This window comes from Alligator mississippiensis, chromosome 2 (assembly GCF_030867095.1).
Source record: "Alligator mississippiensis isolate rAllMis1 chromosome 2, rAllMis1, whole genome shotgun sequence".
Taxonomy (NCBI): domain Eukaryota; kingdom Metazoa; phylum Chordata; order Crocodylia; family Alligatoridae; genus Alligator; species Alligator mississippiensis.
Window position 1 is genome coordinate 157022127 of NC_081825.1, and position 1153433 is coordinate 158175559.

At 43.1% G+C, this 1153433-nt stretch overlaps 2 protein-coding genes, 3 long non-coding RNA genes and 1 other non-coding gene across 11 annotated transcripts; 3 read left to right on the top strand and 3 right to left on the bottom strand.

Annotated features, from left to right (window-relative positions):
* The first annotated feature begins 497 nt into the window (after positions 1–497).
* BMPR1B (bone morphogenetic protein receptor type 1B) lies at positions 498–518391 on the top strand. Of its 6 annotated transcripts, XM_019488076.2 has the most exons (15): positions 968–1328; positions 95109–95178; positions 111912–111941; positions 279678–279761; positions 363152–363346; positions 459195–459354; positions 477587–477689; positions 479472–479574; positions 486051–486147; positions 491203–491341; positions 498013–498205; positions 499229–499526; positions 501994–502169; positions 510657–510787; positions 513184–518391. In XM_019488076.2, exons 5-15 carry the CDS (start codon positions 363274–363276, stop codon positions 513307–513309), a joined length of 1599 nt encoding a protein of 532 aa, XP_019343621.2. In that variant the 5' UTR covers positions 968–1328; positions 95109–95178; positions 111912–111941; positions 279678–279761; positions 363152–363273; the 3' UTR covers positions 513310–518391. The 6 variants fall into 6 exon arrangements, with proteins under 6 accessions (XP_059578318.1, XP_014455765.2, XP_019343621.2 ...); XM_059722335.1 differs by lacking the exons at positions 968–1328; positions 111912–111941 and adding an exon at positions 498–641; XM_014600279.3 differs by lacking the exons at positions 968–1328; positions 111912–111941 and adding an exon at positions 652–742.
* Positions 325430–334897, bottom strand: LOC132248628 (uncharacterized). Its single transcript, XR_009459935.1, has 4 exons — positions 334837–334897; positions 332967–333094; positions 329521–329599; positions 325430–326914 (listed from the first exon to the last, which is right to left on the bottom strand). It is a non-coding gene; the product is annotated as an uncharacterized LOC132248628 (long non-coding RNA).
* Positions 404283–404443, top strand: LOC132248961 (U1 spliceosomal RNA). Its single transcript, XR_009460430.1, has one exon. It is a non-coding gene; the product is annotated as a U1 spliceosomal RNA (small nuclear RNA).
* Positions 518392–526268: 7877 nt separating the features above from the next.
* On the bottom strand, positions 526269–952469 carry UNC5C (unc-5 netrin receptor C). The gene is made up of 17 exons (XM_019488075.2): positions 952066–952469; positions 696470–696691; positions 658063–658206; positions 637946–638049; positions 620408–620588; positions 617739–617906; positions 615248–615412; positions 586929–586985; positions 585203–585394; positions 584070–584414; positions 581375–581462; positions 566194–566362; positions 562067–562300; positions 547090–547239; positions 545096–545260; positions 533685–533863; positions 526269–533199 (listed from the first exon to the last, which is right to left on the bottom strand). The coding sequence occupies exons 1-17, from the start codon at positions 952187–952189 to the stop codon at positions 533034–533036; spliced, it is 2853 nt and encodes a 950-aa protein (XP_019343620.1). The 5' UTR covers positions 952190–952469; the 3' UTR covers positions 526269–533033.
* On the top strand, positions 951608–965205 carry LOC132248629 (uncharacterized). The gene is made up of 2 exons (XR_009459937.1): positions 951608–951897; positions 964770–965205. It is a non-coding gene; the product is annotated as an uncharacterized LOC132248629 (long non-coding RNA).
* Positions 965206–1066754: 101549 nt separating this feature from the next.
* Positions 1066755–1069299, bottom strand: LOC132248370 (uncharacterized). The gene is made up of 3 exons (XR_009459549.1): positions 1068986–1069299; positions 1067019–1067147; positions 1066755–1066900 (listed from the first exon to the last, which is right to left on the bottom strand). It is a non-coding gene; the product is annotated as an uncharacterized LOC132248370 (long non-coding RNA).
* Positions 1069300–1153433: the final 84134 nt, after the last annotated feature.

Below are 1153433 nucleotides of genomic sequence, written 5' to 3' on the forward strand. Positions count from 1 at the left end.
ACAGCATTAGTCATTTTCCTAAATGGGTAATAGAAAAAAATGGGATAGTAAAAAAAAAACTTAGAAGGCTTTGTCATGTTATACAGTCGCACTGTGGGTTCTTGGCCTCTAGGTGTTATTTCAGTCCAAATAACAGTAAGGCATTACAGCAGAGAGGAGGCAGTATATACTCTGACAGTGGGTGCACCTTACATACTATGCATTTAATTTAGTACTTCCTTAATAAAGTACTGACTAAATGCGCAGTACCTGAAGTTATGCACAGTAGCACCTGTGTGCTGTTATTTACTGATGCTTGCTGTGCATTAGTCTAATACGGCACAATAGGCTATGAGCATGGTTTTTTGCTGACATGCTAGCATGCAGTGTTTATTAGGCTAATGCACAGTAAGCATCTTGTAGAGGCAGTGCTGTGGTGCCAAACTTGGTTGCTCAGGGCAAAGCCCGCAGCAGCAGCAGCTCTTCCTGCGCGCAGATCCAGCGGGCACATGCCTGCCCCACCCCCAAGAGCCACTCTGCCTCCATCCCAGCCCGACTGGGCAGCGCCTGCTGGTGCCCCTTCGCTTTGGTCGCCCTGCTCATCGCCCCTCTTGCTGCGGCACTGTGCGGCTGCACCCAGGGGTTCTCAACCTTTGTAGACGGTAGGCACCCCCCAGCCCTAAGCTTGCACTCCTTTTTTGAACTGCAGGAAAGTAACAGAGCAGTTCCTCGGTTGCAAATCGCTCAGGAAGCCCGTAACAAGGTAGGCGGCTTTTTCACACCTTGGATTTAACTTGTGAATCACGTTTGCGCGCCTAACCGCACTCACCCCGGCAAGGACCCGAGTGCCGGAGCCCTGCTGCCCTGCACTTTGCAGCCCAGGCAGGCGGCTGACCTCCCGGGTTAGCGGGCTGGTGTTTGCAGCCCCCCCCCGTGCCGCTGCCGGGGGGTCTCGGCTCTTCCCCGGCGCAGGCGGCCCCTTTTGCTCCACCTCTCCTCGAGGCTCTCGGGCTGGGGGACCTGGGCTGAGGCTTTGCTGCGGCAGCTTGGGAATGGGTTGGCGGCGGCGCTGGCGGCTCGCTTGCTGAGCGGCAGCGGGGGCGAAGCGGGGGTTTGTTTTTCAGCATCCCCCTCTCTCCCCCACAGCGGACACGGGGCCGGGGAAGCTCATGGATGCGCGGCGAGTCGCCTGCGCGCAGGAGGCGGCGCTGGGCCCTGGCATGGCTTAGCGGCAGCAGCACTCAACTGGTGGAGCTGCTGGGCTGCGCTGGGAGGAGGTGAAGCCCGGGACTTTCTGGCTCCGGCTCAGTCGGCGGCAGGAGAAGAGAGGCGGCGCGGCCGGGCCGGGGGTGAGCGCGGGGCCGGGCCCGGGGCGCGCGTGCTGCGGCGGAAGCCGGGACGTTTCTCCGCACTGAGTGGGGGGGCGACGCGGCGGGTCCTGGCGGGGCTCTGCAGGGAGCGGGGCCGGGGCCCGTGCGGGGCACAGAGGAGCCGAGGGCTGGGATGGAGAGAGGGAGGGAGCCCCGGCGCGTCCCCACCCCGGGCACCGCCCCTGCCCGAACCCCCTCGCACCTGTCCTGGCCCCTGCGCGCGGGGTCGGCGGGGCCGGGGGCATGCGGCGCCTTGCAGCGAGCAACTCCCCTCATCTGCGATCAGGCCGGCACTTAGGGGTGAATTTGAGCCGCTTCCTGGACCCTCCCGCAGCCACCCTAAACTGCCCTTCTTCAAATCAAGCCCCGATGCATAGTGTATGCCTTAATTTTGCTCCCGACACAGGTGGACTCTAAGAGCCTACTTGCCCTTCATTATTTAGAAAGAAAGGGACCGTCTGGAATAACATCCCGTGCCCTTTGAGCCTCCACAGGCTTGCTCCCGTGCTGTTCCTGCTGCATTTTGCACCATTCAGTGTTTTCGGGGGTCACACTGTTGTCTGTTAATTTTGCTTTTAAAAAGTATCCTTCTCCTTCTTTAGAAACATTTGCTATAGAGATGTTGAGCGAGGGCACTGGATTGTAGCTGCTAGTGCTTTTCTTCAGGTTGATTGTAAAATTATTCAAAGCAACTGCTTGCTTTTTTTTTAGTCTGTCCATATAGTGGGGTTGTTTTGACAGGTAAAGTGCACTTAATTTTCTGAAAAGTAACTTTTCCACGACTTTAGACATGCTCTAGTACAAATAGTTCTTATAACTTTTTTTTAAGTGTAACTTAATCCTAGAAAATTTGATACAGTGTGTTATTTGTCTAATTTGATAAGCTGTTTAGACCTTTCTTTGTGGTCACCTGTTACATGATGATATCATCTCATTACTCATGTGTCAAAAGCTGTTGATGAATTCTTAATGACATTAAAATGTGCGTTTAAATCAAAATGTCATTTTGCCCATATCAGCCAGGAGAATTGTGACTTTATGGAAAAAGTAGTTTTTCTCTGTCTTTTTAGGCAGTGCTCTCCTGTTTGTTTACCAGTACACTTTCTCTTTCTCCTCCCTTCCTCCCTGCCTCTCACCTCATACACCCTCAGCCAGTCTACCAGTGGATTCATAGTTTACAATAGTAGATTTTGTTGAATTCCTGGTGGGGAAAAAGGCCTATTCATAGGTTGCAGCTAATCAACTTAAAAGCCTGATGAAATGGATCATAAATTAGTATAATCTTTTTGTCATTAGTATTGTATAATGCAGTTAGTGTTATGTGGTTTACTATAATTGTATTTAGAATTTATTATTAAAACCTTTGTAGTTGTTTTAAAACAAGGAATCCTGCTTTCTCCATTCTTTTAACTCCATTGACCTCAGTCAGTCATGCTCCTCCTGATTCTCATCTGTGGAAGCCATGGGCATATCAGGAATTTACGGTTTGACTTCTGGGTTGCTCCTTCCAACACTTGTAGTTCCCCGCTAGATGTGCTTGGAGTTCCTTGCGTGGGACAGTAAGTACATCATACAATGGACTGAGTGTTTTGGCTCGAAGCCAGGGAAGTGTATGCCCAACTTTAAGAACAGGAACAGATAAAGTTCAGTGTAATTGGTTTATTTGTATAATTAGTTAAGCATCTGCTTAGGTGTTGTACTGGGTTGGGGCCAGAATGCTCCTATTCCATATTCACTCAGCTGAGAGAAATTTAGGCCTTGGCTTGCAAGTTGCTACATTTCTACATGTGAGTAGTTACTTTGAGTTCAGAGGGGGCTATTTACAAGCAACTTGCTATAAAGTATGCATGCGATGTTTGCATAAGTTGCATGCAAAGTAGTCACCAGATTTGAGCATGTTTCATACCTGGCTGCGAGTGTGAGAATCTTGTTTTACCACATGTCCATAAAATACGCCTCCTATATTTGTGACTGTGGAAAGAGCATCTGAAATGTAGTTTTCTTTGGCTATAATATGGACTGCTGACAGAAATGAATGATAGTGATCTAATAGTAACACATTTAGAGCTGAGTCTGAAACACATTGACCTCCTAATACAGTAGCTCCTTTTTATATAGATAAGCTACTATGTTTGTATTGTCTGAAATAACTTAAATATTTTGGCCCTGATAAGCAAAACTCTGACACAACTGTCTGGAAGCCATTGCGTAGTTAAGCCAGTCTAGATTTCACATGTGCAACCTTATTTCTCTCCTAGCGTGAGTTCCAAAGCACTCTTGGCCCTGACGAGAAGCACTGTACTCTTTCTACTAGATAGCTCTCTGGTTGTATGAGGAGAAATATACCAAAAGATGAAAGAGTTTAAGATTTTTACAAAGGAATTAGGTGCCCCGCTCTCAATATCCTCTCATATCTCCCTTATACATACAAGTCTTGTATCCACTGTCTTAGTTCTCCTGAACTCAGGTGAGATGCAATAGGTTTACGTACTGGAGCTGTTGTAAACTATGTTCTATTTTTTTTTAAATAAGAAAACGCTGTTAATGGAAACAAGACTTTTTGAAAAATAATAAACACTGGGGCATGTTTACTTCTGATCTTTCATGCATTTCTGTTTGAAATTACATTAGTTCATTAAGTTATTTAGAAATGTCTATGGGATAATCAATTACTCTTCGTAATCTATTTAAGGCCCCCCCCCCTTTTTTTTATGAGTGATTTCTGCTTTTCCTTTCTTTTGGTAACTGTAGTGTTTAGTCCACTGCCTAAACACTACAGTTTAGGCTTCCCTGGGCATGTCTACAAGAGACATTTACTTTGTAGAAGACTAATTAGCTGCACAGTAAATGTCTTGATGTCTACATGTGTGCCCCTATTTGGCTGGAGTAAACTAATTTATAATTTATACTTGTAAATAAATACAAGTACTATTCTGCTGTGGAGTAAATAACTCAGCAGCAGCACATGTGTAGGCGCTGGCCTGGCTGGCTGGGGTATGAGGGCATAGGTGCTGATTCTGTGGATGCTCTGGGGCTCTAGCACCCATGGAAAAAAACAGTGGCTGCTCAGCACCCATGAGCTGTCAGGTGAGCCAGGCTGAAGTAAGTCATTGCCTCTTCTGGGTATGTCTGGGGCTCAGCACAGGAATGCAAAGGGGAAAAAAAAAAGTACCCACTGGCAAAAAAATGAAGTCACTGCCTATGCATGAGGGTGCTTCAGTGTGGGGGCTGCCTGCTGGGTAGCCCTGTGCTGAAGCACCCTTGTGCCCCAGTCAGACCCTCTGCAGCACATTGAGCCAGGGGGAGCAGTCCTGGACTGGCAGCCAAGGCTACTTTGCCCTGGCTCAACGTACTGTGATCCTGGGTGCATGTGCAGCAATAAACTCTGGAGTGATGAGCTCTGAAACTTGCTGCTGCGCTTTAATAGGCATGTGTAGAAGTGCCCCTTGAGAAATTATTGGACTCATGGAATAATTCAAGAAAATACTTAAATTGAATACTGCTTTGTGTTCAGAATATAGAAACCATGACTTCTCTTCTTAATTCTAAAATCTGTAAGTGCGTATATTCATCATGATTTTTTTTTCCAGTTTACATTTGACTCCAACTATAAATATTTAATCTTGTTGCTTCTTGAAAAGGAACAATTAGAATAATACCTTTTGTAGTTCAACACTCTGAATTCACACTTTCTTCAGAAGACACAAGCTCTCCCTGGTGTGCTAAACTTTTCTGGGATTCATAAACTACTTGAGATTTGTGCTAGTGCTAACTCAATACCATTAAAATCCCTTGATGTATAGTGCCAGGTGGTCTGAATTTGATCTTGTATCCATGTAACTCCATTAAATTAATGTAGCTATATAACCATTTAAAAAAATGTGAGATTTAGTTCTTACGAAATAGGTACTTGTGTCTCTATGGGATGCCTCCTTTGAGACTTTTTTTTCTTATTATAACCTTGCTTTAGTATTTTAAATAAAAATTAGCCTTTCTTGTTCTTGTCCTGTTGAGTTTCCACCCTGGTAATATGAAATAGCAACTCCAAGAGAAGTTAAGTGATGTATTCAAATTATTAGAGTTAATACATTAAACTTAAATGCATTCCATAGTTAAAAAGGTTCAAATTCTGTTCCCTTTTCACATTATTAGTCCTGCTGAAGTCAAGGGAACTATTCACATGTGTAAAGAGACCAAGACATGGGTGAAATTGTGGTTATAGTCAGGAAAGGGCTTATAAAAATGGCACCTCGGGTTTCCACAATTATTCTTTCTTTGAACAAATCTGATTTGTAGTCAATGTAGAAGTCAAAAGCCTGAAAATCCATTAGTTTTCTTTGCTCTTAGATTCTGCAACCACAGCCCACTAATTTTGTTGATGCCAGAAGTTATGAGGTACTGTAGTGCTGGGTACTTCTTAAATACAAAGGCTATAGAGAATCAGAACAGACCCTTGTTAACTGTTTGTTGGCTATTGCATCTAAAGCACTAACCGGAGAAAACTTTGTCCATTAAATACATATGATATAGTGACTTGCAAGGCATAGCCATGATATGCTGCAAATGAATTGAGTAATGGATATATATATATATCAGCAACATTTTCTTTTGAAAGTGTAGCCAAGCATCATATGTAAATTCCAATTCAGTTAACTTTTTCACTGTCAATTAATGACCTGCCAGCCCCAAAACCTGAACATAAGGTAATTTTCCACCCCCACCCCAATTTTTTGGCATGTCCTAAAATAAATTATTTAATTGTTAATATTTTCAACAAGGAGAACTTCATTTTCTTGCATTTCTAGCCTTGGGATTGTCATATGTTGATGCATATGTTCCTTCTGAAGGAGTAACAGAATGTACGGTTATCTTTGTTCTTTTTCTTAAATGTCTTTTTGCTTCTGATTAACTTGTAGTAGCAATTATTTATTTTATTAGTCTATGCAACAAAGGGAGTGTTTCATCATAAGGTTAGTGTTCGGCAGTTTTGTATAAGGCCTAATGATTGCAATGATTTTCTCTCACTGAGAAAATAATTCAAAAGGTGCCCTGTTTATGGAAAATATTTATTTTCCCCTCAATTGCTCAAGACAATGCACAGTAAGAGTATATTTTATTAATAAAAGACTTGTAGTATGACCTGGGGATGAGTTGGGGCATTTTGTTTGGGTAGTTTTTGTTGTTGTTGGTTTTTATTGCATTCATTTCAATTTTCTTTTTTTTTTTTTTTTTTTTTAATTAAGTTTGTAATTGCCACTGTTTTCCCTAATCCTTTGGTGGGCATATGGCATAAAAGAATACCTCTAAACTTGCATAATATAAAATCAAAAGCAGTATACTGAAGTGACTTGTTTGTAGCTAGTATTGAAAAGATAGTGATAACTCTTAAATTTTGTTAGCTTTTTCCAGAACTCAAAAGATAAACTAATCAATTATTTCCACTTCCCTAAAGAAACAAACAAAAAAAGTAGGTGATCTAAAAATTTCTAGGTGTGTACTGACACATTTTTGGGGGCTGATACCGATAGCCGATTTTTAAGGAGGCATATCTGCTGATACTGATCCGATTTCCTATCCAGCTGGTAAGTCTGTGGTGGAAGAGAGGGGGCGTGGGCTCCAGCCCACAGCTGCAGCCAAGTTGCCCTGCGCAGATCCAGGGGGCACACCCCCCCCCCCCCAAACCCTGTGTCCTATGCCTTACTCCGCCCCAGCTGGGCAGAGTCTACCCCAGCCCCTGCCCCACTCCCTCCCTCACCGTGGGGGGGTGTTGATCTGCCCCTCCCACACCCGTTCCCTCCCCCATCTCCTTCCACCACAACAGACTTACCAGCTGCACACAGCTCTCCAAGCTGTCAGGCTGTGCTCTTCACTGCCTGTGTTTTGCGTTGCAGCTGTGTGCACGCACAGGCATTTATCGGCCAAATTACTGGCCACGTCGGGCTGATTTCCGATTACAGCCAATTTTCTTTATATCGGTACTGATCCTATATCGGACTGATGTATCAGTGCACGTCTAAAAATTTCACGTAATACAATCCAAGTGACAGAAAAAGTCAGCCTCTGCCACTTAAGATATGTTTGTAAAAAAGCCATGTGACGAGCTCTTAAGATGGTTAGTCAAAGCTTATTCCTTGAAGCTACAAGCACATTGATTATTTACAACTTCAGTGGAGACTGCTTGTGAATAAAATTATCTATATACATGTTTGCAGGTTTGGGACTTAAATTAGTTCCATTTTGATTTTTACCCATTCTGCTCAATGAAGGTTCATAAAGAGAGACGGCGTGGTTTGTAATGCTGTGATTAACTTGCTTACTGAAAATAGCTGTTTTAATAGTTCTGGTTTTAGTAGATCTTTTAATTTTTTTTGCGTCTTTCTTTTGCTCTTGCAAAAATTTGATTGAAGCCCAGATTAGAGATTTAATATATATTTTTTCCAAATAGAAATAGATGTACATATTTTTTGTCACAGCTGCTATAGTCTTAACTACAACAGTTTTTTAAATTTTAATCTCAAGTGCCTTAATTGGACATGGACACACAGTTTAGCCCACATTCTATTATTCATGTGCATATTGGAGTAGGATTGTTTGTATAGAGTGAACAGGATTAGTTTATTTGTATTTATGGAACTTAAGCATACAAATAAAGTTTTGTTTGTAACCAGATATTTAAAAATCATTTCCTTTTTTATATGTTTGCTACGTGTTGGATTGGGGACTCTTCTTTCCCCTCCAAGAGCTGATGAGTTACGTGGCTTACAATCTTTCTTAGCTAAATTAGTTCAAAATCTATTGCTTGTAGGCTTTGTCTGTGTACATGAAGGAAGATTTGCATAAAGCAAATAAAGTCTGCTTTTGTCAAATGTATTGAAAAGTTGGAACAATATACAGTAATTGAGTTTAAGTTAATTAGCTATCTGTTTTGTCTACTGAAGTTGAGGTGCAAGTTTTTCTAGAAAGACTTTTATGAGTGAAGAAAAATATCTTTGGTAGTCTGTTGAAATGCATGAATTATTAATTTTCAGCCAACACAAATATCATTAAGTATATATTCACTTCCTGTGTTCACTTTGTCCCTAGACAAGCCTGCTGGGGCATAATTTTACAAGGAGGATTCATGCAGGAAACCCTTAAGCACATGTGGAGTCCACTCGCTGCTTTATTCAGACAATGCAGATTTGAGTCGTATGGTTCTTTGAACTTTGAACTTTCTGTATAATAGGATATACCTTTTAACTATTTGTGTAGCCTTTTTAGGTCCTTGGATCAAGAGTGTTGTCCAAGTGCAAAATATTGCTGATAACAGACTATATAAATCATAGTGTGAAAACTTACTGTTGTTCTTAATATGGGCAATATTTTCAAGCTGTTAGATAATGATTTAATTGCCATATTGGGATGTCCTTCAGTATGAAATAATACCTTATTGATGAACAAATTCCACTGAGTTCATTGCAGTATGACTGTTATAGAAATACAATTTTACCTTGTGTTGTAAGTTTGGATTTTAATATATCATTGTGGCTTTATTTCTGCTTAGGAGAAGGAAACAAGCAAATGAACATCCCTATCATAGAACCGAATGTCATTGCTACTATGCTATGCTGTGAGGTTGTGCGCTCACTTGGTATAAATCTGTGTTTTTTATAGGATACCCATCATTATAGTATAACTGTTGGTTGTACTAAGTAAGTTCTTTATGGCAGGAAGCCTTTCTGCCATAGATTTTAATCTCCTGTTCCAAGTTTGCTTTGGCTTATTTGCAAACGGGGTTACTTTAGCTATTTTTTAGCATTTTTAGTGAGGATTTTGGCATCAGTAGTACGTATATGAATTCTAGTTGGGTTTCTGGGTAAATTTATCTTAGCTATCCATTAACAGTGCACAAGATGTAATAGTATATAATATATTCTATAGCACGGTTGGATTTTATTTAAACAGCAGCCAAAGAAGCGGGCAGATCTATGTTTGTATGTTAGAAAATCATAGAGAATGAGTACCTTTAAAGTTATGTGCTAATTTCTTGAGTCCTTCCATACTATGACATGTGGGATTTGTCTCTCAACACCCCTCACTGTTCCCTGCAAGAAATCAAGAGACTGGAAATTCCAGATTTTGGCAGAATTAATGCCATGACAAGTTTCCTATTTGTTTTCTCTGCCTCCAGCAAAATAAACCAACATGAAACTCTGAGCTCTATCTTACAAATCCTAAAATAGGAGATGATCAAACAAAGTAACCTGATTTGACTTAAGGGGGTTCTCAAACCTCAATTCAGACTCATTGGCAATGGGAAGTATACTGCTTTGTTATTCTAATGAGAAATTGGCATTATTGGTACGAGTCAATAACAAAATCAACAGACTGACAAGTCAGAATTGGAAAAGAATAAAGTTTGCTCAACATATTATTAAAGAACAGTCGGTCCTTTCTGAGAGGTAGACAACGGTGTTACCAGGGCCTTCACATTTAGGGTGAAATTTAGCTGTATACGAGAAAATTAACATAAGTTCTAAGCAAAGCTTAAGAAATGTTGCCAACGCTAAAGATTTTGTTCAGGCTTGTGTTTTTTGTTAAGGCTTCATAGAGGCATATGTTTGCATAAGAAATTGATCTGTCATTAAAACAAAACACAACAAATCTGGCTTGTATTATTATACAAGGTATGTGGAACATCTTGAACAGAATACCTGGTATACCGTACAGGCTTACCCCTTGGTTGAGGGGGAGCCCTCCACCACTTCTGCTCCACCCCCCTTGAAATGATGAAAAATTAAACTGAAATGTATTTAAACCAATTATGCCTTCTTGAGGCCTGAAAATCATCATGATTTTTGGTTACTTAGCTTTCTAAGTACTGTTTAAATTATTTCTTTATTTGGCTTAATTGTTGGTGTATAAGGTGTTTTTGCTGCCTATCTACAGAGGGTGGGTTTCATGCTTTGCAGACAATTGAAATGTCGTTTGCACCTTGTCAGTTCATGTAACATGACTTTGGATGGTAGATAAAAATGGTAAGTGCCTGACCTTTTTTCCACACTGCTCTTGTTCTTTCAAATATTCTACATGTATTTGAAGTATTTACCTTGATGTCATTCCTGTCCTTGGTAGCATGTAAATGTATTTATATAAACACTTTTGGGCATGTAATTCCTATTATTGCTGAACAACTTTAAAAGACAGTATGGTACAACTTCAGATCTTGCCTCTTTAAGTGCATTCCTCCAAAGTTATTGGGATGTACAAGTCTGTAGTGGTCTACCCATGCATTTGAGATTGCAAGACTTTTATAACCGCTTAAGCACCAAACACCTTAAATTGTAAGGCACTAAGAACAAGAGGGAGACTATAGCGAGGCTGATTTTTTTGAAAATAGAGACCTAGCTAGCCATGTTAGTTTGAAGTCAAGTAGAAGGTAAGGTAAAGATGTGATATCCATGGTAGCTATTATGATGTTAGGTGGAAGCTTGTCAATGGAAGCCAGTTTCTATATGAAATCTGTGGTGTCTTTCAAACAGCTGGCAGCTCCAGCAGCATATGGTGTTAAGATAGAGTCCATATAACCAGAAACGCCCTCTGTGATGCTGCCAGTGCCAGAGACAATGGGGCATCCTGGGTTGCCAGGTTTGTGGATCTTGGGTAATAAGTAAAAGTTGCCTGACCTGGCCTCCTAGGAGGTAGAAGCCAGCAATCCTCTCATGTGTTTCCGGAGGTAGATCCTGTAAGAGTTTACCCAGTTCCTTCTGGTATTGTGCCATGTGGGTCCTTTGAAAGGAGTTTGTGAAACTGTTGGAAAGTTGTCTCTCAGCTTCCTGTGTGTATGCTGTTTTCTCCGTGACAACAGTGGCCACAGTCTTATCAGCCTGCTATGCATAGGTGACTGGTAGGGGTTGCACGGGGGTGCACATGCCCCCCCTGACGGGGCCAGTTCCTCCCCGACAGCTGACACTGATGCTGTCGGTAGGGCTGGTGCCTCCCCCCACCCCCGACAGGGTTGGCGGCTTCTGCGGGTATCTCCCCCCCCCCCCCCGATTCAGGAAACACCAGTCACTCATGCTGCTGTGTGATAATACCTGGACCCAAATGCCTTTTGTGCCCCAACATCAATACAGGCCACATCACCACTGAACCTAATAAAATAGATTATAACATCTGAGGTTCATTCGCTTGCAACTCCATCAGTGTCATATATGCAATCACCTGCTTTCAGTGCCTCTGCTGTCTACATTGGACAGCCTGGGAGAACCCTACATGACAGAATGAATGAACACTGCTTGGACGTTGGCTGCAGAAAGTATGATTTTAAATAGGGAGTACTGATTCTTATCCCATTACCTGGGTTGGCTTTGGTGAGTCTTTTGTTCCTGTGGGTGTATTGCTTATTTGCTCATCTCTCCCAGCACTCCCCCTTTGTTTTTTGTATTCTGATGCCTCTGTTTTTTATACTCTGCATGTTCTTTTACAGAAAGCATCTGATGAAGCAGGCCCCACGCAACCTGTTATGCCCCTGGGCCATGGGGGCTTGGCAGCGCAGGCTGCTTTGCCCCAGTTCGTGGGGGCTCGGAGAAACCAGAAGTGCCACGGTGAGCACTTCCGGTTTCACTTTACCTTACAAGCTGGCATGCCAGTTAATAGAGCACGCCGGCTTGTAAGGTGCTGGTTAACAGAACTTTTACTGTACTAATATAGTACTAATTATGGAATAAACAAATTAAAGTGTAGTTTAATATGACATAAGAAGAAAACTGTAAATAAGTTAATGTATACAAAATGTTAAGAAGGCCCTTTTTACCTGCAGCTCTAGTGTTCTGTGGGAAAGAAAAAACCCCTTTATTCTGAGAGAGTCTGAAGAAGGTTTTTTTTTAAGTAAAGCAGGAAGGTCTAAAGAAGATTTTACAAATAAGGGTCTGGTCATGTGAAGACTTCGCCACGTATTTGACTTTGCTGCTATGAGTAGTGTCACTCACTGAAATAACAGCTAGTAAAGCAAGCACATGTGAGAGTAGTTTCATTGATTTCAAAGGGGCTATTCATGGTAACAGAGTTGAAACACATGCGTAACTCTTTGTGTGACTGGCCAAAGGGGTTAGTTTCTATACCCAACATGAATCCTTGGAGTGTTTTGAATGTAGTCTAGCTGTTTAGTATGCGAGAGGTGTTGGATGAGTTGCAGATGCTGAAGTCTAGAATGTAAGAGATATGGAGAGTTTTGAACAAAGTGTTACCTACTGCTACCACCTCTTTGTTGCACATTCTGTGAGGATTCCACTAGTGGTCAGGTCAAGACAATAGCAGTGCATAATGTTCTAACGATGGTAAAATATGAATGGATTACAATAAAATCTATAGGCATGGCACGCAGCATCCTTTTTTCCTTTCTTGGCTCCCCCCATTGACTTTAGCCTAACCTCCATTTAAAGACTTGCTGACGTAGTCATAATGGCAAAATATGTTTAGTGTAAAGGCAGTTATACTAGAAGTTCTTTTGCCTATACAGGTTTCCCTTGCTTTGTGGTACATGTGTTCCTGGAAAACTGCACATAAATCTAATTTGCATAAAGGGACCCCAGTTTATAAGGTAACAAATAGGGATACATTCCCATGGCATTGAGGTAGGGAAGGAGTGAGGCTGGGGCTAGGTAAGGGGTGGGAGGAGGAGTGCAGTGCAGCCCAAGGGATGCAGGGACGTGGTGTCGGCTGTTCCCGGGGCTCCAGCAGGGAGTAAAATGGGGGGAACTGTCAGTGAGTGTGGGGTGGGGGGGCATGGCTCTTGCTGCTGTGCGCCCCCCCCCAGGAAAAGTCTGGCATATTCCCTTCCCCCTACAGGGTGCACGTAGCAGCAAGAGCTGCATGGCCCCCCCCCTCCCCCCCTGCACCCACTGACAACTGGTTCCCTCTGCAGCTGGTGTTGGCTGTTCCTGGGGCTGCTGCATTAGGGGCTGGGGTGAGTGGGAACAAGTGGAGGCCTGGGGGGCATGGGGCGCAGTGCAACTTGCCCCTGCTGCAGTGGCCCTGGGAATGGCTGATGCTAGCTGCCTGCAGCTGCTGGGCTGTGCTGTGCTATGGTGCAGGCAGGTGGTGTCAGCTGCTCCCAGGGCTGCTTCAGCAGGGGTTGGGATGAGTGGGGACAAGCGAAGCCCTGAGGGGTTTGGGGCACAGTACAGCCCAGCAGCTGCAGGCAGCTGGCGTCGGATGTTCCCGGGGCCACTTTAGCAAGGGCTGAGGTGAGCGGGGGCACTGTGCCCCATGCCCCCTGGACCTCCGCTTGTCTCCACTCACCCCAGCTCCATCTGCTGCAGCATCCCTGGGAGCAGCAGACGCCAGCTGTCTGCACTACAGCATGGCATAGCCCAAGGGCTGGGGTGAGTGGGGACAAGTGGAGCCCCAGGGGGTGCAGGAAGCTTGCATCAGCCACTCCTGGGGCCACTGCAGCAGGGGCTGGGGTAAGTGGGGCTGCTGTCCCATGGCCCTTTCCCCTCCCCCCACAGGCTTACCTGCTTGGGGGAGGGGGGAGCGCACCTATGCAAAAGAGTAAATTTACCTCTCATAACCAGTTCTGGGTATAAAAAGGGTCCTTGCATAAGGGCAAATTTGCACGTGCAGAACCTGCATAAAGCGAGGGAAACCTATATAGATGTGTAATCCTGCTTGCATATGTGATGGGTAGGGACCTACCAATTTTTGCCAAAACTGCAAATTTGGGTGGCCTCCATGAAGAAGCATGGAGATTGTGAAAAGGCACAACATTAGCAAGCAGGAGTGGGGGTTGAGGTGGAGAAAGAGCTGCAAAAACAGAAAAGGGCAGGAAGCCCTGCCCTCCTGAAGAACAGGAGGAGGGAAAGGATGGGAGAGGGAGCAAATCAAAGCCTGATTCCCTGTCATAGGCTTAATCCAGGAGCCAGTCCGGGGCCAGCCAAGGAAATTAGGAGGTTTTTAGTTCCAGCTTTTAAAACACCCATATGCGTGCTCACTCCTGCCTGAGAGAGCATAAATGAACTGTAAGAAGTCTTCCAAGACCACCAAATGCGTTTCAGCGGCGGACTGTGCAAGACAGTATCCTGCAGGGACCTGGCATGTAGATGGAGGCATGCTCTTCTGTATTGCTTGCAGTGTAACTCTGGAAGTGTCCAGGAAAAGCAATATTGATCATCATTTGGAATCTGAGGCACACATGAAGAGGAAGTCTACTGCAGAGGCTGAAGGTCAGAGTGAGAAGCAAGCGACTGTTTCCCGCCTGTCGTAAAAGGGCCACAGAAAGCAGCTTGGCAAGGTGAGGGGTGGCACTTTTCCTCATGCAGGTTTTCACAGTGGCTAACATCCTGCTGGCGAAATTTGATCACCTGAAGTTAAGGGACTACCTGAAAAAAAGCATGGCAAATGCTGGCAGTTCTCCATGTACAAACAAGCTTCATCAGGAATATCCCCCTGTAGTGATTGCTTCACACGTACAGTGCAAGAAGGCTGCCTTGGAGTATTGCAGGGGTAGGCAACGTTTTTTGGCCAGAGCGCTGAAAAACACAATGCCTACCTCGGAAGGTGCTGGAGTGCCAGCGTGGCAGAAAAACAAAATGAGGGCAAGGGGTACATGGCAGGATGCCCTGCTTTCTGCAGGGCTGCCCCTTGCCTGGGCTCTGTGGCTGTCAACAGCTACCCCGGCTCTGGGTAGCTGCTGAAGCCTGGGCTGCTCCCAGTAGGGCTTGCAGCATCCCAGCTGCCTGCTGGGAGCAGCCTGGGCTCCCAGCTGGCAGCAGCTCCCCAGAGCCAGGGCTGGCTGCAGCTGGGAGGCTCCAAACACCTGTGCCAGGCTCCAGCCTCCAGCGTCAGCTCCACACCAGCGCGTGCACCCACGCATCAGAGTGGGTGGTGAGGGAGGGGCCTGAAGCAACATGGCCCTGGTCTCTCCCCTGCTCCTGGCATAGAGGTGATGGCAGGCTTTCGGAGCCCGGTGCAGCTGTTTGTAGCCAGTCAGGGCTCTGGGCAGCTGCAGCAAGCAAGCAGGGGGCAGGCTGCAAACAGCTGCCCCGCTGTCTGCCCTGAGGTGTGCACACAGTCGCTGCCAGCACGGAGCTGATGCTGGAGCTGTGGAGCCCAGCGCAGCTGTTTGCGGCTTGCCCCCTGCTTGCTTGCTTGCTGCAGCTGCCCAGAGCCCGGGCTGGCTACAAACCACTGAGCCAGGCTCCGGAAGCCTGCCATCACCTCTGTGCTGGGAGCAGGGGAGAGACTGGGGCTGTGCTGCCTCAGGCCCTTCCCTCACTGACCACTCCAATGCGCAAGTGCATGTGCCGGTGCGGAGCTGGCAGAACTCTGTTGCTGGCAGCAGCTCCCCAGAGTTGGGGCTGGCTGTGGCATTCCAAGCAAAATGGTCTCATGTGCCATGCTTGGCACATGTGCCGTGGGTTGCCGACCCCTGGAGTATTGTTTCTTTTCTGTTGTGGCTGGTGAAGCCATCGACCCTCAGGACAACTACGTGATGCACATTTTTTTTTTTTTGTACTGGGGAGCTAGACCAAACAGCTCCTGCCTATGTTTCAAATGTAGCCAGTCCACCTTGCATCTGTCAGTTTTTCTAGCCTTTCCAAACACTGTCTAAGTTCTGGAACAGGGAGTCCATCGCCATTAAAAGCAGGGACTTACAGGGCACTGTACTGCTGCCACCAGAGCCTGTGCTTGGATTCCTGGATCTGCAAAGTCTGGTACCATGCTGAGCACATGCAGCACTACTAGCAGTTTGTGAGTGAGGAAATCATATGCAACACGCAGTGTATGCTCAAGCTTCACGATCTCTTAGGGAGAGGTGACTGTCAAAAACAACTGATGTTTGTAGCTGACCATGCTACCTGGTTTGTGGAACATCTGATGTGGTTTGAAGGCCAGTAGGCTGTGATCCACCACACACACAACAAAGCGATGGATTTGATAGCTGGGTAAAGGACAGGACATCACAAGAACTGTTAAGATGCCCCTTGTGAAAACCAGTGCAGAAGGGACCTTGTGACAAGTGCCCGTTCTGTGCCGCCCTCAATGTGGCCCCCCCACACCTGTCTCTGGGGCAACCGCCCGCCTACTCTCCTGCCATGCCTTGTTCTTAACTAATTAATTAGTATTAATTAGTGTGAGGCAGCCCTTATACTGCCCTGCCACTAGGGGGCGCTATCTGTGGCTCAGTTTCCTTCCCTACACCGCAGTCCACACCTTGCCGATGGAAATCGCTGTTGTCCCAGTTCTCTCGCTATTCGGCCCCTTTCTGTTCTCCCTGGGCCTTCCTTCCTTTAATGCATGCTCCCTCTGGTGCTAGGGCTCTCTCCGGCCCTATCTCGCTCTGTGCCCTCTTCTCTGGGGCCTTATCTACAATGCTGTCCCCTCCTGGAGCTTTCCGTGCCCACCCTTGGGCCTCCCAGTAAGGCTGCCCCCTATTTTTGGGCTCCTCGATAATGCTGCCCCTACCTGAGGCTCACCATGCCCAACTTGGGCTTCCCAATAATGCTGCCCCCTTTCTGGGGCTCTCCGTGCCCAACTTAGGCTTCTTAAAAATGCTGCCCCCCTTCTCTGGGGCTCGCCGTGCCCAACTTGGGCTTTTCAATAATGTTGCCCCCCCTTTATGGGGCTCTCCGTGCCCACACTTGGGCATCTCAATAATGCGGCCCCCTTTCTGGGGCTCGCTGTGCCCACACTTGAGCTTCTTAAAATGTTGCCCCTTTTCTGGGGCTCCCAGTGCCCACACTTGGGCTTCCTAATAATGTTGCCCCCTTTCTGGGTCTTGCCATGCCTGCACTGGGGCTTCTCAATAGCGCTCCCCTCTCTGGGGCTCACCACGCCCACACTAGGACTTCTCAAACGCCCCTCTCTGGGGCTGGGGTCTATGCACCCTGTGTGCTGCGCCCGCTGGTGCTGGGGTCCTCACATTCCTCTGTGAGTCCCCTATGAGGCCTCCTCCATCCCCTTGTAGCCTTACCCAAACCACCGGTTTAACCAACAACAAAACACAAGCCCCTGGGCTATAACGTAAATTGAGGCCGCCTGGCTAAAACAGCATTGCTCAAGCATCTTAGAGCTGCCATACTCTGTACCTACAGTCAGGCTTCTTTCTGCACCCTGGCTTAGAAAGCTTCTGGCTGCTGGCAGGGAACTGCCTTAAGCCTCTGCTCCTGGGCTTTATAAGGGCCAGGCCCTGCCCCTTCTGGTCAGCTGACCTGCTTTGGTTGCCCTGGCAACCCACAGCTGTGCTCCTTAGTCACTGCTAGGGCTCCTTCCCTAGTAGTTTTCCCCTCTTCAGGCACAGGGCACCTCAGTGCTCTGCGACAGACCTATTCCAAGTAATAGCGGTGAAGCTGCACCATTACTACCTGCATGACTCATCACTGCCACCATGGTTTAGCCAGTTGGATGCCTCCTTCCTGTCTGTGTTCTGGGACTCTGTCTGTGATTGGTTTCCACATCTCTACACCCTGGCAAGATGCTGCCTTGCCATTGCAATGAACTCGGTGGATGCTGAGTGTGCCATCTCAATGTATGGACAAGTGTTCACCCACAGACAGAGAATGTCTTCAGCCACTTTGGCTGGGTGTCACATGTTTGCATTTAATACATAGCATAAAGTGCCTGCCTTAAGGTTAGCATTCAGTTTATCAAAACTCCTGTTTATAACGTCCTTTAATGAAGTGTACGTAGTTGGTATTAATTACGATTCATGTTGTGCATAGTATAGCTTTATTTTGATAAGATATTTCAATTTGTAGTTTAAGTGCTTAGATGGTTTCATAGTAGTTAGGGGTCAGAAGGGACCTGAATAGATCTAGTCTAACCCCCCTGCCACTGGTTGGAGCACATGCTGGAATCACATGACCCCTGACAGGTGTTCATCCAACTAATCGTATTAGTTAATAAAGCGTATATAGTTAATAAAGTGCATGTAGTTGGTATTTGTTACAATTCATAGTATCTGTTGCTTTATTTTAATAAGTTATTTCATTTTAGAGCTTAATTAGGTGCTTAGATTGCTTAATAACATATCAATTAATGGCTTCCATGGATTTAATCAGGGGGTGGGGGTGGGGATTAAACCCAGGGAAGCCATTAATTGATACACTAGCAAGCCCTGGATTGGGGCCATCTGCCAATTTGTAGGGAGGGGGTGGGACTTCCGGGGCCCTTTGGTCAGTCGGAGGTGTGGGGGGGCCCACTGCACTCAGACTGTGAAAATGATGCCAGGCCCCACGTTTGTACTGAGAAATTGGTGGGTGGCTGCCTCGAATTCAGCAGGTCCCTAACAATGGGTTATGGCAGCCTGCTGTGGGTGTTCAGGAATGTTCATGCTCACATCGGGTACATGGGGTCAGAAGGGTCTGTGGCAGTTAAGACAACTTTGGGAAGGGATGGCAGGGGAGGGGGTGGGACACTGAGGGGCCGAGGAAGGAAAGATTTGTGGCTGTGGCTGGAGAGTGCAGGGACCTCAGGGAGCCTCCTAAATGGAGTCGCTCATTAAGAATGGTCTCACTGAGGTTGGTTAATCCTCACTAGTAAGACAGATGAAGTTGTCTCACTCATGAGCCTCAGAGCTGAAGCCCTAGATGGAGCACAATTGGTGCTGATCCTTGGCAGCAGAGACCACACCTGCAGTGCTTCCAGAAGCACTGTGAGATGGCAGAGACGCCATTTGATAATCCCTCCAAGGCAGCAGAGCAGCTCTGCCTAAAGCAGTGGCACCGTCTCTGTATGGTAGTGATTCCCAATGGTGAGAGGCCCCCAAGAGGCAGGGGAGACCTCAGCAGCACACCTTGACAGTGACTGAGCTGCAGTTACAGAGCAGCAGCAGCAGGTCCAAGCAGCGGGAGGTTGGTGATCCTGAGAGCCGGCAGGTGGTGACAGTCTTCCTTTGTGACCCAAAAAGAAACCCCTTGTTCTCCTTAGGGTGGGTAAGATGGCAACTTCTAGGGTGAGTGGGGTTTGCAGTTAAACATGTGACCAAAAAATTAAAGGGAGCTTAATGTGTTGTGTTAAGGCATTTGGTATTTGGGTGTTAATACTTTAAAGTTTTTCATATTTTAACAAGTTTAACATTTTAGGGGATGTGTTACTTTGGGGAGTTTAATATTTGAGGTATTTCATATTTTGAATGTTGCTCTTATTTGGCATGTTTATCTGGGGTGTTGTTTAATAATTGGGGCATTTTGTAGTTATGTTTCATAAGGTTTAGTTGTTTTCTTTTTTTCCATTTAATAAACTGTTTTATTCATTTTTGGTATCTTAATTACTGTGATTTTAGGAAGTTGTTCTTTCAGGACTCCCAGAAAGGTAGATTTTCCCCAGGTTTCTGGGTGGGGGCTCAAGCCAAACCCCTTACCATTCAAACCTGGCTCTTGTACTCGCACTGGGGTCTGACAGAAGGGTAACAGGTGATTTTGGCATAGGACTGTCCAAGGATAGCTTGGGCATTGCCTCATTGACGCTGTGTTTTTAGCAAAAGTTTACAGGATAGTTCTGGGCTTTGTGATCAGGGGCAAGTCATGGGAAGGGGTGTGTGCGTGTGCGTGTGTGTGTGTGTGTGTGTGTGTGTTTTCCAAAGACGATGAATATCCTTAAGTCCCAGGACTTCGAGCAACTGGAGTGTTGAGCACTTCTACAAATGTTTCAATTAACATCAAGCTTTGGTCGAGTAGTGAAAAGCATTGTTCGAGTAGTGAAAAGTGTTAATAAAGCTTTGTGAAGTACTTCAAGTATCTAACATGAAAGGTAAGAGCTGCAATATGTCCAAAGTTGCTTGATATTGGTGCAGAGAAAATTTACTGTGTAGGTATGCCAAAAAAAACTTGGCAAAGGAGATTTAGCATCCTTTTGATAGATATGAATTGAATGCCTTGCAGCATCTTCTGGATAATTCAAAAAATGGCATTGGTAACTAATCATGTTGAAGGCAAGAGAATACAAAGGCTCGTTGAAGGCTCATGCTTGAAAGAAGTACTTCGGGCTATAGCCTGGCACAGTGCTGAGCATAGTTCCAGCAAAATCAGTGGAACGCTATTTTTTTTTTTAATCAACTGAGGATCTGACCCTTTGGTTTCTGGGGTTCTTTTGTCAGGTAGAGGGGTGGCAAATTAAATGTAGGCATATCCAGTTATGTAATCATACTGGATACAAAGATATGATGATGTAATCAATATAACTAGTGGCATCTTTTCTATGGCTATTGGAACGCCTAGGCAGGCAGTTGGACTCTGATCTGTTGAGGTCCCTTCCGACCCTAGCATCTATGAATGTCACATAGCAACTACTTAAAAATTAACCAAGGAAGAACAAGAGGTTACAAGATTGTCATAATGTCAAATAAATTTCTAGAAGCAAGATATTACTGTTAAGAGATCTCCTTGACCAGATCAATATTGTCTAAGCAGCATGGCTCAACAATACAACTCTAAAATCATTGTATTATCTGTAGAAATGTTTAGATGTGGGAGGAATCGGATCCATGGAGCCTTGTGCCATATGCTTGTACCTACCTATGTTTGAGCATGAGAGGGTAACTTTTTTCTCACAAATTATGCTACTGAGGGTTGGTTTATTGTGCTATATATGATGTATAGAAGACATCAGATAAGTAAATCCATGTATTCCTTAGCAGTGGGCTGCATAGTAGTAGGCTGAATATAGTTCTGGGCAGGGCCACAAGAAATGCATATGGGAAGTTATCAGTCTCTAGGATTTTGATGCATTTTTTTCAATACAGCTTTTCAGCCTACACACCAGCTTCCTGTCCATGGATAATTTCCTTTCCTAGAAGATGACTTAGTGCAGAGATTGAAGAGTATGAGGTAGGACAATTTCTGAACATATTGGCATAGGAAACCTTTTTATATGGGAGCCTGCCTTCAGTTGTGTTTATCAAGGGGAAGGCAACATATGTCTCCTGGTTTGTTAGGTTCTCATCTCTGCTTCTCCTTTCTTTCTTTCTGCTAAGAACTAACATAAAGATGTTATGTTACAAAGTCAGGGAAAAATCTTCAAGGAGGAAGCCTTATATCTTCAAAAGCATTGAAGACATAATACTGAATGAAATAGAAATACTTTGTTTCTTGCCTTTTCTTTAATTTTAAGGTGTTGGTTCTGCATTTGTTTTCACCCTTTGCTTAAGGAAGATAAGTTAACCTTAGCTCTAGTGGAAGCAGAAGATATATTAATATTAACAACAAGTGTTTAGTTGCATGACACTATCAGTTTACACTCTTGCAGAAATATAATTAAAATTTTATTGAAATTGGGTAAACCAGAGTTCAGTTTGGATTTGTAATGGGGTAAGCATCTGTTCGAAATAGTGCTGGAGTTAAAACTTCTTTTATGAAGAAAATGGTACCAAGGTTGTTCTGAGTGTCTGATTCAGTATTTTTTTTCTTTTTGTTTTTTTGGTACTTCAGATGATTCAGCTGTGGGTTTTTATTCTGATGCAGCTAAATTCTTTGGTGAATACAAAGCAATGTTTATGTTGGATCCAAATACAATTATAAACCATCATGTGTGATAATTTATAAAATGTACTCCATTAACATTGAGAGCACTGGTGCTTGATAATATCAGAAAACTCAAAAGATTTCAGTTTCTTTTTCTGAAGATTCTACTATAACACACACAGATAGCTTTACCATAATATTTTTAATGAAATATTATTTGTATAATCGGATTATTTGGAATTTCTATAATTGTAATATGTAATTTCAGTTTTTCCTTAAGGTGGAACTAGTCTTAATTTTATCTGTGTTTTCAAAACTTGGTTATTAAGTGACAGTGAGAACCTGCAAATGTAGCCTGCTTTGTGTATTGATAGTTCAGGTAATCTCATACCAATCTGAAATCCTCAAGCGAAAAAACAGGGGCAACTGCATGATAATTTAGGACCAATACACAGGTGCAGATCAAAGCACTGAAGAATTTTCAATATAAAATTTGGTACATAGGATGACACAGTATAAAAAGTTGAGTTAAACAGAGAGTCAAATCTGAGTGCGTTTCTTATATCATTTGACTTATAAGATGCAAGTGATGCAGCATTTGGAACGTAGGACTGGAACCTCCTAAGTTCTCTTCATTCTAGGGGCATCACAGGTGCTGTTAATACGATTGAGTAAATTCCAGCATGGTTCACACAGGAGTTCATGTCTCTTTGGTGCTGTGGTTACATGTGTGCTTGGGACTCAGCACATTGAGCCAGGTCAGAGAAGCTGTGGCTGGCAGGATGCCCAGGGAGGTCAGCCTGTCACCCTGGGGCTGTTCTGACCTAGTTCAACATGTTGTGGAAGGACTGGCTGGGGCAGTGTGTTTCAGTGTGGGGCTAGCTGGCAGCTCTTAGATAAAAGTGCCAAATTAATCAGCTATTAAATGAATCAACTATTAGATAAAAACTCCAAAAAGCCCGGCTGAAGCGCCCCATCTATACAGAGGCTGCAGAGTTGGGTTGAACTAACTCATTGCTTCTTCCGTTATAGCGTGTTTTGTTTTTTTCCCATGTTTGTCAGTGCCCTATATGTTGTCATCAGCCTAGAAGAGTTAAACTGCTAATCTGCTCAGGGTTCCCCCCTCCCTTTCTTCAGTTTCCTTCTCTAATGAATAGAAATAACAATGCTTCCGTTGTATAGCATTTGGGATTAAGAGTCTATATAAAAGGTGTAGGCATGGAATAACAGAAATGTTGTTAGAATGCGGTGTACTGGCAGATTTTTGCATGCGAGAGGGCACTGTCTAACACCGCTAGCATGTCTGGAATTGATAAATACAGATGATAACTTAAGTTTTTCAGAAAGCAGATTTCTTAAGAGTTAATGAAAATACTTCTATTACTCTTATTGAAAAGAAATGCACAATAAAATAATCATTTAAAATATCTTGGTGGTTCATCTTTGTCTCTTCCTAGAGATAAACAGTTTTTTTTAACAACCAGGACCTAGAAAGAACTCTACTTAAACTTTTCCTCTCCTGTGTACTAGTTATACAAGGAAACTGAAGCATGTGACATTTATTACCATATAAACATAGAAATATTACAATAAATGTGATAACACATCACAGACCAAACAAAAATTTACCAACCTGATGAATCACATGACAATTTTAGAAGAGTTCTGGTAATGTAAATGTATTTGTTCAGATTTAGGACCTGTTCCCTCAGAAGTCAATTCTAAGATTTCCTTTGCCTTCAGTAGGAGAGAAGGGCTTGGTGCTTAACTCAAGTTACAAGTGCTGTGTTGGAGAGTTGAGGGGAGGCTTCTGAATGGAAATGTAGCTGATATTTTTCAGTTCAAAGTGACCCTGCCAAAGAAGTGATGATATCACAACCTGCAAGGTTACTGTGTCTTGCTGTAATTCTGTAGATATGATGTCTTGAAAATATGCTGATAACCTGAGATGATGAAAACACAAATTCACATATTTCCTGAGAAGCAATATCCAGTCTATTGAATAATCATCAAAACTTTATGGTGTATTGTACAATCTTACATGGGCGTATGTCACCCAATTCCCTTCTCTGCCACTGCTCAAATGCTCTGATGCTATATTTCCTTAATGCCTTTTTTCAATATGGCTGAAACAGGGATTACGTAATTTCTCTGGGCAGTGATTTCCAGAGCCTGATAGAGTACACTAAAATTTGACTTTTTTATGTTGGGTACATCTATGCATACAACTAATTTGACTGAATAAACTCCCATGCAGTTCACATCAGAGTTTATTGCTCCCAGGTTCTGTGTTTACATGCGCGCCTGGGACCACAGCATGTTGAGCTGGGTTTGAGCAGCCCCAACTGGCAGGAGGCCGGGGGATCATCCTGTCAGCCGGGGCTGCTCTGACCTGCTCGGCATGCTTTGGCGGGGCTGGCTGGGACATAAGAGTGCTCAAGTATGGGGCTAGCCAGAAAGCAGCCACTGCATTGAAGCACCCTCTTGCCCCAGCCAAGCCAGTCAGAGTCTACACGTGCATTGCGGTGCGCTAAATAATGCCGTTGCAGTATAGTACTTGTGCTGACAAGTACTAACCTATAGAGTTAGTTTGTTTACTGCTGCCTAATAGGGCCGCACGTGTAGATGCTGAATCTTTACTGTGGAGCGAATTACGCAGCTCAACATGAAACATCTCCTGTAGATGCGCCCAACTACACTTCAATAACTCTTAGACATGCTCATTTTTCCATCAGACACACCAAAGTCAGGCTGCATAGAAGTGGAAGGTAGACAGATATGGGATAAAAAATTGCCATAACAACAGAAGTGCTTTGTTACTTAGAGGCTAGTCCTGCACAGAAATGTAGTGATAAAAAGGCAAATGTTTTCAAAGGGTTTTGTCTTAAAAAAAAAAAATGTGATAGGAAACTTTTACCTATATACTTCTTTAGTATTCTGGAATATTTGGATAGAATATCCTTCCTTTTACACTGATTTAAGAACCAGAAGAGTTATCTAGAGCCCTAGATTTCCTCAATTTCTTCTGTGCTCAGAAACCTTGCCAAATGGCAGTTAGTCATGCTCTTACCTTCTCTTTCATGCTTTATCTTGAATTTACATTTGAGATATAGATGGACCTATGAAGATCTTCACTACTCAAGAGATGCATACAAGAAAGGCAGAGAGGAACCCTGATATTTCCCTCCACATTCAGGGCCGTCTCTGGGGTAGGCAAATCGGGGGGACCTCCCCAGGCCTGCACTTTGGGGGGCCCTGCAGAGCTGGGCAGAGTGGCGTGGTGACTCTGTGCTGCCGCTGGCTTCACATCCGGCCGCTCTCCCCCTCCACCCCTGCTGGCTTCCTTGCATCCAGGGGCAGGGCACCACACAGGCTGATTTGCCCCGGGCCCTGCACCCTGCCCGGGTCGTTTCTGCCCCCATTACTCCTCTCTCAGGAAACTTACTGGGGTCCTGTTAAAAAGCTGGGGAGAATAAGTCCAGTTTTATATAGTACCTAGATTTTTCCTCTTCTAGGTTTCTTCCTGTTCACTTTGACATTTAACTCTGTCATGCATCTTCTTTCTCGCTTGTATTTTTCAAATACTTAAAGACAGGTGTTATAATATCTTGTTACCTTACTCAAGTTGTATGCATTTAACTTTAAATCTTTCCTTATAAAATATTTCTGTCAGCCCTTGAAGCATTTTTGATATTTTGAATTCCCTTCAGTTTTTTCTGTGCCTTTGTGGTAACAATAAATTCAGGTGGTTCCACTTGGTTATTTGTCAAGTCCCTTTTTCAGGTTTGGTGAGATGCAGTCTTAAAGATCATTGGTCTTTACCAGATTTTATCATCTCCTGGCATATGAAACCAGACATATTGGAGTGTTATGAAGCTGTAGAAAAAGTTACAAATGCTTTGTGACTATATTCTTATCCCCCAAAACTGTAATCTATATACAGAGGTAGCCACACCTCCCACAAAAGTTAATAGTGGCTAAGGCCGGAGACAGACATTACATTAACAGCACTGCAAACATTGTCTTAGTGTCATGGAAACTGAGGCACCAATGTGCAAGCCTTCTGTTAAGTCAAGTCAAGCCAGTCCTGAAGCCACACTGTCCATTGGGGCACCTGTGATGTAGGTGCCCAAACTTTTCCATTTGTCCTGGTCTTTTGAAATCCTTGTACAATCAGCCATTTTTAACTCCATCCTGTCTTTGATGTTGGGGGTCCAACGTGTCCTAGGTCTTCCACTTCTTCGTTTGTCCACAGCCTGCTGCAGGATGGTTTTGGTAAGGTTGCCAGACCTTCTTGTTACATGTCCAAAGCACTGCATCTTTCTTCCTATGATTTCGTATAAGGGTTTGTATTTGCCAACTTCTTGTCCGATTTGATCTTTCACAGATTCATTTTTCCTTTTTTGCAGTGTAGGCTATGCATAGAAGTCTTCTTGACTATGGAGAAGCATTAAAAAAGCCGGAGCCTGAATTGATTCAACCTTTGCAGGTTAGTCTAACCTGCCTAGGCTGAACCAGTTTGTAACAGGACAAAACATTTGCTCTGGACTGAGGCAATGTAGGCACATGCCTGCAGTTGCTCAGGCCAGGCATCAGGGGGTGCTAGAGTAGGCCCTTGGCTGCAGGAAAGATGTGGGGGGAGGCGTGGCCAGTCTGGGCTGAACTGGCCAGGGCGGGGCTTAGTTCCCCATCTCCATCCCACTGGCAGAAGGAGGCTTATTTGGACGCTGGCTGTAGCTGTGCTGGGCAGACCCCACTGCGATGCTGGCGGCCACTCTCTGCTTGGGGCAAGCCCCCTCCGGGCAGGCTTATTCAGCTTCTGGCTGCTGGCATTGCATCTGGGGTCTGCCTGGCATGGCTGCAACTGCTGCTTGGCCTATGCTTGGGACCAGTGGCTGAATAAGCCCCCTCCTGCCAGGAGGGGGCTGGCCCAGAGCACAGAGCAGTGGTTGTGGCTGGGCTAGGAAGACCCTGCTGGGATGCCAGCAGCCAGCATCTGGCATCTGAATAAGTTGCCTCCTGCCTGGAGGGGGCTTGCAGCTGGCATCCCAGTGGGGCCTGCTTGGTACGGCTGCAGCTGCCACTCTGTGCTCCGGACCAGTGTCTGAATAAGCCTCCTCTTGCTGGGAGGGGGCCGGCCTGAGCACATATCAGTGGCGGCCAGCTGGGCAGACCCCGCTGCAGTGCTGGCAGCTGCTCTGTGCTTGGGGCAAGCCCCCTCTGGGCAGGAGGAGGCTTATTTGGACGCTGGCCACAGGCACTGCATCAAGGTCTGCCTGGCCCGGCTGCAGCCGCCGCTGGGCCTGTGGTCAGGGCCAGTGGCTGAATAAGCCTCCTCCTGACCAGAGGGGGCTTATCCCAAGCACAGACTGAGCAGCAGGGGCTGGACCCCACTCCTGCCCAGTACCTGGAGTGGTGAGCGACTGATGATGACAGGCAGCAGCCTGTCACTGCTTCCCAGAGAGCAAGCCCCTTCCCGGTGGGGGCCACTTTGTGGGGCCGGCAGAGCTGCTGGGAGTGCAGCAGCACTGTGGGAGGCTTGCAGGGCTCTGGCCCACTCTGGACCCTGGTGCTGCCGCAGCTCTGTCAGCCCTGCCGTGCAGCGCCCCCACTGGGAAGGTGTTCACTCCCCTGCTGCCCCTAGCAAGGGCCCTACCCCCTCCTGTTGCAATGGCGGAGTCGGGACATGGCCATGCAGGGCCCCTGGGAGGGGGAAGGGAGCATGGCAGTGAGGGTGGGCAGACATGGCTTGGTAGAGGGAAGCCTAACTTTCCTCCCCACCCCACTCTGCCTCTGGGGCCATGGTGCCCACTGCTGTAGCAGCAAGCAGGGAGCTCCCAGCAGACCCGGCTTGGGTTCCGCTGGTGTGATGGAGTGGGAATTAAACCCCTCCCTGGCCAGACCTCTGCCCCTGCCTGTCCCTGCTCTGCTTGGGGAGCAGAGGGGAGGGGCCAGCCTGGCTTGGCTGGAGCAGATAGCCCAGCCCAGAGAGCATGCCAGGATGCTGGGGGTCTCTGGCATATTTTAAACGAGCAAGGGTTCTGGGACAGACATTTTATAAACCAGTTTGAGCCTAGTCTGTTAAGTCTGATACCATATTGAAACCGGTTTGAAATAAACCAGTTTGAAAATGGCTCAACTAGGTTTATGTGCATTGAACGTCTGTTTTATTACAGGGTTTTAAACCAGTTTCTGATCACTTAAACCTGTTTACATGTAACGTCTGTCCCTAGCCCTAAAGGACAACATTTCAAAGGTCTCTATTTGCTTCTCCACTGCTCTAGTGAGTGTCTAGGTCTTGCAGTCATAGAGTTATTGAAATGACAACAGCATATAGTAGAGGGAGTTTTGTTTTCATTTTCATGTTGCTGCCAGTCCAGATTTTTTTTCAACTTTGCTAGTTGTCCAATGGCCGTGGCTGGTATTTCTGTTTGTTTGTTGGGGTTTTTTTTACTTTTTCTGATATAGGATCCTCTGTGATGGTTGCTCCAAGGTATTTAAAGTGTGTTTACTTTTTCTAGTTTCTCAATACCGATTTTTACTGATGCATCATCATTGCTACTGGATGATATTATCATTATCATTCTACGCGACACTGGTCAGGCCACAACTGGAGTACTGTGTCCAGTTCTGGGCACCCCACTTCAAGAGGGATGTGGACAACATTGAGAGGGTCCAGAGGAGGGCCACCCACATGATCCGGGGACAGCAGGACAGACCCTACAATGAGAGGCTATGGGACCTGAACCTGTTCAGCCTTCACAAGAGAAGGCTGAGGGGGGACCTTGTGACCATCTATAAACTCACTAGGGGGGACCTTGTTTCCCCTAGCATCCCCTGGGATAACAAGGAATAATGGCCACAAGTTGTTGGAGAGTAGGTTTAGATTAGACATCCGTAGGAACTACTTCACAGTTAGGGCGGCTAGGATCTGGAACCAACTTCCAAGGGAAGTGGTGCTGGCTCCTACCCTGGGGGTCTTTAAGAACTGGCTCGATGCCTACCTGGCTGGGGTCACTTGAGCCCAGTTTCCCTCCTGCCCAGGCAGGGGGTCGGACTTGAAGATCTACAAGGTCCCTTCCAACCCTACTTCTGTGATTACATTGTTCTTCTCCACACTAATTTCCTTTCCAAATTTCTTTCTATCCTTATGCAGCCTTTCTGTTATTTCCTTAAGCTCTTCTGCAGTTCCAGCTATTAGATCAATGTCATCAGCAAAATGAAGGTTGTTAATTTCTCATCCACCAACTGACACTATTCCAGTGAAATTCTCTAAGGCATCTGACATGCCTCCAGGTATAAATTTAAACAAGCATGGTGAGAAAAGACAGCTTTGGTGCACTCCTGCTGATACTGCAAAAACACTCCACAAGGTTGTCAAGCAGGACTCCACTACTTGTACTGTTGTACAGCTCTTTTATAAGTCTACATGGGTCTGATGTTATGTTTCTTCATGATCAGCCGAAGTGCTTTTTGACGCACCTTGTCAAAAGCTTTTTTAGAATCTATGAAATTGTGATTGAGTTCTTCTTGGTGGTCACCATACTTTTCACCATAGAACAGATTTTCAATCTCAGAATTGTGTATGAAATGTTCAGTGATCATCAAACAAAAGAACTCCATGCTCCCTGTAGTGCTAGAAAAATGGCAGCTTTGTTTTCCCCTGCTTCCCCATGTAATGGTGCTACATTTTTGTAGAATTTCAGAGTGCTGTGGCACTTACAGAGCTACAAATATACATCTGTCCACAGCCTATGGGAACTTAAACTTCTGTTCTTGGGGGAGGTGGGCCAATTTGTTGGCCAGTCTGTCAGTGGCATAAATGAGTTTATAAGAACTTTCTCTCAAGAATCAGAGGCATGAATTTTGGAGTTTTATTGAAGCAGAGTTAATAAAGTGTCCAGTTTCCACTCATCAACACTAAAGTGATTTTTATATTGGCTGATTTTATTGCAAATGTGTAGCTTTGTTTGCTATTAAAATGGCAAGATTTATAGTGCCTCCGTTCTTATAGCACACATGCATAACTCTACGTACATACTCACTCTCCCCTCCACAGCGTTATGGAAGACAATTCAGTGTGGGTGTTTAACAACTTATTTAAAGTGCAAAGAAACATTTAGATATAAGAAACAGGACTCATACTCCATTTTTTCTTTTTAAATTTATTTTTCTTTCATAGCACCCACAAAATATAGTTAGATTAGCTAGAAGGAAAGAATTGTTTTTAATGTACCCCTTTCAGTGGTGTACAAAAATGCATATGTAATGTACTTCCTTCTGAACTTATAATCATATAAAATGCATATTTAATAGTTTCATAGTTGTTAGGGATGGAAGGGACCTTACAGCTCATTGGGTCCAGCCCCCCTGCACTTGGGCAGGAGAGATCTCTGGGATCAGATGACCCCAGCAAGATGGGCGTCAAGATGCGTTTTGAAGATCGCCAGGGTGGATACTTCTTTTTACCTTGTTTTTATGTTCATGCTTTTAGATCTATTCGGTTTTTCTTTACTGTTTACAAGAGTCAAAACTAACTGGTGCGATAAACCAGTTAAAGGCTACAGAGAGCAGCTAGGTTGGATGCTGTCTGATTTTCTTCAACTCTTCCACATGCAAAATATTTCTTTGAGGAGAAAATTTTGCTGGCCATTTTCTCTGAAGTTGTTTACCAAATATGCAGCACCCATACTTGAGCTTTGTGCAGAGTACAGGATTTGACCCTTTTTTGCAGAGGGAGACTTGATAACAAGCCTTATACAAAAGTATTTGCTGTCCAGAATGAGTGCAGCCATTGACAGATATTTGATTCAAGCGGTAGTAACTGCGGATGGATGCTTTGCGCTAGCTGGCTAAAAGACAGTGGAATCAGCACGCATGAACCTTCTGTGAGGAATACTATGTGTAACAGGGTCCCTGTTAGGAGTCCTGTTACTTGGGAAAATCCTGGACAGCTGGGGGAAGACTCCCCACACCCCGCAAGGTTGGCCAATGGGACGCTGCTTCCGGGAATAAAAGAAAGGGGAAGTCCTGAAGAAAATTTGGGAGACAGTGATCACCTTATAATAGAATTCAACATAAGACGGCGAGTGGGTAAGGTAACTAGTAGGGTGAAAGTGCTAGACTTTAGGAAAGCTGATCTCAATGCACTCAGGCGATTAGTCAAGGAAGCACTGCAGAGTAGGAGTTTTGATGGGATGGGAGCCCAAGAAGGGTGGCTGTGCATAAAGGAAACGATCCTTCGGGCACAAAGCAAGACGATCCCCGAGCGAGGCAAAAAAGGGAAAGGGGCCAAGAGGCTTCCATGGCTGACCAGAGAAATCCAGGGCAGCCTAAGGGCCAAAAGGGGAGCACATAAAAAGTGGAAACAGTGTGAGATCACTAAAGATGAATATACCTCCTCTGCTCGTGCTTGTAGGGAGGCAGTTAGGCGGGCCAAAGCTACCATGGAGCTGAGGATGGCAACCCAAGTAAAGGACAACAAGAAATTGTTTTTTAGATATATTGGGAGTAAAAGGAAGGCCCAGGGAGGAATAGGACCGCTGCTAAATGGGCAGAAACAATTGGTGACAGATAGGGGGGACAAGGCTGAACTCCTCAAAGAGTTCTTTGCCTCAGTGTTCCTAAGCGAGGGGCACGACAAGTCTCTCACTGGGGTTGTAGAGAGGCAGCAGCAAGGCGCCAGACTTCCACGCGTAGATCCTGAGGTGGTGCAGAGTCACTTGGAAGAACTGGATGCCTTTAAGTCGGCAGGCCCGGATGGGCTCCATCCGAGGGTGCTGAAGGCACTGGCCGACATCATTGCAGAGCCACTGGCGGGAATATTCGAACGCTCGTGGCGCACGGGCCAAGTCCCGGAGGACTGGAAAAGGGCTAACGTGGTCCCCATTTTCAAAAAGGGGAGGAAGGAGGACCCGGGCAACTATAGGCCGGTCAGTCTCACCTCCATCCTTGGTAAAGTCTTTGAAAAAATTATCAAGGCTCACATTTGTGAGAGCCCGGCAGGGCAAATTATGCTGAGGGGAAACCAGCATGGGTTTGTGGCAGGCAGATCGTGCCTGACCAACCTAGTCTCTTTCTATGACAAGGTTACGAAACGCCTGGACACAGGAGGAGGGGTGGATGTCGTATACTTAGACTTCAGGAAGGCCTTCGATACGGTATCCCACCCCATACTGGTGAACAAGTTAAGAGGCTGTGACTTAGATGACTGCACAGTCCGGTGGGTGGCGAATTGGCTAGAGGGTCGCACCCAAAGAGTTGTGGTAGATGGGTCGGTCTCGACCTGGAAGGGTGTGGGCAGTGGGGTCCCGCAGGTTCGGTCCTTGGACCGATACTCTTTAATGTCTTCATCAGCAACTTGGACGAGGGAGTCAAATGTACTCTGTCCAAGTTTGCAGATGACACAAAGCTATGGGGAGATGTGGACACGCAGGAGGGCAGGGAACAGCTGCAGGCAGACCTGGATAGGCTGGACAAGTGGGCAGAAAACAACAGGATGCAGTTCAACAAGGAGAAATGCAAAGTGCTGCACCTAGGGAGGAAAAATGTCCAGCACACCTACAGCCTAGGGGATGACCTGCTGGGTGGCACAGAGGTGGAAAGGGATCTTGGAGTCCTAGTGGACTCCAAGATGAACATGAGCCGGCAGTGTGATGAAGCCATCAGAAAAGCCAATGGCACTTTATCGTGCATCAGCAGATGCATGACAAATAGGTCCAGGGAGGTGATACTTCCCCTCTATAGGGCCTTGGTCAGACTGCATTTGGAGTACTGCGTGCAATTCTGGGCGCCACACTTCAAGAAGGATGCGGATAACCTGGAGAGGGTCCAGAGAAGGGCAACTCGTAGGTCAAGGGCCTGCAGACCAAGTCCTACGAGGAGAGACTAGAGAAACTGGACCTTTTCAGCCTCCGCAAGAGAAGGTTGAGAGGTGACCTTGTGGCTGCCTATAAGTTCATCACGGGGGCACAGAAGGGAATTGGTGAGGATTTATTCACCAAGGCGCCCCCGGGGGTTACAAGAAACAATGGCCACAAGCTAGCAGAGAGCAGATTTCGATTGGACATTAGGAAGAACTTCTTCACAGTTCAAGTGGCCAAGGTCTGGAACGGGCTCCCAAGGGAGGTGGTGCTCTCCTCTATCCTGGGGGTCTTCAAGAGGAGGTTAGACGAGTATCTAGCTGGGGTCATCTAGACCCAGCACTCTTTCCTGCTTATGCAGGGGGTCGGATTGATGATCTATTGAGGTCCCTTCCGACCCTAACATCTATGAATCTATGAAAATGGCTTTGGGCACCATGGATGGAAAAAGGGGCTGCTTGAAACCCCAAAGGCAGAGGATCTGGTGGAGGGATCCTGAGAGAAGCACCAAGACAGAGGGATCGCAGAGACGGCTGGTTGGCAACATCGTCAACTATTTACGGTGGAAATCCAGAGGCTGCGGTGAGTCCAGGGAAAAGCAGAGGCTCCACGCTGGGAAAAGGCGAGGCATCCCTGATTTGAAAGGGGGTCGCAGGGCAAGACCCGGGAAGGGATGCTGGCAACAACCCTGGAGCTTGGGGGGAAGATGATTCCAGGTCCTGCAGCACCGGCTTTGACGGCAAGAGAACTCCTTGAGCCTACCAGCACAGATCGCAGGGAGAGACTGGGAAGCGCCCGTAACAAGCTGCTAATGAGGTAATTAGCATTGGTAAGCTGAGACATGAGCGGGAGGAATTCCTTATCCCCCTCTGACTCAGTGACTGAGACAGGATTGTGAATTGTTACCCTGTACTGAGGGGAAGCAGCTGGGGACATTCCCCACGCGAGTAGTCATCGCGGAACAGAAGCTGCCAGATGTGCGGACTACTAATAAGGCAATTAACCCTGCAAGACACCAGCCGGCACTTACCTTGAGGATTTCGCAGCCGGAGATCCCCTCTTGAGTCCAGGGGTGATCCGGGGGCAATTTGAACGAGCTGCTGCCTCCAATCCGGGCCACTGTAAAAGAAAAGATAAGAAAAAGAAAGAAAATACTTAGAATAACGTGACAGGTCGGGAGTAGTCATTCCATGGGTCCCATGAATCTCTTTCCTCCCCTCATAAGATCCAAGTCATGGCAGGAGAGAACCAGAGGAATGAGTGGTATTCCGCTAACCTGCTAACGCTGTCAAACAAATATCATATTTATTCATATACAAGATGACCCTGAATATGAAACGACCTCCCAATAATTAGAGTCTGTATATGGAAACTTGATAAACTTGCTATAGTTTTCAAGGTATAGAATATAATTATTGAAGATTTGCCTTGAATGTGTCCCCTTCTCACTGCTACATCAGAGAAAATTGCATCCTGAGGGGGTCAGGTGGCCCCCTTGCCATCTGCCCCCCTGCTGCCCTAAAACTGTTACACCATGCTCTCCCTGAGCCCCTAGAAGTAAAGGGCAAACTTGAAAACACTGACTTTGCAAACTAAAGGTACATTTATTTCATATAGACAAATTACTATGTGTATCCATAGACTTAGTTCACCCAGAATTGATGCATTTTACCTTTTTTCAAACTGCTGCAAGTTTTAAGACAGGCACTCTATAAACACACTTTTTTAAATAGCATTTATTTGTACCTATCTGTATAGTACACACTAAGCACAATATTAATCCAAAGCCAAAAGACTCACGTTTTATTGCATAGTTCATTAGGCTGGGCCCTAGCAGAGTCAACAGCATTTCAACCTATGGTGATCTCACAGTTCAGCACTGCTTAATATGTATGTGTACTCCAGATCTCTTCCCTGCCACCCCCTGGCCAAAAGATCCATGTGCTAATTAGCCCTCGACTCAGGACTGGTATGGGTGCTCTTGTCACAAGTCCTGGGATCCTCTAAAAATGTATATGCAGATGAGGTACAGAGCAGCCTGGTTTGGCTCTACATTACGGAGGGTGGGGCCATGCTAATCATATCTAACAAGCTGAGAGAGGAGGCGATAGAGGTATTCTGGGTGAACTGTTTGGGGCCCATTTGATGATGTTTGCTAGACATTTAAGGCAGGAAATGGGTGTAATTGGAAATGGGGAAGAAAGGTACAGCTCTGCTGTAGGAGTGAAGAGGAAATAAAAATATATTCAGTGTAGTCGTTTACTATGACTTTAAAGAGTCAGCGCTGATGAGGACTGAGCTCAATGATCACTACCATATATCTTATTCAGATAGGCTGCACTAGCCTATCCTTGTGGTAGGTTCCTATAAATATGTTTGCCCATGTGTTTTATAGTTGTGCTCATTGTTGGCTGCATTTAATCAAGTTCATAGCTGGTTTCCATTACTGAGCATATGCTACTTTTGGCAGCAGTTTAATGATAGACAGTGTATTTGATGCGGCTTCCTTGTATACGAATGTAAGATGAGGAGCCTTTTCTGCCATGCTTACTGGGGGGAAAAAAACTTGTTTTATGTTCAAGTAAATATGGTGGATTTAAGTTTTTTGCATCATCAGCCAAGAATTTTGTTCCTTTTACTTTAGGGATTTTGAATTTCAAGATGATTTTTTCCCTCCCTATATATGCTTTTCTTTGACAGAAAATACAATCTTGATAAACATACTATTGGTATGACATTCAAAAGTTCTTCTTGACCCAGGAAGATTTAGTAGCATTTCCCTGCAGAGAGAGTTAAAATGGCAGCTTTCTGCTGTGCTTACACTTGGTTAAAATGCAATTGTTGAAAAAAAATTAACAGATGCCTACCTACAGTAAATGCATTTTTTAAATTTAATTCTGGATTAGCAGTTTCAGAGAAGTAAGAGCTGCACAAGATGCATTACTGGTTCTAAAATCAAAATTTATTTTCCTGGTGTATTCTTAGAAAATGGACTAAAATCTACTGTTGGAACTCACCAAATATCCTGCCAATTATGAATAATAGTACAGACTCTCTGGTATTCAATAGCATGGGTTTATTCTAGTTTCATTGTCAGTTTTCACTTGTTTGCATTCTCATCAATTTTATTTTGAGTTTTGGTTTTGTCTGAACAGATATGCTACTGCCAACTCTCAAGTGTATTTATTATAAATTTAATTTAGTTCAGTTGTCTGGGTTTTGGGGGCTTCCTGAGACCTAGATTACGTACTACGGAATAGTTATCACAAAAGCTTTGTCCTGAAAGGAAAATTACATGACTCTCTCATGAAATTTTTCTGAGAAACAAATTGTATTCAGAGTTTGTTCCTCAGATATTATTAAGTTGAACTTTACTATATGTAAACTGCAAATGGCTCCACAACTCTGCTTTTATTACTGGTATTCTGTTTGGCTCTACAGTCCTCATTTAACTGACTATTTTTTTATCTACTGTAAACTCTCAAGAAGTTTCAGTGTTTGAAAGGTCATGCCATTCACTGACATTTTTGGATGCTTCCCATATAATCTAGGGGGAAATTTCTAGTCATCAAACCCTATTTAGTAGCTGCTTAGAATAGATTATTTTCTCCCAAGAACCAGCACAGGGGAGGAATGTATAAGTATCAAAGGGAAAATGAACTCTTTATACAGTGTAAATGATGTTAAATTTTGGTGCTGGTTTGAGTGGTCCTATACTGCTGTGCATAGTACTTAATTACTACTTTAGAATGCTATTTATGTTATCCCACTTATGGTCTTTCTATAGATGATTTATGATTTGCTCCGAGAAAGAAAAAAAATCAATAAAAGTGACTTCTAAAATGCTTTAGAAGATGTATGTTTCTACTTTGTTGTTTTAGGAGTTCACGTAAGAACGTCCTTTAATCTACTACAGAAGACATATATTGTTGCTGGCTTCTTTTTATATGTATTAATATGATTTTTAAAAGCAGCTAATAATTCAGTTGGGCAGTCAAACTATGACGGTCCATCTGCAGCCTCACATACTGCTCCTTCTCTTCAGCCTGATTCCTTTCCAAAGGCCACTTAACTCTTTGGAGTACTGTGTATAGTCTATATCTTGACCACTTTTGCTTTTCTAAGTATATGCATTAAAGCCACACTTACTCTTTATGTTGGAAAAATAAAGAAATGAAAAGGATTAACAACTGTAGGTGTAAAATGCTTGCTCCCTAAGTTGGGAATTATTTATGTTGTTGGCTTTCCCCCACCAGTAGTCAGTTGAAGAGCAGTTTTGTTTAAATCAAATAAGCTTGCTTTCCATCTTGGTTTGAGAGACTACCTTTTTCAAGAGTCAGTCAGCAAAATTAAAAATTGGTACATTGGAAAAACTGCTGTTTATATCACTCAAAGTGCAGTGCAGTGGTGGTGCTGGTTCCAGTGGTATTGAATTAAAGTGAGTCACAGAGCTGCCACATCTTGGATGGTGTCCTGAGAAATAGTAATGGCAAATATTTGTATAAGAGTAAGGCTCCAACTTGTTCAATTAAAGGCTGCAAAAATTCATAATATGCATTTTGAGACCTTTGCTTCCTGTGTCAAAACCAAGGGAGACCAGACTTGACATGCCAGACACTAAAGAACAGGGAACAAACTCCTTTTTTAATGTTTTCTAGTAGTCCTATACTATATTGCTTAAACATCATTAATTTAAAAAAAAAAAGAAAAAAGCAGCTTTACTTGTGTGTTTCAGGTCATCTGTGAAGAGTATGTGTAAGGTTCATGACTTTATTACTGACAGGGAGAATGGAAGTGTAGGAGGTTGGGGATTTGTTTAGCTCAAATCATTTTTGTTTGCTTGTGGTCCTGGTTTATTGTCACTGTTTCCCTGGTCATGCTTCCTCCTGGCAAGAATTAACACAGACCATTAACAACACAAACAAACAAGTAGCATGTGGTCTTTTCCCAGACCAATGTGAGTGCCCAGGCTTGGGTCTGCCAGTGCTAGCTAGCGCTACACTCTTACTTGTGAAAGTTTCAGTCCAGCAAGTCCCAGTCTCTTTAAACTCAATCTCTCGGCGTCTTTCCGGGTTTCTTCAGAGTCTCTCAGACCCATGGAAAGTGCCCGGGATCAGACTTCTGTCTTCAGACCCGTGGCCTTCAGCCCCAGTCTCTCCGCTAGGCCCTTTCTTGGAGTCCTAATTCCCACAGAGACAGCTAATTATCTTCATCAGCTGACTCAGTCCTCCCGAACAGTCTCAGTCCTCCTGAGTTGCAGCCTGCTACAGGAAGGTTTATTATCTAAGATATGTTTTTCCATTCCGATCTACTCTTTGGGAACAATTTGCCTATCAAAGCTAGTGCACATACTTTATTTTTAATTTCTGAGTTTCTTCTGCATGGAGTCAATATTGCAATGTGACATAATTTCTTGGGTAACAAAGTGAATTAAAATTAATTTAGTGGAATTAACCATTTTTAATTGTAATCTGCAAACTCTGTAAATATCCTTTGGCATTATTTATGGTTATCTTTAAATGAAATGGAATTTGGAACTCATTGTTTGGTAAAACAGCTTGGAGGTAACGACCTTTTTTGTACCACAGAAAAAACCTTAATGCATGAGCTTTAAAAATTGTTGTAATTTCTTATTTTGTCAGTTTTTTGCTTATCCTTGTAAAACTTTCCAAGCTTTCCTGGATAGGGTGGGATATAAATCTAAAACAACATGATGATGATAATGTATCTTATTTTTTGTCACTGCCAGCATGTGGTTCCTGTAGGTGAAATGCTTAGTTGGCTGGCTTATACAAAATAGTTTCCCGCCCCCTGTACTGCAGCTGTGCAGTTTACAGAACACAAATGCTTCTATCAGGTTTAAACGTCAGTAAAGTCCACAAAGCAGTCATCGTGTCCCAAAGCTCATTTAAAGAGCTATCCAGCTTACATAAAGTATTTGGAAGCCCATAATCTACATTTCAAAGCAGTCTCCAGGCCTGGGCACTAATAGTGTGACGTTGATGTGCAACAAAAGAAAACAAGCAAACAAACTTAAATAAGCCTTTTTCCATAGCCTGCTTTTATATTCCCATGAACATTCCTAGATTCCTAAAGACTTTGGAATTTTGCAAAATCTTTTTTTATAGCTGCATACAAGATGACTTCTGACTTGGAGAAGCCAAAATAGTTTTGTGATTTTGACTAACTCTGAAATGGACTGTTTTAGGAACAAATAGATTTGAAGAATTTTTTATTTGGAGAAACACAGTAGAGAAACATGATCCCAAAACAATTTTTTACTAAGAAATACCATTCAGGGTGTACAGAAGCATCATTTTTAATTGTGACTTACTCTATGCTTTTACACCAGTATAAAGCCAATACAAGTGAAATCCTGACCCCAGTGAAGGCGATGCCAAAGCTCCCACTGACTTCAGCAAAGCCTAGCATTTCAGTCCCGACAGCAGAAAGTGGGGGCCCGCTATGTGCAGAAGTATTAACACTTCATGACTTCTTTTTAGAAGCTGTGAATATTGAAATTTGGTTTGAAAAAGGAGAGATCTAAAGTTATTTAACTTTCAATTCCCTGGATTACCATAACCAACTTAGGCAAGTGTCTGAGTATGCAACTCTTAGACTGTCAGGAATCTGGCCCTCTCTGTCTCTCAAATATATATATGAAGGTTTGGCATGGGAAAGTAGCTCTGGACTAGACATTTGGCTATGATTTGGTTTCCCTATCCTCAAAATAAGAGCTAGGATAAATATTTTCCCTTTTGCACCAATTATACCATCTGGTATTCAGTTTCCTTTCCTATGGTGAACTTGACTGGAAACCTACTGGGTTAAAGCCAGTAATATTGAAAGAAGGAAATATCAATCTGGTTGCTCTTCTCTTTTTGTCACAGCCCTCAATTGCCATTATTGTGTTCCCTATGTATTGTACTGTTGCTTTAGTCTTTTCTTGACAGATGAGGCCAGCATCACTCTTCACATATGTTTTTACTTACTGATTGGCTCTTGGCAGCTTTTGCTGCTGCAGTCCACTAAAGTGAGAACTTTTTTAGCAACATTTGTTTGTCATTGTCAGTAGTGTTGTGAGGAATGCAAGTGAGGCAACTGGTAGAGCATAGTGTTGACAAGATGTAGAGACACTGCAAGTCAAAGATTTGATTTATTTTGTAAGGCTATTATCCTCAATTCACAGCCAAATCACAGAATTTGTATGTTCCCTCCTGCCCCCCTCGAAGGTTAATTGGTCTCTCTGGTTGTGTCCCATCATCAGCATTCCAGCGGCAGCAACAGAGGCTGTTATGGAGTACTCCAGTAATTCTCAAACAAGGTGATAGGTGATTTTCAACTGTGCTCCATAGATTCCTGGGGTTCCATGATAGGTTATCAGTGGTTCCACAAAGAGACTGGGGATAATGGCGGAGTGAGCCAGGTTGCTTAACTTCATGTCAACTCACTTGGTCCACGGAGCTAGAGGTAGGAGTTCCACAGCAGAAGAAGCAATATGATCTAGTGTCCCACAATGTCCTTGCAAGAAAATTGGAGAATTGTGGGCGTAACTCTGAGACAGTCAGGTGCGTGAGAAATGGGTTGCAAGATAGAATCCAGAGAGTCATAGTGAATGGATCTGTGTCACCCTTGCAAGAAGTGGGCAGTGATGTCCCCGAGGGGGGATGGTGCTTGGTCCAGTACTTTTTAACATCTTCATTAACAATTTGAATGTGGGGGTGAAGAGCTCACTGGCCAAGTTCGTGGATGACACCAAGTTATGGGGGAGCGTGGTCACGCTTGAAGATGGGTAACAGATACAGGTGGACCTAGACGGGTTAGCAAATCGGGCGGATTGGAATCTGATGAAGTTCAACGTCAAGAAATGTAAAGTGCTCCAGCTCAGGACAAGCAGCCCCCAACACACCTACAGGCTAGGTGGCACCAAACTGACTAGCACCACGAATGAAAGGGACCTGGGGGTAATAATAGACCACAGTATGAATGTGAGCTGACAGTGCAATGCTGTTGCCAGTAGGGCAAATAATTCTCTAGCGTGCATCAATTGATGCATCTCCGGCAAAACTAAGGAAGTGATTCTTCCGCTGTACTTGGCACTGGTGAGACTGCAGGTGGAGTACTGCATCCAGTTCTGGGCACCACACTTTAACAAGGATGCGGACAAGCTTGAGAGAGTCCAAAGAAGAGCCGCTTGTATGATCAATCTTAAAAGGCAAGCCATACGAGGAAAGGCTGAGGGATTTGGGACTCGTCAGCCTGAGGAAAAGGCTGAGAGATGACCTGGTAGTAGGTTACCACTACAGTAAGGGAGTACATCAAGGGCTTGGTGAGCAACTGTTCACCAGAGTCCCCAGTGGGAAAACCAGGAGTAATGGCCACAAACTCCTGAAAGATTGATTCAGGCTCAACATTAGGAAAAATATCTTCACAATCAGGGTGTCCAGACTGGAATAAGCTCCCTTCAGAGGTGCTGCAATCATCTACCCTGGAAATCTTCAAGAGGAGACTGGACAGTCACCTTGCTGGGGTCACCTGACTCCCAGTTCTTTCCTGCTTGGTGCAGGGGCCTGGACCCGATGATCTTCTGAGGTCTGTTCTGGCCTTACAATCTATGAATCTCTAAAAGGGTTCTGTGACTTTAGGAAGATGGAAAACCACTGGTGTAGAGAGTCATGGAGGTATTCATGTCAAGCTTTCCAGGAATTGTGTGTGTGTACTACCTATTTCTCAAACTGTCATTGTAATAATGTCTTATTCTCCTCACTGAAGTCAGACTTTTCAGGTTGTGTAGTGCATGACCGTTTTAAATCAAACACTATTTTAGAAAAATATGGCCATGCTAAACCTAACTGTTATAATGCAACAATCATTTCCTTTTTTCCCCTTTAAAATGAGAGTTGCTATTACAGGCTCCAGTTGTTTCCAGTTTTTCAAGGCTTTTCTCTGGGACAAAGACATTTAAAGATTTTGCTTGTGATTCAGTCAACCACACTTGTTTCCCATTAGAGCTTAGTGCCATGAGAAAGCCTAGCCTCCAAAACACATAGGGTCTCATTTTCAGTTGTCATCTGCTTTGACGTGTAGCTGACAAGGCAGTGTGACATAGTAATGAGAAAAGTCCTAATGGCTAAAACCCCAGGAACTCTCTGTTAAAGTAGCTGGAGTACAGTACAGGTTCCCCTTGCTTTATGCTGTACATGTGTTCCTGGAAAAAGGTGCATAACTCAAAATTGCTAACCCCCACACCCATTCCTACCAGTTTTACAAGGCAATTTTGGTACTGCCGACAGCAGACAGTAGACACAAGCACAGGGTACTATCATAATGGGGATGGCAACTAAAGAAAAACATGTCACAGACAACAAACAAGGAGCACAGATCCACACAGGATACTATATTTTGGTGCATGTCACTCTCACAATGCACCACTATGGGCTTCCACCACACCAATCTTATAAGAGTGAATTTACCTTGCATATAATGAATTATTGGTATAAAAAGTATTATCACATAAGAGTGAATCCGCACATACATGACTTGCATAAAGCGAGGGAAACCTGTATACATTAACCTGGTTCCAAAGCAGCCCCCTATGGCATGGTCAGTGCAAGTAATGGTAAAAAGCCAGCTGCTTCTATGGCTGCTGGCAACTCAGTTTAACTTGGGGAATCTTTGGCAAGGAATACTCAGCAGTTTTCTCCTGTCTTTAAGTTGTAGAAGCAGTGCAGAGAGAATGGAGAAGGCTACATAATCAGATCTATAATTTAGAACCCCATAACATTAACCATAAGTACATCTGATTTCTAGGCAGGCTTTTGACTATTTACCTGGGTCCTTGCTGGCTGTTGCTTTCTGAAATCACTTCTATTTATATGCCACAGAAGGTTTTTAAAAGCTCATTTAAAAATACTTTTTAAAAACTGTATTAAATGCTCTTGAAGGTGTGCGCATGCGTATGTGTGTACGTTCATGCACATACAGCCTACTAAGAGGATCTTAAACTAAAACCTGGGACACATTTTAAAGGTTTGGTGGGCAAGGGCAGGGGTAGATTATTGGGGGGCGGGTGGGGGGAGAGGGAGGCAATCATCCCACCCTTTTGATTTCTGTTCCACCCAAACTTCCAAACCACCTATCCTTTGTTCAGTCCTTGGACAAGGGAGATGATGTGGACATCATTTTTCTGGACTCAAGAATGCCTTTGACCTAGTTCCCCATGATGTCCTCATGTTTAAGCTGGGGAACTGTGACCTTCATCATCATACAGTCCAATGGCTAGGGAACTGGCTACAGGGTTGGACCCAAAGAGTACCAGTTGAAGGGAGCAAATCAATGTGGTACAGGGTTACCACTATAGTTCCTCAGGGCTTGGTACTTGGGCTAGTACTTTTTAACATTTTTATCAATGATCTAGATTTGGGAGTCAGATGTGAACTGGCCAAGTTCGTGGATGATAGCAAATTATGGGGGAGGGCTGTCACACTGCTGAACAGGCTAGGAATACAGGCCAACTTGGACACAGTCTCCAGGTGGGCCAACCAAAACTGGATGGCCTTCAATGTAGAGAAGTGCAAGGTGTTGCACCTTGGTAGGAAGAACCCTCAGCATACTTACAGACTCAGCAGTGTTGCATTCACTAGCACCACAACTGAAAGGGACTTGAGGGTCTTAATTGAACACAAGATGAATATGAGCCACCAGTGTAATGCGGTGGCGGGCAAAGCTAACCAAACTCTGGCGTGCATCCACCACTCCATCTCAAGCAAAACCAGGCAAGTCATCCTCCCACTTTACTTGGCCCAGGTGAGACTGCAGCTGGAGTACTGCATCCAGTATTGGGGCCCCCTACTTCAGGAAGGATGTGGAGAAGCTTGAGAGAGTCCAAAGGAGAGCCACTTGTATGATCCAGGGCCTGGAGGAAAGGCCGTATGAGGAGAGGCTGAGGGACTTGGAGAAGAGAAGGCTTGGGGGGACTTGGTGGCAAGCTTACAACTTCATAAGAGGGATACATCAGGACCTGGGAGAACATCTGTTCACCATAGCTCCCCAAGGAATAACAAGGTCTAACGGTCCGAAACTCCAGGAAGGCTGATTTAGACTGGATATAAGGAAAAAGTTCTTTACGGTGCTTGTGTCCAGGGTCTGGAACAAACTCCCTCCAGAGGTGGTGCAAGCACCTACTCTGGACTCCTTCAAAAAAACAGCTGGATTTATTTCTTGCTGGGGTCACTTGATCCCAGCTGACTTCCCACCTATGGGGGGTGGGGGTGGGCTGGATCCAATGATCTCATGAGGTCCCTTCCAGCCCCTAATATCTATGAAATCTATGAACCTACCTAGGAGCAAGGTTCCTTCTAGGGTGTGCGTGTGTGTGGCCATGCACAACTAAAAGTGTGGTCACGCACAGCCTTTTCAAGGCTGTGCACCAGGAGGGGCTGGAACCAGAGCCAGAGCCTGGCGTGGGCTCTGCCGTCTCTGGGGAAGTGCTCTGTTCCCCCACATCAGGGCCAGGGAGTGGAGCACTTCCCCGGAGCCGGCAGAGCCCGCACCAGCCGCCTGCCCCAGCCTCCGTCTATGCCTTGCCTCACCTCGGGGAGGAGCCACTGCCTGCCCCGAGTGAGGCTCCGGGACACTGTGGGACATGCCCCCGGAGGCCATGCCGGGGAGTGGAGCACTTCCCCGGAGCCAGTGGAGCCTGTGCCAGGCTTCGGCTCCAGCCTCTGGCCCCTGGCCTCCAGCCACCGGCCCCCCGATTCCCATCTCGTCTCTGGCCCCCAGCTCCTGGCCCCAACCTCCAGGCACCGGCCCCTGGCTTCAGCCCTTGGCCTCCAGCTCCAGTCCCTGGCCTCTGGCGCCCAGCTCCAGCTTCTGGCCCCTGGCTGCAGACCCTGGCCTCTGGCCCCCAGCCCCCTTCGGTAAGTGTCCAATGCCGGACTGAGGTGGTGTGCTCACGGACCGCTGCTCCTTAGAGGGAATATTGCCTGGGAGGGGCAGTGGTATTTCTACTTGGGCAGTGCTGAGAGAGTCAGTTGACTTTGTGGCTCATTATCATCTCCCTGATTCTCTTCATTCCACAGATGTTAATGAGCCTCTTTCCTTTTTGATGGTCTTGATGTTCTACTATTCAAACTTTTCCTATGCAGTTTTGTTGTCTGTTAGCTACTCCTGGTAATGCCTTCCTTGTATGTCATAGCCCTGAAGGCTTTTTAGCTCTAGCTAAAAAGCTTAATTTGGCTGTGATAATATTAACCCAGGTGTAGAAATGACTGATAGTGAAGGCACTGTCAAGATGTTCAAGAAGGCTAGATTTTGATTTATTAATCAGAATAAGAAATGTACTTTTAACTATAATGAATTCAGGCCTAATGACACAATATCTTTTGACTATATTGACTTTTTGTTTGTTTGTTGTGTTTTTTAAAACTATATATAATTTAGCAAATTAGTTTACATTCCAATAGTTATATTTGTGTTTCCTCTGATCTTAAGCTGAACAATATATTTCTAGCTCCCTAGCCTATTAGTAAAGCTTCTAGTTTCTATTTAACTGGAGAAAAATGTGTTTTGTTATAGCTGATGATATGCCACACTATTTGCAACCCCCTTTTCAAAATCCTAGATCTGGTCATGGGCAAGGACACAAAACATGTTTTTTGTGATGGAAATGAAGGATATATTTCTGTTCCTGTATTTTCCCCTTCATGTCTCCTCTATTTCTTACCACCCTTATATGTACTTCCTTAGTTCTCCCTTTCCAGCTGTTTTTTATGAAACAAATACTTTTAAGATTCAGATTCTGTGACCCTTACTTGTGTCTGTAACATCTTATTTTATGAAGTAGCCCCGTGATAAGTAAAGCATTAATATGAGTAAAAGGGTCAGAATCTGGCCTTAAACTTGCAGCAAACATAACAATTTCTTTGTAAGTGAATTGTTTACTGCATTTTAACTGTATTTTCTTGAAGGCAGCATATTTGTAAGCAATATATATTTTGTCCTGTATCATTACTCCATAGCTCTGAAAATGTGTTTCTTTGTTAACGCTTCTTAGCAATGTATTTTATGTGATGTGGAAACTATTTTCTCACACGTGCTTAAGTAGTGAGTCTTTTGTTAGATCCAATTAGAATATTCTCCCTTGATAGAATAGAGACTCTAAAATGTTGTTATACTTGGCTACAGACAGAATTAATCCTGTCACTTGGGACTCCCAACATCAGCTTGAAGGTATAGTGCCACTGATATTTGTGTGTTATGTTTACATACTGCAAACCTGGAATTCATTACAAGCAGAAATAGCCAAGACATTTGTCTGGCATAATATGTTAAGTATTGATGCATTTAAGAATACTGTGCATTAGCTACTGTACAACAGTACTTTTTCCCACAAAATAATTTAGTCACTGTCTTTGTACTAAAGAAGCAATGAGGTTAAAGATTCAGATTCTTTTTATTTGATGTACAGGCTTATTAAAAGAATTGCTTACTTAAGTCCTTAAAGTTTAAGTAATCTGTGTGTGTATAATGTTTTGTGCCAATCTTTCAAGAAAAAGGGTTCTTTCATTTCTTGCTATTCTGTATTCAGTTTATTAGGAATTTAGTATGATATTTAAGGGAAAAAAGGGATCTTAGTTAAAGTTTACTTGAAGTGGTGTTCCTAAGTCCTCTTATAAAAACATGTACTGTATTTTCCAGTTTTAAGAGTTAAAGTACTTTCAAGTCTCACTGTTTGTGGTTTTCTTTAAAATGCAATTACCATATTAAATAAATCAAAGTGAGAGTTAAATTGGTGTGCTTATTTGGATGCTTGTTTGGCACCAGATTGTCCCAGGTATCTAGGTATGTTAGCTGGATTTTGAGTAGGTCTGTTTGTATTTATGTATCTAAATAAACATTTAAAACTCTGCCCCCGAGTGCTTATTATTAAACTTTTCATAAAACCATTTGATTCTTTTCACTTGGAGTTGGGAAAATTTATCTTTATCTTAAGTCATGATATAAAAAATTCTAAGTTGCTGTTACCTAAAGGAATGCTGCTAACTTCACACCCCATCACATTTTAAAAAGTGAGTTAAAAGTACAAACATTACCTATTCGATGCTTGCCTGTTGAATATCTATTCCATGTTTGTTTGGTTTACAATCTATTTCTTTATTTTAAAAAGAAAGTAAAATCAAACAGAAACCTCTCCCTTTTTATGGAAGACTCACTAACATGGGAAACTTCCTGATTTTAGTAGTTCATGCAACATCTATCATTACAGAGGTAAAACATCGGATACAAATGTTTTGTTTAAAACATTTGGTTATAGTGTGTTCTTAACAGTTCTTGCTCTCTTGTTTAACCTACTCAAGGACTGACACTAGATTGCTAATACACTTTTTTATATCTGAAATAAAAGAAAAGTTGACGGTTGAAAATAACTTGCTTTTTGAGTCATGGGAAATGGTTAATCATGTTTGTATTAGTTGAAGCCGAATTGTTGCAATGCAAGGATAGGAAAAATTGAAAAGTATATGCAACTTCCCAAAAAGACTTCAGTTTCTTTTATGGGTTGGTTGGAACAATTCTGCAGTGGCTTATGCCAACGTTTCCCAAGCTTTTCCATCCCATGGCACACTTGCATGGCCTCTCCCATCCCATGGCACACCAGTCAAACGTGGAGCGCAGGTGGCATGCACCCGGATGTGGGGTGTGGGCATGTAGCATAAGACTTGTGCAGAGTAGGAAGAGAAATGACAAGCTGTGCTGTACTCCAGCTGATCTCCACAGGAACAAAGCTAATGTGTTTTGTGGCTGTGACCATATACCAAAGGAGACCCTTGTCCAGCCTTTTTTTTCCTGCACTGAGTGCAGGTTGGCCATACCAGAGAATCCTATTTCCTGTCTCCAGCCTAAATTACTATGCCGTCCCTCTGTGGTTCACTATCAGGTGTGTTCCCATCATAGGACCATTATCAAAACCCTGGTGCTTAAAGGTGCTGTCAGAGACAGCAAGTGCAGCCTGTCATCCCCAAAAATGAGGCTCTTCCTTGTTTACCACAGAGGTCAACTAGAGTTTTGTGGAGGTGTCAGTACCCCGCTTTCTTCTCCCTTTCTGGCAGATTAGAAGTTGTGTTGTGGAAATTATCATGCTTCTCCAAAGGAGTTATATCCTCATGATTCTTATTAGCATTTGACAGGAAAGCATGTGTGTATTATTTTACTCTCTTAAGTTTTGCAAGCACTTTCCTGCTCCAGAGGTGTTCAGTTGCACAAGATCTTCCTAAGCAGAAACCAAAACCAGTTTGCCCAACAGTGCAGACTCTACACCTATTTGTCAGTAGCATCTAGATTCCATAAAAAGGTTCAGAATAATACTTACTATGATTATCAGAGGAGGCAGTCATAAAAGTCTAGTAAAACAGTGAGTTGATACACTTATCTGTCTCATGACTTAGTTGTGCAAATATGTATTAGGGCACCTGACTTTGAACATGTACATTTGGAAGGTTTCTTTGTTACTAATATTGCTTTGATTTTGTGGTTTTCAGCCAAGGATTAACCTCAAGCTGCTCTGCAAATAGGCATCAGCAAAAAGTGTAAGTTTACCTGCTTGTATGTGCTTAGCTACATATATGCACAACAGATTTTTTCAACATAGGCAACACAATTCTGACATAAGGAATAAGGTTGCAATGAAGTTCCTTTGAAGCATATTCCCGCAGTTACACTGGGTACGAACTACAGTGTGTTATTTTGCCAATTTATTATATTTCCATATTTTTTTTGTCATTTATAAAGCGGTAACTTGCTCTCTTAAAAACTTTTTGTATATTGTTCATAATCACATTTCAGTGTCCTCACCATAGACTTTTTTGGGGGGGAGTGGTCAAGTGAGGAGATAAATCCCATGTCCAACAGTTGGCTTGCTGCAGGCTTTTTGTGCGCTTTTTCTTTTTCTCATAAGAAATGACATTGTCATTTCCATGTTGTTTCACTGGTGGGTTTTTAAAATATGTTTGTTTACTATACATTAAACTGTTTTAGTTTTATTATGTAGTTCCATGTAATATAGCATTTAACTTGCAGGTAAACTTGTGCTTTCAGAGGTAGATCACTTCTCATATTGCCATGATCTTGCACCCTGTACTTTTGACTTGAAGTGTATACCTTGTGAAGCATAAAATACTATATTTGTGGGTTTGTAAGATGCCATGTAAACAGTAGATACCTAATGGTGAGTAGGTAACAAAAGAATAACCCCCATCACATTAAGAAAGTTAACTTTCTTGTGGCTCCTTATTTCTATCTTATGTTGTTTGCTAAAAAAAGCTTTTTCCAGGAAAAAAGGATGGAAGGAAAGCTGGTTCTGGAAAGCAGCCTTTGGTTTCAGAAGTGGGCTACAAAATAGGAGGACTGCTTCACTGCTCTGCTATTATATACTGTACAGTGGCTTTTGTCTTTTGGGCATCGGGGTGAGAAGTTGAAGGTTTTTGTACGTGTACTATGGGACAGGGAAGGGTGGAATTGTTTGTTTCTCGAGGGCTATATATATAAATAGCATGTTAGACATGATGTGTATTACTGTGAAGGTGTTTGTCACGGTGTGATGTTCTGTGTGTCCTGGAATGGTTTCTCTTTGGTGTGGTTTGATGGTTTTTTGCTTTCTGTACCTGATCTTTTGTGAAATAAAGTTGTTAAAAGTCCTTCCTTCAGGTTGGGAGAAGAGACGGCTTTAAAAGTTCCGCCCGTGTAGATGCCCTAGGCTCGTGACCCTTTAATCAGTGTGGTTCTGAGGCTGAGTGGCGGTCGCCGTCCGTTAGTTGGCGCTTATATATAGCATGTTAGACATGATGTGTATTACTGCCAAGGTGTTTGTCACGGTGTGATGTTCTGAATGTCCTGGAATGGTTTTTCTCTGGTGTGGTTTGATGGTTTTTTGCTTTCTGTACCTGATTTTTTGTGAAATAAAGTTGTTAAAAAAGTCTTTTGGGCAAGGAGTAAAAGTGTTTTTGGGCGTTCTTAAATTGCTGAGGTCTTGATTTGTGGTAGACCACCATACTAGTGTGGCTGAGTAAAATACACATTAGACACTTTGGTGTGTGAACAAAATATCATTTTTTATTTTCACTAGTTTATATTACAGCATCAGTAAGTACAGGGAGGTGATGCATAGTTTAAGTTTGCTATGATTTTTGGCTGTATTTTCTTAAGGCAAATAGAACGCAGATTTTGTTTATCCTTCCACGCGATTCCTTCTGTGTGGTTTTTGTGTTCTTTGTGTTTTTTTTTAAATCATACTTGCAAGCCCCAGAGCTAGAAGGTTTAGTGGAAAAGAACTCTGGGCTTCCCTATATGGGAGGAAAGGGAAAATTAGCTCTTCCAGGCTTAGTTTACATATTTATAATTTAATCATGGTACAGTTTTATACAATAGTATATTGTCTGGCCTTTGGTAGCCATCTATTTTGATGAACTGTATTAAATAAAGCATGAAAATATCAGCTTTAGGACAAAGAGGGGAAGGACATAAATTGACCTGAAAGTCTTGGTGAAAACCATTCTTCAGAAACCATTCTTGCAGCTGCTTTGTTGCCTGCTGTGTTGACAAAACTTCTGAGCAGGCATTAATAAAGCCTGTGTAAAACCCCTTCCAAAGATCTCTGTCCTAGGTTTTTGGTAGATGAATGACACTGCTTGGAGAAAGCAACACCTGGTGTACGCATATTGCTGAGGTGATGTGCAAGTGTCAGGTGTCTGCAAGGTACTGAGTGAAAAGTCTCTGGAGTCCTGCATCAGATATTCTTCAAACCTCAAGGTTCAGCATGTATAGCTCCTGTTGCTCTGGATAATACATTTTGATTGTCTGATGGGTGCTGGAAATCTCTACCACAGATCTTCCCACAGAAGAGGAAGATCTCTCCATATGACTGGAAAAGCTGTTAGAAAAGAAAGTTTTGAAAACAGTACTGATTCATGAACTTGCAGATACAGTGTCCTAATTATTAGGAGGGATGCCTTTAGGATTAATTGAGTCTTCGTAGATGTCATCTGAGACAACAAGTGAGGAGAAGGAAATTAGGATTCTTATGATAAATGAGAGGTCAGTTTAAAGGAGGAAAAGCAGGCAATCGAAGATGTTTGTCAATCAAAATAATTTAAGTCAGTGCAGTTTCCTATGCAAGGGCCTTGGGCACTGGAATAAGCACCATAAAGAAATGAACATAGCTAGTATAGAAACTGACTGGTCTGTTGCTACACTACCACATAGTACCTACCCCTTCAAGGTAAAAGCAACCATCACCTGTGAGAACTAGGAAGAAGCTGTCTGGAGACTTTGTTCCTTAAAAACAAAACAGGAGAGGATGGGCGTTCTGTAGTTAGGAATGTAGCCAAGGTGGTTGTAAGTCTTCAAGATTTAAAACCAAACCCTTTGGAATATATGGAGTAGGCTCTGCTCTGGATATGAAATCAGGGTCACAACAGATTTAAAATCTGTATGGAAAACTGAACACACCAGGCCTCTTCCATAGAACCCCTCAGCTCTCAAATCAGTGTTCTCAATTCCATTCACTGATTGAAATTGAATTTTCCTACCCAACTAATTACCATTATCTCAGGCAGATCCATTTTTCTAAGGCAACATACCTTTTGCAATTTCCCCTGCATCCCACCTAGAAATTTACATGTATCATTTAATGCAATTCCAAAAACTCAGTACTGTAAACCTTTTAAATGATAAAGCTCAGAAAAAAAAAAAGTAATAGAAGTCTGTCAGATTTTTCCCTTTCTTGTAGTGGGAAGCAGTGGTTTCCCTCTGAGCCCTCTAAGTCTGGGACTAACACTCCTTATACTACTGCTTGTTTCTTGACTTAATGAGAAGGATTCAGGAAGTCAGGAAGGCCAAAGCACAGGTGGAGTTGCAGGTAGCAAGGGATGTGAAGGGTAACAAGAAGGGCTTCTAAAAGTATGTCGGCAACAAGAGGAAGATCAGGGAAACTGTGGGTTCCTGACTGAAAGGGGGAGGCAACCTAGTGACAGATGATGAGAAAAAGACTCAAGTATTCAGTGCCTTTTTTACCTTGGTCTTCACAAGCAAGGTCAGCTCCAGAGTACTGCACCAGGCAGCACAGTTTTGGGGAGAAGGTGAGCAGCCCTCTAGTGGTGAAAGAACAGGTTAGGAACTGTTTAGAAAAGCTGGATGTGTACAAGTTGCTGATGTGATTGCTGGCCATTATCTTTGAAAACTTGTGGCGATTGGGGGAGGTCCTGGACGATTTGGAAAGGGTAAATATAGTTCTTTAAGAAAGGGAAGAAAGAGGATCCAGAGAACTACAGACCAGCCAGCCTCACCTCAATCACTGGAAAAATCATGGAGCAGGTACTCAAAGAATCCATTTCTAAATAATTGGAGGAGATGAAAGTGATTAGGAACAGTCAGTATGTATTCACCAAAGGCAAGTCATGCTTGAACAACCTGATTGCTTTCTATGATGAGATAACTAGCTCTGTGAAAGCGAGTAAAGTAGTGGACGTAATATACCTTGACTTTAGCAAGGCTTTTGATACCATCTCCCACAGCAATGGATGAATGGGTTGTAAGGTGGATAGAAAGCTGGCTGGTTTGTCACGCTCAACAGGTAGTTATCAATGGCTCAGTGTCTAGTTGGCAGCTGATATCAAGTCAAGTGTCCCGGGGTCACTCGTGGGGTCGGTTTTATTCAATATCTTTATTAATGTTCTGGAAGATGGGATGGATTGCACCCTTAGCAAGTTTGCGGATGACATCAAGTTGAAGCATGTAGTAGATACGCTGGAGAGTAGGGCTGGGATTCAAAGTGGCCTCCACAAATGGGAGGATTGGGCCAAAAGAAGTCTCATGAGGTTCAGTAAGAACAAGTGCAAAGTCCTACACTTAGGATGGAAGAATCCCATGCACTGCTACAGCCTGGGGACTGACTGGGTAAGAAGTAGCTCTGCAGAAAAGGACCTGGGGGTTACAGTGGATAATAAGCTGAATATGAGTCAGCAGTGTGCCATTGTTGCCAATAAGGCTAACAGCATACTGGGCTACATTGGTAGGAGCGTTGCCAGCAGATTGAGGGAAGTAAATATTTTGCTCTGTTCTGCACTGGTGAGGCCACATCTGGAGTACTGTGTCCAGTTTTGGGTCACACACTATAGGAAGGATGTGGACAAGTTGGAGAGAGTCTAACAGTCTAACTTGGCTAGACTGAACCGGTTTTTAACCACACAGGCATCCCTTCTGAATTGAAGATATGGAGGCACATGCCTGCAGTGACTCAGGTTAGAATCCAGGGGGCACTAGGACAGCCCTCCCTTCCCTTCTATAGCACTGAGCTGAGGGGAGGGGGGAGGGGTTTGGCCAGGCCCTGGCAGGATACTATAATTAGGGAAGGGTTCCTGCCCCCCCCTTCCCACTCCTGACCAGGAAGGGAGCCAGCAGGGAGTTGATAGCAGAGCATTTAGTTACACGGCAGGGAGTTGTTAGCATTTATCAACCCATCAAACAAAAAAAAAGCCGCACTCATTAGTTCAAGCTCTTCTTAAACAACTTTTTCCAAGGAAGGAACACAGGGACATTACCAGCTATCTGTTGATTAGTTTGAAAAAGCCCTAAGCCGACTCTGTCCTGTCTGCCTTAGTCCTGTCTCCCACAGCATGGATTGTAGCCAGTATGTGGTATGCTTGCTAATACTGAAAGGTGTCTGTGTAAGGTGCTGGTGGTGGGGAAATCCCTGCTTGAGCAGGGAGTGTGGGGGCGGGGGTGGAGGAGGAGGAAGCCAGGCAGATGCTGCTGTACCTGCAGTCTCTGCTGGAGCTTCAGGGAGCAGAGGGGCAGGGCCAGCCCTGCAGGGCTGGAGCACAGAGCAGAGCCCTACCCAGGGTTGCAAAGCATCTGGGATGCTGGGGGACTCTGGTTTAAGTTGAACCAGGAAGGGGTCTGGGACAGACATTGCATAAACCGGATTGACCCAAATCAGTTAAGTCTGATGCTACATTCAACCACATTTATCTCAAATTGGTTTAAGCCATTTTCAAAATGGGTTATGTGCACTGAATGTCTGTTCTGTTACAGGTATAAACCAGTTTCTGATCACTTAAACCAGTTTATGTGCAATGTCTGTCCCTAGCCTGGAGGTTTTTAAGTCCAAGCTAGACAAAGCTTTGGCTGGGATGGTGTAGTTGGGTCTGGTCCTGCTTTAAGCAGGGGGTTGGATTAGATAACCTTCTGAGGTCCCTTCCAACCCTAAGTTTCTATGATTCAGTTATAAAATTCAGGATTATTATTCTGTAGTTGATTTTAAAAAAAAGGAGTCAGTTTAATTAGCCACTCTGTATTGGTAGGTAAGTGTTCTGTTCTGTTCTATCCTATCTTATCTCACTCACAAGTTTTTCATCCATTTATCTTATTATGCTATTTTAAGTTTGGTTTTTAAAGAAGCTACTACCAGAGTTTCAAAGTCAGAGAAATGATTAGCTGTCTTAATGCCTGTCTGCTTTTAGACATTTTCCCCCAGTTAACCTTCTCTAACAAGATGTCAGCCTAAATTTCAGCAGCTAAATGGTTCACTCCAGCTCTGTTCATGCAAGCCGTCCTGGTGCCAGCATTATTTAGGATCAGGACTAACTTGTTACCAATGCAGCAACCAATCGACATTATTTCTCTATAGATTATCTATGAATTAATACATCATAATGTGGAAAGTAAGATATATGAACAAATGCATTTCAACTAACCTATATTCTGGGCATGACAGAGCAGAACTTGGCTCTTTCTACTGTCATGTTTTTTGAGGTTTTTTTTTTTTTTTCTATTTAACTATTTTCTCTTCTTTCTCCTTTTCATCTACTCAGTGTCTTTTTTTTCCCTTTCCTTGAACATTTCTATTTGAAAAACAGGCTAGAATTTGTCTACATTCTTTTTTTATGTTTACTACCCTTTTTCGCACTATCTTGTTTTCTTTGCTGTCCTTTTATCCTTCATCAATTGATCCTTCTTTTTTCCCTTGTGGTTCACTCTCTTCACTTTCTGTCCTCACATTTTTCTGGTATTTTGTCTTTGGAGATATGGCTGTTAGAAATTTAAAGCACAGTATCAATACCTCTGTGAGCATTCACATTCAGTATAAAAAATATATTTTTTTTCATCATGGGGAACAAAGAGAAGTAAAGTAGACAGTGGCTTTTAAGATATAGTTTCAAAATACAGATCGTATAAATGCAGTCATTATGATCTAATGCACATTTTTTCTTTCGGGACAACTGCAGAAGTATTTGATGGCTTAGCCTTGAACAAGAGCTGAAAGGAAGAAAAAGCATCACAACTCTTAAAAAAACAAAACAAAAAAAACTGATTAAGAGTAGACCAAATAAATTCTTAGCTGTTCTGCCAGATCTGCTTCAATTTCTGTTCAGTCCAAATTGGAAACCCCAAAATTCATTGTTGAAAGGCCAAAATTTGCATGTAAGAAGTTTTATAATTAATCCTAGAATTGTATATATGTTTGCAATATTTGTGGAAGTGGCTTGAGTAGCATTTACATCACTGCCAACATCCAAAAATTATACATGGGCGTACTGAGGAGGAAAGAATAGGGGGGCACTTTTCAGTGTTACTGAAATAAATTGGTCTAGTGCTTTTCTTTTATTGGAACAGAATAGAAAGTTGGTGCATAAAGAAAAGGAGGGCAAAATTGACATCCAATTGAATGTCAACTTCTTCTGAAAGCCAGCCTTCAGTTATTCATGGTTAAGGGCATGGTACTTTCTGCTTATAAACAACTTCCATTCCGTTAATTTAAGGGGAATGGAGGTTCCTAACAGTGTGGAGTAATAGAGTCTTTTGAGGCTGTGCATACTGCCAGTCCAGTGTTCAGATATTGGCAACTAACTTGGAATATTCTCTTTAACAATGGGGCTCAGATTAGCACTGAGATCGGGACAGACAGTTATTTTGGGTGGAGGGCTGCTTACCAAGTTTGGGCGAGCTGTTGAGGGCCGCATGGGTAGCCCTGCCCCTTGACAGGTGCCCTGTCCCCTGGTTGCTATCTTCTGACCAGAAGTCCTGCCCTCTAACCCCTGACCTTTGCCACTAGAAGTCCCTCCCCTTGCCCCAGAAGTACTTCTTCCAGCAAGGGGTTTTGCCATCTTGGAACCAGAAAAATACCAAATTATGTTCTAAAAGAAAACATCTACAACATTCATTCATTTGGTTTTAAAAAAACATTTTTATCTTCATTGTAACAGTGGGTCTTCCTGGGGTCAGTTTGATGATGGCTTGCCTACCTGTCTCTGGGCTAACCACCCACCTCTCTCTCCTGCCACAGTTTGATGATGCATGATTACAATGTTTATTAGGCAGGAGGCTGCCCATTATGAACCCCAATGTTTAGGGGAATCTGTTCAGCTCCGTCCCACCCCTACACTGCGTCCCAAGCTTTGCAGATGGCATTTCAGCTAGCTAAACTCAGCCATTCCTTTCACTCCATTAGCTGTGGTCCCCTCTCTTGGACCTTTGGCTCCCCCTTAGATCCTGCCCCTGTCTCAGGCAACTTGGGATCTTGAGCATCTTGCTCTTTGGGCATTCATTCCTTGTGGTAGGAACTTGGCCCTACGACCCCTCTCTGGGTCCTGGTCCCAGCGTGGACCAGTCAAGGTCCCTTGGGACAAGCCTAAATGGCTTGCCTGGTTTTACCCTCACACTCTGCTGGCAACTGAGCTGCAGGCCTTTCTAAGCTTTCATAGGTCTGGGCATTACCCAGCTAGTACTGTGTGGGGGCTGGAGGTTATTAGGTGCCTCCGACCCACCTTTCACCAGGGAGGTTCGTGGTCCTGGCATTTCCTGGGTCTGCCACACCACTGGCAGTCCCACCAGGTCTCCCTACCCATGCAGGGGTGCAGTTTTAGGTCATGCCCAGGACCTGGAGCCTCCTTCATCCCCATAGCCCCAGCCCGTACCTCCAAGAAGATGTTCCTGAGCTTTAACTCAGTTGGCTGATATCTATGTCATGGCTACCAGCAGCAAACTGCTGCTTCCTCTGTTTATACCCTGATCTCAAAATGGCCACTGCAAGCAAGCAAGTGGCAGGCACCACTAGTGCCCTACCACACTAATTTACATGTGTTTGTGTAGTGTACGTAGAGGTGATTGCACAATAGCTTAAAATTAAGTATTACTCTTGTTTGTTGTGGAGGGTTGAGTATTGGCTTGTGTGGGGGCTGTGGGTATGTGGGGTGTGGGAGCGGGTGTGGGTGTGCGTGTGGATATGTGGGTATAGATGCTTATGGGGCTTGTGAGGGGCTGTGTGTAGGGGAGGGTGGCTGGAGTGTGTGAGAGGGTTTGGGGGTCTGTGTGTATGGCAGTATGGGGGGGTACGGGTGTATGGTGGGGGGTGTGTGTGTGTGGGACTCAGTCTACAAACACACACACCCCCTCTGCCCCTGCCTACACCCCCCCCCCCCACACCCCTGTGCTTCTGGCCCCAGGGTACTGGCATGGCCCATGTCCCCAGTCATGGCCCAGGGCCATGTGGTGCCGGAGCAGTGCAGGGGCAGGAAGGCAGGGAAATGGCTGGTGGTGGGGTGGGGCTGCATTGCTCGGTCCTGTTGGCTTCCTCCATGAACCTCATCTTTGACAGGGAACCAGGAGCAAATAAATATTAATTTACTCAAATTATTATGGGCCCCATGGGCCAGATATGATGGCCTGGTGGGCTGTATTTTGTTCGTCCCTGACTTAGATCCTTATATGGGTGCTGATTTGGAAATAGGAGTCTGTAGATGGGAAGCTGGGCTACTTAGCTCTTCTGAAAATCAGGTAATTTTTATTTAGGTGTGTAAAGATAGATTTAAGAGCCTAATTTTACGTATCCACATTTGAAAATTTGGCTGAAGTACGGTAGATGCACTGTAAAATTCCATGTTTGCCCAAACCCTTTACAGCTGGTTTTCTTTTTGAACAGCTTATTTATTTTTTTTACCTGTTGTGAATTGTATCAGCTACACTTTGTGTTTCTTGAAATTAAATTTATCGTGTCAGAGAAGCTCAGAAAAAATGAAGAAAAATGATATTTTAACTACTAAATAAAAAACATGCCTTTGACTCTTAGCATTCCTCAAATCTTGGAACTATTTCTGTAAACATTCTTAACAAATCTATGTTGCCTGTTCAATTCACTTGATTATTACTTAAGAAGCTATAAAACACACAAGCCAATTGACAATAGAAGTAATGTATGGTTCCCAGATATTTTAAAATCATATGTTGAGTACGCATTTGGCAGAAGGGCTGGCATTTTTTTCTTTCAGTCTTCTGTTACTTTTTGATTATTTCTTTAATATTGAGCTATGATATTTGAAGCTTGCAATTAAGAGCTGGCCTGTGAATTTCTGTGTCTCAGCTTTCTTTACTCTAGTCCATCCAAAGTCTGATTGCCAAAATCATCCTCCCTTTCCACTGTCTTTTTTCTCCTACAGTTTCTTCTCAGTCTCTTTTCTTTTTTAATGGAGGTTGTTTTAAAGCAGCTTTAACTTTGTTCTTCTCTGTATTTTGTTGTCATTATCTGTCTTTTATAAACTACTCAACTTTCTGAATGTATCGTGTACTTCAGTGGTGCTCAACCTTTTTCCTGTGTTGGCTGGATGGACAGTGGACTTGGATTGAGCTTGTGGTTCCTGTCTGGTGCTTAGGGCAGGCATGGTGGGCAACATTCTGCCATACAGAGGTGGTGGGGGACAGCCCAGCACAAGCCAGCATAATTTGGTATATATAGGGAGTAATAGGCATAATATGGTATATATAGGGAGTATATTGTTGTCTCTAATATGGAAGGAGGAAGGGCCCTGATCAGTGACACTTCAGTCAAGGTGGGCAAGGCCATTATCTTGCCCAGAAACATTCTTTTTGAGGCTGCTGGTGGTCTTGTACAATGCTGGTTAGCATCCTTTCCATTTTCCAGAGCTGAGTCATTTTATGGCTGGCTTGCTATGTAGGTAAGTCAGAGGTGTGATTTAATGTTTTGTTGAAGGACCACCCAAACTGCAGCAATCTCTGAGAGAAAAAAAAAAGTAACTCAAGGTCACTCCTATATATACCTTGTGTACATGAGTGCAGTTTGTGTGAGCATGTGGTTATATATTCCAATATTCCTTGCTGTTGGTTGATTATTCCCCTTTTGCTAGTGGTTTCTCAATGTGTGATCTTGCCTGTTATGCTGAGGTCATGCATTATTACTCTGGTTGGAAGCCAGTGAGAAAATGTGCTACTACAATTTTAAATGAGCAGCTGCTATACATTTGGTCATTTCTCCCTGCTGCTGGGGGAATATAGTAAGGTTTGCGAAATCACAGTGGGCTAGTGTGTTGACCTAAACATTTACTTGCCATGTTACAGAGCAGGTGAAAAAGACACTGGCCTCTAGCCATTTTAATAAATCTTGTTGTGATCTCAAGGCCCCTTTAGACATGCAGGTAAAAGCACAAAAGGATCTGATGCATACTCCACACAATCGCACTTCCGGTCATGGCCACAAGTGCATGACAGGAAGCATGATTGTGGGATTGTGATTAGATCCCATTATGCCTTATTGTGAGGGTGATCATATGGGACCATGGGAAGTCTGGGACGCTGGCCCCGTGCCCACCTCTCCTAAGTCAGTGACACTGCTGCAAGCAGAGGCAGTGATATGGTGCACTAGGCAGTTGGGAAGCAGTGGCACCTGCTTGCCTGCCTGGTATGCCATGCTGCTCTGCCTCCCTGCTAGACAGTGCCTCATGCCCCTATGATTCTCCCTGCTGCCCCCTCAGCCTAATGCATGCACCCTCTCACCTGGCATGGGGCTGTCCAGCACCCCCTTGGCTCATGGCTGCAGCACCTGGAAGGACTGGTGTGCAGGGGGCACCACCAGGCTCCACACACAACTAGGCACACAGCACTCCCATGGTCAGCATGGCCAGGCATATGGCTCCACCACCCCCATACCCATCCTGCATGGGAAGCATATGCAAGCAGCTGGTACAGCAGTGGCTGTAGCTGGGCAGCCTCTTGCTGCTACTGCAGCTGTCAATTCGGCCCGGACTACCTGGGACCACAGTCCTAGGGTGGAGCTCAGAGCTGCCCCCCAACATGGGTCTCTGTTGGTATTCAGATGTGTGGGAACGGAGGCTAGGGGGGAGAGAGACCCCTGCTTCCTTCAGGGCAGGGGTCTGAGCACCCCACCCTGTCCCTCCCTGGGATGCAACACACACACATGCGCACACGTGTGAGCAGCCCATACTTACAGCAGCGCTCTCCCTTCACCCAGCCCTGACCCTGCCAATCCAGGATTTTTTAAATTAAATTTTTACCAACTAGCTAGGATGCCAGGACAGATTATGAAATCCAGGACTGTGTGAGTGTCCCGGCCAAACCAGAAACTGTGATCACCCTACTTATTGTTAGTACAAAGGGAGCCTGGGATCATGATTCCCTGCACCAACATATAGGCACTCTGTGGCTAGAAACTTCAGCTGATGAGAGTTCTGGCCATGGGGGTGCACCAGGTATCCCCATGGCTGGGAGACTGAAGCTGATGCAGCCTCATGCACCCCCACAGCTGAAAGACTGTAACTGATATGATCTTCCAGCAATGGGGGTGCGTGGAGTGCATCCACAGTTGCGATACCACCTCAGCTGTGGTCTCCCATCTGCTGGTGTGCATGGGGTGCCCTGGTGGCTAGGAACCCTGTCAGCGCCTAGGCTCAGGAGTACACATGGGCCCCTGTAGCTGGGAGCTCTGAGTAGGGGATGGGACCCCTGGCCACGTGTTCGATTAATGGTATGATAGGAAGCAGCTACAAAGTTATTACACCTATTTTGTGGAATAACTTTGTAGTTTATTCCTCTTTTTATCATGCCATTAAGTTTGTGTGTGTGACCACTGGCTGGGTGACCACTTAACCTTAAGGCATGACTACCTGGTTAATCATGCCTTAAGTGTAATGTCTAGCTGGGGCCTGAAAGTATGATAAAAGTCTTTTAATTGCCTTTTAAACTAAATTGCTTTTTCTAATAAGATATCTATTTTATGTCATGGTGAAATGCTTTATAGAGTGTGGAATGGAGTTGAAACAGCATTATTTTCAAACGACCTCAAGTGCCGTCTTGTATAGTAGCAGACATTACCTCCTACGCTCTGGTTTTATGGAGGTCATTCTTGAAGCCAGAAACCTTTCACTCTGTGCACTCAAACTGATACTGCAGGCCAAATCCTTAGTTGGTGTGAATTGACGTAGCAGACTTACTTCTGCTGGGGATCAGGCCCTAAAACTGCAAGTGTCTGCTGCTTAGCTGGCATAAAGTCAGCATTTGACTACGCAAGCTGAGAGTCGAGCCAGAAGTCTGTATTGTTTCAGCAAGCTAGAAAAAGCATGCTGTGATGGAAGTGGAGTTGCTCTGTAATGTATTGGGAATACTGTTTGTTAATTTGGGTTTGGGGATGTTTATTGCAATAATAGAGTGGTTTGGCTTAATAGGAGACATGAATAAAAAAGGCAAACAAATAAAATTACCAGTACTTTGTTTTTGAAGAACCTGATTGGTCTTTATTATACACTGTTGGTCCCAGACTCTCAAGGGAAGAACCATGAATGAGGTTCTCAAGTCAGACCTGTAGTGTAAGCCTGGTCATGTCAAGGGCCCTGGTCCAAGGTTTGGTCTGACAGTAGAAGAAAGGAGAGGTGCACCTCAAGGCAGAAAAAGACATAGGACTGAATTTGAGAAACGAGAAAGAGGCGGGTCTCTAATTATTATCACAGGCCAGCTGGGCACTGTGAGTGTATCAGTTTTATCACAGGCCAACTGGGCTGTTTAATTCAGTTTCAGATTGAGGAGGCAAAGTTAGGAGTGAAGTAAAGGCAAATTTATTATAGCTTATACACACACAACAGTTAACAGAAAGATAAATGTGATAAAAAGGTAATGCAGTATTAAAGAGCTAATAGTAAATAATAACAGATAATAACAACAGATAGATCAGTTCTGTTGCAGGCCAACTGGGCACTGCGAGGGTATTAGCCACTGGGCTCTTCAAAACAACAGATAGACAGACATGGGTTGGCAACTTACCGATAGTCCCTCAATGCAAGGTACATGTCAAGTGATTCCAGCGAAGTCAGGCGTCCCCAATTGACGCTGTCAGAGGGTTACCGGGGAAGATCCCTTGATCAGGATCCGATCCTCACTCACACCAGGAATCCGGGGTCTGGGCGTGGAACAGCAGTGACCGTTCTGTTCCCTCCTTCCTGCTGGTTACCTGCTGCATGCGCTTTTTACACCTAGTCTTATGTTAATCTGTTGGCTCACAATGTTACCCTATAGCAGCTACCCTGTGGGATTGAAAGGTGTTAAAAATTATCATAAAAGATTACTACCCAAACTTGGGTTTATCCAATAAGCAAATTATGATGCAGCACCTTTAGGTTTGAAATTGACATTGCTTCGCCTAAGCCCCAACCCCTTTTAGGTTTCATTTGAATATGTTTTCTTGGGACGTGCTTTCCCAGAATGTGTTGGGTGTGCCAGGCAATTTAATCCTTGGCGATAAAAGCTTTTTGTTGAGTTTGGCCTTGGATAGTCTCTCTAAACATTTTGTGTTAAAGAAGCACTTGCAGGTCATGGGGTTAATATGAAATTTCATTCTCTGAGTAATATTTTTTGTGTTATTTCTCATTCTAAGGTTTAAATGAACTTTTCAGTACTGGATCATTTCCCTTTGGATCACTGTGAACATCAGCTTTTATCAATTGCAAGAGCTTTGTGAGCCCAAATGGATTTCATTTTTCAGCTGTCTTTTTTTTTTTGATTAGAAATTCAGGTGTGTTTGCTCCATAATAATCCAAATATAACAGAGTCGCTAAAAAAAACCAGTTACATTTGCAGATTATACAATTAAAAAAAAATTTTTGTTTACAAAGTTACTCTTTTTGCACCAGAAAAAATAATGATTTCTGGCCTTTGGAAATGGGGGTCTTAGGAGATTTTTACAGAAAATAAATAATAAAACATTATGATAATATTGTTTTATATGTTTGAAGGAACTAAAGAATAGTTACAACTGGAAAATGGACTTTCAAGGACCTATGTACAGAAGAAGACAAAGCAGTATATTGGAGATTAAAAAAACCCCCAAACTTGTAAATTTCCAGCTTTAAAAAATAAATTTACCATAAAGTATGCTGCAGGGTCACAAACATCCATTCTGTTTTCCAATACATGAGGCCAGTACAGCTAAGAAGAAATCATATCTGTAGAGAGATACACACAGTGTAGAGACCAGTGAAATGCAGGCATGGAAAGCATATACAACATCAGTCCCTCTCTGGCTTTTTCAAATGGAAAGAACCTTATACCTTTAGAAACTTATTTTCTGAGCAGCCTATTTTATGGTCATACAGTTAGTCACTATACTGAGAATTCTCTCTTTAGCATTTATGGGCTCAGCAGGAGCTAGCTAGCATGGTTCTCTTCCTCATTTCATCCAGCATTAGGTTAGAGCAGCTTTGGGGCTTCAGTAATCTAAAATGCTGAGGTGAAGCAGAGGTTGAAGGAGTACTGCAGATTTTTTTTGTGTTTCATTTTAAATTTGTTAGCACACCTGCATGTCTGGAAATTATTCTTGTCTCTTCTGCCTTCAGTACACATAAGCACCTGCTGAAACCAGAACTAACTTTGAATTGATTTTTTTTTGCTAACTTCACCTCTTGTTGTCCCCTTCCCACACATCTCCTGAAAATATACTCTTCTCTCCCACTCCAATTTTCTTGTTTATTAGTGGCTTGCATAGGGGATTTGGAGCATAATGGTTTGGAATTCTTTACCCATTTAAAAAAAAAGAATTTACCACATTTCTCATTAAAATAATTTTAAGTAGTTAAATGTGATGATAGATATAAATGTGGAGAGCATACTGTGTAATTCCATGGGGCAAAAAGCTAAGGAATGCAATATCTGGAAAACTTGCTAGGATAAATAAAAACAAGTGGAAAGTGATGAGTAATACAGCTCATCTCCTAATAGAAGCCTCTCTGTTTTAGGAAAATCCTTGCTGTTTTGGGACATGTCTGTAGCAGATAATGTACACTCAGATTCCTTCACTAGCTGCAGAGTGAGGCTTTGCTCAATGTGAGTAGAAGAACTGGGTACAATATTAATTATTAAATAATTTAAAATCAGTTTTCAGATGCATTGATGGTTGGTCATAACTTTGAGAGAGACAGAAAAAGTGGAAAATATATAATGTGCATAATAAAGGGAAGAAATAGCTTAGGGTGGGGAGGGGTGCTATAATATTAATGATCTATTGTTAAGGGTTGAATGGACCAGTACTTTTTAGTATGCTGTGTTGTAATTTCCCTGGTGTTATCAGCAGTTGTTGCAGAAATTTGGCTCGTGGCTTATGAAAATGTTTAATCATTCTGGTTGCAAAGAAAACATTCTAAAAATAAGCCATGGTGATATAGCTTAAACAGGTAGAAACTATCTCTGTTCGTTGAGGTGGGGAGCTTAATATTCAAGTCTATTGATGCCAATCTAAACATCATAATTTTTAATTATAATGTTGTTGATTATTTTATGTAGCATGGTTCAGCTGTCTGGAAACTGTGAGCAGAGTGTGAGTTGAAAGCGTCCATCAATTTATCTTTATTCTCAGTTCTATGTTGTTTGTCTCGTATGCCAAATACTCATATCAGTTAGATTTTAAACTTGGAATACTTGATCTTTTTAAAATGTAAAATATTTTACCTGTAATGTGTATGCAGTGTTTGTTTATGGTAGTGTTTGTTGTAGCCTTGACAGTTCAGGAAATATGCAAGAGGCAAGGATTCTTGTGAGTGATATGTTCTATTGAATCATCTGGATGGTTGAGATGGTATTAGACAATCCCTGTATATCTTGATATTTTAAATTTCTTACCATAAAATTTACAGGCAGTTTCTTCCATCACAGATGGCCAATTTTCTAAAAGAACAAAATAAACAGATCTTTGTTTTTATTGTATCATAAAATTAACTTCTCAAATCTCTTTTATTGGAAAATTGTAGAAAAAAAAAATGAAGAGTTACTGGTACCACATATCATTTTTTAAAAGATCTTTTTATAAGAAATTAGATATGCTGTCACTGATCCTTTACTTGTGACAGGGGATTTAAAATAAAAATGAGAGTGAACAGATTGAACAGGTTTCTATTTTCCTTGCTTAACACATGCATTTTCATTACCTAATCTCCACGGCCCAAATGCATCAGAAGACTTGTTACAGTAACTAGGCTCACGACATTGGACGGTAGAGTTCTAGAATAGAGAGGTAGGTTCATGACAGATAACCTTTTGGTTCATATGGAGGTTCACTGCAGTTTAGGCTGTGCAAAACCCAACCTAAATAAGGTTGGATTTTGCCTTTAAGTCAGAGCTGGAGCTAGAATTAAGAACTGGGTTTTCCTGTAGAGTCGCAAAGTACCTTGACATGTTAAAGACCTAGAAAAGTTCAGGCGGCCAAAGCATAATTTATGTGCAAGTATTGAACAGGTTTTCTTTTTTTCTAATTACAGTAGTTAAACTTAGAGTAATGTTTGTATGTTTCATTTGCAGATATTTGATTTCTCATTCTCTTATGTATATTTTGCCCAAAACTAAACAGCAAATTATCCTGAATTTGTTCTCATCTCTTTGAGTGCTGGATCTGTATGAAGAGTACAATATAGTGGAGGTTAATTATTAGAAATGGTGGATGCATAGTAAGAAGTTGGTGACATTCCTGTCCCTGTGGTAATTTCAAAATTCAGTAATGCGCTATTGGCATTTGTAGTTCTTGATAATTACATACATTTTGATATGCTTCTTCTAGATGTGTAATGTCAAAAAGAAAGGCTAAGTGAGTGGCATCAAGGAACTTTATTCTGCTTAAACTCCAGTTGAAAGCCTACATTATATCAGTAACCACATATAAGATACATTTTTAGGAAATGTTTTGGCCTCAACTCTGCAGATACTCAAGCAGATTCATAAACTTTTTGTCATTCATGTGCATGTGAATAGATGCTCTTAAGGACTGAAGCCTTTAATTTGCTGTCACATAATGTCATTAAGAGTTCACATATTGTCTTTTAGGTATTTGACTTTTAATTAAAATGGATTAAAATTGAAAATGCTTGATTTATTTTTTCTCCCTTCTGTTTGTTGTTTATTTTATTTTGGACCAAATGAACATATTTATCCAAGTCTGGACGGGAATATGGTAATTTGATTTCAGAGTTTGCTTCTTGTGTTTTGAATAAACTAAATTGTCAGTCTTGATATGCTGTCTGTCTTTCACCCCATCACCTTTTTCAAATAAATCCAATAAACAACAAATTAATTTACAGTTTATAAAAAGGAAAAATATAACCCTTGTTGTCTCCCTCTTCTTTTTTTTAACATAAGGCCATTATATAGAAAGTAAAAATAAATTGCCTGCCATACAAGATCAGATGCAGGAAATTAGTAGGTCCAGCCCTGATTGTGTGCACACATCTTTTGCTTTGTGTGCATCATGTCCTCAGAAAAAGAGATGTCTTAATTGCATGGTGTTCTGGCAAGAAGAACATTTAAAAATACTTGAGTGGTTGACAACAGCAAGGTGGACTTTGGCTGACCCTCTGTAGGTTCCAGTGTGGCCAGAGAGTTGCTCTCTTTTGACCTAAAAGGAGAAAACTAAGCCTTCTAATGCTGCCTGTGGACTGTCACAGTTTTGGCTAAACAATGAGTTGTCTCTGTGGCAGAAAGGCCACCGTCTGTGCCCCTCTTCAGAGATCTGTTTCTGCCAGCGTGAGAGGCTGGTGTTGAATCCCTCAAGGCGGGGGATCTTCCTCCCTGCTCACATGACAGGGGCCTGGTGCCTCGGGTGTGGATTCTCTGGTCACCTGGGGAGGGAGAGGGAAAAGCCCAGCCCACCGGCCCAGGTAGCCAGTGATGGTTTTTTAGATTGGTTGGCTAGTGGCCAGCACTGGCAGCTTTGATTGGACCGGGCTGCTGAGGTCAGAGAGGTTATTTAAAGGCCCGGGCCAGGAAGAAGGCAGCCATTAGCCATGCGGTCATCCAGGTGAATCTGAAACTGGCTCTCTCCTCATAACCACTTGCTCCAAGAGTGACCTGCCTCCAGAGGAAAACTCCAACCACCTCTGGATGATGCGTGTGAGTAAGCTACTCGAGATCAGACTAGATATTTAGCTTACAGTAACTCAGATGCGTGTTTAAATGGCTGCCTCAGCCATTCTAGTTTGCTCTATGGGATTCCTCTGATAGTCCTCTGATATTGCTCTACCTTTTACCCTGTTTTCACTCTACCCCCTGTAATCAATAAAGTTCTCCTTTGTGACCGGTGTGGGAGACTTATTGAGGGGTGGGTCTAAATTATGCCTAGGAGGCCCCTTAGGTCTGTGAACTAAGGGAGACTTTTTCTAATAAGTCCCTGGCTTGGGGAAGTGCCCCAAGTGCCTGTATTGGGTCTAGTACCCATTGGACGATCAGGCCTGCGTTTTCCAAGGTGTGCAGAGCCAGAATTGGGTCCAGAGCCTTGGATGGTGGCAGCGGGGACCCCAGGCTAGCGGGTGTGCTCCAGGGAAGGGGTCAGCCAGACATGAGGCACCCCAGGCTGGCACTCGGAGCCTGGAAGGTGGTTGGGCGCAGGGAGGTGGGCGGCTCAACGCAGGAGCGCCCCCTGCTGGGCCGCCACAGTCTCTATGCGCACAAAAATTCACTGGTGTTAAAAGTGGAGTAAAGAAAGGAGATGTCTTTCACTGTCTTTGCAAGTGTCTAAACAGTTTTTTGCTTGTACTTTTATTTTGTTGCTGGTGGCACTCATATGGTCAGTTATATCAGTAAGTAGGGCCTTCCCCTGCACTTTCACATATTACAAAACAGGAGGATTCGTTTTATTAAAACAAAAGAGATTACTTGTGCAGAAAGCCAGTATACGTTAGCAGTCCCCATGACAGTAAATTCTTGAAGAGGGAATCCAAAAAACTGGACTTTGGAACAGGATTCTGTACTGTATCATCATGCTGGGATTCTGTCCATAAAAAACAGTTTATTCAGTAAAAAAAGTAGAATATGAAGACCTGCATGCCAAATGTTGACAAAGAGATCAGTACCTTGTACATTGGAGGAATTTTTAAAGAACAGTTTGTCCTTGTGTAAAGATTGTCCCATAGTGCTGCAGAGGTCAGAGAGACCTTGAAGATATTGGCTGCTTTATGAGCTGATGGACAACATTTCCTGACATAAAGAATTCTAAAAGCAATCATTTTCTGTGCCTGGTTTTTCCCAAATGCTATCAATGTAAATGAAGATCAGTGAGGTCATCCTAAAACTGATTTTATGCCACAAGGGTTTATTTCCTTATCCACACGAGGAATCCTTTTAAGATACTGACTGAAGTCACTGTTGCTCTGGATTTTGGAAGATCTAGATATTTAGCAGTAATGTTTGAAACAGGAAACCTCTTGGATTGTCATGTGATATAGGTTAGTGCTTGCCTGTCTTGGCAAAGGCCTTCATGGGTCCATTAGCTATCCATGGTGATGAGTGAGTTGTTAGTGCAACTTTTAAGAAAAACTGCAAAGGAAACAGCTAACTGGGGCAACTGTTTAAAACTGGTCAAAATCAATTAGACAAAGTGTTCTTCTAAATCAAAACTGAAATGATTTAAAAGTAAGTACGTAGGAATCTGAAATGAACCAAATTTCTTGATCCATGCCCAAGATCATTCAGATTTGGATCCAAATTCAGAGTTGGATGAAGATCTTGTGCATCTAATCCTCATACATATGTTATGATACAGTGTTTAGAGAATAAGATCACCTGATCTGCAAGTTGGACAACGAATAAAGCAAAGGATTGCAAGAAAACAAGGGGAACTTTTATTTAAAGCATTGCATTGGGACATAAGAGAACTAGGCTCTGTTCCATTATTTTTCTTGATATTGCTGAAGGTTTTGCATCTAATGTTGTGTAAAACTATCAAACTGCTCATAAAAAGAGAGTCTGTATTCCTCTTTGCTTTTTCTATTTAGTAATGAAGAGGTTATTTTTTTTTCCAATGTGCACACTTTTTTAATTTATACCTGCACATCTTACTTATAAAACAAAACAAAAGATCTCCTAGTGATTCTTTATGTCCAATTCAGTGAGTTCTCCAAGTCTTAATTGAACAAAATCAAAACCCTACTAATCTAAACACTGATTGTCAAGCAGGGTTCTGTGGCTCTCTGGGGTGCTTTGTGATCCTTTCAAGAGTGCCTGCAGGGTGCCATGTAATGTTAGCATTGTTAGATGTGGAAATGTGATTCACAAGATAAACCCAGAGATGACAAATAGGAACCTAAAGCGGTAAAGCTGTTCTGACTTGCTGTGATCTTTCTGAGTTCATTGCAACATAAAAATTGCTTTGTTATTTATCTGTAGTTAAAAAAGAGTGAAAGGGAATATCTGGTATTTTCCAAGGGATGTCTAGAGCCAAATGAAGGGTTCCTTGAGTCAAAAAAGGTTGTGAGAACCACTGTGTAAAACAGGGGTGTTGACCCCCCAGGCCATGGGAGAGAGATCCAGCTTGCAATGCTGTCTTCCAGTCTGCGGGGCTGTCTTTGGATCTGGAAATTTGGCAGTGGGAGATCAGTGGCACTACTCCTTCATCACCAAATTTTTGGACCCATTGGGAGCCCAGGCCCTGCACACTGGATCAGGCACCTAGTCCTAGTGCACAAGGTCAGGCAGTGGTGGAGGCATGCCCAGTTCCAACACATGGGGAGTGCGGGAGCAGGTGGTCCTGGGCCCTTGGGACCCAAGCCCAGTGTGCTGAGGCAATAGGGGGTGGTGCCAGGCCCCTGAGGACCAGTCCTGTTGCACTGAGGTGGAAGGGGATTGTACCAGGTCCTTTGGGACCAATCCTGATGGGAGTGTGTGGTTCCAGGCCCCTGGGGATCAATCCTGGCATGTGGGGCTAAGAGGAGGTATGTGGGGCCCCTGGAATCCAATACCAAAGTGCTAGGGCAGGAGGGGATGGGGCCTGGCCTTTGAGCCCACTTCTAGGCCTGGGGATAGGGAGAGGGGGTGAAGCTGGGCCCCAGGGCCTGATCCTGGTGTGTGGGGATCGATTCAGCATGGAGACTGGCCCTGCCCCACTCATCTGGCCCACAAAGCCAAAAGGTTCAGCCCCACTGGTCAAAAGAATAGTCAGCACGCATTCATGTAATCACATCCCTTGTATGTTGGCTTGTAAATTAATTTGATTCAGAGTAGAAATTTAACATAACAAAAGAAAGAGAAGGGATAAAAAATTTGTGTGGGGGGGGCAGGAGGGAAGCATCGTGTCAGTTCATGCAGGCACTATTAATTAGAGGCAGAGTTTTGTTCCGCTGTGCCCGCGGCCACCGCCGCCCCCCCCCCCCCCGGTAAAAATTTGAAGCTTGGCTTCTTATCAGATTTGAATGTTATGTCCAGTTGTTAAGTTCAGTCTTGTGGGCGCTTACTTGATTTCAGTTTTTCCTAATTGGCAATTCCACTCCACAGAAATGCATAATTCCTAAGTACATAATTTAACTTAATGCACGTCTTTTTGTGAAGTATAGCTGGTGGAATTTTTTCCACTGTATATGGTCTACAGGTGAGTTCATAATAGCCATTCTCTGAGGGGCACGTGTGTTTGTGTTTTTTATCTGTGGTTGATAATTGATAAAGAATGATTAGTTATTCAAGCTGTAACTATAAATCAAGCCTTATTTCAAATTATTGATAATCCTTTTAAATGCATGGTGCCTAGATATACCTGTGCTGGCATGCATAAATAAAATTCACTGTGGTCTTTCAGTTCTTTGGTTTGGGGATTTTAAAATTAAATTTGATACTGGGAAACTGAAAATTCTAGTGGATTTTGGAGGCAAGGAGGAGGAGCAAAAACCACAAGCTTGTTACTCGGTAATTTACCTGAAATCCAAGCTTCTTTTGGAGTAAATGTGATACTATTTTAACCATTTAAGACATAAATAATATTACTATACCAGCTTTTAGAATATAGGCTTCCCTTTCATGGTAAAACATATCTTTTGTTTAAAGTTGTCACTGGTTCTTGAATATTATTAATAGTCAAAATATGCATTGATACACCAGGCTTCATTGAATGTTTAAAAAGAGTAAGTGCTATGCATGTTAGATTATGAAGTTTTGTCCTTAAGGGTAAATCTTGTAGATATAATTGCACTTTAGGATACTTCAAGTGCTAGTTGAACCCTTAACCTGAGTTTCCTTTGGAATAATTACAGGATGTGAAAATGCCAAATGAAAAGCTTATTCATACACATAAACTGAATTATTTTTATTTTTACCTACCTTTTACCTTGTTTTTTTGATTCCCCAATATGTTCAAGCATGGACACAGGATTTAATAGCATAATTTTTTTGGTATGTAATTTTCACTGTGTAAAGTTTTCCTTTCAGAAATCCCGCCCCCCGCCCCCCCAATGTTAATAACCCAGAAATTAACCACAGTAAGGCCACAATGTGATCTGTTAAACAGGGACCTATTTGAGAGAGAGCATTTGCCAGGTATTTATTTGCAAGACCTAGTTCTGTTTAAAACCAAAACAAAACGGTGGCAGTTGGTTTGCCTTTTCCTTTCCTTTTTTTGTTTTGTGTTTTGTTTATTTTCAGAAACTAACAATTATAAACCTGTCTTCATTATTTTCTAGGAAAAGAGTTTGTTTCTTTAAAAAAAAAAATCTTTCAGTGTTCTTACCTCAGATATTTGAGCATTGTGCTAATGCATGAAATGAGAAACCCAAATGTACTACATTATAAACAAAGTAAAATTCATAAGTCTGTTTCATTATCTTTGTTGCATGAATGCAAAAATTAACTCCTTCCCTACTCCCCAACCACCATTAATGCAGTTGACAGAGGGAAATTGGCCACGTGAATGGTAAAAAGCATAGTCTTAAAAGAGAAAGTTCAATGAGGTATAATGCTTAATGGGCACAACAGGAGTTTTTAAAAATTTTGTTCTGGAAGTGTTCCTCCTACTTGCACTTACTACATTATCTTCAAGGGAGGAATACTTAATTTTTCTGCTAAAGCTAACAATAAATGGGTCTGGTCTGAGAAAAACAAATATTGAACAATTGTCTTGATTGTCAGAAACATAATAATCATGCTTTTAAATTGAATCTTAGAACTGAAAGAAAACTTCATAATTAACATACAGGCGAATTGGTGGGATCTCATTTTAGATAGTGGGACACTGCTGTTTATAAGTAATTTCTGCTATGCTGTGTAACACTCAAAGGAACCTTTAATAGTCCTCTTCATGAAACTTATATCAAAAGCAGCATTCTTTCTTCAGCTGCTGAAAATGTAAGGTGATTTTTTTTGCAGAGGGATGGACCTTCTTGGAGCTTTGTTATAATCTTAGTACATGCCAGATAAATATACTTGTTACTTATTCTTACAGTACTTTACCTTTTGGGTTTTTGTTGTTGTTGTTGTTTTTTTTAACTATTCAATTTCTACCCCACATATGTATGTTTGCAGAGGCATACAGTTTATAGTCCACCTTATGTCCAAGAGCACAAAAAGCTTTATAAATATTAACTATTTGATTTCAGTAACCCTAGAGGCAAGTGTGCGAACTATTTCCATTTTACAGCTTGCAAAACTGTACACAGTGAGTTGAGATGGGCCTTGCAATTTCTAGTTTTGTGCTTTTAATGTTCTACAGAAATGGAAACAACAATGATACTGTGGATCAGATAGGGAATCAGGAAACTCAATTTCTGTTTTTTCTCTCTCTCAGACTGCCTGTATATTATATGGCAGGGCTGTCCAACTGTGGTTAATTTGTGGCCTCTGGGTTCCCACCAATTGTGCCCTTTCCCTACCATATCTCTGGCTGCAGCTCTGAACCACCCTCTTCTTCCTCAGGCTTCTAATTCCTGTCCCTGCCCAAGGGGGCAGTGTGGCATGGTGTTTCCCCAGTCTGCAGTGCTGGGGGAGCCCACAGTCCAGGGGGACTATGCCGTGTGCTACAGTGGAGAAGTTAAAGGTGGGTCCAGGATGCCTGTGTTGCACATTGCAGCTGGGGAAGGAAGATGGCACCTGTATGGCCTGTGGGGATGTGGTTCCTGGCCATTTAGAAATTGGACAGCTCTGATATATGGTGACCTTTAGAGGCCTAACTGATAGAAACTCCCTCATTTAGGCTCTAAATTCAAAGTATATAAATCTGTTGTAGTGGGTGGAGGGGGGAGGGAAGGGGCGTGAGGGGGAGCAGATCAATGCCCCCACAGCGAGGGAGGGATTGGGGCTGGGACAAGCTGCTCAGCCAGGGTGGGGGGTACAGGACTCAGGGAGAGGGGCTCCCACCACTGCGTACTGCTGCTCCAGGAGCTGCTGTTCTGGTGGCTCCTCTGGCGGCTCTCACTGCTGGTCCGGAAGGACATGGAAGTGAGCATGTGCCCCTGAATCTGTGTGGGGTGGGCTGGGCTGCATTCTGGGAGGCTAGCCCCAGCCGCCTACCGCTGGGCTGTGCTCCACGGGGTGTGTCCAGCGTTGTTGAGGACTGCCTGTATAGTCTATGGCTGAATCTCCAAATTGGTGCTGCAATCTCTGAATCCACAGTGACTGAATCAAATTCGGACAGTGATTCGAATCACCAAATCAAATCACTGCCCCTCTGAATCAGCTGAATCTGAAGCAAATACTTGCTGCTTCACACAGGTCTACTGCTTAGGTTCCTCCATTCTAATTAGACTGCTTGTGGTGCAGTAAAGGTGGCCAAACTGCTTCTGGTTTAGGAGGCAGCCAATTTGAAGAAGTGGAATTTGCTGGACAGTGTTGCTCTGCAGCATGTCAAGTTTGCTCTGTAGAGATGGCTTTAGACCAGTGGTCTTCAACCTGTGGCCTGTGGAGCTGGATCCATCCTGTGGAGCCATGTCTTTCAGCCTATGAGTCTCCTCGTGGGTCTGGAACTTTGGTTGTGGGGGAGTGGTGGCAGTGTTTATTGCTTCCAGAGCCACAGCAATTAATGCTGTCATCACTCCCCTGCCTCATGGTCTGATTGACACCGTTCCACAGGCTGAATCTGGGTCATGCTGTTGCTGGGGGTCATCTTGCGGGTGGATCCAGTGCATGGAGTTGAATTGGTCACTGAATTGCATGCACAGACCAACCCTGTGCACCAATCCCATGTTGGATTAGGCTCACAGACTGATCCTATACAAGGATCTGTCCTGCGTACTGGTACCATGCCACTTATCTGGCCCACAGGGCTGGAGAGGTTGAGCACCTCTGCTTTAGAAACTTAAAGATACAAAGAAGAGTCTAGTAGGACTTCTCAAATCAGTTAAGCTGGGCAGGCACCTAACCCTATTACTATCAGTGGTGGTTTGGCATATGATCTGCTTTTAGGCAGTTTGGAAAATCTGATTCATGGTGATTAAAAGCAATCTCTTTTCACTAACTAATAATTGATTTCTTAAACAAAGAAAAGAATTTTAAATGTAAAACATACTTTGATAAATGTAATGTTTAATATCCAGTGCATATAAGGTAATCTTATTTAATCTAAATTATTTTTTTAAAAGATATTTTTATTTAATTTTAATTATCCAAATTCATCTCAACAAATCCAGAATAACTCCAAAAATGAAGCATATGAATCAAGGTGTCTTGAACTACATAATTGTTTAAGTAAATACATATTTGAATCTGCATCATTGGAGGCTTTTAAGACCCGGCTAGACAAAGCCTTGACTGGTATGATCTAGTTGGGAATGGTCCTGTTTTGAGCAGGGGTTTGGAATAGATGACCTCCTGAGGTCCCTTCCAAACCTAATTTTTTATGATTCTATGGTGTCTGTTTCCCCCTGTTTAGTAAACTTAGTATTTAGTACCAAATTTAATTGAAGGCTAAATATATTTGGTTGTAAGTCAACGTGTTTTAATCGTTATATCAAGTAAAAATAACATTTCCTTTAGGAAAAACAAGTAAAATAACTTTTTTTTAGGAAAATAACTGAAGTACAATTGGAAAAAAGCAATTATTAAGTCAAGGCTCCCTGTTTGCTAATTAAAATGGTGATTTAAATAACTTTGACTTAAATCAGCCTACCTTGACTTCCACTTACCTCTTTTGACAAATATCCCTAAAAATGTTTTCTCTGTTTCTAGTTTGAATAGGGCAAATTTTAAATTGTAACTTTTTTTCTTTTTATTTTCATTTTTGCTTGCATGCTTTTGCAGAACAGAATAGCTTTCTGTTGATGTCCATGTTTGGTTAACACTCATCAGAATTAAGATGAATTATGGCTGTGCAATGAGGGGATTATTTTTTCTTTTTAAAGTTCTTCTAATTTTAATGTTTTGAAGCTTTAAGAAAAAAATATGCTTCTTCCATTTGTAAATAAAGCAGTCTCTAGTTATACAGACAAAACATGGGTGATAGAATTTGAAAAGTAGGACAAGTATAATGCTAAACAGAGACCAGTAAAAATACAACTTGAATAAAATTAAACCACAGTTTTGAAATGGACTGGTATTACTTTGCCAAATAAAGTATTTCACTTGCATGGATCTTCATGTGGTATTGCTGCTCTAGGAAGATAGATATTAGGGCTGTGCAAAGCTTCAGGTGCTAATTTGATTGAGAGGAGATTTGTCCTGATTCGGTGGCTGAATCTCTGAATCTTAATCAAATCAGGAGACCAGTAAAAAGGTCCACATTGATTTGAAGCTATCTGAATCGATTCGGAATGCTGCTGAGATTCGGGCAGTCCCTGCTTACCGCTGCAGGGAGCTGGACCTGGACTCTGTGCTGGTAAGTAGGGGGCAGGGGCTGAAGGAGGGGGGGGAGGGAACCCCACTCTCTCTTCCAGCTCTCCCCCCCCCCGCTGCCCCGCCCAGCCCCAGCTCCCAGTTCTTAAAAAAAAAAAAAAAAAAAAAAAAAGACCCCACTCACCAGTTCCTGCCAGGCAGGGGGACGATCCCTGCTACCCCCCCCCCCTGCCCCACACTGGGGGGGGTCTCTGCCTAGAGCCCCCTGAAGCCCTGAGGCCACTGCAGCAGCTGGTGAATGCTGGGCTCTTTTTTTTTAAAGAGCTGGGAGGCTGGGGCTGGACAGGACAGCCATTGATGGGTGTGGGAGAGTGGGCAGGGAATGGGGCCTGTTTGATTTGGAGATTCAGTCATTTCAGCGGTGGCTGAATCTCTGAATCAGATTCAGCCGAATCGATTTGGGTGATTCGAATCACTGTCTCCTGAATTGGCTGAATCCAAAGCGAATAATAGCCACTTTGCACACGTCTAATAGATATGAGGTTTTGGGCATGGTTGCGTATGCTGAGGTGTGACCCTTCAATTGGTAAATTATCTTTCCTTTCATCTTTGTGTCAAAATGCATTTTGTAGGCTAATGCCTGAGGTTAGGTAAGTGCTCCTTTTAAAGAACTTGGAGAAACAAATAGCCTATATTTGAAAGGGAATAAAACTAGCAAATCGTTAACATCACCACATATAATAAAACAGCAACAAAAGGGCCTCCTTTATTATCTGACCATTCTGGGCATTTATTATGGGACATTAGAAAGTCAAGTTAAAAAAAAATCCTCAAAAAGGTTGTAAATTAGCATAAATTTTATTTAAATATATAAAATCTACACAAAGACAAAATATTAAAGCAAAATGAGACAACAAATACAAAGCCCTTTTAATTGCAAATATTAAATGTTGATCATGCAGGATCCACACATCTTTGTTTTAGGATCACAGCCTACTCAAATTGTTTTTAAACAGCCACCAGATTTTTGTCAGATTATAGAGTTATTATGTATTCTATATTATCCAGTTGATTTAACCTCAGAGATAATCTATTTTGAGAAATAGTCTTTTGATTACTTAAAAATATTGTCCTGTTCTGGGAAACTCATTTGGAAAGAGTATTTTTTTGGGGATATGGAGACCATGTGTGGAGTTGCAGCTATATGGAAAACCTCTGGAGTAGGCATAGAGGGATAAAAAACATCAAGAGGCAGGAAGTTTAGAATAGGTAATTTCTATAACCATTCTCTGAAGAGCAGTGACATGCATGTAATTGACCAAGGTTATTCAGTAGAATTGCTATATACCGTACTGCTCATGCCCATCCAGAATTTTAGTGAGAGAATAGTTCTGATCCTTGCCAACCTTAAAATAAACTCTGTATGTATTCTCACTGTGATTTCTAATGCCTGCTGTTTCGTTTGGGGCCTTTAAAATTCAAGAACCTTCAAGTGTAAAAATAAACCAGAAATGGTTGGATAGGAACATTTGTCTATCAGTAGAACTCAATCTACAAATACTTTCTACTACAATGGATGATGAACTTTCTTCATGTAATTAAATTTTATAAAGCGCACCACAAATGTGAAGTCAGCAATTGTTGACTTAAACAAAAGCATTTTAAAAAGAACAAAGAAATCATTATTTGTTCTGACTAGCTAATTTCCAGGTTTGTTCTACATTGAATTTTCTGAAATTGATTACGTTTTGTTTTATGCTCTTTGTTCAGGCTAATGAAGTCTGGGTATATGTGCTGTTGGCATGCCTCCTTTTTCTCATGTAGAGGCTGCCTGATCCGTGCAGCAGTTTGGATGCATAATGTAGAATAATTCTATGTGTTTTTTTTCAACTATCAAACAAGACGTGGCAGATTTTGTGCCATAGTTAGTCAGTTTGTTAGTTCTAAAGTACTATTAAAAGGATTTACTATGAAGGGAACAAAGAAATAGTCTCTGCCCTTGTTTAAAGTGGTAGTTGAAGTTTAAGGTGTTGTAATTAAATAAAGGAGGTAAGGTAATATAATCAGATTACTCTAATTTTATGGTGATCTTCCTAACTTCCATATTTTTTTCAATGTATCAAAATGAAAGTACTTGTAATTCTCCCTCTTGAAATGTTTTTCCCTCCCCTAATCTATTAAAATTTTTCTAATTATTCACAAACAGGCCAAAGCCCAAGTGAGCTCTCAACACTTTTGTTACAGTTTTGTTTTGCTTTTCTTTATGGTATGATTTGAATTCATGGATATTTTAGCATATTTGACTATTGGCATGATACTTGTTTAATGTAAGAGAGATTTAGGAGTTGCTTTATTGAATAGCTATATATGTTTTTATAATAGATACACTGTGCTCTTTGCTCTCTATATCAAGAACCAGGTGAAAAAGATATTAAGCTAAGAAGGTGCTCCTGTTAAGAGACTTTTTCAATGCAGCGTAATTGATATTGCAAGCAGACGTCACTAGACAAGAGAGAGGCTGAATTTTATGAAGGGAGTAATAAGATTTATGGTTCTTTTTGAAATGTTTCTCTCTGAGGCTCCTACTTGTGCACATGTATCTTGTGAGACACATTTCTGATCAATAGGCTGCACTGGTGCTGTGGTCTACTTTTGCATTTTGTCTTGGCCTCACTTCCTTTTTCCCGCTTCCCCAACAGAAGGCATATAGGGCCAAGCAGTTCTCATTAGCTTTCAGTTCCCTCTTATCATTAATGGAAATGAGACAGAGCTTGGTGGTGTCAGCCTGCTGTTCCTTGGGACCTGCTCCTCTTTGCTAAAATTAGTATGCTTGGCTTTTGCTGTCCAGTAGCTGAACCCACCATCAACAAACATGCCTGGAGCACTACACAGAAGGGTTTGGCTATTAGTGCATTCAATTCTTTAACTTGCTGTTAGTAGTGAAGCCCAAAGAAATCGAGGTGTCTTTCTCATACCATTGGGTGCGTCTAGACAAGTGTGCACATGTGGTTTGTGGTACCTCAAAGCACCTATTTGCCGTGCTGCAAATTTGCATCAGAGATCCTGGTGTCAAAAAAATCTGCTGCTATAAAAAGCAGTGTATACCACCAGAAACATACTCTGGCTGCTGGCCAGCAGGGCTGTGCAAAATTTCTGCAGCCGTTTTGTTTTGGAGGTGTTTTGGCCTGTTTCAGCACCCGAAACACCAAATCCGAAACGGAAGGTTCTGAAACATCTCCGAAACGAAGTCAAACCATCAGAAATGTTTTGGAGCCAGGCTTTCAGGGAAATGGAAACTAAGAAGATGGAGGGGGAAGAGGGGCGTAAGGACTGCTCTAATATTGACATCTGTAGCTGGCCAGTGATAGCTGGCCAGTGACTGTGATCCTTCCCTGAGGTCCCTTCCAATCCCAGTGCTCTGGGGGAGGGATGGCAGCCTGCTGTCATCCTACATGCAGATCCCGGGGCCCATGCTCACCAGGAAGAGTCCGGCACAGCGCTGCAGCCCTCCTGTGCATCACAGCACCTGGATCTGCCTGCAGGATGACAGCATGCTGCCGCTGCTGGCTAGTGCCAACGCCAGCACCCGAATCTGTTTGGCTCAACCTGTGCCGAGCACAGCTGGAGGAGCTGTGGGAGAGGCCCCTGTGGCTGCCCTGCCTGGCCCCATCCTTTGCCTGGCCCAACCTCCTGGGACTTAAAAAACAAAACAAAATAAAAAAATAAAAGCCCCGTGCTCACTGGCTATAACAGTGGCGATCAGGGTCTCTGGGGGCTCATGGCAGAGCCCCCCTCCATGCAGCGCAGGGCAGTGGGGAGCAGCATGGATTACTTCCCCCTCTTGGCACCCACGCAGCAGCTGTCACATTGTGTGGGTGCAGTGCAGCTTGGCAGGGCAGTGCACACTGGCTGGGAGTTGGGGTGGCTCTAGCAGTTGGCTGGAGCCCAACATCACTCAGCCCCAGTGGCCCCAGCTCCCAGACAGTGCACAGTGCCCTGCTGAGCTGCAGTGCACCTGCGCCATGGGGCAGCTGCCACACTGGTGCCAAGCCGGGGAGGTGGGTTGATTCTTGCTGCTCTATGCTGTATGGGCGGGCTCTGCCATGAGCCCTCAGAGGCCATGATTGCTGCTGCTACAGCTGCCGAGTGTGGGGCTTTTTTTTTTTTTTTTTAAGTGCCTGGATGCTGGGACTGGTTGGGGGATGGGGCTGGGCTGGGCAGCCATGGGGGTTTCTTCTGTGGCTCTTCCCACCAGGGCAGAGGCAGGCACAGCTGGAGGAGCCACGAAAGAAGCCCTCCCCCAAGCCTGGCACCCATGTGGCGGCTGCCACATCGCATGGGTGCAGCATGGCTCAGCAGGGTGCCGTGCACTGTTTGGGAGTTGGGGTGGCTCCACCTGTCAGCTGGAGTCTGGCAGCACTCAGCCCCAGCGGCCCCAGCTCCCAGACAGCGCGCAACACCCTGCTGAGCTGTGCTGCACCCATGCCCTGGGGCAGCTGCTGCGTGGGTGCAGGCAGAGGGGTGGGGTGATCTCTGCTGCTCCCCACGGCCCCATGAATGCTCAGAGAACCCAATTAGTGCTGCTACAGCTGGTGAGTGAGGGGCTTTTTTTTTCTTTCTGCAAAGTGCTAGGAGGCTGGGGCTAGGCAGGGCAGCCATGGGAGCTTCTCCAGCGGTTCTCCCTGTGTGATCTGAATCGGCATTGAAACTCCAAAACAGATTTGGCCGAATTGAAACAGAACAGTGATCTGAAACACCAAAACAAATCACTCTCTCTCCGAAGCGGCCGAATCTGAAATTGAAACGAAACATAGCTGTTTTGCACAGCCCTGCTGGCTAGGCTCCAAGAGGCTGGCTTGGTGCTGCTGCTGCCCTGGTGGACCCCGTGTAAGGTCCAGGACCTGTCTCCAGCCTCCCCTACCCCACCCGGGTCGTTTTGCTTTATGCTGGTACATACATGAAGGGGCATGCCCTGGTACAAAGAGCTGCGGCACAACTATGTGCCGCTGCTCTTTGTCCCATGGGAAATGTGTGCCCCTGCATGTGTGTGCTTGTCTTGATGTGTCCATTATGTTCTCCTGGTCTTGGAATTTATTGGTTCCTCCTTATGAAGGTGCCTCCTTATGAAGGCATTGCTGCTTCCTTATGAAAGAGACATAGTTGTAGTAGTTGCTTGGATTGTTGAATTTCACCATCATTTTAGGGAGGATTCTTTCTTCAGAAATGAGTAAGGGACATAACTGCCAGGTTTGGTTTTGTTTTTTTGCTGCATCAGGATGTCGTGTCCCACCACTGAATCATGGAATATTTTTCCTGAGGGTTTGATAACATTTGGGACGTGATGGACCAACAGGAGTGTCTGACTATTCACTCTAATATTACCCTTTTCCCTTAAACTTAGAGGTGACCCAGGCCCATTAATCAGATAGCTTGTGGCTAAATGAAGTAGTCATTGCTGTTTTAGGACCTAATTAAGCTCCTGGGGGGGTTGACTTTCTTTTATTGTCTGTTAAGGTTTCTTTCCATTCTGCAGTCGCATCTTTCCACATCACTTATGGAATGTATCCTTTTTCACTTTGTGCTAAATCCTGGCATTCTAAAACAACAGCAAATACTCAGTCTCACTAGTGCTGGGGACTATACTTAAAATACCAGACTTTGCTGAGGACAGTAACAAGATTTATTTTCCCCTGTGGATTCCTGGGTCACAGAATGTTAAGAATTTTTTTTTATCAGTATTTATTAATGTAGTTGTCTCTCTTTTTTTGGTGGGTACTCCATCAGTGAAATATTCCACTTGGATTCATACTTAACTCCTATGCCTATGTGTTCTTGTTTGGTCACCAGCCCTTTAAAACTGATAGTATCAAACAGCCCTTTTGTAGCTCATAGTTGAAAGCTGTATTCTTCTGCCCCCTTTCTTTCTGATATATTTTAGCATATGTTTTGTTTTCTCTTGACTTTCCATTTTTCTCATCCCTGAACTTGACAGGCAGTGTACTATTCAGAGGTGGGAGTATTACATTCATAGATGCTCTTTTTTCAAGGTTGGTCTGTGTGTGTGTTCCAGGATCATATATGGTCAGTGAAATGTAAATATTTTACTAATAGTATAACTCCGTCAGCACTTCAGGGCCAACACAGCCAAGAGAATGTTCCGTTCTGACTCATGCATCATTAACAGACTTATTAACTACTTAAGATTCAACTTGAAACTCTAGATTTTTGGAGGTTTACATCTAATTTGCAAGTTCATTGGATTATTAATTAATATATCTAAATTGACTCAGGTCTACTGATTATGGATGACGCAGAAGACACTGCTTGACCTCTCATATCCTGGGCTAAATAGTCATGACAACCAGAGGGGAAAAACATTCTGATCTTTTTATTTGCAGAATTGATCTGGAATTGAGATAAAATAAATATGGTACTTTACACTGCTTATTAAAATTATCCTCTGGCAGTAGTTTAGGGATATGGCTGGGCGTCTAGGGCATGGGGATGGTTGTGACACTACTGTTCTGCAGCAGAGAAGCACACCTTAAGACCTACCCAAGCTGATTTTAAACATGAAAATAGTAGTTGGTATTAAAAACAAGTTCACTTATCACTCCTGAAATTTAAGAGGCCTCTTTGCAAGTATAGGGAAATAGTAAAAACTTTTGTAACATCACTTTGATAATTGTGGACAAAATACAATAGTAGCTACACTGGTTAATCACAGCCAAACTTTATGAATTTAAGTGATTTTGTATTATCTGTAACTCCAATGCATTTAAAATTTGACTTTCCTTTGAGCAGTTAGTCTCTTATCTATGTTTGACCTTTTTCTGGAAGTAAATATATCTGGTAATGTACAGTGGGATCACATATCAACTGACAGTGTTCATCAATATTTGTGTGAAGGGCCATGTAAGTCATTTTATACCAAATGGATTATTAGTACCAGGTGGTAGGTGTTGCTTACAAGTTTCATCAAACAGGAGATTATCTCTACATTACAAATATATGTACACACAATTTAATACAATTGTATGTAATTGTGTACAATTTTATTAAACAAAAAATTAATTGAGAATAAGAAAAAAGGTGCAAGCCCAAACAATTGGAATTAATGATTGGGTCCATCTCCTATTTATAACCTGCTCAGCTGGCCTGCTCAGATTAATTGAACTTTGCTTGTTGACAGTTGTTCCTTTCTTGAGGTCTGATGTGTAAAGTCCATTAAAGTTAATGGAAAAAATCCTGTTGTCTCCTGTGGGCTTTGGATCAAACTTGATTACTGATTGAACAAGAGCTGCTGTTGTATGAAAATGGGTGGTTACGCAAAGTTTCTAAGACAACATGCCAGATTCTGTGCTGAATATCTTAGGAAGTCCAGCACAGGCCAAATGAGTACAGGTGGTTTGATATCTTTTTGGGCTGCCTTAATTCTAGACTGGTCTAGAACATGTTGGAGTAGCATAGTGTAAGTTCATTCCTCCTCCCCTCTCTTCTTATTGTTATGTCTAATATGTTGTTTCAAATTATATTCCAGGCTATTCAGGGGGAGCACCATGTCTTCCAAATCATTTGTGAGGCAGCTACCCTGAAAGCCCTCTCACTCAGTGTCCCTGGGGTATTCACAAAAAATATTAAAAATAAAGTGTCAAATATTCTTTTGAACATTTGGAATATAATTCTGTTGTTTTTTTCCCCTGATAAACTCTTTTCAGAATGCACTGGTAGGGGGAGCTTTGTGTTTTTCTTTCATATTGAAGAGGAATTTGAATTTGTTGATCTGAAAGAGAGTCTTTTAGGCAATTTTCAGTTGAAGACAGAATATTCACTTTTCACTCTGCGTATTTCAAACAGGTACTTGTCAGTCTAACCAAGTGAAGAAAAAAATTAACTTGGCTGTGATCAGGAAAGTTTCAGTGTCTGAGAGCCTGAATGAAGTAAAATAGCATGTGCAGGGAAAACAGAGTATGTGTGTGCAAGAATGAGTGGGTAAGGGCAAGGGACTGATGTTTCCATAGACAATCATCTGCGAGTCAGACGATGCTGCTGTGCAAACCCATACTAAATGAACCTCAGGGTATACACTACAGCTGTAAGCACCTTAGAAATGCACATATAAGATCTGCCAGAATTATATAGCACAACAGGAACAGTAAGTGTCAGTTAATGTAAATCTATAAGGATTTTCATAATCTCGGAAAGGGCAGCTGGATTTGTGGTGATAATCAAAGTGTTGACAGCTGCAGAGAAGCTAGGAAGAGAGATGAAAGAGAATTACCTACATTTCTCAGGCACCCTTTTCTTTACTGCTCTACAGACTTTTACTCATATTGGGCTGTGGCTTCTCTCAGCCTGTTTGGTTGTTGGCCTGAAAGTTGAAGGGTTTTGTGCTTCGTTTATTCTAGGATAGCTAACTCCTCACAGGATTCATTTCTTTTCACTGGCTAAATTCTTACCATCCCAAATAACCAGGCAGCTATGCCTCTTATCATTTTCTTTCAGGACCCAGTGAACCTTTTGCCGGTCCCACTGGAACTTAGGTCCGAAGTTGTATGTCAGTGTTGTGAAATCATTTTGTCTTTTCTTTGAGAGCAGCTAATCTCATGGAAATTAAGGTATTACTTCACTTCTCATTGCAGTTCCCCTTTAACTGAACTGGTCTTTCCAATCTCAGTGAGACTCACTTGTCTGCTTCTGTTCCTTTCCCTATGATATGATTTATTTTCTCTCTAGGAGAACACAAACACATGCTGACCATTAGAAAAAAAATTTAATTCATTTTTCATAGGTTTCATAGGTTTCATAGGCATTAGGGCTGGAAGGGACCTCGGAAGATCATCGAGTCCAGCCCCCCGCCCAAAGGGCAGGACGTCAGCTGGGGTCATAGGATCCCAGCAAGATAAGCATCCAGTTTCATCTTGAAGGTGTTCAATGAAGGCGCTTGAACAACCTCCGGCGGCAGGCTGTTCCAGACCTTGGGGGCTCGGACAGTAAAGAAATTCTTCCTTATGTCCAGCCTGAAACGATCTTGTAGTAGTTTGTGACCATTCGTCCTCGTCATTCCTTGGGGCGCTCTGGTGAACAAACGTTCCCCTAGATACTGGTGGTCACCCCTGATAAACTTATAGGTGGCCATCAGATCACCCCTGAGCCTGTGCTTTTCCAGGCTAAAGAGCCCCAGGGCTCTCAGCCTGTCATCGTAGGGTCTGCTTCCCTGACCTCTGATCATGCGCGTGGCTCTTCTCTGGACTCTCTCAAGCTTCTCCACATCCTTTTTGAATTGTGGAGCCCAAAACTGTATGCAGTACTCCAGCTGCGGCCTCACTAAGGCCGAGTACAGGGGGAGAATGACGTCCCGGGATTTGCTCGAGAAGCATCTATGGATGCAAGCCAGCTTTTTGGTCGCTTTACTAGCCGCAGCATCGCATTGCAGGCTCATGTTCATCTTGTGGTCAATGATGACCCCCAAGTCTCTTTCTTCCGTAGTGCTAACCAACATAGCACTGCCGAGCCTATAAGGATGCTGCGGGTTTTTTTTCCCAAGGTGGAGAACCTTGCATTTATCGGCGTTGAACACCATCAGATTCTCATCCGCCCACTTGCTGAGCCTGTCCAGGTCAGCCTGGATCATCCTCCTGTCTTCTGGTGTGGATGCTTTGCCCCAAAGTTTGGTGTCATCGGCGAACTTGGCCAGTCCGCTTCTGACTCCAGTGTCCACTTCATTAATGAAGATGTTGAACAGTATGGGTCCAAGGACAGAGCCCTGGGGGACCCCACTGGTCACAGGACACCACGATGAGTGACTTCCATCAATTACTACCCTCTGGGTCCGACCCTGGAGCCAATTTTCCAGCCAGTGGATCGTGGGGGACCCAAGGCGACAATTGGTTAGTTTCTCCAAGAGACGATCATGGGACACCAGATCGAAGGCTTTTTTGAAGTCAAGATATATGACATCAATCTCATCTCCCTTGTCCAGGTGATAGGTCACCTGGTCGTAGAAGGAAATGAGATTGGTCAAGCAAGACCTACCCGCAACAAACCCGTGCTGGCTATCCCTTAAGATGTTGGCGTCGGCCAGTCCATTAAGGATGGCCTCCTTAATAAACTTTTCTAAGATCTTCCCCAGGATAGAAGTCAGGCTGATGGGCCTATAGTTAGCCGGATCCACTTTCCTCCCTTTCTTGAAGATAGGCACCACGTTGGCCTTCTTCCAGTCTTCGGGCACTACACCAGAGCGCCAAGAGTTTTCAAAGAACCGCGCTAGAGGCTGGGCTATGATGCTCGCCAGCTCCTTGAGTACCCTGGGGTGAAGATTGTCAGGGCCGGCTGACTTGAAGGTATCCAGCTTCTCAAGATGTTCCTTCACAAAGTCAGCATTAATGGAGGGCAGGGGATCACCCTCACCCGGACTTCCCGGCCCTGTAGCGGGCACGGGCGTCCCATGGGGCTGATGAAAGACCGACGCAAAGTACCTATTTAATAGGTTGGCTTTTTCCTGGGCGTCAGTTGTCAGTTGCCCCATCTGGTTCAGCAGGGGTCCAACGTTGCCCCTGCTTTTCCTCCGGCTCCCCACATATCTGAAAAAGGACTTTTTATTGTCCTTGATGCTCAAAGCTAGCTGGAGTTCAGTTGCAGCCTTGGCTTTCCTGGTCTGCTCCCTACAGGACCGGACCAGTGCAGAATAATCCTCCTTGGAGGTGACTCCCATCCTTCATCCTTTGTAGGCCTTTCTTTTTAGCCTCAGGAGGTCTGCTAGGTCCCTGGAGAGCCAGGGGGGCTGCTGTGCCCTCTTGCTGCCTTTCCTCCGAGATGGAATAGACTTAGTTTGTGCATTGAGGATCGCTCCCTTGAGGAGCAACCACTCTTTTTGAACTCCCCTCTCCCTGTGGTCACAGTCCCTTAGGGCCTCACTGACAAGCCTCCTGAGCTTGTCAAAGTCGACTTTCCTGAAGTCAAGGACTTGCGTGTTGCTGACTGACTTGCCAGCTTTTCGGCGGATGGTGAAGGTGAACAGCTCGTGGTCGCTGTCACCCAGCTTCCCATCGATCACTAGGTCGCCGACTAGGTCCTCCCCAGTAGCCAGCACCAGGTCGAGCAGCGCTTTGCCTCTCGTTGGCCCATAGACTTCTTGAGTCAGGTAGAGGTCATCCACGCACGAGAGGAAGCTCTGCGACCGCTCAGATTTTGCTGAGCGATCCTCCCACGAGATGTCTGGGTAATTGAAGTCACCCATGACAACCATGGTCCTGGAGCAAGCTGCCTCAGCCAGTTCCTGGGCAAACTCCTGGTCTAGCTCAGGACTTTGGGTGGGAGGTCTGTAATAGACTCCCACCATTGTGTCCCCTGTGCCGTGTTCCCCACGGATTTTAACCCAGAGGGTCTCCAGCCATCCACCCTGGTCGCTAATATCGGCTTGCAGGGACGCGTAGCTTTCCTTAACATAGAGAGCTACCAAACCCAGAACTGTTGAAGTTACTGTTGAAAACTAGGCTTTCTTTCTTCAAAAGACTGCAGCTGGGTTTTTGTGAAGTCATGTTATGTATTTGTATACATATATAGCATTTTTAAAATGGCTAATATTTTTTTACAAACCCCCTCATCGAGGGCAAAGTGTTTTTGCATCACAAAGACATCAAATGAAATTTCATCTTCCTCATGTTGTAGCACTTTTCTGTAATTTGCCTTACTCTCAGAAGTTTTCTGATGGATTCTGTTCATTTTCTCAATAGATTTTAAGCACCATTGATTCCAAGTAATTTGTTTAATTATCTTAAAGCTATCTCTGTAATTATTCCAAGCTGTGCCCCTTTTCAGTATTTGCCTGGAAGGCTATTTTGTGGCATAAGGGGGGAAAGGGTAACTTCCTGTTATGGGCTGACATGTCTTTGGTCCTACAGTCTGGCGCACAATGCGTGCTTTTTTGAATAACTGGAATCCTTTTGAAAGAGGTGTTGTGAAGTACAGCGTAAGAAAATTATGAAAATATTATTCAACTGCATTGAGAAATTAAATACACAATGAATATTAACTGAGGCAGAATGTAGCTTCCTTATCTTTTGAAATGGAACATTTTTAACAGTTCAGGTAGTGTTTTCCCAACTTTTTGATGCAGCTGTATTAGTTTAGCCACATTAAGTTGTTGATTGTATCAACTAGTGTTTAAACTTGTCTCTTTTTGTGGCACTTAGAGGAATGATAAATTAGGTCAAGGCAGCGAGTGTTCTATATGCAATTTACAATAAATGCTAGTGAAATCTACTTGAAGTCCTTATAGTCAATAGACTCTTTGGCTTCTCTGTCTGTTATGCAGTCATTGTATTTTGCCAGACACATAGATATCAAAGCCCAGCAACCCTGCCCTTTTTTGTGCACATAAATATCATTACTTTTCTGAGTTTTACAGCTTTAAGGGTAAAGGGAACAAGGGATCCTTATGACCAAATACAGACAGTCAAAAAGCCCAAGGCTGAATCAATTCAGGCTCTGCAGGTTAGCTTAAGCTGTGTAGATTGAACTGATAAGCAAGTGAATGGGCATGCACTTTTGATTCTGGAAATGCAGCAACGTATCTGCAGTGGCATAGTCCAGAAGCCAGGGGGTGCTGGAGTACATCTGCCTGCTCAGCTGGAGCAGACAGCTTGAATCTGGAGGGAGTCTGGGACATAAGTGCAATAAATTGATTTAACCTAATTCATAGATGCTAGGGTCAGAAGGGACCTCAACAGATTGAGTCTGACCCCCTGCCTAGGCAGGAAAGAGTGCTGGGGTCAGATGACCCCAGGCAGATGCCTATCCAGCCTTCTCTTAAAGACCCCCAAGGTAGGGGAGAGCACCACCTTGGAAGCCCATTCCAACTTGTGACCACCCTTACCGTGAAGAAGCTTTTCCTTATATCTAGCCTTAATCTGCTCTCTGTCAGTTTGTGACCATTGTTCCTTGTTACCCCAAGAGGTGCCCTGGTGAACAGAGCATCTCCGATCCTTTCTGCATCCTCCTAATGAATTTGTCAGTGGCCACAAGATCACCTCTCAGCCTTCTCTTGCGGAGGCTAAAGAGATCCAGGTCCCTCAGTCTCTCCTCATAGGGCTTGTTCTGTAAGTCCCTGACCATATGAGTGGACCTCCTCTGGACCCTCTTGACTCTATCATAGTCTTTCTTGAACTACAGCGCCCAAAACTGGATGCAGTACTCCAACTGTGGTCTGACAAATGCTTGATGATTTCATCACGCTGACGACTCATGCTCATCTTGGAGTCCGCTATGACTCCGAGATCCCTTTCTGCTTCCGTGCTGCTGAGAGGGTCACTTCCCAGCCAGTAAGTGTGCTAGATATTTTTGCACCCTAGGTGCAGCACTCTGAACTTGTCCTTCTTGTACTGCATCCTGTTGTGTACTGCCCACTTTTTTAACCTGTCCAGGTCTGCCTGTAATCGTTCCCTACCCTCCGGAGTGTGCACTTCACCCCACAATTTAGTATCGTCCACAAACTTGGACAGAGTACACTTCACACCCACATAAGAGTCACTGATGAAGACATTGAAGAGTACAGGTCCAAGGACTGAACCCTGTGGGACCACACTACCCACATCCTACCAGGTTGATACTGACCCATCTACTACCATTCGCTGGACATGACTGTTAAGCCAATTTGCTACCCACTGGACCGTGTAAACATCTTTGTCACAGCCTCTTTATTTATGAGAATGAGATGAGATACCATATCGAAGGCCTTGCTAAAATCCAAGAAAAGGATATCCACCTCTACTCCAGCGTCTAAGCATTTTGTGACCCTGTCATAAAACAAAACCAGACTGGTCAGGCATGATCTACCTGCTATGAATCCATGCTGGTTTCCCTACTGCATTATTTTTTCTGCTGGACTCCCACAGATACGTTCCTTCACAATCTTTTAAAGACTTTTCCAAGGCTGGAGGTGAGACTGACTGACCTATAATTTCTTGGATCCTCCTTCCTCCCCTTCTTTGAAATAGGGACTACATTGGCCCTTTTCCAGTCCTCTGGGATCTGACCTGAGCGCCATGAGCGCTAATGGTTAAGTCTAATAATACATCTATCCAGGTTTATCTTAAACCTGTTTTGGCCAGTTTGCAAGTGGTTTATGTGCACTGAATTTCTGTTGTGTTACAGATTAGAAACAGATTCTGATCACTTATACTGGTTTTTGTTTAATTTCTGTCCCTAGCCTAAGAGTCCACTTGGTCTAATTTTGGAATCTATTGTAAAAGGCATGCTGACCTAAGTGATGTTTTGTTATTAGGAAACCCCTCCACCTGCAGATCCTTGATTACAATGCATTGTCCTGCATGTTACAAATGACACACTATAGTTTGGAGCTATAAAAAGCTCTGTAAAAAAAACAAAAACCTAAACATTCTTTATAAACTATCTATTTTAAAAGCTCTTATATGGAATATCCAGCATCAAAGTTACTGAAAGATTACAGAACTAAGTTACTGCTCTGTCTGCCTTGGCTTATGCAGAATAACCATAACTGTTTACATGTTTTATGCAAGTTTAGCATGGATAACTTCTCCTTGGAGAATCCTTTTTATCTAATTGACCTAAAAACTGAGGAAATAGTGTATTTGAACTTTCTCTGCATGTAGAACCTATTATTTCAACACTTTAAATGGGTGGCCTCTATCAAGATGAACAATCTGTAGCTTTCCATTAGTTTCCAAACAGTTTGGTATTAAGGGATGTATGCATTCATTTATGTTTTGTTTTACTGGAGAAAAATGTATAAACTTTAACTGTTTATCTTCAAATTAAATCTATTAAACTAGCATTGTATAAACAAATAAGCAGCGGATTCTGTGTTCACAGTGGACAGATGTATACTTACTATAGATGACTTCAGAGTCAACACATAGTGTGCTTAGTCTCACCACTTAAGAGTTTTGATGTCACCCCTTAATTCTGGAGATCTACTTCCCTACCCTATAACAGCACCTTATCTACTGTGTATATTCGCTTCTAGGGTATACACCCATGGAGCTGGTGGTGGAGCTCCGCTGTATGAAAGGACCAAAGGAGCAGAAAGATCATAGAAATAATCAGAGACAGGGAGTGGTTGAAATTAGTTCACACTTTTATTTCCTGCTTCTGAGCCCGTGGTACCACGTTGCATATGAACAATATATAACTGGAGATCCATGTGGGGAAAATGAAGTGGAACATTACAGCTTTTTTTGCAGTATGCCTTCTTAGTAACCTAGTTTAAATCCAGAAAAGCTGGTAGAAGTTATACTGCTTACATAAATTATCACTTAAGTATTATGTCCTCTCCTCATTCTGGAGGTTGAAAGGACATAGTCATGTCAGTAATATCAATGGCTGTTTGGCAAGCCACGTTAGTAGGAGAGGGTAAAGAAGTCAGGAAGGAGAGTGGAGTAGATCTCCTGAGATCTTGACCCCAAATACCTTTCTTGCAGGGAGTAAGATTTTCAGCACAATTCATGCTTTCTATAGCACAAAGTGTTTGTGCCTTTGGTCTTCTCTTTGCAGTTGCCACCCACTCCAGAAGAGAGCATGCAGCAAAATGCAGGGTTAAATCTCATGAGATTAAGGTAGGCCTGCCTTTCCCTGCTGTAAACTTTCCATGAAAACGTATTTAGGCTGATGTATGTAAAATTGGCTGCATTCTAGGCTTGTACTGCAGAATGATTGCCCTTTCAAGTTAAAAGCTGTATGCTTGAGGTCATTATCATACTCTGAAGAAAGATCTTTATTAGCCTAAAGGATAGTAGTTTCTCCCATATTCTGAAAACCAGGGTCTGTCTATCATTTTGGCTTTAGTCCCACTCAAGGTCAGCTACTCGGCTCTTCCTACTCCAGTTGTTCCAATCAGTGGTATTTTTTGTTCTTATGTACAGTTTGTACATATCTTTCCTGATACATGCTGAGGAATGCCTTAGCATTTTTCACTTCTGACCTGACCTCCTTGTAATTTTGGAGCAGGATTTCATCTGACCCTTCTGATGTGTTTTTTTTTTTTTTCTAACGGTGCTGCATCTTCAGTTGTACACTCTAAATCCAAGTAGTTTTGCTCTTCATTGTTGAGACGATTGTGTGAATGGCCCCTTGCATAGTCAAATGTTTCCAATGGAGCTCTGGAATTCATTTAGAAGATCTGAATTTGATAATCTTTTGGGCATGTTGCAAGACACATGCATCTTTACCCCGGTAACAGGAATGAGGGCTGGGGCAGTGCAAAGGCTCCTAGAATTATAAAAATGGCGCTACATTTTTTCAAGATAAGGGTTACTGTCAGTTACTTGCATGAATGATTTTTACAAAATCCTTTGATGTTCATTGTATTCTCTGTACATAGCAGTAAGATGAGTTTTATAATTTAATTTTCTGTCAGCTGGCAAGACAGAATGAATGATTTTCTGTTTCTTTAAATCACTCAAAGTACAGCATAGAAACCAGTCATGAGCTCTGTGAATTAACTGTCATTATAAACTTGCAACATTCTTAAATTTCTGAATGTTAGCGGTAGGTATTTTTAAAATAAAATATTAGCTGGATTTTTATTTTTTTAACTTCTTAAAAATAGAAGACAAAATTAATTTCTTATTTGACCAATGAACTAGAACTGTAGATTGCCCAAGTAACAGATCTGCATATCAGATCTGGGTTTAAGACCAAGGATATGCTGTTTGAATCAGACTGTTATCAGAATGACACTTCTTTCCTTGTCTTTGTGATAGCTCTAGCTTTTCCAATATTCTGAAGGAAACAAATATCTGGCTGCTGTTTGGGTAGGAATGAGGTAGAGCCAGTCACCACATTTTGAATAGCTGTTGATATGTGTAGTACTACTTATGATAAGATAAGTAGAGGCATTGTGAAAGATTTCAGAGAAGCTAAATGAGTGATTATAGCTTGGCATTTGAAGGTGATGGTGCACTAGATAATAAAATACTTATGAATGACAAGTGAAAGTTATAGTCTTACTGCAATTCCTGACCTCCTTTGCCCCTACTCTTTCTTTCCCGCTTTCCTTAACTCTGTGTTCTCATGTAGAAGCTTTCGCTCACAATTCAGAAATGTCCTCTCCATCCAGAACCTTGCATCTTCGATGCTACCTCAAACATTTGCTGGCTCATCTTCCTTTCTTCCTTATGCTTATGAACTCATTAGGCAGTCTGCCCAATACAGTTCTTCAGCTTTGTCCTTAGTTTTCTCCAGACTAGATTTCCTATTCTCTTGTTGATTAAAACTGCTCTCATTGTGGTTTCCAGGAACTTCTTTATGGCCAAATCCTAGGACCCCTAAATAATTCTCACTTTCCTTACTTCTCATTTTTGTTGACAATTTAGTTCTCACCTTAATTATATTAAATATTTTCCTCCTTGGACATGATTGTTTTCCATTATTTGGAGCTTATGTAGATTCTTTGCTGTCAGCTGGCATTTGCAGTGTGTCAAGAACCCACCGTCTCATCTTCCCTTCCCACTTCTGTCTTTCAGTCATTGTTGACAGCAGTAAATCTGGGTGGTGCCCTCTTTAATCTGACCTTATTAGCCCTGTGTAATCATGTTGTATGCAAAACTTGCTAATGCTTTTTCTATAACATTTCTGAGATGTCCCTTTCTTTCAAGAACTCTCACTCATTTTGAGCTTCCTGATATTCATCTCACTAAACTCAACTTCCCCAGTGATGTAAAGTCATGTGTCTTTCTTCCATATCCCAGTTTAAGGCCCAGTGCTATTATAGCCTGCCAGTTTATACTGGTTAGGCCGGTAGCCAACTGGAACTAGTTGCTATAATGCATCTCTTCTGTTTGTTAGATCTGTGATTTAGGTCTCTGTAATCAAGTGCTTGTATTACTGTATTTACTTGAATCTAGGAGTAGGACATCCAGTTTTTATTGTTTGTTCCATATACTCACTCTCATCAGTATATAAACATTTCAGGTATCAAATTGATTGTCTTAACTTCTCCCTGAGAATATTGTTAAGGCTTTTGCTATTGTTTCCCTTTTTTTTTTAATCCAAGTCCCCTGGCTCTTTACTTATACCTTGGCTTTTGTCTCCATCCCCTGGGAAACCTAGTTTAAAGCCCTCTTCGCTAGGGTTAACAAGCTTATATGCAAAGACACTCTCTCCTTTGTTGTTTGTCAGCTGGACCCCATTTCTTCTCAGAAGTCCATCTCCCTGGAACAGCACTCCATGGTCAAAGAAGCCAAAGCCCTGCTGGTAGCTGCTCTTATAACTTGTGATTTGCTCCAGGTTGCTTCTGCCATATCATTAGTGCCCACATGGTTGAGTAACATAGGATAATAGTCAAAGGGCTGGATGAGTCTGAGTAACCTTCCTGTGATGTCTAAGAAGAGGGCTCCTGGGAGATGGCAGATCTCCTGAATTAACCCATCAGGCTGGAAGACGGGTGCCTCTTTGCCCTGCAGGAGGGATTGCCTAACCAGCACCATCTGTTGTTTCTTGGCAACAGAGGTCTTGATCCTTTCCCCCTTAAGGGTCTATGACTTGGCCTCTCCTGCCACTGAATGGGCTCCTTCTTGCCGATGCCAGGGCTTCATACCTCTTCTAGTATGCTGTTTCTTGCCATAGGTAGCAAGCAGCCAGCTTTCATCCTCCTGAGTACCCATGTCTTCTGTGTCTTTCAATGCCTTTTCTGTCTGTCCCTTTACCGTAATGCTGGCAGTATTTTTGTGCTTCTGGGCCAATCTATCTCTTCCTGGACGTCCATTACCTGATTCATGAGAGAATCCACCAGGAGGTACTTTTCACCTTGCAAGTACCCCTTCACCTGGCTGTCATTGGCAGACTCTGTCCACTCCTTACCACCTCCCCCTTGGTATGCTGGCTGTAGTGAATACTATTTTGAGGTGTCGAATTTTCCCCTATTGTATAAAGAACATAGGTGCCTAACTTGGTTGTGAATTACAATAAGCGGCAGAGAGCCTAAGTATTAGGTCTTGCAATGTGCAGCTTAAGTCCCCTCTGTGAATTTAGCCTATAATCACTCTGCCATTTGAGGCTAAGAGCTAGTGTTACCATATATGTGCCACATATAGCATTCCTGATGTGAAGTTTGTGCATGTTTTTTAATTAGTTTCAAAAGGAGCATGTTTGTTTTAAAGCATGGTTGAATTATCTTGCTACAGGAATTATTTTTAGCGGCATATATCCTGCTTTACTTTGGACCTGTTGTAGCCATCTTGCCCCCTTAGGCACCTCATCCATTCAAAGAATGTCTGATGAGTTGCAGTACATGCATACTGCCAATATTCCTATGAAGTTGACATTACAGTGTAAATTGCCAAATGTGAAGGAATTCTTCCCCATAGTTGATACTATACTTTTAATATTCTTTGATACTTCACAATCACAATGCTGAGTTTCATAGAATTGAATGTTCACAGTGTCACATATCAAAATACTGTAGTGAATATTTAACTAGCCATATGTTGTAATCATTAGAGTTTTTTCCCTCCAGATAACATTGTTTTACTTTACTCAGCAGGACTATATAGAAAGTCTCTTCCATGGTAGTAGTAGATGGAAACTATTTTTAGTATACCACTAATCATTTTCAAAATGTTCTTTCTTCACAGGTTGGAGTTCATTTATTTTGTTCCTGGAACAGAAGAGGAGAAAAGGGCATTTCAGGTTTACTTGATAAAGGTAAGACAGTGTCCATCAATGAAGAAGATAACATTCATTATTATTCAATTACAGAAAGTTTGTCAATTGAGAGGGGTTTTTTTTCTCTCCTACTTTTGTGCCTTATGGTGAGTTAAATATGTGCTAACATAATGAATGGACTGTGTAGTTTTACCATAGGTATCAGTAAAACCTCAGAAGATAAGAAAGTAGGTGTGGATCAACATGACAACTTGACAAAGTAGATATCAATTTGTTATATTAGTAACTTGTGACATTATCTGCCCTCTGCTGAATTAAAAATACTGGCTTGTTCTGCTGTGGATCTTTTCATCCAACATGTACACACCAGTGGTCTTCAGCTTGTTCCGTCATGGCACTCCACCTCCACTTTTTTTAATATGGAGGTATCCCTGGCTGAGGACCACTGTTGGTGCTTCCTTAGTTTATCTCAGTGCTTCTCAACTGTTTGCAGATGAAACTGCCCTGTGTACCTGCTTGAATAGCTAGCCTGGAAAGGGTTGTGCCATGTGAGTTGTCTTGGGTGGTTGCACTGAGTTTCTCTATGAAATGTTTCCTCCTGCATGAGAGCTCTGAGCAGCAGCAGCGGCATATTTTTGCCTTTTTCCTCTGTGACAAATAGGAGACAAGAGGGACTGTGCCTCAGAAAAATACATCCAAGAGACAGTGCCTGCCGGGGCTACTTCTCTGCTAGTGTGGCTTACTCAGGATCCCTTACTGAGAGCTGTGTCATGGGGAAAAATATAGCCCTAAAATATTACAATTCATCAGTTTGCCAACAACGACTAAACTAAACTAACATCATCAGCCTTGGAAGCAAAACTCTTATAACTCCATTGTTTTACCTTTAGTTCCCCTTGGCAACTTCCTAAGAGGGTTTGTAAAACAAAACTGAACATCCCTTTGAGCAGGGGCGGGCAATTATTTCAGGCGGAGGGCTGCTTACTGAATTTTGGCAAGCTGTCAAGGGCTGCATGGGTAGCCCTGCCCCTTGACAGGTGCCCCACCCCCTGATCACCATCTTGGGATCATAAGTCCTGCCCCTAACCTCTGACCTTTGCCACAGGAAGTCCCTCCCATTGCCCCTGGAAGTACTTCTTTGGGGAAGAGGTTTTGCCATCTTTGAATGGAACCCCCCCCCCAATTATATACTAAAAATCAAATATCCATATTAATATATTTTAATTAAAAATATATATTTTTCTCCTAATTTGTGTGTTTGTGCTGTATATGTAAAAGTGATTGCATGATAACTCAAAATGCAGTCTTTACTCTTGCATATTGTGTGGAGTGGGCAAGGGTGGTGGGGGGGTTGTGGAGATGTGTGGGTATGGTATTTGTGGGGGGTATGATTATGTGTGGGGGAGTGTGTGGCTGTGGGTTTTGTGGGAAGGGTTTGAGGGTATGCGGGGTGTGCATGGGAGCCCCCTGCATGTACCTTCCTGAGCTGGTCAGCACCTGCCCCCACCCTGCAACAGCGCAGAGCCCAAATGCCCTGCAGCATCTCCCTGCCACCACCAACAGGACACAGCCCCAGTGCCTGCTCTGCACTGCCTGGCCATGGCATGCCCTGCCGCCCCAGGGCATGCAGCAGTAGCTGCGGGGACCAGTGTGTGCAGCCACAACCCTGTGTTCCCCGTGCTGGCTCTGGGCTTGCCTGTCAGGGCTGAGCAGCAACAGCAGCAGCAGCTGGGCAGAAACTGCTGTTCGGCATGGGGGAAAGCAGCCTCTCCCCCTCACTACTGCTGGGCAGTTTTTGCTGCGGCTACCCAGAGCCCATGCTGCACCAGCCTGTGCTGCAGCTCCTACATCAGTGCCTCTGGGCTGCCCATCATGGCAGAAGTGACAGTGTGGAGCAGCCATGGGGCAGCTCACAGGTGGTGGTGAAGGAGCTGCACCACAGCCCAGTGCGGTGCAGGCTTCGGGTGGCCACAGCAAAAACTGCCCGGTGGCGGCGAGAGGAAGGGGCTGCTTTCCCCCAGACTGAGTAGCATTTTCTGCCCAGCTGTTGCTGCTGCCACTGCTCAGCCCTGAAGGGTGAGCCTGGAGCTTGGAGCTGGTGCTGGGGCCCAGGCCGAGCAGTGGTGGTGTGGGACAAACTGGTGCTCAGTGCAGGGGAAAAGAGGCCCCTTTCCCTCCCCCTGCTGGCTTTTCCTGGTGTAGCTGTTTGGAGCCCATGTGGAGCTGCCCTGTGTCTGCTCTGCACTGCCACCGCTGCCCCATGGTGTATCCCAGAGATGGCGGTGACGCGGTGGAGATGCAGGACAGCCCCGCACGTGCTCCGAGTGGCTGTACCAGGAAGTGCCGGCAGCAGGAGGGGGAAGGGCTGCTTTTCCCCAACGCTGAGCACCAGTTTGTCCCGCACCACCACTTCTCAGTTCAGATGGGTGAGCGTGTTGCATGTGGGGTCGGGGCTGCATGAGCTGGTACTGTGGGGCTGTGGCAGGGGGGATTGGGAGCAAGTGGGTTAATGAAGATATTGAAGAAATACCCAGGGGGCACTCCACTTGATACCAGGATCCCGCCAACTAGACTTTGAGCCATTGACCACTACCTCTTGAACCTGATGATCCAGCCAGATTTTTGTCCACCTTACAGTCCGTTCATCCAACCCATACTTCCTTAACTTGCTTGCAAGAATGCTGTGGGAGACTGTATTAAAAACCTTGCTAAAACCAAAGTATATACCTTGGTGCACTGCTTTTCCCACATTCACAGAGCCAGTTATCTCATCACAGAAGACAATCAGATTGGTCAGGCATGACTTGCCCTTGGTGAATCCATGCTGATTGTTCCTGATCACTTTCTTCTCCTTCAAATGTTTAGAAATGGATTCCTTAAGGACCTGCTCCATGATTTTTCTAGGGACTGGGATGAGGCTGACTGATCTGTAGTTCTCTGGATCCTCCTTATTTCCTTTCTTAAAGATGGGCACTATACTTTCCCTTTTCCAGTCATCCAGGACCTCCCAAATTTGCCATGAGTTTTCAAAGATAATGGCCAGCAGCTCTGAAGTCGCATCAGCCAACTCCCTCAGCACCCTTGGATGGATTGCATCCAGCCCCATGGACTTGTATGTGTCCAGCTTTTTTAAATAGTCTCTAACCTGTTCTTTTGCCACTGTTCGCTGCTCACCTCCTCTCCAATATGTGCTGCCCAGTGCAGTGGTCTGGGAGCTGACCTTGCCTGTGAAGACTGAGGTGAAAAAGATATTGAGTATTTCAGCCTTTTCCTCATCATGTCTCACTAGGTTGCCTCCCCCATTCAGTAAGGGACCCACACTTTGCCTGATCTTCCTCTGCTGACATACTTGTAGAAACCCTTCTCATTACCCTTCATGCCTCTTGCTAGCTGCTACTCCAGTTGCACTTTGGCCTTCCTGATTTCATCCCTGCAGTCGTAATCTTAAACATTAGTATGTCTTTAAAACATAAAACACAGTATCTCAAAACAGTACAGAACCTGGAAATGGACAAAAAAATTGATTTGTATGCACAGATGACTTTAAAGTCTTAGGTTTGTGTATACCCATTGTACTACTTTAACTATGTGTCTGCTCTCAGTATATTTAAAGCAATGTATTCCAAGAGTGTGGATTTATACTGGAGAATTATATTGCTTTACTGTTAACTTATTCCCATAGGCATAATTAATATATCTGCAGAAGACTGCTTTTCATGCAGCTTTAAGTGCAAGAACAGTAGAAATTTCATCAATTTATGTTGCTTGCTAGAAAAAAATCACACCAGAATAAATCTCGACAAAAATTGTTTGTGGATAAGGTCTGAGATCTCAAACTGTAGTGAAAGAAAACTGTAGGTTGCTTGGGCACTAAGGGATCCTGTACATGTCGGGAGCCTGCTCCAACATGCTGTAATTACAATGTTGGAGAAGACTCGATTAATTGAGTCTTCTGTAGCGTGCTAATTAGCATGCTCCAGCCAGCCTCCATGTCTTGTGTATCAGCATCCGTGTGCTTCAGAATGGTGGTGTGGGTGCTTTAACTGAAGCTCCTTTGGCAAGCTTTAGATAAAGCATCCCTCCCACCATTTTGAAGCATGGGGATGCTGATATACGAGATGCTCCAGGTGCTTTAATTAGAGCGGCTCTGGGAGCACATGTAAAAATGCCCTAAGTCCTTGATTCAGAGCCCACTGAAGTCTTTCAATTGACTTTGAGCTGTAGGCCTTAGTTTTGCCTTTTTAATTTACAAATTAAATCCAGATAATTTTGCTGAATTCAATGGAATCCCCCCCCATATGTACTCAGGTGTTCTGAGATCAGAAATTGGATTTTGTTTTGCAGACTTCCCCTGATTCATAATTAGCAAAATCAGTAGCTTTTACCCTGCATTTATAATTTTCAGATATTACTCACTTGTGTTAATTAAATATATAGTAGCCCCAAATGTTCAGAGCTAAATTTATATTTAATACAATTTTAAATTATATGTAATAAAGGGGGAAAAAAGTTCTTGATTCAAGGCAACGAAAATGCTCTTTCAATCCATACATTTTTTTAACTATTGATTTATAAATCCTTATGTTCACAGGCTAGGCCATTGAGTGTGAAGGGGAGAAAGCAGCTGTACTTCTGTTTAGGAAAATATGATCCTAATAATCTATAAACAAAGTACCAAGGCTAAAAATTAATCTTATGCTGCCAAAACTCCTGTTAAAACTGGTTTTAATTGACTCTGTAGTATATACTTGCTACAGTGCATGATATGATTGTTTGTAGCCCTGGAGTACTTGTTTACAGTGGTGTACAAAAATTATACAACTACTATCCTGTTGCCTGGTGTAGTAACTGTACTTAGTATGTAGTGCGCTAAATTATTTGTATCCAATGAATATTCATTGGGCACATGTATAGCGGGTATTTTCTTACTTGTGTATGACTTCATTACACTTTTTAAAGTACGGGCCACCCCTGGAGGCCTACATTGTCCAGATGTAGAGTTGAAGTCACTCCTTTTAAGAGGATGCAGCAAAATCTCTCCTTGGTATCCTGGTAAATCCAGGCCCCTGCATTCTGTTTTTCCCCTTTGGAGTGTCTTGATTTCCTTGGGGTGCACAGAGAGAATATATAGTAGGTATCAAAACTGTGGAGACTGTATGTATGTGGTGTGCTGCTGTGCAGTTGTGGGAGAGTTAGGAGATTATGTTCAAATGCAGAGTCAACAGGTTCAGCTGTGTCCAGACAAGCGCAGGGCCCGTACTACTATCTTGCAGTGTGGGGGGTCTTTTTGACTCCGGGAGAACTGGGGTTTGGAAAAACCCTTGCCAAAAAAAAAGCAGGGCAGTGCACGTGGCAGTAATGTGCACTGCCCCAAACCTGGCTGGCCAGAGCCACATTCCAGCTGCCAACCAGGCTCCCTGCTGCAGGAGTATGGTAGCTGCAGCTCCCTGAGCCCCCCAGGAACCCAAGTAAGGCTGGTGGGGTCAGCACAGTTGCTGGCTCCAGCCTCCCCCACCCCACCCTAGGTAACCTGCTGTGTACATGGCACGGGCATTCCCCGGGGACAAGTAGCAGCGGTACACTTATGTCTGGGAAAATGAACATTCACGCTCATCTGGATGTGGCCTATAGGTGTATTCAAACAGTGCTTTTAAGTTGTTATGCTGTATATTCCATTTATGTTCAGCATGTCTTGACCATTTCAACAGCCACCAGATAGGGAAGATTAAACAGAAAAAAAATTAAAGCATAGGTATATCTTACAAATTTAAACTGTTTTAAACTGTTGACTGTCTGCATATTAATATATATCAAGGTTAGGAGAAGCAAATTAGGAAATCTGATCAAATAAAGAATAATAATATCATAACCACTGAAATGTATTCTGTGATTGTGAGGATACTGTGATTGTGAGGATACCTCCTCCATATCAGAGATAGTCCAGTTTATACTGTTTTATTGTACACAAGCTATGTTTGCTGTCTCTCTAAGAAGACAGTCTTCAATTTCAGTTATCCATGGCATTGAGAACACAATTCAATATGTTTATTTACTACATTATTTATAATCCTGTGGTCTTTTACACCTCTGAAGATTTTGCATGCAGTGAAACCTCAATGTAATAGTTGTGCTTCGAGTCTTATTTATTTAAAATCTAAAGAAATAGAAATACTGTTGGACAGGCAATTCTTGTAAGTCTCTTCACTCAACTGCCAGTTAGCTGATTAATGGAGAGGTGTTAACACAAGTTTATGACAAGGCTGAAGAGTAACCTTGTTAGTGAGAGAACTGTTTTCACAATAGCAGTAGCAGCTGCAGCAACTATACAGTTGAGAAAATATCCTCGGAAAAAGATGTAAAAATAATAATAATAATAACTTAAAAAAACAAAATAACAACACCCTCTGTCCCCCACCGAACCAGCATTAGCTCCTGAGTATTAAGTTGTCAGCATGGAATGACATTAAATGATAGAAAACATCCTTTAAAACTAGAACCAAAATTGGGTTCATATGAAGGTATCAGATGTCTCTACAATCCTTAATTAAGTTAGCAGGTCAAACTAAGTAGGTGGAACTGTTCACTTAAGTAAGGGCTTCAGGATAGGACAGTGAAGTGGGAGGGAAGTCACTGATGATTCTCCTGCCTTCCCTTGAGCCATTTCTTCCAGAGACTGCTGCTAAATGAGGGATGGTGTTGATTTTTTGCAGTACAGGCTTTCTACACAAAACTACCATTCTTTTTTTTTACATAAGCTAGGTCCTACTAATGGATGTTGTTGGGTGTGCCTACATGAGACACTAGTGAGCAGTGGTTACTGCATATTTATTGAGTATTTGTATTAAAGACAGGAGAAAACTGCTGGGTATTCCTTGCCAAAGATTCCCCAAGTTAAACTGAGTTGCCAGCAGCCATAGAAGCAGCTGGCTTCTTACCATTACTTGCACTGACCATGCCATAGGGGGCTGCTTTGGAACCAGGTTAATGTATACAGGTTTCCCTCGCTTTATGCAAGTCATGTATGTGCGGATTCACTCTTATGTGATAATACTTTTTATACCAATAATTCATTATATGCGAGGTAAATTCACTCTTATACGATTGGTGTGGAGGAAGCCCACAGTAGTGCATTGTGAGAGTGACATGCACCAAAATATAGTATCCTGTGTGGATCTGTGCTCCTTGTTTGTTGTCTGTGACATGTTTTTCTTTAGTTGCCATCCCCATTATGATAGTACCCTGTGCTTGTGTCTACTGTCTGCTGTTGGCAGTACCAAAATTGCCTTGTAAAACTGGTAGGAATGGGTGTGGGGGTTAGTATAGCTGAGGTCTCTGAACTTATCCCTATTTGTTACATTGTAAAGTGAGTTCCCTTTATGCAATTTTGAGTTGTGCACCTTTTTCCAGGAACACATGTACAGCATAAAGCAAGGGGAACCTGTACTGTACTCCAGCTACTTTAACAGAGAGTTCCTGGGGTTTTAGCCATTAGGACTTTTCTCATTACTATGTCACACTGCCTTGTCAGCTACACGTCAAAGCAGATGACAACTGAAAATGAGACCCTATGTGTTTTGGAGGCTAGGCTTTCTCATGGCACTAAGCTCTAATGGGAAACAAGTGTGGTTGACTGAATCACAAGCAAAATCTTTAAATGTCTTTGTCCCAGAGAAAAGCCTTGAAAAACTGGAAACAACTGGAGCCTGTAATAGCAACTCTCATTTTAAAGGGGAAAAAAGGAAATGATTGTTGCATTATAACAGTTAGGTTTAGCATGGCCATATTTTTCTAAAATAGTGTTTGATTTAAAACGGTCATGCACTACACAACCTGAAAAGTCTGACTTCAGTGAGGAGAATAAGGCATTATTACAATGACAGTTTGAGAAATAGGTAGTACACACACACAATTCCTGGAAAGCTTGACATGAATACCTCCATGACTCTCTACACCAGTGGTTTTCCATCTTCCTAAAGTCACAGAACCCTTTTAGAGATGGCTAGGTCTCACAATGAAAGTGGACATTTAATTTTAATTAATTCTGTTAGAGTGTGATTGTAAGGGAATAGTCACCAGGCTAAATTTGCATAAAATGCATAAAGATTATTTCAGATTGTATGCTCTTCAAGGTAGAATGTAGTAGATGCACTATTTGTTTTGTGGTATCTTTTATTGGACCAACCTTATAGTTGGGAGAAATGTTAGGTGAGCTTTCAGAAGTAAAATGCCCTTCCTCAGGTCTGGGATGTAGCCTAAACTAAATAAGTGAAGCCCTGTCATGCTATAGGATCCTAGTCCCCTTTTTCTCATTTCTCCTACAATGAAGTTTCCTGATTTTCTAACTTAATCTTATGAGTTGTCCAGGCTTGCACAAAGTACAAGAGTGTGAGAGAGGTGTTCATTTCTAGTGATGGAAAACTTCAGCTGCTAGTAATGTTTCCAGGAGAAGGAACTGTACATGCATTCAGCTAATCACTGCCCCATCTTCCCTACTCCTTGCACCTTCCACAGTCCAAACTGATCCCAGTCTGGGGAAAGTGTGGGAACCAGCAGTTGTTCCAGTTCTCTCATTTTCAGGGGGGCCTAGAACTATGAGGCAAGCACATTGTCTTCTCCTCGTACTAGGGACCTTGGTGTAATGAGCAGGTAGGGGTCAAGCAGCAGCTGCTCCTCTGCTTGGCTCTCAGTGCCTGGGAGCCAAGTAGACTAAGCAGTATGGCAAAGCCCCGGTGCACTTTTCACACAAAGGTATCTGGTATGAGGAGTGGGTGAGGAGCAGCAGGCAGTTGTTCCTCCCTTCCCCTTCCCTCCCAGTCTATGGGAGAGACAGGAGCAGCTGCCCTCTGTGCTTTGCAGACTGGGGAGCCTTTTCCTGCTGTTCAACTGCCCTTGGGACCTGGAGTAGGCAAGCAGCACTTTTCCCCTGCCTTTGTAGACTGGGGTTCATCTCAGTATAGGAAGACATGGGGAACATTTCCCCACTACTCAATGCCTCCTGGTCTCCTGAAGGACTCCAGTGGTGAGGAAGTATATAGGTGTTTTTTCTTCCAGGTGAAACTCTCCTGGAAGCAAATTTTACGTGGTTGGAGATGGGTTATTTTTCTCCTGGAGCTGCCATTTTTGTTCCAAGATAAACTGTATGGAAGCTTGTACACTTATGGTTTCTACCAGAAGACCTGGGATTCTTCTGCATATCAACAGTAGTTGGTATATAATGCCTATATGGGCATGTCCAGACAAGCCCGCACATGCCTCTTGTAGGATCTCAAACCCCTTTGAGATGCTGCAAGAGGCATGTGCAAGAATGAGAAAATGTTCCCTGCACTGCAAATTTGCAGTGCGGGAGCAAAATTAGACCCCTATCCAGGGGTCAAAAAACCCTGTGGAGACAAAAACCAGGGCAAAAAAAACCCTGCAGAGAAAAAAAAAACCTCAGGCAATCGGAGGCTGGGTCCTCCACAAAGAGGCTCTGGCTGCCATAGCGTCTCTATGGTTGGCCCTCACCCTGGTGCTGAAGCGTGCTGCCTGTCCCTGCTCCAGAGCCGGTAAGTAAGGGGTCAGGGGGGCTGGAAGAGGGGGGAGGGAACCATGGGGGGACCCCCACTGGCCTCGCCTACTCTCCCAGCCCCCGAGATTTCTGCCCCACCCCACCCGGCCCCACCCCCTGAGCCTCCCCCTGAACCCTGTCCTGCCCAGCCCCATCCCCTGCCTGCCCCCAAAACCTCTGATCCCTCCACTGCCCAGCCCCATCCCTGAGCCCCCCTGGTAACTGTCCCTGATCCCTGCCCCAACTGGCCCTACCCCCCCCCCAAAAATAAATCCCTGGCACTCACCGCAATTCCAGCTGCTGTCGAGGTCACTGGGGACCCCTCGCACAGTGCAGGGCAGGGTGACAACCCCAGCAGCCCCAGTCTGGGCCCTGCCACCCCCTGCTCTTCCGTGCTCTGTGTGTGTGTGTGTGTGTGTGTGTGTGTGTGTGTGGTGGGGGGGGGTGGTGTCTGCCAGGAAGCCCCAGAGTTCCCACAGCCCCTGCTTCTGAGGTGAGTAGAGGCTCCCCCCCCCCCCAGTGCTGGGGGCTGGAGTGGGAGGGGCAGCCATTGGGGGGCTGGGGGTGCAAGTGGGGGCTGGGGCTGGGCAGTGCAGCCATTTGGGAGGGGGTCTGGGGGAGCAGGGGGGTGGTGGGACTGGGTGGAGCAGCCATCAGGGGGACTGCAGGAGCCGCGGGTGGTGGGGCAAAATGGGCAGGAATCCGGGGCCTGGGAGAGCAAGCGGGGGTGGGGCATGTGGACCTGCAGGGGGGCCATAGCCCCTGGGGGGGGGGTGCTGTAGCCCCTGTGGGGGGCAGCAGAGTATATATTCATGTATTCATGAAGCATGTATTTAGAATTAACTTTATTATTATGATAGAGACACTGGTAGTCTTCCAAATTGCTTTAACCTTGTAGATAGATCAATAAAACATTGCTGAACTGATCTCTCTCTTTCTCTCTAGTGGTCTTCTGTTTTAGTTGTGGAGGAACATGGATTTTGGGGTATTTTACAGAGTGACTTTGGGATTTTTTTATCAGGGATTTTTTAGTTTTCAAATAGGGAGGAACCAGGCAGGGTTATTTTGTCCCAAGTGGCACAATTTTCTCCACAACAAAGTGCATGTTTGGGCACATGTGCTGAGGCAAAAAGCCCCGGCTCAAATTTGCACCACTTCTGTTTGAGCTGCTGCAAGCACACGTGCTGCTTGCATGCGTGGACATGCCCTATGTGGTCAGGGTTTTACAGTTTGTTTTGTATAGGTTTAAGTTACTATACAAGGTACAAAGCACTAAGTGTCAATTCTTTAGAGTTTGCTATTGCATTCTACAGGCAGAATTTTTCATCACACTCCTGATAACTGATGTGACTCTTAACTTCACCCCCAATTTTGTTCCTCAGAATTGCATTTTGGAACCTGAACTACACATACTGTACCCTATCAGGCTATGCATTTTAAATGTTTAACTCTACTGTCTGCCTGGAAAACAAAAAAGAAAGAATAGAGGGAGGGGGAGAGCATATGAAATTGGAGAAAATGCCTTGTTTAAATCTTTTCTTACTCCATAACAGTATTTATAATAAAGTTTAGTGCTATCGTAATTTGAGCAGAATTGATTTGAAGCTCCCCTGTCTTCAACTGATTTCTTCTGTTTGATATCTCTAGTATATTGTTTATTCCAGGAACTCTAGTGCAGATATTAAGGTGAATGGCTATTAGTTCATGTTTTTAATTTACATATTTGGGTGCATCTACATGAGACGCTTTACTGTGCAGTAGAGCAGTTTACATGTACACACGCTTTGTGCTCAGCAAACTGCTCTAATTGCAAATAAATTGGTACCTGAAAATGCAAGTAGCAAATTTACTTGAGATAAGTTACTGTGCAGTAGTGCTTGTGTAGATGCCTGACCTACTGGGAACAAATATGCTCCCAGTCAGCTGGCCAGCATGGGGTGGGAAATTGCTCCCTGCCCCTGGGAGCTACCAGCTGCTGGGGCAGGCTCCACTACTGGACCCTGAATAGGGACCATGTCCCCCTACCCTGATAGCAGGGAACTCCCACCCCCTGCTCTGAGATCCTTATCTCCCAGCTTGAGCTCTGCAGTTGCAGGGCTGGTGCTAGGAGCATCTCATCTCCCCAGAGTTGGGGCTGGGAGCTCCCGACTGGTGGGGCTGGGGAGCCTGTTCCCTGCCCAGCTCCATGATCTCTTTCTGCTAGCTGACCCACTGGCAGATCAGGGCAGGGAGCTGGGATCTGCCCCTCCTCTGCAGCTCTTTCCAGTACCCTGCCCCTGATTGTGGAGCCAGGGCCGGGAGCTCCCTGCTGCCAGGGCAGGAGGACATTGTCCCTGCCCTGGCAGCAGGCAGCCCTGCAGGGCAGGGAGTGATGTCCCAGCCCCAGCCAGGAGATGGTTGTCTCCTGGCCTGGTGCTCCCTGCTAGCGCCTGGGCTAGCACCCAGGGGGAGCTTAGAGCTCCCCCTGGTGGTGGCAGGGGCCCATTGCAGGGCCCCAGGAAGCACGAGCGGTTTGCAGGGAAGTGGGAGCAGGTTTGCTACTAATGGCAGCATGTGTAGTTTACTCACAAGTGAACTGCTCCTGGATCTAATGCACGTGTAGACACACCCATGGTGTTGCTGATATGAATTTTCTCTCCATATATGCAGTAGGTTGTATCGCTTCCAAGAAAGATGTAATACTTTTCTTAAAATATGTTGAGGCTTTAAAGTTCCATAACTTAGTCCTACATACAGATTCAGCAGGTAAATATTTGAAATTGCACTAAAAATGACAACTTTCATTTATTCTAAGAATAAAAAAGTGTGTGTATCATTCCTACTTCTCTTTGAAGTGGTTACCACTGCTTCCAAATGTGCAGTAATTGAAATTTAGATTTCATGCTCCTTTGACAGCTAATTTAATTATTTTAAACAGATATGTATGACTGTTCAAGTGTTTTAATAGTGAAGGAGTTAGACTATTTCCGTTTTTGGGTGTTATGGGTAGCCTAATAGTGCTGTTGCTCTGTACCCCTCTGTATAGGGATTCAGACTAACCACGTGTATAATTAAATTTCTTCTTTTTCTACTCCATACCTAGGGGAGATTGAAAAGAGCATCATAAATTTTAAATTTGACATAAGACTACTTTGCAGCAGTCTTATATCATGTTATTTTTATAACATGTAGTTACCTTGTTATAACAAGACAGAGGGGCTTTGGTAGAATAGTTGTGAACTTGTTGATTCTGAAAGGAACATGGGATCCCTTTACTGACAATGAGCAGGCTCCATTCCCTCTTCATGGTTGTTATAGTGTTGTAGTGGTGCTGTTGCCATGATGGTCTAAGGAATATACAAAAAGCAAGATTTGTTTAGTAATATCATTGGGTCAATTTTATACTGGGGAGAGATCTTAGACAAGCATTCAGATACAAAAAGGTGTTTCCTTAAGTCTGGAAAAGACCAATAAGGCCTAAGATAAACATCAATTACAATGAGCACCATGGGTGGAAATGAGGTAGAACAAAGAACAAACTTCTGATCTGATAATGGGAATCACATTTTCCTTAAACGTGGCTCATCTCTGATTTAGAAATATTTTCATGTTGAAAAGTTTTAAACATTTTGCATCAGCAAGCAGGATCTGCCCTCCATACCTATTCTGGGCCTTGTAGTAAAGAGGAAAAGTCTTGGACATGGAACACTCATAAGAAAGCTGTGATCCAGAGGGTTTAATATAAATATAAAAATGAGCCACTCTGCATGAAGAAAAGCCATATAAGATGAAACAGAAGGAGAAAAAAGCCTTTGTCAAGGAGAAGAACACTGTGTTGTCAACCTTCATGGACTTACAGAATAAAGAGCAAGATGGAAATGCAGCAACTAAGAATCTTTTCTCAATACAGAAAGAATGATTTGTTTATTTTCTGAATTGAGCCAAAAAGAAGAGTAACTAGCAGTAATGCACTTTGTAACAGAAGTGATAACAAATGTGGTTTTTCACCAAACAATTGGTCATTTTCATTTAGAAAACACATCTTCTGAGGTCATATGGCTTTGAGCCAACTGCTGAAAAAAAGTGTGGCAGGTTGAGAACATGAGAGAGCAGTTGAATAAGAGACTCTTTTTCCAGTGTTTATTTTCATTAATTGATAAGACCATTTTTACTGACTGGCTTGTTAATATTAAAGAAATGACTTTGCCAAATATTCATTTTTATTAGACTAACAGAAGTCACTGGAAATAACCTGGTCACTAGCACTCATTGAAGCTTATTGACTCTGAGTGTATTACCCGGAAGTAACTGATTTGCTGTATCAAAGTCTGAAGTGTGTGGAAGACTTGATTTGGACCTGGATTTATTGGCATCAGTAAGTCTGAAGTACGTGCTTCAAGTGAAACGATTGCTCATGTGCTGTTGTGTTTTCTCAACTTGAGGCCTTAAAATAGTAGCAAACTTGCTGATAATTTCAGGACAGCCTAAACTGTGTGTGTGCATGTGTGCATGTGATCACTAGAGCATAACTATCCAGTGTGAACAGAATGTTGTAAATTAATTAAATTAAGACTTGCCCTGTGCTGCAAGATTTTACATTCCGATAATTACAGGTTTATGTTTCTTTTAGCGTGATTATTTGAAGAATCTGTTGGCATGCTAATAAATAAAGGCAATATGGGAGACTGAAAAATAGGGATATTTATTTACAAAGTTATGGAACAAAAATAGAGGACCAAGTTTTTCATAGAGATCAGATTGTTGGGTTGGGAAAATTAAAGTTCCTTTGTACATGAGCTAAACTATGTTTGACATTTCAGACTCACTACACCAGGAGGCATGCTATGACATTTTGTTATCTTTTAAACCCCACAAGTGTGAATTGGATTGAGCTAATTGTATAATTATTCCCAATAGATGCATAAGTAATGTAGTCTCAAATCTGTTTATTTTCTAAAACAATCATTCAGATAAGGAGTGTTCAGAAACCACAAGTGATTGGAGCAATAGGGGCCTAGTACCTTTGTGAAATGCAAGCATTTTAAAGTGTAGCTATCTTTGTTCATAAGTCATTTACAGTGTTCTGAGTATTGCAGTCTTTCAGCCTTTTTTGTCATGGTTGTTAAAAAAAATTAAGAGTAAACAATGCTTTTATATTTTTGAAAATTCAAGAACAAATCTATTTAAGTAATAGTTAAAAAATTAAGTCATGTTCCTTTAAATATACAAGTTACTTTTCCAGTATTGGCTAGGGAGGCTAATTTTGATGTCGCTATTTGGCATTAATTCCTAGAAGAGTAGGGGGGAGAAATTTTATGATCTTTCCTTCCTTGAAACTCCAGAAACATTTGTTAGTGTGAAGAGGATCTTGTCAGAATTCAGAAGAAATACTGTCAGCACATTCTGTAGAGACAAGCACACACCTTCATAATTGCTTTAAAAGAAGACAAAAATATACCATATTTTCTCACGTGAAATGAGGGATCTACACTATTCACAATTTGAACCCTGCACAAATGTGAATATCTGCAATTTTGGCATGGAATTGACCTTAAACCCCTCCCTCACTTAAAAATAAAATGCTGGCTTTAAACATGCAAGTTACTTTTCCAGTATTGGCTAGGGAACATGACTTCATTTTTGAACTATTACTTAGATAGATTTGTCCTTGATATCTCAACTAATATAAACAACTTTCGTGTGGCCCTGCCTGTTTCTGTCAATCAGCAGCAAGGGGTGGGGCTGCCAGGGCCCCATAGCCAATCAGGAGCAGGGTTGGACCACCAAAAATGACTGAAAAGACTCTGCAATTTTCCTCTCACCTCAGCAGGCATTTAGGGATCTACCTACATATAACATGTATCTTTCCCCTCCATAAAATCAGCTCCCCAAAATTGGAGTTTCATACTAAGCAGCGGAGCTATTTTCTTCACTGGAAGAGAAACACCCCTGGAGATGCTGTACTTGCCATGCAGCTGCCGAGATGATTGTTGCTTGTGTTTGGCTTAGGAAACTGAAGAAGTGGAGTCCCGTGTTACCTCTCTTATAGCTGTACCTATTGTCTGAGCACTGTAGCCTGTGCTTGAAGTAGCAAATGAACTACTGGTAATATCTTGATGAGGCTTTTGACTGGAAACTATACTTTATTTACAGGAATGCATATAAAGAACTATTTAATTTGCATGTCTTATTTGGGATGTATTATATGCAAGAAAACATGGACAATGAAAGACACCAAAAAATGATGAGGTTCACAGTTTTCACAATGAATTAATTTGTAAATGGCAACACAAAATAGCCAGGATATAGCATGATTAATATCAATGCTTTTAAAGTCATTTTACTTAAAATCAAATGGAGAAAATACTGGACATAGTAGAATTTAGATGCTTTAATAGGTATATACAGTTTTGAAAAAAAAATAGTAGCAACCATTGTAGTGCAGGTGTTAAATAGCCTCAAAATATTGTGCTGTCTGAGAGCCTTTATTGAACAGTTAATATTTACTTATTTTAGTTGAAAAGGCTAAATACACAACTTTATCTTGGATGTAATCAGTCTTCAAAGTTAAGTTTTAACATACTTTGTTTTTTAAAGATTTCAAAGGTTTTTTTTTTTGTTAAGTGCAATTGTATTTAATGTTAGAAACTTATTATGGATGCAGGGTTTTTTCACTCTTTTGACAAGCATTAACTTGGAAAAGGACCTTCACAGTTCATCTGGTGTAGCTAAACATATATGGTCTGTGATTTATAACTGTTCGAGTTTGTTCTCCTTTTCAAAGCAACCTTTGTTTTATTTTCTGAAGCACAGAATCCAGGTACTATAAGAATGTTTTATTATGCTAAACAATGATGAAGATTTCTTACCTTCTGGTCACAGTTTGTTGTGTAAAACAACTAGTTCTTAGTTGGGCAGTGCAACCATTATTAGATTTGTTCATTTTTGCTTTTTCCTCTTCTGAAATACATCTTGAGAGTGGTTCATATTGTTTTGATTTTAGTCGCATGAATACTTTTACTGGATTGTTGAAAAGGGCCTAAAGGAGTTGGATATCAAATACAAATTGCACTTTTATGGGAAATAGGCACAAAACTCCCTTTAGGCTGCTTTGAAAATTTTTTAGAATGAATCGATAACATTGAGAGAACAGTTATGCAGCATGGATCAGTAAATAAATGCGGCTTTCATTCTTGAGTTATTTTTGCGTATAATTTAAGATAATGCAATTTCTCATCTCTTTTAGGATAAGAATGGATGTGAACGTTGCATAAAGGTCAGTTATTAGAAGCAAAAATCAGAAATTTCAATTAGGATTTTACATTTGAACCTTCATTTTCCTTCCTGACAAAATGTACTTAAGTAGAAGTAAAGCATGTGTATTCAGGCCACAAGAAATGTGTGTGTATAATGTATGCGTGTGAATACATATGTGTGTGTGTATGTATATAACTTTCAGTTTTTCAGTAAGTTGTATTCAACTTTTTTGATGTTTAATCATAAATTTCATATATAAACTCTACCAGAGTTACTGCTTCCATGAAAAATGTGTTTCTAGTTATAGTAGATCTGCATTTGGGTAGATATCTGATTTTTAAAGTGGGACTCATTTGGTGCTTAGCCTTTGTGCTAACTTCCTACATGGGTATAATAAGACTGCGTCCCCAGGGACAGCAATGGCATCCCCTGGTGGACCGGCACTCCTGCCCTGTCCCTGTTCTGGCTGTAATGTACCTTCCCTTTCTTCCTGCCTTCCATGCCTTTGGGTGCATATACACATGCTGCTATGGCACCGTTGTTACTGCATTCTTGCTTCCTTTTGGAAGTACTAAAAGACGGTGCTGTAACAGCCCATACTGCGCCGTGTGTTCCATGTACGGTTATTTTTTAAGTAGTACATTGCCATAGCAGCACTATAATGGGGAAACATGTTGCTATGGCAATGTAGCTGCAGCATCATGTGTTTTGCCCCTGGATGCTATGCTGCTATAGTGTGTTACTATGGCAATGTAGCAGGCAGTATGTGTAGATGGCACCCGTTATGTTCTTAAGTAATTTTGAAAGGGAGACTGCCCAAGGGCCCTAGAGTGAGTTCCAGCCTGTCCTCCCACCAGTGGATTCCTCCCAGTCCCTGCTGGACCCAGTTCAGTCCTCCAGTTGGCTCTGCTGGCCTGTATGTGCCTCAGGGCATTCTTGTCTTATGAGCTATTCCTGTCTTCTGACCTTACTTACAGCCATGCGTGTGCCTCGCAGGTGTTCCCATTCAACCAGCTTAGTGAGCACTCGGCCCCAGTCTAATCTTATACCTTGGCGGACTTATGCCCTAGTCAGTCTCTGCTCCTCCTGGGCTGCTGAGTTCCAAGGCGCTAGTCTCTGCTCCTCTTGGGCTATGGGTCCCTGACCCTGGCTCTGCCTCTCTCAGGCACTGTGTCCTTAGTCATGTTTCTGTCCCTCTTGGTCACTGGGTCCTTGGCCCTATCTTCATGTCTCTGTCTTTGTCTCTTTCTCTCATTCTCTGGGCCCCTGGCCTGGTTTTTGCCCTCTTGGGCTATGCTGCAGTTGGCTCCCTGCTGCCAGCAGGCTGAAGCCTCATGCCTCTCTGGCACTACTGGGACTCCTACCACCCCTGCTATTCCCAACCCAAACCACTGGTTATAACTAACACAAGAGTACGCCCTCTTGCCTATAACATAGATTCCTTACTGTGTCTTCACCCAAACAACAGTTTCTCAGCTGACTCTTCATATAACTTCCCCCTACCCTGAATCATGTGTTCCTTTAGGTTGGCAGCATCCTACCTACCTGGCATAAGGTAGCCCAAGTGTCTGTCAGGAGCTCCTCTGCATCTCTCCTGTTCTGGAGCGCCTTCCTTCCTAGGTCCCAGTAGTGTTATTGATTTTGTTTTCTGTCTTTCCATGGTCTGCCTGCCTGTCCTGGCTCAGGCACTGGATTTATATGGTTCCCAAGCCCTGCCTCTTTCTGGTCTGGTAACTCCCCCAGCCACCTGCAGGGATTTCTCATGCGGGCCTTACCATGGATATCCAAGGCAGCTCTTCCCTATAGCAGAGTTCTTCCCTGTTGCACTACTGCAGAGCAAGTAGCCTTGCAATAGGCACTCCCTAGCCTTTGGTTCCTAACTGCCTTCTTTGGCAGGCAGCTGGTTCTGGACAGTCTTCCCTTGACTTGCTGCAGGTGCTCTGTTTTACCTTGCTGGGCAGCTTATTGCCTAGGCAGCAGTGTTTCCTTTCTGCCTCCCTTCCTACAACTGGCCCCTTTTTAGCTGCTTGGGTTCTAGCTGCTGTACTCTCTCTTAAAATAACAGGAGCTCCATGCTCCTTGTTACAATGGATGAATTTCTCCCCAAAAGAATGTTTCAGTGCTTGTTGTCAGATCACTATCCTAGCTTCCTTTCTGGGATTAGTCCTGTAAAGACAGTAACTGCTGAACTTCTATTGCACTTTGGCTAAAGTTACAGTTGTGATTCTCTTTATTTGCTGCTTTTGCATATGTAAATTTCCTGTAAGACTATCTTTTTGTATTGTTTTTAAACGGTCTATCCAAAGCTAGAGGATCTCATGGAGAAGATAAAGATGATGTTCAGTATGCATCTGGTCCATTATCCATTAAAATTAGATCGTATATGCTGATTGGCTGTGGGGAGGGGAGAATTCCTGTCGCTGCTTGTTGCTGTTTGTTCCTGGACTGTTCAAAGGGATGGTGAGAATCAATTGTGGAGAGAACTGAGACTGTTTAAGCAGCCACAGCAGCAAGATCCTTGTAGTGCTTCCTGACAGCTCACCCTTGGCAAGCTAGGAGGGAACCAGATGCTCTCTCTCCCTTCCCCTTGGAGTGAAAGGAGGGAGAGTGGGGAACTTTGGGATATGGGAGGTGCCTAGGGACTACCATCATGCTACAAGAAAGTGAAATGGGCATTGCATTTGGTGCTAGAAAATTTGGTTCACTGGTGAAGTCCGTATTTGAAAGAGCTTGAGGTAGAATCACTAATTTTACTGCAGCAAATCCCTGCATGATCCCTTTTAGTACTAGGAAAAGGGCATATTTCTCAGTACGAATATAATGCCTGTCCATGGTCATAGTTAGGGCCTTGTTGCATGTTCCCATGCAACAGTTGCAAATAATTGGAATGTAGTTGTCGGGGCCGAGGGGCTGTGGCCAGCAGCCCGGGCACGTGGGCCGGGGAAGTCGGCACGGCGGACTAGAATTAGGCACTGACGCATGGAGGTTGATTAAAGATTGTTTTACTTACACCGTACATGGTTGCGGTGCAGGCAGGAAAACTTGCTTGGTTACAGTTGTAGATAGAAGAAAAGAAGAAAAAAAGAAAACTCGAACGATGAGAGCTCTCTGAACCGATACGAGAGTCCGAGCTGTGACTCTCCACGAGCGCGCAGGGCAGGGATACGTCAGGGATCGTTCGGTGACGGGGAGAGACTCTTGATGGCTGATCAAACCACCATTTGGTCCGAGATTTACATAGAAGTCCACGAGGTAATCGTGGACTCCTTGCCGGAATTCTCTTGGATTTCTCCCGGAATTCTCGGAATCGGGGTTCTCAGGATCCTCCTGAGATTCTCGGAGATCTCCGACTTGGGTGGAAACTGCTCAAGCCTCTTATACGGCTAGCAAGCCAATCGCTAGCCGCCACGTGGGAATAATTTAGAATCAGCCAATAATGGGACACCAATTTGCATGCAAGTGGCGGGAACTCCTTTGCACCGGGGTTTTCTCTCTGCAGCTGAGAATTGCACCGTGCAAAGAAAGCTCCATGTGGCAGGAAATAATTCTGCAGTGCCGAAGCACACACACAATCATTGGGTCATGACAGTAGTGAACTATTAAAGTTAGTATATGTTAGGAGATAACACTTCCCTGAAAAAGAGCAAATTTGCAGTACCACAGAGGCACTTAACATGGTTAAATTTCTTGAACGTGTGTCTGCTTGCATTTTAACTGCACTTAGTAAGTGTTAAGTTGAATGTGTGACACCAGTCTGTGTTAGTTTAAGCCAGTAGTGCTTAACCTACACATTGCGGACTAGATGTCTACCACCGTGTACCTGTCTGATTGGCATATCAGTGTGGGCTCTGGTTGGTGCCATGCAAAACCTTGCTGTGCATGTGGAAATCTGGTAGGGCTTTTCTGTGCAGCTCGTAGTTCATTTCTGATTTTAAAGTTAGGCCCACTTGTATAAAAAGATCGAGCACAACTGGTTTAAATTGGTTCAGCTGGTGACGATATCAATTTAGGATTTTTTAAAGTTCAATTTAATTTTTTTTTAGTTTCTTATTTAAATTCAGTATTTTATATCATATGTAGTTGTAAAGGGTCAGCCACATTTTACGTTCTTGTTTTGTTCTCTATGGTTACTTTAAAGCAGTGGTTCTCAGCCAGGGTGTCCTGAGAAACTTTTAAGGGTGTCCCTGAGCGTGGCTAAATACCAGCACTGTCAAGTGTGCAAACACCTTTACATGTTGCACAAGATAAAACCCAGAGGTTTCAAAAAGGATTTCATAGTGTCAAAAACATTCTGAGCTGTTGTGTTCTTTCTGAGTTCTGTGTAACAGGAAAATTAATTTATTGCATTTTCATAGTAAAAAATGAGTGAAAATTAAGAGCTGGCATTTTCCAAGTGGTGCCTTGAATCCAAAAGGGCGGAGAGCCTTGGAGGGATTAAAGAAATACTGGCTTTAGTTTGTGTTTGTTTTCTTTTTAAAAATTGTTTATATACTTCACTGGAGCATGGATTTTGCAGTATTGTCTTGATATCAAGTTTTATGCCATTATGAAATTTTACTATTTTGTAATAATCAGTTAAATTTAGAAGTTTAGGCTTAAATATTGTGAATAATGAATGAGGTAAATGGAGAATGCATGTTTAATATAATATTTATCCCAGACTTTATTTATTTATTTATTTATTATTCATTTGGATAAAAAAAGTATTTGAATAATACTATTTGAGTAACTAGTAAATTAAATTTAAATAATTGCAGATTAATTCAATGCCTTTAATACAGAAACTGTCATGTCATTTGATAAGATTGAAGGACAATACTGGCTTTGTTATTGAATAGAAAAATATTTGCTGATTTTAAAGTGGTTGTCGTAACATACATTTTCACAAAAGAAACACAAAATATTACAGATTTAAAAATGAGCCAGCCCATAAGCATTAAAATATTAAAAAATGCATAAAGTTTTGAATATGCTTATTTTGCATATTTCACTTTAATATATAGACAACACAGGATCTACAGCTGATCTGCTTCCTTGGGTGAAACACATTTTGCCCATTGTCCCTCTATCAGGCCTGATTCTGTGGGACAATCAATGGTGGGTTCCCTGCTGACAGAGAAAACACCTCAGACATTCCCCAGGGCATGTCTTTGTAAGCAGGGAACCCTGGCATTCCCCTCTTACAGAGAAACACCCCAGAAAAATCTCAAAAATGTCTCTCTAACAAGGGAAGGACATGGTTACTTACTTACAGAGGAGTGCTCTGGCTTTCCTGGGGTTTGGGGTGTTGCCCTGTGGGGTCAGGCCAACTCTCAGGATCTCAATACTGCGCTGTTAGACATGAGTGTGTGACACAGTTGCACATATACAAACACACAAATCAGTTAGGTGCATACACACTCACACTCAGGCACATACACATCCAAACCAGCCTAGGCACATGCATACCTATCACCAGTTCAAGCACATACACTATACACCCGAAAAGTTAGACACAGATCACTAATTCATATATCTTGCGCGCAGACACACACACACACACACACACACCAGTTCACATACATACAACCCACCTACACATACACACAGGCAAGTTCCTAACTTGGATGGTATAGTGTGTGTGCTTGGGGTACCTGGGGTAAGGTTACGGTAAGAAAGTAGTAGTGCAGGGAGTGAAAGTCACCGGGACCGGGATTAGAACCAGTAGACTAGAGGGGCCTGGGCTGAAGAACTGAAGCTGGGGGTAACTTTAGGTTAGTTGATCTTAATTGATTAAAAGACAACACCCAAAGCCTACAGAACAGGGGAGGATGCCGGCACAGAGGCTGGGACTGGAGCCAGAGCTATGGGGGAGCTGAAAAGGTAGGTGGGGAGAGGGAAAATGGGACTAAGGGAAAGTGTGGGTGTTAAAGAGAGGCTCTGGGTGTGGGGAGCCAGAGGATGGCTCCGGAGCAGCTAGAGAAGTTGCAGGGAGTGGCAGTAGGTGCTAGGAGCTGGAGAAAGGTTCAGCTGCTGGAGAAAACTGCAGGACAGCCAGGAGTTGCTGGGAAGCTGTGGGGGGGAGGGGGGATGACTACAGAAGGTGAAGGGGAAGCCTGAAAACAGAGAGACGGATAGCAGAAAATCACAGGAAATGTGACAGGAGAGACTGAAAGGTGGCAGGACAGCAGGAAAGCAGAGAAAGGCAGCAGAAAGTCACAGGGAAAAGGCAGTAGGAGCAGGGGGAGAGCAGAAAATCACAGGAAAAGCAGCAGGAGAGACTGAAAGGCGGCAGTGAGCCAGAAGCAGGAGGGGGAGAAATGAGACAGAAGTTAGAGGGGCAAGGAGCAGAGATTGGAGCAGCGCCAAACCATAGTAAAGCAAAACACAACTTAGGGGTCCAAATAACAGTTTTATTACACAGACAACACACTACACAGCCCCATGAAGTTATTGGTGTACACACATACACACATACTGGCAGCAGGTGAAAGAGATTCAGTGGAAGGGCTGGAGTCCAGGTGGGGAAGAGAAGCAGAGGCCAAGTCCTTGGTCAAAGAGGGGGTGGGGGGTGGTGATAGCTACCTACCCAGACTGGAAAGGGGTCCTTGTCCAGTAGGTGTTGTCCAGAGTGGGGTCGCCGGCAGGGCCTGTGGGTGGGTAGGTGGTGTGGCATGGTGTTGGTCTAGATGGAGAGGGCGTCCCTCTAAATCTGTCTTCACAGACCTTGTGTGACCCTAGTTGTCTCTAGTGGGTTATGGGATAGAGAAAATCCCACACAACTTACTGATTCGTTTGATGCACTGGCTGGGGAAATTTTTAGCTACTTGCACGATTTCACACTTAATTCATACAACACAATTTTATTTTAAAATTCTTTGCTACGCATATAACACTGCTTATCTTTAAGAAATACCACAAACATTAAGAACACAATAACTACATATATCAGAAACAATGCTCCAAATGCACTTCCTTCCCAAACAGTGCTATAAGAATTAATATTACAAAAACAACTACAATTACAACTCAAAGTTAAATTTGAATTAATACTATTATTTTTCATAATATACACAATCCTAGAATTCTGAGAAGCCAAACACCTAAATACGGTTTCATTCCTCAGTAGTACAATTTAATGGGTTGGCATCAGTAGTACGGTTCAATGGGCTCACCTCAGCAGTACGGTTCAATGGGCTGGCCTCAATACTGATAGGACTAAGTCCCCTTCCTTCAGTCCCTTGCGGGCGCTCCGCAGCTTCAGCGTGAACTGAGAGATTCGTGTTCACGGAGAGGGTGGTTCAGGTGATCAGTCTGATTCGGCCTACACTTGCGATTCTTCCTTTGTTGTTCTGCAAGTGAGGTTACCTCCAAATTGGGACAGTAGGTTACAGTTTTTATTGAGTGAGTTGTCGTCTTGGGCCTCTCCTACCCAAACCTGTCACTACTCCCAAATTTGGGCTCGGATCTTACTTAACAGATTCTGCTAGGTTCAGTTTCTTTTGTTGATCATTTAATTACTTTGGGGAATTTCCTTTCTTTCCAATCTTTTAAAAGGCTCCTAGGGTTTGATTTCTTGGAATGTGGGATGTTTGCTTAAGGGTCATTTTTATGTTAACCTTGTTAAAGGCCTCTAAAGATAAAATTCAAGAGTTAAGGCTTTGAGCTAAGTCAGGACCTTCTGCACGTAGGCCAAAACAATGGCCTAGATAAGAAGAAGAATCTTGTCTTCTTCCTAAACTGGCTAATGGGCAACTATTTACAAACATTCAAATATTACATTCGATATGACACTAGTGACAGGAGGGATGCCCAGGCAAGGGTCAGCCCCTGGCGTACTGACCATGTGTGCTCCATGCAGGGACGTGCAGTTTCGGGTGTCTGTAATGGTGGGGTACAATGGTAGAGTTGCTGGTTCTGCAGGGTCTTTTGTCTTTCAAATGCTGGGTTTTTGCTCTGTTCATGGGTGAGGTTCGTGGTTCCTGGATGAATTAATTCGAGGTGATGGTCCAGTCATTACAGGCCATTCAGTAGAGGCCTGCTACCATTGTATTTCAATCATTCCCAATCATTCTTATTCATCTGGGAACCAACTTACATGGGAGGGGTACGTGACTCATATAGTTGCAACAGGGGATGCCCGGGCAGAGGACACAAGATGGAGTCTTGACATATAAAAAGGAAACTTTACATGACTTTGGTTCACTTACAAACACAGGCTGAAACCATACAATATCCATTTTTTGGTGGTGGCCCTGTCCCTTAATGCTGATTAGCCCAGTGGCCCACCCCTCACTGCTGATTGACCAAGACAGTGGTGGCCGCATCCTTCACCACTGATTGGCCAAGGAGGCTGGTGGTCCACCCTGCCTGCCTCCTCCCAACCAAGAGGATATTCTGTATTCTGGGGATGAGTAAGTGGCCACCCTACTCTTGAGTCCTGGGAGTGCCTACCCAAGGTGGCTAGAGAGTGCAGGCAGCTTTATGCTGACTGTGCACTCCCATCATAAACTAACAGGTGTCTGCAGCAATAGAGGGGAACAAACTGATACCATCTGTGTCTTGGTCACACATATTGGGTGTTTTGTGGCACAGCAAGGTTATGGACATCTGTTTGCTTGGCCCTTGTTCTGCCATAAAATGGCAGCCCAAAAGCAATGTTTTCACCATCAGAATGCAGGTAACAATAAATATACTTCATTTTTCAGTTCATAGACAAACTAAAATACCTACTTTTACAAAAGCACTAGTATAACTGTAGTAATTGTTTTGCTGGATACTATATAAAATCTTCAAGGTCCTTTGTGTGCACATCTTGTATGTAAAGAATAGGAACATTTTAGTTGTGGAAACCGTTCACAGAAATAGTGTCTTGCATTTAATAATGATATATTAATGAAACAACTTCATACATATAGGCCTTTGATACATGTTACATTTAAGACATGATTAACAGTTAACTGGCCATACATTAATGCAGTTAATGGCACAGTAAAACAAGGAATGAGCCACAAAGTTATTACACAAAATGTATCATAACTTTGTGGCTGGTGGCTGCTTACCATCATACCTTAAATTGAATGTAACGCTAGGTATCAGCTTAATGGGGCTCCCCTCCTTGGGGCGAATCGGAGATCTTGACTCCAGAGTGCTCCTGAGGCTCAGAGCCCTGATCACTTTGGCTCTGCTCCCAAGCCTGGGAGCAGCAGTTAGTTGATTGCGGCTTGCAGCCGTGGGGGCACATTGGAGCCAAGGACTCTGGTGCATCCCCAAGGCTAGGGATGGCAGTCCTGGGTTCCCGCTGCACCTGCAGTATATAGCTCAATTGAGATCTGATCTCTGATCCCACAGTTGTGCTTCTTGCCATGCCAGGTATAGCATGGTGGGAGGCATGACTTTTGGAATCACACATCAGATCCCTCCATGCCTTTAATTGAACGACTGCCAGGGGCCATAAAAATCATTTAATATATAATTCCATTTACTTTTTCAAAAACTGTAATAACCAGGGAAACTTTAAGTTAACAGATGCTGTAAAATTTCATTGAACTGAAGGCCTTGAATAATGTCTGTTTTCAGTATTGCCTGGGGAGTAGTTTTGCTTTCCACTTAGAGAGTAGCAGCATCACTACACACTTCAGCAGAATTGTCCATTTTAGGTATAGTAAGAAATATTTCTGAAAAATGTATAATCTCCAAAACCAGGCATAACTTTTAAGTGTATCCATATAAGGTTGCGTGTGTATGCATAACTCGGTTGCTTATGTATGGATAAATGGATTCACTTTTTCTTTGACCAGCCATATGCTGGTATAATTCCACCCTTTTAAATGACATTACTTCTGAATTTGCTCCTGTGTTAGAGGAGAATTAGGCATTTAGGGTGACACCGAGGAACAAAATACAATGCCTAGTGTGCGGGCCGGGCCCTGCTCCCGCCGCCGCGCGCGGGTCGGGAGGGGCGATCTGCGGCCCGTCTTTCGCGCACGCGGGCTATGGCCGGCAGCCCGGGCATGCGGGGTCGGAGAGAGCCGGCGGCGAGCTAGAGTTAGTTACAAACGCGTAGTGGTTGATTGAAAAGATTATTTACTTACACCCAAAGATGGTATTGGTGTAGGCTGGACAGGTTTCCAGGCACAGCTTCCGCTTAGATCCTCGCTAGAGGACCACGACAAATTCGATTGCTCCCACGGAGTTGTTTAGGCTCCGCGGGTCCAGTTTGGTTGGGTTCGAAAAGTTCCCCGGAGTTAAGACTCCGCAGGTTCGAAGTTACAGGAAAGGGATACGTCTGGGATTGCGATCGGCGACGGGGAGAGGCTAGAAGCAAAAGCTCCGTAGGTTTGGTTCTATTGCCTGCTTAGGGGAGGCGCGTTGGGTCTGCAAGGGCCCGCAGCGCTTGGAGATCTTCACACAGAGTCTCTCTCTTTTCCTCCCTCCTCCTTTCTCTCCCTCTCCGACTTGGGCGGAAACTACCCAAGCCTTTTGTACGGCTAGCAAGCCAATAGCTAGCCGCCACGTGTGCCTACATTTGGAATTGGCCGATAATGTGGCGCGAATCCGAATACAAATGGCGGGAACTCCTTTGCAGTGTGCATCACTAGTATGCAAAAGAAATGCACCCTGCAAAGAAGCTGTAATTTGGCGGGAAATCCCCCGTTGCACCAGAGTTTTCTCTCGCAGCAGAGAACTCTACCGTGCAAAGAAAGCTACAATCGGCGGGAAAATAATTTAGCAGTGCCGAAGCGCGCATACAAACAAAAACCACAACTTTGGGTTGTGACACATAGATGAACAGATTTAGTTGTCTATGTGCTTGTCTAATTTCCCAAAATGCCACTTACTAATGGTAATTTTGTTCCTGTATACTCATTCCTATATACATGCCCAGACTATTCATATGCTTTGGAAACAAAACATGTGAGTTCTTCCCAAAATAGTTCAGTAGCTAGGGCACTCAACTGGGAAGCTCAATGACCTGACTTCTGTCCCCTCCCATTACCCAGAGGGGTTTGAGCCTGGGGGGCCTGACTTCCCAGGATCATACTCTAGCCACTATGCCACAGGCCAGTGAATCATGGCTGATCTGTAGTGTGGTGGTTAGAATGCTGTGCTGACAAGTGAGAGTTCAAACCCACTCTGGGTGATGGGACCTGGCAGTTCAGCTTAGCCAACAGTGTCAGCTGAGGGTCCAATCTTCCTGGAGATGAACTACCCAGCACCTCTTCTTGAGTTGGGTAGGTATCACATCCTGTAGCTAGGGAGTTAACTGAGCAGGCAATGGTTTTTGACCCCCACCCTCCCCTGCCACTTGGTATTTTCAAATAAAAATATTTTTTTCTTTACTCCAACTTCCAGAATCAAGGTGCTTGTCTTATTTAGGGGCATGTCATGTGGGATAAAATGCACTACTTTGAGTATATACTGCTAGTGTATTGCAATTGAAACATTCAAGTGGTATACTTGGGGAAAAAATTCCCATCACCTTTTTAAAAACCCAGGTGACAGTGTAATCAAATTTTTACAGAAGTTCTTAGTTTTGGGCATTTGGGGTCATGTAGCATGTTCTACTTGCTTGGAAATACAAAACATTCACAATTGTAAATATTGGCTAAAAGAGTTATGTATAAAACTGTTGACCTGAATAGTCACAGTATTGCAGGGATCCTCTGGTTAGGGTGTCTTATAAAAAAGAACAACAGTCTAGAACAACAGTTGCCAGAGAGTCCAGTTAACTTTTGCTCTGACTTGGAACACCAACATACCACTGTGATAAAATAAAAATGCTAGTTGTAAGCAATCAGAGGTAGCAAACAGGGAGATCTGGAAAACTGTTTCCAGAATGCTTTGGGTTTTGAAATTATATGCAACTTTTAAATAAATATACAAACAGCTAATAAGGTTGTAAAGAGTCTCTTATGAAGCTCACTAAGTTTGTTTTAAGGGCTTTTCTTTCCAGATATACTTGGGTCTCTGTATTACTAGGAATAAGTCACGAAACCTGAGAGGGGTCTTCTGAACACTTGTTTACGCTTACACACAACACACATGTATTGAAAGGAAAAGGATAGTTTTCATGAGAATTGAATTTGGAAAAAGACAGGCAAGGCAGAGATGACAATGTTGGGAGAAAATAAATATTGCTGGACAAGCTGAAAAAAATTTACCAAGTGAGCCTGAATTCCTGCCATACAGCATAGGGAAGAACTGGCCCTTTTATGCTCTGGTTAGGTTTGTTTGGAAGAAGTGATGCTGTAAAGCCTCAATTTTATTACATGCTTATCAAACCTTTCCATATCAATAAATGCACATACTTAAACTAATTTAGTTCTTCACAGATTAGGCTTGACGTCTGACTGTAATGGTTTTGGAGAAATATTTCTTGCATGCTGTTTAGAAGAACTGTGCTTACCTGAGAAAATATCTAAGTGATGCTTATACAAGCTTGCTTGTTCAGTGATTCAGCTTATAACCTTAGCAGGAAGTATTGCTCCAGTAAAGATTACAGGGTCAGACCTTGGGTCATTACATTTTGGACAAAGATGTTTTGGTTTTCTGCTTTCAGCTCCTTTTAACTATGTAGCAACCACCAATAGAGGATTTGCACAATAGCCCTTCAGAGTAGTACTGATCATCAATCCGTAAACATGAGTCAGATTACAGGAGAGGTTTCTGAAGAATCTGTTTATGATATGATCATAAATAGGCTCCATCAATGTTCAGGCAGGCCTACTTTATAGAAAAGATAAACACAATATTGGCTAACAAAAGTATTCCTGGCTGGGTACAAAAAGATGAAGGTTGCAAGGTCACTTTAGAGTTCTCATTGTTTAGGAAAGGTTATGTCTTCCAGCTGCAGAACATCACACCGACACTCTAGAATATACCGAAGTTTTGGTTTCACAAGAACTTAACAGAAACACAGAGGGGCATCATAATTATATCTATGGCATTCTCTTGTATTAGCTCATTGGAAAGGAGAGGAAGATCTATCATCCTTTATTTCTGCCTCTTACAAAGTGTATCAATTTATTAGAAACTCTTATGTGTTCGTGTGTGTGTGTGTGTCTATATCTATCTATCTATCTATCTATAGATATAGATATAGATATCTTTGTGACTAGTGCTTAGGTAAAAGTTAAGTATACAAATTTATAAAACTTGATAGATTTTACCTTCAGGTAAAATCCATCTTTTTACATCTTGGTTAAAGCTCATCCCTGGTACCATTCATATATTTCAATAAGACAAACAAACAAGACACTTCTTCAGTGGCCAGGTCTGTATTTTTTGTTTTTAAACAATTGAAATAATTAAAAGCGAGGCTAATAGTAGACGATAAAACAACTGCAGTGATTCCTGTTTTTGGTTAATGCTCAAGTAATTGCTCTCTCTTGGACACCTTTAATACTTACGCCCTTTTTTCAGCTCATATTCTAATGTTGTAAACCAGGACAGTCCAGACAGCTGCACGCCTCTGGATGTCAGAGCTATGGGCTCTGTGGTCCTGTGACAGGATCTGTGTCCCAGCTGTGCCATGACCCCCTGGGGCAGGGGGCTGGATTGAAGATCTTCTGAGGTCCCTTCCAGCCCTAATGTCTGTGAAATCTATGAAACACAGAGTGGAGCACGAGTCAGATTGCCTGAGAATCATACCTGATGAACTGATGGGTTCCCATTTCTGGCAACTGTGATTGGATGAACATAGGATCATAGTAGCACTGGAGGGACCCTCACAAAGTCATCTAGTCCTTCCCCTTGTTCAAAGTGGAATCATCCCTGTCAAATCATCCTAGCCAGTGTCTGTCCAACCTGCTCATATAAGTAATATTAAAAATAATCAAACTTTGGCTGGTCCTTTTCTTATTTTCAACTTAATCCACAGCTGTCCTTCAAAGCAGCCAGGGCTTGCATGCCTCATGGGCCACACATTGTCAGAGCGGCATTAATGGAGGCTATGAGCCCCTCAGGATTCATGACCCACACATATGTGTGTGTAGGTAGGCGCTCTACCGTGCTGCATTATGTGCACAGGTGGGCATTCCCCCACCCTGATGCACTATGCACAGGCAGGCAAATACTCTTTCACATAGCATGGCACCCCACCTTGCCTTCGGCTCCCTGGCTAGGGACAGACATTACACATAAACTGGTTTAAGTGATCAGAAACCGATTTAAACTTGTAACAGAATAGATGTTCAGTGCACATAGACTAATTTGAAAATGGCTGAGACAGGTTTGAGATAAACCTGGTTGAATGTAGTGTTAGACTTAACTAATTTGGCACAAACTGTTTTATGCAATGTCTGTCCCAGACCCTTTGCTGGTTTAAGCTAAACCAGACACCCCCAGCATCCCAGCATGCTCTCTGGGCTGGATGAGGCTCTCTGCTCCACAGCAAAGCCAGCCCCTCCCCTCTGCTCTCTGGCTGGAGCTCCTACAGAGACTTGCAGGCACAGCAGGGTCTGCCTGGCTTCCCTGTGCCCCCCTTCCCTCTCTTGCCCTCACTGCTTAAGCAGCTATCCCTTCCTTCTCTTTCCCAGAGCACAGATTGTAGCCAGCATGTGGTATCAGTGTCAGGGGGGGGGCTGACCATGCCCTCCCTCAGCTCACCTTTGTGCAAGGGAAGGGAGGGCTGCTCTAGTGACCCTCCAGCTTCTAGCTTGAGCCTGCATTTCTGGGATGTCTGTCTGATTACAAAACTGATTTATCCTAACCAGGTTAATAACCTGCAAAGATTCAATCAATTCAGGATCAGGCTTGTTGAGCGTGTGTCCTAAGCCCCTGTGAGTTCCCTTGTGACTGTGCATGGACACTTTGGGCTGCTTGCTCCCTTGGCTGCACCTTCCCCCCACCCCCACCCCACAGTGGGGGCACGTAGCAGAAGTTGGGGGAAGTAGGGGGAGCCCTAAGACCCTGGCTGCTGCTGCGGGTAGAGCAATAGGGGCAGCAGCAGCTAGGTGGGGGCCCAGGGGCCCTATGGTAATTCCTTGCAGGCCACATGTGGCCCATGGGCCCCCAGTTGGACAGCCCTGATTTAATCAATTGTTTGATAGCTGTTGAAATATTTTTCAGCTAATCTTTTACATTTGATTTGTCATTTGGGTGGATAGTAAATATCCTACTGCTGCTATTTTTTTCCACTAGGCATTCTACTGAGAGTAGTGGTGGTTTGTTTACAGCTTTCATCAAAGCAATACAACAAAATGACCAAAAAAAATTATATGCTATAAAATAACATTTATATAACTTACACTTTTTGCTAAAACTGTACAATCAGATTATTAATTCTACAAATATTTTCAAAATTAAAACAAAGTAGAGTATATAGTGAAATAAAAAAAAAGAGAAAGAAGTAGTGAACACTAAAAACAGGAGGATTCCATTTGTATTCTAGTCTGTTCTTCTAAAGACTAATTTTGCGTAGTAAGAACAATTGATCCATTATTTTTAAAAGAATGCTTCTATTTGTTTGACAATAGATCATGTGAAAGTGGTGAGGAAATCTAAAAACTGAAATTTCTGATATTTTTCACTGGCTCTTGGCAATCTAATAAGAAAACAGGAAATAAAATAGTGAATTTGGTCATTTTTCACTCTGTCACAACAAGTGACATGGCAGTATGGAATGTGTATGCTCTGAAATTTAGACCTAACAGCAACCCATCGTACCATTGATCATAAAAGGATTGGGGAACACCTGGATGGCTCCATTCTTTCCATGTAGAGAACACCCAGAAGTGTTTGATGTAGGAAGATTCAAGTGCAGAAAGGAGCATTGTCTTACCTGACCTCGTGTATAATGTAGCTAGCAGTTTTTAGACAGTGATTCCTGCATGTAGCCGAGCAATTTGTTGCTGGAAGCAATACTTTTTAAATGTGTATTCTTGATATAAAGACTCAGTGATGGAGAATTTACTTCATATCTATGAAATCATTCCTAGGTAATCTGTTCTAGGAATTAATTTGCTCCCAACAAAAATAAAATGCGTGTCTTTATTTCCAGCATGAATTAGTTTAGTTTTACCTTTCAGTTACCAGATTTTAAGCCTGAAGCTCAGTTCCATCAGGACTAAGAAGGGTGATTAGTGCTGGTGGGTTGGAGGAAACAATTGGAAGCTGAGCTCAAGCTGATGCCTCTCCCTTTTATTTTAAGTATGTGCCTATGATATTTTTTTTTAATGATGCATATTTTGGAGGTGGTTTAATATTAAAAGTCACTATATTGTGATCATATAAGAGTAATGTACAAGAATGACACTGCATTCCTGTCTAGAAGACTGACTGCAGTGTTTTTCTCTGATGAGAATCTAGCCAACAGCATTCACTTCAGTGCCAGTGTACTCCATGGGTATATACTTAACATCTGTCTAGGTACTTAAGTTGCCGTGGGCTACTATGGAATGCAGCAGCATTCTTTATTAAGGGGCTCAGTAGCATATTTTCTTTCCATTATCCATGATATACACTGGCTACTTGTTAGTTACTAAACTTTTTATTAATAAAAAGTCTCCCTTTGATTTCTTCCCTTGATTCTGTACGTACACTTCTTTTGTTTGGAGTTGGTGGGGACTCCACCATCTTACCCTTGCCCATTGCTGTACAAGTTTCCCTCGCCAACCACAGGGATTAGGTTCCTGAAAGTTCCCGTGGCTGGCAAAACCATGGTTGGTAAGACAAAAAGGCTTATGGGAAAAATGGGGTTAGGGACTTGAATATAAGTTCCAGCCTGCAGGGAGCTCGGAAGGAGTGGATGGAAGGCTGCAAGACAAGGGGCGCCACATGCATGTACCATACATGCACATGGCCCCTGGCAGCCTGCAGAGCAGTTCCAGCAGGTAAGTGGGGGGGGGGAGGAGAGGGGGATTGAGGCCCCTGTAGGGAGGGAGCTCGGCAGGGCTGGGACTGCTGCCCAGCTGGGCAGTGCTTAGGGCCTCAATGAGTGGCTGTAGGGCCCCAGTGAGGAGCTGGACAGAGCCATGGGTGGCTCGTCTGGGGAAGTGGGAGGGCCAGCTCCCCGCCATACTGTGTACTCTGGGGGGTGGGGCGGGGGCAGGCTGCATTCCCTGCATCTGTATGCGGGGCAGGAGCAGGTTGTGGGCATGGGCTCCTGTCCTGCTTTGTTCTACTGGGGCCTCTGGCACCCTGTAGGCACAACCCGGAGCAGCTGGGGACATTGAGGCTGCACAGGGATCTTGCCGCTGCTCACCCCTCTGTGCCCTGGCAACGTGCCTACAGTGCCTGCTGCTGCTTTGAGGGGTGCAGTCGCATGCCACTGCCCTCGCTGCATCCCTGCGTACAGGAGGTGTTTCACCAAGGCAGGGAGGGAAGCAGGGCAGCAGGGAACAGTGGCAAACAGCTTCTCGGTGCGGGCCTGCTGTTCCCTGCCACCCTGCTTCCCACCCCCATGACCCGGCACTTCAGGAAGCAGAGGAGCCATACAGGGATCTCCTCACCTGCCTAAGTCCACAGCAGGCAGCAGTGGAGAGTGGGGCAGGGCACTGCAGACCTGGATCTAAAGGCCTGGCAGCTGTTGGCCCCCTCCTGCAGGGTTGAGGGAGCAAAAGCATGGATACTTAGAACAGTGGTTGGCGAGGGAAACCTGTATATCTGCTATTCTATTCTGACTGCTATGTTATCAGTCTAGACAGTGAATCTAAAAAGGTAGAGAACCACTGATAGAGACACATCCTAATTTGTCCTTGTGGTCTGGAATGAACTTTAGTTTTCATAGATGTCCCCATTCATTTGCATTGCTGCAGCAAGCAGACCTTTCTTCATGGCTGTTGTTAAAGTGACTAGAGGATTCTGGTCATCTAACAATGAAATATCAATTTGAACAAGGAAGTAGAACACTTTGGCCATGAGTCTCCACTCCTGTCTTGGTGTATAAAAGGATAAATGGCTGATTTTAATTTGGCATCACTTAAAAACCACTTTGCACTTGTGGGGTGTGTCCAGATGAGCGTGGACGTGCAGGTATGTGGTGCTACAGACCCATCTGTGGTACCACACACCGCACCTGCAGCCATTCCCCGTGCTGCTGCTTTGCAGTGTGGGGGTCAAAAATACCCACACCAAAAAAAGGGGGGTGGCACACATGGTGGCAGCACATGCCACCCAAAAGTGAAGTCTGCCTAGTCAGAGCCACGCTCCAGCTGTTGGCCAGGCTTCCTGCTGCAGGAGCGCCAGTTGCAGTTTCCGGAGGTTCCCAGAACCCCAGGTAAGGCTGCTGGTGCCAGCACAGTGGCTGGTCCCAGCCTCCCCTACCCCAACCCAAGGTAACCTGTCGCTCACCATAGCGTGTGAGCCATGGATGTTTCTTGGGAACAAGTAGCAGCAGCACAAGGTGTGCTGTTGCTCCTCGTCCCTGGGGAAACATGGGAGTGTGTAAAATTTGGAAAACCTTCTAGATGTCTCCTTAACTGAGCAGTCCTGAAACCTGAAGGTTTGATGGGATTCAAATGATGGGAGAATGATGGAATTCAAATTGAGGGTTTTTTTCAAACATTTAGCTATCCCTTAGTAATAACAGAAAACACTCAGTCTCATTGATGCAACCAGATACTTTGAAATATATGCATGATACAATCCGACTGCTTTTATAGAGGTCACTAGCTGTCTGCTGCTTTATTAATCCTTTGGCACCAGGGCTGGGTTTACTCACTGTGGCCTGCAAGGTATTGACTTTGCTATATAAGCTCTCCCTCCCCCCCAAATATCACATACAGGCAAAGATTGCTGTTTTCTTACTTTCTTTAACAGAATTCTGAAATACACTTCTCTGTGCTCATACTGTCTCTCTCCACTGGCTTCCGTGGTGGTAACTGTTGGATTTCTGGAAAGCAGCAGCTGGAAAAATGTAAGATTTTTCTGTTTGCTTTGTCTGTGAACACATGGCCTCATGGCCAGTGGTTGTTCCTGCTGCTCCTGTTGCTGTTCTTCTTATGTGCCTCACAGAGAACTTTCCCAGCCTAGAGCTAGTTTTATATTGTACCATAATGTTAGTGTTCCAACACTGAAGAAACATGAGAAGGAGACACAGTCTTCCTTTATGTAACAAATGGTTACTGTTTTAATGCAGGCAGAAACCCTGGTTCTTACCTAATATGTAAAGTTCTGAGAGGAGGGGAATTTGGGGGTTTTGGGGGGAGGAGAGCTGGGAAGGGGGGTGGTGAAGCATGAAAAAGAGAAAAGTTGATTGGTGCATTTTCATATCCTACTTAATCACAGTCATATGTCAGGCTTTTTCAAACAAGAAGGGAGGGAGTGATGGCTGTTGAAATTTGTAGCATGTTGGAATTCTGCAAGTGAGCTGTGCTGTGCGGTGAGTTCTGTGGCTTGGTTACTGTCTTAATGAATAGAGCCTTTCCATAGCTGCCAGGCCTGCAGCAAATGTGGTCAAAGGATTTATTACAAAGTGTACCATACCCTGGCATGGAGCTAATTGCGTATAACAAGAAGCGTGCTGGAAACTCATTTGAAAGGTGACAAATGCAGAAAATATTCTATATCTGATGCTGGTGAAAGAGGTTTTGTGTAAGAAAATGTTTGTATGTCTGTGCTTTTTGCTAATGAGCACCTAAACATAACTGCATGCTTTCTTGTTGTTAACTCAGTTGAGATAAATGAAGGTTTCCTGTTTTGGATTTTTATTTCACAGCCAACAACGAAAGAGTAATCACAACATAGTTAGACCACTTCAGGTCCTGTAAGGAAATGTTCAGGAGATGTTCTTAGTATTGCTGCTCATTTTCAAAGTGAGAGAGGGAAGAATAGAAAACTGTATTGTTAGATTCTAAAATTTTCAAATATGCAAGCTTGAAAATTCCAGACTGAATAGAAAGGTTCAAAAGATACAGAAAATGAAACAGAAAGCCTTGGGAGAGAGATTCGATATCATTTAAAGCATAAATATTTTTAAAAGAACAAGAGACACAAATATTTATGGGAAGAATGATATTTGTGAAGATTTTAAATGTTAAAGGCTCTGACACAGTTAGACTTATAATACCCATGCTTATTTCCTGGTGTTCATTACTTATACACATGATAAGAATTGCTGGAACATAGTAACTATTTAACAAATCAAAGAACAGGTTATCTATCTTCTTTCATCTTTTTCTACCTTTTCATGTTCCTGTTCATAGTATTTATAGTTGTAGCTTTTTTTTCTTGTAAATAAAAAAAACAACCCTTTTATTGATCTTTTTCTTGATCTGTTAGACTTGGTTATTTTTTCTCTGGCCACACCAAGGTGAGCAATTCTACCTTCTCTTGAGTTCAGCGTGCAACTCCTAAAGCCATTGGATGGTCAAACTATACAAAACCAAAAGGCAGAATTATTTTAAGGGAGAGAATTAAAATGTGTAGAAAACTAAAAATGTGACTTGGCTTTAAAGTTTAAACCATCCTTTAAGCATAGAGGATGCACATTCCTTGGATCAAAAGAGGAATGCAAGCCTATCTGAATAACCAACATTTATTAAAAATGAATACTTAAAAGAGTATGGGGAATAAGGTGTGGGTAAGATTGCAGTGAGGAAAAGTATAAATGCTTTGATGATATAATAGTTTGGCACTGAGTTGGCAGCATCAATTTTTAAAAGAAAAGAATTACATATGCTTCAGGGCTGTGGGTGGGGGGGCGTGTGCTTTAATTAGAGCAGCTTTAATCCAAGCGCTGCAGCGTCTCATGTATCAGCTTCCCCACGCTTCAAAATGGTGGTGGGGACACTTGAACTAAAGCTCATCTAATGAGTTACCGTTATGAAGTACGGGAATGATAATATATGAGATGCAGGAGGCTGCTGGAGCGCAGTAATTGCCACACTCCAGCAGACTCGATTAATCCAGTCTGCTCCGATGCTCTGTAATTACAGTACGTCAGAGCAGCCTCTGCAGTCATGTACAGGCACCCTTTGGCCCTTTTGAAACCCTTCCTCCACAGAAGTTAGGAGGGAAAAATTAAATGGTTAAATATTATATTGCATCTTTTTTTGCTGCTGAAGGTCCTACAATACAGTTTCTAGGACTTTAGGTTTAAACATTAAGCTTGAGTCATAAGTTTACAGTAAAGACCTTATATATCATTTAACACTTCTTTTAGCTTATTTCTGTTGTACCTTGTGACTGCATCACTTCTAGTTCATCTTTAGAAGAAAGGTTTATCCTTTCTCTGATTTGTGGATCTTTTCTGAAGCTTGTAATTTAAAAGAGTTGAATCCTATTAAATTTATCTCTTCAACCGCATAATAAAGATCTTCATTGTATGATCTTCAGGTCACTGGCCTAATAATGAGAGTTCTGGATACTCAGCTAGGTAAAACAGGCAAATTTTCCCATGTGTTGCATAATTTTCTGTGAGGGTATAACTATTGTACCAAGACTCCTGGTGGCCCTGGGTGAACTTTTACTATTGGGCTCTGCTTTGGCAGAGAAAATGATGATAATAACTGGACAACAGAAAAAAACTTGCCATTTTTGGGTCCCCTTTCTGTCCAGGCCCTGGGCGGCTGCTTGGTTCGCCCATGCCTGTGTCTGGCTCTGGAGAGTATATCGGTCTTTGATTCCCTTCCAGGCTAGGGACAGATATTCAAAAAGACTGATCCTGAATTGATTCAATCTTTGCAGGTTAGTCTAACCTGACTAGGCTAAATCCATTTGTAACCCAGACAGACATCCCAGAAATGCAGGGATGTGCCTGCAGTGGCTCAGGCTAGAAGCTGGGGGGTGGTAGAGCAGCTCTCCCTTTGCTTCCACAGAGCAGAGCCGAGGCAGGGCATGGCCAGGCCCTGGCAGGATGCTCTGATTATTTCCCCCCCTCCCCCCCTCCTGAGCTGCCCAGCAGGGAATGTTTATCACCCATAACTCAGTGTTTATCAACTCATTAAGAAAACAAAGCCTCTCTCCATTAACTAATGGAGCTCTTCTTAAACAGCTCTTCCAAGGAAGCAGGGGTGTAGGTTGTTGGTCTAAGGACATAGGCAGACGAAGTCCTGTGGCTGAATCTGATACCTTTTATTAGACCACCTTAAATAGTTAGAAAAAAAAATTAGCAAGCTTTTGGGTTTAAAAACCTTTCCTCAGGCTAAGGAAGTCTTTGCAGTTGGTGTGTGCTCTTCTTGGATGGAATGAATAGTAAAGAAGCCAGAGGCTGGGCTGGTATGCATGCAAGACAAGCAGCCTGTGAAAATGTAAATTGAGGAGTCAGTGAGTGAGAGACAGGCTGGGTTGGGGGGAGAATGGGGATGAATGTAGCAGATAAATAGTGGACAGGTACCTGGGGAGTCCGATGGCAGGCAGGTTATAATGCGTCATAAATCCAATGTCTATATTTAGTCCATGATTTTTTGTATCTAGGAGGTTGATGAAGTGAAGTTCATAGGCTCATCTCTGAGAAGTGCTTTTTAAGTTTCCTTTGAGGATTAGAACTGAGAGATTGGAGAGAGAGTGGTTTTCTTGTGGGTTTTTAAACCCAAAAGCTTGCTAAAACATTTTCCCCCAACTATATAATAAATATAGTTGGTCTGATAAAAGATATCGGATTCACCCAAAGAACTTTGTCTTCCAAGGAAGCATATTAAACTATCTGTTAGCTCCAAAAAGCCTGTCTGCCTCTGTCCTCTCCCACAGCAGGTACCTTAGCCAGTGTGTGATCTACTAGCTAATGCTGAGGTGTTTGCGTAAGGCAGAGGAGAGGGGGGAAATAACCCCTGGTTAGCAGGGAGAAGCCAGGCAGATGCTTTGTGCCTGGAAGTTTGTGGCGAGCTCCAGCCAGGGAGCAGAGTGGAGAGGCCAGCCCTGCAGTAGAGCAAAAAGTCCCACCCAGCCCAGAGAGTATGGTGGGATGCTGAGGGTGTCTGGTTTATCTTAAACCAGCAAAGAGTCTGGGACAGACTTTGCATAAACTGGTTTGAACCAAATCAGCTAAGTCTGATACTACATTCAACCAGGTTTATCCCAAACCAGTTTTGGCCATTTTCAAACTGGTTTATGTGCACTAAACATCTGTTCTGTTACAGGTTTAACCAGTTTCTGATCAGTTAAACTGGTTTATATGTAATGTCTGTCCCTACCCCCAGTATTGGGTAACCGACCTCCGAGTTCCGTAATTGACTGGATAGACAGACATAAGCTGCACTGTCCTTGTTGATGATGGAAGCAAGTGTTCCTGATGCAAAATGGTCAGCTCCATGTGGCAATTATAGCACTGTCTTCTTGATTCTTTCTTTATTCTTTTAGACAATGATGTTTCATCAGGTGAAGGGAGGAAGGAGTCCATACACCCTTTTGAAAAGAGGAACTGTGACATGTCAGTGGCAGATATTTGCACAAATCTTTGCTTTGTCTTTCCTGTACATCATGCATGAAACACAATTTGACCCCTATTGTAGAAAATGGATTTACCTCTGAGCCTTGTTACTCATTAATTTTAGGCTGCTCTTGGAGATCTTAACCCCTGGATTGTCAACACATGAACACCTAAAACTTGTTTGAAGCACAGTTTAGGTGAATTAAAGTTATGCCACTCTAGGGCAGGTTTATCTCTGATCTGTGTTACCCAGCTTGTGGTCCCTTAAAGTGTAGCTACCCCCCACAGATGAACTGCCCAAGTTGCGGTCCTCCAGCATCCCAGAATATGGTGTCCCCTCGCTGCCCTCCTGTTCAGTGTAGGCAAAGTTTCTGAACTCTGCTGTACAGGGGACAGTTCTGGCACTAAACCAACTCCTCCTCCTGCCCCCTGGGGTGTGACCTTCCAGCCCCTAGGAGTGCAGCCCCTGCAAACAGCCTGTAGAGCACATTCCATCTAGCAAGGTTGCAAGGCACAGAAAGGCCCAGGAGTGAGGTCTAGAGGAGGTTGGGGGGAACAAGGTAGGGGGCCAGATTTGGTACCCATGAGATGGGGCTTCCTTCTTGGAGCAGGGGCAGTAGTTCCCCCAAAACACCTTCCCTCACTGCTCTCACTTCCCAGCTACCCTAGGAAGCATGACCAGCATCCCTCAAATCCCAATCCCAAATCACAGTTTATTATATAGCATAAGACTTTCTTTCATTTATGTTCTATTCCTTTTAAATTCTTTTTATTTTTTTTACTTTTGATTTTATCCTTCAGTGGCTGACTTCCTTCATTTTACCACCCTTCCCCCGCCCCCATTTCCTTTTCATCTCCTGTTTCATTACTAACCCCTCTCTCGCACAGCTCTACCTAGAGCAGGGGTAGAAGCCTGTCCTGGCTCACAAGTCCTGTAGTGGCAACAGTTCCCAGCCAGCTCCAGGCTGTATGTGCAGATTTCCCCTTGCAGCCTGGGAGCTGTCCTGGCCAGAGGCAGGTCTCAGCCAGCTTCAGGGTGGCTGGGGAACTCTCCAGTGGAGGGAGCTCCCTGTTGCTAGAGCAGGGGGACATTGTCCCCACTCGGGCTTCTGTGGCAGAGCTAGCCCCAGCAGCAGGCAGCTCCTGGGGGCAGGGAGCAATCTCCTGTCCCCTGCTGCCTGGCTGACCAGGAGTAAATTGTTCCTGGTCAGCTGTCTACACGTGTCTTACTGTGCAGTAATTATTCAGCAGTTTGTTTGCTAGTTGCACGTGCAGGTAGCAAATTAACTGCTGAGTAGAGTAAATCACTATGCAGTAAAAGTCTGCATGTGTAGACAGTGATGCTTACTATGCAGAGATTTGCTCTATTGCGCAGTAAGGCATCTCATGTAGATGTGCCCTCAAACTATAAATGGATGTTGCCAAATGAGGTGGATCTGCAAGGGAACTCCAGGTTTCCTTACTTGCAGATGCGCACCTGCAGGGGATTCTCTTGGTTGTCATACTGCACTGTTGTTCCCTGACAAGGACCCCATCTCCGCAAATGGGGGAACTCCAGGATAGCCCCATTTGCAGAGATGTGTCCTGACTAGAGGTATGGCATCACAATAAGTGCACCTGGGGAACTCCTTGGTGGGGGTTTCCCATGGTTGGTGTCTGTAGGTGAGGAACCTGAGGTTCCCCATTTGCAGAGGCATGTCCGGAGTCAGCGCATAGCAGTATAACGTGTGCCCAGGGAATGCCTTTTAGGAGGGGGGCCTCCCAGGGCACACTTGTGCAAATGGGAGAATGTAGGCAGGCGCTCCAAGGGCTTCAGGGGCCTGATTGTGTGCCTTGGGAACAGGAGTTCCCAGTGCATTCAGGCTCGAGTCCCTGACCTTGCTTGTTCTTTGTACTGTCATAAACGTTCTTAAGCAGTAGAAAGGCACCATCTGTTTCTAGCCTCATTTCCTATCAGAAAGTCTTCATAAGTGCTAGTGGAATACTGGAGGGATCTTTGGGTTGAGTCCATGCTCTTCATGAGTAGTAAGAAGAGGTGGGGAGGTGGCTGGGACCTCCCTTAAGGATGGCAGAGTGCTTGAAACAAATGATGGTTGGACCTCTTGATGATGACTTTTTTACTGGCTGTCATTCTGTCTTTAACCTGCCCCATTTCTGGGCAAGTTTGAGAAAATAGGCATGTCAATGTTTTAGAATTGCTCTCAATGTTAATCCAATTATTGACAGTTTTTTCCAAGACACCAGCGTATTGCCCTCTATTTGTAAAGCAGATATCTTTGAGAACTCTTTCTGAAAAGGGCTACCTATGAGTTTAAATATTCTTACTTGCCATGCACCCATTATTTCTACTCGAAGCAAACCCTTTATTACCCATTTGGGCTTTTTCACTGTGATGATTGCAATTTTAACCACTATGGTCAGAATTGACAAGAAGTATGATCTGGTATTGGGAAGTTTCCCTCCAGAATAAAGTAGATAGTTCTGTAAAGCTTAGGATTATAGAGAGAATTACATACCTGATTTCTCTGCAAAAACAGTGTGAGAGCATATTGAAATCAAGCATCTAGAAATTGATAACTTGCTCCTCACTGCTGTGTGGCTTTTGATGCATATTTTGTTTGTCGTCTTCTTTTTTTTTTTTAAATAAAATATTGTTTCAGGTTAGCAAAGCGGGGGACTTCCTTAGCAGCTGATAGCTTGACCATCTAATGTAGTAAGAATTGGAAGGAGGTGTTACCAAATTTGCCCATTACTTTGGGGTGTGCTCATTTATTAGGGATAGTTTCTAGGGTCTTGGTGATTCTGTCAATGTGCTGCTTGTGTTACTATACGGAGCTGAATTTCTCCCTTCTGCAAGCCCTCACCCCCAGTGGAGCTATCTTGCAGGACTCAATCTCAATGGGACTGGGTTCCTCCAGTCACCAAATCAGTCATACACACAAACACACACAAATTAACGTGACACGCCTGACCTGGCCGGGCTGATCAGCATGGACAGGCTGACACCCTCATATGCCAAGAATCAGTTCATAAGAGCAACAATAAAATGCAGTCAAACACAAGCACACAGGTAAACAGAATCCCTCTGAATCCGGCTGGGTGTCCAGCTGACACCCTCATGGGCCAGCATTCAGTTCATAAGGGCACGTCTGAGTCAAACTGGGTCAATCAGCCTGTACAAGATGATCCCCTTATGTGTTTCAAACTCAGCACGTCCCAATCTTTGGCCTCTTGATGAGCAGACCCCACAATAATTTAGGCTTCACAGGGATCTTTAGCATAGGTAAAAGAAACGTTGCTGCAGATCACGGGAGGCAAAAGAAGCAGAGAAGGAAAAATATACCCAATTACTACCAGTTTGCCTATAAAAGTTATTTATTGCTAAGCATATGAAATATATAATAGTACTAGTAGTAATAGACATGCAAAAGAAAAACAAACACAAACAATGACAATACTACTCTGGTTTCACTAAGTATTTGGGGAAACTTAGCTCAAGCTTAACTAATACAGTTCAGGTTCAGAAGTTTATGCCTAGACAGAAGAGAGAGAACGCTGGGGTCTCACCTAGTCCACGGTACTCAGGCTGCAAAGCTGACAGGCACAGTCCGTAGCACAATCCTTGAAGAGAGAGACGATCTGTTCTTCCAGCGTCCCAAGAATGACAGGGGCTGGTGTCAGCATAGGAGTTTTCTTCTTCTTTCCTTTTCTCCCTCTTTCCTCCTGCTTCTTCTTTTTCTTTCTTTCTCTCAAGCACACACACTTACAGATTTTTATACCCTCAGTTCAGCTGCTTTGAAGCACCCTCAGTAGTGTAAATCATTGTCTTTTCTATTGACAAGGGGTTATCTGGTTTGGACCATCTCAGGAAACTGATTGATAATCAGGAAACACTTAAGATTAGGGAGTAACCCAAATACTTGGGAGCCAGCTTGAGATTCCTATGGATGGCAGATATACTGATGGGATATCTCATGGTTTGTTCAGGAACAATAGATAGCTTGCAGCATCAGGATTTTGGATTTTTACTTGTTGTGCACAAGCCTCAGCTTAGCATGACTTTTCCAGATCTTACTATAGTCTTTTAACAGACTTAAAGCAATTATTGGGGTGCTCATAACCTTTTGTGGAGAGGACTCCCACCAGTCATCTCGGGAAAGATATGACAACACCTGGGATTAGGGCTCCAGCAGGCTGGATGCTGTGATGAACCCTTAAACATTGTTCAAATGTTGCCCATACCCCCTCAGACTCGGTCTCTTGCCTCAGCATTCCCTAACCCGGCAACCGAGTTTTAGTCAATCAAGTTTAAATAGGCCTCCCATAGTGGGACCGGGGAATGTACGGCCCGAGATGCCTATTAAACTTAGAGCTGTGTGTGTGTGTCTGGGGGGGAAAAGTCCTTAGCAAATCCAGATTAGAACTGGTCTGATAAATGCTGAGCTGGGTGTGTGTGAACATGGGTTGATTAACATTGGAAGCACAGATTCCCCATCATGCAGTGCTCTCCTGCTTCTCTGGTCCCAGAATTCACTGCAGTTTCTGCTTCAGGCTTTCTGTTCTCCATCTCTCATGTAAATGAATGGTCATCTGGTTCCATCTCGGATGCAAATGAGACCTAGGGCAGTTGATTCATTCTTGTCACCCTTATCTGGTGAGGGTCTTAGGTGCGTCTCTCACTGCATCTTAATCAGTTTCGTTTAGGTAGAGGAGGGGAGGGAGGGGTGGTGTGAGTCCTTTGTGAGTCAGACAGACTGCATCCTGTGCCAGGGTTGCCCAAGAATACAGAGCTGAGGCGTAACAGAGGGCTGAGATTTTGAGTCTCTGTTTCTTTTTAAATGCAATGTTTTATATTGTAATGTAGGAACACTTAATCAAGGTGCCTTGGTCTGTACTTCTTATTTAGATTTAGTTGCTAAAGTCATTTTTGTGGAGTTTCTTGGTTTTGCAGAGGTTTTTGTGTGCTTTTGTGATATACTTACTTTGCTTTTTGTTATTTTAATTGTTAGTCCCTTTTATTAAAGGTGGATTCCTTGGCTGTAATTAAAGTTGGAAGTGTTTTTCATTCTAAATTGTGACTTATGACTTTGTACGTTTTCTACATTTCAAGCTGAAATCTGGCAGGTTTGATTTCAACACAAGAGCCAGTACGATGGTGAACCTGAGTAGAAAGCATTTAATTTGCTTTCTGATAAACAGTGAAAAATATATTTTGAAGGATGATATAGATGTGTTGTGACCTATTTTTCAATAACTGGTAGTGCCTTCTTTCTTTTAAATATAACTGCAGAGAATTTCTGGGTAGCACCCGTGTGTGACATATTGGACTAGTTTTGACTTCTGAAGGTTGTAAGCTTTGGGGGGGGGGGAAGGAATTCATCCTGTTCATTGTTTCTTTTAATGTAGTCTCAACACTCTGCCAGCATTCTGATGATTTTGTGCATGCATAAATAGAGTATGCATAAGGGATCTGAGAACTCTGATCTGACCTGTTGCCCACAAAACACAGGACAGAACATTCTGCTGTTATTTAGCCAGTAGTAACCCCCTGGACAACTTCTGCTTGATCTTTTTTTTTTTTTTTTTTCTTTTCTTTTTCCTCTTTCTTTCTGTATCTCTGTCTTTATGAAGGGAATTCCATTAAAAATACCTGCACTGAAACAATATGAAGAATGAAAAAGTAGAATCCTACCAAATCAGTCATGACAAACTAAAAAGGCTGCATGCCCAGCTTTAATTCTGCCTCTTTCTGCATGTAATGTATGTTTATTATATGTCCATATATCATTCTTTCTTAACTAGGACTTCTGCTTCATTCAGTTCATAGAATGAACTGAGAATGAAGTATTGACCTATAGTGATTTAGTTTTGAGGTCTAGAGCAAAAGGGGGAACCTACGGTTCATAGGCTGGATCCAGCCTGTAGACATGGGGCTTGGGCAGCAAGTTCAGCCATGCAGTAAGTGGGGAAAAGTGACTGCAGTGGGTACTTCCTCATGTCACAACGGGGAGAAGTGACAGCAGCGTGTGCTTCCCCCCATTGCCATGACCTGGAGCAGCAGCACTTAGGTCCTCATGCCCCCTCTGACCTGAGCTGAGTCATTCTGGCCTGCAGCCAGAAAAGCTTGCTGACTGCTGGTCTAAAGAATTCGTGCCTCATTTATTATAGATAGAGCATGGTGAATGAGACAGAGAAAAACAGGATTGCCCTTATGGTGATATCATCAGGTTGGGGGACAGAAGATTCTGCTCCACTGACTTCGTGTGCGACTTTGCTAGTCTTTTGACAAGCAACTTAGCAGCATCATAGCAGAACTGCCAGGATAGATATGCTAATGTTTTTGATGTACACAGATACCACAGAGATGAGCATAATCATCATCATAATCATCTTGATTTTAGTGCAGTGTCTACGGTGTATAATGACTAAGGTCCTCATGCTGAGCTGTGAGGATAGAAACGAATATTGTTTTCCCCAGCTGGTTTTGGGGGAAAAGGTGTAGGTTATATGCTAGAATATATGGTAAATAAAGACTCCCTTGATTTCCACAAGAGCAACATTTGCTTGGGAAACCTCAGCTATCACTGATTACGGTGTGCCACTTCAGTCCTCTCTAACCTTCTTTTAGTATTTATTTGTCTGTGCTTTTTGGTTTCTTTGGCATCTAAATAAACTCTCTGGCATTTTTTCTGTGCTGAATCTTATGCTTTCTGGACTATTTTCCTTGGGCATCATAAAACACCTTTTTGTTGCACCTGTGCAATCTCCAGGTAGATTTCACCTGTCCCTAGGTTTTTGCCTCTGAACATTTTGGAGATTGCAGCTGTGCCTCTACTGCTAAATTTATATAATCATATAATTATATAAATATATACAATGTATATAGCATGATATATAGATATATATATACACACAGCCTTTTTATAATACAAATTAAACAAAATTAGCTGTATTGTGGGGGGAAAAAAAAGCAATTTCATAACATGAAAATGAAGGAAAACATTAGAGGAACAGCTCTATTTATTTGCCGCGCTTCTAATGCTTGTGTATATATTAATGTAAAAAAATTGTCTGGTCTTGGAGCACAAAAACTTTTGTTAAGAGTGCACCGCATAAGCAATTAATGTGAGTCAAATAAAAATCCTGACATGAAGAGTGAAACATCTTCCTAGTATTTACATATATGCATGCTGCAGGTTTATTGAGCTAACAAAAGGAAATGGTGTACTCAAGTGTATACCCTAATAAATAAGCTTGAATCATTTGTGATAGACTTATCATGAGGATTGTCTATGTGCCTGCCCCCAGCAGAAGATGCATCAAAAGATTTTGGAGCTGGAGTTTGTTAGATACACTGCCCAATTTTAGAGCTTTCCACTAAGGAAATGGCTTCCTTGCTTACTTCATAATCCTGATAGGCATATAAAAAAGAGAAGCATAAAGGTAATTCTGTAATCCAGCCAAAAATAATAATTAACAGGGGTGTTGTCATATACAAGCTGTTATGAGAGCTAACTAAGTGGTAGAAAAATCCAGAAATTCTTTTTGTGTTCTGTTAAGTCAGACTAAACAAACTAGAATTGTCCCAGAAATCCTTAAAGAACGTAAGGGTTCCCTGAAAACCCATGATTGAGAGTAGAGAGAGTTAAGTGTTGGCTACCCAGCTGTTGGCTCTTTGACAAAAGTATAGATGTCCATTTTGTGGTGGTTTGCAAAACAACTATACTATTGTATATGGGTAGTGCTGCAATTTTGAGCTCCTTAATCATTTCCAGTGTGTTGTTATTGCTAGTTAGTGAAGTAGTGCAAGTTTGTACAGGAGAACTTTTACAGAAGTCCCTGCCCTGACGTTTACAAATTAAATACCCTCATAGAAGAGCACAGATGACACAGGAGGACAGTTCTGGTTCTACAAACTCAGTTTTAAGACCATATATGTTTTTGGTGTGTAGATGAAGTATTTGATTTAGAGTTGAAAAAATTAAGAGTCATTTATGCAAATAGCACAAAATGGCTGTCCCGCATTTCTTAAATAATGTATATGAGATTGGTAGTAGCCTAATCTTTCTTTAATACTATTTATAAAAATATAAATTATAAGTAACTTCAAAAGAGCGCTGAATTGAAAATGTGGAACGTAAATACAATGTTGTAATGTTTCATATTCTTTTGTGTCTGAGGCCTCTTCTAAGATGTGTATGTGTACAGGGGTCAGAATTATTCAGAAATCTATTTTTTGATAGGCCATGAAGGATGAATGAAATCTCTGCTAGTCTTGTGCAAAAGAAAAATACATTTTATATTTTTTTATAAGAAAGCAGTAAACTATACTGCAATAATTCATTGTATTAATGGGAAAAAGATGGATTCAATATCCCATTGTGATTTTCTTCTCTGATATTTTCAGCGTCTCTGTGGATCTGGTTCTCAGTTGATTAATTTCAGTTCAATGACTTAGCTGATCCAAAACCCTTTCCAGGACTCCCACGCCTCATTTCTCTATATTGTAAGATTGTTCTGACTTTGTTCTAGGCTTGTAAGACTGGTGGACTGCAGTTCCAATTGGTTCTCACATAGATGGTACTTGGGTGGGAGGTAACTTCCAGTTACTCAGTTGTTTAAAACTGGATTACATCCAACCTTGCCTATAATGTGAATTAAACTAAATTTGCCATGTTGTTTTCATCTCTATTGAAATTAAAAGTGGGAAAATAAAAGCAATTTCTTAACATGAAAATAACAGAATGTGCTAGAGCACGAATAGGGAAGTATTTTTAGTTTCTAAAATTCTGGAGAGAAAATAGTTTCAAAAGATTTTCTCTTAATGAATTTAGATTTCTTTACAGTAATCTCCCAAGCTGTTTTCACTAAAAATGTCAAACACAAAATAAAATCAATCTAGACCGAGAATAATATTCCCCTCCCACATATATACTCACCTTGTACCTCTTCACATCCACTTTCAAAAGCATGTCTGGCTCTGCAGGCTGGATATCCAGTTCCTTCTGATTTTAGAGGAACAAAATGATGTCCTAATCTGAAGGCAGCTCTTGCAAAACTTTCTGTGCTAAGTCTTCTGTGTGTTAAGTTTTAATAAAGATTCTTCCACAAAACTATGTGACTGGACAAGAAAATATTGATACTTGTATCTTACATATAATTTTTTTATGTGCCTCAGAGTTACAGCCATGGCTGAGGATTTCATTATTCTGGGTGCTTGCTTGAACACATGGGCAAAGGAAATTTAATTGTTTCATAGTTTCATAGATGTTAGGGTCGGAAGGGACCTATTAGATCATCAAGTCTGACTCCATGTTTTACTTCTGATTTGTATGTTGTACCCTTAGAACTAGGTAGACTGTCAAAAGTGACAATGTTTAGCAATACAAAAAAGCAAGGAAAGGTAAGAAAAGTCGCTTTACATTCAGTGACCTCTAATAGATTTGATTGAGCAATTACTGGGTAATTTATTGCAAACGTTACTTAAACTAAAGTTTAGCTGGGCTTGTTAGGCAGTTTCTTTTGGAAGCTGAATGATGACATGGTAACTAAATTTGCTTTTCCCAGTTGTATTAGGGACTCCGTACGATTAACTACTCTTTCCCTCCCGGTCCAGTTACAACTTCACACATACAGTACTGGTGATTTATTACCAGATGTTTTACTGTAACAGCTCCACAGAATGACAGGTTGTTACTTTTGAGGCTCATAGTATGGGCTGACTGGTAGGAACATGGGTTTGGGGGAGGAGGAAAGGTGGGGGTTAGAAATACCCAGTTGTAATCTTCAGAAACTTTATGTAAACAAGATTGGAAGGAAAACAGTTTTTTATTTGGAAACCTGTAACATATCCAACCATAACATTCCATGCTGAGCTACATGCACAGTTTTAGAAAGACACCACAGTGTAACAGATCAGGCCCCCAGATCTGATTCAGTGCATGCTTTGTGTACAGCTTGAACATTTTACGTCAGTCAGCTTGGTGGTATATTTTTACACTCCAGCAAGAGAGGAAAAAAAGGGCAGCAGTTGTAGGGGAAAAAATAGCTAACATAACAGTAGTAAATTGGTATAAAAGTATGTATATTTAATATGAATGATAGGGCCTCTTTTGTGATAGTCAGAAAATATAACTCATGCTTTTACACCTCTCCAGAATAGTATTTTATAAGTCGCATATATTCTGTTTTAACTGCATAGACTACAAAACAATGCTGCTTAAAATACTATCAATGAGTGGTTACAGACATGGACACACAAAAAAAAACTAGCACTTTACTTTCAGCTTGCCGTGTCCCTTTGCCAAAGGCAGTGGATGTCCAGAAGAGGAATTGTGTCAGTTTGACTTAGCTCACCTAGCATCTGTATAGCTCACACGCACTTTGGAGGGCTTTTTGGCACTTCTATTTATTAGCTGATTGTATCAGCTATGGGCTAAAAGCATCAAAAAGTCCTGTTGAAGCGCGCTTGCTATACAGATGTTGTGGAGAGAGGTCAAACCAATGCGATTCCTTCTCCGGTAAAGCTCTATTCCCCCCCCCCGCTCCCCGTCTGTCAGCACCTAATAGTGTGTTCTTTCTGCTGTATTGAGGATTTAGTGTCATTTTAATCACTGCAGTTTTCTGGGGTGTTAGCAATAATGGAATAAACACACTGACTTTAAATTAGTTATGTTATTGGTGAGGTGGTGTTGTAGCTGTGGTAGTCCAGGAATTGTCCATGCTGTACATATTTGTTCTGTTATCCTTTTTCCAGGCAGGGGTTGAAACATGTCCATGTCTCAGTTTTGTAGTGTTAAGTCTTTACTTTTCATTTTATTTTTTTAATATTCATCTTAACTATATCTTATGTGACCCTGCTGCTACTGTATCTGTGTGACAGCCTGTCTTTGGTACTTATTTGCATACTGCCAATGGTATGCAAGGCCATATTATGGGGACTTACCTGCATATCCCTAATTGGTATGCATGGGCAAGGGAATGAAAAACTGTTGTGTGCTTGTTTTGACTGTGATGACATGTTTTAACTGCTTTGAATGTTTTGAATATAAGAGGCCAGGGAAGTCAGGTTTGTTCACTAGCCCACCCTTCTAAAATTGTAAAGTTCATAAGGGTTGTAAGAAAAGCTTGAGTAAATTTAGCTGGCAGGGGGTGGGGGAGGATGTCCGTACTTACCGTGGCTTACATGGAAGCCTAAAGTGAAGGGACCCCAGCTCAGGAATCATAGAAAGGGAAGAGAGGTTCCAGATGCTGGAGCTATCCTAGGGGCTTGGCAGGGGAGATACCATCATTGAGAAGGTGGTTTTGACCCAGCTGCAGATGAGAGATTTTGAGCAGTGCCCCTAGCAGTGGCAAGGAGCAACAGGGAGCTGCACCCTGCAGCATTGGTGGGAGTGGCAACAGCAGTGATGGAGCAGCACCTCAGTGGTGGTGAGGCAAAGGAAACCTTGGGATTAAATCTACACTTGAGAGGAAGTGATCATGATGTGATGGAATTCCAGATTCTGGGACAGGGAAAGCACAAGGTCAGCAAAATTAGGAGGGTTTAATTTGACTCAAGGAGCTAATAGGCATGGTGTAATGGGAGGATAGATTGAAGGATAAAGGTACTCAGGAGAGCTGGAAGCTTATAAGGGGCACAGTATTGGAAGCCCAACAAGAAACTGTCCTGACACAATGGAAGCACAAAAAGAATGGCAAGAGATCAATGTGGCTGCACAAAGAGTTTCTAAAATGCCTCAAATGCCAAAGGAAAGCATACAGGCAGTGGAAGAATGGTCAGGTCACTGAGGACGCATACCAAGAAATAGCAAGAATCTACAGGGACAAAATCAGGAGGGCAAATATAAAGAATGGGCTGCACCTGGCAAAGGAGGTTAAGGACAACAAGAAGATATTGGCCAGAAATGAAGGTCCAAGGAAGCTGTAAACAAGCAGAGAAGATGCAAAGAAGGTGTACTCAACCACTACTTTGCCTCAGTCTTCACAAAAATTTTAAGCTACCAGACACCTAATAGGGATTACCTGGATAAGGAAAAAATATCTTCAGCTTTAACTCTGAATCTCTGATAGGTGTCAGGAGTGTTAGCATACTAAGAGTTTTGGGTCCTTTTAGGAAGGACTCACTGGCAATTTGTCAGTTTAGATCAGTAGTTATCAACCGGTCGATTATGCTCAACTGGTCAATTGGGGAGCCCCTGACAGTCAATTTCTGTCTGGGGGTCTAGCCCAGACTGAGATCGACTGTGAGAGGCTCTGCATTTGGGAACAGCAGGATGCAGCCCAGGAGCAGTGGGACATATGACCAGCAGGATGCATGTGGTTGGGCTGAGCCGCACTCCCTGCTGCCGGGGCCAGGCTGGTTGAGTGGGACAATCCCCCTCTGTGTGTCCTGCCACCGGGTGACTGGGGCCCTGGCTGGGCTGGTCCAGGGGAAGGTCGGAGCCTGGGCAGCTCGTCCAGACACATGGGGGTGCTCCTGCCTCTGCATGCACCCTGGTGGAGGCCTGGGGGGGGCACATGCTCCCCTGATCTGTGCACAGGGTGAGGCAGCTGCTGCTGCCCACTAGGCTTTGCATCCTGAGCCCTGCTGCAGCTTGTGGCACAAAGCCCAGCACACAGCCGCAGCTGCCTTGCCCCACCCACAGATTGGGGGGGGAGGCATGTGCCCCCCAGGCCTCCCCTAGGGTGTGTGCAGTGGTGGGAGCTCCCCACATGCAACTGGATGACCTTCCCCTGGCCCAACCTGACTGGGGCCCCACTCATCCGGTGGCAGGAGGCACGGAGGGGGAATGTCCCATTCACCCAGCCCCCGCCCCTCCCCTGCCCCCCCGTGTGCCTGGACGAGCCTCCTGTGCTCTGACCCTCCCTTGGCCCAGCACGGACAGGGCTCTGCTTGCCCCTGCCCCACTCCCTCCCTCACTGCGGGGCCCTAGATCTGTTCCCCTGCCCTCCTTCCACAGACTGACCTGCTGGGTGGGGGTGGGGTGGCATGGGGAGGGTGCAGTAGATCCTGGATTGCCCTTTACTTCAAAAAGTGATCGTTACCTTAAAAAGTTGGAGACCACTCATGTTTAGATTATGTTTTAAGAGTAGTATGCCATGTACCTGCTGAGTAGGGATGACAAACTGCACTCCTACCACTGAACACTTTGTGGGCTACTTCAAGGAACAACTCTTTTCTCTGTTTCCTTTGCAACAGCTACATGGAACCACAAGATGAACTCGTCAGATGACCTGGCTCAAGTAACAGTGTTAAACTTACGACATACAGCTTTATGTATCCTGCACCACACCTAATCACATAATACTACCACCAAGGTGACCTTATGTTTGAAGAGTGTTGACTAATGGATGAAGGGAAGCTGGTTGAAGTTGAATTCAAGTAGGGCAAATTAGGCTGCTGGGAAGGAGAAAACATTTTGAAAAGTTTGCAGCCATGATACAGTTGCAGATTAATATCAACTACTGACCACATTAATCCATAGGTTAAGGCAGGGCTGCACTCTTTGTGTGCTGCACGAGGGCAAGCTTTGACACCCAGGCCACATACTCCCTAGATGCTCTCCTCTACCACTACACCACACAGCTTGCCTGCAACCTCTTCCCACCCTGTGCACAGCATGTCTGTGATCTTCCTACCCCTATAGTGAATGCCTGCAATGCTCACCCCAAAGCTACCCTGTGTGCCCATGACCCTCCCCTGACCACTACACCATGCACCCATACAGCTGCCCCACCACTGCACTATGCACGTGTGACCCCAGGCACCAGGCTGCCACTGTTGTCCCTAGGTCCTTCAGCTGTTTTGGGATTAGTCCTATGAATTATTTAACCCTCTGAACTCTAGTAAAGGTCAGTGTGTTCATCTGGGACCTTATTATTTCCATTTAAGACCATAGTAATTGGAAACTTCTTCCAGAACTCTTTATCTAATCATTGCTTGAGTGTGTAGAGTGGGTGACTAGATTCATCCAATTAGTGGAGGGATAAAAGTTCTATTTTAGCCCTTGTGGGGCACTTAAAGTGGTCCTTCCTGTGGATCTTATAATCTGGTCCTGGAAACTGCTTAGAATGGAGAGACATCTGTGTCCTTGAGAAAACTCAGAGTAGATTTCTATCAAGGCACAAGTGAGGATCAACTTTCAGAGTCTGTCTTTGCAAAGGGAGACCAAAGACTCCAGTATTGTCCTAGTTTGGAAGGATGGTCTGGTTGTCCAGGTAAAAGCTAGTAAAATTATGGTTTCATCTCAGTTTACTAAAACCTCCATATAACCTGTTCATCTCGCTACTTAAGCAAAAAGAAGACAGGAAATTTAGCAGACTAGGATCCCTGCTTCTTTAACAGGAGAGGTGAAAGGGAAAGGAGCAGGTAGTCAGTTTTCAAAACAGGAGGAGGAATGTGGGAGCAAAGTTGCTAGGCCATTGCCTTGTCACCGGAAGTGACAGAGTGAGAAATTAAAGCTACCCCTGAGTAAGCATGAAAAAGGCTAAACAGTTAAATGTTAATTTATATTTATACCACTTAATGTTTATCATTTAGCTCCCCACTCAGTGCTGCCTGCTGTCTGGGGAGCGGCTCCAGCAGGTGCTGCCCAGGAGGCAGCCCAGATCTGGCCTGCAACATCACGCAGTTGCTGAAGCAAGGGGTAACTAGCAGTTATCTGGGGGAGAAGAGCCATACAAAGTTGTGTGGTAGAGCTGGCAGGGCTTAATTAGGAGTGTCATCCGGTACTACAGGGGTAGGCTGCGTGGAACCAGGTGCCCTCCCTCCCATAGCACCCACAGGGGCTCCTGCCTGCCAGAACAGCTGCTCCACGGTGCACTGTGGCATGCCCAGACAGTTCTTCCAGCCTACAGGCACCCAGAGTTCCAGGTGGCACCTCCCTCCCACCCGCCTGCCTACCGAACCCCTGGGCTCCAGCAGCTGCCACTCAGCAGGGACCTATAGGAGCTTTCCCAGCCCAGGAGTACGTGGTGAATGGATGTACCATGCAGGATTCCACCCGAGGTATCCACTAGTGGACTGAGAGCCCTTTGCTAGGAGCCATGGCACTAGGGCAAGCCCTCAGCTGAGTAGGAGGAGCACAGTGCTGGCCTGGATACTGGCTGTATCCAAATGGGGAAGGGAGCAGGTATGCAAAGGCTAGAAGCAGTGCATGGGCGTGGTGCAGCATAGCTGTCCTGATAGGCAGGAGCCACTGTGGGTGCTATGGGGGCTGCCTAGCTCATTGCAGCTGATGACAGCCTTGCCACTGTGCTCGCTCCTATTTAAGCTTTGCCAGTGATGCTGCACAATTTTACCCAGCTCTGCTCCCCCATGTAACTGCTAGTTACTTCCCTGCCGCCATGGGTGACTGGTGCTGCCTTAGTCAGAGGGGGCACGTGCCCCCTCGCTGACCAGGGGGAGTCCCCCCCCTGCAGCCAATCTCACTGACTGGGGCGGGGGTCCCCCTGCGGCAAAACTTAGCAACCGGCGAGCAGCTGCGGCACTCCCAGAAGTGGCCGCAGCCTACATCCAGCACTCGCACTCCCTGTCTGGCGCTCGCAGGAGGTGCATCGGCACTCCTGCCTGCTCCCTCCACCCGTCGCCTGAGTAGGGAGCGCGGCCTGACAGGGGGTGCACCAGCGCTCTCAGGGGGTGCATGTGCAATGCTGCAGCCTGGATCTGCGCTGCCTTCTGGGCAGCCCCAACCAAGGCTGCTCCCCCCAGCATTGGGCAGCACTGAGCTGGGGTTCCCACCAGACCCTGCTGCCCTGTGCTGCTGGTGCCACTGCCTGTCCGCTCCCTTAAACACTGTGCGGAGCCTGCTGTGGCCACGGACTTCTATCCCCGCTGGAAGCAGAACTCGCCACAGTCTTTCATGTCACCCTTGGTCCCAGCTCCCCATGCCTCCCTGCCCTTCTGTCACAGAGCCATTTGACTGATATAATTAGAGGAGGTTAAATGCATAATTTTAAAAATAATCTTTACATCTCTACCTTTGAGTATCTTTAAGAAGAAAGAAGTTTAGTCATGAAGGAAGGGGAAGCCCACAGATGAAGTCTTATTGCTTTCTCAAGAGGGATGGGGCTGCAAGTGAGGAGCACAGCAGCACTTGTGCAAGAGGAACGAAAATGTTTCTTTTCTTAAGACAGGGCTGCTACCAGTGGGCCATGGAATTTGGGGGGGTGGTCAGCAGTGCATGGGGCCTACCACTGAAACCAGGGCCTTGGGACCCCAGTGGACATGGTCTTCCATGGCAGGGAGGCAAAGCAAGGCCCTGAGTCTCTCTCCTGTGGCTGCTTGCCCTACTACTAATGCTGTGGTTGTTGCTGCCACTGGCCTCACAGATTATGTCCACTGAGGGGCCCTGTGCTCCAAACCCAGCCTGGGACACTAGGTGAGTTTGACACCCTAGACTTTGAGGTTATGACAACATGTTTAAATGTTTTACTTCACTTGTAGCTCCCTAAGCTGTGTAACTCAAAGGCGTCCAATCGAGATAAGTAATGTGGAAGCTCAGCAGGTCTTTACAAGTGAAGTTATTCGAAAGGGATAAAAAAATATTTTCTTATTTTTTTTCTCTTCTTGCGAAACAGAAGGTAGAGAGACCTAATGTAATAGTACAGAACATTGTGCTTCAGTTAAAGGGTACAATTTTTTAACAGTAGGATTTCCCAGGGAAACTTGTGGCTGCTATTTGTATCGATAAATGACTTGGAAAGCCATGCAGCCTGTGATACATACTTTTATTTTTCTTGATTGCACACTGTATTGACTAGCATCATAAAATGCCATTGGTTTATAAACCAACCAGTGACCTATTATTATTCTTGAATGGTTTTACTGAGCATGAAAACTAAATGCTGGTCTGTTGTTTCATAGTTATTAGGGGCTGGAAGGGACCTTACAGATCATCAGGCCACTGTACCACCTCTGTTAATGAGAAAGTTCCTGTTTTCAGCAGATTTTCTTTTAGGTTAGGGTTTTTCACATTTGAGGCTTCAGTTAGACTGCCTGCAATAAGTTTGTAGCTAGCAATGCTATGAGCATTGTTCCTAGTGAAGCTTGTTTGAGCATGGAACAGAATCAGTTTCTTTAAGAAATGAAATAAGTGTGATAGGCTAGCTGTAGCCAAATTGCTATTACCATATGGTTATATGGTAACCTGCAAGAATATTTGGATTTAAAAAAAAAGACCTCTTCATATTTAACAGAAATGTTGGATTAGTGGTAATTGTACGAAGCTGTTTAGAACTCTGAGAAACATTATATGGCCTGAAATCAGCCACTTTTTTATAGAATTGGTTTGCTTTTTCTCCAGAATTTAACACTTGGCACTTATGGGCTACATTTCAAGAAAAAGTGAACTCTAAAATGTGTATTTTCCTCTTGTTATTTTTTCTTCACTTCAGAAAAAAGAAGAAAACAATCCTTCATGTGTAAGCAACGGAATGTCAGGGGGAAAAGCAAACATTGTAAATTAGAGAATCCATTTCCAAGTGTTTGGAACTACTTTGTTCTCTTTAGAAATTCAAAAAATAAGCTCCCTATTTAGAAGATACTAGCAGAGATTGCTTTGGTTAAAAAAAAATCTCTTATGAATTCCTCTCTAGAAATGACACCCAAAAGTGTGAGCGTCTTTCATAGCAGGTGCTTATCAGAGATGCTCTTGACTTAGCAAGTGTGCATCTGTTTTGTTGTTTTTTTAATAATATGGAATAGCTCCAGACTTTCTTCCCCTCCCCCATCTTTCTCTAGGAGCAACCTCTGTTCATTACTAGGCAAACTATATTTCCAGAAAACCTGTGATTCTTGTTCACTATAGATGAGCTTAATTTTCTCCTCAGGTGTGGTACATAAACTAGTAGCAAAGGGTGCAATGAGCACATCAAAAGCAATGTATTAGTTCAGAGCTGTCCAACTTCTGGAAAGACAGGGGCTACACACAGCATGGGTCTCAGGCCTGGGGGTTGCATGCCCTGGGAACTGCTCCCTTCCCAAGTTCCCCCACCGTGCCTCCCTCCTGGCCATGCATGCTGTGTGGGCAGCCCAGTTCCCTTTCGCTGGGCATGCCTAAATTGAACAATAAAATATAGAAATTGTCGAAAATAAGGGCTGGAAGGGACCTTGAACTGTCATCCAGTCCAACCCCCCTGCTCTGGGCAGGAATACTGCTGAGATCAAATGATCCCAGCAAGGTGTCTGTTTAGTCTCCTCTTGAAGACTTAAGATTGTGGAGTGCACCACCTCCTTGGGAAATCTATTCTAGATTCTGGTCACCTTTAGCGTAAAGAAGTTTCTCCTTGCATCCAACCTGAAACCATGGTCTAACAGTTGCTCCTTTTCCCCTGGGGTGCCCTCGTGAACAGCTTTTGTCTCAGCTCCTGATATTCACCCCTTACATACTTATAGACGGCCACCAAGTCTTCCCTCTGTCTTCTCTTCCCCAGGCTGAACAGGCCCAGATCCCATAGTCTTTCCTCATAAGGTTTGTCCTCCAGGCCCTTAATCATTCTTGGGGCCCTTTTCTGGACCCTTTCAAGATTATCTATGTCTTTTTTGAAGGGTGGCACCCAGAACTGGACACAGTACTCCAGCTGGGGTCTCACCAATGCTGAGTAGAGAGGAAGTATCACTTCCTTAGCCTTGCTTGCAACATATTGGCTAATGCATCCCAGTATGCTAAGGGTGGTTAATTAGTCAATGCTTTAACATGCTGTTTAAAGTTGAGTATATGAAATGATATCCTTTTGTGTTGAGGGAAAAAAATCCATGTACATTAGGAAAATAGGATTGTTATGGACCAGGAAAATAAAATGGCATATGGAACTTCATAATCCATAAATAGCTACCTAAAATATCTGTTGATTTAATTGTGAAATCTTTTATCTGTAATGATTTTATATATATATATATATATTATTTTTTTTTTTTTTAATTAAATACTGCTTCTCCAAGTTTTCTTTGACCATAATCTAGCATACTACTCTAGTCACTGAAGTTTTCTCTGGACCATTGGTTCTCAGCCCTTTTAGACTTGGGTCATTCCTCATTCAACTCAAGGGATCACTCTGAAAATGCCAGCTCTTGGCTTTTAATAGAGTAATAATAGAGTAATTCTCTTGTTGCAACAACTCAGATCACAATGGGTCAGAATGTTGACACCGTGGATTCTTATTTGAAATGTATGGGTTTATCTTGTTTACAGGGCTGATTTTCAGGGTTCTGTTCTCTCTCTCCTGGCCTTCTCCCTGCCACAAGCATGCAGGACCACGTGGGGCACTATCTTGGAGCATGGGGACCCAGGGCCTTATCCTAGTGCATTGAGTCAGGTGGAGGCATCATGTGGCCTCAGGACTCAATCCCTGCCTGTGGGAGCAGCATAGGGCCCTCAGGACCAAAAGACTGAGCATATTGGTATAGACTACTGTGAAACTGACTTGTCATCTTCCTTTGCCTACCCTGAAAGAAATACAAATAGTAAACAATGGCTGGATCAAATTATCTGTGGCTGGAGATATGGTTTATGTAGGCAGACAAAACAAAACCAAGTCTCTGGATTTTCTGGTTCATTTAGATAGTTCTGTTTTAACCAAAATAATGCCGAGTTTCTTAGTATGTTCCTTCAAAGCAGCCTCACATTTAGTAAACTCCAGAAGCCAAATAGAGAGACCAAAGCAAAGCCCTACAAAATGGATTAATTCTTATGTTTTGCTTATTTCCCCTCACAGCTTCTTTTCTCAGTTTCTTATCAACAAATCCCTGTCTGCCTACTCATGGGAAAGATCAGTTACTGTTCAAGTGTAAGATCAGCAGCACGTAGTTAGCTCATACTTGGGACTACCTCCATTAGCTGTCAGTGGATGCATTTACACATGCATTTGATCCCATATCAGTTTACTGGCAAGTAAACTACTTGTGAGTAAATGTTCCTGGCCAGGCATCTACACATGCAGGGACTAGGGAGCAGATTTGCTGCTTTTAGCACCAAACTGGTCCCATTTCCTGCAGCCTGGCAATGGGCCCTTGCTGCCACTGGGGGAGCTCCAGGCTCTGGCTGCAGCTGCTAGCAGCCAGAAGCTCTCTTGAAAAGGCAGCCCCACTCTTTGCTCCCTGGCCAGTCACATCCTTGCCCAGGACCAGCATGCGCAGCTCAGGAGCAGCACACAGCAGCTCTCTCCTTGCCAACTCTGCCTCCCTGTGCCATGGTTGCTCCAGCCTCTGCCCCTGGCAGTGGCGGCCAGTGCCCCAGGCTCCTGTTGGCCCATTGCATTGATCAACAGCTGACCCATGGCTGTCTGACCCGTCCAGGTGGGGGGGCTGGGTGGCAGGGCACCTGGGATGGGGGCCAGACCACGGGCATTTGGCTGTTGGAGGTGTGGTGCAGGACCTCCTCTCAGGCCCATGGAGGGCCTGCTGTTAGGTGGCAGGCATCTGCCAGAGGTCAGGCAGTGGATGGCACGAAGGTGGCCACTAGAGCTAGGACAGTGTCCAGCACTCGGCGGTCATCATCTGTGGCTTGCACTGCCTGGCCCAGGATGGCATTCTGCTCCTGCAGCAGTTGGAGCCACTTGCACTCTAGGGCCAGGAGCAGTGTCTGGAACTCATGGTGTGTCTGGTCCCACGTATCCTTGTGGGCAATGTCCTTCACCTGCCAGGCCTGTGAGTCCTCCAGTTAGTCATGGGATGCCACCAACAGTTGCTGCAGGAGGACGGTGCGGTCCTGCATTCTCCTCTGGCAGAGCTGGCGCATCCACAGAGCCCCAGTTGTGGATGGCAGTGACCCTGAGGCCACACCCGAGCTGCCAAGGACAGACTCTCCTCCATGTGCAGCTGCGGCCCTGTAGAGCCATGAGTCAGAAGTTGTTTATGACAGTTTGCAACATTTCTCAGATAAGATGCTTTGTACCGGGGCCATATCCTGCCTGACCTCAGATTAGGGGTTGGGCATGCATGAGTACCCAGGGACCATGATAAGTCAGGAGGCCAGGCCTGGGCCCAGGTGGCTGCTGGCAGAGCCCCCCGTTTCCACTTGCTTCTCAGGGCTGGTGGGCTGGTGGGTGATGGCTGCAGGTAGTCTTCCCTCTCCCCCCCATTCCCAGGACAGGACAGACTTCTGGCAGCCACCAGTTGCTCCTCCAGTACATGATGCTGTGGCTCCAGGACCTGGTCCCCACCTTCCTCCTTCAGGCCACCCACTCTCTTCTGCTGCCATCCAACCCACAGTTCCTGACCTTAGGGGGCGTGGGACTCCCTGACAACTGGTATGAGGAACTGCCCACACCCCCACCCTCTGCAGAGGGCCTCTTTGCGCAGGTGCCCCAGGGCCAGCACTGCACCCTGAGCACGCCCTTGCTGCATGTCGCATATTCTGTTTGAAGGAGCTGTTTGCACACACCAAGAGGTGCCTGACCTACTTTGTCCTGCTGCTACTAATGACCATGGTGTCCTGGGTACACCTGTGTACCTGGCATGGGACCCTAAACTTCAATGGCATATGGGGCAAGCCAGGGGTGCCCCACAACCTCCACTGCCACCTGGAGGGCTACCTGTGGCACTGCTACGTGTCCCTGCCCCGCACAGCCAAGGAGGACATCGCCACTGGTGTCAAACACGTTCCTAGCCATTTGAGAGGCCCATGCCTGCCTAGCTGCAGGGGTGTGGGCTGCTGAATAAAATTTTCCACTGTCTCCTGCCTTCCTGTGGGATGGGAACCTAGGGCCAGGGGAATCTGGCCAGGTCAAGTAGGGAGAGGGGCAGGAATAGGGACTGGGGGCAGGGGTGGGGAGAGCCCTCCTCCCAGTGCAGGCCTTATTGGGTGGCAGGTTGCCCATGCTGCTGTAGATAGCATGGCCGAAGCCTCGGTCCTGGGGCGTGAAGATATCTGTCCATTGCCACATGAAGGGCATGAACTTGTGGGCACTCCCTAACTGACTATTGTGGTCGGTCACAGTGACCCATTATGCCCACGAGGCCTTGATCTTTATGTAGCACTGCCATGCCGACCAGTTGTGCCCTCACTCCTGCATCCAGCCTGACAGCCCCTCATAGACGTGGGCGTTGAAACGCCTACCTGTGTGAACTGGTGGTGCACCTCCGCCTTGCCCCACAGCACTACAAGGTCACAAGTCTTCTCCATGGATCAGTTGGGGCTGTAGATGGCAGGTATGGGTGAGGGTGACACTGTTGGGGGTTCTGCACTGGCTCTCTGGGCCTCTGCATGGCTGCCTCTGTGCTGCTGGGCTTGGGCAGCTGCCTGCAGCACCCAGTGCAGGTGCACAGCATGGGACTGACAGCCATACAACTGAGGCAATGCCCCACAGCACCTGCAGGCTTAGGGCAGGCTGTTGAGCTTCCTGCAGCAGGCCTGGCAGCAGCTTGCAGGCCTGGACGGTGCAGGCCTGGCAGCTATGCAACACCAAGGTGCCAGCAGGCTTGGCACATCTAGGCTGCATCCTGCCCAAGGGTACAAAGGGACCTGGAGTGCCCTCAGGCTCCCTGTATGTGTGTCCCAGGGCTCAAAATGCCTGCAGGCTTTTAAGGGCCTGAGGCAGGGACTGCCATAGAGGCAGCCCAGCCCTGGGGCAGGAGAGGCTCCCAGCCCGGAGCCCTGGGGCTAGCCTCAGGCTGGTCCCCTAGTAACAGGGCTGACCCAGGTCGCGTCTACATGTGTTACTGTGCAGTAACAAATTGTGAGTAAATTTGCTACGTGCATTTGCAGGTAGCAGATTTACTCGCAATTAGAGATTTTTAACAGCATAGTAAGTGTGCACACGTGTAGACACTCGTATATGCTTACTGTGTAGTAAACTAGGCTCCTGTGCAGTTAAGCATCTCATGTAGATGTGCCCAGTGAGACTTTATTTTTTTAACTCCCAGGTTCCCTGAGACCACTTCCTCATTCAATATTACTTCCTCCTAAGATAGGGCAGTCTGTCAGGAACTCTGAATTCTAGTGCTTTGCCACATACAAGAGCACAAATAATGAAAATGAATTGTAACAAATTACCAAATGATAATATTCTTTCAAATTTAGTCATCTAAAATATTAAGAATATATAGTAGGAAAGTTGCATTTGATAGCATTGATTTGGGGGTTGGTTGGCTTGTTTTTTACCAAGTAGTTTTGCTTTTAAGTTTTATGAGTGTGTGTTTATGTATAAAGTTTATATGATACACACTGTGAAACAGGTAACAAAATATTTCAACTAAAAAAATTGCTGCAGTTATCAGGTTGTTCCTGAATTGAAAATGTAGTCATTTTAAAATTATCTAAACTTATTTTCTTCAAACCTGAATTGACTTCTAGTTTTGCTGATATCTAAAAAAAAATACCAAATTAAAATATCGTGCTTGAGGTCTGCTCTAACTACAAAGTATCTGGTTAGGACCTGTGAAAATGTGTAGTTTTCATTTTATGGTGACATGCAAGTCAGTGCTACAGGACCTTTGAAAAATTGTTTACTTTGGGTTGAGATATTAAACACTTGTTTTGTGTTGTTAAAATTTCAGAGCACCTGAAAGAAGGATTGAAATGGAAATGAATACACCTTTAACTCAGGTGATGCCTGGAATTCAGTATTTCCCTTCTCCTTCTATACAGATATTTTTCCTTTTATTCTTAATGTAGCCTCAGAACCTGAAGACTTTATTTTGTTAGAAATCAAATTAATCTTTTGTCTTCGCCAGCATACGTTTTCAGGTAGATGCTTTTGAAAATATTTCCATCAGCAAAACATAGTCTTAGCTTCCAAGTTGCATTGGCTTTCATTGCTCCTAATTACCAGGGTTAATTCTGAAATTCTCCAAATGTAAATTACTTGTAAATTAGAAAATGGTACAGTTTGGATGACTTTTCTCAAGTAAAACCATTTATTTTGTGTAAGGGAACCAAGTTTGGAGTTTCATGAATTCAAGGCTTATTGTGTACTCTCTGACGTAGTAAATAAGTACATAAATAAAATTCACATTCTTATTTTTAGCACATTGTTATATTTTATGATCTTGTCATTATAGTTTTGATATGTGACCTCTTATTTAAAAGACTCAGTGATAACATTTTATGGTAGGAATGCTATTAAGCAATTTTAATTACTGTGGCTAGCAGTATTCCATCTTGGATTAGATGGGGCACAGGAGGGAAAACACTAATCTTAATTTAAAGCAACCAGAATATCTCCCTACAGTTCAGCAATCAGCTTCTATCAACAGACTTTATTTCTTTTTTTTTTAATTTTAATTAGTTAAGGAATGTAACTTAGAATTTGACCTCTGAGTAACCCAGTGCTTTATAATACCATATAATCAGTAACATGAAGACTTCAGATCTTTTCCTTGGTAGTTATTTAATTGGGAAATATGTTGCTTATTGGAGCGTTTGACGTATGAGGTGGAAGATGTCAACTTTGCTAGTATTGAGACTTCTAGTAGCAAAGAGATTTTGTTTACTTTCTCAAGGGACCTCATGCTGTAACAAATATTGTAACAAGAGCAAGATAGTCATTCTTATATGGTCGTGGTCATGTTTGGAAAGCTCAGTCATTTAATGAAGGGCTGATTTGATGGAGCCCTGTAGATGATGGCAAATGCCGTACATCTTAATAAGCTAACCGGTTTTACTAGGTGGGGGGAGGGGGAGCATTCTAGGATATGAGGGCATTGTTTTTAAACCCTAGAAACAGAAATAATTCAAAGATTAAAACCATGATTGAGGCAACAAGGGATTTCATCTTCTTTTAGCAGGTTGAAATAAATCTATTTTATTTGAATTAATCTTTTTACTCATGTTAATTGTAAGCATATTTAAAGAAAAGATTGGTATAAAAATAGCAGACTATCCAATTTCTGTTATCTTATTAACATTTTCAAGTCAATTGAAGCAATATGATCTTGAGGGTGGTGTCAAAGATATGACTGAGATGTAGGTACTTGGAGACTCCAGAGGGTTAGAACACGGGATCTGGGAGGTGAGGGTTCCAGCTGGAGTCAGAGGGTCAGAAGGTAAATCAGGAGGCTGAGTTCTTTAAGGGACCGGTATGTAGGCAATCACATGAGCCAGAGTTGGGAGGAGCAGGAACAGCATTCTTGACTGGAGCCAGTAGCCAGGTGGGTCTGGAACTGGCAACTATAGCTGTATGGAACTGGGGCATGGGCAGTTGTCAAGATTAGTCACAAGCCAGGAACTAGCTGTCATAGGACAGAGTTCTGGATTGGAGTCTAGAGCACAAGAGGTCAAGGAGCCAACAAGGCAGTCTGGAGCACATGGGGTCTGGGTTGGAGTCTGGAAAAAAGAGTCAGCAGGCAGAAATCAGGAACGAGGGTGTAGCCAGGAAGCCAAGAAATAGGACCCAAGTAACAGGAAACCAAGAATAACCAATGGGTTGGTATCGACCTGGAAAGATGTGGGCGGTGGAGTTCCACATGGCTCGGTCCTTGGACTGGTGCTGTTCAGTGTCTTCAACAGTGACTTGAATGAGGGCGTGGAGAGCACTCTGTCCAGATTTGCAGATGATATCAAATTATGGGGTAACGTTAACACACCAGAGGGTAGGGGGCGAATCCAGGCAGATCTGGACAAGTTGGAAACATGGGCAGAAGAGAATAGGATGCAGTTCAATAAAGACAAAAGCAAGGTACTGTACCTAGGGTAGTGAAGTGGAAAAGAAAATTCTATCCAACAAAAAGTCGAGAAGAAATTTAAATATACCGAAAGTTATTTATCTGAGTAAACAGTTGGTCAAAACAAGGGACTTAACACCCTAGCTCATGTGAAATAAGTTATTTAATGACTATAAGTAGTCAAGCCCTTGGCTTATATCTCAAAGGAAAGGTAGCACTACAATTTGGTCTGTGATGCAAAGACATTAAGTGTCCCGCAAAGGTCATGGAGAGAAAGAATTAAGACAATGGCAGATCACCTCAGGGACTTTAAAATAAAATAAATTTTAAAGATTGGCAAACAAGCATTTTTTTCATGAAATGGAATATAAAATGGTGTCCAAACTATCACGCTTTTATTTTATCTTTGGAATGAATTCTCTCATTCCTGGTGTTGGTGTGTGCGTGTGTACTTCCACAGATAATATAGATGTGTATGTGATACCTCAAGTGGAAATGTTTAATTTTATTTTTGTAGGGTAAGTGCAGAAATATAACATTAGTGACACTACAGAAATAAACTTTTCCAGCATCAGCCTACTGTTTTTAGTTCCCCAATTAATAGAACATGTGTTAACTTTATATCAGATTAAGATTGTTTTGCTATTATTTCTGAATGTAAAATTTCTAGCTTCTGTCAGTGGCAACAGACACTGCAAGTTAGAGCTCTGTTGTGCTCAGACACTGCCCTATTTAGTTTGTATGGAAGGCAGCAGTTAATAGCGTACCTCAGAAGCCTCTGGACTTGCAAACAGGATTGAACATGGGGTGTGGGAGAGTTCAGGCCATGTTGCACTAAGTATATGTTAAGTGCACTTAAATGTGGGCATCTGTGTTCAAGCAGCAAAACACATGCTACATGTGTTCATATTGTGGAAAACATACAACTTTTCACGTGAGGAGTATATCCAGATCTTAAGTAACATGTTCAGCTATCATCAGGCTACTACATGGAGATATTACAAGCAATTTCTGGACCTTCAGAATCTCAGGATGCACCAATTTCAGTCCCCACACTCCTGCTTCATGGGATAGTCTGTCTACCTGCCAAAACTTGACTGTGAAGAAGAGTGATACCAGCACCCCTAGGGGTAGTACAGGCCCCAAGGTGACATCTCTACCCATGCCCAGGGTATGTGACCTCAGTCCACATGGTATCATCCCAAACACCCATTGATCCCCTCAAGATTCACTGAGGCCTGCAACTTCTACTTGCGTGCTTTAGTACAAACAGTGATCACCTAGCCTTTGAACTGAACCAGATCAGAGGATGCCCTCCTCAGATGCCAGCAGGTGGACCTCGAACTGGAGTCATGGGAAAGTGCTGGACTTCCTGGCAATCTGGGGCAAGGAGAGAACCATCACCACTACTGTCTAGGGCACAAAAGGCAGCTGATAGCACTAGGTCACTGCAAGTGCATTGTAGCTAGACGGTTGCTTGGAGGGCAACAATGGGACTGACTGCAGATCTTCACTGAAATTAAGTACATGAAGTCACAGTACATTCAGGGCAGGGATGCCAACAGGGTCTCAAGCACCGTGGGGACTGGTCCTGTACCACAAGGAGTTACACCTTAGGATCACGGTGACAGCAGGCTTGGAGTATTTGGGCAGGGCATGGGACAGAATATCATCCTTCAGAGAAGAACTTGTAGGGGAGCGTGATCCTAGTTCAGGGCATGATTAATCACTGCCTTTACTGCTGGGAGGTCTGGCAGAGCTATGAAGCTGTAACACAGGCATAGGATGGTTTCCAGAGCCTCACACGCATTCCATGGAATTGCCAGCCTTACTGGAGAGCTGTCATAACAAGCGATTCCCTTTCATGACCCTAGGATTGCTCTGGCATGAGTGCTTGCAGAAGTGGCAGGGCATATCTTGTAGGATTACCACCTGCAAGCTCAAACAACTCCACTCTGCACTAATGAGATACTTTTGCCAGGGAAATATTGGCCAGAGAAGTGGTGCTGGGAGATAGGGACGGACGTATTATTGTGGTCGGAGCTTCATGGCTGGTGACCTTCTCCCACCTGTGCGAAACTTTGGGGAGGCACATGTGGAGAATAGCAAATACCTGAGAGTAGGTAGCTAAAAGATTCCGCTCTTATCTCTCTGTTCTGTAAAAATAACCGGTCTGTGCAAGATGAGCTGTGTTTCCCACCATATTGTCTTAGAAGTTTGCAGTGATTTCTAGGTCTGTTCTGCTGTCAGTGCACTGTTGTCTGTGCACCTGTCAGTGTTTGAGTGGGAATTCAGAATTAAAATACATTATCTGTCAACTTGGGAGCTAGGCCACTTCTGCCTTTTTCATTCCTCAGAACTTGCCCTGGCACACGAGAGCTTGGGAGGCTCCAGCGCTGATGCTGCCTCAAGGTCATGAAGGGACACTCTCACTCAGAGGATGTCCCATAGTCAAAAATGTAGATGGGATTACCAATACCAAATACTGGAGTAAATAATGTCATTGAGTCATCTGCAGCTAACCTACTGCCAGTGAAAGCTGGCTTGCTGCTTGTGAGCGCTGGCAGTACCAGTCAGAGGAGCTGCTGAGAACTCTTCAGCAGACTCTTGCAACATAGGACTGCCAGTTCCTAGAGCTGGTACAGGGACTAGTAAGGGGCTCAGAGGATCTAGGAATTGGTCCTCCGTACCCTTTTGTCCCTCTAGTTCTCTGTGAAGTCATACAGCTCATTCTTGGACAGGGTGGTTATCACTGAAGAGGAGTGTGTCCTTACCATGAAAGCAAGGCACCAGGCACCTGTGGCTGCCTACTCCCTCCTACCTGATCAGAGGCAATGGCAATAGCCTAACGCCACCAAGGACTGGTCTGGAGACTGGCCGCTTCCCTCACTCTTATCTGGCCAGAAACTGCTGCAAGATGGTCAGTGAGGAGCTTTGCAAGGTGTTCTGTATGCCTGCCTCCCCATGCTCTGGCCACCCCAGTCAGCCGGAGCCTTGTACCCGCCCAGCATGACTAAACGCCAAGCAGGATGTGCAAGTCTTGAGTGGGAGGTTGTAAAACGGCCCAGTAGGGGTGGTCCATCCTTTCCCTGAGGTAATAGGAAAGGTCACCACCCTCCCAGAGACATGCATTCTAGTGGCAGGGGAGGGGACAGGTCTACAAAAAGTTACCTGAACTTCGATGATGAGATGGTAGATTGTTCCCTGCCATTCTTTGCCCTCAGCCAGCTCCCCAGTAGTGTGGGGTCAGACATGCTCATGCAGATGCAGCTATCAAGTTCCAATATGGTGAATGAAGTGTCTATAATCACTCAGATGTCCCTGTACCCTCTTGTGCCTACCTGATTATTGTCCCAGAAAGTAGTCATCCGAGGTTTCTCTGATCAGAACACCCTGCCAATGGTTCTCTCTGGGATGCTTGGCCAGGAATGCTACTTCAACCCAGGTATCATCCACAGTGCCAGGGGCTCTCTCCATTGTGGGGCTGCCTGGAGCCTTCCCAGTTTTCCTGGAAGGCTTCATCCCTCATCTCGCATATAGCAATTGTGGATGATGCAGACAGCAGCAACATAGCTGGGAATGTTCCTCAGCCTGAGTTCAAGACAGACCCCAGGGAACTTCCAGCGTGGTTTTAGATGCCCAAAAGCATATGCCTCCACCATCTGGCAGCTGCTTAAGCTGGTCATTTAAGAACTTCTTCCTGGGGTCTAGTTGGCTGGTGTATAGCTTCATGAGCCAGGAGAGCATCAGGGAGGCTGGGCCCCTGCTGATCAAAGGGGGAACAGTTGGCTCACCCACATCCATGGTGGGAGTGCTAGGGGGAAACCCCACTCCTCACTCCATCATCCCTGGGAAACTGGAGTTCTTGAACATATTAAGCATTATGTACCTGGCCCAACCACCTAATACTGATATTAGCGAAGTGCTCTAGTTGTCCACAACTGCCTGGAGTGTAACCAAAAAGAACGCCTTATGGTTTATGTAATCTAAGGTGCAGTGAGGAAGGCAGAGAATTGGTATATGGTTCCATTGATGGCAGTTTGGGAAGTCCATCTGTTCAAACCTGGCAATGATCTCTTATGGGTCCCTGAGCCAGATGAACCAAGGCTCCAGCTCCTCAAGTATGGCATCGCACATTTCATGCATGTCCGTCATCACCACTGTCTGCTTTTCACTGAACTAGTTGGCCTTGGAATGCAGGTTGTTGGTGTGTACCAACTTCCAAATCATGTGTCTTTCAATGGATACAGAGCACTGAATCCTGATGTCATTGCACTGCAACAGGCCCCTTAGTGGCATGCCTCTTTCCTGTGGTAGGGGCTGGGAGAGGGTTCAGGAGTCTTACCCAAAACTGTGTCCAGATGCTGCTGCTCCCACTACCATATGATCTGCCCACCCAAGCTCTTGCTCTTAAGCAGCAGCAACACAGTGTCTATGCACTGTCTAGTTCTGTAAGAGCAATACTGAGGGGATACTCTTGCTGCTGGGGCACAGACTCTGCAGGGGTGGGGATGATTTTGGCATTTCTTCTAAGTCAGCCTTGAGTCTGGTGCCCTTCTCGCCTTGTTATGCTCCCGGTTAGGCCTATGCAAACCGGCAAGTATTTAATTCTGATTTGGATTTGGATGCCTGCACCCCTGGTGAAAGCGGCTTTATGCAGCCAAGAATATTGATACCCTGAAACTTCTCCATTTGATTCTCAAGCTCCTTCACTATGGAGATCACCTGGCTAAGGAGGGCATCACCAGCACTGAGGCTCTCAATGGCCTTGAGGAATGGCTTGAGGACCACCAAGACCTGGTATCCTACTCTGTTTTGTTAAGGGGCCCACTGATCCCAACCTCCCTGAGCAAGGCCATCTCATGGATGGCCTTCTGTTGCTCAATCAGCCTTTTCAAGCATCAGGTATGAGGAGTTCCACTGAATCTCCACATCCTGCATGATTTTGTGCTGCGGGATGCTCAGTTCTGCCTGTTTGTCGCACAGCATCTTGACCTCCTTGATGCTTTGGTGGAAGTAGCCCACCACCTTCCTGCATTTTGAAAAGAGGTGGCTGGTAGTGGTAGTGATGGTGCTGTCCTAGGAGCCCTGACCCCTTCCAAGGTGTCTCTGGCTATGAGGTGGAACTTGTGTGCCACAAAGCGGATGCCAACAAAATTGGCATAACTCACCATCTTGACCATATTGGCCCCATTGTCAGTGACCACGAACCTGTGGGTGAGCTTGCCTTGCCCAACGAGCCACCCCTGCACCATGCGATTCATGGCCACCATGAATTCCTTTGCCGTGTGGGACTCATCCATCACCTCTGCTTGAAGGAGAGTTCACCAGTGGCCTGAATGATCGCACCAGTGCCCTGAGAGAGAGAGGTAGGCATCATCTCCACTCCGGCTGCTCCAGATGTCCGAGGTGAAGTGCAAAGCTACTTGTGGCCCTGCCTTCCACAGCTTCTCCCTCAAGTACTCCTTGCATGCCTCATGCAGGGAGGGCACCACCATCCTGCTGAAGGTGGTGCGTGCAGGCATTTGGTTGGAGGGCACCACGAGCGCCATGAGCCGCTTGAACCCTGGATGCTCAACAAAGGGAGAAGGGCTGGGAATCCAGAGCAAGCATCTCCCCAATGTTCTGGGTGACCTCGCTTGCCTTGGGAATGGACCCGCCTGTTTGTCTCCACCTTCGTCCCACTGTTTCAGGGTGGCCTGCCTCTGCTTCTTGGGGATGGGGGCTTTAGACAGAGAGGGGGACTTCTTTTGTGGCACATTCCCACTGGTGCCAGGCTGAGGAGGAGCAAGGGCAAGGGGTGCTGCCTTCTGAGATGCAGCAGCATTGTCGTGGTGATGAAGTGTTTCTCGTCCTTGTTCTGGCTGATCTGCTTTTGGCAGTGCTGGCATGTCGCATACCTAGGATCATCTGCCACCTCAAAATGATCCCACACTACACTGCCCACCCACTTCTGGCTTGAGGGTGGGGATCCTACCTTATCCCCTTCCTCATGAGGCAGAGGCACAACAACAGGAAGAGCTGAGCCACTTGCCCCCACAACCTCCTCCAAAGTGCCTTCCAGAAAAGACCTGCCTCTAGGGGAACTTTTAGGGGTGTGGAGCACAAACTCAGATTTTCCCTCCTTCCCCAGAATATCCTTAGCTATGGCACTCAGCTCTGCTGCTTTTAGATCCACCTCCTTCTCTGGCACTGGAAGGCTCATACTGGGAACTAAAATTGGGGTGGAGACTGTCATGCTGGTGCTGGTGGTTATTACTGGTGCTACTGAAGGTGGTAAAGGTGCAGACACTGCTCCCACCTCGTTGTTCCCACTAGCCGCACTCATTGCTGCCAAGAAAGAGGGTGCATCCATATTTGGTGGGGGTGGGGGGGGGGAGAACTTGCAGCAATCCCTCTGCCCCCTCTCCTTACCCTGCCAAAGACCTGGTACCTACCTTTCCAGCACACTTCATAATGTTTGGTGTGCTGCAAAGTGTGTGTGTGTGTGTGTGTTCTGCTTTCCTGCATAGTGATGACACATTGTCAGGGAAAATAGATTTATTTTTGTGCTGGGTGGGGAAGACTAACAAGAACAAATAAGAGGATTTTGGGGCAAGAATACATTGAAAGGGATAACAATAATAATAGTAGGCAAGGGTATGTAGGAAAGGATTGGATACAACTTGCTAGTAAGAGACTAGCTAGTGCTACCAAGCCAGAACCTCTCTAATGCTGCTGCTGCAAGACGGACACATGTCACAAAAGGTACAGAGACAGATCACTTCATACACAGCCTTATATGTTGTTTCTGTGTCCCTCCCCCAGAGCACTGTGATTGGAAGGGAACTCAGAGAAAGATCACAGTCACTGACCAGCTACAGATATCAATAGCAGAGCAGTCTTTTCCTCCCTCTCCTCAGTTTCCTGCAAGCCTGCCTTCTGAATCTCTGAATCTTTCCAAATATTTTTTAATTGATTCAGATGCTTCCAATTCAATTCGGAACTTTTAATGGGTCTCTGGATTTGATTTGGATTCAGAGATTCGGCTGCCGAATCGGACCGAATCTCCTCTGAATTGAATCGGCTACCGAAGCTTCGCACAGCCATACTACTGGTGTTTCTGCAAGTGGGAACTCCTGCCTTTCCCCTCTTACAGACACATGCCCTGGGAAGTCTTCAAAGCATGTCTCTCTAATTAGGGAACATGTTGCTCGTCATCTTGCAGGTTCAGGCCCCTGCCCAATATGGAACAAAGGGAGACATATGTTTCACTCTGTGAAGTGGATCACCTGTGTCAGGACGCATCTCACTGCAGCTGAACTGCTTAGTTTGGTAATATCTGTTTATTCCCTAAGAGTTCTGTTTCTGGTGTTTTCCCCTTTAATCTATTGCCATAATTTACTCCCTCTGTTGTCTTTCAGGGTCCCTGGTGTTTTGTTTCTCATCTCTTGTCAGTATTGTCATTCCTTTTAGTTCATCCTGCTACCTGGTCTTTTTCTTTTTGTGGCCTTCCCTCCTTGAGCCATCTTCCATATCTTCTAATTGACTCTTCTCTGGTCCTTTTTTTAGCTGCACTCTCCATCATCAAGTATAAAAGCAAATGAGTAAACTTGCCTCTTATTGTCAACTCATTTGCAAAGTTGATCCAATTTACTTAGAAAAGCAAGGGCTTTTTGTTGATATCTTTTATGGAACCAACTGCATAGTTGGGACATCTCTCATAACAGTTGGTTCAATAAAAGATATGTAAAAAAAACTCCCTTGCTCCTTGCATATTTTCCTGGACTATTATGACTAAAAGTAAAACTCCAACCCTATAATTCATTTAAGCCATACTGGCATTTGCTTAACATAGGATTATATCATGCTCATTATCTTGCCTTAGAGAGATTGCTTGTGTATTAATGGTTCTGTAAAGCATTTTTTAGTGTCTCAGGCTTTTGTTCTCTGCTTCATATCATTCAGCCAGTACCAAAATAAACTTGATGTTCAAGTAAGATCATTATTGGTTTCATGTTGTACTGTACTGTACATAATATGTTATTTCATTTTCCTCCTGTCAGTTACAGCAATTTAACCAATCCACAACAATTTGAGATAACTTAATTATGCAAAATGAAGTAAGGTTCTTTTATCTTTTTTGTATTCTTATGCTGCTGTAAAGATCAGTATGTTGGTATTACTACTGAATTATGCCACTCTAATAAAAAAAAAAAATTATATTCTTTGTCATCCATTATAGAGAATAATGCCAAAAGGGGCCATTAGGTCATTAGTCTGACTTCATGAACATTACAGGCTGTAACATTTCACACAATTACTCCTGTACTGAGCCCAGTAAATTGTTTTTTGGCTATCGCATAACTTGTGCTAAGAAAATGCCTATCTCTAGGGCAGGCGTCCAGTCTTCATTTGAAGACGCCACTTCCATTTAATCACCCTCATTTTTTTCTTTTTTCTTGAGTGCTTCATCTGTAATTTGAATTCATCTGGCTTCAACTGCCAGCCATTGTTTATTATTATTTCATCTCTGCTAGATTAAAGAGCACTATACTACCTTGTATTTTTCTTCTTTTGGAAGTATTTGTATGTTCTAAATAAGTCATCTCTCAATCTTCCTTCTGATCAGCTAAACAAATTGAATATTTTTAGTGTCATAGTTAAATACCTTCCCCAACCTGCAAATTGTTTTATGACTCTTCTGCATCCTCAACAATTTTGAAGCAACAATTTTAAAATGTAGACAGAAAAACTGAATACAGTATTCAACAATGAGGCTCACCAGTGCCAAAGCACAAGGAAGAACTTATCCCTAATCCAATTTACTACTACTTTATAGATACATTCAAGGGTTGCCTTAGTCCTTTTTGCCACAGCATTGCACTGAGAACTTACGTAGAATAATTTGTTCCTTCTGGATGCTAAATATTTTCATAGTCAGTGGGGGTGTCTACATGTGAATTTTAATGCTCATGAATAAACTCTGGAATGTTACTTATTGTGCCTGGAACCATGGCACATTGAGCTGGGTTGGAGCAGCCCCAACTGGTAGGGGGTCCTGGGGGACAGCCTGCAGCCCAGAGCTGCTCCTCCCAGCTCAATGTGCTGTGGAGGGGCTGGCTGGGGCATGAGAGTTTTTTGGTGCAGGGCTAGCCAGCAGGCAGCCCCTGTACTGAAGCAGCCTTCTACCCCAGCCAGCCAAGGCAGCGTCTATATGTGTGCTGCTTAAGAATAAAAAAAACAAACAAACTCTGCAGCAGCACACATAGACACTACCCTGCTGAGGAGTTAATTAGTTTATTCCATCCTAATAGGGTTGCACATGTAGACTCTGAGATATTTACTGCACAGCTAATTCATAGGTTCATAGATGTTAGGGTCGGAAGGGACCTCAATAGATCGTCGAGTCCAACCCCCTGCATAAGCAGGAAAGAGTGCTGGGTCTAGATGACCCCAGCTAGATATTCATCTAACCTCCTCTTGAAAACCCCCAGGGTAGGGGAGAGCACCACCTCCCTTGGGAGCCCGTTCCAGACCTTGGCCACTGTAACTGTGAAGAAGTTCTTCCTAATGTCCAATCTAAATCTGCTCTCTGCTAGCTTGTGGCCATTGTTTCTTGTAACCCCCGGGGGCGCCTTGGTGAATAAATACTCACCAATTCCCTTCTGTGCCCCTGTGATGAACTTATAGGCAGCCACAAGGTCACCTCTCAACCTTCTCTTGCGGAGGCTGAAAAGGTCCAGTTTCTCTAGTCTCTCCTCGTAGGGCTTGGTCTGCAGGCCCTTAACCATACGAGTGGCCCTTCTCTGGACCCTCTCCAGGTTATCCGCATCCTTCTTGAAGTGTGGCGCCCAGAATTGTACGCAGTACTCCAACTGCGGTCTGACCAGCGCCCGATAGAGGGGAAGTATCACCTCCTTGGACCTATTCGTCATGCATCTGCTGATGCACGATAAAGTGCCATTGGCTTTTTTGATGGCTTCGTCACACTGCCGACTCATGTTCATCTTGGAGTCCACTAGGACTCCAAGATCCCTTTCCACCTCTGTGCCACCCAGCAGGTCATTCCCTAGGCTGTAGGTGTGCTGGACATTTTTCCTCCCTAGGTGCAGCACTTTGCATTTCTCCTTGTTGAACTGCATTCTGTTGTTTTCTGCCCACTTGTCCAACCTATCCAGGTCTGTCTGCAGCTGTTCCCTGCCCTCCTGCGTGTCCACTTCTCCCCATAGCTTTGTGTCATCTGCAAACTTGAACAGAGTACATTTCACTCCCTCATCCAAGTCACTGATGAAGACATTAAAGAGTATCAGTCCAAGGACCGAGCCCTGTGGGACCCCACTGCCCACACCCTTCCAGGTCAAGACCGACCCATCCACCACGACTCTCTGGGTGCGACCCTCTAGCCAATTCTCCACCCACCAGACTGTGTAGTCATCCATGTCACAGCCTCTTAACTTGTTCACCAGTATGGGGTGGGATACCGTATCGAAGGCCTTCCTGAAGTCTAAGTATACGACATCCACCCCTCCTCCTGTGTCCAGGTGTTTCGTAACCTGGTCATAAAAAGAGACTAGATTGGTCAGGCACGATCTGCCTGCCACAAACCCGTGCTGGTTTCCCCTCAGCATAATTTGTCCTGCCGGGCTCTCACAAATGTGAGTCTTGATAATTTTTTCAAAGACTTTGCCAAGGATGGAGATGAGACTGACTGGTCTATAGTTGCCCGGGTCCTCCTTCCTCCCCTTTTTGAAAATGGGGACCACGTTGGCCCTTTTCCAGTCCTCCGGGACCTGGCCTGTGCGCCACGAGTGTTCGAATATTCCCGCCAGTGGCTCTGCAATGATGTCGGCCAGTGCCTTCAGCACCCTCGGATGGAGCTCATCCGGGCCTGCCGACTTAAAGGCATCCAGTTCTTCCAAGTGCCTCTGCACCATCTCAGGGTCTACGCATGGAAGTTTGGCGCCTTGCTGCTGTCTCTCTACAACCTCAGTGAGAGACTTGTCGTGCCCCTCACTTAGGAACACTGAGGCAAAGAACTCGTTGAGGAGTTCAGCCTTGTCCCCCCTGTCCATCACCAATTGTTTCTGCCCATTTAGCAGGGGTCCTATTCCCCCCTAGGCCTTCCTTTTACTCCCTATATATCTAAAAAACAATTTCTTGTTGTCTTTTACTTGGGTTGCCATCCTCAGCTCCATGGTAGCCTTGTTGTCTTTTACTTGGGTTGCCATCCTCGGCTCCATGGTAGCCTTGGAGTCTACTGCACAGTAAATGTCTCCTGTAGATGCACCCAGTGAGATGGAATTTATCCTCTTTTCCTTTATTCTGTAGTTATGGCATGTTTCTTGGATGTAATTTTCCAAGTTTCCTGAATAAAACTTGTTCTTGGGATTTGGCTAACTTAAAATGTTTTATCTGAATGGAACCAGAGTATTTAAGGGGTCCTATCTGAATACCTAGTCCTTATGATTATTTATTGCTCCTCCTCTTTCCTCCCTCTTCCACTTGTTAGTGATTGATTGCGTTTTTATTTCTAATTGCTGCTGTTACTTTGCCACTGAACCAGGACAGATGAACTGTTAGACTAAAGTTTAAGTTTAAAAAAGAACGCGTGCATACTTCAGAAACCTAAATTCAAAATTCCAATCTAAAACCTTCCCTGCCTACAACATCTGCCTGACCGTCCTAATTCGGTGTTAAGCCTGAAAGTCCCCTAGATGCCTGTAGTTCTAATTCTGTGCATGCTTGGTCTGTGTAGCTGGATGCCTGTCTTCTACCTGAGCCTTCACTGGGATCCAGAAACTAGGAGAGCTGTGTCGAAATCCCCTCAGGGATCTTTTTGTGTAGACCTGATTAGAGTATGCTTCCCACACTGATGTATCTGTTGTCAAGATCCTTTGTTTCTAAAACACATAAATGAGTTTAATGCAAAGAACACCCCCTCCTCTCTCTTATCTCTCTTACCCTCTCTGTTTCCTATACCTTCACTCTTGACTGAGTTCCCCTTTTGATCAGAAGTTTTCAAGGAGGAGCTGCCAGGAAGTACCCCAAAATGATATCAGACCTATCTGTCTTTTAAACAAATTAAGAGGTTATGAGAGAGAGCTGAGGTTTATGAGAGAGAATTACAGGAAAGTGGATTGGAAATAGAAATTATTTCCTCTTGCTGTAGTGTAGCTGAATAAAGCATGGTTCATACAGTTGCAGAAAAGAGTCCTTGTCAGTTAAAGAGGAAATATGTACTCACATTTTTGAATTACTGTTTCTTTCAGTTTCTGAAAGTTGTCTTCTGCTAGCATCACAGGTTGGCAGCCCTGTATTTCTTGGCACCGAATCTTCTTGGTGTCAGAGCCTCCTCCCTGTCCCCCCCCCCCCCCCTTCTTCTCTCAGGGCATCCTCCTCTTGATAAATCTGAAAGAAGTCTTTGAAATAAGATACATTAGCATATAAACTATGCAATTCTTCAGTTGCATTCATGTCAAGATAATGAATGTTTGTTCAGGTGTCCTTAGGAAACGAATGACTTCTATCTTGTTTCTGTACAATAAACATTTTACACTGTAAATTTTATAACCGCCTACCATCTTTTCAAGACCTAGAATTATTTTTTTAATTTCCTTTATCAAAACCAGAAATTTTAAATACTCGTTTGATCTCATTATACTGTACCCCAAATGAAAGTATAGTTCATTTGTATATTAGTGTTTCTCACTTCCATGGGGCTAGGTTTGTAACCAAAGAATTACAGTTAATGGGTCATTCACCTGTCAGTTTTGACCTTTGTCAGTGGCCAGGTTTTTTTTTTTTCTTAAGTCAATTTAATATCAATTACAATCCTAAAGTAAGCACAATTTCTGGCTGGACAGTTTCAGATGAGTTATATCTTCAGGCATAATGGAAGGGTGAGATTTAGCTATCAGTGAAGTTGTCACAAGTATATTTCCTTAGTTTTTATTTGGATCAAAATTGGCCCATAACTTGAATATAATATTCTCGTTATTGATAGAAAAATGTTATTGTTTTCTTCACACTTGTAAACTGAAATTCTTGAGTTTACCTTAAGTTTATAATAATGTACTGTGAAAAGAAATGACTACCCTAGTGAGGGCTCTAGTGTGTAAAGTCTGTAGGATGAGCTAACGTTCCAGTGGGTGTCTTATTTTTTTAATTTCCTCATTCTTCTACATTTAGTTTCTGTCTATATTACATTAATGTAGGATTTGCAGGGAATTACAGCTAGGGGAGCAATAGGGAGGAATTCTTAAGAATCTATTTTCCAAAGCTGCACATAAAGGTGTCTATTCAGCCATGATTAAGTATTTTTAAAATACACAATTTATATCCTCCATGTAAAGTCAGTAGCAGTGAAGCAGTAGGAAATGTTTTGGGCTGATACACAGCAATCAACAAGGAAAACTGATTCCTTCCTTGCTATGTAGACCGTGATTGTTTCTGGTTTTGAATCAAGTTACTTCCCTCATGACTGTGTAATCACTCCCTAGCTTTCAAAATACGAATGAAAGTACAGTTGCTATACAAAGATACTATACCAAAATTACATTAGTTGAAATGATACTTTCTGATGCTCCAGTTTTGCTATTGTTCTCAAGCGTAAAGCACTGCTTCATCAGAAATGGGAATCAAACAGTTGGGTCTGCCTCATGAATGTTTATATTCTGTGGAGCATGGTTTGTATCTTCTCCTCTATTAGACCCCCTCTATATATTACATGTATTATAAAATTAACTAGTTATTTGGGCAATTACCTGAAGACCAGCTACATGTGCATAGTAGTTATCATGCCATAAAGACTTCAACCAGCTATAAAGATAGACCTTGAAAATGTGTACTAACTCTATAGCTGGTTATTATCAAACTTCAATTTACACATGTAAGCAGGTCTTCCCAGCTGCAGACATGCACCATGCTCAGTGAAAGACCCTTGAGCTGTAGTGATCATGGCAGTCATAATCCCCAGGCTCCAGGGGTTTCCCACATCCCCAAGGTGAGGAGCCCCTCAACTGTGGTGCATGGGGCTCCTAGCCATAGGAGCTTGCTTCCTGCCAATGCAGGGGAGGGAAAGCCTGTAATCAGGCACCCCCTGCACCAACAATAGGGCATGATGGGATCTAATGTAGCATCCCATAGTCGCACCTCTTGCCTTGCATATGTGGCATGGCAGGAGCACAATTGTGTGAATCCCATGTTAGATCCCATCACCTCTTTACCTGCACATCTAGTGGAGGCCTTTGGAAAGTAATTACCACACTGTGAGTGCAATTGCACTTAGATGAAGGATAGATAGTAGAAAGCTTTTTAGCTTTGGGTATCATAAAAAATTTATTTCTATTACACAGTAATGGAAAAGAATATTGCCAATGTTCATTATGGGCTTCCTTGTGTAAGATGCTTAGTTCAAAGCATGTGCAATCCTGTTTAAGTACAGCTTGTTTAATTTCTAAAGACAGCCTGAGGCCCTCTTTTATCCAGGCAGCATGCTAATTATAATTGATAGCTTTTTCCTCAAGAGTAATTTATTGAGAGTGTTGAGTAGTAGTGTACCTGGCGGCAATCTGTGCATCCCCATTAGATTTGGTTTCTCTCTCCAGTGTGTATCCTAGGACAGAGATTGGCAACATATGGCTCATGGAGCCACTAGGTCCAGCCCACAGAATCATAGAGAAGTAGGGCTGGAAGGGACCTCCATAGGTCATGTAGTCCAGCCCCTGGTCTGAGGCAGGAGTATCCCTATCCAAACCAGCCTATACAAGTCCATAAATCTAACCTCTTAATAAAACCATTGTCAACCCTGACACAACACAAGACATAACACTGTAACCTGGCATAGGTAAAGCAGCCAACGTCCCACTGCAGTAAAGGTTGCTAATATATGCTCAAGAGATCCCAGGAAGAAGGTCATGTTCCCCCACTACAGAGGAATTTAGAAACCCCCACAATCCATGCCAATCTGACCACGGGGTAAAATTACTTCCTGACCCCAGTTATGGAGGTGAGGGGGTTTTGGAGGTATTCTGTCAGTTGGGCCTTCACCCACACTGGAGCTAAGCAGCAAGGAGCAGCAGCAGCAATGGGCACATCAGAATGCTAGTCTTCCTTAGATCCAATCTGAGGTGGTCTGGCCCATAGCACTGAAAAATCACCTCTGCTTATTGAGGTGATCCATCCTAGCCTACATGTTGGGCTGATTTATTATTGAGTGTTCTTCAAATGCCATGTCCCTTGCCTGTTTTGCAGTATGCCATTCACATTTGTGATCGTATTCCTTTATAGTGATCAATAGACTGTATTCTTCAACAATAAAATGGGGATGAGAGAGACAGAGGAGCAAGACTATGCTTATGTTGTTGTTTTTAACCTGCTTACCTTGCCTCCTCTGCTTTAGGGGAAAAAGCCAAGGGAAAAAGAGACACTTAATTTGTTTGAATTATGACTACTTAAAATGTTAAATCCTTTTATTCAAAATAGTAACATACAGGTCTGCCTAGTTTTATAGCTACTTTGTTTGGTCTGTGTGTTATAGCTGATTGGTGACCTGTATTGTACTTACTAGTATGCAAAGTTTTTGGAAACTTCTTTCAGTAGAGTCCCACTAAAGGGTATTAAACAGTTTTATAGGACTCTCCAGACATCATATCTTACACAGTCTACCGTATTGGCTCTTAAAAATGGCTTTGAATACAATGCCAGGTCCCCCCCAGTTACAACTTTACAGGCTCTCTATAACCCATTGAACCCCCTGTTTAGCTAGTTGTGTGCTAGTAGGGTCTGGGTTAGGGATTTTCCTATTAAAACAGTGAGGCATTTATTTTGATTAGTTTAATTAAACATGGCTCCTATGCTGACTAAAGCATAAACTTTACAAAATTTCATAAGTTCTTGTTCCAAAGACCCCCATTTGCAAGGAATGACTGGAGATAAACTGAAGCAAACATCTGAGCAGTGCCTGTATCTTGTTTCAATGGGAGTTTTGCCTGAACAGAGACTTCTACTTTTGGTCTCTAAATGTGAACTACAATAAAATGCTGCTTCATGGAGGTAGGTTCTGAAGCTTCCAGATTCTTCACTTGTGTAAAACCATCATAAAACCAAAGAGTTTATAACGTAATTGTAAAGAACTATACAATTAATCAGTGCCCCGGACATATAGATTAAGTCTAGTATGTTCGGAACATTTGTTTCATTATTATTTCCTTTTAAAAAAATTTAAAAAATTGAAACAAACAAAGGCCTTTAACATGAATGAAAACGCTTTGAGGTTTTTTGGAGGACATAAGTCTATACCAGGTTTTTCTCCAGCTCCTGTGTGAGACGTGGCATTGTTGTTTCAGTACTGGCAAAGCTGCTTCCTGCTACTGTCAACCTCCTGAGCTCCAGGGTTGGTAACAGGATATTTTTGAGGTAGAAAGTGACTTCTGACAACATCAGTGCTGGCCTAGCTCTACCCATGCTTACTTGGCTGGAGACGGTGTTTGGCTGAAGCATGAAAAGGTTTCCAACAAGTCATATAGCAGATAGTAAGTTCTAGTGCAAAGTCTGGTCTGATTCTCTACTGACTTGGTGTGCACCCAGGCTTCAGGCTTCATCCCTTTCAGTGTTTGTGATTTTACTATCATGTTTTTCTAGTTTTTAAAGTATTTTTCTTTTTTCTACTGCTGTATGAAATGGGAAACAGAAAACTGATTGGAGGGGAACAAATAGAAAGTGAAGGAGAGGTACAGATCATAATGAGATTAAAGATGCATTTGACCCATATTTCAATTTTTTAATCCAATGTGGAATTGGAACTCTGACTCTGGCCCATCTCTGGGTGTCAAGTTGGATTCTAGATTTGCTGTTTACTGGATTTGCTATTTACTGGATCCTTGCACATTCTAGTGACTGCTAAGGTGTTTTCTTTTTATGAATAGCTTACTAGTAGAGCCTTAAAGCTGATATCCTTTCCCAGGCTGCTCTTAAATATCTGCTCCCCATATCAATCCCCTTAGGTCACATCCTATTATTTTACTAAGAATTTTGGAAAGAACAGTTGGCACTTACTTTATATTTTTGCAGTATTGTCTGTTGTCAGATGTTATCAGTGTTGTCATTGCTGCTGTCAAGGTGTTCTTGATGTGTTAGCGACAGCAAAAGTCTCAGCCAAGAGATCCCAAGACCAGTATTGTCTTAAAGAATGACCACAGGCTCAGTTAAGTGGCAAAGGTCTCGCCAGGTTTACTGTCTATAAGCACAGCCCTAATACATTTTGGTACATGTGATATACAAGTACGTCAGACTGGGAGTTAAGGCATTTGTACCTGTGATGAGGATAACGCAAGGATAACACCATACAGGGCTCCCCTAGACCGCTACAAAGTTCCCATACTTTCAAACCCTCCTTTTAGGCTATGATCAAAACAAATTACGCGTTGCATTCAATCTGTATCTTGAACGTCCAAAACCATCCTGTATCATGGGCTTGTTTCACATCCTAATCTGGGTGTTTCTGTTCCAGGTTTATCATGCAGGCAGTAGACGATCCTGCACCTTGTACAGCCATCTCTCCTATCTTCTGGCAGAAGTGCCCATCTGGCCCACATGCCAAGTTTTGCTTCCATAATAAGTTCATGCATTGGTCAGGTTTTCTGGTTAGGCCTGCTCTGGCCAATGATTTAGCAAAGCCTTTTTGTAAGTGTAAGGGGATACCATTTCCAGGGGTGGCTGTGAAACCCCTGAAGTCCCTTCAGCCATTGCTGTCCATAGGCAATCACCCCTTCAGTCACCTGCCACACCTTGTTATGTTTTGTATGAAGGAGGCTGCCCCCAGGGCTTCCCAACTTCCTGTCACGAATGACCACCAGTGGTCTGTAGTTCTGTCTTTAAGGGCTAATTGCATGGCTCTGTTCTACCCCTGCACCATGCCCCAAGCCTTGCAGGTGTCATCACTCATTGTTCTTCTTACACTATGCTCTCAGCCCTCTCTGGGCTATGGGTCCCTGGCCCCTATCCCTAGGCCTGTTGTCTCCAGCTCCTGGTCTCCCCCAGGCCCATTTATTCCAAGGCCCTCCACTTTCTGGCTTATCACTTCCAAGGCCCTGTCCTGTTCCTGGGCTTTCCGCTGCTTATCCCCTTTTCCTGTTCTCCATTGTTCTGATATAGCCCTGCTGCCAGGAGCTCCTTGCCCCCTGGTAGTCAGGGCAAGACTCCCTGAGCCATCAGCATCTGGGCTTATCTCTTGGGTAAGCCCAGCCCTCTCCCAGTTAAGAGACTCAGTAATCAGTTCCCTGTTACATCTGCAGGGAGCTTTCTAGGCTCCCTTTCCTTTTACTATGGCAGGCTCACTGAGTAGCCCATTCTATAATCAGCCCTCTGCTATACCTGCAGGGTCTGCTAGTATTCCTTTTCCTTTTAGAGTTTGGTCCCTTAGCCTTTCCCCTCCATGGGGCGATCCACAAGGCAGTGGGAACTGAGGTTTTCAGGTGTCCCATACTTGCCTTTCCCTGGAGTGGCAATGCTTGGCATTTTGTGGAGGCTGCCTCACCACGGCCATCACCACTATGCTGACCAGCCCCAGTAGGATGCAGTTTTAGGTCTTACCCAGAACCAAACTCCCGGCTCTCCAGCTCTGGCCATCCTTCTGATATCAGGACCCATTGTTGCATCCCTAGGTACCTCTTCCACCCCTTTAGTTCCTTCCCAAACCTCCAGACTGCTGCAGGCTGTTTTCTCTGTGCTAGCACTCAGGAGCTGCAGCTATCCTATTTAGGAGATGTTGCCTCAGCAACCTCCAAGATCTCAACTCCACACACTCCAGCCTCTCTACAGGTTCCTGGACCCTCTCTGGCCCTACACAGGCCCCTCTGGGCTCTCAGACCCCTTAGGTGTCTCACTGTAAAGCTTATGCCCAGATCTCAGACTCAAGCAGGAGCCCTGATGCAAGTCTGGTGTCAGGAGCTCCACTCCTTGTGGCTCCTGGCCTTAGACTGCCTGATTAGGCCATGGTCTTATAACCCAGTGATCTCCTGGTCAGGTGCTGCTCTTGTTAGCTCCCTTCTCCACCTGCCGGCTGCTTTGCAGATTACCCCTGTTTTTAAAGTGACAGGAACACCCAGCACACTGTCACAGTGAGCAGTATGTATTGATCAGTGTTCCAGTGAGGCCTACATTGTCGAAATTTTGTGTGCTGTAACCTAATGTAACCCAATATAATAATTATTGCAGTAGTGTGAGCTCTTGGGGGAGGGGAGGAGGAAGAGCCGTTTCTGGCTCTGGGGGCAGCTCTAAGTGGCAGGGAGTTTGGGGCCAGGTGGGCAGGGCAAGGCAGTAATAGCCTGGAGTCCTAGGTTGGTGGCATATGCCCCCTGCTCCATACCTCTGGGGGGGGGCTTGTCCTTGTGCTTCCTCAGGTGCCTTGGTGCGTCGTGACCTTCACCCCCAGGGGTGCAGAGTAGGAGGAAACAGCTGGGCAGAGGTGGAAGGCAGCCCCCTGGCAGCTACAGCTGCCTGGCTCCCAGGGATCAAGTGAGGAAAGCCAGGCAAACTTTCTATTGCCTTTGCACCAGCTACCTGCAACCCACTTCCCCCTTAGCACCCCCTTCCCCTGCCACAATGCTCCAAAGCACCTGGGGCAGTGTGAGGGCAAGACCTCAGAGGCACAGAGCAGGGGGCATGGTTCCCCACCACCAGCCTGGGATACCGGGCTGTCGTTGTTCTTCCCTGCCTGCCTGGCCCTGAGCTCCCCACCACTCAGAGCTGGGCCTGGAGCTCCTTCCCTGCCTTGCAAAGCTCAGGGCTGACCACTGGAGCCCCCTGCCAGCTTGGGGTTGCCCCCAGTTCCCCCTTCCAGCCTGGGACTGGCACCCAAGGAAGCCTGGAGCTCCCCTTGGATGCTGCAGGGGGCAGAGCAGGGCAGGAGCAGCTCTGGAGTAACCTACTCCTGTCGGGCTCAGTTTGCTTCCAACTCAGGCGCAATCATAGACGTGCACTTGGGCACAGTTGATTGCACCTGAATTTTGTGCACAGAAAATTCAGGTGCACTACGTAGATGCGTCCACCTTTGTGGCTTTAGGTAGCTGTCTGCTTTCCAACATGCTTGTCAGTAAGTGGATAACTGTTTATTTCTTTTCTTATTCTGTGTTCTTTCATTTTTTTTAAATCATGTTGTGGGTACTCAGTAGTTCTTTTTGCTCCTAGCAAGCAAGGGGATATTAGTGATGACACTTCCATTTATACCAGAGACTGTGGCCTCCATAGCCACAGCAGGAGCAATGGGGTAAGTGGCTTCTGAGCAGGGAGCTGGTGGGCTGTGCGTTAACCTTGGATCTGGCCCAAAGACTGCTAGTTGATCTGTGCACCAGTAGAGGTGAAATACCTAACTTTAATTCACTTAAAAGAGACTCTAGATCATATGCTGTAGAACAGGTGGTGTAGGGAGCCTTTTGGAGAGCATAGTGAAATTGTACATATTTGAACATTGTGGGATTAAATAAAATGGTGAAAGGAACATGAGGTCACAGATTTTATGGCTAGTAAGTATTTTCCAGTTCTATTTTTAATTTCTCTTTAATTTTGCACACATTATTTTTTTATGCAGTGATATAAAAAAAATGGGATGCCAAGCTTGTGAAACAGCTGCTTGCCAAGCTTGTGAAACAGGAGTAAGTTGCTTATGGCCTTAACCATACCATGAAAATTCAAGAATTTTCAAGCAAGCATATAGTGGATGCCATTTCTAAGTAACTGGGATCATACAGTGCAAATTACGTAGTGGAATGATTTTATTGTTGACTTCACACAGTTTTTCTTCCTACTTTTTAGTGATCTTTGCCATAAGAGAAACACAATTTGTTTGCTATAGTTCATTGAATAAATTTGGCAGATTTTTCTAGAAATTTTGGCAATACAGGCAGTTTGTAAAATTTAATAGTAGAGTCTTTAAGAAAGATATGGGCAACATATGGTATTGTTGGATTTATTATTATTCATGTAAATATAACTGAAAAGTAACAGTCTCCCAAGGTAAATGGCATTCTTTCAACTGGTCTCTGCAATAGCTTCAAGCTTCAATTTGTTATAGGATGTTCTTAGTTTCTTTTTATCTTTTTTATTTCTTAATGTAACCACAGTTGATGTCTTTGAAATTAATTACTGCCAGTTTCCAAATACATTTTATGCTCACCTATAAAAATCATATAAAAATTAATAAAATAATATTTCTCAAAGGTGATATTCATTTATAGGGTCAGTGCTGAAGAATGCATCTGCTTTTTACTAAAAGCTTGGCCAAATTATGGGAAAGCCACAGCAGAACCACATTGTGTAGATGTGGCAGGTATGGGACACTTTCTTTCGTAACTGTTCATGTGCCCTGGGGATCTGTGGGGAGTTTCTAAATTTGGAGTGTAAAATGGAAGACTAACTTTAATGCATTATAAAGAGAACAAAGCTAGGCATAATTTAGGGTATAGTCTAGCACAGTGGTGGTTAACTTTTGGCCCTGTAAGCCAGATGAGTAGCCCAGGGCCAGTATGCACGCTGGATCAAGCCCCACGTGTCAGTCTGTGGGCCCCAGCACTTCTTCCTTCATGCCTCATGCACTGGAATTGGATCCTGGGGGCCCATCACTGCCCCCTTCTGCTGGGATTGGATCCAGGGGGCCTGACACTACCCTTTCCTGCCCTGCATGCTGGGATTGGACACTGGAGGCCTGGTGTTGCCCCTGCCTGGCCCTGTGCGCTGGGATAGGACAACTGATCCAGGCTGGGAACCGAGTGGCTAAGCAGCAGCTCTGCAGAAAAGGACCTGGGGCTTATAGTAGATAGTAAGCTAAATATGAACCAGCAGTGTGCTGTAATTGTAAAGAAATCTAACACCATACTAGGCTACATTGGTAGGAGTGTTGCCAGCGGATCAAGGAAAATGCTTATTTCCCTCTATTTGGCACTGGTGAGGCCACCTTTGGAGTACTGTGTCCAGTTTTCGGCCCCCCACTATAGAAAGGATGTGGACAAATTGGAGAAGGCAACACAGATGGTGAGGGGGCTAGGGTATATGACTTATGACAGATGCTGAGGGAACTGGGCTTATTTAGTTTGGGGAAGAAATGAGTAAGGGGGATTTAATAGCAGCTTTCAACTACCTGAAGGATGGTTCCAAAGAGGATGGAGCTAGACTGTTCTCACTGTTTGCAGATGACAGAACAAGGAGCAATGGTCTCAAGTTGCTGCAAGGGAAGTTTAAGTTAGATATTAGGAAAACTTCCTCACTTAGAGAATGGTAAATCACTGGAACAGGTTACCTAGAAAGGTTGTGGAATCTGTGTATCTCCATCCTTGAAGGCTTTTAAGACCCAGATAGACAAAGCCTTGGCTGGAATGATGTAGTTGGAGATGGTCCTGCTTTGAGCAGGGGGTTGGACTAGACCTCCTGAGGTCCCTTCCACCCTAATTTTCTATGATTCTGTGATCCAGCATGCAGGGCCCAAGGCTCCCCATGTATCTGGAAATATGGTAGCTGGGGACGGTGCCACCACTCCCCTGCTGCTTAGTTTCCAAACCTGTGGGGAGCCCCACGGGCCAGATGGCATAACACTGCAAGCTGCATCTGACCCACTAGGGCTGTGAGAAGCTTCGGTCACTGATTCTATTACGCAGAGATTCGGCCTGATTCAGTGGCTGAATCTCTGAATTGAATCAGGAGACCTTTTAATCTCTCCGAATCGAATCAGAACCCTCTGAATTGATTCAGAGATTTGGAAAGATTTGGTGATTTGGACATAGACAGAGCTTTAAATGTTTTTTCTACATACCTCAAGGTAGCAGCAGGTTGTGAATGCTGCTATAGTGGGGCGGATGGAGCATCCCACAGGAGCACAGGGCGGGTCCCCAGCGTGCCTGGCAGCAGACCTGAAAGTGGAACAGAAGCACTTCCAGTCTACTTATGGGTCCGCTGGGGAGTGCAAGGTGGGCCCCCTGCACCTCCACCTGGCTCAGTGATTGGTGCCTCCTGGCTCCCCCTGTGTCTGATCACTGTCACTGATCACCGGAAGTACTTCCGGTTTACTTTCGGGTTCGTTGCTAAGCATGCAGGGTCCCCCCCACTCCTGTGAGACACTCCATCCTCCCCATCATTGCAGCGTTCACAAGCTGGTGCTAGTATCTCGAGGTATGTAGAAAAAACATGTAAAGCTGTGTCTATGGCTGAATCGCTGATTCTCCGAATCAGCATTGAATCTTCAGATTTGGATTCAGCCGAATCAAACTGGGGACAATGATCCAAATCAACTAATTGAATCGCTGTCCCTGATTCAGGCCGAATCTGAGTTGAATAGGGCCTGTTTCGCACACCTCTATGCCCTAACTCATTTATGCACTTATTTGCATATGCACATCTTAATGGGTTATACTGTAAATTCCTTGCTTCCACTGTTGAACAGTTTTTCACATGAATAGCTCCAGAAAAATGAGAGGAACTTACATCAGCAATTGTAAACCAGTAATAGAGTTATCTTGTTGGGACCAAACTATGACATTTGTAGCCTTCAATGTTCTTTCTGGTGAGGCAAAACCAATGTCAAGATCAGGTGTTTCTTTGTTACAAGTAGGTTTATTTTAAAGGTATGTATACAGAGCCCTGTTTGTTTGTTTGTTTTAACATAAGAGGCTACAGTAACAGGAGGAAGGTATTTTATGGCTCTTCTTATCTTTGCAGCCAGTGGCTGGTCCAAGAACAGTGTTCTCTTTCTTGGCTTTTTGTCAAAGACACACTATGAGCACTTTTCTTACTGTTTTCTAGCTTTCCTGCTGTTCTTGTCATTTGCTTTCTGGTTCCAACAGACAGACAGCTTTCCCTGCGTTTGCATGCACTCTGGTGTTTGGGTGGTGGCTTTCATTGTTTCAGCTATCACTCAACAGGGATCATTTAAGTGTTTCTTCATGTAACCTGAATGGAAGATGGCTATCATAACCTTCAGCCTCAGTTGGGTTTATGATTGCCTGTAGATCAAAGGCCTGCTTGCTAGGAGCCATCCAGCCTCTGGCATAATACTAGTAATGGGTTTGCTTTCTGGCCCTCTGTGGTATGCTTTGCTGAGTAAATTGGCACCACTCACATGAGAGAGAATTGCAGGAAGCAGTTTTTTGCAGAATGAGCCCCTTAGCTTGTAAGCACATAAGGATAAGCTATTAGGTATCATGCACATCTGGGGGGCCTTGGAAATAATAATTGAAATTTGAAATAGCTTGAAGGGAGTTATGTATTTTTGTTGGTGCTGTCTCATAATATGCTATGTATATGTGTGTATATGTTCTGTGTACAGTAATTATCAAGTATATCTTAAATAGTTAAATTGTATGGAATTAAGGGGAGGACAAAAGAAGAAAAGATGCAGATTCCATAGATGTCATGAAAACTTTATTTAAACTACTACAGTTTTCTTTATACTTGGTTATTAGTGTGATGGTGAAAACTAAACAAAGGAGAGAAACAAACCAATGTGCCACAGATACTATACTAAAGGTAGATTAAATGTAACCCTAGGGCATATGTGTACATGGACTGCATTTTAAGTTTTTTGGAACTATGCAGAATTTGCATGTAACATTAAATCCTATTTAAATTTCAGTCAGTTGCTATATTGGCATTTGTGCTGAGCTGAGCCTGAACTGTTATGCTGAGCCTGAACTGTCTAGATCAAAATTATATTACATCACTGGGTACCCTGACTCAACTAAGTCTGACAATCCAGGTGGGCATATATCTATGCATGCATTAGTATCCACTGTTACCTGAACAGGATTTGATTATATTTGTAGAAAACATCTTTATTTAAACCATGCTTGACAGACAAATGCAGAATGCGAACATTTCTGGTGTCTGTCTTGTCTCAAATTCAGAAGCATCTGCCAATTAGTCTGAAAGCTAAAGGATTCATTTTGTTATTTTTTGGTCATGGACACTTTGTTAATCCTGGTGATCATGTCCAGAGTCAGCAATCCATGCTGAGTTACTGGCATTATTGAATTATCCTTCCTGTTATGACTTGTTTAAAGGGTCACATTTGATGACTACTGTTATGATTGTATGTATATCTTGAGGTGGACAGGGGGCTCCAAGAGAAGATCACTTAATTTGGCATATGGGGTAAAGAAATCTACCCTTTGCCAGACCACTGTATGCCCTTTCAGAGTATACAGTATCTGTATGTTGGCATTATCACACGTGCATGATATAGACAAATCACCAGAGATTTGATTGAATTCTCAGATTAGTAATGCAAAAATATTACCAATCACAAGTAATATGCAGTGGTTACTAATAAAAGTAATACTTTATAGATAGAAACTTGAATGATACTTGAAATACAAGGGTTTAGGTTGTAGCCGTGTTGGTCTAAGGATATAAGCCTATATCCTTAGACCAACACAGCTACAACCTAAACCCCTGCAACATGGAAGACATCGAATTCAGCCGTCTGAAATGGAAACTGTACAACATGAAAAAGAAGGAAGCCAGACTCAACAGCGACATATATTTTCTAAGCCTTTGCAAGAAACACAACTTCATTTTTCCGAGGACTAAACATCTACAATCCCCTGACTACTACACACAACTCCAAATATGCTGCACAGCTATGCAGAAGAACTTCAGAGAAAATTAGAAATCATCTACTTCACCTACTCTACTCCAAAAGAGACCAACTCAGGAAGGATATCGCCATACACTACAACAACTTAAAAGATAGAAATCCATGCATGTTCCCTGACAATATACAGTGGATACAAAGAGACTACGAAAAACTTTCTACAGCATTCATCCTACATAAAAAGAAGAAATGAAACAAATTACTCCAAGAAAAAGCTCCCCAGCCACAAAACAACCATCAGAGGAACAACACCAACACCTTACGTCCTTCCAACCTCAGACTGGATGAAACTGCAAGCAGCAACCTACCCACAAATATTATCAATCTCTCCACACACACGCTTACCAAAACTGAAAAATCTGTCCTTTCTAAAGGCCTAAATTTCTGTCCAGAAAAATACCCCAATAAAATACTTAAATGTGGAGAACTAGAAGAATTCTTCCGATGCCTGCGCCTCAAAGAATATTTCCACGACCAAACTGAACCCACTCCCAACAACAACTCATCCTCTGACAACATTCAAGAAAGGATCAATGCCAAAAATCCCCCCAAAACATCAGATTGGACACCTTGCAGTGGACGAAACCCTAACCTTGACCGCTACATTGACTACTTCAGGGAAAGAATGAACAATGAAATAATCAGCAACACGCGCCACCACAACAACCTCTCTCTACCAGAGAAAAAGGCCATAGAATCTCTAAGATCTAAGCACCAAATAGTAATAAAACCAGCAGGTAAAGGAGGAGCCATAGTCATCCTAAACCGTGAGGATTACATAAAGGAAGCCAACAGACAGCTCTCTGACACCACCTACTACAAAGAACTACAAGAAGATCCTACTCCCCTTTTCACCAAGAAACTCAACAATACCATCAAATCATTTCCACCAAGATTACAAGAAAAACTTCAGACCTTGATCCCCCCGCTACCTAACCCGGGGACTTTTTACATGCTCCCTAAAATCCACAAACAAGGGAACCCTGGCAGACTTATCATATCCAACCATGGGACCCTAACTGAGGAAATATCAGGTTTTGTTGAATCCATCCTAAAACCGCTTGTCACCCACAGAGCAATTTTTGTCCAAGACACTACAGACTTGCTACAGAAATTTAAAAACATAGACCACATTCCCAGCAACACGCTCCTAGTCACCATGGACGTTACCAGCCTATATACCAACATCCCACACCAGGATGGCATCCATGCCTGCCTTACATATCTACAGGAACAAGATTACAACCCAGAATACAGACCCAAAGATATTACTGAGCTTATACACTTCATCCTCACACACAACAATTTCACTTTTAATAATCAACACTTCCTCCAGATGATGGGAACAGCTATGGGCACTAAAATGGCCCCCCAGTATGCCAACCTTTTTATGAGCCACCTGGAAGAAGACTTCCTCAAGAACTGCACCATCAAACCCTTACTATACCTAAGATACATTGATGACATCTTCATCATTTGGAGTGAGAACCTGCAGTCTCTGATTGAGTTCCACCAGAAATTCAACAGTCACCATCCCTCCATCCGACTTTCTTTAGAATACTCCAGCACCAACATCCCCTTTTTAGACACAAGGATCAGTATCCAGAAGGGTAAAATACAGACCACAGTATACAAGAAACCCACAGACCAACATATATATCTGCACAGAACCAGCAATCACCCGAAACACACCAAAAAAGCTGTGATATACAGCGAAGCCCTCAGATACCACCGCATCTGTACTGAAGAGAACACCCGGGATCGCCACCTCACCGATCTTAAAAAGGCTTTCACCCAGCAAGGACACTCCTCCAGAGAGGTAGATCGCACGTTTGAAAGAGCCACCTGGATACCACGTGAAGAACTGCTGCAGTACAGAAGAAAAACACCCACAAATCGCACACCGCTGGTTATGACGTATCACCCATCCCTTGAACCTGTACGGAAAATCCTCAAAAAATTGCAACCCATATTAGAAAAAGACCCTATTCTTAAAAAGATCTTCCCAGAGCCACCCATCCTAGTCTTCAGACAAGCACCGAACCTCGCCAACCTCATCACCAGAAGCAAACTTCCTCAAGCCCAGAACACACCAAAAGGATCCAGACCGTGCCAGGACAAGAAATGCAAAACCTGCCAACACATCTCCACCACCCCCACTATTACTACACCCCACAACAGAGCCATCAGCATCCCAGGATCTTACAGCTGCACCTCCAGAAATGTAATATACCTCATCCAATGCACCAAATGCCCCGATGGAAGATACGTAGGAGAGACCAAACAACAACTGCGCACCAGAATGAACGCACACCGGAAATCCATCAAAGACAGAAACACTCAATTACCGGTGGGGGCACATTTCTCACAGGAGGGCCACTCTCTCTCCAATCTCTCAGTCCTGATCCTCAAGGGAAACTTACACAATACTTCCCAGAGACGAGCCTATGAGCTCCATTTCATCAACCTGCTGGATACTAGAGATCAGGGACTAAACATAGACATTGGATTTTTGATACATTATAATCTGCCTGGCAACTGACTCCCCAGCCCAGCCCCTGGCTTCTTTACTTTTCATTCCATCCCATCCAGGAAGAGCACACACCAACTGCTGCAGCTTCCTTAGTCTGACGAAGGGTTCTTGAACCCGAAAGCTTGCTTAATAACTATTCTCCAACCATTTGGGTTGGTCTAATAAAAGATATCAAATTCACCCAAGGAACCTTGTCTGCCTTGAAATACAAGGATACTTGAAATACCAATGATTTCCTGTTTAAGTGTAGGTGGGTGTAGCAAGTCAGGCCCTGAGGGCAGTTGTATTGCCCCCCCCAACTAGTGGCTGCCTGAAGCCTGCCCTGCTCACCCACTCTGACATCTCAGGAGCCCACCCTGTTGTGTCACCTGCCATGCTTTGATGTTAAAGTAAAGTGGGGAGGCAGCCCTCAGATGTCACTGAGTTCAGGATGGTCATCCAGCCTTGCTTCTCCTCAGGCTCAGCTTGCCATCCTCAATTCAGAACCCTGACCCCAGTGTGCAATCTCCAGGGTATTGACCAGGGGAGAGCAATTATTTTGGGTGGAGGGCTGCTTACTGAGTTTTGACATGCCATTGAGGGCCTCATGATAGGCAGCCAGGGGCAGATAAATATTAATTTTTAAAATTTTTTAGGGGCCCCACGGGCTGGATAGAATGGCCTGGTGGGCCACATCCAGCCCATGGGCTGCTTTTTGCCCACCCCTGGTATTGACCCACAGGGGTCCCCTCCTGGCCACCAATGCAGCATTTGACCCATCAAGCCTTAAATCTTTGTCTGGTCTTTGGCCTTCTGGCATTGGCCCTCTTACTCTGGCTGTGCCTTCCCACCCACTGCCCAGACCTTGACTCCTGACCTTAGCCCTGGGTTTGGGGCCCGCACCCACAGCCTGCTTTAGTTGCAGGTTCTCACCCTCAATCTCCAGTCTAGTCCTCCAGCGAACTACCTTCTCCACAGGTATAAGCAAAACTGCTTCCAAACTAAAATCCTTCCCCAGCCTGGGTCTCTGTCACACTGTGATGGTACCAAATAAACACACAACCTAAATAGTTTGTTTTGATGTCTCGTGCTGTAAGGCTTCCTTTTAGTCCCCTGTGATATGGAGCTCCTTTGCTTATGCAAGTCAGAGCTGGTCTGTTACCTCAGCCATGGTCCATGCCTTATAAAGCCTGTAGCCACACCTCCCTGGGTCACCTGACCCACCACTTCCCAACCAGGCCTGTCAGTCATAGCTGTCATTGTGCTTCCTACACCTGGGGCAAGCAGCCATTTTTCTTAAAGGTGTCTCTGCTCTTACTGGTTCCTCCGGGGCCCTGCTTCTTGGCTCCCTCCTCTTCAGTAATGGAGTAGGGGCCCCATTACAGTAGGATAATAGTGTGGTAGCTGCTGGTAAATAATGATCCCAAAGTTTATGATAAAAAATTAATGAAAATATATCTGCCTAGTATGTTGTATTGCTTTTTTTAATTTTCTAGTGATTTAATACATTTGCAAGGCATACCATCAAGACTGAGAACAGATGCATATGGACATATTTTGAAAACTGAATTAAATAACTGCACCAGTAGAAGAGGAATTTGTGGGCGCTGTTCAGTTGTCTACCTAGCACATATGCTTGTGCTGTGTAACAGATGCAGCATTTAGTTATCACCCATTCAAAATGTATAAGCAAATACATATACCTAACCCTGTAGTGACTTATACAAGACATATATTTAATCCATCATTCTTGGGGATATCACCATACCAAATAGATATCGCTGAAGACTTGAGCTAGATTTAAAGTAGCAAGGTGTAGTACATAGAATTCTTACCCCTTTTACTTGCATTGCTAAGATTGACAGTGGGTAGGTGGAAGTGAAAAGGACTAAATAAATCTTATGTAACTACAGTTATGCATTAGTAACTCTGACTTCAGTTTATGCAAACATTTTCTGAGATATCTTGCACTCGCCTTTATGTGCTGACTTCAAAGGTGAGATGTAAAGTCAGATTCTGGCCTCATTTGAACTAGTATAGAGCAGGCAGATGGCTGCAGCCCCATCAGAGCTAATCAGCTTGTGTTGATGTAAAATGAGAGTGAGATCAGAATCTGTGTGAACACATATCTTGTAATAACAAGACAAAATGATTATGTTTTTACAGTTATTGAATTGTAGACTGTTTAAAAGGAGATCACATCCCAGTGTGATTTCTCATGCTTCTGTCTGTTCTGCACTGCTGTCTGCTCCTACTTCTGTACTGTCTGCATGCCAAATTGGGGCCTGGAGGACTTCATTCTCAATTCACGTATTTCTTCTGTTAAGGAACAGTAAAATGTTATTGCTTAGTCATCATGTACAAAATAAAGCTACTTGAACTATCCTTATTTGGCTGGAAATGTCAAATAAAAGGAAATTTGGCACTTCAACTTGGGAAACTCCTTTCTGCTAATGGGAAAGCAAGCAATCAGCTGTTTTTAGTATAAATATACTCTGTATCCCTACACTAGAAGGCAGGCCAGCAGTGCCTTGTTTTCCTTATGTTTGGAATCCAAATAAATATAGTAAGCTTATGGTGTATTTTGGCAATTTTAGATGTTGAACAGTGACCATTGTAGTCTTATCTTTAATGTGCAATTATATGGTGCATGATGTTGCTGGATAAAAAGAACCATGGATGGTTGGGAACTGGTACGAAGAGCAAGAAACCATGATTTTGGTTGATTATATATATATATTAAAGTTTAGTAGTTTAGACAAAAACAAATCCAATATGGTATATTAAGCAGAATTAATCAATTTGTTTTAAAACTCTTGATACATAAATGATCAGGTTTTACTCAGTTGCTGAAAAGAAATGGAGATCTACAAACCACAAGTTCTGGAAGTAACATACTTTCCATCCAAGTTGCATGTGTGCTCTGAATGCAAATGAGAACTATTGAGCAATAGTTTCTGACTAGACAGCATAACAGATGACAACATGGTACTAAAAACAGTGGAGCAAGATTGCATCCAAACAGATTATACACCTGCAAAAGCATCTGTTCTTAGCAGAGAAGGAGGTGTGATAGTGTTATATGCCCTGTAGGTGAAATACTAGTTTGGAATTTAGATGAACTTGATTCAAGTCTGGGTGTATACATTTCCTGTATGGCTTTGGGAAGGTCACTTAATCTAGCTCTGATACAGTTCTCCATCCTGAAAATAAAGTGGAAAAGAAGAACACTTCCTTTCCTGTACCTAGCATCTGCCTATATAACCTACTCAATGGGCATATCTACGTGAGACGCTTTACCGTGCAGTTGACTGATTGACTGCATGGTAAAACGTCAACCTCTACACATGCAGGCACTTACTGCACAGTAAATTAGACTACTATATGGTAACAAATTAACTGCACTGTAGTAACGGTGCAGTAGCACATGTGTAGATGTTGACTGGGAGCAAATTTGCTCCCAGTCAGCCCCACCAATAGGGGGCCATCCTTGGGCTAGCTCCAGGGCCATGGGGCTTGGAACTTCTCCAGCTGGTGCTGGGGCAGTTCTTTGTCTTCTCCAGCCTTCCCTTTAAAACTCTGTGGTGACCCTGCCCTCCAGTCAAGCTCTGTTGTGATTGCCTACTTCTGGCCACCGGGTTCTGCAGCAGTGGCCCCAAGCCAGGTGCAGCAGCCTGCCTGGACCCTGATGCTAGCCCTTGACCCAGCCACACTGCTTACCTACCTGTCCTGTGCCATGCCCTGGTGCTGTGCTGCAGGGACCTGCCTAGGCCTTACAGCACTTGGACTTTCACCTGCAGCTCCTGAGGGCCATTGAAGGAGCCATGCTGGTGTTATCTTCAACACTACACACAGCCTTCTGGGGGCATAACTGATCCCAGGATGAGACTGTGGACTTTGTAGCAGTGTGGGGCAAGGCTGAGGTCCAGAACCAATTTGCCCAGGGCGGGTGCTTCAGCACCCACATCTGTGCAGGAGTATGAGCATAACTGGTTAGTGCCTGAGTGCTGCATAAAGGTCAAGGCCCTGCAGGCACAGTGTGTCCATATCACTGACCACAACCAGCCTGCCTGGTTGGGGCCTGCCTGCAGGACCATGCCCTTTATGCGGCAGCTGTACCACATCCTTACACCCCAGGACCCTGGATGGAGCTGGGCCGTGTACTCCAGCATGGGCAGCCTGCCAGGGCCTTCTCCATGGCCTGGCAGCACCGACAAGATCTCAGTGAGGGAGTGCCCCGAGGACACCAGGAGACTGTCTTGCTGTGGTCCCTGCCCATGCATCATACAGCAACTCTGGCAGCTCAGGCCACCACCTGTCCCACCAGCTCCAGATGCGCACAGCCCCATCCAGGAGGCCAGCCCAGGGCTTGCACCATGCACCCTCTCAATTTCCAGCTCCTCCCTGGAGGGGGCCCCTGCCTGGCCAGTCATGTGCTGCACCCCAAGATGCCACTGGGAGCTGCACATCATCACTGCCAGCAGAGACAGACTTGGGCTGCTGGGCATGCCTACCATGCCCACCTAGTAAGCCCTGTACTGGGAGGTGGGCCCTTCCCTTTCCCTGCTCCCCCTCCCCACCCACCGTGGGCAAGCTTCCCCTGGCCCCTGGAGATCTCCCACAGGATTCAGGGAGGCGAGTGGCAGTGCAAAAATTTTCTGAGCAACCGGTGCTCCCTCAGCTAGGTAGGCATGGGCTTCTCACACAGAGAAATGCATTGATCCTGGTGGTGATGTCCTCGGCTGGTGGGGGCAGGGGTGCATAGCGTAAGCGCAGGGACCCCTCTAGGCAGCAGTGAATGTTGCAGGGAAGTGCAGACTTACCCACCGCACAGTCAAGCTCAGGGTCCTATGCCAGGTTCTCAAGTATGCCTGGGGCACCATGACAATCATCAGCAGGGCATAGTGTGCTGTGCATATCTGGTCCACACAAGCAGCTCATCACGGCACACCCTGGACACTTTCACCAGGGGTATGCTCAGGCTACAGGTCACACACACAGGAGGGAGAGGCTGCCCGGGGTACCTCTCTGGAGAGCCCTGCTATGGGGAGGGCGAGGGCACCACCAGCTCCATGTACCAGTTGGTTGGGAGCTCCTCACCCCATGAACCTAACAGCAATGGAGGAGACAGCCTGGCCTGCAGGAGGAGAATGGGGGTTGGGTTTGGAGCACCTGCAGCAAATGCTGCCAGGAGCCAGGCCTGTCCCAGCCTGGGAAGAGGATGGGGAAGGCAACCACCCAATGGCCCACCTGTTCTTGAAGAGCAAGTGGGGATCAGGGCCTTAGCTGGAGGCGGCCTGTGCCAGGGCCTTCCTGCCCAACTTACAATGGTCCTTGGGCACCTGTGCTCATATGACCACCAGTCTGAGGCTGGGCAGCATGCAACCCCCTGCTGTAGTGCATGTTATCTTAGAAATATTGCAAACTCTCACAACCAACCTCTTTCTCCTGGCTCTCCGGGTCTAGCAACTGCATGTGGGGGGAAAGGCAACAGCTGTGTGTGGGGATGCGCCTTCAGGGTCACTGCCAGTCTTAGCTAAGGCCTTCTGCATGTGTTGGCTCTGGCAGCGGTAGACCCAGAACCAGATCTGGCTGGTCACTGTGGTGGAGGAGTGGTGAGTGGACTCTTGAGCCTAGTGCGTGGAAGATGCCATGTGCAAGTGAGAGTGGGATCAGGTATTCTGGGACAGGCTCCTGGCTCTCAAGAACAATACCACGCCCTCCTTGAGAAGATGGTGGAGGCCCAGGAGCAGCAGGCTGCTATGGTAGCCTGGGAGTGGATGCTATAAAGGAGGACAGTGGGGTGCTGGACACCATCCAGGCTGTCCCCTTCATCCCTCCTGGCCTGTCACCTTCATCCCCACTGTCCAGCCTCAAGCTCCCCCAGTGGGTTTGGGCTGAGGTGCAGTGGCACCTTTTTCAGCTAGGTCCCCCTGCTCTGGCATCTTCACAGGTCCCCCACCAACCAGCTCCTCTGGCTAGGCCCAGCCCCACTACTCACCCTGGCTCCATGCAGTCCTGGGGCAGGAGCTGCCTGCAGTGGGACCAACATGGCACGTGGCACTCCTGCTTGCCCTGACCCCAAGCTGCAGGAAGGGGAGCTGGTCATGCCAGCTCAGCAGCAGCAGCCCTGGGCCCCCAATGAACCCTCCACCCCCCGGCCTTGCTGCGGCATGAACACCTGTGGTAGTGTGGCCAGAGGCCGGCATGTTGGGTGTCTGTCTCCAGACTCTGCCCTGTAGATGGCCCCACCCCACTGTTCCCTGCCCTGGGAAGGCAGACAGAGCACTGTACATAGTCTGCACAGGGAAGACAGTGCTTTATTGATGGTGAGTAGGGGGGTTGGTGATGGAGCTCTGTGGGTTGGGGGGAAGGGGGAGGGGCTCTGTTGTGGAGAGAGGGGGTGAAGCAGTCAGTTGTTTGGGGGGGAGGGTCTGTTTGGAAGGGAGTGTGGGGACAGGTTCTGTGTTAATGGAGGGGAATAAAGTGCTTTCCAGAAAACTGTCCACAGTGAGCATAGTGCGGTGGGGCTGGGGGTCCATGGCCGGCTGTCTAGGTGGTCTACAGCAGGGAGTGCAGGAGCAGGAGCTTCTTGTATCCAGTGCCCTGGCTCCCACTGCCAGGTTTGCGGCTTGCTCAGGGCTTTGGTGGGGGGCGGGGGCATCGGTCTTGTTGCTGTCATAGCTGGCATTCCTGGTGCCAGATGTCCTCTGCCCTCTGTGCCTACTCTGCCCAGGCCTTGAGGAAGAGCTCTCCCTGGGCCTTGTATGTTATGCAGCACACAAGCTGCAAGGATGATCTAGGGGATGTTATCCTCTGACCTTGAGGTGGGCTTGCACCAGTGTCCCTTCAGGTGGCCGAAGGTGCACTCCAGCCCAGGCCCCAGTTGAAATGTGCCTTGTGGAGGTCCAGCTGGCTGGTGTAGGGCTGCGTGAGCCAAGGAGGAGCAGGTAGTTGGGGTCCTTGATGAGGGGCAGGACCATAATCTGACCCAGCTGGAGGTTTGGCACCCCTGGCATGAGGCACCTGCTCTCCACCAGGGCTTTCAGGGCAGAGTTCTGTAAGAAGTGGCATTGTGGCATTGCCAGCCCAGCCAGGTGTCATGTTGGTGAAGATGTCATGGTGGTCAATGATGGCCTACAGCATGACCTAACGAAAGCCCTGCTAGCTGTAGTAGGGGATAGGTGACGGGGATGTGGGTCCTGTCCAGGGCCGTGATGCACTGGGGGAAGCCCAGGGTGTGGAACCCTGCCACCACCTCCAGGGGGTCATGGACCCAGAGCACATTGTGCCCCAGCATAACTTGGAGGGCACGGCAGACCTCCAAGATGGCCTCCCCAGTGGTTGCCTTACTTGAATCGAAGAGGTGGCTGACAGCATGGACTAGTGGCCATGGCCATCTTGAGCATGGCGATGGCCAGCCAGGTCTCTGCAGGGAGAGGCACTGCATGGTGGTAGCCTGCCACTCCAGGTGCAGGCAGAGCTCTCGGAAGGTGGCCCAGGTCATCCGAAGGGACTCCAGGCACTGTTCATCGTCCCAGATGCAGTGAATGACATGCAGCCACCAGTCCTGGCTGGCTGGTCAGGCCCACAAGTGGTGGGGCTGGAGCCCCAGGAACTTGTGGACAGCTCCATTGTGGACACAGTGCATCCATGTGTGCATTGTCAGCATCCGTGTTGGGGTCTAGGTGACAGCCCAGGGGCTGGGTGGCATCAGTGTGGGGGCAGGGGGCCTCAGATGCAGGGATGAGCCTAAGCCACAAGGGCATGCAGCACAGGGGTGCAGCCAGGACTGAGACTGACTTGAGCCAGTCAGTGGTCACTGTGGTGGTGAAGCCTGGTGAGCAAGGTAGCAAGTGGGAGCCCAGGGAGTGGGCTGCCACTTCTGGGGCCTTGGGGTGGAGCAGCCATTGCATGGTAGGCACAAGCTGTGGCAACAGAGTCATAGAGGACTGTGCAAGTACACTGCAGACTGCTCTGGGCCAGATATGCAGGTGGCAAGGGAGCACCACACAGGGTTGGCTTTTAAAAGTAGCCTCTGGACCCAGACAGCTGTGGTCTGTAGCTGTGCTACACAGATGTGACACAGGGCCACAGGAGGCTATGAGCACGCTACTGCCATGAGCAGCAAATCTGCTCCCAAATAGCTGTATGTATTGATGCTTGCCCAGGGTGAATTACTTTGCAGTAAGCCCATATAGCACTAACTGTACGTGTAGATGTGTCCACTATGTCAATTTTGGGGCAGTGACTGTGTTACAATAGGTGTATGTGGTGCCCACCATGCATAGGACTCTAATTTCCTAGCCTTCCCAGCCACTGATAAAAGGAAAATTGACTTTATCGGCAATCAGCTTTTTTGGCCCATGTGGCCAATAATGTCACTGATAAATGCGTGTGCATGTGCGCAGCTGCAGCATGCATACGGCCAGGAATACAGCCCAGCAGCTTGGAGAGCAGCATCTGGCCAGTAAGTCTGTGGTGGGGGGGAGGGATATGGGGTAGAGAAGAGGCATGGGGGCGCAGATCAAGGCCCCCATGGTGAGGGAGGGAGTGGGGCTGAGGAGGGGCAGAGATAGGTGCTGCCCAGCTGGGGTGGGCAGGGCATGGGATGCAGCCACGGGGGAGTGGGGGAGGCAGTTCCCACTGCTGTGCGCACCCCTGGGGGAGGCATGGGAAGCACATGCCCTCCCAGATTTGTGTGTGGAGTGAGGGCAGGCTGCCCACTACGGGCTCAGAGCCAGGGCCTGCACTGGCCTTTTCCTGGTCGGGGGGCTGGGCCAGGGCTGTGGGCAGGGGTGGGCAGTGGCAGTGCTGGGAGAGGGGCTAGAAGGTGGCTACAGCAAATTTTGGGGTGGCTACAGCCCACCCCACAGTGCCCCCCCTCCCAGTGCTGCCACTGCCCGCCCCTGCCCACCACAAGCTCAGCCCCCCTGCTGGGAAAAGACTGTTGCAACCCCCGGCCCAGCCTCCCACCAGGAAGAGACCAGCGCAGCTTCTGTCCCTGAGCCTATAGTGGGCAGTCCGTCCTCATCCTGCACACACATCTGGGGGACACATGCCCTACATGCCTCCCCCAGTGGTGTACACAGTGACAGGAACCACCCCTCCTGCACCCCCGGAGAAGCCACCTGAGGCTCTGTTCTGCGCCCTGCCCCGCCCTGGCTGGGCAGTGCCTGCTGCTACCCCAGCCCCACTCCCTCCCTCCCCCCACCATGGGGGCTTTAATCTGCCCCCCCCCTCCCAACCATGCCCCTTTCCCTACACAGCCTTATTGGCCAAATGCTGCTGTCCAAGCTGCTGGGCTGCATGTTGGCAATCGGATTGGTATCAGCTGATATGGCTGATTAATAATCAGCTTTCAGTATTGGCCAAAAAACTTTATCTTTACTCCTAATGTAGTTGACTCACTGTGGTGGGGCACAGTTGGAGTGCTCACCATGTGGCAGGGGCTGCACTAGACTGGGACAAAGCCAGCAGAGAAGGCAGGCAAGTGAGGCCCCTGAATGTTATGATTGGGTGGGGGTGGCTGAGGAAGTGGTGCGAGTAGACAATGGGGCGAGTCAGGAGCCCCTAATTCAGAGTAGCTGGGTGGGTGATCAGTGAGGGACTAGAAACAGTCACTCCAGCGATCTGCAAACTGCCCAGTGCTTGCTTGGATGAGGGTCGCAGGAGAGGCCCAAGAGGTTGCGTGCTTGCTGGCTGGGGAGTGCAGGGAAACAAGCCCCAGGACCCTCCGGGAGAGGGCAGGGTGAGTGTGGCCCCGGGAAAAAGAGGGGTGGTATGAGAGTGGCTCCGCAGAGGGGCAGTATGAGAGAGACCATGTGAGAGGTGGTGGAGTGGGAGAGGCCCCAGTGAGAGGGAGGTGGTATGTGTGGCCTGTAATAGGACAGAAAGTGAGAGGCCTAACACTGGGATGAGTTGAGCCCGGCCTCAGGCTGGAGCAGACCCCAGCCATTAAGAACATCTGCGAGACTTGGGATGCAGTATAGGGGTGGTTAGAGCTGCATACATAGGCCCAGGAGTACAGGGCATCTGAAGGGAAGTCTCCCACCTAATTAAGACCTTCATTTCTGAACAACAAGGCATGGCAGGTGAGAAGGGCAGGTGGTGTGCCCAGAGGCAGGTGGGGAGACTAGCATTGTGGCTAGTCAGGGAGTTCCCACTTTGCCACACTCACTAAAAGATACCACAAAAAAATCCTTACCTTTCAGACATTATCTGGACCATCAGAGCTACAAGAGTGCTTCAATGCTACAGGTAACATCTACTGAATTTGCTGAAATCACCTCCTTTTTGACGCTCAGCTTCCTTTTGTTTTCACTTTAGAATATTCTGAGCCCAAAAGCGTTGAGTGCAGGAATTTAAACTTAGGAGAAACTAAAAAAAAATCTTAAAAACTAATAGGAAGATGAACTTCTTTCCTCCCACTTTTCCCATAATAAGCTCTTATCTCTGCTGAATGCTGACCTGAAGGCACCTCTTTGGAAATTAGAGTGGAAGATCATGTCAGTTGTTTTTTTAATATAACTTTCATTCTCTCTATTCCAATAAGGGTGAAGGTTAATTCCAGTTGTGATGATGGATTTTGTGCCATAGATGCTGTCCACTCAGAGTTGAACTTGTTCTGTATGTATCAATAAGTGACAATTAGAAAGTCACTAGCAAGCCAGCTTGGACGGGAAGTGGCGCTTTAGTGGAGAAAGTCTCTGAATCCCATTGCTAATTCTTTGAGCCATTTATGCTTATTGGTGCTTTCTTTAAAAATGTTGAGGATTAAAAAGGTGTAAGAAAATGGAACTGTTTCCATATGTAGAAGTGAACAGTAGTGAGGGGTACAGATAAGGCAAAGTAATGAGATGCTTTCACTACCACTATCTGTATCGTGTTTGTCCCTGGGATATAGGCTGTAGTCTCTGGAGTTGTCACCTGCACCTTTTCCTAATACTGAATGAAATGAAGTGAAAGGTGATACGTTCCTATATACTGTGTTCATTTGCCAGTTTAATCTGTTGTCTACTCTTAAAATTAAAAGTGCTTCAATATAAAAATTAACTGCTCAGTTAACATCTTCCATGTCATTAGTGCTCACAGTTACTCATATCGATAGTTTTGCATTCAGTCATTTTTGACTACTTAATACAACATTTATAAGTTTGCACAATTCATAGTCTTTGGTGCATAGTTATAAGAAGTTCTGAGGATTCTTCCGAAATATTAGAGCATCACAGCATAATATGCTGATAGGTTATTGTCTTGCTGCAAAGAAAGCCAAATTATCTACTCAGAAGAAAAGGTAGACCTTTCTCTCATTATATTACAATATGTTAGACATGTTAAATATGAAAAGCACCAGTTCATTTTGAAAAAAGATGTGGTGGTGCATTCCTTGGTAGTTAACTGATGTGAATATAATAGTTTTATTTTGTTTAAAATCCCATAATTTTCTAGGAGACAATCAATCACATTTATAGCTATCACATATCACCAAAATAAGTACACATCTGGATTCATGGGAATGCTTATTTCTACTTGAAGCATATTAGGGGTGAGTAATAACCTTTCTTCAACTTGTCTGGCCATTTTCCAGCTTTTTTTTTCTGTTCCTTCTCATATCACCTGGTGGGTAGGGTAGAGATAACTGACTAGAGCTGGCATCCTGTTTCTTAATTGTCAAACTGCTTTGGAGTTCAGTTTTTTTTTTTTTTTCTTTTTTGCCTTCAGGTCAACTGGAACTTGGTAGAACAGTTTTTCTATACTTCCCATGGACAAATGCCAGAATATTTATAGAGTCAGAACTTGAATGCTGAAGGTGCTAACCTGAATTGTAATGCCAGGACACAACTGGTGTTTTAACAGCCTAATTAACTTGTCTCATGAACTACAGGGCTGGGAAATGCATATAGTGAACAGCAGTGACCACTATAATTTCCCTAAAGTACATGTAAACTATAATTGAAAATCTATGGAAATATACTTAGCACTAGCCCTGCATAAAATGTATATTAAATAGCAGTAAGTGAAAGTGACTGAGATACCCAGGGAAGCAAGTCATGTGAAAGACTCAACTCCCAGCTCCTATTATTAATGGAAACACACAAAAACCTTCATATGTAACTTTAATTTCAAAGCCTGCTATTTGCAATGTGTTTGTTTTTGTTTTTGTCGGGGGGTGAAGGAGGCAGTGTTGGCAGTAGTACTGGCACTAATGCTGTTTTGTTAAATGCATTTCAGACTGCCAAATAATATTCAGGCTTCAGTCAGCATTCAGTAAAATTTAGTCAGATCTAGATTTCAAGGAAAATAGGGTTTTGTGTTTATTGTATAAAATTCAGTAGAAGTTGATAGAAGTCAGAATTTTTTGGGTGCAGTCATGCAGCTCTTACCCGAATGACCAGTTCTGTTGATGGGAATCAGAAATACTATGATTTAGGAGTAAGAAATGCTATGTTTTAGTATTACCATGATCTTGATTATTTAATTTGTATAACTGCAACATAATCTTTTATGTAAAGCATAGAGGGCAATCAAAACATTTACATCGCTGTGTTTGAGCATACATGCTGAAAATTAATATGTTTTGTGATTCCTCGCCAAAACTTTACTCTTTGGCACAAGTCCTCATAAAAGGCATCCTACAGCAGGATAATAGACAAAAACGAAATGTCAGTTTTCTTGCTATAAGTTCATATTCACATTAAATGTACCATGCTATATGTAATTGATATATCTCTCTAGTGTAGGTCATACAGTGGTTATACTCTTACTTTACTTGAAACATAGAAGTGAAAAAATTCTTGAACATTATGATTTCTGCAAGTAAAATTTATTTAGATTTCACTGAATCTTTCATATAATTTATGTAACAACTATAGATGGTATTATTGAGTACCAGAATGAAACAGATATGGAGGAAGAATTACTGTCCATGGCGTGTCTCACAGAAGCGCGGGGGGCTCCCCAGCATGCTCAGCAGCAGACTTGGAAGTGGATCAGAAGTGCTTCTGGTCCACTCCTGGGTCCATCGGAGAGCACCCGCCTGGCTTTGCGGGTCCGCCGGGCCCCCGCCGTGCCCCCCTGGTTTGGCGACTGGTGCTTCCTGGCTGTGGGGGGGCACCCAGGGGACCCCTGTGGCTGATTGCTGAGCTGGGGAAGTGCAGAGGGGGGGCTCCCCGTTAGACCCGAAAGTCAACCAGAAGTACTTCTGGTCCACTTCTGGGTTCGCTGCCGAGCATGTGGGGGGCCTCCCCGCACTCCTTTGGGACACTCTATCCACCCCAGCATTGCAGCGTTCATGAGCCGTGCTGGTACCTTGAGGTACGTAGAAAAAACATGTGAAGCTGTGTCTATGTCCGAATCGCTGATTCTCCGAATCAGCATTGAATCTTCAGATTCGGATTCTGCAGAATCAAATCAGGGGCAGTGATCCGAATCAACGAATCAAATTGCTGTCCCCGATTTGGGTTGATCCAAATTGACTAGGGCCCGTTTCACACACCCTTAATGGTTCAAATCATTAGGCATGTGATGCCATCCAAAGCATGAAGTATAGAGTGCTTTGTTCGGTACAGTAGTAGGAACCAGTTAAATTTATATTTTTAAATGTTCAAAGAGCAAATGTCAGCACTGTGGCGCTGTGACTTCCAGCAGAACACAGTCTGCTTTAATTTACATTAGATTAGACCTGTCCATTTTAGATTTTCAGAGACAAATTGGTGGCCCTACTCTTAGTATTTAGAAAATGTTCATCCACTTCCTTGGTAGTATTGCTGTATAATAACAAGTAGAAGGCAGGGTACATTGGCTAACTATGTCACTCTGTATATAATACCATACATACAGAACTAGGTTGTCATTTTTTTATCTTTCCCAGTAAGTTAAAACAGCCACAGCTCTATAGTAAAAGAAAGCAAGTTCTATAAACAAGGATTTTGAGACTTTTCTTTGAGGTTGTTGAAAGATTAAATTATTACTCTAGGTCAGTGCTGTCCATCTAGAGGTTTGTGGGTCACATGTGGTCCCTGAGTGGTTGAAATATGCCCCCCAGGCTCCCAGTCTAGGCACTGCTCCTCCATCTCTTGTCACAGATGTCAGAGTCTCGGGGCTTCCCTCCATCCCCTGGCTTCCACTGCTTGTCCTTGCCCCTGGGGATGGGGTAATATAGTGCAGCTTATAGGGCCTGTGGGGAACCTAGGGTGGGACAGTGCAGCGGGAGGAGGTGGGTATAGCATGTGACATGGTTTGGGGGCATTGGTGTGCTGCAGTGATGGGTGGGTGGAGGAATCTGCTGCAGAGTGCAGCAGGGGCGCTCATATGGCAGGACTCTGCAGCAGTCATAACATATGGCCCATGGGGCATTCAGCCCTGGCCACTAAGAAGTTGTTCAACCCTGCTTTACGTTATTTCTGGGAAGGTCCTGTACTTCCTGGAAATATTAACATAACATCAGTAATCATAGCTGGCGTTAAAAATGGAATTTAAGTTAGTATTTGAAAATGCAAAAAAAAAAAAAAAAAAAGAGATTTTTTTATTCCGGAAGGTACCATGCAGGTAAGCAGTATAGGTGCATTCCTAGTAACAGGACATGCAGCTATTAATTGCATGATAGTTTACAGTATATGTAGAAATGTTTTACGAAATAGGAATTGAGAGTGCTCAATTGTTTGAAAAATTGAAATTTCTATCAAGATAACTTTTGTCATGGCCCCCATTTCTTTTTTACAGTATATTTCATTTTAGCGTTTACAAGCAAAGACCACAAGTTTGTTTCAACCTGGGGTAATAATTGAAAATCCCTACTGGAGAAATAAATCTTGACAGTACTATGTTGTTTGAGTATGGGCATGTCTATACATGAAATTAATGCGATTGAATATACTCCAGTTCAATTTGACCCAGAGTGAACAAATCCCAACATCACCATCTACACAAATGTTTCAGCGCAGTAATTTACTGTGCTGCCAGATACCACTTGTATCTGATAGGACTATCTGGCAACACAGTAAAGTAGTCTACTACGCTATAATTGCAGTGCACGTGTAGATGTTGATGCTTTACTGTAAAGCAAATAAGCTTGCTGCACAGTAAAGTGTCTCGTGTAGACATGCCTAGTGATGCACAATCAAAACCTGAGATACAGAATGATGTTGAGATTCCATCAGGTTTGCTTTCTTGGAACTTTTCCTACAGTAATTTCACTGCTTAATTTGCATTTGGTGTTAGAAAGTTTATAAGGCACTGGGCTCATCTACATGAGATGCTTTACTGCACAGCAAACTGATTTGCCATCTACATATGCATGGCAATGAGGGCTCAGTAGCTAAATTTGCTATGCTGCTGGATAGTCCTGTCAGGTACAAATAGTATCCAGCACTGCAATAAATTACTTTACTTAAATGCATGTCTAGACAGTGATGTTGGGATTAGTTCACTCTGGTTCAAATTGAGCTTGGAATATATTCAGACACATTAATTGCATGTGTAGATGCACCCAGTGGTGCTTTGTTACCAGGACCCTGGTTTTGAAAAGGAGAAAAAAAATGCTACTACCATTTGGGTTTGAGAATTCTGATTTGTCAGCATTTTAAACATGCTTTGCCCAGGTATAAATGATAATAGCAAAGTGGCAGGCATAGGTGAATCAGGACCATGGTCTGTTGATAGGTTTCTAGTAACGTGTTGGGCAACATGGCTGCCACTCATTTGCTTTTCTTTCTGTTAAGTGTGCCAGCATCATTATTATGCTTTTGTACAAACTTCTAGTAGTTTAGGTAGTGTATTTTTTCAAAATTTGACCTGTCATAAACTATTTATGTAGAATCTTGTCAAGATGTATAAGTTTATTTTAATCTACACAAGTTTTAATTGTATCATTTTGCATTCAGTTAATTTTTATTCGCTTACTCAAGAAGCAGTTGTGCATTAACTGCCTACAAGTATATGAAAACTATAAACATCAAAGAGAAGATTAATTTCTTAAAATACTAGACAGTGGTATACAGCAATCTTTGAGGAACAGTGCAGGGAACCAGGGAGCTGGTGTTTGATTCTATGGCACCCTGGGGTGCTGCTCTGTTAGGTGTGTAGACACCTCCACTTGATTCACAGGATTTCAAATTGGAAAACTCCAAAGATTTCAAATAGGAATCCATAGTTTCAAACATGTTCTGACATGTTGTGGTGTTGGAGTTCTTTACAAAAGAATAACTGTTCTATTATTTTTCCATAGTCAGAAAACAAGTGAAAGCTAAGAGCTTTCCAAGGGTGTCTTGCGACTAAAGAAGTTGAGAAGTACTGCTCTGTTGGCCTCATTAGAGGGTCAAGGCAACCAAGAATATTGGTATGAAATTAAGGGAAACAGGGTTTGATCATGTACCACTGAAATCTGTAGTTTTGTCATTTCTTTCAGTAGGCTTGAGATCGGGGGGTCATAAAGAATAGGCTCATGGTGGAAGACAAATTCTAATGTTATCAGGAGAATGGGCAAGCTGGCATAACAGGTCTGTTGTTTTTAAGAACACTTAGAAAGTTTTGCTTTTCTACCCAAACTGTTAAATTAATTTCATGAAATCAATTGGCTCATCCAGGTAAATCAGCTCACAGGTTAATTTATGTACATCAGTGCTCTTAAGCACATATTTTATGTCCTATTGAAATCAGTTGGATTTATCCTACTTTTAAAGTGCTTTGTTAAAACAGTGTTTTACCTTGGGCAATTTATAATGTCTTGAGCTGGTAGAAGAATTTTATGATAATTCCCTAAAAAGTGAAATACATTATGACTATATATGTGCACGTATACAGTCCACATGAGCATTATTTTACTGTATATAGACTGAATCTACATGAAATGCTGACTGCTCAGTAGCCCAAGACTACTACATAATGATGTTGTGTAGCAGCAACCATGACACAGTGCTACTGTGCAGTAGCCTCATGGTACTGTGCAGTACTGTCACAAAAAAGCCATTCATTGGGTCTACTGTGCAGTAACTTGTGTTACTGTGCAGTCATTTAGTACTTATTTATACAAGTATTAAATGACTGCACATTAATGACTGTGTAGTCAGCATCTCATGTAGATATGGCCACATAGTACTATATTTATACCTGCATCATAAAAACATGTGTATGTCATACATTGACATATAGGATTCAACCTTTAAAAGATTTTAGAACAGGTTTATATACTTTAGGAAAAGCCTTTGTTTGAAATTTTAATGACTGCTCAGTTTTTAAAAGAGTGCCTCATTGATGTTTGAAGTTGCTCCAATGATTTGTACTAGTTTCCTCAGACAACCAAAACAGGTGAATTGGATAATGATTCTAGTTCAAGTATTTTATTGTATATCTGTGTTGTCGTTTATTTCAGGCTGGGGAGGGGAAGCACACCTGAAAATTCCATTTAAACTATGGTTCTACTTTTAAAAAGATACTTTTAAAAACATGACCTTCTTATGCAAGTGATATTCTCTCTGTGTGAATTCAGAGTTAGACCTAATGACTTCAGCAACTAAAATAACTTTATACTAATATTTAGTTAGTCCTGTGGAGCCAGTGCAGCTGAATGAAAGTGAGCTAGGTTCCGTTACTCTTTATGCGCCATCAACAGAATTGTTTATCTAGTTCCAGTTACATGACCAATCAGTTACACCTATGTAATAGCGTTGTACTGGTGATACTCAGGGAATTAATTTTAGACTGGTGTTGAACATTTAGAGTTTAAACCTGCTCACTCTTACATAATTCATTTTAACAGTGTTGGACCAAGCTATGAATTGTTTGGTATTGTCTTCTGGTAACTATATGCATGAAAAACTTTATAGATAGCTGAGGTTCTGAGAAAAAAAATCTAATGACCATCTCTCATTGTAATGAAGCACTGTAGCATAGGGATGCATATCAAAACAATAATGGGCACTACTTGGATATACATTACTTTGGTCTAAATTAAATGCAGCCCCTCAGAGAATAGACCTTGGTATCACTATGGAGAGTTCATGAAAACATCAGCTCTTCGTTCAGTGCTAGTTAATAAAGTAGAAAGCTTCTTAGAATGACTGATGAATGACAATAAAATCGCCAGTGCCATTCAGAAAGATACTATGACCTAACCTAGTTTTGTTTGTTCATTTCTGATTACACAAGCTACAAACATTTAGAACAGAACCTTGATATTGTTAGATACAGGCAAAATAAATAAGTAGCAGCCTGGAAAAAAATCCCTGATGAGAAACTGATGATGTCAGGATTTCCATGTTTACAGTGTGCGTCTACATGAGATGTTTACTGTGGAGTAGACTAATTAGTTCTACAATAAACACTGCATGTCTACACATGCACCCCTATGGGCGTGTTCAGACGAGCGTGTATGTGCATTTTCCCGGGGACAAATAGGAGTGCCACATAGTTGTGCTGCTGCTAATTGTCCCTGGAGAATGTCTGTGCATACACACTCTGGCATGTGGCAAGTTGCTCTGGGTCGGGAAGGGGAGGCTGGGGCCAGCACCTGGGGTGGCCCCAGCAGCATTACCTGGGGTCCTCGGGGCCTCTTGGGGCTCCAGCAGCAAGCAGCCTGGCGGGCAGCTGGAGTTTGGGTCTGACCGGCCAGGCTTCAGTTTCAGGTGGCGCACTTTGCCACCACATGTGCTGCCCTGCTTTTTCCTAGCACTGAGACACTGGTGTCATCCCCTCTACCCCCCTCCTGCGGTGCAAATTAGCAGTGTGGGGAATGCCTGCATGTGTGGTGTGTGTGGCGCCACAGACAGGTCAGTGCGCTGCATACCTCATGTGCACACTGATCCAGATGCACTCTATTAGGTTGGAGTAAACTAAATCCTCAGCAAGATAATACTTGTATTATTTGTTTTTACTATTTATAAGTTTTACTTGTACTTACTGTTATTTACAAGTACTGTCCTGCTGCAGAGCTTTTTACTCCACAGCAGTGCATATGTAGACGCTGCCCTGGCTGACTGGGGCACGAGGGTGATTCACTGCAGGGGCTGCATGCTGGCTAGCCCTGTACTGGAGCACCCTCATGCTCCAGCCAGCCCCTCTGCACCTTATTGAGCTGGGGGAAGTGTCCCTTGGCTGGTAGGCTGATTCCCGGGGCCCTATGCCAACCAGGGCTGCTCCAACCTGGCTCAACGTGCTGTAGTCCTGGGCACACATTCAGACAGTGCATCCAAGAGCAATAAACAGAGCAATAGGGAATGGAGTTTATTAATTTGTATTCATTGTATGTGTAGACATGCCCGCAGTGTACATGTGATATACATGCATAAAATATATAGTGCAGAGAACGCAAATCACATATTGGTTTAACTTTTCCCAAAACGAGGGCAAGGGTAACATCCAGTGTAACTGACAGATAATTTACAACTGATTCAAAAGTGAAGTTTAGTTGTGAGGATATCTTTCAGATGAGGCTTTAGAGAAAAAAGATAATATGTAATTTTTTAATTTAATTTTATGTCCATTTAAATTATTTTGGAATAAATGCCCTATTTTGATATAAGCATCAACAAAAGACTTGCATCCAAATAACTAAAAGAGGAAATTACAATCAGTGAAGTTGTGTTTGATTGCAGTTTCTGTGAAGAAAATATCTGGCAAAACTCCGAGTTGAATCAGGAAGTAGGTGCAGGGCAGTAGTTGGAATCCCCCCTTTAAGTTTGTGGGTTTAGATCCTAAGCCTGTAACATAAAATTACCAGACATGGAACTATTGAGTTAAACTTATTTAATTGTTTGACCTCCTTCCCACTTGTATCCTCTCCTTTGATGGCACTGCCATTGTTACCACAACAGTTGAAATAATGGGGAAAAAAATCAACCCTGCTGTAACATTTCTTTGATGGTAACAGTTTTCACAGGTGAATTTTCATGGGGCCAGGCAGGAGCAGCAGAGTTTTCCAGTCCTGTGTATGAATCCTACTTTTGTAGTGAATCTTATACTAATAAGGAGAAGGAGTTTCTCAGAGCTGTAAAATCCTAAATAAAAAGAAAACAGTGCTTTCCTCAAACCATCAGTGAAGGAAAAGGTACAGTATAAAGTTTGACTGACTTTAGCCACTGCTGAAAAGCAGAGCTCTAAGTAAGGGCCATCAGCCTAAAGCTGATGTGGGTCAAATCTGGGCTGCAGAGTCATTTTATCTGACCCCATGGAACCAGGCTGTTTCTCTAGCATTTTAGTGAGGGGGAGCTTCTTCTGCGCCACAGTGATGGCACTGCAGGGAAGAGCTGTGACTCCAGCTCCAGCTTCATTTCTGACGTCATGGGCCAGATCAGAAGCACTCTATGGTTGTAGCTAAGCTCCATTAAAGCAGCTGCCTGCTGCATAATGTTGCTGACCCCTAAGGTTACTCATTTTGGCCAAGTTCCAGCTACAGAGAATATAAATGCCTGGGTCTCCCTCAAGCCCCAGGCCTCTTTTGAAAGATCTGTCTTTTCTTCTCTGACTCTTGTTGGCAGCTCCAGCACCCCCCAACTCCTCCCAACATTTCCCTCTTGAAGGAATTCCCTCAAAGCAAGTAATTAATTTCCCTCAGCTAGCCCAGCCCTGCTTCCCTGAAGCCCCAACTCTTAGGGCAGGCAGGTGGTGCTGCCTTTGGATATAGATAAGTTAACCCTTTCACTTCCAAGAAGTGGCCAGGGATTGCATATGGCAACATTGGCTCTAAATATTTTCCCCAGTCTGAGAGTAAAACTGAAATATGAAATCAAGAGAAAGGCATAGGGATAACTAATTTGTACTAGGTAGAAATGGTGTACAGGCTTTTCCATGTGGCTTGATATCGTCATTTAAAATTAGGTTGGCTTGAAAGGCTCATTCGGACAGTAGTCAGTATCATAGTATCCAATCACTTTATAATGCAACAGGAAATAAGAAGACCCAATTCAGATTTTAAAGGTGCCAGGTACAAGATTTAAGTTTGAATCCATATACCATTTATACTGCATTTGTATTTGCTTTTTATTCCAGTTGCCAAGTGTATTTCAATATATGTATCCTGTATAACTTAAGTTCATCTGTAATTGAGTCTGTTTATCTTGCTGGGATCCTATCTTATCTTGCTGGGATCCTATGACCCCTGCTGACTTCCTGCCCCTGGGGCAGGGGGCTGGACTCAATGATCTTTCAAGGTTCCTTCCAGCCCTAATGTCTATGAAGTCTATGAAATGTTTCCCTTTGGCCTATGTACAAATGGCCTATGTTGTGGCTACAAGCCTTAAACAAGGTCAGTCTAGTTTTACTTTTCAGTTGCTGAATATATGCAAAGGAGGCAGCTTGAATGTTTAAATTCTCTCTGTCAAATTAGGATCAAACCATGATCTCATTTTAGCAAAAATATACAGTAATCCTGCCTAGCACCTTCATTTAAACATTGTAAGATCCCCAGCAGCAAAATGTTTTTAAGGACTACTATTGCAGGTTCCCAGTTAACTGTCAGAGATTGTTTGGGCATCTAATGTATAGTGTGCCTCTCCTTGCTTCTGACTTGCTTCCCTCTACAAACTCTTTCCCTTTTAACAGTCTTTGGGACAAGTATGCATAAGTTCTGTGCAGCACAGAGAATAGTGTTGTGGGTGGAGTAGCCATTAAAATAATGTGCTTGAGCTCAGAAAGTGGTATGTAAATAAGCTGCCATAAGAGTAACAGACTAATTGAGAACAACAGGAATGCAGAAAGCATGGCTGATAACAGTGGGTGCATACATACCCACTAATTTTCTGACAGTTAAGTCGACTTAACTTTTTAAAGTCAATTTAACTGTCAGAGCATACACATTTATGTGAAGCAGAATCAACTTAAACATGGCGCAAGAAAATACACCTCTGAGGTATATTATCTTGAGTTGCATTAGTTAAGCCGACTGCAGGGGAGGGCTCACAAAATGGCTGTCACTATGTCCAGGAGCTTTACATATGTATGTTCTGACATGGCTTAATTTAAGTGGACTTAGTTAAGTTGCCTTATTTTAAGTTGACTTAGATGTGTGTACGCACTCTGTGGATGTATGTGACAGTCTCCTGGTGACTGCTACAAGAATATCACTTGTGTTTGAGGTGGAATTTGAACCACAACCCATATTACCTCTTAGCAAAATGTTCCTATTGATATTTTAGTTTAATAATGTGTCTGTAGAATTTCTGTCAATGGAAGACTTTCTGAACTGACATTGGTCCCAGATACTTGTTTAAGCATTGTTTTAAAAGCTTTTATGGATCAAATTGAACTTGGTTAACAGCAAACTGGTAATCTAGATTTTTTACATGATTTTATTGGGTAGTTACAGCAGTAAACAGAGTTCATTAAAGTAAATCTATGATAATACCCTAATTGCCCATCCTCAATAATATTTTGTAGAGAGCTCTATTCTTTGCCTTTTTACACTGTAATGTAATGTACATGGTGCAACATGTATACACATATTGTTTAAAGGTATTGAATGGCTTGCCTGTCTGATATGTTTTAATAGATTCTGGCCTTTTTCCATGACATCACTATTATAACAGACTTCCTTGAAAATATGAATGGCTGCTGTGTATATTTTCTCCCTGTGTTTTATGCTACAAACTAAAGCAGCTTTTCAGTTCTTCACAAATGATGGCAATGCAAAACAAAGTAAATGCAGCCAAAATTACAGTAGTGAAGCTGTTAATAGACTGGTAATGTTGTATAAGGAGCAGTTCATAATGCAGTAGGGGATACTGCTGTAGTCCCATTAGTCAAAGATTGTTTCTGTTCTCTCTTCACCCCTGTGCACTAAGCTGCATAATTTAAGAAGAAAACCATGTTACAGTCAACTTCCTGGCACAGATGGCAATGCACATTAGTATTTTATTGTAGTATTTACAGTATCATTATTATTCAGCCTTGCATGGTCCATTCCTTTAAGTCATTAGAGATCTATTTATGGAAACTTCCTTCATTTTTAGGCAGATCCTCGGGTTTACAACAAAAAGTATCAAGGTAAAATAGATAGAATTAGGGGTTCGGCTGTCAAATTGATAGAATTACAGGTTCACATAGTTGGAAAGATGAGGAGGGATGTGCACTGCTAGACCATTTTGTTGCACCAGTTTTATCCTGGTCTAGTTCTGTTGGGCTAGGGACAGAAATTACACATAAATGGGTATAAGTGATTGGAAACCAACAAGTCAGTAACACAACAGAAGTTCAATGCACATAAACTGCTTTCAAATGGCTGAAACAGCTTTAAGATAAACATGGATGGATGTAGTATCTGACTGAACTGGTTAAAGCAGTTTAATGACCTTCTGTCCCTGATCCCCTACATATTCAAGTTAACTCACAGTTCCCCAGCATCCCAGGATGCTTTGCACCTGCCCCGCAAGCCCCCTCTTGCAGGGTGAGCAAACTAGCCTTGATTCAAGCTGTCTGCTCCAGCCAAACAGGGAAGCGTGCTCTGGTGCCTCCCAGCTTCTGTCCTGGGCCACTGCAGGCATGTGGCTGCATTTCCAGAATCAAAAGTGAATGTCTGTTAACTTGCTTGTCAGTTCAATCTATGCAGCTTAGACTAACCTCTGAAGACTGAATCTGTTCAGCCTCAGGCTTTTTGATTGCCTGTACTTAGCCTTGGAATTTCAACATTTTGGTATAGTATTTGAATATTGGAGCGTAAGGTCTTGTATGTCAAATGTTGGCATGACAAATAAACCTACAGTAAAAGCTCTGTTATCTGGCATCTCCTGGGAATAAGGGATGCTGGATAACAAAATATGCTGGTTAAAGGATGCCTGTTCGGGCCGCTGCTTCTCCTGCCATGTCCGGGGCGTCACTGCCCCTCCTGCGGCATCACTGCCCCTCCCGTGGGGCCCCAGGAAAGCGGGCCCCACGCAGCCTGTTATGCCCTGGGTCATGGGGGCTTAGCAGCGCAGGCTGCTTTCCCCTGGGCCATGGGGGCTCGGAGAAACTGTAAGTGCCATGGTGGGCACTTCTGGTTTCACTTTACAAGCTGGCATGCCGGTGAATAGAACATGCCAGTTTGTAAGGTGCCAGATAACTGAGGTTTCACTGTATTTGATTCTAGCAAAAATCTTAAAAAGAATATAGAATATTCCATATGCTACATAAAGTATTTCAGTGCCTTACTTTAGATGTATAGAAAGTATGTTCCTTTAATGGCTTATATCAAGCCTGTTGGCAAACAGTAAGCAAAGAGTTCACACCTGTCTCTGTTCCTACACATGTTCAGGTTGGAGTAATCAGCTCTGAACCTAATCGTGTGCTCAAAATTACCAGAAAGTACTAAAATACAAGCTGCCTTCTACTTCTAAATCATGCCTATGGCCCTTGTGAAGAGCCTTAGGGCAGTGTTTACAACACGCTTTAAAAATGGATTCTCCTTTAAAGATGAACAGCCTGGGAAACCGTGGGTTTTCTCTTGCAGGCTGGCAGAGTTCCAGCCTGCAAGGGCTGCGTGGGGCCCCCTACGACCCACATACATCCCCCCTGCCCCACACACTGAGGAACTGGGGCCTCAGGGCAGTGGGTTGGGAGGGCAGGGCACTGAGTCGGTACTGGTCATTGATGTTTACCAATGAGTCTGGTACAAATAAGGTTGAGAACCACTGCCTTCGGGTATGTGCTGAAGTTGGGCTGGTCTAAGTGCCTATCTGTACAGATGTTTGGCACTTAGTGGGAAGGTTAGATGGGGCAAAAATGGCCAGCCTAATCTAAATTTGATCACCTGAGGAAGTGACCTAAATTGATGGGGAACAGGTTAGCCTGATGTACTGAATGTCTTCACATGCTCGGAGCACAGTCCTGGGGTTGGGAAAGCCCAGCTACTTGCACCAGCTGTAGGGCTGCATTTTTATTGTCCAAGGTTCCCTACCCCTACACACACCCTGACTGGGCTATTTTTAGCATCCCACCTCCCTGCCCCAGTCATACTGCCAGACTCCACCCAGACCCACAAAACCCCCTTGCAGGGACCCACTAGCCCATGACCCTGACTTAGATCGGGTTCCTGGTGTAACTTCCAGCAATGGCAGACATGTGCACAAGCTGGTCCCAATCTATGATCATGCAGCTTAAACTAAGATGCATGATCATAGATTAGTTGTTGGAAACATCTGCATGTACCCTTAGTGAAAGCAGGTGTCCGTTGGAAATTTTTCCCTATTTTGTGATAGAAGCAAAATGCCCCATGATCTTGTGAACAGGCTGAGGAGCACATTTTAGAAAGGTGCTACATGTAAAAAAGATGTAGCATATGCACCTGCTGCATCAAGGAGGAGGATGGAATCTTAGGTATGCTACTAACCTGGTTGGCTTTGTCCTTTTAGGACCATCTTACTGCCTTATTTCCCATCTGCTTTGCACTCCCAGTGATGTTAAGCACAATGTCATTCTTGTGCATGTGTTACATAAATGTATTTCTTTGTGCTTCAGTCCCTGCCCTTTGCACTAGTCTATCAAAGCTTTGGTCTCATTTAAATCCTTCCTCAGAATAAAAAAAAACCTTACAATTCATATGCAGCAATTTGGTATCTTTGTTCTCTATTTGAAATATATGTTAATACAACCATCCAGATACACATATGCTTAATTTAAGAGCTCATGTGATTGTACAATATCACCATTTGCCTTATCCTTCTGTGTCTTGTTTTAATGTCTGGCAGAAGAAAAAGAAAATTACCTATTTTGTTCGCTGAGCAAAGTGAAGTTGCAAAACAAGTCAGATAATTTTCATACGATCAGTGTTTCTTCCTGGAGGCTCTTGTGAATCTGTAGTATGAAACTTGATCAAGGTGGTCTGGAGTAAGTAGATAAGCTTTTTTCTCTGTTTCAGTACCGTGAAGACACTGGGAACCAGATTATACCTATTAGAAACTGCCAGAATATTTCTTTCATCCAGGTATTTTCGCAAGTCGATCTAATGTTTTGAGTACTGTTCTTTGCCTTGGTTCATTTACAGTAACAGATATTCCGTATGTGTAAAAACATGTTACCATCCAGCACATTCTTGGCTTCATATCAAAGGAGCTTAGGAATGGTGAGTTACACCATCTTGGGTGGGGAATACGTTATGCTTCTGAAATAATCTTGAGTTAAGCAATTTTCAAAGGATAGACACTTCAGGTGAAAATTGATTCGGTGATTTTATGCTCTTCCCTAGTGGACCCTATGGGCATGCTCTGGGGTGGGGGAGGAGGGCAACATTTTAATTAGAGTGGCTCCAAGAGCTGCTCTAATTAAAGAGGCTCAGCATCTCGTGTATCAGTGTCCCCATGCTTCAAAATGGCAGCAGGGCACTTGAACTAAGAGTCATTCAATGGGCTTTAGTTCAGGGGCCTCTTCCACCATTTTGAAGTGCAGGGACACTGAGATGCAGAGGCTGGTTGGAGCGTGGCGATTGCCACACTCCAGCAGACTCAATTAAGTCTGCTCCAATGCGATTTAATTCTGTGGGGCTTAGGGTGCCTGTGCATGAGCGCAGAGCCTGCTCTGACACGCTGTAATGACAGGGCATTGGAGCAGCCTCCACACTCATGTGCAGGCACCCTATGAACCCCACAGAATTGTCATGCATCTTGGCTACTTAGGGAGTTTCTGTGTGGGGTTAGAAATAGCAAAAGTGTTTCAGAGGCATCTGAAAGCTATGTGGTCATCCAACTCTATAATGTGCTCCTAAAAATATTATATTAATGTAGCTTTATTTCTTCTAGTCTTTCCCCTAGGTGATTCTTAGTATAGTCATTGAAAATTTAGACTTTTAAAGCCAACTTATGTTTCTCTTTCAGAAGTTTTGTGATAGGAATCGAGAAGGATCACCTTATGCCAGGGTGTGGTTTTATTTCTTTTGTAATGCAGGACATTTTGGGGGGCATCTAAAAGTATAATATTTTACTCAGTGGGATTTTTGGTTTCAGAGGGAGAGGTAATGAGCCTTCATTACATAAATACCTGACACTAAACAGTACAGCTTATATTAATTATGCAGGAAAACTTAGTATTTTTCTTCTACTTCTATAGGCCACTTAATTTGGGCACAGAAAATAAGGAGCCATCTAGTCAGAGTATAGAAGTAGATGTTCCCAGACCTGTGCAGGTTTGAGAAAGTTAGGAGAGCATGAAAGGAGGGAGGCTGCATGGCACCACTGGTGCCATGGTGCACAATCCCTATGCTTCTAGCATGCAAAGACTAAGGAAACCTAGTGCTAGTTGTGACACTAAAGTCCCCAGAGGAGCAAAGGAATTGGTAGCAGTGAGTGTGGATGAGCCATAATCCTATGCCCTGTGTTCCTTTCACCATTCTTCCTTTTTTGATAATCATAGATTCTACATAGTCCCCAGTGAGGAAAGGCTCCAAGTCTCCAGTGACTGTTGCATTTCAGAAAGCTGGCTGGGTTCTACTTAGATTACAGTGAGCTGAACTGAAAAGATGGTGATTTTAATGCTAGCCTTGCATGGAGAACAGGGCTATGCTGTAATAATTTTGTACCTAAACTCAGGCCCAGTCTGTGGCTACAGATGTGATCATTCATAAAAGATTAACAATAGATTAAATATCTTTGTGACATGTTAAGTATCAGTCCTTACATTCAGCTAGCATGGAATCATCAGAAAGAATGATTGATCTTTTCTGCATCACATGTGACATTTTATCCCCCTACCTGGAATTGTACTACCTGACTAAACACAATGAGCAAACATTCTATATTGTCTTATAACAGTTGTGCTTAACATTTTGGCCCCACAGAATCAGGCCCTGAGCATTGGAATTGGGACCTGGCACCCTGCACTGCCCCCCTCTGGCTGTACATGTTGGGATCAGGCCCCACACTACCCCTCTGGCCCTAGACGCTGTGACTGGGTCCTGGCACCCTATGCTGCCTGTGCTCAGCCTCCTGCGCCAGGATAGGGCCCTGTGTGCCAGGATCAGCACACAGGGCCCTATTGCACTAGGATTGGGCCCCCATCTTCCCACATGCCTATATTAGGCCCCATGCCACCTTGTATGCCCAATCTAGCACTTAAAGCTATGCTACCTGGCCTGTGGGGTTTCCCACAGGTCTGGAAATTTGGCAGCAGCCACCGTTCCCCTGCTGCCAAATTTTCAGAACTATAGTGAGCCCCACCAGACAAGACAGCTTCAAGAGTCTGGATCTAGCCCATGGGCTGGGGGTTGAGCATCCCTTCCTTGTAACTTTAACTATCTGAAGTAGGGGGAAGAAGGGAGGGGGTGATGGAGTGCCAGATTTGAGTGAATACATATGGAAGTTATTGTTCTTACTTAGTATGTGTGAGACCTCAAAGTCCACTGGGGCTCCAGTCTCACATTTTGATTTAGCAGTATCATCTAACTGTGTCCAAAACATCAGATCTCAATTATCCGTAGAATTACACATGTAACGTAAGTTCAGCCTTTAAATATTTTTATGTAATTCATTTTGTAGTCCTAATGATGTTTCCATTAAAGCCAATATCAACATTCTTACAGATTTTGGTGGGTGCACAGGAATAACTCTTCCTTTCAGTTCAGTTATAACTTAAGGAAATAATTAATAATTTTTTAATAGTCCTCTAATATTTATTTTTAAGGCTTTGGCACAAATACGTGCAGCTCATTTCACGAGGGCGGACCTATGTTTGTATGTTGTTTCATTTCCTGTGTTTGTGTGTTGTCATTCTGTAGTCCATCTGTAAGGTGCAAACTGTAGGGTTAGGACTTGCCTGATCAAGTCATCTATACAAAACTGTGTAGGAATGAGCATTTTTCCTTATTATACAAATTATGGATCACTAGCAATGTTTATTTCTAGTAGTGTTGGCAAGGTTGTTCTGTGGAAATAGTCTGTGGGGTATTTTATTACCCTATTTAAATGAATAACTATTCAAAATAACCTGGGTTTTTTATTCCCTTTCCAAAAAAATCATGCCCCATTTTCTTTGTTTTAGTTCGAGAGAAATTTATATTTGTATAAAGTTCATATTAATAGATTTTTAAGAAAGTATTCATTGAAAAATATAAACAGTCATTAAGAAGCCCATAAAAATATTGCAGTAAATCTATGATTCTGTAAAAGAAAAGTGGCAAATCTCAGCTATTTGCTGACAGTGAGCACAGGAGTGAGCAATATGACTCACAGTTTTTATTTTCATAATCCTTAGTATATATAATACCAAGTAATTTACCAATGAAGGCAGATATTCTCATCTATATTTCACTTGTTAAAATCTGGGGTAATTCAACTGAAATCAGAATACTATATTAATATTAGGACTAACAATCGCGGTTAACGTGTCTGATTAATGCAATAATCAGTGTTCAGGTTAATTTTTTTAATGCATTAATTGAACACGTGGTTTTGGGGCCTGCACCTGGGCTCTGCTTGGCTACCATCACTGCCACCTTTGTGCTGCCCATGGGGAAGCAGTGACAGTGCAGAGGACCGTATGGCAGCCCGGGTGCAGGCTGCAGGCTGTTGCAGCGGAGTTGGGGTGGGGGGGCATGCACAGACACAGGTGAACAGCCACAGCATGCACACAGCCAGGAATGCAGCCCGGTGGCATGTAGAGCACCACCCAGCAGGTAAGTCTGTGGGGGAGAAGAGGCGTGGGGGAGGAAAGGGGCAGGGGGCAGATTGAAGCCCCCCGTGATGAGGGGGGGAGTTGGGTGGCAGCAGGGGCAGGGACGGGGTGAATGGGGCCTCAGGGCAGTGGCAGGTCATGGGATGGAGACATAGGCTTGTCCAGGAGCATGAGAGGGTCCTGCCAATGCGCACACCCCCAGGGGAGGCATGGGGGGCATGTGCCCCCTGGATTTGTGCATGGGGTGGAGGTTGGCTGCCGCTGTGGGCTGGGGCCCTGTGCCCTGCTGCCTTTGCCCTGGGAACTGTGCGTTGGCTATTTTGTGCATCCCCTGCCTGTCCAGCAGTGGGGGGCACAGCATGATATTGTGCGGCTCCTGGGGCATTGACAGCAGGGCGCAGATTCCTGAGCCCACAGCTCACCTCCCTCCTGTGAACAAATCTGGGAGTCATGTGCCCCTGTTCCTCCTCTGGAGGTGTGCTCAGTGGTGGGAACCGTGCCCCTCCCACACCTAGACAAGTTGCCTGTGGCTTTGTCCCATGACCCACCCCAGCCCTGGGGCACCATTCACCCCAACTGCTGCTCCTGCCCCACTCCCTCCATCTGCCCCCATGCCCCTTCTTCCCCTTCACGCCCCTTCCTCTCCACAGTCTTACCTGCTGGGCAGTGTGTGGCTGCGTCTGTCTGTGTGTGTGTCTGTCCTCCAGCCACAGCCCCCCAGCCCTGCTGCTGCCCATCACTCCTGACCCACAATACCCTGCATCCTGCCAGGGCATATGGGAGCCCCCTTTCCCAGGTTTCAAACACCACACACATACCGACAGCCCCTCACACCTTCACAAATTCCCACACATGCCCCACCCCAACCATACCAAGTATATGCATAATTTTGCATAATTTGAGTTTTTCTGTGCATAATTTTGAGTTTTTTGCTGTGTGATTAAAATTGTGATGAATTGTGACTTTTTTTTTAATTGCACAAGTAATTGCCATCAACTTTTTAAATAATTCGACAACCCTAATTCATATTTAAACAGTAAATTGTAAATCGATCCATATATTTGTAGAAGTTGTACTACAGATCTCCAATTCATGTACCAAGAGAACTGGAACATTAACTTTCCAAGCTTCTACAGCTTTGTCTTCATGTAACTTTGGTTTTATGTATCGTTTCATAGTTCAATTTCTAAAATATTTGTAGGATCTTCTTTATGATGGTGTAAATGTGGATAATGTAATTCTGTAAAAATTACCCAGTTGAAATTTTTAATGAAACATTCTTTAACATAATTAAACCGAAATGTTTATGCTAGTGAAACCAGTGATCTCTGATTGAGACGCCCTGTAGTAGAGGATAATGAAATCCTGTATGTTGTATAAATAAACACTGGGAAATTGCGTACTTGTTACACTATGAATATTTTTCACCAGGTCTACTTTATAAGAAGCATTATTAATGGTAAGAAAAAAAATTGGAAGTGGGGGGGAAGTCCCACATTTTAGTTAATTGAAAGTGAAATTTCAGATATTTATTATATTTCCTTCTAGTTCTCTTGCTAGAGCAGTGCACATACTACAAAGAGTTCAGTTAATAACCTAAACTGTACCTTAAAAACTAATAAATTTGAACTCCACATTATACAAGACACATGCAGAGGCATTCCTGAGGCCCACATTTTCCAGAGATCATTTTGCTTGACTATGTTTCACGCTTATGTATAAATCCTTGTCTCCAATGAAAAAACATTTACAATACAATCAACCTGAAGGTTAACAGAGCAGCATTTTTTCATTTGCAGTATATGTTGGAACAGCACCTGCTAAGGTGACTTTATATCAGGGTGGCTGTATGGCTGAAATTGAAATTTGAAATTATACACAAATGCACATTACAGCTGTTTTAAAAGATGGGGAGAGAGCTGTTACTCAGGGTTAAAGCTGGAGCTGTTTTTCTGTACTTGGATCACTACAGAATCTTACAGATGTAACAGTTGCATCCTAACAACTTAAAACAGTTGTTACATCTGTTTATACTTGAAGTTTATTTCTAACTATAGTTTGTTATTGTACTTTTATTTTATCAGCCTTTTGTTTGAAAGTTGAAAATTTGTGTTTGTATTTCTTAATGCTGTTGAGTTTGTCAAAAATACTTGAAAGTCCAGGTGACTCATAATGGTAGGGTTTTTCTAACCTCTCAGGTCACTGGTTTCAAGCTGGCTTAGGTTGGCATTGAATACAATTTATTATGAGCTGCCTACTTGAAAACCAGTAGTCTGCTTTGTGTGAAACAAATGGGTGGCTTTTAGTTTTTTTTAGGGGACAGAAGTCTGCACTGCAAACTACCATTGCAACTGAATCATGCTTTCCCTGGGTAGAAAGCAAAAGACCAAGAGTTGATGGGCATGCAGTGTTGCTAAACATTAGGGCTGTGTGAAACAGCACCGTTCCATTTCGACTTCCATTTTGACAGAACAATGTTTCATTTAGAGTTGTATTTAATTTTGAAAACGCTTTTCTGTTTTGTTTAATTGAAACTGTTTTGCTGTCTTAATGTTTTGCCCATAGGCTATAATGGGGAATCATGAAACTGCCTATTACTTTGTCGTTTCTTGCATGATTAAGATGAAACTTGCAGGGATGGTAGCCCCTTCTGAGGCCATGAAGCCTCCCAAGTTTCAAGGAGATAGGTGCAGGGGGTTTCTGGGAAACTGCACCTCAGGCTGCTGACAAGCAAACCTTGCTACATGGGTGACGTTGTGTGTGTATGTTAAGGTGCGCCTTCACTGACACTGGGGCCACTACATGACAAGGTAGTGTGCCCCAGTGAAGACTCCTCCTCCTTCACAGCCTCAGTCCAGTCCACCACTTCAAATAGCAACAGGTAATAAAGTAACTTAGTGAGCACCAGCACAGTAGCACCAGCAGTATTTCAGGCAGCCAAACTGTCACAGACTAGAGCCTTTCTTTCCTTTCCTGCAGGAGCTTCTTCTCCAGCAGTGGGCAGAGAACTCTCCCTGCCAGCCCCAGCCCTGGGGCTTAGATGTGCCAAGGCACTGGCAGACATGACACTGGCAGACAAGGTTCTTTCCTTTGGCTCAATCTAATTTGGTATGTTTTAGCAGACCAACTGAATAGTTAGTTACAGAAATTATCTTAGCAAGCTTTCAGGTTGAAAAACCCTTTGTCAGGCTGAGGAAGCACCTGCAGTTGGTCTGTGTGTGTGCTGTTCCTTAATGGAAGGAATAGTAAAGAAGTCAGAGGCTGGCATGCAATGCAGGCAAGAAAGCCAGTCAGTGAAAATGGAGGTGTCAGGGAGTGAGGGACAGGCTGGGGAAGAGGGGAAGGGGGTGTAGCAGTGTAGGTAAAAGTGGAGAGGTACTTCAGGAGTCAGATGTCCAGTAGGTTGTAGTGTGTCAGAAATTGAATGTCAATATTGAGTCCATGACCTTGTGTACCTAGGAGGCTGATGAAGTGAAGTTCATAGGCCTGGCTCTGAAAAGTGGTTTGTAAATTCAAACAAGCACTGAACCTTGCTAACCTAACCTCATCACCAGAACTGAAGCCAACTCCCTACAGCTGAAAACACAAAACCTGCTAACAATCTCCAGTACCCCAACAAACTGCACACCAGAATCTATCAAAGACAAGAATACCCAAGTACCTGTGGGGGTACATTCCTCACAAAAAAACACTCTATCTCCAGTCTCTCAGGCCTGATCCTGAAAGGGAATTTACAATTCCACTCAGCTCTGGTAAGGGGGCCGCTGATCCCAATCTCCCCAAGCAAGGCCATCTCATGGATGGCCTTCTGTTGCTCCACCAGCCTTTCGAGCATCAGGTATGTGGAGTTCCACCGAGTCTCCACATCCTGCATGATTTTGTGCTGTGGGATGCTCAGCTCTACTTGCTTGTCCTGCAGCATCTTGCCCCCCTTGATGCTCTGGTGGAAGTAGCCTACCATCTTCCTGCATTTGGAAATGAGCTTGCTGGTGGTGCTGGCACCATCACTGGCAGCCATGTCCCCCTCCAAAGCATCCCTGACAATGAGGTGGAATTTGTGTGCCACACAGCAGATGCCAACAAAGTTGGCATCATGGACTGTCTTGAACATATTGACCCCATTGTTGGTGACCATGAACCTGTGGGTGAGCTCACCCTGTCCAATGAGCCGCCCCTGCACCAAGCAGTTTATGGCCCCCGTGATCTCTGTTGCCATGTGGGACTCATCCATCACCTTGGCTTGAAGGAGAGCCCACCAACAGCCTGATTGGTCACACCAGTGCCCTGTGAGGGAGATGTAGGCGTGATCTCCATCCTGGCTGCTCTAGATGTTTGAGGTAAAGCGTAAGGCTACCTGCAGACCTGTCTTGCACAGCTCATCCCTCAAGTACTCCCTGAATGTCTCATACAGGGAGGGTACCACCATCTTGCTGAAGGTGGTGCTTGCGGACACTTGGTAGGCTGGGGCCATGAGCCACCTGAACCCTGGCCTTTCAACTAAGGAGAAAGGCTGGCCATCAACAGCAAGCATCTCTCTTGCTTTGGGTGATCTTGCTTGCCCTTGCAACGTGCCCCCGTTTCTGTCTGCCTTCCCCCACTGTACCAGGGTGGCCTGCCTGTGCTTTGAGGGGATGGGGGCTTTGGAGCGAGAGGGGGACTTCCCTTTGGGCATGCTCCCGCTGGTGCCAGGCTGAGGAGGAGCAAGGGCAGGGTGGTGCCTATGGAGATGCATCAGCATCCCCGTGGTGCTCATGTGTTTTGTTCCCTTGTCCCAGCTGGTTTTAGTTTGGCAGTGCAGGCAGATAGCGTACGTGGGATCATTTGCCAACTCAAAATGATCCCAGACTGTTCTACCACCTCATTTTTGGGGTGCAGGTGCATGTGTGGATGCTGCACTCTCCTCCTCCTCAGCAGGCAGAAGCACAGTAATGGGAGGAACAGCCTCAGCTGAGCCATTTGCCTCTGCACCCTCTACCTCAGCAACCTTTGAAGTGCCTTCTGGGGAAGGAGACCTGGCTCTAGGGGAAACTTCAGGGCTGTGCAGCACAAACTCAGCTGATTCGCCCCCCTTCCCCAGAATTTCCCTTCCTATGGCACTCAGATCCAGCTCCAGTTCTTCCTCTGGCACTGGAAGGCTCAGCATAGGAATTGAAATACATGTGGAGGAAACTGTCATGCTGATGCTTTTGCTTGTTGTCATGGTGGTGGTGCGGGGGGTTATGGCTGATGCTCTTGGATGGGATCCCTGCTAGTTGGAGGAAAGAAGCTGCATCTCCATTGTGGGGGGGAGAGACTTACACCTCTCCCTCTACCCCCTCTTCCACTCCTCCCTGAAGGCTTGCCAGATGCCTTTCCACCATGTGTCATGGTGTGTTTCATGGTGTCTTGCTTTTATACAAATATGTAAATGTATCCACGTTCATATGTAAATTCTCTAAGGTGTGTAGTCTTCTATGCCGCAAGGTATACAGGTATAGAAATAAAATATAAATGCATCTCCCTTCCTATATAAATTAAGTTCTATAGTGTAATATCCTATCCAAAATAATTATAAAATTGAAAAGAATAAGTCAATGAATATAATAATAAAATAAAAGCATCTAGAAGAAAAAAAAAGATATTCTGGAATCCCTTTTGCTAGGCTAAGCTAGCAAGTAGGAAATCATTCAGATCAGTGCTAGTAGTATCCTTCATTGTCTAATGCTCCTGAGCTGCTGGAAGATAGCTCAGTAACTGTCAGACCCCAAGGCAGAAAGCAGGCCAGTTCAAACAATGCTGCCTTTTATGCTGTTTTTCCATCCCTCCCCCAGAGCACAGGATTGGAAGGGGCCTGGGATTGGAAGGGAGCTCAGGGAAGGATCACAGCCACTGGCCAGCTACACAGTCAGTATGAGAGCAGTCCTTCCCCCCTTCCCTCCTCTTCCCCCTCCCTCTCCTTACTTTCTGTTTCCCTACAGGCAAGCTCAGCTTGAGCTTTGAAGCTTGAAATATTTCGAAACTTTCAAAATATTTTGACTGCCCTTGTTTCATTTTGAGGCTGTTCGAAGCCCTCCATTTTGTTTTGATTTCGCTGTTTCGAGCTTGAAATGAGTTGAAACAGCATTGAAACAAAATGGACAGCAAAATTTCATACAGCCCTACTAAACATTTTATATGGTGGTACAATTTGTCAGGGTGCAAATGTGCTTTTTGCAAGGTCAGGATGACTGAATAGTTAGTATTTGTTATAGCAGGAATATGTGTCTGTAGAGTCCCAAAAGTGAATCCTTCAACCTGAAGTACCAAACACACTGACCTTCTACATTTCTTTCAACACTTTCAGTAAGTTTAAATTGAACTTTATATGAAAATAAGCTTTTTCCTTTGTGGGATCTGGTTTTCTCTTATTACTTGAGAGATTTGGGTGCGTACCTCCTGTTAATGCTAATCTTATTTATGTGGCTAGCCTATGTGTTGGGATGGATACACAAAAGGAAATTGTTTTGTGGGCATTTCTTTATTTTCTTATGTACTTCATCTGTTATGTGCTCAGCTCTAACTGGATAGTTGTGGTTGAATATATGTTTATAGGTTTTGTGCATAGTTTTTAGAAATGTGTGCAATAGTGCTAAACAGAGGACAAAAATATTTGCCATCCTGAGGTCTAAAAGGGTCTGCTGTAATTTAAAAACAAAAGAAGTAGTGTTACCAGACAGAGAACCAAATATTTGGAGTCCAATGTGGAAAATGTTTATAGTGTTGTATAGTTTTATTACTACAGACTGAAAGAAAACAGTTTATTGAATTACTTTCAGGGACTAAGAGATTTTGTACAGGTTGACTTTCAAACAGTGGATAAGAAAGCTGTCCACTGCAGGGGGATACGGACATATGTGGAGCGTTCATAGATTAACAGTTCCCAAACTGCGGGCTGTGACTCCAAATGGGGTTGCAATATCAGCGGATGGGGTTGTGGGGGTGGCGATCTGTGAGTTGGGAGCGAGGGGCCATGCTGAGGAGATGGGATCATGCTTAGAAAATGGGGCAATACATGGGGTCATGCTGAGGAAGTTTGGGAAGCACTGTCATAGATTTCAATAACTGCATACTGTGGGCCAAATACTTCTCAGCACTGATGGTACTAAACACAGCGAAGTGGCTGCACTTCTGAAGTGGGCTGCACAACTAGAAAACAGGTTGCACAAGGGGCAGTGCATGAATGAACTGTGTAGAAACAATGGAAGTCTGCTTTATACTGCATCTCTCTCTGGTATGTTACTTGTCCAGAAGACCTTTCGTGTGGGGTGTAACCTGTGGCTCCCTAGACTTAATGTTTTGCAGAGGCACTTCTATAACGTGCTGTAGTGGTAGCCGGGGAATGCTTGCACAAAGGCTTCGTTTTCACCTCGCCCAAACCTAGTAAATCCCTGATGCAAAACATGTCCACTTGGGCCTTGTCCATGGTGGTGGCAGGAAGGAGAATAATATCTCCCAAGTTCTTTTGTGAAATCACATTTATTGGCTTAATAAAAAGGACAGTTAAGTGTGTGCTGTGGGATTATTTCCTCCTGTCGCAGGTGGGGCCAGGTATCATAACTCCATTTGGACACTTCTTGTTGACAGCTGGATCCATCAGGTCTTGTGGAAACTATTTTTATATTATATTAAAAGAATTATATCTAACAGCAAGCCTGCTGACGCATCTTCTCTGGCTCCCTTTATTCTTTTTCAGTGGTAGTCTCTTGCTAAAGAGACTGTCGAGTGAAGTTAAGGCTATAGTAGAATCTTGAAATAGTTCAGTCTTTTAAGCTGCTGGAACAAGAGACGAAAAGTTCTCTCAGCGTATTGCAGAATGAGGTGAGAATGAGCTGTTGTGTGTTGCTGAGAGGTTGGAACAGGGAACTCTGTTAGGCTGAGGCCAAGGACTGAAAAATGTACCCAGTGCCTAATAGCCAGGGTGAAAGATACTAGTGCTGCCATCCTACCCAGAGGCAGCCTCACTGAAATGCAAAGAATGAAAAGCTGTGCACTGTATTTTATTGTATACATGGTGTCAATCAAACATTTTTATAATGTTTTCACTTACTGCTCTCCTGCTTTTTTTAGATCTGGCTCCCCTCCCTTCCTGACTTCACGTCCATTTTTTTTCTTTCCTGTAAATGCTTTACTGTTGTCTGCAGTCTTCCTTCCTTCCTTAACTGTCTTGTGTTCTTTTCTGAAATCCCCAAATTTTGTTGTTTCAATTTTGAATTCTCTTCTTTTAACCTATTGCACTTCTCCATGTAGGATCTGGAAGTGTTATGTGAAACCTCATAGCCAAAGGACTACACCTTCTAGCCAAAAATCAAAGCTAACTGCCCATAGACCAGAACCCAAGTGGGAAGCTAATATCTGTATCAACCTTCAGGAAAAATACTAGGATTTTCCAGTGGCTCTTGGTTAAGGGCATGAGCGGTGAGAGGCGGGCATGAGAGGATCAGTCTTTGATATTGGCTTAGGGCTAGCAGATATCTAAATTTAAAGCTGCCTTACCCTTTCTGAGATAGGAGACTTTTGCAAGGGGAAATAAAGTGATGTTTTCCTTGCTCAATTCCCCCAGAGATACATTTTTTTTCAGAAATCCTCCCTGACTTGATACTTGTTGGCTTCAGTGATTTCCAGAGGATTCTTAGTATCAGCTGTGTTTTACTGCAATTTGATGAAACTATGCACAGCTGAAGAGACAACAGAATGGTTTGTTTGCAAACTGAAGAAGCCAGCAATGCATTATTTATCCTCTGTTCCCTTTTGTTGTCACTGGACATAAGAGAAACTACCAAAAGAAAGCTTAAGTTCTGCAGAGATTTTGGCTTTTACCCTGGAAAGGCCCTCAGTAAGTTGTGGGTGAATTTTTCAAGCCTTGCTTGAAGCAGATGCACTGAGACAGAAGTTCAGTGAGTTACAAGTAGAATCATGGAAACATATCTGGGAGCCAAAGTGAAAAGAAGCAAAGGCAGGTAGTGAGGGCAAGTCAGTTGGACCACTATGGAAACCATTATATGAGGCCACAAGAAAATGGAAAAGTAAAATGAAAAGTAAATGAACAGCTGTGGCTGAGGATGACTCTGTTAGAGCTGCAAATAGACAGAGTGGAAGAAAATCATATGGCCTACATAAATAGAGTACCAAGAAAGTAACCCAGGTATATTCTCTGCTAGGGATGTGAATGGTTAAATGATTAATCATTTAATCCAGGGCTTGTCAACTGAGGGTATGTGGAAGATGCTGGGGGGTACGTGTGGGCAGGAGGGGATGGAGTGCCACCACCCCATGCCACCGCCTCCCAGGAGCAGGGCCAGGGTGGGGAGCGAAGACAGCAGCTCCCTTCTGTGGGCTGCACAGGCGCTGCTTGGCCAGCTGGACATGGGGAGGAGGGGGAGATCACACATGGCCGCCACCACACTGCCACCCACCACCCCATACCACCGCCACTGCCTCGTGAAAGCCCCCCTTGCTCTGTGTCTGGCTGCTGCCAGTCCCCCCCCCCCCACTCCGTCAGAAGTGTAGCCAGAAGGCTACTTAAAAAACTCCTTAAAAAAAGTTGAAAACCCTTAATCGATGAGCCCAGTGATGACCAGTTCTACCTTACCAGTTATTATTTATTGCAGGGCAGGGTGCAGTCCTGGAGGGAAGTGGGGAAAGGGAAGCCATGCAGTGCCTCAGCAGGAACTGGAAGACTGCAGGGCAGAAGAGATGTAGGGAGGAGGGGGAGACATGACTAGTACCTATTAGGGGTGTCTGGTGCCTCCTGAGTTGGGGGGAGGGGGCACAGTTTGTGGGCAGGCCTGGGGGCAGGCCAAAAGCCCCATATCCACTCCTATACTTCTGTGTTGCAGCTTAGGACCCCCCCTCCCCACACATGCTGCTGGCCCGCGTGGCAAAAAAAGATGCCCCCGTCCAGAGCGGTGCCAAATTGGGGGCCAATCTTGTGGGGGGGTATGTGCCCCACCCCCTATGTCCCCCTTACCAGTTGCCAATGGTACCTATAATAGCTAGGCTCTGTAGACTCCACTGCAGCCACTTGCAGCCTCCCCGCCTGCCATGAGCAGCCCGGGGTCTGAGCAGGCACCTGCAGGCACCACCTCAGGGCTCAGCACCCCTCCCAGTCTGACGTCACAGAGCTGCGGGCTGAAGCCCAGCGCCGCAGCACTTGTCTCTATCCCTGTGCTTGGTTGCATGCAGCACCTTATGTTGCTGCAGCTTCTGTTGCTGGCAGCACCTGCATGCACCCCTCAGCCAGACCCACAGCAGTTGCAGGGCTTGGCAAGGGCAAGGTGGAGGCAAAGGGGCATGAGGAAACTCTCTTGGGCCTCTGGTTCAGCCCACAGTGTGCTCTGCCTGCTCCCCTGTCTGCGCCTGGGCCCGGTTTGTCTTGAGGCACGGCGCTAGGGAGCTGGGGCCCCAGGGAGGCCCCGCTCCATCTTGGGCAGGCTGGAAGCACCCTGCTGGTGCTGGACTGGTAAGGGATGCCCTGCAGGCCAGGCCAGAGCAAGCCCATGTGGGCCAGGCTGGGGGTTGCCATATTGATTAATTGTTTAACCATTGTAACTACAACAGGTTAAATGAATACTTTTAAATTGGTATTTACATCCCTGGTCTCAGCAAGAGGAAAACATGTAGGGGAGAGGTCAGTGCATTCATTTCTGTTCTTAAATGAAAAGAAAGCTGAGGTGCTGACTGTAAAAGGCTAGGTCAGGGGTTGGCAACCTACGGCTTGTGGAATCTTTAGATCCAACCCACGGGCCTGGTGCTTCACCAGCATTTGGTGGTAGGTGACACCTTCTGCAGGCACTCTCCCTGTTCTGTCATGGGGACAAATGTCACTGTGGGCATTCTGCCTGTTGCCTCCATGGGAAGAACTGCCAGCTGCAGGTGCATTTCCCATGGCATCTAAGGAGATAGGTGGTGGCAGTGTCCTAGCACCTGCTTGCCTGCCTCTGACCTAGGGTGGGTCATTCTGGCTCATAGCCAGAAAAGGTTACCTACCCCAGGGACAGGTACAAAGATGTCATGTAAGGTACACTGCAGTAAGTTAACGTCTTGTGTACAATGAGCTAAGATTTTGTGAAAAGATATTTTTTTTCTGATTTCTTAGTTGGTCTAATAAAAGGTATCATCTTTGAGCCAAGAGCTCTAGAGTTTTGCATTGTTTAAGATTTTGTGAGGCACACTTGGAGGGGACTCAGAGAAGGTCTTCTAGCCTATCTGACTTTTACATTTTAACTTGCAATGTAGACTAACTTGTATTTTTGCCTACTTAACTGCATTAATTATGAATGATGTTAATACTTTGCACTGTGGTGATGATAAGAAGCCGACCCCTTGAGTTGAGTAATGTTGGGGGAAAAACCTGAGTCATTAGATATGAAGTGGAATCTTTATATCAGTATATCAGTTCCTTTCCATCAATTTCTCCTAAACTCCACCCTTGGCTTCCTCCTATATTTATAAAGCCAAATTCTGCTTTATTATGCTTACATGTCTATAATACTGCAGTGAAGGGGCCAAATTCAGATGCATCCAAGGACAGAATATGCTGCTTTCTCATTTTGACTTGACTTAAAAGGTTATGTTAAAGAGGGTGAAATGGTTATGTTAAAGAGGATTATCTTAAAAGGCTATCTTAAAAAGGATAAAATCGGAGGTCAAGGTTTGCTAGGGTCACTTGGGTAAATGGAATTAAATTAGTTCAATCTGGCTTTTTTAATAAAGGCATAAGGAATAATTTTAATATGTAAGGAGTGCTAAAAAAAAAAGAATAAAGTATTCTAAAGAACCTAATGCACTTTACTATATATCTTATAAGAGCTGCAAATTAATATACATGAAGGACAGGGGCAGAAATTACACATAAACCACTATAAGTGATTGGAAACTGGTTCAAATCTGTAACACAACTGAAGTTCAGTGCACATAAACCTCTTTCAAAATACGCAAAACTGGTTGACAATAAACCTGGTTGGATGTAGTATTGGATTTAACTGATGTCAGTTAAATTGGTTTATTGAACTACTTTACCAGATCCCCTCCAGGTTCAAGTGAACGCACAGTCCCCCAGGATCCTGGGATGCTTTGCACCTCCCCAGCCCCGACCCACCTTGCAGGGTGGGCAGGCTAGCCTTGGCCCAAGCTGTCTGCTCCAGCCGAGCAGGGAATCATGCTTGAGCAGTCTCGTGCTTCTGGCCTGAACCACTGCAGGCATGTGGCTGCTTTTCCGGAATCAAAGTGAATGTCTTCACTTGCTTATTGGGTCAGTCTACACAGCTTACACTAACCTGGGAAAATTGAATTGATTCAACCTTGCACTTTTTAACTCTCTGTACTTAGCTTAAATATAACATTCCAAACATCCAGCTAATCCTGAGTCTTTCCTAAGCAAAGATCATCAAATTAAACTGTTGGTCAAATTCTGCTACTTTTGCCATATGGAGAAATTCCTCATTCCACATGTAATTAATGGCAATGAGTTAAGTCAGAGGTTGTCAACTAGGGGTACGTGTACCCCTGGGTGTAATTGGGAAGGTCCCAGGTGGTATGGAGAAGCAGGGGCACTTCCGGTTTTGCTGGTGGCACTTCTGGACCTCCCCACCCACGCTTGTGGACTGGCAGGGGGACTCCCTGCTTCTCGATTGGCCACAGCCGGTACACCAACCAAAAAAGGTTGAAAACCCCTGAGTTAAGTAACTGAATATGGGAAGTCATCTTTGAGGTACTGTGTGTTTTGTGGTTTGTTTATATATTTATTTATTTATTGATTCCTCCTTCTGTGGCTTGGGTGAAGTCTACTAAGGCAACATTTTACAACGTTTTAAAAGCTGAGCCCTTGAAAGTTGAACAGGAAAATGAAACCATTCATGTCTTCTTCAGCATTGCCATATGTTCTTAAAGTTTTTCCCAAAACAAGCAGCCATTCAGAGTTGATTATATAGATTGTCATAGCTTATTTCTGTTCTTTTTTTCTTGGCTTAGTGAGCACTGAAACTTAATTTTGGCTTTTAGGTATTGTGATTTGCTTCTGCATTAGGGCTCCCAATGGAATAAATGAGGCATCTTGTACTTCTGAGCTCTTGTTTCAGGCTCTCTGGAAAGTCGGGCAGATGCTTTATTGCTTTGATTACCTTCTGGCCACATTATGAAGATAGAAAACAATGTTGCATTATGTTGATAAAAAGTAAATCAAACCTTTTATGCTCTTTTTGAAGTGCATTGCTTCCTTTTGAGGTAGGTTCTACTTTGAACACACTTATTCAGTGTCGTCAAAGTCCCATTTTCTCTCTTCTGCTGAAGATTGTTTTTCTTAGAATCTAGAAGATAAGGAAAGGCCATATTATAATATTGAATACACATGTGCAGCTCCCACTCTTGGGCTGGTAGAATTTGACTCTACAGATCTTCATAGCACAATAAATGGCATCTCAGTAGTCACGTATTGGCTTCAAAAGTTCTACCCATGGAGTTGGTCACTTAATCTCTGTAAGCAACTGTGGTAAAATCTGTTTCCAATTAAACTGAAATGAGTGAAAACCTAATGCATCTGATGTCAGAACCATTATTATAAGAATGTTATTTAACAAAAACTAATTGTGTAATTAAGGACAGCATAGAAAGAATCCTGGCATTTTTTTTGGATCCTTTAAGATTTTCACTTTGGGGAATTTATAGCACTGCACCTACCAATGCCCTTTTGGGCCTTGATTCAGTGCTGCATGTAAGCAGGCTGTGCAGCCTCTGGGTCGAGGGAAACTGGGTTGCTGCTCTGTCTCTTTCCATTCATCACTAAGTAAGCAAAGACCCGTCTGTCTAGTTTCAGCCCTGTCTTTCTTCTCCCTTAGTAAAAAGCGGGTGTAGGCAGAGTTGGAAGCATATCGCAGATTAACCTAAAAAGTTGGCCCTGGCTGTTATTTTAAGATGTCAGGACTGTGCTCTGCTCATCATTTCATGTACTGTGGAAGAAATGGGTGTAGAAATGGAGAGGTCCAGAAAGAGTTTTTTGAGAGGGAATAAAGTAAAGAGGCCCTGGAGCATGCACAAAAAATATTGAGAAACATTAGTAGAATGGTTTCATTGGGCATAAAATTCCATTAGAACTTGGGAGTCCAGAAATCTAGATAGTATTTCCTGCTCTACTAGTACATTCAAAAGCTTCTCTGGCTTAAAAATATTCTCTGAATAGCTTCAAGATGTATTATTTAAAAAAAAAAGTGATTTGTCATTTAGTAAACATTATAGTATACATGTTGTGCTTTGAATTAATAGTAATGAGTGTTAATTTCAAATGCTGCATGAGAAACAAAGAAGACATTAACTTGGGGGGTAAAGTCAGTTTGCCATTTGCTGTGGCATGACACCCTTTATTAGAGATCAACTTTACCCATAATCTCATACAGGCATTGTCATGAACAGGGATCTGGGCCAGAATGTGTGGCTGCAGGGCCTGAGTGAGGAGTGGTACAGAACTGAGGGCAGCTCTCCTAGGGGGGTGGGATAGGGCCTGGCTCCCTGCCACTTCCCAACATGTCGTAGTGTTATTAATAGGGGTACAATGGTTTGGGCCGATACTGATGGCTGATTTTTAACAAGCCATATTGGCTGATATCGATCAGATTGCCGATATGCAGCTGGGAAGCTTGGAGAGCAGCGTCCAGCTGGTAAGTCTGTTGTTGGGGAAGGAGTGAAGGGGGCGGGAAAGGGCATGGTGGGGGACAGATCAAGGCCTCTGCGGTGAGGGAGGGAGTGGGGCTGGGGCAGGGGCAGGCACTGCGCAGCCAGTGCAGAGTGCAGGACGGAGTTGCGAGTGGCTTGTCCAGGGTGCAGGAGTGAGGGGGTGTGGGCGGCTCCCGCCGCTACGTGTGCCCTGGAAGGGCATGGGGGCATGTGCCCCTGGATCTGCGTGCAGGGCGAGGGTGGGCTGCCACTATGGGCTGGGGCTGGGGTGGTGCCAAGCTGTTCCTGGTGAGGGGGCTGGGCTGGGTTGTGCTTGAAGCAGGTGGCAGTGGCACTGGGAGGGAGTCTATGGAAGGGCTGCAGCCACCCTAAAATTGACCATAGCCCCCCTCCCAGGGCCACTGCCACCTGCCCTGAGTGCAGCCGCAGCCCAGCCCCCCCCCACTGGCAAGAGCTCAGCGCTGCCCCCAGCCCCCAGCGGCAGCTCACTTTCACCTCATGCAGAGATCCAGGGACACATGCCCCTCCTTCCCCCCCCCCCGGGCTGTGTGCATCGGCAGGAGCTGCCACCCTCTCACCTCGCATCCCAGATGAGCCATTCACGGCTCCATCCCATGTCCTGCCCTGGCTGTGCAGCACCTGGCCCAGATCCACTCCCTCCCTCACCCCTGGGGCCTTTATCTGTTCCCCGCATGTCCCTTCCCTCACAACAGACTTACCAGCTGGATCCGGTTGCTCTTCACATTGCTGGGCTGCGCTCCTGGCTGCTTGTGTGTTGCGCTGCAGTTGGACACATGCATGGGACATTTAGGGGTGATATGATTGGCTGCATCAGCCAAAAAAAGCCAGTTGCCGATAATGTCAAGTTTCCTTATATCGGTGCTGATCATTATGGGACCGATGTATTGGTGGACCTCTAGTCGTTAATTGTACTGTTCAACCCATTTACAATATCAATCTCCTGGGTTGCTTTCAATAGTCACTGGGAGATCGATGATGATTCTGGTAGACTCCTGGCCAATCTGGAAGGGTTGGCAACCCTACTCACCATGGCAGCATGGGGCTCATGGCACTGGAATCAAGATTTCCAACACTGCTCTGCACTAGTCACAGGGTGGGCTGCGGAGGCCCCAGGGGAAAGGCAGCAGGGCAGGGAGCCTGAGCCTGCAGTACCCAGCCTGCACCCAGCTTCCCCCTAACCCCTGCATGGGCTCTGCTCTGGCTGTGCCACACATGGGGAATGGGGAGCTGAGCTTCTGCAGCAGCTGCCGCCTCCCATGGGCAGCAGCTGGGGCTTGGCCACTGCTGAGGAGCGCAGGGGGCTGTAGACCCTGGTCCCTGGCCCTGTAGCCCTGGTAGCTGGGGGCCCCCTCCAGCAGGGCTGAGGGGGTAGAGGCCTGCTGGTGGGGAGTGAGGATACCAGCAGGGGTTGTGGGACTGTGCTAGTGGCATACATAGCCACATTGCATGAATTCTTCCAGAAATGGTGCTGTTGATTTGAGTGGGAGGTGCTCACATACTGTGTTGTTGGGCAGCAGTATAAAACTGTATGGTAACTAAATCAGTAGATTATATTATTTAAAAAAATAGCAAGCAATGAATTTATGCAAATCTACATAGAGTTTAGTTTGTTTATTCAGTCTGTATGTGGACTGTCTCAAAAGTACAACATTGGCCAATATCTGCTGGTTTAAAGGAAGTCTTAAAATGGATCAGCACTGTGCAAAACAGAGAAATTCTTTCCTGACTCCTGCAGATGGTGATATTATACTGTATCTGTAAGCATAAGATTAGATTAGTCTGATCCTGTTACACATGACTATTAGTGGACCCAGTCTTGTAGACCATGCTGATGCAAAATACAAATGGTACCCAGATCCTTCACGAAACGGGAGCTAGTTCAAAGTTCCAGTGTGGTGCAGGAGCTGAGCATGACACTAGCACCAGGCCCCTGCCCTGCATGGGAGCTGTTTCAAGGCTCTGGTGTAGTGAAGGGGGCTGGGCCCAGGTCCTGTGCTGTACTGGTGTCACTCCCAGCCCCCACACTGCACCAGAGCCTTGAGCTGCCTCTGGTGTGATTTCAGGACTGAGACCAAAAATCAGCTGTAGTACAGTATTTAGATTGCAATACTACAATTTATATTTAGTTTATAGTAATAACTAACATGCAACTACTTAGAAAACTTTCTAAGTCATATTAATGCTTATTACGATCTAAATATAACACGTGCCAAGTGTAATGTGTAATAAGACCCTAAAGTATCTGGCCAGTGGAGGGTCACATATGGGGCCTGATTCTATAAAAACTCAAAATACGGGACTTGGACTGAGGCCCTGACTTCCATTTACGTTTACATATTTTTATCATAAGAAAGCCATACAACCACATTTTCCTATGCTAATGGATTCCTGAATACCTGAAAATATAATTTGCTTGCTCGCTAGAGTTAAGAAGCAATAACATGCAGTTAATCAGCTTTTAATTAGTTATATAGTTACAGGGAGAGGGGTGGCTGGTGCTGAATTTTACAAACCTGTGTCCATAATTGGCTTTTTGGCCACATGGTGTGCACCCTTGCTGTGTAGTCATAAAATCAGTTTGCAACTGCATGGAACAGAGTTTAGAACAGACTTTCCTTTTTTTGTTTTCTTTTTAGCTACCAGCCAGCAGATCTAAGATTTGGAAGCAATTTAGGTATAGACCAGGGAAGTTTTAAACAATACTGTTTTTTCAAGGAAATAACTAGTGGTTCCTCAAACTTTTAAGTTTCATTTTAAATAATATAGTACTGTGATACAGGGGATTTTTATCATTAAATATTAACACTTTCCGAAAGGCATGTGGAGAAGAGTGACAGAAAAGGAGCCTGAGACTCTGAATAATTGTTGAAACTTTTCTACTTGACTCAAATGATGTTTCTTGGTCAACTAAAAAATGGCTGTGTGCGCATTTAAAATTTCTCCCTCCATTTCTTAAAATAGTTTTAATCTTGCTCCTCTCTTTTTAATCAAACTGCACTAGAGCCTTAAACTTGCTCTGGTGTGATCTCAGGACTGAGACTAAAAATCAGCTATGGTGCTGCCTCTGAAGTGCATGCATTTGCTACATATACTCTGAACTTTGTTGCTTCTTTTTGCTAATTTTATTTGCAAGAATTTCATTCACTTCTGCCCAAAGAATCTCAGTTTTCAGATCTAGATAGTCTAAATCTAGATGCATAAATCAAATATATAGCAAAAACTACAGCCATAAATTCAAAGAATCTTTTATTTCGCTATCTCTTGGAATTGGAATTATAATTATGATTGATTAATAACAGAACACTGCACCAAATCCAAGATAAAATATGCAAATATATAGTTAATATCGAAGACTTGATAATCTTATAGGCAGTGGTAACATAAAGACAAGTCAAGGAGATAGATCAGTAAACAAATACTACATAGGTGCATTGTGTTTTTCCTAGAATGATTGATACTCTAGCTTTAGAGTCTGTTAGGCAATTCAGTGAACTTCTGTGCATGTGGTCTATAGCAGTCTCTCTAAGTTAAAAGAGCTTCTTTATATGAATTTTGTTCAGTTTTGCTAAGCAAACTATTTAAATATCTCTAAGCATTAATTAAAAAATAATTCATAATAACAGAAGTCTTTAAGGAATCAGTATCGCATGTATGTGTCCTTGATGAATAAGCAGTATTTATTTATTAATTAAAAGAGTAATTACAATTGCATTAGAGCCTATTTAATTGCTGCCAGCACCAGAGCTGGAATACAGTAGATCCTTCATTTTCCCCTGTTGTTTGACTGATTGTACAATGTGCGTTGACTGAATGAATGAATTAAAATAGTGCTCTTTAGATCAGAAATTATTTTTCTATGTGGAAGTATCACAGCCTAACTCACGTCAGTCCTGAAGCCAGTGCGACTGTTGGGGCACCTTAGATGCTGTAACAACCCTCCTCCATTCCTTCCTGTGTTTGGACGTGGTAGTTGTAGACCCGGGCCTTGACTGATTTGGTATGAGATTAGGTGAGTTGTTTTGCATCATTGGTGATTCTTCAGGCAAAGTGGTGGCATCCATCTCCTCTCCAGGTATGAATGGCTGTTGGTTCACAGGAAGCTCATCTGCCCTTTGACAGGTCATTTTTTAATCCTGCTGGGTGCCCTCACACCCTCCTCACTCAGGCTAGCTTAGGTGGGACTACCAGTGTAGTCGCTGATAACCCAGCTATGGAACAGACTGTACTGATGTACTTGGCACCAGATAGCAGACCAAGAGAAGCTTGGCCTGACAGCATCATAGTTTAAACCATACTGGAATTGTTCCAGAAGGAAAAAAAAGTTAAATAGTATTATAATTGAAAGTGGGTGGCAATGTATTTTTTCCCCCAAAACCTCCTAGATAATGATTTAAAAAAATCTCTAGTTACTGTGTTTACTCAAATCCAAAATGAGGTTTCCCCCTTATTGAACAAGGGGTGGGGGAGCCCCTCATCTTAGATTCAAGTACAAGTCAGGGGAAAAGTTGAGAAGGTGAAGCTGCTATCTTCTCAACAGCGTCTGCATGGCCAGGATGGGACTGGGGGCAGCATGTACTCCATACTCTTTGTGTCAGGCTGAAGAAGCAAGGGGAAGGTAAGCAGTAGGGCAGAGGGATGAGGGTGCAAGTAAAGGCAGGAGCCAGGTGATGCAGGCACCATGGGGAGAGGGAGTGTAGGCATGGGAGGCAGGCATTGGGGGAATAGGTGGGGGGGGGCAAGTGGAGGGAGAGACAGCACAGGGAAAGGTGCTGGTCAGGGAGCAGGCAGTGGGAGGCAAGCAACATGGGTTACAGGTACCATAGGGGCAGGCTTGGGGCATACAGGCACTGGGGGAGGCTGGTGGTAGGGTGGGGGGACTGTGGGCAAGTGGCCGAGGCCAGGCCACTTGACTCTCCCACTGCTTGCCCCCTTACCTGCCCCCCTGCAACTGCTTGCCCTGAAAATTTTCCATGTCCAGAATCTAATTATTGGTGGGGTGGTTTTCAATTTGAAATCATCTTGGATTTGGGTAACTGCAGTAGTTTAACCCTCCAAACTTTCTTGTAAATTAAGTTTATATTCCTTTGTTACACAGAGTGGCTGGCCCACGGTCAAAGAAGGAGTCATCTTGAGAGTTAAAATTAGGATTCAGTTCTGAGGCCATATTCTGCTCTCCGTTAAATGAATGTTAACTCAGATCAACTCTAATTGTTGTCAGCAATGTAGTTTCTTTAGTTTCAGCAGGAATGACATCTATCTCAGGAGCTACAAATCCTGAACTTAGTTGTCTCAATCACTGTTGACTGTACTGTTAATTATTAAATAATTGAATTTTGAGGTTATAGAACAGGAGGACAGGTGGGAAGAGTATGGATGGAGGAAAAAGAATGGGTTATTTGTTACCATACATATGCATTTAAGTTGATGCCAGGATCCTACGACTAAAGATATTTCAATAGTATTTATTATAGGAGTGGAACAAGAAATCAATCAAATCTATTTAAGAAGAAGCAAGACCCTAAGGAGTTAACTTTTCCAGAAATTGGACTTTTAATTACTGTTTTATTTTATGCTTTCCCACCAATTAAACCATCTTCTGACTGTCAGTACATATGCTGGCAATATGTGTTTTAGAAGGAATTTGACTCTAACCCAAATATTTAGTCTGTTTCAAACGAACCCCATTCACTGCATATCATTACTCCTGATTTTCCCTCAGCTATGAGTACTGTAGCTGTCCAGCAGTATTCATCCAACTGGGAGGGCAGGCATGCAGCTGTCTGGGAAAGTCAAAAGTCAGAAATAAAATGAGCTACCTGTGGGAGGTTTGAGTATCTCTAGATAAGTGGCATCATTCACTCATACTGAGTGCCCTCATCCTTTGCCAGTGAAAAAATGTCTGGATTCTAAAACAATTTCCTAATTTATTATACAGTTATAAACAATTAACCTGTATAAAATAAATATAACCAAAATGTATTTTGCTTTCTGGCCAGACTACAATTTAATGCAATTGGAAGTATTGTTGCTTTATTGTAATTATGAAGTAAAAAAATTAATTATGTGTCCAACAGTAAAAAAGAAATAAACCAAAGCCTCCAAAGCATGATCCTCATTTGTATCATTTACTTTGAGATAGCACACATCTCTGAGGCTGTGGTGAAGCTATTGTGGAAACAAGAAGTAAGTAAATGCTGCTAGTGTGGCAATGGTTTTAGTTACTTTAACTTCAGTTGTTCTTGTGAGCAGTGATGAACAATTGTGTGGTGCAAAATCAAAGAAAGACAGTAACTTGTGTGGGCTATTTTTGGCCTAGAAATATTCAGGGAGAAAACTGGAGCTTTTGTGAAAAAGGATAAAGAAACACTAACAGGAAAGGAGGTGTTGGAAAAGCAGAGCACAGAGAGGGAGAAAAATAATCTGAAGAAGTGTTTACAATGTATTTGCTGGAACATGGGATTACTTTTCTAGGTGGATGCTATTTTTGCCCAAATGCTAAAAGTAAGCATTACAGCACACTGTTGAATAGTTGCTGTGCTCTGTCCTAAAGGTGGCTGTACTTTGGAGGTCAGTGAAATGATTCCTGGATACAGTGTGTGTCTGAGTACTTTATGGAGAATATGAATATCCTTCAGAATGAAAAACAGGTTATCAGTGTAAGATTGTTATAGCTTCTCATCATTACAGCACTTATTTTAGAATCCAAATGGTAAGAGTCATGAAGCAAAATTCTTCCTGGTTGATTTAGCACTTTAAGTGAATGACTGCCTAATAGATTTAATAAAATACCACTTTTGGATCACTTTTGCATAGAAACCAGAGGTTAGATTTTCAAAATTGTCTTGGAAGCACAAAACTAAAGTCACCGATGTACTTTTGAAAACCCTACCTTAACAACTTTTGTCTGGAGTATGTTATGACGGTGATAGGGTGCTAAAGAAAAGTTTAATAGCTATTTGGGAATTCAGAGAAGGATCTTCAGAGAAATATACTGTGGAGATTAGGGGCTTTCCTCATTAAAAAATAAAAAATGTTTTCTTGAAAACTGAAAGAACATCCAGATTTTGTGGTCCAAACTCAGATCTGATGTATTGGAAAAAAGAATCTGTAATATAGTCAGCAAAGCAGAATTTATAATGCACAGCAGATCTAAGGCCATGATATCCCACTGAAGTGTACAGAGCAGTGATTTCTGGATAGATTGGGAATTAAACTTGTGTTCAGGTATGTGTGTTTGGTGACATCCTGTAATCTCCCAGGGGGGCTCTTGCTCAGGACCCCCAGCCTTGTTTTGTCTCTCTAGTTACCATTTGAAGCCAACCCAGGCATGGCTTCTTGATGATATTCAACACCAGATGAAATCTGCCAGTGCTGCCTTTGGATGTCTCCAAAATCTTGTCTTTGATGACCATGACATCAGGACCGAAACCAAACTCCTCATCTACTATTGCTGTCTGGCCCCTGTTGTATGGGTGTGACACTGGAAAATATATCAGAAACACATGAAAGCTTTGGGATATTTCCATCAGTGATGTATTCAGAAAATTCTCCATATCAACTGGAAGAGCATTCTGGCTCAACCAAGCACCACCAACATTGAAGCCATGTTTCTATAGCACCAGCTTTGTTGATTAGAACATGCCATAAGGATGCCTGACAACTGGCTCCAGAAACAGGTCTTATATTTCCAATTCATCAGTGTTCAGTGCTCTAGAGGTGGACAAAAGAGGAGAACCAAGAGCACCTTGAAGACCAATCTGAAGAAATGTGATATTAACATCAATTCTTGGGAGACTCAAGCACTGAGTCCTCTCCAGTGTGTTGTCAATTGGTATGACAAGGCATCAATTATTTTGAGCAAACTTGCCTCTCACTATAACGATGATGATGGGTGAGATGAGGCAAACAAAAGGAAAGAATTATGACCCGACATCAACAGGATATACTCTTTTCTCCCAGAACTATTTTCTGTCTCTGCAGTCAAATATGTGGATTTCAGATTGGCTTCCTCAGTCATCTGTGGACTCACCAGTGACTCCTCTATTTACTGGAAGACTGTCATCCTTGTATCAAGGAACTGCAGATGACAAGTGTATTATCAAAAGAGTACCTATTACAGATGGTAGTATAAGGGTGATGCTATGGCCCATAAATTGTGCAAGAGGCACAATAATTTCTTGGAATAATATCTTTTATTGGACAAACTATGTAGTTGGTATAAAGATAAAAAAATTTTCAGTGCAAGACAGTCCTTCATCAAGTTTCTGATCACAGGAAGCCAGGCACAGCATAGTGATACACAGCAAAGGAGAGGGTCTGAGAGAAATTCTTAGGCTTAGCAGACAAATGATTAGCAGGAAAAAAGAAGCTGATTACTGAGAAATCAAGGTCTATTCAAGGGGTGGAGGGTCAGTCTCACCTTCCTTGTGTGGAAATAATTTAGGAGTTGGATAAAGTATAATGTGCCATAAACTCAATATCAATCTTTAGTCCTTGGTTCTTAGTGTCCCTCCAGCTTATGAATTTTTGTTCCCAAGTTTACCTTCTAAAGGTGTTAAGTAGATTTCCCCTGAGCATGAGCATAGTGAGTTCAGAGAGAGAGTGGTTGTTCTGTGAGAAATGTGCTCCTAATGGTGTGTGTATGTCTCTGTCCTTTATTTTTTTCTGTGAGATTTCATTCTGGTGCATAGTTGCTATTTACTTTCACCCACATAATGGGCATAAGAGCACTTGTTATATTGGATCAGGTGCATCACATTTCAGGAGACATGTAGGAACCATGGCTTCTGAAATTTTTTTATGGGCTGGAGGTGTGATAGTAGTGGCAGTGATGTGCTGACAGATTAAGCATTTCTTGCCAAGGCAAAGCTGTGTTCTACTTGATGAATATTGGGCAATAGAGAGTTTGCTTCTGATGATGAGTTGGGCAAGGTTAGGGGGCTGTTTGAAAGCCAGGAGTGGAGGGGCTGCAGATACTTCTCTCAAGGTCTGATCTTTGTTGAGTATAGGTTGTAGTTGTTTGGTGACTGTTCTGATCAGTTACTGTGTGGGGTGGTGAGTGATGACCAGGTGCGTCTCGTTGCAGAGGGTTTTCTTTTTCTGCATTGTAGCAGGTTACTGCAGGGTATTTGGATAGCTCTTTCAAATGTCTGATCTATTTCTCTACTGAAATGTCTTTGTTATATATGGACAGATTTTAAACTGGTCAGGTGGGCATCATGAATGGTCTCATCCAAGCAGATATGGTGGTATCTGAGGACTTGGCTGCGGATAACAGCTTTTTGTTTGTGACCATAGCTGTAGCCATGATTTGGAGAAAGTGACAATTGTTGAAACTGAAGTTGTCATGGGTGAGGATGAAGTGGATGATTTGTGCACCATGTTACACATTTGAGCCTGCTCCATGTTCTTGAAGGTATTTTAGGCCGGCAGCTGTGCCTTCATGGTGTGGAATGTTAGTGTACAGGCTGGTGACATACATGGTTGCAAGTATGGCCTTCTTGGGGAGGTGGTTGATGTTCTGGATTCTGTTGAGGAAGTCTGCAATGTCTTATAGAAATTTGCTCTTTGAGTGAAAAGTGGTTTCACCATAGTTTCCATGAATCCTGATAGTTCTTCACTGAGGGTACCATACTTGGATATGATAGGTTACCTTCTTTATGGATCTTTGGGAGTGTAACAGAGCACAGGGTGTGCTCTGTTACTCACAGGGGCATGAGCAATCAGTAAAGCAGTCCAGCAGTAAAGCAGTCAGCACAACTACCTGATTAGGAACAGGGCCCAGCTGCTCCCTATAAGAACAGGGCTCTGAGCAGTAAAGCCAGCAATTTGCTGGTAGCACCCGGGAGAAGAATACCACTTGGCGGGAGCTGCTACTCATACCATCTTGGAGGTACAGGGTAGGAGCTGTGGGGATGGCTGGAGGCTCCTGGTCCTGGGGCATAACCTCCAGCTACACCCTGCTGGGGTAGGATGGTGTGGTAGGACTGCCGGTGGCAAGGCAGTCCTTAGGAAATGCCATACCTGGGCCTCCCTAGAAAGTCTCAGCCCCTGCTGCCTTGTGGGTGACCTCATGGAGGGGAAAGGCTAGGGGAGCACACCCCAAAGAACAAAGCAGGAGCCCAGGTTCACAGTGAGTCCTGAGGCAGGGCCCAGGTCAGGAAGGAACCTGAGGCAGCTTCCAGGCTCACTGTGAGACCTGAGTGGCATTAAGGAGTCAGATGTGAGACTCCAGGGGGTGGGGCCTTAAGCCAAGGGAGCTAGATACAAGGCTCCTCAGGCAAGGGAATAAGGAGATGGTTGAGGCCCAGTGTGGGGCACGGGATGAGTTTGGCGATTGGGGAGCCCAGTGTGGGGGCATGTGGGATGAGGCCCCAGAGTGGAGGCATGAGGGGTCCCGAGGGTACACAAGAAAAGGTAGGGGCTGGGAGCCCTGAGTATATGGTTTTAAGTCCCAGTGTGAGGGCACAAGGATCATGAGTCCTGACATGAGGCTCAAGTGCCTATATACTAATGCTAGGAGCATGGGAAACGAGCAGGATGAACTAGCGCTCCTGCTTACACTAAACACCTATGACTTAGTGGGGCTAACGGAAACCTGGTGGGATTCATCCCACGACTGGGCGGTACATATTGAGGGCTATAGATTGTACAGAAAGGACGGGGGGGGAAGAAAGGGGGGGGGTTGCGCTCTGTGTCAGTGAGCAATATACATCAACCCTCATCAAGACGGAATCCAAGGATGAGGAAGTAGAAGGATTGTGGGTTAGGCTACTTGGGGGGCAAGGAGAAAGGGATTTGGTGGTAGGGGTCTGCTACAGACCCCCACATCAAGGGGAAGAAAGAGATTCGGGGCTCCTGAGGCAGCTCTCGGAGACCATAAAAGCTAAGGAGGCGGTAGTCATGGGGGGCCTAAACTACCCGGAGATAAGCTGGGAGTCACAGACAGCAAAGTCCCACCGCTCACGCAGGTTTCTAACCTGTGTACAGGACCTCCACCTGAAACAGGAGGTACACGGTCCCACTAGGGGGAATGCCATACTGAATCTGGTATTGGCAACAGGAGATGACATGGTAGCGGACCTCCAGATTGGTAGCCATCTGGGGGACAGTGATCACCTAATAATAGAATACACCATAAGACATCGAGTGGGTAAGGTAACTAGTAGGGTGAAAGTGCTAGACTTTAGGAAAGCTGATTTCAATGAACTCGGGGGATTAGTCAAGGACACACTGCAGAGTAGGAGATTTGAAGAAATGGAAGCCCAAGAAGGGTGGCTGTGCCTTAAGGAAATGATCCTTCGGGCACAAAGCAAGACGATTCCCGAGCGAGGCAAAAGAGGGAAAGGGGCCAGGAGGCTTCCCTGGCTGACCAGAGAAATCCAGCGCAGCCTAAGGGACAAAAGGGGAGCACATAAAAAGTGGAAACAGGGAGAGATCACCAAAGATGAATATATCTTCTCTGCTCGTGCTTGTAGGGAGGCAGTTAGACGGGCCAAAGCTACCATGGAGCTGAGGATGGCAACCCAAGTAAAAGACAACAAGAAATTGTTTTTTAGATATATCGGGAGTAAAAGGAAGGCCCAGGGAGGAATAGGACCGCTGCTAAATGGGCAGAAACAATTGGTGACGGACGGGGGGACAAGGCTGAACTTCTCAACGAGTTCTTTGCCTCAGTGTTCCTAAGTGAGGGGCACGACAAGTCTCTCACTGGGGTTGTAGAGAGGCAGCAGCAAGGCGCCAGACTTCCATGCGTAGACCCTGAGATGGTGCAGAGGCACTTGGAAGAACTGGATGCCTTTAAGTCGGCAGGCCTGGATGGGCTCCATCCGAGGGTGCTGAAGGCACTGGCCGACATCATTGCAGAGCCACTGGCGGGAATATTCGAATGCTCGTGGCGCACGGGCCAAGTCCCGGAGGACTGGAAAAGGGCTAACGTGGTCCCCATTTTCAAAAAGGGGAGGAAGGAGGACCCGGGCAACTATAGACCAGTCAGTCTCACCTCCATCCTTGGCAAAGTCTTTGAAAAAATTATCAAGGCTCAAATTTGTGAGAGCCCGGCAGGACAAATTATGCTGAGGGGAAATCAGCACGGGTTTGTGGCAGGCAGATCGTGCCTGACCAATCTAGTTTCTTTTTATGACCAGGTTACAAAACACCTGGACACAGGAGGAGGGGTGGATGTTGTATACTTAGACTTCAGGAAGGCCTTCGATACGGTATCCCACCCCATACTGGTGAACAAGTTAAGAGGCTGTGACTTGGATGACTACACAGTCCGGTGGGTGGCGAATTGGCTAGAGGGTCACACCCAGAGAGTCGTGGTGGATGGGTCAGTTTCGACCTGGAAGGGTGTGGGCAGTGGGGTCCCGCAGGGCTCGGTCCTTGGACCGATACTCTTTAATGTCTTCATTAGTGACTTGGACGAGGGAGTGAAATGTACTCTGTCCAAGTTTGCAGATGACACAAAGCTATGGGGAGATGTGGACACGCAGGAGGGCAGGGAACAGCTGCAAGCAGATCTGGACAGGCTGGACAAGTGGGCAGAAAACAACAGAATGCAGTTCAACAAGGAGAAATGCAAAGTGCTGCACCTAGGGAGGAAAAATGTCCAGCACACCTACAGCCTAGGGAATGACCTGCTGGGTGGCACGGAAGTGGAAAGGGATCTTGGAGTCCTAGTGGACTCCAAGATGGAAAGGGATCTTGGAGTCCTAGTGGACTCCAAGATGAACATGAGTCGGCAGTGTGACAAAGCCATCAAAAAAGCCAACGGCACTTTATCGTGCATCAGCAGATGCATAACGAATAGGTCCAAGGTGATACTTCCCCTCTATCGGGCACTGGTCAGACCGCAGTTGGAGTACTGCGTGCAATTCTGGGCGCCGCAATTCAAGAAGGATGCGGATAACCTGGAGAGGGTCCAGAGAAGGGCCACTCGTATGGTTAAGGGCCTGCAGACCAAGCCCTATGAGGAGAGACTAGAGAAACTGGACCTTTTCAGCCTCCGCAAGAGAAGGTTGAGAGGCAACCTTGTGGCTGCCTATAAGTTCATCACAGGGGCATAGAAGGGTATTGGTGAGTATTTATTCACCAAGGGGCCCCCGGGGGTTACAAGAAATAATGGCTACAAGCTAGGAGAGAGCAGATTTATATTGGACATTAGGAAGAACTTCTTCACAGTTAGAGTGGCCAGGGTCTGGAACGGGCTCCCAAGGGAGGTGGTGCTCTCCCCTACCCTGGGGGTCTTCAAGGGAGGTTAGATGAGCATCTAGCTGGGGTCATCTCTACCCAGCACTCTTTTCTGCTTATGCAGGGGGTTGGACTCGATCTATTGAGGTCCCTTCCGACCCTAACATCTATGAATCTATGAGGGTATGGGGACTGCAAGCTCCAGTGTGAGGGCACAGGAGTGAGAGGCCCGATGTGGGGCACTGGTGTGAGGGTCCCAGTTTGAGGGCATGGGAGTGCAGATGCCAGTGTGAGGCACTGTAGTAATATGGACGCCATCTGCAAGGCATGGGACACAGTGTAGGAGAAGTCGGAGTCATGTATATAGGCCCTTGGCATCGGGGCAAGGAAATGGGCAGCCTCCCGTCTTGTTATTACTTTTCAGTTAATATCATCAAAGGCATGGCAGGTGAGGTAGGAAGGTGGTTAGCCTTGAGACAAGTGGGTGGGCTGACGGTTTAGCCCCAGGATGCCCACTTGTTACAGGGAGCATATGGAAACTGCTGGGATGGAGGGGAAGGGAGGAGGTAGCATGGGGTAAGCTGAAGTAAGTTCTTCTGAACCTGGCATGACAAGGATTTGATGATATTTTCCAATTCCAGAACAAATTCTGGTATGGAGTCCTTCCCAAGGTCTTTGTAGCATTTTGTATTGGAGAGTTGGCTGTCACTGATGCAGTTGAGGATGACTATAGTATCACCTGTTTATTTACTGTTTCATTTTTGGATCTTAGAAACTGTATGGATTTTCTCTCTGAGGGGCAGAGGTTGTTGTTATCTTGACTTTAGTTTAGAATTTTGCTGTTAGCTTTCTTCCTTAAACAAGTCAATGCAGTAGTCTAATGTGTGGTTACATCGCTTGGGAGGTGTCCAGTCCAATGTTTTATCCTTGTTTTCTCAGTTGTGACAGGAGAGTTGTTAGTGGTGGTAGAGTCCTGGTTGTAGAAGTATTATTTTTCAAGCAAAGTTTGCAGAATTATTTTAATTCTCCACATATTAGTATCTCGTCAGGTTTATTCTCTGGGCAGAAGTTCAAGCCTTTGGAGAGTGCAGATATTTTAGAATGGGATAGTGTGTGTTGCAGTAAGTTGCTCATGATGGTGTTCTGGGTGCTGGTGTCTTGATTCTCCCCCCTGTTGCTGGTGGGCTGCCTGTGAGGTGGGCTCCTGTTGTGATAGCTGATTCTACTTCTTCTCATGTTGGGTGGCTGTTATCAAGTATTTTTTTCGCATTTTTGTTGAAATATACATGACTCACGTGCACACATGACTGTATTTTATTGGTTCATATGTGCTATGTAGAGTTCATCTTCACTGAACTTCTGTGGGATAGCCACAGCTCTGACTATTTAAGTGTGCCATGTAAAATATATTTTTGCTCCTTTCCTTCTAAGTGTATTAAATTACTGCTCCTTAATGGGGCTGTATTTGTGGCACTGGAGATGGATGGAACTCCTTTCCCTGTTCACAAAGAAGTTCAGTGTGGTCAGTGCAAGTGTTCTGCTACCTTACCTCGCCCGACTTGGAAGCACCGCTTCTAGGGATGTGAAGATAAGTAATAGAGTCTCTAAGTCGATTTAGTTCTTAATTTCTTTTCATAGTCTTACCAACAGTAATGACAGTTGTATTTAACTGTTTTAGTTTTTGTGATACAAACTGATTTCATTTAGCACATTGAGCAGATCTCAGATTTTACTGGTAATGGTTTGATAGGTGCTGTATTCAGATCAGTCCTCTGTGCAATGTCTTTAGTAACTGTCAGATTGGTCTGTGGAATTCTGCTTGAAATGCTACAGAAAACTTCCTGTTTATATCAGCTAAAACAAGATGTATGTGGCAAATATAACACATGGTAGTTAACTATGTAACAGGTTACTCCAAGTCACCGTTTGTTGGAAAGTATTCATATATAGCATGTTCCATTTTTCCTTTTAATTTGCAGTCATTAGGTTTTTAAAATACATATCAAATATGGCATACACAGGTGTTACCAAATTACTTTGGGGTGTGCTCATTTATTAGGGATAGTTTCTAGGGTCTTGGTGATTCTGTCAATGTGCTGCTTGTGTTACTATACGGAGCTGTATTTCTCCCTTCTGCAAGCCCTCACCCCCAGTGGAGCTATCTTGCAGGACTCAATCTCAATGGGACTGGGTTCCTCCAGTCACCAAATCAGTCATACACACAAACACACACAAATTAACGTGACACGCCTGACCTGGCCGGGCTGATCAGCATGGACAGGCTGACACCCTCATATGCCAAGAATCAGTTCATAAGAGCAACAATAAAATGCAGTCAAACACAAGCACACAGGTAAACAGAATCCCTCTGAATCCGGCTGGGTGTCCAGCTGACACCCTCATGGGCCAGCATTCAGTTCATAAGGGCACGTCTGAGTCAAACTGGGTCAATCAGCCTGTACAAGATGATCCCCTTATGTGTTTCAAACTCAGCACGTCCCAATCTTTGGCCTCTTGATGAGCAGACCCCACAATAATTTAGGCTTCACAGGGATCTTTAGCATAGGTAAAATAAGCGTTGCTGCAGAGCACGGGAGGAAAGAGAAGCAGAGAAGGAAAAATATACCCAATTACTACCAGTTTGCCTATAAAAGTTATTTATTGCTAAGCATATGAAATATATAATAGTACTAGTAGTAATAGACATGCAAAAGAAAAACAAACACAAACAATGACAATACTACCCTGGTTTCACTAAGTATTTGGGGAAACTTAACTCAAGCTTAACTAATACAGTTCAGGTTCAGAAGTTTATGCCTGGAGAGAAGAGAGAGAGAGAGCGAGTGCTGGGATGTCACCTAGTCCACGGTACTCAGGCTGCAAAGCTGACAGGCACAGTCCGTAGCACAATCCTTGAAGAGAGAGATGATCTGTTCTTCCAGCGTCCCAAGAATGACAGGGGATGGTGTCAGCACAGGAGTTTTTTTCCTTCTTCTCCGTCTTTCCCCTTTTTGCAGCACATACACTTATAGATTTTTATACCCTCAGTTCAGCTGCTTTGAAGCACCCTCAGTAGTGCAAATCATTGTCTTTTCTATTGACAAGGGGTTATCTGGTTTGGACCATCTCAGGAAACTGATTGATAATCAGGAAACACTTAAGATTAGGGAGTAACCCAAATACTTGGGAGCCAGCTTGAGATTCCTATGGATGGCAGATATACTGATGGGATATCTCATGGTTTGTTCAGGAACAATAGATAGCTTGCAGCATCAGGATTTTGGATTTTTACTTGTTGTGCACAAGCCTCAGCTTAGCATGACTTTTCCAGACTTACTATAGTCTTTTAACAGACTTAAAGCAATTATTGGGGTGCTCATAACCTTTTGTGGAGAGGACTTCCACCAGTCATCTCGGGAAAGATATGACAACACCTGGGATTAGGGCTCCAGCAGGCTGGATGCTGTGATGAACCCTTAACCATTGTTCAAATGTTGCCCATACCCACTCGGACTTGGTCTCTTGCCTCAGCATTCCCTAACTCGGCAACCGAGTTTTAGTCAATCAAGTTTAAATAGGCCTCCCATAGTGGGACCGGGGAATGTACGGCCCGAGATGCCTATTAAACTTAGAGCTGTGTGTGTGTGTCTGGGGGGGAAAAGTCCTTAGCAAATCCAGATTAGAACTGGTCTGATAAATGCTGAGCTGGGTGTGTGTGAACATGGGTTGATTAACATTGGAAGCACAGATTCCCCATCATGCAGTGCTCTCCTGCTTCTCTGGTCCCAGAATTCACTGCAGTCTCTGCTTCAGTCTTTCTGTTCTCCATCTCTCATGTAAATGAATGGTCATCTGGTTCCATCTCAGATGTAAATGAGACCTAGGGCAGTTGATTCACTCTTATCACCCTTATCTGGTGAGGGTCTTAGGTGCGTCTCTCATTGCATCTTAATCAGTTTCGTTTAGGTAGAGGAGGGGAGGGAGGGGTGGTGTGAGTCCTTTGTGAGTCAGACAGACTGCATCCTGTGCCAGGGTTGCCCAAGAACACAGAGCTGAGACGTAACACAGGTCACAGCACTACAATAACATATCTGATCCTCCTGATGAAAATTGACTATAGTTCATTAGTTGTTCACCTTTGGCACAAGGTGAAATATATTTGTATCCAAGAATTTGGACAGGCATGGTAATTTAACCATGAGACGATTTACTAACAGACGTGGTAGATTCTACATTACCTCAAAGTATTTAAATCAAGACTGGATGTCTTTCTAAAAACTATCCTGTAATTTAGCCACCCCGGCTTTGATGCAAGAATTATAGCATGACATTTTATGGCTGTGACGCAATAGGTCAGGTCAGGGTGATCACAGGAGTCCCTTCTGGCCTTAAAATGTCTGGTGGCAGATGTAATGCTTTTCTTTATTCAGTCCATAGAAACTCAATTATGGGATCATGACCTGTAAGTTGTAAATATCATAGAAAGATTGGGTTTGTAAATGAAATATGAAGTACCTTCAATCATTTTGAGCACAAATAGAGTCATGACTTGATACGTTTAAGACTTGATTAGAAAATGTTAAAAATTGAGGTTATTTACATAGAACTGTAGATGTATAGATTTGGAAGAGAATATAGGACCCCACACATGGTAACTACTTGGGCACATAGTTGGTATATCTTGACTCAGTCTGTGTTAGCCCAGGATTCATTTCTGTTGTGTCAAATCCTTCAGCCCCTTAAGTGAATAATTAAAGGGAAAGTGATAATGGAGGTACTGCACTGTTGCCCCACAGAGTACTGTGAGGTTGGGAGACTAACAATCTTTCTGAAGCAAAATCTACGTAGTGCAGTTTGTTCCCTGGCAAAGATGAGGCTATTATGTTGTTTATGGAGGAGCAGAATTATTGATGTTGCATTACCTACAACACTGAACCAGAATGTGTTGATTTTATATATGGACTTCCTTTGTATGAAAACATTTTGATCATTACAGTTATGCATGTCCAATAAGCATTTAATTTTATAACAACTGTCTTAATTGATGCAGTATTTATTAATTTTATGAGGATATATGGGAAACTGAAAACACATTCCACAGATTACTTTCTGCCATGTATGCATTTTGGTTAACCTTTTTGTTTCTTCAGAAGCTATGTTACAGTATTGCTCCAGTTGAAAAGAACAAACGGCCTATTTATTAAGTGTTCATTCATACTGTTTCAGCTAATAATGAATAAGTACTTACAATAATCTGTCAACAGTAAAGTTTTTTTTGGAGTCGTGTATGATCTTCCTGGTTAGTCCCAAGAGCCCAAAGTATTTATTACTTGGAAACAAAGAACCTTAGAGTCAAAGGTAAGTAACTGTGTGCTGAAAGAGCAAGAGCATGCCTATAAACTGGAGTATGGGAGAAAAGAGTTTATAATGGATAAATGCTCTGTGTACTCAGTGTTCTCTTTCCATCCATTCCTCTGTAAGATATTTTAGCTAAAACTCATAGTTCCCTGAGCCCATTTTCTTAAAGAGTAAGTTCATACATCACATACATTATACATGTGTTCATTAGTTTATAAGGAATGTAACACTATTGCATGATGATTTTGACCAAATATATAGGGATCAATCTAGTAAATGGCTGTTGTTGAGTGTCATACTTTACTGTTGTGAGTAAAACCAGTGTTTTGTCTGTTGGGCCTTTAAAATGTGCCTAAGTAGAAGCTATACACTTGTTTTTTTTGGAGTTTTGTTTCAGTATCCAACCTAGAAGTCTCACCTGCCTATTAGTCAGTCAGCTTCCCCACAGCATTCTCATCTCTCTATCCTGACACTCCACATGCTACAAAGCCCCCATCATTATTTGTGTAACCCAGCTCTGCTATACTGCCTGTAAGTGAGCCAACTAATGATGATTTGTGTCTATGGAGTTGACGGTCATTAATTATATGATTTTGTCAAGTTGGAGCTTACCTGCACAGCTAATCAGATGGTTTTATTTTTGGATATGCTGATTTTCCTTGTCTTGTTTACTCTTTTTATTGTTCCTCTAAGACACTTGATGAAGCTTACTCTGTGTTAGATAGGGATGTGTCACGGGTCAGGGTCCCCAGGGTTGGCTGTGGTGCCCCTGGTAGCTCCGCAACCACACAAGCTCCACCTCGAGGGCACCCTTTGGCTTCATCTGCCATGTCTTGATGGTAAAATAATGAATCAGGAGGCTGCCTGTGGGCCTTCATGTGGCCTCAGTCTGCTGAACCCCACAAGAACTCAATGGTCCTTGGGTCCTTCGCCAGACCTCACTCCAATACTGTGCTGCACAGGGCACCTCAAGCCTTATGAGCTAAATGCATGGCTCCAAACCTCCCCTAATACCATGCCCCATGCCTTGTGTTACATGGATGTTGTCCACTCTGTTGGTCCTTGGTCTACTTGGCCTTCACCCCTTTAATCTGGCTAGGCCTTCTAGCCTAGGCCTATGGTGTAGGACCTGGCTCTGAGGCACTAGGTCCAATTGGTCTCTTACTGTCGCTGAGCCCCCAGCCCCTGTCTAATGGGCCCCTGGCCCCTGTCTCGCTGTGCCCTTCTGGTGCTTGGGTACTTTGTGTGCCTGCATATCCCTGCCTCGAGCGTGTGTAGCTGTGCTTCTCTGGCACCTGGCCCTCAACTGCTGTTCCCCACTGGCACCGGCCCCTCTGGTGCTGGGCCTTCTAGCCCAAGTCTGCTGCACCCCTCTGGTACTGGGCTTTCTGGCCCCTTGTGTGATCTGTGCTTTGCACACACTCCACCTGCTATGGGCTCTATAACTACGTGAGCCCTGAGTTGGCTGCTGGCAGGGCTCTGGGCGATCGCATGCATCTCTGGGCACTAATGAGGCCTCTGTACTTCCCCTTACAGTAGGGGTGGGCAAAATGGTGAAATTGGTTGGCAGCCAGACTCCATTTGCCAGCAGCCCCTGCCCACATGGCTGGGGCTGGTCTCCATGGAGACCTCAGCCTCAGTTGCACTTTGATAGCACAAGGCTTGAATTGCCATGGAGACCAGCCTGGGAAGCTCTGGCAGGGCGGGGCAGGGCAGCGGGCTGCTCCGGAGCCACTGGGTTTTTGCGGTGGGGGCAGCTTGGTGAGGGCCAGGGCAGAGCTGCAGTCTGCAGCCTGTACACTCCAGGCTGGGGCATGCAGGCAGCACGTTGTGGCTGTGCTCCAGCTTGGGACCATGCTTTCACTCCTTTAAGGAGCCAGGACAGAGCTGTGATCTGCTGCCTGCACATCCCAGGTCTTGAGTGTGCAGGCTGAAGATCACGGCTCTGCCCTGGTTCTGGCTAAGCTGCCCCTGCCACAAGATCCTAGCAGCTTCAGAGCAGCTCCCTGCCCTGCCCTGCCCTGCTGTGCACCCTGCCAGCATGGCAACCTCAGTCTTGCACTATCACAGCACACCTGCAACTGGGGTCTCCACGGAGACCAGTGCCAGCCATGCAAGCAGGGGCTGCTAGGAAATGGAGTCTACTGCCAGCCAGAACTGGCCTGTGGGCTGGACTTTGCCTTACAGCCTCATCCCAAACCACTGGCACAGACAACAACACAAACATAAGCCCCTGAGCTATAAGATAATAACTAGTGTGCCTCCTAGCCCTGGGTATTTTATGTGCTTCTGAAGCCTTATTAGTCTTGCAGGCAGCAGATCAAGCAACCAAATGTCTCCAGGTAGCTCTTTTGCACAGAAGCTCCTTCCCCTGGCAGTTGATACAGAACTAATCCCTGCCAGCACCAGCCTTGGGCTTGTATGTGTCCAGAGCCCTGCTTCCTCCTGGTCAGCTGACTGCCTATAGGTGTCAGCTAATTACCTCATTAGCCTGTTTCTCAGGCAACCTGCAGCTATAGGGCTCTGTATAGCATGCAGGGCTCCCTGGCTAGGCTGCTTCTGCCCCTAAAGGAGCAGGCACATCTTAGTGCCCTGCGACAGGGTGCACCGATAGAGATTTTCTCTGTTGAAACCGGTAGCCAATTATTCACCAGGCATATTGGCTGATACCAATGCAATAACCAGTTTACAGGAGCACAGCCAGGTAGCATGGAGAGGTAAGTCTGTGGAGGGGAGGGCCCCATGGTGAGGGAGGGAGTGGAGCATGGGCTGCGGCTGGGGGCACTGCCCAGCCAGGGTGGTAAATGAGATCCTGGAGCCAGGGTGGGGAGTAGGATAGAGCTGTGGGTGGCTTGTCCAGGGGATCAGCATCCCGACGCTTAAAAATGGCAGTGGGAGTGCTTGAACTAAAGCTTGTCAAATGAGCTTTAGTTCAAGTGCTGCTGTCACTATTTTTAAGTGGGAAAGTTTTAGGAGCAGAGCCGAGCAGGGTGAGAACAGATGTGGGCTGCAGGCTTGGGGCTTGCTGCCTTTGTCCTGGGATCTATGTGCTGGCCATGCCACTTCCCCTGCCCATCTGGTGGTGGGAAACACAACTTGCTGTCCCCCCTGGCACCAGGCAGGCAGGCAGGGGGTGTATGACCTGCGCAGGGTTCCTGGGGCAAAAGGCAGCAGGGTGGAGAGCCCTGAGTTTTCAGTATGCCTTTGCCACATGCATGAATCCAGGGTGACACATGCCCCCCATGCCTCATAGATTCATAGATTCATAGATGTTAGGGTCAGAAGGGACCTCAATAGATCATCGAGTCTGACCCCCTGCATAAGCAGGAAAGAGTGCTGGGTCTAGATGACCCCAGCTAGATACTCATCTAACCTCCTCTTGAAGACCTCCTTCAGGGGTGTGCGCAGTGACAGGGAGCCACCCCTGCCTACCCTCCCCAAGCCTCCTAGACAAGCCATCCGCAGCTCTGTCCTGCTCCCCACCCTGGCCCCAGGGTCCCATTCACCACCCTGGCTAGGCAGCTCCACCAGCCCTAGGCCCTGCCCCTGCCCTACTCCCTCTTTCACCATGGGGCCCTCAATCTGCTCCCCCCACACTCCTTCCTTGCCCCATGCCCCCTTCCCTTCTACAGACTTACCTGAAGGATGCTGCTCTCCACACTGCCCAGTTGTGCTCCTGGTCAAGTGCATGCTGCGGCTGCGTGCATGCACGTGGCATCTGGGAGCCCCAGCCAGAAGGCATATTTATCAGTACATTATTGGCTACACTAGCCAAAAATGCCAATAGCTGATAATGTTAATTTTCCTTTTATTGGTACCAATCTGATATGGCACTGATATGTCAGTGTACCTCTGATATTAGATCATAAACTGTTTGGGATGGACTATCTCTTCCTTTCTGTTTGTGTAGAGTCCCGCACCGTGAGCCCCCAGTACTGTTTGGGGCCTCCGGGTGCTGCTGCCTTTCAAACAATACATTGTACTTGATAGTTTGTCTATATTTTCTTATTGGGATGGTTCATGATATGTTTAATTTGGAGGACAGATTTCTCTGCTGATTGCTGCAGCTTTAATGTCAAAGGCTGTACCTTCTCTGATCAGATGTAGTTCATTGGTGGTCCCAGGCAACTGATAAAAGAAGTGGCACCCTTTGAAATTAAAGCCACAGAAAACAGCTAGGACAGCTCAGCAGTCCGATGCAGCTGTGTACTGTGGCTATAGATGCTATCACTATCATAATTTGGGGGAAGTTACTTCATGTATGCAGGGAGGTAAGGAACTTCACGTATGCAGGGAGGTAAGGAACTTCACCCTACAAAGAATCTGGGGCCTGTTTTACTATTATGTCTAAGCATACATTTCAAGTCGCACAGAATATTTTACATCTTAAGTCATTGGGGGCACATTTACATAAATCGTTTGTTGCAAAGTTGCCTAGTTATCTCTGCAGTAAAGTCCCAACATCTACACATGCAGCCTTATTAGGCTGCAGGAAACTACTAAACTCCACTGCAGGTTAGTACTTAGTTAGTAATTACACCTATATAATCAGTGTAGGTGTATGAAAATGGACTTCAAATTTGTCACACCTGAGGAAAAGGAAATAATTTCCTCATCTGAGTGGGGCAAGGGTCTAATGAAAAATGTTTAAAAATAGCTGGAATGTCTGGAACTGCAATTTCATACTACACCCAGGTTGATTTAGGCCCTCATCTTTCTGGAACACTTTAGTGAATTGCAGCTATGTGTAGTTTACTATGTGTTGGCTTTCAGATATCATTAAAACAAAAATGCTTGTCTGTCTTGAAAGTGTATGTGGCAATGCACCTTTGGTGCCTGCCACTTTAAGGACTAGACCAGGCAGCCACCAGATGGCTGATTGTGGTGGCCATTTTCAAACGCAGGCCACACATAAAGAGTACAGCTGGCTGCTAGCAAGGGAGGTGGCAACGTCAGCCAACTGAGCTCCTGCTCAGGGACCTGGAGGTAAGGGAAGGGGCTATGGGGAGGTGGAGGCTCCTGTTGTCCTGGATAAGACATGAAACTTCACCCTGCTGGGGAAGGGAGTCCTGGTGAGGCTCCTAGTGACTCCTGCAGGAAATGTCAGGCCAGTTACCTCCCTGGTGAAAGGCGGGAAGGGGTGCCTTATAACTCCAGCCCCACATCCCTGGTGGTATTCCAGCAGAGCAGGGGGAGCCCAGGCTCGTTAGGAGCCCTGAGGCAGAGTCCAGGCCAGAGGAGAGACCTGGAGCCATGCCCAGGCAGAAGGGTAAAACCTGGGGGTGTGAGTAGAGACCCTGAGAGAGAGGAGCGATGGAGAGAGAGACCTTGAGTGAGACAGGGATGATGGAGAGAGAGGCCCTGTGAACGGGTGAGTGAGTAGAGGCCCTGGGAAGGGGGCATAGTGAAGAGGAAAGATGCCCAGTGGGGGAATGGAGGCCTGGTGAGGGGCCAGGAGTGAAGTGGGCTAACAGCTGTAGAGATGCTCAGCAAACATTCAGGTGAGGGAAGCAGAAGATGCCCGACAGACTGCACCAGGGCTGACCGAGGTGCGGAGAGACCAGCCCAGAGCCGGGTGAGGTCAGGTGGTATGAATGGCCCAGGAGAGTGGGCAGCATGAAAGAGACTGGGTGAGAGCTGGCAGGGTGAATGGGACCCCGGTGAGAGAGGGATGGGTAAAAGTGGCCCTCCAGGGTAGTATGGTAGAGCTACAACTTTGTGTCCAGTTTGTTCTGGACCTAGGTCAGAGAGGTAACACACAGCACAACATCTGCAAGGCATGGGGCATGTACAGGGATGGTCAGAGCATGCACTTATGGCCCTAGTCATCAGGGTGTACAAAAGATAGTCTCCCGCTCAACTAACAGCTGAATTTTATTTTCATCAAGGTGTGGCAGGAAAGTGGAGTGGGTGGATTGCCCAGACAGGGGAACACTGGAGGTGGAGACCTAACAGGGTACCTAACAGGGTACAAAAATCCATTGATAAATGTGTAAGATAAGTGACTTACCTGTGTTTTATTGACCAAAAGTTGTTCCTCTCCTGGTGCGCCATTGCACTAGTTGGTTGCAGTGATCACAGTGACAGCTAAATTTTTGTGGTTCTAGGCTCATTAACTGTGAGGTGCTTGTTGAAGATGCTGTAAAAATATGGAAAGTATCTTATGATAGCCTATTCAATAGGATGTACAGTGAAATCCAAACATTTCTTTGTTAACCTGCTGTTAGCCTTGGCCATTTTCAGGGAACTTATGCTATGCTGTGTGGCAAAAGCAGAAGGCCCTAAAACCTGTTTCAGAGTGACTTTTTGCAGATGTTACAACTAGTATGATCATCAAAGTAAAGGAAATAGAACATGGAAAGTAGCCTTCCTAGCTGGAAGGGCAAGTGCTAAGAAGTCCTGTCTCCCAGAACTGTATTTTTCATAAGGACTCCAGACAGCTAATTGTCATAGTCCAAGTCCATAACCCCCCCCCCCCCCCCCCCCCCAGCTCAGTCAGTTTCCAGTGCCTCAGTGAAACAAAGAAATTTGAATAAAACCTATTGGAGAATAATTATTAAAATAAGTCATATATAAATGACTTAAGCCATGTGTAGATGAAACAAGGGGCGTGTGCATGATACTTTAAAGTAGGTTAAATGCTTTTGCACCGCCTTAATGGTGTTGGTGTTTGCACGCATCAGCAGCATATTGCGCAGTAATTCCAGCCGCTGTACCAAATTTGGCGGTGTAATGCGCCTTAAATGACTCAGGGTGTAGCAAACTAAAACTCTTCCTCCTCTGAGTTTTAGTTTGCTGCCCTACAGCCATGGAGTGAAGCACTGGGCTCTGTGCTGCTCAGGAGCTCTGCAGAATCCTGTGCAGGCAGCTTGGCAGCAGCCCAGGAAAGGAGGTTCCTCCTTTTTTCCCTGGACCCTGCCTGCCTGTCTGAGCTGTACAGGGGGCCAGTGCTTCCCTCTGTGGCTGTGGTGCCCCCCAGAATCGCCCGAGCCAGGTGCCTGTGAGCGGGTGCTGCCTGGGGGGAGGGGGCTGCTGCTGCTGCATAGGGAAGCACCAGCCCCTCTCTGCAGCCCAGGCAGCTCGCCCTCCCCACCCCACCACTGGAAGGGCAGGTAAGTTCAGGTGTGCACAAAACGAGGGTTTAAAGGGCCCTAAATTGAAATGGTGTTTTTAAAAACCCACTGCTTCAATTTAGGGCCCCTGTTTCGTCTACACACGCCCTTAAGCAGAGGAAGATTTCTGGGGATGCCTCAGCAAATTCAAGACAACCTGCTGCTAGTCTGTGTGCAACTCTTCCATCTCCTATATCTCCCTTAGCTGGTCTAGGTAAGACTCTGTATTGTGCTTCTGAAGGTAGTTAGGCATTGAGACAACTTCTTATTTTCATGCTTCAGGGTATAATCGATAAAAAGTGGGGTTATATACCTGTCTCTTGCCTCCTTGTCTCACTTACGTGCTAGTAATACCATACCTGCTAAGAGAAAATGGAGCATTACCGGGAAGTGTAATTGTATCTTGATTTAGTGTATATAAAGGGCAATCATTAAAGGAACTGTAACTGTCCCTTAATTCTGTGCCTAAGCTTTAAAAGAGTTCTGATCATAGGCTGTAGTCTTGTCGCTCTAAAGACTGAGTGGTAACAAGTTATGGTAATAGTTTCATTCTCAAGAAGTGTACTTTTAAAAGGGCAGCATTATTTTTAAATCATATTAGGTTAAAAATTGTAATGTTGCTATGTACAGCAATATACATCTATTATATCCAGTATATGGGGATTGATTTTAGTCATTTTCAATTATGTTGACTTCCAGTGGATCAGTTAGAAAATAACTATGATGAACAACATTAGACTGTGCTCTCTGTAAACACCTGCCTTTTGGTACATTGTAGAGTAGGGATGGGCAAAGTCTGGCTTGCGGACTGGATCCAGCTGGCTGGGGACTCCATTTCCAAGGCGCCCCTGCCGCATGGCTTGTGCTGGTCTCCATGGAGACCCCAGCTGCACCTATGCAGGAAAGCTCAAGCTGAGGTTTCCATGGAGATCAGCCTCAGCAGTGCTAGCAGCACACACGACAGAGTAGTGCAGGGGGCTGGTCCGGAGCCGCTGGGAACTCGGGATGGGGGCAGCTTGCTCCGGAGCCAGGGCAGAGCCGCGACCTGTAGCCTGCATGCTCTGGGCAGGGGCACGCAAACAGGGGGTTGCAGCTCTGCTTTGGCTCAGGACCAGGCTGCCACCACTGCAAGGAACTGGGGCAGAGCCGCAATCCCCTGCTTGTGTGCCCCTGGCCAGAGAGTGCAGGCTACAGGTCGCGGCTCTGCCCTGGCTCCGGTGCAAGCTACCCCCATCCCAAGTTCCCAGTGGCTCCAGAGCAGCACCCTGGGCTGCTGGTGTGGCTGAGGCTGGTCTCCATGGCAAGTCCAGCCTGAGCTTTCCTGCGCAGGTGTGGCTGGGGTGTCCATGGAGACCAACACAAGCCATGCAGGCAGGGGCGGCTGGGAAATGGAATCTGGCTGCCAGCTGGATTGGCCATTTTGCCCACCTCTGTTGTAGACAGTAGATACCCTGCCCTGGGGCAGAGCAATTCAACATGATTTTTAAGCTGGGTAAATACTTACATTTCTGAGCTCCTTTGTGCATTTTGGATTCATGTTAACTATAAATAAAGCTAGTACCCAGTTTACATGGATTTAATTTTGTATATAGTTGGAATTTCCCTTTCACTTGGCTGAAGTCATTGACTTGACATTTTAGCTGTATTGTAACCTGGTCTCTTGACTTTGTTATATTTGACTAATAGATTAATCCATAGGTCAGAAGTCTGATGGGGTGCTTAAGTAAGTTTTATGATCCTCATTGTGGGAGGGGGACAGCTGGTTTCTATTGCTGGGTTGGAGTAGGAAGTGCTCAGACATCTAGTTACTGCAGAATTCCCTTCCACAGCAATATCTTTGATTTTGGAAGGAGGCATTAGTAATCTTCCCTTCCCTTATCTCTTAGCTGCTTTTCTACTGGGCTGCAGTGTACATGTAGTTTTTTCAGAAGGGTTATGCAGGGATGTGCAATTTAAATATGGTGCGTAGAAAATAAGTTATGTGAACTATATTGTTCTATACGTTTAGATTTCTGTAATAGGCCTGCAGCACCCCATTTCTTTCCCAGTCTTTCCAGCTGTTTTTTGGTACTGGCTTTTTAACTTGCACAGAAATGTTAGGAATAGTGATGTGTGTGTCTGATCAAGTTTAACCCTAACAACCTAAAAACATCTCGATCCGTTGGTTTTTACTTTAGTGCTTGGTCCCATGACATCCTAAAACTCATTTTATTAGAAGTCATTATTAAATGGAGTGTGTAAAGTTAACTCTGCAGCAAATTTCAGTAAATAAATCTGTGTGTGCCAGTCACTCCTGTAAATGCTGGGCACTGGAGATTTGATTTGTTCACTGGAAGAGAACTATCACTGTACCTGGTTATCCATGGTAAGAGTTTGTTACCTTCCATATAACAGTTTAAAAATGGATGTTGCTTAGGAATAAGTAAGTAGTACTGATATTGCCATACAGGATCAAAGATCAAGAGATGAAAGGAAGGGACACCAAAAAACAAGTATAAAATACATTTTCTTACAGTGAATACAATATTCAAATATTAATCTCAACAATTAAAAATGTTTAAAGAGATTTCCTTTTATAGGCAGTGAGTCAGCAGGTAGGATGATGATAATTTCCACAGTGGCTTCCAAGCTAGCAATATACTGCTTTGTCTGTTTGGTTCAGCTGTGTCTTACTTGTTGTTGCTGTTTTTAGCCTCTGTTTTTAGGAAGTACAGTAATGTAGTTGGGATAATACTGTTGAATTACTTGGAATCTTTGTTTAAGGAGCTAAATTAATTTTTGATTAAAAGAAAGTACAGCAGTATATGTTATGACTAGCTTGATTTTTTTATAGATTAGTCTTTCAAAGACTGTTAAGCTGAGTAAGTAAATCAGAAAACATTATTACATTAAACTATCACTAAGCCACTGACCTGCTGTTCTCCAGAGAGGAGGAAGTAACTTCTGAGAAATGTAAAAAGCTGTCCCTGTTGTAATGAGATGTGGCAAAAACTATTCCTTATGTATGACCTCAGGCCATAAAAACTCAGGTGTGTACAGGCTTCTATCCTTCCAGTTCACACAAACTTTTTGTACCAGATGCCATAAACCCATTCTTTGTACTCAAAATGTTTCTCTGTTTCAGTTCTTTCCTAAACAAAGTACCACCTTGAGAGGTTTTGTTTTCTGTCCCTTTCCTTTTAAAATTAAGCATATTCAGCATTCTGAAATGGTGATACAGTGAAAGTGATCATTCATGGTTATGATGATGACTAGGAGTTTGCCAGCTGACATGAGTTTTATAAGTTCAAACTGCTCCTGTTCAAGTCAGTGGTAAACTCCTTTTGGTTTCATTGATACCCATAATGCATGTATGTTTATCAGAGAATAGTACTGAAGTGGCTAGATGCTTAGGAAGAAAGTCTCTCTTTCTTTTATCTTGTGTCTATATTAATTTGTTTTTTCTTTCCTTGTCTCGGTTAGATCTACTTACATGTTCTCTTAGAAATATGTTCCTGTATCTATGTAAAGTATACAACTGCATTGCAGGATAAGGTGCATCATGTTACAGCAGTGCAACTGATGGTGAAAGTAGTAATTCATAACAGAGTAGTTTAAGCCAGAGGTCAGCAACATACAGCTCACAGGCTAGATCCAGCCTGTAGTGCAGCTGAAAGTTGCACTACGCTTATAATACTGCCATTTCTTTCTGCTGCCTTACTCCCCACTGGCAGCATGGGTGTAGCTTGTAGTCCAGGGGTGGGCAATTATTTCCACTGGAGGGCTGCTTAATGAGTTTTTTGGAAGGTGTTGAGGGTCTCAGGGGTAGCCCCATCCCTTAACAAGTGCCCTGCCCCCTGTTTGCCATTTTGGGACTGGGACCCCTGCCCCCCAACTTCTGACCTTTGCCACCAGAAGTTCCTCCCCTTGCCCAGGAAGTACTCCTTTTGGGAGAAGGGGTTCTTATATGTTGTGGGAGAGGTAGGAGGGTGTATGTGGGGGAAGTGGTTGGGTGTGTGTGGAGTGTAAGTGTATGTATGGATGTGCATGGGTGTGGGATATATGTGGGGGAGGTGTGGGGTGTGGTTGGGGTGTAGGGTGTGTAGGACAGTGTTGGGTGTGTGGATGTGGGTATGGTGGAGGGTGAGGTGTGTGTAGGTATATGTGGATGTGTGAGGGTATGGGATGTGTGTGGGGGTGCAGGGTGTGGGTATGGTGGGGGTGTGGTTGGAGTGTTGGGTGTGTGGACAGTGTTGGGTGTGTATTTGTGGGTATGGTGGGGGGTAGAGGGGTGGGTGCATGTGTGGGGTGTGTGGTTGTGATATGGGTGGGTTGGGTGTGTGCATGTAGGGGGCTTTGCCTCCCACACCTTCCCCCAAACCTGGCTTCCCCCTGTCTGCTCTTTGTGATGTGGCTGAGCCCAGGCACAGTGCACTGCAAAGGGGCTGGAAAGCAAGTAACTAATAGGGCTATGTGAAATTTCTCCAGCTGTTTCGATTAGACAGTGTTATGACTAATTTTGAGCTCAAAACAGTGAAATCGAATAAAGATGAAGGACTTCAAAACAGCCTCGAAACAAAACGAGGCTAGTCAAAATGTTTCGAGGTTTGAAGCCAGCAGCAAGAGACAGTGGAGAACCAGAGCGCCAGCAGGGAGCGCAGCCCTGTCTCTCCCCACCTCCTGCTGCCAGAAGCTGATAACAGGGCAGGGGAAGGGAACTGAGCTCTGCTCAGTTCTCTTCCCCAGTGCTTTGATCTGGCAGGGGGGGCGGAGAGGCAGCCCAGCTGGGGAGTGCAGACACTTGCAGGGTGCTTTGTTGTTTATTCCAGCTCTTAAAGTGGCAGGCACCAAAAGTGCCCTGCCACAGCCAGTTCATAGGATACATTTTCCACTACTTGGAAGATGAGTTTCTTAAAAGCACTCTAGCCCTTCATGCCTGGAGTGATGCAAATTGGCTCCTATGCCAATTTCAACTCCAGAGGGGATTTCCAAGTTGAGGCTCTGAAAGGCAGCAGTCTAACAGTTATCTTTCAGGAATCTTCCTTACAGTCCTAGGGTAGAAGGGACATTATGGCAGTATGAGACTTTTCAGGCATCATTGTAAGGCTGTTGTAACAGAGACAGCCCCCGAGCTCTGTCTGTATTATGGTAGGGTCTGCAGTATGGCTCAGAATAGTAGAACATAAAGGTGGTTTACAGTCCCAGCACCCCATCCCACCATTTGCGCTAGTCTCTGAGCTCTGTACTGCACATTTCAGATATACAGTATGGAATCTCAGGATATTTAAATCAAGATTGAAGTGGTTTTGAAAATACGTACTCCACATCAACCACAAGCTAATAGAATAAATACAGGAATCACTTTGTTAAATTCCTGTAACATTCTCTGGCCTTTTTTACGCAGGAGGTCACAGGCCAAAGATTATTTTAAATGTTTTTTTTCTAGCCTTAAAATCAATGAATAGATGGAATGTTACAGATTCCATAAAATCAGTTTAAAATAACTAATTTACAGTGATATCTAGCAGCATCTCAAACATACATGCTTTTAATATATACTAGCATTCCTCTTCACTCACCTGTTAAAATTCAGAATTTAGTGCACATGGTTACATTCAAACCTTTTTTAGACTGCATATGTAAGGACTTAAGCAGGAGCTGGAAAGACTCTTTAAGATTTTTCTGGAGAATAAAAGTTCTAATTTTCTGAGATAGTTCCCAAGAAAATAAATAGAAATGTTGCCATTATTTCAGTGACAGCAGGTTCCAGTTGCCTATTTATTTTGTTTTTAGGTAAGGATTTTATACTAAGAAAATGAGAAAGTAGAGATGCAAACACAGTTGAAATATAAAAATATATAGTGCTTGAATAATTTGCCATGTTAAATTCCTTAGTTTATTTGTTTGTGTTTTTATAACTGCTTAGGAAGTATTCACAAGTTTACAGATAGTTGCCATATACAGTAGTTTCTGTTTAGAGAAGCATCATATAATCATAAAGCTATCATGTTTCTCTTGAGCACAATGTTATCATATTACAGGGATGTACCTCTTTAATCTCCAGGAAATCTTTCCATATTGTTATCTACATGACTGACTAAGTTTAACTTTCCTCATCATGCTTGTACAATCTTAAATTTAGTATTTCAAATTCATTTAAGCAGCAGAGATGTGGGCAAGCTATAACCTTAATTTTTGTTTCACCATGGCCATCTCAAGGCAGCAAAGAAGGACATGAATGCATGATTGAATTCTAAGATGCTGGAGACAAAATTTCTTATGTGAAATGTGTTGGCTTCTGTGGGGGTTGCTGGTTGATCATCAGTTTCAGCAATCACGTAATTTAATTTGCTGCCTAAATACGGAAATTTGGATCTATATATTTTCTATGTGCTTCATTTATATTCCCAGAAGCCTATAGCTCATGGGCCCAGACACTTGAATTTCTGGTAACCCTCAGAGTATCCTTATCAGGACTAAGTTTAGATTACTTATGTCATCTTAACTATGCATTTTCATTCTTCTTGAATATTTGAGGTCCTTTTTTTGGAAGAAGTTGATCAGTAAATTAACATTTCTGGGCTTGTTAATGCATTTCTCCTTGGAATATTACAACATTGTCATGTTTTATGGCTGAATTATTAGTGAGTTGTTAAGTCATTTAAACTTAATGATAAATTGAATAATTTTTTTGGAATGTATATAAGATTAAAGTCTGTAAAAATAAATAAATAAATAAATAAATAAATAAACATAGAACCCATTCCTGTTCCTCTCAAAGTCAGTGCTAGAACAGACTTTGGTTAGAATTGATTTAGGTGTTAGTAGTTAAATGATTTAATAAGTTCATTTTTATCAGTATTGCCTTAATAAGGAATCAGAGGAAAAGTAGTTTTATATCTTTTCTGCTATCTGGGAAGCTAAATGTATTTTCCTATGATATGCTCTCTGTTAAACAGACTCCCTAATGAAAATAAGAAGCACTGAATGCTTATTTGAATGGTCTACCAGCTCCTCTCCCTAAATCCTGCTTAACAGTGTTGTCACAAGTTATGCTTCACTGCCCAACTGGTTCATTACAGTCATGCCCATTTCCCTCTTTGATTAAACTAACATGAATTCCTGATCTATCTGGTCATAAAGAAAAAGAGACAGGGAGCAAACAGATGTAGTTTCTTTAAGTGTGAGATCACCAAGTTTACATTAATCTTAATTTTCTTAAGAGGGAATGAATCCATGAAGCAGAAATGAATGTTCATAAATATATTATGTGAGAAAATCCCTGCTATAACCTCTGCAAACTTTGGTATCCGATAGGGTGAAGGAATAATATAAACAAAAGCCAAAAGATTATTTCTAGCTTACCCCTTTTCAAGCTGTTCTCTTTAAAAATTATAACATCATTTACCTTCATTATTTTTAAGTTTACATATACTATAGGAATTATTTATAGACCAACTAAAATTTCTGAGCAAGATTCTTAAAGGAAATATGTACAAGCATACACACTACTAGACAGAAGCTGCATGTAGGAAATATGCAGTAGAAAAATTTGTTATTCATTGATGGATCAGTTCAGCAGAACTATGTTGACTGACCGCTTTTCTTTTAGCTTATGAACTTCTACATGGCTTGGGCCCTTGATTTTGCAATGTGAATTCCCATTCCACCTCTTTACTGCTGATAACCATGATAATAATTGTGCTTTAATACTTCCTGGCTCATGTGAGACTTCTTATAATTTTTTGAGGAGGATAGAAATGGTAATTTTTGTTTACAGTTGGAGAAGCTCACGGTTTAGTGTTGTTTGGAGATTTGAGAAACACTTTAATGCATTCTGTCCTGTCCCAGTGCACTGTTAACTTTTTGGTATTAGATTTATATTGTGGCACAAATGAGAATGACCAATGCAAAAAGAGAGAGCTGTTTTTTCCTTGTCAGTGTTATATGCTTTATGTTCTTTCAGTAACATTGGGTAAAATCAATTGACTATATTTCTCTTTCATTGCCCTTATTTTTTCCTTTTGTTCCTCTACTCTGTTCATGCTGTTTTTCTTTGGCTTGTCCCTTCACCTTTCTCTCCAACTTCTCTTGCTGACATAAAAATTAACGCATGAACAAACACAGACAATATATGTTGGTTTGTGTGCATGTAGATATATGTGTGTATATAAAATGTGTTAACACAGACTTTAAGCTATGCTATAATATGTATTATGGCACATATTATTATTCAATTCAAGTGAAACATTTTAAAACAAGAACAAAAAGCACTTTGAACATGATCCAAACCATTAAAATTTGAGTCCACTGTGGGGTTAAGACAAATTGTGAGTTGTAGCAGATTTCAGTTTAGTTTATCCAGTATTGCTAGCTGGATGAATTTGATTTAAATCAAATCAATTTAAATCACCATTTAAATCACTGGTCAAGTAGCCTCGATTTAATCCTTTTTTTTACAAAAAGTCCGTTCTTGTTGTTTGATATCCTTTATTCATTTAACTTCTTGAAACTTTGCACTTTTAGAGAAAATTTGCACTTTCAGTATTGCCTTAATAAGGCTGTGTGTACACAAACTTGCAGAGAGACAATAGGGTTGAGGGGTGGGTAATCAGGTCTGTTATCTCTCATCTCCATATATACTGCTGTTAACAAAGATGTTATTTCTGGAGACAACAAACTCTCCATATTCCTGAAGAAGGGCGTTTGTGCCCAAGAGCTTGTAAAGAACAATTTTTCCAACTACTTAGTTTGTCTGATAAAAGGTATGTCTACCCAAAGACCCTTGTCTGTGTATGATCTCTGGAGGCATAAATCCACAGATTGAAAACTGAAGCTAAGTATCACAGAGATGCTTAATGGGATCTTCTAGACTGAGCACTGAGTCCCACTGGATAGAGTGGTTTTCTTTCATCTTTACTACTCTATAGAGGAGTCTCTGGGGACCCCATAAGATTGGGCCCTTAATATAGTCCATGGCCTGTTGTGTTTTACTTATAAAACTACTAAAAAAGGTTACATGAATATATTGTCTCAAAGAGTATATAGTTAGAAGTTATAATTCCTATTCCATAATTATATCTTTGAGCTTTAACATATCTTAAATTAAAGCTATCTTTATATGTTTATTATTTTTAAAAAGCATCTTAAAAAAATAAAAAAAATAGGATTGAATACAAAAATATGATTTAAAAAAAAATTTTTTTAATTGTTGATTTTTATCCACCCTGATTGCCAGTCGCTAAGGTAAAAACTAATCATGGGTCAAACTCCCACAAAATCATGAGAATTTTTTAATTGTTATTTGGTCTTTCCTTTTACTTTTGTGCAACACTCTATGCATTCTCACTGTGTGTGAGACAGACAAGGATGCCCATGCTCCCAAATCATTTTGAGCCCACCTCTAGAAACTTCCTCCCATGTAGGCCTGTCACCTGCTCAGCAATTAACTCAGCCACTCTCTCACCTCAGCTCTTTGCCAATCTTTGCCTTACTTCCTCCCTAGCATAAACTGCGTAGTGGCCAGCTTAATTCTCCTAATGTCAGTGCTGTCTCGCACAGACGCCCACTTACATTTCTCATGCAGTTCTGAGGGTTATTATCACCTTCTTCCTATCTAGGCTATATGCTTTAACTACTGAACCAGTGGGGGAAAGAGAAAACATAGCTATTCCCAGTTACTGGACTCTCTAAACTGAAACGTCTTGGGTGATTGGCCAACAAATGGGATAATTAAAACATAATAATTTGACACAGGTGAATGAACAGAACTACTTTTTGCATGCAAGACATAATTTGCAACCTTGAATATCTTGCATTAAGCTACTGAAAGAGTGGGAGAATTGACTACATGTACCAATTGTTTTGGTTCCTTGCAATGACAGTTTTTGTATTTGCCTTCAAATTCCCCAGATCTCCAGAATAACCCATGTAATTCCTAAAATGTTCATCGCTGTCTCATGCACCTTCTCATCATGTAGTATGTACACAAGATTAGGCAATGTTGAAGATTATGAGGACTTGGTCTGACCACAGTTTCACATTCCCTACCTGTTTACATGCATCCAATTTTGGATGACAGATGTTATGTTTTTTATGGTTGAAATGTTTGGCTAAATTTTTGCTACAGTATGAAAACACTGAGGAAGCACCTTTTTATTTATTTTTCTTGGATTGTTGCAAGCTAACGTGAGAGAATATCATAGCATTTGGTTTATTTTACTTCAGAGGCTGTCAAGGGAACTCTCCTGGAGTTTGCACAACATGTATTAATCAGGGAAAACAGCAGAAGGGCTTATGGAAGTTTTATCCCTTGGCTGCACATATGCAAGAGAACATCAGTTATCTTATACCAGGGCTGTCCAACTTCCGGGCTGCAGGGGGCCACAGGCCATACAGGCCACATTTCTAGGGTCTGCACAGTGCATGAGCAGCCTCCCCCAGGCTCTCTCCCAGTGCATAGAGCAGACCTGAGCACACCCTTTCCACCCCACTGTGTGTACAGTGTGGGCAGGCCACACCCCATCCGCCATGCCTCGTGGGCAGGCCAGCTTCTTCCTGGCACATGCACAATATGCCCCTCCCAGCGAGGTGCGCTGCCCACTTGCAGCATGGGCAGCCTGATTCCTTCCTTTGTTGTGCATAACACAAGCAGCCAAACCCCTTCCCCTACCATACATGCAGCATGGGCTCCCCCACTCTCTCTCGCTGTGCTGCTCTGTCCCCAGAAGCAGGGGCAGGAGAGAGAAGCTGAAAGAGGGAAGGGGAACCTGAAGACTCCAGTTGCAATGGCAGAAGCAACAGTGGGAGAGAGGGGGTGTGGAGTGTCCGCCATATGGGAGGCTATGGGCCACATGCTAACCCATTGGGGGCTGCCAGTTGGACAGCCTTGTTTTATACAAACAATGACCAAATTCTACACAGGCATCCGTAGGGTTTTAGGCAAGAAATGTGGCTGCTGATTAGTGCAGGTAAGTCCTGATTCCAAAGAGATGTTATGGGTTATCCTAATTTTATTTTATTTTTCTTGGTAAATTGAGAATGCTGGTAGGAGAGGGAGGAGACAAATTTTGGCTTGTACAAATTACAGATACAAAGAACAATTACATGGAAGATAATTCAAAAAAAAATCTACAAGTAGTGGTTACATTATCAAAGGCCATGAGTGGCTGATAGATAGTAGCACAGTTCTTCACCCTGGTGTAACCATCAATAAATCAGATGTCTAACAATAAGTTCTAATTATTTTGCAAATAAAAAAAAAAAAGATGAAGGACCTGCTGCATTGTACAGGCTTGTAGTTCACCCTGAGATGGATTCTATTCTGAAATAAGTTACACCTTTCTTAGCAAAGCTTTTGCTGTTTTTTAAGGAGTGGTTCATGTAGTGCCAAGTAACTGGTAGGTTATATTTTAACCACCTCCATTTTCACCCTTAATTTACTTACCCAGTCATCAGTTGAAGACAGGCTGGATTTGATAGTCTACAGCTTTGTATCTTACTTAGTCATTTATTTTGTTGCAAAATGGATGCAAATGGTAGCATTTTCAGTTACCATTTTCATTTGGTAACAGTATATTCTGACTTTGCCCAGAAATTAGTGACTGCACAGTTAAAATCTGGAATACTGGACCCACGGATTGTAGCTAGTGTGTTAACTGTAATATGAAACCTGTTTAAACAACTGAATGCTTACTTGTACCTTGCTTCACGTGTAAGAAAAACGTGGACTCCGCCCCCCAACCCAGCCAATCAGGAGAAGTGGTGGGATGCCATGATCTGGGTGGGAAAATGGCAGCCCCCACCATGATTGCACCACAATACTAGTGAGTTGAGCACACAATTTAAACCAGGTCCTAATTATAGGGTCCTACCCTAAACGTATATCCGAGAACATACAGGATGTGCAGAGTGACATTTGCAGTAGTGCCAAAACCTTAATAACCACACTGTGATGATTGTCCCTCATTCTGAAGGCCTTTTATGAACAAGCTAGCGTAGGAGGGGGAAGAATTGTCTCTAGGGGACTAGCACTGCTGGTGTAACTTAGAGCATTTACAAACGTGGGGAATCTGCTCAAGCACATAAATTGACACACATTGGCAGCCTTGCGGGTCATGTGATAGCACTGAGAAAATGGCGATGGTGCACTTCGCCACTAAAACTAAAATACACTTCGCCACTTCGAACTAAAATAGAAAGTTTGATGTGCTTTAGTTCAAAGTGCACCGCTACCATTTTCTCAGTGCTGATGCATGCTGCACCACCCATACATCTACTCCTAATGTAGTGCTTGGAGCATATGTAAAATTGCCCTGTCTCTAGGGCTACTCTAAATTCATTCCACAGGCCTAACTGTCTATGTCCTAGGACCAGGAAACTTGAAAAGTAGCTCATAGCTACCTTCCCGCAGCTTGTCTGAGGCCAAGGATCTAGTTCTCTAATCTAATGTGACAGCTCAAAGCAAGAAGCTCTATAACCCTTTTCAGATGCCTGCAGAATCAGACTTGTATTCTGTATTTGGATTTCATTTGGTGATATTCTTATTGTTTAATGGGAATCTTTGGGTGGAGGTTGGGGTCTGTCGTGTTTCACTTCTTAAAATGCAGTTGGACAAATAACACTCTATTTTTCTCAACTTAGAATAAGACAACAAAAGTGACTGTACATTCTGAAGGCAAGTGAGTCAGAGTGTAGGGGTGTTTAACTCAGGGGTGTTTGATTGTCTCTGGAAGTGGAATCTTTAAAGATTGTTTCCAGTGGAAAAAAAATATATATTTAATTTTCGCCAAGGCCTGAACTTTTAGCATGGATTTCCTGTATACTAAAAATGTAATAAAAGAAATGAATGAGGAATGAAATATTAAAAATATATAGAATATTTGCAATATTTTCATTACATTAATTTTTTATTATTGCAAAATCTTGACTCATTGGCTTAATTCAGTTTTAATTGTCTGATACAGTCTTCTGGTTTTATAACACTACTGGAAAAAAAATTCTTGTATTTTTTCTCTTAATAATATGCTTCTTTTCTCCCATATGAAGCCTTTATGGCACTATGTTTCCATCTTAAAAAGTTACATAATTCTAGACAGTTACAAATTTTCAATGTTGTTCATCGAAACAAGGCCAAGACCTTCAAGACCTTTATTTTTAAAAGTAAAAAAAAAAATCAGTTTTAACATTCTAGAATCTCTTAAGAGGCTAACAAGTGCTAGAAAAGGAATGTATAACTAGGGGATTTGCAAAGCTATCCTGCTTACATGTCACCCTCTGTGATTTGGGGAGATATTGAACTTCCCCACATGTCCATCACCTACACATCCTCTGCTTCCCTGCCTGCCCCTCTCCTTCCCTCCACTTACTTTGCTTCAGGCCATCAGGCCCTACCAATGCTGCATCCTGGGGCACTGAGCATTACTCCAGCGGCCCACACAGCTGCTGTGGGGGCTGGGATGAAGCTGTGCTCAATGCCCCAGGATAAAATCAGGATGGAGTCTTCTGGTTTGGAGAAAAGGTAAAGGGGGGAGGAGAAGCTAGAGGGGGAGCAGAAGCTTGTGGCGGAGGAGAGGCTGGAGGGGGAGAGGGAAAGGGAGCAGAGGCTGGGTGGGAGGGGCAAGAAGGAGAGTGGAGGTAAAACGGGAAGTTGGTGGGCAGGCTGGGGGCAGAGGTGGCAGGAAACAGGCATAAGCAGGTAGAAAGTTGATTGACTTCCCCACACCACCTGCCTCCTACTGCCTGCCCCCATGTGGTAGGGAGGGGATGAATTATAGACGATTCCCCGATAATTAGTTTCTATACATGGAAAATCGTAACACATTTAAATTTTCCATGTATAGAATCTAATAACTGGGGGTCATCTTTAATTCAGGATCATCGTAGATTCAAGTAAATGGTATATTTCCCAGTTCTGCTAAGACTTGCACAAGTGCTTATATTTATACATGAGGATTTCTCATTGATTTCTTGAGTAAGTTGAAGTCAGTGTAGGAAAGAATCCAGAAGTTTGTAGGCTGCGTCAAATTGTTGATGCTCCTTCCATAGCCCTGGGTCCATTGTCTTCTAACAGTCTTCCAATGGAGCACATTCCATTGATAGAAGAGGCGAGGCCAGGCCAGAAATCCCCAAGGTGGGGAGGTTTGAGACCACAAAGAGAAAGTGATGGGTGGTGGTGTTTAGAGACTCTTTCATGGGGGATGGAGGGATCCATCTGCTGGCCTGACCTGCTATCATGGGAGGTCTGCTGCTTGCCTACAGCCCGGATTCAAGATGTCATGGAAGGATTACTGAGACGCTTCCAACCCTCTGAATACTACCCCATGCTGCTCATCCATCTGTGCACCAAGGTACTGCCAAGGGTGACCCTAAGCAGATCAAAAGTGACTACAGGGCTCTGGGTGCAAGAGTGCAGGGGATGGGGGCACAGGTTGTGTTTTTCTCAATCCTTCCAGTCAAGATAAAGGTCCCTGGCAAGAGCGGTTGCATCCTGCAGATCAGTGCATGGCTGCATGGGTGGTGTTGCCAGCAGGGATTTGGCTTTTATGGGGGATGTTGTTCCAAGAAGTAGGATTGCTTGGAAGAGACAGGATTCACCTGATGAAGAGAGGGAAAAGCATCTTCGCAAACAGCCTCACTAACCTAGTGAAGAGGGCTTCAAACTAGGTTCACCAGGGGATTAGAGAACAAAGCCCTGAGGTAAATGGGGAAGTGGGAGACCTGGAGGAAGCAGGAGCAGGCAGCAAGGGAGGCTTCATTCTTCTTGAGAAAGTAGGACAATAAGCTGGTGAGCTCAGGTGCCTGTACACAAATGCATGGAGCCTGGGAAACAAGCAGGAAGAATTGGAAGTCATCACACAGTAAAGGAACTATGACATGATTGGAATAACAGAGACTTGGTGGGATAGCTTGCATGACTGGAGCACTGTCATAGATATGTACAAACTGTTCAGGAAGCACAGGCAGGAGAGAAGAGAAAAAGGAGATTCATTGTATGTAAAAGAGCTGTATGATTGCCAGAGCTCCAGTATGAAACTGGAGATAGACCTGTTGAGAGCCTCTGGGTTAGGGTCAGAGGGGAGAGCAGCAAGGGTGATTTTGTGGTGGGGGTCTGCTATAAACTACCACACCAGGAGGATGAGGTAGATGAGTCTTTTTTTCAGACAAGTAGCAGAAGTTTCCAGATCACAGGCCCTGGTTCTCATGGGGACTTCAGTCACCCTGACATCTCCTGAGAGGGCAATACAGCAGTGCACAGGCAATCCAGAAAGTTTTTGGAGAGCATTGGAGACAACTTCCTGGTGCAAGTGCTGGAGAGACTAACTACAGGTTGCTCTTTTCTTAATCTACTGCTCACAAACAGGGGAGAATTGGTGAGGTATGTAGAAGTGGATGGCAGTTTGGGCAGCAGTGACCATGAGATGATTGAATTCACAATCCTGACAAAAGGAAGAAAGGAGAGCAGTGGAGTATGGACCCTGGACTTCAGAAAAGAAGACTTTGACTTTGTCAGAGAGCTGATGGGCAGGATCACCTGAGAGGCTAGTCTAAGGGGGAAAGGAGCCCAGGAGTAAACCGTTCGGATGTGCAGGAAGAACAGCAAATGTGGCAGATGACCAGCTTGGCTTGTCAGAGGGCTCTTCAGTGAACTTAAACACAATAAGGAAGCTTACAAGAAGTGGAAGCTTGGGCAAACAACTTGTATAAGAATATTGTTCAGGCATGCAGGGATGAAGTCAGGAAGGCCAAATTGCAATTGGAATTGCAGCTAGCAAGGGGCATGAAGGGTAACAAGAAGGGTTTATACAAGTATATTAGCAACAAGACAGGTCAGGGAAAGTGTAGATCCCTTATTAAATGGGGGTGGCAACCTAGTGACAGATAATGAGGAAAAGGCTCAATGCCTTTTTTACCTCGGTCTTCACAAGCAAGGTCAGCTCCCAGACTACTGCACTGGGCAGTACAGTCTGGGGAAAAGGTAAGCAGCCCTCAGTGGTAAAATAACAGGTTAGCAACTATTTAGAAAAGCTGGACATGTACAAGTCCATGGCGCTGGATGCAGTCCATCCGAGGGTGAAGAGGGAGTTGGCCAATGTGACTTCAGAGCCTCTGGCCATTATCTTTGAAATCTCATGGCAACCGGGGGAGGTCCTAGATGACTGGAAAAGGGAAAGTATAGGGCTCATCTTTAAGAACAGGAAGAAGGAGGATCCAGAGAACTACAGACTAGTCAGACTCACCTCAGTCCCTAGAAAAATCATGGAGCAGGTCCTCAAGGAATCCATTTCTAAGCATTTGAAGGAGAAGAAAGTGATCAGGAACAGTCAGCATGGATTCACCAAGGGCAAGTCATGCCTGACCAACCTGATTGTCTTCTGTGATGAGATAACTGGCTCTGTGAATGTGGGGAAAGCAGTGGATGTGATATACCTTGACTTTAGCAAGGCTTTTATTACAGTCTTCCACCTCATTCTTTCAAGTTAAGGAAGTATGGGGTGGATGAATGGGTGAAGAGATGCAGGCTCTGTAAAAATCAGTTAACCCCTGATACCCATCTTGAACATTTATAATGTATATATCTATACCTATAAGCCAATTCCCCCCCAAAAGACCTTTAAATACTGTTTCTAAGCCAACAGCTAAGGGAACTGAGTTTATTTAGTTTGGAGAAAAGAAGACTGGGAGGGGATTCGATAGCAGCCTTTAACTACCTGAAGTGTGGTTCCAGAGAGGATGGAGCTAAACTGTTCTCAGTGGTGACAGATGACAGAACAAGGAGCAATGGTCTTAAGTTGCAGCAAGGGAGGCTTAGGTTGGATATTAGGAAAAACTTTCTCACTAGGAAAGTGGTGAAGCACCAGAACAGGTTACCTAGAGAGGTGGTGGAATCTACGTCCTTGGAGGTTTTTAAGGCCTGGCTTGACAGAGCCTTGGCTGGAGTGACCTAGTTGGGGATGGTCCTGCTTGAGCAGGGGGTTGGACTAAATGACCTCCTGAGGTCCTGTCCAACCCGAATTTTCTATGATTCTGTCCATGTTCTTGCTTTCCTTATCATTCTGTGACAGTGTCAAGATTCTCTTGCTACTGTTGATTTTTCTGAGATATTCCAGTAGTCCTAAGAGGCATTCTCCTGATATCATAATGTGCAGTTTATATTCTGTCCATTCAAAGTCTATGATTTTTGAATGCTAAAAGAGAAGTCATTAAAGCTGGTGAGCTTTTCAGTTAGTATAAGGAGGAAGAGAAGCCTTAATATTCTTAACAAAAGGGGTGATCATTGTCGCAACCCAAAGTTGTGATTTTTTGTTTGTGTATGTGCTTCGGCACCGATAAATTATTTCCTGCCAATTTGTCGCTCTCTTTGCACGGTAGAGTTCCCTGCTGCTAGAGAGAACTCTGGTGCAACGGGGGATTTCCCGCCAGATTACAGCTTCTTTGCAGTGTGCATCTCTTTCTTGTATCTTAGTGATACACGTTGTAAAGAAGTTCCCGCCATTTGTATTAGGATCCGCGCCATGTTATTGGCCCATTCCTAATTTAGCCACACGTGGCGGCTAGTGATTGGCTTGCTAGCCGTACAAAAGGCTTGGGTAGTTTCCGCCCAAGTCGGAGGAGGGAGGACGAGAGAGATTCTGTGTGAAGATCTCCAAGCGCTGCGGACCCTCGTGGACCCGACGCGCCTCCCCTAAGTAGGCAATAGAGGCAATAGAACCGAGTCTACGGAGCTTTCGCTTCTAGCCTCTCCCTGTCGCCGAGCGCAATCCTAGACATATCCCTTTCCTGTAACTTCGGACCCGCGGAGCCTAAGTAACTCCGGGGAAACTTTTCGAACCCAACTTAACCGGACCCGCGGAGCCTAGCAAACTCCGTGGGAGCAATCGATTTGTCAGAGTCCTCCAACGAGGGTTCAAGCGGGAGCTGTGCCTGGAAACCTGTCCAGCCTACACCAATACCATCTTTGCGTGTAAGTAAACAATCTTTTCAATCAATCATTATGCCTCCGTAACTAATTCTAACTCGTGTGCGCTAAACCGCCCCGCGGTTCTCTCCAGCCCGTGTGCACCGAAGACGGGTCCGGTACGACCCTGGTTCACTCCCGGCTTGCCTATGGCGGCCAGAATGGGATCGGAATCACCGCCGCACATGGCGACGAGGGCGGGATCAGGGCCCGGCCCGCACAATCATGAGTTCTCTCTTTGTGGGATTTAAGTTCTCTGCCGAAAGTACTGGGATTGTCAGTTACTTGAGTGCCAGATAGAAATGGGGGATTAGGGAAAGCCCTGCTGCTGGGGCTTGTAAGTCTTGTATTGGAAAGGAAAGGACTTTAGGTTGGTCAAGCCCATTGTAATTGTTGTTTGAATGAACTTTGGATTTAAAGGGAATTGATTAATTGTTGTCTGAAGGAGAGATCTTGTGTGTTCTTACATGGGTTTTAAAGATCCCACTGTACTACTGTAAAAGAATTAGTGGTCTGACTCAGTACCCTTGGTTAAAATGCTGCATAAGCTCCTTCATCTATTCAACCCCTCCCCCTCCATCATTCTTGTGCATCATGCTCTTCCTTTGTTTGCTTGGCTGATGCCCCTCAGTAATGACTGCTCCTCAGTGGTGATATTTTTGCAGTTCCTGAACTGTATTAGGACCCTTCAGTATGAGAAGATGCTACTGAAATGTATTATTAAAAGGCAAGCTGCCTCTAATGAAATTATTTTCATTGCTTTTATGGTACCTTACTCTTAAGTTTCTTTACATGCCTGTTTTAGCTTTTGAATGTCTAAAGGCTAATATTATTGTGTTTTGATTTCCAGGGGTAAAGAAATATGGATATCTTGTGTGCTTTCTCTGTGTGAATGTTTGTTTCTCCCTAAAAATTCAAATTATACTGCTAAAACTGCAGACGTTCAGGAATATGGTTTCAGCCATATACTGCACAGCAAGCTTTGCTACGGAGTTAAATTGCTTGCTCAATTTTATTAAGCCACTCTGTTTGTTTTCTGGTTATCCAGGGAGTTATTTGTGGTTGCTTAAAGTTGACTGCATGCTATAATGATACCATCATGTACAGTCAAATGCATTTAGGATGAGAGTTCTGTGCAGGAGTTTTATCACTGAAGACCTTGTAATGAGTAAATTAGTTTGAAGACTTTGCATCTGGCAGCTCACCAAGGCTTAACAATTATACATGGAAACAAAATATATTTTCATTTAAAAAATAAAGGAAGATGATGTTGTGATATCAATGAGTTTCTCAAACAGAATTTTATAAGGACAAAATTAATATCTATATCAGAAAATGAGCAACGATGACTTGCTTTTCATGCCTATGTTGTTAAAAAATAGAATGAAACCATAGAATATTTTAATCCATTATCACATATAATACTGTAGAATTTCAATTTGAAGACCCTACTATGGTTCCAGACCACAAGGGTATGGGGACATAAGTATAGTAATGGTACTGTCCTTGTTAGAAACATCCTGCTAGCCTGTAGGAATTCAGGGATAATGTTGCTAAAGGTACTGGAAGTTTAGAAATAGGTCCAAATACAGCAGGTTTGCTGCTGTACCCTTAAAGTACGTCATGTGAGTTTTCCAATGTCTGCTTCCATGTCCTAGGAAAGTGTAGCAGTCTCCTATCTGTGCCCCAACCTTATAGGTCCTGGCACCTTTGGGCATACAGCTTAGCATTTTTCTAGTGCTTAGTTCTGCTTGCAGCATTGGAAGGGACTCACAAAATCTTCCCCCTCCCCTCCCAACCAGATTTCCAGAAAGTTCACTCAACTGTCCCCACAGGAGGTCACCCTACTGACTGACAGGGAACCAGGAGGCATGATGGCCCAGCTCCCAGACTCCTGGATCTCAAAAATCTGGGTTCTTGATACTGAGATTCCCAGCTGGAGGGCAGTTTTCTCCTCCAGATGTAGAGCTCCCATTAAAGTTAGGGAGAAAACAGGAATTCCTTTTTTTGCATGAATTTTTTAAAAGATGGTTTTCATGCCTGTTTAGAACCCGGGAAACTCAAAATCCTTTAGGAAACAGAATTGCTGATTTTTGTTCATATTTGAATTTGGAGTACCAAGCAACTGACAAAGGCTGGTAGCCATTTTCAGAGGCACCTTCAAGGTGTGTATTTCAGTCATGCTGAAAATATACTTTTCATGCTCTTTTGCTATTTTACTGCCAATTATGAAATCTGCATTCCTTTAAGTGTATGAAAACACTTTTTTTTTAAAATTCAAGAAGCTAGTTTTATAACAAATTCTTTTCCAGAATTTTTTGACATCCATATTATGTGGTAATTAAATTTTATGATCCTAGCTGAATAATATTTTGATATAAGGCACTGTAAAGGGGATTTGAGATTATGCTGTTTGGCCAAAACAAAGGTAGTTCCTCTCTCTTCCCCCTCCCCTTTTTTCCACCTGCTTGCAGAAAGCTGTATTTCTTCAGACAAGCCTCATAATTACCCTTCTGTGCCTGATTTGGGCCTCCAGGAACGGCCCATAGCATCTGTAAAGCTGGCAGCAAAATGGTATTTCCAGGCAGGCAGAGTGCTGCAGGGTAGAGAGCCAATCCATGGCTTTGTCTGAGCAGCTGAGAACTTCATCTGAGTAATACCATGGTGTACAGTAACACAGACCTGTGCCATGAGCAAGTAAAGCACTGAGCAAGTGTTAGGGCCAATATTTATAGACCACTACGTAGCAGCCCTGGAGAGAGAGAAAGACATGCAGAGGAGAGTGAAAGAGAAATCATTGGCAGAACTGAAGGCACTTCTATTTAATATTTTTGTTTTTTAAATCAAACTCTTTTTCATCGTCAGGTTAAAACTTCTCTTGGTGACTCGCAACAGTCTTGCTCCAAGCTATGAGAAGGGTGAAGCAACATTAAAACAAGAAGTTTGAAGGTAAGTAGTTATTCTAGTGTCACTTTTACCTCCAGAGTCCTTGCCTGTTTTTTAGCCTTTGAGGGCAGTGCATCAATCAACCAAGTCCTTGGGTACATTTTCTGGCTAATAAATAGCACTGCCCATTGTTTAAGAACTTTTTATGGCAAATGGTAATTTTATGTACCATTATAGAGAAATATCATTTGATACTTCACTTAGCAACATGCTTGAAAATATCAGTTGCTGTTGGGGATATTGTAATCCAAATTTACTGTCATTTCAAAGCAGAAACTGGTATTTTGGGAATGAGAATCGTACTTATGACTAATGTGTTATTTGCTAATTTTTAAAGCATCGATTTCTCGCAGAATCTGGATGCTACGAGTTGCACCTTAAGGTATACCAGTATCATCCTGCGTATGCCACCTTCCTTTTTCTGCGCAAAAGCAAACCGAAAATGTTGGATAAGCCCCATTCAGTGAACATTGTCTGCTGTTGTGTGGACAGCAAAAATCAGTCAGGGACAGCTATATTACATATCTTGGGATGAACAAGATGGTAGCTAATAGGCTCAGAAGTGTCACCAAAAATGCATATCCTTCAAGGAAGTTGAAAATCTACTGTTTGGGTGATGCTTAAACATATAACACACACCCTTTTGCAAGATGTTCTTTGATAGTAGAAAAGAAGTGAGTGATCATAACAACTATTATATACAAGGTGGGAGAAAGTTTGTCCTTCAGTTACTCTGGACAGGCAATTCTATACAGCATTTGAAAAATGAACTTTTTTTCCCATTACAAACAATATCTTACAAACAGTTTCCATCATGTGTACTGTCTGCTGAATTCATTAGTTGTCATTGTTTGCATGTTTTAGGGGGAGAATTTTAAAACCTGGGTACCTAAAGAGAGGATATTTCTTCTCAAACTCATTCCTGAAGGCAAAAACGTGTGCAATCTTTACAGTTTAACCTGTATGTTTACTGTGCTTAGCACAGAAAAGATTAATGTGTTGCTTAAAGAACATGGCATTTTCCTGAATAAAATTTATCAGTCGACAGCCCTGGAATTATTTCCTTAAGTTAAAAAAAATATAGACTTTGGCACTATTTGAAAATTTTGGGGCTGAGTGGGAGGGTGGTTTGCAACTCCAGGAGTATTTAGATATACACACTGACTCAGTGTTGAAAAAAGTGTGTTCAAATAACTTTAAGGTTGAAGATTTTAACAAATAAAGGAAATGCAGTGTTAGGATTCTGTAACTTGACCTGTTAACACCAACATTTTGCAACTGTTGGGAATGTAACATAAGCCACTGTCCACCGTGCTGAGACCTCCCAAACGTTACACAATGAATTAAAGATGGAATAGCACCATACATTTGCTTGTTCGGAAATTTGGATTTTTAAGTTGCAATGCTAGTTTAAATTTTATGTTTCTGTAAAAATAAGTTGGAAGGGAGGGGAAATGAGAATGGGGAAAATAATAACACCTCACACTTGAAGGAAAGCATGTTCAGTTAACAATGAACTATAATGATTTTCAAGAATTCCATTTAAGAAAGCAGGTTACAAGAGAGTATGTTAGAGAGAAAGATATATAGTTAATAATTATTTGCTCTTAGTTATACCAGATGCCATTGCCAGAGCATTCTGTATTTTGCACATGTTGACATCACATGTGGTAGAAACATTAAGAGGCTGTATTGGAAAATCTAGCAGAGAGGGGAGGAATATACTTGTAAAAAAAAAAGTAACAAACAAAATTAAAAGTACCATATTTACCTGAATACAAAACAACCCTGAATGTAAGACACCCCCCCCCCCCGGCCCCGGGTAATTAAATTTTACACATGGAAATGTTATATATTTTTTTTATAATTTTCTGTGCATGGAATCTAATTATTGGAGGATCATCTTAAATTCCCCTCCCCCTTCACAGTTGGTGGGGGGAGAGGTGATGAAGGAGGCAGTAATGGGGCAGGCAGTGTGGAAGGCAGTAGAGGGGGAATGTGGTAGGGCAGATAGGAGGCCAGTAATGGCACAAGTAGTGGGTGGTGATGGGGGCGGGAAGTGGTAGAGGTTGGCAGTGGGCAAGGCAGTGAGAGGGGCAGGCAGTGAGAGAAGCAGGTAGGTTGCCCCCTGCTGCCTTCCCCCCCACCCCCTGCAGCCTGATGCTGCCCTGTTTCCTGCTCCTCCTTCCTCCACAAGCTCCACACTGCACTCTCAGGTCCCTATCCCCCACTTCTTCCCATCTCCCAGCTGCCACCAAGTCTTGCTGCTTTATCCCGGCTCTGTAGCAGCAATTACACAGAGCCAGCACTGCTCCTTCGGGGCTGTGGCACTGCTGGTTTCGCCAAGTCCCACTTCACTGACTTTGGACCACAGCCCGGGGCAAAGTAACCTGTGTGGGGCCCTCCCTCCCTGTCCCCTGGCACAGTTACACCAGGGAGTGAAAGCCCTGGCAGACCACACATGGCAGGAAGGCCGGTGGCCTGAACAGGCAAGGATGTCTCTCAGAAAACCGGCATATTTGAGTAACCGGCACACCCCATTCCCCATGGATGCCGGATAACACAGCTTCTACTGTATCATGTTAGCCAGTTGTTCTTTGGTTGCAGTCAGAAAAAGCTGTCCTGGGCAGCGTGGAAGGCAGGACAACCTTAAGGTTACCCATGACAACTAATATATCATCATTGTTGGCAATCCCTCAATGTACACATCCTTAAATATCTATTAGAAATGGTTCTCAAAAATGATAGCCACAGGAATCTGCACGTTATTTTTCTCTAACACACTGTAGGTGTTATGGGTGACTAGCACAAAAAGACCATGCTGAATAGTAACAGAAGGTAAAACAGTAAAAATAGATAATGTAATGTAAAAAAATAAATAAATAAAATTAAAATAATAATAATAATATCTAGCTCTATTCCTCACATCTTAAGGCAGATGGAAGTAGGCTGCTGCCTACAAAAGCTTATGCCAATCCATACCAGTTAGTTTCTAAAGTTACATGTTGCACTTAGACCATACTAAGAGCACCTATAATGTGAGCATCCTACACATTTAAGATTGTTAATTCATGGTAAATACCCTCCTAGTGTCTCAAAGATATGACATTCCAGGTAAGGGTTAATTCTGGGCCATGCCATCCAACTTGTGTTAGGGTATGGGTGTTGCTACACAGTCAATATGCATTAATGGCCATTAAAGCAGGACTGTCCACACATTATGACAGGAAAACACATGTTAAAAGGCCCCCTCAGAGGCTTAACGACCATCTTCCATCATAGGTTTACTTTAACTGGTTTTGGGAAGCTTGTGTTCCAGATGTGTATGACTGCTCCACAGGGCTAAAACAAGTTGGAAGTGGCCCTCCATCATCCCAGTAGAGATCCCAGGATGATCTCTACTGCAGCTCATAGGATCTCGAGGTGACTTGAGTCCAATCCTTGAGCCACAGATCCACCTGCAAAAGTTGCAGGTCATTCAACAGGGGAAAGTAGGCTGTAGGTTAAGATTCCTGTCCTTTTACTTCCTTTGCTTTCTCTTTTGTGCTTTAAGGGCAAGCCACTTTACCTCAAAACACACTGCTGTTTGGTTGAGATTGTGGTACCATTGGAGTCATTTGGCAGCCAGCTCCTCCCAACTCTTGATGTATTTTCTTGAGGTATACCTTCCAAATGTGCTTGTAGCATTTCCTCTGGCCACTGCGAGATTTCAGGCCATTACTGAACTGGGAGTAATTACTTGTTTTGAGAGTCGAGAGCCAGGCATCCACACACAGTGTCTAGTCCAACTCAATATTGCTGTCATTGGCTTTCCCAAGAATGCTGGCATTTGTGCAGCAAGAGTAGGTAGAGGAGCTAGAGTAGGAAGAGTCAGAAACTCTACATGTGTGTAATGTGGTAGATTGGTTCTGGTTGGCTGATGTAGTGCAAGAGTAGATTCTTACCTGACAGAGTCTCTCAGAACACTTGGACGACTCTTAAAGGAGATTGCTTATTGAAATGGATGCGACAGAGTGGGGTCAATCAGGATTAAAGTTTGCCTCCCACGGTTTTACCAAACTGATGGCAATGGGAGGACAGGGAAAGGAAAGGACTTTTTTGTAATGGCTGTGCTCCCACAGGCCTCTGCTGATCAGGGAATGAGCAGGAGAGTATAACATCTCCACATCACAATCTCCTCTTTTATTCTTTTGAAATAGACCCTCCTGCTCTCTGCTAATGCTGCATATATATTTATTTTATTGATAGAACTGTAGTATCCACTATAGGGAGTTTTGATGTGCTGTCATGGGCTGAGTCAGCATGCTCTGTTGCCTTCCCAACTCACCAAAACCCCATGTGGGGCTTTGGGCAGATCGCAAGCAGAGTTTGGGAGCAAAATGGGTGGTGGAGGTAAATCTGCTCCCTGCCTGCTCTGCCCTGTGGGGGGGTGTATGAGGTTGTGCATGTATGTGGGGCGGGGGGGCGCATTGCCTGGCACTGGGTCCCAGGAGCTAGTGGAGGATGGAAGAAGGGAGGGGGAAGTGGGAGGCACATGCAGCAGAGCGTGATGAGCAGTCACCTGTGGGTGAGCAGGTAGAGGCAGCCTGGAGGTGAAGCCCTGCACAGTGACACAGGAGATGCCCAGCTGAAACTCCCCCTCTGCTTGGAGTAGTGCAGCAGGGGCAGGACCAGGAGGAGGAGCCACCACTGGAGGTGAGAGGAGTAGAACAGCCCTGCCAGCCCAAGCCCCAGCCAGTATGCACAGCTTCTAGTGCGGCTGTTCCCAGTGCAACTGCATCTAGCTGCGTGCTGCTCTGCTCCTCTCACCTCCAGGAGGTGGGTAGAGGGGAAGACACTTCAGCCAGGCATCTCTTGTGGAGGTGAGGGGAGCAGAGCAGGACCAGGAATAGCCCATCGGAAGCTGTGCATACCGGTCAGGGCCCTAGCCGGTGGGTGGGCTGGATCTGGTCAGTTGACAGACCAGATCTTGCCTGTGGGCTGTATTTTTTCCCACCCCTGCACTATAGCTACTGTGGCCCCAGAAAATGTGGGAGGGTGAAGGGGGGCCCACCACAGCCAGTTCATTATTTACCCTACTGTAAGCAATTACATATCATGATTCAAGTCCCCAACATCATGAGGCTGGCTGAAAAATCAAGGCACTCTACAGATAGCAAAGGCCATCCTTTTGTTTGTCTTCTGTCCTTTGAATACTTTGGGGTTTATGGTATCGAACCTTCCTCTGTAAATATGAGTGTCAGAAACTTCATTTTGTGGAAATCTCAATTGTCATTAAAAATTATCTGTAAGAGACTAAGATTAACTCCAAATATGATAAAACATAAAACTAATTCCTTAGAGTTGGTAACATTAGGAGTTGCAGTATTCCTTTACAATGCAGTTTTGGGGCGTATATCTAGGTTATCTTTGCTGATCGAACATCAGGCCAGGTCTGATCCTCCATGCTTGCTATTCAATGAGTACACAGAGATTTACTACCCTTTTCCCCCCCGGATTTTGCAAATTATCTGTGTTGATTTTAATATTGTATAAATTCACAGTTCAAGTTACTTCTATAATCCATCTGTGCATTTCACTGTCATTCTGTATACCTAGGTGACTGGGAAGAATTTGCAGCTCCATTGACACCATACACATGCTGACAGTATCCAGTGGAAAAATACTTTTCTTCACAATCATTTTCATAAATATCCCAAATTTTAATTTGCTCCTGGGTATTTGTTTAGGTTTGCCTGTGATTGTGACTCCAAGAAAATATTAAATATTGGCCATGCTTCAACAGCTTTTATAACTTGGTAGGCTAGACACTGCTGGGCTGTTTCTCATGTTTGTTTTGTTAAGGCAGATTTCTGATTTCAGAGGTTAGCCTTGTGGTTATTTACTGCCAATTTGGTGCTAAATGCAGATCCTCCTGGTAATTCACTGTGATTGCTGATAATTTTGTGCTTTGTTTTAATTGGCTTAAAATGACCCAAGCACACTAGAGCTCTTTTTCCAAACACTCAGGATTTGGGATTCAGTCAGACTGGATTGGATATGACTGTATTTGTATTCCATTAGCACCCACGGGGTGCATCTACTCAAGATGCTTAACTGCGCATTAGTATAGTTTACTGCAAAGTAAGCATGTGCATCTACATGTGCACATTTACTACACAGTAAACCTCCCTAATCCTGAGTAAATTTGCTACCTTCAAATGCAAGTAGAAAATTTACTGAAGATTAGTAATGGCATTGGCTCTGTGACATGGAGCCAGTGTTGGGAGATAAGGGTCTCCCAGCACCAGCCCCAAGGTGGCAGAGCCATCAGTGGGAGATAAGGGTCTCCCAATGCCGTGAGTGTGGGGAGGGAGGGGGCAGAAACAGGCTGGGGAGTTTGTTCTTCGCTAAGCTCTGAACTCACGGAGCTGGGCAGGGAACAAACCCCCAAGCCTGTTTCCCCCACCCCAGCTCTGGGCTCATGGCATACAGGGTAGGGCCTGGGACCTGTCCTGATACTCTGATTGGGTGATCAAGGCACAGGGCTTGGAAAGAGCTGCAGGGGTGGGGTAGGTGCCAGCCCCCTACCCTGATCTGCCAGTGGGGCAGCTAGCAGTGAGCTAGCTGCTAGCTGTCCCACTGGCAGAGTGGGACAGAGAGCTGGGAGCTGAGACCTGCCCCTTTCCTGCAACTCTTTTTAAGTCCCCTGCCTGTGATCAGGAAGCCAGGGCCAGGAGCTCCATGCAGCTGGGGCTGGGGGACATTGTCCCTGCCACAACAGCAGATAGCCCCCTTTGGCCCAATTGTCCCTGCCAGCCCCTGGGCTAGCACCCAGGGGGAGCATTGAACTCTCCCTGGTGGCAGGAGAGGCCTGTTCCAGGGCTGCAGGGAACTTGGTGCAAAGCAGCAAATCTGCTCCCTAATCCCAGCATGTGAGGATACCTGCCTGAAAACGCTTACACCACAATAATTTACACCAGAGTAAACTTAGGCTGGATCAAATGCATGTGCAGATGTGCCCACAGTGTAGTAGGCAGTGTATCTGCACAAATCAAGAAGCAGTCTCTGTCCCAAGGACGTAGAGTAAAATGAGGAAAGTAGTATCTTAAGAGAAGAGACGGAGGTAATTAGCTGGTTTAGTCTAAAGCCAGACAGGAGGCAGGGCAGGATGGTACCATAGGATAAAAACAGATGTTGCATTTGAGGCAATTCTGATTCATCCTAGTCAAAACCTTGGACAAAAGAAAAGCAGCACAGCCCCTTATACCCATAGCTTGACCCTGGCAGTTAACTCTAATGAGCCATGATTGTTCCAGAAAAACAGTTAGCCCGTTTTATCTTGCATACTTTACAGATATTTAAAATGGAACAGTGGGCTTGTATGTCTATAGGATCCAAGAACAAAAGGCTTTGTCTTGTTTTTAGTCCTAGGATGAATTTATACATTACACTTACAACATACTTAATCTGTGGAATGATAAGCAGTATTAAAATGAGAACATGCTGTGAGCAGTCATGCATCAGAGGTTAATACTGTTTCTTGCCTGCACAGCTCTGACCTGTTGATAGAGGTCTGGTAAGCCAGGGCATAGCTAGGAGCCAGGACTCCTAGGCTCTATCTTTGCTCTAGGTGGGGGTCCTGGGAATGGTGCATCCTAGGATGCTGGAGGACTGCAAAATGCTCATTTTATCTCTGTGGAGCAGACTGAAGTTAGGGTATAGTTAAACCTTACAGTTAGCACATGCTAATTTTAGTTGGTGTTAAAATTAGCAAATGCTTTGAGCAGTTCCATGTTAAGGGTTAATAGTCTCTGTAACATGTACACTGACCAGCCCGTAGGGGGCTGGCAAACAGGGGCGCAGCTAAGAGCCAAGCTGGCTCAGTGCCTGCCCAGTTTACCTGCTCTCAGGGACAGGATAGGTGGCCTAGATTTGTGTATAGCTAAGGGCTGGCAGGCTTCCATCAGGTTTACCATCCTCTGCCTGCCTGCAGTCAGGGTCCCTGCTGCCACCTGTCCTTGCTGGCCTGGATTGACCCACTCTTGTCTCTGCTTCCCCCCCTGCCCCCAGGCCGCCTCCTCTGCCCTACCTCTGCCCCCATGGGGCTTGCCTCTGCCCTCCATATCCCCCTACTTACTTGTGGCTGCCAGTGCTGTCCCAGGGGAACAAGCAGGAAAGGAGAACCTGTCTGCCTGGCTACTGCTGTTCCCTGGGCTGAGCCCAGCCCAGCCCAGCCCAGCGAGGTATAGTGGAGGTGGCAGGCGAGCAGGTAGGTTCCCCTTCCCTGATTGCTCCCTCAGGTCAGTGCCAGCAACCACAGGTGAGCTGGAGGATATGGAGAGCCTGGATGAGCTCCGAAGTGTACAGGGGAGCTCCAGGGGCTTGGAAGAGTGCAGAATGGGAGTAGAGGGGAGGGGGGATTCTTACCCTTACGTGCTTCCCAACTGTAACTGTGGGAGAAGATAGAGCAGCTGGGAGCAGTCTCCCCTGGGATGATGGAGGGCCACTTCCAACTTGTTTTAGCCCTGTGGAGCAGTCATACACATCTGGAACACAAGCTTCCCAAAACCAGTTAAAGTAAACCTATGATGGAAGATGGTCGTTAAGCCTCTGAGGGGGCCTTTTAACATGTGTTTTCCTGTCATAATGTGTGGACAGTCCTGCTTTAATGGCCATTAATGCATATTGACTGTGTAGCAACACCCATACCCTAACACAAGTTGGATGGCATGGCCCAGAATTAACCCTTACCTGGAATGTCATATCTTTGAGACACTAGGAGGGTATTTACCATGAATTAACAATCTTAAATGTGTAGGATGCTCACATTATAGGTGCTCTTAGTATGGTCTAAGTGCAACATGTAACTTTAGAAACTAACTGGTATGGATTGGCATAAGCTTTTGTAGGCAGCAGCCTACTTCCTTCTGCCTTAAGATGTGAGGAATAGAGCTAGATATTATTATTATTATTTTAATTTTATTTATTTATTTTTTTACATTACATTATCTATTTTTACTGTTTTACCTTCTGTTACTATTCAGCATGGTCTTTTTGTGTTAGTCACCCAAAACACCTACAGTGTGTTAGAGAAAAATAACGTGCAGATTCCTGTAGCTATCATTTTTGAGAACCATTTCTAATAGATATTTAAGGATGTGTAAGAACTTGAAGTTTGCCTTTCACCTAATAAATTGTTTTGCTTTTCTGCAAAGATCAGGGACAAAATAGAAAAAATGTCCCCTGAAAATAAGTTGGCTCATATATTTTCTTTGTTTTTATGGAAGAAAAGTTTCAAGATGTAGATTGGAAAATAGTGCTGAGAATAGTAACCAGGGGAGGAGAACTCCCACAGGGGAATAGATCCCACATATTCCAGGTGAGTTCATTAACTATTGGACTATAGAACCTCTCTGGCCTAATGAATATTTAAGTTTCATCATTTAAGCAAAGTGCCTGATTCAGACCATGTTGTTATTTGTTGTGGGATAGCTTTCTAGCTCTCTTTTTTTTCCTCAAAAATCTTTGAAAGGTGTTTGTTGCATTCCAATTCAGAGTGGAATTTTTTTCCTTGACCTTTTGAAAGGTTCTCTGGGATGAAAAAACTCATTCTGGGCCAATTGTACTGTCAAAGACTTTCTTTTTTCATATTTCATTTTAACTTAAAACTATGTTATAAAGCAGAGAGGTGGTTAGTTGTGTTAGTCTCTAAAGTGCCACCCTGTCCTACCTTTTGCCTGGCTTCAGACTCATTAGTTCAGGGGCATAAACCTTCGTAGACAGCAACCTACTTTGTCAGACTGCTCATGTCTTTCTGAGCCAGTTACTCTCCAAAGCCACATACAGGCATTTGTTTTCTCCCAGAAGAGTCTTTGCCTGCCCAGGAGGAACGACAAGTACTGTATACAGATGTTCAGTATTTTTTCTCCAAAGCAAAAATGGCTGCTCCAGGAAAAAAATAACCTGGGAATAACCAGTGTTAAATTACTCCTATGAGAGTTTCTCCTGGATGACTGACTGTTGATACGTGTTCTCTTCTGAGAGAAACCACAGCAGTGCTTCAGCATTCCAGGGTGCTTTGCTTTCATTCCTCAGCCCTCAGGGAGATAACGTGTCTCTCCTCTCTGGAGTCTGCTTTTCCAGGTGAGCAGAGAACAGAACATGTCCCCTTCACAATCCTCACATTGTGCTGCAGGGAGACGCAGGCAGCCTGGGTCACCCAGTTAGGGCTGCCCTGTGCACTGCTGCTATTTTGTCTCCAGGTACAGGGAGGGAGTCCACAGAGAATGTTGAAATGTGTGCACAGGGTCCCTCTGGCTGTGCAGCATCAGCACTGCAAGCTCTCGGCTCTTCAGGGTTTCTCGCTACTTGAATGTCTGTTCAGGCTTGAATGTGTGTATTCAGCATAGGGTACCATCCTGTTTAAACTTCTGCCTAATTATTTCCCAGTAATTTAAGTTTCAATATTTGTCTATACATCTGTGTTTTGTTTCACTTATAAATTAATTTTAGGCAGCTCATGTGGTGGTATGTAGTAACATCAAAACAATGTAATTTCTTTTACAAATCTGCCACATACATTTCAGTGCTGCTTACTTCTAGAGAAAGAGCTATATACATGTGTCTGTTTCCATGTCTTCTACTTACATGTCTAATTTGAGAGTTCTTCAAAATCAGGGTCTTCTAGCTGGGAAGAAATGGAGTGCCCCCCCACCCCCCCAAAAAAAAACAAACAAAAAACAAAAAACCAAAAAAAAAAACAAAACAAAAGGAAGATCTTGTATAGTTGCACATCACAGGAAGAGGAGCTTACCTTGTGGCCTTCAAAGCTCTGTTCCTGCATAGTATACATTCCCAACATGGCAAACCACTTCTCCTTTCTCCCTCCAAGACACATTTTTACCCTATTATGTTCCTTTGCTTCTGTGTTACCAGCTGGCCATTTATTCCAGAAGTGCTCTCCTCTTGCAAAGTTGCTAAGACCTGCTGAAATAAAGCCCTGCTTCAGCATGTGCACTGAAATTCTGGATTATAGCCCATCTGCAAGTGTCCCTGAATGGACTTAGAAATTTCTGTAACTTGAATTAATACTAGAATCTTTTTAAAAATGTGCAAAACTTATTAATTTGACAATGTGATTTATGTTCAGATATCACCACAAACACAGTAATTAGAGTTATTTTTTTTCAGGGAGAAAATAAATGGAACTACTTGAATTAAGCTGTAACAGCAACATAACATTTGCAGCTACCACAAGAGGCTGTAAAGGCTGATTTAAACCTTACTTAGCATGCAGGCAGGTGTGCATTTAATGGAGTATGTTTGCAGAAAACTGTATGTGTGGGCACCAAGTTTCCTTGATCATTGACCTTTATCGTTTTTACTGCACACAAAAAGTCCAGCCTTATTTGATTAAACCTCATTCACTTAAGCAGTGCTTTTCCATCAGATCAGAAATGCACAGAATAACACATGCTCACTTATTAATGCTCTCGGGTTTTGAAATAATGTATGCATTGTCAAATATCCCATTGAGTTGTACTCTGTTTGTAGTACAGAATTCAAGTACTTAGAACTTAAAAACACAAGTTTTAATTCTGCTTTGGAGAAATGTGAAGTTTTATCCTGTTGCTGGATTTGGTTTACTCTGTGTAGAGATTAAAAATTGCATTTGTCAAAAGTCTGTTTTCTAATATTTGGTCTTGTACCAGTGCTAAGTAGTACTGCTGGCCTGAGAAACCAGTGTAAATATGACATAAGTTTAAGTTTTGGTAAACCATATGAACCACCAGGATTACAAACAACTTACTTGAATTCAAGCAATAAAGTGTTTGGGGAAGTGATGAGATCAGCTGGTCATCTGTTTGGAATCTAGTCTTTAGTTTGGGATGATGTACCTTCTACCTGCTGATTTCTGCATGTGAATGGATTGGAAGGGAGAGGTTTATTCTGTAGCTGAAACATCTTTGATCCTTTAGAAATTAGCAAACCAGAGGAAGAGGGAGACAGATATCTTTGTATTTTAGATCACAAATTTGATGAAAGGCGTGCTGTTTGCCATGTTAAACTGGCACTCTAGAAAGCATTCCCTCAGCAGGGGACTAAATACACTGATTCTTCTTAATTTTTAGTTGTTCAGATTATGTTGCTTGGCCCCACAGGCCATATGTTTGAAATCTTTCTCTTGAGGTCAGCATACCCTTTGCTTGGACTTTTCTCTGTGTGCCAGAGCACTGAAGCAGGACCTACTGTTTTTGTGGAAATTAAAATAAACCAAGGAATTGTAGTTATTTACTGTATTTCATGCTACCCCAGAAAGTTAAAGGTAAAGTGTGATTTTTAATTAACAAGCACATTGTCCCAGTGCCTTGACTTGGAAAATTACATATCAGTTTGTGCACTGTTTAGCAGACCATTCTTTTCTCTTAAACAACTATAAATAATACCCTTGCCCGGACACTTTTTAAATACTTTACTTCCAAAAAAAAATGTAGTTACAGGTGTAGGTGGTATTAATTGCAAAGTTACAATAAATGACAGGCAGCAATCAAAGAAGGTGATATCTTCTCTAAGCAAAAATAACTTATTTTTCCATTGCAGCATCTCCTTAACTTCATCACTACAACAGTTTATCATTATCATTACATCTAGTAGCAGTTTTGTCTGCTAAACTTGAGTGTATCTTAGTGTTTATTGTCAGAACCGTGCTGCCAAATTGAGCTTGACAATTAGATGGGAAGGCTAGGGGAAGCAGGGTGACCTAGGACACATAGTTCTGTTAAAATCATTCAGGGCTCTCAGAATACTTTTTCTTTTTCAATGTATCAAATTACAAACTCTGCAACTCATTTTGTTAGCTAATTATTAATATGGAACCTGAATTGTTGAGTGTGTAACCCTTTCTGTGGTTAGTATATGTAATTTTTTATATGTATGTAACATTTTCTCTCTCTTAATATCATCTGGTAGTACCTAGGGACATGAAAATTTAAAAATTGGGTGCATTGATGTTGATTTAATCCTCTGCTATGGTAACTGAATACAAGTCAGTCTTCTGAGTGGGAGTAAGGTCATTCTAAATGCACCCTCTAGTGGTTAGTGAAAAAGTTAAAATTGTTATGTTCAGGATGTGTTGTCTCTTTGCCCTTTTTGCTTAATTTGAGACAAGTTGCTGAGTATCACAATCAAAATTACTTTTAGGCCTCTAGTGCTGAAGACTTATGCTCAAACTGAAATGTTCACTTGAGCAAACTAGATTAGAATGAAGCAAAAGAATAACTTTATTCTCTGTGTATGAGCTGGTATATAAACTATCATACTAAAAGGCGTTACTGTACCATCTTGCTCTTTAGGAGTCCTGGACTTTTAAGCCTGTGCATCCAGCAGCCTGTTTCTTTATAGCTGGCACTTTCACTTGCTTACCTCTACCATTGATCCGTGGTGGCAGTAAGAAATTAGGAAGAAACAGGTTGCTGGATACAGCCTCTTCTTTTTCTCATAAAATGTTAATGATATAGATGGGCTCTCAGGCTGTGTCCACCCGAGTGAGGATGTTTTTTTCCCTGGGGACAAGTGGCAGTGGCACACCTTGTGCCACTGCTACTCGTCCCTAGGCAATGCCCATGCCACATGCAATCTGGCACACGGCAGGTTACTCTGGATGGGGTAGGAGAGGCTGGGGCCAGCAGCTGTTGTGGCCCCAGCAGCCTTACCTGGGGGCCTCGGGAACCTGTAGCCATGGCACTCCTGCAGCTGGGAGCCTGACTGGCAGCCAAAGCATTTCTCCAGCCAGCCAGGCTCTGGTTTTGGGTGGCATGTGCTACCGCCACATGTGACACCTCACTTTTTTTAGCATGGGCTTTTTTGACCCCAGGATCTCCCAGGGTCAACCTTCCCCCACTCCACAATGCAGGGTAGCAGTGTGGGGAATGCCTACATGTGCTGTGGATGGCACTGCAGACAGGTATGTGGTACCACATACCGCACATCTGCAGTCATCTGGATGTGGCTTTAGGTGTCTGATTTGCTTTAGTCATAGCTCCGCTGAGTAACTTGCATTAATAACATAGGGGTTACTTACATGGTACAAAGTGCTCACATTCTCTTTCCCTCACACTCACTGAACGTGCTGCATGTGTATTGATCTGAGCCACTGTTGATTCAAGCATGGACCTAATTTAGTGTCTCCGCATCAACGAGACACTAAAGTGGCAGGATTATTCCCATGCAAAATGCTTTTGGGCTGCCTTTCCCTAAGCGATTTCTAACATCAGTCTCCCATCTAGTGCTAATCTCAGCACTGTGCAGAGTGTTGACCATGTGCTTTCCCAGCCTTATGTCTTTGGGCTTTCCCTACTACGTTGCTTTGCTCTACTGTCTATTCTGTTGAATGTAATATGGCTGGTGTACAGAGTAGCAGGAGGAAAGTAAAGAGGAGTAAAGTACAGCAAAAAAGGTCCCAGCATAGTGTTGGAGGGTTATTATTATTAAAATTTTATATTGCAATGAAATGGAAAACAATAATTGTATACAAAATCCTCAATTAATTTTTGACATTTGAAAAGTAAAATATTTCTTGATGAATACTATAAATAAGTAATATACTAGGAGTTAACTCTGATTCTTTAACCTTACTCATTATATTAAGGTATCTGAGCGCTCTTTGTCTGTTGAAAGGCCATTGTTTTCCTCAAATACTTTTAGAAGTTTTAGGAAAGGAAATGGCATATCATTCTGTGTGTAAAGGAAAGTGGATGTTATTTGCAGATGCATTTGTCTTTCTGGTACCTAAGTTAGTGTAGGTATTGTATTGTAGCATGTGGGAATTCTTCTTAAAGTACACTTAAACTTAGAAAAAGGACTGTGTCAAAATGTTATAATTTTTCTTCACTGATCCATGTGTTTCTAGACTTTTGTCTGTTTTCCTTAGTTCAAAAATAAATGTTGGTTACTTTTTACTCCTGATAGCTCTATAGCACGAGAAGCAAATGAGCTGGATTCTATTTTGGTTTGTTGATCATCAACAAAATTGTTAATTAAATTCTAACTTTCAGTCAGAAAGACCACAGCTTGACTTCAGGTCAGATTTCAGGTGGAGTTTGTAGAGCAGGCAGTTAAAGAACAACTTTTTTTAATCTTGTAAAGTGAGAAAATTTACTCAAGTCCTTTAACGGCAAATATTACATTTCATTATGTCATTTTTGCCAAGCCACATTTCAGAGTATATTTGGACTTTCAGGGCTCATTCCTTTGCTGCTGTTGCTTTTTGAACACGTGCCAATCAAGAGCTTTAATTCTTTTCCATCTTCAGATTTTTAAAAGTTATTTAATGTCTATCACTTAAATAGTATTTTTAATTTTAAAAGCACCTTCTTAATGTTTCTGTGAGGCAGGGAAATAGTAGTATGTTCATTTTGGGAAATTGTGATAGAGAGGATTCATTAACATGGTAAAGGGCACAAAGTGTGTTTCAGCTGGGACCAGAAAGGTATTTTTAACTATGTAATTAACTTTCATTTCTTACCATATGAATGATTGGAAATCATAAAAAAGTTTAATCACAAAGTGATTACAATGTAATACTCACTTTCTTATAAAGTGTGTCTTACTCTGGTTGTACATCAGAGGAGTGATTGCCTGTCAGTTTTTTGCTCAGGTTTCTGGATAACATCTCTTGTGTTTTTATTAGAAATGTCTTTTGAGAGGCTCTACAAACTATTTACAAATATAAATTACTGTCCATGTAAGGAGAGACTTTCATTTTGGAGGCTTATGCTCAGCTCATTGCAAAACAGAGTCCAGTGTTCTTTGTTTAGTCCTGATCAGTCACAAAATCTGTAACACGCTTCACCTAATGGAAGACTTTACATTTGACTAAAGGTGTGTTTGTGAGTCCATTGAAGTCAGTGGTAAAATAGGTTACAATCAGGCCTATTACAATCACAAGATAGTGGTTATGACTGTGGTGTAATGACATGGTTCTGTGACGTAAAGCTTGTACAAATCTGTCCTACTGGTGACTGATTTGGTAGCAGTCCCACTGGTAGCAGACTTATTTTTGTCAAGACTGCTAGTTCATTAAAAAACTGTATTGCTTACAGCCTTCTTATTTGTCTCAGTCTGAATGCAGATAAGGAATCAAAAGTGTGATTTGAATATGTGATGTCCAGTTGGGCAAGCTCAACATATGATGAAAACATCATAATTCTCAGAACAGTTAGAGGCCTTGTTTCAGATATTGGATACAAGTAATGCACGTGGCCTGTGGGAGAAAGATAAGGTCTTACAATTGGTTATACTGTGTTGCTGCTGATCTCCAAAGCGGTACGTACTTTGTGGTCTAGGTAGAGGGTACTGTATATATGTAGTACATTTTGTTAAGTAATCTGAGAAAGAGAAGAAGGGCCATTAAAAGGAAGCTGTGGGGAAAATCTTAGTATCCACATATATACCAATCATCAGGTCAAGGATAGACGTAGTGAAAGAAAATACATGGCAGGAACTACAGGGCTTTTCACCAGAGATACAGATAAAAGGGAAAATATGATGAGACAGTTTATCAAGTATGAACTTTGGCACTAAACAAACATCACGTTTATTAAGTAGTCATTGGTGTGTGCTCAAATAATTGTAAATCCTTACTGTATTGCAGGGGTATCGAACTTGTTTGGCCCTGTGGGCCAGATGAGTAGCATGGGATGAGTCCATGGGGTAGATGAATGGTGAGGTACTGGCCCCACAGACCTCCTCTCCCGCATGGCAGATCTAATGCATGTGGCACCTGCTCTGGCTGGTTTGGGACTATACTGTGTATGGCATCCATGTGAGGCTGGTCTGCAATGCACAGTGTGTGCAATAAGCATCTCAGACTGGTCAGAGTAGGCACTGCATGCAGTGCAAGTCCAGGAGTGGCCAGAGCAGGTGTCACATGTAACACATGTCCCTGGCTTGTGGGTCAACTCAAGACTGATGGGCAGCACTGGGGACTAGATGATGGGGCTCTGTAGTCTGGATTTGGCGTGTGGGCCATAACTTTAACACTCCTGCACTATTGGCTCACTGTTAAAAGCAGGAAAATGTAGTATCCAAATAAAATTTTCTTCATAGTGTTTCTCTTTGCCAGGCTGAAGTTTTATTGTTATATTAAGCATACTGAGTAGGATCTTTTTTCACACATACTCCTGCTGATTTCAGGGCAGTGAGGCATGCTAAAGCATTTAAAAGTATTAGGCCATGATGCAAGATATAGAAACATTGTTCTGGAAAAGAGTAGTTTCTGTATAACTGCATAAGAGATATATAAGACATATGAAGATTTCAGTCGCTGACAATGCCTTGCTTGCTTCATTCATTGATCCTACAGTCTTCTTGATTTTGGAAATGTCACCTCTAATTATTCCAAATAATTGCAGCAACACCTGCTGGTGAGTGGAGACCTAACGTACTGGAGACTTTCCCATGGTTAACGTCAGCTAGCAAACCATTTGTGTCTTTAGCAGATGTTTTTGATTTCTATTTCACATGGGATTTACTTAGACCTGTTCTCTCATTAAAGGGAATGCCAGCCATCTCTCAGGCTGTTTACCACCACAAACAATGTATAGTATTGGTTTTATGGCACTGAACTTTTAAAGGTTATTTATTCACATCTTATGTTCTATGAGCTCTCTTCCCTTTCCTCACTAACTCACTCTGAAGTACTTTGATACAATATATTTTTGCTATGTCAGCACTGTCTTGTCCCCAGCATTCACTTGTTTTATGGTGTTCTTACCTGCAATATTTCTTCTCTGCATAGATCAACAAAATCAGGAGGGACTTCCTACATATTGTATACCTTCTGTGCTCATTTGAAGCAAAGAGAGAGTCTGCTATTTTTGAAACACAATAATCTGACTTGCCTGTTTTCTATCTCCAAAGCATAGGGCCAGTTGAGGTATTGAATTAAAAATAGTTATGTTTTTAAGCACACACAAATATACCTATTATCCTGGCATGCATTATGATCCTCAACATAGAAATAACTTTGATATTATGACAAAGGTAGAATTCTTCAAATTCAAAAATTTGCCTACAGATAGGCAAAGAAATGTGATTACTTTATCCCATATGTGGAAAATACTTCTGTAGTATTTGGAACTATATACTTGCTCAGTATCTTTGAACAGTAAGATGTGTGTCAATTCAAGCCAAATTCCTCTATGCTAGAATTGATTCTTGGGGGTTCCCCATGATTGTAAATTGGTATTGTATAATAGGGATTTTTAAAAAATATGATCAGTACGAGAAAGCCATTCTTTCTTGGTTCCTTTGTCTTTTGTTCTGCTTTTGTTCTTACTATGATATCAACATAAATTTACTGTTAGTTTTATTCTGTTTGGTCTTAGTGTTTTTCAGCACCAAGAGCCTTTCAGTGTTTTGTTTGCTACCCAGTCTGTTTCCTTTGATATTTCATCTTTTGCATTTAGCTCCATGGGATTTCTAGACATTTGGCAGCTGGCTTACATCTCCCTCACAATATCTTTCTTGTGCCACATGTTGCAAAGACGTTCATTTTTGTTAGCAAAATTAACAAATGAGCCAGGTCAGCTGAATAAATGGCTGGTTGGCCCAGAAAATAGAAATAAACAAAAGTATAAATTCATCCTTTGTGATATTTTTTCAATGCCAAGTTAGAGTTGAAGAAATTAAAGAATTCCTCATTATTTGGGTCTGAATTTGTTTGTTTGTTTAATTTTTTGGTTTCCCAATCCTTGTAATGGAAACTGCACTGATAAAATCCATGCAGTGCTTTTACCATGCATAACTTATAGACAGATATATTTTTTTTTATGTAAAGTTTTCACACTGAATCTTGGTGTTGATTCTCAGGAATATGAGATACAAGAACAGTTTTTCACCTAGGCTGACAGCTACTTCTTGCCCTGTCATTCAAATGAATTCCCAGTAGCATAACTAAGTGTGTGTGTGGGGGGGGGGGGGGGTGGTGACTGGAAAAGCAGTCCTGGGTGTCAACTTGGATATGCAAAAAAAACAGCTGCTACTGCTGCTACCCAGCCATGCCACTACCCTGTGCATTGTCACTGCCCTGTTATGCCTCTTAAATCCCTAAAACCCCAGGATCATAAAGGAGCAGAGTCCTGTTGGATGCTATATCTCACATTATTTCTGTTCTTCTCGTGCTTTGTTCAGGACTTTGTTAGGGATTCTAAAATACCTTTTTGAGGTCTATAAGAGCAATACTCCATCAAGGTGCCATATACACTGCTAGACAACCTACTAAAGCTCTGATCATAGAGACAGATGCCCACTGTAAGTGGGTTGATTAGCTTGTGGGTTTTACCCCCTGGGGAGCTCCTCGGGCAGAACTCCTAAATAATTCACTACCTTTGAACAGCAAACAAATGAACAAATAAACAACAAGGCCAAATCCTTCTGTCCTAGTCCAGGCACTAGGAGGGGCTCTGATGACATCACGTCAGCTTTGTCCCTCCATCATAGCAAGTTTGTATTTCTCACAGTTTGCCTCCTGCTTGCAAACTGTTCCCTCACCATTTGCTGCCTTTCTGCTCTTTCCCTGGTAGTTTTAAGCTCCCTGTGAGACACACCCTCATTATCCAAATGTCCTATACCTGGATTCTTTCAACAGGGCTGACTGTTTTCTCTTAAAGAGACAGACCACCCTGTTACACGCTATGTGTATGCCCTATAAGTGCACTCTCTAGTCAACACTGCTACTCACAATGCATAACATTAAATATTTGTGCAAGTTACATGTCCAGGATTGGAACTTCAAGGCAAATGTCTTCTCTTCAACTTCAGTTGGCTTATTTGCTGGCATCATTGTGTCTTTTTTATCCAGGTAACCAGCCTACTTGCTGTTTTAGATATTTATTTTCTTTCAAGAGGACTGAGCATTTTGTGCTAAATGTGTATTTTCCATATGTGTTTTATTTGCATATGGATATAAGACCTTGGCCTTTGAAAAGGTTGAACTGATGTACCCCAAACTATATTATAATGCTGGCTCTTAAAGGGTATTTATTCTTGCATGTTATGTATAGAGTAGCACATTTTAGCTGAGTTCCTTATCATCCTGCACGTTATAGGAAGCCTGACTATTTGCTGTTCTTGAGGTTAAAGAGCTATTTTTAGCTTTTCCCCCTAAACTTTCTATTAGGGAATGATGCAGATAGGTGGGAAGGAAACTAGGTCTGGCTCTCCACCCTCAGCAGAGAAAATCCAAATTACATTCCATTTACACCAGTGAAAAACTGTTGTATATTAGAGGAGAATCATTTCCATGGTGTTTAGGAGAATCAATTCCATGGTGTTTAGGTCTTATTTCAATTTAGAGTAAATATATTGTATATGTACTAATTTATATTTATTCCTAAATGTAATTTATTTATAGCATGAACACTTCTGCTATTAGAAAATTAAATTATGTTCCTTTTTCTTAACACCTCAGAAACTAAGGTATTTCGATTGATACAGTTTACTCTTTTATACTAGTTTACAGCCGTTCTTCATTTTGGAGGGTTCAAGAATAATCATCTCCAGGCCTCAATTTGTACAATACACAGCCGTCTATGTGCTTTTTTTGTACCCATTCCAACCAGCTGGGTCACATTACTCCCATTTGTTTCCCATTGCACTGGCTTCCTGTGGGTAGTTACAGAATTGATTTTAATTTTTGATTTTTTAACTGAGACGGTCTATTATGGCCTTAGTCCAAAATAAAAAAGTTCATAGTTGCTTACTTCATGCATAACCCCATACTATTTGCAGCTCTAGCCTTTGGGAGGCCAAACATCAGTGCTATTGAATGTCTCTATACATATTACTTCCTCCGGAACATAAATGAAATCACAAGAAGCAAAAGTAAATCATCATCATTGTCATCAACAATAGCTACAATAATAATACTCCTAAGACCTGATTGCTTATACTGATACATTTAGACCATGCCATACGCAACAAGAATTTATATAATGACTTTTAATAATGCATATTGAGTAATGTTGCCTCATATGAAATATCCTGTTCTATTTCTTATTGTGAGGCCAATGAGGTGTTGCTTCTTTCACTTCGTTTAAAGCACATCTTTTTATTTCTTTTGTGCATGCAAACATTTGTGCAGATGTCACAAACATATGCAAGCAGCAACATGTCTTTCTATATGAATTTGTAATAAGGGAGGGAATTCTGGTCATGACACTGATGCTATTTTATACTGTTCAGTTTGACTCTTTAATTGTTTCTATGACGCTCCCATGGATTGTCAGAATGGACCTCATACCAGCAAAACTGAGTTCCAGTTTATATGCTAAGAAAATATATTTACTGGTTGGTGGTAAATTCCAAAACCCATCTGGATCTCCAGCTTTTTTTCTCTCTTTCCTCTCCAATCTAATCATGTCCATTTTATTGAGTATCTTGTAGTATTTCCTTCCCTTAAGTCTTCTGTGTAACACTACAGAGATCTCAGACTCCAAAGGGCAAGTATACAACACATTCTGGGCAAGTCTCATAAACCTGTGACCATCTGTGTAGGAGGATGTATATTTAGTTTGTAAGCAGACAATTTCTCTGACAGGCATAGAGTGAAACAGAAGGCATTTAGAAGTTACTTAAGAGCAAATATGACATGGAGGCATTTGAGAAAGTGAGGTGCTACAGAATAAGCAAAAGGGAGAAGTGTCACCTTTTAAAAAACATAAAATACTAATCCAGTCAAAGCTTACCAAGAAGAGAAGAATTAGCACTTTCCTGTACATTGAGAATATTGAAGGAGGAGAGGCACCTGCTTCATATTTTTTGCCGATCTAATGACTGGAATGCTGTAACAGCCTGTAGTACTATTTCCAGTAGGTAAAAATTAATCTGTATCTGGACTGGAACTTGATTCCACCACCTGTTGATCTGGAACAGGGGCATCAAACTCATTAGGCCCCGTGGGTGGCTAGTCCACAGTCTGATTGAATGGCATAGGGCTGGTCCATGTGCCATATTGGGCCTTCAGTCCGGTCCTATGTGCCTGGTCCAGTATGCAGGGCTGGTTCAGTGGGGATGCCATGTGAAGTGTATTGGATTAGCCCCGTATTCTGCATGTATTGCATGCACTAGATCAGCCCCATTCAGTGTGCAGGTCCAGTCCGAGACCCATGAGCAGCACAACGAGCCAGTTGATAAGGGTCTGTGGCTCAGATCTTTGGCACACCTGATCGAGATAAGTGATTCTCAAAAAAGGTGTCACAAGATCCTTTTAAGAGTATTGCAGGGTTACTGACACTCACTATTAGAACTGTTAGGTGTTCAAACACCTACATATGATTCACAAGATAATCCCAAAGATTTCAAATAGGAATCCATCCATTCTGACCTGCTTGGGTCTCTCTGAGTTCTGTGTAACAACAGAATTGATCTATTTCTTTTTCCATAGTCAAAACAATGAGTGAAAAGTAAGAGCTGGTATTTTTTCAAGGGTTGCCTTGAATTTAGATTTAGAAAGGGTGCCTTGAGTTTAAAAAGGTTGAGAATCACTAATCTAGATACATGTGTTTAGCACTAAAATTATAATGATGCATATGGCTTCAATATATGCTTTTAGGGGTGAAGTAACCAAAGAAATATTGGGCTTTGCTTTGCTCCCATGAAGTGAAATGGCGCATATAGAGAATGTTATGCCATAAATACTAGGTTGCTGCAAATTTTTAACTTGGGTGGAAGATGAAAAGACAAAAGGTAAAGGTAAAAGTATTAGCTGACTAGTCTTGTGTAGCAAACCTATTTAGAAGCAATAACAGTTACTGTAGAAAAATTAATTAAAACAAAGCACACTCAATTGTGATCAAAGAGCATATATTTATTGTGAAATTTATGACTGCTTAAGACAATTCATTTTTAATTTATTAGATTCTGTAAATTGTTTTTGATAGGCTAGGGGCAGTTTTAGGCTTATTCACATAATACTTACTCTGGTAGCTAGCTATGTGAATTATAGCTTTTGAAGTATATGAGCACTGCTACTGAATACCATATGAGTGATAAAACAGTGTTTTCCAAATCTTACGTGAATCCTTGGGACACCAAAGAAGAATATTTTAAGGGAGCTTATCATTTGTTCTCTAGCATCCACTTTGTGCTGTGCCTGGGTTTTGTTTGTTTGTTTGTTTTTTATCTATCTCTACTTTATTTGGAAAGAGAACTTTAAAGCATGGTTTACACGTTCCAGGTACATCACTGTGTTAATGAGGGTATGGCTACGCAAGCAAGTTATTGCAATGTGAGCTAGGGTGTGAACTTGTGGTATATTAGCTGCTCTGCAGTAAGTACACTGCCTGTGTACCCAGGGTTTTACCTCATGGTAAGTACAAGATAGGTTTCATATACCTCAGGATAAGGGTTTATACAAGAGCAGTTACTGCAGAGTAGCTAAGGCACTGTAAATTTACATCCTGCCTTACTTTACTGTAACTTTAGACCTTCATACCCTAAATTTTCACAGACATTGAAACAATAGCACAGAGCAATAAATTGTCCTATTCATTTTAGTGCATTGCTGCTCTACCTATGGCCCATGGCCCACAGGCTGGATCCAGCCCTCAAAGGGACTGGACCTGTTTTGCGGCATGGGGAATCAGTAGCAAACCACTTGACCCTTCCCTTTGTCATGCCACTGATCCCCTCCGCAGCCCTCCCTACACTCTCCTTTCCCTTTCCCTTGTAGCAGCTGTTGTTTACCAGAGGTAAGCTCTATTTCTTTCTTCCTCCCTTCCCTCAGACATTGGCAGACACCCCTTTCCCTAAGGAAGGGGAGAGTGGTCTACAGTACAGCTGGATCACAAGACCCTTGCCCGCCACTCTAAAAAGTTGAGCTCCACTGTTTTAGGGGATTCCAGTTATGGTGCATTGCTTACCATTTAACTGTAGCTTTACTCAAGGTCTGAGATGTAAAAATTGCAATCTGTAGGCAATTAATAACATTAATATGACAGTGTTGAAGTGGACTGCAGTTAGTTTCATGTGCTAAAATAGTGTTCAGAGTTGGAAGGTGCAGGACTGTCTAACCTATAGGAGTTATGTTTCTTCCAAGAGAATGGCTGCTCTCTCAGTAGAAATATGAACCTACAAGTACTGGTATTCATTCAGTTTCTCCCTGGGAAAACATACCTCCTCTGGTAGACAGATCTTCTGGGAGAGAGATTGTAGTTGGGCGGTGTCACTCCATACTTCCCCAAACTAGGAACTGCCTGATATGGGGAACAGGGGGGGAACTTTGCCCCTTTGCTCCAGTCCCCTCCTGGACTGATCTGGGAGGCTAGGGACAGACATTCAAAAAGCCCAAGCCTGAATTGATTCACTTTTTGGAGGTTAGTCTAATCCGTGCAGGTGAAACTGATTAATAGCTGGACAGACATGCTCTGTTAACCCAGGAAATGCAGGCTTATGCCTACAGTGGCTCAAGCCAGAAGCCGGGGGGTGCTGGAGCGTGCCTGCCAGCTGCTGCCAAAGGGGAGGAAAGAGAGATGCCCTCCAAGGCTCTCACCCCTCTTTGCTGGAGTGGAGTGGGTGTGACCAGGCACCAGCCAGGGCTAGCACATAGGGGACGGGGAAAAAGTCCTTTCTCTGAAGCAAGGTATTCAACACAGCAATTTCCAAAGCATACAGCAGGGAACTACCAAAAATCTTTGCCTAAGCTAAGATACAGCCCTGTAAAACACAGCATACACAACTTAGTCTAACTTAAAATGTAAACCAGAAAGACAAGAGTTCATTTTACTAATCCTGAGGGCAGAGTGTCTCCTTACAGACAGGCATTCAGAGAGGCTTTGTTTACATCTTCTGCTTTATAATGTAAATGTAGTTCTCTGCATTCTTTGGTGCAGCTTCTCTTAAATAAATCTCCAGCATGTGTCATCACTGATGATTGTCAGGTCTTTGCCAACACTTTCCACCTCTCAGTCTGGTCCTGCAAGTCTTAGTTGTGGGCTCAGAGCTGCATCAGGGCATGGATCTGCACATGATCTGCTTGCTTCTCTCCCCTGCTCCAGGACTGCTGTGCAAGCCTCATAGACTGCAGCCAAAGCCCTGGCGTTCCGAGGGAGAGAGGGGACAGACAGTCCCTGCCTGTTTGAGGGCAAGCCATGGAGGTATGGCTGGGGCTGACAAACAGCAGCTGCGGTCCCTAGCATTTGCCAGAGGAAGTAGTGGGGGAGAGTGGAATGAGGGAGAAATTTGCCTCAGGGGCCATGGCGGGCCAGCATCTGGCCACACCCTGCCCCTGCTCTGGTTAGAGAGCAGAGAGGAGAGGCCAGCCCTGCTGTGGAGCAGAGAGCACTGCACAGCCCAAGACCATGCCGGTATGCTGGGGAGTCTGATTTATCTTAAACCAGGAAAGGGTCTGGGACAGACATTGCATAAATTGATTTGAGCCAAATCAGTTAAGTCTGATGCTACATTCAACCAGATTTATTTCAGACCAGCTTCAGTCATTTTTTAACTGGTTTCTGTGCACTAAACATCTATTCTGTTACAGGTTTAAACCAGTTTCTGATCACTTAAACTGGTTTATGAGTAATGTCTGTCCCTAGCCTAAGGGGACCAGAGCAGCTGCTCCCCACCTTCGCTGGAGAAGAGGACTGCCAACTGCTAAGCACAAACAGCAATGGGAAGCCAGGAGTGGACTTGGGGAGGCTCTTCCCATTCCAGTTCCCAGCACCTCTGGTTTTCAGTTACCTCATGTGCTGCCCAGTTGGGTAACACATGGGGTGGCTTAAAAGCCAGGGGTTTACCTTCTGACAGCTTACCCCCTTCCCAGGAGGGGAAAGGACAGGTTGTCAAATAATGGCTCCCCTAAGTGCAGGAGTGACCCAGAGAGCAGTTCTCTTGTGCTACGTGGCTTATGAGATTGCATGTATATCTCTCTCTAGCTAGGGAGCTATAACACACATATGCTTCAGAATGCATAAGAAATGAATGCCTATCTATAGTCTTAGTAGCACACTTGCCTTACTGGTCTTCCAGTGCTGCCATAGCATCTGACAATGATTAGTCTCAATCTTATTGTCTACAGCCATTTTATCATATCAGAAAATTGTGGGATTCCTATTAAGTAGTCATTCTCTTGGCTTGCTATAAAAAACCCAGCATGGTTTTTTTTTTAATATTATATAAAAAAAGGAACCTCATTTGGTTTTTATTTTTTATGGCTACAGTTAATTTTCTAGTGCACAGCCTTGTAATACATGTAGGCCAAAGACTGCTTATACTAAAGTACAATAAGACCTTTTTCATTCAAAGCAATCCTAAAACATCTGTCCAATATTTTTTAGAGGAGGAAGTTTGTATCTTCTCAGAACTGCATCTGGATATTTAGTAGAAGACTTTTGCCAAACTATACAGGAAACCTGCAGGATCAGATTGTTGCTTAGGACCCTTCTGATAATCTGAAGCCTTTTCTATGTTGTTCTAAGTTATCTCTCTTGTGTACATGCATGTGCACACACAGGCATGCGTGCACACACCTGTTGCCCTCTCCCTTCCTGCCCATCATATGTGCACACACGCACATGCACGTACACATGCACATACACACATATGCACGTGCGCGCGCACACATACGTGCTTTCTCTCTAATGTGGAAAGGTAAGTACATTTTTCAAGAAGCCACCATCCAATTATTTACTTTCGGGTACAGAAATTTAACTTCAGTAAAAGGTTACATAGCACTGTGCTTTTGTTTACTCAATAAATATATTGTCATAAATCAGCAGGCACCAAGCTAGGTCACAGCATTCACTGGTACATCTAAGAGAAGAATTTATTCTAATTTAACAGTGGTGGTAGATAGAATGAGTAGGTTGTAATTAAAGGTAAGTGAAAAATTTGAATAAAATATTTATTCAATGAATTTAACCTATTTTTACATTTAAAAAAAATGATTACAAATTTTTTTTTTTAATGTTTTTTGTCCCAATCTTTTTCTATCATCATAAGAAGTTGGAGGTAGCGGTGTATTTATTTGTTTTACAAGTGAACTGTGTTGTACTGGTCGCTGTGACAATGTTGACAGTTACCACACTCTGGGTGACCTTATCCTTATACCTTTGTGGAGCCACTTGAAGCCAGTTGGTTTATGTGAGGGTCACTAATGTTTCCATAAGGATCTGTGTAGGGATGCATGTACACAGAGTCAATTCATAAGAACTGGAACTATAAATATTGGTATTATCATTGTATTGTGGCTATTCCCCATCTTTAGCAAATGCCAACAATTTAATGGGGATGCCAAGATAACCGTATTTTAAAGGGAAGAAATAACTCTTCCCCTAATGGAACCCATGACAATCTGACTTGAGGCTGAAAAAAGTAGGTGACTAACAGAGGGATTCTCTTGTCCTTGTCCTAGGGTTCGTATTGTATCAGGTTGGAGCAGGGTCTGAGTTTGGGTTCGCTGATTTGAATGGCTAGTTTTGGGATTATATTCTAACTGTAGAAATCCCTGCTCCAGATCCTTATAGTGTATATGCTGGTCAGTAGGATCAGCCAATATTGAGCTTGGCTGTAAATGATGTATCTAGTAGTGTACTTAGGATGAAAGCTGGTGGTGTGAAGGTAATTGTGGCAGTTGGCTAGTTTCTGATACAATATAATGGTAATCCAGCCATTGAAAACCTTCACTGTGGTGTATAGAAAATGAGTTTGCTGGGTGTAGTATTCTAGAAGGAGGGGTGGAAGTTGTTTAAGCTCTGGTGACATTTCTCTAGAGATTCCTTCCCATGTGTTCATATTATGCAGATATTATATATGGCCCCCCAGTATGCCAGTATATTTATCACAGACCTTTGAAATCTGTTTTGTCTACAGCTACCCTCTCATCCCCCTTGTATAGCTCAGGTGCATCAGTGACATCTTCGTAATATATCCCAGCTTCCAGCTGGTACATTATCTTCGTAATATGGACACATGGGAAGGAAAAAGAGGTTGCTCTTGAGCTATCCTCTTTATTCCCTCCTCTAGTAGTATCTCAGAAGTAATGGACAGCTGAGACACTTCCTGATGCTAGTGAACTGCTCTTTTCATGCTAGATCCAAGCCTGTTGCAGAAACAGCCATTGATGATACAGAGCTGAAAAGGTTGCATGTATTGGTGAGAAGAGCTTGAATCTTACCATTACATAGTTTTTCTGTGTAAGTTTGGAGGAGACTCTTATATGCTGCCAGACTTCTGTGCTGTCGCAGGTAAGATTAGTAACAACACAAAGTTGGTTGTAATTAGTTTAATTTGTTAGGGTCATAATTTTGTTTCAACAAAAAGTTGCATTGAAAAGTTTATAAAGGAAATACATGGACTTCTGTTTAATTGACAGTATTCTTTTTGTACAACCATATACGATTTAACTGTTTGATGGTTCTAGCTCAGACTAAATTTTTAAAAGCAAATGATTTTAATAGCATAGTATGTGAACATAGTCTAACCTGTTCAGCAGTTTGGCATACATTTTCATTGATTTTACATTAATATTGGAGCAAAGATATTAATTTTTAGTGCTGTTACAGCTGTGAAAACATGTCTATTGCAAAAACAGACTAAACTGTACCAAAAGGCTCACTGTGCCAACAATTTTTAATACTTCATTGTAGAACCACTATTTTAAACATCTGTCCCTCATTTACCATATTTTAAATAAAGATTTTTAGTGTAGTCAAAAATGTAACTATTTATGAAGAGATGTTGTCTCTGCTACTGAGAAAAAAATCATCACAGTTAAATTTCTACAAGAAAAAGTATTTACATGAGGTTTGTCTCATTAACCCTGCAACTCCCATAAAATCATGGGGTCATCCTATTGAGATAACTGTTGCTGGTGCTCTTGCCAAGAACACATTTATAAGAATCTTAATGTGCTGATAAAGGAAACTGAACTTAAAGTAAATATGGGAAAAGTAGGGAAACCTGAAAAGGGAGAATGACTGTGTGGCCTCTGGCTTTTCTTATACATTATGCATAAAATGCGCTTTAAAAAAAGGGCAGTGCTATAGGGAGAAATGTTCAGTAAATTAAAAGAATTAGGAAGTCAGTTTTCCATGACAGAAACTAAGGGCCTGATTCTGACAGGCTATGCAAATGTAAACATTCCCAAGAAGACCATACATGGACACAATGAGGCTGGAACACACAGGGGCAAATGCCTGCCTCACTGCTAGCCAGTATGAATTGGCAGTCTGTATGTGACCAAGATTGGAAGGACATATGACAGTGTAAAATGTGAAATATGGCATGTCTGTCTGTATATGGTTGTTCTCTATATCAGTGAGCACTATGGCTAAGTATAGACAGTCAAAAAGACCAAGGCTAAATCGAGTCAATTTTTGCAGGTTAGTTTAAGATGCAGAGGTTGAACTAATAAGCAAGTGAACAGGCATTCACGTTTGATTCTGAAAATGTAGCCACATGCTTGCAGTGGCCCAGACCAGGAGCTTAGGAATCCCTGGTCACCTGGAACAGACAGATTGAGCCAAGGCTAGCCCACCTACCCTGCAAGGGGATGATGGGGTTTTCAGGACAGATGTAAAGCATTCTGGGATGCTGGGGGCTGTGAGTTAACTTGAATCTGGAGGGGATTTGAAACAGAAGTTCAATAAACCAATTTAACCTAAATCAGTGAAGTCTGATACTACATCCATTCAGGTTTATCTTAAACTGGTTTTGGCCATTTTCAAAGCAATTTATGTGCACTGAACTTTTGTCATGTTACAGATTTGAACTGGTGTCTGATCACATATGCTAGTTTATATGTAATTTCTGTCACTAGCCTATGTGGACAAATCACTGGCTCTAATTTTTGTCAGTGTTGTCCCTGACATCAATTTTGCTAAAAGGAACCATTCTGTAAGATTTAACTGTTCTGAACTCTCCAAATATAGACAAAGGAACTGCCTTTATCACACACTGCATAATACCAGGACATTTTGTCAGTCTAGGGTTAAAAGCTGTGAGACATGGACTGAAATCTTGCCCATACATTTTTCTATTTCTGCCCTCACATTAAATTAATTGTTATGAGAGTCATCATGGATGTCTATATTAGGCCATTTGAGACTACTAAGATGTGTCCCTTATAACTGGTTAATAATTAGCAGACATTCTCACACATTAGTTATTACTGGCTGATACTACTTCAGGGGCACTGTGCACATTAATTATCAGTGAGTTTTTCAGTGCTCGAGTCCAGCCTTACATTTCTGTGTTACTTCTACTAAATCTATAGTGTGGCATAAACAAGAACACAGTATGGAAAATTTCCGAATATTGTATGTAAACCAACCAACCAAACAATTTCCATTAGTTCAGATGGTCACAGAAAATAACTTTTTTTTTTTCACGGACGCTGTATCCTGTTTTCTGTATTGTACTCTAGGTTATAACAGGAAAGGACTCTATATTCCTCAAACTAAATTGTTTCTGTATGAAGAGAAGTATTTACAGAGTTGCTTTCTGTAGAAAGAGAAGTATTTTCAGAGATGCTGCAACTGCATCCAGCATCCTAGCCATTTGGAAGCTGACTGGCTTTCTGGTCTCTTCTCCAAACTCTTAGTTCAGCACCTTTTGCTTCTCCCTGCAAATTTCATGCAGGTTGCAGTAATTATTGAATATAGTTCTTGTAAACTGACCTGAATTTTTCCTTCTGTGTCTGAATGAACATGTATGGTTCACATTTATGTTTTGTTTGTAATTTTGGAGGGGTTTATTTAAGAGAATCATGTTCTGCTATGCAAAAAAGTGAAACAGACAAACAATGCTGTGGCATGTTTAGTTTTATAAACCTGTAATTGCAGTGTCCATGAACTACAGATTTACTTTGTGCTTAATTACAATTTCGTAATGTTATGTTAGTTATTTTCCTATTAAATTATAGTTCAATGAAAAAAGAAGAATGCAAAGTCAAATACTCAAAAATTAGGAAATGCCAGCATTAATTTGGCTTGGTGTGTGTTTGTATTAAAGACATAGTCTTTAATTAAATGAAAACATTTTTTTCCATTTTTTTCATTTAGTGAAAAGGATGGGCACTTTTCATTGAAAGGGTAACTATTCCATACTTCTTTTAAACCCAGTCATTCAGTGTTTGGCACACATGTTATTTATTGTATACAATCCAAACTTTGCATTTATACAGAATTATTAATTTAATCATTTCTATGGCAATTTCATTCTAAGGTCTTGGTACTTTACATGTATTATTGCATTTATCTTCACAATACTTCTGTGAGGCAAGATTATATTGTTATTGACATTTGGAGAACTGAGATGCAGAGAGATGAAAGTTGAGGGGCATTCACAATTTTTTGACAAGCTGTGAGTAATTTTTTTCAGAAAATGTCTATTTTTGTAGCAGTTCACAAACATTTGTGATGTATCTAGCATCACACAAAACTCAGTGACAAAGGCAGAGAGAAAATCAGGTTCCCCTGGGCATCATTCAACAGTCATCATTAGAAGACTATTTTTTCCCTTCTTACCATTCCTTACCACCTCATTTAATACACATCTTCTGATTTTTATAATCAATGAATCCAAGGTCTTCAGAGAACAGTCTTCTTCACTATACAGACCCAATTCATTCTGTGCAATGAATGAAGCATACATCTTTGGAAAAACATTATTATGGACATATAATGAAAGACTATATGATAATGTATATGTACAGAGGGCATAAGAGTGGGCAAATGGAGGTTTCAGAAACAAATGTAATTCTGGCATTTTATCCTAATTTTTGAGTTCTTGACTTTCCCTGAATGCCACTATTATAGACACTAGCATGCTTGAAATGTTTACCAAATCATGCAGACTGACATATCTTCCTTGTCGTTAATGTTAACCTATTTTTCTAAGTCTACTTAGCTTTTTGGATTAGAGGAATAGAGGGTTTAATTTGAAGAATTGTGCAGTGCTGATGCTTCACAGCCTCTGTACTCATTCTCCAAGTGCTATTGTATTGATGGCTCTTGTCTTCTGTGGATACTACCCTCAGAAAAGTACTTGTGTGTGCGCCATCTGTTTAGTTGGGCCTTTCCTTTCCAATTTTACCAATTATTACTGTTACCAAAGATGTTTCAGGAAAGATGCTTTGTTTGTTTGTTTTTAGTTGCATAATTTTGCACTGAATTCTCATTACCCATTGTTGGGTAACTCAGTAAAATTTGCTCTGTATATTGAATGCTAGCTCCATATTTAATTTTCTTAAGATCCCACATTATTTACTGAAGGTGATCCACACTTGATATCTAGATTAATGGTGATACCTGAAAAGATTATGGCAATATTTATATCTGGCGTGGTTTGATGATGAAATGGAGAATGGGAAGATAGGGGACGGTGAACTCCCTTCTCATCAGCACAGAGGCAGAAAAGGATCTTGGAGTCGCTATTGATTCCAAGATGAATATGGGCTGCCAATGTGGGGACGCGGTTAGGAAGGCTAACTGCGCCTTGTCATGCATCCACAGATGCATCTCAAGCAGGTCCAATGAGGTGATCCTCCCCCTCTACGCAACACTGGTCAGGCTGCAGTTGGAGTACTGCATCCAGTTCTGGGCGCCACACTTCAGGAAGGATGTGGATAGCATCGAGAGGGTCCAGAGGAGGGCCACTTGTATGATCAAGGGGCAGCAGAGCAGGCCCTATGGGGAGAGGCAACGGGACCTGAACCTGTTCAGCCTCCACAAGAGAAGGCTGAGAGGGGATCTGGTGGCTGCCTATAAACCTGCCAAGGGGGACCAGAAGGCAGTGGGAGAGACCCTGTTCCCCCAAGCACTACCAGGAGTAACAAGGAATAACTGCCATAAGTTGACTGAGAGTAGATTCAAGCTTGACATCAGGAGGCGCTATTTCACAGTCACAGTGGCTAGGAGCTGGTACCAACTTCCAAGGGAAGTGGTGCTCGCCCCTACCTTGGGGGTCTTCAAAAGGAGGCTAGACAATCACCTAGCCGGGGTCGTTTGACCCCAGCATCCTTTCCTGCCCATGGCAGGGGGTCGGACTTGATGATCTGCTTAGGTCCCTTCTGACCCTACCAACTGTGAAACTATAGTAGAAATGTTACAAGTGCCTGTATTTAGAGTTCTAAATGTATATTTTAATGCCTGTTATCAACCTACTAATTTCCACTTATGTCAGTAGGATTGCAGATATTCAGCATTTGTGAAAATTGGATTAATTTCTGTAACTACTGAATGCTATTTTGACTGGCTTCAGTGGCATATGGGTGAAATTAAGGTCAGTCTTATTTAAATGCCTAATTTGGGGGTATGCAAGTTTAAAATAACATAAAAACTAATATTAGAACACTGTCCTCAGTTACCAGGCATAAGATAAGGTTGCTGAGACATCCATTTCACTTCATATGTGTTTTTTAGAAAGATTGCCACTTCATAATTTAAATCTTAGTGGAAAATTGTATGACTGGTTACCATTCAGAGCCAAGACTTCTGTAAACTGTGACATTTCATCAGGAAAATTAGTAAGTTAGATATCTTTATGTGCTTGTTATTACTGTTTCAGCCTCCATTGTTTCAATTTATATCCAGTCTCTAAGCAAGTCTGTACATATGTGCACTATAGTACCTGCAGTTATAAGTAAATATGTAACTAAATCACACATCACACATTAAAAGGCTCCAACCAGCTATAAAGTTAGACCTTGATAATGTATACTAACTTTATAGCCAGTTGCTATCAAGCTTTAATTTGCACCTGTAGCAGGTTTCCCCTGTGGCTGGGAGCCCTGCCAATTGACAGGGCTCCCAACTGTGGAGGTGCATGATGCCCAGGAATTGAGGCAGCTGTAATCCCTAGGCTCATGGGTGCATGAAACTCCTGGACCCTGGATTTGCTCCCCCCCCCCCCCCCCCCCCCCCACCCCGGCAGCAAGGTGGAATGGGATCTAATGCATGATTCATACAATCACACTTTCTGCCATGCACATATGATCATGTATTAGATCCCATAGCGCCTTTCCTATATGCATAGAGTTGCCCCAATGATGTTATAAGAACTTATCTGAGAAAACATGCTTGTCTTGGGAGAAAGGGGTATTAGGGAAAGCAGGTGCAAATCTAATGATGGGTAACAACTGTACAAAAATAGGCACAGGATAAGCGAATGAAATAATTATTTTTAAAATTAAAATTGATGATCAGATTGGTATATTAAAATCATTTTGTGAACAAGTAAACTCCTTGCATTTTAAAATTATACAATTGTATATTTTTATAAATACTCAGTTAACAAGTTGAATAATTAAGTGCTGAACCTGCTAAATAACTACTGTATTTTCTTGCACAACATGCACCTTCCCCCCCAAAAGTCACTGTGCGCGGCTCCCCCCCTCCCCAGGGTTCATGTCTCAAGGAGGGAAAATGTTTTCTTCACTGGAAAAGAAGCACACTTGAAGACACAGTTCATACCATATAACTACCAAGATGGCACTCCTTATGTCTGGCTCAAAAAAACCTTAAATGGCAGAATTCTGTGTTCACTGTCTGCACAGCCATAGGTATTGATTGAGCACTGTAACTTGTGCCTGAAGCAGCAAATGAACTGCTGGCAGTACTTTGAGGCATGTGATATGAAAACACTTTATTTACAAGAACTTATATAAAGACCTACTTATAGTAATGAAGTAACAGTCTTACTACTGCCCTTGCAAGGGTCTGGGGATGGGGTGGACAATTATTTCCGGTGGATGACCGCTTAAGAAGTTTTGGTGAGCTGTGGAGGGCTGCAAGGGTAGCCCCGCCCCTTGACAAGCACCATGCTCCCTGGTTGCCATTTTGGGACCAGAAGTCCCACCCCCTAACCTAACCTGTGAGCTTTGCCACTGCAAGTCCCTTCCCTTGCCCCCAGAAGTACTCTTTTTGGAAAGGGGGTTTGCCATCTTGGATCCAGGAAAAAAAAATTGTATAGTGAAAATCAAACTTCTATAACAGGGGTAGGCAACGTTTTTTGGCTGGAGTGCTGAAAAACACCACAATGCCTACCTTGGAAGGTGCTGGAGTGCAAGCATGGCAGAAAAACAAAATGAGGGCAAGGGGTGCATACCAGGATGCCCTGCTTGTGCCCCTTGCCTGCCACCAAAAGCCCCTGCCCCCCAGCCCTGCTGCCCATTGCCCCCCACCCTACAGCCCAGGCTCTGTGGCTGCCAGCAGCTACCCCGGCTCCGGATAGCTGCTAGAATCTGGGCTGCTCCCAGCAGGGCTTGCAGCATCCCAGTTGTCTGCTGGGAGCAGCCCGGGATCCCGGCTGGCAGGAGCTTCCTCGATCTGGGGCCGGCTGCAGCAGGGAGGCTCAAAACAGCTGTGCCGGGCTCCAGCATCAGCTCTACACTGGCGCATGCAGGTGCGCCTCGGACTGCAGTGGGACTGCACAGCCTGCCCCGAGGTGCCTGTGCAGTTGCCGCCAGCACAGAGCAGATGCCAGAGCTGTGCAGCTCGGCACAGCTGTTTGCACTCTGCCCGCTGCTTGCTGCAGCTGCCCAGAGCCTGGGCTGGCTACAAACAGCTATGCCAGGCTCATCACCTCCGTGCCAGGAGTGGGGGAGAGACCGGGGCTGTGCTGCCTTAGGCCCCTCCCCCACCGCCCACTCCGAGGTGTGCCTGCACATGCCAGTGCGGAGCTGATGCCGGAGCCTGGCACAGCCGTTTGGAGCCTCCTGGCTGCAGCCGGCCCCAGCTCTGGAGAGCTGCTGCCAGCCAGGATCCTGGGCTGCTCCCAGCAGGCAGCTAGGACACTGCAAGCCCTGCTGGGAGCAACCTTGGTTCCGTCGCTGGCAGCAGCTATCCGGAGCCAGGGCTGGCCACGGCGTGCCAAGCAAAATGGCCTTGCATGCCATGCTCGGCACGCATGCCAGGGGTTGCTGACCCCTGTTCTATAATATATTTTAATTTTACTATCAAAAATATTTTTGTCTTGATTTGTGTGCATTTGCACTGTGTATATAGAAGTGATTCCATAATAGCTCAAAACGAAGTCTTACTCTTGTACATTGTTGGGGAGTGGAGGTGGGGTAAGGGCATAGGCAGAGGAAGAAAAAAATTTGTGGGGGGCTGTGCGTGTGTGCACGCATGCACACACACAGACCTCCCCCCATGGGAAAGTCTGAGGGGGGGAGGGGAAAGGGCCAAGGCAGGGAGCAGCATTGTCTGGTGCCGCACTGTGCTGTCCCAGCCACCTCCTGGCCCTGACCATGCCAGCTCCGGATGTTGCATCTGCCATGGCTGCCTCCCAGCTTCAGTTGCCTCCCAGCCCTGGGCGCACCAGTACTGGCCCCGGCTTCCCCCCAGCCTCACCAATGCCAGTCTTGGCCCCAGGTGCAACACCTGCCCTGGGTGCCTCCTGCCTGCACTGGCCCCAGTTGCACTGGCCCCAGCTGCTTCTCCACTCTGGCCCTGCCTGTACACTGATCAGGGGGGCCCAGAGCTAGGGACCAGAGCAGGGCAAGTGTCAGCTGCACCACCAGGCTGAAAGGGGTGGAGCCCCTGGGACTCCCGTGCCTGCCCTGCACCACCTCACGTCGTCCCCAGGAAGAGCCTCACAGCTCCTCCAGAGGTCTGGCGCCAGGCAGCTTGCAGGGGGAGATCACGCCCCCCCCCCAAATCTTTGCACGGGTAAGGGTGGGCCACAGCTATGAGCTGGGCTCAGCCTTTGCTCTGTGTCTCCATGCCTCACTTTGAAAGTGGTGTGTGCTGCCATGTGCGTCCCACTGGTAGTCGGGCCGGTTAGAAAGGCATATGGTGGCACCCACCATTTTGAAAGTGGTGGGGGTGAGGTGCAGAGATACAGAGCAGAGGCTTATCCCAGGCCACAGCTGTGGCCTGTCCTTGACTGTGCAACAGTTCGGGATGGGGGGGGGTGTCACGTACCCCCCCCCCCCCATGTGCCTGGCACCGGGCTTTGATTGTCCGACAACCCGAGCTGGCTGGGGCCCCTTTCCCAGTGAATGGGGCCCTGGCCTGGCCAGGTTGTAGAACAATTCCCACAGTGCAGGAGGGGCAGGCCAGGGGCAGGGGTGCATGATTCACCCTTCCCCTACCCCGCTCTCTCCTGCACTGTGGGGGTCTCGATCTGTCCTCCCCCCAAGCCCATGGAAATGAAAAAAAAGATTAAAAGAAACTTACCTGCCTGTGGCTGGGCCGGCTGCAATCCTGGCTGTGAGTGTGAAGGGTAGCTCAGCGGGCCCGCCCCTCCCCACCGCCACAGAACCCTGCTGCCGGGCTGCCCTAGGACAATTGCCTGCTGCTGTCCTGTGTTTGGGGGGCTGAGCCCTGTTAGCCCCTGCCTTCCGCCACCTATGGGTATGGGTGGGAGGGTATGGGGTCTGTGGGGGGTTGTGGATATGTATGTGTAGATGTTACGTGTATGTGGGATATGGGGGGGTGTAGGGGTATCTGTGGATGTGGGTGGGTGGGTATGGGGTGGGGTGTGGGGATGTGTGCATGCGTGTGTGGATGGGTTTGGGGAGATGTGGAGGGGGAGGGTGGCTGGAGGTGTGGGTGTGTGTGTGTGTGGTGGGGGTGTGTGTAGCAGTGAGCGGGGCTCTCCCCAGAGGCACGGAGGTGTGAGTGTAGGGGGAGGATGTGGGTGGGTGTGGTGTTTGTGGGGCTTGTATTGTGTGTGGGGAAGAGTGTGGTTGGAGAGTTTGTGGGGGGAGGGTTTGAGGGTATGGTGTGGTGCTTATGGGAGCCCCTGCACACAACAACTTGAGCTGGTAAACAACCGCCCCTGCCCTGCAACAGCCCAGAGCCTGTCCGCTCTGTTGCACCTCCCTGCCACCAGCACACAGCCCCAGTGTGCCCCGCGCCTGCTCTGTGCCACCCACCATGGCATGTCCTCTTGCCTCCTGAACACGCAGTGGGGCTGGGGTGGCTCCTTCCATGTGTCCAGAAAATGTGACATCCCAGGAAACAGTTTTCATGAAGCAGCAGGCAGCAAGTACCTGTGTGTAACTACATATGATAACATTTGTAGTGCAGTTTTGATATCAGAAAATGTGTTAACTTGTCCTGCCCCTGGGGCAGGGGGCTGGACTTGATGATCTTTAAGGTCCCTTCCAGCCCTAATGTCTATGAATCAGATTGTAAATGACTGTAAAAAGTAATTTTTGACATGCACAACCTCTATCACATTAAAGTCAACTTTTTGAGGTAAAAATTAGAGTGGCAAAAATTAAAAGTCTAATATAATTGAACATCTTCTGAATTAGTTCTATTTTATACTTTTTTTTTTGCTTTCTAAAGTTGACAGGCAAAATAAATGTTTTTAATTCTTTCCTTGGCTAAATTCTAGTGTACAGATTGACATGTGTTTACAATTCCCTTATGAATATTGGAAAAACTCTGTTTGCCATTGGGGAAAGACTTACTTGGCTCTGAATCAAATGCACTGTGTGGAAGCATTCGTCCAATTAGAGTTTTAACAGCTGTTTAAGCTTTCTTTCAATGGGAAGAAATTATTGCACACAATTTTATGTAATCAGTAGAGCATAAAACACGTGGTGTTTCTAATTAAATGTTTAAAACTATTGACATAACATAGCTACTGTTGAAATAAATGATGTGGAAAATGGTTATAATTTTTTTCACTTGGTAAATTACTTCACAATACACTCAAAGACCCATTTGATAAGATGAACTCGATCCTGATGTATTATGATGAGCTATACTGGACTTTTCACACCTCACAGGTATGTGGAGGCCTGACCAAGTTAACTGTTGTGATGAATTTTTATTTCAGCAATTCAGAGCACTTCTAGTATGTTGCTAGTTCTTTGGATTTAAATATGTTCCTCCTCTGGTTTATTTCTCTTCTCCAGGCATTGTACAGCAGAGGAGAAATCTTATGATGTAGAACTGAACCTCTAACCCCTGACTGCCAGGCAATAAAAGCTGTTGAATGCTGCCTCATCAAACAGCATTTTGTAATTGAAAGTTAATACACTGCATACAGTGAAACTTCAGAGAGCTTGTTTACATAATGGTTGAAACAGAAATTGTAATTTTGAATTATGTAACTGCATTGGTACTAGGTGCATCTACATGTGCACTTAGCAGTAAAGCATCACCATCTACACATGTGCTGGTATTAGGGCGTAGTAAATTAATTAACTCCACTGTAGAATAGTACTGGTAGGGGTTGTCCCTGACAGTACTACCTTATGGCAGTGTAATTACATGCACTGAAACTGGGCAGTGACCAGGGCTGGCTGGGGCATGAGGGTGCTAAAGTGTGGGGGGCTGCCTGCTGTCTACCCCCACACTTTAGCACCCTTGTGCCCCAGACACCCCCTCCACTGCCAGATGCCAAGAACCTGGGGTTGCTCCACCCCTGTTTATACTCCTGTGGTCCTGGGCGCATGTGCAGATGCTGCACCCAGGAGCAGCTGACTGCAGCGCAAACTACACTGTAGTTTATCATATCACCTTAATGGCAAGTATATATGCACCCACTGGGAATTTAAATAGAAATTTACAAAGAGGACATGACTTGAAAGCTTTTCTGTTCAGGCTTCTGACACTTGCAGATGAATAACATCACTGTTTATTTCATCAACTAAACTGTTACCTATCTGCCCTTTCAGTCAGCATGTTACTGGACTGTCAAGGAAAGTATTTTTTTTCAAAGACATTTTAATATTTACAAAGAAGAAGTTGGACTAGATGAGGGACCAAATTCTACACTTGGTAGCATAATTCAGGAGTCACTTTACAAAAACAGCAGTGACACCAAATTTAGCCTATATTGAAACTGACGACAAAAATTGACCCAACTTCTCCATTTATTTTAATAAAAATAAGTCAGTATTTCATTCCATGCCTTTCACTTAACTGATGTATAATGCATGTGGTGGCAGAAGGGAGTTAATTAGATAAGAACTGTTGACCTTGGAAAAGGTGTCATTCATATAGATCTTAACTGGGTATATGTAAGCAAGCAGTTACCTTTTTGTTGTTTCACATGTGCTGAATGATTGACCCCCAGGCAGCTGTGAAGCAGAATTGTATTTTGACTGTGTGATAATCTAACTTATACTAATAATTTAGTGTTTCACTTTTTTGTTAATAGATATACACTATAATAATGATGACAAGGCCTAGTGTCTACCATTCAGAGGTTTAAAACCACATTTACAATAGCAATTAATTAACCTGCAAAATACAGAGTGAGCTTGACTCTCTTCCATGGATAGCAAGAAGACTGAGTTCCCTTAGCATAGAACCTGTACTGTTATACCCTTCTTTCCCATTTTCTGTTTTAAATATCTTGGAGACCTTTCACTTGGGATCAGCCCAGAGTTCTGAATCAGGCCTTTTATCTCTATGCTTGTAATGGCAGGACACTATAACAGAGGTTAAGGGCCTGAATCAACTCTCAGTAAACTTGGTGCATCTACATGTGCAATTAATATGAAGCAATAAACTCTGCAGCAGTTTAAGCTGGAGTCAACTGCTCTTAGGCACAGCATCTACACGTGTGTCTGGAACAGCAACAATTTGAGTTGGGGCAGAGGAAGTCTGGCAGGGGGCACAAAGGGTCAGCCCTGGGCTCTGGATGGTGGCATTGGGCAGTAGAGGGGCTGGCTAGGGCACGAGGGTGTCACAAGTGCACACCTGTATAGCTAGACAGGAGGAAGGAGTCTGGCCTTCAGCTGCCTGGGCTGACTGGGCATAAATTGCGCCTGCAGTCAGCATCTACATATGTGTTTAATCACAGTTATTAGATAGTACTATCGCTGACAGTACTATCTTCCAGCAGAGTTAACTAGGTTACTGTGGCCTAATACTGCTGCACGTGTATATGTTGACACTTTATTGCACAGCAAATTAATCTACTCCATAGCGAAGTGCACATGTAGACGTGCTCAGTGGCTGTGTCTATGTGTGCATTAGATCCCAGAGCAGTTTAGTCACAAGGGCAGGAGGCTGCCTTCCCCTCTCCTGCAGCTCTTTCTAAGCCCTGCATCTCAATTGCCCAACCAGGGTGCAGGGCTGGGACCAGGCCCTGACTGGGACAGTTCCCAGCCTCCACTCCATGATCTGGGGCAGGGGCTGGAGAGCTTGTTCCCTGCTCAGTTCTGTGATCGTGGAGCTGCATGGGGAACAGGCTTCCCAGCCTCACCAGCAGGGAGCTCCCAGGGTTGGCTCCATGGTTGCAGGGTTGGTACTGGGAGATATTCTTATCTCCCAGCACTAGCCCTGTGGCCATGGAGCCAGTGCTGTGAGATAAGGATCTCCCGGTACTGGCTCCCACAGCCACAAAGCTAACTCTGGGATCTACCAGTCTCTGCTCCCAATTGCAATCTTGGAGCAGGAGGCTTGGAGCTCCCTGCTGCCAGAGCAGGGGGCATAGTCCCTGCCTGGGCTCTGCTGGTGGAGCCTGCAGCAGGTAGCTCCCAGGGGCAGGAAGCAATCTCCCACCCCCTGGTGGCTGGCTGACCGGGAGCAGATTTGCTCCCGGTCAGGTGTCTACATGAGCACTACTGCACAGTTAGTAATTGCAAGTAAATTTGCTACTTGCATTTGCTGCTAGGAAAAGTACTTGTGATTGGCAAGGTTTACTGTGCATTAAGCATGTGCATGTGTAAATATACATGCTTACTGTGCAGTAAACTATACTACTTTGCCATAAAGTGTCTCATGTACACGCACTTAGTGAGTGTCTTTCTGTTCACTTCAGTCTAGAATTGGATCAGCTTGAAATTACTAGGTTAAGTTCATATAAAGTCTGTAAGAGAGCAAGGAAAAATTGTACTATGAATTGGTAACAAATCCACCTATCCCTTTGAGCAATTTTTTGCAATAGTTTATGTAACTCTGGGCACTAGACATACTATTTTAAATCCTCCAAGGACCATACAACATTTTACACCATGTTTATTCTGTGAGTTATTTAAAATAGGGTCACAGTTGTCATCCTTCAGAAAATTCAAGGAAGCCCGAAGAAGCAGAATGTAATTTAATCTTTTTATGTGGAAGATCATAAGATTACTATAGCAAATGCATCAGGGTTGTTCATAAAGTTGTGGGACTTTAGCTGAAAGAGTTAATTCTCAAGTTTGCCAGAAACTGTGTTTACTCATCCCTCCCATTTCTTTGTGTTAATTGGCACCTCAGATCTCTGCTAATTAATGGGGTTGCAAGGGGCAGGTGGTGCCATTCTATTTTGATAATCCTTGTCAGCAAAGTCTGTATAATCTCTTTGTTTAATTAAAATGAATGTGTAATAGGGGTGCATGAACTTTCAACAGTTCTTTTTCTTTCTTTTCTTTTCTTTTTTTTGTTCCAGTAGGAGTTCACTGGTCAGGGACAGTTCTGCAATTGTAACCTCCATAACACCACTACACACTAAATACTGTTGCCAGTCTAGAGCCTCTGTGTATATGTCTGCTCTCATTAGCACTCCAAAAATGTAAGCCATTTATTTTAGAACTGTCTCTTCTTTTAAATGAAAGTCATCCTGTATGTCCTTAAAAGGATAAAATAAACATTTTTCATGATCAGGAAGGGAGGAGAAGGGTGTTAAATGAAAGCGAAAATTAAAATTACATGGCTTAGAAACACTGCCATGAAGTTTTATCTAAGAGGAAGATCTTACACAGGAAGTAAAACCATAAAGTGAGATAAGAATTTTCAGGTTTAACTTGTATACTTGCTAGCTAAAATAATCTCTATGAAAGTATACCTAATGAAAAGACGTGCTCTCTCAATTTTAGCATACTTTCAAGGCTTAGGAACTGAAGAACTTTGGATTTTTTTTTTGAGCAATGTAAATTAATTAATTTAGTCATCAAATCATGATCATCATCATTTTTGCTAAAGCCTCAAATTCTGGGTTAAAGGTAGTGATCCATTTACAGAGCGATCCAGTCCATATCTGCAACACTGACTTGTTTTCCTTAGACCATGGCTAACCAAAAGGCTGATCAGATATAGCCCCCAAGGGGTTAACCTGCTGTCATGGGTAGAGCCGAGATTTTAAAAGGGGGAGGGGGATGGGGAAGAGTGTGATGCAAGAGCAGTGACTGGCACTGCAGAGGTAGCTGAACCCCCCACACCCCATTCCCAGCCTTGTCCCCTGCCCCTCCATGGGCAGATCATGTTGTAGGAGCAGCAGGTGGCGGGGGATACTTTTAAGTCCCTGACTCAAGTAAGACTCTCCCCCCTCCTCTACTCTCGGCACCCCTACCTTGCAATCTGTGCTCATGACACGTCCCCTCTCTTCCTACTCCCCCCCCACCCCCTTTACTCCTCTGGGAATAAGGAAAGGGTCAGGGAGATCTGCTGATGTCCCAGCTGCTCCTGCCTCACTCTGTGTGGGATAGCAGGTTGTGACTGTATGAGGAACTGTTCCACCTCCCTGCCCCTGGTCCCAGGTTGTCATGGAACAGTGGAGCTGCGACCAGGCAGGAAAAGGTAATGCATCCAATGCCATTGCTTCTATCCCTGCTGAGCCTGGCTTGAGGGGGTGGGGGGATGGATTTTAAAGTCCTGGCTGATTCTTCTGTGATCCAGAAGGGGGATGCAAATGTTCCACTGCACCCTCTCTGCAGTCCCAAGGCTCCCAGTCCAGGCTCTGCTCCCCACATCATTTGATACCAAAGTATGGGGCAAAGTTAACACACTGGAGGGTAGGGAATGGATTCAGTCGTATCTGGACAGCTTGGAAAAATGGGCAGAATGAAATAGGATGCAGTTCAACAAAGACAAGTGCAAAATGGTGCACCTGGGCAAAAAGAACCACCAACACACTTACAGGCTGGGGGATGACCTTCTCAGCAGCACAGCAGCAGAAAGGGATCTTAGAGTCATAGTTGACTCCAAGATGAACATGAGTCATCAGTATGATGAAGTGATCAACAAGGTCACCCGCACTTTATCATACATTAGCAGATGTATGATGAACAGGTTCAGGGAGGTGATGCTTCCCCTCTGTGCGGAACTGGTCAGGCCACAGTTGGAGTACTGCATCCAGTTTTGGGCACAGTACTTCAAGAGGGATGTGGAGAATCTTGAGAGGGTTCAGAGGAGGACCCACTCATAGTTAGAGGCCTGCAGGCAAGGCCCTACGAGGAGAGACTGAGGGACCTAGATCTATTCAGCCTTTGCAAGAGAAGGCTGAGAGGTGATCATGTGGCTGCATATAAATTCATCAGGGGAGGGCAGCAGGGAAGAGGAGATGCTCTATTTACTAGGGCACCCCCTGAAGTAACTAGAAACAATAGTCACAAATTGACAGAGAGCAGATTTAGGTTGAACATTAGAAAAAACTTCTTCACAGTCAGGGTTGCCAGAATCTGGAATGGGCTTCTAAGGGAGGTGGTGCTCTCCCCTACCCTGGGGGTCTTTCAGAGGAGACTGGAGAAGCACCTAACTGAGGTTGTCTGACCCCAGTGCTCTTTCCTGCCCAGAGCAGGGGGTCAGACTCCATGACCTGCTGAGGTCCCTTCCAGCTGTAACATCTATGAATCATTCTCCTGCTACTTCAGTTGGGGTCTGTGGGCTCTGCCTCCTTTCTTCAGCTTCTGCTTCCTGCTCCTACTCCCAGGGTGCGAATTAAGGGGGACCTTGGGGGGGGGGGGAAGCTGAGCCTCCCCATAAGAGACAAGAGCCGCTCTGTGAGATTCGAAAATCATAACCGGGGCGGTGGTTTCCGATAGGATTGCTCCTTCACTTAGGTGGACTTGTTGATCCATGAACCGGTTTTAATTTCTTTTGTAGACCTCCCCAAGAGTCAAAGTGTAATTTGAACCCTGCCTACTCTTGAGGGTGGGTGATGGTGTATGGCGAGGCTGAAAAAAGTTTTGGGGGGCCTGTGGGCACTGGCATGGTGTGACATGGGGGCAGTGGTACCCACCACACAGCTTGGCAGTAGGGAGTGGGTCCACATGGTGCAGCTCAGTGTGCAGCTTGAGTGGCATGCAGTCTGGGGGGCATATGGCCCCATGTGACATGTGGTTGGTGGGCATGCTTCTCCGGGCCACACAAAAGTTAGACAAACCTGCCTTAGACCATAAATTAAACTGTGCATGTATTGTTGAGATTTCCATACTGTAGGAAAGGATTTATTTAAAATTGAATAACAAAATAAAAAGCCTCTTTCTCTTATGAAACACTATCAGTTTTGGATATGTAAGTCAATTTATTAGAATTCATAGTTACCTTTCTTTATATTCGCTCTGTGAAAAGAGATTTTCAAAAATAGAAACCTAAAAATTTAAATCCAGGCTGAGGTAAATACAACCTGCATGTATTTCTTATGGCTTGATGTTTCTTAACACCTATCTAAGGGCTTTGTTACACATTACACTTTAAGGTCCTCAAATGTTGATTGATGTTAATGTTCGCTCCAGTTTAGAGCAGTCCCATGTTAAAGCTAAAAGCCTTTTCTGACTGTCCCTGACCTGCACAACTGTGACTTGCCAGTAGGGGACTGGTGAGCTAGGACAGGCTTCTAGGTTGGGATAAGTGGGGGTCATGAGGCTGGAGAGTTTAATGATGGGGACTGGGTAGTGAAATGGGAGCTAGAGAGGCAATGTGTATAACAGTGCCTTAATCCTGCTACCTATATTTTCTTAAATGAAAGGTTGTTCCCTTCCTTTGCTGTTTAAACTTAAATGAAGTTATTGGTATTGTGGTTACTCATACAAGGTTGAAATTTGAGGAATAAAAGTGTAGTAATTTTCATAGTATTAACAATGTCTCATAAGTATAAACTTTGCCTTTATTGCATGATCAAGCAGAAAGATGATTTGGGATGTGGTGCTGAGAAACCATTTATTAAATCCAAATACTTTCAATAACAGCAGGGGGAATATGTAGGAAAATATTATGTAAATAAATCTTTTTTTCTGGGAAAAATTAATAACACAAATATATTCATATATGAGTTTTTTATCTAAAATTTGGATTAGTTGCATTTTGTGTGTATTTTTTCACAGGCTACAAACTTCATAGGATGTAAAAGGTCTGCTTTCCTGGAGGCTCACAATATTGTTTTGTCTAGTTAATCTTGACATTTTAGGATAGGGAACAAAAATTTGCTTAAGTCCAAACAAAACATATCTTTTGTTTTACAAACATTTTATAGAGATAAGAAAGTAAATAATAGATGCTATATATACTATCAAGATCTCACATCTTGCACTCATCTGACTTGGAGCTTTGCTTCTGCAGTAGTCTGATAGGTCTTGTCGTTGGTTGCTATTATTAGCCATTGTAAAACAAAGTTAATATATTATACTATAACCTCTTTTAGCACGTGCTAAAGGCAAGCTGGAACTGTGCACAAGAGAGAACCTCTATTCTGGAAAAACACCAAGCCCCGAAATGTCTGTATGCACTGGATTCCACTCTCTAGTATTGTAAATGAATGAGATTCTAAAGCGGTGGTCAGCTCACCATTTAATGGTTTCATGGGAGAGCTCTTACCTAGAACCTCTACAGCCTTGTCTGTTCTCTGTGACAGTTCCCTGGAAGCATTTTCAGACTCTGAGACTGGTCTTTCAATCCCAGACCCTCCCTTGGCTTCTCTATAGCCCTGTCTTAGAGAGCTTCCTTCCAATTCAGCTCCTGAGGGAAGAATTTCATCTCTTGATAGGGAGCAGTGCACAGGGAGAATTCCACCCCAAAGGTCGAAGCATCAAAGCAGACAGTTTCTCTTCAGTGAGGGCATTTAGTTGGGGCAAAGGCCACAGAGTAAAAAGATCCCACCCAAAGGGTTAGGCAGCCCTTTGTCTCCAGCCTAGCCCACAAAAGCCCCGAGCACCCCAAAGCTATCTCAGCTGTTCTTTCTCTAGTCTGCACAGCCAGAGTACCCCAAAGTAGCCTGGCTGTTCCCTTGCTTCTGACTCTCCCAGTCATTAGCCAGCAGCCCTCCTTTACAAGCTGTTCTGTCCATCAGATCATTATCTTTATTTCTCTTTCTTCCCTAGAGGCTCCCTGGGTGTCACCTGTAATCCCACCTTGTTGAAGTGTCAACAAGGTTATCGATTCTCTGTTGATGCTGGAGATCCATCTCTCTCATCCAAAAGGCTGACTTTAGGCAGGCAGGAACGCTCTTAATCCTTCTTTGCTTATGTAGAAGCTAGTCAGGAAAGCTAGGGCACTTCAATATTACTACAACATGAATGCAGTTAAAACAGAAATATTACCAAAAAAATCTCATAATTCATCACAAACGCATACAGTATACAATGATGTAGTAAGATGAACCTCATCCAGTATGGTCATGAAAGCCATGTGGGTGAAATTAAACCACATACTTCAGAATGAACTCTCACTTTCAAGGCCCCTGGAATTCAAACCCCACCCCATGGCACCTGCAGGCAGAGAACTAGGCTATGGTGCTGCCAGGAGACTAGACATGTACCTGCTCCAGCTCAGTTTGGGCCCTCCTTTGAGGTTCCTAGCAAGGCATCAAGTGACCTGGGAGGGTTCCACTTTATGTAGAGCTTTGTCCCTGCAATGCTTCTCCCATTGTCCCTGCTGTGAACCTCCTTGCCTGACTCCTGTACTCCTGTTCCTGTCTTGGATCGCCTGGTTCTGAACCTCTCCCTCACTCACCCCTCTCTCCACCTCTTCCTTAGATCTTCCCACCAGCCCTCCAGCCTTGTTCATGTCTTGGACTCCATTACCTCACTCCTGCTTATTGGTTCTCTGGGTCCTGACCGCTGTAGCCTAGCCTTGACCACAGACCTGCTTGACCCCTGGTGTGATGCACCACTCAGACTGACACCTGGTATTGTGATCCCCAGCTTTGGCTTCTGAACTTAGATATTGTCGATCCTCATCTTCTGAACCCTGACTTACAACCTCGGTTGTACCCCTGACAAAAAAATGAAAAGACAGATATATATAGTGACCAGTGAGAAAACGCTTTTCACAGAACAGACTCCCTGTCTAATCTCACTAGTCCTGTCCTCCAGTGAAACTATTTACTACTTTAAAAAGATAGATCTGGAAACAAAAATTCAAAATTTTACTGGGCATCAAAAACCATTAACTTAAATAGACAACAAGCTTATGGTATATTACAACTTACCTGCCACCTGTGCTTACCATTCATTGCTCCACCAGGTAATAATGGTCCTCTTTCCTTTTGAATGGGCTCATTTAATTTTTTTTAACATAATTAAATGTATTGGTTTTAACTGTTTTATACTTGGCCTGTAGCTACTTTTAGTAATTTTTTTTTTCTTTTCAGGTTACTTCCCTTTTTTTTTTTTTCAACAATCCCTTTCGTTTATATAGTGGGATTAAACGGAAGTAAATGCCCCAATTCAGGGGTTAGCAACCTTTTACCAGTAGTGGGCAACCACATGTGACTCAGCTGCTGCCATGATCCACTGATTTGTGTCCCATCACCACCACTGCATGCCTGATGAAACTTTCATAGGGTGTATCTGAGCTGCTAACCATAGGTTGCTGACACGTGTTCTAACTGGTATTTGGCTTAAGCTATATCTGTCTTTTCCCCAGAACTGAGGAAGGGCTTTTGTGCCCCCATTTTTTTTTAACATCCCTCTAAGCTATAAAGGTGGTCCCATAAAAGCTATAACTAAACAAATTGTGCTTCTTGTATATTCCCTGTACTGTCATGGCTACAACAAAATTGCAACATTCCATCTCATCAGAGACCATTCACAGAATGAAAATGTGCACATGCAGTACCCCTTGATGCTTCTTTTACTAGGAGGGCATGAAGCACTTTTCAATAGCACACATTTCAGGCCTTTTTTTTTAACATTCTTTATAACACTTTCATTTTCTTTCTTGCTTTTTCATTAAATTGAACTCTCTCTCTCATTTTCTGTTGAAGCTCAGCTAATTTCCTTATAGCTTGAATGCCAGTGGTACAAATGATTGAAAAGTCTCCACTGCTCTATGTGTATGGAAAGCAGTACCCAACCAGGATACTGAATTTTTTGTTGTACAGTACCTCCTTTGCCTTTGTGCTTCCTTTCTAAGCTCCCTCCCCAATTTCTCCATGAGGTGTCATGCTAAAGTGAAGATGCCTGGGATCCTAAAACACACTAGTTAGTATATCTGTGTTGGTAGTAGTTGCACTGTAGAAAGAAGTCCACAGATAAAAAAAAATGAAGGTCACAGACTATTAACAGTGTTTTAGGAAGTCTAATTGGAATGCAATTTGCTTCCATGAAATGCAAATAAAATGTTTCCAATGTGGGGGCTAAGGAATAAGCAGACAGCATATAAACATTCCCCTGAAGTGTTGTGACCCCAAACACAATATTGTCAGTTCTTGCAATTTTTTCAAATGTCTCATGTTAATTGGTGTTTTTCTTAAAGCCCCAGCTCTTATAGTTGGGTAGTCACATGAGACTCTCAGCTTTCATTTAAAAAAGAAAAGTAAATTCTGAACCCTCATGGAGCCAGACAAAAAGCTTGAAAACATGGACCCTAAGGACTTCAAAACCAGATGACAAGTAAAAATGTATGCAGCAGTTCTTATTTTTATATTTTCTTATTTTAAAACTAATTTCACTTTGAGGGTTGTTTGGGGAGGAGGGGTGGAGAGGAATAACTTGATTCATGTTTTTGAACAATTTTTATGGGCAGTTTTGGACTAGAGAGTAAAAGTTCTAGTGAACTGTTTTATGGACATGGTTCAAGAGGAGATATATACTTTAAAAAACAAAAGAAAACAAACAAAGAAACCCAGTCCCAATCCTGCAAAAATGTATGCATATGTCTAACTTTACCTGTGCCACTGGTACTGTTTACAGCAAGACAGTTCTATGTACAGTGTAGGGTGTTCTTGGGTCTCTGCAGAATCAGGGCCTAAATGAACAGCATAAATGGTAGAGTAAGATAAGGAGTTAATCAACTTAATTACTTTTAAAATATTAAACACAGTTTATTTATTACACATGATATTTTTTCTCCATAGTTAATATAACTAAAGCTGTCCTATTATTGAGGTGCTGTTTTTCTTAGGGTTAGAGAAGGGGTGGGCAAAATACATCCTGTGGGCTGTATCCAGCCCACCAGGCCATTCTGTCCGGCCCGCGGGGCCCCTAAAAATTTTAAAAAATTGATATTTATCTGCCCTGGCTCCTGTCAAGGATGACGGGAACCAGGGGCAGCTCCGGCAGGTTCCTGCAACAGCAGGGCCCACCCGGCACTACCACCCCCAGCTAGAAACCCCTGCTTAGCAGGGGCTTCTGGCCTGGGACTGTAAGGCTGTTCGTGGCTGCGCCGGTGAGGGAAATTCAGGTAAGAAAGCAGGCTAGGGAGGCAGGGGAGGACTGCAGGGATCGCCCCAGTCCTTGGGGCCAGGCCAGCTCCTGCTGAGCCCCACAGTCTGGCCATGCAGCCAGGAGCTGGTGGGTGGGTGGGAAAGTGGTGGCGGGGATGCGGTGGGGGAGAGTGGAAGCAAGTGGGAGTGCGGGGCCTGCACCAATGTCCCAGGTCAGTGCTGGCAGGGCCCAGAGTGTGGCAGTAGGAGTGCCAGGCATGGGCTGGCAGGGGTCTCTGGTACTGGGCTGGGATGCACCAGCAGGTAGAGGGAGGAGCTAACCTGGATCCATAGAGGCCCTGCTGGCTGGGACCCTGTGCTTCTGCCACCCTGCTTTGGGTCTCGCTGGAGATGGCCCTGGGACATTGGTGTGGGCCCCGTGCTCCTGCCAGGATGCCAGTGGCTCCCACACACCCATGCACACCTGGTGCCCCTGCCTCAGCCCTCTGCAGCCACGAACCCGCAGGGAACAAGCTGGTGCTCAGCACGGGGGGAAAAGCGCCCCCGCCTGGTGGCTGGCACCTTGTGCTGCAGCTGCTTGCAGCCTGTGTGGGGCTGTCCTGCCTCTCCTCTGTGTCAGCGGCACCCCATGGGGCAGTGGTGGCAACAGAGAGCAGGCACAGACAGCCCCACGGGGGCTCTGAGCTGCTGCAGCACACGGCACCAGCCACAGGGAGGGGAGCGGTCGCTTTCCCTCCCCCTCTGAGCACCAGTTCATTCCCCGCCGCTGCTGCTAGCCAGGGCCCCATGCCAGCTCTAGGCTCATCTGTTGGGGCTGACCCTGGCAGCAACAGCTGGGCAGAAGCTGCTGCTCGGCATGGAGGAAAGCGGCCCCCCTGCTCACCACCACTGGGCAGTATTTGCTACAGCTGCCTACCCGCAGCTCATGCCATGCTAGGCTGCAGTGCGGCTGCTTCACCGCTGCCTCTGTGCTGTCCAGTGGCTGCTCCACATGGCTGCTGCTGCCACGCTGGGGAGCACAGAAGCAGCAGCGAAGCAGCCACACTGCAGCCTAGTGTGGCATGAGCTCTGGGCAGGTGACTGCAGCAAACACTGCCTGGTGGTGGCGAGCGATGGGGTGGGGGTGCTTTCCTCTGCACTGAACAGCAGTTTCTGGGGAACGAGTTGGTGCTCAGCCTTGGGAGACAGTAGCCATTCCCCCTCCCCATGGCTAGCGCCCCATGGAGCTGCCTGTGCCTGCTCTCCATTGCCACTGCTGCCCCATGGGACAGTGGTAGCAGAGCAGGGACGCAGCATGACACTGCATGGACTGTGAGTGGCTGCAGCATGGTGGGGTGCTGGCCACGGGAAGGAGGGGGCGCTTTCCGCTGCGCTGAGCACCAACTTGTTCCCCACGGGTGAGTGCAGGGCACGCGGAGTTGGGGCTGGGCGGGGCTGGGGCACTGGGAGTGCATGGGTGCATAGGAGCCAGTGACAGCCAGGCAGGAGTGTGGGGCCCACACCAGTGTCCTGGGGCCAGCACCGGCAGGGTCCAGAGCAGGGTGGCAGGTGCATGGGCTCCTGGCCAGCAGGGATTCTATGGGCTGGGTCAGCTCCCCCCTCTCCCTGCTGGTGCAGCCCAGCCTGGCCCCACAACCCCCTGCTATCCCTCACCCCATGCTCCTACTGGCCCACTCTGGGCCCTTCCAGTGCTAGCCCTGGGGCATTGGTTCAGGCCCCATGCTCCTGCTTGGTTCCACTCCCCCACACCACTTTCATCACTTTCCTGCCTGTCTGCCAGCCATTCTGCACTACATTGCTCACGTACCCACACAAACACCTTCCCACAAACCCTCATATGCAATCACTTCTTCATATACACCACAAATGTACACAAATCAAGACAAAAATATATTTTTAATAAAATTAAAATATACTATTATGGGTGTTTTGATTTTTAGTATGCAGTTTGGTTCCCCCCCCGCCCCCCTTGATGGCAAACCCCCTTCCCCAAAGGAGTACTTCCACAGGCAAGGGGAGGGACTTCGAGTGGCAAAGGTCAGAGGTTAGGGGCGGCGGGACTTCTGGTGCCAAGATGGCGACCAGGGGGTGAGGCACCTGTTAAGGGGTGGGGCTACCCATGCAGCCCTTGACAGCTTGCCTAAACTCAGTAAGTTTCCCTCCACCTGAAATAATTGCCTGCCCCTGGGGTAGGGAGTATTGTGCTACACTGCAGGTGGGACTGGCGTAAAGAGTATAGTAGATAAAATACACCTGCAGCCCTTGTATTTATTGGTAGCGTGCAGGTAACCTCTGTTTAGCAATTTTCTAATGAATGGTCATATTCAATGCAATTTATTCAGTATTTCCTTTTTTGAAATCACTCCACCCCTTCCTTCCATTGAAACTGTATGCAAATGAGAGGTGACTGGCTTTTCATTTTGGTGTCTTAAGTGTGTGTGTTATAGAAAGATGAGGAGCCATTGAAAGATTATTCAAGAAATTCCAAACGTGCTTTTGTAACTCTCACAAGAAGTATACCAAATAGAGAAAAATATATTTTTCTTTCATGAATAAAGTACACATTATGAATACATATTTACGAGTAGCTTCCCTGTTTTTTTCCAACTGCTTAGATATATTTGCAGACTTATGCTGTACCAGCACTAACCAAATAACAGAGAGGCAGGTGAGAAATGTAAACAGATGTTCACTGATCTATTTTAATGGTTTAGAGTCAAAATGCAGTGACTGGAAAACTTTAAATTTTTTTATTATAGAGAATCTATATTGTGGTGCAGGTGTGCAGATCCTACAGTGTTCAGTATGGTGCTTAATTACCAGATATAGTACTTTATATCATGATGATCTAGACTACCAATAGAGAGAGAGCTAAAATAGTGGTGGAAACAAAAATCGATTGGAGAGATCCTTAATTCTCCCATTATCTTAATAGACAACTTATTGTACCTCCAATGTAAGGGTTCAGCTGGACCTTCAGGTAAGCAAGGGTACAGGTTACCGAGGCATCAGGTCAAGGTCTGGATCAACACAATGGAGAACATGGGACCAGGTTCCAGGAAAGCTGAGACAATGATCTGAGAGAGATAGTCATGGGGGCAAGCTGAAATCAGAAGCCAGGAGAATCACAGAGCTGGGTATCGAGTTCTAGGGAAGATCCGACAGCAGAGTCGGCAGCATTTCAAGCCAAGGTGACCCCACAGCTCAGCACCACTCAGTATGCATGTACTAATTGGCCCCCACTCCTGACTGCAACTAGGTGTTCTTGTCATGAGACCTGGGATCCTCCAAAAAATGATATGCAAAAAAGGCATAGGGTAGTCTGGTCTAGCTTCACCTTATGGAGGGTAGGGCCACAGTAATCATATGCATCAGGCTGAGAGTTGGGGCAATAGAGGGATTCTGGGTGAACAGTTTGGGATCCCATTTGGTGATGTTTGCCAGACATTTAAGGCTGATGAAGAAACAGGGATCACTGGAATTAGGAAAGAAAGGTGCAGCTCAGCTGTGGGAGTGAAGAGCAAGTCAAAATGTATGCAGCATAGTGGCTCACTATGACTTGGAAAAGAGTAGGTGCTGAGGGGAACTGCACTGAATGGGCACTACCATCTTATACAGATGGGTTGTACTAATCTATTCTTGTGGTAAGTTCAATATGTTTTGCATTTAATCAACATCAGAGTTGGTTTCCATTTCTGACTACATGCTGCTTTTAGCAGCAGTTCAAAGATATAAGGCATGTCTACATCTGCATTTTAATATGCAGTAGCTTATTTTTCTGTGCATTAAAGCAGCGCTTAAAAAAAATTGTGCTGTTATGCTGATGCACAGTAAAATAGGCTACTGAGCATTAAGCGTTACCTAAAAAGCGTGTGCTTGAGCTACTGTGCATTAGAGCAGCTTAATGTACATTAATTTAATACCTCACATTGGACCTACTAAATTTAATGTGCATTAGCACAAGCACATTAATGCATGTGTAGATGCACCCACAGTGTTTTTAATGTGGTTTCTTTGGATGCAAATGTAAGATGAGGGGCTTTTTTCCCCCATGATAATTGGTAGGCAAAACCTCATCTTGTATTTGAGTAAATATGGTATTATATGCAAACTGGGCTAGGAGAAGCAGGGTCACCTTAATTATCGTAAGTTTTAAAAGCACCTGAGGTATTGTTCCAAGGTCAGACAAATATAGAGGGTAGGGCCTATATATACATTCTGCCTACACAGTTGACCATTTCAGGTGCTTCCCATTCATGGCCTCCAGTTTGTTTCACATTCACTCATCTGCATACTATCCTTAGACTAACTATCAAACAGTGAATAAATCCGACCTTGGAACAATACCTCAGGTGCTTTTAAAACTTACCAATAGATATAAATGGTAAGCAGCCCAGTGCCCAAGTGCAGTTCTCTCATAGCTGGCAGAATGGCTACAAGTTTGAATTGCTACCAAAATACTGGCAAGCCACAGTCATACAGCAAGATTATTGCTGCACACAACTGTGAAATGGGTCCATGTAGTCACTACCAGATTTGTTTTATTTTATTAAATTCAGCTGCATTTAAGAAATATTACTTTTCAGATGACCCTTTATTAAGCCAGTGAATTACCCTGTATGCTTCTTCAGCAATTATTACTTTTGGAAATTCATCATTTCACACATGATAAATATTTATGATTCCTTCTTCTTAACATAAGGTATCAGTATTTTATTTTCAAGTTGCAGCACACTGCAGAAGAAAACATGCTGTACAGCAGTTTTTGGTTATGCCCAGGACTATAAGGCCACCTTCTTCTGCATAGCCTCACCCTTACCTCCAAGCTGTTCCTGAAGCAGGAGCTCTGCCAGGAGATGTTACTCCCAGGGCTGCTGATCACAAACTGCCCCCTAGCCAGGAGAGCTGGGCTCTAAAATGGCTGCCCTCATCAGCCACCTGGTGGCTGCCTGTTCCAGCCCTTAAAGTGACAGAGCACTAAAGTTGCTCCATCACAGGGTGTAGGTATGATTTTCAAAAAAGCTAAAAAGCCTTCAAGGCTGCAAAATAGGAGGAGGGAGATTAGAAGCATCTAGCAGACAACAGTATTGTCCTAAGAAAGGCTAGCCTGATTAGTGGAACATCGAGACCATTAAAAAGGATTGTTAACACTTCTGGAGTGAAGAACAAATAGCCATTAAATCAGCTTTCTGAATGGTAATGCAATAGCTGCTGCACTATGGAGTGCATCAAAGAAGGGTGCTTCCGTTCGGGGTAGAAAATCAGCTTCCCTATTTAATCCACACACCTCAATTTTGGGGGAAAAGGTATGTTTTATATATGATAAAATAAGGTGATTTATATGCATTAAAACATTTTGGGCCAAATGGGTACACCTACGTGTGCTATTAGTACAGAGCCGTAAACTCCGATCCATAACGTGCCAGAGTTTAGTGTGCCCAGGCACTGCATTTGAACGTGTGCCTGGGACTGCAACACGTTGAGCTGGGTTGAAGCAGACCCAGCTGGCAGGATGCCTGGGGCTGCTCTGACCTGGTTCAACATGCTGTGGAGGGGCTGGCTAGGGCACAAGGGTGCTCCAGTGGGGGACTAACCGGCAGGCAGCCTCCACACTAAAGCACCCCATGCCCCAGCCAGCCCAATCTACATGTGCATTGCTTCATACTAAAGAACTCTGCCGCAGGATAGTACTCGTATTTACAAGTACTAACCTGTAGCAGAGTTCATGTGTTTCCAGCGGCCTAATAGGGCCACATGTGTAGGCGTTGAGACTACTGTGGAGCTAATTATGCAGCTCCACAATAAACATCTTGTGTAGATGGGCCCATGATCTCCTAAACCAGGGGTTGGCACCCCCTGGCACGCATGCCAAGCATGGCACGCGGGGCCATTTTGCATGGCATGCTGCAGCACAGCTGTTTGGAGCCTCCCGGCTACAGCCTGCCCCAGCTCCAGGTAGCTGCTGCCAGCAGTGGAGCCCAGGCTGCTCCCAGCAGGGCTTGCAGAGTCCCAGCTGCTTGTTGGGAGCAGCCCAGGATCTCAACTGGCAGCAGCTCCCCAGAGCTGGGGTTGGCTGCAGCTGGGAGGCTCCAAACACCTGTGCTGGGCTCCGGCATCAGCTCCGCACCAACGCATGCAGGCATGCCTTGGAGCAGGCAGTGGGGGAGGGGCCTGAGGCAGCGCAGTCCCGGTCTCTCCCCCACTCCCAGCATGGAGGTGATGAGCCTGGCATAGCTGTCTGTAGCCAGCCCGGGCTCTGGGCAGCTGCAGCAAGCAGAGTGCAAACAGCTCCGCCGGGCTGCACAGCTTTGGCATCAGCTGTGTGCTGGTGGCGACTGCAGGGGCACCTCGGGGTGGGCTGCACTGTCCTGCTGTCCGCCCCGAGGTGCACACACACAGTCACCGCCAGCATCCTGCCATGTACCCCTTGCCCTCATTTTGTTTTTCTGCCATGCCGGCACTCCAGCACCTTCCAAGGTAGGCATTGTGGTGTTTTTCGGTACTCTGGCCAAAAAACTTTGCCTACCCCTGTCCTAAACTAAGCCCTGGAATTCTTCATCTTCATTAACATATGATAGATGGTATTCAGTCCTTACATTGTCCGTTCCTTGTGCTATCCTGTAGTTCAGCACAGGGAACAGACAGGAAAATGTTATACTACTCAAGTAAGACCAGCTTGAATACACTATAAGGATACCACTAACTTCACAATCACACTTCTGTCTGAATTTAGAACTGTTTATAGTTGTTTCAAGAAACACCTAAGATTACTGAAGCTGAGAAGAATCACTGTTTTCAATTTTCTTACTTTGTAGATTTGACATAACTCAGTAGAGCTGATTTCAGTTTAGCACATTTATAATCAAATCAGTTTTCCTCTCTTGTTTATGTGCATCTTTTGCATAGTAATAGAGGAAAACATTAAAAAAAATAGGAGAGTATTATTTTTAAACTACTTATTTGTTTTGAGAATTCAAAGGCAAACAGGTTTATCCACAGCTCCAAGTTTTAAGTCTGTTTTTTAAATTTTCAGTAAAGACCTGATTTTGGAGCTGGGAGTGAATGGAAAGTGTACTCTTGCACATATTTGTATGAAAAAATGTAAATATTTTAAAAGTTAAAATATATGTTTGTTTAAAAAGGCAATAACATAATTAAACACTTCAGTTAATTGGTGTGAGAATGTGATGCTATTTAGTATGGCAATTCAGTTGAACTGAACATCAAGATATATAGTATACATCACATTAATTTTCACAGGGTTTCCACAGAGTTGCTTTCAAAATGAAAAATACAATAATGAAGCAAATTTAAAGATTTTAAAAACAGTGTGGCAATTTTTAAAAGTTTCTTAACAATACTACACAAAATATAAAACTTGCTCTGAATTACTTTTTGGATATAACTTGTTTCACGTTAGAGGCATTATGTTTCATGTATTGTGTAAATTGACTGCATGGGTTTGTGCAAGGTTCATTATACTGCTAAAGCTGTCAGTGGTATTTATGGCTATTCATGTGCAGTGAACCCTTGAACCTGAACTGGTCATCTGAGTGTTGCTTGTAGCTGGAATTGTGCTTATTTTTAACCCTGGTAGCAGTATTTAATTGGTCCCTAGGAAAAATAATTGCAATCTGAAGTTGGTCATGCAGTAGGGTAGGGAGTGTTAAAATGCTGGACTGGCAGGTAGGATATTAATTCTTATTGAAACATTACTCATTATGGTTCTAAACTTAGATTCCTTTTATCCTCCATGTATATTTGGTTGAGTTTAAGAATGATAGTGGAATAGAATATTTACTTAAAATGCGACCCTATCCTGTTCTATTTAAAATCATCAATGTCAAACCTCACATTAAGTGGATAAGGCATTAGCAGCAAGATTTGCTGGCTATGTAACAAACACACAGCTATGCAAAAGGAAAAGGAGGGTGATGATGATGCCATTTTGCAATAAAAGGAGCAGAAAGCTCCAAATTACATGTATTGCAAGAACTTTGAATTCAGAGTATTTTCAGTGATAACTCTTCTGGAACTTCAGTCCTCCAAAAATACTCTTAACATGAGAAAATCCTGTTAAGTATTTAGCATGGCAGCAATGCTACATGTGCGATACATGTCTTTGGACCCCCTCCAGCCAACATAAAGAGCATTTATATTTCTGCAACTTTAGCGGGGATTCCTTTGACACAATCCTGGGAATGTCTTTTAAACTATGTACATGCATAAAGCGTATACCTTTCAAAGCAAGAAATATCATTCAACATATAATATTTTTGCATACATTGGTAGTCTTCTAATTTCACAAGTAATCCTTCCCTAGCTACTGTATTATAGAAATAGCGCCTTGGTTCTCTCTCTTTTGCTTTCTTCTGAGTTCTTTCTCTTAATGAATTTAGTAATAAATCATTAGCTCAAATCCAGGAATATTTTTTTAACCTTAGCCTAAGCAATTTTTGAACTTCTATGAAGGTTTTACTGATATAATGTATTGTTTGCTTTCTTTTAGGAAAGTAATACACATTGAGGCATATTTCCTAGAAGCTGTTCAGCTTCAGTTCCTCTAAAAATTTAATTAATGTGATTATAGCAATGGAAATTTAGTACATGCAAGAAGTCATTTTTAATGTAACCATTTAATTGGATTTTCATGCCTTTTGAGTGCCAGCTATGGGGATAGAAATTTTATAAAATTTCATTAAAAAACTGAGTGACCAGATTTTCATACTTTTTATGCCTAAAGGTGGCACCTAAATTGACAATTAAAAGTTCAAGTTAGAGACTTGGTCTTCAGAGGTGCTGAGCATTTTAAATTCTGATTGAAATCTGTGGGACTTGTGAAGGTGCAACATCTTTGAATCCACCTTTAAGACCTCTGGGCTATAGCACCACAAAAGTTTTTATTGGTAGAGGCATAGAAGAGAACAGCTGTTTTCTGAAAAGCATTTCACAAGCACTGGCATAAAAGATGAACTAGTCAGGGGCACAAAACATGGTTCTGAGGACAGTTCAGACAGTGTTATGGCTTACAGGCTGGCACAACTTAGGCCCCTGTGGCTACGGAGCAGCTCATAATGGAAAATGAACAAGATAGCTTGAATTCCACTCAGTCCTTCTTCCTTGCCTGTGTGTTCAGGCTGTGTATCTTAATGGTGTAGGATGGAAACCATCGCAATCCCTCTACTCAGGTGCCAAAATATGAAATTAGCTATTTATGCAGGCTGTCACATTTAAAGTATCTAGTTTGCTTGCCTTTTAAATCAAGAATGATTTTATGTCTGTGCTACTATAGGTACATTCTTCTATGCCCTGGCCAGTCTAGCATTTGGGCTTCTGCACTGTTCTCAACAATATCGGGGTATTGTGAAACAAGCTTTACGTCAGACAACCAGATATAGGGAAACGGATTTGAACTTTTGAAATTTTGTTTGCAAATACCTCTATAATACAATCAGGATTTGACCTTGAAAACATTTCCTAGTTTCTATGAAGACAAAGAACAGGAGCTTTAAGTTAATAATATTCAGCTGCCTGTCCAATAGTGAATTACAACCTAGCATTAGAGAGAAAAATAAGAGAGTGCTATTGTAATTCTGTAATTGAAAATGTATCATTGTGGAACTGGTACTTGGAGACCACTCATATCTTATGGAAATGTGTTTCCTTTTATTTGGAGTGCTATTTATTTAATGGTATTAGTTATTATAGGATTGCAGGTTAATTTTAATCTACTAACCGTATGTCATAGTGACACTGTCCAGTTGTACATTTAAGTAACCTGGTAGCTTCTAGTGGTTAATGCGTATTCCTTATTTTCCATTTAAGATTAGATTGCTTAGATTAATACATTTCTTTTTATTCTTGGATTCAAAGCAATAGTTTTATACATATAAAAATAGGTGTATGCACTTACACAGGCAAAAACAGGTAAATTAATCCAAATTAAAGAAGATAAAATTATTGAATACAATCCTGTGATTTGCTCATTATCATGGACTTTATTTAGAGTCAACAAATGTTGAAAGCAAATAATACTTTGCTTCTTATGCTTTATTCTCTGCCTTGGTTAGATGAGTACACTATTTCCAGTGATGGGTTGAGCACTGAGAGAGGGGAAATCATTCCACCTTTGCCTACAATTTGAGTTTTTGTGGTAGAATTTTAACAAAGAACTACTGCAAGCATCTATCCATGCCATCCTGGCATTGTTCCACCATGCCTCAAAGTGCTACAATCAAGGGCACATGTGTAGACTGTGCATGGGAGCAGTTGACTCTGGCGTGAGCTGTGCCAGAGTTTATTGCTCTGCCTTAATTGCGCATGTAGATACACCCAATATGAATCACCATTCTTTTAGGTTGGTCAAAATCATGTAATTTGAACAACAATAATCTATTATGGTTTGATGAATCTGCTTTTTTGGATTCTGAATGAGAGATGTGCAGTTCCTACAGCTTCCTTCAGTTAGACTGAAGGTTTCCCATTAGACAAAGACTCTTGTTTTATTGTGTCATCCTATGAAATTCATAACAACCATTTTTTTTTCAGACAACCCCAGAGAAAGATGTTCAGCTAACAGACCATACTGTCAGTGATCTGGGAGAATATTATATATATATTTTTTAACTCTGGTTACCTCTTAATGTTGTCTTCACCAGCCTCATCTTTACGGGTCATGGTGGCATATTGCTGGCCTGCAACACAGTGACTGGGAGAGAAAGGTTCCAAAATTTCAAAGGATGAAGTTTAGTGCTCAGTGAGCATATCTACAAGTGCTTTAATGTACCAGAGTTACTGCACATTAAGCTTAGTTTCTGTAATAACAGGCACTAACTCAATGTGCAGTAACCGGCGCTACTGTGCAGTAGCCATTTTAGTGACACTAATGTGTGTAGTAGACTAAGTCTGCTGTACATTAGTGCATTAGCATGGTTTTATCTGTGATGCGCTAACGCACAGTAGAATTAGTCTACTGAGCATTTAGCATCTCATGTAGACATGCACAGTCTTTCTTAAATTAGGTGTTGTAACTGTGTAGGAGGCAGGAAAACATTTCTGCATAGCGTCTGTGAAGTCTCAATCAACAGAACTGTTCCCAGTGGTTAAAGAAAAATAGAGTAAATTTCGACGTTTGCTTTTCTGCAGGTGGCTTAGAGCAATAGTTTTTCCACTTCATCAGTTAAAAGGAAGGTGAGTGGTGGATTCAAGTTTGTACAACTTAAAGGTACATGATTTTAATTGACTACACCTTTGAAAGGAGGCAAACTGGCTTTTAAAATTGAATAGAAGGTCTATGAAAGGTGCGGGACGGACAGCACTTTTTTTTCTTGAACCAAACATCAGGCTTCCAGGTAGTAGTACTGGAATATTTCTCACAGCACTCCATCATCAAGCTTAAAAACTCATAGAGTCTTCCTCAGGGGTGGGCAATTATATCAGCTAGTGGTCCACTTAACACATTTTGGCAAGCCATTGAGGGCCGCAAGGATAGCCCCACCCCTTGACAGGTGCCCCATCCCCTGGTTTCCATTTTGGAACTCGAAGTCCTGCTTTCTAACCCCCAACCTTTGCCAATGGAAGTCCCTCCCCTTGCCCCCAGAAGTATTCTTTTTGGAAATGGGGTTTGCCATCTTGGAACTGGAAAAAAAAACAAATTATAGTCTAAAAATCAAACATCTATTACAACATACATTAATTTGATTTCAAAAAAATTTTTTTGTCCTAATTTATATGTATTTGCATAGTGTGTATAGAGGTGATTGCATAATACCTTAAAATTAAGTCTTACTTTTGTATATTGGAGGGGTATGAAAGGACGTGGGGGATATGGGTGGATGGATGCAGGGTTTGTAGGGGGCTGTGTGTGTGTGTGGGTGCGTGTGTGGGGTGTGGTTGTGTGTGGATGGGTACATGGGATTTGTGGGGGTGTGGGTAGGTGGGTATGGGGTTTGTGGGGAGCTGTGAGTGCGTGGGGGGAGGGTGGCAATGGGGGTTGTGGTGTGTGTAGAGGGCAAGGGTGGCTGGAGTGTGAGGGTGTAGGTGCATGTGTATGATGGTGCAAGAGGAGGGTGTGGGTACATGTGTGTGTGGGTGGGAGCCGCACTACAAATGCCACCCCCCACACACTCCCCTCCCTCATTGCGCACAGCCCCTGCCACCAGTGACAGCATCAGGTGGTAAGGCCCCAGGATGCTCATGGCCCACAGCAGGCAGAGACCCCCAGTGGTGTGCAGTTCCCAGGACTGCATGTGGCTGGGCTGCCAGCAGGTAGAGGGGTGGAACTGGCCTGGCTCCTACCAGCTTAGGCTGTATGCTACTGCCGCCCCACCCTGGGCCTCTACCAGCCCTGGCCCCGGGGCACTGGTGCAGGCTCCACACTCCCACCTGCCTACTCACTGCCCCTTCCCCCCGTCCTGCTGCCACTGCCACTTCTCCTGCCTGCTGTCCTTCTCCTGCCACTTGCCTACCTTGCCACCTGCCACTGCTTCACCCTGCCCATCTGCTGGCCGTTGTGGCAGCGCGTGGTTTCCAGCTCCATGGCCAGGACAGCAGAATGCCACAGGAGCCACCCTGGCCCGGCCTGGTCCCTGTGGTTCCTGTCTGGCTCCATGCTGTGCCGTGCAGTCCTGGCCATGGAGCTGGGTACCACGTGGTGCCAGCTGGGCTGGCTCCTGGTGTGCCAGTGATCTTCCCCCTCCCTCTGTCCACCTGTTCTTATCTAAGTTTCCATTCTTTGATGGAGGGAGGACAGGAGAACAGGCCCATGGTCACCAGGCCAGAAGCCTCTGCTAGGCAGAAGCTTCCAGTTGGGGGCTGTGGGTGGGTTGGAGACAGGCGGGCCTTGCTGCTACCATCGCTGGGTTCTGCCACCACTGGGTCCTGTTGCCAGCTCCTCCTGCTGCTGGCACCTCGTCAGCTTTTAGACAGGCAGCCACTGGCAGGTAATCATTTTGTAAATATTAGAGGGACCCCGCCAGCCAGATAGAATGGCCTGGCCTATCTTGCCTGTCCCTGGTCTACCTACACCATCAGTCCTTGGCCTGTTTTTCTGAGTTTGTCACTGCATAATGCCAGTTATTAGTTGCTGTAACCTAGGAAGCGTGCACTAAAACTGGACTGAGACTAGCAGTTGATTTTTACATGTGCCACTAAAATGTTGCTGGAAAAGAGAATTTTCACTTGCTACCGAGCTCTGTTGGATTTGAGCTGGTGAAAAGGTTCTTTATCTTGTGACCAGATCCCTGAGCTGTCTGGCCCTGTCCTTGCCTGCTTTTGTTTTAGATAGCAAACTACACATTTTGCATTGTTCTTTCAGATAATCTTAAACAGCCAAACTTGGAAAAAAAAATCTTGACAATTGAAGCAGTAAATATGTTTGCCACTGAAGTGCATATTAATAGAGCAAACTGCATTAAACTCTTAAATGGAAGAGACTATGCTATTATGGGATGAAAAGTATGCCTAATTGTAATAGAAGTAGTTACCTCTAAATTGGTTTTCTGATGGATCCTGAAAATGTCCTTATTAAAACATCAGAGTTATTAAAAGATGCCTTGGCTTTTCTTGCTTTCTGTACCAAATGTCTTAGATGAATACGCTCACCTATGAGGGCTTTCAGGGCCCAGAAGTCTGTCTGTGAGACTCTGTCCCTGAAAATAACCACAGGAGCTCCTCTGGGACAGTCTTCAAGGTTATTTATACAAAGCATTTCTATTCAGGTCAGGTCTTTGATTGTTTTGACGTGCCTTGTTTCACCATCTCTTTCTCTAAAGAGCATTTTTTTTCCTTGCCCAGTTAAACATGGATGTCTCTGTCTGTTTTCTCCGAGCAGTGCGTACAATTGTATATCTTTTCCCCTTTATAGAGGCCCCCCGTTGTTACTTTGAAACAAGTGCTTCATACATTAACAAATCAAGTCTATTTCCCATTTTAAAGTCAAATAATTTACAGGGGAAGGAATCTTACTGTTATCACTTGATTTGTTTCACACTGAAGATATCAGGGATTATGTCTTTAATGCTATATTATAATAGGGTTGCTGAAAAGAGCTCCTGCATCTCAGTGTTTGTTTTAGTTTCACACTTTCAGCTAAGCTCTGTTTTCTCTGCACTGTGTCAGTCACTGCTATGGTTTGTTCTGTAAGGAGGGTTTTGTTTTACTTTCTTTTGCAAGGAGGTTGTTTAAACAACCAATCCAAGCTGCAGTCGCCCAGGCTGAGGAAATCCTGTATGAACTGGAAAGTGTTAGAAGGATTTAATGAGATTATCATGAACTGTTACTTCACAAAAAAAATCAAAACCCCAAGCAGCTGCACTATGTAATAGGGGACAGGTGAAGGAATTTGAAGGAATAAAGAAACAGTCTCTTTTTGTAAAGAGAGAGTTTCAGATTTTGTCGTAGTAAAAATTAACTGTGTTAAGTATAGTGAATGCTGTTATGCTACAGACGTCAAAATAATTCTATCTGGTGTTATTGTCCATTTATTTGGAATAGACGGATAGTACTGAGATTTATATCTTGGTGTTTAGTAGGCAACAGACAGTATGGTAGCCTTTTTGCTTAGAAGTTGAATCCATTCATGAAATAGAGGGAAGGTGGTGGTGGTGGTGAAGTCCCAGATCAGGTTAGAGTTTGGTCTTAGTTTTTTAATTTTGATTCATACTGAATTTGACTACAGAAGTCTTTCTCTGATCCCAGAGGAAAAATTGTTTTTAAACAGTTTTAGTATCTGGAGACATAGTTGACCATCAGAAATATTTATATTAGTCTGGCTAAATACAACTCATGTTGTTGTGGAGGGAGTGCAGAGTATTGCACAAATTGCATTTCCACTTCCTTGTTTGGATTTCTTTTTTAATGTAAAATCCAATCATAGTACTTTCATTATGGGGATGTGATCAACAGTACTTTTTGTCATGCAGTTGGCTTCCATAGACTCAAAGGGACCACAAGGTTCCTGCGTAGCCCAAGCCATAGAGTAATATTTATCCCCAGTGAGGAACAAGGGCTGTTATGTACAGTGTAAAATATGATTTATTAGTGTGGACATTAGATGCATGTTACAAAGTTGCTTCATTACCACTTTATAAATCTATATCAGCATTGTAAAAATACTCTAATATTTTTAGCCATGTGTTTTCAATATTGGTATCATACTTATAAGATATTTTATCTTTTACCATAAAGCACCCTCAATACACAAATAAATAGTGTGACTGAATGGATCCTCATTTTGATTTTTATCAAATGGAAAAATAGTTTGGACACTGAAATATACAATTTGTATTGAAGAGAAGTTGTTAAATGTAGAAACTTCTTCTATTAAATGATGTATCAAAATATCCCACCCCCAACCCATGTAAGACTTGATAAAAATGATTATATTTAAAAAAAATCTTTTACTGATTTACTTCATGCACACACAACCTCATTTTTCCAAAGTTTTGAAGGCATCAAAAAACACTCATCGATTAATTTACCAAATCCAAATAAACCTTGACATTTATAACTTTCATAATTTTGTGCCATTCTGTTATAGCAGTCTTTAGCAATTTTGGCCTGTGGAGAAAAGAGAGTGGGATAGAGAGCACATGGGCGGAATGAGGGAAGAATGGACAGTATCACCCGGGGACATGTACATTCTGATTACACCTCCAAATGAGGCAGAGATAACTTATACCTAGTCCTGCCCACTAGAGCTTTTACCTCTGCCAGAACTAAGGGCTGAACTGAGGCACCCAGGTGGTGAAAGATGTAAAAGGAGAAGGAGGAGGGGGAGTGTACAGCAGCTGCAGATTTCCCTACTGTATGGAAGCAGGTGGTATGCTTAGATGGCGGTTGTCTTGTGTCATTTTAGAGCTGCTTTCATTCAGCAGAAGCAGGCTGTGAGAGTGTTGGTTCCTCAGTATACGCAATAAGGCTTTCCTGATGGTACACAGCCAGGCTAATATCTTACCACTAAGCGCGTACTTAGTTGGGGGTGAAAAACTCTCATTTAATGTTGGCCAAATGTATAATGTGTACACGGAAAATCTTGTTGACGACGATTTAAAGCAGGAGTATCAAACCCATCTTGCCCTGCAAGCTGGATGAGAGTCTCTAGGCCAGTCTCCAGGCTAGATTTGGCCAAGCAGGAGCTAGTACACAGGGCTGGTCCAGTGATGCGTCACATGCAGCGTTATCCCTGTGCTGACCCCCTGTGCTGCAGGCAGCACACACCAGCTCTGCTCCAGGACTTGCACTGCACATGGCTCATAGGCTGAACTGCATGTGGCATCAAAGGTATTGCAGAGGACCAGCAAGGGGTGTGCACTGCATATAGCACGCTTCTGGACTGGCCTTGTGCACTGGCTCTGGGGCCAGTCTGGATCAGGCTTCAGCTGTCTATGCACACCAAAGCCAGTGCACAGGGCTGATCTAGTGGGGTTCTGCATACAACACACTCCCTGTGCTGCCCTCTATGTCCTGGGCAGTGTCTGCACTGCTAGATCCAGTCTACATATTGTAGACAGCACAAGTTGTGGAGTGAGTACTTCAGGGGTTAGCTCCAGGGCACATTGTGTATGTGGTGTACCACCAGACCGTCCCTGCATACTGGCTCTGGCGCAGGTCAATCCTGACTGACCCCAGAGGCAATGCACAGGGTCAGTCCAGAGTGGGTGCTGCATATAATGCATGCCCCAAACCAACCCCCTGTACTCTAAGCAGTGTCTGCAGTGCTGGCTCCAGCCCACACACCAAACCGGCTGTGCATACCACATGCAAGTTCAGTCGAAGACTCATAGCTCAGATCATACAGACCCGTGGACTTGCACCCTTGAGCTAAATTATACTTCTTCTGAAGGAAGTAAACCTTTAAAAAATTCAAAATTTTGAAATTTAGGGCAGCTATTTGAACCAAATTATGTGACTCACTGTTCATATATAATTCCAGCCATGTAAAAAGCATGGTTACAAAAAAATCGCCAATTCTGCTAATTCACATTACCTTTTTGTGGTGTTGCTGGTGATGCCCTTTCCTTTTGTAGCTTCTAATAGAAGTTAGTTTTTGGTGTATGTAGGAAGCTAAGGAGGCCCATGCCTATTCAGGGTGGGCCTGATGATCAGTTCTGGAACTGAATGGTTTAGAAAATGAGGCTTAATGGTGAGGTGAACAAATATTGCAGATGAGCAAATTTGCTTAAGTTTGACTGGTTCAGAGAGAACAAAGATGATTGCAGGGGCTGGGCAAAGCTAAGTGAATAGAAAAAAAATGCAAGTTAAAGCATGTTGAAAAAGAAGACTATGAAATGTGCACACGCATTCCTAAATTATAATTTAAGGGTAAATGCTCAAAAACCTTGTGAACATTTAATGAAAACATCTGTTTTATGTGCAGCACCGTCAAAAGAACAGAAAAAGCATATACACATTTGGGCAGGTATGGTAAATATCTGAATGTCATGTATTCTGAAAAAGATACAACAGAAATAGAATGAAGGCAGAGATGTGTGACAAAAAATCAGGACTATCGCATGAGGAGGGATTTAAACTATTGTGACTGTTCAGATAACATTTAAGTAAGAGGAGACATGATATATAAAATAATATATATGCAAAGAAGATGTAAAGTGGATTCTCCTATTTAACCTTTCATATAATACAAGACAGGAGATATTCTAAATGGAATTTAAGTTCATGTTAATAAAAGAAAATACCTTTTTCCTGGTGACAGGAAACACACAGGCTATGGAGTCTATAATCTATTTCTTGGAGACATACAGACTATGTTGGTCTGATCCAGTGTCAGCTTTGAAGCTCCTTCCTATTTTCTTACATAACATGTATTCCTATAGTATCTAAATACCTTCTGGTCATGAATGGATTTTGTCCTCCACCCATGTCCCACAATACCCTTGAAATAGGGAAGTGTTTAGCCCTATTTAACAGATTGGGCCAGAGCAGATGACAGAGTTAATCTGAGAACTGAATTTAAGTATTAGTCCCAGACTCTGTCCATTAGACCATCCTCCCTGCTTAGATTCCAGGTCTTGTGTCCACTCTGCATTACAAGGAAGCATAAAGACATATCTGCCCTTGATCAGAGATTTTTTTTTCTAATTGGCTCAGCAATGATAGATAGAGTGTAGTGTAGTGACGTAGTCTGAGAAACTGAGTCACAATGTCAGGGGCTAGTTCTCATGACCATAAGAGAACCAGCTAGCTACCAGCGTGGGCTAAATTTGACTGGGTAGACAAATCAGCTTGCTAGATGTTGAAAGCTGTTACTTTTGTTTTTGTTTTTGCTTTTTAAATTTTGGTTTGGCTCCCAGTGAAGAACATTTACAAAATCACCACAGATTCCAACACAACTCTTACTCTTGACAGTCTCAACATCAGAGGTTAATGCAAGAGGGTGTTTGAAGAGAACAGCTCCATGTCTGCTAAAAATACAGGGAAGTTCTATTTTTTTCAACTTCAGCAAGTAACTCTCCTATTAGCTCCCCCTCCTTCTTGGCTGTAGCAAAGGGAGCTCTGTATCTTGTTCACTGTTCTTCAAGAATTGCTCAAAGGTCAGTGAATGACGAGGATAATTGAATTGGATATCTATTCCTAAATAAATGTATAATGTATGTGTGTGAGCATATTGATATAGCTCTGAAGGGAAAACTGTATTGCTTCCACCCATTTTTCTTTTATTGTGGACAAATAAAGTATACCTTTCTCTAGTCAGTCAGTTCAACACCTTTTCTAAGTTAAAATTTAAATAGATTTTTTTTTCTCTTAAATTCTAGTTAGTGACCAGGAAATTGAGACCTTTAAAATTTCTTTGTAAAAAACCAGTGAGAGAGCATGGGACCAAACCAATACAGAATAGCCAACAACCTAGAGATTAGGCCACATTTCTGCTCTGAATCAGAGAATGACTAGAGCTTTGATCTCTTGTGCCATAACCACTGAACTATTGGCTACTCTGGATGGGGTGTGGCTGAGTCTTCTCTAGTCCTGTTCCTAGAAAACCTTCTGATGAAAGCTTCTTTGACACTCATGCATTTCCATGAAAAGTTTTGGTCTTGATCAGTGGAGCTCAACCTTTTAGGCTAGGGACAGAAATTACACATAAACCAGTTCAAGTGATCAGAAATCGGTTTAAACCTGTAACAGAAATGAAGCTCAGTGCACATAAACCAGTTTCAAAATGTTTGAGACTGATTTAAGATAAACCTGGTTGAATATAGTATCAGACTTAACTGATTTGGATCAAACTGGTTTATGAAACTTCTGTCCCAGACCCCTTCGTGGTTCAAGTTAAATCACAGTCCTCCAGCATCCCAACATGTTTGGCTGGGCTGTCTGCTCCAGAGAGCTGGGCTGGCCTCGCACCTCTGCTCCCTTGCTAGAGTAGTGAGGGCTGGCTGACAAGGCAGTGGAGTGGGGTCAAGCCTGGCTGGGGATGCAACCCAGTCTGTAGCGGGTGGGGACAAACCCTGGCTTGGTCTGGGCCCAGGGAGGGGGGTTAAACACCCTTTCCCTGCTCAAACTTACTGCTGGTTGCAGCTGCGGACTACAAATCCCAGAGGCATGTGGGAGTAGGAAGAGGAAGTGATGAGCAAACCTGCACAGTTCTGTTGTGATTTTGGACTACAAATCCTTGAGACCTCTGGGGCAGCACAGAGAGGAAACAAACACACAGCCCATGCTGGCTATGCCAGAGAACTGTGCTGTAGTGCCCCCTAATTCATAGATTCATAGATTCATAGATGTTAGGGTTGGAAGGGACCTCAATAGATCATCAAGTCCGACCCCCTGCATTAGCAGGAAAGAGTGCTGGGTCTAGATGACCCCAGCTAGATGCTCATCTAACCTCCTCTTGAAGACCCCCAGGGTAGGGGAGAGCACCACCTCCCTTGGGAGCCCGTTCCAGACCTTGGCCACTCGAACTGTGAAGAAGTTCTTCCTAATGTCCAATCTAAATCTGCTCTCTGCTAGCTTGTGGCCATTGTTTCTTGTAACCCCCAGGGGCGCCTTGGTGAATAAATACTCACCAATTCCCTTCTGTGCCCCCATGATGAACTTAAAGGCAGCCACAAGGTTGCCTCTCAACCTTCTCTTGCGGAGGCTGAAAAGGTCCAGTTTCTCTAGTCTCTCCTCGTAGGGCTTGGTCTAATGTCTGGCTTGAGCCAGTGCAGGCATGTGGCTGCCTTCCCTGAATGTCTGTTCACTTCTGTTTCAATTTAATCTCTGTGGTTTAGACTAACCTTCAAAGACTGAATCAATTTAGTCTCAGGACTTTTGACTGTCTGTACTTAGCCTTAGAGAGGTGGGCTTCTGACCTGGCTACACTGCAGGTCACCATTCCACTTCTGGCAGGGGAGAGAGGGAGTGAGAAAACTGGGAAGGAAATAGCTGCCTCTGTGTGTGTGTGTGTGTGTGTGTGTGTGTGTGTGTGTGTGTGTGTGGGCAGGAGGAGGGTGATGGGCAGGGCACCAAGAAGGGAGGTCTGCAGACAGGATCAGCAGGGCAAGGAAAAGGATGCACTGGACAAGCTGCTTGGCTCTCTATCCTGCAGGTCACGTCCAGTCACTTCGGGAGCCTTATCCACCACTGTGGGCCTTAGGATCACTGGTCTTGTTCAATTGGTATTTTTTTACCATAAAAAAAATTAAATTTTCTAATCTGCTCTAATCAAAGATGAACAAATTTAGCTCTTAATCCTACACGGAGCTCTGTGCAGACAAATCTCATTGCAGGATCATGGCTTCCATGGCTATACATATATTTAATGTTTTTATACAATACTACATAATCTTGTAAACACTTACGGATCTGGTCTCTCAAGTCAACACATTTCTGAGTTCATTTAGCTTTACTGATCAGATACTGTTAATGATTTTCGTGTCTTACTGAAATACATGCACCTTAGTGAAAAGCTTTAGAAGTTATATAAAGTAAAAGACAATTTCTTTTCTTGCAAGTTTAGATTGTAGTTCAACCTTGCCTCAAAGATGTGTTTTTATTCTAGAAAAGTCATGCTTTTGAAACTGGCAAATTAATTTTGAAAACACTCACTGTGTATGCGTGTGTCTGCGCACATGCATATACAAATGTTTGGGGATTTATTTTCATTGCAGATATTTCACTGCAAATATTAAACGTGCAGGCCAAGATTTAAGTGGTCTTTCGTTTAGGTTAAAACAAGAAAAAAAATAAGCATATTGCAGAGTATTTTACTTGACTTAATTTTCCTTAAAATGTCATGATCCAGTACTGTACGTTTTAAAAAGAATTAGTTAAGAGCTGCAGTTTGTTTTCTAGGTAGAAAACTTGGACTTAACTCAGGCTTTCTTTACAAACCAGCCTACAGTATCCTGCTCTAAAGTTGTGAGGAAAGTGATGGATAGCTATTTGTGTTTGGGAAAGAATGCATTGCAGTACAGGAAACACAGCCACAATATGTCTACATTAGGACATTTACCTGTTGCTGACAATTTGTGCCAGCTCTTGAACCAGCACTTAAATGATTTAGATGTGAACTTAGAGAACAGAGTATTATGTACAACACTATTTTAGAAATTACAGTTTAACTTTATTTAGTTTCATCCCTCACTTATATTTAAGTAAAGTGTATCTGTTTTAAAATATTCTTCTCATGTAATAAGTTTTCTTTATTGTTTGTAGGAAATGTTGTTAATATTTGTTATTATTTATTTTTTAAATTTATCAAATAATTTTTAATGAATGAATTACATCTTACAAGAGGGAGGGTAAAACTGTGAGCGAGGGCTGTGTTTCATAGTTTCAAGGTTAGTAGGGTCGGAAGGGACCTTAGCAGTTCATCAAGTCCGACCCCCTGCCATGGCAGGAAAGAGTACTGGGGTCAAAGGACCCCAGCGAGGTGTTCATCCAGCCTCCTCTTAAAGACCCCCAAGGTAGGAGCCAGCACCACTTCTCTTGGAAGTTGGTTCCAGATCCTAGCTGCCCTGACAGTGAAGTAGCGTCTCCTGATGTCTAGCCTGAATCTACCCTCTGACAGCTTGTGACCATTATTTCTTGTCGTTCCTGTTAGTGCTCGGGGGAACAGGGACTCCCCCAATGCCTGCTGGTCCTCCCTGACTAGTTTGTAAATGGCCACTAGATCCCGCCTCAGCCTTCTCTTGTGGAGGCTGAACAGGTTCAGGTCCTGTAGCCTCTCCTCGTAGGGCCTGCCCTGCTGCCCCCTGATCATGCAGGTGGCCCTCCTATGGACCCTCTCCATGTTGTCTACATCCCTTCTGAAGTACGGCGCCCAGAACTGGACATAGTACTCCAACTGCGGCCTGACCAGTGTCGCATAGAAGGGGAGGATCACCTTCTTGGACCTGCTTGAGATGCATCTGTGGATGCATGACATGGTCTGGTTGGTCTTCCTGACCGTGTCCCCACACTGTCACCCATGTTCATTTTGGCATCAATAATGACTCCAAGATCCTTTTCTGCCTCTGCACTGACGAGAAGGGAGTTCCCCAGCCTGTAGGTATGCTACTGGTTCTTCCTCCCCAGGTGCAGCACCCTGCACATGTCAGTGTTGAAACCCATCCTGTTCTCATCCGCCCACCCCTGTAACCTGTCTAGGTCCAATTGCAGCCTATTCCTCCCTTCTAGCGTGCCCACTTCTCCCCGCACCTTAGTGTCGTCTGCGAATTTGAACAGGGTGCAGCAGGTTTGAGTATGTGCATAACCACACACGTATTCCATGAATTAAAAAAATTGTTTTCTTTCTATCACTGGTTAGCTCTCAGTTGTATTGCACTACATGTATTCATTTAAAGTTCCTATAAATACTATAACATTTACATTTCTGAATTGTGGTGTGATATATTATGTAAAAACAATATCAAGTCAAGATAACTGGGTGAAAATCAGCATCAGTTTCCTAGTTTTTAAATATCCCTACTCTTTATCTGGTTGGCTAATATCTCTTTATTTTTTTCTTCCTTTGGAAGCCACCAGCTCTTCCTGTACCTTAGGGCAACCTCTCTCTTGATGCACTTTCTCCAGAAGTATATCAGTTGTCTCTTCATCTCTCCCAGTAGTTTGCAACCCTCTCTTCCCTGTCATATTCCCTCCTTTTCCTATAGCTCATTCAAACCCCTGGGCTAAGTACAGCAGTCAAAAAGCCCAAGGCTGATGTGATTCAATCTTAACAGGTTAGTCTAAGCTACATCGATTTAAACTGATAAGCAAGTGAACAGATAATCACTTTTGATTCCAGAAATGCAGTCACATGCCTGCAGTGGTCTGGCCAGAAGCCCGTGGAGTGCTAAAATATGCTTCCCTGCTTGACTGGAGTAGACAGCGTGGGCCAAGGCTAGCCCACCCACCATGCAAGGTGGGGGAGGGGGGTTGTGGGCGAGGTGCAAAGCATCCTGGGATGCGGGGAGACTGAGGGTTAACTTGAATCTGGAAGGGATCTGGGATAGAAGTTCAATAAACTGATTTAATGTAAATCAGTTAAGTTTGATTTTATATCCATCCAGGTTTATCTTAAACCTGTTTTGGCCATTTTGAAAGTGGTTTATGTGCATTGAATTTCTGTTGTGTTACAGATTTGAACCAGTTTCTGATCACTTATACTGGTTTATATGTAATTTCTGTCCCTAGCCCTGGGGTAACACTTTAAGGTAATGGTATGTTATTAAAAATCAGAGGAGGAGAAGGAGATGAGAAGATCCATTGACACATGGACTAATCTTTTGAGGGAAATGGTGCAGGATGCATTCCTTATGACATCTAAAACTAGATTGGTAAAAGCATAGGAAAAGATACAATATGGAACAAGCCAACATTAACTCTTGAGGGATGGGATTTTTCCACCTGTTATATTATTTCTAGACCTTTAGAACACATTCTTAGCTGGATAGCATTGTTGAAATGATTAGCAGTGGGAGAGCCAGCAGCAATAACCTATCGTAATTAGGCTTGAGTTAACATTCTTGTGATTGGCAGAGCAGTTCATACTTTCTCTTATAGGTGTTGTTTGCAGTTATTTGCTCAGGGAATTAAACATATATGGGCTAGAATTATTTTTTTTAAATTATTTTTGGTAAGTAGAAGTTTGAATTCTGCAGTTGTGGCCACAAAAGAAATACTGAAATAACATTCTAGCTTGTTCAGGTTCCCTTTGTGTATGGTTGTTATGTGCATTTTCTATCCTGCTCTGTGTACCATATTGCCTACTATCTATGTACCTTGTTTTTAAATTAATACTAGTACTGAGAATAAGAGTTGCCAAAGGTAGCTATTGCTTTTGTGGAAGCGGGAAAAATGCCGATCATAGGTTTTGGTCTTTCTTGCTATAAGAGCTTTTTGTGTTAAATTTAGTTATATCTGTGATGCAATTTTTGTTAAAAGCACGCAGTGATTCATAGCTTTAGAAATGTGGGCTTAAAATCATGTGTAAAACAACAGGCTTTATATATAAAGAAATACTGTTGTTTGTAAACAGTTAGAAATAAGAGAGCAGGAGAGAGGATTTTAGTTGTTTTTAAGGGTCTAGTTAGCCCTTTGTTTCCTGGCCCCCTCTCCCTCTCAAATTTGTTAAAGACAAATTGTTGCCAATGGCAACTGCTGGGAATTTGTTGAAAAGCACACTTTTAGAAGACAATGGGCCCCAAATATACTGTGGCACAGCTTTAAACTTTATTAAGTCTGCCTTGAACTACCCTTTCCTTTCCTGAGTTAAATGGAAAAAAAGTTTGGCAGCCTCCATGCTGTGAGCTTGATTGATGCCCAGAACATCTGAGGGACTTTTGTGTCCAGCTTGCTCTCCATGAGTGCATAATGTGTGAATACTCAAATAAGGTCAGCCCTTATCACATGTAATCTAGGCCTGAAAGCAGATCAACAGTGACAGTCATACTCCATAAGTGAGAACGCAAATCATCATCTGCATGCTTTGGACAAGTTGTGGGATTTTCTCCCTTCTCCTGTTCTACCTGTTCTGTTCAGGGGGAAGGGGGAAAACTTTGGCAGATCTCTCGAAAGCCAAAGAAGTACGTGCTCAGAATACTACACTGCTCATTCAGTTGAGTAGGGGGATGGGAATTGTTTATTTGTAACAAAGTGATAGTCTCTTCCCTGAAAGACTGAAGTGAACTTCTCTTCTTAGGGTTGTTGATGACTAGTGATGTGGAATGCTGCAAGTTGGGAATGGAGTGGGAAGAAAAGAATCTGAGGGAAACACTTTTGTACTATTTAAGTCTCTCTAAATCCCTTCAAAATTGTTGAACGCCAAGTTGTCTGATTTTTCAAACATTATAAACCCAAACCCAGTTTTTATATAAGGTTGGTACTGGAAACATTTAAGTTATCTTGACAAAGATGACCTCCCTTATTTTATTTTCAAAATATAATGAAAAAATCTCATCGCTTATACTTTATGGCTTATTTAACCTCCATCACCAGAGCATTTGAGCTCTCATATGTGCTGCCATAGTAAACAATTATTTGTGTATATTATATATTTGTCAAGGCAGTTTATCCTGATCTGGCAGAACTTTTAACATAGATTGTCAGCTCATTGGGTCAGGAACCTTATTTTTGGTTCTATATTTGATCAGCGTCTAGCTCACCGGTGTGTCGTCCATGATGTGGTTGCTGTGTATCACCACAATACAGTAATTAATAGGTTTAAAAATCAAGAATTTGCTGACCATCTTTTTCTGAACAAAAACCCAAACATGACCAAGGTTTAATATTATGCATAGTGCCTTCCCAGCTATGTACTCTAGTTTAGCTGCTCAATTGTTTCCTAAGCCAGGAGAGGAGAAAATTCCATGAAATGTTGCAACTGTGAGATATTCAGTTGGAGGGAGCAGGGTAAAGACCTTTTAAAAATAAAATAGGGCAATTAGTACTAAAGGAATCAAGACTAGAGTTACACCATTGCTGACATTAACAACTATGGAAACAATTATGTCATTCTCCAAGTGGTGGAAATAATTGAGATTTTTTCCACATTTATGATATCTTGAAAAATTTATTTCCATTCTCTGAAATATAATGACCCCACCCACACAGCATTTTGAAGTGGTTTTGCTTCCTTATGTATTGTACAATGCCAATTTAATATCCAGTACTGAATGGAAGATCCATAAACCCTAAGAGTTTGTCTACAAATCCTAAAATTATAGAAATTTATTATTAAATGTATTTATTGTGATTTTGACATTGATACCAAAGACAGCACAATTGGCACTGATTTAAAAATAAATAATAAAGTAAACAGATTCCTCAGATAGCATGAATACTTAATGTACTGTAAACAGCAAAAAATTAAACAAAATAAGGGCATTAATTCAGAGGCCTTTCTCTTTTTTTCCCCATAGCTCAGCTTTCATAACTCTAGTCTGAGGGGGTGCTTGTACATGTGATGAAAAATGGCTGTTTTTGCAGTTTAATGGTCACGCTGTATGTGTACTGGATTTTTTATGATTTAAATGAGTTTGCTGCATTACATACTAAACCACATCCTCATGTAGTTTAGTTTGCAACATAGCTATTTGTAATGTTGCATCCTTTGATGGGTCACCCCCCCGCCCCGCCCAACCCTGCCACAGGAGAGGCGGGCTCGAGGCAGAAGCAGCAAGGGGCCTGATCCTTTTTTTTGTGGAGCCTGCCCATGTCTCCCTCAGCTGGGGGTGAGCTGCCAGTGGGCCAAGTGGCCACTGAGCTGTGGGGGGCCCCAGTACTTCCTTCCATGGTGGCAACACCCCTGGGTGTCACCCAGGTGGGCTGCTAGTGGGCAGATGCTGCCCCAGCTCGGGCTCAGGGTACAGTTGGATTGGGCTGAGTGCTGCTGGTGAGCTGGGGTAGGACCCACCCACTGTCTGCCCACCCAGGTGGCCCTCGGGAGGCTGCCACCATGTAGGGAAGGTCCAGGGGCCCCCACAGCTCAGGACCCACAGCCGCTTGTGTGGGCAGGCTCTGCTGAGAAAAGAAAAAGAAAGCGGAAAGCTGCCTGATCTTTTTTTTTTCTGCAGAGCCTGCCTGCCTCTTCTGCAGCCTGGGGGCAAGCTGCCGGTAGGCCGAGCTGCAGGGGGGGCCCAGACCTTCTCTCCATGGCAGCAGAGCCCCCAGGTGGCACCCACCCACTACCAGCCCACCCAGGTGGCCCCAGGGGGTGCCATCACCACAGAGGAGAAGAACAGGGCTCCCCACAGCTCAGGGGCTGCTTAGCCTGATGGCAATTCGACCCTGGCTGTGGAAGATGCGGGCAGGCTCTGCAAAGAAAAGAAAATGATTGGGCCCCTCTTGGCTAGGGACAGAAATGACACATAAACTGGTATAAGCTCAAGTTTGTAAACAACAAAAGTTCAGTGAACAGAAACTGTTTGCAAAATGGCCTAAACTGGTTTAAGATAAACCTAGATGGATTTAGTATTAGATTTAACTGATTTAGGTTAAATCAGTTTATTGAATTTCTGTCCCAGCTCCTGTCCAGATTCACATTAATTCACAGTCCCCCACCATTCCAGGATGCTTTGCACCTTCCCTGCAAATCCCCCCCTTGCATGGTGGGCAGGCTAGCCTTGGCCCAAGCTGTCTCCTCCAGCCAGGCAGGGAAGCATGCTCCAGCTCCCCCAAGTCTCTTGCCTCAACCATTGCAAGCATGTGGCTGCATTTCCAGAAGCAAAAGTGAATGTCTGTCTATTTGTTCATCAGTTCAATCTGCACATTTTAGATTAACCTGTGAAGATTAAATTAATTTAGCCTTGGGGTTTTTGACTGTATGTACTTAGCCCTTATGTCATTGAGTCCAGTCCCCTACTATTGCAGATAATCATGATATTAAATGTATCATACATTAAGCTCCATCCCAAAAATAGTTTCTTTCCCTTAGTTATCTGGATCCTTCATGGGCACAAGGAAAAATCAGTGGCAGAGAGAGAAATATAATCTATAATCTATATCTATTAGCTTTTTGGCAGGCATGCCACAAATCAGCCTTGCACCTTCCCCAAGTGCCACTCTGATCCCCTTTCTCTCTTGGATTTGCTGCTTTGTTTTCTGCATCCTTTCCTTGTGCTCCTGGCCTGACCTACTGCTTGGCTTTCTGCTTTCTGCCCGATCTGCCATTGTGTTGCCTGCCCCCTCCCTGATCTGCCACATGCCACACACAGAGGATGTCCATGCCACTTGGTGTGCTTGTACTGCAGGTTGACCACCACTGATCTACATAATACAATGATGGACATACAGTACTAGTAAAATCTGATTTAGATGGAGAAGTTATTGACTCCCCATCTTATGTGTTAGCCACAAACAAAAAAAGAAATCTCCACTGCTAATGCATTAACAGCCTCATAATTTGATATGACTGGTAATTAGTATAGAAAAGGACTTGGTAATAGTAAGTTAATGTTGTATAGGTCATGATTTTGTGGGTGTTCTACAGTATATAGGTTTTGCTTTCAAGTCTGCCTCTCTCAACGTTTGTAGTTTCCATACTTCTATGTCTTTAATCTCTCTCCTTAGTGAACCAGCATCTCTAGCCCAAACTCATCTGAATAGGTTGCCAACTGCAAGAGAACACTGGTGCTCAATCTTTTTGCCCTTTGGGTTGGCTGGACAGTTCCTGTTCCCTCCACAGGCCGGATCTGACCAGTGGGCCCAATACAGCTGCACAGAGGGGAGAGAGAGTCTGCCCAGCCACATGGGGAGAGGGGGCATGGCCCAGCCCAGATCCAGCTGCATGGTTGGGGGAGAAGGGGGAATGGCCTAGCTCCCAACCCAGATGCAGGGCTTGGGAGTTTGGCAGCAGGGGAGGGTGGTGGTATTAATTGCCACTGCTGCCCTGCTACCAAATTTCCTAACCTCTTGGGAGCCTTGCAGGCTAGATGTTACAGCTCTGTGAACAGGGGGTTGTGTGTCCCTGATCTACACTCTCTTGCAGCCCCGTCTGTAGCTTGAGCTTTGTGGCATCATCTAATATTACTTCTAACACATGTTTTGTTTTTAAGAATTTTTCACTAGTACTAGTATGTAGCATATCTCTGGCAATTGATATCTATTGACATATTCACCCAAGATTTTAAACTTGATCTTAGAAACACATACTCTCTGTGGTGCTCTCACTAGCCTCCTTTCTGATGATGGTGGAGCTCAGAGCAAAGTGTAGTCTCCTTGGTTTCAGAGTATTCTAATTAGCTTTTTTTCTCCTGTGAAAGCATTTTTTTAGATTCAAAGCTACAATTGCAGGCTTACAGGCTAATATAGTACTCTCTGCTCATACTATCTCCCATCCTATTATCTTCTGCTTTTCACTTTAAATATCTTCCTCACTCACAAGGACTGTGATAGCCATCCTAGTGTTTAACAGTGCAGAGATTGGTACAGAATAGCATACAGCACTCCTTCCCAGGCAGTTAAGCATTTAGGAGCACATTCTGTTCTTTTCTTATGCCAGGTTCACATTCAGTTTCTGAGTACATACATAGCCATTCACGTGTGTAGGGCTATGAACACAGGAATTAAGTGCCTGCTTGTGAGGTAACTGGCATTTTTGGGACTTAGATGGCAATGTAGGTGACTAAATCTGGTCACCTAAGCATGCAGAAAATAACGGAATACCATACTGATTAGCAGGAATCCTGGTATTCTTTGTTTAAAAATCATCAATTCTCTGATAAAAATCACAAATTCTCTTATTAAAAACCCCCAGTCCACATTTTTCATGATTAAAATGAAATGCCATTATGTGTAAAGGCATCGGTTGAACATAATGTTTTATTGATATATTTACAATTTTAAAGCAGTTTGGAAGCCTATCAGTGCCTCAATCACCATAATAAAATTAATTTGAACACCTATACATTTTGGCATTTGATTTTGGATTTTTTATCATGGAAAATCAGAGCTCCCCCTGCACCCTTCTCTCACTAGGGTGTCTAGCCATGGTTGTCCCCCTGCTGCTTTGTGGCTCTCAGCAGCCCTGATATGCTGGTGCCCTGCCCATGCCATTGCCCCTCACTCCTGACCCACAGTCCCACAGCCCTGTTGGTGCCTGTCACTCCCACCCACAGCCCCCCTGGACCCTGCTGCTGCCCCTCACTGCCCTACCAGTCCTGCTGAAGATAGCACCCAGCTGCCAGAGCTACAGGGCCAGAGACTTGGGTCCACAGCCCCTGTCCCCCCACAACAGTAAAGGAGCCATGGCTGCCACCCGTGGGAGATGACGGCTGCTCCAGCAGAGCAGAACATGGAAGCATGGCCCCCCATGGGTAGCATGGCCAGAGTGGAGCTCGTCGGGGCGGGTGTGGGCTGCCCTCTGCAGGCTTGGGCTCCCATCCTTCTGCCTTCCTTGTGGGGCCACCACATCCCAGCAGACGGGACCCAGGACAGCAGAGCAGAGCAGGGCCAGGCGGGGTAGCTCAGTGTCATCACTGACAGCCACGTGCTGGCGAGGCTCCCCCTGTGCTCCCAGCAGCAGCAGGGGTGGCAGTGTGGGATTGTGCCACCTGCTGCTGCTGGGCAGGCAGGGGGTGCTTTGCAATGGTGGCACGTGACTCGCAGTGGTGGCACTGAGTTTCCCGACCCTACTCTGTCTTGCTGCACTGGGTCTCACCTGCTGGGCTACAGAGGCCTGGGGGGAGGGGAGCAGGGCAGGAAGCCTAAGCTCACAGTGGGCAGGCTGTACCTGCTCCCCACCTTGCACACAAATCAGGGGGCACATGCTCCCCATGCCCCTCCCAGGAGTATGCACAGTGATGGGGAGCCAGCCCCACTGCTGCCCCCTGGACACCCCCTGGCCCTTTGCAGGCTGTAACTCTGCCAGGTTGCAGGGAAAACTCACCATTTCCTGGATTTTTCTACTTCAAAGGAGAAAAGCTGGATTTTTCTCCTTAAAATGAGAAAATCCAGGTTCATTGCATATTTCCATGACAAATCCCTGATCCCTGCTGATTAGAATGGCCTGTTCAGTAGATTTTGATTGATAAAGGATATGGTTTCTTCATGAGATGATTTTGTGTGTGTGTGTGTGTGTGTGTGTGTGTGTATCTATGTATCAGGAACAAGTTTAAATTGGCATCAGCATTTGATTAAACTCTATCCTAAGCTCTGTTTGTGAGCTGTGTAAAGAAACTTGGATGGCACCTTTGGAAGAAAGCATATACATAAAAATTAATTAATTAAAATAAATTAGCAGCTAGGATCACATTTTTCCACAAAATGATGAAAAGTTTGCAGCTCAGAGTAAACACTGTTTAGGCTAGAAACATACATGTTGCTTTATTTCTGTACTTTCCAATTCTGTATGTGAATGGCTTGAAGTGATCTGAAGAGAAACCAGAGTGACATTATATGTTTTATGTGGAGGATGAATATGCAGATCTGCAATACAGTTGCTTTATAAGGTAATAGTGATAAGTTAGGAAGTAAAGAATTAAAACAAATGTTTAAAAAGTTAAATAAAAACGTAATTTATTCTTGGGCCCCAAGTAATTCATGCTAATGCCTGGGAATCCAAAGGTAACATTACACAATTCCCAAATAGCTTGTGAAGTCCTATTTCTACCAGGCTTATATCTGATTATTCTTACAATAAGTAAGTCTTTATTCCATTGTTGCTTATTGTTTATTTGTACAGTAGTATTACTGAAGGGCTCAAATTGGGGGGGCTAGATATCATTTTCCCAGGTGATGTGTAAAAATATAACAAAGAGGTGATCTCTGTTCTGGAGAACCTAAGTGTGTCTACTTTTAGAGTGTGGGACTATTCAAGTAAGAGTAAGAGAACCTTGCCCACTGAGACGCCAAAGCTCTCAATGACTACAGTGGTATAGTATCTTAATTGAACAAACATAATAAAAAAGCAAGACTAATGCATCACAAAATGTATTTTCCTCATTTATTTAGACAATTGTAATGTATTTTAATTATTAATGATAATATATCAATATGTAGTAATAAATGTACAGTACTGTAGTATATATGTGAATATACATGAGGAATATGAGCTCTCAGTGCTATTAAATCTTTGCTCAGAGGTGGTGAGGCTGTCAATCCATTTTTGTAGGTGGATTAATAAGGTTATTCAGTATTTAAGGGTTTTTTTACTGCAATGCTAATTTGTGCAGCCTTTTCTTTTTCCTTCTCAGTATATCAAGACCAGGTGGGGGTGTGGGGAGAGCTGATCCTAGCTGGTGTTAAATTCTGATGGATCCATTGGACCTATGTCGGTTTACACTAGCTGTGGATGTATTCCAAAAGCTATAGCAGAGTATAAGACAACAGATAAAGTGCAGTAACATTTATAGCTGTATAAAATGAAAAGAACAGGAATTTGGAACTGTGACCGTGCTGTATTCTTTCTAACTTTATCATTGTAAAACTCATCTCTCCCCACCCCACCCCCATGTGCCTCCTTCCTTCTCTTTTTTTTCCTTCTACCTTCCTCCTCCTCCTCCTCCTCCTCCCTCCCCCCCCCCCCATTTCTGGAAACTACTGTGACTAAATACATAGTTTGGATAGATTTAATTTAATGAGATCTGTATACATTTCTACTTCATATAAGTTTACTGCAGTTTCATATAACATACACATGTACAGAATCTCACAGACTTTTTAAAAAGTGTATTTACAGTTTTCCTATAAATAACAATGAATACGCAAAAAATGGAAACTTTATCTTACACTCACAATGTCCAGACACAGCCATTCTGAATCTCCCTGATTCTGAATCTCCCTGATTGTTCTTAGCCATTCCCTGTTATTGTTGCAGAGCAATCCTTAATATTGGGAATTCACACGAAAACTGTGGTGTGATTTAAAGTAAAAGGAATAGGCAGTGCTTAATTTATAAAGTAAACAATTTACAAGTAGTCTGACAGGAGGCTTTTGCTTGCACCCACTTGAAAACCTCCAGTGAAATTTCAAGGCTTTGTTTTTTGTATGTGTAAAGTAAAGAGGGAGTTAAAGACTCTTGTCCGGCTGCAGCTTCTAAGTTTACACAAATCCCTGTGCGGGCAGTCAATCCATGCTCCTGTGTCAGGAATCCAGTCCAGCTTGGGATCCTTGCTGCCCTTTTGTTGTCCTCCCCACGAGGTGATCAATTGAGGTCTATGTGGTGACAGAACCAGTTTGTAACAGGCTTGTCTTTCACATTCTCATTTTAGGCTTGCTGGCAGACTTGTCTGAGGACCTGACAGAGCCGTACCAAAGGACTGTCGTGAAATACGGAAAGAAAAGAAACAGGAGACTAACACGGGCAAATCAGAATCACTCCTTTCCTGCTGCAATGGGTTGGCTAGAAGAACCTTACTGGCATCTTCACATTTCCTTGATCATGCTGCTATCCATGCATACCAGGGGTAAGAAGAAAAAGTATTTGCCAATGTAGTTATGGCAGGGGGGATGAACTTAAGATAACAGCTCACTGTTCAATTATATTAATGAAAGGAAAAGCTTAGAAGGGTGTCTCAGAACTTAAGAATTTCCAAACCACAGTGCGCTGTGTGAAAGTACAGTATTAACTACTGTATATATGTTACATATTTAGGTAGCATGACTGAATTGCAAAGATGTTATCAGAAGGGTACAGTAGAAGCTTTTCATTAAAACAGGAGTCTAAGGCACTTTTCAAACAGTTTGGACTAAATATGTAAATGATTTTCTTGATGCATAGAGTTGGTACAATCAGCCAACATATTTATGGATACAGTAAATGATAGCTCCAAGTGATGTTTTCTTTTTGATGTGATTATTTGAGCATGTTATATGGTTAAAGAAAGATCATTTTAACAGCCACCTTAAATTAAAACTGTTAAAGATTATGAAATATAGATTCAGTTTTAATTTTATGTACTTCATAGCTTTAACAGGTTGTTCATTAACATCATCCAGTTTAACAGCAAAGCTTTATTTATCAATAATTACGGATTGAAAAAATGGTATACTGATTTAGTAAGAGGATTTAGACCATACTTCACTTTAAAAAACAGAAAGTGATGAATAGTTTTAACTATAGATAATACCACTGTGTTCTACAGTCAGAAAGCAACATTTTGACATAATTAAAAAATACAGAGATTTATTAGTAAGAGAGAGCTCTGACTGACAAGAAAGATATAGTTGCATTATAAGTCAGGGAGAGTGTGAAAATAGGAATCTATGTAATGACTTTGAAGTGTCTTTCCAATACCACTATAATTGAAAACAAATTGAGTATGCACTAATTGAAAAGGAATGGTTTTAATAGATGAATTGGCTTTCAGTAATTTGCAAGGGGTTAATTTTTAAAGTAATGTATTTTCACAAAAGTTTGCAAATAATTTCTGGAGACATTCTTTGTCTTTTCACTTGCTTATTTTCATCATGTAACAATAAGTTATCAAGCTAATTTTACATCACAAAAGAAAAATAAATATGCACTGCAAGGAAGGATTTTCTTTCTTCCCATAAATTAGTCGATTCTGTTTATTAAACAGTTAAACTTTCAGTGACCTCACCTACAATCCTTCAGTACTGAACATAGGTTTTTCTGATTCTTTAGAGAATCTTATTGTTCCCTAATAGGACATGATACAGTTAAACCTAATGACCTGAAGAAACAGCAGTAGTACACTTGTTTAGTCAATTTGCTCTGGAAGGTTTAGTGTAGTAGGAGGGTAGGAATGGAAAGGGCAGGAGAAAATTAACTTCATTGAGTCTGTACTAACTATAGCTCTGTGAAGCCAAATAAAACCTTGCATCCAAACCTCTCTGGAGTTTTCTGAACTTTAGATCCAGAGCTGATCTTCCTGCTCCCCAGTTAATTATCTCACCAAATTAGTGACCCCCTTTACCCCTTTAAAGTTTAGAATCTGGTTCTTAGGTGAGATGCTTAGACCCAGAAAATTAAGTTTATATTATATGAATGGTATATGTGTGTGTGCACACACATGCTTATATATGCCTATATAAAGGCCTCTATATATATATATATATATATATATATATATATATATATATATATATATATATATATATAAAAGGCTTTTGCATATATAATAGGTTTCTGTGTCTCATATATATGGCATAAAGGCTTCTCCCTTCTTAAGATTCTACATAGGAATAACGTGAAAAAATCTTGCATAGTTAAGATGAAGTGCTAAATCCAGTTTAAAACTATTCAGTTTAAGACTGTTTGGACAACATGATACCTGAGCAAGGAAGCAGACTTTTGTAGATAAATTGGAGGTGTCACACTTTATTTTCAGCGTGTGCATTTATAGGGAGAGCTCACTACTCCTTCAGCACCCTCTGCTGCCTGCTAAGGGAGTTTAATTCTACTCAGCTTCTCATGAAGATCTCCATCAGCTCTTCTGACAGGCTTCTGAGTATTTAAAGACTCTGTTTCTAGTTCAAATTTTATTTATCCTCCTATTCTTTTGAAAGTTTGGATGCATGGATGCAAATTCCCCTTCCTTTATCTCACATGGCTACTTGGAAAAAGAATTTTTTTGTGTTATTCCAGAGGTTTAGGAAGCTTTCAAAACTTAATTTATTGTGGGTGAAGCAAAACTGTAGACTAGTTGCTAGGTTTATTAAAAATATGAGTTCCTATGTTTGTATGAGATCCTGTTAAAAAATAGGCCTATAAACTAGTCTACAGTTTGCTTCACCACAGAGACACAGGGTCTCAATGGCATACCTGACCTTCAGGTTAGTGAGATATGAGCATCTATAAGGGTATAGATTAATTTATAGAGGAAACATGTAGGGAGTTTGTAAAAGATGTGCACATGCTATATATATATATATTTATTTATTTTTTACCATAAGAGATCCAGGTTGCTTGTCTTGGTAATTTTAATTGGATTAAAATAAAATAAAAATGTCAAATAGAGAAAAACAAATCTAAAAGAAAATTAAAAGCTAGAATCATACAACTTATCAACAGCGTAACTACATGTGTTAACAGGAGTCTATGCCATACTTTAGCCCCAGCTACAAATGCTCATGAATTCATGTTTCATTTGGAACTGTATTTCAACATATAGTCATTTACGAGTCAAATCGTGCCTTGAATGACGAACAGCTACACAGAGTTTGTAATGATTGGTAATTAGCTCACCAGGAGGCTTCTTGCTGTCTTAGAACATGTTTGTTAGTTGTCACTGTTTCTCTAAGCAAGAGCAGCATGCCTCTGCGTATCTTAACCAATCTTTGCTTGTGCACATTGAAGTAGGTGCTTTCATCTGTCCCACATCCTCCTAAACATTACTTTAATGGTCCAGTGTACCATGTCTGAATAACCCTTGGTGCATATCTCTGCATGGGAGAGGTACTGGCACATTTGTGCATGCTGCATGTGTTCCATTTTCCTTGTCTGTTGTGATGCTGCTTTGTTCTTTATTTCTTGTATATTGTGCAACCAGAGATTAGCCCAGGCCTTTGTTGATATTGTACTGTCTGTACCTGGATTATTTTTGTAAGGTATCTAAATATGGATTTTAAAGCAAAATTTGAGGCTTTTACATGTGAAAATTTGACCTCTGTTTTTTAATATTAAAACAAAGGATAGTGCAGCAGTGCAAAGATCCGGCCTATTGAACCATTGGATCCAGTCCATGGACAGGGGGCTTCTGCTGCAGGTGATCTTATGTCACTGTGGAGGCAAGCAGTGGCTGGGTCCTAGCACCCAGCCTTCTCTGACCTAAGTGATTCTGTTATGTACCTAGAAAAGCCTGCCAGCCCTGGAATCTGTTGGGCTAAAATGTGTTGATTCTAGGTGAATAAAAAACAAAGTTATACCCAGGAAAGTTATGGATGCTTTAAAGTATCTTAGGATCAGAGAGTTTCAGGGAAAAAACTTGTAGGAAGTGTTGGTTATTAAAAAATAATGCATATTGTGGTAGCACAGCTGTGCCCCACTTTCTAGTCAATGTACAAGCACAGGACAAAAAGACTTTGCAGTCTATGCAAAAAGACATTTGAAACTGCGTAGTGTGCCTCCAAGTATGTAGAGTGTTCTTTCTTGCAACACATTTTCTAAGACATTGTCCAATCTAATTTAAAATGGCTCAAGATAGTGTGTTTCCACTGATTCCCTTGAGTGATTATTCTGTAGTCAGATAGGTAATTTTTACCTGTAAACATGTATATCCACTTCTCACGTGCTAATTTCAGAGGCAGTTGTGCCATGAATCAGAGAGCAGCTGAAGTTTCATCTTCTTAGGCCCATCATGTCATTTTGAACTGGGGAGAGGAGAGTAAAGTGACGTATCAAATTAAATTGCAGAACTTATTCTCTGGGGTGTATACTGAATGATACTTAAAAATTTCAAGTGTTATGACAAATTTTCAGCAACAGATATTTGAGCTGACATTTAAAGTTTCAGGAGACTAATTTGAAAGGAATTCTTTACTTTTCAAAAACAGGCTTAGGAAATACATTTACTGGTTGAAAATTCAGGCATAAGAAATGAGCGTGGAGGGTTTCTAATTGGACAAAATTGAAGAAAACACATACTGAGATGAATGAAGGGAAAATGTTGAAAAGTCATCTTCTTGAAACCACCTCATATTTAAAAAAAAAAAAACAACTGCAGGCCACAATTATCCCAGCAAAGCCAAGATTATAGAAATGAAAAACAGTTTAAAAAAATACAGCAAAGGAGGCTGAGGGGTAAAGATACATGTATGTTATAGGGTAATTTATTGCTTTGGGAAAACCACATGTATTGTTGGAGCTCCCCAGGAGTAGGTCAGGAAGCTTATTCTGACCAGATTTGAAGTTTGCTTTTCTGGTCGTCCCCCTTCTACCTGCCCTCTAGCATTGCAGAGGAGAGGTTCTCATGCATCCTATATCTGGACTTGCATACATTGCACACCACATTGTAACAATGGGATCAAGGTTGCTCAATACACATCCACCTCCATGGTATGTTTTCTCTTTCCATGGTCCCTCTGATGAAAGTAGCTAGCACACAGCCATAAGTGACCCTCCATCCTTCCCTTTAGGGGTACAACGGTTATGGCATACTCTAGTCTTAAATCATTGTCTGTTAACTCTGTAGGCATTTGTGTTTTCTCGGCATTTCAAATTAATTTAATGTTTGCTAAAAGTGTTTGGATTTAATAGCCTGGGAGGCAAGCACCTTGTGGGAGAGTACATAAGTCTTTCTAAGATTGTGCACCCTGTTGTGTGCTTTAGCCTTGGCTTGTAGAAGAACTACCTTCAGAATGAATAGTTCTCTGTTGCATATGTGTTAAATGCACAGGGCCTTTGCATAGGACCAAGTTGTTAATTGCAGTTGCAATCTGCTAAATATATAAACCTAATGTAACAGAATTCTTTGATGTAATTACTTGTTATGCAATTCACCGCCCAAGGGATTTAGCAGGCGGTACTGTACTTTAGTTAGACCTCAAAAAATTTATGTTCACCTGCTGGTCAAACTGTCATCTGGCAAAGTTCCAGACCTCTTCTCCCAAACTGTGATACTTGCTCCACACCAATATATTGTAGTTCTGTCTTAGGATATAAACTCAGAAAAATCTTAGTTATAAGATACAAATCGACTTTCTTAGGTAATGTAAAAACTAATAACTGTGTCAGGGAACATGAGGATAAATGACCCTAGAATATGTTGCTGTAGAAGCTCATAGGCAATATAGTTATGACATGCATTTAAAGTAATAATTTTTAAGTGTAAAATGATCCTAGTTACCATATGGCAAAATATACTGAAAGTTTGAATGGTTAAGGCTCACACAGCTGCTAAATGCATAAGTAAGATCGTGTGTTTAAGAGTTTTATACTACAGCTATTATGTGGCATTCCCAGCTATTAATCTCCCACTATTAATCTGTAGTAAAAAGCAGCTTGTGGTAAGCATCACAGATGCTTGAAATTTGATCTCTCTTGCATTGTACCTGAGGGGAACATGGCAAAATTTTGGTGTCTCAACTTTTTTCTTTCTTTCTTTCTTTCGGTGTTATATTATACACAGGTGTAACATTCCAAAAACAGTTCAGTGCAAACAGGTCAAAAGGTAGCATTGTTTAAACTATTTGTTACAAGGAAAATATCCACATGACATCCATTACTTAAACTAGTACCTTTAGTGGCTGATATGAAAATAATTTGATAAGGTTACATGAAATGTATAAATTAAGGTAGTGAATTTAATGCATGTTTGTTGTTTGTTTTAACTACAGGATTTGGTATTTTATTTATTTATTTATAATTGTGTTCCATTTTGAAGCAGCAGCTGTTTACTTGCAAAAGAAGGTTTTTGTAACTAATCCTTCAGGCTGGTCAGGTTTCTATTTATTTTTCTTCCAGATATAAACTAAACAAAGAAAACATTTCTCATCAGTGTGTTTTACTATATGGTAGTATCAATTACTATACACCTGGCAAGAAAACTTTCAGATTAATTTTCAGATTGTCCCAACTTTCATTTTCTATAGATTGCATATGTTCAGTGCTTCCTAACTTCCTAAATCCAAATATAATATGGGACACAGACTCAAATGAATGGCAGAAAAAGTAGTAGTGCAGGATTCTAATTAGGTCATACTTTTACAGCCCAGGTAGCTTACTGTATCTGCAGGCAGATTTAAATAGTTATGTGTCCAAATTAAAATAATGAAGTCCACAAGGACCATACATGTACACACTAAAATGTAGGTGTAAAAAAAAAAAAAAGTGGTTCTGAAAACCTGAAATGGAATTATTTAGGATTAATTTTGGCAAGGTATAAAGACCACTGTATGTAACCTCTCTTTACCATAAATAATTCCAGATATTTCAAATGGAAGAAGAGAGGTTGCCTTAAGAGTAAAGGAAATGTAGTGTTTGTGATGTAAAATGAGCCACCCGTGATGTTCTGTTTCTGTCTCTTCCACTGGTGGGGTGATCTTAGCCAAATCACTTATTTTTTTCTCTGATTCTCAGGAACATTATGCGACTTATTTTGCAGTCCGCAAATGAAAGGCGCTATTCAGATGCAAAACAGTGTTCTGAATAATTAGGGTGACATTTTCCAGTTTAGAAATACTCTTTTTATAATAGTGCTCTGCAGAGATCCCAGGCCAGTCCTGGGTGAATATGTCAGCAGATGCAAAGTATGCCTGGAGCCAATGCAGTAAAGCAGGGGTATTGAAGATACAGTCCACAGGCTGGAATCACATCATCTAACTTCTGGCAGTGGCTCTGGATCTCAAGTTGACCCACACATGGCATGTTCAGTTCCTGGGACATGTGATACATGCAGGCTAGGGACAGAAATTACACATAAACCAGAAACAATGATTAGAAACTGGTTCAAATCTGTAACACAATACAGGTTCAGTGCACATAAACTGCTTTCAAGATGGTTGAAACTGGTTTAAGATTACCCTGGATGGATGATGAAGTATCAGATTTAACTAACCTCATCCCTAACTAACCTCATCTCCCTTATCCAGGTGGTGAGTTACCAGGTCCCCTCCAGATTCAAGTTAACTCACAGTCCCCCAGCATCCCAGGATGCTTTGTACCTTCCCTTGCAGGGTGGGCAGGGTAGTTTTGGCCCAAGCTGTCTGCTCCAGTCGAGCAAGGAGACATGACCTGGTGCCCCCTGGCCAATGGTGCAGCCCCATATGCCTCCTTTTCCATCTTAGATTTTCAGGCTCATGTCCTTGTAGGCTGTAGGGCTGAGACTGCTCTCCTCTGCTGCCTCCTTTGCCATGGTTTCTGCCTTACTTCCTTTGTCTATCTCCTGACGTTCAGGTATAGGAAATCTGTGACTTACGGTTACATTCTGCAAATACAACAAGCCATAAAAATCCCGCTTACCTTTTCTGGGCTTACTTATAATGTGCCACTGGATGTATGCAGGAATGGCTAGCATACACTGAGTAGGCTGACAGCCCTTTCTTCAAGCGGTTTGGTGCATTGGTGTGAACAGGTTTGCAGCATTTTGGCATTGATTCTGAGAATGCAACAGGAAGGAAAGGAGCCATTAACAATCAGTTGTGCAGAGACAAAAGAGAGATGGCCTTGAGAGTGATGCCTCATAAGAGCTGACTTCTGCAGCAAGCCAGTTTAACAAATATTCCAAGAGCCAAAGGAGCCCAGCTGCAGGGGGCCAGGCAGCTGTGGTCAGGAACAAAGAGGTGAAGTCTTCAAGGTGCAAACTTGCTGTGGTGGAGCTACTGGAGGAGGAACCGTTGGGACCACATGGAGACATCATGACTGGACCCAGGGAGCCTGACCATGATGTTGGGTATAACTCGAGGTGGACACTGCTGACCAGCATCATATTCATTCATACAGTATGTGCTCGTGGACAAGGGAGAGTGCTGCATGGGGTTTTTGATGTTAACATATGCCCTATCCATCGTGTCCAGGACTTACCCTATGTTGACTGTTTGCATGCAGCTGAGATTTCCCCTAGACAAGCCAGTGCCACTGAATGGCCAGCACCATGGTGTGCAGGACGATATCCCTTTTCATTCTGTGACCCAGTCCTCTTTCAAGAGTCCCACTCTGCTCCCTATCCTGGTATCCAGTCAGTCTTTGATGCCCTAGGTGTCCCAGCCCTGTCTGGATAGGTGCATTCTGTTCCCTGGCCTTAGTTTCCTACCTGAGCTGTCCCTAAACTGTCTCTGACTCCTACATGGTACCCCCTAGTCCACTTTACTCCCTAGTTGATTCCCTTGCCTCTCAATCCCTGCATGTCCTGTATCTAGCTGTCTGCTTTCTTTGTCTAGGGACAGACATTACACATACACTGTTTAAGTGATCAGAAACTGGTTTAAACCTGTAATGAAACAGATGTTCAGTGTACATAAACCAGTTTGAAAATGGCTGAAACCGGTTTGAGATAAACCTGGTTGAATGTAGTATCAGACTTAAGTGATTTGGCTCAAACCAGTTTATGCAATGTCTTCCCCAGACCCCTTGCTGGTTTAAGATAAATCAGACTCCCTCAGCATCCCGGCATGCTCTCTGGGCTGGGCAGGGCTCTCTACTCCACAGCAGGGCTGGGCCCTCCCCTCTGCTCCCTGGCTGCAGCTGTGGCAGAGACTGTAGCTGCTCCCCCCTTCCCCCTCAGCACTCCCTGCTAAGCAGGAATTCCCCCCTCCCCTCCAACTTTTGGAGAGATGTCTGTGTGTTAGCTAGCAGACCACATGCTGGATATGGTCTGTGCTGAATCAACAGATAGCTGGTAATATCCCTCTGTTGTTTTCTTAATGGGATCATAAACACTGAGTTAGGGGTGATAAATAAACAATGTTATCAATTCCCTGCTGGACTAATCAGAGCATCCTGCTGGGGCCTGTCCATGCCCCCCCACCAGCTCAGTCCTGTAGAAGGGAAGAGAGGGCTGCTCTAGCACCCCTGCCTTTTAGCCTGAGCCACTGCAGGCATGTACCTACATGTCTGGGATGTCTGTTTAGTTACAAAGTGATTTAGTCTAGCCAGGTTAGACTAACCTGTAATTATTGAATCAATTCAGGCTTTTTGAATGTCTGTCCCTAGCCATTAGGGTCACTCTCAGTTACCTCTCTTATGTAGCCTGGCTCATGCTTACTCTGCCTGCTCATTGCCTTACCCCTTGTTTGTAGTCTAGGTTCAGATTTTCTGCAAAGCAGTGCAGCAGCTGCACCTGCAGCTGCACTGCTGTGAGTAGCTATGTACTGCCTAGTCCTGCTGAGTTGGGCTGCCTAGTCCTGCTGCCTAGTTCTGCTGGTTGCCTAGTCCTGGACTTGTTTGGGCTCTGAGCAGCCCCTTGATGCCCAGAAGAGTGAAATAGAATTGCTCTGGGGTCCAAGTGGCCACTACATCCCTCCTGAGATGAACAGGATCTCTACAGGGCATACTCAGTGGCCACTGTTGTAACTAGGTAAGGCATTTAGCTGAGTAAGTGCAATTCAGTTCTGGAAAAAAGGGAAATCGAATTGCACTTAAGCAGCTAGTTAGACAAGTGGTTTATAAGGAGCCTTTTTGCATCTGGCAAAATTGGATTCTGCCTTCATACTTATCCTGCCAAGTGCTGGATCTGGATTTGAGGCCTAGAGGTGTGTTCTGACGTGGCAAGTGCTACATTTGTAGAATTTCTACTTAAGTCTCAATTGTTACATATTCAGAGCTTGCACATGAATAATTTAAGTGGACTGAAATTAGTTGCACAAGTAGTTAACCTAAGTAGCTGAGTGGCTTTGATTAAAGGGTACTTAAGTCTAAGTAATCCCCATGAAAACAATGGAACTACTCCCTTGATTAAATACTTGGCTGAACTGGGGCCCTTGCCCTCATTCAAAGTAATAGGAATAATGTGTGCTACCACTTAGAAAGAGCGGCATAGACTCCTGCGTTTGAGGATAGAAAGCAAATGAGTACACTTGCTGGCTTCTACTCATACCATTTAATACATGTCAGTATTCTGCAGTGGATACTAACTGCAAAAAGTTATTTTCTAACCTTATTGATTTCAGTGACATCTGCTGGACTGTGGAGCCACTGTGATATCATTAGAAAGGCAATGATGTTATATCAGCAATTTCTTACAATATTGCTTCAAACAGAAAATGCTAATGCAAACAGAACAGACAAATGTGCAATCTGAATGCTTATTATATTCTCTGCTGAATCCTGACACCCTATTGGCATGGCAGAGTAAACATTCTCTATTCTGACTATACAAAGATCCCATTAAAGAGAAAATAAATATTTGTACCTTTAAAAAAAAAAAAGATTTTGGAATATGTTACAAATGTTGAGGATAAGTCAGAACATCTAGGGTTGGTTTAGATGGTAACAGCATAACAATTTCATCTAACAGGAAAAACTACTATAGAACTCCTGTGGGTAGAAATTCCATACTGGATTAAAAAGAATATAGAACTGTACTACTGACCACCTGATCAGGAAGGTGAATGTGATTATGAAATGCTCAGGGAGATTAGATTAAGGAATTTTTTGTTGCAAAAATCTAGTTGGTCTAATAAAAGATATCACCTCTACCATGAGTTCTGATTCCAGAGAGATTAGAGAAACTGCTAATAGCTACAAGATGTGGAACTAAAATTTCTGGTTGTGATATATGACTGCTTCCTGGAACAACTCATCTTGGAACCCACAACAGGAGAAGCAATTCTAGACCTGATCCTGAATAACACACAGGACCTACTTCAGGAGTTATCAGATGGTGAGCCACTCTGTAGCAATGACCACAACATAGTCATGTTTAACATTCTAAAGGGAGGGAATCAGCTGAAAATAGAACTTTAGGAATGGAAATTACACAAAACTGAGGAAGTTAGAAAGAAGTTTAAAGGAGCAGTCAAAAATGTAAAAAGCCTGCAAGGCAGTTTGTAAGCTGTTTAAAAATATCATATTAGAATCTCAGGAAACGTTTGTCAGAAAGGGCACTAAGTGGACCATTAAAACCCCTGCATAGTTTAATTCCAAAATATAACCTAAATGTTCGTTGCTGGCATGAAAAGGTTCCTGGCTTGGCTCATCACTGGGCTCCAAACTCGTCAGGAGTCCCTTCTGCTCTTCTGTAACACAAAATCCTCTCTCCCAGGCAGTCTGGGCTGGCTTTTTTCTAGAGCTCTGCCTCCTGCGGCTCCTACAGCCAGATTACCCCTTCTGGGTGAAGCCCTGGGCTTTTGAGCCTCTTCCTGGGTCACCTGACTCTCTACTTTTGCCCCAGGCCTGCCAATCACTGCCTATACCTGGGATGGGTGGCCATCTTATTTAAGGTCCCTTTTTATCATTAAGTCTGTTCAAAGGGCTGGCCTGGCCAGCAGGCCCTAGATTCCCTCCTCCGATCAGTAATGGGGCGGGGACCCCATTACACAAAGTTTAAGAGGCCTTTCAAGGCAAAAAGATATCCTTCAAAAATGTATGCCCAAAGATGGAAAACAGGAAAACTCACAGAGTCTGGCAGGTCAAGTGTAAAAGTGAAAGAAGGCAGGTCAAAAAAGAATGTTGACGAGTGTCTAGCAAAATATGCTCAACTTAATCAATAAATTAAATACTAATAAGTCAGTAGGACTAGATAGCATTCCCCCAAGAGTTCTGAAGGAACTCATAGGTGAAATTGCAGAATTGCTGGCAATAATATGTAACCCATTGTTACAGGCAGCCTCTGTGCCAGTGGATTGGTAGGTTGTCAACATAACACCCATCTTCAAAAAGGGCTCCAGAGATAATTAATCCTGGGAACTATAGACCAGTGAGTCTTACTTCCTCAAGTTGGTAGAAACTTAAATAAAAACTAAAATCATCAGTCACATGGACTGCTAGGGAAGATTCAACATGGATTTTGCAAAGGGAAATCCTGCCTCATCAACCTGCTTGAGTTCTTTAGGGTATCAACAAGTATCTGGAGAAGTGGGATCTAGTTGACAATACATTTGGACTTCTAGAACTCTTTCAACAAGATCCCTCACCAAAGACTTTTAAGAAAGTTGTTTTGCCTTGAAATTGGAGGGAAGGTTCTTTTGTGGATTAAAAGCAAGTTAAAAGATGAGAGGCAAAGGGTAGGGCTTTTAAACGGTCACTTTTCAGGATAGAGGAGGTCAAAGGCCCTACAAGGATCGTTGGACCCAATTTTGTTTAACTTTTTCATCAATGATCTGGAAATGGTGGTCCACGGTGAAATCTCCAGGTTTGGAGACTGTCAAATGAATTCCAGGTAGTCAAATCCCAAGATTACTGAGAGGAGCTGCAGAAAGATCTCACCAGCATAAGTGAATGGGCAAATGGCAGATAAACTTTCGTGTAGTCAAGCGCAAGGTAATGCACCAGGGGAAAAATAACCTCAACTACATGTATACAGTGCCGGGTTCTGAACTAGCTGTTATGACTCAGGAAAGAGACCTTGGAGTCATCATCAGGGATCCTGGTTTTCTTTGATTTAAAAAAAATGACAATTACAAAACAAAAAAACAAAAGAGATGTTATCACCATGCCATCAGATCCATGGTGTGCCCACATCTTGAATCTTGTACTGCTGTGGTCTCAAAAAGGATGTAGCAAAATTTAAAAAATGCAGAGAATGGCAACCAAAATGATCAGGGGTATAGAGCTGATACTATATGAGGAGAGACTAAAAAGCCTAAGACCCTTCAGTCTGAAAAGGAGAAGGATCTGGAAGGATATGCTGGAAGTCTATAAAATCATGAAGGGTGCGAACCAAGTGAACAGGGAACTGTTGTTCACCAAGTTGCAGAATACTAGAACGAGGGAGTACCTGCTGAAATTAGTAGGAGACAGGTTTAATACTAAAAATTGAAAATACTTTTTTATGCAACACATAGTTAACTTGTGAAATTCATTGACACAGGAAGTAGCAGAGAAAGATAGCATAGCCAGGTTCAGAAAGGGACTCAAAAATTTATAAATGATACATCTATTAATAGCTGTTGAACAGAACAGTCGGAGAAATCTCCTCAGGCATCTCAAAACCAATGTCGGTGGATGCCAAGGAGGGTAATGGATGTGGGAATAGATCACTCTAGATGTATCTCGTTACGTGTTCTTCATGTATAGCATCCATTCCTGCCACATTTGGAGACAGGATATTGGGCTACATGGACTAATGATCTGACCCATTACGGCACTTCTTAAATTCTTATGGTGTTTCTTGATATAAATGGTTGACTTCTTTGTGGAGAGAATTGTCAAACAGTTCCATCAGCCTGGTCCTTCCAATGACCCAGTTATGTTGACAGAAGTCGTTTTTACAGTACAAGTACAAGGAGAGGTGAGTGAATTTTATTTTTCTTAGTTCATTGGGGTCAGGGAACTTTTAATTTCTGTGAGAAAAATACTGGACAGGCAGCCCTCTGTTAGTCCACAGAACAGGTATAATGTTAGCAGTATCGGTGCAGGTTTACTCCAATTGCCTGCTTAGTGTTCTTTAGCTCTAAAGGCCCACTGGAAGGTGAGGTTGTTATTCTGTCTCTATTCTTCCTTTCAGTTGTGGGGTTCTGTTTCATTTTATATCTATTATTATTATTATTATTATTATTATTATTATTATTATATGATAAAAACTGCATACAGTTTCTAATCCCTCAGCACATGGACAATTATATCAAGCAGACTTTTCAAAATAACAGATGGCTGAAGAGCCACAAAAAATTACTCCCAAGGCACAACATTAGCTCATGCTGTTGAATTAACTTGGAACTCAAATATAGTTCTGAGTAAAGAAATAACCTTTGCACTGTACACTGACACTGTATGTTCTGGGCTTTTTCAATCCACTAGAAAAAGTTAATTGCATCTCTTAAAACCTTTTAACAAGAATACCCCATGAGTAGTCCAAGATCAAACTAAGAACAATTAGCAGATGAATTCTAGAGCCTCTCCACTGACTACATGTTGCATAAGGAAGAGTGCTTGTGCGTCAGCTAGGTTTAGACCATTTAGAGTTGCCAGCTGGGCTGGTGGCCTTTGTGTGGACATTTCTCATTGTAAAATCAACCGATACTTTTGCAAGTTTTTTCAAATATGCTACCTTAAAGTCATGAAATAGTAAATAATTCCCCTTAGCTGTATTCCCCTTGCTGATCTAATTCTACAGAGCTGTGAATCCGTTATCATTCCTCTAAGCTGTTCAGTCCCAATTTTATTTTAAATCGATTTGGTATTTTCATTACTGATTTTTCCTAACATTTTTTTGCTTTCATGAGTATTTTTGCGCAAATCACCAAAGGAAAGCTATTATGTAATCTGAAGAAGCATCTAAAAATCAAAAGTATTTATTTTGAATTAGATGGGTGCTTATCCAGTACAGTGCCTCAAAATTTATAATAGTTCATTTTTTCATTCCGTTAGTGTTAGATGTCAAATGTTAGAGTATCATTCCATGTATAGTACTGTATGTGATGATGGCTTTGTGCCAGTCCCCAAAATACTAAACTCTTACACAAGAAAAAAAAAGTAACTATAAAATTTCATTTATGCATGTAGTTTAAAAATGCTTGATATGCTAGCATCAAAGTCTGTAGTCCTGGTTGCCATTTCTGGAATGCATGGTTTGAATGAAAGCTAATCATCCTGCATGAAACATAAGCATCTCAGAGGCTAATGTGAATACCATTGCTATAACCTAACTTGTTGAGGTGAAAAATGTGGTTTCCTGTCTTCCTTCAAAAAAGTGTTTTCCAGGCTACAAACATACATCCTGTAAATTTAATTTTCATAAATATTTCATCTTTTTCTTATGCTCAATTTAATCTATCAAAGCTACATATTGTAGGAGACATCTGGGATTCTGCTTAAGCAGCTGGGTTTCATTTGCTAAGGCTTTCTAGCAAATTTCTGTTTCTTGCCAACAGCAGAATTGCTTGGTGGCTTTGCAAGAACATTGGGAGTGCAGCACATGAAGCCTGGGTTTGGGAACAAGTGGCTGCAGTTCTTTTCATTAAGTGGAATGATAAGTGTTAAGTTTATGATACAGTGTCCTAGCTTAGGGGTTTTCAACCTTTTTTAACAAGTGTACCTTCTGTCTCAAAGTTTCAGCTCATGTACCCCTTTATATTTTTTTCTTGGGGGCAGCAAATTGAAGCCCCAGTGATGAGGGAGGGAACAAGGCAGGGGCAGGGGCTTGGGTGAATGGGGCCCCGGCCAGGCAGGGTGGTGGGACAGTCGGAGTCCAGTGGCTCTTCTGTTGGGGGGGGGGGGCACTCTCACTGCTATGCAGACCCCAGCGGAGGCTCGGGGGATACGTGTCCCCCAATTTGTGCTCAGGGTGGAGGCAGTTGCTGCTGCACACTGGGCTTTGCATGCCACCGCAGGTGTCCTGGGAGCGGCACAACACCATGTGCCTGCTGGGCTGCACCATGGCCCCTACCCACCCTGCGGCGGGACATATATGACGTTGCGTAGCTTGGAGGCAGTGGCGGCAGGGAATAAAACCCAGCATGCAGCAGCAGCTGCCTCTGCCCCACACACAGATCCAGGGGTACATGCCCCTTGAGCCCCCACTGGGGTGCACACAGTGGCAGGAACCCCCCCCCCACACACACACACCCCCCTGAACAAGCCACCCCGGCTTTGATAGTCCCATGACCCAGCCCGGCTGGCACCCCAGTCACCCCAGCCCCTACCCCTGCCCCTTTCCCTCCGTCACAGCTGGGGCCTTGATCTGCACCCCCCCCCAAGCTATTTCCCCTCCCTGCGGCCCTTCCCCCACAGACTTACCTGTTGTGGGGGCAGGGCACATGTGCGCATGCACTCAGTCCCCCCCAAATAATTTTTCTCCCTCCACCTGTGGTGTATCCCCTACAACCTTTTTAAGTACCCCGAGGGGTACACATACATCCAGTTGACATCCACTGTCCTAGATCAACATGGGCAGCAAAGTAGGTACATGTTGGCATTTTCTTCTGGACAGTAAAAGGAACAGTAGTCTTTTGATTTCTTGATGATCATGGGCATCTGGGCCTCATTAAAACAAATGGTATAGCTGGAGATTAAACTGGAAAATCCCTAATAATCTTTTTGGACTGGCCTTCAAATGATCTGAAATAGAAAGGGACAAATTCACAAAGTCCAGTACCTCATCCATGATTGCAAATATTCTGCCATGACAAAAAGAACCTCTGAAATGCATTTTCAAGTTGATTCTGTTTTCTGTGGCTCATTTAAACGCGCCATGGGATTTGATCCCTGATCCTACCAATTGTGCCTCCTGCCATGACACACATGGCTGGCAGGAGGCACAATTTTGGGACTAGGTATTAGATCCCAATTGTGCCCCTTCTGTTTGCCAGTGCACAATCATGATTCTGTCTCCCCCCCCCCCCCCCCCCCCCCAATTAAACATTGCCTTTTTGGTGCCTTTAATTGAGTGCAGGTGTAGCACCTTTGCCATTTTTGCCACTGTTAATATATTAATTGAGGTCTAAATCTAACATGTAGAGGGGCCCTTTATGTTATTAACACACTCCTCAGAAATAAAGATAACTGCTTGTACTTAGGTGGAGTTTCTACCCATCTCCTGAGCAGAATATGCCCACAGTATTTGTAGCTTAATTTATTCCCTTCCTGTAGTTTGGTTTTATTGCACATTCAAGTATCGTTGTTCTGAATTGCTGATTTCAGCCTTTCATTGTGTTTCATGAAATGTTAACCTGTCTCCTCCTGTCTTCCCACTATCTTTCTCCTGTAGTTTCCTCCAAGGAACCACCTTTTCCTTGGTCTTTTCCTTAATCTTCTTGCCGTTGACACACATCTTTAACATTCTGTATGCTAGTCTGTTCTCATGTATTCTTTTACTTGTCCAAACTTCATCAGCCTTTGTCCTTCCATTTGTGTGTTCCAGCTCTCCTGATTTAATGTACTTCTTATACAGTCATTCCACTTGCAACCTCTTCTCAACTTCCTACAGCTTATTTCTGCAGCTTGCAACCAACTAGCAACCAGTTTGTAACCAAATAAAATTCCTCTTCATTAAATCCCAAGTCCGTTACCATACAACACGGGTGGGATACAATAAACTCTGTACATTGGTAACTTGGCTTCTGTAGGGACATTTCTGCCCTACATGAACCTTTAGCGTGTTTCAACAAATGTTCCCTTCAAGCTGCAACATTCTTGTCAACTCCTCTCTAGTCCTTCCATCACTTGTGATAATTTTAACAAGGCATTTACATTAACCAAGGTAATTTAATTTTTCTCCTATTAAAGTAATTCTTCCATCTATGCCTTTTCCTTGCTGCAACTATTGTTTCAGTCTGATCTTTACTGATTCTGCGCCCAAATGTTATTATACTTACACTCCATGCTTCAAGATTGCATTGCACTTCTCTACTTTCATCCCAGTCCCTCACACTGTCAGCGAACACTTCTTTCCCTACCCATTCATTCAGCCAACTGAGAATTCCTTTCATAATCCCATTAAGAAGTTTGGCAGAAAGCAAGGCAGGGAAGCATCTTAGAGAAGAGACTATGGTTCAGAGAATGTAAGCTTTCATAGGTGACAGCCTGCTTCATCAGATGCTGTGATCCAGTCTTTGTTCTTTTCTCAAACTGTTTTTTGTACGTTTTCATTCCACCATAGTGTTTCCTTCCCTTTTCTGACTACTTCTTCCACAGATATTTTATGTCTGCTTTACAAATGCTTTTTTGAGCTCATTTGACTTAAACTCCATTCTTATCCATTTACTTTGGGGAAGTTTATTTACTGTCTTTTCTTGGAAGTAATTCTGAGCATGATATCCTTCAATCTCTATGTTTTTAATTTACTTCTACTTTGGTACAGTTTAATCTTAGGGCATAGACAGATGTACACTTTTAGCTTCCAAAGGGGAGGGCGTGCTACTGCTCAAGATAGCACAACTATAACTGCACGAATCTGCATGAGCATGCGTCAATACAACTGTACCAGAACTGCTCCAACTTTAACCCTGGCCTGCTTCATCCAAGTACACTACTGTGCAGTAAAGCATCTCCTGTAGACGCATCCATAGTACTGTAACTATATCATTTTGATAGTCCGTTATGGCTTGGAAACAAGGTCTTAGATTGGGACTTCTGAAAGCATTCGTGAGAAGTCTAAGACTATCAAAGTTGATGGTAAAACTCAAACTCCAATGGTAAAACTCCTAAAATCAGGTTTTGTGGCTGTTACATGAATTATTCCAATGAGTTCCTTTGGACAGAAAGCAAAAATCCAGTCTGTTCATTGCTTTGTATGTATTGGATTTGTATTGATTTTAATGTGTACGCTTAACTAAGTAGTGCTAATAAAGAAGAATAAACTTCCATTAAGAATAAAACACAATGCCATAGTATTATAGGAGCTCATAATGTGCGCAGCCAGTTCCTCATGTACAGGTTCTGTTTTAATTAGCCTTGTTTCAGCCTCATAAAAATTGTGGCACAAAGCATTTCACCTGAATATTTATTGTGCTATCATTCTGTTAGTATGGATGTGTTAAAATGCAGCTCAGTGCCATTCAGTGCAATCCTTCTCTGCCAAAAATAACTCTGCATTTTATTTTAGTTTAATATAGTGAAATATGGGCTGGGTTGGTGGGGAGGAAACGAGCCACAACATTCTGTTGCTAAAACACATTTGTTTAAAAAAGAAGGAACCGTTGTTTTCCCGAAAGTACTGTAAGAATGAAAGAAAATTATTTGTAAGACCTTCTGACTATTTAGAGTGCACACTCTACAGTCTTTGAGCAGATTCTGGTGTCTTTCTCAACAGATTTATGCACCCTTTTATTGTATTGCTACAGTGTGATTTTTATAATGCTAAAACTGCAATGTTAAATGTTCTTTGTCGAGTATCTTGGGAGTTTTGGATCTCTCAGATTTATTTAGGTAGCTTTTAGAACAGTCTTGTGCACTTGCTACAGACACATTCATGAATATGTAGGAAGTGGCTTTAGTGAGTAAATTACCCTAGATGGTATACTATTTTCACTGCCACTTAAAACTATACATTGCTTCTAATGGGCATGCAAGTTCCAGCCTTTGATTTGAACAGTTGGAGGAGTGTGTTCTTGTTGGTTCTGTGGTTTAGCTTTCAATCTTGTATTTGATACCTAAGGGTTTTAAAGAGCAAATTAAAGATGTGGTATGAATGCTTTATAGCAATCTGCTTATGAAGCTGTTGGCTAAAATGACAAGCATTTTTTTTTCTTATATATCAGTCTTGAAGATTTCCTTGTATTTCATGCTCCTTTGGTTTTAAATGTGCTATTGCTTCTCGTATATGAGGCACTATAAAAAAGGGATAAAGAGTGGGAAAAGAAGTGTCATACCTATTGATGTGATCATTTTGAATCAAGAATCAGATTCCTGAAGTTGAACAGTACTAATGTTTTTTGAATTTTACTTGCCAGCTTCTTCTTACCCTATTATGATTTACGGAAATAAATCTTCTTACACGCGTCTGAGTACATGAATTTATACTCTCACTCCCCTAGTGACCTTGGAAAAGATGCCTTTGGTTCAAGAATGGAAGTGGGAGCCTTAGGTTCAATTTGCAGCAGACTTCCTGTGTTTCTTTGGGAAAGTGACTTGGACCCAGACCCACAAAGATATTTAGGCATATAACTTCCCTTGATTTCAGCAAGAATTAGACTTGCTCTTAATCTTTCCCTGCTTCATTTTCCCATCTGGAAAGTAAATCTAATGTCTCAACCTCATGGGTTTATTATGTAATAAATTAATTAATTATGATGTGCCTACATAGTCTGGTGACAAACAGGAGTAAACAAGGAGTCCAAATCTAATATGCTGTGCCTTTTAGTCATCTCTCATTGAGATAGTTTGACTAGCCTGCTTGTTGAGAGCTTTGCAAGGTTGTGACAGCCCATTTATTCAAACTTCAAAGTTTTTCTCTTAAATTGTTTCTTGTTAGGTGCCCCTCTCTATTCTTGACAACTCAAACTGGAGCTTGTCCTAAAATGAAATCAGATAAATCTCTCCCTAGGGAATTAGAAGGAACCTTTTGCTTTTTTATTTGCTAAACCTTCCATTGAGACCCTTCCTCACATGCCTCCCAAGTCTACTCCATTTTGAAAGTGAGAACAATGGTGTTCTGGTCCTATCCCAAAAAGCAAAGGTAGGGATTTGATGGAAACAAGCTGCCATAACAACATAAATAATTAAACTACATTATTAAGCCAGAGAAGACAATTACAGTCTAGTCTGACCTGTATATTGTAGGCCATAAAATTTCATTCAGTGATTCTTTGAGAAATGAAAATAGACCATATCTTTTAGAAAAGCTATTTGCAGGCTGCAGGTGATAGCCAGTCTGCTGCATCCTTTAATAAGCTGTATAATTAATAACACTCTAGTATCTCTCTCTCATCTCACACAAACATATCCCTTAATATTTTTAGTGCAAAGGCAAGCACTCAAAAGTAAGGAAGCGTCCAAATTAATTTTCTGTGCCACCTTAATTTAAATTCTTGTGCAAATGCATTACATAATAGTCTTCAGTTACATGATCATGCATTTTTTTTACAGCTGTTAAGTATTTTGTTTTATCTTCCTTGTTCAGTGAGTGTCCCATGCCTTATTTACTGCATGCTATTCAAACTTTGTTCTGAAGACAAAATTATTAATTTTCTCATGGGTGTTTTTGGTGGTTCCCATCATTCTAATAGCATCTGAGTGGTTCATAAAGAATAATTTATTTTTACTATCTTCCTTGGAGACAGAGGCACTATTGTTCCTATTTCACAAATGGAGAACCGAGACATAAAGCAATTAAGTCAAAAGTATGCCCAATTTGAGATTTCTCAGACCTAATTGTTCAGGCTGCTTAGCACTGTAAAACACTTAATATACTCAAAGTATACCTCCCAGGATTTTAGATGCAACTGAGAGTGTTCAGTGTGTCTGCAAAGCAGATCCCAGGGACTCAAGTTGGGCTCCCAGAAAATGAAAAATGAAAAACAAATGACCAGTTTAGCTTAAGTGACTTGCCTAGAATCACATAGTGATGTATTCTTATTACCCAGGACTGCATTCAGTTACTTCCTGTCAGTAGTCCTCATCCTCCTTTCCTGCATGCTTCCCGACTTCTACAAAAAATAACTTAGCCTACAGACCAAAATCTCCTTTAGTAGACAACCATGATTGAGTCCTAGACTAGGGCTGTGTAAAACAGAAGCATTCCGTTTCGACAGAAGAGTGTTTCGTTTTGACTTTTCTTTGAAGTCAATATGGCTGTTCCGTTGAAACAGGGTTGATGTTTCACAGGACACTCATGGGACACTCACTGAACAAGGAAGATGAAACATCGCAAAACATTTCGATGTTTCGCCCATAGGATATAATAGGGTATGTCAAAACAGGCTATAACTTTGTCATTTCTGGCTACATTTGGATGAATCTTATAGAAATGGTAGCCCCTTCTGAGGGCATGACGCATGCCACATTTCAAGAAGATAGGTATAGGGGGTTCAGAGAAACTGTACCCCAAAGTCTTGAGAGAAAAACTCATGTCATGTGTATGTGTTAAGTCACAGCGGGGTCAAAACTGCAGGGATGGTAGCCCCTGCTGAGGCAACAAAGCCTGCCATGTTTCAAGGAGATAGGTGCAGGGGTTTGGGGAAACTGCACCCCAAAATCTTGAAGGCAAAACTTGTATCATATGTATGTGTTAAGACACAGTGGGGTCAAAACTGCAGGCATCCTAGCAGCTGTGGAGGCCACAAATCCTGCTAAGTTTCAAGGAGATAGGTGCAGGGGTTTGGGGAAACTGCACCCCAAAATCTTGAAGGCAAAACTTGTATCATATGTATGTGTTAAGACACAGTGGGGTCAAAACTGCAGGCATCCTAGCAGCTGTGGAGGCCACAAATCCTGCTAAGTTTCAAGGAGATAGGTGCAGGGGTTTGGGGAAACTGCACCCCAAAATCATGAAAGCAATACTCAAGTCACGTGTATGTGTTAAGCCACAGTAGGGTCAAAACTGCAGGCTTGCTAGCCCCTGCTGAGGCCATGAAGTCTGCCAAGTTTCAAGGAGATAGATGCAGAGGTTTGGGGGGAACTGCACCTCAAGCTGCGGACAAGCAAAACTCGTGACATGGGTGACACTGTGTGTGTTAAGGTGCAACAGGGTGAAAGCTGCAGGAATGGTAGCTCCTACTGAGGCCCCAAAGCCTGCCAGGTGTCGGTGACATAGGTGCAGGGGTTCTGGGTTTTGGGGCCCTGCACCTCTGGCCACAGGCAGGAAAAATCTGTGTCATGGGTGATTGTGCAACTGTGTCTGTCTTGGAACCACTGCAGGCCTGGCTGCTAGGCCCTGCTGTGGCCACAAAGCCTGCCAGCTGTCAAGGAGATTGTGCAGGGGCCCTGCATCCCTAGCTGCTCATAGGCAAAACTCGTGTCATAGGTGCTTGTGCAACTGCTGCCTCTCATCAGGCAGCAGGACTGAAAATCCCCCATCACTTGTCACCAAGACCTGAGGGTAATAATTGACCACAGTATGAACATGAGCTGGCAGTGTGATGCTGTAGCCAGCAGGGCCAACAATATGCTGGCATGCATCAATTGATGCATCTCCAGCAAAACCATTGCAAAGAAGTGATTTTCCTGCTTTACTCACCTCTACCCAGTACTGGTGAGATGGCAGCTGGAGTACTGCATCCAGTTCTGGGCTCCGCACCTTAACAAGGACATGGTAAAGCTTGAGAGAGTCCAGAGAAGGGCTACCCATATGGTAAGAGACTTGCACAGCAAGCCATATGAGGAAAGGCTGAGGGACCTGGGACTCTTTAGCCTGAAAAAGAGAAGGCTGAGAGGAGACTTGGTAGCAGCTTACTGCTACATCAGAAGCATACATCTAGGGCTTGGTGAAAAACTGTTCACCAGGACACCCTTGGGGAAACTAGGAGTAATGGTCACAAATTTGTGGAAGATCATTTCAGGCTTGTTTCAGGTTCAACATTAGGAAAAACTACTTCACAACTAGGGTGTCCAGACTGTGACCATCAATTGATGCATTCCAGCGTATTGTTGGCCCTGCTGGCTACAGCATCACACTGCTGGCTCATGTTCATACTGTGGTCAGTTATTACCCCCAGGTCTATGGTGGCAAGTGATGGGCGATCTTCAGTCCTGCTGCCTGATGGGAGGCAGCAGTTGCACAAGCACCCCTGTCATGAGTTTTGCCTGTGAGCAGCTAGGGGTGCAGGGCCCCAGAGCCCCCCTGCACCTATCTCCTTGACAGCTGGCAGGCGTAGGGGCTGCAGCAGGGCGTAGCAGCCAGGCCTGCAGTAGTTTCTCCTCCCCCATGCTGCGAGATAGATACCGTTGCACAAGCACCCATGACACGAGTTTTGCCTGTCAGCAGCTAGAGGTGCAGGGCCCCAAAACCCAGAACCCCTGCACCTATCTCACTGACACCTGGCAGGCTTTGGGGCCTCAGCAGGGGCTACCATCCTTGCAGCTGTCACCCTGCTGCACACTTTATGCCCTCAGAAGGGGCTACCATTTCTGCAAGATTTAACCAAATCTGGCCAGAAGTGACAAAGTTATAGGCTGTTTCAACTTTCGCCATTATAGCCTATGGTCGAAACGGCAAACATTTTGACTTGCCTAGTTTTGTTTCGAGGCTGTTTCGACTATATCTGTTTCATTTCAATTTTGCTGTTTAGTCCTCAAAACAGATTGAAACAGCATTGAAACAAACCTGGTGGCGAAATTTTGCACAGCCCTATCCTGGAGTATGTTCATTCGGTGTGCTGAGTGAGGCAGAAATCCTGCTGAAAAGAACAATATATGATTCTGTAGTTAAACATGCATCACAATGCTTACTCACATTGGAGGTGAATTAAGGCTGCACATACAGCTGAATTCAGCCTTTATTTTCCATCTGTTGAATGCTGGACTTTGTAACCACGGCTTTGGAGTGGTCTGTTTCTCCTGCACATTTCTGCCGTGCTTAACTCCTTTACCCCTTTGCCTACAATCTATTTCATACCAGTCTCTCACCCTCCTGGTCCTTGGTTCCAGTCCATTCTCCTCACCTAACAGATCTCAGTCTTTACTTCTTGTGCTTTCCATCCCAGTGACTTTTTTTCTTTCCTAACTATCTCCAGTCATCTTCTCTCCCCATTCATTTGGTATCTTGTCTCAGTATTTTTGACCAGACTATTCCCAGTCTACCTTTCTATTGAACTTCCTTCCAGCCGCCCTTCTATATCTGTCCCAGTTCCCTACACTTGGCTTCTCATCTACCCTTTCTTATTTCCATCCTGCCCCAGCTTTCTTAACACCTCCCAGTGCCTATTTTCCTTTCTTCTTCCCCCCCGACTTCTTGTCTCAGTATGCCTTCCCATCCCTTGCTCAAGGTATAGGTCTTATCCCCTCTGCATTCAATTTGTGCAGCTTCATATTGCCCAGGAAAGGCAACAATTACTAAGGAAGCAGGAGAAGCAGAACAAGCTTTTTGTTCTTGATTCTGGTGCCTGGTATGGCCTAAGGCAGCTGCAAGTTATAGTTGAAAGGAAAGTCCTTCTCGGCTTCAGGCAGCGATATAGCCAAAGTGGGCAGAATTTTGAGGGAATTTAACTGCTAAAATCTAAGTATCTAATGAACACTAGCAAACTGTGATTTTTCATACTTGTATTACTAGTCCAATTTGGGTGGATTTTCAAAGAAAAGGCAAAAGATATCTCTCTGGCACAAAGTCCACCCAGCCTTTGCCAGATTTCAAGTTTCTTCTCCAAAGCATGGGTCCAATAGAGAAAAGGTCACCAGAATGTTTTAACTAAGACTAAAGTGGAAATTTTCAGAACTGCCTAATATGCTAGGCACACTACATACTAATCTTTAAAACAAAAAACATCATATTGTGAGATGTACCTTGAAAAATCTGCTACCCAGAACCAGCGTCTATCAGTACAGTACTAGTAATTTGAGCCTTATGGTACTGTGTGAACTACTTAGCTAAACAAGATAATGCCAGTTTTTCTCAAAGGTTGAAAATAATCCTCTAAAACAGCATGAAGATGATCTATGATTTGTAACAGTCAGTGTCTGTTTTTTGCAAATTGATTAATACTGGGCACATCAACATGAGATGCTTTGCTGCATAGCAGACTAATTTTCTGTGCAGTAAAGCCATCGTCATCTATACATGCGCAGGAATTGGGGCATATTAGACTAATTTACTGCATTGCCAAATAGTCCTGTCAGATACAAGTGGTATCTGGCAGCGCAGTAAACTACTGTGCTTAAACACACTTGTAGATGGTGACATACTCTGGGTCAAATTGAGCTGGAGTATATTTAGTCCCATGAATTGCATATGTAGATGCACCCACTGTCAAACCACAATAAGCTATAGAATCAGGATGTGTCAAATGGAAGCTTTTTGTTCCTTTCACTCTAACATCTCCAGGCTATCAATTGTTTTATTAGAGGCTTCCAGATTTGATGAATGTGAAAGAAGAGAACAAGATATTTTTTATGTTGCTTCTAGTTCAGATGTTGAAGGAAACGGGAAATCAGAAGTAAGCACAAGTTGTATCTGTACAGTGTTTTTAACTCAGCTGGACAGGGAGAAAATTCTTTCTGCTGTTCTGTACTCTCTTGTCCCTGATTCTGAGAGAGGAATTTGAAGTTAAGCAAAACATGGTCTCTTCTTGTCAGCAGCTAGGGGAATGTGGATTCAATTCTCTAAACAAAGCCCAGGATTGTTGTCAGATCTCTGTCTTCAAAAGCTTTCCTAAGCCAGTATAATGAAAATACAGGTTTTAGGCTGAGTGTTCCTCCAAAACACCTGTGTGTTCTTCCCAAAGCATAAAGTTGAATGCAGTGTCCTTCATGTAAAACACTTTAACAGGTTACCAGGAGCTTATTGTTTGGAATTTTCACTGAAACCTTTTAGATCAAAAAAAAATTCAAAATATTTCTGCAAAGCTGAAAACATGTGGGACCTAGATTGTAAGGGGCTGGAAGGGACCTTGCAAGATCATCGGGTGCAGCCCTTCTGCACTAGATATGTACAGGAGAGGTTTGCTGCAGAGCTGACTAATTAGCTCCGCAGATCTACACGTGCAGCCCTATTTTAGGCTGCAGTAAACTAATAAACTCTGCTAGAGGTTAGTACTTGTAAATAAAAGTACTGTGCCCCCTGCCAGTTAGGACTGCTCCGACTCAGCTCAATGTGCTGCATTCCTGGGTGCATGTTCAAACATGGATCTTGGGAGCAATAAGCTCTGGCTCAGTATGTGCCAGAGTTTATTGGTGTGTGTTAATTGCATGTATAGATGTGCCCATGGTGTCTCTTTCCTTAAATTACTCAAGATAAGGCATAAGATACCCCTTGGAAAATGGCAGCTCCTAGGTTTCTTATTTTTTTTGCAAAGAACTCAAAAACAGGTCAAACTGTTTTAACTCTCAGGATTTTTATTTGAACTCTGGATTTATCTTGTGAATTTTGTTTGTGCAGCTAACATTGTCATGGCACCCTGGTTGAGAATCACTGCCTTAAATCCTTGAGAGTTGGTATGAATGACAAGTTACAAATAGCATTTTATTCCTCACTTTAAGAGAATTTTTTAAACCTTTGATTATACTGATTTACCTGCTTGGATATAACAGTTTGGTCCTTGGTAAGAGAAGGCTATCACTTGCTCAAGCATACCTAATGTGATTTACCTCTCTTAACTGTGCTTTCTGCCAGTCCCCTGTACTTGTCTTGCACTTATCTCTACTTTCCTACACACAATTTGTCCATGGTTACTATGACAGATGTCCTGTTTTTTTTAAATTATATTTAAAAAAAAAGACTTTCTGCCTTCTCCTCAAAAGTCAACAGTTCAACACAGTATACAACACAGGACATCAATAATGCAAAGAATTCAAAAAATGTAAAGGAGAGGCAGCCGGAGGTGGGTAATCTAACAAACGTCTGCCCATTTCATTGCTAGTGGAGCTTTGTCTACCATGCTTTTTTGCCTATAGCATGTTTTCGAGCTCTCTGCATACCTCTTTGGCTAGGGACAGTCATTACACATAAACAGGTTTAAGTGATCAGAAACTGTTTTAAATCTGTAACAGGACAGAAGTTCAGTGCACATAAACAAGTTTGAAAATGGCTGAAACCAGTTTGAGATAAACTAGGTTGAATGTAGTATCAGACTTAAATGATTTGGGTCAAACCGGTTTATGCAATGTCTGTCTCAGACACCTTCCTGGTTTAAGTTAAATCAGAGTCCCTTGGCATCCCAGCATGCTCTCTGGGCTGGGTGGGGCTCTCTGTTCCAAGGAGCTGGGCTGGCCCCTCCCTTCTGCTCCCTGGATGCAGCTCTGGCAGAGACTGCACATACAGTGGGGTCTGTCTGTCTTCCTCCTGCTCCTCCCCTCCCCTTTGCCTTACACAGACACCTCTCAGCATTAGCTAGCATACCGCATGCTGGCTATGTCTGCGCTGTGGGAGATGGGACAAAGGCAGACAGGACTGTGTCAGTTTAGGGCTCTTTGGAAGTAATCAACAGGTAGTTGGTAATGTCCCTCTCTTCCTTCCTTGGAAAAGCTGTTTAAGAAGAGTTTGAATTAATGGAGAGAGGCTGTTGTTTTCTTAATGAGCTGATTAAATACTGAGTTAGGGATGATAAACACTGTGTTAGTCCAGAGGGGAAATCTGTGCAGCTACAAACCAGTTTAGCCTAGCCAGGTTAGACTAACCTGCAAAGACTGAATCAATTCAGGCTCAGGCTTTTTGAGCGTCTGTCCCTAGCCTTTGTGTTTAACTGTAGTGTGTGTGGGGGGCCAGAGTAGATGTTTTTGTGGACTGTTTTAGACAAATGGTTGCATATTAATGCAAGGGACTGCACTTGATGGCCCAGAAGTTCCCTTTCAGTGTTATGTTCCTAACCCAATATGAGGCAGAAGCTAACTCTCTCAAATAACCATGCATATGAGATGCTAGTAAATTTCATTGTTTATCAATATTTTGCTTCTAATTATTTGAATAATCAAACCAATTTGTGTCTTTTGACCTTCAAATTGTTATTTAAAGATCAGTCCTTTAAAAATACATAATTATTTATGAAATGGAGCACCTTCAAGGATAGCAATGCTTACAAATTCTGTTGAATGATCTAAATTCTGGGAACATCTGAAAAACAATATTTTATCCTCCATTAAAAATATTATCCAAATGTCGACAAGAAATCTTATGTATTAAGGCATAGTGCTGGTTCCAACACAACTTTTTATACATCATCACAGACCTAGATTAACAGAGGAGTAAATCTGGCTCAGCTTGTACCAAAAAGGAATTTAACGAACAAAGTTTATTTTGACTCTGCCAGTTGTTTGCTATTTTCCCTACTCTCAGGTTCCAAAGTTAAGGAAAAAACTAAATTTGCAATCTCTTTCCAGAAGTTTAGTACTTCAGTGCCTTTTCAGAAAAGACAAACAAATACTTTTTTACAAGATGTTTTTCTTAGAATTGTTTTAACTATTACTTCACCTTGCTTTTGCAGTGGCTGTGAGCTATAGAGTGAATTAACTATTTGAGGCTTAACTGCAGAGTACCACCCAAGTGAATTTTTTACTTAATCATTTATTTATCTTTGTATCTGAACACAATATAAGTCATACATTTTCCTAATTAGAAGGAATTAGAAGCAATTCACTATGCACATAGCAGTTTTGTGAACTAACTAACTAACTAAAGATGAGTCAAAACAAAGTGGAAATTGTTTTTGGATTTTTTTTTAAGTTTTCTTTGTTGAGGTAAATGGAATTATTTTGCTTTGGAGTTATTTGGGGTGGGGGGCAAGGTTTGAATTAAGCTATTTGCTTAATTTGACTGTGACTTGAAAACAACTTTGCCCCCACCCCTGCCAATGCATTTTTATCAGTTTATTCTTGTCAGAAATAATTTTGTATACCTTTGTCCCTAATCACCTATATTTTTAATATAAAATTAGATGCCTTGGAACTAGAACAGCATTGTTTGTAACAGTTACTGATAAAAACTATTAAATAATATAGCAAGCAGATACAGTTATAAGATTGTTACTTTTGATATGCAAGTTACTGTTAGCCCCATGGTTGCAATAAACTCTATATTTTTAGTTTTTGGAAGTTATGATTTGTATACTTTAATTATGTTAGAATATCTGGCATGAAACTACTCAGAAGCCTGTTATCCTTGTACAGCATTCCTCAAACACATGAAAAAGAAAAGGATATATGCAAACAGGAAAAATTCACCTTTAAATGGAAGCATTATGTGCTCAGTGGCCTAAAATTGAAACTTGAAACGAGGAATAATTTTATTATCACTGAGTAAATTAAGCAATGCAACTTCTCCTAATGACGTAAGCATATTTAAGGCCAAGGTCATTCAGAATACCTTACAATCTTATGTGTTTTCCACTCTAAAAGAGGTGCAAGTTCACATGGAGTTTTTATGTTTCTCTTTGAATGCAGCAAGATTTTATATCTTCCTCTTTTCTTTATTTTTAAGGAATTCTAGTAACTTTTTCCTATGGTTTCAGGGATTGTGCTACATGTTGCATTGGCTTGGAAATAGCTATAATTAGCTGCTGATATAGATATGACCTTTTTTAGTGCGTCTTTTAAAGAAAGCATATGCCTGAATGTGTGTGTGTGTGTACACATGCAGATTTATGTATGAATGTACATTAATGTATGAGTTAGCATTGTCTATGTGTACACACAGAATGTATGGGGAAAATTAATAAAAAGCATACTGAGGTTACAAAGTCAAGAACTCAAAAGTTCAAAAATGCTGGTATTAAAATTGTTTCTGCAGCCTTCATTTGTCTCAATTATGTATATTTATTGTGATGCAGTATTTCAATTGTAAGAAATTTTTAATTTGACACAAATTATGTGTATTTCTCTAACCTGATAAGGGAAGAGGAAAGGAAATCAGTCTAATTGTTCGTGGTCTACCAGAATTATAAAAAAATAAAATCAGATTCTTATGACTGAACAAGTTAGGCAATCTTAAATATAGGGGGCATATATAAAATGCAGATTAATTTTAGTATTGTATTAACATAAATTTTACACTTAATATATTGCATAGTGAACTAACATAGTGCACCTTTTGTGTTTCTTCAAGTTTAGAATTTTTAAATATGTAACTTTTAGCTTGCATTCACTTAGTATTTCATGTTTACTTGCCTTATTTGTATCAGATATGTGTAGCAAGTAATGAGAAATGTTATGTGCTTAATATATCCGTATTCATGTCATACCAGTTATTAGAAGAATTTGAAGGTCAAATTGTGGGGTGAAGTAAACTGAAGAAAGAGTTTATTTTCATATTTGTTTATACTAGTAATGGTAGAGCAGTAGTTTTCAACTTTTTAGACTCAAGGCACCTCTTGGAAAATGTCAGCTCTAAATTTTCACTTGATTTTTGACTACAAAGAAATAATAGAGTAATTATTTTCTAGCGCAAAGAACTCAGAAAAAACAAAACAGACTTTTAAGACTGTGAATTCCTATTTGAAGTTTCTGGGTTTAACTTTTGAATCATGTTTGCATATCTAACAGTGCTAATATTGCATGGGGCTCTGCAGCACCCCTGAAAGGATGTCATAGTAGTCCAAGGTGCCCCAGCAACCTGGATGAGAATCACTGGTCCAGACAATAAAGAAAACTACCTGCAGATCTGAGTATGCAGGACAGCAATAACAGAGCTGTTTAGATTTCAGCAACTGCATCATAGCAATAGGAAAAGGTAGAAACTTTTTATTTTAATGAAAGTTTAAATTATATAGCATTCTGAAATGCAACCCAAACTGGAAATATTCTAAGACTGAGTGATCTGCTATCTATGAATGTAACTTTTGGAAAGGGGCATATAGAGCATGTGATGCAACACCACATATTATTACACAACTCATATATTTTCCAGTTAAAAAGAAACTAGAAGATTTACTAATATGTTAAGGGCCTAGGGCTAGGGTTACCGTACATCTGGGCTTTCCCAGACATGCCCTCTTTTTGGGTCCTCCCATCTCCATCCAGGCAGCTTTTTGAAATCTGAACAAATGTCTGGGATTTTGCTGTGCTCCACTGGTGGGATCAGGGGGAGGATGATTAGAGACAGGGGCACCATTTGTTTGTGCATATAAACATGCATATTGCTGGCATGCAGCCAGGCAGGGTGGTGGGAGCAGCTTTGGCTTCTGGATGCAGGTAAATCTATGGGGAACTGGGATTGAGGGCCAGGGTTTGGGGACTGTCGGGGAGGACAGTGGAGGGGATGGGTATGTGAGGACGGTCGGGTGACTGTCAGTACTGGAGAATGGCGTCTAGGCATGAGGGCTGTGGCAGGGAGGAGGTGCCTGCCCCTCCAGCAGGGGAAGGGGGCAGGAGGGGCCTTCAGGGGCAGTGGGGAGCTGCACGGCTGGGCTAGTGGCACCGGGGGCCAGTGCCTATACTTGCAGGCTCAAGGCACCTGGGAAATGTTGCCTGGGTGGGGAGGGCATAACGAGGCCACCTGGCATGGCACAGGAGCCCCAGTCTCGGATGGAGGGTACTACAGGCGTCCCATCCTCCTCTCTCCAGCCCACGCTGGGGCTGGACTTGCTCTACTGCCACCCACATGAGCTGGAGCTGCCGCAGCCACTATGTTCTGGCCCAGTCAGGATGGGGGCACCTGGGGGCCCCCTACGGCAAGGCTGCAGGGAGTAGGTGGGTTGTGGGTTGAGAGTGATGGACATCAGCAGGGATAAGGGAGGCTTTGGGTAGGGAGTGAGGGGCACTGGGGGGTGGGTGCTGTGAGCTGAGAATGTGGGGCACTGGCAGCTCCAAGGGCTGTGGGTCAGGAGTGAGGGGCACCAGCATGGTTTGGGGGAGGGGCGGGGAAGTGCAGGTAAGGGGAGGGGCAGCAGCAGGTCTAGGATTCTGCCAGTTTGGAATGAGGGGCAGCACCAGGGATGGGGGGCTGCAGGTTGGGAGTAAGGGGCATCAGTAGGGCTAGAGCAGGGGCAAGCAGTTTGTGACCGCCTGGCCTTGAACATCCGGTCATATGCGGCCTTGGCCTAGCTGGTCAGTGATGTTCACCCTATTGTCTCCTGTAGGCTGTTGAGTAGATGTTTATTCCCAGAGCGGTTACCCCCAATCTCACCTGTCACAACTTTAAATGCTCTATCAGTGGTGGGGGTCTGACCACTTGGGGTCCCTCGGCAGCGGGTCGTCCATCTGTCGGTAGTCTGCAGGGCTCCACCTCTCCTACACCCCGACCTCACACCAAGCCTCGGCAGATCACTATGTTTCTTTGGCCATACTCCCGACACCGTTGTGCCCCCTGTCTATGTTGGTCTGGATACCCCTGTCGCGTCTGGAGTATTAGCTCCCAAAGGGTGCACTGCTTGAAGAGTCCTAGATTGCTTGTGGTATTTAACTTGGGTCACAGGGCCGATTCCCCTTCCTCAGGGCATGAAGCTTGACCCAGGTCCCAAGCGAAGATAGAGCTCAAAAGAGCTCTGCTACCGTCATCCCACCTATATCACCAGGCCCTACTCCTCAACCCCTCCAAAAAGGGGGAAACACAAATACCAATCAAAAAAATCCCACTATTGTTTCGATGGACCTGCGCGGTCCCCTCCCGAGCCCTTCCGCCAGGGTTCTGGTACCTGACTCTCTCATGGTCTGTCAGGGGCTAAAGCCTACTTGTGGCCAGGGTAGCCCGTGGTCTCTCGCCTGGGTCGTTTCCCCCTTTTCCCAACCTTCTATGGATTACAGCCCTGCTCCTGGTTTTCTCCTTTAGTAGCGTCCCCCACCGGGTGCCTCGCAGCCCCTCTGGGGATGCCTGGTCGCTTCTCACACCCAGGATCGGCACCCCATCTCTTGTGACCTCGCTGCGCTGCCCTACGCGCTGTTCCTGTCTAGCGCCTTCCGGAGGGAGCATCTCTTCCACCTCTCCAGTGCCCTCTACACCATAACAGTTGGGATCGTTGAGAGTCACGTCTGGCTCTCCGGTTCTTCCGTTGCTGGTGTCGGCATCAGGGCCCCCTTCGAACTTCACGTTCCCTTTGACACTGTCACCAATGTCAGGAACAGCTTCTACTTCCTTACGCCCTTTGCTGCTGTTGCTGGAGTAAAGAGCCGCTTCTGGCTCCCTACTCCCTCCGTCGCTATTGCCAGAATAAGGAGCAGCCTCCGCAAGCTTTTTTCCTGAAGGGACTCCCAGGAGGCACCCAGTATTGGTGCCTTCACTGGCTCTGATCTCCCCTCCCCTCCACTTCACCGGTGGTTTGTTTTATTCACGCTGACCGGTGATTACCCATGACATCACCAGCCAATCTCAGTTGTATAAAAGTGTGGCTCACGATCCACATGGGTTTCTTCTGTTTCAGCTGCGTCGTGGGTCCTGCTGCAGATGAGTACTTTCCTTGTTTATTGTCCATTTTCATTTTCTTTTCCTCAGGGGGTTCCCATCCCCGGGAGTCCCCATTTGTAATTTGGGATTCTTTCTCCCACTCTCCCCCGGGACACAGTTATTTTGGGCGGAGGCCCGCTTACCGAGTTTTGGTGAGCTGTAGAGGGCCACATGGGTAGTCCCACCCCTTTACAGGTGCCCTGCCCCCTGGTCACCATTTTGGGACCGGAAGTCCCTCCCCTAATCTCTGACCTTTGCCACCAGACATCCATCCCCTTGCATCTGGAAGTACTCCTTTGGGCAAGAGGGTTTGCCATCTTAGGACAGAAAAAAACAAAAGAAATTGCATACTAAAAATCAAACACCCATAATAATATATTTTAATTTAATTTAAATAAAATATTTCTGCCCTGATTTGTGTGTGTGTGTGCGGTATATGTAGAAGTGATTGCATAATAGCTCAAAATGTAGTCTAACTCTTGTATAGTTTGTGCAGTGTGGTGGGATGGTAGGGGGTATCGGTGGTTGGGTGTGGGGTTTGTAGGGAGCTGTGGGTGGGTGGGTATGGGGGGTTTGTGGGAATGTGTGTTTGTGTGTGTGTGTGTGTGTACAGTATTTGTGGGGTGTATGATGGTTTGTGGGAGGGGTTTGAGGGTATGTGGAGTGTGAGCCGCCTTGTGCACACCCCTTGTGAGCCAGTAAACAACTGCCCCCACCCCACAACAGCCCAGAGCCCAAGTGTGTTGCAGTGCCTTCATGCTACCACCAACAGCATGCAGCCCCAGAATGCGCCAAAAACGCTCTGCACTGCGCTGCCACCCCTGAGCATACTGTGGTAGCAGTGGAGACCAGTGTGCACAACTGCGATTCTGCACACCTTGCACTAGCTATGCGTCCGCCCGTTGGGACTGAGCAGCAGCGGCAGCGGCAGCAGCTGCTCAACAAACTGCTGCTCAGCGTGGGGGAAAGTGGCTTCTCTTCCTTGCTACCGCCAGACAGTTTTTGCTGTGGCCACCCAGAGCCAGCGCCGCGCCGGCCTGCCTTGTGGCTCCTTCACCACCGCCTCTGGGCTGCCCAGGATGACAGCACTGACGGTGTGGAGCAGCTGCAGTGCAGCTCACGTGCAGCTCCTTTATCGTCACCTAACAGCCTAGCAGACATAGGCTCCAGGTGGCTGCAGTAAAAACTGCCCAGCAACAGTGAGGGGATGGGGCTGCTTTCCCCCATGCCGAGCAGCAGTTTTTGCCCAGGTGCAGCTGCCGCTGCTCATCCCCAGTGGGCAAGCCTGGAGCCGGCACTGGGACCCAGGCTGAGCAGTGGCAGCGTGGGACAAACTGCTGCTCAGTGTAGCAGCGGTGTGGGATAAACTGCTGCTCCCCTTCCGGTGCCGGTGCTTTCTGGTGCAGCCACTCGGAGCCCATGCAGGACTGCCCTATGTCTGCTCTGCACTGCCACCGCTGCCCCACAGGGCAGCCCAATGTCAGCATAGACATGGTGGAGACACAAGACAGCCCTGTGCAGGCTGCAAGTGGCTGCACCAGGAAGTGCTGGCCATGGGGAGGGGGAGGGGCCACTTTCCCCCTATGCTGAGCAGCAGTTTGTTCTGCATCGCCACTGCTTAGCTCAGATGAGTGAGCACAGGGTGCACGGAGTTGGGACTGTGCACGCTGTCCCTGCCTGTACAATGGTGGGGGGTGGGGGGGGCGGGGGAACTGGGAGTGAGTGAGTGAGTGTGCAGGAGCCAGCAACAGCTGAACAGGAGTGCAGGACCCATGTCAGTGTCCTAGGGTCAGCGCTGGCAGGGCCCAGAATGGGGCAGCAGGAGTGTGGGGTCCCAACCAGCAGTGGCTCTGTGGAGCCAGGCCAGCTCCCCTCTCTCCCTGCTGGTGCAGCCCAGCCTGGCTCTGTAGACCCCTGCCAGCCTGCACCCCATGTTCCTGCTGCCCTGCTCTGGGCCCCACCAGTGCTGGCCCCGGGACATTGGTGCAGGCCCTGCACGCCTGCTCGCTTCCACTTCTCCTGAGCCCTGCCACCACTTTCCTCACTTGCCTGCCTGCCAGCCAGCTGCTCTGCACCACATGGCTCCTGGCTGCATGGCCAAACTGCAGGACTCACAGGAGTCAGCCCAGCCCCAAGGACAGGGGTGATTGCCTGCAGTCCTCTCCCCACCCCCTTCTTACCTGAATTTCCCACTGAGGCACAGGGAGGCACAAACAACCTGAAGGTCCCAGGCCAGAAGCCTCTGTTAGGCAGGGGCTTCTGGCTGGGTGGGCCTTGCTGTTGCAGAATCCTGCTGTGGGTTCCCCTGGGTCTTACTGCCCCAGTCTCCTGTCATCTTTGACAGGCAGCCAGGGGCAGGTAAATATTCATTTTCTAATTTTTTTAGGGGCCCCGCAGGCCTGATAGAATGGCCTGGCGGGCCGGATTCAGCCCACAGGCCATATTTTGCCCACCCCTGGGCTAGGAGCTGTGGTTTGGGAGTGAGGTGCCCCCCCCCACCGACAGATGTCCTCTTTTTTGGAATTGGAAATATGGTAACCCTACCTAGGGCTATATTATTCAGTTTAAGATCCAAGAAAAATATAACTTTATTGAGATGCACATTCATTTGCTATATTATAGATTATATATTAAAAAACACAACAAACTCGGCAAAAATAATCACAAGCTGTTGTTTCATTAGTTCTGTAATAATTAGAATTAAATGTATCTCTTTTGCAGAGTCATAAAGCAAAATCTAGCCTTCTTGAACATCTTGACAGTGCATCCAATGCTTCACTAAAAGTTATTTCCACACCTGAGCTATTATTTTATCTATAGGTAAAAAACAGTCGGTAGGGCTGTAAAATATGAAGTACATTACTAGGAGCAACTAACAGAATTGCAGAAGAAAAGATATCTTGATTAGTGAAACATCAAGGCCATTAAAAGGAGAGAGGGTCATTAAAACCTTTGGAGTGAAGTGTTTAAAAGATATTGGAAAGATTATAATGAACCATGAAGTCAGTTGACTCTCTGGCTGCTGCTACTGCCAGGCAGTTGGTTTAAACTTTGGGTGGACTATGACTCAAATTGAGGGGGAGCGTAGGGGTGGAGGGGGAGAGTGGGTGAATTACACCCCTGTTTCTGTAATTGTCAGCCCATGCTTCAGGATGGCAGAGGAAACTGAGCCCACTGGAAGACTAGATAATGACAGTAAATAAGCCTTTGCTCTTAATTTACTAACATTGTAAAAATGAAAGGTGTCCTACTGTCATATAGACCAAGTCCCAGCAAGCACAGCTCCAAAAATGATTGGTGCTTTGGAGACGCCCTGTTCAGTGTTTCCCAGAGCATGGGCCATACCCCTCTGAAGGGATGTGAGTGGTTAGTCAGAGATGGGAAAGGATGGGAGAGGGATAGAAAATACAAGTTTTCTACAGAGCTCAATTTTTAATTTTAGGAAGTTTTAGCTCTTAATGCCCAGTACATGAAGCAAGAGATTGAGATTGAGCCCTAGCTATAAAATGTAACTGCTCTTCCCTGCTGAAGTCCTGGAGCAGAATGATACAGTACTTTATGCAGGCAGGTGAATCAAGATCCAAGCTCATATCCACCACACTTTAGAAGAAATAATATATTCTCTCAGTGTTTTCTATCACACCCATTTTCACATGCCAGTACTGTCTCAACCTGTTTCAATATATGATTGACATCTCCTGGAATAACACATTTGTTCTCAGTAGCAAGGACTAGACTCCTTGTAAATTATTGTCTGTTTTTACCAGACAGCAATCCATATTGAACCTTATTAAAGTCATGTGCTCAATTTTTTCATAATTGCTCCCATTCAGAGAATGGCAGGCAGCCAATAAAGCACTAAGTGGAAGTTTCTGTTGGTCCACCTGTCTTTCTGTAGCTAACAAAGTGTGCCGGTTTTTGTCTTGTAGACATTACACAATTCATTGTCAAAGGAACTTGTTATATTTAGACTTGTAATAAATTAGCCTTGGACAACACCAAAGGCATTCAACTATGCGCCTTTGTACAGTAAGTCATGTATTTATTATACAGAGTGACACATTAATACTGTTTGGGTGGAGTGCTTATTCTTAAACTAGTGTAGGCAATTCTGGTTCTTGACCATATTCATCTGTTAAATATCTTAATTTAAAAAAGACAGCATTCTGGATAATTTGTGTTTCATCTAGGGTGCCCACCAGTCGAGGTTTTTGAGCGGCTAGAAGCCCAGAGGTCAAGAGTTTAAGGCCATAGCAGAAGTGCTCACGGCATAGCTCTGTCAGATTCCAGCAAATCTGCGAATTCTGCTAAATACCTTGTCACACAAGAACGTGAGACAGAAAAGGAAAGCCTTGTATGAGATCTGGTTTATTAGCCTTGTTTTTTGTTTTTAACGAATAAAAGTGTTAAGCATCCTACTCATCATCTTGGATATGGTGGCAGTGGATTCCTAAGCCCATAAGTAGTTTGTAGTTGAAGTAACACCTAGGTCAGAAAACCGACTCAAGAAGCAGCGATACAGATGATGTAGGAGGAAAATCACCTGCTTTTTATCAGTGTAATTTGTCTTGCAAGCTTCCCGGGCCTGCAAGCAGACTAGAAAAACAACAGTTGTTCTCTCTGTGGAATATGAGCACAAAACAGATATCCTTAACAGTCTGCAAAAGGAAGTGGTGCAGTGCTTTAATTGGAAATAATATTCAGAAGAGCTTTTTCAGTTATTTCTGTAGGTTTTCTGCCAGGACTTAGTGGGTCATCTAAGTGACTTGAGAGAGGCCCTTAAGAAAATTACAGCAGGACAATCACAATCAGAAATGTGTCTGATTAGTTCAATAAAATCCACATGAAGTTCTGTCTAGCTACTTGCCTGAGCAGCACAGAAAGTTCTCTTCCATTTACATCTGCCACATCAAAATTTGCTCAACAAGCAGAGGAAAGTGAGAAATCAGTCCCACTGCTTTGTTCATCCTTAGACATCCAGTTGCTCAGGAGATGTTATTAAGGAACATATGCATATTAGTTCATTTGCACAGTCAGACAAAGCCCATCCAACTGCCATCTTAATACTGAATCTGGATTCACTAAATAATTTATTTAAGAATTGTACCATATATTGAACCTGATTTTCATGTTCCCGAAACCCCCTTTAATATGTTCTGGATTTGCAGAGGGATCTTATTACCAAATGAAATTAAAAGTGAATCAGGCCCATTGTATCTCATTTTAAATGATCACTGCCAATCTGTCTAAAGCCTTTCACACAGCCTGTTGTAATAGGCTCTTCACAATAGCACTTGCTAAGATCTTTGTGTTGTTTTATCCATTCTAAAGTGAATTCCAGAGATTTGAGTTAAATACGTAGTATTCCTCATAGCAGATCTCACTGTTGCTAGGCAGATAAAAACATCCATACATTCATGAGCATATGTGCCATTGTCTATTCAGCCTGCAGAAGTTAGCAAAGAGCATTTGATTTGAAAATCTAGACTTCCATCAGTACATTAAAGATTTAGACAGAAACTACCGTTTATGGGAGCGAGCATACATAAGAGCTGAAAGCTCAAAGAATTAGAGTCCATGGTTTCTCTCCCAAAAGAATGTAATACATTTATGTAAACTTTTTATAATCATAAAGTGAGGCCTTTATCCTCTCAACAAAGAGTAACATTCTACCCTCAAACACACATGCTCCAATGTGTGTTGTAAGTAACTGAGGGCAGAGTTTTGCCTCTAGTCATTTCAAAAGTCCATGCTTTCATCCTTTCTTTCCCTCTATGAATAAAGGCGAAGTTTCCGGTGACAGAAAGGTGGCATGAAAGGGGAAGAGAATCCTGACAGTTATGTCACCTCTGACCTCTAGAGCATGGAAAAAACCCTACCACCAGAAGCATTTACAATTAATCTGCTATTAAATAAAGTCCTTTTATCTAGTCATCCTTTGTTATCACTCTTCATAATGTGGGCAATACAAAAATAAAAGTAAAAAAAGTTAATGGAAGTTATATGTATTTATTTATATTTATACATACATTAGTCTAAAGCAAGTTTAATCATAAAAAATGTAATACCAGTCAATAAGTCCATGTCATGTAAACAGAGTTCCTTTACATGATTTTTAAAAACAGTAACTTCCATTAAATTAAATATGGATATATACATCATATCTAAGGTTTGGATTGGGATGGGCGAATGTGTTATATAGAGGTACTGTCTAAAGCTGTTTATTTTCTGATAGTGGTAACTAGGTTCAGTGTCCTTCAGCAGCATTGTAGCATTTATTGGAGAATTCAAGTTCTTATTCAAACAAAATAAAGCAACCTGTAATCCACATCCACACCTATCTGATGTAAATGAGCCAGTTACATAATAGAGCTAATTGGCAGAACAACCATTTACTACTAGGAATAGTACACATTAATGTGAATAATTTTGTTAACTTCATTGGCAGTGAACTTTTCATCCAATAATTTTTTTTACATTCCATGTACAACATAGGTTGTTACCTTAGTGGTGTTTCAGAGCTTGATAGAATTACAGAACAAGTGAATGAAAGAATGCCTTAAATGCAATATATTTCAATCTTAATAAGGCATTTGATGCTATCTTACAAAATCTTAATGATAAATTCAGTTCAAATTAACTTGAATATGAACTCTATCATGTGGACTGAAAGCTGGCTGATGGACTAGAAACAAAAGGTAATTATTAACAGCAGTGTTCCATGTTGGGGCAGGTGGCTAGTTGGGTACTTAAGAGTTCAGTGTTGGGTCCTGTTTTAATTAGCTCCTTGATTAGCAATCTAGTAAAGGGAATAAATACCACATCGGTGAATTGATAGTTAAGCATTGTATTTTGAACATGAATAAAGATAACTCTAGTATAGAGACATGAGAAAATAAAGAAAAAGATTTGGTTTAAAAATGAAGTGTAATAAATATAGTAATAAAAAATTGCCTAATATTGGTGCACATTTTTTAACATGATATAGTAGTGCAGAAAGGTGGATGCAGTTTTGGGTTGTATGCCAAGAGGGCTCACATTAAAAGAAAAAAAAAAGCTGGAATTTACTGTATTTACTCAAACATAAGACAAGGTCCCATACTGTACCCCCTTGCTCCCCTCTGCCCCCAGTCTGTATATGGGAAAAAGCTCCTTGTCTTACATTCGCACACAATGACACCACATTAAATACATTATCTCTCATTAAACTGCTGCCAAAGTTGCATGTGTTTGGTAATGGAAACCAACTATGAAGCTAATTACATGCAGTCAACACTGACCATGACTATAAGAAGCATGGCCCATATTGGGCAAACATACTGATGAGAACTTACCTCTTTTTTTTTTTTTTGTCTCAAGGACAAATTAGTTTTGAATTCCAAATAGACTGAGCCGAGCTCAATTGTTCAAGTCTGTGTGGCTCTCCCACCAGGCAAATCTCCCTTCCAGAACCACCTGGCAGGGGAGATACTATGATAAACAGGTTTTTCCAGAGTGAAGCCTGTCCATTGCACTCTGGGTAGGCTGACCCCTGTTCGTTTCCCAAATGTGAGAAACTTGACTACACAATTTTGTGGTAATGGGGGACTGCATTTGTGCTTTCCCTCTGACTTGCTCCTTTGGCCTTTTGGCTAGGAGCAAGCAAGACTAGGAGGCATCTGAACTCCAGTGCCTTTGAGCTTGGGGCCTGCACATTAGATACCTGCCATGGATTTGGGGAGTGTCCAAAGTCCCAGGCTGATGGGAACTTGTGTGTGTGTGCGTGCGCGTGTGTCTCTTAAAAAACAGGCAGGTGTTCCCTCTGCAGGGAACTGGCACTGGGCCTGGATGTACCACAATACCAGGCAGGCACTGGGAGGACCAGAGCTAGTCCTTCCCCCTTCTCCCCCCTTGGTGCCAAAAGTGCTACATTTGATTATAGATAAAAAGGCTGAGATGCTGATGGGAACCTACCACAAGGACAGGTTAGTATGGCCCATCTGAATAAGATATATGGAGGTGCCCATTGTGCTCAGTCCCCCTCAGCACAGACTCCTTTTCAAGTCAGGGTGAGCCACTACATTGTAGGGATGTAAATATTATTTAAAAAATTATCCATTTAAGCTCTTCTAATTATATCATTGAAAAGGTTAACCAAAACCACAGAATCTCAGACACAGCTGCTGCTGGGAGGTATTCCGTGGGCCCTTTGATACAGGGTGTTGGAGGAGGCAGTGGCAAGCCCTTCCAAACAACACAGCTCAGATGAAGCCCCATGCTGGGAGAGAGGGAGCAAGCACATGTGAAAGCTAATTGCTTAATTAATGAGTCATTAGGTTGCCCACTGTTTTCTTCTAAAATCTCATAAGCTGTGGGTGTTATTCCCCCCTTGCCCCTGCCCCTTCCTCTTTCCCTCTCCTTCCTGCATACCCTGCTGCCTTCTGGTACTCGCTAGAGCACTTCATAGCTTCCCTTCCTTATCAGGCTGTGTCCAGCTGCATGCTAAACAATAACTGGTAAACTAGCCAGTGATCACTGGGCTTATTGGTTAAATGAATAATCATTTAACCTTGCACATCTCTACCACAATGCATACAGTATAACTTCTTTTTCTTCACTCCCATGTGCTGAGCTATGGTGTTCTTTCCCATTTCCAGTTACTTCTGTTTCTTCACCAGCCTTAAACGCTTGGCAAACACCACCAAACATAGCCCCAAACAATTCACCCAGAAACCCTGTCATGCCCTGCTTCTCAACCTGTTGCATATAAAAAGTGTGGTCCTGCCCACCATGAGGTGGAGCCATACCAGGTTGCCCTGCACCTCATCTGCATATAAATATTTGGAAGACTCATGACAAAAACACCTGGCTCTAGTCCTGAGTGGGGGCTAATTAGCACATGGCACCTTTGTGGGGGGTTATCTGGAGTAAACACATACCACTGAGCAGTGCTGAGCTGTGGGGTCACCATGGCTTGAAATGCTGTTGACTCTGGTGGGGCCCAGCCCAGTGAACTAGATAGTAAATCATAAGGCTGTTGGCTTTGATCTAATATCATTCATAGTTTGTACTATGTAGAAGTAGGTAAAGAACTGCTACTTAAAAGTGTGTTTATGGAATACATGTGCTAAAACTTGTAGCAATTTCAAAAAAGGTAAAATGTATTAATTCTGGATGAACTAAATTAATATTGCTAGGTTTGTTATCAAGTTTGTGTTGCGCTTCCATATGCTTAGGGAGAGTAATATCTGATAGTAAAGGGTGAGAGAGAAGAGGTTGGAGGCACAAAGAGCAAGGGAGCCACCTGAGCCTTCCTCCCCACCCCCATATTTGTATTCCCTGCTGTAGTAATGGGAAGGGGACAAATTCAAGGTAAATCTCCAATAATTAGATTTTATACCTGGAAAATTATAATAAATTCATACATTTTCCATATACACAATCTAATTATGAGGGAGGGGGGCATCTTGTACTCAAGATGTCAGGGTTATCCTATATTCAAATAAATATGGTGTATTATCAGAAATATTTTGATCAAGTTAAAGGAATTCAGGAGAAAGTATCAAAATAAGTCATACTCCTGTGGAAATAGGCAGCGCCCCCAGTCCTACAAAGAAATCCAGATTGATAAATGTGTGTGTGCAACCTTGTTCTTGTGGAATTTATGGCAAAACCAGGATAATAAAAGTGAAGAGTAAAAGTATAAATATGCACATAGCAGTTTGACTAAGAGGTGCCTTAGGGAGCTTGCTGACAGTCTGCGCATTTGAAAGGCTCTGTGGATAATTTTTTTTTCTAAAACACTGTTGTTGTTAATTTAACTAACCGAAGAATTATCAAATATGTCACATGACACTCAAGCCTGCAAGTTCTCCCACTATTTCCCTGGTCTGACTGTTACATATTTAGTTGGACTTCATGTTTTAAGCAGTGCTTGTGCAGCACTTGATGACTGGTTGCTGCAAACAGCTGTGGCAACAGGTATGCAGGCAACTAGGTGGACTCTGTTTCCCCTCTGACTATCCTCCTCTCTCCCTCCTGGTTCATGGACAGCATGGAGTCCTGCAGAGAGACAAGGAGGTTGCTGTAATAGGGAAGCTGACTGCAGCCAGGACAGAGAGCCACTAAATGTAATATGGGGAAAGGAGAAAGGAAAATTGTGGAGGGAAGGTTGACAGTCTCTAACAAAGAGACAGGATAAATGGGTAAAAGCTAGCTGATAGAATGGGAGAAACTAATGGGAAGCATGAGCAGAATGGGAGAGTTCAATAAGCCACTTTACCCTTCCAGGATGTGTTTACTGGCTCTTGGTTCCATCTCTCACATCACCAGTCCAACACTGTGTTTAGCTGAATGGCCAAATACCATGCGAGACATGGGCACTCAACTACCTAGATCCACCTGGATGAAGAAAAAAACCTTGCTACAAGAGCAATGTGTAATTGTATAGGAAGCTTTTCTTGTTGCTGCCTCTGGCTCTGGATCCATGGCTGTCCTTTTGCCGGCATTAAATACACCGAGCATTTGAAGCTGAAGTTTATGGATAGAGGGAAATTACTCACACTTGATACTAATCAGCTCAATACATAATTTGCATAAAATGTCTCACAGAGCTGTACATGATTTGGCAGATTTGAATGTTCTGCAATATAAAATCTAAACCTGAACAAGGTTATGGTAATACAAGTGAACCAGAAAGTGAAGCTGGCTTAGAAATATGAGTGAAATTAGCAGTAATTTGGCAAGCTAAGTGAAACGATGCAGACCACAAACAGAAAAGACAGAGAGGGGGAAAAGGATATTCTTAGCTTAATTGCATTTCTTATGTAACTTAGTTTGATGTTGACTGTTACTCTTTACTTTTTTTCTCTCTTATATTTATATTCAGGAGAGGTAAAGTCAGCTCTCTGCTACCAGATTTTTTTGAGGAGGCCTATTCAGAGGGTGAAGAAGTGGGTTTCTTACAGAAGCAACCTTATGAGAGAATACTTCCTCTCCATCTTGCAAAATGTTTTTCCATGGAATCATGGAAAAGCATTATTTTGAGTCTTCTTTGTGCTGCTTCTTAGTTGGCAGGGTTGGCATCAGCTGTTGCTGAAATCCTTATTTCACATTTGGAATATAACCATGGATGTAGGTTATGTAGGAGAGAGAGACTGATTTGTAGTAAGCGCTATGACTACGGAGCCAGAATCTATTACTAATAAAACACGAGATTATTTTTAAAGAAATCATAGGCAACTTCATGAGGTGAGCCTCATTGCTGTGTTTGGATTGCTACTACCTTTCAAAACAATTTTTAAATTAAAAAGGTATTTTTTATGGTGGAAATATAAATCAGCCAGAGATTTTCCTCAAATAGAAACTTTCAGACTTCCTCTTCTATTAGTGACTCTGAAGGAGCAGTAGAATATTTAAATTATAAATAAACAAGGACCCATCGAAGTCCGCCTGCCTTTCCTAAAAATAATTTACACTAAAACATAGTAAATAGTTTGTCTTCATAAGACCCTAGGTTTTGTCATGGTACTGCTAGTTGAAACAAACAAATGTGCCATGTTGTGAGGCACATATTTCTGAATTTTGGCAATAGGAAGGCAGATTCTTCTGGTGAGAGGAAATTTAGTCTTAAAAGTTTCTCTTGTTCTAAAAGCAAATATCTGCAAATGTCTTACTGATTAGCTGACTGAATGTAATGGCAAAGGGGCAGTTGTTATATTATTTTTTGGCAGTGAGCTTCAGAACAGTGTTTGACAGATTTTAGGGGATTGCAAAAATAGAATTTGCTAGTTTATTTTCAAAATGTTAACAGGAAATTAGTCTTTTCTTTTTCTTTCAAATCTCCATGTCTCTCTCATGTCAGTGGAAAGAATGATCAATGTATGTAGTCTGTAAGAGCCTAAAGATAAGTGTTTTTGTTTTTGGTGCCAGTTACGAGATCAAAAAGAAACTTACTTCATGGAATCATTTAATTTGTGATTTCAGTCTTTGACTCCAGTACTATACCTAGAATCCTCTCAGTGAGCCCCATTACATGCTATTTAGGATTGGGATATGAATTATTTAATTAGCCAATCAGCTAGGGAATACTGGAATGAAAGGGTAACTGTTCATTCCCTATTGCCAAGGGATTTCCAAGTTTCACAGAAATGGTTTGGTTTGGTTTTGTTTTTTGCATCATTTTGTTGAAATAATGGGCTCCCTACCCTAGGTCTATAGAAGTAGAATCCTCTGACCTCATTCTAATTGATAGATTTGTGGAAGCGAGTAACAAGGATTAATTGGTGAACTACATTGTTTCATTCCTTGTCCTTGAGCGAACATGTGGAAATCTGTCATTTGTATGAAACCAAGCATCAGCTGCTTATGACATCTTCAGCTTGATTAAAGAAAGGATCTCTCCCCACCTGCCTTGGTGTAGTCACTTGATATTGTTCCTGGGAGTTGGGTGGTCCTATATTACTGTAGAGTTGAAGAAAATAGCATGCCTGGTTTCTTATGTAAAGGTTAATGGTGTTACAAATAGGCTGTTCAATGTGAAAGTCCACGTGTACTCCAAAAGGATGTTGTGGAACTGGTAGATTTATCTCCATTATAAAAAAATAATAATAATAATAGGAGAAATAAGTTGAATGAAATTTTTACTAGTGCTGAGGACAGGCATTCAGTTCTAGCACTGCACATTTCTCTCACCCTGAGCTGCTGCTGATTGCACCACGATCACCTGAGGGAAATGCCTCCGATGGCTGCCACAGACTGGAGTGACTCAGAACCATGGAAGGCAAGGGGCTGTTGTGGGGAGGAAGCAACTTGACTCATCCCAGGACCTTGAAGAGTCAAGCAGTAGGGTTATGTCCTGACCCCTGCTCTTCCACGGACCAGGACCACTCTAGTCCGTGGAAGGTGCAAGGCAGCAGCTGTAATTTGTCTTCTTCTCATCTCCAGGAAGAATTGAGTGGGGGGAAATACCTCCAGCACTTTCTGCTGATCAGGGTAAGCCTGGTCTGTGGAAGGCAGCAGGAGCTCAGCTTTTCCTGGTCCCCATTCCCTGGGACAAATCAAGCTATAGGGATGTATTCGTTTGTGCCTTTCACAGACTGGACTTATCAGTAAGGATGGCATGAGGGAAACATAGAGCTATTTAGCAGGGGCGTGTGAAATGAGCCATATTCGGTTTGGATTCAGATTTGGCCCGAATCAGGAACAGTGATTTGATTTGTTGATTCGGATCACTGTCCTGATTCAATTCGGCCAAATCCAACTCTGAAGTTTCACCGCTGATTTGGAGAATCAGTGATTCAGCTATAGACACAGCTTTAAATGTTTTTTCTACATACCTCAAGGTACTAGGCACGACTCATGAACTCTGCAATGGTGGGGCAGATGGAGCATCCCACAGGACCGTGGTGGGGCCCCTGCATGCTTGGCAGTGAACCTGGAAGTGGACCAGAAGTATTTCTGGTCCACTTCCAGGTCTGCCGCTGAGCACGCAGGGGACCTTCCGCATCCCTGCGATAGGCCACACAGGGACTCCGGGTGTCCCCCCAGACCCAGGAGGCACCAGTTGCTGAGTCTGGGGTGGGGGGGATTGGTCCCCCACATGCTCTCTGGCAGACCATGAAGTGGACAAGAAGTGCTTCTGATCCACTTCCAGGTCCCCTGCCGAGCACGCTGGGAACTCCCCTGCGCTCCTGTGAGATGCTTCGTCTGCCCCAGCATCTCAGCATTCACAAGCCACTTGGTACCTTGAGGTATGTAAAAAAAAACATTTAACGCTGTGTCTATGGCCGAATCATCTAATCTTTCCAAATCTCTCCAAATTGATTGGGAGGGTTCCAATTCAATTTAGAGACATTAAAGGGTCTCCTGATTCGATTTGGATTTGGAGATTTGGCCGCCAAATCAAGCTGAATCTCCACCAAATTGAATCAGCAACCGAAACTTCTCACAGCCCTACTATTTAGCTTTGCCCAGGAGACGAGAGATCTTCCTGACTGGAAGTGGTTCATGTAAGGGAGCTGACTACAACTAGGACAGAGAAGCCACTAGATGTAATATGGAGAAAGGAGAAAGGAAAATTGTGGAGGGAAGGTTGACAGTCTCTAACAAAGAGATAGAATAAATGGGTAAAAGCTAGCTGATAGAATGGGGGAAGCTAATGGGAAGCATGAGCAGGATGGGAGAGTTCAATAAGCCACTTTACCCTTCCAGGATGTGTTTACTGGCTCTTGGTTCCATCTCTCACATCACCAGTCCAACACTGTGTTTAGCCGAATGACCAAATACCATGCAAGACATGGGCACTCAACTACCTAGATCCACCTGGATGAAGAAAAAACCTTGCTACAAGAGCAATGTGTAATTGTATAGGAAGCTTTTCTTGCTGCCTCTGGCTCTGGATCCATGGCTGTCCTTTTGCTGGCATTAAATACACCGAGCATTTGAAGCTAAAGTTCATGGGGAAAAAACCTTTTGAGCAGCTGCATACTCCTTTTCTTCTGAGAGAAAAGCATTTCTCTTAGCACAACTGTAACACCTGTCCATACCCTAGGTTTTTTTAAAGTTGTGGTTTATTATGTAAGTGTTCTAGGTTGTGCTGCCCAACATGTCCTTCTTCAGCATATGCTTCATGATTTATGGTGTGGTCATTGTTATAAAATATATTTGCAGACAAGACTACTTTTTTTCTGCTACATATAGTTAATAGTTTGTACATTTCTTTTCAGATGAATTTAGAGAAATCATACTAATAACCCAATTTACTGGACTTTTCTGGATAGTATACAATTGCAGAATAGAGACAGAGTGCTTTATTTTGATTATCCATTTAGGAGAAGATTGTTTATAACCATAGGTTAGCAGCCTATTTTTTCAGTTTTTAATTTAGCAGTATTTTGGCCTGTCATAGCTGGCTCAAGCTATTCTAATAAAGTAATCCATGTTGAGTGCATCTAATCTACACTTAAAGGGTACTCCTAGCACCTGGTAATACTAAGAGTGCTGTTGTGTTGGAAAGAAAACCCTTTATTAACATTACAGCCAAATTTTAAAACCTGCTGTTTTGTAATAGTAAAGCAAATAAGACAAATGCTATAATGAACTGGCTATAGCTAGAGCAGCATTGCTTTTTACTTCTCATAGTTTATGTGGCTGGGGCTGCTGGTGTTTAAGTAAAAGATTATGGACTTCTCACCTCCATACCATTGCTAGGACATATTGTATGCCAAGTGATACAGTATTGTGACAGTTGTGAAAGCCCTTGGGACAGGTTTGTAAACAATACATATTGACCAAAGTTCTGTCAAGGGCACAATTCCATTTGCCTTCAGTGGGAGCAGTAATACCATATGACTGAGGGGAAAAGTGAACCCAACATATACATTTCTAATCTTGGTTTACTTTAAATGTACAGTCAGAGTGAAGTCAATGGGAATATTATATGATTAAAAGCTTGAGTAAAATCCTTGGAGTAGAGCGTAAAACCTGCACTGATTTCAGTGGAATCAGGTTTTTACTGTGTAAGTTCAAGATTTTTACCTGAGAAAAAGATTTCAGGTTCAGCCCTTACCATACACACACAATTATTTAGTAATCTTATTTTTACCCCAGATGCTACAACCTTAGTACTTTGTAAGTGTTGCAGTTAATAACATGTAGAAACAATTAAACTTTGGACAGGTGTGGTTTAGGAATATTTTATCCTGCATTCATGCACGAGATTGGACCCTTGAGGTTGTCATCAGCTCTGCAATTCTAATACAACCGGTTAGGAGAAAAACTGAAGTAGTATCATTTGTTCTCTTGAAATTCCAGGAAGCAGAATGTATTACAGTTTATACAGTATCAAATTAGTTATTTCAGTGTTTGGTTCTTCATTTTGGCTATTTAGATTATGAAGTTTTAACATACTTAAAGATGCAGTGCTTTTTTTTTTTTTGTAGAAACATAGTTAGCATTCTGATTTTTATGACACTCCCTTCTTATTGCATCTTTCAGAGGTTTTTCATTTTTACTTTCTTTTTTAGTAGAAAATTATGTTGCTAAGTAACACAGGTGCAGCTAGTTCGAGAAGATATTTCTCTCCCAAAAGATCTATATTAGGCTATTCTGGAAATAGGTTTTTAGGCTCACTCTTTGAAGTAATTATTAGTAAGACTACACAGGATGCTACTGTGCAATGGTTACTACAAATTTATTCAGTACTTGTATAATAAATTACTAAAATGTGCCGTAGATGGAGTTACTGTGTGGTAGAACTGGCAAGCGCCTTTTCAATGACACTACTGCTTACTAGCCTAATAATACTGCACAGTAGCATATTAGCACTGTTGATGCTGTGATGCGCTACTGCGCAGTATTATTTGGCTACTGTGCAATCAGCATCTCCTGTAGACATGTTCAAATTGTACAGTGTATCGAAACCTCCACAATCTGTAGGATTGCCAATGAAGTTCACATTACACCTACCTTAAACTTCAAGCTGACTGTGAAGACACAGCTATAAGAAAAGTGTGTTTTCAGTTTCCCCCAAACCATACTCCATATTGGGTGCTTTGATACAAATCAGAAAATGAAATAACTTGGTTACAGTATTTATCACTTGCTTCTTAAATAGTAGCTTAGAAACACAGCCCCTTCTGTGTTTGGTGACGGGTTGGCACACTTTCTGTGGAGTTTCACATGTGTTATTCTTGTGTGTTTTGGGTGTAATCTTTGTGGGTCAAACAAACTAAGTGTTGTATGTATACATATATGTATGTATAATATTCTGTAAACAGACTATTACAGAGAGGTGAATATTGCATACAAATGATTAGTAAAGAGTGTGTGAAATGGCCTGTATTCTATTGGGATTTGGATTCAGCCCAAATCAGGCACAGTGATTCAGTGCGTTGATTTGGATCACTGTCCCCGATTAGATTCAGCCAAATCTGAAGATTCAATGCTGATTTGGAGAATCAGCAATTCGGCCATAGACACAGATTTAAATGTTTTTCTACATACCTCGAGGTACCAGGTGTGGTTTGTGAATGCTACAATGCTGGAGTGGATGGAGAGTCCCATAGGAGCGCGGGGAGGGGGGCCCACGTGCTTGGTGACAAACCCAGAAGTGGACCGGAAATACTTCTGGTCCACTTCCAGGTCTGCTGCAGAGTGTGCTGGGGGGCCCCCCTGTGCTCTCCCCTGGCTTGGCAATTGGCTGCCAGGGGGCCCTGGGTGCCTGCCCAGACCCAGGAGGCACCAGTTGCTGAGTCGGGGGGCTGCAGTGGAAGCCCTTCATGTGCTCCGTGGCAGACCTGGAAGCGGACCAGTGCTTCTGGTCGACTTGCGGGTCTGCTGCTGAGCATGCTGGGGAGCTCCCTGCACTCCTGTGAGATGCTCCATCTGCCCCAGCATCTCAGCATTCATGAGCTGCCTGGTACCTTGAGGTATGTAGAAAAAACATTTAAAGCTGTGTCTATATCTGAATTATCAAATCTTTCCAAATCGATTCGGAGGGTTCTGATTCGATTCGGAGAGATTAAAGGGTCTCCTGATTTGATTTGGATTCGGAGATTCATCCACCAAATTGGGTCGAATCTCCACTGAATTGAACCAGGGACTGAAGCTTTGCACAACCCTGACGATTAGTTACCTGCAAAAGAGAATCATTAAGTCCTACCATTTTCTGATGTCATATATTTTTAAGGGATTTACTTTGAATTTGTATATAACTACTTGTGACAGCCTTTGACTAATATGTTCACTTAAGCACTCTACAGTTGTTGCAGAATAATACCAGTGTGAGCTACTGGTGAAAATTTTGGATTTAAGCTCCAAGGCTAGGGACAGAAGTTACACATAAAACAGTTTAAGTCATCAGAAACTGTTTTAAACCTGTAACAGAACAGAAGATCAGTGCACATAAACCAGTTCCAAGGTGTCTGAAACTGGTTTAAGATAAATCTGGTTGAATGTAGTATCAGACTTAATTGATTTGGTTCAAGCCAGTTTATGAAACTTCTGTCCCAGACCCCTTCCTAGTTCAGCTTAAATCAGAGTCCCCCAGCAGCCCAGCATGTTTTGGAGCCCTGGAATGGGCTGGGCTGTTTGCTCCAGAGAACAGGGCTGGCCTTACCCCTCTGCTCCATAGCTGGAGCAGTGAGGGCTGGCTGACAAGCGGGTGGGAGAGGCCCTGGCTTCTGACCTGACCCACTGCAGGCATATGGCTGGATTTCTTGAATGTCCGTTCAGTTCTGTTTCAATTTAATCTCTGCCGTTTAGACTAACCTGAACTGATTCAGTCTTTGCAGCCTCAGGCTTTCTGACTGTCTGTATTTAGCCCAACTGCTTGCTTACTTTTATAGTAAATCTGGCCCATTACTTCTTCACCATGGGTAAAATCCCTTTCCTTCATGCAAAGCTTACATAAATATATGGGCCATAAGTTTTACCATTCATTATTTTTATCATAACTTTTCCAAAGTAATTGAGAAGTTTACTTTTTAAAATATGATTTTGTGGAAATTAATGTGTAATTTACAACACTTTATTTTGGGTTTTTCTACTGATATGTATATAATTTACAATCATTTAATTAATACTCTGTACGATGTCAAAGGAAATGGGCTTCTAATCATGGGCAAATCCAGGGTTAAGAAAAACAGGGTCCAGTAGATAACACTGGCTGCCCCTTAGACTTTGGGAGGACTGGTGTGAGGCATGGCTACAACCCTGTGTCAACAGGATCCCACTTAGGGAGCAGAGGGCAGAAAAGAGGGACCCACCAAGGGTGGGTCCAGAGGGAGTAAAGTGGTACAACTGCAGCCCTGTTTCTGATTGAACTGCACTGTGGAGGCAGCAATGGGGACTTCTTAATCCCCAAAGCAGGCAAAAAGCGACCCCTCCCCCCTTCCCCCCATGCTCAGGGGCATGTCCCTTTTCTACCTCCCTTGCCTACTCCAGCTGGGCCCAGTTCCAATGTAGTCCAGCTGCCGCAGGCCAGAAGTAATCTGGAGCTTCCCCTGCCCCTGGGACAGTAGAGACAGCAGCAGATGGAGGAGTCTCTCTGAGAGTGGAGAAGGGGAAATTCCTACCTGCTTTAGCCCACCTTCCTGTGCCTGTTCCTTGTCTGTCCCCCTTTGTCCTCATCTGACAGGGAGCAGGGGTAGAAAGAAAGAACTTGCCTGCCACTGTCCTCAGCTATGCTGAAGAAGCACTCAAACAAGGAATTCAGCCCCAGCCTTTCAGTACATGAAATATACCATCCACCATCTGTGGTCCACTGAGAAGCTACTTTGCAAAGGAATGCACTATACCAGTATAAACTGTTATCTGTCTGAAAGATAGCTTGTACAGCTGCATCATCACAGACAAAACTTGACTTGCCCTTAACCCCACCTCCCCCTGTGGGCTGGGATAAAGTGGTACTGGTTCTGCTCCTCCAGTATGTTCTCTGCCTGGGAAGGAGCTTAGTGCCTACCTCAGTAGAGAATGAATAAGCTTGGATTGCTTTAAAACAACTGAAATACACAAAACAAGTTGAGAGGAAGGAATTGTAATGCTTTTAGGAAAAATAATACTTGTGCATATATACAGAATATCCACTTTCTTGTTTCCCAGTAAATGACCGATCAAGCCAATAATAGAGCTGTATGGCACTGAAAGAACCTCTTGTTTGTCAGAGATTTGACCACCAACACACTTTTCAGGAATTTTAATATTTTGCAGAAGAAAATGAACTCATTATTATATTACCTTACCCTATATTTGGCATCTATTTCCTTATATATTCTGATGGAACATAGTGCACAATTAATTCATTTACTTGTGCTTACAGTATTTATAGTAAAATACAGTACATTACACTAATGAAGAAGTTTACTCTAATTTAACAGCTTTGCCTAGCTATAAAATAAACTGTTTTATACAATGGAAAGTTAACAGCTTGGGAAAATATTTTTTTTTTCTCTTAGAAATTACATGGTATCCAAAGATGAAACAGATTTGGGTTAGACACCTAGTTCTCATTATTCAGTGTATTTTTAGAGTTTGACTGGATCTTTTAAATGGAACTGCTATTCATTGACAAGGACCATCTTTAAAAATATCTAATAAGTAAAAAACCCCCAAAACCCCAGTTCAGAAATCTCAGTAATTAAAAAGAAACAGTCCAAAAGAAGACAGAGCAGTGCACATGCCTGCAGCGTTCACCACTCGAAACCAGAGCCTGGGCTTGGGACCACACATTGAACAATGAGGAAAAGCAAGCATATTGACAAAATTCTCATTAGTTGCATATGCATACTGTATATAGCATGAGCTGGAAACACTGTTGAAACAAAAATCATGTGATTATGTCCTCATAACTGTATAGATTCTATGCTGTGGCACAGTATTAACACTCATGTAAATCATCAGGTTCACCATGCTAACCTATCCCCTTGATCCAGCAAAGTAACTGATAGAACCAGTAGTCCAAACCCAGTTCCACTTGTTTGGGTGTATATCTTATGGTTTAATTCTATAGTGCCCCTGTCTCCTTCAGAGGACAGGATGGATGGTACTTAGAAGTAGGAAAGAGCTGGGTTGTGTTTCAGGGATGTACCATTTCTGTGCCTGTGAAAATCTGCCCAAATTTGGTCAAGCTATTCACCTCTACAAACATTTTAGCAGTTATGTTTCCCTAAAAATTCCACCCTTACTTAGCATTCTTAAGACTGTGACAGTTCCTACTTTTTCACTTTCAAGCCCCTGCTCTAAAGTATGGAACAGATGGAGTCTTTCAAAATAAATAAATAAATAAATAAAAGAGATTGAAGGACAGTTTAACATGTGCAAATCAAATATTGCTGAAACAATTTGGTTGGAATTTTCAAAGAAGTAAAAAACAGCCTCAGGAAGGCACTCAGCAGGAAAAATTTCAGTCCAAGTAATTAAAGTTTGTCAAACAATATCTTACATAATAATACAGTTATCTTTGCTTTAATTGGTCATAGATATCTGACCTGTATAATCACTCTAATGTTGTTTTTTAAGAATCATTAAACATATTAACCACTATATTCTGCCTTACACTTATTAATTGATGAAGTGCAAGTATTTGCACATTTTACTATTATTTCTAAGTAAACCTGCCACAAATCTATAAATATGTCAGCTTCAGTTGGGCTTTATACTAAGAATTGTCAATGTTTATCAGTAGTAAAGATGTCTTGTTTTCCCTCTAACACAAACAAAAGAACTTGGCAGGTGAGGGAGCAGGTAGGGAAAACAGCCACAGCCTGTATAAAAGTGAAATAAAAAAAGTATTTAAGGACAAATAATTGGAATAATAATTAAAGACGTCAAAAAGTCTATTTTTAGGTATGTAGGGAGTAAAAGGAAGGTGCAGTACAGCACAGAACCTCTATTAAACAAGGAGGAGCAATTAGTGACAGAGAGGGGGGACAAGGCTGAGCTATTCAATGAGTTTTTTGCCTCAGTGTTCCTGAACAGGGCTCAAGATAAGTTTCCTAATGGGTTCTTAGATGAACATCAGAGGGACTCCAGCCCACCAACTGTTGACGCTGCCTTGGTGCAGAGTCACTTGCATGGACTGAATGTGTTTGAGTCAGCAGGCCCAGATGAGCTGTATCTGAGGGTACTGAAGGAATTGGCCGGTGTCATAGGACCACTGGCACAGCTGTTTGAGCACTCGTGACACTTGGGTCAGGTCCCGGAGGACTGGAAAAAGGCCAATGTGGTCCCTATTTTCAAGAAGAGGAGGGAGGAGGATCCAAGTAATTATAGGCTAGTCAGTCTCACCTCCATCCTTGGCAAGGTCTTTGAAAAGATTATAAAGGATCATATTGTCGGAGTCTAGCAGGAAAAGTAATGCAGCAGGGAAACCAGCATGGATTCATAGGAGGTAGATCATGCCTGACCAATCTGGTTTTGATTTATGACAGGGTCACAAAAATGCTTAGACACAGGAGTAGAGGTGGATATCCTTTTCTTGGATTTTAGCAAGGCCTTCAATATTGTATCCCATTCTCATAAATAAATTAAGAGGCTGTGACATAGATGTTTACATGGTCCAGTGGCTGGCAAATTGGCTTAGTGGTCGCACCCAGAGAGTGGTAGTAGATGGGTTGATATCAAACTGGAAGGAAGTGGGCAGTGGGGTCCCGCAGGGTTTGGTCTTTGGACCTGTACTCTTCAATATCTTCATCAGTGACTTGGACGTGGGTGTGAAGTGTACTCTGTCCAAGTTTGCGGATGATACTAAATTGTGGGGTGAAGTACACACTCCGGAGGGTAGGGGACGATTGCAGGTAGATCTGGACAGGTTAGAAAAGTGGGCCGTACGCAATAGGATGCAGTTCGACAAGGACAAGTACAGAGTGCTGCACCTAGGGTGCAAAAATATCCAGCACATCTACTGGCTGGCAAGTGACCCTCTCAGCAGCACAGAAGTGGAAAGGGATCTTGGAGTCATAGTGGACTCCAAGATGAACGTGAGCCGTCAGTGTGAAAAAGTACTGTTAGCTTTGCTAATGATTTCATCATGCATCAGCAGATGCATGACAAATAGATCCAAGGAGGTGATACTTCCCCTCTATGCGGCATTGGTCAGACTGCAGTTGGAGTACTGTGTCCAGTTTTGGGCGCTGTACTTCAAGAAGGATGTTGATAGACTCAAGAGGGTCCAGAGGAAGGCCACTCATATGGTTAGGGGCTTACAGGACAAGCCCTGTGAGAAGAGACTAAGGGACCTGGACCTCTTCAGCCTCCGCAAGAGAAGGCTGAGAGGTGATCTTGTGGCTGCCTACAAATTCATTAGGGGTACACAGCAAGGGATCGGAGATGCTCTGTTCATCAGGGCACTTCTTGGGGTAATAAGAAACAATGGTCAGACTGACAGAGAGCAGATTTAGGCTAGATACCAGGAAAAACTTCATGGTAAGGGTGGCCAAAATTTGGAATGGGCTTCCAAGGGAGGTGGTGCTCTCCCCTACCTTGGGGGTCTTTAAGAGAAGGCTGGATAGGCATCTGGCTGGGGTCATCTGACCCCAGCACTCTTTCGTGCCTAGGCAGGGGGGTCGGACTTGATGATCTGTTGAGGTTGAAAACTGCTGTCAGAATAATTGAGCCTGCAAAAGATATTTACTAATATATCACCTAGCACTTAACAGTTCAGCAGTAAATCAAGATTTTCTTATATACTGTGTAACAATTTTCATTAACCAATTCAAGATTTTCTCTTGTTCTTTCTTGCTTGTTATTAGTAGGAAAAGGCAAACTGGGCATTACCCATTCTTCTACATGCTTCCAAGAGCCCTTCAGTCCAAAGGGTAGACAGAAAGTGCTTCACAACACTGCTGTCTCCTCTTTTGGGGCCCTCAAGGCTGGGAGGAAACCATGAGGTACTTTACTGGTTCGTGGTGTGCTCCTTGTTGTTCATCACTGGAAAGAGAAAGGTGGGGAAAGTAGAGAGATCCAGTTGATCTCCTCCCATGGGAATGGCATGAAAAGTTTAAAGCTCCTGAGGAATCAAAAGGAATATGGGAAGAGAATACCTAAAGCTGGGAAAGACCTGGGAATATTGTGAATAGTACAGAGTACTTTGCATGCATCTTTGGGAGAGAAGCAATGGCAAGTATTGGATCTGGTGTCCCCCTGGCATGTGTTTTGAGGGAGCCAAGGATATGAGGCTGGAAAAGATGGAGGAGCAGAGAAAGAGAATAAATGAACTTGAAATAAGTGAAATCAAGCACTTATTAAAACAGATACAAAGGGAGGGAACATGGAACCCTGGATGGGGGAGAAAAAGATTGGGAAGTTTGAAGACACATTTTTAGGAATGTGGGAAAGAGTGAGGAGCAGTTTAGATGATGTAGAACTGAGGAGGAATACAAAGGAGACTACAAGCAGAGCAAGTGAGGGAAACAATAGCAAAGGCAAAAATGAATAGGGGAAAAAACAAAGCTCTTAGACAGAAGTTGGATTAATTTTTTAAATTTTTATGGAGAGAAAAATGAAAAAAAGAATGAAGAGAAAAACAATTTTAAAATGCTGTGGAAAAGTCAGACTGAGGAAAACCAAACCTTTAAAGAAAAGATGCACTAAAAAATGAGGTAAAGAGAGAGAAAAAATATTATAACCAGATGGTCCCTTTCTGTTGTGAATGTTGAGGGGGGACAAAGGTTGCAAAAAGCCATTCTTCTTAATGCTAGCTCAAGAACCAAGTACAGGATTTTTCATACTAAGGCTCTTGTTGCTGCGACTCTAGAGGTTGAGCAGTAATGGTGTTAACTTTTTGGCTTTGGTGTCAACACAGCAGCACCAGCTGCTGTGGCCAGAAACTCCGTGGTTCTGGTCATGCTTTAGAATAGGAATCAGCATGTTTTATGAACGGGGGTTTTTCTAAAAACGGAACTTAGTTCTGAGCTGGGCTGCATCCATACTGACCCACGTTGCTGTCTCTAAATCCAGAGCCTCAGTCACCTCTTCTCCCCACCTTCCAGGCAAGACCCTTTGCTCCAGAAATGCCACTGAAGGCCCCTGCTGCCAAAACATTGTGGAAGCCCAAATCTGTGGGCTAAATAAAATGGCTCTGCAGACCAGATCTCCTATGAAGGCTGTAGGTTGCCGATCCCCACTTTAGAACATTGCAGCATGTGCTGTACTCTTGCCAACTCTACAGTCTTTCCATGAGTTCCTCAAGAGACTGTATACCATATACTACTCAGGTCTGTGTCCAATCTAGCCATGTACTTTTATATAAAATCCCTATTCACAGGCATTGGTTGTCATAAAGGTTATTTTTATGGAGTTACATTTGTTTGACCACTTTGTAATCTAAAAATGTATGTATGTATTAATAGTTAGGCAGTTTCTGTTGTGTGTACATGGAAAATGCTTATCACATTAAGAAAAAACACCTGCCCCAAGCAATGTATAAGCTAATTGGACAAGCAATATGCCATGGGTTAGGAGGGAGGGATATAATCAAAGCAGATGTGATTTAATCCATTTCAAAAATAGAAATTAAAAAATGTATCACCATCCCTCTACTTATGTGATGGAAGTGAGCCAATATCTTGTGAGTATGATGTTAGAAGTGGGTCTTAAGCCACTTAAAAGTGAGATTAGTGTCTATGAAACATTTGGGGAAATTCCATGTGTTAGGAAAGCATGTGAAGCAAAGCATGAACATGGATGTGGGGGAAGCGGATGCGTAAAGGAAAGTCAAAAGTGAATTGTTAGTGATAAGGATAAAAAAAAAAACTAATGAGGGGCAAGGAGAAGGAAAAGAAGCTGAATTTGACTCCAAAGAAAAAGGGAAGGGATTTAAAACAGGAGTGGCATGATCAAAGCAGGGGAAATAACTGTAGCAATTGAGTTGGGAACAGAATGAAGTGAGTTCCTAGCAGTATCACAGAGAATTTGCAGTTGAAAACATGTCAGATGATAATAACAATTATACCTTTCTCATGAAGGAAAAGGCCATATTTTAGGCCTAGTCTATATAAATCCCTCCTCTGGTAGAACCCAACTTTGCAGGGTAGGGTTATCACCTTTTGAAAACAGAAGGGTAGGACACATTCCCACCTCCCCTGTCCCCTGCCCTCCTCCGCCAGCAGCATGGCCAGAGCAGAGTGGAGCCCTTGGAGGGCAGGGGAGGATGCAGGATGTACTGCTCTTGCCCCAGGAATCCCACACCAGCTGCACCACCATGTCAAGGCAACCCCTGCCCAGCAGAAGTGAGGGGCAAAACTCTGGCCACTGCTGTCACCTCTGCTGCTGCTAGGCAGGCAGGGGGTGCCTTGCCATGGCGGTGTGGGTGGCATGGGGCTCCTGGCAGTGGTGGCACTGAACCTCTCCACTCTCCCCTGCTGGGGCCCACCCTGCATTTGCCCCCACCGCTCACACAAATCTGGGGGACAGCACATGCCCCCCATACCTTCCTCCCTGGCAATGCATGCATCAGTGGAGAGCCAGCCCCTCCCCTCTCCCCTGGACAAACCTCCCATGCCTCTGTGTCGTTCTCTGGCTAGGCCCTGTGGCTGCACATTTCTGGCCCCGGACCCCATGCACCACCTCAGCGGGGCAGTACTCCCACCCCTGCCCCACTCCCTCCTTCATCATGGGGGGCCTCAGTCTGCCCCCTATACGCTTTCCCCCTCATAGATTTACCTGCAGGGAGCTGCTCTCCACCACTGCTTGGTTGTATTTCCAGCCACGTGCATGTGTGCATGCACACTCGTGTATGTGGTGCCCCCTGCATCCCACTCTCCCCAGCCCCAAGCAGCCCCTTGCAGGCTGGAACTCCATCAGCCTGAAGGGGAAAACCGCCATTTCCCACATTTTTTGCGGTGAATGGAAAACCCAATCCCTTCACAATACTGGAAATCTGGGACAAATACTGTCCCGGAGTCATTCAGCCCAGGACCAGGACTCGATATTCACTTTTTGGGACTGTCCCACCCTATTAGGAATGAGTGGTCACCCTAAATGCTATGCTGTAATCTTCTTTTCAGTTGCAGACACTCCCATGGGCGGATCCTGGAGGGGGGTGCCCCACATGCAGTGGGCTCTCTGACCTCACCAACATGAGGCAGTAAGCTACCAGGGGCAATAAGGGGGAGTCGAAGGGCAGATCTAGGAGGATGCAGGGGTGTGGTTGAAATGCTGTTGAGCTTTCTGGACCTATCAGCTCATCAGTGTGGTCTTGTCAGAGCTGTTGCATTGGCATGGCTCCAAAAATCTGGGGGTGATCACCACTGCTGCTCACACTCCCACCCCATTGCCCACTGCTGAATTAGGCAGCAGGAGAAAAGGGGGTTTATTACCCCCTGGGTTTGGAAGCCATATCAGTGCAACAGCTCTGACAGGACTGCACTGACAAGTTGGTAAGCAGCCTCATTGAAACAGCAGCTCCAGAAGCTGCAGGGTTTAACACAGTGCTGTCACCATTTCTGGATTTCCTGACCTGCAGGAAGTACCAAGGTCCAGATTTGGACCATGGGGCCAAATGAGGTTAAGACCCCTTGTAACAGGAGGGCGGTCAGGGTCGCCGTGCTCTCCCCTGCCGCCTCCTTTACTGTGTCAAGCTACCGAATGGCACCCTCCAATTCTCACCCGCCATGACTTTGATCTTGTATGTATATGTCTGTATATATATATATATATATATATATATATATATTTTGTAGGGAGGCTGCCTTTCATCTTTTGGTCCACGGTTGTCCTGTTACCTCTAGTTTCTCTACGGTAGTGCGTGTTCCGTACACTCCAACATTATGGGCTATGCATAGCTCCAACCATCCCTGTACCACGCCCCAGGCCTCTCAGATGTGCCTGACATTGTTCAGTCTCTCTCTCCCTGCGCCCTTCCTGGCGCTCAGGCTCGCTGCCGTCTCTCTGGGGCCTTCTCCTCTGTAATGCTGCTCTTTCTCCAGGGCCTTCTCAAGCGCTGCCCCCTTCTCCGGGGCTCACCATGCCTGCACTGGGGCTTCTCAGCAATGCCCCCTTCTCTGGGGCTTCTCCACAACGTCCCCTCTCTGGGGCTGGGGTCTGTGCACCATGAATGTTGCGCCCTTGCTGGCACTGGGGTTCCCACACTACTGTGGGTCCCCTATGAGGCCTTCTCCAACCCCTAATAGCCTCACCCAAACCACCGATCATAAATAGCAACACAAACACAAGCCCCTAGGCTATAACACAAACAGAAGCCGCCCGGCTATAATCATGCTCAAGCCTTAGTGCCCTGCTACACCCCTACTCTACAGGATAAAAGAAACTCTAACTGGTGATGGAATTATTAATATCTTGTTGCATGAGGAGCTGGCTTCAGCTGTCTAGGAACTGTTAAGATAATTCATGAAGAAAGGAAAAAATTGTAGTACACAGGAGCAGGAACTACAGTTGTGTGGTGTAACTAGCTCTTAGCACCCCCATAATTCAGGCTAAATGTACTCCACTAATACCTCTTGACTTATATTTTTAATTATTAGCAAAAAGCTTTTAACATCCAAAGTGACCTGACCAAAGTCAGTTGATGTTAGGCAGGATCTTTCTAGTTTGCTCCTGCCTGCATTACTTTAGTTGATTGTGCCACTAATCCCAGCAGCATTTCTTGTCTGATTGCACACTGAACAATACTTAGAAGAATCGATAAAAAATAAAGGGCTGTTTAGTTTAATATTTTCCTCAGTGGCAAGAGAAATACAGTTCATCTGTAATAATTTCAGAATTTTTTTCTTTATGGGTATGTTAATCAGATGTGCTCTATCCTTGTACCAAGATTATATGATGATCCCATGTTGCATGTGGGGTTTGGCAGTGTATAAGGCAAATTTGTGGGGGAAGGGAGGAATTTCTTAATTTTAATATTCAATATTAATATAGTAAATATTTCACCTTAATATTAAAAGCACTTTTAAAAGTACATACAGGTTTTGCCCCGAATGTGTAGATGAAGCAACAGAGATTGCTGCATATAATTACATAAACTATGGTCAAGTCTGGAACAGAACTTTATTCTTTTGATTTCTCCATTCCCTGGTATTACTTTTAGGCTGTATTGTTCCTCCCCCCACAATCCGCACTATTCCAAGTATGTGAATGTAGGCTGATACCTACTACTTCCACTTTAGAGTTATAGAGATGCAGTTCTTATGGACACAAAACAAGTCACATGAAAACATTTGTAGATGTCTTAAACAACAAAAAAGCTGTTCAGATGAGCAGATCTTTTTCTAGGAAAAATATATGATAACCAAACATTGTCACTAAGTTTTAAATATATGTTAAAGCCTATTCACTTTAATTTGTGATTTAATTGTGATTTTGAATGACTACGGGTGTCTACAGATGTAGTCAGCCTGTCGGGGAGGCACTCTAACTCATGGCACTTTACACAGTGCTATGAGTTAAAGCACTACTGAGCCCAACAGGAGCATGCCTGCACTGATCCTGGCCAGCAGATGGAATTGTTCCAGCAATCTCTCAAGAGGCTACCAAAGTGCCCTTCTCTTCAGCTTCACTCTCCTCCCCCTGCCACCCCAGCCATGGCCAGGAGCTGTGTGCTGATCCTGTCAAGAAGTTCAGGTAGGGGAGGGATGGGAAGGGGAGCCCTCTCAGTACCCCAGCCAGGCAGGGCCCTTGAGGTGGGTGGGGCTCCCTTCTCCCACCCCCTTGCCCCTTGACAGCAGCATCACACAGCTGCCAGCTTGGCTTTACTGCAGATAGAACTGGGGCAGGTTTTGGAACGAGCCCCCTTGCCTCATGGGCCTGGCCTGGGTTCCCCCCAGTATGCCAGCTGGGAAAATTGTGTATGGGGGTGGGCATGAAGCAGAGGGCTCCATTCCATCCCGCTTCTCTGCCCCAGCCCTGACCGTGGCAAATCCAAGCTGGCAACTGCTAGTCGGCAGCTGCATGCTGCCACTGTCAAGACGCTCAGCTGGTAGGTGGGGGAAGGAAACCCTTCTGGGCTCTTGGGGTGAGCCAGGTGAGGCCTGTGAGGTGGGGGGGCTCTGTTCCTGCAATCCCCCACTTGAGCCTCTTGACAGTAGCAGCATGCAGCTGCTGGCTTGACTTTGCAGAATGGAATCCCCTTTCCTTGCAGGCCTGGGCCAGCTCCTCCCAAGATCCCAGCAGGGGTACCTTCTCCCATCCCCACCCTCACGTCCCTTTCCCTGCTTCCCCCACTGCACAGGAAGGAAATTCTCTGCTCTCTGTGACAGCCACACAAATGCGCATGGGATGTGGGCAGAATCATATGCACTTAACCCTCACACAGAACCTGAACTTAAGTTCCCTCAGGTTCTCTGCTCTAGAGTGCTTCAGCTAATAGCTGATTTCACAAGGGTTAATTTTTTGCATGATCAACCACTTTAAAAGTGCTCTGCAGCAGTGAATGTCTGTTATGCCATTACTATAGAGTGCTTTCAGGGGCCTTATCACACAAAAATGTAACTTGTAGAAGTGTCTTTAGTCTGTGTTTAACAGTCCATATGTGTCTGTGTAGGTCCATGTTCCACTTAAGCCGAAGGGAGATTTTCCCATGGAAATAATGTAGGATCATCTTAAGCATGCATAAAATTACAGCACAAGTAGAACCCCGTCCATATTTAGGAGCACCATCCAATTAATTCACTGTAGAACTATGCTTAGCTGATAGCTATCCGGAATCACCCGTATAAATCTATCAAATGAAGATTGGAGAATGGCCTTCCTACTGTGTATTTATTTATGAAAACATAAGCTCTCTCTTAATCTGTGTGTCATAGTCTTTTGGACATGGTTGAAAGACTTGTGTATGATGAAACTGAATATTTTTATTAAACCCATGGTGTATTGTCAGTGGAAATGAATAGAAGAAATAACACTGGAGAGAACATAAAAGGATCTTTTTTTAGATGGATAGAACTGAGTTCAGTATTACCAGTAAAGCAGCTTTGAACAATGCTGATAAAGAGGAGGTTTAATGAGATCTGGGATGTCTGTGAAAATTAGTCAGCATTAGGGTAATATTCCTTCAGGGAGTGTTTATAATGCCTGCAGGAATGTGTTGGTGGCAGGATCAGATTCCAACCTAACCTTGCTTGCTTTCAGTTACTGACATAACACACACCTGTATGTTCTCTTTTCTGACTTCTAAACTGTTTTGAAAACCTCCTGACATCCAGAAGTGTAAAGAGAAAGCAGGTTTTTCATTTTTGTGACAAGTAAAGAAAACAAACACTACCCATTTTTTTCCACTTCGTGCTATCTGGGTATCCTTGTATTTTACAACTTTCTTCAAGAAGTTATAAGAACTGTGTTACAATAAATTACTTTATTTGGAAGTAGGCTTTTGGGTTGATGTTTCTAGATAGATAGATGGATTACTGTGTCAATGCAGATTCTTGGAGATGTGTCTGATGAAATAAGCATTTGGCAAATTCCTGTTTTGATCACATTGTCTCCTGAAACTAATTTCATGTTATTGCTTGTAAACAAGAATATTTTTCATAATAAATGCAAGTGCAGGCATGTCTTTTTTTAGCATGTATCTCATTTGCACAATTCTGTAATAGGATCCTGTTTTCAAATGATAGTAATATGCACATGTAGTACTATTCTACAAAGATTTTGATTTTTATAATTACATGCTTCAAAAATCTGATGTATAGTGACAGCTTTTGCAAATGTTAGATGTGCCCAGCTTGCAGAGCTTTGAATGAAGTATTTCATAATTACAAGTTAATCTTGATTTCTTTATTATATATCTCAAACTGGTGAGAGCTGCAATAGCATATATACTCTGTGTCATTAATTTTGTGGTCTAAGATTGTGCTTATTAAATGCACAGATTTTCCTTTTCAAAATTTAAATGTCACTCACTTTGGCATCTATATAGCTTATTTCTCACAATTTACTTAATTGAGTAGCTTCTACTGTTTATCTTAAAATGCAGATAAATGGCTTTCAGAGCAGTGTTTATAGCTTAATAGTTCCTGAAATAAGAGTCAACATTATCTGCTAGACTCTACCAGTCATAACTAATGATCCCTCTGCTTATACTGTTGAGCAAGTGAGGAGACACTGAACTCTGCAGAGAGCAAGGGCCCTTTACAATGGGAGGATAGTTTGTATGTGATGGCGCCTGGTAGACAAGGCTTTATTTTCTCACTGATGTTAATTGGGAACAGAAAATTGTCCTCAGCCACCTCTAACCTCCTATCAATATGAGTACAAGGCTAAATTGAACCAGAACTTGATTATTTTATTTATTTTAAAGTAAATAACCTCAAATTTTCTTTAAATTTGATTCAGTTTTGTCTGCCAGTGCACATTTTGCCGCTTAATATCCACAAGAATTGAGGATCATTTTAATGCTTTGACCAGTGTTGGCAATGATCCTGAAGGATGCATTAGGCTGAGTGCTAGGAGTTGAAGAGAGAATAATTAGATGGCTGCCAAAGGCTGCATTTTGTGCTAGGTTTTCTTTAATGACATTTTAATATATTCATGAATATAACATGGCTTTTTAATTTTCTCTGCCCACTCTCTTTGCTTGATTATAGAGTGTGGGGCAGGGGCTTTTCAGTGAAAGCTGCTTAAATGTTAGCCCTATTCAAGATCCTTATTTAAAAAAAATAAAAATAGATTTAACACATGTGAGGTGTGTTTTATTGTTGATAAGCAGGGATCCTGGTTTTCTCTGATATAAAAAAAATCCCCAATTTTCGGTTTAAAGTAACACCAAATCCATATTTTTCCATGGTTAAAATGGAACACCACTATATATCTATATTATATCTATATATTAATGCTGTTTCATTTAAATAATGGAAAAATGTGGATTTGGGGTTACTTTTTTTTAAACTGAAAAATGGGGATTTTTTTAAATCAGAGAAAACCAGGATCCCTGCTGATTGATAAGCCTCAAACCTTTGATATTGTTCAAGTTAATAGAGTATATGTCTGTATTCCAATATTTTGAATGATTATTTCTTAATAGTGTTTTAAAACATGGGAAGTCAAAGCATAGTACTGGTTGGAATTCAAGAGATGGGTGCAGCACAGCACACTATCTACATGGCAGTAAACAGTGTGTGTTAATGCATCAAAATGCTTCATTGTGTAAAGAAGAAGAATTTAGAAATTCTGTTTACAATTCTAAAAATATCCCTTTGACTTCTGTTTGAGCAAATGGGTGGAGGAGAGTAGATGGATTATTTGTGCTTATGATACCTATCCTGAAAGACCAAGATGCAAGTCTTTGCTCTTCCCCAGTCTTCTGGCATGATGCATGGGAAAATCACCAAGTCTCTCTCTGGGGATCAGAGCACAAACCTACTTCACAGGGATTCTCTGAGAATAAATGTATTTAAGTTAATGAGGCGATCAGATATTACAGTAATAGTGTTCATGAGAGAACATACGGTAGGTTGAGAAAAGGAAAGAGGGACTATTGCTTATTTGTTTTAACGTATCATTGCAATTCCTTTACCCTGTAACATATTACATATAAGTTTGGAACTCATCCAGATCCTTCAAGATTAATCCAAACCAAATTTTTCATGAGTTTGGAATGATTTAATTGACTGTTTATTTTCCCTTCATCATTTATATCCTATTTCTGTAACATAACCCTCACTGTATTGTGGATGGACATAGAAAGAGACAGAGACTTTGGGACATAACTACAATGACAAAAATCAGGGTTCGGAGCAAATGAAACTGTTTAGGGTGATCTCTGTAACATTAAAAATGTAGCAGAAAGCCCCTTTTCCTCTTGCCTGCAGTTGCTCTCCCCTCCTTGGATATGTTTTTCCTCTTCTACCTTTTCTTCCTTCCTCTTTCTTTCACTTTAAGATAAGGAATTGTGTTTTGAAATTTTTATGTGTGCATTTTGTATCTCCCCTTGTATTTTGATATTTTTATCTATTTGAGTGCCATGGCATTACTTTTGTAGCTTATATTTTATACTCCTCACCTTTCAACTTTCAACTAAATGTGTTTAGTTTCATAAGTAAGTTATACATTGTAACAATGTTAACAAGGGCAGGAATCAAACTGCCCTTCCCTGTATCAGGCTGGCCCCTGAAAGAGCGAGTGAATCAGTGATTGAATGTATAACACGGTAGCAGGCAGCAATTAACACCTAACGAAACTGCAGATCAACCAACGGAAGAACTCAATAGAAGACAATATAGCAACCGGGACATCTCTAAACATCACTGATCAAGGGCTAGAAGCCCTGGCCTGAGTTAATCAGCACCAGGGACCAACTTTTGGGCTGAATATCTCCAAATCGACCGCTCCCAGAGCCCTATTCAAAATTCATCAATGGGCTTCCAAACCTGCACGTACATGCGGATGACCCCTGGGGCTGACAGATGCCATCCAGTAGCCGTCGAGGGGGGAAGTCCCACGAGGGTCAACGACCCCTGGATTGGGCAAACCTGAAAACTGGGGAGTCACCAAAGTCAGCCAAGGACAGATAAAAAGCAGTGAAAAGTGACCCTCAGTGGTGCCCTCTTGATCTCCAACTTGATTAGCACCCGACCTGTCCAGCCAGAAGGACCAGCCGGCGACCCCCTTCTGGAAGATAACACCACGCTGAAAGAAGCCTCAACGGCAGACTCCAGCACCTGTGGGATAGGTATACCTGACTCTTGTAGCTTGCTAGTGTGTGTGTGTGTGTGTGTGTGTGTGTGTGTGTGAATGTGTGTGTGTGTGGAAGGACCAGCCCCAAGGTTTATGATTTAACTCATTACAGTGTTTCAATCCGCCTAATAAACCAGAATTTTAAGCATCCCGAGTTGGACATTTGTAGCCAACAAAAAAATTGGTCTGATGATGCTTCCTAATATTAAACAGAACTTTTTGGTCAGCTGATTGGACCTTGAAGTTGCATCAGAAGATTACATTTCCCATACTTTTCATTTCTGGTCATCCACCAAACTTTTCTTTCTGGGCTTTCAAATTTCTCACTATTTTCACTCTTCCACTTCCAGATTGAGATATGCCATATACCACTACTTCTTATGACTCATGTGGGGTGATGCTTAGCTAGATTAAGAAGCTTGTCCTATAATAGCAGAGCATGGAGAGCAGGAGTAGATGGATTACCTCATGACTCTGCTATTGGTAGCTGCATTCCTACTAATGGGAAACCAGGAAGAAATTGGAGGAGGAAAGAAATACCACTTCCATTTCCATCCACTCAAGAAGGGTAATACAGTAACCCAAAGTAGATGAAGCAAGCAGTAGACAGAATGGTTAGGAAAGAGTAAAAAGGAGAAATGAAATTAACAACATGTAACTCACCACTCAGAGATCCTTTTTGTTCTAGGTTGCAAAGAACTTGGAATTGGTTTCCTGTGTGATGATAGAGAGGATACAGTTGTTTGATGCTTTAATTAATATATCACAGTAAATCTGTTTGCATTTTGTATGCCGTCATGTTGAGAAGGATGAAATACCTTGGTAACTCAGTATCTTTTGTCAGTGGTAGACATGTCTAGTTAGCCAATTGAACACACTACCACATGGTCATTGTTGAGAAATCAGATAGTAAGCTAGTCAAAACCAGAAAAGACAGTATGAAGGAGTGCAAATTAAAGTATCTGCTATTGGAAATAAAAGAAATACTGCCACTGTCATAGAGTTGCTTTAGAAAGGGTGACTTAAGGGCATGAACAGACATAACTTTGAAGTGCTCCAAATTCTCTTCTAATTTGCAGCATTTCAAATGTATGGCACTTAAGTGCTATATAGATGTACAGTCTCCCCAACCATGCACTCTCACCAAACCACTCCCAAATCTCCATGACAGCTTGCAAATGATGGTGCTCCAGCCAAGCAGCATGGTAAAGGTCCTCTGGCATCTGATAGTGCTCTGCTTCTCCCCTCTATGCTGCAGAGGTGGAAGAGGAGAGCATGGTAAACAGCAAGTGAGTTTACTACTGTCCCAGAGAGACTGGGGCCTTGGCAGAGCGGAGCCTGAACAGACTGCAGAGATTCCTGTTCTCTAGACAGAGTGCTGGAAAGAAGGAGTTGTTCTGTGCCTTTGGCCTCTAAGAGACTACCGAGGACTGAGAAATCCCCCATTCTGTTGATGAGGCATATGAACAATTCAGAAAGCGTTTAAAAGCATTTGAAAAGGTAGAAGCATAACAAAGATGTTCATTATTTTTGAGAATAATTTTTGAAGGTCTTCAGCCCTTTTTGAAACATTTGTTTATATAGGTGTGTATGTTTGCTCTTTGGATCACTTTAGAGACATTAGGAGCTTTCAAACATTACATCTGCCTAGAGTCTAAGACTATTCATAAAAGAGAAAAGGAAATGTGCATGTGTATATGCATGTACACATGTCATTACATATGTAATTACAGGTGAATGCATGTGCATTGTTTGAATAGGTGAGTTTGCAAAAAGACCAAAAGTTCCTTGATGCTGATGTTTCAGTGTAACATTCTCGTTTCTTACCATCTCCTAAATATATCAAATTGAATCATATCTTCTACTAGTATAAATTGATCTATTAACTCATTTGACACCACCCAGAGATCCTTTTTTGTTCCAAGTAGCTAAGAACTTAGGACTGGTTTTGTGTGTGAAGATAGAGAGGAAGCCAGATTTTGATGCTTTAATTAACATATCACAGTACATCTTTTTTGCACTAGTATAGGCAACTCTACTCCAATTCTTTCAGGCTCAGAATGGGTGCATCAACACAAGGCTTTTATTGTGGAGGTGCCTAATTACCTCCTCTGTAAAGTCTCAACGTCTGCACAAGTGGCCCTATTGGGCCACAGTAAACTAACTAATTCTGCCATAGTAGTACTTGTAAACACAAGTACTATCTTATGGCAGCATTCTTTAGTGTGCAGCAGTGCACATATAGATTCTGACAGGGCTTGCCTGGAGCACAAGGGTGCTTCAGTGAAGGGGCTACTTGCTGGCTGGCCCCACACTGGAACAACCTTGTGCCCCAGGAAGTCCCTCCGTAGCACACTGAGCCAGACTGGAGCAGCCCTGGGGTGGCAGCTGACACCCCAGATTCCCTGCCAGCTGGGGATGTTCTGATCTGGCTCAACGTGCTGCAGTCCTGGGAACACGTGAAGATGTGGTGCCTGGGAGCAATAAACTCTGGCACAATATGCACCAGAATTTATTGCGTCACATTAATTTCACATGTAAATGCACCCAATATGAAATATAGCTGGAAACTTGCATTTAATGGCAATTAATTTTTCACAAATCCATTTTGGTAATGAGAACCAGAGTAATGTGCATGGTGATAATATTAGTTCTAGATTTGTTTGGTATCAATACCTTGGTGATAGGGACTTTGTATTAGAAATAATTTACCCTCAGAATAGTAGCTTGGGATGAGCAACCAAAAGTTTGAATAGTATTATTGGATTAGTATATATTGGATAGTATATATTGGATTAGTAATCCAACCTGATGTTGATGCTCTCATTCTGTTCCTAGCAACCTCCTTGTTCCCTTTCTGTCAGGCTCCCTTTCCTGCCCTGAGCTTCCATTGGCTGCGAGGACTGGCTCCCTTTCTGCTAATACTCCAGCAAGCATCCCTGCAGTCTTTGCTCAGCATTATGTCCACTATGGAAAGGAATGGTGGTTCCTTACTTCTTTTTGTATTGGTTTGCCTTTGTAGGAGGGAGGGAGGCAAGAGAGATCTCTACTTTCATTTCTGAAGAAGAGGAATGTTTCAGTGCTTGAAGACTCAAAGACTGCACCGCACACTCATGTTCATGCACTAGCAATCCAGCCTAAGATCGATGTTTAGTATAATGAGTCTTCAATGGCAAGTGAAGAACTCTCTCCCTGAAACGGAAGACAAGTTGCAGGCAGGTGTGCATGGTAACTAGATAGTCATGAATCTGGATGCTTCAAGAGATCTGTATGGATGAGGCAGCAGTAGGAAAGGTTTGGATGGAAAGTAATTAGACGTGAAGATTCTTGATGGGAGACTGCAATGGCATAGCTGCATACCAGTGTCGAGGCTCAGGGTCTCCTTATTTCCAAATTCATAAACAAGTATGAGACTGATCCTGAAAAAGACCTGAGATCCAATACTGTTCTTAAAAGATCTGTTCTAAAAAGGTAAAGTTATCTTGTCCAAGGAAGGTTTGACTTCAAAATAGTTTTTAGGGTGTAACATGCACCATGAGTATTGGACATGCAATTTTCTAAGAATTCAAAATAAACTAAGCAAGCTTTCTTGATCAGGAAGGGGTAAAAGAAGGAAGAAAATGAAATAAACCTTAATAAATAAACATCCTGGTACATATTCACTTCTTGGTTTCATTTAAATTACTGATGTACTTTTAGATGTGGCATGTAAAATTATTATACTTGGGCCTTAAATTATTATGAAATTAGTAGGCGAGTAGGTAGAGCAGGACTGATCCAATTAGGTATTAAGGGTGAGTAACACTCAATAAAGTAAATGGCAGAAGGGCACGAAGCATCTCACAACAGGAGGCTTGATACCACCAAGAATCACATCCTCCACACTGGATTTGTCAAATGTACAGCTTCTTCTTGCTCTAGTTCTATATTATTTGTTTTTAGATAAGGACAAAACAAGCTCTTGAGAAAATTAACAACTCTGTTACATACATTATATAAAGGAAATAATGTTTCTTTGGAAATGCTCCCCTGGGTAACCAGTAAGAGCATTAATGTTAGCAAGAAGAAATTGAATATGTATTTTCAGAATATGTAGATATTTGTTGTTCTAATAATTATTTTCCAAGCTTGGAATTAGTTTAGATACTTATAGTGCAGAAATCAAAATGTCATTTCTGGAGCATGAAGTTTAAATGCAAAGTCCTGCAAGCAGTTTGCTCTAGATGAAATGTCAGATGTTCACAAATATAAAGAAAAATGTTGATTAATAACAGTCTATGCAGTTATGAGTAGCTTGCTGTGGTACATGCTATTTGTTGGATTTAAGAGATGCAGTATGTAAAATGACTGTATAATTATCTTTAATGTAAATGTGTTTCCAAGCATACTAGCTCTTGAATTAGAACTATATTTTTCCAAGCTAAATGATTTCAAGACTTTCTGTGAAAAATACTATTTTATAATTTTTTGAAAAACCTTTATCCTAACCAACAGAATCTTTCTCTTGGCTCTAGACACACTCCAGCTCTCCAGCAAGGCCCTGTATTCTCCTCTGCATCAAATGTTTTTCTTCTGTTAGCTTTATCATTTGCTAAATATACTATGACGTATTATATATCTTTAGTTCATAACTTGAAAAACTTTTTGGTGGCTGTTCCTCTGAAAAAAAATCACAGATAAATCTGCTTATATGCTTGCCATGTTAAATGAACCACACTCCATTTTCTACTTTTATTTCTAATATTACTGAAAAAGGAAGTTAATACAATGAGAGCCAAAACAATGAATTATATTCTATATCACATGCAGATTACCACCATGAAAAGGGCTATAGTGTTAGACTGGAACTCCAATACTCAGTTCACCCACAGGCTTCGGAAGCAGGCAGCTTTTAACCATCCGGAAATGATAATGAATACTATAATGGTCACAAAACTTTTTAAAAGTTCTAGGGCTGTCCCTTTCTTTCACCTTTTACTGTCATATGCTGCATATCCTGAGTACTACTTTGTGCCTAGCTGGAATAATATTGCTTGCCACCTTGCAATCAAAAAGGCTCGGGACAGACATTCAAAAAGCCCGAGTTTGAATTGCTTCAATCTTTGCAGGTTAGTCCAACCTGGATACACTAAATCAGTTCTGTAACTAGACAGACATCCTACAAATGCAAGCACGCACCTGCAGTGTCTCAGGTTAGAAGCTGGGGAGCACTAGAGCAGCCCTCATTTTCTTGCACAGCACTGAGCTGAGGTGGGGAGTGGCCAGGCCCCAGCAGGAGACTCTGATTAGGGGGCACCCCCCCACACCCAGCAGGGAATGTTTATCACCCCTAACTCGGTGTTTATAACTCCATTAATAAAACTACAGAAGGACATCACCAGCTACCTGTTGATTCTGCCTCTGTCCCGTGTGCCGCAGCTTGGAAGTAGCCAGCATGTGCTCTGCTAACTAATGCTGAGAGGTGTTCATGAAGGACTGGGGAATGCCTTTATAGCAGAGAGTAGGGAGGGGATGGGGGGAGCAGGCAAATGCTGCTATGCCTGCCTCTGCTGAAGCTGCAGCCAGGGAGCAGAGGGGAGAGGAGAGTCCTGCTGTGGAGCAGAGAGCCCTGCCCAGCCCAGAAAGCATGCTGGGATGCTGGATGAGTCTGATTTAATTTAAACCAGCAAGAAGTATGGGACAGACATTGCATAAACTGGTTTGAGCCAAATCAGTTAAGTCTGATACTACATTCATCCAGGTTTATCTCAAACCATTTTCAGCCATTCTCAAACTGGTTTGTGTGCACTGAACTTCTGTTCTGTTAAGGTTAAAACAGTTTCTGATCATTTAAACCAGTTTATGTGTAATGTCTGTCCTTAGCCAGAGAGTACGAATAAAAACAGACGAGGTGTATTGGGCAACCAGTCTGGACTGTATTTCTTAACTGATGAATAACACATCACAGGTTCAGGATTAGCCCAGCATAGGATACTATGTTTTGTTAGTAGAACCCCATAGCAGCTCTGTGCCTCCTCACATGACTCTCAACTCGGGAGAATCTGGCAATGCTAGAACAAACTTACAGAAATCAAATGCAAGTAGAAGGGTCAGCTTTTATTAATCTTACAAAGCACTTTTTTAGAAGGAAAAAAATCAAGCAGAGTTTAAGCTGAATTCTAAAGCAGTTTTCAGTGTTTGGCCACTTTTAAAAAGAGAATAAAGTTCAGTGCTTTTTAACAAACGGTCAAGCAAGGAAACATATGACTGGAGAATGAAGCTTAGTAAGTGGTGTGTAAATGCAGAGCTGTCCTGTGGGGCAACTGGTAAACTAGTTCTTATTATGCATGTATTCTTACAACTTTCTCTGTACTTCCTCTGCTGTCTTTCCCAAACAGTGCTGTTTTAACTGTATTAGTGTGCTCTGTCCAGAATTCAAATATAATTCTGTGGGGACCTATTTTAGAGAGTTTATATGACCTTTTTTCCTGTTTTTTTTTTTTCCTTAGGAGGTATGTCAGGCCACTAAGAATCCATAAACATTCAGTAACAAGGAAAAATATTCACTTACACTTTCGTTAGCACAGCTTGTCTAAAGGGAGGAGGTCAGTTTCAAGCAAGAATATTGCAGATATCACAGAAAGTTGTGTCTTTCCCTTTCTGATGTGGAAAGAGCCAGGGTCTTTTAGAAGACATCAGAACTGGAACCCAGGCTGGCAAGAAATTAAGCTGTCTTATTTTTCACAAAAGGGTTCTTTTTATTTCTCACCTCTGTTTCTGAAAGTGAAAAAAATTCTTTCTAAAATAAAATGTTTATGGGGGGGGCTCTGCCACATGGCCCCAGCACAGCTCCTGCTAATGCCAGTGAGTGTGAGGGTTTATTTATTTATTTATTTTTAAGTGCCAGGTGGCTGGGGCCGGAGGGACAGCCATTGGGGGGGAATCTGGGGTTGGGTGGGGCAGCCATTGGGGAGTCTGGGGGAGTGGGCGGAGGGTGGGGCAGTCATCAGGGAGGTTGCAAGCGGGGGGGGGGCTGTAGGAGCTGGCGGGGGATGGGACTAGGTGAGGCAGCAATCTGGGGGCCTTGGGGAGCAAGTGGGGGGGGGTCATGTGGGCCCTCCTCGGGCGGTAGCCCCTGCGGGTCCATGTAGCCCCTGTTGGGGGGGGCTGTAACCCCTCTGTGTGGTTGTGTCCCCTGTGGGGGGTCTGTAGCCTTGTGGGGGGCAATCTCACGTGAGCTGTGCAGGGGGGCTGCACTCTGCGGGAGGCAGGAGATCCACCCCTCCTGAGCAGCTCCCCGCACAGTCCCCCCACAGCCACCCACTCCCCTTCCTGCCCCATTCTGCAAACCCCACAGCGCACACCCTGTGTGCCCAGCTGCCAGGCAGGATGAGACCTGCTGGCTGTGACCTGTGAGCTGCAAGGGCAGCTGTCCCCACATCCTGGTTAGTGAAGAGGTCACAGGGAGCTCTAACTGCTCTATGGTAAGAAAACCAAAGGCAAACAGCAAAACATATAGGTATTTAGAATTATTTTATTATTATGATAGAGACACTGGTAGGAGTGAAATAATTGGAGTGAAAGTGTGCACTTGCCACTTATAACAAGTATGCAAGGTACAGTTCTTTCTAAAAACTGATTATAAACCAAAATGAAAAGTCCAGTCCTTTGTCTTTTTTTAAAAATAGGATGGAAGCCTGAGTTGATAGCAGTGGGAGATGGAGATCTGCACATGGAGCAGAACATGGGAGTCAAAAGAATACAGCACATTTAGATCTGTCTCTCATGTACAGTTCTATAATTTTCAGTTGCATAAAGTCATTTAGGAATTTGTCAAGACATTGATAGAGCTGAATTATTGGATTTGGGTTCAGGCTGGTTCTCATCACTTGAGGCAAAAGGAGTTGAATGACATGGAAAAAAATAAGAATTATATGAGAAAAATAAGAAAATATCAACAGAACATTTAAGTTTATTCATTTATAAGCAAATAAAGAAATGAATCAGTAAATAACATTGCCAAAAATCAGGCATTTTTATTGTAATGTTCATTTATAAATATTACAAAAATATTAAATGTTGTATAATAATAACAAGAACAATAATAATAAAAATTCAAATTCGTAGTCAGTGGGAATAAACCTGTTTCTTGTAAAGTTTATAGCAAAATTCTATTAATTTCAGAGGGAACAAGAATAGTTTCACCATTTATCAGTATAACACATTATATCCAGGTGCATCTACATGAGATGCATCTACATGAGATGTACCTAATTAGCTCTGCAGTAAAATATCACCATCTACACATACCATCACCATCTACACATGCAGCCCTATTAGGTCACAGTAGACTAATGCCATCATCAGGCAGTTTGGCTAGACACAAGTAGTACTCTTCAGTGGTGTTGTTTTGTGCGTCATAGCGCGCATATAGATGGTGATGGGGCTGGCTGAGGCACAAGGCTGGGGGCTGCCTGCCAGCTATAACTGCACTGAAGCACCCTTGTATCCCAGCCAGCTCCTCTGCAGCATCTGGATCTTGGTTGGAGCAGCCCTGGCTGGTAGGCTGAGCCTTCATGCCCCCTGCCAACGCGGGCTGCTCCGACCGAGCTCCACGTGCTGTCCATAAATAAACTCTGGGGCAATATGTTCCAGAGATTTTTGCTTCTGGGCACATGTTCAAATGGCACATCTGGGAGCAGCTTGTATGGGAGCCAGTTTATTTGTATGCATTAATTGCACATGTAGACACACCCTTCTTGTATAAATTCTGATAAATAACACAGAGTCAATTATTCTACCATAACTGTTTCTTTTGGCCAGGTTGTTTTGTATGATTTTTGGTACATTTTTTTCCTTTTATTTTTCTGTTTGGTCATTCATAAAATCTCAGTTAACGGTTCTGGAAACTGAAATATTCACCATGTAGTTCTTAGAACTGTATAACTGGCTAGTGAATTAGGCTTCTCTAGGCACTCTGAAATAGGTGAATACTTCATAGTTTCATAGTAGCTAGGGTCAGGAGGGACCTGAACAGATCATCTAGCCTGACCCCCTGCCACAGGCAGGAATGAATGCTGGGTTCACAAGACCCCAGACAGGTGATCGTCCAACCTCCTCTTGAATATGCCCAAGGTAGGGGCAAGGACCACCTCCCTGGGAAGTTGGTTCCAGATTTTGGCCACCCTAACTGTAAAATATTGCCTTCTGATCTCCAACCTAAACCTATTCTCGATCAGCTTATGACCATTGTTCCTCATCGCCCCAGGTGGTGCTGGGGAGAAAAGGGCTCTGCCTATTTGCTGTTGATCCCCCCTGATGTGCTTGTAGGCAGCCACCAGGTCCCCCCTCAGCCTCCTCTTGCTGAGGCTTAACAGGTTCAGGTCCTTCACTCTCTCCTTGTAGGGTCTGTCCTGCTGCCCTCTCACCAAGCGGGTGGCCCTCCTCCGAACCCTCTCCAGGCTGGCCACATCCCTTTTGAAGTGTGGTGCCCAGTACTGGACGCAGTACTGCAACTGCGGCCTGACCAAAGTCACATAGAGGGGGAGTATCACCTCTCTGGACCGGCTTGAGATGCACCTTTGGATGCATGACGAGGTATGGCTGGCCTTGCTGGCTGCGGTCTGGCATTGGTGGCTCATGTTCATCTTGGAGTCAATAATGACTCCGAGATCCCTTTCCACCTCTGTGCTTTCAAGAAGGGAACTCCCCAGCCTATGTATGCTGTGGATTCCTTCTCCTGGAATGCAACACCCTACATTTGTCTACGTTGAACCCCATCCTATTCTCATCTTCCCACTTATGTAGTCTGTCTAAATCTAGTTGCAGCCTCTCTCTCCCTTCATGTGTGTCCACCTCGCCCCACATCTTCATGTCATCAGCAAACTTGGACAGCGTGCTTTCCACCCCCTCGTCCAAGTCACTGATGAAGATGTTAAACAGTGCGGGCCCTAGGACCGAGCCCTGGGGTACCCCACTGCTCACATCTCACCAGGTTGAGTACAACCCGTCCACCACTACTTTCTAGGTGCCCCCCATCAGCCAATTTTTTACCCATCCAAATGTGCAGGCATCAATGCCGCAGTCACTTAATTTATTGATGAGGATGGCGTGAGAGACGGTGTCAAAGGCCTTCTTAAAGTCTAGAAAGACTGTGTCCATAGCGACACCATCATCCAAGGATTTAGTTACTTGGTTGTAAAAGGCAATCAGATTGGTCTGGCAGGACCTGCCTTTGGTGAAGCCATGCTGATTTCCCCTGAGCATGATCTCCCCTGCAGGCCTCCCAAAGATATGCTTCTTGATGATCCTCTCCAAGAGCTTCCCAAGCACCGAATGTAAATATGCCCATGTTGTAGGTGGGTATATTTGTTATAGGCAATTCAGCTTAGGTACATATAGATTAAGCATTTTATGAAATATTTCACTTTTTGGTTCTTATGCAGTGTATTATTTTCCCAATGTTAGGAATATTTATATTCTAAAGAAGCTGCAGGCATTGAAATGTTTTTTTAGAAAACACGTGGCTTTTATAATTAGTCCACTGTGTCCTGCAAAATAGAATAAGTTTAATCCATGTAATCTTTGGTACTAAGTATTCCTTTTGACCCCTAGCAATGTCCTTTCAAAACAGTTTTGTGCTTTATTTTGTGTAGACTGTTTTATGGGTTTTTTTAAAAATGCCTTTGTAACTTGCTTTTTTCCATCGTAAGCTCCCAGGATAAAAATGCTGTTGTATACCTTAAAAGACTTATCCCCATTGGTTAAAAAAAAAAAATCTGTGAAACAGACAGTTGATACAGCATCCTCTCCTGAATAAAGCCAGAACCAAAATTTGGCAGTCTGCCAAAAGGGCTAGTTGATTCCCTGACATTATTATCAGAAGATGTAGATCAGAAGGGAATGTGCTTCTACTCCAGCACAGCCAAGCAACCTTTTGGAGCAAGCTTTTGAAACACAGAAATGCTTTTAGACTACTTGAACACTTCTTGCAAATCATGCCCCTGCTATCTGTAGTTAAAACTGACTGTTGTTTCGTGCATGCAGTTAATTTTGGTGTGTAATAGAGAAGATTCCCCACAGTTGAAACATGATGTTTACTTGCTTCCTGTCAAATTGAGTAAGAGAGTAGCACTTTCTCTTGAATTCAACAATGTTTTCAGGAAATATATTTTGAACCTGAGTACTCACCAGCTAACTCAATGATTCTCTTCATTGCTTACTGTTTCCACACATGTAGTTTAACTTCCCTTTCATCATGTATGAGGTTAGTCCAACAGAAGCAATGGTCAGTTCAGTTTACTCCCTGCTTTGGCAGCTAAACAGTACAAGAATTTAAACTGTCACTTTTTCAGTTACTTAAAATGCTGACTGGCTAGTTGGCCTGGTGACCTGGTAGAGTGGCATTTGCCTCAGGGCAGTAAAATTATTCTAGTTAGCTGAGTAGTTCATTCAGTGACATCTGGGAACTCGAGTGTGTCACAAAAGTCCATGAGTGTTTTGGGTGCTGGGTATCAATTTCTATGAAATAATGCCTCAGCAACTGAATTCGTGTTTTCTGGTGATACTATCTGTTCTGTCCACTCAGTGGACATGTAGTCACAAGAAAAAGGGAAAGCGATGGAAACTAGAAGGTTTCTGATGAATATATAAATCCTGCAAATCTGTAATGATGATTATCTGTATATAACCATTTGCACGAGAGGGAAAAACATGGAAACTGTGCCCTTGGGCAGTTTTGCAATACATTTTGCATATGTTAATTTCAGTGGGCCTTAGTTCACTTGAAAATCTGTCCCTCCAAGGAAAAAGGTGAAGGAATTCCTGTGTCCTACAACTGAAAAAATAAAAATCTAGTTTACTGTGCAGATTGTACTGGTGCTATGTTAGTTCTAGACACGAACAGCCAAAACAAAGTTGGATAGAAAGGTTCTGGTAGTTATGAATTATTTTGGCATAGTGTTTGCAAGCTTGGCACATTTATTTCCTAAATATATTTTAATATGCAGCTGTAGTCTGTGCTGTCTGGAATAAAATCAAGTTGATATTTTTAAAATTTTGGCCCTGTAGACAGTGTTTTATCTTGACCACTAATTAGTGTGATGCTTCTAGATCACTTTTCATTGGAAAAGGGAAGTAGAGCAATGACAATTTATAACTTTTATCTAAAAAGAGCAAAGATTCAAAGTCCTATATTACTTTTACACTTAAATGCCATTCTATTAATGCCTTTGCCAATCTGCATATCATCGTCCAAAATGATAATCAGTAAAAAGCTATGACGTGCTTATTGCAATCTTTGATGGCTTTCTAAAGGTCATATATCAAAGCATAATTTAGTAATGAGAGCATCAGGTTTCATTGTTTCTCAGTCTATATTTTCTTCACTTGCTGATGTTCAGGAAAGTCTTCAGATTTCTGCTTGTAGTGATATTTATTTAATGTAGAGATGGTAACATTTAGTGTTTGCTGTGTGACCTTTAAAATGCACAGGGAATGGTGTTAAGAGTTACAACCTGAAAATAGAAATAACTACAACTTTGATCTTTGACTTGAGTCTTCTTTAGAAAGCTTAAATAAAAACATAATAACCCTTGAAGAATATAACTTCTGCACGCATGCAGTTTAAAATCTGAATTCTGTTTCTATTCTCGTTTCTTCGTATTCTAGCCTCAGCTCCCATTCCTAATCAGTTAATACTGGGCAACACAGGATCTGTTTCCAGCTTCTTTGAAGCTGCACTAGTCCATAGTACTTTTACTTCCATATCCCAAAATATTATCCCAAGATGTAGATGAGGAAAAATGTGTTCAACCTGGAGCTACATGTGAGGAAGATAATCTTTTTGTCTGAAAAGATGATTCTACCACAGAAATTATCAATTTTCCTTCAGAATATGTATTAGAATTTCCACCTCACTTCACTGTGGAGGAAGCTCTTCTCAGCCAGAATGAATGACCTGCTTGACTGGGCTTTAAACTAAGCCTGCCGGGGGATGGGTGGACAACCACCAAAGCTAGGCAATATCTACAAAACCAACATGTTAGGGCACCTAAGGGATTCCACTCCAACCCCAGCCCTGGAACAGTGTCTTCCTGGGAATGTCAGGAAGCCTAGGGTTCCCAATGGGATGCTTGCGCATCTGTACACCAGTGCCAGGAGCTTGGGGAGCAAACAGGAGAAACTGGTCCTCCTACTAAATAAGAATGACTATGATCTCATAGGAATAACAGAGACCTGGTGAGACTCCACCTATGACTGGCCCACAGGTATAGACAGCTATACCTTGTTGTGGCAGGGCACTGTTTGTGCCTGCCACTTTAAGGGCCAGAAGGCAGCAGGCGGCAGGTGCTTGATTAGGGAAGCCATTTTAGATTCAGGGCTGCCCATATAAACAGGGCAGTTCTGCTGCTGAAGGCCAGGCAACAACACCAGCTGGCCACAGAGCTGCAGATCTACATCTGGAGGTAAGGGAGGAGCTGTAGGGGATGGTTAGGAGGCTCCTGTTCCTGGGCATGACCTAAAACTGTACCCTGCTGGGAGTGGGTGGCCTGGTGGGGCTCCCAGTGGCGTGGGAGCCCCCAGGAAATGCCAGGCCAGTTACCACCCTGGTGGAAGGTGGGTCGGGGCGCCTTACCCCTAGCCCTCATGACCTGGTGGGTGACCCCTTTGTTTGGAGGGCCCAGAGGGTGGACCCTTGGATAGTGAGAAAAGGGCCATAGATTCAGGCCTGTCTGAACTCCCCCTGACTGACCCATACTGGGGCCAGGACTGGAAGGGTCAAAGGGCTGGGGGCTCACCGCGAGGAATGCCCAAGAGCTGAGGGCCTGGGATTCCGACTAGCCTGGAGGTGGGCCAGGGCTAGAAAGCTGAAGGTCCCGGTGGGGGGATCACACCCGAAGGGGGTTCAGTTCAGGGAGCTATGTTGCCTGGTATGATGGCGGAAGTGTCCGCCTGAAGGGAGGAATCCAGGTGGGGTTCAATAGTAGGGTTCTGGGGCCCAGTGTGGGGGGCCGGTGATGATGAGAACATCTAGATGCCATCTGCGAGGCTTGGGCTGTGGTGGAGGGGAGGAATGGAGCCGCAGATAGTGCCCCCTGGTATCAGGTCAGGAAATGGGTAGCCTCCCGCTTATTAACATCTAAATTAACTAATTTAACAACAAGGCATGGCAGGTGAGAATGCGGGCGGTTGGCCCAGGAACAGGTGGGCGGGCCACTCTGAGAATGGCCTGGAGCAGGCCCCCTGTTACACTTGTACAGGAGAGATTGTGCAGCTAAAAGGGGTGGGGGTGTAGCTCTCTATGTCAAGGATAGCTACATGTCCCTGCAAGCTGACATTGGCACCCAGGGAGGGTGAGTAGAGACCCTCTGGGTTAAAATACTTGGGAACGTGGCACAGGGGACACAATGGTAGGAGTCTACTACAGACCCCCTAACCAGGAACAAGAGCTCAACCAGGAATTCGCCAGGGAACTGGCTGAGGCTACACTGTCTCGGTGCATGGTTGTCATGGGGGACTTCAGCTACCCAGACATCTCATGCCAAGAGCGCTCTGCCAAATCTGAATGGTCCCAAAGCTTCCACACGTGCATGGATGAGCTCTACCTCACCAAAGAAGTCTATGGACCAACAAGAGGTAAAGCACTGCTGGACTTGGTACTGGCTAAAGGGGATGATCTAGTCAGCAACCTAAAAATCAAAGGAAAGCTGGGAGACAGTCACCGCGAGCTAATCATTTTACTATCCGTCAAAAAGCTGGCAAGTCAGTCAGCAATGCAGAAGTCCTCAGCTTTAGGAAAGCCAACTTTGATAAGCTTAGGAGGCTTGTTGTCCAGGCCCTAAGGGACCATGACTCAACAGGGAGAAGAGTCCAAGAGGAGTGGTCACTCCTTAAGGGAGCGATCCTGAAAGCACAAGGGATGTCCATCCCATCTCAGAGGAAAGGTAACAAAAGGTCACAGCAACCCCCTTGGCTCACCAGGGAGCTAGTGGACCTCCTATGCCAAAAAAGAGAGGCTTATAAAAGATGGAAGATAGGAATCACCACAAAGGAGGACTACTCTGCACTGGTCTGTACCTATAGAGAGTGAACCAGGAAAGCCAAGGCTGCAACCGAACTCCACCTGGCTACACGCATCAAGGATAATAAAAAGTCCTTTTTTCAGATACGTGGGGAGTCTGAAGAAAAGCAAGGGTAACATTGGACCCATGCTAAACCAAATGGGACAACTGGCAACCGACACCCAGAAAAAAGCCAACCTGCTTAATGGGTACTTCGTGTCAGTTTTTCATCAACCCAAAGGGACCGCCCTCCCTAGCATGATGCAGGATGACCAGGCTGAGGGTGAATTTATACCCAGCATTGGTGTAGACCTTTTAAAGGAACACCTTGAGAGGCAGAACATGTTCAAGTCAGCGGGTCCTGACAGATTGCACCCCGGAGTACTTAAGGAGTTGACAGGAGTCATAGTCCAGCCACTGGCAAAGATTTTCAAAAACAACTGGTGCTCAGGTAAAGTATCTGAAGATTGGAAGAAGGCCAGTGTGGTACCCATCTTCAAGAAAGGGAGTAAAGTAGATCCAGGAACTACAGGCCAATCACCTTGACCTCAATCTGTGGAAGGATTCTAGAAAAAGTCATCAAAGAGACCATTCTTGACAAACTGGCTAATGGCAACATCCCGAGGGACAGCCAGCATAGGTTTGTTGCAGATAGGACTTGCCTAACTAATCTCATCTTCTTCTATGACCAGGTGACAGATCATCTGGACAGGGGAGAAGAGATTGACATCATATATCTGGACTTCAAAAAAAGTGTTTGAGCTGATGTTCCCTGATCTCTTGGAAAAATTGGCCAACCGTGGCCTTGGCTACATCACAGTCCAATGGCTGGGGAATTGACTCCGAGGCCAGACTCAGAGAGTGGTGGTTGATGGAAGTGAAACATCCTGGTGCTCCATGACCAGTGGTGTCCCCCAAGGCTCCATCCTTGGACCTGTTTTCTTTAACATCTTTATTAATGATGTGGACATTGGTGTCAGAAGTGGACTGGCCAAGTTTGCCGATGACACCAAACTTTGGGGTAGAGCATCCACACCTGAGGATAGGCTGGTGATCCAGGCTGACTTGGATAGGCTGAAAAAGTAGGCAGATACAAACCTGATGACATTCAATACTGACAAATGTAAGATACTCAACTTTGGGAGAAAAACCCTGCAGCATGCTTATAGACTCTGCAGTGCTATGTTCGCTAGCACCATGGCCGAAAGAGACTTGGGGGTCATGACTGACCAAAAGATGAACATGAGCCACCAATGTGATGTCACAGCTGGTAAAGCAAACCAAACTCTGGTTTGTATCCATAGATGCTTCTCAAATAAATCCCAGGATATCATCCTCCCACTGTACTTGGCCTTGGTGAGGCCATAGCTGGGCTACTGCATCCAATTCTGGGCTCCACAATTCAAGAAGGATGTGGAGAAGCTTGAGAGAGTCCAGGGGAGAGCCATGCATATGATCAGAAGACAAGAGAACAGGCCTTATGCAGAGAGGCTGAGAGCCATGGGACTTCAGCCTAGAAAAGCGCATGTTCAGGGGTGACCTGGTGGCAGCCTGTAAGTACATCAGGGATGTGCATCAGGGTCTGGGGGAATGTCTGAGCGCCCCAAGGGATGACAAGGTCCAACAGTCACAAACTCCTCCAAAACCGTTTTAGGCTGGACATAAGGAAAAACTTCTTTCCTGTCCGAGACCCCAAGGCCTGGAATAGGCTCCCTCCAGAGGTCATGGAAGCACCTACTCTGGACTCCTTTAAGAAGCATTTGGATGCTTATCTTGCTGGGATCCTTTGACCCTAGTGGACTTCCTGCCCTTAGGGCAGGGGGCTTGACTCGATCTCCCAAGGTTCCTTCCAGCCCTAATGGCTATGAAATCTGAAAATAGGTTTCTATGGGTAAAAAACATGGTAGCTCTTGTGAAAGCATACTTTTTTCTAGGTATATTTGGGCACTGTGTAGTGCTGCACAGGCAGTTGCATTATGTAGTGTTATGGGTTACATGAAGTATCAATTATTGGTTGCTTTGGGAGACAGAATGCTAGAGAAGGACTGATGCTGTGTTCCACTGTGAAACTTCTGTTATATGTTCTTCAGTATATGGGAGACTTCATATTTTTATAATATAATTAGGAAGTATGTTGAATTAGAGAATATTATCTAATGTACTGTCTTACATTTTACATACTAAGGGGCCTGATTTTCTTATGAAGCTATCTCATCAAGCAAATATAAATATTTTTATACAAAATAATATAAAGTAATTTAACCAAGCTAAATTTAGCTATCTATTTGAGGCAGTCTGGTGAATACAGTGCAAGGTGCAGGTCATCAAGTTATTTGAAGCTAGATTTTTGTGTGCCTGAAATGTGATATATGTCATAAGATAACCCTCATGAGTATCATTTCTGATTTATGATATGTTTCCTTAAACATACTTTTGAGAACACTTTTGCTGAGGAGAGCTAATTTGTAAAAGAGGGTCTATGAGAGGTAAGGACAGATCCTAATCCACCTATCAAGTGCTAAGTGGACTTAAACACCAAAGGTTGAAGTTATACATTACACTTAAACCATACTAAAGGCACTTAAAATACGAGCATCTGCACCTTAAAGTTAATTAACTTGTTCTTAGTGCCCTTTGAGCATTTCAGAGTTATGCCACTTCAAGCAAGGGTTGACTCTGGGCTGTGCTACCTAGCTTATGTTTGAATAACTTCAGCCTGCTCCACAGAGATAAAACTAGACATTTGCAGTCCTCCAGCATCCTAGGATGCACTGCTCTCAGCCCCTTACCCAGAGCAGAACTAGAGCCCAGGTGTCCTGGCTTTTAGCCACACCCTTGCTTACCAGGCCTTTTATGGCAAGAGCTGTGCAGGCAGTAAACAACATTAACCCTCAACATGGAACTGCTTACAGCACGTTCTAACATTCCATAGGTTTAGTATGGTCTAAGGGTAATGTGTAGCTTCACCCTAACTGTTGTGCTATTCCACTCTGCTTAAGTCCCTGAAAATATGTAAATGTATGTAGTTACAAAGAGCATGGATCAGGAGAAGGATTTAACTGTTTGTGAGAATCTTGCAGAGGGTGGAATAGGATGAGACTTAGTCACTGAAGTCTGTGGCAGATCCAGGATTAAGGAAAGGGGGCTGCAGTAGATGCCACCAGCACTGCCCCTCAGATCATGGGGGCTGGGACAAGGCATGGCTGGAGTCCTTGGGCCAGCAGGGGCCATGGGGGGGAGAGAACCAGGTAGGGAGCAGGGATAGAAAAGAGGGACCTGCCTGCCACTGCCACTCTCACTGGTGGAGCCTAGCACCTGCACAAATGGAGCAGGAAGGAGCATTCGTAAGCTCCCCTTGTGCCTAGTACAGTGATAACAGTGAGTGGGTCCTCCTTCCTGCCTTTTCCCAAATGGAAAAAAAAAATCAAGGTAGTGGTAAACAGTAAATAATATGTAAGACCATTTCAGTTTTATGCTTTGCGTTGTATAACATGCAGCAGGGAGATAAAGGTTCTTCTCTGTATAGCTCCATTGCAGCTGTTCAGGAATACCAACAGTATCAGAAAGATTTGCCAATTGTGCCTTCCTAAGAAAGACTGAAATTACTTTGTGGCTTTTCTTTTTCTAAACAAATATAAACGGAACACAAAAATAAGAGTAACACAAAAATATATTAATTCTGTATTGCAAAAAAGTACAATTTCAAGTTTTTGCAACCAGTTTATACCATATTTACTCAAATATAAGACAAGGCTTTTTTACCCCCAAACAACATGGGGGGAAAAGAGCCTCTTGTTTTATATTTGCATACAAGGAAACTTCACTGAATATGTTGTCTATCATTAAACTGCTTGAAAAAGCAACATATGCTCAGTAATGGAAACCAACTATGAAGCTGATTAAATGGAGCCAACACTGAGCAATACTATAAAATGCATGGCCCATATGTGTGACAATATACTGATGGGAACCTGCCACAAGGACAGGATAGAGTAAGCCATCTGAATAAGATATATGGTAGTGGTCATTGTGCTGTCACCCTCAGCACTCGTTCTTTTCCAAGTCATGGTGAACTACTACACTGAATACATATTGACTTCCTCTTCACTCCCACAGATAAGCTACACCTTTCTTTCCCATTTCCGATGATTCCTGTTTTGTAACCAGCCTTAAATGTCTAGTTAAACAACAATATACTTAAAACCAAACAGAGCTCCAAACAATTCACCCAGAATCCTCGTTTCACCCCCTCTCTCAGCCAAACAAGGTTGCTTTGTGCCTTATCTTCTTATAAAAGTTTAAAGGATACCAGTACATGTGACAAGCACCTGGTTCGGTCGTGAGTGGGGGACTAATTAGCACATGGATCCTTTGTAGGGGGTATCTGGAGTACACACACACTGAGCTGTGGGGTCACCATGGCTTGAAATGCCATTGACTCTGGTGGGGCCCAGTCCAATGAACTGCATAGTAAATTATGAGTCTTTTGGCTTTGGACTAATGTCATGCATAGTGAGCTACAGGCATACTGGCAGAAAATGATGGGGGGAAGATGGCAGAAGATGCATGGAAGAGGAAAGAATGGCACAGACTGTTCAAAAACAAGACCACCAGAGAAGGTGCTGGCAACAGTGAAGATGGGGAGGAGGACAGTGATGGCAACAAAGAGGGAGAGAACAGTGGGGACAATAGGGAGGAAGAGAATGACAAAGATGACGAGGACTATGGACCAGGGAAAGAAACAGAGGGGTTGTGGGGGTGGAGGAGAGGGTAAGGGGCATAGAGTCAGTTTTGTGCGATTGTAGTAATTGAAGAAGATTGCAACCAGCACGTTGGTGTGTGGTTGCAGTTAAAGTCATGAGGATGATGATGGTTAACTGTATATTACAGACCGTCAAGTGAACTCTGTTGGTTAGGAGACAGAAAGGTGTAGATATTGCATATAATACAAATTTTTAATTTTGAATATATATATATTCTATATATAAATAAAAAATATTTATAAATAATATAAAGATGTAGATATTGTATATACTTAAAACACATTTTAATTTTTTTGAAAAATATATATGCTATATATATATATATATAATATTCTAATATAACAAAAGCCATTGCACCTCCAGCTGTTTGTCTGTCTGTCTGTAATGCTCTGGGCCAACTGCGCATGCATTGCCCAGAGACTTATTGGCAGACACACAGGTGAGACGGAGGCGAAGGTAGTGGGGATCAAGGTGTGCTTCACTGCATAGGGAAGAGGGGAGGGGAGGTGCATGGCTTGCAGCCCTGCAGGGGGGCGTGGTGCACAGCCACAGGGTGCCATGCAGGGAGCGGCTGTGGGCATAGGGTGCATGGGCAGCACCCACTGGTTGCAGCATGTGGCCACGAGGGGGGGATGCCCCCCACTCCCCACACAGCACCCTGCAGCCGTGTGCCAGGCCTCCCATGCAGGGATTGCCTGCCAGCTACAGCCATGGGGCGTAGGGTGCATGGGGAGCCGGTGTGGGGGTGTGTGCAGGCAGCACCTGCCGGCAGCAGCATATGTCCGTGGGGCAGGGTGCACCCCCCCACACCCACTCCCTGCATCAAATTATGGATGAACTAAGTCTATGGGTACTTTTAGTAACTTCCTTATATACAAGTTATTATAGGTATGTTTATTTCTAGGTCATTGTTTTCAAATTTGCTTCTCACTTCCATGTGCTCAGGGAGAGCAGGATGTATCAGTAAGAAAGAGGCAAAGGGGCTGTAGCAGGAAGAAGTGGGAGCCAGAAGGCAAGGAAGCTACCTGACTCTCAAGATTTATTATCCCTGCTTAGGAGAGGGAGTGGGATAGATTCAAGGCAAACCTCCAATAATTAAATTCTGTACCTGGAAAATTATAACAAATATATAAAATTTCTGTATATATCATATAATTATTGGGGGTGGGGATCATCATATAATCAGGGTACTCTTACATTTGGGTAAATAGGGGCTGGAAATATTACTTTATAATATGATTTTTGTATTTTTATATCTTTATAAAAGATACCTGGACTTTATGAAAAATACCTTAGATACCTTGACTTTTAAGCACTTCAGAATGCATGTTTGTCATGACTTTTTTAAATAAACATGTTTAAATCTACAAAGGGAGAGAAATCTATACTCAATTATTTCAGTGAGAATTTTAACCTAGCAAGGACTGCAAAATCTGGTGCCCAACACAGCTGTGAGAACTTTGAAAACAAAATATAGTATACACAGTATAAAACCTATAATATCACATTTCCTTCAGTATTCAAGCACATCAGTATTCTTCATATATGTACCAGATTAAATTTATTGTCAAGCAAAATCTGACATCAGCTGAATTTGGATCACTCTAATGTTGATGATAATATTGAAGTAATAATATCGTACAAATGGCACACAGCCTTTTTCAGTTTTATGGTAACACTGATAATTGGATAATCAGAATTTTTGTTGTCATTCAGCTTTTCTTCTTTAACATATGGTCATCACCAACAAAAGCTATATTTTTACTCTTCTTGAGAATTTTTTTTTCAGTAGACCAATCTGAGGTAAGAGGCACAATTTATTATAATTTTAAGTGTGCTACATTTTCACGTTGATTATTTGCCAGAAAATATCCTGTGGAAATTCTTTTATTTAATGATTGTAAAATGGGAGTTAGCAGTTTACTGTTTCCCTTTCCCATAAAACAATCATGTAAATGCTGTAATTGCAGCCTGTTGAGATACTATCTATCCATAGTTCATGCTTGTGTATGACAGCATAGGAAGGGATGTTACTTTATTTCATGTTTTATTATCCATAGATGTTTGATACCAGTGCAGCTAAAAATAACACAGTAGATAAATGGACAAGTGTGGTTTGTAGACAACTCAAAAGAACTTGTGTTTTGTTTCTTACTGAAGCCTTCGACTTGACTATATTGTACATTCTGATACAAAATTGCAGATTTCAAGTTTTTATTTCTTATAAATATTCAGGTAGCGCTTCATAAATATTCTTATTCTCTATCTAATACATTATTACACAGTGTACATTATTGCAAAATTGTCTAGAGATACCTGTATCTCAAATACTGGCTGGTGCTAGAGAATACTGTGCTTGATTGACCAGTGTTCAGGCAGGCAAAAGCAATGACAGTAAAATGGCAAAATTGGATATTGTATGGATGACATTATGGTGATTAGGGATATTCTGGGTCTCTTCCTAGAAAGATGCATGAGAAGTATCCTGATCCAAATATTAAATTATTTATATACTTGCTTTCAGCCATTGAGATTCAGTATAGAACAAGGCTGAGTTTTGCCCTCAGCAGAAACCAATACAAAGCAATACAATAAAAATCTGTTGTGTCCAGAAACCACGATCTTGTGTAAGAACTGTTACTAATTACTCCTCCCTGGAGAACTTCATGGCTTGGGTATTGGAACCTGGTAAGAAACTATAGAACTTTTCATCTCTTACTTTACCAAATTTGTTTGAATCAGAGCAGTGCCAAAAAGGGTGTTACCATTTAATGGCTGTTGACCTCCATGAAATGAGTTCTTGGTCTTTGTCCAGATTCTGGTGGAGAAATTCTTGTCCACATCACATCACTGCTTCTACAGAAGGAGCAAAAATCCTTATTCGCAATCTCAGGAGAGAGCCTGAGGATTAAATACAAATTAAAAGATGATTCCTGTAAATCAAATGTATCCATATTGGTGGGTTAGTACCAAGCAGTTTTTATGGGTGATGCTTCTTTTCTGTATCCAGGGCACTTCAGCCTCTAGGACTTTCAAATCAAAAGAAGGCAACAACAGTATTTTAAATCCAAACATAAAATCTTCTAAGAATATATATTTACAGACTAATTGATATGTAGTCCCACATGTAGGATTTTTTTAAGTAGGTTGCTATGATGCTTTCCTAAAATCCTCTCTAGGGAAGAGAGACAGATTGATGCAGGTATGTCACGTGTATGTGTGGGAAATGATATGCATGGAGCCTGGAGGGCTTGTCTTTGGGGGATATAGAAAAGTTCAGCATAAGAGAGAAGCTGAAATGAAAAAGCCAACTTCTAAGGAGCATAAAAGGATTTGATAGTTGGCATCTGAAGAGGAGGGTTTTGGTCATTCTTTTTGTCAATTCTCCCTTTCTACTGGTGTTCCATAGCATAGTTTCCAGCTGTCACTCTCTCAGCCTCTGGATTTTTGCAGACCCCTTCCCATACTCACAAAGATCAAGTTTGGGCTGTCTGTTGGTGGGCTTCAGGGCATACCAAATACCAGCGCACACATGATGAGATGGGGTAGCCAAAGCCTTGTTGCTGACACATGAAAAAAAATTGTCAGGAACAATTCTCCAAATAGGCTAAGAGTGCTGGAGGCATGGTGGCCTGTTACTCTCTTGCACACAGTGGAAAAGCATAAGTATATTGCGGTAAAGTTTAGCTACCTTATTAGAAAAGGCAGAGAAAATTATGAATAATTAAAATTTATCAAAATGCATATCAAATCCTCTTGTATTCCCCCACAGTCCCAATTAGTTTGAGTAATCTGCTCATAAAATTAAATCCTCCTCTTATAGTTCTCCCAGCCCCCTCCTTTGTTTCATCCATCCTTTCTCCCTTTTTCATACAAACTTGCATTTCCCTCTGTCTCTGTCACCTCTGCTTCCAAGAGCTTTCCCTGTATGTCTCCGAATGGATTTCCCCTCCCTTGCCAATACCACTGACCCCTCTACCTGTAAGCTTGCTTCTGTCTCAGTTGCTCAGGAGGTCCTCTCTTGGTCCTTGGTAGCTGCCTCTTGGATTAATGCAACCAGCTGCCATTTATAACACTATTATCCCACCGCAACTGTGTCTAGTGTGCAGATATATTCAGCTTAGTAGGAATGGGAGAGCTAGAAGAGACAACTTAGTTAAAATCATTAACTGCATCTACACAGGCTAAGACTATAGTTTCCTGGAACAGTCTTCAGGACCCATGATACTTTCACCAAAGTGGGAGTATTGACATACATACCATATGACCACTGCATCCTACAGAGTGCAGTGATAAGTGCTACTTAAGTTTTCTAACCTAAAAAGCAAGTGAAGAGGGGAAAAAAAAAAACTCAAGTCCTGACACACAACTCCAGCTGAGTGGGGCAAGGAGAAAAACACAAAATGTTCCACATCCTTGCTATGGAGATAGAGGCTTAACCCAGGAGCCAGGCAACTTGTTGTTTGGAGCTGAGAGTAGTATTATTTCAGCAGGCAACCAGGACACCAAGAACTAGGAGGCTGGGGAAAAAAAGAGAATAGAGGGAGGGTCATAATTTTTGAGGAAGCCTTGACATTTTGATATTTAATCCTAACCCACGTGCTGTTCTCTAAATTTAAGCATCTTGCATATCAATTATTAAACTACACTGGTTTTCCTCTCATTTTGAAACTACTCTACCCTGGAGTTTTGGGAAAGCCCACATCTGGACTTCAGCTTCTGTTTTATCCTTATTCTTTGAAACCAAACCAAAAGTCTGTATTTGTGTGCCTGTGAGAGTTAGAATAGTTTGGATTTCAAATCCTATTTTCTAACTCATCTTAGTTATAACTGAACATCTAATGACCCATGGATGCACATCATTGCTGTATTCATATTTTTTACTTCAGCAGAAGCCATTTGAGATCAAATTCCTGTTGACCAATACCATAACCATAACACTGTCTTCACATTTGTCTCCACCCATTGGTCTGTCTTCAGATATTTGCAAGAAAAAGGCATACAGCTGAATATATCATGAAAAGGGCATTTACTTGTCTGAAGCTATCAAATTTAGACATACTCTGATATTTAAGTGTCCTTTCCCCATTGTTTATGCTAGATTTAGTAATTTATGATTTTAGCTTTCTCCTTTCCCTAAATAAAAGTCCCAGCTAGAATATTAGATAGCTTTCAGTTATATCCAGAAAATGTCATGGTAAATGAAAACAGAGCCTAGCATTTTCACTCAGTATTATTATTAATATTTTTATTTAACTCTGCTGGCCCATGAGCCAGATGTCTGAAAATCTTTGACTGGAACAATTTTAATAGTTCTTTCCCTATCCATGACTAACAATGTAATATAGTCACAAAACCTACTTTGTGACTGCTTGCTGAAAGAGGACTTAGTTTAAAGATCTATGTTCCAATGACCCAAAAAGTGAACATCTGTTGATGTTAATTTGATGTACATAGACTGGATTTAAAAATATCATAATCCTGTTAGAGCTGGAGAAGCAGACCCTAATTCAAATCTAATTTATTAAAGAAAAGAAAATATTTCAAGTTAAGTCACAGCTACTAGTAAGCATCCAGTGATGGCAAACATCCAGTCCTTTGTGTAAATTAGTTTTAATCTTTGATTTTTGCCAAGAAAAAGGGTGCTAAGACATACAGATTTGTTGTACATTAAATATAAATGCTGGATACCCAGGATCTTGGCCCCTGGTTTAGGGTACACCACAACAAGTCTGTGGTTTGACTTTCAGAAGTGATGATTTCTGAAATGCTCATTGATTTTCAGGAGATCTGTAGATACTAAATGGGCCATTAATAGAAATTATATATACTCTACAATGTGTGTTCTGTGGCATTCTGTTGGCATGTCACATGCATTGTATTGGTATTATTAATACCTTTTCATGATCAGGTTTGTATGGTTTTTTTTCATAGTCATTGGTAGTGAATTCAGTGTGTTATGGCTATAATTGACCCAAATCCAAAGGACTTCTTTCTAGAACGGTGGCTATCAAAATCTTTACTGAAAAAGGCCTGACTTTCATCAAAACTAATAAATGCAAACCCCTTTACCCCATTTTACTGTGTCAACTAATTATAGCCATTTCCCGGGCAAGTTTCACTGAGATGCAAAAAACCATTTTTTTTGAAGTACAGTAAAAGCTGTGCTATCCAGCATCTTACATACAGTCTGGCATGCTCTACTAACCGGCATGCTGGCTTGTAAGATAAAGTGAAACCGGAAGTGCCCACCGCAGCAATTCCGGTTTCTCTGAGCTGCCGGGGCCAAAGCAGCCTGCACTGCTGAGTCCCCATGGCCCAGGGGCATAACAGGCTGCGCAGGGCTGTGGGGCCCACTTCCCTGTCCCACAGGGCCTGCAGGATGGTCGGTGATGCGGCAGGAGGGACAGCGATACTGCAGGAGGGGAGGAGGGACGCCCCAGATGCAGCGGGAGAAGCGGTGGCTAGGGCTGCTCAATTGACCAGCGTATTTTGTTATCTGGCATCCCCCATTCCCGGAGGATGCCAGATAACAGAGCTTTTACTGTATACAAGACTGATAACTAAAACTGTCCCAACCTGAAAACAGAGTGACCTGTCCCCTGTCCCAACTGAAAATGGAGTGACCTGTGGGTCCTCATGAGGAGATGGAGGTTGTAAGTAGGAAAAACAAAGAAGACATCCCAACAATTCCTCTCCACTTGAGATGTTCTGTGCTGTTGCATCTCACCACCAGAGCCCAGTGGCAGCTACCCTTTAGGGGTGTGTGAAGTGGGAAGTATTTGATTCGGATTGGGATTTGTCCGGATTCGGGAGAACAGTGATTTGATTTGTTGATTCAGTTTGGCCGAATCTGAATCTCAAGATTCGATTCTGATTTGGAAAATTAGCGATTTGGCCATAGACACAGCTTTATGTTTTTCTAGGTACCTTGAGGTACCAAACACAGCTCATGAATGCTGAGATGGTAGGGCAGATGGAGCGTCCCACAGGAGCATACTGGAGGTACTTCTGTCCACTTCTGAGTCTGCTGCTGAGCATATGAGAGACCCCCCTGTGCTTGCACGGGACGCTCCATCCACCCCACCACCTCAGCATTCACAAGCTGTGCTTGGTATCGCCAGGTACATAGAAAAAACATATAAACCTCCCTGAATCTCTCCAAATCGAATTGGAGGCTTCCAATTTGATTTGGAGAGATTAATGGGTCTCCTGATTTGATTCGGGTTTGGAGATTTGCCCGCCAAATCGGGCCAAATCTCCTCCGAATCGAATCAGCAATGGAAGCGTCACACAGCCCTACTACTTTTGTCTCTTTTTCAATCTGTTCTCCTTAAAGGGAGCAGTGGAGGAAGCAGGCTCCCAACCCTCAGTGTCAGCATCAGAACAGTTCCAATGGTTGGGAAACAATCCTCATTTGCAACCTGCAAAAGTGATGGGCACTTGAGGAGAGTGTAGTTTGAGTGGGTGAAAGAAGCTAGGAATCAAAAATAAGAAAACGTGCATTGTTTCTAGAAACTGTGGTTACAATAGTAAAAAGAAATGCCAGTTATCTCCATGCTGTCCAGGCCACACATTTTGACCCTTTAAAGGCACATTACTCTAAGGAAGTGAAATGAAAAGTGAGAAAATGAGTGTCAGGCTCAGTTTTGTTTCTAAGATTCGCATGTACATTGGTTATCAAAGTTTCCATGAGTGGTCCTGAAAAAAGGTGAATAATTTGACACTTCTCCCTCCCCTTCTTTGCACTCCAAGGAGACAGAACCCTAAGCCCCCAACTTTTACAAAGCATTGACAAACTTCCTGAGGCTTCATATTGATCAGTGTATGTCCTCAAAGTAACATCTGCTGGCTTTTTTGATTGAAATGAGTTGTTTAATGATCTTCTCACTGATGTTGGTATTTGAAAAGGTAGCATAGTATTGAGAGATGGAGCTAAATTCTGCTTCTTCCCTAAATGTCAACAAACTCTTCCTTAGAAACCAAACATATTTCCATAACAGCGCCAGGCCCTGTCTTTTACATCTGTGCAAATCCCAGTGAATACAAATATAACTGAGGGCAAAGTGATGTTAAGGTATAACCAAAGATAAAATTTAACTTGGAATCTGTTAATGGTAATGATACCAGTTTGGAAAGAAATTATAAATGATGCCAAAGAAAACAGCCAGTTTGATTTTCAGATTTCAGCTTGAAGCTATATTGCAGTTTTGCCGCACTACCAAATTTGATCTGAAGTCATTGGTTCTCAACAAATACAATACACAAGAAGAATAGTGAGTAACATTTTAATAAGAAATAGCCTTTAATGGATTTCTAATATAGTTTGCTTCACACAAAGCTGACAGTTATCTCAAATTTTGGGCAGTAAGAATGACTTTTGAGGAAGTATTCAAGAGTCGGGCAACCCAGTGTGGAAACTTATGTTTTTTCCTTCCTTTACTTTTCTAGCCAATTTTCTAGACAACATGCCTTTGAGGAGTTCTGGCAAGCTAAGCATAGAGAACAGAAAAGAAGATGGTGAGAGTACAGCCCCTGCTCCTCCCCAGAAGAAGCTGTCTTGTCAGTGCCATCACCACTGTCCTGAAGATTCAGTCAACAGCACCTGCAGGTTTGTGGAACAGATCATGTCTAAGGAGTTTTCTTAATGAATGTATAGTAGTAATGTAATTCTTCAGTCTTTACTTAAGCTATGTAAAATTAATGTGTGTGTGTATTCAAGTTATCTGGAAGACAACTTTTTTTGTTGATATTTAGCTTCTATAACTTGAGGATTCAGGTTTGAAAATGTTGGCCAATACTTTTATTAATTATTCGCACACAATGCTATTTGAACAAGGTATGGGTTTGCAACAAAATACAAGAAATTGATTATGTATTTACATCTATATTTATATATACATATATAGGGCATGTGTATATGTACATTTCTGCATAAACTGATCATTTGAGATTAACACACACCATCAGGTACATCAGGTATCATAAGATCCTGCATTCATTATGATATAGGGAAAATTAACAGTATCAGCAATCTGCTTTTTTTTGCCTGATGTGGCTGATAATGTGTCCAATAAATGCCTCGTGCATGCATGCAGCCACAGCATGCACGCAGCCAGAAGCACAGCCCAGCGACTGGGAAAGCAGCATCGGGCTGGTAAGTCTGGTGTGGGGGAAGGGGTGGGGGAAGGGAAGGGGAGTGGGGGTGGAAGATTGAGGCCCCCACAGTGAGGGAGGGATTGGGGCAGGGGCAGAGCCATGAGTGACTCATCCGTGGGGCGTTGGGGGGAGGGCCGCTCCCACCTCTGTGCACACCCTGAGAGGGCATGGGGGGGCGTGTGCCCCCAGATCTGTGCATGGGGTGAGGGTAGGCTGCCACTTTGGACTGGGGCTGGGCTGGGTTCTTCCCAACAGGGGGGTTGTGCCGGGCTGTGCTTGGGGTGGGCGGCAGTGTCACTAGGAGAGGATTTGGGGGGGCTATGGCAAATTTTGGGGTGGCTGCAGCCCCCCCAAGCGCCGCCACTACCCACCTTAAGTATAGCCCAGCCCCAATCCACCCTGCTTCGCACACAGATTCGGGGCACATGCCCCCATTCCCTTTTGGGGTGGGCGCAGCAACAGGAGCCCTCCCCCGCCCCCCCCAAATGAGCTGCTTGCAGCTTTGTCCCACGCCCTGCCCCACCCCAGCTGGGAAACACGTGCCCCTGCCCCCACTTCCTTCCTCACCATCATCTGCTCCCCACACCACACTTACCATCCTGAGGCTGGTCTCCATGCTGCCCAGCTGCATAGGGGAATCAAATCAGAAACGGGCCCATATGGCTCCTTAAAAATCAGCCATCAGTGTTGAACAAAAAAATCTCTATTGGTGCATCCCTAATATTTATAAAATGTTTGGAAAACCTCTAGGGAGTCTTTCAAGAATGATTTTGCATTTGCTTCTCTTGTATTTTTTTTCTTTTCTCAATATTAAATACCAGTATTTTTTCTTAACATATTTGCGATATTTATCCACTTTTATTTAATATTTTTTGGTTATAGATTCCTGACAAACTTCTTTTTACTAACCGTGTTGGAATTTATGCATAAGAGTCAAAGCGAGTGAAAAGCCATTGCATGGCTCTGAAAGAAGGAACAAAATGTATTTCCCCTTCCCCCCGTGCAGATGTGCACAGACCACTTTCTGTAACAGTCTCTATGAGCATGTCTACATGAGATGTTTACTGTGCAGTTGACCAATTAACTATGCAGTAAACATCTCAGTGTCTACGTATGTGCCCCTATTATGGTGCATGAAACTAATAAACTCCACAGTAGGGTAGTCTTGTAAAATATAAGTATTTTCATGTGCATCAGTGCATGTGTAGACAGTGCCCCATCTGGCTGGGGGCACAGCCAGGGTGCTTTGGTGCAGGGCTAGCCAGCAAGCAGTGATAGCAGATAAGAATAATGCAAGCAAGATAAAGAAGGTATCCCCACCCCTGCCCCACCCCGATTCTATATCTACCTGTCCTAGGGCTGTCACAGAGAGAAGGTATGTCTGGCCAGTACACAAGCTTCACCCTGAGGTTCTTTCTTGAATGTCAGATATCAGCAGACTGGAGATTGAGGACTGAGCCCCCACACTCCCAGTGGGCTGGGTGAGATGGGCTGGTGATGTGCCATCTGTTCATGGTGCCCTTGAGTTCCCTCACTGGGGACACTTTGCTGCTCTGAAATCCCTCCTTTTGTATTCTTTCTCCCCTCTGACAACTCTTCATTCCCAGGCATAATTGATTGGTCTCCCAGTGGTCATCAGACTGTCCACATTCTGTTGTATCAACATATTCCTTTATTCCAACAAACCCATCACATGCACACTTCTTATTCTGGTCATTTACCAGGCCTCTTAATTTAGTTTGTTCACCAAAACCAGAAATCCCAAGGGCTCTGCAGTTGGGCACCATGACCTAATGCCACTTCTCATATTAGGGAACAGTGTGGTACATGTTTTCAATTTCCCAGCTTGTGTGTCTCCTGGCTTCAGACACAGTGGGCCCTGAAGGAAACTTTGTCACGAACAGGCTTTTAGAAACCAGTTAACCCTTGCCATTATTCTAATGCATATCTATTTTACCTACCAGCCAATTCCTAAAAGCAAACTTCTAATTATCATTTTTTAGCCGTCATCAGCCACCTCCCATGCAGCACGTGAAGCCCTGTCAGAGCACCCCTGGGCTGGCAGGCTAACTACTGGATCTCTTGCCAGCCTCAACTGCTCTAACTAGGCTCCATGTGGTGCAAATGAATAAACTGCTGCAGAGTTTTTTGCTCCCAGGCGCACATTCAGATGGTGCACTCAGTAGCAAAAATCTCCGGGGCCATAAGCTCCCAAACTTATCGGTCTGCATTAATTGCATGTGTAGATGCACCATGTTACACTCAGTGGAGGGAACACAGAATAGTGCTCATTCCTGTTTTCTGCTCTCATGACAACTCAAAAATGGAGAGAAAGAGGGCCTTGTCCCCTCTTTACAGCAGACTGCAAAGTAAACCAAACAAATGTATAGGGACCGAGGAGCAAATATACTCCATTCTGATATACTGAGCAAAATATTCTTTTTCTGTGCAGAAGGAGCAGCACCAGAGCGTCTGTGCCTCTCTGGCATTCCTCCTGCAAAAGGAGAGAGCATGTCCCTGTGCTGGGTTAGTGGTTAAATGTGACAGATTAACCTAAGGTAGATATGCATGGTAGACCTGTCCTGTAGTGGCTCTCAACTGCATTATTCTGCTTTCCATTTATATATGAAAATCTGAATTTTGTGTATATTGAAAGGTAGAGAATTTTGCCACTGTATGTTAAATTCCTACAACTTTTAATCTTCTATCAAAATCCAGTGGAGTTTTGGTTATGCAAAAGACTGTGGAAGTGAGGTGGAGGTGTATTGTTACTGCTGCACATGCCAGTTGAATATGCACTTCTCTATCCTAAGATGAGGAATCTGATATTTTAACAATACTGGACTGCTGTTCACAGCACAGTATTATAAAAGGGAAGAATCCGGGGAATCCCATGCTGTTCAAGATATTGAGGCCACTTGTATTGGGGGGGGGTTTTCGTTTGTTTTGGGTTTTTTTTAACTTTTGTGTCTTAGTTTGTCATGATTCTTCCCAGCCTACAATGTCAAGTCCTGTCAAATTGAAAAATACCAAGACTTTGATGAGAGCTAGAGGCATTATTTTTCTTTTCTCCTTTCTGCTCCTGCTTCAAGCTCTGATGCTCTATCTAGAAGCAGCCTTTAAAAACTGTTGTATGGTATGTTGTTTTTAAAGCCTTAAAAACACACACTGCCCGCAGTAGGCAGGCTCCCTGCTGTTCCAGTCAGCCATTTCCTGTTCATGCCTACTGAGAGCCACTTATTTCAGGCATGCTACCTTGCACAGAAGAGGAAGCAGTAGAAGAAAAGTTCCAGTTGATTATTTTTTAATCAAATTATTAGAATACAGAAAAAGTTCTGTTTTGGGAAACATCACTCTACTGGACAGTGTTTCTATCCCACCTGGATAGCTGTAGGACCTACTGACAAAGTACCTTTCATTGAGCTAATGTGAAGTCTTTCTAATGTGGTGATCAGGAGCTTAGATGTGGGGAGGCAACCTTTTTTGGCTGCAGGCTGGTTGGAATAACTCAACCTAGGTCAGAGGGAGGTAGGAGGGAGCTAGGACCCTGGAGCCATTGCCACAGCCAAAGCTTCCTACCACCGAATGCTGCTGATGCAAGACATCTGCAGGCTGGATCCAAAGGTTCTGTGGACCATAGGTTACTGACCTCTGGCTTAGATAAGCCCTTCCATTAGCAAACACAAGAAATTGGGGAGAGTCCTGCAGTGTGACACTTTTAAAACGTCTCTCTTAAGGTGCAGACAGACATAATGCTTGAACTCTCCCAAGCATGTCACAGGTTGGAAATTGGTTCGCTATTGTCATGGGTCAGAGTTGTCTGCACATACACTGCTAGGTAGAATAGTCACCTTTTCTGCAATTCAGTACTGTTGACCCACCATCAGGGGATGATAGTGAGTACCCAACCCAGTTGCAGTTTTCTGCTTTTCCTTCTCATTAACATTGACTCCAGTAAAACCCCAGTCCTTCCCTGTACTGAAGGCTGTGTGGTGTACCTGACTGGAAGTGCTTAGTTGAGTGTGTATAGGGCAGGGGGCTGCTGGGCCCCTGCTTCTGTGTTCCCAAGGGGCTAGATGCTCCAGAATTGTTGCAGCTTTTTAAGAGCACTCTTCCCCAAGCCGCTCATCAGTTTATTGACCAGGGTTCAGCACATCCCAGGATGATTTGGGGATGGAGGTGTGACCAGGTTGTGGGGGAGAGGCTAGGCTGAATGGACTCCTGTTTCTTTGTGCCTGGGGGCTTTTGTGGCAGATCTCCGTTGCTTTTAAAGAGCTGGTAATTTTCCTTTCGTTAGTGGAACCGGAGTCCTTGGGCAGCCCCCAACAGCTCCCAGGCACTTAGCCTTCCCCACCTGGCCACCTCCCATCCCAAATAAGCCTGGGATGCAGAGCCTTGGTCAGTTGCATCCAATGGAAGGAAATTGACCAGCTCTTTAAAAGCAGCAGAGAGCTGTCCTGAGAACCCCCAGCCTCATGGTCAAGTGCAGGCAGTAGAGTTTGGGGCAGTAGTGTTCTATGTACCAAACCAGTCAGCTGCTATATGGGGGTTGGGGTGGGAGGGGCAGGGAATGAGGAGCAGTGCAGCGTGGGACGCCCAGAGGGCCAACGAGACAATAGTCATGAGGTGTCCACACATAATACATAACCGGTTCATAGAGAACCAGTTCAAAATAATACTTGATTATCCAGGTATGCTTTTGAAATGGGTTAGGAGGTTTAAACCATTCTAAACTGGCTTGCACACCTAGACACTTGCAGTTTAAACTGTCAATGTTTTCAGCTTTATGTGCTTGAAGGTAGTCTTATATGAAAGTTAGAAATGTAAAATACAAAAGTAATGATCTTATTTCAAGCCAAACAAGAGGAGTAATTCATACTAGACATTTATGTTCTGTTAACATGGTTCTCAAGCTGTAAAGTACCCCAGTCGGGGTCAAGCTTATGGGAACCATGCCACTCTGGAGCTGCTTTTCCCATTTTTATTTATGTCATGGGTTTCATTTAACCAGATTTTAGCCCTCTAGTCCTCCTTCGTAGCTTCATACTAAAGAGTGGCATAAAATAAAAATTACTGAGCAACTGCCTAGAAAGTGAAAGTTTGTGATATATTTATTTAGAGAAAACAAAATAAGGAACAAACCCTACCCTATTATTTTTCTTCAATGTTGTATAAAAATAGAATTTAAAAGGGTGTCATAGGAATGGGTAGTGCCCAAGTGGCACTTATCTTTTTCTTAATTTGCAACATTTAATTATTTCATATGTTTTTTTCTTAACTTGTTCAATACATAAAACATAAATAATCAGAGAGAATTCGCAGAGACCCTTCCACTGTGTTCCTTCCCACACTGGAATGTGTGAATAAGGGATAGAAGAAATGGAGCTGGAACAGTTGCTAGGTTATCTGACTAGTGGCTGTAAAATCAGGTTTCAAGACGTTTGACCAAAAGTGAACTACTCACCTGGGACATTGGCTCCCCTTTTAGTTCTGAGTCCTTTATTTTCACTGATCACCGTAGGCTGGTGATTTACTGTTTGTACGTTGCTTCAAAACAAGATCTTTCATTCAGGAACATTTTATCGTATCAATGTTCAAGTAGATTCCACTGCACTTATAGGAAGCATAAGTATGTTGGTTCACGTGAAATCAGATTGCACAAACCCATTTTAATATATGCGTTCCCATTCCCATATCACTAACAGGGACTTTTTACCTTTTATAAAATGTATCTCAATCTCTCTGCAACTATAGCCATTTCTTAAGTTGTTTGCTGTCTTTAGAGCTCATGAGTTATAAGATATCACTGGGCACAGATATGGAACAGTGCATTCTGGGGCACCCCTGACCTGACAAAGCCCTGGAGCAAGTGAAATTCAACCAGAGCATTTGGCCCAAGCCCTACAGAGGTGTCAAGTTTGAAACGTCTCCTGCTGGAGCAATACCAAGAGTTCAGGACCTCTCGCAGGTCAGGAAATGGGGAGTTTTCTAAAAGTTCAGACGGAAAGTATTTCCAGGTACATTCAGACTCAGATATAAAGTACACCCCTCTAGCACCAGGTGGTAAGGTACAATATTGAACGTTCTCCTCAAAAAGCAAGCTGGTACCTTCCCATAACATTTTGGTCCACTTTGGCAAGGCTCTAATGAGGGTGGCATGCTACTACTGAAAGCCACTTAAATGTACTATTATCCATCTAGATGTTGATATAAAATGAAGACATCTTGTGGACACTTTAAAACTCCCTCCTATGATATTTCTTTAATTCTACTTTAGTTTAAAGGCAGCATTCCAAAATCAAATATGTATCAAGTCTTTCAGCTACCCTATGGGTTCATAATGACTCTCTAGTTCCACAGACAATACCTGATTTTATGTAATATATAGTTTGCAATACTTTGGCCCTCCAGGTTAGCGGAGGACAAAATTGCAGCTTAAACAGTTGATTGTTTTCTCTTTTAAAATAAATATGCCCTGTCATTTATAGTTATAGTGTCAACCCTTTAAGCTCTTGGCAGTTTTACTTAAGATAAATGTCCAGGAGTGACTTATTATCTTCAGTATTCACTCCATACTTGCCTATACTTATTAGAGGAAATGTCTTTAATACTAAAAGCAGTGAGGTTATCCAACAGCAAATATTTAAATTAGTTATCTAAACCAAACTGCAGACTTTCAAAGGTCACAGCTATACCAAGTAGTTAACTAGTAATTGGGTCCTGAAAACCCAAGCCCTGCACCCAAGCTTTGCACTAGATTTCAGAGGCAGGATGGAGTGCTTAATTTCATGTTTGTTTTGGGGCTTCACCATGAATTCCCCAGACTCTTATAGGTTTTCCAGACTAGGAGTATTATGTGTCCTTGTTACCTTACATTATCACAAAAGATATGCAAATGGTGTCAGTCAAACTAAAGGAGGCAGTGGCCATGCACACAGGTGTTTGTAAGACTGATTGATTAACAGGGACCTTTCTCAAGAAGAGGTGAAAGTATTTGTAAGAGCTTCGTAATCCTAAATTTGTAAAGGTTATGTTAACCTGCGACCTGTTGATACTTTAATCGTCTTTCTGAACATAGTTATGTTGTTGCAGGGCTCAAAATAAACTTCCAATAAAGAAGCTCAACCATCCTTTCAAGACAAACAGGGCTTACTTTAAAAAAAAAAAAGCCCTATATTTACATAAGCAGAATAACATACAAATTATGCATACCTGTAGATAATTTTATGTTAAAAGCACTTTTGGATTTAATTTGGCTGTGCACACAGTGCAATCACAGTAACTGTTTATGCCAGTTAGGTGCACAATCATATACCCAGCTTTCCAGGCACAGTTGGAATGCCTGCAGTTTTAAAGTGCGGCCCACAGTCCCATGGCATTTTTAGACAGCTTTCTGAGGCAGTCTGGTTTTTTCTATATTATGTGATGGCCTTGGTTGATTAGTTCAGTGGTTCCCAACCTTTTTAGATCACAGACCAGCACACTGTGGACAAGTCCACGGACCAGAAGTGACCGGCATACTGTGGAGTGGCAGCCAACCCTGTTTTACACTCGGTACCTGGCCATGGCCCGGGGGTTGGCAACCTCTGGATTAGTTCATTGTAACATCATTGAGCTCCAGAGATGGCCATGATGCCCCCTGGTGGCCCCATAACCTGTGCTCCACTCTGTCTCTAAGGCACCCTTCCCTCTTTCTTACCTACCATGCCTTGATATACTTATTAGATTGAAAAGGCGCATCTACACTAGATGCTTTACTGCGCAGTAGTCCAATTTACTGTGCAGTAAGCATCACACATCTACACATGCTGATGCTTACTACTGTGCAGTAAATTGGTTTACTCTGTGGTTAATTTGCTACCTGATTTGAGCCTGGCCCTACCAGGCTCAAATCACACGTGCCCCTAGGCCACTAATGGGACCTCCAAAAGACACCCCTCATAGTCCCTTTCCACAACAACTGCTATGAACTATAACCAAAAGATAAGCACCCTAGGTATAACACAAACTCTCCCTTCTGGTCACACCAACATCAACAAAAAGGAAGACAGCACACTATCACTTTAAAAGGGAAAATCTCCCCCATTTTAGCAAGTAGTAAATTTACCTGGGGTTATTAAAGGCACCGTCGCACTCATATAGACACGTCACCAGGAGGAAAATCTGCTCCTGGGAGTTGGGGAACTGTGTGCTGCTGGGGCGAGCTCTGCCACTGGAGCCCAGGCAGGGACTGTGTCCCCCTGCCCCAACAGCAGGGAATTCCAAGCCCACTGCTCCCAGATTGCAATCAGGGAGTGGGGGCTGGGACATCCTTATCTACCAGCCCCGTTGAGCTCCGTTGATAACTATAAGGGTCTCCCAGCCCAAGCCCCGCGACCACGAAGCTCAGGCTGGAAGTTCAGGGTCTCCTAGCAGTGGCTGCATGGGCACAGAGCCAGTGCTAGGAATTCCCTGCTGGTGGGACCTTGGGAGCTTGTTCCCCACTGAGCTCCATGAGCACAGAGCTGAGGGGGAACAGGCTGCAGAGCTTCTTCCTTCCACAGTTGCACAAGTACAGGTCTGGGGCTGGGAACAAGTTCCCCAGACTGTTCCACCCCCAGCTTCATGCTTACAGAGCTGGGTGGGGAACAAGCTCCCCTACCCTCTCCCTGCGTGCCTGGGTGGAGACAGTATCCCCCTGCCCTGGCAGCAGGGAGCTTTCAGCCCTGACTCCCTGATCACGGGGTGGGGGCTGGGAGCTTTTTCCCAGCTGCAGCTTTGCAATTACGGAGCTAGTGCTTGGAATAGGTTGGGAGCTTGTTCCCATCACCTACTCTGCTATTGCACAGCAGGGGCTGGGAACAAGCTCCCGAGTTCCCACTCCATGATCATAATTGCATTTGTGGAGCAGGGGCTGGGAGCTCACTGCATGGGGACAGTTCCCTGCCCAGCCTGGAGGTGGCTGGGACCTGCCTCTGATCAGGACAGTTCCAAGCCAGTCCCAGGCTGTGCGGGGAAGCACGTGCAGCCTGGAGGTGGCTGGGGACTGTCTACTGTCTTGTTTTGGGCAGTCCCCAGCCAGCTTCAGGCTGCACATGCAGACTTCCCTGAGCAGCTCAGGGCTGCCTGGGAACTGTCCGGGTCAGGGGCAGTTCCCAACCCTGTGATCCAATTGGGTGATTGAGGTACAGGGCTTGGAAAGAGCTGCAGGGGTGGGGTACTTCTCAGCTTCCTGCCCCAATATTCTGGTGGGGCAGCTAGCAACTAGCTAGCTGCTAGCTCCCACTGGTGGATCAGGGCAGGGGGCTGGGATCTGCCCCTCCCCTGCAACTCTTTCCAAACCCTATGCCCTTGATCAGGGAGCCAGGGCCAGGAGCTTGTCACCCCCGCCCCGAGTACATTGTTTCCCCCCACCCCAGCAGCCGGCAACCCTGGGGGCCAGTGCTCCCTGCCAGCCCCCAGGCTAGGACCCAGGGGGAGCCTGGAGCTCCTGGTGGCAGCAGGGGCCCATTGCAGGGCTGCAGGGAACTGGGTGCAAATCTTCTCCCTAACCCACTTAATCTGGAGTAGTTTACACCAGAGTAAATTTGGGATAGAGTAAATGCATGTGTAGATGTGCTCACTGTGGAGCAGCTAGCACTAGCAGTAGGCTTCCTACTGCCAATGCAGGCATCATCCTATTGTGCTGCAGAGCAACTCACTCTGCAGTAAGCACTCATAGTTGCTGTTTCCCTGGGTCAGCTCTCCTGCTTCTTTCTCCCTCTCAGTCTCCCCAACCTGGGGCTCTACCTGGGCCCTTTCTCCATTAAGTAGGAGAGAGTTCCAGGCTCTCTGTTACATCATTCATAGCAATATTTTAAAGTAGCTTTGATTATCAAATGTAATAAGAGGATTGAGTTTCCCTGCCAGCATTACTGGAAGTGATGTTCTCGATACGACATGCTAGTGATGTTCTCATTTTGCCACTAAGCTATGGAGCTAAGAGTATAGGAAAAACACTTAGACTAAAATTCCAAATGAAGATGCTATCTGCTTGTCAGAAGCTGACTTTTGATATATTTAAAAGGGCAGTCTGAATCATTCTAAAGTTTTTATCACATGAAAAAAAAATATTTTGCAATTTGCTGCAATCCAGCACAACCTAGGCTAAATGTAATTCCTAAAAATGTTTTGCATCAATAGAGCAAGGATCTGTATGAGGCTGAGTGATTCCAGCAAAACAAGACCTTGTACCAAACTTTTCTTTTCCTCCATTAATGTAACCCAAACCTTTACTACGGAGTGGGATAAGCCACCTTACTTGCTAAACTAGTATAATCTCCAGCATCAACCTGCTTGTTTTTTTATTCTTACCTCAGTTTTTGGGGTTGGAGGAAGGTGGGGGAGGGCAGAAGGGAATTGTATCAGTTTGCTCTGTAAAGGGCTGTGGCTTACAGTTTGCCAAGCATCTAGTGATTTTCAGGTGTTCAGCTTGATTTTCAGTGTGCAGGTGGACTATACTTTCTGAAAAGCAGGCCTTGTTAAGCTGTCTCCAGCTGACCACTCAAAATCACAAATCACTTGTGAAAATGCAGGCCATGTATATTTATGGTCCATTTATATGCTAGTAAATAACTGCTGATAATAGTCCAATTTCTCTGCTGAATCCCATAACATGGATTGCTGCAATTTTGCCAGCACTTGCAGTATTGCTGTTACTTGCTCAGACAGCAAGCCCCAAAATATCTGAGATTCCCACAGTAAATTCAGCCTTACTAAAGCAAAGACAAAGAATAATCTTACAGTCTATCAAGATGAATGTTGTTGCATGTAGGGACAGAAGCAGAAGGTCAGTTGACACAGCTGCCTCCAGCTGGCAGAAAGTCTGTGCAGAAATAGAGAGTAAATGATCTCAGTGCTTGGTGTATATGGTTAGGAACAGAAATTACACACAAACCAGTATAAGTGATCAGAAACAAGTTCAAATCTGTAACACAACAGAAGTTCAGTGCACATAAACTGCTTTCAAAATGGCTGAAACCAGTTTACGATAAACCTGGATGGAAGCAGTATCAGACTTAACTGATTTAGGTTAAATCAGTTGATTGAACTTCTGTTTCAGATCCCCTCCAGATTCAAATTAACTCACACCCCCAGCATCCCAGGATGCTTTGCACCTTCCCCACAAGCCCTCCTTGCAGGGTGGGTGGGCCAAGCAGGGCAGCAGGCTCCAGTGCCCTCCCCCTGCCTCCCACCCCAGCTTCTTGCCTGAGCCTCTGCAGGCACGTGGCTGCATTTCTGGAATCAAAAGTGAATATTCACTTCCTTATTGGTTCAGTCTACACAGCTGAGATTAACCTGCAAAGATTGAATCTGTTCATCCTTGGGCTTTTGAACTTGTCTTTACTTAGCTAATGTCTGTGTGTATATACATGTATGAGTGTATGTATCCATATGTGTGTGTAAGGCCTGTATTTAATTATAGTCTGTATTTAATATAGTTCATGGACTTCATAAAAGGATTTCCTATAGGAATTGTGAGAATCCCAGCCTGCATAGCACCCTTAAAATCCAAAATGTTGCGCTTAAAATCCAAATCTTATCTCATTATGTAGTGTTATAGAGAGACCCATCATAGAGCACAGCTCTGAACTTGGGAGAGGAATGCAGGCTCTATGGCCTCTTGGCAGCTGGGAAATACCACACAGCTGAACATGAGCAGTTCTACTGTCTTTGAGGCCTGTGTGGTCGTTTTACATGCTGGAGGACTTGGCCCATTATGAGCCAAATTCTGTGTTTTGTTGCATCTGCATGGCTCCCGCTGACTTAAAAGTATTTACACACACACACACACGTGAAAGATGAATTTGGCTCAGCAGTAATATAATGCTCTTCTTCTTACTGGGTTTTATGTTACTACTCTGATGCAGTCACTTAACAAATTATTTTCTCTGAAAAACAAGTCTATGTTGAACAAAATTACAGTGGCTGTTTGTTTTATGGACAGTATCCGAAGACAGTGTTCAGCTAGATTTGGCCTTTATCATCGTATTTCTTGGGTGATGATTGTGACAACATGTGTTAAGTGAATTGAGAATTTCAGCCCTATTTCCAAACCAGAGACATTCACGGAATGTTCCCAAAAGCACTTGATCTTCCGGGATCTGTACAAGCCATACTGTGCAGTTCTACCATCATCGCTAAGAACCAGTGCAGAAGAAGTCTTGTTCATTTGAACGGACTCTGTGGATTATATAACTTATGCTAGCAGTGTGTCCAGAAATGTGCTCAAGAGGTACAGTTTAAGAAACAATATTATAGGTTTCATGGCAGAAAAAGTAAAGATGTGGCAAGGTACTGACAAAAAATGAGGTTCAAGCTGAGTCCCTGGGAATTTTTGTACACAAGGGGTGAGGCATGCTATCATTTGTACAAATCAGTTTTTGTCATTCTGGCTACTTAGAGTAGGAATTAAAAAGAGGTTATGGCATGATTGTGTGTGGAATCTGTAAACTTCTTCTCAGGTGACTAGTTACTTAAAGTAGTTCTGGCTTTGTACTTAAAAGAGAGCTTTGGTGTGGTACATAGAAAATAGCTCTTGGTGTCATGCTGCTGTGTAAGACAGAAGAAAATCTTCAACAATCGAAGTTTGATATTGCATCTTTTGTGAGACGTGGCCATTGTCCAGTAAGGACATCTGCTTGAATAGCTGCAAAACCCTTGGCCTTTCTCCCTGTCTTCTGACATTTAGTAAAGGTCTCAGTTAAGATCACCTCTTTCGTTCTGGTAATCTTTAATTATAGCAGCACGTTCCAGTTCAGGGCCTGTCAGCGTTTCAGTTATAAACCTATTTTCTTTTTTGGGGGCATTTGACATGGCTGTAAAAATCTAGTCTTGGCAGATATGTGACATACTACATCTCTGTAAGCTATTACATCCAAAATCTGCTTAATAACTTTTCAATACTGTAGTATCACATGATGTTTCATTGGGAAAAGTTAATAGAATATATACATGGCTTGATTTTTCAGTATCATCTCATTTTAATCCATAATTACATAACAAAAGGTTTAAAATATTTTGAATGTGTTATTTTATTTTAAATTCTATACATTTTCAATATTGAGAATAATAGTTCATTTTTATTCTATTTTACATACATTAATTATCCATGTTACACATGCCTATGTACAGACACGAAATAAACAATGTATATGATAAATGCTTCCTCAAATTTGTTTCCAGCTAATTATGAAGGTGGAGGTATTTCCATTTCTGACCTGGGGAGATGCCAGGTAGCTGGAATATGCTGTGTACTCCTCTGCATTTATGGTCTGTTATATTGTTGTCTTAGGATCTGTTTGTCACATCAGAGAGGAGACCTTCCAGGTGCTGAAGGACATAAAACCTCTTCTATCTGCCTAAAGCCCTTTACAGTGCAAGGAGGTGGTAGTTTTTCTGTTTAAAACTTGATCTTTCCTTTTTGATGTTTCCCTTTAAAATTACCACCCTTCTCCCTCCACTGCAGTCCCATTTTTATTTAATTCCAGAGTAAAAAATTCATATCATGATATTTCTCCTATTGCTTCCCTTTTTGTGAAATGATTTAGAAGCATATGTTCCACTGAAAGTCGATGGAAAATCAAATGAAACTTGAGATTTCTCTGTGTTGTTTTTTCCCCCTTCCTACTACTACTTCTTCTGACAGCTTAACTCTTTTATTGCTTCTCCTTTTATGAACCCATTATCTTGATTTTTTGAGAGGACTATCACTTGCTACATTTTTATGTTTATTTGTTTTTCAGATAATTGCAATTACTGTTCTGTTGCCTTGTCCCTAGAGTTATCCCTGCTTCATTGTGATGAATCAAAGGCATTGTGTAAACAAATAAAATGTAATATGATATAATACTTTACACTAATGGGTTCTTCTCAGTCTCTCTTCTTAGAAATCCTATCATTCCTATCTTGATTTTGAACAATGGAATGAAGGTAGTTGTTGCTCAGAAGTCATCGTCTCTTTTGCGTTAGCCTCATGAATGACATCAAACAAGTATAGAAGTTAGCCTTCACTTCAGTGACAAAGTAACTTGTAATGTTACAGCTAGTCAGTTTCAGACTCAGCAGTCAGAATTTATAATAGATTATTATTCAAAGTTGGGGGTGGATCCAAGGGGTTTAAAGGTGGGCAGTCATATGTGTTTCCTTTGCTTCCTGCTCCGCCCAGTTTAAAACCAACTCCCTGGCAGTTGCAGCAGCATTTCTATTCAAGTAGCAGTAAGGGAGTCATTTGACGTTATAGCTCATTATATCCTTCTAAACTCTTTGTTCTACAGGTGTTAATGACTTTCTATCCTTTTTTAATGGTTTTGATTTTTTTCTTGCCCCCCCCCCTTTTTTTGTGCAATATTGCTATCTGTTAGCTTTCCGTGATAATGTAGCTTCTTTTTCACATCCCTGTGTTTTAGGCCTCTGTGAAGTGGCAAGTATTGCTTCAGATTCAGCCAGTTTGGAAGACAGCTCTGCCCTGCTGCTGCTTGCCCTGCAGCTGGCATGGGGCTGGGGGGTGGGAGAGGCACGATGCAGGCATGGCTCACTCTGGGCAGAAGGGGGCAAGCAGCAGCAGGGCACAGCGCTGCTCCCAGCGCTGCTGCGCCTGCATCCTGCCTCCCCTCCCCCCTGTGCTGGCTGGCAAGGGGCAGCAGGGCAGAGTCCCCACTCCCAGCACAGATGCAGGCACGGCAGCGCTGGGAGTGGGGGCTATGCCCTGCTACCACTTGCCCCCTTATGCCTGGAGCAAGCCATGCCTGCATCACTTCCCCCCCGCCCCGCGTTGGCTGGGCAAGCAGCAGCAGGGCAGAACCCCAGCTCCAAGCAGTGCCATGCCTGCATCCCAAACCCCCTGTCCCCCTCCCTGAGTAATGCACCCCCCTGCCCTGGCTGAGCAACTTGTCCCAGCCCCAATCCCTCCCTCCCCCACACCCCTTTCCTCCCCAACCCCAAAAGACTTACTAGCTATGTCAGTTGCTTATTTAGTCTATGGCTGAATTGCCAAAACTTTTCTGAATCTTTGTCCAAATTGATTTGGATGCTTCAAATCAATTCAGAACTTTTAATTGGTCTCCCAGTTTGATTTGGATTTGGAGATTTGCTCCCTGAATTGGGCTGAATCTCCTCCAAATCAAATTGGCTACTGAAACTTCACACAGCCCTACTGTTTTTAACTCTAGCTACACCTACTCTGAATGCCTTCAAGAGACATCTGAATGTTTATCTTGCTGGGATCCTATGATCCCTGCTGACTTCCTGCCCCTGGGCAGGGGGCTGGACTCAATGATCTTCCGAGGTCCCTTCCAGCCCTAATGTCTATGAAATCTATGAAATATTAACTGTGGACAGGGCTGTCCTAAGGGGGCACAAATCAGGGCAACCACCCTGGGCCCCACACTTTGGAGGGGCCCACGGAGTTAGGCAGAGCAGTGGTGGCATGAAGCTGGGCGGAGCAGTGGCACCGCGTCCAGCTACTTGCTACCCTCCTCACTCCTCCATCACTGATGTCGGTCATGCCGATGGTGGCGGCAGCTTCTTCAGGTCTGCAATCGGAGTGGGTGTGGGGCCCCACATGAGCTGATTTGCCCTGGGCCCCACACCCTGCTCAGGTCGCTTTTGACTGTGGAAATAACTTTCAATGAAGCACTGGGTACATTGTCGACATGTGCAAGAAGGCTTGATTTTGTTTTATAAATCTGCAAGAAATGTAGATATCATTCTAATGACAACAGAACTAAAGCAACATTTTTTTGCATAGTTGTTTGTGTTTTATATATAATATGTGATATAGTAAATTAAGGCATATTCCAATAAAATGATATTTTTTTTTGCTTGGATCCTAAACTGAATAATATAGCGCTAGGCTCCTAGGATATTGTTAAAGCTTCTAGTTTATTTTTACCTGGATAAAAATGTATGCTGTTTTATATGGGATGTTGTACCACACCATCTGTACCCTTTCAAAATTCTAGATCCACCCACGTTCAAAATAATGAACTTGCTCTAACTTGAGCCCACACAATTAATTTAAACCTGCTGCAGCAAATATTTGGTGCTAGCCTATCTGGTATCCATCTCTGCTCTAGCCAGTGTATACAGACTAGGTTGATGCATTCAATGTATAAAGGAATCCTTTTTTTCCTACAACTTCTTTCAACTTCTTTATTGTCTTTTTTGTTAGTTTTTTCTTTCACTCAAGAAAGGAGAGAATAATATGATATTCTGCTTTCTTGAAGCCCTTTAATTGTTCCTTTCATTCCTTTTCCTTTTACTTGCTTTGTCTAAAATCCCTTTGAGAAAATATTTAACAAATATAAATTTAGAAAGAAGAAAGAAACCAAACAAGGTTAATATTTTATTGCTGCTTGGCTTAATTGGTTGGTTTTAAAGAGGTTTACTCTTTATTTTTGTATATTGTTTTTCTAAGAAACAAATCTTGGTTTTTTTATTTTTGATAACATGCTGAGGCCCCAAATTGCTGAAAAATTAATGGAAAAGACTTTCATTAAGATGCGGGCCCTCTCCTTTTTTCTTCTGCTGATAACATTCATGTATTTGACCTTCATCAGGGAAGGACATTTATCACCAGCGCCATCTAACCATCTGTTAGTATACTTGTCCTCTGCTGTACATGTTCTTGTAAACTGAAGTATCATGGATCACTTTAGGCTTAAAACCAAGTAAACAGTTATGAAGGGTGTTGATGATAACTCAAGGACTCATACACAACAGAGTGTTGCAGTTTCTGATATGGTTAAAGCAGGAACCACAAATCACTCTTAATAGTGTGAGGTAGTTAGACATGTTAGTTTGAAATCAGGCAGAAGGTTGTGCATCTCTGCTTTTAGTCTATAATGTGCATCTCTATCCTGCCTTCTTCTCAATAGCTTTTCACAGTTCATTCCAATGACACTGGCCTCTTCTTGTTTGCACCATAGTGCAAATCTCTATGCAGTGTGCTCTTGCGCAAGATGGACAGTGCTTTAGCAAAGGCTATCTGTTAAGGATGGGAATTTATGCACTGGCAGTGGGGTCCAACTGAACTTTGGGGTTATGACTTCGGGGATTTGAAAGAGAAGGCATTTTAGCTTTGCAGACTGGCCTCCTTTGTACAGGCCCTCTCAGAGGTCGAGAGAAGCCCGGGCCACTTCCATTTTTTGAGGCTCAAAATACAATGCAATAATTTGTAATAAATGTTCCTTTTTTATTTAACAAGTGCTTTTCTAGCTTTTTTCTTCTTCTTTCAATCCTGTCAGTGTATCTCTGTGTCTGTATGCATAACCTCATTTGGAGATAACGTCAAAAGTCTAAATTTGAGGCCCTCCATGAATGAGAGGCCTGGGACAAATGGCCCTCCTGCCCCCAACCCCCCCACCCCGATAGGCCCTGGCAGAGTAAAGTTATTATAGGCTATTGCTGTCACTCTCTGTTGACTTACATTTTAACTGTTTGCCATGGGTACCTACGGCCTGTGGTACCCATTGTTTTCTATATTGAGAGTTTTTATGCACAGAGTAAAAGTTTGGTCATATAAGCATTTTGTTTCATTGTTACTTAAGATGCGTTGATTTATTAATGATACATTTGTAAACCTAGGTGTAGCGTTCAGGCTGTCACCAACAGCACATCTCTGATTTATAAAAGACTAATTCTGTTCTGTTCTTTCAAATCCCCAGCACTGATGGCTATTGTTTCACCATAATAGAAGAAGATGAGGCTGGTGGGCATTTAATCACCAAGGGATGTCTAGGACTAGAGGGCTCAGACTTCCAGTGCCGGGTAAGAAAGTTTTTATGATCAAAATTTGGTCTAACCGCTGTGCTAGCTTCCAGTTGACTCGAGTGCTATCAGAAAGAATGACTACATCAACAACTTTTATTTTTGTTCATTGGGGAAATGGGTCCTTTGCACTAACTGGCTGAGGGTATGCCATTTGTATACCAAATTACTCATGTACAGGACCTTGCATTGCTAGGTAAGTTAGTGAGAGTCAAACCTTAGTGTCCTGATGAAATTGTAATATGCATTAATACATTCTCCTTCTCTGAGTTCATCCTGCAGTTAAAATTATATAGGGCATTTTTAATTTCCTCCCTTAGACTGCTGTATTGTGTATACTTGTTATTCTCTCCCCCGACCCCCGCCCAGGCTGTAACACATTACTGATGAGCAGCTGAGTCCTGCATATTTAGACAGCAAAAGTTATGACTCTCCCTGGCTGAAGAAGTTATTCTGTATAGAAATACATCAGATTCCATTTTATATACTGCAATAAACTCTTCATCCTGCACAGCAATTCTCTTTTATGCTTGGATGTTTAAAGCAAAGACATCTCTAGAAGCTAAATCCTCAGCTGTGATAGGAGGATGGCAGTCAGGGCAGCAAATGAAATAGAGAGGTCTCTCAAAGTATGTCTGTAATGCTTCAGTATAATACAGAGATGCCTGAGGTAGCTTTAAAAGCTGCTTATACATGTCCTCAGGGTTTTAAGCAGAGCAGTTCCTGGAGAGCCAGTCTAATTAAAACACCTCACCATCATGTGTATTAAGCCCCTTCCCCTTGCAATAATGGCCATGGGGTGCTTTATCTAAACCTCATTCAATGAGGTTTTAGATAAAGTACACCTGTGACTATTTTAAAATGCTCAGAGGCTTAATACACATGATGGTGAGGCCATACAGGGTCATTCTAATTAGAACGTGGAACAGACTCAATTAATCGAGCTTACTCTGACACATTCTAATTAGAACATGAACCAGCACATGTATAGGCAACCAAAGAGACTAGCTCAGGTAGTGGAAGCAGTTTAGCCAAAGCAGTATGTGAAGCTCTACAGCCAAACTGCTTCTCATACTCAAGCTAGATCTTTTAAAGATATCTTAGGTATTCTGACCTGCATGGCAGCCTGCAATGTAGACATCTTCTTTCTGCTCCCATTCACAAATATACAGCCTGCAGACCAAATTAGAGCAACCCAAAGGTTGTTCAAATCAAACCAGTTTATAATAAACCCCCTAGGAGCCATTATACCAGTAAATGTCACCAAAGGCCTCTCCAACTCTGCTTCCTGTCATGCCCTTCAGAATCTCCTTTTATTGGTGGGGATTCCTTTATACCAAATGCTCCAATGCCAAGAATTTTCTAAGAAAATGAGGTTCCCAGATCCATTCTAAAGGCATGGCCAGATTTTCTGAAGTACCCAGTACCAACAGCAATCTACTGTGACTTGATTCACTTACTTCTTTGGAAATATTGTCCTGCAGGGTAAATTTCTGGGTGCTTTGCACTGGATGCGGAAAATAATGCTTGTATAATCACTCACACACACAGCTTTCTGATTTGGCTAGGACCTAATACTTTATATAATAACAGTTGCTGCAGTGAAAATGTATAAAGGATTAATTTGTCTCTTAATGCTTAACTCCAATGATTTGTGGATTTATTAGGATGGCACAAATCATTACTGCTGTCACATTTGAGGCGCTGCTCCTGTATACCATGCAGATCTATTTGCTTCTCAGGTTCTGAAAGTGCTCAGTTTTGTGAATTCTTTTATTGCAGGATACTCCTATATCACACCAAAGAAGATCTATTGAATGTTGCACGGGCCAAGATTACTGTAACAAACACCTGCACCCTACATTGCCTCCACTGAAAAACCGAGGTAAGTGGAGGAGGTAAATCCAGCCTGGAACTTGTACTTTTTTTTTTCCCTAGAAAACCCAAAGTAAAGAGAATTGGAAGAACTGCATAAAAGTTCTGTTTAACTGCTCCTGATATTTAGTATTATTTGTATTGTTGAGTCAAAGGGAGTCCCACTGGTGCTGTACAGGCCTGTAGTGAAATAATAAATCCTATGCCAAAAAGCTCTCAATCCATGTTAGGCAGGGGCAGAAAATGTCTGGCTAAATTTGTGCAGAGCCTTAACCTTATTCGGACCTGTCTTTGCAACTGCCATACTAATGTTAAATGATGGTGATGACAATAATGATAATGGTAATGATAATGAATCGCCTCTGCCATTACAAATGACTGTAGTCTGTAGCTGCATAATAGTTTAAGTATGACACTCAGCAGTTTCATTTTTTTTTCAATGGGATTCTTCACAGAAGGGATACTGGATTGAGACACATAGAGGGCAATAGATAAAGTAAATAGTTCACAATTGACTGGTGAACCATAAAAGCAATGCAACCTCATAACATTCTGACTCCAAGTATAATAGTTTTATGTGATTTTGTTGGTCTCTAGTAAAAGAAAAATGGTTATTGGAGAGAGAGAATCTTAAGTGCAGATTATTCAGGCTGGATTAGTATATGCAATAATATTATTTTAATTCAGAAAATAAATCCATTTCCCCTACAGCTTGTTGAGATAACTCTGCAGAGTTGAAATGAAGTGATCTTTGCCTAACTCTTCCCTTTCTTCTGTCTTCCAAAGAATTTTCCTTTCTATCCTAAACATTTTGGACTAAATTCCACATGAAGGCAAACACTTCACAAAAAGTCATTCAGATCTCTAGATTTGTGCACATAAGATGAATTGGCCTAGAAAAGCAGTTTCCAACTTGGTGCCTGCGGGTGCTATGGTGCCTCCCAAGGTTTATTCAGGTGCCCATGCACATTTTCCTGATCAGTAAAAATCATTATTCCAACAAAAAATGCTGTCATACTGGCACTCGCTGGTTTTTCTTTTCAATTCGAATGTGTCCTTGGGCACATAAACGATGGGAACCACTGGCCTAGAAAAACCCAGCAGCTAGCGTTCTGCCTGTGCTATCTGCTGCTTATGCAAAAATAGCCCACCAAAACAAGTTTTTATTAATGTCAAAACATATTTGCTTTTTTATTTGTTTGCTTTTAGGAGGGGAGAGTGCAGAGGAAGAAGGGAATGGTATTTAGATACCAAGTGACAGCTACATAAGATAAATTGACCAAATAACAAAGAAAATATCTGTTGAATAAATGACATAACTAAATAAAGTTTAAACAGCATTTCCGCTGCTGGGGTACTCCCAGAATTATTATTTGACAAAGAAAAGGTAATATAACAAAATCTTGAAGAACACAACAGTTATAATGTGGTTTTCAGCAGTGCACTTCAAGAAAGATGCAGATAAGTTCGAGAGGGTACAGAGAAGGGCCACTCATATGATTAGGGGCCTGGAGGGTAGGCCTCATGAGGAGAGACTCCAGGAGCTGGGCTTGTTCAGTCTGAGTAAGACGAGGCTGTGAGATTACTTGATAGCTGCCTACAAATATGTCAGGGGACAACATCAGGATCTGGGGGAGCAACTCTTCAGGAAGGCACCCCTTGGGAGGACGAGGACCAATGGGCACAAACTAATAGAGGGAAGATTTAGACTGGACATAAGGAAGAACTTCTTCTCCGTAAGGGTAACGAGAACCTAGAACACACTCCCGGCAGAGGTGGTGTGGTCACCATCCTTAGGGGTGTTCAAGAGGAAGCTGGACAAGCACTTCCTTGAGCTAGTTTGAGCTCATTAACCTCCTGCCTATGGCATGGGATTGGACTTGATGAGCTTACAGGTCTCTTCTGGTCTATGATTCTATATTCATTTAAGACTTTCTTTGAAAAATACATCATCTGGCACTAAGTTAAGGCAGAAAATTGTGGGTGTAAGTTTAGAGACTGCCTTAGAAAATGTAGTTATCTGGGACTTGTGTACAATTGTTTGGCAATTCTGAAGTCAGCACCTTTATAAAAGTTGCATGCTAATATGGTCAGTTGGAATTCTTGGTGCCAGTGACTGGTAGAACTTTCTATTGCCCCATCACAATCTCAGCACTGGGTAGTAATTTAGACAGTTAATCCTCCCAGTAGCCTTATATAAAATTGTTTAGTTGGTATAACTACTGAGGAGTGCTGTGTTTATAACCATTCTTCCTGTCTGGGATTTCTGTTTAGTATATGATACAGTGAATGCTCTGAAAATTGTTATTAGGCCTTAATATAAATAATGATGTTAAAAAAATAAATTAAAGATGGACTTTTAGAAACAAAGCCCCATTGGATTACATACAAAAAGAATGGATGTTGTTTTGCATTTGAAAAGAAACAAAAAAGTTTGATTCTGATCAGGAACTTATAACCAAGGTCATATCTCAGGGGAACATTGGGTCTAGCAAGGTCTTCCAGCTGCGGGTCAAAGGTTGCTGAACTACAAATTAACACATGCACAGAAACAACATCTACAAATGCATGCAGTGTGTGTTCTGAAAGTGTATTTCCAGGCTTAGCATTTACTGGATGGAGTTGTCTCTTTTTACCATGAAAAGAAATGAAGCACGATGTACATAAAAGTATCAGATGGAAGAATTAACATTAGTCAGGCAGGAAGGTAAAACACAACAGCAGTTAAACCTATTTCTGGGTAGTGTTAGAATACATTCTACTGAAGTAGAAGTAGAATATAGGACCTTGGAGATAACATGTTGTCCTCTTGGCAGTCATGCATCTGCCTTATTAAGGAAATGAGAATACTAATCAAGTCTGATAAAACACCTCTATTTTGAACAATAAAACTTATTACTGGAAATCCCAGCAAAAGTGCAGGCTGAAAGCAGTTGAGAGAAGAAATATGTCTTTACTGATTTAAAGCCTTTATAAGCAGAAGTGGTGGTGCCACCATGTCTGGCTCCCTGCCTGTACAGCTAGTGATGAATGGGCAAGGGAATGATTGGAGGAATGATGGGGTTTGATATTTGCACAGTTTCCAAGCCTTGGATTTTACTGCAGTTTTTACCAGGGATAATCTGAACACTGTGCAGTGGAGGAAATTGGGGAGTGATGGGACTCTTCCCATCTTTTTTATATGCTGACACTACCTTGAACTCACTGTGGTGAGTTTTAAAGGCACATTTCAGCAGAGCACCATACATTACAGGGTGAGTTGAGCAACTGATGGGGGTCAGAAAAGCACCAGAACTATTGGAAAAGTTTTTTCTAAGGCACTTTCTTTCTGCTTTCTTTCATTATCATCTTTCCCTCCCTGTACTGAAGACAACAGTGACACCTGTGTGTGGTGCCTATAAATAGCATCACTATGTTGGTTGTACAAAGTAGAATCTTTGCATTTGAGTTGCTAGATGATGGCTAATGTCCACTTTTAACCAGAGTATATAAAGGAGCTTCACTAACCAGCTGCTAATTTATTTTGTATCCCACAGTTAATAACTCACTGTGGCGTCCTCAAACTTTTCTGCTTATTTTTATAACCTCGCTGCTTGGCATAACTGTAGTTACCAAGTAACAAAACATTAGAAAACAAAGCACAGGCTCTCTGCTAATTGGCACCCTTTACAGTCACACCAATGACTGAGCGATCTTGAGGACTGAACTAGCCTGCTCCTCTGCCACCCCTAGAGAACAGCCTTACCAGGTTAGAACTGAGGGAGAGGAGGTAGAGGGAAAAGTTTTCACTACTGCTCTGTGTGTGGTTTCTATTCTGTAGATGGATAGAGGACTTAATTGCCCAGGAATGTTGGCACCATTCCTTTGACTTCACAGACATTAAAAAGTTGGGAAATCAGGCTGCATTTCTTTATATTTTGTTGATCATCCATCAGATAGTTTACAAAGCTTCAACCTAAGCAAATGAAATCCGTCCAGGATAATTAGAAGCATGGGCTGATGATGGCTAAGTTGTTGTCCCACCAACATTATTGCTTTACAAAAGGGCTTAAGAAAGATGTCTGCTACCTTGCTATAGTAGTAGGGCCCACTTCCTAACCACTGTGCGTATAGGAAGTCATTAATAAAGCGATGTGATGTCCCAAGACACAGCCTAATCCTTCAGAAAGGTGGGGGAGGGTGTGTCTAACAAGAAGCACCAAATAATAAGCATCCAGATTTCAAGAGGTGCACAGTACTTAGAGACCTGCTGACTGCTATACACATTCTGGCACAATTAGCGCTTGTGCAAATCTGGCCACTTTATATATAGGGACCTAAATAGGAATGTTAAGATCCTGAACTTCAGCTACCCAAGTTTAAAAATATTTGCCACAATATATAGAATTCTAGACACTGTTCTTGGAAGAATTATCTTTGGAGTTACTTAAAAATACCGTGGTTTATACAGTTCTTTAAACAAGCATGCACGCGCGCACACACACTAAAGAATACCAAAGGGCATGGAGCCCTAATTGTCAACTTGCAAATTTCTCATGGGTGTAATTTCATTGACTTCTATCAGAGTTACTCTGTATGAATTATGCTAGCCCAGGAGCCAAGGTCAGAATTGAGTTTCCTATATGCAGCATGCAATGCTCATTGTGTTTAGCATCTGCAAAAACTGCCAGTCCAACTTCTGTTGTGAAATGTTCTATGAAATTGGATCCCTTGCTGTGAGCAAATCTCCCTGTTCTCCAGAATATAAAAAATACTCCCTCTATGATCTGCATGCTCTATTTATCCTCTCATGGGCTGATAGGCTGTGACATCTTAAACTGTTACAAACCACACATTTTAGAGGGAAATGACTGGCAGACCTAGACTGCTTATACACCAGGAAATAGAGCCTTTTGCCTCCCTGAACAACCACCTCCTTGACAGAGAGGACTGAGCTCCCTAGTGAGTTCTCTGTTTCAGCTCCCATCACACTTGGAGTGACAGCCCAGGTAGAAATCTGCTGCTATGGTGAGAATGATGTGCTCTAGTGTTTTCCTGATAGGCATCATGTCAGTGTCTTCTTTCAAAGGCAATGGCCATGTCTTGAATGTTTACATTGTCAATGCTCCAAGAGCAGGTAATGGCAGGTTAAAACATGACCAATATGATCAAAAGGCATATTGGTAGGTAATCTCTGTTCCTGTTAGAAAGGAGAAGAAAAGAAATAGTTGGGGGCAAAAATAAGAAAAGGAACCAGATCTTTAAAATAAAAGTGCCTGACAGTAAGTCAAGAGTCCCATAGGAACCTCCTTGTCTCATTACCCTAGTAAATCTGAAATGTAATAGTGCTATTCCAGGATGAGTCGATAAGGATAGAGTTCTTGCAGTTTACTGCATGTTCAGCAAGACAGTCAGTCTGAGAGGGCTTCAGAAAACCTCATCCTAATCTGCATTACAATGAGCACCAACATAGGGAGGGGGAGCAAGTGAATGAAGTAGCATCATTTTGAGGTGATGTAGTTTTAAAGGAGGATGGGACAATACTTGTCCAGTTTTTTGCATGAAAATATGCACAAACACACATTTGAAACAGGAATACAAATTTGGAGTTTACAGTTAAGTTTTAGAACAGAATATATGATTAATGCAGAATTAATTTGAATGCTTCAGGCACTTTCACATCATCTAATTTCTAACCAGTTGTTTTACATGTTGCACTTCCAGAGAGTTTTTGAAGGGCAGTTTGGTATGGTATGGATATTTTTAGCCATAAATGTAAGATTTTATAATTTTCACCCAATATACAGAACAAAGCGGGAGGGAGGGAGGGAATTGCTGAAGTGTTCTAACAGAGAGGCAGAGAGAGACAAAGAGGCAGAAGACCTTAAATTGTTGTAAATATCACTAACATTTTTAAATATATACCTTAGCAGTGAAAATGCAAGCCACTATGTCTCCTCTGTTACCATGAATACAGTCATGCTTCCCTTCCGTTTTAAGTGAGTGACATAACAGTAACATAGAAGTGAATTAAGATAAAGGTATCTCAGATCTGATGTCAGTCCTGGCTGACAAGATATGTAAGATACAAGACTGCAGGTGCTATGGGTTTTTCCTGATTTTTTTCATTAAGGGCCAAATATAACACTACAAACACAGTCAAGAGCTCCATTGTTACCATAAGAGTGCTGCCTGAATGAGAACTGCAGAATCGGAGAGTTCTCAAGCAATGTAAAAGGCCAAAGAACAAGCACATAAAATGGCTCTGAAATCCAGGGCGGTGTTTTACAATAATCTTCAAAAAAGAGAAAGGAAACAGTTTTATAATATATCTATGAATTCTTGTGTGCTGTCTTACATATGAAACTGGACTCAGAGAGGCAGGATACAGGTTAGATCTGACCCTAGTGTTAAAGATCTCTGGGGAATTCTAGCATAGTGGTGACTTCTAAGGCAAAAGTAAAGTCATTTTACAGTGGCTTAATTAAAAAAAAAATACTATTTCAGATTTTGTTGAAGGGAACATTCAACATAAAGCCTTGCTGATCTCTGTGACTGTGTGCAGTATACTCCTGGTGCTAATCATCATATTCTGCTACTTCAGGTAAGTTAAGTCAGCAATATTGAAGAGTTGTGTGCTGCACATTTGTTCCTAATATCACTTCTGTCTCTCCCCTAAGAGTCCCCCTTCCCCCCATTACAAACAAAAGTAATTTTTTTTTTTAAAGAGAAGTAGTTGTGGAAAGATGTAATTAAAACAAAACTGTGATTCAGTTAGAGAAGAGAAAGATATATATCTATATTGGTCTTCAGTAAGGTAAAAGGCAGGGTGGATTTGCACCTTGTAGGCTAACTAAATTAATACATAAATGAAGCTTTTGTACACAGTGGACAATGCATCTCATGTAATTTATGTTATCTCATGATGAAGTAAGCCTGCTGTTTAAAACAGCTTATGCTATGCATCTACTCAAGTACAAGATGACCCCTCCCCAATAATTGGACTTTCTATGTGGAAAATTTATAAATTTGTTATAATTTTCCAGGAATAGAATCCAATTATTGGAGGTTTGCTTTGAATTTATCCCCCTCCCACTTTTACAGCAGGGAAAATAAATCGGAGGCATCTTGCCCTCTTCCCTAACCCTAACCCCTTCCCCCCTCCTTACTGTCAGACCCTGCTCTTCCTGAGCACATGGAAGTGAGAAGCAAATTTGAAAATGCTAACTGCAAAATAAATGGACCTGTGGTAATTTGCATATAGTACCAATAGACGTAATTCATGAAGAAATGATGCATCATAACTTTTTTTGAAACTGCTGCAAGTTTTAGCACAGGCACTCCATAAGCACACCTTTAATCAGCACTTTTGTATTTACTTATATATAGTACAAAGTTCTCAAATTTTTCAAGGCCAAATAAGTTCCAAATTCTGTTGGGCAAAGCCCAATAGTCAGGTTCCAAAATTTGACTGAACAGAGCTCAGTTGTCAAGTCTGTGTGCCTCTACCACTGGGCAAATATCTTCCATCCCGGACCAATCCAGGCAGGCATCCTGTATGAAAAGCCCTGGGGTTTAGACCCCCCCCCCCCCCCCGGGGTCTCCTTGTCTCCAAAAGGCTGTGAAATAAACAACCTTTTTCTCCCTTTCAAGGGCTGAATCAGTTCCAAATTTTGTTTGGCAAAACCTCATAGTCAAGTTCCAAGTTTTGACTGAGCAGAGCTCAATCATTCAAGTCTGTGTGGCTCTACCTCTGGGCAAGTATCTTCCTTCTCAGACCAATCAGTCTGAGGCTTCAGATACTTCCCAAATCTGTCACAGACATCCTTCATGTAAACACAGGGCCCAGGGACCCTGCAGTATGGTTAACCCCTTGCCTCGCTTGCTAGGGGGAAGCAAGAAAGCAGTTCTCCATTGCCACAAAATTGTGCAGCTGAGTTTCCTGCATTTGGGGAAACTCACAGGGGTCAGCCTGTCCAGAGTGTAAAGGACAGGCCTCACTGTACTATACTTGGTCATACCCAGGTCAATTCCAAATCCTTTGAATCGTTCAAGAACCATATGTATCCCTACTACCAGAAAATATCCTCCACCCCAGACTTTTCAGCCTGGGACTTTGGATACTTCCAGATCTTTTGGCAGGCATCCTATGTCCAGGCCCAAGCCCGGAGACTTGGGGTTTGGATGCCCCCAGGTTTCACTTGCCCTCAGCCATATTGCTGCAGGAGCAAGGTAGAGAGGAATCTCCCATTTCCATAAAGTTGGCATGTAACCGAGATCCTCCTACTGGAAGCTGGCCAGTGGGAAGCTAACTGTAGGGAATCCTGTCCACAAGCAGTCAAGGGTGCACCCTCCACTACAGAGTGCCATTTTAATTTCACTATTTTGGTCATGGTATTTCCCTGCCACTGTGCTTGATAGTAGTCCAAAGCCAAAAATCTCATGGTTTACCATATTGTTCATTGGGCTGGGCCTCGGCAGAAACAACAGCATTTCAAGCAATGGTGACCCTGTAGTTCAGCATTGCTCAGTTTGTGTATGTACTCCATATATCCTCCACCACCCACAAAAGATTCACATGCTAATTAGGCCCTCGCTCATGACTGGAACTGCGTGCTATTGTCACAAGTCCTGGAATCCTCAAAATGTTTGGATGAAGATGAGGTGCATGGCAACCAGCTGAAAAGTCTGGGTTGGGGGATACTTGCTGGTAGTAGGGCCACGTATGGTTTTTGAATGATTCAAAGGATTTGGAGCTGATCTGGCTAATATGACCTGGTACATGGAAATTTTAAAAAGATATGTTCCTTTTTAAGGACAAGCAAGACTAGGGGGTATCTAAACTCCAAGGCCTCCAGGTTTGGAGCTTGCTCTTGGGGTGTCTGCCATGGATTTGGGAGTATTTGAAGCCCCAGACTGATGAGTCTGGGAGGTAAGATATCTGCTGGTGGTAGCACCACACAGACTCAAATGAATGAGCTCTGCTTAGTCAAAAGAATTCAGAATCGATTTGGCTGAGTTGGCCTGAGACATGAAATTTCAAAAAACAGCAACACTTTACTTGGTGCAAGAGATCCCATGATCCTCTCAGCTGATCAATCGTAGAGTGAAGCCTGCCCTTGCACTCTGGGCAAACTAATTCCTGCATGCTTCCCTGATTTTGTGGTAATTTGGGACTGAGTTCTTGCTTTCCCTGAGATGTTTGCTCCTCAGCCTTTTGACTTGGAGTAAGCAACATTAAGGGGCATTCAAACTCCAAGGCCTCCAGGCTTGAGGCTTGCACATAGGATGCCTGCCTGGATTTTGGGGAGCATCCAAAGCCCCAGACAGATGGGTCTGGGAGGGGGGCTGCTTGCCCAATGGTAGAACCACACAGACTTGAATGATTGAGGTCTGTTCAGTCAAAACTTGGAACTTTAATATTCGGGTTTGACCAATAGCATTCAGAACTGATTTGGCCCTTGAAACAAAATTAAAAAAAAAATCAGCATGTTTACCCAATTTGGACCACATACTTTAGAGTCATGCTCTGTGTTGGCTTTGTTTAATCAACTTTATAGTCCGTTTCCATTACTAAGCATATGCTGCTTTTGGCAGCAGTTTAATGATAAACAATGTATTTAGTGAGGTTTCCTTGTATGTGAATGTAAGACTAGGGTTTTTTTCCTCCATGCTGATTGGAGGGAACCTTGCCTTGTATTTCAGTTAGTCAAATACAAAAAAGTAGCTAGTCTACATCTTTTGCTCATGGTAAAATCACAGAGATATCATTATTATGCTATTTAACACAACTTTCATTCATATATTTTTCATGAAAAGTATATCATTAAAAAGTTCTTCACTGGGAAATAGAATAATAGATTATGAAAACAGATAGGAACAGTAGTGCAAAGACTTTGTATAGTAAATAAATATAAGCTTCTAAGTAGGCCTGTGCAAAGTGACAAGTAATCACTTTGGATTCGGCTGATTCGGAGGGACAGTGATTTGATTTGGTGATTTGAATCACTGTCCTGATTTGATTTGGCCAGTTCAGATCCAAAGATTTGGCGCCAATTTGGAAATTTGACCATACACTAAATAGGCAGCAGTCTTCACCACGTTGGACACAGCTGCCTTCAGCTGGTAAGCCTACTGTGGTGGGCAGGGGGGAGGGAAGGGGGCAGATCAGCACTCCCATAGTGAGGCAGGGATTGGGTTTGGGGCTGGGTCAAGCTGCCCAGCCAGGGGGAGGGAGGGGGGGTGCGTGGGGTTCTGGGGAGTGGGGCTCCTGCCACTGCACATCACCCCGTGCCACTAGTCTGTGAGGGCATGGGAGAGGGAGTGTGCTCCCAGATATTCGTGGAGCAGGCTGGGCTGGGCTGCACTCTAGATAGGTGGCAGAAGATGCTGAGAGTGGGGTCTATGTCCTCCTGCCACTTGCGCAGCCTCCCTGCGCCTCCTGGAAATGCTGTGGTTTCACCCCAGGTGGGTGAGCAGCAGGAGGGCATGGCAGCGGGCATGTGCACCCGGATCAGGGTGGGGCCAGTGACAGGGGCTATGGGGAATTTTAGGGTGGCTGCAGCCCCCCCGATAGACCCTGCTCTACTGGACTCTGTGGGGCAGGCGGAGCCAGGGCTGTGCTCCAGGTTGCAACTGGGGCCAGCCTGGCGGCAGGCGGCTGGGACTAGCCTCCTGCAGTGCAATCTGGCTCAGCCCGCCCTTTGCAGATCTGGGGGTACACACCCGCTCCCATGCCCTCCCAGATCAGCAGCGTGCAGTGGCAGAAACCCCCTCCCCGAGTCCTCCTCTCCCTGCCCTCGCTGTGCAGCTTGTCTCAGTCCCATCCCCAATCCCTCCCTCGCTATGGGGACGTTAATCTGTCCCCACCCCCACCACATCCTTTCCTCCCTCCCTCCTCTGCCCACCACAACAGACTGGAGGCAGCTGTGTCCAGTGTGGTGAGGACTGCTGCCTGTTTAGTCTATGACTGAATGTCTGAATTGGCACTGAATCTTTTCCAAATGGATTTGGAGGCTTCCGATTTGATTCGGACTTTTTAATTGGTCTCCTGATTCAATTTGAATTCAGAGATTCAGCCACTGAATCAGGCCAAAATTCCTCCAAGTCGATTCAACTACTGAAGCTTTGCACAGCTCTATTTCTAAGCCTCTTAACACAATGCAGGCTTGTACATAACCTCATAAACTGAATCCAAAAGGGAGAGAGATTCAGAAATGCAGGTAAATATGTATGGGACATATGATTCTTAAATGATTATTCACAAATGATTATTAAATAATTATTGAAATCTTAAAATAACACAAATCTCAGTGTCTTTTTCATCATAAGAGACCATCATATCCATTACTAAAATGTCAAGTTTCTTTTTTTAAGCACTATTCTTTGAATGAAAACTTTAATATAGCGAGGAATAAATAAACTGCGGCTTCCAGAGCCCATTTTTCTTTTTCTTTTTACTCATGTGGTGTTCTGACACTAAAAATTGAACAGTATAGTATGCTGAAAATGGATCAGAAAATAAAAGATAATAAATATAGAATATTCTTCTAGTAGATGCTACGAATTTGTATAGGACTGGCATGTTACTGGCATTTTCTACACAGCATGTCTTATCCATTGTACTGTCAACTCATGTAATATTCATCTGAAATGTTAGGTACAGAAGACAAGAAACGAGACCTCATTATAGCATCGGACTTGAACAAGATGAGACTTACATTCCTCCAGGAGAATCCTTGAAAGACTTGATTGAACAGTCTCAGAGCTCAGGGAGTGGTTCTGGGCTCCCTCTGCTGGTAAGAAAGGAATATTATTTAGATACAACACTGAGATAAAGACAGCAATATAGATAAACCAGGGAATCATTGCTGAAGGTGAAATTGGACCCTGTATGTTTTTTTTGGCAGAGATGACAAGGGTATCAGTTGGAAAATCAGAGCTCTTTCATGCTCAGTAGAGGGTTTGATTTTGATCTGACATACAGCAGTGCAAATGCAAAATAACTGACTTACATGGAATTCATATGGATTTAATACAGTGTAAATGAGATCAGAATCTGGTGCAGAATTTCTGTTGCAGTACCTTCTATATGCAACATATAAGCACAGTTTAAACATTGCTATATTATTTTTATGAAAGGAGGATTGTGGAACTGTTAAACTTGGAACTTTTATACACCGGTGTGTTACTTTATATTAACAAGCTAAGAGCAGCATCCTTCACTTCACTTTGCTCTGGCCTTATAGGTTGAATGGACATCAATGGAATACAGTGTACCATCATTTCTGAGTTGTATCACAAGTAGCTGTGGCTGAGACCCAAACACTTGTATATTAGGGGAGACTTTTTCCATTAGAAGGTTTATATTTCAGAGCAAAAGCGTGGCTTTTCTGTTTATCTGAGTTTGGGTTTTTTTGATAGTTTTACCTTCCTACTTTGGAGGTCCTGGACTTCATGGCACCACAGAGACTCAAAATTAGTTATTTTAGATACTGCCTCTGAAAGCTATTATTTCCTTAGCATTTTCCTTATATATGGCCAATAGGTTGTATATCCTTCATATCTACTGGCATATCCCACAGTTTCCCCATTGCCATACTGTTTGAGCAGCTTCCAAGAACATAAAACAGACTTAAGAGGACATCACTTGATTAGTCTCATAATGAATCGAAATTTGAAGGAGTTTAGAGTTCATCTTGATCAACTAACATGGGTTTTAAACAGTGCATACCTGTACACATGTGGGGAGGCTGCTCCGACATGCTGTGATTACATGCACTGCAATTAATCGAGTCTGCTGGAGCATGGTAATTAGCACAGCCTCCAGCAGCCTCCACATCTCATGTATCAGCATCCCCACACTTCAAAATGGCTGCTGGGGCACTTGAACTAAAGCTCATTTGACAAGCTTTAGTTCAAGCACCTCCGCCACCATTTTGAAATGTGGAGATGCCTTTATATGAGACACTGTGGGTGCTTTAATTAGCACCTTCACCCTTGGAGCATGTGTAAAAATCCTCAGTGTGCCCTGACCAGGGTAAATATAATCATGACATTTAAAATGTGGTAGCAAACAGGTATATCTTAATAGCTGTAGCCCCAGACCAGTAACAAATGTGTACAACAACAAAATGGCAAAACTCTTTGTTTTCAGCTTCTTTATTATTTATTTCCCAAATAAAAAAATAAAGCTGATGCTTCGGGAAAAAATGAACCTTAGTTTCATTTTGCAAAACTTATAAAATGTCAGTTTATGATAAACAATACCATCTGTCTTCAGCAGCCGATTTATTATATTGGATAAAAATATTGCAACAAATCTAAACCTTAAGCAAGATACTATCCCTTATCTGTTATTGAACAATGCCAATTTCCTGTTTTATAATAATATCATAGCCCTCAGTCAAGCTCATATATTTAAGGTGATATAAATAGTGCCACTATGGGTTTCTGGCTTCTTTTTTTCTCCCAGAAGTTTGAATCTTTCTCACACACAAGTTAGGCCAGGGATGGGCAGTTATTTCGGCTGCAGGGCTACTCATGGAGTTTTGGTGAGATGTTGAGGGACGGGGGGTTGCTGACCAGCTTCGGCCCCTTGTCACGGTTGTTTACCCTGCCTGGTGGGGTGGGGGGCGGGGAGACGCCAATTGATCCTATCCAGTCCCATCCATCCTGCACCCACAGCTGGGGTGCTGGATAGAGTGGATGGGATCTCCATGGAGACCAGCCCAGGACCATCATGTGCAGGGTGCACTCAACCAGGCAGATGGGATGGAGCGCTGGACAGAGGAGGAAGAAGTGTCCAGGAGTAGGATGGGTGACCAGGGCTGAGATCACAAGGTGGTGGCAGCATGGGGCTGGGGCTGAGGGCAGAGCTACAAGCTGCTCCCCACGTGTCCCTGTGATGGACACCAGTTCTGCAGGCAGCAGCCAGCCCCTGCCCACAGAACGGGTGCCTATCACAGGGACATGCAGGGAGCTGATTGGGGCTCTGCCTCAGGCTCCAGCCCCACACTATCATCAACCCACGATCCTGTCCTTGGCCCTGTCCCTGCCCACCCATTCTGCTCCTGAATGCTGCTCCCCGCCTGCTTGTGGCCCCATCCTATCTGCCTCCACTGAGTGTGCCTCATCTGCGGGGGCCCTGGGCCGGTCTCCGTGGAGACCCTGCCCACCTGCTCCATCCAGCATCACTGCAGGGGCTACTGGGAAGCTGAATCTGGCTGCTGCATCACCCTGCCCTGCTGCCACACCACACACCCAGCAGACTGCAGCTCCTGGTGTGTCTGAGAGCTACATGTAGAGAAGGCTGTGCTCCACACCAGGTGGCACCTCAGCTGCAGGCTGTCCCATGCCTGAGCCAGGCTGGGCTGAGGAGCCCACCATGGGCTGCATAAAATCACTTGGGAGGCTGGATCCAGCCTGCGGGCTGTACTTTGCCTACTCCTAAGCTCAGCAGAAGACAGGGTAGAGGTGCATCCTGTGTACCACCTGAGATGCATCACCAGTTAGTGAAAGGTTAAATGCTGTCAGTCAAATATTAATTCCCAAAGCATTTTCTGAACTTTTAAGTAAAGGCTTTTTGCCTTGCATACAATCACTGCTTGGGCTAACCTGTACACCAACCAGAGTCCTATTGACTTAAATAGGAGGTACTGTTCATTGTCTGGCCTTTGGGTCATCTTGCAGAATTGTGGCCAATATAACAAAGCAATCCATTTTTGAGTTTGTTAAACAGTTTACTCAATTAGATGTGGGATGCTCAATTCAGACTGCTCATGCATTTTTCTAATTCCATTCAGAAAATAATTTTGTTCCAAGACTGTTCACAAATATTCATATGACCAAAGTCTGTATACCAAAGCTTTGTATGCATCTTAAAAACAGCAAATTTTGTGCCTTGGGCTAAGCTCTTTTCAGTCAAGATTAGAATTAATTCCGTGACAAAACAGAATTCTACTGGAGGAAAAGTGGGAGTTGTCTGTAAATGTTTATTTAGGTCATCCAGCCATGGAAGGGAGAAGAAATGCTATGTCACCTTCGCTGACTAGTCATAAAGCTAAAAGAATAAATTCTGGATATTGAAGAATCAGCAAGCTATTCATTGTCACAAGGAATCCAGAGATTAAAAAACTTGTAAAATCTGCTCATAAATTACTTTGTGGCAACCCTTAAAAAAAATCAACATCAGTTCATGAATAAAGAAATTATTTATTTATATTTATTAAATAAAACAAATTGTTCATAGTAAATAACTTGACTAGCCTTTGTAGGAGGAAAACCAAGTTAAAGCTCTTTACAGAGTATTGAACTGATACTAGAGATCAGGGACTAAACATAGACATTGGATTTTTGATACATTACAGTCTGCCTGGCAACTGACTCCCCAGCCCAGCCCCTGGCTTCTTTACTTTTCATTCCATCCAGGAAGAGCACACACCAACTGCTGAAGCTTCCTTAGCCTGACGAAGGGTTTTTGAACCCGAAAGCTTGCTTAATAACTATTCTCCAACCATTTGGGTTGGTCTAATAAAAGATATCAAATTCACCCAAGGAACCTTGTCTGCCTGTGTCCTTAGACCAACACGGCTACAACCTAAACCCTTGAACTGCCTTAGCATTCATAACAGAAATGTGTTTTTTCATTTTCTTAATGTAATTTAATAAGGAACTTTTCATCATTAAATACTGTAATTTCATATACTTTATGATGTCATTCCATAAGTTTATAAAAATCCAGTTATTTTATGTAATGTTATTACTGTTCAGGATACATTTTTAAATTGGGCAAAATAGAAAGTAACAATGTTAAAATTACATTACGAAATGCTAAAGAAAGTAATACAACTATTTGTTAATCACTACATGAGAATATAAAAGGATAGATCAATTAAAATTCAGCCAGACTTTCATTGGTGTAAATCAAGTAACACCACTGAAGCCACCGTCTTAATAGTCTCATAATAGGGTTTGAAAAATAATAGGGCTAAAAAAATTAGCTCAGAGTTAATAGCTAACAAAAGTAGGCAAGGACTTTCTTGGGCAACATCTTTTACTGAACCAGCTGCATGGTTGGAATACAATTAGACAAGCTTGTGAATACAAAGCATTCTTCATCAGGTGTCTAGAAAAAAAGTAGGAACTTTCAGTTACTTTTTATGTCAGTGTTGTTCTTATTTCATTTCAGTTACTTTAAAAATAGTTCCTTACTGAGAATATATATATATATATATATATATATATATATATATATATATATAGGCCTTACCTAAGAGATGTGGAATTCTCTTTTTGCATATGCATTCAGGCTGAACTGAGGTATGTCCATTCTGTTCTACGTTATCGAAATGAGTCTCCTGCTACTGGGAAGCATAAATAAAGTTAGAACTTTCTCTGGACTCTTTCAGGAAAAAATGAAATAGGAACGGGTTCTAAAGATTTATTTTAGCACCTTTGGTTTTTAGACTGTTATGGATAACATAAAATGAATATAAATCTCATTAAATACTAAGATAACAGGTTTTTGTAGTGCATTGAATTCCTTAAGAATTGTACATTGGTGAGGAATAACAAATCTAGAGTTAAATGTTTAGAGTTAAATGTTTAGAAAATTGTAACTAATTACTCTGGGCCAAATTTAGAAATTATGTTAGACGGTGAGGCTCTACTGGAGGCTGTGGAGTATTTTGTCTCTTTAAAATATTTTTTTTAAATTGCAATAAAATCAAGGAAGCTGTAGCTAATAGTTGAACTGATAATACTGAGACAGTAGAGGGTGCCATTTTAACATTCTGTTACACAGGCTAATGACTGGGGGAAAGGGGCTGAATAATTGTTTAACCATGAAAGTTCATACTTTTGCAAATACTGTCACAACTTTTACTTCAGTGTTTCTTCTATGAGTGATTAGGAATATGTGCCCTCCAGACACCTGCCATTTCTATTAGTATAAATTGTTCTGCACTAGCCCAAGGCAATATTAGCCACATTTTAGTTTAATGTGGGAATAGTTGATCGTTCCTCCTAAAACTCAGTATGTTCTCTATCACCTTAGACTTAGATTTCTCTGAAGCGTTGTTGATTGCATGACATTTTTGATAAATGTCAAGAGGTGTTTTAATTTAGCTTTAATACAGCCACTTTGCAAAATGGCAAAACTGGCTGATTCCAAAATGTGGTCTTTGGGAAAATGATATATTTGTAGCTTCCAGATCCCCAAGCTACAAATAGAAAACCTTAGCAAACCTTAGCAAACAATTGCTTAAAAAGTTGTGGCTGAATTTTTAAAAAACAGCCAAGAGTTAGGCTTCTTGATCCATATTTAGGTACTTAAATTAATGGTGATAGGAGTTTCACAAGAACTAAAGGGAGGTAGGTGACCACTCTTGATAAATTCAGGTGTGTTTAGCAGTGAGCCCCCCTTTTTAAGCCCTCATTCTCAAAAGTGCTGAGTATCCTACAAAAGCTCTTTTTCATGGTAGTGAAAGCTATTGGGCGTATCACACTTGGGCATGGTTATTATATCACATAGATTGGCATGGCTGGTAGACATGATGTGGGATAACGTGTTAGTGTTTTTAACAGAAAATAGAGCTTCCACAAAGTCAGAATTTTCCACGAGAAAATTAAATACTTCAGCAAAATCAATCATTTTCCTTTGGCCTAAGCTCCCTAACCTGTCTGCATCTTCCATAGTGTGTTATGATCTCCCTTATGGCCCATCCACTACAACATATTACAGTAGTTCAGTGATCCTGGACCATCCTGGGAGATATTCAGATAGGGAGTCAGAAAGAAAGGGAAGAGGGTGCTGTTTTAAAATGTCAGGAAAATGCAGCAGTACAGCAGTCTAGACTAGTGCAGATTAATGTCCAACTAAATTGACCTCAATCAAAATGTTTTGTTTTAGTTTGATAAACGAAAATGATTTTTTTTTTCAGTTTAGGGATATTAAAATATTTCATTTAAGCAATTCTGTCTTGGGCATTTTTTTGAATTTTTCATGTCACAAACACATTAGCTTTCTTTTCTGTTCTCTCCAACTTGGGAAGAAAACATAAACGGTTCCCACAGCATGGAAATGTTATGGGTTATTTAGGTACCCAACATGGATTTACAAGCCTGACTATAACATCCTTTGTTTGGCACTTTTGGCCTATGATATGTTACTAGGCTAGATATGAAGCTTTTGTTATACTGTCCACTGTGGACATGCACAGACTTGAAGGACTGTGTATATATCTACAACTGGATTCTTCAAGAGCCTCAAAACTACAAGAAAAATTTCACTAGTAGTCATTTCTATGAAAAGCAGCTCTCACACCTCTGATGACATCTACTCTGCAAGTCTGTGTCTTGCTGCTTTGTGCAAAAGTTCTTATGTTTTTATATTGGGGTGGGTAGGTAAGAGAAACAAAAATAAAGGAGACACATTTCTTATAGAGGCAATTATTATGTGTCTCAACAGGTCCAAAGAACTATAGCAAAACAAATTCAGATGGTAAAGCAGATTGGTAAAGGTCGCTACGGAGAAGTTTGGATGGGAAAGTGGCGTGGAGAAAAGGTAGCTGTGAAAGTGTTCTTCACCACAGAGGAGGCCAGCTGGTTCAGAGAGACAGAAATCTATCAAACGGTCCTCATGAGGCATGAAAACATTTTGGGTAAGTATCATTAAAAGTAGAGATCATGTAGTTGTGCAAATTTTTTTAGTTTAGTCACTTTGCATTCACTACCTCATGTCCTTTTCTTTGGTACCTGCCCCACTCTTCAGTTACCATAAAACATTTCTCATTTTGGGCAAATGGTCTCAAAGCAAGCTATTTTAAAGTTCTATGTGCAATAGAAAATTATTGTATTTGAGAAGGTGTTGTCCCAGCAACCACACATCTAGTTCTGCCACATGTATCTGGGATTTAAAACTTAAAAGGAAACTTAAGACCACTAAATTGACACAAAGCATTGCCAGTGTAAAACTTGGAAGGTAGCTTGAGGATGTCGTTTGCTTCTTAAGGCTCGGTTTTGCACTTTGCAGAGCTCTCCCTAGGGGGCATTGTGGTGCTACACTGCTCCAGGAGGAGCACTGGTGGGATTATACTCAAGAGGCCTGTTTTTCCCCAGGCTGCTGCATGTGTGGAGGGGTGTGGGTAAGGGGAGGAGAGTCATGCATGTATTCCTGTACATGAGCTTGGACATCTGCTCCCTCCATTAGGATAGTGAAAAATTGTTTTCTCCACAGCATGATAATCCAGTGCCTCCTCACCCATCCCCAACTGATTCCATCCCTGGAAGGACCTAGGACTAAGTAGGATTTACTGTTGTATTCTTCCCTTACACAAGCAAGGGGCAGAGAATGTCTTTCTATGAAGTCTTTTCTCATCCCGAGCAACCATATCACAAGCTAACCATTATGCTGGAGATTAGCCAAACAAGCAGTAACAAACTTTAGCATAAGACATTCTTCACTCAGACACATTGTTGTTGATAGTAATGGTTGTATGGCTCTTTCTTTATGAAGCGTAGTGCATATTTTTAACGTGCTGATGCAAGCATGGCTACATGTAGGAATGATGAAGGAAGTTGATTTGTAGCTAAATTAACACAAAGCAGCAGACATACAATTTAAGATTGCAGGTGGTGATTAAAAGCCCTGAAAAACTTGAAATCTTGTCTCTCTTTTTCTTCAGGGTTTATTGCTGCAGATATTAAAGGTACAGGGTCTTGGACTCAATTGTATCTTATCACTGACTACCATGAGAATGGTTCCCTCTATGATTATCTGAAATCCACTACCTTAGATACAAAAGCTATGCTAAAATTGGCCTATTCCTCCGTTAGTGGCTTGTGCCACTTGCACACTGAGATCTTCAGTACTCAAGGCAAACCAGCTATTGCCCACCGTGATCTGAAAAGTAAGAACATTTTAGTGAAAAAGAATGGAACCTGCTGTATTGCAGACCTGGGCTTGGCAGTTAAGTTTATTAGGTGAGTAAAATGAAGTGCTTTGCGTGAGAATTTTGTCCCATCTTAGATTAGCTAATGTGAGCAGAAATTTTGATTTTTTTCTTTTCTTCTACTTAGTTAAAGGGACAATAAAGAGATATACCAAGGTTCTTTGTGTGGCTGTGCGTATTTGTGAGTGCATTGTTTGTGTACCTATTATATATTTGTGACATCCCTACAATTTACAGTCTATCCTATAGATGAATGTGTATAGTATAGATGGGTGTAGCCAGCATATAACATGATGCATTTATAAGGAGCTGTTGTGTAGCTAAATGGGCATGCTAGTTGCACTGGTATATACATTGATGCTACTTAGTAGCAAACTGATCCATGTAACTGCATATTAAACTGAAGAGCCCCAAGACAGGTTGAAGGAGTAGCCTAATATGTAAACCTTTAAGGCTTTCCAATGTCTAAATAACTGCCAGATTAATGCAAATCATTTGCACACGTAACTAAAAGGAATTTATTGAAAAGCTCTCTTTTGAGCTGTTCTTTGTTTCATTTCCTACAAATCAAATTGCTAAGGTATAGATTTGATTTTTGAAATGGCTTTTAAATTCAATTTCTAAACATGGTGAGCAGAAAAGTAGGACTTCTTTACAAATCCCATGAGTAAGTCACTCATTGCCATCTGACACTTGTTCAGGCTCTTTGCAAGCAGGTTGAGTTTGCAGTCCTGATCCTAATAGAAATGCATGTTCATAATACAGGGTGGGGGAGGTTAGCATAAAAATATGGGTGTGATCTGCAAGTTGCATTTTAAAAAGTCCAGTTTGAAAAGGTGACTCCCTTTAATTATATTCAAAGATTCTAAACAAGATCTTGTACTGAATTTGTTCATAGTGCAGATACAGCCTTATCTGCTTTTCCCATCAATGTAGTTAGGTTTTACTTTTATGAATGCATTTCTTTAAGGAAGATGAAAGTAATAATGATACTTTGGGGAACAAGTACATAGAATACAACACTTATTAGAAAGATGCCGTTCGGTGCTTTCAGGGAAGCCAGTTTACCATTTACAAATATATATGTTGCTCATCCTATCTGCTGTAATGGGCCCAGAAGGTATGAATCAGAATTAGAACTAATGATTTGTTGTTTTAGAATAAAACACAGTAGTATAATTCCTTAATTGCAAATGCACTAAAATTCATTTCACATGTTTAACTATTTCTGTTGTTGAGTCCTAAATTTTGCAACACTCAAACAAAACATAATCAGGCATGTATTGAGAGAAAGAAGTAACTTCAGTACAGCTACTTGTTTACTGATTTTCTTAGAATTTTTAAAATAATGAAGGCTGCTGGATTTACATCACATTTTCTTTAGGAAGTATACAGGTGTCCCAAATGGCACATGCATTAATATCTGTGTAAGCGACCAATTTTTCATCTCTTTAAGGTTCCATTAGATTGGCATTTTAATAACTGTGGGTAGTACTCTATAGATTTTGTCATTTCAAATCAATGTAAAATATTTAGTTTCAAAAGCTGGAAAGTGCAGTGCAACTGGCTTTTTTTTTTTAAATAATCCAGAAATTACTCTTTCTCAAAACCGTTACATCTGACACAGCGGAAGCAGGGTGAATGAGAGAAAAAAATCCAGTCGTGTGTGTTAAAAGCATCTGTATTTTCTGTTTCTTATGTATTAAATCCTGACTGTTTGCTGCTTTGTCATTGTGACACAAGATGTGTTTTTCTAGCGAGGTTGCTGGGGTGTAGGTTGTAGCCGTGTTAGTCTAAGGACATAGGCAGACAAGGTTCTTTGGGTAAATCTGATATCTTTTATTAGACCTGAAGGGTTTTTGAACCCGAAACCTTGCTTAAAAATTGTTCTCCAACTATTTAGTTGGTCTAATAAAAAATATCAGATTCACCCAAAGAACCTTGTCTGTCTAGCAAGGTTGGGCATTATAGCCAAGTGTTTTACACCTATGCAAGGAAAGTTTAGGTGAGATCAAAGGTACTGCATAAGAAATGGTACCCCTCTCACAGGCCTGATTCAGCAGAGTTAAATGATATTGCCCCAGCTACTTAGTCTCCTCCATTAATTGTTAAGAGGAAAGCATTAGGTGGTGGAATAAGTTAAGAAAATAACATTTAATGAAGATTTGATTGTTATCACCAGCAGTAGAGTTTAGTCTAATGCTAATGAAATCTCGCAAATGTTACGGCATCCCTGTTGAGTCTTATCTCTACTGTGCTTGTGCATTTGAATGCTTAATATAGCCTCAGGCAAGTAAGCCTTTTAAGATGGAACCTTGTTCACACTAAGACGCTTTCCCTATAAGAATTGTTCCATTAAGATTATGTATTACTTTTGACCTTACCCAAGAATGGATTTGGTTTGAATTTTCCTTTTTTCACATCCAAATAGATTTTCAGAGGTGATCATTTCAAGCTGCATTATTACATGTTTGATTCTTCTTTATTTTTTCTTTTAGTGATACTAACGAGGTAGACATCCCACCAAACACCCGCGTAGGAACAAAACGATATATGCCTCCTGAGGTGCTGGATGAAAGCTTGAACAGAAATCACTTTCAGTCCTACATCATGGCTGACATGTATAGTTTTGGCCTTATCCTCTGGGAGATAGCAAGGAGATGTGTATCAGGAGGTAAATGGCAAATACATTGTTTCTCACTAGGGCATGGCTTCTCACTACTTTCATTTATAATCAATAGCTTCCATTACAGCCTTTCTTTCTGGGTAATAGCTGTTGTTGTAATAAACTAACTTGGATAAACACCTAGGCAATCCTAATCATATTAGGTTTCCATTGAGGTTTGGTTTTTTGTTTTGGGGGTTTTTTTTAATCTCAATCAGTCCTAGTTTAACAGCAAAGATTTACACTGTATTTTAACAGGCTCTTTAAAGATGCAGTGGTTCATCACTGTGGTGAGTATTTGAAGCTCATTTACTGGCTCTTTCAAAGCAGTAAACATTTCTGCTAGAACAGGGACACTCTATTGTTTAAGCAGAAAGAAAACAAGAGGATTTGTTTGTTTTTATGGTTAACACATGATTAAGGCTTAAGTGCAAAGAGGAAACAAACATTATGACAATGACTCTTGTTCCTTGCATGTCGTCTTTGAAAAAAGCCCACACATTGCTTCCAAGATTGGCAGAAATACACCCAAGACCCAGGAATCAACAAAGGGGACAAGTGGCACCTATTAAAGCCTGCCATACTCACAGCATACTTATTTTTTTCTCTGACATCTGCCAACCAAGTATTTGTAGCCTAATCTGGAATTGAATTGTCTGTGTCAATTAAAATTTAGCATGCAAGAGTCCACCCTCCTGATTGCAGTAATTGCAAGGTTGTCATTAAATAGAGCATTCCAAGATAACACAGTTAATAGCAAGCCCGAGTAAAACAGCACAGCTGTGAACAGACAAGGGAGAGAAAAGCATTATAGAACATCTAGTGTTCATGTGACTTATGCTATACCATGTGGGGGAAAGACTTGAAGCAGGTGAGACAGGTGTTTTCCCCAGTTAGAAATGCCCTCTTGAAATGTGCAGCACCAGGAGTCTTATTTCTTTCATATTCAATTAATGTGTACTTTGTATTTGCATTAGGATATGTAAATCTAGATGATGATGATGACATCCCCTTTTCCTTAAGTTGACTTGTAACCCTTACTTTTTTAGGGTCCCCATCTTACACAGGTAGATCATCCAATTTACTTCACAGTCATTAGTACAAGTCCCCACTTCGTTGTCTACCATGCCACCTAAAATTCTATTTTTCCATTCAAAACAACATCCTGTACTTCCTGAACAATTGTTTGCAGTGTTTCTATTTTGTTCCCTATCAGCTGCTTTCCTACTCTTGTTTACCACTTGTTCTATAGTCTGGCAGCTCGGAGTTACCCATCTGTCACCTACATAAAGCTACAGCCTTATGGTAGCCATAGTACATACCTTGATCCTACCTGGTTATTACTTACTTTCCGGTAAAGCTTATGCCTCAGGGCCTTGTTGCATGGGACACTTAATACATGATAAATCTGTGCATTATTAAACTTAGAATGTGTTCTGAGCAGTCGCACAGTACGTTTGCTATGATCTCTAATATGCACAGCTCACTGTTTGTCAGTACCAGCCATAGCACCGCACCAAAATCTTGAACCAGAGCTGATGCAGTGCTTGGACTGGAACCAACAACCAGCTGTTTGTCGGTCCCAGCCCTGGCACCAAACCAGAGTCTTGAATCGGCCCTAGTGGAGTGCCAGCTACAGCATCACACACAAGTCTTGAACCAGCTCTGCTGTGGTGCCAGGGCTAGAACTGACAATCAGCTGATTATTGGTCCCAGCCCCCACACGGCACCAGTCTTGACCTTGAATTGTCTCCATAGACCAGTCTCATGATGGGCAAACATGTTACATAGTACAAACTGGAGATACTCCTCTTGAACGCTAGTCCTAGCTCTGTGTCCGCCTTAGCTTTCCTAACAGTATCTTGGAGATACTCCTCTTGGATGCTAGTCCTAGCTCTGTGTCCGCCTTAGCTTTCCTAACAGCCCCCCTACAGGCCCGAGTAGTGGAGGTATACTCTTCTTTGGAGATAGCACCCTCCTTCCACCAGGTGTATGCCACCTTTTTGGCAACCAGGCATTCCCAGACATCCTTGGTGAGCCAGGGAGGCTTTTGGGCACTCTTGCCCCCCTTGCTTCTTGTTGGGATCGTCACCCCTTGGACCCTGAGTATCGTCTCAGGATATTGGATTTCCCCAAAGAAACTTGTCTGCTGATCACACTTAGCACATTTTCCTGCTTGAATATGCAGAGGCTCATGTTTTAAGTGTAATTAACATGCCCTAATCCTGTAAGCAAACTACTTACTGAAGGAAGCTACAGCCTTACAATTAGTTGCTGTACGAAGGCAGCAAGACTTTCTGTAGGCCATAAGATCCTCCCAATTGAAAGATCAGGGCTTAAGTCCATTTATGTGTATGTTGTGAGGTCCAAATCCCAGATAGACTGCTGGCCAGTAAACAAGAAAACACATCAATAGTTCCCCATCAACTCCTGATTTTATCATAGTGATTTGGGTTTCTTTTGCTTTTGTTACATATTTTTCTCACATGATTTAGTAATAATATCATTTTTAGTGTAGTAACTTCAATTACATTTTACCTTCTTACACTCATTCTGCTGTTCATTTGTAGAAATTATTTTGCTTCTCCACCTAAAATTACAGTAATATTTAGCTCCTATAGAACACTTTATACTGTAGCTCGCAAAGGGCAATACAAAGGAATTTAAATAGCATTATCCTTCAGTAGAAAGCTGAGACACAGAAGTGAAGTAATTTACCCATAGTCGCACAGCAGTTTAGGAGCAGAGTAAGAGTAGAGTATGTCTCGATTCAGTGCTCCACCCATCACACTGCTTCCGGAAGAAATACTGTGCCTTATTACTGGTGTAGAATGCCTGCTGTATTCTCACCCTAGAAGAGGAGCTGTATTTCAGTGGTGGGTGACCTGATCTCTGTATTTATAGTATATAAAGCCCATTGCATTGCTTTTTTATGAAAGCAATTATAGTAATGTAAACCAACATTATTTATGTAAGGGAAATGGTACAAGGATGCAACCATTAATTGTTTGCAAAGTACTTTCTTGATGAGAAGCAGAGTGTTCTACTACAACACTAGAGTATCTGAGATGGTATATTTATTCCCCAATTATGAGTGGAGGGAAGTAAGTACTATTCTTGATGATGACATTGATAAATATAATAAAAAGTATTATTAAGGTTTAGCATCTAGTGATCACTATTAAAAAGCAATAATCTGCAAGCAATTACTATACCCAGCATCTGGGCTACTGTAATTACTGGGTATGTCTACACAAGATGTTTACTGCAGAGCTAACTAATTAGTTCCACAGTAAATGTTTCAGCATCTACATGTGCGCCACTTATTAGGGTGCAGTAAATTAATAAACTCTGCCGCAGGTTAGTTCTTGTAAATACAAGCAGTATCCAGCAGTGGAGTTTTTTAGCGCACAGCAACACATGTTTAGACATATACGAGGCTGGCTGGGGCATGAGAGTGCTTCAGTGCAGGGGCTGCCTGCTGGCTAGCGCCTCACTAGAACACCCTCATGCCCCAGCCAGCCCCTCCTCAGCACATTGAGCCAGGTTGGAGCAGACCAGGGCTGACAGGCTGACCCCCCGAGCTCCCTTCCAGCCAGGGATGCTCTGACCTGGCTCAGTGTGTTGCAGACCCAGGCACAAGTTCAAATGCAGTGCTCAGGAGCAATAAGCTCTGGTGCGATATGCACCAGAAAATACAGAAAAATACACAGAAAATACCAGAAAAATACACAGCGGGTACATCTACATGTCCTGTTAATGCGCAGCTTTAAGCTCTGGTGCATATTGCAGTATGCACCAGAGCTTATAGCTGCACATTAACAGGACATGTAGATGTACCTGCTGTGTATTTTTCTAATAGGAGAATTAGGCACATTTTCAGTTTTTTAATTCTTATGGTTTGGAGGGAGAAAGGGGCGTATGTATCAATAAAATGATTTTGTGTATAAAGACCATTTACTAGAAAGGACTGATTTGGCATGGGGATTTCCCCAGTATCTTCTGCAACATACACCAATGCAATGGGGAGTTTGTTTAGCTGTCTGCTGTTGTATTATCATCCCTGAATTCACCTTTTACACCCTGGTCGTCCCACTGATTCTCTAGCTGGCTTCCTGCTTCTGGTATATTTTTTATAAGTTTTTATTATTAACTTTAGCATCTTTTACTAAATGCTCCTCAAATTCTTTTCTAGCCTGCCTTATTTCACTTTTACACTTGACCTGCTAGAGTTTGGGAGCTTTCCTGTTTTCCTCATTTGGGCATGCCTTCCATACTTTAAAGGATCCCTTTCTGCCTTGAATGCCCTTCTTACCTCTTCCATTAAACCATGCATGGGTTTTATTGGACTGTTTTATATCCTTTTTTATTTGTGTGATACTGTTTTCCTAAGCCTTTTAAAACAGCTTCCAAGCTACTTGCAGGTCTTTTATGCTTTTGTCTGCTCTTTTAAACTTCTTTCTACCTAACTTCTTCATTTTCGTATAATTTCCCTTCCTAAAGTTATGTATTAGAGTGGTTTTTCCAGGTGTTTACCCAGTCTATACATTTTGTCTTTGCTTGGCTGCCTGTTACTGCTCATGCTATTTGTTTGACACTATAAAAAATATAACTTATCTTCACTATTATCTACAGTTATACTTTTTATTCCCCTATTGTCTTCCTCAACACAGTATAGAGTCTACATGATGGCCCCCTTTTGGGGTTACATCAACCCAGTCTGTATGGTCTTCTATACCAATCAGCTTTCCTCCACTTTTTAGTTTAAAAACTGCTCTATGGCCTTTTTATCTTTAGTGCCAGTAGTCTGGTTCTGTTCTGGTTCAGGTGAAGCCCATCTTTTCTCCGTAGATTCCTCCTGTCCCAAGACTTCCCACGTTCCTGATAAACCTAAACCTCTTCTCCCGACACCATCATTTCATGTATGCATTGAGACTGTAGAGTTCTGCCTGTCTCTTGGACCCTGCGTGTGGACTGGGAAGCATTTCAGAAAATACTACTGTGGAGGTTCTGGACTTTAACCTCCTGCCTAGCTCTAGGACCTCTCTCCTACACTTCCCTATGTCATTGGTACCCACATGGACCATGACCAGAAGCTCCTCCCCAGTATTACATGCGTGTGTGTGTGTGTGTGTGTGCAGAGTGGCAGAGACCATTCTACATTTAGGGGCCTGCATTGACTGGAGTTGACACTGGGACTAAAGTTCTCATGGATGAGAGATTGATTGGATTGGACAAAGACTTAACAACCAATGATTGGTAACATCTATGTTGGCACTGGATTTATGACCCAAATACCTTGCTGCAGGCATACCCAAACTGCCAGACTGACCATGACCTCTCCGTTCAATAATAGGTGAATTTTATTGATACACAGTGATAAAAGATATGTGCAAACAATTCTATATTTACCAGCCCCAGGCTTTGCTGAGTTAAGGTATGGCTGGCCAGCATGCAAGCTTCGCTCTGAGGTTCTCTCTTGAATGTCAGATGTCAGCAGCCTAGAGGTCAAAGGCCAAAGCCCACCCCCCACAGTGGCATGGGTGAGATGAGCTGGTGGTGTGCCCTCTGTCCATGGTGGTGTCAAGTTCCCCGCTCAGGGACACTTTGCTGCTTTGAAATCCCTTCTTTTATATCCTTTCTCTCCTCTGATGACTCTGTATCTCTGGGCTTTATTGATTGGTCTCTCTGTGGTCATAATACCATCTACATTCTGTCCTGTCAGTATATTCCTTTGTTTCACAAACCCATCACATGTACACATCCTAATTTGGGCTTTTACTAGTGTCCTCCTAATTCAGTCCATTTACCAAAACTGGAAATCCCAATGGCCCTGCAGTTAGGCACTGTGACCTAGCCAATGCATAAGAGTCCCTTATGAAACACCGTTATGAAACACTGTGGTGCATGTCTTTAGTTTCCCTGCCTGTGTGTGTGTCTGCTTGCTGCTTGCCTGTATCAATCGCAGTAGGCCTTGAAGGAAACTTTGTAACAAACAGGCTTTAGAAATGAATTAACCTTTGCTGTTCCCCTGAACCATTGTTCTAATGCAATATCTACTTTACCTACAAGCCAATTCCCAAAAGCAAACCTCAGAATACCATTTTCTAGCTATCACATCTAGCCCTGTGTATGGAATAGAAAGCATTTCAGAAAATGCTACTGTGGAGGTCCTGGACTTTAACTTCCTTCCTAGCTTTAGGACGTCTCTCCTGCATTTTCCTGTCATTGGTATCCCCATGGACCATGACCACCAGCTTCTCCCTAGTATTACGTCTGTGTGTGTGTGCAGAATAGCAGAGACCGTTCTATGTTTAGGGGCCCACATTGACTGCAGTTGACACTGGGGCTAAGGGCTTATGGATGAGAGATCGACTGGGTTGGACAAATGGGGCTTAATACCCAATGACTGGTAACATCTGCAAGGCTAGGGTATGGCTCCAGGGGCATCAGAGCCATCCCGGGGGCAGTACCCTGTTACAGTTATTCACTGGGATAACTCATCATCACATCATCTTATTATTCAGTGCACTGCATTCCCACCAGAGTCTTATTGATTTGTATACGACACACTTTGGCTAATTCATCATCTGGTACCATGTAATTCTCCGTTTTTTTATACAAACACTAAATCATAAAGCAGTTTTCTCCAGATAACTAGTTGACTTAGAAGTTACAGATTTATGCCTTTTATGGCACCTGTTGAGCAAACTGATGCTTGCTAAGCATTGGATAGTTATCACCTTTCTTTGTTCAACAAAACATAGACAATGAGCAGACATGTTGCAGAAATATTTTCTACTTTACTGCTGAGTGAACGGAAGCATGAAGAAAAATCTTTGGTTATCTTCTGTCATAATCTTGTAATTATTATATGGTGAGCACCAAATTTTTATAGTAAGAAATTATACATTAAGTATTTACCTGTAAAATCATGTGGTTCTCAAGAAGAAAACTAGAGTGCATACACTTTGTACTCTGTATCTTTAATTTTTTTTCCTTCATTATAAATGTCAAAAATAATTCTTATTTTATCTCAATTTGGCATGCAAAACTAACAACTGATAGTGATGGATAAATAATTATCACCATCAGTCTCCTGGGAGTGACAAACCTGATTTTACTATATATATTATTTTCCTATTTTCAAAATGAAAATGTTGTTAATTTAAATGGGAAAATGTCCCAAATTTTTAAAAAGGTTAAACAAGTTTAAACAACATTAGAACAAAACAAAACATTTTGGGTAGAGGCAGTCAAAGAAAATGTGTCAGGTTCAATTGAAATGTGTTGTTTTTTTTATTCTCCTGAAAATATTTGTTTCCACTTTTTGTGTTTGGTCACAAAACCAAAAAGTCCAGAATTCTCCTAGCCTTAGCCTGTTGATATAGCTGACATTAATAAGTAGTACAGCGATATTCTCAGTGGCTGCCAGATTAGCTCTCTGTCTGCTCCTAATATATGGACAGTTCTGTTAGTAATATGTGGCTGCCTATAGATGTGCTTTTTCATGTTCTAATTAAAATGCAAATGAACAGACTCAATCAAGTCTGCTCCACTTTCTAAATACAATGCTCTAGCATCACCTCAGCATCACATGCATTAAGCCCCCATGCTTTTCAAAATGGCTGCAGGGGCACTCTAACTAAAGCTCATCCAATGAGCTTCAGTTAATGCATCCCACAGTCATTTTGAAATGCAGGGGAATGTAATACATTTGACAGTGAGTCATTTTAATTAGAGTGGCTGCCTAGGAACTTCTCTAATTAAAATGGCCCACCTCCAAGCACGTGTATAGGCAGCCACATGGCTTACGGGGCTGGTGGTTTCATCATCAATTGGGAGAAAGACAGGTATTTTCTCAAGTGACAAGGTGAACATAATTGTTCACATTTTGACACTTGGTTTAACCTAGCAATAAAAATTCTAATCTTGGAGCTTGATAATGGAGTGAATTGTGGATTCCCATTCTGGGACAGTGGGGATTTGGGAGTTCTTTCGGAGGAGATGCTTTTCATCTCAGATAGAAATGTGTGAGTATCTTGCCTCCCATTGTACCCCTTGTCACAGCACTTATGAAATACACTAAGAACCACCTTAGACAGATGAGTGTCTGAAGGAAGAAGGGCTGGAAAGCAGAAGCAGCAGTTAATTGATTCCAGTGAAGAAGTGGAAGATGGGGGAGTCATTCTGTGCTTGGTGTGTGGAGGTTCAGCCACATGACAACAAACAGCAACAGGAAAGGGCCAAAACTAACTCCAATTCCAGAATGAAGTGCTACACTCTCTAGTCTCCTGCTTGAATATCTGAAGGAACTCCCGTGGCTAAGAGGAGAATGGAACTAAAATGAAAACCATTAACATACGTGATATTGCACAGCTGTTGGCTGCATAAAGAAAGTGCAAAATGTTATGAACAGTTAAAATGGAGAGAAATGGGGTAGTAGAACACGTGGCCTTTTGTAGTTATAATGCAGCTGGAAAATGTGTCTTTCAGGGATTGTTGAAGAGTACCAGCTTCCATACCACGATCTAGTGCCCAGTGACCCCTCATATGAGGACATGCGTGAGATTGTGTGCACCAAGAGGCTTCGTCCCTCATTCCCGAATAGATGGAGTAGCGACGAGGTAAGATATCCTTTAAAATACAGTGGCTTATATGCTTAGGATCAGTTTGGGCCAAAGGCTGTGAAGATTTAGGTAAGAATAAATGGACAGAATTTCCCAATATGTTATCCCTTGGCTTTAAACCATACTGTTAGGGGCAATGGAAATCTTACCATTGACTTTAACTCCCTTTACTTCTGTGCCAAGTATTTGGGATAGTGGGCTAAATTCCAAAAACCTGAAGCCACAGGTGGTCAGGGCCCCTGAGGAGCTGGCTTGAAGTATTTTCAGAAAGATGTGTTATGTTTATATTACCTACCGGAAGAACATAGCAGAAGCTGAATGTACTCAGTCTGTTCTTCTCTTACACTTCTCTTCCCTTTTATGTCAGGATCAATTTTGTTAAATTGATCTATATGCAGTGTACTAGTGACAACACCAGCATGTGTTTGTTTTAAATCAGAGCTACAATTCTCATTAGCCCTTTTTTTCAAGAGCATTGCTTCTGTTGCTATGGAAGCAAATTGGTGTATAGCATTTGCCTGTAATCACAGGTGTACAGACCTAGAAGCATGATTCTAGTAAGCTTCACTTTGCTATTTGCATGCCAGACTACAACATAGTAAAAGAAAAGTGTTACACAGAACTCACTTCTACAATATAAAATACCTCCCTCTGCACCTAAATGTAGGAGTGAGAATATGTGTCTTATTCAAAAGATGATAGCTTGGAAACTGCTTTCCAAGGTAAAGTAGCATTTTTTTGATGAAATAAAGTTTTGAAGGCAGGAGAAGGTCTGTGCTCTTTCCACTGAAAATTTATAATGAAGCAAAACTGTGTTTTGGAATCAGTAGACCAATAATTGATGAACCACAGACAAACTTGCCAACTGCTTTAGTGATGCTGTACAGAGGTCATTAATCTTGTTAAGTGGTACTGTGTAATGCTATTATTGTAGCAGACAGCTGTGATTTGGGAATAGCAATGTTTGCATGAGTATTCTGCAATTAAATAAAAGATTTAAACTACAAGAATTGTAAACAATCTGGGAGTGTCAAATGAAAAGCACACATGCGTATACACACACAAACTCTCTCTCTTTCTCTCTCTTCCTTTCACCCTACCCTTGGAGATAAGAATATTTGTTTAATGTAGTGGGGGAACTATTTGAGAACCCCATACCTATCTTTCACTGCCACTGACCACAATCTAAAGGGAACTTCATTTTGTGTCCCATGTGAATGTACCAAAGAGCTCTGTTTTAGTGCAGATGCTTAGAAACTAAAGCATAGGGAATAACTATATTCTGGCTATATTATGGCACGTAGGGTGCTTGGCAGGTTGTTGAGTTGGCTGTTTAGGAAGTGGCAAAACCAATACATTATTGCACACAGCCGTGTGTTACTAATACCTTTTATCTAAGTCAGTTTCAGAAAAAAGACTGCCTGGCTGGTTTTAGCTAGGCTAGTTGAGTTCAGATGAATAGTTAATGAAAGCTGTTGTGATTTTATGCTCATATTTGTTTCATTCCATTCTTCCTAATATCTTATAGAATAGATGCATGAAGGTGGTGAAAAACACTATGATAGAGAACATACTCCCTAACTTCCTCCCAGGCTAAATCTTTTAAATCCATAATGATTTTCCCCCGAAAATCCTTTACAGCCTTAACGTGTATCAGGGAGTTTGTTTAAAAAAATAGTTGGTTATGCTACAGCAATACAGTTTTCCACAAGTTTAAATTCTGAGGGACCTTATGCAAACACGACGATCTTCACTCTGGTGAAATGGCCTACATCAGGGGTTGTCAACCAGGGGTAGGCATAACCCCGGGGGTACTCTACATCTGCCTTCACCATAGTAGAAGCTGTAGCTTGCCCCAAATAGGCTGTCATAGAGGAAATCGCTGTTGCAGGTAGGAGAGCGTCTCGCAAATCCAAGTATACTACGGTAATGAGCTTTGAATGGGATAGACTTGTGTGACTGAGAAATTCTGCACGAGGGCTCTGAGGACCAGCTGCCATTCCAGCTTGAAGGTTGGAAAAGTTACTACATTTGGGTTGTGCTGAAGCCATGGGAACCTAGTGCAGAGTAAGAAGGGTGAATTCTCAGAGAAGTTTTCCTCACTGGCTTGAGCATGGGAGGTGGAAAAAGTGCAATTGTGATGATTTTATCTGTTAGCAAAATATGGCATCCGGTTTGTCATAAACATTTAAACACATCAGCATGTGTGCTGAGGATGGCCATTAATATACAAAAAATAAATGCCACCCAAGGTGTTTGTGGGCTCTTTGCTTCCTGGCACCCAGCATTACCTTTAAAATAAATTTGGTATGCTTTGATTTTTTAGGATAGTCATCAACACCAGTCTTGCCTCCATCCCAGATATGATTCTTTGTTATCTTTTCTTTCCACAGTGCCTACGACAAATGGGAAAACTCATGACAGAGTGTTGGGCTCACAACCCTGCTTCCCGACTCACAGCCCTGCGAGTAAAGAAAACACTTGCCAAAATGTCAGAATCACAGGACATTAAACTCTGATTCAACAAAAGACATGTCTTGCAAAAACCCATGCCCTGGACTTTCCTTTACAGTCACAGGACAGAAAAAAGAATCAAAAGGCCTCAGTAATACGTTCCTTGCACACAGTCATACTTCAGAACAGCTATAGGTTTGGCTGATAGCTTTTGAGGAGAGTATCCTTTGCAAAATCAGCAGAGTTTGTGATATACAAGATCAGAAGACGCTCATTTGCCCTTGTTTACTTTGGGAAATACAGTTTGAATAACTGGTTCAAGATTATGCATGTTGCTTTCTGTGAAAGCTCATGATAATTATTATTATTATTTTATTATTATTATTATTTTTTGATTGTTTAAAAAAGATACTGCTTTAAATTTTATGAAAATAAAACTTTTGGTTAGAATTAAAAAAGACTTATATTATTACATTAAAAATTCAGAAGAAACTGTGCCTGAAAATTAAAACAAAGAGACTATTTTTTTTCCCCATTTTTGAAAACTATTGCACTCCAAACAAATAGAGAACAGGCTGTGAAGTTAAAAAAAGTTGTAATGGAAACTGTCTTAAAAGCCACCTACCTACAGAGACCACTTTCAAAGCTGCACATATCTGAGTTTTGATCTCAAATTGTAGCTATAGCCTGGTTAGAAAGATTGCCTGTGTAGAAAGACCACTCTCCTGAATTACTGCAGGTGGCCTTTCACAGGCAGAACTTGCTGTATTTCTGATAATCAGAAGCCATAGAGCAAAAGCAGTTTTGTGTGACTTTTTTTTAACGTTCTTCGTGCTTCTGGTTCTGTTGTGGGGCTGTCTTGGACAAGGCTATAGGATGGTAGAAAAAAGCACACTCTTTTCTAGCATTTTTTTCACTGAAAAATAAAGAATTTTTGTATTGATGGGAACGAAAGGAACAGACTTGCTAAAGCATGAGTTTAGAACTTCTTGTTAGTTTTTTATTTACCAGAGAAATCACTGGAGAGTGAAACTGCTAGAAACCACATATGAAAACATTGCCTGGCAGAAAGATGTTGTATTGTAAAATGAACATAAGGAAGGATTTGAGTTCTTCCATTCATGAAAAAAGAAGACGTTTTCACTCAGGTTTGTGTTTCGTGTATTCTGGGTTCTTTTTAGCAAGTGAACGAAACATGAACATTTTGAAGGAGGAAAAAAAAAAGACCCACCTATAGTGGGATTGATCCTTCTTTAAATGTATTGGGTTTACTTAATTACCTGTTGATGATAAAGACTGACAAGAAGGAGCTGCTGATAGTTTTCAAATTTTGTGGTTGAGATTTATGTATGCACTATTGGGCTTCATGCTGCATTCCTCTTTCAACCAGAACTCCCACTGAGGTCAGTGGGATGAGTGAGGGATGAGGAATTTGGTCCAAGATTTCTCCCATTATAGTGAGAGCTGTTTTTTGTCCACATAAATGGAGAATGTTGCCTTTTACAGTTGTTAATGAAGAAATATTCTGTGATTACTACTCAAAGGAACACTAGACCATTGGGATAATATTTTTGCTTTGGATTCTTTCTTGGTGTCATACATAAAAGACTGTTGAAATCACTGTTTTACTCTGACTGTTATCAGGTGCTATCACTACCCCCCCCCCAACCCCAAAAACCTCCACAGCTTTATATGCATATGAAACTATATTCTAGTGCCCCCTACTGCAGCCTCCAAAACTGCTCTCAAGTACTTTGATACGTTCCTAACATTCATCTAAAAGTTGAAATATCTGACATTAGGAAAGTTTGGAAATGTTGTGGCTTTTTTTTTTTACATTGTTTTGGGTAACTGAAGGCATTGGAAGAAAATTAACAAAAAACCCAAAGGTGATGTTTTAAAAAATGAATGCCTAAAATTAGGCTCCTAAATCTGTATTTTAGATCCTTAACCAAAATTGTTGTGCACCCAACAGTTTCCATTATATTTTTGGTGTCGTTAGGTGGCCAGCACCTTTGGAACCCACCATTTAGTTTTCAAGAGCCATTTAAGCACCTGTTTCTGAAAATCTTGACATGATGTGTTAGCCAGCTCTTTAGTTTAAATGGCTTTTGCAGTCACCTCTCAGGCTTTAGGAGACCAGGTTTAGTCATAGGACTACCGCAGGACTGTGGGACTTGCCAGTCATGGTAAATTCATAGGGAGAGGACATTCTAAAGCATGACTGTAGGTTGACATATATTCACCAGACTCGCTTACTGATTTCTTTCCATGGATATAGGGGATTATAGGAATGCTTGAAATTCATTAGTTGGGAAATGATAGATTACGCAAGGGTGCAATACTCTGTGAGATGCATTTAATTTGGGACAGTTACTGATTCTTCTATTTTTCCTCAAAATTTTGTCAAAGCTCAGCTGAAAAAGGGGAAACTTCCTGACCCCCCTTTTTTTGTCTGTTTTCTTTTTTGTCTCTTGTTTTCTTAGGCTGTGTTCAGTTTTGTTTTGAAATAATTGTTGCAAATGCTGCTTTGATTGTACTAAGCCTTCTTCAGAGTCAAAATAATTGACATGCTAGACTTATTCTCACCATTCATGTAGAACTTTTTTTCTCCCTTTTCTAGACAAAACTGATTTATTTATGGTACCTAGGTAAATGTAATTGGTGTTCAGCTTCACCGCTCTCTTGAAGGTATTTATAGGTTGAAAAATTACCATTTTATACTTTCAGGCTAATACAGAAAAATGTGCAAGGTTCAAGATAGTCAGTGAGACATCCAGACTGGGTGTTTAAAAGTTTGAGCAGAGGAATTTAAAAAATGGTAAGCTTTTTTTTGAAGTTTCTCTGGCTGTGCCTCTATACAGAGTAAGGAACTCTCACCCAGGAATAATAATAAACACAGAAGAGATTCTGCAGGAATTAATAATTAATTTCCGACCATAATTAGACACATGACTCTTGTTGACTTCAGCAGCCATACTTTAAAGGTCCCCAGTGCACTGAGTCTGGAGACTTCTACTATAAATCATCCCTTTTTTGGTGATTAGATAATGGAGGTTAAAAATGCAAACCCCTTAATGAATATTTTCCACATTTGAGGGAGTGAAAAGAGAAAGGAGATGAATTTGTAACTGCCCACATTATAGGTGGGAGTCCCCACATTGACTGGAGGACAACAAATCCTCATAGTGCTGTGCCTTACCAAATCACAGCAGTCCTGAAGAGCTTGTTCTGATGAAGTATATGGGAACTTGTTACAGAGTGAGCAAATACCTGAGTGTCAAGTTCTTTCCCTGCCACTTCTGCAATTGTGGTGTCACTCTAGTGAAGTGGAACAAGTTATTCCCAATTTTACACTTCAGTAAGAACCACCTCAGATGCTCCCTGGAAAAGGGATTAGAAGATGATCTGGGGTGATGAGGCTGAACACTCTTATTCTTAAAACTCAGGGGGGTTCATCCCAGTAGTCTCTGCTCAACTGTTTCCTTGGTAGATGTCTCTTCTGCCATGGAAATATCTCTTAGTGCCTGCATATTTCTTTCCTTTTTGAAGGAGGGCAAATTCCTGGGGTCAATTCCTGCATGTTTCACTAGTCACCACTGTGGGTTTCTAGCAGGTAAACCCTGTATTGCAGAGATGAAAGCTGGAAGATCACATTTTCTAGCAGTCATAGTTTGGAGGTTTTCCTTCTCCAGTTTTCTCCAATAGAGGGACATGTGCATCCCTCTTATATTATGGTATCCTCTTTTCTTGTTGTTTTAAGAGCTCTCTAGATCACTTCTACCCCTTATTTATTTTTCTCAAACACATTTTGGAAGATCTAAAGTACTTTTGTTTTGGTGACAGGCAAGTGCAGTGCCAGCTCACTGTTTAGCAGGTTTAAATCTTCAGAGCATACTGAAACAGATGCCCTTCGCACGTGTCAGAAAGAAGGCATTGTTTCAGTCAGTTGTTGATGGTCCTAATGTGTTTTAGATGCATGGATGTTAATGTTTTGTTCCTGAAATAAAGGGATTCTGAGATAACAGTTGGTAGGTCATATAGCGTTTGTATGTTAAGATGTTCAGGTTTATATGTTTTATATATATATATATATATATATATATATATATATATATATATATATTATATTATATTATATTATATATATATATATATATATATAATTATATATTATATTATATTATATTATATTATATATATATATATATATATTCAGTTGGGAGTCTGGAATAACTCCAGTATGTCGTTTAAGAGTAAAATATTATGGAAGATAAAGCACTAAATAAAACAAAGTATTTATTTATGAAAATGCAGAAACTGACAAATCACAGCAGCAGTGCCATATAGAGAAAAAAGGATATGAGGTGACACAGCTGAATTTACAAAGGCTCTGTTATAATGTAGTTGATGTCTGTCTCACTTTTCCCTCTCACTGGAGAGGCCAGATTTTGACCTCAATTTCATATTAACCCAATTCAAGTCAGTGCTGTTATAGAGGATGTCCTTAAGGACAGAAAATGGCTCAGATCATTCTTTTGTAAGCAATTTGTTTTAGAAATGTGGCATTTGAGTTCCCATGTGCACGGTTAATTTTATGCAACACTCAGACTGTGATTGCTAAGCTGCCAACATGTACAGTGAGTTCATGTTGTTACATTTATCCTTTGTGTTGCCACATGTGCAGACTTAAACTGTTCAGAATGTAACTTCCAGTTTTAGTGAGTTCAGAGCCCACCTTGATTACGGCTTACTTTGCTCCCATAGATTTCAGTGATAAGGATTTCAGTGCAAACAGGATTGAGACTCTGTTTTTCAAATGTAAAGACACTGAAGGAAATATAGGTAGAGAATTCTTTGCATAGCAGTCAGAGTGGGAGAGGAAAAATTAAAGAAAAAATAATGTTTAACAACTGCTTTCCCTTCTCTAGCACAATGTTATTTCTTTTGAAGAAAGTTTGACAGTGTAAAGATTTTTTACAAAAGACTAATTTGTGTTCTTTTTTGGGAACCAGTGCCTTATTAAACCTGTAAATACCGTAATTATAAGAACTAGGGAGCAAACTGTTATATTGTACTTGTTCAAATTGTATACAGCTATTTTAACATTCCCCTAATAAAATGGTTTCAGCCTCCCCTTAGAAGAATCCTTTCCTTCTGATTTATTCTTGCCTATATGAAAAGCATCGGCTTTGTGTTTCTTTTAACTCACAAGATGATTTTAACTGTTTTTGATGTTACACTTGCTTTGTAAAAGGCTCATTTGCTTGAACAGCTGAGAGTAAACCGTATAAAATTTCACATCTGCTTTCCACCAGCATCACATCTTTTCATAATTAATGAAAAGAGGTAGCTTCATGAGGAAACATTAACAAAAAGATATGGCTTGTGAGGGAATCACTTGAATTTATGTTGATTCTATTGGAAATTCACAGAAGTGTAGTGCATCTATAATATTTCTAAGGGGCCTCCCGGCCATTTTCTTTCCAAGCATTAGTGAGTTAAGCATTCAAGCATCCCTGCAGGCTAAATATTATTCATATTTTACAAATAGGACAATGGGCATCAAAGGGTTACATATTTTTTCCAAGGTCACCAAGAAATGGAATAGAATCCATATCCCCCAGCCCTGTTCAAGCAGGATTAGGACTCTGGTTTTCAAATGTAAAGACACTTAAGGAAATGTAGGTAGAGAATTTTTTGCATAGCAGTCTGAGTGAGAGAAGAAAAATAATGTGTTATCTCTCCAGCCTAGAAACACTGGAGATGCTGAAATATTTCATCATTTAGGATAGCCCCTGGTGAGCATGATTCAAGGACATCAGAGTAGATGCATGGCTCTAGATCTGCTCCTATTTTGTGTATCTCAGTATGCAACATTTCAGCATATTTCTCCATATTTCAGCAGGCAACAGTCAGCTGAACTTTCATTTATCCATAATTCTCTTGCTGATTATTCACTGCAAAATAAATAAAATGTGCTTTTCTGTTTCACCGAATATTGAACCAAATCTGGTCCTTGATTAACAACCCTGCAACCACATTATTTTGCCCCTTATATTCTCTTTCTACACAAACTGGCAAGAGTGTGTTAGTAATTTCCTTCAGCTACCCTTAAGCAACCATGGAGAATTTTGTGCTTAGCCCATATTCAGAATTTTTTTTCAGTTCACAAAGAGCCCACCTTGTGGAATCTCCATCTCAGGAACAAAAGAAGGGTGGACAGACACTTGAGCCAGGATGCTGGACTTAGATGACCTTGTGAGGTCCCTTCCACACCTACTTTTCTGTGATCTTACATTTGGAGAGAAATCTTACAGTGACATGATTGGTAAGTTGTCCTCCACAATTGCGCTACTTCTGTCATTCACCCCTTTCCCTCTGGCAGTGACTGTAGGTCTCCTCCATGCCCATTTCATGGAACTATTGTATGCTTACTGTCTGCCTCTGGTTTTCTACACCCCACATCTATGTGAGACATTTACTGTGCAGTTGCCTAATTAACTGCACAGTAAACATCTCAGCATCTGAGATGTTTTTTTCCCCCTGCAGCCTAATAGAGGCACACATGTGCCTCTATTAGGCCGCAGGGGGAAAAAAACCCTCTGCAGCAGGTACAAGCACTACACTGCTGCAGAGTTTGCTCATGCTCAGCAGCACACATGTAAACAGTGATGGAGCTGGCTGGGGCATGAGGGTGCTTCAGTGCGGGGGCTGCCTGCTGGCTATCCCCGCACTGAAGCACCCTCATGCCCCAGCCAGTCCCTCCATGGCACACTGAGTTGGGTCAGAGCAGCCCCGAGCAAGGAGGTTGGTGCCTCCTACCAGCCAGGGCTGCTGCCACCCGGCTCAGTGTGCTGTCTGGCTGCTTGGCTGTGGTCTGGGCACGTGCAGATATGTGCCCAGCAGCAATAAGCCCTGGAGCAATAAGCTTATTGCTCTGGAGCTTATTGCTGCACATTAATAGGCGTGTGTAGAGCTGCCCAGTGTCTCCCACAGTTCTGAGGTGGGAAGAAAGAAAAGGGGCTCTTCCTCTTCTCACCACAGTTCTGGAGGTGTTTCAGTGTCCCCTGTCCTGGCTATGTCCCCTTCTGTGGTTTGCGTCCATAACCTCTATCTTTGCAGCAGCAGCTATATGCCTCTTTGCATTGCCCCTAACCATTTCCTTTGCCTGTGCATATTTTGGACAGTGCCTAGCAAGACTTCCTCTTTCTTCCTCTCCCCCTGCCCTTGCTGGGATATTTAGCAGCAGAGTTGGTTTCAGCCACTTGCCTCTGTTATTGCTGCACCTCTCTGCCCTGATTCTTTTGCCTACTGTCTTGTAAACACCATCCTGAATCCAAGCAGGTATTAATGTACAAAGGTCTCTTCATAAACCAGAGTTTACAGGTTCCCTGAAGGGTGCTTTAAACTGCACCTTTTCACAGCCAGCCAAACCTTGCTTTGTGAAGGACATCAAGCTCATAGGCATATCCCTTTCCCAAGAAGCTGTGAGTGACTCAAAGGTAGAAAACATAGATTGGGAGCTTCTACTTATTTCAAAGAGAAGTTTGGAGATGAGCACAAAACCATTTAGCCAGCACATAGGATAAATCTTGGGTCAGGCTTGAGCCCTAAGCATAAGCCCTACAATGACTATCGTGTCAGACCTCCCTAGTCATATAAGGAAGAAGCGGGGCTTCTGCGCACCAGCCTCCTTCTGCAACATGATTTTTACATTGAACTCCTTTCTCTCAGGCAGTAGAGGTGAGATCCTGAGGGGGAATTCAATAGAAGTAAAATAAACCACAAAAGAGCCTGTCCATGTGACAGTCAGGCAGCAGCTCCTACAAAAGCCAGACAGCAGGCTTTAAGTCAAGATCCTGGATGATGATACCAGATTAATTTCAGGGCTGCTTTCAAGATGATTTCACTAGCAACAGCCTTTAGGGCAATGAGATGTTCAGTCAATGCCATAGTTGCTAACTTAGCAACCAGGTGCCCCTGGAAGACAGATGCCCATTCCTAACAAAGCCTGTGCTCACACAAATTCACAGAAATCTTGTTTGGAGACAGAAAAATAGCTAAAATAGTAACAGACCATGCAGCTCCTTCTTTCCTCACACAATACCTCAAGGACAGGAATGACATTCATAGTGGTAGGCAGAAGCATTTGTTTTCCTGTTCACTGACATGGACAGTATAGAAAATGAGAGACTTGAGACCAGGGAGCAAAAATAAATAAAGAAAAAAAGAACAGGTGGCAGCAACATTTCAAAGACTTAACTATGACAATGACAACATATATTGAGAAGGAGATTCCCACTGCTCACAAATCCGGGCTGTAATCACTTGTGACAAGCAGGTAAAGAGGAAGTTATATAGCAGGTTGCTCCTTCCAATCAAGGAGAAAAACTGCCCAGTAGTCCTCTATCTAATTATCCATCTTTTGCTCTTCAATGCAAGAGAGTGCTAAATGACTTTACTACTTTCTAGATGCAAGGTGAATTTATACCCTCATAAGAAAGCTTTTTTTTTTTTTTTCAGGGCCATACTCTGTATGTTTCCTCATCTGGAAAAGGGTCAAACAACTCAGCAAATAACTGAAGGAAAATAGATGCCAGATGGCTAGCCTAGCTTCAGTAGTACAGTTCCTATCTCAAGAGGCTTTCTTGCCTCTGTGGCTTAGCAAATAGCAGTAACACCTCTATATAGCTAGATAGCTGAGTACATGAGCTCTGAATATGGTGCACCCCTACCAGTCAACTCAAGCAATGCCACTGAGCCTTTACCCAAACTATTGATGTTCATTGTTCTCAGGGCATTTGTCAGTAGCACTTCTTAGATTACTTTTTTTTTATTATTATTATTATTATTATTTATTAAGGCACTAACTACAGTGCTTCCATTTGGCTATTTGGCTTTTACTGGTCTCCTCCTAGTTTGATCTGTCCACCAAAACTGGAAAGCCCAAGGGGTCTGCAGCTAGGTACTGTGACCTGGCCAATGCAGCAGAGTCCCTTATCTGTTATGGAACAGTGTGGTACATGACTTCAACTTCCCAGCCTGTGTGTCTGCCCTCTTGTCCACTGGCCTCAGACAGTGTCTGCTAGTTCCAGACATGGGGGGCCTTGAAGTTAACTTTGTCAAAAACAGGCTTTTAGAAACCAATTAACCCTTGTCATTCCCCTAGACCATTGTTCTAATGCAATATCTACTTGATCTACAAGCCAATTCACAAAAACAAACCTCTAAATACCATTTTCTAGCCATCACACACCAGGGCAGGCAGACTGCAACATGGGAACAGCTGCAAGGCCCTTAAGCAGGTAAGAATGATCCTTCCCTTCTGTGAACAGTCACATATGCCCTTCCTTCCCCCCCCCCCACATTTCCCTCCACTACTTGCCCACTGCTGCTGCTGGCTTTATTTAACCTGGAGGTGATTTGGGAAGGGAGGGCAGGGTCAGTTTCCAGCACCACTTACAGCATTCCAGCGAAGCTCTGCTAGAGACCGTGGCAGCAGCAGTCAGGTTTCCCTTACACCCTTCTGCCTCAATACCTGTTCCTGGCCTGGCAGGAAATACTGGTGGGACCAAGGAGAAAGGAGGGACTGCCCACTGTTACCACTATCCCTGACTGAGCCCAGATCTGCAAACCTGGAGTGGGCAGGAGCAGCTCTGGAGCTCCTCCTCTCTGCCCCACCCTCAAGGCAGCCAGGGATAGCAGCAGCAGTGGATTGGGGAGGGAAGGGAGGTGCCATTGAACATGGAGGGGGAGGCAAAGAGGGGACTTTGACCTGGTGATGGGACTTTCAAAAATGTTCCTGGCTGCTGCTCTGTGGCATGGTTGACTGAAAAAAGGATGCCTCTGCACCCTCTCTGGCTCTGCTTCCACCACCATATATCCTGCTGGCTAGGGGATTCACTGGAAGGAAGAACCTACCCGGCACCACCGCTCCCCCTGGCTGACAGGCACAGAGGGAAGCTGAGAGACACTCCTGCCTTACTCCAGTGGTGACTGCCAGGAGCAAGTGCAAGGGGAGCACAGTTCAGCCGGGGGAGGTGGTGGTGGCAGTGCGTAGGCTCTTCCACCCTGTGCAGGCGCTTCCCTCAACACTTGGCTGGGACTGTCCGGAGGCATTCCCTGTCCCCAGGGACAGCAGTGACAGCAGGGTTCTCAGTGCTCCTGCTCCCTGTCCATCCAAACTGTTGGGTGTCCTCCAGGCAGAGTGTAGGCAATGGAAGGAGGGGAACCCCCACCCACTGCTGCCATTGTCCCTAGCAGAGTGAGGCATCCCATCCTGCCCCTTAGAGCCCCCAGCTGGAGGAGGGAAGGAGCAGCCCTGGGGCTCCCCTACCCTCCAGTCAGCTAGGGATAGAACCAGCAGTGGGCAGGTTCCCTCCCCCTCAACCCCTCTTGCATCTAGAAGCAATCCCACAGCAAGCCCTGCAGGAGAGGGTGAGCAGAATGGGAGGGGAGGGGACATGGCTGCTCTGAAGAGCGCAGGTGGCAGGGGAGGAGGGAGTCGCACCTGCTTCAGGGCCTCCAAAAAGTTTCCAGTAACTGCCGCCAAAAAACAGCCTGCCCACTGCAATATTGGCAACAGTTCCTTCATCCTAACCGCTTTTTAAATTTATGGCCCTGCCCATGGTGTTGGAGGGGTAGTGGTGGGTGTGTGTGTACATGAACACGCGTGTGCACGCATGCATGTGCTATTTGCAACCATAACACATCCATTGGCCAGATTCAGCAGGACTTGTGTACAAGGGCACAGCGGATTAACTAGACACTCAAGTGTCCTAGGCTGCAATGCACAGGGCAGCCTCAGGCGCTGCTATTCCTGACCAGAGGGTCAGAGCTAGGGGCTGGTGCTCTGGTCACTCCCACCTCTCCCCTCCATACCTGCTCCATTAGCCATCACATATGGGTGCATCCTCTTGAAAAAGCTCTTCACACTTCCCGTGGCACTAAAGCAGACAGGTGTCAGGGTACTGCATGAACTGCTTCACCAGCCAATTTGGCCCATCACACCATGGATGATCATTTAAAATAGCTGCCTGATACCACATAGTTGCTTATGCTGAGCCACTGCTGGAAGGATGAGCTGCCTGCAATGGGGAAGCAGCAGCTGCTCACCACATACCACTCCAGCGTGGTCCTCCTGCTAATGTTTCCCACAGAGTCAGCAGGAAAGAAGGAACCAGCCAGTGCATGTTCAGGCAGGGGTGTTCTTCAGCCTCATCTCAGGCCACTTCATAGATGGCTGCTTCCAGATGGCTGAGGAGCGAGCCTGGGCCTATGCACTAGTGTTACCATCAAAGATATCTGTGCTGAGCTACAGACAGAACTGATATGTGGTGCACTCTCTCCCTCTTCCACATCCCAACACCAGTTCCATGGTTTTCTACTGCCACCACATTAAAATCAGGATAGTCTAGGGCACCTCCCAGGATCCCTTCAAGATATACTCCCAGCCAGATGGGGAACTTCACCTTTACTCAGCCTAGCCAGAATGGCCCAAGGCCCATGTACCCAGGATGCCAGCCACATGGTCCCATTGTGGGGAATCGGGCCAGGGTTTGGGTACAGATCAGTACCATAGGATGATTTTGGCTGACCCGCAGGTGCTGCTGCCTATGGGACGAGAAGCATGATTCCAGCATAAATCATGGCTTATGCACAGTCCAAAGGCCTGGTGTGCTGGCCTCAGTGAAGAAGCAGGGAAGGTCTAACTTTTGAAATCTTACCTTCTCCTGTACAGCTAAGAAGGAGAGGTAACTTCTGCTCCCCAGAAGGCCAGGTCCCTCATGGGGGGTCTGGACACTTCGTGACCCAGAAAGTACCATCAGGCAGGTGGGCTCAACCCCTGTTCAGCAGAGTGCTTGGGTCAGGTGAGGAAAGCATCTTGGCAATCTAGCCACAAGGCCTCCCCACAGCAAAGCAAGCAGCTTTGCCCATTTTTGAACTGACACTTTCCCTCTCCCTGTACCAGAGCCTAGTCTCTGTGCAACAGTGGCTGGCCCTTCCCATTGGGCTCTTTATTTGGTATTCCTGAAGAACTGATGAGGGGAGCCCCAAAAGGCCAGAAGGGGCCGGCTCCTCCTTCCCAGCAAGCCCAGGACCTTGGTTTCAGGGGGCCAGCAAACCAGCCACCAGGCTATAGTCACAACTCCCCTGGCTCCCTCCTGCTCTACCACTTCTTGGGCTGGCAAGGGAAACGGGCTGGGCCTCAGGCACCCTGCTAGACTTCTGGCTGGCCCCAGCCACTGCTGCCCGCAGGACCCTAACACACGTCTTGGCCTGGAGTGCATCCACAGTCCCTGGGCTGTTGACTGACCATAAATCCCTTAAAATGCTTGTGTTAAACACTGTAGGTCTCCAAACAGTAATGTAAATCACACAGTTGTGATTATGGTCATTCTTCTTTATTTTGTTGTGACCATTGGGTTAGAAACATGCCTGCAGGTGAAAAGGAGTGAGATTTGAGGGCAATATGATTGCACACAGTGACTGCAGGGAAGTCCAGAAATATCCCAGTTATCTTGGACATCACTAGAAGTCTGCATAGAGCTTAGTGTTCACTGTGAAGTCTGAACAAGTAGGTTGGTAGATTAGCTCGCTTGCTGAGTTCCAGACATGTTATGCTAGCTTAGGTATCTCTAATATAGCTCATATCTGAAATATCAGACTACCCAAAGTTGTATTAGCCTTGATGGGTAAAATAAAAATGCTTCACCAAACTTTCCTCTATCACATAGCATCTCATCATTGCCATTTTCCATACAAATGTAGTTTGATTTAAATTGCTGGAAATGGATCTGTCACTCTTCATATATTTGTGGTGCGATCCCTGCTGTACTGTGCAGCATCTTACAAGTGAGACTGGGCCACCGCGTGGATTCATATGCTAGAATGAATCCCTTGAGTGTACCCAGTTGCAAATAAATAAATAAATTAAATGAAAAAGCTCTGCATTCCTGGCAAGATGTTCAAGGAAGGGGAAGAGACAGGCTCCTTTCTGAACAATTGGACACAACGTTGCTGTTTTTTTCTAGTTGCTTATAAATATAATTTATTACCTGTTTAAAAATTCTTTCTTACACTTTGTACATGTCAGGCTGACAGAATAAATGCAGGCATTTACAAACAGAGGGAAGGAGAAAAAAGGGAGAGGGAATAAGAGGCACACTCAACTAGTAAACCACACCTCCACTGTACAGCAATACAAATAATGCAATGGCTAGCACTTCTCTGTTAGTAAGTTTTTAGAAAAGGAATTGCATAGAAGATACAGCGATAGGAAAATTAAAACTGAAGAAAAATATTTCTCCATTTCTGAACAGCAGAAGAAATTTAAAAAGAAAGAAACCCCAAGTAACACTTCTGTAGTGGAGCTGGGACACATAAACAGTAATTGTGATACACCTTCTAAGCCTGGGTTGCGTGAGCATTTCCTCTGTTAGAAGCCTCTCCCTGCTTTAGAAAGGTATTGAAAGTGTGATCTTGACATTATAACTGTTCTGTATTAAATGGAAGGTGTGTGTATCAGTAAATTAAGTTGTACATATGTGTTCAACATATGAATTATATCCCAAGGAGAATAATTAGTCCTGATACTAATTGTGTTATGTGCCCTGCTTTGAGGCAGTTAGTAGTTGAAGCATGATATGGAATTTATTGTTGGAAGGGATGATTTACTAAGGCTGTAGAAAATGAAAGAGGGTATGTATTGTAGCTCACATTTTCTCTTTATGTATACTTCATAGGGTGGTTGTGGGTTTTTTTTATTTGTTATTATTCCTTTCAATATCCGAGGTTTACCATAGATTTGTAGAAATAGTCACAAGGATACTACACAACTCCAGCATACAATTGCAGGCTTCTCTCAGCTATGACCTTTAATTCTACCACAGCATGGCAACCATAGCTTAGAATGAATCTATCCAGGCTTTTTGTCTTGCTTTGAATGATGTCCCTGTGATGTTAAATGTAGCTTCCTGCTTCTTAAAAGAAACCAAGAAGTTAACTAGATGACAACTATAGAACATCCTTCAATGAGAAGGCCAAGTCCATAGTACAATACACACATAACAATTAACTTCTCTGTAAAGAGCAGCTGAGCTAAACCACTAATATATAATTTCACCAACATTATAGAAAATGCTAAATAACCTTTCAGCGGTAGAGGTGAGTGAAATCTCTGGGATATCTATACTTTTGTACAGGCATAGCTTAAAGAAGGACTTTCACATGAAAACTTTTTGCCCCCTACTGAGGTTATACAATAGGTAAATTAGTTTGTTTCCAGAGAGGAGTACAAACTACCAGACAGAGTATTCAGTTCTGTGGGTTTGGTAGAAGCTCACACATTTCCTTGCTGGTTAATTATCAATATTGCTGTTTCCCCTGCTTCCACAGTTTTGCCCACCTGAGTTTACATTGATGGTACAGCCCTGAATACTGGCCATCATCTTCACAGCAGCAGCTAGGCTGTAAGGATGGAGGGAGGAATCACTTAACCTACTGCAACTCTGTCAGCAATAGCTAAAGGTCTCCAACAGTAGCTTTCCTTTAATTACCTCCAAGCCCCTTTTCAAGCTAGTGTTCATGTGAAAGCCCCACTTTGAAGGGAATGTCATGTGGTTCAATGTTTAAAAAGTTGCAGTGCGGCTTACAAAGTTTTACAAACTAAGGTTTGAAGGAGAGACTAGAAATAGCTGCAGAGGTGACCCTGAAGTGAATACCTTATTGTGTGTGGTCCCTTGCAGGGGAAAGGCCAATGGCTCAGTTTCCATTCATAAGCCTCCTGCACCCGCGAAGAGTCTGAAATGAACTAGGCTAGTCTGCGAGTGACTAGTCACTTCAGGGCCAGCTGACTGTTCAGAAAAATACCTGAAAAGACTTCCAAATTCTCAGTAAGGTAGTTTACAAAGTGCCCTGAACATAGGATCAAACAGACTCAACAGTATTATCTTATATAAAATTAACCTAAGTGCTGTAGTCACTACTTGGCTAAAACATAGAATGAATTCTAATGCCCTGAAGGACCTGGAAAAAGAGAAAATAAACTATTTCAGGTAGCAAGACAAGAATCCCACTAGGACACTGGCCATGATGACAGGCTTACAGTGCATAAGTACATCCATTTTATGCGTGAGCAACAGAAACAGCAAGAAACCAAAGTTAATATATCTTTGCTCTGTGTGCATCCTGAACTGCTACATGGCCTATGAGTGTTTACATCTCTGCCAGTGATATGAAAGAAGAGTCTTGGTCAATCCCTGTCACCTACAAAGGCAAATACTGTCTAAAGAGGCCTTGCTGACTTCAGACATACCAACATTTGTAATAAGCTTCAGCTCTCTTACTGTTCAGTATGATACAGCTCATGTGCATGTAAAACTAATAAAAGGACTGATCAAATACACTGACAGTCACCTTTACAAGGCAAACAACACAAAACAACTTAATGAAGTTAAGCTAAAAAACTCTGTCCAATAGTGATCTTAAATCAGAAATTAAAGATTTTCTTTGTAGTCTGTAGATATTTTTATATATATTTATATATAATATATATATTATTTATATCACCAGCAACCAACATGTAATGAGGAGATGGTGTGATGGGCAGTAATAACATATAATTCTGAGGTGGGCAACTAAAATATGAAGCAGGTAATAAAAGTGAAGAAGTGGAGGATAAGAAGCCTGCAGTCATTTTTTTAAACAAGTTGATTACCTGACGAAAGTCTTATGGCAACTCTTGAGAGTCATGCTGTCTGTAAAACTTCATTGCCATTCTAAACAGCCACCTCATAAAAAAGTATTTCCATCAAGTAGTACTTAAGATCATCTTTATTATTCTTCAACTGGCCTAGTGGTATCAGTACTAAAGTTCATGTACTTTACCACAAGATGGCAGTGTGTACAAGCAGTGAAAGGAAAGAACTGTTTCTAGCTTCACATAACCAAGTAATTTTATAAAGAAATTTCTATTTCTTGCTCTCCTTTCCCCCTCTCCCATTTTCCAATATATCCCATGTGGAACATGGAGCAGTCCAAGCAGGGTTTGGAAAGATGTCTTTGAGCTGCACCTGTTATCACAATGTTCTGGCATTGAAGACCCACTTAGGTCTTTTGAGTGCGGAGAGGAAAAATTTTCCCACTATGTCTTGTTTGATAAAAAAGAGAAAAAAGGGCACAATTAAAGTAATATAGGCAGAAGCTGAGTTGGAAACTAAAGTGAGAGACAAGCTGGCCTGGGTGAGACCCTGGAGGCTTTTGAGTCCCCAGTTATCTAAGGAGGTCTAGTTGCCCTATGACTGATTACCCACTACTAATGTTGCCCATAGATCTCTACTGTTGCTCCCTTCCCCTTTTCATGATGGCATGTATAACATTTGGGGTGGCCCAAAACCAGAAGCATGGTAGTACCATAACCTTGACAATCATGTGAACCCTAGTGCTTGACAGTAAAACAGAGGCCCATCTTCCTCAAACTGGATTATTTAAGGTCTCCTCCAATTGCTAAATACCCAGACAAATGGGTTGGAACAGAAACAACTGTAGTTCTTGCCTAGGGCACTGTCTCCTTTCCCAACAAGTGACAACCTTCTTTGGAGAGATACCCGCCCTCCGCACCCAGCAAACTTTGAGCTAAGTTTTTCATACTGATGGATGGCGAAGCAGTTGATGGATGATTCTGACCCAGTAACAGAATCTCTTACAAAAATCCTTTCCCTTTCCCTTTGTTGAAAGAGGTCTCAAGCAACTGAGAAGAGACAGCTGGTAAAGGGAACACCAGCACCAAGAGTATGCATAATGCAGCATAACCTATGAATAGCAGAAGCTTCTGCTTATGACCTATATGAGAAGGCTGCACATATTCTCCCCCATGGAAACACCCCTCTGTAGAGTTTACCAATGATTTTAGAGGTTATACAAAAAGGATGGATCCTAGCAGTGGAAGGCAAGGATCTGAGAGACAAAAAATCATCAGATCTGGAAGAGTACTAAAGCAGGGGGAGTGGGAAAGAAGTGTGGAGAAGCATAAAAGAGAGGTACTTGTTTGGATCCAAAAGCTGTTCCTCTGTTAACTCTGCTATGGCACACATTTCTGTGAGAACTGGAGGAAGAACAGAGTAAGAAAAAATGGTAACAATGTTGCTGCTGTGCAGAGAGGCCACCAAACAAGCAAGAATGAAGGTGTCAGAAAAGTGGGTAAAGAGGACAAACTGAAGCAAAAAGATTTAGAAGGCTACAGGCCATAAGATCATGAGCCAAAGCCTGCTTAACTCAGTGGAAAAACTCCCATTGGCTTCAAAGGATTTTGTATCACTCATAAGACAAAGCTGCGTTTGAAAAGGACAGGCAGGATAGGCAAAGACTGCACTCACATGAACAGCTGAATCTTGAACATAGTTACTCTTTGAAAGTAAGAACCTGTGCCTTTTGATCTAATCTGAACACTCATTTGGCTGCTTGTCTGTGGCTGACTGACTGCCCTCTCTCTACACAGGGAACGTTTTGTGAACACTACTCTCTGTTTAATAAATACACTGCTGAGAACAGTCACTGAGATGAGAATAAAAAGCCTATGGAAATGTCAAAATGGGAGAAAGGTCAAGACATTTCAAGGTTTCTTTTAAAAATACATACTTGAAAACTTCAGGAGAAAAAAAGACGTGAATTGAAGATAGATAGATAGATAGATAGATAGATAGATAGATAGATAGATAGATAGATAGATAGATAGATAGATAGATAGATAGATAGATATTTGCATTTATCTCTGGGGCTTTATATGGGGGAGAAAGCTCTTCTGCCATGAGACGCAAAAGACAGGAAAGGCTAGAAACAGCTTCTGAAGTGATATGCCCAGTATTGTATTATGGAGTCACTCTTCACACTAAGAACAAAGCAAAACAAGTCTGCAAAGAAACAACAACTGGGAAAACAAGTTTCACTTGCCAAGTTCTCCACATCAGCTGTTTGCATGCATCAAAATGGCCAAGAGGGACATGGGCTGAAAACAAGTGTGTCTGTTCAACTACATGGGAAATGAGTTCCAGCAAGAACGCCTAAGAAAACCTAGAGGAGTATTTATAGGCTGGACAAAGCATAGCAGTGTTTGACACAGTTAGTTATACTGCTGTGTCCCACTTAGTGACCATGCAGATCAGGGTACAATTTTGCCCAGAAATATAAATGGAGTGGCTTCTCTGTTCCCATTATTGTCCTTGAATATTGTACAGGTTTAAATGTAGGGGCTGAGTTTCAGCAGGGCTGGGCACTCACAGTTTCAAGTGATGTCAACAGGCAATGAAGATGTTCAAGACCTCTTAACTAAATTACACCCTAAAGCCTTAACTTTCTGAAGAGCCTTTTGAAAGAGCAGGTTTGCACATGTATGCTGCCTAATGTCATGCATGAATGCACAAGCCAGGCAGTAGCTAACTGTGCCTATGTACTCCTGCACAAAAGCTTTTGAAAAGTAGGGGGACTGTGTTGGGAGAGTGCGCTCACAGCACTGACATGGGGCAGAGCCGGCATTCAGAGTGCTCGTGGGCCACTTACTGTCCAAGCCAACAGCCTTCAGGTTTATTGCAAGAACTTATACCTTACTATAACTGGTGCATATAGGGCTAAACCCCTGGGTGGTGTAAATCATCACTGACTTCAAAGAAGCTACACCAACTGATATCAGCTTTGGATCTGACATCATGTGAGCATTTCTGACTGGCTGTCAGAGGGCTCAGAAAGTGAGTACTAGAGCTGAAAAAGGGAAGGAGAAAGGCATTGGAAGAGAAGTGTTTTATGAGAACCTCAGCAGCCCAAGAACGGAGAAAACAGGTTCTGCCAGCAATTGAATGATTCATCCTGCTGCCGACAAAATTCTAAATTAAAATAATAATAGCAATAATAATAATAATAATCCTTGCACTAGATACTAATCAGTAATTAAGCATCATAGCAATATTTTTGCATGTATTTTTCCACCACTCCAAATTACATGTCTTGCACACGCACACACAAACACACGCACACATGCGCTTTAATGGGGTAGGGGTTATACTGTGATTTGGAAATGGATCCCTTTCTTCCCTGCCAACCTACATCTATTTCCCACAAAGGACCCAAGGGATTCCCCTGGGGAAAGCAGGGAGAGGTATGTGTGTTCCTGCTTAGCACCCAGATTATCTGCTCTCCAGATGCACGCATTTAAAATTCTGGTTTTACAACTAGGTCTAGGAAACAGAACGCTGATGGGAGGATTATTTTGAGATACTTGATGAATGGATTTGTAGCCAAAGTCTGAATGTGACTGGAAATTGACTGAAAATTGATCATCTGAGATAGCCACAACTGACTGTCCACAGCTTTGTCTAGAATGGCTTTAAACAAAAATATAGAGAGCCATGGACAGTCTCTTTACCCCTGTCCAGTATTTGATGTAAACAACGTCCATAGAAACTGGGACTGTTAAGAAAGTTTATCCATATATCTGGATAGCAATAAAAAGCGTTTCCTAGGAAACTGTAAAATCCTGTACCAAGCAGCGTACAGCCAAGCTGAGAGGAACGTTAGGTTGATTTATATTTTCAAGGTACAATTTTGCATGGTTTTTTTTTTAAATCCTGTGATAATGTACAAGAAGAACATATGTGAGAGTCAGGGCTGCTTTTTCTTCTTTGAAATATGTCTTGTGAAACTCATTGGTGTGGGTTTTTATTTTGTTTCTTATTTGTAGGTGACAGGGCAATACCACTCCCTGTTTCCATTCCTTCGTGTTCATCCCACTCCTGCATCAGTAATTTCCTTCTGCTGCCAAAGAAACAACTGTCTCATGCCTTCCCATTTCTTCGAGGACTGATGCCAGCATGCTCAGGTTGCCATCAGGGAAATTTTGGGCTTCCCAGAGATCTAGAATCACACCAGTAGGACTCGATTTTGTGGCAAAATAATTTAGGTACCTGTAACAAAATAAAAGGAAATGGTTTTGTAAGATGAGTTGCCCCACTCACTCATTCAAAGTATTTCCAAACCACACAAAGTTTCTAATGCCTCCAGATTGTGTATTCTGCTGGAGAGTTCAACTTGATTAGCTGATGTGTCCTTGCACTAGGTATACATGCTTTGGCCTTCTGGGCCAGGTACTAAGCTGGCCTCAGAGAAGCTATTCTGATTTAGACCATCTGAGGCACTGGTTTCCCTGTTTATAGCTGGTATTGACTATTGCCTGTGTAGTTCAGCCAAACCCAGGTTCTCTGCAGGCCAGTCCAAGTGATGTTTGAGACATATTTATCCTGTTGAAGTCCCACTGATATCGGTGGGAATGGAATTGGACTTTTGAGAAGAACAATCCTGAGTGAGCCATTTTCCTGTGCATACCCCTGAGCCTGCCTGTGATGACATCCCTGACATCAACAGTGTACTTCTGAGTTCACAACACACTCACCTGTCCAATTTCAGCTTGTGGGCCAGCATCCTCCAGTCATGGCCCCTAGTCTGAGGGGCATCGAGGCTGCTACACAACTTTTGCCTGATTGGGAGAGGGATACTGAAAGCACTGGGTCCCATTATGGTGGTGATGGTACTTGCTGAATCCATGAGAGGATAATCAATGCCAGTAGGCTCCTGAATTTTGGAGAGAAGAAAAAATAAAATAGTACCATTACTGAACCCAGGAGCAATTGCCATAATGTGAATCCTCTAAGGGGGGACAACAACAGAATGCTATTACTTGCATTAGAGTAAGGGAGCAACATCCCACGAATCAAGCTGTATTATAGTGCTTTATGTCAGTCAGTTGAAGGAATAGCTATATATTTATAGTTGACTTTGCATATACGGCAGAATTTTTACTGGAAACTTCATTACTCTGATCAACTGAGAAGAAGGACAACGTTCTCTATTAGGGTAAAATTCTACTCCCAGGTCCATACAGCAGAGCTCAGCTCCCACTAGACAAGTGGAAATCTCACTGATACAAAAGGGAGAAGTCATGCACATGTGAAAAAGGATTTTCAGAGAGCAATTTTATGCAAAAGAGCATTTGGAACGAGATGACAGAAAAACAGTAAGGATCTTATGTTCCCTTCTTGTGCAAAGGGATGTGTAATTCAGGGGAAAGCACTTATCCTATAAGATGCATGAAACCAGGGAGCATTTATATCTGAAGCAACATCACATTTATGTGATGGTATAGTAGTGGTATAGGAGTACTTGTGAGAACATCTTCTGATCAGTTATGAGGGGGAGCCCTTCTCTCTGTCCTCTTTCCCATCCCAGGCACAGAACAAAAGCAGCAGAGCCAGCTTTGTGGGTTTATGGCTATTATCTTTCCAGCAGTACCTGTGCTGTCTGCTCACTTTAATGGAGGACAAACCATGGGGAGACAGTTAATACTGCTCCAGGCATTAACTGATCTCTTATTTTTATGCTGACCTAAATCTGCCTTAAGAGATGGAACGAGCAACTTATAGTGGTTGTTTGCCATCTCCTGCTACCAGCCTACTTTTCAGACCTCACTTTCAGTTCACCAAGGGTTCAAGGTAACAGAGAGGGTTCAACAGAGAGGGGAGATCCCTGGGCAGCCACCTGAACCCTCCTGGATTGCTCTGAAATTCTGCTCCCCTCTGTGCCATCCTGCAGGCAGAAATGGTGAGCGGAGAGGAAGGGAGCCTGCATTTTAAACTTTGAGTAGTATATATCTGACATACATAACTGAATTAGCCATGAAAGACAAGTGTCTAGTTGTTCTTCTCTTTGTCTGAAAAGTCTTATCATGCTTTGGGTGAACAACAATAATAATAGTAACTGTGGATAACCCTTGCAACTGTGGAATTTATTCAAAGACATTGGGTGTGTCTACATGAGATGTGTACTGCTGAGCTACCTAACTACTTCTGTAGTAAATGTCTGCGTCTACATGTGTGCCCCTATTAGAGCGCATGGAACTACTATTGGAGCTACTATTATATGTTTAGATGCTGCCCAGCTGGCTGGGGCATGAGGGTGCTTCAATGTGAGGGCTGCCTGCTGGCTAGCCCCATGCTGAAGCACCCTCATGCCCCAGCCAGCCCCTTTGCAGCACATTGAGCCTGGTTGGAGCAGCCCTGTGATACTGCCAGCTGGGGCTGCTTTGACCAGGCCCAATATACTGGGTATGAATAAACTCTGGAGTTTTTTGCTCTTGGGCACACATTCAAATGGTGCACTCTGGAGCAAAAAACTCTGAAGCAATAAGCTCTGAAATTTATTTGTTCACATCAATTGCACATGTAGACTTGCCCATTGTGAGCACGTAAATTCTGGCTCCTGATTGCAGGGGAAGAGGCTGTCCTGTGAACTCTGACGTTCTCTGTCTGAAAGCATCTTAAGACCTCTCTTCTGCAGGCATACTGGCTCTTCAGCTTTCTAGTCCAGTCACAACCCAGAAGAGCAGGACACAATAGTAAAAAGAGGTGAGCAATGAAATAATGAGCCTAACTTTTCCAGATATTCCAGGCATGGCTTATCTAGGTTAATGCTCTTAATAATTCAAATCAGCTCAGTTTTGCAAAGAATGTGAGGGTTCCTTCCACAGTTTTCAGAATTAGATCTTATTCTATGAAGAGGCCAATGGTCCTAGTTACTTCTGCACCAACAGGAATGGAAGGTAACTGGTGCCAGTGTGGGCCTTCAAAGTGTGAGTCATTTATCTGCAGCACAGTGAAGACTGAGGTGTTGGGAGCTGTCTTTCAGAAAAGGGAATTTGGAGTTGATAGCTTAAGATATATAAAATTTACTGAGCAGACTATGCAGGTTCGTTGAAAACCAAATCAAAATCAACCCATGTCAAAAGACTGTCTGATAATATTAACAGCCACACCTAGCAGAGATTTCAAAGCACATAACACAGAAAGCTAAGTATAGGTTATTCCCATTTTACAGATGGGGTTATTGAGACCAAGTGGCTTGCCTAAGGCCATATAAAAGGGAGTAGTACAAGTGAGAACACAGTATAAATCTTTTCATTAGCCCAGAAAAACTAATTTTGCCTGTGATCAATAACTGAAAAGAGACCGTGCTCCAAAGAAAATGAAACAGTAAGAGCTGAGCAGCTTAGCTGAGAAATGGGTGGTGTGTCCCATTTAAAAAAAAAATTACCAGAAATGTCTAAAAGCCCAAGCATAAAAAAGGAAGAAATAAATAAATTGGAATTATTTATATATATATATATATATATATTAATTAGATGTGTGGGTGTATACAATGCCCTTAATTCACACTAAATATTATATCATATACACACACTATATATATATATGTGGTGTATGTGTATGCATATCTATATGCAGACAAAAGAAAAATCATGAGTAGATGATCTAACGTCAATCCAAAGCAGCAAAAATGCAGTGAATTTAGTCATCACTGCAGCTGAATAGAAAGCCTGTGAATTACGAGGGTCATAAGAAAAGTCAACATTAAATGTAAATTTATTTGTTTTTCTATTTGTTGCTCTGCGTAACTGGTTCCTGGAAAGGCCTGTGAAACCTGGTAAGAACTGTCTCAAGAACTTTACAATGCTTATTTCAAGTTATCATCTCAAAGTTTCCAGGAAGGCTTGCTTTCATTTGCCTCACACTGTGGTAGCAAGTTGCCTAGTTTTAGGTTTTCCTAAGCACTAGTAAAGAGTGTATCGTACTATAAAGCTCTGGCTAGAATTAATATCAACATGTATTGCTCTTATCTCCTATCCTCTATGTAGTCCATTTAGTAGCATGTCTATTCCATCCATGCTTTTTTTTTCAAAATGTTACATAAAGACATTTTAAGATAGACACTCCTAAGTGGAAAAGTTCTGTGTCATACCAGAGTATCCTTGAAGTAGTATGTTTTAAGAAGCAGGCATTATGGTCTTTCTAATGTACATACCAGCTATAGTGTTTGGTAAAAGGCATATGTGTTTGATAACATCCATTATGTTGGAGCTAATAACCCTGTAATAGAGTCGTCATCTTAGAATATGGCAGACACTGAATACAAGTTCTTCAGGGCACTGGTGATTGATAGCATAATAGATTTGGTACTTTCTCTCATTTTCCAGGCCAAAACAAATGACTGACATGGACAGAGAACACTGAAAGTCTGACTATAGCTCTGAAGTTGGCTGTTTGCTCTTCCAAAACTCAAGATTATTGTAGGGTACATATAGATTTTTGTGTGGGGATGCATTGGAAACTGCTTATCTTTTTTGTGTGAATTAAGGGCATTTTTACATGTTGAAGCACCACAGCGCTGAGCACTTTGAAAAGTGGTCAGCGCTGCAACACTTGCAGTTGTGTAAGTGGTGAAATGCATGTCAGTATTGGTGGCGCTGGTGTGCTTTTGAACTAAAGCACCTCTGAGGTGTTTTAGTTCAAAAGCACACCACTGCCATTTTCTGTGCGCTGACATGCATTTCACCACTTATACAATGGCACACAACGCAGTGCAGTCTGCATCAGCTTGCATGTAGAGCAGATTCATTTACTCGAGCCCGCTCAGAAGTGGTGGATCTCTGGCATGCTGCCAAAGAAAAAAGTATGTGTATAAATGCCTTAGAGTATTAGGGTTTAGGTCAAGCAAAGACAGAAGATCTCCTTCTTATTCAAATTTCCTTATCCTTCTCATACTCACATTTATTATCACTTATTACGCAGCAGCACCCAGATGACCCAGGGTAGAAGACACTGTATGGATATCTACTGTGAAAGTCCCTTTACCAAGGGGTTCCTTTTTAGGAGAAAAAGACAGGAGAAGGGTAGGTATAGTCCTCTTTGTACAGTATAGGTAGATTACAACTCCAGGGCCAACACATACACCTATCCATTGCAACCCCTAAAAATTAGGGGCTTGACTCAAAAAAGTGATTCAAACAGACAGGACTAAGCACCTAAATAAGCTTTGGTGGAATCCAGGCATCTACAGCTGCGCACAAGTATAATTTAAAATACTTTAAAAAGGGAGGGGGAGTTTCCACTGAGTGGATTGCATCAGATATTATGAGGTTACTTTCTGCATTCTTCTATGTGAAAGAAGTTAGTTAAATCACTGTACCTTTAAGACTGAATGAAACAGGGATGAAGCTAAAATGGGTTTTACTGCATCTGTATCACTACAGAAGCATGCAGATGTATAAGTTATATCACAGCAGCTTATATTGGCATCGATGTTATAACTGCCTGCACCCCAAGTCACAAAAACCAGTGCAGCTGAACCATGGCTGCAACACCTCTGAGGTGACTAAATACATTTGGTGTAATCTTGGGGGCTTGAAAAGACCAAGGAGGGGTGTAGGCTTCAGCTTTAAGGCATCTTCAGAAGTGATTCAGTATAAACATTTAGGTGCCTAGGACCCCACATAAGCTCAGTTGAGATTCACATCACATCAGTTCACATCACTGAAAGTCTGCCTATATATCCCTGATCTCCTAAATACTCAGAGGGGATACTTAACTCATACCAACAGCACCGCTTCCAGGACCTCCCATCTTTTGCCTAAAGCCTAGTGGTTAGAATAGGAAGTTTAATTATTTTCAGGCCTAGGACTCAGCTCTTCCACTTCCTGGATAGCTGGCAATTATGAAAAAGTTGGTGTTACCACCCACAGTCATTAAGTGTTGTCTCTCTGGGTCTTTAGTTGAGGGTAGTGCCTAAAGATAGGCCTGAGTCAGATGCCTAGGCTCTGGAAAGGGGCAAGACACAGCTGGCAGCATTCTGCTCAGAACTTAGGTTGTTCGGACCATCCTTTGATGGCGCTTGCCTCTGTTAACTCTGCAGGGGACTTAGACACTCATCTAATCTTACCTATTTGGATCACTTTCCTGAGGCAAAGCACCTATATTATAGGTGCTCCAATATCAAAGCAGAGGGGCAAGAAGTTTAGCTCAATCTGTATCTAGGTCCCTCCAAAGAGCAATTCAGAGAATTCAGAAGTGCCTAAAGCTCACCAATAGAAAACACTAAACTTTGGTACCTCTGAACTTATTAGGCACCTAAGTCAAACCAACAGTCACCCAGAGTGACTCTGCTGAGCAACTAAAAATCTATATCAGCACCTATGTACCCTCAATTGGCTTGCAGTGATTCTGAGGTTCAGGGAACCTACATTTTATGTGACTAAGACCCAGATTCAAATCCATCTGTAGGCACCTAAAGAGCACTTAGGCAAAATTTAGGCACCTAAGTCAAAAGGAGCAATTCAAATCACTTGTGCTCAGTGGCCAGAAAATAATTAGTGTCAACATGGCCTGAAAACATTCCAAGGTGCTGGGCTCCTAAACTATATATGCTTAAGGGCCAGATTCGAATCAACCAGGTTGAGATCTGAACAAGTTTTAGGCAGAACTTAGGCTCCTATGTGACAGGAAATGCTTGCGCTCTTGGGCATTTGCTATCTGTCTTCATAGTGGGCTTTCTTGTGGGCACTTAGCATTGCTCTAAAGGCAGCTACAGTACATTTGCAGGGAGGGGTTTAGTACTTGCAAAGAAAGTGTGGTGTGCTTTGCTACAACACCTTCTCACATGGTGGAAGCCATAATTGGCATTATCATGCCATAATTGAATTATCAAAGCCCACAGGGGAATTTTATTGACCAGGCCAACAATTGAATTTAGTTTTCCCTTTTCCCTCAGTCTAGTGCCTTAATCATACAATATCATTTTTCCTCCCATACCTAGAGGCATGCAAACTCTCTCAATCCAGGGTCTTTCTCAATTTAGCTGGAGTAAGGCAGATTATCCTGTTCTTAAAAGGTGTCCTTGCCATTATACTAGTGCAGTAAAGAGAGAGAGACGATTAACTAATGAATGTGCTAACACAGTTGTGCATGTAAGCTTTCAACATCTAATGCTCTTCCTGCCCCTTATATGGTGGATGTGAAATGTCACCATGTACCAACCTCAATGAACAACTCTCATGATCTGTAACTTTGATAATGATAATATTATTTTCTTACTGCCTTCATCCCCGATGGATGGGATGACACCACAAGACAATGGTATTATTTCTGTTCTTTCTAAATCTATTACCAGGTTCTATTACATGAAGTTGATTATAGTGTGTACTTGAGTTTCATTAAAACTACTACCAGTGCTACGTTAAATTAGAGATTACCTCAATGCAGCACTTATTACAATAATTGTTTATGATAGTTCCTTTACCATCTGTCTTTAATGTTGTGTTGTCCCCAGCTGAATATATAACTATATCCGATAACCAAGCAGATGTTATGGGTAATGGCATACATTGTTAGGACTCTGCAGAACAAGTAACTTTTGATTGTCATCTCACAGTCCTTCCAAAAGTCATCCAGAAACTCCCTCTTCTTATGATTTCATGGTTGAAAGTATGACTGCTCTTTCATATCTGCCAAAACGATGGTTGTAATTGAGTGGCTTGCTCTTAACAATGTAATAATGATGCCTCCTCTATTGTAGCAGTGCCTGGCTAGTCTTGTCCCTGGGGCCAATTCTTTTACAGGGATTTACAGCTGGAATATAGAAAAGGAACTGCAAAATAATTGAGGAAGATGGTAGGGATTTTTAAAGTTAAAAAATAACCAAATTCAATTATTTCTAAAAGGTGTCAGCTTGTCCATTGTGGGAACCTAAGCCCTCTATCCAGCAGACCTGATACAATCACCTTGCTCACATGATATATTCCTTAGCAGTAGAAGGAAGTAACTTTGGAAGTAGATGATAGTTTTTTCTCTGGGCCTTTCAGTCCTTGCCAGCTGGGATGGAATTAGTGCCTTTGCTATTATCCTTTTTTGTGATATTCCTCCACCTGATATAATGACATATAGAGTGCCAATGCCCATATAATCCAGGCACTGCTCGTTAGAAATCAGGCACAAAGGCCTCCAACATTTTCACACAGTTCAGTAGCCCCTTGCTGACTTTTTTGGTCACTACAACCTATTGTGAACAGGACTTGGTAGTGGAGTCTCTTTACTATCTCTCAGAGCTACCCAGTTTACACTGATTTATTTATTTGTCTAAGTTGTCAGCTGCTTATGAAGAAACCTCGCTGACATTTCTCCCATCCATCCGATCTGGAAGGTTCATGCTGCAGCAGAACCATGAAAGAAATCAATTTCATTATCCTGGGGTAACTGACAGAAAGTCTTTAAGTTGCATCAACACTATTTGAAGGATCATGTCTCCACAAAGGGTGGATTTTAGCCTTTTCATTTGTTTCTAAGTCTGATCCACCTTCCTTTTCATCAGCTGATGTACATGCAGCCCAAGCAGAAGGCAGTCATCAAAGGGATAGCCCCCCTCCTCCAAAATTCTGCTCCTTCTGTTGTTGTTGGAGCTTTGCAAGTTATTGAACTTTGCAGACCTGCTGGGCCTGGAAAGTGAAAACGCCATCTAGAGCCAGCAGGGGTGGAGCTGTGTGGCTCAGAGATACGGCTTGCAGAACGGAAAGCGCTGGCGGTTGCTATGGCATCGTGACACTAGGATCATTCCTTATTAATGTCAGTAGGGCCTTTGACTGAAGTTGTTTGTAAGTTGAAAGCCTTGTGAAACTCTGGGAGGAAATGGTGACCGCACTGCAGTGGGCTGTGGGAAAGAGAGAAAAGGGCTGTGTGGGCCAAGGTTGCTGCTTGATGGATGAAGACTCTCCTTGAATATGAGGCAGGAAAACAAGACAGAACAATTTACTTTTCATGTGTCATTTACATGCTGCATGGGAGACAAACAGTTTAAGTACCTTTCCAAAAAATCAGATTTGTTTTGTTTGTTACAACAGGTGCCCTCACCCCTACCCTGTAACTGAACCTTATCTGCCAGACTAATGTCTACTTCTATATAAGAATACCTTGCAACTTTATTCACATCAGTACTTCACAGCCACTCTCTGACTTAATGCCTGGAAAAGTCTTTGAAAAGATTATTAGGAATCATATTTGTGTGAGCCCAGCGGGAAAAATAATGCAGCAGGACAACCAGCATGGTTTCGTAGCAGGTAGATCATGCCTGACTACTCTGATTTCTTTTTATGACCAGGTCACAAAACACTTAGACCCAGAAGTAGAGGTGGATGTCGTATACTTGGATTTTAGGAAGGCCTTCGATATGGTATCTCATCCTATTCTCATAAATAAATTAAGAAGCTGTGACTTAGATGATTACACAGTCCGGTGGGTGGCAAATTGGCTTGGGGGTTGCACCAAGAGAGAGTGCTAGTGGATAGGTTGGTATTGACCTGGAAGGATGTGGGCAGTGGGGTCCCGCAGGGCTCGGCCCTTGGACCTGTACTCTTCAATGTCTTTATCAGTGACTTGGATGTGGGCATGAAGTGTACTCTGTCCAAGTTTGCGGATGATACTAAATTGTGAGGTGAAATGAACACACCGGGGGGTAGGGAACGATTGCAGGCAGACCTGGACTGGAAAAGGTTGGAAAAGTGGGCAGAACAAAATAGGATGCAGTTCAACGAGGACAAATGCAGAGTGCTGCACCTAGGGTGTAAAAATATCCAGCACACCTACTGTCTGGGGAATGACCCTCTCAGCAGCACAGAAGCGGAAAGAGATTTCAGAATCATAGTGGACTCCAAGATGAGCGTGAGTCGTCAGTGTGATGAAGTCATCAGCAAAGCTAACCGCACTTTATCATGCATCAACAGATGCATGACAAATAGATCAAGGAGGTGATACTTTCCCTCTATGCGGCATTGGTCAGAATGTAGTTGGAGTACTGCGTCCAGTTTTGGGCACCGTACTTTAAGAAGGATGTGGATAACCTTCAGAGGGTCCAGAGGAGGGCCACTCGTATGGTTAAGGGTTTGCAGGTCAAGCCCTTTGAGGAAAGACTAAGGGACCTGGATCTCTTCAGCTTCTGCAGGTGATTTCGTGGCTGCCTACAAATTCATTACAGGGGTGCAGCAAGGAATCGGAGATGCTCTGTTCACCAGGGCGCCTCTTGGGGTAACAAGGAACAATGGTCACAAGCTGACAGAGAGCAGATTTAGACTAGACATCAGGAAGAACTTCTTCACGGTAAGGGTGGCAAAAATCTGGAATGGGCTTCCAAGGGAGGTGGTGCTCTCCCTTACCCTGGGGGTCTTTAAGAGAAGGCTGGATAGGCATCTGGCTGGGTCATCTGACCCCAGCACTCTTTCCTGACCAGGCAGAGGGTCGGATTCAATGATCTGTTGAGGTGCCTTCCGACCCTAGCATCTATGAATCTATTAATCTAATTCCCTATTTTCTGTTATTGCTAGGAATAATGGTCTCCAGGGGAAACAGCAGCATTCTTCCTTTTGTATAATTATGTTCTGAGTTCTTGAGGTCACTTCATGACTTCGATGCTGTGACTCATACATCATCATTGCTCAAATTATTTCAGGATATGCTGCCCTGTACCCCTAGTTTCAATGACTTGAGACAAGCTCATGAAAATCAGCACGAACGGTAACTCTCTTCTTGTGTGCAACTCCCTGTGCACTGGCTATGTACTCCCACTTGCTCACAGTTACTGCCAGTGACATTCTGTGAAAGAATCGGCAGTGTCTGGTCTTCTCCTTCCTCATCTTCAATGTATTATTTATTGTTATATCTGAGGGGGTTTTTTTCTTCTAGGGAAGCGCAATCCTTCAAGTCCTAAATTAAGGTGTTCAGAATTATTTTGACCAAATTGTTGCCATTGTTGAAATTGCAAAACCTTAGTTAAAACCAAGTATTTTCACAGATACTAGTTACTTATGCCTGGCAGTAACAGATGGAAGGCAAGCTTATTGAAGATCTAATATCTGATATTACTGATTTCATAGCAGTTATTGTAGGGTCAGAACAGATTGGTTTGTACTGATACAGCATATTTAGGCTGAGTGGGTACATCTACATGTGCATCTAAAGTGTCAGCAACTACATGTATGCAGCATTTACTGTGCAGTAAATTAGGCCTAATACCAACAAAAAAAAAGTTCTAGATTAACTGTGCAGTACCAGTCAGCCCAGACAGCAGGGGAAGGGGCAGGGGGAATTTCTTCACAAGTAGAATTCCACCCTAGCCCTGTGCCAAGCCAGGCAAGCCCAGCTTGGCACAGGGCTCACAAGGGAGCTGCCCCACAAGTGGGACAGTTCCCCACTTGCCCTGTGCTGAGGGGCTGGCAGGGAGTTACCCCAGAAGTGACACAGGTCCCCCCATACTGGAGCCAAAACCTGACACCTGTCCCCCCTGCCAGCCTGGGGCTGGTACCCGAGGGGGTCTGAAGTTCCCCCTGGCTGCTGCAGAGGCCCAGACAGGGCTACAGCAGCCCTGCACTGAACTGCTCCCATCTGGAGCAGGTGTAGATGCATTCCTGGCCATATGTTAATGCACCTTAAGGAACAGTACTGCACAGTAACCTTAATGTGCATTAATTACAAGTGTAGACATGGGCAGTGAGTAGATTGCTGGAGGACCTGGACACTGTATGCTCCATGAGGTAGATCTTCTCCATGTGAGCAGGTGAAAGAAGAAACCACACACAGAAAGGAAAAAGACAAGGCACATTTCCATCATTGCTTTCTTGACTCTTTTAAAGGAAGGGTGCTATCTTCCATAAAAGAGTGTGAAAAGAAAAGCCAACAAAGCAGTAAAGAGAGCCATAAGGGAAGAGAAAAGACAACAGTTAAATCTATCCTTTTACCTAACTTCAATGAGAAAGAAAAGTACCTTCAGCTCTCCTTAGGAAGGAGAAAGATTGGAAAGCCTATAGCCTCCCAGCATCAAGAAAGAAAGAAAATTAAAGGATGTGCCAAGCAAGAATAACTGGGTATGTGGACATGTCAAGATGTGTATCACCTCCTTTTCCCTCATTGCTTAGTGTGCAGATAGCTGGATCTTTACCTCTGATACCGTACAGTTGAGCTGGAAGATCTGTCCTTCTCCTTCAACCTGCCGTACACAGAGTTTACAAACAAGCTCCACCGTGCTCAGGCTGAACCTTTCCAGAGTAAAGGTACAGTGTAGGTTTCTTTGACACCCACTCCAGATATGGTAAAAGGGAATTTCCTGCAAGAGGAAATGGGAAAAGTAAGGAACAGTTTAAATATGCTCATCAACAGTCATGGCATATCTCATCAGGTTTTCAACTCAGCTCTCAGAAAGCATCAGAAAGTGTGAATTCAGCAAATGGACTCATGAGTCTTGTAAGGCACTTCTGTGCAGGAAAAAGAACTTACCTCTGCCATTCTGGATGATCACCTACATCCTAGCACTATTCTAAACATTCTGTGACAGGGTGATGTCCTGAGGCCGATTATTCTGCTGGCCTGCCTGCCTGACCAGGGCAATCCACCCACCTGTCTCTCCTGCCACACCTTTTGATGTAATTAAAAAGTTGTTTCTAGACGGGAGGCTACGCTTTTATGCCCTAATACCAAGAGTGTAATACATGACTCCAATTGCCTCTATATCATGTCCCAACTCGCAGGTGTTATACTACTACCTTTCACTTCTGTACCCTTCTGGCGCTGGGCTCTGCACCCCAGTAGCTGTGCCCTCCTGGTGCCTCTCTCTCTCTCTCTGTCTCTGTGCCTAACACTGGATTTTACCTAAATCATGTGACCCTTTCTCCAGGCACTAATGAGGCCTCCAAACCTCCCCTTATAGCCTCATCCCGGTTCTCTGGTGCAAACATAAACATAAGCATAAGCCCTAGGCTATAACTTAAACATTATCAGTGACAACCATGCTGTGTCCCCTTAAGGGGACAAACTTCAACCCTTAGTACAGCATGCTTCCCAGCGTAAGTACCTGGGAGGCTCCTAAAGTCTTGCAGCATTGGGTAGCAAAGCAAGCAGCACCAGGTCTCAGGTAGCTTCCTCATGCAGGAGCTCCTTCCCTGGCAGTTGCAAGATAGTCTTCCTGCAAGCTCCAGCCCTGGATGTATATACCCCCAAATCCTGCCTCCTCCTGGTCATGTGACACTTGTAGGTGCTTCCCAATTACCCCCTTAGGCTGTTACCCCCAGCGACCCACAGCTATGGAGCTCTGCTTAGCCTGCAGAGCTCCCATGCTAGGCTGCTTCAGTCTTAAAGGAGCAGGCATGTCTTAGTGCCCTGCTACACGCTTCACGTACAAGTGTGCATTGCACTGGAGCCCTAGCAAGTGAAGGATGAGATGGAGAGGAAAAAAAGAATTTAATCTTTACTTGATCCTTCAGTGAGGAAAATCCTTAATATATCCAAGGGTGTTCCATTGTTCTCTCTCAAACTTTACAAAGAGATGTGTGTATTTGTGCACAAGTGTTTTATCCTTTCTTAAGACCAAACCCTAATGGAGTACAAAAGGCCTGGTCACCCTAATATCTCCATTAAGCCTTCACTTGCCAAGAGTGGGCCCTATTCTAGAAACAGCCAGAAGGGTGCATATATTTTGGCAGTAGCAGCCCCTGTGCACAAATACTCAATTCTAATCCCTACTCTCTTTGCATTGAATAGTCCTACCTGTAGTGGATTTTCTAATTTTCTAATCACACTGACCAAAATTTCTTTCCCAGTGTGTTAAGATGAAATTTTGATTTTCATTTAAAAAACAAACAAATTCTGGGCTGCTATTGTTCAGTTTAGCAATAATGAAGATGGTTAATAGAACCTGAATATTCTACTCCATTGGACTGATTAAAGAAATTAAAACTAGACAATGCATAATACAATGGAGAGGACTGGTATTCAATAGAGAAGACTGTATAGGCAGGAATATCAGAGGGCAGAAACCTAAACCAACGGTGTGTACTTTAAAAAAAAATAGTGTACATTTGTGTACTACTGTATAACTTCAGGCCCTTCTAATGTGGCCCATGCTTGTCCATCACTGTTTAAACAATCTGTAATTCTTACCTGGTATTTAGCAAGCAATTTGCTCTTCCAGAGAGAGTGAGCGATATCATGAATAGACAAACGGAGGTTGTGGGTGCTTCCCTTAAAATGCAGAGCCTTTGGTTCTTCCAGTAACTGTCCTCCCATCTGCCTCTCCAGCTGTAGAACTTCCTGTTATAGACAGAAAGTAAGTCACCTTGTGATCAGAGACATTATTTACAAATGTGTTATAAAATGTCATGCTGTACTTCTGCTTCTGGAAGATTAACTACTACAGACACAGTCTGTATAACAGGGAATACAGGCACCCAGATCAACCAACCGACCTATCTATCTGTCTTGTCTGCCTGTCTACCTACCTACTTATCTACTGGAAAGAAAAACATCTCAGTGAGCACATCTACACGAGACAATGACTGTGCAGTAGCTGAAAAATACTGTGCAGTAGCACGTTGTAGCACAATGTTAATGCACTATTGCACAGTATTATTAGGCTACTGCGCAGTAGTGTCACTAAAAGACATTTGCTGGCACTACTGCACAGTAACTCCAGTTACTCCACATTTATTTAGTACTTGATTATACAAGTACTAAATAAATGCACAGAAACCACTACACAGTACTGTCTCATGTAGATGCGCCCAATATGCACATACATAATTATAGAAACCTCATTTGTACTAGGCTGCCGAAGCAAAATCCTACACAGCACTCCTAATACTAATACATTGGGATTCCAAGAGCACAAATATGGCTTGCATTAGCCAGCAGAACTTCACATATGTATATTTCCATTTGGAAAATGCAGCATTACATGATGTGCTGGGTCCCATATGAGGCTTGCTTAATTGCTGTGAGATTCGAAGCCTGTGCATAGAAGAAGCCCTTGCATATTGATCAAGTGTCACCTTGGACAGTTTGTCCCCCTGAAAGGCCTTTTAATAGCATCCTTTATATTTTCCCTTAAAGAGACTCTATATAAGATGTGATCCCATTAGCTCACATCAGATAAGTACTACTGGCCAATCAGATTTTGGCCCAATTTAAAACATACTATGAAGCAGGATACGCAATAAAAATGTTACACCTTCAGAGGGCTATTTTGCAAACAAAATACTTCTGAAAACAATGCAAAACATGAGAGAGAACAGTGCTAGAGAAGGATGTACTTAAGCATGAAAGTGCAGGTCATACAGTGACTGATGAGACTGAAAAAGGCCATTGCTCTGCTACAGAAAAGTATAATAATATATGTCTAGGACTATTAACATGTACGGTGGATAGTGAATCTCCTCATCATCTCTGCATATTACCACAATGATAGTTAGGCCAACTGAAGCATGCATGAAAGACAAAAGTATTTATGTTCTTTTCCTTCATAGATTTCATAGACATTAGGGCTGGAAGGGACCTCGGAAGATCATCGAGTCCAGCCCCCTGCCCAAAGGGCAGGAAGTCAGCTGGGGTCATAGGATCCCAGCAAGATAAGCATCCAGTTTCATCTTGAAGGTGTTCAATGAAGGCGCTTGAACCACCTCCGGTGGCAGGCTGTTCCAGAGCTTGGGGGCTTGGACAGTAAAGAAATTCTTCCTTATGTCCAGCCTGAAACGATCTTGTAGTAGTTTGTGACCATTCAACCTCGTCATCCCTTGGGGCGCTCTGGTGAACAAACGTTCCCCCAGATACTGGTGGTCACCCCTGATAAACTTGTAGGTGGCCATCAGATCACCCCTGAGCCTACACTTTTCCAGGCTAAAGAGCCCCAGGGCTCTCAGCCTGTCATCGTAGGGTCTGCTTCCCTGACCTCTGATCATGCGCATGGCTCTTCTCTGGACTCTCTCAAGCTTCTCCACATCCTTTTTGAATTGTGGAGCCCAAAACTGGACGCAGTACTCCAGCTGCGGCCTCACTAAGGCCGAGTACAGGGGGAGAATGATGTCCTGGGATTTGCTTGAGAAGCATCTATGGATGCAAGCCAGTGTTTTGGTCGCTTTACTAGCCGCAGCATCGCATTGCAGGCTCATGTTCATCTTGTGGTCAATGATGACCCCCAAGTCTCTTTCTCCCATAGTGCTAGCCAACATAGCACTGCCGAGCCTATAAGGATGCTGCGGGTTTTTTTTCCCAAGGTGGAGAACCTTGCATTTATCGGCATTGAACACCATCAGATTCTCATCCGCCCACTTGCTGAGCCTGTCCAGGTCAGCCTGGATCATCTGCCTGTCTTCTGGTGTGGATGCTTTGCCCCAAAGTTTGGTGTCATCTGCTTACTTGGCCAGTCCGCTTCTGACTCCAGTGTCCACATCATTAATGAAGATGTTGAACAGTATGGGTCCAAGGACAGAGCCCTGGGGGACCCCACTGGTCACAGGACACCACGATGAGTGACTTCCATCAATTACTACCCTCTGGGTCCGATCCCGGAGCCAATTTTCCAGCCAGTGGATCGTGGAGGACCCAAGGCGACAATTGGCCAGTTTCTCCAAGAGACGATCATGGGACACCAGATCGAAGGCTTTTTTGAAGTCAAGATATATGACATCAATCTCATCTCCCTTGTCCAGGTGATAGGTCACCTGGTCGTAGAAGGAAATGAGATTGGTCAAGCAAGACCTACCCGCAACAAACCCGTGCTGGCTATCCCTTAAGATGTTGGCGTTGGCCAGTCCATTAAGGATGGCCTCCTTAATAAACTTTTCTAAGATCTTCCCCGGGATAGAAGTCAGGCTGATGGGCCTATAGTTAGCCGGATCCACTTTCCTCCCTTTCTTGAAGATAGGCACCACATTGGCCTTCTTCCAGTCTTCGGGCACTACACCAGAGCGCCAAGAGTTTTCAAAGATCCGCGCTAGAGGCTGGGCTATGATGCTCGCCAGCTCCTTGAGTACCCTGGGGTGAAGATTGTCAGGGCCGGCTGACTTGAAGGTATCCAGCTTCTCAAGATGTTCCTTCACAAAGTCAGCATTAATGGAGGGCAGGGGATCACCCTCACCCGGACTTCCCGGGCCTGTAGCGGGCATGGGCGTCCCATGGGACTGATGAAAGACCGACGCAAAGTACCTATTTAATAGGTTGGCTTTTTCCTGGGCGTCAGTTGTCAGTTGCCCCATCTGGTTCAGCAGGGGTCCAACGTTGCCCCTGCTTTTCCTCCGGCTCCCCACATATCTGAAAAAGGACTTTTTATTGTCCTTGATGCTCAAAGCTAGCTGGAGTTCAGTTGCAGCCTTGGCTTTCCTGGTCAGCTCCCTACAGGACCGGACCAGTGCAGAATAATCCTCCTTGGAGGTGACTCCCATCCTCCATCCTTTGTAGGCCTTTCTTTTAAGCCTCAGGAGGTCTGCTAGGTCCCTGGAGAGCCAGGGGGGCTGCTGTGCCCTCTTGCTGCCTTTCCTCCGAGATGGAATAGACTTAGTTTGTGCATTGAGGATCGCTCCCTTGAGGAGCAACCACTCTTCTTGAACTCCCCTCTCCCTGTGGTCACAGTCCCTTAGGGCCTCACTGACAAGCCTCCTGAGCTTGTCAAAGTCGGCTTTCCCGAAGTCAAGGACTTCCGTGTTGCTGACCGACTTGCCAGCTTTTTGGCGGATGGTGAAGGTGATCAGCTCGTGGTCGCTGTCACCCAGCTTCCCATCAATCACTAGGTCGCCGACTAGGTCATCCCCAGTAGCCAGCACCAGGTCGAGCAGCGCTTTGCCTCTCGTTGGCCTATAGACTTCTTGAGTCAGGTAGAGGTCATCCACGCACGAGAGGAAGCTCTGCGACCGCTCAGATTTTGCTGAGCGATCCTCCCACGAGATGTCCGGGTAATTGAAGTCACCCATGACAACCATGGTCCTGGAGCAAGCTGCCTCAGCCAGTTCCTGGGCAAACTCCTGGTCAAGCTCAGGACTTTGGGTGGGAGGTCTGTAATAGACTCCCACCATTGTGTCCCCTGTGCAGTGTTCCCCACGGATTTTAACCCAGAGGGTCTCCAGCCGTCCACCCTGGTCGCCAATATCGGCTTGCAGGGAAGCGTAGCTTTCCTTGACATAGAGAGCTACACCCCCGCCCCTTTTCTCTACATGATCCCTCCTGTACAGGGCATAGCCATCTATCCCTGTGGTCCAGTCATGGGTGGAGTCCCACCAGGTCTCTGTGATCCCTATGACATCGTAATTGTTTGCACTGAGCAGGAGGATGAGCTCCTCCTGCTTATTCCCCAAGCTCCTGGCATTAGTGTAGAGGCAGGCAAGTGCCCCCTGGGGGGCTCCTTCCTTGCCCACAGATTTTACCAGGGCTGGGGTGGGCTCCCTTGAGTGCCATGATCCGCTGGCTTTGCAAGGATTGCTCAGCAGGCCAGCAGTGGCGGTAGTCCCCCCGTCCCCCAACGGGCTTAGTTTAAAGCCCGGTGGAGCAGGTCAGCCAGTCTGGCTGAGAAGAGCCTCCTCCCTAGGGGAGAGAGGTGGAGACCATCTCTTCCCAGCAGCTCGCTGCCTCTCTCGCCAAAGAGCGGGCTGTGGTCATGAAAGCCAAAGCCTTCCTGACGACACCAGCGCCGCAGTCTTTGGTTGACCACATAGATCCTCCTGTCCCTTCTCAGCCCATAGCCTGAGACTGGGAGGATCAATGAGAACACCACCTGTGCCCCCAGACCCTTAAGCCCCGCTCCCAAATCCCTGTAGCGCCTCATGACCTGGCTGGGAGTGCTCCGAGCCATGTCATTGGTGCCCACATGAATTAGGAGCATGGGATAGTGGTCTGTGGGTTTGAGGAGCTTGGGGATCCTCTCCACAATGTCCCGGATGCGGGCCCCTGGGAAGTAGTAGACTTGCCGGGCTAAGGGGTCGGGGTGGCAGATTGGCCCCTCCGTCCCCCTCAGGAGGGAGTCTCCCACAACAAACACCTTACGTTTTGTCTTGGGGAGAGCAGGGGCGGGAGCTGCAGTTAGGCCCATGTTGCCCGTGGGGGCCGGCAACTCAGCAGGCTCTGCTGTGGCGGCAAGAGGTGCGTACCTGTTGCTCAGTTCTGGTGGGGGAGGGGCCTTGGTGCGGCGGGCCTTAGGGCCCTTGACCACCTTGGTCCATGCCCCTGGCTGGACACAGCAGGAGGTCCCAGAGTCCTCCTTTGGCATGGAGGGAGACTGTGATCTACCCTCTGCCTCCCGGGGGAGAAGGGCCTGGCAGTAGGAGTCTATCTCCTGCTCGCAGTCCCTGATGGCACACAGTCTCTGGACTGTGGCCTGGAGCTCCTCCAGCTGGCATGCCAGAGACCCCAAAAGGGAACAGACCCCGCAAGGGGAGGTCGCCATGCTCCCAGGCCCCAGAGCCTGAAAAAGGGACAGGCAGCCCCCGCAGCTGAGAGCCAGGGGCTCCGTCTGCGTGGAGCCTGGAACCAGGGGCTCCGTCTGGGTGGCCATCTCTAAGGTGCCAGAGGGGGGGGCCGCGGAGCCCTCGGGGACCCTTGGGGTGCGGTGCGTGCCCATCCATGTCATGCCTCTGGTAGGCTGGCTACGGCTGGGGCTGTCTGCCCTGGGGGGTGCGCAGGCAGGGTCCAGCTCCCTCCCGCACACCCTCCCGCGCAAACTCCGAGCTAACTCACGCGCTGGCAGAGAAGCACGCCTGTTTGCGCAGCCTGTTCGCGTGGCTTCAGTCACGTGGCTCCCTGGGGGGCTGGGCGAAGTAGGGGCCTGGGCGGGGCTTGACCCGGCCCGGCTCCACTCAGCCGCTGCCTCCCACACGCACACTAAGGGGTTAGCCCCCTCTCTCCACGGGCCCCGCTTACCCCGGCTGTGCTGGGGGTCAGCGGGGGGCTCCGTGGCTGCTGGAGGGTTTCTGGGGGGGCTTCAGGGGAGCGGGGGCGCAGCGAGCTTTCACCCGCGCGTCTCTCACCGCTCCCGCGTCTAACTGTTCCTATATAAACACAGCCAGAAAGGCAATCACATATAGGCATAATCATTACTGTACATACAAAATACTTCATGCATGCAGAGACATACACACACACATGCAGTTCCATGTGCCAGACAGAGACTATGGAAATTAAGAAAAGAAAGTAAAGCCCACAGAAACTGAAGTTGCTTCCACATCAACAGTGAGGCCTAATGAGCTACTGTTGAACACGTTCAGTATCTAGTTAACATAATAGAGAAAGCCAATGTCCCCAACGAAACTGGCACCTGACAAATTCTAAAGCTAAAATGATGTTTGTTCATTACCCATTAGAAGAAAAGAAACATAATTAGAAACCTTTTAGATTAAGATTTTGCCAATCAATCAGTTCCAGCTTCTTTCCAGTGCACCCTAATTACCTCATCAAGATGTCTAAAGAGCAATCGATAGTAATTATCTGATTACTATAGATCTTCATTAAGTCCAAATTATCTCCCTGGGATGCCTAAAAGAAGATTCATGGTATTCCATGAGATAATTGAACCTACCCATGTAATCAAACAAACATACTGTACTGGTGTATAGATTTAAACAACAGACACTGTGCGTATCGAGCAGCCCCGAGAGCACGTATCTACTTTCTGCAACATTTAAGTTGTGACAACAGAAGGAACTGCAAGCGTTCAGTACTAGTGAGAAGAGAAAGTATAACAGATATAGGTGTGGAACTGTAGGCATTCAAGTATAAAATGTTAGTCTTAAAGTATGATGTGTGTGTATGTGAAGAGAAAAACCATGTGTAAGCTTCCATTTAAAAAGGATGAGGGTGAAATGAATACTAATAGATAGAAATAGAAAATTAATGATAGGTTCTCTTAGTTCATCACCTAACTTTCAGAATGCTGATACAGGTGTGCCACTTGGCCTTAAGACTTTATCCATTCTACTTTTATGGTACTGTCTCTTTGCCGAATGTACACCACAGTGCCCTTCTAAGATAGTGACCGTCTTTCAGGTTGCAATGACCTTCCAACCTGAAAGATACTTTTACCCAGCAAGGACTCTCCAGCAAACACCATAGATTGTGTATTTGAATGAGCCACACAAATACCCTGCAATAACCTACCACAATACAAAAACAAAACTCTCACCAATCACACTTCCCTGGTTGTTACATACCATTACATACTGGAACCTGGAAGAAGGATCATCAAACAATTACATTCTTTAATAAAAAAATAGATTGGAGGGAAATATTCCCAAATCCCCTGCTCTGGGCCTTTAAACAACACCCAAACTTGGGTCAAGCTCCCCTCCAATCAACAGACTCCAGATGGGACACAACCAGGCCTCAACAATAAATGCACAACCTGTTAACACATCTCCAGCTTTGCAACAGTGAACGCCCCTTGCGACAAAAACAAAAAATTCCACGGATTCCACACATGTACATCACAGAACATGGTATGTCTCATCCAGTCTACCAGAGTTCCTCATGGAAACTATGCGAGTGAAACTAGACAGGAACTATGCATCAAAATGAACTCTCTCACAGAAAAAATACAGGATCTTCATAAAGTCTGTGTGCACTTTTAAACATGAATACGTTAATATCTTAGGCTGTAGGTATGATAGAAACAATCTGTAAATGGCATTTAAAAGCAAATCTATTAAAGTTTTAGGATAACTAGAGTACACAATGCTAGACTTCATAAGTAATAACAGATTTAGATTAGATATCAGGAAGGACTTCTTTATGGTAAGACTGACTAGAATCCAGAATGGGCTTCCAGGGGAGGTGGTGCTCTCCCATACCTTGGAGGTCTTTAAGAGGAGACTGGACAAGCACCAGGCTGGGGTCATTTCACCCCAGCGCTATTTCCTGCCCAGGGCAGGGGGTCGGACTCAATGATCTACCAAGGTCCCTTCCGACCCTAAAAATCTATGAAATCTATGAAATCTATTAAATTTATTCTTAAATAAGATGGAGCTCCATGTCACTATGCTCTGAATGCACGACAGTTCCTAAATGACATTTTTCCCAGAGAAGAGGATAGGCAGATGTGGACCAATTGCTTGGCCACCTCGTTCACCTGACCTGTCGCCGTTGGACTTCTTTTCATGGGGACATGTTAAAAGTGTAGTTTACTTGTCAAAACCATGTTCTTTGATGGAACTTAGGGCTAGGATCACCAATGCAATTAGTGCAGTAACTCAAGAGCAACTGGGAAAAGTTTTCAAGGAGTTGGAAGATCGGATTGAGCAGTATATCATGATGGATGGTGGTTATGTTGAAGTCTAGCATTGTGTACTCTAGTTGTCCAAAAACTCTAATTAATTTGCTTTTAAAATGCCATTTACAGATTGTTTCTATCATACCTACAACCTAAGTTATTAAAGTTTAAAAGTGCACAAGGACTTTATGAAGACCCTGTATAAAGGACAAAGATACACAGACACTGAGAGAAGCAGTTTTCACAGAATACATGCTCCCTCTCCAATCTCACAATTCTCATGCTTAAAGGGATTTACAAAACACCTCCAGAAGACAGACCTGGGAACAGAAATTTATAACTCTACAAGGCAATAAAAATCTGAATTTATAACAGTCAATGGATTCATGGCTCATTACAACTTAGCAAATACTGCCAATAAGTTCCTTGAACTTCACAGGTAGTAGCTGCCCCCTTCTTGACTGGTTTTGCTCTGCTACTGACTAGATTGCATGTTCTACTGCACCTTTTTTGTCTTATAATGGCTCCTGATAGCACCTCATCATTCATACTTCACAGCCCTCCTGCATCCCTCCAAATGGACTGTTTGAATATGCCTGGATTCTGTTCTCTGATATGTAGCTCAGCTTTCATTTTCTTCTCTGGCTCAGACTTGAGGAAGATCAGAGCTCTCCCAAATATACAACTTGTCCAATAAAAGATATCACAAAAATCATTCTCTCTCAAGCATTTCTTTGACCATGAATACTGCAACAACATTCCAACTTATACAGCAGAAGAAACACAAGACATGGGTTTGTCCCTTTTTAGTTCCAAACCCTGGCCATGTAGTATGCCCTTCCACTGAAGAATTAATTCCCACCTTACTATATAAGAACGGTCATGATGCCAGCAACAGGACATTATCTCAAGCAACAGGACATTATCTCATACCCTTATAGGTAAGGGCCTAGTAACATTCGTCTTTCAATAACAGCTCTAGTTCAGTGAGCTTAGACAGACCATGTAGGTGAAGTAATTGCTACCATTATTCTGAAGTTGTCTCTTAATTAAAGGCACACTAAGAATCAATGACATTTAATATATGCTTCTTTTTTGCTTCCAAAAGATCTGATTTACTTTTCTCAATTAGATGAAGGAATGCGCATAAACTTAAACCCAAACGATGTAGAATAATCTGCTCTGAGAAAGCCAAATATCACACAGAGACAGAGGGACTGGAGTAAAAGCAGATCTGTTAAACTGTGATCTGCTTCATTGATCTAGTGTGACAGAAGACTTGTGGATCAGTCTCTCCAGTGATTATCTTATTGACTAAATGAGCTCAGATATTACTGCAATAAAGCCATATGAGTAGATGATGGATAGATGGATAATTAGAAACAAAGCACTACTACTCAAACTTTTCTATACTGTGACCCTACATAACAACAGAAAAATTAAAGGGCACTTACCCATCTAATCATAAAGAAACAGATGGTAATTATGATTCCCCTGAAACCTCTTTGCAGCCCCCAAGTCACAACTTCCTGCCTGAGAACATGTAGCATGAAGAAAACTGCACTACTGATTGGTGTTAAAGCAGGAGTAAGCAATTCTGCTTCACAAACACAGAGAAGAGAAACAAGCAGGCTTCACAATAACCATACCATTATTTATGACAAGTCATTAGACTCTCTTACAGTACCAAAGGCTTAGTTGATTCTGGAGAGAGAGCTTACTCTGCACGATTAGAGGGGAAAGTCTGTTGGAGCATACAGCATATGCTTAGATAGCAACCGCTCAACTTCCTTTGGTGGTTGCTAGTAAGGGTATAGCAAGTGTCAGACTACCTCTTCATTATAAATAATAATGGAATGTATTTGATTGCCTATTAAAATAAATACATAACCCCAATCAAGGCTACTCCAAACTTCAGATGTCTCAATGTGAAAACAATTGCCTTATTCATCAAGCCAGAGCAATTGGTCTATTGACACAATCTTGGCTCTCAACAAAAGGTGTAAGGAGAAAAAAATAGATGATCTTACTACCGGCCCCCCGCCCCTCGCCTCCAACCCCCAACCCTTTTATTTGCTACTCAAATCACATTTAATATAACATAATTTCAGTCACACCGCTGTGAAGGATGCAGGTTCAGCAACCTCTCCCCAGGGAAGCTAAGGAATTCTACCCTGTATCTCAAATGTGGCTACCGCTGTTCTAAGATTCCCAAGCCACAAATTGTTTTTTAGACTTGAGATTTTTAAAAATCTGTTAAAGCTCTGAGCTGCCCTTATTCCCACCCTCCAAGTTTTCACCCCATCCATCAAGGTACCAGGAAACAACTGCCATCTTTCCCATTATGCTCTAAATCCCCTCTTATTATTTACATTGTCATAGTGCCCAAGGGCCTTAGTCATGCACTTGGGACTCACTATGCCAGGCACTGTTCAAATATGGATAAAAACATAAAATCTTTCTGCAGCCCAACAGTGATGCTCATCAGTTGGCCAGAAGAGCTGCCACAAGCAACACATTCCCAGTCCCATCATTCTACAGTGCAAGAGACTGGGGCCCAAATTCAAATTTAGGTCTCAGAGATGGCAGTCCAAAATGATACTATCAAACCAAGTGTACAACATGGATTTTAGTCAAGTTTAAAGCTTCTTTCATTTCTACTCATTGTGGCAGAACATTGCAGCAATGGGGCCTTGTCACATAGGGCTTTATCAGATCTATGAATGCTATAAATCTTACTGTATTCATTTAGAAGCCTCTATTCTGAAGCTAGCCCATTTTTCTCTTATATAAGCTCTTTATTTTTGAGGAAGTTGATTCATAGAGTTTAAGGCCACAAGATCATGGCCTTAAATTTAGGAATCTTAACTCCTATATATCCTAGGCCTTTAAATGTCATGCCGTTAACACTGTGCTAAGTCTAATAAATTAAGTTTACTACTGGATAACTTTGGTTTGGTTAAAGCACACTTTCCACAATGGGATCCATTCTTGAGCTGAAGACATCAAGGTTAGGGACAGAAATTACACATATACTGGTATAAGTGATGGGAAACCAGTTCAAATCTGTAACACAACAAAGCTAGGGACAGACATTAGACAAACTGGTTTAAGTGATCAGAACCCTGCAACAGAACAGACATTCAGTGTGTATAAAATAGTTTGAAAATGACTGAAACCGGTTTGAGATAAACCTGGTTGAATGTAGTATCAGACTTAACTGATTTGCACGAAACCTGTTTATGCAATGTCTGTTTTAGACCCCTTCCTGGTTTAAATTAAACAAGAGTCCCCCAGAATCCCAGATGTTTTGCACCCCTGGGCAGGGCTCTCTGTTCTACAGCAGGGCTGCCCCGCCTCTCTGCTCCCTTGCTAGAGCTCTGGCAGAGACTGCAAGCACAGTGGCATCTCCCTGGCTTCCTCCTGAGTCCCTCTCACCACTTGCTGTTCAAGCAGGAATTCCCCCCTCCCTGCTCCCACAGGATGGGCCATAGCCAGCATGTGGTATGCTAGCTAATGCTGAGAGGTGTCTGTTTGAGGCAGGCAGGACAAAGGCAGACAGGACAGTGCCCACTTAGCGCTTTCTGGAACTAATCAACAGGTAGCTGGTAATGTCCCTCTATTCCTTCCTGGGAAAAAAGTTGTTCAAGAAGAGCTTGAACTAATGAGAGGCTTTTGTTTCTTTTGATGGGGTGCTAAATGCTATGTTATTCCCTGTGTAACTTCCTGCTGTGTAACTAAATGCTGTGTAACTCCCTAGCTGGTCAGGAGCAGTGAGGGATGGAGACAATCTCTCCCTAATCAGAGTGTCCTCCTGGGGCCTGGCTACACCCCTCACCACCTCAGCTCAACACTGTTGAAGGGAAGGGAGGGCCACTCTAGTGCCCCACTGGTTTCTAGTCAGAGCCAGTGCAGGCATGTGCCTGCATTTCTTCAGTCCAGAAAAAATGTCTGTATGGTTACAAACTGGTTCAGCCTAGCCAGGTTAAACTAATCTGCAAAGATTGACTCATTTTAGGCTCAGGCTTTTAAAATGTCTGTCCCTAGGCCAGAAGTTCAGTGCACATAAACCACTTTCAAAATGGCTAAACCCAGTTGAAGATAAACCTGGATGGATGTAGTATCAGACTTTACTGATTAAATCAGTTTATTGAACTTCTGTCCCAGATCCCCTCTAGATTCAAGTTAACTCACAGTCCCCTGCATCCCAGGATGCTTTGCACATGCTATGCAAGCCCTCCCTCACAGGGTGGATGGGCTGGCCTTGCCCATGCTGTCTGCTGCAGCCAAGCAGGGAGGCATGCTTTAGCACCCTCCAGCTTTTGGCCTGAGTCACTGCAGGCATATGGCTGCATTTCCGGAATTAAAAGTGAATGCCTGTTTACTTGCATATCAAATCAATCTACACAGCTTAGATTAACCTGCAGAAATTGAATTGAATCAGCCTCGGGCTTTTTGACTGAAAAATAAAGTCCTTATCTTTTGTACGGGAAAGTAGGAGAAAGCAGGAGATGCCATTGCGTCTTTGGGGAGGGCACAGGGCACTAGGGTGCTTCAGCCACCATAACTTCTGGCAGCAGAAGCAGACACCACAAGAAAGCTGCTAGTGCGTTCATGTCTGTATGGCTTCTGGTGGTCATATTTGACTCTGTGTGGCTCCATTGTCATGTGCTGCAGGCAAAGTAGACTGTGTGGCTGGAATCAGATGGGCAGGCATGTGTAGTCTGTGAACTGCAAACCTCTTTACAGCACCAAAAACCACACACATTGCACGTTAAACTGTGTGTGGTGATGCTAATTTGCAGTGCTGGGGAAAAAAATTGCTACCAGAATTTACTATTCCCTGGCTGCCTAGGGTGCAGTGTACCTTGAGACAGGGGAGCAGGCAGCCCTGAACTGGCTGCTCCACTGTTTCTGTGTGCTTCAGCATGGGGACTCCACTGAGCAGCTCCTGCATGGAGGCACATGGACCCCCCCACACTGAGGCACCCTGCACCCCAGCCAGCCAGGGACTGCATTACTTCAGTCCAGAGGAAATGCCTGTATGGTGCAGGGAGTGGCTGGCTGGGGTGCGGGGTGCCTCAGTGTGGGGACTGTAGTTTGTAGAGATGGAGGAGAATGCAGCCCAGGGCTGCCTGCTTTCCCATCTCCACATCACTCCTTGGCTAGCTGGGATCTAGCCAGCACCCCCTGGACCCTGTGCTCCAGCCAGCACCCCCTTGCAGCACGTGAAGCAGTGGGACAATGAGTCCCAGGAGTTGACATTATGCAAAGAAGTGTCAAAATGTGACCACTGCCAGCTGCTGGTGGTGGCAGAAGCCTTCTTTCAGTTAGAGAGATTACTTTGATGGTAGAAAGCAGGAGAGAGATCCTGATACAGGGCTAATGCAATAAACCTTTGAATGCAAAAACACTGAAAATGTTCATGGTGAAAGACAGTAGTAAAGACAAGGCCTATTTGAATTCATCTTTGATTGCTCAAGTCTTCTACTCTGAAACTCATAGCAGCATTCAAACAACTTCAGTGCTTGCTTCAGGTTGCTTTGAATTACTTACTTTCATCTCAGGTCTCAACAAATATATAGAAAATCCCACATGGATCCAAAGAAGTGCAGGCATAAAAGGGACCTTAGGTTTTGAAAGACGGTGCTTGGTATAGAAGCCCCTCTTCCCAATTTTGGGGAAAATCATACTGAGATAAGCACAACTGATGTCCTGGCAAACCATAATTCTCTATACCAGGCTCCAAAACTGTCGAAACAAAGCCCAGTGCTGAGCAGCCAACCATGGAAAGCTATTCTTTCCTCTACCCTTCAGCCCATCACTTTGCTGAAATGGTGGTATCTTTAGAAAGGGTTCTCAGTACCCAAGTGGCAGAGATAATAAACTGTAATACCCTTAAATATATGACACCAAAAAGTATTTGATATAAAAATGGAATGTACCGGTGACAATGAAACTCAGTGCTCTGAGAAATACAAACATTTCCCAGGTAGTTTACATATATGGATATGTCTAAGGCTTGTTCCCCAAGTAAAGCTGTTAAGAATCATCTTCTGTATGCAACATAAAAATGACAGTGCATAGATACTGGCAGTGCAGGTAATTAGCATCAAGCTTGTTTACAGAAAATCTTTTTATAACTTACAGAAAATCTTTGTATAACTTGCATTCATACAAAGATACGCATGAATTAATATTTTGATTAAAATGACTACCTACCCATCCTAGGCTATGCATTTATATGCACAAAAATTTATAAATACAAATACAGTGTGTGTGTGTGCTCTTAAGTATGCAGGGAGCATACTTACTTATATATGTGCTGGTATTATATGCAGCAAGAGTTAGGTATATATAGCTGTAAAAAGCAACAGCTTTGGTTTATTTCAATTGCAAATTCCCAGCACAAAAATGCACACAAAGAGGTATAATAAAGCAATATAAGAGCAGGCAGTGATTAACAACCCAGAAGCTTCTTTTATCATTATCAACTATTTACAAAGAGGCATTTATACATTTCCTCATCTCTGGGGAGCTGGCACTTAGCATTAAAAATACATGAATAACGAATGAAGCCCTGGTGCACCTTATGGCCTTTTAATAATGCAAAAATCTCAGAATTCAGGTTATGATACAGGTAAACAAAGGAACAAAAAATGATGGGTGGAAAATAGTTCAGCATTTGAGTGGAATCATTATGCAAAGGACAACTTGTGGGGTTTTTTTTCCTTTTTCTTTCTATAAAATAGTGGCTTGTTGTCAAGCTCTTCCCCTAATCAAAAAATATAGACTAGGGAATAGAAATTACAATAAACAACACACTACTGAAGGGTCTATTCACTGCTATTACTGCGATCCAGACACAGCTAGCTGATTAAAGGGGGAGGCCATTACCTTAAGGGCATCCTGAGTGTCATCCAGGCAGTAGACTCGGATGCTGTATTCCAGTGATGAGCAGGACACTGGCCCAAAGATGGCCAGTTTGAGCCGCTTTGCTGCTGCTTTCGTGATCGACTGTCCCACCAAGGCATAGGTATTGAGTGTTTCTGTCAGGATATGGCAAGCTTCTGAGTCCAGCTGAATATAGCATGGGGTAGTGAAGTTTTCTTCCCCAACCACCACCACATCCTAAGGGGTAAACAGGCACAGTTACAACTCTAGAGGCCCAACAGGACTGAGGACTGAGCTAGGATGGCCAAAGTTTACTCCAAGACAGGGCCTTGACTGCAGAATAACATTGCCAGCCTTACTTAAATGTCACAGAAGTTGCTCTAAATCTTTCCCTCTTACTCAACACTTAAAATTTTCCTACTTCTAGCTTTCTCTCTGAGTAGGAACAGGGAAAGGAAACTGAGTGTTGGGGGCTTGTTCCATCTAAATGCATCATTATTTTTGGTTCTGCATGTTGCTGCTCTTAAAATGATGGGCAGAGCTGAGCAAATAATGAAAAGTATTGCTACTATTTTGTAAGAAAAACGTAATGCAAATTGTTGAATGAACCTTTTGATGAATATTATGTGACCAGCTCTAGTCATATGCATTCTATGAACTATTTAATTTAATATGAATCTTCATTTCTTAATCTTCATAATCAGTAGTGGCTAGAACTCAGACAGAAGAGGTAACCTCAATGATAGCTGAGTCACGGTACGTAGAGTATCACCTGTTGCTTCAACTGTACATCAGTATAATCTTCCATTACAAGACTGCAAGGCAAAGACAAAATACATGCAAACCAAACAAACACAAAATATTTTAACCAACTTTTTCCTTGTGCTTAGCAGAAAAGAACACTTTGGTTAAGTTCCCCATTCACCACAGCACTGTATAGTCCTGATCATGCAGCAAGATGTTTTAACTGAAAAGAATGCAGCAGCAATAATAGACAGGGCTATTGCAAAGGCAGACAATGCCTTTGCATTGTCTGCCTTTGGGATGCACAGGGCTCTGTAGAATTCATCCACCTTATCTCAGCTGCCTTGAGGTGACGAGAATACCACTTGTAGTGGGGTGAGAAGCCAGGCTGGGAACAGATTCAGAACCTCTGGCTGAGGAAGGATGAATGCAGGATATCTGCAAAGGTTACATAATCTTTCTCAATAGCAAGAGTGAAGTATGAAGTGGTGATTACACACCCTTTACTGGCCATGTCATGAAAATTTATGCTGTCCAGGGCACAAAGTGCTAGCCAATGGCAATCCAAGCATCTGTTAGAGGGGGTTAGAGATGGAAGAACTGTTCCAGAAAAGAGTAGAAGAGGAGGCTCACTGTGCTAAAGGACCTGGTGGACTCTGCAGATGGTATATAGGCACTAGTCTGGAGTCAGCATGGGCACCTCCAGCAGGGCAACTGTGCTTTCAAGGACAGGAGTGGAATGGAGGAAAAGTCAAGGGGATGCCAGTAATGGACAGAAAACAAATAAGAAACATACATACAGTGCCAAGAGATGCTCCATCAGGCTGCATACTGGCTGACTACATGTACAATCCCAGTGGGTTGAGAGCTGGTACCACAGCCAGGGTGACAAAAAGGAGAATTCTTTCAAGGATAACCCTGGAAATGGTGCTGTTGCTGCTGTCAGCCCAGATGTCTTTTCAGTTATGATTTCCTCATTAAAACCTACTCAGAGGAGGAAAGTGCAGGGTGCCAAATTAAATATAGGAGACAAGCACAGGTGGCAGTAGCATTATAAGCTTTGTCAAGAGCAAGCAAGCCTGCCAAGAACAGGGACAGGGGAGAAGGATTTTGACAATGAACAAAGCTTGTAGGAAGCTGCTTTCTTTTCTGTTAAGATGATGAAAATCTTGGGAAAGGGTCATCCTACCACTGCCTTACATTGGGATTCAGTCATCTCAATGCTACCAGCACTGATTTCAAGCCTCCCATCAAGTTCATCAATGTGTGCTTTGGCCTACTTTTTTAAGAGCCTGTAATGTCGCCTTCTGATTTCTTGCTTCAGAACAGGAGGTAGTGACACACTAGGACTCTCAGTAGTGGGTTGCACCTCTGAGAATAACAAGGAAAAGAGAGACTATATTCAAGATTAAATTGCCTCACTTATCTAGATTGTAAAGCTGCAGATTGTTTTGCAGTAGTTAGCAGCTGTTGATCCATTGAAAACAGTACAAATTAGGGAAGTATGAACCAGTTGGGAAAAACAGCTTCCCTTTTCTAAAACTTTACAGGAACTGAACTTCAGTAGTATTCAGTAGATACTACTGAAGCTTTCCCTTTGCCCTCCTCCCCACTTCACTTCAACTTTGTTGCCAGCCAGGATTGAAGTGCCAAAATCACACAAGGAAGGTTATTATTCTACTGTATTTAGCCAAACCAGAAGCAGGAGGCATTAAAAAAAACTCCCAAGAATACACATCTTTATAAAACTGCTAGCCAAATCTGCACCTGTTCTCCATTAAGGAGTGAAGGGACAGTTGCAACAGGTAGCAGATAGTTTGCCTGCCACTGAACTGGAATCTCCAAATGGCATTTATATTCACAATTTTGAAGATCTAGCACAGAGTTTTAACATAAGAGGAAGACCATAGTTTTAGAAACCAGTCCTTATAGCTCATATATATTACCAAATATCCTTTATCAGAATGGGCAGCATGCATCACTGTAGTGTCATGAGCTCCTTCTTTATTGTAGGGCACCTTCAATGGTTGGTAGATGGAGAAAAGTATGTTGACGAAAATTCAAAGTCAGTGCTCTAATTCCATCCCTGCTGACTAAGTGCACATACATGAAATTGGAGCAGTCCTCAGGCAATCAGGGGTACTCCTCATGGTGGGGTGGGGAAGAACAGAACAGATTGAGGAAGACAGATATAGGAGATATAAAAAGGCAGGGAACTTTCCTTGAAGAATCATGATCAAACCCATTATTCTTAAATTCTGTAGCAGGCTGGGCAGCTTAGGTTTATCTGTTTATCCCAAGCTTAAGACCAGGCAAAAGACCAGGTGAAGTCTCATTTTGGAATGGTAGGCCAGCATCAACATTTAGGGTAGTATTCTGTTCCCCTAGTGGATGACCAGAGTGCAGCTTTTGACTGACTCCAGGTTACCTGACTAAAATGTAGGCATAAGATTTGAGTGCTATGATAGCTAAAATGGTCCAGGATGTGTGCAAGAGGTAAGGGGTTTTGCTGATATTGTTTATCAGACCAACTGTGAAGCTGGGAGAGATGCTGGACAAGCTTTCAGGAATAGAGTCCTTCTTCAGGTCTGGGACTGAAAGTGTAAGAGCATTTCTATTACCCTCTCTGCACATGTAAGTGCCCCTATTATTATAGGAATAGGATTACCCTTCAGACATGTAGATGTCTCTCTGTTCTTATAAGAGGGGCACTTACATGCCTACAGCGGGGTAACAAAATTGCTTCTACTCTTCAGTTGGGTAACATATAGTCAGGTCATAAAGCTGTAGTTCAGTCATCCAGTAGGTACACAGAATCCTGTCCGAAGAAACAAGAGCCAGGCAGATGGCACTCTGCAATTTCTCCCACACAGATGCATCTGTGAGCCTCTTCTGGGTGTACATGGCCTGTCATGCTGAATTGTGCGACTATATTCATTTTTTTGGCATAAAATCCACAAAAGACTGGTTTGCATCTCCAAGTTTATTCCACTTTTGCTCTGAATTATAGCTGAACTGTACTCTCCATCAATGAGAATAGCCCATGCAAAGAAGAGACTACGCCAGGGAATTATTATGCGATAAGCACCAGAGGTTATTTCTTCACCTTAATAGCACGTGTAGATGTGCCCAGAGAGCAGCACAATGACATGCTGGGATCCTAGCTTCTGCTACTCAGTTACTTACTGCTACTTACCAGTATTTTCAAGGAAAGATATTTTTCTTCATTCTACCTTTCAAAAACAAGGTATGTATCTTATTTGGGTAGGGAGGGCATAGATGGGGTGTTATGTGTGAGAAGATATGGTATTTAGATGTTTGGTTATTTTAAAAGGCATCTTTAAGATAAATATGGTTGGACGGGTGTGATCCTATCATGAACTTACCTCCCACTGGCACTGAGCTGCTTGGTTTTTCAGCTGTATCTTCCAGTCCTCTGTGTTTGGCTCTGCGCAATGGTGCATAGTTAGAATGACAGGCCGTGTCAGCAGCGCTCCTGGGGGCCCACAGCTCACCACTGGGGTCAAAAGGGTTTGACTGTCTTCCACTGGTGGCCTGACAAGATTACAGAAAAGCGGGGTTGTTAGGTGAATTTAAAGGGACCCACACACAGCCAGAGTAAAAGGCTTTTCTTAACTTACAGTGTAAGAAAATGGTCCCTGTGGGAAATCAATTGCACACACACACTATAGTATCAGACATACTTCGAAACTAGTGGCATACCATGTAATAATGCAGAGGGTGGCAGTAAAATCTTTGGCGTGAGGATGTAGTAAATTAAAAACAAAGAAAAGACCGCAGTGGACCAGGAGAAGGGATGAAAATGAGAAGGGGAAAAAAAATCCCAGACCAACTACTGAAGAGTTCAAAACCACAGGATACTGTATTCATGAGTGAGTTTAACTACACAGACATCTGGTGGATAACAAATATAGCTGAGCATGGATCATCAAAGACATCCCTAAATTATATAGAGGACAAACTCATGATCCAGAAACCACAATATCCAACTGGAGGGAAAGACATCCTGGATTTTTACAAATAGGGAGGCCTAAGTGTGGCTCAGCTACCTGGACAGGACACTTACTGGCTCACATTTGAATTTTTTTAGTCTGATTCTATAAATCCATTATTACATGCATACCTGTGTTCATGTCAGTACCACTGAGTTCACGGGGACTATTCATAGGATTAAGTTTAACATGTAAGGAAGGGCCTGTGGAAATGGGGTGTCTGTCACAACAAGAAAAAAAAAATCAAGAAGTAATGAACAGGATGCATGAAATTCATGAGGAACTGAAGTCACAGACCCTTGCTACAAGCTTATGTTCCTAACCCATGCTGAAATTTGTGCTAGTTTGTATTTACTGCTACTGCTATCTGTAGTAGCTTTGATTTAGCAACATATGCTTAGAACTGTGTCTTAATTCGTTGTGTAGACAAATGGCAAGTCTCATTGAAAGACATGGTTTTAAAAATGAAAATGAGACTTTTGTGCTTTCAAAAATTCTATCTGATGTCAGCATAACTATTGATAAAAACAGGTAAAAAACGGCTGGCATAGAAAAGCTGAAATCTCTGTAAATCAGCAAATCCTGATGACAAGCATATGTGGTTCCTAAAATAAATTAACTAATGAATTGACTCAGCTATTGGTAATTATTTGTGAAAGTTGTGTGGCTGGAAAAACCCAACTGTGGTACCATTCTTAGAAGAAAAACAAGTATAGCAGCCCTGGCAACTAAATTCTATTATAGGGGAGGGCAGGAGGGAAAGAAAAGAAAGTGCAAAGCACGACATTCAAAATTCACAGATTTGGGAGATCTTGTAACTCCTATTGAATTATATAGAGGTGTCTGAAATTGCTTCAGTGGGAGCAAGATCAGTCTTTTATAAAAACTAAACTCAAAAAATAGTTCTCATTTTTAATAACTATATTTAAAAACAATTTAATTGTAAATAAACAATAGCTCAAAACCTTTCACAAACTCTCATCATTCCCTCATACTTCACAACCCCATTTACTGACCAAGTAAAACTCCTAGAGAAGTCAGGAGATTACCATGACTTGTTATGAGAAAACATTTAAAATCACCATTTTTGTGCTGAAAGTCACAGGCCTGGCAAAACCACAGACTTAATATTCCGGTTAATTTAGCTCCATTGAAAAAACAAGAGAATCATGGGTGGGAGTGGGAAGGGGAAAGAAAATAGAAAAACTGTCTGAGAACTCAGATAGCTTTTTGGACTGAATTATGGAATTAGTGGACAAAAAGAATGCAGCAGGTGTAATGTATCTTGACTTTCATAAAATCTCTCACACAGTGCATCAGAAAATCTTACATGAAAGTGAATTTAAAAAGGCCTGAGCACTGTTGCAAAATATAGGCTGAAAGGTCATAAAATGGTATTGATTAATGAGAGGGATTAAAATGGTCTCAAAGAACTATTAAGTTCAGGCATTGCTCAATGACAGAATTTGTTGGCTAGTAACAAATTTTAGGACTTTTGACAGAGGACATTCAAATACATGCAGTCATACTTGTGCGAGTCAAGAGCAATGTAGGAAGAACTATAAACTCCTAATGTTAACATTTTGTATCTATGCAAAAGACTATAGAAAGTACAAGATAGTGAGGTGAGAAACATATGAAATATTGTTACTAAAGCGGAAAGGTAAAATAGACTAACTATGGTAGTCAGTGCAGTCTACACATGCAATTAATGTGGACCAATAAACTGTGGAGCTTTTTGCTCCACAATTTTTTGCTCCCATTTTTTGCTCCCAGGCAAACTGTTTGAACATGCTCTGCTGAGCTCCTGTGCTAAGGCATACTGCACCCCAGCCAGCCACAGAGCACAGAACAGCTGGCTGGGGCTCACTGTGCCCTAGTGCAGGTGCTCTGCAGCATGTAGAGACAAGGAAGCAACCCTGGACTGGTTGCTCCCCCATCTCCACGTGCCGCTCCCCAGCTGGCTAGGACACAGGGTACCTCAGCACAGGGGCTCTACAGTGCACAGGGATGGGGGAGTAGCCCTGGGCTGGCTGCTCCCCTGCCTCCATGTGCTGCTAGGCAGCTGGCTGGGGTGGAGGGTGCTGAAGCACCCAATACCTCAGCCAGCTAGGGCAATGTCTACAAGAGTGCTGCTGTGCACAAGCAACTCCCCCCCCTCCCCCCGCAGCATGGTAATACTTGTCTTTTAGAAGACTACCCAGCTGCAGACTTAATTAGTTTTGTGTACCCTAATAGCTGCGCACATGTAGATGGTGATGCTTTACTGCGTAGCAAATTGGTCTGCTGTGCAGTAAAGCTTCTTGTGTAGATGCACCCAGTGAGGACTGGCTATCTGTATCAACCTGCACAGAGGCAATATGGCCCAATAATGGTGAGACAGCAGTGTTCCCATATTAGCTACATTGATAAACCCAAGAACTGTTAAGAGAAAACCAACCTATGAGATGTATTTCTCATTTGAAATGTGCCTAACATTTGTTCTTAATACATAGGCATCTCCCCTCGGCATCATCACTTCCCCAAAAGAATGGAACACATGACAACACAGGGACAGCCAATGTCATGCTTTCTATGTGCCAATCAAGAGCACATTTAGAGTACTGCCTCATAACTACTGAGGGGTAGGTTAGGATGTGATCTCACAGCAGGTCAGCTACTTGGAAGTAACTGCCTCTGTGCATATCTTATCTATGGCAAGTGTTAGGTAACTAACACATCTTTCACTGAGGCCCCACTGAAATCAACGACAACTTTTTCACTGACTTCAGTGAGGCCAAGATTTCAGCCAACACTTTTAATGACCATACAGAAGATATACAGAGCAGCATACCAATTAAATCTGCAGATAATAATAATAAATTGGCAGTTATTGTGCACAGCACTGAGAACAAGGAAGTAATGCAGAGGGACACAGGGAAGGTAATTATGTGGACAGGAAATTATATTGTACTATTATATATTATATGAGTGCCTCAGAAATGCAAAGTAAAACTTCTGGAGGGAAATAATACAACACAGTTATTTAGCAGCAAGAAAAGTGGTAAAAGCGGAAAAAAAATCTAGCATGACAGTATATAACAAGCTGGATGTCAGTTTGCAATGTAATATGGTAGGAAAAAATTAACTTATATGAGTCTGGGCTACATATGAAGAGGCATTATCACATCTGCAGAGGTGATAATCCCTTCTCTACACTGCTCTAATGAGGCTGCATCTAGAATACTGTGTACAGGAGACACTGAAATCTGCTGGGCTAGAAGAGAGTCTCTCATGCAAACTGGTTTAAACCTTGAAGAATGAATCATTTAAAACTAGTGTGAAAAACACACTGGAGAACCTGGCAGAGGAAACCTCCTGCAGTTGCCAGAAGCATAGGCAAAAAATGACCCAACAGATCTTTTTCATTTCTAATTGTCTCTAATTTCCATCCTAAAAAAGGAATAAGCATTAATATTGCTAATGTGAACAGATACTTATGCTTTAAACATGATACTGTATTTAAGGGATATAGATCCTCCTGCTTCAGGGCATAAACCAACCACTAATTGACAGGGATTAGGAAAAAACTTCCCCTGCAAGTGGATTATCCTATAATTGTCCATTATAGGGAGTATTCAACCTCTTTCTGAAGCAGCTGGTACTGATCAACATAATAGACAGGATCCTGGATGGTAGACCGTAGAAGGCAGTAATAACTGTCTTGCCAGTGTCTTCCATTCTGGTTTCAGATGGGAATATGAATAGGAAAACTTCCCCTTTTCAATAAGCATACATTACTCACAGTGGTCCTACCTACAAATTTTACAGGTAAAGATAGTTGTACTTGAAGCACAGCAAGAACTGGATAGAGGAGAAGAGAACAATGAATAACTCAAGAGCAATGGATGTTGACCCTTCTACTTAGGTTTTCCAAAAGGTTGAGGAAAAAGTAGGAATATTCTTCTGACTATTAAGTTATATTTATTACATTCTATTCCTTTTCAAATTAAAACTGATCTATGAGATGTATCTCCTATTTGAAATGTGCCTAACATTATTCTCAGCACATGGGCATCTTGCACACATGATTCCTGATTAACTTTAGGGCTCTTCTGACTTGTTTTCCAGAATGAAAGGAGAGGCAAGAATAAAAGAAGAGAAAAGAAGGAAAGAAGACTTAGCATTCCTTTCTTTCTTTGCTAGCTCCTGGTACATTTTAGTTTTCACTGAAAGAAACTGTCAAAGTTTTCTCTCTTGACTTCAGGAAAGTCCTTTGATATTTGACAGCAGGGAAAGATAGAGATGAAGAGCATGGGTCAAAAGAGCTTAACAGATTTTTTTTTTTTTTATTTTGGCTACCAAACTTAGAGTTTACTGGTAAAAATTCACCCTAGCTCAAATTTCTCAGTATCCTACTGCTTTCAGATGAGGGGAGATGGCTTAATCATTCTAATTAAAAGCCTGAACTTCTGACATGCCCTGAAGCCATGGGTCCAAGTCCTGACAGGGCTGATTCAGATCATCATTTTTTTTAAATGGACAAATCCAAGTTCAGTTTACTCTGCATGGATCCTTCAGTGTGATCTTCCAAAGTGAGGCCCTCTCTCCTTTTCACAGATGTCAACGTTTCCATAGCATTTCATGGGTGTAAGAACCCTTTGCAGGGTCCCTGGTAAATATGTATTTTTCTAACAGCATGGCAGCCACATACCAGTAGTGTTGTGAAGGGCTTTGGAGGCAAAGGTGCTGCATTAATGTGAGTTGCTGTTCTGCACTCAGAAAGCAAAAATTGGGACTTTCGTGCAGCTCTTCTAAAGACCGCTTTTCCCGATGACATCCATTCTCATTTGTGTCTCAGCCCCATCTCCTTCTATATGTATTATACAGTAGTTCCTGGTGCAGCAACAAACTCCTGATGGAGTTCACTGTGCCATATTTAATAAAAATCTTGCCTCTGAGTATATTACGCAATGCTAGCTGCTACCTAAATCTTGTGCAAACCCTGCAGGGGTTCACACAGGAACACAGGAACTGCCATCCAGGATCAACCCAATGGTCCATCAAGAACAATGCCCTGTCTCTAGCAGTGATCAGGACCAGATGTTTCATGAGAAAGCACAAAGCCCCAGTAGCTGATAATGATGCAATAACGTGCTCACAAGTGAAGTTTCTTTTAACCACAGGCAGTTAGTGAGAAAAAATCTGAAATCTGAGGGTTTACAGCTTGTATGCATTTTAATCCTTGACAGTGTGAGCTGTGTAGTATTCTGACTTTTTGTGGCAATGTCTAAGCCTTTTAAAAAAAATCCTAACAGGTTTTGGCCTCAATAACAACTTGAATTCTACAGGTCAATTCATAACAGTGTTTGCAAATGGAACCCTGCAGTTTTGTTCACAAAAGATTAGCAGTGAGCCCAGCCCCTCCCCATAACCTTCAAAGCTGTCATGCAAGCTGTTGCATGCACATATCCAAGAAAACTGCCGACACCCTGATCTACCTCCTCCCCTTTTAGGAGGAAGGAGCAAATTTGTGTCCTTGTTCCATAACATGATGTTTTCTGATTCTTCCATCTGTTCGGTCATGGCAAAGCTTCCACCTCCTACTGAAGCAGCAACTTATGAGTTTCCCTCTGCTGCAATTCTAGGGGGTGGCTGTGGAATATTTGCTTATCTAGAAGACATTTAAGATGACAGGAAACCCTTCCTCAGAGTACTCGAATTGGCAGAGGTATATGGAGGTCACTGAGTGCCTGGAAGGGGAGAGGGGAGAGGCAGGAGAAGGGGGAGGTGGTGAGAGGATGGAGAACAGAGATGGGTAAAGAGAAAGGAAGGCTTACTTCCTTAAGCTTCACTGTGGCCAAGCTCGCTGTGAGCTAATTCTGGTGCCCCCTTCACATCTTCCCCACTTCCCCCATGTTCCTGTGGGACACTCCATCCACCCCAGCATCACAGCGTTCATGAGCCACGCTGGTACCTCCAGGTATGTAGAAAAATCATTTAAAGCTGTGTCTATGGCCAAATCGCTGATTCTCTGAATCAGCATCGAATCTTCAGATTTGGATTCATCGGGGACAGTGATCTGAATCTATGAACTGAATCACTGTCTCCAATTTGGGCCAAATCCGAATTGAATACGGCCCACTTCACACACCCCTAATGTCTATTGGGTGCAGGGCTGTGCCTCTGCTGCCAAAGGCGCCTTTGAAGCACCATTTCACTCACTCTACTCACCCCCTGCTTCCCAGATACACTGCTGTGGCAAAGACTCCAAGTGGGGGAGATCCTAGTGCCCCTTCATAGTCAGTACCCAGGGTAGGTACCCTACCCATCCTGACCTAGTTATGAAACTGCAAAGCAGGGATGTATACATGACACTTACATAGATGTAGGGAAGATGTGACCTTTCCCAGTAAGCAGTGAGCAGGGGAGAAGGTATGGTATGTAGGGAGTCTGGCTGCTGGTAGGAAAGAGGGCACTTGATTGTAGGACATTCCTATGGGCTTAGTACATTGTTACACTATACAAACATCCTATTTGCCACCTCAATCAGTTGACAAAATACATCAAACAGTCAATTCTGGCTCAGATAAAGTGGGTTCAAGGTAAGCATGAAAGTTTCACTCTTCTTTACTATCACCCAGGAGGATTTCCGCTGCCTACTCACCCTCCTCAAAGCAAGAGGAAGAAAGCATCTGAGCTTACAGCAGAGTGATAGAAAAATATACTACTAGAGAACAGTAAATAGTATTACATTAGAAGAGAAAACCACAAATGTCATTGAACTTACATTTCCATCCTCACACTAACCCATTAAACAACTACCCTGTGACTTGGAGTGCTTTGTGGTTGCAGTGGCATTTACTACAACTCATTAGATCCCTACTTCACTGCAGGAAAGGTGATGCTTTCAGAATGACCCTCCAGAATTGTCACGTTTTAATGGGTACAAAATGAAAAAAAGAGTATTAGTGCTCTGACATTCAAACTCTCCAGTTGACTGTAGGAACAGCTTTATTATATTGGGGTGGGAATTCTGTCAAATACTAGTTGCTAGAAGTTTCCTATAAAGCAGGTGAAAGCGGATAAACAGGGAAATGGGCTTAGGAGAGCACATGAAGCAAGAGAGGGAGGGGATTTGCAAGACTGAGGAATAATAGATTTCCTGTTTTACCTTGATTTATTAGGGCTTGCATCATGTTTTCCTGAAACAAGAGTGAACTAAATCTCAGATTATTGCAGAGATGTCACCAAGCATGGAATTCATGATGCTGAAACTGTGTTGCTCCAACTATACTACTAATATAAAGTTAAGAAGACCAAACTCTGTTTTCAGTTACACCCAGGTATCAGAAAGCAGAGTCTCTATTATAAATCCCACTTTATAGTTTCATATTTGGACACTTTCAAACTACCTCAGTTGGCAACTCTCCAAATGACTTTTTAACACAGGTGCAGCCAGTTCTCATAAGTTATTTTGATCCCTTTGTGCCTGGGATATATTGTGCACGTAAAGATAAACCCAGGATTCTAGAAATTTTATGTACCAAACTCCACTCCCCGCTTCACTATAACATGTGAGTATCTGCTCTGACAGCTTAATCTGGACACTTTTGCTTTTCTGGAGTTCTGTAACACTGCAATAATAGACTTAAAAAGCCGTTATGCAGGATCAATCAACTAACTACAGCTAACTTGTTGTACCCAATTAAATTCAGTACCATGTAACCAATACATAGTTCTCCTATGGGACATGTAAGTTGCAACCATACCGTGTTGTAGGACAAAGAGTAAATACAACTCAACCACATGAGATTGGGAAATAAGTGTCAGGTCCCAGACACCATTTAGCTCATTTCTCTTGCAGGGTATCAAGAAAGGGAGCAAGTTAATGGATTGGTGGTTGGTTGGATCCTGGATGTTATTCTGGTGCTGGTATTATAGTTCAAGCAGACTGAGGAACTTATTGAGGAAAGAGCAGTTCTAAATGCTCTACTTGGAGTAATTTTACAGTAAAGGCCAGATCCTAATCTACCTATTAGGTACCTAAGTAGACTTTGGTGTGTAAATGTGGTCCTATTCTATCCTGCCCAAGTCCCTGAAAAAGTGATAATGTATCTTATCCTTGCAATGTGCTGTCATCTTAGGATCATGTTACACATTAATTTTAGGTGGTTCTTGGAGCTCTTACCCCCTGGATTGTCCACGCCTTAACACCTGAAACTAGTTTTAAATACAATTTAGGTGACTTAAAAAAAATGCCACTCCAGGACAAGTTTATCTCTGATCTGTGTTACCCAGCTTGTGTTCTATTAATGTGTGGCCACTCCCCAGAGATGAGCTACCCAAGTTACAGTCCTCCAGCATCACAGGATGCAATGTCCCTTCCCCCACCTCCTGCTCTGTGTGGACAAACTTGCCACCCTCTGAACTCTGTTGGCCCTGGGGTGGTTCCTGCACTAAACCGGGGACTAGGGCATGACTAAACAGCCTAGAGGCTGGAAGTTCAAGGCCATAGCAGAAGCACTTATGGCACAGCCTGTCAGATTTCCAAGAATCTATTAATTCTGCTTAATACCTTGCCACAAGGACATGAGACAGGAAAAGCACCATACAACTCCACCTCTTGCCCTTGGAGATGTGACCTTTGCACCCCCATCCAAACAACCTGCAGAGCACATCCCAGGTAGTTGGATTGCAGGGCATGGATGGGTCCAGGAGTAGGGTTTACAGGAGGTGGCAGGGGAAAAAGGGGTCTGGATCAGGTCCCCATGAACTGGGGCTTCCTTCCTGGGGTGGGGTAGTGGTTCCCCCAAAAGCACCTCTACCTCACTGCTCCTGCCTCCCAGCCACCTTGGAAAGCATAGCCAGCACACCCACATCCCACTTCATTAAAACATGTGGCCTTTTTAAATTTACTTCCTCCATATTTATTTTTTGTTTTTTATTTTATCCTTCAGTGACTGACTCCCTCCACTTCACCACCCTTCCTCCACCCCCATTTCTTTTCCATCTTCATTTCTTTACCCACCCCATCCCATTAACTCTCTGCCTCCCAGCTTCATGTTCTCACCACCACCTCCAAACCCTCCCTCACACTCCCCCACCTAGCGCAGGGACGGAAACCTGTCCTGGATCACTAGCCTTCTAGTGGCAACTCACAGCTGTAGCTCCTGGTCAGGACCCCTGGTTGCCAGTGCTCTAGTGACAAGTCATACTTGTGCAGATAGGGGACAGTCAGAGAAGGTTTTTAGCCTTAAGGTGTGACTGCTCTAAATTCAAACTAGCACTAACACTGATCAACATTTGAGCTGCTCAAAGTACAATGTGTAACCAGGTCCTTAGTCTCAAAGCTAAGTCACAGCTAGCAAAAAGAGAAGGAGGATTCACCATTCCTTTTGTATGATTATTTTCTCAGGGAATTGAAGAGCAGAATAGGATCATGCTTATGTGCTTAATAGATTGAATGGGATCTGGTCCCAAGTGTCTAATTTTAAATGCTGTATATCATTCTGCATTTCCATGGTTAATTGTAGAAAGTGTGAAGAACCTGGAGTTCTAGAGAGGTACTAAAAAAAATCTAAATATGAAATGAGTAACTGCATCTTCTGTTTTTTCTCTCAGTGATCTCTTTATTAGGAATTCTAGAAAGCACCAATAAAATTAATCATGTTGTATAGACATCAGTGGGCATCACCAGACTGTTCTATAGTCCAGAAATATAGGGGGATTCTGTGAGTGGTTGGTTGGCTGGCTCTCATCCACCCTGGAGAAAGCAGAACAGTGGGGACTGGAGCTCAGTGATTTCTATCAACTTATAAAACAAGTTTGTGTCAACACTGCCTTGAGTTAGCTAGCAACTCTACACCAACTCCATGCTTTCCTACCTACACGATGTATTTGAGCTCCTTGATAATTTTTCCATTCCAGTGATAGAAATCTCCTTATAAAATCTTCTCCCAACCATGAGACCTTGTCCTCCATTTTTTTTCTGCATACATACTCTCCCTCATTCATTGTATTTGTCAGGAACCACTGTATCAAGCATGCCTTCTCTTAGGATGGTTAGCTTGCCTTTCTATATCCAGTAATAACTGCAGGATAACTACTGTTGTGAATAACACAGAGCAGATATTATGGTACTTAAAAGAAAGTAAAATCAAGGCCTGATCTGTCATGCTGGGTAGCCACCACTGGTTGGGATAAAAGATGGAGAGCCTCTCCAAATAATAATCAGAAGAAGTGGGAATAATTTCTAGATGATTCACCTGTATGTAGAGCTCAAAAAGAGAGTAAAAGACAGTAAAGAAGAGCTGAGATATTTTGTGATATTTTTAGCCCATTCATTCAAATGAAGGGAATAGCAGGGACACTTTCCTTATCTTGGCTATTATTTCACTCTGCAAGAGACAGACATTTTTCCAGGTGGGTTTGCAACTTTCTCCCAAAATACAGAGCACAGGAATGCACACCAAAATCAATGTTAGATGTGAATTAAGATTTTATTTTAATTAGTCATTTTCAAAATGTAGGGCATGCAAACGACAGCAAAAAAAAACGTCATTTTACTTTTTTTTTCCTTTAAGCAGATTATTTTTAGCAAGGATGGAAGACTACCAACCTAGACAAAAGCGCTGAACATCACCCGGCATATAAAGAGCCACAGCAAAATGCATAACAAAAGCTATTAAAGGGCTGAGTCAAAATGCATCTAGCTATGAGGAGGAGATAGAGGCACAATACCATGTAATGATTACTTAGTTTTACATTTGTCATTCAGGGTTTGTGCACATAATTCCAACCTAAAGACTTAAGATTTCTTTTCTCTCTCTAGCTGGTTTTCTCAAATTGCTGCTAAGAATACTTTGGCCTTTTAGAACACTTTTCTTGCCAAGGCTTTCAGAACACTTAACATATTAAGGGCTACATTGTGACTTGGACTACAAGCCCATGGATGAGAGTGACAAGGAACAAGCATTATGATTTGGTGATGTGTCTCTAAATCACTCTCCCAGACATGAGATCTGCTCCCTGGCTTAGATTTTGTGCCTCAAGTCATATTTTATCCCTAAATTACCTGTCCAAGGTCCTACAATGGATCAGATAAAAAGACAAGAATATAAAGATCTCAAGTCTTAGACTAAACCTACTGTAATGATGAGGTATTAAGGATAGATAGTTCAAAAGTGACCATATGCTCACTTTTCAAAAGGTATTTAGCATCCTTCTGATGCAGGAAGGTAGGTAGTAGGATTTACAAAAGTGGCTATGCATATATACAGGATCCATTTAGGTAGTTTGCAAATCCCACTAAGCATGTATCTTCATGTTTGGACACCGAAGCACCTCTGAATATCTAGCCCTCATTGACTTATGAATCTAAATCCCCTTTTCAAAAATGATATAGGCACTTATAAGCCAAAGTCTCATTAGCTATCATCAAGACTTAAGGGGTGATTTTCAAAGTCACAAAAGGCATGTATTCACCTAGACACATTTGTCAATGGGATTTAAGTGTCATTTGTACATTTGGAAACCTTCCTCTTAAGTTTCTAATTGCCTAAGTCACTTTTCAAAATAGGATTAGTCATGTTAGTCACTAAGGGTCAGATTCTATTTAACCCATTAGGTATGTAAGTAGGCTTGAAAATCCAGTAATGCAGCTACTTTTGAAACAATTCATAGAATCATAGAAAATGAGGGTTGGAAGGAACCTCAGGAGGTCATCTAGTCCAACAGCCTGCTCAAAGCGGGACCACCTGCAACTAGATCATCCCCACCAACATTCTGTCTACCTGGGTCTTAAAAACCTTCAAGGATGGAGATGCCACAACCTCTCTGGGTAACCAATTACCATCTTACCCTTAAGACTGAATGACAAAAAGCAGCGAGGAGGGGGACACATTCACCCTTTATATTAACAGTTTTTCAGGGACTCAAGCCCCTACATGCATGTCTCCTGCTGGACAGGAACATAATCACACATAGACACCTACATCTGCTTATACACCTCATAGATGGAATAAAATCTGGTCCTAAATGTCCTAACCATGTATCAGGCTTGCTCCAAGTTATGAAACACATTTCAGTTTGTGGGCATTAACTTCAAATATTTTTTAAAACATTCTTGTATTAGAACAGGTTTTTGGTGCATGAAATGCCAGTTAGCTAAAAATAACACTTTGAAAAGGCCATTATGGGTTGCTTAGAGAATCTAGGATTACCCCACAGTGGGCTCGTCTACACAAGACACAACTGTGCAGTGGTTACTGCACATTTATTTAGTATTTGTATAATCAAGTACTAAATAAATGTGCAGAAACTGGAGTTACTGTGTAGTAGCACCAGCGAACTTCTTTTTAGTGATGCTACTGCACAGTAGCCTAATAATGCTATGCAGTAGTGTATTAGCACTGTTTGCCCCTCTCAGTGTATTAGCACTGTCCATCTCAGCTTTAAACTTGCTTTTCAGAGGCTTGTGTCAGGATTGAAAATGTCTCAGAAGTTGTAGAAGGAAAGTATTTCTTTCAGCACTGGTTGAATGAGACTTTCAAAGAGGATGATAAGAGATGGGCATGGTTGGGGCAGATCCAGGGATGATGCAAGGGTATGGAGGCCTCCCACTTCTGCCTCTACTGTCCCTGGCTGACCCAGGTGCAGAGAAAGCCCCAGAACCACTCCTGCCCTACACCAGCCATGGGCTGTGGCTTTGCAGGGTGCCAGGCTCAGCAAGGGACAGTGGCAGTGGTGCTTAGGTTACTTGTTTAGCACATGGTCCCTGCTGCTCCATTCCACACATGTCCCCTGCTGGCCAGGAGCAGGCACCAGAAGGAGGAACCCATTCACCATTGCTGCTGTCCCTGGTTGCTTCAGGCATGGGGGAACCACACAGCTGTTCCTGCCCCAGGCTGCAGGGAGGTGCTGTACAGACAGCTAGGCTCAGCTGGGGACAATTACAGCAGCACAGGTTTCTCTCTCCAGTCCCTGCTCCCAGGCCAGCAGAGGACACTGGGAATGGCAGGGAACAGACACTGGAAGGAGGGACCTGCATGCTGCCACTGCTGTCCCTTGCTGAAGTGTGCACCTAGTACTGCTGCAGCCATAGGCAGTAGAGGCAGTTTTGGGATTCCCCTCATGCCTGGATCCATTGGAAACTACAGCAGTGGTGTGTGTGGAGGGAGGGGTGGACTCCCCCCAGCTCCCTGGTTTTCTCCCACCAATCTGGGGGTTCCAGCCACACCTAGTTCTTATGTCCTCGTGGTTTGAGGGGCAATGTTCCACACCACCCTTTACTAAATCCTGGATTTTCCCATGGACCTAGTGAAACACTTGTGGGTGTTTCCATTGTTGGAAAGTGCCTCCAATATGGCTTGGCTAAGGAAAGCAGCAGGGGATTCTAGAGAGCAGATCTGCTCAAGAAGTATCTTGAACCCAGTGGGCATGTCTACACATGATATTAATGTAACTCAATAAATGGCAGCACAGTTTCCGTGGGAGTTTATTGCTCCCATGCACAGTGTTTGCATGTGTGCCTGGGACTGCAGTACATTGAGCTGGGGTGGTGCAACCCCAGCTAGCAGAGGGCCAGGGGGGTCAGCCTGCCAGCCCAAAACTGCTCCCCCACCAGCTCAAGGGTGCTCCAGCTAGCATCCTCATGTCCCAGTCAACCTTGGTCACTGTCTACATGTGCATTGTGGCAGAATAAATAACTCCACCAAAGGATAGTATATGTATCGGGCAGTACTATCCTATGGTATAGTTAATTAGTTTACTCCAGCCTAATAAGGGCACATGTGTAGATGATGACAATTTACTGCAAAAATAATTAATGAACTCCGCAGTAAAGTATCTCTAGTAGATGCCCCGTGTGAGTACTGGGGATAGAATCCTAGAGGGCAGGGCTTTATGTAGCTGGAAATAAAGTCACCATGGAAAACAGTTGATCATGGCTAAGGGGGATTCTGGGATGTGGGGCAATAGGGAGAACTGTTGGTTGCACAGGCCCATAACATTGGCAAGCCTGTCTACCAGTGGCTCCATGTGGTATTTAGTTGTAGCTAAAAAGGCTACTTGCAAGGATATAATGGCAAGTCAGGGGGCAGCCATTGCTCAAAGCTGTGCTTCAGTCCTTGCTCCCTAGATAGTTAGAGGGAAGCATAGACTACAGCACCTCTGTTGAAGGCCCATGGTGCTTTCTTGTCTTTTCTCAGCCACTGTATGCACCCCTCGCCTCTGGGGTGATTTATGCCACTGAATGCACATATAGCCTTTGCTCTTCCAACCCCATGCACTCAGCTGTGTAAGGACCCATATTTAAAATTGATTAAGCATTTCCTAAGCTAGAGAGCTTGCTGCAGAATTTAACTCTGTATTATAAAATAAAAAATCAGAGCTGGAGCTGTGGTTGGGTTACTGGCAGCTCTTACCCATATCGGTCTTCAACCCAGGGAGCAGTTTCAACACAACTGGCTTTGCATAAATATCTGATGTGAGTTTTTAGGCAATACATTTTCTCCTGCCACTTTCCCCATAATTTTAGTGCTCAAGCAAACACACCGTAAGTGTAGTCTTTTACCTCATGTTCTCCTTCCTGTGAACTGTCACATACATTTCATAAACTCTCCCCTGGGGAACGGCTCCTGCAGGGATCAGCAAACTTACTCCTGCAGAACAGAAGATACACAAATAAAATAAAACAAAGGAAGAAAGGAAACCAGCCCTGTGCACAAGAATGACAGGAGATTTTGATGATCAAGCCCCACATGCCAGGTTCTCACCCAACTCTCAAGGAGAAAGGGAATATTGACTGCCAATCTGGCTTCTGTACCTGTCAGTTGATTGGCTGCTGCTGCTGCCTCCTTCGAGTCTGTCCTGACTTATCAGAATGGAGAAATGGATATTTCTTCCCCCCTCTCTTGTTTTATTTTAGGAACAGACAGATGGTTACTCTGCTGCTTACCTTGTAAAATGAGGGGAAAAGCAACCATTGCATCTAAAATTTCAAACAGCTGTAATGGGACAGCTATCCCCAGGCATTGCTTATTTAATTAAAAAGGAAAGAGAGATAGTGCAATACTGTCCCAGGGAGTAACAAGAGCCATTTATTTCTGGGAGGGCCTGGTTAGGTGGTCAGTAACCTATGGTCAGATGTACCTCACTTCTAAATTACCAATAATTGGGACAAAATTGGGTTATTTCACAACCTCTCCATGACCAATATAAAAGAGTAATCTAGAATTCCAATATCCAGTTTTCCTTGGCAGGTCAAATAAGCAGTGTCCTATGCCCTACTTAGTGGCAGTCAGCTTGGAGTTTAATTAGAAATCACTGTACTTCTGTGATTGCTGTTTCATACAGTTAGTGACTGACTCACCAGGTAACAGATAGAGTGACCTTCCAAGCTTTTATGACCAAAACAATGGGACAGAAAACTCAGTAGACTGTGCAGCTGGACAGCTGTGGATCAGCTGTTACTGCAGAACGGGAACAATCAGAGAATAAAGGTAGGGATTTTAATTCCTCCTACATACATTTATAATATGGCTGAAGCAAAATCTGCATGTGTGGGTCTACATGTGTGCATGTGTAAAGCAAGTACCTTACAAAATGTTGCCGGACAGGCTGTCTTTTCTTGTAAGTATGTGAACGGCTGGGGACTTTGGTATCTGAAAGACTCTCTCTCCCCATGCAGTACATATCCAGCTGTTATCAGTGGATGTTCTTGACCTGCAGCTCCAGATTCTTGTTCTGAATGGGAGGGAGCAGCTGACAGGGCATGTTTAATGAATGCCTTTGATTCCTGAACTTATTTCTCACAGGATTAGTTACAGCACAGATACATTAAGTTTTTGGATATGTGGCCTAACCCATGGATTTTTTCATTTATATAGGGAGGGCTGTAGAGTAAATGTGGGATTTTAATTATAGTTAATAGGAAGGGATATATTACTGAAAGCTGAATGGGCAGATCATTATAGAGTTTTATTGCTGATGGATGCAGTTGACACTGCTTGTTTTAATTATCTTTAAAGTGACCATAACAACAGATGAGCATTTCCCCCTCCAAATTGATGCTAATATACATGATTTAAATGTAACTAACAGATTTTGCAGTGAGTGTCAGTACAAATTAACTGGAGAATGACTATCCATTTAGATCTTTAGCCAGAGAAGCACAAACATCTGATCCTACAGTGCATATTTTCAACAAAATTCAGCAAATTACAACCATGGTCAGAACTCCCCTCTGTCTCCCTCCAAAGCTCAACTCTCATTGGGACTCTAAGATTAAATGGTTAGATTTTCAAAACAGTTCCACACTCCATAGCTCCTGCTGAGAATGGTACAAATGTCTAGGGCCAGATTTCTTGAAAGTCTGACCACTTAAATTAGTGTTTACACAGGAACTGGGCATTTAAAAAAAAACAAAAACAAAAGAAAAACCCTGCTCCCAGTTGCAAGTGCTAACCCCTTTAAAAAACCTGCCTGAATGCATGCAAGCAGGCTCAAACATCAGCCCTCTTCTCAGTGGGCCATCACTAGAATTTGGTTAACTGGAAATTTCAATTAATTGGTGGTTTAGCTAACTGGGGTTCTACCACAGCAGAACAATAGCATAACACTTTCCCAGTCTATAAAACTGGTCTTTGTTCATTCATTTGTTGTTTTTTTCTCCCCTTTCCTAACTTGTGTAGTAAAGAAAAATATATAGTAAAGAACAGAATGGGGAAAAGGTGCACCTCTGCCCTGCCTTCCTTTGCAGGAAAACCACGTCAGAGAAATTATTTGTTCACCTGCAGGAAATTAATATTCTGCTATCTTTCTTCAGCACTGTGCAGTCTGCAGCAAATTGGAACTGGAACAACTGATTTGTTTTCTAATTAATTTGTCCTTTATATGTGTGATGACAACAGTGAGGTTTTCTGCCTTGAAGTTGCTTTTTTGGAGCTGTATGAAAGAAAAGGTCAAGGGTGTCGAATCTCACTGTGCACAGGAAAGTTCTGAGGTCTAATATATCTGAAAGAAGCAGCTCAGAGACTTACAGTTTGCTGTTAAAGAAGGCCAAGACTTTGGGGAAAGGACATATAAAATAGTTGAGTAAACCTGAATGGAGAACAAAAATCCTGTTTACTCTAAACATAGAAAAGGCAGATTCCCAGGAGTGAGCTTGTTTTTTTCTGCTTAAAAGAACAGACAGACAGCTTTACTTAAAGCCACCAAACAATTCCCACTTTCAATACCTTGCAAGGCATGTTTAAACCAGCACTTACCTGAATTGGGAACAATCAGGTGACCCCCTAGGGAGTTGAAGGTCCCAAAAGCAGTGCATGATGGGTCTGTTTGTCGAGCAAGGCTCTGGTTCTTCATGTTTAGTGTCTCATTCTCCAGCAGAGACTGAGAAATTTGTGGAGACAGCTTGGATGAGAAGTCAGACAGGTCATCCTGTGGGGTGACTGCGCCTGAGGTATTATAGACCTTGATCTTCAGATTAGGCAGTGGATCAAGGATTGGAGAATTGGTCATGGGAATTTTATCAGAGACATCATGTAAAGCATAGACAGGACCTCTGTACATGGCTGCAGCAGATGTGAGGTCTGGTGGCACTGCCAGGAGGTCTGTGTTCAAAATGAAAAGGAATAACAACAGAAAGTATTATGTACAGCTACATTCTTCTCACTCTTCCAGGTGAAGAATAAACTTTACTGTACTTCTCATGCCTTCATATTTAAGGATATGATGGACAAAGTTCTCCCAGACTGAGCTGTATCTTCTTTTCCATCCATCCATCCATTCAGCCAGCCATTTCTAGGAGTTTATGTAGCCCTGTGACTATGGAATATATCTTTATGCAAATTAAAGAACATTCTTGCTTTTAAGATTTTAATCTTGTATTCTTTTTCAGCCAGCATTCAGTCAGACTCCAAATGTGAAATGCCCAGCCTCCAAATAAGAGACAAGAGATAAGAAATATGTGCTGCTGCTGGTTGTCCCGGAAAACACAGGTTCCCACTCGTGGTGATGTGCCCAGTGGGTGAAACCAGGGGAAAATGTTATTTGATGGAATTGCAATATTAAAATTTAACTTCATATCAATGCTGGATGTTTCTTGGTTACCATTGGACTATTGCTTTAAAATTTGATCTGTATTCTTACGCTAGCCTATGTAGTTCTCAATTTTTGGCTCACTCTCTCATTCTACAGAAGTTTACATTCCTCTGTTTTATGTTCTAGAGTATGTTGCAAAAAGACTAACATGAGTTTTTAGCACTTGGCTATCAGAAACAAATGAGTGTAATCCTTTCTTTATGAAGTGCCAATGAACACGCAATTCATGTAGCTCTGGAAATTATTTCCTTATAGTATCTGATTGAGTTGGTCAACATGAAATAAAATGACAACTAACCTTGCCTTGCAGCCTTGATATTAACAGGCTGAAATCCACCATTTAATGCTGAGGAATCTATAATATCCGACTCAAAGTCACGGTGGTTCTTCCGGTATACAAACAGTGCCACAATCACGGAAATAGCCAGGCACACGATGACGGCTATCACAATGCCTACATAGAGAGCTACATCATCTGAGTCAGGAGCAGCTGAAAGGAGACAAGAATGAGACACTGAACAACAGTAACTGATTGCAAGAATTTCAAGAGTATACATCCATATTACTATCATTTCCTTCAAATATTTATTACCTTTTTTATAAGTTAATTTAAAATCCATTTCCAAAGCTATAGAAGGAAGCTGTGCACTACCTGTGTGAAAATGATCTTATGTTTCTCTCTTAGCCATGTTCTTATTCTTTATCTATCTATCTATTTATCTAGTAACTAGGCAGTATACAACCCATTTATAACCAGACTTCTAAAGTAACTCTAGCCAAAAGACATAGATACACCATAGTGACTTGTTGTGAAAAATATAATGTTAATTTTGTGTAGTATCTAATAAGAAAAGGGTTTATTTTTTTACTATTAATATGTCTCCTTTAAAGAAAAAATAAAACAGACTTTCTGTGAGAATGCCTGACATGCCCTCAATTCATGTGTTTTATTTAGATTCTTTTAAGTGGAATATTCTAAACAACTACTTTTTCACCCAGAGATCATTTACTTCCTTAGTTTATACTCCATCTGAAATGAAAAATACAGCACAGCAGAATAAAGCAAACCCTAGGATCTTATCACTGGTATGATAATATATTCAGTCAGACAATGGCTGAAACAAATACCATCTATAAAAGCAAAATTCAGCAAGGAGTTCTGTAACTTATGAAAGGAACCAGACTCACTGAAGCTCTCCTGTGGGAACATGGCCTGCTATGAGATTTTCACTACCTGCTTGTACCATATCTTCTGCACTAATCCCAGGGTAGTACCTAGTGTCACTATCTACCGAAGGCCTGAATACATGATCAAATTTGATGTGCCCTGTGTGTAGTGATTCCACTATTAAAAGAAGCATATTGAGCAAAGAAACTGCAAACAAATCAGATCTTTTTAATGCCCTGCTTGGTTTATTGTAGAGCATGTGAAAGAATTTGCTTTGCTTTCTGCTTTCCCAAGTGTAAGCCAGCCCGTCTTCCAGCTGTGCAGGTGAGAGCTGGCACATAGTGAAAAGAATGGAACAAACTCTACAAGCTTTTGGCTACCAGTGTTTTAATGCTCCGTCTTCAAAATTTGACTGCTTTTTTTCACTACCTGGTTCTAGGAGAGGTTAGGAAGCAGAACTTTAATTTTCAGTCTAAGATGCTATCCCTCTCTCCCATTTTTTCTTTGATTTTATAACCAAATGTTTATAATCATTTCATATTTGACAGTTTTCTAATCTACCGCCAACCTGAAAAGGCTTCACCCTTGGATTTCTATCTTCCAAACAACTCCTCATTCTGTTTTCTTTTGCTCTTTATCCATCAGGGCAGTTGTCATGCTACATCAGCCCTTTGACAGTGTAACACTGTCACTCCTTCTCTCCTTTCAAGTAAGTAGGAAGCTACTCTACTCATTCTCCACATTACACCCATGTTTCCCTATACACATGCAGTAAGGTCAAAGGTAAATCTTAACTCAAGGAACAGCCTAGTGTTACATCAGTTTCCAGGAACATAAAATCAAACATTCAACTTACAAGAAAATCCATATTCATTCTGGGTTCTCTGTTCAGTTGAAATAGGATAAATGAAACCTTAAAAAGAAAGAAATTAAACAAAAATGGGAACAAAATCAAATTAATGAGTGGAACAAAAAAGGAAAGCATGAAAAATGGTTTAATTAAAAAAGAAGGAAAAGAAACCATGGTACTTTAAAATTCAGATTCAGCACAGAATTATGATTTTGCATCTCCTGTCTGCTCTAGAATCTTACTAAGAATTAATAAGTAGGCAGATTGAATTTCTGAGCCAAAATCAGTCTCGAGTCACTAACTTTGGAGTGCTTAAAGTCTTTCTTTTATTGAGCATAAACTCTAATGGATCTAATTTATTTCAGACATCAAGGGTCATTAGCATATGGAAAGTCTTTTTTTCCCTATTCCTACCATATGCTTTAATTCCCAGGACACGTTCAGTAGGGCTCTAAACAGTTTTTTTATTTAATTATCATGGCTTGCTGTTGATCTAATAGAGCTAAAGAAGGCTTGTCGTCATTGGTCAAAGGTTAAATACCCATTTGCTGAGCAGAGCTCTTGCCGAAAACCCTTTTTTAGGATTCCTTTGAAATTATTTTATCCTGCATTTAATAGGAATCCAATAGGAATTCCTCAGGGAGCAAGCAATTTGTCAGTGAACTGGAAACTAAATGGCTCCTATTTGAAATCATTATAAAATCAATAGGACCTCTGAGGTCAGGAGGTTATTTATTTTAAATCTTTGAAGGCATAGTATAATATCAACAAAATCTTAACACAATCTAGTTTTATATCAAGACAGATAAATAACAATAAGTGGTCCATCTGTCCTTCTGTCTTTCCTTCCTTCATCTCCATCAATAACATAATACTTGGCATTTTCCTTTTCCAGTCGCTCTCCTTAGTTTGCACCATAACCTATGGATTTGGTAAATATTTTTATTTCTCTTTTTTTCAACTCAGAAAAAAAAGATTTAAGAGGGTGCTAGACCAGAGTTCTCAAACTTTTTGGACTCAAGGCACTCCTTGTTAAGAATCCAGGCATCTTTCAGAAAATACCAGCTCTTATCTTTCACTTGTTTCACTTGACTATGGAAGAATAATAGAGCAATTCTTCTGTTGCAAAGAACCTGGACAGAGCACGACAGAGCAAAACATTTTGATGCTGTGGATTCCTATTTGAAATTGCTGGGTTTCTTTTGTGAAGCATGTGCAGGTGATCGTACAACTAATAGTGCTAACAGGGGGGTCCCTGGCACCCTGTTTGAGAGACAGTGTCCAAGGCTGATTCTTCTGAAGTCAGTCAGGAAAGGTAAATGACACATAGCAGGCAAAAGGGAACCAGGGCATTTCTAAAACTGGAATTAGAACATATAGATTCTTGCTCCTGGTTCTTTCCTCAGACTGGGCCACTCTTTACAGACATCCTATGAAAAGTATGTATGCAAACTAACTGCCTGTGACATAAACACCATCTTAACTGAGATAATGGAGATAGGCAAAGCTGTCTTTCGTGATGGAGGTATTTTGCTGTGGCACTATGGGAAAGAAAAGTTTACTCATAATGCATATTTAACGCCTTATTTCACAGCAATGATTCCAGCCTTGCATTCCCTTTTATAAATATTATATTTCTCACTCGTTTGTATGCTTCCTTTTGCATCTGAGGATGCAAAAAAGAACGGAAGGAGGAAAGTCAGGGAAGCTACTTCTGAGGGCTTGTGTACATGGGTAGGTTAGTGTGCAAGCAAGATAAGCTATGAATTTACAGGTCTCCAGCACTTTTGCAATAACTCCCCACATGAATAATCTTAGTGTTTGCTAAGCCTAGTGTAAAGAAGCCTGAAAATCAGTGACAGCAAGAGCACATTTAGACAGTGCATAATAGAGGAACCCTAGCCTGAGGCAAGTGGTGCAGCAGCAAACAGTTTCACTATGCAATAAACAGACTTCAGAGATTTGGTGAAAATCAGACTATATCCTAATCTTGCAGGCAGCAGCTAGAGGGTGGATTTTGCCCTCTGTGGTATGAGTTCAGAATGACTACAGTGGCATTGTTACAGATTTTTTCGAGTCGCAAAGGAGGAACTAATCCAAACTCTACTACTTATGCATAAAGATGGGTTCTGGAAACCTGACCATACATTATACTTACAGCATGAAAACGCCTTAAAAACCCTGATATATGTAACATTACATGGGAACTGAGAAGCTACTCTTCTGGTCATCTTTATTTTTCAAGCTGGCAGGTCTCAAGTTCAGAGTTCTCTGTTATCCTATCCTGTTTCATAATATGCAGCAAAAGAGAGCAAGAAGCTGTACTACTTGTATTATTTTAGATTATATTGATAACATTATCTGTGGTAGAGGAAACATGGACACTTGAATTCAGGTTCTGGCAATGAAGTGATGAAGGGCATGATCTTAAAATAGTCAGTGCCGGATTTACCCACAGTATGACCTCACCAAAGAGTGCTACAAAAGCACATATTTACAAGTTCCAGTTCCACATACCTTGTATTGATAACCTCAGATCTCCTCTGCAAAAGCAATTATGTAAAAATGGCCCCATCCTATTCAACAGATCTATTTTAAAAATGATGGGTACTAACTTAAGTGGAAAAATATCAGCTCTGGCTGTTTATAGGAGTTACATTTTTTTTTTTAGGTTTAATCTGGAATACAGCTGTCACTATATATATGTAGACCAAATGAATGAATTCTCATTGAATGAGGATTAAAATTAATGCAGACTCAGGCAGTCTAAACTAGGCAATTTAAACTGTATTAATTAACATGTATATACAACATTGCTTTTAGGAAAAACAGTCCTTAGGAACTCAGCCAGTAAGCATTGCAAATATCAATTCCTGCAAAAGAAACTCAGTTGGGATTCTGCAACACAACAGAGTCTATCTGGTACAAAGTAACACATTTACAAAGCCAAATGTGACAACAACACCTGACTGTGACTAGGTATCAGCATCTTGACTAAGCCCCCAGCCCTGCCCAAGCACATGGGTTACTGGTCTGTGAAGAAGGGGGCAAACCCCCTCCCCTCAACACATTGGCGGAGATGGTCATCAACACTAAGGTCAGTTGCATCAGTTGCAGCTTCTGGAACAGCACTTTAGATAACTGTTAGTAGGTTTGCAACAATGTAGCGGTGCTTAAACAGGCTTATTACAGCCTCCTAATTACTTCTGTTCTCAAGTGTGTAGCACATAAACCCACACAGAGAGGCTGTGAATTGGGTCTGTTAAGGAGGTGATGGTCAATGATCATTTATTAACCCTTAATTAGAATTTAAATTTGATTCGAACTGTGCGATGAGAATTTGTTAACACGGTTTAGAAAGTGGTGAGCACGTCTATGTTGTGTTAGTCATGTTAGCCAAAGATAGACAAGATGGTTCTATTCCTTCCTATGGATCGCCAACAGAATTGGTTGCTAAAGTTCAATCTGTTGCATCTGTGCAAACCCAACCTGGCTTCTCTGTGTTTTACTAAGGGCATACTGTGGTATGCAAAATGTTTCCAGTGATAAAGCACAAGCCGGCCCTAACAACACTGATTTCCAAGCCCAGCCTGAGTTTGCAGGACTAACAAGAGTGAGTTTGGAGTCTATTGAAAAACAACTAAACAATCCAGCTATATTTGTACTTGCAAATCAAGCACAATTGATCTGGAGTTCATTGAGACATGACAAACATGGAAACCTGCTGTGCCATTTTTAAAGACAAAAACTTTTCAGACTAAAACTAAAACAAGCTTTTTAAAAGATTTTTCCCCCTTTGCTGCTAATGAAGGGGGAGAATTTCAACAGCAGGGTAAGTGGAAGGGTTGAGGACACAATTTGTCAATGGTGGTTCTGGGGATAAACAGTTACTGTTTCCATGTCAAAATGACAATACAGATCAGCGGTTTTCAACATTTTTTAACAAATGTACCCACTTCTGCCTCAAAGTTTCAGCTCATGTACCCTTTTATATATTTTTTTGGTTTTAAACTGGGGGCAGGGACAGCTCGAGGCCCCTGTGGTGAGGGAAGGAGTGGGGCAGGTGGGGCAGAGGCAGGGGCAGTGACAGGTGCTGCACACCTGGGGTAGAGTGCAGGACCGAGCTGAGAGAGCAGTTTGTCTGGGAGGCATGGGGAGGTGGGGACAGTTCCTACCACTGTGCACACCCAGTGGAGGTCCAGGAGGCATGTGCCCTGTTACGCCTCAGCTCTGTATTCTTGGGCAACCCTGGCACAGGATGCAGTCTGTCTGACTCACAAAGGACTCCCCCCCCCTCCCTCCCCTCCTCTACATAAATGAAACTGATTAAGATGCAGTGAGAGACGCACCTAAAACTCTCCAGATAAGGGTGATAAGAGTGAAACAACTGCCCTAGGTCTCATTTACATCCGAGATGGAACCAGATGACCATTCATTTACATGAGAGATGGAAAACAGAAAGCCTGAAGCAGAAACTGCAGTGAATCCTGGGACCAGAGAAGCAGGAGAGCGCTGCATGATGGGGAATCTGTGCTTCCAATGTTAATTAACCCACGTTCACACACACCCAGCTCAGCATTTATCAGACCAGTTCTAATCTGGATTTGCTAAGGACTTTTCTCCCCCCAGACACACACACACAGCTCTAAGTTTAATAGGCATCTCGGGCCGTACATTCCCCGGTCCCACTATGGGAGGCCTGTTTAAACTTGATTGACTAAAACTCGGTTGCCGGGTTAGGGAATGCTGAGGCAAGAGACCGAGTCTGAGGGGGTATGGGCAACATTTGAACAATGGTTAAGGGTTCATCACAGCATCCAGCCTGCTGGAGCCCTAATCCCAGGTGTTGTCGTATCTTTCCCGAGACGACTGGTGGGAGTCCTCTCCACAAAAGGTTATGAGCACCCCAATAATTGCTTTAAGTCTGTTAAAAGACTATAGTAAAATCTGGAAAAGTCATGCTAAGCTGAGGCTTGTGCACAACAAGTAAAAATCCAAAATCCTGATGCTGCAAGCTATCTATTGTTCCTGAAGAAACCATGAGATATCCCATCAGGATATCTGCCATCCATAGGAATCTCAAGCTGGCTCCCAAGTATTTGGGTTACTCCCTAATCTTAAGTGTTTCCTGATTATCAATCAGTTTCCTGAGATGGTCCAAACCAGATAACCCCTTGTCAATAGAAAAGACAATGATTTACACTACTGAGGGTGCTTCAAAGCAGCTGAACTGAGGGTATAAAAATCTGTAAGTGTGTGTGCTTAAAAAAAGAGAAGAAAAGAGAAAGAGAAAGAAAAAGAAGAAGCAGGAGGAAAGAGGGAGAAAGAAAGAAGAAGAAGAAAACTCCTGTGCTGACACCATCCCCTGTCATTCTTGGGACGCTGGAAGAACAGATCGTCTCTCTCTTCAAGGATTGTGCTACGGACTGTGCCTGTCAGCTTTGCAGCCTGGGTACCGTGGACTCGGTGAGATTCCCAGCGTTCTCTCTTCTTTCTAGGCATAAACTTCTGAACCTGAACTGTATCAGTTAAGCTTGAGCTAAGTTTCCCCAAATACTTAGTGAAACCAGGGTAGTATTGTCATTGTTTGTGCTTGTTTTTCTTTTGCATGTCTATTACTACTAGTACTATTATATATTTCATATGCTTAGCAATAAATAACTTTTATAGGCAAACTGGTAGTAATTGGGTATATTTTTCCTTCTCTGCTTCTTTTTCCTCCTGTGCTCTGCAGCAATGCTTCTTTTACCTATGCTAAAGATCCCTGTGAAGCCTAAATTATTGTGGGGTTTGCTCATCAAGAGGCCAAAGATTGGGACGTGCTGAGTTTGAAACACATAAGGGGATCAGCTTGTACAGGCTGATTGACCCAGTTTGACTCAGACGTGCCCTTATGAACTGATCGCTGGCCCATGAGGGTGTCAGCTGGACACCCAGCCGGATTCAGAGGGATTCTGTTCACCTGTGTGCTTGTGTCTGACTGCATTTTATTGTTGCTCTTATGAACTGATTCTTGGCATATGAGGGTGTCAGCCTGTCCATGCTGATCAGCCCGGCCAGATCAGGCGTGTCACGTTAACTTGTGTGTGTGTTTGTGTGTATGACTGATTTAGTGACTGGAGGAACCCAGTCCCATTGAGATTGAGTCCTGCAAGATAGCTCCACTGGGGGTGAGGGCTTGCAGAAGGGAGAAATACAGCTCCGTATAGTAACACAAGCAGCACATTGATAGAATCACTAAGACCCTAGAAACTATCCCTAATAAATGAGCACACCCCAAAGTAATGGGCAAATTTGGTAACAGCCCCACAGATCTGTGCGTGCTGCTGAAGGCTGGACTATGCACCCCACTGCACCAAAAGCCACACCATGCAATATGCCTGCTGCGGCCTGGCAGGCAGGGGACAGACACGCACACACATGCAAATACACAGACGCAAACATGCAAGCACAGATGCACACAGGCACAGAGATGCAGACACATAAACACCCACCTCCCCCCCAGCAGGTAAGTTTGTGTGGGGGGAAGGGGCGGGGTGGGGGCCAGATCGAGAATGGCGGGGGGGGGGGGGAGAAGCATGTCTCTGTGCTTGCTCCCAGGAGCAGAGCCCGGGGAGTGAAGGCAGCAGTGCCCCTCTGCAGGCTGCACTCACACCACCCGGCCAGCTGGCGGGGGCAGGGCTTGCACACAGAGGCTGTCATCACCACCACCCATGCTGCCGCTGCTGTATCCTGCACTGCTTTCCGCATGTGCGACTTTGCGGGCTGCTGACAGGCGGCGCGCAAGGTGCAAGGCAGGTCAGCAGTCCATGGAGCTGCACATGCAACCCACTGCAGGAGAGCAGGATGGGGTGGTGGCAGTGGTGGTCGCTGCATGCAAGCCCTGCCCCTCTTGGCCAGCCAGGTGGCATGTGTGCAGCCCGCAGAGTGGCACCGCTGCCCTCACCCCCCCAGCCCTTCTACTGGGAGTGGGCACTGAAAGCGAGCTGAGGTGGTGGGCGGGAAGGTGCGGTTTGCCGCATGGGGCTAGTGGTGCCCAGCACACCCCTCCCCCTGCCCTAGGTAAGAAGCAAAGTATGGGAAGGTGCTGGGGGAGACACTGACACCACACCCCGGAGTGCGCTCCATTCCCGCCTGCCTGCCCACCCGCACGTACCCCCCACGTCCTTTCTAAGTACCCCGGGGTATGTGTACCCCTGGTTGACAACCCCTGATATAGATGATGTTCTTTTTAGGAAGTCAGTTCTCACATTAACCCAGTGGCTTTGAGCCTTTTTGAACATCCCCTAATTGGACTTGAGGCACCCCTCCATAATTTTTGTGACTAGAGAGGTACCTCAATTTCAAAAACAAATGTATATATTACAATGCTTATTTCCTTGCAGAGGGGTCAGGCAGTGGGAGCAGGGGATTGACCAGGCAGGGACAAGCCTGAGTCTGCACTTATCAACTCATACATCAAGTCACCCTTCAAAGGAACTGGTGACACTACAGCATGCTGTGGCACCTGGTTGAGAATCATTGTGCTAACCTCTCTGATGACACTGGAAAAATGAGAAAGGACCTTTGATTCAGACAATGAAGAAAATCTGCTGAGATTAGGACTTGCAATGATGAAAAATGACTTCCTTGCTTCCTACAAATGAGTACAGTACAAAGTATTTCTTCTGTTTAAAAAAAACTGGCTGTGTCAGTAGGGTTGCTTGGCAGATACCTAGAGGATTTCTATTGGTATCATCACATTTTTTTATCTAGTCTGAACTTAGAAAGGTGCTGCTGGATTTAACTCTGAAATAGTTACTAGAGCTGCTGACTCATACACTGAGCAGCTGGTTTCATGGTCAGTAACTTGCTTTAAGAACAGCAATCTAAGGCTCTTCATACAGCTTCTTACAAATGGTAACATTTTCAAAGATTCTTTTGAAGCTTTGTTATTTATTTCTTGCCTGGGTTACAGCTGCAACAGTAAAATACTAACAGTCATACTTCTCACTTATATTGATCCCTTACAACTGGACACTGCAGATACTTTTCAAGGATACGTATTTCTTATCACCATTTTACACATGGGAAACTGTTAACCTGGGGGGTTAAATGAGTTTTCCCAAATCACGGGCACTGAACCAGTCTGAAGTCTGGCCCATACTTATCCCTTTGTAACTAAATACATCCATTGTAACTAAACAGATTTAATTAAATTGGTGCTACCCCTTTATGTCTATGTACAACTTTTGTACCAATGAGACTATTTTAATTTAAACTGTGAGGGATTTTTTTCATAACCTAGGTATTTGAATTGCCATAACCCTCACTGTGAATGTAAGTATGTTATTATAAAAGGGACCTTACATTGGCTTAGTTTATTTCCTTTATTCCCTTTCCACATGAGAATAACTATAGCAATAAAAACACTTTTATAATGCCATAATCACATCCACACTACCGAGAGGAAACATAGTTGTACCACTTTAACTATACTAGTGTAGTTAAATCAGTGCAACTCTGGTTTGTAGAAGGCTCCTGACGCACATTACATTTCAGAAATGATTAACTAGTTAATCACATCTTAAGTAGTAGAGTGCCTTGTATCCATTTGGCTTAATTCAATTTTAGTGCTAGTCATTGTTAAACTGATTTTAGGGGTTGCACTGATCTAACTAAATAGATTTAGAAACCAATTAGATTAAATCTGTGCAATTTGTGAAGATAACACAGCCCCAAAAGTCACGAAGAAGCCTGACATCCTGGTAACAGACTCATTCTGAAGGCCATAGATAAGTGACACTAAGGTACAAGTATGTGGGCAATATGAACCTACAAGTTTCTGTATCCTGGGAAAGTAGCAGAGTTAATAAGCAGACAGGATTTCTCTAGCGTGGCAAGAATTCCCCATCTGCAGTTTGCCTCTGAAAGAGAAAAGCAATAAAAAAAATTTAGAGATAAGATGCTAAAACTCAAACCTCTGCAAGATAATTATGCAAAGGTTATTGTGCTAACTCCTTGGAGGCATTGTTTGGAAATCTGCAGAGAAGTCTATGGTCACTAAGCCAGCTTTGTTTTCTGGCATCCTTTTTCTTCACAACTTGTTAACAGGATAAATTTTACACATATGTACTGGTATATTATTCTTAGGGATACCATATTTCAAGTTCCAAAAAACAGGACACCTGTTGGGGGAGGGGTGCCCCTCACTCCTGACTTCCAGCTCCCTGGTGCTGCAAGTGCCCCACACTCCTGCCCCACAGCTCCCCGCCCTTCTTGATGACCCTCACTCCCAACCCACAGTCCCCCACCCTCCCAGGCCATGCTGGTGCCGTTCACTCCCAACCTGCAGCCCCTGTCCCTGCTGGTGCCCCTCACTCCCAGTCCATAGGCCCCTGGTGCTGCCAGTGTCATGCATCTTCTGGGTGCCCCACCTCTGCAAGCGTGGGCACCAGCCCCAGTTCTGCTGGCCTGGCTGCACAGCTCCCTGCCACCACTGAAGGGCCCCCACTCTCCCTTTCCCAACAGGGGGGCAGGTGCCTCCCCCTGCCCCGCATGCCCTGCCATAGTGCCAGCCCCAATGCCTGGACACCATCCCCCAGAGTTGGCAGGCACCCCCCCCACACACTCATCCCCTCCACACACCCCTGCCACACACACAGACTTGCATGCCTCTCCCCCCACAGTCCCCCAGACAGTCCACAAGCCCTGGCCCTCCAACCCCTGCCACCCACACACTTACCTGCATCCAGTTGCCAGGGCTGCTTGACCACCCTGCCTGGCTGCATACCACTCATGTACGTGTGTGTATGCAGATGCACATGGCACCCCCTGCCTCCGATCACCCCAAGAAGCTCTTTGTAGGCTGGAAGGCTGTCAGCCTGCAAAGGGAAACCAAATGGTTTCCTCCTTTAAAGTGGAAAAGCTGCATTTTTGTTCAGCAAATAGAAAACTCAGATTCCTAGTAAACATGCACGCCACTAGGGTAAGCCAGGAAATGGAGTTCTACTAGCAAGATCCTGGACATTTGTTCTTATTTCAAAAAACTGTTCAAATGGAGATTGGAGAACCCAAAAAGAGGACATGTCTGAGAAAACCCAGACTTATGGTAACCCTAATCATTCTTAACCTTTGCCACCTCAGTAATAGAGCACTGTGATCGTAGGGTTATAACTTAAATGCATCTGGAACCTGCAGGTAGTACATGTCAGCATCATCACATACATGAAGGGTGATTATATGGAGGACAGAGATAAATGATTTTCTGTGACTGGAAGGCACAGAACAAGGAGCTAGAGTCTTCAGTTGTGGTAAGGGAAATCTAGACTGGATACTAAAAAGAACTTTCTCAATGGTTAAGCATTAGAATGGACTGCCCAGAAAGGTTGTGAAATCTCCATCTTTGGACATTTTTTCAGAGCAGATTAGGAAGACATTTGATAGAGATGGTTTAGTCAGGGATGATCCTTCACTGAAAAGGGGGGGTTGGAATAGATGGAATGGCTGCCTAATGGTTTATGGGTTGATTTTTTAAAATTAATAAAATTCTGAATGGCACTGCCTCTTTGCCCATGGTATAAAACAGAGGCGGCTTCTTTCACAACATTCTCTGACAGTACCTTTGTAACTTCCATCTTTGATGCATAATCAAACTGGTTCTCATCTGTGATAAACTTCCAAGCCATGCCACAAAGTCCATCTTTCCTCCCTGGCTGCAAGATGGCCAAGACTAGAGAGTGGCTGAAAGGAGCTTCTGAAGTGCTTTTGTTTATGGGACTTTTTAGACTGCAATCATACTTATGCTGCTGCCACGGAGTGCTCTCTGCAGGTACTATTGGGTTTTTGATTTTTATTACATGTATTTAAGAGCTTGTCAAGGTCAGCTAAAGTTTAGTATGAGATGGACTGCAAGCCTGAATAAAGTGCACGATGTATGCCTGTTCTCTTTAATCCATTCTAGTTTGAGCTGTGATTAGGTGATTTTAAGATCTAAATACTCTACATTTTACTTTGCATTCAGTGGTCACAAATGTAACTAATAGCCATAAAATTATGTGGTCCTGTTGAAAATATGGAGGCACTATCTGTCTTAATGACATTCCATGGCAGCAAACTCAACAGGCTGATTGTAAGTTGTAGTTAACAATATTTCTTTCATTTGGTTCCAAAGTTACTGCTCTTTAATTTTACCTCAGGCAAGAGGAAAATGGGCATTCAATCATTAATGCTTCTTCCTTTGTTTTGAATGTATCATACAGATGTGGAAGTGGAGTAAGAGTATGTCCAGCTCCACAGTAAACATCTGGGGGTCTACATGTACACCTCTATTAGGCTGTAGTAAACTAATTTACTCCAAAGCAGGATGGTACTTGTAAATACAAGTAAATACAAGTACCATCCTGCTACAGAGTAAAAAACTCTGCAGCAGTGCATGTGTAGGTGCTGCCCTGGCTGGCTGGGGCATGAGGGTGTGCTCCAGTGTGAGGGCTGCCATGGGCTTTGAATCAGGTCCCATTTTTTTTAATTCTACAACTTTTCCTTTAAGAAGATTACTTTTTCTTTACTCTTCTTTATAAAATCTTACACGTGACAAGAGCTGTAATATAATGAAATAGAAATTTCTAGCCCAGATTTTTGTCCTCCATCTGTTTATTGAATAAAACAGGTATCGAATGAAGACGTTAAAACAGGGCTTGGCCTGCACAATCAGTGGCTCTGGCCAGGGACTTGGGGCTTCAGCAGCATTCAGTGGGGCAGGGGCTTCCCCTGTGCTGTGACGGGGAGAAGCAGTGGCAGCAAATGCTTCCCCTGTGCAGTGGCAGGGAGAAGCCATGGTTGTGGTCAGGTCCTTACATCCTTCTGCCCACCCATCTATGACCCAAGCTGGGTCATTTGACCTGCAGCATGAAAAAATTGTGGAACAGTGCATGGGAATAGTGATTGGTATCTCTGTTATAAATCAGTTGAGAAGCCAAGATGTAGGTTGTGTTCAATTATTTTATTTTTTTTACTCTGAAATACATATTGCATTAATAAAACCTCCATACAAACAATAAATGTTTGAGGTCTAAATTCTTGCAGCTATGAATCATGCAGTACTAAGCTGCACTGCCCTTTCAGCATCTACTTGAAAATCTGTACACCGCAGCCTTTATACTTTGCATCTGGTTGTAAAGTATGTCCTTTCCCATTTGTGCTAAAGCTCACTTGCATCTAAGAGTGTTTATAAATGGTATTATAAAAGGCATAACAAAAGACCATGGACATTATCATGGAGTGGGCCTTTTGCATTTGGAGAGAGTAGGGGAAAAGGTAGATAGATTCCTTAGACTGCTCTGTCCTCCTGAACCTGGAGGCAGCTGGTTGCAATTGCCTGTAACAGGGCTGTCTGTTCCTTTAAAAGGAAACAGCCCTATTGAGAAAGCAAAAGTGTGGGGCATTTGGACAGGCAGAGGCTAGAAGCTTATAAAGTTCCCAGAGGAGTAAACAGGAAGCAAACTGTGGGCAGAACAGCTTGCTACCAGAAAGGGCCAGGCTTCTGGGTTGAGGCCTGAGCCAAAGGGCCTCCCCTCCTAGTCCCTGAGACAGGGCAGAAGGGTCTGATTTTTTTTATTTATTTTCTTGTTTTTTGCTTAAAGACTATATGTTTTATTTGGGATGACCAGCTAAGGAGCACCTTAGGAGGCAAAACCTGCCTACAGAAGCCAGCAGGCTAAACAACCGCTTACAGGGATCTACGTGCACCACATAACTTTGAACCCATACAGTCCAACTATGCTCCTTTCCACTTTGAGTACTCAACTAACATTTCTCCTTTTGTCAGGGTGGAGAGAAATCTCAGGGGCTGAAAGGTATATAGCAGGGATTCATCCACATCAGGGGTAGCCTCCTTTAATGCCTCTTTGTAACACCACAGTGACCCAAATGGATGCTTTGAAGGACAAACATTTAGCTTTGTCATATAATGCACCTATACAAGAAGGAAGAATTTTGGGAATGAGTGTGACCTTAAAATAAAGGAATTAATTCAATTTTTGAGTGCTTATCTTTCATGGTTACTTAATATATTACTAGTGTAGATTTCCTCTAGAATAAACAACAATACTAAGAACAATTGCTGGCTTACATTAGCAGTTCATAAACTTTTTCCTATACTGCTGTTTCCCAGAAGCTCTAGCACATAAAAACCATGATATGATCTTCACAAGAGCACATTATTTTTTTGGGTAAAAAGTCCCTAGAGTTCCTAAGAGCCAATCAGAAGAAATTTGTCATCTCTTCCTATTACTAAGACACTTGCTGTTACAAAGCAAGCCTTTCATGCCCGAACTAATGATGTCAAAGGTCAGACCTTACATCAGACATCCTAGAGATAATTCACAATAATTTATCTTTCTTCTGAAGGTCTAATTATTGACAGGATTCAGGGTGGGCCAACAGACATGGAATTTGAGGTTTTATAGATCTCTCCATTTATTTACTCATCTATTGACTCGGGTTTTTACTGAAGGATAGGTTAAATGGGAAGTATCTCTATTTATGGTGTTGAAAGGAAGTTTATGATGTTCTCCAATTAAGGCCATGACAGTGTTTTAATCATAATTTCTATTCCTGACCTTTCACTAAAATCATTAGAAAAGGTCCTTTTTAAGTTCAAATGCACATTCCATGTGTACATAAGGAAATGGATATTAAGGAAAGTTACCTTTTTATTAAAATTTGATGTGAATTAGCCCAGGTAATCCTGAAATGTGAGATTACGAATAGTTCAATGCTTTGCCCCTCCAACTAGTTCTTACACATTTTTGTCAGGTCATTTCTCAAAATCCAAGACTGGGTTTAGTTTGAAAAACTGGTAGAGCACAAGTACACCTGCACAAAGAATTACAGTCATTTGTCATGTTAAACATGTGAAATCTTTTTTTGGGATTTGCTTTGTTTTGTAATGGTAGCATGATCAGGAGCACAAATAGTGATAAGAGAACAGATGAATATGAGTAGCAAATAGCCAGATGAAAGAGATTTGAAAGAAGAGAATTAATTTATTAGGCCTACCGGAGAAGAGGTTTCCTCTGATGCAGGGGCTAAGTACAGACAGTCAAAAAGCCCAAGGCTGAATTAGTTCAATCTTCACAGGGTAGTCTAAATTGCATAGTTTGAACTGCTAAACAAATGAACAGATATTATTTTTTGATTCCAGAAATGCAGCCACATGCGTGCAGTGGCCTAGGCCAGAAGCTGGAGGGGGGGGGGGGGGAGGGGCGGGGGACACACACACTAAAGCATGCCACCCTGCTTGGCTGGAGCAGACAGCTTAGGCTAAGGCTAGCCTACCCATCCTGTAAGGATGGGGCTTTGTGGGGGAGGCACAAAGCATTCTGGGATGCTGGGGGACTGTGAGTTAACTTGAGTTAACTATAGGGGGATCTGAGAGGTGAAGTGATTTACCCAAGGTCAAACAGCAGGTTAGTGGCAAAGCTAGGACAAAAACCTAGGACTTCTGAATCCTAGGCCGTGGCCATTTTCACTACACCTCACAGCTTGCCACTAATTTTAATGGAAGATTTCTGCCCACCCCCCATTTCTTCTCATCTATAGGAAGACATTCATTTTTTTTCATGTGCAGAAGGTTTGAAGGAAGAACAAAAGGGAGAGGAAAGATATATTTCAATGGTTAAAGTTGTGTGTAGAGACAGGTTTTTTTCTTCATATATGCATCCTTCTATTCTTTATAGTGGTTGAGAGTTTCAAATCAGTCTTCTAGCTTTAGGGGGAGAGAAGGGGGATAATCTTCCATCAGAATTAATGGCAAGCTCTGAGGTGTTGTGAGAATGGCCATGGCGTAGGATTCAGAAGTCCTAGGTTCTTGTCCTAGCTTTGCCACTAACCTGTTGTTTGACCTTGGGTAAATCACTTCACCTCTCAGTCTCTCTGCTGCTCTCCAGCCTTTTGTCTATTTAGGTTATAGGGTGTTCAGGGGAAGGATTGCCTTTCATTGGAATGCTTACTAGAGAGAGATCTTTGTGTTACTGTAATACGGATAAATAACAGTGATGATAAGTCGAGTGTCTACGTTCCCTAGGCTACTCTGAAAATATCAACCATTGTCCTTCAGAGCTCAACAAAAGGAAATATAGATCTTGATACAGAGTCCTAAATAGCAATCATATAGAAATCCTGCCACAGCGGACAGTTGGAAGAAAGGAAAACAGGATCCTTTAAATCAAGGCAGTTTCCCTGAAAAGGCTCAGTAAGCCTGGGCAGGTGGGTACAGTATTTTGCAGAGAGATTGAATTTATTAAAAGTTACTTCTTGATCCACGTGCTTTTAATAAAGGATATTGTTTTATTCTTTTGCACATACATGAGCTGTTACTGTGATCTCCCATGAGAACTCTGCTTGATTCTGAAAAGCATTCACTTGCTCTTTGCACACCCATTTGTTCAAAACTTCCACAGGGTTTCCTCAGGTTACCCTGGGCTGTAATTCTTTACAGATAGCCAAAAAGCTCGCTTACAATACTCAATGATTTTGATGTGTTACATCAAACAACCAGAGCATGTGCAGAGGACACAGGCAATAACACTGCCACAACAGAAAGCAAGGCATGCATTAATGTTAAGTTAACCTTTCCTCCTTCTCAAGAAGCAACTTATATAATAGGTACTTGGAAAAAAAATGGGGAGGTAATAACTATCTAATGAACAAAGATGACAAATTATATCATCTCAATATTCTGCTATTACTATTATAATAAAAATGAATAATAATAAACATTTCCAACTTCAATAGGGCCTCTGGGGAAAGTATCACAAAGCACTGTATAACGATTGACTAATAAATCTTTTTCACTCATTCTAAGCCAACTTAGATAAGGGTTATTGAGGAATTGCTCTCCCCTTGAAAAATGTGCAGTATCTTCTAGGAAGAAAAATGGTGGATGATATGATATTACATAGCTAGGGGCCTTCTGTGTTACAGTCACATTTCTCACTTAGGGATGACAACTGATAACAATACCTACTTCTTTCCATCAGCCAGTCTTAAAAGGCTTGACAAAGGAGGTAAATATCTTTCTTCCCATTTTTAGAGATGGGGAAACTGAGATACAGACACAACTTGCCATCAGATCAGCAGCAGGTCAAGGAATAAAACTCAGAAGCCCTAAGAACCAGGGTAGTGAGCCATCCATGTTAGGGTTTTGATTTTTTCCATTTTCTCTTTGATTCATGACAAGTATACACAAACCCTCTTACGCCAATTTACTTAAATCCAAAAAACCCTATGAAATTGAAATGCCAATACAAGATCCGATTATGCATTGCTATCATGCTGAACAGCAAACTTCTTCTCCACCTTCCTTGGTGATCAATATGTAGCCCAAACCATGAGATGTGAGAGGCATTATAATTTTTTCCCCACTCACCAAAATAAAGGAGTTATTTGTGAAAATATTTGCTACCTTTTCAGCAGTGAAACAGATAACTCATATATATTTTCTGAAAAGTCCAAAACAAACTTAGCTAGATTTTTATGCAATGCCATAACTGTTTCAGGTGAGAAGGTTGTTTCTACTGCTGTGTGACCACATTTTTATTCATGCTAATTCCAGATGTGAGCATAACTTCATAGAAACAATCAGCCTTCCCCTTGATACAGGCATAGTCCCTAAATGGCATACTTTTCTAAACTACCACTGATTACTCAGGAAGAAGAGGACAGGATTAATGTCTATCATAGAGGGATGCACCAGGATCATAGAGCCCAGTCCAGCTTCTACTGAAGTTCATTCTCACCCAGCTAATTGAGAGCTGAAATAGATCAACAGTGATTAAACCAGAGGCGAAAGGAAACAATGTTAAAATCAAAACCTTTCAAATTTCAGGCTGTGTTTATTTCAGATTTAAAATTTCTGGATCCAAACTCAACTTTTCAGGTTTGATTCACGTACAGATAATCTGGAACAGAACGTTACCTTAAACCTAACCCAGATCTGAAAACCCTCTCTTCAATTCATCACTAATAAACAAGAGCTCTATGTAGAGAACTTGTAGGATACAATCCTCTGCTGATGAACATACTTGATATGAAGGGAGACGCCATGTTGTTCCTAGAGAAAAGGCCAAAAAGAAGCTTTAAATAATCAACTTCAAAACTTTATTAGTAGCAGGCCTTCACCATAATTTACCAGAATAGGTAATTCTTTTCACATAGGGCACCCTCTGCCCAGTAATAATGGCAGGATGTTGTTGATGATACAGGGCAGAACTTGGTTCCTATTGGACAATTTTGCAAACAGACTCTGTTGGTACTTTTAATGGTGTGCTAAATATTATGGCTATGATCCTACAATCATTCTGGACCTGAACCAGAAAACTATATGAGCAAACTCTTGACTGTAAGCATATGATGGAGCCCCACTGCAGACATAGGAACTAATCATATACTTAACTTTCAGCATGTGCTTAAGTGTTTTCCTGGCTCAAGTCTTTGTGTGGAATGCCCAGGAAAGTCAATAGGAGTTTTTAGTGGGGTTTAATTGCAGGATTATAAATTAAAACAGATCTCCTGTGAGACGCAGAGTGTGCTATTAAAAATGGACATTTACTACTCTATGGTATTTACCACAGTTTCTGTGCTTCGAATGGGAAATACTGCAAATAGAAAGGTAAATTATTTAACTACTGTGCATGGTAACTGGCTACTTTTTATTACACCCACACTATATGCTGTTCCTGGGGGCTTATTAATGCCATTACAATACTTATTAAATTATTGTAGGGATTCCTGCTAGGCAATATTGTGTATTTGGAAGCTTCCAGTAATAACGGCCATCCTAGATTTTCACTACAGCTACTTTTCTTTTTCAATCCAGCCTCCTGTCTCTCTGCAGGCGTGCTAGTTTAATGACTATTCATCCTTTCATGTTAAGGGAAAAATACTAACTACTGAATAAGGAAGTGTGTGTGTACTACCAAGATCATTAGTCTGAATAAATGTGACAGCAGAGTTGCACTAGAAATACCACAGTTAGTGGTAAGCAGAAACTGCAGCTTTGGGTGTAAAATACTGTAATTACAAGGGATAGAGAAGGCTGCACAGTTTTTATCCCCTCAGAAATCGATAATGGTGCAGACTACTGCTATATGCTTGGGCAGAGGCTCTCTGATGAAAGAGCTTATTGATTTACCCAAGTGATGTTACTGTAGTGAATAATAGACTGGAAGAAAAAAGGCTTGTAAATTATACTGATTCAATCCAGTATTTGCTAGGATATCCTTTTTATATTTTGTATGAACGAGTTTTGTCAAATCAGTGACTTACTTGCACCAGTGGGGAGAAGTTGTTTAGTAATTCTTAGACATTCACAGTATCCATATTACTACATGTAACTGGTAACCTGCCTGTTTGTGATCAAGACTGATAGTGGAAAGGAAGGGAAAAACGGCTGCCTTGAACAGAATTTGCATACTATGCAATTAAGCATCCAGGCAAGTAGATTTTTTTTTAAAGCCCCAAACTCAAATGGGGCTTGTCCAGCCCTCGCCCCCCTGGCTCATCCACTTACTAATAAAGAAAAACTGTCAGGAATCTTTCGAAAATGTGTGATCTGGATTCAAAAGCCCCCAAGTTATGATTAAATTCCAATTTCAGCTCATTCCACACTAAAATTTAATAATTCAGAATGAATTTCAGTCTGTTCCAGGAATGAAAAGCGTCTTGTGTTCACTCCCAGCTCAGTACAGAGATGCCAAAAGAGTTCATCTGGAGGAAACCAACTCCACACAGAAGTAAAAGTGTTCTAGATGGATTTACATAGAGAGATAGAAAGAGAGAGAGAGAGAGAGAGAGAGAGAGAGAGAGAATAGAAGGTACAAAACTATAAAGTATGGCAAATCAATCTGTTCAGCAGTGATGGATCACGGAGCAGGATTATAAGTTTTACAGGTATATGAATCCCATGAGTATAAAGACACTAATAAAACATTCCCATTCAACTTCAAGTGAGGGATGATCACAACCCCTTGAGCTAAGAAGGTCAATATGAAACTGTATATTTTTCCTCACTTTTTCCATATATATGAAGTAGAGTAGGATTTACATTAGCATTGCCTTTTCTCCTGTTGAAGATCTCTGCTTTACACTCAGCAGTCACTTTCACAAATAAAATGCAATATACCATCTACATAAAAATGGGATCCCTACTGGGCTTTTATTCTGTAGTAGCATTATATTTTTTCCACTAGATTTCTGCTTAAATGGCTCTGCTTCTGCACATATGCACAGATGACACACACCTGTCTAAATATAATCTGGTAATAAAGAGCTCTTCTGAATGGGGCATATTTCTTTTCTTGCTAATTTACCATAATGGCTCATTCACACCACTGGAGTTAAAGGTACACCAGCTTTTTCACACACAAACACATATTTGCAGGGTGTCATATAATGAGGCTTTAGCAACATTTTTTTCTTTTAGTTTTTGAAAAGAGCATAGATGTCTGAACTATTCCATATACCTCCCCCACAGAAATAAAAACTGAAGAATTACAGCTGATTTTATGCTGCTGTAACTGTAAGGAATACAGTTTTTTAAAGTGATATTAGAGCAGGCATTGTTGGTGAACTGAGTTTTAGTTAACTTGGAGAGTTTAAGAAAAATAATCATGTTTCAGAGTGCATAGCTCACGATGTTGCCAATGGAACACAGAATCTTCTATTTCTAGGTCACTTGCTTAAATCTTAGCCCTGTTTGGTAGCAATTGAAAATCATTACATGCTAGGGAATGGCATTTCTGTGGCCTATTTAAAATAATACAAATTCCTGACTTTTCCGTAATGGCTTTTATGAAGCAAATGTGCATTATCAACTGGATATATATAGCAACTATGTAGTTATTACTACTGCTATTGAGGTAATGAAAAGTTTCAGTCAAGTGGAGAACCAGTAAACAGCACACATGAATGAAGGAGGGAATTTTTGGCCACAGCCATTGGCATGTGCTCCTCTCTTGACTAAAAAGTACCACAAATAAATAATAAGAGTGGGCAAGACCTCAAGACCTTGATTTGAAATTATCTTTGGAGTATTTGGGTATGATAGTCTAGTTTCTTGTGAAGAGGTGTCAAAAGTCCCTCCTCCCAGCCAAACAAATCTTAACTGTTGGCTGAACCTCTCTTGGGTCCATGGCCAAGGACAGGATAGAAATGGAATCTGAACTGTCATCTCAGACTTAGAGGTGGTCTTTCCATAATAAAACTGAAGCATGATGGTGGGTTGATGTGAGGAGGGGAGGGTGAAGCTTGCTCAGTTGCCTGTGTTGTATACGTTAAAGCATAGACAGCTTCAGCCTCCATTTAGAGTCTAACCACATCTAAAGATACAAAGGAAGCAAACTGAGCATTCAGAGAAATTGTGTGTAGGCATGTGAACAATGCTTTCTTTCAACTCTAAAGCCTTAGGTATACTAGTATAAATGCACATAAGCTACTATGCAATGTGAAGGTCTATTTTGACCAGGTGATTTTTTGCTGATAGTTTTGACCTCCAGTGTCCTCTGAGAGATGACACTATCTTCCCCCTGTATCATTCTACCACAGCAGAAAAGTCCCTGGCGTGGGGACTCCATTGTTATCAGAGAGGAATCTGCTGGCAGGACATTCTCTGGTAGGTCCCAAATACCACTTGAACTTGATTCTCCCTTGGATATGCAACAGCCCAAGTTTGTTAACTATCAGGGAGTGGCACAATGCCCATCTTTCTGCTGGGCCTGTAAAAAAAATAATTAAGGCTGGGGCTCTGGTGAGGCCTGTGCAGGCTGGTTTATTAATTTGTCTTCTATTTGTGTTCCTGCAAGTTTATTTGCTTTGGCTTGAAGTAATTGATGGGACTACTTGTTTAATATGTGTATTTTTTTTAAACTTGTCAGGAGCACCCAGAGTGCTGGATGGATGTGTTTTTATTGCAGGGCAGTAAAAATCCAAATGAATAACTAAACAATTGGCTGTTTCCATTGGACTTTTCAGGTGAAGTTTTATTGAATATATAATCTTATATCTAACTATGCAAAGGGAAAATCTGACCTACACATTTGAAAATGGGAAGAGTCCTGGATGCATGGGGACTGATATGCTCCCAAAGTACGTCACTGTAACACAATGGCTGGTTTCTACACAGCTGCAGAAGAAATTTAAGTATGACAAAGGGTATACTAAAAGAGAGCTAAGTATACATCTTGTGAATTCCCTCAGTACAGGGTATAGGCAGATGCAGGATTTTGTAAAGGAGCAACAACCAGACCTGCAGAAGTGGCTACACCTCCTCTTCCAGCTCCTTCCTTTCCCAGGTAAGCAGTCCATACTACAGAAGCAGCAGCAGAGACTTTTCTTTATGTCTCCAAATCAGGTTAGAACCCTGCCCCCCCATCCCTTTTCCACTCTTGGCAACCACCACCTCCATCTTCAGCAGCATATCCCGTCTCCTGTTAACACCCCTCCCCCATGTGGTGCTGCCACTGTGCTTGCTGTCCCCAGCTGATGTCAGGAAGGCTGTGGAGCTACTCCTGTTTGTTCCAGCTAGGCTTACTGCGGGCAGCAGTGGTGAAAGTGGTCCCCTCCTGTCCAGTTCCTTCAGGTTTTTTCTGCCAGCCCAGAAGTAAAATGAGGCAGGGCAACCCACTTGTCACTGCTGCTGTCTCCTGCTGAGCCCAGCTGTAGTGGCTCTGGAACCCCTCCCCCAACAACCCTCCCAAACCACAACTTCCCCAACTGATTTCACAGAAGGGAGGAGCTCCAGAGCTGCTGCAGCTGATTTCAGCAAGGGAGAGCAACAACAATGGCAGCACAGTAGTTTGTCTGTCCTGTGCTTGGCAGGAAACACCCAAAAGAATGGGGCAGGGAGGAGGAACCTGACCATTGCTGCCACTAATGCTACCACCCCTGGTTGGAATGAGGCAGGAGTAGCTCTGGAGCACCCCCAAACCCAATCAGCCAGGGACAGGGGCAGCAGCAGGTGGGGAAGGGGATGAGTGGAAGGGGAGGAGATGTGCTGCTGAGAATGCAGGGGAATGGAAGGGGTGCTGAAAGTGAAGGAGGGCTGGAAGGAGACAGGATTCTTACTAAATTTGGGGACTTAAAATATCTCTGCTGCTACTCCAGCAGGGTGATCTAAAAGAGAGGTACATCCATGCCACTGCACCCCTTCTGGATCCATGCATAGTGAGGGGGAGGGATATGACAGCTGCAGAGGCTGTTAATTCACTGAGGACCTTGAGGCAGGAATTCTTTCCCTAAGTCTCAAAGCAGATCCTCTGTCCCAAGTTTGTGCACATGGTGTTGGCACAGGGAACAGAATTTCCTGTAAAGAAATTAATTTACTTTGCAGGTGTAGCTTTCCAGCATGTAATTATATGTACTCTAGGCTACATGGACCTTGGCATTTGCGTGGGTGTGCAAATGGGAAGGAACAACAGAAGGAGCCTTCCTTCTTCCCCCTGAGCACTTGATACATGCACCAAGGGTAACTGAAGTCCCTTCATCTGGAAAGATGCAGAAACTCCTTCCTCCTTTACCTCTGGAGTTACAGAATTACCCCCAAGGAAAGTATTAAAGGGCATGTGTGTAGAGAACTGGAGACTCTTCTGAATGTCATGCATACCTGCTCATATATGTATATAGCAGGTCACTTGCTGTGGAGTGGGAGAGGATAGCTGGGCCAAGTAGAAAAGGCAAAAACCATGGCACAAAAACCTTGGTACGAAAAAATGGGGAAGCTGATAACTGGGAAAAACCTGCTACTTGACTGCATCCAGCCTAGACCTATTTATTCTTCCCACATCCAAATCTACAGTCAGAAAAGGATCATAGCATCATAGAAAATTATGATTGGAAGAGACCTCAGGAGGTCATGTAGTCCAACGCCCTGCTCAAAGCAGCACCATCCCCAACTATGTCATCCCAGCCAAGGCTTTGTCTAGCCAGGTCTTAAAAACCTCCAAGGAGGGAGATTCCACAATCTTTCTCAGTAGCTTATTCCAGTGCTTTACTAGTGACATTTTCCCCCTCATATCTAACTTAAACTTCCCTTGCTGAAAACTTGAGGCCATTGTTCATTGTTCTGTCATCTGCCACCACTGAGAATAATCTAGCTCCATCCTCTTTGGAACCACCCTTCAGGTAGTTGAAGGCTGCTATTAAATCCCCCGTCAGTCTTCTCTTCTCCAGACTAAATAAGATGAGTTCCCTCAACCTTTCCTCAGAAGTCATGTGCCCCACCCCACTAAACTCTTAGTTACGCTCCACTGGATTCTCTCCAATTTGTCCACATCCTTTCTATAGTGGGGGGCCCATAACTGGACACAGTATTCCAGGCATGGCCTCACCAGTGCCAAACAGAGGGGAATAATCAGTTCCCTCATTCTGCTGGCAACAGCCCAATATGCTGTTAGCCTTCTTTACAACAAGGACACACTATTGGTCCATATTCTGTTTACTGTCCACTGTAATTCTCAGGTCCTTTTCTACAGAGCTGCTGCTTAGCCAGTCAGTCCCCAGCCCGTACTGGTGCATGGGATTGTCCCATCCTAAGTGCAGGACTTTGCATTTGTCTTTACTAAACTTCATGACATTTCTTTTGGTCCAATCCTCCAGTATGTCTAGGTCACTCTAAATCCTAGCCCTACCCTCCAGCATATCGATTATTCCACCTAGCTTGATGTCATACACAAGCTTGTTAGGGGTACACTCCATCCCAGATGGTTGATAAAGATATTGAACAAAGCTGGCTTGAGGACCAACTCCAGGGACACTCTGCTTGATACCAGATGCCAACTAGACATCAAACCATTGATTACTACCCTTTGAGCCCAACAATCCAGCTAGTTTTCTGTCCATCTTACAATCCATTCATCCATCCCATATTTCCTTAGCTTGCCTGTAAGAATGGTGTGGAAGACCATATCAAAAGCCTTGCTAAAGTTGAGGTAAATCACGTCCACTGCTCTTTCTACTTCTGCAGAGTCAGTCGTCTCATCATAGAAGGTAATTAAGTTGGTGAAGCATGACTTGCCCTTGGTGAGTACAGGCTGACTGTACTTACTGACCTTCTTTTCCTCCAAGTGCTCAGAAATGGGTTCCTTGAAGACTTTTCCAGGGACTGAGGTGAAGCTGACTGGTCTGTAGATCCCTGGATCCTCCTTCCTTCCTTTCTTAAAGATAGGCACTGGATTTGCCCTTTTCCCCATCATCTGGAACCTCTCCTAATTGCTCTGCAATCACATCAGCCAACTCAGTACCCTTGGCTGCATCATGTTTGGCCCCATGGACTTGTACACATCCAGCTTTTCTAAATAGTCCCTAACTTGTTCTTTCATCACTGGTTACCTCTTTCCCAAACTGTGCTGCCAGGTGCAATAGCCTGTAGAAACTGAGGTATATACATCATCGACTTTTTCAGTCTTTTCTGCATCATCTGTCAAAAGGTTGCCTCCCCCATTAAGTAAGGAACCCATACTTTCCCGATTTTCCTTTTGTTGCTAACATACTTGTAGAAACCCTTCTTGTCACTCTTCATATCCCTTGTTGTTGCAACTCCCATTCCACTTTGGATTTCATCCCTGCATGCCTGAGCAATACTCTTATACTCCTCCCTAGTAGTTTGTCCAAGTTTCCATTTCTTGTAAGCTTCCTTTTTTGTGTTTTAGCTAATTGAAGAGTTTCCTGCTAAGCCAAGCTAGTCTTTTGCCATACTTGCTAGTCTTCCTGCACCCCCAGTGAGGACTATTTAAAGTACAGTCAGACTCCTCTCCTGGGCTCCTCTCCCCCTCAGACTGCTCTCCCAGGTGACCCTGCCCATCAGTTCCCTGAGGGAATTAAACTCTGCCTTTCTGAAGTCCAAGGTCTTTACTCAGTTGCTCTCCATCCTTCCTTTCCTCAGGATCCTGAACTCAATCATCTCATGGTCGCTGCTGTCCAAGTTGCCATCCACTTCTACGTCTCCCACCACTTCTACCCTGTTTGTGAGCATCAGGTCAAGAAGACCATGGACCCTAGTTCATCTCTCCAACACTTGTATAAGGGAGTTGTTTCCAATGCTCTCCAAAAACTTCCTGGATTGCTTGTGCATTGCCCCCCCAGCAGATGTCAGGGTGATTGAAGTCCCCCATGAGGACCAGGGCCTGTAACTGGGAGACTTCCACTAGCTTTTGAAGAAAGCCTCATCTACCTCATCCTCCTGGTCTGGTGGTCTATAGCAGACCCCCAACTTGACATCACCCTTGTTGCTCTCTCTTCTGCTGCTAACCCGGAGACTTTCAACACGACTATCTCCAGTTTCATACTGGCACTCTGAGCAAACATACAGCTTTTTTACATAAAGTGCAACTCTTCTTCCTCCTCCTCTCCCCTGCCTGTCCTTCCTAAACAGTCTATACCCATCCATGACAGTGTTCCAGTCATGAGAGCTATCCCACTGAGTCTTTGTTATTCCAATCATGGCATAGTTCTGGAACTCTGCAGGGACTTCTAATTCTTCCTGCTTGTTTCCCAGGCTCCATGCATTTGTGTATGGACAGCTGAGGAAACTAGCTGACTGCCCTACTTTCTGAGGAAGAATGAGAAGGCCTCCTTTGTTGCCCCCTCCTGCTTGGGTTTCCTTCACCCACTTCCCCACCTACCTCAGGGCTTTGGTCTCCTTCCCCCAGTGAACTTAGGATGCTAAACCAAGGCTAGAAAAGGGAAGTGGTTTAAATGGGTGAAGAGAAGCTTCCCAGGGAATGTCAGTGAGTGCTAAAAGGATCCAAGGATCCCAGACTCACTGGCAACCAGTTTCTGTAGCAAGCAGGCTGCCACAGATGCTGAAGAAAATAGGCCATGAAGGCTAAGCCATGCTTAATAAGGGGCAGGAGGGGAATGCCAAGGATAGGTAAGACAGCATATATACATATTTCTCTGTGTGCCAGGCACCTTTGGTTAAATAACTCAAGCTTCATTTTTAAGAAATGACTTCTATGTCATTGCACAGGCTCCTGGAAGGAAACTCATATAGGCATCAAGCTGTAGTTTGGACAGTCCAGAGATGGGGTGCAGAGGAGAAACCTAAAAATGTTGCACAGATGCCTGGCAAATGTTAGCAACAATATGGATTGGTGATCTAGTTATGCCTGTATAGCCTTGGTTCCTATGTAGAGTTAGAGCTAGAGAGCCCTAGAACAGGGACACAACCAAAAAAGCTGACACTCAGCATCTGCTACTAGTTTGTGAGAATGCACTTGGAAGATTACACAACCAGGATGATGGAGACTAGGGGTTTGTGAAGTGGGCCGTATTCAATTTGGATTTGGATTCAGCCTGATTCAGGGCACAGTGATTCAGTTCACTGATTCAGATCACTGTCCCAATTTGATTTGGCAAAATCTGAATCTGAAGATTCGATTCTGATTAGGAGAATCAGTGATTCGGCCACAGACACAGCTTTATATGTTTCGGCCATGCTTTATACCTCTACATACCTCGAGGTATAAAGCATGGCTCATGAATACTGAGATGGTGGGGTAAATGGAGCATCCCACAGGAGCGCGGCGGGGGGAGGGGCCCACATGCTTGGCAGTGGACCCTGAAGTGGATGGTCGCAGTGGGACCCTGGGTGCCCCCCCAAACCCAGGAGGCACCAGTCACTGAGTCGGGGGGAGGGGAGGTGTCCCCCGCACACTCCACAGCGGACTTGAAAGTGGACCGGAAGTGCTTCTGGTGCATTTCTGGGTCTGCCACCAAGCACGCTGGGGACCCCCCACACTCCCATGGGATGCTCCATCCGCCCCACCATCTTAGCATTCATGAGCCACCTGGTAACTCGAGATAAGTAGAAGAAACATATAAAGCTGTGTCTATGTTATCAAATCATTGAATCTCTCTGAATTGAATCGGAGGCTTTCGATTTGATTCGGAGAGATTAATGGGTCTCCTGATTCGATTTGGATTCGGAGATTCGGCCGCCAAATTGGGCTGAATCTCCTCCGAACTAAATCAGTTACTGAAGCTTCACACAGCCCTAATGGAGACCTCCATCCAGAAGGGGAAAGGCTGAGGTAGTTGTGTATGATTGCAGATGAAATTTCAGTTGGGGGAAGGAAACTGAGGTAGGCATGGAAAGTTAAAAAGAAGATGTGACACTTCCTACCCCAAATGCTGAGTTACAAAAGGAGCAACAGTTTGACCCCACTTCCCCCCTCGTTGGAAAAGCTGACAGCTGTTGGCAACACCAACTCTCTAAATGCTCCTGAATGAGGAATTCAGGAAGTCATTTACAGAGAATGAACTCTCTTGGGGAAAACTGAAATTTGGGAATACATGGAGACAATTAGTGATGCCTCAGAAGCTATAGGTTTTGATACACAATGCCTTTTCTTAGGGTATAGCACACAAAGTCCAAGCTGTTCCATTATTTTTAATCTGAGACCATTAAAACTGTACCAGAAGCCCTGAGATTCCTCCACAGGGTACTAAGGCCCTGAGATAAACCAAACCTGAGATTATGAAAGAAGAACCTTTTCAAAATGTTCCTAGATATATCATGGACTTTTAATAATATAATCCAGTCAGGAATGAAATATGTATTTGTTGTAGTAAATTATGCTAGTTGCTGCCTAAAGGCTGTGGCTCTGTCCTCTCTAGAAGCAGACACATTGACTAATGACCTTTTATTGATTTTCATCAGGATGGGTTTTTCCAGTAAAATCCTTACAGACTATAGGAATTATAGAAGGCAACTACACATCTCTGCACTGGAACTTGTTGAAAAAGTAAGGATCAAGCACTTTTTGGCTTCAGCATATCACTTTCAAACCAAGGGGTGGGCAGAATGCCTTCATAGAACCCTTGAAAAAATAACAGGCACTCAGAGGATTAGAATAAGCGTCTATCAAGTGTGCGGTTATACCCAAAAACTTGCCTATGTCCCTCCTGGCTATAGGGGTTGATCCAATAAAAGGAATCACCCACAAAAATCCTTATTTTACCCATCATTTTCCTATGGGACCATTCCCCACCTTCCATCACTTTTCCCGTGGGGTCATATCTACACCACCTCCAATCCAGACAATGCCTGCACAGCACAATTGTGTAGCACTGCATGTGGTTTGTTTCTAGCAGTTTGTGCCATATGATTTCAAAGTATTTTTTCCCCAGTGCTATTATAGTGCTGAATACTCTCTTCAGATGTACTCCAGCTTCTGCTTACAGGAGGTTTTTATAATAGAAGATTACTGATGCTTTCATTTGTTTTTCAAAGGCTATATATTTTTCTAACTCCAAAGTCAATACTACAGCATTAATGTACTTCCACTTACTCTGCATACAGAGGCCATCTGTGCAGTTCTTGGATTGCAGGACAAGACCCTCACAGTCCTTTCCACCATTCTTCGGTGCTGGTGCTGTGCATTCTCTCCTGCGCCAATGTGTACACTCTGTCCCACAGGTAGACCACTTACTCCATGATGTCCATCTGCCATCCACTGTAATAAGAAAACGTCATAACTTAGGAAGGTCAGAGAGAGAGAGAGCTGCAAGTATATATATATATATATATACACACACACACACAGAGAAAGAAGTTGTTTTTAAAAGAGCAACATGAACTGAAATCCTGTGTTTATCATGAAAAGACAGCTGCCTATCTGACAGCATGAAAAGACAAACAGACTGTGGGAAAGCAAGCTTCCACAAACTGCTCTGAAAATTTGCCTCAAGCCTATCTTAAAGCTGTCAGAGGGATGGAGCAGTTTAGTTTCCAAATGCATTTACTACTAAGTCCATGTGTTGAGATTGCCAACATGGTAATAATTTGTGTGAACTACAGTGGTGGTTTCTGTGATTTTGACATCCATCCAAAATGTCCACTAGATACTTACATCTCTCAGTCACTACTTACCTGTGTTGAATTCCAGGAGCTGACTTAGACCTTTAAGTCCTTCTATCCCAATTAAAAGAGTCTAAGACATTGAGCCATATATAGACATGACCCATGAAAAGGAGGCAGTCAGTATTTCTCCTGCCCTAGAGTATAGATAAAGACTCTCTCTATTGCTTTCTATCCACTCTTTCCCCTCTTCTCCTTTCTTTCTTTCTAGAACTGAAGCAATAAGAAATTTATCCATGGAAAAATGATATAAGAAGAAAAAAAAAAGAAACCAGAAAGGTATCCTTGTTTGTCCCTTTATAACATAGGTTGCCTGCAGACATTAAAAAGGAAATAAAAAAGAAATGGTGCTTTACTTTAAACTCAGCGCATTCCCACACTAAGCCCAGTGCAGGCCCAGAAGAGGCTGCATGTTAGTTCGACCCAGCTCTGCAGTGTCTGTACAGATCGGGTGCTTCAGTAGGGCTTTCTTGGTGCTTTTATCTAATGGCTAATTGAATCAGCTTTAGCTAAAAGCAGCAAAAAGCACCACTGAAGTGTCCAATCTATAGACACTGCAGGGCTGGATCGAACTAATGTGCTGCTGCTTCCGGTAAAGCACATTTTTTTTAACGTCTGCAAGCAGCCATAAAGACGAAATGGGTCTGCAATAGAATGTTATTTTAGACATTCTAAGAAATAACTCAAGCCAATGAAATAGGAGTTACTGGAATAACTGGGTACACTTAGCTAACCTCCCAAGAATATGTATTCTGCACATGTAATTTATTACCATTGCTACCATCTATATTTATGAGCTTGATATTTACATATTTAAAGGAATACTGTGAAAATGAAAGTCATGGTCATGATTTTTAAAATGTGAGTCTAAAGTTAGGCTCCCAAATCCACAATTAAGTATTTAAATAAATGGTCTAAACAGGGATTTTCACAAGGGCTTAATGTTGGTCTCACTGTCCCCAGTCAAATCAGTACTGTTACTTCCTTGATTTTCATATGAGCTGAAGACCCAAATGCTTAGTGCTTTAAATTCCCATGATTTTCAAAAGAGTTGATTTCAATAGTCAGAATTTATAAGCTCAGCTAATATCTAGATTTTGGAATAATGTTTGGAAATGAACTTTCAGCTCTCTGAGTTTCATCCAGCACCAAGATTTAGGTTTTCATGCCCCCTTCACATACCCAATAATATCTTATTCCAACAATATATCAGTAGTGCACAGATTTTGATGGGACTACTGACATAAAAAAACACTAGAGAAAGCACTACTAAAACACATGTAAAGCTGCCAGAATTTGGCCATGTAAAAGCTACTCACTCTTTTAATCAGTGTGTTGTTTAGACAACTTTTGAATAGTGCTGTATTAATGATAATTTTTAAAAATGTTTCTGGCATTTGACTCATTTATGTTAAGGCATAAACACTTCAGGTATGAATGTCCTTGTATGTGTTGACAGGCAGAGGCATCCACCAAGTTCACACACACAATTCAGGTGTTTCAAATGCCCTTCTTATCTTTACAATGTGAACCAAGAAGATTATATACAAAGAGAAGGTTACAAATATGTTTTGGCCAAAATAATTTTCTGTGATTAATTTCTAGTTTATTTCCACAGCTTTCAACAGATCAAGAGCTTTAGCTCCTAAAATTTGAAGCTTTCAATGTAACGCAAATCCCCTGAATTACCGGGACTAAGATAATGGTGCATGCTTTGTGCAGCAGTGGGATTTAATCCATTGCTGTTTGATCTAATGTGTGTGCACTACTTTATCTACTTATATAACACAATGTACTATTTATTTACTGAAATACTAGATTCAGTAAACAAGTGTGTGTGACTAATAGTCACTTCTTAAAATGTTTGAAGTTGGAAAAAATGAAATAATTGCATCGAGGGCTCTGAGTCTTTTATACTGTACCTGGACAGAGAGTGGTGCAAGCTATTTTCTGGACACTTTGGCCCTCACAGAAGGCACCACCATTGAGTGGGGCAGGATTGGTGCAGGTCCTTGTGCGCTTTTGATAACCTCTCCCACAGCGACTGTTACATACTGACCACTCAGTCCATATAGACCAACCACCATTGACTGAAAAGTGACAAATAACAAAGAGCATTAAATAAAGATAAATCTGTCTCTCAAAAAACACCAACGATCTTTGTCAAAGTGCTATAAATACTCCTTCATATTGAATGAGATGTGGCTCCATTTTGTTACATGATACATACTGCATGCAAGATGGACAACTTCTTTCTGAAACCAAATATAGTTAAGCAATAAGCAGTTACCTATCTACCTACAATGGCAGTCACTGTAAGGATGAATAGTGCATCTAAAGCTCTGTAAGGTAACATACATATATACTGAGAATGCATTATTTATAGATAAGATAATACACTGTGTATGGAGACCATACTATAGTTTGTTTTCAGATGTAAGCATCTTCTACCCACCTTGAAATGCTTTCCTTTAATTTATTTCTCTTGTATTTCTTTCCAGTCTTTGCAGCAAAGGTTCCCAGAAAGCTACAGCAATGACCTCTCCCTGAAGACAATCTGCATCTCTGGAAGCCCAGGCATCTCTATAATTCATACTCAGTTTGCCATGGAGCTCAGAATGAACTAAAGGGCTGCATTCAGGTGAGCATGGCTGTAAGGTATGTGATGCCGCAGATTCATCTGTGGCACCACATACTGCACATTCAGCCATTTTCCATTCTGCAAAGGAGCAGTGTGGGTGGTTTCTTTGACCCTGGATATCCAGGGTAAAAAAAAACCTGCACAAAAAAAAAAGCAGCGAGGCCCACTCTGGGATAACGCGTGCCACTCAAAACCAGAGTCTGGCCGAATGCAGCTACACTCCAGCTGCCAGCCAGGCTCCAAGAGGCAAGATCGCCACTGCTGCAGCTCTGGGAGGCCCTCAGGATCCCAGGTAAGGCTGGCCCCAGCCTCCCCTACACCACCCATGGTAACCTGTTGCATGCCAGAGGGCGCGTGGCACAAGTGTTTCCCAGGGATAACTAGCGGTGGCACAAGGTATCCTATTGCTAGTTGTCCCCGGGGAACCAAATGTCTATGCTTGTGTGGACATGGCTAACCTATTGCTTACCTTCTCTGGCAAGCACTTCAATATGTGACATACTTGGAGAACAGTATGGAAAAAGGCCAGTGCTGGTACATACCATATTCTCAAGGTCTGGGTCCTGAAAACCATTTTAGCTCCACAAATTTCCTAATCCCACATTTTTCAATGTTACTTCTGTCACAAGACAACTCCAAGCCAATGGCTGCTTCTCAACACAGGTCTGTTGCCTGTAATCTTAAACTGCATGGCCTACTCCCTATGACTTGGGCAGGATAGAGAAGAGATGTTGAAATCTACCTGTATCTGTGCATTGCTGTATTCCCAACAGTCAGAACACGCAGTAAGCATGCCATGGCCTTCCTCAGCATCATAAACATGGCTATTCAACTCCATTCCGATAGTCTGCTATACAAAGTGAACTAAAAGCCCTCATTGTAACTTCAGGGAGGCAACTACTTACAATTAAACATAACTGCTACCCTATGAAATTAATGTTTAGGATAATGATAGAGATGTTTCCCCCACTTTTCTACCCTGTAATTAAACTAATTGTAAGGAACACCAGGACAAGTAGCTGGCAGACACCAGAGTAAGTCCTTTCCTTCTGGATATCCCCTGCTTTAGGTATCACAAGGAAAATAATTACATGGGAGACAGATAAAGGTCTTCATGGAGGTCTTCCTGATGAGGTCTATTTTATGGCGGTACAGAATATGCAAATGTAGAATAATGTGCTAGCTGTTGTCTTATTTTCCCAGAATGTTTTTCTGTAACCTAGATTGCAGATCTGTGAACTATATTCTCAGAATGCCTCTTATATTCAGCTGGCACTGCAATTATAACACTCCTTGTTGCCGGGCATTGAAACAGACCAAAATGACACAATAGCTTGGGGACCCTACTGATGCCCATATCATATGCAGGTTCTGGACCACATACGATGTCTTTGAGTTTTATTGAGCTTTTAGAATGTTTTGTTCAGAATGTGATATGAACCTAGATGAAATTGGTCTGTGAGGTTCTGATGATGTACAAAATATCCAACTAATTTGTATGTTGTAAATAGGTCATCTATATAAATATAGGAACATTTGAGCATCCATTTGAACTAGTTCTCTATTGTGAGGGAAGAGCTGAGACTCTTCAGCTCTCCAGTGAAGTAATATGCTTTTTATGGTCAAGTGCTGTCATTGTCTTTTACTGAAAAAATAATTGAGATTGTCTACTTGGAAGTTCTGAGTATCTTTAATGTTGAATTCTGGCTGTAGCTGATATGTACTGGGTATATGTCAATGAGTGGAATAAGGCCTTCAGGGCCATTCAAACTGTGTCCAGCTGACAGCCAGTGTGTTCACTGATTAAAGCAGAGGCTCCTGGTCTCTACAGGTGGTTCCTCTACATCAAATATGATGGCAGCAGCAGGCTGCACCAGAGAACTCCAGAAATTACCTTTGATGTGCTGGCTATACTTTAATCTATATGCTGCAGGACTGCACCTCACTTACCATAGACAATGACAGTAGCAGTAGTGCTTTTCCTCTTGGCAACAATATTTTTGGCTACACAGGTATAATTGGCCGTGTCAGAAAGACGTGCCTGCTTGATGATTAGGTTGTGATCAATGGTAATGTAAAAATTCCGGTCTTCAACAGGATCAATCACCTCTTCATTTTTCAGCCACTCCACCTAAAAGTTTTGAACAGCCACAACAAAGGTCATGAGTCATTCCCATGCCAATCCACAGAGGCTTTCAGCTTTGCATATGTTCAATATCTCACTATTTTATTCATGCCAGAAACTTTTATAACTCAAGGTACACCAGGAAGGTTCCATTTGCATGTGCTGCCTATGCTGCTTGCACCACATTGCAATGAAATGCTGAGGTAACAATTCTAGCGAACACTGTTCACACCCCACCCTCATCTCACATGATAATCAGATTTTCCTGCCTTCGAAATATCAGTAATTTTGAAAGGCTGCCTCCTATTGCATATAACCAAGTAGCTCATGTAGACTTTCAGGATCTGATACACAGTACATAAAAAAGGTAAATGTTACGTATTCCTTAAAAGGATATCTAGGAAAGGGAATGTGAGTGAGGTGGGGTGGGGGGGGAAGGAAATCCCTTATGTTATCAGGAACTATGACATGTGTCTTTTCACACTCTTTGGTATGCCCTGTCTGTTTAGAGTTTAGACTGTAAGCTGTTTGAGGTAGAGAAAGTAACTTCCATATGGAGAGTGCCCAGCACAATGGGAGTCTGATTTTGCTTGGGTTTTCTGAGTGCTAGTCTAATAGGCGATGCTAAAGATTATCAAAGAGACCCCAGATATGAAGTCAATTATAAGAGTGTTTAGTAGTAGTAATAGTAGATAGTAATATGTATTTATCCATCTTGACTGCAAAAAAATAAGGGCAGTTATCTGAGAATTGGAGAATAGTGTAGAAAATATAAACGTTATATAAACGTTTCTCTGAATTTCTGTTTACTAATGCATGGTTCCCTGGGCTATGGGGATTTTTTTAAATCTAGACAATGTTCCTTTTATTGCCCCCTCACAGAAATCCCCCATTATCCCACAGCTGACTGCTGGGAGCCACCTAGCATTACTTGGCTGAACATTCAGTGGCTTGTTTTCATTTGAACTGAGCGTGCTCTAGAGGAAGGGGCTGGGGCTGTTGATGGATCAAACAGCACCTTCACGTCACTGGGTCATTACAGCTTGTGCCCAGGATTTAATGAACGGAAGAAAAGTAAAAACAAAAATCAACCCACTGAAACTAGAAGGTGCTAACTGCCAAGACAGGCCTGATTTGTTCTGACAAACCCTGCTTTTCTAACGGTATTTGAACAACTGCCCAACCATTAATGAGACTAGAAACCAACAAAAAAACCCAACCCTGCTGGCTTAAGAGAGTCATACCAACCGCTGTGAGCAGTGATGTAGGTGACTGGATGTTTTCCTGTCTGAAAGCTAGAGTGTTCAATTCACAACATGGTCAAATATTGCAAATAAACCGATTTGTGTGTCAGTCTGAATCCTGATTGGTTGTTCAGATGGAACACCTTCGTATTCACTTCTGCTCACAGTGTGTAGGCATTAGCACAAACGGGGCTTTTGTCTTTGTTAATTTTAAGGGAATCTTCATTCCCCACACAAATATCTGGATGATATACGGACATGAACAGCATATGCAAGCAAGAGTGTTTGCTGTTCATTATTTGTCATTCTCAGTCTAAGGCTCTATGTAGAAGATTGCAGCACTGTTTGTAGCATCCGATGCAGCAGACTTTTGCATATGAAAGCTTATACCTCACTGAACCAATTAGTCTCTAAGGTGCCATTCTGCCTTGTCTTCTACCTGATTTCAGACTAACATGGCTAGCTACTCTCTTGTATAGTATTGAGGACCTGAGTCAACTTTAAACAAGCTAGCTTGAGTACTGGAAGTACTTAAACAGGCCATATAGTATAATCAAGAAAAAAACCAGACATTTTGCTTGGTTGGAAAACATACATGAAGTCTAACACATACTGTAATTTTTCAGTGTTGCCTGAGTATACTACAGGAGGGGCAGGAAATATGCTTCCTAAGGATATTCCACACCATGTGTAGCAGAGTGAAATGCACAGGGAGGGGTGAAACTTAGAGAGCTGCTATAATTCTTTGGGCAAATATGTTGTTGTACCTCCAGGCACCTCAGGGTTCTTAACTATGAATAATCATATTTTAGCCCATAAAATAAATGAATGAGAGTGTGTGTGTGAGAGAGCACTCTCTTCTATCAGCAGATTTCTAAGAAAAAATGTGTGATTCAAGATATATTTGTATTTCTATAAATGGCTAAAACAAGTGGAATCAGATCACAACTCATTTTAAATCCTGCAGGTTTTTCTGTCGTAATTTTTATTTAAGTTGAAAAGAAAAAGTAAGAAGTGCATCTGAGGCTGTACATGTACAATGTATCATGCACCAAATGTCTTTGCTTTGTATGTAGAGGATCACACATTTCATTATTCAAAAATGATTATTTCACCTTATGTATTCATCATTCAACAATTTCTTTCTTTTAAAAATATTCCCAAATTCTAACTGCTGCTGTTTCACATGTTCATCCACATTTCAACCAATAATCCTCCTTCTGTTTAAATATAGCCCTTCAAACTGCTCTGCATTTTCTCTCCTGCTTTTACTTTTAAATCTCCTTTTCCAACAATGCATATTCTTAAAACAGATGCATATTGGTTTTGTCAAGGCCTTCTTCAAACTACTACTTTCTCAAAACTATGCTGATCTTCGGATCCACAATCCTACCTTCAGTTTTGGAAAGGTTTTTCAATGTCTTATTCATGTTTTCTAGTAGAATTATCTGAACTGGACCAACTGACAAATTCCTGTTCAAACATTTTAAAAATGAAAAATGAAAATGTTGTTAAAAACTTGCTTCACTGTGGGCACATCTACATGAGATGTTTTACTTGAAATTAGAGCAAATTACTGTGCAGTAAGTGTCACTTGTACACACGCAGATGTTTACTGCACAGTAATTTGCTCTAATCATGAGTAAATTTGCAACCTGTAAATACAATAAGGCTGTGCGAAGCTTTGGTCCCTGATTCAAATTCAGTGGAGATTTGGCCCAATTCAGTGGCCGCATCTCTTAATCCAAATCAAATCAGAGGACCCTTTAATCTCTCTGAATTGAATTGGAACCCTCCGAATCGACTCAGAGAGATTCAGACAGATTTGGTGATTCAGACGTAGATACAGCTTTAAATGTTATTTCTACATACCTCCAGGTAGCAGGGACTCTGAATGCTGTGGTGCTGGGGCAGATGCAGTGTCCCACAGAAGCACAGCGGGCTCTCCAGTGCACTCAGCAGCAGACCTGGAAGTGGACCAGAAGCACTTCCAGGTTCACTGGGGAGCATGCTGGGAGGGCTCCCCCATGTCCCCCCGGCTTGGCAACTGGGTCTGGAGGTCACCCAGGGTTCCCCTGCAGCCAATCACTGGGCCAAGGGGTGTGGGGGGCAGGGGGCCCTGTGCACTCCCTGGCAGACCCAGAAGTGTACTGGAAGTACTGCCAGTCCACTTCCGGGTTTGCTGCTGAGCATGCTGGAGAGCCCCCCATGCTCCTGTGGGACACTCCATCCACCCCAGCATTGCAGCGATCACAAGCCATGCTGCTACCTCAAAGTATGTAGGAAAAACTTTCAAAGCTATGCCTGTGTCTGAACCGCTGATTCGCCAAATCAGCATCGAATCGTCAGATTTGGATTCAGCTGAATTGAATCAGGGACAGCGATCTGAATCAACAGATCACATCACTGTCCCTCATTTGGGCCGAATCCAAATTGAATAGGGCCCATTACACACACCTCTAAAATACAAGTAGCAAATTTACTTGGAACTAATTACTGCACAGTACAGCACATGTAGATGGCCGACTGGGAGCAAATTTGTTCCCAGTCAGGCAGGCAGGCAGCATGGGGCTGAAGATTGCTCCCTGCCCCACCCATAGCTGCCTGCTGCTGGGGTGGGCTCCACTATTGGAGCCTCGGGGGGGGGGGGGGGGAGGCAGTATTCTCCTGCTCCAGCAGCATGGAGCTCCCAGCCCCTGCTCTGCAATTGCAAAGTGGGGACAGAGAACAAGTTCCCAGCCTGTTCCCAGCCCCCACTCCACAATTGCATAGCGGGGCCTGGGAGCTCCCTGCATGGGAAGAGTTTCCTGCCCAGCCTAGAGCTGGTTGGGGCCTGCCCCTGACCAGGACAGTTCCCAATCAGCCCTGGGCTGCATGAGGAAGTCTGCTCATACAGCCTGGAGGTGGCTGAGGACTGTCCCATTTTGGTGGGAGGCTTGGAAAGAGTTGCCAGTAAGGGTCAGGGGGCTGGGACCGCAGGAGGGGGCAGGAGAAGACTGCTGCCAGGAGTAGGAAATCAAATGCCACATCCCTGCACATGTAGACACGTGCCCAGGGTGGGTTTAAGTTATTCTAGAGTAAACCCACCCCACAGCATTTGCATATGTAGATATACCCTGTATGAATAAAAAATTCTTTGGTCTTGGACATATTACTTTTGTAGCACTATAAACACCTTTACAGTGCCCCAAAAGTGCATGTCCACACATTCAAATTATTTGTAATGCTGCAAACAGTAACTTCTTTGCAGTGATACATTTTGTAGTTTTATATATAATGTGCACAGGTACATGTAGTGCTGTAGGGGACCTCTGGCATCCCAGAGTGCTTCACTATCTCTCCTAGCTCCAAGGATGCCAGGAACTTTGTAGTGCTACGAATAAATGTGTATCAAAGGCTTCTGACACTATAATTTCTGCCCTCCCCCCCTTTTTCCAAAAGGAAAAAAAGCGTGATAATATGAGAAGGAGCAATTTCTCTCCTCCCTTCCCAACTAAAACTAAACAAACTTTTCTTTTAACCAAAGAAAAGTGTAAGGGAAACATTCAAACAAAATGAAAAAAAAATCTTTAAAAATATTGAAAAATATACTTATCAAATCTATGCCCCCCTCCCCCCTCCTTGCCTTCCCAGTGCTGGTCATAAGCTCCTTTAAACATATAATTGTTATTTTATTAGGAACAGGGAGGTTAAATGAATCACAAGGTGTAGTAAATACATTTTCTTGTGCTTGAAACAGCTCTTGACTCCAACATCATTTGTTATTCCAGTTCCAGTATAGTATATAGCACAAGCAGGATGATTGCAACAGTCTAATATTACCATATTTACTTGAATCCAAGATAAGTTTTTTGCCTTAGTCAACAGGGGGAAAACAATTTTGTCATAGATTTGACTATCAGCACTCTGGCTCTGCCCTGGCCGCGAGTTCATCTAGGGCCAGAGCTCAGGCTGTCGCTTAAATCCATGGAATCAGGAGCAATACTATGAGTGTGGGCCGGGATCAGGGCTGGGGTCTGGGATTTGGTGGAGGATTCTGTGGAAAATCGGACTGGGGATGGGTGGCAGCACGTGTCACGGATTGAATGGTGGAGGATGAGGTGGGTGAGCAGAAGAATCGGTCAGTGATCAGGTGAAGGATTGGGTGAGGGATCAGCAACAACATGGCTGAGTGATTGGGCAGAAGATCAGGTGTCAATGGAAGTTGGGGGTTGGGTAGGGGTTGGGTAACAGTGCAGGGTCAGGGGATGCAGCAGCAGCAGCAGCACAGGTGGGGGATCAGGCAACAGTGCAGATCCCGGGATGCCACAGCAGCACATTTGGGGATGGATGGAACGGCAGCACATGTTGCTCAGGTGGATGATGGGGAAGCAGTAGGAATGGGGGATCAGGCAGCAGGGCTCAGGGGGAGCAAGTGGCAGGGGGGATGGGGGACAGGTGGCAGGGGCTCAGGCATGAAAGGATCGAGGGGCAGGGGAGCAAGGTGCGAGGGTCAGGCTACCTGCCTCCCCTATATTTGATGACAAGTTTAAGTCAACCTTCCAATAATTAGGTTCTATACATGGAGGATTATAACAGATTTATAATTTTCCATGTATAAAATTTTATTATTGAGGGGTTATATTAAACTCCAAGTCATCTTAGATTTAAATAAATACAGTAAGCACTGAAGAGTTTCAGCTCCCCAGCTGCAATACCATCATAGGCCACAGATGTTAACTACATTAGGCTAGCGATCCTTGGCAAACTTAGTGGTATGAAAGTTTGGCCATCTTTTGTCCATCTGTTTCCAAGGAAACATCCACTAGTACCAAGTCACCATCCTGTTGAGGACTTGATTTATAATGCCCATCTTTCACAGCACAGTGTGTGAACATGCACATATAAGTAGGTATTTATGTTTTTATAGCTATTGATGATTTAAAACTTGGGTGATGCCAAAAGTGCTGGACACATGGAAAAGAGTAGAGAAAAAAAGAGACATAAAACTTTGGAAACTGCACTTCTATCACAGCAGGATTTATGTTTATTTGCCAGGGAAGACATAAGCTTTTAGTCAATAATCTGTGTTTCCCTGGCAAGAAGCCTAAAATTATTTTCCCCTCCTTTCTTTTTTGAGTAGTGCTCAGCCAAAATGAGTCCTAATAGAAATCAGGTATAATCAAGATGGACAGTTTCCCATTCAGTCAATGGCAATGTGTATTTCCTGCATTACCCAGAGGTCAAGGCTGCATGCATCCAGACTAAGAAACAAGCCAGAAACTTGTTTCTTCATCCTCTTCATTTTAGACCTCAGTTTAACCTCTGGGGCTCATGCAGACAGCATTCTTTCTGCTTTTTAATATTTGTTTTCCCAGTGGTACAATAGTAGATTGCATAGCTGAAATTCTAGAAAATGCTACTGATGCTAAAGAAAGTAATCCCATTTTAAACCTACTGTGCTTCTTTTTGTGGGCTGCATTTGGAAAACGTGAGAACGAAACTACTATTAACTTCAGGTCCAGACCACAGGGCTTCTCACTGGCCAGAAGACCCACCTCCAGTAGTGGGGTGGCAGGGGTCAGTGCAGCTGCCTGAGCCAGAACATTGGTTCAGTTTTGGAATCTGGGGGAGAAGCCACCATCACTCATTCTCCTTCCCCCCGCTGACAATTTCAGTCACCAGTGGCAACCAAAGACCCTGAACTTGGCAATAGGTAAGAGGGTGCAAGAATAAGCAATGCTTAGATTCACCCCTGGGTTCCAGAGCTGCACCAATGCAGCAGCTCCATCAGCCACACCAAATTTTAGCCTTTTTTGTGTTGCATGCAGCCCATGGGCTGCCAATTAGACAAGCTTGCTATAATCCATCCTTTGTGATGTCACAATTACATCAGTGTGGGAGAAAATGAGCTGAAGATGTTTGGCTAGAAGATGGATATTTTTGTCTTACACACTTCAGCAAACAGTGAGAATAAGTAATATAAAAGGGAGACTGCACACAGTTCCAGTGATAATTAGCCCTTCTTGTGCTTTCTTCAAATTCTTGTACAAACGTTAACTAATTAAAAACATATTATAAACTTAAATGAGGTTTTGTTAGCACACATTTTTAGTTACTAATGGCCTAATTTTTTCCAGAGTTGCTGAGCAGCTGCAGCTGCCACTGACTTTAGTACTCAGCACCTCTGAAAATTAGGCCACTATTTTTTCTTTTTTATCAGAGGTAAACAGAATTGATGAAAGCATAAGTTATTTTCTCATGTAAGCAGCAATTGAGCTTGTGTCAAATATGCAAGATAAGAGAACAGAGTAGATTTGAGACAGTGTAATATATGGGTGACAGCAAGTGTGCATATTATTGTTATAAATTTACTGAAATATTTTGTTTTAATCATGCTATTCCAATAGGTCCATCTTTCCCCAGCATTAGATAGTTAACCTACTACGTATAGAAAGCAATTTTGTTTCTCCAGGTTTATTCTTGTGAACCATATTTCCAATGTGGACATTTGTTTGTAGCTATACTAATAAAATATATTTACTGGGTGTCACAAAAAGTATTAAACAGAAATCTGGCTATTTTTATTTCAGTAAATAAGGATATGCCTCTAATATCACAAATTACAAACACACACATGCTGGCATCCATGTTCAGCAGACTAGAAATTTTTTGATTTGGGACATAACCATCATAAACAGATTTTCCCTCATGGAAATGACAGTGATGAAAAATTTAAAATGATATATAGCTAGTTATTCTTACATATCAGCCACACAGAGCAATGTAAATATGAAATTCATGAGGCTGTTTGAGCTCCTAAGTTTTCTGGCATTATTTACTATATGTTTATATGATGCCTAACAAAATAAGACCATGCACAGTTTGAGGCTGGTATGTGCCACCATTGTATAAAATGTTAATAATAGCTAATGCTGAAAAGATAGCTATGATGAAGAGAATATAAAGAAGTTGGCCTGATTTTGGTCAAATTTGCAAAGTACTGAGCCACATGAATTCTGCCAATTGCACAGTCTCCATGTGTATTGCATTGCTAAAGCATTTGCAAGCCTGTCATGAGACTGTGCTATCACAGCGATTGGCTGAAGAAACGCACAATCTGATGTTGAAGTAATTTAGAGCAATGCACCTTGCAGCTTCTTCTTTCTCATTCCACTCCCTGGTGAGAGACAGATGTGTTGTTTCTAATTATTCACTGATTGGTATCAGGAGATACATTAACATAATTGGCACATTTGTTCTAATTAACAGAGGGAACCTGCCACATGCCACCCAACATGAAATGTGAGACCATCAGCAAGAAAGAAAAACCCAAAATCATCACAATGGCTATTTCTACAAGTCCTAATCGGGTCCATGTCACCATAAGATGTTTTCAGCAGTGAACTAGAATAATGTAACGCACAGAAATGAAAGCATACAAGGCAGGACAAGATTTTAGTGCAAACTGAATGAATAGAGAGTACATTAATCAAACAAGTGATTATATAAATGGGAAAAGCTATTATAGGAACCAATTACTGATGCAAACTGAGCCATGTCAAGCTACTAGAATTATTGAGATGCAGAAATCCTTTTGCAAGCATGTTTTGACTTGTTTAGAAACTGGTAGAAGTTGGGACATGGGGCATCCAGGACATCAAGATCCTCTTCTTCTGCCAGTGTAGAATTGCTCCTTGTGATGCCTTCTCTAGGGACAGCTGGTCAGGGGATAGTCTTTTTTGTCCTAAATATATGTACTGGGCAGAGATTTCCCTGAGACACAACTGAGAAAGCACCTGAGGATTTCGCAACACTTGCATTTTGGCTTCTTAGCACTATCAGGATTAGCCATAACTGTCTAATTTCTTTGCTAGCATAGGGCTCACATTCCATGACATCACTCATTGATTAAAGTTACACTGTTCTCCTAATTACCTGCCCTGATAAGCTTGTATGTTTTCCAGTGCTTATTTTCATCACAGCTTGGCACACACCTATTGAACAGGTCTTATGTTCTGAGAAAGTGCTACAATAACTACAAATTACTACAATAATTGGAATGGAGAGAAGTGTCATACTAGATGCCCAAATAAGAGTAAGAAAACCTCTGGTACCTTCTGAGTGGAGGCTGAGCCAGCAGCTCTTGCAGCTGGCAGCTGTCTTGAGAGTGGCATGCCTCTTTGTAGAATAATGTTATTTGATTTGTTTGGATTTTGTTTCAAATTCAGTCTTTCTTGCAAGTCTTCAAGAAGTGGGGTGCTCTGTCCTTTGCATGCTTGTGGCTGGAAATGAATTTCTATGCCTTTTCTTAAAAAAAAAAAAAGCTAGCCTCCAGCAAGGTTGAAACTATAGCTGTGAGGGACTACTAAACACACAGTGGGAATGAAACAGCAAGTGCAAACTGATGACGGTGAAAACAGTAACAGCTCGGCCAGGCCTACACATAAAATCTTTATGACCAAGTTGAAATGCAGAGCATCTTGCACAAAAATGCAGGGTGGCAGCTGAGGTGATACAAAATAGAGCAACCCCAATTGGTTTTACTCTCTGTGCTAGATTGTGGCAAATCAAGAAAATTGTTAACAGAGACCTGACACTCTCATCACGTGTATATCTAAGAAAGCCAAAAAAAAAAAGGCTGAGCCAGTGAAGGCAAGTAAACTACATATGCATTTCAATTGAACTAGCAACTAAAGAAGACAAAAGACTAAACATGCATCTCAAGAAAAACCTGTAAAGGTACAGGAAAGATGCCCTGTAGGTGACAAGTGCACCTTGCTCACATTTCTCAAAACAATCATTCAATGTCTAAGGTATTACTAATGTCTCAAATCATTCAATGTATGTCTGGTGTTTTGTAAATAGACCATCATCATTACAAGCTATTGCAAATTTGCCCCATTGGTAAACAAATACCCAAAAATAGGTCCAGTAACCAATGCCTCTAGGTATCCTGTTTGACCACTCAAAGCCCATCACAATTAATTGCTAAGCTATGAAAATCACTTCACACCTGGATAAATCCAAAAACAAGAGCCAGGCAATTTAACAATTGTAATATGATAGTCACCCTTCTTCTCCCTGTTTTGTTTGGGCTCTAATCAGCCAACTATCAAGGAAAAATACTTTGAAGCTATACAATTAAACAGTATAAGAACTGAGCAAATTTGCCAGCAAGGTGTACACTCCAGGAGAAAGAGAGAAAGATCACTGCAACATTGCACTCAGCTTAACCAGTAAGGGATCCTGCTTGGTGAAGGCTGCAAGGCTGAACCAGCTTCCTCCACCTGCACTGGTGAGAAAACACTACTGCAGCTAAATATGTACTAGGACATTGTGGAGTAGCTCATTTTATTGGGAAGGAGTCTTTTTCTCTCGCTTAGTTTTATAGCTTGCTTGTGGTACTGTTATTAAAGCCTTTCTGCTATTGATCAACTGGGTGTTGCATCAATTCTTGGGGCACTAGGTTTAAAAACCCACATTCTAAATGCAACACAAACCACAGTGACATTTTGCTCAGTTTTTGTTATTTTTGTTTCTGCTGCCAATAAGGGGAATTTGTTTTCATGCTGTGGAAACACTTTCTTAATTGCACATATGTCCAGCTCACTGCTTGAGTGCTAAAATCTATGCAGTGTGCTGTGAAAGCCATATAAATGCTAGCTGTGTCTGAGGATGTTACACCTTTGTTTTTTTTATACCACTTGGAGGTGAACCTTTACTAAAACCTCATGACTGACGATGGACTAGAAGGCTCAGGTAATGGGATACCATTAGATTGTTGGATCATGACAGCACTGACCAAAAATGATAACTGTCTGGCGGCAACCAGGTAGCCAATATGAAATATATCAGTTACTTCTGTCCATTTCCTAGTGGAGAATGGTGTCCATAACTATAATCCGTTAGGCACGTGTTTTGGCATTTTCAGTAGAAAGGTAAGTCTTCAAATGAGGATGGAGACTGAGCTACAATCAAACTCTAAGAATTGGTCTCTTCAGAACTGCTTTACACAGATTGTAAAGGCAGTGAAATCTGTCCATGCTGTAGATGCTGTATGAACATGCTCCTGTCCATGCTCCAGAAGAGTTTGTCACTCCAGAAGAGTTTATCCTTGAGAGCTACACATGAGATGTTTTTTCTAATTTCACAGGAAGGATGACATCTACATCTAATCCCTGAGGGTAAGTATTTATTCCTTACCTGAGCTATGTTGCAGCCACCTAGTGATGGCTGCTATGTTGAATTCTCTTCCTTGTATACCACCATTTAAAAAAGTTCTTTTTCAGTATAAAACACCTAGGCAGGTCTAGCACCCACTGCAAAAAAAGGAGGACACAGTACAATATAACCAGCAAGCTCACCACCAGCTGCTAATGACTACTCCATGGACTATAGTTTGGGAATTTTTGTGTTAGAATATGAAGTACCATAATTCCCCACCCTGGCTGGAGCACAAAGTGCAAGATCCAGAAACGTACTATAAGGGCGTTGACAGATGTGGGAAAAAAAACAAAAAATGCGCGCTACCAGAAGCAGCAGTGCATTAGTTCAACTCAGCTCTGCAGTGTCTGTATAGATTAGGTGCTTCAGTGGGGCTTTTTGGTGCTTCTAGTTAATAGCTGATTCAGTCAGCTATTAGATAAAAGCGCCAACAAAGCCCTACTAAAGCGCCCAATCTCTAGACATTGGGAAAGCCAGGGAACTGAAAAATCATCTGTGTTGGAATGTGATAGTGAAAGAAAGAAGATGTACCTCCATTCATGCTCAAAACTATATGATCTTTTCCAGCCACCCACCTATCCCTTGATACCTCACCAGCAGGTAATTCTAGCACATATCACAAGGCACCACAAATGACAATGCCACTTCTCAGTTTATTAGTATTCATGACCATCAACTCCTCTGATCTCCTCTTTAAAAGCTTCTTTTCCTGCAGGGAATTTAAAACATTGCCTGGGTGACAATATACCTGCATGGAAATGCATACACATGAAGTTCCAATTAAGGGATAACTGCAGCAAAACATAAGCTGCTCTCATGAAACAAAGCAAACAGCAGTCATATTAATAATCAATTAGATGGAGCAGCCACCTGATGCTACCTATTTGGAGAAGTCCCCAGCTGCCACCAGCTTTTTGCCCAGGCTATAGCAACTGAATAAAATCTGTGCTACACCCATCTTGGCAAAACAACTTCTTTTGCCATTTGACTCCTTCGTGGGTTTTTTCCTCCCTCCTGATTAAAGACAAAAATGTGGATAAATAAACGGGCATTTTTTAAGCTCAACTGGGTCACCAAGTTGTATGCTTTGCCCTGTATTCCAATTAAACTCCTATGAGAAACAGCTCAATTATAATTAGAGAAGCAATTATCCCCTTGTTTAAGGTGCAGCAAATCAGACATTTCAATGCAAAACTTAATTTAGCTGCTTATGGCATATTAACTAATCTTACATCTCATTGATGTTTTGATCTATAACCTATTGCAAGGAACTAATTTGATGAGGCTGCGTGTCTCTGAGTACATTTCTCACTCACATTATGATGCTGACATCCTTTAAACAACAAATGAAATGAGCAAAGGGATTAATTGCTAATAATTCCGCTGTGTTACCCTGGGAGCAACCCAGCGTGTGCCCCTTTTAAGAATATGTTTCTTTCGCGGCTTTCCACCAGGGTTGCATAAAAGATGTCCTGGGTCAGAGGAAAAGGAAATCGCTGCTGAGATTCTGATGGACCCCAGAGAACTGGAGCTGTCTGATCACAGGAATCCTAAGTACCTGCAGCTCTCCCTGTTTTTTGGCTTGGGTTCAGGGAGCTCAGTATCTTTGAAAAACAGATCCTTAATACCTCATGATAGTCAAGAGCAAATTTCATAAGGTTTGGAATTTGACTGATTCAGTTAAGGTCCCAGGAATTCAGATACTGCTTATCTGATCAACCTATTTCTTACAGAAGGGTGTTTCCAAAACTAATGGCAAAATCACTGCCTATGGTGTATGCCTGTGACAAAGCAGGAAGCCACGGAGCAGGGAACACTGGTGGTGGCACTGTCAAACACATCTATTGTTTATGACTGTGTCAAGCAGTGATGTGGCCAGTACATGACTATTACACCCAAAGTAGTTTTATTTCAAAGTTGCCATTACCTTCTGAAAACCCATATATAACCTGAGTGCCTCCACTGAGGAAATGCAAGAAGTAATAAGGCATAAATATGAAGCAAAGCACATTGCTGCTGCTTTTTTCCATCCAGTCTCCAAATGCTCTCGAAATCTAGGAAGAGCCAAATCTGTAGTGTTTTTATACTATTGCTGCCATTTCTTTCTTCTTCTGTAACCTTGGATGGTGGTCATGGTATACAGCCACAGAGCAGCCAATTTGATTTTCCTAGTGACTGAACAAATCATCCGTTGCCTCACCTGGCACCAAGTGAGCAAGCAGGATGAATTGCGATTTGACCTCAGGCCATTAGAACAATGTGTCATAATACACAGCCTTGTATTTGGATCGTAGACTTTTCAAGTGTCTACAGTTTCAAGTATCCAGGTTGTAGCCATATTGGTCTAGAGGAAAAGGCAATTGGGACTCGTAGTAGAGATGATACCTTTTATTAAACCAACAAGATTTTTGCAAAAAAAATTCTTCAGTTGCAAGCTTTCAGGCACAAACACCCTTCATCAGGCACTGGAGAAAAGATTGTAAAAGTTCTCCTGGGTAGAAATGAAAGCTCATATTTCATAGGATTTCACAGTCACTAGATGGAAAACTCTTCTGGGCCATCAGTTCATAGCTGGTATGGAGTCGCTCACCTCCTCATCTGTGAGGATCTGTGATGATACAAATCAGTTTCAACCTGCTCTACTGCCCATGAAACCAGAGTAGAGCTGAAGCACTGCTTTAAAAGCTTTGCTTCCCCATCCTTATCTTGGCTTTTCTTCCACTCTGAAGGACAAAGACCTTATATTGCTACATGATTCACCTACTGAAAATAAAGGGATTTGTTGTCCAGCATTCATCCATAGGGGCTCAATGTGGTTAACTGCCATTGACCACACTGGGAGTCATGTGTTTAAATCTTTCTTCATTGACAGAAGTAAATGGAATAGATCCCTAAGTGTGGGTAGTTGCCAGCACTTTGTAAACAAGTTAAAACAAAGGAATAAGCAAAAACAAGCAGGGAAATGCCAGGGTGGGGGAGATTCTCACTTCAGTGTGAATCAAATTTTTCTACAGTATAGGAATTTTAATTTTTTTATTCACTATTTTGAAAACTGACAAATTACAAGGAAATGAAGGCCACCAGTCTGTGAGGGCCAGTGAGTTATCTCATCTAGGGCATGGGAGGAATTGCTGCAGTAAGGAATAGTTTGAGATATGTTTGTCTGTGTCGCCAGAGCATCTGATGGATTGCTAGTGCCTGCTGTGTTTACATTATCTTCCTGACTCAGGTTATCAGGAATCAAATCAGTTCTTCTGTAATGTGAAAGAGCCTAGCAGCCTATTGCCTGCTTTTCTTGTGTCCCTTCTTCCTCAGTTACCTATATCACCATATCAGAAAGTCTTAAACAAAGAACTAATTAATCTCTAAATTAAAACAATCGTGTAATTCTTCAACCCACCAAGTTACCTTTCATCTTTCTATTTTTTAAATTTATCTTACCAGCTTCAGCAAATGGCAGTAATAAAGTGTCACATTAAGGTATTCATATTCATTAGTGTTCAGGCTTTGTTCTTTAAATAGGTTTGGAGAGAGTCTACAAAGAAGCTGTATTAGTCTCCTGTCCAATCTGGGTGTTTGATCTCTCTCTCGACTTCAAAAATGAAAAGAGAATTAAAAAAAAAATTAATAATAGTGTCTTCTGAGTGTCAGAAGGGTTGTATGATTTTTTGAGTCTGCCAAGTATTAATTGGTGTCTGCCCCGACTGTGGTACAAATAAGAGTCACAGCCAATTAGCTTGTAGTTATGAATCTTTGAATCTACTTGACAAAATGAACCATTACATTACAGAGCATGAAAGAAATGCCATTATTATTAGGCCAGTGCACAGACAATCTTTTCAGAGCTCACTTTGTTGGCATATGCTGTATTATAAACTGTTCCTGGCAACTGGGGAGTGGGTTTTTTGCTTTCAAAGCAATTCCATAGAAGGAGGGCAGATTAAATTGGATTTAAGAAAAAAGAAGTGAGCGTTTTTTACCCATACTGGGCCCATCTGCATGTGTATGAATGCACCGTTGTTACTGTGCATTAAGTTTAGCTCAATATGCAGTAACTAGCACTACTACACAGTAATACCAGCACAGTTTTTTAGTGAGACTAATGCACAGTTGATGAATGCAGGCGTTTGGGTTGTAGCCGTGTTGGTCTAAGGACATAGGCAGACAAGGTTCCTTGGGTGAATTTTATATCTTTTATTAGACCAACCCAAATGGTGGGAGAATAGTTATTAAGCAAGCTTTCAGGTTCAAAAACCCTTCATCAGGCTAAGGAAGTTTCAGCAGTTGGTGTGAGCTCTTGATGAATGCATATTTGTGACATGCGAATACACAGTAGAATTGGCATACTGCCCATTTAGCATCTTGTGTAGATGCACCCAGTGTTTATCACAGAGAATTTGCTTTCTCGTTTTGATGCTAAATCTTACTGTGTATCTTTCCTTCACCTGATCCAGCTTTATCTTCTTTTTTTTTGACAGGAAAGTTGGACTTGTTAAGTCACGGAGAGGTGCAGAGTAGTGTGTAAATGCTGCACACACAGAAACTGCAAGGCATGAGCAACCTCAGTTCCCTGTGAAGGTAATGAAGTCCCCCAGTACCACTGTGCATCTGAGATATGACATGCTCTGTTATAAATACTCTTGTCATGGCACAACGGCAGGTTGAGAGCGCACTAAGAAGCAAAAGGAAAAAAAAGCTGATAACTTCTCAGAGAAAAACCTTGCTGATAATAGCATAGCTGTCACAGAATTGGCTTACCAGACCCAAACAGTTCTTTGCACATTGGGGGATCTTAATGGGGAAATAAAACAGCCTCACAAACAAGGCAGAAAGAGAAATCTATTACATTAATTATTCCTTCTGTCTTTTGTGGACACTTTTCTGCAATGCTGATTAAATCCCAGCTCCAGTCTGACAGGGAGGCAACACTTTAAGCATGATCTCCTGAGAAATCAGTCATCAACAGTGAATGACAACCACATTCTTGCTTAACTATGACAGACTAACTTATCCTAATGCAAATTGGCAACAGCTTCTTCTTTGCATGGCAGAGAAAAACGAGGAGAATTCTGATGAGGGAATTACCATCATTAACAATCAATTTTTCTCTTAATCAGCAGAGGTGGATTTTGAATTTCAGAGCCCCCCTGTGATTCAGAGACCTCCCTCCTGTGAGGAATGAGTTTGAAGCCTTATTCAACAGGCAGCTCCACCATGCTGAGGTAAGTTCCCTTTCACAGAAGAGACTGTCACTGTCTGTGGATGCAGATTTAGCTAAATGAGAAGGTCAGTCCTGCCAGTCAGACAGAAGAGTACCCTCTCCTGTGTTTTTAATTGCTGTTAAATAAAGAGGATAAGCCGTGTTAGATGCTGGATTATTTCACATCCGGCACCCCTCCTGCTTCAACTTTGGGAAGTCCCTTATCAGATCATGGCAGGCCCCTGGTTCTGTGTTACACAGTTGGTCTGTAAGCATGTGCACAAGCCTGTGAGAAAAATTAAATCCTGCAAATTAAAAATAAATGCTTTAATAACACACTTGAAAGCCAGTTGCCTCAATAACAGCAACTGCCTTCTCTTAAGGGAGAAAAAAAAAGATAACGGGGTTGCATTCATAAATCCCCACAGGTATTTTATCCCACGGATGCCAGATACAACACTGCTGTGTTTTTTGAAAGGGAACAACAAATAAAACTGAACTGCCGTAGCTCTGTCCGGTGGCGCATTCTAATGGACTCCAACATCATTAATCAGTTTTCAATCAATCTCTTCTACCCGCAGCAGGCAGTTAGGTCTCCATTACTACCCATTCATCATGCCATACCCTAATTCACTGCACCATTAGTCATGGATTAGGCTTCAGTTAGGATAACTAAATGTCAGTTGCTAGTGCTGGAATCTGTTGTCACTCACCTCAGCTACTGGGATGCCCTCGGGTGGACGGCACTGGAGCAGGACTTCCTGTTCCAAAGACACTTCTTTCCCCAGGGGTTCCTGTTCAAAAGTCTTCCGAAGATCTAATGAAAAATAAAACCCAAATCAAGTTGTTAAATTTTAGGCAGATGGACTGTAGTGGTATGCAAACACATAAGCATCTTTCTAAGCAGAGAGGAAGCCGCCTTTTCCTGCCTTACAAATAACACGGCCTAAAAACACTTATTTTCACTTCCATTGATTATGCCAGAGAATGTTATTAAGAAATCATTTCTGAGCAGATTTATTATTTGGATGGCAGCACTGCTTAGAAACCCTGGCCAAGAATCAGGATCTTATTGTGCCAGGTACTGTACAAATTCAGAGCAAAAAGAAAATTCCTGCCTCAAAAGTACTTACAACATAGGGTCTTGTACACCTGTAGGCACTCTGGAAATGTATGACAAATTAACCAACTATAGATGTAAAATTAATGTGCGAGAGTGTCCACACAGAGCTTTAACCTACTTTTAATTTCTGTGCATGAATTTCACAGCTTTAGCTAATTAGTTTTCTCTTTCCTGACTGTCCTGGAGTAGGCAAGTTTAAAGTAGATTTGCAATATTGCCACTTGCATCAGGATTCCATTTGGCCCCGGGTGTCTTTGCAACAGAGACGGCAAGAAAGGGCACAAGAAGCCTCTCTCTCAATCCTTAACCTATTAATCACAAAATGAGAGTTCTTGAACTCAAGAAATGTGATAACTTTTTAGGGCTAAGGTCTTGTCTATATTAAGAAAGTGTACTGGTTTAACTAAATGGATTTAAAAATCAAGTTAAGCTCCTTCAAAGCTTTATTAATGATAAATATAAGCCAGTATAGCCTCAGAGTTTTATCAGTTTAGCTAACCAAGTTGGTAACATTTAGTTAAATAGCTATTCAGCAATGTTATCCAACCTCTACACAGAAGGCTAGAAGAAAAGAAAACCAGGCCACAGGCGGCTTCTTCTCTATTCAGCCCAGAGGAGTGTGGCTGCGAAACACTTTCCAGGACATAAAGGACTTTTATATATTCACTGTAACAGATGGCTACAGTTAGCACACGGGTGTTCCTAGATAGGAGCTAGGCTAGTCCAAACGGGAGTGACCATATCACAAAACAACACTGGAGCTGCACAAACCAGATTAGCAGCGCAAAGGATGCTTCTACACATTCATTAATGAACTTTAAGTAATGTGCTATAGATCTAATATCTTCATTGTGAGATACTAGAAAAATGTGCATGATCCAATTTTAATGCACAGCTAAAGGGCACAGGTTTTTTGTGATGCTTTAATGCACATTAACATAGGCTAATGCACATTAAAGTGCATATGTAGACACGGCCAAAGTGACTGCTTAGCTGTTGGAGAGTTGCTGTGACTCTGAGTTGCTGTGTCCTTGTCTTTGCTGAATTCCTAGCTCCAGTGTCTAGTGTCTGCAGTGCTCAAGCTTTATCCCAACCACCCAGAGATTTCTGACATTGTATGGGAGTCAGCCTAAGGGCAAAATTCAAGATACTGGTTGAGTTTACAATGCAGCAAGTATGTATTCTTAAAGCCCTGGCAGATGCTTCAGTTATTGCATGTTTAACATGTGACTTGCATGATAAATTTAACATGTGAGGGAATCAACCAATTTATCATGCAATAAATAGGGCAAACCAACCACAAAGATGTTTCACATTTAGTTTGGCTCAATATAAAGAGAAAAGGATCATCCATCTCAAAAAGGGTGTGTGAACTTTAATCAACTTACATTGTTAACAAATTTCAAATCCATAAAAGCAAAGGTGCTACAGAAGCACAACGCATTGTCTAATTTTCTCTTGAACAAAAATTAATTTGGAAAGGTAAAAAAAGAAACAAATTTATATTTAATGCATCTATAAAGAAGATTCCAAAGGAGAATCACCACTGTATAGAAACTATTCTTAATGTGTCAACCTTGCATGTATAAATGACTTTTAGGAACAACTGCCCTAGGTTTAATGTTCCCTAATATTAGGCTGGGAGATAACAGGGAAGATATAATGTAGCATATGGTATATGCTACACCTGAATAGCAGCATATGGTAATAGTAACCAATATTCAGTAGCAATAAACCTCAAGTGCTCAGGTACCAGAGTGATGAGTGCAATACAGCTAGATTAGATAATAATTCTAGATCCTTCCTAGAATGTTGTTTTACTTTTTCCCACTCCTCTTCCAAAACCTGAACATAGATCTGAAGTTAACTTAATAAGCATTATATATTTATATAAACAGTCACACTCACAAAATCTTCTGTTACTTTTAAATAACATTTTATTTATACAAAAATAAATTCTATTACCTCATAGAAAGCAATAATCTCATGTACTATACAAATGAGCTTTATTCTCTTTATTAGAAACAGCTGGGACAGATGGGTATGAACAATACATTTTCTCCATCAAACATTACAGCAGGGTTCTTAACAAGTGGTATTAATGCACGAGACTCTTATTCCCTCCCCCTGCCCTCTCCGATCTCTCAGTGACCTGATATGTTGTAACACTTTAAAAGTGCTATTGAATTTTATTGGGTCAATGATCCACAAGCTAAAAATTCTCCAAGTACAGGCCCTGACATAATACATGATAATGTCCTTAAAGGAGCTATTAAAGACTATCTAGTAAATAATACTAATTTGGGAAAAAAGTACATAATTGTGTATTTATAAGATAAGGAACCCTTCGTCCTGTGTGTTTAGAGCATTATGCAGTCAGAACCTTACACCTCCCTTCAATCTATACAGCCACCAGATAGCTGCAGAAGCGGGCTGTGCAGTATATTTACCTAGCCAGACAGAAGGTTGGCTTGCTGCAAAATGCAAACTAACAAACAAGCAAAACAAAAGTCTTTTTGGAAATGCAGAACAGGGAGAATACTTCTTGACATGGCTCCCCTATATATGTAACTATAGCTATCATAGTAGGGTAGGGACAATAAACCAGTTTTCAAGTAAATTTGTTTTTTGCTGTTGTTTTGTTTTCTAATGAAAATGGACTTTGTAAAAGAAAAGTTGCTGTGAGAACATGATCATTGTTTTGAATGTTCCAGTTTTCAGATTTGCTATTTATCATTTCTGGTTTGTATATGTTGCTGTACACAAAAATTAATACTTTGGAGATTTTTATTCCCCCCATGGTCAATGTTGATTGGATTTAATATTTATTTTAAAACCTCCAAAAAAACAACAAGCCAATTTTTTTCATTTTAAAAACTAAACTTTCCTACCATTTAAAAAGAGGAGCAAAAAGGCAAATACTCTTTGAAAATGTCCTAAATTGAAATCTTTGGTCCATTTTGAAAAGGGAAATGAAATAATCTTCAAAGAATATTGCTATATTTAAAAAAAAATACATCTACCTTACTTAGGACCTTTTTGCCTGTGAAGAAACTGTAGGAATCATTACAGTTCAAGTTCAGCAATAGCCCCTTTATGCAGTTCTAAGAGGGTGACAGAAATTGGTTATCGTCTTTTAAAAAATACCTGTGTATGGCCTCTTCTGCCCTGACCCTGGGAATGACAGAATTAAGAGAAAGGGGTAAAAATGCCCTCCTTTAGTAGTATGGTATTCTCTCTTACTGTTGCACAGAAGTAGGGCGGCCACTGACACATCCCCTTGGTGGGTGGTGCAGGGGGATGCACCAAGGTGAGGGGAGGGCCTTCTGCACTGGCCAATCAGCAGCAAGGGTCAGGGACACCACAAAAGAGTCACCTTCCTCCCTCCCTGGCCACCGTTCCTCTGTGCTCCTCCTGGCTCTGCACTGCCCTACCTCTAGGGACAACTAACACAATTGCAAGAACAAATAATTGATATGTATTTCCATCAATGAAGTGAAAACAAGACTTTTGTAATTTAAAAACAGAGGAAAGCCCAGTATCAAATGGGACCAATGGCCACCCTAGACAGAAGGTAGGATAGAGTTGCACCTCGTAGACTAACTGAATTGGAGATGCATAAGCATTTGTGAGCAACAGCTAACTTTATCTTATTGCCAGAGCTCAGGATAATCTTCATCCAGGGAGAGCCCTCTCAACTAACTGAGCTTAGGTGACGTTCATAGCTACACTCAAGAATTTATCTCTGAGCTTTTTGGGGGGGTTGGTTTGGCTAATACTAGGGGTGTGTGAAGCAGGAAGTATTTGATTCAGATTCGGCGATATGGGGACAGTGATTTGATTCACTGATTCAGGTCACTGTCCTGATTTGATTCAGCTGAATCTGAAGTTTCAATTCTGATTTGGAGAATCATAGACACAGCTTTATATGTTTTTTCTACATACCTTGAGGTACCAGGTGCGGTTTGTGAACGTTGAGATGGTAGGGTGGATGGAGCACCCCATGGGAGCGGCGGACCCCCACTCACATTCCCCTGGCTCGGCAATTGACTGTGGGGGTACCCCGGGTGCTCCCCAAAACCCAGGAGGCACTAGTTGCTGAGCCAGGGGTGGGGAGTACCCTGCACACTTCGCGGCAGACTTGGAAGTGGACCGAAAGTACTTCTGGCCCACTTCTGGGTCTGCTGCCGAGCATGTGGGGGACGCTCCATCCGCCCCACCATTTCAGAATTCAGGAGCTGCACCTGGTACCTTGAGGTATGTAGAAAAAACATATAAAGCTGTGTCTATGGCTGAATCGTTGAATCTCCCCAAATCTCTCCAAATCAAATTGGAGGCTTCTGATTCAATTTGGATGGGTTTCCTGATTTTATTTGGATTCAGAGATTTGGCCGCTGAATCGGGGCGAATCTCCTCTGAATCAAATCAGCAACTGAAGCTTCACACAGCCCTAGGTAATACTATCATCAGAAGAGATACCCATCCTATCTCTTCTCAATGTTATGATTTTATTCAGGAAACAAACAGGGTAAAGCATTAAAATTCTAGGCTGCAAATCTCAACCAAACTTTCTTTTCTATAGTCATATACAGTACCAGTGAATTAAAAGGGTTTCTTATGTCAGGTATGGCAAAACACATCCAGAGGAGACAAGACTAAACATCATTCAGAGACCTGAAAACCTATGAACAATACTCTGCATTATGGGCAGAGAAATCTCATTAAGAGCTGCTTTGAAATCAGTGGATTTCTAGTGGCATAAAACAGGAATGAATCTTTTCGAGTGAAAGTCAATATATTTAGTTTCACCTTTAAATTTCTTTGCTTTTTTGTAAAAACTTATTTTGATGTATTGTTAAATTATTTAATTTTTAGTTCAAAATTTAATGCATCCTTAGTCTAAAAATAACTCAAATGCTGTATTTGTAATCTATCAGAGCTAATAATTTTTCATGGCATGCGGCCACTTCCTTTTTCAGCTGTCATTTTAAAGTCAGAAAGGAACAGCTTTCTTTCTTTTTTTTTCCTATTAATAAAATGTATTTTCTCTCTCCTCTGTTGTTCTGGGTTTTGCTGTGATGGGTGGGTGGGTAAAACTTTGAGGATATCCTTTATCATTTCTGAGCAATGTGATAAGAGGCAGGCAGACACCTTCAAGGCAGTTCTAATGCAAGGGTGACTAATGAATAAGCATGAAAAACGGACACTTGTCAGCCAGGAATTAGATGTAAACCAGAAACGTACAGAACAGTACAGCATTACTGTCATGAAAAGATGGATTTCTGCCCTTGGTAGACCTTAAAGATTCCTCACTTCTTTTCCAAGCTTTTTCTAGTAACCAACTTATACTTTCCCTCTAAAACAAACAAACCAGTGTCCTCAGAAAATAAACAGCGCTTTTTAAAAAATGCATTAGTTTTTCACTCAGCTTTGATTTAGGATGAGCTACTGTTATTTAAGAGAAGCATTTTTTTTCTGAGATAGGCATTTAGAGAGATATGGTTTTATAAGCATATAAATCCTTTACTAAACACTCATCATTTTCTATAACTGGTGATTTCTACATAAGACACACAGGGTGCATCTACATGTGCAATTAATGTGAAGCAATACACTTCAGAGCAGATTTAGATGGAGTAAACTGGTCCTGGTCAAAGAATTTATATGTGTGCCCAGTACAGCAGCAATCTGAGCTGGGGTGGAACAGACCTGGACTGGCAGAGAGCACAGGAGTCAGCCCTGGGTTCTGGGTGGTGGCATTGGGTAGCAGAGCGGTTGGCTGGGGCACAAGGGTTCTGAATCTGAAGAGCTGTGTGGTTAAGAGGCAGGCAGGAGTCTGGCCCCTGGCTGGCCGGGCACAATTTATGCCTTCAGTCAACATTTACACATGTGTTTCATCCCAGTTAGTTACTCTGCTGTAAGATAGTACTGTCCCTGACAGCACTGTCTTATGGCAGAGTTAATTAGTTTACTGTGCCCTAATACCAGTGCACCTGTAGACAGTGACACTACTCTGTTAATTATTCTATTCCACAGTAAAGCACACATGTAGATGCACCCACAGTGCATGCTGCTTATTAGAAGCCCATTGAACCAAGTACTTATGATTTTAATATCTGGGGATTCCAATAAATGCCTTCAAAGTAAAGAGAAAAAAATAAAAAGCCTGTGAAGACAGAATGATCATGAATGTTCAGTAGCCACGAGCCATCTCACAGCAACCTAGCTCTGTAGTGAATGTGCATATTCATGGATTCAGCCAGCAAAAAATAATACTTATGTGCATAGACTTATGTGCATTCAGATCTTGATGTTAAAAAGTCATAGAACATAGAAAATCAGAGTTGGAAGGGTCCTCAGAAGGTCATCTAGTCCAACCCTCTGCTCAAAGCAGGACTATCCTCAATTGGATCATCCCACCCAAGGCTTTGTCTAGTTGGGTCATAAAAACCTCCAACGATGGAGATTCTATAACCTCTCTGGATAACCTGTTCCAGAGCTTTACTGACCTCCTAGTGAGAAAGGTTTTCCTAATATCTAACCTAAACTTCCCTTGCTGCAACTTGAGACCGTTGCTCCTTGTTCTGTCATTTGCCACCACTGAGAACAATCTAGTTCCATCCTCTTTTGAATCCTGCTTCAGGTAGCTGAATGCTGCTATTAAATCCCTTCTGTCTTTTATTTTGATTAAATAAACTTTAGTTCTCTCAGCCTCTCCTCAGAAGTCATGGGCCCCAGCCCCCTCACCATTTTTGTTGCCCTCTGCTGGACTCTCTCCAATTTGACCACATCCTTTTTGTAGTGGGTAGCCCAAAACTGAAGACAGTACTTCAGATGTGGCTTCACCAGTGCTGAATAGAAGGGAAGAATCACTTTCCTTGATCTGCTGACAATGCTCCTACTAATGCAAACTGATATACCATTAGCCTTCTTTGCAACAAGGACACACTGTTGGATCATATTCAACTTATTGTCCCCTGTAATCCCTAGGTCCTTTTCTGCAGAGCTGCTGCTTAGGCAATCAGTCCCCTGCCTGTAACGGTACATGGGACTTTTCTGTCCTAAGTTCAGGACTTTGCATTCATCATTACTGAACCTTATGAAATTTTGTTTGGTCAAATCCTCCACTTTGTTGAGATCTCTCTGAATCCTAGCCCTATCCTCCAGTGTATCTAGTGCTTTCCCCAGCTTGGTGTCAATTGCAAACTTGCTGAGAGTGCACTCCATCCTAACCTCTAGGTTGCTGATGAAAGTGTCTGATTCTATTATGCAAAACATGTTGAACAATGGTTTTAGTATTTGGTTTTGGGGGTTTTCTGCTAATATGCAGCTGATTCTATTAGGCAAGGTTCTAGTAACTGGCAGACACTGTATACTTACACATACCAATAACATTATGTAGAAGTAGCAGCCAAAGACAATGGAAAGCAGGTAATAGTTTTGGTAGTTTTTTACATTTACTATAATGGGGATACATGTAGTCAACAACTTTTTTTTTAATTGGCCCCTGCCCTTGGGATGGAATAAATACATGCACAAATAGAGACTGGGGAATGAGTGGATAGGCTTCAGTACCATGAGAAGAATTTGGAGGTTACAGTAGACCATAAGCTGAATATGAACAGGGTACTTTCTTGTCATAAAAGCCAAAAGTATACTGGGTTGTAATAACAGAAGTGTCTCTTGCAAATCAAGGAAAATTATTTTTCTTTTCAATTCAGCATTGCTGAGGCTTACCTGGAATAGTATGCCTGGTTGTGGGTGTCACACTTCACACACTGAAAAATGTGGACAGATTAGAAGAGTCAGCAGACATTGACAAAGATGATTAGAGGCCTTGGAAGCATGATTTAAGAAGAAAGGCTGAATCAGGGTTACCAGACGACCAGGTTTTCCTGGACGTGTCCTCTTTTTGGGTCTTCCCATCGCCATCTGGGCAGTTTAAAAAAAAAAAAATCTGCAAATGTCCAGGATTTTGCTGTGCCTCTGCTTTCCTGGCACTTTCTGGCCTGTCCCAGAAAGGAACTGCTTGGGGCTGGGGAGAGCAGGGGAAGGCGGTTGGAGATCAGGGTATCACATGCCTCTGTGTGTGCCCTGGCAGCTGCAAGCGTGTTACTTGGGGCGGGGGGGGTGGCAGGGGTTGGAGGGCTGGGGACTGTTCAGGGGTGTGTGTGTGTTTGTGTGTGTGTGTGTGCATGCATGTGTGTGTATTTGTGGATTGGTGTGCAAGGGAGGCAGGTACCTGCCAGCTCTGGGGCTGCAGCAGGGTAGGGACATGAAGGAAGGGGAAGGAGGTGGGGAGGTTCTTTGGGGGCAGCAGGGAGTTGCATGGGCAGCAGAGCTGGGGAGCAGGGCTGCAGTTTGGGAGTGAGGAGCACTGGCAGGGCTGGGGGGAATGTGGCTTGGGCGTGAGGGGCACCAGTGGGGTGGGAGGTTGTGGGTCAGGAGCATGGGGCACAGGCAGGGAAGGGGTGGGGGCTGTAGCTTGGAAGTGAGGGGCAGGGGCAGGGCACAGGCATATCACTGCCCCCCCAATCATATAACCCCCTGCCACATATATCCTCTTTTTTGAAACTGAAAATATGGAAACCCTAGCTGAAGGAACTAGGGCTATTTAATCTGGAAAAAAGAAGACTCAGGGGATTTGATAACAGTCTTCAAATACCTGAAGGATGATTATAGAGAGGATGGAGATAGATTATTCTTTGTGGCTGGTGGGGACAGGACAGGGAGCAATGGCCTCAAACTGTAACAGGAAATTTAGGTTGGCAATTAGTTAGAACTTTCTGACTGTGTGGGTGGTCAAGCATTGGAACAGACTAGCTAGAATGATTCTAGTGTAGTGATAATTAAAATGTGCAAATTGATAAGGCAACTGCTAAAATGCCTCCTCTCTGTCTGTGACTTGTGATTCTAAAAGCCTGTTTTTGAGTCAAGAGTAATCTCAGTTCAAGACTGAATAGTCATCTTCCCCTCACAGGCTATAAGTGAGTGCCATTACTTAGTCTTAGAGCTTGTATGTGGAGAAAAAGGCATCAACCCCCTTCTTTAGAAATACCAAATGCACACTTACCAGACCTAACCAGCCCCCTTCATTTTTGTATATTTAATACTACTGTGAATCTTTGATTTCCTATTAAATGTTCCAGCCTAGCTGTACTCTTCTCATCATCTCTTTCTCCTGAATGTCCATTGAATTTCATCGCTGTAATATTTTGGCGGCAGCAGAATATTGCTTTCACAGTGTTGTCTGGATTACAGAACACTGTCATAGAAAAACAAGGTGAAAATATGCATTGGCAACTGAATGTATGGATCTCAATACTAAAAGATTAGCTATCTGAGTGGCAGTAATTAAACTGCGATTACTTTCAGATCTGTTTTTCTGTATGACTATGTGCCAAATAAGTGGATGGAATCCATCTGGTAAAACAGTTCACTTTTCTGTACTACATTTATCTCACCTGTATACCAGTATTGGACACATGCATATTAACTATGATTTAATGGCCTTCTCAAAAAAATCTAGAGAAAAGGATTTTAACTAAGTACATGGAAAACTAATATGAAATTATACAACATTTTAAGAAGCACAATTTTTTATTCAATACTGATTTCTTATTGAAAAAGGGCAATTAAAAAAACCATTTGTTTTCAATATACTAGTTAGACACAAAGAAGAAATGTTCAGATTCATTCTCAAAAAAGCACTTATTCCTCAGAAATTGGGGAAATCTGTTCACTTCTTGAAGCAATTTTTCAGCAACTCACAAGTTGTCAGTATTGCTAATGAGCCCTACTCTGCTTGTACTTTCTCTGGTGTACATTGGGAGTAACTTATCTAGATTCACTGGATAAATGCCAAGTAAAAGAAGTGCAAGTGAGAAGAAAATATCAGATCAATTCTAATTTACATGTTTGGGCTCTAGACTGAGATGATAAGATCCCCAGCTGGGGTAAACTGCCAAAGCTCTACTGAGGTCACTGACAATGTCATGCGCTAAGGATCTGACCCATAATTTAGGTCAAGTCTAGCAGTTCTTAATTAGTCCTTATCAGCTGCCACTCCTACTGGGTTTAATTCTACCCCTAGAATGGATCTTTCAACATACATTTTATTCAAGTAGAAGTTGTAGAATTTTAGCATTTTAATTAGATTCACATTTTTTCATACAGAAAGTTGTAATTTAAAAAGCTGCAATGGATTATTTTTTAAACAACAAAAGAAGCTATCCTAACCCTGCTGCATATTATCAAAAAACAAGCAGCCCTTTCTTTCTGTAAGAAGAGGATATATCAGGTCCAGTGTCCAGTAATCTAGCACCTTTTAAGAGTCAGTATGGTCAGGATTTGCTCTATGTCTATAATAATTTTGTTAACACAAGTAATGTCCTGTTTCCAGAAATAAATTATTATATTTGCCCTGTTCCACCATTATTTCTCATATTTTTCAATTTTCTGATTTATTAAGATATCAAGGATTTTACAGTCCAACAATGATCCTAGGACACCTGTCAATTAATGAGGGTGAAAGCCTCAGCCTCTTCCTCCTGAGGAAACCAAACTCTCCATGGAAACTAAGAAGATGAGAATCACAAAGTTTCCAACCTTTACTTAGGAATAACCTGCAGAGGTCAGAATGAGTCCCTTAATTATGCAGACTGAAAATGCAGGGTTTAGACCCTGCCCTCTGAGTTCAAGGGAGTTGCCATATTGCATTACAGTTTACTTTACAGTGCCAGCTTATGCATCCTCTGAAAAACAGCAGGATCTTCATTCCAGATGTAAACATGCCTTCCTTTTTGAGTAAGTGATGTTCTACTTGGCTGAAGCAATTTTTCAATTGATTTTTTCAGAAAACTTTCATTGACTATGTTGTTATGTACTTTCTGACACATGCCTGACCCTGCACTAAACAAATACAAGCTGCTTTTCCAGGATGCACATTTTTCACACGTTCAAATTACTTTACAGTTAATTCTATTACACGCTCAATGAACAGAAATGTAGAATGCATTTTTTTTTTTGTTTTAATGGACTTCAGAACTGGTCCTCAAGAGGATACAATAATTCTACAAACCCAAAAAGCAATAACACTGGTGGTCAGAAAGAAAAAAATGGATCTATCTTTTGATTGTGCTAGAAAGGGCTAATTATGCCATCATGCTACAGTACAACTTGTGTTGAAATCACCAGCCATAGCTATTAACATGAAATAACTGCTTCAAGCACAGCACTTTAGATTTTTTTTTCTCTCAGATATATTAGTCTTCAGTTTTTTTGTACTTACTAAAAATGAAAAATAACTGCCCTAGTGTCATAAAGATACAGGCAGCTGTATTGTTATGCTTTCTTCCTTTGATGAAGATTGGTGTGCTTACTTAGCTAATTTGGAGGCTGGATTCTGCCAAAATCCTATGCAGGTGCATAATGAGTAGGGGTCTACTGTGATCAAGGTAGTTGCTGGCTAATTTTGCACCTGGATTGTGGGTCCAGGAGCCATTTTCATGGCCCAAGTGTAGTGGGCCCCAATGACTCCGATTGGTCAAGTGGCCCCAGTGGCCCCACCCTTCGCTGCCAATCAGTGGAGAGGGGCAGGGCTGTATGACAGACAGCTCTTGCAGCCAATCAGCAGCAAGGTGTGGGGCCAGTAGCCACCTTGACATGCTAGCAGCCCCCTCCCCCTTTTCTCCCTCCAGGGGGCTATGCAGCTGGGCCGTAGCAGCCATGAGGACTGCCAGCCCCACTTTATTTTTGGTAATTTTTTTTCCCCAGAGAGCCTGCCAAAAGCATGGAGCCTGAGCTTTTTCATGGAGCCTACCTGAAATCACGGTTTCCATGAAAATAATGAAATTGCAATTTCAGTAGGTCCCTAATGAAACTGAGAAAGAGGCCTGTGATTTATTGCTTCTCCCATATAGTGGTAGAAGACAGCAAGAACTGTTGTCTCCAAAATCAGTCATGCTCAGCAGTAACTTGCACCCCACATCTCTTTGTGGGTTCCTGTATCAACTTTAGGTTGGGATACTGGACCCTCTGGCTGAATATTTTAAATTGTGGGTAGGAAGTGATACCTGATTCCTGATTTAAAAGGCTACCTTGACAACACCAGAATGCACAGGATTTGAGGTTCCACAGATATCTCCAGTTAATTTTAACTGTATTTGAAACCATAGGGTTAAACATGAATAGCATCGAATGTTTATGTCCTGGAACAAACATCTATGTAATGGCTCTACTAGAATTTACAACTGGGGTAAATAATTTTAAGCAAATACAAATAATTCCAGCATATCCTGGTACTAGGGTTTCCAATCATATTAGGCAAGCTATGTTAAACAACTAAAACAAAACAGGAACACATCTGTATCCTTGTGTGGTAGGACTGGGAAAATACCAGAGCAGGCTGCCACAGAAGTGTGGCTTGGCAAATAGAGACCAAAATAAAGAACTGATTTGAACAGAAATTCAAAGGTTTGAGCTGTTGTTCTATGCTTCCTCCCCCAACCCCTCCCTCCTTCCCTGATACAGACTGTTGATTTAAATAGAGTTCATACTGGAGTATGTGAGCCAAAAATCAAAGCTTTGGGTCTTACGGCTTGACCATCATCAATAAAGGTCCTGTCCTCAAAAATTGTACAGATTCACAGTTTGTACCCAAAGAGGGAGTAATCTTATTGACTTTAAAGGAGCTATAAATGAATATGTATTTGTACAACTGAATCCCAAATATGTATTTGAAATTTTAGTGAAACATACATTGAGCCAAATTCTGTTCTCAGGCCTTGAATCAACAAGACACTTAATTGTATTCTCAGTTTTAAGTAGAAAATAGTCCAATTTGACCTGCTAAACTATCATAATGAACTGGTATTAGAATTATTCTGGGGTTCATTAAGAGATAATCCACTAATACAGCATTTCTCAACCCATGGGTCATGACCCAAAAGTGGGTAGCAGGAATATGTGAAAGGATCACAAACAAACTTAAAAAAAATAACAACAAACTTAAAAAATGGTTTCTCCTTTAACCGAGAAAAACGTAGGAAACCATGGCTTTTCTCTTGCAGGCTGGCAGAGTTCCTGGGACTTGGGGGTGGGGGCGATTGATTTGGGAGTGAGGGATACTGGGTTGGGAAAAAAAATGACCTGTCCGTTCACCTCCTCAGGTGAACTAAGTTATATTGGGAATAGTTTAGTTTGATCTAATGACTGTCTGTACATGTTCGGAGTGCAGCCCCAGGTTGAAAAAGCCCAACTGCTCACCCCAGCCCTGAAGTTGTACTTTTCCGACCCATTCCAACCCTGACCAAGCTATTTTTAGCCCCCCGGTGCTCCCAAAGCCCAGAAGGACAACCCTCCTGTGGACACAACAGCACCTCCCCCCCAGATGTGCCAGGCTTCCCAATCCCACCAAATCCTCCTTGAACCTGCCAATCCTTGTCCCACATGGACCTGCTAGCCTCCCTGATCCTGCCTGCCCCTCCCCCACACTTAGATTGGGTTGCTTTGCATGGCTACTGGCACCAGATAATGTCTGCACAAGTGGGACCTGGTCTATGATCACATGGCTTAAAATAAGACACACAATCTTGACTGGGTCCTAGTAATGTGTACATTCCCCTAAAGTATCATTCTGAACTGAGGCCACAATTATTCCAGTGCTCATTCAGAGAAAATCCATTAAAAGATCAATTGAGTGATTTTGGTCTGGGGACAGGGAATTAGCTGTGGTAGTCTGAAGTCAAGTAGAAGACAGAGTAGATGTGCACTTACCACTGGCATAACTGGGCGTGTGTAGATGAAACAGGGGCCCTAAATTGAAGTGGTGGGTTTTTAAAAACACTGCTTAAATGTAGGGCCCTTTAAACCTCCGTGTTGTGCACACATTGACTTGTTACCTGCCTCTCCAGTGCACACACTGACTTGTTACCTACCTCTCCAGTGGCAGGCAGGGGAGGGAGAGCTGCTGGTGAGTGGAGTGGTCCCTGGGCCATGGGGGCAGCTGGTGTTTTCCTCCATGGCAGTGGCAGCCCTCCCTGCAGGTGGCACCCACCTGCAGGCACCTAGCTCGGGTGGTCCCGGAGAGCACCACAGCTGTGGAGGAAAGCACTGGGCCCCGTGCAGCTCATGCATGCGGGCAGGCTCCAGGGGGGAAAAAAAAGAGATCAGGCTTGTCGCTTTTCTTGGGCAGAGTCTGCTTTTCTGGGCAGCTGCAGAGCTTCCTGCAGAGCCCCTGAGCTGCACAGATCCCAGTGCTTCGCTTCGTGGCTGTAGGGGAGCCTAAGAGGAGTTTTAGTTTGCTGCACCCCAAGTCATTTAAGGTGCATTACGCTGCCAAATTTCCTACAGTGGCTGGAATTAATGCACAATACACTGTTGATGCATGCAAACACCAACACCATTAAAGCAGTGCAAAAGCATTTTGACCACTTTAAAGTGTCATGCACACATGCCCGTTGTTTTGTCTACACACAGCCACTGAGTGCAGAATTTGACTTCTTATAGTTACCTTGCAGACAATAATGCTGTGGTACCCAGAGGTATGTATTCTCATATATTTATTAAGGGTCTTTAGAAAATATTTCTTAATTACCTGAGAGGCCACCTGAAAATTTTGTGGTAGATTTCTAAGTGACATTGCTTCACCTGCTTTGCTTAAATCTGTAGGCTAATGGACTGACACTGTAGTTCTTATGCTTGTGAGCTAAGGCTCCATTGTGGGTAAGAGCCTGTCCTGCATCCTCCTGAACTGCCTTCATCCCATTGCCAAGGAGATCATTCCAGAAACCCAGTGACCATCCTGGGACACTGCGGACATGGTTTACATTGCCAGGAGGATGCAAGAAAAAAGTTGGGAGCAAAATCAAGAACTGTTCCTTGCCTACATTGATGTGACCAAGGCATTTGATTCCTTAAATCGTGAAGCTCTGTGGACCATCCTCCAATGCCTTGGCTGCCCGTTGAAGTTTGTCACCATGTGGAGGCTCCTGCATGACGATATGACTGCCACCGTCCTGAATGAAAAATCCGAAACTGACAACTTCTGCATCCAGACCAGGGTCAAACAAGGTTGCCTTATCACCCCCACCCTGTTCACCATCTACCTGACCACCATCATCCACCTCATCCGGGATGGTCTACCATCCAGCATCAGTATCCAGTATCAACTGGATGGGAAGCTTTTCAATCTTGGGCACTTCTGGCCAAAAATGAAACTCACTGCAAAGGACATCCATGACCTTCAGTTTGTGGATGATTGCTGCATGATGGCTCACTGCACAGGATGTGGAAGCAACCCTAGATCTCTTCAATGTTTTGTATAAGAGACTTGGCCCGTCCTTGAATGTCACCAAGATGAAGGTTCTTCACCAACCCTCCCCAGGCCAGCTGAACATCTCTCACACCATCTACGTAGATGGGGAGGCTCTGGAGTACACGGAGCATTTTCTGTATCTCGGCAGCCACCTCTCTCAATGGGATACCATTGATGAAGAAGTCCAGTACTGGGTCAACTGCACCAGTGCTACCTTCTTCAAGCTGCAACACCATGTCTTTGAAAATAGAGATCTTCGGAAATCGACAAAGGTCCTGGTTTATAAAGCTGTCGTGCTGACCATCCTCCTCTACTGCAGTGAAGCCTGGACTGTCTACCAACACCACATTAAGACCATTGAGAGGTTTCACCAATGGTGCTTGTGCTGAATCCTGGGGATCAAATGGGAGGAACCAGCATGAGCATCCTCCATGAAGCTGCATTCACCAGCATCAAAGCCTTGCTTTTGAGAAATCAACTCTGATGGATGGGCCACTGCGTCTGGATGTCCGAGAACCGCCTCCTCACCAGATTCTCTTCTCCCAGCTCTCTGTTGGCCAAACGCTCAAAGGGTGGCCAAAGGAAATGGTACAAAGACACACTCAAGGTCACCCTCAAGCATGGAGACATTGACACCAATGGCTGGGAGGAACAAGCTGCTGACTGTTCAGCACGGCACCACCTGATCCACCAAGGTGCATGCCACTTTGAGGCCCAACAACTCGATACTAAGGTGGAATGGCGGCAGCAGGGGAAGGAGAAGGAGACCAACCCGGGGCTGCAAATCCCACTCCCCGTGCAACATGCCCCCATTGCTGAAGAACATGTGCATCCAGAATCGTGCTCCTCAGACACCTGAGGACTTATGTCATCCTCGACTTCGAGGGACTGGCACTGCTGCCTACTATAGCTCTTATGCTTGTAAGATAAGGCTGCTGGCCTGTTCCATTTTTGTTCAAGAAACCCCAAATCAAGGAAAATAATTTGTATATTTCATTTAAGAAAGCTATTTTGAGTTATGGGAATATTACAAATGCTATCCAAAGTTATATGGAGCCTTTTTTAAAGTGTGGTAGGTGCCTGCAAACCTGCTGCAGGGTTTCTGCAGATTCCCTGCAAGGACTAGGAGGATTTTTTTCCTCTCATGAATGGTTTATTGGCTTCTGTTCCTGTTCTCCCCTTTCCCTGAACATTATTCTGCAGCACTAGACAGTGGGGGCTTTGACTAGGGAGCACCACTGCTCTTTTTGGTACCTATAAACCTTTCAAGTACCTTGCTAAAGGGCTTTGTTTTCCTCCTCAGAATCTAAATGCTTGCCAAATTTAGGATCAGGAAGGAATCTGTACTCAACAGATTGACAAGGAAGTGCGAGGGGAAGGCAGCGAGGCAGAAATGTTGCTCTCTTCTGTAATGTGGAGCACAGACCTTTACCTAGGATCCTCTGAACATATATTATTAACATAATACTTTTTTGCCACTGCAGTGCAGGGCACTGGTAGAGCCCTTGTCTCTTCTGAGTGTTTACCTGTAGTATGTGGTAAGGTATCTCAGTGTTTCTAACTTTGTGTCTTGTGATTGTGGTGTGTCAAAATTGGAAGTGGATCTTCAGGAATCTTGGAGCAAATGGTTGCCTGTGAACACAGAGGACTAGAATAAAATACTTGAGAGACCCTTTCCAGTCTTATGGTCTTACTACTCCACTATTTAACATACACCCATGCTCTCCATTAAACAATTATTATCCTCGCTCTTTCTTCTTCTTGCCTACCCTTTTAGTAATATAGTAAAAATGGAGTAAAATAATATAGCACATGAACAAAGAGTTTTTAAACTAAGTTATAAACCTCTGAAAATAGAAGTTCATCAGAGATATCACCTCTGAGAGACTTTGAGCTAAAGAAATGCAATTGATATCATATGTAAATATATGAGATTTTATGGACTGGAGAGAGGCCCACAGATCACATATTTCATTCAATATATAATATTTACAAAGTACTTATATATATATATATTTCATGAAAAGTAATTTCACATAAAATGTTGCCCTTTAATCTTCATCTGAGATACGTTTAGACATTTTGAACTCTATACATTATAGGGCTTGTGCAATTAACTGCTTAATTTTGCAGTTATCTAGAGAGCAGTTACACATACAAAGTAGCTATCATGTCAAAAAAAGCTTCAACCAGATATAAAGTTAGACCTCAAAAACATGTACTAACTTTATAGCTGGTTGCTATCAAGCTTTAATTTGCACATGTAGCAGGGTCTCCCCAGTGGTTGGGAGCCCATCCGCTGATGCTCAGTGTAAAACCCCTGAGCTCTAGGAATCACAGCAGCCATGATCCCCAGAGTCCAGGGGTGTGGGAAACACCTTGAACCTGGGGATCATGGCTGCCATGATCCCTAGGGCTCAGGAATGCATGAAATCCCTGGGGCAAGGATCCTGGCTGCCATAATCCTTAGGGCTTGGGGTGTGTGAAACCATTGGGGCCAAAGGATCCCTGCAGTGGCAGGGAGATCATCACAGTGGGGATCCTCCATCCTTAGGGACACATGGGGTGCCTCTGCAACTGGGAGCTCCTTAACTGAGGGGGGCTCCCAGCTATGAGAGCTTGCTTCTTGCTGGTACAGGGCTAGCCTGGGATCAGGCTCCTCCTACACCAGCTATAAGGTGTGATGACAGCTAATGCAGGATACCATAATTGCACCTCCTGCCATGCAATGGGCAAGACACCAAAATTTATGTAGTAATTTAACATCAGTCACATAGTTTAAAAAAGAGTGAAACACTGCTACGGCTCTGTGAAGAACTAAACCTTGTGAAAAATTACAAAAGGCTTCATTTTGTTTCCTGATAGAAAATGTGAAAATTGCTGACACCTGAAAAAGTTTTACAGGATGGGAAAACTATCTTTCATTTAGAGCAGTAGTTTCCAACCTTTTTGAGTAGGAGATCACTTTTTGAATTAAAAAGCAATCCAAGATCTACCCTATGCTGCTGCTCCCCCACCCCCGCCCCGTAGGTCAGTCTGTGGGCAGGGAAGGGGGGCATATTGAGGTGGAGGGAGAAAACATTTTGGGGGGGCGCCCCCTCCCCCAGCAGGGGAAGGGGTGGGGGAGGGGAAGGGGCTGGGGGGGGGCACAGATCGAGGCCCCAGCTTTGAGGGAGGGAGCAGAGCACAGGCAGGAGCAGGGGCTGGGGGGAGTGGGCCTGGCTGGACCAGGTGGTGGGACACATGGCCCCCAGGCCTCTGCTTGTTCCCTGCTTCCCCCAGGCCCTGCTCTTACCTGTGCCCTGCTCCCTCCTTCACTGCTGGGGCCTTGATCTGCCCCCCCACCCCCCCGACAGCAGTGAGTGAGGGAGTGGAGCAGGGGCAGGCCCTGCACAGCTGGAGCAGGCATAGGACAGAGCCATGAACAGCTTGTCCGGGGGGCATGGGGGGGGGAACGCAGTCCAGGAGGGCATGGGAGATCTCAGCCCCCGCAGACTGAGATTGACTGTTAGAGGCTCCATGACTGACCAGTCAACCAGGATCAATCAGTTGGTGACCACTGATCTAGAGCCTACCTGATACCTATTTGATGCAGTTCTGAACTTTTGCATGCAATTGATATAAGCTTGATGGACCAAACAAAACCCTGCATCTAAATACTGAACCTGGAGAAAAATTTTTCCAGATCCAATTCAATATTCAAAATTTATGGTTAAATTCATTTGTAATAAATCAATTAGGCCACAGTGTTCAAACTGGGTACTTACATTTAGTCTCCTAAATCCATATTTAGATACTTATAGAAAAGTGACCTGATTTTTAGATGCTGAATACCTACAACTCCCAGTGATTTCCATGAAAGCAGATATCCTAAGGAGACATCTAGTAATGGTTTAGACAACATTTTTTTCACTGTAAAATGATGAGCAAATTGTATCTCCTTAGCCTACTTTCTTGATGGGAGAAAACATCTATTTTACTGGGAAAAAAATGATCTTTTCTAAACTGTTTGGCTTTATATGCAAAACACCTTTTAGTAAGCATTCACCAAATAACGGTTCTCTGCTTTTCCAAAGCCAGTGGAACTACAATTTTGGATTTGCTTCCATTGCACAAAATAGAATTTCATCTACATGAATGTGAATATTCTCTTACAAAGACAAACCTGTCTTTAAAATTTCTAATCATTAAATATTTGGATGGTTAATTTCAGGAAGATTTTTTTTATTGTTGTTGTTTTAGTTCTTAAGCCCTAAAATAGCAGGCAAGTTTTGCTTATCTGCCTCAGCAACCACAGATAATTCCAGGCCTTGTCAAAATATGTGGGCAAAAACTAAATCTTTCATCCAAACAAATGCAGAAACATTCCACCTGTAAACAACAGTACTCACATGCAATGCGAACATAGGCCTTTCGGCTTTTGGTAGTGCCCGCAGAGCTCCAAGCAACACATTGGCACCAGTAATCTTCAGGTCCAAAGAGTTCCTCCACCTGCTGACGGGAAATCTCAATGCTGACTTCTCGAACAATCAAACCTGTTGGAATATAATTAATAACCCCAAGTGCATTAGAGTTGGTGAAGCTATTATTCAAAGCATTTTATAAATGTAATTTATTTATTTTATTATTGTTTTAGTTTATTTTATTTTTATTCTCTTTCTCTGTTTATGTATATAATTCAGCATTTAAAATTGTTATAACATTTTACTAGCAGCCTCACATCATATGACAATTTATATCAAAGTACAATCTAGCTTACACTTTTGAAAATGAAGCATGGTTCCCTTTCACCGTAAGGACTGTATAAGAGTATAAGGCTCCTCTTTTAAGAACTTTTTTTTATGCTCCAGAACACACATTTTGGAATTTGGATGGTATGGAATGTTGATGGGACAATTCTTGTTCACAGTGCGGTAGTTTCTTTCACTGGAAAAGAACAGCTGTGGTCTACAAATAATGACCTTCAAGATTGCTGTATATTTATTACAAGCTGTACTATTTTGGACCATTACTGTGGAGTGCTAGTGTTTCTTTCAGAAGTACCTACAGTACTGTATGGTACAGCTCTGTGCTCTAAATTACCCCTAAATATGGCCTGCCACAGACCCTCCAAACAATTTTTTAAATGCGCCTCTCACAAATCCACAATGATGATAATGCAGTCACCATCATTACAAGACCAGTGATTACCCACTGTTACCCCATGATGCTATCTGACAGGCAGCACTATTCCCTAATCTACCTACAAGGAAATATTGTGGTATCTCAGATGGCATTGTGATAATTTTTGGTAAGATACTGATTATTTCATAGCAATGATAATAGGTGGTGTTTTGAAAGACTCCATCCCCAGGCTTAGAATTCACAGCCTCCATGAAAATGGTCTTCATTTTTAAAGGGACAGGTGAGGTAGAGGGGAAATATGCACATGCCACTTGTTAAGGTATTTACACTGCATTGTTGATGCCAGTCTCAAAAAACTTGTAGCAAAGGTACGTCCACAGAAAATGCTATCACTATTTCAAAAACTCTGTCCAACAAAGAGCCTTAAGTATATAAACCCCACACACAAATACTCTTTGTAGTGTGACTGATTTTTTTTTTCCTTACAGTCATGCCAGGAAACTTAATTAAAAGATGCTTAGATTTCAGCATGCACAGTTTGTCCCCATCATGAACACTAATGCTCGGTTCTGAGTCTTTCAACTGAACACAAAATTAAGCACTTTCAAGCCAGCTACTTCTAGCCTCCTGCCACATGGATTACAAGGTGATATTCATAACGTGAATGTTCCCAATTGTACAGCACGAAGTGCCTTGCAAGCTCTGGAAACCAAGCAGGCCCTTTGATTTTGCCTTCAGTTCACAGCGTCTCCATTCAGGAAGCCAACGATTAATTACTGTTTGTGCACAGTTGTATACTGTCATTTATGCTGCATGCTGTTTGCATTCAAAACTTGGTTAACAACGTAACGACAAAAAGGAATCGAAGCATGTAATATCAGAGGGATTTCTGGTGAGAACACTTTATAATGAGATGCATTTTCTTGCTAAAGGCTGGATAGCCTATCACCTTTTTGGTTTCATTATGGTTGACATTTTTGCCCATCAAATTATTAGCTACTTTGGAGAAAACACATAATAGTATTTGTCTTTGAAATTAAGTACTCAAACTACATGTACTGTACTCCAAAGAACTAAAATCAAAGGATAGCATAGATATATGAAAATATAGCAATCACCAGCTCTTAACTGTGCTCTGCTTTGAGAAGCTAATTTTGTTCCAAAAGTGGTTTCAGGGTTGCTCTTTGTCCTCTGGGAAGTAGGAAGGGAAAACATGCTTATCTGTACAGCCTATGCTCAAGAATGATCATGTTTTTGTACAGCAACTGCTGCTAAACTTCTTCCTTCAGCTCAATCCCATTCTTCGTAGCACTGGCCCTGGGAACCTAACAGTTCGAAGGTTATAGTATTATGTTTTCATAATAAGGCTGATTATAAAATAATTTAATGGAGAAGGAAACATTTTTATTTACTTGAAACCAAGACATGTCCCCCACTTCTGAATTTAACATGAGGAAAAAAGCCCCTTGTCTAGGATTCAAGTATGAGGTGGAGGCGGGGGCAGAGAAGGGTAGGGCTCAAGGCTAAAGCCATGGCCACAGCTGTTGCCTGCCCTCCCACTGCCTCTGCCCTCCCCATCCCAAGCTGCCTATTCTTGCTCTGGTTTTGGCTCTGGCCCCACTCAAGCCTGGGGCATGGAGGATGTATTTGCTCTGATCCTAGCTTTCCTGGGAGCAATAAAAGTGGTAGACAGGAGCAAACACATGGTTTTTGCCCAAGGCTGGATCAGGGCTGGAGCCTGCTGGAGCTTGAGCAAGGGTATCCAGCAGGAGGCGGGCCAATGTGGGGGGGGCAAAGGCAAGGGGGTCCCAAGGATGAGGGGGGCAGGCACAGGGGTAGCAGGCACAAAGGGGGTGGAGAGGTGGCAGGGGGCAAGGTGTGGAGGGGCAAGGAGCAGAGATCAAGCTGCTGAACCCCCCCCACCTTCCCCAACACTGTTCCCTTAAAACCTGCCTCTCTACCCCCTACCACCACCTGTCCCCCACACTGTCTGTTCCAGGGGCCACGCATAGGGAGTGCATGCGGGTGCACATGCAACCCCTGAGTGTGGTAGTGCATCCTCTACAAAAAGGCACTGCCAACACTGTCAAAGGCACCTGCGGTTGGTCACCACTCACTACTCCATTACCAACACCACCAATGGCATCTGCAGGCAGTCTGTGATCCCCACTGGCCACCACCAACGCTACCCGTGGTGTCTGTAGATGGTCACTGACTCCTGGGCAGTGCTCACCACTCCCCCCCCCACCCCAACAGCTCCCCTGCTTACTGCTACCACGCTCCCACTGCCGTCGCCATGCCCCACCCCAGCGTCAGGGGGCACACATCATTCATGGCCTGTCCTCTACTGCCTTCCTTCCTACTGGCTCCCCCACCTTCCTCCACCTTTTTATACCACAGTGGTGGTGGAGTGGGGGGGATGAACTTAAGACATCTCTCTAATAATTGCATACCGTACATGGAATATTATAACAAATTTATAATTTTGTAATATTATACATTTATATTTTTATAACAAATTATTGGGGGGTATCTTAAATTCATGGTTGTCTTGGTTTCAGGTAAGTACAGTATGGTACTAAAGCAAGAAGATATATAATGAAAGCTCTTTATGATTATGAAACAGACTTTAAATTCTAGGCACAGATGCAGTTTTCTGATTGTCTTTTGAAGATATGAGTATGCCAATAGCATCCATCAGTTGGCCCAGGAAACCTTTATCTCTGGGTCCCTAATACATAAGAACATAAGAAGTACTGCAGGTTTTGCCTTGAGTGTCAATCTTCATTGCTACGGCACTAATAATAGGTCAGACCACATGTCCACCTAGTCCAGTACCTTGTCTCCGACAGTGGCAGGAGAGGATATTTTAGAGGAAGAGCTTTTAATTAGGTATATTTAGAGTGTTCCCTGGCCAGATCCATCATTATTGGTTTAGAGATGCCAGAGGAAACATCTCCAACCATTCTGTTCAACAGCTATCAATAAATCTATCACCCATTAATTTATCCAGTACCTTTTTGAACTGGCTAGGCTGTCTGCCTCCACCACCTCCTATGGCAATAAATTCCACAAGATAACTATACTTTACATTAAAAAGTACTTTCTCTGGTTAGTTTTAAAACTGTGACCTATTAATTTCAGTGGGTTCCCCCTAGTTCTAGTATTCTGGGACTTGGTGAGCAACTGTACCCTGTTCATTTTGTACACACCCATGATGATTTTATAGACTCCCCCCAGGTTTATCCTTTCCATACTAAAGAGTCATAGCGTTTTTTGTCTCTCCTGGTATGGTAACTGCTCCATTCCCCGATCATGTTCTGTACCTTTTCTAATTCTACTATATTCTTCTTGAGATGTGAAGACCAGAACCACTCACAGTATTCAAGATATGGGTGTACAAAAGAACCTTCCTCCCAATCCAGTGGTGACTTAGTTTTCTACTTCAATATGCTTCCTATTTCATAATAACAAGCTGGTCTAAGTTCTGTTTTTCTACAGTATAATGAAATGCTCACAGGTTTCAGGTTACTTTAAGTCATTTGGCCTTTGTTCTTAGGATAAAATCAACAAATTGTTCAATAGTCATGTTGCAACATACCTTCTGCTCTTGTGCCTTATTGCTTAAAAGCAATATGATTATACATATAGTATCACCATATGGCTATCTTTTTCTCTAGGCTAAACATTTTTTTCCAGAACACACAGTATATCACATCTGTTGCTGCTGGTAAGAGGTCATCTGAGAAAAAAAGATCTATGAGGAGGGTTTAAGATGACAAATATAGACATTTATGAGCCAGATTTTGACACCTTTACATTTGTTGAACAATAACTTACCCTATAAGGAACTGCAGTGATTATGTATGGAAAAAGTGTCATTTAGGATTACTAAGGATAGAAAAAGCTGACCATCCACAGTTCTTCCCTGCACATAAAGGAACCCTACAGAGCTAATTCTGCAATCTCACTTAGGTTCTCTCACGAGCACCTTATGCATAAGCAGTCCCATTGCTTTAAAAAGATTTTTTCTTCAAGAGAATGGAATGGGCTAATTTTCCTCCAAGTTATAGCAGGTCAAAATCCTACTAGTATTCACTAACACTAAAAATATCCATAATATCATTGGGCGTGTCCAGACAAGCCCGCACATGCCTCTTGCAGAATCTTAAACTCCTTTGAGGGGCATGTGTACAAATGAGAAAATGTTCCCCGCGCTGCAAATTTGTAGTGCAGGGGCAAAATTAGGCCTCTGGATATCCAGGGGTTAAAAAAAACCTGCAGAGAAAAAAAGCAGGGTGGGGCTTGGTCCCAGACTGTACCCTGAGGTTTCCTGAGGCTGGGTCCTCCACAAAGACACTCTGATAGCAGCCAGAGCATCTCTATGGTTGGCCCACACCCTGGTGCTGAAGCACACTGCCTGCCCATGCAGAGCAGGCAGCATGCCAGGCACAGGGAACTGGACCCAGGCTCTACTGCAGGTAAGTAAGGGGTGGGGAGGCTGGAAGAGGGGGGATTGGACCACGGGAGGGACCCCCCCAAGTGCTCCTGATCCCTGCCCCACCCATCCCCATCTCCCCCACCCCCTGCCCTGCCTGGCCCCAGCCCCCCAGCCCCCCTGATCTCTGCCCTGCTTGGCTCCATTCCCCCACCCCACAGCATCCTGACCATTAAAAAAGAAACAACCCCCCACCTGGCACTCACCAGCAGATCCAGCTGCCATTGGGGTCACTGGGGTCCCCCCAGCACAGTGCGGGGCTGGGTGACAGCCCCAGCAGCCCCAGTCCAGGCCCTTCTGCCCCCTGATGCACTGTGCTGCATGGCAGGGAGGCTCTGCCAAGAGGCCCTGGAGCCCCAACAGCCCCTGCTCCTGTGGTGAGTAGAGGCTTTAAAAAAAATTTTCTTTTTAAGTGCCAGAGGCTGGGGGGGTGGGGGGCAGCCATCGGGGAGCTGGGGGTGAAAGTGGGGGATGGGGCCAGGTGGGGCAGCCGTTGAGGGATCTGGGGGAGCGGGTGGGGGGGCTGGGTGGGGCAGCCATTGGGGGGGCTACAGGATCCGGCGGGGGATGGGGCCAGGCAGGGCAGCAATCTGGGGGGCTGGGGGAGCAAGTGGAGGTGGAGCATGTTGGTCCTGTGGGGGGGGGGGGTGGTAGCCCCTGCAGGGGCCATTTGGCCCCTGCTGGGGGGGCTGTAACCCCTATGTGGGAGGCTGTAGCCCCTGTTGGGGGGGGGGCTGCAAAACATATAGGTATTTAAAATTCACTTCATTATGATGATAGAGACACTGGTAGGCTTCCAAATTGCTTTAACACTGTACATATATCAATAAAACATTGCCCAACTGATCTCTCTCTCTCTCTCTCTCTCTCTAGTGGTCTTTTGTTTTAATAGTGGAGGAACATGGATTTCGGGGTATTTTACATAGTGACTTTGGGATTTTTTTTTAATCAGGGATTTTTCAGTGTTCAAATAGGGAACGCCAGAATTCCTGCTAGAGAGACAAGTGGCAGGCCCCTGCTTGCTCAGAACTGGCACCTTGGACCCAACTAGAGATGGCTGATCTCCTGGCCAATTGGGGCCAGGAGGACATGCTTTGACAGTGCAGAGCAGGCCACCACACCCAGAACATCTTCCAGGTGATAGCTGCCCAGATGGCCAGACAGGGGGCGCACATGGCAATAAGGCCACACAAAGGCCAGCTTTGCAGACACTGTTCACTAGCAGCTGGCCCAGAGGGGCAGATGCCTCTACTGGCTGTGCAGTCCCCATCTGGGTCTGGCAGGTGCACAGCAGGTGACAGCCAGGCAGCAGCCCCCACTGCTAGACTGCTGCAGTGGGTAGAGGGTGCGGGAAACTCTCAGGGCTGTTCCCATGTACTCATTGACTGGGCCCCAGAAGCTCCTGAAAGTGAGTAGCCATGAGCTACTTGACAGGGCAGCTTTTTGTACTGATGGGGCCAGGACAGGGCAGCTTTTTATGCTGCTGGGCACAGCACAGGTGCTCTAGTTCCCCCCTGGCTGCAGATCCGGGAGGAGTCAGGCAGGGTTGTTTTGCCCCAGGTGGCACAATTTACCCCACACCAAAGTGCATGTCTGGGCACATGTGCTGAAGCAAAAAAGGCCCAGGTCAAATTTGCACCGCTTCTATTTGAGCTACTACAAATGCAGGTGCTTGCATGTGTGAATGCGCCCACAAGGTCTATCCCAACCATGCAGTCAGTCTAATATAAGATATTACCCACAGAAATCCTTCTCTTTTACATATATCCTGAATCATCATAGCTCCAGCATTAGGCTCCAACACTGCCTAATATCATGATACTTTCTAGGTGTCTTAGGAAAAAAATATTGCTGAGATACTGTCTGAGAACAACTAGCCTGTTATCAGCTGATATAATGCAGTACAATAGATTCCAAAGAAGAGCTGATACAGGTTCTCTGGATTTATCCAGTACTATACTGCTTATAAACCTCACATGGGGAATAACATCAGGTTAACCTTGAAAGAATTATTTCTAAGAGAGATCTTGATCTTAACACTTCTGAAGCTGCTTCTGCTACTCTGTTAAAGAAACCTGGCTGAATTAATATCTTAGTGTTCCTTATTAGCCACCTTTACATTAAAAGCTTAAAACTGAGGATTCAGTTGATTTGCACAGTAATTTTTAAGGTAGGTAAACACATGGGTCCTAAACCATGAAAATTTTACATAGAATATAGTCTGAGAGTAAGAGACTGAACAAAATCATTGAATAATTTTTTTCTCTTATCGTCTCACTATGCTTCAGTACTTTGGGCTGACAGAACTACACAAGACCAGGTTTAAACTCCTAAACTCCAAACTTGCATCAGACAAGCTCCAGCACTGACATGCAATCCCTACTGAGTTCATGGACTATAAGACAGTATAGAATTTCTTCTGTTATAGTCCAGAGGGTTTTTTCTTTCTTTTTAAATACACCTCTATGTTTTCATACAAAGATTGAGAGTGTGCCTGCTCAGCCATACAGTTCAGGCTATTGTTCATTTAACTGTTTGATGGATAGATAAACTCATGAGTGAAAAATTAGAAACTGCTTCTTAAAAGGTGCCCCTGTGCCTTTGTATATGTATGGAGAGAGAGAGAGAGAGAGAGAGAGAGAGAAAAGGAGGAGGAGAAGGACGGTGAAATAGGAGGTTGGTAATATGTTATAGAGCACGTAACCTATAGAGCACTGGTGCAAATCCACCCTGCATTAGTTATAACTGAAAGATGTTACCATCTCACAGATGTTTCATTTCAACTGTGAAATGAGTTGATAGTTTAATTCTAGTTCCACATGTACAGATATCCATATCACAGAAATAAAACCCCATTCATAACTGTATACCACTCAACAGCCTCTGACAGAAATCCAGTAAATTGCAAATTTGCATGAATTAATATATTTGCATAAATTCAGACACAAACTGTAAGAAGCGGATGTCTTTCAATTTTAAAGTTATGCCGTAACAAACCCAATTGCAGGGAGATAATTGAACAGATTTGTGGACAGCCTGAATGCTTGATAGGTGCCATATACTTAGGGTAACCATATTCTTTTAAAGGAAATCTGGGACACTGTCTCCCTCCATACCCCAAGTCAGCAGCGCTGCTGTAGGCAGAGGCAGGTGGGCAGGGGTGTGGGATGCAGTCTGGCAGGGAGGCAGGATGGCATGGTGCAAGCCTGACCTGGCTCCTTCTGAGAAGTGGCTGGAGGCAAGGGGTGGGCTGGGCTGGGTACCACTCCAGTCTGCCCACCTTGCTCACACAAAGCAGCAGCAGTGCCTGCTTGCCCACCTGTCAGGCACACCATGCTGCTCCACCTCCCTCCTGGACTGCACCCTGTAACCCTGCCCCTGTGCCTGGTTCTGGGATTTTTCACTAACCAGCAAGGACCAACCTAAGAAATCCAGGACAGTCCTGGCCACACTGGGATGTATGGTCACCCTACATATACTTCTACATATAAATCCACTAAGATACCTTATTTATTAAAAAGCTCTGTTTTGTGGTTACTATATAGCTATTACTCTCTTTCACAATGGCATATAGTAAGAATATGATGGGGAAAGGGCATTTGCCTGAACTAAGGCTAGCTTGGGACTTGTCCTATGACTTGTATGCTGCATGTGAGGTGGTGGTACCTCTTATACACGCGCACAGATGTTACAGATCTTTGGGGTAAGCACACAGCATTCAGTGAGTACCATGGCCATTATTCCTATGCCATCCCATTCCATTACTTACAGCAGATGAGTGGGTGGAGGGTAAAGCTTTAATGTGAACAGGGAATATAGAAAAAAAACCAAGTAATTTGAAGTAACTATAAGATTTGATAACGATATTTTAAGATTGTACACTAGAAAGACAGGGATCTATAAAAAAAATACAGTTCTATTTTTTTCCTACCGAGTGTTTGCTTTCTCCCCTTAACATCTTCAAGGTTTCACCAAGAATTTCTCATACTAAGTTTTAAAACTTGAGTAAGATATAGTAAGAAAGCCCAGAAGTATGGACACTGGAAAGAAAAAGACAAAAATGCTTTCTTAGTATTCTGTCTTGTGAGGGTCTGGGGTATGCAGATTTGGATCATCTAAATTATAAAAAAAGTCAGGGAGGCTGTTCTGTGCCAAAGCTATTTACACATACCAATCAGTCTAGTTTCATTTTTAAGATCTCCCAACACACAATGCTAAACCTGCCATAGGAATGCTGCTGGAGCTTCCCTGTAGAAAGATGCAAAAACCTGTAGCCTGCAGTGAAAAAATGTGCACTTGGCAAATTGGGAGCTTTTTGGCACTTTCAGCAGACAGTCCCTCTAGGTAAGGATTGTGACATACAGGGCTTGTCTACATGTGCATTACAGTGCTTTTCCTAATGTGCATTAAATTTAGTGCCTCCAATGTGAGGTACTAAACAAGGGAGATGAGCATTAGGCTGCTATGATGTGCAGTGATTAATGCACATGGTTTTTAAGTGATGCTTAACGCTCAGTAGCCTATTTTACTGTGCATGAGCATAATAGCACAGTTTTTTACATGACACTTTAGTGCACAGTAAAATAGGCTACTGTGCATTAAAACACATGTATAGACATAGAATCATCGAATTATAGAAAATTAGGGTTGAAAAGGACCTCAGGAGGTCATCTAGTCCAGCCCCTTGCTCAAAGCAGGACCATTCCCAACTATAGCATGCCAGCCAAGTCTTTGTCTAGCTAGGTCTTAAAAACCTTCAAGGACAGAGATTCTACAACCTCTCTGCGTAACCTGTTCCAGTGTTTTACTACCCATGTAGTGAGAAAATTCTTCTTTATATCTAACCTAAACTTCCCTTGCTGCAACTTGAGATCATTGCTCCTTGTTCTGTCATCTGCCACCACTGAGAACAATCTAGTCCTATTCTCTTTTGAATCCTGCTTCAGGTAGCTGAAGGCTGCTATTAAATCCCTTCTCAGTCTTTTATTTAGATTAAATAAACTTTAGTTCTCTCAGCGTCTCCTCAGACGTCATGGTCCCCAGCCCCCTCTCCATTTTTGTTACCCTCCACTGAACTGTCTCCAATTTGATCACTTCCTTCCTGTAGTGGGGGACCCAAAACGCAACACAGTACTCCAGATGAAGCCTCACCAGTACTGAATAGAGGGGAATAATCACTTCCCTGGACCTACTGGCAATACACCTACAAATGCAGCCCAGTATACTGTTAGCCTTCTTGGCAATGAGGGCACACTGCTGGCTCATATTCAGCTTATTATCCACTCTAACCCCCAGGTCCTTTTCTGCCGAGCTGCTGCAGCCAGCCCCCAGCCTGTACTGGAGCACAGGATTGTTCCATCCTAAGTGCAGGACTTTGCACTTATCCTTGTTGAACCTCATGAGATTTATTTTGGCCCAGCCCTCCAATTTGTCTTGGTCACTCTGAATCCTAGCCCTACCCTTCTGTGTATCTACCACTCCCCCCAGCTTGGTGTCATCTGCTAACTTACTGAGGGTTACTTTATGCCATCTTCCAGGTCATTCATGAAGACATTGAACAAATCCGGCCTCGCAACCAACCTCTGGGGCAGTCCACATGATACCCGCTGCCAACCAGACATTGAACTATTGTTTACTACCCTCTGAATCCAATGCTCCAGCCAGTTTTCTATCCACCTTACAGTTCATTCACCCAGCCCGTACTTCCTTATCTTGCCTGTGAGAATGTTGGGGGAGACTATCAAAAGCCTTACTAAAATTGAGGTATACCACATCCACTGGTCTCCCCATGTCCACAGAACCAGTCATCTCATCATAGAAGGCAATCAGGTTGGCCAGGCATGACATGCCCACCATCAGGGAGCTTCAAGGAAACTTAAATGAAGTTTCTCTGTGACACACCATTTCTGTTGAGATAGGGCCTCAATCTCTACAACTGTCAATCTAGTACCACTTACTAGCACTGTTTATATCTTAACTCATTTTTCACAGAAAATTGCATTTCCTTTGTACTACACATGAGTGCAAGGAAGCAATATGGAATTAGAACTTCCTCTAATTCCCTGTGCTTGTTACCTGGATATCTGTGGCCAAGTGGGGACTGGGTAGAGAAGCATAGAATGGATTGGCCTTAACTCAGTCTGACAACTTAGGGTACCTACAGACATTCAAGTAAGGCACTCTAACTCATGGCACTTTATACAAAGTGCTATGAGTTTGACCTGCCCCCCACCTCCTGACCCAACAGACATTTGCCTGTTGGGTCAGGGGGGTGCGAGCCTCCCTGAAAGCTGCCAAACCAACCCTCTACCCAGCCCTGCCCCCTCACCATAGCTCCAGCCATGGCAAAGCCAAGCTGGCAGCTATGTGCTGCTCCTGTCAAAAGGCTTGGGCAGGGGGTAGGGAAAAGGGGGCTTCTTTCCCCCACCACCAGCCCAAACCTCTTAACAGTGGCAGCATGCAACTGCCAGCTCACAGCTGGTAGTTGCCAGCTTTGCCACAGCCAGAGCTGGGGGGGTGGCAGGGTGGAACAGAGTCCTCTTGCCTCATGGGCCTGCCCTGGCTCCCCGCAATACCCCATCCAGGGTAGCTGGGGGTGGGGAGGCATGAGGTGAGGGGGCTCCATTCCACCCCAGCCCCACCCCCCAGCTTTGGCCATGGCAAAGCCTAGCTGGCAGGTACATGCTGCCTCCTCCTCAGCTTGTTCCTTGCCCCATTGCACAGGGAAGCCTTGTGCATGTGAAAAATTAACCCTCAAGGGAATCTGAAGCTGAAGAAGTTCCCTTAGGCACTCTGCCTTAAAGCACCTTCAGCTAATAGCTGATTTATTGAGGGTTAATTTTTTGTGTGATTAGCAATTTTAAAAGCACTCTGCAGCCATGAATGTGTGTTATATCACAGCTGTAGAGTGCTTTCAGGGGCCAGATCACACAAAAATTGTAGCTTCTGTAAGCACCTTTAAAAACTGATGCAGCTTAGTGAGCATGTTATGTGAAATGAAAGTCAGTTACCGCTGATGATTACTACTGCCCTACTGACAGAGGAAAATCATACACAGACAGAACTTCTCTATGAGCTGTTTCCTAGGTAAGAAACAGACATTGTTTTCATCACCTTTGTGCCACCATAACAGTTTTTATGGTGACACAAAGCAACAGCAAATAGGTGTCCATACCTTTTGTCACACCACAATGTAACCATGACAAAAGGTAGTAATATATTGTGTCTCCTTATTGTGGTAGATGTCTATTTGCTTTATCATGGCAGGAAAGTATGGGTAGCCCAGAGCTGTCCATGGTCTCTTGCTGCACCAGGTGGGCTTGAGGGCCCAGTGCTGCATGCCTTGGGAATTCCTGAAGACTGAGCCCCTCAAGCCCAGTAAATGCCTGCCTGGCTTTCCCTGCTTCCAGAGATGTGGTCCCAGAAATCTCCCTGGCACATCTCTGGAAGCAGGGAAGTCAGGGTTGCCCATTCCCAGACACATAACCCAGGGATCCCAGGTGGGAGTCTCTAGAAGTGGGGAAAGCTGGGACACCCAGCCCTGGGACTGCACTGGAGTCCTGAATTGGCTCCAGTGTGCTGATCCTGGTCCTGAGACTGCCAATCAGCTGACTGACATCCCCACCCCTGGGACAATATACTACATTGGAGTGTCCCAGCTTTCCTCATTTGCAGAGATGCACTTGCAGCATTCCTGGGGTGTGCCACTGGAAGTGGGGAAAGTCCGGGTTGCCTGCTTGCAGAGATTGCTGGAGGGGCATATCTTACCTGCTAAGGGGTAACATATCACCCGTTTTCCTGCAAGATCAATAGGAAGGACAACAGGTGATGTGTTTCACCTAATGAAGTGCATCAGCTGTGCTGGGCCACATCCCAGAAGAGCTGATTTACTTCATTTGGTGATATTTATTCCTACCCCTAAAGACAAAACTGAGCAGAGACACAATGCACTCATATGATCCAAAAGTATTAGCTATGCATATAACATATTAGTTATGCAAACTAGGAGGTATATTATGCACTATGCACAGATTAAAATTTTCTCTTTTTTTAAAATGCATGTAAATGCTATATAACTATATAATATTGCTGCACATTACTAGTAGATGCAACAAAAATTAATGGAATCTGTCTTGCTGGCAATGAAGTTCATGGCAAATTCACATGCTTTCAAATATGAATAGACAGCCAAACAGACTCATAGGTACACATGCACGCACACACACACACACACACACACACACACACACACACACACACACACACACACAGTATATCACCTTGCCCACCAAATTCACTCCCTTTTGAATTAAAACCCAGCCACTGTTTTATTGGGCACAGCAGCCTTACACAACAGCTTAGAAAAGGAAATGCATATATAGTATTAATCTGAAAGTATAAAAAACCCACATTTAGTAGAATTTAATTATCCAGCTTGGAATCTGTCCTGATCAGGAGGATTAATATCTACACTCCACTGGGCCTGTTTGTGCCAAAAAATATTTTGATGGTATTTAGGCTACCATAAACGTTGAAAATTTGATATTTATATTCAGCATGTGTGAATGTTCCTTAGGCCTTTAATAGACCAATTTTGTGAAAACATTACATGAGTATGTGCTTGATTATCTGGCAGAGAACAAAACAGAAACTATTTAGCTACAAGTATGAACCAAGGTTCCAAATTCTGAGAATCTGGATATGTAATTTCTTTGTTATTTCCTCTGTAAATGAGGGCTCAAAGTATATTTCTGAGCTCTCATTTGCCAAGAGATATTTTCTAACAAGTACACACATATGCCAGAGAACGTATTTCCCAAGAAAAATAAACCTTTGGCCCTTCCCAGTCTAAAACAAAGAAATGTCGTGATATGCATATAAGGAATGCTTGTAAGTCTCATTTACTGTAAATAACTCTGGTAATAAAACCCTGCACTTATACAATGCCTTCCTTCCAAAGATTTAAATCATATTACCAAGGTGGGAAAGCATTCACACCCCTATTTCACAAATGGAGAGAATAAGACAGAGAGAGGTGAAGTGACTTGCCCATGGTCACAAAATAAATCAGGACCAGAGCCTGAAATCAAACTGATTTCTAAATCCCTTTCCCAATAAAAAGGACATGAAGTCCAAGAGATGGGTTGAAATCCTGACTCTGCTGAAGTCAATGGCAATTGGGCCAGGTTTTCAGCCAAGGTATCTGTCTAGGGCCCCTGGCAAACATACATTTAAGATATGATTAATCTGTAAATCATGCCTTAAATAGTACCCTAGCCCCACATTCAAGTCAGTTTAAGGTGAACGGTAAATGAGTCACAAGACCCTGGGATCATGGAGAGCCTTCCCAATCCAGAGATCCCCATGCACTGGGACCTGTAAAATACACATATGAAGCCTAGATGGGCTGCAGAAGTGGTTTTCACTCACCACAGCACATGGCGACCTTGGCATTATACTGAGACAGCCCAATAGTAGGGTCCTCATGCTCCAGGACCTATAAGACCACATGTGCTGCTCAGGTAGGCAGCACTGCATTTTTTCTCATTCTGGCACACAGAGAGCCTGGGATCAGACTTTAGCAGCCCAAACCTGGGCCCCTCATTTTTCAGGATGAATAAAAGCCCAAGTGTGCCACCCATCCCAGGGGTTTTGACAATTAGCTGATTGTTGGTTGGGCCTGGGGATCTCAATGAGTCTGATTTCAGATGCCAATTCAGCCCCCAGCCCTAGCTGGCAATCATCTGACTGTGGGCATTTGCTTGCTAGTACAGGATCATGATCCCACGCTCCCTCTGCATTGGCAAATAAGGTGTGGTCTGACTGCAGATATACTTGACAAAAGGATCACATAGCTCTTATCATTATATTTTGTCTTTGATGGCAAAACTTAGTGACTCAACCAAAGAACAGAATATTTTAAGTTAAAGGTGACCCCAAATACCTACCTAATTTACTATTCAGTAAGTGTAAGGAACTGCTCAGTCAGAGGCCTTGTAAACAATCTCCCTCTGGGGTGATGAAAATGGGTTGAATACTTTTTTCAATGAAACATTCTTTTTACAAAGGTAATAGTTAAATCAGTGCTATCTCAGTGTGGAAATTTGTTTACCGTCTTTCAGAGATGGATCTCTTACAGCCTTAGAATAATTCTGTACAAATATTTCAAGGCACTTATGATATGGTGTTTCAAAAACTAATAAATAGGTTTGAGCACAAGCAGGTCTACTTCAAATATTAAAGTTCTTGCTGAGAAAAATGTTCACTCTGCATCCCAAAGGGACAGAGATGATAGCATAATGGCACACCTCATGTGCACTTCATTTTTTATACACAACTGTAATCCCAATCAAAAAAAAAAAATCATTGGAAAGAAAGAAATTGAAAAAACAGCAAAGTGGCTTAAAAATGCAGCACACTCTGATTAGAGGCATATGCTGCTCTTGTTTCATTGTGGCTTCCCATTAATTTCTGCTTGGCTCACGACACATGGAAGGATTGGATGAAAATGACTAACTATTTTCCACAATTATTATCTCAGATATTTAAATGAAAGTCTTCCAGCTATTTTTGTTCCCTTTATAGGCAATGAACTGAGTTTTTACCTCAGGGTAATGAATATGAGGTAAAATCCTCATGAAGTCAAGGTGGTTTGTAGTTTTCACACAAATCAGCAGGTCGATACAAACTGTAGGCTCCTTCATTATCTTTTCATTGACTTAGTAAGTCACAAGAAAACTTGGATCTGTCTTGTCTTTATAAGGATTTTACCCTACTTTAGCTAATTCAACTAAGGAACACATTTTTTTTCTTGTGATGTCAAGGCTTTTATGAGCTCTTTCCAACTGAAGGATTAAATTGTAAGGAACGTTTGGGGAAAGGTTTCCAAACTGTGTGAATATTCCCTGAAATCAAGTATTCATATTTACACCAAGACCGTGATTTTCCAACAATGGGCTCCTAAAGCTGAGACCACAGATGCATATTTAGGCTTTGAGGTAAAGTCCCGATCTGCAAGTTGTTCCACGCAGATTGACCGCTACCTCTGTGCTGAATAAGTAGAAGGACTGATTTTCCAAAGTGCAGAGCACTCAGCTACTCATGATGAAGCTAACTGCTTAGAAGAGCCTGAATTCTGATTCCCCTTGGTAGAGGGTATCGGGTATTTCCTTCTTGGCCTCTGCTCTTCCATATCACCATATGTCTCTCTTTTCTCCTTTTATTCCCTAGGGACCCATTTTTAACTGGAGTACCCTGAGAATTCCAGATACCTGGTCCTGGAATAGAAGTGGTCCTCATCTGATTTTCATGGAAGGTGGGAGACTCCCAAAAGAAAGTGACTTGTCTTTGTTCTTTTCTTAACCTTGCTCCTTCCTTTTTGAATACTTTGCTGCCAATATATGTGCTTGTTGATGTTCTAATTACAACATGGTGGAGCAGACTCAATTAACAGAATCTGCTCCAATTCTAATTAGAGCACTACAGCGTCACCACAGTGTCATGTGTCAGTCCCCATTTGTTTTAAAATGGCCATGGGGTCACTTTAACTAAACCTTGTTGAATGAGATTTAGCTAAAGCATCCCACAACCATTTTTAAATGTGTGGGCGCTTAATACATGTAACAATGAGACGTTTTAGAGTGGCTGCCTGAGAACCACTGTAATTAAAATGCCCCCTCCACCTCCAAGCACATGTATAGTCAGCTTTCATTTAAAAGCCCACAAAATCTGAAGCAGGGCTTAGTCCAAAATCCCTCTGGAGGATCTTGGAAAGCAACTGGTTGTCTGTGCAGCCTTTCCCCTGTCATATAATTGGGAGGAGCATTAGAAAGGAATGCTTCTAATGCCAGGGGCATGGGTGGTTGAAAAAGAAGGTGGCATGCATTTTGTTTTGTGTACAAAATCTTCTAGTGCCCCAGGTGTTGAGGTGGAAGTGGCTGAAAGCCAGGGTAGGAGTAGAAAACCTACTAGAGCTATGCCTTATTTTTTTTCTAGCCTTTCCTTCACCTAAACATGTAATGAGGTGCCACCTGAGACAAGAGGACTGAGGCCCAGGAAGCCTTTGTGTGAAAAGGATGCTATTTCCAAAGAGCCTTTGTTATCTTGGCAAAGCCTTGATAAAAGCCAAGGCTTTATGAGCACTCGCAAAGCCTTGGAATGGCTTTACGAGCGCTTGTGGAGCTCAGGCCAGGTGCCAGATGATTGGAAGATAGCCAATGTGGTCCCCATCTTTAAAAAAGGGAGGAGGGAGGCAACTATAGGCCCGTCAGTCTTACCTCAATCTTGGATAAACTCTTTGAGAAGATCACCAAGGAGCACATCTGTGATGGGCCGGCATCGGGGATGATGCTCAAGGGCAACCAGCACAGTTTCATTAGTGGCAGGTCATGTCAGACCAACCTGATTGCCTTTTACGATCAGGTCACAAAAGCACTGGATGCAGGTGTCGCCGTGGATGTAGTCTTTCTGGACTTCAGCAAGGCCTTTGACACTGTCTCCCACCCCATCCTCATTAAAAAACTAGGCGACTGTGGCATTAATGCCTACACAGTCAGATGGATTGCAAATTGGCTGAAGGGTTGTACTCAGAGGGTGGTGGTGGATGGGTCATATTTGACCTGGGGGGAAGTGGGCAGCGGAGTCCCCCAGGGCTCAGTATTTGGGCCTGCACTGTTCAATTTCTTTATCAGTGATTGGATGATGGGGTGAAAAGCAACCTGTTTAAATTTGCTGATGATACCAAAATTTGGGGTGAGGTGGGCACACTAGTAGGGAGGGAAAGACTGCAGCAAGACCTGGATAGGTTGCAGGGGTGGGCTAACAAAAATAGGATGCGTTTCAGTACTGGCAAGTGCAGGGTGCTGCACTTGGGCAGTAGTAACCAGCAGCACACTTATAAGATGGGAAACTCCCTTCTTGAGAGCACGGAGGCAGAAAGGGATCTTGGAGTCATTATTGACTCCAAGATGAACATGGGCCAACAATGCAAGGTCACGGTCGGCAGGGCTAACCGGACCTTATCATACATCCACAGGTGCATCTCAAGTAGGGCCAAGGAGGTGATCCTCCCCCTCTACGCGACACTGGTCAGGCCACAGCTGGAGTACTGTGTCCAGTTCTGGGCACCCCACTCCCAGAGGGATGTGGACAACATTGAGAGGGTCCAGAGGAGGGCCACCTGCATGATCCAGGGACAGCAGGGCAGACCCTACAATGAGAGGCTATGGGACCTGAACCTGTTCAGCCTTCACAAGAGAAGGGTGAGGGGGGACCTGGTGACCATCTATAAGCTCACTAGGGGGGACCAGAAGGGTTTGGGGGAGACCTTGTTTCCCCTAGTGCCCCCCCCAGGATAACAAGGAATAACAGCCACAAGTTGTTGGAGAGTAGGTTTAGATTAGACATTCGTAAGAACTACTTCACAGTAAGGGCAGCTAGGATCTGGAACCAACTTCCAAGGGAAGTGGTGCTGGCTCCTACCCTGGGGGTCTTTAAGAAGAGGCTTGATGCCTACCTGGCTGGGGTCATTTGAGCCCAGTTTTTCTCCTGCCCAGGCAGGGGGTCAGACTTGAAAATCTACAAGGTCCCTTCCGACCCTACTTCTATGATTCTATGATTCTATGATCTTCATCTGCTGGCAGGGCAGGATTATAATCATAAATCTGGACTGCCACAAGATCAGGGAGAGGAATAGATTATTCCTTATGATTCATAGATTCATAGATTCATAGATGCTAGGGTCGGAAGGGACCTCAATAGATCATTGAGTCCGACCCCCTGCATAGGCAGGAAAGAGTGCTGGGTTCAGATGACCCCAGCTAGATGGTTATCTAACCTCCTCTTGAAGACCCCCAGGGTAGGGGAGAGCACCACCTCCCTTGGGAGCCCATTCCAGACCTTGGCCACTCTAACTGTGAAGAAGTTCTTCCTAATGTCCAGTCTAAATCTGCTCTCTGCTAGCTTGTAGCCATTATTTCTTGTAACCCCTGGGGGCGCCTTGGTGAATAATACCTCACCAATTCCCTTCTGTGCCCCCGTGATGAACTTATAGGCAGCCACAAGGTCGCCTCTCAACCTTCTCTTGTGGAGGCTGAAGAGGTCCAGGTGCCCCAGTCTCTCCTCATAGGGCTTGGCTTGCAAGCCCTTAACCATACGAGTGGCCCTTCTCTGGACCCTCTCTAGGTTATCCACATCCCTCTTGAAGTGTGGTGCCCAAACTTGAACGCAGTATTCCAACTGCGGTCTGACCAGCGCCCGATAGAGGGGAAGTATCACCTCCTTGGATCTGTTCGTCATGCATCTGCTGATGCACAATAAAGTGCCATTAGCATTTCTGATGGCTTCATCACACTGCTGACTCAGGTCATTTCCTAGGCAGTAGGTATGCTGGACATTTTTCCTCCCTAGGTGCAGCACTTTGCATTTCTCCTTGTTGAATTGCATTCTGTTGTTTTCTGCCCATTTGTCCAACCTGTCCAGGTCTGCTTGTAGTTGTTCCCTGCCCTCCGGTGTGTCTACTTCTCCCCACATTTTTGTGTCATCCGCAAACTTGGACAGAGTACACTTCACTCCCTCGTCCAAGTTGCTGATGAAGACATTGAAGAGTATCGGTCCTAGGACCAAGCCCTGCGGGACTCCACTGCCCACACCCTTCCAGGTTGAAACCGACCCATCCACTACGACTCTCTTGGTGCGACCCTCTAGCCAATTCACCACCACCGGACTGTGTAGTCATCCAAGTCACAGCCTCTTAACTTGTTCACCAGTATGGTGTGGGATACTATATCGAAGGCCTTCCTGAAGTCTAAGTATATGACATCAACCCCTCCTCCTGCATCCAGGCGTTTTGTAACGTGGTCATAAAAAGAGACTAGATTAGTCAGGCATGATCTACGTGCTACGAACCCATGCTGGTTTCCCCTCAGCATAATTTTTCCTGATGTTCATGCAGATATACGTTGGTGACGTGTAGGGGAGAAATGCTGGTGGAAATGCTGTTGGCACTTCTGGTTTTGCTGCTGGTGGCCCTGGGCTTGGCGATTGGCCACTGGGGGACCCCTGCCCAAGTCGGCGATCAGCCACTGGGGGACCCCCCAGAATAAGGAGGCACCAGTCGTCCATGCATACATATGTACAAAGGGGCAAACTTCAAGCTCCGTGCAGAGTCCAAGTGCCTGGGGCGTGGGTTCTGGACACATGGGCAGAGAGGAATCTTATCACCTTAAACCACAGTGGGCAGATGTAATACAGGGATCACCAACCCATGGTACATGGGTCACGAGTGCCACATGGAGTTGCTGCGTGCCCGCAATCCCTGGATGCTCAGTAAAGTGAGGCAGCAAAATGGAGGTGGGGGGAAGGAGAAGTGGGGCAGGGTGCAATGGGGACTCCAGTGTCCAACCCACAAAGGGTGGAGCAGGGGCAGGATGCTGTTGTGAAGGGAGTTGGTAAGTGTCACCATCAAGAGATAGGTTAACCTTTTCCTGGCTCTGCAGCTGCTGCATAATACAGGGCTTTGAATTCTTGCTCACTATGTAAAACTGCAGTGGTTGTGTCGCCAGGGGAGGGTTAACCTGGTTCTTGGCAATGGCATCTCCTCTTGCAGCAGCCTCATTCCCCTGCTCCACTTGTGCTTTGGCTCTACTTGAGGCCCTTGCCTCCATTTCTATGCTGCAAGGTGCAAGCTATCAGGTGGGGATCAGAGTAGCACTTGGAGAGTGGGTATGGCTTAACTTTGTGGCATGCTAGCCAAAAGAGTTGGCCACCACTGGCCTAATAGTTTTTGTACCCCAACCCTGATATTCAGCTGCTTCCACATCATCACCTGAAGCACAGGAAGACTTTGCATACAGAGCAATATGTATGTATCTTCCTCTTTCTGATAGGAAAACTCCAGGCACATGGGCACACTTAGCAGCCTACTATAGACTGCCACCACCACTGGAGATCATAGTAACAGATTCTCAGGCTCTTGCTTATATGGAGCAGTAAGTGTCTCCCTTTTTTGTTTGTGTCACCCCTTCCAAATGCACCAGATGAGCAGCTAGGGGACTGCCAAGGCAGGCAGATTTTTGAAGGGTTGGGTTTTACTGAGTATTTCCAAATGTGGCATCTGCAGAAGTGTCACAGGAAAATATCTTCTCTTTGAATTCAAATACCTTTACAGCAGTATGGAACTGAATATTTTTGTTGTAAAAATACATACACAGACAAAGGAACTATAGAACAGAGACATTTTTATGAAGACAGTGTTTAGATTGTTTTGATAAATGTACAGAAATGGCACTAAAAATTAGTGATTTATACTGACACATTTGGTGCTACCTGCTTTTACCTTGGTATAAATAATAAACCTACTGCAGCCTATTCTTCTAGAAGCCTCAGCAGAAGAATGAATATCTACTTACCACTGGAGTTTCTCATTCCTGAAATATCATCAGCTCAGGTCCACGAACATATCTGTATTTGTGTGGAGCTGTCTCAAGGCTTTCTGTCATACAGCAGTCTTTGCAGTCACATTTGGTGGTCCGTTGGCAATACTTTGAAGGACTGGGACCATGAAAAGGGAGTGGGAGGGAAAGGAGTGTCCAAACAGAGATACATGACAAAGAGTGACTGCATGTGTTACTCTCACTCTTGACAGGAAGCCCAGAGCTTTTTGTTTGATTGAGCTACATCTGACTGAATAAGGAAGCAATCTTTTTCTTTCTTTTTTTTTAGATAAATAGGCCAGAAAAAACCTGCCAGAGGTTCATGTTTTACATAAACCTGCAGTTGAGACTTCACAATGAAAAGCTGTGCACTTTTTATTTCTGGTTCAGAGAATTTACATGCTCTTTCGAATGATCTGAGCCTTCTGCACTGGGTAATGCTTCCCAGTCCCCGGCTTAGTGCTCATGTAAAATTGAAGCACTTTGGAAGCAGTTTAAAGCTTGCAGATGAATCTCAATGTAAAGACAAAAGGAAAACAACTATTTGCCACTCTGTTAAATGAAACTGCAAATTACAAATAATAGTAATAATAATAATACCACCACCACACCTATTGAACATGATCAATGTGGAAACCCAAAGGAGAATGTCTACATTGGGAACATTATGTTTACATTTCCTTTGTGTGACCAAGGGTGGAAAAGTTAAAATAGATTCATATTTTTTTTTAAAAGGTAAATATATATTGAAAGTTTCTTTCAATTTGGGTTTTGGTGTGTGTGCAAGCACATGTGTATTATTTAAGCTAAGTGCTATTGAGAATTGAAACAATATAAAAATGCCTTATTTCCATGTTCTTAATTCAGCGTCACAGTTCAGTGGATGATGCAGATATTGTCGGAATAAGGATAATCAAGAAATTGACACAAGGGGTCACTAGGGAGCCTTGCTGAGTAGTTGTTTTCCTTTTTCTTAATCCATGATGTGCTGGATGGTGGGGAGAAATGCAACCCCCCCACCTTTTCCTTTTGACCTGGTAGGTATTACATTTCACAGGCGACTTAGATATTTTGACATTTTTTTTTTAAAAGAGAAAAGACAGGCAGCTGCTTTCAAAGGTTCTTTTGTCCACTGCACTGTCAAGTTAAGTGACTTTCACCAGATAGATATGTAGTGGCTCTGGGAATTTACTGTCTGTTCCCACATCCTGTGTGTTCTCAGGTTTCTGCTAGGTCAACAGTTAGGACACCAGCTCTGATCACCCAGACATATTTCTTAGATTGTAGTAGATAAATGAATTATCACAGTTAGGGTATGAAAAAACAGCACAGTGGTTCCAGAAGTCTTTTGTGTGTATGTGAGTCTAGATATTGGTCACAATCCCTGCTGATTTTATTGGGATTCCATGGGGTGTAAGCACAGAATTTAGTATACCTGAATGTAGCGCTCTGATTTTGCTCCTTCCTGGTGCAGAGGAAAGCAGCCCTTCCCTGCCCTGTGGCCAGCGCTCCCTGGTGCAGCCACTCACAGCCCGCGCGGAGTTATTCAGGCACAGACAACCCCAGGTGGACTGCAAGTGGCTGCAGCGTGGGGTGCCAGCCATGGGGTGGGTGAGGGGTCGCTTCCCCCCCCCCCATGCTCAGCACCACCTTGTAACCCAGCCCCACTGCCAGCCTGCACGCTGCGCAGCTCCGGGCTTGCCTGTCAGGGCTGCGCATGACAACAGCAGCCCCCTCCCCCCGCTTGCTGTACTGGGCAGTGTTTGCCACTGTTGCCTCTGGGCTACCCAGCACGCGAGCTCTGGGCGCACAGCAGCAGCTAACATTGCCCGGCACGGCAAGCAGGGGGCCACGGCTGCTGCTGCCACACGCAGCCCTGACGGGCAAGCCCAGAGCCAGCCCAGAGCCTAGGTTGGCAGCAGGGCCAGGTTACAAGCTGGTGCTGAGCATGGGGAAAAGCGGCCCCTCCCTCGCCCCATGGCTGGCACCCCATGCTGTAGCCACTTGCAGCCTGTGTGGGGCTGTCTGTGCCTGCTCCAGACAGCCCCGCATGGGCTGCGAGTGACTGCAGCAGGGAGTGCCGGCCATGGGGTGGGTAAGGGGCTGCTTTTCTCTGTGCTCAGCACCAGCTTCTTCCCTGCTGGCGAGCAGGGGTTCAGGGTGGTGCGCTTCCCCCGACCTGTACTGTGGGGCTAGGGGGTACTGGGAGTGAGTGGGCGGGGAGCCAGCGGGAGCATGGGACCTGCACTAGTGTCCCAGGGCCAGTGGCAGTGGGGCCCAGGGCAGGGTGGCAGGAGTTCGGGGTCCCAGCTGGCAGGGACCCCACTGTAGTTGTGCTCTGATTTCCTGCATCAGGGTTGGGTCTTTGTACAATGCATATAACTCATTATTGTTTTCAATGTGCCATTCTTATGTTACAGTATCATACTGCGCATCAAAGATTTCACGTAAAATCTTGCTTTCAAAATGAATTATTAGCATCTTGTGACAGAACCTAGGTTTGACTACCATAAAGCTTGACTACAGGTGTCTGTATAGGAGTCAGGAGTCTGCTCTGATGCATTGTAATTACAGCGCGTTGGTAATTACCTCAATGTGGTAATTACAGGCAGACTCCATGTCTCATGTATCAGCATCCCTGAGCTTCAAAACTGTGGCCGGGTTGCCATTTTGAAGCATGGGGATGCTAGTACACAAGACGGTCTGGCCATTTTAATTAGGGTGGCCCTTGGATCTGCTCTAATTAAAGCACCCTCCCTCTGCTCCCCACTGCCCACATCCCTGGAGAACATGTAAAAATTCCCTATGGTTTTATAAACCTGAAGCCTAGTTTTCCTTGAGGGGAGATTGGATGACAGGAGCTCGTATAATGCAAAGCAAGCTATTTTTCCTGTTTTGCATTCTTCTTTTAATTTCTTCCTTTATATTAGTATCCTGTGCTATGATTGAACCTAAAGACTTAAATTGGGTCCCTTGCTTGAAATCTGTGTTTATTATGTGAGGTCCCAAATTTACTGTTGTCCTATTTACCAGTAGATACCGTGTTTTATCCAAGTATACTTGGAGTCTGATTTTAATTTAATTTTTTTTTTTGCTTCATCTGTTAGTCAGGTATACGGAGCTTCTATATCATTCATATTTTCACTTACAAGAGCTTGTAACAAAGTGTTCATCCCAGGGGGTGGCTGCAATGGCACTAATGGGACCTCCAAAAAAACCATCCCTCACAGTCCCTACCACAACCACTAGTACAAACTGTAACCAGAAGGATAAACTCCCTGGCTGTAACACGGATTAGCTCAACTGGGTTCAAACCTAGGCCTAGCAGCACACCTTGCCAGCTGTTCTTCCAGGTAGCTCTGCTGTCAGCCAGGTTCTCCTTTGCAGCTCTCAGGTCAGGAGCTCTTCCTTCTGCAGGTTCCAGGGCCAACCCAACCTCCTTTTGCTAAGGCCCTGGCTTATATTTCTCCCAAGTCCAGTCCTTTTCTGTTCAGGTGACTCCACAGGGTTGGCTGCAGGTGCCCTCTGTTTATGTTCACTGCCTGGTCACCATGGCAGCCTATCTGTAGCAGTTCCTTGTCTTTCCTGCAGGGCCCCAGCCTGCAGTCCTACTGTGGAGCAACTAGGACAGCATTAGGCCTCCTCCTGACAATGCAGGCATTATCCTGTTATGCTACTGCGGAGCAACTAGCTCTGCACTAAGCATTCATAGTTCCTGCTTCTCTTGGCCAGCTCTCCTGCAGCTTTCTCCTTTGCAGTCTCTCCCCCACCTGGGGCTTCTCATTAAAGTAACCTCTTGTTATTTATGCTCCTGTTTACTTTTTCCACTCCTAAGTTGAATAGGATCACAAGCAGACCATCTCCCTGCTTCAGTGCAGTTCTGATAGGGGTGGAGTCCAATGTACTTCTATAGGCACTAATTCTATTTCTTCATTTATACAAACTTTAATGAGTTCAACTGGTTTGTTGGGGATTCCTAATTCAACTAATGTAGCCCACCGACTTTCTCCATGCATACTATCATAGGCTTTCTGTAAGCCAATGAACAGAATGTGTATGCTTTGATTATATGCCCATTTTTTCTCAACCGCATTTTACTTCATCTAAGCTAATATAATTTTATCTGATATCATCAGTGAAGTGATTTATTAGGATTTTTTCCCATTTGGATAGCATTAGCGGGTTCCCCCCCCCCCCCCAACTTAAATCTGCAAAAACAGCTACCATCTTGATTTTGTGTATCCAAATATACCAGTTCTTTACACTTTACTGTGCAGGTTCAAAGATTTATTTTTTCTGTAAACTGGCAATAGTTCATTGTGTGCAAATAAACAGGAAAGGGTTTTTTTCATCTTTAAAAATATCTGCGGGGTTTTGCTGTTGGCTGTTGTCTTGGTCTTGACCAGCTAAGGATCGAGATTCCCTGGTTTAGAAGTTGTAATAGCTGTAAGTAGAAAGAGTTTTCCTTGGCGGTGATGCTTATGGGGTCCTTATCCTCATGGGAGGTTCCTATATGGCCACTGGGAGTGATGAGCAGGAAGAGGAAGATATGAGTGACAGCAGATTAGATATCAACTAACAAAAAAGAATTGAGTAACTTTACACATGTCTTTTCATGTTCTAAGAAAAAACTGAAGTAAACACTGTGCATCTTATTTGAGAGTTATAGTCCTATCTAGAAATCAAATTATCGAAGGGTTTTTTTTAAATCACTCATAGGCACTTTTTTGGACCATGTATGTTTGCTTACTATTTAAATAGAATTCAATTATAACACTCTCCATTTAGACTGCAATCTGGATAGAATTTTGAATTACTACTGAAGTGCCATCATCAGTTTGCACATAATATTCATACTTGCCAACATTTGAAAACTATTAATAAGAACATTTGGGAAGAAATATAAGGACACATTTTTAAACTGCATTGAAATGACTTGGGCTAGGAAAGTTTATTGGAAGAACTGGCAATGAGAACTAGCAATATTTTACTGGAAAAAAGTTAAATAAGGAAAAGTAGTGTTTCTAATGGTTTTGATTTGACACTACATCAAAAGTAAAACAACTTATGTATGGCAATAATGTAATCTAAAGGAACAAATATAATTTGTTTTTATAATCTGTGGCAAACCTTACTAAAACAATCCAACAGTATTCTATCCTAATGATCCAAACAATTACCAGCCAAAACAACAGTAATTTCTCATTTAGGACCATTCTTGTAGAAGACCATTTTAGTATTTAGTACAAGAAAATGAATTTGCTTCAGACACCTAACTAAAACTAAAATGAATTGAGATGTGATGCAAAAACAACAGCAGACAAAAAAGATTAAAGACGGAAAAGAAGCTTGAAAAGATATGCGGGTGGTGATAGGGAAATGACAGAAAAGTGACATCTATGTATCATGAGTGATAAGCAAAATGTTATATAAGTTTGTTTTGGGTCTGTATTCTGACAAACCACTTTAAGTGGTGTTCTTAGAGATGATAATGTTGCAATGGAATTACACCCTTGTACTCTTATGTACTCTCTTTTGTACTCTCATTTTCTATTTATAGTTACTCCACCTTAGAGCTATTTTCACACTGGAAACAAGGTTATGAAGCTGGTTATATTTCCAGAATGGAAGTAATCTAAATGGTTTATTTCAAATCTAGGAAGAATTGTCCTTATTTATGAAATATGCTAAAGGTCAAGAGGACATGTGACAGGTTATCCTTCTCCTATATTTAAAACTCAGGACCAGTCTTAAAGCAGGCAAGCTAAGGTGTCAAAAGGTAGTTGTGTTAGCCTAACTGAAAGGCATTGTGCCTTTAAGGCAATGCCAAAGATTTCCCCAATCTCCCAAAATGCTGGGGTATGAACAGCCAAATAAACAGTTGCAGCTAGTGCTTATGAAAAGTAAGCCCTGAAGGTTTCCTGCTTTTACGTATGGAATGGGAGCCGCACAGCCAGCAGGTGTGCATGCAGGCCTGGCAGTGTACCTCCACAAGGGCTAGTAAAGACCTGTTCTAGAGCAGTGGTGCTCAACCTTTGGCCCACAGGCCAAATTGGCCTCACAGATCTATATCATCCTACCCATGCTCCCGCTGGCTCCCCGCCCACTCACTCCCAGTACCCCCTAGCCCTGCAGTACAGGTCGGGGGAAGTGGTGGCAGTATTAATTGGCATGGCTTCTGCAGCAACTAATACCACCACCTCTCCCTTGCCTCAAGATTTCTGGATCTGTGAGAAGACCTCTAGGTTCAATGACAGGGCCCCACATGCTGGATCACACCAGCACGTAGGATTGCTCTACATCCAGACGCAGCAGGTGGATCATGCCTGACTAATCAGTTAGGCTAGGTCATCCAGATGTAGCAGGTGGATCATGCCCAACTAATCTGATTTCTTTTTATGACCAGGTCACAAAATGCTTAGACGCAGGAGTAGAGGTGGATGTCATATACTTGGATTTTAGGAAGGCCTTCATTATGGTATCGTATCCCATTCTCATAAATAAATTAAGAGGCTGTGACATAGATGTTTACATGGTCCAGTGGCTGGCAAATTGGCTTAGTGGTCGCACCCAGAGAGTGGTAGTAGACGGGTTGATATCGAACTGGAAGGATGTGGGCAGTGGGGTCCTGCAGGGTTTGGTCCTTGGACCTGTACTCTTCAGTATCTTCATCAGTGACTTGGATGTGGGTGTGAAGTGTACTCTGTCCAAATTTGTGGATGATACTAAATTCTGGGGTGAAGTGCACACTGCAGAGGGTAGGGAACGATTGCAGGCAGAACTGGACAGGTTAGAAAAGTGGGTAATACACAATAGGATGCAGTTCGACAAGGACAAGTGCAGAGTGCTGCACCTAGGGTGCAAAAATATTCAGCACATCTACTGGCTGGGAAGTGACCCTCTCAGCAGCATAGAAGCGGAAAGGGATCTCAGAGTATAGTGGACTCCAAGATGAACATGACGTAATGACGTAGTGTGACGAAATCCTCAGCAAAGCTAACCACACTTTATCATGCATCAGCAGCTGCATGACAAATAGAACCAAGGAGGTGATACTTCCCCTCTATGTGGCATTGGTCAGACCACAGTTGGAGTACTGTGTCCAGTTTTGGGTGCCGTACTTCAAGAAGGATGTTGATAGACTCGAGAGGGTCCAGAGGAGGGCCACTCGTATGGTTACAGGACAAGCCCTATAAGGAGAGACTGAGGGACCTGGACCTCTTCAGTCTCCACAAGAGAAGGATGAGAGGTGATTTTGTGGCTACCTACAAATTTATTAGGGGGATGCAGCAAAGGATCGGAGATGCTCTGTTCACCAGGGCGCCTCTTGGGGTAACAAGGAACAATGGTCACAAATTGCAGATAGTGCCCCCTAGCACCGGGGCAAGAAAATGGGCAGCCTTCCACCTAATTAAGATCATTAATCAATTACCAACAAGGCATGGCAGACGAGAAGGTGGAGGGTTGGCTCAGAACAGGTGGGCGGGGCCGTCAGTAGACAGACCCCGAGCAGCCCCCCCCCCCCGCTACAGGGTCTTTAGGAGAAGGCTGGATAGGCATCTAACTGTGAAAGTCCAGAAGGGGAATTATTCAAGCGGCAAGTCCTTCAGCCAAACTGTTTGCTATGGGCAGAATGGCTCAGAAGACTTCTTCACTATACATTGCTCCTTCCTGTTGCTGTGCTGCTAAAATTAAAATTCTACATTCTCATGAGACCCTGCTACTAGAAGTTCATAGAAATAGGAATGGGAGTCCTGCCCTGGCTTCAGACCAATGGCTCCAAGGGCATATTTTTCTTGTTTAGCAGCATGACCGTACCTCACAGGGGTAGGCAATGTTTTCTGGTCAGAGTGCCGAAAAACACCACAATGCCTACCTTGGAAGGTGCCGGAGTGCCGGCATGCCAGAAAAGCAAAATGAGGGCGGGGGTACATGGCAGGATGCCCTGCTTGTGTCTCTTGCGCCCCAGGCAAAGCCCCTGCTCCCTAGCCCTGCTGCCCCTTGCCTGCCACCCAAAGCACCTGCCCACCCGCCCGGGCTCTGTGGCTGTCAGCAGCAATCCCATCTCTGGGTAGCTGCTGGAGGCTCCAAACAGCTGCACCGGGCTCCGGAGCTCCAGCATCATCTTTGTACTGGCACGTGCACCAACACCTCAGAGCGGGTAGTGGGGAAGGGGCCTGAGGCAGCACAACCCCAGTCTCTCCCCCGCTCTCAGCACAGAGCTAGTGACTCGGCTCTGGAGCCCGGAGCAGCTGTTTGTAGCCAGCCTGCACTCTGGGCAGCTGCAGGAAGCAGCAGGCAGGCTGCAAACAGCTGTACCAGGCTCTGCAGCTATAGCATCAGTTCCATGCTGGTGGCAACTGTGCGTGCACCTTGGAGCAGACAGCAGGGCAGTGCAGCCTGCCCCAAGGTGCACGTACAGTTGCCGCCAGCATGGAGCTGATGCTGGAGCTGCGCAGCCCGGCACAGTTGTTTGCAGCCTGTCCACTGCTTGCTGCAGCTGCCCAGAACCCAGGCTGGCTACAAACAGCTGTGCCGGGCTCCACAGCCCAGTCATCAGCTCTGTGCCGGGAGCAGGGGAGAGACTGGGGTTGTGCTGCCTCAGGCTCCTCCCACACTGCCTGCTCTGAGGCGTGGGTGCATGCACCGGTACAGAGCTAATGCCTGGGCTCCGGAGACCGGCACAGCTGTTTGGAGCCTCCCGGCTGCAGCCGGCCCCAGCTCTGGGTAGCTGCAGCCAGCTGGGAGCCCGGGCTGCTCCCAGCAGGCAGCTGGGATGCTGCAAGCCTTGGCAGCAGCTACCCAGAGCTGTGGCTGACCGTGGCATGCTGAGCAAAATGGCCTTGCGTGCCATGCTCAGCATGCATGCTGGGGGTTGCCAACCCCTGCCTCAGACCCTCTAGCCCTCCTCATTGCTTTGTTCATTTAATCCTCTGCATACACGTTTTCTGCTAGTAAATACAGAGAGGACATAAGCAGATTCCTTATGCCCTCTTCTCCCTGAACAAGAGGACCCAGAAGTTTTAGGCAAACAACAGTATTGGCTAAATTGGCTAATACATCTATTTAATAAGCTATTTAATAAGATACCTTGTTTTTTTAGTTCTCTGGGGAAACCGTTCAAAAACACATCAGATATGAAAAGGCAGAAATAAGTTCCCTGATTCTTCTGATTTTCTCATTCTTTGACTTACACTACTGCAAAGTCCTTTCTGATTCAGAAGTCCTCCTGTGTATGTCCTTCTGTTCACAGGACAAGGCAGTGGAGGCATAACATGTATATACCTAGAACACTATCAATATTGCAATCGGGCTATTTGGGAATATTTTTTTGCTTAAGAACATATATACAAAGAAAGCCCTTTTCCACAACCATTTTCAGAGGCCTGGTAATTTGAAAAATGTGCACAAATTGCACTTATAATTATTGATGCTCTTAAGCTTCCTGCTCTGTGTCAATGAAATTCTCTTGGCTGAAAAAGCATTAGTCTTGCATTTTTGTTTCCTTTCTTTGCTGTTATCTTTTATGATAGTCACTCATAAAATCAAATATGTTCCCTTATAAGTACTTTCATCTTCTCTCTTTAAAACAAAATATTGCCAATCCTCACATTCTTTATATATATTTTTCCTGCGTTAATGTCAAAATACTTTAGTAAGAACATAAAAAGGACCACATTCTGGCTTGCCATTCTATTCGTTCAGGAAATGAGGCAGCCAGAGGTGCTGTGCCTTGAAGAGTAACAAAGCCCCCATTTAGACTTCCTTAAGAAAGCACTTAAAGTTGTTTTTTTTAATAAAGAAAATTCCAAAGAGTTTGAAGATCAAAAAACAGATCTTCCAGATAGATGCTTCTGCCTTCTCATTTTGACTCTAAGCTTTTTTGTAAGGTTCTCTTTTCAGGTCAACTTAGTTAAATAAGAGGATAGACTGGACTATCTAGTCACCTTTTGCTATTTGCGGCTCCTTTAAATAGTGGTCAGTAACTCCCATGGACTTTGCCTACACATAATCTGAGGCCTAAAACAATGCTTTATGCACTCTTTAAATATTCTTCTGTGCAAAGCACAAAGATAGAACACCCTAATTCGTAACCATAACTTTCACGTTAAGCTGAAGAGAGATACTTTTTTCCCTTCTTATAAAATTACTCCTGCCAAACATTAATATTTCTTTCCAACAAGCATCTTCATGGGAGCAGGACTGCATCTTTATGGCGGATCCAGATGAGCGCGCACATGCCTCTTGCAGCATCTCAAACCACTTTGGGACGCTGCAAGAGGCATGTGCAGAAACAAAGACATTTCCCACGCTGCAAATTTGCCCCACCCAGCCCTAGCCCCCATTCATTTTCCTAACTCCCCGTTTGTTCCCCGCCATTCATTTCCCTGGCTCCCTGTTCATTCCCTCCACCCCCATTCATTCTGCCCACCCCCTGTTCATTCCTTCAGCTCCCCACTCACTCTCCCAACCCCACCATACTCACTGGCAGAAGCAGCAGCGATTGGGGCAGCTTGGGGCTTCATGGCACAGCCCCCCCATGTGGGGGGCAGCGGGGCTCGGCCCAAGCTGTCTGGCATCCCTGCTAACACATTGTGCAGGTGTGGCCCAACTTGGCAGGATGTTGTGCACTGTCTCAGAGCTCTGGCTGCTCAGGCTGAGTGGTGCTGAGCCCCAGGTGACAGCTGCAGCGCCCCCAAGCTTCCAGACGGGGCTGTGCCATGAGGCCCCGAGTGGCCCCCACCACTGCTGCTGGTAAGCTGCGGGCAGTGTGGGAGGCTGGAACCAGGCGGGGAAGTGATCAGGAGCCTGGAGTCCACCGGGGAATCACCAGATTATCTCCAGCCTCCTGATCACTCTCCTGCTCTTCTCCAGCCTCCTGCTCATACTCCTGCTTGTCTCCAGCCTCCAGAGGACTGGAGACAGAGAAGGAGAATGAGCATGGGGCTGGAGATGAGTAGGAGACTGGAGACAAGCCCCTGGAGATGAACTGGAGAAGTTCCCCTACTTGTCTCCAGCCTCCTGAGCCTGGAGATGAGCAGGAGGCTGGAGACAGCAGGGGAATATCTCTAGCTCATCTCCAGGGGCTTGTCTCCAGCCTCCTGCTCACTCCCCTGCTCGTCTCCAGCCTCCTGCTCATTCTTGTGCTCATCTCCAGCCTCCCAAGGAGTAGGATAGGTAGTCTATGTGGGCAGGGTAGTCTATGTGTTGGTAGTCTATGTGGGCAGCGTAGTCTATGTGTTGGTAGTCTATGTGGGCAGGGTAGTCTATGCGGGCAGGGTAGTCTATGTGTTGGGTGGGGGGGGACAAAGGACCCACCCCTGCTAAGCAGCCTCCACACCCACAGTCCCCCCACACCTACCCACACACTGACCCACATCATCCCACATCCCTCTACACCCACCCACATGCCCTCAGCCCGCTTTCCACCCCACTCCTGCAAATCCCACATCCCCCCATCAGACACCCAGCATGTGATAAGGAAACCAAAAGCAAACAAAACATAGATATTCAAGATTTATTTATTATGATGCTAGAGAGGTTGGTAGGCTTCTAAATTACTTTAACATTGTAAATATAGCAATAAAACATTGCCCATCTGATCAATCCCCCCCTCTCTCTCTCTCTCTCTCTCTCTCTTGTGTTCTAATTGTGGAAGAATGTGGATTTTGGCCTATTTTAAAAAGTGAATTTGGAATGCTGCTTGAGCAGTCTAGCTAACATAAGGGGTAGTGTCCCCAGATACTAATTACCCAGGCCCTAGAAGCTCCTGAGGGCAAGTAGCCCTGAACTGCTGGCCAGGACAGGTTTTTATATTGCTTTGGCCAGCAGAGATGCTCCCCCTGGCTGCGGATCTGGGAGGAGCCAGGCAAAGTTATTTTGCCCCATGTGGCATAATTTGCTCCACAACAAAGTGCATGTCTGGGCACTTGCACTGAGGCAAAAAGCCCCAGCTCAAATTTGTACCGCTTATATTTGAGCTGGTGCAAGCACATGTGCTTGCATGTGTGCACATGCCCTTATTATCTATCTTGTATCACAACTGACATACCACCTGTGTAGTCTCATTATTTATCAATGGTGGAAACAAACTTTCCTTATTAGAGAAAGATACAACTGTTTCTGCACAAGTTGTTTGCAGTCTGTGCTTCCAAAAGTTCAGAGTTCATGGACACATAATCCTTGACAGCCCCAAATATATTCCACCATTTCACACTCCTTCACTTTACCTGTTACAATTACAAGATAAGTTACAGTACGAAATGCCCTTAGCATCAGATCTTTGTTTCATAGTTTTCCCCCCTCCCTGTAATCTCTATCACCTATGTTTTAGGAAAGAATGCTTGATCAGATTTTACTATTTTTCTTTCACATTTTATTACCTGTCTTGTTTTCCTTGTCCTTGCTTCGTTCATGAGTATGCATTGTTTATGAGTAGTTGCATACACAGTAGTGTTCCTGATCAGCTTTTTGGTGATGCTGACTACACAGTAGCTAGCTTGTTACTATTGCACAGTAGCATTGCATCATGCCATGCAACGCTATGGCACAGTAGTAACAAGCTGCTGCAGTAATAATAAGTCAGTGCAGTCAGCATCTCGTTTAGACATGGCTGATGTGAACTTCCTCCTGTACAAAAAGTTACAGAATGTTTTCATTCAAGATATTTCAGAGCCTTGTTTTTCTGTCTGGTCATATTTGTTTGAATTAAAGTTTTGAGAGTGAAGGGGTCCAGGTATTTTTCACCATCTGGCCCTTACTTCTAGCTGATATGATTGTCCTTGTAGCTCAGGAATCAGGTTGCCATGAGCCCACATGCTAATTGTATAAGGGAATTTTTTATTAATACCTTGAATATTCTTACCAATTTGGGAGTGGGATTTTCATATTCATTTTCTTTTCTTCTGGGTTGTGTAACAGATCAACATATACCTAGAACTTTTCAGATAACAGTGACTTCTTGGCCTGTTCAAATACCCAGTTACATATCTCATTTTAAATTCAAGTAGACAGAGATATCCTAAAAGGGGCATAACTCAAAAGGTTAAAGCAGGGGTGTCAAAGAAGCAGCCCATGGAGCTCTATCATCTGACCCCTGATACTGCCTGAGGGTCTTGAAATGATTCACATGCACCACTTAGAATGTGCTGGATGGCTTCGTGAGCCATATGCAATACCTGCTCTGGCTGCTTTGGGACCACGCTGCATACAACATACACTCCAATACACATCTGTTCCATATCAGATCCAGCGCGCATCCTGGAGTGACCAGAGCAAGCCTTATGACTGCCATGTACAGCACAGTCCCTGACCTGCTGCTCTGGGGCACGAGCTGGATTTGCCATGGAGTGGACAGGAATTGGAGCAGGCACTGCATGCAGGACAGTCCTGGAGCAATCAGAGGGCACCATGTTCAGTGTAGTCCCAGAGTGGCTGGGCCAGGACCATGCCGTATGCAGCACCTGCTCCAGCTGCTCTGGGGCCATGCTGCATGTGGTACCTGCTCTGGCCACTCCATGACATGCATTGGATCCATCACTGAGTGGATGTGGGTGCCACATGCAGCATGGTTCCCGAACAGTTAGTCCAGGACACACACTGCATGTGGCACCTACTCCAACCACTCCAGGACATCCTCTGGATGTGGTATGCAGGTTTGGCTTGTGGTCCCTATTTGCTCTGCAGACTGGCCCCATGGGGCCAGGTGAGCTTGACACCCCTGGTTTAAAAGATATCCTCCATTTTTAGTCATGACTTAGGAAGCTAGTACAAGCAGATGTTATTTCTACCTATATATGCTGTACCAACACTAAATCTGGAGCCTTGAGCAATAGAGTCCTCAGGAATGTATTCTGACACCACTAACTGGGGTGGGTTTTTTTTTTTTTGAGTAAGCACAAATCAATGTGGTTACTCTTTTGTGCTCTTCCATACCATGCCTTGCAATCAAGATAAGGAAATAATTTGTCACCAAGGTTTATCTTCTGAGGTAGATGATTGATGGCTGTTTTCCTCAAGGCTACAGTGAGAAAGCAAATCCAGGTTTTCTAGTATATTTATGTGGAATGGCCTTCCTCCTTCTCAAGTGAAAAATGAATAAGAGCAGGAATTAACTGAGAAAAGAATTGGGCCCCTAATTTTAAATGGTGATCTTTGGCTGTAAGTAGTAGCCAGTTTAGGCATCAATCAGCTCCCAAATATTAATGCTCAGAAAAGAATGAATGTATGGGTAACCAACCCTCTGCCACAGGCAAGGGGAATTTTATTCTGGTGAGCTGCCACTCTTATAATAATGATGAAAATAGGAGGTGTGCTAACAGAATAATTTCCGTCGCCAGTCTTCTTTGTATTACAGACACTTTCAAACACGCTGGAAAATCCTATCACTAACATTTAAACAGATCCAAGGTTTCCTTCAGATTCTTCTTTCTGTAGTCATTCTTCTCCATGCCCCCCATGAGTCTCTCCCTCAAGCTGAGAGCACCACAGTACTGTTAAAAGCTTATGCTTTTGATCTCTGTGCAAATAAATGAGCTGAAACAAATAAAACTTAGTTCACAAGAGACTTCCAAGACATCTGGTGGAGTTATTTTTCTGAGTAATTAGACCAAGTGGTGGTGCAATTCCCAAATGAAAACTACCTTCTTGCTTGATATCCAGTTATTTTTCATAGCCGTCAAGATGGCAATAAGTCCCACTTCTCTCCCTTGCACGTGACTCAAACTCTATTGATTACCAGTCTTTCTAAACTGGAACAATCAGACCTTCAAGATAGGCTTGTTTGCAGCTCAAGTCTCTTTATTTTCCTTACACTTTGAGGGCCCTATTCATCTTCCGTGGAAGTTAGCACATTCTGGCATTGATTAGAGTAAGACTTGGCTCTTATCCTCTTTCTTTTTCTTCCTAGTAACTTACTGTAGGTCTCCTCAATATGACCTCTATGAAGCAGGCAGCAGAGTATAAAGGAATAGGAGTCAGTTGCTTGCTCTGAAGTCAATAGTGTTCCTGGTTGAAGGAATATTATATCCAGGAATAAAAACTATCCAAAAGCTCATCAGAACTTAGTACTTATAATTTGTTCCCACAGTATTATTACGATGATTACATTGAAAGTAGCTTGGAATACATGGCAGGAAAGAACCGAGTAGGAAACAGATGTGGATGAAAAGCAGGATTTCACAGGAATTTTTTCTCTTTTAAAACTATTTTGCTCCAAATTGACATTCTTGTCAGTTTCATCACAAATACCATTGAATGTCAAATTCCACTGAGCAGCAGCAGGGGACTGCTTGCATCCTTGGCCTGGGAAACACTGATTGAGAATCCAACCTTGCCTTGGATTCAGTGAAAATTCATTAGACCTGAGATCTTAAGCAAAACATAGGGCACAGACAGAAGTTACATTTGTTGCATGATCAGCCCCCTTAAAGCAATGTATAGCTGTGCCATGACACATGTACACGGCTGCAGAGTGCTTTAAAAACAGCCAATCATGCGACAAATTAACCCTGTTTAAATGAGGGATCAGATGAAAGTGCTCCACTTTGGAGTGCCTTAGGGCAGTGTTTCTTAACCTGTGGGTCGCAACTCAAAAGTGGGTTGCAAGTATATTTCTAAGGGTTGTGAGCCTGTGCCACGAAAACACATGAAAAGCATGGGTTTCCCCTTGCAGACTGGCAGCATTCCAGCCTGCAAGGGGAAACCCACATTTTTGCAGTGCTCCAGCCTGCAAGTGGCTGCGGGGAGCTTGGCCAGCATGCAGCCAGGCAGGGTCATGGGAGCAGCCCCAGCAGCCGGATGCAGGTAAGTGTATGAGGAGCAGGGGGGTAGAAGGGCCAGGGCTTGGAGACTGTGGGGTGGGGGAGGGTGAATGTGTGCATGAGTGTGCGCGCACACGTGCACGTGTGTGTGTGTGTGGGGGGGGGGAGAGCCTGCCAGCATTGGGGGGAAAAGTGGTCGGGCACCTAGGCTACAGCAGGGCAGGGGGCAGCCGGACTGTGGGTCATGCACCAGCAGGGCCAGGGGGTGTGGGTTGGGACAAGCCACTGATCTTGGCAAATGGGCCCTAGTAAGAAAAATGTTAAGAACCACTGTCCTAGGGAACTTGTGTTCCCTGAGATTAATTTGTGGTGCATCAGTGCTGTCTGCAGGAAAGGACAGGGGAGAGAGGAAGAGGACCAACCTGCAGGCTAGGGCTTGCCCAGCCTGAGCTAGGTGGGGGGGGTGGCGCAGGGAGGGGTTGGAGCCCCCCTGCCTCATGCCCCCCCTACCCCTGCTCTTCCCCTCCAGCTCAGGTGAGGCAAACCCCAGTCTACAGCTTGCTTCCCTTCTCTCCCCTCCCCTCCCCTCCCCTCCCCTTCCCCCCTCCCTTCATGCACACAGCACCAGAGCTAGGCGGGGTGGGACTGGGTTCCTTGGCTGCAGCCAGGCTCTATCTTCCTCCCCCCGACTCCCCCTTCAACCCAACAGGTGAATGTGTGCTGGGTCGGGGGCAGGGAGGGAGGTGTGCTCTAACTCATGGCTAGATAGACACCTTGCCAGGGTCATTTGACCCTAGCACTCTTTCCTGCCCGTGGCAGGGGGTCAGACTTGATGATCTGCTCAGGTCCCTTCCAACCCTACCAACCAGCTATGATGCAATATGTAAAGCACCATTAGTTACAGCAGGGGCCTGCACATCTGTCAGAGCCCATATTGGCAAAAGAGAAAACAGCAGCAGCAACAAAAACAACAACAAACTCTCACCAGAAGTTTCATCTACTCTCTCATCCACCACATGGTCCTTCTGATGAACCCATTCACTGTTGCACTTGAAATAGATCTGGGTGGCAGGGCTGGCCTTGCAGTACAGATTCACAGGCTTGTTCTTTACAATGTAGGCTTCTTCAGGTTCAATAAGAAAATGGGGTAGGGGCTCTGGAGGATCAGATGGAAAGGTTTCTGGAAGTTCATGGAAAAAGTCATCATCTGTAACAGAAAAAGAAGGGGGAAAGAAAAAGGTCAGCAAATTACAACAACTGAAATTCTAGTTGTCAGAGACTGGGTGTTTCTACAAAGCTCAAGAAAGAAGGTGAGTTTTTCTCAAATGAAAAGTTATAATGGAAACATCATTGGCTTGGAGCTTAAATGCATAGTTGTTTTCAATTTAGAAGGTGTTTTAAGTCTTAAACAAGTATTTATACTTACTCATGTTCAAGGTATAGGTTTATAAATGATTTCTTATCAGTGGCAACCATAATGATAAAGAACATAATATTAACGCATGGAGGTGTCATTTTTTGAATCTCTGTATAAAATTGTTACATTTGAGACTTCAAGCTTAAAATTTTCAAAAGACAAACTGCAAGATCTTTCCTATACAGTTCTCCAGCTAAATCAAGTTTATGCACATAGCTAGTAATAGCTTTAAAAGCTACTTGGTGGACATAGAGCCTTTTATCTCTCAGTCATCAGTTTAAGACCGACTCAGATTAATTAAGTCTCCTGTCCACACCTCTTCCATTCAGCTTTTCATTTCTCTGGGAATTTTAACAAGGATGCCAATACTCTCTCATATCCAAAAGCAGACATACACATGGTGCTCAAAAAGTAAGTGAATTGATACCACAAATGCATTTCACAGATCACATAATACCTATGAAATGTCAAACACTTCTGGTCAATATGGATTAAGAAAAGAGGTTTAGTCTTCTCCAGTCCTGTCAAGACTTTTTACCAGGTCTAAATTCACTAAAATGTCTTTATTAAAACAAAACATAAAATAAAACAGGAAAAAACAGTCCAATGAACTGGTAGTTTCCTCCATAAAGCCACTTTTGATGGGCTTCATTCCTCTTCCCCTTTTACAGTAGAACTCAAGACTGGAAAGTGCCAGTTCCCAGGAGAACAGTCTTCTTCCCATCAACTATGACTACTCTTGTCCACATGCAGGACTGTTCAAGATGCTCACAGTGACAAAGGAATGAGGAAGCAGTAACTATTGACAAATCCATCAGCAAGAAGCTGACAGTCCTGAAGGCCTTATTCAACCTCCTCTTTTCTGCCTCTGAAGCAGTTATCATTATACACAGTGACGGATGTTGGTGATGATCAATAAAGAACCACGGAATATCAAACTAAAAATACTGCGGAAGGCTAGCCATCTTCTCTTTGTCAGTCTTCATGAAGATTAAATGTCAGACAGCTCCCCTCCTATACTCTAGGTATACCTATATTTTCTATGTCCAGAATTACAAAGGGTTTAAAAGCCTTTCCTTCTAGCCGCTGCTGTCACAGAAAGAGAAGAAAGGACAATGAAAGATGAAAGAAACTGGAGAAACGGATAATGTGGTACCTATCTACATAGCCATATAGAGTTGCACTGTATGTCTTTATTAGGGATGAGAACACCTTTCAGAATGCAAGGTTCTGTGAACCTCTTGAACTTTTTATGAACATCACAAACAGCATGAGTTTGCAAATCTTTTTTTCTTAATTCTAAATCCATTTTTCCCTGTAACTATGTTTCGGTTTAGAAACAAAAATGTCTCTGATTCACCACTGCATTACTCCATTACTGTTAATGTAGTTGGACCTACATAACAGTGGTATAATGGCCCAGTGTTTTTCTAGCAAAAGGAAAGGCTGATATTTAAAAACAAGGACAGAAGAACTCCATTCCCTTCCTGAACCAATCAGCAAAAAAAAAAAAAATACTCTGGATACGGTATGAAATACAGTATGAAAACCAGATTTAGTTTTCACTAGAATTTTTTTTTCCTCTTTCAGCTTCCATTTTTCTTGGTTCTTCTGTTTTTGTTTTCATTGTAATCACCTTGTACTTAATTTTTCATGCTCTTTCCATCCTCCACATTAGATTTTCTTCTCTGTTCCCTTTTTTTCCCCAAGGTGCGATGTGCAACTTTGAGTCAAAGTTTGGAATTCACAATGACCAAGTGTATTTAAACCAAGAGTAGTTTGTCTACCCCTAATATTCATCTACCCATAATACACAAGCCCTGTCTCCACATATATATATGTAGAACAGAGACATTGGAGATGAATCATTTCCCCAGAATTGCCATAGGACGTATCTTTTTCTTCTGGTCATTTAATTGTAAATCAGCAAGCAGACAGATGGAAACTAACAACACACACATATGTTTCATAATTAAACAAGTATTGCTTCACTAATTTCTGGTGACTGGAAGAACAAATGTATTTATTTTCACCAATGCATATCAGAACATTATTGAAAACAACGTTTATACTGTTTGAACAATTAGCTAAATCTTATCAAAGATATAACTCCAAAAGACAGGGGAGTCAGAAAACTTGGGTGGAGGAAAAAATATTTCCTTCATTATTGCCTAAAGCCTGATTGATCAGTCTCGAGAACATGTTTTGGATTCTCTACTGATTGTAAACATTTATAATGTATGAGTACTGTCTTTATTTTCAAGCACATTTTGTAATCCTTTTTTTTTTTTTTTTTTTTTTTTTTTTTTTTTTTTTTTTACAAGCACAGCCTCTATCTTTGATCCTTTGAAAATGGGGAAGAGCTTGCTATGCACACCCATTTAGAAGCCTTACATGCTGCAGTTCTAGGCAGTTTTCTTATTTAGCCATATTAAATGATATAATTCCTTTCTACTGTTATATGTTAAAGAAAGGTGCATCAAATCCAATTTTATTTTCTTGTTGTGCTTCCTGCATTTTATACATAAGCAGATAAACGATTCCTAAAGCAGCTCCAGTATATACTGAGATACTGGCTTTTTCTAAAATATCTGTATCTTTAGGAAAAAAAAGAAAAGACAGATATGAGCTGGTGTTCTATATAAGAACATCTTTATTTACTTCCTGGTCTCAATGTTTTGTTATTATCATCATCATTGAGTGAGTTAATATTCTAGGGAACAAAAACTTAAGAGGAACATCTACAATACAAGCATGATTGGATTCTCCTGTATTTGACAAAGGTAAATAATGATATTGCAAAGCCAGCCTCATCTCCATCAACATTCAGGTCTCTAATCTATGCATCTGCTACACACGGCTAAAAAGTAATAGGTAGCCTTATCAGGCTGTCTGAATCAGAGCTGGAATTCAGTTAATGCTTCCTGGGTCCCAACAATGATTAGATCTGGTGCTGCATGAAAACAAACCATTGTTCCACTCTTTCCCAGACAGACAAATTAAGACAAGCCCTACACAGAGACATGGGAAAAACTACTCAGGTTACAACATGGTAGTCCATAACATAGTTAAAGCAGTCTGGCCTTGCAGGATATTGTGGACCAAATTTCCAAGATACTGCAGAATCATGCCACAGCTCTTTTAAAATCCCAGAGATTTGGCAGCTCTGTTCCCCGAACAGCAATGGTGTACAGAGTAGGACCGGCTGTTGTGTTACTGGTGGTGGCAAAGCAGCCAGATGCCAGGTGAAATGGTGCTATTTTTGTGTACTCTTCAGCCCCAAAGGTGGTGCCCAAGGCTGCTGCTTTTGTTGCCTCCCCTCAACTATGCTACTGTTCTGACACCACTTTATGTTGGGATCTGATGCAAACTTGGGAAAGGAATTATCTGGTTCACAAAACCTGTAAGTTTGAGCCATCACAAGTTGACACTTAAGAGTATCTCTACTTACTCTCCAAGCTATGGCTGGCAGTTGTCCCGGGCTCCTAGCAAGTGAACAGACATTCACTTTTGATTCTGGAAATGCAGCCACATGCCTGCAGTGGCTCAGGCCAGAAGCTAGAGGATGCTAAAGTATGGCTCCCTGCTCATCTACAGTAGATAGCTTGAGCCAAGGTTAGCCTGCCCACTCTGCAAGGAGAGGTTTGCAGTGGAGGTGCAAAGCATCTTGGGATGCTCGGGGACTGTGAGTTAATTTGAATCTGGAGAGGATCTGGGCCAGAAGTTCAATCAAACAATTTAACCTAAATGAATTAATTCTGATACTACATCCATCCAAGTTTATCTTAAACTGGTTTCAATCTTTTTGAAAGTGGTTTATGTGCACTGAACTTCTGTTGTGTTACAGATATGAACCACTTTCTGATCACTCATACTGGTTTCTGTGTAATTTTTGTTTCTAGCCTTAAGGTTAGGAAGGAAGGAGGAGAAAAGGACCTCAAAGCAAGGGGAGAAAAACTCCTTTGAGGCAGATGCAATATGGACTCAAATAAAAGTCTGATGAGGCTGCATCTGTGGAAAAATAGGAATATTCAAAAAGAAAATTAAAACAAAACATTCAAAATATGTATTTTGGTCAAAAAGTTTCATTTCCATTTTGAGTGTTTTTCATTCACCTATAAAAATAAAGATTCAAAGCAAAAAAGTTACCTCAAAGGAGTTAATTTTGGCAAAATTGACACAATTTTCTGAAATATTTTCACACTGATGGAATTTTTTTCTTTAATTTGAATTTTTCTGAAAGAAAATTGTTTCCAACAAAGTTTTTATGAATAGGCCTAGTCAAAACACAGTTCACCCCTAAATCTACAATAAGACAAAACTGTTTTAATCATCTTGGAGACTACTTTGTCTCCAGGTCTTCCAATATGGTTGTTGCTATCATTTGAATATGCTATAAAACACTGTGTGCACCTCTGAGGGGGCATACAGACACTGGGGAGGTTAGATCAAATTAAAAATAGCCAGTCGATCTAACTTATTTCACACCTTACATTAGTTAAGTTAATTTAAGTGCAAACTGTACAGAGATTTAGGCCAGCTAGACTGGTCTAAAAATGGCTGACTCAATCTAAGTTAACCCTACCTATGAGATACACCTAACTTAGGTTAGGTCGGCCAATTTTTAGACTGATCTAACTGTCCTGAGCTTCTGCATAGTTCCCAGTGCAGTCCTAGGGTGCGGAAACCCAACTGCTGGCCCCAGCCCCAAGGCTGTGCTTTTCTTACCCTCTCCCTGTCACACAGCTAGATTTAGCCCCTCACCACAAGATGGAGCATCCCTCCCAACAGCTGGCAATGATTGGGGGTGTATGCGGGTGCACGAGCACCCCCTGAGATTAGTGGTGCAGCCCCTGAGAAAAGCGCTGCCAATGCCCATGAGCAGTTGCCACTCGCCACTCTCCCCTCCCCCCCCCGACTCTGGCATGGCCACCTGCGGAAGCTCCCTGCTCAGCCCACCTCTGCCACTGCCACTGACACGGCTGCCTGTGAGAGCTCCCCGCTCGCTGCCACCACATCCCCCACTGCTGCTTGTGGGTGGCTGCCATGCCCCCCAGCCTCTGGAGGCTCGCGTCGTTCATACTACCAACCATGGACCAACCAGGTCCCCCTGCCCAGTCTGCCAATCTCTGCCCATTCCACAAGCTACTCCTGGTGTGACATTTACTGGCATTTGTGGGATAAGGGGGTTATTTGGCTGGGAGCGCATGGCTAAAAGTAGCCCCTGATCCTGTGGGGTGGGGAGACACCCCCCCCATCCCCCAGGTGAGCCTCAAGGACCCCACAGACTGTGCCTGCCCCACCAATCCTCCTCACAGACCCTGCCTGCTACCTTATCCCCTGATTCTGCTACCCACCCCCTTGCTAGCTTGCTTGCTGCCAAACCCACCCCTATCACCTCCTGGGAGCCTGCTTGCCCCCCGATGCCTCCCTTCCTAATTCACCTTAGAACAGGTCGCCTTAGATCAATTTAACACTCTCCTGACCTCCCTGAATGTCTGTACACACCCTGAAGGTATGAAGGGCTATAAATTTTGCCTACTGCTTTGACTTGAACCTTCCAAAAGTCCACCATTGAATTTTTGAAAACTTGTACCTCATGAAAATTCAAAGAAACAAGCTTTGTATAATCTCTTATTTTATTTCTCTAACCAATGCCAGGAAAACTAACCATTTGACAATAGTTCATAAAAATATATTCCTTAAAAATGTATATACTTGATTTTCCCTTATGGTCTCAGTCTCCCATGTAATCATAGAATCATAGAACAAATTAGGGTTGGAAGGGACCTCAGAAGGTCATATAATCCAACCCTCTGCTCAACGCAGGATCATCCCCAACTACAATATCCCAGCCAAGGCTTAAGACCCTAGCTGGGTCTTAAAAACCTCCAAGGATGGAGATTCCACAACCTCTTCCAGTGTTTTACTACCCTCCTAGTGAGAAAGTTCTTCTTAATACCTAACCTAAACTTCCTTTGCTCCAATTTGAGACCATTGTTCTGTCATCTGCCACCACTGAGAACAGTGTAGCTCCATCCTGTTTTGTACCCCACCATCTGGTAGTTTGAAGGCTGCTATTAAGTCTCTTCTCAGCCTTCTCTTCTCTACATTATATAAACTCCAGTTTCCTCAGCCTCTCTTCAGAAGTCATGAGCCCCAGCCCTCTCACCATTTTCATTGTCCTCCACTGGACTCTCTCCAATTTGTCTACATCCTTTCTGGAGTGGAGGGCCCAAACTCAGCACAGTACTCCAGATGTGGCTTCATCAGTGCTAAATAGAGGGGAATAATCACTTCCCTTGACCCGCTGGCAACACTCCTATCAATGCAACCCAGTATGCCGTTAGCCTTCTTGGCAGCAAGGGCACACTGTTGGCTCATATTCAGCTTATTGTCCACTGTAACCCCCAGGTCCATTTTTTTGCAGAGCTGCTGCCCAGCCAGTCAGCCCCCAGCCTGTACTGGCATATTGGATTGTTTTGCCCTAAGTGCCAGACCTTTGCACTTGTCCTTATTGAACTTCATGACATTTATTTTGGTCCAATCCTTCAACTTGTCTAGGTCTCTCTGCATCCTAACCCTACCCTCCAGCATATCTTTTACTTCGCCCAGCTGCAAACTTCTTGAGGGTACACTCTATGCCTTCTTCCAGGTCATTGATGAAGATATAGAACAAAACCTGCCCCAGGACTGACCATGGGGTACTCCACTTGATACCAGCTGCCAACTAGTAATGTGTCCCGCCCTGATAGAAACACAAATATATAGAGACCCAAGTGCTCTCCCATACAATAACTAAATCTCATTGGAATGCAATATCATCAGACTGTAAGTTTATTTTTGTAAAATGTCACATTCATTTTTATTTTAATATAATAAAATGCACATCCCAGTTGTTGTTATTGACTGCTCCGTACTACCAAGACAAAAGACCTTCTTAATGAAACCACTAAACTGGTTTTACAAATGCAATTCATTCATATTAAGAAAGTAAATTTACCAAAGCAATTTTCATTTATAATCTTTAATTCTGAATGCATTCTTTAATTGCTTGCTTGAATTTAGAAGTGCTATTTTACCTTCTTCATTCAAGATCCTACAATAGTGCTTTTAAACACTTTGGTCATACGAAAAGCTAATACAAATGAGTGAGACTCAGTCAAAGTCAACAGGGCTGCATTAGTTTACACCAGCTGACAACTTGGCACAGAATACATCTGTGTGAATTACATTTTAATCTTTCTTTTTGGTAAAATATCCTTGTTCTAGTCAAGACTTGCTTGCTTTTTAAGAAGTGCTTGTATGCTTTATACCGGGGTATTCAACCTCTGGCCAACAGGCCAAATGTAGCCGGTGGAGCCAACAAATCTGGCCCTCAGGGCTGCGCAGGGTTTGGAAAACTTAGTGGTGGGGGAGCAGTAGCAGAACTGCCATCTCTCCCTGCTGCCAAAATTCCAAGCCCCATAGGGAGGGACAGAGCTGGACCAGCACCCTTCCCCTGCACAGCCAGATCAGAGCCAAACCACACCACCTTTCCTCCAGGTGGCCTGGTTGGGGCTGGCCTACACCCATTTCTCTCCCTGCAGGGCTAGGCCATGCCTCCTCCCGCTGTGTGGCTGGTTTGGGGTCTACTAGCTACCCCCTCCTGCCCTGCCTGCTGGGCTAGGCCATGCCCCCTTCCACCAGTGAGGCCAAACCATGATCCTTCCCCCTATGGGAGGGCCAGGCCACACCCCTCCTCCTCCTTCCACCCACCCATGAGGCGAGGCCCTGCCCCTTTTCCTCCACCCGGCCAGGTTGGGGTTGGACCATGCCATGCCCCCTTCCTTTTACAGGGCCAGGACACACCCCCTCCCCCATGTGGCTGGACCACACCTGCTTCTCCCCATAGGGCCAGGTAGGGGTCGGCTCAAGACCCCTTCCACTGCACAGCTGGATTGGGGCCCACTGGATCTGGCCCATGGAGGAAATGGGCACTGCCCATCTGGCCTGCCAGCCTGAAAGGTTGAGCACTACTGCTTTTATGTTTGTTTGTGAAACTATACATGCTGCAGCACTTCATGCATTAACAAGTAAGAAAGGAAGATTTTATAATATCTTTCACTTTTTATGGACTAGTATCCCTGCTTTAAGTTATGGCAGGAAAATATTGCGCTCTGCACACCAATCTACTCATTCCTAGATCACTAGTTTTATTGCTATATATCAAACTTTAATTCTCATCAGCACAACATATAACTCACTACATTTCTGAACTGCAAGACTTAAACTATTATTGCTTATATCATAGTATATAGGAAAATTATCTCTTTGTCTGAGACCTGAAGCAAGTTCTTCTCAAATGGAATTTACTTCAGAATGATTCAAGAGCAATTTAAAATGAATGGCTGCAAAAGCTAATTCCATTTGCATTTGGATGCCCATCACTCAGTCAGATCATTCACGATGCATTACAACAAAGGCAGCTGGAGTTAACGGTATGTATGGGATTTCTGTTTAGTTTGTAATGTTATGATTAAAAAGCTTTCTAGAGCAACAAGTCTTATTTACTGTGAAATTAACAGCAGGTGTTAGCTTCATAAGTTAACTTTATCAGGGTGGGGGGTAATGGTTTGTTTTACAGTGTGTACATTTTCTGCAAGGGAAAATTACTCACTTGTAATTCCTTTGGTTGTAGTCCTTTCTTCCAGCTTATCGAGGACAATATAATATTATGGTGCCACCAAATGGGAAGCAAAGAGGCAAAGAATTTGTCTATCAATTAGTGTACACACAATGTAATTTTCACCCACTGCAGTGCCCCTTTACATTGCAGAACAGAGTCTGTTTCTGTGTAGATGCGAATTAGGCCTTACAGAGTGAGAAAGGAATGCAGCAGAAGTGCAGAAAAAGAGATGTCTTCCCAGAAAGAATCAGGTGAGGAGAGGACTTTTCTAAAGGAAATGCCAGTGAGAAACGTCCCTTTTGTTTCTTAGTGTTCTCCCATCCTACCCTTTGGGACAGATTATGGGCAAAAAGTGGCTATACTGAGCTGTACTGTGACTAACATAGGATGTTGCCTCTTGACAGCATGGTGGTCATGTGCTGAGAAAGTACACAGTGGCCTTTCATGCCTTGGAAGTCAAAGTTACCACCCAAGGAACCCAGGAGATATTTATGTCATCTAGGTGGAGTAGGCAGGGGAGGGGGCTGCTATCTGATTCCTAGAGGACGGGTATAATGCAGTCTATTACTTGTCATGATGTGACAGTTTTTTGGCAGCTCACAAAACAGACAATTACTGAAACTTTCTGAACTCTTTAAACCAAGGGCAGTAAAATTTTATACTCGCATTCATTCAAACATGCAGGAAATCAAGTTCCCTTTCCTATATTCAATATCCTGAATGCTTCTATCCCTCAGGCAGATGTCAGTAAAAGAATGCCCTTAAAATACAGTAGTTTGAGGGGAGTTCCCTAGAGATCTATGAAGGGGACCTGTGAACGCCTAGAAAATGAGGGACAAGACCATTGAATAACCAATGGTATGGTTCAGGGGTCTCTTTAGCCAAAACTAACTAAAAAACTCAACACAGGACTGGTAACCAATGCATCCCTTCCACATGACCTCTTGGTAGCTGAAGGGCAATGACCTGGATACCTTTGAAAACTCCTGAAGGCAATCTAAGGTATCAGGCATCAGACACATTCTGGCATTGATAACTCTCATAGAGTCTCACCAAGCAAGAGTTGTCAATCTGCCAGAAGAATTCAGACTTATGTAGTTACAAGCGCTACACTTGAAAGCAGAGGTCCTCATGCAGACACCTTCAGAATGCTTTAAGTGGAAGAAGCATACTGGGAGCTAGGTCAACAAGTGTGTCAGGGGAAGCAATTTCCTGGGATGGCCCAGTGACAGGGTCGTTAACACCAAAGTCTAAGGGCATCCAAGGAAACACTATACTTGCTTCTTGCAGTAACTCCACAACATTACATAAGACTGAGAGCCTGAGCCCAAAAGTAAGACTTACAATTTGCAGAAGCAAAACTTGGTGGTCCCAGTTTTCAGAAGATCTTCTTCCATGTTGGGAAAATGAGGCTCCATTCTCCAGGCATTATATTTCACATGCATTTTACACTGTATAAGATTCAAGGTGATGGATGATTGGACTTACAGCTTCATTTCAATAACTCAAAGACCCAGATCACATTCTCACCTGTACCAGTTACTATTGGCATAACTCTGATTTGACTCTTCAATTTTTTATGCCTGATTTATACCAGTATGAGAGAGAGCATAAACAGTTCTAGTTGAAGAAGAAAAAAGTCTTTAGAAATGAGACCATGTAATATTGACATAGTTAATTAATAAGGAATAAAGGAAAGATTTTTCTCCCACTGTGGCCAAATGTAGTGGTCATTAGTGAGATCAGGAACAAAAGCAGACCAAAAACAGTACCTGTTCTAAAAGATCCTTGCAGCCATCTGAGAGGGAGAGATTTCTCAGCCTAAGCTAATGGTAATGCAAGACAGATTTGCTGTCATACATGCGGAAACAAATATGTAAATTAAGCAGATGTGCTGACAGATTTAACCGCTGGCTTAAGACAAATTATATGAGACATGATGCTGTGGCCCACACAAACAAGAGATGGAATGGACAGGCCTAACTCTACATGTTAGTACTTCATTCAGCTTAGGTAAATACTAACATGTACTGCAGCTGCATATGAAGGAAGGAAAATCTATCCTGTACTACAGTAGTGGAATCAACTGCTCATTTAGGCAGTGAATGAAGAATAGTTTTTAATCTTTGTGGGGCATCTAATGGAGTTATCTGAAACTTTTCTTTTTGGTATAGTTGCCTTACAAATATCAAACAGTGGAGTCAGATCACTAATGGATCTAAGGGAGAGGTTGGCAACCTATAGTCCACAGACCAGATCCAGCTCACAGAGAGCTTGGATCTGCCCTGCAAAGGCCCGATTTGGGCAAGGAATAAAGAAGCTGCATTAAAAGTAGCCATTTAAAAGCATCCTGTTATATATGCTTGACACAGAATTTGCCATTCCTTGTTAACACTTGGCATGGCTTTTGGCAGCACTTGGAAACAGAGTAGGGCACTAAGAAAGAAGGGGCTGTAGCAACAGAGGACTGGTGGCAGGGGTAGGGGATTGGCAGCTAGCAGGGGCTGAGGCCCCTAGGGTGGCAGGGGTTGGGGACTGGCAGCTAGCAAAAGCCCAGCCCACTGATTTAAAAGGTTGCCTACCTCTGATCTGCGTGATTTACACCAGCTGATCCAAGGTGTTTGAGGATTTCAATATCCAAAATATTTTGGGGTGTTCTCTTTTTTAAAATATGAATGGGATGACTTCCAAGACACAATATATGGTAAGTTCTGATTTTTCACTGTATTCCATTCTCTGTAGTCATTTATCAGAGGATGGGGAAGTAAGTATAAAGCAATGCTTAACAGAATTCTCTGCTTAAGTCATATTTTCTTCCCCTTTCCATAAGTATAAAGGGACTAATCAAGTTGTAAGGCAGTGGGCTATAGTCACAATCAAACTTTTAACTCAGGATTATGTGTTCAATGTGTGGCTGACTTGCTCTGAATAGAACTTAACTGGAGTCTACCTTCTCAGAACCTCTGTGTAGGTTAACACTGAGTAAGGTTATCAAAAGTACAGTATGTGGAAAAAAAACAACAAAGCTTGAGCTAACTAGAACAAATTGTGGTGAAATTCTCTTCTAATTATTACAGTGCTATAGATTACTTTCCATTGACCTGTCACCTCTTTGTCCTTCTTTAGCACTAATAAAATATTTAAGTTTGGAAAGAAAAAAGAGAAAGTGGGTCACAAATTGTGTCTGAAACTTTATCTCCCTTGTTGTCTCATGCACAAAACACATAAAACAACATACAAGTATTTAGTTTACCAGACACACGCACACCCTTCCATGAGTGTGAGCTGTAGGTTCTTTAATTAGAAAACTGACACCATTCACGTTAGATGCAGTTGTAGCAGAACGGTTAAGTTCTATTTCATAAATATTTTTGTTCTCTCCCCTTAAAAATACTGCATATCTGATTAGGAGGAAAGAATACATACAATAAAATGTATGAACAGTAATACAATTTTAGGGTCCCAGCATGGGATTTCCACCTTTATGGGATGCTTATAAAACTTATTTGTATTTTTCCACTGAAGCCCTTGAAGAAGCTACAGGATGCCATGGGAGTCATTCTTTACCACCTGCAAAGCAAAGTTTAATTTGAAACATTTCTGCCCCAGCTGCCATTAGCAGTCATAATGGTTGACACAGGGTCAAAAAATTATTAAACCTCCAAGGAGCATCATTTCCTTTCCAGTGTTAGGTGTCACTTTTCTTTGACACATTAGTCCTGAAGCAGCTTCAGGCTCTTGACCCTTCCTTTAACCCTGATAACTAATTAAAGATGGACAAGGCTTAGGCTAAAATAGTTTTTGTTAAACCTATTCATTCTAAAGTCCCCTTCAGGCACACTTTATCACTTAGAATGCAGACTCCCATATTTACATGAAGATGAAAGTAGGTGCCTGTTATTATAAATACAAAAAATCTCTTTTAACAAGACCTATCTTAACCTTTGGGGTTAGAAGGTAGGATGCATTTTATAATATACAAAATATACTCTCAACATGCACTGGAAACAGATTTCTTAGGCATATTCCAAAGAAAACAACTCAGGCAGAACTTGAGGACAATTAACTCTGTCTGTACTTTTAGAAATTCAGATCCATGTTTTTCATCTGAGTGCTGTATCAACAAAACAAATGTGTTACACTGAATAACACCAGAAAACAAAGTGGTGATCTTGGCCTTTTACACAATTTTCCAAGACATACCCACAGAGCAGAAGCAGTGTGGGAGTTTGAACTATATACTTCACGTAGCCTGGGTACACCCAGGGTGTGCCCTGTCTGCCAGTGGAAGGGACAGGGAGGTCAGGCAAGAGTGCTGTGAGAGGGGCTTGCCACTTCAGAGCAGCCCCCTCTCTTCTCTATAGAGCTCAAGCTGAGACAAAGAGCTTAACTATATACAAATGTATTGCTACAATAAATAAATATGAATAAGAAACATTATATTTTACAGTAAAATTAGTCTGCGACACTATATACAATAACCTGCAATCAATATATTGCACCACTTTGAGGGACTGCAAAGACATAAACCAGGTGATTCACAGCATATGCAGTAATTAACCCCTGTGCACAGAATAAGCATTAACACTTTGGAACAGGTAAGTCAAGGCATCAACACAATAAACACATATGAGCATCAACTTAAATAAACTCAGGTACGTTGAGGTAGCAATACCATAGACATACACAGGCAACAATACAGGTAAGTTCCAATAATAGGCAATAAACATATATAGCCTATAAAGACAGCTAAACCCATATAAACTCCCTTAAGGAGTACCCATGACTATATTACGTTCTACAGTACAAAACAACAACAATCACAAAATATGGGGGTGCACTGAGCACCCCACAGGGTGTTCCCTGGAGCCCCTTTCCTTTGAGGACCCGGGATGCGGACATGCCCCCTCCCACAATGGAGAAGGGTGGAGGCTGCAGACCATCCTCTCCCAAGCCCATCTCCCCTGCAGGACCCGCTTCCCCAGCAACTCACATTTCTGCTCTGAAGCAGCCAAGGCTCATTCCCTGATGGCCAGTCCCATGAGGGCCTCTCTACAGCGGTGCCTCTGGCTCCTCTTAATGGCCTGGTGCCGCACACTGGGCGCCCAGGGGGCTCCCATGGGAGCTGAGCCCTTACTGGCTCCGGTTCCCCAGCCGTACACTAGGGGTCCTTCCCTTTCCTGGGCCTTGCTCTAGGCACCGGGACTCTTTTAGTTTAATGTGGAGTCACACTGCAGGGCTCTGGCTACTCAGCCTAGAGACAGGGCTAATTTGAGCAGCCTTGAGCTGCCCCCATGGCCAGCTCTTTGTGCACCAACCTGCGCACCAGGTGGGACCTGAGCAGCCTTGAGCTGTTCCCAGGGCCAACTCTCTGTGTTCCAACCTGCACACCGTGTGGGGGCTGATTAGCCTCGAGCTGCTCCCAGGACCAGCAATCTGTGCACCAATCCATGCACTGCCTACCCAGCCGCTTGCTGGGTTTGCAGGCTTAAGCCACCTTGAGCAGCCTGATCACCATGCGCCGATCCGCGCGCCATTGAGGCTCAGGTGGGGTCCCAAGGATGGTTGTCTCTGCAGCTCCTCTCTCCTCACCGTGGCTCTCTCCTCCCAATGTGCCAAGCATACTCTCCTTTTATATGCTTCAGGGGCTCCACCCCCTGGCAGGGCGCAGTCTCGAACCAGGTCCAGACTGCTCCTTGCCCCCTCCCATTGGGAAAGAGTGTAACCTCGCTTACCCTGGCTTGCTTCTGATTGGTGGATGGACTCCACCAATTGGAACTGCAGAATCTCAAGCCTAGAACTCATCCAGAGCTCAAAAGATAAGTCTGCTACACTTCACATCTGTGCACATGTGGACTTCTGGCACAGTGGTAAAATCATGCCTCACAGCGAACGTAGTTTGGCATCTCACTATATGGAAGTGCCTGTGGTCAAGAGAAACTGCACACTAAATGAAGTTCCATATTATCCTCCAAGCCAGAGGACCCTTAAATTCATGTAGCACTTTTTGCTTCTGTCTAATTCCATGAGTTTTGTTGCTGTTGATCTGCCAGCATCAACAGCAACAAAACGGTATTAATAGTTCAACTAATGGATAAAGTACAGCTTTTAGAGGTATATGTTTTGTCACCTTACTTTGCCAAAAATAAAGATATTTCACCCCGACCCTTAAAAATTCTTCACAGATTCATCAATATATTTCCACTCAGAAAGTTTCTGCTACTCTCAATCCCTGTATTTTTCTGTGTGCAGCCTCATGATAATTTTTTTCCTCATTAATAAAACTGAAGTCTGGAGGGACAGTGTAGATCTTGCTTTAATCTGCTATTTGCAGTGGATAGTGATCTACTTAGGGGAAAAAATCAATCAATCCCAGAAAAACTTCGGACACTTGCCTGTGCCCAGAATGCTGTGTCAATGAGACTGGTCTCATAAGACTGAAGTTGGATTCATGATCAATGTTCCCTCTAAGGAGAAGCGGTCCGTGAGCACGCCGCATCAGTCTGTGAGCGTACTGCGTCGGTCCAGTGTGGGACACTTACTGAAGGGAACTGAGGGCTGGGGCCTGGGGGCCCAAGCCAAGAGGCTGGGGGCTGGAGGCTGGGGCTGGGGCTGGGGGCTGGGGCTGAGAGGCTGGAGCTGGGGGCTAGAGGCTGGAGCCAGGAGGCTAGAGGCTGGAGCCAGGAGGCTGGGGGCCAGAGGCTGGGGCTGGGGGCCGCAGCCTGGGGCTGGGGGCTGGGGCCGAAGGCTGGGAGCTGGGGCCGCAGGCTGGAGCTGGGGGCTGGAGCCAAGAGGCTGGAGATGAGAGGCTGGGGGCCAGAGGCTGGGGCTGGGGGCCAGAACTGGAGGCTGGGGCTGAGAGGCTGGGGGTTGGGGGCCGGGGGCTGGATCCAGAGGCTGGAGCTGGAGGCTGGAGGCCAGAGGCTGAGGCTGGTGGCTGGAGGCTGGAGCTTGCTCCGCCAGCTCCGGGGAACTGCTCCGCTCCCCCGCTTCCCCTATGGCTTCAGGGCTGGGGAGTGGAGCAGTTCCCCAGAGCTGGCAGAGCCCGCACCAGCCCCCCACCCCAGCCTCCATCCCTGCCTTGCCACATCTCAGGGAGGAGCCGCTGCCTGCCCCAAGTGAGGCTTTGCCGGCTCCGGGACACTGCTCCGCTCCTCTGCATCACCTTAGGGAGCGAGGAGGCACATGGTGTCAGGGAGCAGAGCAGTATCCCAGAGCTGGTGAAGCCTCACTTGGGGCAGGTAGTGGCTCCTCCCTGAGGTGTGGGAAGGCAGGGATGGAGGCTGGGGCAGGGGGCTAGTGCAGACTTCACTGGCTCCGGGAAAGTGCTCCACTTCCCGGACCTGATGCCACGTGCCTTCTCACTCCCTGCAATGAAGTGGGGGAGCGGAGCAGTTCCCGAGAGCTGGTGGAACCTGCACCAGACTCCTGCCCCCACCTGCCCTTGGAGCTTACGTTCAGCTCCTCTCCTGGTGTGTGGCCTTGAAAAGGCTGTGCGTGGCCAGACTTCTTAGTTGTGCGTGGTCGCGCACATGCGCACCTTAGAGGGAACCTTGTTCATGATATATTTGTATGTATCTTGATATTAGGGAAATCATAATTCAGGAGCCCATGTACAAAGTGAAGATAATGTCTTTACTGGGCAGGAGTCATGTGAAGCCATCAGATACTACGGTGGCTGGGGCTATGTAAATGATGTGATAAATAATCCTCAAGCCCATTCTAAATGTGAAAAAGTAAACTAACTCTTGAATTTAGACTCCTTCAATATGCAGAAGGCTTAACAAAGAAATCAAGACAAAAAACTGAAGCAATTATTAAGGAAAAAGCACACAAAAATCCTGGCCATTTTTTGGCCAATGGGAATATCGCTATTGGACTTCAGTGAAGTCAGGATTTCAGTCCTAGTACCCAAGTGCACTGCAGACAGCTGCTAATACCACAAGTCAAAATGGTGGATATACAGTTATGCCTTTCCTATGAACAAGTGTTACATGGAGACATTAATTCATTATTTTCTTCCTGGGATCTTAATGGCCACCATTATTTGCCCTGCATTGGTTATCTGATCATCCACAGCCATTTTTTTAAGAACCATAAATTCTTTTGTGATTGATTTATCCCAGCAGAATTTGAAATTGCATTAGAAATCCATTAGCTAAATTCTAAACGGAATAGTTTCTGCCTGCCAGACTCGTTGGGGGCGGGAGGGAGGAATCTTAAAAAATGATAAGTATTTCTTTATTGAATTAGACATCTAGGCACTTAGGCAACTAGAGCGAAATTATGGACTACAGCCTTGAATCAGAAATATGGTTGAGTTATTCTTTATTTATTTTTACTACCAATTGATTTTGCAACTACAGAAGACCTTTAGGCAGACTTGGAATCAGCCTGTGGCTTTCAATGCTTATGAAAAAGGAAGGAGGAGAAGCATGCATCCAACGTTTTCATATAAAAACACCCCAAATCTATGGGGATAAATGGAAGAAGTGAATGGTGAGAATACATACGATGATCTAAATGACTAACCCAACTTGTGTATTTGAAGAGACATAAATAACGTAACTCACCCACTATGTTTATTTGCAGGAGGCATATTCTTTTCTCTCACAATCCGTTTATATGTTTGAAGAATACAGCTAGTCCACTGATATCAAGACCCTCTCATTTTCCAAAGCTGGAAACAGCAATGGATTGATTTCAGGACCCTCAGTGGGATAGTGCAGTACGATATAGCTCACATGACTTTCAGAAACAATATACATTCATGGAGCTATTTTAGAAGTTCATAAAAAGTCTGATATGTAGCAGTATTTGGTTACAGATTAAAATTTTCCCCCTGCAGTGACTAATTTCATCCACTCCCCCTTGCTAAGGTTTGCTGATTTGTTACTCTCAAACTCCATTAAAAATACTTAAAACTAGGAGGGCAACCTCTGCCGGTGGACTTCTGATTCATGTTTACCCCTCACCCCATGCAAAGGTTCAACTAGAGTTCTTGAACAGCATTCTCTTTTTTATCTCATGTGGGTCTTACATATAAGCTGGCTCAAAAAGGAGTTGTTGGCATTGACAAGATACAGCCCTGCAAAGAGATGGATTCAGGGAACAGTGATATAGGATTTACAAACAGCTCTTCCAATCAATGTAAAATGGCTGCTGACTCCAAATGTAAAACTAAAACAAATAAACAAATTTAAGAGCAAAACAAAAAGAGCCCAATTTCTTAGTCAAAAACCCTTACTCCGACTTCACACCCTGGCTCTTTCTGCACTCTCCAACATAATCTTATGGCCACCAATAAACCCATTTGGTCAAAGCCCACATCGAGAAAAATTAAGGGAAAGGTAGTCTGTATGAGAACTCGGTCACCAGTATTAATCACAGATGGCATTCATAGCAAGAAGAATATCCTAAGAGCAGAGCTCAAGCAGCTGAGAAAAGCCCCAGCACTTCTGTGTTGAGGAAGGAGAGATGGTATGTGCACAATACTTAGTTTTTCTTTCAGATACTAGGTATTTGTGCACATATAATCTTTTCTTCCTAACCCTCTTTAACTGAGGACTAAGCCACCATAGTTTAGTTTTCATTTATGGTAAGGTAAGAGCAGTGACTGTCTAGCAGCCCCCTTTTTTCTTCACAGTAGGTCATTTGTGTGTCCACATTCAGAAAGTAAGTCTGGGTTCAGTTCCTGGCTCTGAAACCCACTTACTGGTCCTTCAGTTCCTCATCTAAACTGGAGTTAAAAAATCTTTCCTTTGTCTCCCCTGTTTATTTTTAATTTAAGCTCCTTAGAGTGAGACCATCTGTTGTTATATCTGTTGACAATGATGTTGATGACAGGGCCCCAATCTTAGTCAGAGCCTCTAGGCACTGCTTAAACAAAATGCTGCAGCAACAATGCAGTGTCAGTACTGTCATATTTACTACATCTGCAACTGCTAGAACTTCAAAGAAAGGGATAAATTAATAAACAATACTATATTTTATATAGCAGTTTTCATCCAAGAATCTCAACATTCTATAGATGATGGGATGCTGAGACAGAAGTCTGAACAAGTTGTAGGAACAAGGTCCCCATACTTTGGATATGTTCATGAACAAATTCATTACCATGAGGTAAAAGAGGGCAAGCATTTACTGTGCATCTGCTCCTCCGTAGAAACTACCTATATACTCATACTTGGCTAATAGCATATAAACATGAAAAAACTTCAGCCCTTAACATGGTGCAGAGCAGGGTGTGGACAGTAGGGGTGTGCTGAAATGGGCCATATTCGATTCAGATTTAGATCCGGCCCAAACCGGAGACAGTGATTCAATTCGTTGATTCAGATCACTGTCCCGATTTGATTCAGCCGAATCTGAAGATTTGATGCTGATTCAGAGTATCAGTGATTCAGCCATAGACATAGCTTTAAATGTTTTTTCTACATACCTTGAGGTACCAGGCACAGCTCGTGAACATTAAGATGGTGGGGCGGATGAAGCATCCCACAGGAGTGTGGGGTGGGCCCCCCACATGGTCAGTGGTGAACTCAGAAGTGTACTGGAAGTACTTGTAGGTCCACCACTGAGCACGTCGGGGTCCCCCACCACATCCCCCTGCCTCAGCAATTGGACACAGGGGGACCCTGGGTGCCCCCCCAGACCCAGGAGGCACCAGTTGCTGAGCCGGAAGTGGACTGGAAGTGCTTCTGGTCCGCTTCTGCGTCTGATGCCAAGCACGCTGGGGAGCTCCCCATGCTCCTGTGATGCTCCATCTGCCCCAGCATTGCAGCATTCATGAGCCGCCTGGTACCTTGAGGTATGTAGAAAAAACATTTAAAGCTGAGTCTATGTCCAAATCGTTGAATCTTTCCAAATCTCTCTGAATCAATTTGGAGGGTTCTGATTCAATTCAGAGAGATTAAAGGGTCTGCTGATCAGATTCAGATTTGGAGATTCGGCCACCAAATCAGGCCGAATCTCTGCCGAATCGAATCAGCAACCAAAGCTTTCCACAGCCCTAGTGGACAGTGTGTTCCAACTTGACCTCAAATGTTGCAGAGAATCTGCTGGACAGCAGAGCCAGGAGGCAGCATTAGGAATAAACCCAAGAGTCCAGACCCAGGCACCAGAGTCGAAATACTATGCTAGGAGTCAGAAGGCAGAAGGTCCAAGGCAATGGACAGGGCAGATGGCTAGGCTAGAAACTGATCAGGACACAAGGCTATGGTAGAGTCCAGGATAGGAGCTAGGGAACAAGCTGCAGCAGGTTATAGGGCAGGAGCTGAGAGTCCAGGATTGAAGCAAGAGCCAGGGCAAAACAGGGAGGCAAGGCCAGAAATCTATCGTCAGCAGGAATAGCTGTCCCTTAATGTGAAGATGACAGTTGACAATCAGAGACCAAGGAGAGCTGTAGGCTCATGAAGCACAGAGCAGATAATATTTCTGTGGGAATACCAGGTTACATCTTGAAGCTGGGCAACCAGGCACAGCTGGACCAAATCTGGAACCAGGCAAATCCAAGCAAAGCTTAAGCTTAATGCAGACACTTATCACAAACACAGTAGTAGAGGATTTTATGTTTTGGGCTCTAATCACTAGGTGAGAGAACCCCCATGTGATCAAAACCAGAAGCAACCCCAAACTCAAAGAAAAGATGTTTCAGGTTTAGACAATGGCAACAACATAGAGATATTTTATGTCAATTTCACTAGTTGCAACTGAATGCAAGCATGTTAAATGAGAGAGACAGGCTGCTTGACGTACTTCTAGCTAGACCGTATCTAGCAGCAGGACTCCAAAAAGTCAATCTTAGTTTTGCAGAGCTCAGATATTTAGAAAGCATTTGCAGAAGCATCCAGGGACACATTTCTTATCCAGCTGTAAACTTGCCTCTGTAGATGCATGCATAAATTTTATGCACATACCCAGTTGTGCTTCTAGTTGTCTCCATTGTGTCTGCAAATGAGCAATTGTTCACTACTGCATGCCTGCAAATTATAGCCCACATTTTTAAAACATGGTGCTTAGACAAGACAAATTGCCTCTGCTTGAGTCTTGATCTGATCCAAACTTCCAACATTTCTGAGTTTCAGTTGTCTCCATAACAGAAAGGAATGGGTTACCCTTGTTTTTCTGAACTGTGGATTGGCATGAGAAAAAGCAATGCAAGGACTTAAATGATAAGAAAATAAAAGAAAAATAAATGTAGAAGAGGAATGACAGAAATCTAATTAATTCAAGGGTTTGATTAGACTTGTTCTGAAGTGCTCAGTCCTTGTTCATTTTTTCCTTGCTTCCCAGTAGGTCAGAGCTAAGCTGCAGCATTACATGAGTACTGAGACAATTTTGTCTTGCTGATTTAAGAATAAATCATGGGTATTTTTCCTATTATCTCATCAGCAAATTTGATCCAAACTGGTGAGTGAAATTTTACCTGACACATAAAGACTGGATAAATATGCCTGATAAGCAAGAAAAACTCTTTATTTAAAACAATCCACTCGGAGCTAGCCAGCCTGACAGGCTTCTCTCATTTCTTTCTCCTCTTGTTTTCCCATCTTTCTTTCATTCTCCTCTTACTGCCTCTTTTTCTTTACTCAACCCTATTTCCTTTCTCTTCCAGGCCTGTTCTCTTATCTCTTCCTGCTTTTTCTACTTTCTGATTATTTTTACTTTCCCCAATTCTCCCCTCGCCCCTTTTTTTTAATTTGCTCTCTTTTATGCCATCCTCTCCATTCCTTATCATTCTTCACATAAAATCTACCTCTGTTTTCCCTTTTCCCTTCTATTTCAGGCATATGCTACTTATTTAGAAATCCTTCTACATTGTGGAAGTGGAATGAAGATATACAACCTATAAAAAGAAAAAAGGTAATGATTAGGGATGTGCCCCTAATGCAGTAGCCAACAACTAATATCCTGATTTGCTCTATATGCTTCTGTGACTTTCAAAAATATCAAACAAAAGTCTAATTCTAATCTTTCCAACCACAGCTGCACCAACATAAAATGTTACTGACTCACATGAACTCGATCCTTATTTATACTCAGTCGTTTTGGGCAGCTTTTCTGCCAGGTCTATTGGCAAAAACAGCCTTAAACAGCACAAACCTATTGTGAGCTTAGCTGGTCACATTTAACAGATGAAGGGTAACATTGTACAGCAGTATTAAATTGAACATGTGTAAAAGCTCACATACTTGTGACTGTATAAGTGCTGGGCCAGAAGGGGCACAGCATGGATAACATTAATTATTATCCACTGAAAGTTTTACACCAAAAAAGGTCACTGACAACAGTTTGATTTTACACTCTGAGCCACACTTCGTTTTAAGTGGCAAAAATCACAGCGTACAAGCAAATTAATATCTAAATTAAAACAGCAGCTGTGCATTTGATTTAGTAATTAGCATACACTGTATGCAAGAAACCACACATGCTTGCTGTTAATACTTAAGGCAAAGGGAGTATTTTGGTTCAATTCCCACCATACTCTAAGCTGATGCCAAGATACATTATAGTGCAGCTAGAAACAGGTACGGTAAGAGCAGAGCACTCAGTATTTTGCCTCAGGAAGTTGAGCTGTAGCATTCCTATTAATAAGCAATCTCTCTGTCAGCTGGGTATGCCCTTTCCCACTGCATCACTTAATAAAGTATAATATATATTAACAGAACCCTGTCCACAGTGAAAGGCACATAGCCAAGTATATTGTTTTCTTATTATTAGGGACCTATCAAATTCGGGGTGATTTTCCACTAATTTCACGGGCAGATCATGGGGCCCACAGCCATTTCATGGGTGGAGTGTGGTGGGCCTCCCACACCTCTGATTGGCTGCCCTTCATCACTGATTGGCCGCGAGGGCTGCCTGGAATATGTCCTCCCACCCCTTGCCACTGATTGCCTACACAGGCTGTTTGTCATGTGGCAGCTCTCACAGCCAACCCGAGCCAAGGGGCAGGGGGTGGTGGTGGTGGCAGCCATCTTGTTGGCAGCCCCCCCTCTAAGGAGCCATCATTTTATTTTCAGTAAGTTTTCTCCCCCCCCCCCAGTATATTTATTTTGCAGCTTTTGTGGGTTATGACAGATTTCACAAAATCTCTGGAATCATGATTTTGGTAGGTCCCAATTTATAATGCTATGGTATTATACTGAGAATCTTTTTGACATGCTGAAGTTAAACTGGAATTCACCTATTGTTCACTTGTGAATGGAGATTTTGAGTGGCCAGGTTCCTGAACGTACTCTCTCTCATTCACACACACTGTAGTATCCTAAAACCTGAACAAAGGTGATCAGAAACCAGGGAAGACACAAGTGAAGCCTTCATGTTGGCTTTGAAAAGAAATCATTTACCTGGAAATTGACCAATCAGCTTGGCAAAGATTATAATGGGATACTTTCCTGAATGTAATATCCCCAGCTCAAAGACAGCTGAAGTATATATAATATGCAAATACATGACAAGTTCTTCGCCATCAGGAACACCTTCCCCATAGTTTCCCCCAGGCGACATGACCTGAGGAACTGGCTGGGGAATGCTTCAGATCTATGACGTATCTGTTCTTACTGCACCAAAAGCAACTAGCTGTATCACAAAACCACCCACTGTTGGTTTCCCCCAGACTGCAACACGCAGCTATATTCAGTCTTAATATGCCCCTGCCAGTACAGAAAGAGCCACTAAGCGACTCTCAAATGGAAAATGTCAATTCCACAAGTATGTGTTTAATGTATATGAAAGGAATCCTAGGAGCAAGAGGAGGGGAAGATGTAGGAGCGGCAGCAAAGAACAAGTTGCTGTACATGACAGTTCATTTCTGGATAGCTAAGGAGATTAATGCCTTCACCTGCAGCTCATGCATTACTGTCCCTAGCCATACAGAGATGAAATGCTGTCATGTACAGCAACTTGTTCTTCACTGCTCAAGCAGAGAAGGCTCAGGCAGTAACTGCTCTGCTGAACCCCACATCATGGAACAGAATCATTAATTAAGGTAATCATGAATATGAAGCTGTACTTTGGGTTTAAAAAATGCACTGTAAATGCTAAGTCCTTAAACAAGTTGATGATGAGTGTGAAAACTGATCCAACCATAAATTATTGCAGTGCAGATCATAGCAGTCATCTATGGAGATAATTACTTTCTAGCTTAGTTCCTGTTGAAAGAACAATGTCAAGAAATACTGTGCTCTTTCCACTTTCCATTTATTGTAATATTCCTCTTATTTGTTATTTTTAATATCCTCTTAGAAGCTTGTCAACAATTGTTCCCTTAACACCATCATTATTCGCTTCTTTTTAGTATAAACATAATACTATCAAAAACATCAGTTTGATGACTCCAGAATCCTCTATTTATCCATGAAACAGGCACATTCAGTTCAGCAGAATAATCCCCTTCCACCCAGGGTGCAGTGATGCTTCTCTATGTTTTCATACAACACTGTCCACTGTAGAGCCCAAGCATCTAACAGTCACTACTAGGTTTTATCTTCTCAATGTGCCTGTGAGAGAGAATCTTCAGAACAGAGGCACAGAGAAGATTGAAGACTTTGTTTAAAATCAGAAAGTCTGCAACTGATCCAGAAATAAAACCTTGTCTCTGCGGGCCTCACTGAAATGACCTATTTACTAGACCAACCTTAGCTACTAACTGGATGGAACATTTCTAGGGGTATCTGCCCTTCTGACTGAATGTTTCAAAGCATCCTAGGTGACTTAGACCCAGATCTTCCATTAAAATCAACCAGTCTAACCCCACTAGATTTTTATGCAAAAATCTCAGCCTATGTCTCTGCACCAATTTAATATTTGGCCTCAATGCTAACACTGCAAATATTGCCAATTTAGACGCTGATTCTGTGCAGTGGGTAAGCATCCATTAGAAATGACACTGAAACAACACATTCATTTCACAAAGGCTATCAAATATTTTTCAGATGGTAATGTTGGTGACAATTTTCCTTTGGCTTACCTTGGGCCAGACATGAACCATTAGCCAAGAGGCCAATGCTCCATATCCTCTATATATTTTTTCCATTTTTTTTCAATTTGTCCTAATATATGAGCTTGTGCATTAGCATTCATTACTGCATGATTCTGCAGTAATGAGGACAGCATCTCATTACTGCATGATTCTGTGTTTATTGTCAATCTTGGGGAAAAAAAAATAGATTTTTGCATATAATTTAGCCCCTTCCTTCTTCCCCCCTCCTCATCCACATCCAAAAAAAGATTACACTTTGTTAAACTACTTCTAGTGAAGCAAATTATTATAGGACTAATATTCACACCAAATACTAGCTCTTGTGTCTTGTATATATTGAACTTGGTCTTATTTCCATGGACATTGGTTTGAAAATCCCATTGATATCAATGAAAGCAGAACTGAGCCCACTGTTTGGTATAGCTTGCCTCATGATATTTATTTTTTTTGCCTTATTCTCTCACCAGCTAAAACTATAACATTTCTAATGATTTTAGGCTTTTCTTTCTTTGTCTTTCCTTTTTTCCTATGTTATTGCTGTGATAATACCATTTCCAATTGGCATACAGCTTTAACACCCTTCTTAGATCCTGAATAAATATCCATTTTTGCAAAGCCATACTCAAATGAGTAACCCTCCAGCTTTGATGATTAGAAATGGTAGAAAGCAAAGTGCCTCTGCATAAGCGTGCCTTGATTCTTCCTGCTACAACAACGCCCACATGGATCTTCAAGGGTCAAGGGCCAAGAGGGCAGAATCCTTCCAGTTCACTAACACTCCAACCTGATGGAAGAACCCCACTGAGCAGAAAATTGCAGTATTTCCAGTCCCCTACACAAAAATAACTGTTGTAGGATCAAATTTGGCCCTTAGATTTTATGCCTCTGGGGCAATGACCTTGCGATCTCATTTGTTTATAAATTTCAATACACTCCTCTATGGCACTATGTATATAAAAAAATTCCAAGCAGCCACCAGCTGCATAGCAACCTTCAACCACTACTGACCTGAATCAAATCCTGCTCTCTGACCTCAATCCTCACTTAGGCAAAACATATTATCATAATTCGTATTAATAAAGTATTGCTCTCCGCAAATTTCTGAACGTGGTACTCCAGAGAGGGAGTATCCCAATTAAAAAGAGAATTAAAAACTGGGAAAAGAAATCTCCATTCAATAAACCACATCTTCCTGCCAATTTTCTCTTATCCTTCTATTAACAGATTTGTTTTCAAAGCACTTATATATGTGTCTGATCCATTTGTGGTATTTCTTTGCCTGTCTTATGACATAAACATTATTAGGGCTGTCACTGATAATCAGCTGTCTACTAAAGAAAATGAATTCTGCATCCTGGTACTGCCAGTCAATACCAACAGAATAATACCAGCATACTTTGTGAGCTGTCTATTATTTATCTTTCCAGTGACTGTGTGGAGGACAGTTCTTGTTTCATTTTTACATAAGTGGAGAAGAGGAGAGAGAAGCAGGAAAGCAGCCTTCATGTGATCACAGCATTACATGTTAGTAACAGTCACTATTGCTCCAGTTGCATTTAAGACTGGAACTTTTTGGTGGTTTGTTCTAATAGCAATTACAGCTGCACCAGGGACTGAGAGTATTTCTGGAATGATTTGAGACTCCTGCAGTGAATGCATGTCATTGTCAGGCCTTTTGCCCTAGAGTAAGTAGAGTAGATTGAGAGGTGTTCAAAAATGAACACAAGCCAGGTGCTTGGATGAATTTCTATATAACACAGGCATCTTCACTTGTCGGGGTAGGGGTGGGTGGGCTGGTAGTTATGGCAGAATTTTGAAATCACACATCATTATTTAGCATCTGAATATCATAGCTGTAAAGTATGCTGTGTTCTGAATATATCAAATTTGTCAGGAAATTTGAGAGGGCACTGTATTATAGTTACCACGAGTTCTCTCACAGCTGTGTCCCTTCTGTGACGATATCACAATAATAAATAAATTCAGCATAATGATGAGTCAGACAGGTGGATCATGACTTTGAATATGATAGGAATTCCTTATATGTATCCCCTGTATTCAGAAGTATCCTAAGTAAGGACAAAGAGTGGCATTCTGTTCCCTTCTGTGTGCCCTACATAGCATTTTTGGCACTTATACACCCAGACTAATTCTATTTCTGGGGCTGTAGCCTTGTACACATGGTCAACTACATAGGTGTACAGCATACAAGCACTTTGGGGGATATGCAGTAGCTGTAGAAACTCAAAATGCATGACTACTGGATTTAGTTTCAGAAACAGGGGGCATAGATTTCTCATTGTTCCCAGCCCCAGAAACTGAGTGGCTAGGGCACTCACCTGGGAAGTCAGACAACCTGGACTATAGACCCCCTCTCACTTAGAGGAAGTTTAAACCTGGGTGTCTCTGATTTCCCAGCACAACAGTAGCTGCCGTACCCCAGATCAGCCATTACCCAGGCCCTGAGCAGCCACAAGAAGGAGATACATGGGTCAAGGGGGAAGAGAGCAAGCCAGAAGCTCAGTGAGGTGGTAGTTGGCCTAGAAAGGAGAGGTCCTAGGCAGGAATGTAACTAGGGTAGGGCAAGGGGGCACCAGCCCACCCCAGGTGCTGACTTAGAGGGGGTGCTGGTAGGGCCCTCTCCCCACACCCAGGAGTCTTTTCCTCAGCAGGAATATCTCTGTGCAGCCCAGGCACAGGGGGCTGGGCAGGCACAGCCCCATGCCCTGTAGTCTATCTGTGAAGGATGGGGGTGAACAAGGTGAGTGAAACGCACTCCCTAAGGCCATGGGAGGCATAGCCCAGAGCCCAAAAGCATATGTCGGGGGTGCAGATAGGGCACCAGGAGTAGCTTCAGGGCGTCCACACTGGTCAGAGTATTGCATCAGCGTGCAGTGAGCCTGGGCCTCAGCAACAGCAACCAAACTCATATTGCTCCAGTAGGAGCTACAGCAGCTGCTGCCCAAGTGCAGAGAGTAGGGGGGGCTCACCTTTTAGATTCATGCATCTAAAATTGAAGTGATACCAAAAGTTATATATTATGTGACATTTAAAAATTAAGTAGCTAGAGGCCTTAGGCTCAGTGATAAAATAAAAATAAGCAATGTTGTTAACAGGTATTCATTTACTGCTTTGATAATAGTAACCTGTGTTTTTAGCTCTGCTCATGCTTCCTGAAGGTCTCACTGACAGGGAACACAGCACAGCAGAAGACAGTCAAGGTGCAAGGTGTGTGGGCATGAAAACTCCATTTTTCTTAGTACTCCTATGACGAGTATAGCCCAGAGCATGGTTTTGAACTTAACTCTGATTTAACTGCATTTGAACTAGATCACCACAAGAGTACCATGAGAAGCATGGGCTTTATTAATTTTCTGTCTTATTATTCATAAAATCATGACTGACTAAAAGAAAATCCTCTCTGATAGCCAAAGCAGATCTCCATGGCACAGTCCTCTGCACAGAGCTTTCATTAATATCAGCAGAAAATGAGAGCAGAATATGTAATAGAAATGTGCCCTGTGAATTAAAGACCTGTGGAATGAATCAGTCAGAAGAATTTTGCCCTAACAGTTTCTTTTGCTGGATGAATCAGTAGGCTATCAAGAATAAAATCAGAGCTTCAGAGCCTACCCATGTCTTTGAATTCTGTATTCATCAAACAACTGCTCTGAAAGTACATCACACACATCATACATAAGTGTTACTCTACTTTGCCCATTAAAGTAGTGAGCAGTGAGCGCATAAATATATGGGTCTTGGTAATTGTAAAAAAAACCTTGACTGAATACCGCAGTATTATACAAATAAAAGCAATTTCTAGTCTCTCTTCATCCCAAATTTATGCTGCCTCTTGGGTTTATTTTAACATTGTTCAACACTTAGAATGTCTTGAGATGTTATTAGACAATAAGTTAATCTTTAAGCCATCCAAGCAAGAAGAAACACACATAATTGATATTAGCCTCATGATCTCATACATCTTTCAATTTAATATCTAATCAATAGACTGTATAGTTGGTATCTAGATCAACAACAAACATGGACTGTGTTTGTCCTGTTTTATTCCATCCCCCAATCTTCTCCCCAAAAATTCAATTTTCTTAATAAGCAGATGGGAAGATCAAGAATGAATATTTTCCCCTTAGGTAACTTGGGCTAAAGTAGATTATTTTGGCAAGAGGTCATTTTTGTATGGTTTATATTTTTCTACTAGTAGCTTACACCCATATATCTAGGTATTTATATACTGCATTTTGTTTATCTTTAGTATTGTGTGCTCTTCATCATGGCAACTGAGTCAAGAGTCATTCGTTTGAAATTAGTAGTAAACCTGAAAACACACTTGAAAACACACATTATTTTCCACGTTTGGAACAGGCAGTGATACAGGTGCAGTTTAAAGTTTTTAGTTAAAACATATTTAATTGATGCTAACTTCTTCTAAGGAAGATTGACAGAACCTCTTTCTTAATGCCTCAGAGCAAGTTTCTGATTTTGGCTCACAATTTTATAAGGGTTTTTGGTGCACATGAATTCTAATCTAACAACAAACTTGTTGGTGACAAGTTTGGTGACCCAGACAGGAAGGAAATGCTCTCTAGATTAATTTCAGTGAATTTCAAAACACTTCCCAGAAACACACTATCTAACCACATGTATAAAAAACTACAGCTATTTGGGTTTATGTCATGTTTTACACAATACAATAGGTACAATTAAGTTTCAACAGCCCTACTGCTATTTTGGTAGAAGTATATTTCAGAGCTTTTCACCAATAAACTTCAAATTATATTGAAACCCATCTGCTCACTTTTAAAAATATCTCCTCCAGCCTAGAAATGAAGTATGTTGGTAGCAAGCCACAGGGACAAGCTAACACTATGATGCATTTGTTCTGTGGACTACCCATGTTGGATTTGTTCTGTGGACAAATGAAGGGATTCTATCCCCAGGAATGACAATGCTGTAATTTCTACCCACACTAGATAAACTAAAATGAAAAACTACCAAGATCACCACGTGATATTCATAAATGTCTTTCCATCTTGAAAGAGACTCATTTGTAAGATTTTCAATGTTTTTCTATGTGTCAGTTTCAGCTTTTTATTGTTCTTGTTCTGATCCCATGAAGAAATGCTCTGAACTCTAGCTGAATGAAGGGCTCCTGACAATATCTCACCTCAGGTGCATTTAAAAGCTAGTTCATTCTCCTGTATGCCAGTAGTTCTGTTCCTGGCCTATTTCAAATCAATATAGTATAGATTTTGCCAACTTACAAATGGGTGACACAGGGCTTTCTCAGAAGATTTTGTCTATGGGGTAGAGAAAAGGTTTAAAAGAAACAAGTTGTAGGGATTAAAAATTAAAGAACACCTACAAGGCTGTTTACATTTCATACACAAAATAATGAAAACTTTCGAATTCCAATCTCTCACATCTGAGCACTACATCTGACACTGCACTGTAAGTCAAAAGTTAATTTGATGCCAAAATAAACACGAGTAAGCAAGAGCTAGCAGGTGTTCATTGATTTTTTTTTTTTGGTTTTTTTATGGGCCTTTATTAAAATGTTATACATCACACAGGTGACCTTTCTCTGCTTAATAGATTGCTTCACATGCTTTAATTAGGATTTGTAAAACTTAAAAAAAAATCAGTCTGGAAAGGTTGAATACTTTCTGAATTTCAGCTTCTGTAACTACCTGTATTTCTCCCTGAAAAACACTACTGTATCATCTTAGGGCCTGAACCAGAAATTCTCTAAATCAGTGAAAAGAATGTGATTTACTTCAGTGGGACCTGGATCTGACTTTCCAAGTGTAATATTCCTCTGACAGGGGAAAATTGCTTCAGTTATTTCTCTAGCTAGCTCTCCATCAGGATGGCAGTATTCTAAGAATGCCTTTCATTGCAGATAGCAGGGCAAAATCCAACTACTTTAAACAGGATAGTTCAGTTACCATCAGTAGAACAACATTTATTTACACCTGCTTGAGGATCTGGTCCCTGCAGAAGTGTAAAAAAAATACTGATGTAGCCTTATCAGTCTGTCTGAGACAGAGTTGCCAAGTTTTTAAGTTGAGCTTTGCACTTGTGAAATAACTCTTTCCTGAGGGGTTAGGGGTTCAATCTCATCCTAGCATTGCAAAACATCTGTTCAGTTTCACATCTTTAGAATTAAAATGCAAAATTTCAGCACTGTAGAAATCATACCTGTGTGTGAAAACATAGACATAAATATTTGTATGCTTGTTGTTAAGTTGTCTGCACTCCTTTTTTTGATACTACACCCCTAACTAGCGGCAGTATAATTAAACACTTTCCTATCAATTGACTAGCCAATACCTTCCCCTGCTAGAACTATTTCCTAAAGCATGTAACAATCCAACCACATAATTGCATAAAACACCAGCCGCTGATGCCTGTTGTTTAATGCTAATTTCTTTGTGCTTACTAAGAGAAATTGCTATTGACTGCTTTCATTAGGAAACTATTGACCCTTCTCTACTGGAGCATCCCGAAGAAGAAATTCACTAAATGTGCCCATATTTCATCTTTTGAATGTCAAGGTGCAATAGTCATGCTGAAGGATACGGTTTATTTAATACAAAATTAAAATTTTATAGGCTACATTACCTAAAGTAAATTGATTAATACATTTAGAAGAACAGCTGCTTTTTAAGTATTTGGCTTCCATATTTTTGAGGCCTACATGAAGCAAAACAACAGAACATTATCGCTAACATGACAAACCTCTACACTATAATGGATGCTATATCCACTTCTGGCAGACAACATTTAGGTTCAAAGAAACTGTAGCTTTTCACATGTCCTTTTAACACAGGGCAAGACTCCCCTCTTCATCCTAATGTATTCTTCCTTCAGGAACAATTTATTCTACACATGGTACATGACACAGACAAGACAAGCATTAGATAAATAGGTATTAGCTATTTGTTATATTTTGGAGCTAATTTAAAATTTGGAGCTATATTGAAAAATGCCAAAATCTGTAGATGGATAACCATATTTATACAATCTGAAGTAGGCTGTAGCCTATGAAAACGTATGTCTTTCTGAAAAAGCTGGTCTTTAAGGTGCCACCCTGCTCTGCCTTCTGCATGGAACCCACAGCTATACTTCAGGCATAAATTATGACTAGAACTCCCACTAAGCCCAATGCCTCAGTAACATTTTAATATAATAAGGGGCTTAGGCTGTCTGTCCATATGTGTGTCTGTCCGTAATGCTTTTGGTCAACTGCGCATGTGCTGCCAAGAGGGTGGGCAGCAATTGGCTGTGTGGGCCTGGGTCACGTGGGCCCAAGTTTGAGCCGCTGCTGCAGAAGTTTGTGGCGGTGGCGAACATGCCCCAGCCACCCAAGTAGCGGGGCTTCCCCCTGCCTTGCTGCCTGAGGGCAAAGCGGAGGTCATGGTGGCAGCACCTTCCAGAACAGCTGGCAGGGAGGGGGAGGCAGTGGACAGGGAGAGGTGAAGGGGGGGGTTCACAGTGGCGGCTGTTGTCAGGGCTGGGTGGTGGGGAGGGAGGAAGGGGAGCAGGAAGGGAGCCCCAACAACAGCTGGCAGGGAGGGGGAGGCAGTGGGGAGGGAGGGGAGGTGCAGGGAAGCCCCACTGCGAGGCTGAGGTGGGTGAGGGGAGGAATCCCCCACACTGGAGGTGGAGGCGGTGGGAGTCTTTACATGGCTGGTCCTGAAGGGTGAGTGGGGGGTAGCAGGGGACATGTTAACATTTCCTGAAATCTATCATTCTTGATGAGCAATTAGCTAGTGTGTGTGTGTGTGTGTGTGTGTGTGTATCTAGATAGATATCTATATAGATATGTAGAGAGATACACACACACACACACGTGCGCGCGTACACACACACACACACACACACACAGATAGCAAAAAATAGCAGAAAGCTATCCCTATCTTGAATGATACCACACTCTCTGCACAGCCTCTCTGTATATTTATTTCAAACCAACAGTAAAAATAAAAGATTATATTTACTAATACATACTGAAGTCACACTGCAGTTGAGCTTGAATGAGGAACTGACCCTGTATGTGAGAAGAGTACTTCTGTAGTAACTTGCAGAGCCATGTGATAAATACATTTATCTCACACCTTTGATCAATTCACTTGCATTCTGCCAAAAAATCTTTCTCCCTAGACATCTATGAGCTCTTGAAACCCCTGAACAGCTTTTGAGGCACTGCACTTTAAAATTAACTTCCTAGGAAAATGTTCCATTCTTTTCTTCCCCACCACCCCACAAATAAAGTATAGTTAAACATTTCTGAATGTGTATCTATTTAAAATAGGTAGGATAAGGTAGCTGTAGTAGTGATACCCATGCATGAAATACAAAAGCATAATACAAAATGTAAGACAGTCATGTGATCATGTATTATATACCTTTAACCAGCTTGCTTGTACTGTCTACTAATCCCAGATATGGTGAGGTGATTTTTGTGTCATAACCAGAGAAGCAGGTTGTATTAGTATACATGTGCAATTTACCATATGCTTGACTGCATAACCTGCCCACAAATTCATCTTAAGATTTCTTCCAACATTACAAACATACATGTCTCTATGTGTTTCTATTACTAATATAATAATTATGTATTATTGCTATGGAGTTTGTTTTCAAAGCCCACAATCAGAACAAGGTCTCAGCCTGTGGGCTCTATAAAAACATGTATTAAAAGTTCCTGCACTGAAAAGCTTAGAATCTAGGAAAAAGGCAAAAGATGATGAGAAGAGAAGGAATTGGATGCAATACACAAGCAAAATGATTAACCTTTTTAGTTGCCTTTTTTTTTTCCTGCAGAATCTCCTGCCTTTTCCTTCTTTTAGTCAATCTTTTCTCAACTGATTCTTTAATTTAACTCTTACTTAGATGCCTCCCTTATTTTCCATTTCATAATTATATTTTTTGACTCTTGCTATTATTATTTTCTTTATATTTAACTCTGGCCTCATGCTATTTTTTCCTTCCCCAACCTATTAAAAAGCTGCCAGAAAGCTAAAATGAGTCCTAGTGTCCTTTTTACCACCATAGACTCTTATCAAGCTACTCAACTACTCACTTAATCATGCCCCACCTTCCTCACATTTATTTTCATAGAAGATCCCATTCTGATCCTCTGCCTCTGAAGTCATTCATGGTTTGGTAGTAAGTTAAGATCCTTATTGAGGATTTTGCTGTCTATGTCCTGTGATGTCAACACCAAGGTCAAACTGAAGATGGTCTACAAGGGTTATTGTGTGTGCACATATGTTCATGCCTGTCATGCATTTGTGTTCATATACATGTTCTCCCTCCCCATTCCTCTGGCTTGTCTTAACTTTCTAGTATTCCTGCTCCCCAAATTAGAGATACAGAAAAAAGTGTTAGTTTAAATTCCCACATCTTTGGGCTACTGACTGAAAGACACTGACAGCACGAACACTACTGCATGACAGTCACAACTCTCTCAAAAAGAAAAGAGCCAAATATATGGGTACATCCATTTATTAAACTGCCTCTTTTCAATTGGAGTGTTTGCTTGAAAAATAGGAGTAACAACATGATACCTATTATGCGTAAGTGCCAGGAGTATAATGAGGTTTAATCAATTGATGTTTATGAGCTATGTTGAGAACCTTGTTTGGAAGTACTATAGAGATCAGTGAATGATAGTGTGGAAGAGAGATTGCTGGCACATTATTTACAATGCTGATTTTAACATTAACTTTCTAGATTGTAATGAAGTACTCAGAAGAGATCCAGCTGTTATATAACTTCTGATAAGGAATTGTGCAACCCTTTCAGCCAGAACATCAAAACTCTTGCAAGTGATGTAGATAACCTTTGAAAGTCTATGCTATGTGCTTTTGTACAATGTAAAACAAAAGCAATTTGCTTGAACATTTTCAAATTTCCATTTTTAAGGAAAAAACACGGTCACAGACAAGTTTGTAATGAACAATGACTTGGTCTCTGTACCTTATTAAAAAAAAAAAATCACTCAGTTTCCTTTCTGGAGGTCTTTTGCAAAAATGCAATGCCAATGACACTGTGAAGTCAGACAGGAAACAACAGAAGAAAAAGATCTTTCAATGCTCCTTCTCAAGAATTCCAGTTTTTCTGCTTTTCTTTCTTAAAGTTTGCAAGAGTTTGATGCTCCAATGTTACTCAGAGTATATTGGTTTGTGGACTCTCTCTAATTACTGGTGATATGAAGGCAGGGTAAATTTTGCACCTTATAGGCTAGCTTAAGTGTGCATGTACTTTATATCCATCCCTCCATCCATCTGTCCATCCATCCATCTCAATCTTTCATGAGCTTAAGCTCACTTCATCAGATGCCATGACAAGATGTGCAGAAATCAGAGTATAGGAAGGGCAGAGAAATCACAATATGAAAGAAAGGGAGGGGGGAGAGGGAAGATAAGAATCTATAGCCCTTATTTAAACCACATACAAACACAATCCAGTCTGTGGATGATTTTATTGTTCTGCAATTCCTTGTTCGAATTCCCATTATCTACCTAAGGTACATAGACCACATCTTTATTGTATGGACACACGGGAAGGAATCTTTAGAGGAATTTCACCAGAACCTAAACAACTTCTACCCCTCCAACAAACTAACTCTGGAATACTTCACCCAGCAAATTCATCTCTTAGACACTACAGTGAAAGTTTGCAATAGCCACATTGCCACCATCTTCTACTGGAAACCAACTGACTGCCACAGCTACCTTCATGCCACCACCTTTCTTTCTAAATGCACCATTCAATACACTTTCTATAGCCAAGCTCTATGTTACAACCATATCAGCTCTGATCCTACCAACCACGATGTACACTTAAGTATCAGGAACAAGGATTCCTACAATTATAATACAGACCCAAAACTGGAGCCACTCAAATCAACAAAGCCAGTCCTGGGCCTTGCTCTGACCTGCTACAATATCAACCTGGCAACAAGGACAGAGTCCCTCTGGTTGTCAGCTACAGCCCTTGGCTTGTACACTCTAGACATATTATTAATGACCTCCAACCCCCCATGGAAAAGGATGACTGTCTCAAAGTAATCATGGGGGACAAACAAGTCTTGGCTTAAAGATAGCCCCCCAACCTCAAATGGCATCTCTCAAGTAATAGGCTACCTAACTCCCAGTCTCACTCAGGCACCAGGCTTTGCAACAGACACAGGTACCTTCTGTGCCTCAGCATCAATACTGACTATATCATAACTGGACCTAAAAACACTAATTCTAACATCCAAGGTTCATTCACTTGCAACTCCATCAATGTCATATATGCCATCACTTACTTCCAGTGCCCCTCTGCTGTCTATATTGGGCAGACTGGGAGATCCCTACGTGACAGAATGAATGAACACTGGCCTGACACTGGCTGCAGAAAGCCATGCAAGCGTGTGGCAGAACAGTTTAACTTCCATGGGCACCACTCTATTGCTGACCTAAGGGTGGCTGGTCTCAGAAAGAAAACTTTTTAAAAACCAATTTGAATGGGAAGTTGCAGAACAAATCATCCAGAGACTGGACTGTGTCAAATATGGTCTAAACAGGGACTACGGAATCTTATCCAAATGACCTGAATTGGGTTTTATTTTACTCCTTTGATCGTATGGGTGTACTCCTTGTTTGTTTGTCTCTACCAACACCCCCCCCTCCCCTCTTCCATGTCTTTTGTATTCTAATTTCTCTCTCTGTATACTCTGCTTTCCACAGTCCTTTTACATCATCTGATGAAGTGAGCTTCAGCTCATGAAATCTTGTGATATATATCTACTTTTGTTGGTCTATAACAGGGGTTTTCAACCTTTTTTAGTCTAAGCACCCCCTGGCGACCGGATGCCAAGGGGGGTGGGAGGGGGGTAGCATGAGGCCGGATGCTGGGTGTGTGTGGGAGGAGGGGTAGCATATGGCCAAGCACTGAGTGGGGGGCGGGGAGGGTTATTGCACAGCTGAATGCTGAGCGGGGGTGGCGTGCAGCTGGACACAGAGCAGAGAGGCAGGGATGGGGTGCCACCATCTTCCAGAAGCAGGGCCAGGGTGAGGCAGGAAAGTTCACCAGGCTGGGGTGAGGGCAGCAGCGCCCCTCTGCAGGGTGGGGAAGCTCACTGGGCTGGTGTGTGACCGCGACAGCCGCTGCTTTTGAGCTTTCCCTCCCCACAGAGAGGCGCCGCTGCCCTCACCCCACCCTGGCCCTGGCCCTGGCCCTGGCCCTGGGAAGCGGCAGCGCTCCCTCCCTGTCCACCTCCACGTACCCCCCCCCCAGCACTGGTCTAAGCACCCCCAGGGATATACGTACCCCCAGTTGACAATCCCTGGTCTATAAGGTACAAAACCACTCTGCCTTCTAATGATTTCAGACTAGCGTATGATAATCCCAGCTAAAATTATTCATGGCATGTTCTTGGCTGTCTGATTATATCACACAATTTAAAAAAGTGGAGGAGGAGGAAAAAAAGCAAGCAACAGGAATAACAAATAAGATTTTCTTAAACTCTGTTTTTTAGTCTCAGACTGCTAATGATCTGCAGCCAACTGTTCCATGCCACCACTGATAGAAAAAGTTGTCTAATTTTTTAACATTTGCTTTACTAATTGAACAATCAATTATTAAAATGATGATTTTCACTGTCATCTTAAATAGCACTTAAGCCCAAGACACTGCTTCTTCTATAGCTGGTGCTGCAGCAGCAGTTACTTTAATTTTTCAGAATAATGTGCTGGAGAAAGCTTCCTTTAGAACTCAGTCCCTTGTTTGGTTTGAGAGCGAAGATGTGGCACAATCTTCAATCCCTCATGTCAATGAATGGACTCCTCATTTCCACTAACTGCATCTTGCATTCTAAAGTGTTGCCTAGTGGAGGCAGCACTTGCACTTGACCGAGCATAGCAGTAAAGACAAGGGTCCTTCTGGATGTCTCACTGAACTGTTTTTTGGTCTGGGGCAGGTCACATAATTCCTTTCTGCCTTAATTTAATATCTGCAAAGTGAGAATCAAACCTACCTCACAAGTAGGATGTGAAGAAAAGTTAAATATTAAAGCAGTATCTTCATGGCTGCTAATTATCATTATTAACTGGAAGTACCCCCAAATAGGAAACCTATTAGTGTGAACATTTCTAAAATTTGCCAATTGAAATGCAAACCCAGGCCCATATTTCTCAGTTAGCCCCAAATGTACCAAACAATTCCCAACATAGAACCTCTCACCTCTGAACTATGATTGCTTCAACAGTCAGATCTACAATCAGAACATATACTTTGGGTTTGTCCCTATTAATAAATCATCACCAGATCCCAACACCTTTCTAGAAATATATACACTACATACAAATATTGGCCTTTGTGATTGGTTGAAGTGAATTACCTCCCCAACAGCAGAGAAGGCTGTCTCCCAACACATAGTGATCTCCCAACACACCATGATTTCATCCAAAGGCTGAACCTTTTCTGCCTGTTGGCAGATACATTCAGTTTACAGGATGTGTATTTAAACTGGTGAACTGCGGCCAAAGGTCATTCTGGGAAATTATTTTTGCCAGTCAAAAATTTTACATCAAAGCTCAACCCAGAGGCTGTATACATGTAAGCAGACAAGTGCCCACACTGATAATGTTTTTCAAAGTAAGATTTTTCTATTGAGCTATCTTTCTCAGAGACAAAAATCACCCTATTAGCAATCTTCTTGCAATTGCTATATCACTTGGGAGCTAGACAGGAGTGTTATATGAATGATCTGAGACACTTACCAGGATCAAACACACTTATCTTTTCTACTGCTATTCTAGTATGGTTGGGTTATAAAAATAAACCAGCTGAAAGAAGTCTCCTATGTATATACAGATTAAATTAGCCTTGCTGGTTGGACAGCTCCTAATCAAGTCATCCTGGTTGGATCAACAGGTTTAAGTCACAAACATTGCCACAAAGATGACTTGTTAAGCCTGCTTTCCAGCTAAGTAAGCAAAAGTACCCAAAACAACATTAGAATTAACCTTGATTTAAGGCATGGAGCTTGGATCCTCAAGAAAACTAAAAATAAACTTCTAAGTCACTCTCAGTTTCCTTTTTACATTACCCCGCAACTCCTTGACAGACCCTAGGGGTAAACCAAGATTAGATTGCTTCTCCTAGCCAAGACATTTAGTGAGACATAGGGATTAATATGTGCAGTTCTGTGGGTTCAGTTTGAAAAGGGTTTGGGAACTGAACCCTTTGGCTAGTTATCTGGTGGATGGAGGCATACCAAACTTTTTAGACTCATTTACAGATTTAAGTTCAAGAACTCCAAAAAGGACTCTTTCATACCCAATCCCTTCATAGTCTCCTAACCACTGCTGTACAAGTTATGCAGCTGCACCCACTCCTGCTTCCCTTCCCCCCAGCCAAGGTATTGATACCAGAGGTGACTTAGTAGTTTGGAGTCTGCTGCTGGAGGATGATAAGACTTAACTCAGTCTACATTCATACAATGCAAAGTATAGATTCAGTCTGAGTAGATGTGATGGATATGAATATCAGATGCATTTCTGCCAGGTACCCCCTTTCTACAGGGAAGAAGGGGTCACCATCTCCTATTAGGGAAGGTTTACCCTCTGGTTATGCAGCAAGCTCCTCACAGGCACAGGGTGAAATTTAGTTTGTAACATGCACATTAGAATTCAGAGGCCTATCCAGAATCTTAATCCATTAAAGCAGTAAACATTAGCTGAATGAGACAGCACTCCATCTTGATGTTCAGCTGGTTTTAAGGGATTGACACATGAATGAATAATTAGTTATTGCTCTGAATGTCCTAAGGCCAGTGCCAGGTTAACGTTTTTAGAAGGGTCCAAAACATAGCATTCCACTTTTCTACTTATGCAAATAAGTTTGAGTTCTTGCCAAGTCAATCCCAGTAAGTAACACCTAGTTACAAATGCTGGGCTAGCAAATCTTGCAACTGGCACAAAGTTTATATTTATTCCTCTTAAGTAAACAGCAGTGCTGGCTTTAAACATCATAGGTCAATATTTTATGACATACATATTCTACCCCAATTTAAGGGAAAGAAATAATATCAGTATAACAATCCAATGAAAATAAAACTTTTAAGAGTTAAAAAGAACCCTCTGCCTTCCAAAAAAAAAAAAAGAATCACTGCCAATAAATATAAAATAAAGTATTTTAGGATAACACAACAGCTGTGAAGACAGCTCTATTCCAAGCGAGGGAACAGTGGGAATCTATAGTGTGATATCCCACCATTGATTTATAACTAATTTTATGATAAAAAGCAGTAAAGGATTTTCTTTCTCTCTAAGTTCACTCTTGCAGGTGAATTAGGTGTGGTACACATGTTTTTGTAACTAACAGAAACATGATTAGAAGCATAGTAGTTGTTGTTCTTTTTAAATAATGTTATACATAAATACTTTGGCAGAGTCCTTTTGGATCCTAATGGAGGAAGGAGACAAAAAAGACAGACAGCATGACAAGTGGGAAAAAGATAAGAAATGGATCACTCTCTAAGAAACTAAAAACTCCTTTAGAGACTCTGAGTCTTCAAGTTCATTTAAGCCTTAACGAACTTTACATTTCAAATCATATCTAGCAGGACAAGTGATAGGATTACACAGCTAAATCTATAAGCATTGATTTTGTCTCAGTCACAGATGCACACGGTACACTATTGGAAAATCCGCTAAGAAGATAAGGTTATGACATACAGCAAATAGCATGCAGAAGTGGTTTAGATAAAACTATCTATGACTTTAAAAAATAATAAAAAAAACCCACAAGAGTTTCATAAAATACAAATGTCTTTGGAAGCATGTGAAGATTTTTCAAATCAATAACCTTTCTTTCAGAGGTTGTTAAAAGCCAGTACGACCCAATTTGGCCAGAAAACGTGGATATTCTGGTTGTGTGTGCTTGTTTTCTAAAATCACTGCATACTTATGTAAGCTTGCTAAGATGTTTATGTGAAATAGCTCAGCAGATTTTTGTCCCCACATCAAACCATAATACTTCAATGGACATGCACCATGATTTTCCATGAAAAATTGCTACTTCACTCAGACCCAAGTCAATTTTTTGGTTCCCTTTGGCAACAATCCACCTTGAACTGTGAGAAGTGAAGCTGACTCTATACCAGCTCTTGAGATACTGCAACTGAAACAAATAGCATACACTTAGCCACAAATGAACACAGAGTCTTAAACTGGAGTGGTGAGGATGAGAACACTAGAAGATGACCTTCTTTCACATAACTTTCTTATTACATTACTTAGCAGTCATAATCTTGGACTTCAATGAACGTGGAAACTGTACCTAATTAAATGGTTGATACTAGATCAGAGAAGATAAAGCACCTTGTTACAGATCTAGATGCAACAGTATGATCCTTACCATGGGATTAAATTGAAAGCTACCGTCTCCACTGACTCAGCTGTAAATGGTCAGTTGGTCATCCAGGCCAGGGAGTCCAAGAAGATGCTTTCCACATTTAGCCTAGATTCCTATAATGCCACATACACAATCACGCTCATCTCTCTGTAGAGTTATAACATCCAAAAGGTACAAGTGTCCCTGGCATATCTTCATGGTGTCCCCTAATGACATGTTTTCACTCATGCAGACAGTCCTTAGAGCCTAGTTTTCAATACAGGCTATAGTATAGTATGATTCTCCTCTGTGTTAAACAATAGTGCTTTGCTTGGTCATTTTCACAGTGTAGATGGCACAAAGAGTTGAACAATATTGAAGAACACAGGAAGCAGTATTTATCATTGATTTCTCTTCTCTGAATTTCTATTCTTAAGATTAATATTATTAGTTACAACAGAAATGAAAAGCTCCAATCCAACTTGGTATAGAAAATGCTTAAGAGAGTAGCACAAACCTAACTCCTGGAAATGAGTGTCAAGGTCTTGATTCTCCCTTGCCTTGCACCTTCAGACCAAATATGACCCACTTAGAATACATGGCTGTAAATGGCTGCATAAGGTGCTAGATGGGACAGTAGCCAACTTCATCTCTCTATCATGGGCAAAATCAAAAACCCCTGGGCAAGATCAAAACCACACTCACTCCTAAATTCTCTCAAATGCTGGAGGTCTTCAGTATTGGTTGCCAACCCAAGATTTTATTTTTTTTTTACTGACAATCTGCCAACTTTTATGGACAGCAAAACTTTTTAGTGACATGTTTTTTAACATAATGTAAAGCATGGGTGATCAATCTGTGGCACACATGGCAGACCAGGGTGGGAACAGGCAGCTTAGTGACAGATAGGGCAAGAAGCAGAAAACAGCAAAAAGTTGAGCAGGGGGCACAGGGCAGGGAACAGAAACCAGAGCAGCCAGTTGGGCAGGGGAAGGAGATAGGAATGGCGTTTTGGGAGGACGTTGAGCTAATCTGTAAAGTAGAACGTATATACACACTTTACTTATATACTTCATAGGCTGCGAAGCACTTTAGACTCCTACACCCCCAGAAACCACAGACTTTTAAAAATTCCCAGTATCATTAAATACAGCCGTTCATAGTATTTCCTGTCACACCTACTCTCTGGCTGTGTTTTTGTAAAGCAAAATCCTAACTCCAGCCATGACAGCTAAAGCATCCCTGGGCACAGGACAGTGGGGGCAGGAAGATCCAGGGTTAAACTCACAGAGACATAACTTTCTCAATGAATCTAACTGGTAATCACCTGCCTATGTGTTTATTTGCTATAGAAACTGCTGCAGGCACTAGCTGCTCTCCCCCAAACAAGCTTCCCGTATCAGTTGAAGGAGCAGGAAAGCCAGAGATCTGTTCCATGCCTCTCCTATGCAGTGCACCACCTTTGCCAGTCACTGCACACTCCCCCAAAGTGGAGGGATGAGGTGCAAAGGGTCTCCTGACCACTCCTCCCCTTGCAGGTGATGGGAGAGAAAAGCCTGCTGCTGCTATAAATGTGCTGTGAGAAGCCTACCTCACCCCGCCCCTTTGCTGCAGCTGCTGCTCCCTGACCTGCTATAGCAACAGTTTGATCCAACCCTCCCCATTGCTCCTACAAAACAATGCAGAAGAAGCTGAAGAGAGGCAGTAGATTGGACAGTGAGCACGTGCGCTCCACAAGGTAGACAGGAGTGATGAGGTAACTTGAGCGCCGGATTGGGACACTTCAAGCCCCACCCTCTGTGTTCAGGACACTTTCCCTGCCAGTCAGGCCTGCCCTTACTTGCCCTGCCCCCCACTCCTTGAGCAAGCAAGAAGGAAACCCCCCTTCCATGCACACAATACCCAAAGCATTTCTGGAAATACCCCAAGGTCCCAGTAGGCAGCAGCAGGGGGAACAGGGTTGCAAACCATCTGCAAATTTTACAGGCATTTAAATATTTTCATGGACAAGTGCTTTTAGCCATTGATTTTGTTACAGGCTGTCCAAAAATTTATGGACAGTTGGCAACCCTGGTTGGCACAGACCTCAGGTGTCATCTGGGCCAACCCTCTCAAGTATGCCAGATCCATATTTGTAGATTTTGATTTGAGCCTCATTTCTAGAGAATACTTGCTTCCCACAGACAAAGTGAAGGGTGAAACAGAAATTTAAAAATAAATTCAGAAATCCATCCTGCTGGTTCACAGCTCCTAAAAGAAATCAGGTCTAAAACAGTTGCATGTTTTAACACTGAACACAATTTGCACTTTGGGATGTGGAAAATAAAGACAGTTTGGAGGCTTTAATGACCAGTTCACAAGAACTGTTTAACTGTAAAGTAACACAGCTATTGTACTAATAAATAAATAAATAAATAAATAAATAAGTGATTCTATTTAAAAGACTATGGTTTAGTTGGGTGTTCAACTGTGAAGTCTGAATCCTAATCATTCTGGAACACATTGCCTCAAAGATGTCACTAATACATAACCTGCTAATGAAGGACTTAAAAATAGTGTATGTACATACATAATAGGCCAAATTCTATTCTCATTTACAATGATATAAATCCAAAATAGTGCCATTAACGTCAGTAGAAATACTTGCAATTTATGTCATTGCAAGTGCAAGAAGAATTTTTAATCCAATTAATCTAAAAATTATGGCTGTTGAAGCAAATGTAAGATTAGGTAAAAGTGTCGGTAACTCGCTATGAAACTTTAGTACTATTAGGAGAAGCTCAAAAGTCTGCTGAAGCTGTAGCTGAACAGCAGGAAGATTAAATGCTCTGACTGGTCATGAATTGCTGGGCTATCACATCGCAGACTGTAAATGATCTATATTTGGGAAATAATGCATTCTTTAAAAAAATTCCTAGCTCATCCTGGAGGTAAACAATATGGCGGTGCAGCAATGGAAAGCACAAAAAATTATTGAGAGAGAAGGAAAAGTTGGGTGATTCATGTAAAGGAATATAAAAATGAGGCAAGTATTTCTGCTATATGCCTTCATTTTATAGACAGTTTAGATATCATAACGTTTATTTCCTTTAAAATATAAGGTTTAAATATGTATTTCTAGGAGCTTCCCACCTTCTCTAAGAGAAATGCTGCAGCATTCTTCATCTCCTCATTGTGTATTGTTCAGAGATCACGTGTTTATGCAAAAGAAATATCTAGATAATCCCGATTACTTATTAAACTTTAAGATTAAGCAGTCAACAGTACACCCATAAAATTGTTTAAGCTATCTGGATATCCAGACATCTGGATGAACCAAACACTGATTAACCAGGTCAGTCTGCATATACACAGTCTTTGTCTCATCACTGTCTTTCTTTATCAAATACAGGCAAGATCTTTGCCCATCTGCACGGACACCATAACGTTTTCACTGCGCCTGTCAATATGCCCCCTTGAACTAATGACTCTGAAGATATCACATAAAAATAAATCTTTGCATCATCTTCACGAACTCCTCGGTCATAGAAAAAAAGGCTACAGTATCTGATGCATAAAGAATAACTAGTCAAGCACAGGGCTGTCTTGAATAAGCATGCCAGCTGCGTGGCCCTCAGACAGAGTGGTATCTGACAGAGACCCTTTTGGCAAAGGAATAAATAGCCATTCTGTTATTTGATTGGAAAATGATTCTCCTATTTAGCCACTGCTTCATCAATGCTTGGCTGAATGTAAAACTGAAACTGAGCTGCTTCCCCAGGGTGCACTGCTCTTGATGGGTTAGCTGTCAAACGCTCCATTGTCCAAATTACACTGCTACTGTAGATTTCCTGCTAAGAAACAATTTACTGCAGCATTGTGCCATCAGTCTTGTGGGCTGTGTTACAGTTAGTTTTCAGGTATCAAAAGCTGATTAACTTACTGGAGACATACGAGCACTTTCCTCCATGCTGCTGTCACATATTTACCTAAATTTCTATTCACTGTGTTGTCAGTGGGACATGATAATGGCAGCACATATATGAACCAAACTTAGCATACAGATAACAACACATCTAAAATAGTGCTACATCAAAGCTAGAGTTACAAATGGATGATAATGAGAAAAAAAAAGTTAGTAACAAACCTATACTTTGAAGGTTTTTTTCCCTTAGACAATAAGCACACCCTGTCTGCCATCATTTTAACAATAAACATCTTTCATACTTAGTCATTAGGGATGGGATTAAAAAAAATCCATACATATTGTTCAAGAGTTCTCTAATAAAGTCTGTCTAAACTTGGGTTCCTAAATCTACATATTTTTTTAAAATCAGACCAAGTGAGTGGTCTGATTATATAAAAATCCTTTGTATTAGATTATTAGTTGCTCTTTCAGTCAAAACACTGGGACCTATACCTGGAACCTCCAGAACTTATTCCAGGTTTTTACAACTTGAGCCACATTTACCTCCTCAGTAGCTGACAGTTGTAACAGGCTCACCTTCTCTGTGGATCAAGAAGTTCAGAGGGGAATACATAATGTATGATTACTACTGGGTCACAGCAAGTACCCAGAACTTCCCACTATCTTGAGCAGTTGAAGTGGGCCGTCTTGTACAGCCCTGAGCAAATCACCAAGAAAGACATTTTCAGAAGTCCTTGAAGGCAATGTGAAATACCACCCTTAGACTCTCTAGCCTCAGTTTACTTATCTTCATAACTGGTATAACAACACTTGCCTACTTTGCTGGGGTCTTCAGAGATTTAATTAATGTTTACAAAGCACTTAGGGATCCACCAGCTGAAAACCTTATATATTGCAGGTATAAAATGTTATTGTTAAAAAAATGTGCAAATGGTATGAAGGTCAGTAGACTCTTAGGAAAAAAACCTTCAATGTTATTCCTGAAGAACATGCATCATGACTGGGAAGTTAAGGTCATTGTGTGCCACATATTTCACTTTAGCGCTGACAGGATTACAAACTCCAGGTAGGAATTATCCTAAAATCTTGAGAGGCAGCAACAGATTTGTTGTGTACAACAACATGCTATAATCTTGAAGACAAAGGAGGATTTTGTTAAATTTAAAGATAAAATACTATGCAGGTTTGCATCTGTTTGCAATTGTTCCCCTAACTATGCGCATTTCCCGTTTCCATGTTGTTTCATAAAATGTCCTACATGTCTTACATATTTCTTAGTAGCATTAATTATGTTTTTTAACCAAGGGGAAAAGCTACACTAAAATAGAAGAAAACCCTTTCAAATTCTACACAGTCAATCCTATCTTTTTCTGACCTAATACCTTATGCCAGGGGTAGGCAACCCCCAGAATTTGTTCCAGAGTGTGGCACATGAAGGCCTTGGGGCAGATAGCAAAGAAGTGACCAGGACTGCACTGCCACAACAAGGAACGGGTCCTTTGCAGATCCCCTGCCATCTGCCCCCGGCACACCAAAATCTTGCAAGTTGAGGTTGTGGTTGTTTCTGGCACTCTGTCCAAAAACATTGCCGACCCCTGCCTTATTTTGGTCTTCAGACCAACAAGAATGCTTCAAGGATGTAATATCTGCTCTACATAAGTGTTAAAAACTGTCTGAGTGGTTTTAAAAATAATACCTATAACATGCCACAAACATATGCTTCCTCCATAGCTGACCTGGCTGCGAACCTTACCCTGCATGTGAAGTACGTATGCTTGCAATCACAGCTCTTGACTAGAAGCACTTCTGGGACTTAGGCTGTGGGATTCACTTTTTGCTGCAGTGGCACCGGATGCCAAGAGGAATATAATTTTTACAGGCATTTGTGTTACATGCTATTCCTGGGAATGCTCTATATCTATCATCAGTGTGTCTGTGTGTGTGTGTGCATGTGCGAAAAAGCAGCTGAATTAACTAAAGGAATATTATAGCTCACTGGATCTTAGAGCAGTAGTTAGTTTCTATAAAAGATACCTTAAGTACTGAAGCAATGATAACATGAGAGTTAAACAGGTAAACAGAACCCATAAGACTTCAGCTTCAGTACAGCAAGGTGATGGATTTATCTTAATGCAACTGAAAATTCATAGTAAGTAAGCAGTTACTTTTGCAATTGAAAGGACCTACTGTTAGTGACCTATTTTTAAACAAACACCATAAATCTCATGCATGGCCTTATTTAAAATCATGTTCTGAGAAACAGTGCAGAGAATAATACAGATTTAAAAGGCAAAATAATTAGATAGCAGGAACTAAAATAAGGTACCAAGCCGCTGATTTATTAAGTCTGCAGCTGCATTATGTAACACTGGCTTCTTGTAATCATTTTCTAGATTCAAAAAACAAATCCTTGATTAAAAACCCAATCTATTATTTATATTATTATTTTAGCAGATTAGTTTACAAGCCCAGGTTTGAAACACTTCTTCTATATACTACGCTGCTCAATATAAAAGTGATCTATGCGTCGTGTCAGTGCAGACTCAATGCCTAAAACACCAGCTCTGATTTTCTATTTCCATTTGCTCCTACATGCTTATACACACACACACACACCCACACCCCACAGTAATGAGTTCAGTTACTGTCAGCTTTCTCACCACCTTTTTAACAAACACCTATACTCTTTAATAAAGTAGTAGCAAAGTGAAGTGTGCTTCTCCATCTGTTCATATTTTTGCTCTGAGTATCAAACTGATCTCACAACTTCAGACACAGGGTAACAGAGAAAATAATGATAACCCTAAAAAAAAAGCTGAACAGTAGTGATCAGTTTGGAAGGGACTGAGAAAAAGGCTGATTTTTTCTATGAAATAAGTTTATAAATCAGGGATGAAAAGTGAAATGTGAATCTGATTAGTGGGGCTACTTAGATACTTTTAACCACAACATAGCCAATGGCATATAATGGAGTGATGAAGAATGGCATGACTTCAGCATCTATTAAAGGCAACAAGTTCTTGAGCCTTCCAGCACTGCAGCACCTAAACTCCTCAAAAGGTACCACTTACTTCAGTCATCCAGCCTGGCTGGAAAGGCGTAGAAAGAAGGATAGGACCAAAGCCACATTTCTTCCCCTAGGTGGGTATCAACACTAGCCAGAAACAGTCCTTAAATATACCTAGAATAACCCCTATGCACAGGATCGGAAGAGGAGGGCTTCTGAGCATAAGCACTGGATACATGACAATCATCTCTTAACTTCACTGGTGATTCAACTCTATTACCAAATTCCATGTTGGTTGAGTCTATGCTTATTGGCAGTAACAATATAGAGGCCATAGAGATAATTAGCACAAAGACTGAAATGCCTTCTTCACATGATTCTTTCAGGTTGTGATTAAGACATATTAACTGGGAACATGAGGAATTTTGAACTGCTGCTTACTAGGGCTGTGAGAAATTTCACCGGTTATTTCATTTTGAAGCTGTTTCGATGCATTTTGTGCTCAAAACAGGGAAATCAAAATGAAATAAAAGACTTTGAAACCAATTTGAAATGAAAGTTCAAAACGTTCAAAAGTTTCAAAACAAGGTCTGGAACGGGCTCCCAAGGGAGGTGGTGCTCTCCCCTACCCTGGGGGTCTTCAAGAGGAGGTTAGATGAGTATCTAGCTGGGGTCATCTAGACCCAGCACTCTTTCCTGCTTATGCAGGGGGTCGGACTCGATGATCTATTGAGGTCCCTTCCGACCCTAACATCTATGAATCTATTTTGAGTTTTGACGCTGGGCTTACTTGGCTTCAGCGCTGGTCCCAGGCAGCAGCGGCAGCTTCCTGTCACCCGGTGTGCAGATCTGGGGTAGCAAGGCTGTGCTGGGTGGGTGGGTAGCAAGGCTGGGTGGGTAGCAAGGCTGTACCGGACTCCTCCCAGGGTTGCGAGCCCCTGAATCTGCATGCTGGATGACAGGAGGCTGCTGCTGCCACCTGGGACCAGCGGCAGCAGCAATCATCCGCAACACTGGGTGCGGGTTGCATCCAGAGCCATCCCAGGCAGCAGCCTGAGCCTCCTCTCATCCAGCACAGATCCAGAGGCTTGCACCCCCAGCAGGAGTCTGGCATAGCCCGGCATCCCACCAGGGGGTGCGAGCCCCTGGATGTGCGCCCTGGTGAGAGGAAGCTCAGCCTGCTTGTCCCATTTGGAACCGGTGCCCACCGCTTGCCTCCCTGGTTGGCTACAGCCCCCTGTGCACCCCCTGCCTGGCTGCAGCCCCCCTCCCCGTGTGGCTCCAGCCCCCCTGCAGCTTACCAGCAACAGCAGCCATGCTCCTGGATCCCTGCACAGTGGGGGAGCAGTGCAGCTCAGCCCCAGCCGCTAGGTATCTGCTGCCTCTGGCAGCAGCAGCGCACTATGGCAGAGGCAGCAGATACCTGGTGGCTGGGGCCATGCCGTGCTGCCCCCCACTGTGCAGGGGAAGAAGAGCATGGCTGCTGTTGCTGGTAAGGTGGGGGGGCTGGAGCCAGGTGGGGGCATGCGCAGGTGGCTGGAGCTGGGTGGGGAGCGCGTGGGGGGCACTGCAGCCAGGTAGGGAGACAAGCAGGGGGTGCCATTCCCAGGTGGGACAAGTAGGCTGAGCTTCCTCTCACTGGGGCACAGATCTGGGGGCTCACAGCCCTGGAAGGGCTACCGGGCTGTGACGGACTCCTTCCAGGGGTGCGAGCCCCCGGATCTGGGCTGGATGAGAGGCGGGTCAGACAGCAGCAGCAATCTTCTCTGGTGCTGGGCGTGGGCTGCACACAGTGCCGGTCCCAGGCAGCAGCAGCAGCCTCCTCTCATCCAGCGTGCAGCTCCAGGGGCCCGCACCCCTGGGAGGACAGCCCTGCAGCCATTCCAGGGGTGTAAGCCCCTGAATCTGCACGACAGATGAAAGGAGGCTGCTGCTGCCGGCAAGCATCAGGACTTTTGGTTTGACTGCTTTGAGGTGCAGTTTCCCAAAAACCTCTGCACCTATTTCCTTGAACCTTGGCAGACTTCATGCCCTCAGAAGGAGCTAACCTCTCTGCCATTTTCATCCATATCAGGCAAGAAATGTCAAAATTTTAGGCATTTGCATGATTCCCCATTATAGCCTATGGGCAAAACATCAAAACTTGTCGAAACAGCGGAACAGTTTTGATGAAATGAAACAGGATAGTGTTTTGAAACAAAATGAAACAAAACAAAACACTCTCCCTTGGAAATGGTGAAACAGACATCAAAATGAAACAATGGTGTTTCGCACAGCCCTACAGCTTATCTATGTTTTACATCTTTTGCAATAAAGAGAGGTCTTCACTTTCTACAGCTTGCCAATCTGGCTCATTCTATGAGCACTAACAAAAAATCACCTCCACAATATTTTTACTGTATTCGTTTCTTCCAGTTATTAAATTACATCTCAACATGTAACATATGGGGAGCAATTTGCAGATGAGAGAGTTAAGTGAAATCAGTATTTTATTCTGTATATATGCTTACTGGAGTTCAGAACAGAAATAAGATGATATTTTGCAGCTGGAAAGGGAGGACACAAGGAGAACAGTTTATTTTAAACTTGTCACTTTAGGATGCATCAAAACAGGAGTGGACATATTTTAAAAATCAACAGCAAAGAAATATAATGTTGTCCTCCTCAAGCTCATGAGCTTGGATGGCTTTTTTTCCTCCTCATTTTTTAATAAAGAGCTACAAGTGTGACGGACTTACCGATACAGCCCGGCTCGAATAGGCTTGGAAGATCTTCATTTTGATTGGTGGAGTCTATCCACCAATCAGGTAAGGAGTGGGTGGGACCAGCCCTGCCCCTTACATGAAGGGGGAGTGGGCAAAGAGTCTCCTGGACCTGAATGAAGCCTGTGTTCTGCAGGTCTGGCATGCCTCTAGAGGCAGAGCCTCTGGAGTGAATAAAAGCAGCTCTGTGCCCAGCACATGGCAGATGCATTGAGGGACAAAGAAGCAGGCAGGCTAAGAAGAGCTGGGGAGAGCTGCCTAGTTGGTGGAAGTGGTAGCCTAGAAGAGCCCTGGAAGACTCCCTCAGTGGGACTGGAGCAGCAACTGGTTTCAGCTACAGCCTCAGCGGTGCACAGAGCAATGTACAGAGCAGACCTTGGGAGCTGCAGGAGGCAGCTCGGGTCCCTGGACACTCAGGGCATGAGGCAGACCCTGGGAGCTGTGGGAGGCAGCTTGGGTCCCTGGACACTCGGTGCACAGAGTGGTGAGAGGGGCTGCTAGATTCTGGGAGCCGCATGTGGTGGGTCAAGTCTGCTACCCTCGGCATGTGGCTGAGGGCTCGGTGAATGCAGCAGTGCATGGCATCCCAGACCCTAGGAGCAGTGCCAGGCTGCTTGGGTTTCCTATCCCCCTCTGGCAAGGTGGAGCCTGGGTTTTGGGACTCCTTCAAGATGGCCCAAGCCCCAACAGAGGGCATAAGGCAGGGCCCTGGATGGCCCTGACAAGGCACCCCTCAGCCCCAGGAGCCTCCCTCCGTCTGCTTCCCTGGATTCGTGAGTACCTGGGGAACAGGTCCCAACAGGGGAGGAAGCCCTGAGAGAGGGGGGGCCCATCAGGGGCTGAGGAGATACTGAGACCCTCCCCCTACTCCCCTTAGGAGCAGTGCCAGGGCTTGGCACCCTAGGGGAACGCCCGGTGATTTCGGCCATGTGGGTACCTGAAAGGGGGCGGGGGGGACAACTAGCGCCTCATATTTTTGTAAATAGTTATATATATATATAAATATATACATATATATTGTTATCTTTTAATGTGACCTGAGTTTTGTCATCTATTTGAGGTTTATCTGTATCTACTTGTTGTTTGGCCTGAACTTACCCGTTGATACCTGTTGCTTATCTGCCTTTGTTGTACTTGCCTGTTGCCGATAGCTGCCTACCTGCATAGAAACCCTTGCCCTTTGAGGTGGGGGACCCCTGGGGCCTTAGACTGTACAGCATAACAGCATTTAGTGATCTGAATATTGTATATATTTAGCCTTTTTCTCTCATGAGTTTGTAAATATTGTTACCTGTATATTAATAAACATGTATATAGTTAAGCAATGGGGTCCTGGTCCAACTCTTTAGGGAACTGAGGGGAAACTGTGTGCGGTTGACAGTTCCCTCCCACAACACCTCTGCCTGCTGACAACCCCTTTCAATTCAGAGAAGGGGTGGAGGGGTACATGCCCTGTGTACACCCGGGCTACACAAGACATAGATGTTGCTGACTTAGCAGTTTTTTCCGAGCTCTGATAACTTCAGTTTAGACTGTGCAACACAACAGTTTTACTTTTTCTCAGCAGTCTATTACCAAACCCAGAAAAAGTCACTAAAAATCACCACAAGTGGATTCTGAAGGGCTCACAAACAGCTGATCTGTTTGCAATAGAGTGCTATTACACCTAAGCACTTCAACTTTGCCACGCTTGAGCAGTCACTTTGAAAGAGTAGGCTGTTAAAGATGAAGGTAGCCACAATGCATGGCTGAGCTGGTGGTATGAGACAAGACATAAGGAGAATATTATAAGTCTGATGCTTGACAAAGACCAGCTTTGGAGAAGTGAGGGCTTTAGTGATGGCTGAGATAATTTTTAAGCTTTATCTTCCTCTCACTATTGACACAAGCTCTATTTTTGTCCTGCCTGGCCTTTGCACCCACCAAATTCAGGTGAGATATATAAATAAGCCAAGTACCTTTTGAATAAAGGTGTGTGATGCTCCAAGGAACAGGCTTCATTTTCACCTGCTATCTGAACAACCTTCACTTAGACCAGACTAAAGCCTTCTAATTATATCTCCCTCCTGTAATTCATGGGATTTTATATGTGGCACTTCGTATTTTCATCTTTAATCTTTAGATCTGCCACTGCTTTAAGCACCCTTGAGAGTTTAGTAAAAAACTGCTCAGGATTCTTAGGATGAGCATGTGCCTTGGTTTCTCCTTGTACCCTAGCTTGCAGTGTCAATGAACTTACTATTTGCAAGATCTCAGCACAGGAGCAGTTGCAGACAGCTTTTGCTGCTACTTCCTTCCCTCTTGTAGACTTTCTGCCATTGGCATCTCTGTGCCAGAGTCTTTGCTGGCTTCTGCTATTGTAAAGTCACATAAAATACCACATAAAACATCAACCTACAGACAATTTTCTCCAATTACTAGAGCTGATAGGGTAAAAAAGGGGAGAAAATTTAGGTTTTTTTCTTTTAAAACTTGACATTTCATATGTAAAATTAAAATAATAATCAAGCAGCCCTACTTATTATTAACATTTAAATAATGACAAATTAGAGTTAAAGAATAACTTCTTATCATACTTCCAAACCTGTTAGAGAGCTGGAGCCATGAACTGGAGCCATTGGTTCATTATCAAGGCAATATGGCAAGGGATCAGGGCATGGGCAGATGCTGAATGTGTTGCTATTTGTCCAGCTCAGTAAAGAGTGAATTCCACAAGAGCTGTGTTTTTTGAAAATGGTAAGACTCCACACACCTGTTAGATCTAATTAAGATCTAAAGTAACCCGTTTACTTGGAAAAACAACCAAAGAACTAGTTGAACAGGGTGTGGCTTTCTTAGAAGTCTTTCATTTTTGCTTTGTCCTGACTCCTATTGTTTGTGAATTCACCTACCTGCTGTCACTCCCAGCGAGTTCACCAACGAGGGATACATAACAAAACCCTAAAGCAGTGGTCCTCAACCTTTGTGGGTTCAGGGAACCCCTCCATAACTGTTCTGAATGTAGCAATAGCTCAGGTGAGCAGCACTGTTGTACTGCCTCAGGTTACCACAGTGGTTCTCAACAAGGGTGTGCCTTCTGTAGAGTGTACAGCCTAACCAGAATGTAGCTGTGGCAGGACGGAGGTGCTCCTGCCTGTATTTTTATCTGATAAACCTAATGCAGGCAGGAGCATTGGCTTCCTGCTACAGTCATGTCCTAGTTAGGCTTTACGTGAGTCACATGGGGCAATTTCATCCAGTTGTGGTGCAATGCCAGCAGCAGTGGTGGTAGTGCCGGCACCATGACACCTTTAAAAGGGTCTTGGTTTGCCCTGGTTGAGAATCATTTTCTTGGAGCAGTGATTATCAACCAGGGTGCCAGAGCACTTTGGGATGCTGCAAGGTGTGAGGACATAAATGCAGACTGTAGTTCCTCCCTGCCTAGCCCCTGCCCTACTGCCACTTTCTGACCTCTCTGCAAGGAGATAAACACTGCAATAAATGAATCATTTTTTTCAATGTGGTGTTGTTCAAGTCTTCCAGTCCACTTCTGTGTTTGCCACTGAGCATGTGGGGGACCCCTGCACTCCTGTGGGATGCTCCATGCGCCCCACCATCTCAGCATTCACAAGCCACACATGGTACCTTAAGGTGTGCAGAAAAAACATTTAAAGCTGTGTCTATGGCCAAATCACTGATTCTCCGAATAAGCATTGACTCTTCAGATTCGGGTTCAGCCAAACTGAATTGGGGACAGTGATCCAAATCAACAAATTGAATCACTGTCCCCAATTCGGGCTGAGTCTGAATTGAATACGGCCTGTTTTGTACACTCCTAGTATGTATGGATATGGGCATCAAGGCTACTTAAACTTGTAATTTCCCTAATGGGATATTTCACTTTAAGAAACTAAGTTAACGAAGATACATCCATAGGATAAATATACTACATGGGCAAAGGATAAATGGCCAAAGGCTGTTTTTGCTGTTCACACATCATGGCCAACAAGAACTAAATGAATACCCATTACATTGTAATATTACACCAGCTTTCCCATTAACCTTGAAAATGTGCTGAGACTTGTCTGGATAAACAGTAGAAGAATAACAGAAAATTATTAAGTTCAGTGACCCAACAAAACCTATGCTTAGAAACAGTCTTTCTTCCCTCCCCCTCTAACAACTGCTGACCTTCCTACCAACCCTAGTGAATCATGTTTGGGCTTTTGTATACTTCTGATATGAGTTTTGTTGGCAATTATTTGATTTGACATACTGTTTCCCAAGGTGGGTACATCAGGGACAATTTAGTAGTAAAATGATAAAAACCTTGTAATTGGCACTTGCACTTTTCTGCTCGTAACTGGTGTTCTGACAATTTTCTGTAACATTTTTTTATTTCTTTCAATGTAAAGACTCAAATAAGAGGTTTTTTCACCCTGATGTTTTATTATGGACAGCTGTTGTGTAAATTACAAAAGATTTTATAGACTATGAGAAGTGATTCCCATGCAATCTGCCTTCTTAAGATAACTTACTAAAGGTCTTTCCTCTTGGCCTCAAGGCTTGTAGGCAGAGTTTTGAATTTAAACAAGATTAAAGTTATGATAATAGTGTCCCATTACAAAATCTGTTTTAGCCTAGTTATATTGAGAAGCAGGAATAAGGCAGTATGTCTTCATTTGTCTGCTATAAGGACTCCTTTTTCTTCCTTAAACTTGCATTAAATAAACAGCAAGTCATCTAATTTGCATATTTAACAGCTATGGTGGATCACACTGCTATAAGGGAATGAATAACACAGTTGCTCTTTTCCAGGGAGTGTTTCTGTTTTCTATTCTGTAAGGAAAACATTGGCTGCCTAGACTTTTCTCAACTGTGGTCATTGCAGATCGACTAAAAATGTGAAACTTAAAACAAAACAAACAAACAAAAAGGGAAAAAAATTAAACCATCCACTTCACTCTGATTTTTCTTCTTTTTTTCTTAATTTATGTTGTGGTTTGTAACAGGGAACACTCATCCTATTACTGGATGGAGAAGAAAAAGGAACAGAGGGACAGGGGTTGGAGGGGTTAAAGATAAGAGACAAATGAAAGGGAGACAGGTGAAAGAATAGAGCTCCCTTTAAGGCAGGGATGGGCAAAACACAGCTTGCGGGCAAGATCTGGCTTAGCAAGTGATTCTATCCGGCCTACAGCTGCCCCTCAGAAAGCCAGCATCTCTCTGACTACCCCCATGCAGTAGGAACTGGCTGCTGCTGCAGCAGCAGCAGCAGCTCCAGACTGAGTAGCAATGAAGCCACTCCCCTCCCAGAAGGGGGCACCGGGGACAAGAAGCTGGAAGCTCCTCCTGGCCAGGCTTCTACCCTCTCCCCACACTGAGGAATCATGGACAGAGGAGTGGGTGCAGGAGGAATGGGGTGGTGAGCTGTGGATGGGTCAGGCTAGGCTGGGAAGAAAAGTATGAATAAAGCCACACTGCCTGCTCCCCACCACCTCCCCACAAGGTCCCAAAATGCCCCATGGTGACTCCAGGGAAGAGAGGGTGGAAGGAATGTTTCCAGGGTGGCATATGGAAGCAGCAGGGAAGAAGAAAGCAACAGGAGCAGCAAGGTGGGCTTGGTGAGGATTGATGGATCCCATGTTCTGCTGCATGCCCTGGGCCTGAGTGGGTTGGCCTTGCTCCCTAGGCTGCGTCTGCACAGAGGTGAGAGGTACTGCAACTTCCAGGCCCTGGCTGGGATGAGAGAAGGGAAACTGAGGCCCAGGTACCCATTAGAGCTGTGCGAAACAGCACCATTTCATTTTGACTTCCATTTCACTGTTTCGAAGGGACAGTGTTTTATTTCATTGTTTCCAAGCACAGTTCCATTTCATTTAATCAAAACTGTTTCACTATTTCAACACTGTTTCGACACATTTTGACATTTCTCCCCTAGGCTATAATGGGAAATCACAAAAATGCCTATAACCTTGTCATTTGTTTCCTAATTCGAATGAAAACAGTAGGGATGTTAGCCCTTGCTGAGGCCATGAAGCCTGCCAGGTTTCAAGGAGATAGGTGAAAGGGTTTCTTGGAAACTGCACCTCAAACTGCTGGCAAGCAAAGCTTGTGACATGTGACTTTGTGTGTGTGTTAAGCCAGAGGAGGGTAAAAACTGCAGGAATGGTAGGCCCTGATGAGGCCATGAAGCCTGTCAATTTTCAAGAAGATAGGTGCAGGGGTTTCTGGGAAACTGCACCTTGAACTGTTCAGAGCAAAACTCATGTCACTTGTAAGTGTGAAGGCACAGAGAAAGCTCAGTTCAGACAATTCTTTTCATGCTGTTTTTATGTCCCACCCGCAGAGCACTGGGATTGAATGGACCTCAGCAGGGGTGCATGCAGGTGCATGTGCACCCCCTGAGCATGGCAGTGCACCTCCTACACTGTCGGCAGTGCCTGAGGGTGCTCGCCGTTCGCCACCCCGCTGCTGACACCGCCACCGGCGCCTGTGTGTGGTCACCAATCCCTCATCAGCACTCACCACCCCCCACAAGGGGCCTCCAACAGGCGGGGGAAGTAGACTCACAGCTCTGTGGACATGGTACAGATGCGGAGTGCAGCTGCTAGGGGCCCTGCTCTGGTGGCGCTGCCTGCCCTGGGCTCCTCTGGGGCCTCCACCCGGATGTAACTCATGGTGGGGTCGGTGGCCCCCTGCCCTCCTGTTTGTGGGGGTGGCCTGGCAGGGACCCCGCGGCTGGTGGTAGGGGAGGGGTCAGGTGAGTCCCTTGCCCGTCCCTCCTGTGACCAGCTTAAGGCTCTGGAGAAGCAGGTGAGGGAGCTCCAGGCTGAGGTGAGCAGGCTGTGGGAGATCAGGGCTGCAGAGGATGAGATTGACACCTATTTCTGTTCACTGCAGGACCATGTGTCTAGCGTACAGACCCCCCAGGAGAGACGCACAACAGAGGTGTGGTGGAAGGTACCCACCAGAACCAGGACTACTTGGGCTAGCATGGTGGAGGCTCCCCAGGTACAACTCGGGAACAGATATGAGGTCCTGGCAGCCCTGGAGGAGAAGGATGAAGGGGATGCCTCCAGCAGGGAAGATGCCACTTCACGCATGACACAGACAGCGCAGAGAGGGAGCACAAGGAGGAAGAAACGCTGGATCTTTGCCATCAGGGATTGTATCCTAAAGGGAATGGAGGGTCCCATCTGCTGACCTGACCCCATGGCATGCGAGGTCTGCAACATGCCCCAGGCATGGATCCAAGACATCACAGAGAGCATTCCAGCCTTCATTTGAACCTCGGAACAGTACCCCATGGTCCTTATCCATGTGGGAACAAATGACACAGCTAGGGGCAAATTAGACTGCATTATGAAGGACTTCGAGGCCTTGCAGGCCAAGCTCAAGGAGATGGGGGCACAGATAGTATTCTCCTCTATTCTCCTGGTAAGTAGATGCGGACAGTGACATGAGACCTGCATCGGCGAGGTTAACTGGTGGCTATGGAGCACTGTGGCTATGGTGCGGCCAGGCAGGCCTCAGATTCCTGGACAACAATCCACACTTTTGCATAGGGGACATGCTTGGGAGGGATGGGCTACATCCCTCCCCTGAAGGAAAGCGTGTCTTTTCTTCCAGGTTGGCTGATCTCGTAAGCTGTGCTTTAAACTAGCTTCACCGGGGGATGGGGCCATAGCAGGACACCTCCCAACCAAGATGGGTGACAAGCACAAGGAGTACCCAGGTAAGTGACAGGGGTCTGGATAGTCCTAAGACTTGAGGGGTGGTGCAGGAACCAATACAAGGCCTTAAATGCCTCTACACTAATGCTCATAGCATGGGAAATAAGCAGGAGGAACTCACCCTCCAGATAGCTAGTACAAACCCAGACATAGTAGGGCTCATAGAAACCTGGTGGGATTCATCCCATGACTGGGCGGTAAATACAGACTATACAGGTGGGATTGAATGGGGAGGAAAGGTAGGGGTGTGGCTCTCTACATCAAAGAGCAATACACATCCTCAACTAACAGGATGGGGTCACAGAGGAGGGGCAGGCTGAAGTGCTCTGGGTCAGAATATAGGGGGGTTATGGGGAAAGGGACTTAATGGTGGGGGTCTACTACAGACCACCCAACCAAGGGAAGAGCTGAACCGTGAATTCTCGGGCCAGCTTGCGGAGGCACTTAAGGCAAGGGATGTAGTCGTCATGGGTGATCTAAATTATCCGGACACCTGCTGGGAGGAGCAGTCAGCCAGGTCGGACTGCTCACAAAAGTTCCTTGCTGAGATACAGGACCTCCACTTAACCCAGGAGGTGCACAGTCCCACCAAGGAGAATGCCCTCCTGGGCATGGTTCTGGCCACAGGCAATGACCTGGTGAGGGGACTCCAGGTTCTGAGTGACAGTGATCATCATCTACTGGAATTCACCGTACAGCGCAGGGTGTCAATGGCCTGCAATAAGGCAGTAGCCCTTGACTTCAATAGGGCCAACTTCAACAAGTTGAAGAGATTGGTAGGAGAGGCACTGGGGTCCTGGAGAGTTGGGGAACTGGGTGTCCAAGGTGAGTGGTTGTTCCTTAAGGAGACAATCCTCTGTGCCCAAGGGATGACAGTCCCAATGAGAATCAAAGGGGGCAAAAGTGCTCAAAATCTCCCCTGGCTCACCAAAGGCATTCAGGAATGCCTGAAAGCCAAAAAAGAGGTGTACACCCAGTGGAAGGGAGGGGCTATCACCAAAGAGGAGTATACCTCCATTGCTCGGGATTGTAGGGGAGCTGTTAGGAAAGCTAAGGCAGATGTGGAACTAGGGCTAGCATCAAGGAACAAGGACAACAAAAAAGTCCTTGTTTAAATACATAGGGAGTATGAAGAAAGCACTGGGTAATGTGGGGCCCCTGCAGGATATGCTAGGCAATCTGGTGGTTGCACCAGAGGAAAAGGCAGCCCTTTTTAACAATTTCTTTGCCTCCATTTTTTTGTGCAGGGACCAGGACTCTCCCACTGAGATTCAGGATGGACTCAGGAGTGACTCTGACAGGCCTAGGGTCAGGGAGGACTGAGTTAGGGAACTTCTGGAGGGGCTGGACGTGTTCAAATCAGCAGGTCCAGATGCTCTCCACCCCAGGGTGCTGAGGGAATTGGCAGGGGTTATCGAGGGCCTCCTGACATGGTTTTACGAGCACTCGTGGTGCTCAGCCAGGTGCCAGATGACTGGAAGAGGGCCAATGTGGTCCCCATTTTCAAAAAAGGGAGTGGGGAGGACCCAGGCAACTATAGGCCTGTTAGTCTTACTTTGATCCTGGGGAAGCTCTTTGAGAAGATTATCCAGAAGCACAACTGGGAAGGACCGGCAGGGGGGACTATGCTCAGGGGCAACCAGCATGGGTTCATTAGGGGCAGGTCCTGTCAGACAAACCTGATTGCCTTCTATGATCAGGTCACAAAATCATTGGACGCAGGTGTCATGGTGGATGTAGTCTTTCTGGAATTCAGGAAGGCCTTGACACTGTCTCCCACCCCATTCTCATTAAAAAGCTAGGCGACTGTGGCATTGATGCCTACGCAGTCAGATGGGTAGCAAACTGGCTGAGGGACCACACCCAGAGAGTGGTGGTGAATGGGGAATATTCAACCTGGAGGGATGTGGGCAGTGGGGTCCCCCATGGCTCGGTCCTTGGGCCTGCACTGTTTAATCTCTTTATTAGCAACTTGGACGAGGGGGTGAAAACCACCCTGTTCAAATTCGCTGATGACACCAAGATCTGGGGCGAAGTGGGCATGCTAGGAGGGAGGGACGGGATACGGCTGGACCTAGACAGGTTACAGGGGTGGGCGAATGAGAATAGGATGGGATTCAATACTGACAAGTGCAACGTACTGCACTTGGGCAATAAGAACCAGCAGCATACCTACAGGCTGGGGAACTCCTTTCTCAAAAGCACAGTGGCAGAAAGAGATCTTGGAGTCATTATTGATTCCAAAATGAATGTGGGCCACCAAGGTGAGGACGCAGTCAGTAAGGCCAACTGCACTTTATCATGCATCCACAGATGCATCACAAGCAGGGCCAAGGAGGGGATCCTCCCCCTCTATGCAACACTGGTCAGGCCACAGTTGGAGTACTGCGTCCAGTTCTGGGCACCACACTTTAGGAGAGATGTGGCCAGCATTGAGAGGGTCCAGAGGAAGGCTACTCGCATGATCCGGGGACAGAAGGGCAGACCCTATGAGGAGAGGCTATGGGACCTGAACCTGTTCAGCCTTCACAAGAGAAGGCTGAGAGGGGATCTGGTGGCCATCTACAAACTTACCAGGGGGGACCGGTGGGGAATAGGAGAGACCCTGTTCACCTGTGCACCTCCTGGAGTAACAAGGCATAACAACCATAAGTTGTTTGAGAGTAGGTTCAGGCTGGACATTTGAAGACACTATTTCACAGTCAGGGCGGCTAGGATCCGGAACCAACTTCCAAGGGAAGTGGTGCTGGCTCCTACCCTGGGGGTCTTTAAGGGGAGGCTTGACAATTTCCTAGCTGGGGTCATATGAGCCCAGTATTCACTCCTGCCCAGGGCAGGGGGTCAGACTTGATGATATGCTCAGGTCCCTTCCGACCTTACATCTATGAATCTATGAATCTAAGTGGCACTCCAGCCAAAATAATTCCCCACCCCTGCTTTAAGGGACAAGACAGCGGGCAGTAAAATGGCTTATAAATAAAAAAAATAGCAGCTCCTTCACACGTGCCAAGAGTTGGGACTGAGAATGACACCTGGATACTTAAATCCCTGACCAGGAACTGGAGGAGAGGGGAGAAGTGCATCTGTCCATTAAGGATTGGAGTGAACATCCATGGAAGGCAGGTGAAGCAGTGGTGAGAAGCCCTGAAGCTGTAGCAAAACAATTTGGTTGCAGGGAAGTAGAGAGAGACTGCAAGAAGGGAAAACAACCAGCTGATGAGATGAAAATACTGAGGGAGAGGGAGACCTTTATTTTAAAGTACAGAACCATTTCCTTTTTTATTACCTTTGCACTGCATGAGAGGTGGGGGGATTTTTAAGTTACTAAGTAGATGCCTGGTCATTTTATTTTTCCTTTTTTACAAACTGAAAACTGAAGATTTGGTTTTGGAACTACCAGAGGGGTGGAGACGGTCCCAGCCATGTTGAAACAGGGAGGAAACAGGGCCAGTGACCCTAGTCCCCAGGAAGGGCTGACAGCAGGGGAGCTGGATGGGTGAAGGCGAGCCCCAACAAGACTTTCTAATGCATGGGTGACTGGCTGTTTGCAAAAGCAAGAAGTCTTGAAAATATTCATAATGTGAGACTGACCCCAGCACTGCTAACCACCTCTCAAATGTAAACTTCTAAGATCAAGTCATGGCAGGTGAGAAAAGGAGGTGAAGCGGGGACTGGGGAAGATTGTGACAGATGACTCTGGCCCCAAGGGAAAACAGCAGATTATCCTACTTGCAGGGTAGCAGTCACATGGTTATTTGACATTTTGGGGTTCAACTGTTTCAGCTGTTCTTTAAAATCATGATGGTTAGAAACTAGACAGAGCTTCTCTGTTATCTAATTTCTTGTGCTTTGTAAACTTTTTGTCTTCAGCTAGGATACTGGCCACAGCCACAAGGAAAAAGCCATTTCTCTCTGCAGTATCTATTGCTTCAGAGCCATTGGCTGCATCAGAAGAGGGACTTACTCTACAGATCCAAAGAGTCATCAAGACAGCGGGTGTGTTCTGACCTCTCTTTTATGTCACTTTTCCCACAAAACCGCTAGCATGGTGGAGTAAATAATAGCTCTTTCAAAATGCACAGGGGCTGTGGGCTCTCTGAAATCCGTGTTCAATGCACAATGGAATCAGACTATTCCTGCTGCTTTGGTGCATCCATATGTACTTCCAGTGTAGAAAGGGCAAGGGATAGGATTTTGATCATGAACAGGATAGACGACTAGATGGATCAATGAACTTTTCAAGTATGGCAAGTTCCTGGCCTCAGGAGGCAAGGTGTTAATTATTAATATGTATTTCCTACAGTTTCCTCAGCATAGAACATCCAGTGTCTAGTCTCTTAATCTAGAGAGGTGGAAATGAGGTAGATCAGCAAAGATTTACTGCTAGAATAAGCTGTTCTTCAAGTAAACTTTTGTAAGAGTCACAGAAAAGGGTAGAAATGCTCAGCTATGAAATCGCAGGAAAAGAGAAAAATATTCAGCTCTGATTCCTATAAGGCAGAGGTTTTTATCATTGATTTTTTTTCACTCTATTTTTATCTGCTGTGAAAACAATCCTGCTGTTTTGATAGAACGTAAAGTGAAGTTGCAAGCACACAGTTAAAAGCAACTTTGTGGCACAGGCAACCCTGAAGAAACAAAAAATAGACTGTGAACCACAAAATAACCTCACTCTCCTACATTCTCAACACCTAAAACAACAGGCTGTGAAAATGGTTTCATTAAAAAATAACAAGCACATGCTCACCAGGGGATAGATCGGGGCAAACGGAATAAAAAATTCTTCAATCATTGCTCAAGTAGGTCAACTAGAATTAATTCAAAGGGCAAACATTCAAAGTGAGCTCGCCATCCTGCACCCTGCCCCCACCTCACAGCAACCGCCCATTGCGTATTCCACCCCCTGCCTCTGACAAGGCCAAGGAGAGAGTTGACTTATTACTTAAGTTTAAACAACGCGCTCATTGCAATGGGCCACTTCTTGTTTTCAGATGTCAATGGTGTTATTTCAGATTTACACCAGCATGACTAGGCAGAAAGTAGGGCAAGGTGGCTCCTTAGAGACAAACTAGCGCAACTAAGTTGTCATCAGGTGACATGTCTCCAGAGGCAAAAGCAAATATAAACAACACCAAATATAATATAAGAAAACCTAAGAATACAGATGCCCCATCAAACATGCTTAAAAACTCATCTTTAATCCAGTCTAAAAGCTAAAGCCAGGAGAATTTTGCACCAGGCCCTGAAGGCTAAGAATCTGGCTCTATCAGATCAATCCTGAAAGTAAATTCTCAGAGGTAGGTCTGAACAAGAAAGGCCATCCAGCACTGTACAAATCAGGACAGCTCAGTAAAAACTCATCTCCTGTTTCCAATTGCTGTGGCCAAGCAGTGAGACAGAGGTGGTTTCTAAGCTAGAGTAAATCGGTCTGGTTGAGAGGTCATTCATTCTTGACTTCCCTTCTGTCGAAGTGAAGTAGCTCTGATGTACTGTATAATATTAATTCTCTTAATGGATTTCAGCTATAAGCTTTTTGGACCTTGCAATGCTGTAGATTACTAGATGTGCTTAGAAACTTATCTATCTTGTGGTGATGTGTTTTATAAATTATAATTTTGTTTTAAATCCCCCCTCTTTTTTCCCAGGTGAACCATTCTCTCATTTTTATCAAGAGAGAAAATGCAGGTCACCATCAACATAAAGTTGCTATATATTTTTTCTCTTCATTGGCTGCAATAGAATTGTATCATTAAAAATAAAAAACAGTATTTTCTCACAAAGCTTGCTTTAAAACTCACCAAATTCAGACAGGAGAGGTTAACTCTGGAGGGTACACTACCTCAACTGTTTTCTTCCATGGCCTGTCTAATGAAACAGCTGTCGCAGTTTAAGTCTTTTCTCTCCCCCTGCCCTAACAAAGCTAATTAACCCTATCCCTAGAAAAAGCACATCCTGCTGGTATAATAAAGATGTGCTGCTTTCTCTACACTGCCAATTATGGCAAACGTAGAGTAGAAGCCAGAGTCCACAGTCTGCCTAGATTTCCAGTTTGTGAGACTGTGCTGCAAGAAGCAGACTGGAAATACAACCAGTTAGAAAACAAATAGATTTGAAACACCTTGAAAGTAAAATGTATTAAGTTATTCTTTTCCACAACAAACAGCGCTTCCATTCATTGCTTAAGCAGGCATAAGATTCACTATTCTTTTATAAGCAGGGAGGAGAAGCATGAGGTTTCTGAGATGTCTGGTTCCCAAACTGTCCCTTTAAAAGTGTTTAAGGAGACTAGATGCCTCTAATATCTGTATGGGATTGCATCCAAGGTGCACCAAACAGATTTCCATAAGGAGCTCTTTTCTTTGGGACCAAAGCTCATTCTTATATATCACTTAAATAGGCCAGCTCCTGCTTCCTTTAATTTCAATATGGGTTTTGTCAGTGAGAACTTGAATTGGTCCTAGGAGAAGAAAATAAAGGATTATAAACTTCAGGGAGGCAGATTCGCATTCCTGATAGCCTATAAACAGTCCTCCAATGGGAAACAAGTTTGAGATGGGACTGACCTTGGGCATTCTTTGCACTGTTGCTATGCATAATTTTAAAGATTATGATTTCAAGCCACCCCAAATGAAGACATCTTTATGTCAATGATCCAGAACAGCCCTAAAGGAGTCTGTTGAGAGTATGCCCTACAAACAGATACCTTTTGAAGAGTTGCTTTTGCTAAGAGGTTTCTCTCCCTCTCATTCTCCATAGACCTGAGGTATATTTCTGATTAATAAATAGGAGAAGTATCTTCCAGACTGGAAAAGTACATCTGGCATGGACAGACAGTGAAAGCAGAAGCTTCAGCAGCAAGAGCACTTAGGTGTTTCATATTAGTTTACATTTCACAGTTATGCTGGTACAATGTGGTGCCAAGAGAGCCCCCAGCTAAATTTGGCACTTAGGACAAATGAAGTTAAACTTTGTCAATGCACTCAGGAAATAATGGCTGACATTATGGTGCACTTACAATACCTAAGCTTAGTCTTAAGGGAACAGAGGACATTTAAATAAGCTCTTTTGTGCAAGGCAAAAGACTACAGATTGCTTTATTATACTATTACAAAAGATTATCATCAAAAACATTATCCTAAATTCTCATTTATATTTAAAAGCAGTTTTACTATTAATTGTCCACGCTCTTCTCACATTTCATAATTCAATGTAGCCAAGGCCTATTTCAGTTTCATAAAATTGGCATCTTTATTATACCCTTGAGCTGCAATTTTCCAACAAGAATAGTCTAAATGATGCTTTTTCCCCTTCCTGTGCAAAATGCTACTCTCGGTTACCTGCAAGCTTGCTCCCACAGGGCAGGAAGCAAATTTGTACTACTGAGTATATGTAAATTGAAACAAAGGATTCTGTGTCTATAATCAAACCTGGAGCTACTTAGACAGTTGAGTTAACCAAAATAAACTATTTTTCACCCTCATCTTATAGGGAGAAATATTCCCCCTGAAACCCAAAACACAAAAACCTACCCCAACTCAAATGTTTGACATAATTCCACAGGTTTTTGGCATTTTGTTTTCTTCCCAAAACTATCTAGTCTTAAACAGTGTTCATAATACCTACTTGCTTGTCAGAGTCCTCTTACATCTTTCCAGCAACCTCTGCCTGTGAATATATATTTTTTGTATTTGGAAGAGAAATTAGCTTTACACACATTAATTTAAAACAAGAGTGGCACTATTACCCTTCTGTACTCTGTTTCTATTGCAAATTACATGTATCTGGAAGACTTTACTGCATTGATTTTAAACTGCACATAAACAGATCATCTGGACTTTGTCTTAATGAGAAAAAAGTTTGGTCCACACTTTCTCAGTGAAATGATTTTGGTGTAAAATTGGTAGAAACAATTTCAGCAGCAAGTCCATTTTCTGCCAACAATGCATGCTAAGTGGGAATGAGGGAGCTGCACATGGTCCACCTGATGAAAAGTTGGTTTATATTTAATTAGAAGAAATCAGAGGAGGAAAAATCCAATTTATAACAAGGAGGAACCGAAAAAAAAAGTATCTCACTGACTTCTCAAATTCCTTGCAACATACAGGAAAAAAATATTGTCTCACCATGAAATTCCAAAATCTAAGACATTCGTTTTAGAGATTTGTTTTGTAAAACTGGCATGGAAGATAATATGCATATTTATTTAGGATTTCTGCTACAAAATGCAGAATTAAATAGGATTCTAAGAGTTTCCTTTCCTATTTAATTCTGAATTTTGACCCAGTCTCAAATTTAAGCAGGAACAAAATGAAGCAAAAACTTGCCAATGACTCCATAAAGTTACTCATCAAACTCGTCCAAAGAGCAGTTTTTATTTTAAACCAAGCCTTGACAGTTTAAGAGAGATTACCGTGAGCCCCTTGTTAAAAAAACAGCTTTTTGATCCTATGCAGCTGAATCTCAGCTTCTACCTAAAACAAAACCAAGATCAAAACCAAAAATACAGTCTCTAGTCTTCTTTTTGGTAAAGCTGGACTTGAAAGGGGAAATAATGGCAATACACTGGAATGAATAAAAAGAATATGAACTTGGTCTCCCCTCCTTCTTCTCCATGGCCCTCATCACATGTTTCAGGTAAAAATAACTAGGTTAAGTTTGGGACATATGCCATATTAACATTTCATTATTCATCCCCCAAATCCTTGGCGTGGACTTGAACATAGGGGTATGATAAGAGTTGAATGAATTTCACAGAACATCTCTTAATTTTATATTATGGCATCCTCCTTTTTTCTCTTTTCTGTTTTCATCTCTTCTCTTTGATTACCTTTCTCTGCATTTTTTTCCTGTCCTCCTGCTGCCCCCTCCCTCATTTACTTGTTTTTAGTTTTGGAACGAAATGAGCACAATTATTAAAGATGGAAACATACCACAGACTTATACAGTGCCATTATAACCTTTTCTTTTTAATACAAGTCTATTGTCTCAGCTTCTGACATACCTCATTGCCTCCTGAGTAGACATCTTCCATTTATTTGCTGCAGTGATGCTCAGCTTCTTGGGCTCAGTACACTTCTTACAACCCAGAATTTTGCTAGATAGCTGCCTGAATAGCTGGAACTGAAGTACTGGATAAAGATTTCAGGGGACACAGTCCCAGACACAAGTGTTCTGCAGGTGTTCCAAGTACACATGCAGAAAACACTGGCTTATGCTCCTCTGGTGCAGCCATATTATAACTTCACCCTCCCCCCTCCGCACAGACTCTCTTCCCTTCTCTCAGGACTACTAGCATTGCTCAATTTAATGGCTCTTCCTCCATGGTCCACCAAGATTTCCAGCAAAAATATGACTGTTCCCTACAAGAGTGTGCTCTGGAAGAAAGGATTCTTGGGTGTAAATGATCTTGTTTTTCACGTTAAAGAGAAAGGATCACATGTAGCTATGATGGAATAGCCACTTCTCTTTTCCCTTACCCTTAATAAAGTACAATTAATTCAGAATTTGCATTTATGGGTATTGCTAAATTGCTTCTTCCAATGTAGATTGCTTTGGACCTCTCCATCTTAAATTATTTTTCCCACTTATCTCATTTTCCTAGGCATTTTAGTACACCTCACAATTCCCACTAAGCTGAACAATATTGTGTCATCAGGCACCTCATTACTCTTTCCCTTTTCTAAAGCATTACTAAATATATTTAACAACACCTGTTCTTGTTCTGTTCCCTGCGGACACGTTATTAGCCTCCTCCTATGCTGAGATTTGAGCATTTGTTCCTCTACTCTTTGTTTCCTATCTTTCAGCAATCTGTTAATCTATCATACAACTTCACTTTATCTTTCACCCTTCAATTAGCATGTTTCCTTAACAGAGTTTTTTTTTTTTAAACCTTTACAGAAAATCTTTTGAAAGATTGAATAGGTTATATTCATTCTACCCACTTTTTAATAGCTCTGTCAAAGAATTCCAAGAGATCAGAAATGTACTTTACAAATCTGTGTTCCTGAAATTAATGCCAAAATCATTGGTTTTCATTTAATTCCTGGAACCATTCCTGTCTTTAAAGAATTACTACAATATTAGTAACAGTATATTATTTAAAAGATGAGAAACAGTAAATTATTTTAAAGATAAGTTGTTTTCAATTGTAACTTACATATATTTTTATAGCAGTTCAGCTACCTTGGTGTTTAGCTCTTTCAAAACTCAGGTGAATGCTTAATGACTTATTGGAATTTAATTTCCCAAGTTGTTCCAGTCCTATTTTTGATGTCTCTATCAATGGAAGTATCTCACCTTCAGTATCCATAAAGAGCAAACTCGTGCTGAGTATTTCCTCATCATTCTCTATGGTGAAGGCCAATGAAGAGACATCATGCAAAGTCTCTGTAATCTCTTTATCTTCTTTGATTACCCCTTGATATCTTGGAGAAGCCACTGATTTCTGTAGGGTTCCTATTTCTGACATACATATTTTCCTGATAATTCTCTTTATACTTTTGGCTATTTAGCTCTTCACATTACCTAAATCTCTCTCTCATCTTGCCTGTCAATAAATTTTACTTTATTTTATATGCATCAAAGTATCACTTTAGCTGCATGCTCAGTTTCTGAAGATGGTTTTTGGACTCAGTAAAGTCTCTATATTGTTTATCGACTTTTCTCTTCTTTAATTTTAGGCTATTCTATACCCTCTGACTCCGGGTAGAAATACACATCACCAATGTATTGCAGCATAGTCGATCCACTTCTTTGGGCAAAACACATTGCACTTTGTCCCACCCTTCCTGAGCAGGGAAATGGGGCTTTTTCCTGCTCAAGCAGACCTTATCCTGCATAAGATAGGGGGGGCTTCCTGTTTATAGAGAGGCACCCTGAGATTCCTCAGGTTGCCTTTCTATAAGGGGAAAAGCGGGCAGGTGCTTTGGGGGCTTGAGGGGCTCTAGAGCACCTGTCTGGTGTGTCTGGAGTGTGCAAGGAGATCAAGCTACCTGTACTGTATCATCACAGAGCTAATAGATGTCTGCCATGACAGACAGGCAGATTCTGTTACTAATTTTTCTTGTGCCATTGATTTTCCTTTGATGCAGCACAAGGATAGACATTCTTCGAGGCCACTGAGAGCCTCAGTGCTGGTGATGCCCTCTTTAGACAGGTGATCCCCATGGTGAAGGAGCTTGAGTGGAGAAGTTGGAGAAGTTCCAGGGGATCAATGTTCCTGGCTGGGGCAAGCTGTTTTCTTCAGAGGTGCAGGCACTGGGGAAGCAGCTGAAGGAGGGCATCGAGAAACAGCTGGATCCATTGTGGTCCAGTAAGGTCCTCATGCTGGTAGGTATATGTGACCTGAGGGTGAAGGGGATCATCTGCAGCAGCAAAACCCTCAATCACTGGACGAAGGTGCTGGTGGACAGAGTCAGGGAGGCAGAAAAGCAGAGGCAGGGGGATGTGGAAGAGGGGGATCCACTTTCCTCTGCCAGCACTCCAAGCACCAGCTGATCTCCTCCACCACAGCTGCTGCCAATGTGGGCCAAGGGCATAGCTTCAATGTTGGGGTCCAGAGACACCAGACCCCACCATCCAGCAGGTAGTATAGAGGCATTGGTGGCTGCCTATCTTGCCGAGCACCGCGATTCCTTGGCCTACTGGGCAAGCTGCAGCCAGGTGTGGCAGGATCTGGCCACAGTTGCCCAAGAACACCTGTTCTGTCCACTGACCAGTGTTCCAAGCGAGAGGGTCCTCAGCATTGCTGGGGATGTTGTGACACCCCACTGCACCTCCTTGGACAACAGCTGCGGGGGGTGAAGGATGCAATCTGTGAGGCACGGGCTGCAATGTAGGGAAGGTACGGAGCTGCAGAATGGACACCAGGTGCCTAAATGGGCAGCCTCCTGTCCATTTTCACTGACTGGCTTTCTTGCCTGCAGCCTAGCCTCTGGCTTCTTTACTATTCATTCCATCCAAGGAGAACACACATACTAACTGTAGATGCTTCCTCAGCCTGATGAAAGGTTTTTAAACCTGAAAGCTTGCTAAGATATATTTCTCCAACTACTTGAGTTGGTCCAATAAAAGATATCAGATTCACCCAAAGAACCTTGTCTGCTTATTTCCTTAGACCAACATGGCTAAAACCTATACCCCTTAACACACAAGTGATATGCGTTTTGCTTTCAACAGTTTGAGGGGCAATTTCACAGAAACCCCTGCACTTATCTCCTTGAAATTTGGCAGGTTTCATGCCCTCAGAAGGGGCTACCATCCCTGCTCTTTTCATTTGCATCAGCAAAAAATGACAAAGTTATAGGTATTTTACTGATTCCCCATTATAGTCTATGGCCGAATCTCTGAATCAGGGCTGAATCTCTGAGTACAATTAGGCTGAATCAAATTGGGACAGTAACTCGAATCACCAAATCAAATTGCTGTCCCTCCAAATCAGCTGAATCTGAATGTGAATTGAATACTTGCTGTTTTGTACAGGCCTATTCAGCATACAGCTGTGTTTTTTTGAACTAAGGGTGTAGTCCACTGTAAAGAATGCCTTGATACACAAAAATCCCTCTCAAGATCACTTGACACATTTTTCTAATATAGCAGGAGTGAAAAAGTATCATTTTCTATACTATATCCAATTTTCAAGGTAACACTTTTATTTCAAGTAGTAGGATATATACCCCTAAGGAAGTATCTTGCAAGTGACTTCATATGAGCAGAAGTCATGGGGGTCCTAACCAAGCACAGTCATCTGCTCACATGAACTCACTTTCAGGACTGGGAAGAAGGACAAAAGCACCAGAATGTGGGTGTTGGATTAGATCGTAAATTTAATAATACAGCAGTTTTCAAGTTCAAGTTTAGTAACTGTTACAACTGCCCTTGAAGTCACGTCTAGGGACCTACTCAATTCACAATTTTACAGATTTCACGAAAACCATGAAATCGGATATTGCCCACAAAGTCTGCAAATTTGGCATTGTCAACAAAATCCGCTAACTGAAAAGAAAACTTACTAAAAATAAAAAGCTGGCTCCCCAGCCTCACAGCCAGCCAGAAGGGGGTAGGGAGGAAGCGAGCCACCAGTATGAAGGAGTGCAGCCAAGATGGTGGCCACCCTTCCCACCCCTTGCCACTGACTGGCTGTGTGATTTGCCTGTCATGCAGCCCCACCCCTCCTTCCCAATCAGTGGCAAAGAGTGGAGCCACATGTCAGACAGCCCTATTGACCAATCAGTGAAAAGGGGAGAGGCTGCATTATGGACACTGTCTCGACAAATCAGTGGCAAGGGGTAGGGCCACATGATGGACAGCCCTCTCAGCCAATCAGCAACAAGGGGTGGGATCGCCAGAGCCCCATAGCCAATCAGAGGCATGGGGGGAAGCCCAGTGTGATAAGCCTACATAAATGGTAGTGAGCACTGTGATCAGGTCACAAAATCAGCTACCTACCTCCTCAATTTTGTTTAGTCCCTAGTCATGTCCACAACCCTTCCCAAACTTAATGGCCCACCAGGCTACTGTGGTTAAGTCACACTTTTTTCTGTAACATCAGCACACAAGGGACCAATGTAGCTAGTGTCACATCCAGCCATCTTTAGCTGCCTTGCCTGAATGATGAGGTACTCATTTCCAGCCAAGTTAACTATGGGTAGGCTTTTTTTGGTATGTGTTCTGAGCAGGGTTTGAATTACCACATCAAGAAACATAGCAAGAAGCCTTAAACCATTCTGCCACCTGGCCCTGCCCTTGAAGTATGTAAATATTATTACAACTTACTAAAGGCAAGGACCTGCAAAGCTGTTTAGCATTTGTATCTCAGCTTATTTCAATAGCTGCCATTCAGTGATACTGTAACCATGTGCATTTGTTTGCAGGATTGAGTTTTTAGACTCCTCAGGCCAAGGAGTTAATAGGCAGGGGGAGGAAGAATACAATAAGTGACCTTCAGAACGTGAAACTCTTGATGCAGATGACTTAACTGACTTGCCTTAATGAATTTATGTTCAAATCTTATGTGGATTTGATTTCAAATCTTATAATATGACAGCACTGAGAAGATACATATTTTTATTTATTTTTAAATGTCTTAGTGTTTCTAGTGAAACCAGAGGGATTAAATTCTGGTCAATTTATTTATGAAAAGAATCCTTGGAGTTTAATGAGGCATGAGCAAATTAACCCGGTTTTTTAGAAACAGAAACTATTTTCAAAATCAAATTTGTTTTTTATTGTTAATGTTGTTTGTCTAGTATTTGCACTCTACTCATCTCAACCAGCCAGTGAAAATAGACTAGCCATTTTCATTTGTTGATAATACATGTCAGACAAATTAATTGGTATTAATTAAGTGCACTGCAGCAGCAGGCAACAGCGTGAAATCTTTCTGGATCTTATTCAGATATTCAATATTTTTATACTTGCTTTCCAACCTGTCACATTATTGTTTAACTTCCTCAAAATTTTTCTTTTTTTAAAATAATGAATTCAGATAAAGAAAAAGAGGACATCATTGTGTTAATGTTAATTTTTGATGGTATACTCAGCCCATAACAGCCAGCCACTCCTGTGCAACTAATTCTTTCAGAATTTTAAATATTTATGGTACGGTAGTTCTTAAGGTTCTCTAATTAAATCAAGATCTTATTGTAGTGCTCTAAAAATACACCAAAACCTATAGCTTTAAGCTTGAAGAGTTTACACCCTAACTTTTTTTTGAGGTAAGAACTCCTTAAATCATTATGACAGCACAAAATATGGAAGAAAAATATATGATATATTCATAAGTGCAAACTGAAATCCTAGGATGCAGGTACATTAAGGACTTAGTCCAGTGGCCATTAAAGTAAATTAATGATTACTGGCTGCGTCTACATGAGACTGACTATGCAATAGTTCATTACTACTGCACAGTAGTATTGTGTGGCAAGAAGTGTGATGCGACACTACTGCCCAGCAGTAACAAGCTACTGCACAGTCAGCACTACCTAAAAGCTGTTCAATGACACTACTGAGTAGTAATTCTGGTATAAACAACTACTGAATGACTACATAGTAACAACTGCACAGTCAGCATCTTGTGTAGATGCAGCCACTGTTGACTTCAGAGGGAGTAGATTCAGGTCCTATGTCTGAAAACAACAGTTTAGAAAAAGCCTCACTTCTTTAGTAGCTCCACCTGTTAAAACTAGATCTGTTCTGAAACACAACTGCTTCTTTTTAAATGCATAAGCAAAGGAAATGTTTTTGTCTTACTGTTAAAAAAAACCCTGTTAAGACCTCCATCTTTTAACTTTTACCCACACAAGCAAACCCACGGAAATGTGGGGTGCACTTCTAAGGAAGTAAGGGCTTCTTAGGTAGATAAACTCTTGAAAGATAGGATCACAGATTATAGATATTGTACTTCATAGAATGATTCAGGCTCTGAATCGATGTCCATGGTAGGGAGATGTTTAAGTCTTGCACTATTCATAATTCTGGGAGTCCTGTTGACAGATGGTTATCAGGTGACCCCCATTTTAAGCACCATATCATCTATCTGTAATCAAAGCTCAACATGATACTTAAAACTATGATGCCAACTGAAGGAATATTTATGTTAAGGCTTTTCATTCTGAATACCAGTGAAGGAGAAGAATAAAAAAGTTGCCATTTAAACCATAAATTCATTCAACATATCTCAATTAAAAAAAGATAACAGTGTTTTGAAGTCTAGACACTAGACTGAGCTGATGAAGGGGAAGAAGAACTAGCTAGAAATCACCTGCACACCAGTACAGCAGAAGATATATCTCTGAGGCTTAGTAATTCAAACTGTGTAAAGATTTCTCCATTTAAAACTCTATGGTGCATCTGAGGCAGTTAAAACAAGTATAAAAGAAAACAATTACTTTACACATGAAAAAATATTGAGTTTCACTATGTTTCTTAAGCACCCGATAGCTGCAAAAAGAGTCCATAGATGAATTTATGCTTTCCCCCAAGATGATGGTTTGTCCCCTAGGAAATCAGTTGAGATAAATGAAATAAAGGCACATATAACTGACCACACACTAGATCTATATGCATTCAAGAACTGTTGGTCAAGCTGTTTGGTCTACCAGACTCTTATACCCATGATGTATCACAGAGCCATATCTTCTACATACAGGGAGATAATGGAACACATGCTGACTAATAGGTTACACAAGCAATGTTATATTAAGCAAATATTATATTATAAGAAAACTATTATATTAATAAACTATTATATGTTGTATCAAGAAACTGTTTCAAAGACTGACCTAGAATGGGACTTGGTGGCTGGATGGTTCAGAGAATTGATAATTGAAGAAACATTTACTTTGAGATTACTGCTTTAATTATTTGTCTCTTTTTACCTTTATGGGCCTCATCACTGTAGTACATGAAGGTGAAATTAATTTCTAGTGTAACTTCATTTGTGTATCTTAGTGAAAGGATGTGAATGGGAGAAAAACAAAATGGAACTATTATATTGGGCTCTGTGACCAAGTCTATGCCAGAAATAAGTGAACTTCTATAAAGGCGGAAGCTCTAGGGTAGGACTGAGGCACATTGCTGGGGCAGTACAAGGAAGCTGTTAGAGGGTCTTGAGGCTAAAACTATCTATTCTCCATATATCTAGAGCACATCAATCTTTAAGGCTGTTGATCTGATGCTTTTCATGAGCAAAATATGAGAGAGAGAGAGAGAGAGCAAGTATATGAGAGAGCAAGAAATGAAAAAGGTTTCAAACACAAATGGAGAGGTTTGTGAAGTGTTGTTCATGTTAAAGCAACCCTGTAATTCTAACTGCTGCTAGGGAAAGAAAAATAAATGATAAAGGATACTTCCCTGATGGAAGGAGAAGGGGGGCAGAGGATATACCACTGCAACCTTCAGCTAAAAGAAAGTCAAGCCTGAGGCATAAGAGCAGGGCACTTATTGAACGTGTCTGAGGGCATCAAATATATTCTAAACATTAAGTAGATGACAGCCGTCGGCTCAGAGGTATAGAACAGCACTCAAAATAGTTACTTTCTGTCCTTCTCCTATTCACCCCCCTTCACTAATATACAGAATCAAAGGATCTCTCTAAGACAGCCTTTATCTGCCTCAGGGCTGAGGAATGCAAGATCAGCCACTCATGATCACCACCTGGCTCCCTGTGGGCCCACTAATGGTCTGAGGGCGCAGGAATAATGTGATTTGTCGGGAAGGGGACAAATGCTGCAATAACAATGTCCACCTAAACTTGGGCAACAGCTCAGTTTAATTGTCCCTGCAAGACACCCTCACTAGAGTTAAGCTTGGAAAAGTGTAGTTGAGAAAGACATTATTTGCCTGTCCTTTATTGAAAATTTCAGGAAAACCAAATGTTGGTGTCCCTAAAGGCATAAGCAAAGAGACCAAGTGACAGGGAAGATAAATGTCTCCTACTGCCAGTGACATATCTAACTTAAAAATACAGAGAATATTATCATAACTTTCTGCTTTAAATGTCTTTATTAAAGAAACAAGATTTATGTTTCTGGTTTTGAGGTGGGGGCAAGAAGAACTTTGATCTGTATAAACATGTGTGTGTGCATACGTGTGTGTATCTCTTTTCAACCAGCCTATTGGGGCCGATGCCAAGAGGACAGGAAGATTAAAGATAAATAATCTATCTTGGGGTAGCAAGAACATCTCTGTTGCTTGCAATTTATTTGACTTCCATTCTCTTTAGAACTTCTAAGGCAGTGGTTCTCATCCTGTTTTATAACAGGCCCCATTTGTAAAGATCAAAGGCCAGTCCCAACCCACTGCCCCTCACTGCCGACCCACTGCCTTCCAGGCCCCATCCCCTCAGTGAGTGGGGGCAGGGGAGGTCCAAAGCAGCCCCTTACAGACTAGAACTCTGACAGCCTGCAAGAGAAAAGCCACAATTTACCACTTTTTTTCTCCATTTTTCAAGTTTGTTCGCAACTCTTTCATATATTCTTGAGATCCACAGGTTGGGAAACACTGCTCTAAACAAATATGGGACATGATTGAATCCTTCATGATGAAAAAATGTATCCTGAAGGAGTAACTCCAGTTGCCTTTTACATTTTTTATCATAAATAAATGCAGTGTGAAGCATATGTAGAGTATGTACAATTCTGAAGAGCTGCATCAGAATATCTGACAGGTGGAAGATGATTAACAGATATGTCTCATTCCACTTTTACACCATTTTGCACCATTATAATGACCTTGTTTTCAGAGTTTTTCATTTACAACTATCTCAGAGGATATACAGTTCTAGGACAGTTATAGAAAGAGCCACATGTTTCCTCTCTAAGCAGCTTGATATATGAGTGCTTTTTAAACAAAACCAAAAAAGTATGTATGGCAGTCTCTGTCCTATATTCCAACATGTTTTCCCACCTATCTTTTAACACATACTTAGTATGTGGCAAACAGTAGGCCAGCTGGAGGAGATGGTGCTATGCTAAAGAACACAGTGGGCTAGGTTGTAACTTTAAAATGTTTTGAGTGAGGGCAGCAAGTAACTGAACTGCCCAAGAAACAGACTAGAGAAAGAATGGTGAGTCAGAAATCATTATTCCTCATCCAAACCCTCCTTGTTCTGCAATGTGAATAAACTGACTCAATCCACTTTGGGGAGCAGCTTGCTTCTTCCTCTGCAGGTATCCACTGAGGAAGGTGTGAAGAGTTAGATCTCTTCCTACTTGTTCCCACTATTTTTCAGTAGTGAGGAGTGTACAGTGGGTATTTTGTATTTTTCCTATTGCCAGTATCATAAGCAGAGCAGAGGATAATTGGGCTGGGAGAGGTTGGATAGATGCACTAGGTCTGGATGAAGAGGTTCTGCCTTTACAACAATGTAGGGCACTTGAACTCTGCAAGATGACAGATTTCTTTTAAAAAATTGGCACTGAATAAACAGTAAGAACATAGAAAACATTCTCAAAATCTGAATGTCACAAAGCCCTTAGAATTTTACATTCACTAAACATTCATAAAGCCTAGGAACAGACATTCACAAAGCTTGAGCCTGAATTGATTCAATCTTTGCAGGTTAGTCTAAGCTGGCTAGGCTGCATCACTTTGTAACTGTATAGACATTCGAGAAATGCAGGGACATGCCTTCAGTGTCTCAGGCTAGAAGCTGGGGGGAACTGGAGCAGTCCTCCCTCCCCTTCCATAGTGCTGAGCTGAGATGGGGACATGGCCAGGCCCCTGCAGGACACTCTGATTAAGGAGGAGTGTCCCCTCCCTTGATAACAGAACATTTATCAACTCTGTTATCAGGATTTATCACCCCATCAGAAAACAACAGTCTCTCTCATTAGTTCAAGCTCTTCTTAAACAACTTGTTTCAAAGAAGGAACAGAGGGGCATTACCAGCTGACCTGTTGATTAGCTCCAAAAAAGCCCTAAGCAGACACAGTCCGGTTTCCCACAGCAGGGATTATAGCCAGCATGTGTTATGCTAGCTAATGCTGAGGGGTGTCTGTGTAAGGCAGAGGGGAGGGGGAAATCCCTGCTTAGCAGGGAGTGGTGAGGGGAAGGGAAGGAGCAGGCGGAAGCCAGGTAGATGCTTGCAGTCTCTGCTGAGCTCCAGCCAGGGAGCAGATGAGGAGCAGAGAGCCCTGCCCAGCCCAGAGAGCATGCCAGGATGCTGGGGGAGTCTGGTTTAACTTAAAATAGAAAGGGGTCTGTGACAGACATTGCATAAACTGATTTGATCCAAATCAGTTAAGTCGGATACTACATTCAACCAGGGTTATCTCAAACTGGTTTCAGTCTTTTCAAACTCTTTAATGTGCACTGAACATCTGTTCTGTTACGTGTTTAAACCAGTTTCTGATTACTTAAACTAGTTTATGTATAATGTCTGTCCCTAGCCAAAAAGATGCCCCAGTTCCCACTTATGATTAGACTCTGTCTAGTCAAAACTCTCCTCTTCCTTCAATTGCTTTTAAGATCCAATGACCATGGATAAACTATGGCAGTGATTGCCACAGAGTCTTCTATGCAGAGCAACAGAAGTGTGCTACAAAAGCCTGTTGGGAATAAATACTCTCTCCCCCTGTCTGGCATCCTGCATCTTCTCCAGCTACTTCAGCAGTCCCTGTGACTGCTCCCACTGCTGCTGCCTTCCTCTGCCTTTCCTCAGCCTTAGGCAGCACCCTGTGCCACCCCCCTTGGCACTCCCAGGAGCACACACTGCTGCATGTGGGTGGATGCACAGATGGAACTGCACTCTGAAGCCTAGCTTTAGAGTTGGGAGGGGACAAAGAGTGGAAAGATGAGGGCACAGCATGGTGAGATCCTGCCCCTGCTGCCCTTAAATGGCAGCAGCTAGATTAGTGATTCTCAACTTTTTTTTTGCCTCAAGATCCTTCTCCATGTCTTTTCAGAATGTAGGTCTATCTCAGTGGTTTTCAACTGGGGTGCTGTGAAATTCAGAAAAGCATGCTGCCAATTTTAATCCAGAAAAAGTTGCCCAGTTATCAAAAGTTTCAAAACCTGTACTATGGACTGCTTCCAAAGGGCCAGTTCATCATAGCTCAGCCAGAGAAACTCAGCAGGTTCGATCCATTGAGTTTTTTAGAAATACTTTTAATGGCTTCACTTTATACGTGATAAATGGCATACCAAAACAGAAAGCAAAACTCTGAGCTTTGCCTCCTTTAAATTTAAATGATAATTTGGGCCTGCTTTCCAAAATCTAAATCCCAAATTCAATTTCCCAACATTTGTGTTAGTTTGAAACTTGGTTTTAGTTAGATCAGTTTTAGTTAGATTTCCATACCGTAAGAGCAAGTCAGTCTTACTGTCCCAAGCATATCTCCAGAGAAGACACCATAGAAGCTCTGCTAATGAACTGAAATAATACTTCTCTTCATATATCCCATTCCTTGATAACACTGCATACTTCTTGGGAGTTGCTTGTCTGCTCTAGACCTTCTAATGGAGTGGGAGTTGTTATCACCATACTGTCTGGGAAAATATTATGCTACCAGCGTACTCTGATTTCTACCAACAAGAGCTGAGAGTGAACCTGACCCATGGAGGTGCAGAAATTGATTATGCTCAATATGTAATAACTGCACAGAATTTGGACTTCATCTTCAATTGTTAATGTTGCCTTTATTACTCTCACTTGAATTGTAAGGTCATTGCAATCTCATGCCGATAAATTTCATCTCTTCAATGTAGTAATAGTTAGGACACATTATCTCTACAGACACAATTATCTTCACACAGCATGTACTCCTCTATTTATATGTCAATCTGTGTCTGATGTGAACTTGCTTTCTCTTTACAGTTTTTTCCAGAACTTATCAGGTTGTTATTACCAGCACTTTTCTTCAGCTAAGATTTGGTGCTGTTCACAGACAGATCAAACCATAGATAAAGAGAGAGAAAGATTAAATTTGATTTCTTTTTCTAAGGAGTGAAGTCTGTGTGAATAACATAATGTACTAAAGACATTTAGTGACCAAAAGAATTATACAGATTGTATAGCAGCATGAAGATAAAATTAATTGCATCTCCTTGCATGATATCTGTTATGAAAGCTGTTAAAATAGTTTTGTATATTTAGGAAGAGCTGAGAAAGTGTCACTTTCATGATGCTTCTTTTTCTTTTTTGCAATCAGTGTCCTTTTATTTCCATTTTTATGCACCCTCTAAGTGTTTCCTGCTGTATTCACAGTTCACCATGATGAGTTTCATATTTGATGGAAAATAAGTAATCAGAACCCTGAAGATCCCAATTATTTGGTTCCCTCAAAGCTTTTTGTTTGGAACATCAATGAGGAGGATGGAAACCTCATGCAGAAAAAAAGTGAGCGGATGTCTTTTTCCATGAACTGCTGCTTTGGGGGTTTGAACATAGCAGCTTCCACAACTGAAAAAAGAAAAAGAAACAAAACAAATCCAAAAGGCTTTTCAAAGTGAGAAGCAATCCCACAGCAGATCTGCATAATAGTTAGGATAGTTGAATTACAGTTCTAAAACAGCCAGGTACATTTGAAAGAAGGATATATTTTGGTTTTAAAAAATAGACATCCCTTTTTTTTCCAGTCACTGGGTTATTTGTGCTCTTTTTTCCAGATCCAAAATAGCATCCATGAAACCTTCTCAATATCACCCTCTTCTTCCAAATCATGGTGGCCTTCAAATGTGGCAAGAGTATAAACTACTTCTCTTACACAGTAAGAACATCCAACTTCCACCAGATAGGTTTCCAAATACACACACACACACACACACACACACACACCTGCCCACCCTTTTATATACATTTTAATGTGAAAAGTATGCTTCACTAATTCTTGGTCACATTAGCCCCTGTGTGCTGTATAAGGCAAATGGATCACTGAATATCCTCACAGGGCTTAAGTGGGAAACAGCAGAAGTGGAATTTATGTGTTGCATAGGCTTTGTGCCAACATGAAACATCATTTTTTCAGATTTACTGTCCAGAGAGTTAGAAGCAAAGATGGGTTCTCATTATGAAGTTCGGGCCCAATATTTGATCAGCATCTGAAACCTCCCCAAGGTTCAGGGCTTTTTCCCTCTCCATTTTGTGTTTCTCTTTCACTCGTTATATTGAGGGAGACCAAGAAGGAAAATTCAAATCCCAATCTTCTCCTGGATACAGATTTTCCAAAATGTAAAGTCAAATTCAGATATGGGGTTCTACTGCAGGTCCATCAATTGGTTACAAAGTTTGTCCCATGAAATGCTGAATTTACTCACACTTACATTGCCAATTGTACAGTAGGGATTAGCAAACTTTATCAGTTCAAGCTGGTGATGTTTGAAAATGAGTCAGACAAAAAGTAATGAGATAAAACATGGGTTTAGAACCCACTTTACTGAAGGGGTAAGATCATGTAGTTTCAATGGAAGGATGACAAAAAGACTTCCTCTCTTCTGTGAGAAAACTCTAACAGTTTAGATAAAATAAAACTCTCTACACACACACACACACACACACACACACACACACACACACACACACACACACAGTTTTATTCCAGATTTTCATCCCAAATTCTGTCCTTCAACCTACCTGTCACCAGAATATTTTTTTAGTTTCATAGGCTTCTAAATCCTGTAGATCCAGAAGCCAAATGATCAAGACCTGATAATAGAGCTATTTTCACAGTATTTCCCACCCACCTGGAGTCAGAAAGAATAGGCTCTCTCATGTTAGAATGTGTCCTCTGTAATTCACAAAACAACTTTTCAGAAATGAAATGCCTGTATACACAGATTAATTTTGTATAAGAATCTAGACATTTTTGGGAGGTGGGGAGGAGAATGGGAGGGGTTGACTTTTTGGAACTGAGCCTGTAACCTATTTGAGATTCAGTCATAAAATGTTCCTCAGATGTCATGGTGAACAGCGTGTTATGAAAATTTTGATGGCTAGACATACTGTGTTGCTTAAGGTTTGTTAGCCCACCTCATTACAACATCCCATCAAAACCTAAATATTTGAGTTTTACCTTCTACCCTTCTGAAACACAGAAATTCAACCACTGGAAAATGGATATAAACCTGCCATTACTATTTGGTGTGGGTCTTATTTCAGCAAAATAATTAGGTTAGAGGGGAAAAGAAGAAGTGTTATGAAGAAGAAACACATTAGAAAGCAAACAACCAAAGGTCTAAAATAAACCTTCAGACAGTGGCATGATGCATGGGACAGAGTATATTTATAGCCTACCGAGGCCTGCCTTTTACTACAATAACATGAACATCATTTACTAAACAAACACCAGCTGCCCATATATCTCTGGCACCTGACTATTTAGGCAGTTTAAAAAAGCTTCATCAAACACAGAAATCTATTAAGGAGTGAAAGTAAAGCTTTCAGTGTTAAGAAAAAGAGGAAAAAATAATATGACTTGTTCCTCCCAAAGTTATGGGAAATGATTTTTAGACAAATATTTATTTTCTTTGTGTGCACATTACACCAATCTGTCATAGCTGGTGGGCAACAGGGAATGGATGACTTATCCTCTTTCACCAAAGAAACAACACTAGAAACAAGTACAGTCATTTCTAGAACAAACACACAGGCATATACCCTCCTGCCCAGGGCATTCCAATCTCCTCTCCCTGTTTCTGAAAGACTTCCTTTTAAGTTGAAATCTGAGAAAAAATGTGCAATTCATTTGAAAAGACAATGCTGCATTCTCACCTGAACACATCCACTGTTTATATGAAGAGATTCACTCTGGAGGTCTAGAGCATGAAAGAGAGTGGTTAATCCATTAGAACAGCTCCAAACTGCTGCCCTGGGGGACACCGTTGCCTTTGGGGAACTGGAGATCATTGACACCCTTATGGCTGACTGGCTGGAGGGCTGCACCCAGAGAGTGGTGGTGGATGGGTCATTTTTGACCTGGAGGGATGTGGGCAGTGGGGTTCCCCAGGGCTCAGTCCTCGGGCCTGCACTGTTCAACATCTTCATCAGTGACTTGGATGAGGGGGTAAAAAGCACCTTGTTCAAATTTGCTGACGACACTAAGATGTGGGCATGCTAGAAGGGAGGAATAGGCTGCAATCAGACCTAGACAGGTTACGAGGTGGGCGGATGAGAACAGGATGGGTTTCAACACTGACAAGTGCAAGGTACTGCACCTGGGGATGAAGAACCAGCAGCATACCTACAGGTTGGGGAACTCCCTTCTCGTCAGCGCAGAGGCAGAAAAGGATCTTGGAGTCATTATTGATGCCAAAATGAACATGGGCCGACAGTGTGAGGACGTGGTCAGGAAGGCTAACCATACCTTGTCATGCATCCACAGATGCATCTCAAGCAGGTCCAAGGAGGTGATCCTCCTCGTCTTTGCAGTACTGGTCAGGCCGCAGTTGGAGTACTGTGTCCAGTTCTGGGTGCCGCACTTCAGAAGGGATGCGGACTACATGGAGAGGGTCCAGAGGAGGGCCACCTGCATGATCAGGGGCCAGCAGGGCAGGCCCTACGAGGAGAGGCTACAGGACCTGAACCTGTTCAGCCTCCACAAGAGAAGGCTGAGGGGGGATCTAGTGGCCATTTACAAGCTAGTCAGAGGGGACCAGCATGCATTGGGGGAGTCCCTGTTCCCCCGAGCACTAACAGGAGTGACAAGAAATAATGGTCACAAGCTGGCAGAGGGTAGATTCAGGCTAGACATCAGGAGGTGCTACTTAACTGTCAGGATGGCTAGGATCTGGAACCAACTTCCAAGAGAAGTGGTGCTGGCTCCTACCCTGGGGGTCTTTAAGAGGAGGCTAGACAAACACCTTTGGCGCTCTTTCGCGCCATGGCAGGGGGTTGGACTTGATGATCTGCTCAGGTCCCTTTTGACTCTACCAACTATGAAACGATGAAACTTCTGAATTTCTAGAAACTTGTTTATATCAAAGGCAAGACAGAGAGCTAACTTATGAACTATTTCATACGAAAGCAACTAATGATTGGCAGGTAAAAGAACTAGACATGCATGGTCCTTTGCCTCCAGCAGAATTCCTGGTACCTGCCAGGGTTGCGGAACGAAGCACTGTGTTGATAAGACTATCTAGAATCTAGCCCTGTAGACTTTTTTACATTCTGGTGGTTGTAGTGAACACTACCTGATAAGAAAGAGCTTTAGGATTAGGCACCCACCCATCACCATCAGTCTTTAATCACACAGTACAAGTTAGAATTTTGTTTGCTGTTATTTAAAAAATACATAATGTCATTTGCAGTGAGATTTCAAAATAACTGCTCAGAACTGCTTGAAGGTCAGATGGAACAAACTTGAAAGAGAAAATCATTAAAAAAGAGAGACATTGGCTTCACCATTCATTTTCTCTGTACTTTGTTTCTATTTTCTGATTCTTTTTCATTTGGCTAAATCTTACTCTCTAATAGATCTTCTTTTTTTGTGTAATCACGGAGTGTAGTTACAAGCTTTTCTTAGTTATACTTTGTCCTCAAAATAAAATGTGATATTTTTATCACTGAAAGCAACTTATTTTTTACCCCACAGTTCAGCCCAAGAAAGAGCAGCGTGTAGCTATGCTCCTTCAGGAATTTGGCAGAAACCTGTTTAGGACTACCCAAGGCACATGCTGCTCCTATTTCCTCATATTTTAAGACAGAAGCCATCTGTGCCACACCTTTTTTTCTGGTGTAGATAACTTCCTCCTCTGCAGCAGCTCTAGTGCACAGGCTACTACACTGATGGGAATGGGAGACAAACCAGGGCTCTATGGGCATCTTTACACATGCTCACAGGGGGAGCTTTAACTAAAGCTCATTTGACAAGCTTTAAAGTGCCCCTGTCACCATTTTGAAATGTGGGGTGCTGAATACACATGATGTCAAGGGTGCTGGAGCATGCTAATTAGCACACGCCAAAAGACTTGATTAATTGAATCTGCTCCAACGCATTCTAATTAGAACACATTAGAGCAGGCACTGGGCATGTGTATGGGGTGTATAGGTGCCCTACATGTTCTTAACTCCTGGAGGAAGAGCAGCAACCAGGTGGTGGTCATTCTTCTCTGCTGTACTGGGGTCTGAGAAGGATCCTGCAAGAAGGTACACGGAAGTGCCTGCCAATGCGTTCTGAATGATTAAGTATGACGGATAGATTAAGCTCCTGTTAAATATAAATAGCCCATAATCAAGTATGGCGAGAAAATTTGTGTACAGCAAGAGACAGATAGTTTTAAAATCCCTGTAGTTCAGGGCTGGCGGAGGCAGCTTCTGTGTGTGCCATGCGGCATATCAGGGAGGGAGGAGCATGGAAAGAGACAGGTAGGGTATAGAGCAGAAAGCAGAGAAACAGGCAGGAAGGGAATTGGAGTGACACTTGTGTGGGGTTTACCTTGTGGCCACAAACTTTGGCCCCCACTGCTCTAGGATTAAGTCCTTCATTAAGCAATGGTGTGTTACTCCAGCAAAGTTAAGGGCTAATTATGTAAGAGAAAGACAGAGTGCAAGAAGAGAAGTGTCCAGTGTTGAGATATACACCTCTCCTGGAAGCAGGAAAAAAAAAAAAAAAACACGCTAAGGACACAGATCCACAAACGGATCAACCTGTGGCAATTCAAGCTCCTCTGATTAAAAATGCTGTGAGTACGTGATACAGCTCCTACAGTTCACTGAGCTTGAAACAACAGTGGCAAATTTACCATGGGATGAATTAGGGCTCACTTGTAACTTGGTCCTGCCTACAACTTCCTGCCTTTCTATGCTTCTTTGTTACACTTTCATTTGCAAAGCCTGCTCACTGGGCTGCAGCTGCCATGGTGCCATTTGCTCCAGCTTCACTTCTCCGTCCAACGCACCCATGGCCTGACAGTGTTGCCATTTATAACACTAAAGGGCAGGGAATTAAAATCAATAAAGGGGAGGAGGAGTGGAAAGCTGCACTGAGATTTATTCAGGCGATATGGTTCTCTGCTGTCATGCTCAGCCCCTTTACAGTCACAGTTTTGAAGAATTAACTTTTTTGTCTTAGAAGAACAGTACAGGGTAGAGACTATGACAGTGCCAATTATACCAAGGCCCTGGTGTTGATTGGCTGTCTAGGAATGATAAAAAAAAAAAAATTGATACAGTTTTGAGCTCTTGCCTTCATTCAGTCTCTTACCTAAATCTTGGACCAGTGGCCAGCAGAATTTTAGAGCCACAGGCTGGAACCATCTGGCTCAGTCTAAGATGGGTGGGTTTTCCAGTCTGCATGCTGCTGCCATTTCTCCTTCACCTGCCACTCCCTGGCTCTGTGGCACAGGTATGGGAGAAGTCTTCCACTGCCAAAGAGCCTTGGGTCCATGGGTTGCATCCAGTAGCTCCACAGGATAGATACAACCCACTGGCCATATGTTTTCAATCCTTGCCCTGGGCTAACCTTCAACTAGATGGCCATTTTCCCCTCAGCCTACACACATTATTCCTCTGCTCCATTTATTTTAGGAGATAAAGACTCCACATCAGATAGTCTTAAATGACAGAGGTTTTACCAAACTTGCTTAATTTTAGCTTATTTCCTCCCTAGCTATTCTTTCTTTCAGCACTCAGTTGAAATACTTAGTCAAGCTGAAGCCAAGAGTTTAAGCCATTTGATAAGCTCTCAAACTGAAAGCTTGACATATCTCTGTGTCATCTACTGACTGAGCAGAATGCTTTGGTTTTATGCGCCTGGAGGTCCGATAGATTTGCTTTCATGTGGATGCAGTTGTCTGCCATCTATAAACTTCTTAAAAAGTGGACTTTCTTCTGCTGTTTTTTTTTCCCCTTGCAATTCCCAAGTAATAATCAAACTCCCCTCTTTGTGATCAGAAATCTTCCTTCACAAAACTCCATGCCAGGGATGTTGCTGAAAATGACAGTAATGTATCTGGTGTCATTCCCTCCTTGGAGTATTGTGTTCTCTCTCATAGCTCACCTGTCAGAATTAAACCTCTTTTCTACAATACCTTTAGAGATTTTCTAATACTGCAGTAAAAGGGGAGGTGTCTATAATACACAGAGATCATTACTTGAGCCTAGAGAGCTCTGAAAAACTACACAGCTTGTCTATCTTTTTGCATATGGTATGCTTAATTTAAGGAGTCAAACAGGATTGACCATTCCATGGTTTGCCAGTAGAAGGTGCTAAAGAACTTTCCCATCAATATCCAGTCTCTACCATCAGATCTCCAAAATATATTTCTGCTAAAGGAGCAGGAGTTCCATGGCTGCCTTTCATGTGCATGGTAATAACAAAAGGGTCTGACCCTAGATTCATTATATGGACAAAATTCCAACTGAAGCCCTGCATCAGTTGCTGTGTCACCTCACCTGACTTACAAATAAAGTGTTTTTACTCTAGCCCAGCTACTTGCCCTGCCCCACCTGGCTTTTCAAAGCTGCCCCACACCGCAAGTGCACATACGTAAGTGATAGAAAGGAAAATCCTTTTATCCGGTCTCAACCTTTTCATCTTCTACACAAAACTCTGCTGGCCTTTCCCCCAGGCACCACTACTAGCACTTTCTTTCTAAATAAAGTTCACAGACTGGTTCATACTCTTTTGTGACTCACGTCTCTGCCAGCCACTGCCCTTCCCATCTGTTACCTTTCTAGCTGCCCAAACCCATCAAGCATCTTTGTGTCATGAACTTTCCAGCCAAATATATAAGTGAATAAATAAATGATGAAAAGGAATGGTGGCACTCAGAAAACTGTCCATTGCCTAGATTGCTTGCCAATGCAAGTCTAAGATTTTCCTCTGACATTCAAAACAGGTGAGTACTTTAGGGAAAGAGGATGAGGGGAGGAGATTGAGGGTTTACAGGGAGCAAATTTGCTAATGAGTGAAAGAGAAAGTTATTATTTTGTTTTAAACAAGAATACATTCTAAAACCAATACCTGCTCTGGGATTAACTGACTGATGCCAGGAAAAAAATGTGGACCAGAAACTAAAGATTTTGAAAAAGAGATTTTTATCTTAATTTATCATTTGAGAAGTCAGAAGCATGTTTTGTAAGGGGGAGAGTGACAAGGACAAATGGAAAGGAAGCACATAGATTTTTGTAAGGGTAAAGAAGGAGAACATAGATTTAAGCAGTCTGAAGCTGGAAGCAAAAGGAACAATCACTAGCCCAGAACAGGACAAATACTATAATATATTATAGAATTATTTTTCATTTTTGCAGATCACAAACACTGAAATTATCACACCTACAGAAGGCAGGACAGGTCTTTTTATATGGAGTTAACATGATGGGAGGGTTGACGAAAATTGGAATTCAGCCTAAGCAATTAGTAGTCTGTCGGTAATTGGGATTAAGTAATCAACTTGAACCACTGAAAGAATGTACTGTTGGGAACACTCTTCCACTGGCAAAGAGATGGATGGGATAATTGTAAGGCTTTTCCATCTCTAACTGCTATGATTCTACAGTAGAATAATCCATGAACAATTTGATGACAGTGATTTAACAATGAAATACCAGGATCAATATCTAACTTACTATTCTCTCACCTTTCTTTCAATTCAGCTCAAAGTCTAATAATGGTCTGAACGCATTAAAAGGCTTTTACTTCTTCTCAGCTAAGAAGGTCTGAGGGCAGAATCCACCCTGTGTGTTCTCAGGCGTGATTATGCGTTGTTTCATCCTGTCAGCTTGCATATAGTATTAATACTCATTGAAAATATTGCCAAAAATGCAGCAACTAGGCATTTTTTGTCCTGGGTTCTATCCTCACCTCTGCTACTGATTCTTGTGACCTTGGACAATTATCAACTGTCTGCCTTCTTAATAATTGGTGCAACAGTGTTTGCTTACATTAGGTAAGGCTTATTAATTAGGACAAAATTACAGCTGCCTCTTACAGTGTTGTAGTAGGAGGAAAGAAACAGTGCAAGACCCAACCATAACATAGACTTATGTTTTCCTGAGAACAGTAGGCTGTCTGGTCAGCTTAGCCTGGCCATCAGTACTCCGTGGTCTTAAGGGACTCTAGCAAAATGCTAGTGCATAGCATCTGGCCGCAGGTGTTGGGGACAGGCATGCTGTTCCTTTCCAAAGCAGGTGTAAGAAATGCTATATAGCATGCTACCCGCAGCATGCCCTGGGGCAATCTGCATTTTCATCTGTTCAATGCAGACAGGCTGTTTTAAGCACTGTTCAAAATGTTGCTGCAATTCCAGGTTGCACCACTATTACCATAACACTTCAGTGAGAAATACAGCAGGAAGTTAGCTAGGTGTTTTGTGATCCTTTCATGAAAGTTACTATATAAATATGCATTGTTTAAAACATGGTGTTGTGAAGCTGGGTGGACATTTGTCAAATACAACCCCAAATTAACAGCTACCTCCACTTGTAGCACTGGGTAGATACCTGTTAGGTGGGTTGTAAAGAAAAATATTTCACTACTTGTACAATTACTGTATACCTTCCTTTCCCTGGCTTGCTTCTTTGATATGAGGTACTGTCACTCTGTACAACACTCTGCTACTAGGTTAGAAAGTGGCAATTCATAATGCACTGTGTACCTCCAGATGTTCCTTTTATAGTACTGCTAATGCAGCCCCAGAGGCGGTCATCCTAACATAACATGTTGGATTTGCTGACTGGTCCCAAGACAACAGTCAGCATGAAACAAAAATAAGTTCAAGACCCTGCTTATGACAACAGACCTCTCAACCAGCCTCCCAGCTGAGTGACAAGGAGCCTGTAATCGAAACACTCCTCGTTAAGATAGGCATACATGAAATATTAATTCCCTAGAATGTCCACATTTGCATAGTAATAAAAAGTTCATCCTCTTGGCCTATTCTGGCCCCAATTAATGATTCTATCATCGTACCTGAGATTTGGGGAAGGAAAGGAGAGGAGAGGCTACGGAAAATTTCCCTCCGGAAACAGCAACACTAATGGGGCTTATCTCTACCATCATTAAATTAATCAAAAACCTTAGGGCGGAGGGCTGCAGCAATCTGTTAAGAAAACATTTTTTAAGATGAGAGCACTTCTAATTTCAGTTAGACTTTAGATTTTCTTGTTTTCTCTTCTTTCTTTCCTCTTTGTAAACTTATTTTCTTATCCCTCCCCCTGCCCCTATGTCAAAGGCCTAGCAATTTAAGATTTCCTCTGAAGACTGCTGCTTTGTAAATTGTGGATTTTGTAGGAGAGACATATCTGACCTTCTTAACTGATTTACTATTTATGACAGCTCAATTAGTCCACAGTCGGACTAAGCATGCCTAAGATAAAGTCCTAGTATCTCTGTCTCAAAATATTTCTCAGGAGAGGATACAATCTGACTTTACATTGTGCATGTTAATACACCAGTCTCCTTAATTAGTTTCAAAGTGAGGCCCACTGATGATTTATTGGGTTCATTTTTTCCCACCAGTTGAATAAAGAAAAGCAAAAATTATCAATAGCTGACTAAAAGGGTCCTGAAAAGCAGGATGCTAGTAAATCAGTTCCCAAAAGGATACTGTAAGGTACACAATAAAAACTGCAGATGTTTAAATTGCTATTGCTGGAAAGGAATAAAGATCCTCTTTAACAAAAGGTCACACAACTAAATACTATGGGCTTGTTGCATACTCCATATAAACGACACACATGCTGATAGTATGAAAAATTTATGTGATTTTAACAAGAGGTAATTAGTACTTTAAAAATATTTTTTAACAAGGACACAGACCTTCACCACCTTCATAACAGGCAAGATAGATTGTATACAGACTAAAGCAGTTCCCTCTGCTCTTTCTCTGGACCCTTAAATTTTGAGTAACAAAACACTTTTGTGTAGGAAGATGAAAAAATTATTTTCCTGCTTCAGTAACATAACTATTTAGGTATTCTGAAGCTGAGACTAAACAAACAAAAACTCATGGACAAATATAGAATTATTGATTGTTCTAGATTCCTTTTGGGATAGACTCGCACAAGGAGAAACATGAAAGATCTCAGCACATTTCTTTAAGTGTTCGGTAGAGAGTACCCTCTGTGCCCGGCTGTTCTCAGGAGATAAGGCATCTGCATACATGTCAGTGAGGTACTTGTTATAACAAGAGGATTAATAATGAGGTTGCAGGGATTAAAAGACAAGCTCTAATAACCTTAAAAGTGAACACTTCTCTGTAATTTGTACAAAAACAAAAGCACTGCACAATGGCACAGTGTGTGTCTGATATATTTTTTGTTAAAAGTCAGAACTAGAAGAAATGAACCTCTGGAATTCAGGCTTGATATTATCAGTTTCTATCATTCAAGGATCCCTCCCTCTTGTTTAGACTTGAGGAAGGACATTTAATGCCAAAAGTTCATCTAAGCTCATCCATAGCGCTCTCAGCTATGTTGGTTCAGCAAAAGATGTCACAAAAAACTCCTTCATCTCTTACATTTCCTAGACCATCACAGCTACAACCCTACAACAAAACACAATACAAGAACACCAACATTATCAGGCAAAAAAGAAAAGTAGCCTCTAGGTTGGGCCAGTAGAGAGGTAAGGTGGAATCACCCCTGCACCATTTTGTCAGAAGGGCAAGGACATCCTCAAGGCCAGTTTGAAAAAAATTAAACATCAACTCATGGGAGATTATTGCTCTGGATTGCCCCAAATGGAGAAAGTCTTCTACTTTGAAATCTTATGATGACAAAAGGAGATAGAAAAGCAGGAGCAGCAGAAACAGCAAGTCACGGACTGAATCAAGAAACTGGAGCCACCCACGCCGCATGGAAACACGTGCCCACTTCCAACAGAGTCTGTCAATCCCAGATTGGCCTTGTCAGTCATTTTAGGATCCACAGATTAGACAATCATAGAAGACAATTATCCTCAACTGCAAGAGATTGCCGAAGAGGAGAATGCCCAGAAGGCAGAAAACAGAGCAAAGCTTTGTGGTTGCTCCCCTCCTCTCCTGATTGGGTACATCAGCAACCAGGCAAATGTGGCAAAGAGTTCAAATCAATGGGAGGTAACTGTGAATGTCTGTCTCTCTTTCCCCCACAAACTCATTTTCTATTTTCTTGTACCTCCTAAAGCACCACATGTAGCATTGCCAGGCCTAGTTTTCAAAAACAGGCAACCTCCTCCCTTCCTATTATAATGAGATTGGCTTAAAAACCAGCAGGTTTTAAGAAGGATCTATTGGGGAATAGAGGGAAGATGCCATATATGTTTTCTGCTTTGGAATATTTAGGACTTATATTTTCATGCCTCTAAAACAGTGAAGGCTAGGAACTACTTTTAAAAAAATGAGAAGTTGAGACAATAACCCAACTCTCACAGCTCTCATTTTCACAAAATCCTGTCACTCTTTTAAACCCATGACCTGCCTTCCTGTTTCCTATCTGGATGGTACAAATGAGTTGTTCTCCCACCTTGTGGTCAGAAACCAAACTAGCAGCTCAGTGGAGGAGACATTTGAGCTGCAGCAGCTGGCTGATGACCAGAGGTTGCTCAGAAAAGTCTGCATAGCAGTGTTGGAAGTGTAAGGTGGTTAGTGGTGAGTTTAAATACACATGAGTGTACCTGTGGCTGTGAGGTTCATATGCTTCAAAGGCTACTCCAGAGTAGCTTTGGCTGGGATGAAGAAAAAAAAAAAAATCAGTGACCAACTCTCAGCTATCCTTTGTATCAGTTTATATTCCCAGAATTTTTTCTACGATAAAACGAGCTAGGAACTTGCTTCTATATGATGAAAGGTGAGACTTTAGAAGGAAATTCTGCTTGTCATTACTGGAAGACATAAACCGCCGTTGTACTTTTTTAACACCCAAGTTAGCATTAAAAATAAAAATAAAACCTCTCTTATAGGGAAAACAATAAATATTCCATCTTTGATCTGTGTGTTATTGTTAGTGAGAATTATACCTACGTAGCCAGGGGAAGAATAGAATCCTTAAATATTTTGAAATTTGCTGTGAATTAAAGAGAGGGGGAAATCCAGGATAGATATGACTAAACCAGAAAAACCAAGGTAGACTTGGTAGTCAGAGATTGCTGAACACTATTCTTCACAAAATGTTTTTCTGCTGAAGTTGTTTCCATTCCTCCGGGTTCAGTTTTTTTCCTGATATGTTTCTAGTTTTGACACAGGGACATTTTCCATTGGAAAAAAAGATTTCACATTAAAAATTTCAACTACTGCTATCACTAGTCCCAGTATTGTTTGAACATGAGCACCTTGCTTTAAAAAAAAATCATAATTCACAGAAAATTCTGATCTGAATAACTTTTTTTACCTGTCTTTCTCAGAGTTGAACCAATGTGAACAGTTCAATTTTGAAGCTATAGGATTTTTATTTTTGTGTGCTGTTGGGTTGTCAGAAGCCTGCTTCCTCTCTTGACATAGCTTAAACACATCAGCAGGCAGGGGGGAAGGAGGGAGAGAAGAGAGGGAGGATGGGGAAGGTTGTTCTTACAATCCTAACACTCAGCCAAAGATTCCATTTACCCAAACAAACTTCCATTGTAGCTAGCCTTAAATATAGCCCCGTATTTAATTCTTCATTAAATACACATACTTTATTTATTATTTAAAAGAAAATATCCTTTAATGGGGAGAAAGAAAGGTCAGCAATTACAGGCCCACAGAGGTTTCTTGATTTTTCCATCAGGCTGTTTAATTTTTTTAATATTTATTTATGCTTTGATATAATGATTTCAAAGCATCCATGAAGACAAATAAACAAAGAACGGCCTAAAGAAACAGAAGCCTTTTGCCTCCTACATGCACAAAGGAGCTTCAGGCACTGATGGAACTGAGCAGACCACTTTACTGCAAAGCTTTCTGTTAAGTCGTAAGCCCATCTATTCAGACTAAAGGTCAAGTGGGTAAACCCAGCAATTTTATTTTCTGACAAAGCCGCTACAGTTTTCTGTCTCGTGTAAAGCCTGTCCACTAAAAGTCTATTATCCTCCATTCTGTTTCAGCACCACCCTGATGTTTAGCTCTAAACCCCTCCATAACAGTTCTTTTCTTTCATGGCCTGCACTTTCAGCCCCTTGTAATAACTTTTTGTAAGACACCTAAAAGCTTTCTCCTCTTGCTCTGTTTATTTAAGCAGTGTAATTTAAGCAGTAGTAGTCAAGGGGCCCAAGCAAGCCTTTCAGTGAAGGGAGAAACATGGAAAGTAAATTCACCAGCTGAGTCATCCCCTCCTAGTTCATTAGGTGCCATGTTACTGAAAGCATTGCAGTGACATTTCTCAAACCCTTCCTTTGAAGAGTCTCAAAGAAGCCTTTTTTTTCCTTCCTGAAGCAGCCTGAGCTTATCTTTCCATCCAGATAACAAATGTTACTGATTCCTTAATGATGGGGTGGGTTGTATTGTTTAATCATTTGGGGTGGACTGTCTGGATTACATCAAGCACATGACCAATGAAAAGCCTTTTCCTGTCCATTACCTGTACTAAGTGGCAGACCATTCCCTTCTTTCGAGTTAATCCAGATTGAGAATTCAAATAAAAAAGAAATGAAATCCAGTTGCTCATTGAGATGACAGCTCTTAGGTGCTGATCAATATCAAAGCCACCCACTTGCAAAGTAAAAAGGCTCTTTCCCTTCCAGCCTGCTTCTGTCAGGCTCTGTTTAGCTGGTTGTTTGTTCACTGATATGAATCAGAGCAGGGCCAAGCACTCAGCTTTTAGCAGTAGAGTCAACATGTTCCTCAAATAAATTCAGGTGCCCTCCATTTACAGGTTTCTCCTACATGTTTGGTCTGATAGTTTAGTCACAAATCCTTCCGAGGACATACACTATACAGGAGGAACACTGAAAGGTTATTAGAAATTAGAATCACCTGCATGAGCTATAAAATATCATACTGTCATTTCTTTGACCTAAAGATAACTTACACTCAGCTACTCTGACTTGCTCCTTCTGTTTACTTGCTTTGAAAAGAGCTGTTAGGGATGGTAAAAGCAAACACTTGTTTTACTGCCCACTGACGAGATTTCATTAGGGGAATGCAAACGGCACTAAAGCTGTCTGCGGGTCTTGAAGTGGAAGCAGGGAGGGAGGGAGAGAGTTGTTGTTGGTGTTTTATTTTTGTTGCTACACTGCCATTTCTCAAATGAGCTCTTGTCCCTATGCTAGCATTTCTTATCAGCACTCAATCACCAACACAGTCAGGGATTATTAAGCAACAGTCAGACATTACTTCAGCAGATTGTTCAAGTTTTCTCTTTGGCATGTTTTGTCCGATTATTTTTAATGCTAAGGAAGAAACACAATGAAAATAAGTGTTGCCTGCGCATTGGAACAAGGTGGTGGAGTCACACTGACTTCTTCCAGGAAGGTCCATTGAGGGGTGTGGGGGCAAGAGAGGGAGAAGAAGTCTAGTTCTCTCACTTTAGGCGTCTTTTTTTAAAAGAAATGGCAAACAGAGGTTAAATAAAGATCATGAACAGACATGACAGGTACCAAGGAAGTTCCAGCCTTATGTTCTAGCAACTGCTCATACAGTTGTATGCTACCACAGTGGAGACTGGGGGAAGGTGGATCCTAATACACCCTCTGTGCAGTGTCACAACCCCCTTTCTGATCATGCTGCAGAAGCAGCAGCCAGGGACTCTTAAATCCAGAAGAAGGTAAGAATTCTCTCCTTCCTTCCTCTCCATGCTCAGAGGTATGTCACCCTATCCGTCCATTTCCCTTCCCTCACCTGCCACTGCCAATGTCCCCACTGCCCGCAGCCAAGTTGTGTGAGGGCTGGGCTCAGTCCAGGATAGCAACAGCACTGGCAGCAGAGGGTGAGTTCCCCCCTCCATACCTGCTCCCCATTGATGTTCCCTGAGCCCAGGAATAGGTGTGGGGAGAGAAACCTTCCCCACATGTCCGGGGCTGACCCAGCCCCCCAGGAGGAGCCAGGATGGAGCAGGACAGGACAGTGGGAACCCTGGAAGTGGCAGGCAGGGGAGGGGGAATGGGAGTGGAGGGGATGGTGAGAGGAGAGGAGGGGAAGAGTGTCAGGGGGAATTCTTACCTTCTTTGGGACTTAAAAAGTTTAAAAAGTCCCAGACTACTGCCCCTGTGGCATGATCTGCTCACCCCAGCGAGGAGAAGGGAGAGGAAGAGGCTGGGAGCAGCAGGTGTAGCTACCCCTGACTTGCAGTTGCTGCACTTGAACCCTCCTTTGTAGAATGCTGGATATGCTTCTGTCTGTATTACTGGCAGTCGTGACAGATCTCAGCATACTTTGGAGGAGCAGACTTGGCTATACTAGTGTCTGGTACAGCCTGTGGAGTTCCACTGTACACAGGAAACCTCAGAAAACAACTAAATATAAATTTAGTCAGGTGTATGACTTTTCATAGTTAGACAGCTTCTAGAAGGAGAATGGAGATTTGCAAGAATAATACTGTAAGAACTGTCTAAAAGCAAAGGAAAAAGAAAACTAAGATTCACAAGCATGGAGGCGGCACAAAGTATGTAACCAGCATGAAGCTGTTATTTGGCTCTCAACCCTCTGAGCCATACACTGTGAATGCCTAACGCACAGAGCTTGAGAAACCAATACTGCGTAGGTGAAAGAGATGTAAAAGCAAATGGAAATAAATGAGGTTGTGGTGCTATGGCGGCTTTTCTCAAATTAGATTCTAATGAAGACAGTCTAGAAATCAGAACGGCCCTTAAGGTTAGTTCTGTAATCGGTACTTGCACTTCCTCAGGGTTTTTTGTTTGTTGTTGATTCCTTGCTTTTAATTAGCAGTAGTGTACTTAAGGAAGGGTCTCAGCAATTTCTGATATATTTTGGGCCATTTGATATCATTAGAGGAGCCTACCTTCATCGGTTTCCAAGTACCATTGATCTGATTTTAGCTCTAAATGTAAACAGCAGTCTAAGCACTTTCTGATTTTAAGTTTAATTTGAAGGAAGGGGAGGGAAAAGCATCTACCTTTTAAAAACCTAATTTATATTTTAGTTGAAAATCTGGTCTACTTTTCTCCTACTCAGGATACTTCAAATGTAATTTTTCTCTCTCACGTTAAATCTATATGTATATATTCACACGCATAAATATATCAATAGAAATATTTATTATAGATTTATCATTATAAAGCTATACATATATTTAACATTAGCTTAAATAAATACTTGTGTGTGCGTATGAGCACCATTATATGTAATTTATTGAGTTTGGCGTTTTTCCCTACACCAGAAGAAAATGCACTTCGAAATTACAAAGGATTTCATTCTCTTTGACTATATACTATCTGTACTTCTCTTTAGTGTCCCATATTTGGAAAAGCAGACATCACAGTGGTTGGTCAAAGCTACATATTTCAACTGGAACAGGACCAAATCCATAGTGAAATTGTAGGAGCCAATTAAATGCTCCTGATTTACAGATTAATAAAGGAACCCTGTCTCTTGACGGGAGAGGGTCTGTGAAAACAAACATCAGGGAAGGGAAAATGTTTTCACTGAAAATGTATGGGGATTGTAAACAACCAAATGCCTGGAACCCAGCATGATTACGTGACGCTCTCATCTAAACACATAACTGTTTTTCTCCTAGCAGGAAATAACTTATCAAAAGAGCAAAAACGATCCCTGCTTTTTCTCTAGCAATCAACATGTAAACGTTAGTAGAGGCATTTTAAAAGCTAACCTATGAAATGGACCAAGACTCATGTGAACATTTACCAAGTACTTGATGTATAATCACCTTTACATATATAATCTAATCCCACACTAGCTGTAAATATTTAAAGCAATAACGTTGATAAAGTATAATAATCTCAGCCAGCATGGTATCCTAACAGCAGTAATGGGCTCAGTGGAAAAGGGCCAGCTGTGGAACGAGCCACAAAACTCTTGCATCGCAGCCTAATATCTATCCAAAAATGCAGATTAAAAGAAGAAAAGTTATCTTCACTGCAACTCCTTGTGCTTCTCTACACTTAACCTGGAGGTCAATCTCCACATGTTCTTCCCTTTTGCCAGCAGTAGGCTAGGGTTTTTTTTAGCTCCATTGATTGCCATGTTGATATTTTGCATTTTCAGTCAACTATAAGTGATTTTGTGAGAGAAAAATGATAAAAAAAAACTGTGGACACCAAAACCAATGGGTGGGGGAAATCCTCAGACTAGACGAGAGTTTGGTAGGGGTTTCAGAGACTGAGAACATTAGTGCAATGTTAACAGCAAAAGTGCTCTCAGCTATCAACTACAGGCAGAATGCAACTTCCCATCGTGTGTCTGAATGACAGTTTTCTAACCACGTAAGTAAGTAGTGATTCAACTTCCCCTGCAGTGTGGACATGCTTGGCTTCTGGTAAGAGGAAAATCAATGAGTACTTATCAGCTGAGAGGCCCCTGGGATTCAGCCCTCTGGGATGAACAACAGTCTTCCTCATATGAAAGAAGCTAACTTTGGAATGCACTGTTCATGGAAAACCATCAGAGCTTAAATCCAGGGACCACAGTAAAGGCATTTATACTTTGCTTAGCTTTGGTCCCTTTATCTGCTTCTATTTCCTGAAAAAAATAGCAGTAGTGGGGGTGAGTTTAGGTAATTTATTGTTTTGCTTAACTTTGTAAATAAGCACCAAGTCACTAGGGCAAGAGGCACTGTATAAATTCATAAAAAAAAAATCAAATAAATCATAACAGCATAAATGGCAATATGTGCGCAGCAAGGAAAAATTATGATGGCTCTGTCAACCACTCAGCTCCGCAGCTATGGTTCCTCTTTCATGCACCAAATCCAAGCCTTTCTTTCATTGTCTCTCCCACCCTCAGACCTCTTCCGCTCTTTCATTTTCTCACCATGTCATGGGAGGCATCTCCTTACATGGAAGGAGAGTTGGCTGAAATAAGATGTCAGAGTGACTCCCACTTTCTGGTTTCAGACTCCTGTCAGTGCTGCTGAGTGCCATAAAGTTGAAAGCAGTGGCTACATATCTGCCCCCTTAGCCTCTCTCCACTCAGGTTTCCCACTGTGACTATGAAGTTTCAGCTCAAAGAAGTTATTTATTTATCTTCCTCCCCTTACATGCGATCCTGCGCAGTCTATTTCTAAAACATAAAAGCCGAGCCTAACTGCCAGTGCTGGCTGCCCGGCTGTGGCTTTGTGCTGGGCCCTGCAGGAACTCCCGTTCCCAGAAACTCTGGGCTACGTTCTGCCAGGCTGTCTTAACACATCACAGCAGATTTGCCCACTTGCCAAGAAATGTACAGGGACAAGCCTCAGCAGGCAGAGCAGTCTTTGCTTGTCCCCAGTGCTCTTTGTGCCCTTCAGTGAAATTCACATTTCCACCTGCCAGCATCACATTCCACATTATTGCCTGATGGGCAGCAGGCTATTGCCTGAAAACAAAGATGCAGCCATTTTATGAGCAACAGAAAGTCTGTGTGGGAGGACAGTGAATTGTGTCACAGAATAAACCTTTTAATTATTAAAACTGGCAACTCGGAGACTGCAGCTGGTGGCAGCCATCTTGACGAAAAGTAGTAATACTTAGCACTTTGTAGTGCTGGGTTTCTTTTACTCCTTAAAGCATTTTAAAACCGCTAAGAAGCTAAGCCTCTTTACATCCCTTTGGGGAATGTAATGGTATAATTTTATATCTAGGTAGCTGATGGGGGAAAACAGAGACCTGATTATGGCCACACACAGCATTATTCTTGGACCTCAAGAAGTCCTGCTCTTCCAGTTTAAGCTAGGTGTCTGTCTCTAGGTAAGGGAGAGAAAAAAGATAGAGGAAAATCCTGGTCTAATTGAAATCAATGATAAAAATCCCATTGACCTAAATGAGAGCTGGGATTTCACCCACACTATTTGACATGGGCAGTATGCAAGTTCATTTTAACATTTTGTAAGCCACCTGCTCCAGAAATAGTTATAAGGAAACTATAAGTAAACCCTGCATCATAAAGACACTAGAGGAAGGCGTGAAACTTGAAGTGTGTATCTGGATGTTGGCAATGGTTGAGAGTTGTCATATCCAAGGTTCTGCTTAACCCAGAGCCCCTCCAGAAATCTGGATTTGAATCCAAATGGAAGTAAATTTGAGTATCTATAAATGTGAGGTCTAAATTCAAGTCTATCTCAAAGAAAAAGCAAATCAGATTAGTCTTGATTAGTCACACAGAAGCATTATTTTGCTACTGGTGGAGTGTGTCTACATGTGCAATTACAGTGCCTGAATAAACTGTGGAGTTTATTGCTCTGGAGTTAATTGCTTCTGGCTGGCCATTTGAACATACACCCAGGAGCAACTAACTCCAAAGCAATAAACTCCTCAGTTTATTCAGGTGGAGCATGTGGAGCCCAGGCAGAGCAGCTGTGGCTGCCAGGGTGGCCCAGGGGTCAGCCTGCCAGCCTGGGGCTGCTCCCCTGACCAGGGCACAAGGGCGTTTCTGTGCATGGCTAGCCAGCAGGCTTTAGCCACACTGATGCACCCAGCCAGGCAGCATCTACCCTGCACTGCTGTGGAGTATAGGAGTATTTACAGGTAATCCTGCTGGGAAGTCAGTTAGCTTACTCCAGCTTAATAGGGGTACATGTGTAGATACCAAGATGTTTACTGCACAGCTAATTAGTCAACTACACCTTGTGTAGATGCCTCCATTAAATCACTATTAAATCAGACTGGATTTATATTAGTGCAGGGGTGTCAAAGATCTAGCTCTCAGGCTAGCTCCAGCTCCCAGTGCTGCCCTGGGGATGCAGAGTTGAGTTGCACATTGTATGTGGCACACACTGGACCAGTACCACACACAGGGCCCAGGACACAGGAGGTATGAGCTCTGGCTACCCTAGGACCTTCATCAAGTGTGGTGCCTGTGCACAGCTGGTCCATATACAGCATGGGTCCCAGACCAGCCAGAACAGGCACTGCATGCACAGAATCCAACATGTGGCTGGAGGCAGGAGGCAGGTCCACAGGCCTGATCTGCTCCCCATGCCATCTCTGTATTAGTGAATACATACAACTAGGTTTTAAGCAAGGTGGTCAATCAATTTCTTCTGAAACACCCATTTTCCAATACATCTTTTAGTTCATACCTGAACCAGAAGTGACATAGGCAAATGTCATTTTCAGCAAGGTGAACAAAGCTCTCTTTAAAGTAGGGGTGAACAAAATATGGCCTGTGAGCCAGATCCAGTCCACCGAGGGATTCTATAAGGCCTGTGATCGGTCCCTTGACCCCACCCAGCCCAGGTGCAGGGGGCAGTTTGGGCTGTGATATGTGTGGCTAGTCCTGCTGCCCTGGGGCATGCAGTGGGGCTGGAGTGATATGGTGGCTGGACTCACTTCCCAGCAGCCCCTGCAGCATCAGCTACTTCCAGCTGCTGACACTCTGCCCCTGGCCCCACTGCCCAGGTACCCCTGGCTGATTGCCTCGCACCCACCATTGGAAGTGCTGGATACAGTGGGCAGGCAGGGTACCCATGGAGATCAGTTGGGACCCACGCAGGCAGGACATGCTCAGCTGAGTGAATGGGATGGAGCTGCGGGCAGGGAGCAACATCTGGAAGCAGGATAGGTGGGTGGGTCTAAGGCTGGGGCCAAAGCTGGGGTGGGGGCTGGGATCATGGGGTGGTGACAACGTGGGGCCAGGACCTGGGGCAGAGCTATGATCTGCTGCCCACATGTCCCTTAGACAGGTGCTGGTTCCACTGGCATGCTGGGAGAGGATTGCAGCTCTGCTACAGTCCCTGGCCCCCAGCCCTAGCCTCAGCCCCTGTCACTGTCCTGCAATCTTGCCCCATGATCCCAGCCACAGCCTCGACCCCACCTACTTGCCTGTACCACTCCCAGATGCTCCTATCCGCCACCCATGGCCCCATTCCATCTGTGCGGGTCATGGGCCGAGCTCCATGGAGACCCCAGGGCAGGGCCCGGATCGCCAGGCGGTGACAACATGGCGAGGGGCCCCAGGGCAGAGCCAGTTAGGGGGTTTTGGTGAGCTGTTGTGGGCCTAGACGATGTGGGGGTGCTGACCTGGCCCATGAATCTCACCAAAATTCCCTAAGTGGTCCTCCTGTCCAAATAATTGTCCAACCCTGCTTTAAAGTATGTGAAAATTCTGGATAAACCAAGTCTAATGGTAATTGGTTATATCCTTGGCTTTTGCTTTCTTCTGTCTTAAGACCTGTTTAAAAAGTCAGTACTCAGACAGCAGGTTATAGCATTTTTCCTAATGAAATAAAGGTGGAGGAAATCACTTGATATAAATATCCAAACCAATCAGGCAATCCTGTAAGAAAACCAATTTCTTATGTTAATTCCACCTCAGTTGTACATTCTATATAGCTCCTTCACTTATCACTGATTTCAACTATCAATATTAATAAATTATGCATCTACCATTGTTAAGATTTCTGTAAATGTGTCATGCTGATCTGTTTATTAAAGATTTATCAATCCATACACTGCATAAAAATGAAGAATCCCTCACTATTTCTTTGGCAGTGTGTCTATAGCATACTCCCCACAGGTTCCATATTATTTTCTGATATTTGTATGCCAGCAAGTAAAGAGGAGAACTTCATACACTGGGCATTGGCCAGGTGTTCTTATCCTATTAAATCTGACTTTTGCAAGTATTTCCATTAATTTCAATGGAAAGGCTATCAAGAACAAGGATTATTCATGTGAACAAAGGAGTAGGACTGTGGTCTAACAAATTGGTCTCTGCTTTCTGGTAAGTTCAGTGACATGAGATGTAGAGGCCAGACCTACTGCTGATGAGTCTGTATTTTTTCACTTGCCTGTGTGCACAGGTCACTGCACTGGCCCTGATGCTGCGAAGGAGAAACAAGAAAACTGTTCGAACTTTTTCAGCTGCTGTTCTATGAAAAAAACTGTAAGGGCCAAATTCTGCACAAAGATATATTGGTGTAAATCCAGGGTAATGCCTCTGACATCAATGGAACTACTCAAGATTCAATTACTCTAGCTTTACACTGCTGTGATCTCTCTCTCTCTCTCTCTCTCTCTCTCTCTCTCTCTCTCTCTCCTGACTTAAGCTGTACACAGGATAGGGCTCCATGCCAGATTATACCTGTAGCCCTGGCCTCACATACAGGCCCACGTCATTTAACCCATAAGCTAGGGGTAGACATTACTCATAAACTGGTTTAAGTGATAAGAAACTGGTTTAAACCTGTAACAGAACAGGTGTTCAGTGCACATAAACCAGTTTGAAAATGGCTGAAACCAGCTTGAGATAAATCTGGTTGAAAGTAGTATCAGACTTAACTGATTAGGCTCAAACTGGTTTATGCAATGTTTGTCCCAGACCCCCTGTTGGTTTAAAATAAACCAGACATCCCCAGCATGCTCTCTGGCCCAGGCAGGGCTCTCTGCTCCACAGCAGGGCTGGACCCTCCCCTCTGCTCCCTGGCTGCAGCTCCAGAGACCGTGGGCTGCTTCCCCCCTCCCCTCACCACTCCCTGCTAAGCAGGAATTCCCCTTCCCTTCTGCCTTGTGGAGAGGTGTCTGTGTATTAGCTAGCAGCCAACATGCTGGCTATGGTCCCTGCTGAATCAGCAGGTAGAATCAGCAGGCAGAATCAACAAGTAGCTGGTAATGTCCCACTGTTGTTTTCTTAATTGGGTGACAAACACTGAATTAGGGGTGATAAACACTGTTATCAATACTCTGCTGGACAAATTAAAGCATCCTGCTGGGACCTGGCCACACCCTGCCACCACAGCTCAGTCCTGTGGAAGGGAAGAAAGGGCTGCTCTAGTGCCCCATGGCTTCTCATCTTAGCCACTGCAGGCATGTGCCTGCATTTCTGGGATGTCTGTCTGGTTACAAAATTGATTTAGCCTAGCCAAGTTAGATTAATCTGTAAAGATTGAATCCGTTCAGGCTCAGGCTTTTTGAGTGAGGTGAAGTGGGTACGCCAGTAGGAAGGAACAGGCTGCAAGTGGATCTAGACAGGTTACAGGGGTGGGCCGATGAGAACAGGATGGGGTTCAACACTGACAAGTGAAGGGTAATGCACCTGGGGAGGAAGAACCAGCGGCACACCTACAGGCTGGGGAACTCCCTTCTCATCAGTGTCAAAACAGAAAAGGATCTTGGAGTCATCTTTGATGCCACAATGAACATGGGCCAACAAAGTGGGGATGCGGTCAGGAAGGCCAACCATACCTTGTCACGCATCCACAGATGCATCTCAAGCAGGCCCAAGGAGGTGATCCTCTCCCTCTATGCGACACTGGTCAGGCCGCAGCTGGAGTACTGCATCCAGTTCTGCGCACCGCACTTCAGGAGGGATCTGGCCAATATGGAGAGGGTCCAAAGGAGGGCCACCTACATGATCAGGGGTCAGCAGGGCAGGCCCTACGAGGAGAGGCTGAGGGACCTGAACCTGTTCAGCCTCCAAAAGAGAAGGCTGAGAGGGGATCTAGTGGCAGTCTACAAACTAGTAAAGGGGGACCAGCAGGCATTGGGAGAGTCCCTGTTCCCCCGAGCACTCCCGGGAGTTACAAGAAACAACAGACACAAGCTAGCGGAGGGTAGTTTCAGGCTAGACATTAGGAGGTGCTATTTCACTGTCAGGGCGGCTAGGACCTGGAACCAACTCCCAAAAGAAGTGGTGCTAGCTCCTACCCTGGGGGTCTTTAAAAAAAGTCTGGACAAACATCTGGCCAGGATTGTTTGACCCCAGTACTCTTTCCTGCCATGGCAGGGGGTCGGAATAGATGATCTCCTCAGGTCCCTTCCGACCCTACCTACTATGAAACTATGAGTGTCTGTTCTTAGCCATAGGGCTTGGAAATCTTTGGTGATGGGGTAGTGGTGCCAGTGTTAATTGCTACTGCTCCCCCACTGCCTGATTTCCAGACCCATGGGGAGCCCTGCAGGCTGGATGACATGGGTCCACAGGTCAGATTTGGCCTATAGGCCAGAGGTTGAATACCACTGCTTCAGATTATCAAAAAGGTGGCAGAAGAAAAGAAGAAAGGAAAAAAACTGCATTGGTTTAGCAGTATGCTGTGGGTCACAGTCCTGTCTTACTACACATAAGGAGTTGATTCTACCTGCTGATTCACAGTCCCATCTTACTTACTACACATGCAGAATTCACATTGTAGTCAATGGAAGTTTTGTGCTAAGATCAAGGGGAGCGTATCACCCTAGCTCTTTACAGGCAGGTAGAAAGCACCATAAAAAAACCCCATGAAACATGATTAAAAGTGTGTTGAAAACAAAATTAACTCTTCCAGCTCATTGGTATGTAGACACAAAGCAATGGCTGAACTTTCAAAGTATTCAGGGAAGCATGAGATCATTACTTTCAATTAATGATGTCAGCAGGTTTAAGACAGCTGCAATTAAGGTTCTGTCACTCTTTCCATAATAAACCCTTTTCTTCCAGGAGTATAAGCGAATCATTCTGCTTAGCATCAGGCCTGAACTTGGAATGTAAGTGATATCAGTCCAGATGCAAATTCAATTTTAACAATATTATTTAAATCATATTTAAAAGTAGACAGTTATTACTGCTGCTGTTGTAAAATAAAATCTCTATTTGATAGTCCTGACATTCAGCTTCTGCATAGTGTTAGCTTAAAATATACGGTGGACTACAGCACTAATCTTTAGATACTGGGGTTCACATTTAACTAAAGCTGGTACTCAAATCATATTTCTGTGATGAACTTTCTTCACATGAGCAGATTAGAGAAATTTAACCATCTCCTTCTAGACGGTGTTTGCTTAAAAAGTTGTTTATGTCCAAATTTTCAAACCCAGTTGTCGAAAATCAGACAGTTTTATTTGCACCTCAGCACCTAAATAAAAGAGGCCAAACTCCTGGTGGTGTGAGGATTTATAAATGGTACTTCCTCTGACTTATAAATGGTACTTGAAGGTGCTTATCTCTCCAAAAAGGCAGAGGGACTTTTTGGTGCTTAGATACAGAAATAGGTATTTGATCTCAGGTGCCAAGTTAGAAAATTTGGCCTTATCTGCTTTTTAACTTAACATGGTGCAGAAGTCAAATCTCAGAAGATATCAAATAAGATTTTTTTCCCCCTCAAAGCTTTCTAATTTAAAACCATCTTCTAGGTGTAAAACCAATCCTGTGGAGGTTCTCACATCACCAGTTTGTAAAAAAAACCAAACATTTTTCCCCTAGATTGCAGTGGTGTCAGAGAGATGCTATCTCAATGACTTGAAAAGGCTTTGGCAGGAATACCTGCACAAGTTAATCATGATTAACTTCATATTTTCTGACTGAAATTCTAGCTGGCCCCATCAGAGTGAAGGGGAATTTCGCTGTTGGCTTCAATGAAGCCAGGATTGTATGCCCTGAATAGTTTCACTGATGTATAAGAAACTACTTGCAGTTTGTAAAGTTAAGCCCATACAGGACCAGGGCTTTAATCAATTCTACATCCTTTTTTACTTTTTGGAAAAAGGTAGTAATAATTTTTTTCCCAATACAGGGAAAAACATACATTGTAGCTACCTTTCAGAACTGTTGAATATCCTTGATCTGTTTGGTATCATTGTTCTAAAAACACCTATTATACAAAGGTACTATTATTTTATATCTCTAATTTATGTTAAAGGGAGTTTGATTACTATGAACAGTTCAGAATTGGCTTAGAGTTGTAATATCTGAAAGTATATAATCAAGGTCTGTATTTCTGATCATTTAAAATTTCCTTAGACTCATCAACAGTAACCATAATCTGTTCCTTTACTGAATGCTTTTTACTTCACATAATAAACACCTATTGTTACTGCAGGGTTACTTGGAGATATATTGGCTGCAAGGCTTTTCTGCATTATTTCTTTAGGAACACGGATCTTTGAAGTATAGTATTTTTTAAAATCTATGAAAGAATATAGTGGACATTTGCAAGCAAGGTATGAAAAAAGAAATAAAAAAGGCATATTTTGATCTTATTAGCTATGACAGTGTCATCCTAAATGGATGCTGCACATTATTCTATTAAACTATTAAGTAACTGTGTAAGGGGGTTGAATACAAGTATAAAAGACACTATAGAAATGCAAGAGCAAAGATAAGACAATTAACTCAAAATATTTAATGTATGATAGTATCTGAATGTTTGGGAACATGCAAGTTTTGCTAACACTGTCTTTACTATATTTTTTACCACATAGGAGAAATGGGTCATAACACAAAGTCTGGGGTAAAAAACATAAAGTTAGAATCTTAAATCATACATTTTACTTTTGAATATAAGAACCACTGAAATTCAATACCTAGATATAGATTTAAGAGGCTGTTAGGTTTGATGCAGTTTTGAGTTTGAATTTTTCCAAAGTTCAGGTTTGTTGTGAGCTTGTGCTTTGGCTCTTGCCACACCATATATGGTACTAATATTGTATGAAAGCTCCCTATTCCCTTTAAAGGGAAGCTCAACAATTAAAATTTTAAAACATGGATTATTTGTTTAAATTGCATTAAAATAACAACAGTGGGCTGATGTAAATCCACAAAGGCAGTGAAATGCAGAGTTAAGTCCTCCATTCTATTCTTAACAAACCCTGTTATACAAGATATGGCACTTAACATGGTCCTCTCTCATGCAGAAATAGATCAGTGAGCAGTCTTGTATCCTCATCAGCCACCATATTTGGGTACAACAACATGAATTAAGAATGGACTGGCAGGCTTAAATGGATTATCTTCCTTTTTCAGTTTTCACTGAAACCATAACTTAATCCCAGAATAACTGCCACAATACTGCATAGATCTGAAACACATTAGTTTGATACTTTATCTTGTACATTTTTACTGTGAAATATTCGCAAAGTTTGCTACTTCAATTGAAATCCAAGAAAAAAATCCATTTAAATGCAAACCTTCTAAATCAACATTGTGCAGAGGAGTAGTGACAAACATTTTCCAACACAAGAATTTAATAGGCCCAATGCTGAAGCCTAGACTCATGAATTACTCAGGTTCAGTGACTGAGACCTTTAATCAGTTATTACTGCAATTGAATGAATAATTTTTTAGAAAATAGTTTAGTCAGTGAATTAAGCATGTTTCTCATGGCTAGGTCATGATTTCATCAGATTTGTTCATTATTTTCTACAAATATATTGTATCAAAGTTAGCTGTCTGTGGATGACACACCCACAAACACTCTCTAAAGCAGGGGTTGGCAACCTATGACCTGCAGACAGGATCTAGCCTATGAAGAGGTCTGATCCTGGTACCAGGGCTAGGGACATTCATTCAAAAAGACTGAGCCTAAATTGATTCTATCTTTGGGAGTTGGTCTAACTTGCAGATATTGAACGGATTTGCAAGTGGATAGATATCCACTTTTCATTCCTGAAATGCAGGCGCATGTTGCAGTGGCTCAGGCCAGAAACCTGGGGATACTTGAGCAGTCCTCCCTTCCCTTCCACAGGGAAGATGAGCTAAGCAGGGGGGGAGGGGCACGTGGCCAGACCTGGGTAGGTCAGAGTAAGACTGAGAAGGGGTTTAAACCCCCACCTTGGCCTGCAGGGTTCAGAGGGTGGGAGAAGAGGGAGTATGGCCAGATGGAGGCATGGCCAGACCTCTGTGGTGGGGGAGAAGAGGGAGAGCCCTGCCCACTCCAGCAGCTCCCTGGCAGCTGGAAGCGATCTGGGCACAGAGTTCAGCTGCCTCACCCTGGAGGGTGGGGAAGGGGGCTCAGTGTGGTGCTGGAGGGGGACTCTTTCCCCTCTTGTCCCCCCTTCTGCCACAGGGTGGGGAAAGGGGCTCTGTGTGGTGGTGGTGGGGAACTCTTTTTGCTCCTTGCCCCCCACCACTACCACTGCGGGGAGGGGTGCTCTGTGCAGCACTGCCCAGCCTGGGCACAGGAAGCAGCTGTCATTGAGCTGCAGCTACTGGGGAGGTCCGTGGTCTGTGGCCCAGCCCGGCCCCACTTTGCAGCTGCCTGGGCCAGGGCTAAGCAGGGCTGGGCCAGGCTGTGGGGGCATGGCCCTCTCCAGCAGCTGCAGCTCAGTGACAGCTGCCCCCCACACCCAGGTTGGGCAGTGCCGCACAGAACCCTCCCCCCTGCTCTGTGGCAGCAGAAGAGGGGGAGGGGAGGAAGGGGAAGAGTCCCCCTCCAGCACCGCACATAGCTCCAGTCCCTGCTCTGTGGTGGCAGATTGAGTGGGGGAAAGGGTGAGGGGGAAGAGCCCCCCTCCAGCTCTGCACACAGCCCCCCTCCCTACCCTGTGGTGGCAGGATGGGGCGGGTGCTCTTCCCCAGCTACAGACCCCCTGTTGTGGGGGGGTATTAACCCCCTCCCTGCCCCTTTAGCCTTAACTGGGCCATGATAAGACTGCTGTGGTCCCTGCTTCTGGGACAGAGAGGAGGGAATAAACCCCCCCCGGGGACCCTGACAGAGGCTGCTGTCCCTCCCCCTCCCATTGCTGCTCCAGTGGCAGGGGCGGGAGGCATGGCCCCATTAAGGTGAAGGGTCAGCAAGAGGGTTAATTCCTCCCTCCATCTCTTCTGGCCCCGGAGACTGCAGCTGGGGTCTGCCAGCTTCAGCCACTGCCTCTGCCTCCACCACGCACCAGCAGACAGACAGACCCCACTGCAGGGGGAGGGAAGAATTAACTCTCTTCCTGCCCACTTTGCCTTAATGAGGCCATGCTCCTGTCCCTGCCCCTGCTCGGGCTAGAGAGCATAGGGGTGGGCCCAACCCTGCTTTCTGGAGCAGAAAGCACAGCCCAGCTCAGAGCTGCAGAGTATGCTGGGATGCTGGAGAGCTCTGGTTTAACTTAAGCCAGGAAATGGTCTGGGACAGAAGTTGCATTAACTGGTTTACCCAAATCAGTTAAGTCTGATACTACCTTCAACCAGATTTATCTTAAACCTGTTTCAGCCATTTTTTTAAACTGGTTTATGTGCACTGAACTTATGTTCTGTTACAGGTTTAAACCAGTTTCTGATCACTTAAGCTGGTTTATGTGCAACTTCTGTCCCTAGCCCAGGGGTCAGAGCTGCATCATGCCTCCCCTCCTCTTTCCTTCCTTCTGCAGTGCTCCCTTCTGCTGCAGAGACTGCTGCTCTGCTGCACTCTTGCTTCGCACACTGCAGAAGGGTAGGAAATCTGCAGCAAGAATGAGTGTAATCAGCTGGCTGCTCCAGGGAGCAGAGATTTCTGGCCCATAGCTGGGTCACAAGCTCTGGCCCATGTCAGCAAAAGGCTGCTGACCCCTGCTCTAAAGAGTATGCCTTACAGAGCTGGGCATTTTTTCTTTGACAAATGGTTTATTCACTGATAAATGCACTTTCAGGTCAGCTGAAATCTTTTTCTAATTTGTACAAAAATTGCATACAATTTGCATACTGTCATGGCGGGGTCCTCGCGGAGGGACGTGATCTCCTTGAGGCCCTCTCACCGTGCTACTCCGGCCCGAGGGCACCCTCCATTCTCGCCTGCCACGTCTTGATCGAATATGTAATAGGGAGGCTACCTTGTGTTTCCTCGGGCCTGTCAGCTCCTGGACCCCTCGTGGGTCTTCCCGTACAATGGGTGCTGCCCAAGCGCCCTAGCCTTATGGGCTATGCGTGGCTCCTTCCTCCCCTGATACCACGCCCCAAGCCTCGCAGATGTAATGGACGTTGTCCAGTCTGTCTCTCTAATGTGGCCCACCCTGGGCTCCCTCTCTCATGCCCAGCCTCTTGCTGGGACTCTCATCTAGCCCACTCTGGGCCTCCCCTGCCGGTGTGGTTCCGCTTCGGGACTGTCTAGCGGGCCTCCGGTCCTATGGGCCAACCGCACGGATACCCTTCCTGACTCTGGCTCCCCACGCTGCTACTCCCTGTCTTCTCAGGGGCAACCGCAGCACCCTGCCTTGGTCTGAGGGGGACTGCCGCACTAGCCTGTGGCCGGGCTCGCTATGCCCGTGCGCCCACACTGGGCTACTCAATAACGTACAAGGGCGTTCCCCCTCTCTGGGGCTCGCCGCGCCCACACTGGGCTACTCAATAACGTACAAGGGCGTTCCCCCTCTCTGGGGGGCTCGCCGCGCCCACACTGGGCTCCTCAATAACATACAATGGCGTTCCCCCTCTCTGGGGGGCTCGCCGCGCCCACACTGGGCTCCTCAGTAATACCGCCCCTTTCCTGGGGCCGGGGGGCTATGTTCCCCCACACGCAATCCGGGGTCTCGGTCCCCGTCCGCAACCTACGGGTTGCTTCCGCGACCCGCTGGCCTCACTCCTCGCCGCCAGCTGCTCGGGCAGTGGCGTGCGAGCTGCACCTTCGGGGTCTATGTTCCCCCACACGCAATCCGGGGTCTAGGTCCCCGTCTGCAACCTACGGGTTGCGCCCGCGACCCACTGGCCGCGCTCCTTGCCGCCAGTTGCTCATACACTGGCGTGCGAGCTGCGCCTTCCCTGGCGCTATGAACAATAATGTGCCCTCCTGGCGCTAGGGCACCCCACACTCTCTGGGGTCCCTGTGATTGAGGCCTCCTCCAACCCCTACAGCCTCACCCAAGCCTCCGGGTGTAATAATACAAACACAAAGCAAAATCACAAGCCCCTAGGCTGTAACACAAATGCAAGCCGCCTGGCCATAACTCCTCATCATAGCTCAAGCCTCCAGGGCTATCATGAGCTGTACTTGCGACTTAGGCTCCTTCCCATATCTCAGCTGAGGGAGCTCCTGCCTCTCCAACTGCTGGCAGAGAACTGCCAGCCTGGCTTTGGCCCTGGGCTTTATAAGGGCCAGGCCCTGCCCCCTACAGGCAGCTGGCTCCCCTTAGTTGCTCCGGCAACCCACAGCTGTGCTCACTTGGTTCTGCCAGGGCTCTCTCCCTGGCAGTTTCTCCTCTCTTAGGAGCAGGGGTACCGAGGTGCCCTGCGACACATACATTGTCCAAGAATGTCTTGCATTCAAAAACTTGTCTAGCTTTATTCCAGCTATGCAGTTGATCCAATAAAAGACATCACCCTCCCAAAAAAACCTCCTGACTCTCGTATAATTCCTGAACCATCACTCCAACACTGCCATATCTGGGTAATGTTCAATGTCAACTCCACCATTTGCACAGGCATCTTTCTAACATGGAGAGTATCTATTTCACATGGATTTCTTCAGGCTTCTTCACTTAAGGGGTGACTCAGGTACCTCCATAAGAGACACCTCCACAGCAGGTAGATTCCAAGAGTTATCTCCAATTCAGCAATCCATGTGGATGAGGGGTAATAAGTGAGTCAGAGACAGTAAGGGGATACATATGTTCTCATTCAATAGCCTTGCAACAACTGAGATGGACAGCCTAGAATTCCGCTATGAATACGAATTCTCCAAAGATAAGCCTCTCTTATGAAATCTAAGTTACCCCTAAAGTAAAACTAGAATAAAGGCCTTTTTTAGTTTGAAAAGGGTTCACACAAAAGGCTCTGGACCTTTAACCAATCGTTTCCTATCATCATTTTCCCCAGAATCTTGAGAAATCTGAAAACTCCAAACAGCAAAATGCTACATTCTATTTAGCAACACAGACAAGCTATGCATTTTTAAAATAATCACGGGTTGCAGCACATAGAATACATTTCTCTTGCAATGAGTAGACTAGATAATAAGAAACCTTCCTCCATAGCAAAGATATAATTAGCTTTCCTATCCTAGTTCGTTTAGCAGTGGAGTTGAATAAGGTGGATATAATCACTGGAATGCTGCTCTGTCACACTAATGCAGTAGTAATGATAAGATCTAATGTAATGTCACATGATACTGCAATGGAAGCAAAAGACACATCAAGAGGAACTCAGCTAAATTGTTTTCCAGGCTTAGAATAAATAAGAATAGAGTGGCAGGATCCTTATCAGGGCCAAGGACTTTAGTGTGACTAATTCTGCAATTTAGCTATAGTTTATTTGTGCGTTAGAGATAACACTGGGGCCGTGGGTAAGAGCCAGTTTACTTGTACTCCTAACTCCATTAATAATCCATGTGGATCTTATTCACTCACCAAAACAAAACAAAACAAATGTGACAAAGGAGCTTTGCTTTATAGTAACAACATTTTGTTTTGCTGCCTTCACCTTACCAAAGAAATGCTCTGCAGTAGTTTTTTGTCAGCACTGCAGGTAAAATCAGATTTATCACGCCAACCAGTCCCAGTTTGTTCCCTTCAGTTTTGGAAAGGGACAGTTAAAAATATAATGAAAAGGGAGCATGAAAGATACCAAAGAGCCACAGAACATGCAATCCCAGCATTTTAATTCTCTATTAAAATCAAATGGAACCCAAGTGTCAGCATGAAAACAAGCATTTATTAGTTCTGACAGCACCATTCAACAGGGGAAATGTGTAACAACTTGCACCACTTATATGTCCCAACTGTGATGGTGTCGCTGTTATGCGTGGGAGCTGCACAAATAAACTATGTACAGACGTTACATTAGATTGACCTAACCAGGGTTATGCTGACCTAAATACCCAACTGTACAGGCATGCAGAAGGCTTAAATCACCCCAAAAAGGTGCACCTTTTCTAAATTACTTCCTAAGAATGTGAACTAAATTAGACTGAGATTAAGTTAACCTGATCTCATAAACACCCACATGTGTTTGCAGTGCAGCTGTGGGGCTAGGAAAGCCAAGTTGCTTGTTCCAGCTCAGGGCTGCAGTATTCCCTCCTGATCTCAACTAGGCTTTTTTTAGCCCCCTGACATTCACCACCCCCCACCCTGCCCCGCCAGACAACACCCCCTATGGATCTGCCAGCCCTTCCTGTTTTGGCACACCTCCTACCCGCTCCTCTGATCCCACCCACCCCTTCCAGTACCCTGAGTTACTTACATCAATTTCCCTATGTGGCTCCCAGCACCAGTGAGAGACTGCACATGTGGCTCCCAGTCTACATTCACTTGGCAACAATTTGCTTCAATACTGTTGCACATTCAGTAAGCTGTGTGAATGTAAACTGTGTTTGGCAAACAACTATACACACCCATTCATAGGGAGAATCCATGTCACAAAGATGTAACTACCTAAATAGAAAAAGGAGGTGCAGAACTGGCCTCTACCCTGTCACAGCTCCTTGCCTGAATCTGTGGTTTTCCTCACTTTCAGAGGATGAAGGAAAAGAGTATATAACTTATTTAAACACTGCATATCCTATTTCCATTGGCCTATGGCTGATCTCTAATATTTTCATGGCATTTTCATATGAAATTGCATGATAAAAATGGGGCATATAGCCTGTGCAGTCAGCCCCTGTTGCCCTATGGTAAGGAAAATCTTTCTAGTGTCTTTCACCCAAGGCAAGTAATCAAATTGACTACTCCATCTTATTTTGACTACTTGGGATGCTGACACCAAATGTGCCAAGCAAACAAAACTGCAGGTGTTTGCAAAAGTCAGTTTGTTAATGAACCATATCAAAATATGCAGCTGAAGCAAATTCAAATGGAAATAGAAAGAGTGTATGGAAGCCCAAAGCCCCAGTTCTGCCACCTTTACAGTCAAGGTAGGCTGTATTTATAAAGATTGGTCCCCTCAATGTGGCCCCATCTGTGCAGCAGTTTTATTCCTCTCTGTTGACACTTGGGCATTGCCCTTATTTACTTTTACCTTTTACTACTGAAAAGATGCAGTTATTGATATCACAGATATTGCCAGACATTTAGTGTTAAGCCCACTGAAATGAACAGAACTGGTCTAGCTTCCTACAGCAGTTCCTATTTTTGTGCAGGTATATGTTATCAGTGAAATATCTTTTTATTATATATTATTTAATCAAGGACAATAGTCTGACAATGTCTATAGACATATCCCCCCAACTCATGATCCCAGCAGCAGCTTTTCCACGTCTTGCTTTTCCACTCCTCTCTGACTGTCTGCAGGAAATGTCTTCAAGCAAGTTGTGATAGGAAGACATGGTGTTCCCTTGTACTTCTACCTTCATTCTTCCTTGTCATTACAGACATTTTTTCTAACTTCCTTTTATTCATAAAGAATGAGTCAGTATTTGATATTTCTCATCTCCTCTATGCACCTCCTTTCCAGCTCAAAATCTTACAACCAACTGGAATTCCTTTATGCATTACCACGTGATGAGACAAAATAATCATCGGTCAAAACTAAGTGTTTATGTAAGTCATACTCCTAACCATTTCAAAACTTCACGGCAAACAAGGACTTAAGCAGGGTATTTTTCATTGAGAAGTTCTGCAAAATATTACAGGAATACCAAAATATAAAGCACTTCTATGCTACTACCATAAGGAACAGACTGTAGAACTCTTTAAACAGAAAGCATATGTTAAATATAATTATTATTCTACAGCTAACGTGCTCCATATGAAAAGTGAAAGCTTTATTCTGTCTTGGATCCAAAAGGAATCCAAGGGCCTAGTTCACATAAATCTATCTCAATTCAGGCAAAATCATTTTGACAAATCCAAGCTTAAGCTTGGCCTATGTCAAAAAACAAACCACACTATACTCCATATGGGAAGCTTGGAAATATAACAGATCCATCCCTGTACCTGTTGCCTATATTGTTACTAGACATTTGAATTCTCTTACCATGCAGAGCAATGGGACTTTACTTAAGGTTGCTCAAATTTTAACCACCTATTTTTCCCAAAATTTGCTGAGGGGAAATGAGCAGTGATTAAAAATGGTAACTATTGTATATGGCAGACAGTTTTATAAAACAAAAACTCATGCTATCAGATACTGGATGCAATTAATCAGTAAATTTGATAATGAATCAGTATCAGTGGGGTTACTTAAATGCAGGGGTCCAGGTTTTCCATTCATGACAGAAAAATGCGGTAAAACCCAGATTTTCTCTTTTTAAAGAGAAAAACCCAGATTTTCTCTTTTTAAGGAAATCCGGCTCCCCACCACTGCATGCACTCCTGGGTGACATGGGGGGCATGTGCCCCCCATATTTATGTGCAGGGCAAGGATGGGGGCATATATGGGCTGGCTGCTGCTGGCTTAGGCTCTCTGCCCTGCTACCCTCCCCAGCCCAGTGGCCAGGACCTGTCGTAGCAGGGCACAGTAGGGTGGGGAGGCTCAGTGACACCACTGTGAGCCCCTTGCTGCATGGCAAAGTGCCCCCTGCCCACCCTGCAGCAGTGGGGGACACAACCCTGCATCACCACCCCCACTGGTGCTAGATGTGCAGGGGGCATTTGCCATAGCAGCGCAGGTTTTGCTGCGGTGGCGGCAATGAGCCTCCCCGCTCTGCTCTGCCCTCCTGCTGTGCTGGGTCCTGCCTGCTGAGCTGTGGAGGCTCCAGAGGGATGGCAGCAGGGCAGGGAGCCCAAACCTGCACCTGCCCCTCCCCCCGCAACAGGCTCTGCTCTGGCCATGCCACCTGTGGGGGAGGGGGAGCCAGGCTGCACACACTACTCCCTGCTGGGGTTGCAGCAGCTGTTGCCTCCTGTAGGTGGCAGCCGGGGTTCGGACACTGCTGCGGGTGGCAGGGCTGCAGACCCAGGTCCCTAGCCCCATAGCCCTATCAGCTGGGGGCCCCATCCAACAGGGCTGGGACTGAGGGGCACCAGCAAAGCCAGGGAGCTGTGAGTCAGAACTGAGGGGCAATGGCATGGGCAGGCCACTGGCACATCAGGGCTGCTCAGCACCACAAAGCAGTGTGGGGGGCAGCCACAGCTGGACCTGTATCCTGGTGAGGAAAAGGGTCAGGGAGAGCTCTGATTTTCCATGATAAAAAATCTCAAATCAAACACCAAAATTTATAGGTATTTAGAATTTATTTTACTATAGTGATTGAGGTAGTAGTAGGCTTCCAAACTGCTTTACAACTGTAAATAGATCAATAAAACTTTGTGTTCAGCTGATACCTATATATATAGTGGCATTTCATTTTAATCACAAATTTTGGGGGTTTTAATCAGAGAATCTGCAATTTTTTATCAGAGAATTTGTGATTTTTAAACAGAAAAAGACAGGATCCCTACTTATATGTTGTTGGTCTTCACTAGCAATAGGGACATTAGGCAGGCAAAAACAACATTTTGCAATAGATGAGTGAATAGATTACAATATGTCAAGCAAAAGCAAAATTGTAGCTTACTGGTTTCTCCCCTGCATAAGTTTACTTCTTATTTTACCACTGGAAAGAGTATAAAGGTGACTGACGTCCCAAATTTTAGTGAAATTTTCATTTGTTTTGTTTTTCTACTGCTTTCTCCTTGCAGTATGGAAGTAATCTGAGGTTAAGATTCTTTCTGAAATGAATTGTGTATGATTTCCATTTCCCTCCTCCTTCTCAGATCATATACATGTCCAGATCTCTTTGATTACAGAGAATCCATAAGAAATCACTTTTGAGAAGTACAATGTTTCTGAATCTGACCGCAGCAGGAATTTTGCATGCTACATACTACAGTGGGAAAACATTGGACATCTATTTTGTTAACAAATGACCCACCTTTTCTGATGGCAATTCAAGGCTTACAAAGTTGTATTTTGTAAGCCAAACAGTTGTACTATCCATACAGCTACACAAGAACTTATTGTACTTTTCTGAAATCCAGAAGACAATACCATGGGACAAAGCATCTACTACACCAGGGAGGCTTTTAAGTACTCAGTGAGTGCATCTATACAAGACTTTCATTGCATACCTGCCTAATTAGCTCTGCAGTAAAGTCTCAGGCTAGGGACAGTAATTAAACATAAACCTGGATAAGTGATCAGAAACTTGTTCAAATCTGTAACACAACAGACGTTCAGTGTACATAAACTGCTTTCAAAATGGCTGAAACCAACTGAAGATAAACCTGGATAGATGTAGTATCAGACTGAACTGATATAGGTTAAATCAGTTTATTGAATTTCTGTCCTTGATCCCCTCCAGATTCAAGTTAACTCACAATCCCCCGGCATCCTAGAATGCTTTGCATCTCCCTGACATACCCCCCTTGCAGGTTGAGCAGGCTAGCCTTGGCCCAAGCTGTCTGATCCAGCCGAGCAGGGAGACATGCTCTAGCATCTTGTGGCTTCTGGCTTGGGCCTCCAGAATCAAAACTGAATGTCTATTCACTTACTTACCAGTTCAGTCTACAGAGCTTAGATTAACCTGCAAAGATGGAATCATTCAGCCTTGGGCTTTTTGACTGTCTGTATTTAACTTCAACGTCTACACATGTGGCCCTATTAGGCTGCAGGGGCCTTTATACATACCACAACATTGGCCTTTAAAGTGGCTTAAATGCCCTTTTGCACTGCTTTAATGGTGTTGCTGTTTGCACACTCGGCAAGTTGGTGTATTCCACTTTAAATAACTTTGGTACGTAGCAAGACAAAACACTTCCAAGGTGTTTTAGTTTGCTACCTAATGAAGTGCAACAGTGAACGGGGTGCTGGAAGCCAACGTGCTTGGGGCTTGGCAGGCCCTACACAGCTCAGCAGCTGTGGGACCCAATGACAGCCCATGCAGGCAGGCTCCACTGAAGAAGAAAAAAAAAAGCGAGAGGCTGATCTTTTTTTTTTTTCTTCCTGGACCCTACCTGCCTGCCTCAGCTGTGCGGGGGCCTGGTGCTTCCCTCCATGGCTGCGGCATTCCCCCCCCCCCCCCCCCCCCCCCCCCAACCACCCAGGTCAAGTGCCAGTGCTCGTGTGGTGTGTACAAGAAGCCCAAGAAACTAATTAACTCCACAGCAAATTAGTACTTTTTAATACAAGTACTAATCTGCAACAGTATCCTTTAGCGTGCAGTGTTCTTTAGTGTGTCAGCAGACCCCACACTGGAGCACCCTGGTGCCCCAGCCAGCTCCTTCGCAGTATAATGAGCCAGGGTGGAGCAGCCGCAGTGTGGCACGCTGACCCCCAGGTGCCTTTCCAGCCAGGGCTGCTCCAACCTGGGTCAACATGCTGCAGTCCCTGGCATACGTGAAGATGGGGTGCCGAGGAGCAATAAACTGGTTCAATATACACCAGAGTTTATTGCTCTATGCAACAGCACAAGTAGCAAAGGTGGCCTAGAGCCAAATGAGATGGCTAAAGAAGAATCACTCTTCTAGTACTTGAAAGTCCTTTGGTGGGTTTCAGTCATCAAATTGACCTTTAAACAAGCCACCTTGTGACCAGCTCTGTAAGTAAGAAATTTGGTATAATTAGAGCCTTCCTATGCCATAGAATCTTCCGTTTACAACAATGTTCTGTCCGGGTAACAAAAACAGTGCAAGTTACAGCAGCTTTCTATGTACAGTACTCTAATTTCTGCAGGGTTACTGGCCTGCGTGGAATGAGAAGGAACTGAAGAGCACAGAGATGGCTGATAGGAGCATACAATACAGCTGGGAATCTGGCCCTTTGCATTGTTACAGATAAGAAAATGTTAATTAGAAAATTACGAACAGTGTAGTTTTTCATTTGTAAAACAAACAGAACATACCACAGTCTGGTATACTGATTACAACTGATTTACTGACTCTAACTCTCCATATGATAACATGAAATCCCAGAGTTTCTTAGTAATTTGAAGGGATTAAGTCTATTTGGAATTTGTCCTGAACTGTTCTTAGAACTGCTACAAGCAAGTACCCTTGTCTGTGTTTTGTTTACTCTTTTGGAGCTCTTTTCAACAGTTGGAATTGGTTTCTTTACTCTCAGTGTAGACTAAATTGTGCTTCAGATTTGATCTGTGACTTCCATGTTACCCATTTGATCTCATTTCTTTAAAAATACAATATAACTGTAATATCTTATGTAACCCTCCATGCAGGTGATGATATTATGTACTTAGCTGTACTATAGTATAAAAATAAAATCTGCAAGAAACCTATGACTATTTCAGCACAAAGAAATATAAAGTAATATATTCAGTGTCTAACAGTCATCTAACCTGCTGCTTATTTGTTATCTGAGTTTCAGTCTCTATTGTATGAAAAACAATATTTTCTTAGTTACCACCCATAGCAATCATGTACCTAGCTCTGAGGACCAGCATAAAGGCTATCCATTTATGACCTGGTCTGAGGGGATAAAGAGAACTTCAGGCTTAGGCTTTGTACTGTTTTTATTTGTAGGTTTGATTTTCTTTCTCTGACCAGAGCTACCTGGTCCGATGCATAAATTTTCAGTCTGAATTCAGATGTGATTTCCATGATGAGGTATGTTACAGATTATATCATTAAATATATCATTATATCATTAGAGCACCAAATAAATGCTGCAGCAATATCCAACCAGTGTAGGACATGTTGGCGAAATGAGGGGAATTTAGTACAGCGATGTCAAGGTAAACCCACCCACTTCTACAAAGTTTCTTGGGTTCTGCAGAAATCATATTTCCATTTTGAAGGCTTGGTTGGAAAAATCTTCACTGTAAATTGCACGAAACACTGTGAGCCAACGTCAATGGGGCTGCATGGTTATAAAACGAATGTAACCGAGTAGAGAATCAGGTCCAGCATTTCTATCATAAGACTGAAGCTGTAAACCAAGCTTGCCTAAATTTGAGCTGATGGCTCTAGGGAAAGTAAATATTTCAAACCAGATGTTTAGGCCATTAAGCCATCTGCTCCAGAGGAGCCTGAAAACTCAATTGCTACACAGGGTACAGTCTCCCTGTCTTTTTCTTTTTTAAATTAGCACACAAAGTGGTTCTAATAACAATTTCCCTATCCCACCTCCTTCCTTGTTTAAAAGTCCTGAGGATTTCCAACCAACTCTGGACTCTGAGTAAGGTGACAGATTGACAATAGAGGGAAAGTTGCTTGATTTCCACCATGCAGCATCTTCTGTTCCTCTAAGCTGTTTGGGGCAGGTAGCAATTACCTATATAGAGTTGTATGTTTCAATGAACCAGACAAATATTCATAATTAATCTGCCTACAGAACCTTGTCAAATTATTTGTTATGAATGTAGACTCCCATCTGCTCTACCCCTATTTTTCAAATGCGAATCATTTGTAAATTGCTCCTGAATGAATTTTAAATAATTTGCTATTTGTAAATGCTATATGTAAATGGTTTGGAGGAATTTTTTTTACATCACAAGTTATTTAGTATTTGCTGATCACTGTAGTTGCGAAGTCATTTTCCTCCTTTCTCATTAGATTACTGAATTATTTTAAAACAGAAAACTAATTATAATAATAAACTAGTAATAAGAAACACCACACATGAACAGCTAAAATTCAAGAAAATTGGGGAACTCTCAAATTAATTTTCCAAGATTGCCTAATAGTAACAAACCAAACTTCGATTCTATCACTCACAGCCAACACAATTCAGCACTTATTATCTGTGTTTTTTAATTATTCAGCCACCTCTAGTTAGCTGCCCTATGAAGTAAACATGTGTTTATATTTCTGTGAATATTTCCATTCGACTTGGGCTCAAAGTAATAGATGGCGTTTTACTTGTAGATCTCAACTGAGAAAAACAAGCATGAACAACGTCATAAATAACATGACGTATGAATAAGCACACAGATTTGAAACAAAATCTCCAAAGGATGAGGTTTTGCTTAATCACAGATGAGATTGAAGTTTTTTGTCTTGTTCTTTTAACTGGCTTCCTGCTGTATCTTAAGATAGCCATTTCATTTCCTTGTGCCTCAGTTGTTTTGTCTGGGTACTAATAGCAATGGAAAACTCAAGGAGGCTTTTTACAGTTGCGAAGCATAGAGAATTCAAGCTAGTCAGGGCAAGCAGTGGAGAACAGAACTCAGAATCACCTGGCTCCCAGCCCTGTACACATTCACCAAGGCAGAGGGACAGAGTTTAGGAGCAGCAGCTTTGTTATGAGAACCTGCATTTCCCTGAAATATCTGGAACTGAATCCTAATCAGCAAAGACTAACTAAAATGACAGTGGAATTTAGCAGGTAGTTAGTAGTTTAAGTTATCTGTGTTATGTTAGTGAGTAGAAGTATGTGGAATTTACTCTGTTTATAGCACATGATTTCTAATATTTGCATCTTGATCAAATCAAAACTAAGACTGATTGTTCCTCAATTATAGCTAGTCCAACATCAAGGCTAGGTACAGACATTCAAAAGGCCCGAAGTAGAATCAATACAACCTATGCAGGTTTCTCTAACCTGTGTAGACTGGGTTGGGAGTGAATGGAATACACATTGGCCTTTCATTGAGGGGGAGGGGAGGGAGTGGCACACAGAGGCCTGCAATGGCCAAAGCTAGAAGATGTGGTGAGCTCCCACATCCCTCCCAGAGTGCCAGAGATTGCCGAGGGCAGCCAAGCACAGCTGAGTGGGGGGTCATCCCTGTTTGGCTGTCAGGCATAAGCCCCCAACCCCTTGCTGTTACCATGGACCTTCCCCTGCACCCAGCTCTAGGCTTCCAGGAGAGGACCAGAGTGGGTCACCATGGCAAAGCCCCCCTGATACTGCCAGCCAGGCAGTTGGGCATGCCATGGTGACCCGCTCTGGAGCTCTCCTGGAAGCTTATGGCTCGGTGCGTGGAAAGGGTCTGTGGTGAAGCCAGAGGGTTGGGACATATGCCCTGCAACCAATGAGGGGTGGCCTAGCCGCTTTGTAGAAGAAAAGATTGGGTCCCTGAGATCTCGGCAGCAGTGGCAGCTGAGGGGCCTGATTCTTCCATCTATGGAGTGCTCCTTTCCCTGCTGCCTGGCATAAGCATCCTGGGCTGTGCCAGCATGTCCTGCCAGCTGCCACTGGTCCCGAGCTCCAGCAAGACATGCCAGGCAGCCCAGGAGGCTTGTGCCAGGCAGCAGAGACAGTTGTACTTTATAGAAGGGAGGACCAGGCTGCTTGGCTACTACTGGTGCCCAGCTCTGAGTGGCCTGATCCTTCCTTCTATGGAGCACTCCTGTCCCTGCTGCCCAGCACAAGCCTCCTGGGCTGCCTGGCACATCTTGCCAGAGCTTGGCACCAGCAGCAACCGGCAGGACATGCTGGCGCAGTCCTGGAAGCTTATGCTGGGCAGCAGGGACAGGAGCACTCTGTAAAAGGATCAGACCCCTCAGCTGCCACTGGTGCTGAGGTCTGAGAGGCATGATCCTTTCTTATACAGAGTGGTCTGGCCACACCTCTTGGCTGCGGGGCATGCCCCAACCCCCTGCCATTACTGCAGACCCTTCACTCTAGCCCTAGTCTTCCAGGCCTCCTCACCCCTACATCTGCATCTGTATTGGTTCGGGTCTGTGACAAACCAGAGCAGCTGAGCATTCGGCAAATGCTAGCATATGTGTCTGTGAGGAGGGGCCCCGCAAAGCCCCCTGGGATGCTAGCATACAGTGATCTAACATGAATCGATAGGGGATCTGGTATAGAAGTTCAATTGACTGGTCCAACCTAAACCAATTAAGTCTGCATCCATCCAGGTCTAACTTAGACCAGGTTCTACCATTTTTAAACTAGTTTATGTACACTGAACTTTTGTTCTATTATACATTTAGGCCAGTCTTCAGTTACTTATACCGGTTTATATGTAATGTCTGTACCCAAATTTCAGCTGGGTAAGATTTTAAAATTCTTGTCTTTGTAGTCACTAAAAGTATAATATCTTATGTGGTATATTACGTGCATCCATACATATTATGTTTTCATTTTAAGAAAGAAGTGAATGAAATGAAAGAATTCAAAAGCTTGTCAAGAATTCATGTTTGGGAAAAGGAAAATAATCCAAGATGATTTACTATTGGCAGCAAGATACGAGCTAAGCCTAGATCCAAAAATGCCCAGAGTTTGAGTGGGATCAAAATCTGGATTTTAATGTTGTGGCTTTGTGGCTTGCCTGTCTTAAACTTCTAACTGGGAGAAAAGTCACTTACATTTTTGTCTGCAAAGCTTATTTCTTTTTAAACACATTCTAGTGGCATAGGAATACTAAAGGAGGAAGGGTTTTCATTTCTAACCCTGCTTTTCTCTCAAGCACCATCCCAAACTTTGGTCCATTTATATTTTCCCTTCTTTCTTTGGCTGATGGCACTTCAAGTGCCCTACTTTTTTGCTTCTTTTGACACCTGCTAGAATCTGCCTCAGAAGAAAACTCTCTGTGCATTTGCAATTGGCTTGAAATAGGACATGCATATTAAGCACATGTGTATTCATTAAATATAATAAATCTAAAGCAAATAGTTTAGTTGTACATTGAAAAAAATCCTTCTGGGATTCAAGTAGTTATTTGATTCTTTTTCTTTTTTGATTCCCCCTCCCCCCCACCCCATGAAGTCAATTAAAATGTTAATTGATTGATTCTTCAGTTTTGCATCTAAAAGAAAACCAACTAAAAACAAATTATGAATGGTATGGAAGGGGTGGACTTGAGATTTTATTTGTCCCCATATGGCATGCAGAACTGTTCACTTCAATAATAACAAATTTTAATTAAAAAAACCCACCTCTATAACTTCCATAACTGTCATCTGGAGCCACTGAAGAGGAGATGTTTATTACACTGGCGATTTGCCCTGTTTCTTAAACTGGCAGTCCTAGCACTGTGATCCAGTTGGAGCCAGATATACCAAATGGTGATCCTAGGGAACTGAAATTCTCTTTGCTGAGGACAGAGGCAGTGAGCCGGCAGCAGTGGATGAAGGTGTTGTGATTTAGTGAAATTAATCCAGACCATCATAGACATAGGGCCATCTGCATCTTAATTCAATTTCAGATACTCACCACCATTTATACTGTATGCTCTTTTGGGCTGTATTTTTTTTATCCATGAAACAACAAGTGTGACAGGTAAGAAATAATCAGCCTCCTTACCATTTTATCTGAACATCTGAAACACTAATGAGCATATTCTCACAAAACGCTGTGAAGAAGTACTATCATTTCTAGATTATGGGTAGAGAATTGACACACAGTTTTTATGCATCTTGCCTGAGGTCACACAGGAAATCTGTGGCAGAGCTGGGAATATAAACCAAGTCTCCCTAATCCTTATGCAACGTATTACACTTTAAAGTAATATTACATTTGGAATGGTGGTTTGCATTCAAGTTCTTGGTTCAAGTCCATCTCTGATACAGAATTTACTGGCAATGAGTAGGACATACAGTTTCAAAGCTAAGGCTTGGTAAGCTGTTAGGAAGGAAATCCACCGTGTAACCTTGAATGTGACTGTATTTTGGGCATCATGTAACACTGGCTCATTTTAGAATTAAGCCGACAGATGTGTTAAACTGGATCAGCACATTACAGCTTGGTAAATCACAATTCTGGCTACAGCAAACCTTTCTTTGAAAGGAAGCAAGTCTGTTGCAAACAAGTTCTCTCTGTGAACATGATATTAATTATTTCATTGGGCAAGGTAAAGATAACTGGTAACTTGAGAACTATATTGGTAGAAGATACATTTTGGAGATATACCTTATCACAGAGTGGCCATCCTCTGGTTCACTCAGGAAATGTCTATATCAATGGGAGTCTCTGCATGACCAGAGCAGCATCCAACATTAAGTACAGTAGCATCCAAATCCTATGGTATTATATGTGAAATTAATATATCCAATCTGCAAGAACCAATATGCTCAGATGTCACTTGCAATGAGGACAAAGGAAGATGAAGAAAATCTGTGGGCAGGGTTTGGTGAAAGGCCAGGGAGCTAATTTGCTATTTGCATAAGAAGTTGTTTAAAAAAAACAACCCTGTTGTAAATCGTATTGGTTTCACATTGCATATGAATAGATGCATGGTAATCTTGTTTAATAGTTTGGTTAGGTTTTTTTGCCTTGATGTAAGAGTATAATTTGCAAGCACAAGGTCACAAAACTACAAGCAGTGAAGAAGATTTTAAAGAAAACAATTTGATGCTGCTGCTTCAGGGCAAACATTTTGGTTTGTCCCTAAATTGAACATGTTGGTGAAAAGAAAGCAACACTATTCATGTACATTTTCAAAAGCTTCACTGCAGTAATTATAGTGATGCCATCATCCTAGACATGCTGGATAATTTTCTCTATTCCTCATAATATTTCATGCAATTATCTTTTTTTAAAAATCACTGTTGGAACATGATATTTCCAACAACTTGGATAGCTTGCCCTTTGTAATACGACGGTTGATTTGTCTGGTGGTTGAATTTGTGTTTCCAATGGAAGGGGGAAAAATATGCATATACTTCATTTTCCCTGAAGAGCAGTGTGAGATTTCCAATCCACAGCTTTAACACATAAAATATTAAGAGCCAATTTTCAGCTGCACCTCTGTCACTTCCATTATCATTCTACACGTCCGGAGGTGATAATGGACTCAGTAAATTGCAGCCTCTTTCCATCCCAGACCACTAGGGGTTTTACCTGGGGACACTTCTGCATAAGGGGTGGCTCAGATATATGTTAATGGCATCAAGCAGCAAGGCAGCCATTGAATACAACATGTATTTAAAAAGAAATAAACACATTCTGTATGACAAAAGAAAATCAAATCCCTAAAAACAAAACAAAAATTAATGAAGAATGAGCTGTGCTCCCCAAAATGAGCACTTGTATTGTTATGCTGACAAGAGACTTCAACTGAAAATACCGTAAGCAGCCAAGACATTTTTATTCCATCATATTCAACCTAAACCGCCTACTAGTTCAGTTCTGCCATGGTGGTAAACATTACTGAGAGCAATGATTTTTTAATTAGGATGTGACAGCAAAATGGACCATGGTGCAATCCTTGACAGAGCTGGAGCTGGCATTCAAATATATCAGCTGGGTTCAAGGGCAGAGCTCAAGGCAGAGCTCAAAGCTGGTCACACATATACAAGTTAAAATGAAATATTCACACATCTGACTGCTTTTTACAAGAAATTTCCAATTCTTCACAAGTGACTGGGATAAAGACTGCCAGAACAGCACTATCCTGCCATGTGCTATCCTTCTCCAAGTGAGAGTAAAGCACTGGCATGAAAGTGCCCTCAGTTTAATTCTGTTTAGAGCTTCATTTTAATCTGAATGATGTTGATTTACATCTGCAGTAGCTCTACTGAAGTCAGTGGTCTTGCGTCTGATTTACATCAGTGTGAATGATAGCAGGATTTAGCCTTTGTGAAAAGGAGCATTTTCTTTTCTAATGGCTTGTGTGAGCGTAATCCAAACCCCGATGAAATCAACACAAAGATCCCTACAGCTATTAATGAGCACTGGATTAAACCCAGTGTATGTTAACGTAGTTGTGGATTTAGGAGCATTCTTAAAGCAATAAAATATTAGATTAAAATAGAGGGCTAGATCATCGGGTCGCTTAGGGATACTTATTCATAGATTCATAGATATTAGGGTTGGAAGGGACCTCAATAGATCATCGAGTCCGACCCCCTGCATAGGCAGGAAAGAGTGCTGGGTCTAGATGACCCCAGATAGATGGTTATCTGACCTCCTCTTGAAGACCCCCAGGGTAGGGGAGAGCACCACCTCCCTTGGGAGCCCGTTCCAGACCCTGGCCACTCTAACTGTGAAGAAGTTCTTCCTAATGTCCAATCTAAATCTGCTCTCTGCTAGCTTGTGGCCATTATTTCTTGTAACCCCTGGGGGCGCCTTGGTGAATAAAACCTCACCAATTCCCTTCTGTGCCCCCGTGATGAACTTATAGGCAGTCACAAGGTCGCCTCTCAACCTTCTCTTGCGGAGGCTGAAAAGGTCCAGTTTCTCTAGTCTCTCCTCGTAGGGCTTGGTCTGCAAGCCCTTAACCATGCGAGTGGCCCTTCTCTGGACTCTCTCCAGGTTATCCGCATCCCTCTTGAAGTGCGGTGCCCCAAATTGCACGCAGTACTCCAACTGTGGTCTGACCAGTGCCCAATAGAGAGGAAGTATCACCTCCTTGGATCTATTCGTCATGCATCTGCTGATGCACGATAAAGTGCCATTGGCTTTTCTGATGGCTTCATCACACTGCCAACTCATGTTCATCTTGGAGTCCACTAGGACTCCAAGATCCCTTTCTGCTTCCATTCCACCAAATGGGTCATTTCCTAGGCAGTAGGTGTGCTGAACATTTTTCCTCCCTAGGTGCAGCACTTTGCATTTCTCCTTGTTGAACTGCATTCTGTTGTTTTCTGCCCACTTGTCCAACCTGTCCAGGTCTGCTTGCAGCTGTTCCCTGCCCTCCGGCGTGTCCACTTCTCCCCATAGTTTTGTGTCATCTGCAAACTTGGACAGAGTACATTTCACTCCCTTGTCCAAGTCGCTGATGAAGACATTGAAGAGTATCGGTCCAAGGACTGAGCCCTGCGGGACCCCACTGCCCACACCCTTCCAGGTCGAAACCGACCCGTCCACCACGACTCTCTGGGTGCGACCCTCTAGCCAATTCGCCACCCACCGGACTGTGTAGTCATCCAAGTCACAGCCTCTTAACTTGTTCACCAGTATGGGCTGGGATACCATATCGAAGGCCTTCCTGAAGTCTAAGTATATGACATCCACCCCTCCTCCTGTGTCCAGGCGTTTCGTAACCTGGTCATAAAAAGAGACTAGATTAGTCAGGCATGATCTGCCTGCCACGAAACCGTGCTGGTTTCCCCTCAGTATAATTTGTCCTGCCGGGCTCTCGCAAATGTAAGCCTTGATAATTTTTTCAAAGATTTTGCCAAGGATGGAGGTGAGACTGACTGGCCTATAGTTGCCCGGGTCCTCCTTCCTCCCCTTCTTGAAAATGGGGACGACATTGGCCCTCTTCCAGTCCTCCGGGACTTGGCCCGTGCGCCACGAGCGTTCAAATATTCCCACCAGTGGCTCTGCAGTGATGTCGGCCAGTGCCTTCAGCACCCTCGGATGGAGCTCATCTGGGCCTGCTGACTTAAAGGCATCCAGTTCTTCCAAGTGACTCTGCACCACCTCAGGGTCTACGCATGGTAGTCTGGCGCCTTGCTGCTGCCTCTCTACAACCCCAGTGAGAGACTTGTCATGCCTCTCGCTTAGGAACACTGAGGCAAAGAACTCGTTGAGGAGTTCAGCCTTGTCCCCCCTGTCTTAGTTAACCAACAACTTCAAGGGGAGTTTTCCCTGACTAATGACTGAATAAAAATTGGAAAACTTCATGTATGGGGCCAAATGCCAGCTGCTTGATAGCGATGAACACAGTGCTTTGTTTCCCTGGACAAGCTATAAGTGGCATTTTTCCTAGATTTGCCTTGGCATTCATCTGATGGGAGGGAAGAGTGTATGTTTAGAGGTCAGTTTTTAATCCTATTTATGTTGGTTTTCAAGTAATGGTCAGCATTTAACACAAGCAGGTACTATTTGTAAGATGGCATGTAAAGAGAGAGAGAGAGAGAGTACAGTTTATTACTGTGACCTAATAGGGCTGCATGTGTAGACAGTGATGTTTTACTGTGGAGCTAGTTAGTCAGCTTGTCAATAAACATCTCATGTAGACGTGCCAACTGGCTGTGTCTACATGAGACACCGACTGCACAGTCGTTAATGTGTAATCATTTAGTACTAACGTCATTAGTCATGAACAAGTACTAAACAAGTAATTCATAAACAAGTACTAAATTACTGCGCAGTAACTGGAGTTACTGTGCAGTCATGCTGAGAAGTGGCTTTTTTGTGATGCTGACTGTACAGTAGCTTGTAACTACTGCACAGTAGTGTTGCATCATTAATTCTACACTTGGCACATCCAGATAAATGTGGATGTGCAGTATGTGGTGCCGCAGACCCATCTGAGGTGCCATGCACCACACGCTGCACATGCAGGTGTTCCCCACACTGTTAATTTCAAGTGTGTGTGTGTGTGTGTGTGTGTGTGTGTGTGGGAGGGGGTTGACCCTGGGAGATTATGGGGTAAAAAACCTGTACCTAAAACAAAGTGAGTGCGGTGCACATGGCAGCAACATACACCACCCAAAACCGGAGCCTGGCCAGTCAGAGCTCCCTGCTGCAGGATCACTGTGGCTGCATCTCCTGGACCCCCAGGATCCTAGGTAAGGTGGATGGCCCCAGCCTCCACTACCCCACCCAGGGTAACGTGCCACATACCAAAGCATGCGTGGTATGGGCACTCCCCAGGGACAAGTAGCAGTGGCGCACGTGCTGCTGCTGTTTGTCCCTGGGGAAACTCATGTTCCCACTCATGGGGATGTGCCCATTAATTGCACGTGTACTACATTCTGTTACAGTGCATGTTATCTTACCACTGCTTAATCTTTAAACACTTTGCTCCTATGAAATGGCATATACATTCTACCTGTCCTATATACACATGATACACAGGATGATATTATTTTAAAGAGTCAAACAGTAACACTTGATCCAAGTTGTAAGGTGGCTGCAATTAGCTCCCAGAAGAATTACAATTTTGCAAGTTCACTAGGTTGGATTACTCCAGCTGCATTTCAACAAGTACTAATTTTGCATGTGCCAGTCTCCTCACAAAAATTTCATTTCTATGAATTTTTAATGATGCAAAGTAATTTTTTCAAGGTCACTGGGAGACCAAGCAGTTATTCAGACATTAAATTTGCTCACAGTTTCTTGGCAGCTGTGCAAGAAAGCTAGCAAGAGTGGCTTATGTGTGCTGGTAGTCATAGGGGGAGGGAAGAAGGATGGCATCAGGAAGTAGGGAGAAGTCAAACAAAAATTGGAAAATAAACTCTTTGTGTAGCTAACTTTGTAGAAACTGCTGGTTCTTGTCTTTCTATTAATGTGTGGTTCAGAAACAGTACTGAAATCCATGGCTTTGACACTGGTCATTGAAGTGCTAATTTTAGCATTTTACGTTGCTGAAAACAATTCAGGCTAATTAAAGAAATTAAAAGGAAAAAAGGTCTGTTTATGTACACAGCAGACTTTCCAGTGATCTAAATGTGATAATGCCAAGATGACTGCTTCACCTCATTAACTGGTTCTGCAAGAAAGCCTATATGACATTCATGAAAATTAACAGTCCTAATGGTTGTGGAAGGGGTGTTATGAAAATATAAATTTTCATAAAAGCACTAAAATATATCAGTTACAAGAACTTAGAGTCTGATATTTATATAGTGAGAGTACATTTATTCTTGTTTGAAATATGCAAATTAAAATACTTTTAAATAAACAATAAAGGTATCCCAATATTTCCTTTTTTAAGGCTTGTGGCCGAGAGTGTTTCAAAAAATAATTTCAAAGGAAAATTCCCCTGATGCTTAGCCCACAAAAATGTCCCTTACCACCTAAACCAGGGGTGTCTAACCTTTTTGAATGTGGGCCGGATCATGAACTATTTATCACCCAGTGGACCAGCGAGCCATATTCAAAGGCCTCATAGGAAGCGGTATCACATCAGGAAGTGATGTCACATGACCTTTGAAACCAATGAAGTTGCAAGAAGTAACAATGAAATGGGTCTGGGAATGTGGTTTAAAATTCAAAATAAAAACAATATAAAAGCAACAATGAAATAACACTAAACACTTGACTAAAATAAACCCTTTCACTTCTACTCACTTCTCAATGAATGAAAGAAGCATAATGCAGGCTTGCCCTGGGACACCTGGGTGTACAGCACCAGGTAGAGGAAGCCATGGAGGAGCAGCCAGCTGTTGGCCTCCAGCAGCAGCAGCGAGGAGAAGGAGGGGGAGAAGCAGCACCTTAGGATGCTGCCCGGATCCATCGGGGATGAGGAGCCCAGTCTTCACACATGGCCACGCGTGTGCAGCCCGCCTCCCTCCTCATCCCCGGCTCCCATGGAAGAGGAGGAGGAGGAGGAGGAAGGCGCGAGTGTGACCTTGTGCTTCCTCCTCATGTGTGCACGCACGCATGTGGCACCCCCATGCGGGCTTCTCAGCATCCCGCCCAGGGATGTGGCCCTGCTGACAGCTGGGCAGCCATGTTTCACGCTCGCGCACCCATCCCTGCACCAGACCATGCCGCCCCGCTCCTTGCCTGCCCTGCTGATGCAGTGCAGACTGCCCCCAGTGCGGGGCTTAAAGGAACCACTTGATGGGTGTGGAGGGGCGCCTCGGCTCGAGCCCTGGGACCCGCCTGGTGCAAACTTACCCACCCCAGCTGCCATGGCTGTGGTTAGGGGAGCTGAGAGAGGGGCTCTGCTGCCCCCGGGGAGAGGGTCAGCAGTCACCGGGCTGCCAACTGCCTCATAGTCCGTGTTCACCAGTCACCTACTGAGGGGCTGGGGGAGGGACAAGGGGTGGGAATGAAAGTAAACAGCGCTTACTTTTGTTTCCTGTTGCAGCACCTCAGGCCTCAGAAAATGGCTTGGTAGGCCGCCTGGCGGCCCATGGGCCATATGTTGGACAAGCCAGACCTAAACCATCACCACCAGACAGGTAAACTATTCTTCTAGGAACCCCCCCCCTAATTTTAAGGGTCACAAATTTGATAATGAACTTATCTACTATGCAAGCACTGATCCTGTTTCTTATGAATGAAGTTACTCCTTGCAAAATCTTCATGGGACTGTGCTTAGAATTTGCAAATACACCTCTTTAATGAACACAATCCATGCCTCTGGGCATGGGCATCTGCTTGGTCAAATTGTGCTGCTTCATACTCAGGAACCAGATATCCACACACAAGTATAGTCATTTTATGCCTGCGCAGGAAGGGTGCTTTTGAAAAATGTGGCCTTGTCAGATGAGAAAGTAAAATTTACTGGGTCAAATTAATCTTAGGTGAATGGAGTTACACCAAAGACAAAACTGGCACATTGAGCTTCTGTCCATCATTTACAGAGTCTCAAGAGATTAAGATCTATTATTTTACAGATAATCTGCTGAAAAGCTGGATCATTAGAGGAGACTGAAGAGACCACTTCAATGGGACATTTTAATTTAAAAATGAATCTAGGCATTAGTTATAGATACTTTATACAAATAAAAAAGGAGTAAGGAGAGAGAGACAGAAGCAGACAGAGAGAAATGTACCAGCCAGAAACTGTACAAACATCTCTCCATGGAGTTTCTCAGCACTTTTCAAAGGTGGCTTTGTATTTCCCGAAAAAACCATATTGCCTGTTAAATCTTATCAGACAGACAGCTTTTGCTATCAAAGAAATGCTGTTGCAATATCCACGATCCTCATCACCCCTGTCACACTTCATTTGGGTGAGGGAGGCAGATGAGATTCTACTCTTGTGGCAATGAGTGAGGAAACAAGCCAGCTAGAATAAACCGCCTGGAGGAATCTTTGGCCTGCACACACACTTCTGATTCACCTGCATTTAGTGCTGTTAATATTTTAGCAGCTGTGGTGCCAGGGTCAAACTGAAATTTGATACTCTCCGTTTCATTCGGAAATGTCTGTCACAGACCTTCTGTTGAATTTTTTTTTTTTTTTGAAACAATGGTGAATGAAGGATAAAAAAAATGAGCACACAGGCAGAAGTTTACAAAAGAGGTCACAATCCTTGCCTTTGTGGGGTGCGGTTTAAATGTTGCTAAGCAAGCTAAACACACTCTCTCTCACCACTTGAATTTCCCAGGCATTCAGTGGGAAATGTGTGAATGGCACTGCTGTAGCATCTACCCTTCTTTTTGAAGGTCAAGGTTCACTTTATGTAGAGGGTGGGCATAAAACTCTCCATGCTGCTTATGGCCCGTGACAGATCACAGCTAGAATGGCTGATTGAGAGGAACTCCTAAAACCTTGGCAGACTGCTTAGGGGGTCTCTGTGGCAGATCAGGTTATGCCAGTATTTAGTGAAAAGCCAAAGAGGCCACAGCACCCTCCCCACAGGTTGAGAGAGTGAAAAATAAGGGGAATTTCACAACTTGATTCTCATTTAGTTCCCTAAATAAAGGTCCAATATAAAGGGGCAAAATCTAGTCCCCATTACAGCCCCTTTATGTCGCTCTAAAGGGTCACTGCACTGGTAAAGACTAATATATCCATGTGTGAAGAGTGGGTGTGGGACTGAGTCTTCCAGCTAAGCTGGACTAATGAGTAGCCCATGGGCAGCTTTGAATCAGCTGCCATCATGTAAAGCAGCCATTGGGACATCCTGTAATAGGAGGGCCATTGGTCCTGTTTTATACCAGACCATCCTGTTTTTAAACGTTTTGTCCCCTGTATGTTTCTCAATGAGGAACGAATTTCAGAAAGTCCTGTTTTTCAGTTCACTGGTAGAAATACATGTCAATCTCTTGTCCTCAAGATTCTATCGGCTGTGCCTAAAGTTAGGGCAGTACACAGTCAGGAGGAGCAGGGTTCCCAGCCAGGGAGGAAGGTGGCCTTTTTGTGGTGCCCCCCTCTCCCCTTTGCTCCTGATTGGCCAGGGGGGGCAGTGGCCCCACCCCTGACTGCTGATGGGCTGATGGGGGCCACCCCTCACCAAGGGGAAGGCCTGTATTCTGGGGATGCATCAGTGACTACAAGGGGAAAAAAGGTGTTATGGTTCCTTTCCTTCCAAGTATTTATGTAACGATAGATTATGTAATTGAGCGACAGAAGGAATCTAATCCAAAGCTTACTGAATATCACTACGTGGAGGAGCTGTGTGTGTGATTGGAGCATCTTCCCTCTGAAAATTATGGTCAATTTTTGATTTATACAAATACTAGGAAATTCAGGGTTTTAAATGCTCAGCTAAGGGCATCTCAGTGGTAACTAAACTTAAGTCACTGGAGTAACTTTGGGGATGAATTTGGCCCACTGTTCCTAACTTTCTGTATGGCACAGAGACTAAGGGTTGTATGCCTGGAACCCTGAAGAGAAAAATGGCTTGATCCTGCAAATATTATGTTAGCATTTTTCATTATGGGATTATTTCAGTTGGTTGGGTGGTTGCAGGAATGGACAAAATATGGACCCAATCCTGCATATTTAATACAGGCAAATGCCCATAAAGGTCAAATAAGACTGCACAATCAAGCCTTGAATAATGCAGTTGTCTTTTTACTGACTGCGGTGACTGCTGGATATAGCTTAATGTTCCTGAACCCTCAGCAGCAAGGAACAAATCTAGGAGTGAGACAATATTTCTGTGTCCATTCCCATTCAACTTTTCCCATCTCAGCTGACACACTGAGACTGCCAAAAAGATTAGTATTTGTAAATGTCTGATTTCAAGTCAAGTCAAGTCAGTCCTTAGGCTACTTTGACCATTGGGGCACCTTACATGCTGTTCATCATTGGTGATTCTTTGGGCAAAGTGACCTGGTGGTGCCCATCTCTTCTCCAGATCTGGATGGCCATTGGCTCACAGGGAGCTCATTTGCCCTTTCATAGATTTCATAGACATTAGGGCTGGAAGGGACCTCGGAAGATCATCGAGTCCAGCCCCCTGCCCAAAGGGCAGGAAGTCAGCTGGGGTCATAGGATCCCAGCAAGATAAGCATCCAGTTTGCTCTTGAAGGTGTTCAATGTAGGCACTTGAACCACCTCCGGTGGCAGGCTGTTCCAGACCTTGGGGGCTCGGACAGTAAAGAAATTCTTCCTTATGTCCAGCCTGAAACGGTCTTGTAGTAGTTTATGACCATTCGATCTAGTCGTCATCCCTTGGGGTGCTCTGGTGAACAAACGTTCCCCCAGATCCTGGTGGTCACCCCTGATAAACTTATAGGTGGCCATCAGATCACCCCTGAGCCTGCACTTTTCTAGGCTAAAGAGCCCCATGGCTCTCAGCCTGTCATCGTAGGGTCTGCTTCCCTGACCTCTGATCATGCGCGTGGCTCTTCTCTGGACTCTCTCAAGCTTCTCCACATCCTTTTTGAATTGTGGAGCCCAAAACTGGACGCAGTACTCCAGCTGCGGCCTCACCAAGGCCGAGTACAAGGGGAGAATGACGTCCCGGGATTTGCTTGAGAAGCATCTATGGATTCAAGCCAGCGTTTTGGTCGCTTTACTAGCCACAGCATCGCATTGCAGGCTCATGTTCATCTTGTGGTCAATGATGACCCCCAAGTCTCTTTCTCCCATAGTGCTAGCCAACATAGCACTGCCGAGCCTATAAGGATGCTGCAGGTTTTTCTTCCCAAGGTGGAGAACCTTGCATTTATCGGCATTGAACACCATCAGATTCTCGTCCACCCACTTGCTGAGCCTGTCCAGGTCAGCCTGGATCACCTGCCTGTCTTCTGGTGTGGATGCTTTGCCCCAAAGTTTGGTGTCATCGGCGAACTTGGCCAGTCTGCTTCTGACTCCAGTGTCCACATCATTAATGAAGATGTTGAACAGTATGGATCCAAGGACAGAGCCTTGGGGGACCCCACTGGTCACAGGACACCATGATGAGTGACTTCCATCAATTACTACCCTTTGGGTCCGACCACGGAGCCAATTTTCCAGCCAGTGGATTGTGGTGGACCCAAGGTGACAATTGGCCAGTTTCACCAAGAGGTGATCATGGGATACCAGATTGAAGGCTTTTTTGAAGTCAAGATATATGACATCAATCTTTCTCCCTTGTCCAGGTGATAGGTCACCTGGTCATAGAAGGAAATGAGATTGGTCAAGCAAGAGACCTTTGACAGGTCTCGTTTCATCCACCCTTTGTCAGGTCTGCTGGGTGTCTACACACCTTCCTCAACCAGGCTAGCCCAGGTGGGGCCACCGGTTTAGTCACTGACAACCCGACCATGGAACAGGCTGTACTGGTTTCTGTGATACCAGATGAAAGACAAAGAGAGGTCTGACCTGACAGGGAGATGTCTGATTTAGTATAATATATATTCATTCATTTAACAAATATGATTATTTCTAACACGTGCTGTAGAAGATTTCATCTTCTACAATGGCAATTTTAAAAGAGAATGGTTATGATAAAATCCCCCAGATTTCAATAGAAATACTTGTTTCACATTAGGGAGTTTCTAAATGAATTTGATTTACAAACTGATGTATTATGAGCCCTTACAGACTCTACTGTATCTGGTATTTTTCAACTATAAATAATTTGCCTGCAAGATCCCATACCTCTCTGTTGGCTGTAATGCTATTTATTCAGATTTATATGAGAACATATAAAAGTACTTTTTCTAGGTTCTAGCCATTTTTATACATTTTTGAAACTACAATTAACACAAACTGGCAAACATCACAAAATCATTTTACTGGCATAATGAAATAGAGATGAACAAGCCATACAATGTGTTTTATTGACCTTATTAAAAATTTTCCTTCTCTCACAGGAACCAAAGATGCACCACTTCCTCAATCCTCACTCCATATGTGTCTGAGCAATTCAGGAGTTTTGTTTTGTTTTGAGGTTTTTTTGTTAAACCTGCAAAAGATCCCTTATCATGTATAGTTAAAAGAAAATTATGTAATCTGTGCCCTGTGAATTATTGCCATGACACAATGAAAGAGGACAGTGGCATAGATGGATTTTACTAGATGTGGGGCACATCTTGAAATTTCCCTTCTATATGGGGGTAGGAAATGTGTGCCATGAGGACTCTCCTCTGCTCTGGGGGCATGCACTGAAATGAGCATTAGCCACTGAACAACTGGCAGTTCAGGGCCATGCTACAGACAAGCAAAATAAGTTAGCTCACAGGGAAAAGAAACATATGATCCCTTTTATTATTTGTTTGTAACCAGTTCATTTAGGAAATGTTAACTTTGGCATGGACTTTCACAGATGTAAAAAGAGGTGAAGAAAAAGTCATATCTCAGTTTGGGAATGACAAAATGCATATATTTATTTATATATCTATACATTTTGTCATTCCTGAAATGGATTGGTGCATGTGCATGCATGAGTACACATATACAAATCTATCCATGCACACATTCTGTAAATATCAGTGGGAACAGATATTCAGCTTCCCTGTATTATGAGAACAGCCACACCGATTTTACAAATACAACCTACACACAATCTTGTATACTATGAAGAGCAACCCTTTAGCCTCATGGGCAAAATGAGTGATGTGGGGCTGGCTTGTGGGCTGGATTGGACCTTGTGTCCTTAGCCACCCCTTGTAAGTCAGGATCAGGCCCTGTACTAGAACCAATGTGGCAGAATCAGGCCCTAGCTCCCTGGTTTGCCCAGCCCCATGTCCCAAGATCAGGCCCCATGCTGCCCTGTACTGCTAGCTCCTGTCTCATCATGCTGCAATTGGGTAAAATACTACATCAATGCACCATGCTTGGGCCCCACACCACCTCCATCTGTCCCCAGATGCTGAGATATGGCTTCTCATGACCTTGCACTGCCCCCCACCTGTCCTCGAGGTCCAGGAGTGGATCCTGCACCACCCCCGCATGCCCCATGCTCCAGGATCAGGCCCTGGTACCCTGTGCTGCCCCTGCCCGGCCCCATGCCATTTGGACCCGCCTCTGCACACTGGGATTGGGTCCCATGTCACTCTTGCCCAACCCCACATACCTCCCCCACCTGATCTAGAGTGCAGGGACACGCTATCTGGCCTGTGGGTCTTCCCCACCCCACATTTTCAGAGCTCTGTGGGCTGGATGACACAGCTCTGGGGACCAGATCTGACCTGTGGACTCATGGTTGAGCACCCCTGATATAGAGGAAACTAGAGTTTATCACAAATAATATTCCTCCTGAACATGAGTGCTTCACAGTGGAAATGGTGACAAACACTTGATAATTTGCCTACATTGGATTAATTGCATTTACAGTGCTTGACATCTTTAGTTCTATCACTCCCATAAAAAACTCAAAGGCTGAATATTGTCATCAGCACTCAGGCAAGATTAGGATACGACTGTGGGAGTTTTAGCATGAAGATTGTAATATCAAGGCCAAAAGTGGTAATTAAAGAAAAATATTGAGGAAACTCAAAACACCAGTTACAAAAACAAGGTAGTATTCTAGTCACTCGGGCCAAAATGTGCAAACATAAGTGCATAAAATGTAGGATGCTTACTACAGAATTTGGGAGTAACCTCACTTTCATAACCACTCCCATAGTGGCCTGTGTCACTTGGAAGCCCACCCATCTCCAAAGCTTAAGCACCTGCCTCAGGGTAGTAAGGGGATGTCTCTGTCCACTAAGGACCTGGAGACTGAAAGCCTTCTACCCAGTCATCTGGGAGCCCTGTGCCCCCTGAGCCTGGCCGACATGACCTGGGCAGCTGCGCAGCAGAGCTTTTGGCCTGCAGGAGGAGAGAGGAGCCTTGGGGTCTGGAGCTGAGGCGGGAGATGTTGCCAGGAGCAGGGCAGGGGAGATAGGCTGCCTGCAGGCAGCACCCAGCAGCCCTCCATCCACAGGGAAGCAAGCAAGGACGGAGGGCTTGGCTGGTGGCTGCCTGGTCTTGGGCCCGCCCAGCCGACTTACCATGGTCCCTGGTCACCCGTGCATGCCCAACCCCCAATCTGAGGCCTGGCAGTGCACGGCCCCTGGTATAGAGCATATTATCTCTGAAATGTTGCAAACTTACATAAACAGGTTCTTTCTCATGGCTCTACAGGGCCTGCAGCTGCATGTGGGGGAGAAGCCACACCTGGCAGCCAGGATATAACCTCAGGGTCACTGTTACACAGTTGGGGCCCCCTGCAGATGCACCGACTCTGCCAGGGGAAGACCCTGGACAGGACGCTCTTACCTGGACTGCCAGGTCACAGTGTCAAAGGACCGGCTGGCAGATGCTTGGGCCTGGCAGGTGGAGGATTTGGCCTGCCAGAACAGGTGGTGGGAAGAGGATGTAGCCCATGAGGATGCACAGGACCAGCGCAAGAAGGCACAGGACCAGCACAAGAAGGCACAGGACTGGGTGGAATGGGAGTGCCAGGCACAGCTCCTGGCCCTGGACCCACACAAGCAGGTGGAGGCACTGCAGGAGCAGAACGCAATCCTGGCCAGGGCTGTGCAAGCCATAGATGATGGCCGCCAGATGCTGAATAACATTCTGGCCCTGGTGTTTGCCTTCATGCTGCCTGCTACCTGACCCCCAACCCTAGCCCTGCCTGCCCCCTGGCAGCCACCCACCATCCAGTAGTAGTCCCCTACCTGGGCTTGGCAGGAGGTCCTATGCCACCTCCAACAGCCAGGAGCCCCTGGCCCAGCCTCCACCCATCACCCGCTCCTGGGCCCAGACCTACTGCTTGTTCTGGCTCCACGCAGGAGCAGAGCTGAAACTGCCAGCAGGAGGGCCAAGGCCACACTCCAGCTCTGCTGGCCCTGGATACCACTTGCCAGAGGGGGAGCCACCTGTGCCAGGGGAACACTGGCCGCCATTGTCCCTGGGTGAGCTCCCCACCCACCACACTCACCGTGGTGTATGCAGCCATGGGAGAACAGCCAGAGGCTGGGTGCTGGCCAACTGTCCCCAGGATCTGCCTCCTCAGTGCCCCCACCCAACAACCCCCAATCCCAGGATGGCACACAAAGGACATTGTACAGATTTTCAAAGGTATAGTGTTTTATTGTTGGTTGGTGTGGGGTGGGTGGTAGAGGGGGCTCTGTTTGTTACAGAGAGAGGAGGGCTCTGTTTAATTCAAGGGGAATAAAAACTTGTTCTTCTGAGACATTTCTTCAGTGAGCATGTTGCTACAGGTGAGTGGAAGCAGTGGGGGCGTCCAGTGCAGGTGGGCTAGAGCAGGCATCATGGGCACTGCCTGCCCAGCTGGCACTCATATGTGAAGGCCCCACGGTGGTCCAGGATGGCCTGGAGCATCATGGAGTGAATGCCCTTCCAGCTGTAATAGGGGTGGTCTTTGTGGGATGGGCAGGTGGCAGGGATGTGGGTCCCATCCAGGGCCCCAAATGCACTGGGGGGAATTCCAGGGCACAAAACCTCACCATCACAGCCAGGGGTGTGTGCACGCAGAGCACAGTTTCCCCCAGCACATCCTGGAGGGCACCATACACCTCCAGGACAGCCTCCCCAGCTGTGGCTTTGCCCATGCAAAAGAGGTGGCCCACATACTGCAGATTGGCAGGCATGGCCATCTTGAGCAGGGCAAGGGCCATCCAGGTATTCACAGGGAGAAGCAGTCACATGCAGGTGTCCGGCCACTCTAGGTGTGGCTGGAGCTGCTCCAGGATATCCCAGAAGATGGCTTGGGTCATCCTGAATGCCTCCAGCCACTGCTCATCATCCTAGGTGTGCTGGACAACATGAAGCCACCAGTCCTGGCTGGCCCAGTGGGCCCAGAGGCGGCAGGACTGAAGGCCCAAGATGGTGATGGTGGTCTCAGTGATAGCTTCCTGGAGCCCGTCGTTGGGGTCCCTGTCAGGGTCCTGCCAGGTGGATGGGGTCAAGGTGGCAGGTGTACGGAGGCGGCCTTGGGAGGGCACACAGCGGATGGGTAGGCAGTCACTGTGCATGGGGGAGCTGGGAGGGGCAAGATAGCCATGGGCTAGCTGGTGGTTGACACGGTGGGCTAGCAGGGCCAACACAGCAGCCAGCAAGAGCACAGGGCGTGGTTGTTGTTGCCGGGGCAGGGGCTAGAGCAGCCATGGTGCGGGCAGGCACAGGCAGCAAGGAGAACACTGCCCCGTGCTGTCTCTGTGCTGTGCACACTGCTCCTGGCAAGGGATGTGGCTGGCCAGGGAGCAGCAAGCAGGGCTGGCTTCTGAAGAGGGCTTCGGGCTGCAGCCAAAACCTGGAGCTTCCCCTCAGTGGCAGGGGCCCATTGCAGGAACCCACAAAGAGGGAGCAGATTGGCAGCAAACCTGCTCCCACTTCCCTGCACATGTAGACACGTGCCCGGGACCATTTACTCATAAGTAATTTACTTGCAAGTAAACTCATGTTGCATCAAATGCACATGTAGGCACATCCTCTATATACTAGAAATTCTTCAGCAACCCATAATGGACAGTGTGCTACATTACTGTTACACATATGGATTTGATTTGTCCCTGAGCTGTGTAAACTACAATTACTCATGGGTGTGGGCTAGCTCTGACTTTAGCCAACAGATTTCCAGAATGGGGAACTCCTCCTTATTTTCCCTATTGCAGTAGATATAGTTATGGAAATACTGTATTAAACAAATGTTAGAAGTTAAGGATAAAAGATAACTTTTTAAAAATTGAACACTAATAACTGGATTCCCTAAACACTCCAGGGAAGTAAAAAAAAGTCAAACTTATTTAAAAGCAAGCACTGTAAAATGCAGGTTGGCTGAGAGAAGCTGCCTTTTTATGGCAAACTGGACAAAGTGGGGGGAAAAAAGGCATGTCCTTTTCTATTCCTCATCATGCATCTGTGGGCACTGCTCTAACAAACATTCCAGCTTTTGATTTTCACATTTGAAACATGGGAAATTACCTTTTGAAGTGGAAGAGTGGCAAGTTCAGGGAATAAAATGATCTGATGGGCAAGCTAGAAAGTTTCCCCTCCCTTCTCCAAAGCTGTGATCCTCTTGATTAGAAACTCAGCCTAAACTGGTTTGAAAGCATCTGTGAGATTGCAGCACAAGCCATGTGGTAAATCAAAAGTGCAAATTGCTCCTGTCAGTTGACCCTGAGAAACTCCATGGGATGGCACAGCAGGTATGATCAGTGAGCTATTTAACCAATCAAGTGGAAACACTAACTTGTAAATTCAAAAAAAAAAAAAAAATGCCCAAAAGGGCATACTTTTGATTTTCTTGTTTCCATCTTTGTGGTTCTGTGTCTAGCAGTGGGCTAAATATCGATTTTTACTTTCCCAATTGATTCCCCCCAATTTGCTAGGGAGTTTTATGATGTGGATGGATAAGAAATTGTCAGCTTGACAGAAACACAAAGCACTTGCTCATGATAACAGGATAAATTAAGTTTAAAATGTTATAGTAAAAAAACCCCAGAATTCTGTACCACAGAAGAAATAGATGTACTTGCTTAAAATGATTAAAGCCAAAAGACTTTTTTTAAAATCTATTCATTTTTCATTGCTAAAGATGTTCTCTTTGAATTTCTCTGAGTAGATGTCAGCTTCACTTCTATTCATAGCCATTTCTACAGCCTCCTGACTGAATTTCAAATGCTAACAAGAATTGTTCATTTGCTTTTTTATTAAAAATCAAACAAAGTCAAAAGCCTTTTTCTATTGTCATAAAAACCACAATTCATTTCTATTAGTCTGAAGAGTTTGGGAAGGATGATTAGCACCTACAGCATTGCCTGAAAAAGGTGTTCCATCTATTTAAAAATAGTAATAAAAACTTTGAAATTCCAAACACTTAAAGTAATGTTCTGCAATCATCAGGGATACCATATTATCTATCTAGGATAATTAGCTTGGTAAGATTAAAATTATACCCACTGTAAAATAATCTCCTTACACTATACTAAAACAGTGCAATCATTTCTTGTGTTCATACAGTTATCTTTTTCTGAAGCAGTTATAACCTGACTATATAAAATCTTTCCCAGCTGTAACTTTGCCTAAAAAAAGGTAAACTTTAGGGATTTAGGTTTCCCCCCTTAATATTATGGCTTTGATCCTGCAATTCACAACTCTGCCTGTCCAGAGACTCACTGAAATCTCTCCAGCTGCACATAAACACAGAAGTTTATTTGCTATGCAGGTCTAGTTGCACAGTGTAACTCCAAATTCACTTAATTAAATAACACTTTATTGCCATTGATTTTGCATAACCATTTACAACATTATATTTTATCTCACTGGTCACTATTAAAAACAAACTAACATAAGAGCACCTCTATTTAGGCACAACTCCTCAGGTCTTTCACATCATTTGAGCTTTGCCCTAGCTCTCTTTTTCTATCTAGGGAGGAGGACAGATGGAACACTCATACAAGTAAGACTATCTCCTTAGATGGGGTGTTTGTCACACTGACCCCCAAATAAACTGGCAGATTCAAAAAGATTCAAAAGAGCACATTTCTTCACTGTGTAAATGGGGCTAAAGTGTACCAAATATAAATGAAGCACATTTGAAACAAAGCTTATTTTCATTCAAGCCGCTCTGCGCAGGAGGGTTTTAGAGACACTTAGCTGACTCCATTTGAAATCATATGCATCTTTTGTTTGGAAGGTAGCCTGAGTAGCAGAATGAGACTGCTTGCCTGAATAGCAATCTTGTTGAAGTTCAATCACTCACCAAGTTAAAGATGCTGTATGATATGTCATTCTGTCCTCACTCTATTTATTTTTAATAAATAGAAATCTTTTCTGCTCCTGTTGCCATTGTTTGCACAAGACTGAAGTACTAAAGGAATCCTTGTCTGGACAGCTTCTAGGCAACTATGGTTCAATGCTTCAGGTTCTTACTCAAACACAGCCATCCCTCTTCTTGGCTCTAGATGTTTTGCTTCTTTACCTGATGACATAATTATAGACAGGAGTGGGTCTACAATTTTTAAAAGGGGGTGCAGCATAGATATCACTGGGCCAAGGGGTGTGACGTAAGGCTAAGATCAGAATTATCAGAGCAGAGAGCCCTCTGCACATGCTACACTGGTAAAGGGGAGTACAACCATACCTCTGCAACCCCTGCATCTACCTTTGATTATAGACAACTAAGGGCTACAAACCAATGTTGTATTTATTCCAGGATAAACCATTTTATCCTGGGACAAAGTACAATCATTCAGATATCCATGTCCATTGTCCCGGGATAAATCCTAAACAAGTTCACAGGAAAAGATTATCCTGGGACATCACAAAGTAAGTCTGAATAGTTATCCTGGGATTGCATCATTTAATCAATGGCAGAAAAGTAGCAGCAGGGCTGTCCTTGGGGGCAGCAAATTGGGGCAACTGCCCTGGGCTCTGTGCTTTGGGGGGCCCTGCAGGACTGGACAGAGCGGCCACGGTGACTCAGCGCTGCCTCTGCTGGCTTCATGTCCAGCCACTCAGCACCTCCCCACAGTCACTGAATCTGCCGCTGGCTTCTTCACGTCCTGGGCACATGGGGGCAGGGCCCCGCACAGGCTGATTTGCCCTGGGCCCCACACCCTGCTCGGGTCATCTCTGAGTAGCAGTGTATTCAGCCGCTCATTAAACCCCGATTAGAAGGGCGATGTGTGTATATGCCAATCCCTGGATATTTCTGTTCCAGGACAAATGCAGGCATACCTTGTCTAGAGATATAAACAATTAACTGGAAGAAACATCTCCCATGATGTTCATGTTGCTAAAATAATCCATACACAGAATTCTTCCATCTCAGGCATAAAAAGATGCCTCTGCAGTACCTTTTTCCCTGTGCTTATGAGGAACCCTCCATGGGATCACTCTCTCATAGCTGGGGAGGAGGCTGAGGCTGTGTTGTTAAGTAACAAGAAAGATCATCCCCTTCAGAAAGCTCACCTGCTGGCCAGGGATGCCATGTTATCACAGTTGCAATGGAACCAGGAGACAGCAGGTGGTCCAGAAGCACAGATCTTTGGTTCAGTGCAAGTCTTAGAGGATTCACAAACTTCCTGCTGGCAAGAAGCCCCTGGTTTTTATCAAAATGGACAAATATCAGCTAGATAATAGAGGGACTCTGTGAGGGAAAGCTTCTTCTCAGAAGTTGGACCATGGCAGTAGGACTCTACATTCCAATGAAGATTTATTGGCAATTATTTATTGTTGCTCCCTTTTTATGTGATTTTTCTTTCATGTCATTTTTAATTTAATGCTTCTGAGATCAGTCAATTGCCATCACTGGAGACCAGAAACACTAAGGAACTGCATGGTTTCACAAAGCCCTTCTAGAATGTCTGTATTTGCTCCATCCCTTTGTATTTCTCGCTCCCCCCCCCCCCCCAATTATGAGAAAAGGCCATAGTGACAGAAGAGTCTTTCATATATCTCCCTATGGTTTTTGAAGACATTAGCAATGACCAAGATAATTCTTTCCAAATTGCAACCTTACCCCCACACTGAAATGATAATGATTTATTTTTTTAACATCCTTTTAATTAGATATATTATTGCTATTGCCAGCACTTAGACTAAAAAGATAGGCTAAATCTGTCTGATTTCTTAGCACCATAGGCTGTGCCAGAGGCTCTGTCATAGCAGGCATATTTATTTAATTTTTGTTATTTTATTTTAAATTGTAATTTGGCTTCCAGGAGAATCCCATTTGCAGGGAGGGGTTGAGCACTGAATATCATCAATAACCAACATAACAAGCCTATTTGTTAGCATTAATTACAATTATTACACCCAAATTTTAATTAGGATTTCTTACATGTTCCAGTGGAAGAAACTAATAATGCATATTTGCAGGTACCAAAAATACCTTTTCTAAATATTGCTCTACATTGGACATAGCAGGTAAAATCCTAAACCTACTGATGTCAAATAGGAACTCTTATGGACACAGGATTTCAACCAGATGTTTGGGTCCAGATCATATTCCATTTCTAAGATGTCAAAAATGGCACTTACCTGTGGAAGTCTCTAAATGTGATCCTATCCCCTCCTATGAGTCTCTGGAAAAAGTTCAATGCATCTGTTTTTGTAATGCACCTTCAGTTTAGCTTGAAATAATGAAAAGTGAGAAGGAGGTCCCTGTGGTTAGGGCATTTGTCAAAGAAGTGGGAGCCTTAGACTCTAGGCTACACTCAGCTGGAGGCAATGCTTCTTATGCATTTTATTTAATTACTTCTAATACAAAATGCATAAACAGATTTGGGAACAGAACCTAGAACTCAAGTCAAGCTCTATCTTGCATACTCTTCTTTTAGCCCCATGACTCTTGCATTTTTATCTGCACAGCTTCAATAGGTAGTAGATGTGTTTCACCCCGCTGTCCCCATAGCTTAACTGTTAGGGCATTTACCTGGTAGGTGGGAAGGGGCAGATTCAAATTCCCTGCGACTGCAAGAGGCCTAGAACCCATGTCACCTAATGCTCATGCAAGTTTTCAGTCATGGGAATTAAAAGAAAGTTACATTTTTCAGCTGTCAACTTTTAACTTTAAGTAGTTAAAAAAAAAAAAGTTAACTTTAACTTTTTTAAAGTATAAGTTAAAAGTTAAAAAAAAAAATGAAATCCAGCTTTCCCAGAGCTTTTCCTCACACAGCCAGTCTCTAGGACTTACATGGAACAATATTTCTTTATTGAAACTCTAGGATTTCTTGTTTGAGAGACAGAAAGTAGTGTGCCTTCCTGAGCTATGGTCTCTTAAAAACTACAAGTCCCAGAGTCCCTTAGTTCATACTGGCATTTTCTGTGCTTTTGCAGAAGTCAACAGGGCAGTGGCTGCAGAAGAGGGAACAAGCAAAAGCAAGCAGAGACTTCGATCCCAGTAAGAGTGGGAGCAAGTAGTGAGGGTGAAGCAGATGATGACTTCTTTCATTTTAATGCAGATCAGAACCAGCAGCCTAGGCCCCAAGAAGTTGAGCATTACTTCTCACCTGTGAGAAACTTATCTGAGACATCACCTACTATGAAAAAAACTATTCATCCGTTATAACACAAGCATTTCCTCATCTGCCCATGTAGAGCGATTGTTCAGTAGTGGGGGCTTAGTTTTGCAAGACAGAAGAGGAAAATTGTCAGATGTAAATTTTGAAATGCAGCTTTTGCTAAAGTTCAGTAATCATGTTTAAACAGTTTCTGCTATGCAACTGAACATTCTGTTTCTCATTTAAACTGATTTTCTCATTTCAACCTAATCTTGATTTTCAGACACTTTAATTATTTGCAATTCAGATGCATGTCATACCCTTTGTTACCTTTTGAGCAATAAAAATTGTAACAACAGAGGTTTTCTGTGGAAACAGCTTTCATGTGTCACCTGGCTATGAATATCTCCTTTCTGTTATTCTGGTATACCTATATGATGCACTGATTTTTAAAAAGTACTTCACATGGAGATGGTGAGCAGGATCTAACATTACATAGGTATTGGTAAATTGTTATTCTGAAAACTGTATGATAAGTATAACTTTGTTTTCAGGTAAAACAGGGTGAGGTCCGAGTAAACTAGTGTGCTTCTGTGGGCTTATGGAAAAGAAACCCACTCGTTGCATTTGCAAATGAAAAATGATGCTAAGAGGCAATTCACTGTGTTTCACGCATTTCTCGTGAATCAACTTAACTTTGAACTAGTTACTATCTTTTTAACTTACCTTTTAACTAGTTGAAAGTGGAGATATTTAACTTTCAACTTAACTCAAGTTAATTTTAAAGGCTGCTAACTTTTAACTTTAACTAGTTACATTTTTCATAAACTTTTCCCATGACTGCAAGTTTTAACTAATAGGCTACTGGCCACACATTCTATACTTCATATTGGTTGCCTGCAGGGAGCTCCTAGCTCAGGGGTAGGCAATGGTTTTGGCTGGAGTACCAAAAAAAACACAGTGTCTACCTTGCAAAGTGCCAGTGTACTTGCATGCCAGAAAAACAAAACCGGGGCAGGGAGTATATGGCAGGACACACTGCATATTAATATATTTAATCATCATCAATGTTGGGTTTGGGGGTTTGTTTTTTGTTTTGTTTTACGTAGATACCAGGTTTTCTAAAAATTCTAAACCTGGTGACAATAAATAAAATTTCAAATACTACCTTTGTTCTTGTGTATTCTTTTTTGTTAAGCATGTTGTGATGAGAGAGGGAAAACAAAGAGAAAGAGAGAAACTAGAGAAGGAGAGAAAGAGGGGGAAAAGAGAAGAAAAAAAGAGAACAAAAGAGAAAGAAAAAGAGAAAAAAGAGAAGAGAAAGAAAAGAAAGAGAAAGAGGTAAAGAAAGAAAACAGAAAGAAAGAAAAAAGAGAAAAAAGGGAGAAAGAAAAAGGAGAGAAAAAAGAGAAGAAATAGAAAAAAGCGAGAAAAGAGAAAAAAGTGGAGAGAGGAGAGAGAGAAAAAGAGAGAGAAAGAGACAAAAGAAAGAGGAAAGAAAGAAGAGAAAGAAAAAAGAGAAAAGAAAGACAAAAAGAGGAAAGAGAGAAAAAAGAAAAAGAAGAAAAGAAAAAAGAAAGAAAGAAAGAGAAAAGGAGGAGAGAGAGAAAGAAAAAGGGGACAAAAAGGGGGAAAAGAGAAAGAGGATGTGTCCCTCATCACCACCGTCTCCCCCTGCTACAGGCTGTGGCTCAGGCCCACTGGTACAGGGCACTGTTCTATGGAAGGAGACAGTGACACCCCAGCAGCAGCCAGCAGGGCTGGGGCACTCAGGCTTCCCCAACGTTCCAGAGCAGAGGAAACCCAGGCCCAGGACTTGGATGGAGGGCCTGGCCAGGGCTCAGGCAGACAGATGCTCAGTTTCACATAGGTGGGGGCAGAACTGGGGTGCTGAGTGCTGGGCACTCGGGCCAGGGTCTGGGCAGCAGAGGCATGGGAGGAGCTGCTGCATGCAGGCCAGGCCAGTCGAGCCCTTGGGAAGCCGGAGGTCAGGTGGGAAGCAGGGGCTGCCCTTGGGCTCCATGGGCTCAGGCATGGCTGGCAGGTGGACGGAGATGCCCAGTGGCACCTGAAATGGGGTCCGGCCCACGCTGCTCCTCAGGAATAGGGCACAACTGCCCTGCCTGTGACAGGATGCTGCCTGGCCAGCATATACTTGTGTATATGAGATGGGACATAAGAAGGCTTTTTGTATATATGTAAGGAGTAGGAGTATACCTCTAAGGCTCTGATTCTGCACTGAGAACTATTTAGACAGACCTCTTGGGTATTCACAGACCCTCAGTGAAGTCAATGGGGTTCTATGTTGGTGCAGGGGTCTATTTGCAAGGTTCTCAATGCAGAATCAGAAATATAGTGAGGATTTTGGGTGAGGCAGGGAAAGGTAGCATATCAGCTATGGTTAGATTTGGTTCACTGTTCACTGTAACATTTCGTATGTTCATAGTCAGTGAAGGCTGAATGTGATCACAGGTCTGCATATTTGACTTATGTTCATCATAGCAGTATCCATCCTTTTCTATGACAAAGAACTTCCTTTCCTTTACTTGCCGGTGTGTATACATGTGGTATCTCTATGTTAGAGGGAGGAGGAAAGAGAGAAATAATCCCCACATTCTTCTTTTAAAAGTATTAACCATTGCCTATTTCAGCTATTTATGCATATAATGATGATTCTGACATGTTTGACTTGAGTGGCACTCTATGGGTTAACAATCATCCATCAAACTCAAGGAACGTGGACTAGAGGGGTTCTAAAGTTCAACTGTAATGCCATAAGTGGAGTGCTAAATAATGGAAAAGAAATCCTGTACCGGGGTCCTCACAGGGGGACATGCCAGTCAGAATTTATGCCTGTGTTGATGGTTGAAACCATGAGACTGGCAGCATAATTTCTACAGGGTGTCAGAAAATGCATTACTACTAAATGGCACCATTCCAAATGAAATCTGTATGGGTCAACTGCAGGTTAAGCTAACAAAACAATAAAAAATTAAAATGTAACAATCACAAAGCCCCCAGAGTACTCAAGAGAAAGTGATGGGTGGTTTCTCATGTAGACATGCTAATCAATTCCAGCCTCTCCCAAGTTGTGGCTTTTCAGACTGGAGTAAAATTAATCCTCGTTTTCCAAGTGGGAGTGAGACACTTGCCCTCAGTGGGTTCTACAACAGTGCCTACATTGAAAATTGTCAGTGATCCTGGGTTTTACTGGCAAGGGAGCTTTTACCCCATAAACTTTTGAAGCATGGTTCACATAATCATGGTTCAGGTGATTAACCGAAGTTTAATAATGAGAACCTTTGGTGAACTACTACTCTTGGGTAATACTTTCTCAATATCTCTTCACCACTACACACTTGACACATCCTTTCATAACAACCCAGGTTCTCCTTCCTGAAACAATGCAATAAGAATAAAAGGTCTGCTCCCCCATTTGTGTAAGTTTCCCTTCAAAGACCTGGTCATTTCACTTCTTAGCTCCTTCTAGCACCATGGTTAATACACAAGGACTCTTATTACTTCTATTATTTTCATACTTAAAAGATACTTATAAGATTTGGCACATTCTAGGGTGCATATACACATGCATATTAATTCTACACAATAAACTCTGGCACTTATCACACCAGCATTTATTACTCATGGGCACTGCATTTATACGTGTGCCTGGGACTGCAGCATGTTGAGCCAGGTCAGAGCAGCCCCAGCTGGCAGAGAACCCAGAGGGTTAGCCTGCCAGCCCAGGGCTGCTCTGCCCTGGCTCAACGTGCTGCGGAGGGGCTGGCTGGGGCATGAGAGTATTCCAGTGTGGGGCTAGCTAGCAGGCAGCCCCCGCACTGAAGCACCCTTGTGCCCCAGCCAGCTCCGTCAGTGTCTACACATCTGTTGTACTACCCTGCTGGGAGCTTTTTAGTTTCCTGCAGCCTAATTTTATCCAAACCTCCTCATTCATCCCAAACAAAATTTTCTGTTTCACTTAAGGTATCCAGTTTAGCTTCAGGGATGTATTCAGGGAATAAAATCATAGAACCAAAGAATCATAGAAAATTAGGGCTGGAAGAGACCTCAGAAATAATTAAGACATAGACTGTTCTCATCATCCATTAGGGTCTCCCTGATCAGAAGATTATAAAGCAGCTACAAAATGTGAATTATAAAGACATCACTTTACAGAACCAAAATGTTTTTGTTGCTAACATTTAAAATTGAGGTTGATTTTGAAGCTTAGTTCCCCCTCCCCCCCCAGCCCCTCCCCAAATCAGTTACTAAAAAATGACAAGGATTTAAGAAAAATACAGCCTATTTAAGACTTTCAGAAACTTATTTATTATCTTTGAAGAATTCAAAGGTTTTCTAATATTTATACTTTTTGTAAAAAAAAAAAATTCCTTGTTATAACTCAAAAGAATGTTTTTAGCTTATTTTTTGGCAAAATCATTTAGATTCTGAAGAAAAAAGATTTTACATAAATGTTTTAGGAAAGCTGTGATATCAATTGAATTAAACCAGGGATTTCTATTTTTATTTTCCATAATTAATATGGATCAATGAGTTCATAAAAGAAAATGACATGTGTTAATCAGACACTAGCTATAACAGGTTTTGGTTAGCAAATGAGAAGCAGAAACCAAACCTGTCTAGAAACAAGGAAGCTGAAGAGCCGAAGGGCTAATTCTGTTCAAACTTAAGCCAATGGCACTGGCTTCCCTGGGACCAGAAATAGATACAAGAAATTATATATTTCTCACTCTTTACAACACCTCTCCCCCTGCCCAAAAACTACAGCCTATAAAACTTGAACTCAGGTAGCTTTGTCTTCACTTCTAAGTACTATTACCATACTTTTGTTTGGTTGCTTTTTGTTTCCCTGCGTCCCCAGTAACGTAACATTACACAGAAGGGTTACATTACAATTCTAAGCTTCCTTTACCACTTTACAGAACTAGATGATCATCTCCTATGCTTTCCTACTTGCATTTGGTTATAGTAGAGCACGTCACTTGTATACCTGCCATTGAGTGTGCCAAGACAGTGTGCACAATGGCATTTTATAGGTTAGCATACAAAAAAATCTGACCAGTGCATAATGTTTACAGAGTGAGAGTGGAATGGCATTTTTTGTTTCTATAATTATGCTCTAGAACCAGTTTCTCCAGGTCCATGTATATGGTTCACTCAATATCTCTATTTAGATTGAATAAATTGATGTTTGAAAACTGATTGCAGCATACCCTCAACTCTTTTCAAGACCAGTGCTGCTAATTAAACATATATTCTGATGGACTTTCTCTTTAAAAAATAGGAGATTAAATTTATCTATATGTGCTGAATGAATGCCCTCGAGGAGCTGTTGGAATCTATCATGTCAACATGGATGCACTTCTTAGGATATTTTTTTTCATTGTTTTGCCATTAAATCCCACACAAATTAATGCAACAAAATAAATCCCTATTTTAAGCTGCACTGATAACTAACACGAGCAAGAAAATTTAAGGTTGTTCTGCATATATTCTTTTTGTACAAGATAATTTGGGGGTTACTGTTTTAAAGATTTCATTTCTTCTTGCAATAACAATTATGCTCATTAGTGCTTTTATTATAGTTGATAAATGTAAACAAATAACTGTCCCCCTCTAGTTAAGCAAAATAAAATACTAATTGAAAAGAATAGAAAACATGGTCTACTATTCTTTGTGTCTGTGAAGTACTGCCCTAATTTCAGGATATATTTCATAGCCTGATTATAAAGCCATTAATCTAAACTATTTGAAAAGTGTTCATTCAGTAAGATACATACTTTTAGGAAACATACATAGGCAGAAAAATGTCCTAAAAAGTATATAACACAGAGGTGTCTCTACACTGTTGACATGCAGTCTTCTACACCCTGATCCAAGACACACTAACCTGCCGACATGACCCTCAGACATAATTTATTACCATGACACCTCTCATTTAAGATCAACTTTTCTCCCTTGCAGTTTGCTTTACTATAATTTGTTAGTGTCACAATCTTCACTTACGCATAAGATCTTTAAACTTTTCATTTGAGTGAATGCTACCACATGATTATAGTGGTAATAGGGGTGTTGTGTGCAAGAACTGAGTGGGCTCCTAATGTTATAAAGCCAATGTCCATTCACTGAGCCTTTGAAAGCATTAAAATACTGTATGTCAAGAGAGATTATCATGATCTATCAGACTCTAATGCCTTTGTGAGGTATGTGACAAATGGAATTTTCTTTTTAATTTCAAAATGTTACTAAAATACCAGAACAGGCAGAATGTTAATCATGTCGGACCTCAAACATTGTAGTAAAATAAAATATGAGAAGTTGATATCAGGAAACCTCCAAAATACATACATTCCCTGTCCCTACCCATATTCTGTTTGTTTTAATAAGCAACAAAATATTCCTCCTCTTTTTTTTTTTTTTAACAAGCCTGGATGAATACTTGCAGACCGCCTTAATTTACAAGAAACATCCATCTGAAATGGTGCGTAGAATGGTGCATACTGAGTAAGTACTCTTCTAGAAAAGGAAGGTTTTGAAAAAATAATATGGGATGAAAAGCATTAAAATACCTTCAACTTGTAATTTAGCTTAAATCATGCTGACACTGATTGTTTATCTTAGAAAGAAATAAAGAAACATACACATTTTAACAGAACTGGGACAAAATGTTATAGACTATAATTAATCCACTTGTATGTGAATTCAATTCCCTTGTGAAAAAATGTAAAAAAACCCAAAAAACCAAAAAAAACCCTCTTTTAATTTTGTTTCACCAAGCCTACTTTTTAATGGGATAGTTTATAAATGTTCTACATAATGCTGCTTCCAAGTTATTTAATGTGGTTTTTGTTACTGGTGAGGAAAGCCTTTTCTTGAGAATTGTAAATCTAAATAGACTGCCAAGGAAAGCAGCAAAATAGTAAGTAATCAAACAAACAAAACCCTCCCTCTTTTTCAAGAAACTTGTGTGTATTCAGATTCTAAATTGACCACAGTCTGAATACCACACACCTCTGAAGGAAACCTGCCGATTTAGGGACATGTGCTTTCTGAAATGAATGGTTCATTTTATCCTGTGCGGCATCATTTCACAGGACACTGTATTAATCCACAGTGCTGCCTGCTCTGAGCAGCATGATGCAAATATAAATTCACCTTTCAATCACTTCTATGGGTTAATGACACTGAGTAATAGCACATTAGCAAAGTGCCACTCCAGACACCAGTCAGGCATGCCAAACAGATAATCTGACAATCGTTTCAGATTCATTTTCCACGAACAGAAACACTGTTAGGGCTTATTAACTAGCAAATCTGCATACAGTGCAGAGCAGAGCACAGAGGTTCCATTAAAAGTAGCAATCTATCTCATTAATGTAATATATAATGATATTTGGTCTGTTCTATTGTAGTAAAATTAAAAAATATATATGCTTGTGTTCAGTAATGTTGTTGTATACTTGTACTAATTGCTGCATGCACCTAGCACATGGCTGTAATAAAAAAGAAGCCCCTACACTGGTTTATAAAGAAATGATGCTTTCATTCAGTGTGCTCTTACAGTGTGACACAAATAACTCAGTTCAGTTCTTGAAGTTCTCACCTCACAATCTGGCCTCTGCCCTCACTTTCCATTTTCTTGCATTTCCATGAAACAGTTCCCTAGTGAAACTTGCATACGCCTCTCTCTTCCTTATGTCACTTGATATATCCTTCTTTTTATATATGTTAGTTATGCATGTCAGTGTCAGGGCAACAGAGGCTACAATCACTGTGATTGGAAATAGTTACTGTGTGACAAGATGTTCAATCATGGGTGTAGGTTGTAGCCGTGTTGGTCTACGGACATAGGCAGACAAGGTTCTTCGGGTAAATCTGATATCTTTTATTAGACCAATTCAAATACCTGGAAAAAAATTTTCTCAGCAAGCTCTCGAGCACAGAGACACTTCCTCAGCCTGATGAAGGGTGTTTGTGCCCAAAAGCTTGCTAAGAAGAATTTTTCCAAGTATTTGAGTTGGTTTAATAAAAGATATTGGATTTACTCAAGAACCTTGTCTGCTGTTGAATCATGGCCTTTATCACCAGTGTGTTGATTACTAAGCAGGGCTGTGGAGGGTGGAGAGAGGGAGAGGCTAATAGAGAAAAAATAATATTCAAAATAATTAATTAAAATGCAAATAAATGTAATTCAATTAACTTCACAGCCTTAACTATCCTAATTTAATGGACTGCAATCTTCGGTGCTCAGTTCAGTAGTTTTGCTTCTTCTCCTTTAATAAATAAATAAAAGACTGGGGGGGGGGAGCAGGCGGGGGGAGGTAGACTGCTGTTCCTTAGGCCTTGATTTGTTTTTTTTTTTAATCTATTCCTCATTGGAATTAGTATCCTGATTCTTTTACATATCAGACCTCATAATTATCTACTATTCACTCCCTACAAAAATATTATGGTTTCCAGCAGGAAGAGCTGGACATCCATTTCCTTTTATAGTGTATGCACCCAAGGAGCATGCTTTGTGCTTATTTTGAATGGATTTATTTCAATCTGGTGGGGGTATGCTGTGTTCTGTTGTTTGATCATAATCTACCTACTATGCCACATCTGGCAGATGTGCAGAGATTCCTAATGTGAGATCTATTTAGGTGTCCTTGAGTTAGTCCACTTTCAAGAAATTAGAGAACTAGTCTCTTGTGGTCAGGTTGTTCATCTCATTAAACATGAATAAGATATTACTTTCTTGGGGCTGTAGTTCCTTTTTCTGTACTCATTGTGCATCTCATACAACATGTTATCATCTAGGTGTGCGTGTCAGAATAGCAGATGCATACTCTTGTTCACATCAAGCATGCCTCTATTTCTAGAGGTGCATGAAATATGCTTCACAATATCTGACTTTAAATATTCATGGTTGCTGATCAGTCTTATTCAACTAAGACTAAGACTGTATGTTACACATGCAATTCCTTTTTTCAGTGTTAGGATCACAGGAAAGTAGGGTTGGAATGGGACCTCTCTAGTCCAGCCCTCTGCTCAAGGCTAAACCAGCCCACCTCCCCCCCACCCCCAACTAAACCATCACAGTGTTGGATAGTAACTATGTTCTGCCCTGAGTAAGGACTAACACATGCCTGCCTCCACCAAGAAATGGGCCAGTCAGTGAATTGTGACTAGAAAACTTACTTATTTTTCCTCCTATTCTGGAAGAAGTGGAATTCCTCTGGGGGGGAACAGCAGAACCAAGAAGTAACTACATCCTTCTGTGTAAAGCCATTTACCCCAAAGCAGCTCTGGCCATGAATGTGCTGAAGAAGGGTGAATCTAGAACTCTGTCCACTCCTTGCCCTACTCCCTTGTTCAAAGAAAGGTGTACTAGGTGAGTAGCCGCACTCTTTCTGTGGCAGCTGGAGTCACAGTCTCAGCAGCGCTCAGCTGGGGAGTCTTACTTTACTTCAAGTTGTGCCCCTGAGTGGCTAAGTAGTGACTGCCTTTGTTGCCAAGAAGGCTAACAGCATATTGGGCTGCATCGATAAGAGTGTTGCCAGTAGGTGAAGCAAAGTGATTATTCCCCTCTATTCAGCACTGGTGAGGCCACATATGGAGTATTGTGTTCAGTTTTGGACTCCCCACTACAGAAAGGATGTGGACAAATTGAAGAGAGTCCAGTGGAGGGCAACAAAAATGGTGAGGATGCCAGGGCATATGACATATGAGGACAGGATGAGGGAACTGGGTTTATTTAGTCTAGAGAAGAGAAGATTGAGAGGGATTTAATAGCAGCCTTTAGCTATCTGAAGGGTGGTTCAAAAGAGGATGGAGCTACACTGTTCTTGGTGGTGGCAGATGACAGAGCAAGGAGCAATGATCTGAAGTTGCAGCAAGGGAACTTTAGGTTAGATATTAAGAAGAATTTTCTCACTAGGAGGGTACTAAAACACTGGATCAGGTTACCCAGAGAGGTTGTGGACTATCCATGGAGTTTTTTAAGACCCAGCTAGACAAAGCCTTGGGTGGGATGAGCTACTTGGGGATGGTCCTGCTTTGAGCGGGAGGTTGGACTAGATGACCTCCCGAGATCCCTTCCAAATCTAAATTTCCATGATTCTTTGATTCCAGTTAGCAGTATGGTTAGGAGTGGGTATCTGTCTCTATCCTGTAATGTGATCTGCTTTGTTGTCTATTTCCCCACATCTCCTCCATTGTTTTTTAGGGTTATTGGGAGGTTTCCAAAGAGAGAGGAATGAATTTGATTCCCTGTTCAACAGATCCCTCAGTACTGATCTTTTTAGGTATGCCCTATTCATTGTATTGGCCACCTATTGGGATTTTTTAGGCAATACCACATTCTCACACTGTGGCATTGGAATCTCAGTAGTCTGCATTGTCATTGGTTAGATGCATTCAGCAGAGGTTTCTCCATGACACTTATGAGCAACTTGCAGTCTGTTTAATCTCCCATGCTGTGCCTAAAGGTAAATAGGTGAAATCATTATGCTCCATAGCACAAAGCTAGGAACTCTTCCACCCAGGTATGCATGCTTTCTATTTCTGTCTGGACTCTGGTAGTAAATACAAGGTATTCGACTGACACTGGGGCTGTACCATGCTGCCTTTGTGAGGCACTATAAAGCACTTGAACTGTAGCACCTTGAAACTTTACCTCAGATACAGATTCTAGTCCCGTTTGAACACTTGCATTTTGACCTTTAACATGTCCTGTGGTGACACATCTGTGGCCAAGAGTCATAGTCAAGTAATAATTCATGTAAAAATTTAGAGGGAAAAAAAGTTTGCCTTCCAGAGAAATTAGATCTCACTTAGTGGCCTTAAGATTTCCTCAGTAGTTTTTAATTAATATTGTATCAGCAGTTGTGTAATGTACCAGATCATGGAATGGCTCAGCTGAAGTTTGAACTCAGTTTAGTGCTTTTCTGTAGAACTTATTTAAGACCTGTCATGGTACCATTTCATGATCTATTCTGTATTGCCTTTTCCACAGTATACTATTCCTTCTTAGTAGGCATGTCTACATGAGACATTTACTGCACAGTTAACTGATTAACTGCACGGTAAATGCCTCGGTGTCTACACATGCACCCCTATTAGGCCACAGTAAACAAATTTACTCTGCAGGATAGTACTTGTAATACTTGTAAATACAAGTACTATCCTGCTGTGAAGTAAAAAACCCTGCAGCAGTGCATGTCTATACACTTCCTGGCTGGCTGGGGCATGAAGGCGATTCAGTGTGGGGACTACCTGCTGGCTAGCCTCGTGCATAAGTATATTCTGCCCCTGCCAGCTGCTCTGCAACATGTTGAGCTGGGGGGAGCGGCCCTGGGCTGGCTGGCTGACCCCCAGGCCTCCTGCCAGCCAGGGCTGCTCTGACCTGGCTCAATGTGCTGTGCATGAATAAACTCTGGAGCAATAAGCATTTATTCATAAGAGTAAGAAGAAATAAGAGTAAGAGTAAGAATAAGAGTTTATTCATGTGAAGTAATAGCATGTGTAGACACGCCCAGTAAGGACTACATCTGTAATTAAATTATTTTCTTCCCCCAGATTAAATTACTACATTTCAAGTGAAGCATATTTGTACGTGTGCGCATTTCATTCTGAGCCCATTTTTATTTTGCTATGGATTATAAACAGAGAGATCATACAATGATAATGAAGATGATTCTTTTCTAACTTCTTACTGGTTATACAATTTGGGAATTTCATTGACTTTCAGCAGAGTTGTTCTGATTTGCCACCTTATGTAAGAGAAGAACTAGGACATGTTTTTTAAAAGTACAGATCAGGTTTGGTAATATAACAGCTAACTTGCAATTCTCCCCAGAACTACACCTAAACCTTAAATAAGGTTCAAAACAACTGAGTTGTCTTTCATCATCACATTTATTTTATTTACACGTGTTCCTTTTCTAAAGTTCAGCCAGATGTAGTTTTAAATAAAATGTAAAACTCTATTTTCAGGATATTTCCTACCCAGAGGTATTACTGATAAGATCTGCACCCTGAGCACAAGCCCCAGTAGCCCTATGAGAGATGCTTCAGGTAGATGCTGCCCTTTACAGCCACTTTCCTGACTCAGTGGGCATGTCTAGACAATGTGTCATAGTTACTGTACATTAAGTGGATAACCAAGTACTAAATCAATGCACAGTAATTTATGTTATGGTGCAGTAGTGCCAGTGCACAGGCTTTTAGCGATGCTTACTGCACAGTAGCCTAATACTATTCTGCAGTAGCATATTAGCACATTTTTTGCCTGGCATGCTACTACACAGTGTTATTAGGATACTGCACAGTTATTATCTTCTGTAGATGCATCCAGTGTCATCACCTTGGCAGCACTGGATTTGGAGGTACCTACTTGCTCCCTCCCTGGCCCCTACATGCTGCTCTAAGTGCCACTTCAACCTCCACCCTCACTAGACCATTGCTAGCACATCCTATAACTCAACACCATAGGCTTGTGCCCCTGTCACCCATCATTAATTAGATACTGTTCTTGGTAATCAATAGGCAGGAAATACCAGAAGTCTCATAAGTGAGTTTACTCTAAAAAACTACGCATCCTAGTTGCAAAGATAAGGTATTGAGAAATTTTGGGTAAAAATGTTATTTAAGTGCTTATTGAAGCTGCTGACTTTTTAGCTACAGTAAAGATTCCCATTTTGCATTGTTGAGTGGTCACTTTTTTGGGGTGTTCAGCTGTCCTGTTACTCTCCTATTTATTTTGTTTAGAGAGCCTCAGTGTACAATTCTCAAGCATCCTAGTTTAAGAACACTACAAGGCATTTAGCAAAATCCTGCTTCAGTTTTTTGGTATGACAAATAAGTGCATTGTCACTGATTGTTTCAAAAGGTGTGCCTAAGACAGTGAACTAGGACTCAGGTGATCCATTCCCACCTTCCCACAGAAATCCTGTGAGGCTTCAGGCACATCAGTTAATCTCTGTGCTTCTCAGGTTCTCCATCTATAGAATAATGATAAAAATACTTCCTTCCTCCCACCCTTTCTGTATGTTGTCCTTTTAAGCTCTTCCAAATTGGAACCATCTTTTACTATCTGTACACAAAATGCCTCACACCATAAGCTCTTGATCTTAGCTGTATCCTGAAGGTGCTTCTGTAATACAAATAATAACTCACAGTAATAATGGATTGAAGGTAGAAAATTTCAAGACTTGGTTCAATGTTGGGTAATGGGCTATTACCCAGGAATTTTCTAAAGCATGCTCAAAAAATGGTTCCTTAAATCTGTACCTTCAGCTATCCATTTTTCATATCTTTACAAGTGTAACAATTCAACAATGCAATATAGTATCTTGTTTTTCCTTGTATTCTATGCATTGCTTTGCATACTTTACAACAAGCAAAAAGCCACATACCTCAGCTAGGGAGAGTAATTAAAAAACAAGCAGTAGTAATGGACCAAATATGAGAAGAAAAAACAGAAATGCCACTAACAGCCTTCGAATATATGATTTGCTAAGGCCTTCCTCATGCTATGCAGCTTTCACTACCCTGTCAGGCCCAGAATGCTTGCTTGTTTTGGAAGAGACTGCTTAGAAAATCTCTCATGGCCAGGATGATTTCATACCTCATTAGTGCTGTCCTGACACAAGTAATGGAAATAAGTCTTGAGAGCCAACAATTCTGCACATATGTGGAAGCCATTTATCTATCATACTCCTAAAAAGGTGCTGAAGACTGAAGGGGAGATGATAAGACAGGTTGTAGGGCGAGTGTAACTCTATAAAAACAATTCTAATAGGAAATTAGGACCGGCATCATTTATATTTTTGAAGTGCAGGTGCTGCCTGAGTCATGTGTTCTGGTTGGCATTTGTATAGCTCACAAGAAGAGCACCTGTATTTTGTTATATTTTGGTGAGTGCAGGTGGCGATAGAAGATCCATCCAGGTTTTTTTTCTCAGTGCTCATAGCTGTCATATTCAAGTGATATGAGGCAGGTATGTACACAAGAACAGTCAGAATGTTATGGGTTTTAATCGCAAACCTGGGAACAATTTCTGTCCCTGAAAGTCCTTGGACCCCCCTATATGACACATGCAATCCATGTGCAAAGAGGAACTATATACTGTAACTTACACATTTGCTTCTCCTACAAAAACTGGAAACAACTTATCTTCCATGAGGCAAAGTTTGAAGGACAGAGCTTATTTTGGGGCCAGAGTAATTTGAATCCACACTGACCCCTGTAATATTTGAGTCAGCGGTTTGACTCTGCTCCCTGCTAAAATACTTAGTATTTTCCTTAAGATATGTGGCTCACATATAACAGCTTGCCAACAATTTTCCATAGTGTATAATGTGAAAGCATCCAGTGAGGGAATAAGATGTAAAAATGAAAAGGAAATACCATTCTTCTTTTAGGTTTTCCTGTGCCCATCAGTTGAGTGCCACTTAACATCAGCTAAGTTGTCTAATATATAGTAATTGAATTTCACATCTGTTAGTAACTACAACATTTGCATGCAGTTTTCATGTGACCAAGTCAAAAACTACAGAAATTCTAAAACAGAAGAAAGAACTGGCACTGCAGAAGGCATCCAGTTTTAGTGGTCTCAAATGGCCATTGTTGAAAATAAAATGTTAAATACATAGCTCTCTGTTCCCTGTGTTATAAAGGGACAGCTATACCTTGTTCAAATTGGCACCATGATCCTTGGGCAGTGTTTTTCTATTGAATTGCCTTTATAGACCAATGATGACCCAATTAAAAAAAATTATAGGCAAAATGGAGACTTTTTTCAAAGAGCTGGATCAGATGCAGTTATTACATAGGTATACAAGGTAAAGCAGGCAAAACCAAGCATCAGTATTTTTATATGTGTAAAGAAAGAGAGACATAAACACTTAATTCACACAGGTGCCATCAATTGACAGTTACTTCTCTTTCTAGGCCTACCACCTATGTTACTGACCTTTTTTCTCAGCTTTCACCTCTTACCTCCCCTTGCTTTTTAACATGATTTAATATAAGGCAAATTATATATCTATAAACCAGTTTTCATGTTTATTGTGTAAGAAAAACAATGATCATACACTGAAACCATTGGCAAGTTCCTTAGAAACAGATTCTTCCCTCCCCACTCCCCATAGGCTCAAGACATCATCAAAAAATGCAGTTGTGATGGGGAGATATTGTTGTGCTAAATATCTGCTCAACAGGCCATGTCAGAATTACTTTCACTAAGCTCTTGACCACATCTCTGCTATTGCACACAGCAGCTGTAAACACCCCCTTGCCATGCCCCAGACAAGAATAGTGTGTTTTCTGATGACCACAATGAAATCTACTGGAGCATCAGCAGGGAGCTGTAGCAGTTCCCACATGCCAACTGTTGCCAGTCCACTGCAAACAACACTCCTTTGCTGCTTTCCTTTCATGACCTCCTGCAGGGATTAAATGCCCAGGCCTCTGTTCTGGTACACTAAGATATCCACTGGCAGGCAACTCTGCTTCCATTCAAGCATAATAAGTCATCAGTCTTTTAGCCAGCAAATAACTCACCCAGGCCCTTTCCTCCCTTGTTTGGCAGTTGACCTCCTGTCGAGCGAGCTGAAAGGGGCATTAATGCTTTTTGTCAGCCCACTTTGTTTAGCAGCTATCAAAATCAAATCAGCGCTTCCTCCATTGTCTTCACCTTCTCTTTTCCAGGTTTTTTTGTTCTTCACCTCATCACCACTGTGAGCTTTTGACTGTGATTTATCACTGAGTTCATGAGACAGCTGCTTTATAGGAGCTAGAAGCAAAATCATAATTTAAGGGGTTCACTTTGGATACATTATCACTGATTGCAAAAGCTTTGTGCTCCTTACCCTGAAAAATAACTCGGGCTACTGCATTCCCAAGGAAAGCAATATGCCCAAGGCTTCAGAAAGGACTCTGTCTTTCTTTTGCTTCTCCTCTTTTTTTCTCCTGCAATTTGCATCCAAGTACAGGCATCCCACTTAAGTTTCACCTTCTTCAAGTAGGAATATAGGTCCTATGGTTCACAAAAGCTTATGCATCTCTGATTCAATTAGCCTATAAGGTGTACCTTTAAAATGTCTTCTGCCTGTCTTCAGACTAACATGGCTATCTCTCTCTCTCTGTTCTAAGGCAAAGTATCAAGGTTTCATTCTCCTCACATTGTATGTGATTGGGTCTCCAGTTCATTCTTTGCTTCACAGCCTTTCCTCACCCTACACTCCAGTCGCTCCACTGGCACAGTGGCAGACAGCCACATTGAGTTTGCCATATTGCTCATTGAGTTTGCCATACTGCTATCCAACCAATGCCTGGGCATGTCTGCTGTAGCTTGAGCCAAGAGAGCTTTTCATAGAACAGCATGATGCTGCTTTATAATCACTATTGAACAAGTCACGAAGAATCAATCAGGCCAAGCCTGCCCCAAGTCATGGGTACACTTATACTAAGAGGGATGAAAGGCAGAAAAATTGGTGCCTGCCTGCAGGAAAGAGTAGAAAAGCTTGGAAGGAAGCACAGCAACCTGAACCATAAACCAGACAGAATGTCTTTGCTTTGGCACTTGGGCTACCATCCAGCTGAAATAAAATAAGAAATTGGAATCTGAGGAAAATAAATTAATCTTAATATCAATGGTGTACGTGGCTGTCCATATAAAACCTTGTCCCTTTCCCCCTAATGACAAACATGTGTTTGTATTTTCCATTAGATGCATTTTATTAACCAAGACTTTGGGAGAAGAAGCTGCCTTTCTATTACATGTTTGTATGGCATGTAGTACAATAAGGCCCTGGTCTTTGAATTATCCTCTAAGCACTACTGTAAGAAAAATAATAAATCATAATAAACAATACTGTGAAAGGGAATCATGCATTCTCTCCTCTTTCATGTCATGTACTCTGAGGCTTAAAGCAGGGTATATGGGTGATAGTGAGAGACAGAGAAAAGCTGATGGGAAAGCACTCTGAATCAGGAAAATACATAGCACCAGTAGTTTCACTGTGATCTTCAGAAGGAGGACAAAGAAAAGAAAATTAGTTTGAAAGAATGATAGTAACAGAGAGACCATAGGAGCTCATAGCATATTGTTTTCTGTAGAGATATCTCCATGCAAGTGGATTTTATTTACTATCTCTGCCATAGATGAGTGTAAAAATAGATTAATAGATTCATAGATGCTAGGGTCAGAAGGGACCTCAACAGATCATTGAGTCCGACCCCCTGCCTAGGCAGAAAAGAGTGCAATTTGCATCCAGGACTATATGAAACTTCTCTTTAAGTAAACAGACTAGTGCTGAAGTATTTGCATCCCAAGAAAAATCCTGATGTTCCTTTTGTCTCTTTTAGTATCAAGGGGCATTTACCCAGTAGAAGTGAGATGTTCCACAATCTTCTCCTTGCACATGTGCTATCCCCTATCCTGTTCTGCTGAAGACCTGATGTGGGGGTTGTGTGGTACTCTAGTTCCGTGTAGGTGGAGAGGAAACCGTGTAGCTCCTCTATGTTCTTTTCCCCTCTGCCACCTAAAAAGACCCCAGGGAAAAGCTCCACAAGGTAATATATAATTAATATATATAATACACAATACATATTCCATCTCCTTCATCATATAAGATCTCAATTTTACAGTAGCCATAGCACCTACAGCAGCTGTTGGTATGTCTGCACTCCAATCAGTCCTTTGCGGTATAAAATAGAATGACTTAAGCTAATATCAAACTAGCTATCCCAGGTATCAGTAGCAGTCTAGCGATGGCAGTACAGAACTCGCATGCTAATTCACTCTACTCCTTGGGTACATTTCTATGACTGCAGTGCGGATGTATCCTATGTTTCCCATGGGTCAACATTTAAGGCAACAGTGATGTTGTAGAGTTCCAAGACCCCAGTAGATTTTAAGTGTCAAAGGACAAAGGGAAGGACCTTCTTATTCCTTCTGTGCTGTGTGGGAGGAATTTCTTCTTTCCCATGCAAGTTAGTAAACACTTCAATTAACTTGTGCAGGGGACAAACTACACATAAGATGAATTTAGCACTGATACATTTCCTACTTTTACTGACAGGCTGGGAAATTTAAGTAAATCATGTGAAAGACTGTGACAGATTTGACTTGTCTGTTTTTTAAACTTTGGTACTTACAGTGTTTGTGGAGACAGACAACTATGGAAAGAATGTGTCAATTGGTAAACAAGATAAATCTTACCCCAAACAGTTTCTCTACACTGGTGTAACATTTCCAATGGACTCCAGTAGTCCTAAAATAGATGCATTTTGGAATACCTGGCATTTTTAATTCTGTCTCCCCATCATCAGTTTAGACATTTTACCATGAAAAATTTATAGTACTGAATTTAAATTGGAATATATCTTATTAGGGAAGTGTCTGTAATAAAAATGTTCATGGAAAGAAGTAGATTTTTAGTTACATTAATTCAATTTTATAAATTTTATATAATTCCAAATTTATAAATATGCAAACCAGAATATAAAAGACACACTAGCCCGTGACTTTTATTCCTGATATTTTTTAAATGGATACGTATTCAGAAGTGTTGTGAAACTAATACTGCATTATTCCAGACAATCTCTGCATGTACAGGTGCAGACTCTTGAACAGCTTTCAACCTACTTGATTAAAAAAGTATCCTGCAAAGTAAGCTATTGAAGCACACTAAAAGCTATGATGGTCCTAGTCAATCTACTTGTACAAAGCAATTTGAAAATATACAAAACTATAAAAGGGAAAATTTATTGCCATGCAAAAAACTTAAGTATGGTTAACTAAAACTGCATCAAATGCAATTTTTAACTACATTAACTGTCCCTAACCCACATTAGAAATGACTCGATTTTCTGGGAACAGAGAATTTTCAAAAGAGGTGAATGCATATCAATCACATGGGGGGGATATGAAAAAGTTAATTCCTTTCATAGAAAATATATAAATAAGAATTTACTATTGTACCATACTCTATAATTTAAATTATGGTGTTTCTACAATAAGGAAAATCACAAGGACTGAACTGGACCAAGCAGCCTAAAACATAAGTATCAGTACATTTCTTATCATCATCAGTTATTTAATGTACCATAAACAGCATCTTATTTATCCTAGAAATTATACTTCTCCTGTGACACACAGAGAAAATACCGAGTTGAGCTCACAAAAGGGCACAAGAGGGCAAATAATTATACATGGATAGCCTTACATTTGTCTTTGATATTTATTGATCTAGGATGCAAGGAACAGTTGATGTTACCTAAACTCTGCTTGAAGGACAACGTAATACTTAGCAAGGAGCACCCCAAATTCTACCTTATCACAAATCCAAAATGGAAGGATTTGCCTTATGGATAATGAAACTATGGTTCCTTTACTGAGTCTAATTCAGTGAGGTTTTTTTACTGACAAATTGATTTCAATGGGAGTGGTATTGATTTATTAAATTTCTTCTTAATCACCATGCACATGGAGAAAGAGGATGTAGCAGAAATTGTACTTTGGAATGTATTATCCAGCTTGAATAACATAAGATAACCAAGCTGAAGTGACATTGTCAAGATAAATATAATGAGCTGAATCCTCAACCAGAGAAGTCAGTCAAACTAGGAATATGTAAACCTGCTGAGGACCTGTTCTACCATACGCATTTTATATTTCTTACCTGTTTTTCTATCAGTCTAAATTATTAAAGCTAAAGAAATTATACAAAATGGTTTACTTTACATAATTTAGCTTATGTGCTCGATTAGGTCCCAGTTCCTCAAAGCACGTACCCATGTACCTAATATCAACCACATACTCAAGCTCATCCCAATTCAGAAAAGCATATATGCCCTATTTCCAGAAAATATGCTTACTCAGGAAAGCACTTCAATCTTTGTTTAAATTTGAGTATGTCTCTAAGTGTTTTACAGCATTGAGGCTTTGTTCTTAAATACCTTTCACATACTCAGATGCCTTGCTGCATAAGTACAGGCTTAAAGTTAAGCACATGCTTCGGTCTTTTGTTGAAATGCAGCCTTTAGACCCAGTGTGCCACTTCAGGCCAGCATGTAAGGTCAGGCCTCAGCACGACCTATACATTGTCCGAGACCCAGTGCCCAAGATAGCGCTGGCATACAGAGTTGAGCCTGATGAGCAATCTTAAATCCAACATGCCAGTTCGGGCCAGCAGGTGGGATCAAGCCATGGCTCCAGACCTAGCATGTAGTTCCAGACCTGGTATAACAGATCTATTTCTTACTCATATTGCAAAGTAAGCATATCAAAAACAGATTGCATTTTATGTTCAGGGATGTCCTATATGTGAAAATGTGGGATGCTGAGTGAGGCCTTGAACAATGAGAAATAACATTAATACACTAGTACATCATGTTGTTAAGCTTTGAGTTTCCAATATTGCAGAGTATTAGAATCCTTTTTGCCTTTGCTTCCCCCAAAACAAATCCTATTTTAAGCTTTGCAAATTAGAAAAAAAAATCCTTATTTCGCAGAAAGACAAAATGGTGGTTTACTACAGATTACTGTTAAACTCTTATAGTTGCATTAAGGGTAGCTGTACATCCTTGTTAGAAAACACTAACTGTGTTTTATTACCTTGACTTTATTACACAGACCTCAATGATGAATCCATGAATGCAGCACCCAATAATGTCAAGGGAAACTTTGCTCTTTCTGAGCAAAGAGCAGTATATTGTCCTTGGCTATTAATATAAAATGTACATTGATAGGGATGGTTTTATTAGTAATAGTATTATTAGTCTTATTATTATTATTATACCTGTTGCACATTATTTGCCATATGAAAATAAAATAGATGAACTCTCAAAAGGAATGAATTGATTTTTTTTTTTTATCTGACTCATTTAATTGCTATTTTTCATGGTTATTCTGTACCCATCTAGCAGCTACTACACAATAACTAAATGAAGCAGAACAAAACTGCTAGCTCAAAGCATGAAAAAGGAAAGATATCTTTATAACTTCATATAATTATAGTACTTGATATACAAAGGACAAATCCTGAATTCCAGAATCAGAGGGAAACAAACACTGAACAAATAGATTGTAAAGCTGGAAGGGACCTTGGAAGATCATCGGGTCCAGCCCCCCTGCATTAGGCAGGAAATCATAGGACCACTAAGCAATTATGCTCATTTGAAGAACTGGATGATTTTCCTTTTCTCCTATCATGCCCACTGCCAGAGATTTTAGGGTGTATTTTCTATTGCTACTGAAGGAACAAGTGATGGTATTATGTGTACTGCACCTCCCAGGGGACAAACTAGTAGTGCTTCACTGAATAACCCACAAAGGTAAATGGAAGAAAGGAAACATTATAATATATGTTTTGTGGCTATGATTCATCTGAATTCTAAAGTGAGTGTGTCAGTTACTAAACACAAGACTGGTCATTTTTTTAAGCCATTTCAATAGGTTATTTTATTGCTTTGCTGTCTTAGAATAGGAATAAATACAGTGTTTAATAGTTAAAAAGTGATCAAAGCTGAAACACAAAATGCAGTTTTAACTGATCAACGGCAAGGCAAGCTTTTAGGATGCAGCTCACTTTATGTATTCATAATGGTAGACTGTCTTGAGAATGCTTATATTTTTTACTAGGTACAGACAGTTAAACTATAAGGGCTTTCTGCTGGCCAGAAATCAAACTGTAATAGCTACTTCTTTTACAATAAATCATGAAATAGCTAGACTTGATTTCTCTTCCTGTCTGTATATTGTATAGAAGATATATGTAGAGTTATTGACATTATGAAGTAAGTTGAAGGCTGGATAGAAAACATCTGGAGTTTTATATACATTACAGTGACAAATGGTTGACAATAAAGGTGACTTCTTGTTTCTCCTTAGAATTTATATTTTTCAGCTAATTGTATCACCTCCAAAACTAATCTCAAATTTTGAGAAATAAATACACAAGACCCTCCACAAGTTATGTGGATTTATCTAGAATCTGATACAAAAAATGTTTAGCTCTTCAAATGAAGAGGAAATATTGCTTTCTAGCTGTAAGTAAAGAAGCTAACAACCATTAACAAGAACCACAGTTTATGAGAGACTTATCAAGCTATTTATTCTTGTAGCCATCAGGTAGAAGGTATTATCTGATCAACAATCTTGCTTCAGACCCATATGTGACCTTATAGATAAGTGAATAAATTACAATAAAAACTACAATGATAGGAAAATAACATGTGTAATTACCCCTACAGGCAAACCAAAAACACTCAGTGTTACAGTTAACATAAGAATTTGGTGACCCAAAGGGAAAAGATACAGGTCTAGAAGCCTGTTTCAAATAAAATTTGAGTTCTTAGGGCATTTAACAAACTTCTGACATTCTCATTTAGGCTAGAGACAGAAGTTATACACAAACCGGTTTAAGTGATCAGAAACTGGTTTAAACCTGTAACAGAACAGAAGATCAGTGCATGTAAAGCAGTTTCAAAATGGCTGAAACTGGTTTGAGATAAACCTGGTTGAATGTAGTATTAGACTTAACTGATTTGGGTCAAACCGGTTTATGGAACTTCTGTCCCAGACTCCTTCCTGGTTTAAGTCAGAGTCCCCCAGAATCCCAGCATGCTCTGCAGCCCTAGGCTGGGCTGTGTTCTCTGCTCCAGAGAGCAGGGCTGGGCCCGCCCCCAAGTTGGGGCGGGAGCATGGCCAGGTACTGGTGCAGAGGTGACACTGTTGCAGCTGCAGGTGAGCAACTTGAGAGCCAGACTGGTGGTGTGGGATGTACCCACGACTTCCCAGGCTGGCTTGGAGGCACCAACGAGCCTGGAGCCCGGCAATCGCCTGCCATGGGGCCTCATGTGCCCGCAGGTGCTGCTGCCATGTCCCCTGCATGGTGCCTGTGACAAGCAAGTACTGTGCAGGGGATGTGGTGGCGGAAGCAGCTGCAGTCACACAAACCCCTGCAGTGGATGGCTGCTGGGCTGCGGGCCTGCTGGCACCTCCAAGCCAGCCTGGGAAGCAGCAGACACATCCCACGTGGCCAGTCTGAATCCATGAACAGGCCTGCTGGGGCCTGGCTATGCTCCCCCACCTCTCAAGCTCAGCTTCCCTCAGCCATTGCAGAAGGGAAGGAAGAGCTCGCTTTAGCACCACTCAGCTTCTGGCCTGAGCCACTGCAGCATGTGCCTGCATTTCCAAAATCAAATTGAAGTCTATTCACTTGCAAATTGGTTCACTCTATGCAGGTTAGACTAACCTGCAAAGATTTAATCAATTCAGGCTCAGGCATTTTGAATGTCTGTGCTTAGCCTTCAGCACTGGCCTATCATTAAATGCACAAAGAAAGAAAAAGAGTATATATTTTTGGAAATGTTGATATTTTTTATTCAGAAGATGGCCAGAAGCTAGAAGTGATTTATTGTAAGATAGATACAGCTTTTTTTCCTCTCCTATTAAACACATTCTGTTCATATCAGAAGCATTATGCTTCTTAGAGTAGGTTGAAAAAATAAGCATACTTGCTTGCATCCCACTAAACTGGACTGCACACTGGATTTTGGGGTTGTGGGCTGTCATGCAAATATGCTGTCTAGATGTGACAGAATACTGCACTACCAGATAACAGATGCGAGATTCCTTGAGTGGATGAGAAGTCATCAGGTAGAGTGTGACATATTTTGCCTGTACTGGGATAGATGTTTAAATACACTGTAATTCAATACACGTGTTGGCTGGTTAGTTCATGCCATGGTATTAACAACAGCCTCAGCCTGGGAAGTTCGGCAAAGGTAGGTGGTATACAAATAAATTCATAGGAAATTTTCATGAGTCTGTCTCCCATCTTGCAAGCCTACCCCAGATTACAATTAGAGTTCTGAATCAACTTTGGGTGCCTTGCCATCATGAAACCATAATGAAAATTCACCATGGCATAGGCTGACACACGGTTACATCACAACAGGGTTGTGTCAATGTGTAATGAAGTTGTTGCCATATAATGACATGAAATCATGATAGGAATACGCACCATAATCATACACAATATGAAGCTAGAAATGTAATGACAAACATATTCATGCTGGACAAATATAAATAGCAGTAGGGAAAAATACCAAGGAAAATACAGTGAGATATGGTAATTATGGTGACAAAATACCCTAAAGTAAAAATCCTCTGGGGCCTGGCCAAAACAAAAAACATACGCACAAATGAGATCACACAAGCATTTAGATGTGAAAGTGGCTAGAAGCACACTGTTCAAAGCTCTCCTTAAAAATCTTCTGCATGTTCTAAAAAAAAAAAATCAGTTTTTAAAATTAATATAGTACTGAGATGCACTTAAATATGAATACAGCATACAGTAGGCTTCACTACCTACTGTTCTTTTTTTTTTCTCCTTTAAAAAACATGTTGTGCTTTTCAACATGAATGCCGAACTTTTGAAACCCCCCCCCCCCCCCCCCAAAAAAAACCAAACAAACAAGCAAAAAAACCTGAGGCGAGAACTTTACCCTTCTGAAACCTCAGCCAATCATGGAACAAAACCAGCTCTTTAAACAGCTAACATTGGAAAATCTGTTAAATCATCTGAAATTTGTAACTTGAGCAGTAGCATGAGAGGTGTTTCCTCTCCAATGGCTGCCTTCAACTGCAATAATGGTGAATAGAACAGCACTGTTTAGAAATGTCAACCTTAGTTTATCAATGAGCTTTATAAAATTGCTAAAATAACAATTTAACGACTGTGGTAACCCTTAAAAACTTTCCAAATACCTCTGATAACTAAACAGATACTTCAATAGTTCCAATATTCCAGGAATTTCTGCTAATAAGTAATGTTGGGGAGCACAGTGGATACTGTAATAACTTTATCAAATGACTTACTACCATATTTCTGTAAAGAATGAACATTATTGTGTCCTAGTTGTGTACAGTAAGCTCTGAGAAAATATTACATGGTATCACCACTGTAAAAGAAAACTGAGAGAAAAAATATTATCAGTCTTAATATGAAATAAAAGGGGAAAAAAAATATGGTCTGCTGCAGTATTAACAAGAATCTCCCAGCTTAAAAATAAACAGTAGGTAAAATCTTGGCCCCAAAGTCAAGGGGAATTTTGCTGTTGACTTCAAGAGGATCAGGATTTTACAACATGTTTTTTTGTAAACTGAAGACCCAAAGTCACAATATATATTTCCTACATATTCATTATTTTACATTTTCGATGATTCGTTTTTCTTCAATAAAGCCCTGTAATAATATCAGATATGCATAGTGTGAGGTACCACCAATTATGATTAGACTGACTGATTTTATTTCCTTCCCCACTTGTTCTTCTTGAAGTGTTAAGGTTTACTTGAGCTAACCCTGTCTTTGCCAGCAGTAGCAGTACCAAGAGCATTTTTTGATAATTAAAAGAGCTGACATTACATTTGGTTAAAATTAACATAAGTGAAACTTAAGAGAAACTGTGTTTCCAAGTAGCTGTACCACTCTGCATTAGTAGACTTTAAATTATTAATTCTCCTTTGTTTTATCATGATTAATTATTAAAATTCAAATGCTTATGATAAATACATTGACAAAACCGATAGATTAGCAGCGTCTCGTGTTGATTCTCTGCACTCTAAACAGTAACCTTTTATCCATATTTCAAGTCTTGAAAGGATTTCTGGGGTGGCACCTTTTCTTCAGATTAGAAAAAGAAAAAAAAAACCCAGTGATTTTGAGTACATAAAGCTAAATCATACCCTCCATTAAATTATGTGTGATCCCAATAAATTTAAAGGGGAACAGAGAACTGAATTCAATTCAGATGTAATTCTGCAAGAGAGAGTGGTTTCTCACGTCTTTTGGAGCCTTACTCACTTAGTCTTTATTTCCCTTAAACCACAGGTGTTTAACTTCTGGCCCACAGGCCAAATATGGCCCTCAGAGCCATTGTATTTGGCCCCCACACCCTCCCTTGCACCCACATGCTATCCAGCCAAGGTCCACACTGCCCCCACCCCTTGGGCATGGGCTCTGCACTGCTGCCAGGCCCAGCTCCACACTCCTGCCCAGTTGCAGCCCTGCTCCCACCCCCACCCCCTACCCATAGGGAGCAAGACACCAGGGAAGCCTGCAGCAGCAGCTCCTCCTGGTGCTGGCTGGGCCATGCCCTTCTGCCCATGAGGGTGGGAATGAGACATAATAGTGTATGTTAGGTTGGATGTAGGTGCCTCACTCCCACCCTCGTGGGCAGAAGGGCTGGGCAGGGTACAATTCATTGTGGGGCACTGCAGGCCAGATCTAGCCCCTGGGCTGTATTTTGCCTGCGCCGCTGTACAACCTCTAGGACTGTAGAAGTATGTGGCCACCAAGTTTGTAGATGTTATGTGACATTAGGATACTTCCATTGGCATAGATACTAGTGTCTTCATCATGAAAAACTATAGTATCCGTGCTTTGAGCAGAAGCACCACTAATATCTGTTTCACTTCCTAGAGCGAAAAAAAAAAAACTCTGGGAATATAGTAGAGAGGCAGGTCTTAAATATAACTCTGCTTGTGATTGGCAAAGCATCACTATTGCTGCTGTCCAAAAGAGTTCTTAGCTGGAGTGGGAGGTGGCTATGAGCTGAAAGCTAAGTGATCAGGATTGCTCCCCAATGTCTGTTGTCTGTAGTACAGCATTTTTTTTTCAGTGAGTGTTTTGTCTTGCAGGGAAATATATATTCAGGTATAAATGTAGCTCCATGTCCCTGTCTTGGCAATGCTTTTATCCCCTGATGCAGAAGGAGCGCATCATGACATTCTCTGTAGAGTATGGTTAGAAATGGTCAAATAATTTTTTTCCTTTTAATTGGAAAGTCCTGGTTTCTTTAAACCAAAACTTTTTTATAGGGATATTACTGTTTTGCCTAAACTGTCATGGGATAAACAGTTTCTCAAGTTCAGACTTAAAGAGAGAAACCCACATTAGAACAGGCTGTAGCAGCCTTTAAAAAATGGACCCACCTGAACAGAATGGGAAGGGCCGCTGGGCAGAGAGACAGAGTTTGTCCCAGAGGGGACACTATAGGCTCTGAGGGCAAGTGAAGCTGTTTTGGAAGCAGCCCTGTTGGAAATGGGAGGGGTGATGTAACTCCAGCAAAGTTTTGAAATAGAGCCGTTAGCAAAAGTCCGGGAAGGGCCCTGAGCTGCGATTGGCTGAGAGGCTTGGATAAAAGGGGGAGCAGTTTTCCCATGGGGGGAACAAGAGAGAGAGAGAGAGAGAGGGGCTGAGGGACAGGCTGGAGACCGGATTCAGAGTCTCAACACAGTGGTCCCTCGGGAGCCCCTGAGAGAGCCCTGTGGAAGCAGCAGCAGAAGCTGCAATGGGAGTGACACAGTATCCAGTGTGATATAGTATCCAGTTCTTCTCTCCAGCCCCGGAAGGCTGCTGGCAGGATCAGGCAGGGACTGCTTGTGTGGAGACTCCAAGCCTGGAGAGACCTGACTGCAGCTGGTGTGTGTGGCTGGATGAGCACAGCAGAGGCAGGGGGGGGAGGCAGGGGGGATGCCAGAGTTTGCCCTAGTTTCCCTGATGGGTGAGGGGCCCCAGGGGCAGGCAAAGCCCAGGGAGGGGCTGCATTTGCCAGGGCTGTGAGGTTGTGTGGGACAGGAGGGTTGCTACAGCCTGCAGCCCAGACACTGTTCACAACAGAGCCGGGGAAGGGGGTCAAAGGCAGGGAGGCTGTCTTGCAGGGTCTGCAGAAGAGGAGTCGCCACTTGCTGCCCAGAGACCCTTGCTGCCTGGAGACTCCAGGAGCATGGAGGCGGACACCAGCGCCAGGGAGCATCCACAGACCACGTGCAGGGACACAGACAGTCACGCTCCCTGAGATACCCCACCAGGGGCAGTTCATACAGGATCCACAGTACACCATGTGCAAGTGAGAGACTGTGTAAATAAGTTCTTGAGGGTTTATTAGTCGGTATATCCATGTGCTAATTTAATAATTATTTGTTATGTTGTAAATAATTAAATCTTGTAAATAGTTTGAGAATTGTCTGCGAGGGTGCTTGATTGTAAGGGGAGGCTCTCTGCTCGGGGGCACTGCAGCAGCTTCCCAGGGGGGCTGGCCAGGGCTACTGGCTACCAGGTACCCCAGGATCCCATTATTCAGGTGAGGGTGCATGTAGTGTTGTGCCCAGGGTTACAAGGCAATAGCCTATTAAGGCTGTCATGAGGGACAGAAGAGATGAGGGTCAGGTATAAAGCCTGGGCTTCTTCCTAGGATCATCTGAACATGAATTAACTTTGCCATTGCAGGGGCAGGGCATTGGTGGCACTCTTGTCTTCTTTTCCCTTTTTTTTTTAAACAGTAGCATGTTGTTCGGTACTTACTGTTTTGGTTTTATAACATACTTTCTGACTATGTTATGTCAAAAAGAGTTACAGTGGACAATTTTTAGGACCCTTGAAATAAATGGTTACCTATGAATGCAAAGGACTAGACTCAGTGGCCCACGATGCTGCTTCTAACCCTCATTTTTTTTGCAATTTCCTGATCTAAATCAGACAGAGCAGAAATGTGACTCTAGGACTCCCATGTCTCATGTGAGTGCCCTAACCATGGTGCTAATTTGGAGTGACTCATACTTGTCATTTACACTAAAAAAATTGAAAGGTCTTGTAACCCATCCCATCACCCTGCAAAAAAGGACAATTTTGAAATCTTGACATTTTCACAGAACAGGAATGCCTAGATCATGCCTAGCTAATTCGTCAGCACTATCTTTCCAGAACAAGTAGACCCACTTAGGAATGCTGGTCTGGCTCTGTATTGAACATGCTACTCATGAACAGTGAGTAGTTACAAAACTTCCTTGTACCTTTTTGATAATTGACAAGATGAACTGCCTTGCGTTGAACACGTTAGTATTCATCGTACAGATTTTAGCAGAATGCCATATTCGTCTTCTCCAGGACAAAGTAAAAAAGGAATAAAACAACAGATCTCATGAACTACAAAAAAGGCTGCAAAAAAATGGAGAGTCTTGAGGGAGGAAGTAATTTTCTTTTTGGATATTAAACTAATTTAGATTAGAGACACTCTCCTGTGTAATCTAACATTGGCACAGTGACCCAGGCAGAATGGCTAAAAGCCATGTTTGCTGTTCTGTAGCATGAATCCAGTCACTGAGTGTTAACAGAACATTACATTGCCTAGATTTCCTCAATATTTAAAAAGTTACATTAAATAACAACAGCTTTCTCTGTGAGGTTTTTTTTCGTCCTACAGCAGGATGCATGTAGAGTTGGTGCCAGTATCCTTTTCCACGCTCAAGATTCTCTTGGTAATGCTGGCTGATGAAATGTTTCCTAACCACACTAAGTACTTGCTTTGTCTAATGCATTTCTCAACCAACCCACTCTAAGTAAAGCAATTGTCATGTGATGTGTTACTCCAGATGGATCAGCAGGGCACAGAAACATACAGCTGTGCATGCTTAGCATACAGGTGGTTCAAATTGTATTTGCAAGCAAGCTGACCAGCTGCCAGGGTTGTTTTTTGTTTTGTTTTGCTTTCCCTGGGTAGGGGAAGATGAAGCCCCTTCAGTTCTATTACAGCAAGAGAAAGAGCTTCTCTCATAGAAATAATTTTACTTCTCTCTAGTTCAGTAATGCATTACTTGATCTTTTACTCTTCCGTAACAGCTCAGTTATCAATCTAGGCTGGAATCAGACCAGGAGAAGTGCTACCACCCACTAGGATCTCTTCAATTCTTTTTTATTAACTCTGCAACAGCTCTTCCTGGTCTCTTATTAGCTCATTTAGCGGATGATATGGAAGGGACAATGGGCCCTAGACACTGCTTAACAGCACCAGTGGTTCACTCAGATTGGCAACCAGTAGCTCATTGTCTTGATATGCCATCTACAAATGGCACCAGAGTGGAAGTGTGCCAATGCAAGCTCCAAGCTGGCAGCAGCTTACTCTTAATTAGAAGACTACAACAACTAATCAGGGTAATATCTGTCTCAAGTAACTGCAAAAGAATTCCACTGGTAGCATGGTGCTATTAACTTGTTCAGTGATAGGGATAGAAGGGGAATAAGTGGCTGCAACCTGGTATAAATGTCTTTCAGATGTATAAACAAATGTATTGTCTTCCTATAATCTGGCTGGCCCAGCTCTTAGACTGAGTCCCCCCTTTATACCACTCTGACATCCTAAAGTAGACCCTGTTAACAGACTGGAAGAAACCACTAGGAACAGCACCTGCATATGGGGCCTCTCCCAGTAGTATAATGGTAGTAGAGGAGCTCTGTATTGGACCTATGACAAGCCACCACATCAAGGACAGGCTAATCATGGACCAGACTTAAAGGGAAGCATAGCTGGAAAAAATTATGCTATAAGAATAGCTATTCTTCAGTTCATAGAGGAGCAGAGCATGAGTTATAGGCAGGGATCCAGGTTTTCTGTTGAAAAATCACAAAATCTGTGATAAACCCCACAAACGCTCTGATTAAAACCCCCAAAATCCATTATTAAAATGAAACATCACTATATCTATATATCTATATCTACACACACACACTAGCAAATTGCCTGTCATGAATGACAGGGGTAGGGGGTGGCGGGCAGGGACAGAGTGCTACCACCCAGTGCCCCCTGGTGCCACTGCTCTGCCTATGGCCTCGTGCGCCCCCTCCCCTGCCCCCACCCCACCTCCCATGTCCGGCCCCATGGGCACCCCCCCAGCCCCCACCACTCCTGGTGTGGCCCTGTGTGCACCCCCCAACGGCGCCATCGGCACTGCACCACCAGCACCCTGTGCTGCCGCCACCTCCAAGGAGCAGGGCCGGCCTTAGCACTGCTGGCCTCGCACCCCTGCTCTGTCCCCTCCATCCCTGCTGTCATGGCAGCACTCTACCATATGAGGGGACGAGGCCAGCACCTTGCTGCCAGCACCCCGCGCCTCCAAGGAGCAGGGCGGGGGGGAGTGAGGCCAGCACCGCTGAACTCACCCCCTTGCTCCATCCCCTCTGTCTCTAGTCTGTCCAAGGAGCAGGGCTGGGAGTCCTCGCCCCCCCCCCCGCTCTAACCCTTCAGTCCCTGCTGTCATGGTGGTGCTCGGCCATGTGTAGCTGCTTGTGCAGAGTACTCTGATTGGTTGCCAAGACAACCAATCAGAGTGCAAATAAAGCATTACGGACAGACAGAAAAAGGCTTTTATTATATTAGAATAGGTATCAATAGAACATGTTTTACTGATATATTTATAATGTTAAAGCAATTTGGAAGCCTACCAGTGCCTCAATCACTAGAATAAAATACATTCTAAGTACCTATATATTTTGGTATTTAATTTTGGGTTTATCATGGAAAATCAGAGCTCTCCCCACCCGCTTTGCTCACCAGGACGTAGGTCCAGGCCATTCACTCCTAAGCCACTGCCCCCCCAGCCTTGCCAGTACTCCTCACTCCCCACCCACACCTCCCCACCCCTGCTGGTTCCACTCACACTCCACACACAGTCTCTCACTCCCCAGCCCTGCTGGAGGGGGCCCCCACATGTCAAGGCTATAGGGTCAGGGACCTGGGTCCACAACTCCCTGCCCTCCCAGCTGCTCCCTGCCCTCCCAGCACTGCCCACCTACCCAGTGGGCAGGACCTGGAGTGGCAGGGCAAATATGGGGCTGGATAGGGAAGCTCAGTGCCACCACTGGGAGCTCTGCGTTGCCATGGTGAGGTGACCCCTTCCTGCCCAGCAGCAGCAAGGGGCACAACTCCATGCTGCCACCCCTCCTGCTGCCATGTAGGCAGGGGATACCTCACCAGGGTGGCATGGGGCTTACGGTGGCAAAGAGCTTCCCCACAGAGCCCTGTTCTGCCCTGCCACATGAGGTCCTGCCCTCTGGGCCATGGCAGCCCTAGGAGGAGGGCAGCAGGACAGGAACCCCAAGCCTGCAGTGGGCAACCTAGATACCCATCCTGCCCTGTGCACAAATCTGGGGGGCACGTGCCCCCCCTGCTTCCCTGGGAGGTGTGCTCAGCAGCAGGGAGCTGGCCCACTCCCACCTCCCCGGTGAGCCACCTGCGGCTCCATCCTGCTCCCCACTAGAGTTCTGTGGCTGCACATTCCAGCCCCAGGCCTGAAGCCCTACGCACCATCCGAACTAGGCAGGAGACCCAGCACCAGCCCTGCCCATCTCACTCCCTCTCCACCTCCCTATGGGGGCCTCAATCCCTGTCCCTGATAGATGTACCTGCAGGAGCTGCTTTCCAGACTGCCTGGTGGCCGTGGGAGTGAGCACATGCACTTGGCACTCCCTGACTGCCCCACTCCCGCTCCCCCATCCTCTTGCAGGCTGGAACTCTGCCAGCCCGAAGAGAAATCTATGCAAAAGAGGAAAATCTGTGTGTTTTTCTGTTAAAATGAAAAAATCCCCATTTTGCTTTTAGTTAAAATGTAAAATCCGTGTTGTTTTCCTATTTCTCTGTGGGAAATGGAAAACCCGGATCCCTGTTATAACAGTCCTGATATGGATTCCGGAAGCTGGACAGGGAGAGTATGGGGAGTATAAAAGCTGCTTAAAGCAATATTTGCCAACCTCCTCCTTTCCTGAAAATGAGAAAAGAGGGTAATCAAATGTTTGTCTATACACAAAAATTGCACTGGTTTAACCAATTCAGCAAAGCTTTATATAGGACACTTTTCACATTGAGTAAAACCCAGGTTATATTGGTTTCAATTGCCAGAAATTGAAAAGCAGGGCCTGCCTCTGACACAGAGACCCCACATGGTTAAGGACCCCGACATTTTCTTCATTTCCTCCCAGCATACACCCCACTATGACCTCTTCCTCACTCATGTGGAAAAAGTGCTCACCCAGGACTCACGCAGTTCCCCCAACCCTCTTCAGTCTCCCTATCATAGGACAGCTTATTTTTCACCCAAGATGACAAAGCCCTATTGAGACTTGCCTAGTTGCCAAACTCTTCTTTCTGCACCAGATGTTTCACACATTATTTACAGAAGTCTGTCTAAGATCCCTCCTTCTCCATTTGTCTCTGGTTATTGCAAATACTTATGATCACCCCACTGAAAAGGGGACTGACAGTACCAAGAAGTTACAGTCAGGTCATATGAGAAGGAAGTGGACCTGCCAACAAATGGTAGGAAATGAAATACCTGCCCTCCAACTGTTAAGTCATCTGACACCTCCATATCTGCCTATTTGTCTAGCCTTTACTATCAACCTTATCTGTTGGGTCAAGTTGTTTATACTTTGTCCATGACAGGCAGAAACGTTTCCCCCTAATCTGTTTCATCTTTAGCTATCCATTCTGCACTGTGCTCTTTCCAGAGCAGTTCTCTGATAATCAGAATCAAACATGACATTGTGAACCTTTTCATTATCCAAAGTTCATTGCCAGGTTGTAAAATGTGGATTAAGCATAGAGGCCATTATTACACTTTGCCCTACAATAGGCTAGTGTTGTCACATGTTTATTAAGTGAGTGATTTAAAAAGGAGATTGTGAAATGAGATACTGATCTAGCAGGAGAGCCTAAAACTGGGCAATACAAAGAACAAAATCACCATCCATCAGCTTCATTTTTCTCGATTTAGAGTAATTTCTATTCCTTGCATCTATGCAAACAGAACGTCACTTACTGCATTGTCAAACTTTATTTTAAGAGTTAAAAGGTAGGTTTATTATTCATAATGCTAACAATCCCTAGCAGCTATAGCATTCCGTATGCCACTAATTAAAACCTGTTACCATGGAATTGGTTACAGGAGATTTAAAGCAAATTAAGGCTCTGACAAAATTAGTTTGAGGCAGAGAAAGCATAACAGAGAAGAGTTTTACGAAGACCATTCTATGCACCTGACACTTTAGGCTGTTTATAGATGTTAAATCCCCATTGAAAGATAGAAAAGGTAATTCTTTCTGAGGGCTTGAAGGCATTTTATGTGAGTTTAAGGATGTAAATGTAATTGTGAAGGTTAGGGATCACATCTGATACCCTGAGTTTTCCCCTCTCCAGCCACTTTTCCTCACTTTGGCAATACACAGGCCAGTACCCTGAGGCAACTCTCACACAGGGTCTTGTGACTCTCCTCCAATTCCAGACCTCAGGTCAGGAAGTGTTTTGAAGGCCAGTAAACCACTCAACCCTTGCTTCTCTTCATAAATAATTCCTCTAGGCCATTGAGGAAGACTACATGTGGCTTTCAGCTTCATTATGGTTACTTGAGAGCACACTCAGGTCCTACTTGTATGCCAGCAGTCTATTCCTCTGTGGGAAACCCTAGTGGCCTACTGGGAGTGGTGAGAGAAAGCAGTCAGCAGCAACTGTTCTTCTAGCTGGAAACCTCACTCCTGTGCACTTTTCATGCAATCAATCATGAAGGAAAGGTCAACAGGCAGCTTTCAAATAACTGATCCATTTAACTACTGACATTGATCTGGGCTGGAGAAGTGGAGTAGGGGGGAGAAGGGGAGGGGCTCAGTGGTCAATCAGTGGAAACCTAAACCTCTTTCAGTCTAGCAGGAAGACTAAACATACGTTCATAAGCTTTTTGCCTTAACTCTTGCAGTGATTTGTTGAGGACATTAAGTGGCCTTTTACTGATGGCTGAAAGAACATACGAAAAAGAAAAGAGAAAGAAAAATAGTAATTTTCCTGCAGGAAATTAAATCCTTAGAAAAGCGAGGGACTAAATCTGTCTTTCACAAAGCAAGCTGGAGCTGCTGGATCATGGGCTGTGTTGGAATTCTACAATTACACCTGATATAAGATCAGGCCTACTGATCCCATGGTTGGTAAAGCTTAGGAACATTTTTAAGCTGTATGTGGGCCCTAGAACTGTAAATGATAGTTCTGGCAGCATGAACACATTCTATAATGCAACCAGAAGCATCAGCTAACATGAATACTGCCTTAGTTGTCTAAGGCATGTATTTTAGCCAATGATTGTTTCATGTAAAATGCATAAAATGGCTTTGGAGCAGGGACTGGAACCCAGGTCTTCCTCTCCTGGGTAAGTGCCCCAACTACAGCCTACAGGGTCGGGCTCCCTTTCTTGGGATCAATTAATGTTTACTTTTCTGCATGAGGGAGAGTTGTGTGTGCCCTACCCAGAACAGTCTACAGCCTGGTGGTAGAGATTTTAAATCCTCCAGAGAGAAACTAGGATTTAACCTGGGTCTCCTACATTCTGGGTGAAAGCTCTAACCAATAGGATACTGAACTAAAAGTGAGCATTTCCTTTCACTTTTAGCATCATAGGTGCTTGTGTGGGGTCTCACCCTATAAGTATGCTCTGACTACACCTACCAGATCAGGTCCCTCAGCTGATGTAGACAAGAAAAAACCTATGGCACAGAAAGAAATGCACCTCCCTGCTGTAAGTCAGAACACTTTGCAGGAAGGTTTGAGTTACAATGATCTCCTGGACTAAACAGAACTTCACTGTCGGCTCCAGGGGGGGAAGGGAATCTAGCTTCTGGCTGGGAGCCTGCAGCTGGTTTCACCTAGCAGTGTCCCTCTCCTCCTTGCCAGCATGTCTCTGTGTTCAGAATGGGAGGAATTTTACTGGTGAAAACTGAGGGCACACCCACATGGCACATTGTAGTGCTGCACAGAAATACCCATTCTAGTTCCAAGCAAGCTGGTATGTCTGCCTGCTACAGTGAAGGGCCATTCACAGATACTAGCTTGGATCCCCAAATCAGTGTAGCCAACACCAAAGTAGCTGTCTATGTAATTTGGCTGGGCCTAGCACTATTGCCAGGGCTATACTATTTCCAGTTCTGGAGCTAACTCAGATATCTCTACACAGTACTGCATTGTAAAATGCAGACACTCAGGTCTCTAGGGACTTTAGTTGTCTTCAAGGTTAGAAAACAAATTTTAGTACTACACTTTTTGGACATAGGAGCCTAAATCCTTGTGTTGAAGCATTTAACTATTTTATGAATCTAGCCCTCATCTCTGTACTTTAGCTACTCACCAGTAAGGGTATAGATTAGTGATTCTCAACCAGGTGCCACTGTGCCTTGGTGTGCCATGAGATTCATAGTCATAGATTCTTGAGGTCCCTTCCAACACTGTGAGCCATCTAGTCTGACCCCCTGCCCTTGGCAGGCAAGAAAAGGGGCACCAAATCTGGGATCATGTGATCTCAGGCAGGTGCCTGTCCAGTCTCCTCTTGAAGACCCCCCCAGGATGGGACGAGCACCACCTCCCTTGGAAGCCCATTCCAGATCCTGGCAACCCTGACCGTGAAAAATGTTTTTCTAATGTCCAGTCTAAACCTACTCTCCAGTAGCTTATGGCCATTGTTCCTTGTTGTTCGAGGGGGTGCCCTTGTAAACAGATCTTCGCCTGCTTTATGTTGCTCTCCCCTTATAAGTTTGTACGCCGCTACAAGGTCCCCTCTCAACCTTCTCTTGGAGAGGTTGAAGAGGTTAAGGTCCCTTAGCCTTTCCTCATAGGACCTTCCCTGCAGGCCTCTAAAAAGACAAGTGGCTCTTCTTTGGACCCTCTCTAGGTTGTCCATATCCCGCTTGAACTGTGGTGTCTAAAACTGGACACAGCACTCCAGCAGTGGCCTGACCAGTGCCACACAGAGAGGGAAAATCACTTCCCTGGACCTGTTTGTGAAGCACCTATGGATGCACAAGGTGCAATTGGCTCTGCCGACTACTTCATCACATTGACATCTCATGGTCATCCCGGAGTCAACAGTGACTCCAAGATCTCTTTCTGCCTCAGTGGTGCTGAGAAGGTCGCCCCCCCCACGTATAGGTATGATGGCAGTTCCTTCTCCCTAGATGAAGCACCTTGCACTTGTCCTTATTGAATTGCATCCTGTTGCTCTCTGCCCACTTCCCCAACCTGTCTAGGTCAGCCTGGATCTGGTTCTTCCTCTCCAGGGTGTTAGCTTCACCCCATATTTTTGTGTCATCCATGAATTTGGACAGGGTGCTTCCCACCCCTTCATCCAGATCGTTTGAAGGGTGACACAGGAGGTACGAGGAGATAAGCAGATAAGAGCAGACTCAGGTTTTTTTCCCCAACTGGCAATTCCTGCACATCTACCCCCACTGCCTGGCCCTTCTGCAAAGAGATAAGCATAAATTAGTTTTTTAAATGGGGTCCTGCGCTGTTCACAAAAGTTATGGAGAGATGCCTTGAGTCTAGAAAAGTTGAATACCATTGGTACACACAGACATAACAATCAAATTGATATCAAATGTTATACAAGATGTTACCATGCAACTTATTTCTGCTTGATTTGGCAGTGATAATTGTAGAAAAAATGTTCTAACTTTAACCTTTCTTAAATCAAGGTCAAATGTTGGATGATTTAGCAGTTTCCCTTTTAAAGCAGCATAAGTGTAGGTTAATCTAGAGACCCTAAAATGGGGATTATAGTACTTCCTTACCCCATAGAGGATAGTGAGGATACATACATTAAAGACTGTGATGTGTCCAAATAACATGATAAGAAAATGATATAAATGGCCAGATCCAAAGCTCACTGAAGTCACTGGAAGCACTCCCACTGTTTTAACTGGGTTTTGGATCTGGCCCTGTCTAAAGGAATGGGGTTCATGGGGAATAAAAGCTCATTCCAAGATTCAGAAATACTTTGCAGAAGATTCTGAGAATCATTCCATTCTTTCAATCAAATGGGGACAAAGAAAGAATCTGTGCTTGAGATGCAACCATAAAAATAAAAGAGGAGAAATCCCATATGTGTTTATGTACCTGTGTCAAGAGAACTGATATTAAAATTTAAGTGAAAAAAATAAGAATTAAATATAACAAATAGGATTAAACTATAAAATCTATCCATAATATAGAATCTAGTTTGTAAGATAATCTTTTTCAATAAAAGAAGGAACATTAAAGTAAATAACTCAGGAAAGCCCAGGAGACTCTAAGCCAGAAGTAACTGAAGTAACTAGCCAGATGGAGAATGCAATGTAGACAAGAGCACTACATGTTACACTCCACCTGTCTGAGACAAAAGCTACTACTGGGGAATGTTATAGCTTTTCACAGCCCTCTCCCCCTCAGTCCTCTCCAAATGTGCTCACCACTTCTCATTTATCAGGGAATACGTTTTTATTTTGGGGGCTTTCACTATGAGTTTCTGTAAATATGGCAGAAGTGTTGATGAATGGTTAAAGCGAAGAAGCCTGGCCCACTAATTAGGATATTTGCCTGGGCCTTGGAACACCAGGGTTCAAGTCCTCCTTTTCTATAGACTACCTATTTGACCTTAGTTAAGTGAAATCAAAATGTAATAGCCATACTAACTTGTCAAAAATGCCTTGTGGATTCTTACTGGAACTCTTAGAGTAGAAACAGACATTGTGTTCTGTCACTTTTGTTCTGCCATAAAATCTTTATGGCAGAACAAAGCAAAAGCAAATAGACATCTGTACCCTTTGTTGTGTCAATTGGTCACAACAAAAGGTAGTAATAATTTGTGCTGCTTTATTGCAACAGACTTTTATTTTCTTTATGGCAGGAGAGTGCAGGAAGTCCAGAACTGCCCACATACTCCAACCACTCCAGGCAGCTACTCTCAGGGACTTGGTACTGTATGCCCCAGGAACTTGTGCACAGGATCAGGTCCCTCAAGGTTCAGGAACACCTGCCTCTCTCCCCACCCCCAATTAAAAAGACCTGCCTGTGGGCTCTCTAGGGGCATGTCTCGGTAAGTGGCAATTTCCGGGATACGTCTCTGGACATGGGGAGCCCAACTTTCTCTGCTGATGGAGATGCACCACAGAGATTCCTGGGGGGACATCTCTGGAAATGAAAAACATGTTGCCCATTATCCCACAAGATTAACGGGCAGAAAAAATGGGTGACGTGTTTTGCTCCAGGACATATCCCAGCACAGCTGATCTGCTTCATTTGGTTATTTCTATTTATAGTCTTAGACATCTAACCATTTTAAAAGAAATCCACTCTGGGCCTTTCTGTACCTCAATTATCCCTCCATGAAATGGGGATAACCTTTACCTAACAAGGGTATTGTCTGCATAACAACTTTATATATTGTGAGGTGTTCACATAGCATGGAATTGAGAGACAAAATAACCCAATACAGAAATACAAAGGAAGGGACAGGGAGGCAAGAATACCAATTTCTAAGCTACTAATTTGCTGTGTGATCTTAGGAAAGCTATTTAACCTCACTGTACTTTATTTTTACCTATCGCTAAAATGAAGAAAATAACACTTTTCTAATAAATGGTTCTTGAGAGACTTAATTAATGCTTTTAAAGTGCTATGATAACTTCAAGTACAATATAAATGCAAAGCAATATTACTCTGAGCTGCAAAGCATAGAGACAATACAATATAAAGAGATTCTCCAAGTCACATCTGTACAACCTGCTGAAAAGCAAAGTTAGGGCCAAATTGAACAGAAAAATAGTGCCAGGAAGAAGGGACAGATTTAGAAAATGTATTTTAAAGGACTTGGGGAACCTGAAATCCCCTCAGGAATACCCAGACACTCACATATTTAAGTATCTAACACCCATTTTGGTTTCAGTGGGTACGTCTACACATGTGCTTTAATGTGCAGTAGCCTATTTTACTATGCATTAGCAGTGTGCAAAAAACCATGCAGATACGCTAATACACAGTAAAATAGGCTACTGCACATTAAGTATTACTAAACAAAATTGCATTTTCACTACTGTGCATTAGGGCAGCCTAATGCGCATTTAGTTAGTACCTCATATTGGACATACTAAATTTAATGTGCATTAGGAAAAATGCATTAATACACATGTAGATGCACCCACTGAAAGCTAGGCACCTAATAGCTTTGAGAAAATGGAGCCATATGCCTGTTCATTCCCTTCCATGGCCCCAGTGGAGTCAACAGGCCTGATTCAATATTGCCTTATATTCCAAACTAATCATCGTCCCCCGCCCCTCCCCGCCCACCACAAAAGACTTACCAGCTGGAGGCAGCTGCGTTCAGTGTGGTTGAGGACTGCTGCCTATTTAGACTATGGCCGAATCTCCCAATCAGCGCCAAATCTTCAGATCCAATTCGGCCATATTGAATCGGGACAGTGACTTGAATCACCAAATCAAATCACTGTCCCTCTGAATTGGCCAAATCTGAATCGAATAGTTGTCACTTAGCAGATATCTAGCTTCAGCCCTAACTGGACAGACCCAGAGAGCAAGACAAGGAAGATTTGTTTCAGGAGGGAGGGATTAAATGCCACCTTTAACCAAATAAACTATATTAACTTGTACAGTGTCCTACATGAGCAGAGTTTTATCTAGCTATTGGTTGCTTCCTTTTGGCTGGCATGTGTCAAACTAGAAAGGCAGGTGAACACACATCAAAAGGGATGCTGGCATAGAAAGCAACTAGGAAAGAAGAGCGTAAACATGTTAGGAACAAACAACTGGCTATGTATGCTTTTAACTGAAATATATTCCTGCTTATCTTCTACACACTTCAAAAACCGTGGAATTTTTTGGCATTAAAAACTGAAAAGCAAGTTTCAATAATCCCCAGCTCTTCAGCTGGATAAACAACAACTTGCCCTTATTTTGATTAAGGAGAGCTATTACATGTTTTTCCTGAAGCTATTAGTCTGCTAGGAGCATGCTGTAATTTACAAGCCCCACCAAAAGTCCTTTTAATGAAGTGAATAGGAAATTAATGCTGTCAGGCAGAAAGCTTTCAGCTGATAGTTTCTAACACGTTCCTCTTTGAAATGCTGGAGAGCAATTTTCATTTACCAGTTATCTAAAGTTAAAAACAAAATGTAGTTTTACCGATAGCACCCTGGGTCAGGTTGTCTCGAGGCATCACACATTTCTAATAGCTGGTATCTGTGTTATAAACTTGAACTAAAGTTTTCCACTCTTTTTGTGACACCAACAAGCATTACATACAACTCTGAAGTAACAAAAAGTGACAATGAGCGTTAGAAAGATATTCCATTCAACTTAAGGTACAGTGAGTTAGTGCATTACTGTATCTAAGACTAAAGGAAACCTGGGTTCAAAACCTGCCTTTGCTCCTGAATGCAAATGGGTCCAAGAGTCTCATTTCTGTTTCTATGGGACATTTGTCACTGCATAACTGGAAAGCACACTTGAGAGGCCTGTATCTGAAGTGGTATGCATGCTACAAATCATGATTGAGGTCCACTCGTAGAGCCATGGGAGGAAAGTGTTGCTAACTAGCAATAATAGCCACTTAGTATGGACAAAATTCAGTGCAAATGTTTTATCCAGAAAGAAGTGACAGATTCCATTACATATTTAAGGACCTTGACTCCTTCCTTACACTGATGTATATGTAGTCATGAAGCAAGGGTTTTTTATTGTAGCTGTGTTGGTCTAAGGATACATAGGCAGGCAAGGTTCTTTGAGTAGATGTGATATCTTTTATTAGACCAACTGAGTAGTTGGAAAAACAAGTACAGAAGAAGCAAGAAGCAAGTACATTTATGGGTCATATTCTCAGAAGGTGAATACCTCTGTGCAACTACACTTTATCCTAAGGATCACATATTTAAAAATAGCTCCATATACTTGTCTCAATCATCCTTCTAGGGAAGTCACCAGTAATACTCCCATTGACTTCAACAGCAATAGAATTGGGCCTTAAAAATATAATGCAGATACACAGCTTTTGTTTTCAAAATCTGTGCTGGTATAAGCTTGCACATTGGAGCATGGCAGTTTTGACCTTTGGTTTCAACAGGAGCAGGGTCAGATTTTTTCTACGTACAACAGCTCTTTAAGAATTCAGTGATAGATTTTAAAGCAGTTTGAGCTCAACAGGGAAGTCCACTGTCCTCCATTACAGGGAGGATGCATCAAACGTTAACTGGAAAGTGTAGTAGGGACCCAGTTTTGATCTCCAGCTTTATACAGCTGTAACTTTGTGTGAGTGGAGCTTCTTCAAGTATAAAACTAGTGTTAATGAAATTAAAATCAGAAGGCTGAGAGGAGTGCATCTGATTCCACAGTCTTTACTCAGGCAAAATTCCTATTAAGGTTAACTGACAAATTTGCTTGAATAAGGACTGCAAAACTGGTCCCAGGTTGCATAATACACAGGGACTGAGCACATTTACAATGCGAGAAAAAAAGAGTTAACAGGAGCAAGGACAGAACATGAACAGTGTTGACTGTGTTTTTCTCTCCCATTAATCCCTCTTTCAGGAATCCTTCTTTGAAGCTGTCTTGAATTACAAGTCTGACACTTCCTTTGAAAATGCTCTCAAAGTGATGAATGTCCTCCTAACCATTTTTTTAAAAATTTCGAAATATATTATTATAAGACCTTCTACTGGTGATGGAAATGTCTGTTACATGAATGACAACGTCTGGCAAAGGACCAGCTTATAACATTTTCATCCAATGTCATTTGTACAGATCTTAAAAACAGAGTAGTTCTTTGGTATTTCTGTACTCCCCGCTTCTAATTTACTAGAAAATGACTGAAACAAGAAGATTTAGAAATCATCTGAATATTGATTAAATTAAAACTTATGAGGAAAATAATGTCTCTTTTAAACCACAGAAGATTTGTGTTTGCTTTCTTCTGAAGGTTGGAGCAGTTGATATTTATGCTTGATTTTCCCAATATAGGACTTGCTCTTGTTGATATTCTGTTTATTATATGGACCATGTAAATAACTTAAGTAATGGTCTATACCATGGCTGCAAATAAAACAGGGCATTGCCCCATGAAAGCCTCAATGTTTGGAAAATGGAACCAAAAGCCAGCAATTTCTAGGTCCTAAAACTGACTCAATGTATGCTTGATAACTGCACAGCCTAGGGATGAAACACTACACATATGAGCACAAGCTAATTAAAAAGACTGTTGATGGACTACCATAGAACTGCTCCTGTCCTATAGCACACAATTGCTAAACTGTCCAATTGCAAGTTAATTATCACACCCAGGACTCCACTTACAGGACTGTTCCTGTATTTAGCCCAGTGTTTCATGTAAAACAGCCCAGGAAGCAGAGAGCCGAACTCCTCCCTCCTAAGTGAACACCCTAACCAGCATGCTACAGAATCATTCCCTTCTGCACTCTCTCTCTCTCTAACCCAATGAATACTGAATCCTTTTCTACATAATGATAACAGGAAATTTGGAATGTATGCCCACCCAGCCACCCACCCCAGATAGTCTGTAGCTTGGTGGTTAGAAAGTATGTTCCTAGGAGGTGAAAATTAAGGGTCTGAATTCCCTCATTCTCCCATGTTTTTGGTGACCACTCTATGTGGTTATTGTTTAAAAGAAAAGCACCCCATCTGCCTCATTCCCACATATATCAAAAGAAAGGAATACGCCCTTCCCAGTTCTCTGACAAAAGGAGCACCTCCTTTTAGAAGAGGTTCATGTCTGTGGATCCAGTAGATGAAGGCACCCCACTCACAGCCCTGAGTGAGGCAGCTGAAGAGGGGGATATAAAAAGTCACGAAAGCTCAGAGATTATCCTGACTAGCCGCAGGGAGCTGTATGTTAACTTTGCCAACTTCAGATAGCTTCCTGCTCAATGTACTGACTATTCTGAATCAATTTGCCAAGGTTCCTGGTTCTCCCACTGCACTGTACTGGGAGCTGAGCCACATGGTTTAGGATTCTGGATTTCCATCTGGGACTAGGTGCCAAAAGTCCTTTATTGATCACCTAATTCTGCAGCCACATTTAGCTTTATTTTTCACCCTAAATTATCAGAAGCAATGTAGTAAGTGTGCAAAGGGACTGGCACCTGCTGCTGTTCAGTGCAGAAAACTATACCTGATTTCAGTGGGGGGCTGCACAGACTGAGATGAAATACCACAGCAAGTCAGCCTGCTGCTATGGGCTGTATATTGCCCAATTATATAGATTCATAGATTCATAGATGTTAGGGTCGGAAGGGACCTCAATAGATCATCGAGTCCAACCCCCTGCATAAGCAGGAAAGAGTGCTGGGTCTAGATGACCCCAGCTAGATGCTCATCTAACCTCCTCTTGAAGACCCCCAGGGTAGGGGAGAGCACCACCTCCCTTGGGAGCCCATTCCAGACCCTGGCCACTCTAACTGTGAAGAAGTTCCTCCTAATGTCCAATCTAAATCTGCTCTCTGCTAGCTTGTGGCCATTATTTCTTGTAACCCCCGGGGGCGCCCTGGTGAATAAATACTCACCAATTCCCTTCTGTGCCCCCGTGATGAACTTATAGGCAGCCACAAGGTCGCCTCTCAACCTTCTCTTGCGGAGGCTGAAAAGATCCAGTTTCTCTAGTCTCTCCTCATAGGGCTTGGTCTGCAGGCCCTTAACCATACGAGTGGCCCTTCTCTGGACCCTCTCCAGGTTATCCGCATCCCTCTTGAATTGCGGCACCCAGAATTGCACGCAGTACTCCAACTGCGGTCTGACCAGCGCCCGATGGAGGGGAAGTATCACCTCCTTGGACCTATTCGTCATGCATCTGCTGATGCACGATAAAGTGCCATTGGCTTTTTTGATGGCTTCGTCACACTGCCGACTCATGTTCATCTTGGAGTCCATGAGGACTCCAAGATCCCTTTCCACTTCCGTGCCACCCAGCAGGTCATTTCCTAGGCTGTAGGTGTGCTGGACATTCTTCCTCCCTAGGTGCAGCACTTTGCATTTCTCCTTGTTGAACTGCATTCTGTTGTTTTCTGCCCACTTGTCCATATAATGAAGCCTGTGTGGCCTCAGATAGGTTAATATTGGTCAGGGCTTGATTCTCATCTGTCCTACACCTGTGGGGCTCCAGTGGGCAAAACAGCTGCTCCTGAAGTACACAACTGTGGTATCAACATCAGACTGCTTCCATTTCTTTCTTTGGGAGGATTAATTTTCAAGCGAGTCACATTTCTGGCATGCAGGCTCACTGAAATAAATGGATTTACTCTCATGTGATGAGTGGAAAAGATTTAACCCAGCATTTATAAAGTGTGTGGACAATGAAAGCTACCTTGTGTGTGTTCTGTTATTATTGGCAGGCAAGGTTCTTTGGGTAGATGTGATAACTTTTATTAGACTAACTAAATAGTTGGGAAAAAGTTCTTTGCAAGCTTTCAGGCACAAACATCCTTCATCAAGCATAGGGAGACTCTGCTGGTGGTACGTGCTCTCCAAGGTTGGTCTAATAAAACTTATCACATCTACCCAAAGAACACTGCCTGCCAAAGTCCTTAGACCAACATGGCTATAACCAACAACTCTGCTTCTGTTTTTATTGATATGGTTGGTCCAATCACCACAATAACAGCATATCTATTCTTAGGACACAACCTATCAGACTTTTACTGACTTTAGTGGGAGTTATGTGCATGCAAGAAGCCAAATAGCTACTGTAAATTGTCATAGCTCTATTCAAGTCAATGGGGCAACAGCAATATTTATAAACTGGGCATCTGCAAATGGGCTATTTTTTAGCATGAAGTCTGTATGTACATGAAGTAAAATGTAATAAAATAGTAGTTGAATGTAAAAGAAAAAATAACTATTTAAAGAATTAATTAATAATTTTAATAAATTTATTAATTAATTAATAATTTTCTTAAAAGAGTTTCTTGCACCCAGAATTATAATTTTGAGTCAAAATTATATTCCAGGTTTTACCTCAGTAACATATACAGTCATCAGATGGGGAAAGAGCACTGGGATTACAAAATTCTGTCTTCTTCATTTTTATCTTATTCTTACTCCATTGCTCTGTTACTGTGTTCTTCAGTTCCCCCCTCACCATAAATGTCTCTTTCTGTGTTTCTTGGTCTCCCTCAGACTCATTTATACTATTGTCTTTGATAGCTTTGCTCAGCAGTTTTTCCATGTTTATTTCTTTGATTAGAACAGATCTGCTGAATTCCTGTTTGTTCTTAATTTCTCAATAATTAGGTATTACCTGCATACTTGAATTGTTTTTTAACCCAAAGGCACTGTGAACAGTTTATTTGGTTCAACTTTATCAGTTTTTGCTTCTTTTTTAGATCACGTTAAATTGTTCTCCAGTGAGAGAAACACTCTTCCTTAGTTTTTCTCTTTAAAAAAAAAACCCAGGCTTTAAATATGTCTTGGATGCCATGTGTTGCACTGTTTCTAGGGCTAAGTACATACCGTCAAAAGCCTGAGGGCAAATCAATTCAATAAAGGCAGCTTCCTTTAAGCTGTGTAGGTTGAACCGATATCCAACTGAACTGACATTCAGTTTTCAGTTGGGAAAGGCAGGGGGAAGTTTGCATTGACTCAGGCCAGTAGGCAGGGGGTGCTACAGCATGTCTCCCAGCCTGTTGGTCATTACCAGCCCAGCCAAGTGTCCTTGACTGGCTCCCCACTATATGCTCCCAAACCCCTGCTGTTCCCCCACAGGAGGTTAAGGAGCCCCCAGCCCAGACATCCCTGAGGAGCAGAGGAGAATCCCCTCCCCCGCCCTTTCCCAGCCACTGATTGATTCAGTGGCTGCCACAGGAGGGAGACCAGTTCTCCAGGCCAGATGCCTGCCCTTGCAGCCCAGCATGGGGGCACCAGGGAGCACCTGCCTTGGGGGCTTCTCCCCACCCCTAACCAGGTTTCCCAGCTGAGGGGAATTCTTCCCCTCCTGAACCCCAGAGCTTCTTGCCTTAGCTAGAGTCTCAGGGATAGCCCCAGGGCAACCTCAGTGGAGTGGAGAGAAATTCTTTCCCCTGGTCCCTGACGCTGCCAGACTCACAGGGGCCAAGGCAAGCAGCTCTGTCATTCAGGAAGGGAAGATTCCCCTCAGCTACCTGGGGCTGCCCCAGACTGGGGGAACCTGGGCTGGGGTGGGGGGAAGCCCCCAAAAGGTGAGGGCTTCCCTGGTGCTCCTATGCTGGGCTACATGGGCAGGTCCCTGGCTGTGGGGACTCCTTCTCCTTCCCCCCTGTGGCAGCCACAGAAGCAATCACCAGCTGGGAAAGGGGAGGAGGAAAGGGAGAGGCCTACCAAGGGTCACAAAGCCCCCACCACAAGGGCTTTCCCTCCCCCATGTGCTCTGTACCTGGCTAGGGGGTTCTGGGGGTTCCCCTCCCCCACCCCCAGCCCCTGACAGATTCAGGCAGGTGCAGAGGGGAGCAAGAAAGTCCCTGCTCCACGGGAGCAGATAGTATAGTCCAGGGCTGCAGAGCATCCTGGGATCCTGGGGAACTGTGAGTTAATTTGAACCAGGAAGTGATCTGGGATAGAAGTTTCATAAACCAGTTTGATTTAAATCAGTTAAGTCTGATACTACAGCCAACCAGGTTTATCTTAAACCGGTCTTGGACATTTTGAAAGCAGTTTATGTGCATTGCACTTCTGTTCTGTTACAGGTTTAAACCAGTTTCCAATAATTTAAACCAGTTTGTGTGTAACTTCTGTCTGTAGCCTATGGTAATAATTGCCTGCCTATGCAAAGCTGAGCAAACCTGAACCTTATATTGTAGATGAAGTCTAATATTGGTGTCTTTAATAACAACATTGTTTCTTTTCATTTGGACTCTCCTACTCCATCAGTAAGTCCCATTATCATTTTTTACTTTTATACAGTGGCTCTACTCGGATGGCTTCAAGGATTTTTTCTGTCATAACCCCACAGTTCAATTCTGAATTATTTGGGGTTTTTTGTACCACAATTGCTGCATTTTTTGAGTTGTTTATTTATTACTGCAACCTTTCCCATTATTAAGTTCCCCGTTGCATGTTACGTTAAATTGTATTTTCTATTTGCCTGGTGCAATTTAAGGGACTTATTACACATTTAAACTAGTGTAATGAAAGCATAGCCCCGCTGACATGGATGCAGATATGCCTATTTACCCTAACAGAGAATCTGACCTGCAAAATTGAAATTCTGCTGGTTCTTGCTGCTTTTCTTTTTCTATATTATTCCTGTTATTACCCACAAATAATGATTACTACATGTGACCTTGTTATCCAGATCATTTATACCTGTTTATAAGGAAGTTTTTCTAAAACTAAGCATTTGTTACTCTTATTGGCATCATCTTTCAAAACATGCAACTTAAGAAGCACACTGCTTCCTGTTTTCCAGACAACCTACCTAATCAGTTACTCCCTTGCTTATACTGTGGTACTTGGCAGTAACCAAACAACTGCAGTGAGGAGATTTATTAACCGCTTTTTGCCTTTTCTCTCTCTCTTTTTTCTAAATCAAAAGTCAGTAGAATGCAAGAAACCTCTCATATTGTCTATGTGAACTGCTCCCTAAGCAAACAAACAGCTTGATGAAGCTGAATATAGAAGTGCTGCCATTCAAGAGGTAAGTGAGTAGCAGTTTTGCTTATTTAGGCATATTCCTTTATATAGCCTTGGCAATGCAAGCATACTGATTGTGTTTAATGACTCTATGACTGGACCTATCTGCCTGCCTGTCTGCCTATGGTATTTCTAAGGTGTCTATCATCTGAGTACTGCATCTAAGCTCTAGGCAACTATTACTACCTTCTGCGTATGTCTCAAGTAATTCAAAATAGATTCAGCAGAATTTCTAACTGCTCCCCTGAGTATCATATGCATACTCTTTCCCCTTGGAGATGTGGTTGGAAGGCTTGCCAGCTAGTCAAACTCCCATCTCAGTGTATTTATGCATGGAAGGGCTCTTCCCATGCCTTGTATGAGGTAAAAATGCTCTCCCCACTCTTCCTTTACATTCTTCCTTTACATCCCTATACTTTCACATTAGCAGATAAGTGTAGCAGCAACAGGAAGGATTTAAGACTATAGGTGATGAATCAAGCTGCTGTCTGAAATTTTATAAAAATCATTATGTAAAAAGATGCATAAAGCTTTCTTCTTATGAATCTTCAAATAGGTACATGGTCTGGTTAAGGAAGACTTTCATCATTCTTTAACCCTTTTTTTTTTTAAATAGAAATGACATATTTCAATGTGTGATTCCATCCATCAATTCTGCAAAAAATAAAATCCTCATAATTTACTTATTTCTTATGCTAAACAAATCAGACTATAATTGCCATACCCAGAGCTCACCTTAAAGGGTTGCAGGGCCTGGGGCAAATCAGCTTCTGCAGGGCCCCCTTAACACTGCACAGGAGTTTGTTACCCCCACAAAGGGGGTGGGGGGAGGTCTCCGTACTTCCGCAGTGTGGGGCTGAGCTTCCAGTTCCAGGCAGGCCCCACGGGAGGGGCCACGGCCACTCCATCTGGCTCCTCAGGGCCCCCCAAAGCACAGGGCCCGGGGCACTTACCCCAATTCGCCATACCCTAGGGATGACTCTGGCTATACCCTACACAATTCAGCTCAGCCCACTCCTTTTTTGGAAAATGAAAAATACTGTGAATACTAATTTCACACATTTTATCAGGTCCAATAGGAAATGAGTCATCTAGACAAGCGCTATTAATACCTTTGGGCTATATAACTGCACTAGCAAAAATGTACTTGTACAGGAATTTTTAAAACATGAAAAAGAGGTATTTGTATTACCTAGGAGCATGAGTTTGCAACTACCAGTTTTGCACATTCATTTGCTAGTTTGCATGTCAAGGTATGGATAATGGTGGAGATTGTAGTTGTTATTGTTGTTATAACCTATAACCTGAACCATGTAGAATCTTGACAGAAACACAATCACTAATGTAAGTCTACCAAGACTTGACCCAGACATCAGTGAGTTTAAACTTTCCTTGGTATTGCCTTTTGAAAGACTCCTGGACCTTCAGTGAGCCAAATCTCTAATTAACACAATCCTGCTTTAATATTGCCAGCATAAGATCCCAACTCACCAAAAATAATTGATATTATGCCTACATTTTTCATGTTCCAGACTTTCTTAAACTCCTGCTGTAGGTGATCTATTTTTTTGTCACTTTCTATTGAACCTTTTCATCAAATAGATAAGAAAAGTCCACAATGAAGTATTTTCCTTCCTTTTCATAGCTACCATATCTGTAGTACTGGCATTATCTTCAGCATGATCATGTTGAGGACCCCTTTGGTAGGCACTATGCAAACACATGCTTATTTCTTTGGACCCTCCAGCTACTCCTTTTCTCCTTCTCACTTGAGATTGTAGCCAGTCTCACATTTTAACTTGTTTAAAAAATGAAAAAAGTGGATTTTTTTTTCTCAGCCTTATCAATTGACCCAAGCCCTCTTATTATACCTTCCAGTCCTGTGAATACAACTTTTGCACCAACTGCAGGATTTTGTCAACAATGCTTATATGATTCAGGATTAGTCCAATCTGGAAAGTTGGAACTAAGCATCTTACAATTTTTCACCACAATTTCCCTTCTTCTTTCTTTCTATACTACCCTGCTCATTCCATTGCTGTATCAGAAAACAAGCCTTCTAGATCAGCGTGTAGTCTTTGTTCACTGTAAAAACAGAATGAAAATAAATACTGAATGAAAATAAACAATCTGCCATTGCTTTATCCCTTGCTTTTCTATTTCCCTGAATCTTAAGTTTTAAGTAGAGCAGCGTCTTTTACCTTGCTGTAATAAATATATTAGGTAAATATTTTTGCTGTTGATGGTGGAAATACACCTTTGCTATGCTCACTTTATAACAGTGTTCCAAAATACCTGGAATGAATTTTAAGTATCACCAAGGCCTCTGGGTTATACAAGGAGTCTTTCGACATACTGCATTCTTTAATATTTAAAGGTCAACAACAGTAAAGAAAAAAATAGATTGAGAAAAATCACATGCTGCTGTAAAGCCAATAATTACAGGATAATGGTTAGTTCTTCTTTTAAAATGGCAATAACAAACTCAAGCTATTCTGACTGAAAAAGGAGGCAAGTGTCTTTTTGGTACAAAAGTTAAAGACTTAGTTGATTGTTTTTATGAAATTGCAAAAAGAGGATTCTGTACAACTCCTGACTATGTAACTGCTTCAGAATCAGAACACAGCTGTTTAAGAAACACTGTTCACTGTGGATAAAATGTATCCTTCTACCTAGGATGTCTGTAACCTTTAAGCCCCCAAAATAGTGCTCTCCCTCTTCATGGGACAAAATGAATTTCACTCTATATTGTAGTAGTTACAGGGCCTGATTCTTATCTCACAGGGTTTGACAAATGCAACTCCACTAATTTTAGGGAAGTTATTCCTGATTTGTACTGGTATAAAGAAGATCATGGTCAAGTTTGCAACTTTCTTGTGTTTCTAAATTCAGTGAACTAAAGTATGCTCTCTATTACAATAGCATAATTGCTCTTATGTAGTTAAAGAGTGGACTTAGGAGGCAGATTTTGACCCATCATAAAGGGAGTTTTGCATCCAAAAATTGATCAGCCACTTTTTTATATGCCTGCAATTTAAAGGCTAGGAGGAAGGGGGGAAAGACGGAGGTAAAACACATAGGGTTTTTTTTTTTCTAAACAGCTTCTGTCTTCTGTTAAGGGGGAGGAGGGGGGGAGGGGAAGAAGGAGCAACATTTCAGAAGAAAACTCACATCATTAGTTTAGCTTCAGCTTTGTTTGGTTTCTACCTCAGGATACTACACTTAAGAAGCTGTATATCAGCTTCCTCCTGAAAACAATTCAGCTCCATAGCATTAAGGGACAAGGCTAAGACATGGCAGGGAGGGAGCTACGTGTTCAATTTCCCACCAGTCCAGCTTCTGGATTTTCACTTCCTGAGCAGGGCTGTCTTATCCATTATCAGAATTTGATTTTTTAATTATTCATTAACTGAGAACAATTTATCGATTAAGCTGTTGCAAATGAACAACTGGAGGCCCCAAAAGTGCCACAACCCCTTCTACAGGTCAACAGAGCTTGGAAAACAAGAGGCCAATTCAAAAGTTCCTACCCAGTTTCCTTCCCCAGCCAGGTCTTTATGAGCAAGCAGCCATGGAAGAGATCCTAGAAAAATAAACTGTGGAAACATTTCAGCAACTAAACTGAGATTTAGCAAGGCTCTCAAAGAGCGCATTGTTATAGCCTGCTCTCATCAAAGACCACAATTCAGCCTCAGAAATGGCACTGCTCAGACCCTGCTGCAGAGTTAGCTACACAGCTCAGGAATTTACTTCCTAGTTGTACAGTATGCTTCACAAACATCTTTTGTTCTGGACAGTTTGTGACATTTTCTTTTAAGGAAGTAAAGCGGGCAAGTGCACACATGTATAACACTTGCATATGCACATGTGTGCTGACATACACAATTGCAAGATGTCCTATTTAGGCATGTCAGCTGAGTCAGTGATAAAGTCATTAGCTATTTCTTTACATTGTGTTGGATTTAATCATAGAAAACTGCTTACTCACCTCACTCCACAAGAAGCAATACAACAAAGCTACCTTAACAATAATTTATTGTTATTAATAATAATATATTTGTAAAGAACTTTTCATCCCAAAGGATCCAAAAGCAATTTACAATCTCAAAGCAATTTACTGACTGTGGATTAGTTTGTGCTTTAAGGCATAACAGTGCAGTGGTTTATGCATGTGGGTGCGTTGGGTACAGAGGGGTTGCACCAAGCTGCTGATACAGCATGGTTTCAAGGCAACACAATTCACTGGCTTCTCTGCCATCTTCAAATGGGTGTAAAATACACTGCAGCGTGAGTACAGAGAAAAAGCCATGACTGCTGCTAGGATGAAACATCCAGAGCAACTGCACGCCCCTAGGGGCAAAGCCATAATCTTTCCTGTCTGCTCAGGAATTGACTTGCCGCTGAAGTACAGCCCCCTCTGGGGTGGAAGGCAGTATTTGCATAACAGTATGGAGCAATTCCAGGAAAAAGTGAGGGAAAATGCAAAACAGGGAGGGAACTTTGAAACTTCAATTTTGTCCTCATCTTTCTGGGACAAGTTCAGTGACCGCTCTAGCAGCACATGAGAAGTTCTGGGTTTTTGAAGGTAAAACCAGGCTTACCCAACAGCAAGTCTAGAATGGCTTCAAGGACATTTTCTCACACAGTGAATCTGGCTAATTGTAATTTCTGTTGAGCTGGTGAAAAACTAGCAATAACATTAATTGCTCTTTGGTAGCAATTTCCCATTTTGGTTAAAAGCAACAAACCTCTTCTGGCATTTAGATAAGCAACAAAGCAAACCTGAAAAACGAATATGAAGCTTCAGGCAATGAGAGTAAATTCAGGCACTTTTAGTTAGCTGTTTCTCCTCTTTCTAGTATTTATCCTAGAACGCAATGAATGATCTAGACAGATGAAAAAAAATGTGATTTCTGGTTAATGACTATGAGCAAAGGAAAGAGCAATGCATGTCTCAGGGGACTGTTGCTAGAATATTTTCACCTTAGGTCACTGGTTCAAATTTGACCCACATTAGCCTACATTAGTAAGTGACTCAAAGTCAGTACCATCTGGTGAGCAGTTGTTGGACTACATGTCCAACGATTTAGATCTTAAGCAGTTTTTAGCTCTTAAAAGTCCTCAGCGTCTCAAGTAAAAATGCCAATCTGAGCAAATAGGATGACAACTGAACAAGTGAAAAGACCAAGCTTTCATCACCATCCTAGTTTGCCCTCTAGGTCTGGCACAGAGAGACTAAGGGACAAATTAGGGAAGCTTGAAACACCACTTCCTGTGCCCTACTTGTGTAGATTCCTTCAATGTCCAATGAAGAAAATATGGGATCTTTCACTACCACTTGCCCCAGAGACCCCGTCACTTAGACAAGGGTTGTCCCACAGGCTTCATGTGGCCCAAGGGGTTAAACCTGTGACCCACGGGGGCTTGTTGGCATGGCTATGGAAGCTGCTGTGTTGGCACACCTCCAGAACATGGCAGCTCAACACTTCTTACTGTTCACATCTGCACCTTTTAGCCCACAACCAAATTTGGGGTATTCAGTCTCCTTTGGTAAATAAAATCAGAAGCAGGGGAAAAGGAGGTTGAGGCGGGATGAGAAGCATTAGTGTTCATTCTTGAGTTTTGGAGCCATGCCAGCACAGAAGCTCAAGCAGTCGTGCTACCACTACTCAGAGGTGGGTCATCTGGCCCACAAGAAGCCCCATGGTACAGATCCAGCTCACTTGGCCAAATAAATTGGACAGCCTAGACCATCCGTCCATTGGCTCCACCATCTCTATCACATCAGATAAGTTCCTTGTTGTTTGTTTTTTTTTTCCATTTCATTTTCCAGGCCCTTCTAGGCTTTTCCCTTCTCATTCAGTACTTAGATCAACTCGCACCTCTATTTGGCCCATGATGCCAGCCATCATCAGCTACTTGATAAATATTCAAACAGTCCACCCCACCTTCTTTCAGGTTTTTCCCTCATTAAGAACTATTCACCTCATTGTTTTCTTATAATTCCCTCTTTAAAAGCTCGCCCTGGCTGTGATACACACACCAACAACACTTAGGGTACTGGGATCAAAGGCATAACAGAACAGCTCCACACCATTGGCAGTGGTGGCTGCTGTACTGCTGTTAGCACGGGCAATCATCAGCTGTGTTTTTTTTGTCTCTCCCCCAAAGACAGTACCAGAGGCTACTGCCCGGGTCAACCTCCTGCCCCTCAGTTATGGCTGGGATGCTGAGATTGTCACAAATCAGGCTGACAAGACAAATTAAACAAGTCAAATTAGGTTTTCTTGTAATCCCCTGTTTGTCTGCATCCACATGTTTTTTTTCTCGTTTTACTCTTAAATTGTAAACTCCTGGGGGCAGGGACTGTCAATCTGTTCCATCTGCACAGTTTCTAGGATACAGTGGGTATATCTACATGGGTGCTTTAATGCGCAGTAGTCTATTTTACTCTGCATTAGAGTGCCACGTAAAAATACCTGCTATTACGCTAATGTGCAGCAAAATACACTACTGTGAATTAAGTGTCACTTAAAAACTGTGCACATTTGTTACTGCACATTAAGATGATGACTAGAAAATGGTATTTAGAGGTTTGCTTCTGGGAATTGGCTTGTAGGTAAAGTAGATATTGAACAATGGTCCTGGGGAATGCCAATGATTACTTGATTTCTAAAAACCTGTTTGTGACAAAGTTTCCTTCAAGGCCCACTGTGTCTGAAAGGCAGGCAGCAAGCAGACACAGGCTGGGAAATTAAAGACATGTACTGCACTGTTCCATACCAGAGGACTGCAGCATTAGCTCCAGGTCATAGTGCCCAACTGCATAGCCCTTGGGATTTCCAGTTTTGGTAGATGGACCAAATTAAGAGAAACTGGTAAACAACCAAATTAGGATGTGTGCATGTGATGGGTTTGTGAAACAAAGGAATATGCTGACAAAACAGAACATGAATAGTATGATGGCCACAGGGAAACCAATCAATGATGCCTAGGGATGAAGAGTCAGAGGAGGAAAAGGACACAAAAAGGAGGGATTTCCAAGCAGCAAAGGGTCCCTGAGGGAGGAACCCAAGGCCACCATGGACAGAAGGCATACCACTAGCCTGTCTCACCCACCCTATTACGGGGCAGGAGTGGGCCTCTGCCTCCAACCTCCAGGCTACTGACATCTGACGTTCAAGAGAGAACCTCAGGGTGAAGCTTGCAGACTGGCCAGACATACCTCCATTTGATAACAGCTTTAGGACTGGTAGATATAGAATTGTTTGTATTATTCTTATCTGTTATAATTGTGTATCAGTAAAATTTTCCTACTATCAAATGGAGAGGTCGTGGTTGGTCTGAGGACTTAGGTCAGCCCAGAACAAGGTATCTGGGTCATATATCCAGTGCCAACATAAGGCAGCCTAATGCACATTTGTTTAGTCCCTCACATTGGAGGTACTAAATTTAATGTGCATTAGGAAAAGCACCTTAATTCATGTGTAGATGTGCCAGGTGGTTCTTGACATGACTGATGCTCTTAGGTGCTACAATAATAGAAATAATAATTCCACAACAAGGAGGAAATCTGCTTGTATTAAAGTTTTAAAAAATGTATATTACAGAAAAATGGGGGGGGGGGGGGGATGGGAAATCGTGCCTGAGTAAAGACTTCAGGATACTGGCCTATATTAAAAGGAAGGCTTGTTACAAGCTGCTTCACATAAATTATTAAAAGTAATGGAAATTTAAAATCTTGCAGTCCTGACTCTCAAAAATCTTGTCTGGGGAATTAACAAAAACCAAAATGTCCATCTGCTCTAGCACAGAGAAAACTAGTAGGAGACCTTGTGTAGACAAAGCTCTGGCAGCAGAACACATTTCTCCCTCTATATCAATTAGATTTTTAGTAGGTTTGGGTGAAAAAGGACTGAAAACAAGTCTTGTTGTGTGTAATAAGGCTCTACCAGTGCTAACTGTGGATCAGCTAGGAACCATCTTGTAAATTTTCTGAGTGTAGACGCAACCTTAAAAACACACTTGCGTAATTTGCTCCAAAAAACATTAACCATTTAACTGGAAACTGGGTTCTCATTGGGACTATTTCTAAAATGCACATGCACTCTAGAAATATGTACACATTTCTACATTGATTTTAAAACCTCAGGCAGTCGGGAATATCACATGGGCCATATGTCACATATGGCCCTCTCTCACACTGCAGTGCAATTATCCACAATTTATTTAGCAAAAACACATCTCAGCATTTTTGAAGTATTTGGGGATTTGACTAATCAACAGTGCTTAGCAGAACTTGGTGTATGCTTTAATGTCAATGTTTTCCTTGAATTGTTCACTGGTAACTTACACTAATAACATTTTATAAAATGTTCTGAATCGCATTAAGCAAGCGATGATCATATAAATCACCATACCTATGAAACCTTAATTGCATTAAGCCAAGGCTGTTGATTTTCTTAACAGCCTTTAACAATATCAAAATGCTCTAATGAAATGCGCTACAAAGAATTTCAAACTTTGGTGACCACTGCCATATAATTTTACAGACCCACTGACAAATATTGGAAAAGCACAAGGACACAGCAGCTGCAAATAAACGTCTAAGCAATTTAGGAATACATTAATGAAAGGTAAGAATACACAGAGGACTGAGCAGCTGACTCCTACAGCTTCCTATGAATAGGTAATGACAGACAGCTCAGAAATGCATGCATACTTTTGCTGCTAGATATAGAGGGTCTGGAAACAAATTAGAAGAAGCAGCAAGTCCCCCCAGTATCCAATGGATGATTACAGATAAGATATTTAAAACTGGAGTCCTGTCTATCCTGCAACGCCATTAAAACTCCCATGGAACTGTTCATGTTTGCCACAACTTCTTTGGCCAAAATTTTCATATCCCTATGCTGCTGTGCAAGTGTGCTGCAACTTTGCTGGTTACCTACCTGATCCCCAGAAAAGTCTACATAATAATGGTAGTGTCTGTTTAAAGTGTTTTGGACTCCTTTTACTATATGCTGAGCAAAGTAGTAAGAAACTCCTGAGTATTTATTCTTACTGTAGCACTTATTTTCAATGTGGCAATGTAAAAGACATTTAAATGTGTGCCATTTCTGTGTCTCAGTTTTCCCAAGTGCAAGATGGTGATGATAATATTTTTACTTCAGAGTGGAATGGCAAGAATGAATTAGTTAATTTTATGAGAACTTAAATATGTTAAGCTCTAAGCATTTTTAATATAATGTTATTACAATAGGTGCTTGGTATATTAATAAAGCACAGTCTTTGATAGATAAAATACCAGTCTCCAAGGTAGGGCCATCCCTTGTAACCTGAAAAATAGTTCCCAAGAACAATGGAAAAGAAATAGGGAGAATTTCATCTTAAATTTTTGAGCAGTAATCCTGACTAACATGCTGCTACTATTACAAGCATCAGAAGACATTTCTTTTTGCTTTTGGCATGCTGGTCTTATTTCCTGAAAATGATATTATAAAACATTTGCCCAGTGCATTCTGCTCTCAATCTAGAAATCTTCCCTAATTCTTTGTTTCACGTGTGTATACAGAGTACAAAATATCAGATTATGAAAGATTAATTTCTTGCATGTTATATAAAATATACTTTTGGTAAAAAGATTTTATGGAACTAGGACTCTTAATATCAGTTTATTAGCCATTCTTTTGAGATATGTAATAAATACAATAAATGCAGGAAAAGGTTGTTGGTTTTAGTTTGTTTTAAAATTTGGACATCTTTGAGGCAGACACTGAAAGAAGAAATTACAAAAATAAAAAATTCCATCTAACTACCGACAAATAGTACAGGATGTGGGCCAAATTTTCCAGTTGTAAATCATTTGGCTCCACTGACTCCAGTAAAGTTAAATTGATTTATATCACTGGAGAATCAGGTCCAGATGTATATTTCAAGAAGTACTGCCACATACTGCTCATATTCATTTATTTAATGATTTAAGTATCATATTTATTCAAATCTAAATTGACCCTGGATTTAAGATGACCCCCCCCCCCACAGTAATTAGATTCTACATCTGGAAAATGTATAAATGTGTTATAACTTTCCAGATATAGAATCTAATTATTAGAGGGTTGTCCTAAATTCACCCCCACTCCTCTCCCGCTCATTGTTACAGCAGGGAAAGCAGTGCTGGGGAGGAGGGGGAAGTCAGGTGGAACCCTTGCGCTCTGCCTCCCCACTTCTTTTCCTTGCAGCTTTCCTGCCCCCCCCCACCACTGACACCCTGTCACCAGCTCCCTGCAACCTCTGCCCCACCCCTCCCACTCCCCACAATTTTTGCCCCTCCCGCTTAGCTCCCCAGTCTCTATTTCATCCTGTTCCCCCCTTTACTGTCAGACACTGTTGGACCACTGGGCTGCTGTTCCCTTCCAGAGTACAGCATGTGGAAGCTCAGCCCCTGCTGGCCATGCAGCAGCAGCAGCAGTGCTGTTGACTAGTCGATCAGGGGACAGGGTCTTCATGTGCTCTGTGCCTGAAAGGGAATCCAGCTCCAGCCAAAGCTGAGCTGCTCCTGACAGTAAGGGAGGGAAGGAGACATGGTGGGTAGCGGGGACAGAAGCTACAGAGGACAAGTGGAGGGAAGGGAAAGAGATTGCTGTAGGTCTGACTCTGGCCCCAACCCAAGCTCAGGGCCAGAGTCAGAGCCCCACTACCTGGCTACTAGGGCTGTGCGAAGCTTCAGTCGCCAATTCAATTCAGTGGACATTTGGCCTGATTCAGTGGCTGAATTTCTAAATCCAAACTGAATCAGGAAACCCATTACACCTCTCCAAATTGAATCAGAACCCTCTGATGTGATTCAGAGAGATTCAGAAAGATTCGATGATTCGGACATAGACACAGCTTTAAATGTTTTTTCTACATACCTCAAGGTACCAGGCAGTTCTTGAATGCTGAGATGCTGGGGCAGATGGAGCATCCCACAGGAGTGGGGGGAAGGGGAGAGGGGTTCCCAGCATAACCGGAAGTGGACCAGATACACTTCACCGAGAAGCACATGGAGGGGGGCCCTGATGCCTCCCCCCCCCGGCTCAACAACTGGTGCCTCCTTGGTCTGGGGGGCAGCTGGGGTTCCCCCATGGCTGATTGCTGAGCCGTGGTGTGTGGGGGTGGTTCCCCAGCACACTCGGCAGTGGACCCGTAAGTGGACTGGAAGTACTTCCAGTCCACTTCTGGGTTCTCTGCTGAGCATGCGGGGGGCCACCCTGCGCTTCTGTGGGATGCTCCATCTGCCCCAGCATCACAACATTCATGAGCCGCACCTGGTACCTTGAAGTATGTAGAAAAACATTTAAATCTGTGTCTATGGCTGAATTGCTGATTCTCTGAATCAGCATGGAACCTTCAGATTCTGATTCGGCCAAATTGAATTGGGACAGCGATCTGAATCAACAAATTGAATCACTGTCCCTGATTTGGGCTGAATCCAAATCAAATAAGCCCCGTTTCACACACTCCTGCTGCCTACCTCCTCCCCCCCTCCCACATACTCCTCTTTGTGCACACATCTAAGATGAAGGACTCCCTCCCCCCCACTAATGGGGGGGAACCTCATCTTCAATTTGAATAAGTATGGTAACTGTATACATATGAACAATAAATGTAGCAATGGGTATACATACAAATATGTATATGTATGTGTGTGTGCATATACTTCTATGAAGACTACTCACAAGTCCTAATGGGTAATATTAAACAGACAAATTTAATTCTTTTTTGTGGGGGGGAATCTATGAATAAAGGTAAATACCATCTCCCACATACTTGTGGGTGCACACAAAGATGAAACAGCATATAGGGTGGGGTAAGAGGGAAGGACAGGATCTTCTGAGGTCACTGAATGTGTGCTTTGGGAACTCTACATGTCCTTATGAAAAGTAATAGGGGCAGAGCTGGACTGACAGATTCTGCTGTTCATAGCACTTGCTCCTCAATTAAGAAGGATGCACTGAAGTCACAAGGGCCAAACCCTGCTCTAAGGCAACTTCAAAGTGAAACTTCTGCCATTCTTTTTCCTACAAAAGAAGAGTGTTGTTAAACACTAATTTGCACATGCCTTCCCTACCCCTCACCTTCCTCCCCCATGGCTCCCCAGCAGCACCTCAAATCATCTGCTCAGCTCACCTCCAGTTCCCCACTCACCCACAGCTGTCTGGCTGCCACTCTCCAGCTCTCTGTCAGTCTGATGCAGTAGAGTTTTGGATGATAGATCATCCAAATGTAGGAGGGAGGGGGCTGGGAGCATAACTTTGAGGGGCTCAAAGTGTTATACAAATAGCCTTTTTGCCTATTGATTTTAATTTTATGTATTTTCTTAAGTTTTGCATTGCCTTAAGAAACTCCATTTTGTATTGCTCTGTAGCTTGACATAAGTGCTCAACCTTTGTATGCTGTATGTGTGAGAGAATGGGTGAGAGCGTGTCTGTGGAAAAGGAAAACATCAGCTGGCGACTGGCTGAAGAATACAGACACATAAAAGACGAGAACAAGAAGAATCCGCCCCAGAACAGTGAGAGAACAACGGCAATTAACCTTCAAGAAAAAATACAATGATAACACAGCAAAAGCTCAGAGGATTGGGTAAACTGACAAGTCTATAAAAGATGGGGCGATAAATATCGATTTTGGGTCTTGTTCTACAAGTCATCTTGGAGCATCAGTTCATCTGATAAGATAGACCGGCAGGAGCCTGGCTCCTAATCATGATCAACTTGGCTGGCCACTAAGTTGATCTGAGTACTGATAAGACTGGTAATGTATACCAGCACAGAACAGAAATTGGGGTATGAATGTGGTGTGCATGTGCGTTAAGTGCTTAATAAATGAACGCAGCATCTTACTTTATTCCCCTCAAAAGATCTTGTTAATGATTTGAGCAATTGGCAATTTGTGTAACAAAAGGACACTTAGATTAACATGCAGGCTCCCATCTTAAAACCATTTAATATGTGGGAAAGTTAACATCTAACAATGTCCAAAGATTCCGTTTTGCTGTCCCAGATCCAAGTCTAGTTATTTCTTTAGTTATTTAGGATGGTTGTTGGGAACAGACTTTGCTCAACACTAAATGTACACATCTCTGTCAAGGAGGATCATGGGACTATTTAGAACTGATTCCTGAAAAGTCGGTGAAGCCATTAAACTGTGTCCCTGATGCGAGGTATTGTGGGCACCATAAGACTATATTTTTCCAACCAGAACAAAGATCTGGAAATAAGGATGTTTTATAGTTGTTTGTGATTGTTGGTGCTACAGGATGATTTGTTTAGGTTGTTGTGAAATACACACACACAAATACAAGAAAACAAATCTAGTTTTTAGATTGTTTTTTTAAACAAAAAAAATGCAATAAAATCATCCATGATACTGATCCAAAGTATTAACTGCAAACATAAACAAAAAATATTTTCAATAATTACCGACCTTTACCCCAGTTTCTAAAATTCTCGTTTTGCTGTATGACAAAGGGATCAATAATAGTAGTTGCAATGTTTTTAAAGTTATAAATGCCATTATTGCACTGAGTTGCAGGGGTTTAGGTTGTAGCCGTGTTGGTCTAAGGATATAGGCAGACAAGGTTCCTTGGGTGAATTTGATATCTTTTATTAGACCAACCCAAATGGTTCGAGAATAGTTATTAAGCAAGCTTTTGGGTTCAAAAACCCTTCGTCAGGCTAAGGAAGCTTCAGCAGTTGGTGTGTGCTCTTCCCCGAAAGCTTGCTTAATAACTATTCTCCAACCATTTGGGTTGGTTTAATAAAAGATATCAAATTCACCCAAGGAACCTTGTCTGCCTATGTCCTTAGACCAACACGGCTACAACCCAAACCTCTGCATTATTGCACTGAGATATTTTGGTAAGTACATTAGTAATAAATATGTTTTACAGTATTTCTCAATATTAAAACTAACAGAAATTCTAGCAACACAAAAAATACATTTAAAGTATTTTGATGAATAAAATCAGTCTCCATTTTTATGACCCTAACATCTAAAATGCACACTCAATGACCCAAAACTTTCATTAAGAAAGAAAACAATTTTGTTTGGAGCCTAATTTTAGACTTCAAGTAATTTTAGCAGGATTAGCCACTAGAGGGCATCATCACTGCAATCTGGTTAAAGTGTGATAAATTCATTGGGTTGCTTTAAATTCTCAGTTTACATATACAATGTGATTTTGTTAAAGAAACAAGTCACAAAACATTACTGTATTTCCTTTATGCAGGATTCATCATCAATTTTGTATTTTTCTATTTTTTCTCTTAGCATAAATATTAAGTTTGTCAGTGATTTATAACTGAAGTTTGAAACCAGGTGAGGTTTGCTGAAATGGTATCATACAAGTTCGTAACAGTAATTTAGACAACCTCAACAATGAATGACAAATAACTCCTTTCACTAGGATATTAAAATTCCCAGGTATGTTAAAGGAATCAAGTCTGTATGCCCTAAATTTGATATAATGTACTCTGAGACCAGACTTAGCATTTTCATAACTCAATTTGCCTCCACTCTGACAGAGATGTATAGTATTGATATGCAAAGAAGAAAAGTGGTTGTGTTGGTGTCAGGGACGATTATGGTTTCTACTCCTGTGCCCATTAGCTGAGTGACTTGGAACTAGTGGGATGGTTTAGTCACTCCTGTGGGAGATAAAGGACATGGATACTCTGTCTGGGGATATTGATTGAAAAGGACACAAACAGTAGCTAGGATACTTTTTCAGTGACAGAGAAGCTAATGATTTAGTGATTCATACACAAGGAACTGCCTTGCAACCTTTGGCAATTGTTTGCAATGCAGATAGTGCCACATGAACTGACCTTGTCAAATTAGCAGAAGCCTATAATACCATAGGAGTAGCTATCTCATAGGCAAGCTACAAAGGCCAGTTTATCAATAAATAAATCTCTTTTCCCCAACTCTGGGGTTTTTTTGGTGTCAGATTGGTTTTCATCCTTATTGAAGACTACTAAGAGCACTTTTCAATACAGTGCTGGATTTCTGTTCTGTTTGTTCCATCACTTGATTCAAAGTCTCAAGAGGCCTGATGAAAAAAAAAAAAAAAATCACTATTTTATTCCCCCAAAACAACTTACAAAAGCTAAATGAATAGACAAGTATTTTACATCCATCTTTGTTAGAATCAAGAGGGAAAGGCAGATCAGTAAAAGTCTTTGGCAAAATGTTCAGTAAGCTATAATGCAGAGTGTCAGAGAACACATGCTCCCCCCACTCTCTTCCTGAGTAGGAAGCCCAGCAAAGTGAATATGAATGCAAAATGAGCTCACAGAAGGAGTATGAAAAGGGCTCAGCTGGGGCACTACCAGCCTCAAGGGATTGTTAATGGGCTACGTAGCCTGTCACCTTGAGGCTGCTGTTTCTAATTCAGCTCAGATTTATAAGGACTGAAAGTTGTTGCCATCTGATGGCTTTTTAGTGTTCTTTGTGAAATGAGTTGGTATTTCAGACTAATATCTATTTAGGCAGGTGTTTAAATTACAAATCAAGTATTAAAATTCACAGTAAACCGCAACCTCAGCTTTCACTCCATTGTTGTCATCAGTTGAGCAATACCAAAACTCCTGTTAAAAGGGGTGCCATCTAACACTGCTCAAAGTAGGATAAGTTTATACAATACTGAAACCTATGGGTCACCTATGAGTCAATGGACTCATCTATAGCTCCAATGTTGCCAATATCTTTGGAGTTGCAGACTTTGCCTTCACTGCTATAAAAGGTGTATTTTTACAAAAAGGTGACTAACTACTGTGGAAAAATACAGGATAGGGTGGCACCTTAAAACTAATTCTTGCCCTGCCTTCTGACTTCAAGCTAACATGGCTAACTACCTCTCCCTATAAAACTATAAAACCCTATCTGTAAGGTTAGTTTACCATGAGGTAAACTGATAGAGGCCAGCAATAGCCAAGAATATAAAGTCGATCTTACCTACCTATCTCACAGTGAACAAGTCTACATGAAATGTTTAGTGCGCAGTAGGCCAATTAGCTGTGCAGTTAACATCACACATCTACACGTGATCCTATGAGGCTGGAGCACTATACCGCTGTGGAGTTTTTTGTTTTTAAACTCTGCAGGAGCACATGTGTAGATGCTGCCCCGGCTGGCTGGGGTATGAGGGTGCTTCAGTGCAGGTACTGCCTCTCAGCTACCCTCACAATGAAGCAGTCTCATGTCCCAGCCAGGCCCTCCACAGCATACTGAGCTCGGGTGAGCAGCCTTGGGCTGCCAGGCTAACCCCTGGACCCCTTGCTAGCCAGGGCTGTTCCAACTCAGCTCAATGTGCTATAGCCCTGGATGCACATGAACATACAACGCTTGGGAGCAAAAAACTGGGGAGCAATTGCACATGTAGATGCACCCAGTAACAAACTACACTTGCTCGTCGCCACGGCAATTTTAACTGTCATATATACTTTCTCTCACTGAAAAAGAGTTATCCCGTTGGCAATGGAGACATTGCCATAGGTGGCATAAGTAAAGCTGTGATTTTTTTAAATAAAATATAGTTAAGTTTACATAGGCTCAGCCCTGGAAAGAAGCTTGTTTACAAAGTTCAAACATGGTTCAAATAAAGTGATCATTAAACTGCTTTCTGTCTCAGGGAGAACAGCGAGCAGAATCAAACTGAAACACATCTATGAAATTGGATCCAATCAGAACCTTTTAAAGTGTATAAGTATTCACATTCAGGGTTCTGGCTCAGGCTGGGAGAGAACAACGTTCAATAAATAAATACTGAAGCTCCTATAGTGCCTTTCAAATAAAGCCCCTCCCCAATCTGTCCAAAGAATAAAATTATTTCAAAAGAACAGTTCAGGTCTCTATTCCAATTTGTAGAGATGTCAATATGTCAATGAATACCTTTCGTTAGTGCTCATTTTGTATACCCATATATGAACCATCATTTTTTTCAGTAATGTCCCTTTTCAGTAATCTCTATTACCTTTCTGTATGATGACTGCCCCCCCCACCCCCACACATAAAAGAATTCAGCATCTAGTAGAAACACAGTTGCAAGTGGTCCTTAGCTTTTTTCTTGAGTACTTGAACATTAAAAATAATGTTCTTTTATTTTTGGGTCTTTAACAGGTTGTAAATGTTAGACCTGCTTCTGCTCCTGTCCAAGTGAATGGAAGATTTCTAATTAAGATTGATGATTTGCCATGGAGTCTAACCAGGACTAGACTTATGTATTTTAGGATGTTCTGCTTTCTAGCATCAGCTGCACATACTTTGAAATACAGTGATTTATGTAAGCTCTCTAAACAATAAGTGAAAGTGGAGTTAATTAAGAATGTTGTTGGAAAAATATTTATTTAGCTTAATACAAATGGCTTATAATTCACTGGTAATACTCCCAATTTCATTTTGATGGAGTTACTCCAGCACAAAACTGGAGTAACATAGTGGCTAATCAGGCGCAAGGCCTTTTTTAAAGGCCCATGCTAGCTTCACAAGGGATTAATTAAAATATCTCAGAGTGCCTGTACATTCACAGCCTTTTTTAACACTAATTAAAGAAAACCCCATCAGCAAAAAGTGCAACTTCCTTGATGTGTGCTAGCACCATGGTCCCTGTACAAGCATGCTGCAGTGGTAAGCAAGTAAATCATACTGAACAGTACATATCTAAAGGGAAGTGACAGATGATTGTGACTGCCATTAAATGTTTATCGCATCCCTGCCACGTAATGCAATTAGATGGCAAGAAACAACTAACGTGTATCGCTCTGGTGGGAGAATGGAGAAACTATTGGATTTTCTCTCTTAATCTATTTATATCTTGCAATGGGGGCATTAGGTAAATTAAAGCTCGAGACACTGCCCCTATCCAGTACGCTAAATAGTGTTTGTCACTCACTGTGTTCTCTGACAGTAATAGCTGTAAAGCAGTGCATATTACCTTCATATTGAATTAGCAGGACACGTGCTGCTGAAGTCTTTTGCTCCCCATGTGCTGTCTAGTTGCATATGCTTGAGGCTTTCATATGGATAATAATAAATGAACCCCTAAAAATCCTTAAACATAAGTATGGTTTCTCAGGAACTGGTACAACTTGAAACAACTTGTGTGCTAAGATAATTTAATAACCAACTGTATAATAATGCAAGTATAATAATGCACTGTATTTCTACAGTTCTCAGCAGAAGATCTCAAAGCACTTAAAAATGTTAACTGAAGTAAAGCTCATGATCCCCTCAAGTAAATATTATCGTCATTTTACAAATGGAGAAACTGAGCTGTGGAGCTTTCTAAAGGTAACAATAAATCACTGGGAAAATGAATAGAAGCCAGCATAATATTTCAGCCTCTAAATGGACACTTATTCACAGGTTATATTTCAAAATTAAAAAATAGGTATCTTTGCAAAAAATAGGTATATTTGCAAAATCAGAATCATAGATCCATAACTGACTTTGATGTTCAGTCATTTTTATAGATTTGGACCAATCCTGCAACACACTTTACACACAGGCACAAGGATGAGCCTACAGAGGTCCATAACTGGTGTTGTGCTACAGAACTAGTTCCACATCTCACTCAGATGAGGCTGGAGCAGCCTCAAAAGCTTCATACGTTTAGTGTAGATAAAGTATTAGTGTATAATTCAGTCTCTGACCATCTCTTCTCAAAACTGAGCTTCCAATTTATTGAGGTCAGGCTGCTCATCAGATTTCTTGTGTTCCCAGAAGTTCAGTGGCTGATAATTCCTAGGCAGGTGGTGACCTGTGACTACTTAACGAAGGGGTGGGCAATTATTTTGGCTAGAGGACTGCTTACCCAGTTTTGGAAAGCTTTTGAGGGCCACATGGGTAGCCCCACTCCTTGGCAGGTGCCCTGACCCCTGGTTGCCATCTTGTACCAGAAGTCCCACCCCTAACCCCTGAACTTTGCCACCAGAAGTCCCTCCGCTTGTCCAAGGAAGTACTCCTTTTAGCACTGGGTTTTACCATCTTGGAACCAGAAAAATACCAAATTATATTTTAAAAAGCAAACATCTAAAACATTAATTTGATTTTAAAAAATATTTTTGTCCTGGTTTACATGTGTTTGTGTAGTATAAATATACAACCTCGATCATAGCTTAAAATGAAGTCTTACTCTTGTATATTGTGGGAGGGTGGTTATAGGTTTGTGGGGGGCTGTGGGTGTGTGGGGTATGGGGGAGCATGTGGGTGTGTCTGTGGGGTGTGGATAGGTGGGGGCTGGTGTGGGTGTGTATGTGGATAGATGGGGTATGGGTGCCATATTTTGCCCTCCCCTGGCTTAATGTGACCCAGTAATGTGCCTTGCTTTACTGGTCCCTGGTTGTCCCTCTCTCCAAAAACTTCCTTTTGTTTTCCAAGGTAGTGGGCAAATAGGTAAAAACCCATTTATCTTTCTTTATACACAGATTTAACACAGTCAGCAATACTTACTGTAATCTTTTTTGCAGTGGCTCATTGATGCATCTTAATGCTGTGGGAGGGAGCACCATTAAGCTTATGACTTTATCGCAGAGTTAGCCTAAGTGACTCCCGGGCCTAAGCACTAGGATTAGTGTAGGCCTGGGATGAGCAAAGACGTACATGGGTTTATGTGTTCTCACTGATGCTGCACACACACATAGATACTGCTAGCACTTCCGAGGAGCAAAACTGTTCTAGTAAGCTGAATTTCTTTGTAATTCTTCCCCAGTGAATTGTGCAATAATTTCTCTCTCAGTTTGGGCATGCGAAAGAAACTGTGGAAAGGCAATGAGTTAGTTCATGTCCACATTGGACAGATTTCCAGAGCAAATGAAACTGAACCAGGACTCTAGCCCGTACTCCTGGGGAATACTGAGTGAAGATTTTAGTCATGACTTGATTTATCTAATTGCTTCAAACAACCTTGATTCCCATGCTACCATTCTTAGGATTCTCTTATCTTCCATGGCTTCCCACTGAAACCACAGTGTTGCATTTACAACTTATCCTGTTATGGGCCACAGAGCATCCTTGAGCCTATGTTTTAAAAGGTATGCATTTGGTAAGAGCATATATAATTGGGTATGCAGATCTACAAAACTGAGTACAGTAGCCATTCGAGCAATAATGACCTCTTTCAGCTACTGATGATTGATTGTTGATGATAGTAATATTGCATTATGTGGGTGTCACCTTCTACAAACCTCAGTCTAAAAAGCAGAGTGAAAAGTAATGTGTAAGAAAGGTCCATGCTGCTCAGTCTCTGCTAGACTGGTTGGTAGCACTATATTATTTTGCCTGGAGCAGGCATATGTGATATTTGAAGGGGATTAAAGATACTCAATGGCTAGGGACAGAAATTACACACAGACCAGTATAAGTGATCAGAAACCAGTTCAAATCTGTAATACAACACATGTTCAGTGCGCATAAACTGCTTTCAAAATGGCTGAAACTGGTTTAAGATTAACCTGAATGTATGTAGTATCAGACTTAACTGTTTTAGGTTAAATTGGTTTATTGAACTTCTGGCCCAGATCCCTCCAGGTTCAAATTAATTCAGTCCCCCAGCATCCCAAGATGCTTTGCATCTCCCCTGAAGATCCCCGCCTTGCATGATGGACAGGCAGGCCTAAGCCCAAGTTGTCTCCTCCAGCGAAGCAGGGAGGTGTGCTCTAGTAACCCCTCTCCCCCAGTTCCTGTCCTGGGTCACTGAAGGCATGTGGCTGCATTTCTGGAATTAGAAATGAATGTCTGTTCACTTGCTTCTCAGTTCAATCAGTTCTACACAGCTTAGACTAACCTGCAAAGATTGAACTGATTCAGCCTCGGGCTTTTTGACTGTCTGTACTTGGCCCTTATCAGTAATAGATCTAGGTCAACAATGGAGAAAACAATAAGAACTATTCTGAACACACTGCATGCATGTCCAGTGGAATCTGAAACCCATGACCAAACTGAATTTCATTTCAAAATTCTGATTTAAATTCAGAAACTAATGGAAGCAAAGAGTTTTTATGTAGAGTATTCCTCTGCATTTAGCTCAGATGCATCTTAGAAGAGGAATATGATAACAACAGCAAGCTGAATCATGGCTTAATTCACATAAATTTGAAAAATCCCAATGCTTTCCAATTATTGCAGCAGTTCAATATTAATCCATTTCCCATTGAAAGGTAAACTATTTTAATAATATTGTCTAAGGGTGAATTGTCTTTTTCACCATGAAAAATCCTGGTCTTTTGTTGCGTGTAATTTTTCTTATTGATCATAAAAGTCTCTGAAATCATTTTTCTAAAAATCTAAAAATTTCTGAATCACTTTTATTCATGTGTGTAGACAAACATCAATGCATACATGCACACATAAAGACATATTGGATTCTATGGATAGTAACATATAATATAATGTATAATATCAATTTATAGTACAAAAATCAATAGCAACAATTTCCACTGCTAGATATATTGCTTTTATGTCCTTTGGTGTACAGTACTTCAGGTAAATGAGATCTGGCAGTCAGATGGTTGTCTAGCATTGCAAAGTTTTCACTGAAATGCACAAGAAGATATATTTTCTCAAGCTACAGTGCACGTACCAAAATTGGCTTTAGGGCAAGTGAGCGTAACTCCAAATCAAAACCATTACACATATTTATGCCATTTGTCCACCTGCTTAACCCCTTCCTCCCTATCTCCTAATCTTCCCTATACACCAAGACTAAGCAAATTTATTTGCAGGTAACTAATCTGCAAGCTATATTGACAGAGCATATCTTTCTTTGAATTAAAGCAAGGGAAAACTATCCTGCAGGTCTCTCAAATTTTTGATATGAGATCTATTATAAATAGAATGGCTTTACTACAATATGTAAATCAGACTTGGAAAATATTGACTTCTGAAGCCAAAAGAGTGGGGTAATATTTCATCCCTCTACCAACCTAGTTGAATAGTATTTCCTGAATTGAAAATCCAGTGAATTATATACTGTGGCATTGAAACTCATTTGCAAGCCAGTCATTTTATTTCAGATTTATTTGGTATTTGTAAATACACACCAATAACACAAGTGAACAAAAAGCAGTCAGGGAATTATTTGTGAATTATACAGTGATATTATTCAGTATTTAAGCTTCAGAATTAGTTAGGAAAGTAGAATATTAGGCTTCAAAACTAGTCTAACAAGCACAATATTGTATTCAATGTCAAATGCATTTATACTACTGCATCATACAGACAAGCTTCAAAGCACTGGGAATTCATGCCTGCTGAAGGGCTTCAATATGACTGAGTCAAACTGCAATCCTATTGCTCACCAAATATTCATAATTCATTCCCCCACACCTTCATTTCCTAGATCAAGTACTCAGCCAAGTCTACCTACGAATATCATAAAAGACCAAGGAAGCCAATATGTCCCCTTGTTCCCCATTGCTGGTTTATTTTTATTGCCCATAATGAAATGACCATATTTCACATTTAGAAAGATTCTAGTTTATACATTCTTATACATTTCCATTAAAAAATACTTCAATAATATACTTTCCATTACTATGTCTGTATTTGAATATGCTTACTAAGATTTTGATCTTCTTCCTAGTGAAGTCAGTTTATAAAATCCTACTCACTTCGGTGAGGGCAGGCTAGGCCCTAAATATTATTTGCTAGACTGATGAAATGGAATAATTTAGACCTTATAGAAAGTGCCACTATCTAAAGTATGGATTTAGGTATTAAGAAGTAAAGTTAAGAACAGCTATGTTCAGTTCAAAAAACAAATAGTGGATAGATAAGCCTCTATTCAAGAGACAATGTAACATCTGGAAGACATTAAGGACTGTATTAGCTATGATCGCACAGCTCGCTATATATACTCTGTAGCAGGTTTTCTTTTATTTAACGGGCAAAAATATCAACTAAGGTAGTGAGTGTGTTACCCAATGTAAGCCTATACTCCCTACTGAAGAACTGATAAAATACAGGAGGGAGGCTCTTGTTCTGCCAGTTTCTCTGGACTGAAGGATACCAATCCCACTTTCAGTTTGGTTCAAGTGTCACCAGTGACAATGTTTTAAGACTGCACTCCCAATAAATCATGAACTTCACATCCTCATGGCTTAACCTTCTCCATTTTAGATGCATTAAAGAAGAAAAGACCAAATCTACTTCTTTGGAGGATGTCAACTTACACTCACACTCCTCTAGGTCAGGGATCAGCAACCTTTGGCATGCATACCAGAGCATGGTACATGAGGCCATTTTCCCTGGCTGACCTGGACTCTGAGCAGCCTCTGCCAGCAGCTGCCCAGAGCCCCATCTGGCAGCAGCTGGGAAGCTGCAAACAGCTGCACGTGGTTCCTCAGCCAGTTCTGTGGCTGCAGCAGCTGTGCATGCACCTCTGGGCGAATGGCCAGGAAGGGGTGAGGTAGTGCAACCCTAGCTCCTCCCCCACCATCTGCCCAGAGGCACATGTGCCAAGGCTGTGGAGCCTGGCACAGATGTTTGCAGCCTTCCAGCCACCTGCTTCAGCTGTCCAGCTTCTGGGCTGACTGTGGAAGGCACCTGGAAGGCTGCAAACAGTTGCACTGGGCTCTGGAGACCCGGCACCATTCGTGGTGGCAGAGGGTGCATGCGTGGCTCTCAGTGCATGGCGGGGAAAGGGTTGGGGCAGTGCAACCCTGGCTCCTTTCCTGCCGTCTGCCCAGTGGCTCATGCACAGCTGCCACAGAGCCGGTGTTGAGGCTGCAGAGCCTAGCACAGCTGCTTGCAGCCTCCCAGTCATCTGCTACAGTTGCCCAGAGCCAGCCTAGGCTCTGGCAAGCAGTCAGAAGGCTGCAAATAGCTGTGCTGGGCTCTGGAGCCCTGGGGACAGCTCCATGGCAGTGACTGGTACATGTGCAGCTCACAATGCATGGTGGGGAAGGGGCTGGGGCAGTACAACCCTGGCCCCTCCCCCATCATCCACCCAGAGGCATGCATGCAGCCACCGCCACCAACAAGGATCAGGCCCCTTGTGGCTCCCCCACATCTGGCACACCAAGTCGAAGCATGGGTAGAGGTTGGGATGATTTTAGCACTCTGGCCGAAAACGTTGCCGACCCCTGCTCTAGACCCACGTGCAATTACAGAGGTAAAACTCTAAAAATCACAGGCAGACAGGGTTCTTTGGGCAAATCTGATATCTTTTATTAGACCAAATCAAATAGTTAGAAAAATTCTTCTTAGCCTTTTGGGTTTAAATACCCTTCATTTTTACAAGTTTTTAAACCCGAAAACTTGCTAAGAAGAATTTTTCCAACTATTTGAGTTGTTCTAATAATGGCCTAATACATTACATTATTATTTACCCAAAGAACCTTGTCTGCCTATGTCCTTAGACTGACACAGCTACAATCTACACCCCTTTAAGATCAAAGTACTTGTACTTTTTTACTTTCATTGCTTTCACTGAGAGATTTCAAGCACTAATAATTCAACATGATTCTTCCAAAAAATGTTTATACCAATTATTACTGTATAGAATAATATAAATGACTGCAACTAAAAATGAAGAGCATACCACTTTGTAGTCACTTTGTCTTTCCTTATGTATTACCAACTTAGTTTGCACTGTATCTGCAGGGGTACATATTGCAATGAAATGAGAAAAAAAAAAAAGGAATAAAATAAGGGAATCCAATAAGTCAAATGTTCCTTTTGAAATAACTACAATGATTTTGAGTGGCTGAGAAGAACAGGCCACTGAGTCCCGTCACCTGCATAATCAGGCAACCAATTATCCAAAAGGTCCCCAGGAACATCCGCACCTACCCCCAGCCACAAAATACTACAATGACAAGAGAAAAATGGCTCCAGCAATGCTTATGCCCCTGCAACGAAACCAGTTATCCCAATGAGACAATTTCTATTTACAAGACAAATCTTGTTCCATTTTTTGTTGGATTAATCTGAAAAATTGCAAATTAAACCTTTTAATATTTTTGCTGGTATACAAAATGGAGGTGTGCCATTTCTATATTATTTGCAAGCACTCAGTGAAAAGTTTAGGTGTATATTATTTATACAATAATTTATTTCCAAACTCTTCACTTTGGCTATTCATTCTTTGCTATTTCATTGCATGGATGTCCATATAAATTGTATACTATTTTTTCCTGCTTCCTACTTGAATGACTAATTTTAGATTAGACACAAAAACACAAATAATATTCCTGATACTGCTTTGGCATGACTTCTGTTATAAACTTCCAGAGAACAGATACTTTACACAAAAGCTCACAAAATGTTTGGGTTTCACAAATATTTTGAATAATGACTTGCTCTTTTCCAAATACTCACAAATAAAGAAGAATATGACCTAACAATTCAAATTCAGTAACATATTAACAAATATGTTCATTAATCAGTTTTAGGCATGGTTTCATTTATGTTTTACAAGATAAAAAAGTATTAGAGACAATGACAGGTAAACCTTAAAAGGTCCAGATAAGCACTGAAAAGTTAGCACACTTATTCAAAGAGCATGTGAAAAACCTGAGTCTGCAGAATTTGGCTGAAAATCTTATGAGAACAGGTTTCTCATGAGATTATCTGTCCTATTTCCAGAAATACTGAGAAAGCATACTCTTTTACTATTTCAGTACTGACCTTCAAGTTCTGGAGTTTTCATGTGCAGAGGTACAAGGTAGGGGGTGGGGAGAAATTACACCACACACATACCCATGCCAATGTATGTATATATGCAAGTATATATATTCAAATACAAATTAACTGAAAACAAGAAGAGGGAAGGGAGAGGTTAATTTTCTAAAACTAGTTTGCATAGTTGAAAAAAAAAAAAAAGAGAAGAAACTAAAATGATAATCTGAGGCTAAACTACAGTCAACATAATTTGCCATGTATCTTTATGCCTCCATTTCCTTTCAGCTTGGTGGAATGGATGGGAGAGATGACTACAGTACATGTATTTCAAATGTGTTAATACATAACAGACAACAAATTCTGCTGGCATGCATTCTTTTAAGCAAAAGGGGGCCGTTTTCTAAAAGTAATTATTATAGTACAAAAGGACATAATAAATATCCCAAGTCTTCCTGCACATAGTTCTATAATCCGAGAGCAAATTTAAGGGGGAACGTATTCATCTTTTAATTTGAATATTGTGTGGCAGAGAAAATACCTGACAACAATTCAATGTTAGTTGTTAAGAAATGGCATAAATTGGCAGATAAACTATGTTAATACTGTTACATCATCTCAATTTTTATGGAAAAATGGCATGCAGAAAGTGACTCAATATTAAATATCTTTCCTTTTGAACAATGCTATTCTGATCACCAATTATCAAAAGCATTCATGCTTCATTTTCACAGTGCTCAGGGGATTGGAATGTCAGGTACACTTTTGCCATTTACAAATATTGCAGAAGTCAGAATCATTTTTAATTTATACTTTCTTTAATCTACCATTTACTATGTACACCTTTGGAACTGCATATCTGCAGTATGGCACCAAAACCTACTGGATGGGAAACAAGACCAACCCACTTATTAATTTGAGTTAGCTGAACCTCCGTGCTTTTGGACATATGGTTCAAGTACATATAGAATCGGTTGTATTTGTATCTAAATTATTCACCTGCACTTAATATCTATGCAACATGAGTTACTGGCTGTATTTAATTCATTCAGACTCAAGTATTCAAGTAATTAACTTTTCAGTGATATAAAACTTTTATACACAGAGTCTCTCATTTTCTAAGGAGTACAAGGCTTTTTTGTAAAGACCCTAACTCATGTAATTCATACATTGTTAAGCCTTCAGTGAAACACCCCATGTAAGTAAGAGTTCACTCAGTGGATGGAGGGAAGGATTGTACAGGTGGTATTTTAGGAACAATGAATACCCAGAAGTGATTCAGAAAATATATTTATTCTCACTGTGGAACTAACCAGTGCTGTAGCATATATCCAGCCCATGATATACATCTGGAGAATGTCTATCTTTTAATAACATTTTATAATTCCCATATAAATGAGCCAAATACATTTTAATGAACATAAACTCACCACTTTTCCATAAAGACAATTTATATAATTTTAGCGTAGTATCCAAGTTAGGAAATGCCATTCCCTTTTCACTCTAGAAAGCTGTTTCTATTCCTATAATTGAGTTTCAATACATTATTAATACGCAATTGACTGACTAATCCAACACTTTGAATATTTTAGAGAAAGACAAAGGCTGGTACGTAAAACACACTATTTCTCCATGTCACCAGAAAGTAGTCAATAGTACTAGATATATGGTTTCAGTTTCCCAGTCCAAGCATTTACTGTACCATATATAAATTAGCTGAACCAGATTTATTTGCAGTGTAAAGTATTGCACCATATATGAATTGACTGAACCAGATTTATGAGAGACAGAGAGACAATGGAAATATATGCAAAGATCTAGAGATATCACAAAACACAGGGCAGCAAGATACTTAATGAAAGATATTAAGAAATGAGTGAAATATTATAGCTTTCTTTTATCTTAATTACTTAAAATGAATGATACTGATTGGTATTATCCACCCCTTTAGCAAGGACAGTCACAAAGCCTACACAGGACTTAAGTCCTATCTGAAAGGCTTAAATTGGATGCAGGAGATGTGTACACCTTTGTTAACCCATTGAAAGAGTGTACATTTCACCCAATGAGAACACAACATTGTCAGGATAAGTTTTTAAGATTGCAAATTAATCTTTTCCTTTGCATTAGCTGTTTTATTTTTGTATAGATCTTAGTTTGAACTAAAAACAACTAATACACACCTATATATTCTAATTCTAATACAGTTTTCTTGAAGGACTCCAACATGACCTCACTTTTCAAGCAGAATTCCTAGTAATACCATATAAAGGATGTGCAGAAGGGTCTAAAACCATAAGCACAAAATCTTTACCTACATACCCACCCTCCTTCTGTCTTTCACATTGGAAGGAAAATGTTCATACCCAAGACTCTGTGGCACTTACAGGTGCTTACATTTTGGAGAACTGATACACTCTCCATGGGTTTCTTTTTGTTCTGTTTTTAGCTTTCTTATTGAAAATAAGAATGACAAAGTGTGTTATGTCAATGAAGTCATAGGAGAGAAATGAACTACAGAAAAAAAATACAGTGACTCAGAAATATTCCTTATCACATTGTTTTACAATTTCTGAAGCTAAGTACATTCAGTTAAGGCTATGGTATAAAATGCAAAGGGAAAACCCCCACCAGATCTATGTACACTGCTAGTGGGAAGACATTCCAAGAAACCCGAGATAACTCTGACAACAGCAAGTTTGATTTCTTCAGCTAATGTGGTTCCAGAAGCTACTAGTATTGGCTAGCCTAGCCTTTCTTATAGAATCACAAAAATATCACTTACAATGCCTCTGAGACTTAATTCCCCACATATAAACAAAGAATAAGCTCATGTGTTAAACAAGAAGAATAATGTATTTACTAGATTGGGAAGATTTTGTTATGAATGCGAAGTCTATTTTTTCAGTGCCCAAAATACGTGGCACAGCTGCTGTTGCATAAAAACATCATATACTTCCTTATAGGAATGATACAAAGTGCTGCATTTTGCAAGAGTGACATTGCAGTACTTCAGGCCATTTGTGTTGGTTTTGTTTATCAGAGTGTCCTGGTTGACTCTGAGGAGTTTAGGAAAACTAAATATTGTCAGGAGAAAAAAAAAAATGAAGAAGTGTATGCGTGGCATGACCTTACCCTACTTTTCTGTACAGCTTGCTTTTTGGGATTTGCACTGCATTGCTGCTGGTCTTGCTGCCATACTCTCTGAATTGGCAGTACGTATAAGAAAGACAAACAGCCAGGCTCTCTAATGGGAGAGAAAGCAGGGTGTAACGTTATAACCTGGTGCTTCCCAAACTTTTCCTCAGTATGACCCCATTTGCTCAACATGGCTCCTCACTCCCAACCTGCAGGCCCCCAGAACCCCAGGTGCCCCTCACTCCCAACCCACAGCCCCCTAGCCCTGCCAGTGCCTCTCACTCCTAACCTGCAGCCCCCCACTCTCCCGGGTGCCCGACAGTCACCCTCCCCAGGTGCCCTAATTTGACCTTGGGAGAAACAGAGTTAAATCTGAAGCAGTTTTGCAATAGTCATAATGCTAGACACTCATGCAGATACACCAGTCACAAAATAACACTCCCAACTAGTAGCCCCACTGTTCCAGCACCTGTTGAAGCCCATATACATGTACTTTTGTCCATATCTACAGACTATAAGTGTACATGTCTGACAAGGCATATGCAGCATACAAATCCAAAGAGTCAGGACTGTTCTAACGTACACTGTAACACATGCAATGTCAAAAATTACTAATATAAAGCTTGGGTTTTAGCATCAATCACAAAAACATAGGCTTCTACCCTATACAGTAGCTGTAGCAGGAAATTTAGGTTTTCTGAGGGTCATCCACTAGAAACCAATATGACTTACGACTTGTCTAACCAAACCAGCTTTTCATGCCAGTTTCTGAAACTGCAGAACATAATTTGGAATCGTCTTCATTTACAGAGAAATCATATGCAGCACTTCTTCAGTGGCACCCATTGGAGTGGGTGTTACTGTCATTTGCGTGATACGGTCTGGTTGAGAAAAGTCTTTTCCTGGTCCCAAATAAATACACTATAAAATGGCAGAGAAACAGTAAAGATATTAGCACTCAGCAACAGCAGAAGAGCCCTGGCATGTCTAAGGGATGGCCAGCTTCAAGCTTCCATGATTCCAGGTGCCCACAGCACCAGGATGGATCCAACTGTCCACTTCACATACAGTTATTACACTGGACATGAAGTAATTCCTGTGGTTGGGTATGCTTTTGCCTGCTGGGAAGCCATTAAGCAGTACACAAATACAGCGTGCAGAAGGAGTCAATGGAGTCAACGGATATAGGGAATGAATACATTTAATACAAAAGGGATTTGAGAATGAAGACAAGACTTTCAAAAGTGGCCAATGAGTCTGACTGGGTGTTCCACCTGAGAAAAAGGAGCCTGGTTTTCATGGGGTGGTGTTGACAACTTTCTGAAAAAAATCAAGCCCTGTCAAGGCTTTTTCAAGTTGAGGAGCCATGGCCACTTGACATTCTTGAAACTTTTAGTCCATTTTGTTTTCATTTTAAGAGCTGACACTGCCCTGTTTGTTACATGGTAAGCCTGTCTTCCTGGCAGTGTTAAAACCAGACCCAGCTACACATCAACATCTGTGGAAGAAGCCTTGTTGTAATTTTTCTCTCACAGATAGACATACACATCGTCAACATTCAGTATAAATATTTGGCAGGTGCATTCACCTGCAAACACAAAACACACAGATCAGGGACAAAAAGCTGAGTCGTCAGAATTGCAAATGTGGCTGTCAATGCCTGCAGGCCAAACATCTCCTCTGATTGCTATATGCTGCTTTCTTGTTTGGAGCTGTGAGGCACTCATGGTTAAAAACAGCTTTGTTTGCATTGATTTCTCCTGCCAGCTGGATTTTACAAGACCAATTTTTTTTTTTTAGATAGCTTTGCACCCTCTTCTGCCCTCTGATTTAAAGGCCACACTTCTACTACCAAACTATTTCCCTGCGTCACACTGATACCTCCGGCACACTTCCAAGAGAACATAGAAGGTATCCTACTACTCCTTCTGAGGTATGTATGTGTTTAATACAATTTCTGGAATTATATTTTTGGAGTTTTTTCCTCCTCTGACAATATGTCACCATGTTCACAGATGGGCAGTTTACTTCTAGTTCTATTTGTATGTCCATCCACCTGTCTGTCTCATCAGCCAGCCAATTACTATCCCTTGGTCTCTCTTTCCTTTTTTTTTGTTACGAAGCCCAGAATATCTCTTTTCCTAGTAAGACTTCCTGTTAAAAAAATTTAAACAAGTTGTGCTTACCGATTACATTTTTAAAAAAGTTAAATACCGAGTTTAAGCTTCACAAAATCTTGTAGCAACTTCTAATTCCCTCTCTTTCCTCCCCACATCTGTCCCACAAAATGCTAGTTTAGTCAGTAAATGATTTCAGTAATTCAGAGGAAATGAAAGTCAAGGGTTAATCCTCTCTGTCAAGAACTAGGAGCCATCAAAATCCCTTTACTTTTCAAATAAATAAGCATACAAATACATCTACATCTCAAAACTGCAAGGAAAATATAACCAAAATGTACAGTTGAAAAAGTCCTCATTCACTGTATTTTCGTGTTACTTATACTTCAGAAAAAAACAAAACAAAAACAGAAAAGCCCCAAGGGCTGGAAGGATATTCAAATATATCTGCTTGTCATTATTTGATTCATTTAAAACTTCTACAGGAGTTTTTAGATGTATTATTCAGGTGGTTCCTACAGTTTACTTACAGTAGCCCAAAACATTACTTCAGCTTGCTTCTACAGCTTCTCCCACCCAGGGAGATCCAGGCAAAGGGTTTCCTAGACATATCTTTCAGAGTGGGGAAAAAAGTCTAATACACTGCAAACTTCTCTGCCTTCCAGGGCTGACATTTCATAAACACCAGAGCACCAAGGTGACCATTACTCAAAATCCAAACAAGTGTTAAAACATGTAAAACTACTTAAGAAAAAAGGAGAACTGACCTGGACCTGTTTTGACAAATGCAAAGTCTGTAATTGAGGGATGCAGTAATGTCTAGCCTTAAATTCACAAAACCTAGTCAAACAGTAAAATCTGGGTTGGGAACTGCTTCTGTATTGTTATAACACACATCTCAGCATGGCACAGTATTCTAGAGTTCCAGTATCCTATGCTGCTAGATTAAGTTTTGTCCTTCTTCCCTGAGCTAGTAGGATCACAAGAGAAATTGTGTCATTCAAGTTCTTTGTAGGAGGCAAGAAAACGGAATGTTTTGCATCGCTATGTAGTGACCCTTCCAGACAACGCCAGAACAACCCAGGTGAGCTACAGAGGGAACTCCTTCAGCCTTTCTCAAGTTAGCTGGACAAACAATTGAGCTGACATTCAAGTGATGTTATAAAGTATAAGGGACTATTTGCAAAGGTTGATTAATGATTTGTGAATGATCCTCAAAGTCATTGCAAATTTTTATGGCCTAGTGCCATATAAGGTACAGACAGAAATGCAACTCCCTAGTGTAACTCATGGTGCTTTGCAGGAAGCGCTGCAAGTTAGACTGATCTTCCCGAGCCAACAGATGTTGGCTGTTGGGCTGGGAGGGTGGAGGGTCAGCTCCAATTTGAAGCCAATCCAGGGTGATAGGCTGCATGTCTATAGCTTTTCTCCTCTTCCAGCCTCTCCTCCCCCTTCCCCCCACCCCCCGAACTCCGGTGCTGTCTCAGGATGGGCAGGGAAGAAGGCAGAGGAGGAAGGTCTGTTCTGGGGTTCTGCAGCTGCACTGAAGTGGCGAGGGTGGGTGGATTAGAGCTCCCCCCGGCCAAAGGTAGGTGGCTCCAATCCACTCCCCCCACCCTCCAACCATCTGGGGAATCCCCAGAACAGATTTCTCTCCCCTACCTTCTCCCAACTCCCATTCTGAAAACATTTCTGGGAGCACTGCTGGGCTGTGTCAGCCAAGCCCTGAGGTCTTAGACTGTCATGGGACTGGGCGCTTTTAAAGTAGTCTGCAGCCATGCACTTGTGTTTGCTCATGGCTGCAGACTGCTTTCTGGGGCTAGATCAGATAAAATGGTCATGTCTTTCTGCACCTACTGTGTGAACTATGACTTCTCCAAGTATAGCTTCTCCCACTTTGAAATGAGGTTCAAACTCTTAGGCTAGGGACAGAAATTACACCTAAACTAGTATAAGGGATCAGAAACTGGTTCAAATATGTAATGCAACAGAAGTTCAGTGTACATGAGTCACTTTCAAAATGGCCGAAACCAGTTTAAGATAAACCTGGATGAATTTAGTATCAGACTTAACAGATTCAGGTAAAATCAGTTTATTCAACTTCTGCCCCAGATCTTAGTGAAGACATACAGTATAAAGTATGGTTTGAATTTTGCTGGTTTTAAATCAAGATGACCTGCCAGTTTATGTTAACACGGTATGTCTAGAAGTTTGCATTAGTGTAGCAACCATTGATATATCAAGTTCCAGGGAAGGCACAGCTTCAAATGGAAAGCTTCTCCTCCCCCCCACCCTCAAAAAACGCCCCCCAAAACCCCAACAACAATAAAAAACAACAACAACAAAAACCAACAAAAAAACCAAAACCAGAAAACCCCACAAAAAACTGGACTTTTTAGGACTTGAAAGAAGCTTCCTATTCAGTGGGAAAGGAAAGGGAGCTTTACTTAGAATAGTACATAACATAGTAATCACAACAGAAATATATGACTAGCTTCCTCATTACTAAGTACACAAGCTAATACAGTTAGGAATCTATGCAGTAGCAGGTCAGTAGTGAACTACATTGGCAGAGCAGTATAAACTACTGGCATAGAACTTGGTACCCCTATGTTTCTTGGCTCTCCTGGCATAATTAGTGTCCCCCACTCTAAGGTATAGGGCACAAAATTGGGAGTTAGGTGAGCAGTGTTCTAGATGTGCCATTAATTTTTTTCACTGCACGACCATATGAAAGTAACAAAGAGCATATTGTGCTGCCTCTGAAGCAGACCAAAACCCAGATTCTGACAGTCACATTATGCTACCTAGTTCCGCATTACTTCATGGTGAAAGAAGCTTTGTCAACCATTTCCTACCGCAACTTACTCCTCTGTTGTTCAGGCCAACACACTGGAGAGGCAAAGTCAAGGCTCTGATCACTCCTTGGCCTTGAATGCTTGTTCCCTTATTTTTCCATCTATAAAATAGGGATGATGATAGTTGCCCACTTTTCTGACAGTGTTGGCTTCTGCAGATTTGGCAAGTAATATTCTGCAGAGGTGGCAAGTAATATTCATTGACAAGTTTTAGGAAGTTTAGCAAACTCCTGTTAAATATGGTCTGAGTTTTTGAAATTGTAACAAAATATGAAAATAGAAACCATGTAGTTCTAAATTTTGCTGTACACACATTTCATGTTTCTTGATCATTTAAGTGATAGTTAGAAAAACATACTTAAGAAAGCAATTTGGGGAAAAATAAAACATTACAAATCCTTCCAACGTTTTATCAGGAGCAATTCTAGGGCAATATTTGTTTTTAATCAAATTTTTTGTGTTTAATGTTCTTTCAAGACGGGTTCATAAACTCCCCAGCTCTTTAATTTTTTCTTCTGTTGGCATAGTGGACTAAGTCGAGTGTGATGATAATTTATTCCAATCATGTAAAATTGATTGCCGCTTCATATATTTGAGAAGAATTGGCCTATTTTGGTAACTTTCCAGAATAAATCCTACATGTTATTTTTAAGTGGGACAAAATTTTGACACGCAGCCATTGTATGGAAGACATTTCTGGCAAGTGTTGCGAGTGATTGACTTCTCCGCTTGTTTTCATAGGGATTGATAAATATATGGTACCATTAGGCAGGAAAGCAAAAAAGTTTTCCAAAAAAATCTTTACTAAGCACATTTTGGAATTAATGGGGTCATATAGATATATCATGCACTCTTTCTCTGCTAAGAGGTATTTGATTCTATGAAGTCACTTACTCACACATAATTTAAACAATCAAAATGGATCCTTGCATTTTACTTATATATACATGCAAAAAAGAACTAGCAAACTTGCCAAGGTTAACGCTACAATCTTGTTAGTCTTCTATAGATTTCATTAATGCCTCATAAAAGGAAATCAATAAAATTCCTTGCACACCAATATAAAAAATGACCTTCAATTTAGTCTTTAAGATACAGAAAAAAAAAGTAAATCAATATATATCATCAAAACTTCTTTGATGAGAGTTCCTATAGCTTAATAGTTCTTGAGCAAAGTTGAGTCCCAGTTCTGAAATCTTTTACTCCCAGGACTAGTTCTTAGCGTATTATTGTCTTCAGTGAGACAACTGATCTTAGGCCCTGATCTTGGAAGGATTTATGTACATGTTCAGCTTTAAATACATGAGAAGCATGATAGACTAGGGACAGAAATTACACACAAACTAGTATAAGTGATCGAAAACTGGTTCAAATTTGTAACAACAGGAGTTCAGTGCATGTAAACTGCTTTCAAAATGGCCTAAACTGACTTAAGAGAAACCTGGATGGCTATAGTATCAGAATAAACTGATTTAACCTAAATCAGCTAATTGAACTTCTGTTCCAGATCCCCTCCAGAGTCAAGTTTACTCACAGTCCCCCAGCATCTCATGATGCTTTACACCTCCCCTGCAAAACTTCCCTCGCCAGATGGGCAGGCTACCCTTGGCCCAAGCTGTCTGCTCCAGGAAAGCAGGAAGGTGTGCTCTAGTGCCCTCCAGCTTCTGGCCTGGGCCACTGCAGGCATGAGGCTGCATTCCTGGAATCAAAAGTGGTTGTGTGTTCACTTGTTTATCAGTTCAATCTACACAGTTTAGACTAACCTGCAAAAATTGAATTGGTTCAGCCTTGGGCTTTTTGACTGTCTGCACTTAGTCATAGAGTTCAATGGGATTACATATATGTTTAAGCTTCAGCATTTTCATAAACCATTGTAAATTCAAGGTTTAGGAAGGAACTACTCACAGGAGTAAGATTTTTTTACAGGGTTTTGCCCAGGTTTATTTTACTTTTGTTTTGAAACTTGTTGATTTCCTCTGACATTTTTACAATGTGTAAAGACATAGAGTTCTTACACCTACTTTATCAAATATCAGATAATATATAACTCATTGTACCATATGGCACTGCCAAACTTATGCTTCCTTTTGCATCAAAACAGAAATGCTAATGATAAAAAAACAGTTTTATCCTGCTATAGTGTTAAAAACTGGACAAAAGGCCTGATGTCTGTCTGTCTGCAACACTCCAAACTTCAATCATTTTAGTTGTAAATGTCTTACTAAAACAGATTGCGCGATCCTATCGTTAACTTTTATTTTTGTTGTACAGCTTTCTCTTCCATTAGGAATGAATAAAGGACATCTCATAGCTATTTCACTGCATAGATGACCCCAGCTTGAAAATCCTTGCTCTTGAACTTCAAAATTACTCATGCGAGGAAATTATGGGAAAGGCAGCAAGATCAGGCTCATATATATCAGAGTATAATCTGAAGTCAGGAGTAAGCTTTTTCTTTGTTCGTTAATATTATTTTTATTTTACATGTCTGAGTGATGGTGCATAGGGGGTGCACATGCACCCCGAGAGTGCCGGTGCACCCCCTGACTGGCCACGTTCGCTGCTTAGGTGATGGGCAGGGGGGAGCGCCAGTGTCCCCCCTGCAAGTGCTGGCCAATCGCTGCAGCTGTGTCCAGGAGTGGCTGCAGCCGCTTCTGGGAGTAGCTGCAGTAGTCAGCTGGTGCTTGCTCCCGGGAGCAGGATTGGAGCCCCCGGTCAGCGGGATTAGCCGCAGGGGGGATCCCCCCCGGTAGGCGGGATCCCCCCCGACTGCCACTGGCACCAGTCACCCATGACATGTCTTTTTTTGCTTTGATCTCAACAAATATTTTCAGACACTTGCAGAACTATAGTATGGGCAGATAAATGGAAATGAAACTCCTATAAGAAATCTCCTTTAATTTTTTTGCCCTTTTTTTAAATTCAGAGATTAGTAGACTGTTAGGGGCTGGAAGGTACCTTGTAGATCATTGGGTCCAGTCCCTCTGCACTAGGCAGGAAAAGACAACTGGGGTCAAGTGACCCCAGTGAGGTGACTGTCCAGTCTCCTTTTGAAGATTTCCAGGGTAGGTGACTATGCTACCACTAGGGGGAGGTTATTCCACAGTCTGGACACCCTGACTATGAAGGAGTTTTTCCTGGAATTGAGTCTGAAGCAGCTTTATTCCACCTTTCAAAAAAAAAAAAAAATCAGCTTTTTCCCTCCTCTTCTCATTCACCCACTTTACTGTCTTCTGGTCTGAACTGACAGTCCTGAAGTCTTTCCTAAAGCAATATTTGCCTCTTCAAACATCTCTCTGGCATTCCATTATGGGCACCTGCTGCTGATAATTATAGGGCTGTCTCCTAACCACTTCCTCTGCTTTATGTCAAGGCAAGATTCAAGCTGCTTGATTACAAACAACTACCAGTAAAAGACCATTGCAAAACTCCCTGTGGTAATTATGCAGGACAAGTTAGCTTTGTGTTTACTGGAGTCTTAACAAAAAAGAGCAGTTACTTTATAATCTTCCCTTTGTTGCCTAAAGTACACTGAACATATTCTGGTGACTTTAAGATTGGCTGGCTATGTGCATTTTTGTCTGAGTTATGGTTTAGGATAATCTATTAAACATATTCTACCCTATTCTCAAAACGACATTTTTTCAGTCTAAGGATCAAAATGCCACAAACCAAATCCAATAAATAGGTTCATTCTTACCTCAAAATTTCCAGGCAATGGCCAATTAGAGAAGAAATACTTTTGGATTTAGGATATACATCATATTCAGAAATAGATTTTTCTCGTCTTTACACCAAACACAATACATACTTTATTTCACAGGGGAATAAAAATAAAAAGAAGACTATAATACTTGACAAATTAACAATTCCACAGGGATATAAAACTTTTTTCTCTGCCCCCCCCCTTCCAAATAATTCTAGAAGGTGCTAACCCTAAAAAAAGGCTTCCATATTCATGTTCACAAGGCATTGGAAAGAAAAGAATAACTTGATTTTTTTTTAAATGTTAAGATCATCAAAAGAGACTGATCATTGCTACAACTGGAAACACATCCATGATAAAATAAGAGACCTACCTGGAAAAGTTCATTTTACTTTTTATTACAAACAAGATGCTTTCTGAAGAACAAACAGCTATAGACAGCATGGGGGAAATGCTGATGTACAGCCTTTTTATTTTAATTATCAGGCTTGCTGTGGTGGAGGGATAGTTGGCTTAAAAAGAAAAAAAAGCCTTTCAAAGAAAATCTGTGCAAACTCTATAATCTTTCTTTAAAACATACCATATATTTAAAAAAACCAGCAGCCATAAAAAGTACTTTAACCAATAATTGCTGTCCTAGAGGCCTCTTTTTTTTTTTGGTTCCTTTTAAGTAGCACAAGATCTTGTAAAGATAGGGAAGTTTTTTCATCCTTGTTTAGCAGCAAAGAATTTCTTTGTTAACACCAGGATGCCTACCTAATGTGCCTTGCTGCTTCTGCTGGGTTTTTTTTTAAATAGCATTCCTACGGTCGTGGAGATTGCATTTGCCAAATAAGTTAACAAAAATCTTTTCGCTATGAATACAGCTACAGAGAAATCTTGGTGAGTTAGAGCTAGATCTTCAGCTCACATAAATCAGGATAACTCATAATGAAGTTAGTGAAGCTGTAACAACTAAGCTGGCTGAAAAATAGGCCCGTTATGTGTTATTTTTTAATTGCCAAATCCTTCCACATGGCCCCTGGCAGATGTCATACTCAGGACCAGTTAATCACATCTTAAATAGTAATCTGACCACACCTGAACACAATGAATGGCATGATAAAATAAAGGATAAGCTACAAAGTTATTACAAACAAATGTGTAATAACTCTGTGGCTGGTTCACATCACACCTTAAAATTTCCACGTGGCAAGGCTGATTAGGACTCCTAGTCTGCGGAGCGCACAGGAGCCCTTGACTCTCATGTGCTCCCCAAGCTGAGAGTGCTGATCAGCTGACTGCCACGCACAGCCTCAAGGGTGCACTGGAGTCAAGCCCATGTGCCTCTAGGGCTGGGAACCCCGATCAGCTATTGCTCCCAGATATGGGGGTGCATTGGAGCACTTGACTCCACTGTGCTCCTTTGTGAAAAGCAGCAACTCATCTGTGCTCCCAGCCTCTGGGGTGCCTTTGAGTCCACCACACCACAGAGGCTGTGAGAGGCAGCCAACTGGGATTCCCAGCCTCACAGGCATAGAGTCAAAGTCTCCACATACCCTAGAGGCCGAGAGCAGTAGCCAGCTAATCAGCACTCCCAGCCTTGAGGCTGCATTATAACCCTTGACTTGGATATGCTCCCAAGGCTCAGAGAAGGGATCAGCTGAGAGGCTTCCTAATGTTCAGTGAAGGGAGAGCCTGGTATTATAATCCCATGCTCTCCCTGCACTGGCAATATGGCACAGTGATCCAATCTCTGATCCCACAATCACTTGCATGGCAGGAAGTGTGTCACACATCAAATCCCATGGCACCTTTAATTAAGTGTCTGCCAGGGGCTTATGGTGGCCATAAGTTTCAAAAAAGATTCTTACAAATAGATTATGCTTACCCTACTCCGGTGGCATAGACACTGGGGTGAGTGGCTGGAAGCCCAGAGATCAAGACTGTTCTCAGTGGTGGCAGATGACAGAACAAGGAGCAATGGTCTCAAGTTGCAGCAAGGGAAGTTTAGGTTAGATATTAGGAAAACCTCTCTCACTAGAAAGGTAGTAAAAACACTGGAACAGGTTACCCAGAGGGGTTGTGGACTCTCCATCCTTGGAGGTTTTTAAGACCTAGCTAGACAAAACCTTGGTTGGGATGTTATAGTTGGGGATAGTCTGGCTTTGAACAAGAGGTTGGACTAGATGACCTCCTAAGGTCCCTTCCAACCCCCATTTTCTATTATTCTATAAAAACCTTAGTGGAAACTGCTAGATGATCAACATTTAGAAAAAGGATCAATTTAGGAACCATATTGGAATCTTCAGAGCCTATCTTCAGGCATCCATTTTTTTGCAGAATAAAATCTATATGGCTTTTCCAAAATATTTCTCCTGCTTGAAGATCCTTTTTACTGAATCTAATTAGCCTTCACTCATATAAATTATCATTCTGAATTCTCTAGTGGTTCTCAAATCAAAATAATAAAGAGACTACACAACTTCTTAATTTCTTCACCTTCACTTGCTATGAAAGGCAGACTACAATGGGAATTATTGCTGATTAGTTAATGGTTTGGCTGGAAGTTGAAGATCATAACACCTACTCTTAATTAATGCAGCATCTGATGGACAATTCTAAGACCAAGGCAGAATAACTGTATTTTGAAAATATGCCAATCATCAGGTAATTTTTTCCCCAAGTATCTTCATTAATAAACTTTGCCACAGTCAAATATTCAGAGCTACAGCAGATATGTGGTTTCTCAAATAATCTTTGATGGTCAGCTTGCATACACTGAATTCAAAATAGACATGGTAGAGCCCTTGTATTTGCTGTACTGAAGATAATCATGTAGCTATCTGTTCCTGTGATTCTTTGCTGCTAGGTAATTTAATAGTAGTTTAACAACTACTATCAGTGTTCAACTCTAAGTTTGTTTGCAGCTTGCCCATACTCAAATGTACTTCACACAACATTACTCTCAATTAGCAATTCCCATTTTAATATGATATTCCATAGACAAGAGAAAACAGAACCAGAGGCCAGATCCAGGTTGGTAAAGTTGTTACCTATGTAGAATTCATGTGGAATTTAGGGGCCTAAATAGCATAAAAGCAATCTAGAATACCCACCACCTCCAGTGAATGCCAAATTCAGTTGATGCCTACATTCAGTGCTTATATTTTGGACAGCAAAGATCCTCAGGTGCTTAAACTTCAGTACAACGTAATTAACCTAACGGAATGAAAGAATCTTTAAGATCAGTAAGAAAGAGAAATAATGCCTACTGAGTCCAGATCACACCTGTATGTATTGATTTTCATTGGCTACCTCTCTGCATTACTCCTTGAAAGTTTCCATGTCCCCCTGTTAACTGCATAGGAGTCTATGCGACTAACCTTAATTCTTCAAGTATCACTATACTACTCACATCCGTATAACTCCTCCCAACTTTTGCCATTTCAGTGTCTTTTAAGAAGTAAATCATGGCTGTTCCAACAAAACAGAGATTAGTACCCAACAGAAAGCCGTCCACAAATCTGGAACATCATAAAAGCAAATTGTTGACTTTATAAATACATGTGGTCATAGAGCCACTTACTAGTCTGGGGGACAATTCAAAAGTAGACCATGCAAAAAAGCAGGAAGTTATATGATGAAACTCATGTTCAAATCCTTTTAGCAAATATGGAAGAAATATTTTTAAAATGGAGTAAATCCTCTCATTTTAATCAAGCAGTCAGTGGTGTAACTAGGGTGAAGTGAATGGAGCAACTGCCCCAGACACTGACTTTATGTTGGGATGATGAAAAAAAAGTGGCTGCAACCAGAAGTCCCCACTGTACCTGTGCCTTGGGTGCCCAGCTGCATCCCTATACTACTGCAAATAGTGCCTATTTAATGATCTGTAACCAAAAATCCCAAATATATACAAGAACTCAAGGGACATGCAACAGAGTATAAAGATACTTAGATACCACAAAAACAGTTACCTTAAAAAAATTACCACACAATTTATAACTGTTGCACATCAGAACTTGCAGGAATTTTGGTTTAATTCATCCTTTCACTTGTATAAATTACCATACAAGAGTTATTTATTGTGCTTCTTAAATTCAGATAATATTAATGGCATCTTGGTAAACCAGCTGTGTCATGGAACTTAAGGCAGCATTTGGCTTCAGATGAAAAGACTGGGAATTAAACCACGTTTAGCACACCAAAAATGCACCTCCAGCTATTGAGATAAAATGGAAAACTGTATCAGACTAGCGTAATTTGCTGCAGTTTCCCTGAAGACAAAGGCTGATTTACACTTGCTAAGGATTTTTTGTGACATTTTTCTAACTGCAATAACAGGAAACATTATCACCACAATCATGATAAAGTGTCCAAAGATTTCTCCTCAGTGACAGTCTCTAGAGTTATATGGCCCTGCATTCTGTGACAACAGAAATTGGTTTGCATTCTAATACATAAATACTCCCAGTCAATCTGTCATACGTGTCAGTCATGCCAGTGAGAAAGAGACTGTGAAATCCCTCCCAAATACTCTGATATGGTACAGGTTACCCCCAGCTTTTTGTCTATGGGGGATACAAAATATCCCTCTAAGTCACGTTTTGGCTGACAGGCCCAAGATAGATCTGGAATCTAAGAATTAAGCTAAAGCGTCTGTCTGTACCTGTTTCATAGTGATCTTAGGGGAATGGAAGAATGGAGGAGGTGGAGGAAGAGGAAAGAACTCACTGACTTCTTCCAATTTTCCCAGAAGATAAGACACTGAGGAGAGAATGGCCAGGGGAGGTACTGCGAGTCATAGCAAGTACAAGGAGAATGCATAATAAAGATGGGCAAAAATGTATTATAGTTATGAGTTTTGAACTACTCATCAGAAATTTCAGGTGGAAAAATGGGGAAAATATTTCATAAAACATCTCAATATTTCATTTTGAAATAATATTTCATTTACAAATTTAACTTGATTTGCTTTTCTTAAGGTGTAAAAGGCAAACCCAACATAAAAAGAAATGCTTCATTATAGATAAAGCAAAATGTTTCATTTGATCCAAAATGATTTTTTTTAAATTCTTCATTATAGCCGGAAAACAAAAACAAAACAAAGCAAGTAATTTCATTTTGACTTGACCTGAACTGAAATTCTTTTCCATATGTTTTGGTTCATCCACTGAACCAAAAAACCCACTTATTTGCTAGAGGTGCACTGATACCAGTGCTGATATGATATGGACTGATGTAAAAGGAAAATTAATATTATTGGCAACAGGCTTCTTTTTGGCCAATGTGGCTGATAATGTCACAGATAAATGCTGCACGCATGTGTGCAGCTACAGCATACACATGGCCAGGAATGCAGCCCAGCAGCTTAGAGACCAGCGTTTGGCTGGTAAGTCTGGTGGGGGGGGGGGAGAGCAGGTGTGGGGAAGGGAAGGGAAGGGAAGGGAAGGGAAGGGAAGGGAAGGGAAGGGGCATGGGCAGGTAGATTAAGGCCCCCATTCTTAGGGAGGGAGTGGGGCTGGGACAGGGGCAGGCACTACCCAGCAAAGGCAGGGTGGGGTGGGGCATGGGGGGGGCAGGGAGTGGGGCAGCTCCCACCACTGTGCACACCCCCAAGGGAAACTTGGGAGGCATATGCCCACCCCACCCCCCCATGCACAGGGTGAAGGCAGGTTGCCCACTGTGGGCTTGGGCCTGCACCGGCCTCTTCCTGGCAGGGGAGCTGGGCCGGGGCTGTGCTCAGGGTGGGTGGGGGCAGGGTGGGTAGCAGTAGCACTTGGAGGTGGGCTACAGGATGGCTATGACGAATTTTGGGGTGGCTGCAGCCTCCCCATAGCTCCCCTCCCAAGGCTGCCGCATGCCCTGCCCCCACCTTCCCTGACTGCAGCCCCAGCCCAGCCTGCCCCCCCCACCCCACTGGAAAGAGGTCACAGCGGAAAGCTTGCCCCATGCACAAATCCAGAGGGCACATGTCTCCCATGCCTGACCCAGGGTGCGCATAGCATGGGGAGCCACCTCCCCTGCCCCCTTGCACCCTATGGACAAGCCACTCATGGCTCCATCCCATGCCCTATCATGCCCCAGCTGGGCAAAGCCTGCCCCTGCCCTAGCCCCACTCCCTCCCTCATTGTGGGGGCCTCAATCTGCCCCCCATCATGCCCCTTCCCTCCCCCACACCTCTTTCTCCCACACAGACTTATTGGCCGGACGCTGCTCTCCAAACTGCTGGGCTGCATATCGGCCAATACGACTGGTTAATAATCAGTCATCGGTATTGGCCAAACACAACCTTAATTTTGGACAAGCTATATAGGCCTTTTCCTTCTCTCTGCACTTAGCTCCACACTCAAAATTCACCTGACAGGCTGGTCTGCTGAGTAACAGGTTTGCACAGTCAAATATATTGTATGTCCACTTCCTTGACATGTATACTCTACTAAGAATTTGGCTTGTGGTCACTAAAAGTTTGCATAGCCCGCTGGAGTCTTGAATCTTCATAATCAATTTAACTTAACAGAGTACTATATATGCATTTCAGAAAAACCTGCCATTGTACACAATATACAAATACTCAGCCATATTAAAACCTTCAAAAAGACAAAGTGTATTGGCATTGTAATGCATTTTGCTATGAAAAATGTTCATGACTAATGTAACAATTGTCCGGCTCCAATCTGAGCAATATCATCCTTTCAGCCCCACCACACTTCAATCCCATAATTCCCCCAGGTCATAAATGCGTATATATTTATTTTTGTAACCAAATACTATATATATATATTTTACAGCTGGAATTGCACAAGACTCAAGGCAAAACATGTATGAAAAGTCATTTCTGAACCATGCTTTATCCTTAAAAATCAAAAGTGGATTGAGAATTAAAATCAAAACATTTTAAATATATTATGAAATATTTACAATGTTGTTATGTGTGCCAGAGACCAATTTTTTCGTATCAGTTTCACAAAAAGTATGTTAATGAACAGGAGTTTGTTTGCTAATTATATTAAATAGGTACATATAAGCTCAGACTGAATTATAAATGTTTTTTTACTGTCCTTGATAAAAGCACTAAGCAGCAAGGACTAATGATAGCAAAGATGTCCCCTCTCAGTTTGAATAAAGGTTTCCATGTGAAAATCTGTCAACATGAAAAAGTCACTACTTGTAATTAAAAACAGGCTTTGGTGTAGTAATATGTTTACATGTGAGTTTCCAGAAGGAAAATAAATGCAATTAAATTACCCTCCTTAAATCCTGCGGTTCATTAAAAAAATGCTCTTTTCTGGGCACACTACTGATATAAACTGCTTCAGCACTGGGGGAAAAATAATAATTAAAGTTAGGCTCATGATATATTAAAGAGGTTTGCACTCTACTATTGCATGTTAAAGAGTCTGTAGCCACTATGAATACAGATCCATAAGTTTTGAAGAGGGTATGCTTCCCCAAGACGCACATATAAAGGAAAGTTCTACACTTGTTGTTACTTGTACAGGGTTTCACTAATGTGCTGATATTAGAATAGGGGGAGGAGGAGGAGGTTATAGTAATACTTCACAGTACTTGTGTGTGTGACAGTTAAGTGATTAATTACTGCTTTGTTCCAGCTCTCACATTAGCTTACTAAACAGCCCTCAGACTCTCTCCACAATAGCATTACAGTTATAGCACAATATCTGTTTTCCTAGGACACTTTAAAATAGCTTATTAAAATGGGGTTGGATGCCAGTATAATTTGGGTACTAAGCTGTCTGTGCTTTAGCTGGCTCTTTATTTCAGTATTAGAAGCTTAGAGTTGGCTTGTGTTTTTGAAGATGAATAATAAGCTTTGTAAAGAACATATTTATTTTCATGGCATTGTCATTTATCATTTTATTTTATTTTCAACAAACATGTATCAACTAGTTCTAATACACTTTTGTCTGTGCTTTTGGGCATAGCAGAGCTAGATATTAATTGCCTAGTAATGATTATCTTATTTTTAAGCCTATTATACAAACACTCTGGAAGCTCAAATGCTTTCAAACCACTGAAAAACAGGTATGTTTCTTACATACCAATAAAGCATACTTTTTGCTTTAAAAAATCCAATTCAATGCTCTTTGCAGAAGAAAAACTCCAGTTGGCTTCCCATATGCACCTTTGTGATAGTGCTACTGGTTTGAGAAGTACACTCACTAAACTTTCCCAAACTATCTTAAATTTAATTTTCAGAACTGTTACCTTTGGCCTTTCATGTTATCATTTATATGCTTCTTGTTAAAGTAACCAGATGGTTACTTTAGTTTGATTACAATTTCTTCCCTGCTTTAATGCGAGAGCTTCATCTTACTATCAGATGACATTTGCTATCCTTAATATACATAGTTTTAGAAAAATTACAGAAGTGCTATTGCTGCATTATGTGAAAAAATCCAGTGTACATTTAGCTGACATAGCATCAGCTGCTGTTTAAACTGGGTTTAGCTAATGGACTTTTAATGTCAGTGGGGTTATATGCTATTAGCAGGAATGGACCCTTTTTATAAAAATCACTTTTCATCAAGTGTGTTGTTTGAACATTCTTTCCTCTGATTTAGTGACTGTCACTGAATGCAAAACAAACCCAAGGACACTGAAATCTTCTGTTATCTTTAAAACCAATTTAACCTCAGCCCAGCCTCCAAACAGAAAAAATAGATTTCTACATTTGTATTGGGGGGTGAAAGAAATTTGAAGACAAAACACCAAATCTTGTTTGCTTTATTCAAAAGAGTAGGTCACATGCAAGTCAGTGAGACTGAATAAGGAGAGTAAGATCTGGTCATGAAATACTTTTTTTAAAAGAAAGAAGAACTTTGGTAATAAAAACCATAGATTAAACTCATAGATTAAGCTCATCAGGGACATGTGGCAGATGAACAGTCGAAACAGTGTCATTCAGTTATTTAATTCAGTTTTCCTATCAGTGCAGATTTATGATTTTCCTCTGGAGACTACAATCCACACAAACATTTAAGGGAAAGTCAATAAATTCATGCTGTTTCTCCCCCCACCCCCTCCAAGCCATTTTTATATAATGGACATGCTCATTTCATTACACAAATAAAGTGTTATACATTTAATTTGTGCTGAGAAAATAAGCTCTATAGAGAAAGATTAGAAGGATAGCAATGCTCAGAAGCTAACAAAGTAAAACAATTGACTGCAAAGGAAAGTGTACATCATATTTTATTTTACTAATTCATCCAGGATAATAACCTATGACTGGTATCAACCATAGAGCTTACTCTTTCTGCTCAAATTCACTGCTAAATGATTTGGGTTCAAACCCTGCTGACTGCTCAGGCAGAAAACCATTACAAAACTGTACATATGTATGGCCAGATTCTTCTGTCTCATATTAGGGTGCCAATCTCAAGTGACTCATTAGGCAGCAGAGGAGATACAAGTCAATGGGCAACAGGATTTGGCCATTAGAGTTTTTAACAAAGAACAATTAAGTTAATCTTTTAACAGCTGAAAACCCACTTCAGTACGTCAGAGAGATGGAAAGCCATAAAATCATTCAAAAATCTCTCTCTGTTCCAATGACCAGCCCATATTCCAAGAATGACATACTTTGCTCTATTTTGATGTTTTAAAACTCATCTGAGTAGCACATATGTTTTATGTTGGTCCTTTACAGGGGGGTGAATTTTATCCATTAAAAAACCAAAACATATGCAACAAATTTCTTAGAGCTAATATGACTACATCTGCAGATATTCAGTATTAGCATAGATATTTAAGTCTCAGCAAAAGGTCATTCAAAGCCTATCACCATCTCTGAGAAGTCCTCGCTCAATGTGTTGTGCCTTCCTACTGTGACAGCATGTTCCTCTGAGTCTCCGTTTTTCCCCATGAGCCTTGCTCTGCTCTGATGCCAGGATGTTGGTAGACACGTTGTTCAAGCCCAGGAAGAAAGAGTAACCTGTAGAGATGCAAAGCCCCACATGGCTTAAGCAGCACAGGGTTAAGAGCCACTAATGTAAACTGTTGTAATAATACATTAAGAGAACAGAGCCTCAGCATGAGCAACATCCTGCCATCCTAATAGAGCCTTTACTCAAAGCACCATTTACTTTCATGGGGGAAGCCAAGGATAGAACAGACTACAAAGTTCACCTGCTTTACCTCACTGTATAAACTAAATACTGCAAAGCAGATTTCAATATACAGTATCTTTAGTACATTCCTAACACAGGAAATCGGCTGATGTAAGCTGGCATTAATGAAATTTGGTCTATATCAATTTATATCAGATCAGGATCTGGCTGAAGAACCCCACTTCTAAACACCAGAGACCAAATTCAGTTCTGACTATTAGGCACTTAAGTGGTCTTAGGTGCTTAAGTGTGAATCGGTTTCACACTGCTTGAGTCCCAGAGAAACAGTTAATACAGTAGATGAGTGGGTCTTCAATCTCCTCTTCAAGGTAAGATGACAGCGTGTTACAAAGTAAATGCATTAGTGGATTTAGAGTATTTGAACAGGGAGGAATAGAATCACACTTGGGTGCCTAAATCCACTTACACACAATAGATGGGAAAACATCTGGCCACCGGTGTGACAATGTAGAGAATATAATTTAATTAACATCCCAACTGACCTCTACATCTCTGGACTTACTTCCTAGTTCCCTAGTCACTGTTAATTTAATTAAGAGAATGGGATGACAAATTGCACCCTAATTCCATTTCAGTTGACCTGTGAGGAATGAATAAAAGGGCAATTCAGGTTTATTTGAGCAACAAATGGAAGAAATTACTCTAGCTATCCAAAACTGGTCAAGAGACATAAAGCAACCTCCTGGAGGCATGTCTGTGATGACTTGCCAAAACAAAAAGCACAAACTTGTCCCAAAATGAGGAACAATAGATACTAATGTAAGTTCTTGGCTAACCAAGAAAATCTGCAGTCAGTAACCTACAGCCTGCAAGCCTTTCAGAGCCATTGGAGTTGGCCTGCAGACTAGAGGGGCTTCAGCACGGTTCGACAACAAACAGCTTCACCTGCTCCATAGCTAGGTGGGGGCAAACTTTGCCTGTGCCATGGCTGTGTGCAGTAAGAAGCAGTGGCAGGGGTGGCACCTGCCAAAGCTGGATCCTAGTGCCAGCCTATCTTGGGACTGACCCAAGTCATTCTGGCCCACCACTGCTGAGCCAAGTCTGCAAATGAAAGATCACATTCTCCTCTAATACATTCCCATAACTTATGCAGACAAACCCTCCCCCTTCCCACCTGCTGATTGCTTCAGCCATTGCCCCAGGAGGGAAGGAGAAGTCCTCCAGGCCGGGTGCCTGCCTACGCAGCCCAGCACAGGGGTACTGGGTAGCCCCTGCCTTGGGGTCTTCCCCCCAGCCTAGGGTTCCCTAGGCTGGGGCAGCCTCAGGGAGCTATGGGGAATTCTTCCACTCCACAACCCATTGCTTTAGCTGCTGCAAGGCTCAGGGATAGCCCAGGGAGTGGAGAGAAATTCCCTTGCTCCTCCGCAGCTTGTTTTGCCTTAGCCGCTGTGAGTCTGAGGCAAAACTAATGCAAGGGAGCAAAGGAATTTCCCTCCTCTCTCTGGGCTATCCCTGGGACGCAGCAGATAAGGCAAGGGTTTGGGGAGGAAAGAAATTCCCCTCAGTTGCCTGGGGAGGGGGCAGGAGAAACCCCCCAAGGCAGGGGCTCTCCAGTGCCCCCATGCTAGGCTGCATGGGTAGGCATGTGGCCTGAAGGGGGTACACTGATCCAAAAAGGTTGAAAACCCCTGTTGTACCCAACCAGGTTTGTCTTAAACTGTATTTGGTTGTTTTGAAAGCAGTTTATTGCACTGAACTTCTGTCCTGTTACAGGTTTAAACCAGTTTCTGATCACTTAAAACCGGTTTGTGTGTAAATTCTGCCCCAAGCCTAAAGGGTCAGACTTAATTTCTTGAGCATTTATATACCTGTTAATAAACGTATAAAACTATTTACTTGGATCCATACTCTTTAAAATGCTAATCTAAAAGGCTTGTTGTTGGAGTTAACCAGCAACAACCAAAAGAATTGACTAAAGGAAGGAGCAATTGTGGGCTTTATTATAGCTTCTGCTGATCACAGGTAACCATGAGACTTGACTTTGAATAGCTTTGTTAATGGGGATTTCCTTAAATTGTGAACACTTGTTATTCCTGGTAGATCTTTATTTGCAGTTGTGGTAATAAGGCTGACACAGAACGTCATTGTTAATAATGCTAAGAGAGGAGGAAAGAATGCTTCTGTACCAACTGAGAAACTGGCAAAACTGTGAGCTAACTTTGCAGAGAAAAATTTAGCTCATTCAGACTGAAACAATAGGTGCAATTATCATCTCACTTCTATCAGAGCAAAGAGTAACTCCACCAAGCTCAGTTTAAACTTACACCACTGTAAATCTAAAGTAAATAAGTAAAGAACCAGGCCAGACTGCTATTCTGACATTCATGTATGCTAATTTTTATGCCTCAGACTTCATATTACTGAACTGCAGTTAACCTCATTCAGTGAAACTACATTATTTTCCCTCAATCTGTATATTTTCCAACATAAGCACATGTTGGGACTGGACAAAGATAAACCATGCCTTTAAAAATAAACAAACATATAAGAGTATAATTAATCATCTGCCTACAATCATTTCAGCAAATTTATGATAGGAATATTGTTCTCAAAGACTCTGTACTATGTGATCCCATAGTGATCACCATACGTTGCCTAACACAAAATGTAGAAGATGCAAGCAAAGAGGTCTCTCTGGTACTGCTATTGGTTTAAACAAGTTTCCAAAATAGTTGAGGTAGAATCAATCTCTTCTGAAAAGTAACTGTTCCCTTGTATATAATTGATGAAATTCAAGATTTTTTCAATCGCATCCTGGGGGACCAAGAAAAACCTTCCTTTTTCTCAAAGGATACTGTGTTAATCCGCACAGCTTAACGTTTCAACCTTTTAGTCAGCATGAGACTAAGAAATAAAGCTATTTTGCTTCACGAAAATAACTGAAAGTGAATTGGTAGACACTATATAATAAGAAAATGTATGGCCATTGATAGGCCAGTCAGTAGAACCCTTCCACACTTCTTAGCACTGTATTTGATAAAGTTACTTCAACAGGAGGAGAGCTGATTAGTTAGGCAACCTCAAAATGTTTATGACTAATAAGGATGTTATGAGTATGAGTGACTGACATGTGGGATGTACGGTCAGATAAGATGTTTCTGCACTACAGATAACAATGAATGGTATTACTTTGATTTCACTTGCTATGGTATTTCTACCGAAGTAACTCCAATGGACTAGACTTTGATCTGTGTAAATTCTGAGTAATAACATTCATTTCTGTGACTATTCCCTACCATCAATTAAGATCAACTAGCAAACATCCCATTCCTGAGTAATAAATAATATTTTGTCCTTAGGCTTTTATACTTATTTTTTTCTAGATACCAGTATATCGATAAATAAACTATGGGTGAGTAATAAGAGCTTCAAAGTCATGAAGCAATTCAGTAACCTTCCAGGGAGCATTCCTTGGCACCTATCTATCTTCAAAATTGTTAAAAAGGAAGAGGACAGCAAAGAGCATAATCTTGGGATTTAGAATTTTTACCTGGCATATTCTTGCCTTTGCCATAAATGTGTATGGTTTTGGGGAAATCACCTTACATATTTCCCTCTGTTTGTCCATTTGCAAATCTGGACATAATTATAGCTATTTACTTAGTCCTGTAGCATATTACTGAGGATTAAAGAGACTTATTGTTATGCACTAGGATGGACCCTGTCCCACTCCACAGTGATACAAATCATGGATAAAACTGTTTTAAACAGGCATCTGGATAACTCCCCAGGAAGGAGAGAAATTTTCATTTGGTGCACTGTCTGTGCCATGCCCCTCTATAACACCAGGGTAGTGGATATACTAAGGAAAAATTAAAATCATGGCCAGACATTGATACTCCAAGGCTTCCTGCTACTATCCAGATAGGGCTATTAGAAGGTGATGTAAGCTAGTTTCTTGCATAGGTACTAGCCTCTGGCTGCTTTACCTCTCCATCCAGGAAGAGCACAGACCATCTGCAGATGCTCTCTCAGCCTGACAAAGGGTGTTTGTGCCCAAAAGCTTACTAAGAATTTTCCCAACTATTGAGTTGGTCTAATAAAAGATATTGGATTTACCCAAAGAACCTTGTCTGCCTAAGTTCTTAGACCAACACAGCTGCAACCTACACCCCTGATGCAAGCTAGAGCATTCTTGAGACTGCTCTGACTTGCACTAAGGACTATTCTGGGCTCTAGGTGCTGTTGGTGTAGAGGGGGTGCAAACATGACTGAAACAACTTTGCTTCCCCTTCTCTGAAACATCCCCTTAGGTTGTACTAAGTGGACATCTGGCATCAGTGAGGATCTGAGTAACAGCACTTGATTCTAGATACACTACTCTACAAACAGGATGGTACTACAGACATTTCTCTCAGCTTTGCCAATCGAATCGATCTAAAATATTTTTGGCTAAAATATTTTTGGCTAAAATATTTTCCACCATGATTTTGATACTTTAGGTTTAAAAACAAAAGTTTTGAATAACTCTATTTGACCAGCTCTAGCTTTTTAGATAACAGTTTGACAAGGGTTAAAGAGGTTCCCCCAAATCCCAGTGTCAATGGGTTACAATGAGACCCCAAGTCTCCTGCTTATTACATAAGTAATTCAGTGTGGTGCTTTAAGACCAAATAGGAAGCAGCTGTAAGCAGTGGCAGCCTGGAGAGAGGCTGTATGTCAGTCCTCTCCCAACCTTATAAAAGCTGGAAGGACCTTTTGTAGTTCTCATTAAGTGTTTTGAGTCACTTGCCTTTATATTATTTGCTTTTTGGAAAGCTAGCCCTGAGGAAAAGGACACGTATAGCTTGTGGCATTATGCTATTTTCCTTGACTACTGTATGGGGCCACCAGCTTACAATCAGTTTCATGTCACATTCACTGTAGCACTGTGTCATGACAAGATTCAAAATGAAAAAAATGATATCAGAGGCACCTTGTAAAAATCACTGCATGCTAATTTGAACAGAAGCAACAACAATAAAAAAATCTGGGTGAAAGGTTCATCTCCCTGAACTAAATGGGCATTTTTACCATTGTCTCCAGGAGGGCCAATATTTCACTCACTATTTATAAAAAATGAAAGTACATACCCCAGTTAAAAGTTGACAAAGGTAAATATGGTATTTGCAAAACTAAAAAGATGGAGGAATTGTGTTACAATTGCGTTTGGCACATTCCTGCTCACATTTGTTTTCATTTTCAGTATAGGCTTACATTTTACACTTTCAAAACAAGTGATACAAATTAAGTCACTGTTTGGATAAAATGTGAATCCCAAGGGGTAAATGCCATTTCCTTAAGACTGCCTGTTGGATTATATTATGATGGAATGCTCAAGAGATGTCTTATCTTGAGACTGGACTCTGTGGAGCACATAATAAATCATTTACAACATCACTGCTCTTTTTCAGTCCTTAGAAGCAGTTAGCATTAAAATATGCTTCTGTACAACACTGCTCTCTATGTTGTTGGTGGTAGTAGACTGGAAAAAAACCCTGCCTACCTTTTATTTTTTGGATTTGATCCCCGACTTACACTTTGAAAGTATATACTGTTTCATCACTGCAAGTAGAATCTGAAAGCAAAAATGGCTAATGAAGATGACAGGCAATGTAATTACTATTTTATCAGTACTGATGCCAAGATTACTGCCTGCTAAACTTGAACACCTCCACTGGGTGGCTAATAATGTGTATGCTTGACAAACTAAAACATTTCTCTCTCAATAAATAAATAAGAAGGGGAGAGGAAAAGATACCATTTATTCTTTACTGATATAATTATACTGAAACATACCACACCCCAAAGAAAAAACACCTATGATTAAACTGAACTTTATTTCAGATCAATGCTCACCAATGGCATGAACTGAATCAACCTTTTAAGTTAAATCAAAATAACGTTTTGAACATCTGATTTTCTACAATGAATTCAGTCCTCCTCATCTAATTCACAATAACCTCCCTACTGACTTTGTAAGCAACACAAGCAGGATTTAGCCCCACAGAAGCACCTTACTTTTTTCAGTAATTACAAAACCTTTTTATGGCAGGGTGCAAAAGCATTGTTTGTGCCATTCTGCAAAAGGATAATTGGAGCAGACTCTTCAAAGATTTGATTAGGTTCATTTAAATCACAGAAAGATATGAGAATGAATCAAACTTCAGGAAACAAACTTGCTTATACATTATAAAATGGGCCACTACTAACAAGATTACTGAATTACTAGATAGAATGAAATTTCCCCATTTAGGTTCATTTTTCAAATAACAGATATGCCTAGAAGTTCGTGCAGACACAAATAGCCTGATCATACAAAGTGCAAAAAAAAAAAAAAAAAAAAATCCCATGTAATGTTCCAGTTAGCCTGAACTCCTCTGACTCCCACAGGAATTGATGGTGTCCTGCATCTATTAAGACAGAGCCTAAACAGCCTTTTACAACATCAGTTTTCTACTAATGTAACAAAAGTTAGCATAATCATTTGAAAATGCTATATAAATATAAATATAATGCACATTTCCTTTTCTTCTGATCTACAGACCAGCTATGGAGTTGATTAGTGTGTGTTTTGAAACATCACTTTATTCTTGCTTTCAAACATACTGTATTTGAAAATTAAATTAAGAAAATCATTTTAACATGTGTAATGTTGTGTCTTGGTCCAGAGATTTAGTGTTGCATACATGGTTAGCCCCAGAATACAGTGCACGTATGAAGTTTCAAAATCTTGGTCAATGATTCATATAAAATGACTGAACGCAAGTGTGAATGTTATTTGTGAAACTGATTTAAGAGATCTATAGATTTTGATTATATAGGACATAAAGTTGCAAGCAGGAACAATAATAGCAGGCAAGGACATCAGGACACATTTAATAAACATTATGGTTTGGGGCTGATACAGACAGAAAGAGAGCCAGATTCAGCTTTGCTTATTCACAAAGAATTGCTGTCCTCTGGAGGTAGCCCCATTAACTTTATGTGACCTGCTTAAGTTGCACCTCAAATCAGAAAGTGCCTTCAGTAGGCTACTTTGCTTTCAGAGAGGACAAGTGCAATGTTAAGATATTCTTTCATGTGAGTAAGGGTGGCAAAGTCTGGCCCCAAACAGTTAACCCCACTAAAATTTGAGAGCGCACGTTAAAAGAAAAAATTTGAACTGGGTGTATCCATTCATTGTGAAATACTCCTCAGAACTCACTTTACTGACACAAATACTGTTACATCCACGCTCTCAAATAAAAACGGTCCACTGATGCATCAAGATAATTAAGTCTTCCCTCTCTCCTTTTGCAACAAGATGCATTTAGGTATTTAATTAAGAAGTGTATCCCCAAAAGGTTAGTATATTCACATGTTATATTTCACTTTTTATACACCAAGCATTTTCAAACTGCTGCTGTTGCTAATAAAGGGTACACTGGGTTAGGACAAATATCTGCACATATGGCTCTTTTATAGTTTTCTTTTTAAATTATCACTTTAATTTAATTAGGTTTTGGGGGTTACGCATAAAAATGTACTTTTCATTCGGAACAACTGAACAAAACCTGTTAAAATGCATCACCTTTTATCTTAACTTGTCAGCCCAGCTCTTATGCCATCATTACTACTAGTCCATAAATCTGTCTGTATCATGCTCACTAGAGTGTCCAAGTGCCTTGCTGGAGGATCGGAGGGTTTAACAAAAAGACAGCTACAGGATAACTTCTGTAAAAACTTTTAATGCAGGATGCACAACATAGGTAAGTGTGATAGCTGATTCCCATCTATCTAGATGCACAGAGCAGTCATTTGGATATAAATCTTACTGGAAATGTGCTTGTATTGCTTTTAATTCAGATATGTGGCTGATGCTGAGATTTGGGAGCCCCCTACCTCCCAGCCTGGGATTGTATGAATTCTCTTTTTTTGTTTAGCCTGTTAGAGAGATGAGCTCTAATCTTGAATATCAGATTAGGGACTGAGTCTGGTTTGTTAAGCTCCCTGATCTTCCAATATCCAGAAGCTGGATTTGGGGGATATGCATTAGGATCCCTTTGAACTTATATATTGTAGACCAGTGATTTTCAGCAAGGGTGCCATGGCACCCTGGGGTAGCCTGAGATCCTATCATGAGTGACATAGAATGCCGTGTAACAGCAGCACTGTTAGGTGTGCAAACATGATTCACGTGCTAAATGCAGGAAGTTCAAATAGGCATCCACAGTGTTAACAAACATTCTGCCCTTTTGTGGATTTTGAATTCTTTGCAACAGAAGAATTGCTCTATTATTTTTCTGTAGTCAAGAAAAACCAAGTGAAAATTAGAGCTGACATTTTCTGAGGGGTACTTTATGTCTACCCATGGGTACCTCGAGTCTAAAAAGACTGAGAACTGTTCTTGTGGATGTTTCAAAGTATTTCTTGACAAGCAGAGAAAAAAATATTTCCAGACAATAAATGAAAATGGTTAATAAAGTAGAAACAGTATGTTCTTCCATTACAGATTAGTCATAAATGTAGTTCTGCTGAACAGTATACACTGAGACTCAGATATGAAGTAGTATGTACCTTTAGAGGAGGGGGAGATCTCCACCAATTTTTCAAGTATTGAATTTATTTTGCAGGAGGTAATGGAAAGTGAAGAAGAAAGAGAAAGTTTGTGTACCATTGAAAGTACCATTCACTTGCTTCAAAAGTGGAAGGGGAGAGGATGAAGCCACTTTGTAAAGAAATGATTTTAGAACCAAGTAAAATTAAAACAATGCCACATATCTTCTCTTCATCAGACAAATGACTAATACTGTTACACATGATAGGAATGAAAAAGCTGGGTTGGGGAGGGGGACATCTTTTCTTTTGGAAAATATAATTAACTGAATTCATATTTTAGAAAACCCAAACTAGCAGTAACATGAATCTAAGTCGTCCAAAGATCAGAAAATTCTGCATGTGATTCAGACAAATGACTTTCAGTTTGGCTCTTTACTATTACTGGACATAAAAATTATTTGAAGTTTAGGTATTCCCAAATTAGGAGGGATTAGAAGCAACAGAGAAGGATTTTGAACGGGGCTTAATAAAAAACAAATAATAATATTATTTGGTAAAGAATGAATTGATGTAAAGGAAAAGTTGCCCAATGTTATATAGAAAAAAAAGTTTCTAACAAGGGTATGGTTAAATTGTAGCACTTTTTTTGTGGCAGGGCAGCATTAAAGAATGGGATGTGAAGGGCATATGGTCATCAAACCAAAATAACAGGTCAGAAAATCCCCAACTCTGGAAAAAATGCCAAATTCAAATATGCACCCAAATTGTGTGTGTGAACTGAACAAAGAAAAAGGAAAAGGAAAAAGGAAGATGCAAAGGAGAAATAAATCAATGCATCCCAACCACATTCCTTGGATTTTTCCATTCTGGCAAGTAATAAACTTTCTATTGCAAACAATGTAAAGGGTTGAGAAAGGCAGTTAGCCATGTTGAGTGAGTCTCAAGTCTGGCAGAAAGCAAAGCAGGATGGCACCTTAGAGACTAAATGGTTCAGAGAGGCATCAGCTTCCACAGACAACACCATTACATCTGATGAAGCAAGCTATCACTTATGAAAGATTATGCCTCTAACTGGTTAGTCTCTAAGGTGCCACAATGCCCTGCTTTCTGCAACATAAAGGGTTGCCACCGATATCTTCCTCTCTGCCTCAAATGGCTATATTTATGGCACTAATCTCTTTGTACTGTACACTGATACCTTCTGCAAATCTTGAAGGCCTAGCAATTCCTCACCTATTCAATGTCTGAGAAGGATCAGGTCCAATGTCTTTCATAGCTGTTACACATCATTATTTTATGAAGAGCACACATATGCAAAAGATAAGAGATGCAACTAAGAAATTGAATATGGTTGGTATGGTTGATACCAACTATGACATGTTGGTATCAACCTGAAACGGCAAGGGGCTCTCTGTTCCTACAAGATTTGAGGTCAGAGAGAGCTGAACCCTGGAGCTTCTCCCCTGCCCACTCATCCCATCTGTCATTTAAATTACAGTTGTCCTGACTGTCTAGTAGCAGGATGCCTTTCTAGCCTTTGTCCAGTTTCATCAAAAAGTATTCTTTTCTGCTAGATACCAGCATTATCTATAAGCACATTCACTGATACAGATCCACTGACATCCCATTCAACAAATGCATTACTATCTCCATGCACATAAACACTTACAATACTAATGAGACAAAATGATGGCACAAGGAGAAGAGAAGAAATATGATACAATACATGATGCTTGTTTTATTCATATTTTCTGTAACGTCCTTTTCAATGAACAAGTTTCCAATGACACCTACATATACTGGATAAGGTCAGGTCTAATATTAAATAAGGCAACTCACAGAATAGAGTAAGAGGACCCTGGTATTTAGAGGAAGTTGGTCAGAATAGCTACACACATACAGACGTGATGTACAACAAATACAGCGACACTAACCCATAAACCAGCAAGCTGTCAGATTCCTGACAGTCAGGCAGGGGTACTGGGAGTCCTCTGGAGCCCAGAGCAATCAGCAGCACTTTGGTATAAGTGCCATCAAACAGACCATAAAGGAGTATGCTTTACAATCACAGGGTGATTATACAAGGTAAAAGTCACACAGCCCTCTCAAGTACCTCTCTAGTGAGATAATATTTTAAAAGAATTCTGTCACATACATCCTGCTAGCCTTCCCAAATAAATTCTTTGTTCCTAAAATACATGATATTCCTTGACTGAGAAGGAAAAGAATAACTCGTCAGAGTTCTTTCTTCCTTTTTTTCTTGGTAACCATGAAAACAGCTTTTTCAAATGCTATAATGAACCTGCTCATCTTCATTATGTACATCACACCCACACGTAAGAGCAACTTCTCTCCCCCCCCCCATTCTAGGGCCCAAGTTGTGAAAGCGGTTTGGCAGCAAAAGCAACAACCCATTCCCGCTCCCTCCACTATTGGTGCTCCTTGCAGGAGTTGCAGAGGGGAGGTAGAGACAAGGAAAGTTTTAGGCTGAGTTAGAGTACAAGGAAGAGTCTGTCCTGCAGGCAGGAAAGACCAGTACCATGCAGAGCCAGTACATTTTGTGGTGTGCCCGATGTAGCTAACCATTTACTGAAAGGCCTGAAGTTGTGATCATTCTGAAGGGGCCATTTACAGTCACCTCGAGGCTATGGCAAAAGCCCAGGTTTCCAGATTTCTTTGCAGAAAACTGAACAAGCACAACGAAAAAGGATTACATTACGCTCTGCACACATACACACATATTAACTCCCCATGGATATATTATGTTTTAGGGAGGAAGAGAAAAGATAAAAAACAGCCCAGGAAGGATCTGCTCCAGCTGAGCACAGAGGAGAAGAAGACATATCAAGCCCCAGGCTCCTCAGCCTGCCAGGGACTGACAGAGATGGCTAAGGGAACATACAAAGAAGCACTAGCCACCCAGACTCATTCCCCTTTCACCATGTCCTGCCTGCCCTCCTCACCCTCCCAGGACTAAGCAGCTTATCTCTTCCCCTCTGAACTGCGTCTTCCTGGAGCTGGCTGTGTCCCTTGAGTGGCCTTTTTCTCATTCTTATTTTGATGCTGGAAGAGCCAGGCTGAGCTGTGGGCTGGACTCTCCCCATGACCAGCCTTTTACCGTGATCTCTGCCCTGGCTGGTGCCTTCATGCTTTCAGGAATCAGAACTCCTGGGAGAGGTGATCTCTTTTATGAGATCAACTATATCTTTGCGAAAAAAAAAAAAATTCTTAAAAAAAAAAAAGTGTCATGACCCCAGGCTCTCTCTCTGTCCCCCACCAAGCCCGCAGATGCCACCAGCCAGAGCAAGTAACAAAACCCACTCGGGTGCCCTCTTACTCTGCCTAGCTCTAACTCCCCCTCGCTAGCACACGGATTCATTTCTCCGCTTGCAGCGGACGCCCAGCCTGAGCTGCAGGGTGGAAGTGGGGAAGAAGCGGAGCTAGGCAGGGAGTTCAAAGCGGAGGCGGCGGAGCCTACCCCAGCAGAGGCGGCTGCTCCCGAGCGGGCTCTTCGGGGCAGGCGCTGCCTGCGGAGCCACACGGGTGGGTTCAGCGCCGCGAGCTCCAGAGCTGCCCCCTCCCCTCCCGTCCCCGTCCCCGTCCCCGGGCAGGGAGAGCGCGGCCAGGGCTGGGAGCGGAGCCCTGAGCCGGCGGGGGTGCCACGGGAGGGGGGTGCTGAGCCGAGCCGAGCCGAGCCGAGCCGAGCCTTACCTTGCGCGGCGGAGCCGGTGCTGCTGGCGCTGAGGATGGCGAGGGCAGGTAGCACGAGCATTTGCAGTAAGTATCCCAGTCCCAGCCCGCAGCGGGCAGCCGCGTCGTCCAGCCCCTTGCCCATGGCAGCCCCACGCCAAGCTCCCCTCGGGGCGGGCCGGGGCAGGGGACAGCTGCCCCCGGCGCGGCTCAGGCTGGCGCCGAGCGGGGGAAGGCGGGGAAGGTGCCCGGGCTCCGGGGGCGGCTGCTGCTGCAGGGAGACGAGCAGCACTGGGGCATCTCACGGGCTGGAGCCCAAGTGTGCGGGAGCCCGAGCCCGCAGGGGAGGAAGGGGCGGCAGCATCCTCGCTCCGGCGGATTTGCATATGCAAGGAGGGCGGCGCGAGGAGCGGGGGGGGGGGGGGCAGTGCCCGCGCACACGCGCGGAGCCGGACTGAGCCCGCGGCGCCGCTCGCGACGGCTCCCCGCGCCCCTCCGCGCAGCGCCGCTCGCCCGCGGCCGCCGCCAACACCCGGCCTGGACCGCCCGGACCGGCCGCCTGCCGCGGGGCGGGGGGCTATGTTTTTAATCTCTCTTTTTTTAACATTTTATTTGCTCTGTGCCACACCGTGAGGGTGACTTTCCAGAGCCAGGACTAAGCCTCCTGCCGCCGCCCCCCGCAACCGACTGCCTCTCCAGGCGGGCGGCCACCGGGAAGGGCAGGGGCGCGGGCAGGGCGCGGCAGTCGACACGCGCGCTGCCCCGGGGCGGGCACGGCTCCACGCCCCTCTGGCCCGGGGGGGGAGGGGTCCCGAAAGAAAAGGACCCCCCGCCCTCAGCGGTGCGCCGGTGGAAAGCCCGGGGACGCCCCGGGGCACGGCAGGCGGTGCGGAGGGGCAGCGCCAGAGGAGAAGGCGACGCTGTGCCTCCACGGGGCGATGTGGCCCCTGCCTGGCTGGGAGGCGGCTCTCCGGTTCCTCGCCCAGGCGGCCCCTGCCTCCTCCCCGCCGCGGGCTGCTCTCCCCTCCTATAGCTGGGATCCCTCGCGAGCCGGCTCGGCTGCCTCAGCCGGGGCTGGAGGGAGGCTCGTCTGGTGCTTGCCGGCTCCCTCCGGCACACACGCACACACCCTTCTTCCCTTCTCTGTCTTTTAAACCTACTGCACACACACCTTGTCTGCCTTTGGATCTGCTTAGTTCTCCCCGGTTAGGAGAAAGGTTCCCACACTTCGATGCCATTTCACAGAAAGGGGGTTTGGGGTTTGTTTTTTTTAATCCTCTTTTCCTTGCCTTTGAGCTGAGCATGAAGGCAAAGGGGCAGGTACTACCCCAGGGGGATTTGCCTTTGTGCCATCTGCACCAAATTAATATGCCAAATCCTCTGCTACCACCACACTGAGGGAGAGCTCTTACACAGAAAGCTGCTGCCAGCACAGGGAGCTTCCAGACAGACAGTCAGGGCAGAAGGAGGGAGGAGGACTGTCTGACACAGACCTGCCGTGTTCCTGTAGGAAAGTCCGACTGCCCATCCAGGGGCACAGCCAGCCGTGCATGGTACTTCACGGGACAAACAAGCACCTGCCCTGAGGAGCTGACAGTCTAAATGAGGCCTGAGGTCAGCCAGGGGTGGCAAAGCTGTGTGGAGAAGTTACGAGTTGGAGCAGTGGAGTCAGATCAGGACAGCTCCCTTGCTTATACATGCACCTGGTGGTTTCTTTTTGTGACTATTTCTTTTTCATGTATACTTGGTCTTCATTCTCTCATAAATGAACCTGTTACAACACTGACAACACCAACAACAACAACAGAAAAAGCAAGGGAAGGTTCTTTCAGCAATCTGTGTTGCAAGGAAAGACTCACAATCCCAGGAAATTTAAAAATGGATAGACCCGCAGGCAGCACTGGAGGCCAGGAGGTGACACAGTGGAGTCCTGTGGTCCTCTGCCTTAGCTAGGGCTCGCTGGCAGAGGGGAATGGATATGACATAATGCTCAAAGCTCAGCACTAGAGCAGCATCTATAATGAAATCAAATCTCTGGAAGTTGAGTATGGATGAAGCAAAAATAGCACATCTTCAACCCTGTCTGGATGAGTACAAAATGTCTCCTCCAAAAGTTAAGCTGGTGGATATGAATCTGTGCATGAACACAGAACAGTGTGTGGACACAGAAAGAAAGAAGGAACATGAGTGTGTTTGACCCTCTATGACTACAGAGACTCATGCAGGGACGGGGAGAGAAGCTGTGGCTAAGGCACATTTTTCTATCCAATCCATTTCTAGGGATACCAGCAAAACCTGAGCTGGGTATTTGGATAGGAGTTACACAGCTAACTTCAGCAGAGCAGAGCTTGCTTTTCCAACCGGGGGAATTAGGGTTCGGTAGAAACGATGCTGGTCACTGGACAGCAGCTGGTTTGTTTCTATGAGGAGGAACAATAGAGCGGGAAGAGAGAGCACCCTGCCTTTTCCTGCCCAGAGTCTGGCTCCTGGGAATACAACTATGCAGACTGGAAAATGAGAGAGGCTCTGGACCACAGGAGAGAAATCCATTCTTGGGGCCTGTTCCCTCCCCTTCATATCATCAGCTAGGCAGGTTTCTTTCACTCCTGTATGCTAGACACTTCAAACATGTCTGCTGAAGTCTTATGCTGTAATCATTTACTGTACTTTTCACAGCAAATATCCCAGTGCATGTATTTCCTCTTCTTTCAGTAACAGAAAATCCCCACTGACAAGGCTGCTCTACACTAGAACAGTTTGTTATATTAACACCAATATATGCCACAAAAGGGGACACATTCTGTTCTCAGATGCTTGCTTGGATGTTTCTGAAAGGCGCAGCAAGCCTGCTTTTAAAAACCAGAAGATTCGCATCTGTCAGTAATTCTTTCAGCCTTCAAAAATGAAAACTCCCGAGGTCCAATTCCTGTATGTGCTACATACATCTCCCCAAAAGGATGAGTTCTGGCCACTTTGGAAACAATAACAGATTTCAAACGAACACTTTCATCTGTGGAGAATGATGGTCACTGCAGTAGTTCCTGAGCCCACTTCAAGTCTCATATCTGGCGAAATAGGTGTAAGGCTCAAACTGGTTGTGAGGAGGGTTAGGGAAAGTAGGTTTCTTGCATATGGTACTTTTTGTTCTATATTCACAGTCCTAGGTTTGCATTCTAGCCTTAGGGCTGAAACTGGTGGTTGATATCTGCATACTGTCGGGGTGTACAAACATCACAATTAGATTGCCCTAATCAAATTTAGGGCGATATAAATAGCCTGGTGTGCAAGTGTTCACAGGGCTTAAATCTCCCTAAAAATGGCATACCTAGACTAGAATTTGTTCATCTCAAGAGGTGAACTAACTTTAGATTGGCCTGGGTTAACCTGACTTAACAAATGCCTGCACACATTCATAGCCTAGCTTTGGGGCTGGGAAATCTCAGCAACTCACCACAGCCCCAGAGCTGTGCTGTTTTTAATCCCCCGACTACCACCCCAGGACCTGTCAGCCCCCTCCCTGTGGACCCACCAATGCCCCTGGAAACCCACCAACCCCCCCACCCCCACAATCCCATCAGCTTGTCCCCCTCAATTTATAACTGCTTGCACACAAGAGAACCAAACTCAGCTTTAAGCAGCTTAAAGCAAGCCATCTAACCTGAGTCAGGTGATTCAAATACTTATCCGCACACCATTTATGTTAGGTATTTGGGCATAAACTGTGAAAGCTGGTACGTTTATTATTATTATTAATAATAATAATAATTTTAATCCCCTTTCTTCATTTTTTTTAAGTACTCGCTTTTAAATTTCCAGCGGAAACTTTGGAGAGAGAGAAAATTACACAGAATCCCTAAAACATAATTTGTAAAAAATATATTTGCTGCATAGTCAACTGACAGCTGCATCAGCTGCTATAAAGGAACAACAGGGAGGAACAGATACACAGCACCCTGTGAAATTGAATTAATTTATTTGTGATGTTCCAGGTGTTTCATGGAATAGTCTTCATAATTTCAGGCTCACTGTGAAGTCATGATATGGGTGTCCTCATGAAGTATCCTGATGTATGTATTTTCTCCTTTTTCAGAACAGAGAATTCCCACTGATAAGGCTGCACTACATTAGGACAGTTTGTTACATTAACACCAATATAGGCTACAAAAGGGGACACATTTTCAGTTTCAGGGCAATTATTCTTCCAAGCCTCAGTTGGTTTCCTCTTTGTAACTTCTGTGATTACAAGCCTGGTGGTCTTGTCTCAACCAGGTATAGGTAAGGGAGCTTCACTGAATACAAAGTTACTCATATGGACGTAAAGGAACTGCTTGGGACCTCTCTTTTTCCTTGTAGCTAAGGTGTGGCAAGTACTGTACTAAGTGAGGGATGAACAAGTTCTGAGTACTGCAACATGAAAAGTAGAATATCATTGTTCTATTGCGTAGTGACTTGCTGGCTGGAAGTGTTGAGCAAATGACTTCCCTGGGAAGTAGCCCTACGTTATACATTCTTTGACAATACATTCTCTTCCTATTTAAAACACATGGTGGAATTGAAGCTGCTTGTAACTGGAGAAACTTATCTATATTTTTAAAGGGCGAAAATAACTGAAATGGGAAACCTACTTGATAGCATTTATATAAAGGATATTCTTCAACCTCAGAAGGGCTTAAAAATCACTACATACCATATTGTACTTACCAATCTGGGGTCTGGGTAGCACTGTACCCTGAAGGAAGTGTGCTGTGCACCCATTCAACTCTACTGGCATAGAACCTTCTCCTTTAGGGTGGCTTGCATCCTAGGAGACAGTATTAGAAAACAGTCCTTAAAATCTTTCAGTCACAAGGATTGCATTTGTACCTGTCCCTGTGCAAGATGATTGCTTGCACACTTCCTTCAACTTGCAAATTCCTTCACAGCTCTGCAGCAATCTACTCCTATTGCCTCTTCATATTTTCCACTGTGAAACAGTGAAGTATTATTATCCTAGTTTAACAGGTAAGGGAATTGACACAGGAGAGATTTTGTGTCAGAGATAAGACTGGAAATGAGGACCGAGTCAGTCAATTAGATCATGTTTTTCCTTAATAGAATTTTCTTGTGAAAGTATTGTTGTTGCATCTGGGTTTTTTTTAATGATTTAAAGCCATCATATATTTTTAAGGCGCATGAAAAGTTAGAATCCATGGTTTAGCCATCTTTAAATCTCTTTGGTAATCTCTTAATACCCTTAATAAAGTCATCATGAGTTCTTTCTCACTGCTGACTTCATTGCAGCAGGATATGCATGTTAAATCCACAAAGTGTGACCTTCCTGCCAAACACAAATTTTAGATAAACAAGCTTTTATAATATCTAAAACTAATAGAATTCTACAACTATAAAAAGTCAGAGAAAACACTGCATAATTTAGGCCCTGAAAGAAAGGATAGAATTTTACTTCCTTTTGAGAATCTAGCAGTTTTCTAGCCATCTACATGACTGGTTTTTGGCCCAGACTTTACACCGTGTAAACATGTGCATGTATGCTGAGCATGGTCACTATGTCTATGAATTGACCAAGCCTGCACATGTGTAGTTGAATGGTTTGAATATTTCCCCAGGTAGCTAGTCTCAGGTTTTAGCACCACAAATCCACCACAGTGCTCTTTTGTAATCACTACACCACAGGTGAGGTATTATTCAGTGTACTCTCCAGTCTACCTTCTGAGGCTGAGATACTGCCCCTTGCATTAATAGTCATGGATAAAATAGACAGAAAGTAGCACAGAAACTCCTGCCACAGTGGGAACAACTGAACAGGCTGGAACCCAAAGTTTGCTCCTTTCTAAGATGACCATTTCACTGGACCAAATGATTGGCTTATATTCAGGTTTAGCTGTGATGTGGTGATTAGAGCACTGTATGAGGAAAGCCAGAAAAATACAGGTTTAGGGCCCCAGGTCTCTGGCTCCCTGGGCAAGTGACCTAAGTGCTAGGCAATAGGGGCTAGAACACCTCCGCCTGAGTAACACCTGCTAGTGATGGGCTTATGGTAAGCTTTGTTCTTATAACTTAAATGCAAATAGTATAGAATAGGCGTCAGACATAGTTACATACCTACCTGGGCAGTGTGTTTCTTACTTTGAATGCTCAGTCTATATGTACACATCCTGCAGGGGAAACAGAATTGCTACCTCTGGGCACATCCCGGCAAGCATGCACGTACAAGGGTGTGTGTTTCCCATGGGACAAATAGCAGCAGCACATACTTGTGTACCTATTTCTCTCCAGGCATGCCCTTGCATGGGTGCTCCGGCACATGACAAATCAGTGGCAATGTATAGGGGGTGCACGGGGGTGCTCATGCATCCCCTGAGAGCACCAGTGAACCCCTTGACTGGCTGCACTCACCGCTTAGGCAATGGGCGGGGGGGCAGGCGGTGCCCGCTTGCAGTGCCATTTGCTCAGCAGTTCCAGTCAGCCCCCACTGCAAACGTGCCCGCCCCCGGTCAGCGGGATCAGCCATATGGGACTCCCGCTGACTAAGGCAGCACCAGTAGCCCATGTGACAAATAGTCCTGGGTGGGCTAGGGAATGCTGGGACCAGCCATACTTGGGGTCCTGGGAGCCTCTTGGGGCAGCAGCAGTGCTGAGTCAGCTGCTCAAAGACTGGCTGGCAGCCAGAGCATGCCTCTGGCTAGCCAGGCTCCATTTCTGGCAGCATACACTGCTGCTGCTGTGTGCACTACACCGCTTTTTTTTACGCTGGGATTGTGTGTAGTTTGAAGTGCCTCCAATGGGTTTGAGGTGCCGCAAATCTTACGTGTACTCATCGGGACGCACCCTGTGTGTAAACACAACATGCCACTTACAAAGCTTGAAAGCTACCATTAAACATATAAAGGAAAACACAATCCCCACCCAAGATTTCAGAAAATATGAACTTAAAAGTGAAGCTGTTAAGTCCATATTTTGACATCCAGATAATACTCAGAAGCATTGAGCATAAAACAGCTTTCACTCTTTTCATATGCTTTTGAAAATCACACACACATTGAAAGATGGGCTTAGAAACTTCATCTACATTAAGAGACTGGAAAAATCTAGAATAACATTTTTAAAGGAGTTCAAGTGATGGAATTAGATTCTGTTTTCAGAAATGATTTTCTATGGGACAGAATCTTAAGAATCCCAAGCCCCTCAGGTGATTTTGACATTTTTACTTTTGGTCTTAGTTGTGTGTGCGGGGCAATTTTGGAATTCTGGCACCCTTTTTTGTTGTTGCTTTTTTTTTCACAAATATGTTGTAGTGAAATTGGTTTAAATTATTTTCATTGTCTGAGCTGCAGAAAATGCAAGAAGTATAATAATGTTGCTGTTTACTGGATGATTTTAAGATATCTTTACATTTACAACCATTGCAACAAATCTTAACTTACTTGAAGATTTGAAGAGACTGGAAATTCTCATTTGGGTTGGTCTAATAAAAGATATCAAATTCACCCAAGGAACCTTGTCTGCCTATGTCCTTAGACCAACACGGCTACAACCTACACCCCTGGAAATTCTTATTCATTTGTATTGTATCAGTATGGTGGACACTGTAACAAATTATAGCAAAGTAAGGCCCTGTTGCAAATAGCTTAAAGTTTTACGAACTGGTTTACCAGTGACACAGGGACAAACATAGGTACCTATGTTTTGATGAGAGACTTAACAACCTTGGTTTAGAAAAAACAACAGCATTCCTTCCATGTGTTGATAACCATGGGAAAGCATGTGCAAGTCTTACTCACACTGGGCGCATCTACATGAGATGTTTACTGTAGAGCTGACTAATTAGCTCCACAGTAAATGTCTCTGTGACTACATGTGAGGCCCTATTAGGTCACAGCAGACTAATAAACTCTGCTGTACGTGTAAATACAAATATTATCCTATCGCAGAATTCTTTAGTGCATGGCAACACACGTGTAGACACTGACGGGGCTGGCTGGGGTATGAGGGTGTTTCAGTACAGGGGCTGCCTGCCAGCTAGCCCCACGATGAAGCACCCTTGTGCCCCATCCAGTCCCTCTGCAGCACTTTGAGCCAGGTCATAGCAACTCTGAGCTGGCAGGATGACCCCACAGGCTCCGTGCAGGTTGGGATTGCTCTGACCTGGCTCAACGTGCTGCAGTCCCAGGAACATGTTCAAACACAGCACCTGGGAGTAATATGCGCCAGAGTTTATTGCTGTCTGTTAATTGCACATGTAGACATGCTCCCACTGAGTACTGCTTTCTCAGGCAAATGTTTTTACTGCAGGGCAATTTGTTTGAAGAATCACTTCCTAAACAATGTGAATAAGGGGCTCAGAATCAGGCTGTATATCAGGAAATTACATGTAATAGTCAGGATGGCCTCAGATTCTGAAGTATAGATAAAACAATATACTTTTATAAATAGGAGATTTGTGTTTTTGCAAGCTTTTCTATTAGGCTTTTGCAACAATTGGGAACATGTGGCATGCATGTCAATAAAAGGTATATCACACACCTGCTTTTTGACTATGCCATTCCCTTTGGCTCTGCCGTGCCACTCTTAGTTTATGGGAGAACCCAGGAGGCATGGCACAATCAAAGAGCAGGTGTGTGACATGCTTTTTTACTTCACTGACATTCAGACCGCATGCTACCAAATGCTGCAATTCTCTCTTACTGGTTGGGTAAGTAATTATATTGTTTTATTCTTTCTCATATGATATTGTAAATCAGTTAATAGAAATTGTATCCTTCTCATCCCTGAAATCTCAAAAGTTAAAGGAAAGTCATTTTTCAGCCAATATTTCTGAGCTGTATTCATGCTGAGAATGACCATTTAGATTGTGAAATTTTGGAGTTTTGGTCTGAGGAAAGTTTATTTTGTACTCAGTGAAACAGGTGAAAGAGAATAATACTTTCCATCTGCCAAATACCATTATTTTGTTTGCTGGTCTGCAGAAACAAAATCCTTCAGAGAATGTCTAAACGTATGTAATATAATAATGTTCTGAATTTTCATGGGCATTTTGTAATACCAGCTCCATGGAACAAAACATAACTTATCAGCCATAGAAGGTGCAAAAAGTGAAATATTTCTTGCAGTAGTGAGACTCTTGGAACAAGACCACATTAAAGAATTTTCAGATGGTAAGAGAGGAATCCATTTGCAATAGTAAAGTTTGGGATAGAGGTTGATCCTTTCACTCATGTTGAATACTCTACAAGAAGCCCAGCAAATGGTTAGGAGATACTGACCATGTCTACATAAGATACTGACTGCACGGTAGCCCATAACTACTGCTTAGTAGCACTGTGTGACAGGAAGCATGAAGAGATGGTACTGCCAAGTAGTCATGAGCTACTGAGCAGTCAGCTTCATGAAAAAGCCATTCCTCAGCGTGACTACGTAGTAACTTTGGTTAGGTTAGGTTTGTTTCATTTTCTATTTGTACGTTATTTACAAATAGATTATTATTTTCTTGCATTTATTTATTACTCAGTTTATTTATTATGTTAGAATCAGATTCCTTGTGCACATACTTGTGATTATGAAATCAAATTTTTCCTCTACATACGTTCTGCGATATTCATTTTAAAATCTCCATTTTGGTGGCTCACCTGTAAACTCATCTAGTAGATTATTCATGGAGGACATATTTTAAATACAAATTTGTTTAAAAATTCAAATTAATATTTGCAACAGTATTTTTGAAGAATTCATCAAACTCTAATTATGACACACAGTTGAGCAATTCTGATTCAGTCCAGTAGAGGGTAATATGATACATGCACAGTGGCCCATTCCTTACATATCGCAACATGTTAAACATGTAAGTCATGAACATTTTAGGTGTGTCAGAATCCCATGGTTTCTTATTATTTAATCATTTTATCCTGGAGTAGACCTCTGATACATTTGTATCTCTCATCTCAGCATCAACAGGCTTAAAGCTAAGCCTTCCTAAAAATGTGGGTAACTTGAAAATGTAGTTATATCTTGCCATGTTTTTCTAGTGACAAGTTGCTGGGAATACCCTGCTTTATACCAAACTTTTTTTTGTAATGTGTGTGTGGTTGTTTCTGGGATTTGGATTTTGTGGACAGACAAACACAGTCAATGTTTAACCCATAACCAAACTTATGTTTTAGTCTTTGTTGATATATTTTTGGTTTACCATGCACTGATTTCTGAATTTTCCTAGAAATTTCTTTACTGCTGCCATAGAATCATTTGTCGGACTCCTCAGAATTGCATCATTGCCCACTCTAGGTTCCATGTCTATTTCCTAGAGTAACTCCGTATGAGAAAATGGTATAGTTGTTTCAAATAATGCCCTAATGTCTTCCTGATGGGATCACAACAGCCAGTCATATTGTATGGGTTCTGAGTAAAATATCATTTAAATTATTATTATTATTATTATACTCTCTGAAGCAGAAAACATATTGTTTAAAAGGGATAAAATAAACCTTCATGTAAACCACATGGTTAAAAATGTCTTGTATGTTTGTATTATTAGAAAACAGAAGTGCAGAGAAAATTAATCTACACACATGATCATTTCATGCTGTGCATATCAAATAGACAGATCAAACATACACACACGCACATATTTCCTATATTTTTTCCTTTTAGATCAAAAATAACTTTACTTTTTTAGTTTTTCCTTACAATTACATCTATTTTCAGATTTGCGCACAGCTCGTTGAAGAACATAAGTAAATAATAACAATGTTATTAATGATTTCTATTTTATGGATTTGCACACCAAACTATATATCTAAGGTCAAAAAACCAGGATAGAGGTATATGAAACATTTACTACTTTTTTTCCATTGAAAAATCAAAATTAATGTTTGTATGGTTAACATTTTGAAATGTAAACACTTTTGACCAGGTACAATAGATAGTTCCATTGTACCTTACTCATAGGCTGTGATTCACTCCAGGGATATGTCTGATAACATGAGCCACTAGATCATACTGATTGCCCAACCAAAGAAATACTCTACCTCCTAAGACACCAGGGAGATGATGTGATTCAGGAAATGGAGACTTGACATGGGTGCCTAGAAGACTGAATTTAATTATTTATGTTTATAAGCCACGATAGTGGTTTTTTGGGCACCTATACACATGCCTGATACCTGTTCTGACACATTAGAATTACGTTTCTAATTCAAACACATCAGAGCAGACTCAATTAAGCAGCTTCAGCATCATGTGTATTCAGCATCCCCACACTTCAAAATGGAAGCAGGGGTGCTTTAACTAAACCTCATTGAATAAGCTTTAGTTAAAGTGTCCCCACTGCCATTTTGAAGTGCAGAGTGATGAATACATAAGATGATGAGGGTGCTTTAATTATAAATGCCTTGGTTGCTCTGGAAGCTGCTCTAATTAAAATGCTCCCTCCCACCCCAGAGCACGTGTAAAGACATCCAATTTGTTGACCCCTTGTTCAGTACCAATAAGAGTTTCAAATATAGAGCCAAAAATAATCCTGCTGCTCTTTGTAAAACAAATATTATACAGTTTTGATGAATAATTTCTCTCTGTTAACAGCAGTTGCCTTATTGATTAGGATAATAAGATTTTTTTCCCTGTATAGAGTGCTCCAAGCTATAAGTATGTTTAATTCTTATGGATTCAGAGGTGAAGGAGAAGTAGAACAAATCTGTGTGTGGAAACATAAAAGGAAAGCTTAATTTACTAAATGTTTATTCTAAAATTATTTTAATTAAAATTCAATTAAAATATTCATAGCTATCATAATGCTTTCAAAATAGATCTTAATGTTTCATAAACTATATGATTTATTTAGGCCACATAATTACCATTTCATTTGATTATTTAGCAGTAATTAGATGTTGTCAGGTATTTCTGTGAAAAAACCAGCTTTCTACATCAGGGTTGAAAAATAATATATGTAGTAAAAATATTCAGTTCAGACAAATAGCAGCTTCTCTTGATGACAGCATGTGCTCATGTCTTAGATGTGCCCTTTGACTCTTTGAACTGTATCTTATTAGATGCTAGAAAATAACCTACATGCTTTCTATTATTTTACTAATTTAAATGGACAGAATTAGTGTTCATCCATTTAATGTGTTTTGATACACAGTTCTTTGTTTAAGATGCTTTAAAAGTAAAGGGAATTTGAAACGTTTGCTACGGAAGGCCAGTTTGTCAAACTGAAACAATTTGCTTTTATCATGACTTTTATTGTTTTAAATCAATTCAACAAACATAACAAGATTAAATGGTTAACAGCTGAAGTCTAAGTTGTTAAACTTGGAAATAAGGTGCACATTTTTAATAGCCAAAGTACTAGCTAATTGGAAGAAGTATCAGGGCATGTGGTAAATTCTTCATCAGTTGGAGTCTTTTAGTCAAGACTGGGTATCTTTCTATGATGCATACAGAGATTTGGGGAGGTTAGATCATGTTAAAAATTGCCACCAGATCTAACTGAGTTCTCTCAGGTCCAGACCTTGCACTTAGATCCATAGTTAGGTTGATCTAAGTGAGAACTATATAGAAGTTCTAGGAAGGTTAGATTAACTTAAAAATGGCCAACCCAATCTAAGTTAAATCTATGTCCAAGGTAGTCTAACTTAGATCCAGTTGGCCATTTTTAGACTGATATGGTGGAGGAAGATTGGGGACCAGGGTGAACCCAGCAATGGAAAATAAGCCCTCTATGCTTACCCTAGGAGAAAGGCTACGTGGGAAGGCACTGAGCAGCGAGCAGCATTTTCGGAGTGAGTACTCCTTGATGATAGACTTGTGGAGAGACCAGGCAAGTACTACCAGCCCTGGAAAGAGGCAGCCAGGGAGAGGTTCCAGTGCTGCTAGATCCAGGACACCAGGACAGTTCTCCAGTCAGTGCCTGCCAGCTAAGAGAAACAGAGTGGAGGCTTTCTGCGAAAAGGTGCATGCTTGGATGATTGCCACTAAAGGAAGCACGGCTGATGAGGGCATGGGGCTACATCTGGGAAGCTGAAGGGAGCCACTGGAGGAGTGGCAGCAGGAAGGTACTGTGCAGGGGGGGTGTCCCCTCCTCAAAGAAACTACCTGTGGATCCCCTGAGGGGTTTGGGGCAGACAGCTTGATATGGACAGCATTACACTATTTTTTTTCCTTTTGTGATCAAGCGTTGTGTTTTTCCTTATTTGTGACTTTTCCCCTGCTTGGGGTGGGGGGGAAGCTCCCTGGGGGGGGGGTGTTGTTCATTTTGGGGGTGGGAGGAGGGTCAGGGGGCTAAAAATAGCCCCTGATCCTGGGGGATGTGACCTCTCATAGATCCCAGTATCCCCCTGATCCCCACAATCATGTCTACAGATGCTGCCTTTCCCCTTGATTCTCCCAATCCATTCCATAGACTCTGCTTGCCCTCCCCAAATCCCTTCTCTCAGACCCCACCTGGCCCCCAATCCTCCCATGGACCTCCACATCCCAACTTACCTTAAATCAGGTAGCCGTTTTAAAATCAATCTAACCTACCCTAACCTGGAATGTCTGTACCCAGCACTAGTGATATAGTTAAACAGTTGTTGGGTGTTATGGAAAGTTATACCGAAGATGAGACCAGATGGCTTTGCCCTGAATTTTGTGAACCTCTGAAAAAACTGAAAATTGAGATGTGGTCAGTAAACCATCTAGAAGGTCTGTTGTTCCTTTCATATAAGAGTATGGGGAGAGATCAGCTGTTCCGTAGAAAAAAATGTGAATCAACTGTCCATTAGCTGTGTGCCTTTCATAGTTCTCCTGCTGCCTGTCCCTTTTGCCTCTGGAAGGATCTTCACTGCATTTGAGGGCTCTCAGGAAACAGAGTATAGTAACTGGATGTATCACCCTTCACAGATAAACTTTGCAGGGTCAATATATGGATCATGTGTGTTCCCTCAGTTCTGCTCAATATGACATTCAGACACATAGCCTTTGCCCCAGAGTGGTCCTCTGCAGAACTTGAGGAAGGAAGTTCATTTTATGTACATGTATCCTGGATAAGGAGGGGTAAGAAGGAGGAGACACAATGGACCAGATTCTATTCCACCAATGCCCCTGAAACACTCTTAGTACAAAAGGTATCTTCTCCTCCTCACTGCCATTTTGAGACTGGAGTTGGCAAGCCAGTCAACTGATCAAATAATGCTATTCACCAGAAAACTGGCTGCCTTTTATTTGCCAACAGTAAAAAGTTGTCAACTATTCTATGAAGCCAAGAATGCACAAGGCTTCCCTGTGCAAGTGTGGAGCTGCAAGCGCGGCATGGAGCCGCAGGGATAGAAGCAGCCAGGCAGGCTGTGCTGGGTTGCACTCACCACCACCAGCGCAGCACTGGCTGCCTCTATTGCAGCTCCACGCTGCACTTGCAGCTCCACACTCGCACAGGAAAACCCTGTGCTGAACTCTGCAGGGAATCAATGGACAGGGCTCCCTCCACTCCCAGCACAGTGCCTGAACCTGCACAGCAGGGAGCAGGGGAAAGCAGCTGGATCCAGTGTGGGGCTGGAGCTGCAGGATCAGGCTCAGGGAGCAGAGCTGAGGGGATAAGGCAGGCTCCACTCCCCCTCCCCTGCACAGCGCTGGCCACAGCCGCGCCTGCACTGGGCATGAGCACCCTGACCTCCCTGCCTGCTGCTTCTGTCAGGCAGCGAGGGCTGCACACCATGGGGGGAGTGTGTACGGGTCCCTACACCCCCTGCCCTCCCTCACACCCCACACACCTACACCCTGCCCAGCTGAGCTCCACGGTCCCACTGCCCCTCTGGGGGGAGGATGAGGAGGGGGAAGAGTTCCCCCCAGCAAGGAACAGAGCCTCCCCCTGCCTGGGGGAGAGTGGGGGGACGAGTCCTTCTCTGGGGCTAGGCAGTATCCCATAGAGCCCCCCCTCCCCACCCTGCAGTAATGGGAGAGAAGCAGAGGGAAGAGTCCCCCTCTGGGGCTAGGCAGGCTCACAGAGCCCCCCACCCACCCCACTGCAGGGAGGGGAGGAGGAAAGAGAAGAACCCCCCTAGCACTGAACAGGTTCCCCCTCCCAACCCCATGGTAGTGGGGGAGAGGGAGGATGGGGAAGAGTCTTCCTCTGGATCTGGGCAGCCCTGTGTGCCCTGATTGTTCCTGGCTGTCAGGAAGCAACTGGGGCCAGCCTGCCAGTGCCTGCCCATGCCCCCTTCCTCAGCTCAGCTTCCCTGTGGAAGGGAGGGCTGCTCTAGCGTGCCTGGGCTTCTGGCTTGGGCCACTGCAGGCATATGCCATCTATCCACTTGCAAACCGGTTTACTCTCTGCAGGTTAGACTAACCTGCAAAGACTGAATCAATTCAGGCTTTTTGAATGTCTGTCCCTAGGCCAAGTCTTTATGTATAGGAATTAAATTAAGTTTCACAGAAGTTTAGGGCTGGAATGGATCTCTTGAGATCATTGGGTCCAACCCCCTGTTCTGGGCAGGAAAGACTGCTAGGGTCAAATAATCCCAGCAAGGTGTGCATCCAGTCTTCTTTTGAAGACTTCCAGGGTAGGTGCCTGCACCACTCCTTCTGGGAGTCTATTCCAAAGTCTGGTCAGACAAACTGTGAAGTTTTTCCTTATAATGAAAGCTTGTACTTTCCTGGCACTCAACTGAGGGAGGTAGGCGGTATTATACTATAGGTAGGTCAAAAGAGGCCCAGAGCAATTCAAATACTTTTTAAAGGTAATTCAGTAACTCAGTGGTAGCAGTACAATATGAAAACAATCTAGAATATTTGATTCCTCTGCTTCAATCTTCCAAGCTAATGGAGTTACATGTGTATGTCAGAAAACAGAGTTGTGAGCAACTACTTGTATGGAGACAATGGAGACTATAAGACTCAATAATTGTCATTGGCTCAATCAGTACATTACACCAGTCCTTGAAAGATCCAGTCAGGACCCCATTGTGCTGATGTCTATTCAAATACATAGAAGGAAACATTACCTATAAGAGCTCACAGTCTAAGAACAAATGCACTCAGAAAAATAAACAAATGTCTACAGGTCACTTATATCAAAACATACACTACACTTTAAATACTAACCCTTACATTATTCACTTTGCATTTTGAGTTACTTTAGATCTTTAAGGTCTGCCCTGTCTCTTAAATAAATCCCTTTGACTTTTGAGTATTCATTAAAGTCATTTGTGTGGAAGGCTTGCAGAATCAGGCTCTTTATTTGCAACACCACATCTACCAGAAACACAACAGCCAGAGTCTTATTTCTGCCCTGAAGTACTGCATGTTATCAGCAGCTGTCCCCAGCCTATTATATCTTCAATTCAAGGCTTGTATTTTTTATATACTGTTTCACTTTTGAGTAATACCTTGGAAACTAATATCAAATAAGTGACTATATAATGGATGGTTCCTTTGGCTGTGGTAGCACACAAAACATTCAATTATGAGAAGTCTCAGTCAATCTATGTTCAAGGATTAAGTAGCTTACACTGAGTTTCTTAGTTCATTTCATACTATGTGGATTCATAAATTAGTCGATACTAATCTATTAATAAAAGCTTAATAATCTACATTATTTTCTATAAAAATATCCAGTATTTTTTCTGAAATAAAACTTTTCCTCTTTAAGAGGAAGATGACATGTAATACAGATTAAAATCCTGGCTTCATAATAGCCCAAGACAAGGCTACTCACTTTCTCTGAGAGGCAATTTGGAGTCTAAGATGAAAAATGGGTACTAGCCTTAATTCCACAATTATAGTATCTTTCATTAATCAGTCTCTAATCTATGATATAAAACTGACTTTCAAATGTAGGCATGGGAACATATTGTGAGAAAAAAGATAGAGCAAACAGAAATTCTTTGGGCTTCAATGCTTCCTTCCTGATGTCAGGGGAGCAAAATGTGGGTGTAATTGAAGCACGTTATGAAGCCGCTTCTCTCATCTTTGAAACAGCAAAGTTTCCTCTGCCCCTGTAGGATAGTCAGGAAAAGTATATGTGTAGATGTGGTCCATGATATTGCTTCCTTGGAAAGTCACTGGATTTTGTATTAGAAATTCCCTAGGTTAATAATACTGCCCCAAGAAGCAGTACTTTCCATTCCATGCCTACTAGAGGGTTAGGCTTTATGAATGAAGAGGCAGAAAGGATAAGAGAGGCATAAGAAGTGAAGAAGTGATGTAAAAGAAGCAGGCAGAAGGGGTAATCTGGTTTATTTTAGGACAATTCGATGATAGACAGGTCATTGTAGTGTTTTGAAGCTTTCCCTCGGTCCTCCCAGTAGAGGATCACAGGAGCAAGAACGTAGTAAATTAGACATTAGGGAAACTGCTTGCTTTCTTCTGCCTAATGGAAGAGGAAGATTAGGTGATTTTAAAGGAAAGATTGAGAACTGTATTTAATTTTACAAGGGTGAGCTAGTGAGAGGCATATAGGGGAGGTAACAACCCCAAAGTAGCAGTATAGTGTATACCTAAACACAAAAAATCCTGTAATTTGGAACCATGAGAATAATAAGCATGACCATCATAATTATAAGATATCCTGCCACCAGCTAAGAATAGGCATCAGGATTTTTTTTCTGGACTTGAAATGTTTTATTTTCTATTTCCCACCATGCCTATAGGACAACTCAGCTATTGTAATTTTTAGCTAATTTACATTTTAGCAGAATTTACTTTTACACTTAGACTTTCTCTTAAGGCTACATTACTTTCTTTCTTCATAATAATGCATAAAAATTAATTTTCACAGTTTTATCACATATGTTGAGCCTCTGCTCCTTTGTATTATACCGTATGATGGGAAGGCAGCTAGCAGAACAGGGCAGCTGGGATAATAATGGTCATTTCATGCAGAGGATCAATCTGACCAACGCAACCAGTTCCTGCAGCTCTCAGTTCATTTGGGTTCCACCTCAGATTTCCCCAAAATAGGAAACACGGCAATCTGTCTCTTGGTGCTGGATGTCTGCCAACCACCTGTCCATACCCCGTTCTGCAGTAAGTGAGAGCCACAGAGAAGGAGTTACAGCTGCCAGGATGGCAGTCATTTAAAATACAATTTGTTTAATGACTTGGGCTGCTTTGGATGAGGGACCAGTTTGCTAGAAGTCTGTTCCTTGACTTCTCCCTACTAGCTGTAACCTTTTGATTGGGTGGAACTCTGCTTTATGAGTGCCGACAAAGAGTAGAAAGAAAGTTTCCATGTCTCTGACCCTGCATTGCACTTTCAAGGCCATTCTGCTTTCCCTTTGCACTAGTAATACCATGTGCCTTTGGTATTTATAAGGGAATTAAAACCTCTAATGATAACAATTTTATGATCAAGAGGCAAGTCTACATACAATAAAAGTTTACTTTCTTAGCTGTTTTTCTCAGACCTAGTAAGCAGATGGACAATTCCATAGCATATGAGTAAGATCTGTTTATTCATTACCATATCTCCAACAGTAATAGTTTATACTTATCCAAACTAACATTAAACTTTACGTCCAGAAGAAGTTCTTAAATATAGTCTGGTCTGTGTTATACTCATCTCAAATGTAGATTAAGTTTACTAATATACTTCAACGATGGAATTTATGTTGCACTTCAAATCTCTGTTTTATAACACGAAGAGAGTTTTTCAGGTTTTTTTTATGCAACTGATGGCACTAATTAGTCGTAAAATGTTCTGGCAAACACTTAGGTTGTGACTAACAATTTTAGAGGCACCCATTCCAAATTTGCCTTCTGCATAAACACTCTTGTGATCTGTGGATAGCATAAGTGGCCCTTTTACATTTAAATCATTAAAAGCTCCCTACATTAAAAAAGACTTGTAATCTTATATAGGGGTATTAAAAATCCATTTACCAAAGTTACTAATGTTTTGAATACTGGATTGAAGTTGTTATCTGATATTCAGTTATAAGATTTGAAATTCTGTGCACGTGAGGATTTTTGAGAAAAGGAAAAAATAGTTTTAGTGCCATTGCAACTAGCTGATTTATCTGGAAGAACTGAGAAATAGGTATAGGTGGGGTGGAACTTGAAACCAAGTTGTGTTATCTTTCTTCCTTCCCCATTAAACATCAGTACAAGTTGATAGTGATTAGTATTGAAAGGCATAAACTAAAAATGACTGAATGAGAAAATAACATGAAACAGGATCGGAGACAGTCTGGAAACATTTATAATCTATAAAAAATGAATATGAGTTTTCTGTATTTTGGCTTTTACCAGCTCCTTGAATACTTCTACATAAAATACCCAGTCACTGTCTGACTTACTGGTATATATTCAAACAGTCTGTGTGTACATTAACAATAATTGCACAACACATTACATGCAACTGCATATTCATTATTGCAATTCACTGAGGTCTTGTATGTTTCTTAAAAGTCAGTCCTACAGTATGCAATATAGTTTTCACCTCTAGCTGTAATAGTTTTCATCTGGCCCACCTATTTGTGGCTTTTAATTCATTGATTTCATAGACATTCGGGCTGGAAGGGACCCCGGAGGATCATTGAGTCCAGCCCCCTGCCCAAAGGGCAGGAAGTCAGCAGGGATCATAGGTTCCCAGCAAGATAAACATCCAAATGTGTTTTGAAGGCTTTCAAAGTGGGTGCTTGAACTGCTTCCAGCGGCAGTCTATTCCAAACCTTGGGGGATCGGACAGAGAAGAAGTTCTTTCATATGTCCAGTCTGAATCGGTCATAGTGGAGTTTGTGACCATTTGATCTTGTCATCCCTTGGGGGGCTCTGGTAAACAGATGTTCCCCCAGACCCTGATGAGCACCCCAATAAACTCATAGGTGGCCACCAGATCATCCCTAAGCCTGCGCTTTTCCAGGCTGAAAAGCCCCATGGCGCTCAGCCTCTCATCATAAGGTCTGTTTTCTTGACCTCTGATCAAGTGTGTGGCTCTTCTCTGCACCCTCTCAATCTTCTCCACATCCTTTTTGAATTGTGGAGCGCAGTACTCCAGCTGCGGCCTCACCAAGGCCAAGTACAGCGGGAGAATGATGTCCCGGGATTTGCTTGAGAAGCATCTCTGCATGCAAGCCAGCATTTTGCTTACTTTATTAGCATCACACTGAAGGCTCATGTTCATCTTGTGGTCAACCATGACCCTCAAGTCCCTTTCATCTGTAGTGCTAACCAGTGTAGCACTACCAAGCCTATAAGCATGCTGCAGGTTTTTCCTCCCAAGGTGGAGAAACTTGCATTTTTCGGTGTTGAACACCATCAAGGTCTCGTCCGCCCATTTCATGAGTCTGTCCAGATCTGCCTGGATCACCCTCCTGTCCTCAGGTGTGGATGCTTTACCCCAGAGTTTGGTGTCATCGGCGAACTTGTCCAGTCTGTTTCTGACACCAATGTCCAAATCATTGATGAAGATGTTAAATAGTATAGGCCCTAGGACAGAGCCTTGTGGGACCCCACTGATCACAGCGCACCAAGACGATTGGCTCCCATCAACCACCACCCTCTGGGTCCTACCGCCAGTTCCCCAGCCAGCGGATCATGGTGACGCCAAGGTTGCAGTTAGCCAGTTTAGCCAAAAGGTGATTGTGGGATAACAGATAAAAGGCTTTTTTAAAGTCGAGGTATACAATGTCGATCTCTTCCCCCTTGTTCAGGTGATAAGTCACCTGGTCATAAAAGGAAATGAGATTGGTCAAGCAAGACCTACCCACAACAAACCCATGCTGGGTATCCCTCAGGATATTGCCTTCAGCTAGTCTGGTAAGGATGGCCTCCTTGATAATCTTTTCCAAGACCTTCCCCAGGATAGAGGTCAGGCTGATGGGCCTGTAGTTTGCCGGATTTACATAATTCAACTACTCTGTAAATAGAGATGCTATTCTCCCCACGTACAGTATTCAAATTCCTTCTACGTTTAAGATGCAGTAGAATTTGTGCCAAAGGTGAACATTAAACCAAAGAATGGTTCCTTTAATTACAGCTGCTACTGATACAAATATTCTTTATAGCTCTGAAGTGTCCTGCTAGTACTCTTATTAACTACTGTATACCTATGGCAAGAAATTGTTACAAGCGTAAGAAATTCCACATGTGTTTCACTGAGTAAAATACTATTAGCAGTAGACTCCAAGGTTAATGGTATCAGTTCTATTTTGGCTTACAGAATTCATACATAGAGAATATATTTGAAAAGGGTGTGCCACGTAGTTTAAAAAATAAACAGTTCCCGACAGGAAGGAAAGTTTTAAAACTTAACTCATTGGCTAGGTACAGACATTACACATAGACCAATTTGAGTGATCAGAAACTGTTTTAAAATTGTAACAGAACAGACCTTCAGTGCACATAAACCAGTTTGAAAATGGCTGAAATCGGTTTGCGATAAACTTGGTTGAATGTAGTATCAGACTTAACTGATTTGGGTCAAACCACTTTATGCAATGTTTGTCCCAGACCCCTTGCTGGTTTAAGTTAAATCAGATTCCCCCAGCATCCCGGTATGCTCTCTGGGCTGGGCATGGCTCTCTGCTCCAGCCCAGCAGGGCTGGCCCCTCCCCTCTGCTTCCTGGCTGGAGCTTCAGCATAGACTTGCTGACTTCTCTGCAGGGTCTGCTGGCTTCTCTGTGCTCCCTTCCCCTCCACCCCCCTCACCACTCGCTGCTTAAGCAGAGATCCCTTCCTCCTCTCTCCCAAAGCATGGACCATAGTCAGAATGTGGTATCATGGGTGACTAGTGCCTCCCAAGTCTGGGAGGGCACCTGCAGGTGCTGGCAGTGGCAGCGGAGCCAGAGCTGGTGAGCTCTTGCAAGCCCTGTTGGCAACGTTGGTGGTGGGGGGAGAGCTGGCGAGCTCCCACAGGTGCCGCTGGTGGCATTGGGGTTGGAGCTGGTGAGCTCCTGCAGGTGCCAGCAGCAGCAACGGCCCTGTCAGAGGGGGCACGTGCCCCTCCATGCTCCCCCTATGCATTGACTGTGTGGGGTATGCTAGCAGATTGGACAGTGTCCACTTAGTGCTTTTTGGTGCTAATTAGCAGCTCAGCTGGTAATGTCCCTGCATTCATTTCTTTGGAAAAACCTATTTAAGAAAAGCTTGAACTAATGAGCGAGGCTTTGTTTTTTCATGGGGTGCTAAATGCTGATAACAGCTGATAAATACTTTGTTATCAAGGAGGGAGGGGGAACCCCTCTCTATTCACAGCGTCCTGCTGGAGCCTAGCTACACCCCCCTCAGCTCAGCCCTGTGGAAAGAGAGAGCTGCTCTAGCACCCCTGAGCTTCTAGCCTAAACCACTGCAGACATGTGTTGGCATTTTTTCAGTTCAGAGGGGATGTCTGTACAAAGTGATTTAGCCTAGCTAGGTTAGACTAACCTGTGAAGATTGAATCAATTCAGGCTCAGGCTTTTTGAATGTCTGTTCCTAGCCATTAACATTTAACAAGTATATTTCAGCTATATCAGTAGGGTGTTTACAGGGTTTGGAAATATGTGATCTAGTCCAATACTGGAAATTTTCTATAGAAAGTAGGTTTAAAAGGTTCAGCATATAAGGATGGCTTAAAAGATTGTTAGTAACATTTCAAGCCTTTCACCTGCAAGGCACCAATTCAAATCCAGCCCTGAGTGACTTTAACTGAGTTATTACTACCTATGGGTCTGGTTCTGCAACTACTTACTGAGAACTGCCCTGAACAACCCCTTTAGATGAACTGTTCAAAGATAAGTTAACAAATATTGCAGATTAAGGCTTGGTGTCCTGTGTGAAATATATTAGTGGTGACTCCAGTTTCCAGCAGAGAAGAACCTATATAGAAAAACCTGCTACTGTTTCCACTGGCAACCTTGCTAACAGTCTGAGGAGCAGGGGCACAAGCATATATATAAGCATAAGCAAAATCAGTCTTCTGGATGATGGTGTACCTGAAACAAGTGTAGTCGGGTGCTTGATGAATCTGCTTGTGGCTGACAAGCCCAGTTTGAGAATGACACAGCTTATTACAAGTTTCACAAGATCCATGTGTTGTCTGAATTGGAGTCCAAGTCTTTTGCTTTTTCTCTCTTCTCTCCTTTTTTATCTTCTCTTTTTCTCTCTTCTCCCTTCTTTTTTCCTCACACTTTCTCTCTCCTTTTTTCTTTTGTCTCTTCTCTTCTCTTTTTTCTTTCTCTCCCCCTTTTTTTCTTCCTCTTTCCGTATTTCTCTCTTTTTTCTATTTCTCTTCTTTTCTCTCTCTATCTCCCATCACAACGTAGTTTCATAGATGTTAAGGGCCAGAAGGGACTTTACAAATCATTGGGTCCAGCCCCCTGCGTTTGGTGCTTAACAAAAAACGAATACAGAAGAACAAAGTTAGTATATGAAGTTTTATTTATTGTCATGAGGTTTAGAATGTTTAGAAAAACTGGTATTTACAGTAAAAAAATGCAATATTTGTGATTATTAACTATATTAATATGCAGTGTGTGCAATGTACCCCCCCGGGTTTGTTTTTATGGGAAGCCAGCAGTCTGGCACCTTACAAGGTAGACATTATGTTTTTTTCCGTACTCAGGCCAAAACACATTGCCTATCTCTGCTTTGGATCAAACCTGCTTCATGCTGAGTTGCAACCAGTGCCAGATGTTCCCTCCAGATTGGACAGGATTCTGCACACTCTTCCCACCTTTCTACATTGATGTTGAAAGACTTCACATAATTTTTGCACATGTCATAGTACTGCCATAGAGGGCAACCCCACTTTCTAGAGCCATCTTACATCTTACTGCACAAAATATTCTTGAGGATACAGTCTCCTCCCATTCTCCTGATATGGCTGAGCCATTGCAACCTCCTCTTCTTAATAGTGGTTTCTAAGTGTGTCAGTCCTGCACGCTCTAGCACCTCTGTGTTTGGCACTTTGTCTTCCCCCTTTATTTTCAGGATCTTGCACAGGCATCTCATGTGGAAGCCGTTCAGTCTCCTGAGGTGCCTAGCATATGTACTCCACATTTCTGAACCATAAAGCAGGGATGCCAGCATATAAATCTCATAGATTTGCATTTTCACTGTAGTTGACAGTTTGATGGTATGTCATGCATGTTTCTGTAATAGCCCCAAATTCTTACCTGCTTTTTCAATTCTGTTAGTCAATTCAGTCTGAAGGTCAAGATTCGTGCTTATCATATTATACAGTTTATATACACACACACATGATATATTATATATTAATTATACAGTGTTAGGTGTGCACATAAAATTCCCTAATTATAAATGTACAATATAAGTAACATTCAGCCAGACAGGACCCAAAGAGAAAGGGCAATAGTAAAGCACATGGAACAAGAGGGAGCTTACACAAACTAAAGTAGTGAGGTCATTTGCTTTTGAAGTTTGCAAGTTGTACTTGTTCTGTATGTGTTTGTTAAACAGTAAATTCTTAAGACATAGCCCACTTTTCTGTATGTATTTGTCTTGTGACTAATAAAGTGGAGACTTAATCTAGTTTAGAGGTCTTGGATACCACTGTAATATCAATATTAATAATATGTCTAGATCCTCAGCTGGTGTAAGTGGGTTTACATACATTCCAGTAAGCTAACCCCTTTTGTACCAGTGGAGGATCTGGCTATGAATTATTTAATTATATAAACAAACACATACATATACATACATACACATTTAAGTTTGATAATCTTTTCTTTAATCTAATGTGGCATAAGAATGAACATGCAGTTTAACTCTCAGATTCAGAAGTTATCTGACTATGGAGGTGGTTAAGCACTGGAACAGGCTACCTCAAGAAACTGTGGAGTCTCCATCCCTGGAAATTTTCAAGAGCTTGTTAGAGCAGGGGTACTCACCCCCTGGCTCCCAGGCTAGATCTGGCCCGTGGTGCTGTGTTATCTGACCCATTGGGGCTCCTCATGGGTCTTAAAATTTTGCAGGGCCTGATCCTGGCATGTAGGGCTCAATTCAGCCTGCGGACCAGCCCTATGCCATTCATTTGTCCCACAAGGCCAAGATTTAAGCATTGTTGTGTTAGACAGACATTTACCTGGAGATGATTAGTTTAGTTGGAGATGATTTTGACTTGAGCAGGGGAATGGACTAGATGACCTCATGAGTTCCTTTCCAGCCCTACTTTTCTATGATCCTATAAATAAAATTATGGAGGCAGAAAGCCTCTCCATTTTTAAGGTTGCAACTAAAGACTCTTCAGTACCAATTTTAACATTCACATACAGCCTCAGGAGTAAAAATATTATCTCCATAAATTCACAATGTTAAGATTAATACTTGGTGACAATTGGATTCTGGATCTGGCTCACAAGCTGTGTTATTTGGCTTGCAGAGCTCCTAGAGGAGTCAGGAATTAAGGAGCAGGACCCGCCGCCAAAATCCATCATAAGAAGCCCTACTGAGGATGTGTTTTTTGGGGGAGGGAGAATGGGGGAGGGGGAATGATAGTTGTATTAAACCCTGTGACTCCCTGCCACTGTAAGAAGCCCAGAGGGCTAAATCAGTTTGGCACCATTGCTCTTGAGGATCAGGGCATAAAAGTGTGTTAAATTCAGTGTAACTACATTTTAAATGTAATGCTTCTTCCATATACTCTATGTAAGTACTATATTGTTGACTATATTATCCCTTAACTCTGAGTTTAGATTTTATAGGTTGAAATTATAAAAGAAGAACATGGAGACACCTGTTTCTGGTCTATCATCAAGTATTATCTATTGTGGTTTTTAATTGCACAGGGCCAGAGTGTTCATGTTAAAGCAGCAGCATTTGTGACTGGTTGAATTTGGTCTGCCATTCCTGTCACACTGTGTTCAGTACGGCATTTATACATGTTTTAATGATACTCAGAATAGAATGCCCAAACTGCTCTGCTTTGCTTGGACTATAAAAAGAATCTTGAGTCATAAAGTCCAGAAATAAAGAAGGACAGAAAAAAGATAGTATATAAGAAGATAGAATCTTTTTTTTTTGTTTTGTTTAAGTACGGACTTGCCTGGAAGCCATAGAACAGTAACAGTAAAATCAGCCTAAAATGAGGATATATAATACCCTGCTATATACTATAAATAGATATATTTTTAATAATGCATGGCATATGAACTAGTTAATGTATTAGGTCCCTCTCCTGCCAAGACTTAAGCATACGAGTAGTTCCAATGATTATTCACATACATAAATTTATGTATGTAGCTGATCGTTTATAAGATCTGGCCTCCATGACTAGAGTGATAAATAAAAAGGGACCACAGAAAAAGAAAACTTCCTCCCAAAAAACGTAATATGAAAACTAAATGAAAATGGTAAAACTGGTAGAAACAGACATCTTAATTGAAATAAAAGAAGAGACTTTATTAAAACTTTTTGTGAAATTATTATTTCTTTAAACAAGACTTTTGCTCATCATTGCTTTTATACATTTTTTTTAACAGTTCTAATATTTAAAGTGCTAAGGGTGCCTGTAGACATGTAGGGAGGCTTCTCCAATGCACAGCGCAATTGGAGTATCATCCAATGTAATAACAGTGCATTGGAATAGACTCGATTAACTGAGTCTGCTGGAGCATGCTAATCAGTGCACTCCAGCCAGCCTCTGTGTCCCTGTACTTCCAAATCAGCATCTCCACACTTCCAAATGGTGGTGGGGGCACTTCAACTAAAGCTTGTTTGATGAGCTTTAGTTAAAGCACTTCTGCTGCCATTTTGAAGCACAGGGATGCTGATACAAGACGCTGTGGGTCTAATTAGAGCAGCTCTTGGAGTTGCTCGGATTAAAGTGTCCCCATCCACAGAACACGTGTAAAAACACCCTAAACCTTGAAACATTTATTCATGTGTGTAACTGTGTATATGTGAGCCAGTGCTGGTTTAATGTGAAGCACATGCATTATTTCAGGTCAGAGACTAAGGTCTCTATGCCACAAACACTTGCTCAATTTTATTCATAAGGCTAATCATACTGAAATCTCCGTAGCAACTCACAGGCTTAAAGTTAAACACGTGTGTGACATACTTTGGCCCCAGATCGGGTCAGGTGCACCTTTGACATGCCCCCAGGGTGTTATCAAACCTTCACAGGTGCCCTTCAGTCCCAGACCTCTCTGTGCCACCTGCTGCTTGACTACTGGGAAAAACTAAGATGCTCCAAAGGTCACCTCCCTGACTGATGGCACCTCAGCTTTGCCTACCTCACTGCATCTTGCCAGCTCTTAGGAGAGGGGGTTTGCCAGCTGGAAGTGTCACACCCTTGCGCTCAACTACAGTAGATCCCTCCTTCCTTGGAAAAGGCCTGCCTGTGGTGGTAAATGCTCTGAAAATCACCATTACCACTGACAATAGCAAGTTATAAAAGATAGCAAAAAGATTTATTAGAAAAACAAGAGCAAACATAAGAAATCAGTTAACATATGTTGAGATGCAAAACAGAAATATAAAAATAAACAACAAAAGGAAATATCAGAATAATAATCTGATTTTAAACCTAAAACTGCAGCTTAAACCTTAAAACTGCAGCTTCTACTTAGATTAGAAAGCAACTTCTGCCCCTGACCTTTCTGTCAGAGCTCTCTGAAACTTCTCCTGTCAGGCTGTTTCACTCAGCCCACTGGCTGAGGGTCTAAAATCATCCTCTATACCTGGAAAAACAAAAGACAAATAATACTTTGTGGAGTCTGCACCTCGCTCCGTCTGACCTATCGGGGTGTGGCCCCTCCCCTCAACTCGCCTGCCACGACTTGGATGTAATCGATTACGTTCAGAGGGGTCTCCCGTGGAGATCTTTATCCTGGGTGGGACCTCCTGATAGACGGTGTTACTCACGGTTACGGGATGCGGTGATCCACGGGGCTCCGCCTCCCCTACACCCCGTCCACATGCCAACCGCTGGACGATGTTGTCCAGATGTTGCCAGGCCCAGTATGATGGCCCCTGACCGGTTCCGGTCGTCCTCCCTCCTGCTAAGAGGGGTTTCTCCTTCCTCCTTCCTTAAAGATAATACTCCTCCGAACCAGGGGGAGCTGGTGGTTGCTTCCCCTGGTTCCAGACCCCTCCTAGGGCCTCCGCTCTCTCCCCTTTCCTCCCGTCCGCAGGGCGCTCCCCTGCTTTCTGTACGGCTGCCGCTTCAGGACGCAGCAGAGAGAGTGCCTCGGCGTGCACTCTCTGATCGCCTCTCGCCTGGCTGCTGGCGAAAGGCGTCCCGCTCCTGCCTATACTGCTTGCTTGAGACCCGCAGGCGGGGTCCTTGACGCTCCGTGCGAGAGCCTGCAGCACGGGCCGCGCACCCGTACTCTCTCCCCCTGTCTCTCCCCCCTTCCCTGTCCTGTCGGCGTTTCTGAATCCTCCCGCAGCGGCTGCTCCGGCCGCTGGGATTGGCCCAGCTGTTCGCCGCGCGGTGAACAGCTGTTGCCAGAGCCGGCGCAATGGCGGCTCGCGCGGCTGCGGCTCTTCCTCCCGCTGCCCCTCTGCCGGTATGTATGCCCTCCTGGGGGCTTGCTCTCGGGGTCTAGGGTCTGTGGGTCCCCTCTTCTCCCCCTCACTCGCCTGTAGGGGGCGTTTCGCCACCACATACTTGCTGTCATGGTGAGGCTTAAGTATAGTGATCTGAGTATTTACATACATTATGAATAGGTTAAAACTTCCAGTCTCCTCCCGCTGACCGCCCCCGCCCCAGGTGTATTTATTTACCAGACCAGAAGTCTTCCCTCATCTAATTATAACCAGGAGAATATTTAGATTGTCTCAGACATATCCCAAAGATACCATTTCTCACTTAATGTCTCCACTGTGAGAAATGTGCAGCCCTGAATAACCTGAATAGTCAGGTGTTGTTCCTCCAACAAGTCTCTTCTTTTGAAATGACAAGGGTCTTCGGGTAAATCTGATACCTTTTATTAGACCAAACGTAAATTCATCATTGTTTGGAAGGACCTAGCTCAAGTGTGTCAGACCTCATCCACAAAGATCCTTTGATTGGCCATTAACCACCCTTACGTCAGATGCTTATTCTCAATGATTACTCCTATTATTCATTTAGGCTTTGATCCTTTTGCAAGTGTAAAACTCAGTGTTTGAGGGGTAATATCTAAAATTGTTATCATGTCATGCAGTCCTGGCCCTACTATAACATACAAGAAATATATTTATTTCAAGTACTAAATTAAATAAATATGATCTCAAATAAGCATAAAGATGAAAAGCAGGGGATACACATGCATGCACATAAGCACATGCACAGAATTTTTTTTGAGCTTTTCTTGAACTAATTATGATTTGGAAATTATGATTTGCTGTAGAATTATTTTTCTGTAAGCCATAATACATAACATTTTTATTGTTCACTTAAATTTTTGTTTTACCTAGTTTTATTGGTTAGTTCTTTTTTTTCATTTCTTCTTTAAGTTGGTGGTGCTCCTGTCTGAAAAAAAATATTTTGCTTTAAATTATTTTGGGTGATTTCTTGCTTGTGTTTTCAAACATCAACAATACCATTGGTATCCTGTGGACAAATTGGCCTTCAGTTGCAATTTGAGACAGACAGACATTCAGTAGAGGCCTACTACCATTGTATTTCAATCATTCCTAATCACTCTCATTCCTCCAGGAACCAATTTACACAGGAGGGGTACGTGACTCATACAGTTGCAACACAGAGGATGCCTGGGCAGAGGACACAAGATGGAGACTTGACATACAAAATGGAAACTTGACATTACTTTGGTTCACTTACAAACACAGGCCTAAACCATACAATATCCATATGAAACAATAAAAATCAATACAAAAATGATAATAATACAAATATAAAACAGTAGATATCCAAAACCAAAAACTTGCTACCAAAATAAAAATGTTAAAGCTTATCCTAAGTCTGAGCTCGCTTATGCTTGTCTATAGGGAGAGGAAGAAAAGCCAGAAATAATTGGGGAAGGGAAGAGAATGCATATTTATCATATATACGTATTAAAAAAGAAAAGTGGGGATTTTGCTAAAACAGACATTCCCCCAGATCCTGGTGAGCACCTCTGATAAACTTATAGGCAGCCACCAGATCACCCCTGAGCCTGCACTTTTCCAGGCTGAAGAGTCCCATAGCTCTCAGCCTCTCATTGTAAGATCTATTTTCCTGATCTCTGATCATGTGTGTGGCTCTCCTCTACACTCTCTCAAGCTTCTCCACATCCTTTTTGAATTGTGGAGCCCAAAACTGGATGCAGTACTCCAGCTGTGGCCTCACCAAGGCAGAGTACAAGGGGAGAACGACGTCCCGGGATTTGCTTGAGTAGCATCTATGGATGCAAGCCAGTGTTTTGCTCACTTTACTAGCTGCAGCATCACATTGCTGGCTCATATTCATTTTGTGGTCAATCATGACCCCCATGTCCTTTTTGTCTGTAGTGCTAGCCAGCGTAGCAGTGCCGAGCCTATAAGTATGCTGCAGGTTTTTCTTCCCAAGGTGGAGAACCTTGCATTTTTCAGTGTTAAACACCATCAGGTTCTCATCTGCCCATTTCCTGAGCCTGTCAATGTCTGCCTGGATCACCCTTCCTGTCCTCAGGTGTGGACGCTTTACCCCAAAGTTTGGTGCTGTTGGCGAACTTGGTCAGTCCACTTCTGACTCCAATGTCCACATCATTAATGAAGATGTTGAACAATACAGGTCTAAGGACAGAGCCTTGAGGGACCCCACTGGTCACAGGGCACCAAAACAATTGACTTCTGTCAACCACCACCCTTTGGGTCCAACCATGGAGCCAATTCCCAGCAGATTGTGGTGAAGCTGAGGCCACAGTTGGCCAGTTTTGCTAAGAGGTGATCATGGGATACCAGACTGAAGGCTTTTTAGAAGTCAAGATATAGGACATTAATCTCTTCTCCCTTGTCCAGGTGATAGGTCACCTGGTCGTAAAAGGAAATAAGATTGGTCAAGAAAGCCCTACCCATGGCTATCCCTCAGGATGTTGCTATCGGCCAGTCTGTTAAGAATGGTCTCTTTGATAATCTTTTCTAAGACCTTCCCCGGGATAGAGGCCAGGCTGATGGACCTGTAGTTTGTCGGATCCACTTTCCTCCTTTTCTTGCAGATAGGCACCATGTTGGCCTTCTTTCCATCTTCAGGCACTTCACCAGAGCACCAGGAGTTCTCGAAGATCTGTGCCAGGGGCTGAGCTATGATGCTTGCCAGCTCCTTGAGTACCCTGGGGTGTAAACTGTCAGGGCCGACTGACTTGAATGTGTCTAGCCTCTCAAGGTGTTCCTTCACAAGGTCAGCACTGATGGAGGGTAAGGAATCAATCTCACCTAGGTGTTCCTGTTCTGCAATGGGCAGGGGCATCTCTTGGGACTGGTGAAAAACCAATGCAAAGAACCCAGTTAGCAAGTTGGCTTTTTCCTGGGCATTGGTTGTCAGTTGTCCCATCTGGTTTAGCAGGGGTCCAGTGATGCCCTTGCTTTTCCTCTGGCTCCCCACATATCTAAAAAAGGACTTTTTATTGACCTTGATACTTGCAGCTAGTTGGAGTTCAGTCGCAGCCTTGGATTTTCTGGTTCACTCCCTGCAGGTCCAGACCAGTGCACAATATTCCACCTTGGAGGTAGATCTAGTTCTCCATCCTTTGTAGGTCTTTCTTTTTAGATGCAGGAGGTCTGCTAGTTCCCAGGACGGCCAAGGGGGCTGCTGTGCCCTTTTGCTGCCTTTCCTCTGAGATGGAATAGACTTTACTTGTGCATCCAGGATCGCTCCCTTGAGGAGCAACCACTCATCCCGAACTCCCCTCCCCTTTGGGTCATAGTCCCTTAGGGCCTCACTGAAAAGCCTCCTGAGCTTGTTGATGTCAGCTTTCCTGAAGTCGAGGACTTCTGTATTGCTGACTGATTTGCCAGCTTTATGGTGGATGGTGACAATGATCAGCTCATGGTCACTGTCGCTGATTAGGTCATCCCCCATTGCCACTACCAGGTCGAGCAGCGCTTTATGTCTTGGCAGCTCGTAGACTTCTTGCATCAGAGCTCATCCACACATGCGAGAAAGCTTTGCGACTGTTTGGATTTGGCCGAGCGTTCTTACCACGAGATGTCAGGGCAGTTGAAGTCTCATATAACAACTATGCACCAGGAGCTTGCAGCTTCAGTCAATTTCCTGGTGAACTCCTGGTCAAGCTCTTGATCCTGGGTAGGAGGTCTGCAGTAGACTCCCACCATTGTGTCCCCTGTGCCATGTTCCCCATGGATTTTAACTCAAAAGGTCTCCAGTCATTCACCCTGGGTGCCAATGATGGCTTGCAGGGACACATAGCTTTCCTTGACATAGAGAGCTACACCCCCATTCCTTTTGTCCACTCGATCTCCCCTGTACAGGGTACAGCCATCTATACCTGTAGTCCAGTCATGGGTGGAGTCCCACCAGGTCTCCGTTATCCCTGTGACATCGTAATTATTTGTGTTGAGCAGGAGGACAAGTTCCTCCTGTTTATTCCCTAAGCTCCTAGCATTTGTGTACAGCTCATTTCAGGGCTGGGGTAGGGGTGGGCTCTCTTAAGTGCCTTGGCCTTATTTTAAAGCCCTGTGGAGCAGGTCAGCCTGTCTGGCTGAAAAGAGCCTCCTCCACAGCAGAGAAAGGTGGAGGCCATCCCTTCCCAGCAGCTCACTGCCTCTCTCACCAGAGAGCAGACTGTGGGAAGCCAAAGCCTTCTTGATGACACTAGCACCGCAGTCTTTGGTTTACTACCTTAATCCTCCTCTCCCTCCTGTCCCAAACCCTGGACATTTGTTCATATTTGAAAAAAAAACGCCTGGATGGAGATGGGAGGACCTAAAAAGAGGGCATGTCCGGGAAAACCTAGATGTATAGTAACCCTTCTCCAAAGTATATCCTATATACCAGCCTGAAGGGCATGAATATGTCACTGAAAGTAGAGATCTAGGACTTTCTATAACAGGGGAAGAGATTCAGTGTAGGGAAACAGAAATCTTAATAAATTATGAAGGATAATTTACATACATTTATGACAGAAAGTCAAAAACATCTCATCCAGCTGCAAAAATCATCACCCTGAATTTTTTAACTAGTCAAAAACTAATTCAGGTCAGACACAGTTGGACCAAAGAGCTCAGTTAGACTGCTAACAGTGTGGTGGAGGCTCAGGTGCAGAAATGCTCCTGGGAATTGGTACTTAGACTACCTCTCAACTTTCTGGCAGTGTCACATTTTAAATCATTCCTGGAAATGCTGCTTTTGAACACGCATTCAAAGCATCCTAGAAATGATGTTACAGAATTGGGAAATACAGATTAACTCATACAACTATGTCACTGCTGGACCTTTGGGGATAATATCCAAACACACAGTTACCCCATTGACTGAAATAGCTCATAGATGGGTTATGTATTTGAGAAGTACGTGTGAGCATTCTACTTTAAAGGAAACAAATGTGGGATACCACAGGTTTCCCTTCGCAGGCTGGCAGAGTACCAGCCTGAAAGGGGCTGCTTGGGGCTGGGGGAGTGGGACATAGGTAGTGCCACATGCGTGTGTTCATGCATACATATGACAGCCAGGCAGCAGTGTCAGGCAGCTCCTGCAGCTCCTTCCAGGTAAGTCTATAGGGATGGCCGGGAGGGGGGGGGGGAGGGGGGGAGGGCAAGGATGATGTGTCGGGGGGGCAGGAGTGCACAGGCAATGTGTGGAGGGACAGGAGGGGTGGCCATGGCAGCATGGGGCTCCCTCCTACGCTGGATCCTGCCTGCTGGATTGTGGAGACAGCTCCTGCCTGGAGCTGGTCCAGCCCAGCTGCAGCCCTACACTCCGTGCCCAGATATGGACACAGAAATCTGTGCTTTGTGCCCCTCTCCTCTACCCACCCCCCCCACACCTGCTCCCCTAACTCATTGCCTGTGCCCACATGTCCCTTCCCCACACACCCACCCTCTTCCTCATACACTCAGGGGCAGGGGATGTGGGTTGGGAGTGAGGGGCACTGGAATGGGCAGGGGCAGGGCACCAGCATATTTTATTAAAATGTCTAAGGCACTGGTAGGCTTCCAAATTGCTTTAACACTATAAATATATCAATAAAACATTGTGTTCAGATGATACCTTTATATGTAATGGCATTTCATTTTAATTATGAAAAATGTGGATTTGGGGGTTTTTAATCTGAGAATCTGGGATTTTGTTTAAATCAGAGAATTTTCAATTTTTAAACAGAGAAAACCAGGATCCCTGGTAATAATCTTCTGACCTGTTATCCCCTAACTGAATTTAAAAGCAGGGACATGTAGAAAATTACATCTTCAGGGAGTTGATACAGCACTTAAGTGGAGGAGTTAATTTCCCATTCATAGAAGTGACTTTCTATTTTAGAAAGTGAACATACAAATATCTACCCTAAAAATGTATTTTAAGGACCATCTCAAAATATGGAAATGTCTTCAGAACAGCAACTACCCCCATATAAACTTTCAGTGAAGTGAAATCCCCTCTTCATTGGAAAACAAGAAAAAAAATACTTAAAAAAAACATAGGTACAGGAAGTTTAAGAAGGACTGCATTTAGAGCTTCTCAGTGTAAGAATGTGAGAACTGTCATTTGTGTTTCTATGAGTGTGGTGTATTGCTACATTGCATTGTAGTTTGGTACCTTTTGATGTAAACTGTTGTGCTATATGGGGATAAAATTCTCTTTGGAACTTCACTGACCCAACTTTTATCCATGTCACATATGCATCCAGTGTTTCCTTGTGAATAATTTACATACACACTTAGGTTTGGAAACTGCCACTGAATCCATGTGGACAGCCTTCTGAGACTATAGAGAAGGGACCTCGCAAGGTTTTTGGATCCACCTCCCCTGCACTAGGCAGGAAAGACAATGAATCTATGAAACTCTGTTAAGATCACAGGTGTTCTACACAGGTTTAGGTATCCTTCTGTATGCATCTGCCTGTAGGACTGGGGTCTTGGAGAGGAAAATGTCAAAAGTATTGTGTAAAAATCCTCTGAAAATTGTCATGGCATGGTCTCAAATGTGCTCTATATTAGTGTGAATGATTGACATACTGCATCAGGAAATAGATTGAATTTGCCCAGATCAAAAATGTGGGATGAAAATCAGGTTTGATTCATGTATTTTCTAAGAGATGTACAAAAGCATGTATTTATGACTACTTCTTTGTCAAAGCACAGCAATGTGCGTTGTCTCATTTACTGAAAAAATGGAATTATATAATAGTTTATTTTATCACTTTTTTTTACTTTATTGTTTTCTATAGGATCATATATTCTACTTCTTCAATATTTCATTTTTAAAAATACAAAAATACTTTGTGAATGTAAGGTCAAACCTTGGTGCCAGATACTTGGGAGAGACTTCCATGGGAGTCAAATAATTCCTGCATTGGGGTGAGGTAGATTGCATTCCAATGGCAAGTATACCCATTGTGGAAATAACAACATAAGCCATCTGCTAACTCTATCATTTTTGGAGGGCCTGAAATTGCTTTGTGTAGCCTTCAAAGTGGGTTGAGCAACTGCTTCTATATTACAGTGACAGGCACTATATAAAACACTCCATCTGTTTGTGAAGGTGAATTAAGTCCAATACAATTTGCATATGTATCCAGAGCAAAATGTACTATATGGCTTTATCCATGTTCCTAATGATGTCCCATGTTATACAAATAAAAAGACTGATCTACTCAGATTCTGAACCACATGCTCCTTCAAGTCTGGTCTTGAGGGCACTTTGCACCTTGGTCAATCATGTTCAAAATAAGACTGAACATTCTGTCAAGGACTCTGATCAAGCAGGCTTGGTTGGTCCAAGCACCCGAGTAACAACACTTGCCCTTGATCCTTGGTTAATGTGGCTGAGTCAGGTCTTTGCAACCAGGTTGGCTGCTGAAAGCACCTCTCAACCCTTTTAAACACCTACAGTTTCAGGCTGCAGGTATGCCTTCACACAGCCTCAATTCTGGCAAGCTTTGCATTCAGAGCTCTTCCTGGTTCTCCTGACTTCTGACCCAGCTTTGGCTTTTCCTGACTCTGATCTTGGATCTCCCCTAACACTCAGTGCTGGTTCTACCCTCTGTCTTTCCTGGCATTCTGACTCATCTTGGCTTCCTGATCTTGGACTTTCCCTAGAACTCAGCACCAGTTCTCTTACCACTGGCTCCTGACCTTGGCTTATGTCTTGGACTATGTCTCTTGGATCTCCAGGATCCCTCTTGGGTCCAGGAACCTGTGCCCCTGTCCTGCTCACCTCTTAGTTGCCCCCAGGGCCTATCCACAGGCCCAGTCACCTACATCCCAGCTGAACCCTTACTTATATTGGTCCAAGCGTTAACAGAAACCAGGAATAGTGACCTGAGGGCACTAGCTTTGAAAGGGGCTCAGTGCCTACAGGAAAGGACTAATTTTTTTTAATTCCCAATAATACTAGTGAGAATTGAGGGCTCTTATCACCCTTTGCAGTAAAGACCTAACAACATAACTACCTATGAGTCTCTTAACCTTAAGTCACACATGAGGATCACCTACATGACAGCCTCTTAGTAAGAAGGCATGCTGCTTTTAATATGGCCTGAAGCTGATCAGTAGGTAAATAGAAATTCAAGCTTTCTGGTCAACCTTACTATCCACATCAACATGATTACATAGGCAATATATTCTGTGCTTTGCATACGATATAAATTAAAAGCTCTTTGTTCAATGACATTGAATTTGTTTGAGTTAAAGGATGTTCAATATGTCCCTTCAATAACCCTGCTTTGTCATCATAATGCACCATACTGCACTCCTGGACTCATGAAGATTAAGAGAAGCATTTACAGTCTGTGTTAGTGAAACAACAGATTATGGGGCTGGACACTCCATTATTGCTTGCTTGTTTATTTATTTATATATATATTTTTACAACATAAGTGAATCATAGTAACAACAGACTCAACGAGATGATCTCAGCTGATGTCTGGAAGTAATTTTACAATTGCCCTATAACTCAGAAATGACACAAACTACTCTTTTCTCATGGTTTCCAGACCAGTTGCTCTTTTTACAAATTCCATTTGTACTTAGGGACTTTTTAAAGTTTTGAATCTAATTCTTGCAGAGGTAAATAAGATATGCTGTGCTTTAAAGGATGTGTTGTCACAGAGGTGAACAGCTTGGGGAGAAAACAATCAATTTATGATTTAATTTCTCAATCTTTGTCCTATTTTGTTAATATTTTTTTCTTTTATTTTTTTCTTTTGAGCTAAGCAAGAACAGTTAGCCAAAGCTCAAAACCTTCAGGTTGTTTTTCACAGGGAGGAGAAATTGATGATGGAATCAGGTATCTGATTAAATCTGTCTTATTGAGAAAGAATGTACAAAGTCTAGTTTCCCTGAACAAAAGAGAAGGCTAATGATAGCAAAGAGATTCTTTGCTTACAATTTTAAGCCCTCTCCCAATAGCACTTTCCCCAAAAATCTCTCTCTCAGGGCTTTTCCCAGGGCCACACTCCCAGGGCATGTTTGGTGGTGTCTATTAATGCAATGAGGCCTTCTCTCTATGCTTCTTTCACCTTTTTTCTAATTCTTATAACACTATACCCTCTCTACATAACAGAGAAGGAGGGGAACCTCTCCTTTTACAGATTCCTGTAGTGATATGTTATAATTTAGAGGCACTCCCTGATGGGTTCTCTGTTAGGCAGTAGCTATTAGTTAGTTTGAAAGAGAGAGAGACACACACACACACACACACACACACACACACACACAAAGGGTCTGCAGATGTTGGTTACTGCTCTACAATAGAGTTCATTGTTTGGTTCTTCTCATTCATGTATGCCTGTGTTTATTTAACCCAGTGACCAGTATGTATCCTTATGGGTAGTAGACTGTATCAGTGTATAGGACAGGGGTGGGCAATTATTTTGGGTGGAGGGCCACTTACCCAGTTTTGGCAGGCTGTCGAGGGCTGCATGGGTAGCTCCACCCCTTGACAGGTGCCCCACCCCCTGGTCACCATCTTGGGACCAATGTCCCAGTGTCTTTGGTCCCAAGACATTGGGACATTGGTCCCAGGGCCAGTACCAATGACAAGAACCAAGGGCAGAGAAATATACATTTTCTAAATTTTTAGGGGCCCTGCAGGATGGATAGAATGGCTTTGCAGGCTGGATTTGGCCTGCGGGCCATATTTTGCCCACCCTGGTATAGGACAGTGGCTACCACCAGTTTAATTGTCTGCTAACACAAAGGAACTCAATATCCTTTTTACATTTTACCTTAAAAGAAAATTAGCTAACTATATCCACCAAATTCAGAAAAAATTGTAAACCAATCCATAATAGTTTGTATAGGAATACTTATCTGACTTAGAACCAAAGGATTTATGCTTGTAATAACTGTAATTAATTCTAATTAGGCATTGGATCCTACAGTTCTTATGATTCAAGATTCGCATGGAAACAATAGGGAAACAATGGAATTCTGTGCAATAAGGACTGAAGCACTAGAGCCAAAGCCAAAATTCACAAAAAGGGATGCTCAAAGTTATGTGCAAGTGTTCAGGAAGGTCTGCAGTTATAATCTGAACTGTGATAAATCCTGGTTTCCATAACATGTTGGCATCTAACTAGCAAAAAGAACAGCTCTACAGAAATCAAATTAGCAAATACCAAAATCAGATCAATATTGCTAAGGAATGATCTCCCTTTCACTCATTGCCTGCAAATTGTTACACATCTGTCTTTGGCTTTTATGACAAACATCCAGTAACTATAGTTTACATTTTTATGGGACCTACCATTCTGAATTATCCCAAACCAGTAACTTATCTGCCTTTGTTTGTGACCACAATGTAGTCAGGGGACTTTTATTTCTAACCAAGAGACAGAGCATTGTGGAAGATAGAACATTTGCCTGGGGCTCAGGGAACCTGGGTTTTGACCTCAGCTCTACAACATGCTGTGTGACCTTGTGCAAACCAGTCTACTTCTCTGTGCCTGCTTTCTCCTCCCCTGCTTTGTCAGCTTTGTTTACATAGACATGTTTTTTTTCATGCTGCCTTATTATCTGTCTGTACAATGCCTAATAAACAGGTCCTGATCTCAGTTGGGGCCTCTAGGTGATAGCATAATAAATAATAATAAATAATAACAAGAGCTAGACTTTTGCGTGTCCTTTATTTGTGTTCAAGGACAGTGGACACCCCGTGACTGGCCAGTTGGGACTGTTCCCTTTTGTCTGGTGGCATCTAATTTATGTCTCATCTGATTAATTCCTTTTATAGCTTATCTATGGGTGTTAGCAGATGCACTAGGCTGCCTACAAGCAGTTCTTAACTATGACATACACTTTGAGAGACCAAGTGGCTTTCCTGGTCTTTGCAAGGAGCCTGCTGCATGCAATCTGTCTTTTTTGGCATCTCCAAATCTTATGAACTGTAGGTCTTCCTGTCTTCTGCGGTTTAGCTATTGCCTCATTGATAAGGTTTTTGGAACTTAAAATGTCAACAGGTGTGATTGAGTCTGAAAATCTGTAGTGCTGATGCTTTGGTCCTGGCATAGAAGTGTGGATAATTAAAATCTCATCAGTGCAAATTCCTTCCTCTTCACAGTAAGAAGTAAAAGTAATTCACAGATAAATATTCAAAATAAACAAACAAAAATGTAAAAAAACCAAACAAATGGACAAATAAATAAGTAAAACCAACAACTCATACTCTAACATTTGGTATAATTACATTTTGCTTCAGTAAAAAAATCCCCTTAACAGCACCTTAAAATCTTACTGTTTTAACCCGTAGTACCCGCAATTTTAAAATCAAACCTGCTAATCTTAACATTTTGTTGCCTGGTGCCTACGATATAGGGCAACGGTCTAAACAAATCCTAACAGATGGGTCTGTGCTAGCAGCCAAAATGCCAGTCATGTCTATTGAGTGCGGGCATGAAGGCAGCCTTGATAGTCATGCTATGACTCTCTTGTTCCCATATCTACGGATAAAGAATTGTGCCATTGCCAATCCAGATCCATGCATAGTTTACAGATCCACATTCCACGTATTGTTAATGCTGAAGCTGCTACTGCAACAATATTTTTAGAGCACATTTAATTCTTATCAAGTATTCTATAGGAGAGTTTTCCACTGAAAAGCATTCCAAGTAGGCCAGCAGGCACAAGCAGGAAGGTTAGTATATTCCTTTCCTTCCCCCCTAACACTAAACTTAGGTGAGGAGAGAGAAGGACATTGCACACAAAGAAAATAAAAAGAAAACAGAAGACAAGAAGTAGGCCACTCTCCTAACTTAAAACCACATTGGCATGTGTTGAAGGTTCTGGGTTCCTCATTCTAAAGTTTGGGACCCAAGTTTAGCTTTAACTTCTTTAGCTGCCATTGCTCCATGCAGGTCAGAATGAGGAAGTAGAGAGTCAGAGGAAATAACAGGGGATCAGAGGATGGAGGAAAGTAGGGTAAGGACCCGAGTGCAATAGGTAGAGAGAGCAAAATAAAGTCTTCACCTCCTTCATAGGAAGATTCTGGGAAAAGGTTGGAAACAGCTTTCTTTTCTTCAGCTACTTTTCACACAGTGGCACTTTTCCCATGACACTCTGGGCATCTATATACATGCTCTGGGATGGGGTGGGGTGGGGGAGCAGCTTTCAGAGCTGCTCAGTTAAAGTATCCACAGTGTCGCATGTATTCAGCGTCCCACATTTAAAAATGGTGGCAGGGGTACTATAGCTAAAGCTTGTTTGATGAGCTTTAGCTAATATGCTCCCACTGTCATTTTGAAATGTGGTGACGCTGAATACACATGATGTGGAGGCTGCTGGAGCATGCTAATTAGCATACTCCAGCAAATTCACAGCAGATTTGATTAATCGAGTCTGTTCTGTTCCAATGTGTGCTAATTTGCGCTCCATCACGTGTAGGTGCTCACTGGTATGCATATACATATGTGTATGTGGACAGGGAAAGGGTAAGAAAAGAATAAACATGTCTCTTAAGTGTGAGGGATTCAAGTGCCGTATTATTACCCAGGGCATACTGCTTTGAATTTATAGTCATCTCAGGGTTACAGGTATTTTGTCCAGGTAGCTATTAGATCTGTGTGAAGTGGAAAATATTTGATTTGGATTTGGCCAATTCAGGGGACAGTGATTCAGTTTGGTGATTTGGATCAGTGTCCCAAATCGAATCAGCTTAATCAGATTTGAAAGATTTGATGCTGATTTGGTGTGATTCGGTGATTCAGCTACAGACTATAATGGGGAATCCCTAAAATACCTATAACTTTGTCATTTGTTTGCAGAATTGGATGAAAATAGCAAGGAAAGTAGCCCCTTCTGAGAGCATGAAGCCTGCCAAGTTTTGGGGAGATAGATGCAGGGGTTTTTGTAAACCTGCACCTCAAACTGTTGAAAGCAAAACTCATGTCATGTGTATTAAGGCAGAGTGGGATAAAAACAGCAGGGCTGATAGCCCCTTCTGAGGGCATGAAGCCTGCTAGGTTAAGGAGATAGGTACAAGGGATTCTGTGAATGTTCACCTCAAACTGTTGTAAGCAAATCTCTTGTCACTTGTGTATGTTAACTGGGTTTCTTGTTGTAGCCATGTTGGTCTAAGGAACAGGCAGGCAAGGTTCTTTGAGTAGATGTGATACCTTTTATTAGACCAACTGAATATTTGGAGAAATATATCTTGGCAAGCTTTCAGGTTTTAAAACCCTTCGTCAGGCTGAGGAAGCATCCGCAGTTGATGTTTGCTCTTCCTGGATGGCATGAATAGTAAAGAAGCCAGAGGCTGGACTGCAGGCAAGAATGCCAGTCAGTGAAAATGTAAACGGAGGTGTCAGGGAGTAAGAGACAGGCTGCAGGGGGCAGGGGGATGTGGCAGCCAGATAAAAGTGGAGAGGTACCTGGAGATTAAGATGTCAGGCAGGTTATAGTGTGTCATAAATCCAATGTCTATATTGAATCCATGATTTTCCAGTAGATTTATGAAGTGAAGTTTGTAGGCTTGTCTACAAAACTTGTTTTGTAAATACAAATAAGCACCAAACCTCACGAACCTCATCACCAGAAGCAAACTTCCTACATCCCAAAACACAATGAATGTATCCAGACCATGTCATGACAAGAAATTCAAAACCTGCCAGTATATCTCCAGTACCCACAACAGAACCATCATCATTCTTGGATCTTACAGCTGAACCTCCAGAAACGTTATATATCTCATCCAGTGCACCAAGATGGAAAATACGGAGGAGAGGCCAAATGACAGCTGTACACCAGAATCAATGCACACTGGACATCTATTAAAGACAAGAACACACAATTACCAGTGGGGGCACATTTCTCACAAGAAAACCTCTCTCTCTCCAATCTCTCGGTCCTGATCCTCAAACGGAATTTACAAAACATCATCTTTTGTAGACAAGCCTTCATCTATCTGTTTAATATATCTTCTATCTGTAATATATTGGAAAGGTGTATCCAATTCTTTCCAAGAAGAGAGACTAGCAAGAGACTGACTAGGAAAGCAGCCACTGCAGCCAGCCAGTACCTTTCACACGCTGTTGCTTCCAGATAGGCAGCTCACAAAAGGGAAAGAAAGGCTTCACACAGAGCCTTATATGCTGTTTCTACGTCCCTCCCCCAGAGCACTGTGATTGGAAGGGAACACAGGGAAAGATCACAGTCACTGGCCAGCTATACATGTCAATATTAGAGAAGTCTTTACCCCCTCCCCTCCCCAACTTCTCAATATCTGTTTCCCTGAAAGCAAGACTGACTGCCTTCCAAATTGCCAAATCTTTTCTTAATTGGATTTGGATGCTTTGAATCAATTCAGAGCTTTTAATGGGTCTCCTGATTCAATTTGGATTTGATGATTTGGCCGCCAAATCGGGCCGAAACGTCTCCAAATTGAATTGGTGACCGAAGCTTTGCACACCCTAGTAGATATATCTATATCACTGTTGTCCCAAAACCCATTTCTCACAGTCTAGTGAAACTAAATCTGGGACAGATCAGGGGCTCTTTTTGCTAATGCCAAAATAATTTAATAAAACAAGTTTCTCTGAAAACATGATGATGAATTCAAAAAGCTTCCTCTACATGCCTAAGGAGCTTGCACCCTATAAATATTTAAAACAAATATCTCTTGATACATAAATACTCTCTTACTTCATGCTGATAAACCCAAACACATCCGCAGGGGTGCAAAAGAGTCAGTTATCTTTGTTCAGATGTTGTTTAGCATATGCCCATATGTAGTGAAACTTTTTGTGCTAATTATTCCTTTCCACTCACCTTTTTTTATCATATAATGTTTAAAAAATGCAGGAGGTATAATCCAGCTCCTAATCTTAGCTAATGGGAACTGTGCCTAATTAAAATCTCATCATTGTAAAAATGTGTTTTATTCACAGCACAAATTAAAAAAATAATTAAAAATCCATGTAATTTTGTTTGTGAGAGTTCTGTGTAATTAGACGTTTACTTCAGGTAAACATCACAAGCCTTATAAAAGGCCTTGTTCATACCACATAAACTCCATCTTCCCCAACTGTTTTCTAGTAACAGGGCCACTTGATCCATGACTTAAGTCCAGCTATTGAGTGCAACACAGAAGTGCATAAGAGAGCAGAGGAACATACACAGGAGCTTCTTAGTGTAGATTAGAACAACCCCTCACTCAATCCTTCTTTCCTTTTTGCCAAAAAAGCCATCAACACTGTCTGCAACATTTGGGTCCTTCTAAATGATATTTTTGAATCCTGGTCCTGCTATGGTGGATGGCCTCTGAATAGATGCAGTAATGGCCAATTTCCCCCTGCAAAATCTGAAACTTGAGAACTCCCCTGGTACTGCGTTGCTATCACAATAGAACAATGCCTACAATGATGGGAAGGCTAAAGCCTCAGAAATCAGGCCAGATGTTGTCTTCATAATCCAAAGGAGCTACAAATTTGAGAAACCTGATTTTTTCATTGCTACATTTTTACCATTCTTATTTAGACACAATCCTCATCTCCTCTCTCCCTTTGTAATCATGCCTTGCAGACAAATGCTTATTAGGTAAACACAGGAGAGCTCTCAGAACTTCTGTGTGGGAAAGAGTTATATATGAAAGCAAGAGGGAGTCAGGTTATATTTCCATCTGCTGAAGTTCAAGTAAACTTCTTTAATTTATTTGCTTATATGTGGATTTAACTTTACATTTGAAACTGGAGGTGGAAGAGCTTCTGGGGCTGGGAGAATAGCAGGGATGCATTTCCTTAATTCCAAAAGCACTTTTACATTTCCAGCTTTGCCCAGTTTTGCTCACTTGCCCTTTAAAAATAATTGATTGGAGGGGGCTGAATTGCAAGCTCTGGGTTTACACTCTATCTACATAAAGCCTCACCCAACAGGGGCCCATCATGGGTGGCCTATTGGCACTGCCATAATACAAATAAAAATACATAAAAAAAAAGTCACCTGGAGAGTGAAGTTCTGTTAATCTACCAAATATATTAGCACAAACTGCAGAAGTGTAAATTTTAGTGTATGGCTCTGTTCATGTACCTTGGTCCTGACCTAGAGGATTAGATAACAGTTCTGCTTACATACCCATTCAGCATCATCTAAGGTAAATAAAACCCAGCTCAGCCTGTCAAATAAACTCATTTATTAAAGTCAGAAAAAAAAGGACAGGAAAACTGAATTTGTCCAAATAAAAGAGTCTACAAATATAACTTAAGGAGTATTTGGGATCATGTCTGGTAAACAAGAAGAGCTGTAGACTGGACATTAATGCAGCAAAACCAGTGTGTTGTTAATTAAAGCTAAATGCGGGGGGTGGGGAGGGGGCTTATGGTTGGGCTCTTCCACCCATCATCCCGTTAATGGTCCTTATTTTAATTGGCAGCCAGGAAGAAACATTGTTTGACAGTGAAGCAAGGAGAACAGGTTCTGAAAGGTGAGCTAGTTTGGTGCTAGAACTACCCCATGGACAGTAGAGTTCATGGGGTGAAAAGCTTGTCCACACAGAACTGTAACTTGGGCAGGTTATTTGTGGGGAGTAGCCACACATTAATGGAACATGAGCTGGGTAACATAGATCATAGCCAAGCCTGCCCTGGAGAGGTATAACTTTAAGCTACCTGAAGTGTACTTAAAACTAGTATCAGATGTTAACATATGGACAATCCAGGGGTAAAGAGCTCCAGGAGCTGCCTAAAATTAATATGTAACAGGGCCCTTAGTGTTTCTTCAAAGAACACAGTTGATGCCATCTTTAACACCATCTAAAATCCTGTCAAAGGTGAGTGAAGAGTCCCTCTGAATGTTTCAAGGATGTATTTGGTAGTTGTGTTGGTCTGATACAAAAAGAAATGCAAAACTCTAAAACTCTTGGTTTAGAGATGGTTTGTTTCAGAGTCCCTCTGAAAGCTCTCTACAGTTAAAGGAAAAGGGAGCGAGCAATGATGTTAAACTGAGAGCCTTATTCCATGCTTTATATTTTCAGTACTTATCTACTTTTCCTTCTTTTCCTGTATATTTCATAAGGCATTTATAAGATTTTTAATGACAGTAATTGCTATAGGACTAAGCTGACGAATGTCTCTGTATCAACAACCTCGAACCCTGTTTAACTGTATGGGGACAACATCCTGCTAATGTCTTTGTCTCCCTGAGCCTATTTATTCCTTTGAGATTAATATGATGTTGGAATCTGTGGCTTCTCTGTCAAGACTGTCAACAAGTCATCCAATTGTGATGCTGGCTCTTATAAAATGCAGGTTGGGCCCTGAGAACTGCTGTGATAAAAGGAGATAGTCACCCATTTTAAACTTATGGTAAGCAGAAAGAGAATGATGCTATGATGCTTTAAGAACGAGCTCCTAATAAGTGTCTATCATGCCATAGCTTCCTATTGGTACTATTTGCTTGCCTGAGTCACTCTGTAAAATGTGTAACAACACAGTATAGATATATATAAAGGCAACTAAGAAATTCCCATCAGTCCTTACCAGTGAACACAGAATCTGAAAGTTTGGTTTATGTTTTCATTTTGTTAAAAAAAATAATTTTCAGAGATGTCCCCTGATTTTTTTCCTTGTGTTTCCCATTTTATGCCCTCTATTTCTTCCTGCTGCCACAGCTAATGCAGTTGATTTTAAATTGTTCTCCTCCATCCTCTTGGCCTATATTCTCTTTTGCTTTCAATACCTCTCTAAGACTTTGGGTAAAGCCTGAGATTTGACTTCTTCATCCCTCCTTTGGGGTCACCAAAAGACAGCCATGACATAGAGAAGGTTTGGTTTTTTGTTTCTGTTTGTTTTGTTTTCTTTGCTTTTCTAGTCTTGGCCTTCTTAACTCTGATGGTGAAGAAGGTTTAGCTAATAAAAATTGTGAAGTGTGAGACTGAGGTGTAATTCTGCTTCCAAATTTTGCTATGAGAAAATGCAGATCCCGTTCAGACAGGCTGCTAGCTTCCTGAGGAAGTACATGGATGCACAAGACCTTAAATGACACCAGAAAGGTTCATGTTCCATGTTTTTTAATAGGTCCCTGCATTTTGGTTCAAAATATAAAGGCAAGCAGTAGCAACAGCCTACATAGGCCCTGCATCTCCATGGTTTTAAGCCTTGTTTAACTCCTTTAAATCTGTGCAAAGTGGTGTTGTAAGACAACACTAGATAGAACAGTATCATTCTTTAATTGTTTTGCAAGGGTATAAGGAACTACAGAAGATTTAAGGCAGATGAGATTTCAGACTCACAGGGTGCATCTACACTTGCAGTTAATGTGATGTGATAAACTCCAGAGCACTCTGAGCCAGAGTAAACTGTTCCTGGGAGCAGTGTCTACAACTGCGCCTGGGACAGCAGCACTTTGAACCTGGAGCAGAGGAGCTCTGGGCTGGCAGGAGGCATGGGGGAGTCAGCTTCGGGCTCTGTGTGGCAGCATCAGGGCTGGCTGGGGCATGCGGGTGCAGAACCTGTGGAGCCATTTGTCTACGTGGCAGGTATCCCCCATGCTTTAGCACCCTTGTGCCCCAGCCAGCCTGTCACTGTCTACACACGTTTCAATGCAATTACTTACTCTGCCATAAGCTAGTATTGTCAAGGACAGTACTATCTTACGGTGGAGTTAATTAGTTTACTGCACCTTAATACCACGCACATATAGAAGGTGATGCATTATTGCAGAGCTAATTTGTCAGCTTCACAGTAAAGCACACGTGGTACCCACCTTGTCGTATAAATACTGCTCTGCAATATACTAAAAAACCAGTAGGAGGAGCATTTCCAGCATGAGGAGCTGAGAAACATAAAACACACTTGAAGCATTAAACAGTTGTAAAAACATATTTTAAAGTAGGTCTACTTCTATGGCATGCAGTGGAAGGAAAAAGAAGAAGGTAGATGTTATGCATTCACCATTAAACTACAGTAAGAATCAGACAAATTGGAATCTGTGTTTTAGATAGGTTCAGAACAGGCAACTTGTTTTTGGAAACTGCAGTAAAGGTATCATAAAAGTTTTCTTTTACTTTTTTTTTTCCCCCCCACTTCCATCCAGTAAATTACTAGGAGATTTTCTCTGAGAGTATCAAAAGCAAATATAAGCCTGAAAGCTGAGTTGTTTGGTTTTGTTTATTTTTTAAGAAGGATTTGTGATTCAGCAGTCAATAACGGCGTCATATGTAAAAATTAGAGATGACAAATCAGAGATCCAAAGAGCAGTTAACTTCTCCTTTTGATTTATTCCTAATCTGTTCTGGTACTGTGCTAGTAAATTCTTGCTGATGAGAGTATAAAGAATTAATACAATAGATGTCAGATGAATGCAGCAGAGAAATATTTGCAAATGAGAAGATTAGGGTGCTGCTTATGCTATTCCTGTGCTACTTTTAATAGCATAACTCTACCTGATCTTTGGATTCAGGCCCTGCTGAATGAACATAAACAAAAGTGCCAACTAGTTTTCTTATGTCTGTCTCTCTCTCAGGCAGGTGGAAGAAATCATGATAATTTTAAGTGGCATATATTGTAAATCTATGCTGTTGTTCATGCCTTTATCTGAGGTGATGCTTATCTGTCAGCAAGCCCAACGTTTCAGTGCAACATCTGCATTTTGTCCTGCTGCCTAGAACACATTTTATTTTTTTTCTATTAGACTGATAAATAGAATGATCTGTATCCCTCTGCTGAAGATTATTGTTCCATATTGAACATTATCATTCAGTGTTGTACAGAGTAAAATCCTGGCCCCATGGGAGTCCTTGGGAATTTTGCCAAAAACTTTAGTGGGGCCAAGATTTCAGTCAATCTTTACTAGTGGCTGGCCTGTCATTACGTAGCCTGATGCGTTTCTGGCAGGCATTTTCTTCTACTTTTCTGGAGGGCAGCAATCAGTCACAGAGAGAGGCCAGCAAGTAGAATTGAAATTCCCCTGTACCATCAGTAAAGATGATAGAAATGTTTAGAATTTCAATTAAATGCAACTGAAATTAAAACAAATAGGTAAGATGAGGGGTTGCAACAACATTTTATGACTTTTTTCTGTTTCTTTACTGGTTATAGATCTGATTAAAACATTTTTAAGATGATAACATTTCAAATTTTAGGAAAATGGGAATATAATTTAGAAAAGCTATATCTTTTTTTTTCCTTCTCTCTCAAAATCTTTTATGGACTATTCCTGTTCAATGGCTTCTGTTCTGAAAGTTCATGAGCTGCCTACTGTATCTTTCAAAGAACATGAGGCATTTTCTTGCCTACCAATCTTTTGAATTGGGCCAGAAAGATCAACTGCGCTTGAATCACAGATGAGAAACCCTTTGATCAATAAGTTGAGGCAAAGAACAAAGCAGAATACACATTGGAAACAGCAATATTATACTGCCTGTATCACATTTTGCCTACTGTCTGAGGTCATGAACCTAATGCAGAGAGAGGATGTTGTCTACCACATTTCAACAACACCATAGATTTATCCAATATATTGCTGGAGGTGTGCAACTTCTCAATTTCACACAGGCACAGCATGCATGCCTTGCTCACTTAAGCTACTACTAGTTCCAACTCATTATGCACTGCAGATAGTCAGTGATCCCACATTACATACTTCTTCCTCCTGGAAACGTGACACCTGAGCTTTTGTTGCATGCCATACCAAAAGTAACAGATTATGATTTACACTCTAAAACCTTTTTGAGGATTTTCTCCCACTGTGTGAATTTAATAAACTTCTTTCCCCCAATTTGTAACAGGCCCCCTCCCTCAGAGTTAACCAGTTTGCAGAAGTGACTTAAAGGATTGACATAGCAAAGAAATGCACATTAAACTGTTTTCCAAGGGGAAGGTGGAAAGGGAAAGAGAAAGGAGGGGACCAGGAGCTTCTTCAATTGCCAACTGGAGGCCAACAGCCAAAACACAGGTTAAACAGAGTCGCGTGACAGGGGGTGCGTCTACATGAGCACCAGACTGCAGTTGTTACTGTGCAGTCATTTAGTACTTGCTTAAGCTGTTACTGCATGGTCCCGGCTCTGCTTGGGTTATTTCCGATGCTACTGAGCAGTAGCTCACAGTGTAACAGGAGGGTGGTTAGTGTCGCCGTGCTCTCCCCTGCCGCCTCCTTTACTGTGTCAAGGTGGCAATTAGCACCCTCCAATTCTCACCCACCATGACTTTGGTCTTGTATATATATATTTTATAGGGAGGCTGCCTTTCATCTTCTGGTCCATGGTTGTCCTGTTACCTCTAGTTCCTCTACGGTAGTCCATGTTCTGTACACTCCAGCCTTATGGGCTATGTGTGGCTCCAATCATCCCTGTACCACACCCCAAGCCTCGCAGATGTGCCTGACATTGTTTGCTCTCTCTCTCTCTCTCCCTCCACGTCCCCTCTGGCGCTCAGGCTCTCTGCAGCCCAGTCTCCCTCTCCCTGTGCCCTTTCTGGCGCTCAGGCTCTCTGCCCTCTCTCCAGGGCCTTCTCAGTAATGCTGCCCACACTGGGGCTTCTCAACTGCCCCTCTCTGGGGCTGGAGTCTGTGCACCCCAAATGCTGCGCCCTTGCTGGTGCTGGGGTTCCCACACTGCTGTGGGCCCCTATGAGGCCTCCTCCAACCCCTAATAGCCTCACCCAAACCACCGGTAACAAACAGCAACACAAACACAAGCCCCTGGGCTATAACACAAACAGAAGCCACCCTGCTATAATCTTGCTCAAGCCTACCAAGGTTTCTTCCTCCCACATCAGTGTCAGACATTGCTCTTCATGACTGAGAGCTCTTTCTTCCTTGGCTGCTAGCAGGGAACTACCTCCTGGCCTTGCCTGTGATTTATATAGGAGCCAGGCCCTGCCTCTTCTTGTCAGCTGTCTAGGCAGGTGTGAGTCATTAGTTCCCCCTAGTTGCCTCAGCAACTGGCACCTGAGGGGTTATCTCGGCTCTCCAAGTAGCAGGCACTTTAGTGCCCTTCTACACGCAGCTACTGTGCAGTAGCATCAGTGTCATGGTTCGTGCCTGCCAATGATATGTCGCCATAATGATGAGCTATATCGCTGTGGCTCGTCGCTACAGTGATGTAGTGTCTCGTGTAGACATGCCCAGGGAGTAGTATGGATGTACCACAAGCTGGAATACACCAAGGCTGATTCTTGTGTCTGTGATCAGGTGTACCCTTAACTCTCACAGCCTAGAAAGACCTACTGTCACAAAACAAGTGAAGTTACTATACCTGTCATTGTGAAACTGTGTAAGCTATTTGCTCTCAAGAGCTTGTCCACATGGGAGATGGATGGCAGGTCAAGTGCCAGCATCTTTACAAAGACAGCAATTAGTAATGGGTCCTCAGGGTGTGCAGGGACATATTTTGGCTTTTCTCAGCACTGTAAGCAGAACTCTATTGGGTCATGTCTATGCTGTGCTTCCTACAGAGAACTGTAAATGTGCTTGTGGCATTGCTCTCCCAGTGTCAGTTGCACTTACCCTGGTACTTTCATGGTATTAAAAAAAATCCCATCTTTCTTTGATCAAGTAAATTAGTATCCCTAAAACTCCAGGCCAATGAAATTATACTAATATTAAACAGATAGGGACATATAACTCCTTCCCCTGCAGAAAACACTGGGCATCCAAAGGCGATTCATTTTATTATAGTAAGTTCTTGGTGATTAGTGCATAACATGGATTGCAGAGGATTTTATACCTGCAGGTGGTAGAAATATGAAATACTGTGGTATATGAACTGGGGAAATACAGTGTGTCTTCAGACTGTCAACCTGGAACCTTGACATACAGAAAATTAAATGACCAAGGTTAGTATCCGGTTACAAATTCTGCAGGTAGGAACATATATACACACATAAAGTTATCTGATAAAAACTATAAAAGTAAATTCTAATATATGACTAATATACCAGGGTTATATATTCTTCTCTCCTGTAATAAGGAAAGATCATAGCTATTTTAAAATCTGGGATCCATACACCTAAGCAAATATAATAATCTTCCACATCCTCTAAAGCCAGCCTTTTTGTGACAGGATCAAAGCTTCAATTATTTTTTCATTAACTCCCCCTTTTTTATTTTTTTACAAAGCATGTCGTCTCCGGTCAGGGAAGAGACACAATTCCACATGACATAAATGAGCAATCACATCTTGACCATGTCAATATAAGACTTGATGAGTATTTGTAGAAGTCCATGGAAATCACCACTAGTTTGCTGATAATCCAAAAGCCAAACTGGCCACTACATATATTGGTTAAACCAATAGAGCAAACGTTTTCCAAATTTCCCATCACAAATATTTTGAGTTTCAAAATTTCCCCCAAATTTGATCAGTTGCATAATTGTTCAAATGTTAAAAAAAGAAAAAATATTCTAAAATATCTTATTTTTCTAAACTTGAAAATTGATTATAGCACTTTGAACTATATTTACAAAATAGAACATTTATTGGTAATTGTTCACCAGCTCTGTCAAAAATAGTATATTTGGAGAAAATCTTATGGTTTATCAAGCCTTGGCTTAAATGGTAGTTAGAGCATGAACATATGTTGTCCTGACCCCTCAGCATAAAATATCCCAAAGCTAGAAATAGACTTTGCCAAATTAAGTGGATCATCTGTGCCAGGTTGTGTCCTGGCATAGCTGATTTGCTTCATTGGGCATGAAACACACATTGCCCATTGTCCCACCTATTGATCTTGAGGTGACGTATTCTCCCTAGGCTTGAGAGGCCCAGTTCTACATTGCGTGAGAATTGCCACACAGAATCAAGTCCCCCAGGCTGTGGGAGTGCCAGCCCAAATTTCCCCTCTTACAGAGACGGGCACTGGGGGTCTCCAGGGATGTGTCTCTGTTAGCAGGAAAGTTGGGGTTTCCTTGCTTGCATTTCTGTAAGAGGGGAAACCCCAGCTTTTTCGCGTGCAGAAACATGCCCTGAAGAAGCTCAAGAATCTCAGGGCATATCTCCGCAAATGGGAAACCCTGGCTTTTGTGATTTAGATATCTCCAGGTGCACATCTCTGCAAATGGAAAACCCCAGCTTTCTGCACTAGCCTGATGTTTCATAATATATATCTAAACAATACACTCCCTAGGATCTTAGGTCTGTCAGTAATGAAGTGATTGAACGTGTGAGTGTTGTGATCTAGTTGCTTCCCTTGACTAGAGATATACTACTGCCATGTCTTTGAGTTTTAGTAGAAGGGTTGATGTTAGTATAGATTAATAACACAAAAGTGAAAAACAAAGAAAGGGTTGAATATTATAGCTTTATGTTAAGTATGATTTCCCAGTACCTGGGAAAAGAAATCTAGTAATTGGCATCTGTTTATAATTTTCTGAGAGATATATTTATAGCAACTAATATCTATTTTGGCTAACCTTCCTGTAAAAACAGAGAAGGGGTCTTTTTTAGCAGAAGAAGAGAAAGGTTAATTGGTTCTGCTAGTTGAAGGGTTTTGCGACAGGCAGCAGTAGCACACTATTGAATGGAAGAGCTACAGAGACAAATGAGCCAACCCATAAGAAAAAAATCCAGCAAATGCCTTGTTGGGGGGGGGATAACAGGAAAAAAAGGAAGAAGTTGAGACACCAGTGAGAGGGGGAAAAAAATTAAAGCTAAATGCAAGGATACTCTGGCTACTTCGGGCAAATAACAAAGAACAATTTGTTTAGAAGAAGAAAGAACAGTTGTTTATATTCTGTAATTGCCAGAAGAGGCAGTCATGTCATGACTGAAGTATTGCTTACCAGTCACCCTCGTATTTACCCTTTCTGGCCCAGAGATTCTAGATTCCAGACTGATTAGGGGCATTTCATTTTTAAAGGTTTCTGTCATGTTCACCAAGAACAAATCTCACTTCTTTCCTCTGTTTAAATCAGTGGCAAATGATTTGTGTGAAGGAAAGAACAGTACAATAAATGCAAGCAAGGCTATTCCTCATGGACTTGCTAAGAAATTCACTGAACGAGGAGACAGATTCAATGGTAACGTTTGTCAAAAGCTGGTCATCATAAATAGCAGTTAATAAAGTTGCAGGAATGCATCTGTAGAAGGGAGGAAGGCTCTTGATAAGGAAAAGCCTCCTCTACCCATTCTTCTTACTGCTTCTCTGATTTCCTATCTCTGTTTAGTCTTGAGACAGCATGCCCATAGGCATGGCATGCATTTGAAGTTTTCCTAATGCAGTTCTTCTCTATTTGTTGTCTTTGCTCCAGTTCTGTCTCTCTCTTTTGCAGAAGCTATAATTCTCCTCAGCGTCTGTCTGCTTTAGAGAATCTCAAGGTGTACTCAACACCACTAGAACAACATAATCCTGTAACCATCACTACAACAACCATAATCCTGATACCCTTATTCATGTTAAATAGTGTCTTACTCCATGAATAGTTCTGGAGAAGTCAACTGAATATTTGTGGAGTATGATACTCCCATCATAAATAAAATAATGAATATAAGTATCAAACTATGTCTATATACTTATACTATAGTAAGTATATACTTACTTTCCTGTTACCATAGCATCAGAACACCCATTAACATTCTTATCTTAGTGGAAATATTAGGGAAGTATTATTATCCCCCTCTTACAGATAGAATTTATATATAATTATGAAACAGATTATATGAAAAGATGCCTGTGACAAAAGAATGCTGGACTCACTGACCCAGAAAGTCCCTTCTAGTCCTATGTTCCTGAAGCACAGAGGTCCAGATCCTCAAAGAGGTTTAGATAACTAATTAGTTTAAATTTACATCATAGTTTATAGCTGTATAACTTTCCTATGCATGCAGCTTAAGGTAGGCAAAGTCAGTGGCATAGCTAAGGCAGGGCAAATGGGGCAACTGCCCCAGGCGTTAACTTTGGGTGAGGGAGTAAAAAATGACTGCTGCTGACAGCCACATGATTGCCATTGTGATCATAGCAGTAAGTTGCTGCTGCTCCTGTGCCCCAGGTGCCTGGCTGTAGCCATACACTGCTGGGCCAAGTTGTTAATACTAGTTGAGATGAGCTGAATTCTCAGTATTTCTAGAGATTCTGAGAATTTTTAGAAGTGTATTCCTACTGTAGACAGAGCCCAAGAATATGCATTATACAATGCCAGGTTTAAGGCCACACACTGTCCTTGATATGCAGTAGAACATCCATCCATATTATAAAATATAAATTGCATCTTAAATTGTGTATGGCCCTCAATACATTTCTTACTTGACTGGACTTCATCATTCTGAAACTCATACTAAAGCATAAATTTAATTCAACCAGTCCATATATCTTCCTTTTTCAGGTCACATATGGTATGTACAGTACTCACTCAACATCCTCACATGGGTTCACTTGTACAGCTATTAAAGCCAAAACAAAAAATAATGACATTCTAAATTAGACAAATGGCACTTGATTTTAAAACATGAAACAGCCTAAGCTAAATGGATGATTTCTAGATCATGATTTCTCCATACTTTAAATTGAGTTTTAAATACACGAGTGCCAATTTATAGTTTGGGTGGGAAGTCGCACACAATTTATCATGTTCAGCTGATTTTTACTTTAAGAGTTTTTGAGTCATTTGAATCAAATGAAATGGGTAGGAGGTGTGACCCAAGTCACTAATTTAGTGACAACATTGGCATGAATACCTGCAGATGAGATCTTTCAGGTACACTCATTTCCTCATTTGGAGGTCATATATTCATAAGAAATAGCTCTTCTTTACTCTATGACATGACCAGAGCCCTAAAGAGAAGTCAGACATTCAAATCATTATATTCTTTCACTCCACTAAAAACAAATGTGCCAGCTTTAAAACTGTGTTTCTCTATATGCATCATGGTATGTAAAATACAGTCACTTAAGACTTGTCTCTGTTCCTACTGAAGTCAGTGCCAAAATTCCTGATAAATTTATAGCAGGGGAAGGATTGGGTTAACATTTGAAAACAATCAGCTCATGGGTCGTGAAATGCCATGGATTGGGGCAAGGATGGGCATAGGCCACTGGATCAGTATTCATAGATCCCATGGCCCTTCTCTTTGTCAGCTTCTAATGACTCTCTCTAAACGAAGTTGTCTGAAATTAGCACAATACCCTCTCCAAGAATTGGGTTACAGAGGTCATATTTTGTGACCATTCTAACTACTTTTACCCTCTATCCTGCAATTTGCCACCTCACTTACCCCACCAAAGGGCCTAAGTAGTACAGAAAGTTATATGTCAACACTGTAAATCTGAGTTAATTTAGGGGTTTGTTTTGTGTGGGTTTTTTTTACTGCAACACAGAAACTGCAGAAATAAATCCTTAGGAATTCTTTTTAAATACATTATTTTTTCAGTAGGTCTCATTAAAAAGTGTATGGATCCAATTCATTGATGAGAGATACTGTATTTTTATAGTCTAATTAGTTCACAGGTCAGTGTTTTGCATGCAGATGTATTCCAACATCCTGCAGTGGCATGCTGGGGTGACTGGGGCAGCCACCCCAGGCACCGATTTGGGGAGTGGGGAGAAGAAATTACTGCAATTGTGCAGTGTGGCAGCAAGTGGAAGCTGCCTTGGGCTCACTGATAAGTCTCTTCCCATAGGAATCCATGGACATAAGATTTCAGGACGCCAAGAAATAGGGAAATCTTTTACAGTAAGAAAACTGCAATTCTGGTTATGACTGAACTGAAACAAAACTACATGTTGTCATTTTGTGGAGAATGAGACACTTTTATGGGGAAAATAACAGGACAATAATATGTCAGTATGATCATCACAAAATAGAAAATATTTTAAACATTTTTAATATTGCTTGGGATATAAGATTGACACATAATTTTTCTTTTAAACAATAAATGTATTTAATTTTTATTCTTAGTTTTCCTGCTCACTGTTTATAACAAGGATTTAAAAAAAATCTAAAATACCCACTGTTCTTGTAAATTTTATCAAAGGAGGAACTGACATTTTGCGTTATAAATTTCCTAATTGTAAGAACAACAGATCAGTGGAACAAGTTCCCCAGGGAAGCTGTGGAATCTCTTTTTCTGAAGGGTTTCAAGAGGAAGATCAATTCCAGGTAGCACATTATTTTCATAATTATTGTCAATGATAATGCTAGATATTGGAATTCCCCTGTATTGTTTCTAGTGCATCTCTGTTCTGATGTACTGTAAATTTGATTCTTTTTTGCTGAACTTCCTTTTCCGAATAGGTTGGAGAGGCATTTTAACAGTCTTTCACCTCCAGGGTATCTGTGTAAGCTCAGGTAAGTAGAAACTGACAGCAGTAACTGAAAATTATTGTAATCATAATTGTTTGAGGTAGAAGCAGCTATGAAAACTAAGAAATACAGACAAAGAACCATTAAAGAACTAGTGTTTTCTGACCACCGTCCTTTTTTGTCACATTATAATCAAAACCAACTAAATCAAAACCCACTGAAGACTACAAAAATATTTTGAATGACTTAAATATGCTTGTACACTACTGAGGACAGAGTATGTAACTTTGCTGTTCCTTTGGCTTATCTAGGAAAACAAAAATGCTCTAACTGTTATCATTTATAGAAAACATTTGCAGATTTTGAGTGCTGATCATCTGAAGAACATCAGCCAGCACTTTACTTTTTGGACCATCTTGATAAGAAATGGGTAGATGCTATTTACATTAGATGTCTTTTTCACATCAATGATTGTGAAGTATTCATACCTTAAAATCAATTTGTGCCCATCTAATTGGACACAGCCTAAATATATATTGTACACTGTATATGTTAAAATCTAACATTGGAATAATGGAATATTTCAATAATAGCTTTATTATTCTGCAAAGATCTCTATTATTCTATCCTATAAAAGGGTATGTTAACATGCGTTGACTGACCTAGTTTCCAGCTATTTTATTTTTCCCCCCTCTTACCTGATAATGATTATTTTCTCATGCTTTCAATTATGCTAATATAAACACATATTTTTTCTTTCATTACAGAAGATATTAGAGAAGATATTCTCTTATTAGAGAAGATATACAAGATATTTATAAGTAAGTCTAATAGTGCTAATTTAGTTATAGATATCCTATGAATACACATCACAGTTGGCATCTTCCTTTAAACTTAGAAATTGCTTTTATTTTTAAAGTGGGATCCATGTTCATGTATTACATCAAAGAAAAATGAATAATAATAGAAAAATAGGGCTGGAAGGGTCCTCAGGAGATCAACTAAGTCCACCCCCTGCTCAAGGTAGAATTGGCCCTTCTAAAGCAAGGTGCAGAGGCTATTTTGTCTTTTTATCTTCTGAATACTCCTTATTTAGCTATGAACATAAGAGTTCCAAATTATTGGAAAATGAACTGAACTATTTGATAAGATTTGTACCATTGGCTTTTCAAGGATATTTTAATAGAATTAAGAGTGAGCTTGAAAGATGTCATGATTAATTTCCAGTGATATCATTTATAGGGCATGTGTCTTTATTGCAGTCACAGAAGGGCAAGCTACTCTAAGTTTATGCTGCTGCTCCTAGACCACTACTAAAGCCCATTGGCAGATCTAGGATTTTGAAAAGAGACGCGAGAACAGCATCCAGCATTGTAAAGGTGGCTGCATTCTCCCTGCTTCCCTACCACTCTCCCTACCACTGGGGTGGGCAGACTGTTGAGGAAGCAGCAAATGGGGACTTCTTTAAAGTCCCCAAATCAAGTAAGAAGCTGCTCCCTCCTGCTCTTGGCATCCACTGCCTTCCCCCCATGCTCAGTGGTACCTTCTCTTCCCTCCCATTCCCCTTTTGCTCTCTCTACTTATGCCTTTTGGGACAGGAAGAGGAGAATTACCAGCTGCCACCACTGTTTCTGACACTTCTGCTCTGCTCCAGCTGGGAACAGTGGCAATGGGCAGGTTTCCCCTCCCTGTGCCTGCCATCAGGCTGGCAGGGAACACCTGGGGTGGGATACAGGAAAAAAGATGGAACTCACTCAACCATCACCATTGCTGCTGTTCCCAGCTAATCCTGGCTTCCCATGAAGCCATTCCCTGTATCTGCAGTTGGAGCAGGGCAGGTGGAGCTCTGGACCTCCCCCATCCCCTGCTTACCCCAGGACAGTAGCAGTGGTGGGTGGGTCTCTCCTTTCTCCATCCAAAGGTGTAAGTGGAGATGGGGAGAGGGGGAATGGGAAGGAAGGGAAGGTGCTAATGCTCATAGAAGGGAAGGGAGGGGGTGCCAAGGTGGGAGGATTTTTACCTGCTTTGGGCACTGAAAAAAGCCATAAGCTGCTGTTCCCATGCCGTGGTCCAGACTTTTCAGGGGACGCAGGTATCTAGGGCTCCAGGGAAATGGAGCCCCTGAGCTGCACTGGGGAAATGGGTGTTCAGTCATGTCAGCACATGCTTACTGGATCTCCCCTGCTGTTATACATGTTTAAAGCTGGCAAGCATGTGTGCTTGCAACAGCTCAAATAGCAGCGGCACAAATTTGTGCCGGGTATTTGTGCCTTAGTACACGTGCCTGAACATGCACTTTGGTGTGGGGCAATGGCAAATTGTTCCATTTGGGTCAAACTGACCCTGCTCAGCTCCTCCTGGGTCTTCAGCCAGGGAGCTAGATACACCTGTGCTGGCCCCAGCAGTATAAAAAAGCTGCCCTGGCAAGCAGCTCAAGGCTACTTGCCCTCAGGAGCTTCAGGCATCAGGAGCTTCTGAGACCCGGACAGTTGGTATCTGGGGACACTAGCCCCTTGTCCCAGCTGGACTGCTGAAGCAGCCCTAACCTAGAGTGCCCCCTGCACCCTCTACCCACTGCAGAAGTCTGCCAGTTGGGGATGCTGCCTGTCTGTGACCTGTTGCCACCTACGACAGAATCCACCCTCTTGGACCTGCGGCCCCATGTCTGCACGCCTGCCAGACCTGGACAGGGACTGCACGGCTGCCTGGTCTGTGGTATGGGCACTGCAGCAGAGCCTCCTGCACCTCTTGGCTAGATGCCAAGGACCATGGCTGCACAGTTGGCCTTCAGGCGGCACTGCAGTATGTCTTCTGGTGCTCCCACTCTGCCACCTGGGCAGCTATTGCCCAGTTGATGTGCTTGTTCAGTGACCCACTTTGAACCATTGAAGCATGTCCTCCTGGCCCCAAATGTTCAGGAGGTCCACCTTCCAGTTGGGTCCCTGGTGCTGGCCCTGGGCAGGCTTCCCTGCCTGGGTCCCACCACTTGCCTCACCAGCAGGAATCCTGGTGTTCCCTGTTTAAAAAATGCAAATTCTCTGATGACCCTCCCCCACCTGAAAATTCTCTCATTATAATACCCCGAATCTGTGTTCTTCCATGATTAAAATGAAACACTACTATATAGAGAGAGATCAGTTGGGCAATATTTTATTGACATATTCTCAATTTTAAAGCAATTTGGAAGCCTACCAGTGCCTCTACCATAATAAAATGAATCTAAATATCTATACACTTTGGTGTTTGCTTTTGTTTTTTTATCATAGAAAAATCAGACCTGCCCCTGCTCCCTTTGCTCAGGATGTGGGAACAGCTTCGGCTGGACCTGCAGCTGCTTTGTGGCTTTGAGCAGTGCCATCCCTTACTGTTCTGCTCCCTGTGCCTGTGCCCAGGCCCCGTGCCATTCCTGGGAAGACCTCAACTGGGGATCAGGGACTGAGCTGGGCAAGTCCCTTCCCTTCCAGGCTAGCCTCCTTCTGCATGGGCTGCTCTAGGGGAGCATGGGCTCTAAGACTGGCTTTGGTGGCTGCTTCTACCTGGAGCACTCCCCACCCCCCCACTCCCATTTCTCTATCTTACACACACCCCTGCTACCACCTTCACCTCTCTGCCCAGCCCATCACACCTCATGGGATGTTCCTGGGACTAGGACCCCCGCCAGCCTGAAGCTGCATGTCCCAGCACTGGTATGGGCACAGGGCATGGCTGTAGTGTGGCAGTTGCCCTTGCAGCTGCAGCTCCTACCAGCAGGTTTTGTCCTGTCTGGCAGCTGGGCATGCAGGGTATGAGGCTTGTGGGGGTGTGTGAAGGGTTTGTGGGTAGATTGTGTGGTGGGTTGTGGGTGTGGGATTTGTGGGTGGGTATGTGGTTTGTGAGTAGGTTGTGGGAACTTCATGGGTGTGGGGTTTTTAAGTGGGAATGTGGGACAGTGGGGTTTGTGGGGGGTTGTGCAAGGTTCATGGGAGGGTTGTGGGGGGCCCGCCACATACCTACCTGCTGCCTGTCCCCCCCCACCACCACAGCATGCAGTAGCAGCCAGCGGTGGCCATTGGGGTGCTCCTGGCCAACTGCAGTGAGAGACCCCCGGTGGCATGCAGCACCGCCTGAGACCTGGGGGCTGCATATGGAACTGGCCCAGTTTGCTAGTATGCACCTTTGGGCAGGACTGGGATGTCTCCTGCCATGATGCAGGGATCCCAGCACTGCATGCAGCAGCTGTGTGCCATTGGGCCAGGCTGACTTTTGTCTCCATGGAGCTAACCCAGCCCACTGGCATGTGGGGCACATGCAGGCAGGAGCTGGCCCAGCCCAATGGTGCATAGCTCCTGCCTGCGGTGCCTGGATCCCTGAGTTGTGGAAGGAGCCATCTTTGTCCTGCCCAAAGGCATGTGCCAGCAGACCAGGCTGGCTCTGTGTATCATGTGGGTCTCAGGCAGTGCTGCGTGCCACTGGGGGTCTCTGTCTACAATGGGTCATGAGCACCCTGACAGCCCAGCTGTCTGCTGCTGTTGCGGGGAGGTGGGGGGGCTGGGGACCTCGGTATCAATACGGGGTTTCCCAGTATCAAATTTAGAGCCTGCACTGCCAGGATCATTTTTTAATTTGTGGCATGCCTCCTGCAGCATCTCAAATTGCTTTGAGACGCCGTAATAGGCACACGCTCACTCATTTGGTCATGGCTGAATTGGTGTTGTTCCACTTCAATTTTGTTGTTTTAAAAATAGAAATAATATGGTTAGATTTTTTGAAGGCAAGGATTTTGTGGGTGATACCTTGTATTGGCTCAACTGCACATTTAGGATACATTTAGATATGGTTTCAAATGCAGTGCATTTTTCTTCAGGTGATCTACAAGATCCTTGTCTTTTACACATTTGCAGGACCATCATGGTTACAACATCACTTGAACACTATACTTGTAAAATTTGTTTTGTTTTGTTTTTTTCTTTTCCAAGGGACAAACAGTTCACCAAAATTGATGCCAAATGTGTATCTTTCATCAAATGAAAAATGTCAGCCATAAATTTTTGCCTATTTCACCTTAAAACAATATGAACACTAATTGATTTACCTTAATGGTAAAATTGACCCTAAACAGATGACTTCCTGAATAGAGCCTGATTGCTGATTCCGTGCTCATACAAATTTATTTGAATCTCTGAAGATTTGGATGGAAATTTCAGGAGAACAGGTGTAAACCAAAAAAAAAAAAAAGGAGGGATAGGGAGAAAAACTGCAAAATTTGGAACTTTGAAAACATTTATTCAAAAATTTTATTGGGGATTAAAAATTGGCTTATCTTTTCTGAATGAATTCATGCATCTCTACTGGAGGTGGAAATGGGGATAGACTCAAACTTTACAGTCTATGTAAGAATTCTGAAGACCTCAAAATATGGGGATGATTGGCCATGAAATTGTATTTTGACCTGTTGCTAAAATTCCAATATAGAGTTGGATTGTAACACCTCTGAAGTTGGAATTTTCAGTTTCAGCATTTTGTTGCAGGAAAAGATATAATCCAAATCATGCCTGACAAAGTTGCACCCCATTTCTACAAGGAAGTACAGCTGAGTAGAAAGAGTCTAAGATGCAGGAATATATTAATAGCATTCATGATGCATATTTGCCATTTTCACATGATTACTGTGTGTTACACAATTAGGTATACATCTAGTATGTTGCACATTTATGCTGAATTAAGTCTTTCCTACCAGTGGTATAATCTGTAAGAGAAGAATTTGTGGGAGGAGGGAAAGAATCAGGACTGAGAATGAATGAATCCTGCAGTCAAACAAAATAGGAATCAACAGGAAAGCAAAAGGATCAAGATAGACATGCATTCCTTATCTTACTCAAGTGGTGCAGTTATGCTGCCTGCATCATTCATAATTGCACCTACGCTCATTTTGATATACAAGAATACTTGTGTGCACAGCTGAGAAATAGATTTTTCCTTAACAACTGATGTTTCTTCAAAAATGTAACAGAAATATATTAACAATAGTATTACCTCTAGGAGAGTTCCTCAAGTGTGTTGTATCCCAAGACTAATGACTGAACTCTCTGGAAATCCATTCTCACCTGACTTTTCTATTTTTAAGCCAACTGAAATGTCACACTGATAATATAACCATATACAACCTCTTTCAGATAATACTTTTCCTAAATACATGAACTGGGTAAAAAATGAGGAGAAGGAAAGGAAAAGGTAATTACCTTTATTTAATTATATTTAAATTATTTTTCATGGGAGGGATCTTTGACAATTCTGCTGAGATGGTTCATTAGTAAAAATAATGAAACCAAAACCTTCTTATAATGAATATTTCTTTAGTTTCTCACAATTTTCTATCTTATATGTGAATTTCTGCAACTTTTATTTTACTGTTGGAAGATGTTTATTGCCATTTTAATTTAAACTTAGCATATGAATTATTTGAGATTTTAAAAGCTGTGTTTAATAGAAACATTGAACTGAAGCCTGTTTAAGTACATATATAATTAAAATGAATTAAAATGTCATTAGACGGAATGTTAAATCTTGACTGTAGGTTTATAATTTTCAGTGAATGGGAAGAAATACACTTGCTCAGTTAGATACACACATCCAAATCCCTTGGCAAATAGAATGGGCTTTACTTACAAAGTGAATACATTTTCATATGCCACATAAGTCCTTAAATTTGGTATGGAACTAAAGGAATCAGTGGTGCCTAGATGCAACCAATGTCTACATGGGAATACCAAGTTTTGCATTTTTAAATATTTTTAGACAGGAAAATAGAATGAACTATACTTTGGTTTACACTGAAATTGGGCTAATCAATGACATCAATCAATTTCACACTATGGAAGAAGTAATGTGAAAAAAAATATAACAATTCATGGTGGTTGAGTTCTCTGTTGATTTTACTATTTAACTATGCACGACTGGTATCAGGGACTATTATATCAAACAGTATATGTTAAATGATGTTCCACTCCATGCAATGCTCTCACACTGTGAGCACATTAAGATGAAAGTAAGAGCTATGTTTAGGACAGTATGAAGAGCAGCAATTTTTTCCAATAAATTCCCACAGCTAGCACCTTCCAGAAGAGGCGACACAGATGAACAGAAGACAAGGAAATTGATTCTGATGCATGTTTGCTTTCACATCACAAAATATTGAAATAAGCACTCGTGACAAATAGTTACCTCTTTCCTGTAGTCTCCGTTCATTGCAGAATCCATCAGCATGAGAATGGGAGTGAGCCATCATTTTGAAAACAGAGGTCATATCGGGAAAAAAATGATGCCATGCATGACTAACAAAGTCCTCAGTCATGAGGAAATTTTGTTTTAAATTTCAAATCAGTAGTGATCTCTACCAAAAACAGTTTTTGAGAATGAAGAAAGTCAACTCTGTATTTCCATGGAGATAGTTTGTGAAGTGTAACGTATGTTCAGTTTAATCTTCTTTCATATGCGATTGCTTGTTGCCAAAATATACATTAATCCTAGCTACAGGAGCAATACAATTTATGAAAGTAATGTATATTTCCCATTGATTATATTCTTTTCTGTATATTGAAAGAAGTGAAGTTCCCAAGAATTCAATCATTAATATCACATTACAAAATTCCCTACCTCACAAGTAATTCAGATAGATTATAACCCTGAATAAGGAAAGGTTTTCATAGTACATTAAAAGGAGAGGAGCATTACAACATTAAAGCAATACCACTTTGTCAGCTACTTTACTTAAATGAGCTTCATTTTAGGTCTGAGAGATTTGGTTTGGGCTCCTACTCTACAGTTCACTTTTATTTCCTGAGGAGGGCATTAAGGAAGAAGCCTCTTTTGTTATAGACTCAGGGAAAATTTGCATATAGATAAAGTAAGACTGCATAAAATCAAATATTCTAAATTCTCCAAAGGCAAAAAAGATAAATATATGTTTTTCATTTTTGGCTCTGTAGACCTCAGCGGAAGAAGCTTCCCTAGACGTGGTATAGTTTAAATGTGCTGATTATATTGGACAGCCAAGTGTAAGGTCTGAATTTATGCATTGTTTTATGGTTTCTCCAAGCAAACCACCCTCCAACAGGATCATCAGTTCTCATATGTATGCAGTGGTAAGAGTTTTGAGACAACCACATTAATAACTAGGCAGTGGTGAGTACTTGAAAAAATAGGGATTTTTTTGATGTGACCAACAAGAAACAGTAATTGAAACCCCATCCCTAATGCAATCATTGTCAAAATTCCCATTGATTTTAATGGTTGCAGGATCAGGTCCTAAAAGTGTGAACCAGTTATACTGTGCTTTTCACTCAAAAAATCATTACATAAAACTGACACCAGTCTTCTCTCCAGATTTGCTCCTTGTACTATCCAAACACACATCTGTTAGCACTTCCTGCTAGCACAGTTGAGCTGACACTCCTAAAAGAGATGAAGCTGGATGCAGCAAAACTAACGCCAAGTTTCAATCACCTAGTTCGGATGTTACTTCATTTGCACCTCTGCAATTCCATTATCTTCAGTACCTTCAGGGGCACATAAGAGTAGTATGTGAAAGGATTGAGAATATATAGATGCCATTATGGGCAGATTTTGGCAACGCTGGGATTACACAGATGAAAATGAGGTATGACCTTGACCTGCAAAATCTTTATTATAAATGTTGATGTTCAAGTCAGGCAGAAAAAAGATTTTTAGATCTTAAGGTATAGGGCTGGCAGTTAGAAAACTCATAGTTTTTCTGATAAATGGAACAAATTGCTAAAGAAGTCATTGAGAGCTAAGAAAGCAAAACCTCACAATGACATTTTTATGGACACATTTTTCTGAAGGCAACCACAGAAGCTGCTATTCTGATTGCATACTAAGGGTAGATGATATAAATCCAGTGACTAAGTCATTTACATCCTAGTGTGTGATTGTATAGATTAGAAGGGTCATTGGATTACAGAAAGATAATACTCCATGTGAAGAGGAAACATGCAAAAAGAAATATTATTAAAAAAATCATCAGATAATTCTCCATTTCATCTGCACTCATGCAGCAAGAAAGGACCAGCTCACACTTCTCCAACTTCTTTTCTGTGTATTAAGTTCAATGCTCTCACTTAACAAAATAAAAAGACATGGGCGTTCATAAGCAACGTATCTAACTCCACCCTGACAATTTTCCTTCCTGAGGAAAGGAGGGAAAAAGAGAAGGCAAAATACATGGAAGTTGCTTGTCAGATGGTTGTTGCTTGCAACAGCTCAAATAGCAGCGACAAAGATACTCGGATGTCAGGAATGGTGTGGTATGAGATAAGAAGAATAATCAATAATTTTAAATTGGTTGCAGAGTCAAAGAAGGCAAAGAGTAGGTGGCAGATTTGACCTGATACGAACAAAATGAAAGAAGGCCAAAAAATATTCAAGTCCATTTTTTTCCTATCAGAAGCACTAAGCAAACACTTCTTTTTTAAAAGGAAGGAAGGGAAAATAGTTTATTCAAATGAACTTCCAGCGGGTATTTTAGGTAGCTCACCTAATTGCCCAAGCAGATTGTATTTGGGACATTGAGACTAACCCTTCTTCTTTTGAAAGAGTTCTAGGACACATTGGTGATAATAAATGGTCAAAAATGGGTTTATAATTTAGTTAAAAAAATAGAATTCTGCAGCACAGACTCCCTTAATATTGTGTTGAGGGCTTAGCTATGCACTGATATAAAAATAAGGTGCTATTTACTGAGTAACTGACATCATTTCTGTGGTAGCTATGCTATATTTGGCGATCTCCTATGCAAATATGAAGCCTATCCCAATTTAAATGTTGATATTGCAGTATTAATTCTCTATAATATTCAGCATTCTTAATAAGAAGTGGAAGGCAGGTTCTTGCCTCAAGGGGCTAAATAAGACATAACTAAGCGAAGGATGGTAGAGGTAGAAAGAAGGGTATTACAGCAAATACGTATAGTGAAATATGTTTTATTGAGTTAATTGGGATTTATGGAAAGAAGTACATTCTTCTATCTTTTCTTGACTCTTTTTTTATTCTTGGGAAATAAAGGGTAAACGTGAGGGCAGAAGTAGATGACACAAGTAGATATCTGATGCGATCACAGCTTTGGGTTTTATGACTAAATGAAAAAAGGCAACAGCGAGTGAAGAAATGGCAATGAAATGACAGAGGTCTAAAAACAGATAAGGAAAGGGAAAAAATGTTCACAAAGCATACAGAATTTTCAAAGAGAAATGAAGCAGCCAAATGTTGGGATTAACAGAAAAGCAAGAGCCAAAGGATGCCATTAGCTTAACATACCTTTTACTGTATCTAACCTGGCAGAATCTTAGTGGAAAAGATTCTCTTTTGTGGATGTAATACCTCTGACCTTTATCACTGCACAACCAGTGGTCAGGAACACTCAGCAGGTAGGAGCTGCAAAGGATCTCTGTATGAGTCCAAGGTAGGGAAAGAAAATGAAGGATAAAAGAAGAGGGTTTGGAAAAAGGACACATATAGTACTAGCCTGGGAATTCAGAACCAGAACAATTAAAAATTGTATATACATCAAAAACCAAAGATGTCTAGGAGCTGATTTCATTAAACTCACAGTCAATAAACCAATCCACGGCTCACTGAAGCAACAATGCATTGGCAATCCTATTATGAGAGCAAACTATTGTCAACAGTTATCTTCAACTATGTTCCCCACACATATGCGCTCCCACATTTTAGCTAACAGTGGCTGCAGCCTCATGAGATGCTGACTGCGCAATCGTTACTGTGCAGTCATTTAGTACTTGTATAAACTCACTGGGGTCTGGGCTTGACATGATGCTGCCACAGCTGCAGAGCACGCTGTATTACAGGTAGGTGCTGGATGGGGACAGCATGAAGAGGAACAGGAACCTCCACCTCAGTCTGGGAGATGGTGCCAAGGCCCAGACCATGGGTGACTCCAGCTGCTGCTGCTGTTGAGGCTATGGGGGGCTGAGGCGCAGTGCCATGCCTGGCTTCCCAAGGCTCCAGGGACACAGCAGCAGTTGCCCCTTTATGACATGCTCCTATATGCAGGGGCAGCTGGGGAGCCTTGGGGGGCTCCACATGCTCCCCCTGCCTATAGCATCTTCCCACAACTCCAGCTCTGTGGCTGCCATCTCTGGCACCTCCCTACAGGTGGCTGGAGGTGCAGGGGTTTCCTGCCGGCTGGCTCTAGGCTCCAGTGAACTCCTTCCCTGGGAAATGCTGGGGCAAAGCCAGCTGCAGCTCCTGTTTAGGGGGCCATTTGATGTCAGCTTCTTCCAGAATGAAAAGGGAGTGTGGCAGAATTTTGCTTGTCTAGGGCTGCAAAAATGTTTTCTCCTGCCCTGGCTGCAGGACCCATTTACCTATAGATTTAAATGAGTAGTAGACTGAGCCTTGGCTCAATATGTTTCCTACTTGTCCTCCAGTCTGACAGGTATTTGTTTCTTGATGTTGTTGCCACTTTTAGGTATATCTATTACTGTTCTTCAGGACAAAACCCCCTCACGATTTCTGAGATGGAACTCATGGAAGTACAGACCATTCCTCAGAACAGGTTTGGAGGGAAGCTATAGCTTCCTTAGGTCACATACATCCCTGAAGTGGGCAAGTTGGCTCCCCAACACAGTTAGCTATTTGGAAAAGGTTGTGCCTTCTAAGATTATTATCTCTCTAAGCTCCACACAAAGCAGCACAGAACCAGTTCCTTTGCCCTTACCTTCCAGCTAATTTTCTGGCTAGTGGCATAAGTACCATAAATTGGCCCAAAATATCAAAGCGCAGTGTAAATAAGTGTTAGATGCAGAATAGAGTTTTCTCAGTTTGTACTCAGGATGAATATGCTCTTAAGAGGCAATGCCTTTACGAGGGAATCACACACGCCTTCTCACTATGTAGTCCTATTGGCATCACTGGATGTATTGGGTGCAAGAATGCAGGATTAGACTTTCAGGATCTGATCCAACATCCACTGAAGTTGATGGAAAAGCTCACATCAACTTTAATGGCCTTTGGATCAGGCCCTTAGGTAGGAGTCCGTATGGTTTAAAAGCAAACAAATAGTTCACATCAGGCCCTGTCATTGCATGCTAAGGAAAAATCAGAAACACTATCCTTTGCCTTTTGTATTTTTCCTATCTTTTCCTGTCTTGCTACAACTTAGGTTGTTATTCTCTGTCTTTGAAATCAGATTAATAATTTAGTAGCAACATTTCAGCCTTATTTGGACTGAACTTCAGTCAGTTCATTCTCATCCAATCTCTGATTCTCCTAGGTACTTGGGAAACATATGCACAGCAGCAGCTGTAATTCAGGGGCAAGGATGGGGTGGAGGGGGAATGATCAGCTGCATAAGAGAGATGCAGAATGCAGAGATCATTATTTCCAGGCTTGCACTAAATAGATTGGGCAACAGAAGAATGTAGCTACAATGAATATGACTGATGTCTTCAGGGCAAACAAGCAATTTCCCAAAATTCTAATCTGAGATACTTCAAGTAGGAAAAAGCAAAAAACTGAAATGTGAGACTGTTCAACCCATGCTGGATTTATATATAAATCAACAAGACCTTGTGATGTCTAAGAGAATGTAAATGGATGCCTGCCACTTGCCTCACTTGGAGTGTCTTATCAACTAATAAAATAATTGTTATCTGTGTATTACCCAACCTAAAAGATGGGCTTAAAGAGAATGAGGAAAGCTGAGAAAATCACAACACACCTACAGCTGAGCTGATAAAACCCTTCTTGATTATCTTCTGGAGAAAACGATAAAAATAGCAAAAGGATAATCACTGACTGTAAACAATGCTTTCCAGAATATGGGCCCAACAATTGCTCATTACGGGGAAGTTGGCATCTCCCTTCGTGCAGAGATCAATTTGTATTTAATGTGAAACTATAATCCTACTAAATCTTAATTGAATGAATGGTTAAGTGTAGTTAGGACACCTTTTAAAGTGATCCTGAAATATTTATAGAGTAGAGCAGACTATAGGCTAAATTCTACAAAAGGATGCTCACATATACACACTCAAAGGCATTTGAAATCTCATAGACATTTGCTAATATAATGCAGAAATGCTAAAACAGCATTCAAATAAAGTACCATGTCATTGCTTTTTATTTTTAATTTCAGGATATTATGACAGTATTGGTTTGTCTTTTTTTGATTAAATCATATTTTAGGTAGGCAGGAACAGGGGCAGGTCTAAGAGGCATGCAATGGTGTACACCCTCTTTCAATCGATTATGCCAAGGGAGCAGTAGCTGGGAACCCTTTTTTAAGTCCCCAGAGCATATCAGAATTTATCTCTCCCTTCCCCTCTATGCTCAGTGGCATGCCCCTCTCCCTCCCCTATTCCTGCAGTTGTCTCCAGTTGTCTAAGGAGGCTGGGTGGGGTTGGAGTGCAAGTAATTCCAGAGCTGTTTTGCCTTTTCCAGCTGAGTTCCATGTGGACCTGGGCTCAGCTATGGACAGTGGCAATAGTGGGTGAGTCCCTTCTTCCTGACAGGGTCTCCCAGCATTCCCTGCCAGCCTAGGAGCAAGCACAGAGGAAGGAAACCTGGCTGCTGCCACTGCTGCCTCTAGCTGAGCCTGACTTTATGTGCATCCCAGCTGGTGAGGGGCAGGAATGGCTCTGGATCACCCCCCCCCCCCCATCCTGCCCCTGGATCAGCTGGGAACAGCTGCAGTGGTGAGTAGGAGAGGTGCAGCATGGAAGGGGAGGAAAAAAATGTGCTGATGAGCACACAGAGGAAAGAAGTTTCCTGCTGCTGCTCCTGTGGTGCAGGCTGCCTGTTTTGATGTGGGGAGGAGGCTGGGAGCCAGGGTTCAGCCATCCCTGCAGTGCAGGTTGCTGCTCCTGCACCCCCCTTTCCAAAACCCTGAATCCATTCATGGGCAGAAAAAGGGTGGACTAGTTGTTACAGTACTGGGATTTAGGAACATGGGTTCAATTCTTGGCTCTGCTGCTGACGTGTAAGTCACTTTGGGTATATCTACCCAGACCAATATAGAACTGTGAAGAAAAATATGAGCTAGCTCTAAATGAGCTAGTTTGGGGACCAGATATATAATCATGTTAGTGCAGTGTTTTGCTTGGAGTAATATTCTCTTCTGAGGAGCAGCTTTATCCTTATTCTGGTCTTGAGCAAGATATATTATCCTGGGCAGGGTATTGGTTCTAATGCAGGTATATGGTTTCCAGTAGCTATGCTGGCTCATTCATAGGTAGCTCAGGTATCTTTGTATGTTGTACCATACTCACATGCTTAAGTCCACTGAAGTCCAAGTAGTTATACCAATACAAACCTGGTATGAGTAGGGGGAGAATCAAGGCCTTAATGTCTCTAGGTGCATCTATATGTGCAATTAATGCAAAGTAATAAACTCTGGAGCAGTTTGAGTCACAATGAACTGCTCCCAGGTGAAGCATCTACATGTGTACCTGGGACAGCAGCAATTTGAGCCAGGGAGGAGCAGGACCCCAGCTAGCTGGGTTGACTGGGTGTAATTTACACCCTTGATGAGTGTCTACATGTGCGCTTCAGAGTAGTTAATCACTCCACCGTAAGATAGTACTGTTACCGACAGTACTATCTTATGGCAGAGTTAATAAGTTTACTGTGCCCTAATATTGGCACACATATAGATGGTGGCATTTTACTGAGGAGCTTCTTAGTCTACTCCACAGTAAAGTGCATGTGTAGATGCATCCCTGTCTCAGTTCCTCATACATAAGTCACAGAAGCAGCATGTGTTGGGTAGCAACTATGTTCCTGGATCAACTTCTTGCAATCTGTGGAGCCACAGCTTAGGTACTCCACATACACATAATTTAGTTTCACTACAAATGGGAAACAAAATCCAGCCCACTGTTTTGATCCAGCTCACATATATGGATTGAAAGGCTTCAAAATATATAAAAAACAATGTGTTCAGGGTTTTGTTTTTTTCCCTTATGAACTTTAATTTTTCATTGTATTAGGAATGCATTATTATCAGAATGCTCTTTGGGGAATTAAAGTTTTTTCAGTATAGATGAAAGAACTAGCTCTACCAGACAGAAGCAGTTTTTCCCTTCATTTGGTCTTGATATATTTCTTTTTAATGCTGATAAGTGTTGAAAGTTTACAGCTCATCAGATAGAATTTTCCTTTTTTAAAATAATCAAAATAACAATAAAAACCCTTAGCAATGCTCAGGAAAAAGCAAATGATTCTCTAGTAATTTAAGAATATTGCAAGAAATAAGATATTTTTATTCAGCTGCCATTTCTAGAACAGAAAATAGTTCTCCCCACCCTTGTCATTTCTATACATGCTTGATATTCATTAAAGCCATATTTCTATTCCTTCTTTTCTTTCTTTCTTTTTTGTGTGTGTAAAAAATGGGATTTGTCATTCAAATAAGGGATGGTATACAGATTAGTGCTAACCAGCAGGAATTCAGGAGTAAGCAGAAGCAAATGGCATACAAACAGAAAAAATTACTAGTTTTAGCTTTCTTTTTAAAGATACTGAAAATCTTAGTTTAAATTCAATTCTAAATATAAAAGCTAATTGTTATTCTGAAAAGAAGAATGCCTGTGAAATGAAGTGATTTTTCAGATCACATTACCAGATCACAAATTCTCACTTGTTCTACTGCAGCTAGCTAGCTGTAGGGAGGTGCTAAATGTAATATGTTGTCACAGGCCAGCTGGGCACTGTGAGTGTATCAATTTTGGATCGAGGAGGCAAAGTTGGGAGTGGAATAAAGGCAAATTTATTATAGCTTACACACACACAACAGTTAACAGAAAGATAAATGTGATAAGCAGATAAGGCAATACAAAAGAGCTAATAGTAAAATAATAACAACAGATAATAATAACAGATAGATAGATAGACAGATCAATCTGTCACAGGCCAACTGGGCACTGTGAGGGTGTTAGCCACACTGGGGTGTTCAAAACAACAAATAGACAGACATGGGTTGGCAACTTATTGATAGTCCCTCAATGCCAGGTGCGCGCCAAGTGGTTCCAGCGAAGTCAGGCGTCCCTGAAGATCAACGCTGTCAGAGGGCTTACTGGGGAAGGGCCCTTGCTCAGGATCTGATCCTCACTCACACCGGGAGTCCGGGGTCCAGGTGTGGGACAGAAATGACCGTTCTGTTCCCTCCTTCCTGCTGGTTACCTGATGCATGTGTTTTTTATACCTAGTTTTATGCTAATCTGTTGGCTTCAGGGCCACTCACAATCTTGCCCTATAGCTGTTACCCTATGGGATTGAAAGGTGTCAAAATCATCACAAAAGGTTACTACCCAGACTCAGGTTTATCCAATAAGCAAATTATGATGCAGCACCTTTAGGTTTGAAATTGACATTGCTCCGCCTAAATCCCAACCCCTCTTAGGCTTCAGTTGAATATGCTTTCTTGGGATACCTCTTCCTGGAATGTGTTTGGGTGTGCCTAGCAGTTAGATTTAGGTTTTATCACTAAGGCTGAACCCTGAGCAAAAAACCATTAGGCCAGCTAATCTCACAGCTACAGCTTTGCCTCTGGGGCCCAGTCAGTTCCATGAACAGTTAATTTATCAGTTTGGTTAAACTTATGACAGACAAGTTACATTTGCAAACTTACAAGCTTATATTAACTAATATTACCTATTTAGGCAAAACACCAAGTGCCTCCAAGAAGCACACATTATTGCTTATTAATCCCTCTGGTTCTGGCTGTCACAATATGTACAGGTGGAAACAGGAAGCTAGGTTTTCAGGAGCTGTCAGTGATTGTGTTCCTCATTTTTTGGATGTCCAACATAAAAGAATTAAAACCCAATTTTCACAAATGGTGAGGCCTATCACCAATGGTCAAAAGAAACTTTTAGTTCTAATTGTCAATCATATCAGGTTCTGCTTGTAGTAGTGTAAAGATGGGTACACAAGTGGAGCCCAAGGGCACCTGACTCAGGAACTTGGCCAGAGTCGGAGCCAGAGCCAGAGCCAGGGCTGGAGCTGCTGTCATCACTGCTGCCTGGCAGGGTAGGGTCCAGAGTCACCAAGTGTTCCATGTCCTAGGCTGAAGCCATGACTGAAGGCAAGTGGTGGCAGGAGGGGCAAAAAGCATGGGTGGCTAAGTAGAAGGAACAAGGGGCAGGGGCAGACAATGCGGGGCATAGGCACTGAGGTTTGGAGTGCTTCACCCTCCTGTCCTCACTCTTCTTGCACTTTCCAGCTCCAGCCCCAGCCCCAGCCCTAGCATCAAGCAGTGGCAGCACAAGAGAGTGTGTCAGTGAGTGCAGAGCATTCCAGTAAACATAGTTGTGTCAGGAAATGTGGCAAAAAAATGAAGTGACATCACCTCTCAACAGCAGGGAACTTCAGCTGTTGCCCCTCCACACTGTTTGCTGCTGGAGACTTTGGACCCAGAAATCTGCAAAAAAGGTCCAGGGGCAGGAGGGAGGCAGGATGTCCCTGGGTGCAGTCCTGGGCAGTGATAACTATGTCTACTTGTCTTAGGTTGAGAGTCCAAAAACTAAGCCAGATCCAATAAACCCAATATCTGTCCATTTCTGAAACGTTTGACCTTAGTTTCTTAAACCTCTGTTAATTGCTATAATTTGTACATTTATTCACTTCTCATTACTTCAGTATCTCTAACCAGCCCTAGTTTCTTTAGTGATCTTCTCATCTAAAAAATAAACAATGGCAGTGCAGGTGGAAGGAGTTGTTTTCCATCTATAATCATTTGAATCAGAGTCTTGGCATTCAGCCTTTACCTTCTTCAGATTTTATTCCTCTCAGGCTAAAAACTGCACATTGTACCTGTTATTAGAATTTCTGCTCCATCACATTACTCTAAGTTTTTGGAAACAGATGCAACACAATTAAAGCACATCTGTCTGATAATCTTAGACTGTCTAGGCCTAGGCTGTTTTGCTAACTTGGGGCAGTAGTACCAAAGACTGACTTTCAGCTTGCCTGTGACCTGAGTCAAAGAGATTTAAAAGTATGTGTATGTGGAGCCAGCCTTAGGGGTGTACAACGTGGTCAGGGGGCCACCACCTGTGTGCACACATGAGCAGCCTGCACTCACAGCACCCCCCCCCCCTTGCTCTGGCCAATCCCTGCCCCAGGAGGAGCGGTGCCCAGCCCAGCCCAGCCCTCTTATCCAGCTGCTGCTCAGGAGGAGCTGGGCCAGGAACATGCAGGTGGCAATAGTGGTGCCTGCCTGCCTGGTGTACCATACCACTATGCCTCCCTGCTGGATTGTGCCCTGTGCCCCTGTCTGCCTATCTCTGCCTGCAGCAGTGCTGCTGACCTGTGGTGGGAGGGGGTGTCAGGGAGGGGTGTCGGGGGGAAGGGAGGGGGGCAAAATATAAATTAATCCAGGGTGCCATTTACCCAAAGGCTAGCTGTATGTGTATGTCTTCCTTCCCCTGGGGTCATATATCTGGTCATACTCCTTTTCTAACATGGGAATCATGTGTTTACATCATGACAATATTTAGTTTGGAGAACGCTCACTTAACTGGAATTTGCACAGGGAGATTTTAGTGAGAACTACTAAAACAGAATCCAGTTTTATGTACTATACATATATATAGACAAGAAAACATTCCCATACCCCAAGATACTGTATAGTGTTTGTACAGTGTAGCTGACAACACCAAAGCTAGTTAGAAGGAGGAGTTTTGACAAAGCCCTGGGGCTAAGAATTTGGAACTGTTATGAAATGCTGAATAGATTTTTTTTTTTAATATTGGAGAAAGATCTGGGAAAATGAGAAGAGATCTTAAAGCTTCCTTCAGCTGCCCCACCCTGTTTGCTTTCAGACATATGTTTCATTGCCTCTTGTGAGGCATAAATTAACACCATAACTGACTGTAACACTGAATAGAAGACCTCCCAACTCAGCACTCTCACCACCAGGTCACAGGATAGGCATTAGCCAGTTGGCTTCTACAGCCCTCCTTTTGATGTCAGCACCCTGGGCAGTCAAGAGAGGGAGATGTGGAAACAGGAGGAAGAAAATAAGATGGGGTTGTGGTTTAGTAAGTTGACCTCTTCTCTGGAATAGAAAAAGCCCTGAGTTCTGGCCTGGTTCCTTGCTCCTCCTGGGAAAGAAACTTTCCAGCTGCTGTCAAGCTGATAAATGAAAGGTTCAGTGGCTCACTTTCAAAATGTGGGGAGTAATGGGGACAGTACTGGGCAATACCTGACCTGTGTTCTGGTATTTAAAGCATGATGGTGGGAAGTTTGGAGAGATGAAGGTTCAAACCAACTCAGTACAAGTGCCCTAACCACTGATTTAAAATGTCCATCCTTTTCATTTATGTCAGGCTAGAATTTGGGGATTTTTTCTCAGGTACATGTGTGGAGCCCTCTACCTGCCTGGTCAGAATCAGCTGACACAAGCTCAGTAGTTGTGTGGACACTTATGCATCCCATAGCATGTGGAGCAGGATCACAAAGTGCCTAAATACCAAAAATGGCAGTTATTTGGCTGGGCAGCTGCCATTTTGCACATAAAGTGAAATAGGACATTACATTGTCCCACTAATCTGATTTACTATATTTACTTCAGTCGAAGATGAGGTCTCCCACCATTCACCTTGGAGGGAAAAAAGCCACACATCTTGGATTTGAGTACGAGGAGTGGGGAAAGACAGGTCCCACTCTGGCCCTGACCTGGCAAGTTGAGGGGAGAGACCAGGCAGTAGGGTGGGAAAAGGTGTGGGGGGACAAGGAGCAGGGGGCAGGCCACATTACTTCCCTCCCACCAGCTAACCTGCTGCAGTGGGGGTGGGGGTGGGGATGAGTTTAAGATAACCCTCCAATACTGTATTTACTTGAATATATGATGCACCAATCAGGATGGGGAAACCCCCCCCCCCTCGTCTTATATTTGCATACAAGGCAATCTCAGTATGCCTCAGTCTATCATTAAACTGCTGCCAAAAGCAGCATGTGTTCATTAATGGAAATGAACTATGAAGTTTATTAAATGCAGCCAACACTGAGTATGACTATAAAATGCATGATCCATACTGGGCAAACATACTGATAGAAGTTTTTTATTTTTGTGTGTGGGGCTCTTAAAAAAGAAAAGGAGGGGCATGTTTCCACAGGGAACCAACACCAAGCCTGCAAGTACTACAATATCAGACCAGCACTGGAAGGGCCAGAGCCAGCCCTGGCCCCCTCCTCTTGGTACCAAAAATGCTTAATCTTAGCCAAAAGTATTTGGAAAATCTGGAAAAAAAATGTAAAAAACAAGCCCCCCCTCCCCCCCCAATGTTAGCATTTCGTTGGGTTTGAAACGTTAGTGTCAGAATAACAAGTCAAATGTCTATAAGCTATTGATGAGGCAAAATGTCCTTGTTTTGTCACAGTTATCAAAAGAGCACTTTTCTGTATGTGTGGGGCAGAGTAACCTTTTCCATAGCAACAGGCTTGGATGTCAGACACGTAGGACTCATTTTACTGCATGGACCAGCAGGGAAAACACATTTAACTTAAGTGCAAATGCTCTCTTTTGAAAAACTGAAAACTTGGGAAAAAATGAAGAAACCTGAAAAGAGACATGTAGAAAATAATATTAAAATAAGTAGAACTACATAGGTTGTAATAGGCTGATTAGAATTAATAAACTCTAAAGAATTAAACATAATACATTGTACCTCCACATAACAAAAAAACCTGGGATTTATCACATTTTGGGTACAGGACATTTCTTCTTTGTTTCTATAAGTTCACAAATTGCACTTTCAGTGGACAAGAAATTCAAGTTATATTAAAAGGATTAGCACACATAGGTATACTTATAACATCCTAGCATTTCAGATAATTTGATCATTTGTTTATGTAGGCTTTAGGTATCCATTGGGTAATTAGATGAATGACTATGGTTTAACATAGTTCACCGTCAAGCTGGCAAGTTCACTAGGACAAATGGAGTCAAGGTTAAAAAACCAGTATGATTTAGAGGGAGCAAAATTTAAGCCTAGAGTCTGATCCTGCTCTTAGTTACACTGGTATAAATCAGAAATAACTCCATGCAAAGCAATTAAGTTACATAGGAGTAGATAAGAGGTAAAGTGGGCCACCTATTTTCAAGCCACACAAGTTCTGGAAGTCTAACTCCTGTTCTTACATTATTTACAGTTTCTTTTAAACTCAATTTCTGGGTATATATATTTAATATCTTAAAAAAGCATTTTTATGGTCTCAGGCAAACATATAATTATACAATTTTTTGAAACCTATATTATTTAATATAGTGACCATCTCTTAGTTAAATATCTAATTATACCTTTTTGCTATTTATAGAGAATATTATAATATTTTTAAAATAAAGCTGTTTCAGTCTCTTGGATATGTATTGGAGAGATGTAAAAATAAATATTTAGGTATTGTTTTAGAAATACAAATGTTTTATTTAATTTTATTTTTATGGCAAGAAATCTATGGAATGACTTTCTTGGCTGAATAATGTATGTACCTATATCTTATTGAGCAAAAAACTGTGGGCAGTGTGCTGTGTTTGTCCATATTTAGGACATAGTATATCATGTGCTACAAAAATGTCTCAATATGTATGGTGGAAAACAGTTGGCATGAAAATCTAGGAGTACTTAGTTGACCCCTGCCTGCTTAACATCTAAGTAGCAAACACAAACATTAGATAAAAATGATGCTCATGAATAATCACCATTAAAACAATCTGACAAATAATAATTCTAATGATATTTACTGTGTGTACACTCACAAACACACACCCATATTATGAACATGGCTGAAGTTCTTACATTATTTACATTGATTCATATTGAAAGAAAGCTGAACTCCTGAATGACTACTTCACCTCAGTCTTTCATTGGACTAAGGGGAAAACAACGCCAGGTAGAGTACACGATGAGCATGGTAGGAATAATTTCCTTCCTACTATTGCTGTAGAATTGGTGTATGACCAATTAAAAAAATTAGACATATATAAGTCAGCGGGACTGGATGATCTTCATCTGAGAGTGCTGAAGGAGCTGGTTGAAGTCATTGTGGAACCCTTGGCAAAACTCTTCCACAACTCGTGGTGCTCTGGAGAAGTCCCAGAGGACTGGAAGAGGGTCAATGTTGTGCTGACCCACAAGAAAGGCAGGAGTAACTATAGACCAATCAGGCTAACTTCCATCCTAGGGAAAATCCTAAGAATGTTTATCAAGGATTAATAATAATCCTTATAATAAGCTATAATAAGCTTGCAGAAGGTAAGATTCTGAATGACAGCCAGCATGGCTTTATTGCAGGTAGGTCTTGTCTTACCAACCTCATCTCCTTCTATGACCAGGTAATTCACCAACAAGACACAAGAGAGCAGGTTGACATTGTATACTAGTATCCCACAATATCCTCTTGAGAAAATTCAAGGATTGTGGGCTTAACTCCAAGACAGTCAGGTGTGTGAGAAACTGGCTGCAGGATTGTAGTGAATGGATCTGTGTCATCCTGGTGAGAAGTGGGCAGTGGTGTCCCGCAGGGGTCGGACTCAGTGCTTGGTCCAGTACTTTTCAACATCTTTATTAATGATTTACATGTGGGGGTGAAGACCTCACTGGCCAGGTTCACAGATGACACCAAATTATGGGGAAGTGTGGTTACACTTGAAGATAGGCTGCAGATACAAGTGGACCTAGACAGGTTTGCAAGTTGGGTGTATTGGAATCTGATGAAGTTCAACGTTGAGAAATGTAAAGTGCTCCACCTCGGGATGAGCAACCCTCAACTCACCTACTGGCTTGGTAGCACCAAACTGACCAGCACCATGAATGAAAGGGACCAGGGGGTAATAATAGCCTACAGTATGAATATGAACTGGCAGTGTGATGCTATAGCCAGTAGGGCAAATAATACTCTGGCTCATATCAATTGATGCATCTCCAGCAAAACCAAGGAGGTGATTCTTTTGCTGTACTCAGCACTGGTGAGACTGCAGCTGGAGTACTGCATCCAGTTCTGGGCACAGCACTTTAACAAGGACATGGACAAGCTTGAGAGAGTCCAAAGAGCCACCCGTATTATCAGTCGTACATGGCAAGCTACACAAGGAAAGGCTGAGGGATCTGGGACTTCAGCCTGAAGAAAAGAAGGCTGAGAGGGGACCTGGTAGCAGCTTACTGTTACACTAGGGGAGTACATCAAAGGCTAAGTGAGGAATTGTTCACCAGGGCACCTGAGGGGAAAACTAGGAGTAATGGGAACAAACTCCTGGAAAACCAATTCAGGCTCAACATTAGAAAAAACTTCTTCACAGTCAGGGTGTGCAGACTGTGGAATAAGCTCCCTCCAAAGGTGGTGCAATCACCTACCCTGGTAATCTTCAAGAGGAGACTGGACAGTCACCTTGCTGGGGTTACTTGACCCCAGTTGTCTTTCCTGCCTAGTGCAGGGGCCTGGACCCAATGATCTTCCAAGGTCCCTTCTGGCCTTACAATCTATGAAACTATGAATCTATGAAAGTCAGTGGAGTGGTAAGAAATGAGGGGAAACCCCCCCTACTATGCCATGCTGGTTGTAAAGGGTAGAATATCTTTCTGCGTCTCTTGAGCACTTCTTCCAGCAAGTATCCCTTTCCTCTTCCAATGCTTACCACAAAAGGCAGGATATGTATGCGGGGCTGAGAACCTGAGCATATCATCAAGCCATTTACCCACCTTTGTATTATTTTATACTATTGCCTTCAACATCTCAATCAATCAGAATAATCCACCACCTTCATTGAGCTAAATATAATTCCCATAATCCTACTTGCTATGTATGAGTTGCTTAGTAAGAAATTATATTACATATTATTCCTATTGTCAACAACTTTATTTAGTTTATAACTGCACACATATAAAGAACAGTTTAGGTGGCAATAGAATCTAGTGGATGGAGCACAGAACCAGGAGACAAGAATATTTCCAGATCTGTTACTGATTGTCCCTGTGGTAATAGGCAAAGCACAATTCCCGTGTTTCTTATTTTTCCCTATTCTTTAAATAGGGATAATAATATATTATTCCTTGATGCCTGAAAATTCCATTTTGCCTGCAGTGGATTTTCACTGAGCACCATTGACTTCCTGTAAATTAAAAGACACTCACTATCACAACAGATGAATTTAAGTGGAAGTGCTGTGCCTTCCTACAGAATTGTGAACATTAATGTATGGTGTAGAAAAGATGTAAAATAACTGATACATGCCCAGTATTGAATTTGTTCCTCCAGATATTCAGAACTTAAATTTTAGTAATTCAGTTCAACCTACACATTGGTAAAGTCCTATTTAAATTTCACACCCAGATGGAAACTTGGACTGCTAAATTCTAGCAATTTCTTTTATCTGCTCTATAAACCAATATGAAAACATGGATGTATAATGTAATGCTTAGATTCTTGATTACTGCAGCTTTATTGGCAGCATTATGATAAGAAGATACTGTCTAAAAGATAATTCTTTTCAATAGAGAATTTCTGACTACACACCTGCTTCAACAAATGAAGTTGGAATGTAATGTCCAAGAATCCTTTGACTTAGAGCTGCTTAGTTTTATTTCATTTTCTTGGTCTTACTATACCTTACACATGACTGACAAGTATATCTGCAAAATAATAAAATGTGAGAGAAAACAGTTGGCTAGGAAGTGTTCTTTTGCTGATGTATTAATTCATTTTACTTCTTATGTGATATCACCATCATGCCTAAGTAGATTTTATGAGAAGGCTCACTGAAGTGAAAATCAAGTCAATGAATTGTTTAATATGAACTAATGAAAACCAGATATAAAAGGCTTTCGTAACTGGTTTGGAGCTTTAATTGTCAAGCTGATGTAAATTCAGAGCTCTCCCAAGTAAAGCAAGGAGACTGCAATGCAGAAAATGGAATCACTTTGTGATAATTGGTTTTAATTAAACAGTCATATAAACAGCTCTGTCCTATGTGATACAAGTGGAACAGAAGGAGTTTTTTCAAGGTAAAAGCTACATTTACTATAAGGTATGAATAGAGAGCATGCATTGTCATTTTTGTACTACTCTTCACTACATAGCATAACCAAACAGCCAGAGTGCTTTTCAGTTACTTCTTGATTGATCCATCTTGTGTCAATGGCACTTAGCATGATTCACATACCAATTTGTACAAGAGCTTTACTATTTTTTTTTAATTTGAAATGCAAAAGAACTGTAACTGAGTCTATACTCACGTGAGTCACTTCATAAGACATTGTATGATTATAATTTATTATTGATATTATTAATTTGTTTTGCAGTTCCTACTAGGAGCCATAGTCAGGGTCCAGGAGTCCATTGTCAATATATTTTTACACTTGCTAACCTGCTGCTGAAGTGAGACCCAAACTTTGCATTCTCGAGATGCTGGCAAAAAAAAATCAATGTGGACTTTGCGATCTGGTTTGAGTTTTCAGCGGATTAGTGAAAATCACATGGCATTGTTGCCTCAAGTAGCTTGGCTTACTGAACCTACCCATGTTAAAGATGGTCAGATAAAACATTTTGGTTTACTGAAGAGGGACTCTTTGCATAAAGAATGGTTTCTACTTTTGTTGAGAGTCGTGGATGAAAAAAAAAGGAAAAAAAAAGATTTTAAATCTAGGGGTCATACAAGTTGGGATGGCTCCATGGGATAAATACTATCTTTCACAGAGTCAGTGGATGTTGATTCAGATAAGTGCAAGTCTGTCCCACAGTAATCCTAGAGGCAGCAGTGGCTCAGTACATTTTATAGAACCGATTCTCCGCTGGCTTGTATTGTGTACGATGAAAAGTGCATGCCATTTGTATGTAAAATGATATCATAGTGATTTAGCACTGTTTTACACTCACATTGCATGCATATTGAATAGTTGTAAATAACTACATAAGGCAGTAACACAGGAAAGAATCAGAGGATGTGTTACTGCAAATGCAACAAATTTGTACCATGAATAGATATCCATGTTTATAAGGGTAAGAGCTATTGCAGAGTACTAACATTTCAGATCTTTGCAGACTCGAATAAGTCTCTTCTCTTCTACGTGCCTTTGTGCAGTTATTTTGAATTTGGCATATTTTGATGGTTTTTGCATTGTTAGGTTATTTTTTCATGTTCCTCATAAACATGCAGTGTGCTGGAAAAAATTAGCAGGCTAACCTAATGAAAAAAAAATCTTTAAGTTCTTTGTTAATGCATATAAAGCTACAAGTATATATAACCCATATGATTTCTTCATATCTACTGACAATATCAAAGAGAAGTTCATCCAGGTTATGCAGTTGGGTGGCAGATGTTTCCACTCCTATAACATTTATTTATACATAGAATTTTCTATTTTATATTGTACTTTTATTTGAAGTATTCAGTAAGAGTTTAGAAGGATTCCCTCTGCTTCTTACAAGATACATTATTGTAAGTTGAATGTACTTCTGAATCAGGATATCAGCTTCCTGTTTTTCATCTTCTTGCAATGTTCACACATACCATGGAACACTGATTCTGTTTTAAACAAAAGACATCTTGTGTATTGTATTTTGGATCCCCCTGGGTCAATTGTCAATTCCCTCCTGATTTTAGCTTGTGTTGTGAAAAATTATCATTTTTCTTTGCCATGCAATTTTCACCACCAGATGGCAATACAACAGCAAGAGGTCCATTCTTGCTAGGAGGGACAGAAACCAGAAATCCTTCACTTTATTGCAAGTTCAGGTGTGGTTCTCATGGACAGAGGAGGAAATTGGAAAAGAATATTCTTTCTTTATTTCATTCTTGTCCTTTGAGTTTTTGTATATCCATTTGCTTTTGTTTCCAAACAGAACATTCATTTATGTTTTCTTTTTCAAGCAGGCTGCTATTCCCTCTTTCTCAAGTAAAAATAATAATAATGGCATGTATGCAACTTTTTATATTTTCAAGATATAAGCATAATACTTTGGTTTGGTCTTGTGTAGTAGGTAGGTATTCCATGTTTTACAGGGAAAGAAAAAGAAGCAGGTGGGGTAATTAACTTGGCTTTGGATGCACAGCGAGCTATGATTCATAAATTCCTTGCTACCAGTCCTATATTACATCCACCAAATGAACCATCTCTCACCTGCTCTCTACTTGTAGCCTCCTCCTGTATTTATAGTTTTGTATTTTTCTTATTCCTTTTCAAGTTCCTAAATCCAGTTTTTGGGAGTCTTTGCTTTTGGAAGCACATTTCTTACTTTATTGTATCTCAGAATAAGATAGGATTTTTCCTTACTTGTATTTCAAAGCAGAATTCTTTTATTGCACCTCTAATACAGGGTTTTTCTTGCTGCTACCTCTTTCTACAGTTCAAAGCAGGATTCATTGGCTTCTTGTAGTTCAAAGCAACATTCTTTCTCTTGTAGTTTAAAATGAGGCACTGTACTTTTTACCTCAACCCAACATGCTTTGTTCAGCTCTTAGTAAACTAGATAGACTATGCAAAAATATGTCTACCATTACTGCTTCCATCACTATTTCTCCATCTTTCTTCCTAGAGTCCTCTGGATTCTCTACTTCCTCTTACATAAAATTGACTGTGTTTCAAGTACATACATTTATAGTGCTTAAAACACTGAACCGCCCCCCCCCCCCCCCAATTTTCAAATGTAGATACTGAGTTTGTCTTCATTTTGGGGATTCTCAATATGAGATGCTAATGCCACCAAAAATACTGAGACACTTGGGAATTAGCAGCTGTATTTGAAAATATGCTCCCCACTCTCCTGACACTTTCTGAAGTTTAAAATATTCTATCTTTTCTGTCACTTTGGAGAAAATCTACAAAATCAAGCATTTTCCTATCACTTCCTTCTCTTACTATAATCTTGTGCCGACAAAATGAACAACGTGGGGAGGTGGGGGTGGGGGCAGGGAAGATGGTGCTAGCACAAGCTCTTCCCAAAACCCCATCTAATTCAGACTAAAATGTGTTATTTTAAATGTTAACAGTGTATCTGTGTGAGTTTCATGGTAAGAGCCTAGGCAGGCAAGGTTCTTTGGGTAAATTTGATATCTTTTATTAGTTCAACTCAGTTGGAAAAATTCTTCTTAGCAAGCTTTCCTGCACAAACACCCTTTGTCAGGCTGAAGAATGGTAAGAGCCTGAAATTTCTGAAAGGACTTTTAAGGTAAAAATTTACACCACTATGTTTTAACACTTGCTTATTCTACAGCTCAAATTTTCACTCTGCATATCATTGGAAAAAATTGTGCTGACAGAATGCCATGATAGATTACAGTGCTCCACTGAAATCGAAACAAAGACTGAGAGATATAACATGGTTACAAATCTTTAAACCCACACAGCCCTAGGTAGAGATGCATGAAACTACAAAGATTACAACAGAATAAGATATTTAGTCAAAAACAAAATACATTTTCCACCATTACCTAGCTATTTTTGGTCCTTTGGCTCATTTATCAACTGCATATTGTATCAATTAGCCCATGCTATCACAAGTGCTGTGATGATACGCACAGATGACAGTATCCACGCCTAGAGACATGACATGGGTCTGGGAAGTTAAGAGTTCTGTTACCTATTCATTGTAGGCTCTCTTAGTTTGCCCATCTGTAAAATTAGTATAATAATCTCTATTTATCTGATGAGGTAGGCAAGGGAAGGATTAGAAAATTATTTACTGTAATTAATGGGCCGCATAGTTAATACAAACTTAATCCAACAGCAACATGCATTTTTAAATCCTCATAGGGAAAGTATTATAGAAAGAGGTTTGCTCATTATTGCCTAGATTTAGTAGTGCCTTGACCATTATTGTTGTGGCACACAATTAGAAATAAACACTATGAAATACATTTGGTGAGGGCCTACTCTTCACATTGGTTTAGCACCATGCAATGTTGAAGATGGTGCATGGAGTCCTCCCATTCTGTGCTTCGGGCATTGTTTCATCAGTAATTGATTTTATGCCTGTTGGTGCACTGAAAGTTAGGTCTTGACAAAGTTCATTTCTCCACCTATTGTTCTTCCTGTTCCTTTTCCAAGGAGAAAAAGATTGCTTGTGAATTAGTTAGAAGCTCTCTTAGATTTGCTTTCTCTCTGGAGGAATGCATTTTAGTCACAGGAGTGTGACTGATAATGGCTGAAGAAACAGCATTTCAGCTCAAAAGTTTTGCTAAGCACTACTTTATGTATCACCTGAATATTCTCTGGGGTAAAAACTGTTATTCTACTTGCACTGAAGACAAAGTGTTTTTTTTTAAATGCAGCACATGCATTTACACACACAAAAAAAACCCATTTACCTTCACTGTGTAAAAGGTTGCACTTTGAAGAGGTGGATAATCTATATTTGTTTTTTGGAAAGATCCAGTGTATTCATCTATGATTTACCTGCACTGTATTTACTAGTTACCATGTGGAGCATCTCTGTCTTTGAAGAAGGAGGAATAATTTAAAGCAGTGGTTCTCAACCTTTTCCCTACCAGGGCCCATTTGCAAAGATCCATGGCCTGTTCTGATCTAGAGCCCCCTGGCCCTGCTGGTGCTCGACCCCCAGTCTCCTGCCCTTCTGGACAATGCTGGTGTCCTCCACTCCTGACCCACAGCCCTCTGTCCCCCCCCAGCTCTACTGGAGGGGCCCCCAGTTGCCCCTGTACCACTTGGGCTGGAGCATGGTAGCTCCAGCAGCTCCAGCTCATGTGGGCAGCAGCAGAGTGAGTCTGGTACTAGCACAGGCTGGAGGGAAGAAGAGAGGCGTGTGACACCCCCTGCCCCCCACCCTTCACTGGGGCTGCCACAGTGTGCCAGGTGGCCTACTCATAGCCTCTCCTGCCCCCCAAGCCACGTCTCCCAGCTGCCCTGCCTCCATGTGAATGGGCACCGGCCCTGATGCCACTAGCTTGGCCATGCAGCTTTTCCCCGCCCTCTTCCCCTACTGGAAGGAGCAGGCACCTTCCTGCCACCCCTCTGCCCTGCTGCAGCTTGCAATATTCTTGTCATCCACTTTTGGGTCATGATCCATGGGTTGAGAAATGCTGATTTAAAGAGTCTATCCTAGAAGCTTTATGTACAGACAGGAGTGTCAGGACCAAAAACAGATGAAAAATGAAAAATACTGTTGAGTAGCAGCAACATTTTGATAAGACCTATCAACCATTTGGACTGTATCCAGAGAAACTGTATCAGATGGTAGAAAATAGACTTTCTGGGCTCATCTACAAGGTGTCAATAGGGAAATCCCACAGAGTATGCCTTATTCTCACCTGCCTACCTGACTTGCAGACACATAGTGAGGCTGCTTAGGGCTTGTCCCCAGCAGCTACTCTCAAATGTGCCAGAGACCAACAGCTTGAGAGAGTATTTGCTAGCAAGGAGTCTGGGATACCTGCACTAATTAATTTCTGGGTCTGGACAGCAACAGCATGCCCAGCCCTGTGCTCTCTGGGCTGTGCTTCTGCTTCAGTATAAGCAAGCTTTCTGGAACCTGGAGCCCTTAACCTATTACTTGTATCTCATGGAAGGATGATCATCAGGGATCTGGGTTTTCTGCTCACCATAGCAAAATAAGGTAAAACCTAGATTTTCTCATTTTAAGGAGAAAACCCCAGATTTTCTCCTTTATCGAAGAAAAACATAGGAAATGGTGGGTTTTCTCCTGAAGGCTGGCATATTTCCATGCTCATGGACAGCCTGAAGAGTAAGTCTGGTACGGAGGCCTCCATAGTAAGGGAGGGAAGGAGTTGGGCAAGGCTGGAGCTGCTGCCCAGCTGGGGCAGTGCATGGTGCTTGGGGCTTGGGGAAAAAATGTGCAGCTCCAGGGGTCAGGTGGGGAGTGGGACAGGGTCATGGGTGGCTCATCCAGGGGGCAGCAGGGGAACTGGTTCCCTGCTGCTGCATGTGCTCTGCAGGGAGCATGGTGGGGTACAAGCCTCCCAGATTTGTTCGTGGGGTGAATGCAGGCTGCCCTCTGTGGGCTTGGGCTCCCCACCCTGGTGTCCTCCCCCTTGGGCCTCTGCAGCCCAAGCTTTCCTGCCTGGCTCCACTCTGCCCTGCTATGCTGGATCCCATCTGCTGGGGGGAGGGCAGCACAGAGGGAAGCGCCAAACACTTAGCAGGCAGCCCTCATCTGCCCTCCCCACCCCAAGGGCTCCACTCTGGCCATGCTGCTTGTGGGGGACAGGGAGAGGGAGGGGGAGCCAGGCTTCACACTTCACTCCCTGCACGGCCGCAGCAGCTGCCACCTCCTGTGGGTGGCAGCTGGGGTTCAGGCACTGCTGCAGGGGACTGCAGACCTGTGTCCCTGGCCCCATAGCTCTGTCAGCTGGGGGCCCCCTCTGGCAGGACCCAGGGGCTGGAGAGCTGTAGGTGGGGATTGAGTGGCACTGGCAGGGGTTGGGGGGGATGTGGGTGGGGAGTGAGGGGCACCATCAGGGTTGGTGGGCTGTGGCTTGGGAATGAGGGGCAATGGTATGCGTAGGGCACTGACATATCATGGCCACTCAGCGCCACAAAGTAGTTGGGGTGGGAGGGACAGCTGCAGCTGGTTCCACATCCTGGTGAGTGAAAGGGGTAGGAGGGATACTGATTTTCCATGACAAAAGCCCAAAATCAAATGCCAAAACTTATAGGTATATACTTTTACTATTGTGATTGAAGTACTGGTAGGCTTCCAAATCGCTTTAAAATGGTAAATATATCAATAAAATATTGTGTTCAGCTGATACCTATATATAGTGGCATTTCATTTTAACTACAGAAAAACATGAATTTTAGGGGTTTTAATCAGGGATTTTGTGATTTTTAAATCAGAGAATTTGCAATTTTTAAACAGAGGAAACCAGAATCCCTTCTGATCATTTATTGGAGCTTATCCACTGAAAAGTCAGGAAAAAAAATCTGTGAATACATGAATATTAAAAAGATCTACATTCTACTTTAACTTACATCTTATGCATTCTCCAGACTCTTTGGTGAGCATTAGACTCCCTTACATACTGGCAGAGTGGGTGTATAAAGGTATAAGGGAATCTGATTAAGTAAAAATATCCTAGTTTGCATCACGTTGCATATTATTTCTTAACTGTGCCTTATGTATGTGCGGGCCGGGCGCGAACCCGGGGCCTTTGTCGCGCTGCATGCGGGCTGTGGCCAGCAGCCCAGGCACGCCGGGTCGGAGAGGGCGGGCGCCGAGCTAGAATTAGGCACAGACACTTAACGGTTGATTTTAAGATTGTTTACTTACACCAAGATGGTCGCGGTGCAGGCTGAAAACTTGCTTGAGTTGCGGTTACAAACAGAAAACACGAACAATCACGTGGAGTTTGCTAGGCTCCACGCAGACAGAACTCCGGATGTCCAGGACAAGCACGCCTCAAAATAGAAAACTCGTCGATACGTCTTATAGAAAGTTACTGCTCAAAGACGGGAAGAGGTGGGCGGTGGATCAGGCTGCCAAACTCCTCTGAATAACACACAGGGTATCTATGACCCTGCCGTGCACCCAGAGTCCCCACAAGATGGATGTGGAGTCCTCTTCAGCTTGGGCGGAAACTGCTCAAGCCTCTTATACGGCTAGCAGGCCAATCGCTAGCTGCCATGTGGGAATAATTTAGCACTAGCCAATAGCGGGACACGAATTTGCATACGAAGAGCGGGAACTCTTTGCACCGTACATTTCTGTGTTGCAAAGAAAATGCACCCTGCAAAGACAGCTGCGAAGTGGCGGGAACTCTCTCCTTTGTACACGGGTTCTCTGTGCAGCAGAACTCCACCGTGCAATGAAGCTGTAAACCCACGGGGATAATTCTAGTGCTGAAGCACACACAAAAAATCAGACCTTTGGGTCATGACAATGTAGGTACAGATTCCCTAACTAGGCAAGACTAACTAGCCTGAATCTGAACACCCTTGCATCAGTATAAACAAAAGTAACTGCTGGAGTGAGTGGATTTGTATTGATGTAGGTGAGATCAGAATCAAATTCAGTTAGTATATGGGGGCATGTCCAGACAAGTGTGCACATTCCTCTTGCCCTGCCTCAAACACCTTTGACAATGCCCTGAGGAAACCAGAGGCTGGGTCCTCCAGGGAGATGCTCTGGCTGCCAGAGCATCTATGTGGTTGGTCCTTCACCCAGGTGCTGAAACACGTGGCAGGCAAGGCTGCATGTTCAGCACCAGGGCTCCAGTGCCCAGTGAGTAAGGGGTTGGGGGGGGGCTGGAGGAGGGGGAAGGGGACCATGGGGGGGACCCCCGCTGGCTCCGCCCACTCCCCCAGACCCCCGATCCCGCCCAGTCCCTCCCCCCACTAGCCCCCCAGACCCCCCCAATCCCTGCCCAGCCGGGCCCTGCCACCCTTGGGGCCCCTGCACTGCCTGGCAAGGCCAGGTACAGGGCAGCAGGACCCAGTGTGGCATGAGGGGACCATGTGTTGCACCTAGACCAGTCCTGCTGGCCCTGGGGCTGCTCCTGCCATGCTGGGCCCAGCCCAGCCAGGCAGCAGAGGGGCTCCGAGGGTGGCAGGGCCCAGCTGGGCCTAGCACGTGGGAACTGCGCACTGTGCCAGGTCCTGTCACCAAGGGCCCAGCCCAGCCGGGTGGCACAGGGACCCCAGGGCCAGCAGGACCCAGCTGGGCCTGGTATGTGGTCCCCGCACACTGCACTGGGTCTTGCCATCACAGGCCCAGCCTGGCCGGGCAGCAGAGGGGCCCTGAGGGCAGAAGGTCCTGCCATCAAGGGTCTGGTCTGGCAGTGGAGAGGTCCCAGGACCCGGCTGGGCCCGGCATGTGGTCCCCGCATGCTGTGCCAGGTCTTGCCGCCATGGCTCAGAGTGCCCCACTCCCACTGCTGCTGCTAAAGTTAAGTTATGGGCCTTGGATGGGGGGGGCTGGGGCCCTCCAGTGTGCCTGGGACCCTGGGCAGGTGGGCTGTAGCCCTCCAGGGGGAGCTGGGACCCTGGGCAATGGGGCTGGGGCCCTCCAGGGTAGCTGGGATCCTGGACGGAGGGGGGACTATGGTCCTCCAGGGTGCCTGGGACCCTGGGTGGTGGGGCTGGGGCCTTGTGGGGGATAGGGGCTGTGGCCTTCCAGGGGGAAGCTGGGGCCCTATGTGGGGGGGCATTCTATGTGCTGTGTGGGGGGGGGGCTGCACCGTGGGGGCCAGGGGACCCACCCGTCCTGAGAAGCCCCTCCAAAAGGTCCCCTACACCCACTGTCACCCCAGCAATCACCCCAAACCTACCCACACACCAACCCACATCCCTCCACACACACCCACCTGCCTTCCCCCACACCCCTTCCCACCCCCTTCCTGCAAACACCACATCCCCCCATCACACACCCATCATGTGCAAAGAAAACCAAAAGTGCATATCCACACATATAGGTATTTAGAATTTATTTTATCATGATGATAGAGACACTGGTAGGCTTCTACATTGCTTTAACATTGTAAATATACCAATAAAGCATTGCCCAACTGATTGCTAACTCTCTCTCTCTTTGTCTAGATATATATATGTGTGTATATGTGTGTGTGCGTGTATGTGTGTGTGTATAGAGTGGTCTTTTATGTTAATTGTGGAAAAGTATGGATTTTGGGATATTTTTAAAAATGTTTTTGAGATGCCGCTGCAGCAGTCCAGCTGGCTCAAGGGGTAGTGTCCCCAGGTACCAAGTGGCTGGGCCCCAGAAACTCCGGAGAGCAAGTAGCCCTGAGCTGCTTGCCAAGGCAGGTTTTTGTATGGATGGCACCAGGACAGGGCAGCTTTTTATACTGCTGGGGACAGCACAGGTGCTAGCCCCGGACTCTAGCTCCCCCTGGCTGCAGATGTGGGAAGAACCAGGCAGGGCTATTTTGCCCCTAGTGGCACAATTTGCTCCACAACAAAGTGCATGTCAGAGCACGTGCACTGAGGCAAAAAGCCCCGGCTCAAATTTGCACCGCTTCTATTTGAGCTGCTGCAAGTGTATGTGGCTGCATGTGTGGACGTGCCCTGGGAGTCCAAGAGAGAGTAACAGACATGTTAAGAAGCCTGAAGGAAGAGGTAAGTCACACCAGTTTTCACTCTATCTGAATTTGACACTTTTGGTTCAATAATGTGAAGAACAAGAGTGTCCTTGTCAAGTCCTGAAGATGTTCAGCATCACACAGGGTATTGTAAGAAAGAATTCTGGCCTTGTTTACCACCAGGAAACTGAAAGAAAAGCTCTACTTCAATTCCTGTAGTGAGTGAAGTCATTCCAGTCATGGTGGAAAGCTTCCTTAATAATAAAATATCAATTTTATTGGGAGTTGGATAATGATAGAAGTTCACTGGGTTCTTTGGATGTGTTCTTTTACATGGTAAGCAATAGACTGTTGTGTTCTGGCAGGAAACAGTCATTATAAGCACTTCTTAGGTTTCTCAATGTATCTGGAGATATGAGTGACCGATTTGCAACAAGTAATTTGCCAAATTAATTTAGTCGCTTTGCCTGTTTTGGAACTATTTTAAGATAAGTTGCAATGACTTCAAATTTACCCATTTCACAATTAATATTAGGTGAATGAATTTATTTAACAATGCAGATTGAATAGAAACAAGTTTGATCTTCAAAACTCAAACTGCATTGCTAAGTTATGACAGGTCAGATAAATCACAGGATTGCATTTCAGTTCTGTGATCGGGTGAGCAGAACCTTGCATGTGCAAAAAAAAAAAAAGTGGTTTCTGTAAATACTAATTCATGCACATGACTGAGAACAGGAAAAACTTTGATTGCTCCAGTGCTAACATAGCACAAGCACACAATGGACATGACATGGTGAACACAAAGCTAAAGTAAATTAAAAAATTCACATGATTACTCATAAAAATGGTTACATATGATTTATCCACCACTGGTGGTACACTAAAAATGCTATTATTTCATGTTCTGTAGACCTGATTTTCCTTTCAGTTATATCATTGTTACATAAGTAATTTCACAGCACATACTCCTGATTTAAACTGATATAAGTGAGAGGAGAAACAGACATTAGAAATACAATTAAGCAATTCAGAAATTGAGCTGCAGATGGTTCCAAAGCAAATACATGGTGGGGGTTGCAACTGATTTGTTGACTCAATCCTATAAATCCCTCTTTCAATTTAATCTAAAGTCTTGTTAAACTTCTGCTGTTTTCATGTAACACTTTGTGTGTGTGCGCATGTATGTGTGCGTGTGTGTGTGTGTGTGTGTGTGTGTGTGATAGGCATTTCCCCTTGCGTTTCATTGTTCAGTTTTGTGACTGCAGTAAATTTCAAGGCTCTGAAGTGATATATATCTGGCTTTCTCAGGTAAAACTAGAAAAAGTAAAACTGTAACTATCAAAGGGTACTGAAGAGGTAGAAGCATCAGTGGTAACATAATCAACAAGTCTTTCTTATTCACATCTGAAAGAATCCCACATTTCGCATTTTACTTTATGGATGCTCTTCTTTTATTGAGGTACTTTTGATCTCCGCTGCTTTCTTACAATCATTTTATTATATATCTCTACCAGAGGGATAGCCAGCTTATGTTTCACAACCCTTCCATCCTCATTCAAAGTTGTCTTACAAGTTAAACTCATTATATCATTTGATATATTTGGCCTATTTGCCTGTCTTGGCTAGTGATCATCACATCCTCAAGAACATAAAGAAAAAGCCTTGGAGTATAGACTTACAAGGATATACTGAGGTATACTGGCTGGCTGAGGCTAGGTAAAGAAATTCAGTTTCCACTTGGAGAATTGCTATTTTCTTCAATTCAGTCTTTTTCTCCCAGAGCAAAAGTGGCTGCTCTGGGAGAAAAATAAACCAGCAACAACCAGGGTTAAATTGCTTCTACAAGAGTTTCTTCTGTGAGGCTGAACACCTATATACTATATGGTTCTTTAGTGTGCAGCAACGCACATGTAGATGCTGTTGGAGCTGGTTGGGGCACAAGGGTGCTTCAGTGCAGGGGCTGCCTGCTGGTTAGCCCCACACTGGAGCATCCTTGTGCCCCAGGCAGTTCCTTCACAGCATGTTGAGCTGGGTTGGGTTCAGTCTCTTAGCCCAAGGCTACTCCCTGGATCCCCTGCCAGTCAGGGCTGCTCTGACCCAGCTTAATGTGCTGCAGTTCTAGGGACGCATTCCAATGCAGTGCCTGGGATCAATAAACTCCAGCATGGTATGTACTAGAGTTTATTGTTGCACATTAATTACATGTGTAGACACATCCACTTTCCTCCAGCTTAACTCCCCCTGTGGAGCAGGAAAAGGGTCCTTGCCTTCCTAAGACTGTGGTCACCAACTTGGGAGCTTTGCTTCTGTGGCAAAATGGTCTTCCTTCACCATGTGCTGCTCTGGGTCAGCCTAGAGCAGCATGGGACAAAACAGGCTGCTGTATTCCCACTGCAAACTTCCCAGAATCTTGCTCCAGAGGCTGAGTGGTTTCCCTGCTCCCTGGGACTATTCTCCTGCAGGGGGATAACTGGGAGGGTTCCCACCATAAGAGAATATTTCCCTCTTCACAATCAGCTGATTGGTGGGATGGGGGGGAGGGAGGGAGGGATGGGGGACATTCTCCTGGGGTGGGAACCCTCCCTGACTGTCTGGGACACCTGTTGCCTTTCAGCATCTGCCAGCTGCTACTTGACAACTCACTTCCTTCTCAGGCAGGGGAGAGCAGACTGTCAATTAATAGCTTCCTTAAGGACAAGGGTTTCCCAAGGAGCAACTTTCTAGTGCCCATTGTGGGAGACATCTCAGCACGATAACCTTTGGAGAACTGAGACTGCTACTTTTGCTTCTAAGGTACAATGACATTGTTTTAATAGTGGCCCATTGTGGTGGGCAAATATGGACCTGTAGAGATTAACTGTTCTCCCCTCTACCCTTTAGTATATCTTTCTGTAGTTAAGTACAAAGTCCCTCAGTCCTTCCTTGTGCTACATTAAATATTATTTTTACTTGATTTTGTAAAAAATACATATTTCCTACATGTGGAGTTCAACACATGGCTTCATAGATGATATTACCAGCAAAGCTTTGGCTTCTTCAACCATGGGGTGGTATTGCAGGAACAAGTACTGCTGGAAAGAGATGGGGTCCACCTGATGAAATGAGAGAAGACTGTGTTTGTGTACAAGTTAACGACCTAGTGAAGAGGGATTTAAACTAGGTTTATCAGGGGATAGAGACAAAAGCCCAGGGGCCTGGATAAAAACTTACTAAGCAGAAGCAATAACAGAAGTCTTAGCAACATTCTCAGGGAGTGGATAGGACAGTCAGTTAGATACCTGAAATGTTTATATACTAATGCAAAAAGTATGGGGAACAAATGGGAAGAATTGGAGGTCCTAGTACAAGCAGAGAATCATGTAATTGGAATTACAGAGATGTGGTAGGATAATTCACATGACTGGAGTAATACCATGGGTGGGTATAGCTTGTACAGGAAGGATAGCTAGGGAAAAAAGGAGGAAGTGTTGCCCTATATATCAAGGTGACTTACACAAGTTCAGAGGTGCAGTACAAAGTGGAATGTAAAGTTCAGAGGGGAGAACAACATGGGGGATTTCATGGTAGGTGTCTGCTACAAGCTTCCAAAAGAGGAGGAGGTGAATGAGGCTTTCTTTAAACAACAGGTAGAACCTTCCAAAATAGTAGGACCTGGTTCTCATGAGGGATTTCAGTTACTGGGACATCTGCTGGTAGGGGAACACAGTAGTGCATAAGCAGTCCAGCAGATTTGTGGAGGGTATTTGGGATAGTTTTTTGATACAATTGGTAGACAAGCCAACTAGGGGGGAAGCTCTTGATTTACTGCTTGAAACAGGGAGGAATTGGTTGTGTGTGTGAAGGTGGAACATAACTTGTGTAATAGTTCCCATGATATGATAAGAGTTCAAGGGCATGTGTGGATGACACAGGAATTAATGTAGAGTGCCTGAACATTTTAATGAGTCTTTTTTGGTGCAGTGCATTTTTGTTTGCATGACACAGTGTTTGTGTTCGCACAAACGGTGCTTTTGAGTGAATTAAGCCTCAAGTGTCGTTCCCTGTAGAGTTCAGTAGGGGGAGTCAAATACCAATTTACCCCTTAGAATGTCTTTCCTAATGTATTTCAGCAGGAGGCGCATGTAAACCACCCGGGCTCCCCAGTCCCCATCCCCGGACTCTCACTAGGCAGTCCTGACTCTCACTGGGAGTCTCCCCTGAGCATGGTCATGGTTACCCCAAAATCCTTGTCACTTGACCCTGCCTATGCTTGATCAATTTGGTCTCTCCATCAGTACGTGATTCCAAAGACCGTATCCCAATCCCAAAGACAAGCCATGTGAATCCTCCCCTCCCATTCCTTTCCCTTCCCATCCCACCATGTTACAAATATATGTGTGTTTTTTTTCATTTACGAGAGCTGCTATGATAACTGCTATGATATCCTGCAGTAGTGGGTAGGTGGGTAGGTGGGTGGGTATTTGTTGCCACCTGGTTGATTGGCTATTGCTGTCGATGTTGGTGGTGGCAAGCTCTTTTGGCTTTTTTTTTTTACTACATTTCCCAGCATTCCCGAGCTCATTGATTTTTGTACAGTTTCGGATGGGGGCTCCCGTTGGAACCCTCCCATTCCCGGCCGAGGTACACTGTCAATCTGTTTGTGTAGTGCCACATATGACTTTTGGAGGTGTGTTGTGAATTGTTTTATAAATGTTTTTAGAATGTTTTTCAAAATGTGGGTTGCTGGTCAGCTTGGTTCCCCACCTGTCTAGCCCACCAAGAGCTATAGTATAGTTAGCCTTCCTTCTCACCCATGCATGTGGGGGAGGGGGGGCTCATTCAGATACAGGTGACAGTGCATAACCATTTACAGTCTGGAAGCAGCAAACCTCTAGCCAAGTCCAGATTTCCTCTCCCTTCCCCTGACCATCCTCCCTTCGACCCCCCCGTCAGCAACACCAAATGCCCCTTTGTAGACTGACACAGATTGAAAGTGTAAAAAAATGAATTTATTTTACAACAAAGCACTAGTGTTGTTGCTGGCAAGATATCTTGCCAGGCAATCACACACAAGGGCCGCCTGACCAGCCTTTCCTTGAGGATATCTCCTTGGTCCCTGTGCTGCTGCTGCATGTCTGTTGCCTGGCCACTGCCTGTCGTGCTTCTTCCCATGACTCTTTGAAAACCTCTTTGTGGCTCTCACAGATATTGTGAAGCACGCAGGCTGCCACAATAAAGGCCATGATATTTTCTTGCTCCATCTTGAGCTGGTATGTAAGCACCCTCTATCATCCTTTCAATTGTCCAAGCACACATTCCCCGGCCATCCTGCAACAGCGCAGGTGGTAGTTAAAAGTCAGCTTCTGCGGGTCAGTCACATTCCCTCCATAAGACTTCATGATCCAGGGCTTTAGGGGGTAGGCAGTGTCTGTTAATATAACTGGGGGAACGGTGACACCGCAGATCACTGTCTGCTCCATGCTGGGTGTGTAGTATCCTTTCTCCATGAGGGCAGGCAGAGGGGAGTTTCTGAACATGTGCACAACATGCGTGCTGCCAGTCCACTCGGTATAAATGTTCGTGAACCGGCCCCAGTGGCCCACCACGGCTTGCAGGATTATGGAGGCATATCTTTTCCTGTTTGTGTATGTCCTCCCAATCCCCGCAGGGCACAGCACTGGGATGTGAGTGCTGTCTAAAGCCCTCATGCAGTTAGGGAACCCCTTCTCACTAAAGCCCTCTATGATTTGCTGTAGATTCACCAGGTGGATAATTTTGTTTGCAGTGATCTCCTTAAGCAGCTGGCATACCTCATGAGTTGACAGCCTGACCATGTAGGCAGCCACACCAAACTAGTTTGCAGTGTAGCGGAGGCTGGATGAGCTGGCCAGTTTCATGATGGCCATTGCAATCCTCTTGTCTGGTGGGATGGCCCGACACATGTTAGTGTCCTGCCTCACGACGTGGGGCCCCAGAATCAAGATGATATGATAGAACTTCTCCCTTTTCATTCAGAACATCTTCAGCCACTGCTGGTCATTCCAAGTGGTCAGCACAATTCGCTCCCACCAGTCCGAGCTGCTCTCGCAGACCCATACCATGTGGATTATGGTTCTCCTCAGGTTTCTCCACAAAGCCCGGTCAAATTCCACATCTTCACTTTCCTCTGTGTATTCCAAGTCCTTTGGGTACCTGTATCTTCTTCCTATTGTCATTAATGCTGTTAATGCAGGTGTGGAATCAGAAAAAATATATGCCTTAAACTTTGATTATTTTAGTTATAAGATGACATAACCGCTTTGTGTAGAATTGCTGGCTCTGTACAGTAGAACAGATAAGGGCAAGTGTTTGTTCTTTGTAACTCTTCTGCAACTGCTTCGCTCACCGCGGCCTTGAAGGTAGCAAAAAAAAGTATGTACAAAGTAGATTTCCAGGTGCAAGAAGGAGGTTTGTGAACTAACCTCACCTCCCCCATAATTCCCATCCTGATTACAGCAAACAAATAATGAAGTAATATTATAGCTGCTTTTCATGCTAATTTCACTATATGATCACGTGAGTTGTAAGCGATTGTTAAAAAGTATATAAGCCTCCTGATTTTGCTCTTGGGGGGGGGACCCCTTCCAAGTGCTTGGGAAATCCATGTCACTTTGGAACTCCCCCTACAGCTGTAGTTTCTTTTGAATAAAAGCTTCTGCTGACCTGACCCAAAAGTACTCTGTGTGTGTTTCCATGACAATTCCTGGTGCCGTGACTCGGATCCAGAACACAGGCTGAGGAAGGAGGACCGCAGGCTACCCCCCCCCCTGAACCCTGAGGCGCCAAACTTGAGAGGTAAGAGACCTAATTCAAAATCTCTATTGGGGTTTCGGAGGAGGACTGCCTGTAGGCTCCCAACTTGGCCGTGGTAACTGGATCTGAACCTTGTTAAAACAGGTCAGTCTGAACCTTACTGCCGGCTAAAATTTTCTGTCTGGTAAAGGATCCCATTTTGTGTCTGGTAACGTACGTTTTAGGGAGAAACTGTTTGAGGCACCTTCATCCAACAGCACATCGGGCTTGTAGTTAATTAACTAAGGCGGTGTGGGGTAGGAGGTCTGGCTGACTGAATAAATGTGCATGTGTGTGTATTTGGAAATATGAGCCACTGACCAGGACTGAGACTACGGTTGGGCTCAGCCGCCCCAATTCTGCCTGACAGGGCAGTTTTGAAAGCAAGGGGGCCCAACTGGAACCTCATGACCCAGTGGACAGGGCTTATTGAATGAATGTGTGTGTGTATTTAGAAATATGAGCCACTGACCAGGACTGAGACTACGGTTGGGTTCAGCCGCCCCAATTCTGTCTGACAGGGCAGTTTTGAAAGCAAGGGGACCCAACTGGAACCTCGTGACCCAGTGGACAGGGCGTCTGAGTGATTTTGTCTTTTCCAAACCCCTTGTCCCAGTAGCTTCTGCCGAAAGCAGGAGTGAAAGGATCCCTCTAGTGTTTCCCTCCCCATTTCCATTTTATGAGCCGGTGTCGGGTCAGAAGCCTTTTGTCTGGGCAGTGAAAAACTGCGGGGCAAGGCACTGAGAGGCCCGGACATCCTAAATAAGCCTCTCCTACGTCTCCCTGTGTGACTGAAAATGGGAACAAGTCAGTCTAAACAGGTTCCTGTCCCCCCTAAGGGGACTCCGGCGTACTTTATGTACACACACTATTCTCCCGAGACTTGCAAGTACCTGGATAAGTGGAACTGGTATACTAGGGATGATCCTGTGAAACATTTTCCACAGGAAGGAACATTTGATCAGGATAAAATAGTGCACTTGAGAGGGGCGTTAGAGTCCCGTGGATCCAAAACACCACAAAACCAGTGGGACGCGTTCTTTTATTGGTATGATGAAATGTCCAAAAGGCGGACAGAATCTCAAACTAGGAGCCTAAAAGACTCTCAAGAAAAATTAAAACAGCAGTTAAAAGCTGTTCGGGAGAAATTGGCTGCTCCCCCAAATTACACGCTGGCCACCGCTCCAATGTATCCAGCATTGCCCGGGGCGCCCCCACCACCGGAGCCAGCAGAGGATATCCTTGACCTTTGTTCGAACCCCGCTCTCCTGGGACTCCCACATCAGCAACAACCGGTTCAACATCAGGCTGCAGCCCAGGCTAGTGACCCATTAGCTGAAGCTCCTTCAGTAAATCCATCCACGGAGCTTAATAGTCCGGACTCATCCACCATATCTGCCACTCAATCATCACCAGTGTGGCAATTTACTCCTGGGTCACAACCCACCACAGGTGTATTTAGAAGAATGGGAATAGGCATGGAAAGATCTCCCATCAATCTGAGATCCCGAACTGCACAAGTTTACCCCCTAAGACAAATGCCAGACATTGGCACCGATGGACAAAATATAGTAACTGTGCATGCACCCTGGACTCCAGGTGATCTCTACAATTTAACTCAAAAGTTCCCAAAAATCAGGGAAGACCCAGAAAAATTTCAGGAAGAATTGCAGACTGTTATAAATTGTTATAATCCAACATGGGCTGACATTAATCAGCTCATGTGATCCATTTTGCCCAAGGAAACTATGCTACGTCTGTACGCTGCCTGTACTTGGCCAGATCAAAACCCAGGGATTGGCCAAGACTTTATTGACAAGAGAAATGCTTTGGTTCAGGCAGTTCTCACGATTTGCCCAAAAAAGGCAGACTGGACCAAAATAAATACCTGTAAACAAAACAAAAATGAACACCCCAGTGACTATTTAGAACGCCTCAAACAGGCATTTGAACGATACTCAGGAATGGATAACCCAGTCGGAAATGCTAAACAAGCAATAGTGGCAGCATTCGTCCAGGGACTTAACCCTAAAATTACTGAGAAAATTCAAACAGTAATTATTGGCTGGGAAGCTAAAGATTTGAGCGAAGTCCTTGCTGCGGCTAACCATTTTCATAACAAATTGGAACGGTCTAAAGACAGTGCCGAGTTTAAGTTAATGGCCTTACAGATTTCTCAGTTGCAGGGTCCAGGTAGAGGAAGGGGACGAGGACGGGGAAGGGGAGGCCCGGGTAGATTCAGGGGAAGAGATAGATCCTTGAGCCCACAAAACCCAGGCTATGGGAACCAATGTCATTATTGCAAGCAAGAAGGACATTGGAAATCAGAATGCCCCAACCGCCCCGGCCAAGGACCCAGACCCCAGCCCCCACCTCCACTTCCTGTCAATTTTCCCAGTGTTGAATAGGACAGCCTGAGGGACAGTGACATCATTGCTCCTTTGCTTGCTACTGACCAATCTGGTCCGTTTGTTGAATGCCTTATTTCTGGTAAACCTGTCTCCTGTCTTGTCGACACTGGAGCATCCTGCTCCACGGTAAAGGCTGCTGAGTTTCCTTTTCTACCTTATTCTCCTGAAACTGTAAATGCTGTCGGTATAGGCGGACAACCTATCCCACATCCCGTCTCTGAACCTGTCTCCATCTCTATTGGCCCTTTGTCTGAAAATCATGCCTTTCTTCTTAGCCCCTGTACACCTGTCAACCTTTTTGGTAAGGATTTGCTGTGTAAACTGGGATGCGTGATTTATTGTAGCCCAGATGGTGTTTACCTTGAGGTACCGGAACATAGGGAAACCGAGCTTGTGGCTTTGCTAACCCAGGAGTACTCTGATCCTGACACTTCCTACTTGCAAGAGGAACTGTTGGCACAAGTACCTCCACAGCTGTGGTCCACCCATGAGAATGAAGTGGGGCACATGCTGAGTGCTGAACCAGTGCATATCATCCTGAACCCTGCCAAGCCACTTCCTCGTGTCCCACAGTACCGCATCTCAAAGGAAGCTGAGGAAGGGATCAAGCCTGTCGTTTCCTCACTCCTTGAGCAAGGGATTATTGTCCCAATACGCTCCCCTTGCAACACACCTATCCTACCTGTCAAAAAACCTGGTAAAGATACGTATCGTTTTGTGCAAGATCTTCGAGCTGTAAATGCCGCTGTTTTACCCGCTTTCCCCGTGGTTCCTAACCCTGCCACTATTCTTTCCTGTATCCCTTCAGATGCTACATATTTCACAGTAGTGGATCTTTGTTCTGCTTTTTTCTCTATCCCCGTTCATAAGGATAGCCAGTATCTGTTTGCATTTACTTATCAGGGATTTCAATATACCTGGACAAGACTCCCTCAGGGATATACAGAGTCCCCAACCCTGTTTTCCCAGATCCTAAAAAAAGATTTGGATCCTATCACGTTCAAAGGGGGGTCCACCCTTGTTAAGTACGTTGATGATCTATTGTTAGCCTCACCCACTTTAGAGGCCTGTGAGCAAGATACTTTGACACTCCTCACAGCTTTAGCTCAGAAAGGCCACAAGGCCTCAAAATCTAAATTGCAGCTCTGCAAGTCTAAGGTACATTATTTAGGGCATGATATCTCAGCAGGAGAACGACACCTTTCCCCTAGTAGAGTTGAAGCTATTCTCAACATTCCCAAACCTATGACTAGAAAACAGATGAGGGGATTCTTAGGTGCAACGGGTTATTGTAGACAGTGGATCCTGGGTTATGCTGCTTTTGCAAAACACTTGCAAGCATTCACTCATGATACCACCCCGGAACCCCTCCCTTGGACTCCTGAAGCCGAACAAGCATTTGTGGCCCTTAAGCAAGCCCTCACTCTTGCTCCCACTCTTGGACTTCCTAATTATAAGAAACCCTTTACCTTGTTTTGTCATGAATGGGAAGGAATCGCTTTAGGAGTACTCACTCAGCTGCATGGTGAAAAGCATCGCCCAATTGCATATTACAGCTGTGCCCTTGATCCCGTAGCTGCGGGACTTCCTCCTTGCCTCCGTTCAGTTGCAGCTGCTGCCTTGTTGGTTGAAAAGGCAGATTCTCTAGTTTTGGGACACTCTTTAACCGTTGCAGTTCCACATGCTCTGATGGCCCTTCTGCTCAAGGGCAAAACTCAGCACATTTCCAATTCCCGTCTTACTAAATATGAGAAACTTCTACTGTCAGCTGCAAATGTAACCTTAAATCGCTGTTCAATTCTGAATCCTGCGTCACTTCTGCCTATTGCCTCTGATGGTGAGCCTCATGATTGCCTGTCTATCACAACTCAATTGTTAACCCCTCAAACTGACCTCAAGGACATTCCTATCCCGAACTCTGACCTTGTTTTGTTTGTTGATGGTTCCTGTCTTAGAAATGATGCAGGCAAATTAGTTGCGGGATATGCAGTATGCACTCAGTATGCTGTTTTGGAAGCCTATTCTTTACCCCAAGCTTGTTCTGCTCAAGTTGCTGAACTCGTTGCTTTAACACGTGCTTGCATTCTTGCAAAAAATCAAACCACAACCATTTATACTGACTCTAAGTATGCTTTTGGTGTTGTTCATGATTTTGGACAAATCTGGAAACAAAGAGGGTTCCTCACTTCATCAGGGACCCAAATCAGTCATGGTTGTTATGTAAAAGCGCTCTTAGAAGCTGTTCAATTGCCTCTTGCTATTGCTATTGTTAAATGTAAAGCTCATGAGAAACCCTTTGATGAAGTCACACGAGGAAATGATCTGGCAGACCGTTCTGCCAGAAATGCGGCCCTTTCTGGCCCACAGGCTCCTAACTGTGTTCTTGTTTGTTTTTCAGCAGACCAGTCTCCTTTGGCTAGCCTTTCAAGTCTGGCCCTTCTTCAAAATCAGGCCCCAAAAAAGGAAATAAATGACTGGCTGCGTGCAGGATGTTCACTGCACCCCGACTCTCTCTGGCGCTCCCCGGACGGCCGCCTGGTGGCGCCTAGAGAGCTTTTGCCACATCTTGCTCGTTTAACCCACTCTGTGGCCCATACGAGCAAAGGAGGAATGATTGCTACAGTACAAAGAAATTGGTTTGCCCCAAATTTTCCTTCCATGGCACAACAGTACTGTAGCTACTGTCCCATCTGCTTAGCTCACAACATTGGGCAACGGGTAAAAACGACACCCGCAGCCCATCCCCCTCCATGGGGACCGTTTGTAAATCTGCAAATTGATTTTGTGCAGCTACCTAAGTGCTGTTCTTATGAGTACATTCTTGTTATTATTGATGTGTTCTCTGGATGGGTGGAAGCCTACCCATGCGTACATGCTGATTCCATCACTGTAGCAAAGAAATTGCTCAAAGAATTCATCCCTAGATTTGGATTGCCCCTCACAATAGATAGTGACCGTGGCACCCATTTCACAGGACAGATAGTAAAAAACATCTGCCAAGCACTCAACATACAGCAACACCTACACTGTAGTTATCATCCACAATCAGGTGGTGCTGTAGAACGTAAAAACTCTGATTTAAAAACATGCATTTCGAAGATTTGTGCTGAAACAGGCCTCAAATGGCCTGATGCACTGCCCATTGCTCTTATGCACATTAGAAACACTGTTAACAGAAAACATGGCCTAACCCCTTATGAAATACTCATGGCACGACCCATGAGGATGCCAGCTACACCACCTGTTGCCCCTCACCAAACAGACCTACAATTAACTGATGAAACTGTACTAAATTATTGCAAGGCATTAATGAAGTATGCCAGGTCTGTTCATTCACAGGTCCAAGAAGCCTTACCTCAACCACCGGATGTTCCCTGTCACAACCTCGAACCAGGGGATTGGATCTACGTAAAGGTCTATCAACAGAAAAACGCACTTCAACCCAGATGGAAAGGACCTTTCCAGGTACTTCTGACCACTAATTCTGCTGTTCATTGCCAAGGTCACCAAACGTGGACTCACACCTCGCACTGCAAGAAGGTATCACCTCCATTGGACCCCGAAGCAGCTGTATTCCAACCAAGGTTGGGATCTTTCCCTGAGGCCAAGGACAAAGACCCTCAGGACCTCACTCAGGCAAGTGAGGAGCATCAGGGTGCCAGTGCTAGTAACCTCTCCCCTGAACCCAACACATCAGCCCAGCCGGATTCATCAGTTGAAGAAAGAAGATATCATCTTCGGCCTCGAAGAAAGTGAATGCTCCCATTCGGAAGATCACCACCTCGATCAAGACCAAGAGCCGACATCATCAGTCCTTTAGGTAACTTGAGCCCAGAGGACGAAGAAAGACTTTGGCTGCCATCCTGGGTTTGGCTGGTAGTGTTCTTTTTCTTACTGGTGCTGGTTATGTTTGTTGTTAAGATTCTTTGTCCCTCCTGTATCTAAAAATGGCACTGATATCCTTATATATCACACTTGGGTATCTCAGTATCACCCAAGGGGGGTGGGAGAAAAATTTGTATTTGCAGATCTCCCATGCGGTGGCTCAAGCTGGAAATAAAAGTGACTGCTGGATATGCTCTCACAGCCCAGCACACCTACACCAAGGAATCCCAATGATCGGAGTACCAATATCCCTCCAGCAATGGGGAACAATAAACGGCGGCTTCGTTAGACTCTACTCGTTAGCTGCCCATCGGTCCGCTCCTAAAGAATGGAGGGCCGCCCCTGCTAACTGGATAATCTCCCCAAGAATAGAGGCGCCTTTCTGTTACAGATCCAACAACACCGGAGCTTATAATAAAGCCACACCTGTAGGACACTACCCTCATTGCCTAACTACTCTAGATTATAGCCCTAGTAGCACCAGTGGAATCCTGTTGGGTAACGTACCCTCTCTCAAGTGTACAGGATTCATGGTCTACAACTTTTCTAAGGAACCTCATGTTGCTCTCATTGCAAACAGATCGGAATTTTACATTGACTCCAATTTTACTTCTTGTAATATATCTCGGTCCAGCAGGATAGCAGCTGAATGTGGTCCGTCCTATACGATGCATATCAATCGAAAGTGCCGGATATGGCACAACAACTGTCGAGATTTGAGTACCCTTTCTGCCCCAGGCCTTTACCGGCTCTGCGGAAACAGGGCTCATAAAATCTTGCCCTGGAATTGGGTGGGGGCATGCACTCTTGGACGTGTTATCCCTGGTTTCGAAATGCATAGTGCAATATATCTGGAACAAGTAAAAAATTTCAACCATCACATGAAAAGGGCGGTTAACCCCTTTGCTACCAGAAACACAGGGTTCCATCGATTTGTGAGAACCTTCATACCGTGGCTTGGAGTAAGAGAATTGGAACTAGCCATAATTAACATTTCAGCCACAATGGAAGCTATGGGAAATGCCACTGCGGATGCAATTCAGGCTCTGCAAAAAGAGATCTCCCAGATCTCACAAGTAACTACACAACACCGCATAGCCCTAGATTACCTATTGGTATTCCAGGGAGGAGTATGTGCCTTAGTAAACTCCACCTGTTGTGTCTATGTCAATCAGGACATGCAAATCGAAACTGACATTTGCAAAATCCGAAATCAGTTAAGGGTCCTACATCAAGTGGCCTCAGAAAATACTGACTGGGGTCTAGAAGAAATGTGGTCTTGGCTAACCTCCTGGCTCCCAGATTTCAGGGCCCTTGGCAAGAAAATCCTGTATGGAATATTGTTTGTCTTGATAGTTCTGATAATGTTCTATGTCTTAATGCAACTGATCCTCTGCTGAGTGAAAGCCAGCAGGAGAAGCTTTAGCAAGGCAAGAAAACCCACAGCAGAGTCTAGAATAATGGTGTTACAAAAGTGTGAGCAGATTGAAAGAAAACATGAAAGGCTGCATGATGAAATAGAGGGGCTCATGAGAATGGAAATTTAAGGCTAAAGTGAGACTAAATAGTCTCAAAGGGGGGGGGGCTGTGGAATCAGAAAAAATATATGCCTTAAACTTTGATTATTTTAGTTATAAGATGACATAACCGCTTTGTGTAGAATTGCTGGCTCTGTACAGTAGAACAGATAAGGGCAAGTGTTTGTTCTTTGTAACTCTTCTGCAACTGCTTCGCTCACCGCAGCCTTGAAGGTAGCAAAAAAAAGTATGTACAAAGTAGATTTCCAGGTGCAAGAAGGAGGTTTGTGAACTAACCTCACCTCCCCCATAATTCCCATCCTGATTACAGCAAACAAATAATGAAGTAATATTATAGCTGCTTTTCATGCTAATTTCACTATATGATCACGTGAGTTGTAAGCGACTGTTAAAAAGTATATAAGCCTCCTGATTTTGCTCTTGGGGGGGGACCCCTTCCAAGTGCTTGGGAAATCCATGCCACTTTGGAACTCCCCCTACAGCTGTAGTTTCTTTTGAATAAAAGCTTCTGCTGACCTGACCCAAAAGTACTCTGTGTGTGTTTCCACGACACAGGAACACAACTTGCCACTGAACACTGTAGCACAGTTCCTATCCTTCTCAAGCATTCCAGCAGTAATCCCCAGGTAAACAGCATTTGCAGAAGCAGTACTGCCACCTCCTTCTCCTGCTCCATGTCCTCCTCCTGCTCTATGTCATGTATTTCATCCTCATTTTCCATTTTGCCCCTATCTGCCAGCAACGGATTCTCACCCATCTGCATCAAGCAGGGGGCAGGGACTGCAGGGTGTTACGTGGTCTGTAGCTTGTTGTAGCTGCTTTTTCAACACTGCACCGCGGCACCCCAGGGCATTGGGGCTTTTGTACATCCTTTCATCCTTTTATCCTGAGCTTAGCAGCCACTGGTGTTCTGATGTAATCAAGCTTGCAAACAAATAATGTTTTGCCTACTTCTCTCCTGGTAATGTAGTAGGCTACTCAAAACTTTTGCCACTTTAGGGAAAACAGGCTGTGCTTCTATAATAAAAGTATTTTGCACAAGCAGACAGGTAGGTATTAATTTTTGCAACATTCTGGGTCATTGAGCAGCCATCCCAAAGTACAGTGGCCTTATTTACCCCATCACCAGGTCTTTTCTGTTGTTAACAGGGTACTTCATCACCTTTGGGTGTTTTGACATTTACAGGTAACGACTTCAACAATCCTTGGAATTTTCCCAGACCCTCATGCAAGCCCAGTCTGAGTATAAAGGTGCCCCCCCCCTGCCAAATTTGCTAGCCCCCTTTCACAAATTGCTTGTGCTGTTGACCACAAACTGCTTCGCCATGTCTGAGAAAGCCAAGGCCAGCAGAATGGAGCCAATGGCCCAGGAGGCTGATATGTCGAACACCTGCGGACCCAACTGGATCTGGGAAGAACTGGAGGACTTAATAGACATTTAGTCAGAGCAAAGGATCATAGACATGCTAGAAAGTAGGAGGAATAAGCCTGTTTATGTTGAGATCGCAAAAGGCATGCAGGCACAAGTGCAGAATCATGACTGGACCCAGATCAAGTCCCTGAGATCAGCATTTTATAGAACCAAAGATGTGAACTCTCATTCTGGGGCAGGTCACACAATTGCCACCTTCTATGACCAGCTGTCCATCATTCTCTCGAAGGATGCAGGCGACACCCCAGGTATGGAGACATTCAGCACTGGGGTTGGGCTGGAGGAGGAGAATGAGGAAGAGGTGGCAGCAGCCCCTCCTGAGGGTGAAACTATGAGTATGTCTCAGCTGTACAGAGATTGCTCCTTGCTTCCTGATGACCATGAGTGGCAGGAAAAACCGTTGGTCACTATACACTTAGTGCCACTTAGAGACATCATGGAGAATTTGAAAGACATGGTCGACCAGTCCCATGTTGAATTACAGAGGACACAGGACACTTTCAATGATGCCTTTCAGAGTGTGCAGAAGTACCTAAAGAAATGTGTACGACACCTGAAAGGGAAAAGTCAGTCTGCTCATCTTGCCTCTGTGCAAGATGAGCGGACAATTACAGCCGAGCCTGTTCCCCCTAACTCAGTGGGGTCACAGGAGAGCTTTATGACTGCCAGCAGGGCCAGGAGGGTGCCACTGCATTTCAGGGAGATGAGTGGTTCAGGGTCATGGTGGGTTGAAGACAAAGAAGCACAAGTAACTGCTTATAATAGTGTGTTGCAAACAATAAAACCCGATGGTTTCCTGGCTTCCTATGTTTGCCTCCATATCCATCCTTACACTGATTGGTTGGGAAGGTGGATTTCATTCATTGTTTGGGTTCATTTCTCTGTTTGTTTTTTCTTGCCACTTGCTGCATGGTGCTGGGGGCATGGGGGTTGGCAAATTCTCTTGCAGAGGTACACAGGGGGGCTCCAGAGATTAACAGGGGGGCTTTCTGGGTGGGTTGCAACACATAAGTGCTGGCCTGCACATAAACATTTGCAAAGGCTGGTGTGTCACCTCCCGGCTGCCTGGCTTGCTTTTTTGCAAGCCATCAACCACTTTGCAAAGTTGCCCACAGGGACTCATGCCTTTCCAGGCTCTTTGGCTCACCCTTCACAACCCTTCCTTGCATTTTCCTTAGATGGAAACTTTGAAAATGTGCTTTTTTAAGGTTCTTTTCATGCTGTTTTCCAGCCAGGTGCCAGGCACTGTCTCCTTCATTTTGGAACACTAAAGCGAGGCCGTGGGGGGGGGGGGGGGGGGGGAGGGGCAGCATGAGGTTTAAAGACATGCTTTGCTTGCACACAAACCCAGGGACTTTGTAAACTTTTCTGTCTGCTTTTCACACTCTTTTCCAGCCAGGTGCCAGGCACTGTCTCCTTCATTTTGGGACACCAGAGTGAAACCATGAGTGTGGGGGTGGTGTGGGGTTTAAGACCTGCTTTGCTTGCACACAAACCCAGGGACTTCACAAACTTTTCCACCTTCTTTTAGCACTGTTTTCCAGGCCAGCACCAGACTGTCTGGTTTTTCCACACCAAAATGAGGCTGTTGTGGGGGCAGGGTTGCCCTGCTCAAGTACTATAAACTGGGGGAGCAGAGTTCGGGGTACACGTTTGCTCTATCGACGAGGCAGGTGAGGGACGACAGCACAGCAGGGGCAGGGAAGGACTCCTCCCAGTAATGACACTTGTCCCTGGGGGCACAGCAATGTGAATCCATGGGTTCAAGAAGACTGTAGGCTGATCAAGTGCAGTGCAGTGAAGCTTTGAGTGCTATTTGATGCCTGCCTGCACCTCTGTGATGTGAGACTCAAAAGGGGACATAGAGATTTACTACACACCACCTTTGGTAAGTGACATCTGACACTTGTCTGTATCCTGAGGGTGGCAGGGTCAACCCTAGCGGGGCACAAATACAAGTGACCACCCTGGGCACAGTGCTTTGGGGGCCCCACAGAGATGTGCGGGTGCAGCACACAGGATTGGCTCTGTGCAGAGGGGAGGGGAGCTAATTTGCTGAAGGCCTTGCACTGGTGGCGTACTGTGGGTCTCTGGGGCCCAGGGGACAAGCCTGGGGTGCTGCCACCCCCATTCCTCTGCACAGCCACCCCAGACAAGACCCCTTCTATGGTGGTTTTATTTTATGCATTGTTTATTTCAAATGTTTTGTAGTCAGGACTGATGGAATTTATGGGAGTGAAGGAAGGTATGCAAAGTGCACAAGAGTCACCAATACAAATTCCAGTGCTCTTTCTGTGCTCCCTCCCTCCTTCCAGTTGTTAGATCCCCTTCCACTGTTAGCCGCAGGCTGATCAATCCCTGGTGGTGTGACAAGAGGATGAAACAGAAAGGAAGAGAAAATGAACAAGATGACCTTCAGGATTCTCTCAACAACTGAACTATTATGCATTATAATTATAGTTTACATTCATTCTGCCTAATATACACTTATAATATAATAACAGGTAATACTAATTATAGGAGGCAACTATTCATTCCAATACTAATATATTAATAAGAGTTTATTGTAATAGTAATATTAATTAATGATGATTTATTAATGGTCAATAATGATTGTAATGGTTCAATTCCTTAACACAGCATTTCAAAGCAGGTAGATCGGCCTTATCACCCTGCACACATCACACACATCCTAGGCCTCTGCCATATATATATATATATATATATATAGCCATTGTGTGATATAGACTTATGTTATATAGACTTATAATTACAGTTCTATTCCTTACAATGAGAAAGCAGAATTTGAGCATAAGTCAGGTGGTTATGTGCCCTCCCTGCCCCTTTCCTGGGTGTGGGGAGGGGTGAAGGAAATGCTCACCTCCTGGTTCAAGCTATTCCCTAGATCCCTTTATTCTGCAGATCCATTTCATATTATTCTAGCCCTCCTTCTCATTACTGGCCATATCCCAGCAAATTTGGACTGGTGTACAATACATGTCTTTTGACTTGGGGAAAGCTTTCTGCTGGGAAAAAACCCTCCCTGACTTCAATACATAGTCTTCTCACCCCCACCTGGTTACTGGCCATGTCCCAGCAAATTCGGACTGGGGTGAATGTCTTTTGACTGGGGGAAAGCTTCTTGCTGGGGAAAACCCTCCCTGCCTTTAATATAGTCTTCTCATCCTCCTCCACCTGGTTACTGGCCATGTCCTGCATCAGTACAAGCTGGAAAAGTTGTGCAACCACATTTCATTCATTGCTGTAGAGGGGTCAGGTTGCAGGTGGTGCCTTCCACTAAGAAAGCTCAAGTTTCTCCTCTGAATTGTGGAGGCCTTCTTCTTGGTTGCTGGCCAAGACCTCCATGGTCCAGGTAGTAGGCTCTTTGCCCCACTTGCTGTCTGCCTTATACCTTTCCTTGCACCCTTGCAACTTTGGAATCTTTGCTGGCCACAAAGCAAGCCAAGCTCTGCAGTGGCAGAAGCTGAAGCTTGAGTTTCTCCTCTGAGTTGCAGAGGCCTTTAGCTTGGTTGCTTTGCTTACCCTCTGCCTTAAACCTCTTGCCCTCCTCCTGATTAGCTTTGACCACTGCAGTGGCAGAAGCTGAGGCTTCTTCACTGGCTTTGGCCTGAGCATCAGCTCAATTTGCACAAGTTCTGCAGGCCCACTTTATATGGTCTTCTTGCCCTCCACATGAATACTGGCCATGTGCCAAAAAATTTGAACTGGGTTCCATGTCTTCTGACACCTACCCACCACTCTGTCTCCTTGAGGTTTCTGTCTCCTTGAGTTTCTTCTTTGACTTGCAGAAGGAATGAAGATTTTAAATGAATAAATACTAGTAGAAAGTCCCCCCCACCTGAGGAGGGTACATGGGAGGGGTGGGGCGGGAGGACAAGAAGGTACATGGGTGGGATGGGGGAGAGGACATACAGTATAGGTGGCGTGGGGGCCCAAAGAATTAAGAGGGGGTAGAAAATTAATGGATTATTTCTCTCCCCTGCCCATGCCTCCCTCCCTCCCTCTCCCCAACCCATGTAAACTATGTGCCAAGAAAAGATTACAAAGTTACAATGGTACAGAGAATAGCATGGCCTGACTCAGCCAGCCAGCTGAGTCAGGCCATTCATCTGTACCTGAGGGGCCCACAACCAATGTTCCCTCTAAGGTGTAGTGGTCCATGAGTGTGCCGCTTCAGTCTGTGAGCATGGCACTTTGGTATGTGAGTATGCCACTTTGGTCCTGCCTCCCCCTTTCAGTGCACACTGCTTCGGAAACCACAGGTGCCTGAGGGGCACCCTGCATAGAGCCCTATATGAGTCAGGGACCCTGGGACTGTAGTTGAGGGTGATTAGCCTTGTCTGGGGTCAGGGACCCCAGGGGACTGGGATGGATGGAGAGGAGCCTTGCCTGGGTCATGGACCTCAGGGGACCCGGGCAACATGTGGAACAGGGCCAAAAGGGCTGCTACGCTACACATGGGGCCAAGCCCAGCCCATTCCCCCTGGGCTAGTGTGATACACTGCCACACTTACCAGTGGGAGGGCCCCAGCCCCAGCCAGTGTGAACAGCTTCTTGGCAGGGCAGCTGCCACTGCTGCAGGCTGCAGCTGCAGCCCACATCAGCCCCCAGCCCCAGCCCCAGCCCCTGCCTCACCTTGGGGAGCAATGAGGAACATGGCATCAGGGCTGGGGAGTGGAGCAGTTCCTTGGAGCCAGTGAAGCAATTCCATGGAGCTGGCAGAGGAGTTCCCTGGAGCCAGCCCCCAGCCCCTGCCCCAGCTTTGCTTCACATTGCCTTGAGGAGCGAGGAAGCACATGGCATCAGGGCTGGGGAGTGGAGCAGTTCCCCGGCACTAGCCCTGAGCCTCAGCCTCTGTCCCCAACTCACCTTGGGGAGCGAGGAGGCACATGGTGAGGAGGCACTCTGCCCTAGCCCCAGCCCCCATCCCTGCCACTGCCCCTGCCTTGTTTCAGGGAGCAGCCGCTGCCTGAGCTTACCTCTGGTAAGTATCCTGCGCTGACCCTGCTGCCTCTGCTGTGCTTCACACCCAGCTCTTCTCTGTGCAGCCACTGCCCAGCTCCTCTCCGGGCAGGTGTACAGCACTAGTAAGTTAGTGCATGGCAGGATTTTCAATAGTGTGCAGCCACACACGTGTTCATCTTGGAGGGAACCTTGACCCCAACCATGCCTGGGGGTCCCCACCTGAGGAGACCCCTTCCTCCCTCCCCAACTAAGCTTTGTGGGTGGGTTTGCTTTCTTTCTTGCAAGAAAATGCTGCTTGTGTGTGGTTCTGAAATGGAATGTGATGAAGTTCAGAAGGTTTTCAATATTGAAGGAAGTCATGTAACCACTCGCTCCAAATTTTCAATCATCAGTAACCAGGAAGGGCCAGTAATGGGGAAAGGCAAGTAACCATGCTGGCTGCCTGCTTGAATCCCTCCCTCTGGCCCTCCCACCATCCAGCCCTCCATCCATCCATATAATATCAAGGGATTACTCAAGGGACCATGGGAGCATATTGTGAATTGGTGTTTTATCCTATTGTATTGCATTTGCTGACAATGGCCGTACTGTAAAAAATGTATTTACCAGTTGACTACCAGCGACATTGTTGAATAAAAAAAAGTCTATACTATTTTAGATTTATTGTGATTTCTCAATTGAATTGATTGCAATTCAATTTACTGTGAAATGAATAAAGATAAGGAATAAAATAAAATAAAAATTCTGGTTTGTACTTGGTCCTGCTTGATTTCAGGGCATGGACCTGGGAGCAGGGGAGCAGTTTGCAGCTGGCCAGGGGCAGGAGTGAGTGCAGTAGCTTCGCAGGCTGGACACCAAGTTGGTCAGAGCCTGTATTTCAGATTGGTTAGCCTCCCCTCCAGGCACCTCAGTAATATGTCTGGGGGTAGCCATCTGCTGCATAACACTTCTGGCCTCTCTATAAGGAGCCGAGTGCTTTTTGAAACCATGCCCTTAGCTAAGTAGCAGCTCCCTGCTTAGCTGAGACCCATTTGTGAGGACTTCTGATGAGGACATGCCAATACCTAGTGTAGGAGAAGGAGGTATTACAAATTTCTTGAATTTGGATGAAAAGAAGTTCTCCCACAATGATGCTTTCTTTTGAATACACTTCAGTCTGGAGAGGCCTAGAGGTAGCTGAAGAGATTACCCTGGGCTCTCTTGGGAGTGCTGCTCCTCATTTCCATCCTTCTCCTTGTCCTTTGAGAAGGCTGACAGGAGAGACGTAGCAAGGTCTGACAAAGCAATCCTGAACAAAATCTGATGAGCTCTCTGCAGGGGGCAAGCAGGTTACAGGAGACTGGGGGTGGAGGACACACACGGTCTTCAAATCCAGCTCCAGAAGGTGCAGCATGCAGGATTTTGTAAAGAAAACACTGCATTGCAAAGAAAGCATTGAAATTTTTTTTTTTTTTTTTTTTTGCATTGCACCTCCCATAACAGTACAGCCTGCAGAGAAAAATGAAGCTGTTTTGGAGCTGCAACAGCAGGCATTAACCCCAACCCCCCAACCCCCTGGGTGACCATGCATATGAAATACATTATAATGCAGACTTACTAAAGTCTTTAAAGACTTGCTAAAGGCTAAAGGCTCTGGGAGGTCCATGCAAGGAGAAGTTTTGCAGATTGCCTGCTTGCCACTGGGGGTGGGTGGGGTTGAATAGTCTTTTTTTTTTTAAAAGCCATGCTGGCTACACCGCACTCTAGACAGCACTCATCAACCATTCCACCTCCCTCCCTCTGATAATAGTCCACCCTGCAACTCTTTCCAGTAATTCCATGACTCCATAAACCTCTCCCACATCTCAAGCACAGCATCCCCACCACTCTGAGGTGGGCATGGTCTCCGAAAACCAACCCAACCACGCCAAAGAAAACATGACACTTAAATAAAGCAAAATTAAAACTTTACTGAAAATGCTGCAGCTCAAAAGCTTAACTTAACAATATAAAACATATATACAAATGTAAAAAAAAAAAAGGGGGGAGAATAGTTTCAGTGCACTCCTCTGCTCCTCATCACTGCACTGTGGGCGGGTTGCCATCCCCAGTGAGTTCTGCCTGTGAATTTTTCTGCAAGGAGAGGGGAAAGAAGAAGAAGAGGAAGAGGAGAGGGGTTTGGAGCACAGTAGGAAAACCAGACTTTTGCCTGCCTCCCCCCCCCCCCAACAAGGTCGGTGGGACATATTACCTAAATAGCATCCGGGACACTGCATATTCTGGGTGTCTTGTCATGGTGAAGGGGATTAACTAGAAGTCTCTGGAGTCTCTGGCTGCTTGCACGAACAAAATCCACAGTTGGAGCGGCGTAACTGGAAAGCTATGGAAATTAAAACATCTCTGAGTAGTGTTAGTTTAAGGCACTAAATGGACTTTAAAGTGGCGGGAGATCCCGGGTCATGCAAACACAAATGCAGTTGTGTTGACATAAATGGGAAATTTTGTTTCATCTATACATACCCCAAGATGATAAGGGGGGTGGGGGAGGAAAGAAAGCACCAGAATAAGGGCACTGGACTTCAGAAAAGCAGACTTTAACAAATTCAGGGGGCAGGCAGGGAGACATGTAATTTGAGAGCCACTTTGAAAACTTGTGGAGATCAAGTGAGGCCCTGGAGGACTGGAAAAAAGCAAATTTAGTGCCAATCTTTAAAGAAAGAAAAATGGAGGATCTGGGAATTTACAGACTAGTCAGCTTGGCCTCACTACCTGGAAAGGTCAGGGAGTAGTCCCTTAAGGAATCTTTTGTAAAGCACCTAGAGGAGAACAACGTGATCAGGAACAGGCAGCAAAGATTTGCCAAGTGCAAGTCATGCTTGATCAACCTGAGTTGATTCTATGATAAGGTGACAGGCTCTGTGGATAGGGGAGAGAGCAGGGGATGTGATATACTTTGGCTTTAGAAAGGCTTTTGACACCGTCTCGCACAACATTCTCATTAACAAGCTAAGGAAATAGAGAATATGAAAGTACTGGAAGACATACATAACTGCTTGGATCATTGTACCCAATGAGTCATCAATGTACATCAATGGCTTAATGTCTAGTTGGGGAGAGGTTTCAATTAGGGTTCTCCAGAGTTTTGCCCTCAGTCCAATATTGTCTAATAGCTTCATTAATGATTTGGTAGATGGAATCAAGTGCACAATTAGAAAATTTGCGGATGACACCAAGTTGGGTGGACTTGCAGATACTCTGGAGGACAGGGCTAGGATCCAGAATAACCTGGGTAGGCTGGAAAAAATGATCAACAATCAGTCAGATGAGATCTAACAAGGACAACTGCAAAGTCCAGCACTAGGGACAGAATAATAATACACAAATATAGAGTGGGAAGGACTGGGTAGGCTGCAGTATGTTGGAGAAGGACCATTAGATGAATATAAGCCAATAGTGTGCTCTCATTGCCAAAAAAAGCCAATAGCTTATTGGGTTGTATCAATTGGAGTGTCACTTGAAAATCAAGGGAAGAGATTCTTTTGTTCTAGCTCTAGTGAGGCCTCACCTGGAATACTGTCAAGTTTTGGGTCCCATACTTCAAAAAAGATATGGACAGCTTAGAAAGAGTTCAGCACAGAGCAACAAAAATGATTAGGGGCTTGAAACTCAAGATTTATGAGAAAAAGCTGAAATTAGGGTTATTTAGTTTGTAGAAGGAAAGACTGAGGGGGGAATTTGATAACTGTCTTCAGATTTGTAAAGGGCAATTACAGAGAGGATGGAGATGGGCTTTTCTTTGTGACCATAGGGGACAGGACTTGGGGGAATTATCTCAAGCTGCAACAGAGAAAATTTAGGTTGGAGATTAGGAAGACTTTCTGACTGTAAAGGTGGTCAAGAACTGGAACTGTAGCTATGAGAGGCACACAGTGTGTTGGCATAATAGAATACAATGTATGAAAATATTCTGGTTATAGCTTTCTGTATATAGACCATTCATGTGCTGATCATGAGTTTCTAGCATGAGTATGACAAAATGAAGGTGGGAAAAAGTCTTAAGGTCTTATCTATAAATGATACTAACCTAAAAATAGAGGGCCACATTTCAAAAAGAAAAATAATCTAGAATCACAAACATCCCCCACAGAACTCTCCCAAGCTATTTATCCTCCCATCTACAGCAGGGAGATGGGCATTGGAATGTGACATAAAGCTCACCAGATTCAGATTCTGATGAAAGCAGCAGCTGGGAATTGAGTTCCACAGTAGTGAGGCCTTCACCAACAACATCATGGTAACATATTTTCACTATTCAACCAAGGGAATTTCTAGGTCTATCTTTCAGGCTCTTTCAACTACCTCAGTATCATATAGGTAGACAACGCATATTTCTAGGATCCAACTTGCTTTGTAGATGAACTGAAAGTCAGCCTGGAAAGCACAGAAATTATGTCAAATATTCCCTCTAGCAAACACTGTTAACAAAGGGTACAAATTGCATTCTGAACCAATTAAGTATTTTGGGCACAGTCTTAGCTTCTGGTTTTCTAGAGTTCTGATAACTGATGTAAACATACTGCTGCAGGTTTCCATATTCCTTGTGTTTCAATGATTTCCAGAGCAATTATGTACAGTTAACAAATACAATTATTTTTGCTGTAATTCCTTGCTCTAAAAATTCATCCTGAGAGTTTTTGTTCTCCCACATCATCACCAATCAAAGTTCTGCAGACAAGATTCTGGCCTCAGTTATACCTGATCAACCCTATCACTGATTAGCCACATAAATGGAAGTTCAGTTACAAAAACAGCAGGATTACTTCAATGGAGATACTTCAAATTTCATTCATGAAACTGGTTTCATTGTAATCATTAAGCTACTACTGCATGTGGCAGGACCTGTGTCCAGGGGCTTTGTGGTTCCCTCTGGTGGGTACACAGCTCCTGACAAAGGTCAGGGGTTAGGGGACAGGACTTCCAGTACCAAGATGGTGACCAGGGGGTGGGGCACCTGTAAAGGGGCAGAGCTACCCTTGCTGCCCTTGACAGCTCATCAAAACTTGTGAAGCAGCCCTCCAGCCAAAATAATTGCCCGCTCCTGGTCCACAGCCTGGCTATCTGGCTGTGCTTTTCCCTGTCTAATAACAAGAGACTTTGGTTTCCTGTTACCCTGCATGTGTACAAGAAACAGTATGACTGATTCATTAGACTTAGCTTTACACCAGCCTGAATCCACTGAGTGTAGTGGTGTCACAGAATCAGTGGGCCTGGTTCTACATCTAGTTTACAGATTAGTTACACCAGTCTGAGTGTCCACTTGGGCTCAGTATTTTAACTACAGTACACTTATTTTTGCACCAAACTTTTAAAAATACATAGTGGGTAAAAAGAAGGTACCGGGTAATGTGGGGCATCTGCAGGACACGCTAGGAAATCTGGTGAGTGCACCTGATGGCAAAGCTAACCTCTAACAATTTCTTTGCCTCCTTTTTTCTGAGCAGGGACTGGGTCATTCCCCCCTACCGGGATCCCCAACGGGCCCAGGGGAGGTGCATCCAGGCCCAGGGTCAGTGAGGACCTAGTAAGAGAACTTCTGGTGGGACCAGACATATTCAGATCAGCAGGTCCTGATGATCTCCACCCTGGAGTGCTGAGGGAATTAGCAGAGGTCATTGTGGGACCCCTGGAGCAGCTTTATGAACACTCATGGTGCTCTGGCAAGGTGTCAGAGGACTGGAAAAGGGCCAATGTGGTCCCCATTTTCAAAAAAGGTAGGAAGAAAGACTCAGGAAACTACAGGTCTTACCTTGGTCCTGGGGAAGCTCTTTGAGAAAATTATCCAGGAGCACATCTGTGAGGGACCAGCAGCGAAGATTATGCTTAGGGGCAACCAACTTGGGTTCATTAAAGGCAGGTCCTGTCAGACCAACCTGGTGGCCTTCTACGACTAGGTCACAAAATCCTTGGATGTAGGTGTCGCGGTGGACATAGTCTTTCTGGACTTTAGGAAGGCTTCAACACTGTCTCTCACCCCATTCTCATTAAAAAATTAGGCGACTGTGGTGTCGATGCCTAGACAGTCAGATGGGTCACATATTGGCTGGAGGGCCATACCCAGAGAGTGGTGGTGGATGGGTGATTTTTGACGTGGAGGGATGTGGGCAGTGAGGTTCCCCAGGGCTTGGTCGTGGGCCCGCACTGTTCAACATCTTCATCAGTGACTTGGACGAGGGGGTGAAAAGCACCTTGTTCAAATTCACGGATGACACTAAGATGTAGGAAGAAGTGGGCACGCTAGAGGAGAGGGACAGGCTGCAATTAGATCTGGACAGGTTACAGGGGTGGGCAGATGAGAACAGGATGGGTGTAACCTCCTGTGTGTCTCCCTGGTACGTCACGGGTAGGGATGCCTCTCGAACCTTCTTGTGGCTTCTCCGGACGGACATTCTAGTCACCAAGCAACTTTGGGGTGGTTCCGCAGGGGCCTTTCCTGCCATGTCTTGGATGATTAATTGATTTGAATTGGGAGGACGTTGTTTAGTCCTGCCCCCCTGAAGTCTTCCCTTCATCACTTCCTCTGTTCCCTTTTATGTGGGGCCCCGCCTCCCCTACACCCCGCCTACTGTCAACTACTATGTTACCACTCATGTCGTCGAGGGTGATGTACTGGATGGTCTTCAGTGCTTGAGTTCATAGGGTCTGATGGCCGCAGTCAATCGGTGGTGTTCCTTCCCCGAGCATCCTCTGCAGCCCCCTTTTTCCTGTTTAGACATCATATGTCCTTGACACCATATCATTCCCCATCACGTCATCCCTTTTGTGGACAGAGTCCTTACCGCCCGCTTCCCCTTCAGGTGTGGTCCCCCTGGGACCTTTGGCTCACTAGCCCTGGCCCACCTCCAGGCCAGTCGGAACCCCAGGTACGCAGCTCTTGAGCATTCCTCATGGTGGGCCCCTGGCCCTTTGACCCTTCCAATCCTGGCCCCAGCATGGACCAGTCAGGGGAAGTCCAGACAGGCGTGAGCATATGGTCTTTTCTCTTTCAGGAGATCCACCCTCCAGATCCTACAAAGGGGTAATGCACCCAGTTGTGGGGGCTAGGGGGTTAAGGTTCCCTGACCCACCTTTCACTGGGGTGGTAACTGGCCTGTCATTTCCTGGGAGCTCCCACACCACTGGGAGCCCCACCAGGCCACCCACTCCTGGCAGGGTGCAGTTTTAGGTCATGCCCAGGACCAGGAGCCTCCTGACCATGCCCTACAGCTCCTCCCTTATCTCCAGATGATACCAGCAGCCCTCTGGCCAGGCAATGTTGTTGCCTGGCCTCCAGCAGCAGAGCTGCCCTGTTTATATGGGCAGCCCCAGATTCAAAATGGCTGCCCTCATCAGGCACCTGGCAGCTATTAGCTCCAGGCCCTTAAAGTGGCAGGCACAAACAGTGCCCTGCCACATATGCCCACCAGGTCCCCTTTCTGGGTCTGTGGGCTCGCTCCTGTCCCTCCAGACCGGTTGGAGATTTTGCTTCTGGTACCCCCTGCTGCTCTTCCACCAAGCCTTTTATGTTGGCCCCGGGCATCCGGCAGGCTAATTGGCTCCACCCACTGTGGTTTCATTTTTCCTGCACTCGTCTCTCAGTGCGGCATCCTGCTGCCTCCCAGCTTCAGTGAGTAAGTCTTTTCCACAATGGGTTTCAATACTGACAAGTGCAAGTGACAACTTACTGGGGAGGAAGAACCAGCATCATACCTACAGGCTGGGGAACTCCCTTCTTGTCAGCACAGAGGCAGACAAGGATCTTGGAGTCATTATTGATTCCAGGATGAACATGCACCACTGAGAGTAGATTCAGACTACATATCAGGAGGCATTACTTCGCAGTCAGGGTGGCTAGGATCTGGAACCAACTTTCAAGGGAAGTGGTGCTCACTCCTACCCTGGGGTCTCCAAAAGGAGGCTAGATAATCATGTAGACGTGGTCATTTGACCCCAGCTTTCTTTCCTGCCCGTGGCACAGGGTCAGACTTGATGATCTGCTCAGGTACCTTCCAACCCTACCAACTATGAAACTATGGACTGTCTAAATACTTTGTTTGTGCAAGATTTTCATACTTGTAAATACCATGCGTCTTATTCCTAATTGCCCCATTTTGTTAAATAAATCAATTTCATGCAGATATTGTTGTATTTGCATAAAGTGCACTAGATATAAATGCAGATATGTGTTTTCTGTCTATTCAGTATATTCTGTCTACCATCATAACCCAGATACAGTATTTTACAATTGTTTTAAGTGAACACTAGTTGTTTTTTAATCCCACAGAAACAAGCAACTTGGACAAGATCACAACTAAATCAGGCTGCAGGACACTTCTGGCTCCTAGTAATTTCCTTGGACTACTAGGCTGCACTGGCTTTGAGGCTTTAAAAGCTATATTTAAATGTGTATTTATTGCTGTCACTTGTACCTAGCAGCCATCCTACATGTGTGACAGTCAGCCTGTGTGAGGCTGTTTTGCATTCTAAATATATCAGTGTGTGAGAATATTCAAATGAGTGAAAACTTAGGTATTATTCTGTTACTAATATGTTGTTGTCCTCACTATAAGGCCATACATTGAAATTATAGTCAGACCTATATGAGACATATACATCATTAGGTTATCTAGTTTATCTTCTTAGAAATGCAAAATTGCCTCCCACAAAATGAAGTTACACATTACATTTAGACCATACTGAGGGCACTTAAAACACAAGTGTCTGCATGTTAAAGCTGGCAACTCATGTTAAGTGCCCTCTGAGCATTTCAAGGTTACACTACTTCAGGTGAGGGTTAATTCTGGGCCATGCAACCTAGCTTGTGTTAGGATATCTTCACTCTGTTTCACAGAGTTAAAATGAGCAATTTGCAGTCCTCCAGCATCCTAGGATGCACCACTCCTAGCTCAGCCTCCAATCCAGAGCAAGGAAAGAGCCCAAGTGTCCTGGCTCCTAGCCATGTTCCTTCTCACCAGCCTTTTAGTGGCAAGCAGAGCATTCCAGGCAAGAATTAACATGGTATTAACCATTAACATGTGACTTCTCTCAGCAGTTCTAATTCTAAAAATTCCACAGATTTAGTATAGTCTAAGTGCAACACATAATTCATTCAGAAACTGCATCTAGTTTAGGTTTCAAATATATCGAGAAACTGGGGTTTGTTGCTTTCCTAACTAAAGAAACTTTCCTCAATTGTTTCTTGATAGCAAGTTAATACCCTTCACCCAATTCCACATCCTTGGTTCTTATTTCTCTTGTGCCTCAGTGTTTATCGTGTTCACATACAGCAATTTGGGAGTTATATCATAATTAAGTTTCATATATGATGGTTTAACTACTCTATATAAATATTATGCATACTCTTCCCCCCAAACTATATTAAAGATGTTATTATAATCTGCAAAATCAAGCACTCAGAGTTAGGAAATGCCAGATTTAAAGCTGCCTCTACAATATTAATTTTACCACTGTGTAGGTCTATCCTATGCACTGAAAAAGAGGGGTCCTGAAGGGGAAAAAAATCAATCATCTAACTTCTTCATGCTGAGCATGTGCTTTTGACTTGTTTTCCCTTTATTGCTCACTTGCATAACATATATCCTACAGCTGTCTCGTGATCTGAATCTCCTCTCAGTAACACTAGGAAAAATCAGGGGTAACTTCACTGAAAGAGATGATGTTATCAGGTTAGTTTAAAACCAACATGAGAGCAGAATCAAGAACAAGAGAGCTACATAAAGTGTCAGTGTAAAATTTGACCTCAGTTCTATTCACTTTCATTTTCTCATTTGAATTTCACTTTGCAGTTTCCTATTCCCAATTCTAGTCTCTGTTCTTATTATTTTTCTGTCCTCTCTAGAGTTTGAAACACCTATTTAGTTCATGTCTCTTCAAACAGCTTTAGATTGTACTCACTTGCAAATCAATTTGAATTATTATTCTTTTCTATACAAGAAAGGTTATGCATGGCCGCTCTTGGGTTTCTAAGAAAAGTCAAGCCAGCTGCCCACAATGTTCTCATATTACTTGCTGTCTGTGGTAAAGGTCTCTAGGAAAATGAAAATTATCTTTTGAAAAGTGCAACTGGGAATAAATGATATAGTTTACAGGACTACACAAAACAAAGTATACTTCAGCATGCTTTGAAATAATACAATAAAAGCTGGATCCAGAGCTCAGTGGAGGAAATTGAAAAAAAAAGACTCATTTTGATTTCCATTTTTGGATCAGTCTTTCAACCTGTTCAGCTAAGGCAGGGTTGCTCCACCCCTAGGCATATCATCCAGCCCACAGGGCTTTCCAAGGGTCCATACATTTGGCAGAGGGAAAGCAGTAGTAGCACTAATTTCTGATTCTCTGCTGTCAAATTTCTGGACTGGTGGAGTGCACTGTGGTGTGTAGGGCCAGATAATGTGACTCTGACCATTATACTACACTGGTGTGGGGCAGGATCTTGGTGTGTAGGATCAGGCTGGTGCATGGCCAGATCAGGGTAAAAATCTAATTTACCTGCCAGTTTTGTTTTACATTAGTAGATTTTACCTTTATATTGTCCTCTATCGTAACTAAAACATGGGGGATCAGATGCAATTGTGGCATTTCTCTGACCCTGGAGGCCACCCTTTAGCATACATTAAAAACACTTTAATAACAGACCTTACTTTTGCCCCATTATGTGCTATCTAGGACTGTTGACAAGTCTTAGACATTGTGCCTCAATCTCATTTCATCTACATTGAATTAAATCAGGAGAAATTTTGATGTAATGAACACAGTAACTATAGTATCAAAAATGGTGACAGTGAGAAAAATCAAGCCAGATTTCAAAACTGTTATACCACAACCTGCCTACCTTTGTATAACCTGAAATTTTCTATTGAGTTAACACAGTAAAATAATAGATAATTGCAGAGGAAAAGATAAGTTAAGAAGTGTAGGCAAGAGAGAAAAAGATATGCTTTAGGTGAGATTTGAAAATAGATGGAGAGTTGAGGTAGAGATTACTGTTCATGATGGCAGGCACTACAGTAAAGAAATCTCTTGACCTACAAGTGGTTAGTACAGGTGTGTGAAGTGGGCAGTATTCAATTTAGATTTGGATTCAGCCTGATTCGGGGGACAGGGATTCAATTAACTGATTCGAAACACTGTCCCAATTTGATTTGGCCGAATCTGAAGATTCGATTCTGATTTGGAGAATCAGCAATTTGGCCATAGAAACAGCTTTATACATTTTTTCTACATACCTCGAGGTACCAGGTGTGGCTTTTGAACACTGAGATGGTGGGGCAGATGGAGCGCTCCACTGGCTCAGTGATCGGCTGTGGGGGGACGCCGGGTGCCCTCCCAGACCCTGGAGGCACCAGTCACTGAAATGGGGGGTAAGGGGGTCCCCTGCACACTCCACAGTGGACCTGGAAGTGGACTGGAAGTACTTCTGGCCCACTTCCAGGTCCACCATTGAGCATGTGGGGGACGCCCCACACTCCTGTGGGATGCTCCATCCACCTAACCATCTCAGCATTCACAAGCCGTGCCTAGTACCTTGAGGTAGGTAGAAAAAAACATATAAAGCTATGTCTATGGCTGAATCATCAAATCTCTCTGAATTTTTCCAAATCGATTTGGAGGCTTCCAATTCAATTCAGAGAGATTAAAGGGTCTCCTGATTCAATTCAGATTCAAAGATTCGGCTGCCGAATTGGGCCAAATCTCTTTTGAATCGAATCAGTGACTTAAGCTTCACATAGCCCTAGTGGTTAGCTAAATGGTTTGTATCTTGAAGATAGGGACAGACATTACACATAAACTGGTTTAAGTGATCAGAAACTGGTTTAAACCTGTAACAGAACAGATGGTCAGTGCACATAAACCAGTTTCAAAATGGCTGAAACTGGTTTGAGATACACCTGGTTGAATGTAGTATCAGACTTAACTGATTTGGCTCAAACCAGTTTATGTAGTGTCTGTCCTAGACCCCTTGCTGGTTTAAGATAAAAGACTCCCAGCATTCCAGCTCTCTGGTCTGGGAGGGGCTCTCTGCTCCAGCCCTGCTAGGCTGACTCCTCCCCTCTGCTCCATAGCTTGAGCAGAGGCTGGGGTTTGGCCAGAGAGGGGTTTAATTCCCCCCTCCCTGTGCCACCGGCAGAGACCTGAGCAAGGTCTGCCAGTTGCTTCCTCCTCCTTCTGCAGAGGCCCCTGAGGCAGAGGGGGCAGGGAGGAGAGTTAGTTTCCCCTGTACCCCAACTGGGTCTGCCAGCTGTCACTGCAGCACTCGCTCCCTGCCCATATTAGGCCACTGGCTATCCCCTTGCTGGAGGCCACAGGGAGGAGGAATAACCCCCGTCCCTGCCCCCCACTCCCCAGGGGCCCTGCCTGGCCATGCCCCTGCAGTGCCTCTGTGCTTCACAGTAGCTCTACTAGCCCCACAGTGCAGCCCTCCCCCCCCGCCTCCAGAAAGGGACTCTGGGAAGCCATGATGGGCTGCTGCCTATCACCTCACTGACTGCTCACCGCTTCAGCTGCTGGGTGGGGACAGGGCCCAGCCCCTGCTGCTGGTTCTGTGCTAAGGCATGTCCTGGAGGGGTTAACTTGCAGCCCCTGGGCTCTCAGCCAGCAGTTGCTCCCCACCATTATTCCCTTTGAGCTTTGCTGTAGTGTTAGCACCTGAATAAGCCAGGGGGCTTGCCCCAAGCACAGAAAGGCCAGCAGCTGGAGCAATGAGTGAGGTGATGGGGAGCAGCCTGTCATGGCCTCCCAGAATGCAAGACCCTTCCCAGCAGGGGGGCCATGCTGTTGGTCTGGCAGAGTTACTGTGAAGCACAGCAGCACTGTAGGGGCATGGCCAGACAGGGTCCCTGGGGGGGAGGGGTCATTTCTCCTCCCTCCGGACTCCAGTGGGGACAGCCAGGGGCCTATTCCAGGCAGAGAGTGAACATCAGGAAGACCTGGCTGCCAGTGGGGGTGCAGGGGAAACTCTCTTCCCCACCCCACTCTGCTTCAGGGGCCATGGTGTCCAGTGCTGCAGCAGCAAGGGGGGAACAATGAGCATACCTGGCTCTGGTCCCTGCCGGTGGCACAGGGAAAAGGGAATTAAACCCCTCTCTGGCCAGTTCAGCCTGGGTTGGCTATGCCCACCCCCCCCAGCACCACTTTTCTGCAGCCAACGGTGCGCTCTAGCACCCCCCAGCACCTGGCTTGAGCAACTGCAGGGATGTGTCTGCATTGCCTCAGTTCACAGCGAATGTTTGACTTGTTACAAACTGGTTCAGCTTAGGCAGGTTAGACTAATTTACAAAGCTTGAATCAATTCAGGCTCCAGCTTTTTGAATGTTTGTCCCTCGCTTAAAGGACTGCCTTCTCTCTTATGCCCCATAACAATCCTTAGGATCAGCCAAGAGCAACCTAAGCTAAGTACCATCTATATGTCGAGACTGCTTTGTGAAAACATGTAGGAGGTCATTCTTAGCAGTCACTCCTCAGCTCTGGAACTCTATCCCTCTTGAGGCCTGCCAAAGCCTGAGTCTGGACATCTTTCAGGAGTGCTATAAGACACTTGAGGGTTTAGCAAACAATGCTATGTCAGAATATTGTTTAGGGGGGTTTTGTTTTATGTCAATATGGTTACAGTTCTCCTTCCTTTTCCTTTAAAAGCAGTAAGAGGAAGCATGCAGCTCACTATCACTGTCACTAAATCTATTATGAAGAGAAATAAGCATAGTATTTTGGCAAGGTGAAAGTGGGAAACAATAATTGCTGGATACTACTGCATGACCTAGGTATCTAAATATGAATCAAGGAGGACCCTAAAGCCAGGCACTATTTTGACACATTAAACATCTTCCCATCTCACTCTGTCATGGCTGGACTTAGTATCAGTCACCTGCTTGACTCTGTTACATTGTGGCCTTATTGCACTGCTTTGGTAAAGGGACCTTCAAGTGGGTGCAAACTGTCCCCTGAGGATAGAAACAGATGTCACCAAACCAAAGCAGATCAGCTGTGGTGGGATATCCACTTTATGGGGTGACACACACATTGCTCCTTGTTTTGCATCAGGCTCCCTGCCTTGTCCAGGGATTCCCTGGATCACTTCATGTTCCACGTCGGGTTCTAAATTGACCTTTGCCTCACACGGAAGCATGGGTGGATACGGATCATAGTGTGGAAGCATGGGGTGGTATAGGAGCTGAGACATCCTTGGTGCCCATGGCTTCATGTGGGGACCTTCATTGATCCATGCCTCCATGTGAAACATGGGCTAGTTTGAGTCCTAGCAAGGAGGTGCAGGGCACTAGGGATTTCCTAGCACCCATGCTTTCCTGTGTCGGGACCTGTGCTTCAGGCAGAGGCACAGGTCAGCATGGGCCCCAGAGTGGAGGCCCCGAGTCATGCAGGTCCTGGTATGGAGGTATGTGGTATCTGGGATTCCTCAGGTCCCATACTTCCATGCTGGGACCTAGGTAGGCTTTCCTAGCATGTAGACACCCCCCTGGGGTGCATCTCTGTAAGAAGGGAAAGCAAGGCAGGTGCCTTGGGTGTTTGAGGGACACAATCCTACCTGGGGTGCACAGGATTGGGCCCCTTGTGCCCTGGGAGTAACTGTCCAGGGTGGCAGGAGACCGCAGCTCTGGGCTTCTTGTGCCTTTCTGCCAAAGAACAAATAGATATCAGCTGCAATTAAACAGTGCTATATATTTGTACTGTTTGTTGCACTGCATTAGTGCAGCAACAAGGGGTAGGGGGTAGGGACATCTATTTGCTAGGCAATTGTACTTCCATAAAAATTGTTATAATAGCACAAAGCAATGTCTGTTTCTGCCATAAGTATGTTCCTTGCACAAGGGACTGCTGTATAACTGGTGAAGAGGTTCTGGAACAGGGTTGTTTCTTGTCCTCCTCTACATTTGCCTCATTCACCATACCTATCTCAAATGCAGGTAGGAGGATCAGGCCTACAGCTCAGCATATGTCTTTCTTCAGAAGGTGGTGTAAGAGCTGATGAATGCCTACATACTGAGCTAGTTGACACTTGCTTCTTCTATTCACACCTGTCATGTTCCATAGGTGGGAGAGCTGCATCTCATGAGCCACAGTATGGAGGAGCCAACAAAACTAGCATAACAATTTAGCCTTAGCTTATTGCTGCTTCCATGTTTGTCAAAAACCTGATCAAAGAGGAGCTAAATTTCTGGAGACTTCCTGAGTAAACATTTCCCTGAAAATGCAGGGGACTGGACTCAGTGGCCAAGAAGGTCCTTTTTAGTCCTATGTTCCCATGTCACTTGGAATTTTCTATCACCAGTAATAAGGTTGTTCAGAGAAGTGACAACTATCCTTGTCCAAGCTAGACAGAAAACCAGTTTTCTACACCATTATCACAGGCCATGGCTTGTCCACAATTACTGCTGGTCATAGTGGACAAGGGCTTTATTGAGCGCTAATTCTTGTCTACTTCTGAGCTCACCAGTGAATTCAGAGCTTGGATCTGATTCACAACTAGCATGGTGCTATTAAGCAATGATGCACGGGAAATGCAGGTTGTGCCATTGAGTTTGGCACATGTAATTATCTCTGTGTAATGTGAAATAGGACAATTCATTGAACTTTAAGTAAAGAAGGGGCTAGCTATTCTTTTTAGCCATTGTCTGAACGAATAATATTAACTCTTCTTTGTAGCCAACATCATGGCTGTTTTTTTTCCAGAAAGCAATGTAGCGAGGGAAGAATTAGCATTGAAATATATTAATATTTCATATATAAAGCATAGTAGGCACATATTTATTCACATGTTTCTCAAAGCTCAGCATTTATACTGTTTGCACTGCATTTGACATCATCCTGAATAATATGAAAGCTCACAGGGATACTAAGCTTGACACAACTGTCACCAGTGCTTTTTATTTGATTTAGCCATTGAGTCATATGAAGTACTTGCTTCTATCACTGTAACTTAGCAGCTAAATAAGATAGCTATAAGAATTAAATATCATGTCAATCCTTTCTATTGTGTAACATTCTCAGATTACATTTTGATCTTTATGCCTTCACTCAGATTTGAGGACATCTTGTCCCATCCAAAAGATATTGAGTAGAGTAGTAAAATAATTGCTTTTCTCCTTGCAAAACCAGCTCCCTCCAAACTTTTGGGGTTGAATCAACATTCTGTGTGACAAGGGGCTTTTACCCCTTTATTAACCTTAAAATGGCAATTTTCTAAATGAAAATGTGATATTGAAATAAAAAAAGATCAAAACATTTAGGAAAGATTGAAACAGATTGATTAGATATTTCCTAAACATTTTTCTTTTTTTTTGTCTGAAATTATTCACTGAATGCGTCTCAAGTTCAAATAAGATTCAGCTGCCCAGAAGCTTCATTTTGTAGTAAATAATGTTTCAAAGGTTTTAAAGAAATTGACTGAGCTGCTGCATGAGTTGCACTGGGTGGGGGTAATATACCCATAGCACAATAGCCCTGCAATCTATGCACTACCTAGGTCCTCGAAACATGAAGGACTTAGGTAGTGTATAATCTTTATGTTGGCCCTCTGTGCCAGGATGTAATTTACTCAATGCCCTTCATTCCAAATAGGACAGACCATATACAATGTAAGGACTGAGGCATACGTGGTCTGGCCTAGTGGGTAGGCTAGCAGGGGAGGGACGGGGATAGGAACTAGTGTCCAAGGTATCTAAAGCAATGGGGAATTCCAGGAGCAGAATCCAAGTTACAGGGTAAGTCAGGGGTCTAGTATCAAATAACCATATCCAAGGGGAAAATCCAAGGGCAGAGTCCAAGTTACAGCCTGAATGATGGTTCTGGTATCAGAGACTGAGTTACCAAAGCCAAGGGGCATTTTCAAACACTCAGAGTCCAGAAGCAGAGCCAAGTGGGATCAGAAATCCAAGAGCACAGGATCCAATGAGGCTAAACACAGAGGACCTTCAGAAAAAATGTTGGTTGGCCTCCAGTCTGGACCACAGGTGGACCTAAGTGGGGAGGCTGCTATCCTTAGCAGCCACTCAGGAGGCCCTAACAGTGTCCAGCTGGTTCAGCAGCCAGGGTGGGGCTGCCAGCTAGCCTCAGGCAGGTTTAGCCAATTAGTCTTGGCTGGGCTGCCTGACAGACAATGAGGGGAAGTAGGAACCCATTTTTCTCTCTGCTGATCTTCTCTGATCTGCTGAAAAACAGGTTTGACAAACTCCTGAGGAAAACGTCCTTTAATATAGAGAACATTATGAATAGCTTCTAGTAGGAAATGAGAACACTCAATGTTTCACAACAAAAACCATTCAGCACATTACAGGTTGACACCATCAATTTGCAAGTAAATTGACACAAGAATAAGAAGAAATAATAGAACACGCTTGAGTTTGGTAAAGTTTCACATAGTGTTGCACAGACTTTTTCCAAACTGCAACCAATGTTGTCATAAAGATTCATAGATTCATAGAGTCATAGAAGTAGGGTCTGTTACGTCTCAGCTCTGTGTTCTTGGGCAAACCTGGTACAGGATACAGTCTGTCTGACTCACAAAGACTTTCCCCCTCCCTCCCCTCCTCTACCTAAACGAAACTGATTAAGATGCAGTGAGAGAGACACCTAAGACCCTCCAGATAAGGGTGACAAGAGTAAAACAACTGCCCTAGGTCTCATTTGCATCCGAGATGGAACCAGATGACCATTCATTTACATGAGAGATGGAGAACAGAAAGCCTGAAGCAGAGACTGCAGTGAATTCTGGGACCAGAGAAGCAGGGGAGCACTGCATGATGGGGAATCTGTGCTCCAAACGCTAATCAACCCATGTTCACACACACCCAGCTCAGCATTTATCAGACCGGTTCTAATCTGGATTTACAAAGGACCTTCCCCCCCCCCCGACACACACACCTCTAAGTTTAATAGGCATCTCGGGCCGTACATTCCCTGGTCCCACTATGGGAGGTCTATTTAAACTTGATTGACTAAAACTCGGTTGCTGGGTTAGGGAATGCTGAGGCAAGAGACCAAGTCAGAGGGGGTATGGGCAACATTTGAACAATGGTAAAGTGTTTATCACAGCATCCAGCCTGTTGGAGCCCTAATCACAGGTGCTGCCATACTTTTCCCGAGATGACTGGTGGAAGTCCTCTCCACAAAAGGTTATGAACACCCCAATAATTGCCTTAAGTCTGTTAAAAGACTATAGTAAGATCTGGAAAAGTCATGCTAAGCTGAGGCTTGTGAACAACAAGTGAAAATCCAAAATCCTGATGCTGCAAGCTATCTATCGTTTCTGAAGAAACCATGAGATATCCCATCAGTATATCTGCTATCCATAGGAATTTCAAGATGGCTTCCAAGTATTTGGTTACTCCCTAACCTCATGTGTTTCCTGATTATCAATCAGTTTCTTGAGATGTTCCAAACCAGATAACCCCTTGTCAATAGAAAAGACAATGATTTACACTATTGAGAATGCTTTGGAGAAGCTGAACTGAGGGTATAAAAATCTGTAAAAAGCAGCAGCATGGGTGCTTCAAGAAGAAAACTCCTGTGCTGACACCATCCCCTGTTGTTGTTGGGATGCTGGAAGAACAGATCGTCTCTCTCTTCAAGGATTGTGCTACGGACTGTGCCTGTCAGCTTTGCAGCCCAAGTACCTCGGACTGGTGAGATGCCAGCACGCTCTCTCTCTTTTTTCTCTCTAGGCATAAATTTCTGAACCTGAACTGTATTAGTTAAGCTTGAGCTAAGTTTCCCCAAATACTTAGTGAACCAGGGTAGTATTGTAATTGTTTGTGTTTGTTTTTTTCTTCTGCATGTCTATTACTACTAGTACTATTATATATTTCATATGCTTAGCAATAAATAACTTTTATAGTCAAACTGGTAGTAACTGGGTGTATTTTTCCTTCTCTGCTTCTCTTTCCTCCTGTGCTCTGCAGCAACGCTTCTTTTACCTAAGCTAAAGATCCCTGTGAAGCCCAAAAATACTGTGGGGTCTGCTCATCAAGAGGCCAAAGATTGGGACATGCCAAGTTTGAAACACATAAGGGGATCAGCTTGTACAGGCTGATTGACCCAGTTTGACTCAGATGTGCCCTTATGAACTGAATGCTGGCCCATGAGGGTGTCAGCTGGACACCCAGCCGGATTCAGAGGGATTCTGTTTACCTGTGTGCTTGTGTCTGACTGCATTTTATTGTTGCTCTGATGAACTGATTCTTGGCATATGAGGGTATCAGCCTGTCCATGCTGATCAACCCGGCCGGGTCAGGCATGTCACATTAATTTGTGTGTGTTTGTGTGTATGACTGATTTGGTGACTGGAGGAACCCAGCCCCATTGAGACTGAGTCCTGCAAGATAGCTCCATTGGGGGTGAGGGCTTGCAGAAGGGAGAAAGACAGCTCCGTATAGAAACACAAGTAACACAAGGAGCACATTGACAGAATTACCAAGAACCTAGAAACCTATCCCTAATAAATGAGCACACCCCAAAGTAATGGGCAAATCTGGTAACAGGTCAGAAGGGACCTTGTAGATCATCAAGTCTGATCCCCTGCCCTGCGCAGGAGAGAAAACTGGGCTCAAGATACTTGGGTGAAAGCACTGTGGTGAAATAATGTTGCAATTATAATTGACCCAGGCAGGTATAAACATTCATCGCTTCACATCATAGCTGTTGAACTATTCCAATAGAAAAAAAAGGGGGGAGGGGGAGAAGAAAAAAATGACAACATATTTCAATATTATTCAAATGAAATATAATAATAGAATAATAGAAAATTAGGGTTTGAAGGGACCTCAGGAAGTCATCTAGTCCAACTCCCTGCTCAAAGTAGGACCATCCCCAACTAGATCATCCCAGCAAAGGATTTATAGCCACGCCTTAAAAACCTCTAAGGGTGGAGATGAGAGAACTTATTTGGGTAACCTGTTCCAGTGCTTTACTACCCTTCTAGTGAGAAAGTTTTTTTCCTAAGATCTAACCTAAACTTCCCTTGCTGGAACTTGAGACCATTGCTCCTTGTTCATCTGCCATGACTGAGAACAGTTTAGCTCCATCCTCTTTCGAGCCCCACTTCAGGTAGCTGAAGGCTGCTATTAAATTCCCTTCAGTCTTCTCTTCTAATAAGACCAGTTTCCTCAGCCTCTCCTCAGAAGTCATGTGCGCCAGCCCCCAAACTATTTTTATTTTCCTCTGCTGGATTCCATTAGGAGCATATTTTTCACAGAACAACTACTCTCTCCATTTTGCCTTTTATTAAATGACTAGCAAATTGCCCATCAAGAATGATGTAGGTAGCGGGGACAGAGCCCCGCATCTAGCCCTGTGTCCTCCCCACCTCCCTGCCACTCCTAATTTGGCCCCACTCTCCCACTCCCCCCACTGCTTCTGGTTCAACCATACTTCACCCCACTCCCCGCCCTTTTGGGCCTGAACCTGTTCCACCCAAATCCCACCATGGCTTTGGATCCAACCCTGCTCCACCCCCATTTCCCCCCTGCCACTTTAGGTCTGTCTCCACTCCACCCCCACTTCCCACCACTTTGGGTCTGAGCCCACTCCCCTTCATCCTCCCTCTGCTTTGGGTCTGACCCCGCTCCACCCTCTCTCTCCCCTGCCATTTTGGGTCTGCCTGGCCCACATCGTCCTACCTCTCTGCTCCCCTCCCTCCCTCCCTGCCCACCACCTCTCCCTCCTTGCCCGATGTTCTGGGGGGTGTCACCACTGTGATTCCTCCCTTCACCCTCAGGCAGGGAGGCGGGGGGGGGGAGGAAGCCCCACTGCTTGGATGGCCAGGTGTGTTCCCCACCACCAAGCTTCCCCAGCAGTGGTTCAAATTTGGACCCATGCTGCACAGTTGGCCAGAAGCATTATGGACAGACACACACACACACACACACACACACACACACACACACACACACACACAGAGGCAGACAGACTATGGCTTTTAGTATATTAGAATGCTTTGTTTGGAATATGTCTAACTTTGCTTACAACTCCCCCGCCCAGAAAAAAAAGGTAAATCAAACCTTTAGTTGTAGTTCAAACAAAACATTGCAGGTGATCCAAATCCTTTTTATTCTTTCATGGCTTTTCATTTTGGAGAAGAAACTAGAATATTTTTATACTGGACTGATCCAAAATGATTTTTTTTTAATTGACAATTAAGACAGTGAAATGAAAAAATCAGTTTTTCAAACGCCTAGTGACAAATTACTCCAAATGACCCACATGATTAGACTCTGGTCTAGTGATCCAACTCCTACTACTGTTCTTATTAGCTGTAGCATAACTGAGGTGGGGTAGGGGTGGGGGGTGGGTATTGACTAGGGCAGCAGTCATAGGCAGTGCCTTTGAGAAACAGGGTGAGGCAAATGTAACTGTTGCCACTTTGGCAGCTGGTCACATCACTAACATCAGTACCATGATTGGTTCAGAAGAATTATCAAACAAGCTGCAGCCTATACTCCACAAAGCTCTGACCTTGACAGAAATATCTCAGCCCTTCCATTCTTGGCTTTCAATCAGCCCCCTAACCTTTCCCAACTCATCATCAGAAGCAAACCCTCAACTGTCCAACAGGCATCAAGTAGGGGACAGCCTTACCTTGGCAAGAAATGCTTAACTTGTCAGCACATCACCATTGCTACTACTATTAACACCCACTATAAACCCCTCTCATCAGAATCCATAGTTCCTACACATGCCTTTCCAAAAATGTGATATACCTAATCCAGTGCACAAAAGCCCTCATGGCAACTTGGTGGGTGAAACTAAACAGCAACTACGCACCAGAATGAACTCTCACAGAAAAAATATAAAGGATGGAGGACCACCACTAAGAGCACATTTCTCATAGAACAGCTACTACCTGTCTGACCTCACTATCCTCATGCTCAAAAGAATCTACCCAACACCTTTAAAAGGAGGACTTGGGGACAAAAATTCATAAGTTGGCTGGACATTGAGGTTAAGTACAGACAGTCAAAAAAACCCCAAGTCTAATTCAGTCTTCACAGGTTAGTCTAAGCTGCACTGATTGAACCAATAGGCAAGTGAACAGACATCCACTTTTGATTCTAGAAATGCAGCCACATGCCTGCAGTGGCCCACTCCAGAAGCCAGGGTGGTGTTAGAGCATACCTACCTGCTCAGCTGGAGCAGAGTTTGGGCCAAGGCTAGCCTCCCCACCCTGCATGATGAGCGGGGGAGGGGGGGGAGGGGGAGTGAAAAGCACCCTGGGATGGTGGGGGACAGTGAGTTACTTGAATCTAGAGGGGAGGGGAGGGGATCTGGGACAGAAGCTCAATAAACTGATTTAACTCAGATCAGTTAAGTCTAATTTCATTCAGGTTTATCTTAAACCAGTTTCAGCTATTTTGAAAGCAGTTTATGTGTACTAAAATTCTGTTGTGTTATAGATTTGAACCATTTCCTAATCACTTATACTGGTTGATTTGTAATTTCTGTTCCTAGCCCATTAACCAAGAACTTTACACTGATACTAGTTTAATAATACATTACAACCTACCTGACTTCTGAGTTTTATCCACACATTCTTTCCTCTCATTTGACAGGCTCTATGTCCCAGTAATCAGGTTCTGTTCTTCTGCTAATTGTTTATCTGCTACCCCTAGGAATTTCTCTTACCACCTGCTGTTGCTGTTTTTTTTATTATGCTGTGCATGGCTCCTTGCGATCAGACCTGAGGAAGAATGTAATGCATTCAAAAACATATCCAATTTTATCCTAACTACACATTTGGTCCAATAAAAGATATCACCCTAAGAAATCCATGCCTCTAGCATAATTTCTGGTCCATCACAGCTACAATGTCACTCTTACACTACCAAGATAATGCATGCCATGCATTGCTGCTGCAGGCTGTGTTTGTACTTTGATTAACTGAGACAGCTAGGTGGACACTATCAAGCTTGCGATGTGTGTATTTATTAAGCAAGTTTACAATTTTGCTGAACGATTACCATCATTGTTCCCCCACACCACCATAATTTCACAATAATATGAAGAAACAGGCTTCTTAGTACTGAGTTGGCATGCATTAATTTTGTTAACTTATTAATGTAGCTAGCAGACTACTGAAGAGAACATCAAGTTCCAGTCAAGTTCCAGTTCCAGTTCCAGCTTAACATTTTCTTTGTCTACATATGCTGTGCTTGTCCCTATTATTTCCAGTCAGATTGACCAGCCTTTGAATAGTCTTAAGAAATCTGAAACTTTTTGTTTTGTCTGGTAGTGTTGTCAGAAGTTATTTCTCCCATTAGAGGCAAATCAAGAATTTGATACCTTTGATGGAGTGATCAGGAGGTCCAAAAGATTTTTATAGCATTGCTGGCATATTCTTATATGTGTGATTGTCAACCTAGATACAACTGATGATTCACAAACCTAAGTATAAAGCCTTTTCTTTTTCTATTTCTCTTCCTTATTCTCTTTCTTTGCTTCTTGTCATTCAGGCTATTGTTGGATTGATAGCTTTATCTAGTCCATGGAAATCTGAATAAAGAAAGAACTGCAGAAGCTTGCCTTTTGGTAGTATTCTTGTAATAGGTGTACTACACGGTATGATTTTCTGATTGCCAGCATGCATTCATAGATTCATAGATGTTAGGGTCGGAAGGGACCTCAATAGATCATTGAGTCTGACCCCCTGCATAGGCAGGAAAGTGTGCTGGGTTCAGATGACCCCAGCCAGATGCCTATTTAACCTCCTCTTGAAGACCCCCAGGATAGGGGACAGCACCACCTCCCTTGGGAGCCCATTCCAGATTTTGGCCACTCTAACTGTGAAGAAGTTCTTCCTAATGTCCAGTCTAAATCTGCTCTCTGCTAGCTTCTGGCCATTATTTCTTGTGACCCCCAGAGGCACCTTGGTGAGTAGGGCCTCACCAATTCCCTTCTGTGCCCGCATGATGAATTTATAGGCAGCCACAAGGTCGCGCCTCAACCTTCTTTTGCGGAGGTTGAAGAGGTCCAGGTGCCCTAGTCTCTCCTCGTAGGGCTTGGCCTGAAGCCCTTAACCATATGAGTGGCCCTTCTCTGGACCCTCTCCAGGTTATCCACATCCCTCTTGAAGTGTGGCGCCCAAAATTGCACGCAGTATTCCAACTGCGGTCTGACCAGTGCCCGATAGAGGGGAAGTATCACCTCCTTGGTTCTGTTTGTCATGCATCTGCTGATGCACGATAAAGTGCAGTTAGCTTTGCTGATGACTTCGTCACACTGACGACTCATATTCATCTTGGAGTCCACTAGGACTCCAAGATCCCTTTCTGCTTCCATGCTGCAGAGCAGGTCATTTCCTAGGCAGTAGGTGTGCCGAACATTTTTCGTCCCTAGGTGCAGCACTTTGCATTTCTCCTTGTTAAATTGCATTCTATTGTTTTCTGCCCATTTGTCCAACCTGTCCAGGTCTGCCTATAGTTGTTCCCTGCCCTCTGGTGTGTCCACTTCTCCCCGCAGTTTTGTATCATCCGCAAACTTGGACAGAGTACACTTCACTCCCTCATCAGTCACTGATGAAGACATTGAAAAGTATCGATCCAAGGACTGAGCCCTGCAGGACCCCAGTGCCCACATCCTTCCAGGTCGATAACAACCCATCCACCACCACTCTCTGGGTATGACCCTCTAGCCAATTTGCCACCCACCGGACTGTGTAATCATCCAAGTCACAGCCAAATCACAGCCTCTTAATTTGTTCACCCATATGCGGTGGGATTTTTAATGTGATCTAACCCACCCTGAATGTTTGTATGTCCCCATAAAAAAAACAGGGCCTTTCTATTTCTAGGCCATTGTTGTAACAATTTACATAGATTCATAGATTCATAACAGCAGCATGGAGTATGGGCAGCAAATGTGGAAGGGGCCCCATCTCCACTATGGAATAGCCCTTGCTCTGCAGTTGCAGGCATGCCCGGGGAAATCCTCTACAGAGGGGTTTCCCCATGAGCATCTGCAAGCTCAGAGGGGGGAGTGCAAGTCCCCCACCCCACATGGTGACTCTGGTCCCCACCCACCCATGTAGCAGTGGTTGCCATGTTGGTGCTCTTGCTCTTGCCCCAGTCCCAGTCCTGGCCAGAGCTGCTGTCATCACCACCACTGCTGATTGGCTGGGAGGGTGTGGGCCACAGTGGGGACAAAGCTGGAGCCAGAGCTGGACCAGTGACTGAGGGTAAGCAGAAGTGGGGGAGAGGGGCACATAGAAGTGTAGGAAGAGAGGCAGCAGAAGTGGGTAGTGGCTGCCACTTCAACTCCAACCCTGATCCTAGTGCCTCTTGGGCACCCCAGTGGCTTGTGTCCCAGCCTGTGGCAGGACTAAGTAGCATGCCATTCTGGCACCCCTGTGGTCTCCTCTTCACTCTTTATAGCCACATCCAGTCCACTGGTACAAACAGGAACATGAAAGAAAGCCATTGCTTTAACCAAACCCACCCTGCTCAGGGCAAACAAACATTAGGAACAAGAAAAGGCATGCAGTCACTTTAACAAAACCCTCCCTTCCTTGGGGTAAAATAGCATACATCAGCACAGCCCTCATCCCCTGGGCTTGGAGTCTCCCAAGTTGCTCGCTCTCCTCCTAGCAGCCCAGGCCCAGTTTCCACTTCCATTTCCATTCCTGGCCCTGATCCCAGCAACCACTTGCTCAGAGATTGGGGTTTTTAAGTGCTGTGGAGTGTGGCCCTACTAATCAGGTGACTCTCTATTTGGCACAGCTGTGTTTCTTCAGTTCTAACATGCAGCTTTCCCTGCTTCCTGGCTGCAGCAGGGCTTTTCTGCCTGTAGTCTCCTCTTCAGTAACAGGAGCCTTTGGCTTCCTGTTACAGTGGGTCACCTATAAGGCAGTAAGTAAAAACTGGATCTATTTTAGATTGTTTAAGTTATTCTCTATCAATTTCCTGCCTCTCCTTTCAAATAATCCAGCAACTAAAGAAAAGTGCAGTTCAATAAGTTTTCATTAAACAAATAAAATTAAAATGAAAAATTATTTTAAGCAAACCTTCACTAAAAGGTACAGCGATCAACTTCAGTGATTCTCAACTAGGGTACCACAGGATGCTACCCAATGGTAGCAATGTTATGTGTGCAAATACAATTGACAAGACTAAACCAAAGATTTCAAATAGGAATCTATAGTGTTACAGACATTCTGCCCTGTTGTGGTCTTTCTGAATTATTTGCAACAGAAGATTTACTCTAATATTTTTCTATAGTCAAAACATGAGTGAAAAACAAAGACCTGGCATTTTCTGATGGGTGCTGGGAGTCTAATGAAGGGTACCTTGAGTCTAAAAAGGTTGATAACCATTGCTCTATATATTTTCTGGCTTCACTGTCATACTATGCTTAGATTTGTCAATTTGCACATTGCCCTTTTCAGAACAACAATAGGCTAATTCTATTTTTATTCTTTCCATGACCGTGGTGAAGACCTTACTTTAATTTTACAAATAACCACATTTGTTTAAGATTTTTTATCAGAACAAAACAGCAGGATTTATCACTGGAATCACATGAAGTAAAATAAAAGCAGCAGCAATCTGCAGGATGTATCATAACTGTTAATATGAGGAACTTATAATTTAGGGACTGACTAGCTAAGTAGTATCTCTGAAGTAAAGGACCTAGGGGTTACAGTGGACAATAAGCTGAATATGAGCCAACAGCATGCCCTTGTTGTGAAGAAGGCTAACAGCATTCTGGGTTGCATTAGTAGGAACATTACCAGTAGCTGGAGAAGAGTGATTATTCCCCTCTATTCAGCACTGGTGATGCCACATCTGGAATATTGTGTCCAGTTTTGGGCCCCCCACTACAGAAAGGAAGTAGACAAATTGGAGAGAGTCCAGCTGAGTGCAATAAAAATGGCTACGGGGTTTGGGCACAAGACTTATGAGAAGAGGCTGAAGGAACTGGGCATATTTGGTCTGGAGAAGAGAAGACTGAGGGGGGATTTAATAGCAGTGTTCAGCTACCTGAAGGGTGGTTCCAAAAAGGATGGAGCTAGATTGTTCTCAGTTGCAGCAGATGACAGAACAAGAAGATATGGTCTCAAGTTGCAGCAAGGGAAGTTTAAGTTAGGAAAAACTCTGTCACTAGAAGGGTACTAAAAAACTGGAACAGGTTTCCCAGAGAGGTTGTGGAATTTCCACCCTTCGTGGTTTTTAAGACCCAGCTTGAAAAAGTCTTTTCTGAGACAATATAGCTGGGGATAGCCCTGCCTTCAGCAGGGGGTTGGACTAGATGACCTACTGAGGTCCCTTTCAAACCTAATTTCTTGTGACTCTGTGGTCCAATAGATGGAAGAGTTCTTTTCAAAATAATTTACTAAGGGTTGATTTTAGCTTTTCTTCATTATGAACAAACAGCCCAGTAACAATGTTTGATTTTCTGATCTTCTTTATCATGTCTCCAATCCAACCCTTCTATATGGTCTATTTCCAGCATTCTGCACAGGCCACTGCTTCTGATCTTGGTGTTGCCAGAGCTTAAATCATTTTTTACTTTTGGCCAGAGACAGCCCAAAAGATGCTGAAAGGAAGTTCTCATTCAGAAAATGAGATGAAATAGTTATATGTTATATAAAATACTGTTTTTCTTATCCTGTCCGTGTTCAATGCTAGAAGGAAAAAAGTTACCTTTTGTGATTTTTTATTATCATCAGGAGAGATTATTATCCTGTCCTTATCCACCACTGAGTATATCATACCCGGTTCATTCATGGCAATACCATTCAATTTCTCCTTGTTGTCCTATAGCTTAATCAGAACTGCTCATGACACGAAGCAGTACCTTTGGGACACAACTGTATATAAATCTATACTAAAGGCTGTGAGTTACTCTAATGTGTTTCCAGGGCATATCTTTACATTTTCCTTATAGTCTCTTTCATTTTGCTGCTTCATACAGATCATTTGCCACAAAAAGCACTTTTCAGTGATAATGATCCTCCACTTATAGTACCTCACTTCCAAATGGTTCCCAAAGCACTTTTCTAGCTTACTGTATTATACAAATTACGTATTCAGAAATCACTTAGACCCCCTGTGGAATACAAACATATCTGGGGCGAACTGCTGCAACTACTCAACAGCACACAACTACCTTGTGCAAATGTTAAGAGCTATGTTATAATTTTATTGTAAACCACAACATAGGGATAGCCTTAGGAGTCATTATAATTCATTGATACACCTCTGAATCACAGTTACTTTTCTGTTTCTGCTGGTGCCATTGGGTAATAATTTACTGCTATCCAGTACAAGTGGTAAATTGGTACTCCTTTTTAAGTTCCATAGCCCTTCCACCTTGGCCATAGAAGAGGGGCAAGCAATTATTTAAGTTGGAGGGCCACTTAATGAGTTTTGGTGAGCTGTTGAGGGCTGCAAGGGTAGCCCCGCCCCTTGACAGGTGCCCCACCACCTGGCCACCATCTTGGGACCAGAAGTCCCTCCCCTAACCCCTGACCTTTGCCACTGGAAGTTCCTCCCCTTGCCCCAGAAGTACTCCTTTTGTGAGCAGGGGTTGCTGTCTTGAAACCAGAAAAACCAGAAAAGCCCCCTGGTATGGGGTTGGGGTGGGTCAGGCAAGGCTGGGGTGGGGGTGGTTGCTTAGCAACCAGAGCAACACCTCCTGCATGGAGATGCTGGCTTGTAGAGGGGCAGCCTAGGGCCACAGCCAGCCTGTGGGCCATATTTTGCCCGCCCCTGCCATAGACACTCATAAGACAACAGAACTTACACTAAGGACCTTGTTACACCTTATGCGGAAAGCCACACAAGTGCTAGTCAGCTTAGTGGAGCAGTCAAAAATTAAGGCAACCCCCCCCCCCCCCCCACTGCCTCCTCTGACTGCCCCTCACCTGCACAGCTGTGACTTGCCACTAGCAGCTTGGTGCGCAGGTCCAGGACTAGGAGCTAGGGAAAGGACAAGCTCAATGCTCCTGCTGGGCAGAATGAGTGCTGCAGCCCTGGAGCACCCAGTAGCTGAGGTACCTCTTGCTGCTGCTTGGACCAGCTCTGCTTCTGCTGGGAGCAATGCAAGCCAGTCTAAGTGGCTGGGGAAGGGAGTGGGAGGCAGGCACTGCCTCCCTGCCACCACTCAGACTGGCTCTGCTCCTGGTCTGAGCAGAAGTGGGAGGCACCACATTGCTAGGTGCTCTGGGCCTGTGATGCTCCCTATGGTGGACATGCCTTTGGTGACAAGGCACTGTGCTCAGCCCTGCTGTGCCTCATGTCCCTGCTCACCCTGACTCAGGAGGGCCCTGTGCCTCCTGGGATGTTGGAGGACTTCAACTTGGGCAGAAAAGCTGTGGAGAGGGGCTACAAGTTAATGCAACACAAGCAAAATTAGGCAGATTAGAGATAATCCTGCCTTGGAGTGGCATAACATTAAGACAAATGTGGAGCTAGACTGTTCTCAGTGGTGACAGATGACAGAACAAGGAGCAATGGTCTCAAGTTACAGCAAGGGAGGTTTAGGTTGGCTATAAGCAAAAACTTTCGACTAGGAGGGTGGTAAAGCACTGGAACAGGCTATGTGGAGAAGTGGTGGAATCTCCATCCTTGGAGATTTTTAAGAACTGTCTAGACAAAACCTTGGCTGGGATGATCTAGTTGGGGATGGTCATACTTCGAGCAGGGGGTTGGATTAGACAACCTCCTGAGGTCCTTTCCAAACCTAATTTTCAAAGTTTCTATGATTAAATAATGAGTTTTTAAAATAATTTTAAAGGTGTTAACATGCACCCAGTCCAGTGGTTAGGAGCTCCCAAAGCTGCCTAAAGTTACAGTGTAACAAGGCCCCTAAGTAAGTGTGGGGATAGTGGGGAGGGGGTCTTCTGAATGGCATATTTCTGGCTTCATGGTAGATGCCTGCATAAAAGGCACAATAGGTCCAGTAAGGAGCACAGGCAAGCCAGGAAGATGCAGGGAGGGCGCTCCTATGTGTAACCCTAGCCATGGTGCTACCCATACCACGTCTGGATTTGGGGGCCTGGGGTGTCAAATAGCCTCAGGCAACCTCCAAGCCCAAGGCTGGGGCAACCTCCAAGCCCAAGGCTGGGGCCACCTCTCCATGGAGTGCTTTCTTGTGGTTTTCCCATGCACTGGAGTGTATACAGTCTAACTATTTACACAATTTATTATTTACAAAACAGTCAACATATGGCTGAGGTTAATATCAAAACAGGATATAAATAGTCTAATTGTCAAAGCCAGGGTATCAATGAACTAAGAACACTTTATACCATATGAATAAAGAACAACCTCAGTACGACTCCCCAGTTTAAACCTTGAAACGCAAGTGAATTTCAGCAGGAGCACACTGAGTTAACAAAACATCAGCTCTCTTTAAGATTAGCAACACAATAATGTTGCCTGGTGCAGTGCCACTTGCTTCAGAAAGAAGGTGGCTTTCTGCTCTCTGAAAGGGCCTGCACGGGGAAAAGAAGCTTTCCTTGGGTCCAGCTATCTGTTGTACCTGCAAAAGAAACACACGCTGTCCCGTCCCCCATCCCCTATCCCCAAAAGGACCTTTCTCCAGTTCCCAGACACAGCCCCTTGTGCTGATAACTGAAACAACCCTACGTTTATCACCTACCCAGCCCTATGCTGTTTTCTCAGTTAACTCTCCCCAGAGCCTTCCCAGACACCCTGCACTCCTAGGGAAGTCTCCCTTACAACTCTTTCTCTCTGACCAGGTCTCTCTCTGCCTCACAGGGAGAAAAGGATACCAGAGCTGTCTTCTCCCTATCACCAATTGCAGCTTTTATTCACAGCAACAACAACTGCAGGCTGCAACGTGGTTCTTTCCTGAGCTCTGGGGTCCCAGACTACCTCTCCCCTCTGGGGCTGAGTTTTCTCCCTTCACCTGCCTCAGGAGCCAATCAAAAACATGCATATACTTTTGCAAAACAACTGTGGCTGCAAACTTTCCCACTCTGCCTTTGCAGGGATCCTTAGCCCTGCTGCAAGTCCAGCAGCAGCCATTATGGAAATCATCAGGATTGCTTTAAGTACACATACTAAAGTAGCACCTAACCCCCCACCACCCCCATTTCAATAGCTGTGCTGAACTAGCCTCCATGACTTTGTAGGAAAGGTTCCTCCTTTCATCCCTAGGGAATCTGTCACTCACAAACCCAAATGAACCTGGAAAGCAATGACCTCGGAATCAGGGCTTTTCACATAGTAATATTGGGCAGCTTCTGGAGCTCTTAATCCTTGGAATATCTGCACATTAACACCTGAAACTAGTTTTAAGCACTCGTTAGGCAGCTTAAAGTTATGCCACTCCAGGGCAGGATTATCTCTGATTCATATTACACAGCTCATGTTACACTAAGTTGTAGCCACCTTAGTGCAAACTCCTCCCCCCCACCCCCACTTACCTTTGGTTACCTACACTATCTGTTTTTTGGGGAGCAGGCAAGGAAGGGCAGGCTCAACCTGGAGAAAAACAGCAGCCTGGTGATGGCAGCTAGGCAGGCAGGTTAATTCTTCCCTGCTTGTTTCCCAAAGACAGACAATGTGGACAGCCACAAGCAAGCAGGAAGGGGAGAGCAGGGGATGGGAGGAGCCTGGAATGGGGGTGGGACTCTTACTTTTCAGTCTTCCAGACCCCTGCTGACCTGAACATGGGACTACTGTAAACTTGAGCTAGCACTAACACCGATCAACATTTGTATGACTCACAACGTAACATGTAACAATGCCCTCAGACCCTTCGTTATGAAAAGAGATAAGCTAGTGCTTAGTATTAAATTAGATTTAGGCTAGAATTCAGATATTGAGACTGATTCTGGCTTGCAGTTTGATTTCAGTAGTGTTGAAATTTTCAGGCTTCTGTCAACTCAGTTGGCATATGAACAGTAGTGTAACTATCAGTGGGTAAAAGTGGCACAAGGCCCAGGTGCTAACTAAGATGGGGTGCCAGAATGGAGGTAGGGGGCACCGGAGGGAGGGCAGGGTCAAGCCTTCAGCAGTGATGGCCTCTGGCAGTGTGAAGCAGAAGGAAGTGGCCAGAAGCCAGACAGCAGAGAAAAAAGGGTTTGAGGCTTGAGGGCAGGGGAGGAAGAGATGGAGGCTTCAGCCAGGGGGTTAATTCTGCTGCTGAATTTGGGGTTTTATATTGTTGCTTGGCATAGTTTTGGCAGGACTTACAAGCTTGCCATTGCCTGTACCCCATGGCTGCTGGGTCCTGGGTCTGTGCCATAGCTGCTGGAGCCTGGAATCCCCTGCCTCTGTTCCAGTGCCCCCTTGCCAAGTATGCCTTTGCTGCCCGAAGCACCAATAATAGTAGTTACACCTATGCATGTGAACCAGATTTAGATGATAAATGCCTTTTGGCTTTGAATGCCTAAAATGAAAATTCCTGTTGTGTCTTAGATGCAGAAATTTTAATCTTTATTGCTTCTGAAATTTGTAGATGGAAGATTGGATTTGTGTTCCTGCTGGGACCATCTCTACCTCATGCATATAACCACAAGATTCTAAAACAGAAGTCTCCAACCTTCTGTTGCAAACCAGTGCAAACCAATATTGAGCAAGTACCACCCTGCAGGGAACATCATGTTTTGCTTCCCTGGCACCTTCAGATTGAATTTCTTAATTCTTTAATTTCCATCTATCCTGAAAGTCATGAGCTGGGAATCACTCTTGTAAAGGAAGACTGTTTTTTGGGTGTTATTGTGATAATCTTTATATTAATTGAAGGTAAATCACCACAAATACATTTTAAAGAGACAGTTCATAAAAACTGATCTCATACAGAATGCCAACGCTAAAGCTGAGATCTTTTTAATGATATGCTCTTTTTCTGCTGGCAGAGTTTATTGTGGCAGCAAATGAAAGAACTGGGAAAGAAACAACTTGGTTATGTAGAAGAGTGGGATCAGACAACATTTGGAAACTAACGGTCTCTATGATTTAAAAAGTATATATTTTTTTACTGTAGCCAGTGCTTGAACAAAACTGCATCTATCTCTAGTTTCCTACCACAAACACTGTACATAAATCCTGTAGCACTGTTCCAGCAATGTGTAGTGTGAGAATATAAAAATGATCTCCTATGTAAATGAATAAATACACAAATAAAAATAAAAGCCCAGGAATGGTTAGGCTTGTGTACCAAAAGCCAGAGTCTAGCTTCTTGCAGGAAGCAGGCAAAAACCCTCCTCCTTGTCCAACTTAAAGAAGGGAGAAAATACACTATACTGTGAAGATCATTGCTGCAATGGCTGAAAGAGCATAGCAATCTGACCTGGCATGCGTCAACGAACAACTAAAACTTTGAGAGTGGAACATGTTACACATAATTAAATATGGATCCTTACTAATCAATAGTGAGCACATAATTACTTTTCTCAAGGTTAGTTAGGCAGGGTCGTGTGAGGGGACAGAAGCCACAATGAATAGAGTCAAGAAGACAAACTAGATAATCAGAATGTGCTTTTCAGAGCTGAGGAGGCTGTTAGGAGACAGTCTTGTCATCCCTGAAAGGCTCTTGCTGAAATTTTTATCAGTAGTCTCTTTAAGGAGCCACTAAACAAGGTCAAGCAGGCCTCTGAGACATGGCAAATCCACTCCAGTAATTCTGCCTGTTTCTTTATTTTGTTCAGGAAAAGACAGTATAGTATTTTTGTCTCTCTGGTCTTTACACAGAAGTAGCTAAAAACAGATCTGTATCCATAAGATACTGATCACTGGTACACATAAAAAGGTTAGATAAACATCATCAACCTTTTTTTCAAAGGTAGAATCTAAGGATCTTAACATGTGAGCCTTGTCTCTGCATTCTCTGAATAAGAAATATTGAAATATCATTTACATTGTAGTCCCTACACCCAGGTACAAAGATTAACACGTTAGTTGAACAATCAGAATTTAAAATAAACTAACAGTTGAATAATTTTGATTGTATCATACAGGACCAAAGAACCGATTCTCTCATCAGAAACACAAAGCAATGCTTCAACTTAAAACTTATTATAGTAACTTTAGGGATATGAATTCATCTTGTGAAGTTTACATATATATAAAAGAAAGAAACATTCACCTGGCAACCACTCAGAAACTTTGATTTCCTTTTTTTTCACCGAGTCCTAGGCTACTGAACCAAGGTAGAACTATACACTCAGTGACCCCCAATGAAGCCAATAGAACTCTATGCAAGTTCAGAAGTTCATTTAGAGCAGGGGTGTCAAACTCAGCCTATGCTCTGGGCTAGATCTGGACCATGTATCCAATCCAGGGTATAGGGCAGATGCAGCAAGGCCAGCAGCAACAGATCTGGCCTGGGGCATGGGGTGGTGGGAGTGGTGGGGCTGGCAGCAGTGAGGCAAGAAGCCATTTACCATGGTGAGGTCAATGGGCCAAGCAGCTAGAGGGTGAGTGGGGCTGTATCAGCATAGCCTTCACTCACCTTTCTGCTGTAGAGGGCCATGTCCACTGGGGTCCTGAATTCTGTGCCACGTTCCCAGTAACAAAGGCCTCCCCCAGGGTGGACCTGACACCCCCTGGTAGCCACTTAACCACTATTTCACCCTGTTTGTGAGGTCACTGTTGCCTCAGCACAGGATAGGGCCAAGGGCCCTGGCGGCTCTGTGCCTCATGAGACTGTGTTGTGAGGAAACGGACTTGTCCAGCTCAAACACTCAGCCGCATCTTGGTGTTGAAAATCTATCAGTTGGGAGGTGGTATATCTGCTGCATGTTCACCCTAGATATGCCAGTTCTCCTTCTTTTTTGGGGCTTCTACCTCCCCTTACATCCCATCCAAACACCAGCCAGCTGTTAAGGTGTCAATTAAGTCCACTGTGTCTCAATAGGCATTCTTCTTCTGATCCCTTAGGCTTGTGATTATCTTGGGCCTGACTCAAGGATAGGGTGATTTAGCTGGGTCCCAACGGTCGATCCCCTGAAGCTTTGTCAATGGAATGGAAAAGAAGTACAACACAAAACAAGGAAACTGGAACTTAGGTACATCTTTCTTTGCCGCTATGACTGTTATGGCTTCTGGATGTGGCCTTCACCAACAAAATCTTCCCTGAGGGCTGTAGGCTATTCCTCCAAGGCCCAGCCCTACCAGGTAAAAGAAACTAAAGAAAAGCACAGGAAAGTCCCCGGTTGATTTTGCCTACAAACTTGGGCTTTATATCGACTCTAGGCACATCTGAATCAGTCCCCGGTGCTCCTGCTGGACACATCAACCCTCAACAATATGGCAACCCCTCCTACCCCCCCACATTGATTCAGCTCAGTCCTCGAGTCCTAGAATCAGTTTTCTCCACCAGCAGCCCTCTGTCCAAGGGCTGTTGCTTGTTTTTTCCTTCTTCAGAGTGGCTGGAAACCAGTCTAACAGGATTCTCACAGTTGAAATGAAAGTAAATTATAACAGAAACAAAAATCTTGTTTTCTATGTGCTGCCAGCCCTCCCATGCACATCCTTTCTTGTCATGTGGCTTCCTGCTGGATCTCCACATAGCTTTTGCTGCTACCAGCTCGTTGGTGGTGACTCATTATTGGAGCTCCTCCAAGCTTCTAGGCTGAGAATCAGCTCTCTCCCCATCTTCTAAGGGCTTTGGAGTGTCCACATGCTAGGTGGTGTGCTCCCTTCTTCTGGCCATCTTCTCTTCCTTCTGGTGTTGGTGATGGGCCAGAAGTACAGACATGGCTGCAGGGAAGACCAACCTGTAAGGAGCAGCAATTAGTAAAGTGGGGCTTCTGTGGTGGCTGCATGCCTGTCATTGCTGTCAGCTCTGGTGATCCAGGCAGATCTCTTCCTTCACTTGCCAGAGTCTTGTAAGAGGCTTTTCTCGCCTCTTCACAGACACCTACCCTTCTACACCCCTGCCATGCCTTGATGTAAATATATATTTACAGAAACAGGAAGCTGCTCCAGGGATCCCTACGTGAGATTTCATTCATTCACAAGTTACAGTCTAATTGTTCATCACCTTAATGGCAGCTAATTTCATAGCCTACACATCTCCCCTTCTAGCCACACCTAAGCCTTGCAAATGTTACCAATCAGTTAATTCATGCCCTACTTCTGGGCTCTGCCCTGCTCTCAGGATCAATCAATTCAATGGGCATTCATCCCTCAGTCTACTATCACTCTCTCTGCTCCTCTCTGGCAACTAGGATCTCCTTAGTCACACCTCTACCCCTCCTTGGCGGATGGGCTCTCTCTAGCTCCATCTCTAGTCCTTCCTCTGCCCTGCTCATGGGCTCTGGCCTTACTCCCAGGCTTATTACACTCTTTTTCATGTTTCCTGTCTCTGGCCCTACTCTTGGACCTATTGGGATCTCTGACCTTCCCCAATAGTCCCAATCCCAAACCATTGGTGCTGTCCAGGCAAGTCCATAATATTCTGCTTGCCTGCCCTGCTTCTGGTCAGGAGCAACTCTGCCACCCTCCTGGTCAGGAGTTTTTTCTTCATAGCCTCCAAGGCCAGACTGCCTGCCCCAGCTCATGCCCTGGATTTATATATTCTTTAAGCCTGTCTATCACATTTCTTCCCTTGAGTGCCACCTGAGCCCTGTCTGCAACCTTTTCCTCTTAAAGTAACAGGAGCACTAAGCTCCCTAGCCATTCCCACAACTTCCCTAGCATGCAGGTAGCCTGGTGGGCTAGAAGGGAAGCACTGGGGGCCAGATCCGGCCTGCAGGCTGTATGTTTGACACCCTGATTTATAGCATACAACTAGGCTCATGCTGGTATATATAATTATAATGGCAGTTCTCCCCTCTCCCACTGCTTTCCCCCATCTCAGACAGTCAGCAGTTTCCACTGTTAATAAAGAGATATGGAAATACTGACTGTGATTTCTAAAAGGCAGTAGTGTAATTAGGATGGGGGAAGGGGGCAACCTGCCCCATGAACCAAATATGAAAGGGTGCCAGAATCCCTTTGGACCAGGAGTCTGCCATGGCAGGGGAATCTGCGCACTGCCCCGACCACCCATAGGAGCAGGACAGCACCGCATTGCTCTAAAGTATATCGGGAGCCCAGAAGGGGTGTGCAGGCTAAGAAGAATGGTGCCGTCTCCCCACCCTGGGCACTCAATGACTGCCCTAGGCCACTGTTAAAAGCTTTTATGACTTTTTTTTTCTTGTGGCTGGGCAAGTTACATAGCATGCAAGAAGCTAATTCCAGTCAAAAAGGACTAGTGTGAAGTGCTCTTTAGCTGACAGCTGCATACATGCTGACACAACAAATGAATGTAACTTAGCAGAGTTGTGTGCACTGTGGTATAAAAAAACCCTTTGGCCTGCATTCTTCTACACAAGAAAATGAACAGTTGTCTAGGACAGGTAGGTGTATCTTCAAGCTGGAAATCCAGATCTCAGAAAATGAACAGATTATTTATTATAGCAAGCAAATAAGAGGCTTGATTCTGGAATAATTAATAAATGTATGTAGCTTTGGATGTATGAATATGCATTCTCCATCTAACCACGTCAGGGAGTCTAAATGGTATAACTCACATGCACCAGAACGGAAAGCAAATGGCATTTAAAATAGTGTGGTGGTTATTTGTTTAGTACCTTTTTTCCAGTTCTTTAGCATGCAAATAAGACTTGCACAGTCTTCTTTGTACATGCATAAAATGAGGGCAAACAGGCCAAGAAGACCAAAAGTGAGTGTAAGTGACTGAACAGGACTCCGTGTAGCATAAAATGTGGCACAATCAAGCCCTTAATGAAATACAATTCTGCTGTCACTTAACACAGGTGTGAGAATTGTCGATGGACGTTAAGTGATAACAGAATGTGGCCCAGGGAATCTATCATACCCCACCTTTCACATTATTTATGAATGGTCTTACAGTGGTAAACTAGTTAACAGAAGAATTCCTAGGGGACAAATTCTGCTTCTTCCCTTTATCTATGACATTTTATGGCAGAATAGACTCTTGTGTCCTCAGAATATTTTAAGAGCAGATTAGCTAAACACTCATTTGGGATAGTTTAGCCAGGGATGATCCTCCCTTGAGCACGGGCTTGAACTAGATGACCTCCTGAGGTCCCTTCCAGCCGTCCTTTTCTATTATTCTATGCAGTTGCAGTGAAGAAATGTGGAGACCTGATGGTAAGACTCTGACAGGGATCTATCCCCTCCTTCCCCATTTCATTCATACTTGTGCCCAGAGAAGTTTCATACATCATAACATGTAAAAGGGTTAGAGGGAGCAAAGAGAAATATTTAGAGGAAAGACCAGTGTCTGGGCCTGTAGATTCTCCACTTGTTTTTCCAGCCATGTGGATATACAGAGGCCAGCAAAATTTTCCTCTTTCGCTTACTGGACTGCCAAAGTGCAGAGCCCTATTATTTGGCTTGCGTGCAGGGCCATAAGTGTGCAGAGTCAGAAATTAACCTGCATTGCAAAACAAGACATTTGCAAATCAGTGTGTCCTCCATCCACCTTCTTGGATCTGACTTCAGTATTCTCACGTGGGAAATTGAAAATGTTGATAATAATCAAGGCCAAACACTTCCTTCCACTTCTTGCTTTCATTCTACAATGCTCCTTATTAACACATGCAAGAGAAACAGAACACCTTGGTCTCAGAACTTGGAGAGAAAAAGAGGGAGAGAGAGGAAGAGCTGATATACAAGCATTTTGTTTAAAAGATAGATGCCATTTCTAAGCACTGTCATACAGAATAATGTATTACTGAGTTGAGCTTTTAAAACTTTTATATTTTTTTCAAAAGTTTTTTGAGTCAGACAACTAAAAGAATCACAATTGTATCTGAACCAGTAGTGAGTGCATAGTAATAGCAACTTAGAATCTCCAATACTGGGCTTCTGATGAAAGTGAGCATCAGACTCATTTGTCCTCATTCAAGAGAAGGCTTAATGGGAAGCAGAGCTCAAAAGAAATTGGCACTTTGGAAAATAAGGCTATGTGGGAAAAGCACTTTCGTTAATAGTAATTGAAGGATACACTATGGCTTCTTTTCCAATTGTCTGAAAGCCTAGAGACAATTCTGATCTCATTTACCCCAATTTTCTACCAGTGCATTTCCACTGATTATGTTGCACTTTCACCTGATTTACATCAGCATAAGTGAGAACAGGATCAGGCTGGACATGTGCTAAAGTCCTAATGAAGGTGCCAGTGTCTTCAATCCTGCATGCACAGCTGCTTGATTCAAGGCCTGTGTTCTGTCTAGAGTTCAAGGTTCCGAGAAAAAGGACAAAAAATGAGACAAAAGCAACACTATTCTGCCTCACAGAGTCTTGCTTTAAGGCTGCAAAATAGCAGAAGCATAATGACATAATGTTAACTTCAGCAATAGATACAGAAGGTGACAAGGTTACTTCTTTTTATCAGCTAAGATATTTTCTACAACAAAACTACTTGTTCTGCAGTGCAGCCTACTTCATCCTCATACAAATACAGAACAAAGAAAAAGAAAAAGGTTCCCTCCTCCTCCACCTTCTTGATTTTTTTAGATTTCAGTGTTGCTTAGAGGTATATTGCAGCCAAGTTGAAACACTAACTTTCTGTTTTCATTGCATCTGCTAATTTCATGCCTACATATTTATGCACTGGCACAAATATGTGATAGTTAATATTAAGTAGTTAATATTAAGTTAACTACTAGATGTGCATTCATAGTCAGGTAGTCAGAGGCTCAAGTTTGCAGAGCTGTGTCTATAGCTAATATTTTATTTCTAAAACACTGGCTGTTTGGCAAATTCCCACCAGCTACTGGTGAATCTGTGAACATACCTGACTCTGTGGTATGTGAAAATTTCTCAAAGCTGTCAAATGTCATTATCAGCAGCCCCTCAATAAGAAGATAATAGTTTTCCAATAGACAGGGAAGTCATTGGTGAGTCCAGAGATGACTGATAAGGCCAATCTGAGATCTGCATCTTTAACTGTAGATATGGCAAACAGTTTCAGAAGGAAGGAGTGGATCCTGGTGATGATGAATCACAGGTCTTTTCCTTTTTCTCTCTTGGCTATGCATCTCCAGTGAGGCAAATTTACTCAAAATGGTTGATGTCTGGCTGTATGTTATGGAGTCACTGGGAATGATTTGGTCTCCCAGCTATTGATGTTAATATTACATTTCTGCAGATTTGGTCTTCAATGCGTCCTTGCAGGACAACTTGAAGTACAACTTGTCTAATGTATGAGGTATAGATAATCATATACATCCAGATTCTGACTTTAGTTGCAGTGTTGATCATGGAGGGGTGGGGGAAGGTTTCATAAGTTGACTAGGAAAAACTGTGACTCTGCAATGTCTCTCTGAGGAACAGGTCCCCCTTCAGTTCCACTTTGCAGTTAGGAAGAATTTAGGAACCTCTTTGGCTAAGTTAATGTAGTCTTATTGAATGGGCTATTGCCTAGTGTTTGGCAGCCATGTGAGAGTTCTGCATAAAATAAAATGACATACACTTAGACCAGTGATTCTCAACCAAGGTGCCATGACACTGTGGGGGGCCTTAAGAACCTTTCAAGGATGTCATAGGGCATCATACAATGCTAGGTTTACAAATATGATTCACAAGATAAACCTAGAGATTTCAAATATAAATCCATAATTGTGGTCTTTCTGAGTTTTTTGCAACAGAAAAACGGGTCTATTATTTTTCTGTAGACAAAATAGAGTGACAACTGAATGTTGGCATTTCCCAAGGGGTGCCTTGAGTCTGAAAAGGTTGAGAACTACTGATTTAGACTGTCAGGATGGGTGGTGAGGAATCCAAGAATCCATCCATTGCTATCCTCATGCTCCAAAGAGGAAGCAAGCATACATATTCTCTAACTACTTTACTAGTCTCTTACTGCTATTTTACCTAACAATGTCTTCATCATTGGCCGTGTCTACATGAGATGCTGACTGTGTATTTGTTACAGCACAGCCATTTTGTACTTGCATAACTGGTGTTACTGTGCCTAGTGACACTTACTCTGCAGTACCTTATTACACCTGTGCAGTAGCTTGTTACTACTGCGCAGTAGCATCGCGTGCCTGGTGACACTACTGCGCAGTAGTAATGAGCTACTGCACAGTAAGCATCTCATGTAGATGTGGCCACTGCAGTGACCAAAGCATTGATGATGCCCTTTTCACTCCATCTGTCTTTCTGTTGAGTATCATAGATTTTTTAACTGGGTACTTTGTTGCTGTACTATGCAAATAGGACCAAACAGGATGTTCTTATGAATTTTCTGGACTAATGTATGCCTGTGAATGGCCAAGACTCAATGCCCAAGGAGTCTCTTTAAGCCCTATGGTCATATGCTCTGACTTTGTGCTTGGAATGTAGGTCCAGGTAGTCTACACCACAGCAGGTCATACTGGTTTAATCTACAATGTGAATTTAAAGCAATTTTGTTAAGCTGTTGCAAACCTTTGTGTGAATGATATGATTTAAATTTGCTTAAATCAAACAGGAGCATATTTAAGATAAACCTGAATAAGACACTTGACCTGAAATCAAAGTGATCACATGGAAGTTGATGTGAATTCAATTATATTGCTAGGAAACCAGTTAAACCAGTGGATACACTTTTCTGTCCAGACAAGAACTTACTCTCATTTGTGGGCATATGATCCTTATAATAATTCAGCTAATATTATCTCAGTATGGGATTAAAAGACAAAACATATATTACTCTGGGCTACTGCATAATCAGTTTTTCTAGGAGTGACCTAATTTGAAAAGCTCAGCAAAATATTCCATGGATCAAGCTCCACAAAATTCTTGGAAAAAATGCCAAGAATTTTACAACATTAATGACATCCTGGAATCAAAGACTAATATAAGATAATATTCGCTATAGTTTGATTTATATTGTTATTGAATAAAGTATTCTTCCAAGAAGAACTACATTAAAGCATAATATAAAAGATGGGGCTGAATGGAGACAAAGAATCAGATGGACTCATACACCAGTTTTTTTATATGCCAACACATTTAAAGCATAAGTTTTAATATATCTGATAGGGAGAAAAGAAAAATAAAATACAGCAAATATTTATTCCAACTGAAGTAAAAATACAGTACAGTCTTTTTGTGTTAAGTAGCTCCTGACTGTTGAATATGTGGTGTTTTGACTACAATGCTCCCTATGGTAATGTTAAGTTGGTGGGTTATCTGGATAGACATGTGGTGAATAAATGGCTGACATTTAATCACTTTCAGGATTACAAGAGGAGATGGGAAGGGAGAAACCACCTGGAACCATTTTGCATGTGGAGCTTATGAACACTGCAGTTTTTCAGTGTTTTTGGTCCATCCTTTGTTCAGCTAGTAAAGCTTACAAGGTCTATCAGCTTCAATAATGAAGTTTCAAGGCCCTTGATCCTGGAGGAGCTCCTTGTCCTAGTGGCTCACTCTGATGTGGAGCTAATCATCTCAGCAGGTTCCTACTGCAAGCATCAATAAAAGACACATTCTTACCACAGCTCTACTGCTTGACTGTGTTCTCATTAACTGAGACACTGAAGCCTCCTTAACAAAACTGTGCTCAAGAACTGCAAATGTTTTTGGCTTGGGGTTATTTGACCTGTGACTATCACAAGTTCTGGTAGGTTAAATTCAACTGCTAAAGCTTTCAAGTTTCTCTCTTCTCTTTACTTTATATTAAGTTTAAATCATATTCCATTTTTTAAAAATTGCTAAGCATTTTAGTTAAGGATAATTAAAAATCTTCTTCTGTCTGGTAACAGCATTGCTATTGACTTTTCTATTTACTCTTCTATTCCTAAGAATTGTTTACAAATTTTCTAGGTTCTGGTTCAACTACATAGTGTCTTTGCCTTGTGTAGCATATTAAATTACTCATAACATCCAGGTAACTAAATTTCCCCACAGGGGAGGATGGGAAGAATAACCAGGAATTACATTTAACAGATCATAGTTTATTTTTTAAAATCTGGAAGGCATTCTATTTAAGCTAGTTTTCAGCATCCTAAATAACTATCTCTTTTAAAACAAATTAGAGGAAGATAAATAGGCACCATGTAAAATTTTGCCATATGCAAAGGCTCAAACCTGACTTGATTTTGAAAGCTCAATGAGATTCAGGGATTCCTAATCCCTGTTTAAGGCAAGAAAGGATTGTTAAATCATCTGGTCTTACATATGTATATCATAGGCCACTAAATATCACTCAGTTACCCCTTTGCTGACCCCAATAACTTGCATTTGACTAAGATGTAACTTCCAGGGAGGCATCTGATTTTGATCTGAACACATCAGGAGACAATGTTTCTGTGGGTAGTTTGTTCTAATCATCCTTAGTAGCAAAACAACTAATTTCTTTGATTTCTAGTTTAAACTCGTTTGGCTTTGTTTTCTAGCCAATGATTCTTTTTATGTTTCTCTCTGCTAGAGTAACAAGCCTGCTAGTACTCACCATTTTCTTATGTGAAGGTGCATATATATTGTTATGAATTCACCTCTGAATCATTTTTTTAATATGTTAAACATACTGAGCTCTTCAAGTTTCTTAGTGTGCAACATTTTTTTCCAACTCTCAGTAAAGCATTAATTTTTCCAATTCTTAGAATTTTTGTGTGGCTCTTTATTTCACTCTCTCCTTTATTTTTTTTTTGGTAACATTTTCTTTAAAATGTGCATACCAGACTTGGGTGTAGTATTCCTATCTTTGTCTTACCATTGCAGTATTCAAAATCACCTTCATAATACTACTCACTGGGCATGTCTACATGTGCATTTGATGTAAGTTCAGTTTACTCATGAGAAAACTACTCACAAATAAAGGATTCTGCAAGTGCATTGGGGCCTTCATGCACGTGAATGCTGGCTGGGCAGGAAACTCCCATGATGCCTGTGTCCTCAGGAATTTTGCCCTGCAAGTTCTGGTGCAGAGCAGTCACCTTGTGCCAGGGGTGCTGGACCTGTACCTGGGCACTAAGGTGGTCTCGCCCATCCTCTTCAGGCACCCTGCCTACCCGCTCCTCCCATGGCTCATGCAGCCCTACACTGGCTACCTGGACCCCAACCAGGCCCACTTTAACTGGTGCCTGGGCCAGACCCACACCCTGGTGGAATGCACCTCCCCCAGGTCATCATCACAGCCTGCATGCTTCATAACATCTGCAAGGCTCTAGGGTAGCTCTTCCATGAGGCCTGGGTGGAGGAGATGTGATGGACAGAGGATGCCTGGCAGCAGCAGTGACACCAGCAGCCACCCTCCGCTGAGGCCCCAGGAGAGTTGTACTCCCACCACCAGGGGTTAGTGCACCAGGTACAAGAGGCTCCGGCTGACTACTTTCTCCTGCACTCCCCTCGCATCAAAGAGACCCCCGCTTTCCCTTGCCTCTCCATCAAACAGAGCCCCCATCCATCCCCCTCACAGTAATAGAGTCCCTCCACCATCCACCATACGCACCAAAAATAAAACACCTTCTTTCCTGTGTTTCCTCTCAGCTGTGTGTTCCTGGGGAACCATGGCACAGGACACAGGCTGTCTGACTCGCAAAGAATTCCCTCCTCCCCCGCCCCCAAAGGAAATTGATTAAGATGCAGTGAGAAACGTACCTAAAACCCTCCAGATAAGGGTGACAAGAGTGAAACAACTGCTCTAGGTCTCATTTGCATCTGAGATGGAACCAGATGACCATTCATTTACATGAGAGATGGAGAACAGAAAGCCTAAAGCAGAGACTATAGTGAATTCTGGGATCAGAGAAGCAGGGGAGTACTTCATGATGGGGAATCTGTGCTCCAAATGTTAATCAACGCACATTTACACACACCCAGCTCAGCATTTATCAGACCAGTTCTAATCTGGATTTAGAAAGGACTTCCCCTCCCCTCCCCCCCAACCTCTAAGCAGAAGTAAAGTTTAATAGGCATCTCAGGCTGTACATTCCCTGGTCCCACTATGGGAGGCCTATTTAAACTTGATTGGCTAAAACTCGGTTGCCAGGTTAGGGAATGCTGAGGCAAGAGACCGAGTCAGAGGGGGTACGGGCAACATTTGAACAATGGTAAAGGAGTTCATCACGGTGTCCAGCCTGTTGGAACCCTGACCACAAGTGTTGTCATACTTTTCCTGGGACGACTAGTGGAAGTCCTCCTGCCCAAAAGTTATAAACACTCCAATAATTGCCTTAAATCTGTTAAAAAACTATAGCAAGATCTGGAAAAGTCAGGCTAAGCTGAGGCTTGTTCACAGCAAGTAAAATTCAAAACCTGATGCTGCAAGCTATCTATCGTTTCTGAAGAAACCATGAGATATCCCATCAGTATATTTGCTGTCCATAGGAATTTCAAGCTGGCTCCCAAGTATCTGGTTACTCCCTAACCTTATGTGTTTCCTGATTACCAATCAGTTTCTTGAGATGTTCCAAACCAGATAACCCCTTGTCAATAGAAAAGACAATGATTTACACTATTGAAAAAGCTTTGAAGAAGCTGAACTGAGGGTATAAAAATCTGTAAAAAGCAGCAGTGTGTGCACTTCAAGAAAGAAAAAATCTCTTTGACACCACCTGCTGTTCTTCTTGAGAGTCTGGAGGAAACATATCATCTCCCTTCAAGGATTGTGCTACAAACTTTACCTGTCAGCTTTGCAACCTGAGTACCTTGGACTGGTGAGAACCCATCACTCTCTCTCTCTTTTCTCTCTAGGCATAAATTTCTGAACCTGAACTGTACTAGTTAAGCTTGATCTAAGTTTCCCCAAATACTTAGTGAAACCAGGGTAGTATTGTAATTGTTTGTGTTTGTCTTTCCTTTGCATGTCTATTACTACTAGTACCATTATATATTTCATATACTTAGCAATAAGTAACTTTTATAGTCAAACTGGTAGTAACTGGGTACATTTTTCCTTCTCTGCTTCTTCTTCCTCACGTGCTCTGCAGCAATGCTTCTTTTACCTAAGCTAAAGATCCCTGTGAAGCCCAAACATACTGTGGGGTCTGCTCATCAAGAGGCCAAAGATTGGGACGTGCTGAGTTTGAAACACATAAGGGGATCAGCTTGTACAGGCTGCTTGACCCAGTTTGACTCAGATGTGCCCTAATGAACTGAATGCTGGCCCATGAGGGTGTCAGCTGGACACCCAGACTGATTCAGAGGGATTCTGTTTACCTGTGTGCTTGTGTCTGACTGCAGTTTACTGTTGCTCTGATGAACTGATTCTTGGCATATGAGGGTGTCAGCCTGTCCATGCTGATCAACTCGGCCAGGTCAGGCATGTCACATTAATCTGTGTGTGTTTGTGTGTATGACTGATTTGGTGACTGGAGGAACCCAGCCCCATTGAGACTGAGTCCTGCAAGATAGCTCCATTGGGGGTGAGGGCTTGCAGAAGGGAGAGAGACAGCTCCGTCTAGAAACACAAGTAACACAAGGAGCACATTGACAGAATTACCAAGAACCTAGAAACCTATCCCTAATAAATGAGCACACCCCAAAATAATGGGCAAATCTGGTATAGATTTCATAGATTTCATAGACATTAGGGCTGGAAGGGACCTTGGAAGATCATCGAGTCCAGCCCCCCGCCCAAAGGGCAGGACGTCAGCTGGGGTCATAGGATCCCAGCAAGATAAGCATCCAGTTTCATCTTGAAGGTGTTCAATGAAGGCGCTTGAACAACCTCCGGCGGCAGGCTGTTCCAGACCTTGGGGTCTCGGACAGTAAAGAAATTCTTCCTTATGTCCAGCCTGAAACGGTCTTGTAGTAGTTTGTGACCATTCGTCCTCGTCATCCCTTGGGGCGCTCTGGTGAACAAACGTTCCCCTAGATACTGGTGGTCACCCCTGATAAACTTGTAGGTGGCCATCAGATCACCCCTGAGCCTGCACTTTTTCAGGCTAAAGAGCCCCAGGGCTCTCAGCCTGTCATCGTAGGGTCTGCTTCCCTGACCCCTGATCATGCGCGTGGCTCTTCTCTGGACTCTCTCAAGCTTCTCCACATCCTTTTTGAATTGTGGAGCCCAAAACTGGACGCAGTACTCCAGCTGCGGCCTCACTAAGTGAGGGGGAGAATGACGTCCCGGGATTTGCTTGAGAAGCATCTATGGATGCAAGCCAGCGTTTTGGTCGCTTTACTAGCCGCAGCATCGCATTGCAGGCTCATGTTCATCTTGTGGTCAATGATGACCCCCAAGTCTCTTTCTTCCATAGTGCTAACCAACATAGCACTGCCGAGCCTATAAGGATGCTGCGGGTTTTTTTTCCCAAGGTGGAGAACCTTGCATTTATCGGCGTTGAACACCATCAGATTCTCATCCGCCCACTTACTGAGCCTGTCCAGGTCAGCCTGGATCACCCGCCTGTCTTCTGGTGTGGATGCTTTGCCCCAAAGTTTGGTGTCATCGGCGAACTTGGCCAGTCCGCTTCTGACTCCAGTGTCCACATCGTTAATGAAGATGTTGAACAGTATGGGTCCAAGGACAGAGCCCTGGGGGACCCCACTGGTCACAGGACACCATGATGAGTGACTTCCATCAATTACTACCCTCTGGGTCTGACCCCGGAGCCAATTTTCCAGCCAGTGGATCGTGGGGGACCCAAGGCAACAATTGGCCAGTTTCTCCAAGAGACGATCATGGGACACCAGATCGAAGGCTTTTTTGAAGTCAAGATATATGACATCAATCTCATCTCCCTTGTCCAGGTGATAGGTCACCTGGTCGTAGAAGGAAATGAGATTGGTCAAGCAAGACCTACCTGCAACAAACCCGTGCTGGCTATCCCTTAAGATGTTGGCGTCGGCCAGTCCATTAAGGATGGCCTCCTTAATAAACTTTTCTAAGATCTTCCCCGGGATAGAAGTCAGGCTGATGGGCCTATAGTTAGCCGGATCCATTTTCCTCCCTTTCTTGAAGATAGGCACCACGTTGGCCTTCTTCCAGTCTTCGGGCACTACACCAGAGCGCCAAGAGTTTTCAAAGATCCGCGCTAGAGGCTGGGCTATGATGCTTGCCAGCTCCTTGAGTACCCTGGGGTGAAGATTGTCAGGGCTGGCTGACTTGAAGGTATCCAGCTTCTCAAGATGTTCCTTCACAAAGTCAGCATTAATGGAGGGCAGAGGATCACCCTCACCCGGACTTCCCGGCCCTGTAGCAGGCACAGGTGTCCCATGGGGCTGATGAAAGACCGACGCAAAGTACCTATTTAGTAGGTTGGCTTTTTCCTGGGTGTCAGTTGTCAGTTGCCCCATCTGGTTCAGCAGGGGTCCAACGTTGCCCCTGCTTTTCCTCCGGCTCCCCACATATCTGAAAAAGGACTTTTTATCACCTTTGCAAATTATTTACAAATTATTTTGTGCACTGTCCTGGTGTGGGAAGCCATGGGGTGGGGGCACCTGGGAGGCAGAGCCTGGGGACAGGCAGCCAGCACCCCAGCATCTGGCTGTTCCCCAGTGGGTACATATGCTGCAGTGGGTAGGGGACTTGGCCAGGGGTGACGGTGGCTGCTAGTCCCCTGGTGCAGGTGGCTCCCCCTCTGGTCAGTGGTTTCCAGGGCCAGCAGGGCCAATGTGCAGTCTTGGCCCTGCTGCAGGAAGCTTTGGCTCTGTGCCTGTGTTGGGCCAGAGTGAGCGCTTGGCTTGGGCCCAGGCAGGGGGGCTAGGTGGCAGAGTACCCAGGACTTGGATTGGGTACTGGCCAGCAGGTGTCACAAAGGCAATTGCCAGGTCCAAAATGGTGTCTAGGACCTGGTGGTCATCATCTGTAGCCTACACTGTCTTGGTCAGGATTGTGTTCTGCTTCTGCTGGGCCTCAACCCGCTTGTGGTCCAGGGCCAGGAGCTGCATCCAGAAATCCTGGTCTGCCCAGTCCCATGCCTTCTCAGGCTGGTCCCATGTGTCCCACATGTCCTCCTCTGTCCAGCAGGCCTGTACTCTCCAGCCAATCCTTCAATGCCATTACCAGCCAGTCCAGGAGGACATTACAGTCCTGGGTCCATTTCTGGCAGAGTAAGTGCATCTTCAGGGTCCCAGCTGCCAACTGTGGCCTCTGTACTGTGTGCAGCTGCAGGACCTGCAGAGCCATGAAAAAGAAGTGGTTTGTGAGAGTTTGCAGCATTTCTCAGATAAGATGCTCTGTACCAGGGGCCGTGCACTGCCCGGCCTCAGATTGGGGGTTGGGTGTGCATGGGTCCCCAGGGTCCATGGTAAGTCAGCCAGGTAGCCTAGGCTCAGGCAGCCACCAGCTGAGCACCCCATCCCTGCTCACTCTCCAGGAGCCAGCAGGCTGCTGGGTGCTAGCCACAGGCAGTCTGCCTCCCCTGTCTCTTTCCCAGGTGGGAAGAGGCCAGTCTCCTGGCAGCACCTGCTGCCATGACTCCAGACTCCAGTGCTCCCTTTCCTCCCCATTCAGGTCAGTTGATCTGCTGTGCTGCCACCCAGCCCAATAGTGCCCAGGCTTGTGGGGTGTGGGGCTCCTGGATGACTGGGATGAGGAGCTGCCCATGCTCCCACCCTTCCCACAGGGGGCCTCTCCAGGGAGGAACACTGGGACCAGCCCCGCACTATGCCAGTGCTGTGCCTCAAGAGTATCCCTGTTGCACGTGTCACGGGCAATGCACAAGAAACTTTGTATGGACTGAGGGGTGCCCAACCCATAGGGCTGTGCAAAACACCATTGTTTCATTTTGATGTCCATTTTGAAGGGACAGTGTTTCATTTCATTGTTTCATTTCATTTTGAAGCACTGTCCCACTTTATTTTGTCAAAACTGTTTCTCTGTTTTGACTCGTTTTGACGTTTTGGCCATAGGGTATAATGGGGAACCATGAAAATGCCTACAACGTTCTAATTTCTTGCCTGATTCAGATGCAAATGGCAGGGATGGTAGCCCCTTCTGAAGGCATGAAGCCTGCCATGTTTCAAAGAGATAGGTGCAGAGGTTTCTTGGAAAACACACCTCAAATTCTTGAAAGCAGAATTTGCCGGCAGAGGCAGCCTCCTGTCATCTGGCACACAGATCTAGGGGCTCGCACCTCCAGGAGGGCTTTGGGAATGTGACAGACTCCTCCTGGTGGTGTGGGCCCCTGGATCTGTGCTGGAGGACAGGAGGCTGCTGCTGCCTCCTGGGACCGGCGCCGGGCACAGCCTGCACCCAGCACCAGGGAAGACAGATGCTGCCACTGGCCCCAGGCACCAGTGGCAGCCTCCTGTCATCCGGGTGCTGATCTGGGGGCCTGGACCCCTGGGAGGAGTTCAGCACAGCCCCACAGCCCTCCTGGGGGTGCAGGCCACCAGATATGCACCAGATGATAGGAAGCTGCTGCTGTCACCTGGGACTGGCACTGGGAGGACTCTATGCCAGTGCAGCTCCATGGAGCTCAGCCCAGCAACGAGAGGTGGAGCACAGCCCCAGCTCTGCTCACCTCCCTCCGCTGGGGTGCACTTCGAACTGCTCACAGCCCCATTGAATTCAGCTGGGTGGTGAGAGGTGGAGTGCAGTGCCGGCTCTGCCCTACTCCCACCACTGGGCTGAGCTCCATGGGGCTGGTGGAGTTGACTGGAGTGCAACCCTGGCTCTCCCCTGCCTCCCACCACCAGGCTGCTTCAAAACTTGAAATGTTTTGAAACTTTTGAAATGTTTTGAGTGCCCTCATTTTGTTTCAAATTTTTTAATGCTTTTAATTTTGTTTTGATTTTGCTGTTTCAAGCTTGAAACCTGTTGAAACAGCTTCAAAATGAAACATTCAGCAAAATTTCACACAGCCCTACCAACACACTACACCCTGTGCACCTGTCATGGGACCCTGTGCTTGTATGGTGCAGGGAGCAAGCCCAGGCTGCCCTGCAACCTCTGGCACTTCCTGGAGGGCTGCTTGTAGCTGTGCTATATATCCCTGCCCCCCACAGCTGAGGAGGACATTGCTGCTGGCATTGACGTGTTCCTCAGCATGTGAAAGGCCTCACCTAGCTGCAGTTTTGCACTGTCTCCTGCCTCAATAAAATTTTACACTTTCTCCCACCTCCCTGAATGCTGTGGGGGATGGCGGGGAGGGAACCTGGGACCAGGGGAATGTAGGCAGTCTGGGTGAGGAGCAGGGGCAGGGGCAGGGGTAGGGAGGTCCTTCCCCCCAGTGTGAACCTTACCACATGGCTGGGGCTGGCATGTCTGGTGACTCCTCTTGGTCCTGGTTGGTGGTGGTGGTATGTGGCATTTGGATCCAGGCAGTGTGCTTGGATGGCAGGGCACAGCAAGTGGGTGCCTGGCTGGGGTCCCCACCAGGGAGGAGCTGGCACTTCTTACACATCACTTTGGGTGCCAGGCCAGGATGGGGGCTCTGGCAGGCTGCCCATGCTGCTGTATACAGCATGGCTGTGGCCTGGGTCCTGGAGCATGAGGATATCCATCAGTTGCCACATAAAGGGAATTGACTTGCAGGCACTCCCTAACTGACTGTCCCTTTGCTGCCAGGCCTGGGCAGCTGCCTGTATTGCTCAGTGCAGGGTCACAGCATGGGACTGATAGCTGCATGGTGAGGCACAGCACCTGCAGATTCTGGGCAGGCAGTTGAGGGTGGGTTGCAGGCAGCTGGAGCTGGCCCTGGCAGCCAGAAGCTGCCTTCAGCTGGGCTTGGGTGCTGGAAGGCCTGGCAGGAGCCTGCAGCATCCTGCAGCACCCTACAAGCCTGGACGGCATGAGCCTGGCAGGCATGCAGCACTGCAGTGCCAGGCAGTAGCACTGAGGTGCAGGCTGGCTGGGGCAGCTGGCCTTTGGCCTAACCCAGGAGGACACAGGGACCTGAAGTGGCCTCAGGCTGTCTACATGTGTGCCCCAGGGCTCAAAATGCCTGCAGGCTTTTAAAAGCCTGAGATAGGGGCTGCCATAGAGGCAAATTTGCTCCCAGTTGGTGTCTACATGTACATTTCTGTGTAGTAACTAATCATGAGTAAATTTACTGCCTGAATTTGCAGGGCCTGTCCTGATCTCCACATGGCTGGGAGAGCTGTCTCAGTTGCCAGGAAGCTGCCTCCCTGCCCTGTGGAAATTGGGATGAGTCCCAATCTCCACATGGCTGGTAGGCAGCTGCCCAGCATCCAGGACAGCTGTCTCTTCCCTGTGGAAATTGGGATAGGTTTATCTCCATGTGATTGGGAGGCAACTGCCCACCCAGCCTGGACAGCTTCCCCAACCCTTAGGGCCAGCCTAATCTACCCCTGGCTGGGACTGAGGTGTCCACTGAGCCCGCCAAGCTGGGATAGCTTCCCCCAACCCTCAGCCTTTGCAGTCCGGGGCTTAGCCCCTGTGCCCTCTGCCAGCTCAGGGATGGCACCCGGGGGAGCCTAGAGCTCTCCCTGGATGCTGCAGGGGGATAGAACAGGGCAGAAGCAGCCCTAGACTGGGCTGCTCCTGCCAGGCTCCATTTGCTCCTGAAGAGGGCTGATGTGTAGACATGTGTGGGGGAACACATTACTGAGCCAGAAAATTAAGGTGCATTAAGTACACATGGAGATACACTTGGTTATAGCTACCTGTTCCAGACCTTCTGTCTTGTGACACCAGCCCGGATCCTTGTCCTCAGTTCATGACCTCCTGCACCTCACCCCTTGGGCCAGTCTTTTATTTAGGGTGACTGGTCCCGTCTAGAACTTGGTTTCTTGACCCACCTGCTCCTGATCCCCTCACACCCAGCTCTAATCTGGATCCTTACTTCCTTGACCTTCCTGTTCCTGGTCCCCTGAGCTGTGATGCTCTCAGGTCAAGCCCCAACCTCACTTTTACTACTTATACTTCTTTGTCAATGGAACGAACATGCTATGGTTTATTTCTGTTGTTGTTTTTTTTTTTTTTTTACCATTGTAACAGCATTGCACTAGAAGCTCAGGTTGGGTCAGTTGTTGACTATTTCCCGTAATATTTTCAGTCATTCTTTTCTAGGATACAGTCTCCTATTCATTATGGCCCTTGTTCCTAGTTTCTGAATGTGCACATTTACGTCCAGTTGTAATAAAACACACCTTGTTTGAGTGGGCCAAATTTGCCAAATTATTCAGACAACTTATTGTCATCAAATGCAAATGCTATCAATGGTAATTTAAATTTACTTCTAGATTATTGATAGAAATGTTAAATACCATGTTAAATGTTAGAGCTGGTGATTTTAAAATGTTTAATCCTGAAGATCTTAAGCAAACAAACATTTTAAGTTTTGTGTGTGTGTGTGTGTGTGTGTGTGTGTGTGTGTGTGAGATAACTTGAATGGCCCTCCCCCCACACACTTGAATAACTAAAAAGTGCAATCAAATTAGTCCAATATTTTGAAAATAAAATTACTTTTGACCTGGGACACAGCATGTCAAATTTCTGCCTGAAAAGAGTTGCTTAAACTTATGAGGAAAGAAAAAGGAGGACTCATGATGGAAAATCTATTTAAGTCTCAACTTTAGAGAATGACCTCATTCTCTACTAAGTCAAAGGCAAATATCTATATCTGCAAAACACATCACTACAGTCATTATGGTCTGATTTTTGGGGGGAAGAATATCCATCTATGTAATGCCAAGAAAGCCAGAGAAATTGTTAATTTCTCATAACCAATGCTTGGTTAGCAATTATTTACAAAAGGAAATGGCCTTGTTACTCACTCTGTTCTATACTGATTACTTGCATACATCAATATTTGCTCCGATGTCAGAGGTCAAATATTGTAATCTTACCAGAGAGGAACATCAATATTTTAACTTTTTATTCACTGAAATTAGTGTTGCAAAAACAAACAAAAATTACTACAATTAGTTGGAACATCTGAAGTGGGACAAAAGTTTGGGGTTCTTTTCCTTTCCAGGGTTGGGGGAGAAAAAATTGTGGAAAATGTGGTTTGGGAAGAACTGAAGTGAAATTGCACAGCTTGTTCTGTAGGGAGCTTCTTATCCCTGAGGAGCTAGTTCTCTAGATTTCCAGAAAACTAACTCTCCCCAGTGCCTGATTCTGCATCAGCTGCATTCCAGACTGCTCAATTCCAAGGATTTAGGATATCAACATCCAAACAGTTTCCTGTGGGTTGAAAGGGTGCAGAACTTTACTTGCATATCAGCTGCTCTGAGGTGATTGCCTTGCAAATGGAAGGTAAACCACAGTACTTAGCCTTCAATGAAAGAGAGGCAAGTTACTATAGTTTAGCTTCCACTTACCAGTGGGTAAGAACTTGTACCCAAGCAGTTATTTAAGAAAAGCCCTCATCCATTTTACTTCACAGGAAATTACTCACATGTTTATACCATTTGAGGACATATCTAAGCAAATTAACTCCCCAAAGGACTAGGGATACAAATTACATATTTGTGATTAATCAGCTTTAAATCTCTCTCTCTCTCCCTCTTTCTCTCTCTCTGTCTCTCTCACTCGCTCTCTCTCTCTCACACACACACTTATTTTCTGTGTGATGGCTTGCTGTAATCTATGTGTGTTTTGATTTTCAGGTGTTTTGCACTTACAATTCCAACTTAAATAAACAGATGTAGTAGGTTCTCAACACTTCTGAAATTCAGGCCCTATACATCCTAATTGATACAAATTTTAGTAACAATATGCCATGCTGCAAATCATTGGCCCTCCAGGAATAATATACTTCCATTTTGGTATAAAAACTGAATAACCGGTGCAGAGAAATCTCATCTAATACACTAACTGGTAATTTCCACTCAACCCCTTTAAAAGCTTTTTTGGGGCCATTTACAGATATGGGAGCAAAATACATATCTACAAGATTTCCTCTGTGGTTATTATTTAAAGTATTGTCTTCACAATGTTTATCTTGCTTGGTTCTTCCACAGCTCACTTGATTTGCACAAATTTCTTTATGGTTTACTTCAACTTTAAGAATTTGGAAATACATGTTTTATGTGTCACTGAGGAAGAGATAAGGGAATCTTGACTTTAAAAATTGTATTTAACAAATCTATTCTATAATTTCAGAATTACACAAGTGATCATGATATATTTGAAGACCAATACATTTTATACACTACTCATGGAATAATATGCAGGAATTGGGAGGGGGATCAATCTATTATATGCTGGGATTTCCTCAGCAAAATCTAGATATACTACTGTTAATATTAATGGTTAAAAAAATTAAACAAAATGTGAGGTTGGCATTTTGTTGCGGTGAACAAATCATCACATATGAATTGAAATTATCTTTAAGCAATATTTAAAATGCTATTGATATCAAAATCTGGACAGTTCAATTTATGGTTATTTTCAGAACAAAGCTCATCCTTTTTAGCTTGTAACTTTAGATAAATCTTAGATTAATGGTGTAATAATGGTAAAGGAACACTAAGTCTCTTGGTGTGGTATTTCTCAAGAATGTGTTTCTCTTAGTTAGATGTCCACTCCACAATTCATCTCATGATAAATTAGGCTCTTATTTTAGTGCGTTGCACTGATCTCATTAAGTTCAGTACAGCATTTTGTTTTTAAAAATCTACTGCTTCAGATAAAAGATTAATTCTAATTCATGGTGGTAGTGATAGGCAGTCGGGAAGAGGCCTCTCTCCTGGATTGCTGGAAAAAATGTATATCGGAAAAAAGTAAAAGTAATGGAAGTTAAAAATTAAAAAGTTAAAAATAATGGACATGAAACTAGATATTAATCAATTTATCATAAAAGTAATAACTTGTAAAGTAGGGAATATGGGAAATCCCAACTACATTGATTTTGGGTTACTGTTCCTATTTTCATTTTTATGTATATCCGTTGTTGCTTCATTAACATCCACTTCATGATGCCTCTTACGTTTAATGGAGAACCTATTCTTTGTCAGTGATATATGATTCACAGTAGGTGGGACTGTTGTAAAGCTTGTGTGCTACTTTGATAAGGATAATGTTTATTTTTAAAGAGTTTTATGCTTATTCTATTGTGATTTTCAAGATTAGATCAAAATATATAATGTGATACTATAATTCAGTCACATTCCTGTAGTAAATCTGTGGATTCTTTTTTCATAAAATAAAAAGGGATGAATTTTAAAAAGGTGTGGAAGGATAACATGAAATATTTTAAAATTAATACCCTATCCTTCCCCAACATTAAAATGAGCCCTACTGGCACCACAATAGCTATCTATTCACATGCATGCTGGACCAAATCCAGAAAAAAATGTGATGTGCCTTAATTTGATGTCGTTACACTTTGTCAACCTCCCTTACATTTAGTTGGACTGCCTTAAACCTACTTAAAGTTGTGAATAAATATTAGTTGGCAGAACTAGAGTACCAGATATTAGGAAGAAATAAGCAAGATAAGGAGCTGATATATAACTTACACCAATTTATGGCATCTAAGAAAAAAATATAAACCAAAAATAACCATACTCCAAGCAGCATTTCTGTTACCAAAACAGGAACAAAGACTTCAGAGAAATTAAATTCACAACTGCCAGTCTAATTTATGTAGAACATCCTCAAATAATATGATGATAGTCAGCAACACAGAAGCGTCTGGTGACTAGGTAAGACTTATGTGTAAGACACTCATTGATTCTTCAGTTGTAAATAAATCTAGGGCATAACAGATGTGATAATTATTAGGGTACGTGTAGCTTTGGTCACTGATTCAATATGGCAGAGATTCAGCCCAATTCGGCAGCTGAATCTGCAAATCCAAAATGAATTAAGAGACTCTTTAATCTCTCCAAATCAAATCAGAATCCTCAATTGATTTGGAGAGATTCAGAAAGATTCAATGATTCGGACATAGACACAGCTTTAAATGTTTTTCTACATACCTCAAGGTACCAGGTAGCTCATGTATGCTGAGATGCTGGGGTGGATGGAGCATCTCACAGAAGCATGGTGGGGGGAGAGAGGGTGGTCCCCAGTGCACTTGGCAGTGGACCCAGAAGTGCACCAGAAGCACTTCCAGTCCTTTTCCAGGTGTGCCAGGGAGCACATGGGGGATCCCCCCCACCCCCTGGCTCAGTGACTGGTGCCTTCTGGGTTTTAGGGGGCACCTGGGGTCCCCCTGTGGCCAATCATTGAGCTGGTGTGGGGCCCGCACATTTGTTGGCAGATCCAGAAGTGGACCAGAAGTACCTCCATGCCACATCTGGGATTGCTGCTGAGCATGCGGGGTCCCCCCCAAGCTCCTGTGGGAAATTCCATCTGCCCCACCATCACAGTGTTCACAAGCCATGCCTAGTACCTCAAGGTATGTAGAAAAAACATTTAAAGTTGAGTCTATGGCCAAATCCCTGATTCTCTGAATCAGCTTCAAATCTTCAGATTCAGATTTGGCCGAATTGAATTGGGACAGTGATCCGAATCAACAAATTGAATCACTGTCCCTTATTCAGGCTGAATCTGAATCTAATATGGCCCGTTTCAAACACCCCTAATAATTATGCATATAATACATGTATTTTACTGTATTAAAGAAAAATAATAGTGGGTTGGGCCTGTTGTGCTGTTTGCATTTCACTTTTTAAATGTTAATGTAATGATTGTTTTGTTATATGATATGGTTGCCAGCCTGTCTAGCCTCAGCTAATTCTTAGAGCTGGTCAAACATGCCCTTTGCCAGTACATTTCTGTCTGACTCATGCATTATCTGCATAGCATTCTGGCCCCATTTTCCATCAGAAAAACTTTCCCAAGAGTCAAACAAATTTGTATGAATACTCCCAGGGTCTTAATGCTATCATAGTATTCAGCCTTGATTATTCTTAGACTCATGAGTTACTCACAAACCCTTGAGTCCTGTTTTTGCTGAAGCTTTTCACTATTCTGTCATATTCTGATAATGTAACCTGACAACAAGTTAAAGTGCAAGCACCCAAAGGATGCAGCAAATAATGTAAAATGAGTGAGAAAACACAGATGTAAAGGACTGAATTCCAACTCCTTTACTCCTGTGCAAGTTAATGAGGCTACTCAGAGAAAGGGCTTGGCCCATACTGTATAACGGGTGCTAACTGTGATACTTGAGTGATGTTTGTGTGTGTGTGGGTGTATGCATATTCTTTAAACTTTAGATGTATTCACTCTGAGGTTTCTCCAGGGTGATCTATGAACAATATCCTCCAGTTTCTTTCTAAAGCATCAAAACTCCCTCTATATTAACCACTGAAATGACATTCTGATTATCTGGAATAAGGGTCAGAGTAAATTACATCATTTTCCCCTTTCACTCAACAGCCTGCAAATTAAAACCACTTCTAACTTGTTTCTTCAGCATTGCACTTATACATAAAAATGGTATAATTTCAAAGATGCTTTACTATTTTCTCTTTGAAGCAATTACCCTTAGGTAATTAAAAATCACCTTGAGGGACATTTGCAACATTTTCTCTACAAAGTGACCAGATCCTTACAAAAGTGATATGTGAAACCAGCTTTGATCAGGGAAAGTTGCTATTTGGTCAAACTGTGTTTCTCTTGAAAATAAATAGCCAGTGAATACTATGGAGTATGAGACATAATGATATTAGTGTTAAGAAACTGGAGGATAGTTCAGCTGGTATTCAATGCACCATGATCCAGGCTTATCAGATTACTTTCTTTTTACTACCGCTGTAAGCAATTTGCTCTCCCTCTCTCTTCTGATCAGCTCAAATATGTTCAGAAAACTTCCTCTGAAGAGACAGGGAAATGTGGGCCCATGGTAGTTGAAGAATATCTCTATACTTTTCTTTTCTTTCTATTTCTTTCAAAGACAGCAAGTCCAAGACAAAGGACCTCCAGCAGAAATATGTTACAGCACAGTATTTAAAGATAAAATTTTCAAAAGGGGAGACTCTCCTCCCTTTGTGAGTATCATCATAAAAGCTTTGCCTTTGAAGTGAAGATACCCCTGGCCACAAAAGTCTTTGAACTGTAAATACAAGTACCAGAAAAAGGGAAAAGACACTAATAATACACAGTCTTCAAAATGGGGCTATAGTTTATCTTTCCATCTTTGGAATGTTCACCTTATGATATGCATAGAATTTTATATAGTCAATTTATGCTACTGCTTTCTCTCATTACATTCCAAGTTACACATCCATATAATATTATAATGTTTTTCAGTCTGCAGTTAGAGGAAACTTACAGACTTTTAATCTACACGCATGCATGCAAATAACCATTTTCTATACAAAACCATCTATTATTTTTGGGATGAAAGGAGATTTATTACAGTGGGAATTTGGTGGAGGTAAGTCTCAAGAGTGACATTGAATGCCTACTATAGACAGGACAACACTCCTATTATATACACTTGATTAAAGGATAAGTTCACTTCTTTGATGGCTTGTGATGTACCATGCCAAGTAGTTGTGATATTTGGTGAAAGTAAACATGGGGATAAAATGAAGAAAGATTGACATACTATGAACCTGCAAGAACAAAGACTCCAGTCCTCTTATGTAGAGGCCTTCAACTACTTACAACTCAGTTCCAGGAAGTCTTTTGAGGAACTTCCCAGAGGGAAGCTAGATGCCTGTTATGTGGGACTAGGGAAACTTTACTGAGGTGTAGTAGACACCCCAGGAATAATGACAACAAATAGAAAAGGAAAACCCAAAGCATAATTCTTTGAATACTGTAGCCCCTATATCTGTATGGAGGTATATGATTCAGCAGATAATTTTATCAAGTAGGATTATGACATTCTAGTTACATTCAAATATTATTTAATCAGTAAAAATACATGGCAAGCAGCTATCTTTTCCATGGAAAACTCTTACATTCAAAGCTATGATACATTTTAAATATGCTTCTTTGTTTGTGAAAGGAACTCACAGAGCCAGTGGCAGTCCAAGTTGCGAGTCTTCTCTAGCTTGTCCTTGGAGACAGTGACCACCTACTTGAGAAGAGCTGTCTGATCCTGGCTTCAGCACTGATGGAGCCAGTGCTTGTGGAGCGCACCTGCAGAAGCTGTAGACATCCTTGGAGCCCCATCTCTGGTAGCAGCTGGTGGTTCTTCCCTGTGACCAGCAGCTGGTTCTGAAGAGCAAGGACAGAGAATCTGCCTGTGAGAGTTTGTAACATTTCAGAGATAACATCCACTGTATAGAAGGGCTGTGCACTGCCCACCATCAGTTTAGGGGTTGTTCACACACACACACACACACACACACACACACACACACACACACACACAGGAACCATGGTAAGTTACTTGGGCAGCAGTGGTAGCTCTGGAACCCCCCCCCCCCAGCCCGCACCCTTCTCCTCCCTATTGGGCAGGCATTTCACTCCCATGCTGCTGGGCCTGCAATGCTCAGGTTGGGCTCTTGCCTAGCTGGGACTTGGACCTGGTGATACCTCCCACCCCCCCTGGTGGGCCTCTCTGGAGAGGTGTCCCAGGCCAGGGCCCCTACTACATGTGGGCTGCACCCCAAGTGTGCCTTTTGTCAGCATCACCTGGGCATGCCATGACAAGCTGAAGCTTGTCCAGACAGGTTAGGAATGGAAGGGAAGGGGAGGGTCCCCTCTCCCCACACATGCAGGGACCCTAGCTCCAGGTAAACAGCTTAGGGTGGGCAGGGAGCTGGCATAGGAACAGGTGGTCACAGTATCCCCTCTCCCCCAGCTTTTCTTTCTGTACAGAGTTTACCAGATGGGTGTGGCAACCACTCTCAGAAATCAGATGATGTCCCTGGCTGTGGAGATGAGGTCCAGATCACTGACACATCCTGGGGCAGCAAGATTCAGCACGTATCTGGCTGGGCAGTGGATACCTCTGGCAAAGAGCTGGAGCTGGTGTCTGCAGGGGACGTCCCTGCCCTGTCCTCACTGGTGGGCTTCTGCCATAGTAGCCAGGGAAGGTGGTGGCCAGGGCTGCCTAAGCTGCCCAATGAGGTTGAGAGTGGAAAGCAAAGTGAGGAGCATGGGGGACCTGCTATGGGAACCCTGAAGTGCCCTGCCCTGGAGAGTTCTCCTGGCCTATGGCCTCTGACTTGACTTCCTCCAGTCTGCCTGTGCTGCAAAACATATGAGAGGCCTTGCCAGGGTCTGTGGGGGCCAAGAACCTCTTGACCTCACAGGGGAAAGGCATGGTTCTGGAGGTGACCCTGGAATGCCTATTGTGGTCTGAGACACATTATACCCTCAGGGCCTTGGCTTTCACCCAGCACTGTTGGCCAGTCCTCTGCTGACCATGCTTCTGCATCTGCTGGGTCATCGCATCAAAGATGGGGACATTGGCCTGTGTGGCATGGGCAAACTGCCACTGGACCTCAATTTCCCCCCAGATGGTTATGAGTTTAGTGATCTTGTCATGTCTCCAGTTGGGACCCTGTCTTTGAGTGTCAGCGGGTGTGGGGCCCAACATGGCAGCTGGGAGCTGGCTTGGCAGGTGGTGGCATGTGGCGTAGGTTGGCAGCAGGTTTAGTGGGGTCAGGCCTGAGTAGTGGGCGGTGGCATCTGGTGGTGACTGGCAGTGGAGGTGTGGCTCAGTGTCCAGGGCAGGTCTGGGCTGGCAGGCAGCATGGGGGGGAGGAGCCAGGTCCAGGCAGTAGATGGAAGCATTGGGTGGTGGCCTGCAGTGGTGTTGTGGCTTGGTGTCCAGGGGGCAGGCCCATGCTGGCAGGAAGTATGTGGCGGGAGGGTCAGGCCCAGGCAGCAAGTGATGGTATCAGGTAGCTAAGGAGTTGGATGGGGTGCAAGGCTGCTAAAGCTGCCAAGCCTGTGGCTGGGCTGACTGGGCACAAAGTGTGGTCAGCATCTATATGTGCATTTAATTGCAGTTACTTACTCCATTGTAAAATAGTACTTGTCCTGGACAGTACTATCTTACAGTGGAGTTAATTAATTTACTTCAGCCTAATATGGCTGCACGTGTAGATGGTGATGCTTTACTGTGGAGCTAATCAGTGTACTCCACAGTAAAGCACATGCGTAGATGCGCCCATAGTGCCCTGCCTCTGGTTTCTTTCCATTTAAACTCTTACCTCTATATATTTCTAATATATTTATTCACCATTATTATTTTACTATCTGTCACCCTTTTCTTTGTTTTCATAATCACCACCTTCCCAATGCTGGCTATAAGGTATCATTTCTCTCATTGCTTTCTACCCTCTCACTCACTCACTATATACATTGGGTGCTTGTACATTGGCTTGGGGATGGGCTGAGGCTTTTTAATTAGAGAAGCTCCTAGAGAGCTGCTCTAATTAAAATGCTGCAGTTTCATGTGCATTACACCCTTGTGCATTTAAAAATGGCCACAGGTTGCTTTAACTAATGTTCATTTAATGAGCTTCAGTAAAATGCCCCAATGGCGATGTTTAAACCCATGGGGGCTTATACATGTGACACTGAGGTGATGCTAGAGCATTCTAATTACGACATGGAGCAGACTTGATTAATTGAGTTTGCTCTGACATGTTCTTATTAGAACATGTCAGAGCACGTATATAGACACCCATTAAGTCCTTTCATAGTTTCATAGTAGCTAGGGTCAGGAGGGACCTGAACAGATCATCTAGCCTGACCCTGTGCCACAGGCAGGAATGAATGCTGGGTACACAAGACCCCAGACAGGGTCTGGGGTCATTCAACCTCCTCTTGAATTTGCCCAAGGTAATTCAAGAGGGTCATTCAACCTCCTCTTGAATTTGCCCAAGGTAGGGGTGAGGACCACTTCCCTGGGAAGTTGGTTCCAGATTTTGGCCACCCTAACTAAAATATTGCCTTCTGATCTCCAACCTAAACCTATTCTCCATCAGCTTATGACCATTTTTCCTTGTCACCCCAGGTGGTGCTGGGGAGAAAAGGGCCCTACCTATTTGCTGTTGATCCCCACTGATGAGTTTGTAGGCAGCCACCAGGCCCCCTCCCTTAGCCTTGCTGAGGCTGAACAGGTTCAGGTCCCTCAGTCTCTCCTCATAGGGCCTGTCCTGCTGCCCTCTCACCAAGTGGGTGGCCCTCCTTTGAACCCTCTTCAGGCTGGCCACATCCCTTTTGAAGTGCGGCACCCAGTACTGGATGCAGTACTCCAACTGTGGCCAGACCAAAGTCGCGTAGAGGGGGAGTATCACCTCTCTGGACTGGCTTGAGATGCATCTTTGGATGCATGACAAGGTATGGCTGGCCTTGCTGGCTGCAGTCTGGCATTGGCGGCTCATGTTCATCTTGGAGTCAATAATGACTCCAAGATCTCTTTCTGTCTCTGTGCTTTCAAGAAGGGAACTCCCCAGCCTGTATGTACGCTGTGGATTCCTTCTTCAAGGTGCAGCACCCTGCATTTGTCTGCGTTGAACCCCATCCTGTTCTCATCTGCCCACGTTTGTAGTCTGTCTCTATTTGCAGCCTCTCTCTCCCTTCAAATGTGTCCACCTCTCCCTACATCTTAGTGTCATCAGCAAACTTGGACAGCATGCTTTCCACCCCCTCGTCCAAGTCGCTGATGAAGATGTTAAACAGTGTGGGCCTGAGGACCGAGCCCTAGGGTACCCCACTGCTCACATCTTGCCAGGTTGAGTACAACCGGTCCACCACTACTCTCTGTGTGCGCCCCATCAGCCAATTTTTTACCCATCCAACTGTGCAGGCATCAATGCCACAGTCACTTAATTTATTGATGAGGATGGGGTGAAAGACAGTGTCAAAGGCCTTCTTAAAGTCTAGAAAGACTACATCCACGGCGACACCATCATCCAAGGATTTAGTTACTTGGTCATAAAAGGCAATCAGGTTGGTCAGGGAGGACCTGCTTTTGATGAAGCCATGCTGATTGCCCCTGAGCATGATCTCCCCTGCTGGCTCCCCACAGATGAGCTCCTTGATGATTCTCTCCAAGATCTTCCTGAGCACCAAGGTGTGGCTTACAGGCCTATAGTTACTTGGGTCCTCCTTCCTCTCTTTCTTAAAAATTGGGACCACATTAGCCAGTTTCCAGTCCCCCGGCACCTGACCAGATGACCACAAATGCTCATACAGCCAGGCCAAGGACTTCGCAATGACCCTTGCCAGCTCCCTGAACACCCTTGGGTGGAGGGCATCTGGACCTGAAGATTTAAAAATGTCTAGCCCTTCCAGAAGATCCCTAACTATGTCTGCACTGACTGAAGGCCTAACAGAGCTATCCCTGAGATTGTCCCTACCTCTGGTAGGTGGAATGTCCCGGTCCCTGTTCAAGAAAACAGAGGCAAAGAAAATGTTAAAAATATCAGCTTTCTTGTCTGGCGTAGCCACAAGATTACCATTTGCGTCTTGCATGGGCCCGACATTGCCTGGTGCCCTCTTCTTGCTCCCAATGTACTTGAAAAAGGACTTTTTGTTCTCCTTAATCCTGGACACTAGCCTGGGTTCTATCTCTACCTTGGCTTCCCTAATAGCCCTCCTACACTCACGGGCCGAGGAGGAGTACTCCTCCTTGGTGATAGCTTCTCCCTTCCACTGGTTGTACACCCCCCTTTTAGTCCTCAGGCATTGCCGACTGCCCTTGCTGAGCCAAGGGGGTTTCTGAGCACTCTTATCTGGCTTGCTTCTCTCAGGGACTGTTATCCTTTGGGCTTGGAGGATCGCCCCCTTAATGTACGACCATCCCTCTTTGCCGTTTCTTCTATTGCTTCCCTCCTTGGGTTTTATTCTTTCTTTTTTGCCTCCTATTTGCTCTTAGTGGAAAAAAGATCATTAAGGGCCCTGACAAATGTGAAAAAAACCAAAATAAAGCAGCACTTCACTGGAAGAGGATGAGCGTTAATTTGACCTGGCTTCCCAGTGTCTGTATAGACCGGACACTTCAGGAAGGCTTTTTTGGTGCTTTTGCCTAAACCTGATTCAATCAACTGTTATATAAAAGTGCCAAAAATCCCCACTGAAGTTCCCAATCTATACAGATATTGGACAAGTCAGGTGAAACTAATGCGATGCCTCTTTTGGGCATGCATTGAGATTAGTGCGGGGTGAACCAAGCTGAAACTGAAGTGCCATTTTTTTTCTCATGTCTGTAAGCAGCTTAATGCCTATTTTTTTTTATTTCTCTGCCTAAAAATCTTTTAAAAGTATGAATCCTCCCCCCTTGCTGATGCCTTATCAGGCAAGAAGGATAGTTTCATGGTTAAGGCTCTAGATTAGAAATTTTGGCTCAATTCCTAGATTTCCGGTCCATGAATCTTATTTATACCATAGTGTCACTTGGTATAACTATGCCATTTTATACCGTAGTGTGATATTGTCTTAGTATAAAAAAGACCACTTATGTAGAACTTTGAGGAATCCACTTAGGTCTTAGATGTGCTTCCTGTGAGTTACTTAGCACCCTATGACTCTAGTGATTGTTGAGGCCATACTGCATTATGTCAAAGATGTCCATCACCTTGAAGGACTAGGCTTTTAAGGTCTCTTCCTTCACTTATCATCATAAAATGTTAATTCTTCTTTATCATACACAGTGTTTATGATGAGAAAAAATCTATTTAATGTTTATGAGGTACTCAGTTGCTCAGTGGTGAATACCATAAGCTAATTGTGCCAATAAGATATTAGTTTGGCTATAACTGACTTAATAGGATATAGATTTTTTCTCACCAGTTACATTTCCACTGCATACTTTATCATTAATGTATAGGCCTTTGTGCAAGAGTTTTATGACTAACATCTTGGCCTGTTTGAACAGACATTCGAGATCTGCTAACAGTTTTTGCAAGTGTGGGAATTTGTCCTGTTGTCCTGAGCCAAAGTGCCCCACTTGTTTTTATGTCTTTTGACTTTCTGACTACTACCCTACACCCTACAAGTCTTTGAAGCCAGTAGCAAGGTGATTCTTATTGATGTAAGATGTGTTAATGCTTGGTTCAAGACTGCAGGGCCAAAACTCATTGTCTGTAATGTGTTTTTGGAGGAAAGTAAGTTATCATTATTCCTACTGCACTGCTCCCCATGGTCCCAGATCTCTCAGTTTTATTTCTTGTTTCAATTATTTTAGAGTTTTCCTTTACTTCCCAGTCCCTTTACATTAAATGTATCTTTTTTTGTAATTATTCTAATGGTCCTTTTATTTATTTTTTATACCCGAGTCCAGCAACACCTATAATTGGTAACTTAGATAATATGGTTTTCTCTTACAGTACCCTTTTTTTAGTTGGTTTTATTTTAATTTAACTGTGTTTTCCATCTTTCTATCCTCAGAGAAATAGCATCCCTTTTAAGAGTTTTTGTTTCATCCTACTGCATTCTACTTATTTTAACGTGTGAGAAGCTACATTTTCACTGTGTACAAACAGGTAAGTGTTGATACATAGATGCAGGGTAAATTAAATGCTTGTGCATATCCTGATATATTTTATGAGTATAATATAGATATTTTTATAGAATTTGGGGCTGTGTACTTCCTTACTTATCACTAACAGGGAGATGACCAGAACATAAAACTCTTCTTTTGTCCTGAAATTTGTCAAAGGGAAAGGTGTTGAACAATATAATGTTATTCCCCTTCTCTCCTCCTCCCAGTTTTTGGGAATAAAATGAAGAGTGGAGAAGGGATATATAGTTGGGAGAATGTCACTATGACCATTTAGATTTCTCCATATAAATGAATGCTACACAGACTCCCACTTTAGAATATGGGAGACTTAGGGGCCTGTTACATGTTATATATATTACACAATTAACTGGTCAGTCATGCAGTTCCAGCCATACATGCAAAGTAATTATTACATGATAAAAATGACTATTCAATTGTAAAAAGAGCCAACCAACTATAAAGTTAATGCTTGAAAATATGTAACAGCTCTATAGCTGCTTTCTATCCAGTTTTAATTTGAACATTTAGCAGGGCCCTTTCAGACTCCACGTGGAAGGAGGCATACCATAGTTACTAAGCTTATAAAATAAATCTATTGCCATTGTGCAAAAGATGTGGGGTAAGATGAGTGCCATAAAGGGCATCACTTAACTGTGGGTGCCTTGGAGTACCTAGGATCTTTGACATTCATGGGAATGACCCACACATTTCAGGTCATCTACAGGATGGAAAGGGCATGCTGACAACCACACCAGAGATGGCTAACCAGGAGATCTCAGAAATACTTAGAGGTTCAACTCAGAGATTTCAAAGTCTATATTGCCCTATAACAGGGTGCCTGCCCCAGGGTGGCCAAAAACCTCTGGAGGCACTCTGGAGTCCCCTTTTTTCTGACTCACTCTGGGAACAGTCTCCCCTTCACTTCCTGCCATGCCTTGATGTTTTTTCTGGTTCTCAAATGGGAGGCTGCCCCAGGCCTTCCCAGATCTGGTATCACTCCAAAGAACACCTGGAGGTGGGGAGCTCCTGCCTTAAGGGCTGTGCCAGGGGCACAGGATAGGAAGAGGGGGAAGCCTCACTCAGAGGTAAACCCCAGATCAAAGGAAAAAAAGAAGGAAACAGCATACCTGGTTCAGGGGCCGGGAGGAGCAAGGAAATGCACAGCGAGAAACTGCCCGCGTGGTTTGTAAGCTGCGCCCATATACAGCTGGAGCCGGGTGACGTCATGACGAGACACCACCTGGTGGAGATGAAAGGAAGCTGTGAAAGTGTGGGAGGGATGCTGAGGACCGGAGGAACGCTGGGGAACCACTGGACAGAGGGCATCCAGCCACTACAGCCGACAGTGGCGGCGAAGGCAGCTGGAGTGGCAAAGGATCCCCAAGTTGGATTAGACCGGTGGGGATTGAAGATGCTGGCAGGGGAGCTGGTAGGAAGGCCAGCAGTGGTGGCAGCAGCAACAGCAGCAGCTACAGCAGCGGTGGTGAAGGCAGCTGGAGCAGCAAAGGATCCCTGAGCTGGATTAGACCAACGGGGATCAAAGACGCTGGCAGGGGAGCCAGTAGGAAGGCCAGCAGTGATGGCAGCAGCAGCAGCGACTGCGGTAGGAGCTGTGGGGAACCCTGGTGCTGGAGAAGCCTGGTGGGGATTGGAGAAGTTGGCAGAGAGACTGGCAGTGACCATTGGGAGAGCCAACGGGAGAGCCCCAATTTGGGGCAGCAAGGGGCTGCAGTTCCCAATCAGAGGTGGAGCTTGGGGGAGAAGACAGAGAGACCCCAGCTGGGGTGGAAGCATGGGTTCTGACTCACAGGGCACTGTAGCCTAGGGGCGTTAGGAGTGAAAGGGTTATTAATCTCTCACTGGGGGTGCCCCTGGGCTATAATATGAGAAGAAAAAACAATAGAAGCAGTGAATGTGCCTACCAAGCCTCTCTTTCTCTCTGGGTCACTCTGTCCTATGTCCTGGCCTGCAGAACTTTCTTCTAGTCTCCTGGGCATTCAGGAGCCCCTATTCTATCACATCCAGGGCTGGCCATCTGCCCAGCTAGCTCAGTCCAGGGTTTATATAGATCTGGCCTGAGCTCTCTCTGAATCATGTGATAGCCCCATTCAGTTAACCAGCCTCCAAGGCTGCCCTTTAACCCCTGATGACCCAGCAGGCTGTGCTCTGAAAACTCTGTCCTTAAAGAAGTCACTTTGCTTTCTAGTAACAGGGTTAGGATTCCGTGTTACATGCCCCCTCATAGTTTTTTGTTTGTTTTTGGTTTTGGGGATACTATGATTAAGTCCATAAGTTAAAAAAAAAAATCATCATTAACTTGGCTCCAGAACAGCATGGTAAAATATGTGCATCATGTTGTCCTGTATCTTTCTGCAGCTGGAGTACTGCATCCAGTTTTGGGCTCTATAATTCAAAAAGGATGTGGAGAAGCTTGAGAGAGTCCAGAGGAGAGCCACACACATGATCAGAGGTCAGGAAAAGACCTTATGATGAGAGGTTGAGAGCCATGGGACTGTAGCCTGGAAAAGCATAGGCTCAGGGGTGGTCTGATGGCCACCTATAAGTTTGTGGCACGCAGCTTAGAGGGAATGCTGTTCGTATTTCAATGATGATGGGACCTTTCCCCCTTAGAAGACTGTTCATTGATTCACTGATTGTAAGATAGATCTTACTTTCAGCAAAATGTTATCTATTACTTAACATCAGATCCAGCTTGGTATTAGGTAGTGTTGTGAGTCCTCAACAACTGTTATATACAATGGGAATTGCAGGCAGATAAAAATGATGTGGGATTAATCCTTTGATTTGCTAGCTTGAAAGTACTATGGAACCATAGCATGTCTACAACCCTGTGTCTGGAAAGCTGTCAATCTCTATATATAATGTTGTTATTTTGAAGTTACATTTCCCAACATTATTTATAAAGCACAACTTTGCAGAATATTACATATCTTAGGCCCTGCAGTCTCTGATTTAAATTCTTCTTGCACAATTTTGGCAGAATACTTTATTCTCAGCATAGCTCATTTTTTATTTAATCATTTAATCTTTTCAATCTAATCTAATCCCTCTCCTCCCTTCCCTTCCCTTAATTCTTTCTTTTTTCATTAAAACAAGTATGCAAAGATCAGGCCAGTAGAATATGTTCTGTAGCTGTCAATCAGTGGGCACAAAAATACACAATGTGAATAGTTAAATCAGCACACTTGCTTGTTGAAGTTATCTGCATGGCAGAGATGTCAGAGTATTGTTTCCAAGCCTGACTTCTACATGCGGGGAGTAGCAGAGCATGTCCTGGCCTCTTTTATCTTCCTCAGGAGAGCAGCCAAGTGGCATAATCAATTCTTCCAGCCTTTTGTCTTTCACCTGATGTTTACTTTGCTCACAGCTTAGAGCTTTGCTGTTCTTCTGCCACCCTAAAATATGTTTACTTTTTGTTTGTCATTAAAAGAAAATAATGAAAAGGGATATTTTCCCTTGTTCAGAAATTACTATAATAGTGCAAAATGTTCTTAATGTTGGAAAATAGGCAGATGGGTAATGGATGCCAAAAACTTAAAAGAAAAAGAGATAACCTTCCATGTACCTGCTGCTGAGAGAATTTTAGTCATGCAGACTATTTTGATGAGCTCACTTTATTGGTCTGCAGTATATATTATTGAAGTTAACAAAGGTCAAACATTAAAGCTATGACTTTTCTTGTAGCTCTTGATTTAAAAAAAGCAGAAACTGTGACTGAATAAGCCTATAGTGTTCAGATAACTACAAGTTAATTTAATTGGTCCATAGACCATGCATAAAGCAGAATTAAAATTGCATGAATGACCATTTTTGGATTTCTGTCTGGTGTGTTTCCCTAATCATTTAAATTCACGGGGTCAGGGCAGCATAACAAGATAATAGTACAGATCATGCTGAGAAAAATACTTGCCTTCAATTCATATCTCTTCTCATTCAAAGTCAATGTCACAAACTTGGTTTAACAGACATCTTCAGTCATACATTCTTTAAGGGTAACACAAACAAACAAAGTAGTGTCTCTGGTACAATCATTTACAAACTAATTTGCACATTTCTACAATGAAATGGAGGATGGAGCATACTAATTACAAAGACAAGTGACGAGTTAGACTTTTGGGGTGAAATCCTGGCCCCACTGCACTGTAGTTAAGATTTTTCAGTTGCTTTAGTGGGGAAAAGGTCTCATCCCTTGTCTGTCCCAAGCATGTCATACCCTATTTTGTATTACCATAATGACCTGGTCCTTCAGTCATTCCAGTGTGGTGGAAATTTATTTCAATTGAAGTTTAAATGCAGAATACCAATTATACAGGATCAGATCCACAACTGTCATTTATATTTTTATTACCCATTGTTGTCCAGCGGCCCAATTAGATACCAAACTGTAATTAAAGCTGAGTTTTTATTTCAGCTTTAAGCCCTAATAATTTTTAATGACAAATCTTTATTTAGTCTTCCATTTTTCTTCAGGGTGCTTTTCTTTCGTGTTGCATTGTTTGTTTCATTTTTAAATTATTATTATTTTGTATAAAGAGAATTGTATTTTAATTGCATTTGTACTTGGCCTAAAGTCAAAAATGAAAAAAAATACGTTAAAGATTATTTCTTCACATAGCAACAGTAACAGTTAACCTTATTTCGACAGTTTTGGAGCATGATTAAAGATGAATTAATCTAAACATAAATAATTTGGGGAATTCTTTTTGTATTTTTGTGGTGGTGTAAAGGTGTGTGTTTTATGAGATGGGGAGAGAATGAGGTATTGTCATTTGTACTTATATGTCTGCCACTGAAGGCCAGTGTTACAATGTGGATTAAGGACAGGGGAAAGTTGAAGGCTACTTTATGGTGAAATGTGTCCTCTGTATCTCTCTTTTTCTATTTATTTATTTTTTAAGTTTCACAAGTCCCAGGATTTACCATTATCTTTCAATTTCCTGGCTTCTATTAGTATTAACAAGAAGCTCAACAATGCATTATATGGATGTACCTTTCTGTGTTTAATTTCTTGGTACAGTACTGCTAGCCCAATACTTCTGCTGTAATTAAGGTTCTGATATTGCTTCCATTAATAACTTTATATTTAGAGTTTAGCCAGGGCATGAAAAGTTGCTGTATAGCAAGAACAAGTTATATTCAGATTCTTTTTAAGTTTTCTTATTTTTATATGATGTTTCAGCAACATATCTCATTAACTCTGGATGTTGTGATCTCATATCTGGGTTTTGCCAGCAACTTTGAATTACAGTGGGGCACACATGGATTCAACACTCCTCAAAAATGAAGCTAACTTATATTTTCAAATGTGACTAGTAAAAATAATCTCTTTCCCAGTCCTTAACTGAGAGGGAAATATCAGCAAAAAAATGCACAAAATCAATCAGACATAAATTCCATCCCAGTTTTTCTTAACTTGTAATATTCGAAAGAGCAACAATAAAAGTTTTCAAGCAGTTAATGACCAGTTAGGCAAAAGTCCATGTCTTGCCTTCTTGTACTATTCATCCGTCCCCACAAGTTTTTGCTGAAGTGTAACAGTGAAAATGGAAAATAGCAATATTGACTTAACTGTTGGCGTAAGCCAATATTTACCTGTGGGGACAATAAATGTTGATATTCACCGGAACATATAGTCAATGTGCAGTAGGTACTGCTACATCCATTCATTCACAGTCATTTAAGAAGCAAGGCTAGAATACTAACTCACTATGTCAAATTGTAAAGGGTTTATTTCCTTTTATATAAATGATTTAACGGAGATAGAAAATTAGAGGACCACAAAAATTATTACAGCACAACCTGGATCAGGGGCTGAGAACAGTTGTCATACCAGGAAAGACTTAAAAGGCTAGGTAGGACACTTCAGTTTTGAAAGGAGAAGGGTTGAGGGTGGCAGGGGGTGGCATATGATACAGACTATAAAATTATTAAGTGAACAGGGCACTGTTGTTCACCAAGTCCCAGAATACTAGAACTATACAAGTCCCAGAATACTAGAATAGGGGGCATCCACTGAACTTAGTAAATGACAGCTTTAAACTATCAAGAGAAAGTACTTTTTATGCAATGTGCAATGCATAGTTAACTTGTGGACTTCATTGGCACAGGAGGTTGTGGACTCAGAATGCATAGCCAAGTTCAAAAAGGGATTGGATAAATTTGTGGGTGATAGATGTTGGACATGATTGGAGATGTTTCTTTTGGTGTCCCTAAGCCAGTGAATGGTGGATGCCAGGGATGGTATTGAATAAGGTACAGATCGCTCTAGAGATATGTGGTTCTGTGCTCTCTCTGTACAGCATCCACTCCTGCCACTGTCACAGACATACTATAAACCAAACCCTGACTGCCCAAATCTGTCAGTCATCCCCACTTTGCTTGTACCTTTTCAGGTAATGTAATATCATCACAAAGGTTTTTTTTCTCTCTTTGTGAAGGCTGGCTTTTCTACTACATACATGAGTTTATCATCTGACTGAGTGCTCCTATCTATCCTCTAAGAGAAACTAAGTAACTTGACACAGGGGCGTTTTTAGTAACACACAAGCCAGTTTTCTCTTTGTATATATTAATATATGGGCCCGATCCCATAAAAATTCAACTCATGCAAACAAGGAAGGGGGAAGGAAAAATAGCACACTGATCAATCCCTTATCATTTTAGCACAGAGACTGATGTAAAGGTAATTAAATATATTAATGTGCTTTTTAAAAACACTATGACTTTCATTTTAGCTATCATTCAAAAGATTACCACAATGAATGAAGTAAATTTTAACTCTTCAAGATGTAATTATAGCATACTAAAAAATATTTTTAAATTAACAAGACTACAAAATCAGGGAACAGAAGAGGATGTCATGTTTCTTGATAGAGTATGTGCCTACAGTGTAGTCAAAGGTGTTACTTCATCTTATGTGGATGTACCTCAATTAGTTGTAGACTAGCAGTCTGGCTATGGCAGCCCAGAACTCACTTCTCAGGCAAAAAGTGCCTTAGAGATGCGGTAATCAGTCATGAAGTTACTCTGTGCTAAGCTCCATGCCATTGAGGCTACATCATTAGCAGTACCCAAGTAACTCCTTTAAAGTTAGCAGAGGTATGTTTATACAAACTACTGTCATTGCACAGATGAATACATATAAAGAATAAATCACATATTTTCCAATTAATCATTTCAGAATCAGGTAAACAAATAAAAGTGAAATATAAAACAGGAAGAATCCCTGGGAGAAAGCAGAGACAGGAACTCATAAGCTAAGTACAGATATTCAACAAGCCTAAGCCTGAATTGATTCAATCTTTGCAGGCTAGTTTAACCCATGTAGGTTGAACCAAGAAGCAAGTGAATAGACATTCATTTTTGATTCCTGAAATGCAGCCGCATTCCTGCAGGGGCCCAGGCTAGAAGATGGGGGGTGCTAGAGTAAGTCCTTCTTTCCCATTGCCAGTGGCTAAAAGGCTAGAGGGCAATGGAGTTGAGGGGTGGGGTGTGGCTAGGCCCAAGTAGGCTGATGAGTATGATTGGGGAGGGATTTAAACCCCCACCCTGGCCAGCAGGGATCCCAGCCAGGGTGTGCCTGGAGGAGGAATGGGGAAGCAGACCTTGCCAGGTTTGTACTTATGCCACAGGGGGCATGGCCAGATGCTGGCCTGGGCAGCAGCCAAAGGCAAAGGTGGGGAGAGGGGGATTAAAACCTCTGCCTCCCCTTTCCCACCAGCATGGGACCCCAGTCGGGGTCTGCCTGGCTTTCCCCCCGGCTCACCACTTAAGAGGCAGGAGGGCATGGCTACATGTGGCTGTCTTGCCACACCCCCCACCACTTGAATGCCATGCCCCTACCCTTTGGTCCCATGCCAGTGGGAAAGGGGAGGCAGGGGGGTTTAATCTCCCTCCCTCCCACGCCTCCACCTGAGGCACTGCCCAGGCCGCTGGCCATGCCTGCCCCTCACCACTCAAGGGGGGGGGTACGAAGCTGGGCAGACCCTGGCTGGGGTCACTTGCTGGTGGACAGGGGCGGGAGGGGGGATTAAACCTCCCTTCCCCACCTCACACTGCCTGCCCTGGCTGGAGATGTGGACATGCTCCCTGCTTTACCCCCTAGCTTCCTGTGGCCATTCCCTCCTAGCCACCTAGAGCAGGGAGTGGGCTGGGGGGGGTAGAAGGATGACAGTCCTCTCCCATGCAGACCTGGGCTGGGGTCTCATGGGCCATGGAGGGGGTTTAAACCCACTTTCCTCCCCTTCATTTGAGCCTCCTGACCCACACTTACCACCCACTCTGTTCCAATGGGAAAAAGTCTTGCAGGGGCTGCTTCACCCTGCCAGGCAGATCAAGCTATATCCCCAGCTGGGTTTCCCACTCCCACCCCTTTGTCAGCCAGCTCTCACTGCTCTGGCTAGAGAGGAGAGGGGTGGGGCCAACCCTGCTCTGCATGAGCAAATAGCCCAGCCCAGCCCAGGGCTCCATAGCATCCTGGGATGCTGGGGGACTGGTATTTAACTTGAATGAGGAAGAGGGACAGAAGTTTCATAGACTAGTTTGACCTAAATCAGGTAAGTCTGATACTGCATTCAATCAGGTTTATCTTTAACAAGTTTCAGCCATTTTGAAACTGGTTTATGTGCACAGAACTTTTGTTCTGTTACTGGTTTAAACCAGTTTCTGATCACTTAAACCAGTTTATGTGTAATTTCTGTCCCTAGCCATATTGCTATACTTTGCTTCACAGGGCCCTGGCGTACATTACATTTAGAGTGCAATTAAGGTATTAATCATGCCAGAAATAGTATCCTGGTCACATGTGAAAGCATGGCATATAGCAAACAAGCTGTAAAGTTGTCCAACATATGATATGTAACATCTTTGTGGCTTGTTGGTATATACTTTCAAATGAATGCAGGACATGTCGGAACTGAACCATGAATGATCCTGATGCTCAGCTGAGTGGAGAGATGTGGTATGGGGCAGCCAGTACACAGCTGTCCCCCTACCCAATCAGTGGGATCAGACTGGAGGCAGGTTCCGGCACCCTTGTCTGATCCCCAGAGGCAGATGGAGAGCAGGGGGAGTGAGTCTGACATCAGGGATTTTCTCCCTCATCTTGTGCTCATTCCATCGTGGAACTTAAAAAGTGGGTGTACATCTGGGACCCCTAGCTGCACACCTACTCTTTTAAGTACCTGAGGCACCTATGGAAGCAGCAGCTAGGGAGCTGAGAGCTCTCCACTTCCCAGCTGCAGGTGCTGCTTCATGGTGGGGTTTGAGTGGCCGGGTAGCCAGGAGCTCCAAGTTCCCCAGCTGCCTGAACCCTGCACCATGAATCCTGCACTATAGTGCTCTGGCAGACCTGGAGCTTTAAAGAGCATGCTTGCAGCTGGCTTTTCTAAAACTTTGTGGGTGCTCAGGCCCAGGCAGTGGTTGGAGGCTCCTGAGTCCTTGGCCCAGGGGACCTTTAAAGATTGCACTGAGGCAGCTTTGCCAGGCTTCCCTGTCAGAGACTTTAAACCCTATGCCCAGCAGCTCTTGCCAGGCTGTTTAGGATGAGAAGCTCCCAGTGAGGTTTAAAGTCCACAGTGGAAGAAGACCCAGAGCTGTTGAATGCAGGGTTTTGATGATCAGCCCAGCCCAAATAGCGCTGGACTTGAACTAAACCTGGGGCTGTCCCAGTTGGGCCAATGATCAGCAAACTGTCAGGTTACTGCACTTTTGACTTGAACCAGCCCCAGTGCTGGTCCTGGTTCCAAACCTGGCCAACAATCAAAAATATCTTCAGGGTTTTGCAGAGCCTATTAAGAAACTATTTCCTAACTGCTTCTAATTAATATCTAATCTAAATGGTACCATGAATTGGCTATAAAATTAACCAATATTGTATTACACTTTAGTGTTTATTTAGAAACTCATTAAAGAGCACTGCTGGAATATATGTGTTTTTCTAGTAAAATATATCCCTGATTCAGGGAATTGCTTTAGTTCTTGTGATTTCACCTTTTTTATCATTGTGCTACATGTGGGCATCCCTTTACTTTTTAAAGCTTTCACATATATATATTTTTAGTTATAAGAATGTGAAAATCAATAAAAAGATTTTTTAAATGATTTTTCTAGACTTGCTCCAAGGTATATTATTGCTGTGATCCTGAATATGTCTATGAACTAACAAAATTAAATAAATAGACAATAAGTAACATTACCATGGGCAGAAGATGCTGCTGTTTAGAAAATAATATTTTCAGAAGCAATCAAGTAAACTGAAGAACTTCAATTAGGAATACTTGAAATATTTTATAAAATACAGATTTTTTACATGATGACCTAGCTGTCTAATTATTTAAAATGGCTTGTAATTTAGGCTCACCCCTGCCAAGGAATTAAATTAGAAACAAAATTAATTGTTATTTTGATGAACATATTTTAATTTGTTCAGTATGGGAAATGAAAAGTAAATGCAATGAATGTGGATATAATGTAATTTCATTTATAGTTAAATATGGAAGTATTTTAAAGTATTAGAATGTGTAAATTTAAATTCTAAAAGAATCTTGGCAACTACTTCAAAAGATTCTCATTAATATTTTTTTCTGAAAATAATAATAATAAAATGAATTAACTCACTCCTTTCCTTTTGTTAATTTTTATGACTATTTCAACCAGTCAGTCTCCTAACATATATACTAAAAAAACCATAAAAATGTAAGTTAGGAAGGAAGGGAGAGGAATTGTGAATTTTGAAATTCAAGTATTTGCTTACGAAACTTGATTCTAAAAAGTTGGATGTGTTTACTTTAGCAACAGAAACAATACTTAAAGTTCATATATTCACTCATAGCTAAAATAACACAGATGGAATTTAGAAATATAATAATTCAAAATAAAATTAATATATTTCCAAATAACTATTAATGAACAATCCACAGTCACAAAATTCTCTGCAGAACTTAATTACTGAATAATTTGAGAATTTTGTTTTTTTTAATTTAAAAAATCCACCATACTGACAAATAATTCCCAAATAACCTAAATGTACAGGGTAAAATATTCACTATCGATAATTCACTCAGTTATATTTCTATTTATATGTCCTGAGCTATCAAAGGTTAACACATATTTAACTAAGTCTGTTGAGAGGCCTGGATTCAGCAGATAGGCCAATTCAACAAGGACATGCTTCAATTCAATAGGTCTTAGTCACATCCTCAAAGTTAATTATGTGCTTATGTGTTTTGCTGAATGGGAAAAACTTAAGCACATACTTAAATGGTTTCCTCATTTGGTCCCTTCATTCTCTGTTGTACCAGGTATGTTCTGACTGGCCCTCCAAGATGATCAATGTATTTTGTGAAGAGCTGAATGTTACAATAACCATTGGAGTCTGTAGTTCCAAATTCAGTCTGCACTGATTCATTTTGATAGGATGCATAGTTGACTAGATCCATAAGTAATTCTCTGATGCAGAGAAAACCCCAACCATTTCAACATAAAGATATTTCTATGGGCTGCCCCTAATGAATTTTCATGACTTATCTATCCAAGGCCCCCTCTACACATTATATTTATGCCATGATTAATGTGTTAATCACAGCAAAAATGGCAAGTGTGCTACCTGTGCACCCGATTTAAGGCACCATGAAATGGCAAACCAGCTGTAAAAATGTTCTATATTATAATGAACATAGAATATAATACAAGAACATATAGCATAGAACATTTTATGGCATCTTAAATTGAACATGTCACAAGTCCTGTAACAGAGGATGGCAATAAGTTAGGTGCTGGCTCTGGCTCTAGGACTGAACCAGGATCTCAAACTGACCCTGGTGTGGTCCCAAGGCTGGGGCTGAAAGTCAGCTGATGTTGGCCCCAGCCCCAGAACTGCAGGTACTTAGCTTTCCATTTGCTGGTACAGGAAGAATGGAGGATCCTGATCCTGTGCTCTCACTGTACTTGACAAGTAGAAAGGGCATGACTGGATCTAATTTCTGATCCCATAATTATGCCTCCTGCCAGGCATATCTGGCATAGCAGTTGGTACAATTGTATGGTGCCTTTAAATGTGTGCAGAGCCCCAAAACAATTTAAACTATAGTAGTAAAAATCTGTCATGGTGAAAATTAAAATGAGAGAATTCAGTGGGTTCATTTTTTAAACTTGTTGCATTGCCACTTTTTTCCTTAAAGGACTTAAGAGCATAGTAATTTTATTTTCATCATGGGCTTTTGTTTACAAAGAATCTTTGTCATTAAAGCAGGAGTGCAGAGCTGCATAAGAAACTTAGATATTTCTTTATTATGGATTAATTAACTAACCACTTTCACTAGCCTATCTTTTGAGCAAATCTCTGAAGATGGAACAATACCAATCAAACCAGGACGTGACATTATGTACAGCAGGTATGGTGAGAAACAGTTGAATTTATTCATTCTTCGATGTGAAGTGAGAGTTTTCTTGTGAATGGTAAAACAATAAGAATAATAATTAATTATATTCCCACAGAATATTTATAATCCTTTTAAAAAAGAAGCAGACATATTTTTTATATAGGACATATGGTGTTTTCATGAATGTGAACAGTAAATTAAAAACTTAAATTAATTTTTTGGGGAAATACTATGTGACAATGAAATCATTATTTGGCAAAATTATGTTTTAAACTGCATAATTAAATTAACACTGCCAAAGACAATATGATCATATTACCCTTTTCATGCTAACTTTTGTTCCAGGGGGACAACAAGAAAGGGGTGGGCTACCCCTCCCATGGCAAGGGTTGCGATGGGGACAGCCCACCACGACACCAAGAAGAGAAGCCCTGAGAACAGGGCAAACTTTCTCCTAAGAGGCACAGCCAGGTCAGATGAGCTGCAGGGGGTTGGAATGCCCATGCAGTTCATCAGCCACTTTTCTCTGCAGCTGGGGCTTGCATGGCTGATGATGTCATCCCAGAATGTCACCTTGCTGGGATAAAACCCAGCAGCAGGGAAACAGCTGGGGGGAAATGCAGCAGGGAAGAGCTGCAAGGCATCCCCCTGCAATGGACCAGAGGCCTCCTGGCCACTGTGGGAAAGAGGCCAAAGAGGGATCCAGCAGAGTGATCCAGGATCCATTTAAAGGGGAACATCACTCAGGATGATGAGAGAGCCAGACTGGAGGAAGACGCTGAGGGATGATGAAAGTGTTGGACCTAAGACGTATGAGTGGGGAGAGGAATGAGGCCCCTTCTTGAAGTTTATGTTATTTTCCTGTCTTTTTTTTTCATTTCAACCCTGGAGACTGGGATGAAGGGAACAGGATACACATCAGAGGCTGAGCAGGCCGGGGCCACTTGGGGACCCTTGACGCCGATAAGCCTGGCCTCCCCCCACCCCACAAGAGTCACCTCACTGTCCAAGTAAAACCATGTGGCAGAGAGGAGAATTTTGTGGACACAACATCCAATTGTGGTTGGACTGTCCATTGTTCGGCTATGCCAACAGGCTGGCGCATGGCTGGGGTGTAGGGGAGGAGCCCCAGGAACACACAGTAACACCGCCCGGAGTGCTCTCTGTCCTAGAAGGGAATCTCATAACTGAACATAATATCCAAGATGTGGCAGGTGAGCATTGGGGTATCCCTTGGGGAGAAACAACCAGGCATCACAGCAAACGGAACAACCTGCGCGGCAAAAACTGCATGGGAAAGGCTCCACAAAGCCAGGTGGGTACACTGTTGTTTTATTTCTTAGTGTTTTCCTAATATTCAACTAAAGCTGGATAACCTAGCCAAGGAGAGTATTACATTGAAAATTGAAATCCAGAACTGGGTTTGAAACAAGAAATGTACTCCCAGAGAGAGGGCCTGTAGCAGTGTGGGTATCCAAAATAATTCCCTAAGTTGTGCATTTCTGCCATTATGTTGTACCTTCCTTCTCATTTTCCTCTTTTTGGGGAGTCTATCACAGTTTGAAACTGAAGAAAATCTAGTTTGCTACAACTCTTATGGAACCATATCCCATATCAGCTCAGGCAGTAAGACCACAGAAAACATGACTGTATTATTCATGCTTCCCAGCTGACAAGCACTGTGACTTTTTGAACCTTGGGGGGTTCCCAATACAGGATCTTGTGGTACATGAAAAGATATTCCCCCCCCCCCCCCCCCGAATCAGGATTGATATTAGAATGACTTTTTTTTTTCAACATTTCAATAAAAATAATATAAAATTGCAATTTTTTTTGCCCTTTTTTGGCTGGCTTCAGTTTGTATGTTGTCAAATTTAAGGCCCTTATGACTTGTATATTTGTTCAGTTGGTTTATTGACATCATAGCAAAGATTAAGGTCCCTGGGAAATTACATTATTTATAATCATAATATAAAAACAGAGAACAAAAGTATATCTTTTCAACTGGATACTGCATTAGCTTCTAACTGTTAGGAAAAGACCAGTGCAACGAACACAGGGCTCCTGGCAACATGCAATTTAGTCTTAAATTTTCAACATTAAAAAAGGTGATTACCTAAATGATTCCTTTATATATTTTAAAATATTTTCACAGTTTAACATTAATGGTGTCCAGGTCATGCATTTCCCGACAGTTAATGACTGGTTAGAGGAGCCTGCCAGGAAATAGCTGACCCCAAGTTCGTTGTTATTTAAATATTTTCCTATGATTCCCAAGGACTTCTAAGACACTTCTTTTCCTAAACCTTCTTTCCTTCATGAAAGCTATGGCCAGCAAATCTGTAGACAATTTTAGAATTTATGATGAATATTCATAATTGTTTTGTGACTGTTGATAGAGTCCAGGTAAAACAAATGACAATCCTTCCTTCATTAGTTATTTATACCACTTTGGAGATATGTACATATCATTTAAAAGCTGATTTGATCCTACGCTGTGATTTGAAGCATTATACTAAGACCTTTGGCAACTTTGTTGGATTTTCTTGGTCTAAAGACACATGTCATGTCATTGTGTGATAGGGAAGGGAGTATAGAAACAGCTGTTACAGAAAGAAAAAAACTAAGCTATAGAATTCAAAACAACCATTGGGCCCATGCTTTGTCTTTATTAGGATTGATGATGAACAATTTAGAATTACATTCCAATCATGCTGCAATAAAGAAGAATAGGCTTTAATTTTACATAGTTATGAGGTATCATTTAAGTTAGTAATCCAGAATAGGTGTAGGAAATTGGAAAGTTACCTTCATCATTATTATGTTATTACTCAGTGGGCGCGTCTACACGTCACTATGGTGCCATAGTTAGTGAGCAGTGATTTAATACTTCCTTTTGGAAGTTCTAACTCACAGCACAATAACAGCCCATACTGTGATGTATGCACAGTGCATGGTTATTTTTAGCAGCTACTTCGCCATAGTGGCACGCTATACCAGGGGAGCATATCATTATAGCGAAGTAGCTGCTGGTCATGTGTAGATGCCTGCAGAAACTATATCACCATAGCTTGTTGCTATGGTGATGTAGCATCACATGTAGACATGCCCCGTGTGGTAGAATAACATAAAGGGTTCTGTGTAGCAGAACGTTACCAACATGGGTACCTTTTTGTTTCCATGACCCATGTATATGGCTGTCAAGAACATTTGTGTATAATTGGCATCTTGAAAATGAGAAAAAGGTGTCACTCATCCAGCAAGATGGGAGAAAGATTTTCAGGACTACAAATATGAGCTGAGAGAGACAGTTTTGTTTTTCCTATGTATCAAAAAGTGATCAGATTAAACAAGATAAAGTGCAGTGGCTGTTGACTAAAGGGACTTGTATTCACTATTACTCATGTTGATTTGCATCTCAGACTTTATACAGAAAATGCTCCCAAGGTCCAGAATGTGCTGGATTTTCATTCTCCAAGCTATCATGCATAATATGGTTTCATTTGCTTTTCTTCACAGCAAGTTCAAAATGGGACTCAAGCTTTGTGGGTGGAAAATTCTGATTTAATAGCATATTTCATCCACTTTGCAGAGGTGTAAATGGTCTCCACTGCATGGTAGGTAGTTGTGAATCCAGGCTGGAGTGCCTTCCATTACTGATGAGTCAAATGGCCCTTTGACAAATTAAATCAGTGCATGCATGCATAACCTGTATGATTCATACTTTGTTCAGGAGGCATTCTTCCATTGTCCATATCTTGGTAAAAGCCACCTTTTTCAGATAAGCATATAAACATGGGCACACTTAAATATATGTAACTGCTGTTGGATGTACACCATATTGAAATGGGTTTGTGTTCTCAGCTTCTCCTGTTTCGGGTGACCATCTGTTCTAATTTTGCAGGAGTACCTTGGTACCGCAGGCCTATTTGGTATTCTGCCTGTGTTCACAAAACCTATAATTTTTGTCCTGGTTTTATCCACTGCTACCCCTTCATAATCTTGATCTGATTGTATTTTATTCTTTGTAATTAATTCTTATTCTCCACATGCTCCTTTTCTGTCAGCTGGTATTATTTTCCACATTTAACAGATGGGGAAATTGAGACACAGAGAAGATACCTGTTCAAAACCAGACAGTGATTAGTTCCCAGGTTTCCAGAATCCCAGATATACATTATCCATAGGATTGTCTTTCCTTGATGCATTCTTCTGTGTAACCAAATTAAGGCTGCTATGATCAATTTTTCCTCTCTCTCCCATTTGCAGATAACTGGGAATGTTGAGAGAGAAAGTTAGCTGTGTTAGTCTGAAGTCAGTCTGAAGTCAGGGTAGATATGAAAGGACAGCATAGAGCAGAGTGATTAGAATACAATAGATAGAAAAGCATGAGGCTGCGGGAGGGGCATTGCTATGAGAGGCATACAAGCAAAGGACCTATAGGATCAAAGGGGTCCTAAAAACTAATTGAGGTAATGTGATAACAATCCATAGTCCCTGTTGAACCCATACTTAAAACAGTCCAGTTTATGGATGATTTCTTGTTCTGCAGCTTTTTGTTATGGATCCAAATGCCTGCTCTGTCCCTACATCAACACAGACCACATCATCACTGGACCATCATCACAAGATCACCAGTCTTCTCTTGGTTCCAGTCGGAGCCCTGGCTAGAGGGCAGGGGCATGCACATGTGGCTGGTCCCAAGCCTAGATGGGGAGGTTGAGGCCATGTGGGGTCTACTCCAGCTCTCTGAACCCCCATGCAGCAGTCCAGGTGTTGCCAGCCCTAGGCAGCTGCCAGCAGTGCCCAGCACAGGGGCACAGCAAGATACTGGCAGCTGCATAGCAGAGGCTATGCCCCACTGCACCTGCAGGCACAGGAAAGGCTTCTGGGGGCATGCTGTAGGCAGGTGGTGCTGGCCCTGCTGCCAGAAGCAGCCTGCAGGCAGCCCTTGGGGGCTAACAGGCCTGGGCAGAGGTAACAGCTAACAGGCTGCAGAAACCTTCACCAGATTGCTGGCTGTGACAGCACTGCCCTGCTTGCAACATGGCAGGGCAGTGGCTAGCAGTACCGCTGGGGTGGTACTGAACAGGCACAGCAGAGCTGTGCTTGTCCATAGGGACACACAGGATATGCAGTGCTCTCAGGCTGCCTGTGTTGTGCACTCCAGGGCACAAAATGTCTGCAGGACATTTATAGCCTGCAGACATGGATTGCCATAGAGGCAGCTCAGCCCAAGATCAGGAGAGACTCCTAGCCTTCAGCCCAGGGTCTGGCCTCAGGATGGCCCCCTAGTGGCTGGGCAGACCCAGAGGCAAATTTTCTCCCAGGTTGCATCTACATATGCATTACTGTGCAGTAACTAATGGCTCTTAAATTTGCTACCTGCAAATGCTGTTAGCAAATTTAAATGCAATTAAGGGTTTTTACTGTGCAGTAAGCATGTGCACATGTAGATGCATGTGGTTACCTTGCAGTAAACTAGGTAACTGTGCAGTAACATGTCTTGTGTAGATGCACCCACTGTGTCTGAAGTTAACATGCAAGCAAGCACATATATCCTGGGAAACTGAAAACACACACAGTGTTCCATAACAAAGAGAAGGGACCCTGCAGCATTGATACTAGGTCACAGTGACCAAATTAAGACACCAGTAAATGACCAAATTAAGATGCATGCATGTAATGGGTTTGTGGAAAACATAACATGGACAGTTTTGCTGATAAAACAGAATGTGGACAGTATGAGAAGCACAGGGAAACCAATCAATGGTATCTGGAAATGAAGAGTCACCAGGAGGAAAAAATGCAAAAGGAGGGATTTTCATAGCAGGAGGGGGGAATCCCAAGGCTACCATGGGCAGAGAATGCACCACCGGCCCATCTCACCCACCCCCTGGGGGGGGGTATTGGCTCTTGACCTCTAAGACTGCTGACATTCAAGCAAAGAACCACAGGTTGGAGCTTGTGTACTGGCCAGATATAATACCCCTCTGTGAGAACCCTGGAACTGGTATATAAGTAAGATGGGTGGCAGTATTTTGTTGGCTTTCCCTGCATTACTTTTATCTGCTATCACTGTGTAGCAATAGAAATCACAGAACAAAGGGTTATCCATAAACTGGACTATGTTAAGTATAGTTTAAAGAGAGACTATGATTATTAAGTATGGTTTAAAGAGGGACTTCTTATCCTGTTACCTGGATTAACTTTTGTGTACCCTTTTTCTGATGTGTTCTTAGCTTGTATGTCTCTCAGAGTACTCCCCTTCCCCTTCCCTCTCCCTCTGTCCTGCTTTACAATGTATTGTATTCTAATCGCTCACTCCACTTTATACTTTATTCTATGCTGTCCCTTCACAGTATCTGATGAAGTGAATTTGGGTTCATGAAAGCTTGTGTTCTGTCTATAAATGTATCTAATTTTGTTAGCTTATAAAAGTGCATATCTACCCTACCATCTAACTGGGAATTTTAATACACTAGACCATAGGACACCAAGGCAAAAGAACACCATAAAGCATACAACTTGAGAGGTTTTGGATCACTTGAAGAACAGGGCATGGGAGCTGGGTTGGATGAGATGATGGGTATAAGTAATGCAAGTTGAGTGATTTGGCCCTGTACTAATACCTTCTCTAGACCTGCATTCTAGCACCCTTTTGGAGACCAATGGACATTTCTGTGGCTGGTGGAGAAGCAACAAGATACACAGTTACCATTTCCACATCTCAATTTTTCCTTCTTCAACAACTTAAATGTTATTAAAAGATACCCTCAACTTAAGAGGGCCATATTTTATATTTTGCCTCAAAGGCATGATAATCTTGTTTTTGTAGAGGAGTTAATTTGTAGGCAGCAGGATAGTTGTTGGCTTGATGGATGAGAAAGAAAAGGCTAGCTGGACTATAATCATGTGTCTGCTGTTTTTCATGCTGTTGATTGATTTTTCTTGTTCCACTTTCTCTCCTCTCTAGACTTCCATGACTATACTATTTTATTTATTCACCTATCATTCTGACCTCCACAGTGCCCTGTGCCTCTTTTTCTCCATTCAGGGTTCTGTCTTCTCACCTGTTTTTTACTTTCTTTTCACAGTCCCTCTTTATATAATTTGTTCCTTTAATCACAACAATAATCCCTGCAACATATACAAGTTACTCAAAGCTCTCTGTACTCCCAATCCCCCCCACTCCAATTGTTCTGAATATCTCCACCTAGATAGCAAGCTAGCATTTAAATTCAGTCTGCAAAACCGAACTTGTTATCTTTCCTTCTGGGCCCTGTCCTCTGTGTCACTTTTGTAGTGCCATGACCAGCTAAAGGAGAGAGAGCATGAATAGCTCAACTCTAAAAGAAGTAATACCCTGGTTGCTTGAGACAGGAGACTTGGTTCAAGCAGCAAGCAAACCCTGAACTCATCCTGTTCTAGATGAGGCGGGATATCTTAAAATTTCTTTGCATTACAGTGAGATGTGTGAGGTTTTGAGAGAGTTAGATGCAAGACTGACAAGCAAGAGTGGGTGGCAAGTATTTGGGGAAGATGATAACATAGTAAGGGTAGGGAAATACATTATAGTGAGATTTTTTATTTACTCAGAGAAGACTTTATTTCATTATTTTAAAATATAAATTTCATTGATGACTTTTTTTGGTGTAAGGCACTCACAAAACCTAACTCTAAAGCTGTCTAGAATGTGGATATGTGAGCAAACCTCAATTGCATATGTAAATTTAAGGGAATGTAAAGTCCTAACTCATATTCTGGATGCATGAAAAATAACTGTCATAGAAATATACCATGGCTGGGGATTCATTAATAAACTATTCATGTGTGCCTTGGGTGTGTTGTGAAGTATGAGGGTGAAGACAAAGTGCCTGAAGGTATCTGAGAAATGCACACATTCTTTGCAGTCCATTGCTATAAGAATATGGCTCATTAATTTTTACACATCATTAAAAATAGCCTTAAAAATAGTTTGGGATCAGGCTTGTGAATAAGATATTTGAGGCACACAAGCTGGGGGATGGGCTGATACATAAATCCTAAGGGCAGGAAATGCTATACCTCTGCTCTGTGTGGGAAATAATTAATCTGAAAATTTGGGCAAGAGGAACTAGGCCACTTTCATCCTATACCACTTTCATCCAGATTGCTGGTACAGGAAGAAAAGCAGTCTTTGCCAGTGTAATCTTTGACCCAGAGCATGAAGATTGTGTTGACCCAAAAGCAACAGGAGTTAGATTTCCTCTAGTGAGACTAGATACCTCTCTTATGCAGACAACCTGTCCTTTGAGATGTAGCTGATTACCTGGAAGCCATTTTAGCTTGCAATTCTTTCTGAAAGTAATTAAGACTCTGGACAGTTCTCAATTTAAGCTTTTCATTAGAATGTGGGGCAATGGGGCTGAAAGGGCAGCACACTGCAGTAAATTTAAAACATTTTCTATTCTTCACTCACCCACCCCTCCATCTGCTTGTCAACACCTTTCACTGTGAAAATGTTACTGTTTGTGTTCTACATATTTTTGGCACCCACTGAATGTAATGGAACAGATCATCATCATGGGTAAACTGATGTAGCTCCACTGTCTGACCCATTGGCTAAGTACAGACAGTCAAAAAGCCCAAGGCTGAATTGATTCAATCTTCACAAGTTAATCTAACTGCATAAACTGAACTGATAAGCAAGTGAACAGACATTCACTTTTGATTTCAGAAATGAAGCCACATGCCCACAGTGCACAAGCCAGAAGTTGGGTGGGGGATGCTAAAACACACCTTCCTGTTCTGCTGCAGCAGACAGCTTAGGACAAGGCTAGCCTGCCCACCCTGCAAAAGGGTGCTTGTGAGAGAGATGTAAAGTATCTTGGGATGCTGGGGGACTGTGAGTTAACTTGCATCTGGAGGGGGTCTGGGACAGAAGTTCAATAAACTGATTTAACTTTAATCAGTTAAGTCTGATACTACACCCGTCCAGGTTTATCTTAAACTGGTTTTGGTAATTTTGAAAACAATTTATGTGCACTGAACTTCTATTTTGTCACAGATTTGAACCAGCTTCTGATCACTTATATCAGTTTATGTGTAATTTCTGTTTCCTAGCCATTGTGTCAAACAATATTTGTGTATGTTTAACTGATATATGATCACTACTTTTCATTCTGATGCACGGGAGTGACAGCATGAAAAGGGTCCAGCCAGCTACTTTGAACACATCTTTAGACAATCAAGACCCATAGCCAAAATATACCACAGTGACTGTTGTAGTATCAAAGTAATCTGATGTGAGCTTCTTCTCATGCTGAAGACCAGATGGTTGAGTGTTTTCTAAATGTTGAACTGAGGTTGCCAGAAATATTTTTGTTTAAGAATAGTATTTAACTGAATAATCAGTTGTGCCACTTTTTTATGAAAGGAGGTATGTGACAGGTTTGTATTCCAGGGGCGGATGATACCCCCTGATGGCCATACAATCCCTGCCCTGGCTCAAACTCTAGGGGCCCTCACCTCCTTACTATCCTGATATGCCTTTCATGGTATTATCTTATTGGGAGGGAGGCTGTACTAAGCATCTTAGAGTGATCCCCAATAATTTTCATTGTCAGGCCTCGGCCTTCTTGGCCTTCATGTCTTTTCTCTTGCTGAGCCCTCTAGCTCCAGTCCACTGTACAGAACTGGGCTTCTGGGTCCCTAGCTTGTCTTGCCCTCCAGGACCTTTGCCTCTGTCCCCTCTCAGGTGCTAAGCCTTCTAGCCCCAGTCTCTGCCCTTCTCAGGCTTTGGACCGTCTGGCTCCCAAATCTAACCCTGCTCTAGGCCCACAGCCAGTCTGTGCCTTGAGCCTGCCCCAGGCAGGGGTCAAGGTGGTTGTGTACTGTTTAGGTGCTAATGTGATTGATGTGGCCCTAGACAAAATGGGATCACCCCTCTGGGCACTATGGGACCTACAACCCCCCCAGTCTCACCCAAACCACTGGACCAAACTGAAACCAAAACAAACTCTTCTGGCCATAACTAAACTTCTAGTCTCCTGGTTGT

Bases quoted from the DNA above. Each gene is read 5' to 3' on its own strand.
- BMPR1B (XM_059722335.1), top strand. From the start codon at position 363,274: ATGGGTTGGCTAGAAGAACCTTACTGGCATCTTCACATTTCCTTGATC. The intron at 459,355-477,586 runs GTTTGTGGAACA...TCAAATCCCCAG, and splicing joins TCAGTCAACAGCACCTGCAG to CACTGATGGCTATTGTTTCA. The intron at 486,148-491,202 runs GTAAGTTAAGTC...CTGAAATGTTAG, and splicing joins ATCATATTCTGCTACTTCAG to GTACAGAAGACAAGAAACGA.
- UNC5C (XM_019488075.2), bottom strand. From the start codon at position 952,189: ATGGGCAAGGGGCTGGACGACGCGGCTGCCCGCTGCGGGCTGGGACTG. The intron at 617,907-620,407 runs GTAAGTGAGGTG...GTCACTTTTCAG, and splicing joins TGCTACTGTCATTGTCTATG to TCAATGGTGGTTGGTCTATA. The intron at 586,986-615,247 runs GTAAGTGGAAGT...TTTCTTTTTAAG, and splicing joins AGATGGCCTCTGTATGCAGA to GTTTCATTTATCCTATTTCA.